Source organism: Tursiops truncatus, chromosome 16 (genome assembly GCF_011762595.2).
Source record: "Tursiops truncatus isolate mTurTru1 chromosome 16, mTurTru1.mat.Y, whole genome shotgun sequence".
Lineage (NCBI taxonomy): Eukaryota > Metazoa > Chordata > Mammalia > Artiodactyla > Delphinidae > Tursiops > Tursiops truncatus.
The window spans coordinates 20082794-21236226 of record NC_047049.1 but is presented as its reverse complement, the minus strand read 5'-3'; positions in this window follow the sequence as shown (position 1 = coordinate 21236226).

Genomic DNA, 1153433 nt, shown 5'->3' with positions numbered 1-1153433 from the left:
AGGAATAAACCTACCTAAGGAGACAAAAGACCTGTATGCAGAAAACTACAAGACACAGATGAAAGAAATTAAAGATGATGCCAACAAATGGAGAGATATACCATGTTATTGGATTGGAAGAATCAATACTGTGAAAATGACTATACTACCAAAAGCAATCTACAGATTCAATGCAATCCATATCAAATTACCAATGGCAGTTTTTACAGAACTAGAACAAATCGTCTTAAAATCTGTATGGAGACACAAAAGACCCCGAATAGCCAAAGCACTCTTGAGGGAAAAAAACAGAGCTGGAGGAATCAGAGTCCCTGACTTCAGACTATACTACAAAGCTACAGTAATCAAGACAATATGGTACTGGCACAAAAACAGAAACATAGATCAATGGAACAACATTGAAAGCCCAGAGATAAACCCACGCACCTATGGTCAACTAATCTATGAGAAAGGAGGCAAGGACATACAATGGAGAAAAGACAGCCTCTTCAATAAGTGGTGCTGATCAGGAACAAGACAAGGTTGTCCACTCTCAGCACTATTATTCAACATAGTTTTGGAAGTTTTAGCCACAGCAATCAGAGAAGAAAAAGAAATAAAAGGAACCCAAATTGGAAAAGAAGAAGTAAAGCTGTCACTGTTTGCAGATGACATGATACTATACATAGAGAATCCTAAAGATGCTACCAGAAAACTACTAGAGCTAATCAATGAATTTGGTAAAGTAGCAAGATACAAAATTAATGCACAGAAATCTCTGGCATTCATATACACTCGTGATGAAAACTCTGAAAGTGAAATTAAGAAAACACTCCCATTTACCATTGCAACAAAAAGAATAAAATATCTAGGAATAAACCTACCTAAGGAGACAAAAGACCTGTATGCAGAAAATTATAAGACACTGATGAAAGAAATTAAAGATGATACAAATCGATGGAGAGATATACCATGTTCTTGGATTGGAAGAATCAACACTGTGAAAATGACTATACTACCCAAAGCAATCTACAGATTCAATGCAATCCCTATCAAACTACCATTGGCATTTTTCACAGAACTAGAACAAAAAATTTCACAGTTTGTATGGAAACACAAAAGACCCCGAATAGCCAAAGCAATCTTGAGAACGAAAAATGGAGCTGGAGGAATCAGACTCCCTGACTTCAGACTATACTACATAGGTACAGTAATCAAGACAGTATGATACTGGCACAAAAACAGAAATACAGATCAATGGAACACGATAGAAAGCCCAAAGATAAACCCACGCACATATGGTCACCTTATCTTTGATAAAGTAGGCAAGAATATACAGTGGAGAAAAGACAGCCTCTTCAATAAGTGGTTCTGGGAAAACTGGACAGCTACATGTAAAAGAATGAAATTAGAACACTCCCTAACACCATACACAATAATAATCTCAAAATGGATTAAAAACCTAAATGTAAGGCCAGACACTATCAAACTCTTAGAGGAAAACACAGGCAGAACACTCTATGACATAAATCACAGCATGATCCTTTTTGACCCACCTCCTAGAGATATGGAAATAAAAAATAAATAAACAAATGGGACCTAATGAAACTTAAAAGCTTTTGCACAGCAAAGTAAACCATAAACAAGACCAAAGACAACCCTCATAATGGGAGAAAATATTTGCAAATGAAGCGACGGACAAAGGATTAATCTCCAAAATTTACAAGCAGCTCATGCAGCTCAGTAACCAAAAAACAAACAACCCAATCCAAAAATGGGCAGAAGACCTAAATAGACATTTCTCCAAAGAAGATATACAGATTGCCAACAAACACATGGAAGAATATTCAACATCATTAATCATTAGAGAAATGCAAATCTAAACTACAATGAGATATCATCTCACACTGGTCAGAATGACCATCATCAAAGAATCTAGAAACAATAAATGCTGGAGAGGGTGTGGAGAAAAGGGAACACTCTTGAACTGTTGGTGGGAATGTAAATTCATACAGCCACTATGGAGAACAGTATGGTGGTTCCGAAAAAAATTAAAAATAGAACTACCATACGACCCAGCAATCCCACTACTGGGCATATACCCTGAGAAAACCATAATTCAAAAAGAGTCATGTACCACAATGTTCACTGCAGCTCTATTTACAATAGCCAGGACACGGAACCAACCTAAGTATCCATCAACAGATGAATGGATAAAGAAGATGTTGCACATATATACAATGGAATATACTCAGCCATAAAAAGAAATATATACAATGGAATATATATATGGAATATATATATATACTCATATATACAATGGAATATACTCAGCCATATACATATATGGCTGAGTATATTGGAATATACAATGGAATATACATATATATACAATGGAATATACTCAGCCATATATATACATATATATATATACATATATACATATGGAATATATACAATGGAATATACTCAGCCATAAAAAGAAACGAAATTGAGTTATTTGTAGTGAGGTTGATGGACCTAGAGTCTGTCATACAGAGTGAAGTAAGTCAGAAAGAGAAAATCAAATACCATATGCTAACACATATATATGGAATCTAAGGGGAAAAAAAAAAGGTCATGAAGAACCTACGGGTAAGACAGGAATAAAGACACAGACCTACTAGAGCATGGACTTGCGGATATGGGGAGGGGGAAGGGTAAGCTCTGACAAAGTGAGAGAGTGGCATGGACATATATACACTACCAAACGTAAAATAGATAGCTAGTGGGAAGTAGCTGCATAGCACAGGGAGATCAGCTTGGTGGTTTATGACCACCTAGAGAGGTGGGATAGGGAGGGTGGGAGAGAGGGAGACGCAAGAGGGAAGAGATGTGGGAACATATGTATATGTATAACTGATTCACTTTGTTATACAGCAGAAACTAACACACCATTGTAAAGCAATTATACTCCAATAAAGATGTTAAAAAAGAAAAGTAGTGCTGGGAAAACTGTACAGCTGCATATAAAAGAATGAAATTAGAACACTCCCTAACACCATACACAAAAATAAACTGAAAATGGATTCGAGACCTAAATGTAAGACTGGACACTATAAAACTCTTAGAGGAAAACATAGGAAGAACACTCTTTGACATAAATCACAGCAAGATCTTTTTTTTTTTTTTTTTTGGGGGGGTATGCGGGCCTCTCACTGTTGTGGCCTCTCCCGTTGCGGAGCACAAGCTCCGGACGCGCAGGCCCAGCGGCCATGGCTCACGGGCCCAGCCGCTCCGCGGCACGTGGGATCCTCCCAGACCGGGGCACAAACCCGTGTCCCCTGCATCGGCAGGCGGACCCCCAACCACTTGCGCCACCAGGGAAGCCCCCAAGATCTTTTTTGATCCACCTTCTAGAGTAATGGAAATAAAAATAAAAATAAACAAATGGGACATAATGAAAGTTCAAAGCTTTTGCACAGCAAAGGAAACCATAAACAAGACGAAAAGACAACCCTCACAATGGGCGAAAATACTTGCAAACGAATCAATGGACAAAGGATTAATCTGCAAAATATATAAACACCTCATGCAGCTCAATATTAAAGAAACAAACAACCCAATCCAAAAATGGGCAGAAGACCTAAATAGACATTTCTCCAAAGAAGATATACAGATGGCCAAGAAGCACATGAAAAGCTGCTCAACATCACTAATTATTAGAGAAATGCAAATCAAAACTACAATGATGTATCACCTCACACCAGTTAGAACGGGCATCATCAGAAAATCTACAAACAACAAATGCTGGACAGGGTGCAGAGAAAAGGGAACCCTCTTGCACTGTTGGTGGGAATGTAAATTGATACAGCCACTATGGAGAACAGTATGGAGGTTCCTTAAAATCTAAAAATCGAATTACCATATGATCCAGCACCCACTACTGGGAATATACCCAGAGAAAACCATAATTCAAAAAGACACATGCCCCCGCAATGTTCATTGCAGCACTATTTACAATAGCCAGGTCATGGAAGCAACCTAAATGCCCATCGACAGATGAATGGATAAAGAAGATGTGGTACATATATACAGTGGAATATTACTCAGCCATAAAAGGGAATGAAATTGAGTCATTTGTTGAGACGTGGACAGATCTAGAGACTGTCAGACAGAGTGAAGTAAGTCGGAAAGAGAAAAACAAATATCGTATATTAACGCATGTATGTGGAACCTAGAAGAATGGTACAGATGAGCTGGTTTGCAAGGCAGAACTTAAGACACAGATGTAGAGATTAGACATATGGACACCAAGGGGGAAAACCGCGGTGGGGTGGGGATGGTGGTGTGCTGAATTGGGCGATTGGGATTGACATGTATACACTGATGTGTATAAAATTGATGAGTACTAAGAACCTGCAATATAAACAAACAAATGAAACAATTAATACTAAACTTTCTTTGGGTTATTTGTATGGAAATATGTTAATATAAATGTTTCAGACATTACATGAAATTTGTAAAAATCTTATATGTTCTGGTATTATGTTATAAATCATAATTCTAGTTATTAATTTAAAATGTATATCTCAGAAATAATTAAATTTCCCTTGTCAATTGCATTATTATGAACTTTCATCAAACCTTTAGCCGTGGTCATTTTAAAGTCTTTTGTCATTTACAGACAGTTCCGGGTGTACTCTGATGCTTTTGAAAATATGTTCCTATAAAAGGGTTTCATCTTCAAGGAATTCTTGGAAAAGACTCTGACAAGTACAGGTTTCTGGTAACTGACTATACTGCTGAACTGAATGAATAAGCCTTTTCAGAACTCTAATGGAAAACTGATGAACTCATAAAAGTGCTAGTAAAAGATCAAGATGAAAAAAAAATTAATTACATGGGACTGAGTGAACTGATGAGGATGATTATAATTTTTTGTGACTTTCTGTTTGTATAAAAACAAAAATCCCACAAGGACTCAGAGGCAAAAAATATACAAATCAATTTTCACTGCAAAGTAAAGGAGCTGTTGTAGTGGAGGATTACTGGACTGAATGTCAATATTATGACATAGTATGAGTGTGTTTCGTGTTTAATTGCAATCATTGTTGCTTTTGTTGTGGTCATCCATTTACAATGCTTGATGTCAGTCTATCTCTTGTAAAAATAAAATACAGTGTGTGTGTGAAAAAAAAAAAAGAAAGAAATTCTCTACAGTTTCTTCCAAAAAATATAAGCAGAAAGGAATATTTCCTAACTCATTCTATGATGCCAGCATTATTCTAATACCAAAACTGGTAAAGGCATTATAAGAATAAAAAATTATATACCAATATCTCTTAAACATAGATGCCAAAATCTCAACAAAATATTGTTAAATTGCATCTAATAATGTATTATAATAATTACACATTATGATCAAGTGTGATTTATTCCAGGTATACAAGACTGGTTCAAAATCCAACACTTCAACAGGCTGAAGAAGAAAAAATGGTCCTGATGTTATGTGATGCAGGAAAATAGTTTGACAAAGTCCAACAGCCATTCATGATAAAAACTCTCAACAAAGTAGCAATAGAGGGGAATCTCCTCAATTTCTAAGTAACATCTATAGAAACATTCAGCTAATATTATGCTTAATGGTGATAAACTGAATGCTTTCTCCCTAAGACCAGGGACAAGGTAAGAATGTACTCTTTTATGACTTGTGACGAACATTGTAGGTGGAAGTCCTAGCTATTTCACTAAGAAAAGAAAAGGAAATAAACAATATACAAATTGCAAATGAACAAATTCAACTGTTTTTTGTTTGCAGATGGCATGATTGTCTATGTTGAAAATCCCAGAGAATCAAGGAATAATTCCTGAAATTAATAAAAGTTTATAGCAAGGCTACAGGACACACAATTACTATCAAAAAGTCTATTGCTTTTTATCAGCAAACACTAATTGGAACTTGAAATTAAAACACATAATATCATTTACATTAGTATCCAAAATGAAATATTTAGGTATAAATTTAACACACCTATGTTTAGGATCAGTATGTAGGAAACCATAAAACTCTGGTGAAGAAATCAAAGAAGAGCTAAATAAATGGAGAGATATTCCATATTCATTGATTGTAACACTCAGTGTTGTCAAGATTTCAATTATTCCCACCTTGATCTATGGCTTCAATTCAATCACAATGAACATCCCATCAAGGTCTTTTGTAGATGTCAAGAAACTGTTACTAAAATTTGTATGGAAAGGAAAAAAAACAAAGTAAACTAACAAACAAAATACCTGGAAGAAGAATAACAATGTTGAAGGACAGACATTACTCAATTTCAAGATTTACTATAAACCTAAAGCAATCATAGAGTGTGGTATTAGTGAAAGAATAAACACAAAGACTAATGGAAGAGAATAGATAGTCTAGAGATAGATCCATACACATCCTCAAATGAAAAACCCCCTCCTCCAACAGAATAAAAAGTGATGATTGAGAGAAACTGAATTAAGATGGAAAACTGAGCTGATATGTCCTTCTCATCCATGAAATTACATTAATTTATGCAATTATAGAAAACATGCAAGACAAACAATGAAAATCATGGCTGCCAAAAGCGTAAAAAAATTAAGGCAATTCTGAAAGTAAGACAGCATAAGAAATGAGATCTACAGAAAAACAACTAAAGAAATTATGCAAGAGACTACTCTGGAAGTGATTTTAAAAACAAAACAAATGAACAAACGAACAAAAAGCACTAAGAATTACCAAGCAATAAGGAAAATACAAATCGCAAAACTGAAATATCAAACTCGATAAATAGAAAAATAAATTTCTACAAAAAGAGACTTGATAGAATATATTGAAATGGAACATAGAATAAAAATATAATACTCATAACTAGTTCAAAGACAGTGACTATGTACAATAAGATAAGACATCTTGGGATTTACATTTCTAATTTTCGTAAGTAACACTAAAGGATATTAGATGTTTAAAACAAACAAACATAAATATAGGAAACTAAATCCAAGTCCAAGTTAAGGGTGGTGGTAAATATTCAAAAGATAGGTGAAAAATCATGCTCAAATACTAGATGGGCTACAACTTGACTTTAAATTTGCCTAATAACCAAAGAAAAGAGAAAATATGATTAGCTTGTGAATTATAGAATTCACAAGTTGAACAACATTTAAGAGATTTAGAAGTAGGTCTCATAAGGGAAGCTGCAAGAAAATTTCCCAATGAGTTTTTACAAAGTGGATGTGCTCATCACTATTTCTTAAATTAATGTAACAAATTTATTAACAGAAAGGTTTGTTATTATGTTCCTCAGTGGCAGGAATTATAATAATTTTTTAAAGCGCTTTACTTTTTCTTCTTTAATTTTCACGGAGACTAATGAATTTTAATTTCAAGGGTTGGGTTAGAAGGAGATCCCAGTGGTTTTTACAGAAACACAGAATAAAATATTGCTTAATGCAGCATTTCAGAGGTAAGCAAAACATGGTTCCTCAATACCTGGAGTTCAATTAGGAGACAAACAAAGGTTCTGTCTTTATCAAAGAGGATTATTTTTATTATTTTGTCTTCATCAGAAGGAGAGAGACACGGGAAGGGGTTATGGGTTTGATTGAAAACACTCACTATTTTGAAATAAAGAGTAGTCATAAAATATAACTACTGATTGGGACTTCCCTGGGGGTCCAGCGGTTAAGACTTCGCCTTCCAATGCAGGGGGTGTAGGTTTGATCCCTGGTCAGGGAGCTAAGATCCCACATGCCTCGTGGCCAAAAAACCAAAACAATATTGTAACAAATTCAATAAAGCCTTTAAAAATGGTCCACATCAAAAAAAATTAAAAATATATATATAGCCACTGATTATTACGTCTATTTTGAAATATGTCTGTGCATATTTGACTACTGAATTCAACATAATGGTATTTCTGGTATGGCAATGTGGTGTAATTACATATCCTTCAAAGTACTATGAAGATAGAAGAACTTTGTTTAATTTTATAATGTATTCCCTTTGCATTATATTTCTAGCAAATCAAGATTTGATGAATTATTTAGTAAGACTTGGCAAAATGATCCAGCAGTCTCTGCACATAAAGTAATTCTGGTTCCAATAAATGTATTTTTGACAAATGAATTCTGCTCACATGATTTATCAACTTAATGTGAAATGGGACTAAAACAGCAGAGTAGTAGGCTTCTTTTGCACTTGGTCCTGTCTTTGTAGACAAAGAGGAGAAAGGTAGAAAATAAAACATACCTAAGAAGAGGTTGAAAAAGTATTATGTTTGTGTTCAGTTGGCAGCATATGGATCAGACAACAGAAGCAATAAAGACACACAAAGTTTACCTTTATCTTCAATCATGGAAGTTCTTTATGTCTACTGAAGAAAGAAAAAAGCACCACTAGGGTTGACAAAGTGACATCTCACGTCATAAACTTAGTTCCAAGTGGTTCTAGTCAGTTTAGATTCAGAGGCCACAACGGCAGCATGGTTTAACTAGGAGCAGTTTGGATGAAAAATGCTACAGCTGAAAAATGTATGGAGTCAGTCACTTTCTTGACCAACATTCTCAGATTTACAGTGATCAAATTGTGGAGGTTTATATGCTTTGAGATCCTTCATCAGCTGACAGTTCTCTATAGAATCTGAAATTGTATGATTGACTGAAAGCATCTGTTCAATTGTTCATTGATGTATAATGTGACAAAAATTTCAGTCCAGCCCAGGAAGTAACCTAAAAGGGTCTGTCACTGTAGCAACCCAAAATCCATATGGAGGCAAACACTACATGATAACGCAATAAATTAAAAGAGCAGGCTATATATTCTCATTCACTCAGTCAATTAAGGATACACTGAACACATTATTAATGACAGGTATTCTACCAGGCACAGGATGGGAATATCTTCTGCCCCTGTGGGATATACAATACATGGAAAAATAGCCTAGGGTAACGGTTGCAGAAATCAATGAAAATTGAGCTCACAAAAAAGGTAAAACAAAATAATGTACCTCCTGATGAAGGCACATGAGACCACCTAGGCCACAGTTTTCCCAAAATATCAAAAACAAAGAGAGAGAAATATGTTAAGTGTCATCATAAGGGTACAAAAAAAAAAAAAATCCACAGAGCAGAGAAATTAACAGGGCAAATAACTCATGATTTTTCAAAAAATAAACGGCAAAACAAATAACAAAATAAAAGAATCATGTATAAAAACATATTTAAGGGCTTCCCTGGTGACGCAGTGGTTGAGGGTCCGCCTGCCGATGCAGGGGACACGGGTTCGTGCCCCGGTCCGGGAAGATCCCACGTGTCGCGGAGCGGCTGGGCCCGTGAGCCATGGCCGCTGAGCCTGCGCGTCCGGAGCCTGTGCTCCGCAGCGGGAGAGGCCACAACAGTGAGAGGCCCGCGTACCGCAAAAAAAAAAACATATTTAAGAGAGACACCAATCCGTTGTAATGTGTTCTTGTTCTCTGGTTCATGATTTGAATTCTGATTGAAATAAACAAACAGGTATAAGTGAGAGAGAGAGGCCAGAGACATAGAAATAATGACTAGGTATTTCATAATGCTATGAAAATACTGGGAAATACTATAGATTTTTATATGTGATCAACAGCATAAGGTAAGGATTTTTTAAAGATACATATTGCAATGTTTGTAGAATTTATTTCAAAATAATCAAAGTGAGGTGAGGGAGGGGGGATATAGGTATAGATGAAACAAAATTGGCCATGAGTTGGCAATTTTTGAATCTGGATGATGAGTATTTGGGGGTATATTATACTACAGTATTTCCTCTTTTGTTTATATTGGGAATTTCCTTTTTTAAAAAAGAAACCCTTTCTTGATAGTGCAATAGAGGAGTAAAGGGGAGTGTAATATGTATGAGAGAGAAATATTAACCTTAGACTGGAGACTCATGAAAGGCTCTTCCAAGAAGGTGACATTTACATTTAAAACTAAAAAATAAGTAGGAGTTATCCACATGCCATATAGGGTAGAGAAAAGTGTTTAAGTCAGGGTACAACATATATGAAAATCTTTGAAGTGGAGAGAAGTTAAGTGGATTATCAACAAAAAAAATCCCAAAACACTCAAACTGAAACTGAAAAAAGCATAGTTCTAATTCAGGTTCATTTGCTAGTATTCTGTAAATACACTAAAGTAAGTAATAGGAAGTGCTCTCAGGAAGTGTACTCATGGAAGGGGGCAGCAGATGTGGGCATAAAATATCAGTAATCCTGCTCTCCTGGGAGCGTTTAAGAAGACACTTCCTGAGGCTTACAGATTTCAAAATACTGTGACCAAGATCGTGAGTGGTCTGGAAACTGCTGAAAGAAGAGTATTGGAGGAAGAGGGCTCTTCAGGGACAAGAGAGGGATGACAGGACATTAACAAGACAGTAATTAAATATATATAGGGTGCCATAGGGACGAAGAAGCTGGCTTGTTTGCTATTGCTAAAAGCAAAAGGGCAGAAGGTATATACTGGTACATATAGTCAGCTTAAGTGAACAGCTGGTGTTATCCTCAAATGGACAGAGATATAAGAAACTCCCAGAGAGAATTTCAGCCAAGGTTACAGGGCCATTCACTTGTGATATCATAAGTGATATCAATATATTTAATTGGACCAAATCACCTTGGAATCCTTTTTCCAACACTAAAGCACTGTTTTGAAACCAAGATGTGCTTTAGCACATGTACAAAATCTCTCTTCTATTACTCCTAAAGACTTCTCCTCTTCTGTTCATCTCCTCTTTATCTTCTTAGAAATACCTAAAATCCAGGAAACTCTTTAATTGGCACTATTTGAGATTTTTTTTTCAAAGTATGTTCTTAGATCCCCTACAGAAAAATCACAGAAATAGCTTATTAAAAATATACATTTCTATGCCCCATTGTAGACATACTGATCAAGGTCCTTGGGGAAGGTGCCCAGGACTACGCATTATAACAAGCCCTCCAGATGATTCTTATACCCATCTAAGTTTAAAACCATTGTCCAGCCTTCTTCTCTCCAGCATTGTCTGTACTTGTTAATTTTATAGGTAAGCAGTGCTCAATTCTCTCAACTTAGAGTGAGGAACTGAGATTCAGAAAGATAAAGTCCTGGTTTCTAAATATATTTGGCCAGTTTTAGCCCCCTTCCCTCCTTCTGCCAAATGGGTAGCTTTGTGCAGATGCAAGGAACAAGGGGGTACTGAACCTAGTGTTCTATCATGATGAATCCCGAAGTTTGAATATAAAAAAGAATATATATACACTACCAAATGTAAAATAGATAGCTAGTGGGAAGCAGCCGCATAGCACAGGGAGATCAGCTCGGTGCTTTGTGACCACCTAGAGGGGTGGGATAGGGAGGGTGGGAGGGAGACGTTAAGAGGGAGGGGATATGGGGATCTATGTATATGTATAGCTGATTCACTTTGTTACACAGCAGAAACTAACACACCATTGTAAAGCAATTATACTCCAATAAAGATGTTAAAAAAATTTTTTTTTTCCATTGCCTTTTCTCTGGGAGAGATCTTAAAGCTCCTACTGCCAAGAGCAAGGAAGCTCAGCAAGACATATTCTGTTGGGTGGTGGCTCCCAATCTTGGCTGCACATAGAATCATTGAAACTTCAAAACAAATACCTAAGCTGGGCCTCACAACAGGACAGTTAAATTAAATGCTCTAGGGCTGAGGGCACCGCATTTCCTTTCTTGGAAGGACCAATTTGGCATCACAACTTTTGTAACTCCACAGCACTTTGTATAGAACATTATTATTTTTGTACTGATCACATTTTTGTAATTATTTATGTTTTAGTGTCTTTGCCCCAGCTCCCCATGGATACCTAGAGTAAGAACTGCAACTTCAGTGCAGACAGTAGGCCCCCAGGACATATGCATATTTAAATGTAAGTGAAATATTGTAGAAAAGCCTAGAAATTGCACATGCTCTAAAATAATTTGTGGAATATCAAAGTTTACTTCATGCTTCCTGGGAGGAAATTTTTGAGCATATTTTGAAAGTCTTTCTCCATTTCTGAAGTTAAAGAATCACTCTAGCATATTTTAGCTACAACTCAGAAGTAGCCTTTTGACTAAACATTAATAAAGTTTCTAAGTCATAAACACACTAAGATTTACCACTTGTCCTAAGGTTCACACTGCCATTATTCTAATTACTCCTTCACTTTCACACATTATTCACGGTGTCCCCAGAGAAGGGAAATGAGCAGAGAGTTCTGCTTTAAGAAAGAATAAATTCATTCTGAGGTTACGTCTTGTATACTCAAAATACCTCCCACATTTGTAAACGGATCATGCTGATCTGCTTTTTGGGGTCACTGAACAGGCACAAAGGGTGTAATCAAATATACACACACATGTGCATCGGTACACACACGCTAAAATGCCTGACACTGGCAAAACAGGAACTGAAAGTCAAAATCTGTGGGTCTTACTTTTAAAAATCTTTTAAAACCATTTAGATGCCAATGTCTCATAGACACAACCTTGACACCCAGCAATGCACATGCAAGTCTAAAGCCACAGAGGAAAATATCAGACTTTCATCTTCAAAATAAAGTAGAAACTCTTAAGTGCAGAACCTGGTGTTTTCTCTACATCTTACTGGAGGCTCAGCAGAGCGAGGGAACTTGGATGAATGGACTTTTGTTCATACTAGACTGAAGGCTCCTTGGGAGCAAGAATCCCATCAGTTTTGTGGGCTATTGCATGCCTAGAACTTAACACAGTGCCTGCTGCATAAATGTTGTTCAGTGTTTATTAATGACTGGATGAAAGTCATGCTCACAAAATATTGCACTGATAATGGATAAATCAGAAGTCTGTAAAATAAGAATATGGAAAAGGTCTTTCTAGGTCCTAAAACTGAATGTTTCTTAGAGGTTGTTGAAAGTTGCTTTAGAGTTTACTTCACAAATAAAATATAACCCAAAAGCTTACAATAAAGAATGACCACGAACTCCAGACAAAAAAATGTAGGTTGTTCTTTCACATCCTATAATGAATGTAGAAGGAAAGATGCTTCTTAAAAAAATCTTAAAAGCCCTACAGCAGAATTGGAGAAAAAATTGTTAGAAAATAATTTTTGATGGATGAGAGTTACCAACTTTCTAGAAATCAGAAAGGAGATACAGAATCAGTTCCATAATATCTGCTGTTCAACTATTTCAGCCTAATATTCCTAACAGAAAAATACATATCAGGCACAAGAGGTGATTCTTCCTACATTTTATATCTCTAAGACATTGACCTTGTCAACAATTCTCACATGTAGTACAGGAGAACAAATTACAGTTTGCAAGGATGGGTGCCTAGACCTCAAAAGAGAAAGGACATTTCTGCAGCTGAAAATTGTGTGAAATGGGGGGAAAAATCCATCTCTAATTGTAACTTTTTTTTTTTTTTTCGGTATGCAGGCGTCTCACTGTTGTGGCCTCTCCCATTGCGCAGCACAGGCTCCGGACGCGCAAGCTCAGCGGCCATGGCTCACGGGCCCAGCCGCTCCGCGGCACGTGGGATCTTCCCAGACCGGGGCACGAACCCGTGTCCCCTGCATCGGCAGACGGACTCTCAACCACTGCGCCACCAGGGAAGCCCAAATTGCAACTTTTAACATGACTTACATGACCTAAAACATAGTTATAAAAGCCAGATGGCACTTTCATGTCTTTGATTTGGGGTAATTATTTTTATAGCTGAAAGATTTCTAGTGTCTCTCACATTACTTTTGGCCATAAACAGAAGACTTTTGATTTTCAGCTTCCTCCCTGCTAAAGGAAAAATGATTGCCCCAACTTAATTAGGCAAGAGGATGGTTAATTAACACAGCTTGAGGAAGTAACCCCATATCTGACATACCCATGGATCAGAGTCATTTAGACCCACTAGTTCCAACCACAATTATCTCCCAGTTGTTGGCTGGGTGCATGTAGCTACAGCTACATGACTAGTCTCTGTGCTTCCATTCATGTTAATGAAATCCATTCTCCACACAACAGCCAAAGTGATCTTTTACAAAAAATCCCTTCCAATGACTTCCCCTGACATTTAGAATGAAACCAATATTTTATCCCATATTCCACGTGGTCCTCATGATCTAGTTAGGATTGCTTTGGCCATTAAAACTCAGGAAATTGTTGAGAGAGAAAGAATGTAAGCTCTGGATAAACGTAGTTTAACAGATTTGACCTGGAGATGTGACCTGCAGGATTCCCAACATCCACTATACCAACAGTTTCTTTCAGCCCATTTTTTCCCTCTGCCCCTGTATTTAGACTATTCAGTCCTAAAAATCTCTAATAAACCTTATTTTCCCCTCCTAACTATAATTGTCCCAAGTATCTGCAGCAGAAACACAGATTCTGCTACTGAAACTTATTCAGATCTGAGAAATCTAAAAGAAGTATCATTTTCACTTAGATTATTTTTGCTTTGGATACTTTTGCTTTTTTATCTCAATATTAAAAATTAACAGCTTGGGCCAACATTATGAAACCAGTCTGACTCTTAGAGGCATATCAACAGCAAGAAAACGACAACTATCTATGGATATAAGCAATCAGCCTGGAGTGGAAGGAAGAGTCCAGAAATGGACACCTCAGAGCTAATCCCTACCTGCTTGCCCATCACCTGGCACCCAAGAGGCTCCTCTCATAACCTCTCTCTCTGTCTCCTTTTCAGTTTTACCTTGGATTCATCATATTATTAGCCTTGTTAAGAAACAAACTTTGGGATTTTTGATAATTATTGATTCTTTCATTTGTCAATTTCTGCTTCTATTATTATTATTTCCTTCCTTCTACTCTTTTGGGAGCATTTATTTCATGTCACTTTCTAAAATTTTTAGAATGAATACTTAATTTATTCTCAGGCTTATTTACTTTCTAATGTAGGTGTTTAAGACTATAAACTTCCTCTATTCACAGCATTACCTGCATTCCTTAATTACTGAATGTGTTTTCGGTTCTAATGATAATATTCATTGTCTTCAATTAAAAGTAACTTTTAATTTGATTGTGATATCTTGTTTGACCTAAGAGTTATTTAGACACATATTGCTTAATTTCTAAATTTTTGGCAATTACATGTTATTGCCTTCTAGCTTAATTCTAAAATAGTCCTAGAACTTACTCTTTTGTATCTCAACTATCTGACATTTGTTAAGAATTGAACAATAGCTTAACGCAGTCCATTTTGTTAAAAATACTATGTGCATTTGAAAACAGTATGTGTTTTTAAATTCTTGGGTTCAGTATCATCAAGTTTGTCCAGGTATATCAAGTAGACTCATTCATTTTTCACATTTTCCATATTTCACTAAATTTACTGGACTGTTCTATCACTTAAAGAGAAAGCTATGTTAAAGTTTTCTAACGGAATCATCGAGATATCTATTTTGCTATTCATTTCTGTATACTTTTGCTTTGTAAATTTTTATACAGTATCATTAGATACATTTGTATTTAGAATTATTATATTTTCCTGGTGAATGAACTCTTTGATCATTATGAAATTACCACTGTTTATCTTTAATAATAATTCTTATCTTAAAATCTGAATTCTCTGATATAAATTTGCTATAGCTTTTTTTTGCTTAGTGTTTGTATGATATTATTATTTTAAATTCCTTTTCTGTCAACTTTACACTTAAGATGAATCTACTGTAAGCAACATATAAGTGAGGTTTTTCCCTGAATCTGGTTGATGATTGCAGTAGGTTGAACAGTGTTCCCCCAAAACATAATGAGTCATCCCCTTTGCCCTACTCCTTTATGCTGCCTAGTACACAGGCAAGATTTCCACAGTTCAAGAAATCATTTTGAAACATAAGGCACCTTAAAGATAGATGATATGTGATATGAATTGAAGGAAAGAAAATCATAAGAAGACTGGATTTCCAATGAATGTGAGTCTATGTTTCTGGCTCTTCTCTTCCATACTCTTAAGGTTACTATTATTTCCATACACTGCTATGAACAGTTGAGTGAAAGTTATATCTGAATACAATTTCAAAGAACTATTAATACTTAATTAAACATGTTATTCTTATTCTGATATAAAGAGACTTTTGTACATCAGCCAACAACTGATAATACTGAAACTCAGGACACGTTTTTCCACCAAAACATCTGACCAAGTATAAATGAACTTCCAGGCATCAACACATTAGTTGATTGGAAGAATGCTTTTGCAAAATCAGTTTGAATATTATTATATTTCATCTACTGTATTACTTGCTACTTCTACTAATATTTCTATCCGTGCCTTTGCTCTCTTCCTTTCTTCCTTTTTCTGTCATATTAGGTTTGCTTAGCATTCTATAAATATTCCTTCTACTAATGATATGAGTTGTGTGACAGCTAACAGCTTACATTATTTACAGTCTTTGTTTTTTACAGTGAAATAGGAAACCATCAAATGCAATGATTTACTCAGCTGCAGTACACAAGGTACTCCAGTCCTACTGAAGAAGAATAATTGTTATGGTAATTTAATGATATATGCAATATCATATATTGCGTGTTATTAGCTATTTATATAATAGCTAATATAATAGCTAATATATGCCTGTTATTAGCTATTTATTAATGTATGAATACTTGAGATCTGCTGCTACTAGTGCAAGTGAGAACAACTTATTTTTCAATCAAACCTAATTGCCAATGTTGTTACATGGAAAGAAATTTAACTCTTCTCATCAGATTTATTGGATTGCACCATTCTTGCCAGATTTCATAGTGACATATAATTTATATTAATGTCAGGATGTTATATTTAGAGTTGAGATAAATCCTAACCTCTAACATGCCAATCTACAGGAGCAAGAAAATAGCAGGAAAGGATAGATGTTGAAAACAGTAATTTACATATTATTTTGGAATCCCACTTTGCAGGAATCAGTAACCTGAGGAGTGCTGCTTCTTGGCAGTTTATCCCCTGTGGTCTTGAAGGAACAGCGACCACAAATAAGGTGTAAAACTTATAACTTCTCTCAGTGCCTGCACTCAGTCTTTACTGCAGGATTATCAAATGAGAGAGTGAAAAAATGGAACGAGGTAGTTCAGCAGAGTGTCTAAGCCATCCAACCTTGATTACTGGGATTTAGATACATATCTAATCTAGTTGAAAGAGAACAGAATCCTTTAACCACCAACATCCTTTTGTAATTAGTGAGAATTACATTCTGTACTGAATGGTAAAGGATACCAAGAAGAAAAATCAGAATTAGTCAGGTTCTAGCATTATAATCTTAGATACTGGGATTCCAGAAAACTCCATCCCTTTGTTAGGGATGTCTTCTAAAAGAGATTCACTGGGAAGATCTGTGCTACTCCGGGGGGAAAAAACCCTACAGAAATGCACAAGGTTTGTTGGTGCTATTTTCTTCCACAGAATCTCAGCTATTTCAATTTAGAGCTGTGTTTTGGTTTCATCACTACTAAGTCTTCCTTGATATCTATCAGCTCTGTGAATTAAGAAAAAATATTTAACATTTATTTGGCTTCTTGTTATTTCTGTAAAATATGGGATAATAACAGTATTTATTTCAAAGTGTTACTGTGACGATTAAATGAGTTATATGCCATTTACTTAAAACAGAGTCTGAGAGAGAGAAAATAAAATCTGAATATTAATGATCACTCCCATTACCATTATCATGCTGATTACCATCACAGTCATCACAGCAGTATTATCTATCTATCGACTGATTGGTCAGCACCCTCATCATTGATCCTCAGTCTTCAGTTCTGAGTTTTATACAGTTTATATACAAAAGTGGAGGACTTGTTGTATGAGAAAAGCATCCTTGACATGTTTATTCCTGACTAGGTGGTTGAGACTTATTATTTCTGCATGTACTGAGTGAATGAAACTAACCCTCCTGCTCTATTCACAAATAGCTGGACTAGGTTGAGTTGAAGGTTGAAAGAAACCATAAATACTGTAAATAGATATACACACATACACACAGTGAGAGAAAGAGAGAAAGAGAGAGAGAGAGAAAGAGAAGCCCAGCTTCAGTAACCCCTTACTTCATTTCCCTTTTTCCTTAACAAGACTTTATTCTAATCCTGCTCTTGTTAGGATTAGAATCTTTGAACTCATAGATCTTTGAACCCTGATGTAATAAAGACAATTAATACAATCATATCTCTTGGCTCCTACAAGAAGCCCTGCATTATTAGGCTTCTCAGTCCCACCTACTTAGGGTGGTAGTCAAATCTTATTTCTTGGAACAACAAAGCTGTCTCATTTTGCCAATTTGTTATCTCCTCCTTGGGACAGTTTATTTCCTGCATTAGTGAAGACAAAACACAGCCTCTGTTACAACACAAATTTTTAACCCCTGGCCTCAAAATTCAATTCAGGTATCTTGAGCCAGACCTCACTGACTCAACATAGAACATACATATTTTACATATATATATATATTTTTTTTATCCAGAAGCCTAAATATGCAATTCTTTGAAGGGTAGAACACTGTGAACCAAAGTATTTTGAACTTTAGAGAAAACATGTTTCAGATTAACAGTTAGTTTATGTAAATTATTTTCTCACATACAGAGAACCATTTATCTCCATAACCATTTACTTTAAAATACAAATTTAATATGTATTAGAAACTTATTTTTAAAGGTTGCTTCTTGGAGACACCCCAGTTGGACCTGAATTGGGCTTTACACGATATGTCATTTCTATTTCTTTGCTTATTTAATCTCCTCACTTGGCAGAGGCATTCCCAGGAAGCACTTACACTTCCCCCAAATGCCTTAGAACTTGAAAGAGAGAAGGCACTAGAGTTTTAAGCCAAGCTTGGATACCCACACAAGCTGACATGGTACCCAACCTTCAAATATGGCAGAAGAGTGAAAGAATAATATATCAGAGAACACCGTATTCAACAGAATATGGGTTACTGGTGGTTGCGTAAACAAGGCAAGGTAGGAAGTATCCATCATTTACTAATGGCCAGCTGTGACCCATATCTCACAAGATGGATTGCAGGAACCAAGACGGGCCCACGACTCAAAATGTCACAACTTAGCTTTTTGTTCGTTCACTGTCCAGTAGAGAAAAAGAAAAAAAAAAGAAAAACTAGATAGATAGATAGGATTTGGGGATTATGTTGTTGCCTGTGTACAGACAGTAAAAAAGAATTGTTGTGCCAGATATCTACAAAAATATCTAGTGAAGGAGAGATAAAGAAGTGTTTTTACAACAACTATTGTGCTTTCTGCACTGTGCTTAGAACACGGAATACTCTATTTTCAAGTGGAGTATAGTCAGGTTGAGGAGGCAAGACTAGACTGGATGAAAACAAATGGGAGTCAGAACTGGTGCAATAGGTTGAAATTGTCAGAAAACACTGCCATCATCTTAAGATCATCTTATGTGGAATATAGTAGTTTGAAAAAAAAAGAGTGAATTCACATATAAAGAATCTATTTATCTGACAACCAGGTTCAGTAAAGTCAATCTCAATCTGCAATCAGCAATATGCTTAGTTCTATGTCAAAAAGGTTCTCTAGAAAGAAGGATGCCTGCATTAATTGCTACATGATTGTAGTGACCATGTGCTGTGTCTGTTGCTGGATTTATTTGCATTGAGTCTGGGGCTTTCGCACCTGACAGCTCTCTAATAGGAACTGTTCCTGTTGAGTCTTCCTCCACACCTTTGGGTGTGTCAGTCACCTCACCTGGAATAACTTAACCTTTTTTCCAACCATCCAACTTTTTCTCATCCTTCAGGGCACATTCAAGTTCTTCTTTAGTGGAGTTTCCTCCAATGGTAAGCATCTTTATTTGTCAAGTGTTTGAGAGTTAATCTTGCCTCCCCCCAAACAGATTTTTAAAATTTCCTGTTTGTGTTTTAATTACACTAATGATCACAAAGGAAGCTGGAGTTTTTTTTTTTTTTTTAATTACAGTATAATCATGTTGTAAGTTTGGCCAACAGAATGACAGAATGGGCATGAAAGTAATAGGCACATTTCTAGACATGTTCCTAATTAAAAGATAAAACAAAATCCTATTTATGATTCTTTTATCTATTCCATTCCACGGTGACATTGGAAGCCCTTGTAAAGAATATGTAGTACCAAGTTCAAAGACTGGAGCCCTCATCAGTACTTTTAGAAGTGCTGCCTAGGAGACCTCTCCAACCAGCAACATCAAAGTTAAATTTTGTGTCAATGAAAAATAAACTCTCTCACTTTGTCACAGCTTACCCTTCCCCTCCCCATATCCTCAAGTCCATTCTCTAGTAGGTCTGTGTAGTGGCATGGACATATATACACTACCAAACGTAAAATAGACAGCTAGTGGGAAGCAGCCGCATAGCACAGGGAGATCAGCTCAGTGGTTTGTGACCACCTAGAGGGGTGGGATAGGGAGGGTGAGAGGGAAGGAGACGCAAGAGGGAAGAGATATGGGAACATATGTATATGTGTAACTGATTCACTTTGTTATAAAGCAGAAACTAACACAACGTTGTAAAGCAATTATACTCCAAAAAAGATGTTAAAAAAATAAATAAACTCACATTTTAAAATAACTGGTTTTTTTATTACAATAGCAAGTTAATTACCCTGAGTGATATACTGCTTTCTCTATTTATTCATTATACAAGTTAATACATGCTCAACACTTAGAACCATGCTTGGCACATAATAAATGCTTAATAATGCTAGTTGTCATTATAATTACTACTACTAGTATATTTCTACTAATGTAATCCTTTCAACTAGAATTTAATGAGTACTCACTAGGTACTAAGCATGTTCTTGAGCACTGTAGAAAAATTCAGTTAATAAGCACTGCCTTTGTTCTTGAAGAGTTCACAGTCTATTAAAAATAAAATAATAATTATAGTAATAAAACAACTAACATCTATTGAACTTTGCCTGAAGTGTGCCACTGTTGTATGATATCTTTATATATTAATTCCTTTGTTTTTTAAAATAACTTTATATCAACCCATTTTACAGTTGTGGAAGCTGAGGCACAAAGAGATGAAACGCAGTGCCCAATGCTGCAAAGCTGATAACTGGAAGGGCCAGCATTTACATCTAAGTTAGGGAGTCTAACTTCAGTGCCTGTGCTTTTATCTTCCATGCTATGCTGCCAATGAGAATTATGTGAATTGATGGAGCTGTGTACAGAATGTGATGAAGACACTTCATTGAGCAGGTGACACTAGAACAAAGTTTGATAGATGAGTAGAAGTTTGCCAGGTGCACTATAGTGTTAAGGATACAATTTTTAATTAATAAATTATTTACTGTGGATTTTGATTGACTGAGTAATTGATTAATGAGGCCAATTTTAGGAAGCATTGGGCTAGACAGTCTAAAAGCTTTTAATTAGTGATGACTATTGATTGTAAGAAGGAGAAGTCCAGCTTAAAGTATACTTAGAAAAAAGGAGGGGAACACTTATGAAGTCACATGCAAACGCTCAAAAGATGTAATCAGGACAACGCCTGTCTACTTTCATTCTTATGAAGATTTTTTTTCCATATTGGGTAAAAAAGTGGACACCATTACTCAGGGCTTGTATGTTATGGACTCATTAGCCTCTACAAAAAGAGCACTGAGATGGATACCAAGTTACCATGCCAATTCTTCCTCCTAGGCACACAGGAGGACCCATTGTCTAGCCTCATCTCCACATTGCTGGAGCCATGTGACTGAGCTCTTGCCAGTGAGTTGTAGGAGGAAAAGGTCTAAGTCCTTTCAGGTTTGGCTCTTAGACATATTTTTTCTGTGTCGTCCAGCCTCATTTCTCTGGTGCAGTGACCTTGACAGCCACATGTTTCATATGGTGAAGTCACAAGCAAGAGTATGGCCCAAACCAAACTGGATTTTCCTTGACCTATAAATAGATTTTTATTTTGTTAAGTTGCTGAAATGCCAGGGTTAATTTGTTACTGCAGCATACCCTAACCTATCCTGATTAATACAATACCTGATTTATGCAAGTCTCAGAGATAAATCTTGGTGGACTAAATTGTCTTACATGCTAATCTCTGAAATAAGTACTATGCAAGAGTTCAGAATAATCCAAATGGTCATGCAAAGGAACAGAGATGGGAAAAAAACTATGTCCACTATGTATTCTACAGTCTTTGTCTTATGGTAGGTAACTCATAATAAACATAGTTGCTAATTAACTAGACCATTAGTAATCACATCCATATCTACCAGTATCTGAAAGGACAATCTTTCTGAGAATAAAGCTGTGTGGTCTATTTCCATATATAATCTGTTCAACATTTTAGCTTGATAACCAAACACTTCTTTCTGCCTGAAATTTTTCTTCTCACTCACATCTTATTTCATGTCTAGGGGTTAATGCTGCTTAATTCAGTCATCTTATTCAGATATAGAAAAGCTTTATGTGCATTTCTTATTTTTTGCTAACACTGTCATCTGACTTTGTTTTTATTAAATATTAATACATTTGTCTTCAGGAATAATTAAATTTCTTTCCTTGCAAAGCCCATGGAAGTAGAAAGTGAAATTGAAGGGATCACTGTTGGTATGGTGCTTGAGGGAGTCTCATCTAAATTAATCCTATTCGGGGGCCAATTTTTATTACAGATAATATCTGTGCATTTAGGAAATAAAAAGGGAATGCTAGAATTCCGAGTCCATAGAATAATCTAGTCCTTCTTTGTACTGCAGCTTGTATAATGCAATCATGGGAATCTTTAAAGAAATACGATTTTTCTCACTTTAAATTTCAGACTTTTTAGGAAATTGGGCATAATCTTAAACACCAACTCCTGCCATAGGATAAATTATTCCTTTTATCTTAAACTATATTTTTTATGCTCTAAAACTGTATTTGGATTCATACTACAAATTGGTACTATACTGAATTCTGTGAAGTATTTTAGAGTAGTCAGAGGCAGGGAAAACAAGAGGTGCACATCTAAATGCCCAGAGCAGTAATATAAACAATAAGTTAATTTGTAATTAAGAAAAAAAAAGATAATCACAACTGAAAAGAATGCTCTTGATAAACATGAAAGAAAAGGTATTTAAAATGACATGAAGAATGGGTTTGTGCAAGAATAAAATTTTTTAAATAGTAAGGTACTTTTATTTGAGGTATTCAAGCATGAATGGAGAAACCATGTGACAAGGTTACTTTAGAAAGAGATAGGCATTGCATGGAGGATTGGGCTAAATTATTATTAATATCATCATACCATCATTATGATGATTCATTAGAAAGTGTATTCTCAGTATTCTTGTACCAAAGTTCTCTGTGACTTAATATTAACTAACATGGATTAAATAGTAATAATTTATCAAACAGAGTAATAACTCCTTTACATTGACTAGCACATTTAGTGCTAATAAAAAGCCTATGATGTAGAAACTACTATTATCCTTATGGTCATATGCATGTTTGCAAGCATATATTCAGAAATTTTTCAGACCAATTAAAAAAAAAAGTTAGAAAATAATTACAGTAAACACTCCCACCTTCACTAACTGCTTCATTCTCTCCCCACACACAGGCTCAGGATGCCAAACCATTTGAAGATAGGGTGCATCCATAGCAATACTTCCACATGTGTATCTCAAGAACAAGAACAGTGAAGAATCCATTTCTCAGTGTCAAAGACGTTCCCCTACACAACCACAACACTACTATCATACAACATTAATTCAACTATATCCTACAATATTCCTTCCATTTTCAATCTCCAGTTGTCTGAAAAGCATACTTATGATTTCCTTTTAAAGGCAGGATCTAGTAAAAATTCATGCAATTATTTTGGCTGATATGTCCTTTTAGTCTTCACAATTTAAACTAGATCCTCCACCAACCTATATTTCTCAAAATATTGAATCCTTTGTGACTCCAGGTCAGTTCTCCTAAAAATTATTCCACATACTTGATTTGCTGACAATTTCATAATTTTGAGATTCAGATAATCACACATTATATGTGTTTGGGGGAATGCTCTAAACATTCTAGAAAAGCAGTTCAAAGGCCACTTCTGAAAATAAACTTTCTACTATTCCCTCATTAGCTCAAATACTGTTCTTTCTCTCCCTCTTCTATGATTATTCTTCAGCTCACCCTGTGGAAACATGTCTTCTTTATCTTGTACAACAGAAATATGCATAGCCACTAATTGCCATGCACTGTTGAAGGCCTGGAGATGTGTGCCTTTCTAACATACAGGAAAATACAAATGATATTTTTGGAGTAATGAAAGTATGAACATAAGATACACTGGCCAACTTCATTACCTATTAAGTTCTGCTTCATTATCTAGCAAGTTTTAAACTTAATAACGAGAATGAAAAGGTAGATTCCTTCACAGTAAGGCTTAGGACACCAAAATAAATTTGAGATGGATTAAATTTTGAGCATAAAAAACTGTAAGACACTCACAAACATATAGTGAATAGTTTTCATAAATGTGAAAAGAGATTTTCTAAAAATACATGCAATTAAATAAACCAGAAAGGAATTGAAAAACTTAAATGCAAATCAAGTTCTTTATATATCAAAACATGTAAACCAAATTAAAAGGCAAACAAAGCCAAGGAGAATATCTGTGAAATATTACAGAAAAAAATTAATATTATTCTCTGAAGAGCTTACATGTTAACAGGAATTATACTAAAATCCCAAAAGGTAAGTAGGAAAAGGGAATAATGTGATTTATAGAAAAAGGTATTTACAAATAAAATTTATTTAAAATGTTTAATTTTATGAATTTTTAAAGAAATTAAAATTAACAAAACAATAAAATACTTATCTAGCAAATGTTCAAAGATTTTTTAAAAACCTGGTGTTTGCAAGTATGCAAGCAAATGACATTTTCATTCATCCATCCTGTGAATTTAAATATTCCTATTGGTCTATAAGAAACAAATTAGGAATATAATATCAATAGCCTTATGAAAGTCTCTACCATTTGACTCATTATTTCATCTTATAGAATGTACCCAAACAATGAGAAAATCTACCAAAGAAATAAATAGGTTTTATGCAAATCAAAACAAGTAATGGCTAAACAAATTCAAGTGAAGCTACAGGATGGCTTTACTATAAAAAAATTTTTAAAAGTATAACTTGAATGGGAACATGATAACATACTAATACAAATAAATAACATTTATATTTGATAAATACTACATTGTATATGATTTATATAAATATATATTTTATATGATAAATATATAGTATGATACTAATTATGAATTATAAAAACATACTTTTATTAAGTAAATATTCTGGGGTTAACTCTGAAAGTAGGCTCCCGAGGTGTTTTTGTTTTCCTTTTTTGCATCTTCCAAATTATTTCCAATAATCATGTATGCATTAAAGTTGAATTTTTTTAAGTGTGTAAATAAACTTAAAAAATATTTAGGTTAAAGCAATTATACTCCAATAAAGATGTTAAAAAAATATTTAGGTGCTGCTGTCAGATGATCTTAGTGGTTGGAGAGTGACTTCATGTTGAGGTGAATAGTCACAAGTAGGCTACAATGATTTGGTACAGTGATTTGGGTTTTGAAAGAAGCAGTAGGTGCATCATATTTTCCTTTCCATTCTCTGTTGTTTAACTATGCTGATACTTGACTGGGTCTCAACCATATGGATGTGCGTTTGTCAGCCTCAGCTAAAGCCTCAACAGACAGCTTGGATGCTTCTTGACAATCATATCGAGGTCGGTCCAAAGTCGGCAGCCTGTCAATGACTGATTACCTCTGGGAACCCTGGGGAGTTTTACATTTTATATATACTTCTCTACCCTCGGGAAATTTGGCATTATCTGTGTTCACCTCTATCTGGCACAATAAAGACTCTCTAAATACATCTCAAAATTGTCTTCATTTGCAAAATGTACAAATTTTGTTCATCTCAAAATTGAGGGGTTTTTTTTGTTAATTGTAAAGTTTTGAAAAACTCAGTTATACTCTCTATGCCTTAATTTCAAAACTGACAAAAACACAATCCGAATAGCTTAATACTTATTAAAGAAATCGAGTTTGTATTCAAAAGCTTCCCACAATTATAATTTCCTGCTTGGATGGCATCACCAGAATTTTGTATTAAACTTTTAAAGAAGAAATAATACCAATTAAACATAAACTATTTCAGAAGATAGAGGCAGCATTTCTAACTTATTTTATGAGGCCAGAATAATCAAATAATTCTGATAACACAATCAGAACCAAGAACATTACAAAAAATAAAATTACAAACCAATATTCATTGTGAATTTAAATGAAGAATACTTAACAAAATAGTAACAAATCAAATTAACATTATATAAAAATGAAAAAAAAAAACCAGGGAAAGTTCAAACCAGGAATGCAAAGTTGAGTTAATATTTATAATTAGATAAATATAGTTTACCATATTAATAGAATAAAGGCTACATAAAAATATAACCAGCTCAGTAGAAGCAGAAAAAGACTTGACAATGTCAACACACATTTATAATTTTATTTCATTTATTTTTTTAAACATAACCGCTTTATTGAAATATAACTCATATAACACAAAATTCACCCATTTAAAGTATCCAACTCAGTGGTTTTAATATATTCATTGAATTGTGCACGCCATTACCACAATCAATTTTAGAACATTTTCATCACCCCTGCCCCCAGAAGAAACAGTGTACAGATTAGCAGTCACTTCCCATTTCCCTCAATCCCTCCCACCAGCCCTGGGCAACCACTAATCTACTTCCTATCTCTACAGATTTGTCTATTTCAGACATTTCATATAAATGGAATCTCATAATATGTGGTCTTTTGTGACTGGCTTCTTTCATTTAGCATGTTTTCAAAGGTCATTCAGACTGAAGTATGTATCAGTACATCCTTCCTTCTTATTGACAAATAATATTCTGTTGTATGGACTAGACAACACTTTATTTACCCATTCATCATTTGATGGACTGATGAATGAATAAATAAATTTGGGTTATTTCCCCTTTGGGCTATTACAAATAATGCTGCTATGAACATTTGTCTGTAAGTTTTGTGTGGATGTAGGTTTTCATTTCTCTTGGATATATATTTAGGAGTGGAATTGCTGGTTTATATGGTAACACCTATGTTTAATCTTTTGAAGAACTGCTAGATTGTTTTCCAAAGCAATTGGATCATTTTTTGAGGATTCCAATTTCTCTACATCCTCACCAACACATATTATTTTTTGTCTTGAGGATTCCAGTTTCTCTACATTCTCAACAACACATAGTATTTTAATTTTAAAAAAATCTGCAAACTGGAATAAAAAGAAACTTCCTCCATATAATAAAGCACACATATGCAAGACCTAAAGCCACCATCATGCTTAATGGTAAAAAAAAATGATTGGGGACCCAGCAAGCATGTTCACTTTCATCGTGTCTTTGAATGCTGTACAAAAGGTTTATCTATAACAAGATAAGTAAATATAAAGCATACAGATTGCAAAAACACAAGTAAAATGTATTTTTTTCAAATACAGTTATGTATGTGTAAAATCTTATGGAAAGTACAAAAAAATCCTCAACTTAATAAGTGAATTTAGTAAAGGAACAAGAAACAAAATCATTAATCAATATAAATTTATGTTTATAGATTAGTAGACTAGTAAATAATTGGGATATTAAATCAAAATACATGATTTGCCATCATTTAGAAAAAATTAAGTACTTAGGGATAATTGTAGTAAAAATGTGCAGGTATTATGCACTGGAGAAAAAAGAAAACACTGATGAACAAAACTAAAGTAGACAGAATAAAAGGAAAGATAATCCATATTAATGCAATGGAAGATTCTATTTGTTAAGACATCAATTCTTTCCCTTAACATTTCTTTTAAGGCTAGTCTATCTCTCCTTCAATTATGAATGATAACTTTACTAGGCAGTGTATTCTTCGTGGTAAGGTTGTTTGGGTTTGTTTGTTTCTTGTTGTTGTTGTTGTTTTTCCCCTTTCAGCACTTTGAATATTTGGTGCCAGTCCCTTCCAGCCTGTAAAGTTTCTGTTGAAAATTAGATGATAGTCTTATGGGGGCTCCCTTATATGTAACTAGTTGTTTGTCTCTTGACACTTTTAAAATTCTCTCTTTAACTTTTGACTTTTTTTTTTTTTTTTTTTTTTTTTGCGGTACGCGGGCCTCTCACTGTTGTGGCCTCTCCCATTGCGGAGCACAGGCTCCGGACGCGCAGGCTCAGCGGCCATGGCTCATGGGCCTAGCCGCTCCGCGGCATGTGGGATCTTCCTGGACCGGGGCACAAACCCTTGTCCCCTGCATCGGAAGGCGGACTCTCAACCACTGCGCCATCAGGGAAGCCCTAACTTCTGACATTTTAATTATAATGTCTCTTGGTGTGGGTCTCATTGGGTTCATCTTGTTTGAGATACTGTGATTCCTGGATTTGATGCTGTTTCCTTCACCAGGTTAGGGAAGTTTTCAGCCATTATTTCTTCAAATCCATTTTCTCTCCCTTTCTCTTTCTCTTCTCCTTCTGGGACCCCTATAATGTGAATATTAGTATGCTTGATTTTGTACCAGAGGTCCCTTAAACTATCTTCAATTTAAAATTAATTTGTTTTCTTTTTGCTCTTCTATTTCCACTTCTCAGTGTCTTCCAGATCACTGATCCATTATTTTGTATCCTCTAATCTGCTGTTGATTCATTTCAGTTTTTTATTCTTCAGATATATTTTTTAAACATCTTTTTTATCTTTTCATTGAAGTTCTCACTGTGTTCATTCATATTTCTCCTGAGTTTGGTGACCATATTTATGACTATTACTTTGAACTCTTTTTCTAGTAAATTTCTTATCTCCAATTTTTCAGTTCTTTTTCTGAGGTTTTCTCTTGTTCCTTTCATGGAAGGTATTCTTTCTCTTCTCATTTTGCATAACTCTCTGTGTTTGTTTCTATGTATTAGGTATTCAGCTATATATCCTGGTCCTAGAAGAGTGGCCTTATGTAGAAGGTGTCCTGTGGGGTCCAGTGGCACAATCTCCCCTGGTTACCAAAGCCAGGTGCTCTAGGGGTATCCCCTGTGTGAGCACTTTCCTGTTGTAGTTTGGTCTCGATCGCTTCAGATATCCTGATGGGTAGGGCTGGTCCCTGGCCTGGCTGTTTATAAGACCTGGCTGTAACTGCTGTGGGTGCCCTGATGTACAGGGCTGGCCCCTGGTGCATCTGGCTGTGAGATATGGCCATGACTATTATGGGAATGATGGTGTACAGGACTGACCCCTTGAAGCAAGAGCCACTTTGAAAGGGCACTGCTACCAGCTGTGGCTTCCTGTCGGGTGGGGTGGGGACCACTTTAGAGGGGTGCACAGTGTTACCTAGGTTGATTAAGAGTGAAAGAAATGGTGCCCATGACTGCCAGTCTAGCTGGGTGGATGGAGAGTAAAAAACAAATGGCACCCACCAGTGCTTTCGTCCCTGAAGAAAGTTTCACCAGATCACTGCTCCTCTAGAACACACCCTAATAAATGTCAGTAAATTTCCTCCTATGACCCAGTTGTTTTCAAGCTGCTATCTCTGTGCTGGGACTGGAATTAAGTGAGTTTGTGTGTGTGTCTTTCAAGAGTGGAGTCTCTGCTTCCTATGGTCCTCCAGATATAAGCCTTGATGGTTTTCAAAGCCACACATTATGGGGACTCATCTTCCTGCTGCAGGTATCCTGGGCAGGGGGTCCCAATGTTCAGACCCCTTGCTCCTCAGAGGGGTTCCTCTGTGGTTGTGGTATCTCTTCCATTCTAGGTCATCCACTCGGGGGTGTGGGTCTGACTGGACTGCATCTCTGCCTATATTCCCTCTCAATGTGACCTTTTCTTTATATCCTTAGTTGTAGAAAATCTGTTTTACTAGTCTTCAAGTTTGTTCTCAGAGATAGTTGTTCTATATGTAGTTGTAGTTTTGGTGTGTCTGTGGGAGGATGTGAGCTCAGAATCTTCCTACTCTGCCATCTTGACCCCAGCAGGCATTTTTTTGTCAGAAACTGACAAGTTTGTTCTAATATATATATATATATATATATATATATAGAGAGAGAGAGAGAGAGAGAGAGAGAGAGAGAGAGAGAGAGAGAGAGAGAGAGAGAGAAATATAAAGGACCTAGAACTCCCAAATTAACCTTGAAAAAGAAGCACAAAGTTGGAGAAGTTACAGTATCTAAGATTCCTGTAATGCTACAGTAATCAAAAAAATTTGTTAGTATTGCAAGTATTTTTGCAAGTATTGCAAAAATCGATCAGTGGAACACTGGGAATAAACCCACTGTCATCTGATTTTTAAAAAGATGCCAAACAATTGTCGGTTGGCAAACTGGCTCCCATACACCAAGGGCAAGGATAGACCACAGAAAGAGACAGGCTACTCCAGATTGGTAGGTGGCAGATTTATAAGCAAGGGAACTTAACTTGCAAGGTTTGTCTTGGGTGGTCGCAAGAGAAGATCTCTGCCCCTGCCCACAAGAATCTTAAAAGTTTATACATTTGTCCCTCGGTATCCACAGGGGATTGGTTCCAGGACCTCTTGCAGACACCAAAATCCGAGGATGCTTAAGTCCCTTACGTAAAATGGCACAGTATTGTCACATAACCTATGCATAACCTTCTGTATACTTTGAATCATCTCTACATTGCCTATAACATGTAATATAATGTAAATACTATGTAAATAGTTGTAAATACAATGTAAATACTGTGTAAATGGTTATCAACACGCAGCAACTGAAGTTTTGCTTTCTGAAACTTTCTGGAATGTTAAAAAAAGTGTTTACAACCAGCAGTTTGTTGAATCCAAGGATGCTACAGAGGCCTCACCTGGGTTCAGTCAAGTATTCAGAGGGTTGCAACAACACCTTACTCTCTCAAGGCTAAGTCCTTAAAAATGGCTCCCATTGTGAGAAGAGTAGTCAGAATGTACATTACAAGGACAGGGGAGGGCGTGAGGGGCCTCCAGTTGCCTGGGTCAAGCTCTTGGGTCAACCGGTGGTCACTTCGATCTCTTCCAACAACAATTCAGAGGAAAGTATTTTTAACATGTGGTTCCAGAATAACTGAGTAAACCTCAACCACTACCTCACATTTCATACAAAATTAACATGTGGTGCATCACTGGACTTCCCTGGTGACGCAGTGGTTAAGAATCCACCTGCCAATGCAGGGGACATGGGTTCAAGCCCTGGTCCGGGAAGATCCCACATGCCACAGAGCAGCTAAGCCCGTGCACCACAACCACTGAGCCTGCGCTCTAGAGCCCACGAGCCACAACTACTGAAGCCTGCGTGCCACCACTACTGAAGCCCACGTGCCACCACTACTGAAGCCCGCGTGCCCTAGAGCCCATGCTCTGCAACAAAGAGAAGCCACTGCAATGAGAAGCCCACGCACCGCAACGAGTAGCCCCCCACTTGCTGTAACTAGAGGATGTCCACACGCAGCAACGAAGACCCAACGCAGCCAAAAATAAAAACAAACAAAAAAACAACATTGGCATGTATTTTTAAAAAACATGTGGTGCATAATAGATGTAAATATAAATACTAACGTTTTCAAACATCCAGAAAATAATATAGGAAGCTAATTTTACAACACTGAGATGGGATACGTTTAATAAGACACTGTCAGAACCATCATAAATTTAAATAAAATTGGACTTCAAAATTAAAACATCAGCTTTTCAAATAACACTATTAAATATGAATAGGCAAGGCACTAGAAAGGAAGATATACATCTGTCAAAAAGCTGTCATCCAGGACATATGTAAAGCACTTCTATACATCAATAAAGAAAAACAAACCACAGAATTAAAGATGGAAGAAAACGCGAAAAGACAATTTAAAGAGGAATATTTATATATTCCTACATAAAATTGGCAAGGAAGTGCATGAAAAGGTACTCAACATCATTAGTCATCAGTGGAAACACAACGTGATTCTGCTGCACACACACTAGAATGATTACAGTTAAATGTCTAATACCAAGTATTCAAAAGGATGTAAATTATCTAGCTATCTTAGCTGGAATTATCGAGTAGATACAAAAAGGAGCCAAAGGAGAAAAGGCTTATTGGAGTTGGCATTGGGAAGGAAGCCACAACAATGAGACAGAAAAGTGGTCAGAGAAGGAGAAGCATAGAGCAAAATGGTAGCATAGAGCAAATCTCAAGAAAACCAGGGGCAAAGAGACCAATCAATATGTACCCTGATAAAAAAAAAGTCTTGGAAGTTTCTCGTTAGGCACATAGTGTGACCTTCAAGATATGAATTATCACAGAGGAGTGGGGAGAAAAGCTAAAGTGAAAGTAACTAAGAGATTAATGTTAATGTTAAAAGGACAATGAGAGGAAAATAGCTTAGAAACTCTCCTGAAAAATATACATTGCAGGAAAGAAGAAAGCTAAAAGTACAGCTTGAAATTATACGAAATTGAAGAAAATCTCTTATAGGAGAAAAAAAGACAAATTTGTTTCTAGTGGTGGGGAAATAGCTAATAAATTGGAGCTATGAAGATATAGGACATGATATTGACAAATGCTGGAAAAAGGTTTCAAAGAAGTCAGAAATAAACAAGACTAGGATCATATATGAGAAAGTTTAGCAGGTAGTTAATGACGCAGAAGCAGCATTTTGAGGCACAAGAAAAGGAAGAAGAGCTTCATGTCGTTTGAACTTGATCCCAGAAGAGAAGGAATTGGGGTTATTTTGTGCGAATAAAGGGCTCAAAAGTGGAACTGATGACTGCAGAATAGTGGGAAACATTTGTAATAGCAATTATAAAGAAACGGAAGGTTAAGAAGGGATGAACAAAAGGATGGCAGAGCAGCAATGAGAGGCCAAATAAAGTGAATTAATAAGAACTCACAAGTAGGTATCAAAAAAGTTTTATGATTTCATTAGCAAGATAGTAGTTTAGGTATGCTTTTAGTTATTTTGCCCCTTGGGAATATATATTTGTATTAATATCCATATCTATATCCAAATCCCTATATCTATCTCTCTATCCTTCCACATTTATGTATGTTTTCTAGTTTAGCCTAGTGATATGTAATTATCTATCCGTCTGTACTGAACTAATGAACTTATCATATGTTTATAATAAACATGAGTGAGGTGGGGATAAAAGGATGTAAAGACACATATCAAGGAGTTAAGAGTTCAGAAGACACGAGAAACAAATCAAATGTCAATTCCAACGTGACGACTTCCTCCAAATCTGTGCATGGTTAATCACTTATAGCGAATACAGTGCTGTAGGTGGCTTATACCCACTTATGAGAGCAAAAGATATATATCTCTTTCCAACTTCACATTCAGTGATGTGATTTTGGGAGCCTGCTGTCTTCCAGAGTGGGGGTGTTCACAACCTGGAAATTGGTAAACATCACATATTGTTTTTCTTTTTTTTCCTCTGAGATCTGGTTCACCAAGATTCCACTGCTTCTACCTTTTCTGAGCTTCCGTTGCACAGTTTCTATGCTTTACTCTAATAATGGATCTCCACATTGATCTTCTCCTATTATGTTGTCAGATGCAAAATATGTATTTCTTTTTATGAAAATCCCAGTTTCTGGCACATATTTTCCTTTCAGAAGGAAGGGAGTAAGAAAGGATGAAAGGAAGTATGTGGAGAGGGAATGAGGCAGAAAGGGAAGAAAGTTGCATATGGGTGAGTCTGCATTTGAGATTGTGATGAAAAAACTTAAGTAAGTTGTTCCTAAGGTAGAATTGTAGTTTAGTTCACCAAACTAATATGGCTGCTAGATTCTCAAAAATAATGATGGCTGGTAATGTGAGGGTGGGAGAAGATTATGATGGTCATTGAGGAAGTAAGAGATTTTCCTTCAAATTGGTGAATAATAACAGGATGGGAAAGACCATTTTTAAAAACCGGGATACTGATCTTCATTCTGAAGATGAAAGGGGTTGATATCTTGCCCCAAACAGAAAGCATCCTAGTTTTGCAGTTATACGGAAGTATGTGTTTGATCATTTTGCAAATTGAGACAAACTGTTTTTGACTGATCACTGTTTTTTCTCACTTGAAGCAAGTCCACGAACAGCTCGGCTACAACTCTCTTTGAGAGACAGCAGAATCCCTTATTTAGGCAAATATAGAACAAGAATGCTGAATTCCACCATTAATAAGGTAGTTTCTGTGGTCAGACTACCTGAGATCAGATCCTTGCTCTGCCACTTATCATATCTGTGAACTTGTACATGTTACTTATTTGCAATTTTCTCATCTGAAAAGTGGGATTAAAAATACTTTATTCACTGGGTTGTTTAGAGACTCAAATAAATGAAAAATAGATCAGTTATTATAGTGCCTGGCACATGCTAAGTACTCAATTAAATGTTCATGACACTAATGATCATGAAAACGCTGTTGAGTACCTTTTCATGCACTTCCTTGCCAAACATCTGTCTCTTGCACAGCTGAAACTGTAGGGCGTATTACCCTGAGAAGGGAAATATTTCCTCTCTCCTCTTGGGCCATATTTTGTGATTATGGTTATGATTATGGTTGGCTAAATAGAAGCCAGGCTTCTAGATCTCTCAGTCGGCATTTTCTGCCCAGAGGTATTATGGAAAGAGATGGTTGCCTTTAAGAAGTCATGATCATGCAGGCTTCCTAGGAGCATCTATAAGAGTTCATTCATATCTCTGTTCGTTTCTTTCCAGTGTCTGCTCAAAATAAATTCTGTTCCTCCTAAAAATCTTAGAGTTTAATCTCCGAGTATAATGGGAAATTTACCAAAATTCTGTATCTGGTCTAAAATTTCACACTTAAAAAGCAAGAGTATTTTCCATAAGTACTTACATTCTTTAGTTTCACTCTCCTTCTTTGTCCAAAAGATGTTTGCCTTACTAAATGTAAAAAAAAAAAAAAAAAAAGTCCCACTATATTTATCACACACCCCAAACTGATTGTCTGAGTACTATAAATGTTTAAAATAATCAGGATTGACATATACACACTAATATATATAAAATAGATAACTAATAAGGACTTACTGTATAGCACAGGGAACTCTTCTCAATACTCTGTAATGACCTATATGGGAAAAGAATCTAAAAAAGAGTGGATATATGTATAACTGATTCATTTTTTTGTACAGCAGAAGCTAACACAACATTGTAAATCAACTATACTCCAATAAAAATTAAAAATGAAATAAAATAACTGTCTAAGAATTATTATGTCATTTTAATGACTGCTGGCATATCTGGAAGATTGTTAATTTCTATAATAAGAGCCTGAGTTAATCAAGTTCTTACTGACTTCATACTCAAAAGTTATAAATAACTATACTTCAGAGAAGAGTTTTATATCATTTACTCTGATTCTTTTTCTAAAGTTTGAAAGATTTGCCCGAAATTGAAAATTATTCATGCTTTAATAGACTGTGGTACCTGTGGAATTACAGTAATAATAATAAAGCAACTTTCATTGACTGATTTCTAATCCTCCAGAAAGTCCTTTCCCCTCCCCAGACAAACATATCTGGTATCTCCAAGGAGATGAAAAACTTGTATTCACAAACAAGCCATTTTCTGCTGGCTCCCACTGCTACTGCTCCATGGAATTCCTAAGTGCCTATAGGACCCTGGTGAGTTAGCACTTGCCCACCAGGTGCTGCTGTTTCCCCTAAGAAGACCCAAATCTGTCTCTTGCACAGCTGAAACTGTAGGGCGTATTACCCTGAGAAGGGAAATATTTCCTCTCTCCTCTTGGGCCATATTTTGTGAGACGGGCTCTCAAGAAATGCTGCTTATGCCCCAAAGTGTTTCAGAGATTTCAGTACAATAATGCCTTCTGCTTTGTTTTATTTTGTTTTTGCTATTGTTGTTTTTAACTTGAAAACCTTTGTTTCACATTCAATTTAGAGATAAGCTGTGGGGGGGGTAGACCAGGAACACAGCCAAGTGATGGGCACCGTACTCTACATAGAATTATCCCCCCTTTCCTGCAGATCTCTCCAAGGAACCTCTGAAGCCTTCATGGTAACAGATGTTGGCAGTCCCTGCCATAGGTTGGGAGGCACATATGACTCTAACCCAGAGGTAATTCTCACTTGCTCTTCCCTCCAATCTCTCACCCACGCCACCGCCCACCATCTTCCAGCACACCTGCTTCCCTACTACCTACTCACCAAGTGCTACATTTCCCTTATCATTGTTTCCTATGTAAACCCTAACTTTGTTATTTTAAACCTAAGGCTAGTTAACTTGGTTACTATGTGGGGCACCAATGAAGCAAACATCTTCAGTTCAGCTGCCTGGTCTGACCATGGCCCACAGACTGGGTCACATTTCTTATTCAGATACCATTTATAGAAAATAGAGTGTTCTTCAAACCTTCCAATGATTCCTGATCTTCAATTGAGGCCAGGTTTACTCATCATGTGACATGGCTTACTCTGCTGCTGAGCAGTTTTCAGTTTACTTTTGTAAAGTAAAGTTTTCAGTTTGTTACCATGAGATTTCAAGCAAGAACTGTGGTTAACACAAAACCAAAGACTTAATTTGTTAGAACAGAGTTTACCATAGAAATTCACTGGGAATGAGAATAGCCATGGGAAAAATTCACAAGGGTAAGCAATAGAGCTGACTCTTAAAATACTAACAGAAATTGCTTAGAGGGAGAGGTGGTTGTTCCAAGGGAGGAAATGACAGTTCCATATTACAAATAATTTTCACTGATCCTGATTCTACTGGTGGGTTCTCATCACCAGTGATAAATTTCATCTAATGTGAAAAGCAGCTTTAAATGGGAATCCCATGAGAATTAAGAGAATGGTTCCCAGGCAAATGATGCAAACATTACCTGCCATTTAGAAGCCAGGGGTATATAAAAGAAACTCACCACTTTCTATTCCATGTTGGCAGTAAATGATTTCCCTAAATTCCCTGTCTTTTCACCCCAGTTCAAGACAAAATTTCTTATCGAAGTGTGAACTTCCGGCATAAAGTGCATGATTTTGCTAAGAATGCCAAGTGTGAAGCTAAAGCACTTCTAGTATTAAATGAAATTAGTTTGACTTCAGCTAGAAACACAAGCTTATGATCTTCTATTTAACATTTTATACCCTTATGTACTTTCCTTTATAACACTGATGTTTTGGCAAAACTAAGGAAAACACAGATTATTTTAATAAATTCTTGACTTAGCAAGCCTTAAACACACTAGTAACTTGCACAAATAAGTCATTGTTGGACGGAAACCAACAATGTAATTAGTCTCCTGTAATCCTGGCTTCTTTATCATAGAATAGTCACTTCATAAGGCTTGAGAGAATTTAACATTTCAACAACCATAAGAGACTTTCTGTGGAGAAACAAACAATTTTTTTCATTTAATTGTCTCTACTTTTATAAACAATATAAACTTTTGAATAAGTGCACTATATGCCATCCTGAGCTTAAAACAATTTTGGTACAGTTTTGCTCTTATTACTAATTCCATTTTGTGCTCTCACTGTTTTATCACAAGATGAAGATGGCATAAAGCATTGGAGAATTTAATCTCTTCCCATGATAAAGTCACATCTATCTATCATCTATATATGTATTTATCTATATATTTATTATTTATTATATGACAAAAATTGAATCATTGAAAAAACAAAAAGTCCTTATCTTTAGAATTTGTTTCAATTAAAGAATCAAAAGGAAAGGAAAGGAAAGAAAGAAAACAGATTTGAGCTGTAAAAGCCAGTGATCCTTAATAGAGGTAGTTGCTTCATGAAATTTGTTAAATAGGGAACCACCAACAATCTGGACACTTAATGAGACTCATCCTACAAGTACCTGGACACTGTGCTGTATGATTTTAACATCCCCTTTGGGAAGGGGGAAAAACACCCTTAAAAGTCCCTAACCTATTCAGTGTGTGTTCTAATTGCTTTCATTTATGAGAGCCTATTATTTGTCAGCACTGTGCTAGATACTAGATGTGGTACATCACCTCATAATAACCTTAGGTGGAGGTGCTATGATCATCTTCATTGCACTGATGAGGAAACCTAGGTTAAGAGCAGTAAATTACCTACACCAAACAGCTTATAAATGGCAGAGCAGGGATCTAAGAAAACAGATGGATTTTTAAACCCCATCCCTTAACACTAATTCACAGTTGAGTCATGAGGAGGGTAAATAATTTCATACTACACATTTATCCTCATCTAGCTTTTCCCTCTTTCTTCATTGCGTTCTTTTAATTTATGAGTCTACCTGACCCACTTGAAGCATCTTGAAATCAGATACCACATCTTAGAGGGAAGGAATCTCACAATGGATATAGGACTCTCCTGATTGTCTGGCCAATGGAGTTGTTGGGTAAGTGGCAGAATCCTTCATTTACTTAGCAGACAAAGCTCTCCATGAAGGCAGGCATTCTGAAAGTGCCTAGATAGCTAGGAGGATCTCTCGGCCCAAGATACCCAGTGCTGGTCTCACCAGTGAGACCCTTTAGGACTCAGATGCTTGTCACCAGAGGAAGGTCCTACAGGTGGGACCTAGCAAGGAGGAGCTCATTCTACAGAGTAGCATTTTTGATCCTGGATTCTGTCCCATATAACAAACAAAGACCAGATGCATGTACTTTATAATCCAGCACTTAGTATAGTGCCTGACACAGAGTTAACACTTGTTGAAACAATAGTATCAATATAATGACATTGGACAACATATGAACATTAATCATACTTTTCTAAGTGCTTTATGTTCATTATTTATACTCACTGCATTCTGCTAACATACTATTCTTACTCACGTTTTTAAGTAAGAAAAATGAGATACAGCAAATACAATAATTTGTTCATATTCACTACTCTTCTTAGTGACTTAGGTGTTTTAAAAGGTTTGCCTGTTTCCAGAGCTCTTAAACACTAGATTGATTTGTTTTCTCCTATAATCCCAAGACATAGCACAACTCCTGGCACAAAATCAGGTCTCATTAATTTTTGGAGAGTGGTCAAAACAACAGATGTCAGAAACTGTAATTATAGCCAAGCATATAGCCACCAGAATCTAGCTTCTACTACTTTGGGAGTTTTGGCTCAGTCTTATTTGAGAGATGATGATGGCAAAGATGGAGATGTTTTCTTTTCTTGAGCTACAACTACAACAGCATTCCTTCTTTTACCACACCCTTTTCCTTACCTATTTACAAAGATTGAAATCCAGATAACAAGTCTCAGGGTGCCTCAGCGGTAAAGTCCTACAATGATGTGTTCAAGTAAGAAGGATGGCAAAAGGTGCCCCACCCATTCTGTGTCCTAGAACTATATCTCCATATTTTATTAGTAATTAATGGGGCACTTCATATTCTCCAATTTCTCTATCCTAATTGGAAACCTCAGGGTTAATCTCAGCGTTATCATAGACAATTAGAAAGAACCACAAAGTCAGCAGAACTCTCTCCTCTTATCATCCTGTGCATCATCAGGGAAATTCAATTCCATCCTTAGCAAGAAACTTCAGGTGACAGTACAGTCTTACAGAATCTGAAAGTCTATGTCTTATTTTCATTAATTTTATTCTTATCTTACAGGGTGACAGACATGCATTCCCAGGTCACCAATTCTGGGAAGTCCAACAAGAGGCTTAATTCTTGCTGCCATGAAATTCAGGTGTCATAAAATATTTGTGAAACAAGAAATGACGAAGAATCAAATCTTTAAACCGTCATCTTCATCCATCATGCATTGGTTCCAAAAGAATTTTGCTTTTAATATTGCTAGAATAATTGTATATCATCCTGTAAGACTCACTGTTTCCTCTGTTTTTATTTAAAGCAATATTATTTTGCATGCAATGGAAAATCTCCCCTTTTGCTACCAACTAACATCTGACATTTATCCATTAAGCATCGTTTATTATGCTTACCAGTACTACTATAGATTTTGGAACATGAGGCAGTCAGTAGAAATAAGTGAGGTAAACACTACATGCATACTTAACTTTGAAATAAATTATTTACTCAGGGCTACAAAGTGTGGCCCTTTATGCTCCTTTATATTTAACCAGAAATCCAAAATGTTTAAGATCGGATGTTCTGGTAGGTCCTCATGTTTAATTCCTGTCTAATCCTTTAAACACTCCTGAACATTCTCTTTTTTTGAAAAACATTTTGTCTCAGCCTACCTGTCTTAACCCATTTTATTGGCCCATTCCCTAAACTTTATGTTAGGAAGGAGCTGGTTTTGAGTTCATACTAGGTTTTGGACACTGAGACATCCCACAAAATGCCTTCAAGAATACTACTAACTAGTTATACAACTAGGCACATGAATATTAAATAACAGAAGGGCAATAATAAAACCACTGTAAACAATTTAAAACAAGACACTACAATTCAAATATATCAGTGTGCTCTTAATTACATCTTACGTAGTCTTTGTGATTTTGTCCTACCCCATGCTAGCTAGCTCATCCAAAATGTACAGAAAATTTCAAGGAGAGTAGCTAAATATAACTTGTATCAAAAACACATGTGACTTTTATGAATAATAAGAGCTTCATTATTTATTTGTACAGCAGGTGATCATTAAAATTAAGCCCTTGATAAAATGAAACTGAAAGTCATTCATCTTGGGCTACATCTCAAATAGAGGGGAAATGACTCATGAATAGTTATATTGTGCAGGCTTTTGGGATAAAAAAATGTATTAATGGGAAGATGATAATAATTAAGTGGAAGCCAATCCTTGGATATCAATAGCCACTCACAGACTCATTGGCAAAGGTAATGAAGGAATTATAACTATCATGAATATTCCATATTAGTCTTTAATTACCATGCCAGAAGCCTGAGCATTGATGATTTTTTAATGAAAGGTAGGATGATTTCCTAATTTAGCATTTTTCATTTTAAAAGCTCATTATCCCACAAAAAAAGTACGTGATGAGATGTATATGTTAATTAGCTTGACTGTAGTAATCATTTCACGTGTATGTATATCAAAACACCATATTGTACACCTCCATATACACTATTTTTATTTACAAATTTTAAAAATAAATTAATAAATATTAAAAACCGGGAAATATTTTTTAAATAAAAAAATTTATTTTTTCCATTATAGCAATAATATTCCGCAATGCAACAAGACTTGACCAAAAAAAAAAAAAAAAAAAAAAAGCCGGTGGAGGTATTCAAGCTACATTTTAAAGAGTAGACCTCTTCAAGATTTACTTTTTTGTTGTTACCCAATAAATGGTTCTTTGCCAATTTTCCCTGTCCTCACTGTGCTATAAAATATTAACCCTTAATTTCCTTCCAAAGAGAGAGAACTCTGTGTTGCTTAGTACTAGGGGCAATTTGGATGTTGCAAACTCTGCAAGACCAAGTTCAGGTGAGAAAGAGAAAAAGCTAGGTCTATTGCCTTGAGGACCTCAGATAATCCAATACTTAGCCTAACACATCACTACATCACTGGAGCTTTGAAACAGTCACCCACAGAGGCAGAGTGAAGGCTGTCTTCAAAATTGGGTCCCACAAACCCATCAATGGTCTCAGCTGGTTGACAACTAGCACACAAGAACAAACACAAACCTTACTGGTTTTACAGCAATATTTTATATTGGATTCAACAAAGGAGAAGAAGCATGCATTACCGGCAAGAGAAAAAAAAATGTATAGCAGGAGCTGATAATCTAGTCTGTATATTTGGGAAAAGCACTGCCCTGGGTCTCTGGTACACAAGCCTTTGCTCTTTTTAATCCTTCCTCTGAAATCTGCAGGCAACACTAGATTTTAAAATTACATTAGTGTGGACTTTCATTCTTTGGTGAATACATTAAAGGCAGCCACTATTAAGGTTTCTTTTCATATATATTGAAAAATAAATGAATTAGCACCCTATTAGACCTGTTTTAATGTTCTCTAAGCATATTATTTGCACATTTAATTGTAAGCCATCAATAAGCAACTTCTGGATTGATTTTTTCAGCATGAATAAGAGAGGTAGGGGTGTGTTTTTAATTATGGTGACATGCACCCTCTACCTTAAACACCCAAAAGAAGCATAATTTCATAAATCCATATGATAAGGGGAATGTGGGAATAATGCCTTTTTCTTATTAATAATTTCTATTTCTAAAAGGAAGATAGATTGAGAATCTTATCTGGAGGTTATAATACTTTTAAATTGTCAGATTAAAAGAAGTTGTGAAATAGCTTTTGAAGTTTGAATGCAACTGGAATTCATTCGCATCCCATTTCCGTCATAATAGGATCTCAGGAGTGAGCACAGGGGAAAAAGGATTGATTCAGCCCTTGACGTAATGTGGAACTGTTCTCTTCAGTAATATCTGTAAGACATTGCCCCGACTGGTAAGACTCCCAGATCTCACGGCCTTATTATTTTTAACTTGAAAATCTGTTTCCTAATAGTACCATAGCCTCCCACCCCTACCCCTTAATTCATGGGGGGATACGTTCCAAGACACCCAGTGGATGCCTGAAGCTATAGATAGTACTGAACCTTATATATACTGTTTTTATTAATATACAGACGTATACCTCTACGATAAAGTTTAATTTATAAATCAGCACAGTAAGAGATAAAAACAACTCAAAATAAAATAGAAAACTTATAACAGTATACTGTAATAAAATTTATGTGAATGTGCTTTCTCTCTCTATTAAATTATCTTATTGTACAAATTTAATGCCTTTTCCATCTTAACTAAGCACTTACCACAGTGTGGCCATAATTTTGCAGTTTGAGGGGTGATAGCAAAACTAGCACAGATTTATTTTTCCTTCTTCACAATTTCACGGATAAAAGATTTGTTCTAAACTGTAGATCTTAGCAACCTCAGCATGTGATTTTTTCTCTCTTATTAAGTGGAGAACTTTCACCTCTTCACTTAAAGGAAGCACTTTATGACTTCTCTTTGGCATATCCGAATTGCCAGTGTTACTACTCTTGTACTTTATTAAGTAAAACAAGTGTTACTTGAGCACAAGGACTGTGACACCATGACAGTAGATCAAATAACCACCACCTTCACCGCTGTCCAAGGCAGAAGGGAGAAGTTCAGTGAGAGAGTTCGTCATGATACTCAGAAGAGCAGGCAGCTTAAAATGTATTATTTGCTTGTTTCTGTAATTTTGTATTTAATATTTTTGGACCACAGTTGACTGTGGGTAACGAACTGTGGAAAGCAAAACCATGGGTAAGGGGGAACTACTGTAATAATGACTACTGTACCAAACCTTTCTCTCTCACTAAAAAGTGAAAGGAAAGCAGTATTTTAGGAAACTAAGAATGAAGGAAAAATGGTGCGCAGGTCCTAGCTATAGTATGGCAATACCTGAGGTAGCACAAATGCTTTTGTTATTCCATCTTAGTGCTGTCCAGTGGAACAGGCATTTAAAAGTGGAGGTGAGACAATAAGGGGAAACCTGAGGAACCTGAGAAGTGGCTTGTATGGTCTGTGTGAAAGGTCCTTGACATTAAAGTGATGCCAAGTGATGTGTACCTGTCCATGAGGCTTACCTGTGGAAAAGACCACTTCTCTTTGAGAAGGAAATGGAATTGCTATCAAGTTCTCCACTGTGGCTTCCACATATTGTGACTTAGATTCACTGCCATAAGTTAGTCATAATTACTCTGCCTTGGAAATTAAATCATTGGGAAAATAAAAACCCAGAAAGTACTATGGAAAAATATCAGAGCTTGACATAATGTCTTCTAGCAAGACTTTTTAAATGCCAGTCATGGTCACGGCACCTTCTGTGAGTATTTCCTTACCTCATTTAGTACTTGCTGGCACTACTTCCAGAACAGAATAACTTAGTTCAATTGTTTCCATAAACTTCAGCTGATTTTAAACTCCCACTTTCTCACAACCCCAGTGAACACCACCAGATAAGCTGAGAGATCTTTGGCCTCCACTGTGTGGAAGAGGACACAGAGGAAGGGAGGAAAAAAGGGGATGAGAGAAATCTGTGTAGAGGCATCAGGAATCACTGATCTTCTCGTACAAGCAATGTAGACAACATCCACCATGAGAAGAAATCACCATTTACAAGTTTCATTTTGAAATTCTGAACTTAAAATCTCTGAATACATCCTTTAAAGTGTTTGAATTGTGCTACGATGTAGTGGAGAGTGTATATAGAAATATTTTAATGGCACATGTGATGAACACCGACAAGGGTTTCTAAAATTAATGAAGGTGATTTTTAAGCAAGAGAGCCTCTAGTATGACTAGAAAGTTGGTGGGGGCTGGCCATCACTGAAATTTCAAGATAAAATATTAATATGATATTTTTTGTCTTCGAAGTTTGCCGTACTGGGAACATACAAATATACATCTTTGTTACTAGACAGTAAGCTCTTTGACAGCAAAGATCCTGCCATCTTTCTTAGTATCCCCATACCAACCATAGTAATTAGTGCAAAGTTAGAATTCTACATTAGGTATTAATGGATGAATGAGAGATTAAATGTTAAATGTATATCAGATGTGTACACATCCCTACAATGAGATTCAGCCACAGAAACTAGAGTAATTGTTTCCATTTGCTAACAGCTATTTGGGTAAAAATCACCAACTCAGTAATGTTTATGGCATTCAGGCTAAAAACTGCGTATCTGAAAGAACAGAAGAATCTCTTGAAATCAAAGAAAAGAACAACAAAATAATAATTCAATAAATGTGATTTGTCATCAATATAGATACCCTGAGGTTGAAGTCAGTCATGAAAACAAAGCCAGGCAGTTTTCCGAAGTATTTGTATGTAAGGACCTTTATATTACCTGGGTGTTAAAAATATCATTAAAAGGCAACAAAGTAAATAAAACTGATTTTATTTTATTTATTTACTTATTTATTTAGCTCAAGGAGAGGACTGGGAATAGTTTAAAAAATATATGTAGAGACCTTTTTTAAGTTTATTGAATTTTCAGGTGAGGCCTGAGATTCCCAGGAAGCCTATTCATGTTAACAACAGAGAGCCACTCAACTGCCATCTACAGAGGGTATGTCTGCAGGACTGCTGTTGTGGTTGTTTCTTTGTTTGTTTGTTTTTTCTCTTACTGAGAAGGTAATGCACATTTGGGACAGAGCTGAACTGTTCAGAATAATGGAGAGGGGTGGCTGATCCCTAGGTTACATCCTCATTCTACATGCTTGCCCACACAGCACCCCATCTCTCTCCATAAAACGTAGCTGAACAGACACATGAAGAATGTGATATCACAAATTACTGATCCATATATTTCAGTTCTACTTTGCCTAGAGGTGCATAAATTATAGCTAAATGAATGAGGCTACTGAATGAATTGATGGCCACCCAGTCACAAATTCTGATAGACTTACAGCCTGAAAAAAGTAATCATGGGTGACTTGTGCTATGCGGTTCTAATCTGAAGCACAGTTAGTAAAAATGAAGCTCCTCCCGCCCCCCGCACCTCCCACACACCCACTCCCTGGTTCAGCCCAGGCCTGCTTCATTGTCTCCTCCTTCTCTCTTCAACAAAAGTTCCCAAATCAAAATAAGTCTTGGTATTCTCTGCTTTTGTTCCCAGGGCAATCAAGAAAAGAATAATGATAAATATAGAAACACATTCATTAATTTCCCTTTGTTATTGTATCTGTGGAAGGAATAAGCTTAGGGATATAGGCTGGTAGAAGCTGCTGCTTCATAACCAAGAGTGACAGATGAAGTGTTTTAGCAGAGAATTTTGTGTGTGTGTTGAGGATGAAGGTGGCAGTTAGGTATAACTGAAAATAGCTGTTAGAAGTTGAAAGGCTGCAGATGACTTTACCAAGTGATGAGGGTTTCAGTTATATTTAAGCATGGCCCAGGAAAATGAGTCATTCTGATGATGAGGTAGCAGCAGGATTTTTTTTTTTAATGAGTTTAAAATATAAGAAAAATGTACCAAATGGTAATTAGTATTTGTGATTTATCTTCAGAATGTTGAAAATTTTATTTTTCCCATTCCAGAGAAAATAATCAGGAATAAGAGTTAAAGTATTTAACAGCCGAAGGGTTTGGACACCACTCACTCAAAAAGGATACTAGCCCATAAGGTTTGAGTGTAATCATAGGGAATTTTTAGGTAAACAGCTGACAGTGCTGTCCCCTCAAAGAGTAAGCAGCTTAGTCAACAACAAATATTTTATTGTATGACTCCTCTGTGCTAAGAACTTTTCTAGCAGAAGAGAAAACAAAACAAAAATATACCTGTCCTCATAGAGCTCAAATTGTCATAGGAAAGCGAATAAATAAAATAAGAAAAATACATAGTATATTGAAGTGCAGATACAGGAAAAATCCATTTCCAGAGATGTCAAAATAATTGAATCTGAACTTGCTTTCTTGTTATAAATAAAACAGGACAAAATATGCAAAACAACTCATATAGCTATCACACAACAGGAACCTCAGGAACGATCCCCTGAGGGTAATAAATGAGGGGCAAATGAGCTGAATCCTGCAATTATCCCTAACGTTTTTCTAGAAGTTACTTTTCTGACTGCATACAGGACAATTTCTGGAAAAAGAACAACAAGGGACCTGTGCACTTAAGAAGATATAACAAGGATCTGGGAGAACTTCAAGGTCCTACCTGCCAGGTCGGAAACAACCCATAAAACTCCCATGAGTTTCAGAAGAGACTCCAGAAGTTTCGAACATTTTTAGCGTAGATAAATTAACCTTAGAGTAAAGGTTAGTCCAGACAAAAAGCTTTTAAGAGCTTTTAAAAATCACACTGATTAGCATGAAATTTAACTGCTAGCCAAAAGAACTAACACTCTTTAAAGAAAGACAATAAAATCCATTTAAAAACAGTAGTCACAATATCCAGCATGCAATAAAAAAAACCCTATGACTAGTAGAAAAAAAGTTTTAAAGGAACCACAAAGAACAGAAATAATGGCGCTAGCAAACAAAGAACTTTAAAGGAGGCATTATTAATATGTGCAAGAAATTAAAGGAAAACATGATTAAATAAAGAAAGACATGGTAGATATACAAATGAAATTTTGAAGGCTGAAAAATACCAACATACACAGGATGGGCTTTAAAGCAAATTCAGCACTTCTGTAAGAACAGATTAGTGAACTTAAAGACACAGAAAGAGAAAATGTCCAAACTAAGTCACAGAGAGAATAAAGTGCTAAATGATGACCAAGAACCTATGAGATAATTTCAAAGTAAAATGTATGAAAGAGTACACGTTAATAATTTTTCTTTAAGTACATTCAGTTAATATAAGAATCACCTGTTGAGAATCCTCCTGCACGGTGTTGGTGGTAATGTAAATTGGTGCAGATACTATAGGAAACAGTATAAGGAGCTTCCTTAAAAAACTAATAATAGGGCTTCCCTGGTGGCGCAGTGGTTGGGGGTCTGCCTGCCGGTGCTGGGGACATGGGTTCGTGCCCCGGTCCAGGAGGATCCCACATGCCGCAGAGCGGCTGGGCCCATGAGCCATGGTCACTGAGCCTCCGCGTCCAGAGCCTGTGCTCCGCAACAGGAGAGGCCACAGCAGTGAAAGGCCCGCATACCGCAAAAAAAAAAAAAAAAACACTAAAAATAGAGTTACCATATGATCCAGCAATCCCACTCCTGGGCATATACCCAGAAAAGATGAAAACTCTAATATGAAAAGGTACATGCACACCAATGTTCATAGCAGCACTACTCATAACAGCCAAGATATGGAAGAACCTAAGTGTCCATCAACAAATAAATGGACATGAAACAATAAGCTTCTTTTGGAAAATTCAAAAAAGTGACACACTTCTAGGAAGACTTAACAAAGGAAAGAGAATGAGAGAAGACAAAATCAACAATATCAGGAATAAAATGAACAACAAAAGTGAAATCAATATCAGATGGGTACATGAAACTGTACTCAACATCACTAATTATTAGGGAAATGCAGATCAAAACCACAATGAAATATCACCTTACAGCTCTTAGAAAGGTTATCAACAAAAATACAAGCAATAACAAATGTTGGTTAGGATATGGAGAAAAGGGAATCCTTGTGCACTTTGGTGGGAATGTAAATTGGTACAAGAACTATGGGAAGTAGTTTGGAATGTCTCCAAAAAAATTAAAAAAAGAACTATCAGATAATCCAGCAACTCCACTTCTGGATGTATATCCAAAGATGAAATCACTATCTCGAAGAAATATCTGTACTCTCATGTTTATTGCAGCATTATTTATAATAGATAGGACATGGAAACAACCTAAGTGTCCATCAATAGATGAGTGGATAGATACGACGGGATATATATATATATATACAGATATACATAAAATTCAGCCATAAAAAAGGAAATTGGGTCATCTGCCACAACATGGATGTACCTTTAGGGCATTAACCTAAGTGAAATAAGTCAGACGTTGTAAACGATATATTGTACAAACTCTGGATTTTATTATAACCCTCTAGAGGATGTTGATGTTTTTGTCTTAGAAGACAATCAAATTAGTTAGGTTCAGACAGGGCAGAGTGGTATAAATCTCACTTCAGTTTTCAAAGCCTTTGACGCACTGATTTGAGGCTACCTTTATTTGCAAGTTTCAGTGATTAGACTGAAATTGTATAGATCCACACATAGAATTAGGTGTCATCTTCTCTGGCTCCCCCCACCTGCAGTTTCTCCTCACCCTGTGGCTTACATCATCTTCTTTGTATGCTTGTTTTAGCCATAAAGATGGCTTGGTTGCTAATGGAGTTTTAGCCATACTGCTCTGCTCCATTATTGGGGAATACCCTTGTAATGAAGTTACAAGTAGGGGAAAGTAATAAACTCGATTTGACACCATGCTGATTACTTCTCCACATTTTAAATTCCCTCTAACAATCTGCCTAGTTTTGTTTGCTGTACTTAGTTTTCAGGTAGTTACTTTTTCTTTTGAATTTTGTCCAGAGTTATACTTGTAACTAGCTGGAGGGCTTGTCTTTAAGGGGATTACACTGAAATATTAGAACTGGAACTGTATTAGTATATTTTGATAATAAAGGTAAAGGGATTACATTATATACCAGATATTGATTGTTAAAGAGAAAGGGGTCAGAGATGAATGTGTGCATTTTGGCCTGACAACTGGGCTAACACTATTGCTATTAGATTAAAAATGAAATATTTTGTAGAGAAAAGATTTATAGTGCGGGTGTAAAGAGTTCAGTTTGAACAAAACTGAAATACCTATTATGCATACAACTGGAAATTTTAAGTAAGAAATTCATTATACAAGTCTTTATTTCAGTGGAGATGTCAAAACTGGAGATAATTTGGTGAATCATCAGCATATAGATGATATAAAAAGGCATGGAAGTGAATGATATCACCAAGGGAGTGGGTGTAGATAGAAAGAGAACAGACCAAAAGAGACCCAAAGGCTTAGACCTGACTCACTTAAGAAGCAATCAATAAAATGTGAAAATGTGCTCAAAGCAATATATAAAATGGAATTATGAAAAGGAATAACTAACCCGGTTTGAGGTGTCAAGGAAGTTCCATACAGATATCTCTTTAAGTGAGTCTAAATATATTCCTAAAAGTTAACCAAGGAAAGGAAAGGATGAAGGTCATTCCCAGATGACAGAAGTACAATGAGCAAACTCAGTGGTGATACAGGAAGAGTACAGCAGGAGTGGTAAATGTGCTGGAGAGGAAAGAATAAACCACCGCAGAGGTATTTGTCATGTTAAGAAAACATCCTTTATCAGGAGAGTTTGTGGTTTTAAACTATTTCTAAAGGTAGACTATTTTATTTGTATAACCTGAGGAAGAATTTTAATTCACAAAGCAAATATAAAAGGAGTTTCTCTGTTGAAATTAGTGCATTTAGCAAAAGGGAGGGACCACTATTCCCCTTATGCTCACTCCAAGTGGCAGCCCCTAAGACACCTTGAGAAAATCCTCAAAATGCATACTTTGGAATACAGGGAGCTAGTGAGGTGCTTTCAATGACACGACCAGGCTTTAAATATTTTACTGTTTTAAATATTTTAAATATTATACTATCATTTACGTGGGATAGATTTAAAGGAGCTAGCATTGAGAGATGCAAGGAAGGAAGAGGTCATGTAATAGTCCATCCAAGAAGTGACAAAGATCCAGCAGGAACAGCTTCTTAGGGAAAATTATCTGAAAACTCTCTGAACCTTTAAGGGTAGTAAGATCCAGGAACTATACGGTAAGCTGTTTTCTTTCTTATAAAAAAGAATCTAGTACATAACAGAGTATACTCTGTCATTCAAGTTAACTATTTTTTAAGAACTCTAATTCATAAAACAGATGCAAAGGGAGTTTCTCTTTGAAATTGAAGTTGAATTAAGATGTATTTAAGGTGAATGGCGGGACCCTTCACAATTTCCTCACTCACAGTGTCAGCCCTTATGTCCTTTGCAGGGACTCTCTAGAATACAACATAGCATTGACAGATAGTAGAGTTTACTGATAAATAGTTTTTATGAGTTGTAAACAACCATTAATCAACATAATCACTGTCACAATAAAGATATGGAACAGTTCCACTACTGCCCAAATGTTCTCCTTAGTACTTTGTAGTTAACCTTTCCCCAAAACCCAGCCCTTGGCAATCATTGATATGCCAACAGTCCCTAGAGTGTTGTCTTTTCAAGATGTTATATAAATGGAATCATACAGTATATAGAATTTTTTAAACTGGCATCCTTCATTTTAGCATACAGCATTTGAGATGCATCCATGCAGTTGCACATAACAGCCATTCATTCCTTTGTGGAGCTGAGTACTCTTCCATTGTGCGATGTACCACAGTTTGTTAACCTGTTCTCTAGTTGTGGGACATTTGGATTGTTTCCAGGTTTTGGTGATTATAAATAAAGCCAGTAAAACAACTGAGTACAGATTTGTGTATGAACATACATTTTTATTTCACATGGGTAAATATCTAGAGAGGAGCAAGATTACTGCGATGAATAGTAAGTGTATGTTTGACTTCATAAAAAATTATCAAGCTCTTTCTGTATTGTTTAGAGGTGCTTTCACATGACAACAGCAAAGATGAGTTGTGGTGAGAGAGATTATATGGCTCACAAAGCCTAAAATATTTATTATTTTGCTCTTTATAGGAAAAGGTTGCTGACTGCTGGCTCAGAATATGGTGCATCTTGGTGAATGTTCCATGTGCACTTGAAAAAAAAATGGGTAGTTTTCTGTTATTGGATGAAGTGTTTTATAAATATCAATTAGTTCACATGCACTGATGGTGACATTTAAGTCTTCTATATTCTACTAATTTTCTACTTACTGGTTCTATTAATTACTGAATATGTAGGGCTGAAGGGTGTAAAAGATTCCAACTATAATTTTGTATCTGCCTCTTTTTCCTTTCCATTTTATCTACTTTTGCTTTATACATTTTGAAGCTTTGGTGTTAGGTGCATACCCATTTAGGATTGCTATATCCTCTTGTTGACTTCAACATTTTATTATTTTTTTGATACACCCCCCCTCAATCCCTGGTGATATGTTTTGTTCTGAATTCAATTTTGGCTGATAATGAATAAATTTGGAAAAAAACAGTGTTATTAGTTTGCAAAAGTATAGAGGTTGTATACTTTTCTCAAATGAAGTATAACTTAAATTGGACCTTGGCTATTGGGCAAAATTTGAACAGAAGGGTAACAAAGAATTGCAGAACTGAGTATTTTGTAAACAGAGTGTCAGTCAAGTTCTTAATTAAAAGAAATAGAAAGCAACTCTGGGTAACAAGCAAAAAAAAAATTGATTGGATGGATAAGGAGTAATTCATTAAATCAAGGGAGAAATGAACAGGGTCAGGCAGCTGTGAAGATATTGGTGGCAGAGACTCAAAAACAGCCTCATCAGGCCACAATACTTAGTCTGATCACTTTTGACCATTTTCCTGTGGTATTCTTTTCAAGATGAAAATTCCTCAAATCACTGCTTGCAAATTAAGAAACATGCTTCTAAATAATGCATGGGTCAAAGAGGACAAAACAATGAAAATTAGAAAGTATTCTTAACAAAATAAAAATAAAAGTATGCCATCAAAATCCACTGGATATAGCTAAAGGTGTGTTTAGAGGGACATGTTTAGAATTATATTAGCCTGAAAATTAAGTATCTAAGATTCCATCTCAAGAAGATATAAAAAGAACAATAAATTAAACTCAAGGGAATAGAGGGATTAAATAATAATAAAAGGATTAAAAATATTATTGAAAGAGAAAACAAACATGAAATAAGGAAAATCAACACAGACAAAATTTGTTCTTGTTCTTCTACTTATTAAACCCTCAGTTGGAATAATTTAAAAAAGAGGAAAAATACAAATTATTAATATCAGGAATAGAAAAGAAGATATGTCTCAAATCTATAGACATCAAAATATACAAGGAAGATGTATGATTAATAATTTTATTCTAATCATTTTGATAATTTAGGTGAACCAGGTAAATTAATTGAAAAACACATTAAAGAAATGAAGAAGAAAAAACATATGACAATCTGAATAGTTGCCAAAAAACGTTTACTAACAGTTAATACTCTACGTGATGAAACTTTTCAGCAAATTAGAAATAAAAAGAAATTTTTACTTTCTTCTTGAGGTTAGTAACACAGCAAGTATATTTACTCACACCTGTTTTAATTGATATTTTCTTAAATATGCCAGCCACTATAATGTGATATAAGGGGGAATGGTATGAATATTGTAAATTTTAAAAAATATACACATAGAAAATCTAAAAGATTTATTTGCTCTATAAACTCATTATACAAAGATCAATAGTATTTTATATAGCAGCAATAAACCATAGAAAATTAAAGATAAACTGCCATTTAAAATACTACCATATAACTATTAATAAATCCAGAAAAATATATGCAAGACTGCTTTACTGAAAACTACAAAATACAGAGAGAAAATAAAGAAGAGGTAACTAAGAAGAGGGATATACCATGTTTACAGTGTGCAAGACTCAATATTTTGTTACGTCAATTCCTCTCTATTAGTCTGTAGAGTTTTCTAAAAAATGTTCCAAAGTCCCAGCATTTTATTTTTATGGAAATTGAGAGATTGATATTAAATTCTCTATGAAAATACAAACAAACTAGAAGAGCCAAGACATTCTTAAAAAGAAATCAATATTATGGGTTTTAAACTATTGAATAATAAGATAAATTATAAAGTTACAATAATTAAGTTGGTGTAAATGTTGGACTAAGGATAGAAGAGTAGCCCAATTTAATATAATTTTTGCAAGTTGATAAACAGAATCAATATATGAGATCACTTGATTTTGCAAGTCGATAAACAGAATCAATATATGAGATCACTTGATTTGTGACAGAGGTGCCACTGTAATTTAATAGGGAAAAGGTATCTTTTTAATAAAAGATACTGGGTTACACAGTATACAAAAAATATAATTTGAGATTGATCATAGATATAAATGTGAGAGTAAAACAATAAATCTTCTAGAAGTCAGCATAATAAATTACTTTCATGACTTTGGGAATTTCTTATACAGAACACAAAATATTAGTGAAAAAAGATAAAATGGATGTTATTAAAATTGAGAACTTCTGTTCTTCAAAAGACATCAATGAAAGAGTGAAAATGCAACCACAATTTGGGAAGAATAATTGCAATGAATGCTTCAGCAATGGATTCACTTCTGGACTATATAAAGAATTCCGAGAAATTACTGACAATGGTTGACAATGCAATAAAAACTGCAGAAAATACTTGAACAGATACTTCATAAAGGAAGATATCCAAATGGCAAAAAAATAATATTATGAAAAGTAACTCAACATAAGAAGTCTTCAGGAAAATAACAAAGTAAAATCATAAGCTATCACTAATTTGCACTCATACGCAACAATTAAAAAGACTAACGATACCAAGTATTGGCAGGGATACGGAACAATTTTAATTGGAAAACTCTTTGGAAGTATTTATTAAAGATAATTTTCTACACACAATGGTCTACGATCTAGTGCTTCAACTCCTACTTATACACTAGTGGGGATGAATACATTGTCTCATCAAAAGATATGTACCACAGCACTCACACAGCTTTATTTAAAATTAGCAAATCTGAATGTTCACCAATAGCAGGATGGATAAAGTATGGTATATTCCTAAAATCAGGTAGTACACAGCAATGAAAAATAATACTACATACAATATGGTTGTCCCTCAGACACATGGCTGCCAAAAAAAACCAACAACAACGAAACAACATAAAGAGCACATATTTTATGATCACACTCAAAGTACTTCAAAAATATACAAAACCCTATGCTAATAGAAGTCAGAATACTGATGACCTTATCAGCAGTCACTAGAAATGGGCATGAAGCAGGCTCCTGTGGAATAGGAAATATTTTTTATCTTTATCTTTGTGTGGTTTCATGGGTTTATAAGAGTGTGAAAGTTCACCTGTCTGGACTCTTAATATTTGTGTCCTCTATTGCATATGAATAAGTCATCAATGAACATGTTTCTCTGTTTGCTTTTAAATTATTTGGAATGAAGATTTGATTGGCCTAGGAGGGTCTCATGCTCATCCTTTGGCTTGGGTAAGACAGAGTACCTTGAGCACAGATTTCACAAAATCGCATTAAGGAGGAGTTTCCCAAGGAAATTAAAAGAATTATCACCAAGAAGGGAGGCGGGATGTTTGTGGGCAAAACATCCGATGGCTACCAAATATGGTAATGGCAGGATATTAATAATAACTGACACATGTTTGAGTAAGCCTTTCACATATTTTTATTTCATTTAACCCTAACAATAATCTTATAAGCAAGTACTGCCTTTATGCATATTTTACATTTAAGGTCAGTGTGACACAGAGAGTACTTAGAGGCAGATTTGGGATCTGAATACAGATTATCTGCATCAATGGTCTATATTATGAACTTCCATGCTATGCTGCCTCTCAAATGTGTACTATAGGTCCGACAGTGTCGAAGCTGACCAGGCAGAATGGAGCAAAGGAAAGTCAAGACATGGACGCATTAAGCTGTTTGTTCTATTTCATTCTGCTTATGCAAAAGATTTCCAAACGTTTATTTTAGAAAACAGGCAAATTTATGGTTGCAAATTCACTAAAGCCTAGGCAATTATAAATGCACAGGCCTATACATAATGGTTTCATTTTTAACGATTTATCACCTAAAATTGGAAGTTGGGAGTCTTTGTCCTTTCCAAAGCTCAGTATCATCCTTTTCAAAATTTGGGGCTTCAGTGTTTGTGTTAGCAAAAGATTCATTTTGCTATTCATTCAAAATTAGAACTTCTACTTAGAAGTGGATAAAATAACTGAGAAAATGTCATTCAGGTCTCTCATCATAATATTGAATAGGGTCACATAATTGGAAAGTTATTTAAGCATAGCAGGTGTTATCGGGTGGTGGTACAGTCAGATACCATGGTTATCTCCCTGCTTGCAAACCCAGGTCATTTCACAGTGGAAAGGATACCAGCCTCAAGGGACAAAGAAAAAGGTCTTGTGAAAGAAATCATTCTGCAATGGCAAGTATATGCCCTCAGGAAACTGTAGCAACAATCAGGGTTTAATTCAACTAAAGCAAATACTTCAGGATACAGGAAAGTAATGTCAAATAAGAGGCTTTATTGGATTGGTCTCTGAAACAGATAAATGTGCAAATGCAAACCTGATGAAAATAAATAAGTCTGTTACTACCCATTAAATGGATCAATATCAATCTGCTAACTCTAATCTTTTAATGGTAGTTTTCATTATAAATTAAGACCTGTATTTTTTTAACAATCCACCATCGAAAGTCTAGCTTTGAGTGAAATTAAGGGTTACCTTTACATATTATTAATGTACTTGTCTTTGAATATTAACTCAAAAGGAATTTGTTCATTTCCCTTAAAGGCGGTTCATCTTCATGGCCTTTCAAGATCCTTATATTTGTATCATTCTATCCAGCTTAAAATATTCTGATTTTTAAAAAATGGGCAGAAACCATTGCAGAAATACATGAACTTTAGCAAATCTTTATAATTCACATGAACTCTTGTGTATTCCGAATGTCAAAACAGCTTTTCAAAGTCACTTCCATATTGTTGTCAATATTTTCATTCATGTCTACCTCTGGGCAATTTGGAGAAAAGGGGCAACCCATGTTCACATACAGAAATTTCCTATAAGGAACACGATGAATGACAGAAATGAATGAAAACAGGAGGAAGAATTACATGATACATTTTTTTTTAAAAACCTCATTTCATTGAATATTAGAAAAGCTTATCTAGTACAACAAAGAGCTTATATCAATAACCAGTGGCCAGTCATATAAAGCCTTACTTTTTAGACTTTTCTTAAAGTGACCCAACAAAGTAATTGCTGTAAGAGCTAAAGAACAGTGCCGGGGAAAGGATGCTGAGGAAATGAAAGCAGTGTTTATGCTTTTCTGAGCAGTTGTTCACAAAGAGATGATTATACTTTTGTTCATTAGAGTACCAATATTAGATTTTTTGAAATAAATTGACGACGTGTGTGTGTGTAATTATTTTACTTTCTGATGTTTAAGGGATACTATGTGCAGATTCAGCCTACTGTAATCATGTAATTTTGCTATTGCTTTTGGCTACCTCCTTTTTTGGAAATGCCACTTTAAAACAAAATAGTTGGCTATGAATGTGTATATTTAAATTTCTGAATTAAAATGATATTACTACCAAAAAAAAAAAAGAATGGGAATTTTGGCCAAGATAATTTGATCTATTTTTTTCTATTCTCAGATATAAGTTCTTCATGTGATATTTTCTACAAAATAGGGAGCATAGCATATCTTAGGTATTAAAGAGAGAGAGAATCTTTTATGTGTAAGTAAAATATTCCACAAGTGTGGCAAAAGCCAAGATAATCAACCACTTTTGTATATTTCAACTTGTTGTTTTGAGGCCAACATAGTTTTCCCTCCCTAACTTTTTAAGAATGTTCCCATGATGGTGCAGACCTACATAACAGAAGCCTTGGGAAGAAAGAGACTGCATTAACCTCCAAACTTGGGAAAGAAGTAGAAGGGAAGAAAATAAATTTTGCAATAAAACAAAATATTATAAAACATACATGAGTTAAAAGAAAACTACCTAGAACCAAAACAATGCAGCAGAGTTGTGAAACAGAGATGAGAAAGAGCAACATATAGAATAAACAAATACTGAAATGATTTTCCAAGGAGGTTTCATAAAGCCGCCAAGCTAGTTATAAGAAGTTAACATCAGAGAAAAGAAGCACTAGGAATGAAGTAGTGAGCCATCTTTAACATCAGCCAACATATGAGTGGCCTTTTAGAAATTAAAGGAGGAAAAGCCAGAAAGAGAGGGAGGAAGGGATGGAGGGAGGGAGACAGAAAGAGAGAGAGAAGGAGGGAGAGAATCATCCTGATTATAAAAATGACAGAAAAAATCTTCTGGGACTGCAGAAATGTTCAGACCCACATATAGCTTTTTTCTAGCACACATTCAGCAAATTCATAATGGAATCTTCTATATGCTAGAAACTGTGCTAAATTATGAAACTCAAAGATGGAAAAGTACAGTCCAGGCTCTAATACTTGCATTAAAAGACAAAAGGTCCAGATCTGGACAAATACAGTCCTAAGGAAAGGACAGGGCAACTGTTCCAAATGATTTAGATGGGCATTTGTCCAAAGGTAAAAAACTAAGCAGAGAATCCTCAGGATCTCTCTGATTGCTAAAGAGTGGAACACGGCACATTTTACCAATCAAATCTTTTAAAGAGTTTACATACCCTGAATTTAGTATTCTATATATGGCATTTGAAGATGGTCATATTTAAATAATCCAGTCCTAACAACCCTGCCTCGTTCTTCCTGTTTTTATTCACTTTTAATTTGGAAGCAGGCAAATTTGAGTAACTATTGTATAACGTAGATGTATGTATTTTAAATTGCATGCAGAATGACATAAATTGGTGGAGTGGGGGAGAGAATGAATGCATGCTGAAATAAGACAGATCTAAAATTTAATCCAAGTTCTGCTCTTTATTCAGTACATGACCTGACCAAGTTGTTTAATTCTCTGTTTATTCAGTGTTCTTGTCTGTAATATGGGCGTAAGAAAATTATGATATCTGGACCAAATATATTAACGTATGAACAGGCCTAGTCTAGTATCTATGACAGAATATGCCCTCAAAACATGGATATTAGCTAAACTCTATTAAACAAGTTCTATACTTCAAATATTATGCCAAATTTTTCATATGCAGTACCTCCTTTATTCCTCAATACAAGTCTATAAGATAGTATTATTTTCCCCAATTTTATAGAGAGAGAAATAAAGATCAAGAGAGAAGCAGCAGTACTGAGATGTGAACCCACGTCTCTCTGGCTTCAGAGTTAGGACTTATCTCTAGCATGCTCTATACACTGCTGTATTAGCTGCCTTGCTCCTTCTTCCTCTGTTCTTTCTGTTTCTTCTCCTTCTGGTATTACCACTGCACATATACTACACCTACTGTAATTATCCCAGAGTTCTTATATATTCTGTTCCATCTTTGTCATTCTTTTATCTGTTTGCATTTCAGTTTTGGATATTCCTATTGACATATATTTAAGTTCCTTTCCTTGGCCATGTCCAGTCTACTGATATGTCCATTAAACGCATTCTTAATTTCTGTTAGACTGTTTTTATTTATAGCATTTCCTTTTGATTCTTCTTTAGAATTCGCATCCCTCGGATTACATTACCCATCACTCTTATGTTGGTCCACATTTTCCACTGAATCCTTCGCTTATTAACCACAGGAATCTGAAATTACTAATCTATAACTCCAAGATCTCTGACATATGTATGTCTGATACTTGTTCTGACTCTTCAAACTGTGCTGTTTATTAGTATGCTTTGTAATTTTTGGATGGAAGCTGAACATAACGGGTAAAATGAACTTAGCTGAATAGGGCTTTAGCTAGAAGTCTTACATTTATCTGGCTATAGGTTAGCCTATGTCTACTGATTGCCATAGCTGCAGGTGTCAGAGGCTCAAGTTTCCTCTGTTGCTCTTGTCTTTGTCTTCCCTGTCATCTTTATATTTCTCTAGAGACTTCTTAAATAATTTTTGAGATGTGCAGTTCTTTCCGTTGTAATCTCCCTATACAGAAGCCCTGTTGATACAGAGGTAAGATGTGGGAGGGAGGGAAGCAGTCTATAGTCCTCTGATTAGATTTCTGTCATTTTGTGACACTGTGCCCCTTGATTGTGTCTTTCTCAAGTGCTTCTCAGCACACACACACATACACACACACACACACACTCACTCACTCACACACTTTTAAATGAGACAGGGGTACTAGCGGAGGCTGGAGTTCAGTATTTCCCTTCCCCCAGTCAATTCGTCTCTGGTTAAACTCAAGGTGATCAGGCTCTAATGAAATGTTTTCCCTTAAAGGCATGCTTTTGGTAAGGTAATGTATTGGATATACTTCCAAACGGCTACTTTCCTCCACCTCTTGCCTGAAGCAGGTGACTTTTTTTTCTGATTATCACCCTGAGAACAATGGGACTCCTGGAGGTAAATCTCAGGAAAGTGTGGAGTCTCTCTATAACTAGGAGTTTTTAACTCTCAAGCTTATCCTTATTGGGCCCCCAGTAGTTCATTAATTAAAGTTTAAGTTTTTGTACACCATTACTGGCTCAAGTGGTGGGCTTGTGATCCTGGAACTCTGTTCCAATAAGTTGTGATTCTATGTATCTGCCTATTTGTCTCTCCAATTTGGGGGGCAGTATTTTCCCTTGTGACCTTAATTTTCTGATAAATCTAAGATTTTTAGTTTGTTTTAGTTTGTTCAGCTTTCTTCTTGTAGAAATAGGAGTGCCCACTTCCAAGCTTCTTATATACCAATCCATAAACCAGAAATACCCCTCAACTATTTAAAACCTTCAGAGATTTGGAGTCTTATCTTTCTTTTTTGCTTTCATCTGCCTTTTCCCCAAGTTATCAATCCTTCCTCAGGAGTCATCCCTGATTCATCGTTTGCTGTTTCTTCTTCATCAGACCATTAGACATTTTCCTCCCATCCTTTGTCATTCATGGAGACAAGTGTGTGTTCTAAAGAGAGGATAATGGACACCTCCATTTTCACTCAAAGTGAGGTGAGGGAGCTTCTGAATTTAGAATAGACTTTAGAATAGAATTTAGAATAGACTTAAATCAGGAGACAAAGCCTTCAGAAAACTCTGTCTAGTGCTGTTGTGGTTATGGTAAAGATCACAGATGTAGGCTTGCATAAAATACAAACAAAGGGGGGTAAACAGGGAGCCTGAAGCACTTTCCTGGAATAGAAGTGTAAGAATAGATGGACTCGAGATCTGGGGAAAGGCAGAAGCTCTGTCCTGTTTGTACACACACAAAAAGTTTGAATAATAATTTCTAGGGGTTGGGGGAGTTGAAAACACTGCTGGAGTAAAGTGCCCATCTCTGCTGAGCTATCAAAAGAAGATTCAAGTGAACAAGAATGCAGAATCTGTCCTGCTACACAGTGTAAACGCAGGCTCCTTTCAAAAGTGATAGGAATACTTTGGAGTTATACACAACAGAGAAATAACTTTTGAAGGTTGGCTGGAAATATAATTGAAGAAGAAAGAGGACAGAAAGATTGAGGGCCTCAGCACCAGTCTGAAGAGGTACCTTCTGTTTACCAAATTTTATTAGACATAGGCACTATTTAGCACTTTATGCAGAACTTCTACCATTTAATCCTCACAACAGCCCTATCAGAGAATTACTATCCTCATTATAAAGATGAAGAAATTGAGCTGCAAAGTATTAAGTAATGGGGTCATGGTCACCCTGTTACTTATTTCTATAACCAGGATTTATACCCAGATCTGCATTATCTCAAAGTCCATGCGTTTAACCCACTCTGCTCTTCTCTAACAAAGCCATTTTTTGTTATCACTGCTCCCTTGTCAAAATAGTAACTGAATCCTCTAGCAGGGGCACTGCTCTGAGAAGAAATTGAGGGCTCTAATGCCTTGGAGGAGTGGCCTCACTTATCAAACTGAAAACAGAAGTTTAATATCGTTAAAAAAAAAAATTCAGCAGAGTAAATGTGAAGATCTAATAGGTTTTATTCAAAGATTCTGGAATCTGGCAGCGTCCCATCTAGCAATTGGAAGGGTCTTCCCAGGAAGTGTGCACAATGGAAGGCTTCTATAGAAAGGAGGGTGGAGCAAGGAAGTCATTAGCAAAGAAACAAAAGGGTTATTTGGAACCCGGATGCCTTCTTTTTGGGGGAAGAGAATGGCATCGTTCTTTATCCCAGAGATTTTTCTCTTCTTCCTCTGGGGGATGTAGAGGGCCTATGTGATAGATTACCTCATTGGTATTGACAAGAAAATTCTAAACTGCTTGACTAAGGTTACACTTCTGGGGAAGGTCAAAACTGCAATTAGGTCAGAATTAAGTCTAATTTTGGTATAAGGGGCTTTAGTAAAATGACACTATTTTGGGCCTGTGGTTTTCTCTTTAACAGTATGTTATTATTATTTTTGAATCCACTTTGCTTTTTATGGACACATGGCTTTTAGCCATGTCCTGTTAAAAATATATCGCATCTTTCTGGGTCATGAGGATCCATTTAAGTATGCAGTTGAGCTTTATTTTTATTTTATTTTTGACCATCAACTCCACCTACCACACACTCTACAGCATTAAGGCAAATCAAATTAAGCTTAAGAGTATATGAAAATGTCTCTGTGAGCAGATGAATCTAATTATAATGAACAGAAATGGAGACATTTTCTCTTTTATGCAGTCTCCTTTATTAGTTAAATCTCTTCCTGGAATGTACTGGAGCACCATGCTTTCTCTGGGTCCTTTCAAACTGTAGAGGAGTGCAGAGAAGGGTGGTCATGGGTAAAGTAATTGCATAACAGTATACTTATTTCCAAGTAAAGCTCACAGGAAAAAGCCTCAAACATGCAATCTCACCCTTTGTACTTTGTTTTTCATGGGTTGATATCCCTTCACTTTATTCCTACTTTGACTGTTCTCCAGAAACTCCTTTTTCTCCCACCTCTCAATTTTATAACGGTGTCTACAGGAGGTTTAATCTATCCAAGTTATGCCATCATTACTAGGATTAAAAATTTCCTGAAACATTTTTATAAGGGTGAAAAGTTGGGTTTTTGTTTGGTTGATTTTTGCTTTTTGATTTTTTGACTGCATCTGGCAAAGCTGATGACATACATAGAAAATAATTCTTAGAAGAGAGAAGCAGGACCCTGAGACCCTAAGAGAAGATGAGAGGCAACATGGAGAGAAAGATGAGGCACAGCATAGGGAATGGAGACAGGAGGCTGGGCACTAAATCTGTTTCATCCCTAATTTTTATGAAGGGCAGTCCTGGATGTGGCTTTGCAGCAGGGGACCAAGTTCACCAACTAGCCTAGCTGGAGCTTCTGTGACTTGACCTGATCTGATCTCTTGCTCCTCCTGGTGTCTGCTTTCAGGACTGCAGCTCTAATGTATTGCTCACCTCTGTTTTCAGCTGCTTGCAAACTCTGGGGTCAGTCCAGTCAGTGCTCTGATTCAGGTGAGACAGAAACCAGTCCCTAGTCAAGCATTCCCCAGTCAAGCCAGAACTTTGGATGCACTGTCCAGTCCACTCTTCTGTTTCTATCTCGAAGGATGTGCCCTAGTTCGGGGTCTGGGGTCCTCCCATTTGCTCTGCACTAGGCTGCAGAAGGAGAAAGGCATGGAAGGGCCTGCCAAACACTGCACATTTTTCTACCTCTTTCACTGGAATCCCTTTTCAGTTTTACAATAGCTTGGGTGCTGTAGCTTTTCAACCTGTCTCTAGGGTTCTCACAGAGGTATTCTTTTCTATATTTTGTTACCTCCCTCTCTCTGTTGAAGAAGAAGGGGTTGTAACTTCCTGGTCCACCATCTTGTTGACACCTGGTCACTATAATACATTTTCAGGGGACTTATTTTTGGTTATTTTATTTTCTCAATCATTGATTTACAGCCAATTACAGTTGATTTAGGCTAATATTAAATTTATTTTAGGTATCCTGAGAACTCACTGAGAGTGGAGAAAGATGACCTTTACGTTGGATGTTGTAAAGAGATTAATCTGCCATTAATTTTACTGTGTGTATTTGAGAGTTGACAGTACATTGAATTCAAATCATGCTTCTATTCTAAGACTCACAAGTACAAATCACATAGTAGTGTTATTCAGACTTCCAGGAATTCACTCCCATTTTTAATACTTATTAACTGCATGTTCGTGGCAGGTTATTTAAAATGTGCTAGCCTCAGTTCCTCATCTAACATATAGGATGATTACAGTAACTACCATGCAAGATTTTTGCTAAGATTAAATGATGTGTGTGAAGTTTTTAGCATATTACATGGTATAATAAGTGCTTAATAACTTCTAAAACCACTTCCTTCCTGCTAACTTGGAAGCTACAGGCAATGTAGCTAAGAACTGTGACGGTCTTATTTTAATACATAAAATAAAATGTTCTCATATCACTATTAGGTAGCATGATAAAATGAAAAAGTGTAAATTCACTTTTCACAAGTAGCCGAAGAAGTCATGATAGCATGTGGATTATGATCTTACTCGTTCCATGGCATCTTGATGAAATTCAAAGCATGCAATTAATTCTTGTCCCTATTTTTCCCCCAATGGCAAAATTAAGGCACAGAGATAAAGGGAAAACTTGGCCCAAGTTATACAGCAATTACATAATTTATGTGAGAATTGAATCCAGTCTCTAGTCAGAGGTATATCAACTGCAATTATGACTGACTAAAGATGAATCCTGGGTTGGTCATTTACAAGTTTATAGCATAATCACAATTTTTCGCTCTTTTGCTATAAATATAAATAAAGGATAAATATACAATATTTCTTAAGTGAAGGGATCTAAGTGACAAAAGAAGTGATAAAAGAAAAGATGCATGCAACCCAATGTTCACTTCTGCATTATTTATAATAGCCAAGACATGGAAGCAACCTAAATGTACATCAAGAGATGAATGGATAAAGAATATATGGCACATATATATAATGGAATGTTACCCAGCCATAAAAAAGAATGAAATAATGCCATTTGCAGCAACATGGATGGACCTGACTATACTAATTGAAGTAAGCCAGACAAAGAAAGACAAATATATGATATTGCTTATATGTGGAAGCTGAAAAAAAAAATACAAGTGAACTTATTTACAAAACAGAAATAGTCCTACAGACATAGAAAACAAACTTATGGTTACCAAAGGAGAACTGGGAGGAGGGATAAATTAGGAGGATGGGATCAACATATACATACTACTATGTATAAAACAGATAACCAGCAAGGACCTACTGTATAGCACAGGGAACTACACTCAATATTTTGTAATAACCTATATGGGAGAAGAATCTGGAAAGGAATTTTATATATATATATATATATATATATATATATATATATATGTATATAAAAATATATTTTATATATTATATATAATGTATATGTATAACTGAATCACTGTGCTGTACACCTAAAACATGATATTGTAAATCAACTATACTTCAATTTAAAAAAGGGAAAATATTATGGCTACTTGTAGTCATAAGAAACAAGATTAAATGTCACTTTTGGTCTATCCAAATTCTAAAATGTGTATGAGTGTATGTTGTGGTTGCTAATAACTGCTCTTTCCCATAGAGAAGAGACTTAGGCATTAATCGATATTTATCAAAAGTTAAAATTATTCATATAGTTTAGCCTGACAATTCTCCATATAGGAATTTATTATCTTGTATATGTAATTACAAATACAGAAAATATTTATAAACATTATGAGTTATGAAAAACTTGAAAAAATTCAAATTCCAATAAGAGGGTATTGGCTAACTAAACATCAGTAATTAAGAATGATGGATAGGGCTTCCCTGGTGGCGCAGTACCATATTGCCTGCATCGGCAGGGGACACAGGTTTGTGCCCCGGTCTGGGAAGATCCCACATGCCGTGGAGCGGCTGGGCCCGTGGGCCATGGCCACTGAGTCTGCGCATCCAGAGCCTGTGCTCTGCAACAGAAGAGGCCACAACAGTGAGAGGCCCATGTACCGCAAAAAAAAAAAAAAAAAAAAAAGAATGATGGATAAAAATACTGAGCCAATAAAAATCAAGTTTTAAAAGAATAATTAACTGCAAGAGAAAACAGTCACAAACCATTAAGGAAGAAAGCAGGTTAAACAGCAGATGCTGTATGACCCAATTTTGTAAAGTACGCATAAAAATCACTGGGTGAATAAACAAGAAAATATCATCAGTTTTCATTCTGAGGCATGAATTATGAGAACATTTTGACTTAATTATTTGGTACTCTTATTTTCTAAAAAACATTGACAGTCATGGGGAGTGAGAGTGGGGACAAGAATTATTACTAACCACCTGCTCTGAACTAAATTTCAACACAATTGTTCTCGAAACTGAGTCATGAAAAAAGAAAGTACGTTTCTTGGAAATGCCTGTAATCGTGGAGTTTAAACTAACAAAACTCTTTTCTCTAGCATTTCCTTTCAGGCAGTAATGCCATCAGTCAGATGATGTGAAGAAATATGTAAGAACAAAACATTTAGTGTACTACCTATCTGAGTATAACTAAAGTCATTGGGAGATTTAGCATGTGTACAAAATTTAAGAAGTTTCTTAGCACACAGATGCATACAAATCTTTTATTACTTGGTGATGTTTTGGCTTCTTTTTTTTCTTTGCTTTGAGGAGTTTTTCCAAATTCTTCCTAAGCTCTTTCCTCTACATTGAGCAAGCTAAATTTCAGATTGCATCATTCCTAATTATTTTTTATACGTAATTTCCATGGATAAGTGGACTTTTATATTATACTAATATTATCAAGGCTAGAGTGATCACAAAGCTTTCCAAAGATGCTGGGGCTCCCCTCACAAATTTATTTCTCAAGGTATTAGTAAAAGGTGTGTCTTCTGGATCCTCCTAGTGGGAGTGAGGTCTTAAACATTCACATCTCCCTACATCTTTGAATCCTTTACTCTTCATTCAACCAAGACATGTCCAGCATTTTTAATTTGCTCACCAGGGACCACTTTTTGATCCATGCTTCAGCTAAACAACCAGACTGCTAGAGCCTTTCTAACTACCTGAGCCATCTCCTACAATCAAATGCAGGATTTCTGTTTAGTGAACTCATGTCAATAAATGCGGCCTGATCCAACTTTATGTTCCTTCCATCACTATCCCACATTATTAGTATTTGTTCCTAAACATGCTCTCCAGATTTGTCTGTATAAATTAGAAAACTAAAGTGGTTCTTCTGGAGTGTCCCATGCATGTTACCTCACATCGTACCTCACCTTTAGGGGCCTGCTGGGACTTTAGTCTAGTTATATAGGTCTAGAGGCAAAGAGAAATTGGGAGTGAGTCCTGAGGAGAACCAGCATCATCTCACTAGTGAATACATATTCCTCAGGAATGCAGGGTTAATTTCCTCAAATGGCCATGGAAAGACTGATACTACTGTAGGTGAAGAGGCTGATACCACTGGGAGTGAGGAAGCCTCCCCTGCTGGTCGTGGGGAAGCTGCTTCCACTAGGGGCGGGAAGTCCTCTTCCACTAGCAAAGAAGACTTATCAGAATTTAGGTGTTCAATGTCCCAGCTAAATCAGGGTCTTCCTAATGGGTCCCTATCCTAACTTATAGGAGTCCATCTTTCCCACTGAATGCCCTCCCTCTACAAGTGGTGTAGAGTCATATGAAAAAGAAATCTACAAAAATAAGCACTTTTGATTTTCTGTTAAACCTTGTGTTAGAAAGGGGCCCTATGAAGGAAAAGAAACACCTATTTCCTGTACATTGAGCAGAGGTTCTGCATCCAAGAGATGTAATGATATATAATAAAATATGTATGTATACATATACACACAAATATATAGAATATATGTATATAATAACATTTCTAGATTTATGATCATCAGACCTCATTTCTTCCTTCACAAGAGAACTGTATGATCTTGAGTTGTCACATCACCTAAGCTTTACTCTTCAGATATGAGGATAATATTACGTTGCTGTATTGCCTTTAGGAATGTGGTCAAAACAATTATAAAAGGAAAATTGGTTTAAAAATACAAGGGATTGTATATATTTTTTATAATTTTATTTATTTATTTATTTTTATACAGCAGGTTCTTATTAGCTATCTATTTTATACATATTAGTATATATATGTCAGTGCCAATCTCCCAATTCATCCAACCACCACTCCACCCACCCACTTTCCCACCTTGGCGTCAATACATTTCTTCTCTACATGTGTGTCTCTATTTCTCCCTTGCAAACCAGTTCATCTGTACCATTTTTCTAGATTCCACATTCATATATGCGTTAATATACGATATTTGCTTTTCCCTTTCTGACTTACTTCACACTGTGTGACAGACTCTGGGTCCATCCACATCTCTACAAATGACTCAATTTCGTTCCTTTCTATGGCTGAGCAATATTCCATTGTATATAGGTACTACATCTTCTTTATCCATTTGCCTGTCGATGGGCATCTAGGTTGTTTCCATGACCTGGCTATTGTAAATAGTGCTGCAATGAACATTAGGGTACATGTGTCCTTTTCAATTATGGCTTTCTCTGGGTATTATGCCCAGTAGTGGGATTGGTGGGTCATATGGTAATTCTATTTTTACTTTTTTAAAGAACCTGCATACTGTTCTCCATAGTGGCTGTATCAATTTACATTCCCACCAACAGTGCAAGACAGTTCCCTTTTCTCCACACCCTCTCCAGCATTTGTTGTTTGTAGATGTTCTGATGATGCCTGTTCTAACTGGTGTGAGGTGATACCTCATTGTAGTTTTGATTTGCATTTCTCTAATAATTAGTGATGTTGAGCAGGTTTTCATGTGCCTCTTGGCCATCTGTATGTCTTCTTTGGTGAAATGTCTATTTAGATCTTCTGCCCATTTTTGATTGTGTTGTTTGTTTATTTAATGTTGAGCTGCATGAGCTTTTTATATATTTTCGAGATTAATCCTTTGCTGATTCGTTTGCAAATATTTTCTCCCATTCTGATGGTTGTCTTTTCATCTTGTTTATAGTTTTCTCTGCTGGGCAAAGGCTTTTAAGTTTCATTAGGTCCCATTTGTTTATTTTTGTTTTTATTTCCATTTCTCTAGGAGGTGGGTCAAAAAGGATCTTGCTGTGATTTATGTCATAGAGTGTTCTGCCTATGGTTTCCTCTAAGAGTTTGTTACTGTCTGGCCTTACATTTAGGTCTTTAATCCATTTTGAGTTTATTTTTGTGTATGGTGTAGGGAGTGTTCTAATTTCATTCTTTTACATTTAGCTGTCCAGTTTTCCCAGCACCACTTATTGAAGAGGCTGTATTTTCTCCATTGTATATCCTTGTCTCCTTTCTCATAGATTAGTTGATCATAGGTGTGTGGGTTTAACTCTGGGCTTTCTATCCTGTTCCATTGATCTATATTTCTGTCCTTTTGCCAGTACCATATTGCCTTGATTAATGTAGCTTTGTAGTATAGTCTGAAATCAGGGAGTCTAATTCCTCCAGCTCCGTTTTTTTCCCTCAAGATTACTTTGGCTATTCAGGGTCTTTGGTGTCTCCATACAGATTTTAAGATTTATTTTTCTAGTTCTGTAAAACATGCCATTGGTAATTTGACAAGGATTGCATTGAATCTGTAGATTGCTTTGGGTAGTATAGTCATTTTCACAATATTGATTCTTCCAATCCAAGAACATGGTATATCTCTCCATCTGTTTGTGTCATCTTTAATTTCTTTCATCAGTGTCTTATAGTTTTCTGAGTACAGGTCTTTTACCTCCTTAGGTAGTTTTATTCCTAGGTATTTTATTCTTTTTGTTGCAATGGTGAATAGGATTGTTTCCCTAATTTCTCTTTCTGATCTTTCATTGTTAGTGTGTAGGAATGCAAGAGATTTCTGTGCATTAATTTTGTATCCTGCAAATTTAACAAATTCATTGATTAGCTCTAGTAGTTTTCCGGTGGCATCTTTAGATTCTTTATGTATAGTATCATGTCATCTGCAAACAGTAACAGTTTTACATCTTCTTTCCCAATTTATATCCCTTTTATTTCTTTTTCTTCTCTGATTGCCGTGGTTAGGACTTCCAAAACTTTGTTGAAAAATAGTGGCAACAGTGGACATCCTTGCCTTGTTCCTGATCTTAGAGGAAATGCCTATAGTTTTTCACCATTGAGAATGATGTTTGCTGTGGGTGTGTTGTATATGGCCTTTATTATGTTGAGGTAGGTTCCCTCTATGCCCACTTTTGGAGAGTTTTTATCATAAATGGGTGTTGAATTTTGTCAGAAGCTTTTTCTGCATCTATTGAGAAGATCATATGGTTTTTATTCTTCAATTTGTTAATATGGTGTATCACACTGATTGATTTGCATATATTGAAGAATCCTTGAATCCCTGGGATAAATCCCACTTGATCATGGTGTATGATCCTTTTAATGTGCTGTTGGATTCTGTTTGCTAGCATTTTGTTGAGGATATTTGCTTCTATATTCATCAGTAATATTGGTCTATAATTTTCTTTTTTTGTATTATCTTTGTCTTTTCTTGGTATTAGCATGATGGTGGCCTCATAGAATGAGTTTGGGAGTGTTCCTTCCTCTGCAATTTTTTGGAAGAGTTTGAGACGGATGGGTGTTAGCTCTTCTCTAAATGTTTGATAGAATTCACCTGTGAAGCCATCTGGTCCTGGGCTTTTGTTTGTTGGAAGATTTTTAATCACAGTTTCAATTTCATTACTTGTGGTTGGTCTGTTCATATTTTCTATTTCTTCCTGGTTCAGTTTTGGAAGGTTATACCTTTCTAAGAATTTGTCCATTTCTTCCAGATTGTCCATTTTATTGGCATAGAGTTGTTTGTAGTAGTCTCTTAGGATTCTTTGTATTTTTTGTGCTGTCCGTTGTAACTTCTCCTTTTTCGTTTCTAATTTTATTGATTTGAGTCCTCTCCCTCTTTTTCTTGATGAATCTGGCTAAAGATTTATCAATTTTGTTTATCTCCTCAAAGAACCAGCTTTTAGTTTTATTGATCTTTGCTATTTTTTGTTTGTTTCTATTTCATTTATTTCTGCTCTGATATTTATGATTTCTTTTCTTCTACTAACTTCGGGTTTTGTTTGTTCTTCTTTCTCTAATTCCTTAGGTGTAAGGTTAGATTGTTTATTTGAGATATTTTTTGTTTCTTGAGGTAGGCTTGTATAACTATAAACTTCCCTCTTAGAACTGCTTTTGCTGCATCCCATAGGTTTTGGATCATCGTGTTTTCATTGTCATTTGTCTCTAGGTATTTCTTGATTTCCTCTTTGATTTCTTCAGTGATCTCTTGGTTATTTAGTAACATATTGTTTAGCCTCCATGTGTTTGTGTTTTTTACCTTTTTCCCCTGTAATTTACTTGTAGTCTCATAGCATTGTGGTTGGAAAAGATGCTTGATATAATTTCAATTTTCTTAAATTTACCGAGGCTTGATTTGTGACCCAAGATGTGATATATCCTGGAGAATGTTCCATGTGCATTTGAGAAGAAAGTGTAATCTGCTGTTTTTGGATGGAATGTCCTATAAATATCAGTTAAATCTATCTGGTCTGTTGTTTCATTTAAAGCTTGTGTTTCCGTATTAATTTTCTGTCTGGATGATCTGTCCATTGGTGTAAGTGAAGTGTTAAAAGTCCCCCATTATTATTGTGTTACTGTCAATTTCCTCTTCTATAGCTGTTAGCATTTGCCTTATTTCTTGAGGTGCTCCTATGTTGGGTGCATATATCTTTATAATTGTTATATCTTCTTGGATTGATCCCTTGATCATTATGTAGTGTCCTTCACTGTCTCTTGTAACATTCTTCATTTAAAAATCTATTTTATCTGATATGAATATTGCTACTCCAGCTTTCTTTTGATTTCCATTTGCATGGAATATCTTTTTCCACCCTCTCACTTTCAGTCTGTATGTGTCCCTAGGTCTGAAGTGGGTATCTTGTAAACAGCATATATATGGGTCTTGTTTATGTATCCACTCAGCAAGCATGTTTCTTTTGGTTGGAGCATTTAATCCATTCACATTAAGGTAATTTTAATATGTATGTTCCTATGACCATTTTCTTAATTGTTTTGGGTTGTTTTTGTAGGTCCTTTTCCTCTCTGTGTTTCCCACTTAGAGAAGTTCCTTTAGCATCTGTTGTAGAACTGGTTTGGTGGTGCTGAATTCTCTGTGCTTCTGCTTGTCTGTAAAGTTTTTGATTTCTCTGTCGACTCTAAATGAGATCCTTGCTGGGTAAAGTAATCTTGGTATTAGGTTCTTCCCTTTCATCACTTTAAATATGTCGTGCCACTCCCTTCTGGCTTGTAGAGTTTCTGCTGAGAAATCAGCTGTTAACCTTATGCGAGTGCCCTTGTATGTTATATGTCATTTTTTCCTTGTTGCTTTTAGTAATTTTTCTTTGTCTTTAATTTTTGTCAGTTTGATTACTGTGTGTCTCAGTGTGTTTCTCCTTGGGTTTATCCTGCCTGGGACTCTCTGTGCTTCCTGCACTTGGGTAGCTATTTCCATTCCCATGTTAGGGAAGTTTTCATCTATAATCTCTTCAAATATTTTCTCGGGTCGTTTTTCTCTCTCTCTTCTCCTTCTGGGACCCCCAAAATGTGAATGTTAATGCATTATTTGTTGTCCCAGACCTCTCTTAGTCTGTCTTCATTTCTTTTCATTCTTTTTTCTTTATTCTGTTCTGTGACAGTGAATTCCACCATTCTCTCTTCTAGGTCACTTATCCATTCTTCCAGTCAATTATTCTGCTGTTGATTCCGTCTAGTGTATTTTTCATTTCAATTATTGTATTGTTCATGTCTGTTTGTTCTTTAAGTCTTCTAGGTGTTTGTTCTTTAATTCTTCTGGGTCTTTGTTAAACATTTCTTGCATCTTCTAGATCTTTCCCTCTATTCTTTTTTCCGAGGTCCCAGATCATCTTCACTACCATTACTCTGAATTCTTTTTCTGGAAAGTTGACTATCTCCACTTCACTTAGTTGATATTCTGGGGTTTTATCTTGTTCGTTCATCTGGTACATAGTCCTCTGCCTTTTCATTTTACCTTTCTGTGAATGTGGTTTTTGTTCCACAGGCTGCAGGATTGTAGTTCTTCTTGCTTCTGCTGTCTGTCCTCTGGTGAATGAAGCTATCTAAGAGGCTTGTGCAAGCTTCCTCATGGGAGGGACTAGTGGTGGGTAGAGCTGGGTGTTGCTCTGGTGAGCAGAGAACTCAGTGAAACTTTAATCCTCTTGTCTGCTGATGGGTGGGGCTCAGTTCCCTCCCTGTTGGTTGTTTGGCCTGAGGCAACCCAGCACTGGAGCCTACAGGCTCTTTGGTGGGGCTAATGGTGGACTCCAGGAGGGCTCATGCCAAGGAGTACTTCCCAGAACTTCTGCTCCCAGTGTCCTTGTCCCTGCAGTGAGCCACAGCTGCCCCCTGCCTCTGCAGGAGACCCTCCAACCCTAGCAGGTACGTCTGGTTCAGCCTCATATGGGGTCACTGCATCTTCCCCCTGGGTCCTCATGCGCACACTATTTTGTGTGTGTCCTCTAAGAATGGAGTCTCTGTTTCCCCCAGTCCTGTTGAAGTCCTGCAATCGCATCCCACTAGCCTTCAAACTCTGATTCTCTGTGAATTCCTCCTCCTGTTGCCAGACCCCAAGGTTGGGAAGCCTGATGTGGGGCTCAGAACCTTCACTCCAGTGGGTGGACTTCTGTGGTGTAATTGTTCTCCAGTTTGTGAGTCACCCACTCAGTGGTTATGGGATTTGATTTTATTGTAATTGCACCCCTCCTACCGTCTCATTGCAGCTTCTCCTTTGTCTTTGGATGTGGGGTACCTTTCTTGGTGAGTTGCAGTGTCTTCCCATCGATGACTGCTCAGCTGTTAGTTGTGATTCTGGTGCTCTCGCAAGAGGGAGTGAGCGCATGTCCTTCTACTCCACCAGCTTGAATCAATCTCCCACCACAAGGGATTATAATTACAAATTTTTCTCTAAGGTTGCTGAGAGGAAGATCTGATTCTTGGTTAGTAAATTCACTACTTATAAGTCCTAGTCTTCCAAAAGATAACAGTACTTTTACTATCTTAGTGATCAACTTGTTCTTAAAATATAAGATACTCTGGGCTCAACATCCATGCTTCCTGCTTCAACATACATAATATAGTTGTTTTCTCACAGTAAATATAATGTTCAAAAGCTTTCTTTCATTTTCCCTTATTGGCTTACATCCTAAAATTTTCCTACAGCATCTGCAAAGTTAATAAACCAATTATGGAAGTCATCTGGAACCAGAAGAGAGATGACAAAAAAATAATAATCCTGCTCTCTGAATAACTGATACTGTAATAGATGGTATGTCACAGACAGTGCTGTTACAAACCCCACTATCAGTAAAGGAGACAGGAAAGTTTTACTTAAAGGAAATACTGATTGCTTATTATCAGTTATGGTGAAGTTCCACGGTAATTCACTCCTGAAACAGTCTGAGCAGTTATGTCTATTGCTTACCTGTCCACAAGCATGGGGCCCTTAGCCCATTTATCATGGGACAAGCAGAGCTCAACTGTCTGCATGAATAAGGACATATTTAGCAATCTTGGGCAAGTTATCTAACCTCTCAGGGTACTAGACTCCTTTTAAAAATGAGAAATTTTGCCATTAACCCATCTTATAGACTTAGGTGAATTACAGGAGAAAACATTGTAATTGTTCTAACATTGAACTTTATTATTCACATGTAGTTGAGAAAACAAAGAGAAAGCTAAACCACAATTCAGAATGCATTACTAACAATCCTGGAATATTCTTAATCTATTAGTGCTAGTTTATGGTAGTGGGGAGACGTTAAATATGGGGTTAAGTTAAATGCTTTGTTTGGTGTCTCAACTATCCTGTTTTAAATCCTATTTCCGCAACCTACTAACTGTCTTGTATTGGGAAATTGTACTACTTCTTTGGGCTTCTTTCTCCTCAAATCTTATAGTGAAAACATCATATGATTCTAGTTAGAATTCAATGATGTAATTCAGAAATCACTTCACCTAATATTTTAGTGCTCAATAAAAGCAAAGTTTTATTATTCCATTTTATATTTATTTTAATTCAATGATTATATATCTAAGGCAGTGAATGAATTTCTTCTCTCTCCTCTCTTGACATATTCCCCAAATCTTGAAATTAACCATAAAAGTACTATAAAAACTGGAAGTAATCAATAATATTTTTTTAAAACAAAAGGAAAACATATACTCTCCCCCTTTGCTATCCCAGTTTACAGAAAAATCCTGAGACTAGAAGAATTTTCCTCGAGGTCTGCCCCGATACATAATGTTCATTGGATCTTGGGCAAGTCAGTCAATCTCCCTTAGAAGGTTCAGTTTCTACAATCACAAAATAAGAAAGTCGTGTTGACATGCTCAGTTCACTAGGCATGTATAAGAACTAGAGCCTTATGTTACAGCAAAAATTCTATCACCTTAAAAATCTTATTTACTATTCAGATCCTTTAACCTAGTAATCCCATTTCATGGAATTTATTCTTAGAAAGTAATTCTCAAATAGAAAGAAAAATTGTGTTCTAAAATGCTTACAATGACCCCTCTCAACAATATATTGTAAACATTTCTAAAGTTACAGAATATTTAAATACTTATATAACCAGTAAATAATTTCTACCTTCAATATATGAACTTTATCACAGATCTCCTTCTCTATCCATCAACTTATCCAATCATAGATACATTTTATTTTTTGATACTTGTATTGAGATGATCGTATAGTTGTTGTTTTTCTAATTCTCTTAATATGGTGAGTTGCACTGATTGATTTTTGTATTCCTAGAATAAACCCTACTTAATAATACATTTTTTATATGTTGCTGGATTTATTTCGCTAATATTTTGTTAGTATTTTTGCAGCTATGTTCATGAGAGACATTTGTTATTTTCTTTATTGTAACCACTTTTGTCAGGGTTTGGTAATAGTCTGTCCTGGTCTCATAAAACAAATTGCAAAGTGTTCTCTCCTCTATTTTCTAAAAGGTTTTGTGTAAGATGGGTTTTATTTCTCCCTTAAATCTATTTGATAGAACTCACCTCTATATTCTTTTTCCTAAGGGGAAGTTTACTAGCTTTCCGATTGTTCTTCCTTCTCTGTAACGTATCTATTGTTATCTTATTGCTTTCAAGATTTTATCTTTATCTTTGATTTTCATCAGTTAGACTACGATGTGCTTATATAAAATTATCTTTGTATTTACTCATTTTGACCTTTTTGACTCCAAGGATTTGAATATGTACATTGGATATGTAGTTTGATATTTTTCAAAAAATTTGAACATTTTATCTATTTCCTCAAATAATTTTTCTGATTTGTTCTTTCTTTTCTAAGTTACTGGGAAATCTAAAAATAGAATTACCATATGATCCAGCAATTCCACTCCTGGGCATATATCCGGACAAAACTATAATTCAGAAAGATATATGGGCCTTCCCTGGTGGCTCAGTGGTTAAGAATCTGCCTGCCAATGCAGGTGACACGGGTTTGAGCTCTGGTCCGGGAAGATCCCCCATGCCATGGAGCAACTAAGCCCATGCACCACAACTACTGAGCCTGCTCTCTAGAGCCCACAAGCCACAACTACTGAAGCCTGTGTGCCACAACTACTGAAGCCCGCATGTCACAACTACTAAGCCCATGCGCTGCAACTACTGAAGCCCGCATTCCTAGAGCCTGTGCTCCACACAAGAGAAGCCACCGCAATGAGAAGCCCATGCACTGCAACAAAAAGTAGGCCCTGCTCACTGCAACTAGAGAAAGCCTGTGTGCAGCAACAAAGACCCAACGCAGCCAAAAATAAATAAATTAATTAATTAATTTAAAATGATACATGCACCCCTAGGTTCATAGTAGCACTATTCACAATAGGCAAGACATGGAAACAACCTAAATGTCCATCAACAGTTGAATGGATAAAGAAGATGTAGTACATATATACAATGGAATACTACTCAGCCACAAAAGAAGAATCACATAATGCCATTTACCTCAACTTGGATGCAACTAGAGATTATCATACTAAGTGAAATAAGTCAGAAAGAAAAATACCATATGATATCACTTATATGTGGAATCTAAAATATGACACAAATAAACTTATCTATGAAACAGAAACAGACTCCCAGACATAGAGAAGAGCCTTGTGGTTGGCAAGGGGGAAGGGTGTGGGGGAGGAATGGATTGGGAGTTTGGAATTAGCAGATGCAAACTATTATATATAGAATGGATAAACAACAAGGTCCTACTGTATATAGCACAGGGAACTATATTCAATATCTTGTGATAAACCATAATGGAAAAAAATACGAAAAAGAATATATATACATCATTATATATGCATATATAACTGAATCACTTTGCTGTATAGCAAAAATTAACAAAACATTGTTAATCAACTGTACTTCAATAAAATAAATTTTAAAATAAATAAATAACTAATCCAGCTTTCCTATTACCACCCTCACCTAATTCAGTGCATCTTAATTAAGGTTATTTCCCTGTGAAACTAATCATAGGTGTGGTCTCAGTGGTGTACTTTGCACTTCTGCTCTCCTCAGACTCACTCATCACTGCTGCCTTGACCCCGAGATGAATGGCTTCTGATTCCTCACATTGTTGAAAGTGTTCCAGGCCACTCTTCTGTGACTTTTCTATTCTGCTCATAAGACCCATGCACTGAAGCTCTTCAGTTATATCCCCCACCCCTACATTCTAATGAAACCCCATTTTCTAGTTCTGAACTTCTTCACAGAAAGGAGACCCAGGCACTCTCAGATTTCTGGACACAGCTTTATTCTTAGAGTCTTGACTCAAATGGAATGTCTCAGTTCAAACATGTTCATCTTTTAAATGAGCTGTCTACGTTGTTTGGCTCCACAAGCTCCCCCTAATTTTTTTTTTTTTAATGTGTGTGTCCTAGAAGTAAATGATCAATGTTCGTAGTATCCATATAAACCAGATATGAGTCTATGACTGCAACTTTGGTAGTTTTAAATACAGTCAACAAAACTAAAGATGTTTTTAAATTTTGTTTTTCCTTGACAATAAAATAATCAAAATATGTGCTATGGTTCTATTTCTTTGCTTGAAATGCAGAAGGAAAGCATACCATAGTTTCTACCCTTGATATGATAAAACAGTGCAGGACTCAAGACCAACACCTTAAAATAATGGTGCTCTTTCCAAGAAACACTTTGGGCACTTATGTGGCTCAAATTATAAAGGGTTTACAGTTTCAGAAGACATATTGCTCTTTAGGTGGTAATTTACTGAGAATAACCTGGAATGAGATAATTTGTCCATAAAATACTCAATATCTATAAATATCTGCATATCTGTGGATATAAAATATCTATAATAACATAGTAGTTATGCATACTACAAACTCTATAATCAATTTTCTCCAAAATCACAAAATGAACCCCACTCTATTTCACCAAATTCTGATGTTAAAATAAAAGATACGTGAATAATATCAAACACATATTATACATGCTGATCATCACATGTTTTCATATAGCTTATCTTATTTAAGTGTCACAATAATCTAGAGGCAGGATGGGGCAGGTATTTTATTTAACAGTGAAAAAAGTGAGGCTCAGTGTGGTCAAGTGCCTTATTAAAGGTCACACAGCTAGTTAATTATCCTACCACTCTAATTTGGCTCCTGCAACAGGACTGACACTTCACTAAGTTTAAGTGATCAATAATTCAAGGAGCTACTCATTGAATGGGCAACATTTATGCATACATTAAAAGGTATCACTTCTCTAAGAGGCACTATCAAAGGTCATGTGATAGCTGCAGCTCAACCCACCTTGTCATAATCATCCTTCTAAATAAATTATTCCGATTAGGAATTACATGCCCATTAGCTTCAGGTAAAATGCTGATAAGCACATTTATTCTCAAGCCGCTCACTAAGCACATTAATATGTATCTTCTCAAATATAATAAATAAATATACTTCAAACACGAACAGATGAAGGCATCAGAACAGTCCATTCAAGAACAGGGAAAGAGCAAATTAGCTTGCCGGTTTCAGCAAACCTACACTATTAGGTCTGTACTTCCAGAATGTCATTTCAGGATAAACATCTTTTGGGAGGTGGCTACACAGCTGCTTTCACAGCAGAGTTAGGCTCGCCTGTGGTGCTATCAATGAACAGCAGATGTGTGCTGGTGAGCTGGGATCAGTGACTTTAATTACAAGAGTAAAATGATCTTTGAAAAAGAAAAAAGCCCAGTGTTATCAGTCACTTTTGTGAAATTCCCACACACTGTGTAACTAATCGTATGTGAGAACTGGCTCCATTCTGAACGATGTGGAAGGGAGGGACCACAACATTTGCCTACTGGTGCTGTTTGAATAATTTTACGTTTTCTAGAAAACCTTAGGAAAGAAAAGCCTGCAGTCTTCAAACTCACAAGAAAGTCTTTTAAACTTAGTTATGTGGTTATTGGTAATCAGGGAGTGGAGAAAGTGAGAACAAAAAGTTCTTAAGTGAGTATGATGTCTTTCCTTTCCATTTAAAATTAAATTTAAAAATGAATTGAATATACTGATTTAAATCAACAAAATTAATAAAGAATAAATAAGCAAAGTGTCAGCATTATTCTTCAAACCAAATATCAACAGAGTATTAGTTTTTGCTGAGGAATTATGTATCATTAATAATGTTTGGGAAGCAAAAAAAAATAGTTCCAGATTTTGGAGTCAGTTAGATCTGGATTCAAATCTCCAGCAGCTGCTCAAAAGCTGTGAGGACTGAAGAATACACAGTAAATTCCTTTGGTCACAAAAGAAACCATCCTAAGCAAATAGGGAAGGGCATTTGAATCTAATAAATAATTGGATAATAAATTTCTGGGAAGCATCAGAACCCGGACATTTCCAAGGACCTCAGCAATAAAAACAGGGGAACTTTTCCCTGAAGCTCTGCCATTAAATGTCTCAATTCCTGTTGGAGGTCACAGAAATGTTCACGTGGAGGAGAGACCAACACTCTGAGCCTCTTTTTAAGTTGAATATGTTGAGATGAAGCTTGTTTTATGGATCCATGATACCCCTGGCCCACATCCAGAAGTGGTAAAAGGTCTACTGCAGGTGGGGGAGTATGCCCACGTGCAGAGCATCAATATTTTATGTGTGTGTGTGTGTGTGTGTGTGTATATAATCTATATTATATTATGTTATATATAGAGTTATATTTTATGTATATATATATATAGAGAGAGAGAGACAGACAGACAGACACAGAAGACAGAGAGACAGAGATTTATTATAAGGAACTAATTTATATGGTTATGGAGGCTGACAATTCCCAAGATCTGCAGACAGCAAGCTGGAGAGTTGATGGTGTAGTTCCAGTCTGAAGACAGGAAAACAAACAGTGTCCCAACTCAAAGTAGTCAGGCAGAGGAATTCCCTCTGACTTGAGGGAAAGTAAGCCTTCTCACTCTGTTCAAACCGTTTTATCTTGTACTTAGCAATCTTAGATTAAATAACAGCAAATACCTCTACTGAGCTAATACCTCTACAGATGTAATTTTAGGAATCCCGTGAAAATCCTTGATGCACCCCCAAATAAATATCCTTATTAGTTTCATATTTGAAATGACTTTTAATTTAAAATAGCATTTGCATCAATTATAATAGACAAGGGTTTAAATGTAAGGCAAATCCACCTGAAAAGTCTATGTCAGTATATTAACCACAAGGTTTCTTACTTGGAGTGATGGAAACATAATTTCAAGCTTGTTGAAAGGAAAAAAATATCATTTGACTATGTTACTGAAAACTTAAAAAAATCAGAAATAGCTGGATCTAGGGGTTCAACTTATGTTAAGAAATGTAGAAATACATTTCAACACATTATCTTTCTCTCTCGCTCTCTCCTGCTTTTCTCTGTGACACTTTCATTCTCTGGCAGTTTCTCTTCTCTTGGTGGGAAAGACAATAAACCTTCCAGGTTCGCAGGCTGCTTGCAGTCTCAGAAGAACAGAGCTCCTACCCTTCCCAGAATCTAAGCCTATCTCATAAAAGAGGACTCTAATGGCCCTGACTGGGAGGCAAGGCCCTTTGATGAGCTGCCCCCCTGCTTTATCACATTGTGTCTGAGAGGCATAGTACCCCAAATGAAGGGATGCAGAAAAAACTAAATGAGTAACAAGTCTTTGGCAATGATTGACATTCAGACTAGGGTTTGAGTAACGTTCTGATCCCTTCCTGGGAACAGTTTTAAGTTAAAAACAAAAACAAAAACAAAAAAAACAAGGAGAAAGAATGCAGACACTGGGAACTGAAGATGTTTATAATGGCGTGATAGCAGGATTAAAGCAGGAAACTAGGAAACGTAAGTATTGACAGATGCAAATGAAACCAGGTAAACCCTTACTGTATTTCAGGCTCTACAATTTTCATCACTAAAACGTCAACACTGACATTTATTTTACAAACAAAAAAAATAGCCTCAGAAAATATGTTTTTGGTTCTTACTCTTTTTTTGTTTATTTTTCCTTGACTTAAATATGTTTATAGGATGGAAAACGTATCTGTCAGAGTCACTGAGTAACTAGCAATGAATCTGAGTGTTTTACATGTGTGTGCAAATTTAGGGAGGAGGGGTCAAAGTTAGTTTTTACTATGTAACAAATCACCTTGAAAGTCAATGGTTTAAATTACAATGATTTATTGTTATTTACATAAATAATAAAAAATGATTTATCAACATCATTTATGATTATGTGGGTTGACTGGGTGATTTCAAAGTTGGTTTTTCCAGGTCTGACTTACGTGGCTGAATTGTTGCAGGCAGTTAGCTGGGAAGCTCAGTTTTCCACGTGGTCTCACATCCTCCATGAAGCTATCCCAGCTTCTTTGTGTGCTGGTCTCAGGGAAGTGTCCGAGAGTGTAAAGGTGGACACTGCAAGTCCTTTTAAGACTTGGCTTTGGAAGTCGCCTAAAGTCACATCAGGGTAAGTCTGTCGGTCAACATAAGTCATAAGGCCGGTATTGTTTCAAGGTTGAGTAAATAGACTCTATGCCTTAATGAAAGGACTGACAATGTCACACTGAAGACTTGGGTGCACACTGGGATGGGAAGAATCTGTGGCCATATTTTGTGATCTATCATATACCCTAAACTTCAAGATTCAGGTAAAAAGTGATTTAGAAAAGACATCCTGGTCAATACTTACTATATTTTAGATCTCTCCTAGATCTTTAAATATAGATCTTTTCTGAGATAAACACCATGTTCTATTCATCAGACAACACTGATGGTCAGTCAGTGACCATCAATGAGTCTCCTAGTGGTCAGCAATGCAATAAACTATATTTGTAAAACTCAACTTTTAATTTAATATTTTTATCCATTTTAATTTAAATTCTTGGCACATCAGTTAGCCTCGGGATTGAAAGAGTAAACACAAACATAAATTATCACTTTGTCAAGTTCAACAAACGCCATGTTGATATACTCAGAACCCCTAATGTAGATTCATGAATTATTTATTAAAGCTATTTGTTAACCAAGGTGGCTATGCTTTTGCTAGCGATTTTAAGGTAAACAAGAAAAGGATTTTCTAGTTCTTGATCTCACAGTCCAGTTATGAGGCTGAATATAAAGGTATTAGTGAAATACTGTGGGAAGTGAGGTTAGCCATTAACCAGAGATTATCCAAAAGATAAGAAGTAGGCAACATTCCTTAAGAGCTTACTATATTAATTAGCTCATTTTTTAGTTTATAGTGTGAGTTGACTAACTATAGCTATATACAGGTTCTGAGCACCCAATTCCAATGTGTGTGTGTGGTTTTCCTTATATACCATTCAAATCTTGGGCACCAGCTGGGTGTCCTGTGATTCATCTACATTGTGACACTCTACCTTGAGATAACAAAAGATCCCACAGGGTAAGAGCTCAGTCCTAGAAGACTCTTCCCCACCGCCGTGCCCCACCACTTCAGAGGCCAGTTGAAAGTCCACGTTGTCACCTGTATATTGGAGGCTCTGACAATCCCCCCCTCTTCAGGTTCAATTAACTTGCTAGAGCAGCTCATAGAACTCAGAGAAATATTTTACTTGGTAGATAACCAGTTTATTATAAAATGATACAACTCAGGAACAGCCAAATGGAAGAGATACCTAGCGCAAGGTATGGTAGAAGGGCACAGAGCTTCCTCTCCAAGCTGCCACTCTCCCCAGATTGCCACTTGTTCACCAACTGGGAAGCTCTCCATCCTTTTGTATTTTTATGGAGGCTTCATTACATAGACTCAATTGATTAAATCATTGGCCACTGGTGACTGATTCAGTTTCCAGCCCCTCTACCCTCCCCAAAGGTGGAAGCTGGGGGTGGGACTAAAAATTCCAACCCCTGAATCACATGGTTGGTTCTCCTTGCAACCAGCCCCCATCCTCAGGTGTGGTCCAAAGTCACCTGATTAACATTAAAAAAAAAGACACCTTTATGGTTCACATCACTTAGGAAATGACAAGGATTTTAGGAACTATGTGCCAGAAATGAGGACAAAGAACAAATATGTATTTCTTATTATAAATCACAATATCACAGTATGCCTTTTTTCTTCTTCTTTTTCTTATTTTTTTTTTTTAAGTTTAGGAGATCTGAGCTAAGCTTGCAGATATCAAATAAGTTTCTGAACAACATACACAGCTAGTAAAGGCTGTTACTAATATTTAAAACCAGGAAGATTTGACTGCAAACCACCCTTTTATACAAATTATATAAATTGTAACATCCTATTTATAATTTGATGTCTGTGGTAATAGTTATCTGTTGCTGCATAATGTATTACTGAAAACTTAGTTGCTTAAGAAAATATAGCTTTATTGTCTCATAAATTCAATGGGCTAAGAATTCAGACCCACTTTGCTAGCATCTCTGCTTTAGGGTCTTATCTGACTGCATCAAGGAGTTGGTCAGGCTGTGTTCTCATCTGAATTCTTGACTGGAGAAGAAATCATTTCCATGATCACTCGGGTTGTTGATATATTTCATTTCCACGTGGTTGTAGGGCTGAGAGCTTTAGTTTCTTACTGACTATCAGCTGGAGGGCACCCTCAGCTCCTAAAGGCTGCCCACAGTTCCCTCCCATGTGGCCCTCTTTACAGGCAGTTCACAACAAGGCAGCTTGCTTCCTTTGGCCAGCAGGAGAGCAAGAGTGAATCAGCTAGCAAGAGGAGTCCTATATAATGTAACAGAATGACAGAAGTAAACACTCACCACTTTTGCTATGGTCAATGGGTAAGAAGCAGGTCCTCCTACAATCAAGGGAAGGGGACCATACAAGGTGTAAATGCTGAGCTACGAGGTACACGGAGCCACCTTAAGGTCTGTCTACCACACTGATTGCAGACATTAGCACTGACTGGGGGTGTACTCATGGGCTTCTAAGCTTATGAATTTTCAGGTGCCACAGGGAATGCACACATACGACGCACACAATGCAACATCTTCTCATCTTAACATATACACACACCCCTCTTAAGCTTCACAGAAACTTTTGCAAAAATATTTCAGTCTTGGCAGCAAACTTTTAGGTTTTAATCCAAAAGGAAACAAACGTTATCCTTACTACCTCTTAGTCAGCAAAGAGTCTGGCAGTGGGGGGGCAGGGGGGAAGAAGAGCAGCAAAGAGTCTGGCAGGGCAGGGGGGAGAAGGAGGGCTGCTAAGAAAAAACAATCAATTATGTTCCCCTCAAGAGTAAAAGCAGAAGGACACATCTTTTATCACAGACTTTTGCAGGCCACAAAAGAGTCCAAAACATGCACAGTAATTCTATCATGAAGGTAGCCCTGCCACGCATTAAAAGGTTACTTAGCTGGACTGGCAAACAATGTGTATTGAAGGTTTGTGTCAGATGAATCCTTTTGACTTGAGTGCAGTGATGAACATTTTGAACCAACTAATTTACCTTTCAATTTCCATTCTCTTCTTACCTATCACTACTATTATTATTTACTCTGGTACAATAACTTTTGTTAACTAGCTAAATGGAACAGGATTTTTACAGATTAAATGTTGTGCCAAAAAAACTGCTTTAATCAACATTATTTTTTGTAGCTATTACTCATCAGCGAACAGAGATATCCTAATGGCTTTCTTCATATTGTCCTTCATTTATATTCCTTGGCATTGTTTCTCCTGAAACTTTTCCACTATAAGCTAAGCAGTTCTTTTCACTTTTCCTTTTAAGAAATCTCGGTCTCCCAAACAACTCCTATCATCTTCAGGGCTCTCTTCCTATGTAATTCTAGATAAGAACAGGATACTGATTTATAGGGAGTCTTCATCCACTGCCGTGGAGAAGCAAAGCAAAGTGCTACATCTTGTGAATAATTACTTTGGAAAACCAACCCAAAATGCAGCAGGATAAAGCAATGGAATTCATGCTTCATCTCATTCATTTTGACAGGTGCAATAATCCAGGTCCCATCGTGTTGCTATTAAAACTACAGGCAGAGGCTGGCGAAAACGAAAAGACATGTTACTGTCAAAGCAACTCTCATTGCAGCTGAAGGACCTAAATTTTGCCTGAGTAGGACACCAAGCTACTTTCTGTGTTCTTGGCAAATTAATGACTATGAAGGGGATTCTTAATGATTTTCCATGTATGACCATTGAATAAATAAATAATCCACTAACACCTGTCATACACGGACCACACATTTCCTTTGATACCCATTTATGATTCCTCCAGGTTGACCTTTGTTCTCAGGTGAGGGCTCTCTAGAGCCAGGGACAAAAATGCTATAGATCTCGGGATGTAGGAAAGGAACAGGAAAGATTATCTTTGTCGTTCACTTGGTTTCTCTTTTGGGCATAAGTTTGGAATAGAAAAATAATTAGAAGGGCTCTGTGAAGATGAGATGGAAAACTATAAAAAAATAAAGACAAATATGTCTAAATTTAACAAATTAACACACAGAGTTTTAAGAATATTGCTGAAGACCCATGAATTAACAACCAAAACACTTAAAAACAGAAATTATTAAAATTAAAAGCCAGAAATTATTCAAATAAATCTTTCCAGGGAGTGGGGGGTATAGGCAAGAAGCAGTGGGGTGAGAAATTGTTGCTTTTCATAATAAATCAATAGTTTCTTTTAACTATGCCATGTATTACTTTGATAAATGTAATTATTAAAGATACTATAAAATACGGCTATAAAATAAAACATGATTTTGTATAGAATGTGAACTAAGTTAATTAAATAATAATATAAATTTTCACACTTATTTTCTACCTGGGACATAATAATAATAATATAGGGAGGTCAAAGTTTGTTGCTCCATTTGTCAAGTAAAAAAAATTGAGATTCAAAAATAGTGAGGAAATCCTCCAAGATTACTCAAGATTACTCAGGGACCTGGTGATGAGGACAAAACTTAGGTTCCTGACTCGGAGGTCAGTATTCTTCCCATCTGCCTCTCACCTGATAAAGGGGATGTTCCAAGGACCATTCACGAGAGCTAAACGATTATACGGCAAGTGACGGGAAAAGAAAGCCATCTTTACCCACAGAGACACTGACCTAGGACTTAAACAGGTTGAAAATACAAAGTGATTGAAGACTGTTTTAAGATTGTTTTAAATAATGCATAAGTGAACCACTGAGCCACAAGATTACAAGATATTAGACATCAGTGGGACATAGCCCTAACACTTTAAGGGTGACAGATATGCCATTCCATTTATCATCTCCGACAGAAAGACAATACTGGAATTAGTGGACCATACGTCAGGTGTAGTGTGGCAAGGCCAAGATTTAGGGAACAGCAGAGCCAAGGAATATACGTCTCACTAAGGCGGGGCCAAAGGAAAGGATTAAGAAGGATACAGACCAGAAGATAACTTGAACACAGGGCAGATTTGGCAGCCTGGACCACTCTCCTATCATTCATCACAACATTCTTGCTGGAGAAGAGGGGGGCATTTATTCCATTCAGAGCTTTTCTGACTGTCTTGATTTCTGTGACGTGTAAAAGCCTGTTGCATCGAGCTGTCTGCAGTGAGGCTTGAAAGCTTCTCCTTGGAGATTAGTTCAGAATGCATCTGTGCATTAGTTTCTGTCTCTATGAAAGTGAGTCTTTTGGGGGAAAAGTCAGAGGTTAGACCTTTTGTGCCCCGTGTCTGACGCCCATCTTGCCCCTGTGCATTTCTGCCCTGGGTTTGTAAACCTCTGTGCAGTTTATACTTTTAAAAATAATTTTATCATGATGTCTTTGGATGAAAAGTGACATGGAAGTAGAAACAGAGTTTAGATAAGCCAAAGTCCTCTCATTCCCCTGCAATCCATTTTGTCACCCTGTTGCTGAATACAGGGAAGGAAGGGAGTTGGGGAGTTGTTCTGGAAATACGATTCCAAAGGTTAAAAAAGAAGGAAAAATTATTAATGTCTTTTCATTCCAAAATGGTATACACACAAAACCCTCATGTCCCATTCCCAAGGTCCCCACCTCAACTGAAGTGGCCTGACGCTCTTTGGCAGTGGAGGACCCAGTTAATCATCCAGCCAATTACAACAGTTTATCCGCCCTGGTGTGGTATCTGTAACTGTGGTTTGGTCTAAATTCCAAAACATAAGAGGGACTCTGTGTGTGTGTGTGTTGGGAGGAGTGGGGGAGATAAAATCAGTAAATGCACTTCCTTTGTGATACAGGTTGTCACCCCTTCGTATTTTCATAACCTCTTTCAGAATCCACTCACTCTGAATCCACATTGCAAATTAAAGAAGGAAGGAAGTTCAGAAGTTTTCAGGGGAAAGTTGGAGGTGGTAAATAAAGCAAGCAGCTATGAACTTTTCATTGGGGATATATCTGGAACAGGAAAAAAGCAACATTTTTTCCTATCCCCAGGCATCATGGGGGCAACAGTTACGTGAAGACAGAGTCTGAGATGCACCAAGGTGTGGAGTTGCAAGATGGGGCCACAAACAGAAAGCAGGGGCAAGAAAGAGAGAGAGGCAGGCACAGCACACAGTCGGGGGCAGACACGGACACAGAGAGGGAGATGCAGACACCAACCACACCGCTGCAGACAAAGAGATAGGCAGACCCAAGCTCAGGGATGTTCAGAGGCCCCAGAGTTAGGGTTGACTTTTCATTCACCTCAGTCATTCTTAGAACACCTTCCTGGTGTTTACAATATCCTTGATCTATCTGTATTATTATTGTTATTAATATTTTCTTTAAATCAGATCATTTAAAATACTTTTTATGTAAACATTTTAGTAGAACCACCTATGAGAAGCCAGTATCACTTTTAAAACTTAAAAAGTAAAACAACAACACTACAAAATTTATGACGGCATTCCAGCTAAGTGTTGCTGCCCATAGGAGGCCCTAAGCTTCAAGTTTCTTGTTCACGTTATCAAAAAAAAAGGAAGAGGAGGGGCACAAGTTGTTTTCACCTTTGGGCTCTCGTGAATAATGCTACTATGATTGCTGGTGTACGGGCATCTGTTTGAAACCCTGCTTTCCATTCTTTTGGGTACAAATCTATTTCCTTCATGGGTCCTACTCTCTAACAGGAAAAAGAGAGCAGATAAGTGACAACTGTTGAATATTGTGTTACCAGGACATATATCCTGTGACAGAGAAGCACAAAATAGCCAGACAGAACTTGGGCATACAGAATTCTAGTAGGAAAGAAAGGAATGGCACAGGTAAAAATTCTAAATTAAGAGAGTGCATAATGCATTTGGAAACAAAGAGAAATTATGGAATACCTAGAATAAGGGACAGAATAGAGGAAAAAATGAGATTACAGGGAAGGGCAAGGAAGTAATCCTACCCACTTACTGGCCACATTAAGATTTTCAAATCTTCCAAACATCCACAATTCACTCCTTCATACCATTCAGTTCCCTTAATTCAAATGTTACTGTCACAGTCTCATAAACTAACAGGCCACCCTTACCAGCTTGTAATTTTTATGTTGTTTTATTTTTTCTCCACAGTATTTATAGTCCATATATATGCATTTGTGTGTGTGCGTCTCCCGCTTAGAATGAAAGTTCTATGAGGCAGAGTCTGTGTCCTTTATTTCACTGCTGCATCTCTGGACCAAGGTCAGTGGCACATAGTAAGTGAGCCATAAATATTGGTGGAATTAATGAATGAATGCTTTCATTTACTAGCTTTATCACCTTGAGTAAATCATTTCCTTTTCTAAATTCAGGTACCGCTTCTGGGTAGCCATGTGGATGAAATACAATGTGCATAAAGCCACATAGTCTAGGGAATATACTACAATATACTAAATGTCCAATCAGTATTAGCTCATAGAATTCAGAGAAAGGGAGACAGGCATCAAGAAAAAGGCAGAGGGGACTAAATATAAGAAGACAAAACAAAGCAAAACTATCCATCCTTTATTTCCATTTTCGTGAGTGTGTCTTCCCTGTTTTAGACAAACAAAAGGAAGCAAAACAAAACAAAACCAACAATACAAATCTTAGACTTCTGACTGACTCTCAGTAAAAGATAATGAAATAATAAGACTCAGGCTGATGCTGAGTGCAATTAGAATTTAGACTTTTATTTCATAGAACCAAGTATCAGACAGTCCAGTCATAAATTTTGTTTTCTCACAATTATCTACCAGTTTCCACATCTTTTGGAGTGAGTGAGGGTGTGTGTATGTTTGCGTGTGCTATGTATGTAAAAACATATGTGCACCAAAACACATAGAATAGGGCTTCCCTGGTGGCGCAGTGGTTGAGAGTCCGCCTGCCGATGCAGGGGACATGGGTTCATGGCCCAGTCTGGGAGGATCCCACATGCCGCGGAGCAGCTAGGCCCGTGAGCCATGGCTGCTGAGCCTGCGCGTCCGGAGCCTGTGCTCTGCAACAGGAGAGGCCACAACAGTGAGAGGCCCGCGTACCGCAGGAAAAAAAAAAAAAAAACCACATAGAATAGATATTATGCATGTAGAGTGAATGGGCAACATGACTTAGGTACCTGAGTATATTAGCCACACAAGTTAATCTCTGGTTTCCTTACAGTCCATCTAGAGGCCTAGAATCATCAGAAAAATCAAGAAATTTGAAGGCATTTTTTGCACCTCACCTCCCAAACAACTTTACTCTTTACTCTGGGGATAGAAAATAAATGTATAGACTATAGTGATGCTTGTTTCTAATTTAGTGAAAAACAAAAATCAGTAATACAGCACTGATGAACATGAACCCTGGAATGAAAGAGAATCACAACATGCAGGTGTTAAAACACATATAAAATTGGGGATAATAAATAAGGTGTTTTAACTGTAGCTTTTAGCTTGGAACTGATAAGACAGAATACTCTCCCACAAGGAAAGGGTTTGGTTTCGTACCTACTTTGCAGAGCTGGCAATAATTCTGAGGCAGGTTGCAAGGACTGTGACTTACTTTGCCAATTTCATAGCTACTCTTGGATCCAATGAATAGAGGCCCAAGGCTCCTTTTAGAGCTTACTGAGATGTTGTTGATTTTGTAATTTATTTATTCATAGCTTATGCCTTTCTACTTACAAGAGGAATTTGCAATGGTTTAAAGCATACTTCCTTCTATACCTTGCAGAGCTGTTTTACCACTGTTATGGCTCTGAGGGAGGAGTAAGAGCTGCTTCTGTTTAGTTCCAGCGAAAGAGTGCTCTGGATATGGATGTGGTTAGCAGAAGAGGAAAGGGATTTTCATTAATATAATGAAAAATACATTTATTTTGAAAATTTGATTTATTTGTTCCCATTTAAAACTACCACTGCAGTAGGTATAAACTAGGTCAGTGGTCCTCATACTTACATGACTGCCAGGATCACCTGGGAATCTTGTTTTTAAAGCAGCTTCCCAGGCTCCAGTTCCAGACCTTCTTTTGCTATGAGTCTGGAGTCAGGTCTAAGAATCTCAGTATTTAACAAGGTGAGACTGCTAGGCTGGGACCTGCATTTTGAGAAATCACATAGTAATCAAAACTCGCTGATTGATTTGTTAATATTCTGTGTATGACTTGCTGGTCAATTCCTGTTCTTTTCTCCCACGGGCCCCAACTCCTATTCCCACTGTCCATTTGGGGAGGTTAAGCTGGTGGCTGGTAGAAAAGTCCCCACCATCCGTCCCTACTTCTCTCAGCAATTAAGTGACAATGGTAAAAGTAACAGACACAGACTTAGAAAAAGAGACATAATGATATTGTTTCATCATCCCAACGATTCAAGAAGATCCGTTTTCCAATTTATTACAGATGCCCTTTTAACAGTTGAGGAAACTACTATTTGGAAAGAAAAATGCACAAAGCCCATGTCAGAGAGGAGTGGGAGAAGAAGGAAGAGCGCAAAATGTGGGGGTTCTATGACACTGGTTGTTTCAAGAAAAAAATGATCATTCAGAAACTGACTGTTAAATCACACAGAACTGGGAAAAAATATAATAAAGCAGCAGAAAGTTAGGTTTTGTCACCAAAGTCACAATGAGAAAGCCACTGGGATATAAAGCATGAAAGAATCAAGGTGAAAACATGAAGATTTGGTTTCCCTTTTACCACAGGCTATGTGTGAAAGATGTGTGTGTGTGTGTGTGTGTGTGTGTGTGTGTGTGTGTGTGTAATAGACTATCGGGAAGGGAGATTAGCGACTTCTCCATGCAGAGAACAAGCTGAGTCCGTGTTGATCAAGGGTTGATATCAAATCAAAACCATAATTAAACCTGCTGTTCATAAATCCACATTAGAGAGCAAGAAGGATCACTATGAGTTTCTCAGGTCACATGTATTAACTCCATGTCATTCTAATTTCCAGTCCCCAGTCACTCTGCCACATCTTTTTGCTGCGTCTCAAAATCAATTTGCAATTTAATGTTGTAGGGTCTGCCAAAGAAGTTAGATTCTGTCACCAAAGTTGCAAGTAAAAGTCATTAGTGTGTGAAGCACTAAAAATCAAGGTGAAACATGAGGGTCTGATTCCGTTTCTATCCACAATCAGGCTATGTGGGAGAGAGGACCCAGCCCAAGAGAGAGAGAGAGAGAGAGAGAGAGAGAGAGAGAGAGAGAGAGAGAGAGAGAGAGAGAGAGAGTGTGTGTGTGTGTGTGTGTGTGTGTGTGTGTGTGTGTGTAATAAGCCTCCAGGAAAGCAGACTGACATCTTCTCCATAGAACAAATTGTGTTGGCGCTGATCACAAGCTGACAGCAGACATACGGACTCAATAATGAAACCTGCTCCCTGTAAACCTCTTTTCGAGAGGAAGACGCTTCATTATGTTTCCCAGGAACATGTGTTAGCTCCATGTACAATAGTTCTAATTTCCAACTCTCAGTCACTCTCCAACACGTCCTTTTTCTGCCATCTCAAATTCAATTTGCAATTTAATGCCATGGTGTCTGCCAGTGATGCCGTCTTCCATGTCCTCAGTCCCATGGAAAAACATAGAGCATTCTGTGCAGGAACCTTGTCCATAAAACAGCAGTGGCATTACACCATCAGATTGAAAGAAAATCACATTTCATAAATTCTAAGTTTAATCTATATGTAAATTTAGCCAACAATCTTAAAAGAATAATAATTCACGAGTATTGATTTTTACATTGCTTGGCAATTTTTTTACTACTTTAAGTAATGATCCACACACAAACACATTGTTTTTATATAAAAACAAGCAGTTGGTTGTCTGAAGAGATGCAGATCCATCTCCTACTTTTAGGCAGAAAACAAAACCACTGGAATGTTTCCCAAGCTCACAGAGAAGAGTGGTGATACTAAACAGAAGGCTACCAATTGTTAGTAATTTATATTCAAATTCTACTAAGAAAAACGTAAAAGTTTCTTCTGAATGCACACTTTTTTTCTAATAACTATACTCTAATTCAACAAAAAAAAAATACAAGCAACCAGTGACAACTGAAACACTGAGATTGTTCAGACATAGAGTTCCAAGAACCAAATAAGAGATATTTTTACTCTTTGTATCTTAAGAGTCTAACATATTGATTGTGAAGGAGCGATACTGTTCACCAAAGAGCTTTTGATAAATACTGTCTTCGAGGAGAAATCTCACGTTCAAGAGCAGTTACTAGGGTAACACCAACTACTATAAGAAGTAATTGCCAACATTTCCCTAACATAACATATGAGAAACTTTTTTCTCATTTGTGTAATCTTTTTTTCTTATTCATGTAACAACAAACCAACCTGTCATCAATTCAATGCCCTAGATTCCTTTCATCTTAGGGCTCTAGCATCACCTAGGGCTTGCTGTTCTCTGCATAGGTGAGCCAAAGGGTAAGGACTAGACTGCTTCTTAGAAGCCTTGGGCCAGCCATGACAACATCGTTTCCATTTACGATCTATTGGTTAGTACTAGTCATATATTCATACCTGGCATGCAATGTGCTCACTGGCTGACCAGTTGTTTCCCAGCAAAACAATGTCTGCTGTAAAAGGGGGACTGAACATTGTGGCAGACATCCAGCCCTGACATAATGAGAACCACAAGACCGTATCTAATATAATCCCTCTCAAGCATGCCTATAGACCAGCATCACTGAGACTTTGTCTGTTTATTTAAAAATACAGATCCTGGCCAGTGAACAAAGACACTGTAATTTCATAAGTGTGTTAGGGCTCAGAATTATCCTGGCCAGAACCACTGAATTCCAATTCAACCTCTATCTCCAACTCGAAGCACAACCAAATCCACACTGAAATATCCACACTACCCAGTAACTTGACATTTACATCAAAATCCTGAGTTAAGGGTCCATGAATCTGCATTTTAATAAATTATCTGGACCATAATAATGGCTAACTTAGCCTTTTGTGACCATTTGCTAATTGCTACTAAGTGTTCTAAGGACCTTATATAAACCAACTTATTATTTTCTTATGTAATCTTCAAGAAACCCAATAAGGTAAGCATAACTCCATTTTTACAGAGAAAAAAACAAAACAAAACTGAAGCACAATGGCTAAGTTGCTCAAGTTTATTCTAGAAAGTGTCCAAGCTGATTCAAACTAAAGTAGTGGAAATTCAGAGCTTCCATCTTCCTTACTACACTGTATCTAGGTGACTCCAATGCATATTAAAGCTTGGAAACCACTGAGTTATGAGATAAATATGCAAGGGTTTCTGAGTAGTCTGAAGAACTCCTTGAGAAACACTAAATTTTTTAAAGGTTCCTTACTTTTGCTTTCACACTTACATCCTCAGTCCAAACATCTCTTGTGAACTCATCTGTACATTCAAATGCCTTTTCTATCTGTCTCAGTTCAACGCTTCACATCCTAGAACAAATTTAGAAAATTATCTTCCCATTTCTCTTTCTCCAGTGCCCTCTGCCATCTTCCACACAGTTGAGCAGTTCTGAAAACCCGGGCGATCATCCTGACATCTTTCTTTTCCTCATCATCAACCTTCCTGGCAATCAATGTGTGATCCCTACCACTCTTTCCTATTAAATTGCTCACAAACGAGCTCCCCCTTTCCGGGGACCATGCTATCATCATCACCATCATCGTTGTCATCATCATTGTTATCATCATCACCATCATCATCACCATCATCATCATCACTATCATCATCACCATCAACATCACCACCACCACCACCATCATCATCATCATCTATCTCCACAGGACTTTTGCAGTTGCCTTGCATTTTGTCACGCACTCATCCCATCCAAGCCATTCTTCAATGTGGCAAGCGTGATTTTTCAAAACACAATGGCTGAAGCCCCAGATCCTTAACATTTCCTAGAAAACCCTGCATATGCCATCCTTCCTACCCCATGGGCTTCAGCTCAGACCATTTTCCCCCCATCCTTACACACCAGGCAGGGGTTTGTTACCCACACCCCGTGTTCCTTTGGCTTCACATTTTCACATGTGTCTCTCTGCCTGGAATACTCCCATTAGAGGAGCATAAATTACTGAATAGCCACAGGGCTCAGCTGTCTCATGTTTAAAATGGAAATAAAACAACGTTCGAGTTGTTAAAACTATGAAATACAAGTATTGTACACTCAAATTTTAATTACTCTAAATATGCTCAAACATTTTAGATATCCTCTAATACTCCTCATATGAAAACATGCTTAATGATATATTCCTTTCCACCATTTCACTGGTTGTAATTTCATGGAATTTCAAGGCTAGGTATGTCCTTTAGAAAATCTGTTTATCTTATTTCAGAAATTCATTAAAATTATCACAAATCTTGCTGTGAAGCATTCTCCTTGCAATTTTTCATTACTGTCTAGTTAACAATATCCTTTAGAATATTGCAACTTTTTCAAATGTGGTGTTGGATAGCTATAATTTTCAAAATTACTATTTTGTTCTAGAATCTATTTAGTGAGTTAGTAAAAACAATTAATGGAAGTTACATACTTTCATTGGCCCTGACAGGAAAAAAAAGAAGATTCCAAATAAGTGAGCAAGTGAAGGAGCATTAATTAGCATCTAATTTGTAAGAGCGGAGTGCAGTGCTCAATAATTTGAACAATAATTGAACTTTTATGTTGATGTATAAGGTAAAAGCATAGCCAAGTTCTTGCTAAGATAAGATTAATATTACCCTAATAAAAACTCTTAAGAATACTAATTTGTTGAAGTAATAAATGTATATTATTTAAAGGTTATCAGTAGTATAATCCGGCAAGAAGAATGTTATGGTATCACATGTGTGTGAAATATGGAACTGCAGAGAGAGAAAGAGAGAGAGAGAGAAGGGAAAGACTGAGTAAATGCTGACAAATGAACAACAGGGAATTCTGGATTAAGGGGGTACATGACTTTTTGTATTTTTCCTGCAACTTCTTTACACAATTGAAATTATTTCAGAATAACATTTGTGGATTCTGGATGCAGAGTTTATGCAACCTTCCCATAAGTAGAAATTTATTTCACATAATTTTTAAAATTTGCAACTTGCCCCTGAAGCACCTTCTTCCCTGTCCCATTTTTCTCTATAGCACCTCCTGTTGTTTAATATATAATGTTTTAATTTATTATTATCTGCTTTCTTTCACTAGAATATAAGTTTGTGAGGCTAGGGATTTTTTTTTCCATTTTATTGGCAGTGGCACCCTTAGCATCTTGAATAAAGCTTCTTAATAACAGGCATCCAAATAGTATTTTAAATAAATGAATGATTGAATGAATTAATGAATAAATAAATCCATAATATGGTGGTAATAACAGGATCAGCATAATATATGTACATTATGCACGCATGTGAGCACTTAGCGGAGTGTCTTTAAGCACTTGATAAGAATGAATTATTTTTACCAAGTAGTTCAGCATTGCTACAGTTCCTGCTGTGCAGTAGTAAGAGATTAGGCTGAATTTACAGCAACATGGATGGACCTACAGATTATCATACTAAGTGAAGTAAGCCAGACAGAGAAAAACAAATATCATATGATATGCCTTATCTGTGGAATCGAAAAAAAAATGATACAAATGAACTTATATACAAAACAGAAACAGGCATAGAAAACAAAGTTATGGTTATCAAAGGGAAAAGCGGGGGAGGGATAAATTAGGAGTTTGGGATTAACATATACACACTACTATATATAAAATAGATAACCAACAAGGACCTACTGTATAGCACAGGGAACTATACTCAATATTTTATAATAATCTATAAGGGAAAAGAATCTGAAAAAAACAGATACATATGTATATATAACAATCATTTTGCTGTACACCTGAAACTAACACATTTTAAATTAACTATACTTCAATTAAAAAAAAAATCTACACACAGAAAAAAAAGAAAAAGAGATCAGGCTGAGGCTAGAGACAAGGGCCACATCAAGAAGGGGCTTGTGGCTCATCGTAAAAAATGCATACATTATTCTATAGGCAGTGAGGAGTGGTTTAATCAGATCTATTTCAATGAATTTCTCTATTATGGATTGAATTGTTTCCCCAAAAATTCATGTGTTGGAGTCTTCATTAATCCCTGGTACCTCAGAATGAAACCTTATTTTGGAGATAGTGTCTTCACAGAGTTAATGTTAAAATGAGGTCATTAGGGTGGGTTGTAATTCAATGTCAACTAATGTCCTTATAAAAAGAGGATATTTGGAGACAGACTCATATACAAGAATTACATCATGTGCACACATCATGTGAACAGGCCGAGGACAAAGATCTGGAACAGGTCCTCCCCAACAGCACTCAGATGGAACCAACTCTGCCAATACTTTGATTTCAGACTCTAGCCTCTAGAACTATAAGACAATAAATTTCAGTTTTTATAAGCTACCTAGTTAGTGGTACTTTGGATACTTCGTTAGGGCAGCCCTAGGAAACAAATACAATCCTTCTGGCCATCATTTGATAAATGGGAGGAGTGAGTTACTAAAGCAGGGCAAGTCCCTTAACCCTTTTGAGCTCCAGTTTCCTCATCTATAAAATGGAGATAACCCATGATAAACAAGCCTCATGATTCTACATGAAAGAGAAAAATGTAAAAATGCTTAAGAAAATATGATGATAAATATAAAGGAACATGAAGAATAAGGCACATAGGGCACAATATGGTAAATATATAGAAGCTCTTTTATTTATTGGAATGTCTTAGAATATTCATCACAAGTAAGCTTCTCTGATCCAGAGGAAAGCATTGTCAATGGCAAATCACCCACACTTTTCCTAAGGAGAATTTCCCTCCTGGGTATCATTTCCAGTGGCTAATGGACCCATCAATGAAATGTGACATGGACAAAGAATGATATCTCTATGGTCAAAATGGCATTTTTCCCCCCACAGAACCTGTGAAATGTGAAAAAGTCTGTCCTGAAAAATAACTGGCAGTGAAAGTGGGGCCAACCAGTCATCCTGCTCTTGGGTGGATGCAAATGATTGAACGGATTGATGGATGAAGGAAACTGCCCCATGCACAGAAAGATGTAATTGACTGATGAGCTGACTTAATAACCACCTTGGAATCTTAAGAATTAAATTCTTAATTGAGCTAGATACTTTTTGTTGTCACAACCCACAAATGAGAAGTGGTGGATAGGAGGTTCTTGCAACATTGAGGAGAGTCCAGTGAAGCTGTTAAACATCCTACAATTCACAAGGCAGCCCCCCAACCTTGAAGAAGAAGGAGGAGGAGAAGGAGGAGAAGAAGAAGGAGGGGAGGAGGAGGAGGAAAGAGAAGAAGAAGAATTATATGAGTGCCAATGTTAGTAATGATGAGGTAGATGAGGTTGAGAAATCCCAGACTAGGGGAACAAAGCACTAAGCAGTATAATTCTCAGCATACTTGGCACTGAGGAGAGTTAAGAAAATATTTGTTGACAAGAAATCAAAGCCCTTCTTCACAAGAATCATGATGTATAAAGGCAATGACATTCTCCTAGAGAGGCAGTCTAAGTAAGCAGCAGAATATAGATTCTCCCCTTCGGAAGGGAGAGTGAGCATGGCAGAGCAAAGATCTCCAGTGGCTGAGCCTTCTGTGGCTATCAAAATCTGGTTTCAGAATGTAGCACTGGTGTTGTTTCCAATCCTGGGACCCCTGGTCTTCGAATTACATCTCTTTCCCCTAATTTTGCTATTTCTGTGGAGCAAGTCCTAGGTCCTCCCCACCTCCATACTCTCCACTGTCATTCATTCAAGTGGCTTACGTGAGGCTCCCATAACTTTTTAAGCGTTAAGTTGTCTCCTCTGTAACACAGGAATAAGCCAACAACAATAAAAGCAATTCAAAGAGTGGGTTTCTGTAAACCTGAGACTTGGAATAGAGAAACTAGGAATTGCATCTCAAACCTAGCATTTGCTACCTATTTCATTTTAACCTAATTCTCAACCCTCAATGCTCTCATTTGTAGGATCAATCTCACCTACATCAACAGGGCATTCTGAGGATTTGATGGGAAAAGGAAGAAGAACACTGAGCTTGGGTCCTGTCACACTGCAAACGTGTAATAAATCATAATGTTGGTGGTACTGTTGTTACCACTGATAACCTTCTCTCTGGACAATTTTCTATGCATTCATTGATTAGTTAGTTAATTTGTTCATTCATCCATTTATTCTCTTGTTCATTTACTTGACCAACATCTAATAATATCTTGACATGCTCTAGATGTTATAATATCTAAGTGCCTCAGAATGTCTTTCTTTGCCAAAAATACTTTCTGAAGCTCTATACTTGGAACCAGCAGAAGAGCCAGCCAATGTGGAGAATGAATGAAAGTAACCTGTACCTACACCTTATCTATTCTCAGATAGCAAATCAAACCTTTTCATCCACACTGGCTTCCTCTTAGCTCTTTCTGTCTTGTCGCCTTGGTTGTTCCTTCTGTGGCTTAATTCAGCACACTGTGATGTGCTTTATTGCAAAAAAATTTACCGTGCTAGCTCACACTAACAACCCTATTAAACCTGATTTAGGCAAAAGAAAAAGGCTAGAGAAAGAAAAAGGAAACCTAATAAAAAGGAAACCTAATGACACTGTGCCTTGGGATAAACAGTCTGTGATGACAGAAAATATGAATTCCTGTCACTCCCCTCACACACTTCTACCTCCACTCCTAATAAAAAAAAATTAGGTAGGCATATTGAATTTTATTGCTGCATAACCAACAAGCACCAACAGTGACATGAAAAAATATGCATTATTTCTCACAGGATGGCTCAGCTTCAGCTGCGGGGCTGCTGCTGCCCTACCTTGCGCTGCAGCCTGAGGTGTGTGGTCACTTGGGGCAGCCCTGATTTGCACGAGATCACTCTGGGGCCCAGACGGAGTGGGTAAAAGATACTCAGGGAAAACCCTTCTCAGGGAGATGCCATGGGTACAACAGGGTAAGTGGAAATACATCAGGTCTTTCAAGGTCTAGACTTAGAAATGGAGCCCTGTCACCTCCCCACATGCTCCACAGGCCAAAGCAGGTCATAACACCAAGAATAAAGGCAAGCAGAAGGGAAAAATACACCCTCCATTCTCCATTTTTTGGAAAGGGGTGGAAGTGTGCAATGCAAAAAAAAAAAAAAAAAAAAAAAAAAAAAAAAAAAAAGAGAGAGTGAGAAAGAAAAGGAGAAAAAAAGATGAAAGAAGGGATAAAGAATAGAGGCCAATAAAATGACCTTGAACATAACCCATGAGCTGTGATGACTTGGGGAGGACCAACTGAAATAACCCAACAGGTTAGCCCTGGCCACTATTGATTTGTTTCATTAGATCAACAGGAAATGGCAGGTTAAAGTTTTTAAAAGGCAAGTGCTTCTCCAAATTTTTCTAATCCAAAGACTAATACCTGGTCTTATTGTTATAGTGATTATTTTTACTGAAAACATTTCTATAAAGTTGAAATAATCATAATCTCTAATTCACAGGATACATGCAGGACTAAATAAGACCATGCATAAGCAATTCTTCGCATTGACACATAATAAATTCTGGATAAATATTAGTCAGTAATAACAATGAGGGATTTCCCTGGCGGTCCAGTGGTTAAGACTTCGCCTTCCAATGCAGGGGGTGCGGGTCTGATCCCGGGTTGGGGAGCTGAGATCCCATATGCCTCACGGCCAAGAAACCAAAACATAAAACAGAAGCAATATTGTAACAAATTAAATAAAGACTTTAAAAATGGTCCACATCAAAAAAATCTTAAAAAAAAAAGATTAACGAAATACAAACATTTATTCAACATACATTTTATAAGCACCTAATATGTATAAGACACAGGGACAGATTGTGCCAGAGATAATGAACTTCTGCCCTCAAAATATATGTTCTAAAATTAGAAGATGGGGTTAGGAAGCTCTTACTAGTCATTGGGTTTTTGTTTTTGTTTTTTAATTGGGGTATAGTTGCTTTACAATGTTGTGTTAATTTCTGCTGTACAACGAAGTGAATCAGCCATATGTATACATATATCCCCTCCCTCTTGGACCTCCTCCTCCGCCCCCCAAATCCCATCCATCTAGGTCACCACAGAGCACCGAGCTGAGCTCTCTGAGCTATACAGCAGGTTCCCACTATCTATCTGTTTTATACATGCTAGTGTATATATATCAATCCCAGTCTCCCAATTCATCCCACCCCCCTTCCCCATCCACCCGCACCCCATGTCCACACAACCATTCTCTACATCTGCGCCTCTATTCCTGCCCTGCAAATAGGTTCATCTGTACCATTTTTCTAGATTCCACATTATAGCACGACCTACAATAGCCAGGACATGGAAGCAACCTAAATGTCCAATGACAGATGAATGGATAAAGAAAATGTGGTACATATATACAATGGAATATTACTCATAAGAAGGAACAAAATTCACTCATTTTGTAGTCATCAGTTTTAAATGGCATCTTACTAACCCAACATATGTCATCTATTTTTTCCCTTATTCCCATTTCAGTGGTCCAACAGTTTGTCATAAAATAACCTTGACTAACAGAGAGAATATGCTGACCTTCCTCAGAGGCGACCGGCAGTAGCAAGGTAAATAGTATTGAATTAGGTGAATCAGGTATGATGTCCCAGAGGAGGTGACATCTAAAGTAGAGGGGCTGTCACATGTAGGTATCAGTGGGGAAGCACTCTATGCCGAAAAAGAAATCATGGACAAAGTCACAGTGACCTGAAAGAATAGCATGTATTCAGGGCAAGGAGGCCAGTTGGACCAGAGCACAGGAGAGAAGACTGACCCATCCCTCCCACAGTTTAAATGACTTTCATACCCTACCTTTTGTCAGCTCAGATTTCATCTCTGCAATATGGCCTTGCCTGAGCACACTGCCTAATGTCTCTAGTTAAACTGTATTTTTGTTTTACAGGTCTCATAGCACTTATATTTTCTGAAATTCTCTCATTTGCTTGTCAATGTGTTCATGGTCTGTCTCTACCCTGGTATATGAGCTCCATGAGAACACCACCCTTGTCTGTATTGCTCTCTCTCAATTCCCAGTGTTCACAACAAAGTTCACAGTAAAAATCTGTTGACATGACAGGTGAATAGGTGAGGGAGGGAAGAAAGTAAAGCTGGAGTCAAAAGTCAGAGGCTGTATAACACCAAAAGCATGATCCATGAAAGAAATAATTAAGAGGCTGGATTTCATTAATATTAAAAATGTCTGCTCTGCAAAAGACAACATCTAGAGAATGAGAAGAAGAACCATTTTCTCCTTGGTAGGAAATATTTGCAAAATACATATCTGATAAAGGACTTGTATCTAGACTATATACAAAGAACTCTTAAAACTCAAAAATAAGAAAATGAACAACCTGATTAAAAATCGGCAAAAGATCTTAACAGACACTTCACCAAAGGAGATATACAGATGGCATTAAGCATGTGAAAGGATGCTTCACATAATTTGTCATTAGGGAAATGCAAATTAAAACAACAGTAAGATACTACTACACACTGGTTAGAATGGTCAAAATCCAGGACATTTACAGCACCAAAAGCTGACGAGAATGTGGAGCAATAGGAACCCTCTCATGCACTGCTGGTGGGAATGCAAAATGGTACAGCCACTTTGGAAGCCAGTTTGGCAGCTTCTTATAAAATGAAACATACTCCTACCATATGATCCAGCACTCGTGCTCCTTGGTATTTACCCAAATGAGTGGAAAACTTATAGCCACACAAAAACTTGGACATGGATATTTATAGCAACTTCATTCATAACTGTCAAACCTTGGAAGCAACCAAGATGCCCTTCAGTAGGTGAATGGATAAACTACAGTACATCCAGACAACGGAATATTATTCAGTAATAACAGAAATGAACTATCAAGCCATGAAAAGAAAAGGAGGAAACTTAAATAAGTATTACTAAGTGAAAGAAGCCAATTTGAACAGTCTTCACACTGTGTAATTCCAAATATATCTCTTTCTGGAAAAGAAAAAAAATGAAAATAGTAAAAATACCTGTGGTTGCCAGGGGTTGGAGAAGGGAGATGAATAGGCAGAACACAGAGAATTTTTAGGACAGGGAAACTACATTGCATGATGCCATAATGGTGAATAATGTGATATACATTTGTCAAAACCCATAGAACATACAACACCAAGAGTTAACCCTAATGCAGATTATGAACTCTGAGTGCTAATGAGGTGTCAATGTGGGTTCATCGTTTGTAATAAACGTGCCACTCCGGTGTGGGATGTTAACAGTGGGGTTGGCTGTGCTTTCGTGGGGCGGGGGTGTAAGGGAACTCTGTACTTTCTGCTCAGTTTTGCTGTGAACCAAAAACTGCTCTAAAATATAGTCTATTTAATAGGGAAAAAAAGTCAGAGGATGCAGGTTCTGGACTCTATTCACAGAATAATAAAGATCTGGGATACTTGGAAAAGGGAAGTATAATTTTCAAAGCTCTGCTTTTGGAAGGTGTGTATGTATGCACGAGGCAGCGGCCAGGTGTGGCTAGTTCTCACTAAGGGAAGGTCATTTTAAGCATCTGAAGAAAGAAGTAAAGTTGATCTGCTTTAGTGAATGATCTGTGGAGCCCAAGTCTTTTCCTCTACCTGATGTCCACACCAAAGAGAACATCAGCTGATTTTTCTGTCTCTCAGTACTGGCTGCAAAGACCCTTGTTTCTTCAGGTAAATTTTTTGAAACTAGAAACTACCATCTTCCATATGAATCTATGATGGCTATTTTCCCTCAGGCCTTGAAAAGAAACCTTGCCAGTAGTTGCTTGATCAGACAATGAAAGTACAGCAACATTCAAAGCTTCTACAGCAAAGTTCAGCTTTTCACATATGTACTTCCCTACTCCAGGCCCCAGCGCACCCTGGGCCAGATGTTGGCAACCTTATCTCCCTTCACATAAACATATGTTTTTCCTACAGGTTCCTTACCAGTCATGTTATTCACTCTTTTATCTTGCATGTTGTTGTATTTGGTAAAAGTTATAATATTGTGTATTTCTCTGCATTTTGATTTTATAAGGTTTTTAGAGACTGAGCTAATTTGATATGTGTTGTATTAGTACATTTATTTTAAGTTTTACAGCTTTTCATTTTGTGAGTCTATCACAATTTATCACTTTTTTATTTTATCCTCTTTTTAACTTACTTTTAATTTTTTAAATTGGAGTATAATTGCTTTACAATGTTGTGTTAGTTTCTGCTGTACAATAAAATGAATCGGCTGTATGTATACATATATCCCCTCCCTCGTGGACCTCCCTCCTCATCCCATCCTACCCATCTAGGTCATCACAGAGCACCAAGCTAAGCTCCCTGTGCTATACAGAAGGTTCCCCCAGCTATCTATTTTACTCATGCTAGTGTATTTATGTCAAGCCTAATCTCATAATTCATCCCACCCTCCCCTTCCCGCACTGTGCCCACACATCCGTTCTCTACGTCTGCCTTTCTATTCTTGCCCTGGAAAACAGGTTCATCTGTACCATTTTTCTAGATTCCACATATATGTGTCAATATACAATATTTGTTTTTCTCTTTCTGACTTACTTCACTCTCTGTGACAGACTCTAGGTCCATCCACATCTCTACAAAAGACCCATTTTCATTCCTTTTTACGGCGGAGTAATATTCCATTATATATATATGTACCACATCTTCTTTATCCATTCATCTGTCGATGGACACTTAGGTTGCTTCCATGTCCTGGCTATTGTAAATAGTGCTGCAATGAACATTGGGGTACATGTGTCTTTTTGAATTATGGTTTTCTCAGAGTATATGCCCAGTAGTGGGATTGCTGGGTCATACAGTAGTTCTATTTTTAGTTTTTTAAGGAACCTCCATACTGTTCTCCACAGTGGCTGTATCAATTTATATTCCCACAAACAGTGCAAGAGGGTTCTCTTTTCTCCACACACTCTCCAGCATTTACTGTTTGTAGATTTTTTTGATGATGGCCATTCTGACCAGTGTGAGGTGATACATCAGGACAGTATGGTACTGGCACAAAAACAGAAATATATCAATGGTACAGGTTAGAAAGCCCAGAGATAAACCCACACACCTATGGTCACCCAACCTATGACAAAGGAGGCAAGAATATACAGTGGAGAAAAGAGAGGCTCTTCAATAAGTGGTGCTGGGAAAACTGGATAACTATATGTAAAAGAATGAAATTAGAACACTACCAACACCATACACAAAAATAAACTCAAAATGTATTAAAGACCTAAATGTATGTAAGACTGGACACTACAAAACTCTTAGAGGAAAACACAGGAAAAACACTCTTTGACATAAATCACAGCAAGATCTTTTATGACCCACCTCCTAGAATAATGAAAATAAAAACAAAAATAAGCAAATGGGACCTAATTAAACTTAAAGCTTTTACACAGCAAAGGAAACCATAAACAAGACGAAAAGACCACCCTCAGAATGGGAGAAAATACTTGCAAATGAAGCAACAAAGGATTAATCTACAAAGTATACGAACAGTTCATGCAGCTCAATATCAAAAAAACAACCCAATCAAAAAATGGGCGGAAGACCTAAATAGACATTTCACCAAAGAAGACATACAGATGGCCAAGAGGCACATGAAAAGATGCTCAATATTTATCACTTTTGCTGCTGAGATCATTTAAGATGTTTTCATTTTTTCCCAACCATGTACAATAATATAAAGGGCATTTAAGTATACATCTTCTTTTGCACATGTGTGAAAATTTCTTCAAGGTATGTACCTAGCATAGAATTGCTGGGTTAAAAAGTCTATAAATAATACAGTTTATTAAATATCGTCTATTGCCCCCCAAAAGAATGTACCAACTCCCACTCCCACACTATATGAAGTTGCCAAATTTGCCACATTCTTACCCAGCCCTTTGGAGTTACCTGACTTTAGATTTATGTGACAATCATTCAGTATGGGATAATACCTTACTATGGTTTTAGTTTGCATTTCCCTGATGACATGTCAGATTGAGCATGTTCTCATGTACGTATTGGTCATCTGTCTTTTATCTTTTATGAATGACATTTTCATAAATTTTGCTCAGTTTTTCAGGGGGTTATCTTGTTTCATTTCAACTTGTAGACGAGCTCTATAAATTTTACATACTTATCTTTCGTCAGTTTTATGCATAAATATCATCTCAAAATATTTTGCTTGCCTTTTACCCTATGATACCTTAGATGAACAGATGTTTTTCATTGACTGATTCAAACTTATCCACTTTCTCCTTTATGGTGTGTCTTTTTTTCTATGTCATTTAAAAAGGAAATTCATTGCAAATTTAAGATTATAAACATAATGTATTACATTTTATTCTCAATGTTTAAAATATTACCTTGCACAATTGGTCTTTCATCCATCAGAGTTTAATTTTGCATAATCTCGTTTTTCTTCTTATGGACCCTCCACTAAAGGACCCTCCCACCTTTATTCCTTCACTAAATCCTAATTTGTTATAAAAAGCTTATTTCACACTTATGAAGCCATCTATGAACACTCAAACCTTTGCTAACTTCTCCTTCCCTAGACTGCTAAAATACCTGTCTCTGATATTGTAACTAATTTTATCTGAATACTGGGAATGTAAATAGATACTTACAATATCCAGAAAGGTAACATAAATAAGTGAAATGGGTGAGAATAAATATAATGAAGGGAGAATGTTGGAGATTGTGGTGGACATGGCCTACCTAACGGATGAAGCGCCTACACAAGTCAGGCCAATTAATTCCACGGGAACTATGGACCCAGAGTTGCCAGACCTTCTGATTTTTGTTTTTAAACAAAACCAGGAACTTAGATTTTTATATAAAATCTCTTGATATTTAAAGTTAATAACAATTTGAAATGTTTAAGTGAATAACATGCAGATCTGTGATGTGTGGTCTAATGCTGTGTTTCTCAACCTTTTTGTCATTATCACCTCCCTAAGGGGCCTTAGGTATTTTTTTGTCCTAATCACTTACCCATGGAATTAAATTCTAAGGAATATGATTTTATCAGATAAGGTTGAGATCTGAAGAAAGGGTCACAAATCATTGTAATATCTAAGAATTTTATGCCCCCCAAGAACCAACTCTTGCCTTGTTAAGACTGATGTGATGGTTTCTAATCATTCATAACATCTAATCATTATTTTTCCCTCAATTAATCATACGCTTGTTGGGAATAGGAACTCTTACTCTGTATCCAGAGTCTAATATAGCGTCAAACACTTGATACATCCTCAATAATTATGGAATAACAGGGAATTTCATAATCACATTCAGATTCTGATAAGAGAATTTAGAGGAAATTCTAAAATGTAATCAAAGTGGTTTCCCACTTATTGAGCACTTTTCATTCCAGCCAGATACAGACCCTGAGAAAATGGCAAACAGGCAAAACCTCTGCCTGAAGTCAAGGTCATACCTCCGTTCTTGAGACTAGGATGCAACCCCCTCCAAAAGATTATTTTGTTTGTTTGTTTTGTTTTTTTGGCCACACCACGCAGTATGCGGGATCCCAGTTCCCAGACCTGGGATTGAAACTGTGCCCCATGCAGTAGAAGCAGGGAGTCTTAAACACTGGACCGCCAGGGAAGCCCCTCCCCTTCAAGGGATTATTGAGATGTCACTGGCCCGAACACCAGGGAGAGCAGTTTCATAGTCCTCAAAGCAGCAACACAGGAGCACGGAGAGAAGGACAGAGGCCTCATTGTCTTCTAGGGGGATCCAGGCTCTTTCTAAGGATGTTTAAGGCACGGCCATTGCCCTTTCAGTTCAGTCATATTTCCTAAGCTTCAATCTCTTCAGCTAGTCTAGCTCATATATAGTTCATAGGATGGCCCAAAGGCTCATTTCTCTGGTGAAATCAGCCCTGGAACAGGCCTCAGAATACTAGATTCAAGTCTTGTGTGTGCCCCTGGGAGCTTGATGTAAAGTACTTAACCACCGTGATCTTCAGTTTTCTCATATGCAAAGTCAGAATAGCCATAAGATGGACCCCAAACTCAGTGTTTGCAGAGGCCATGCTGCACAATTGCCAAGAGCACCGACTCTGAGTCCATCAGACATGAATTTGACTTTCAAACAAGCAACTTATTGGTGGATGACCTCGAAAATATTACACAGCCTTTCTTGGCATTAATTTTGACAATTATAGAATGTTTATAATAATAATTCTTATTTGCTTGGTTGCTCTGAAGATCAAATGAGATCACACTGAAGAGCTCTGATACGATCAACTGAGTTAGTAAGAACAAGAGAACTTCTTATATTATAAAAGGCCACAGAGACATTACTTATTAATTATCATTATTACAGGCTGTTTGTTATGCCTTCTGGAACTATGCCAGCATCCAAACCTGAGTTTACTTGCTTCTCCAATTTTCAGGTTCCCATGAAAGGAATATTTTCGGTAAAATCTCCTTTTCCAGCAAAATATGTCTAATTCTCTCATTGGAGGCTATAATTGCAATCATATCTTCTACATGATCCACCTGGGCAAGGGGCCAGGGATTTTGCAAGTGAGCTCAGCAAAAGCCCATCCACCCAGAGGCAGCAAATAACATGTCAATGGCACTTCAAGAACCCAAACAAACACAGGCAAGTAAAAAAGACCCAAAAACTACTAAAGGAGAATTTCTGAATATGTGTGTCTCCTCTTATATCTTTGTTTGCTGGGTGTCTATGTACATTTCAGTGGATTCTCTTTCTTAATTTTTCAACAGCTTTATTGAGACATAATTTACAAACCATGAGTTTCATCCTGTGATTTTTCTTCATCTCTTTTGAGTATCTCTGATGGTCTTTCTGTGTGTATGGGACTAAGTTTATACACACATCCTCATGAATGCATCGAAAATATGTATGTGGTTGTATATGTTTGTGTCTCTGTGTACCAATACTTAGGTCTGTGTGAACATGTGTCTGTGGATTTCTTTCCTATGGGATCTTAGTGCCTGTTTATACCTGAACATATATATCTATGAGCCTGTTTGTAAGGTTTTAGGAATGAGTCTGGATGCCTGAGTGTGCCTATGCCATGCAGGTTGCTAAACATGCTAGTGTTTGTCTCTGTGCCTGGTCTATGCCATGTGTTTGTGTGAGTCCATATCAGTTTTAAGCATGTGTATGAGTATTTATGTTACAAAACAGAAGGTGGAAGAACTTTAATTTGGTCCATTAATGTTACTAAATTGTTCAAACAGGCATGGTAGGAAACACTGGCCAATGGTTTTAAATTCTGATATTTTTAACACTGAGATCTATACCCTATTCTTCAAATAGAATTTGAGAGGATCTGAATGACCAGTGATTCGTCCTAGATAGGGCCCTAGTCATAAGAACTTGTAAAGGTTCCCCTGGTGATTCTAACAAGCAACCAGGGTTTAGAACCTCTATATGGTAAAGTAGTTAGGTCTTTGCCATTCTTCGGGAAATCTGCAACCTGCTTTTCTTAAATTTGACATTAATTATGTCACAGCGCAGGGAGGGGTGGGGGGAGGTTAATTTGGGTTCTTTATTGGACGTGATAAAGAATGTATCCTCCCCTTTCCTGTGGAGCAAGGAAGTGTCCCAAGAGACTGGAGTCTGTGCAATAACAGCCCCTAAATTAACCTATGAAAACAGCTGAGGAGTTCCCCTCCTGCTCAATCCTGCCCCTATTCCAGGAGACACTTGTCTTCTTTTATGAGTTCATCTAATTAGACAGATGTAGTGCTGTGCTGATTTCCATATAAATTCTCCAGACCCACTGACAGTATCTGTCAAACCCAAAGAGAATTTATTAGTATAATAGACAGTACCTTATTTTTTAAAAATTGCATGTTCTGCAACATTCCTTCTATGAAGAGAGTCAGGAAAAAGAAAATGCAAAGAGTGGTGTAAATCAGAGATCTAAAATTAAAAGAGAAGGAGAATCCAAGAAGAGGGAAGGAAAAAAAGCTCATGGAGAGCTTTTTCAGGTCCTAAGAATCTGAATTTTGGCATTCATAGTGATGAATAGAGGTAGGTAGCAGACTTTCATTCACTGAGGCTAGAGAAAAGTTAGATTCCCTACTATTCTCACCATTCACTATTGCAACTAGAAGTTTACATGACACACAGTAAGTGCTCAATAACCATTTGAAGAATAAATACACAACAGGTCTGGGTTTAACAATCTGATAGATCTGAATAGGCTACCTAGAAGTCCCCTCTTCAACAGAATGGAAAGCAAATAATCAGTAAGAACACTCCCTTTAGGTCTCTAAATTTCTCACAAGGGAAATATTATGTGAAATAAAGTATTCCTTAAAAAAACCCCAAAACATAATAGGATAAAGGCATAGTAGGGTAAAGAATAAACACTGACTCATGGAATATGAGTCAGTGTTTATTCTTACAAAAGGCAAATAATGTGGGAAAAATACCTTAATACCACACTCTATCTGAAAATTTCAGTCATATTTTAAATACTACTTTATGGCTCCTAACTCAGTTAAAAGTGGTTGGATGAGTAAAAATAATAGCTAAATTTTATTGACTCTCCATTATGTACAAGCATCATGATCTACACAGAAGGCCTTATTTCATATTCTCATTTAGTTCAGTAGGTCAGTTTAGTATATCATAATTTCACACAGGTGAGAAAATTTAAGTCTCAAGAGGTTAAATTACTTGCCTAAGCTCACAGGACTAGCAGGAGGGAATCTAGAATTCTAAATCAGGTCACTGACTACAGAACTCATATGATTAACTACTACACTATTTGATTTACCTTTTTTTTTTCTTTTTTTGCAGTACGCGGGCCTCTCACTGTTGTGGCCTCTCCCGTTGAGGAGCACAGGCTCCGGATGCGCAGGCTCAGCGGCCATGGCTCACGGGCCCAGCCACTCTGTGGCACGTGGGATCTTCCCGGACCGGGGCACGAACCCATGTCCCTTGCATCAGCAGGCGGACTCTCAACCACTGCGCCACCAGGGAAGCCCTATTCATATACTTTTAAAACACCTACTACAGTAACCTTTACTCTGTCTTCCTTAAAACCCCTTTAAAAAGCCCCCAGCCCTAGAAAACTAAATATTGTGGAAAAAAACACTTCTTTTTTTTCTTTTTTTGACTTTACCTCTATTGTCCTCCTCCCCTTGCCCTTTGTAACAGACACTTCCATGAAGCATGGGCAAGAAAAAACACTGAGAAGCACAATACCTCCTTTAAAGTTCGTGGGGAAATGGGAAAGAGGAATTCTGGAAATCTCACTTAATCATTTCTATCCAGCACGTTAAATTAAAATGCAATACTTGACCCATATTTTTTAAGAGCCACATTTTCAACTGCCCTTAGGTCCAATTACAGATTACCTGTAAGCTTAACATCCATATACTTTGAAAATTCTTTTTTTAACTTCTACTTTCTTTTAAATAGTGTCTAGGACTTAGCAGTCATTACCCAAATTTAGTGCTGACCTACCAAAAAAGTTACATGAGTTTGAACTTAGGGAATATAAAAGAAAAGGAGGGTATGGGTTTCCTTTTTTGTCAAAGTGCTGACAGTTGTTTAAAGAACACTATTGGATCATTTATTTTAATAGCTTTCCATTTCCTGTTTCAGTTTGTAATACCTATGGGACATAGGAAATAAGTGCTATTCTAGACAAGTTTCTTTTGGTAAACATTGATCCACTTGCTCTTACTCTGATTAGAGCTGAAATAAACTTCTCCTTCCCTATGTTTATTCCCCATTATTTCAGATGGATATCCTGAGCCGACCTAAAGTTTTTGGTCACAAAATCCTTTCAGCACAATCACTGTCAGACCCTTGGGCATTTTACTCTTTTCTATTTCAGAAAAGAGTAAAAAAAGAAGAGCTCATCTTGCTTTCTTTTGCATGGAAAACAAACAACAAACCTATTTTAAGAAAAAGGAAAACTTTTGAGGAAACGACATAATTATTTGTTAAAGTGTACCGATCAGTTTTCTGGTAGATCTCCTTTCACATCATGGGCAAGTGACTTCATTTCACCAGACCAGCTCCTACAACTATATAATGGAATTAACAGTAGTATAGTCTTCAGAGCTTATTGTGAGGATTCACTAAGACAATGCTTAACAAACATAAGACCTAGGCAAAGTCATATTAACTTAGTACCTATGGACTCAGCTCAGACCATGGTACTAGAAAAGAAGAAATACCATAAGAATATATGTGTGTGTGCATACACACACACATACACACATACCTTCAGATGAGTGGTATACTGTCTTGGAAATGCATAAAAACTAGTCCAGAGTCCAACATCCACTGTTGGCTCTAATGGGAAATATTCTCTAAAGGAAAAATATTACTGCCAAGCATATTCTTAGAGCTGCTTTAAAAAACACATATCCAGCAACATGTCCTGGCAGAAATAAAGGCAAGAATGAGGATAGGCTATTTCTAGACAAAAATATATGAAATGTATGCAGAGAAGAAAAATCAAGCCTATACAAATTTCCTGCTTCTCCCACAATTGTTGAAGCCTACATACCAAGAGTTTTTTTCTTTCTTTTTGTTTTAATATTTTAATTATGGAATATTTCCAAGTTATCCAGAAAAGAAGAGAATAATGATGAACTTCTATGTACCTTAACTCATCCTCAACAATTATCAGCTCATTTATTTTAATCTATACTCTTTACTCACTCCCACTCCCAACCACACCACTCTTTTCTACTCCTATGCAGTAATGAAGTGATGGGGACTGGGCTGTGCTGCAAACAAATCTTTTTGTTCTTGTTTTTTTTTAAAAAAACCAAACAACTGGACTCTAAGGGCAGTATATCTTCCCCTTAGAGAAGTGGGAGGTGCAGGGCATGAGAAGGATCAGAAATCCCCAAGGGAAGGAGGGTCTCCTTAGTTATTAACATAAAATAATGTTATTCTTTTAAAACAATGTTAAAGCATTTAAAATAATGTTATTTTAATCCACAGGCCTCCAGGAGATTACAAATCTCCTCTCTGTTCATTTGGGACCCTAGAACAAAAGGAAGCCAGGGAAACAGACTCACGGGGAACAATGTGTGGCATCCACCAACACCTTCTGGAGCCACAGTGGTTGAAAAGGCTGTGTTGAGATCAATACAGCAGCATCTTCTGCTCTCCTGGAGGTAGCTTCTCATCTTCTGCTCATACTCTTTAGCCTAAGGGGCAGCGCACCATAGGCCTGAGAACCCCCAAGTGCCTTGTTTGAACATGAGACCTTATCAGTGTTAAGGCATAATTTCTCAATAACTGGATGCTTCCTTGTCCATCACCTTCAGCAGACTTCTATGACTCCATTCAGACATATATGACTATGAAAAAGCCCAATAGTCTCAAGTTGTGTGGTTAATGATTTCTTTATATATATATATCTGTCTCTTTACTAAGAAAAATTATGAGGTGAAATTTCATGACCCTCTTTTTCAGGACTTTGCACAAAAACTTCAAGAGAAGATATTTAAAAAATGAGGCTGAGCATGTGTAGATTCCAGCAACAAACAGTGTATTAAGTATCTACAGCTGCATAACAGATTTCCCCCTAGCGAGCAGCGTGAATGAACAGTGAGTAATTTTCTCAAAGTTTCTATGGAACAAGAATCTAGATGTAGTTTATCTGGGACCCTCTGGTTCAAGGTCTTTCCTAAGTCTGCAATCTAGCTGCGGGCTGGGGCTATGGTCATCTTAAGGTTCACCAGGGGCAGGTCTCCTTCCAATCTCACTGATACGGTCGTTGTGAGCCTTAAGTTCCTCAGAGGCTATAAGACTAAGGACCTTAGATCCTCACTGAGGAACCACCACAAACAGCTATGAAAAGAATCCTGGTGATTGGTTTTATTATTTTTGGTCTTTCATGTTTGATACAGTGAAACCCATATATTTATTGTAAAATTAAACTTAAAATCATTCTGCCTGGAGAAAATGCAAACCCTCAAAGTGCCCCAGTGCTACCCTGATATCCGTCACCTAGCCAATCCTCTACTTACCCATCACATCTCCTTCTTCTGGGAACATATCTTTGCCTCTCCAGATTAGGCTCGTTGTCTCTGTGATTCAATCTCATGTCACCCTGTACGTCTACATGGCATTGATCCCCCATAACTGATAACCATTTAATGTCCCTACCTCACTGTGCCAAGTACTCTGTTAAGCAGCACATATACTTAACCCATGCAAATTCCCCCAAACCTCAGGAGACGCGTGTCATGATATTTATGCTACAAATGGGGGAACTGAGTCCAGAAAGGTTAAGTGGACTTAACCTCACTCTAGGTTATTACATGGAAATGTGGGAACTCACACTCCACTCCCTGACTCCAAAGTTTAAATTCCACCAATAATTCATCTCTTTTCTTTGCCTTTATTCATCTTACCTTTAACACACGTGGGATAAGGAAAAAACAAACAAACAAACAAACATCTGGCACAAAATCTTAACTTTCAGCCAAGTTTTAGCTAATACCCCAACCAAATCACAGAGACTGGGTCTCAGCCAGCAACACGCCCTGCTTGCCCTGCTGAGGTAAGAACGCAGGACTAGGACTCATGAATAGAGCAGCGTGTTGAGCCAAAAGGTAACATTTTATGTGGTCCCTTCTTGGGTTGTAACTGCACTCCCTTTAATGCCCTTTCGTTTCTCACTCTCAGAAGTGTGGGGTGAGAAAGAGATTAATTATAGTGAGCCCATGCTGCCGCCCACTGACAGAATGTTTCTCATAAACTGCAGGCTAGGGATAGATGTTCCTATAACAAAATGAAATGAGAGGCCATCCCCCCTCTGGAAAAGACTGAGAATAAGCATTACTCTACTTGGGTTGAGAGGTGCTCAGATTATTTAAAGGGCACTCCCTTTTCTTATCAGTAGCCACATCCCTTGAAATGACAAGATTGTCTCACCGTTGTCCTAACACACCTGTTTAGGTGTGTGTATGGATGCACACATGCACACATTCCAGACATAAACATCACATATATGTGGACTCAGACACATGCATTCACACACATACTTGGGGGTACGTACATACACACACACACACACACACACACACACACACACACACACACACACACACACACACACACACACACACACACACACACACACACACCAAACTCTAGAGAGAAGAAATCAAGCTGGCTCTGAGTCTGACAGACTGCTCCTCAGATTCTAGTTCCATCATGCATTATCTGTAAAATTTAAATGTTTCTTTCCTCTCTGAGATTCAGTTTTCTACAATCTATAAATTAGGTATAATACCATCTCTTTAATGGGATTGTTATAAAAATTGCATTTAAGGATATAATGCGTGCAGATATAACAGCATAGGGCCTGATGCACAGTGAGCACTGACGGAATGCTCTGCAGATCATGTACACTCCTAGGATCCAAATTAGGCAAGAGCCATCTTGGTTATTATACACAGTAGTCTGTGTATAATCCAAAGAGGAAAGAATTGAGGCAGGTTTTGTTATGGAAGGATCTGAGGTTTTCTTTGGATCCTTTTAAGTTTTTTTGCAGTGAAGGAAAGAGAAAAGGAGAAATTAAAAGAAAGAAAGGAAAAAGACAGACTCTTTAGAAGATGCAATAAAGGATTCATAATCATTGACTTAACCAAGAGTAATTAAGGAAAAAAAAAAAAAGGAGGGGGAAGGGTGGAGAAAGAGCATTAAGCTAAGCATCAAAATGACCTGGAATCTGGTCCAGGCTCTACCACTGGCTGACCTGTGACCTTACTCAAGCCACATCCATCCCTGAGGTCCATATTAAATAAAAATTCCAACACTCGATGGGATGCTTTATAACCCCTTTCAACCCTGATGTTCTATGACTTGGGTTCTACTCCAACGAAAGAATGGAGATATCCAATGTTTTATTAAACAAGAACCAAAACAAGTAAACAAATACAAGTCTAATAATAATGAATGTAAATGGATACATACCATTATCAGGCAATTCTAATAACAAAACATGGACTTATTCCACCTAGTACAGCCCAAACACAGTTCTCAAAACTCCACAGCTAATTATTAAGAAGATAGTTTGCAAGTTCATGGAAGGAAAGAAGGAAGGAAGAAAAGAAGGAAGGAAAGACATAAGGAAGTTCAGGGAGGGAAGGAGAAAAATTAGATATGATCTTTAGGAGCCAGCATGAATTACACTCTTAAAATGAAAAGTTATGTTTCTCTTTCTTTGCCACCCAATACTGTGCAACCACATGATTTGAAATGCACCCAATAGGGAAGGAAGAAGAGCCAAGGAGGGAAATGAACTATGTATTCTTACATTAGCATTTCAAAATAATATGCTGTTGCTGTTATAATTTTATAAAATAGGACAACAATCCATTATAGAAATTATTAGTTGTTGAGTCTGATGGTGACTCTTTATAAAATAATAGTCTCCTTGGAAGAACATCAATGACAGTTAAGGACACTATTTGATATATATACACATTTGACAGATGCCATCAATTGTTCAATGGGTCAACCTAAATATTCGTATCTAGAATTGTGCCAGAAATATTTTTACCTGGATCCTTCTAGAACAACATTTTTTACAGACTTAGATAAATACACAAAAGAATCATTTATCTCATTTATAGATAATATAAAACTTAGGTGACATACCCTAGCTATTGAATAACAATCAAGAAAAAAAATTTTTGATCAGTAATTCCAATTCCAGCATTTTATCCTAAAACAAAAATTAAGTAAATGTCATTGGAATATAGGCTACCCAAAATAGAATAGCATTTCATAAAATATTTTTTATTATTTAATAAGACCTGCATGAGTAATTTTAGGTAATTATGATACATCCATACGATGAAACATTTAATAATCACTTTTAGAAGAAAATGTACTGATACCCCAAATGATGATACTGTATTGATAACTCTGTGTGTGCATGGGGGTACCTGCAGAAGAATATTACAGTATAATAACATTAAAAAGGCCAAATTGCTTTTTTAAACTTGCAAGAACATATACTGAAAAGTTAAGAGTAATTATGTTTGGAGAGTAAGATTATGCCTAATATATTCCACTATCTCCCTCTTTTACATTTGTTTATGTGTGTATATAAAATTTTTAAAGACTTCTCATGATTTAGAAATAAAACTTTTATCACTGACTGTAAGTGACCTTATGTGTGGCTGAACTAGGATAAAAGGGCAAAGATCAGAGGGAAGAAACTTTCATCTCAATAAGATAAAGAGCTTTCTAAGCATAAGACCATCCAACAAAGGGGTGTAGTACCTTATAAAGCAGGAAGTTCCAAATTGGAGGCTAAATCATCATTAGAGAATATAGTAGAAGATATTCCATCACGTAAGAGATTGACCCAGGTGGTACCTCATGTTACAATTTTAATAGTTCTCGCTAGTAATTATAGGAACTCAGAAAAGGCAACCTAGCATTTCCGAGCCATCGGTTAAGACAAACTACAGGTAGTAGGGGGTCTCACACATCCAACTTTGATCATTAGAGAATGACTCTTGAAGCTTCAGACTATGAAGAAACAGCATTTTGCCAAGGCACACATTTGAAATGTGGATTCAAAGTGATTAGTATTAGATACTGAGTGTATCTGACTATCCAACAGGAATATTACATTGTTTAAAATTTAGTTTGCTTATCTTCTATTTACTATGTTTCTGAAATAATAACATGCTCTACCCTGGTGGTATTTTTGAACTTTGAGATTCTTTAAAATGTTGGTATTAATTCTTCAGAAAAATTAAATCCTAGTGACAAATGATAAGAAGGATGGAGAGTGCTAGATTCTACCAACACAGTGAGACCTGCTGATAAAGGACATTGGAAGCCTCTCTATTCCTCCTTTCTACACTCTTCAGACTTATGTGCCTGCACTGTGTTATCTGTCACTGAGGATACTATGGGAAAAGAATTATCCTTGTGTTCAAGGAGACTTTAATATTCTTGGGGAAAAGCATTCCATTTGCTCAAATAAAGCAGGTGCAGAAATGAAAGTTAATGACAATGCTTTAAAGTTTCATGCCACCTTGACATATGTCGGTTAATCTGAAAATATTCAAGTGAAATTTTGTTTTACAATAATTCTTTGTATTGTGTAGAGCAGAGCTTTGTATGCCCATTTTGCAGATTAAATAGTTCACTTTATACCTGTTATTGGCTGAATTGTGTCTCTCCAAAATTCATATGTTGAAGCCCTAACCCCCAATGCGATGGTATTTGAGATGGAGCCTTTGAGAGATAGTAATTAGGTTTAGATGAGGTTATGAGGGTGGGGCATTCTTGATAGAATTAGTGCCCTTATAGGAAGATAAACCAGAGAACTGCTCTCATTCTCTCTCTTTCTGCTGCGTGATGACACAGTGATTAGATGATTGTCTGCAAGCCAGAAAGACAGCCCTCACCAGAACCTAACCATGGTGGCATCCTGATCTTGGATTTCTCAGCTTCCAGAACTATGAGAAATAAATTTATGTTATTTAAGCCACCCAGGCTACGGTATTTGTTATGGCAGCCTGAGCAGACTCATTGTGAATTCTTATGGTGAAGGCAATGGGCAAATAAACAGTTCAGGGAGGAAAATTTTCACATGAACTGGTCCGGAGGGTTTTAAGAGAGATTGCATGATTTGAGGAGTACAGATGGGGTGAGCCATCCAGACAATAAATTACATGAGAACAAGGACTGTAACTGTCTTGTTTACTGTTATATCTTTAACATGAAAAAAGTCCGGCAATAGGAGGTACATTAAGTTGCTCAGTAAATGCTGAATGAAGGAAAAGATGGATGAATAATATAGACTGACAGCATATGGTCCTGCAGTCTGAGGCCCATACTATACCCTCTAGCCCTAAATGTCAAACAGCCTGGAACAGCTCACTACAACACTTTATACAAGGAAGCTGGAATTCCTCCCACTAGAGGGAGAAGGGAAGGGGCATTTATTCTTTTTGTAAACGTTTATCCAACTCCCACGGTGAGGTAGGTGCTGGCCGGGGTGCCTGCTGCTCCTATTCTGGTCTATGCCCTCCTCCTTATTCTCTTGGATCACTGTAATGGCCTCTTGGTATCTCCCCTTCCATTTAGTCCTCCAGGTCAGGAGATGTGAGAGAGAACAAGGCCAACCAATCACACTTTTTCCCTAGAGTTTATCAGGCTCCCTCTGTTTGGATTTGACACATCAGCACTCCTTTCCTCTCCATTTGCATACGGATAATCTGAAATGTGACCAGAGTGCATGCAGATTGGTTGTAGGAAATTTTACTTCCTTTCCCATTGAAGCCAGAATTAGAAGTGCCAGAGTTGAAGGTAATTTCACAATACAAAACTATCATTTGCTTTAGATAATGAACCAGAGGCTCAGACAGATCAAACAGCTTGCCTAAAGCCATGCTGCTAGTTTTTGGCAGCTTCTTTGTTCTCATCTTGAACTGGCTTCATCTTCCCCTTTTAGGGAGTGAAGAGCCCAGTGTTAGAATGATGAGGAATCCAGAATCTTTCCATAATCAGCCCGTGATCAGAGTCATATGTCTTCTCCCAAATGGACTTCAATGAAGAGTAAATTGAAAATGTTTGGGGGTGGAAGGAGTTGGTTGAAACTACCTCGTTCTTTGTGCCCAGGAGTAAAAAAAATCCTGACTGCTGGTGATAAGCTAGAGAAACACTGAATCAAAGACAATGTGATCTTGAAGAAAGTTTTTCAGTAAATTTTATGCCACCAACTACTTCTGTTGGAAGCTCAACTGTACATACTACCTGCAGCATTCAAACTGTGTAAGTAAAACACATATCAACAACGAAGATATGTTGGGGGTGAAGCTGTAGGATGAGACAATACTATGGCTGTAGGATGACAAGACCTCTTTACTTATCTGCAGGAGACTATGGGGCTTTTTATGAAAGAGATAATTGTGTTTCCAGTAATAAAGCTGGGGCTTCAGGCAGAGGAGGAGGGTGAAGAAGGGTATGAACAGTAAGAGGAGAAAGAGGTGGTAGGATCTGAGATTCTGACTTCAGGAGGGGTTATCAGTAAGGAACAAGGTGAGAACACTTTGTTCTCAGTCAATGTAAAGTTTTAATCTTTTAATGCAACACACCTGATAACAGGACATTATTTTCTTTTGATCGTGTAGAAACTTTAACATTTTACCCCAAAGGGTTCCCCAGCTATAACCTTATCACATTTTCAACTCAACCTCCTTATATTAGGCAACTATTTTTATTTCCTCTAGAAAGGGAAGACAATGCATAAAGAGTTGTACTGTGACTTGCCTGAGGTCACAGTAAATTGATGACAAATCTGGGATTGATCTCAGACTTTGAGTCCTAGGCTTCTGCCCCTCTCTCTAGGTCAGTCCTGTATCCTTTTGATGGAGAGATCTAACCCTGAATATTGCACCATGAGGTGGTTTCAAGGAGAGCATCTTGCTCTGTAGCATCAGATTCAAAATCTCACAGGTTCCTCAAATATGCTCTGGGTAGAGACCAACTGGGGACTAGTTTCGACCTTACTGAACCTTCAGTTGGGTAAATACCTTATAAGAACTCACTAAATGGGAGAAAGATTTTTTATTTCTTTCATTTTACTTTTCAAAAAAGAGTTTGGCCCTGAAAATTAAGCCAGTTATTTTGTAAAATGCCCTTCAATAGCTAAGTTTGTCTTAGCTCTTCTCATGATTAGACCCAGTTTATGCATTTTTTTATAAGAATGCCAGAAAACGGATGCTGTGTGCTTTCAGGGCATCATATCAGATGATACACTGATGTCATTTTGTCCCAATATTGGTTATGCTAGCTTTCATAATATGATTAAGATTGTGTCCAGTTTTCTTCACTATGAAGTCACCCTTTTCCTCTTTGTGATAATCAGGTAATTTGGAGAAAATAATTTGAGATTATGTAGATATCCAACAACGACATAGTAGAAGCAACAACACAGTAGTCCTAAATGACATTTTCAAACATTTTGACATAGATATGGGAATATTTTTGAAAGTTCTCCATATGATTATAATGTATTGCAAACTACTATCCTAGAAGTATTGACTTGGGAAAATGTCAGTGTAGGGAGAAGAATTTATGCAGACTATTATTACACTAAAAACAAAGAATGAAACATTTGCCAATCTAGTAATGTGTATGAGCATAGAAAAAACAGACATGGGAAAATATGAAATATGGGAATTTGATAAATTTGATAAAGCTGGCTAGTAATAGGTAAAGAAGTGTTCAATAGACTATTCTCTATTGTTTCTTGTATGCTTATAATATCTCATAATAATATTTCAAATAATATTTAAAAATCTATATAAATACATAAAACCTTAACACAATGTGCTTTCCAGACTTAAAAATGAAAAATAATCATTTAAAAATTTACACCTTTGTATATTGTTTCAATTTGTTTCAAAATATGTGTAATCTTTTTGCAAAATGCTGAATTCAATAGTTTTTTTTTAAATATAATAACCTAAGTCTCATATATGCACAGTTAGCCTGTGAACCACCCGTTAAGATACTTTTTCTCATTCTTATCTGGCTTCCTTATCCTGAAGCAACCCTAGAAAGCTTCTTACCTTTTTGAGCTACTCCTAGTTGGTTTTAATATAATGTCTCATAGTTGGTTGGGTTATGATGGAAGGAATACAGGAAGCGGGCTCAACATGCATCTCTCCAGGCCTAAAGGGACATTTTCTCACAGCCCAGGAATGAATCCTGCTTTAGAGACCATCTCCATGCTTGGCACTTATCCCACTAAGATGTCTCCTTTACCTTTTTTCACATTGCAGTACTTAAATACTGCAGAAATAATTACTTAAACCTATAGAAGATTATGAGAAATCAATGAAAAGATTAAAAGGGAGGATTGGGCCCAGGGACAGACACCTGAAACATATCTCCAGAGTCTTTGTCATGCTACTGAGAGGGAACAAATAGACTAGATCACAATTAAATACATGCAGTTATATAAGAATAATTACCAGGCCCCATCAAACAAATAACAAACTTAAATTAGTAAAAAGAACTGGACAAGACTGTGAAATACTTGTGCACTCAGCCAGTGCTGGCAGCAAAATAAATTTTTTCCATCTTTCAAAAGGGCAATACTCTGAACAGGTAACATGAGCCATAAAAATGATACACACTTTGACCCAGTGATCTCAGTGCTGGGAATTTATCCTAATGAAAAAATAATAGTAAAGCAAACAAAGATAGCAAAACTAGGTAACAACAGGAGTTTGTAAAGTAAATTTCAGTGTGTCAGCTCTCTAGACCATTATACAATCATAACAAATAAGCTTTCTGAAGCCCAGGTCGATTCTCAGAGAAGTTGATATGAAATCATAGCAGGGAGAGAGTCCTTAGAAATAGCCAAGTTCACCATACTCTAAGATGCTCAGTATCAATTTTAGAGCTTGCTAATGCAGATCTTAAGGCCTGAATCTCAATTGCTCATTCAGGCCATGCCAGAGCCCAGGCTTGGTTCCCATGCTTGGCTCTCCCAGGCCAGCTCTCTGCCATCTCATTATCAAATTGGGTTTCTGAGTTATCAGCAGATATAATGTTATTGTCCTTCCAGAAGCCTAACTAAGGGGACTCTTATAGTCTCCTGTGGTGCTAACCAGGAGGAATTCAAAAGAATAATCCAGAACATGAGTTTACTGCTGGCAGAATCAAGCTCTGGTAAACTCCAGTCACTTTTCCCCTGCCAGCTGCCCAGCTTGTCAAAATGTCTAATAGAGATAGGGGGTGTCAAAAAAAAAATTGCACTAGACAGAGTTTAACAGGCAAGGGAGACTTTATTCAAGACTATTGCAAAAGAGGAGACAGAATGAGCTCAACTCTGCTGAAATAAAAGGCAGGAGACAGCCTGGAGCGGTGGGATGGGGAGGGTGGGAGGGAGGGAGACGCAACAGGGAAGACATATGGGAACATATGTTTATGTATGACTGATTCACTTTGTTATAAAGCAGAAACTAACACACCATTGTAAAGCAATTATACCCCAATAAAGATGTTAAAAAAAAAAAAAAAAGGCAGGAGAGTTTTTAAGTACCTGGTGAGCTATTGGAAAATAGTGGAGGGCATGAGGGAGGAATTTACTCAATGTGATTAGACCAGCTCTGTTTGCTAACTGGTGCTTAACAAAGTCAGCCTCCTACCCTTCCACAGAGATGGTGAAATTAGGCTGCTATCTTTCTTGATAATTAAAGGAATAGCTCCTATCCTTGAGAAAGACATTCCTGGGTTATAAAACTGGCAAGTGCTAGGAGGATTTACATCTCAAAGGGGCAGAAAAAGTATTTATAATTTCAAGTTTTCTAAAGTAAATGCTCCAAGAAAATGGAAGTCAGGGGACTATGTTCAAAAGCAAACTTGTGTGAAGATTAGTCAAGCTGAAGGGAATATTAAGGCAATCGGGTCAGGAGAGAACATCCACGAGAAGGCAGCTGGCTGGGATCATGTTTGTTTGGGAATCATATCTTTCTGAACTGCCTTGTATCAATAATGGTACCATACTGTCATCAATTTTATTATTTTATTCTAATGGCTGGGTAGATGCAATGCATTTTTGCACGGTCAGCTCCTTATCAATTACGTCTGTGACAGGTCACACGAAAGCAGATTCTGGGAAGCCAACTGGACAACTTGATGATTCATTACATGTAAACCCCCTCAATGGCCTCCTGGAAGGAAACATGACCTTGGGTGAAGCAGTTCTCTTCAGCTGAAGGCAATCACTAAAGGGGGAAACTCAACTTCAAAGTGACTATACAATTTAATATATCCCATTCAGACTCTCCTAATCACAATTATAAATTATGCTTCACAATTTTTACATGTATCATCACCTGAAACTGTCATGTTTATTTGTATAATTGTGTCTCTCCCTCCATCTAGAATATAAACTCCATGAAGACAGAGACCTTGTCTGTTTTATTTAACCTTGTGTTCACAACACGTAGGTAGCATGTTTCATGGATTACAGTAAATAGTAATATCAATATTTGCTGAATAAATCAATAAATGGATGTGTCAAGTGCTTTCTGTGTATTAACAATTAGAAAGTTCTATGAAAGATTTTCGACCCTATCCATAGATGACCCATTTTTTAAAAGCCCTGGTCTTAAAGAAGTCCAGCTCCTGAAGCTGGTCTTCTCTGTATCTTAGTTTAGGGCATTCCTCTCCATTAGGGTACAGATTTTTGTGCATTTTTTTCTCTATGGCACTTACAAAAATGCCTGGCATTTAGATGATGTTTGGTATTATTTAATAGATAAATGAATAAATGAGATAATAAATAGATCAATCTTACTCCTTCCTCTTGGAGCCATATGAAATTAATCTGACACTCCTCTATGTAACTTCCATTTAGTCCCTGAAACTTCTGGTCTGCTCCTACTTAATCTTTCTAAGACAGTATCTCTGAGGTTTTCTCATCATTGCTTAGATGACTAGTTTCTAAACTCCTTCAACATCCTGGCCTACATCTCTGGACTAAAATCAAGGTACTCCAGAGGCTTACTCAAGTTTTATTGATTCGTATTTCCCTCCACAACTATGACAGAAGAACGCTGAAAGCAGAGACTGTGTCCCATTCTTTTCTCTAAATCCCCACACTACCCAGTACAGCACTTCACAACATTGCATGTAGTAGATGCTAAATAATATTTGCAAATGAAGTTATTAGCCACTTTTAAGATGGCAAGCTGACAAATTCAAGTTTAACTAAGCTGATTAATGACTAAACATCTGTCCCTTTGATTTTCTCGTTCATTCGTTTTCTCTCTCTCTCTCTCTCTCTCTCTCTCTCTCGCCTGTGGAACCTACCCTATGGAAATGTCCCCCCCTCCCACAATCTAATTGAGGTTTTCCAATAATTATAATAGTTGTCAGAAGACATACCATGCCTTAAATTCTAACAGTAAGCACTTTCCTAAAACCAAGATGATTCTTTGCTCATAAATCTTTCAATTTGTATAGTAAGTGATAAAATCCATAAGAGAAAATTAGAAGCATCATTGGACAAAGTTAGAGAATTATGGGGGCAAGAGCATGAATTTATTGCAAATAAGGTAAAAATAAAACAGAAGAACAAAGACCGAAGAAAGTTTGAATCTACAGCTTAATTACTACTACTCTGCATATTTAATGCAAATGGCCTCATTCCAACAATTCTGGAAATAATTTGCACAATTCATCAGTCCATAGAAATCTACCATCTACCAGCTGTGCATGTCCCATAATTACCACTAAAACTTTTTCTCCCTAGTCCCTCCTATTTGTCTGTATATTAGTTCACAATGTATTAGAAACAGTCTTTAGTACCAGGCACCCAGTGGTTAGGTAAGACAGACAAAGCTCTGAATTCTTGGGATTTCATTCTAGCATTGAAGATAGATATTAATCACAAAATTATACAATTGATTAAATACAGTGATGATGCATCTTTCTGGTCAGTCTCAGACAGCAAATGATTATTGGTGTTCCCATTTTATAGATAAAGATACTGACCCTAAGAATGTAACAAATAATGTTTATAATATCACCTAAAATGCATTGATCTTTATGATATGGCAGACTCTTATGTACACTATTTCAGTTACCCTCATGGCCATCCCATTAAGATGAAGAAGCTCAGAGAGGTTAGGAGACATTTCCAAGGTCACACAGCCAGTACTTAGGAGAGGTAGAATTTAATCTCCTGCCGGATCCTGTGTTCTGAACTTCAAGCTGTACTGAAGACTTATGGACAAACTGAAGCTTAAGGAGGTGGAATGATGGGCCCAGGATCCTATGTCTGGTAAGTAAAAGAAGATGTAACCCAGCATATCTGACTCCAAGGATCATATGCTTGGTAAGTAAAAGAAGATATAACCCAGCTATATGACTCCAAGGTACCACTAAGCCTGAAGGATTGAGTTCCTCAATGTTCTAAGTTGGGGCCTGAGCATATCTTGATTGGGACCTAAAATTCTCCAATACAGAGCCCACCTTGCCCCTCAGGCAGTAGAAGAAATAGACATCCTGCACCCTGCTCAGTCACTCCTACCCACCAGGATAACTATCCCTCTCTTTTCTGACAATGCTTTTGCCTTTCTTCTTTCTATTCTCTCCAGAAAACTCCCCTTCTTTGAAGAGCCTTCACACATTTTACTACAAGGTTTATGAGCTCTCCCTGCTCTGCATCCCCTCAGCAATGATCAACTCCATGTGCACTTCAGTAATCTGCACCTGTTTATGTGCTGCTCTGAGAATGTTCTTAAGTCATTTTCATGTATGTGCACTCTTTCTCCTCAATTCAGATTTCCTTCTTGCAAGGCAGGATTAGAGCCCTTTATGGTTTTTGCAGTAACCTCCACAGAAGGTTCAGTTCCTGCAAACAGTGGGGTTAATCAAATCAAGCCACCTTCACCTACTTCCCTGGACATACGGATGCAAACTGATCTTGTGGGGAAAAGTAATTGTCTTCAGACAGAACACAAAGCAGAAAGTGTTGCACCTATTGGAAAGAGGCGGACAATACCTCAGAGGAGTACATGGGATGGAGAGAATCCTTCCATTTTAGGGGTAGAGGACACATCAGGGCAGTCAAAATGAAGATGACATCTGAGTTGAACTTCAAATGATGGTAGTAATTGGGTATTTACAGAGGGGAGAATACTGAGATGGATGGAACAATGGAAACAATGTCCCCAATGAGGTACCTGCAGTCAGACATGAGGAGGAGAGAAAGGGTCCTTTAGGGTGCGCCACTGGGTACAGCAATGTATGCAAAGGAGAAATAATGTTTGAAAGATAAGTAGGGTCTAGATAGGGGAGAGCTTGAATAGCAGGACTTAAGAGTTTGAAATTTAATCAGTACACAATGGGGAACCACAGAATTTCTTAGTATCAAAGAATCACACGATCAGAAATGTGATTCAGGAAAATTCAACTCATTTCCCAAGGACAGTAGATGGAAGGAGGGCAGGTTGTAGGCAGGAAAACTAATTATGAAGTTATTCTAGTTCAGAATGAAGGAATAAAGATCTGAACTATGGAATGCAGGGCCAAAATAGTTAATCTGGTGTATGAGGATAACAATAGCTAACATTCTGTGGTTCCTTGCTCTGTTCCAGGTACTGTGCTAAGCATTTGATATACACCTTAGCTCACTGATCTTTATAATAACTGCTTTGAAGTAGGTAGCAGCTATGAAGTTAGATAATGGCTATAAACCTCATTTTATAATTATAGTAGCCGAAACAACAAAAGGTAAAATAATTTGTCCAAGTATTGGACTGGCCAAAAAGTTCATTCTGATTTTTCCGTTACATCTTTTGGAAAAACTCTAACGAACTTTTTGGCCAGCCCAATAAATCCAGCTATTGAGTGACAGAGTTGGCATTATAAACCCATGAAGTCAGGCTGCTCAGCCCACAGATTAACCATAAGGCACTAGCGTAGTGTCAAACACAGAAACTCTAAACATGGCAACCATAGTGAGTGTGCTGTGAGTAAAGGGTGAGAGGACAGATGATCTCAAGAAACATCACCTGAGACAAGAAGACACTGTGGGGAACTTGAGGAAGAGTCAACAAGGAAGATAGAGTGAGAACTGGTCTGACTTACTGGCTGCTAACTACCGTGCCAGTACAACACATTTTCAATACCTTTCTTGTTGATCCCATGCAAGTACATTATTACTAGTTTCTTTTTTACAGATGAAGAAACTGAGAACCAGAATGATTAAATAAGTTGTGTAGGATCACACAGCTCCTACACAAGAGAGCTGGAAACGGATCCAGAGTGCTGTGTCAAAGCTTATGCTCAAAAGTGTTAGACACATGCACCCAATGTGACGTGTCAGTGAGAATGAGGACTTAATAATGATCATTTATGTGGTGATGGAGAGGTGGTCTTGACCACTTAATTTATTCTCCAATCTGTGAGATTTTTGTGAATTTGAAAACAGGGATCCACTAAAATGAGTTCCAGGACCACAGACACACACTATAACTATCTGATGAAAATTAGGATATAGGGACACCTGACCAAGGAGACATGGTCATCACTCCAAAGAACAGTGTCCACAGAGCTGTGCAAGTGGAAGCCAGACAACCATGGATTGAGGGGAAACTTGGAGATAAGGAGAAGGAAGAATTAATGATTACTCATCTCCCTCAAACAATCTGAAGATGTAAAGAAATAATTCGAGAGGGAGGCTGGACTTGCCTGACTGTGGGCTGGGCTGGCAGGTGGACATAGGATGGATACCCAATATATATAAATCACTAAGCGGGACAAAGAAAGGGGCTACTTTTGTTTGTTTTGCTTTGCTTTTGTTTATCTCATTTTCTAAGACAGGGGAATACTGAGCATATCTATAGGTAGAAGGGTGGCGGGGACCCAGTAGAAAGAAAAAGACAGATGATGCAAATGTGAGAGGAGAAAATAAAACAAGAATGGTTGGAAAGCTTCGAGTGTTCAAGGAGGGAAGTTTTTCTTGAAAAAGGAAGAAAATTTTTTCTTAGATAATAAAATGGCCAAAAGTATGACAGAGACAGCTATCTATTAAGAAGTACCCAGCTCCCTGGCTGAAGATGAGTGACAGCAATATGCATTCTAGGTCTCAGTTAATAAGCATAGAATGAGTGTCTGCCAAGTGCAGGCACCTGAACATGCACCCTCCTCTATGTTGGGCCCTGCCTGGTAGAGATGCCTCAAGCATAATGATTATCTCAGGATGAAGGAGCCTGCAGCATGGCAAGGACCCTGGACTAAGCTGAGGAAGCCTGGACTCCATGCCCACTTGGGTCACTAATTTGTTTCATGACTTGGAATCAGATAGTTTCCCTCTCAGGTCCTCAGTTTCCTCATCTGTCAAAAAGGAAACCAAACCAGATCAGTGCTTTCCAAATGCCAGGTTGGTCTACACAGGGCTTTGATGGCATAGCCTTTATTTTTTATTTTAACTTAAGTAGAATATACCACAAAATACATATAAAATACTGGAAACCTTGCTGAATTTTCACAAAATGAATTGATGTATGTAACATCACCTGGATTAAGAAACAAAACATTACTAATATCCTAGAAATGTGCCCACCCTCATTCCCTTCCAGATAATCTCCATCTACTCCTTGATGATAACCCACTGTCTTGACCCAGGTCAGCAGAGGTCAATGTCACTTGTTTATATCATTTTTATAAATGAAGCTATGAAGCATGAGCAATATTATGTCTGGCTTCTTTCACTCACTGTTAAATGTGTGTGATTTATCTTCGTTGTAGAGTGTAATATTGAAGGGTTCAATGATGCATGTTTTAGATATAAGAAAAAATAAGAAAATAGAGCATGTTTTTCATAAAACTAAATTTATCCAAAATAAATGATTATCCTTTCATTGGAGATTATGTGCTTGCATCCTTTTGAAATCCATTGTTAACTGCTGGAAGTCTGGTTTTAGTGTTTTGTTTATTTTTTGTCTTTATTTTAATGTGCTAACTTAGCAAATTCAGCCCCAAGTTTTATAACTCTGTAAAATTTGACTGGGCCTTGAAATCCCTAAGCATGGGTTCCCTAGGGCTAGAAGCCCCCTAAGTCTCTTGGCTCTGATTTACAGGCCAGCTGGAGGCTTTGGGCTTTGGTTACAGCCACGTTCAATGGTCAGCTCGTAAGGGCAGATTCTCAGAGTTGCCCACAAAAATCCCAGTTACCAGTTATTGATTTTTCTTGAGAGCCATAAAGGAAGCTATTTTTCATGCTTGTAATCTACGTGCCTAAAAAACAAAAACAACATCAATTTCCCTAAGTACCAGGTCAGATTAGGTCCTACCAGAAGGCCTCTAGAATTGCCAGAAACAGTGGACTAGGAGGAGGTGCACGATCCACTTGCAGGAAAGGACAAGAGAACCAAGACACCAAGGATGAGATTTCTGTGTCCCAGGTTTATGCAGAAGAGAAAATGTGCCCTGGGCTGGTGGCCCTCAAGGAAAGCCTCATCACCATAAGTAGACTGTAAAGAAAATGTAGAGGCTCTTAGCAGGCACTCAACTAACAAACATGATTCCTTAAAGAAGAGGATAAAATCAATCATTCTAGCCAGGGTTGAAATCACATGCATCTTGCAAAGAAAAATCACTCACATGCTCATACACACAAAGAAAAAGAAAAGAGAAAGGGATTACAGAACATTCAGTTCCTAAATGATAATTGTCTGGTTGAAGTAATGAGATCCGTGATGGAATCTTCCATCAAGATCTATTCAAAAGAGGAGCTTCCTGTTGGCAGAATTCAGAATCCTCTTCCCCAAGGGATCTCAATTACATATTCTGCCTCTTTCCCTTGGAGAAAGGCATTACAGGTCAATTCAACTTTTAAACAAAATCAATCTGAGGCTCCATTTTTCAGTACTAGCTGAGAAAAGATGCAGTACCCAAATTATTACAAATAAATGGTTACCCTTTTACAACTGAAATAAGAAATAAAGCTTTTCAGAAACCTACCTGTAATATAAGGCAAGATACAAACATATACACGCATATTATATATCATCTTTACATTGTTTTCTAGAAAAAAAATTTGTTTGTTTCTGGCTGGTTAGCACTCAACACTTCACCTCTGTTTCTATAGCATGTCCATTTTCTATTTGGGCAATTCTTCAAAGTGTGGGATCTTGGCAGTACCTAAGCCCAACCTCCCTCTGCCATCTCCCCCTGATGAGAGCAAAGGAGGCCATATTGTTCCTCTTCCATCTCCTGGAAAAGCCAAGATGTGGGTTGGTGTCCCAATCTTGGTCAATTGGATCTTCTTTTTTAGGACTTTGAACCTTGATTAAATGATACTAAGAGTAAGAGAATGCCTGAAGCTCAGACATGCATAAACCATACTGTCGCTTTGGTAGAATCTTAGTTGAGGTTCTTGCTGCCTTATCCCCAAGCTAATGATATTTTTCCAATAAATCTCTCTCCCACCTTTTGAGTACAGTTTACTTCTGTGGGCTTTCAAGCAAGAACAGTTTCTGAGGCATGAGCTGTTGAGCATATGTGCATCCTAATACATTTTCATTTTTCAAAGGTAAAAAGCACATTTTCTTTTACATGTAATAAAGCAGGTGTTTGAAAAAAATAGTTTTCACACCCTGACATTGCCAAAAGGAAGGAAAAACTATTAGATGACCTCAAAGACGAAGAATTCAAAGCTAAAGATGAAGTTTCCTGAAGAGAGGCAAACAGAAGCATCTTAAAATCTACTTGCATGGTTATGTTTTTAAATAACGTAGTTTTGATATTGAAGTGCAAGAATAGAAATAAATATACTATGTTTCTGCTTCAAGATATACTATTCCTGATGCCCTTTAATTTACAGTCACTGGGAGGATTCACTTTAAATTAATATACATTTGTTCACATAATAAGGAGGGAAGTTTCTTGTGATTAGTATCAGATCTGGCTCATATATGCATGTCCTCTAATTCCATATGCCGTAGGGCAGAGGGTAGAGTCCAAGAGCGGGAAGGGAATGTGGCCCTGTCTTTTCCTTTATACCCAGAAGATATTTCATTCATTGGTGCCCAAAGACTTGACTACAGGAATTTAGTCCCCTCCCTGCCATTGGACACTTGACACAGTACACCTGAAACTCTACTGATCCTTGACACCTAAAACCTTAACTAGGTTCCGAATTTGATGACTTGTGGCTGCAAATGTAGTTCCCTTCATAACAGAACCATGGATATCCCTTTCCCCTCAGCTCCCCAGAACTTCTCCAACACATCCAGTTCCCGAGAGTCTGTTTGAATCTGAAAATGACCAATGCCCACCTGAGAATGGCTTCAGGAGGGAGGGAAGCAGAGAGAACTGTGGAGTCTCACTGCCTGAGGTTACATACTGGCTCTGCCACTCAGTAGCTATAGAACCTTTTGTGATTTACTTAGTTTCTCTAAACCTCAATTTCCACAAATGTAAAATAGAACTATTTTACCATCCATATCATGGGTCTGTTGTGCATATTAAATGAAATGATAAATATATAGCACTTAGAAGAAAGTCTGGCACAGAAAATGTTCAACAGATGTTCACTTTTATTCTGTTTTGACACATGACCTTTCAGAGACCTTGAGGTCAGTGTTTACAGTGATCCTAGTGGATACAAATGTCCCCAATCTCAGCAGTGTCACCTTTTTGCTACTGTTGTTCTATAAAGATGATACGGGTGCCTCAATTTCTATACCAAGTTCTCTTTGAACAAGATTCCCAGGGATAGTGACAGGCTGCACCGACTCATCCACACTCTCCCTTACCTGGTTGCTGCTGAGTCCAGGGCTACAAAGGGGGAGGGCAGTGTGTCTCAGGACTTCCCTGGGGAGGGAAAGAGATCACAGTATGCCCACTGGAATGGTCAGCAACACAAACATTCAGAGATAGAGAAACTATGTCATAGAGTAAGATGAGCAGTGGTAATCTAGGCTGGTGGTCCCTTCAAGGAAATTCATCAAAAAGGAAAGCTCCCACCAAATGAGAGGAACAGAGACTTGTGTCATTTGAGAGGGAGCAAATCTGGACATTCAGGCAGATGGCAGGCATCTGTAGCCAGGCCCAGAGAGAGAAATTCGGGATTTAAAAAAAAAAAAAACAGAAAAGAAGAAAAGAAAGATGGGAGATGGGAAGTAACCTATTTATGTCTTGTCTTTATGTACAGGTGCTTGCTGTATCTTACTGTTTCTAAACTCCACCACACATTATGAGACAGTATTACTAACCACCGCCAACCATTTAAAAAAGAAAGAAACTGAGGTTCAGAACCAGCGAACTTAGGAAAGGTCACAGTCCTGGTATATGGTGGAGCCAGGCTTGGGTTTGCCTTCTGTGGAAATCACAAGAGGTCTGGGCAGGAAACCAAAGCTGTATTTTAGGTAAGAAGAATAATTCAGTAGCCTGATTCCCAAGCCCGAAAATTAATAATGCCAAAGGTACCCTCTTAGACACAGACACAAGGGAGGAACACGAATCCCTTGGTAGAACAAGCATTCAGAATAAGCTTAGCACTCAGCTACAGCATCCTAATTGCTCTCAACTGAGAACTGCTTTCTTCAGGGCTTTTGCTATGAAAGGGACAATCAGGATCCCTGTAGCACCACCATTTTTTCAAACAGTTTGGGGAGACTGTTGCAGTAACTCTCAGAGAAGGTGTTTACAGAGTCTTGGGTTTTTTTGAAGGAGAATATGATTTTTTGTCAGCAGGTGAAGATTACCTGGAGCCAAGGGTGGGACTGAACCTAGGGAATGTTTTGGTCCAAAATGATATGTAACAATGAAATGAAAGTACAGATTTTTTGTGATGCTTGTAAACATCCATTAAAGGTGTAAATGTCCAATATTAACCCCATTTACCAGAATCTACTAAAAACTAAGGAAGACTGAGATAATGGAATAAAATATTAATTTGTCTCTGTGTAACATACAAGCCCTTAGGAAACATAAAAAGCAAAAGATGAAATAAGTGCCTTTAATTGTAATATTTAAACTCACCCTGGCTGTTCAAATTCATTTATAGTCAGCTTAATTAAACACTATCCTAATTCAGCATTAGGAGACCTAAGGGGACATAATTTATACCTTCAAACTACAAGCGTGAAAGAAAGCTTTGTTTCTGAAGCCTTTGTCTCTGTAATGTTTAGGCAACTTGGAGAATATTCATGAGTCACCCAATCTGCTCCTCCTCTGGTCACCTAGGAGGTCAAAGAGGACAGCACTGACCTGCTTTAACGGAGATGGCCTTTTGCCACACGCTCCCCAGGTCCCCCTGTGCTCCAGGAACCTGAAATTCTGATTCGATATTGTATCATGCTGACTACCTCCATTTTTACAACATGCTCTGGCTCCGAGGACCTGGGCTTCAGCTACACTCAAGATCATCACTATCCTGAGGAGTCTTGGTCACGTTTTCTACAATAAGCAGAATTTTTGCATTTTGACATCTTTGAAATTCAGATGCATCTTAGAATCGATGGATATAACAGTCACTGTCAGCCAGGTGGCAATTATAGTGCTATTGAGCGAAAACCTTCTATAGACAGCTTCTGGAAAACTTAAGAAGGCACCATCATCTAAGCACCTTAGAGTCAATGAAACATGAGTACATATAGCTAACATTTACTGACCACTTCCATGGGCCGGCGTACCAGTTATCTGAGGCCACATTAATGCTGTCTAACCAACAACCATAAAACCTCAGTGTTGTGCAACAATAACATTTATTACTTTTCATGAATCTGTGAGGTGATTAAGCAATTCTGCTGACCTAGGCCAGGCCCGGCTGGACTCACCATGTCTGCAGTCAGCTTCAGTTGTGTGTTTCTGCTGATCTTGGTTGGGCTCTCTCATGTTTAGAAATTAGCTGGCTCAAGGCTGGTTGTCTAGGACACATTTCCTTCCTCTTGTGGTCTTCCATCCTCAGGCAGGTGAGCCTAAGCTTGTATTCATGGCAGCAGGATTCCAAAAGAGGAGATGAACTCATGCAAGCAGTTTTTTCAAGATTCTGCATGAATAGTAAATACTTTTTTAATGTTCTATTGGCCAAACCAAGTCATTTGCCTAAGCCCCAAAACAAACCTGAAGATGTTCAGCTCTTCCCCTGAGCTCTCTTTAGCATATTGTAACACTTAGCTGGAGACAGACATCTGCTGCTCCCTTTAGGTGATCACTTTTCAGCCTACCACCTCCTGATCCTGCCAACCTAACACATAAGCCATATCTGCTTGACATCTGTGGCCTTACAGATGATGCACCCTATTTAATTCTTAACATCTACACCTTTAACTATCATTGTAATTACAAACTACAGTAGAGCTTTGGAAATAGCAAAACACATCTTCCTCTCAAACACATCATCCATCATCCACGAAGTCCAAAGTGCTAGCACTATTGCTAAAAAATATATCAAAGTCACTCATATAGGATCCTTGTGGGAGTTCCTTTAGATCCCCCCAAAGAACTGGAAACTCACCAACTGTTGAACACCAAGGCTAAGATCATGTTTAAGACTGGTGATCACAGTCTCACTTTCTTTATTTTTTTGCATACTACCCGTTTTTATTGGAGTATAATTCCTTTACAATGTTGTGTTAGCTTCTGCTGTACAATGAAGTGAATCAGCTATATGTATACCTCTATCTCTCCTTCTTAGACGTCCTTCCCACTGCCCCCCAATCCCCCCCATCTAGGTTGTCAGAGAGCACCGAGCAGAGCTTCCTGTGCTTTATAGCATGTTCCCACTAGCTATTTATTTTATACATGGTAGTGTATATATGTCAATCCTGATCTCCCAATTCATCCCACCCCCTCTTCCCCCAACCCCATGTCCACACATCTGTTCTCTATGTCTGCGTCTCTATTCCTGCCCTACAAATACGTTCATCTGTACCATCTTTCTATATTCCATATATATGCATTAATATATGGTATTTGTTTTTCTCTTTCTGGGTTACTTCACTCTGTATGACAGACTTTAGGTTCATCCACTTTCTTTTAAATCAGCCTGTCTAAATTCCTCGTTCTGAATCAATCTGATGAGAATGACTGACAGTTGTTAGAAGACTGTACTGTTAGTGCTAGACCCATACTAATTGCTGGTCTTGTACATAAATCTTTAAGGATAAAGTAGCTAGTCAAAGATATAGGGTCTGTTCATCTGGATTTATTTTGTAATTTTAGCCTATTGATCGTTTTCTCTAAATATTTTTTTCGAATATATACATAAAAGTGAGGAAGAACATTTCTCACATGTCACATTTTTATCTCCAAACCATCTTTTTTGAGATCTTGTGTATTACAATTTTATTGTGGTCTTCAGTCTTCATGGGGCCATCTCAACAAGTTTATTTCTCTCTAACTTAAACAATAGCTGATGACAAGGTCCAGGAAAAAAGCTTCAGACAAGCAGAGGACTTGGATATTTTTATTTCCTGTGCTTGAACAATTAAATAAAACTTTGCTCTGTAGGCTGCCTTGGGAAATGACAGGCTTAACAGTCTGGTGAACAAACAGTAGAGTTGCCATCACATTTGAGTTACAGTCTGTCTAAACCTCAAATCAGCTACAACTCAGGGCTCACATTTCCTGAGCAGGTGGGACAGAAAAGCCTTCAGGATATCATGGAGACAACTGCCTAAATCCTAAAGAGGAGGTTTCCAGACTTTTAAAGGGGACACCAGACAAATAATAAATTAAAACTCTTCCTAAATGTTCAAGGAAAAGCCTCCTTTACAGTCTAACCTTATGAAGTACATTAGAGATCTGAGCAAGTATAAATCAAAGGTATCCTGAAATGGTCTCTAATGGGTCAAAATTTAGACTACTATTGTGAAACACAGTTTTAGGTTTCCCTGTCTTGGTTACAAATGTAACCTGAGAATTATTGTAGAAGAATGTTAAGATTCCACTATGCTATTTTGAATCAGTGGTTCTTAGAAACACACACACACACACACACACACACATACACACACATCTATCTGTCTGTCTATCTATCTATATACCAGGTTAAGTTTTTTTTAAGTACTTATTTTAGAGTAGGCTTACCCACTTCATACAATCTAGTTCGCTGCTATTTATGCTGGTATACTTGACAACTGTCACCCTGCGTGATAAATATAGATTGGTTTCCTTTATTATCTGGGCCTCCAGCTTGACAAAGTAATGTATCACCATCCCTGATTTGGTGGTGGATGGTGAATGAACTATGCTTTTGTTTGTTCATTTTTTTAAATCATCCAAATTAAAGATGCACTTGGGACTTCCCTGCTGGTCCAGTGGCTAAGACTTCGTGCTCTCAATGCAGGGAGCCCGGGTTCAATCCCTGATCAGGAAACTAGATCCCACACACCGCAACTAAGAGTTTGCAGGCCGCAACTGAAGACCCCACATGCCGCAACAAAGACACAGCAGGACCAAATAAATAAATAAATATTAAAAAAAAGTAAAGATGCACTTAAGAATGAATGAGCGTTCTTAAACACATCCATATAATAGTCTATTTTGCAGCCATTAAACAGGATGAGGTAACATTAGCATCCAAAAAAAAAAAAGAAATAGGTATAAATTGAACAAAACACGTTTAAAGAGCTATATAAGGAAAATTACAAAACTCTGTTGAAAGAAATCAAAGGAAAACTCAACAGAGAGATAATCCACATTCATGAATAGGAGGACTCAACAGTGTTAAGATGTCGGTTCTTTCTGATTTGATCTATAGATTCAACGCAATCCCAGTCAAAATTCCAGCACGTTATTTTGTGGACATCAATGCATTGATCCTAAAGTTTATGTGGAGAGGCTAGAGACCAGAATCGCTGACACAATATTGAAGGAAAAGAAAAAGTTGGAGGATTGACACTACTTGACTTCAAGAGTTATACAAAGCTACTATAATCAAGGCAGTGTGGTACTGGCAAAAGTTTAAACAAATAGATCAATGGGAAAAAATACAGAGTCCAGAAGTAGATTCACACACATAAGAGTCAACTGATCTTTGACAAAGGAGCAAAGGCCATTCCAGGGAAACAGGAGTCTCCCAACAAATGAGGCTGGGACAACTGCAAATCCACATGACACCTTACACCTTTCATAAAAATTAACTCAAAATGGATCACAGACCTAAATGTAAAACACAAAACTATAAAATTCCTAGGAGAAAATCTAAATGACTGAGTTTGGAAATGACTTTTTAGATACATCAACAAAGGAAGATTCATAAAAGGCTCAATTCACTTTGAAAGGAAGTTTGGCATTTTGTGTTTTTACAAAACTGTATGTATTTTATAATACAGTTCAGCCCCCACATTCCTTGGTAGTTACCCAACTAAGCTGAAAAATCAGGTCCACACAAAAACCTGCACACAAATGTTTATAGCACCCTTATCCATGATTTCCAAAATGTGGAAGCAAGGGAGATGTCCTTCAGTAGGTGAATAGACAAACTGTGGTACATCTATACAATGGAATATTATTCAGCACTGAAAATAAATGAGCTATCAAGCCATATTAAGGCATGGAGGATCCTTAAATGTATATTGCAAACTGTAAGATGCCAACTGGTAAGACTACATAATGTACAATTCCAACTATATGACACTCTGGCAAGGGCAAAACTAATGAAGAAATTAAAAGATCAGTGGTTGTCATGAATTTATGATAAGAAGGGATGAAGAGGTGGAGCATAGAGGATCTTTAGGGCAGAGAAACTACTCTGTATGATGCTATAATAGTGAGTATATGTCATTATACATTTATCAAAACCCACAGAATGTACAACACAATGAATGATTCCTAGTGTAAACTATGGTTGATAATGGTGTGTTAATGTTTGTTCATGGATTATTAACAAATGTACCACTATGTTGTGGGATGATGAATGCAGGGGAGGCTGTGTACATGAGGAGCAGAGTGGTTACCTGGGTACTCTGTTCTTTCTGCTCAATTTTTCTATGACTCTAAAACTGAAAAATAAGATCTATTACTTAAAAAGAAAGGATGAGGTAGATTTGCATGGATGGATAAGAAAAAATGACTCAAATCTATTGCCAATGAAAAAAAGGCAAAGTGTATAATATACATTGTATGATCTCTGTATGTTTGTGTGTTTAAACATTATTTTATAAATACACATGCAGTCATTCTGTATGTTCCTGAAAGCCTCAAAAGATAACTGGAAGAACATGTACTAGTTAATGGTGATTATCCATAAGTGGCAGCTTAATGGGTAATCGTCATGTTAGATTTGTATAATTTATGTTGCTTAATATTTATTATATCAAGTACATATTGCTTTTATAATCAGCAAAAAAAAAAAAGTGCTATAAGAAAGGAAAACAAGGTTTGCAATCAGTTAAGCCAGGCAGATTGAGGAGATGATGCCAGAGTTTTCTCCTCAAGTTAGGGCAGACTGGGGAGGTGTGTTTCGCCTGCAAAACTTCTGCCACAAAAGCACCATCAATGGCAAATTCTCCAACAGGCACAGCCTCCAGGGCTTGAGACCAGTTCGTCTGACAATGGGGGAGATGGCACTGTGGGCAGAGAGATGCCTGAGAGGAAGCACAGCGCTTCTTTTGTGTTTACTGATCAGACACAGTGTCATGAGATCCAGGCCATCGTGAGTAATCACCATCACATGGGAGCACGGACTCTTTTTCCGTCACTGGCCAGAGTTACAAGGTTTCCAAGGGGCTGCCCCCATCCAAATTTTCAGTCCTGAGTGAGCATTCAACTGGTGCAGTCATTTTATGCTTGGATCATACTCAACAATCATAAAAGAAAAATAGGAGCAAAAAGTTTGCAAGAAAATATGAAATAAGTATTTTATAGTTGCTGTTATGTTGCCATTTTTAGTATGAAACTCCCCAAAACTTTCAGGAGGAAGGAAAGAAAAATTAGAGGATATCAAGAGTCAGATGCTAACTTTCTTCCTTTTTTTCCCCAAGGCATATTAAAAAAAAAAAATGTAGCAATATGTCAATGCCCTTTGGAGGTGGGTCTGGTCCTTGTTAAGAGCTTCCTGATGCCCAACTTCTCATATTCTTTTCTGAGCACTTTGCTCAGAGGGGCAGAGGGGACAGACCCAGCATCCACTGAGCAAAACTTTCCTGAAAGACTCCTGCGTGTGAGGGGCACAGTGGGACACTGTGGTCACAAACATTAAGAACAGACTCCAGGGAGACAGCAGTCTTTGCTCTGCCACCATCTGTGGGGCTTCCAGGAGGGGAATCCCAAGCTGTGCTTCCTTCAGAACAGGGAAGCCCCCATCCCTCATGGATGCTTTTATTTAATACCACATGTAAGGCCCAAAGGTGCCCTAAGCTCCAAACGGTATCCCTGCCTGATGAAGTACACAAAGGCTCTTGGGATGAAACAAATGGCTACTCAGATCGAAAGAGACCTCTTATTCTGTGCCCCACCCTCCTTGCTAGGCCTGCCCTTGCAACTTCCAACAGTCATTTGCTTTTTATGAGACTTAGGAGCACCTATTTTGGTCTGCCTCTGGAATTTTTGTCCCACTGGCTCCTGTCCTCCTCTTTGGGTCCCTGTATAGTCTGTCCTGTGCCGGCTGTGCCCACACTAGTTGTGACCCATGGTTCTGCTCCTACTTAGAACATGTACCTGTTCTCTCAGGCCCTGCTTCAGGGCACTGAGCCTGCCATGTCTTCAGCATTTATACCCTTTACCTAAAGGGTCTTTAAGACCTATAACCCTCTGGGCTTGACTGGCTCCCAGCCTCTGGGAGAGACCAGCTGCTCTTGTAAAGGCTTTTCATGGATCCAGCATAGTCAGAGTTAACTCACAGGGGCCATTTACGCCTCTCTCCTCCTCCACAGGAGAAATGGGCAGATGCTTAAGAAACCTGCTTCTCATTTCCTTAATGCTCCAGGAAATACACACAATGGACAAATGGCCTTGAGGTCCATCTGCATTTTTGAAGGAGACATTTCAACGAAGGGATACCCTAGTTTACAGTGGTGCCTGCTCTGCTGGAACCAGGTGCCTACATCTCCCACCCACGAAATCCAACAGCCTCACAGTGCTCAGGAAACAGGAAGCATGAACGCCCCTTGCAGGTGGCCCAACAAGGAAAAGAGAAACTTTTCTTATTTTCAAGCAGCCCACAACTTGCAGACTCAGGATACCCATACTTCCCATTTTTTTTAATGTGAAAAGACTGGCCATCTCTCTCTCCCACTTCCGCTTCCCATAAACTTCTTCCTGCCCTGCTTTTCATAAGATAATTCCTATCTATTATCTTTGTCTGTGTTAGGACCCAAGTTAGAGGTTTTAAGACCTGGTTCCCCTGGCTGTTGAAATCATAGCACGGGAAAGTGAATAACATAGAACTTTCATGCCTCTTCACCACAGCCCAGCACCATGAGGAACTGCCCATCAGATATGGGCGCCCTCACTACTGGCACCAGGAGGTCGTCTTGGTCAGTTGACTTTTCATCTTTCCTAATAAGCACATGAGATACACAATTTGCAGTTTCTCATTTGCACAAACAGAAACCTGTGACATCAGAAAAATCTGAATAGTGCTGGAAGCACCCCAGCGACCAGGCCCAATAAGGTTAATGCTTCCCTGGCCTGGAGGCGAGGCACGGATGGAGTGAAGCTGTCTGGGCTTAGCCTTTTGTATTAGGTTTTGAGAATTCTACTGGGGCTAAACAACCAGAAATTTGTTTGGTTTTATTTTTATTTGTTTCAACAGTCAACCATATGCTACTGCCTCAAGCCAGCCAGTCCCCAGAGGTGAAGACACACAGTTTTTACCCATTCCACAAGGGTGGAATTGGCCCCAATGGAGGAATGCAGCTGGTTTTCTACTAGTGGCAGGGCCTTTGGGGAGATGTGGGATGCCTCTTTCAAAAATGATAACATTTTAATTGGAAAAAACCCCTTCCATCACCCTTGCTATAGGTTTATGCAGCTACTATTTTCCAGTTGTGTAATCTTGATAATCACCAAAGATGAAATCCAAAGTAAAACTCAATATCTAAGGTGTTACGACTTGTTGGAAATACAGGTGTAGGGATAGGACAATTCTCTTTCAGCCTAAGTTGATGGCCTAGAAACCTTTTTCTGTGTATGGGTCAGAATCCATTTCTTAAATTTACCTAACAAAATTCACTTGGGAAGTTTGTAGACAATGGAGATTCCTATTCCCTTATCTTGGTGATTGGTTCTGCAAGTTTACAAAGGAGTGGGGATACTGTCCCCTTAATAATGACCCCAGATGACTGAGCTGATTATATGAGAATGGAGCCTCCCTGCTGCCAGAGCTATGCTCTAACATCGTCCCAAATCATATTAATGGAAGACAAATCTGTTTTTCTTCGATTTCCAGCTCTGGGTTCCAGTGCATTAAAAGTTTTCTTCCTGACGTTGAAGGACAGCAATTCCCTGATACTGTACTTGGATTTCTTCAATTTCCTTGACCAAGGGAAAATCCTTGATATCAGAGGAAAGAGGCAGTTCAAGCCCTTGGTGGGCGCGTTTGCATCAGTAAATGAAACAAATCCAAACATCTTGTTGATTACCGAAATCACCAGTATAGCATTTTAAACTTGAATTTGTGAAGTGAGGATACAACACACTAATACATATGCACAAATCAACCTGTTTTTTTAGCTTTCCAGCTCTGACAGGATCTGATCTATATGTCCTGTTAACTCTGCCTACGTAGGAAGAGAGGAGTGGAGGGATTACCCCAGCACTTGGAAAATAAAATCCTGCTGTGGGAATCCAGAGGTGTTGCCTTCTCCCTTATTTCCATTTCTCAAAGAATAGCCCTGAAGCTCCTGGAAATTGGCTACAAATTAGGGATTACAACAGAGGGTTCATTGAGTAAATTACAGCGTATTCATTCAATAGAATATTATGACGCAACCATTACGATGATACTTATAAATAGTTGATAATGACACGGGGAAAGACAATACAATGTTCAATAAGACAGCAAAACAAAGTGCAGAGCCACATAACCACATGTTACATAATTTCAACAATTACACATAAATATACAATCATATATGTGGAAACATGACCAAGGTGTAAGGTATAAAAATATTTTATTTTTTTTTACAAATAGATGGGTTACAAATAACTTTCATTTTATTCTTTAGATATTTTTTCTAGGTATTTTATTAAATTTAATTAATCTTTATTATTTTTCAGAATAAAAAATAATCCAAGGTAATAGAGAGGGAAATTATTTCCAAGTTAAAATAATTTAAAACATGTTAAGAAACCTGCTTTTACAATTATGGCTCTAGGATTTGAGTAGACCCACTATGTGTGGGGACACCTATCATTAGTAATAATCACACTTTCTTCTAGGGATCATCAGGAAAAATTTTATAACCGACGCCACAAGGACCCTTGAGAATGTTCAGGAACACCGGGCACCATGTTCTGTTCCACGTAGTCAATCCAGATCAGAATCTCAAGGGCAGAGCAGGCAAAGGAACTGAAAAAATGACTTGATACCCAGTTTTAAAAAATTGACTGTATTTTTTTACAGTAGTCTTCAATATACAGAAGACTTTGAGATTAAATGTACTGTTGGATCCAGAGATGAAACAGAAACCAGCAGGTAAAAGTTATTGGAGGGTTCATATTTCAGCCTGGCACAACTTTCTCACAGTCAGAGCTCCTGAGGAGGGCAGCTCCCCCACCAGTCAGACCTCAGTCTGAAGCTGGAGGATCATCTGTGCAGGAGGCTGGTGAGGGGATGGTCACCTGCAGCAGACAAAAGCTGTGTTAAATAACAGGCAAGCTTCCTACCCAGGTATGGGACCCTAAGGTTTCAAACTTCCAAAGTTGAGATTTTATTTGACCAGGTAAGCAGGACAGACATGACTACTCCCATCATACCGGTGAGAAGGCTGAGACTCACAGAGATTAACTGAATGTCCAAGTCATACAGCTAGAGTGGTGACAGAACCACTAACTTCAAACCAATGCTGTGAGCACCAGTATATGCACTCAAATACCAGGGTATATGTATAAAGCCAGGATACCAATAACTCTAACAAGGATTCGGGAGACAGACTCTTGAGTTGCAAGCAGGAAGGAGAAACGGCAATTTCTTCCTCAACCTTTGGCCTTTGTGACTGGATTACAGTTTGCATCTCGTTTCATCCAGCACCACAGTTTGCTAGGAAGAAGAGTCATGGCCGAAGCCACAGTTCAATCCAAAGCTTTATTCTCTGAGAGGCTCTCTGAATTTTCTGAGGGGCTCAGAAGACATGCTCCACGCAGCAGCCATACTTGTCATGACTGGGTCTGAGGCTGGGGCAGGAGCTGCTGAGACAGGAAGGGAAAGGCCGTCTGAACTTCCGCTGGGATAAAGACATGCTTGGTTGCTGAGTGAAAACATGAGCTGCAAGGGAAGCAGACGCCTACTGCCTCTGGTTCTAGGAAAACTGCTGTGCTCCCAGCTCTGCAGCTCTTGAGGAAATAAGTGAAGCATTCCTGCCAGAGAAAACCCCGAGGCACAGAAGAGGACTGGGCAAGGAGGGGGGTAGTCTTTCTCATCCTTGGTTTCTGGCAGTTTGGCCCCCGACTGTAGTTGTTATTGCTGTTGTTGCCGCTCTACCACAAATGGACATCATGGCGAGAAAAAAAAAGAGACAGAGAGAGAGAGAGAGAAAGAGAAGGAGAAAATTCCAGTAAAATAAAACTGGGAGCATTAGACAGGTAGACAGGTTTTCCTTTTTTTTTCTTTTCCTTTTTTTTTTCTTCAGATAACTATCATGGCATTAACACTGTATTAACAGCATACTCAGCATTCCAATTTCCATGATTGGTGATTTCATTCAAGTGAGTTCTAGGAAGAAGTGAAAATCATTCCAGTTAACATTTACTGAGCACGCATCATGCAACAGGCACTCTGCTAGAGCATTTCCAGGTGTTGAATCATGTTAGTCTCTTGAAGATCTTCTGAGATGGCTACTGTCACTGCGCTTACTTTACAGATAAGGAAATACACAGAGAAATTGCAGTAAACTGTCCAAGATATTATTCTTATAGCCCAGGGGAGGAAACTGAATACTCAAGGAAGGTTATGTGACTTGCCCCAAAATTTCACAACAAATGAAGGACAAATCAGAACTAAAACTCCAATCTTCTAGATCAGAAGACTGATGATCTTCCCCCTATCTAAAAAGAATATCCTGGACCAACGGTCACAAATCATGACCATTAGCATCTCATGAAACTTCCTGGCTCATAGTAACTTCTTGAACAAACTCTCTTTGAGAAGATGGGCATATATAATTGAACCAAAAGTTCACTGGACATCTACAGTGCATCAGGCCCTCACACCGTCGGATGCTCTCATAGCTTATGGGAAGCTGACTCGGGAAATGGTATTTTTATCTCCTTATTTGTGGAATGTAAGTGCCATATTTGAGACCTCAGAGCCAGTGTATAGCAGAGGATGAACCTGACGTAAGTCTTTTGACCCTTAGCCCAGGCCTCTCCACTTCACATCTTAGATTATCTCCCCAAATGGAAGAGACTTCTTGAAACAACACAATCGCTAAAACCATTTAAACTTGAATCTTAGCCACTTTGACCTTAATAGAATGCTGTTAAAATTTTCTCTAAATGTCTTAGCCTTTAATAATTAATTAAATAGAGCTCATAAATAGGATAATCCTGACTCTACTATAATGAGGTGTTTTAGTCTCCCTCATATAATTTTACTGATGTCTATGATCACTTTCCACAAAAGTAACTGACCTTCTCAAGGAAGCGAGTTGACATCTCTAAGGTTTGGTCTCCATGTTACCTTCTCATAGACCATGAGGAACCCAAAACCTAGAGATGAGGTAAAACTGGTAGAGCCAAGCCTTTCCAAAAAGAGCCTTTGGAGATAGAGATAGAGCTATATCTACATCTATACAGAGGATAAATATGTATCACACAAGCAGCCACTATGGAAGGAATGAACTCAGCCAGCCCTTATGAATTAGCAATTCCACAGAGATGTTTTCAGTGAAGCTCTGAAGTCAGCAACATGAAGTCTGTAACACCAAGAGTCTAAAACAGCAGTTTTTCAGAAGAAATGAACTTGAGCTGGAAGCCAACTACACATACTAGATTGGCAAGGGGCTCAGCAGACAGAGACGCTGGGGATACAGAGGTGCCAACTCTTGGAACAACCTCACCATACATTCTGAAATAGAAAATAATACCTCCTCAGATAATCCATCAGTGAAAGAAAGTCCCTGCCATTACCTAAATAGCCCTGATACTTTTAGTTGAATATTGCTATTAATAGAAACCCACCAAATTCAATCAAAAGTTGTGTTTTCTATAGTCAGGCTGGTTTCTTAATTACGTTTTTCCACTAGCCACATTCATAACTTCCAGAGGGAATGGAGCATTAAAAGTCAGTGCTCTGGGCTTCCCTGGTGGCGCAGTGGTTGAGAGTCTGCCTGCCGATGCAGGGGACATGGGTTCGTGCCCCAGTCCAGGAAGATCACACGTGCCGCAGAGTGGCTGGGCCCGTGAGCCATGGCTGCTGAGCCTGCACGTCCGGAGCCTGTGCTCCGCAACGGGAGAGGCCACATGGTGAGAGGCCCGCGTACCGCAAAAAAAAAAAAAAAAAAAAGTCAGTGCTCTGAGGCATTGGTCAAATCACAAACAGTCACATATTCTCTATGCTCTTTATACACCATTTCTTATACCCTCTCAGTCTCCCATATCAAGACCCCATTCCAATCTTAAGTTCTCTCCTGAGATGCTTAAATGAAGGATAACTCTGAGGAGGCAAGACGTGAGAGAAGAAAATCAGCAATGAAGGGGCAGGCTTCATTTCTCATTCATTAATTCATAACAAATTAAATAAACAAATCTCTCACTTCATAGTATCCCGAGGACACTTGTTGGTAGAGAGGACTTACTGATAGTTTACTGTGGGAGGGTGGGGGTAGAGGACTCTGAATGGCTCCCCCATTTTATTTTTTATATGTTCATCAAAAAGACACATATGAGTATAAATCTCAAATTACAGAGTTCAGGTAATTCACAAATAAATACAATTTGGAAGAAATTAAAAAACATAATGCTGAATTTAAAAAAGCCAGATATAAAAAAGGACATAGAATTGAATTCCACTTATATAAACTGTATATGAAGTATAAAAGCAATTAAAACCATCCTATGCTATTTGAAGTCATATCAAAGGTTATCCTAGGGTAGGGAACTGACTACGAAGGGTATTAGCGGGGTCTCTGGAACGCTGCAGTGACATGAGTGCTGGCTACACTTGTGTGTGTGTTCATTTGTGAAAATCCTACAAGCAGTGCAGTGATGATACTTTTTAATGTACAGTTACCTTTAAAAAACTAAAATATCCATAGTAGGAAGAAGAGATGGACAGGAGTCTTTGTGGAAAAAAAATGTAAAGTCCTCTATGAGTTAATTTTTTTCTCTGGGAGGAGCTTTGAGAAAGCTGTTGAGGTTACAATCATGAGCTATGCACTGACCTAATTTAGGTACACCATCCCTCACATTTACACGTATATACCAAGGTGACTGTGGATACGGCGATGTCATTCCCTCTATCACATACCGTCACACCACCTAGGGAAGCAACATCGCACTAATAGAAAATGACAACCGACTTGTCATGATCACCCCAACAGCCACACTGATTCAGGCCACAGGCCCAAGAAGATGACAGGATCACCCATTTCCATCTTGTGCAGAAGCAGCAACATCACAAATATCAAGCAGAAACTGCCACACCATGCTAGTGACATTCTACTGTGAAGAGATAAGAGAGCAAATGTTTAAGATTTAAGGCGAGTCTTTATCTGTTTGGGAGCTCATTCTTTGGTCTACTCAGAGACACGATGCTTAAAAGGAAAAAGGAAATCAAACATGATATTTAAAGACTGTTAGTCTGGGTTCCAAATGGCATGGAGATGGAGGAGAGTCTAAAGGAAGAATGATCGATCACATATTGTTACATGTCCTAAGAACCACTAAGGTGGACCTAATTCTCATAAAAAAGAGGGAAAACTGGGTATAGATAGCCTCTCCTCTTCCCAATCATCCCTTGCTTTGCAAATTCCTAATCCTGGATAAATAAAGGCCAGCTCAAATACCAATTTCTTATAAAATCATTCCTTCCTTCTCCCAGGAGGATTATTAGTTGGCTCCCCACCCATTTTTGTCCTCATAGTACTTTTCACAATTCTTATTATGCTTATTAGGCACTTATCACTCTAAACTGCAATTTTTCTGTTTGTATAGCTGTCTATTCCCACCAGTATATGCAACCTCAAGGGCAAAGGCTACATTTTGGTATGTAGCACAATCATTTAAAATGTTTTAATAGCTTTATCACAAAAGGAATACATACACATGGCAAAAAATTTTAAAACAGCATAGACAAATATGAAAGGAATGGTTAAAAATCTCCTCCCCATGATCTAGACCAGTGGTCAACAAACTTTTCTTGTAAAGGGTCAGATAGAAGATATGGTCTCTGTTTTCCATACGGAAAATCCCGAACGAACTTTTTGGCCAACCCAATACAGCTACTCAACTCTGCTGTTGCATCATGTATCACAAAAACAGATGATACGTAAAAATGAATGAATGGGATTGTGTTCCAATAAAACTTTATATGTTTGTTTATTTATTATATAAAACTAAGATTTCCTGTAAAGCAATAGAACTCAAGATGGTGTGTTTTTCCCTAAGAAAAACAATGATAATTTTAACAATATAGGAAATTCATAAATAGACCCACAATTATATGGTCAATTGTTTACCAAGAATGTTACAAAGACAATTCAAGGGGTAAAGGATAGTCACTTAAAAGCAGGGGCCTCAGGATCTTACCTGAAGGTAGTTTTGTTGTAAGAGAGCCCAGTTCAAAATCCCTCGACCCACTGGGCAAATTACAGGGCATGCCAGGTGGAGATTAGAGACAGAATTTCCAAGTCCGGGTGACAAATGCCCTTTTCATAATTCTAATTGAGAGTGGTAGGAAGTGAAGGACTAAACCAAAGACCTTTTGCTTTCCAAATACGCAAGCCCTGAATCAGATGGACCATGAGTTTGGGTTCCACATCCTCCGTCGTTCTAGTTAGGGAAGGTGACCAGAACCCTCAAACCTTTGGCTCTGGGAAAAACCTGAACGAACTTTTTGGCCAACCCAATATTGTTCGCCAAATACCTGATAATATGTCTCAGTAGCCCTATCTTAAGGCAAGTGTCCATGGTGTCCATGCTGCCTCTCTAGGGTCAGCAGCCAGCAGGGAGAAAGCAAGTGGCAGCTTCCACAAATCTTCCAGGATAACAAGCTGGAGACAATACACATTAGTGACACTATGCGAGTCATTCACAGGGATAACTGGAAAGGAATAAAACGGGCCAGGGACCTGAGAACAGGGTGACTTGAAAAGGGGCACACTTAAGATTTTTCCTCTCATGCCAAGACTTCTCCCTACCATCACTCTGAACTGACTTAAAAATTTCTCTAAGGAACCCCAAAATAAACCCATACACAGGGGCGGCGTGATCCAGTAGAAAGAACTTTAGTGTCAAAGTTAGAATATAACTCAAATCCCGGATGTGTCACTGGTCAGGTAATTTAGGGCAGCTTTCTTAACTCCTCTGGGCCTTGGGTTTCCACAGTATTAGAACAGAGATAATACCTACTTCACAAGGTTGTTGTGAGGTAAATAACGTAGTGATATTCTGCAATGTGCTTGCAGAGAATTGCTCAAAAGATACGGGAGATTTTCATTATTGTTAAAAGTCAGCTTCTGTTATCATGTAGATAGCACATCTGGGTGGAGCAGAGTTGTCAGTGTTCAGCAAACTCCTCTATGCTTTGTCTGTAAAACCCCCTCCACCCCCCCCACCCTGTCTCAATTAGATACAAGTGCAAAAGAAGGCACTTATGACTCATTTACAATGGTGGGCACTTAAAATAACCTTTGTATCAACAGGCAATGGCACCTCGCTTGCAGTAAATCTTGGCAATGCTGTGCATGGTCACTTTTTTTTTTAACATCTTTATTGGAGTATAATTGCTTTACAATGTTGTGTTAGTTTCTGCTGTATAACAAAGTGAATCAGCTATACATATACATATGTTCCCATAACTCCTCCCTCTTGCATCTCCCTTCCACCCTCCTTTTCCCACTGGTCTAGGTGATCACAAAGCACTGAGCTGATCTCCCTGTGCCATGTGGCTGCTTCCCACTAGCTATCTATTTTACATCTGGTAGTGTATATGTGTCAATGCTACTCTCTTACTTCATCCCAGCTTCCCCTTCCCCCTCCCCGTGTCCTCAAGTCCATTCTCTACTTCTGCGTCTTTATTCCTGTCCTGCCCCTAGGTTCTTCAGAACCATTTTTTTTTTTAGATTCCATATATATGTGTTAGCATATGGTATTTGTTTTTCTCTTTCTCACTTACTTCACTCTGTATGACAGACTCTAGGTCCATCCACCTCACTACAAATAGCTCAATTTCATTCCTTTTTATGGCTGAGTAATATTCCATTGTATATACGTGCCACATCTTTTTTATCCATTCATCTGTCGATGGACACTTAGGCTGCTTCCATGTCCTGGCTACTGTAAATAGAGCTGCAATGAACATTGTGGTACATGACTCTTTTTGAATTATGATTTTCTCAGGGCATATGCCCTTTTTAAAGGCTAATAATGACCCACAAATCAACCTGGACCAAGCAACTTACTCTAAAGCTCAGCACATGTAATTTGTATAGGTTCTCCTGTGCCCAATCTCCATGCTTCTCCCCAACCACCGAGGTCCCTGATGGACAGGAGTGCAGGCTTCAGCCAAAACATAAATTCTGTCTCAAACCAATGGCAGAAAAAGCCTGAGCAAGTCCAGGGATCAGTGGAATGCTGTGTCCTAAGGTTTAGCCCCTCTTCCTCCAACAACTGAAGTGTAAATCACACAGGTAATCCAGTGGTGCCTGTCTCATCTCCCACAAAAAGTAGGTAATAATCATATCTGTCCTTCTAATCTCTTAGGACTATGATAAAAATAAAACTGAAGTAACATGACCAAATTCTTCAAAAGTGAGTCATTTCGAACAGTGCAAAGGTACATTACTGATTTAAGTAGTATAAAAACATTCAGCAGATCTCAGCAGACAGATATGAGACCTTTTACGTACATGTAAAAGTTCATGTAAGAGCATTCAGGTCCTTTTATCCCTACCTACACTTTAAAATAAGCTCTGTTCTTTCACTGTAAACCTTGAACAGCAGGATTTCACCTCTGTTTCTCGCCAAGGTTTTAACTATTGCATCCATCTGATCTGAGTAGAGCCCGCCCCCCTGCAGAAACCAGTATATTCTGAGGAGTCTGGCTCCTCCTCACACTTCTTTCAGGCCATCACCTTTGGCCACTGCAGGGATGCTCTTTGTCCATTTTCCCCTCTGGAGACAAAGGTGTAGTCTCCATACTTTCTAGAGGTATAGGACAATAATTAAGATACACAAAAAGGCAGGTCACAGAATTTGCATATAAATTTAAAGACATAAAGCAACATGGCAGTCTGGGCAGCCTGGCTGAGGATGTCTCTGACAGAGTTTACTAAATAAATGACAGTCTATTTTTTTTTTTTTTTTGAAAACTGTGTTTGAGAAAGAAGTCATAATAGAAAAAAAGCTACAACATCCAAGATGAGATTTAAATGTGCAAATAAGGGCAATCAAATCTTTAAGGGATGGCACAGATTTTTTTCTTGGCACAGATTTTCAGTTTCTCATTGGGCATGCAATGTATCTATAATCATTCAAAATTGAGGTCACAGATTAAGAAATTGTAATCTCTTTCCTCTCCACACTTGCTCTTGTGGTCCTTTTGCCTACCATGTACTTAAGAGTCATCTCAAAACTCCCCTTTTATTTTTATTTATTTATTTATTTATTTTTGCGGTACGCAGGCCTCTCACTGCTGTGGCCTCTCCCGTTGCGGGACACAGGCTCCGGACGCGCAGGCTCAGCGGCCATGGCTCACGGGCCCAGCCGCTCCACGGCATATGGGATCTTCCCAGACCGGGTCACAAACCCGTGTCCCCTGCATCGGCAGGCCGACTCGCAACCACTGTGCCACCAGGGAAGCCCCAAAACTCCCCTTTTAAAGTTCTCACTACTATTCATGGTCCAATGCAAGCATCACCCTTGCCATGAGCCTTCACAACCATCCCAGCCAGAAGGTTCCCATCTCACCTTTACTTCTTCAGCAGTTTTGCCATCAGACAACAAGGATCTTCTACTGCCTCATAGGAATGTTCATAACTTTTTGTACCACTTCACACACACCTTTTGATCAGTGCCTGGAACAAATCAGGTGCTCAGCAAGTATCTGTAGAATTAAAAGTCGATAAGATAATTTATATAAGGTTGTTGGCTTGTCCCTGGAACACAGTTTGTACTCCCTGAATGTTAGCAATTATTAACATCATAAATAAAGAAGACACTCCATGTATTTTGTGCCCAGTTATACTCTATTCATAACTCTAAAAATGTGAATCATTCCCAGAGTCAATATTTAATTATCTTTTCTAGATGGTACTAGCAATTTCAAAAAGGGGTTAATTTCTATTCTTAAATTATGCATTTTGTAGCTAGAGATTCCACATTTGCCAACACAAAGATGATGTAAAACAAACAACTACACCTTTATATCTTACTGCAAATACCCGTACCTGATTTAAATAGTGGCATTCAAATTTCAGGAATTTCTGTAAATACGTATGTACATGAACAATAGGGACACACCTAATCATGTGAAATATAAGATTTGCTCACTCTCAAGTCAAGGGCATAGATCAATGTGTCACCTTTATTTCCCCAGAACTTGACTTATAAGTACAAAGTGTTCAACCCTCTCAAGTTGAAGACACTAAAACACTGTGTCAGACCTGGATGGACAGTCAGAGAAACAACCATCTATGCGTCATCAGAAAGCAGACAGCAGACAGTCTCCCTATATTAAAGACAGCTAGTAAGGAGATCTGATTCAAACCTAAGTCCATACGCCTCCACATCTTATGCTTCTTTTCCTCAGTAGCAAATTGCCTTCCATGCCACACTGCATTTACATTCTTGATCAGGACCAGAGCCTTGATCAGAAAAGGAAAATATAAGTTTGCTAAAGTTTTGCTAAAGAAAGCCAATTCTATTAAAATTTAAAAGGTCAGGTGAGGGCTTCCCTGGTGGTACAGCGGTTAAGAATCCGCCTGCCAATGCAGGGAACACGGGTTCGAGCCCTGGTCCAGGAAGATCCCACATGCTGTGGAGCAACTAAGCCCATGTGCCACAACTACTGAGCCTGCACTCTAGAGCCTGTGAGCCACAACTACTGAGCCTGCATGCCACAACTACTGAAGCCCGCACACCTAGAGCCTATGCTCCACAACAAGAGAAGCCACCTCAATGAGAAGCCTGCGCACGGCAAAGAAGAGTAGCCCCTGCTCTCTGCAACTAGAGAAAAGCCCACGGATAGCAACAGGGACCCAACGCAGCCAAAAATAAATAAATAAAATAAATTTATTAAAAAAGAAAAAAGATCAGGTGAAAAGATCTTACACAAATGATCACTAAACCCAGTTTTCACAGCCAATGTCAAAATAAAATCAGATTTTGTTGTTAACTCAGAAATGTATTAAACAAGACCAGATCTCAAAATCTGCCTGTGACCCTATGCTCAATATATCACCCAATTGTTCATTTTAAGACTCTCTAAAGATGAAGTGGGGGAACAATGCAGTCACTTTTGGAACTAAGGAATGAAATGTGACAGGCACATGTTAAAAACATTCCTTTTTCACAAGGAGGTAGAGCTTTCCTAACCAGGATTTACCTCTTCTCAGCCTCCTCTGAAATCCACTCAAGATAAATAATTTTACAATCTTAAAAGGTCCTGATTTCTAAGTTCTACATTAAAATCTGTAAGGCAAGGATAGATTTTTGTAGTCAGATCAAAGGAGGTTCCAAATTATGCTCTGTTCCTCACCCTCCCTAACACCTTAGCCAAGTTACTTACCCTTTCTTAACCTGTTTGCTGATCTGTGTAATGGGTGTGAGAATGTGTCCCTCACAAGATTATTGTGACAATTAAATAAATGATGACAATAAAGTATTTTACCAAAAAAACTCCCAAAACCCCCAAAACAAAAAATGACCTAGCTTAATTACCAAGGTTGTGTGGTTACATCTCAGGTCTAAAAATATCAGAAGGAGAAGACATGCAATGTCCAACAATCAGACAGTCATGCAGCATTTGATACATGCAGCATTAATACCATCATAATGATGTAAGTTAAATAGCATATTGCAGATGACTGTTTTTGAGAAACACTGCCAGTAAGAAAGAGACGGGGGTGAGAAAACAAAATATTTCAATCATATGCAGCGTAAAAATGTGAGAAAGAGATATTAATGCTTACTACCTACCTAATAAGAATTTCATAGGGATTAATGAACTAATGCTGGTTACCATTTTGGAACTCAGTTGAAGAAAAAATAACACACACACACACAAGACAGTAAATATCATCCTATAAAATTAGACCATGTATAAAATAAGTTGTGCAGAAGCAGCATGTTCTTCCCCTGACAAATTATCTGCACTCAGCATCCTTGATGCCATGGGATTCCCTCATTTGGTCCAGATCTTGTACACATTTCCATCAAGAAGGGCTGTCCTGTATGACAAGGATGCAAATATCAGTACCTGGGTTTAAATAATGGCTCTCAAATTTTGGGAATTCCTCTGAACACACAAACACACACTCATAGAATAGGGAAAGATCTCATCATGTGCACAGCAAAAATTACATCTACCAATGGCTGCTCCAAGCAGGAAGGAGACAGGAAGGAAAAAGAGGGAGGCAAAGAAGCCACTCAGAATTCTCGACAAGTTATATGGGTAGCCTATAATTACCATAAATTAATATTTTTAACTCAGGTGTTAGTATAATCGTTAGTCTTTCTTAGCCTTGGCTTTTAGCTAAAGATCAGACAGGTCCAAAAGATGTGTGGTGCCTGCATCCCATCTCTTTCTGGGGGAGGAAATCTAAGTGGCAAATTATGAATTTCTGACTTTGTCTTCAGATTTAGGGTTGATGAACTGTTCCTCTTAATGACTGGAGAGAAAAAAGTGTTAGGAATGGCAGTGACACACACGTGTATATGACTTTACAACAACGTCTTTTTTTTTTTTTTTTTTTTTTGCAGTACACGGGCCTTGCACTGTTGTGGCCTCTCCCGTTGCAGAGCACAGGCTTCGGACGCGCAGGCTCAGCGGCCATAGCTCACAGGCCTAGCCGCTCCGTGGCATGTGGGATCTTCCCGGACCGGGGCACGAACCCGTGTCCCCTGCATCGGCAGGCGGACTCCCAACCACTGCGCCACCAGGGAAGCCCAACAATGCCCTTTTTATCTGTATCAATATATGTGATTCTGTCAACTAATCCCGACTGGCATGGACCCCAATTTACAGATGAAGAAATTCAAACTCAAATCATTATATCGACTCGCTGATGGTACATGATAAATAGGACTAGAATTCAAATCTCCATTCTTGCTTTCTATTTCAAGTCACCTCTATCTGTTTCCTCTGATTCCCCATACTCCAACTGACAAAAATAGTAACTTTAAACGTTACTTTCTCCATCATGCTCAGACAGATAAATTTGGCTAGATGAAACTGATTAGCTCTGTTTATGAGGACATGTACATACGTACTAAAAAAGTGTGTGTGTTGGGGGTTGGCATTAAGAAATGGAAGACTTCAGACAAGAAAGAAAGCTCACTAATTAGCAAATTTTGGGTGCTCAAACATTAATAGTCACCACTCCTATTATTTATTACAATAAGTAGCCTTACTGGACTACTACATGCCACCCATCCATGATTTGACCCACACTGTCATTATTTGGCTTGTAAGCACAAACATATATATAAGCATGCATGTAACACACACACACACACAAAATCTGTCAATACATTTCAGTCATTTCTTAAATGAACAAGCATCTGGTTTGACAAAGATGTATTTTTTCTCTGTCTTATTCTATACAGAACCTTTCAGGACTAGGTAAGGGATACTCTGCAGCTTAGATAGCAGCATGTTTCTTTTTCAGAGTCCTTTGATGTGTCTGAATCTTCCCTTTAAAGCCAGAAATTCTGAAGGAACTAACTGAAGAAGTGCAAAAGTTTTATAAATTCAAATTTAAATGGGATGAATAATTTTAGTGATGATATTAAAGATGCGATTATTAAAGAAGGGAGTGAGGGCAAAGGTGTCCAGCAGCTTGATGGAGAGAATATCTACCGCAATTATTTTAGTAAACTTGTATATGAACAACGTACGAACCAGAAACTGTGTCCTCAATGCCAGACATTAGGTCAGGTGATTGCTCTTGGGATAGGGCTGTCAGTACTGAGTGCTGGTATCATGAGTTGCATCAATACTATCTATACCTATGTACCAACAGAATTCCTAATGAGCAGATATTTATTCTAAAATGTTCAAAACATTTATTTCAAAAGCTAACAACGAGCACAACTCAATGCTATGTCTCTGGGACAGTTTCTGGAGATTCCTTCATAAATGAAGGCACGGTAGAAGTAGCTGGGCTGGATAACCTGTGCATATTCCAAAGAATAAACGCTCAGTTTCCTGACTGAATCCCCACTTATCTATATATGTGTTTACTTTTTGTCTATTGTTGGTCGTAATTTCTCAATACCTGCTTTACGGTAGCCTAGAGAACTTTCACACACTTTTTAAACACTCTTTTTTAATCATTACCAGAAAAGCTATTGTTTTACTATTTCTGCCAATAAGAGTTTCCCCGTTCACTGTTGACAGCTTTGACAGATTGAAGAGGTGCCCATTTATTACCTCAAATCTAAAACCTCTCCTGGCATGGCCCCAAATCACCCACTTTCACCCTCAATGACCTCTCTGTGTCCAGCAGAAGCCCATCACATACCCCCTGTCCCTAAGTGTCAGCCTCCTGCAATCTATTAATCTCTTTCACCTCATAAGAAAAGGTCAATTTTTTGTGTGTGCACGCTCTTCACTGCAGAAAGTCAGGCAGTGGTGGAGATCAGGGGTTATCACTGGGGTATTGATGTTTCTAGGACTGGATCACACTGGAGAACAATCAAGAATGCACAAATTACAAAGCCCCGGCTCTACACACACACACACACACACACACACACACACACACACACACACACACACACACACACACACACACACACACACACACACACACACACACACACGCTGGGGCCTTCAGAAGGTGATACAGGTTCTCTCCGTAACTTGCAACCCCTAAATGCCAAGAGATAAGAATGGCACTAAACGGCAATGATTGCCCATGTCAGTTCTCATCCCCTTTCATCGAGCCTATAAATACATCTTTAACTAGAGACATAAGTAAGCTTGTGGCAAGTAAAGGGGAAATCACTCCAGGGAGTGTCGGACTGCCCTAAAAGCTAACCCTATGACCCCCGCACTCCAAATACTTAATAATATCCTACTCTTTGCCTGGTCTTCGACTCCACCGGCCATTGTGACTGGAAGTAGGATTTAGGTGCTAACTTGGCAGTCTCTCTCAGGGTTGGTGCTGGGAGCAGAAGATGGAAGTCCCTGAGGGAGGGACGCTGGCACGTTCTGAGGTGATACAGTTCCTCAGGAAGGTGGGCAGAGGCTCCATTTTGCACACTCCCCCAGTCAGAAGCCTCACACCGGCTTCTCCAGCCCCCTTTAAAGCCCACCACCCCTCGCCCTTCACCTCTTCGACCCGCCCCCTCAGCACTTCTCTACTCACCGGCTGGGGCGGTCAGGACAAGGGAGCAGCCTTTGTGTGGTGGAGCCCCTGCCACCGCTCCCAGGCTGGCTGTCAGCCTCCGCGCCTCCATCCCTGACGTCTGCGGCTTCTCTTCTCCTCGCTCCGGAGCCTACGCTCCGGCTGCCCGAAGTCCCCAGGGGCGGCTACTGCCGCTCCATCTGCTCCTGCTCATGGCGCCCCGCTCGGGAAGGGAACGGGATGGTAGGAGCCCGTCCTCGCGGCGACGGGTGAGGGGATCCCCGGGGTCGGGACTCTGGTACCACAGGAACCAGCAGGAGCCGCCGCCACAGGTACCCGGTACCTGAAGAATCGCGAGCCCCGCGCCCGCGAGGAGCGCGCTCAGCCCGGCTGAGGAGCCGCCCCTGGCGCCAACTTTTCCCATCGCGAGAACGGAAAGGGGTCTCGGACCTGGGATGGCGGGGCGGGGCTCTCCGCCGGCCGGCTGTAGTGGGCAGGCGCTCAGGACCCCAACTTCAGTCAAGTTGGGCCGCGGTGGGGGCTGGCGGAGGCGTTGACGAGCAGGTGGCGGCCCCGACGTGGAGCAAGGCGCCACCACGCGGGCTGGAGTCTCGGAGACCCGGGCGCGGCCACCTACGGAGCACACGCGTGGGGCCACAAGGGGCGGGGCACGCACTCCGAGAGGGCACGGCTGCTGGCGGAGACCCCCGGCAAGAACTGCCGACCCTCCCTCTCCCGCACGCTCTCCCGCACGCTGCCTCTCGCTTTGCTCTTCTTTTGTTCTCTTCCTTCTGTTCTCTTTGCAAGTTGCCCAGATTTCCTCAACTGTCAGAACTCTCACCAGTGTCTTTGGGAAGAGAGGGATTGAGGGAGTCCTACTTTTGCCCCTTTGTCTCTGTGAATTGGCACCTCGATCTAACCCAGAGCACAGCCAATGTGTCTTGGCCTGGGAGAGACGCCAGGAGGGTACTAGAGGACATGCGGTGGGGTTGTGTGTGTGTGTGATAGATCAACAGATTGATCTGCCTTAGATATATCTATAAATACAGATAAACATAGATATATTAGTTCTTCTTCCTATCTATCTACCTACCTACCCACCCACCGACCACCTACTTACCTACCAGTCCCTCCATCTCTCCGATGATGGTGATGGTATTTGTATTTAGGGGTTTCTCCATCAGTCGCCATGCTTTACTCCCCTTCACCTTCTATAAAACTCATTCTGTCTAAAACCAGTCTTTTTGCATAATCTCATTTGAAAGAGCACTTTGCTGCTAGCCATGTTCTGAATGTTCTTTGTGTTTACATAGGCATACACTTCCATGTCCTCCAAAACACTACAAAGGGGGACTCAAAAAGAAGCTAAAACTGTGGGCTTGAGACCGTTTTGGTTTTTGCACACTATTATAGTCCCAGGGCTTAGCATAAAACCCAAGACTCCATAGGAAATCAATAATCTAGTATATATATAATTTACATATATTATACAAATTGTTGATACAATTTACTTGTATCAACTGTCACCCTTCTGGCAGGAAGACATGCTTTCTGAAACCTTGGGATGAACTCTCCATAAAATTAGCAGTCTTTTATTTGTGTACAAGGTGCTCTGCCACTAATTTCTGTGAGATCTCAGGGAATAACCACATTTGGTTGCTTAAGCTTGAAAATGAATAGGTTACGAATGAGAACATTCTACAAAATAAGGAACCAGTACAATTAAAAAATACCAGCATCGTGAAGGACAAAGAAACTGAGGAACTGTCCTTAATTAGAGAAGGTTTAAGAAACAAGAAAACAGTGGGATTTCCCTGGTGGCAAAGTGGTTAAGAATCTGCCTGCCAATGCAGGGGACACGGGTTCGATCCCTGGTCCGGGAAGTTCCCACATGCCGTGGAGCAACTAAGCCCATGCACCACAACTACTGAGCCTGCGCTCTAGAGCCCATGAGCCACAACTACTGAGACCACATGCCACAACTACTGAAGCCCGCGCGCCTAAAGCCCATGCTCCACAACAAGAGAAGCCACATCAATGAGAAGCCCACGCACTGCAAAGGAGAGTAGCCCCTGCTCGCCACAACTAGAGAAAGCCCATGCGCAGCAACGAAGACCCAACGCAGCCAAAATGATAATAATTATTATTATTTTTTTTTTTTAAAAAAAAAGGAAACAGAAGGTGTGATCCTGGATTGGATCCTAGCCTAGGAAAAGGACATTAGTGGATCAATTGGAAAAATTTAAGTAAGTTCTAAAAATCAGTTGACAGTACCATATCATATTTAATTTCCCAGTTTTGAAATTCCACTGAGGTTATGTAAGATGTTTATATGTGTGGCAGCTAAACAAAAGGTATAGAAGAATTTCATTTTTGCAACATTTTGTCATCTGGTACTGTTTTAAAATGAAAAAAAAAATTGGTATGATAAGAACCTAGGTGCAGGACGGGAATAAAGACGCAGACCTACTAGAGAATGGACTTGAGGACGTGGGGAGGGGGAAGGGGAAGCTGGGACAAAGGGAAACAGTGGCATGGACATATATACACCACCAAATGTAAAACCGATAGCTAGTGGGAAGCAGCAGCAGCAGGGAGATCAGTTCAGTGCCTTGTGCCCACCTAGAGGGGTGGGACAGGGAGGGAGGGAGGGAGGGAGATGCAAGAGGGAAGAGATATGGGGATATAGGTATATGTATACCTGACTCACTTTGTTATAAAGCAGAAACTAACACACCATTGTAAAGCAATTATACTCCAATAAAGATGTTAAAAAAAATAAAATAAAATAATAAAAGGTTTGGATTAAATGACCTTTACAACCTTGTGAGAGACTAGAATTCTTCAATTGTATGACTATAATATCTACCAAGCCAGCTCTCCTGCTGCTGCTATTATAAAGTTCAAACGGAGATTTTAGGGAGGAAAAATGACTGAAAATTGCAAAGTACTTCTTAAAATCCAAACCTTTTCAAGTAGACAGTTTATTTCTAGAAGGGTTAAATGTCTTCAGATTCCTTTGCAGTCTTCACAAAACTAGTAATACTCCTGTATGCACATGTAGGTACTCAACATTCAATAAATGAGTGCCAGAAAGATAATAGCTATTATAACAAAATGTAAAAGTTCCTCTTCTAAATATAAATTTTGTTTCTTCCATGGTAACTTCATTGAAAAATATAATGTCTGGATCTGTGATGGGGCCACTTTGAAGATAACAATGTAACTCTTACTCATTAATAATTAAACCTTTTCTAACATGTTTAATGGAAGGTTCTTGTACACAAGCTCTTTTGTGAGATATGTTTTTAGAAGAATCTTCTGAGTTATTCCTTAGAACAATCTAAAACAGGTGCAAAATCAAGCAAAGCAGCCATCTCAGCCATTAAATTTCAGTGTTTCATGAACAAGAGAGCGTCCTAAGGGGTAGCTTAGTTCACTCATTAAAAAAGCCTGGAATATTCTTCCAAAAATGTCTTTAAAACCCATAAGTAAGGACTTATTCTTGGAAAACTGACCTGTACCCTACTAATAAAGCAACATGCCCACCAGTTGTGGTTTGTATATGGGAGAAAGGAACCTGTGGTCCTCTTCCCTTCCCAAACCACAAATGCTATTTGTTAAAGACCAGAATAGCTGTTTCTCTCTTCTCTCACAAATTCTGGTTTCAGAATTTGCAGAAGCATTTGTTTAATATCTTTTCTACAAACCTTCCTAACTCCTTTCTAGCCATGATAAGAGTGCGAAAATTATTCCACAGGTGGAAAACCAGATTAAAATGTCAAAATGCAAGTAGGTCCCTATAAAAATACAGAGCTGGATAAAGCAAAGGAAAGAGGAAAGAGGGCATAAACAACTTTGAAGGGTAAGGACTAACGTTGATTTTGAAATAGTGTTTTTAATATTCTAGCCCTAGATGTTTGTCATCCTCCTAGCAGAAAAGAATGGATATCCAGACTGAAACTTGGTGAGGATACAGATGCTTTGGGTTTTTTTTCCTCCATATAAACATTACTTTTCCCTATCTTCCAAATACATTTCCTTAGATCACTTAAAGAGGTGGTCCAAGAGATTCATTTATGGGAATTCACTGAGGCTGGGCAATTTTTTTTCAGCACATTTAAAAATTAAACTACTTTAGTACAGTTGTAGATTTACAGAAAAAATTGTGAAGATACTAGAAAGAATGGGTTCTTAAGGTGGGAGTTCCTCAGTGAAGATGGTGATCTGAGGAGATCTGGGGCTAGTGTTCCCCACCCCATATCAACTGAGCATTCAGCAACTCAAGGTGGAATTTCACTCATAAAAAAGCCAACCATTGTCCCCACCTCCAGAACTAGACCAGTGGTTCAGATATTTTGCTCACAGGGAGAGGCAGGCCAGAGAACAGAGAGCTCCAATCCTATCTCCAACCCCTAAGGAACTGATTTCAATTGCAATGAAGTATGGAGAAGTTCAAGTCTAAGGGCACTCTGAAAATCAGTACAAATTATGATGAAAGGTAATTGGGAAAAGATCAATAGATTCATTGGTGATAAAGGCTGCATGGGAGTTTGTGATTGTCCTCATTTCAGTGGAGAGAAATAAGGACAGTGTCAGCTGGGAAGATCTCTCTTGGGAGGGACAAATATCAAACCCTGACCTCAGGAACTGTCCCTTCAAAGGAGTCCCAATTTGATTGGATTAGTCTGTAAAGGAATTTATGACCCAAGGCATTGTTGAAAACAACAGAGCAATTGGCCAGAATTAATGGAGCTAACAGCTGTGTGTGATCAGGAAAACAGCCAACCAGAGATCTACCATGATCACTGTCATCCTAGGCTGACTGTGGTCATATCCAAGTCTATGTCCCTGAGGAGCAAAATCAGAGCTTCACACCGTGTGTGTGTGTGTGTGTGTGTGTGTGTGTGTGTGTGTGTGTGTGTGTGTGTGTGTGTGTGTGTGTGTGTGTGTGTGTGTGTGTGTGTGGTGTATGTGTGTGTTTATGAGCAGGGGTGAGGTGGGCTGATAGTTTACACTAAAATAATTCAGACCATCACTAAACAAACAAGGAAATAATAATAAGCAGTAGTGCATAGAATTGCTGGAAATTCTATGAGTAGTGCATAGAATTGCTACAATATATTATCCAAAATGTCCAATTCCAAAAAAAAAAAGAGAGAGACAAGCAAAGAGACAGAAAAGTATGATCCATACACCAGAAACAAACAAACAAACAAAGAGCAACAAAAACAACAGATTATGGAAACTGCCTGTGGGAGCAATCAAATGTCATATTTAACAGACTTAAAAGTAGTCATTATAAATATGCTCAAAGAATTAAAGGAAACTGTAATTAAAGTTAAAAAATGGAATGATGACAATATCTTATCAAATAGTGAATATAAAAAAAGAGAGAAATTATAAAAAAGACCCAAATGGGAATTTTGAAGTTGGAAAGTACATATAATTAAAATAAAAATTCACTAGAGGGCACAATGGTAGATTTGAACTGACAAAAGAAAGCATTAAAAAACTTTAGATAGACCTATGGAGATGATGCAATTCAAAGAACAGAGAGAAAAAGAAGAATGAAGAAAAATGAACAGAGCCTTAGAAAAATGTGGGAAACTAACTCTCTGGACATATATGTAAAAGAGAACTAGAAGGAAGAGTCAGAGAGAGGAGCAAATGAAATATTCAAAGAAATTATGGCAGAAAACTTTCTAAATTTATCGAAAAACTTTACACATCCAGGAAACTCAACTTTATGAGATTTTCTAGAATATTCCTTTTATGGCAAAGTCTTAAAATTATTAGATCACATAGTCTTGAAATCATTCAACATACTTTTAGTCTTGTCATTTCATACATTGGTCTTGAAATGGACCATCCTCAACCAACCCATACAGTTCTCTGACATACTAGCCCAGGTTAAAAAGAACACGATGTATTGAATTCAAAAAGCCAACTCTAAAAGGTATAAATGAAAAGAATGAATTGGAACACCCAAATTGTTCATTATAAGTTATTTGGGATCATCAGCTTGAGGAAGCACAGCAAGATAAATGGGTATCCTTCCAAATGTTTCTCTAAGGAATAGTGACAGGCCATGTCAGCAAAGAAGGTATCTAACCTTCTTTGGTTAAGCTGGGTTCTACCCATCTAACTTCAAGGAACTTATCCAAAGATGAATGAGGTTAATTGAAGGCAGATGCAGTAGATTTGGGGCCATTCTATTCCAACAGAGTATATCTGTATAAGTTGAATAGTGGTCATGACAGTGACAGAATAGAAGTCCCTTTCTCACTGTGGGTTTTGAGTTGACATAGTCTATAACTGGGGGCAGAGACATATTTCAATGCTAAATTAAGTTCAAACTTTTGATTAAAATTGGATTGGACATCCTAATTTCTGATGTGAGATTGCTTTGTTACTTAAAGTAGGATTCCCTTACCAAAAAGTGAACATAAAAGTCATGGACCTGGGCTTCCCTGGTGGCGCAGTGGTTGGGAGTCCGCCTGCCGATGCGGGGGATGTGGGTTCATGCCCTGGTCCGGGAGGATCCCGCGTGCCACGGAGCGGCTGGGCCCGTGAGCCATGGCCGCTGGACCTGAGCGTCCGGAGCCTGTGCTCTGCAACGGGAGGGGCCACAACAGTGAGAGGCCCGCGTACCGAAAAAAAAGAAAAAAGTCATGGACCTGGGGAATTTTCACTCAGGGCCAGAGAAATATCTGATCTTAAACATTTTAAAGGAACAGTGAGAGATAAAGTTTTGTTTTATGTCATGAGTCATGTTTAATCAATACACTGATTTCACACGTTTGCATCTTAAACAATTTGTTTCAAATTCAAGATGTTTAACGAGCCAAAGCTGAGCTAATAGCAAGTCTGTGCACTGATGAATGCCAGATTTTCAAGGCAACATCAGTTGTGAGTTTAATTTTTTTTTTTTTTTGCGGTACGCGGGCCTCTCACTGTTGTGGCCTCTCCCGTTGCAGAGCACAGACTCCAGACAAGCAGGCTCAGCAGCCATGGCTCACAGGTCTAGCCGCTCCAAGGCATGTGGGATCTTCCCAGACCGGGGCACAAACCCGTGTCCCCTGCATCGGCAGGCGGACCCTCAACCACTGTGCCACCAGGGAAGCCCTGTGAGCTTAATTTTTAAAACCTTCTGTAATGATATGGAATAATTTTGCAATAGCAATTCAGTGTAATGAATGAAGATTTTCTGCCTTTCAGTCTAAGTCCTTTTTTGAAATTCTAAGTCGGCCACACATTAGTCGTGTTATATGGAACATATTACACATTCCATAGAATTGTGTAATAAATGGCTGGTCTAGGTGATTTTTAATATTGATGGGACGCAGTTCTATAGAATTATCTAAGAGTAGTAATGTGTGAATAAAATGTGAATTCCTGTTTCTGTTCATTTACTCGTAACATGATCTTTGGCAAGTTGTTACTTTCTCTAAACATCTTTGTCTTATACTCAAAATGACTGCCCTATATTCCTACAGAGTGTGTGTACTCAAAAACATTAACATGTGAATGTCTTTGAAAAGTTTAAAGTGCTCTAAAGGTTATTAGGCATATCTGTTTCCTCCTTCTCACCCTATTCTTATCCTTAACTGGATGCTTTTTCCTAAATATCACAAGCACAGATATTCATCAAAAAACCAGAGATACCAAATCTAGATTATCAAAAATCTATTTCATTTTAAACAAGAGAAGTTCAAAATGCAAACAACAATATTTTTATTATCAGTGAAGTGACCAAACATTACTGTGTTGAAAAATCTCCACATTAACCAAGTTACAAGCTTATGTCAAATGACTTTTAATTCTTGTTTCTAGGTAACACCTATTATTTGACTGTCTGTTCAAATTTACCCAAATAATTAAGGCAAATGTCTTCAAAGTATAAAATGAAATTAACTATCCATAATGCAAACAAATAATAAATGATACTGCATGTACAAAAAATTGTTATGTAAGGTATTATGTATCAGTAGTAAAATTCCATTTTTCAGGGTATGATTTTTTTCTCTTGAAAATTGACCACCAATAGGTTCAGAATACCTATAATGGCTTAACTAACACTTTTATATAGCTCTGGATATTTTTATATAGTACATGCCTCAGTCAATGTGGAAATCTGGACATTAGATCTCCAGAATTTTGATATACCTGAGTCTCCCTCGACTCTTGTACCTATGACTTTGAATTATTTTAGTCCAACAAACAATATCTCTCTCATTGCATTTTTCCCTCTGTAGCTTCTATTCTAGAAGAGAGAAGTACATTTTATTTTATGTCTTATGTCATCTCTCAGAAGTTTTGATTATTATCATTGTGTCTACCTTGGGAATGTTAGACTATATTGCCACTAGGGACAAACATAAAGAGGTGACCTTGAAGGTTTCCAAATAATTCCCAAGTCAGGGTGAACAAACTGGAGGAAGAACATGGCCTGGCCTCAGCTCCTCCAAGAAATCATATCTTTGGAGGCCTGGACCAAGTGGTATGATGCTGTACAGATTCTCTTTCCAGGCTACTTTCTACTTTTCCAGTGGCCCTTACTTTGAGTAACAGACCAACAATTCCCTAGGTTTGATAAAAATCTACACTGAAAAAATTTCTGAGAATGTTAAGTTACATCTTACTACTAATGAAGTCTGGTGTTGTTCTCCCCATAAAATTAGGCATTTTATGCTTGTCTCTGTAGAAAGGACTATTTTTATCTATGTGTGTGTTTCTCATGCTGGCTGGTACATACATGACTACATGGGGACCTCTCCACAAAGTATACTTATTAAATTCTATTTCCAAGGGAACCTTGCTATCTTATCTTGGTTCCGATGATCAGTCAATGTCCAGTGAACAGTGATAAAGGTTTGGGGCCACATGGGAAGACCACAGATGGCAAAGCTGTGTGTGTGTTTGTGTGTGTCTGTGTGTGATGTGAACAGTTTATTTCTCTACCAAAGGATTACCAAAATTCAGCAGGTAATAAAACAAACAAACAAAAAGATCAGTATGAAGATGTCTTCCCTGTGACCAAGAACAGAACTATCTGAGAAACCAAACGACCAGTGCAAATTTGGGTAAGTTTGGCCTGCGTCTTCTGTGCCATAGGGCAAGGTGATAATTTTTACTAAATTAGTAAAGCTACTAGTAATATTTTTACTAATTATTGCCATACTAATGACAAAGAGAACTTTTTGAAAATGTAAGAAGTAGACTAACCACAATGGCTGATTCAAACCTGGCCATATCTTAAACAAGCTGCATGAAACTCATGCATAAATCAAATACATATTTTTCATCACAAAAGAGGATGGGTATCTCCCACCTGTGGTAAGCAGAATTCTCATATGGCCCCAAGTTCCCCAACCCTTTATACAGGCCTCTTCCCTTCTGAGGCAGAACCTGTGAATATGATGGACAGTTACTGCCTTGATTCGGTTATTTTATATACGGCATATGGAGATAGAATAGTCACTCCCATTATTATGTTATATTATATTACCTCCTCCTAGCAGACTAGAGAGGAATTAAGAAGTCAGAGAGACGCAATCCTGCTGACTGGAAGAAAGCAAGTGGCCTTGTTGTGAACTACCTATGGAGGCAAGGTTGTTGAAGCAAGAGATTGAGGTCAACTTTCAGGAGTTGACAGCTACCCCTGGTTGACAGTTAGCAAGAAAACAGGATCTTAGTAATAGAGCTGCAAGGCAATGCACTTTGCCAACAATCTGTGACCTTGGAAAAGGATCCTGAGCCTCAGATGAGAATTGAATCCCTGGCCAACATCTTGATTTCAGGCTGGTGATTCCCTGAGCAAAGTACCCAGCCAACACGTACCTGGACTCCTAATCCATAGAAATTGTAAGATAATAAATGGGTGTTGTCTAAATCACTGTTTGCAGTAATTGGTTACACAGCAATAGGATACTAACAAACCATTAAATAACTAGTCAGTACATTCATTTACTAACTTAATAAACATTTACTGTTTATTACAGCATAATAGGTAGTGGGGAGTCAGAGTCAAACATGACTACCATCACTCCAATGCAAATGAGAAAAGATTTCCATTAGGAACTAGCTCACCTGTTCAAAAAGAAATAACTCCCTGAACTTCTCAGGACATTGCCATCTATTTGTCAGGGATAAATATGTAGATTCAGATTACAAAGGGGATAACTAGAATTTACACTCAGACTTCAAAGACAGCCAGGTTATCACAGGATTGAAAATGATTTCTTCATGTTGCAACTATTTTCCTTCCTCTCCATTGTTCTCTCCTTTTCTGTCCAAGCCAGAAACAAAGGCAAACGTTCCATGTTATGAGAAAGATATTTCTAAAGAGTGCTCCAATTTTCTGAGATGTCAGCCTTGGAAAAGCATCCCTTCTCCTCCCAAAAGTCCCTGACTCAACTAGCCTCAAGTTCAGATTTGTGGCTGCAGAAATCATCCATGGAGTCCTGGTTTCAGCCACATCATGCCTGGGAGACACAGTGAGTAATAAATGGCATTCAGCTACAGAATAAAGGGTTGAGGCAACCCTTTATAATTTCTCTCACTCTAGCTCAGGCAGAAAATAGCCCCTCCCAAACACCATCGTTTCCCCCACACCTACGAACACAGTCTATTTTCATTGTTTCACACCTCTGCCATTCCAGATGGCAAAACTGCAAGTATTTTCCTTATACTATAAGCATTAAAATCTAATTTAACTTGTATAACCTGAAATAAAATTCATCCCTTTGGAAGTTTATTTTTTCTCACTCTTTCAGCTTCTTCATTTGAAGAGATTAGGGAAATTCTATCATTCTGTGAAGGGACTAATGGTCTAAACCAAGAGACAGATAGAGAGCAAGGAAGAAAATGAGAAGGAGAGAGGGAGGGAGGGAGGGAGGGAGGGGGGCAGGAGCTAGAGAAACTGAAGGAAGGAGCCTATTGCATTACTGAGTGGCTACGGAACATGCAGGAGGCCCAGTGTGGAGCATTTACAGGGACGTGAGACTTAGCTAAGTTTCAGTTTGCTGACATGGCACCCTGGGCACATGCAGCTCCATCTTGGGCTTATAAATTCATTTCAACAACACTAATGTCATAGTTAATGTTATAAACATGTGTTTCCCCTTGTATAAGAAATTAATTTCTCCTCACTGTCATTACTTATTCATTATGATAGATTATCTGCTATGCAAATATTAAAGTTAACACAGGTAAAGCCCTTAGCTTAATCCCTGTTATACTTGTTATTATCATCACAGTGTGTAGTGTACCTGGGTTGAAGGGCAGTTGTATAAATTTTAAGGTAGATATCCCAAAATAAAACAGAAATTTAAAAAATTATTTTATAGATGATTCTGCCTCCCATCCCCCAGATGACTTCATTCACAGCATAAAGTTCTTCTAATTATCCTCAAACTTACTTAAATACAAGCTTAAAATGCCTGACTTTCCTAACTTTGTCATCTTCTCTCACCAGGCAGACTCCAGTGTTCTGTCTGCAGAACTGATCCTGCTCTCTGTTTAAAGAAAATTTGGCCTATAAAACTAATTCCAAGATTGCAATCTTTGTCTTGAAAATAAAACTTAGACATGGCATGTATCTTTGGTCTAGTTCAATAATGTCAGATCTCTTGCAGCTCAAACTCAAGTGTTTGATAGATTGTAAATTGAGATGCCTCTAAATGGAGAAGGCATGAGTCCTTTATATGTAAGTGTCACTTTTGGAAGACTGTATGAGTAGTGATGTACAGAAGACACAAGGGCCACTTTGATAAACAGAAAGGGTCATTTTAGGGTTTTAGGCAGTGGTAAATAAATCAACCCATTTCAGCCTGCTGTAAAGACAGGGATCAGGGCAAAAAGAAAAAACAAAACAAACAAAACCTGGAATACTCACCCAGAAGTGTCCCTCCCAATTTCTCCACGTAAAATCTTATAAAGATATGTTTTAATATTATATTTCTCCACCACAGTCCATTACACTCAACCAGGCAACCCTACCAGTCAATGGAGCTGACATCATTTTGCTTACAGTATGTAGAGAAATTAAACTGTCAGTCTTCATTTCTCCTGATGCCTATACCAACATGTCCCATTTTTGTCTAAGAAGTTTATTTGAATTTAAAATCATCCTGGTGGCTTCAGAGTCCTTACTTTCAGATTTCTAGCTTCTGATGAGACTGAGGATACTGGAGTCTAAACCATCAATAGAAATAAAATTTGACCATATCAGAGGGAAATGGAAGTACTTTTCTTCCTGCCTGCCTTGAAATTCTCTAATTAGAAAGCTCAAAATTATTTTGGATCCAGAGATGACCTCATTGTTGCTGAGATAGAAGGGTAGAGGCTTATGAACTACATCCCAGGATTAGAGCAAGCAGCTGGGAGGTGAGGAAGAATCCTCCCATCTATGAAATTGTTATTACAATACTCCCCCAACCAGGTGATCACCCCAAATCTGCACCACAGATGACTTCTCTGGAAGCGGCATTGTGTTACCTTTCTTGTCATTTCAGAAGCCTGAGTTCCATCAAAGGAGAACTTTGGAGATTCAGGACCTCACACAGCTATCCAATCAATGAAACTTAACAAGCAAAGCAAGAAGGACAATAGAGAAACAATGGACACTGATCTCCACTGTCCTCCTTGACCCAAATCACTACATGCCTGGCTCTAGGTTAAAATACCCTGTGGGTGAGCTTGACTTTGAGGGCCACCCATGCACATTTCTAGATTCTATCATACATTTGTATCCATTCACACAGCCTCCCAGCAGTCTCACATTGCTTTCCACCACTCCAAACTCCCAGCCTACATTTAGTTCCTACCCTACCTTGTGCTGCTTGTCAAGCCATGACTCCCCATTCCTCATTCAGGGCAGTGACATTTCTATTCGCTTCCTGCCTTCAGGAAAGGCGAAAGCCACTAGTCATTCAACAACCCATGGAAATCAGTTTAACCAGCTAACAGTTAGGTCAGCACTTCTCAAAGTGCATTCTGAACTAGCAGCATCAGCATCACTGGGAAACTTTGTTAGGGATGCAAATTGTCAGGCAACACCTTATAGAGCTGAGGGTGGGAGGAAATCCCTGCAATTCATGTTTAACAAGGCTTCAGGATGATTCAGATGCACTGTGAAGTTTTTGAACTGCTGAGTGAGAATAACTCAATCTGGTTAAACTGATTCACCTGAAAATATGAATGGCTGCTAGATTTTGCACTTAACATCATTTTTTTTTTTTTTTTAAGTAGAGCACTTTTTGACCTAAAACAAATACTTTGGGGACACGGCTATCTCTTACTCATGTTTGTATGCTCCACATGCTCAGTCACTCCAGCAGGCTTTCAGTTTAGGGAACAAACTTCTGTTTGTTTTCCACATGTACATGAGCGTGTGAAGCCAGGAGGGAGATACTGGATCCCAATTTGTTGGTATGAACTGTCACAAAGCCTGAGTGTTGTCTCTAATTTGGTTCTGTGCAGGATGTATACATAACTGCTCAATTACAATAAAAGATCAACAACCAGGAAGGCTCACTGCATTCACTGTGGATAGAAGGAAACCTGGCCTCTAATCAGTGTTGTCACTATAAGTGACTTGGGAGATTTCTAGTTCTACCACTCCATGCTCCATTAGCTACTTCCCAAACCTTTTCAAGTAAGCACACAATCTTTAAAAATAAAAAACAGAAACAGTATCAGATATTCAAATACACTTCCAAAACAATTGTTGTAGTGTCACTGACAAGCCTAGCAGATGCTGTCTGGATAAAAATTATGTGAATTACCAAAGGAGCTGGAACTGAACCATGAACAACAGACAAGAGACTGTTCCATCTTCCTTGCTTCAGGAAATTGAGAAAAGGACTAAGCTGCTGAACTCCTCATTAAATAAAGGTTATTTACACATTCTTTTACAATAGTTCAATTTTGGCCCAACAGTGATAATATTTTTACTATACTTATAAATTACCTGCCTTCATTTCTTTAGCCCTAGCTTAGTTTGGATATGATCTGATTTCAAAAAGAGGGCTGGTTTCCCTTCCTTTTGAATTTGAGGGATGGGGGTAATAATAATTGCTAAACTAAACCATATTCAGAGGCCATCTTCATGGATCCTAGGTTATCAAAAAAAGGCATTAAACTAAAATGTTCAATAGCAGAAATGCAGGCTAGAATGATGCACTTTTACTTCAATCAATTGCATTTGATTATTTTTACAATGTTAGTACTATGATCACAATTGTCTCATTTTGTCACTAGAGAGTCACCCAAGGATATGTGGCTTGAAATCAAGAACATGAAACAGTATTTTCTTGAGAATACAGTTGTAGGGTAACATTCCATTCAGGAAGCTCAATGTATTAGGCAAAGTCCAGACACTTAGAAACAGGGAGAAAGCCACTATGCAAAGAGCAGTGAACTTGACCCTAAGCAATGTCATTAAAGAGTTGCATGACCCTGGACAAATCATACTACTCCTACCATAAAGTTCCATGAAAGACACTTTGATGAAAACTATTTAATGCTCCCATGCCTTTGCACAAGCTGTTCCCTTTGCAGGAAAATCATTCTTCCCTTTTCCATAAGGTCCACTTATAGTATATTCTTTCTTTTCCTTCAAGTCTTCACTCAAGCAATGCCTCATGAGATCTTTTCTGGCTCTTCTTAGTTAGAGCTGACTGTAAAATATATTCAACAATAATGACAACTTCTAACATTTATACTGGGTATATAAAATGTTATGGTGGCAATAGATTTCAATAATCACATTCTTGTGATTTTTTTGTCTACATACCTGCTGGCCCTATCAGATATGTGTCTTAAAAACATAAACTGTGCCTTGCCCAACTTTGATTTCATGCCATCCGTATCACCCATCATACATTTACTCCTAGACATTTAATAAAATGGTTGAATAATGATCTTCCTCAGTAACATGAGATAATGGTGACTATGCTGTCCGTCTCACAGAATACTAGATCAGTGAAATAAATGGATAATGAAAATACAAATAGGGACTTCCCTGGTGGCACAGCAGTTAGGACCTCCGAGCAGGGGACACGGGTTCGATCTCTGGTCAGGGAACTAGATCCCACATGCAAGCCACAACTAAGAGTTCACATGCCACAACTAAGGAGCCTGTGAGCTGCAACTAAGGATCCCACCAACCACAACTAAGGAGCACACGTGCTGCAACTAAAGGAGCTGGTGAGCTGCAACTAAGGAGCCCGCCTGTTGCAACTAAGACCCAGCACAACGAAATAAAAAAAAAAAATATATATATATATATATATAAAGAAAATACAAATAATAATTTTAACAAATCATGTGTATGTCAGAAGTTATTATAATCCTCCAAACAAAGAAAATCTTTGTGAGAAATCATCAAACAAAACAAGAATCTAGGTTGTGAAAACCCTAATGCATAACCTCAAGCTGCTCCTCAGGAGATAAAAACAAACAACATATGCTGAATCAAAAAGGGAAAGGTGAAGCCCTGCTATTTACATTTATTTATTTATATTTTTTGTTGTTTTCAAGTAAGATACAGAGTATGGAGAAATGCAAGGCATGGCAAAATGAAGATATACTTTGAAACAAAAGCCACACTTAAAAAAATACTTACAAACACTCATTCTGTCACAAGCCTATTCTTTACATGTCAAGTCTGCTTCAGAAATGTAGGACCATTCCCTCCTTCAGAGGATCTAGGTGAATAACTGATTTCAACAAGGTACATGCTCCTTCAATACCATATAGGATCACATGAGGCATTAGAAAGACCATCGGATTGGGTTTGACTCATAGAAGGAGCCCAAGGAGAAAAATCACTATGATTAGGACAGCCGTGGGTCACCTCTGTTACTGCTGGTCGGAATGGTTATCTAGGCTTTGGTGGCCTTAATACCCATCCTGTGCTCACATGGACACAGCTGGGAGGCAAGAGGAACGAACACACTACTAAGGCCAAGGGGATACATGGGAGCAAGGGAAAACAAGGAACAAAATGGCACTTGAATCTTGATGGTAACACTAATACTGTACTCCCAAGGTTTGCCATTGATGGCCACATGCTTGCAAATATAACTCACTTCCACAGCTTCAATTCTAAATTTATTGCAGATCTATTTTGTGAGCATGGGAACAACATAGAAACAAGCCATTACTTTCTTTGGTAGTCTTGAGGCAGGGTACAAGGCACTGCAACTAGAATGGCTGGGCCATTAAAACTCCTACTGGGGTTAGGATAGGGAAGGAGGAATGTAAAATAATGTTAGCTGAATATATTCATGCTCATTCTTCTCTCCTGCTAGTCTACACAATATAATAAGCTCTGTGAAACTCCTCTAACCTAGCACAGAGCCTAACGTATAATGGGCAACATACAAACATCTGTTTAATAAAAATAATTGAATTAATGTTAACAGTCACATATTCAAACAGAAGTGTACCTTGGGTCTATTCAACAGGGAGTGTGCTTTGAGGGTGAATAAACAATTTAAAATCTGAGACAGGGAAACATTAACCTAGAGATCAATATCCTGAAAGAACATTCCAGAAAATGTGTTTCTACCTCGAGATACAAGAGTGGGGCAGATGTGTGGTCCGGCACTTACCTCTATTCCTGTTCTGCTCAGCATCGTCCTAAAGCCACAGCAGGGGAAGAGTCCTAGAGATATAGAAATGGGATCCAGGTCAGGTTCTGCTATTGTCAGCTACAAAGTCTGGACAAGGCATTTTGGTTTTCTAGGTCCTACTTCTGATCTAAAAAAATGGTGACGAGGCTGGCAACTCACTCTGTGCTTCAGCCTGATGCCAAAAGCAATTCAAAGTCTAAACCCAGGCACAGCCTATGGATTCTACAACAATCAATGTGTTTCTATGATATCTCAAATTTTACTTTTTAAAATTCAAGCACATCCCTCATTTTAACTCAAAATCTACCCATGTTTGTTCTAATGTTAAATACATTTTTCTGTATAAAATCTTGTAAGTGAAGATAAATCTTCCTGAAAGCTGAATTAGTTTTAGCCTTTGATTTCTAGTAATCCCTAGTATACCACTTCATGCCCTCATGGGTATTGCACTTCAGTTGCAAAAGCACAAAGGTAAATGATGTTTATTTCCTCTTTTATGTTCAAAATCTAACTGTAAAAATAATTTTAAAGATCACTCCCTCTTTTAACCCAAACTTAACACAATTTCGCTTTTCTTCTACTCTATGATATTTTGAACTAAAATTGTCCTTTGATTAGTAAATTTAGGGAATGTTAAATCTAGGAGAACTGTTAGTAAATCCTTAAATTACTTTAGCATCCTTTGTTGATTGATAGGATTCATTGGTTCCACACCTCACTTCTCAACAAATCAAATCAAGATATGTATTAAATATCCAGTAAAATTTTTCTCCCTTGTCTAAAAGCATGTTATAAATGTCGTAATATCTGTTTGTGTTCATACCAGCTAGCTCACTTGCTTCTTGATCATACATGATTGAGATTCCTACAGATAGCATATTTGTTTCCATTCTTTTGTTTGTTGTTATTGTTGCTTTCTTCCTTATCAGGGTTATAATTTTTAGACCTGTTTCATCAGGGGCATACTACTGTGTTTTGTGTTTAAGAAAAATGCCTGGGTTGCTGAGGGTTAAAATATATTGAGAAATGCCAAGATTACTTGGCAAGAACATGTTCTATCTCTAATTTTCTTGAGGACAATTTACCAGGTTTACCCCACAATGACCTTTCAAATTGAGTAAAAGCTGCTTAGCTGCTAGGAGCATGAAAGAGAGACTCTATTGGCAACAGTCCTTGGGAGGTCGCTTGTGTTATGCCACCAAAAATTAGTGAGGTCTTTAAATCAGAAGGCTACCTCTAACCCTCAGGAAAGGAAGCCAGTGACCATAACTCATTATGAGTTAAATTTATTAGCATCAAGGACACATGTCCAACTGTGAAGGACTCTCCCAAGATACGTCTCTCAGTCACCATATGTGACAATCTATGTCACAAAAAGAATTTTCCAGCATTCATAATAATCAGTTAGCAAGTTTTCTTTGAGGAAACAATTTAATACAAATAATAAAGTTTAATCTGAATGGGGAAAATGCATCATTAACTTTACAATGGATAATTCTTTAATTTTTGAAACTCCATTATCATAATCCACGTTGAAATGTATCCCCAAAGCTAATTTGAATCACATATAAGTGTAACACATACTCATAGGTTGCTGCTGACCCAGTACTTTTAATTATATGGATAGAACCTCCCTTGTTGAACAGAAACGTTTTTTGGTTTCAATATATTGTATAATTCAAAACTACACTACATGCATTCTGAGTCAACTGAAGTCAAATAAAAACAAGAGATCTGCGTCACTTATTCCAGGTCCTCAGGCTTAGAACACTCCTTAAATATGATCAGGAAAACAATTAGGAAACTTTACCTTTTGCAAGGTAGAGATTTTAATTTTATCTGTGGCTATGATTCAGAATTAAGGACTTTATAATAAAGTTATCAAAATGGAAGGGTTATGTCTACCTGCAAGATATAATAAAGAATAATTCATAATAAATACTTCAGTAGTTTGTTAATTAAATTAACAATTTAATAGTGATTGAAGAGGTAAAAAAAAAAAGAAGGGGCAAGAGACTGAAGACAAATTATTCAGCCATTATTGAGGGAGAAATCAGAAGGCAGGTCTCTAGTCTTCAGGGGTAGTTGTTCACTAAAGGCTATGAAGTAACTGCTTAGGCAATGTTTTTCTTTATAAATGATATTTTATATCTATGTATAGATATAGATACATATTTATATATATAAGTATGTTCACAAAAGTATACACAAGTACCCAACTTGAAATTTTTAAAAAAACTGAACACCCCATGTAACCAGCATTCCGACCAATTAACAGAACATTACCAGCACCCTAGAAGCTCTCTTTTTTCCCAGTCACTACTCCTGGAAAGGTAAACATACTTTTATTCACAACAGCAAAGATTAGTTGTGTAATTTTTTTCCTTAACATAAATGAAATGCTATAGCATTTCTATTACATCTGGCTTCTTTCGCTCAACATTATGTCTATGAGATCCATCTCTCTTTTTGCATACAGTTCTAGATTGTTCATCCTCAGTACTATATAGTTTTCCGTTGAGAGACTATGCCACATTTTATTTATACATCTTAACTTTCATGGATTTTTTAGTAGTTTGCTTAGGTTAATTTTTTTTTTTTTTTTTTTTTTTTTTTGGTACTTGGGCCTCTCACTGCTGTGGCCTCTCCTGTTGCGGAGCACAGCCTCCGGATGCGCAGGCTCAGCGGCCATGGCTCACGGGCCCAGCCGCTCCGCAGCATGTGGGATCTTCCCAGACTGGGGCATGAACCCATGTCCCCTGCATCGGCAGGCGGACTCTCAACCACTGCGCCACCAGGGAAGCCCAATAGGTATTTTTTGGGAGGAGAAAGATTTAAACAGTTGTTTTTGCTCAAGCATTTATTAGAAATTTAAGTGAACTGAGGTGCTCCCGGAGGAGGCAAAAGTTATTAAAAAGCACTTGCCAAATTTATTTGATTGAAGAACTCCCTTTGCTGTGTATTCATCTACCAGGTTGCTACTGGTTTTTAGATCAGAACTCAAATATTTTAAAAGGAAATATCAATGAGGTGGAGACTACTGCAAACAGGAAACCGCAAGTTTCCTGTAAAGGCACTGGGTTCTACTCTGTAGCCAGGTCCTATTGACCAGCCTTGATCCTCACTTGTAGTGAACTCTTCCCCAATCCATTGTAGTCCTTAGTCTTCTCAATTATAAAGTAAGTGTATTGAGTCAGAACCCAATATGTTTCTTTAAAGTTTTAAAATTACATAGTTATTATGGATTGATGCAGTATTTTCCTGTGTAGATTGAGTCCACCAAGAGATTCCTTGGGTCAGAGTTTATCAAATAAGCTACTTTCTGTTGTACAAAATAGAAAAATCAACCAAATGATTATGTCAAAAAAGCTTACAAAGGTAAAAGCTTAAATGGCTAAAGGAATGACTTAAAGTGGGGCTTAAAAAATATCACCAGGACCCACCCTATTCCATCTTTCTTCCCAGCTCTGTTTCTTCCATGTAGGGAGGTATAATCTTTGTCCTCGGAGGTGTACAGCTGCTCTGAATTTCATACGTTTTTAGCTTCACCTCCAGTTTGAAAGAGAATTTATCTTTCCCTCAGAACCAGACAAATGTCCAGGGTTAGCCTCTCATAGGTTGGATTAGATTGAATTACTACATCTGAAACAAATTAGGTAGGGAGGTAAGCTCTCAAATGGTGGAAAATCACTGCACATTAGAATCACCTTCAGAGATTTAAAAAATACTTATGCTGGGGGCCAGCTGTAGACTAATTAAGCCTGTACATCTGTGAGTGAGAATCAGGCATTAGTATATTTTAAAGTTCCTAAGTGATTTCAGTGTTTATCCAGAATAACCACCGCTTTAGACCTGGACTATAATGACTCATATACAGTTCACCTGGCGAATATTTCAAAAGGCAGATTCTGATTCAGTGGGTCTGACGCAGGGCCCAATACACTATATTCCTTCCTTCCTCTTCCTTCCTCCCTTTCCCACTCCCTCCCTCCCTCCTTTCCTTCTTTTCTTTCTTTCTTTTTTCTTTTTCTTTCTTTTTTTGGACATTGGAAGCTTTATTTTTAAACCTCACACAGACAGAGCACGGAGGGCTGGTTGACTGGACACTGGGCCAAAGGAAGCTTGTACACATGAGCTTAGCAGTCCTGCTCCAAGGGATAAAACTTCGGGCTGGCCTGGGCTTCTGTCCATCTGTCCAGCGGCCTTGCCCACCTGCCCCAAGGGAAGGCTGGCCACTCTGGGCTGCAGACTTAGGGCACCACCCACAGTGGGAGGACAGGTCTGCCCAGAGCCTTTGATAAATGAGGGTTTACATTTCTGTAAGTCGTTTTGGAGCTTAAATTGTAGTGTTCTAGATATTAAAAACAGATTTTGTAAGTCCCTGGTGAGGTCATCAGGTTAATTAAAGGACTTTTGAAACAATTCCAATTTCTGATCCCTCCGAGTATCTGACAGATACCATCAAGAATAAGAATAAGTGTTGAGGTATAAAAATACTATATGTGTATATATAAAACAGCAACAGAACTATACCACATTTCTAAAGCAAATGTACTGTGCAGAGGACGCTACACAGTTTAACTTAAATGCATTTATAATCCTGGCATCACTTCCCACTCTTTTCAAGGAAAAATATTTAAATAATTTAAATAAAAGTCACCGGGTGATATTTACCGTTTAGGAATTTACATTCCAGCACTTTACCAGCACATCTGCTTGTGGTCTCACGAGTAGCCTTCCTTGAAGCCTGCTCACCGTCAGTTCATTTGGTTTCAAAAGGCGCTCGGAGTTTGCAGAAGACCACCAAGAACTGTGGTAAGAGTCTTTGTTAGGATCGGTTACAAAAATACCAAGTCGTCATAGACCAAAACGCTTCAACGCCACCACAGAGACGGTACAGAACAGAAGTGCTCAAACCGGAGGAGCAGTCAACGGGCCCAGAGCATACGAAAGCTTTAAATATAAGTTAAGTATATACAGAAGCCAGGCAGAGGAATTTCAGGAGCTTCCTCCGGGTCAGGAAGCATCTTTCGGGAGGAGCCCGGGGCCTCAGGCTGAGGACTGGGGAAGAGCCCGACCAAGAAAGGAGCCACCAGCTCAGGCCGGTTCTCAGTGACTCACTCCTTGAGAACAGTGCCGGCTGGGCCTTGGCGGGTTCACCGAGGGCCAGGCCGCAGGTGTCCGCGGCTTCAGGCTCCGCGCAAGTCGGACCCCGTGCGCTTGGCTGCGCCCTGGAGGCCACCTGGAGCCTGCGCGCTGCGTCGGGGAGGCGGCAGAGCGCCTGCAGCCTGAGGCTCGCGCTGTGCCGAGCGCTTCTTTGGCAACTTGAGGTGCGTCCAGGCCACCTGGGCACCAGCACGGACGACACCGTGCCCAGGGCGGGGCACGACTCTCCCCACAGTGCAGGCTGCGAGTCCAAGCAGGGAGGGCGCCAAGGGAAAGCCAGGAGAGAGGGTGGGCCAGACCCGCGGGAGCCCAGCGCCGCGGCTGAAGGTTCTGGGCCCTGGAGAGGCTGGGGTCAGGGGCGGGGCCCCCGGGGTCAGGGGCGGGGCCTCCACCGACCGCTAGCCAATGCCCCTCTGCCCCCAGCCAGCTCATGCTACTGGCTACGGTACTAACCTCGTCTGAAGGAGTTTCAGAGCTGGCCCGTGCCCTCCTCTCTCCAAGACTACCCTGACTCTCTTCCTGGGGTCCCAGGAGACACACGCCACGGTGACCACACTGAAAGACCCCGGACGCCTGCGGCAGGCCGGGCCCACCGGCCAGGGTCAGGTTAGCACATTGTTTTGGGAATGCCTGACCTTTGTTTTGGAGCTGTGGCCCCATGTGCCGCAGTTCAAGACACTACATTTCTTTTCTCTTTTCTTTTCTATGCCTGTGAGTCTATTTCTATTTTGTGAATAAGTTCATTTGTATCATTTTTTAGATTCCACATATAGGTGAAATCATGTGATATATGCCTTTCTCTGTCTGGTTTACCTCACTTAGTATGATAATCTCTAGGTCCATCCATGTTACTGCAAATGGCATCATTTCACCCTTTTTTTGTGGCTGAGTAATTTTCCATTGTATGTGTGTGTATGTGTGTGTGTGTATATCACTACATTTGTAATAGGTTTCCAAGTGGTACTCATGATGTGGTTCACTGCCACACTTCAAGAAGCAAGTTATATGCTATTCAATATCTATTCCTAAAGCTGTGAGTTAAATCCATTTTGACCAAAACATGTGGGCCAAGAGTGGAGAAGGCATGATCCACCAAAGGAAAGTTTAACTATTTCTGATGGAATTTTCTGATGAGACTGGAGTTGACAGAACCACCTTTTGTTATTATGTGTAACAGCTTATACGCATGTTCATGTTCGTATTGTAACTGTCTTTAAAATTCTGTACTCTGGTGAATAAGGAGCATCATTTGCATAGAGATTGTCGAGCAGGTGGCCAGCAGCTTGCCAGTAATCAACAGCCAGGAAGTGTTAAATTTACTTTTATCCTTTGCTTCCTTCTTGTGAAATAATAAAATTGGGCATGATTCTCAAAACATAAATTACAAAAAAGTACTGTTTAAAATATCTAAACAATAGTGATTTATTGATAAGGGTTAGTTTCAATGGATAAAAAGTTGCTGTGTAAAATAAGTTCCCAAAATACATTTCTGTAGGTAAGGAGTATCTCTTAGTAAAAGAACAATTATCTACTAACAAAAGTATTTATTTAGATTTGGGCAGCAAAACAAAAGGGGATTTAAAAGTGTAACAGTGTAGGTCCACCCATACCTGCATAACCATTACTAGGTGGCACCTAACCCTAAGTAGTAGTTTTACTCAAGCATGCACAGGGTTTTACACTGATCACTTGCAAATGCAGTTTTTAATAGCTTTTATTAGCATAGTTAATAATGTCAAAATAACTTAAATAATTGACCTTCATGGAAATGCTCTATAGTCATGGAATGTTTTTTCTTTGTTACAACTTTGCACAATGCGACTAAGCTGTGTGTGTGTGTGTGAGATAGCAAGTCATCCTGTTATTTTAGAGACATAAACAGCAGAACAAGAAGAGTGGTGAGACGCTAGTTCCCTTGACAGGGCCAGATTGAGCACAGATTCTGTCTGTGTGTGTGAGGTCAAGGCTGACCCAGCAGCCTTGACCAGCCTTTTCCTATGAGAAGAGGGTATAAGGACGACCTGGGTGGAGGTAAATTTTCTGCCAGGGTGAGGGGGGTGTGTATCTGCTCTTGTTTCCCTCAAGACCAGGTTAAAAAGGCCAGAGGGCCCATAACACCCTTGACCAAGAGCACCCCAAGCTGGCTTTGTCTGTGCCTGGAGCAAAGCCATGTTCTAGAGGGGAAACTGTGGTGCTCTCTGGTCACCAGGAAGGCCCCAGGTGTTCAAGAACAGCCTGCAGTAAAGCTCACTGGTTAGCAAGCACTGGCTTTCCTCAGCCCAGCTATCTCTGCAGGGACGTCAAGGAGCATCCAAGGCAGCCAGGCTTCAAAACAAGAATTAACATGATAAAAATAGATGCCAGCTATTTCAAGCTGAACAAACTTGCCCCTTTCTTCCTCCCTGTATCTCCATTTTATCCTCTGTGTGGGCATGAGGTGTGTGGGCTCCCAAGGCCAGATGGCGCAGCAGCTAAACAGCCAGAGTGAGGAGTCCAAAGTTAACTGGAAAGTCATGTCTTATATTCTCTCAAGAAGTTACATCCCTGCCATGTTATCAGATGGTGAAGTGTTGTTTTTCCTCCAGGGGACTTTTTGAGAACTTTCCCTCTCCCTGAGATTCCCAGGTTGTAATTATTAGCCCCAGAATGAATTCCTAAGACTTCCATGTTCTCTTGAAATAACAGTGGCCTTTACAGTCAACTAACCTGTTCCCTTCTCCCTCTCTCTCCTCCCAACTGTATCCCAAGGTTCACAAAATTTTATTTTATTTTAAAATTTTTATTGGAGTATAGTTGATTTACAATGTTGTGTTAGTTTCAGGTGTACAGCAAAGTAAATCAGTTATACATACACATAAAGCCACTCTTTTTTAGATTCTTTTCCCATATAGGTGATTATAGAGTATTGAGTGGAGTTCCTTGTACTATACAGTCTTTGTTAGCTATCTGTTTTATATATAGTAGTGTATATATGTCAACCCCAATCTCCCAATGTATTCCCATCCCCTTTACCCCCGGTAACCATAAGTTTGTTTTCTACATTTGTGACTCTATTTGTGTTTTGTAAATAAGTTCATTTGTACCATTTTTTTAGATTCAACATATAAGCAATATCATATGATATTTGCCTTTCTCTATCAGACTTACTTCACTCAGTATCACAAACTCTAGGCCCATCCATGTTGCTGCAAAATTTTAAATGAAGATATTGACTCCCAGTCTGTTGCCTTGGCCTCATTCCCAGGTACTATATCATATCAAAGCAACATGAAACATCAAGAATAAAGACCTGAGGCTATGACTGAGTAACTGAGATCCGTGCTTAACTCACTTAGTATCTCAGAAGTTCTATAGTTGACATGAGTTCTGAAGAGCCTACCAAGAACCCTTCAGTGATACCTTAGGTTGTCCTTAGTCACACTTTTGATGACTCAGTATATTTTGAATCACTCTAAATAAATCCCTGTTCAGCCTTGAATGCTAAATGTTTTATACCTAAACCATATCTTTGCCTGGGTCCCGGAATCTCCTACCCCCAGCTGCTCTAATCATATAACCCTCTGAAGCTCTTTCCTCTCATTGCCCTGCTCCCCACTAAGGTCTTTGAAAGAAATACATTATTAGTAGCCATATGTACAGTTAAGGAAACCGAGGGTCAGAGAGTTAAGTAATTGTTCTCAACTCATACAGATACAAGGGCTAATTTGAACTCAGGCCTTTTCAACATACCACACTTAATGCGTTAACTTTAACAGGAGCCAATTTTCCGTCTGAATAGTTGCTGTCTCAGATTTTGAACTCTTAGAGAACAGTAGTTGTATCTCATTTGCTCTCAAGTGCTCAGCACCAGGCAGAATGTCCGGCCAAAATGGCTGTTCACTAAATATTTGTTGTATCAAAGAGATGGACAGTAAGTGGTGAAGATATTTTGGTTTGGGAGGAGATTTTAGCTCCCCCTAATTCATACTCAAGTTGACAGCTTCTTCACTGTCCCTATATACCTTCAATAAGGAAACAGAAGTATCTATTTGTGTGGACAGCCCAGGCATGCCTAAGTACTTCCTAGTTTGTGCTTTCAGGGCAAGAAGATACATAAACCAGGACAATTACTTCCACCTTCGCATTCTCCCCTGGTTGACTGAACATGACCGCAGTACCTCTACATATTCACTGAATAGGAGAACCTTAATTACTTCTTTGACCAGTGGCATTTACTTCCATTAGAAACCCTTGGAACCTGGTACTTAATAGTTACTGAAATATACTTAGAGTTACAAAATATCAGAAGATGATGTAATGGCAAAAAGGAATTAGTCTAATTCCTTTATGTTATTGATGATAGTATAAAATCAAAACGGGTAGGGGTACTTGCCCGTAGCTATCAAAGCAACAGGCTACTTTTGCTAGCTTGACCAAATTGAGATAGAAAATGACTTGCCCTCCCTGCAATCTATTATGCAGATTGAGATTGAATATAACTGCTGTGGAGAATGTCAAGAGCAGTTAAACATTTGACCCAAAGAAATTCAAATTAAATATGAAAGTGGTGATGGGGCCCTTGAGGAAATACTTCTGCCAGACTTGACACCCCGACCTGTTAAATATTAACTACTCATTGGTTAATGCCCAGGGTCAAGAATATGGATGTCTAACAAGAAGGGCTACAGGGAAATGCTTTCTCATCATGAACCAGGGTTAATGTGGGCTCTTACAGGAGACTCAGGTGGCTGTAATATCAGGAGTGTTAGTCACACAGCCTGGGTTTTGTCACTTTCAAGATTATATAACACATGGTGACTGAGAGACTTAACATCTAAGGTACTGACATGTCTTTCAGTTTTCTGTAAATGTATATATGTATTTATAATAAAGAATATGAATATGTATCCCAATGCAATATGTATTAGGATGTTGACATAATGGAGAATCACTGGATGATATTTAAGAAATATAAATTGTTGTAATAACCATAATTATAAAAATCTGTAAACTAATAACTGTCAAATGACAGTATTTATAACGTTGCATCAAAAAATCTGGATTCTGTCATCCTAAACATATACTTTTCAAGTGTAATTTGTTGTTTTTCCTGGAAAACATTAAAAGTAATTTATTTTACTGTCTATGCATGTAGAGGGAGGAATGTCATTAGTGTTTTCCAATGATTTTATATCTTTGAATCCTGAGGCAGAGAACTCGTGAGGAAGAGATACTCATTCAGCCTAAGTTTTGACAAGTGTTTTATTTGAGAACTGGATAATTATTGATCTTATAAGACCTGGCCAGCTTCACTATTAAGGCAGGAAGAAAAAAAAAACCCCTAGACTGTCATGGGTACCAGTATAGTCAGGCACTGTGCTCAATTCTTCACACGTATTATATCATGTCATCCTCATGACAATCATAGGAGTAGGTATAACTATCTTAATTTTATGGTTATCGAAATTGAGGCAAAGAGAGCTTACATGACATAAGTACCATGCTCTTCCCTTGATCCCAGGTGTCTAAGATTTGCTGATTGTGTACACACAAATAAATCAATGACACATTAATAGGGTTGTTAAGTAGCTGTCATGTCACAGTAGTAGTGATACTGGAATAGTCAGCACATCCTCAAGAATGACCCGGCCATATTTAAGGTGCCAAGCTTCCATTAGCAAAACTATTGTGAGGAAAATTAAATTTACTGACATGTATACAACCATAGATTCAGATATTTTTTATCTTGAAGATATCCGTGAGACCTTTTAATCAAACTATTCCTTTTATAGAGGAGAAAAATGATATTCATGAGGTGACATGCTTTGCCCAAAGTCACAAAGCAAGTAGGAAACTGAGACCTCAAGATGACTTAATTACAATCCTGGTTCTCTTGTGGCTATTCCACAATTCTTCTATTAACCAGTCAGTTACAGAGTATAGAGACAAACAGTTTTTTTTTTAGAGACAAACAGTTTTGAGTGGCATTTTCTGAATTCCATTACTTTACTCTGGGAAAGAATATCAGGGATCTAAGAGTCATGCAGCCAAAGCCTGGAGTTTAGAGGATGTGGTGGAACCAGAAGTCAAATAGTATTAGCATTGGACACTGGACGGACAGATTATTGGTTTACCTTTTCCCTTATTCATGAAGCAAATCAGTAAAGAGTAATAAACCTCCTAATTTAGAACTGTACACAACATTTTGTAGTAACCTATAAGAGAAAAGAATCTAAGAATCTGAAAAAAAAAGTTATATATATATATGTGTGTGTGTCTGTGTGTGTGTCTGTGTGTATCTGAGTCACTTTGGTGTACGCCTGAAACTAACTCAACGTTGTAAATCAACTATACTTCAATAGAAAAATAATCAGAAAAAAAAAACTGTGTCATAATCAGACATAATTTATAAGCTCTCAAAGATTAACTTCCTCTTTAATGAGAGATAACTGTCAAAGAAATTCCTACCTTTAAATTTTTATGTCTTCAATATTAAAGAATAAAAGAAAGTAACCACTGCTTTGGCTTCATCGTGAAAGAAGCCAAACTATTTCTCTGGGCTTTAGGCTTGCTGTTATCCCTCACAGTTAAAAGGCCATGACCACAGCAACCACAAGTTTATTTCTGTGACTCCTTGCAATAACCTCCTCCATTAAAGGTATCCAAAAGAATCTTTTTTATTACAAATCCAAGAGTATGCTTAATGGGGGCAAAAAAGATACTCAGGACAATTTTAGCCAAGTCCAGAGTATGTTAACAACAAGACTGGGAGGAACCCTTGTCCAACACAGAAAATACAGATGTCCTGCTACTATTCTTGGACTGAGGAAAAAGATAAGCAAATATGTCTGAAACAAAGCTCTATTTGCTAAGCAAAGGACAACTTTGGTTGCAGAACTCAGTCATTTAGAACAAAGCAGGGAACCAACTTTATATAGTATTTTGGGGACGCATGGGTTCAGGGATTGCCAGACATTTAGAGGCACAGTGATGGAAGGCTGGTTTAGAGACTGGCTGACTTTCATAAACAGGGTAGAAATGAGGGTGAAGAGAGTGAGACAGGGTCATGAGATCTAGGGCTGCAGCCTGTCTTTCATTAAAATTGTATTTTGTTCAGTATGACTTTTTTGCAGTAATTTTGATTTTTTAAAGATATTGCTATGTAATGTAGGCACGCTTCGAGATAGTATTGGTTTGGTTCCACATCTCCATGATAAAACAAATATCACAATAAAGTGAGTCACACAGATTTTCTGGCTTCCCAGTGGATATAAAAGTTATGTTTACACTATACTGTAGTCTATACAGTGTGGAAGAGCATTGTCTAAAAACCAGCGTACATACCTTAATTAAAAAATACCTTATTGCTAAAAATTGCTAACCATCATCTAAGCCTCAGGGAGCTGTAATCTCTTTGCAATACTAACATCGAAGATCACTGATCACAGATCACCATAAAAATATAGTATTGAGTTTGAAATATTGTGTGAATTACCAAAATGTGACACAGAGGCACAAAGAGAGCAAATGCTGTTGATAAATACGGCACTGATAGAATTACTCGAGACAGAGTTGCCCTAAACCTTCAATTTATTTAAAAAAACACAATATTGGTAACATGCAGTAAAGCAAAGCACAGTAAAATGAGGCATGCCTTTATCCTGATTACTGAGTTATTTGGTATCTCCTTAAATTTTGTGCCTGAGTTGAGTGCCTCACTCACCTCACCCTAGTCATGTCTTGTCTGAAGCAGGGATACTGAAGTAGGGCTGCCATTGACTGAGGGGGATTGGTTAACATCCAGTTCTGCAGTTACTTGGAATTCAGGTCAGTGAACAGTATGTTTTTTTAGAGGGTTGTAGCATTTTATTCTCATTATATTACAATTACTTTTTAAATTTGAGTGATTGATTATCTACTACCATGTCTCAGTATTTCAAGCCAGGTATTGAAATGCTGAGAAAGATAAAAGGTGGAGAGCATTCTTGTAATCTCTCTTACCTTCTACTCAGCGTCTGTTCTAAACCTGCTCTACTTTCTCTATATCTTAGACTTACACCCTCACCTCCTCCTTCTTGAACAATTTAAAACATGCTGTCTCCTCTGTCTCTGTTTGCAATCTATCTCTGTCTACAATGTCAAAGGCATAGAAAGCTACACTTCTGTCCAAAACTAATTATTCCACCAACGCATTGAATCCCATGCTCTTCCATCTTATCTTTTTTTTTCTGCAGTCCGCGGGCCTCTCACTGTTGTGGCCTCTCCCATTGCGGCGCACAGGCTCCGGACGCGCAGGCTCAGTGGCCATGGCTCACGGGCCCAGCCGCTCTGCGGCATGTGGGATCTTCCCGGACCAGGGCACGAACCCATGTCCCCTGCATCGGCAGGCAGACTCTCAACCACTGCGCCACCAGGGAAGCCCCATCTTCTCTTTTTATTTTTATTTTTTTCTTTCAACTACAGTTTAGACTCAAGTATAGTTCCACAAGTCTATCTAATATTATAAAAGAAGCATTAATTGAAAACCTCATGAATCTAGTTTTAAATCTCAATTTTTAAAAATTTTCAAAGTTATTTCAAGTCATTTTTGCTATTTCTATGTCTCACCTCCATATACCCCCATGGTTCATGATAAACGTTTTCACCATCACTATGCACATTACCAATTTAGCTTCTCTTCACTTGCAAGAATCACTGATAACCACTAATACCCAAATTCAGTGGAAAAGGTAAAGTCTGTATATTACTCAAACTATGTAAATTTAATACCAAATATCACTGACCATTTAATCTTCGAATCTCCTTTTCCTTGACTTCTATCACCATCTGGATCTTCTGTTTTTCTAATTTTTCCTCTGTTTTTCTTCCTCATTTTCTATTTCTTTGCTCATCCTTTTTTTTTCTCTACAAATTCTCATTCCTAATCCTCTTTCTCTAACTAAGTAATACATCTGGACAATCTTGAATATGACAATGACTTAAAATATGTTTATGCTAATGACTCACAAGCTTACCTTACCAACAAAGACATCTCCTTGGTGAATCACACTCATATTTGCACATTTCACAGGAAATATAGGAGGAAGACAATTAGCTTATCTTTAAATGTGATGAGTTATTGGATCATCTCGTTTGCATTATCTCAGTTAAGATGATCGCAAATTCCTCGAAAATAGCCCTTAACTTTTCTTTTACTGTTTTCCAAAGCCAAGTATTAATTAGTTACTATTAATAGTCATCTCTTCCTTTCTGTATTTCTCTGCTCTCATCACTTCTCACTTGGCCTATTTAAATAGCCTCTGGAGTAGGTATCTGACTCCATCTTCTCTACTCTCCCAGGCGATCATCCAGAGATCCAAAAAGGAGTCTTCAAAATGCAAATTTAACCAATTACTTGATTAATATACATATTGGTGATTTCCATTTTCTATAGGACAAAGTCCTACACATAAATGAAAAGACCTTTCATGATCTATCCCTTCACTCATATTTGAACTATACAATATATTGAGCAAGGTGCATAAATCTTAGGGATAAAACTCAATAAATTATTATATGCATATCCCTGTGTAAACACCTACAAGATATAGATTACTTCTGTAAAACCGTCTTGGGCTCTTTCCCAGCCAGTGTTTCCCCAGGGGTATCTTCTATTCTGACTTCAATCACCTTAAATCATTTCTTCTTGAAGATCATCTGTAGAACTGTACAGTATGTACCCTATGCCTGTCCTCTTTTATTAAATGTAATATTTGTGACATTACATTTAGTTCTGGGGTAATAAGGAGACGGGTTAATTACTTCAACCAAAAGGCACACCGTTCAAAGGAATTTACGTGATTATTTCTCTGTGAATGAAAAATAAAATACTTGCAAATAAGCCTCCTTTCTCGGAGCCATTGATTAAAATACTGTATATATTTATGTGTGTTGTTCTGGAACAGAATGTAGAGAGGAGGAAGTGGAAGAAAGAAAGTGTAATTAACATATACAGTTTGTCATCTGGATATTTTTAGATGATGAAGCCCCCAAAATGTTTGAGAAGGGCAGATATGCAGAAGGGCTTTGGAATCCAAGCTGGGTTTGAGTTTGGACTTAACTCTCACTCTGATCAAACCATTCCTCTCTCTGAACATTAGTTTTATTCATTGTCAATAACACTAGTAATAATACCCACCACACAGGGTTGTCCAGAGTGTTAAATGAGAGGGTGCCTGTCAAAATGCTCCACCAATGAAGAGTTCCTCTTAATTACACTATTGATTAATTGAACCACAGTGGGATTTTTATTAAAGGTTCAGAGTATATATTATATATCATTTGGGTTAGGGAAGTCTTCTGGAATGTTCTTCAAGGCTGGTAGGTACCATAATCATAATCAAAGTCTTACAGTAGTAGTAGTAGTAGTAATAGTAGTAGTTAGCACTAGTAAATATATCGGAGAAAAATCATCTTAAACTTTTAATGGCAAAACAGATACTAATTTAAGGTTATTTATACTTCTTGGTTGACAAAATACATGAACAGTGCAGGAAGTGATACATAATTAGAGGAGTTTATTAGAAGATGTTAGCAGGACTTAACTGTCTGTTTCCACACAACATTTTTCTTTGATCACACCATCAGAAAGAGAACTAGAATTAGGATACGAGTTCCCAAACACTGCATTCAGGTAATCATTCATGAGATCACGTCACTTCTTTCTAGTGAATGATTTCCCTTAGTATCCCCATCCTTCTTTCCTTCCAGTTCTTGATAAATTTGACATCAGAAAAGCAGAGACTCTTGTGTATTAATGTTATTGATTTCAACAGAAATTACAGAATTCAGCTTAGAGAAAAACTGAGCTGAAGAGAAAAAATCCTTTTATGATCTCTTTGTCTTTTGAATTCTCTTGTGGCTAAAACTAGGGAATTCCTGACAGCACATCCACCATAACTTTGTCCAGTTGAGTTTTAAATAACTCATATTATTGGCCTTTTACAATTGCTCCTGGGAACTTGTTCTGGCATATAATAGAACTGAATGTTAGGAAGTTCTTCTTGATATAATATACCTGGGCTCAATTTTGGGGGAAATTTCTTCTGCACAATTTCACCTCCATAAAGAAATCAATGGGAGTCATAAAAAGAAAAGAAAGTACTTGTCAGGTGGATAGGATGAGGGCATTGTGGGATAGGGTGGGGGGAAGCAGCACTGATCGGACATTTGCCAGGGAAGAAAGGAGGTGGGCAGAGTCAGCTTACATCAAAAGAAAAGGCTGGTTGGAGAGAAAAATCGTTCCTCCAAGTGAATCTTAGAAAGCGACACCACCCCTGGAATCAATGGAAAATGCTATCCCTAATTGATGGCACTCTCTTAGTTGAAATGATCCTCAAGATGCTGACTTTAGGAACATCTAGGGGTGTGTTTAATTTTCATATTGTTAACCTCAAATTAATATTTAATCCATTTAAAAACCCGTTTCTATCCAGGTTAACAGGCATAACATGGCAAACATCAGCTGTGGGAGCATTTGGGGTGGGAGTGGAGAAAACGATTTAGCTCTCCTCCAGGCTTTAATAAGACTGTTACATTCTCACTGAGACCCTCTTATCTCCACCTCTCTCATCACATTTCCATGATTATCTTCTTTGAACTTTGAGTCCTCAACGTCAAAGCAGTGCATTTGAGAAAGTAGTGACACAAGAGCACACATACAGAAGACAAGATAACTCTATGGAGCCATTGTTTTTTTTTTTTTTTTTTTTTTCTTTCCCTGCGTATTCCAGCGGTCAAGAACGTTTTCTCTCGATGGATTGTATAAAGATAAAAGTATCAGATAAAAATTTAGGGTACCTTTGGGAAAGACATCTAAAAAGGAGAGAAATTCGCAGTATTATTCGTGCAAGCCAAATTTAGGCATGCTTTAATTCAAAGTTAAGTCTTGCTATATTTTTTATATATATACATATATATATACACATATATATATATGTGTATATATATATATATATATATATATATATATATATAATGTACTGAAGTTTCCAGACCCCAGAAAGTTCAAATCTAATGGGCCACATTGCCTTTGGGCTAAAACTCAAATTTGTTAATTTGATGAAGAGAACACTGCGTGATCTGGCCCTTGTCTGTCTCTCCAGACTCACCTCTGACAATTCTAACCTGCCTTCTGGCCACACTGGCCCAGTGTGGACTTTGTCAAATGTTCCATGTCTCCTCCTGCTTCAGGGGTCCCACGTGCTACAGTTCTCTCAGGTTTTACTGACTACTCCCCTGCCCTCCTTCATCCTCTTATCTCTTCTACTTACTTTTGGGAGCATTGCTTAATTTTCATATTCTCAGGAAAATCACCATCAGATTGGGTTCCCTTATTTTGCTGTGAGTTCCCATATGACACAGCCCTTTTCCTGTAAAACAGGTGTAATTAAATATAGTCACACTAGAAAATATATGAATGTGTCCCTTACTAAAATGTAAGCTCCATGAAGCCAGAGTCCTTGTCTCTTTTGTTCATTGTTAAACCATTAGTGCCAGCTCAGTGCCTGTTGTATTGTGGAGCCCTGCATTCTTTTGTTGAATAAGTATGCATATTACAGCTTATAATAAAAAGTGGCTATTTATAGCAAGGTGTGACACATCTGGGAATAGCTGAATAGGACCTTTAATAACCACTGGTTTTGAAATGAGTAAACAAAGTCTTTCCCAAATGTAAATTAGTTTGCCGCCTGCTTGAGTCATCACAGCATGCTCTAAAAAGCAAATACACGTGCTTCCCACAACACAGCTAAAATAAGCCCACATAACCATTTAACTTCTCCTCAACATTCTTTCCATCTATAATCTGTTTTCCTCATTTTATATATGTTTCCCCCACAGCAGTCACTGCAATATTAAATAATGCTTACAATACTATTTAAGGATAACAGTCACAACATATATCTTGGGAAATTTAAGAGGATCTCAGAATACTTTTATCTTTGTAGTGGATAGATAACTGTGATATTTAAATTCAAGTTGACAAGTGCTTTACAAGAGTAAAGAGATTCTCTGGTATTTCATAGGTACACAAAAATCGTGTATCATCCAGAAGCTGTTTTATTCAAAGTTATGAGTAAAAGGAAAAGATCAATAGAAATTCCACTGGTGTATGTAAAAATAAGCAATGCTAGTGTGGGGAGGAAAACATAACTGTACTAGAGGTATTATTAGGATAAATGTACCTTAAAATCTGGAGAAGTGGGAATGAATGAAGAGTGATAAGGTCCTCAAGAGGAAGACAATAGGGCTTAACATGTATGGAAGTAGGAGCATAGCTATTATCATCATGCTAAGGTTGAGTTGAGGAAGAGCTTCTAGGGCAGATATTTGAACACTCAGAATGGTAGATCTAAAAACAGGAGCTTACAGTTGCAACATTTCTAATGCCCAAAGTTGAGATATGAAGCTCAGCAGTAGCTAAAGCACATACACCCCAAACTGAATTGCCAAGACCAAATGGGCAAATAGGAGGGTTCACCAAGGGAGTTTCAGTGAGAATGGGCTAACGGAACCAATTCATGAAGACTTCCATCATTCCTCCAACAAAGAGTAGTCCCTTCACCCGGATACCCCTTGAATTCACTGTCCATTTTACTCAGATGGTAATGAAGTTTTGATACTTCAGGTGATCATTTTATTAATTAATTTATTTTTAGCATCTTTATTGGAGTATAATTGCTTTACAGTGGTGTGTTAGTTTCTGCTCTATAACAAAGTGAATCAGCTATTCATTTATAGATCCCCATATCTCCTCCCTCTTGCGGACACAAAGCACCGAGCTGATCTCTCTGTGCTATGCGGCTGCTTCCCACTAGCTATCTATTTTACATTTGATAGTGTATATATGTCCATGCCACTCTCACTTTGTCCCAGCTTACCCTTGCCCCTCCCCGTGTCCTCACATCCATTCTCTGCATCTGTGTCTTTATTCCTGTCCTGCCCCTAGGTTCTTCAGAACCATTTTTTTTTATATTCCATATATATGTGTTAGCATACAGTATTTGTTTGTCTCTTTCTGACTTTACTCTGTATGACAGTCTCTAGGTCCATCCACCTCACTACAAATAACTAAGTTTCGTTTCTTTTTATGGTTGAGTAATATTCCATTGTGTATATGTGCCACATCTTCTTTATCCATTCATCTGTCGATGGACACTTAGGTTGCCTCCAAGTCCTGGCTATTGTAAATAGAGCTGCAGTGAACATTGTGGTACATGACTATTTTTGAATTATGGTTTTCTCAGGGTATGCTGGGTCATATGGTAGTTCTATTTTTACTTTTTTAAGGAACTTCCATATTGTTCTTCATAGTGGCTGTATCAATTTACATTCCCAAAAACAGTGCAAGAGGGTTCCCTTTTCTCCACACCCTCTCCGGCATTTATTGTTTGTAGATTTTTTGATGATGGCCATTCTGACTGGTGTGAGGTGATACCTCATTGTAGTTTTGATTTGCATTTCTCTAATGATTAGTGATGTTGAGCATCCTTTCATGTGTTTGTTGGCAATCTGTATATCTTCTTTGGAGAAATGTCTGTTTAGGTCTTCTGCCCATTTTTGGATTGGGTTGTTTGTTTTCTTGTTATTGAGCTGCATGAGCTACTTGTATATTTTGGAGATTAATCCTTTGTCAGTTGCTTCATTTGCAAATATATTCTCCCATTCTGAGGGTTGTCTTTTGGTCTTGTTTATGGTTTCCTTTGCTGTGCAAAAGCTTTTAAGTTTCATTAGGTCCCATTTGTTTATTTTTGTTTTTATTTCCCTTTCTCTAGGAGGTGGGTCAAAAAGGATCTTGCTGTGATTTATGTCATAGAGTGTTCTGCCTATGTTTTCCTCTAAGAGTTTGATAGTTTCTGGCCTTACATTTATGTCTTTAATCCATTTTGAGTTTATTTTTGTGTATGGTGTTAGGGAGTGTTCTAATTTCATTCTTTTACATGTAGCTGTCCAGTTTTCCCAGCACCACTTATTGAAGAGACTCTTTTCTCCATTGTATCATCTTGCCTCCTTTATCAAAGATAAGGTGACCATATGTGTGTGGGTTTATCATCTCTGGGCTTTCTATCCTGTTCCATTGATCTATCTTTCTGTTTTTGTGCCAGTACCATACTGTCTTGATTACTGTAGCTTTGTAGTATAGTCTGAAGTCAGGGAACCTGATTCCTCCAGTTCTGTTTTTCTTTCTCAAGATTGCTTTGGCTATTCGGGGTCTTTTGTGTTTCCATACAAATTGTGAAATTTTTTGCTCTAGTTCTGTGAAAAATGCCATTGGTAGTTTCATAGGGATTGCATTGAATCTGTTTTGGGTAGTATAGTAATTTTCACAATGTTGATTCTTCCAATCCAAGAATATGGTATATCTCTCCATCTGTTTGTATCATCTTTAGTTTCTTTCATCAGTGTCTTATAGTTTTCTGTATACAAGTCTTTTTTCTCCTGAGGTAGGTTTATTCCTAGGTATTTTATTCTTTTTGTTGCCATGGTAAATGGGAGTGTTTCCTTAATTTCTCTTTCAGATTTTTCAGATCATTATCTTTAGAGTGTAGTCAGCCTCATCTATCCAGAAGGGTCAGGTAGACCAGGGTCAATGAGACTATGGTCCACCTCCCATTATTCTCTTGGCCAGCATGGTACCTGGCCCAAAACATGGTGCCTGTAAAGGAGTCTTAAGTTTTAAAGTAGCATTGTTATACATCCAATTCACAATCATTATTCCCAAGTGCAGGTCTAGAAATCTGTTCCTGATAAAGTGTTGGTTCTAGTGCTGGACATCCAGCAGAACAGATATTTTCAGATCTAGCTATGTGATGCAGATACTCTGGTGGAATATCATAGCAGTCACAGCATGTTTCTCATGGAACTACAATAGATGAATTGTCTTTCTTTTCTGTTCTCTCTGCTTTGAAGAAACCCTATATCTTGACAGTGCAGGTGGTCTAGATTTGTTCGCTAGTGTTTACGTAATTAGGCTTGTTTCTAGGTTATACCTTTGGTTTCCTGCTGGGTGTTCCTGTATGCTAGGCTATATGAGAGTTCTGAGAGGATATTTTCATTTTCACATTGGAACCTGTGGTGAGCTGTTCAAAACAATTGTTATTTTAGAAGTTGTGGGACCAATAGATTTGTTTACTTTGTACTAGTGTCTGAAATAAACTCATAATCACCCCTGTCCTGCCTCTTGCCTATGAGACTTGAAATTTAAAGTTTAGGTGCATAATCTGGAGCTAAGAAGACGTGAACAAAATAAATCAGATCGTTAATCCACTTAAGTGAGTGCAAAATAATTAGTAGGAAGTCAATTCAGAGAAAATCATAACATCTTCAATTTCAGCCCCTAGGTTAGATGGCAGAACACAAGATAAACTGAAATCAGTTCTATAACCGTTAGATTTTGCTTTGTAACAAACTTCCCCAGAACAGAATGACATTAAAAAACACCTTCTTGTATTGGTGTGACATTACATGCTTGGGCTGGACTCCGCAGGCTATCCTACTTCTTGGGTTCTGGCTTAGCTGTTTGGGGATGAGACCTTGGCTAGGATGACTGGATGTCTGGAATACCTGGGATGACTGGTGTCTCTCCCCACAGAGTCTCTTATCTACCAGTAGCTGGACCTCTTTATATCTAAGTAGCAAGATCCCAAGACCCATCAAGGAGCGATGGATAAGACAGTGAAATGCTGTCTCATTTTTTTTTTTAGTAGGGATCACTCCATGTACTTCAATTTCCAATACACAATCCTTTTTTGAGCCTCTACATATGCCAGATTTCTTTGTCGAATTGCCCAAAGCAAGCCACATACCTAAACCCGGAGCCACAGTGACAGGAGACTACCCAGGATATGGGCATGGACATAGGGAGGCATCAACAGATTGAGTATCTTTACTGCAGCAGTCTGACAGAGATTCTACTTATAGCTGTCACTACCCACCTTAATTCCCCTGAAAACAATTCACCGTATCTTTTGAGATCTTTGTTTCTTCATTTATAAAGTGAAAGTTTAGACTAAATAAACTACTTCTAACACCTTTTCTAACTTAAAATCCTATAAACACATGGCTCAACAACTCAAAGCCTGATGAGGAATAGACGTGCCCTAGTCTAGTGAATATTTGTATATGAATGAATGAAAGATAAATGCCATTAGGTAATGTCCTTAATTTCTACCTATACAAGTTAATTTTCAACAATGGGAGAGTCGTATGCAATGTTACTTTGCAAATTAAATAAAATAGAGTAGTAACCACAGAAAGAAGTATTTGTTAGAGCCAGATACTACGCTAAAAAAAATTTCCCATAGTGTCCTATTATTATCCTCAACAATTCTAAGAAGGAGGCCTTATTATCTCCTCTTTAACAGATTATAAAACCAAGGCTTAGACAGAATAAAGTGACAAGTCTAGCAAGTTGTGCTCTTATATTTAAACTTATACCTTTCTAATTTTAAAGCCACTATTCCTATGCTCAGTATGGAATGAACTAAAAAACACTTGTGTTTTCAACGTTAAATCAGGAGATTCTGAAAATACTAGAAAAAATGTTGTATAAGAACCATGAGATGTTGACTTTTTTTGTGGTAGGGAATACTCTACGGCACTTCTGTTTCATTATTTCTGTGGCACTGTCGATTTCATTCAATCTGTCTTTGTGAGGAGAAAAGTTAATCATCACACAATCAGTAGGATCTATGATATTATATGAAACTCCCTGCCTCCATTGCTTGGGCAAATATAGTAGGATTGGTCTTCTGACATTTAGCCTAGAAAAAGAATTTTTCTGTAAATAGTGAAGTGTCCCTTGTAGGAATAAAAGTCTGTAAAGTGTATATCAAGAGAAAAGACATATTCTAAAATTTGGCGCCTGGGATTCTGTAGATAGCAGACTTCATCAACCCCATCACATGCACATATACACACACACGGCGGGTTCATTAGTAAGTACCCTTAAGCTGGCACTGACTTCATGGATTTTGCACAGGGGCTAGAGTGTTTGGAAAGTGTACAATGTGCTCTGCCTGATCCAAAACCAAAGAGAACCACCCTCACTTACGGTAGGACAACTTTAGGGTTTGCTCTATACACTGCATTAAGTTATTGGGTTTAATGTGATGACTACACAGTGAGTGACTTCCTAACCCAATAGCACAAGAAGGACTGCAGAAAGTTTCATGTAAAGATGTATATCATGAAAGGATTCAGTCAGCCCCAACCTCAAGCTGCAGTGTTTTTATAGATAAAATCATTGCTACCTGTAAAGCCCATTTAAATCTATTAAGTAAACTATTTTTGCTCCCTGTTCATTCTGTTGCTTATTCTTGCTTTTTTTCACATACATAAGAAAAATTCAATAATCCTGAAGTTGGCATGCTAGAACTGGTCCCAGAAAGAAAAGACTCAGAGAATGCTTAACTAGTCACTCATGCTGCCTGTAGAGTGTGCACTCTGAGTTGTTTTTCTAATAATGGAGTGGTGGTATAATTCATTCACCCTTGGGGGGTCTTCACTTGCTGTTCTGCAGAAGATACCAATTCCCTATGACAATGGGGTCACTCAGAGGCTCCCTCCATTGACTTTTACAAGTAGAGGAAACGAAAGAGACCACATAGAATGAACTCTGATTGCTTGGGGCTGGAAAACTTGTCTCTAGGAGAACTGATTCATGACTTTGGCCTCAAGAGTACCCTGCCCTTCTATATTAGTTGAGCACATTTGGTTTCAAGTTATACTGTATCACTTGAGCTAGTTTAAGATTAAAAAATTGTAATATGTCTTAAAGATATAGGTGTTTCAGAGACAAATACAAGCAGCCTCAGTCTTCTCTTTCTTTAGGCTGTCTTTGCCAAAATCTTATTGTGGAATGGGTTGTGCTTAGCTGTATAGATGATACTGACAAAAGCAAGTTTTCCAGTCTCTATTCCCAAGGAAAGGACTTTGATTGACCCAGTTGGGTCTAATACAATGGTAGGTTAATGGTTTAGTTTCTCTTTCATTACTACCACGTAACAGAGTCACACTTTCTCCCCATTGCCACAGCCACCGTGTTGGCAGAATATACATCCCTCTCCCAACTGAGTTTGGGCTTCACCATGTGACTCGGTTTAGTTATGACACAGGTAAAGGGTTGTAATAGGTTTGCACATGTAGACTTCTTCTCTGGTGATCTGACGATCCACCATGAGAAGACCACGTTCCACGTAGCTCTTGTACTTTCAGCTGAGGTCTCTGAACAGTCACACCCAGAGTAGACATGAACTGAAGCAGCGGCCTAACACTGAGGCCAGTCTAGATCAGCTAAACTACAGCCAACTTACAGTCCCATGAGCATAATAATAATGCTGTTTTAAATTTGGGGGTAGCCTGTTCTGCAATAGTATTGTCATAATAATCAACCAGTAAAGAAATCAGTACTGAAAGTTGTGTGCTGCTGTAGGAAAACTTAAAATGCAGTGCATTAGCACTGAGAAAGGACAATAGATGGTATGGAAACTATAACAGGAGGCTAGAAAAATATCAATATATTTGTAACAGTGTGAAAGCAAAAATGTACCTCGTGAACATAAAGCACTGTATGAGGGAGTCTCAAGGCAGAATATTGAAAAGGTAAGCTGTTGTTAGCTGAATTTGATAAGGTTCACCAAGGAAGAGATAAGCTCAGGAACAATTCTGTTTACAAACAGAATTGAAATTAAATATAGAGAGCCCAGAAATGTGATAATTGCAATGTTATAAAATGAAACTGTCTCTAGATATTTAAAAGCTATGAACATTTAAATTCTATGGACTTTAGGACCAAAAACAAATCCAAATAATTTCTTATTTGGATTTCTGAATATAGAAACTACTTGTTCTGATTTTTATGATGTTACACATTTATAGGTATATATAATATATATTAATTTAGACTCATTATATTTTGTAAGGTTGCCCTTTAATCCAATTTTACTGACAGATGCCTTTAAATCTCTGAGGAGCATTTATCTTGGTAGGTAATTTCTCCTAATTGACACTTAATATGTGGGTTCCATAATTTTTTTCTAATATCCACACCAAAAGTTAATTTGTTTAAAATATTTAGGGCTGCCCATGTTTTTGATGCATTTACATGACCTTTTTTAGTATGGCTGATGGAATTTCTATATAGTTTTTGTTGCACAGATCACATAATGGATCATCTATAGTTCTAATTCCTATTTCTTTAAAGTATAATAAGAAATTGGACGTGTGAAAAAATTTGCAGGTGTGTTTAGCATGTCTTCGTAAAGTACACAGCACTTTTTATGCCAACAATTCTCTTTTCATACCTTTAAATCAATACTTTATGATATTAACTGAACCACATAATTAAAATAGTAAGTGCATAGTTGTTGTGGCAGATAGACTCTAGAATGCTCCATCTCAATTATTCCTACATCCTGCTATTCACATTCTTGGGTAATCTTCTTTCCCGAAATGTAGTCTAATGACTTGTTATAACCAATAGAACATGACAAAGGTGATGGGATGCCACTTCCATATTTAGCCTACATAAGACTGTGGCTTCTATTGTGCTATCAGAATCTCTGTATTGCCCACTAGGCTTTTACACTTTGATGAAGCAAGTTTCCATACTGCAGAAGTTCACATGACAAGAGACTTTGGGAAGCCTCTAGCCAACAGCCAGTGGGAACTAAGGCCCTTAGTCTAACAACCCTTGAGGTATTGAATTCTGCCAGCAACCCAATGAGTTTCAAAGTAGATCTGTCCTTGGTCAAGCTTTTAGATGAGACCCCAGACTTGGCTACCAGTTTTACTGCAACCTTGTGAGACACTCTGAAGCAAAGGATCCAGCTAAGCAATGCCCAGACTCCTGACATTCAGAAAGTGTAGAATAGTAAATGTGTGATTTTTGAAGCAATTTCAAAAAAAAAAAAAAAAAAAGGAATCCAGAACACTACTGTTAAGATCAAAGACATCATCAAGGAATCAAGAATGTGACTATCATTCTTTTTCTGGTATCTCTGAAAGTATTAAGGTGGTATCTTGCAGATCCCTTTAGTTGTACAAAAATATCCAGCTGGGTTTTAGAATTATTGAAAATGAAGTCTTACAGAAGCCTGATACTTACATAATCTAGAGAGCCGTGTATGAAAAAAATTGTTGTTGTGGCTTTTGGCATATAGAATAGACTTAAATTAATTGTGCAAATAAAAAGTGATTCAAATTTTTAACCTTATATACAAATAAAAATAAAACTGACTAACTCCAAAGTATAACTGGCAAATGAGATACAAGTAAGATATTACTCACAAATTTCATCCAGACATACCCACTTCTCAAAGTTTATTCTGTGTCTGCTCTGGCCCCTGAAACCTGGTACATTCTTTGCTTCAACTGGATTCCAATTCCTGTTCAGCCTTGAGTTGCTACCATCACAACCTTGCATAATTCCTGCTTCTATCAGCCTCAAATAGATATGGCAGAAAACTGCATGGTTAAGTTACAAGCTGCCAAGAACAAGACTGTTTTAAGGCAGAGAAGACAGGATGACTCATCATTTAATTGTGTTCATGTAAATTATTTGATGCCCTAGAGAGAGCTTTAAATAAAAAATGAGTTCGGATCATCAACGTGCAAAGCAAAGGAAATGTAGTCATCTTCCCCCTCTTCCATCATTAAATTTGAAAAGTATGGCATCACTGAGAAGAGTATCACCAATGCTTTATGTTTCCAAGTCATTTCGCCTCTTATGAAGGGACTGCCCTGATCTAGGAGACAATAGTGGATTTGAGCATATAAGACAGTCAAGCAGGCGGTTGTGACATCTCTGCACCAGTGTACTGCTGCCTGAAAGCTCAGTCTTTGTGATTTAGACCATGGCAGGACTCTGCAAACTTAGATGTTCACAGGGCTCTGAAGATTTAGCCCACAAATTCCAGGTGGATATTAGGGTGCACATCTTACTCCAGGTAAGAGATGCTCTTCCCTGGGGAAAGAAATGGGCTGTATGTAAGCAGACCAAGTGAGGAGCTGGATTTGGAAGCAAGAGGTGTGTGCTCTGGAACTGACACGAATGCAAAACACACACATTGTTAATTTTATGTTCCATCTATAAAATGAGGCTAATGCAACATGAAGCAAATGCCTTAACATTAACACAAGTGAGAAGTTTTCTTTTTATTTCTACTTCTCATAGTTTCATGTCCAATCATTCAGTACTTCACACTTTATGCTGCTCTTGAAATCTGTGATACAGCCTCTCCTTGGCTTGGTTCACGTGTCAAATTGGATCCAGAAGAAGACACTTTCAAAGCATTAATGAGCAATATAGAAGGAGATAACGCACTTGGGCTGGAGGGTGCTGGGTGTGGATTGCATTGCACACTTCCCCAGAAAAGAAATCTCACCACCTAATCCCTGCTCCTCCTTCCTGGGCTTGCTATACTCTGAAGGGACTTTTGGGCAGTTCTGCTTACAGGGTCCCTCTCTCTGGCTTTCCCCAAGGCAGCATGCTAAGCTCCCCTTTAGCTCCTTTATCTGGCCTCTTTTTGAAAATTTCTCTTCTGTTCCCTCTCTTCTACCCTTGATCTCAGGATATACAGATGATACATTTGTTATAGCAGAAGAAACTAAGTACTTGAGCTTGCAGTTCAGGTCTTACTCTTTATTCCAAGTTATAGCCATTCACATATTTGCAAAATATTTGCAAATCATATATCTAATAAGGGATTAATATGTCAGATATATAAAGGACTCTTACAACTCAACAGCAAAAAAATGCTGATTAAAAAATGGGCAGAGGATGTGAATAGACATTTTTCCAAAGAAGACATACATGTAGATGGCCAACAAGCACATGAGAGGTGTGAAAAATGAGGTGTGTTTTCAAATACATGTAACCTGGAGCAGAGATAAGATATGGGATAGAAGGACATGGAGCTCACCTCCTTTCACAAATACACCAAAAATACATCTACATGTGACGTAATTCTCACAGAATACCCACTGAACACCGGCAGATGTCATACAACCAAAGCTGCAAGAAAGATCACCAAGTAACCAGGTAGGACAAAAGAAAAAGAAGGAATCAGGATGGGACCTGTGCCCCTGGGAGGGAGCTGTTAAAGAGAAAGAAAGATTCCCTCACCCTGGGAACCCCCTTCACAGCTGGGAGATCAGCTGGGAGAGATAGGGAGCTTCAGGGGCTCAGAGACGAGTTCAGCAGCCTCCTGCAGCAGGCAAAACCAGCACAGATGGTCCTGGCCACCTTGTTGCACTCCCCAGCCAGAGATGTGCATCTGCTGGTGCGTGCAAGGGCTGGGTGCTGAAACTTTGACTGATCCAGGGAGAGGACTGGAGTTGGCTGTGCAGAGACAGCCCAAAAGTACTGGAGTGTGATCTAGGCCACAAGTTGGGGTGTGCGCAGAATGGAGCCTGGGTCTGCCACAGAAGCCTCATTTTTAATGTGTTACAGTATATATCCAGAAATATACTCCTGGTTAAATAACTAATAGCTACGTGACCATTAAACGCCATCACAACAACAACTGAATTAAAAAATGAGCAAAGGACTTGAATAGACATTTCTCCAAAGAAGACATACAAGTGGCCGATAAGTGCATGAAAACATCACTTGTCATTAGGGAAATGCAAATCATAACTACAATAAGATACCACTTCCCACCCATTAGAATGACTGTTACCGAAAAATGAAAAGTTACACATGTTGGTAAAGACATGAAGAAATTGGAACACTTGTTTATTGGTGGAGGGAAAGCAAAGTGATACAGTCACTGTCGTAAACAGTTTAGTCATTTCTCAAAAAGTTACACATAGAATTACTATATGATCTAGCAGTTACACTTCTGGATATACAACCAAGAGAACTGAAAGTAAAGACTTGAAGAGATACATGTGCATCAGTGTTCATGGCAGCATTGTTTGCAATAGCCCAAAGGTGGAAACAACTTAAATTTCTTTAGGAGGATCCATGGATGAACAAAACATAGTATGTACTTAAAATGGAATATCATTCAGCCTTAAAAAGGAGTGAAATTCTGATGCATGTTACAACACTGATGAAACTTGAAAACATTACGCCAAGTTAAATAAGCCAGACACAAAAGGACGAATACTGTATGATTCCGCTTATATGAAGTATCTAGAATCTGCAAATTCATAGACAGTGGCATATATAGTGGTTTCTAGAGTGGTTACTAGGGGCTGAAGGGAATGAGGTGTTATTGTTTAAAGAGTACAAAGTTTCTGTTTTAGATGATGAAAAATTCTGAAAATGGATACTGGTGATGCTCATGAATGACTATGAACATTGTGAATGTACTTAATGCCACTGAATTACACACTTAAAATGATAACTTTTATATTGTGTATATTTTACCACCCAAAATAAATCATCACGGCCATCTATATTCACTGATATGAAAATATCCTCATTCTATTTTATTAATTAAGAAGACATAAGAAAACACTATGCCACTCCATTTTTGTGTATGAAAAAGAAACTGTAAATGCAGAAGGAAAAAATACTGAAAGTTCCTGTAGCAGATTGTATTTTTAAAGATGGCCAGCCAATACAGTTCATCTCATGATCAGAGAGGGGCTGTAACAAGAATTGAATTGACACTGTGACTCCCAAGGCTAAATTGTAAGGGTAAAACGTAAAATAACAGAAACAACAGGCAAGATCACCAATAAGTGCTAAATTTAGAGGGCAGAGTTTAAGGAGAAATAGTATACTTCCATAGCCTCAGAGTATCTTTCCCAAAGAATTTGTTAATCACAAAGGGAAGAATAAAAACTTTACAATACAGAAACCTGGCAAACATCACTTGAACCAAGCAATCAAGATACAGTATATGTTAAAAAACATATCAACATCATCAGTTCCTTGATATTAGGTACTGAGAAAGGCACATCACCTCTATATTATTCTTCCTAATAATGCATAACTTCAATCCAACCATGAGAGAAGGTAGATAAACCGAATTTGAAGGACATTCTAAAATATACAGACCAGAACTTTTCGAAAGTATCAACACCATGAAATACAAAGGAGGACCAAAAGCCTGTTAAAGAGTGTAAGAGACTAAGGAGGCAGGACAGATAAAGGTAATGTGGTATACTGGATTGGATTCTGGAAAAGAAAAGACGTTGCTGGAAAAACTTGTGTAGTCTGAATAAAGTCTAATGTTTAGTTACAGTATTGTAACAACGCTAATTTCTGAATTTTGATAATTGTGCCATGATTTTATAAATTATTCACATTAGGGGAAGCTGAATGAAAGGTATTCAGAAACTCTGAATGAAAGGTATTCAGAAACTCTGGTGTACTAAATTTGCAACTGTTTTACATGTTTAAATTTTTTTAAATGTAAAAACTTCCAAAAAATAGGCCAAAACAGCTTTTGCTTGAGCTGGTTGACATATTTGCCCCTGGAACACAGCTATTATGCTGCAAAGAAGCCAAACAGCTACATAGGAAGGACATGTGGAGTTTCTTCAGCCACAGCTCCAGCTGAGGTCCCAGAAACAGCATCAGATATGTGAGCAAGGGTGTCTTCAGATGGTTCCAGTCCTAGTAGTCAAAACACTCCAACCGGGCTTCCCTGGTGGCGCAGTGGTTGAGAGTCCGCCTGCCGATGGAGGGGATACGGGTTCGTGCCCCGGTCCGGGAGGATCCCACATGCCGCGGAGTGGCTGGGCCGGTGAGCCATGGCCGCTGAGCCTGCGCGTCCAGAGCCTGTGCTCCACAGCGGGAGAGGCCACAACAGTGAGAGGCCCGCGTGCCGAAAAAAAAAAAAAAAAAACACTCCAACCTATGCCAATGAGCAAAGAGGAGCTGAACCCACCAGCCCTGCACAAAGTGCAGACTTATGAGCAAATAATTGTTGTCATTGTTTTACCATGTTTTGCAGTGTTTTGTTACATTGGGTTGGCCAAAAAGTTTCTTCAGTATTTTCCATAAGATGGTTCTAGTAGCACTTAGTTGTCTTCAACTTCATTCGAAACATTTTGTTAGATTGTATTGTGACAGCTGTCATATCAGCGTGTATTTAAAAAAACTTAACAAAATTGGTGAATTTTTGTGTAGCCATTTTAATATTGAAGATGGAAGTAAAGCAACATTTTCAGCATATTATGCTTTATTATTTCAAGAAAGGTAAAAACAACTGAAACACACAAAAAGACTTGTGCAGTGTATGGAGAAGGTGCTATTATTGATTGAACGTGTCAAAAGTGGTTTGTGACGTTTCTGCTGGATATTTCTCGCAGGACAATGCTCCATCATCGAGTAGACCAATTGAAGTTGATAGTGATCAAATCAAGACATTAAGAACAGTCAACGTTACACCACTCGAGAGATAGCCGATATACTCAAAATATCCAAATCAAACGTTGAAAATCATTTGCACCAGCTTGGTTATGTGAATCGCTTTGATGTTTGGGTTTCACATACGCTAAGAGAAAAAAACGTTCTTCACCGTATTTCCGCATGCGATTCTCTACTTAAACATAACAAAAACGTTCTGTTTTAAAACAAATTGTGACGGACAGTGAAAATGAATACTGTACGATAACGTGGAACAGAAGAGATTGTGAGGCAAGCGAAATGAACCACCACCAACCACAACAAAGGTCGGTGTTCATCCAGGGAAGGTGATGTTGTGTATATGGTGGGATTGGAAGGGAGTCCTCTATTATGAGCTCCTTCCAGAAAACCAAACGATCAGTTCCAACAAGTAATGCTCCCAATTAGACCAACTGAAAGCAAAAGCATCCGGAATTAGTCAACAGAAAATTCATAATCTTCTATCAGGATAACGCAAGACCACATGTTTCTTTGATGACCAGGGAAAAACTGTTACAGCTTGGCTGGGAGGTTCTGATTCATCCGCTGTATTCACCAGACATTGCCCCTTCGGATTTCCATTTATTTCGGTCTTTACAAAATTCTCTTAATGGAAAAAATTTCAATTCCCTGGAAGACTGTAAAAGGCACCTAGAACAGTTCTTTGGTCAAAAAGATAAAAAGTTTTGGGAAGACAGAATTATGAAGTTGCCTAAAAATGTCAGAAGATAGGGGAACAAAACAGTGAATAAGTTGATCAGTGAAGTTCTTGGTGAAAATGAAAAATGAGTCTTTTATTTTTACTTAAAAACCAGAGGAACTTTTTGGCCAACAAATGTACCAATAATTAATTGGGGTATACATACAAGAAGCTCTTAGGGGTTGTTATATCTGGATGACTTCTATTTTATTTCTCTTAACTATATTTTCTATTACTAGTACAGTAAAAATGATTGCTTTATATAATTAAATTAATAAAACATTAGAAGAAAAAGCATTTACAAAGGCAGCATTGCTTTCCTATTGTCTCTCCAAAATGTTGCAAATAATTTGCTGGGCTGAGACATGAATATGCCTGGGCACTTAAGGAAAAAAATGGTTTTAGCATTAAGGAAAGGGTTAAATTTTTTAATTGATAAAAAATAAATCCTGGCTGTTTTCTCTTAGCTGATATATACTATCTCATTGTGGGATTCTTAATAATGAGGAGAAGTGTGTGATATAATTCCAACGACTGTTAGCTCTTTTGACCCACACCATTAAACCGGATTAGCACAAAGTTTACATTGTATGATTTAGCACACATGAAATACACCTATTTGTTCATTTACTTATTTATTTCTACTCTCTGAAATCATAACCATAGTAATAGATTAGATTACTGTTCTACTTATTACACAAAGGCCTGTAAGTCACCGACACAGATAATGGTATAAGTTGAAGAGGAACACAACATTAATGAGACAGGGAGCTCATATGCTCATTAGATTTGAGTATATTGGAAAGAGCAACAACAGTATGTTAAGGATTGGCAGAATTACATTCAGTGTCAATCAATATCGATGTGGCATTTTTGTTAATGAATAATTAGTATAAATAATGCTGACTTCATTTTAAATATCCTAAGTACTGAAGAAGATAGTAGAATCAATGGTGGGAAGCAGATGGATCTTTTAATTTATTTCTCAATTACAGCTGACACATTAGTTACAGCAATTTTCATGTCATTTATTTTTTATGGTCTATTTTACAGCTGTGTTTATTGTTGTAATAAATAAATACATATATCCTCTTGTTAGAGCAGCAGTGGAAATTTCTTACACCCAAATCCTCACACACTCATGTGACACAAACACCCCAAATGGAACACCAATAAGAGGATGTTTCCGTAATGGAAGAATAAAGTCTTCGTGGTTAAAGCTGAAGAATGCAAAATGCAGTCATAGAAAAGGGCAACATTTTTTAATTGTTCACAGGGCTGTTAATACTTGAGAAGATTTTACATCTCACAAGTTTTTTGAAGAATACATACACATTTATAAATCTGCATGTGTGTTTCCCAGCAACAAGTGAGTGTTGCAAACTGTCATCCAGTTAGGTAAGTCATTACCTCCAATTTTGATCCTCCCTACCACCAGCAGGGTCTAACAGGCTGAGGGGAAATATCCACACCAACCTGATATTTTATAGCTTCATTCATTGCATTAGGAGAATGGGGGTCTTTATTTGCAGGTAAACAGCTAGATGGTTTTGTTTTCTCAGAGACTCCCTGTTAGAGTAGGGCAGGAAAGCTTGGATGAATCAGTCAAGCAGCACAGACTTATTGAACACCTAAAATTTCTCTCCTACTGCTACTACTGGGGTCTCATCTGATCTACTTGTATCCTGTGTTGACAGGGACTTATAGAGATAGCAGTGCAATTTGGAAAACATATTCCTTGGTTATTTGACTGTACTATTAAAACCTGCAACCATGTGGGTGTTCTACCTGTTTATTATATTCCTCAGTTGTTATCACTTTGAGTAATTTTCCACTTGGATCTCCTTTTGTCTATGATTTTTGTCCTTAAAAAGTCTTTGCAAACTGAACTTTAGCAACTATTAAGGACTTCAACTATCTGAGTCAGATAGAGATAGAGATTAAAATCCTAATTATTCCGGAGATTAGATATATGACCTCAGGGAACTCACCTAAATTTTTTGTGCCTTAGTTTCCTCTTTCAAATTATGAGCATAAAAATGGTATCTATCTCATAGGAGAGTGAGATGACATGAGATACTACAAGGGACTTCACAAGGTTCTTGGCATATACTATGTGTTGTAGTATTACATATTTTTATTACATGTAATTGTAGTGTAATTTATTAACGCCGAAATAGGGATACAGAAGTTGCTGCTATAAGAGCACAATATGCAGATGCCTTTTAAAATGGTGGTTTCTGAATGAACACTTAATGAGCAGGAGAAATCATGTTCCTTTTTAAACTGTGTGACTTTGGACAACTTGCTTCAGCTCTCTGAGCCTCAGTTTCTCTTCTCTGTAAAATGGGTGACACCAAACCACAGAGCTGATGTGAAGACTACATCAGCTAATGCATGCATAGCACCCTGCATGTGGTAGGCACTCAATAAATGCTGATTGAATGAAAGTCTGAATTCATTTTGATTCTATTACTGGCACTGTATTCATTTTACAGGTGAGCAAATTTAAGTCCAGAGAGGTGAATTGCTCTAAGATCTCACAGCTAGTAAGTGACAGAGCTAGAACCCAAACCCAGGCATTCCAAAGACCTCCACTTTCAGAATCTGCCCACCTGTCTTGAGTTTTTGACAAACTTTAGTAACTCTATACTGATTCATATATGCAGTTATACTGTGAAGAAGAACATGAGTCACATCTGAGAAATCAGTAAGTTAAGCAGCCCTTTTTGTACCTCCCTGCATCTCACATCCCAGTGCAACGAACTGATGGTATAACTTCCAATTTCAAGCAGTGGCTGAGCTCTTACAATGTAGAAGCCATTACAGTAGGCACTGGGTCTCACATAAACATGAATTACACCTAATACCATCTCTCAAGACAATCTGTTTAGTACATTTACTTTTTTGTGTGTGTATGCATACTTTGTGTGCATATGTATATTTTTCTATGAATTTATAGCTTATTTATAAGTATTATTCATTAAAGAGCACTCCAAAATATTTAAAAGACCATTTAAAAAATGTCCAGTTACCGAGACAAAACATTCAAGAAACCAGCCAAAATAACACCACTACCAAGGACAAGAAAGAAAAGGCCATTTGCACAAATCATAGCATGAAGTTTAGGATTTAAACAAAAAGAAGAGGAAGAGAAAGAAAGAAGAGAAGGAGGAGGAGAAAACTGAAATATAATGATGGAGAGTAAAAAAACAATTGATCAGAAAATTAAAGCTTAGAGAAGGTATTCTCACAAGGTAAAAAGTTAAAGTGAAATTCCTGAGAATCAAAACAAAAAGTGAAATGCAATATTTTACATAGAACTTAAAAGGAGATTACTCACAGAAATATGCATTTGATTATTTTTGTTAAGGGTATTGGACATTCTAACATACACGATTGTTAGGTCTTAAGTTTTTAATTAGAATTTCAGGTGGACTACATATAATTATTCTCTAAGAACTTTTATTAGTTTGTTTTTTTCTTATAAGAAGTATTTTTAAAAAAACTGTTTTAAACAGCACTTGCAAAGATACACATAACTAACACTAGTAAAACAGACCTTTTTGAAGAATGTTTTAGGATCAGAAAGTGACCTGATCAACACAGACGTAGATGTTAACTTTACAGCATTTACACTGTATTGGGGAAGACAACATTGAAAGTAACTAAAAATGTTATAAAAGCTCCACAGAGGAGTCCCTGAATTTCTATGTATGTGTATAATAGGTGAATATAACTTTCCATGAGACGATGATATTTTAACAAAGACATGAAGATTGTAAGAGAATATATTAGTGATAAGGGATGGAGAGGGGAAGAAGAGAGGGGATTCTAGTTTTAGGAAATAGTGTGTTCAAAGCCTGTGTGGTAAGAAAGAGCAGGGTATCTAGCAGAAACTAGCCAGTGTGTGTGTGAAGTGTGAAAACTGAGGAGTGTGGAAATAATGCTGAAGATGTGGGGATTGCTGGACATAAAATGAAATAATGCCTGTAACAGGCTTAGTAAAGAAAATGAATAGTGAATATGCTAGTGAATATGCTCACTATTGTTTCTATCATGGACTTAAATATATGGCATCTATTCATAAAAGTCTGGAAAATAACAATCCATCTTCCTTCCATGAAAGTGAGTTGGTTTAAAGAAGGAAAAAGCAAGTAGTTCAAGGCTAAGGTAGAGGAGGAAGGGAACATTCTCAATGAGACTTCTGTGCTTCTGGACAATTCTTTGCCAATATTTTATTAATTCTTGAAGACCATCAGGCACCGGCACAAAGTGGGCCCCTCCCAGCCAGCTCTGTGCAGAAAAAGGCTGGAACCAGTCAGCTGTGTCTTAGTATAAGAAATGGGCTCTTTCCAAATATCTATTTTGAATATCCTTGGCTCTTTGAGGAACACAGTTTGTTAATTTCCAATTTCATTGGGCTGAGTCAAGGAGATAAACACATGAAATTGTGATAAGTGATCAGAATTATTTCCAAGTAGGTTTTTATTTTTATTTAACTGTTTTTCTTCTGGACATTGTTATCTATTTAAAGGACATACTTATTCATTGTGTTAAGGTCTCTGGGTGCGTGATTGCCAAGTACAATGCCTATGCAGTAAATTACATTACTGTGAATTAAAGCAAAATGTAATGATTTCTGAACATGTTTGTTAGGTGTACAGATTGTGTGTTATCTACACAAAGGACTGGGGTGTCATACCAGTGAAAAAGAAATGGAAAGATAACTTTCAAGTCTGTAATTGGAGGACAGAGAACTGCAGGGATTTGAGAGGATGCAGTTTATGATTCAGTGGCTGGGGAAGGAAAGTTAGCAGAAATCTTAATTTTCATTAAGACCAGCTACAAAAAATTTACTCAGTTCTTGGTCATGGTGCTTGCTTCTGATCCCTATTTTTGTTGTGTTTGGTGGTGAAAAACCTCACTTTAACACTGACCATTCTGTAAAGGCAGTGTTAGCTTGCAGTGTGCATGCAAATGTCTAGTTAAATTATTCAACAAGTCCACCATTATTCAGAAAGAGCAGGAGCGCTCCTGAGAGAAAAGGGGAGACTAGAATCACTGACTTGCACTCTGTAAAACCAACATAATCAAGAGTCAGAAAGTGCCTTTAAGTGAATGCATAGGTGGAAGGAAGGCTCTTTGTTGCTGATGTGAAGAGTTAGGAACCTGTGGCTACTCTGGTGGCCCCCCAGTATCCATTTCTTCATCCACCTCCTCTTGGCATCTCCACATTCTCATGTAAGCCATTCTCTAGCTACCTATCAGATTGAACAGTGACATTTGTCAACTACCATCTTGCAAGAGGAAACTGCTGTTATTTTGCACCTGTAGCTGCCTTTTGTTTCCCAACATTGCATATAAATTAAACCAGCAGGCGTTTTTTGAAACTGTATATTGGATGCATTGCAAATTTACGTTGTGCTGGAGGACCTGGAGCCCCAGAAAAACAATTAGTTTTCACTCCATAAGTTTGAATCTTACCTATTCCTCTAGTCATGACTCCTCTATGTGTACTCCCCTAATGCCTCAACTCACAGTTGTCATTTCTGTCTTATTTATTTAAAAAAAACCCAAAACCAATGGCTCCATTTTTGGACACACCTTATAGTATCTTATATTACTATCATGTTATGGAAATCATGGCATTTTTCTGGGTATATATGGATTATTAATCCCAATTATATTCAATGTAAGTCTTAGGAATTCCATAAAGTCAAAGAAACATGTCTTAAAAACAACTATAAAAATTGACTTTTATAGCCACAATTTCATGTGTGTTTTTTAAAAAAATGCTGTGTGCAAGGATGTCTGAATAATTCCATATGAAAGATGAATAGACTGGGGTCCAATATTACACAACCAGCAATAATTTAGAGATTCTGAGTTTAAATGTTTCCACTTTTCTTTAATGGGTTTTATAATTTTATTTCCATCTTTATGTCAAAAACAAGGATTGGCTCATACAGATGCCCAGTAAATACATGGGATTGAATTATGAAATATGCGTGTACATTAAGCTCCACAGCTAATTAATAAGTTCTACTTACTGCACATACAAAGATGGAACAAACCAACCCTGTTTCTTCTGCCATCAAAATGTTTGCAGTCTGATGGAGTCATGTAAATACACAAACTTTAATATTAAATCATAAGTGTAATTAATGGGCATAAAAATGATGTGTGGATTACAGATAAGGGTAGCAATTATCCTACCCACTCAGGAGAATTAACTAAGGCTTTACCAAAGATGTTACAATTCTCCAGGATTTGAAGGATTAGTAGGAGCTTGCCAGATGAATAAAGATAGCTGAACATTTGTTGCAGAAAGAACAGTATGTACAAAATACACAGAATTGAAAAATTGACTATGTGCTATGAGAATCATGAGAATCTTACTGTGCTTTAAGCTTAGTGGCCAGGTGGGGCAGTACTTTATTAGAGGAGACTGGGGAGTTAGATAGGAGCCAGAGGAAAGAAACTATGTTAGGTATTCAATACTTTACATAATTTTTCTTATTAAATTAAGGTCCTAGAATGACAATTTGAGATAAAACACATGATTCTACTTTTTCAGATGGCCAAACTGAGGCCAAGAGGAGTTAAGAATTTGTCTTTTGTGGCGATGCTGATAAGTGGTGGAGTTTTGTTCTCACCTTGGATCCAAGTCAAAAGCTTCCCAGGAGTCTGTTGGCAATGAGGAGGGGATAAACACACCACACAAACATACAAGGAGGCCTAATTGTGTGGTACTTAATAACAATCCTTTAAATTACATAACCCAAAACCAGTAGAATTAAAGTAAAAATATACAAATCCACAATTACAGTTAATGAATTTCATACTTTCTAAATAATGGTAAATGTATTGATAAGATTAAGATTAGATAGAAAACTTGATAAGATTGATAAGATTAAGATAGAAAACTTGAACAGCCCTAATAACCAACCAGTCAAAACTGACATCAAATATTTCATCCAAAAAGAGCATAAATACATGTTCTGTTTAAGTGTACCTGGAACATTTACCTGGATAGTCCATATTCTGGACCATAACATTTTTTCAACTAATTTAAAAGGATTGAATTGAAATTACACAAAGTAACTTCTCTCACCACAATATAATTATAAAATAAAATTAAAAACAACAAAAATATTTGAAAACCCCCCAACTATTTGGGAATTAAACAACACACTGCTAAAGAGAAAGAGTCAAAAAAGAAATCACAAGGCAAATTAGAAAATAAGTTGACTTGAATGAGAATAGAGACAAAATATGTCAACATTTTGTGATACAGCTAAAGCAGTGCTTTATAGGGAAATCTGTATCTTTAATTGTTTATACTGGAAAAGAAGAATGTGCACAAAACAATGATCTAAACTTCCACAATAAGACACTAGAAAATTAAAAGTAAATTAAACCCAAACTAATCACAAGGCATAAAATTATAAAGATAAAGGTAGAAAAAGGAGGGGAAATAAAAGTAGAAGAAAGACAATAATGTCTTCTTCAAAACTAAATAAAATTGACAAACATTTAAACATATTGATAATAAAAAAGGAAGAAAAATTATCAATTTCAAGGATGAAAGAGCTGATAACATTAGGCTCACCATATATTAAAATAATAATATAAATGAATTGATGCCAATAACTTTAAAAACTTACATAAAATAGGAAAACGTTCCTCGAACGACACAAACTACTAACACCTACTTAAGAATACATAATTCAAATTGTTGTATGTTTTTTAACATGATTAAATTAATAGTTAAAAATATCTCCACAGAGAAAACTGTAGGCATAAATGAAATTATTGGGTAATTCTATTAAACATTTAAGGAAAAAGTGATACCAGGTATACATAAACTCTTCCAGAAAATGGGAGATGAAAAAAAATTTCCAAACTCACTTTATGAAGCCAACATTAACCTGAAACAAAAAAAAGAAAGAAAAGACATAACAAATAAAACTGTATGACAATATCCTTTATAAGCACAAATGCAAACATTTTAAATAAAATTGTAGTAATGTGTTTTTTGGCCGTGCCACGTGGCATGCGGGATCTTAGTTCCCCGGCCAGGGATAGATCCCGTGCCACCTGTAGTGGAAACATGGAGTCCTAACCACTGGACCACCAGGGATTTCCCAAAAATGTAGTAATTTAAACCCAGAAATATGTAACACTTAATCATAACCATGGATCAGCAGAATTAATATTGTTAAAATGTCTATACTACCCAAAACCATCAATAGATTCAATGAAATACCTATCAAAATTCCCAATGAAATTTTTCACAGAAATAGAATATATTTCCTTGCTATACTGTAAATCCTTCTTGTTTATTTTATAAATAGTGGTGTGTATGTGTTAATGCCATGTCCCTAAATTATCCCTCTCCCTCCTTTCCTCTTTGGTAACCATAAGTTTCTTTTCTATGTCTGTGAGTCTGTTAATATTTTGTAAGTAAGTTCATTTGTATCATATTTTAGATTCCACATATAAGTGATATCATATGATGTTTGTATTTTTCTGACTTACTTCACTTGGTATGATCATTTCTACATCCATCCATGTTGCTGCAAATGAGCATAATAATATTGCATACTTTATAAAGCCCACCACAATATCTGCACATGTTAAGGACTCAAAAAAGTTACCATGAATATCTTCTGTATATGACTAAATGGAAGTATGTTACCTTTTTGTTTTTAAATACTGGTACTATATCCCCCTGTATCTATATCATAATTTATTTTTGATGCATGTCTAGCTTGTATTCTTTTTTATGAACAATACTGCAATGAACATCTTTATGCATCTTTTTTGTATGTTTGTCTAGAATTATTCTTAGAACTGGAACTTTGGGGTCAAAGAAGATTCATGTCTCCCCAGTCTCTTGCCAACCATTACTAAAGTCTAGATAGAAAGGTTCTCTGGCTTACTTCAGTTATATATGCAAGAAGATGACTGTCAGTTCAAATTGACCTACATATGGTCCTTAATGACATGATAGGGAAGGCATATTGACACAGCTGACAGCATATTGGTACAAAGCCTCATACAGGCCACATAAATTTCACCAGCCAGCATCACTCCTGACCATTCATCCATGGTAGAACATCGAGAAAACCACCCTGAATGATCCCCCAATCCCCAGAATAAGTTGATAATCAGGCTATAATGGACATTACATATATATTTAAATGGAGAAATGAAGGGAAATGGACAATAATGACTATTAGCATTTATTAGATAAAACTAGAAGATTATTCTAGGATCCCCATGAAAGAAGTAGGTGTTTAATGCTCCTGCCTTCAGAGTTAAATACTGCTGCACTTTATCTTTGATGTTTTCTTTAATCTATTAAAATTAACCATCTAGTAACAACCTTTATTTTCTCATTCTCTTTGTCTTATACTCTTGCATTTCTTTCTGTTGATTTGAAAGTTCTCTAGAGTTCTGGACATTTATCTGATCTAATAATTCTGGACAGAGAAGAGGAACCTAAAATACCACTAAGTCTAATACAGTCTGGACCCCAGAGAACTCATGGGCTGAAGGTCACATGGTGTTGAAAACTTAAAGCAGAAGTAAGGAACCTTCTGAGAGGCATCTCTCAGTTCATATACTCCAATTATACAAGTCAAGCCCTTATGGGGAACGGAGAGTCCTAGAATTAAAAGGGGTTATAAAATAGTGAAATGAGTTTTTCTCTTTCTTATAAAAATTATATTTAAACTGCTCATTTTCGAGCTAGGCTGAAAATCTCCGAAGACCTCCCTAGTTCCCTTCTTTACTTCAGGCATGTGTCCACTATCCCCCCAAAGAATCACAAGGGTTAATAACCACAGAATATAATATTTAGTCTGAGGCATTTTCCCAGTCTGCTTCTCTCTCTCTCTTAATTATGGCAGATACTGCTGGTTTATAACCTCTCCTTTTTATAATAGAGACCAATTCCCATATAAAAGCTGCACTTGACAGATAGTTTTCTCATTTTCCCAACCTCTTTTGAAGTTAGGATTATAAGCATGCAACCTAATCCAGGCCTGATAGGAAGACTACAGAGGGACTTCTGAGAATGCTAGTGCAAGGAAATATTCTCCCTCCTGCATTTGGACATATTTGTGTGAGAACATAATGGCTGGAGTAGTGAACATATTGTGTGAGCTGAAGGGACCAAGCCTGGGTGTAAAGGCCAATATGTTGAAGATGGTAAATGGAAAAAGGAAAGCATCTGGGTTTCAGTTGATGTAACTGAACTGCCTGTTTAACCAATTTGGAACTTTCTTCCCCTTATTATATGAGAAAATTTATGCACTAATATTAAGCTACTTTATTTGTATAATTCTCTAATTAGAGATAAATGGATCTAGATATAACACTGAAGCCCCATATATTCCCTGCACAGGACTCTCAACCCCTGTGTCTGACTTACCACATTTTAGTTTAGGATGAAACATAAATTCAGGTTTTGGTTGATCTATAATGGTGTAAAAAATCATGGTAAAATATAAACATGAATAAATATAGACAGAGAAAGGAAGAAAAAGAAAGGAGGGAAGGGTAGAAGGAGAGAAGGAAAGAAGGAGAGAAAGAAAAGAAAGGCAGGAAGGAAGGAAGGAAAGAAAGAAAGAAATGAAGAAAGAAAGAAAGAAGAAAAGGAAAGAAAGAAAGAAAGAAATAGAAAGAAAGAAAGAAAGAAAGAAAGAGACAAAGAAAGAAAGGCAGGCAATCTTGAGCACTGTGAGAGGATGGATATGAAACTCCAGTGTCCCACAGGTAGGAAACAAAAACATATCTCATGACCATATAGCATTTCAGGGCCAAAGCCAGCCACACTCATGCTCTGTCTCCACCTGACATTTCAGTCAAGCAAGACACTGTGCCTAAGATATGGATTGTTGTCCAGATAGAATATGAGTAATTTAGACATGGCTAAGCTTAGGGAAACATACTTTGTCTTCCAGGTATCAGAACCAGCACACAAGGGTCTAGAGAACATAATGAGAGTGACATTAACCATACATATTTAAATTGTGGACATAATTTTGGTTTATATATCTTTTTGCTCATCTCCTGTAGAATACAATTGTGGTTCTCAATGATGGTCTGGAATACAGTAGACTCTTTCCCTCTTTGAATTGGTCCTAACCATGATTTTAACACTACGTTTTGATGCTTTAATAAAATTATTACACAATGTCTTCATCCAAATCATTTTATGTACAGCCCCAGGTATTCACAAGTGATATCCCAGTTATATTTGCTAATATTGGCAAACTATTGTTTCCTGGAAGAACATATTTTCCTAGAATTTACCTCTCAGATCCATGTTTCTGATATATCCTTTTTATGATCTCCTCTAGCACCTAAGGCTGTATGCTGCTCAACACACACTCACATACACACACAGTATGTGCACACACGTGTGCATGCACACACTGTCACATGTATATACGCACACACATGACACATGCACGCATAATCACACATGTACAGAAACACTGTAAGAGGGAGATTTCAGCAGTGTTCAGAGTAACGATAATGGAGGCTAAAATATAGGAAAGATGAATTTCTAATAAGTGTATTAATGAGAACAGACCTCTAAGTTTTAAAATTCTTCTCCAGTCAACTGTTGGAATATGTCATTTGGCTCTTGAAAGGACAATTTTGACTCAGGTTGTGTGACTTCTATATTTTAAAGCCAAATATGATGTTAGATAAATGTTCAGTAACCTGAATGGAGATGTATTCAGAAAAAACAAACTAGAGAAATCTAATACAGAAAAACCCAGAATATTGTTTCTATTAATATTTGGTTAAATAATTCTCATTTAATTAATAACTATAATCAACAGTGTTATATTGACATGGGTCATATTTTAAATTTTTAAATAATTCTGAATAGTGCATCAAATATATTGTACCCAAAGGAATCATCTTAAACAGTACAAACTCTTTAATCTTAAAGGAATTGATTAAGGTACCATCCACAAGTCTTGGGAACAAGAAAATTTTTCTTTAGTTTAGAAAGGACAATTGTAAAAGCAAACTGTAAAACTGAACATAAATGTAGAACTAAATAGAACCTGTAGTTTCTCTTATCATATAGTAGGTGTTTAGTGAATGATTGGTAAAAGCTTGAATGAATGACAATAATGTAAATTATGCTACTGTTCTTTAGCCAGTGGAATATTTACTAGGATTTAAAGTTATTGTACACCAGCAAAATGTCTATTTCTGGAGATTTTATTTCAAAATTTGGTTTCTAAGGATGTTTCATTTTGTAAGCACAAGTAAAACAAATAAATCTTACATTTTAGTTATCAGTAAATACTAGTTTTTAGCAAACTACTGAAACTATCTTAAGAGCATGTTCCACTTTTGATTGTTTTGAGTAAAAATAACCAGAAACCATCAAGAAGATTCATTGTTGTCTATTTTCCTCATAGAGGATTTATTTGAAAATAGAGTAATTCTTCCCTTTCCTTATGTTCCTGCTAGAATATTATTTTAAAATAATATTGTACAAAAAAAGGATTCTTCTAACTCTTATTTTTCAGAATGAATTGAGATTTTTAAGTATCTAAAACACTCCATGTGGAAAAAGATATCTTACATTGAATTTTACTGAGACACTGTGGTTTCATTACCTGATGAAAAATAAAATACAAGGTAAGTTTGCTTTAGAGAGATTCAGAATCAATCTTATTTTAATGGCAACTGCTCAGTGGCTTACAGAAAATAAATTTATCTTGTTTTGGAACAACAGTAATTACATAATAGAAAATAAGGTTAAGCTTGATTCTAAAGTAAGACAGTGGTACTGCCTAGCTAGCAAAATAACAGAAGAAAACATTCAGCTCAGATCTGTTACATTATTAAACTACTTCCTTTTTGCAAAATTGTTAATATCTGTAGTAGAAAGCGGGGGAATCCTAGGCTGACTTCTGTAGTCAGCAGCCCGGCTGAACAATGAAATTACCTTGCCTCAGAATATGATTTGTTTACTTACATTGTTTGTAGTGCAGATAAGTTTAACTTCTCATTTAAGCTTTAATATTTTTCTATGAAATATGTAAAATACTTTAGAAATTCAACATCTTTTCCTATTTTTTAATAATTCTCAAATAATCAAAAAAATATGAGTCAACATCAATTGCAGAAGCTATAATCTATTCCATTTGCATAACAGCAAAGCTTTATTGAGTTTCAATGGCATTCGTGGCATCATGAAGCCTAGAAACTGAAGATGCATGGAAAACCTGTTCATGAGGGGCATCTAACCCAGTCAGAGGAAAAGGAATATGTGTGGCAAAAGATAAACAGCAATTCCAGGAAATGAGCCCTAAGAGCCAAGTTGAGGAAGAGCTTTTAACTTCTGCTGTGGGGGAAGTGCACTGCCTTGTCCATTGTGTGGGTCCTTGAAGTCTCCAATTTAGGGCACTCATTCCAATTCTTATTTTATCAGAGTAACTATCCTGCTGCATGCTCTTGCATATTTATTTATTTTTGAAATTCCTCTTAGAACTGTGTTTTAGCATCTTGAGCTCCTTCCAAGTAATCATTGTTTAGTCCTGAGAGCCTTAGCTTTTGTCTCTGCAGTACACTTACACGCAAGTTTAGATTACAATCCAAATGAAATTAGCATATTTTTGTGTCTTCTGATCGCGATTGAGCATGAGAATATATTAGAAGAAAGGATAATTACCCTTGAAGGACCGACTAAACCTTAAAAAAATGAAAATTATGTACGAGTGTACATTCATCTATTGATCCTAGCCGCTCTCAAGAACAAGTAATAAGACATTAAAAAGATTGGGGCCACATAAAATGAACGACCAGGATGAAAATGCCAGCAATTGTGTTTAATATTAAGAGAACTCAACACAGTAGTCAATCCAAAGCTTTCTTACTGACTAAGGAAGGAGCCCACTTACTTTGCTAATTTAAACAAAGATAAGGAATGTATGGAGAGGACTGGATAATTTAATCAGATTCCTACTCCCAAAGCTCTACTTTTCTTTGGGAAATCTTCGTGATTCTGTAAGTCACATCTTGTAAAGATGCTCCTACGTTTATCAGCCTTTAAGGAGTAGGGGTTGATTATACTGTGGGAGATTGCATGATTAATATACTTTGTTGTGTCTTTTATATGAGGAAATAAGACACAAGTCAATCCATGAGAAAAAGTGGAGAGCAAAGAAAAGAGGAATCTCTTTATCGGTATTTGGGGAAAATGGAAGGATTTTTTTAATAAAAGAAATTAATTTTCAAAACTCTTAAATAAATACATACACACACAGTATTTTATTAAGGACAAGAGTCAATCACATTTACCTCAGAAGTTTTGAACACCTTAGGCTTAGGCTGATGCGACTGCTTGGCGATGCCTAGGGACACAGTTTTTCTCTTTCCTTGTTGCCATCCTTCCAGGATAATTTGGAAATTTTTGTTAATAAACTCAACTCCTCTGAAAAAAATGACATTTACTTGTCAAAGCCTATGCTATCTCTCACTTACAACATCTCTCATGTGAAAGAATTTGAGTCTCTTTTGCTCTCAAGTTGGTTGTTTCCATGATTCCATGTTCAAACACAATTAATTCTGCATCTCATTATTTGCAATTATTTGGTATATCCGTTTATCTGGTAGACTCCCTTCTCTCTGCTCTCTCTAAATGATCCCTTTATCATTATGTAGTGTCCTTCCTTGTCTCTTGTAACATTCTTTATTTTAAAGTCTATTTTATCTGATACGAGTATGGCTATCCAGCTTTCTTTTGATTTCTATTTACATGGAATACCTTTTTCCATTCTCTCACTTTCAGTCTGTATGCGTCCCTGAAGTGTGTCTCTTATAGACAGCATATATACGGGTCTTGTTGTTTTTTTTTGGTTTTTTTTTTTGTGGTACGCAGGCCTCTCACTGTTGTGGCCTCTCCCATTGCAGAGCACAGGCTCTGGACACATAGGCTCAGCGGCCGTGGCTCACGGGCCCAGCCACTCCACGGCATGTGGGATCCTCCCAGACCAGGGCACAAACCCATGTCCCCTGCATCGGCAGGCAGACTCTCAACCACTGCTCCACCAGGGAAGCCCGGGTCTTGTTTTTGTATCCATTCAGCCAGTCTGTATGTTTTGGTTGGGGTTTTAATCCATTTACATTTAAGATAATTATCGATATGTATGTTCCTATTACCATTTTCTTAGTTGTTTTGGGTTTGTTTTTGTATATCCTTTTCTTCTCTTGTGTTTCCCACTTAAAGTAGTCCCTCTAGCATTTGTTTTAGAGCTGGTTTGGTGGTGCTGAATTCTTTTAGCTTTCGCTTGTGTGTAAAGTTTTTGATTTCTCCCTCGAATCTGAATGAGATCCTTTCCAGGTAGAGTAATCTTGGTTGTAGGTTCTTCCCTTTCATCACTTTAAGTATATTGTGCCACTCCCTTCTGGCTTGCAGTTTCTGCTGATCAATCAGCTGTTAACCTTATGGGAGTTCCCTTGTATTTTATTTGTCCTTTTTCCCTTGTGTTTAATAATTTTTCTTTGTCTTTAATTTTTGTCAATTTGATTACTGTGTCTTGGCATGTTTCTCCTTGGATTTACCCTTCCTGGGACTGTCTGCACTTTCTGGACTTGGATGGCTATTTCCTTTCCCATGTTGTGGAATTTTTTGACTATATTCTCTTCAAATATCTTCTCAGATCCTTTCTCTCTCTCTTCTCCTTCTCGGACCCCTATAATGCAAATGTTGGTGTCAGAGGTGTTTGATGTTGTCCCAGAGGTCTCTTAGGCTGTCTTCATTTCTTTTCATTCTTCTTTCTTTATTCTGTTCCATGGCAGTGAATTCCAGCATTCTATCTTCCAGGTCACTTTTCCATTCTTCGGCCTCAGTTATTCTGCTTTGCATTCCTTCTAGTATGTTTTTCATTTCAGTTTTTGTATTGTTCATCTCTGTCTGTTTTTTAATTTTTCTAGATGCTTGTTCATTAATTCTTCTAGGTCTTTGTTAAACATTTCTTGCATCTTCCCAATCTTTTCCTCCATTCTTTTTCTGATATCCTGGATCATCTTCCTTATCATTATTCTGAATTCTTCTTCTGGATGGTTGCCTATCTCCACTTCATTTAGTTGTTTTTCTGGGGCTTTTTCTTGTTCCTTCATCTGGTACATAGTCCTCTGCCTTTTCATCTTGTCTGTCTTTCTGTGAATGTAGTTTTCATTCCACAGGCTGCAGGATTGTAGTTCTTCTTGCTTCTGCTATCTGCCCTCTTGGAAATTTGTAACTGTTGACTCTCTTCACCCATTGTGCCCACCTTCAACCCCCACCCCTGGCAACGTCCAAGAGGATGTTTTATTGAATTTTTCCCTTCTGGAATATGTTTCTTCTTTTAAAGAACATATTTTAAGCTGATTTATTATGCTAAGAATTCTGGGCTCATTGTTTCTGGAAGAAACTGTGACTTGCAGGACAGAGGGCAATTTATTGATTTTGACTATAACCCTTTTCTAAGATTATTTGCTTACAGTGTGACCACCAGTGACACATTTTAATGATGCATGAAAATATTGTTAAGCTGAACATTGTTCCTGAATATTTAGTAAAGCCTGATAATTTCCTGGTGTATAATAGCATTTGTAGTCATTGTATTTAAGACAGCTTTTAAAAAAATCAATTAGTTTTGTTTAAGTGCAAAAACAAACGCCTGCAGTTCAGGAATGAATCTCCTTTCTATGTATATCATTGTGTAGTTTTGTGGTTACTCTATTCTTAGAATTTGGGTATAGTATTAATGTTGGGAGAGAACTAATAGTTTAAACTTTAAAGAGCAGATTGAAACCCTCAAGAAAGCTAGATAAACCCTTTCTAGACTTAACCACAGTAACTGTAGGTGACATTTTGGGAAGACACTTTATAAATAATTTGTTCTCGTAGTTCTCAAAGTCCTTGTATTAGCTAACTTATTTTAAACATTACTCTGAGATGTGTTTTCCAATATGTAAAATTAATAAAAAGAACTACTCTGATTGAAATTCCAACTTTTCATCTTAGTTATTCTTGTTTCTAAAAATAATAATCTGATGTGTTTCTTAACTTTGTTCATCCCCATGTTTTACTCCTTAGTGTGGGGAAGAAATTATGCTAGAATTTTTCCCTTATAGCATGGTTATAATCATCAGAAGTAGTAATTCATGTGAAAGTCTTTTTATAAACTATAAAACAGAGTTTAGCTAAATACTTTTACTAGAGAAAGGGATAAATTCTCAAGGTAGTACTTACATGACAAAGTGATAAATGAGGGGTTAGAAAAGAAGTATTCTAAAAATGGAGCATACGAACAATTCTAGGTGGTTTATGCAACAATCCTTTGCTATCCATTCAAAATGCCCGAATTTCTTAGTGTACTTTGTATTTAGAATATCTGAGATAACACTGATTATGGACGTAAATCATCAGAGATGAAAAATAGATTGTCCTTGAAATTTTGGTTGTGTTTGCATGGAGAGTTTTCTTGACACAAATTTTGTGACTTTATTAGCATTCAGAAGGTAAAAGTCTTTTATGATAAATTGATATTTGACTTCTGCCATGTGTGGGAAATTGGAGTGGTGGCATTTGTATCCTATATCTTCCATCCATGTCATAACCTAACTTCCTTTGATTTTTCTCTCCCTGTTTCACTTTCCTATGTCTTTAACCCTGGGTCCTTCACATCATTCCTTAGAGCAACTGAGACCTTACTTTCCCAAAAGTCTTAGTTGAGGCCGGAACATGTTCAAACATTCCATTTCATAACACAGTTTAGTCTTCTGAATGTCATTGTTTTAAATTCTGGCCAATATTCCAGCCATCAGCATCCTTTATTCTATTATACACTATCCCTTATATACTATAGTATTCTCAGAAAACAACCTCAGGTGAGGATGTTCCACAGAAGCCCACTTCACTTAGGAATTTGTAAATTTATTTATTGATACTATAGCATTTTAAGTGCCTCTTCCCTTTCTATGGCACTTTTTGTGTAAGCATCCAAGTGTTCTTTGCAGGGAAACAGATAAAGCATACTGGTTTACACTTAACAGAGTCTAAAATTTTCTTGATCTTGATCTGTGTATTTCAAACGTGGTCCAGCTGCTCAGCAAATGATAATTTTTGCCTGAGAATTAAGGAGCAAGAGGCAAAATGAACAACTCCTTAGGTTCCTCATGTGCTTAATGAGGAAATCAGTGTGCCCTACTGACTGTGCTCCCAATATCAGGTTTCTTTATCCTTCTGCAAAGTCAAGGTCTCTAACATGTCCATATGCATTCTCCTACTTGTAGTAACAATCTTAATCATGCCATAGAAGAGATGATAACAGTAGCAACTCTATCTTTAAATCCTGCCATGTAACTGCAATGGCTCATGTACACATTGGTCTTAATTCCATGTTTGGATTCAGCAGAAAACAGCTGTTTTGCTTTATGGAACAAGAAAAATGACTGATTAGTGTAGGTATAAAAATCCTTTCCTGCTTTATGATGCATGGATTAATGAAAGTATTAAAACATTCTAATAATAGATAAGAAAATTACTCCACTATTGCTGAAAGAAATAAAACTATTCTATCTTAAATTAAAAAGTTCTAGAACAGTATGGAGGTTCCTTAAAAAACTACAAATAGAACTACCATATGATGCAGCAATCCCACTACTGGGCATATACCCTGATAAAACCATAATTCAAAAAGAGTCATGTACCAAAATGTTCATTGCAGCTGTATTTACAATAGCCTGGAGATGGAAACAACCTAAGTGCCCATCTTTCGATGAATGGATAAAGAAGATTTGGCACATATATACAATGGAATATTACTCAGCCATAAAAAGAAACGGAATTGAGCTATTTGTAATGAGGTGGATAGACCTAGAGTCTGTCATACAGAGTGAAGTAAGTCAGAAAGAGAAAGACAAATACCATATGCTAACACATATATATGGAATTTAAGAAAAAAATGTCATGAAGAACCTACGGGTAGGACAGGAATAAAGACACAGACCTACTAGAGAATGGACTTGAGGATATGGGGAGGGGGAAGGGTGAGCTGTGACAAAGCGAGAGAGAGGCATGGACATATATACACTACCAAACGTAAGGTAGATAGCTAGTGGGAAGCAGCCGCATAGCACAGGGAGATCAGCTCAGTGCTTTGTGACCGCTTGGAGGGGTGGGATAGGGAGAGTGGGAGGGAGGGAGACACAAGAGGAAAGAGATATGGGAACATATATATATATGTATAACTGATTCACTTTGTTATGAAACAGAAACTAACACACCATTGTAAAGCAATTATACCCCAATAAAGATGTTAAAAAAAAAAAAGTTCTAAAACTTTGCAATTTCATTGAAAATGTATGGATAACAAAGGTACAAATTTATTACCCATTGTGGACTACCTCCATATGTCAACATTTATTACGTGTCTGCTTTATTATTATTGTACAATTCCTCAAAATCTTGTGGGAATCATATTTTTCCAGAAAAGAATAAGTATATATCATGTAATATCCATTTTATAGGGAGTGTTGTTTTATCCTAATTTATTAGCATGCTGCATTGTTAATTTTATGTCATTGATATTGTTTCCTGCATTGTAGCCATGTCTCAAGTTTGAAAGGCATGGTATACTGTGCTCAGAGATCAAATTTGAATTTGAACTGAATTATTAGACTGTGGATCTAAGGAATGTAATTCCTGAGAAATTCACATTAGTTGTACATCATTCCTTTAAATGGTGAGATTTGAAGGAGTTTTGAAGAAAGAGCCAACACTGGCTATAATGAAGGTTAACCCTAAAAAGGTGGTTAAAAATCTGTATCACTCTTTCCATACAATTTCATATCCTCCTAGCCCCACATTTTATACAACTAACTGCAGTGATACTGTTCCTTATAATCTTGAACTTGCTTGGTGTGGGTAAAAACTATGAGAGCCTCATTTCATGTCCCACACAACAACTGGATCACCTCTGTCCAATGGTCATGAAAGAAATTTGTCAAATGCTTTCCCTTTTCATTCTTCAGGTGAAAATTTCTGAGATGTATTTCTGATGTCTTCGTATAATGTTTCCTAGGATCAAACGTAAGTATTCCATGGCAGTAGGCAACTCAGTGATGCCTCTTTATGTTGACTTTCTCTCTTTAACTCCCTTGTCATCCTTCCTCTATGATCGCATTGCTGAATTAATGACATGAATGAAAGCCTTTGCTTTATATTTTCCTTATGGTGGTACCCAAGCAAATATAATATCCCTCTCACCCTTTGCTAATGACAATGACTGCAGGACTCCTGTGCAGAAACTACACTCTCTTTATCCAACATTAATCTTTGGCACTGAGGCAAGGCCTGGCCTCAGAATCCAGCTCAAAACAATGTCTTAGGGAAATATGGTGAATGGACTGGTGTTGACATTCTTGCTGCAACCCTGCTCTCTGTACATCAGCAATGACCAGAGCTCATTCTGTAGCTATGACTGTCATTCTGGAATCAGTTGCTTTTAAAAAAAACCCATGAATAATTAGGGGAGTCCTTATTCACCAGGCACCACATCGACTAGTTGCAATTTGGATGCTGGACAGAAGCTAGATTTGTCCCTAAGTTTAGTGACTCTCATATATCAGTCACGTGGCATTCAGGATTTAATTTTGTGCCTCAAGAAACTTAACATTGTCGTTGGACTTTCATAGTCAGTTGAGAACAGTAGACACTTCATATTTTGACTGAAATATATATATATATGTGCCTATTATATAAAAAGTACTTCAGAACAACTGTGTCTTGACCTAGTATAGGCTCCCATTTATTATTCTGCTCTCTGAAATATCTTGAATTTTTTGAGTCCTAGGCATTTGTATGTCTTAAACACCTAATTCAGTCCCTTTGGCTCATGACAATACTTGCCCAATCAAACTTGCAACTCCATTATCAGGTTCTGCATGTCCCCAGCTGGGGTATGCTGTGACTTAGTTTCAACATGCCTAACTACTTTTGTAGAGTTCTCTAGGGCAACCTGGTTACAGAGGGAACATGGGTCTCCCAGGACTCCCTGTGAGTAAAAAGATGCTGGTGCAATGGTACCAGAGCATTGGTACTTGGAGCAGTGACTTGACCCTAATCCTGAACTTCATCCTGACCCTGACTGTTGTCCCGATTGTATTACTTTAGTTCTAGACCTAGTGGCCAGGAGTGGAGATAGGAGTGGATGATGAATGGAGCACAGATTGTCTTTTGGGAGAGAGATATCTGCATTTTCTTCCAGAATAGGGAGAATGATAGTTTTTAAAAGGAATGGTTATGCCATTTCTACAGACTCAAAAGTGTTCAAAGGAACAAATTCTTTGGAATCATCTACCCATGTTTCCCCTTCCTATGTGTCAGAGACCCATAGTTTCTTAACAAAGGCCCAGAGTATGGCATAGGAAAACTGCCTTGGTTGAGTTTTTCATGTCATTGATGTTTAGCCCCAATCTTGGTCCTCTTCTTTCTTTGTCCACCCACTATAGGAGATAAAATCTTCATAGGCAACCAGAGAGTCCCTCTGGATTTCAATTGCCTGCTACTCTATCTCAGTTTATTATGTTCCATGTTCACTTGAGAAGAATTCTGCTGCTATTGGATAGAATGTTCTAGATATGTCTATTATGTCCATTTGGCCTATAGTTTTGTTCAAATCTGCTGGTTTCTTATTGATTCGCTGTCTGGATAATCTATCCATTGTTGAAAGTCGGGTATTAGATTCATATTACTCTTTATTTTTCCTTTTAGCTGTGTTTGTTTTTGCTTTTTATACTTAGGTGCTGCAATGTTGGGTTCATAAATATTTACAATCATTATATTTTCTTGATGTATTGATCCCTTTATCATTATATAATGCCCTTCTTTGTCTCTTTTTACCATTTTTAGTTTAAAGTCTCTTTTGTCTGATATAAGTATAGCTACCCCTATTTTGTTTTGGTTACCATTTGCTTAACATGTTTTTTTTTCAACCCTTCACTCTCAATCTATGTGTGTATTTAGGGCTAAAGTGAGTCTCTTAAAGGCAGCATTGTTGTTGGATCTTGTTTTTTTAATTCATTCAAGCATTCTATGTCTTTTAATTGGAAAATTTAATCCATTTACATTTAAAGTAATTATTGATAGGTCAGGACTTACTGTTGCCATTTTCTTAATTGTTTTCTGGTTGTTTTGCAGATCCAGTGTTTCTTGTTTCTTACCCTGCTGTCTTTTTTTGTGTTTTGATATTTGTTGATATCAGTAAGGTTTGACTTTTTTTATCATGTTCTTTTATGTAATTACCACAGGAATTTCCCATATGGTTACTACGAGGCTTACCTAAGATATCTTAAACTTATAATACCCTCTTTTAAACTGATAACAACTTCACTTAGGTAGTATTTGTAAACTTCACACTTTTACCTCTCCTTCCCCTCACATTTTAGGCTATTGCTGTTACAATTTACTTTTTTTTCTTATATTGTGTAATTAATAACAGTTTATTGTAATTGTGGTTATTTTCACTGTTTTATTTTTATCTTTTAAATTATAATTGTAAATAAAATATGTACCACTATTACCATATTGCAGAATCTAACTATAAATATATATTTACCATTACCAGTGAGATTTACACTTTTTGATTTTATGATGTTAATTAGCTTTCTTTTACTTACACTCAAAGAACTCCCTTCAGCATTTCTTATAAGGCAGATTTGGTGGTAATGAACTCCCTCAGCTTTTGTTCATTTAGGAAAGTCTTTATTACTTCTTTGTGCTGAAGGACAGCTTTGCCAGGCATAGAATTCTTGGTTGACAGTTATTTTCTTTCAATATTTCAAATATGCCATCCCATTCTCTCACCACATGCAAAGTTTCTGTTGAGAAATCTGCTGATAGTCTTATGGGGGTTCTGTTTCACATATCTTCTCTTTATTCTCTTGCTGCTCTTAAAATTCTTTGAATTTTGAGAATTTAATGGTAATGTGTCTCAGTATAGTCTTATTAAGGTTTAGCCATTTGGGGATCTTTTATTTTAGGCCTAGAGGATCCAGATGTCTATTTATCTCCCCAGGTTTGGGAAGTTTTCAGCCATTATTACTTTAAATATACTTTCTGTATCTTTCTTTTTCTCTCCTTTTTCTGGAATTCCTGTAATTCAAATATTGTTTCTTTTCATTGTGTCTCATAATTTCCGTCGGCTTTCTTCACTCTTTCTTTTCTTTTTCCTACTTTGACTGGGTAATTTCCAATTACCCAATTGTTACCATTTTGATGGTTGGTATTTCTTTGTCAGACTTTTCATTTTGTTCATGCTTTGCTTTCCTAATTTCACTTAGTTGTCTTCTTATAGTTCACTAAACTTTCTTAAGCTGAATATTCTGAATTTGTCTGACAGTGTATAGAACTCCGTTTCTTTGGGGTCAGTTCTCGGAGCTGTATTATTGTCCTTTGGTGTTGTCATATTTTCCTGATTTTGGGGGATCCTTGATTCCTTACATTGTTTTCTGCTCATTTGAGTAATCAGGCTCCTCTTCCAGGTTTTCTTTGACAAAGACAGGTCTTCACCAGTCATCTCACTTTGGGTTCCTGAGTATTGCTACAGGTAATGTCATTGGGTAGATGGGGCCCACTATTATGGTCTGTTTTGGGTTGGGACAACTATTTGAACTCTGAGAGTGGGGATGGGGGTATGTTACTGGCTATAAACTTTTGGATAGGACTGCTGGCTTGGTTCCCTACCCAAGTGAGACTGTAGAATAGGCTCTGCATTTGCCTGAATTCTCTGGTCAGGCTTACAAGCTGCTTGGGACTGGGGTACTATATTCAGTAGTATATGGGACTATAAATTAGCTTCCTTGTGCTGGTAGGGCAGCAGAACAGGACCCAGGGGCTGTACAGCTCATTGTTTAGGGACGTGAATCAGGCTAAAGCATGCATTGAATTCCCTGGTCTAGTGAGGCAGACAGGGAAGCCATGGGCTGTGCTCTCTTTTAAAATGCCACGGTATGTGGAGTTGTTGAATGGGCTATGCAGCATCCAGTGTGCTATGGTTACATTCCCTGTTAGGCTGAAGGCTGTATTCAGTGATGGCAAGGCTATGAATAGCTGGAGAAGTAGCTATAAAGCCTGTAAAGCTCTTTGTTGTCTTAACTCAAGCTGACCTTTACCCAAGTTCCTTGACAGAACAGAGTTACCACATTTTCTCTGCAAACTATTGGCTCTGCATGTCCTCATCCTGGTTCAAGCACTGCTGGATCGTACAGCTTCCAGTTGTTGCCAGCCCTTCTCGTCAGATGAAACCAAAAGACACTCTTTACAGTAGGTGGGGCTGTGTTTCAGCTCCCTTGCCAAGGTGGGAGGGGTGAGGGGCCACTCCAAGATACTCTCAATTTCCCTAACAGACTCTCTGAATTGGAGGGGCCAGTAGCTACCCTCAGCCTTGGCCGTGAATTAATCCTCCTGCCTGTGTGTAACATGGGAATGGGCCACAACTGGTACAGATTTTACTCTGGGACTGATTCGCTCTGCTTGCCTCCCTCTTGGCTCAAGCTCCACGGGGCTGCACTACTTCCAGGTTTTGTCACCAGCTCTTCTGGTCAGATGGGGCCAGAAAACACTGTTCACAGTGAGTGGGGTGGTGGATGGTTCAGCTCTTGCCTGGGTGTGGACAAAACAACTCCTTTGAGTATCTGAATTAGGTAGAACTTTACCCTGCCAAGTTCCTTGGTCAGAGAGAGCCCTCAGCTTGTTACTGCAGATGAAAAAAACTGGTTGGGATTACTACTTGGTGCTGCAGATATGAACTCAGTCTACTGGTAGAACTTTTAACAATTAAGGTTCTACTTTGTTGTAGGAGCCATCTGTCTTCCACCTACTACTAGTGATGTTATCTTGGTTGCCAGACTGGTGATTAACCTACCATGAAGTTCCATTGTATTGCCTGTTTTCTCAAGCAATGAATTGAAGTAGCAATTATTGAAGGTAGCAACTATTGAAGGTTGTATTTTCCAGAAGCAGATGCTGAGATGGACTTTGGGTGTAAGATATTTTTAAGGGAGTGATACCTGTGAATGGAAGAGAGAGAAAGCAGAATTGAGAAAAGTGATAAATTAAACTGTAATGTAGTTTCTTAAATCTCAGTTGACTTGGCAAGAATCTTTTGAACAAATATTATTCATTGGAGTTGTCCCATGTTGGATCAAAATGCCTAGCACTTCCCTGAGAAGGGAGTTTCTTCATTTCAAGTAACTCTCTACAGCTGTAGTAGATGCTGAAGGAGTTGAAAAGCTGGAGGCTGTTTGCTGAGCACATCCCCTGTAGCTGTGCTGTAAGTCTTTCTCTCAGGGGGATACAGAGGATGGTGCATTCCTATTACAGGAAACATACTAATTTAAAATCTTTAAATTTATATTTATTTAACATTGTGTTTATGAAAACTGAGTTCTCTTTCAGGGGATAAGCCTCTCATTTTCAGGAAATATAAACAAGCACCTGTTTAGCATCCATTGCTATTACATAAAACTCTTACCAGGTCTTGTCTGTTAGGAATGGTGAGTTATTTGTTCCACTGAGACCAGTTCTTATTCATGATATGGAGGGACAGTAGTGCCTTCTGTGAGTACAGAAGTTGGAGATTAAGAAACTTGAATTTAGCAGAGGTCAGCTTCCAGACTGCGGATTATCAGGTTTGTTTTGGAGGAAGAGGCAAGTCTCAGTTGTTGAGAAAAAGTAGAAGAAGCTCAAATATTTAATTCATTAATTTGAGGCGTCATAATATGGGGACAGGAAACTTAATCCTTAGAGGAGGCTGTTAGTGGTCAGAGGCACTTAGAGATTCTGGAAGAAGATGATAAGAAGGTAGAGTGTGGATATCCTGGCAAAGAAAGTAAACAATTTCAGGCAGCTTAGAGGAAAACGATAGTTTTCTAACCTCATAGTATAAGGGACACCGTGTACTTTTAAAACAGATTCTGCACACTTCGCAAGTAAGGATATAGAAGGAAATGCATCCTTTTTAGGTTCAGAAGCCTCTCATTTTCAGGAAATGTAAACAAGGATGCATAGGAAATGCATAGGGTTCAGATATCGATGGGAAAGAAGTTTATAAATACTTGTTAGAAGTATGGACTCAGGTGAAAAAGACAGAAAGCTACTGCAAACTGGTTTAAGCTAAAATACATGTATTGGCTCATCAGATTAAAAGGTTTATGACAAGGCTGGATTCAAAGGCTCAAGTTATGTCTTAATTAAATTCACTTCCCTCCATCTTTCTTTTTTACATTGTTTTGGCATTATTATAAAGCTCATTCCCCTTTTATGGTGGTCCCTGCAGCTCAAGATTTTCACCCTATTAGTTTCAAGCCAGCAAAATAAATGCTGTTTCTCAGTGGTTCTGATAAAGGTTTATGAAATAAGTTTCATTGACTCAGGTTGTCTGGACTTGGGTCACATGTCTACACTTCAGCCAATCAGCTGTGATGTTTTGATGGGCCATTCTTGAATCACATGCCAATCTCTGGAGCTGAGGATGGGGCAAACCTTCCTATGTCAACAACATGATTTGCAAGTGGTGGATGCGTTTTAAAAAAAGAAAACGCGGAAGGAATGAATGCCAGGCAGACAAGAACAAGTGTTCAATCTATGCTTTAATCTTCTTGACTTTACTTGTCAGAAACTTTGCCAGAATTGAAGATTGGGAGATCGTGCTTTCCTCCTACCCAGCCCTTTGCCTCAAAACCACATGCAGAGACTTCCTGCTTGGCCCACACCTCATTTACCCTGCTCTCCTGGCAAATACACATCTCTTTACAAACACTTCATTAATTTTGATGTTTGCCTCAGAGCTCTAATGTGTTTGAAGGGTTTCTTTAAGGTTCGCTGGTATCTCCCCTGAGTGCTCTCTGTGGGCTTTTTCCATTTTAACCCAGACTCATCACTCTCGGGACACTGCTGGCTACCTCAATATTTGTTAATGCTGTTTGACATATTCTTCAATATTTGTTAACACTGTGTGTGCATTCAATCAGTGAGAGAGACCTATCGAGGTCATCAGAATCTTGCCGATGTATTGTGTCATGTACTAGGGAGTCTTTATAATAAACAGAGGGACAGGCAGTGACTTTCTGGTTGCCCAGTTTATCATGGAACTAACAGCAAAGAAGTAATGAGTGAGGCTGGATTTACTTAGGCAAGAGAGAAGGAATGGGTAGTTTAATATGTATAGGAGAGTCTCAGTTTTTATCTAAGTGGCAGGATATCCAGTCTTGGAAACAGGCCTATTCAGGAACTTCTACCACCATTCTAGTTTGGATCTCAGGTAAAGTGAGCACTCAGGTTCCAGCCTGCTGCTCACCAGCTGTGCAGGGGATACTCTCAAAAACCCTTATCTGAAACAGGCACTTCTCCATTAACTCATGACTTCAGAACTGTACTATTCTGTCTCAAATATGCTATTAGAGATTGAAGGTGATGTAATGCTGAGTCAACAGTGAGGGCTTCAATTGCTGTGGGGCTCAGTTAACTTTATACTGTCCCCTGGCCTAAGGCTGCAGATCAAATCCTCACCAGTCATTTTTAATGTAGGGTGACTGTTCCATGAAGGGAAATGCGGGAAGACAGCATATTTGGCTCAGTACAGAAGGATTTGCCCTATAGGAAAAGTCTTGGAAATGAATGGCTTATTAACCATGAGTCAAGAGTGTAATTTCAAATATAAAGCACATCTAACATCCAGAGCAGTAATGGTATGTGGTGGACGGTCAACTTTGTCCAAGCCATAGACAGTTGACGGGGGTTCCTCATTGCATCATAGCTACAGCAAGAAGATAGATTCCTAAGAGACTTTAACATCTGATCTTGTGGGGTTTTTTCTTCCTATCTCCCAGCAAGATTGTCCTTAAGTACCATACCAAGTAAAATGCATCATCTCTATGCAAATACTTCTAGAAAAAATGATAATTCTATAATAATGGACTTTTAATGATATGACTATATTTTAATTTCTGACTTTTTATATCTAAATTCCATAATTAGTCAGGGAGAAGAAAGGTAAAACTTCTGCTGTAAAGCCTGAATATGACCTCTTTGGTAGAATTATGCTAACTCTCCTGGCCATCACAAGCCAAAGAAGTTGCTAAGTTCACATTTATTCTTTTAGAATTCCCTTCTGGGCTGTGAAAAGGCCTATATAGGCTAGGAGACTGAAACTTCCAGGCAGGCTAGGAACATGGCACACAACAGAATGCTAGAATATAGTAGGTACTCAAAACTTGTGAAGAGAATAGACAAAATTCCAGCATTCCACAGTGTTTACATTCTGGGCATAGGGAGACAAAAATATACAATATAAATAAGTAAAAGATACAGTATGTTAGTGAAAAACTTATCTGGAGAAAAATCAAGCAGAGCAGGATGACAGGGAATAGAGATGAGGGTCAGATGCAATAGGGCTGTCAGAAAAAGCTATTTGAACAAAGAGCTGAAGGAGGTGAAGAGGGCAAGTCATGCCTGCTTGGAGGGGAAGCAAGAGGAAATAGAACAGATCAAAGGTAGGGTCGTGCCAGATGTGTTCTAGAAAGAGGCAGGTGTGTCCAGAGAAGAGCAGAGTGCCTGAGGTAAACATTATTTTCACATTCCAGATCCCTTTGATCAAATATCAGGTATTCGATTGTCCACTTAGTGCTGTAACGGTATGTGACATGTGTTTTATTTTGTCATCATTCCCCAGAGATGAAGATTTTCAAATCTGTGCTCTGGGAAGGTGAAATGCCCGTTTTGTATTTAATTATTCTGTCTTATTAATATCTTTAATCTACCATAGATTTGTCTCTGGTAGATTGCCAATCTCCACATCACTTAATTGTTCTTCTGGGGTTTTATCTTATTCCTTTGTCTGGAATATATTGCTCTGCTGTCTCTTTTTGTCTAAATTTCTATTTGTGTTTTTATGTTTGTGGAAGGTTATTTATTTTTCTCGACTTTGTAGAAGTGGCCTTCTGTGGAGGATGTCCTGTGTGTCCCAGCAGTACACTCCCCTCTCATCACCCAAGGGCCAGTGACCAACTGATCCCAGAGTAGGTTCTGAACTGTGCTTGCAGCCTCGGTTCCACAAGCTGCCGGATTGTATTTTTCTTGCTTCTGGGGTCTGCCGCTTGGTGTTTGAGGGTGGTCTAGAGGTTTGGGCAGGCTTCCTGGTGGGAGAGGCCAGTGCCTGCCCACTGGTGGGTGGGGCTAGATTGGCCCTCTGGTGGGCAGGGCCATGTCAAGGGGTGTGTCTAGAGGTGGCTGTGGGTTCAGGAAGTCTTTAGGCAGCCAAGGTGGGCCCATGTTCCCACCCTGTTGGTTATTTGACCTGAGGTGTCCCAGCACTGGAGCCTACAGGCTGTTGGGTGGGGCCAAGTCTTTGTGCCAAAATGGCGGCCTCTAAGAGAGCTCACATCAGCGACTACTCCCCAGTACCTCTGCCACCAGTGTCCTTGTCCACACAGTGAGTCACAGCTGCCCCCTCACCTCTCCAGGAGCCCCTCCAAGACAAGCAGGTAGGTCTGACTCAGGCTTCTAAGAAGTCACTGCTTTGCTTTGGTCGCAGTGTGCACAAGACCTTTTGTGTGTCCTCCAAGAGTGGAGTCTCTGTTTCCCCCATCCTGTGGAGCTCCTTGCACTCAAGCCCCACTGGCTTTCAAAGCCAAATGCTCTGGGGACTCCTCCTCCTGATGCCGGACCTCCAGATTGGCTATCCTGACACGGGGCTCAGAATGCTCACTCCTGTGGGAGAACTTCTGTTATATAATTGTTCTGCAATTCATGGGTCGCCCACCCGGGGGGTATGGGATTTGATTACATTGCGAGTGCACCCCTCCTACTGTCTCAGTGAGTTTCTACTATATGTCTTTGGATGTAGAATATCTTTTGTGGTATCTTTTTGTGGCTCCAGTTTTTTTTCTCTGTATCAATATTTGTTCAGCAATTAGTTGTGATTTGGGTGCGCTTATGACAGGAGGTAAGTTCAAGGTCCTTTTACTCCGACCTTTTAAGCCTTTCCCCACTATATACTTTTTCCAAAAACTTGTTCATAGATTCCTGAGCATTTTATTCCGTTCTAAAGATTTCCAGGTCTGAAGAACCATTTGTGAAATTTGCATTTCCCTTAAAAAAATGTCTTAAGGCCATACTTTATGTGTGAAATCTGATATCATTGACATTGCCAGCATTTACTAGGGGCTTACTGTGTACCTTATGCTTTGCCAAATGCTTTACATATATTATCTTGTTTAATCAGTTTAATCTTCGATTATTTTGATATAAGGAGTACTATTATTATCTCAATTTTAGAGATGAGAAACACAAAAAGAATTTGCCCATAATCAGTTAGGAAGTACTAGACTCAAGTCCCAAACTCAAGTTTGTCTGTTTCCAAGGCCGTGATTTATATCCTTGTGCTACATTTGCTCCTATGGGGCATGATGGGAGTAATAAAATGCTGGGCAATTTTGGGTGCTTTTTACAAAATAATTAACCTTTCAGGGAGAATGGATTTTCATCCTCAGGTCCCCATTCTCAATATGTACCATCATTATAACCTCCACCCAATGAAAATAGACTCAGAGAATTGTCATTGTAAAGGTTCCCACTTCCATGGTTTCACCTTAAAATGTTTTCCTTGAATATTTTAAATCTTTGTTTTTTAAAGGCGTTATTGGATCTCTCCTCTGTTTCTTTTCTCGAAAATGATTTTCATTAAATTTAATCCTTGGATTTTTTCAGGGCAGCCAAAATTTCAAAGACTCATAAAAGCATATAATAAAAACATGCAATTTCCTTGGCATCCTGAAATCCTGGTCACTCCCTTTCTCCTTCCCAAACCCCTAGTTTTTGCTAACACACAGATTTCAGAAGAAATGTTGGAGGGACTTTTCATGTATTCTTCAACTAGCATATGTTTATACAGTGTGCTTCCAAACTTTTCTCTATGACCTTGGGTTATACATTCTAAAATAAATAATAAAATATTCAAATGTCTCTCAGTTTAAAGAAAGAAATTCAGTTCTGAAAGGATATATTTATGTTGGCAGTCACTCTACCTGATGTGTAACCATGAGGAAAGTAGCAAGAGAAAAAGCTCAGTGTGACAATTGGACAGTGATATGCACCTATTAGATGCTTGCTGTATGCCACCTCTGGCATTATAATCCTTAGGATGATAAGAAAAAGAGGCAGCAGATATGCGCTCTGCCCTTAGGAATGTTGTTAATATATATGTACATATAATTGCATACTTACTCTAGATAAGCCTTTGTAGCTATTACCTTAATTATTGCTCCAAGTGAATAAACTAGGCACTAAATACAAAATATTTATGATCCTTAAGCGTCCAGTTATTGTAAACAGTATGCACTGTATGAACAAGCTGAGTGGAGTTGTGGTAGTGCATGGATTTACAGTCTGGCTGAGAAACAAAGGAGAAGCAGAGGAACAAACTCACATAAAATGTCAGGAACTTAATTCTATTATTAAGCAAAAAGTTGCATGATGCCGATTGTTTTATGAGGTTAAACAGATACAGAGATCTGTCAGAGGACACTCATTAGGGGATAGGCTGGTTTACAGGAAAAACAAAAGCATGAGGAAAACATTAATGTGGGGAAAGCAGCCAACCCCATGGTAACTTTTCCAATTAGAGTTATAAAGTACATACTAATGTTAGGAGGATGGATTGGAACTATGTCAGTTATTGTGGAAAAACTGTAGCGTCCTGTCTGGAGATTGAAATGGACTTTTCTTATATGGGATCATAGATGGTAAGGATCATTGAGGCGTTAGCTGAAGCTCTCGGGCGTTAGCTTGCTACCACCAGAGGAGCAAGGGTCATAAACAGGCAGAGAGATCCAAGTATGGTTTTGAATACCTGCTTCCAGAAACATCCTTTAGATTTCCTTTTATTTATTTATTTTTAATTTTAAAAATAAAAGAAGACTTAGATCGTATTTTGTTACTAGTAACAAAATTAAGATTGGCTGACAAAGTACAAAAGAATGGAAGGAACAAGAATTGATTGAAGGGCAGGGACTCTCCAGCAGAAGAGTTGGGGAAATTATTGAGAAGGGATATCCCTAATTTGTTCACATTTACAGAGAAGAAACTCATTTGACTTTAAGAACCCACTCAGTAAGTATTTTGATTTATCTCCATTAATGAGACCCTGCAAAATTCTAGCCTAGCCAAGCAAACTTTGGATCTCTAGGTGAAAGATAATACAGGAGAAGGTGAGTATTTATTATTTAGCACCCGAGATCAGTATTGGTTCACTTTATTTTTTTAAAGATATTAAAGTTTGGTAGATATTGGGAAGAAATGCATTTTTCAATAACCAAGCATCATTTATTTAACTTACTACCTGCAATATGATTTACTTTATTAGTCAATCCACAAACTGCTGCTTTCAAAATAGACATCACTTCCCTTATCTGCATCCCCTCATCTCCTCTGTCCATTCATCAGTCAGTCTTTCTCTTTTCTCTTTCTTCCCTTTTGTCTTATTTCTATGAGACAGAGAGAAAGACAGTGAGACAGAGAGAGAGAGGGAATAAGAACTGAGCAATGATTTATAGGTAAACTGCAAATTATTTTATTAAGGGAGTATCATGATGTCTGTGCTATGTGTCCACTGAATGGCACAGTTTCCATTCTTTTTTCTACACATAAACCTTTATTCTACACATAAAGCTACAGTGATTTGCTTGGCATCCCATGTTAAATGAAGGTAAGCTGTGGTTTCTGATGGTCATATCTTACTCTAATAAAGGTTGATGTAATGAGTGGAAGGGAGATAAATTTGGGTTTATAATTAGAATGATCCTTTATCATTCCAGATGGATTCTGTGCTCTGAGTAGGCAGTAATGAAATAAGAGCCTCAGGACTTATAAAAGCATAAATAAGCTTCCTAGTAACAACTTTATTGTAACTTTGCTGGGATTAACCCCAGAATGCCCATGTAAGTTTCCTGTCCCAGAACTTTTACAGAAATTACTCAAGTGGGGAGGAGATTGGAAGAACAATACTAGTGTCCCTTTCAAGGGGCAACTCTTCCCTCAGGTATCCTCACAAATGTAGAACAGGTTTGAAGGGAGCTACTGACTTATTAAAACGTATGCAGACTTGATCTCCAGAAAGACTTCAGTCTGGGAGATTTGGACCAAGAGTCCAATGAAGAGAAGACATGGGAGAGATGACTTCATCTAATGAAGGACTATTATGTAGGATAAAAGGGTGGTCAGTAGAGTCTAAGGGGCAAATGTTTAAGAAAGGGCAAATTTAGCCACATTAAATAAAAGCATCATTTGGAATTCTTTGAATTATTCTCTGTTCTCTCCCCAGTTGCACAAATGAGATTTTCTGCCATTTTGAGAGAGCCATATTATGACTCTGAATATATCTATATTCATGATAGGGGAAGGACTTTGAAGATGTTCAAAGGAATAATAGTCATTTTAAAATTATTTTTCTGTCCATCTTTACTCCATCCCTCTTCTCCAATTCAACTCCCTCTCACCTGTGATTCAGAGTAATGGCATCAGACTGACTTTCCATGAAAGTAATGTCAAATAGGTTACCTCTCATGTGCTCTAATTCAATTATCATATGTATTGAAAGGGATTCTAAGATCTGGCCTGGGCTCAGAAAGTGTGCTAGGATTAAATAGTGATGACTGCTATGGACATGAGGTCGAAGAGAGACGTTGGCCCTAGCCATCCTTTAGGAAATCCATTCAGACACCTTTGCAAATCCTCAATCTTTTTAACAGTCCTTAACATTTACCTAATCATTGCTGTGTGTCAGACACTGTTCTAAGTTCTTTGTATGTATTCTCTTTTTTCATCTTGAGAACAGCATTGTGAGTGAACTAGGTGCTTTTATAAATGAGGAAACTGGCTTAGGGAAGTGAAATAATTTCTCATGGTTACAAAGTTTATTTAACTACTCTGCTGTTAGGTGATAGCACTAATTGAGATAAAGATGCAGGATAGTCGGGTAGGGACAGTCAGCAACTCATAAATTGATCTTTCCTCCCAGCCTCTGTACCAACTCATTCAAATTCTGGCTAGGCAGTTTACATGCACTGTCTCATTCCATCTCCACAATGATTCTATTGGGTAACTGAATATTCCTAAACAGTAACTGGCGGCGTCAATGGCAAACAAAACGGAATTTATGCACACAGTAAGAAACAACTGTAGCCTCAATTGTCTTTCGTGACTACATTTAAATTACATTTTGGAGAACAGAACAAGTGGGCAACACATTGGAGGTCCATGTTTGTTCTCTATAATGGAATCTTTCAATAAGAGTATGGTGAAGTACCCACATAGGGGAGATAGGGAAGTAGTGGAATGCTATAGTTATGTCTTTGTTTTAATATCAAACACAGATTTGATGCAAGTAAATATTTTAAAATCTCACTGGTTTTTATAATTCAAGTAAATACTTTAAAATCTCACTGGTTTTTATAATTCATCATGTACCTCATTTCTCTTTTGCTAGCTTTGTATGCTTTATGTTAAGAGCCAAAACCAGTAATGAAAATTAAAACGTTACCAGAGAGAAGGAGGAAGCTCTTCTGTCAGCTATGTTTCCACTCCCTCACATACTATCTCTTTAAAAACTAGTTTAGGTTGATTTATTTTCATTAGAACTTTAAAGTACCATTTCTGTTTTTGATGAGTGAGGTCAAAAATCACACTATGCTCATCCTCAGTCCTTTTCCTAGAAAACTCCATACATGGGGTCCGTAACTCGTACAAGTAAGCAACGGACCACATCAATAATCCTTCAAATTCAGACATTATTATTCTTAACAGGGTAAAGTCTGACTGTTCCCACTGTTTTTCACAGATATACTCTTTGGAAAGGCAGGAACTACTCTTATTAGTTCCTGTAATTATTCTGCTGTTTCATCTAAGAGACAGTGAGCATTCTGGGAAGAAGGCTCTATTGGCAGAAATCTAATCATTTCTGTACCACATTTCTAGAAAGAAAATGTCGTATAACGAAAAAGTGGCAGGAAAGAGCATAAGGCTGATGTACCAAATGGAAAGCACCAAAAATATCTAGTTATAACGGCAACTGTAAATGATGAAAAGGACAAGGGAAGCAAGCACCATGCTATAGTCAAGGAAGCAAGACTTTGGGCTTCCACAGACTCAGGTTCAAATCCTGTGGCCACTTCTAGCCAACTAAGTGACTCTGGGTGTATTTCACAGTATTGCTGAAACTGTTTATTCATCTGTGAAACTGAGACCTGACAACCTAGGGTTATAGTGTTCATTAAATGATTAAAAGTGCACAAAGCATCTAGCTTATAAAAAACTGTCAAAAGAGAAATGAGATACATAATGAATCATACAAACCAGTGAGATATATAAAATGTAATCTTTACTAGGTCAGTAAAGACTAATTCTTTCCTGGCACTGGCCATCCCTCAAAAAGAAATATGGGATTTATTTTTTTCTCTTATCATTTCAGGAAAATCTCTTTGCTTTTTAAAACGAAGACACAAAACAAAAATGGAACTTCCCTGTACAGGAGGGGTGTCCAATTCTTTGGTGAAGGATGTCGATGTCCATCTTAGGGTATAGTAGAAGTGTTGTCAAATTTCTTATTTTTCCAAAGCGACAGACAATCAACTTATTTTATCCCCTCTATTGTTTGCCTCTCATCTTTCCTTGATAGCAGAAAATAAATGTCCCTTTAGAAAACATTTCCCTACCCATACACCTTTCTCCTTTTTGCCCAAATGGTTCAGGTGGATTAGATTCCAGTTATGGTTCTAGTGTTAGACATATTCCCAAGCTTGGACAATGACAAATTTCAAGAATATCTTATTTGAAACAACAAGAAATAAATTATATTTCTTCAGAGATGATTAGGCAGGGGCCACCATATGGTAGAATTTTATTCAAGAAGGAATATGACACAGAAATAGGTATAAAACACACACACACACACACACACACACACTCAGAGGGGGTGCTATAGGGGCCAAAAGAGGAGGATCTAAACCAACCCAGATTCAGGGAACCACAGAAGCTTTCCAGGAGTGAGGGTCTGAGTTAGCTAGAAAAATAATGCAGATAGAGCACACCATAGAAAGGAAAGAGCATGTGAAATATATTGTGAACTCATAGAAGAGATTCAAGGTTTTGGAGGTAGAACAAAATTAAAAATGGCTGGAGCCACAAATACAGAGCAAGGGCCTCATGATTTGTGAGGTTGCAGGGCTTCACATAATTTGCTTGAATTTATTTTTAAATCCACATCTCTTATCTGCAAAAGAGAGTTGTGATGGCAACTGCAAATAAGTAATGCAGATAATGGGAGCTCTAACTTCTGAGGAAGGAGAGCTAGAATCTTTGAATAATATGCCAATTTAAGGAACTAGAATGGAATAGAATTATAAAGAGTGATGGTGTTGAATAGAATCTACTACCAGGCAGATGGATCCACATTCTTAGTAAGTAAAGAAAGACATGCGTTCTTACTTACATAAATTTTGCTTAGAATGCCCTCTTGTATGTGTGTAAAATGCCCTCCACCACTTCTATTCTATATCTTTTCCCTTGTTAAAACCCTTTGCAGTGACATCCTGTACAGAGATATGGGTAGGTAATTTCTTCCTATCTGTGCCTGACCCACAATTATGATTTGTGTGTTTCACAAATGTGTGTTTTTTTTTTAATACACAAAAATGTCTGTACATGAAGAAGTTTCCTTAAGGAGAGAAACTCTATGTGTTTGAGAGGAGGAACTCTTCAGGGCCAGCCTTACCTGGGACTCCTGGAATGCATGATTTCAGTTGATATATGTCCTGGCCACAAAGCATTTCTTCCTCTGTCATATTTTTTCAACAAATTTCTATTAATTTTTTATTCTAGGTTTCATACTTGGAACAGATACAGTTTCAAACAAAGACAACATCTGCATAATTTCCGCTTTGATAATTCCTCTCTTAACTGAGCTATATCCTTTAAAAATATTGTATTATAATTATTATAAACAATGCTGTGGTAAAATGAACAGGGATTTTGGAGACAAGCAGTCCTGAGTTCAAATCAGAGCTCTAACTTTGATACATCTGTGAACTTTAAGTATTCATTGAACCTCTTCAAATATTAGTTCCCTTACTTTAAAAATGGGAGTAATGATACTTTATGGTAGATATTAAACAAAATAATGCACATAAACTGCCATGCCCCTTACAGAGGAGTGAGCTACAGTTATTGGCTTTACCTTCCTCCTGCTAACTTGAATAGAATATTCCTTAAGGGCAACAGCCTTTTGTGGTTTGATCTAAATATCTTTCAAAACTCCTGGCTGAGTGCTAAGCAAATAGTAAGGATTCAATAAAAGTGAAAGGATGAATAGCAAGGAATATACCCCTGTGAAAAGTAACTTAGTTATTGAAATTTCCAAATATATGGAAAAGTTGAAAGCAGGTGGGGGATTATGAGATAGCAATGTGTGTGTGTGTGTGTGTGTGTGTGAGTGTGACAGAGAGAAAGAGAGAGAGAGAAAGAGGGAGAGAAAGGAAGTGGGGCAGAGAGGGAGGGAGGGAGAGACGGATGATGCAACTTAGATGTCAAACTAAACCAGCTTTCACTATTTTACTAAAGTACAATTCTGTCATAATTTGAAATGAGATTCTGAACTGCCTTCTTCTGTTGTTTGGTGAAGGGAAAATGGTCATATTTCTTGTAGAACCAAATCCAGCATCTGGTTACAACCTTAGAAACCAGATGTGATAATGACCCTTCTTTCAGGAGCCCATGCTATTCTCAGCTGGATGACACAGCCGTAATGGAGGGTATTTGTTATGACATGAAAACAGAGAGTCTTTCTTTGATCTTCAAATTAGGGACGTATCTCAGACAATTGGGATATTCTGCCTGAGGTGCTCTAATCACTCAACATATAATCTCCCTAGAATGTATCTTTCTCCCAGGTGCCCTGATGCTGCAGTTAAATGCTTCCTGTGGTCATGGAAATTATATGACGCAGTAACTAATTACAGGTTATAAAAATGAAAAGGGAATAAGGAAGTAGTCTTAGAGCAACTACTGAGCAGACAGAGTCAAGGGCGGACCTAAGCTAATTGGCTTCCTGATAGAGATCTTCTCCAGGGTCTCCAGGCCTTAATAAGTGTTTGTCAAGATTAGAGGCTTCTCAAAGCCTCGGATACAGTATGGAATATCTCAAGAGAATACACTCTGTAACTGCCTCAAGGTTTCTGGGCTCAAACAGGATGTCATTCAAGAAGGTCCTATGCAGTTTAGCTTCAGTTATTTTACTTGCTCGATTTCTCCCGTAACTAGGAAGAAGTGACCTTATTTGCATTTTATGGATAATAGGAAGCTAAGGCTCAGAAATATTTGCTCTGTCAAGAGATTCTTGGATTGAAACTAAAATGCCCCAGTGCCTAAACCTGAGAGTCTAACTGTGATATCTCACAGCCAAATCATTAATAAACACTGACTGTCTTAATTACTCATGGAACTTACACTGTATTCAATTCTGTCATTGTTCTAGTTCAATGCGTTTAGTTTTTTTTTAATTTGACAATAGATCAAACACAAATAAAGCAGAAGTTTTACCGTGAAGACCTTCTTACCCTCCTAATAATAATATACATTCAGAAAGATATCTAACAATATATTGAGTCAAATGAGTTGTAGAAACTAGGTGTATAGAGATAAGCATAGGCTGTGTTTCTAACGGACATGCTCTCAAAAGACATGACATTTCAGTGGAATCTTTTAAACAAGTGATTTAGATGGATAGGGAAATGAGATAAGAATCTGTAAACCTGGAAAATATCTCTACTGATTCAGAATCTTGAAAGATGGACCGGGAGGGATCGGTTTGGCTGCTTCAGAGTCTTCATCTTGGGATGTAGAGGGAAATAAGAGTGGCCAGCATGGTTATGCCAGATGAGGAAGACTTTGATTTTGGTTGGATGTTGTTGAATTTTTATCCCAGAGGTAAAGGGGAGTGATTGTCAGTAGGCAGGACAACCTTATAAGATAATTTTGACTTAAGTGTGCTGATCGTGAATTAAAATGAAGGAACCAGTTCAAAATGGACAAGGCTGCTCCTCTAAGAAGTGGTGAGTTTCTCTAAGTAGGGATATGTAAATGATGATCAAAGTTAGGGATATTCCAAAAGGGCTTTTAGCATTAGACATAGTGAGTGAGGAATAGGTAATGAGAAACTAAAGGTTAAAGCTTCTTAGCTTTTTGCAGTCCATCCAGATGTCCCCATTTCAAGTCTGAGTGCCCATTGGAATAATGTAGTAAGTAGGTTCTTCTTAAAGCCTATTCTAACCCAGAGATTCCCTTTAAAATATTCCATCTGGTCTAGTTATTGTGATATTTCTCTTTATATTAATTATATTATCTTACCTTTATCCCATCTTTCTGCAGTATGTTGGAATTTACAGATGAGAAAAGGGAGGCTTTGAAAGATTATGTAGCTGGTGTGTGATGTAGCAGAAATTTTATTTTAGACGATTTTGACTTCAAAGCCTCTCGATCGCTACACATACTGCATACAGTATCTTTTTTTGCCTAGAAAACGTGGGGTGCTCTTGGAGAATGGGTAAAACGTGCACCCCCGGGAAAATAACAATATCTTTGACAGGTTTGTGAGCAGAACACTCAAAGGGAACATTTGAGATTGCCAGGTTCCCAACTTGGCCCTGTGATCTCAGCTGGCTTCTGTGAGTTTATGAGTAAAATTAATTCAAAAGTCAGGGACAAAGGGACAAGGGTGAGGAGGCAAAAGAAAATCTGAGAAAAATTTATTTTCAAAATGTAATGATATTCATCCAATTAATGTCCTGGGCTGCCTGCCCATGTGTAATGCAGCCCTGTCTTCAATGCAATACAGAACTTTCTCAAAATGAGCGTGTTGGGCAGAAATGTGATGAACACGTAAAGCGACCCAATAATGCAAACACAATCAGGATGACCAAATCCAGAGAAGGGAGCAGTGCCCTCAGTGCTGTAAATTTCAATTTCCCATGTCTCCACATCAAAGTAAGGCAGAGTGGCACTTTATAATTAACAGGCAGCTCTGTTTACTTCTTTATTCCTTCCCCTAGGATAGGAAAGGGAAATAAGAAAATAACGTTTTCTCTTTTTTTCCATTCCAAGCCGAGTGAATTTTTCTAAATTAAAATGGGATCTGGATAAGTAAAGGTCAGTCCAGCTTTGACACTTTCTTCATTAACAGTAAACCGACATCTAGCTGTCTTTGCTCCTGGCTCTTTTACTAAATGAAGATGCTTGCAGATGCCATCAGTATGGGCTAGTGAAGCATAGAATATATATCCAGAATTATCAACAGCAGAGGCAAGAGGGAATTATTATTTACTTCAGCATATATTTATTTGATATGCATAAAAATGCTGTAAATATACTCATTAGACTTAATACCATACTATTAACTTTAGAGATAATGACTTTCTGCAGAAAACAATGAGGCACTTGTATTGTACAATTCTGCTTACTCAGTGGCTTTGGTTCTCCCAGATACAAAAGTGTTAAAAGTCACACAGCCCCTATGACATGCTATAGTACTTTCCTCCTTAACTAGGTATTTGTCTGTGTTGATACCCTTTTTATGACCCAAAGTGTATAGGCTCTCTAGAGAGATTGGATAGATTTCTGTTAATAACTATACTCTGAAGTGAAAGGGAAGGAAGGAAATAGGAGAATAATTTAGGGGACAATTAAAATGGAGTAGGAAAAAGCTAACAGTGACGCATGCTTCAGAAGCTGTATTTGGGCCAGGCATATGTTAGGAAAATAGAAGAAACTGATTAAATAGCTAATCATTAGTAGAATCTGGCAGCTAATTGGTTGAGGAAGAGGTTAATTCTGAAACTTACATGAATGTAGTATTTAGGATGTGGAATGCAAGTAAACATAGCTGAATCTGTAAATTCATTTATGTAGTACTGAAACCAGCACAATTAAACATTAAGTGTGATTTGCAGTGAGTAGTGTATCTGTGAACATTTTTTTACAGATTAAAACATTTTATTTTTTTTATTTAATAACTGTTTATTATAGAACAGTTTTGGATTTAGGAAAAAATTGTGAAGAAAGTACATTTTCTCTGCACCCAGTTTTCTCTGAATATTAACACCTTGCTTTACTATAGTGTGTTTGTTACAATTAATGAACTAATATTTATACATTACTATTAACTAAAGTTTAAACTTTATTCATATGTCCTTACTATTTACCTTATATCCTTTCTTCTGTTCCAGAATCCCATTCTGGATACATTATATTCAGCACTCATATCTCCTTAGGATCTCCTTGGCTTTGACAGTTTCTCAGCCATTCCTTGTTTTTTGGTGGCCTTGACAGTTTTGAGGGGTACTAGCCAGGAATTTTGAAGAATGTCTCTCAATTGGGATTTGTCTGTTGTTTTTCTCAGTTTTAAGTTGGATTTGTGTGTTTGGGGGAGGAAGACCATAGACATAATGTACCATTTTCATGACATCATGTCAAGAGTAAATGCTATTAACATGACTTGTCACAGTTGTTATGAACCTTGATCATCTGACTGAGGTGATGTTTATTAGTTTTCCTCTCCTGTGAAGTTAACCTCCCCACCAAAGGAAGTCACTTAAGGACTAGGGAGTTATAAACAACCTCACGGAAGACAGAGTACCTATATAAATTAATTAGAATTTTTCTGTTTGAGAGATTTGAGTGATTTTATTTTGATGAGGTATAATGTATTACTTTTTCCTTTTATTGATTGTGCTTTTGATGTCAATTTTAAGAATGCCTTCCTTAGTCTAGATCCTGCACAATTTCTCCCATGTTGATTTCTAAAAGTGTTATAGATTTCATTTAAATCTGGGATCTATTTTGAGTTATGCTTGTACAAGGTCTGAGCTTTAAGTCACGTTTTTATTTTTAGTCTGTTGATATCCAGTTGCTCCAAGATAGAGACTATCCTTCTTCTATTGAATTGCTTTTGGACTTTTATCAAAATCCACTTGGGCCTATGTGCGTGGGTCTATATGTGGCTTCTCTATTCCATTCTATTGATCTGTGTGTCTATACCTCTGCTATTATGACACTCTCCTGCTTATTGTAGCTGTCTAGCAGACTTTAATATTGGGTAGAGTAATTTCTCCCACTTTATTCTTTTTTTTTAAAGATTGTTTTAACTATGCAAGATTGTTTTAACTCTCCTTAGACCTCTGCCTTTCCATATAACTTTAGCATTAGCTTGTCCTTATCCACTAAAACATGCTGGGATTTTTATAGGAATCACATTGAGCCTAGAGATCAATTTTGAGGAGAATTGATATGTTTACTATGTCGAGTCTTCCAATTCATGAACACAGTATGCCTCTCCATTTGTCTGTCTTTTTCGATATGAGAAGGCTTTTCTTAAAGATTTTGTTGTTTGTGCCTGTTGGCAGTTCTGGATTGAAGACTTGTGAAGTGTCCTGTCCTAATATCTGGGAGGCAATTAGGAAACCCAGAGAACCCAGTATGCCTTCTTATTTTCACCTTTTTGAATCTTTCCATGGTTGTTGTGCTATTCTCAGAGCTTTCTGGTTGTAAGAGAATTGACCTGGAAGTGATGAGAATACTCCATCTTGCCAGAATCATTAAGTCCTTTTTTTTTTTTAATGTAATATGTTGAAATTTTAAGCCAAGTTTGTTACTTTGCTTCTGTCAGCCCTGTAGTATATAAGACCCATATGTTATTAACCTCCCCCTCCCCCCACACACATACTTAATGGTTATTTGCTTCTCTCATACTCTTATTTAGGTAGACACTTAATCACAATTCATCAAAAGCAGTGATTTAATTCATCATGAGTCTGTTGCATAATTTGGATTTTCAGTATCCAATTTCCTATTAGAAAGAAGCTTAACACTGTGTTCAGAGCCAAAGCCATTACCAGATCATTCCCAGTATCTTACCTTGGATGCTGCAGTTCCTAGATCCATTCTTCATACAATCACAGTTTTAAAATCAGAGGACAGTCAGAGTAGCAGCCTGTGCATTAGTAGATGAGATATAACAACTTAATTATTGACACATTAGGTGTTCTTTTGGTTCCCACATCTTTTTCTTTGAAAAAAGAATGAGTCTTTTAACCATATTTGTCCACAAATTGGAGAGGGACATTAAATATAAGCATAAGAAAGCATCTCAGGACTCATCCAACAGTGGAGCTACAGGAACAGAGAAGGAATGAACCTAAGTATTTTATATGCTGTAGTTATATAAAAATGTGTAGCAAAAAAAGCCATGTTTCATAAAATTGTTAGTCTTCTTAGAACATAAATGAGGAAAACCTATCATGCTATGTGTTTTGGATACTTATCTCTGCATGGCATTGCTGTTATTTAAACAGAAAGTTAAATTCACATTCACATTTTCCCTAAATCATATTGATTCTCAATTTCTATAAAATTGCTTCAAGGATATAAACATGAGTGCAATATAATAAATCATTATACAAAATATCGTCAAACATAAACCTAGATGTAAAACTGCGAGGTAATAAGAATGTATTGTTTGTTTTTAACAGCTTTTTCTTTTCTAAAAGCATTTCTTATTTATAATAAAATGGTGTATTGTTACCCACCTGCGATAAGCTATTTGATTAGTATGTACATGAAGAATAGAGTAAAGCCATTTTGATTTCTCACTTGGGTATTTCATTGTGTTTAACGTAAACGGCCATCAAAAATATGCTGCTGCTAGTGATATACTGTTACACAAACCGTAGTAAAAGTATCCGTTTACAGAAGTAGAAAGGATTAGATGCATTTTTGCAAGAGTTAAGTATTATATATCACCCATGTCCTCAGAAATTAAGTTGGAAACAGGGTAGTTCAGGAAACGGTTTGAAGAGGATGAATAAGATGGGAAGTGAGGTAGAGCTAAGATTTTAGAGCCAAAACCACAAACACTCATGCACACATACTGGGTCTTTCAAGTTCTTGTGCCTTCAGAAAGTTTTTGCCAGGTGATCTTGAATCATCAGAAAGGTTGGATGTAAGTTTGTTGGGATGCAAAAGCAAGTTTTCTGAAAATGAGCCTTGAAGCATTGATAAATCCTCCTAGACAGATTGGAAGCTAATCATACTTTAAAGATTCATCCCCTTGGTACTTTTCCTTATTCATGAGCAAGTTAATCCAGAGAAACAGAAACAGTGGGATATATAATACATATACATAGGTGTCTTCTATCTATAAATATATATCTATGTGATATATAGCTCTATCTATATCTATCTATCTATCATCTATCTATCAGTGGAGAGGGGGGGGATTTTGAAGAAATTGTCTCACAAGATTTCGGGGCCTGGCAGGTCTGAAGTCTATAGGACAAGACAGCAGGCTCAGGAAGCAGAAAGAAACTATGTTGCCATCTTGATGCAGAATTTCTTCTAGGAAACATTTCTTTGCTGTTAAGGTCTTTCAGTTGGGATCAGAGGCCCCACGCTATCGAGAGTAATCTCCTTTACTTAATATTAATGATTGAAGATGTTAATCACATCTATAAAATACCTTCATAGCAACACCTAGGTTAGTGTTTGATGAAATAACTGGGAACTATAGCTTAGACATGTTAACAAAGAAAACTAACCATCATAGGTTTCAATATAGTATCCTTAACTATGGCAGAATAATCATGGTAGAAGAGAAAGTTTGAAAAACTGGTGAGGGGCTGAGTTTAGAGCCACTATGAACAGGTAGACAAGATAACAGCTTCAACAAAAGTGAGGCGATCATATTTCCATCTTGACTTTAATGAGGGTAGCCTCTCATATTTGCCCATGTGTTGACTTCTTAGGGGCAAGATATATCAAAGGAAATTCATAGTTAGCACTTTTATCCCCAGTAGGATTCTGATGAAGACTTGGTTTAGAATTAAATGAACAGCCTGGAATAAAATCAGCTGTCCCTAGTCTGACCCGAGGCTGGCTGCATCCCAGTTTTTTGATCCAAGGCCCATGTGGAATGCTTGAGTTACAGGTTCTCCACTGTAATCAAAGCAGTACTAGTCGACTATACATTTCAACAGCTGATCTGGAAGCTTATTGCATAATTAACCTCCATCAATCCTAGAAATTTCAATATCATAGCAGTCTCCACATTTGGGGAGACCCATACTCATCCCTGAAAAACTGCACTCTTTTTCTAACTTCACACGGGAAGTTAGAATATTCACTGAATGTGTATAGTAGATTTGATGCTGGTACAAGTGAGTCATACCTGAATGAGCCATAGTTCTTACTGTCCGATGTTTACAGGCTGCATAGAGGAGATAAATATAAAAAATAATAATTATCTTCTATACATTAAGAGCCAGAAAACTGCATGCCAATTTAATTATAGAATTATAGCTTAGGGTGAAGAATTGATTGGGAGGACGAAGGCCATTACAAATGATATCTTTGACAATGTGGTATCTGAATCTTGACATATAAGTAGGGATCTGTAAGTTGGACGAGTCAGGAATATTAATACCAATAGCAAACATTTGTGGAATGCTTAGTCTCAAACACGATGTTTATGCTTTATGAGTATTATGTCATTAACTCCAAGAGGTGGTTGCTTTTATTATCCCACTTGGACAGGTAAGGAAGCGTCACCTGAGAGAAGCTAAGTGGTGGACCCAACATTTTAACCCAGGCAGTCTGGGTCTGGAGCATCTGTTCTTGTCTGTGGGTCCTGCCTTCCCTGTAATAACATAGAAGAAAGTCTCTAATATGATATCAGGGGACAAACTGTGCAAATGATGTGAGGGAGCAAAGCTGAGTAATAACAAGTGCAGGAAGGGGCCAGGTCACTAAGCATCTCAAATAAAATCTACATTATATCTAGAATACAATGGAGGACACTGCAAGATTTCAAGAGTAGAGAGGCATTTTCAGACATGGCTTGTAGAAAGCTTACTGTGGCAGTCATGCAGAGACAGAGGTTGTAGGCTAGTGAACTAAGTGACAGGGAGACAAAGCAGACTGATACAGGATGAGGTAAGAAATATAGAGGCATGAAAAAGAAGCAGTGAAATACAGAGGCCAAGCAAGAATAACGAGTCATTGTGAAGGTAGAATTTCTAGGGTTGGATAACAGATGGCAAGCAGAGAATAACCCTGGAATGACGCCAAGATTTCTGGAATGGATGAATGATTGTAACTTTCATTGAGATGGGGAATACAACAAGAGGAGAAGTAGAGTTTTGAAGAAAGATTATGACTTCAGTTTTCCTTATTCAGTTAAATTGGATGAGCCTCTAGCCCTGTGCTGTCAATAGGGTAGCCATTAGCCATACATGGTTATTTAAATTTAAATTCATTAGAATTAAGTAAAATTAAATCTTAGGACCTCATTCTCACTAGCCACTTTTCAGGTTCTTAATAGCAATAAGTTGCTAGTGGGTGATCACTACGTTGGACCACAGATTATAAAACATATCATCACAGAAAGTTCTATGGGACAACATTGCTCTAGATTACGCAAGTAAATATATTTGTTAGAAACTTGATTATGTTTTTCTGGGATTCAGAGTGCCATGAAATGTGTTGCCTCAGGAAGTAATACATTCCTAATCTTTGAAGAGATATCCTTGATGAGGATGTCAGATGAATGGTTTGGTTGTATCCACAAGTGTCGCTGAATGTGTTTGTTAGGTTAGTACATACAATTATTATTAAATCTGATAACAATGATTATGATGGAATTGCATGGAGAAGAATAGTAGTCACTTTTTTCATATTAAATTTATTTTGATACATTGCTCTAAACTTTTCAAAGCAAAACCCATCAAAAATATTGCAAAAATTTGTAATTTTAAATATCTGTGTAGTTATATGAATGTGTAGTTTGTGTGTATTATTATACATTTAACTACATTTAGAACATATAATTTTTGGCTCAGTTTTGGTTTTGTGTAGATAGAGAAATAATTCATTTCTTGTTTTACAAACTTTTGGATTACAAGACAGCTATTTTCTTTAATCTTACGCTTTTTAAAGTATAGTTTGCATACCATAAAATACTCCAATTTTAAATGTACAATTCAAAGATTTTCAGAAAATTTACAGTTATGCAGCTTTTACCACAATCCAATTTTAGAACATTTCCATCTCCCCAAAAAGATCCTTAGTCCACATTTGCATTCACTTCCCATTGCCACAGCTAGCCCCAGGCAAACAGTGTGTACATTTTGTCTCCGTAGATATTCCTTTTCAGGACATGTCATATAAATGCAATCATCACCATAAGCGGTCTTTTACACCTGGCTTCATTCAGCCAGCATTCTGCTTTTTGATCTGTTGTAGCTTGTTATCAATCCTTTGTCCTTATTCTTGCTGAATAGTGTTCTGCCTTATAGATATATCACACTTTGTTTATTCATTCATCAATTGATGGTCATCTGAGTTGTTTCCACTTTTAGGCTATTTGGAATAATGCTGCTATGAAAATTTGTACAGAAGTTTTTGTGTGAACATAAGTTTTTCTTTCTCTGGGAATGACATCTAGGAGGGACATTGCTGGTTAATATGATAAGTTTATAGTTGACTGTTTAAGAAGCTACCAAAGTAACTGTGCTCTTTACATTCTTACCAGAGGGTTTCAGTTTCTCCACATCCTCTCAAACATGTCACTTTTTATTTTAACTATTCCAGTAGGTATGAAATAATATCTTGTTGTGATTTAAACTGCATTTTTCTAATGAGTTATGATGTTGAGCATCTTTTCACGTGCTTATTGGCTATTAATAGATGTTTTGATGAGACTTTTTTCATGTATTTTGCCCATTTTCTTTCTCTGATACTCTTCACTTAGTGAGAATATTGTGGGTAGGCATGTGCAGGTTGAATGTGAGGTTCCCTCCTTTACATTCTCATTATTTGCATGTCCCAGAGGGAGAAGCCCTTTGCTTTTCACTTTTTTCCTATGTGCTTTTCTCTTTTTCATAACACGATGTGGGAATGTCTCTTTAATGTCACTGGGCAACTTGCTCAGAATACTTATATGTGATACACATAGGATGATTTACCATGTAAGCAGATATAAAATTATTTTTCTGCCCTACCTCCTTGTCCCAGCCATTCAACTTAGAAAAAAATTCCTGGTAAAATTCAGCTGCCCTGAGCAGCTTCCAGGACCTCCAATTCATTTAACTGGACACATCTGGTTGAGGCTAAGAGTGAAGCAGAAATTGTATTACCCTGGATAGTCCTTCTGTAATAAAAGCTTTTCAAGTCCCCATCAGTCTACCAGCCTCTGTACTTGGGGTCCATCCATGTATTGGGCATTGATGCATCAGTAAGGAACATCAAATATACAGCCCAGGACCTCAAGGAGTTGCCATAAGAACCTGTCAGGAATGGAATCAAACATTTGAAATGGAATTAGCCTTAAATCAAACCATCCTCAAGTTGTGCAGTAATCTTAGGCTCTAGGCAGCCCATGGCCCCAAAAGCTGGGCATTGTTTTCTTCCCAAGGTCAGCTCTGCCAGGCCCCTAGGCTGAAATGTTCAGTCAGTTGTCCTGCCTGAGGACCTGGAGTGGACCCTCTGCTCTGCTTCCCCATCTTTGTTGTGGGCTTCCAGAGTAAATAAATGTTCTGTCTTAATTTAAAGCAGCTGCTGATTGCCCGCACCTACCTTCACAGTTGCCAGCCTGGTTGACAGAATTCACAAAGGTGAACAAAGCACGGGGTCCCTAAACTCACAGAACTTATGTAACAGAATCAGGAATAATTGAATATTCCTAACATTGAATGTATATTTGTAACTGCTGTATGTTTGTTAAAGGAATGTACATAGCATAAATGGATTTCACATAGGCTAGGAAGATGCCTCACGGTCTTTCTAGATGCAGGTGCTGCTTCGTGACTGCCTGAAGCCCACAGTGATTAGAAGAAAGGCCCTTGCTATGAGGTATCATCCTGCTCTGGCAGGATGATGAAACAATGCAGGAGGGGAGGAAGGACACGTGATCTCGGGCACATCTGCAGCCAACTGCCAGCTAAAATCTGATTTCTCTTCTTAACGTAGCTTGGGGTGGGGGTGGGGGTGAATTTATTATGTGTATTTATACCGAAGAATGTACTGTTTCACTTTTCTTTTTTTTGCGGTACGCGGGCCTCTCACTGTTGTGGCCTCTCCCGTTGCGGAGCACAGGCTCCGGACGCGCAGGCTCAGCGGCAATGGCTCATAGGCCTGGCCGCTCCGCGACATGTGGGATCTTCCCGGACCGGGGCACGAACCCGTGTCCCCTGCATCGGCAGGCGGACTCTCAACCACTGCGCCACCAGGGAAGCCCTGTTTCACATATTTTTTTGCTAATATGATATTATAATCTATGGTATAAAGTATTTTCTTTTTTGTTCAGCCTGCAATGACAGATGGTGGCCACAGTATCCTAGGCATATTTCTTAAACCCTCACGCTGTTAAGGATACTTTGCATTCTTCATAATGGGCTGGTGGAAATGTGACCAATTTCAGTGGAAATTTGTATATTTATGGCAGCACAATTCTAAAATAATAACAAGAAAAAAATCTACAATGGTTTTCTCTGTTTTGAAGTTTGTTCCATAAATAAATCTAGATGCCAACTATTTGTTAAACAATTTATAAATGAAAACTTTATAAAAGTTGTGTCTTTTTTGTCATCCTTTTCTGCTAATCTTTTGTCTATTTTTTTCCACCAGAAGCAAATAATGTAAAAGTCAGTAAATTTAGTAACTGGCTTTGCATGGTTAGTTCTTAATCCTCCACTAGTGTCTGTGATGCATTTCCTTGGTATGAGCATCTTCTCTTCCTCTCACAGTTGGGAACAGGGTATCTTTGTTGATATGATAATAACAGTGCTTCTGTGTTGCTCTCAAACCATGATAAATATGTGTGCTAATTGGCTCCATTTTCACTCTATTTTCCCAGATATAATCTACAATATGAATATATGAAATATTTAGCATGGTATTAACAATGATGCCAACTGAAAATAATCACATTTCAGGAAATAATCATAGTGGCTACAAACAGAAACAAAGACTCGCCTTTTAAAATCAAGAATCTCATAAACATTAATGAATAAAAACTGACCAGAGATAAAACCATGGACTCCCCTTCTTCAGTATGAAAATCTGAACTGACACAAACAATGCAGTAAAGTTTTGAGAACCATGGTTATTCACAGAATCAAGGATTCTTTGAGTTTCCAAGGGATACACTGCAGGGTTTCTTTAAAGATTGAGCTATGGTAGTATAATTTTAAGATCTAAGATCTTAAAGAAATCTAAGACTCTCAAATCTCATTTTAAGTATAATTCAATTTTTAAAAATCTAAGTCACCCCCAACCTTGCAGGAATGCACTTTTTACCCTCATATAAAGAAAGACCCAAATGACATCAAAATCTGTAGCCCAGTATGGTACCTGCTACAAAAGAAGAACTCCCATACAAACAAAGGTTATTTTTAATCATGAACTATTCTGTGTGAAGTTAATGTGTAGCCCTGGAAAGTTTCCCTCTAGTCACCTCCCTGCAAGTCAGCCTTTTAGAGCTGTAGTTTTTCCTCTGATGGCTCCAGATAGAGAGAAAATTCTTGGGCAGTTCAAATACAGTCCAGTGATAATAGGGGAGTTCAGGGCCCCCACGTTGCCCCAGGAGGATGCTCTTTGAAGCTACTTGAACTTTCTTTCTTTTTGTTTGTTAGTTTATTCATGTGTGTGTTTTAGGCTGTCTTTTCCTAAACATGATGGAAGCCATTGCGCATCAGAGATTGTGTCATTCAAATGGGGCTTTTATACCTGAGGGAAGACATCTTGATTCTGCTGGCCCAGAAAGATTTGAAGAAATACATCAAAATGAATGGGGCCCTGTTGCCATCCCTCCTGCCACAGCTTTCAAAGGGGTAAATTATGAACGTGTGCATCCAAACAGTTTATTTTAAAATTTACTTATTTTAAACATATGATGTTACAGCAGTATAATCATTAATATGAAAATGTCCATTTTAATCTGCTTTTAAAACAAAGTTAAAAGCATTACAGCAGAGCACAAGAGTATTTTTAATGGGAAATATGTATGTAGATAGGTGATACTGTGTTTATGTATCCAAAGTGTCTACAGAAGATCTTTTTAGGTGGAGGGAGTATGATTGGTTTTTATGTTCATTTTCTCATTGATTTTCATGTTTAGATTTTCTTTCAACAAATTCATACTAAATATTCAATACAACTATTTGAAGAAAAACTTGTTTTTGAAGCTTCTCTCTTTATGACAACACTATTTTTACTTGAGTTTTTTTTTCCCCTGAGATTAGTGATTATTATCAGGAATTCACATGTGAAAATTAAATTTTAGATTTTGTGTATTTCACCACGAAGAGTCAATTAGCCAAATTAACTAGCTTTAGGGATTAAAATGCGATTGGATGGGAGAATTTTAAACTCTTTCAGGGACAGCCTTCTCTGACAGGGGCATGTGCTCATCTATAAGCTGGCAAAATTGACAGAATCGTATTCTTTAGGAAGGAGCTGCAGCAGGACATTTTTCCTCATCCTTTGTGGGAAATAGTAAAGCCTTGTGCTTATTGCAGAAATTGTTCTTTCTGTCTGTTCCCCTGTCAGTATGGCCTGGAATCAATGGAATCAATGTGACATTCGGAACAACTGTCTCCCAGAGAAAACCCTCCTGTTCTGGGAGAAGACATTCTGGCTTCCAGGTTCTAAAGTCAACCTGGAACTGTTTCCACTCTCCTGTCTGGGTTCATGGAGGTGGAGACCTTACTGTAAGCCATTAATGGATCAAACCACAGGGAAGATCTAAGACTCTCAAATCTCATTATCAAACACATAGACTGACCTCAAATGAACTCACTCTCTAAATCTTTAAAGACAAAGACTGGCCCCCATGTCTGTGTTATCTCAACCTCCTTTCCTTGCCACCTTCTCCTAAATCTTCTGAATTCAGGTTGTACCAGACACTGCCCTCTCCTGGATCTCCATCTTCAGCTCTTGGGTACTCTCCCCTCCCCATTTGCCTATTAAAATCCTACCTCAATCCAGATACTACCTTTTCAAGACGCTTTGCTTAGAGAAAAGCTTTGCTTGATCACCTCATAAGGTCTCTACAATTTGAAAGCAACAGTCCTGTCTTCCCCAGATTGTCAGCTTTGGTGCCATCACAGCAACAGGGCATGTGAGAAGTTCTTAATTGAAATTAATTGCAGGAAGAGACCAATGAACAAATGTTGTACTTCGTGGTCTGTATATCCCGTAAGACTCAGACCTCACGTTATTTTATCCCAGGGCCATATATTTTTTTTTTCCTTCTCTTGCAAAGCCTTGTGACTATTAAGGACATCTTAGTGCTCTCCCCCTTCTCCTCACTAGAACCTTACACAGTATCTTTCACTGAGTAGGTACTCAATACAAATTGTTTAAATGAAATAGTATATAAAGAAATAAAGGAATTCCGATATGGCTATAATCCACCTATATGGCTATAATCCCACGTTCTTTATACCATTTGCCAGTCTTTTCTTCTTCACAGAGCCAGAAGATCAGCAACAATATACACAAACTGCAACAGCATCTGATTCCACACCAACTTTCCAAGTGCAAGTATCACTGTTACTTTCACATCTGCCTTCTAAATCTTACTCAAGTTTCTTTTGTGAATAATCCTAACACAGAGCCTAGAGGGAGAGAATTCTAGGAAACATACTTCCATTTTAGCTAAATTGTCACAGTGCAAAACTACCAACAAGGCCATGTTAAAGTTTTTGGGTATTATGAAATATATGTATAATAGATACATCTTCAGTTTTGTCTTGTTTTTCTTCAACATGTAAATGTTGACAGTTGAGCTCACAAATGAGTCTCAATAACTAATTTGTTAAATGCATTAGTAACCAGTATGCAAAACAGATTGAAACAAACCCTCTCCTATTTATTTAATTTTGGACTGGAAGAAAATTACACCATCATAGTGTATATTTAACTATCAGGAGTTTTACCATTTAAAAAAGAGTAGAATATTTAAAAGGAAATTTAATATAATATAGAAACTCTCCCACTCATCACTGAATGAATTTACATATTACTGTTTCAATTCTCTCATTTCACTTGTTTGTTTGTTTAGGCTTACAAAATATCTTCTGTTATACTTGGAACTGTGATTCAAGACATCAGAACCAAGTCAGCTTGGAACTCTCTGCCCACAAGCCATCTGGAAAACCGGAAGAAGAGAAGAGTGACAAGGGTTCAACTCTTTGGTAGTACCAGCCTTTCTGACAGCAACATGATGGGTTCAAATGCAGCAACTTGTGAACATCTAAAATTGTGTTTGTTGTTTTCTCTCTCTCACTCTTCTCTCCCACCCCCCATATTTTTCTCCTCATTCTTTATCAAGTTACTGTTTTCTTCTTTTTTTTTTTTTACTGTCACATCTGCTTTTATGTTTCTTTTTCATTCTCTTTACCACTCTTTGTCCTCTCAATCATTCCAAGCTCATATACTATAGGTTCTGTGATTTAGATCTCCTTTTATTTCTATTTTTATCTTTTTCCTTTTTTAATAAGTCTCCAGCCCTTATCTATGTTTATCAGGTTCTTCCTAGCCTTTGAAGCCCAAGTTAGATTTCATTTCCCCAGGAAACTTTCTCTGAGTTTTCTAGTTTGGAACAGACTTCTCCTTCTAGAAAGTTTCAGCCTTTGAGAATCTGTACCTACCCTTTGTCACTCAGTGGTTACTGTCTTTAATTTTTTCACAGAAAAATCCTGCATGGTATCCCTAGTAAAACACATATGCAGGAAATACTAGATGCTCAATAAAAGCCTGTGAATAAATCAATGGCTATTGGTGAAAATACATACTTTTATAAAGGCCTTCTTTATAGTCTATCTTCTATTTCTTGCATTTCCCCATTTTCTCTCAGTTATCACTTGTTTTTCATTTACTTTTTCTTGATCCTTCAGTTCCCCATAGTTGGAGGTTGTGATGTCTTCTCTGGCTGGAAACACCCTATTTCTGATTAATCACCTGAAAGCAGGGAGCTAAGCCATGTACAAGTGTGTGATTGTATAGTAACAAGAATAGTACACAAAGGAATTTCAGAGTACCTGTTCAGAGTGAGTTATTGTTACCTAAAGGTTCATAAACAAATGATATTTTTTGTAAGAGTGTGCACACACTTGCTAGTTGTCAGAATTTTCCAGGATGTTCCCCCATACAAACAAAACCTACCCAACCAGGAACACCTGTCTCACACTGTTGTGTTAGAGAGAAGTACATTTTACTGTAATAAGACATGGACATTTCCCAGTGTTAGAACAATTAGTCTACTAATCAAACACAAGGCTGCTCACAGGCTAATAGCCATGCCTTGTGTGTATTTTTGTCTTCCCAGTATTATCAAACTCCATTCCCCTAATAGCACCACCCCAGTATTCCTGGGAAACCTCTGTCTTTAGTTCATGTGGTTTCATTGGGTTGACCCCCATCTCCCTCCAAACTCAGAGGTGAGCATATGACCCAGGAATCACAACTACCACAACAAATTCCTCTCCTCCACAGTGATAAATGGACCCCTAACCCAAATTAGGCCAATTTTTATTATTAGGTTTTTGTCTATGTTACAAGGAAATAAAGATTATATTTTATAAGGTTTACAGTTATAAGAGTATCATTGTGGAGGTTCTAGGCTTCTAGGCGGGAAATGCCAGCCAGGAAAGCATAAATGAGATGCAGAGAAAGCTTTTTGCTGGCTTTATTTGAACACCTGAATCCAGCCGTATTTGAAGCAAGGTGTCCATGAAATTTTGACTTATACTAGCATATAACCTCTCCTTTTCCAATTAGTCAGTATATTGGTTTTCCATGATTGCTATAACAAATTATCAAGAACTTAGTGGCTTAAAACCCACAAATTTATTCTCATATAGCTCTAGAGGTCAGAAGTCTGAAACCAGGTTCATTGGGCTAAAGTCTAAGAGTTGGCAGGGCTGCTTCCTTCAGGAAGCACTAAGGAAGAATTGGTTTCCTGGTTTGGTCTTGCTTTAGTAGGCTGCTTACATTCCCTGGCTCACTGCCCCTTCTTTCATGCTGAAAATAAACAGCGTAGCATCTCTCTCTTCTCTGACCTCTGCTTCCATCCTTATACCTCTTTGAATCTGACCATCCTGACTCCCTCTTATACGGAACTTGTGGTTATGTTAGGCCACACAGATAATCCAGAATAATCTCTTCATCCTTAACTTAATCATATCTGCAAAGTCACTTTTGCCATATAAGGTAACATGTTCATACCTTCTGGGAAATAGGAGATGGATATCCTTGGGGGCTAGAGGGGGGTCACATTATTCAGCTCACCATAGTCAATGTGATTTGAATTTTTATCACTTAAATGGTGAAGAGTTGTTCTGAATTTTTAACTTGTGCTCCTTAAATCTTGCAGAACCTGTGTCTGTAGAAAGTGGTCATGGGTCGAGCTGCAGGAAGAAGAAAGAGAATACATATGGGGCAGGAAATAAGCAGACCATCATCTAGAAAGTATAAAACACAGAAGTTCACAGAAGACACCCAATAAACATTTTTGAAAGATAAGCTGTATATTGTGTATGACGTAAATTATGCTAGCATGCTCTTGGGATATTGTCTGTAGACAGGGTTAATTACCTTTGGACCCCCTTCTACACAAACCTTTAATATGCCTATAATCTTAAAAGTAAACCTTCTTTACAGTTAGGGTGACACTGTAATTTATCACCCAAATCAGAATATTTTGAAAGGGAATGAAGGTGCTTTTTAAAATTAATACAGAATAACAAGCATAAATTGGGACTCTCCTGGGAAGCCAGGATATGAGCTTCCCTTACTTATAATGAGATGTGGTGACAACATGTTATGGAAACCAACTTGCTCAAGTTCCAGGAAAGATGAACTTATACTTATTTCTGTTCTCCAGAAAATAAAATATAAGTACGTAAAAACAAGTCACTAATTATTTTGTTTTTTTTTCTCCTGAGTATGAAAATAATCCACAAGCTTATTTAAGACATTGGACTTTTATGTACTCTATAATAATGGGAAATATCTACTATCATGGGATTCTTCTAGAAACTACTCAGTTATTAAATATATTCATTCATTCATTCATTCATCTACTTACCTAGTAAATATTTATTGAGCACTTAATATATACCAGCCACAGTACTAGGACACATACAAATTGTGGTCGTAACAGAAGTATATAAAGGACTTTGGGTGAAAAAGGAGGAAGAACCAGGGAGGAGTTCTTTGAAAGGGCTGAGAAAGTATCTGACACATTAGTAGGAGAGGAAGAGATTCACTGTTCATTTTGGCTTAAGTGAGGTGAAGATGGAGGGGTATTTGAAGGAGAAGGGTGGTTGGGTCCAGATCTTGAAAAGCCAGGAGTGTGAGATTTGGTCACCTCATTTGCACTTGAGTGTGAATCAGGAGAGATATTGTCAAACTCAGAATCATATGATCAGATTTACCTTTTAAGAAAACAGTTCTGAAGACCGTATGGTGCAGGGCAATCATGTGGAAGAGTTTAGGATAGAAGTAACAAGGCAGCTATAGGACTTTCTGAACAATTACTGAGGGCTGGGTACTGTTACAAGTGCTTTTCCTATTTTAAATTCATATGTATCACCACGACTTCCTAAGCTAACGACAATTGCTTGCCATTTTTCAGAGAAAAACACTAAAGCAGAAAGATATCAAGTAATTACTTAAGGCCAAACAGCCAGCAAATAGTGTTTCTGGGATTCACACTTAGTCTGACTTCACGTCTGAAGAATTAGTCGCTACGTACTACTGTCTCCCCAAATGAATGATGCCTGAATTAAGAAAATGGATGTGGCAATAAGGATAGGAGACAAAATTCAGAAGACATCTTACTTGCCTTAGAGTTTTGATATCTCCATTGTCTGAGCAGTTGTTGGCAAAACATAGAATGAAAAAGGAATTAGAACTGACTTTAAGGTTCATAACTCGGGACATTGGATGTACAGGGATGGGAAATGAAATAGAAATTCTAGGTCAGGCCCTGTAAGAAAGAAAGATCATATTCTCAGCTTGGAGTATATTAAATTTGAAATTCCTGCAGAACATAGTGATAAATGGACATTGCTTAGAGGTAGTAGGAAGGGCTGGGGAATGGAGAGAGATGAATAAAAGTCAAAAGTAATTGCAGCCGAGGAAATGAAGACAACGTATAATAGTTAGATTCCTACTTAACCTTCAAGACTCAACTCAAACCCAACTCTGAGCACAGTTGATGGAACCATATGGACATTCAATGATAGCAGCTACTTGACTCACTGACTAAAAGAATTAATTTCTGCAAAAAACTTTTTCCAACCATTCCATCCCATAGTAAGTGACTTTCCCACCTCCCAGTTCCTGCAGCATTTGCCAGCTGGGCCACTCGTTAGGCGCCCATGTGTATCTCCTTCTATTAGATCTCATTCTCTGCGTATGCTCCATCTTACCAGCTGACTTGGAAGCTACTTAAAGACACAGCCACAAGGTAAACATCTTTGTATTCCCCACAGCTTCTAGTAAATCCTCTTGCCTGAGATCAGTGCTAAAGAAAACTCTTCAGACACAAAGCAGCAGAAGCTTGCTTTAAAGTCCCCGCATACGTCTATGATCTGCAAAGGGAAAGAAACAATAGTAAAAGCAACTGTATTTGAATACTCAAAATGAGTTCATTGGTAGGTTAATTTCTTTATCCATTATATTCCTCTTTGACCAGATGAGGAAACTGAAACCCAGAGAGATCATATAAGGTCCTAAAGATACAAATCTAGACAATGATGGGGCCGACCCCCAAATCCATGTAAGACCTGTAAACCATTGCTTTCTTAAGTGGGACCACCTGCTTTCTCTTAGGCTGCTACTTCCCTTTCAGAACACACAACTTTCCTCATCATTTTTCTGGAGTCAGGCGTCTGGAGGTACTGGGCACCGCAGGCATGTGAAGGGCCACCTTCACTTCATTCCATGCAGGGTAGGGGCCTCCAGGTCCCAACCCTGAGCAAGCTCAGGCCCAGGAAAATATCAAAGGAGCGGGCAACACAGATTGCAAGAAAGTCTTGATGTCACTCCAAGAACTTGGTTACCAGGGCCCCTCATAGCAAAAGGCTGCTGTAGCTGCTCTTCCAAGGGTGAAAAGGCCAGGACTGATGCAAGCACACCTAGAAATGCCTGCCAAGAGAAATATCAGGAGGTGGCCTAACACTTGCCCAGAGCAGACTGTGTCATTAATAGTGTCCATTCTTTAAGTCTTGTTAACCCTCCATCCTTAAAAGGAGGTTTTACACCTTAGGCTGCTGTGTCATCTCCAGCCCTCCCCTCACCCCTTAAGATAGGTTATTTGTGTTTTAACAGCCTCCCAAAAAATAGACCTTGAGTCCATTTGACAAGTCATAATAAACCCAACTCATGTGTTTTAGGTTTTTTAAATAATTAGAGAAAAATTAGTGTATATTAACTGCTAATAGTAATCAATTATGGCATATATTAAAAGAATGTGTAGAGTTCAGTTTTGAGCAATTTTCCTGTTTTTCTCTTTACAGCCCCACAGTAAAAAGTAGGTTTTATAACCCTTGTTATCAGATTACAAAACTGAGGTTCAGAGACTAGAATTCACCTGAACAATATCCCAGAGTTTTAAGTCTCATCCTTGGACTTGAATTCAAGTTCAGTTTATCTATACAATTCCATCACACCATAACCGCTGTTGAACAACAGTGATTAGCATGGTAGTGCTTTACTGTTTTTGTTTTTGTTTTTGCGGTACGCGGGCCTCTCACTGTTGTGGCCTCTCCCGTTGCGGAGCACAGGCTCCGGATGCGCAGGCCCAGCAGCCATGGCTCACGGGCCCAGCCACTCCGCGGCATGTGGGATCTTCCCGGACTGGGGCGTGAACCCGTGTCCCCTGCATCGTCAGACGGACTCTCAACCACTGCACCACCAGGGAAGCCCTAGCATGGTAGTGCTTTAGAGCTCATAAATCTGTTCCATATGCATCATCTAATTTTATCCTTAAAGGAATTCGGGCAAGTAGGAATGGCAGGCAGTGTTCTCTTTTACAGATGAAGAAGCTGAGGCTCAAAGCAGTTAAACTATTTGCCTGAGGGAACATGGAAAGTTGGTGGCTGAGTCAAGAGTCAGAAGTTTCTCTGTGGGACGTTTCAGGATGGCTCCTTCCACTGCATCAGGAGTGGCCATCTAACCAAAGGCCCATTTAATAAGTGCTTCTGTTCTCTCAATGGCAGGGAGTTGCTCTAGTCTAGTATTTTTATATGAACATATTGACAACCAAAAAGGCAAACTGGAGGCACTTGGAGTCCAAGAGGGTAACGCGGGGGAAGAGGGCAGCAGTGGGCAGCCCTGGTCACCCTGAAGCCCAGGTCCTAAGGAACAGATGGCTTCAGGGTCCTTGTGGTGTAAACTTGGAGGCTCAGTGCAAAAATAGTTTATGACACAGGTTTTGGCAGCAGAGAAACCTGGGTTGGTTTCTAGGCATGGCTTGGTCCACTGTGGACTAGATGGCCTTGGGCATCAGTTTTCTGATCTGTAAACTGAGATACCAATAACGTCCAATTCACAGGGCAGCTGTGCTGGCTAACAGAAATAACGATTAGAAGGCACTTAGCACAGTGTACAGCATAAACTGAGAGGGAGATTAGAGGTGTTGACAGGTTTGGGGCTAGGAGGGAAAGAAGAGACAAGCGGTGCTGAGTGTTGGATTTTTGTTCTGCCTTTTTCTCAAAATTGATTCTCACTGGGTATTACCAAATTTATCTTATTTTCCTTACTCTTTCATTGACACAGCCCCTGACAAGTCACAAGGCACTTGTCCTAGGACTTAGCTCATTGAATCCTCACAGCCAGTCTGTGAGAGAGATGCTGTGAAGGCTGTAGGGGTCTAAGGGAGGGAGAGGGACTTGCCCATGGTTACACTTTGAATATCTGGCAGGGCAGAGGCCAGAAATCACCTCTTTCATCTTGTTATTCCTATTCTGGTGGCTTGTCCTTGCCTTCCATGGCAAGTGCCACAAATATGAACATCAGAAAGACATCAGAGGACACCCACCCATCTCCCACTCAAGGTTAAGACTTCCCTAGGACAATTTTGGCACTGGGGAGCTCCCTGAAACCCTACACTGGACATTTCCTTTACTAGGCAATTCCTGTCTACACTATGCTCAAGCTTGCCTCTCAATGTACATGAAGCCAGGATGCTAATTTTGTTTCCCTTTGTTTTTCAGAATAAGAGGAATCTGCTACATTCAAAAGGATCTGCTCATTGTTGCTTAAATACACCTGCCTGTTCTAAATGCCATACTCTTGTTCGATCTGTTTCCTGGATCTAGAATATCATTTCCCTCATTCTCTTCCTGGCCAAATTATACCTCCTCGAAGGTCAAACTTTAGTGTTTCCTCGTCCATGAATTCTCCCTTCCTCCTTTGAGTTAAATCATCTATTGTCTGACTGCTTGTTTGCAATTGTTCACACAGACAGCTTTGTGGCCTCATTGAGATATGTACGCCTTACATATATTAGGTTCTCTCTGAGACAAGAAAGTGCATCTTCATTTTTATATCCTCTTTACCTTATAGCCCAATGCTTGGCACATAGTAAAAAGCTCAATAAATACTTGTTAAGTGATTTGGTTAAATTAGAATATTATATTCCCTGGAATTACTAATAATTTACTCAAGAATTATGTTTCCATTTTCTTCATTATCAATAGTTTCCATTTATTGGGTGCCCACTACTCAAACATATAGTTTGCTGAGTATTCCTCATACAGTGTATTAGGGGTCCCCAACCCCCAGGCCGCAGACCGGTAGAGGTCCGCGGCCCGTTAGCAACCAGGCCACACAGCAGGAGGTGAGCGGCAATCTAGCCAGCGATGATACATCTGCTGCTCCCCATTGCTCACATTACGTCCTGAACCATCCCCCTCCCCCCACCCCAATCCCCCACTCCCGTGGAAAAATTATCTTCCACGAAACCGGTCCCTGGCGCCAAAAAGGTTGGGGACCACTGCAGTATATGATCGGACACTTGAAAAAATTTCCAAGTTGGAGATACCACATCCTCTGTCATTTTTCAAATGACTAAACTAAGGCATAGAAAGGTTAAGTAACTTGCCCAGGTGTACACACTTGATAAAATGATGGAATCAGACTTTGGTTCCAGGACGTCTCGTGTCAGAACCCATATTCTTACCACCACTTTATACTATTTCTTAGTGTTTGGTTGATTCTGTAATCCTCTCACGTAAAGCAGGTACACAGTAAGGGTGTTTTGTTCTTGATAATAATGACGGCTGCTAACAATATTGACATGCAAAATGCCAGAAGGAAAGCTGTTCTCACCTCAAGTTCCAGGAAAGTGAATTATTGCTAAATGAAGAATTCCTAACACAGTTTAGATTCTACAGACCTACAATGAAAGAGAAAAAAAATCACAAGAGACTTATGACAGAAGTCAGATTTCAGCTATTGGTTTGTTCTTCTGTTTAAATTGGATCTTTTGGTCTGCAGGATCTGAAAACCATTTTCCATCAGTATAAACACTAGCATCTTTTGAAACATGCATATACTTAAGGGACCTCAGTGGAATTTCATTTTCCATGGCAGTTCATTTCTAATCATAATTGGCCAGCTGGTAAATGTCCCAGAGTATGCCTAAAAATATATATTTCTTATCTGTAATAGAAATACCATTTGTCCTTTTATTCTCATAAAAAACAGGTAAGATGGCCCAACTTTAAAGAGAGAGACAGAGAAAGAAATAGGAGAGACGATTCTACTTAGGGTGATATATGCTTTTAGAATGCATAGCACCTGTTTCTTCTCCAAACAAATGTTTCAAATGGAGCTTCCAATTTGGGGGCCCATGTGTAGATCAGGCTTTTTGTTTGTTTTGTTTACATTTTTGTTTGTTTGCTTGTTTTTAATTACATAGAAGTTGCTCTTTCATCTCAGCATATTTGGAATTTAAAATGCTGTTTAAAAAAAGAAAGAGAGAGGCATTAAATTTTTGATACTTTTTATTGGAAGGTTAAAGATCTTTTCTCCTAATAATTAATTGGGCTTTGATAGGAACCCAGAGACAGGTCACTGTGAACCAGCTTTCATAATGGATATGACTTGAAAAAAAATGACCAACTTACCATAGGTCACATAACAAGGTCTAGTTAGGCATGTTAAAGTAGCAACCATACCCTTAACTCCACCTAGGAAGGTCCATCTCTTATACTGACTTACTTACAGAATAAAGGCAAGTCTAGGACAAATGAAGCTATATCTTATAATTCTCAAACTCCATGGTCTTTTCCAGAGTTATCCAACATTTATGATCTCAGACTCATTGGGGCAGCATTTAGATTAGAGAAGTATAGACTCCATGATTTAGATATTACAAAGTTTGGGATGGGACCTGGAAATCTATAGACCTAAGAGAAATCCAGGTGAATTTTATGATTAACTAGTCTCGGAGAGCATTGATTTAAGCCCTGTTCAAATCATCCTAGCCAAACCCAGCTCACCTGAAGGAGGTTCTTCATTGAATAAATAGCACTGACCAGGGGAGAGCGTGTTGGAGAGCTCAGTTTTACTTTTGCTTTAGTCACTGACTGGTGGGTTTTGGATAAGTCGCCTCACCGCCCCATTCCTTCACTGTATCAAGGTAAGAGTTGGGTGACCTTTCTAGCTGTAATACCCTGTGATAGGAGAAAGCAGCTTGGAATGAAAAGATGTAGTTATCTTGGCGAATTCTATGTCTCCTTTTCTGTTTCCATCTTCTTTGCCATCCAGAAAGCAAAGCCCATAGTCACCCCGAAATGTCTTCTGCCTCTGAGGGATGCCTAGGCCAAGGAAGGCTGCAAATCAAGGGATGAAAATACCAGTTTTGATAGGTTTCCTCTGTACATTCATGTCACAAATGACAAGCATGTCTTTAGAAAGTGGAAGAAATGGACTGGGCTTGTAGGAAGAAAAGAGAGAGATGAATATTTGAAGAGCTGAGAGAGTCTGTTGTGGAAGTTTGAAATTACCTTTACCCTGAAACAACCCTGCTGAAAAATACTAGTTTTTGAGGAGGTCTCTGGCGTATTTTCGGTCTATAATTTTGTGTGGGCGTTTTTGTTTGTTTTTTGTAGGAAAACTACAGTTGTGTACTGAACAGTAAAAGCAACCTAAGTGTGTGTGTGTAAAAGGGGAATTAAGAAAAAGAAAGAAAACTTGAAAATAAGTGGAATTTTTCTTCCCAAGCAAATCTTCAGTAAGGGTTAGACAAGGGTATTGGAGATAGGACCAGGGGTGTTATTTCCTTAAATAAGCGTTTCTCCAAATCTGTTTCCTGGACCATTAGCATAAATCTCTGCAGATGTTCTTCAAAAGTCTTTGCTTGTATTTTGGCACAAAAATTTGGAGAATAAGTGAAACTCCATAGTGCACATTAAAATAGTAAAGATACTGGTAAGTCCTGCAGTTAAGGTAAATGCTTGCTAAACTTAATTATAAAAATGCACCCCCCCAAAAAAAATTGTCAGGAGACCTACATAACTAGTGTTCCGTGGAAAACAGGCTGCCAGTTAGAATTGTTTAAGCTCTAGAGTGCACAACTGAAAAATGCTCCTGGTTGCCATTAACCTTGTAGTTATCGGAAACATATGTATCTTTTAAACTATTGTTTGTTTTTTGGCAGATGGCAAAAAGGAATACCATCAGTTGAAGGAGAAATGTGTTTTTATTTTATTATTATTATTTTTTTACTGAAGTCACAGTAATTTACCCTGTAGGGTAGTGGCAGGGTGACAAAAATATTTTAAACCAACTAGAATCTATACCCTTAATGGGGAAGGGTGGTGCCTCTCCTAGAGATATTTTGAGGTGCTAAACTGAATTGTATTCTTCAGGCATTTTTGAAAGGCATATAGATGTTTCAGTGAACATTAATCAATCGCTCATGGATATCCCGTATCTTCAGCTGAGATTTTTTTTTTTTAATTTAAAAAGTCAGCAAATGGCTACCATCTGTGCTTTAGGGCATTCCAAACATCCAGCTTTCTATTGTTGCAGGGGAGTGAGATTCACGGGATCAATTAGCTTTGAGTCCAGTTGCCTGTTGGATTTTCATCTTGTGATTACTAGAACTGAAGGGTAGGCAAAGTTCCTAGGTTCTAATGCTGACTCTTCAACCCATATGATGTTGGATATGTCAATGTCATATGCCCTAACCCAGTTCCTTCATGTGGAAAATTGATGTTGTCATGTCTGCTATGTGAAGATCAAAAACACTAAATGACTTACATATTTGCAAGAACTTTGTAGATCAAAACACCAGTTAGTGATAACTACTTAGGCAACTGCCAATTAGAGTATTGTCTTCCAGCTGGAGCTGGGACTTATCCTGCATTTCTGGTTTGCCAGCTGCTTCCTGTTAAATTCTGATAGGACACAGTAATGAAGGACTGGAAAGCTGAAGAAAGTAAAAAGAGTTTTCTCTGTTTGCCTCTTATTATCCTTTTGCTTCTTGTCTTTTTCAACTTCTATCCTGTTAGCAACACCCCAGCAAAATTTCTTCACCCTTTTGGTAGCAGATCCCAGTGTCAGCAGTTGATTCCACAGAGCTTTCCCAATGGTTGCAAAACTACCTTCATTGCCTCCCTCAGACTCCAGCACCCTCCCGCCAGTACCTCTTCAGAGTTCTAGGTCCCAGCCAAATGGGGCACTTCATTTTAGAGAAGACAACACCACCACCCCTTCTTCTCACAGATAGAGAAGACAACACCACCACCCCTTCTTCTCACAGATCTGAAGTTCTTTTCTGCAGGAATCTGAATTTCTAGGTTTAATTAATTCCAATCTCTTCCTATTGTTTCTCAACCTTTGGGTCAGTAGGTGGTTTTGGTAGCTGTTTTCTGTTGGATCTCAGATCTTGTCATGACGCATTAGTGTTCTTCCTATCTTTTCAGTTCTTCAGTACCTAAATAATAACACTTGTGGCTAAATGGCATGCGTTTTTTTCTTCGACCCTTACTGATAGAGTAAACTTGTAAACCGGGATTGCTTCCCTCCTCCCTGTTCCCCAACATACTCGCATTTGGTTTGCACATTTCAACACATAGGCATAGTCTTAACTGCTATGGAAAAGTTGGTGTCTTGGTTATTCATCATTATAAACATCTTATTCTCTCGGTCTAACTTAGTGGTCACACTTCTGCTAGAGACATGAATCAAATATTTTCCTTTGCTTTTAAAACTACAGACATACCTCATTTTACCACACTTTAAAGATATGGTGTTTCTTACAAATTAAAGGTTTGTGGCAACCCTGCATCAAGCAAGTCTGTTGGTGCCGTTTTTCCAACAGCATTCGTTCACTTGGTGTCTGTGTCATGTGTTTTTGTGAGTATTGTCATATCTCACAATTAGGTGATCTGTGATCATTGGTCTTTGTTAATATTTTGGCATTTTTTATCAATATTGTATTTTTTAATGTAGGTAAATACATTGTTTTAGACATAATGGTGTTGTACACTTAGTTAACTACAGTATAATGTAAACAAATTTTTTAAGCAGTGGGAAACCAAAAATTCACGCTATTCACTTTGTTGCAATACCTGCTTCATTGAAGTTGTCTGGAACCAAACCCACAATATCTCCTGGGTATGCATGTACTTGAATTTAAGTGTAACAGCTATATAAAAGGAAAACCATCTCTTGGCTTCAAAGTTGAGAAGTAATTAGGAGTAGTAGCAATTGTGAAAACTGGAAAGTGCACTCTAAACGGTGTCAAATCCAGAAATAGTAAAAGTTAAAACCAGATTGTTAAAATAGCATTTACTTATAGTTTACACATAGAACAGTTTGAACTGGAAGTCTTCAAATTTCAAACTGATATGAAGCTCAGAGGCATAATGTTACAGGATGGCTTAGGTGAAAATGAGAAAGTCCTTTAACGTTTACAGTGATTGGTAATTACAATTGGGGTTTCTAGACAGCAGAGGAATGGTTAAAAATGATTTATCTTATACCATTTTAGAAAGATGAATTAGATGTCTTTCATGATTATCAGAGGCATTCACAAGAAATAGCCTAAGTTGCACTTATGTTCATGACATAAACTAGAACTAGATTTGCTTACATGGCTTAAATGGTCTCATCTGCTCAGAATTTAAGTTTGGTCTCCATTTTGTACTGAACCTTAAGAAGGGGTGGTGTTATGGAACGCAAGTTTAAGTGCCCAACAAACAGGCCAAACAAACCGAAACATCAGATTTGGAGCAGAGAAAGTTTATGCAGGGCCATGCAAGGACATGGGTGTCTCATGCCCAGAAAACTCTGAATTCCTTGAAGGGTTTCAGCAAAGCACTTTTAAAGGTAGGGTGAAGGAGGGCTGTGGTTAGCTGTTGCAAACTTGGTGTGGAAATCCTTTATTCTTGCAGCTGTCCACATAGGTCAGGTCATGATGTTCCTGTAAACCTCCAACAAGCCAAATGTTCTCTATTGTGCACCTTTTTATCTCTATATGAATGTACTCTTAAAGGTTAGAGCCCTGAGAATAGGCTGTCCTGTATATTTCTGGCTATAGGCAACATTATTTTACAAAAGATGCAGAGCCAGCATGACTAAGCACAGGCAATAAAGCACAGAGTTGAAAGTAAAAAGGAACAGATCTAATACGGAGTCAGATTTGTCCTTCCATATTACAGTAGTAGGCCTCTTATTAGCTGCAGCTGACTGACTAATATGGGAAACATAGGCTCGGTATTTCTGGATTTTTTTTTAACAAGCAGCCAGAAATTCTTATTTGAATCTCCTAATCTTTAAATATTGGTCACTCTCTTTTTTCTTTTTTTTTAAAGTTAAATACTAAGAAGTCTACCTCTGTGGACATGCGAACCTCTCCTCTGAACCAGATTTGGCCCCCTGAGAGTTATTTGGCAACTTTTATTTTAGAGAATCCCAAACCTTGACTGACAGCCTGGTCTGAATGCATATGATATGGTATTCATATTAGTAACAGAAGAGGAAGAAAAAGGCCCTCTAATCAGGAGGAGAGACTCAGTTATTTATAGAAGCAATTGATCACTAATCATGATTTCAAAAAGATCTATTACTGAATGAGTGCTCTCTATTTCTGTAACAACTTAGGAAAGTATAACATTGTAAGAATCCCTGCTGAGAAATTTTAGGAATTTAGAATTAGGATATTCTTTTTTTTTTTTTCCAGCAGTTTTAATTCAAAATACTCACAAAGCTTAGACACGCAGCAGCATGGGGTGTATTCCTTGAAGAAAGAGGAAAAGCTCCCCAGACCATTTCTAAAAAACAAAACAAAAAAACATTAATGCCCTTCCCCCACCCCAGTTACATGCACCGCCCAGGTGCCAAGGTTTAATTTTTCTCCACTGATACAAAATCAGTGTGCTCCATTGAGCAATCATATTATTACATTTTCTTCAGTCATCCTCTACTCTCACCTATAACTTTTGTGTCTAGAAGAACTGCGTTAAAGAAGGACAAAGTATTTTCATAAAACATTTTTGTGCAACTTGACTATAATGATTCATTATATTCAGGAATTGGTCAGATGAAATCTTGAATTTAAAAAAAACTAAAGTGGGTCTACATAACCTCCTTTGTCCTGATCATTGTCTTGGTCTACAGTTTCCCTTTCCTGCTATATCTTTATCTGGTTTTGTTTAATGCTGATGTCATAGGATGAATTAGGAAGTGTAGAATTAGAAGGATATTCTTAATTATATTTAAGTGATGGTTAAAATAGTAACACTTCCCTCCTAATATAATCCTTGAGATACTATCATCAAGTTTTAGACAAATTAATGGTATAAAAATTACTTGTAACAACTCACTGCTATTCTCTAGGGCACGTTTGACAAGTTTGGGTTTAAGTTGATGGGAGGCAACACAGAATGGCCTTTATAGCAGCATGCCTTCAATCTTGTAGGTGAATGAACTCAGTCAATAAGAATCAAGAGGCATTCTTGCATATGGTGGCAGATGGTGACTATAATATACTGAGGAGATTCCTATTTGAGATGTAAACACATTTTTAATCATTACATCTAATTCCTATTTTTGTTAACTGCTTGGGGGAACCATAAAACACATTCTATTCTTTTTTTTCTCTGCATTTGCACAAGTGCTTCCACATAGGCCTGGATGGCTTCCCCTGTATCCATATATCAGTTCCCTAACTGTTTTTAGGGTACAGCTTCTAACCTCTTAATAATCCTTGTCAGACCTCATTAATAAAAATCAATTATTTCTCTTCCTCTTACAGCATTCTGTTTATATGGCTGAATATCATGGGTCCATAGTCTTAAAATATTTCAAGCAAGACTTTCTCTAATACCCCTAAAAATATGTTTATTGCATCTTGAACTTTTCTCCCTTTAGACACTTACCATGAGCAAATTCATAAGCACTCATTTTAATCGTAAGCCATGACTGGAGGATTACAAAACTAAAAACTGCTATCTACCTTGTGAGCTACACACTGGTGACACTAACCCAACTATGGTGCTTATTCACCAGAAAATCACACAGGCATGTTCAGAAAACATCAACAGCATTTGTTTCTATTCTAACAAAGTTTCCACTTCTCCAGTGATTTCTATCTCAACAAAAGACATTATCCTCTAACCTGATAAGATCCATAAATCCAGACATTGTTCTGATGGAAGAAATGGTCACATATTGAGGTATGGGGAAGTCATTCTGGCTTATGTCTGATTTGGCTTGAACTTTAACTAGAATTGCCTGTCTTATGGCCCGTCAAACAAACTCTGTACATCTGCTTTAACAATGAAAAGAATGCGTTTAAAAATCAAAATGGAGTAATGTGTGGTTCAGGCATTCAAAATGGAGCTGGATGGCCATTGTGAATGTGGTATCAGACACATTCCTGCATCTCTAAAAACTCGAATTTTCTGAATTGTATCAGACTTGAGGGCATGACCAGCCATTCTCAAAGTCTGCTAGCAGCTGCCATAACCTTATGGTCTCAAGTTAACCTTATAACTATGCAACCATTTCAGACCACAGCCAACACTTGCTTAACAAGCACGCTCAGTTCTTGCCAGCTCCAATTATAATTGATAAACAACTCCTATAACGAACTTTACCTTTGTGGTGTATAAGCCTCCCCCATTTCGTAGTCCTGCGGAACACAATTCAAGTGCTTCTTGAATCTGTCTCCCAGGCTATAGTCTCAGTTTGGCTCAAATAAAATTCTTTTCTAGTTCCATTATGGATTGTTCATTGATTATTTTCATCGACACTTCCCTCCCCCTATTATCCAAAGCTAATAAGATACAGCCTTGGGTGTTTTCCATCTGAAATCTGCCGTACCAAAGAAAGTGGCAGGCTACGGAAGATTGTTAGGTGGAAGGTTTAAACAAAGGAATTTACGTGGCTTGCCCTGGGTGGCCACAAGATGAGTAGATCTCTTCACCCGCCCACCAGAATCTTAAAAGCTCATACAGAGGCCTTAATTGGGTTCACCCACATACTTAGTGCAGGTGCTCTTGACAGCACCTTATTCTCTCAAAGCTGTGTTACTGAAATGGCTGCTAGTATGGCATAGTGTAGGCAGAATGTACATTCCAGGGACAGGGAGAGGATGATGAGCCTCCAATTGCCTGGGTCCAGCTTAGATCAACGGAAGGGCACAACTTCTAGATGACCTCATCCCCTGGACCACCTCTACTCTCTTCTTAGTATCTTAACTAGGAGAAGTAACCTGTCAGCAAGACTTGAGACATTTTAACCACATATAACCTTGTTTGGCTCCTAGTTAAACTATGAAGAAACAACTGTTTAAAAAAGACAATATAGAAGACTGAATGCTGACTGGATATAAATGATATTAAGAAATTGTCAATATTTTAAGGTGTGATAATGGTTATGTTTGAAAAAATTTCTTTTAGAGATAATGCTTAAATATTTATAGATGAAAAAGATAAGCCTGGTTTGTTTCAAGAATCTCATGGCGGGGTGAGAAGTAGCTGGGAATATAGATAACAAAATATTTAGAAATACTTCTTAGTATTTAGAAATACGTTTTAGTATTTCTAAACATTACCTACTTGACATCCCCAGAACTAATCCCCAGAACTAATGATTACCTTAGTTCTGATTCCCACTGTGGAAGCCATCATTTACCTCTTAGCTATGTTTTTACAGTAGTTCTGAACTGATCTTACTCTGTCAAGTTTACCTCCCAGCCAATTAATTCTACACATTAAACATTTTTCTGAAAACGCATTTGACCCATCCCCCTGCTGAAAATCCTCTGTGCCAAGTAATTTGAACTTTATTCCAGTTTGAAAAGGTATTATCTGGCTTCCTTGACTCTTTATCTCTTTATTACCCATGTACACTTCACTTCTGTAAACAGAATTTTCATTTCATTGAACTTTGACATAATCCTGTGTCTCCTGTCATATCAACTCATTTGAGAAGCCATTCCTGACCTGTTTAACCTGTTTCCAACATGTACTCCATATTTTCATGCTTTTCAGCCCACTATACTCTTTGCTTCACTGTTATTCTAATTAGACTCAAAGATGTTAAAAGCCACTTGCCAGCTCCTATTAGTTGGTAGTCTTTGCATGAATCTGTGAGAGGAATCTGAGGCTTTGCCTGGCTCAGTGAGGTGGGACGAGGGTGTGGGGGTGGGATATGCTATGAATAATTGAAAGTCTGCAAAGGAAAAGAATGAAAGGGAGAAGTTGAATGCCTGCTTTTGCAGTCACTGAACTGTTTGAAAATAGTTGGTGTGTTATACCCTTGTGCTGAGTTAGACCCATGACGTTTAATTTTAACCTTAAAACTATGTAATGAACAATGAATTTGCTCATTAAATCTTGATATAAGGACACAGTAAATGGCAGAAACCATGTAAACCTGTGTCCATTTAACTCTGGAGTCCATATCTGTCTTAGGGGAAAAACCAAATATTCAATGATCAGTGTTCTTGAAGGTATTCCCCAACAGTTTAGAGTATCTAGTCTGAACATTGTTAAAAATAGGATGTAAAAGAAGACTGTTTGTTTGGTTTTGGTTTTGGTTTTTTTGCCCTCAGACTAGAACCCATTTTGAAATGTGGCATAAACCATTAAATAACTGAAAAGAAAACAAATGCTAGATTATGGTCTATGTTCATAATTGTTTGGGGAAAGCCAACTAGAAAAGGAGAAGAATTTGGAAGTTGGTGTTGACCTGAAACAGACTGCCAGCTATTTCTCTAGCAAAGATTGGTTTATTTGGGATCAGTAGAGACCTGTAATCTGTGGTTTGCAATTATGGCTAGTCGGTCAGGGCAAGGAAAGGAGAACCCATTTACAGAGAGGAAAAGGACGTTGGGAGGGGTCGAGTAAACAGTGTCCATGGCCTTTCACTGGATGAGTACTTACCAGAAAGGAAGTCTTTCTTCTTCCCATTGGGCTCTGCTACCCTCACAAGGTGTGTGTACTTTCCCTTCTGGTCTCCCAACTCTATTGAGGTTTCCGTTTATTAATTTGTATATCTTATTTTTACCCACTTATATATGTTGGCTATAATTTAGCCCTGCTTTGCTGCCAAAGGTGATGCGATTTGCACCTTACATTTCTTTTCTGGGTGGGGAGTTGGAGTGCCAATTACCCTCTGGATATCACTTTATTATGTTGCCTTGTGAATTCAGCTCTCTTATGCCCCTTATATGTATGATTTTCTTGACCCTTGAGCTTGTGCTTGTTGTTAGACTGGGGATAACATTTCTCTGCAGCTTTCTATAGCCTAAGTGAAAGCAGAGCAGCTCTGGCTTCACCATTTTGCTGCAGCTATGAATAACAGATCTGAGATCCTGGTGACATAGATGGAGAGACAGTATTCTCTTATTGGAGAGTTGAGTCCTTATAACAAATGTCTTTTACTTAAATTCGTGTATACTAATCTTGTTTATTTCTAGTAACTCCTGGTGTCTCTAAAGAAAAGGACAATTACAAGTGGGATAGCAAATCCTGTGGTGGTAGTTCCATCTTTATACTTGCTTTAAAAATCATGTAAAGTATAGGGGAAATAGGTAGAATTTTAAGTCAGCCGATATGGATTCAAATCCTGATTTTCTACTTACTTTTGTGAATTTAGGAAAACTACGTATACAGTCTGAGCCTCATTTATGACATTCATATAGAGGGAAGGATAATTTTTCTAACCAGAGTTGTGGTGTGTATTAAATGTGTCCAGCACAAAATAGGTGCTCAGAAAATATTAACAGTGGTGGTGAGGATGGCGATGATGCCGGTGGTGGTGGTGGCAATGTTACTGACAAGTAATTTAGGAATATAGCTCCAAGCCCTCCATCTGTCTGTTCAGATTAAGCACATATCTGTGGGCCAACATCTGCACCTCTTTAGCCTTCTTTCCTCTGAACTCCTCTTGCAAATAATGCTACACTTTTATAGTTATTGTTGTGTACCCATGCTGAAGATGTATGTTCTAGCTTAAAAACATTTACTTAAAATATAGAAAGCATCTGTTAGGGAGCCTGGCACATAGTAAATACTATATATGTGTTAGCAGCTGTTAATATTACTATTTAAATTTTATAATTAAGCATCTATTTCATGCAAGTATTATACTTGAGGCTAGGCCTCATTTGTTCCCTGTAAATGGTCTGCATAGTGTCTCTAGGTTTCTCAGTTGTTTCTCATGTGATCAGGTTTCTATAACTTTCACTAACATTTTATATATACACTTTAGTTTCTTTCTTAGAATGTTAGGCCTAGAATTGACCCTGTTGCTATTAATCTAAACAATACATACAATGTAGCTTTTACTTCCCTGAAACAAAATAATGTCTTAAACTCATTTAATTTAGCATGACTCCCTAAAGTTAGGGACTGTTAACCCCTATACTATGCTGCCATCTCCAGGTAAGCTTGTCCCTTGATATTCCAATATCGAGGTCCATGAATATGGTTCATGGTCTTAGTTTTACCTTCCTATTCTGATAAGCTACCCTACCTCCAAGTTTTACAAAGACATAAATTTTTTGATATTTTGGTTCTTTTTTTTCCCTATCCCATGGAAGTCAACACTCTTTGACCATGATGACAACTTTGAGTCTTCTCCCAGATATCTGGCTTCTGCTTCTATTGGCCAACCTCATTTCATACAGAAGGACGTCCTTTCCTGATAGGGTTGTCATTGAAAAAGGGAGACTGTGTGTGTGGAGCTCCTGTTTTTGAGTAAGACTTAGATACTTGACCAGGTTCTATGTTGAGCATTTTATATAGATTATTGCATTTCATCTTCACAAAGCTTATGCAGTTGCTAGCAAAACCAAATTTGACAGGGAAATAGTAGTCAGACTGCCCATGGCCACATAGCTTGTTGGTGGTAAAATCAGATTTCAGATGCAGGAACCCTGATTCCGAACACTGCCCTGTTCTTACGCTTTTACCAAAGGATTCACTAACACATGTAACTATATTCAAAATAGCATATAATTATAAAGTTGTATTTTGTTCTCTAACACAAGTTTAATTCTCTAGTGTTAGTCTAAGCACTCTGAGACCTGGGATAGGTCATATGCTCTTTGCATATTCCCCCAGGGTCTAGCACAAAACAAATTCTGTGTGCTCCCGAATTCCATCAAATAGGCAATATTGACCAGAAGTGAACATCTGAGGAACTAGAGAAAATGTAGACCAGCCAAATCACCCTATAGAAACACAAATAATAGAAACAGGAAGAGAAGTCAGTGAGGATTTTACGCCCTGGTCCTAAGCACTAGATCACCATGTGTGTCTAATCATTTATGTATGAAATACCTGTGGTTGAGAGGAGGCCACTCAGACATTTAAAGAGCTATTAAGGTTGAATAATGTGTGCTCTATATTTAATTCATGAAAATGCAAACCCTGGAAATTGGTACAGAAAAGGTCAAATTCCACATATTCAGAATAGTTCCTTTGAGCTCCAAATAGGGACAAAATTATTTTGGAAGGAACACACTTTAACTACTGGTGACTTTTTAATTAGTGAGAAGATATATGTTCTAAAACAGCTGACCACACTGCAGCGCTCCAGAAAGTTGATTCCTTTGTGTGCGCCCCCCCCCCAAGCATTTAAGCTATTCCAATAATTGTGCATTTAATTCACTAATCTCCTGAAAAGTGGTTCTCATAAATGTTTTCTATAAAACTGACTGCCTTGCTGTAGTTAGAGGAGGCATGAATCTTACACTCTGGATGACAGCCTGTGAAACCCAAATCAAGGGCTATAAATGGCTCCGAGAGAAAAATCTATGCAGTCTTTGATAGGATAATTACTATACTGTGGATTTTGGGGGCCTGTTTCAAAAAAACTTAATATTGCATAAATACATTGCTTTTACTACCAAGTATCATTTGATGACATTAGTTAATTAGAAACTTAGTTAATATGCCATTTTTAAATTTAATTCATGAGATACCATTAACCAGGCAAGTTATCCATACTGAAAACAGGTATAAATATTTCTGTCACAAACGGGGGACTACAAAATTAAGATGATTGTCTTTGGTAGATTTTACTACATGAGTACGGTAAGACCCACAGACCAGGAGGTGACTGCCACTGTAAAGACTGCTTGCTATTCACAGTTGCAAAGAGGAGGGAACAGGCCATGACCTGGGGGGAGAGAAGGGGAGGTGCCTGTGGACAAGAGCCTTCCTTGTAGTTTCTTTGGGAAAGAATGGTGAAACAGGGTAAACAGGTTTAGAAATGACAAATCTGCATAGCTTCAGAGAGCTCTGGGGCAGAGGAGCTGTCCCTAGTTGTCTGATACCTGGCCCTGGGGTGATCAGGGCAGGTGGATAGTGGCTCAGTGTGAGAGCCTTATAAAGCAGGTAGCTGGGGGTGTGGGCTCTGGAAGAGTTTGTTTGCATTTGAAAAGCACTCTCGCTGGGTAAGTTGTTTACCATCTCCAGGAATTTTGCTGCCTCTGGGAGGAGCAGTTCCTCCTGGGTCAGCAAAACCCCAGATGTCAAAGCATGAAAACAGAGAAAACGGAAGGCATGGTTAATACAGTGACACTTACCAAGACTTGAAAGCCAGAGAGCTAAAAGAATATTGGAAATGTTTGAGAGCACTGCAATTTTTAAGAGGAAATTTCCTTTCTAGCAATATTCTTATTTACTTTATGATAAACTGCTAACAACTGAGCTATGACACACATGGTACATAATTACATGTAAAATTTAACTTTGACATGCATGTACCTATGAAACCATCACAGTTATTATAATGCACATAGCTATTATTTCAAAAGTTGATTTGTACCCATTTGTAGTTCCTCAGTCTTGACCCTCTCTACTCCCTCTTCCTATTTCCCAGGAAACAACTAATTTTTTTTGTCATAATGGATTAATATACATTTTATGGAATTTTACCTAAAATGCAATGTCTTTTTGGTTAGGCTTCTTTAACTCAACATAATTATTTTTTAGGTTTATCCATGTTGATTATATCTATTGTTCATTTTTTATTGAGTAGAATTTGGCATTTTGGTCATCACTTTGGGACTACAATATGTAATGCTGAAGTTCATATATAAGTCTCTATATGGACATACTTTCATTCCTCTTAAGTAATAATCTGGGAGTAGAATTGCTTAGTCACATGGTAAGTGTTGTCAACTGATTAAAAAATGCACAACCTAAAAGTTGAGAGTTATGTTTTATTCAGTTGACAAAACTGAGGACTTAAGCCTGGGACACAGCAACTCAGATAACTGAGAAATTGCTCTGAAGAGGGAAGGGTGGGGAGCCAAGATATATAGCAGCTTTTGCAACAAAGACCAGGTAATCAGAACATCAAAAGATTACTGTTCATTAAGGAAAACCAGACATCTTGAGTTGAAGAATTTAGTGCTTTTCTATGTACAGGAAGATGCAAGAGACTGCTATTTAGCACAAAAATACTTAATTTTGAACAATGACATCATGCTATGGTATTGAGTCAGGAGGGCTGCTCTACAATAGACTAATAGGAGTACTGTTCTCAGACAAGAGAAATAAAAGGATGCTCAGGAAAGGGGTTGGGAGTAAACAATGTCACCAGGTGAATGGGCTCCAAGTGACTAAATGTGACATTTTCTGCAGTGAAATATACTATAGTACAACTAACCAGAGGCCCCAGAGGATACAGCTAGTGGTGGCAGTCTGCAGATTCTCAGGTGCCCTGGCCACAGCTGCATCTCCAGGGCAGAGACAAGGGTCTGAAAAGATGGGATGCTTGTTTCAAATCTTTCTGTGGGAGCATAGGCTCGCCACTGGCCGGAGTGTATAGGATCTTGAAACGTAAGTGTCCAAAGGGCAAAAAGCTTTAGTAGTGGAGAGTTGCTTGGGGTAGAAGTCTCCCAACCAGAGTGGAGAATATCATTTTCTATAATGCAAAGATAATATAACATCATTCAGATATTACTGAATTTTCTCACTTCTTTTAAATGGAAGTGAAAGTGAGCTGAGTGGCTGTATAATGTAATAGAACAGACACTAGAAAGGCATCAGGAGGTCTAATTTGGTGCTTAATTCTTATTCTGTCTTTTATGCTCCTATGTTAAACCATTTCTCACTTGATTTCATAAGAAACTACTTCTGTTTAGACAAGTATTTGATCTATAAAGTTATCTCTTAAGCGGTAGTAGTTATCTTTGGAGGGATGTTTGGAAGAGGGCTCAAGAACGCTTCTAGAGTTTGGTAAAGTTCACTTCATCTGAACGGCAATTACATAGGTGTATTCACTTGGGTGGGAAATTCATCAAGTTGTATACTTGTAGTTTTCTATATCTTGTGCTTAAAGGAAAGAAAAAACATACTACAGAACTCTAGTAGCCATCTCAAATCCTTATTGAACAAAAGGTCAAAGAAAAGTATGTTTCTTTCTATCCTGCTTCATGATCATAATAGTAGGGGTTACCGGTTTCCAAAGAAAATCGGAGGTGAAAAGTAACTGTTAGTAGAAAAATAACAGTAGTAACCTCAGTGTTAAACCAGAATGGGCCATTCTAGATCATGAATCCTTATTTAAATGACTTAACATGGACTTTTTTTGGAGATAAGATCTGAATACTTCATTGTTCTGTTAAATTGTGCTGAGGCATTATATAATAAATTTGAGGCATTAGCAGAAGCCTATAGATAGTTATCGAGACCTTAGAATCTTAGCAGCCATATTATTGCTCTGTGGATCTATTATTTCACATCACCATGAAACAGGTTATTAAGCTTGTCAGGACATAGGGAGACTAGAGCATATGAATCAGAGTGTAATCCGTCCTGTTAAAACAGATCACATTTAGATAAATGTAGCCCTTTATTTGTCATTAAACCAAACTTTCAATTATAATAGAAGCTGTGTTTAAAATGAGAGTGTTCAAAATAGTTGAGGGTCAGGAAGAAGTAACTCCTAAGTTTTGGACATGGAACTCTGGTGGCTCTGAGCTATGAAATAAGAGTTGGGGATCCATTGAAAGATGGTGATCTTGAATCCTTGATCTTGAACAGACACCAGAGTGAATTAGGAATTTTCAGAACAGTTCCTTCAACAAAATTGACAGCAAACAGTATCATATAAATATCAGTGCCTAAATGGCTAAGTTAGTGTTGGAAGACTGCAGTTTTATAAAAGGATTCATAAGGGTATAAATTGTAAAACCATTTTGGAGAGCCCTCTGGAAAAACTTAAAACTGAAGATCTATACAGGCTAAGACACAGCATTTCCCCTCCTAGACATGACCTAGAGCAAACTGCTTATCAGACATCAGATGTATACAGATGTTCATTGTAGTAATACTGGAATTAGGGTTATTTCTAGTTTTCACTAACATAAGAATAGAAAAAACAATTTGTTGTATGATCATAAAAAGGATACTGAAAAGTAGTGGAAATGAATGAAATAGAAAAACATGAATTTACCTCACAAGCGTAATTATTGGTGAAAAAGCAAGTTGTAGAGACTAAAAATATTTCATAAAGCTTAAAAACAAGGAAGAGGAATGTCCTATATTACAGAAATCTACACGAGTGGGAAAGAGATGAATGGGAATGATAAACATCAGAGTCAGCTATTTCCTCTGAGTAATTGAGGGAGGGGTGCACAGTTTTACAATGAGTCTGATGTGTTCAATGTGTTCATTAGTCATTGTGCCTTTTTGTGTGTCTTATGTATTAAAGAAATCTGGAAAAATCAGTTTTGGATTTACCTAGTTATCCATTTATCCACATGCTCATTTATTATTTGTAGCTTTTACTTTGGCTGGGGCCACCATCTAGTAGCTGAGAAAGAAACAGGAGAATTATAAGCCATCCTCCTTTTCCTCAAAGAGCTTAAATTTCAGCTGGGATTATAAATCTATCAGGTACATGGGTATTTAATAATATCTAAAGTATCCAATTAGTTTTAGAAACAAACTTTATTTTTTAGAGTATGTTCAGGTTCACGGCGTAAGTGAGCAGAAAGTACAGAAAGTTCCCATACGTCTTCTACCCACACACATGCAACAACCTCCCCGACTATCCACATCCAGCACCAGGGTGGCATCTTTGTTATAGTAGATGAACCTACACTGTCATGTCTTTACCCGCAAGCCATAGTTTACTTTAGGTTTCACTCTTGGTGTTGTATATTCTATGAGTTTTTATAAATACATAACATTTATCTGCCATTTTGCTGTTGCAGAAAATAGTTTTACTACTATAAAAATCCTCTGATCTATGGGCTTCCCTGGTGGCGCAGTGGCTGAGAGTTCGCCTGCCGATGCAGGGGACGCGGGTTCATGCCCCGGTCTGAGAGGATCCCACATGCCGCGGAGCGGCTGGGCCTGTGAGCCACGGCCCCTGAGCCTGCGCGTCCGGAGCCTGTGCTCCGCAACGGGGGAGGCCACGGCAGTGAGAGGCCCGCGTACCGCAAAAAAAAAAAAAAAAAAAAAAAAAAAAAAAAAAAAAATCCTCTGACCTGCCTATCCATCCCTCCCCCAAACCAAAACATCTGGCAATCACTGGTATTTTCACTGTCTCCATAGTTTTACCTGTTCCAGAATATCATGCGGTTGGAATTACACAGTTATAAAGTCTTTTCAGATTGGTTTCTTTTGCTTAGGAATATGCATTTAATATTCCTTCCTGTCTTTGCATGACTTGATATTTCACTTTTTTTTTTTTTTTTTTTTTTGCGGTACACGGGCCTCTCACTGTTGTGGCCTCTCCCGTTGCGGAGCACAGGCTCCGGACGTGCAGGCTCAGCGGCCACGGCTCACGGGCCCAGCCGCTCCGCGGCAATGTGGGATCTTCCCGGACCGGGGCACGAACCCGTGTCCCCTGCATCGGCAGGCGGACTCTCAACCACTGCGCCACCAGGGAAGCCCTGATAGTTCACTTTTTAGTGCTGAAAATACTAAGTCCATTTCCTGGATGCAGTACAGTTTATTTAGCCATTTACCGGTTGAAAGACATCTTGGTGCGTCCAAACTCTGACAGTTATAAAGCTGCTGTAAAGGTCCACGTTCACGTTATGTGTGGACATAATTTTTCAACTCACTTGGATAAATGCCAAGGAACATGATCGCTGGATCTTATGGTAAGAGTAAGGTTAACTTTGGAAGACATTTTGGCAGTTTCTTGCAAAGTGACTGTACTACTTTGCATTCCCACCAGCAATGAGTGAGAGTTGCTTTTATTTCACATCCTCACCAGCATTTTGGTGGTGTCTGTTTTGGGTTTTGGCAATTCTAATAGGTGGGTACCTTGCAGTTCCATCTTACTGTATTTTGATTTGCAGTACTCTAATTACAAATAAATTGCATATAACGGAGAGCGTTTTTCATCAGTATATCTTTTTTTTTTTCATCAGTATATCTGATAAAGTGTATTCAGGTCTCTTTACCTTTTTAAGCAGGTGACTGATATTTGTGTTCAATTAGGAGTCTTTGTATATTTTAAATAACAACTGTCTATCAGATGCATCTTTTGCCAAGATTTCTTCTAGTCTGTGATGTATCTTATTCTCTTGACAGTTTCTTTTGCAGAGCAGAAGATTTTAATGTAGTCAAGCTTGTCAATTACTTAGAATTACGCCATTGGATTTGTATTTAAAAAGTCATTGCCATACTCAAGGTCATCTCAATTTTCTCCTGTGTTCTAGTAGTGTTAAAGTTTTGTGTTCTATGTTTAGATCTGTGATCAACTTTATGATTTAATTTTCATGAAAAGTGAGATCTATGTCTAGTTTCTTTTTCCTTTTGAATGTAGATGTCCACTTGTTCCAACAGCCTTTGTTGAAGTCTATCTTTACTCCATTGTATTGACTTTGCTCCTTTGTCAAAGATGAGTTGGTTACATTTATGTGACTGTTTCTGGGCTCTTAATGCTGTTGAAGTGATCTACTGGTAATTTTTTTTTGACACCACACTTAGTTATTAAAGCTTTATAGTAAGTGCTGAAATTGGGTAGTGTCAGTCATCTTTGTTCTTCTCCATTAATATTGAGTTGCTTATTCTGGATCTTTTGCTTCTCTGTATAAATTTTAGGATCAGTTGGTTGATATCCACAAAATAATGTTCTGGGATTTTGATTTGCATTGCATTGAATCTATAGACAGTTTGGGGAAGAACTGACATCTTTGCAGTATTGAGTCTTCCTATTCACTGACATGGACTATCTGTCCATTTATTTAGTTATTTGCTTTATTTGATTACCTTTAGAGTTTTATTCATATAGATCTTGTACACATTTTGTTAGCTTTATACCTGCATCATTTTGGGGTGTGTGTGCTAATATAAAGGGTAATGTGTTTTTAGCTTAATTCCCATTGTTCATTGCTGGTATGTAGGAAAGTAATTGACTTTGATATATTGACCTTTTATCCTGTATCCCTGCTATAATTACTCATTAGTTCCAAGAGTTTTTTGGTCATTGTCTCAGATTTTTTATGTAGACAGTCATGTCATCTGTAATCAGCTTTACTTCTTCCTTCTTAATCTCTGTACCTTGCAGTTCCATTCCCTGTCTTACTGCATTAGCTATAGGACTTCCAGGTGTTGACAAGTTGTAGTGTGAGAGGACATCTTGCCCTGTTCTTGATCTTAGCAGGAATGCTTCTAGTGTCTCACCATTAAATACAATGTTAGTTGTAGGTTCTTTGTAGATATTCTTTATCATGTTGAAGAACTTCCCTTCTATCCCTAGCTTGCTGAGAGTTTTTCATGAACAGGTTTTGTTGTTGTTTCCTGTGAATGTTTTTTCTGTATCTATTGATAAAATCATATGATTTTTTTATCTTTAGCCTGTTGATATGGTGGATTATATTGATTTCCAAATGTTGAACCCGCCTTGCATATCTGATATAATCACACTTGGTCATAATGTATAATTCGTATACATCGTTGGATTCAATTTGTTACTGTTTTGTTGAGGATTTTTGCATCTGTTTTCAAGAGAGATACTGGTCTGTAGTTTTCTAGTTGAAAAATTTCATTTTTGCCTGGTTTCAGTGTTAGAGTAATGCTGGCCTCATAATAATGAGTTAAGAAATATTTCCTCTGCTTGTGTCTTCTGAAAAATTATAGAGAAGTGGTATCATTTTCAATAGAATTCACCAGTTGGTTCATCTGAGCATGGTGTTTTACCTTTTGGAAAATTATTCCTTTTTTTGTAATCTGAAGAGGACTATATTCCTCTTTTCTCCCAGGTTTATTGAGATGTAATTGACATACATAACTGTACATTGAAGGTGTACGGTTTAATGACTGGATTTGTATACATCAGGAAATGATTACTACAATGGGTTTAGTGAACATCCATCATCTCAAATAGATACAACATTAAAGAAACAGAAAAAGTTTTTTCACTGTGGTGAGAACTCGTAGGATTTATTCTCTTAACAACTTTCATAGTAATGTCCAGCAGTGTTCTATTAATCATGCTGTGCATTACTTCTGGTGTGAGTTTTGATATATTTCCTTTCAAGGAATTAGTCCATTTTATGTAGGTCATCAAATTTGTGGGCATAAAGTTGTTCATATTTATTATCCTTTTCATGTCCATGGGATATAAAGTGATGTTTCTCTTGTTTCTGATAACAGTAACTTGTCTTTTTTTGTTAAGCTATCTAGAGGTGTATCAATTTTATTGATATTTTCAATGAACCATCTTTTGGTTTCATTGTTTTTTCTCTGATTTTCTGTCTGCAATTTCCTGGATTTCTGCTGTAAACTTTATTTTTCTTCTGCTTGCTTTGAACTTAACTTCTACCTTAGGGAAGGAGAAAGTTAAGATTATTGATCTTTATATCATCCTTTTCTAACCTATGTGTTCACTGCCTCCTACAAATTTTGATAAGTTGTATTTTTGTTTATTTGGTTCAGAATAATTTCTTTCAACCCATGTGTTTACAAGTTTTATTTTCTGTTTAATCTCCATGTATATTGGAATTTTCTAGTTATTACTGTTACTGGTTTCTAGTTTAGTTCTATTGTGGTCTGATAGCAGACATTATCTGATTGTTTTTCATTTGTTCAGGTGTGTTATCCATCTGGATTATATCAGGTGACTTTTCCATATCAGCTTAAATAATGTATGTTTTACTTTTTGGAAATTGAATAGTCCATAGATGTCAATTATATACAGTTGATTTATGATGCTGTCAAGTTCAATTATATCCTATGATTTTGATTGCTATGTCTATTTCTGATAGTCTCCAACTATGATAGAACTGCAGGAGAAATAGATATTCCTACTATCAGTTTTTGCCCCATGTTTAAAATTCTCTTCTTAAGGATTTCTATGATAAGGATTGCTATGTTGTCTTGGAGAATTAAGTACTTCATCTTTATGTAATGCCCTTGTTTATCCCTGATAAACTTTCCCTTCATGCAGTTGGCTCTATCTGAAATGAATGCAACTACTTCAGCTTTCTTTACTCGTGTTAGTCTGGTGTGTTTCTCCATTTTCCTTTTTTTTTTCTCTTTTTAATATATATCTTTACATTGGGTTTCTTGTTGACAACATGTAATTGTCTTTTGTTGATTGACTCTGACAATCTGTATTAATTGGTATATTTACACCACCACTGTTAAAAAGTGATTATTGATACAGTTGGATTAATATCTACCATATTTGTTACCATTAACTATACTTTGCTCTTATTTTTATATTCCACTTTTTATTCCTTTTGTGGCTTTGAGCATCTTATGGCTGTTTACTCTCTTCATAGTGTATCAATTATACTTCAAAAAAATTTTTTCTTAGTAGTTGCCCTAGCGTTTGCTCTATTCACTTGCAACTAATCCAAGTTCACTTTCAAATAACACTATGCCTCTTTACTGGTAGTGCATGTACCTTTATTACAATGAAATATTCCTAAATTTTCTTTCTTATCCCTTGTATCTTTGATAATATTCATTTCACTTACACAAAAGCATCCATACTTAGGCACACAAACATATAAGCATACATAATTGAATCCATTATTGCTGTTTTGAGCAAACTTTGTTAAGAATAAGAAAAATGTTATTATTATTTTACCTTTTTCCTTATCCAGTGCCCTTCCTTTATGTCTAAGTTTATGACCTACATCATTTTCCTTCACTCTGAAAAACATTTCTCGAGTTGCTGTGCATTACTTCTTGTGTGAGTTTTGATATATTTCCTTTCAAGGAAAGGAGGGTGGAGGGTGAAGTTAAGATATTTGCATGTTGGTAACTCATGAGTAAAAGCCAAATCATATTAAGGGATGGAATCTGGAGAAATCTTTAAAGCCACTTACATCAGTGGATTCCTTTACAAAGTTACTACGTGCAGAAATACATTTGAAACACAGGAGGGCATAGAAAATAGAAAGGTCTAAGTATATTTACAGCTCTCTCAGCTTCAGAGTTTAGATTTTGGTTCAGAGCCAGCTTCAGCCTTATTTTAATTGAAAGTTTTTACCTGTTCTTTGAAGCACTAAGATTTCAGCACGTAGAATTCATTGAGGGGAAATAGTTTTCTGCAATAATATATGATTTATCCACTAACATCTGTGTGCTATTTAGAGGAAATTATTCATGGGATTGTCATTAGTTTAATAGCTGCTGCAGTTTTATCAGTATAATTTTAAGCCATCTAAAATTGTTAGTTGGAAAAACCTATTTGAATAGATATATAATTGTTTCCAGATTAACTGCCTCTTCATTTGTAACCAGTTACAGGAAAACAGAATTGGCCCTCTCCTACAGATGTGAAAAATTCCCCCTCCCAAGTCCTCCATTAGAAGGAAGAACATTTCAGGCCCAGTTTTCTCTGGCCCTGAGTATGAGAAGAAGGTCTTAATGTTTCTCCTAAAACCTTCTCTAATTGATCACCTAAAAGTGTCAGTTGGGTCTCTGAGATTCTTATTGCTTTGAGATTATTCCTCCAAATTTTATACAAAACTCAATTTTATCCTAAATAATTTTTGCTAAAATTTAAGCATGAGATATTTATATTCAAGGAAACTTCCTAAAACATATGCAAATTTATACACATATGTATAAAGTAGCAAAAAGAAAAATCATAAGGAAAACACTTAAAACACTTGAAATTTGCCTAATAGAATATACTGTGTCTTCCTCAGAGCAAATGTTAAATTTTCCAAACTTTACAGAAGACAGCAAAGAGAAAGAACTAGAAAAATAATTATTCCTGACCTACCCTGCTATTTATATCAAAGTAGTCTGCTTTAGATAAAAAAGCAAAAGAATAAGGTGAATTTGTTTTCCTATATGGAAAAATGGTGCATTTTCCTATTCCATAAGGTGATGGGGTCATATGCACTGCAAACTAGGAGACCAGCCATGCTGTGTCCCAACATAGGCTTCTACCTGGAAGTTTTCTGGACTCATCTTTCTGAGCTACGCCTATGTCAAGAAGTGGGAGCGTATCATGATTTCCCCACTTGGTAGCTTCATTGTTCTTGGGATGGGGTAGGCAAAGCAAAGTGAAAACTGTTATTTTGTTACTTTAAGGGGAAATATATACTTTAAAGGCTCTTAAAGTTTTTAATGTATCTAATAAGCTTTGACTGCATTATTCATCATCTCATTTGTCCAGATGGGTAAGATGCTTTCCCTCATGTAGCTGGGCCATTGCAACACCTGGACATACTTCCATTAGGTACATGTACTGCCATAACCACTATCATTACTTTGCAAGCTCCCATTTACTGAGAATCAACACTATGCTTAGGACTGTGCCAGGAAACTTACATGTATCTCATATACCTGCAAGGCAAAATAGGTGCCCATGTTCCCTGGAGTAGTTCACTGCTTAATATACTAGTTCAGTGTCCTTGAGAAATTCTTTTGCTTTCTCTGATTCTCTCTTTTCTCATGTGTAAAGTGTCTTCCAGTGTCATTGACCTATAGAGTTTTCTAGTATTAAAGTGCAAAGCACTTTGCCTTAAACACATGGTAAGCTCTTGTTTAAGGGTTTCCTATTACAATTGTTGTTATCTTTCCTCATATGTAAGGAGGGAAGCTATGAGAGGCAGGGCTTTGGAAATTTGAAAAAGTAAATCATTTAATAAGAGTCATAGTCCAGAATCCCATCCAGAGAAGGGATTGTGGGAAGATGGCAGAGCAGGAATGCGTCTCCCCATCTCGACAATTACACTGTCAGAATCTGTCCTATGTAACTATTTTGGAATTCTAGTCTTATTAAAGCCCTTCTACTTCCAGGGGAAGTCTTGAATGGCAAATTGCAGTTAATTTCAGTCAAATTCAGCTCTTTGATAGGCAGCAGCTATCCATCACCGAGGCAATACAGCTCATGGCAGGCAGCCAAGCATGTATTTCTACAGCAGCTTTAACATATCTTGTAGGAGCCAAGGTGGGCAAAAAATCCTGTCCTATAAGTATAAAGATCTATGTTCTGATCATGGAGACACAAAGGCAGCAGCTATTGTTGTACCTCCAAACATTAAAATGTCCAACATTTCAACAAAAAATCACAGGGGATACAAAGAAATGGTATGGTATTGGCAATTCAAGGGGAAAAAAAATTAGACCAGCTGTCCCACAGAAAGGTTTGATGGCAGACCTACTAGACAAAGACTTTAAAAAACTGTCAAATATTCAAAAAGCTGAAGAAAGATATGTAAAAAGTTAAGATCAGGAATGAAATATAAATATCAACAAAATAGAAATTTCAAATATAAAACCTAAAAGAAATTATGAAGCTGAAATGTACAATAACTGAAACGAGGAATTCACTAGAGCGATCCAAAAGCAGATTTGAGCAAGCAGAAAAACTTTAACAATAGGAAGATTTAAATTACCAAGTCTGAGGAGCAAATAGAGAGGTTGACAAAGTGAGCAGAGCCTTGGGACCTGTGGGACACCATAGAGTTGGCCAACACCCACATTGTGGGCATCCTAGGAGAAGAGAGTAAAGGGCAGAGGAAATATTTGACGAAATAATGGCTGAGACCTTCCTGAATTTGATGAAAGGTGAACATCTAAAAAGTTCAACTAACTCCAAGCAGGGTGACTGCAAAGACAGCCACACTAATATACATTAAAATCAAACTACTGAAAGCCAGAAACAGAATCTTGCAAGCAGCAAAGAAGTGACTGTCACATAACGGGGATCCCCAGTATCAGATTTCTCATCAGAAACTTTAAAGCTCAGAAGGCAGTGGGCTAATATATTTAAATTACTTTAAAAAACAAAAAACAAAACCCTATGAATAAATCTTACACGTGACAAAACTGCCCTTTAAAAGTGAGGGAAAAATTATGATACTCCCAGGTGAACAAAAGCTGAGGGAGTTTGTTACTGCTAGGTCTGCCCTTCAAGAAATGGTAGAGAGCCCTGCAGGTTGAAATGAAAGGATACCAGTTACTTGAAAACATATGAAGGAATAAAGATTGTGGTTATATATACAGGCAATTATAAAAGCTAGTACTATTGTAATTTTGGTTTGTAAGCCCACATTTGTTTTCTACCTACTTTAAAAGACTAATGCATTCCAAACTCACTTTTTTGGAGACTCAATATATAAAGATGTAATATCTTGACATCTGGAAGGGGTAGGAATAGAGTTGTAAAGGAGGAGCACTTTGTATGTTACTGAAGTTAAGATGATACTAATTCAAATTAGAATGTTATACTTTTAGGATATTGAATGTGATCCCAATGGTAAGCTCAAAGAAAACAATTGTAGAATATATAAAAAAAGGAAATGAGAAGGGAATTAGAATATTTCCCTACAAAAAATAGGACATAAGACAAAGCTATAAGGAATATAGAAAACACACAGCAAAGTTACAAAAGCAAGTCCTTTATCAATTACTTAAATGTAAATAGATTAAACATTCCAATCAAAGATTGGAACAAGGGATTTAAAAAAATGATGCAACTATATGCTTTCATATTAAGTCACTTTAGACCCCAAAACCACAAATAGGTTGAGACCTAAAACTACACAAACCTTTGACAAAAATATAAGACAAAAGCTTCACAACATTGGATTTGGCAAGATTCCTTGGATATGATACCAAAGGTAAAGGCAACAAAAGAAAATGGAGAAATTGGACTTCATAAAATTAAAGTATTGAAAGACACAATCTAGAGAGTAAAAAACCCCCAAAAAACCACCAAGTAGAAGATATTTTCAAATATCATATCTGATAAGGGTTTAATATCCAGAATAGTTAGAGAATTCCTAAAGCTCAACAACAAAAAACAACCTGATTGAAGATGGGTAAAGGACTCAAAAGGACCTCTCTCCAAAGAAGATGTGCAAGTTGCCACTAAGCACATGAAAAGATGTTCATCACTAATCACTAGGGAAGTGAAAATCAAAAACTACAATGATAAACCAGTCCATTCCCATTAAGATGCCTCCAATCCAAAAAAATAAAAATAAAAATAAAAAAATAACATTGGCAAGGATATGGAGAAACTGGAACCCTTGTGTACTGTTGGTGGGAATGTAAAATGATACGGTTCCTAGGCAAAAGAGTATGGTGGTTCCAAAATTTAAAAAATAGACCATATTATCCAGCACTTCCACTTCTGAGTAGATACCCAAAAGAACTGAAAGCAGAGTTTTGAAGAGAGATTTGTTCATAGCAGCATCATTTGCGATAGCTAAAATGTGAAGCAGCTAAAGTGTCAAATACATGAATGAATAATCAAAATGTGGTATATATGTACAATGGCATACTATGCAGTCTTAGGAAGGAAACTCTGACATGCTACACTACAAAGGAAACTTGGGGACATTTAAGTGAGATAAGCCAGTCACAAAAAGACAAATATTGTATGACTTCATTTGTAGGAGGTATTTAGAGTAGTCAAAACCATGGTGACGGAAAGTAGAACGGTGTTTGCCAGGGGCCGGGTGAAAAGTGGAATGAGTAGTTACTGTCTATTGGCTATAGAGTTTCAGTTTTGCAAGGTGAAAAGAGTTTTGAAGATGGAAGGTGGTAGTAGTTGCACAGCAATATGAATGTACTTAATACCACTGAACTGAATACTTAAAAATGGTTAAGATTGTAAATTTTGTGTATTTTACCACAATAAAAATTGAAAGAAAAAAATCACATCTAATTCTGACTTTAGAACTTTGCTAATTCTACTACACACAGCACTTTGAACACAAAAACAATTTGAACACAAACACTTTGAACACTACCTGTGTACCTGCCTCAGCCAATTTTAAGCATTTTGGGAAAGATTTTTACTCATCTTGTATCATTTTAAGTTAATAACTTGTTAATTCAATAGAAACTTATTAAATTCCTTCTAATATGCTTGGCACTGTGATAAGTCTAATTTATTTTCCTAAATATTCATAACGCTTTAGATTTTAAAATTTGTTAAATTTGTTGTAATGATGCCATGAATTTTGCTTTATTTAAGAAAATGTTTTACATTATTGTAGTTTACTCTTTTGGTAGTTGCTTCTGTGTAACTTGTCTGTTCAAGGACAACATTTATCAGTGTATTATCTCTGTTCAATAGATTTTCCATCTTTGCCTTCATTTTTATCATTTTTTTCCTGTACTGAAGAAGCTAAAAATGCATCTAGTTTTTATTAATTTTCTGCAGTTTAAATGCTGTTCCTTAATGTCTCCAATGCTAATTGTTTCCCAGTCTTTTGTTACTTCGCTTATATGCTTTTATTTCTTATTTTTCCTCTTACCCTGTTTCTCTTTTCCCTTTTTGGATTTATTTTTCAGCCATGTATACTTCTAACTCTTGAAATTCCTTTGGGATGGTAATATTTTAGTAGTCTTTCCAATACTGTTCTTTGTCACGGTCTGCATTTTCACCTATTGAACCTAAGTTCTTTGTATTTTCTCTTTTTGTATAAGTGAGAACTTTTATAAAGGCATATGTATGACTTTTCTTGTTTGTTCCATTTCTGTTGCTATAATAATCAAATTCCTTAACAGGAATTTGTTAAGGGAAGATTCATGTGCATAATTTCTTCTGATTCCTACTTCACAAGCGATAAAACTGAGGTACTAAGAAACTTGCCCAAGGAAGCATAGCTAGTAAATAGTAAGCACTTAGGCAGTTAGGTTAAACCCAGGCGTTGTTGTCAGAGTCCATGACATGTTCCACTGTGTCAAATTCTTTTTCTTTTCCTATTTATTGACAAATACTATAAACAGAGAAAGGCACATACATCATAAGTTTACAGCTTAATGGATATTTACAGACACACACCCTCTATATAACCAGCCTCTAAAATATGACCAGTTGCCCAGAAGCTTGCTTTTTCTTTTTCTCTTCAGTCTCTACAAGCCCCTGTGGTTTACAAGGGTCCTACTTTATTTTTTTTTTTTTTCCCGGTACACGGGCCTCTCACTGTTGTGGCCTCTCCCGTTGTGGAGCACAGGCTCTGGACGCGCAGGCTCAGCGGCCATGGCTCACGGGCCCAGCCACTCCGCGGCATATGGGATCCTCCCCGACCGGGGCACGAACCCGTGTACCCCGTATCACCAGGCGGACTGTCAACCACTGCGCCACCAGGGAAGCCCACAAGGGTCCTACTTTTTAACAATAAAGATAATTGTCTGTTTTTTTTACTTTATAAAAATGGAAAATGCAGTATCTACTTTGCCTTCTCTCTTTCTTAAAAGTTATTTATCATAATCATCTAGTAATTCTGTTGCTATGAAATAATGCTATTGTGAGAATATCCTCCTATTTTTCAATTCTAATGTTGATGTGAATAGTTGTTTTCTTTCTATAAAAAATATTGCTATATTCCGATATTTGTATTTTGCTTAACATTTCTGGTGTGTATAAGCCTGGGCTTGCTGGGCCATAGCATGTGCTCTATTAGATTATCCTGAATAGTGTAATGGATGTGCCAGCTTAACTCACCAGCAGTGTATGTTAGGGCTCTGATTTATTCATAGCGTCAATGATATTTCACAGCCAATGGCTGGTGTTTATCTTCATTTAAACCATTCATATTTTAATTTACACTTCCATGATGTCTAAAGTTGAGTATCTCTTTATAAATTTATTGGCTGTTTTGGTATACTTTTTGTAAAGTGAGAAGCCTTTTGTCCATTTCTGTGTTGGATTGTGTGACTTTTTCTTATTGATTGGTAGATATTCTTCATATATGATAAATTACAGTGCTTTTGTCATATATATTATTGTCAGTATATTCTGCCAGTAGTTTGCCTTTTACTCACTTATTAATGTCCTGTGAGGAACATGAGTTTTTGTTTTAGTATGTTTGGTATGTTTGCTTTCTTGTTACAGTTTTTGTATCCTGTTAAGGATCTTTACTCACTCTGCAGTCAAAATGATGTCTTCTATTTTTTTGTTGCTCAAAAAGATTTTTTTTTAACTACTTTTCATATTTAGATCTGACATCAATTTGGAACTTACTTTTAAGTGAAATTAATATCTCTCTCTCTATATATATCTTTTAATCTAATTTATCTAGTTGAGATGACCATTTTTCCCTCACCTTACTATAGTGACACCAGGTGAATTTATAGGTGAGAGGACTTTCTAGGTTCTGTATCCTTGGTTGTATATCTAACCTTTATACCAAGATCATGACATGCTACCACAACTTTGAAGTAAATAATGCTATATGGTAATGTACATCTGCTAGTTTTCTTCAACATGGCCTCTGGTGATCTTGGGTCCTTGAATTTCCATTTGAATTTTATAATTAACTCATCAATTTCCACAATCACTAACACATACAAACTGCTGCGACTTTAATTGGGGTGCCTTGAATTTACAGATTGATTTGGGGACAATGTTTATTGGTACATAATTGAGTCTTCCAAATCATGAATCTTTGGTATCTCTTGTTTGACTTCATTCTTCTAGAGTTTTGTCATTAATATTTTTAGTTTTTAGCAGAGAAGTTTCACATAAATTTTGTAATTTATGTGTATGTTAATTCTAGATATTTGATTCTGAATGTTTTCTTTACAACTTAGCGCTATTGTAAGTGGTATCATTTACAATTTCTTCTAGTTGTGTGGGTAGAATAAAATGGTGGAATATTTAACCATGTATTCTGTGACTTTGCTACATAGACCAATTAATATTAATGTTTTACCTTGAATATTTGCACTTCCTAGGTAAGCAGACTTGTCTTCTGTAAAGTATAATTTTATTCTTTTCAACTTCACAGGATCTTTTTTCATTGTTTTATTTCATTTGCTAGTACTCCTAGCATAATATTAAGGTTGTGATTTTTGACTTAAAAACACACGACGTGAGAGTAGTGGGCTTAAGTTTTATTCAGTGTCTCACTGAGGATTATAGCCTGTGAGGCAGTCTTTCAGTAGCTCTGAGTAAACTTCTCTGAAGAGGTAGGAGAGGAGCCAGTATACATACGAATTTTTGACTAAGAAATACGTGTACTCAAGCACACATCTTGGTAAAATATTACTGCAAATCACAAAGAACAGATAACTCACGCTAATGATTTTAGTCCTTTTCTGCATATGGGAAGATGCGAGAATTGGGGGTCACAGGGAAATGCTTCCTGAGAGATACATTTTAAGTTATCTAGAGGTCTGTTTATCCAAAGCACAGGATGCTTCATCCTGTTTTTACTTTTCATCCTGAATTCCAATCTGTCCACACTGTGGGTGGGTGACTGCAGTAGGCTGCTACTTAACTCTTGTATAACTGGATTATGAGTGATGGTCTTTGTTCTGTTTTTTTTTCTTTTTTTTAACGTCTTTATTGGAGTATAATTGCTTACAATGGTGTGTTAGTTTCTGCTTTATAACAAAGTGAATCAGTTACACATACATATGTTCCCATATCTCTTCCCTCGTACGTCTCCCACCCTCCCACCCTCCCTATCCCACCCCTCTAGGTGGTCACAAAGTACTGAGCTGATCTCCCTTGTGCTATGCTGCTGCTTCCCACTAGCTATCTATTTTATGTTTGGTAGTGTATATATGTCCATGTCACTCTCTCACTTTGTCACAGCTTACACTTCCCCCTCCCCATATCCTCAAGTCCATTCTCTAGTAGGTCTGTGTCTTTATTCCCGTCTTGCCCCTACATCCTTCATGACCATCTTTTTTCTTCTTAGATTCCATATATATGTGTTGGCATACAGTATTTGTTTTTCTCTTTCTGATGTACTTCACCCTGTATCACAGACTCTAGGTCCATCCACCTCACGACAAATAACTCAACTGCATTTCTTTCTATGGCTGAGTAATATTCCATTGTATATATGTGCCACATCTTCTTTATCCATTCGTCTGTTCATGGACACTTTGGTTGCTTCCATGTCCTGGCTATTGTGAATAGAGCTGCAATGAATATTTTGGTACATGAGTCTTCATGAATTATGGTTTTCTCAGGGGCTATGCCCAGTAGTGGGATTGCTGGGTTATATGGTAGTTCTATGTTTAGTTTTTTAAGGAACCTCCATACTGTTCTCCACAGTGGCTGTATCAATTTACATTCCCATCAACAGTGCAAGAGGGTTCCCTTTTCTCCACACCCTCTCCAGCATTTAATTTTTGTTGATTTTTTGATGATGGCCATTCTGACTGGTGTGAGATGATATCTCACTGTAGTTTTGACTTGCATTTCTCTAATGATTAATGATGTTGAGCATTCCTTCATGTGTTGGCCATCTGTGTATCTTCTTTGGAGAAATGTCTATTTAGGTCTTCTGCCCATTTTTGGATTGGGTTGTCTGTTTCTTTGATATTGAGCTGCATGAGCTGCTTGTAAATTTTGGAGATTAATCCTTTGTCAGTTGCTTCATTTGCAAATATATTCTCCCATTCTGAGGGTTGTCTTTTCATCTTATTTATAGTTTCCTTTGCTATGCAAAAGCTTTGAAGTTTCATTAGGTCCCATTTGTTTATTTTTGTTTTTATTTCCATTTCTCTAGGAGGTGGGTCAGAAAGGATCTTGCTGTGATTTATGTCATAGAGTGTTCTGCCTATGTTTTCCTCTAAGAGTTTGATAGTTTCTGGTCTTACATTTATGTCTTTAATCCATTTTGAGTTTATTTTCGTGTATGGTGTTAGGGAGTGTTCTAATCTCATACTTTTACCTGTACCAGTCCAGTTTTCCCAGCACCACTTATTGAAGAGGCTGTCTTTACTGTATATTCTTACCTCCTTTATCAAAGATAAGGTGACCATATGTGCGTGGTTTATCTCTGGGCTTTGTATCCTGTTCCACTGATATATATTTCTGTTTTTGTACCAGTACCATACTATCTTGATTACTGTAGCTTTGTAGTATAGTCTGAAGTCAGGGAGCCAGATTCCTCCAGCTCCATTTTTCTTTCTCAAGATTGCTTTGGCTATTCGGGGTCTTTTGTGTTTCGATACAAATTGTGAAATTTTTTGATCTAGTTCTGTGAAAAATGCTAGTGGTAGTTTGATAGGGATTGCATTGAATCTGTAGATTGCTTTGGGTAGTAGAGTCATTTTCACAATGTTGATTCTTCCAATCCAAGAACATGGTATGTCTCTCCATCTATTTGTATCATCTTTAATTTCTTTAATCAGTGTCTTATAATTTTTGGCATACAGGTCTTTTGCCTGCTTAGGTAGGTTTATTCCTAGATATTTTATTCTTTTTGTTGCAATGGTAAATGGGAGTGTTTTCTTAATTTCACTTTCAGACTTTTCATCATTAGTGTATAGGAATGCTAGAGATTTCTGTGCATTAATTTTGTATCCTTCTACTTTTCCAAATTCATTGATTAGCTCTAGTAGTTTTCTGGTAGCATCTTTAGGATTCTCTATGTATAGTATCATGTCATCTGCAAACAGTGACAGCTTTACTTCTTTTCCGGTTTGGATTCCTTTTATTTCTTCTCTGCTGTGGCTAAAACTTCCAAAACTATGTTGAATGATAGTGGTGAGAGTGGGCAACCTTGTCTTGTTCATTATCTTAGTGGAAATGGTTTCAGTTTTTCACCATTGAGGACAATGTTGACTGTGGGTTTGTTATATATGGCCTTTATTATGTTGAGGACAGTTCCCTCTATGCCTACTTTCTGGAGGGTTTTTATCATTATTGGGTGTTGAAATCTTTCTCTGCATCTATTGAGATGATCATATGGTTTTTCTCCTTCAGTTTGTTAATATGGTGTATCACGTGGATTGATTTGCATATATTGATAATCATTTGGATGATCTCTTGGTTATTAAGTAGTGTATTGTTTAGCCTCCATGTATTTGTATTTTTTACAGATTTTTTTTCCTGTAATTGATTTCTAGTCTCCTAGAGTTGTGGTCTGAAAAGATATTTAATATGATTTCAGTTTTCTTAAATTTACCAAGGGTTGATTTGTGACCCAAGATATTATCTATCCTGGAGAATGTTCCATGAGCACTTGAGAAGAATGTGTGTTCTGTTGTTTTTGGATGGAATATCCTATAAATATCAGTTAAGTCCATCTTGTTTAATGTATCATTTAAACCTTGTGTTTCCCTATTTATTTTCATTTTGGATGATCTGTCCATTGGTGAAAGTGGGGTGTTATAGTGCCCTACTATGATTGTGTTACTGTTGATTTCCCCTTTTATGGCTGTTAGTATTTGCCTTATATATTAGAGGTGTTCCTATGTTGGGTGAATATTTACAATTGTTATATCTTCTTCTTGGATTGATCCCTTGATCATTAGGTAGTGTCCCTCCTTATCTCTCGTAACAGTCTTTATTTTAAAGTCTATTTTCCCTGATATGATAATTGCTACTCTAGCTTTCTTTTGATTTCCATTTGCATGGAATATCTTTTTCCATTCCCTCACTTTCAGTCTGTATGTGTCCCTAGGTCTGAAGTGGGTCTCTTGTAGACAGCATATATACAGGTCTTGTTTTTGTATCCATTCAACCAGTCTATGTCTTTTGGTTGGAGCATTTAATCCATTTACATTTAAGGCAGTTATTGATACATATGTTCCTATTACCATTTTCTTAATTGTTTTGGGTTTGTTATTGTAAGTCTTTTCCTTCTCTTGTGTTTCCTGCCTAGAGAAGTTCCTTTAGCATTTGTTGTAAAGCTGGTTTGGTGGTGCTGAATTCTCTTAGCTTTTGCTTATCTGTAAAGGTTTTAATTTCTCCATCAAATCTGAATGAGATCCTTGCTGGCTAGAGTACTCTTGGATGTAGGTTTTTCTCCTTCATCACTTTAAATATGTTCTGCCACCCCCTTCTGGCTTGCAGAGTTTATGCTGAAAGATCAGCTGTTAACCTTATGAGGATTCCCTTGTGTGTTATTTGTTGTTTTTCCCTTGCTGCTTTTAATATTTTTTCTTTATATTTAATTTTTGATAGATTGATATGTGTCTTGGCGTGTTTCTCCTTGGATTTATCCTTTATGGCACTCTCTCTGCTTCCTGGACTTGAATGATATTTCCTTTCCCATATTATGGAAGTTTTCAACTATAATCTCTTCAAAAATATTCTCAATCTCTTTCTTTTACTCTTCTTCTTCTGGGACTCCTATAATTCGAATGTTGGCACGTTTAATGTTGTCCCAGAGGTCTCTGAGACAGTCCTCAATTCTTTTAATTCTTTTCTCTTTATTCTACTCTGCAGTAGTTATTTCCACTACTTTATCTTCCAGGTCACTTATCCGTTCTTCTGTCTCAGTTATTCTGCTATTGATCCCTTCTAGAGAATTTTTAATTTCATTTATTGTGTGGTTCATCACTGTTTGTTTGCTCTTTAGTTCTTCTTGGTCCTTGTTAAACGTTTCTTGTATTTTCTCTATTCTTTTTCCAAGATTCTGGATCATCTTTACTATCATTATTCTTTTTCAGGTAGACTGCCTATTTCCTCTTCATTTGTTAGGTCTGGTGGGTTTTTATCTTGCTCCTTCATCTGCTGTGTGCTTTTCTGTCTTCTCATTTTGCTTAACTTACTGTGTTTGGGGTCTCCTTTTTGCAGGCTGCAGGTTTGTAGTTCCCGTTGTTTTTGGTGTCTGTCCCCAGTGGCTAAGGTTGGTTCAGTGGGTTCTGTAGCCTTCCTGGTGGAGGGGACTAGTTCTGTGTTCTGCTGGATGAGGCTGGATCTTGTCCTTCTGGTGGGCAGGTCCACGTCTGGTGGTGTGTCATGGGGTGTCTGTGGCCTTATTATTATTTTAGGCAGCCTGTCTGCTAATGGGTGGGGTTGTGTTCCTGTCTTCCTAGTTGTTTGGCATAGGGTGTCCAGCACTGTAGCTTGCTGGTCATTGAGTGAAGCTGGGTCTTGGCATTGAGATGGAGATCTTTGGGAGATTTTTGCCCTTTGATATTACGTGGAGCTGGGAGGTCTCTTGTGGAACATGGCTCTCCCAGCTCAGTGGCACAGCCCTGACACCTGGTTGGAGCAGGAACAGCCTTTCATCCACGTGGCTGAGAATAAAAGGGAGAACAAATAGAAGGAAGATAAAATATAATAAAAGAAAGTAAAATAAAATAGTTATTAAAATAAAAAATAATTATTAAAAAATATTTTTAAATGAAAGGAAAAAAACGGACAGACAGAACCCTAGGACAAATGGTAAAAGCAAAGCTATACAGACAAAATCACACACAGAAACATATACACTCACAAAAAGAGCGAAAGGGAAAAAATATATATATATCTTTGCTCCCAAAGTCCACCTTCTCAATTCGGGATGATTCGTTGTCTATTCAGGTATTCCACAGATGCGCAGGGTACATCAAGTTGACCGGAAATTTAATCCGCTGCTCCTGAGGCTGCTGCTCCTGAGGCTGCTGGGAGAGATTTCCCTTTCTCTTCTTTGTTCGCACAGCTCCCGGGATTCAGCTTTGGATTTGGCCCTGCCTGTGTGTGTAGGTCTCCTGAGGGCATCTGTTCTTCGCTCACACAGGACAGGGTTAAAGGAGCAGCTGATTCGGGGGCTCTGGCTCACTCAGGCTGGGGGGAGGGAGGGGTATGGATGCGGGGCAAGCCTGCAGCGGCAGAGGCCGGCATGACGTTGCAGCAGCCTGAGGCGCGCCGTGCGTTCTCCCAGGGAAGTTGTCCCTGGATCGCGGGACCCTGGCAGTGGCGGGCTGCACAGGCTCCCAGGAGGGGAGGTGTAGAGAGTGACCTGTGCTCGCACACAGGCTTCTTGGTGGCGGCAGCAGCAGCCTTAGCGTCCCATGCCTGTCTCTGGGGTCCGCGCTGATAGCCACGGCTCGTGCCCTTCTCCAGAACTCCTTTGAGCGGTGCTGTGAATCCCCTCTCCTCGCACACCAGGAAACAAACAGGCAAGAAAAAGTCTCTTGCCTCTTTGGTAGCTCCAGACTTTTCCCCAGACTCCCTCCCGGCTAGCTATGGCGCACTAGCCCCTTTCAGGCTGTGTTCACGCCGCCAATCCCAGTCCTCTCCCTGCAATCTGACCGAAGCCCGAGCCTCAGCTCCCAACCCCCGCCCACCCCAGCGGGTGAGCAGACAAGCCTCTCGGGCTGGTAAGTGCCGGTCGGCCCTGATCCTCTGTGCGGGAATCTCTCCGCTTTGCCCTCCGCACCCCTGTTGCTGCGCTCTCCTCTGTGGCTCTGAAGCTACCCCTCCACCACCCACAGTCTCTGCCCGCGAAGGGACTTCCTAGTGTGTGGAAACCTTTCCTCCTTCACAGCTCCCTCCCACTGGTGCAGATCCAGTCCCTCTTCTTTTGCCTCTGTTTTTTCTTTTGCCTTACCCAGGTACGTGGGGAGTTTCTTGCCTTTTGGGAGGTCTGAGGTCTTCTCCTGTTTTTAAATTCAAGTGTAATAGATTCTTTTCTGTTGCCTACTCTCAAGGGGGAGATTTTCAATGTTTCAGTATAGTGAGTGATCAGAGTAGTGGCACCCATGACTAGTTGTGCGAGGGTAGGGGCCTATTTCTTTCTTCCCACTCAGCTTTTTTTCCCTACAATGTCTCATTTTTTTTTTACCAACCATATGTGCCATGAACATTGTCATCACTGTTAGATTAGTTATTGTTTTTTTCTGCAGTGAAGTCACCAATCCAGATACCTTGGAGAGATTGTACGAGGGTACTCCTTTCAAGATGACATTCAAAGTGCAGAGGCCTCATGGTTGAGTTCAAAATTTGTTTCTAGACAAATTGATGCCCAAGATACATTATATACTCCTTAGGTCTTGCTCTCTCAGGCTCCACCAGAGTAATACAACGCCCCCAAACACTTCCTTACCCTGTGCCACTCAGCTCTGTGTGCACTGCTTTGGGTCTCCTGGGGTCTTCCCTCTTTAGTTGGTATAAAATTTAAATTGTGGCAATTTCCCAGTTCATTTACTTTCGGTATTTTTGTTTCTTTGGAGTAAGAGTGGCATCTTCAGCCTTAACTATCTTCCTGGGTTCTCTGGCTGCTGAAGGAATTCATATCTTAACTCACACACCTTCTGCCTCTGAGCCCTTGAAGAGATTCATCTGATCTACTGTATAATGTCTCCAAGTCCAGTTTCTGCCTCATTCAGGCCAAGAATTGCTCTCATTAATAGAATTCAAGTAAAATGTATAAGATAAGGAACATGTATATAGTTCACATTCTGCGTAGAGGAAATTTGCAAGCAGTCTTTAAAGTTCCACTTCTTCACAGTTTACCATTGTTCAGCTCAGAAGGCAAAGCTGCAGGATCTCTTAATATTGTGGTGATTAATACTCAGTGTGTGATATCTCATTTTATTTAATTTATACATTTGGCAGTGTACCCTGCCAAAATGTAATAGAGAAAATTTTAAAAGCCACAAAGGCATAAATTATTAAAATATATTCCCCCTGGGCTTCCCTGGTGGCGCAGTGGTTGAGAGTCCGCCTGCCGATGCAGGGGACATGGGTTCGTGCCCCGGTCCGGGAAGATCCCACATGCCGTGGAGCAGCTGGGCCCGTGAGCCATGGCTGCTGAGCCTGCGCATCCGGAGCCTGTGCTCCACAATGGGAGAGGCCACAGCAGCGAGAGGTCCGTGTACCGCAAAAAAATTTTCTCCTTGAAGCATCATCTTAAATAATACTCAGTGCAATGTTGTCTAGGGCATTTGGAGATTATAGTTCAATAATAAATATTTTGGCTGAGGTTCATTGTGTAGGCAGAGATAATGCCAGTTAGATATATCTTTCTTTAAGGGTGAATAGATGTCTGCACAGGAAGGGTGTTGTGTGCCTTTCATCTGTCCTGAGAAGGCTTGGGTGGTGAGAACTTCGGGAATAATGTCTGAAGAGTGAAGGGTGGGGACTACGAGTATCCCTGACCCCAAACTCAAGCAGCCTTTGCCAGGAGCGGATTTCTTGAAGGTAGCATCCAGGGAGGAGTACTGGTGGTTTCAGGCCTACACTTCCCTTGAGCTCCTAGGAGGGGATCATGATTAAGAAGTAAATTAATCCTCTCTCTCTGAGACCATCTGTACTTGTCTGGATATCCTTATCAATACTATGACTTCTGTATGAATGGTTTCTAGAAGGTTTTGTGTGTGTGTGAACTAATTTTTCTGTGGGAAGAGGAGCAACACAGAGTAGAGGCCGTAGCATGGAAACAGGTAAGGGAGAAAGGATAAGCAGAGAACAAGTAGAATGCATCTGTTATCGAGATTTGTTAGCATAAGGAGAGAATGGCTGGTGCTAGAGGTAAAGAAATGCTAGCCTCTGCTGAGATCAGATGGTAGGAAAGAAGAAAACTTAGTGTCGTGGATCCTGGTCTTTCATTTTTTTTTTTTTTAATCCCTAGAAGTGAATTGAATGCTCTGTTAGTAGTTTAACAGCAAGAGGCTTTCAGTGTGTCTCCCTGAACCGCTTAGTACTTTTCCTACTTTCCTGACCAAAATAAAGAAATACTAAGTGTTCCAGTGACATTGGACATAAAAGAAACAGAAAAGACTTGTTTATAATATGTCATATTCTATCAAAATGCTTCCACAGGGCCCAACTGTAAACCCCATAGAGAGCCCGCAGGGGAACCAAGAAGGGAAGGTGAGATGAGCTGCTCTAGCCAGAGTGAGCCCTTCTGTAGCATAGGTACAGGAAGTTACTGTTGACAAAGGGTATGAGATTGTCCTCCTGACTGGGGAGTGGGCAGCAGCTTGTGGTCTCCTTTGGAGACCATTTCAAGGTGGTGGTTCCACTCTGCCTGGAGCAAGTATCCTTCCTGAGAGGCTCTCCAGGAGCATCCTGGGAATTTATCAGTCATGTCCAAATGTGACTTCTTGGTTCGAGAGGAACTAGTAGAACTCAATTAAAAACAGTTTTACAGTTTAGAAAACCAGAAAAACAACACTCTCAAACACATTCTTTGTTTAAAAATGAGTAGATCAGACTTGGTACTTCAACTCTTCCATTGCCTTATCCTATGTGCAGCTAAAATTCTCCTCTATTTTTCTACTCCTTCTTTGCTGTGAGTCTCTCCGGAAGTGTCTCTATTTAAAATCATTTTGAGATATATAATAAAAATCACTTTTATGCCTACATACTTTGGTGCTTGTTGCAATTGGAACTTGTAAAAAAAAATCAGTGGAATTAATTCTCACTGATTGAGACTTTGTTTCTCTACCATATTTCAAGTGAGTAGAGAGACTTAGAACTGACAGCTTGTCTTAAAGTCTGAACCTTTGTCTAGGAAAATATTTAAAATATGCTCATAGTAGCATTTCTTGTAATAGGAAAGAATAGGGAACAATGGAAATTACCAAAAATAAAAGAGTAGCTATATAAATGTTATGTCAACATTGTAGAATACTACACAGATGTTCAAAAGCATGAGGTAGAACTGTATAATGATATGAAACGATTTCTGAGAATTACTGTTAAGTGAAAAAGGAAAAATACAGAATAGTATCAGCAGTCTGAAACCATTTAGTAAACTCTTAAGTAATAATGTATACACAGGCATGCATCTATATAGAAATGGGTCTGAAAGGATGAACATCAAAATGATAACCATTCTCAGAGGTACTCTGAGAATGTTGCAGAATTGTTAGTGGAAAAAGACATAGTTAAAGGAATATTAGGTCATGTGTGATACATAAAAATAATACAAAGGCAATAATCATATCTCACCTTTGAGAATTAACCAGTGTAATAGCTTGTCTGTTTGTTTCTGCTTTAGTTTTTTGGTTAAAAGTTATGTGCTCATTATAAAGATTTTTTAAAATCATGAAAAATATCAAAGTGAAATTGAAAATTAAATGAAAATGAAAATAGGTGAGCATGATTTCAGACAGCTCTAATATGTAAATACACAGATAGATAACACATTCATAAAAAATTGAGAGCACAATTTATAAAAGATGCATTAAATGCCAAGTTCACTTAAATTATTAAAAGAAGAAACTGGAACAATTGCTGAATTTAAAATGTTTCCTCATCACAAGATGTACCATTTCTTAATTTATTCTTTTGAGATTAAGAAAAAGATACTAAACAAGGTTATAGAGTCTTGTTTCTTGTTTTGGTTTTAGTGTTTTACTTTTAGATAATTTTAAGTTCTTACTATGAAAGATGAAAATAGCTCTTTCACATTAGCTCCTATAATCCCTTCCCTCTAACTGATTTTTGATAGTTATGTTAATATTTTTACTGTTTATAATGTTCTGTGATCATCAATTCAGTTTAATACAGAATCTAAATTTGAATGGGTTCACTTCTCACCATCAGTTCCCTTTTTTAAAATTTTTTAATTTTTTGCGGTACGTGGGCCTCTCACTGCTGTGGCCTCTCCCATTGCGGAGCACAGGCTCCGGACGCGCAGGCTCAGTGGCCATGGCTCAGGCGCCCAGCCTCTCTGCAGCACGTGGGATCCTCCCGGACCGGGGCACGAACCCGTGTCCCCTGCATCGGCAGGCGGACTCTCAACCACTGCGCCACCAGGGAAGCCCCAGTTCCCTTTTTTAAATTAGTTTCTCCTACCATGAGTTCTTTGTTTGTATTGCCACACTTCAGACAGATTTTTGAAGGGTTTTTTTTTCCCCCAAAATGGGTTTATGGGCATTTTATTCACGGAGACCATTCGTATTTGAGCCTATTGTGTAGCCCTGATGCTGTTGTCCACACTTGCTTTCAGAACATTTTAGACATTCATCCTTTATTTTTTGACATTGACTTTTGATGTGGGGAAGTCTGAGCTTGTCTAATTTAAAGGAAATCTGTAGAAAATCTGCTTTTTCTTCCTGTATGACAGAAAATTTTCTTATTCTTGCAGTAAAGTACCTTAACTGGTATGAGTTAGGATTAAGTGCTGTATGTCAGTTTTTTATACTATATGTTCCTTCAATATTCAGGTTTTAAAAATTAATTTTAGAGAAATATATATTTCTATTTCTTGAACTCTTTTACTCACTGCAACCAAATCTTTTTACCTGGAAATATTTTTTAAATATCCTCGAATTTTATCTCTATCTACTTACCTATATTTGATCATGTTACATTTTTTACTTCTATACTTTCAACTTTTTAATGGCAACTATATTATTTCATGCTTTTTACAAGTTTTTCATCAAGTCTATCTTGATATGGAATTCACCTTAGGTTTGTACTAATCCCCTTCACCTACTTCTGTTGTCATTTCCTCTTGTCTTTAAGGACCTCTTTCATTAAATTGAAGTTCTTTATTGGTGTTTCTCAAGTGGTGAGTGTTGAGATCTAATTAAAAGCAAAATCTTCTCCCAACCCAGGAAACTTCTCAAACGTTGAAGAGAAAGTAAATCTTATTATTGAGTAACTGTTAAATCAGAATGTGATATACTTCACAGACGTGGCTTCCCTCATGTGTACAATAGGATAAAGCTAACCTTTTCCAATTTTTGCCATGGTTCCCACTCAAAGCTAATTACTTGACATTCATTAATGCATTTATCTCTCATAAAAACTTTATAAGGTGAATTTTTAAATTCTCATTTTATAGGAGGGGACAGTGTGGCTCAGAAATTAGGTAACTTCTATGGTCCCAAGACTGGTGGAGATGGGATTTAAGCTCAGGTTTCTCCAACTCTAAAGATCCCGTTCTAACCGCTGTCTTACTGCTTCCTTCCAAAGTTCTTGTGATATATCAGTAATGCAACTTACATAATGATGTGTTAATATGAAAACAGCATGTTATTATTTTATTTTAGTCCTCACATTATAACCTATGTCATGTTTCCTTTGTGCAGAAAACTCTTTGAGCCTTGGATTCTTTATTGTAAGATGAAGGTCCCTACTGACGTTTTTCTCATCTTTCTTTGAATCTGATTTACTTACTTATTCATTGTACATTTATTCAATGAAAAATTTTAACTGCTTTACGTGACAGACACTTTCCTACGTGACAAAAAGATTGGGAGCTAAAAAGAAGTACTACACTCAAATTCCACTGGGAGTAATCCATAAAGAAGACCATTAAAGTTAAAGAAAAATACGTAAGATAAGCAATGTAAAGGATGTTCTTTAATAAAACGATGCTATTTGAAGAGGTGATTTTAGAACAGGAACTTGAATAAAGTGAGGGTGAGAGAGATGCTAAGGCCTAAACAGGTAACTTAACAAGATATGTATGCACATTTAGAGATCAGGAGATGAGAAAGAGTTTAGAATGTTCAAGGAACAATAGGTTGAGTTGAAACCATGGATGTAGAAATGCTTTGCAAATTATGCCCTGGCAAAAATTATTTTTTGTATCTTTTGCATAATACTTTTTATTTATTTTGTATTAGAGAAGCACTTAAATTCTTTTTTTCTGTGCCTTGCGGCATGCAGGATCTTAGTTCCCCGACCAGGGATCCAACCCATACCCCCTGCAGTGGAAGTGCAGAGTCTTAACCACTGAACCACCAGGGAAGTTCCAGAAAATCCTTGATCTCACCTGCAAATTAGTAAGTCAGGGTGACTCAGTGATGCTAGCAATTGATACACACTTTAGAGTTTATGTATTAGATATCTGACATTAGATGCTAGTTTTGTGGAAAGTAACTCTCATTTCCCATGTCACCCTTATCCCATTCTTATCTATATGGTTATCAATAAAGAAGTAGCCATTTGGAATTATATGAACCCTGATTACAGAGGGGCCCCTGATCCAAAATATGTTGCCCCTTCTTCTCAATAATGTATTTGGCACTGAAAAAAAGTGGAGCTGTTTTTCTCTAACTGCTGAAGGAAAAAAGACAAAACTATGGAACCCTTTCCTGTTCCTTCCTACCATGTGGAAATTGAGTGTAAGAGAGAAGTAGAATAAAGAAATATAAAGTGGAGCCCATAGACTAGTGGTATGAAAACACTGCTGGTGTGTGTTCAACTTCTGGTTCTATTTCTCCCTAAAGTCTTTGTCTTCCCATGGCTGAATTACCTGAGATAGTACTGTAATAGTACTTTGATGCTTTCCTTTTGATTAAGATAGTTTGGATTGAGTTTATTGTAATCAAAAGTACACTACTGGTATTTTTCCATGCCCATTTTAATCTGATTATGGAAATAGCCCTATATAAAAAAGTGTTGTCTTAACTTTAGAGATGAGGAGGCTGAAACACAAAGTTCGAGTGCCTTATACAAGATCATATAATTAGTAAACTGAATACCTTCATTTAGATCTCTAAGGCACGGAAAAACATGCAGAAGAAAGTGATGACAGGTTTGATGTATGGGACTTGGATTAATAATAATTTCTCTGACTTTTTATGCCAACCTAATGGATGGCATGGAGATTTAATTCAGATAATACTGATGTACAGGGTTATGGTTGGGCATATTAAACTGCATGCCAGAGAACACAGGAAAGGGACTGAGGAGTGATGCAGATGAACACATGTACACTGCCTATTGTTGGTTCATTATGTTGTGGTTGGTGATCATGGGTTTGGTTGGTTTTCCAAGGATAGCAGGTTAAAATTCAGCATGTTTGAGAGAGGGAATGACACCAACTGCTGGGATAGTAGAAGGGTGGTAAGACTGCACTAGGAGGAGACTTTTGAGTGTTTTTTACTTAAATTCTATAGTTCATTACTTCCACTGAATTTCTGCTCATAAATTGACCTCCATTGGCATGTATTGTCTCAATTTTCTCTTCTGTTAAAATGAAAAATGTGCCTCCTAAATCTAACTATTCTACTGTTCATTTCATCTCATCCCAGCCTCCTATTTAGAAACTCTTCTTTGTTGGTTGAATCACATTTTTTCCTATATTTTCACTTCTTAAAAAAATCTCTGGATCTCATATTTTTCTCAAGCCTCTGCCTTTTTTCTTATTTCTCTTCATAAAGAAAATATCTTGAAGAGTGACATACTTGCCCCATTAATCGTTTTCCATCAGTTATTCTCATCATTGCCATGGCTGCGAGTATTGCTATAAGATGAAATTCCAATTGATTTTTCTTAATCCTTATCATCCTCAAACTCTGAGTAGCATTTAACATTGCTGAGCACTTTTTCTTTATTGGGATATCCTCTTAGTTTTTCTCCCAACTCTAAGCCAACTCCTCATTGTTATTTCAAGGAACTTATAATTGTTCTCAGGTTTTTATTAGAACCAATCTTTTTCTTTTCTCACTGTGTACACTCCCTTGAATCACGTATACTTTCATGCCTTCTGCAACTATTTTTATTCTGATTATTCTACATTCTGTGTCTCCATCCAGACTTATCTTCTGATCTAGATACTTAAATATCTCCTCTTATGGGTGTGACACCACAAATTAAACTGTTATTATATTCCCCCACAGTGAATATTAGTGCCATCACAACGTTTCATATGTCAGAAAATAAGTCATCCTTGACTCCTGCTTCCCATTGACTTTACATATCTAAGAAAATACCAGGTTTAACCTTGTAATTATCTCCCTTAGCTCTCTCCATCTCCACTGTCACAGATATCTTGAGACACCATTCAAGTCTCTTCTTCAGAATTTGGTCACAATTCCTTTAGGTTCCAGAAGTGTTGCCTGATGCTAGCTCCCATGAGTCTCTCTGTTGCAATTGCCCCCATGTGAGAGGTATAATCTCATCCAGTGTTAAGCTCCTTCCCAGGTACAGTCCATAGCCTATGACTGGTCAATGTGCCTTAAAAAGAAGCAACACTCTTGCCTCAATTTGAAATTGTCTCAGGATTTTCTTCAGGACTAGTTGAGACCTCTGGTTTAACAGCATCATAGTTTAATCTCTTCCTCTGCCCAAGCCTGCTTCACTCACCCAAGTTCTCCAATAAACCACCTGCATTATTAATCTCTTTATCAGAATCTGTTTTCTTGTGAAACTCACCATCTGTAATGTAAACTACTCATGTTTACTGCACTAGGATCTCTTGTTTGTCTCCCTGACTCTGCTTTTGCTCTTCTAGTACATTTGCCACACTGCAGCTAAAGTGATCCTACTAATATTCCACTTGATTCCATTGAATCCTCGCTAAAGACAATAATATAGATTCCAATCACAGCAGAGTTTTTAATGTCTTATGCATAGTATAAATGTGAGATCAAGGAGTGTGCCTGTCTTATAAATTCCTGAATCCCAAATCCCTGACATGTAGTAGATACTTAATATTTTAATATAAATAAATGATTGGTCATCTACCCTATGCCTTAACTCCTTTATCAATAATTAATAGGGAAAAGAAATAGTAGGCTACAGAATCTAATCCTACTTTCTACTGTGCCTTGAACTAGCTGTATGACCTTAGGCCACTTGGGAAGAATTTTGCAATAAATATAATTAGGAGGTTTTTCAAATAACTGATTTCCAAGGAGTCTACAAATATGACATTATGTAGTACTTATGTCTATCAAATGATTGATCAACCTGTGTCTGAGCTCACAGATAAGCAAACGAGGAATTTAAGAAACAAGCTTAAAATGTTCAATAAATGTATTAATTTTACTTGTATGAATTCTATATATTGCCCTTAAAATGAGAAAATGCTCCCCTACCTCTGTCCCCAACACTCCTTGAGTATTGAATTGTACATCTAGAATACATGTGCCAATTACATTGAGTTCTAGGTGGAGGTTAATTCGTGTCTCTATGATAAAGCAAAGCAAAGATGAAAACAAAACTGTCATTTTGGGTTAGCTTGTAGACACTGAGACATGCTTTATCTGCAGAATATCAGAGTGGTCAGACCATATATTGGAATGTGAGACTATTTTTCTTGCCAAGTAAGTGAGTCAAAATGTAAATGTTCACATGTTTGAGAAAATACTTGCCAATTTCATGTTTAAAAAAAAAAAAACGCCAGTTGGCCTTACCTGCATGTAATTTTACAAAACAGTAAACTCCTATCGAAAAAATTTGAACACCATCTGTTATGCAATAAATGTTAAATGGCTAAAAGTATCTCCTCAGTAAATAGAATTTCGGTATCCTGCAGAGCAGTCTTCTGGAGTCAAGACAACTTCGCTTTCCTAATTTAGTAATCTTTAATAAACAATCTTAGGTAATATTTCATTTTTAAGCTTAGTAATAAATCTATATTGCCACAAAAAATAGAAATAGAATTCCAGGGAGTGACATATTGCCTCTGGGTACCTTGACTCAAAGGAGCCAAGTATATTAAGGCTACTATGATAAATGGTTTAAGGACTGTTAATGATCAAATTGAATGCTCAGTGCCATGCTGTGACAGATGTTAGTCTCTGAACACAGTAGTAATTATGTGTTGATTGCTGTGGTGAGAAATAAATACAATCATAGCAGCTGGAGGTGTTACTCTTAATCATGTGTGTAATCTTTCTTGACTACTTTTCACACAGGAGTTGAATGCCCAGGGGAAATTGTGGTGGAGAAAAGGTGATTTTCAGGGTCTCCCCACTTTACTTTTAGAGACTTGACCTCTGTGCAAAATGTAAATAAAGCATGCAGATCACTTAATAGGATTGTATGAATGTTAATCTCTTGGCTTTTGTGATTATCTTTGGTTATATAAGATGTTAAACATGTGGGGAAGCTGGTTGAATGGTAACACAGGTACTCCTCATTTAAAAAAATAGTCTGCAAAATTCAGCTCTGTTATTGCAAAATAAGACAAGGATGGGTTTTGGACTAGACATGTTTTTAAAAAAAAATTAGTCATTGGCCCTATTACTCTGAAAAGTCCTTGCTCTGTCGCTGGATCCCAGCCTGTTCATCCAGGATACTCTGCTCCAGTAGAGCAGAAAGAGTCACAACTTCTGAATGAAACTGAGGTTGTTGGCTCATCCCAAGGCATACCATTGTGGCTTTAGCAAGTATAACTGCTTTTTAAAAAGGTGTCACCTCTGTAAGTTATAGGCTTCTATTTCTCTGAGACCTGAACATTGCCATTACTGCCCAGAGGCTGGGATGAGAGGGGGATATCTACTGCTTAAAAGGCTGCTTAATAAATTATTAACCTCAGAAAAAATGTGTTAACCTAATTTCTAGAGGAAGTGAGGAATCACTAGAAAACACATTCTCCCTATTAAAGTGAGTCATAAGCCTTCTGCTTGCCCTCCTGGGAATGGTCTAGGCTGAGGACACCTGCAGTTTCATCAACCCATCAGAAGCCCTAAAAAACTTGAGTTCAAGATCAAGATGTTCTGTGTGGGGTTTGTGTTTGTGATGTGAGGGTAGAAGAGCTTCATATTTCAGAGCATAAGTCTTAGAGAGATGAAGCTCTTAGTGTGTATTTGGATGAGGAGGAAGTATAAGTGAATGAGTCCTGTACCCATGGCCAGGTATTGGTCTAGAAGGTTTTGATATTTGAAGTTGATGGATAGCAAGGAGTCTTTGGAACACATAAGAAGACTTTGGCTCTCAAATCTCTATGTTTTGTAAGATAAAGGAAAAGGACAGGGGGGAGATTAAAGGAAAAATGATCTCAGAATAATAGAAAAAATGAGATGAATAAAAGAAAGTAAAAGAATAGTTACTTAAAAATAAAACAAAATATAGGGAATTAAAATCTGAAATCATGATGGTTCTATAATTGCTGGGTTGTCTACTCCTTGGACCAAATCTAATGTCATGGTTATTTTTAAATTGTTTGGGAGCTATCAGAAATGCATCTGCTCTGTCTCCTCTAAGTTAGGAAAATGAAAAATTCCAGACATCCTGACAGCTTGATAGACATTCCGTATCACACTGGTCTTAGGTCCCTCTGATTGTTCTGGACTTCCTGAAGCAGCTCTGGGGTCTCAGCTTGCCTGGCCCACAGACCTTATAAGTCAGGTTCTGGACATCTGGATAAGACAGAGACTGTCTGATATGAGAAAGTGGGAAGCAGTCTCTCAGTTTTCCCCGAAGAGATTGCTTTACAATCTCTCTTACTGGGTTGTGTTGCAGGGCGCTGCCTCCTCTCCCAGTTTGTTGATTAACCCTGGGGTCTCATTAATGACCCTCTCTGAGAAACCTTCCCTCCATACTTACTTATGACACTTATAACCATTATAAGCTTCTTTGCCTCTGATGTTCCTGTGATTCAGAACACCTTCCTGCCCTTTTAGATCACTATCACTCCACGATGGGTGGCTCTAACTCTGAAAATTTAAACCAGGCTGTCATTTCTATGAACTATACTCACGTCCCCCCATAAAAGGGCATTTTGAATGCTGCAGATTGATTTATCAAATATTTACAGAGCTCTTCTCTTTGTTCTTGCTCAACTCACATTCCCACCTCAGCTTTCTTCACTTATCCATTTGAGATCCTGCTTCCCACTTTGCGTTCTCCTGGATGGTCATCATTTTTTCCAGCATGTTCCTTCTCCTATCCAACCATCAATGCCCTGGAATGATAGCTATTTTTAAATATTTCCTCAAGCACAAGAGACTTGTATTGACACCCAGTTTTCTTCTTACTCCTTCCATAAAAAGCTTTCTCTTAGTAATCAAGTCTCCTTTCATTTCAGTATATCTTTCCCATTTTTCTCCTCTATGCACTGATATTTAATGATAAAGTCTAGTTTTAATGTAAGTGAACTATTTGTATAGTATGAAAAATAGCAATTTATTTCCTTCAAATGCAACTCTATTAAGATATTGAATATGCTTGTTCAAGCTATGTATATTTCCATGGACAGAAAGCCATCCTTTAAGAGACTACTTATCAATAAGTAGTAATGCCTTCTGTGTCACAAATCTAGCTTTGGCTGTCATTAGAATTACCTGGGGATTTTAACGGAAAAAATACCCCACTAATTCCTACACCACACCGTCTATGCTCTGGCTATATTTTATACAAAATGCTTTGGAAATCTGTCCATATATTTCTATTGCCCTACGATTATTTATAGCCACTGAGACAAAGAAGCAAAGTGAACAATTATTAAGCTCCTACATTAGAGGCAGGCATCGTAAGCAGCTACTTTCTATATAAGCCTTAACCAGAGGTCAGTTTCAAATACTGTTTTCTAGATTTGAAGTTGGAACTCAGGGAGATTAAGTAACTTTGATAACTACTAACCAGTAGCAGAGTGGGGATTTGAACATTTATCACTCTTGATTTCTGGCCCTGAGTGCTTTTCAAATCTATGATGTTCTCTTGCATTGGAGACCTTTCAAGTATCAGTCAGAGGACCCTTCGTGATTCCTAATAATCATATCAGATGAGTCAAACTTTTTTCTGTTTAATAAACTCATCATGACTTTATTCACTTTCTGTCAAATATTTATCATAAACTAGTAACCAAGATAGATCAAATATTTATCATAAACTAGATAGATGTTGGAAATGTCCTTAAGGAACTTTAAGTCCTATAAGAGATTCAGAAGAGCAAAAAGTATTTTACTAACATATTGTGCAACTTATAATTCTGATAGTGTTGGTTTCAGGCTCACCCTAATACCCTATAGAAATTATAGAATTATATAAATTGACTATTTTAAGGCATTAGGCAATGGACAGAGTGGGGCATTTTTGCTTGAAAGAAAGGAAGGTCATTAGATGAGTTCCATATTCAATGCAGATTTCTGCCTAGGGACATTTCCCAAATGTGCAAAATGCTGGAGCACCAATAGAGAGCTGAAGTTTCACTGTATGGATGAAATAGCAGAGTTCAGGGCTGTTGAGGGTAACTTCAATTTGCAAGGCAGAGTACCTTAGAGAAGTATCTGAAATTTTCTTGAGGTTCCTTTCTTTGTCCTTTGCTAAAAATCCTAGGTGGCATGCGGGCAGGTGAGATTAAACAGGGTCTAGCAGAAAATGCATGAGGGGTTGAGAGCTGGACACAGTTCAGATGTTGCAGAGATCTGGGGATATGTTGGAATTTTGAACTAACTAAAGTGAAAATAATTTGAACAATAATAAGAGTATTCAGTTGAGATCCTAGAAATTCATTATCCTAGGAATAAGGTCCACAACCTATTAGTAAAGTCAGTGCCTTAGTAGAAAGGAGAAAAACTAATGGATTTTCCTTAACAAAACCAAAAACTAACCCTTACCAGGATCAAATCTAATAATTTAACTGCTTTTCTTTAGTAAAAAATGTGAACACATATGCAAACACATTGTAGATACATATACAGCGTATATGTGCTCACAGATGTAAATACAGTATGTGTATTTATAAACACGTGCAGAAGAAATAATATCTTCAAAATCTAAAGTAGATATGAATATAAATAGAAAAATATAACTCATAGTAGAGAAAGTGAATAGTTACATATGAGGCAGACAATGGGATTAGCATACATGGTTTAAAATACTGAATTTAGAGGAAAACTTAAGTAGATAAATGTAAACTTAAAATGATCACATGGGAATTCTAAAATTCAAAATATTTGAAATTTAAAAATCCATTGGATCCATTTTGAAACAGATTATATGCAGCAAAAGTTGATAAGTGAAAGCAAAGATGGATCAAAATATGCACAGAAAGAGGAAAAAGAACACGATAGAACTATAGGACAGTATCAAGCATTTTACCATACATGTAATAGTAGTCACAAAAGAAGAAGAGAGAAAATGTGGCAGAGAAAACATCAAGAAATAATGACTAAGGGTATATGTCATGTTTGATGAAAGACAGTAAACCACAGATTCAGAAATCTTAGGCACAAACAGAAAAAGTTAAACCAAAACAAAAACTAGCACATCAGACAAACTACTGGGAATCAAAGTATTAGAAAGATAGACAATAAATAATGGATGAAGGTTTGATTCATCAGGAAGACAAAAAACCCAAAATGTGACTCATACTACAACATGGTTTCAAAATAAGAAAAACTAACATCAAGGAATGAAAAGCAGTGGTTGTGGGGAGGGGGTGAAGAGAAGGGGTGAATAGGCAGAGCACAGAGGATTTTTAGGGCAGTGAACATACTGATACTGTAATGAGGGGTACATGTCATTCTACACTTTTCCAAACCCATAGAATATACAACACCAAGAGTTAACCCTAATAAAACTAGGGACTTTGGGTGATTATCATGTGCCAAAGTAGGTTTATCAACTATAACAAATATATGAGAGATTTTGATGATAGGGGAAGGTTATGCATTTTTTCGTCTTTAAGAAAGACATAAGTTGAAGAAATGCAAGATGGTAATCACTTCCATAAAACTCAATTCTGGGGTTATATTCTTTTTACTTGTATGTTTTCTCCAATAAAATTTTAATTAAAAAAGAACAGCCATATAGTCTGAAGTCAGGGAACCTGATTCCTCCAGCTCCGTTTTTCTTTCTCAAGATTGCTTTGGCTATTTGGGGTCTTTTGTGTTTACGTACGAATTGTGAAATATTTCGATCTAGTTCTGTGAAAAATGCCATTGGTAGTTTGATAGGGATTGCATTGAATCCATAGATTGCTTTGGGTAATATAGTCATTTTCACAATGTTGATTCTTCCAATCCAAGAACATGGTATATCTCTCCATCTGTTGGTATCATCTTTAATTTCTTTCATCAGTGTCTTATAGTTTTCTGCATACAGGTCTTTTGTTGCCTTAGGTAGGTTTATTCCTAGGTATTTTGTTCTTTTTGTTGAAAGGTAAATGGGAGTGTTTCCTTAATTTCTCTTTCAGATTTTTCATCAAAAGTGTATAGGAATTCAAGAGATTTCTGTGCATTAATTTTGTATCCTGCAACTTTTCCAAATTCATTGATTAGCTCTAGTAGTTTTCTGGTAGCATCTTTAGGATTCTCTCTATATAGTATCATGTCTGCAAATAGTGACAGCTTTACTTCTCTTCCGACTTGGATTCCTTTTATCTTTTTATTCTCTGATTGCTGTGGCTAAAACTTCCAAAACTATGTTGAATGATAGTGGTGAGAGTAGGCAACTTTGTCTTGTTCCTGATCTTAGTGGAAATGGTTTCAGTTTTTCACCATTGAGAATGATGTTGGCTGTGGATTTGTCATATATGGCCTTTATTATGTTGAGGAAAGTTCCCTCTATGCCTACTTTCTGGAGGGTTTTGATCATAAATGGTGTTGGATTTTGTCAAAAGCTATTTCTGCATCTATTGAGATCATCACATGGTCTTTCTCCTTCAGATTGTTAATATGGTGTATCACATGGATTGATTTGCATATATTGAAGAATCCTTGCATTCCTTGGATAAACCCCACTTGATCATGGTGTATGATCATTTTAATGTGCTGTTGGATTATGTTTGCTAGTATTTTGTTGAGGATGTTTGCATCTGTGTTCATCAGTGATACTGATAGTTTTCTTTCTTTATGACATCACATCAGTGATACTGATAGTTTTCTTTCTTTATGACATCTTTGTGTGGTTTTGGTATCAGAGTGACGGCCTCATAGAATGAGTTTGGGAGTGTTCTTCCCTCTGATATAGTTTGGAAGAGTTTGAGAAGGATAGGTGTTAGCTCTTGTCTAAATGTTTGATAGAATTCGCCTGTGAAGCCATCTGGTCCTGGGCTTTTGTTTGTTGAAAGATTTTTAATCACAGTCTCAATTTCAGTGCTTGTGATTGGTCTGTTTATATTTTCTGTTTCTTCCTGATTCAGTCTCAGAAGGCTGTGTTTTTCTAAGAATTTGTCCATTTCTTCCAGGTTGTCCATTTTATTGGCATAGAGTTGCTTGTAGTAATCTCCCATGATCCTTTGTATTTCTGCAGTGTCAGTTGTTACTTCTCCTTTTTCATTTCTAATTCTGTTGATTTGAGTCTTCTCCCTTTTTGCTTGATGAGTCTGGCTAATGGTTTATCAATTTTGTTTATCTTCTCAAAGGACCAGCTTTTAGTTTTATTGATCTTTGCTACTGTTTTCTTCATTTTTTTTCATTTATTTCTGATCTGATCTTTATGATTTCTTTCCTTCTGCTCACTTTGGGGTTTTTTGTTCTTCTTTCTCTAACTGCTTTAGGTGTAAGGTTAGGTTGTTTATTTGAGATGTTTCTTGTTTCTTGAGGTAAGATTGTATTGCTGTAAACTTCCCTCTTAGAACTGCTTCTGCTGTATCCCATAGGTTTTGGGTTGTCGTGTTTTCATTGTCATTTGTTTCTAGGTATTTTTTGATTTTCTCTTTGATTTCTTCAGTGATCTCTTGGTTATTAAGTAGTGTATGGTTTAGCCTCCTTGTGTTTGTATTTTTTACAGATTTTTTTCCCTGTAACTGATATCTAGTCTCATAGTGTTGTGGTCGGAAAAGACACTTGATATGATTTCAGTTTTCTTAAATTTACCAAGGCTTGATTTGTGACCCAAGATATGATCTATCCTGGAGAATGTTCCATGAGCACTTGAGAAGAAAGTGTATTTTGTTGTTTTTGGTTGGAATATCCTATAAATATCAGTTAAGTCCATCTTGTTTAATGTATCATTTAAAGGTTGTGTTTCCTTATTTATTTTCACTTTGGAGGATCTGTCCATTGGTGAAAGTGGGGTGTTAAAGACCCCTACTATGAAAGTGTTACTGTCGATTTCCCCATTTATGGCTGCTAACATTTGCCTTATGTATTGAGGTGTTCCTATGATGGGTGCATAAATATTTACAATTGTTATATCTTCTTGGATTGATCCCTTGATCATTATGTAGTGTCCTTCTTTGTCTCTTCTAATAGTCTTTATTTTAAAGTCTATTTTGTCTGATATGAGAGTTGCTACTCCAGCTTTCTTTTGATTTCCATTTGCACGCAATATCTTTTTCCATCCCCTCAGTTTCAGTCTGTATGTGTCTCTAGGTCTGAAGTGGGTCCTTTGTAAACAGCATATACAGGTCTTTTTTTTTTTTTTTTTTTTTTTACCTATCAGCCAGTCTATGTCTTTTGGTTGGAGCATTGAATCCATTTTTATTTAAGGTAATTATTGATATGTATGTTCCTATTACCATTTTCTTAATTGTTTTGGGTTTGTTATTGTAGGTCTTTTCCTTCTCTTGTGTTTCCTGTCTAGAGAAGTTCCTTTAGCATTTGTTGTAAAACTGGTTTGGTGGTGCTGAATTCTTTTAACTTTTGCTTGTCTGTGAAGGTTTTATTTCTTTGTCGAATCTGAATGAGATCCTTGCTGGGTAGAGTCATCTTGATTGTAGGTTTTTCCCTTTCATCACTTTAAATATGTCCAGCCACTCCCTTCTGGCTTGCAGAGTTTCTGCTGAAAGATCAGCTGTTAACCTTATGGGGATTCCCTTGTATGTTATTTGTTGCTTTTCCCTTGCTTCTTTCAATATTTTTTTCTTTCTATTTAATTTTTGATAGTTTGATTAATATGTGTGTTGGTGTGTTTCTCCTTGGATTCATCTGGTATGGGACTCTCTGTGCTTTCTGGATTTGATTAACTATTTCCTTTCCCATATTATGGAAGTTTTCAACTATAATCTCTTCAAATATTTTCTCAGTCCCTTTCTTTTTCTCTTCTTCTTCTGGGACCCCTATACTTCCAGTGTTGGTGCGTTTAATATTGTCCCAGATGTCTCTAAGACTTTCCTCAATTCTTTTCATTCCTTTTTCTTTATTCTCTGCAGAAGTTATTTCCAATATTTCATCTTCCAGGTCACTAATCCATTCTTCTGCCTCTGTTATTCTGCTATTGATCCCTTCTAGAGAATTTTTAATTTCATTTATTGTGTTGTTCATCACTGTCTGTTTGCTCTTTAGTTCTTCTAGGTCCTTGTTAAACGTTTCTTGTATTTTCTCCATTCTATTTCCAGGATTTTGGATCATGTTTACTATCATTACTCTGAATTGTTTTTCAGGCAGACTGCCTATTTCCTCTTCATTTGTTTGGTCAGGTGGGTTTTTACCTTACCCCTTCATCTGCTGCATATTTCTGTCTTTTCATTTTGCTTAACTTACTGTGTTTGGGGTCTCCTTTTCACAGGCTGCAGTTCGTAGTTCCTGTTGTTCTAGTTGTCTGCCCCCAGTGCCTAAGGTTGGTTCAGTGGGTTGTGTAAGCTTGCTGGTGGAGGGGACTGGTGCCTGTGTTCTGGTGGATGAGGCTGGATCTTGTTTTTCTGGTGGGCAGGACCATGTCCAGTGGTGTGTTTTGGGTTGTTTGTGAGCTTATTATGATTTTAGGCAGCTTCTCTGCTAATGGGTGGGGTTGTGTTCCTGTCTTGCTAGTTGTTTGGCAGAGGGTGTCCTGCATGTAGCTTGCTGGTTGTTGAGTGGAACTGGGTCTTAACATTGAGGTGGAGACCTCTTGGTGAGCTTTTGCTGTTTGATATTACATGGAGCTGGGAGGTCTCTGGTGGACCAGTGTCTTTAACTCAGCTCTCCCACCTCAGAGGCACAGGCTTGACACCCAGCTGGAGCACCAAGACCCTGTCAGCCACATGGCTCAGAAGAAAAGGGATAAAAAAAGAAAGAAAGAAAGAAAAAAAGTAAAATAAAATAAAGTTATTAAAAAAATAATTACTAAAAATTAAAAAAAATTTAAATAAGAAAAAGTAAGAAGAGAAGAACCAAACTGAAAACGAAGTCCACCAATGATAACAAGCACTAAAAAGTATACTTAAAAAAAAAAGACCGAACCCTAGGACAAATGGTAAAAACAAAGCTATACAGAGAAAATCACACAAAGAAGCATTCACACACACACTCGCAAAAAGAGAAAAAGGAAAAAAAAATCTATATATAAAAAACAGAAAAGGAGGAAGAGAGCAACCAAATCAATAAACCAATCTACCAATGATAATAAACTCTAAATACTAAACTAAGATAAACATAAAGCCAGGAACAAATTAGATGCAGAAAGCAAAACCCAAGTCTACAGTTGTTCACAAAATTCACCGCCTCAATTTTGGGATGATTCATTGTCTCTTCAGATATTCCACAGATGCAGGGTACATGAAGTTGCTTGTGGAGATATAATCCGATGCTTCTGAGGCTTCTGGGAGAGATTTCCCTTTGCCTTGTTGTTTGCACAGCTCCTAGGGTTCAGCTTTGTGTTTGGACACGTCTCTGCATGTAGGTTGCCTGAGGGCATCTGTTCTTCACTCAGACAGGACGGGGTTAAAGGAGCAGCTGATTTGGGGTCTCTGGCTCACTCAGGCTGGTTGAAGGGAGGGGTACGGAATGTGGGGTGAGCCTTCGTTGGCAGAGGCCGGCATGATGTTGCAGCAGCCTGAGGTGTGCCGTGTGTTCTGCCAGGGAAGTTGTCTCTGGATCACGGGACCCTTGCAGTGGCGGACTGCACAGGCCCCTGGGAGGGGAGGTGTGGAGAGTGACCTGTGCTTGCACACAGGCTTCTTGGTGGCTGCAGCAGCAGCCTTAGCATTTCATGCCCGTCTCTGGTGTTTGCGCTGATGGAAACGTCTCATGCCTGTCTCTGGAGCTTGTTTAGGCAGTGCTCTGAATCCCTTCTCCTTGCGTACCCGGAAACAATGGTCTCTTGCCTCTTAGGCTGGTCCAGACATTTTCCCAGACTCCTTCCCAGCTAGCTGTGGCACACTAGCCCCCTTCAGGCTGTGTTCAGACAGCCAACCCCAGTCCTCTCCCTGGGATCTGACCTCTGAAGCCCAAGCCTCAGCTCCCAGCCCCCACCTGCCCTGGCAGGGTGAGCAGACAAGCCTCTCAGGCTGGTAAGTGTTGGTCAGCACCGATCCTCTGTGCAGGAATCTCTCTGCTTTGCTCTCTGCACCCCTGCTGCCGTGCTCTCCTCCGTGGCTCTGAAGCTCCCCCCCCATCTCCACCAGTGAAGGGGCTTTCTGGTGTGTGGAAACTTTTCCTCCCAGAGGTGCAGGTCCCATCCCTATTATTTTGTTACTGTTTTTTCTTTTTTTCTTTTGCCCAACCCAGATACATGGGGAGTTTCTTGCCTTTTGGGAAGTCTGAGGTCTTCTGCCAGTGTTCAGTAGGTATTCTGTAGGAGTTGTTCCACATGTAGATGTATTTCTGATGTATTTGTGGGGAGGATGGTGATCCCCACATCTTAGTCCTCTGCCATCATGAAGGTCTCCCCCTGGCTAAAGCTTTATCAATTTTGTTTATCTTTACAAAGAACCAACTTTTGGTTTCACTTTTTCTATTGTTTTTTGGTCTCTCTTTTATTTTGGCTCTGATCTTTATTTCTTCTTTCCTTCTGCCAATCTTGGGCTTTGTTCGTTCTTCTTTTTCTAATTCCTTTAGATTGAAGATTAGGTTGTTAGAGTTTTTTTTGTTTGTTTGTTTGTTGAGGTAAACTGTAAACCTGCCTCTAAGAACTGTTTTTGCTGCATCCCATGCTTTTTGGAAAGTTGTTTGCATTTTCATTTTTCTTGAGGTATTGTCTGATATCCTCTTTGATTTCTTCATTGACCTATTGGATTGTTTAGTAGCATGTTGTTTACTCTCCACGTGTTTTTGTTTTTCCCATTTTTCTTCCTGTAATTAATTTTTAGTTTTATACCATTGTGGTCAGAAAATATGCTATATGTAATTTATGTTATTGTAGATACATTTGTTGAGACTTGTTGTGTGGCCTAACATGTGATCTGTTCTGTAGAATGAGCTATGTGCACTTGAATAGAACATGTATTCTACTGTTTTGGGACAAAATATCCTGTAGGTATATATTAAGTCCAACTGGTCTGTTGTGTTATTTAAGACCACTGTTATCTTGTTGATTTTCTTCTGGATGATATATTCATTGATTCAAGTGGAGGTGTTAAAGTCCCCTACTATTACTGTATCATTGTCAATTTCCCACTTTACATCTGCTAATATTTACTTTATATGCATATTTATTAATGAATACAATATCCTCTTTTGCTATTGGTCCTTTATCATTATACAATGCCTTTATTTGTCTATTGTTATAGACTTTGTTTTAAAGTCTATTTTGTCTAATATGAATATTGTACCCCTGCTTTCTTGTTGTTGCCATTTGCATGAAAAATCTTTTTCTATCCTCTCACTTTTAGTCTGTGTGTCTTTAGTTCTGAAATTAATCTCTTGTCATTTTATTACTTGGTTTCCAGTTTTTATAGTTCTTCCCTGTTCTTTTTTACTTTGTCACTTGTGTTTTAATGATTTTTAGTTGTATGCTTGTGTTCCTCTGTTTTTTGTGTGTGTCTATTGTAGTTTTCTGATTTGTGGTTATAATGGAGTCCATATATGTTGACCTTTAACTATAATTATTTATTTTAAACAGGCAGTCCCTTAAGTTCAAACACATTATGAAAGATCTACATTTCCCCCTTCTGCTACATTTTGTGTTTTGAATGTCATATTTTTCATATTCATATTTATCTCATTACTGATTATTGTAGTTGTGCATTATTGATTTCAGTTTTTTGTCTTTTAACATTCAAGTAGTTTATCCTCATTCTTTACTATATACTTGTTTTTCCTATGGGATTTTTCCTTTCCTATTGATAATTACTTCTTTTTACAGCCTGTTCTTTTCCACTTAGATAAGACCCTCTAACATTTCTTTTATGGTAGTTTTAGTATTGCTAAACTGTTTTAGTTTTTGCTTATCTGAGAATTCTTTATCTGTCTTTCTCTTCTAAATAATAATATTGCTGGGTAAATTATCCTAGGTTGCAGATTTTTCCCTTTCAGTACTTTAAATATATCATGCCACTCCTTCTGTCCTACAAAGTTTTTGTAGTAAAATCAGCTCATAGCCTTTTGCGGGTTCTCTTTTATATGACTGTTTTTCTCTTGCTACCTTTAGAATTCTCTTTATATTTAACTTTTGCTATTTTAATAATGGTATGTCTTGTTGTAGGTCTGTTTGGGTTCATCTTGTTTGGGACCCTCTGTTCTTTTCCTGCACCTGGATAGCTGTTTCTTTCTTCAGGTTTGGGAAGTTTTCAGCTGTAATTTTATAAAATATGGTTTGGATTCCCATCTCTCTTTATCCTCCTCCTCGGACCCCTGTTATGTGAATGTTGGTATGCTTGATGATATCTCACATCTCTTAAACTGTTTTCGTTTTTAAAAATTTTTTTCTTTTTGCTGTTTTGTTCTTGTTATTTTCATCATTCTATCTTCCAGATCACTTGTGCATTCTTTAGTATCACCTAGTCTATTGTTCATTCCTTCTAGAGTGTTCTTCATTTCAGTTATTGTATTCTTCAGTCCTGAGTGGTTCTTTTTTTCTATATTTTTAGCTCCTTGTTAAATTCTCACTGTGTTCATCTGTTATTTTTCTTAATTCAGTTAGCATTCTTATTACAAATGCTATGAATTCTTTATCTGGTAAATTGTTTATTTCTCTTTCTTTAGTTTTTTTTTTTTTAAGGGGTTTTCTTTTGCTCTTTCAATTGAGACAAATTCCTGTATTCATTTTGCTTAACTTTCTCTGTGTCTGTGAAATTAGGTAAAACAGTTACCTGTCATGGTCTTAAAGGAGTGTTATTACTTGTGGCGTAGAGTTTGCATGTGCCCAGTGGCTTTGGTGGAGACAGTTGGATTTGATGTGAATGCAAGTTGCATCTTTCCCCAGGGTGTGCTGGCAGGTATCACCTTGGTTGGAGGTGGAGGGGTAGGGCCAGAGCCAGGTGTGAACCAGAGCTTCTCCTATGCTCAGTGACTGTCATCACCCTTTGGCGGGGCAGCATCAGTTCCCAAGTCACTGTAGCAGAAGCCCCAAGGTTGAATTTGAGCCTGTTCAGTTCCCTTCAGGTGTGTGCAATCCCTGCTCCTAGCACTGCACCCTCACCCCAGAGCAGTGCAGTGCTGGGGCAAGATGGGCTGGCATGGACACTCAGCAAGGACCAGGGTGTGGGCTGTGGCAGGCTGGTTGCTGCCAGTGATCTCGACTGCCTCTGATGTGCCACCCAAGTAAGCGTCAGCACTTGCTGCCCCCACCCTGCTCAGTTGCCTTTTGGGTTTGAGCTGCCTTAGCGTCACACAGCCAAGGTCTTCCCTTGATCATGGTAACTTTCACTCCAGTGTGGCGGTGAGCTGAGGCAAGTGGGGCTGGAGCATTTGCTCAGCTCAGGCTGTGGTGTGTGTGGAGAGGGCAGTTTTGGGATACCAGTCAGCCACCTGTGTTTCAATCTGCCCTGTATGCTCTGCTTAGGGAGCAAGCAAGTGTTCATGTATTCCTCATGAGCAGAGTCCAAGCTTTTCATAGGCCTCCTGCTAGTACCATCAGCTCTCCAACCAGCCAAGTGAACTAGTCTTTCCTTTTTTGGACCCCTGGGCTGGGGCACCCAATATGTGGCTCAAACCACTTACTCCCCAGGGAGGATTTCCACTCATATAATTTCCCTTTTCCTCTGAGTCTTCTCCCAGGGGAACAGGTCCTGAATTGATTGCTTCTGTTCCCTTCCTACCCAACTGTGTATGGACCTTTCTCAGAGCCTTGGTTGTGCAGGGGTCTTTCTGCCAGTCTCCAGCTAGTTTTCAGTGAGAATTTTCCCACAAGTAGATGTATTTTGTTGTGTTCCTGGAAGGAGGTGAGTTCCGCGTCCCCCTCCTCCACTATCTTAATCTGAGTTCACCATGGATTCCATTTTAATAATAGTTCTCCTGATTTGGATTTTAACTGGAAATTTACTGACCTCATCTGTTGAGGCCTCATTTGACTGAGATGTCTGCAACGTTCTCTCCCCTTCTCCATATTGAGAAGCCATTGAGTGACGCAGGCTTGTATCATTGGGATGGTCTAGGGTGCCAAAGAAACCAGCACAGTGAGGACCCACGTGTCAGTGTTACCCTTAGTTCCTTGGAGAAGCTGAAAGATCCTCTTCTGCCTGTTTGGGCAAAAGGCAGTCATTTCCAGGAGGGAGTTGGTTATAATTCTCCCTAAGGTGGCTATGTTCAAGTAAGTGTAACCTAACATTTTGACCCATACAGATTTTTAGTCATTAAGTTAAAAATGACAGGAATACATAACTATTAAATATCAGATACAGTTCAGAAAATATATGGGAAATGAGTACAAATATTTCTGCCTGGAAGAACAGGATTCCTGTGAACCATAGGTGCTGTGAAACATTATCTTGTCACAAGTAGTAATTTGAGTGAATGTAGAAAGGTTATATCCTTTGTGAATTCATCATTAACCCCACAGATAAACCTGCTCTACAGAATTCTCTATTTTGAAAGATACATTTGGTTGCCACTACCACAGGATCAATAAAAAAAGAATTCAGAGTTGTTAACCAGCAATTGTACATTCATAATACTAATTGAGAGTTTATGTGCAGAGTGGAGTTAAGTGGTTAAGGGTGTTGCATGGGTAATCTTAAATCCCACCCACATCTTATGAAATCCTCTTATAATAAAGGAAACTGAGACAGAGAGGATAAGTACACACAGTGAGTAAGTGGTGCAGTGGGATGGAAATCAGGGAGAATTTGGTTCCAAAGTTCACACGCTCAATCTCCATGCTTTTCTGCCACCTGTCAAGGATGGTGTGAATAACAAAGTACCAGAGGGGTACTCACATCCCTCACACTTCATTTCTATAAAGAGCATGGTTCTCTTACCATGCAGCCCCAAGTAGGTGTGTGACTCCTCACTTTTACAGTTATTGATCCTACTCTCCTATGGAGGAACATGCTTAAATTGGTTCTTATAGACCCACAGAGGCTTTGAAGCCACCTGGATTTTATCTCCCTTGTAGTTACCTCTCAGAATAAAGTGCTCACTTTAACTTTGGTATCATGGGAAAAGGAAAAGATCTTAGGTTACAGTATGTCTGGGTAATTTCTATTTGGACCACAGAATAAAGGGCAGATCTTTATCCTGGCTCTTGGAGTCATCAATCATCTGGGCTTCTCTAAGCTCTTCAGTCTAATCCTTAACACTCCTCTTCATATACTACACACTGCAATTTTATCTGGATTACCATGAGGCCAGAAGCCTCCAAATGATGTTCTGAAAAATTAGGTTCTTTAGTTCCCAACCACGCCTTTCAAGAGAGTAAAAGGAAAAACATTTATTAAATATGATTGGTTGATAATGAGTCCAATCCTTTCCTAATTTATTAACCTATTTAAAATAATGAGACGATATTATTATCTAATACAAAAACTAGTTTTATGAGCTAAGTGTTCTATGCCATTTTTATGGCACTCGGAGATTAGGGGACCGAGACTCAGGTTATTCTTGCATCATGACAAGAGCTTAGTCTTGCTCCTGTTGTGTGAGATGTAGAATTAGCTATTGACTGAAGTATACATCTTTTGACTTTTCTGCTTTAAAACGTTAGACATCACCTGTAATCAGGGTTAAATTTTGAAGCCACAAAATAGTTACAATGCCATTCTAACACAGATGGACATATAGTATATTTCTCAACAATTTAGTAAATCATGGATACAGACACTCAAATAGATGTTTTCAAGTGCAAACAAACCTTTCCTTAACAATAGTCCTTTATGTGGAGATTTTTAAATTTTTATTCTGAAAGGTGTTTCCTACACATCTTTTAGAAGGTAGAAATAAATCTAAGCCGTAACACTTTCTGACAGCCATTCGTACATATTCTGTCCTTTGGCTGTATCATTTCTCTAGATTCCTGCTGTTCCTCACAGCGTATGGCTGCATCATAGAAGGGTATTTCTAAGAACCTATTTGCTAAATGAATAAAATATTTTTAAGGTGAATTTCACAAGTTGTGAGCAACTCCTCTACTGTTTTGGTGTCTCAGTGAAAGAACTGGCTACATCAATAAATTCTTAGTCCCTGGGAAATAACAAGTACATAGTTTTTAGGCATTGCTTAAATTTGAACATGTTAGGAGTCTTTCCTTTGTAGATTACTAAAACTGTGTTTACTTACTTTTATGTTTTATTCATTTTCTCTTTAAGTCATATTGCCTCTGCTACTTTTTTCTTATTCTACAATTATTTTTCTCTTTTTCTTCCTCACAATATCCGTATTTATCAAACTGTATATATGTGTTTAATACGTTTTTACTTAAAATGATTTATGAAAGTTTCTAATTGTATTCTAGGTTCTGTGTTGGGAACTAGATATAAAACAAGGAGTGTTAAAAAAAAATGTTTTCTGTTAGTGTGGAGTTCACGATACAGTGAATGTGACAATTCTTAGTCAAAGTATCAAGCAAAATCAATGGGCGGTTTTTGAACACCATTATATAAAGCAGAGTTCAGCAAACTTTTTCTGTGAATTGCTTGATAGTTCATATTTTAGGCTTTACAGGTCATACGGCCTTCATCACAACTAATACTTAACTCTGCCATTGTAGTGTGCAAGTGGCCATAAGCAATATATGAATCAATTGACATGGTTGTGTTATAATAAAACTATTTACAAAAGCAGGCAGCAGGGCACATTGGCTCATGACTATCATTGGCTAAATCCTTTGATATAAATGAATAAGGACAACATGGTTCATGGTAAGAGGAGTGAAAGAGAAGTAGAAGGTAGCGTAAAGTTCTCATTTACTGATCCAATCACTTATTCTGTGCCAAGCATTGCAAAATTGACACGTCTGTTCTTGAAGTTCACTGCATATCAGTTCAAAAAAGATACTCTGCAACCTGACCTTCTGTATTGGCCCTCAGACCCTCAAAGATTTTACATTGGCTCTGCAAACAATGGGAACAAATGAAGAAGAAAATAATTTTCATAAGTGAACACACAATTGAGAGTTTGTTATGTATCCACGTGGTTAGTTCACATGTTGAGGTAGAATGTGAGACTTAGAATTAACCACCAGAGTGTCTTCTGTTGCCACCTGGATTTGCCAGTTTCACAATCTGTACAGTTCCCAGTTATGATCTTGACTCCAGGTGACTATGACAGGGACTACTCCTTCAGATAACTGAACAAGAAGTTTTTATAAGTCAGCAGCATTATTTTTGCCAGGTAATAAAATCCTGTGTCTTCCTCTCTAGAGATTTTAAATGATACTGCTCCATCACCACAGCACTGAACTCATGTTTGTACTATAGGATTACATGATATAGGAGGCAGCTTTACATATAATAATCTTATACACTTGCATATTAATCATCATTGAATGGATTACAAGACTAATCTTTTGACCTTTTATTTACAGATACTCTAAATGTTCAAAGCATTCTAATAAGACTGAACTTATTACTCATTTTATATATATCCAATTGAACTGAAGTAGTCGTCTGATTATTTTCTAGATACACCATGTTACTGAATATACAGTTCATTAGCTTTCTGTCATCATCTCAGAATTGAAACTAACACGATTTTTAATGTTTTTCTTTTTAATAATACCTATCCCATTGGGCTTTTCTTGATTACTGTCTCTCAAATGACTATCTTTTTCTTTTGCAAATCCTTCATATCTTTTATTCCTTTTGAAGCTTATCACATTTTGGCTTTTATGAAAATCTCCCATTCCAGTAGTCTGTAGGTACCATAAGGGCAGATATTGTTCTTACTCATTTATATCCTAATCTTTTGAAGTACTTAACTTGTATTTTAAAAAAAACCAAAACAACAACTCAATTTGTTATATTTAACTGTAACTGAGCTTAGGAAGGTCCCTGAGAACCTTAATCTTGGAGCCAAGTCCTCCTACATCGCCTTGGTAATGTGAGAAAACATTGTGATTGAGGCTACTATTTCTTTTATTCTTTTTTTTTTTTTTTTTGCCGTACGCGGGCCTCTCACTGCTGTGGCCTCTCCTATTGCAGAGCACAGGCTCCGGACGCGCAGGTTCAGCGGCCATGGCTCACGGGCCTAGTCGCTCCACGGCATGTGGGATCTTCCCAGACTGGGGCACGAGCCCATGTCCCCTGCATTGGCAGGCGGACTCTCAAACCACTGCGCCACCAAGGAAGCCCCAGAGCCATGCCTTTTAATGTGAAGTCAGCACTGTGGCTAATGGAAAACCTAATTAAGAGTTGAGTTTAACCAATTATGTGGAAACTATAACCAGTTATGTGGAAACTACCGCTTAGTCACTGCAAGACTGGACGTCTATTATTTATAGTAACAGCTTCAACCCAAAATATTCGGGTCATTTAGATAATTATATGAATTTTTGTTCACATATAAATTATACCAAAATGCCAAAATATCCTTTCTGTTGCAGGGATCATGAATGCAGATGTTGTAAGTCATGGTACAGCATGCAGTGTCCTCAGGTCTCTGCCTCTTAAATCCCTCCCCTCCACAAAAACAGGAACTGGGTTATAGCTCTAATCTACTTTGTCCAAAACACAGTTCTGTTTTACTTTGACTTGAAGCTACAAGTGCCCATCAGATGGTTTTAGGTGCAGCATCTTCCAAGAGTCAAATTACCCACTGAAGCCAAGGAGTGTGGGTCAGAGGCTGGCTAAGTTCATTTCTACTACACTGGTCCACGCAGTGCAGTTAACAGTTAATTTCACTTTGTTCTTTCTTCAACAGAGGCTTATTTTGACTTAAAAACAAATTTTATCTTTTTTTTTGAGAGAGAGAGTTGGCATACATTATTGTGTTTTTGGGAGACTCTCCCACCCCAGTCAACAGAAGGCAAGGTGGAGGCAAAAAATCAGAACTCACCCTGCTTTCTTAAGTAGAGCATTACTATTATAAAACAAGTTTGTAGGAATCAGTAAGATTATATGAAGGGCAGTAAAGCAGTTTATTAGTGTAGAGTCAGGCTTATCCATTTTATGAATTCTATATTATTATTAAAGGGTAAGACATTTGCAGAAATTGTAAAGGCATTCTGTTAAGGTCAAGGTGATTAAGATTCAAGTTTAAACATCTTCAACTTCTGTCTTGATACTAGAACTCTAGTCCTTGATGAGGAATGAGGTGAAGGACTCTTTGCTGTACAGTATCTAGACCAGATTGCAAAAAAAAAAAAAACCTTTATTCTTTCAGACTCTTAATTATAGACTCCACTTTCTGAGGTATCTTCATTCATATCCTCTTAACTGGCATACATTGCTCAGATTCTGACGTGTTCTAGACTGAATGGGAGAAATCTGGAACCACAAGTCAGGAGATCTGGCCTCAGGTCTTATCTGCTATTTACCAGCTCTATGACGTGTCATTAGTAACATCTTCTGTGACCTCCTCTCTTCCCATCTGTGGAAAATGACTATATACTACTATCCACTTTCTTAGGAGGTTGCAAGGGTGTCATAAGATATGAGAGCAACTAGCACCTGGGGATTTCTGGCCCACACAGTGTGCATAGGTTGAATCTCTATGTAATGTATTTTCTTCAAAAGAGTACTTTCAGGTAGTGTCTCCAAGTAATAAGGGTCTCATGTTTGCAAATAGGGCAAACCTGTGCTTGTCAACTCATCTCTGAGCTGTACGTGTGAACTAGTACTTTAGAGAACTTAGGCTTTGTGTCTGGGGTATTGTTTTTATTCTGAGGAAGGAGCACTAGACCAGATTCAGGAGAATAGGGTTTTATTCTGACTCCACTCCAGATTAGCAGAGTGAATTTGAGCAAGTTAGATAAGGTTTTCAGCACTGATTCCTTATTTGTCAAATAACCACATAACCATGTAGTATGGTTGCACTCTGAGTGAGACCTCTTGAGTTGAATCCTAGCTCTGTTGCATGCTATGGAACCTTAGACAAGGACTTAAGCTCCGTGTGCCTCAGTTTCCTTCTGTGTAAAGTGAGCATAATAGTCATACCTACCTCACGTTAGTTTATCCAAGGCAAAATCTTCAGTTGCTTTTATGGGGTTGTATAGGAGACAGCACTCTCTTTACCAAGTCCCCTTTTAGAAGATTTAGGGAAATCTATCTGATAGTGTTTTTTTTCCCCCCCTGATTATCTGTGTGGTAGAGCAAAATACTTGAAAACACTTTATGAATACTATATATGCTGAGGATTGACTGCTAGGAAGAAAATAAACAGGAGAAAATGGGAAAAGAGAAGGAAGGAGGAGTAGAATGAGAAATGGAGGGAAAGAGGAGGAGATGATGATGATGATGAGGGAGTAGATCGTCCCCTGATAAGCAGCTGTGTCCTTGTGCATTTTTTGGCAGGAATATTGCACGTGTCTTCAGGGTCCATACAACTCTGGGTGCAGAAGACTTCTCCCCAACTGGAGCCAAAGGTATGTGGTTCTTCTTACACCAGGATTATTTTCCAGTTCATGGAATGCTATCTCTTATGATTTGGAGTAGAAGCAGGTTCCTTCCCTCCTCGTGTCTGCCCCTAGCCGGCTTCAGATCAGCCAGGTCACGTGGAGGTACTGCATGGTGTGATTGAACTGAGATGACCTTTTAGGGAGTTAGGATTGGGATGTGGCCTCAGTAGTGTATTCTTAGAAATTATGATGTTGGGTGAAACATAAGGTCATGGTCCTGGAGAGAGAAGAAAAAATCAGAGATGGAGTCCAAGGGATGGATGGATGCTGCTGCCAGCCCTCTGACTTTCTTCAATACTAGGTAAGTGCCACCTCAGTCTTTGCTGGGTTTTAATTTGTGGACCTCTTGGCATTGGGAAGGTAGCCTTTTGCTTGAATGCTGGCAGACGGAGCACTGGGCTGAAAGTCAATAAGGTTTTGGCTGGTCCAGGTTTTGCCACTTATGACAGTAATGGGAGGAGTCATGACTATCTTATTGCTTATAATAATGGCAATTAAATCACAACTTCACTACCCTAGGGCCTTAGATCTGAGGGAGTAGAAGTAAAATGGTAGGTCTGTAACACAGCCATCTCTGATCCCTCCGCTTGTTAGCATTTGGTCAAGGGAGCCTATAGCTGATAACAACACCATCCTGTCTGGAGAGAGTGCTGCCTCAGGACGTAGCTGATCCTGTATTCGGGGAGCTCTGATTGTTATAAAGGCAGAACACATGGTTAATTCTAAAAGATAAAAAAAGGCTTCCGGAGGTTTAGTCCTAAACAGGTGTCAGGAACCAACGACAAAGATCGCCCAGAGCTCAGGCGTGCCTGCGTCTGACCTGTGCTTTCTCTTCAGCACAAGTAGGTATTCATCCTGGTCCTGGTGCAGCGATCCCTTACAAATACTGCTCACGTTTTCCTGGTGACACAGGAGCAACGTCTGTGGATAATGAGCTGTTAGTCACATACATCGTGTGCCTCTATAATTGGTGAAACACCCTCTGTTGGTTCCTATTTACACCTGCCCTCTGTTGTAGACTGAAGGGAGTTCATCTCTGGCAAAGTGGAGTTTTTGGTAGTTAATTGTGGTAAAGAGCCGTGTAACCTGCTTCTTCTTAATCCTTTACGTGTTTTCAAAACCAGAAAATTCTGATGTTTGAATCTCTAACTTTGGTTTTAATACAGAACACAGTGAGAGGTGGATTCTCTTACAGAGAGCGGTTAGAGAAAAGTTATGAGGATGCAGGGTTGTGATGGACAGGGAGATATGGTTCTCCACACTATTATCCTTTTTTTTTTTTTTTTAATTTAGAGGATCCAGCAAATCATGTAAAAGTAATAGGTCTCATTATAAGGCCATCATCTAGAGAGATTCTTTCTCCCCCAGACATTATGGAGCTCTTAAATTTTGCAGCTGAGAGTGGTAAGTGATGAGGTGCAGAAGAGCAGTTGCCTGTGGGCAGCTCTGCTGAGGCATAGGTAGCAAAAATAGCAACACGTGACTTTGGAGGGCGGTGGATACTGAGGCCTCCTGACACTGTATATAAGAGAGTGTTAATCTTCCTGTGTTCCTTGAAGCATTTACAAACTGAGAAGTAGAGCCTTACCTAGTGTGCCAGTTCTCCCGTGGACAAGGAGAGCGGTGGTACGGGTACTCTCCTAAGACCACAGTGGCCACACAGGGGAAGTCAAGACCTTCCAGACAAAAGCCAGGGGACAAGAAGCCAAGCCTTGATGTCTTATCCTGGTCTCTGTGCAAGTGTCCAGGGTGCCACATGAGGGGGTCCCAGGGATCTGAAGCAGGGCTTGAAGGATCACAAAGGTGCTTTGCCAAGTCATGGGTCACAACTGGGAGAGACACATATAGCACAAGGCAGACAACCTGAGTCCCAAGTCAGGCAGAAGCAGCCATATGAACACTAATTCCAAATGACAGAGCCAGGCAGGTGGTTAAAATTCTGGGAAAAACTCAAATGTCTGGCAGGAGCTAAAGGAGCAGAGCCAAGTAAATAGGTACTCCTGGAGAAATGAAATAAACACAACATTTTTATGTACATGAGGAAGCCACTTCATCCCGGGAGTATGTGTACACCTCTTAAAGTGGGGAGTTATCCTCAGTCGGGGCCTGATGGGGTCTTAGTAATAAAGATGCCTCTGAGGAATGAGTAGTAAGAGGACACTTCAGTGGTTCTCTCCTGCAGCAGCAATGGCTTGGATTCTCTCAGCTGGAAACCCTTTCAGCTTGCCTGGCTCACTGATGGTAGCAGAGCAAGGGCAGCATCTTAGCTCCTTGATGCTTTTGTCATTTCAGTGCCAGGATGGTGTTTTCCGTGTGTCACCTCTGGTGACTTCTCAGTAAAGATGTGGTGGTGAATCCTGGGTCTGCTCTCTGTCCCTCTGCAGTGTCAGTGACCAATAATTAGTATCTCTCTAGAGATGTACACAGGAAGAAACAGGGCCACCAGGAGGTTATTGGTGCCTCATTAGAGAGACCAAACCTATATCCACATATATCCCATTTTTTGGATGTGATGCTCTGGGGAAAGCAGGGCACAAGCCAGCGCCCTGGCATTGCATATCCTTCTCTCTGGTGCCTGCCTTTTTGTTGTTATTGTTCTGGTTTTCAGATTCTAAGAAGAACCCTCAAACCGCTTTAATATTTTTTGGTACAAATTTGATCTTCTTATTTTAATTGTTGAAGAATAATGCAAAAGTAATCTTGCTGAAGCAAAGGCATGTGCTGCATGAAGCTGAAAACTCTGGCAGGGGCATTCCCCCCACCAGAAGCCAGGGTTTTCTAGCTAATGAAGGCAAAACTATCAGAGTCTTAATGATCAAATTCCAGCTGCTAGAATAGTATTTGAAACATCTTTATTGTTATGAGAATGTATTTATGATTGGCGAATAAAAATATCAAAGCTGTGTGCCTTCCCAGTCATCTTTCTTCCACAGAGCTGTTTGTGTGTCAGGTGAGCTGTTTCCAGGCCTGGGGGCAGGAAGTGCTGGAGCAGCTGCTACTGATGGGGCTCTCTGAGGAAGCCTCAGTTGCAGGGGGTTTTCTGGGCAGAGGCCTTGAGAATCCCAGCACTTTGCCTGGATTTATTGTAACTTTTTTTTGGCATTATAAAAATAATTTTTGACGAATACTTTTTGTAATATATTTTCGTAATGATGGTTACAAGAATTTATTCACGTGTTAAAATTCATATAACTTCCCACCAAAAATATAAATTTTTGACAAAAAATAAAATAACAATTAAAATAAAAAATATTCATGATATAAATGAATGATATGCAAACTTTAATGTGAAAATCTTTAACTTTCATATAGCTTATATATACAGTCTTCCTGATTTCTTTCTGTTAGTGGATAAACATACTGCACGTGAATAAATATGTTTAAATTTATATACGCAAACATGTGAATTGGATCATAATATACACATATAACCTAATGTTTCACTTGGTATTATTTTTTAGCCATCTCCCATATTGATAATTATGTCTACCTCATGCTGTTTAATGACTATATACAATTCCATTTTATAAACTCATTTATTTAACTATCTTCATTAAACCTTAAACTCTGATTTGAATTACTTTAAAAAAAAATGAACCAAAACTTACCTTTGGTCATTCACTGAAGCAAAGTTGGCCATGTCTGTCGCTTGCTCCAACTGGAGGCCCAGAAAGTGAAATAAACTAATCTAGCAGAAGTTCAAAAATCAGGAAACATGAACTAAACTAATCTTAAGCAGCATGTTAGCCATACTTTGAAATAATATGCTCAAACTGATTTTCTTCAACCTCTACCTTTTAGGTATTCTTAAAATTTAAAGCAATATTGTTAATCTGAAAAAGCACTATAAAAAATGTCCAAAAAATCTGGAAACACAAGGGCAGTGCTGTGTTTATGGACTGCAGATAAAATGTATTTATCATCAGAGCTATGATGAGTAACGGAAACAATATTGGTTATGCTAATAAGAGCTTATTAATAGTATATAAATAATTAAACATAATCTAGGCAAAATTCTTTTCCTTTTTTTTCTTTTTCCAAGAATCCTTGATTTCAACCTGATGTCTAGGTGAAAGGAAGTTTCAGAGCTAGTTCTCAGTTATATTTGTAACCAGGACAAGGAAGAATGGATATGATACTTCAGACTTTCAGGATATATTTGATTCACTAGAGATCAGTTGTTAGATGCCTTTGGTTTATAATTGCTTGTATTTCTAATTTGTTCCATAAGAGTGGACTTAAAGAAAAGGTTTCTCCTTGAATAACTAGACACATAGTGATCATGTCATTCAGTCACTTCCCTCCCCTTCTCCGATAAGTCTAGGGACCTCCTCTTTAGAACTCAATTGTTATCTCCTCTAGGATACCCTGAAGGTTTCTCTTTCTTAGAAAATGGAAGCTATGAATTGCAGCCGATTTGTAGTTTAAACAGACCATAACTCAAGTGGGTTGGCAACTCCACTGTTTGTTCACCAGGCCATTAAGCCTGTCACTTCCCAAGGCAGGCTTCAGAGCAAAGTTTGATTTAATTGGCCAAGCCCAAAGAAACAAAAATTTCCAGGTGCTTTATGCCTGAAGCTTCATGCTTGGGTTTGCCTTGGCTTTTGGCATTTAGGTTCAAGAGAAATAAAGTAGGTAACATGGCCCTATAAAGATTGAGAACCAGGATAAAACTGTAATTTCACAAGAGGACAAAGGGAAGATTGGGTAATAAAAATGTGGGTCAAAATAAATAGTTTTTCTCACTTTTATGTAAATGATACAAAATTTTGGATGGAAAAAGTGGGTACTAGACTAAAGTTGGTGAGTTACCCCATGAGGGTAGGTCTTATTTATTTGATTTGCTTTCTTTATCTTCGTTGTGAAGTTTATATCCTTTTCACAAAGGAGTTCAGATATGAGGATACACTCCTTCAACACACAAGTTAGTAATTTCGTAGGAGTCATTTCTGCCTTTGGTAAAAAAAAAAAAAAAAAAGCTTCTCATCCATGAAGGACGTGCCAGAGAGAGGTTATTCCTGCCCAACCCCTTCTTAATTACTGCTTATCCAGCTAGAGCAACAGGGTCTTTTATGAGAAATTGTGCAAGTTTTAAATGTTGGCAACTGATCACCATTTAAAAACTGAGTAGTTTAATAGTATAATCCATGACCTGAATTTGGCCCATGGGCTCCAGGTTAAGTATGACCTCTTAGACTGCAAGCTTCTTGAGGAGGTACAAAACTATCTCCTTTTCCCCAAGGCCTGTTACACAGGATGCTGAGTGAATGTTTTCCAAATGAATAGATTATTATCAAGAAGCAACCATAGTAACAACTGAAGTTGTCAGTGGTAGCCACTAAGACTTAGTTATTCCCATCACAGTACCTTTGAAAGGACACACTGATCATGATCCGTCTCAGAGCAGAGGAATTCTTTTTAAGCCGGGATGTTCTGTTTTCTGACTGCATTGTTGGTCTCTAAACAACAGTATGCTTTGAAGTTGAAAGGGACCCTGTGTGTCATCCAGCCAATCTCCTCATGTTACAGATGAGAAAACAGGTCAGAACTGCAGACATAGTTCAATGTCATAATGATTCCTAGTCTCCTGGCTCTAAATGCAGAATTCTTTGCAACAGGTGGTGATGTTCCTTTGGCCCTAGAATGCCCCAAATCTGCCTTACAATACAGACACAGATATACAGGTATATCCTCTGCCTCTAATCCTTCTCCTGAAAGGCCACCAACTCCTATGTATCTTCAAATCCTTCCTGTGGAGTCTATTTCAGATCTCAAGTTGTGTGTTTCCTGGTGGCTCCAATTGAAACTCACTCCCCTAAATCTCTTTAGCATTTACTTTCCTTTTGAATCTTAGCCAACCGTTCCATTTTACTATCATGTGGTTTTTTTTCAAGTCTCCCCAATGATAGTAGTAGCTTCTTGGGTCACAGTGTCAGACATGTAGAAGATACTTAATAAATTATTAATAAAATCAATGAACAAAATTTCTAACGTATTTACAGAATAGCAGTGAAAGTGTGCAGACCTGCCAACAATTACTAGCTGCATGATCTTGGGCAAGTAACTTAAACTTCTCCGAAATCCAGATATTTAATTTTAAAAATAGATAAGAATAGAACCCACCTTAGAAGGTTGTAGTAAGAACTAAATGAAACGAAATGCTGAATGTCAGGCCTGACCTCTTTGTGTAGAGCAAGTTGGGCTCTATGAGAGGGCCTTCTGTTTACCCTGTGCATCGCAAGGGCAAAAGCCTCCATGTTTGGGCTTCCTTTCACAGTTTGTAGGTACAGTTTGATAAGATAAAAAATAGTCTCCAGGGGTCCCTGGTGCTGAACTAGGTTACTGTTTAATTTATCAGCCTATAAACAATCCTGGGTCAACCAGGAAGAATTTTAATACTGCAGTTATAGTCACTCACTGTATTTTTACATTTTATGCTCCTTCAGGGTTTGCAAGCTCCCTAAAGTTTACATTTTGTTCAGATTCTCAGTCTCATAAAGTCCTGAAAAGAGTTGGGGAAATGGGTTTAATCCTGGGCATTGTTTCTTTTATTGGAAATTTACAAGGAGTGCAAAGAATAATGGTGTGGCTGCTGCATAGTTAAGATTTGATTTGGAAGAAGAATAGCCTCCCCAAGTTGAATCTCTGATTTGACTACAAAAGGCCTTAAAGTGTTTTAAAAAATAAAATCCCACTTTCAAAGGGCCCAGCTCTTTTCCACTTTCCTCATTTTCTACTGTTACCTCCTCTTACCTCTTTGGTCCCCTGGTAACTGCTTCCCACCTCACTGTTCTACTAAGACTATTTTTTAGGAACTCACCAATTCCCTCTCAGTAGGGTGGCTACACATCCCCTTTTACACCTGTTGTCTTGGCATCATTATTAAAAGCACTGCTTTTGGTCTCCAAAGTATCCTGATATGGATGGTAACTTGAAGGATTGCCTATGTCTTAGTCACCAATGACAGAGGCACTTAGTCTTCAGTCTCACTGATCCTTCTGTTGTATGTGCCACAGTGGGGACTATTGGTGTAGAAAACATTATTTCTTTTTACATTTTTAGAATACATTCTTTTTGACAACAGAGCCATATGGGTATAAATCCTGGCTCCTTCACCTATTAGCTGTATGACTTTGGAAAAGTTCCTTAGCACGTGTGTATAATTATTTTTCCGTAGAGTAGGAAACAATAGGAGTACCTTCCATACAGGGTTGATACAAACGGGTTCAAAAGTAAAGTTTCTAATATAATTGGCATGATGCCTAGCACAGTAAGAGGAAATCATCCTCTTTGTTGCTTCTGGAAAGCTCTTGGCTCTGACGACTTCCCACAGTCTCCTCTTATCTCTGTGATATGTCCTTTTTTCCCTTTCTGTCACCTGCTACTTTCTATTTATCTTGCTGTTCTCTGATGTCCTTGGCTGTGACTGTTGTTTGTGTGTGTGTGTGTGTGCACACACACAGGAACATGGCCAGAGCAGTATATATTGCTACAAATGAACAACAGTACCCCAGCAGTTGGTGAGAGCTGAGGGGATGTAGTGAGTGTCCAGCCATGTGCTAAAATGGAAGGAGGCTGTAGTACAGAGGAGAGAGGGCTCAGAGGCAAGGAGATGCAGAGACTGGCAGAGGGAAGGAGGAAGAGCTGTGCTTCAGGTGAGAAGTCTGAGGCAGGTGGCAGCCATGCCTATTTTTTTTATCTGCTTGAGAGATAAGGTTCCATATTGGAGATATCCAGGGTATGAATGATCAAAATAGGAAAATCTTCAAGGTGTACTTTTAGAATTTGGAGGAGATTAATCTTTCGTGGGTAAGAGGAAGAACAGGAACTTTGGAGTCAGATGGGCTTAGGTTCAAATTTTCCTCGATTTGTGGATTATAGGACAAGACCTAGACTTCCTAGCCCTCAGTATTTTTTGTCTATGCTTGAGAATAAAGACTTGGAGTAATTTGACTTGGGTTTGTATTCTCGTTTTCCTAATTGATAGTTTTGTGGCCTTAGGAGAGTTGCTAAACAATCAGAACTTCCATTCCTCAACTGTTAAATGAGGATAATAATAGTGCCTCCTCACAAGATTATTGTGAGGTTGAATGAGGTAGTGTGAATAAATACTTGACATGTCTTACAGCGTTGGTGCATCTCAGTTGCTATAAATAGCTTTGCTCCTGTTGTTATTATTCCTTAGTATTCTGAAACTCAATCTCTTTATCTATAAAATGGGGATGGGAATCACTTTGTAGGGATGTTGGGTGGATTTATTGAACTACCATCTGTAAATGCTGGGTGCATAAGGGTCACTAAATAAAATCACAAATTTAAAGAAGCGTGAGGCAAGGTATGACTGGGGTTAATTAAAAGTTATCGTCACTAATTACATTATTTGTATACCGCCATCCTCCTCCTTTTCCTCCCTTCCTTTCCTATTTCAGAATTTGTCTCTCATCCATCCTCCTAAAATATAAACTCCAAAGGCTAAGGACTGCAGCTGTCTTTGTAACTCTCTGCCCTGTACTTGGCACAGTTCCTGCTGCATGGTAGATGCCCAACATGAAATTAACATGAAAAATTAGAGGAGCGAGAGATGAAGCTCAATGGAAATTGTGGGACAGGAAAATGCAGATATAGTGGCTGGTAAAAAAAAAAAAAAAGAAAAAAGTTGCAGATGAGCAAAAGTTGTAAATTATTTGCAGAATCGTGAAAAATGAGGGCTAATCTGTGCACGTCCTGAGTCATGATCCAGCCATCTGATGCCAAGTCACTGGCTGATACAGAGGTGCCACCTACCACTGGGGTCCAGGGCTATTGAACTAATTTGCTTTGGTTGGAAGATGGCTTTGGTAATGGAGTCACAGTAAAGGATATGAGCTTATATTTGACCCTGGAGAAGGCCGTGGATATCTAATGCAGGTTTAATTTGCCAGTTAATGTCTTGGGTGCTGGAATTCTCTAATGTTTTGAACTTATTCTGTTCATTACCCCAGCACATGGTGCTGAAGTCTGTTCAGGAACTGATTGGCTAGTTGCCATTAATGATGACAAACTCAGGGTTCCCTGTTTTGTGGATAGTATGTTTCGTCTCCTGCTTTCATACTGAAGTGTCTCACAAAAGACATCTATGCAAAGAAAAACATGAAGTAATTACTGAAATAAGACCCTTCTTTGGTCTAAAAGAGGCTACAACTCAGTGGGGTAAACTGAGTTAAATGATGCATTCATTCATTTGGGGGCATACGTGCTTCAGAAGACATCTTTGCATACAACTGTGCACTGTTTCCTTTATTCCCTGCTCTTCAAAATCTCTGCCTGTGCTTTGAAAAACAAACAAGTAAAAAATAATAAAATACAGGCAAGAGAAAAATTAGGCATATTTTTATAGGAGAACCATAAAATGCTAATTTTATCCAGGTTTTTGGCCCCTGGGGGATACTTGTCCCTGGAAATGAGGATTTATTGGAAAAGGTATGTCCAGTGGGCAAAAATATAACAGATTGTGACTTTCCAGTTTTCTTTGTCCCCTACTGTGCGCAGTGCCAGCTGCCTATAGCCAGGACCCCTGAGCTCTTATTCCTGTCTTCAATTCAAGTTATAGATTCTTTTCAAGAAAAAGGAAATAATTACACAATGACTATAAATGCTGAAAAAATAAGTTAGTTTGCTAAAATTGCTTTTTCCAGTCTCTGACAGTGGCTTGTTCTTCTCACCTTTATTGTTCTTACAGCAGGGACCTGTCAGACCATGTTCTAGAACTAAAGGGATGAGATAGAGAAAGTAGATGTGGTCCCTGCCCTTATGGAACTGATTGAGGATAGCAATTCTGGGCATCTCTGCCCTCACCACTTATTCTTTGTTTTTTTCTCCTTTCCTTTTTACCTTGTCCTCTCGCTTCTCTGGATTTTCAGTTCATTTTTATGGCATCTTTATTAGAAGCAAATGGGGCCCCAGAAATAAAACATCTGTGTCTGTGGGAAAATATTATGATGTATTTACTTGTGCAACTATGTTAAAAGATCTAATCTCTGAAAAGGAGGCAAATTGAATTCCCTCAGGAAAGCCAGAAATGTGGTCCTGGAGACCAATAGGAGGGAGGGAGGCTTGAAGAAGAGAAGTGTAAGAAATACAAACCATCAACTTCATGTGGTGGCTTTTCAATACATGTTTGCTGAAACGAAGCTTGTTCAGAAAGCAAGAGAGAGCTCATGTCTCAGGACCTGCAAGCTGTTACCTTGTCATCATTTTTCTCTTTTGAACCAAAAACCCAGCCTTTTCCCTTTCACACTTATAGAAGCCTATCTCTTCATTGGAAATCAGAAACTCACACACTCTAAGAAAAGCATTTGTTGAGGGATCACTCCATGCCAGCTTATGTGCTAAATATATATTTCTTCTTCTTTAATGTGCATTCTGCTATTTAACTAAGTCCTCATGGCAACACCAGGAGGTAGGTAATTTTTGTCCTTATTTTTATAGATGGTAACCTAAGAATTAGCGACAAGGTTATTTTCCAAGATTGTACTGATAATATATAAAAGAGCTAGAGTTTGAATTGCAGTCTGTTAGACTGAGACCCACCTCTCCCCATGCTTTAATGCTTGATTCTTTTATACTCACATTCTGGGAGATGATGCCTGTCGGTGCTTCCTCTTTTCCAAGATAAAGTTAGGGTGCATGTACATGGTGTGCACATGCATGTGATTGTGGTTGTTCCCATGTATGTGCTCATGAACGTATTTTCACGTGTATTTTAAAATAAGAGACATGATAGTCTTACCTCAGAGAATGTAGCTTTTGGCCAGGAAAGGAAATTTCCTCAGGATAGTTTGAGCAGCTCTCAAATAAATAGATGGAGACTTTTCCTCAGTCTTCTCAGGGGAGTCATGGTCTCTCACTTCAGTTTTTATAGGGGCCTAGCCTGCAGTTGATGAGCATCATCTTTTCAGCAGGCAGGAGAGCAGTGGCTTATGTTAATGAACTTCTCCTCACTCCCATACCTTCAAAGCTGAGGAATGGGAAGGCATCACAGGGAGTAAAGTTATAATCCAAGATGGGACCATGTGAAATTGACACTTTCTTACTCATCTCGGCTGCTCCCTTGTATGCCTTACGCCCCCATCTCCATTAAGTTATAAAGTTCATTCTTTTTTCTTTTTAAAGCTGTGGTTTTCTTTCTTTTTTTTTTTTTTTTTTTTAGATGTTGGGGGTAGGAGTTTATTAATTAATTTATTTATTTTTGCTGTGTTGGGTCTTGTGTTGGGTTTCTGTGCAAGGGCTTTCTCTAGTTGTGGCAAGCGGGGGCCACTCTTCATTGCAGCACGCGGGCCTCTCACTATCGCGGCCTCTCTTGCTGCGGAGCACAGGCTCCAGACGCGCAGGCTCAGTAGATGTGGCTCACGGGCTTAGTTGTTCCGCGGCATATGGGATCCTCCCAGACCAGGGCTCGAACCCGTGTCCCCTGCATTAGCAGGCAGATTCTCAACCACTGCGCCACCAGGGAAGCCCCTAAAGTTCATTCTTGATAGCATCGGAGTGAGACTCTCATGGTCGTGGTTTTATTTTATGAATTGGCGTGAAGACTCGGGGAGGTAGATACTGCTTTCAGTCCTAAAACCTTACTGGAAAATAATTTTTAAAATATTTTAGTGGATTTTCTTACCTGGTAAATATAAATCCAAAGGCAGATAATGGCAAGACAAAATAAATGAACAATTTATAGAACGTGGATTTGAGGAACAGAGAGACCTGAGTGTGAATCCTGGCTCTGGTGTTCACTAGGCCTGGGAAAGGTTTAAACTGCAGTCTTTCTGTGCCTGCATCTTCTCACCTGTACTGTATTGATAATACTTGATTTCATAAAGTTTCAGGGAAGATACAGTGAGTTAGGTGCTTAAGTGTCCAGCATAGTATTATACTAGGACCTAGTCAGTGCTCACTAGTAATTATTAACATTAACAACAGTTTCCAGCTATACCTATTCTTTTATCAGTTACCACATACATTGGCATCTCATCATTTCATCTTTACTGTACAGAGATGTATGCAGCTTCATTTGCTTACATGAAACACAAGATAGAATAGCTGATTTACTTTGATGCTCATTACTGTGTTTTTTCCAAGGGAAGAGACTCTCTTGGTCCCATGAGACTCAGGGATGAGCCTGAACACTATGCTTAAGGCAGTTTCACTGACCTTCCAAGATAGAACAAAACATCTTAGGGAAAAGTGATCCTCTGTGAGCTCCCAGCTCATCCCTGGCCTTTGATCAAGGACCATAAAGAATAAGACAGCAGCATAAACCATTCCACCTATGGCAAATGCTTCATGAGTATCATGGGTCTGCATTTGCTTATTACCCTTATTTGGACATTGGTTCTTCTCCCTTTTCCAATGCATTTTAAAAGAGCAGTAGTAGTATTCTATTTACCAACAAGCATTTCCAGAAACTCTCTAGAATCTGAAAACTTTAGGTGCCAACCTCAGTGCTGTGCTTTATTTGGTCTCTGTAATAGAGGGTAATTAGACAACACCATTATATGATTTCAAAGTTTTTGACCTCTGAATTTTTATCTGGAAAAAAATGTGTGGAGGACTTTCTCTCTGCCAGACACTGAACCTAATCCCAAAGAGCCACTTTGCCTCTCTGAAAAGAGAAGACATAACATATAGAGACAAACTAAAGAATGGACAAGGACAGAAAATATACATTTCAAATGAAAGAAAAGTGTTCCAAAGGTAGAGAGTGCTTGAGATTCAAATGAGAGGGAGATTATCAACCGCATTCCCAGAATTTTGCCTGGAAACTTTATTTCAATGCCAAAACACATTTTATAATTAATCTGGATTCTACGAGTCACGGTTCTTTGGGGTAGGGAGATGAGGAAAGGAAAATAGGTTGAGAGTCTTGTCTCAAAAATGAGATCAGGGGACTGGAAACATAGAAATGGAAAATGAAGTCAACTTTAACAGTATTTTATTACAATCATGGTGTCAGGTGGGGCTATGGTTTTATCTGAAGCTCAATTTGAAAAAGATTTGCTTCCAGGCTTACATGATTGTTGGCAGTATTTACTTCTTGCAAGCTATGAGATTGAGGGCCTCATTTTCTTGCAGACTGTTATCTCAACCCCTTGTCACAAAGCCTTCTCAACAGGACTACTTCTTTCCTCAAAGTCAGCCAGGGAGAGAGTCTGCTTTTATGATGGTTATTATAATCTTACGTATTGTATCCAAGTATACATAATTAAATGGATCCTGTCACTTTTATGACACTATCAGTTAGAATCAAGTAGCTGGTCTTGCCAGCTAGAAAATAAAATCACACAAGGGTGTGAATCCTAGGAGGCAGGGATCAAGAAGGACACCCTAAAATCTATCACAGGTTTTAAATTGTTGATCTTTGAAATATTACCTTGATTTAACCAGAATGCATTGAATTGGTTCTATGTTTTGGGATCTTCTCAACAAAGGGAAAGCTACAGAGATGAGCAAACCTTAACGTGCTTTTGGGAAGCTTATAGTCTCAGTTTAGTAAAGAAGATAACGTGTAAATACGTAACTTGAGAATGAAGCACAGAGGATAAGAATCAGCAAAGGGCAATGGTCTTTGGAATTGGGGAGGGATTTCTTCCGGAGGGTAGAAGAATTTTTAATTAGGATTATAGGATAGACGGGATTTGGGGCAGTGAACAAAGAACAGCACAATTGTGAAAATGGACCCCAGAGATTTCAACACAGCCTTGAAGTTAGGTTTGATACCAAATATTGTCATTAAAAAAGTTGGAGGACCTTTTCTTTTCTGAAGGTTAATGAATCGATATATTGGTAACTGAGACAGCTATTACGGAGATGAAATGAGGGGGTGCTAGAGAGTTCAAGCAGAATGAAAAGCTTTGCAAGGGATTTCCTGCTAGGCCGGTGTCCTGTGAAGCAGCCAAATTATGTAGCAGTGACGGTTCAAAACCTCTTACGAAATATCTGTGGAAGTTTCTTAAAGCCATATTCCAGTTGTTTATAATCCTCAGACACGGGAGTTAGCATCCCTAGAAAGTGAACCCAGATGAAATTTGTCTCCACAGTTTAGGTTTAAAATGTGGCCTATTTTGAGCAGTGGCTTTGCTACAGTCATCAAGGAAGGTAGGTGGAATTCCCCTCAGCAAGGCCTCATCGATCATCTAGTGCCCTTCAGAAAATAGCAGTGTGTGTTAAGCTGTGATTTGTCAGGGAAAAATACAAAAGATGTTGTTTCCCTGAAGTAGTTTGTCCCATGAATATTTCTCCAGGAGAAAAGTTGTCAGTTATCAACATGATAGCACTTTTAACAACTTTTATTTTGCTTCTTTCCTTTCGACAATTTCAAAATTATAGGAAAATTGTAAAAGTGATACACCAAAATTTCCTATAACATTCACCTAGATTCTGAAACTCTTGACATTTTACCACCTTTTATAATTCTCTAAATCTGCCATAAATATACGTGTGTATGTGCAATATTTTTGAACCATTTAAGATTAAGTTATAGACATGGTCCTTCACTACCCTGAATACTTTTCATGTGCATTCCTTACATCAAAGGACATTTTCCTAAGTGTCCGTAAAACACATCAAAATCAAGAACTTAACATTAATAAATACAACCATTTAATCTACAAATGCTATCAATAATTTGGACAATTTTTATCAATATTGTTTTTTTACAGAAAATATCATAGATATTTTGACATATATCCCTCAGTATAATACCATAGAGTATTTGAATTGCCCTAAAAATTCTCTGTGCTCTGCCTGTTTTACTCTCCCTCCCCATCTTCTCCAACAAGCACTAATATTTTTAAAGTCTCCATAGTTTTCCTTGATCAGAACGTCATATAGTTGGAACCACACAGTACGTATCCTTTTGAGACCGGCTTCTTTCACTTAGTAGTATGCATGTAAGTTTCCTTCATGGCTTGAGAGCTCATTTCTTTTCAGTGCTCGATAGCATTCCCTTTTATAGCCGTACCACAGTTTATCCACTCATGTACAGAAGGACATCTTTGTTGCTTCTATGTTCTGACAATTATAAATAAAGCTACTCTAAACAACTTTGTACAGGTTTTTGTGTGGACATATGTTATCAGTTTCTTTGGGTAAATACCAGGGAGACTGACTCCTAAATGTTATGGTAAAATTATGTTGAGTTTTGGTAGAAAATGCCAAAATGTCTTCCAAAGTGTCTGTACTATTTTGCATTCCCACCGGCAGAGAATGAGTGTTGCTTTTCCTCCACATCCTTGCCAGGATTTGGTGTTGTCAGAGTTTTGGTGTTTTTTGAGCTTTCTGCATCTGTGGTTTGGTGTCTGACACTAATTTAAGAGATTTCTCAGACATTATTTTAAAGATTTCTTCTGTTCCTTTTTCTTTCTTCTCCTTCTGGTATTATCGCATGCATGTGTTACGATTTTTTGTAGTTGTCCTATAGTCCATGGGTGTTTTACTCTTTTTTGTTTGTTTGTTTTTGTGTCTTTGTTCTCTTTGCTTTTTGGCTTTTAAGGTTCTATTGATATATCCTCTAACGCAGAGATTCTTTTCCTCTGCCACGTCCAATCTACTAATAAGCAAATCAAAAAAGTTTTTGTTTCTGTTACTATATATATATATATATATATTTTATTATTATTATTATTATTTTTTTTTTTGTAGTACACAGGCTTCTCACTGTTGTGGCCTCTCCTGTTGCGGAGCACAGGCTCCAGACGCACAGGCTCAGCAGCCATGGCTCACGGGCCCAGCTGCTCCGCGGCATGTGGGATCTTCCCGGACTGGGGCACGAACCCGTGTCCCCTGCATCGGCAGGTGGACTCTCAACCACTGCGCCACCACTGAAGGCCCTGTTACAATATTTTTGATCTTAGCATTTCTTTTGGGTTCTTGCTTAGTATTTACATCTCTCTGTGAACATTGCCCATCTGTTCTCACATGCTGTCTACTTTATCCAGATACCCTTAGCATATTAATTATAGGTTTAAATACCTGGTCAGATAGTTCCAACATCCTTCATGTATGGTCTGATGCTTCTCTGTCTCTTCAAACTGTGTTTTTGTCTTTTAGTATGCCTTGTAATTTTTTGCTAGCTGGACATAACCAGGTAAAGGTAACTGCTGTGAATAGGCTGTTAGTAATGTGGTGGTGAGATGGTGGGGGTGGGATGGGGAAGTAATATGATTAGGTGTAAGTTCTTAGTGAGCTTGTGCTCTGGACTAAGAACTTCACAAGTGTTTGTTTCTTTTTTTCTTCCCTCTTACATGGGACAGGAAGGCTAGAGGGGACTGAAGTTGGATATTTCCCTTCCCTGAAGTCACTTAGGCTCTGATAGTACCCCAGTAGGTTAAGCTCTGGTTAATTAGTTTTCTCAAGGACCGTCCTTGTTAAGACCATAGTGCTCTTGGTGTATTTGAAAATGGTTCCTTTCCTCTGCCCCCTGCCAGAAGTATGGGGGAATTTTTCTCTGTATACTGTGAGACCCTGCTTGAGCTCCTGGAGGTAAATCTTATAAACTTGTGTGGCTCCTCCTGTGACTGGGTCTCCCTGGATTTTTTAATTCTCAGAGCTGTCTGCACAGAACTTCCAGTAATTCATCAATTACAGTTCAGGTGTTTCTATGCAGGCACTTGTTCCCATAGAAGTTTCAGTGTGCAAGTCTTGGTTTTGGTAAGCTGTGACTCACTGTATTTGCCTGTCTGTTTCTCCAGTCTTGGGGCCAATGACTGGCCCTGTGTCCTCCCAGTCTCTTACAGATCCAAGGATGGTTGAGTTTTCAGTCTGTTCAGCTTTTTACTTGATAGGATAGAGTGGCAACCTCCAAGGTCCTCCCATGTGGAACTGGAAACCAGAAGTGTTCAACACTGTTTCTCTAAGAAATTACCCAGTATAAGATAATGTATTTAATTCAGTTATGTCTTTTTAGAGTTTGAGGATCATTTCTCCATTATTTCTAATCTTTCATGATTTTTTTTTTTAAGATGATAGGCAAGTGATTTTGTCAAATGTTGCTCACTATTCAATTTGAGTTTTCTCATGATTGGATCCAGGTTACATATTTTGGCCCAAATATCATAGAAATATTACTTTGTTCTTGTTGAATCATATCTGATGTCACTACGAATGGATTTGTGTCATAATTTGTGCTAACATTAGTGTTGCTTGGTTAAGGTTGTGTTTCAATTTCTCCTTTGTACAATTAATTATTCCAAAGAGAAAAGAAAGTAAGTATTTCATGGGGACATATTTGAAATTCTGTTAACTCTTTTTTCTTGTTACATTTCTCATTAGTTTTGGCATATCGTTATTTCTTGCCTGAATCAATTATTGCTGTAGAAGGTATCAAATGTTTATTTTTGTAATACTGTCACTCCTCCTACATTTATTAGTGGGCATTTTGCTCTAACGAAGGGTTTCCTCTTCATCTTTTTAAACATGTATTTATATCAATATGCACTCATGGGTTTTTATTTTACTTAATGGATTTTAATTGTTTGCTATCATTATTAATTCTTATGCTCAAATTACCCAAATTGACCAGTAGAAACCTCTTGCAAGGGCACTCCTATGTCCTATGGGCCTTTTATTCTCTGAACTCTTTTTCTTGGTTGGCACAATAAGTTATTCCAGTTTCATCTGTGCTTTCACTATCCGAGTCTTAATGTCATTTCTCCAATGAGCTCTGGTTCATTTTAATGGAAAATGGATTTAAAAATCAAGATCTGGGTTTGCTATTTCTACTGACTTTGCTATTTAGGTTTGCTCTTTCTACTGACTTTTCAGTGGATAAAGCTGGAAATATTATGTGTGTATATATTACACACATACTCTTCCTACGTTTATATCTGTATCTGTACTTCCAATTCAAATCCAACAACTTGTGGTTCATTCTAGGCTGCTACTTTCCATATTTGTAACTCTCTAATAGTGAGAAACCTGTCTCCCATTATCCTCAGTATATTTTCTTATTTGCTCATTACCCCTGTGTGTTTCTATTCCACTACGAGCTCCTTACCAGGACAGCCACCCTACTTCTATGTGTTCTTGCTGCGCACTGAACACCCAGAGTGAAACTTGCTCAGATACCCACTTTGCTCAGCCCCAAATCCTGGTGGTCCACTCCTTCACTCAGCCCTCTTCCTGTTTGTCTCCAAATCTTGCCATGCTACTGTTTTTATTAGCTGCCTTCCTTACTCGGTTCTAAATCAGATCAGGCCGCCACCACATTAGCTGCCTTCCCCTCTTATTCCTGAACTTCATCAACATCCTCCAGCAAGTACTCACGAGGAGCCAAGGAAAATAAAGAAGAAAGAATAAAGCATGTGGTAAAAACTTTGACTCAGCCGTTTAATTGGGCTTTGAACCTAACATAATATCTCTCTGCCTAGAACATTTCTGGAACACAAGTTAGAAACTGCCATTGGAGCCACCGGTTGGTGTTCTCCTTTATGATGATATCACCACCTCATGTGCCAGTGGTATGGGTTCTTCCCATCCACTTTCAAATACCCATCACCTTCTCTCACAAATATATTATTTAGTTAATTATGAGAAAAGAGAGGCTGTGTGTGACAGAATGTAATTTCACTACTCAGTGTGACCATCTACTTGAGAGGGCTTTTTAGAGGTCACAGTGATTAAATGATTAAGAACATGCATGAATTCTGCTCTTGGGCTGTCTGCATTAAAAACCCACCTCTGTCTCTTACTAGGACAGGAAGTTATGTGTATGGATGAACATTGGTATCGATCAGACAGATCTCTATTCAAATCCCAAATATATCCATAATAGTTAAATGACTTTGAAGAAACCCCTAATACCTCTGATCCAAGAGGTAGGGGAACCTGGGAGAGTTTTGTTCAAGAGTTGGATGTTGAGGGGGAAACTACTGCAGTGAAGACAGCAAAGAAAGTGGGGATTCTGAGGAGAGAGAGATACTCAGTTTGATGAACTGTGATGGGTTGTTAGGCTGGTGTGGATGCTTTGGGGGAGGGACCATCTGGGAAGGATATTGGTCACTTAAGCAGTAGAGTTGAATTCTAACCTTCTAAGTATTCCCTATCCATGTGTGTGCTTGCCAGTTGACCCACACAGTCCAGTGGTCCTTTGCAGATAGGGGAGACAAGGAAAACTTCACTACTCACTTGGAATTAGAAGTGTCTGGAGGAAATTATTATTATTTATTGTTTTTAATTTTTAATTTTTTTTTTTTCGGTACTCGGGCTTCTCACTGTTGTGGCCTCTCCCATTGTGGAGCACAGGCTCCGGACGCGCAGGCTCAGCGGCCATGGCTCATGGGCCTAGCCACTCCGCGGCATGTGGGATCTTCCCGGACTGGGGCACGAACCCATGTCCCCTGCCTCGGCAGGCAGACTCTCAACCACTGTGCCACCAGGGAAGCCCAGGAGGAAATTATTTAAGTAGAAATGTCTACACATAGGTTCCAAGCTCAATAACTCAGATCTGTCATCCTGCTTGTTCTTAAAATTTACAATAATTTCTGCTAGATCCTAACACAGAGGTCTTATTCGTGGGATATGAGTTCATTACTTGTGGGAGAAGCTTTTCAGCTGTAGTAAATGGTTCTCAGTACCCATATAGCTGTTTCTGTTACAAGGATATCCAAGAGCTTGTCCCCCTCAGAGTCGATTTTGAAGAAGGTTCTGAAGGAGTTGTATTGAAGACCCTTGGGTACTTGACATTTTGGTGTTGGTCGTGTATCAATCCATTATTTTCTGATGGATATGCCCTGATTTTTATCTTTCTCCCTAAGCCAGCAAATTACAGCAGGGAAAACCCACTTTAAAATTGGCATTCGGGACATTCTGACACATGCTACAACATGAATGAACCTTGAGAATATTATGCTAGGTGAAACAAACCAGTCATAAGTGGCAAATGTTGTGTGATTCCAGTTATATGAGGTACCTAGAGTAGTCAGGTTCATGAAGGCAAAAAGTAGGATGGTGGTTCCAGGGGGTGGGGAATGGGGAATTGTTGTTTAATGGGTATAGAGTTCCTATTTGGCCAGATGAAAAGGGTTCTGGAGATGGATGACGGTGATGGTTTCACAGGAATATGAACGAACATACTTAATGATTCTGAACTGTAGGCTTAAAAATAGAATGGTGAATTTTATGTTTATTTCCCTGCAGTTAAAAATAAATAAGGCAAATTATATTTTTTTAAGTGGCATTTAGATATTTAGAAAAAAATATATTTTCTGTCCATTTATATGTTGGACCATGGGAGTGAGGGTTGATATTACTGATTCCTAGGACACCATGATATCCACTTGGAGTTTCTAGATTCCTGTTTAGCTAGAGGTTTCATGTTCTAGGACAGCGGTTGGTGGAAGTTGGGCAAGAAAGAAGAGGGAGGGTAAAGGAAGGCATAAAAAGCATAAAATGATATAATTTTAGAGTCTCTGTAACACCATGCTTTTTCTCTTCCCCTTGAAAACTCTTGGCTGAGTTAGGTTTTATGCAATATCCCTGCTTTAACGTCATTTCATTGAAAGCTGCAGTTGAAACAACATAACTTAAGTTGCCATCTCCACTTTTCACAATCCTTCCAAATCTCACCAAATGGTACTTATTTTTTTCAGATTCAAGATGCCAGCAACTTGATTTTCCATTTTTCCTTTGCTTAAATTTGTGTATTTTTGTCAGAGCTCCTTTATGTGGATAAATGTGAGACTGCTTACTCATTACTGTCTGATTTATACCTTGTTTAGTCTGAAGAAAGAGAAGTATAAGGCAAACACAACTTGATAAGCAGTACTATTAGCAGTGATATCATTAGATCATTCTTTGATATCATTAGAAGATCATTTCTTAGCAAATATTAAATATTCAAAGAGTATCTTGTCTACTTTCCTTAGAGAGGAGGGATATGATTTAACAGTCTTTCCATATTAGTAAATGAAATCTAAAACTATAATTTTTAACATTGGATTAAATCATGCATGCTATGGTCTGGATCTTTGTGTCCCCCCTCCCCTAAATTCGTGTGTCAAAACCTGTCCTCCAAAGTTAGGAGGTGGGGGCTTTTCAGAGGTGATTAGATCATGAGGATGGATCCCTCCTGAATGGGATTAGAGCTCTTATAAAAGAGACCCAAGAGAGCTCTCTCACCTCTTCTTCCATTTGAGGTTACAGCTAGAAGGTGCTGTCTGTGAACCAGAAAGTAGGATCTTACCAGACACTGAATCTGCTGAAACCTGGATCTTGAACTTCCTAGCTTTCAGAACTGTGAGAAATAAATGTATGCCTGTAAACCACCCAGTCTGTGATATTCTGTTTGAGTATCCCAAGAAGATTAAGAAAGAAAATGGGTACCTAGAAGTGGAGGTGCTTCTGTAACAAATACTAAAATGTGGAAGTGACTTTAGAAATGGGAAAAGGGTAGAGGTTGGAAGAGTTTTGAGATGCATGGTAGAAAAAATTTGTACTGCTGTGAAGGGACAGTTAATGGTGACGCTGGTGAGGCCATGGGAAAAAAAAAAAAAAGCTGTAGTGAAAGCCTCTATCTTCTTAGAGAATACCTAAGTGGTCATGAACAGAATCTTGGTAGAAATGTGGACAGTAAAGGTCATTCAAATGAGATCTTAGATGGAAATGAGGGTCATATTATTCACAACTGGAAGAAAGCAATCCTCTTTCTTTCTTTCATAAAGTGGAAAAGAGTTTGGCTGAATTGTGTTCGTGTCTTAGTATTTTGTGGAAGGTAAAACTTGTGAGTGATGAAACGATATTTGAACGAGGAAATTGCTAAGCAAACTGTTGAAGGAGCAACCTTGTTCCTTTTGACTGCTGTAGTAAAATGTGAGAAGAGAGAAATGGCTTAAAGATGCAGGTGTTCGCCAACAAACACATGAAAGAATGCTCAACATCATTAATCATTAGAGAAATGCAAATCAAAACTACAATGTGATATCATCTCACACCGGTCAGAATGGCCATCATCAAAAAATCTACAAACAATAAATGCTGGAGAGGGTGTGGAGAAAAGGGAACCCTCATACACTGTTGGTGAGAATGTAAATTGATACAGCCACTATGGAGAACAGTATGGAGGTTCCTTAAAAAACTAAAAATAGAACTACCCTATGACCCAGCAATCCCACTACTGGGCATATACCTTGAGAAAACCATAATTCAAAGAGTCATGTACCACAATGTTCATTGCAGCTCTATTTACAATAGCCAGAACATGGAAGCAACCTAAGTGTCCATTGACAGTTGAATGCATAAAGAAGATGTGGCACATATACACAATGGAATATTACTCAGCCATAAAAAGAAACAAAATTGAGTTATGTGTAGTGAGGTGGATGGACCTAGAGTCTGTCATACAGAGTGAAGTCAGTCAGAAAGAGACAAACAAATACCGTACGCTAACACATATATACGGAATCTAAAAAAGAAAAGGTCATGAAAAACCTAGGGGCAAGATGAAAATAAAGACGCAAATGTACTAGAGAATGGACTTGAGGACACAGGGAGGGGGAAGAGTAAGCTGGCACGAAGTGAGAGAGTGGCATGGACACATATACACTACCAAACGTAAAATAGCTAGTGGGAAGCAGTCTCAAAGCACAGGGAGATCAGCTCAGTGCTTTCTGACCAGCTAGAAGGGTGGGATAGGGAGGGTGGGAGGGAGGAGATGCAAGAAGGAAGACATATGGGAACATATGTATATGTATAACTGATTCACTTTGTTATAAAGCAGAAACTAACACACCATTGTAAAGCAATTATACTCCGATAAAAATGTTAAAAACAAAAACAAAAAACCCAACGCAGCCAAAATAAATAAATAAATACATTAAAGAAAAACAGATGCAAGTGTTCATCAAAAGGAAGCAGAAATAAAATTTTGGAAAATTCTCAAACTATCCTTACTGGATTAAAAAAAATGAGACCCTGTTCTGGATAGAACACTAAAGTTGCGGCCAAATTTGTTAAGGGTATTAGTCAGCCATCTAAATAGAGGCCAGTATCTGTTGTCCAAGAGAACGGAAGAGTGACCCTGAAGGTAATTTGCAGTTCCTCATGGTGACCACCCCAATCACAGGCCTGGACTGCAAGGGCCAGGAGTGGATGCAGAATGATTTCAAAGGAGGGGCCCATCTATGGCAGTCCAAACTGAGTAAGACACATAGCCTATAAATTACCTAATAAGTTCTCTGGGGGGAGAAAGCACCTATTTTAGTTTATATTTCTCTGAATATGAGGAAGAATGACATTTCCATGTATTTGTTTGCTAGTTTAGAATTCTTCTGATTTTCTGTTCTTGAAGCAAGGAGTTGTGACATAGACATGTAAGGAAGGGATGGGCTGCTGAGCAAGGTGAAATGGCCAGCATCCTGGATTTCTTTAAAGTCATGCTGGACAGCCTGTGGGGTTGTGAGAGGAAGGGGATTGGAACATTGGAATAAATAACGCTTGAGTCATTTTCCGTTCTGAGAATTCAACAATTCCAGTTGAGGGAAAGGCTACTCATATACATGCTGTGTCTGATGAAAGTGCTAAATTCAGAGTAGAAGAATCTTAAAGGTGACTCTTTCCCCCTTTACACATTGCCCTCCTTCCCCAATTTTATTTTCTTTTTCTATTTTACTTCTTCCTAGAGGGTGTAATCTCGATAACATTTCTCTAATGGTCACTTTCTGATTAGCTCTTTTAAGCTCAGCCGAGTTCTAACCAGGCATTGACTTTCCTTCATCCCCAGGGTCTGGAGATCTAGCATTGTTGCTTCACAAAGCTGAATTTCTATCAGTAAGTTGCCTTTTTGAAGGCAGTCAGCAATAAGTGGAGATAAGTATGGGCGGAAGTGTGGTGTGTAACAGATAACTAAAAATATTGGTCAGCTAAAAGGCTACTGAATCTGCTTGCGAGCAGGGCCAATTTTATAGTTTGCTTTACTTAGAGGCAGTGATAACACAATTTAAAGAAGCACATATTGCAAGAAATAAAGTTGCATTATTTCAAACTGTTTGGCATTCCTAAATATGAAAATGCTTTGTTTGATTTGTTTTCCCTTCCCACCCTCATGAAGAGGTCAGAATGCATCATAGTGCAAGGGCACCTGGCATGTCTCGATTTTCCCACAAGGCTCTATCACCCTGAGTGAGAACCAAAATGGTGACAACAGCCATCACAGAGCATTTATGCTAAATCCTGCATGTGCATGTGTGCAACCGTTTTCTCCATATTACACCATGTGCTTTCTCTTCCTTTCGAATGGCTTAAGCAAACTACTAGAGTCAGACAGATTTCCTGACCTCAGTATTATTTGGCCATTAACTGTCTAAAGAGATGCCGATAGCTAATGGGAAGCAGCCACATAGCACAGGGAGACCAGCTCGGTGCTTTGTGACCGACCACCTAGAAGGGTGGGATAGGGAGGGTGGGAGGCAGGGAGACGCAAGAGGGAAGAGATATGGGGATATATGTATATGTATAGCTGATTCACTTTGTTATAAAGCAGAAACTAACACACCATTGTAAAGCAATTATACTCCAATAAAGATGTTAAAAAAAATTTAAAAAAAAAAAGAAAGCACATGGTGGAATAAGCAGCAGATGAGGACTATGTAGACCTCATCCTGATTCTGTCCCAAAGTTGCTGAGTGACTCAGTGCGTGACTTCATATTTCTGGGCACCAGTTTCCTCAACTATCAAATGAAAAACCTAGACTGACAGTGTCTAGGGCTCCTGCCCACTCTAAAATTTCGTGAGGTGGCATCCTTCATGACTTAAAACACTAAGCAATGCAATCCCATGTCTTCCCCGTGAAGTCACTGCTGAAACTTGGGGGATCAGAAGACATTTTGTGTTGGTCCTAAGTAGCTTAGCCTGTGGAATACAAATGAAATTGTTCCTAAAATTTCCAAGTAACCCCTTTCTACACGTCTCCACATTTATCAGTTTCTCTGTTACGAGTGATAATACGTAACTCTTTTGTGTTAAGCAGCTAAACACTGTACTGCCTAATCATGTGGGTTCTGGAATCACATGGCCTGAGGTGGAATCCTGTCTTGTTCACTTGCTAGTTTTGTAGGCCTAGGTACTTATTTAACTTATTGGACCTTAGTTTTATTCTCAGCTGTGAAATTTGTGTTATTTATAGCTACTTCATTAGGTAGACAAGAAAATAAAATTTGACAACCATATGAAGCCTAGGACCGTGAAAATAATGTGCCTAGTACATAGTGAAGATTCAAGAAATATTAACTTGCATTTTTATCTATTCAAATCGGTTTTCTATTTTTGCTTCACAGATCACTCTAAAATTTAGTAACTCTGAAAAATGATCATTTATTTTTTTCTTCTGGTTTTTGGGGTCAAGAATTTGTGAGGCACCCTATCGGGTATTTCAGGTATGAGGTATCTCACGAGACTTCAGGTAGCTGTTGATGGGGGTCACTTAGACGGCCGACAAGTTTGTGCTGGCACGTTACTTTCTCTCCGTGTGGGCTTCTCCTCGGGGCTGCTTAAGTGTCCATAGCAGCTAGCTTCCCCCATAGCAGGCAACCCTAAAGGCCAAGGCAGAAGCCACAGTGCCTTTCACAATTTAGACTCAAAAGTTATACACCTTCATACCCACCATATTCTAATGGCCATACCATCAGTCCTAGTTCAATGCTGGGGAGCATGAATTTCAGGAGATGAGGGTAATTAGGAGTTATCCTATAGGCTGGCTCCCAGAGACTGCCCTCTGACCTCAGTGATTTACAATCTCCTGTCATGAAAAGTACACTCACGACCTCTTAAAACCTCCAGACTCCTAACCTCAGTATCACATCACCTAAAAATCCATTATTCCATCATCTAAGTCAAGTCCTTGTGCAGAAAAGACTTCTTGGATACCATTCCTCAAATACAGCTCCTACACATCTGGAGACTTATGAACAAAAGACACAAGCTACACGTCCGCCACACATGCAATACGCACATGTGACATAAAGGCTAATCACCATAGGCCTTTTAATGTAAAAAAGGAGAAAATAGGAGCACATGGAGTCATTAGATAATAGTAATTTTGAAATCCAACAAAGCACATGTTGGCAGTTCCTTAAGAAAGTCTAATTTCTATTACAGGGAATTAAGTTCCAAAACTCTTGGCTCTGCCTTCTGAGTTCCTGGTTCTAATATCTGAGTCATACTACTTCTTCCACAGAAAATGGCTACTGTGTGAAATTAATATAGATACTCCAGCCTTCTTTTGACTACCACTGGCGTGGTATGTCTTTCTCCATTCCTTCACTTTTAGCTTAGCTGAAGCTTTATATGCAAGGAGTTTTGTTTATTTTTTTTTAATCTGGCAAAATCTGCTTTATATTTGGTGAGTATAAACCATTTACATATAAACTGCTTACTGATACTTACTGGATTAAAATTGCAAAATTGTGGAGACCTTCCTGTGACTGCTGCCCCCAGTACCACCTTCTTACACTGATACACACTTAGCCACTAACCGTTTATCAATTTTTTTTGTTATACTTTTATGTAGCTAAAGGTGTACAGAATCCAGATAAGCAACTCTCAGGTCCTATGTCTTCCTAGAGGTATCTGTCTTTCCAGATTTTGGAATAGTAATTTGCCCTAAAACCTCAGTTATCTGATGAGACAAAAAACAGGCTTTGTTTTTCCATTTTTATAGCTTTTCTTGTTAAAAGAATAGAAATGCTTGCTTCTAAGTCTTTACAACTCTGAGCTTAACACAAAGCTTCTTGCTACACTTCTAAATAAGTTTCTCTGTAGTTTACTGAAACAGGTATGACATTTCAAATTTATTTAATATAGGCCATATAGAGGTCAAATTTAATTCAACTGTTGAAGCAAACTATTAGAAACCCTCCTCAAAGCATTTGAAGAACATATTAAATCTAAATATCTATTTGATGAGCCCAAATTTATCCTTTTCCAACTAATATTCCTTTAATCCTAATACAACATCTTTAGGATTTATTTTCACACATATTTCCCAGGCATTTTACATATAAATTTTCAAAATAATGCAGTTGATTTGGTATATATTGCAGCTTCTCAGGGGTCACACTTTGTACCTCACCCTCATAGTCTGCTGAGACTTGGGTCTTGTTACAGGTCTTAAAGCAGTAAAGAGGTGGTGTGTATAGATAATGCAAATGATAATCACTTCCTTGTACCAAATCAACTTCATAGAAGAGCTTTAAAGTTTTTTTAGGCAGTGGGAAGACTATCCTACTTAGAGGAGGAAGATCTGCTTTGAATTTACAAGTCAAATGTACCTGTTTCATTAGACTCTTCCCACACGCCCCCATTCTCAATTCCAGGGTCCCATTCCTTCCCAACGGATGCCTTAACTTTGACATAAAAGACATCACAAAGTTGGAAATTCAATGCGTTGTCATTCAGTAATCTGCATGATTAGACTTTGAGTTTGGTTTTCAGAACTCTCAACCCTGCAGCTACAGATAATGAGTTTTATTTTGGGGCAGTCACAGAAACTTCTCAGTCTCTGAAACTGTCATTGACCTGGAAATTTAAAGCCCTGAGCTCATAATTTTATTCTAAGTTTTCCAGTGAATTGAAAGCAACAAATCAACCACAGTTACTCCTTATTTTCACTGAAGTGTTTTATGGACAGCATCAACTTCTATAGGTATTTGATTACAATCTTTAATTGATGATCATTTAATTATCATCTAGACCAATGCTGTTTGACTTACTACTGAGAACAGATTGTTACATCCTCTAAATCTAATCATATCAGGGAATAACTTCCATATGACCCATAATTAATTCTGAGAACCTGTCCTTAAAGTTCTTTTCCTCTGAAACTATTTCCGGTATCAACTCCAGGGTTCAACCAGAGAAAGAGAACTGGGGGGGGATGATATAATACAATGTATTTATTATGACAATTTGGTCACATACAATTTTGGAAGCTGGTAAGATGGTCTCAGTTTGTCTGTCCTAACTCTGGTTATGAACCTGAAGACACAGGACAAGCTGTTTGGATAGACAGATATGTTTGAAATGAGGGAAAGAAAATTCAACTGGATCGTGTGAGGAAAGAGTAGGAAACTGAATTTCTTTCTCTCATGGGAGCAGGTGTTGGCCTCTTCCCACTTACAAGCCTCCAAACTCACTGACCAATTAATGCTGATTATTACAGTCCTGTGTTTGCTACTTCTAACCTCTTAGTGATTTTCCCAAACTACTTTGTTCCAAGGAATGTTGCCTTGCTGGCAAATTTGGAAACAAAGTTTCCCTTTGGCTCTTTGGCTTCTTATCTGTTGGGACAGATCTGTTATCCAAGTTGCCCATTCAGGTCCAACTTGTCTTTAGACAGTAACACATTTATTCATTCAACAAATATTTATAAAGCACTGACTATGTTCTTGGTGTACTGTTCAGGATAGTTCCAGGTACCAAGAAACATTAAAAAATACCTGATAAATGTGACAGAGTCCAAGTCCCCAGACTTTTTAGTGTTCTCTGAGGGTGTGAGCTGGACTTTGGGAGTGGAGAAGTGTCACATGGACACACAGGCAGCCTGACCTGCTGATCATCCCATCTAGCAGGACAGCAGGAGGCCCACTGCCAGATAACACTTACCCAGTTAGGCAGGCAGAAGCTGAAACTTGAAAAAGGCAAAACAGGGACTTCCCTGGTGGCACAGTGATTAAGAAGTTGCCTGCTGACGCAGAGGACACAGGTTCGATCCCTGGTCAGGGAAGATCCCACATGCCGCGGAGCAAATTAACCCATGCTCCACAACTACTGAGCCTGCGTTCTAGAGCCTGCGTGCCACAATGACTGAAGCCCGCGTGCCACAACTACTGAAGCCTATGCACCTAGAGCCCGTGCTCTGCAGCAAGAGAAGCAACTGCAATGAGAAGCCAGCGCACCGCAACGAAGAGTAGACGCCCCGCTCGCCACAGCTAGAGAAAGCCCGCGCTCAGCAACAAAGACGCAACACAGCTAAAATTAAAGTTAAAAAAAAAAGTAAAATACAATAAAAGTATGTTGAAGATTGTTTAAAAAAAAGAAGAAAAACCATTTCTCTAATTTTCACAAAACTGTTATGGACCGGATCCTTGCATCCCACATTTTAAGCATCTGAGATCTCCTTCTGTTCTTTTGGATTTTAACTCTGCAAGGTTAGCAATTTTGTCTTATTTCCTGTCTTCCTCTTTTTGTTCCTCTGCAAAGAATGCTCCAAAACACACATTTAAATTTTTATGAAGTACTTGTTTTATTATACCCATATACTGTTTGTTTGACAAACATATGATGTGTATGTAAAGAGTTTATATGGACTTTAAAGCAGGGGTATAGCTTCTTGATTAAACATCCTATAAATGAAAGGAAGACATGTATTATCTGAAATGAAGGAAGGTTGGCTGGGAAGGGACTTTCTCCTCCATTTCCATCAGTTAATTTGGAGGCTGTTGATTTATAGGCTCCTTTGATAGATCATCTTCCTCGAGCAGGAAAGGGGAGAGTCATCCCTTTGCTACACCAGGTGAATTAATTACTGTCAATTATCCTCCATACTGAATTGTGATAAAATCAAAGTCCCACACAAATGAAGCAAGTTCCATGTTTTCCAGGGAAGACAGCAGAGGCCTGGCTTTTTAGCTGGCTCAGTGATGAATTCCAGATGCACATTAGAATCACCCAGGAAGCTTCTTAAGGAATGCTGATGTCTGGGCCCCTACTTCCAAACATTTTCTAGTATTTTAGAATATTTAAGTGTGATATCTTGGATATAGTAGTTTTTAAAGCTCCCAGGTGAATATATATTTTTTTAAAGCCAGGATTAAGATCCACTGGTCTGCACTTTCTAAAGGCCTTGACAGTAATATAGAGTAATTTAGAAGTATTGCTGCGTCAAATTGAAGCTTCTTGATACTGTTCATTGTCAAATAAAACATCAGGTAATTATATCTAGCCCAGAAACATAGCTACACTGAGATAGACACACACGCACACAACAGAGAAATGGACACATAGACAAATGTGAACATACTTGGAGAATTACACACACACACACACACACACAAATACAAATGTATTACCAGAGATTCAGACAGTAGAGACACATGCACGCCCACAAGGAAACACACATACATGTATAACTCTTGGCACACACTGACATGCACACAACAGTATCACAGAGGTTCATGCTGACACAGAGATGCTGATAGATGAGAGAGAGAGATCCAGATGCTCTAAAAGAGAAAAGAACAGAGACACACTCAAAATTGCGCCCGCTGAAGCTTTTACTTCATTGCTGCATGCAGGGTCCTGTATCACCTGGATTTGCTAGTTCTTAGTGGACGTAACATAAGCCGGCTCAGTGGCACATGCCCTTCCCTTCACGTAGGTTGTGTACTAGAGAAGGCTAGGTGGGAATTGTCACCTCAAAGGAGTGAACCACATGGCAACTCAAAGGGAGAGGAGATTTTGATGAGAATTTCTGCCTCCTGTGATCTTGCAGCCTTGGGAAGGGAACAAAAAAGTCACCTGGTTTAGGGTGCTGACAGATGGATGAGCAGATCAAAATAGCAGGTCACAATGTTAACTAATAATATTTGTGTGGCTCTCTTTACGTTTACAATGTGAGTTCATACTCAACAGCTTATTTAATCACACCTACTACTTACACAGAGCTTTGTAGCTTTGATCTCCTTTTTTTTTCAATTTATTTATTTGGTTGTGCTGGGTCTTAGTTGCGGCTCGCTGGCTCCTTAGTTGTGGCATGCAGGTGGGATCTGGTTCCCTGATGAGTGATCGAGCCTGGGCCCCTGCATTGGGAGCATGGAGTCTTATCCACTAAACCACCAGGGAAGTCCCTAGCTTTGATCTTTTGTGGTCTTTGGAAAATCCTAGTTAAATAAGTACTATTATTATAGTATCTTTTAAAAAGTTCTTACTACAAAGCCTCAGAGAGGTTAATTATATCTCTGAGGTCACCCAGTTTATTTCCTGTGGCTGCGTATAACAAATTACCACAAATTTGGTGGCATTAAACAACAGAAATGTATTCTCTCACAGTTCTGGAGACCAGAAGTCTGAAAGCAGGGTGTTGGCAAGGCCTCAGTGCCTCTGGAGTTTCTTTGGGAGAATCCTTCCTTGTTTCTTCCAGCTTCTGATTACTGTTGCCATTCCTTGGCTTCCTTGGCTGGTGCCCACATCACTCCATCCTCTGCCGCTGTCTTCACATCACCTTCTCTGCTGTGTGGCTGTCTAATCCTCTTCTGTCTGTACATCTTACAAGAGCACTTGTCATTGGATTTTGGACCCACCTGCATAATCCAGGATGATCTCCTCATCTCAAGATCCTTAATTACATCTGCAAAGATCTTTTTCCCAATAAGTTAACATTCACAGGTTCTGGGGTTTAAAACGTGGACATATCTTTTTGGGGGTCACCATTCGACCCCTTATACCCAGCTAGAAAGTAGAGTGTCTGAGATGCAATCTCACATGTGACTGGCCTGGGAAGCTGTGATCCTAACTAGCGTCAGACCCTGTCTCTATACTCCCTGAGATAGGGGTTGACTGGAGGTCACAGAGGCAGAGCCCATCAGCCAAGTTCCCTCATGGGGAAAGGCAGCCCGGGATCCAGTGTACTGATTTCAGTCCTGTGACTGATGTCTCCAGAAAATGGACCTTTAGATCACCCCATTGGCTGTATGTGAGTTGGACCAGGTGGGAAAGAGAGACTTGATTCTGAAGCCACGGATCCAGGACTGGAAATGAAATTGCAATGGTGATGTTTTGAATTTCCTTAAAAACGAGATTGCCTTCCTCTAGAAGGCAAAAATGCAGTTGAATCCTTACTCTACTCCTCTCCACCACTATGCTTGATTCTCCAAGGACTGTGCAACTGCTTTTCCAGCATGAAGGCCAGAACTATCTTAAAAGCTTGGGGCTTGGGCTTCCCTGGTGGTGCAGTGGTTGAGAGTCCGCCTGCTGATGCAGGGGACATGGGTTCGTGCCCCGGTCCGGGAGGATCCCACATGCAGCGGAGCAGCTGGGCCCGTGAGCCATGGCCGCTGAGCCTGCGCGTCCGGAGTCTGTGCTCCGCAACGGGAGAGGCCACAACAGTGAGAGGCCCGCGTACTGCCAAAAAAAAAAAAAAAAAAAAAAAAGCTTGGGTTTGAGTACGTCTCGGCTGCCTGGGTGAAGGAAGGAGTTGGGCATTGGGAGCGTGTGCTCGTCTCTTTGCCATTTCTGTGGACATAAGTTTGGATAGAATGAGAAACACTAAGTGGATGGACAGGTGGTGGGTCATTTTAACTCCCTGTGGAATCCCCTATGAAACACTGCAATATTTGGCTCTGGGGAGGTCTGTGTGCATACAAAGTGAGTATTCCTATACACAAAGGGGTTATGGTTTAATTGAGGAACTAAATAATGTTCACAAGTCACTGTATTACTAGAAACAGAGGCCAAAAAACTAATCTTGCCTGAGAGAGACATTTTATTTTGACCCACATAATACTTTTTAAAAGTGTTTTCACTACCTGCAGATATTTTTGAATTACACATAAGAATCTATATTCCTGGCAGGAAAAAACAAATATCAGAGGATCTGGCAAAACTAGGCCCACATTCTGTCATTTCAATATTCAGCATTTTTAGCCAGAGCATTTGCTCTCCATTTTAACAGTCTCCCAAACTCCCAATTGCCTTAATTCAGGCTCACTTTATCCATTTAGATTACCTGTCTGGATGCTGTAGGTATCTGTTTAAAACTCTTGTGTTAGCTAAAATTAAGTCACTAACGCATTTACACATATTTTAGGATTCTAGGGAAGGAGGAGTGGGGGTGGGGGGTGGGGGGGTGGAGCAATTAGGAAGCTTCACGAAGGAAATGGGAATCAAACTGTCCTGTAGAGAGTCAGGAATTAGATAAGGTTGGAGGGAGGTTAGAAGGAAATGAAATACAGAGACTATAAGAAGAGGAGGAAAAGGTTAACACAAAATTAAATTCTGGGGTATTAGAGGCCTAAAAGAAGAAAATAGAGGAGAGTATTTTTGCATCAGTGTTGGGAAGGGATTATTCTCAAAGTTTATAAAGAACTCCTACAAATACAAAAAGACACATAACCTCATAGAAAAATTGGCACAAAAGAGGAAACACAAATGGCCAAGAATTATATTTTCGAACAGACAAGAGATAAAAGAAATGCGAAATAATTCATCCCCAACATTTATGTAAAATATATATAAAAAATTAAGTGTCTTGTAATTCCAAGGAATTAACAAGGATGTGGAGAAAAATAGGAGCTCTTTTATCCTGCTGAAGAATATATAAGTGATGCGACAGTCTTTGAAGGTAATAAGATAATAACTAATCAAGTAGAATATTTCCATACTTTGGATCCAGCAGTTTCATGTTTAGAAATTTTTAGAGATTTCCTTACATTAGAATACAAGGAAACGTATACAGACATGTTCAGTGTTGCATTGTGTGGAAGATTAAAGAAAATTATTGAACTAAAATGTTCCTCAATAGGAAAATATTTAAGTTGGTATATACTACTCACCCAGTGGGCAACTATACAGCAATGATAATGGATGAATTCAAGTTATATATTACTTTAGCTAAATCCCCAAATCAGATGTTGAAAGAACAAAATCTTACCATTTAGCAATATACTATTTATGACAAGTGAAACTATTTATAACAAATGTAAAGACTTGCAAAATTAAAAAAAACACATAAAGTGAACATACATGATCTAGGAGGGCAGTACAGGGGGTGCTGTCGAAATAGTAAAAGTTTGTGTAGCCTGTTCTGGCCCAGGGACACGGGAAGCCTGGGGAACCCATGAATGCAGGTTTGGTGCTTTTATTATCTGATCAAATAGCCATCACTGCTGTTCTTTTTAAAGCCACTATTTTTGGGAAGGGGGCGAGGGGATTGACATTGTAGATTGATATTAAAAGTGCTTGTTGGAAAAACATTGTCTGAAGGAAGATGGGATCCTTCAGGAGGTCTAGCTCTGAGAAGTGGAGGAAAGGAAAAAGACATGATGCATTTATCATTCTTTGTTGTGATTATGACAAATCAAAATTCCTCAGGTAACTCACGCAACCAGCAAACATTACCTTTTGCCCGTGTGTTTGCAGTGGCAGCCTACCAATCTTTCAGTCCTCTCTCAGGCTTTGCCTCCTACGCACCAGATGAGTCAGTCTCCCAAAAGCATAGCTCTGACAATTTACCCCCAGTTCTTTATTTTCTTCTGCATAAAGTTTGGATTCTGCAGCTCCCACCTTCTGGCTCCAGCTTTTCTTTCTACCCTCATTCACCCACTCACTTTCTCAACAGACGTTTACTGAGAATTCGCTTCATGCAGGCTCCTTGGTGAGCACTGGGGACTGGGGTGTGCAAGATGAACAAAGTGTCTGTTTCCATGGACCTCATGGGCCAGTAGAGGAGACAGACAATTGAACAATGAACCAACAATTTAGAAAATTGCACCTGGCATAAGTGCTACAAATTCAACAAAACAAATATGTGACAGTGAGTGACTGGGGACATTAGATAGGATGGTCAGGGAAGGCTCCTTTAAGGAAGTAGCTTTTGAGCTGATATCAGAGAGATGAGAAAGTATCAGCCACAGGAACATCTATGGGAGGATGTGACAGTCTTTGCTCTCAGACTTTGACCAAATTTGTCTCTGCCCTGCATACACTCTGTTCTTTGTAACTATGCTGCCTTTGCCCATACTCTTTCCTGTGCCAGGAATATGTCTCCTCCCATTTCCTACCATGGGAAATGCCTTGCTTTAAATGCCACCTCCTCCATGAAGCCTTACTTGATTTCCTCACCAAATCTTTCTCACCTTTAAATGCTTTACTGTGAATATTACAAGTCCTTTGTTTTGGAAAGGGCTGTTCTGATTACAAGTGATAGAAGTCTAGTGGAATAAGTATAAGCAAAAACAAGGGTCAAAACTACTGGCTTAGGTAAGCAAAAACCAGCATGGTCAACCATAGGGCTGGCTTCAGGGAGAACTGTGCCCCGTCGTTCTACCAGTGAATCACTACTTGTTCCTCTCTTTCATGCCTCTCTTTTCTCTTTTCTGAATATTACTTTCCTCTTTCAGGCTTCTTTTCCCAACAAACTTGGACCTATGGTTGCAGGTAGTTCTGTACTTACAGATGTAGAACTTCTGAACATAAGAGAGAACTTTTCCCCACCACTGCACGTGAGGAAATCCCAGGGAAGGACTCTGGTTCCAGTGTACTTTGTGTTGCCTGATTATGCCTGGGGGCAGGGCTTTGGGGGAACCGAGAACTCAGACTTGGTTGTTCGAGTCACATCTCTGTCTGAAGCTTGATGTTAACTTAGGGACGATGGCTACTGCTGTAATTTTCAGCTTCTCTCTCAGCCTACTTTTTATTAGTTTATTAGAATTGAAATTTTTTCCATTAAGAGAATTTTGTAAAGACCAAAATAAATGGAAATCTGAAGGTGGAATGTCTGTTGAATACGGCGGATGAATTAGAACCTCCCAGCCAAGCTGTAACAGTTTTTGCCTGGTCATTAAAGAAACATGTCGTCTTGTGTTATCCTGATGGAAGATGATGCATTTTCTGTTGACTAATTCCGGATGCTTTTTGTCGAGTACTGCTTTCAGTTGGTCTAGTTGGGAGCAGTACTTGTTGGAATTAATCGTTTGGTTTTCCAGAAGGAGCTCATAATAGAGGACTCCCTTCCAATCCCACCATATACACAACATCACCACTTTGGATGAAGACCAGCCTTTGCTGTGGTTGGTGGTGGTTCATTTCGCTTGCCCCATGACCTCTTCTGTTCCACATTATGGTACAGCATCTTTTCATCGCCCATCACAATTTATTTTAAAAACAGAATATTTTCGGGCTTCCTTGGTGCAGTGGTTGAGAGCCCACCTGCCGATGCAGGGGACACGGGTTCATGCCCCGGTCCGGGAAGATCCCACATGCCGCGGAGCGGCTGGGCCCTTGAGCCATGGCCGCTGAGCCTGTGCATTCAGAGCCTGTGCTCCGCAACGGGAGAGGCCACAGCCGTGAGAGGTCCGCGTACCGCAAAAAAACAAAAAACAAAACAAAACAGAATATTTTCGTTACATTTAAGTAGAGAATCACATACGGAAATATGGTCAGGAAAGTTTTTTTCACTTACCTTATGTGGAACCCAAACATCAAAGCAAATTAGCCTCCATACACTGCACAAATCTTTCTTTGTGTTTCAGTTGTGTTTTTACCTTTCTTGAAATAATAAATCGTAATACGTGGAAAATGTTGCTTTTTTTCTTCCATCTTCAATATTAAAATGGCTACACAATAATTCACCAATTTTGATATATTTTTTAAAAATGCTCACTGTTATGACAGCTGTCACAATACAATCTAACAAAATTGTTTTGAATGAAGTTAAAGACCACTAAGCACTATTAGAAGCATCTTATGGAAAACATCAAACGAACTTTTTGGCCAACCCAATACTTATCATCTTGACCAATTTTGGACATGTATTCAAAGATTTGAAACAAACAAGTATGTTTTAAATACTAGTACCTGCATCTATCCTGCAGTTCCTGGGTGTTAGGCCCACTTAATATGTAACAGGAGTATGTAAGTTTATGGTAAGGGTCAAGGGTGTGGGCCCTGGGAAAGTGCAAATCAAAACCACAATGAACTATTACCTCATGCCTGTTAAAATGGATATCATCAAAAAGCAAGTGAGTTGGTGAGGATGTGGAGAAAAAAGAACACTTGTGCACTGTTGGAGGGAATGTAGACTGGTAAAGCCACTGTGGAAAACAGTATGAAGTTTCCTCAAAAAATTAAAAATAGAACAACCATATGATCCTGCAATCCCACCTCTAGGTATATATCTGAAAAGAACAGAATCACTATCTCGAAGAGATATCTGTACTTCCATGTTCATTGCCACATTAGTCAGAATATTCAAGACATGACAACCTCAGTGTCCATCAGCAGATGAATGAAAAATGAATAAATGTGATACACACACACACAACACTCATACACCCATGCAATGGAATAATATTCAGTCATAAAAGGAAAATCCTGTTTTCTGCAACAACATGAATAAGCTTGGAGGACATTATGCAAAACTAAGTAAACCAGAAAGAGAAGAACAAATGCTCCATGGGATCATTTGTATGTGGAGTCTATTAAAGCTCAACTTACAGAAATGAAAAGTACACAGTGGTTGCCAGGGGCTTGGGTGGTGGCGGAAATGGGGAGATGTTGGTCAAAGGGTACAAACTTCAGTTATGAGTAAGTTCTGGGGATCTAATGTAGAACATGGTGACTATAGTTAAGAATATTATATACTTGAAAGTTGCCAAGTTAGTAAACCTTAAACATTCTCACACACACACAAAAAGATAATTATGTCAGGTATGGAGGTATTAACTCACCTTATTGTTGTAATCATTTTGTAATATATAGGTATATCAAATCATCATCTTGTATACCTGAGACTTACACAATATTGTATGCTAATTATATCTCAATAAAACTGGAAAAAAAGGAGTAAAACCTCTGGAGTCATACTGCTTGGCTTTGAGTCTGGCTCTCCATTTCACGTACTTATTATATCCTTACAACAATACCATGAGCATGTATTATTACCTTTATTTAACAGATGAGGAAACCGGGGCTTAGAAGTGTCAGGTAACCAGGTTAAATTATACAGCCAACAAGGAAAAGTGGAGGGATTTGGCCCAGATCTTCCTGAATGCAAAGTCCAGGCCCTCCGTTGAAGGGACTATGACAGGGCTCAAAACTACCAGCCTAGATCCCTTTGTCACTGCCATCTATTTCGATGACTCTTTCCTACTAAAAGAAGAGTGTTGTTTGCTAGGACAATTCATATCACGCAGAGCTGACTATTTTAAGGGCTCTCCCAAGGGGAACTTGTTATGCTGCTGAACATTGAATTTATTTCTTAAAGATGCATTTTTTAAATTTAGCTCTGATATCAAAATCAATGATTTCTAATGATCAAAATCAAATCTATATCTCTCTTGATTTTTTGACAGTGTTGATATTTTAATAGAATATTCTATTTAACTATTTTTAAATAACATCACTGCTGCTGGTTTAAATATGTGTTTTTTATGTTCAGAACCACACTGTACTTTTACATTTTACAGGCTTATGTAGTCCTTTAAATGTCCTTCCTTCTTGCTGTAACAAGTTGATTATGTCTTGATTCTGATGTTACTTATAAAATGAAACTTTGTTTTCTTTAACAAAACAGGGTTTTTTTGAGAGTTTATATATTAGAGTGATATTAATCTTAAGGAGAACTTAGCTGTGCTTCCACCTTATACATACGTTTACAAAGTTTCCATTTATTTTAAAATCATTGAGCACTGCACTCTGCTATTACTAATTAGATGCTAATTAATGTTCTTTTGTTTACTCATTTATTTGGAATCTTCCTTTTTCTTCATATCAGGGCCCCTGAAAGTGTGTACATTTCATTAATGGCTTTTATCTGCTCTTTAAACAGATTGTCAAGTGAAGTAGTTGTTTTGAAAATTATAGCAGGCCAACATCTATATTTGACAAAAACACAAAACTCTAGGGGATATTATTAACCTGACAGCAACTAATAATTTCACTGAAAATGCTTCACAGCAAGGTGCGTTATGAACTTAACTGATATAAATCATTCCTTTAAAGTTTGCCTTTAACATTGAGGCTCTCAAAAATGACAAGGAAAAGATTAAAGGACGCAACTTAAAATTCCAGAATAAATGTTTTAAAACTAACATATGTCAGGTATATGCTTTTTAATTTCATCTTTAAGTAGCCCCGATAAATGGCAGATTAGTCCCTTTTTATGGGGGAGAAGACTGAGACTTTCAAGGTTTACATATGCTGGGTTGGAGGGAGAATGCCATGCAGAGGGGGCAGCATGTACAAAGGTCCAAAACTCGAAGAAACCTGGCAGGTCAGAGGACATGAAGGTAAGAGCTGAGCCGGTATTGTTGGCAGAGCTGGCACATCCAGGGTCTCTAGGGTCAGGTTAAGGGTTGGTGACTCATCCATTGTCTGTTGGAAAGAGCACTCTCACCACAGCAATGAAGGACGAATTTAAAAGGGTAAGAGAGGAGAAACATTTCAAGCAATAACGACAGATAATCATAGCTCCTACTAGGATATTGGAGAACAGGTAGTTTTAAGAAAGATTTTCTAAGGAAACTGATCAGGTTCACTTATAGGTTGGATGAAATTGGCCAAAACTGAGGGGGAGGGAGGTGTTGAAGATGGTTTTTCAGGTGTTCAATTTCCAAAACTGAGTAGAAAGTGGAAACTTATTTTTTTTAAAGAAAGATCTTTGGAAAAGGAAAAAAAAATCAAAGGAAGTGTCATAGATTGGGTTGACAAAGGAAATAGCCCCTGAGGCTGAAATTTGCTTGCAGGAGGTTTATTGGGAAGTCTTTCAAGAAACCATACCTGGAAAGGAGTGAGGAGAGAACTGAGGTGGATGGGATGTAGATGCAACGGAGGCCTCAGCCATTCCCGCAGGGACACGGACATCGGGATGGCTTTTCAAAGACCTTCCAAACGGAGGAAAATAGGGCACATCGGCCAGTAATGGACAGGGGATTCCTCTGGGGGGAAAAGAGTCTAACCTCAGGTGAGTCAGTTCCCAGCACTTCCTGAGGAGGACTTACCTGAACTTTCCGCAGGTAATCATCCTGGCAGCTGAGAAAGTAAGTGAATTGATACTATAGGGGTTATGGGCAACGTACAACCTCTACTACATGCCCCCTCTGCACCCCTAGATTCCATTGGAAACTGCTGCTCTAGGATGCTCATCAGGCTCTTCCTGGGGAAATTTTCAAGAGAACAGTTACTGAGACAGACCTTAGCCCTCTGGCTAGAACTGGTTTGGGACTAGCACTGCCACTGACTTTTCCTTCTATTTTGCACATTTAGATTTCCCTCACTCGTGTTGGTGCCTCTGCTGCTCTAAGTGGCTTACCTGGTTGGGCGATCAGATCCTTCCCACTGAGATGTGGGAACCCCTGATAACCATGTCCTGCTCAGATCATGGCCACTGCACTTGTCAATTTGCCATAAAAATTGGATAGGGGAGTGCCAAGAACAGCTACATGGAAACGTTGAGCTTTCCTGCTTCATCATATGACAGAAATCTAAACTCTTCTTCCCTGTCCCCATTGTGTAACAGCAACCCCTCATCTTTCTCTTGATTGAGGTGAATTGCCCCACCCGGGTGAATGACTTCTTTCTTTGTCTACTAGTCTCTCCACAGAAGTAGCTTACAGTGCCTGGGCAAGAGCCAAACCTTAAAGTTTGTCATCTTCTCCTCTGGTGGAAGCTTTCTTTTCTTTAAACCAGAACGTCTTTTTTCTGCCCTGCAGCTACAGGACATAAGTCTCATTATATGCTGCTACAAAGACTCTCTCATTTTTAAATCTCATCTTCAATTGTCCTTAGACAATCAATAACCTGGTTTTATAAAATACAACTATACTCCTTCTAAAATATTACTTAAGACCCTTAAGAACCATTAGAGTAAAGAAGTTTAAACATAACTACCTAGGAATTTTGTACTGGCCAAAATTAAATATAGGTTAAACTTGAAATTTGTAAAGCACTTTTTTTTTTTCTGTTCATCTTAATGGATTAAAGTGTGATTCATATTTTACAGTTGAGGTGCTGGATGAAGCACCCTCATTGTTCTATTTATTGAAGACAGTAAGCCAACCCCACAGGGTGAAATGCAAATTGATTTTTAGAGATAGAGAAAAGATGTGTTGGAGAGTGACCAAGACTTGAAAGAAGAATGACTTGCAGTTTTTTCACGTGATCTGAGAAACTTGTAATGTACCTGTGTCCTTTCAGAAGAGAGGTACAGACAGCAGGTATAATTATTTAGGTGGTATGTCAGATGGCAGCTTTTGATAAACTCCAACTCAGATTTTCTTTGCTTGAATATGCACCAAACTTGTTTGCTGTAAGTTTCTCGCCCTCCCCCCAACTCTCCCTCACTCTCTGTCTCACATACATACACAAACAAATAAGCTAGGCATAACCTGTCAGTCAGTAAATAAAAGACTAGGGCCTCATATTTTAGATTTTTACACCTTGAATGGCTTTCACTTGTGATTTTGTAAATAAAACTAAGTTTTTGTTCATTTTGTTTTCAAAACCATGCTGCGTGTAGCACAGACAAGTTTTTGACAGCTATCTCTGAAGAACGAATGATCCATCTGTTGTTACCTAGAGATGGACCCCTCAAACTGAGAATCAAAGACCTCCAGCCCATGATGACTTCTGCAACCTGCCCTCCTGTAATATTACACAACTTTCTCTACGGTCCCTCTGTCAGTGCCCCTCCCCTTCCTCTTAACTGTGGGACCTTGACCCAGTAACTTGCGCTTCCTATATATCAGTTTCCACAACTATGAAAAGGAGAAGGTCAAGCATTTCTTCACAGACTATTGTAAATACAATGAGGTAATCTCTTTTTCTTTGGACCTATTTTTTTCTATCACTATCACACAGGACAGGCATTTCAGTCTTGTAGGTACCCTTTCCCTTTGAGGGCAGTTCATCCTCACACAAAAGACCAAGAGAAATTTTTGTAAAGGGCTGGGAAGTGGGAGTAAGTGGACTCAAAGAGCAGGGGCTGACCAGCGAATGAGTGCAGACACTAAGACACTAGAAAATCATTCCAAGAGTATTAACAACAGTATTTCTCAAAAAGTGGATCCCAGCTCCCAGATTTACCTCAGATGATGGTTAAACACTGAGATTCCTCAGCTTGACCCAAGGTGCGTTGAATCAAATCCAGTGGAGTTTCCTTTAGAAAACTTCGCTTTGTTTGGAAGCTTTGCTAACCTTGCTTCTTAGGTTCACAAAAATCTTCACAACCAATAGCCTACTTTGTGCCTGTTGCTATAGGAGTTTTAAAGGGGATAGAAATAGAAAAAAAGTCTTTCTAGGTTTAATAAGGTTTTAGTTTTGAAGGAGTAACTGACAATCCTTGCCCACCCTCATACGACCCACGCCACCCACTCCCACAAACAGAGCTACCGCTGGGGTGGGATGAATGGAACCAGCTATAGCTCTCAGCCAGAGAGCTGGTACAAAGGCAGCTCTATTAACTATTTCAAATAAGCTGAGTATGTCTTATAAATAAATGCATCAGAAAAGCAGGCACAACCTTGTGTGCTTTAAAAAAGAGCCTCAGACTACAGCGCTCAGATCCACAGGCATCAGGAAACTTGAAAATATCAAGTCATACAAACAGCCTTGCGAATATCATCAGCTCTGCAAAAGGTGTAAAATGAAAACCTTCTCCTGGTGGATAGTATAATCTTCTTATTAGTTCCAAGCCAGTAGCAAAACTGAAGCACCTTATTAATAATTCTCACTTTTATAAGTGTGTTAACACCTGTGAGATGTGTTTTACTTTTGCTCCAGGAGTTCAAACTGACTAGTACTGCATTATTTTTATTTTTTCATTTAATAAGAAACATGCAACCAAAGAGCCCATAAACATGTTCTAAATCCCTTTAAGCCAGGCATAAGATCTTTTTATAAAACAAGAGTGAAAACGTCTCATTTTTTAATAAATGTAGTCTTAAAAGTTAGGGGATATAGGGGGTTGCTCAGTAGGTCCTCTGAGCCACTTTCACATTCACACTATATGCATCCCCATAGATATTTTTCCAAACACACTCACACACACACCTTTTTGTGGAAGCCGAGAAATCACGGTAGAGAAGCAAAATTTGTGACTGGACTCTGATTCCTGGTTCTTGAAATAAAGAATTTATTAGCCTCTTCTCTTTGTTTTTACTAGAGAGTCAAAGAGCTAAACATTCTGTATGCATGGACTTCCTACTGTGTCTTTGCCTTTGTGTCTGTTTTTGCTCTACTCGTATGCACCTCTGTCTGCCTTCCAACCTCTCTGACTGTTCTCAGGGAATAATCAGTATTTTTCCCTCTATCTGTGACAGATACTTGTTGGAAAATTTAACAACTTCTTGCCTAAATCATCAACCATGTCTTTTTTTTCCTCCCTGAAGTGGTATTATATGGTTTGTATGTGGAAGGTGGTTTCATTATTTTTAGACTTAGTTCATATTTCATGTCAAATTTAGTTGCTTTGGTCCACAACCATATTTTAAACCACTATTAATATATTTTTTATTAATAGCGTGCATACATATAGTAAATGTGTGTGTGCATGTGTGTGGACACGCTGTAGTTCATAATTAAAAGCAATGTTTTTTCATACCATTGCGTCCCACCTGCAGCCTTACCCATAAATGCAACCATTATTAAACATTTCTGACTCTAGTGCCATGGTGGTTAATACATAATTTTTATAATACTTTCTTACACTATATCTTGGTTTATCCACTAAGGAACTGTCTTTGTAATTTGCTCATCTCTCCTCCTTGTTATTTCTCTCTTGATATTGAGTTCAAAGAGAGAAATTTGGTGAAAGGCAATGAGGAAATGGGGATCCCTCTGCCTCTCATTTCAGTGCTCTGGTCCCCTTAGGATTAATGTCTATCCAAAGAAAACACTGATCCAATACCAAAGGCCATTCAGTGATCTCAAGGATGGGAGCTAGTGGAAATGTAGGGTTCCACGTGTCACTGCTTTTATTCCATTATAGGATAAGACATGGAAAAACATGCATAATCTGCTGTATGACCAGCAATCTCGGGCAAATTAAACGATCTTTGAGATGCTGTGAGAGTTGCTTTGACAATAACATGTCTTTCCTTTTCTCTACCATCTGCCTGCATCTTAACGGCACCAAATGTATAATCAGACGTGGAATCTTACAACTGTCGCAATAAATCAGGTGCGGCATAAATCCCATTGTTTTAGCCTGCAGCACTTGGGGTTGACTTTCTAAACCAATTATCAGAAAATAACGGCATTATTGTCTCATCTCCTTAGGGCAATGGATGAAGGCTTACTATAAATCAATGCCCAAATTTCATCTGGAGTAAGCCTGTGGCTGACTGAAGATGTTACAGGGAAAAAGAGATTTCTTGTAAGGAAAAGTGAAAAGAATTGTTTAAGTTGTGGAGAAAAAGACTTGGTAGAGAGAGTAAAGATGAATACTCATTCATGGCTAGTGTGGAGAAAACCAATAGAATACCCTTGTCAACAGATCTAATCAGAAGGAAACTTTTTAATTTGGATGTAAACAAAACCATTCACTGAGCATAGAGGATTTAATTTGAGAGTTTTACCCAGAGGATTAGACACCATAGACAATCTCATGAAATTTTAATAATAGGAAGAATAGAAGAAGTAGGAGAAGGTGGTGGAGGAGGACAGGAGGAGGATGACAGCAGCAGCAATGACAACTTAGCAAAAGAGGAATTGAGGCGTAAATTAGCTGGAGTGAAATTTGCCAGCTCATAAAAGTGCTGTAATCTTTTAGATTTTTAGAAAAGTGTCCATAGACTACAATGACATGCTTTCTACATAGATGGCATAAATAATACAAAATAGTAATGCTATCATCTGGGGGATATTTTTAACTTTTCAAAATGTTGAGATTTGTTTCATAAATTTAATCTTGAATAACTGCATAAAGTAGGTGGGGTAGAAGGTTTAGATAACCTACAGAAGAATGTACATTACTTGCACTGAGCCTGAACTTGAACTCTCTTCTCTTTAACTCATAAGTTCTCTCAACTAGATGTCAAGATTCAAAATGACTAAAACAAACAAAACCCTGATTGTCTTTTAAATATATTAATGATGTTTTAAAAGTAGTGCTTTCCGCTTTCTGGTTAGCCAATTCCAAACCCTTCTTTAAATACACCTAAGTTTCTTTCTTCAAAAATATATCTTAAATCCTTATGGTATATTGTATACACCCAGAATTAAAATGAAGAGTGTGGCATACACACACACACGCACACACACTGCATTGATAGCCTTCCCAGTATACCTAGCTCCAAGTCAGAATTTGGAAATACAGTTCAGCATATTAATTTATGGGTTTTTAATAGGTTCAGCATGGGTTTTTAAATGGGTCAAATCTGCCCCAGAACTTACACAGGGATGATGTTAGGCAAATAACCTAACCTCTCTAAGCTTCATTTCTTCAAATGTAATATAGTGAAACAATAAAGCCTAGCTGTAATGAACATATATTTTTCTAACACTTATTTATTTATTTATTTATTGGCTGTTTTGGGTCTTCGTTTCTGTGCGAGGGCTTTCTCTAGTTGCGGCGAGCGGGGGCGACTCTTCATCGCGGTGCGCGGGCCTCTCACTGTCGCGGCCTCTCGTTGCGGAGCACAGGCTCCAGACCCGCAGGCTCAGTAGTTGTGCTTCTCGGGCCCAGTTGCTCCGTGGCATGTGGGATCTTCCCAGACCAGGGCTCGAACCCGTGTCCCCTGCACTGGCAGGCAGATTCTCAACCACTGTGCCACCAGGGAAGCTCTTGTCTAACACTTTTAATATTTTTCCAAATGATTCTGACGTAGCGGTCAACAATAAAGGGACTTACTCCCTGGACCTCAAGGTTTGCCATGGGAACCAGGATAGGCCAACCAGAAAAGGTCTTCCCCCCAAACTGTGATACTGGTTTAAAGATGAACATGTGACCCAAGGAAAGCCAATTGGTTTTCTTCCTTGGTGCTTGTCAGCTAGAATAAATTGGGGTACCTACCTCTTGTAGATATAGGTGACTGTTATCCCTGCCACAAAGAGGAGTCATGTTCTTGAAAGAAAAGAAAGATGCCTGATCTAAAGGGAGAGAATGAGAGAGAAAAATAGAATACATAAGTATTCTGAGTATCAGACTGAAAGTTGTCTTTCAGTATTTTGAACGGCCATTATCTGCTAACTATTGATACAACCACTTTCTTATCTTAAGCTACATTGAGTTGGAGTTTCTCATAAACTGGAAGAGTACTGACTAGTATAATACCTTGTAGGTTTGTAGGCTTACAGTGAGCATTAAATGAATTAATACATGTGAATGTTTAGTGTGTTGCCTGGCACACAGTAATTATACAATAAATGTTTGCTAAGATAATGACAGTGACAGTGGTGCCTTCTCTTCCTTAGTCATTCTTGGAGAGTTTCCTGTAGAGCACCATGTAAATAGTAGGTGCTTACTCAATTCTGTCTAGAATTCAGAAAGGGTTAAAGAATTAAGACTGGAAGAGAACTTTGAATGACATGGGTGAATAATCAGTTTCTGTTGGCAGATCTAACCACCCCTTATACTTTCTATTACTTTTATTTTCATTCACTCTTATCATCATTAACTCAGGCTTAGACTTGAAAAAATAGGTCAGTCTCTGCTCCATATGTTTCTATTTGGAGGAGCAAATGCATTTTTTATCTTGGGGACACAGTGACTGTGTGGGGCTGATTAAAAATGGCTGTCATTTTTGTGAATTTAAAGTCCTAGATCATTCTGTTCATTCTCAAATATTCTCTGTGGCAGTCTTGAGAAGGGAGACTCCAAAAATAGTACAGAGTGGAGGATATTTGGGAAATTACAAAAAAAAAGCAGTGATAACAGTTAATTCTTGTAAGCCTTATTAAGATGATGTACAGATGAGGAAAACTGTGTTACAAGGGATTGAGACAGTTTGGGAGAAATATATGATAATCATCTCAGACTTAGTACTCATGATTACTAGTTATCATTGTCTTCAGCTGTGCCTACATTATCAATGATAATATTGTATTTATCCCCTGAACCCTAGCTTTGGAGCATACAAATGTATTTGCATTGCATATCCAGGAGTCTGATCAATAACTTCAAACAAAGCAAAAACTCCATTGAGATCAAAGAGTAAGTCAGCTTTGAGAATAGAAAATTAAGGACAAATTCTGAACTCTCGTTTCTTTACTGGGGACTTTAGCCATAGTTTGGACTTCAGTGATTGCTCTAGGGAGCAATATCCAAATGAAGGGTTGACATAGGAGCTCATTTTAAACTTTCCATATCTCTGTGAGAAAAAAGCATCATGGAAAAACTAAAATGGGTCTTAGGAAACAAATTCCTGCTTTAATGGGTGAGTGTTATCCAAACTTTTTGACTTATAAGTACCTTTTATAATCATGACAGACACTCATTGACATCCACATCGTAGTCCATATTCCTTAGATCCGTTCCATTGGATGTGACCAAGACACTAACTCCTGGTCCATGGCAATAGACAGAAGTAATATAGTCCACTTCCATGCCTTTCCTGTCTCCCTTACCCTTTTTGTTTACTAAAAGTAGAGGAATCCTGCACAGGAATAAAAAGGAGGGAAGAACTTGAAGACAGATGAAATCTGAATCCCTGTTAGGGCTATGGAAAGGCAGGCAACAGTGAAAAACATGGGGGACTCTTTGGGGATTCAGGGATTCATGGGTTATTTTTAAAAATATTTTAATGATATATTTTATTTAACACTGTATGTGTAAAGCATTACCATTACAACGTGTAATCAATATTACCAAAAAACGTATTAGTGAGATATTTTACACCCATTTTTCTTACTTGGTCTTTGAAATCTGACGTGCATTTTATACTTAGGGCACATTTCAGTTTGGATTAGCCACATTTCAAGAGCTTGTGGCTACCGAATCATGGCTTATTAATGCATTTTATTGTGTTAAGCTAGAATGATTCGGGAGTATGTTTGCATAGCAGATAGGGGTAGTTACACTAAGTAGCATAATAGTAATATGTAGACCCTTAAGAATTACTTATATTTTACATTTTAAATATCATCTGATAAATATGTTTTAGATCACTGACTATATCACTAAAATTGCGTTACAAATCAAATACAAAATATATAACATTTGTGACAGTTAAGAATAAGTTTTAATTTACCATTATTAAACAAATAATGCCCACTTTTGTGTTTAAGTATATGATAATTGCTAACTTATGTAAATTACATTGCATTTTAATCGGTCTTGGTTGAGGTTGTATAGTATGAAGTTAGCTGGGTTTGAATGATGACAAGCTGTATGAAATTGGGTGACATATGTAACTTCTTTAAGACTCAGCATCTTCACCTAGCAGATAGGGATAATGATATTTATTTCACAGTGTATGTCCTCACCCTTGAAATGAGATCTCATATTACAGTTGATCCTTGAACAATGAAGGGGTTGGGGGCATTTAGTCAATGCTAGATAATGAAAAGAAAAGAAAAAAAAATCTTTAAGCACAATTTAATTGAGGATAGAGAATAGAAAAAAACTAAGTTATACATGTCATAAAATAGTTTTGTTATTTGCTTATTTATTTGTAGGTTTTTCTCCTTAATCTGACTTAGTGTTTGCTGTTGAAATGATGGAAAGATACTTGGAGCAAAATTTGAATGATTTCCTCCAAGGCAGAGAGCTGGCAATTATAAATAATTAAAATTAGTTTTCCACTTGGAGATTGCTTCTTGGAAAGAATGCTTGACCATTGGCAAAACATGCATTATAAGTCATACTTTTTACTCTCTAAGTAAATAAAACTGTTTTAGGAAGAGTACAGATGTGTTACCTGGCATTATATCTCATTATCCTATCTCTGTTCCTTATGTTGAAGTAAGGACTGTTTGTTAACACAGTGTCTCATGCATCATAGAGGCTAACACTGTTTAGGAGATGAATGATAGCTGCACAGAATGGAGATCACAAACAGTGAAGGCTTAGGGGGCATACAAACCTGAGTGTGTCTCTGTTCATTGGTCACTGGGAATGTGACTAGTGTGAGGGAAGACATGAATTTATAATTGTATTCATTTTAACTTACTTAGATTGACATTTAAAGAACCACACATGTGACTAGTAGTCACCCTATTGGACAACTCAGATCTAGAGCCTTTTGGTCACAGTCAGCACTGCAGGTGGGTTGTCAGAACAGTATGAAATGAGTGACAGTGATTTATAAGGAGTTTAGAATAAGGAACCAGAGGGCTACCGATTTAGTCAGTGTTCTTCAGAGAAACAGAACCAACATGGTGGGGGGGGGTGTAGAGAGAGAGATTTGTTTATTTATTTATTTTAAGGAATTAGCTCATGCAATTGTGGAGGCTTGATAAGTCCAAAATCTGCAGGGAGGCTGTGTGCTGGGAGGCTGGAGAACTGAGAAAAAGTCATAGTTCAATTACAAAGGCAGTCTGCGGGCAGAATTCCTTGTGTCCGGGGGAGGTTAGTCTTTGTTTGATTAAGGTTTTCAGCTGATTGAATGAGGCCTACCCATATCATGGAGAGTAATCTGTTTTACTCAAAGTTCACATATGTAAATGTTAACCTGTTCATCTGTACCATTTTTCTAGATTCCACATATATGTGTTAATACACAATATTTGCTTTTCTCTGACTTCCCTCTGTATGACAGTCTCTAGGTCCATCCACATCTCTACAAATGACCCAATTTTGTTCCTTTTTATGGCTGAGTAATATTCCACTGTATATATGTACCACATCTTCTTTATCCAGATGAACCAGTTTGCAAGGCAGAAATAGAAACACAGATGTAGAGAACAAACGTATGGACCTCAAGGGGAGAAAGTGGGGTGGTGGTGGCAGTGGGATGAATTGGGAGATTGGGATTGACATATATACACAAATATGTATAAAATAGGTAACTAATAAGAGCCTGCTGTATAAAAAATAAGTAAAATTCAAAAAGAAAAAAAATAAATGTTAACCTCGTCTAAAAATCACCTTCACAGAAATATCCAAAACAATGTTTGGCCAAATACCTGGGCACTATGGCCCAGTCACGTTGGCATATAAAATTTAACCATCACAACTACTCTAATGAGAAGAAAACCTGGTCATCTGCAGAGAAAAAAGAAAATATTGAAGCCTTAGAGACAATACAAGAGGAGCAAACATGGAATGAACAACCATCTAAAATCTTTGTGCCGTTCTGGAAGAGACATTAATCCTTTCATTTGGATCCTTTTTTTCTGGTTATGAAAATAATTCATATATATTTATATTATTATAGAAATATGACTTCGAAAAATGTGTGCAAGACTGTGCTGTGTCAGCTTGTTTAAGACTAAGTGCTACACTTTTCTGAATACTTTTCTCTATATGGTTTTGTGTTCAAGTTGGGCGAATAAAAGGAAGTTATGCAAGATTTGAAAAGCAGCAGTGCAGGAGGTCAATACTCTTGGGAGGTCATTACAGTTAGGTATGTGAGGAGGTAATGATGAACTTCTCTTCAGGTACCAGCTTCTCCTAATTTTCCTCCTCTCCGTGTTCATTCTGTCTCCCCAACAGCTGTTTTTGCAGACTAGCAGTGGCCCCAGCCTATCAGCCGAAGGACAGCTGAAGATTCACAGAGGCATGAGCCATAGGGAGGCATTATCTCCCTGTGTTCATCTCCATGAATCCCACCACCATCCCATTCCCCCTCCTAGATATGTTTGGCTTCTAAGATTTCCCTACAGGTTTCAACTTATCCACCCAAGTTAGTGTTTCAGGTAGACTGGTTAGTGATTCTTTTCCTGATCCACTGAACCGCCCTATTAGACTTTACTTTGCCATCTTCTCCTATGTTTAATCATATCTAATAACCATTATCCATCTCTTATTCCTATAATAAAGTTGCTCTCCTTCCATGATTAAGCCCTGACTGATACAAAGCCATCTCATAATTGACTCAGTTATGTTCATCTGTGAAGCTGTGAGTCTCCATGCTGAATTTGTGGAGTTGCTTTTTTGAATGATTTTTCAGTTATTCTGGTTAGATCTTGTTCAAGAGATTAAGGACATCGTTTGATCACTCTGAAATAATTTGAGTTGCTGCTTCAAGTGATCCTTTTCAATTTAGCAGTGCTCTCATCTATAAGCAGGGAAGCAGCTTTAGGAAGTGAACACATAGAGCAGTAAGGGAAGAAGTGGACAATTTGCTTGTCATGTTATGGATAATTCAAACATTGCGATTAACGGGACTGTGGTGGACTGTAATGATAAGTAAGACGTTCCCCTGTGTGCTTTCTTTTCAATGTGACTTTGTAGGTCTTCCATTAAAAAACAAAGTTGTAGCTTGATTTGACCAAGACAGTTTGGCCAAAGTGATGTTATGTGACCTGGGCCTCAAAAGGCCTTGTACCCTCTTGTGGTCCTGAGAAGAAGGACCATGTGAAGAAGCTCTGAGCAGCCCACTTGAGGATGAGAGACCACATGGAAAGTGTGGCTCTAAGGATGTGGAGAGATTGCTCTGACTCTAATCTGATCACCAGTTACACTGTGTGTGGTATATACACCAACAAGCAATTCTCAGACACCAGGTAGTTGTCCTAAAATTCAACTCAATTCTTTCCTGAAGACAGTATCTTTCCTGAAGACAGTATCTTTCCTGAAGACAGTATCTTTCCTGAAGACAGTATCAAATCCCACAGGTTAAGGGTTCAATCCTATAACACTTCCCAGTGTTAACCCCAACACACACACTCCCAGTTCCAATGGCAAGTCCAAGTTGTCATCTGTGCCTTTGACCTAATGGCTATAAATCAGAGATTCCCACGATTCCCTCTTTGGGTTTAGTTAATTTTCTAGAACGGCTCACAGGACTCAGGAATACAGTTTATTCACTAGAATAAACCAATTACCAATTCATTATTAAAGGACATAACTCAGGAACAGCCAAATGGCAGAAATACATAGGATAAGTTACAGGCAAGGAACAAAGAACTTCCATGCCCTTTCTAGGCATACCACTCTCCTCACATTTCCATGTGTCAATCCAGAAGCATTCTGAGTGCCATCCTTTTGGGTTTTTATGGAAGCTGTATGATACAGGCATGACTGATTAAATCATCAGACCCTAGTGGTTAAACTCAATCTCCACCTCCTGTCCCCTCCCTGGAGGTCAAGGGGTGGGACTGAAAGTTCTAAATCTCCACTCAAGGATTGGTTTCACTGACAACCAGTACCCGCCCCACCCCACCCCCCCGGGTTACCTAGGGGCTTTCCAAAAGTCTCCTCATTAACATAACAAAAGACACCTTTGAATCCCTCTCGTCACTTACATTCTAAGGGTTTTTAGGAGTTCTGTGCCAGAAAGTGGGATGAAGACCAAATATTGTGATTTTTAATAAGAAATATATATCACAGACTCCAGCACAGGGATGTTTTCCTCCACTTCCCAATTACTAATATAATTCCCCTTTTGGAAGAGTTTCTTTGAATATTCTAGTACTAGAATTCCCATTTATCAGATTTTCTAGAAATGTTAAATCATTAATGAACGAAGAGAAATTTTCGGGTTTCTCTTTCCTTCCTCTCACAGATTGGAGCCGATGCTCATGTTTAATTAGTTCTTTGGTGTTCAGTGATTCTATAAGTGTGTTTGGTAACATCAGTCTTTTCTCCACTGCAGAAGATCATGTTACTTTGGGAATTTAAACCTCAGATCCGAGCTCACCTGCAAACCTCTGCTTTTCATTGATAATACCACCAGGCACTTATTTTAGCTCCTCTTTCTGCTCTGTAACCATCTGTGAAGTGCCTCTCTAGTTTTTTTTTTTTTTTTTAATTCTAAAAATGACATGTTGAAAACATAGTCCCAAAAGTGTAGTTTTGTCGAGAGCAACAAGCCAATTTGGGACTTTTCCTTTGCTGAAATGAAGATTTCTGATGCCTTCATCTAGTCAGGGATTGAAATGTATTAAGTACATTACATTTGGGAAAAAAATATATATTAATGTTCTGAGCAAGTAGCTTGGAAAGAAATGTGTTTATTTACATATCACCAAAAAGTAATGGGCATAGGTGTCCTGTGGTCTAAATAATTCACTTGGAGGGCTATTTAAGATAATGTGGGTTGAGTTGTATCTGTTATAAGAGCTTTTATAGTATCCCTTAGAGAAGTGATTAATTTAAATACATCCTGTGCCCTGTTCAAAAAGTAGTTTCTTGAATTATTGATCAAATACATCAATTTGCTGAGGACGCTTGGTAACTTGAGGTTATAATGGTGTGAGTCTACTAATCCAGAGTTGTATAATGAAGTGAGAACTGGTTTGCGTCACTAGCTAGTTGTGTGACCTTCCGTAAGTTATGTAACCACACTGGGTGTCAGTTTTCTCCTTGGTAAATGAAATGTCTTACCTGTGCCACACCCTATCCTCATCTTCAGGTTGTTGTCATATTCAAATAAGATGTTATATATAAAACCGGTTGTAGGCTGAGATGTATCCCTATTATCCAGGACAGTTGTCTTTTTAAAATAAAACAGAACCTGATGAAGAATGATGGACCTAATTTTGTGACTTTGAAGTAGTTTAAGTGAAAGTTAAGCTTTTCTGGATGGCAAAACTGGTTTAGAGGCAAATTGTCTCATTTCAGCTCACCTACTATAAATTGCTACCTTCTGAAAACTCTTACTTCTGACAATAATCACCTTTTAGAGTTTGGACCATCTACTGGTTATAAGGTTTAGTGCAATGATTCTCTACCTTTGCTTATCATAAGTGCTTGTGGCCCTTTGAAAACTTACCCATGCTCCATCTTCATCTGAATCAGAATCCCTGATGATGTGGCCCTGTTCTTTATATTATTGAAATATACTCAAGAATATTAATGGACAGAGAAGAATCAATTCATTGGCTTAGCAGAAATGACACCAGCTTTTGTGTCTGACATCCTTTGTTGTGCCATTTGCCAGTTGTATGACCTTGGGCTGAGAATTCGATAAAAGTGTTACAATAAGCAGTCTATTGCCAGGCTGTCTTGAGACTGGGAAATCACTTACGCAGCACACTTAATTCAGTAGGAACTCAATAGTGCTAAACATTGTGATTACATTCTGCCATATATTCTGTGCTATTGTTTTATGGGTATTTGCCTTGTGGCCTCAACTACATTTTAAGAGTTCTACAGGTGCTCTTTGAGCGCAGGACTGTGAATCACTTTTCTTCTATATGCTCTGCAGCACGTAATAGAATGTTGAGTGTATAGCATGTTGGTGTCTAAGAAAAATTCATTGGCAGAGTAATCAAAAAAATTTTAAGCTTTGTCTAGTGCAATTAAAACACCAAAAATGCATTCTGGTATATTACTCAGAGCTTCAAATAAGACTCGTGGAGCATTTTCTCACCTGCAACCAGATCACACAGAAATGTTTTCTAAATCAGTCTATGGAGCCTATTGGTTGAGAGATGGTTTTTACAGGAAAGTTTGCACTGAATCCTTCTCTTTGTTTACGGAGTATAAGAAAGTTTTGTATACATTATGAGGACAGTGGTTGGGTAAAACTTCTATAAGTACCAATAAGAAGCTCTTCTTAAGAAATAGGGTTAATGGGGGCCAGGTTAGGTGGGAGAGAGTTCAGGGTATAATTTTAAGGGCTGGGGTACAGAAGCAGGTTAAGGATTTGGTGCAGACTGGAGAAAAATATGAGGAACTGAAAGGCATATATTGAAGGGCAAGTGTTGTCTCTGGGAAGAATTAGGAGTCCTAGGGTCAGCCCTGGTTCCTGCATGATGGTCAGTCAGGCCAAACAGAAAGAAGCCTGGAACTTAAGCAAGATGCAGTGGATTTGGGGAGGAGTACAAGGATAGCTAAAGATACTAAAGTCTTCTCTTCCTGCATCCCAGAGGTGTCCCACATATAGTAGAGTTCTGAGCCTACAGATAGAGACATCATTGGTTCTAGTCATGGTGATCTAGAAAGTGCTAAAGGAAGAAACTGAAGCAGGTGCCGGCATTCCATCTGGACTGAGCTTGCTGTATCACTGTGTGACCTTCCTTGATACTAACCACACTGAGGAGTATAAAGCGCACGTGGGACTCACAGACATGTTTTGAATGACACTTTTATTGGCCGAGATTGTGTTTTAAAAGGCTACTTCTGTCAGATGTTTCTTTTGGTCTTCAACATCTCTGTAATGTCATTATTTTGTGCTACATTTATGGTCTCTGTGGGTATTTGAGCTTACAAACTCTGAGTAAAGATACATTACAGGTCTTAGGTCTTCACTGTAGTCTCTCTAAACCATTCACCTTTCATTACACATTCCATGATTCAATGTTATGATAGTTTGTGATTTCTTTCCCATACCAAATGGACAACTGGACTATGAAATTAACAGCATTTAGATCTTATCCTGAATTACTCTGTGTCATAGGTGTGCATTGGGTTTGGGGGATCAAGGAAGTTCTACAGAATCCTCTGGTTGTAAGAAGTCAAAAAAAAAGAAGCAGTCCTGAAGTCAGGAAAGCAAAACTAGGTTTGGGGGCAGCCCCAAGTCAAATGCTAATGAAAATTAAGACTACAACGTTACTAAAGAATAAATTGAGCCAGTAATTCAGCCATCTGAGCACGTGATGTGAGCCAGAAGTAGGGATAAAGTCTGCCTCAGCCAGAAGTCTCTCATCTCCAGTTCTCTCTACCAGGTGGAGGGGATCCAGGCTTGAGATGACTTGAGATGCAGCTTTGATAGTATTTTTAGCTGTCTGAGCAAGGCTGTCACCACCTTAAATCAAGATATATTTCTAATGTAAGAAAGTAGCTACTCCTACTGTTTTCTCACAGTGCTCAGGGAAAACGACAACAAAGTTTTGTGAAGCAATTAATCAAATAAGAGGCTTCTGATAGGAAAGAAAATATGGAAGATTACTTTGAAATTGATGATTGCATGGTAAAATTACCCTCATAAGTGGAATTTAGTAGCTAGAACATGTTTGGGAAGCTTCTGAATTTTGGATTTTTGTTTTTATTTTCCCAACCACAAGGTCTAGCTTATTACTATTTCACTGTCTTTCACAAATAATACTGTGACATTTTGGGATCAGCTGGTGGTGAAATTACATATTTTTTCAATGACTCCAGGATTCTGAAGACACGAGTTAACTTCTGCAAGGTGACTTAATAACTTATCAGCCAGCACAGTCCCATGCAGTCCATTAGATTGAACTGCTTCCCGTGATGAATGAACTAAGGGCCCCAGGTTGGTGACTCAATAAAGCAAAAGAGATGAAACTTTTCCTGTTTTAGCAGTGGATTCTTATGACTCCATTGTGCCTTGTAATGCACAATTGTGATTCCTTTAGGTAAATCACTTTCCCTCCCTGCCTTAATGAGAGTGGGTTTGTTAATACTGTGCCTCTGACACGCCATCTATTATGGTGCCAGTTGTGCCCCTCTGCTCTTGTTCCAGATGGCTTCCATAATTACTTTTGCAGGTGTTGTAAGGGAACTTCAGTATGTAAGTCAACAGTGAAGCTCAGCAGGTAATAAAAATAGGCTTTTTCAAGAGATCATAGGAAAACAAATATATTCTTTTTGTCATAACCAAGTACTATGGACTATGAGTCCAACATATCTTAGATATTAGGAAATGCATCTTCTGTTATTTACAGTTAGAAATGATTACTTCTTTGGTGATTGGAGTTACAGAAATAATTTTAATAAGAATCACTTTTCTCTGAGCTAATTAAAACAAAAAATCTTACGTAATTATAAGTTTTGCATTTTATGTGAATTTAGAGATTTAAAAGTATTTTGACAATAATCCTGGAAAGAAAACCAAGCAAGTGCATTTATCCTCATGTTTCTGGTGTGGAAACTGAGGTTCAAGTGGGTTATGCATCTACTCATGGTCATATAGCAAACCAGTGGAGAAAGCAACCAGTCTCTGTTAATCTAGTCTCTCTATTTCCCAGCAACACACTACGTCTTCTAGATAACAAGCACCAACTGAGATGTAGGAACTAGGCATTGTATCTCCTTCCTGAAACTCTATCTTGATTAGGAAAGCAGGTTGTGTTTTCTATGAATTTCTTTAGGATCTAATGATAGATTGTAGAATGTTTTATCCGCAAAAGAAGTCAGGAAGCAACTTTTCACAAAATAGCCTCAATTATGTAATTTGGGATGGTCCTTGAAAATCATAAACATTCAACCCATTGTAAAGACCTTTCTGGCCTGGCATCAAAGAATTTTTAATAAACCCATAGTTAGTGAACACATTTAATTTGTCTCACATCTGCATTTTGGGCAGAGCTTAGACTTTTTTTCCACTTAGATTCAATAGAGTGTCTCAAAGGCCGGGGGCTCTAGTCATTTGAATGCTCACTCACACTCATGTCTGGTACCTGGGCAGGGAGTACTTGAACTGCTAGGGGCTAGAACTTCTGGGTTTGTTTGCACATCTTTATCTCATTGTGGTCCCTGCATGTTCTTTCCAGGATGACAGCTTCAAGATAATGTCTCATTACATGGCAGCTCAGAGCTCCAAAGACACTTACCCTCATACCCACACCCAGGGTGGGGGGCAGAGGAGGGAAAAGGGGGATAGAGGGAGGGAGAAAGAGGGAGAGGAGGTTCTATCACGTTTTCTAACTTTATCTTGGAAGTAGCACCACTTAATATCTGTCATAATCACAGACTTGCTCAGTTGTTCTCACGGAGAGGGAATAGAGACCTCAGCCCTCAATGCAGAAGTGTTATTATCATGAGAAGCTCATGCAGATTAGTATACATGAATACAGTGCTCTCCTGTAGCATCTCTGATACTCATTTTAATTCAGACTGAATGTTTCTACAGTTGATTTGTTTCATTTTTGCCTGTGGTGAATAAGGGAGGATGTTGGATTTGGTTATTTCAATGTTCTGTCTATGTCAAATATTCTACTTAGAAATGCTTAATGTTAGTATAAAATATTAGTATAAAATAACTTATCTTTCTAAATAGTTTACTAAATGCATCTTGAGTTACCAGTGCATCATCATATTGAGATGATTCCTGGATGTGCCCTGTGTTGGTCATGTTCATATGTCAGTATATTTAAAATTCTCCAATGTGATAACACTTAATTTCTAGCAAAATGTCTGCTGTTAGTATAAAAGGAGTAGTAAATGTCATCTAGTGAGGGGATAGGGATTTTTTTCAGTAGGGTATTATTAAGCAGCATATTGATGAGAGATTCCTGTTTCATCATGATTAATTGGTAATGTTATTTATGTGATGGAAGGAGATAAAATTGTAAAACTGTACTGTGAATTGAATGGGTGAGGAGAATAATGAGAATTGTGCTCTAACTCCTAAAAACACAGTAATATAAGTAACCTAAATGGGAATTTTTGTACCAAGGGAAAAAATAATTAAGATTAGTTAGTATGAATAAATTAAATAGTAATACAAAATTTTATTGAATAATGGATAATATAAGGAGAAAAAGGACTTCACTTGGAGTCCAGTAAAGTATATCTGAAGTCTTGATTCATGTTGATTCATGTTGAATCATGTATGTTCCTATACTCTGTCATTTTCAGGGGTATTCTATATCTGATGATAATTTTAAAAGATACAATTCAAAGACTACAGAGTTACACCTTGAGGGATGATCTGGGGAAATTTTTAGTAGGTATTCATGCAACATATGGATGAGATCATCAAGAAACAATGGTGTTTTAAGAGTCTGTGCATTAAAGAATTTCCTGTTTAGGGTGGACCTCTTTTATTTCCCATGGATTTTATTTGGGCTCTTTAGAGGCAATATTCTAAAGGTTTTGAGCATCTACTTTACATTAAAAATATTGTTTTATGTCATTAATACATGGAAGGAAATCAGAAAGGGAGCATCCTTTGAAATATTCAATATCTGTGGCTAGAAGACTTGACCAAGATGGGCAGCTTTTTTGATCCTGACTCAGAGTTGAAAACACTTGAGTTCAGATTTGTTTGTTAGCTGGGATGAAATGACAGTGTTAAGTGTACTGCAGAGTGGCTATATCAGGACAGCAATAATCATGCTCTCCAAGTTCCACTACTGGCAACGGGGCTAGAAAAAATATTGTTTATTTTTTATTATACATATATATACATATATATATAAATTGTAGAAATTTGGAAAATGGAGAAAAGAGTTAAAAAAGTAACTTTAATGCACATATTTTCTATGTGAAATTATGTTTACTTGATTTAGATATAGCTACATTTTGCAAATATGGGGCTGTACTACCTCTACAATCTTTTAAAATCACTACCCAGTATTAATGAATATAAATACAAGGGAGTATGATCCTATCATTTAAAATTATTGTATAAAGCTCTATTTGTGGACCTAAATACATGTTCATGATGACTATTATTTTTAAAAAAACTGATCACAACATAGCATATATGGCATAGTTCTCTGTGTTTAAAATTATTTACATGCATCTACATGGGGCTTGAGTACAAGAAATGTCTGTAATAATGTTGAAAGTGTTAGAGTATGCAATTTTTCGGTGGGATAATGATATTTTAATTCTTTAAATTCTTTTTGAACTTTTCAAATATTTATAATTATTATTTATCATTTGTACAAAACCAAAATAACATTATTTAAAATAAGACAACAATTCTGATTCTGTGAGTTTTCTTTAACTGTTCAAACAGTTTTTTGTTAAATTCTCTAGCTGGCCTTCTCATTTCTCACTCCATATGTAGTTTCTGACAATCCTGGACAGAAGACATTTTTTTCCACTCATTTGTATCTTTCTAGGTAAATGGAACCCTGGAGTTTCTTGTATTTTATTGTAGTTAGTAAACATAAGTTTGGGGAATCATTTTCTAAAATTTAAAGCATACCGTTATACAGCCAGCAATACTGCTCAATAATCGTCTCTCCCAGGAGAGATCTTTTATCTTCATACCCGTGACTAGGGTATGTTCTCTGATTTTATGGCAATGTTATCTGTTTAGATGTATGAACAACTTGGAAATAATCATGCTTCTCAAGAAACAATGGTAATTGTCAGGCTATTCAGCAAGTGAAATGAGGTCTTAGAATGCTAATTTCAAACACATTTCCTCTGTGTATTTTTATAAATAAAATGTCAATTTTGGGAGAATATTTCATTTCTCAAAGTTAATATGAAGGAAGAAAACATTCAAATATTTGCTTTAAATTAGGCTTATGAATGACAACTTATGAGAATGGACTAAACTTTCATTAATAGATGCTACATGGGTAAGACCGTAGACTGAAAAAAAGAAAGGTGGTTTATTTTTGTTCCTAGTCTGAGCTTAGTACATATTGTTACATTTATGCTTGTTTTCATGCAATTTAAATATGTTATATTTATACTTATCAGTATTCAGCACTGATAGGCAAGTGAGAATAACAACAGCTATCAATTACTAAGCATTTAATGTGTGTAGTCAGTGCACTATAATATTTTACCTGCATTTTAAAATTTGATTTCCACAATGGTCCTTTAAGATTTAAAACTACAGTGACCTCCATTTTGCCCGAGTTTGTTGACAGTTAAAGAGTTCAGCAACTTTTTCTAGACTGAAAATATACCAAGTAATGGATGTTGTACTTTGACTCATGTTTACCTAAAAATAACATCGAAAGTCTTCATCATTGAGCTATTATCTAATATTTCCAAATAATGGTTTTTGGACACATTGACTTTATGTTCTTACTCTTTTTTAATCTTATTTTAAAATTTTGTTTTTAAAAGAGCCAGTGACTGTCTGACCTTGAATGACTTTGATAGTGGATTAGAGTGTGTGCTCTCTGCTTTATGTTTAGCCAATGACAGTCTCCCAAACCACATTTTGATCAACTTGTAGATAACAATTATCTTCTATTTCATGGAAAATTGATTCTTACACTTCTTTCTGTTTTAGCAGGGGAAACTCAGGGTCCCATCACTGTCGCTAAATGACATTTTGCCTTAACAATACCTGATAGGGTCCAGCACAGTAAATCCCAAATATTAGCAACCAATTAAAAATTAAAATGAAGGTTGTTATCATACTGTGACCTGTGAATGTGAATGAGTGAGCTAGAGAGTGCAGGGCTGACAAGATCTTGCAGGCTCACTCTGGGCACTCACATTTCCTTCAGGGCTGGCCTTGACAACAGTAGGAAATAAATGGAACTTATCACTGGGTGTGATTGGTCTTTCTCTCTTCATGTTCCAGCCTCTCCTATTCTCTGTGCTCTTCTTTCTCCAGGGCTGCTTCCTTTCTTCCCTTCAGGTCCTCAAAGCCTTGCTGCTCTCTCTGAATAATTATTGACTATTGAATGTCATAGACTCCGCTAGGTGTTTTAAATTTTATCCAACCCTGACAGCATCCCTTCAAGGCTCAAAAAGATGAAATGACTTTCAAGGTCACAAACTCATAAAAAGGTTAATGTGAGATCTTAATTTAGGGCTACCTGATTGCAAAGGCAATATTTTTGTTTCTATGCGATGCTCTTTTACTAAGCCCCCCACAGTTATAACACTGTCCTCAGGAGCTATTCTGGCTCCAAGTATTTTCCTAACATGTACATTTCAGCAGTGATAAGGTTGCTCTCCTCTCGGGAATCTGCTTATATTTTAAGGGTTCTATCTTCCTTATGAATGGGAATTTCTATCCTTCTTTGGATATTTTATGTGGTGTAGTTAGCATTTGGGAGAATATTTTTGGATCAGCAGGACTCTCCCGTGCTTTTGATGTGACCTCCAGCGGGAAAATACCTATTTTATTTATGTGTAAGGACACCATTGTTTGTTATCATAACAAATAGGGAGGTTTACATTTGGGTGTTTTTTACCTATATAAAGGAGATCTACCTTTTCTTGGGAATAAAAAATTAAGTCTCCTCAAGTATCCTCCAAATGGACAAGTTGTATTGTGACCACTTAGGCTTTTCTTTCATCTGAGCTCTTGCTTAAAAATTCTATTCCTCAGTATAGATATGAAAGGGAGGAAATTTATGTACGTGTCCAATACATGCAACGTGTGTATGGAAGTGCACATGTACACATGAAGTATGTATTAAGTTAGTTTCACCTTTCATGCGTTGTAAATCGGTAAATAAAAGTATCACAGGATATTAGAAACTGAGAAAAAGAGGGAAGCTCATAAATAAGGAAGCTTTATGTTCCCTTTACTTTTTTATTCTATCACTTATAAGGAAGCCAGCTGGTTCTGCTTATTCTAATATTGCATATGTTTCCAGAGATCATCCAGACACCATCGTAATTGGCATTCCAAGAAAGTCGGGGACATTCTATCACCTGTCATATGAGTTGCTTTCTTGCAACTATAATCTAGGTGATCAATCTAGGTTGATCCTTAGGTTGAATAAAAAAGTCAGCTTTATTTGGAAAGGACATAATTAATCTGATCTAATGATAAATATGTGCAGCACATGACCATGGAGCTGCTCTTAAGCAGTTCTATGACTAACAAATCCCATTTCATAAATTACTTTGTCTCTTTATATAGGGATATGAGAGTTCTTTGAAGGCAACAAGAGGATAATTCAGGTACTGGACAGTGTTGTGTGGAATTATGGATTTATTGTTTTAGGGGATATCTTTGTGAAGATCTGATTATTCAAACATTTATTTCACGAATGAGGAAAGCACATCTAAGGAAAGCCTTGAATATTTCTGGTTTTCTAACAGAATTATGGCTGAACAGCAGAAGCTAACACAACATTGTAGACCAAGTATACTCTGATGAAAATTAATTAAAAAGAAAACAGAAAAGGAAACAATCTCAGAATTGTTTAAACAAGGCTAGAGGTAGGGTGGGATTCAGGTTTCACTCAGTCAAGATGCCAGTTTCCGTTTTTTTCTGAATTATTTTTCCCCCCAAGGTATACTTGTCTCTGTGTACTGGTTTCATTCTCAGGCTGCTTTCCTCACGGTTGCATTGTGCTTGCACCAAGACTTAGGTGTGTTCCTCCTCACTCAAACCTGGGGGCAGTAGAGATTTGTTTCTTAAAAAATAAGAACGAGAAGTCCTGAATTTTAACATAATTAGGAAAAGAAACCAAACAAACATGGTCAGGTTAATTGAATGATCTGATTGTCTTAACCCTGCATTACAAATCTCTTAAACTAGCATTGTGGCAAATTACATAAAATTATAGTCATTTCCCTTTAACTACCACCGAGTGAAAACTCTGAGCGAGATGAGAAGTGGAGAAATGGAGACATGGGGTAGGCAACAAAGTACCATCGGTTACATTTAAAAAAAAAAAAGTTCTATTTGTTCCATAATCTTCTATATTAGCTCCCTCCCTCCCTCCCTCCCTCCCTCCCTCCCTTCCTCCCTTCCTCCCTTCTTTCCTTCTTTCCTTCCTTCCTTTGTTGTTGTGGTAAAATACAAATAATGTAAAATTGATCATGTTAGTAATTTTTAAATGTAGAATTCAGTGACAATAAGCATTTTCACAGTGTTGTGCAACCATCACTACTATCAATTTCCAGAAGGTTTCCTCATCTCAAACAGAAACCCATTAAGCAATAATTTCCCCTTCCCCTCTCCCTCTAGCCCCCTGTCAGCCTCTGTTCTAATTTATGTGTCTGTGAATATGCCTATTTTAGGTACCTCATGTAAGTGAAGTCATATATTATGTGTCTTCTTGTGTCTGACTTATTTTACTTCACATAATGTTTTCAAGGGTTGTCTAAGTTATAGCATGCGTCAAAATTTCGTTTTTTTTAAGGTTGACTGATATTCCACTGTAGGTATATATCATATTTTGTTGATCTCTTCATCTTTCAGTGAACATTTGGGTTGTTTCCACCTTTTGGCTATTATGTATTGTGCTGCTAAGAACGCTGGTATACAAGCATTTGGTTGAGTCCCTGCTGTCACTTCTTTTATGTAAATACCTAGAAGTGGAATTGCTGAATCATACGGTAATTCTATGTTTAACTTTCTGAGGAATTACCAAAGTGTTTTCCACGGTGGCTACACTGGTTCACATTTCTACCAATAGCACACAAAATTTGTCCACATCCTCTGCAACACATATTTTTCTGTTTTTGTTTCTATGATTTTTTAAAAAATAATAGCCTCCCTAATGGATATGAAGTAGTATCTCATACAGTTTTAATTTTAATTTCTCTAATCGTTGCTGATTTTCAGCATCTTTTCATTGGCTTATTGGCTTCTCCTTTTATTTTTTTCTCTCATCCTCTTCCTTTTTTTCCCTTTTCAGTTCACTCTCCCTGTTTTTCTCCCCTTTACTTTCCTTTCTCTACCCTTCCCCCTTCTTTTCCTCCCTCTTTCCTCCCTTCCTTCTTTCCTTTTTTCCCTTCCTCTCTTCCTTCCTTGAAGGACATGATAAGATGTGAATTGACTCTGCACACACAGGGCTTTGTCCCTTCTCCATTCAGTCAAAACCCTAACTAGCCCAGAGTTGCATGTCTGGTAGGTAGTAATCAGCATTCGTAATTGTGTGTTTGACTGTGATTTCAGAGGTCTTAAAAATATGTTACACTAACTTCAACAAAAACCTCTGAGATTTATTTACATACATTTAATACATGGCTACTATGTTTCAGACATTTTTCTAGGTGCTGGGGTTACATCCTTAAATAAAAGCAATAATCCCTATCTTTTTGAAGCTCACTATATACTAAAAGTAAAGAGATAGAGGTTTCAATGGATTTTATGAGTAATAAATTTATACATCACTTCTCTGTGGACCTCGGTTTTGTCAACTATAGAAATGGAACATTTCACTATAAGTTATCATTTAGCTCAAGCATTCTATGCCTTTCTTTTTTCTTCAGTTCCCAATCCCAACTCAGTCTATCTTTAGGCCACTTTTGGTTTTGTCCTAGACTGACAGTGGCCACATGGGAAAGCAGAAGGGCAGATCTGAGAGGCAATCAAGCTGCTGCGATGTGTTGGTTTGGTAGCAGCAATATTCTGCCAGCTCTGCTCCACCTACCTTTTTCCTCCTACCTGTGCCAGACTTCTGATGGCCCGTGGCCTGCCACCATGCCTGAGGGCTCCCTGCCATTCTCGCAGATGGGCCCAGATTATGGGGTCAGGTCATGGTGTGGCAGAATCAAATGAAGTCATTAGAAACTATTGCCAACAGCTGTTCATGGGTTTTCATAAAATGAAATGATCTACCCATCTGGGCCTAGAAGAGCCATGGTCAATATGGTTGAGTTCTTAAGCAACATGCTATAATTAGGCATTTCAAATACGTTTTTTTTTTTCCCCCTCATAAAAAGACACTAGAACTGTGGATAAGAGGATTTTGGGGGTGGATTTGCTGCATGATGTCTTTGCTGAAAATGGTTGTTATTAGATGTCCATCTCAATTTTTCACCGTTAATTTGCAACAGTTTATTCATTCAACTATATACATTTATATATTTTAAGACCCATATTGGAGATACAAACATTATCAGTAAAATGTGTCTCCTTTAAGGAGTTCACATGACTTACAGATATCATAAAGGGCTTAAGTGATTTTTCTCCATTTTAGGTAAAAATTGGGTATGGTATGTAATAACAAGAAATCTAGGTTTCCAGACACACATGCAGATAATACTGGTGATATATTAATAAGAGCCTCATTTTTGGTGGCTAAAAATGTATGAAATACATAAAGGTGCCCAGTTTCAGAGGAAGGAGCAGAAAGCTCACTTACATGGGTTATAGCTAGTGGAGGAGTGGAAGGTATTGATATCTTTGCAATTTTGTTGACTTTGCACACCCTGCCAGTTCAGACCTTGTTATGCATAGAGAAAATCGTCTTATTTATTATTCTCACTTATGCAGGGAATGAATGGTTTCAGTCATCTGCAAAGATATGTTTAGATTTTTATCAAATAAGACCCAAATATCCAGCACTCGTTTTTCTCCTATTGAGGAATCTGGCACATCTCTGGGCTGCACATAAGTAACTGATAGTAGCAAGATAAAACTTTGGCTTGCCAGGGAAGTCTAATAATGTGTCTAAAACACTTCATACTTCCTAGGAGATGAAGCAGCACATAACAAGGTTAACTGTCTCAAGAATAGTCCTCATTATATATTAATTGTCCACATGTTCTGCCCGGTTCACTCTCCAAAACTTCTGGGTTGAATGGTACATTTTATGATCAACTGCACACATATCCCACAGATCTTCTTTGCATTATCTCTACAAATTCAAATCCTGAGACAAGTATGGTACACCGGTACTTTTCAAGAAGAGATTTGGCCAACAAGGGGGAATGCGTCATAACAGAAACTCTGTGTCTGTTCCCTGTAATTAAATTCTCTTGACAACTCAAAAACTTCTGTATACTCCAAAGCCAATAATGTGATTTTTGCCTTATTACTTTAGAGAGAGGGGTGTGTGAGAGGCAGACATAAAATAACAATAAAGCTCAGTTGCTTGTTGAAATGCATTCCCATTTCTGTCACAGAAGGATATGATATGTATTTAATAGACTGTGGCTAAGCAACATGTGGCTGTGAACAGCAAATTGCTGAAAATAGCAGAACGGAACAGTCTTTTCCAGGTTGGTAAGTATGGCTGCTGCTAGGAGGACTCAGATAGTAACTCCAACAAGAACCGGAACGATATTTTTTTAAGAGGATGGCATAGCAAATAAGATAAGGAATTTTGAAATAATGTAGACTTGTCATTAAAGTAAATAGCTGTGTGATCTTGGGTCTCATGCTTATTAATTAAAACCTCAATTTCCGAATCACTGTAAAGTGTGAAATATTCCTCTCTCATAGTTTTATGAAGATTGAAGGAGAGTATAGATAGAGATATATGAAATAAACATATGTAACTATATAGTGTGTATATTATGTAGTATAGATGTAAATGTATATATGGTGTGTGCGTGTGTGTACGCATATAAGTGTTAAATAGTGTCTCATATCTAGAAAAAGCTAGTACATTTTGTAATTGGTGCCACTCTTCTGATTGGAACTGAATATCTCTGTTAACTCTCTTTCTCTGTATTTTTCCTCCTTGTTTTGGTTTTATACAAGCTCTGGCTGTGGCTGGAGGACTTTATTTCTTTGCTGTACATAGTTTCAAATATAAAGTTTCATTTATATTGTATTCAGGGCAGCCTCTCTACATTTTTATCTCTTTGATGTCTCCATTTAGCAGAGTTGAGGCAATTTATTTGTGCAGTGTGATCAAGTTATAGTCTTATGTGTGGGTTTGTTTCCCAATAATTATTATCCAGTGTTTTCCTTGAACACACAAACAGGAGAGCAATTCTACATTTCAGAGGCTCTTTGCTTTGTCTATACATTCGCTTCGTGTCCTGAATACTCTTTAGGTCCCTCTTTATCTTCCTTTGCTTGGATTTCATTCCAACCTACACCTGTAACTACTGGTGTAACTACATCAACTTCACATTCTGGTTTGGAAGGTTTTGTTTCTTGATAGTAGAACATCATGTTTGCTGAATTCAGAAACCAGAAGCTCTCATGGCCTAGGGAAAATAACGAAGGAAAAATGGAGAAATAAAGAATTGTATAAGCATCTTACAAATAATAACTAAAGGGTAGAGACAAATTGCTTTATTTAATCTGTTGGGATTCACGACAGTGCAGGTCTTTCTGGAATATGAGGGAAATGGGAAAATGAACCAACACTATGGTGTGTGGAGCACCAAGCACTGTATAAAACTTGGGTTACGGGCCTTCCCTGGTGGCGCAGCGGTTGGGAGTCTGCCAGCCGGTGCGGGGGACGCGGGTTCGTGCCCCGGTCCGGGAAGATCCCACGTGCCGCGGAGCGGCTGGGCCCGTGAGCCATGGCCGCTGGGCCTGCGCGTCCGGAGCCTGTGCTCCGCAACGGAAGAGGCCACAGCAGTGAGAGGCCCGCGTACCGCAGAACAAAACAAAAAAAAACAAACTTGGGTTACCTCTTCCACCTCTGGTCACAGAAATACATGAGTTAAAATCCCCTTTGTCTGCTTCCTAAGCCTGTGATTTTTGGCAATTCACTTACCCCCAGGGGTCTTTTTTCTCACATGTAAAATGTGGATAATAATTCTTATCAGATTGTTCTGTGGGGTGAAAGAGATAATACAAGTAAGATATTTATTAGAATGTCTGGAATATGATAAGTACTCAATAAATTTCAGTTATGATCAGTAATATTATGGATGGTATCTTGTTGTAGACACTATCTTAGTCCATTATCTGCATCATTTTATTTTTACAATAAAATAGTAGTTGTTATAAGCCCCAGATCAAGATTCAACAGCTAAATATTCAAAGAGCTAAGCAAGATGCTCATGTAAAGAACAGAACTGGATTTAATCTCCTCTTTGTCTGACTCTAAAGACTTTTTTTATTATCATAAAACATCTACTATATAATAAATGCATTCTTATTAGGCTTATAGCAGCTCTGAAACTATTTGTTTCTTGAAAGAAACATCAGTGTATATAGAGAATTTGAATAAAACAAAAACAGAAGACGTGAGCATTTAATATATTTAAATACGAAACACTACACATACTATATATCACCATGCTAATTGCGGAAAGGTAAACTATCCCAAATGTTTGATCAGGGAAGGGTCCAATATGCAGTTCTTATCTAATGTTCTAGGAGCTTGGGGATACATCAGTGAACAAAAGATACAAAAATTTTTCCTATTGCCCCTTAGTGTACATTCCAGTGAGGAAAGACAGATGATAGACAGTAGCACAATAAAGAAATTTAAAATGTGTATTTTAGAAAATTGTGCTTTTAAAATGATGATATTAGTAACAACAGAAATAATAGGCCAGGGTAAGAGGGAAGGCATGATTGGGGAGTTATTGCCCTTTTAGATGAGGTGATAAAAGTAGGATTTATTAAAGGTAGTATTTGAGCAAGACTTTAAATAGGTGAATAAGTAAACTGTCGGACTATCTGCAGACAAGAAGTGTAAGCAGAGAGGATAGTGTGGAACAATGAGGTGGCCAGTGTGGTGTACTGAGTGACCAAAGAATAGAGTGGACCGAGCTGAGGTCAGAGAGATTGCAGGGGGCAAGTTCATGTAGGAACATTGACTTCACACTGAGAGAAATGAGGAGACCTTAGAGATTTATGCACAGAGAAGAAGCACGATCTAACATATTTTGTATAATTGCTCTGGCTTCCACAGAGCAAAGAGACTTAGTTTTATGGTTTTCTCATTCCCTTGTTATTCCTACTTCTCTTTTATGGTCAGCTGCCTCCTTCTAGAATCTAGATCACTCCTCGCTTAGCTCTTAGAAGGGGAAGGGTTCATGGTGTGGACTGTTAACCCTTGAAGAGAGAACAGGATTCCTCCCATCCCACCAACTGGACAACATTTTAATAATATATGAAGTATATGTAGTATTGCTAAAACAATATGGCAAAACAAACACTTCAAGTGAAAAAGATGAAAAAATAAATTACCAGGAGAGAAGATAGAAAAGTTCAAATCAAGTCCTATGTGATAGTATTTATTGTGAGTCAGGCTCGCTCTCTCTCACTCGTGCTCTCACACATCACTGGAATTGAGATTTTACAAAAGACTGAAAAAATCCTTTTTGTATTCTCCACAGTCTTTATACCCTTCCCAGAGGATAGGAACACTCAGATCTATTAATCATATTATAGAACTGAACTATGCACTGTTTTATCAGTGAGAGACAATTTGACTTTAAAGGCAGAATATACAATGCAGTGATTAACTGTCATTCTTTCAATTGAGATTTAATTTAAATATAATGAAATGCCCATCTAATTTTGACTGCAACCACCAACACAATCAATATGTAGAAGTATTTTTTTCTGTTACCACAGGAAGTTTTTTTGGTCCCATTTGTACTATAAATGTGGATTAATTTCCTTGTTCTTGACCTTCATCTAAATCAAGTCACACATATGTACACTTTTGTGTCTGGCTTCTTTCATTTAGCATAATAATTTTGAGATTAGTTGTTGCAGGTAGCAGTCATTAATTCCTTTTACATTCATTTTGTTAGTGAATGTTTTCCGCTTTAGGATATACCACTTTTTGTTTGTCCGTTCTCCTGATGATGAACATTTGGGTTGGGTCCAGTTTTGGGCTATTATGGATAAAGCTGCAGTAAATATGTACAGCATATGTCGCAAACATAAGTTTACATTTCTGTGTTTAAACCCCTAGGAGTGGAATAATTGGATCATAGAGTAAGTGTGTATTTAACTTTGTAAGAAATTGTCAAAGGGTTCTCCAGGGTGGTGTAACATTTTATACTCCAACTGTGATTATGAATTTGTCTATTTCTCTCATTTAGTTCTTTCTACTTTTGTTTTGAAGCTCATATTAAACATGTCAACATTTAAGATTGTATTCTTGATTTTCTACTTCGTTATTTTTGAATTGTCACTCTTTATCTCATAATACTCCTTAGTGTTTACATAGAACACATTTCCCCATCCTCTGACTTCAAATCTTATTATGCTTTTATATGAAAAGTGCATCACTTATATACAGCATATAGTTGGATCATCACATTCAATTCATTCATAAAATCTCTCCCTTTTAATTTTAGTCAATACTCTATTTATATTTAACATAATTTTTGGTATATTTGAGATTCACACCATCTTGCTATTTGTTCTCTGTCCCTATTCCTCTTGATTTCTTTGATTCTCCTTTCTTTGATTCTTTGATTCTTTGATTCCTCTTGATTTCTTTGATTCTCATATTCTTTCACATTATTTCTAGCTGTTTACCTACTTTATCAGCATTTTGCCTATATCTCTTTTCATGTTGTTATTTTTATGGCTTTGGTGGTTACAACATGTATTCTTAATTTATTCAGTCTATCTTGAATTGATGTTATACCACTCCCCATGTTATAGAATAACCTTAAAACAGTATAATTCACTTTACATCCTCCTTCCATCTTCTGTGGCATTTTCACACATTTTACTTCTCCATATGTTATAAATCCGAAAGTACATCCTTCTAATTTTTTATTTAAAGAGTCAATTGTCTTTTAAAAACTTTAAGAGAAGAGAATAGTATATTTAACCAAGTATTTATCATTTTCAGTTAACTTATTCCTTCTTGTAGATCCCTTTCAATTTTATTTCTCTTCAGCTTAACAAACTTGCTTTAGCGTGTCTTGTATAGTTTACATCAGCTGGTGATGGATTATCTGAGGTTTGATTACTCTGAAGTATTATTTGATTTTCTTAACAATATTTTTGCTCGATATAGAATTCTATTTTGACCGCCCTGTCACCCTACATCCACTTCTTTTAAAGAAGTTATTCTATTATCTTTTAGCTTCTATTGTTTCATTTGAGAATTCAGGCATCATTCTTATTGTTTCCCCCTTGTGAGTGATGGGTGTTGTTTTTCGTGCTGGCTCATTTTACAGTGTTCTCTTTATCTCTGTTTTTCAGTGGATTTGAATAAACTGCTGAGGTATGGTTTAATGAGTGTTGAATAAAGACATAAATATTTCTCTGTGTAACAATTCTTTTTGGTATAAATGATTTTTCTCTCTCTTTTCCCCCAATTTCCAAAATACAACTACGCTGATTTTAAAGTTTGAGCATTTTAAAAAATTTCTCTCGTATTTGTTAATTAGCTCAGTGGCTTTATGAACCTTCTTGTGAACAGTTCAGTGTGTATTTATCCAAATGTAACAGCTTATTTCTAGTCTTACCTCTCCCCATCTTTTTCTTGACTTTTTTTAGCCTGTTTTATTTTCATTAATGTCTGTTTTTCAATAAAATTTATTTCAAAACTTATACTCCTCTCTTCCTCTGACTTCTCAAGCTTAAGTTCTAATTCAACCTCCCATTTTTTTTTTTTCTGTTCCTCTGAGTAGATCCTAATACTACAGGAACTTTGGCGTAAAACTGTGGAAGAGAAATTACACACTTTGCCTCATAAACATTATAGAAAATACATCCAGATTAGATGGTCTCTCTGACATCTGTCTTTCAGTTGAATATTTTCCCCATAATTTGTTTTCCTTATTAACAAGGCCTGGCATTTCTCCCGAACCTGAAGATTTTTCCTAGAAGAAAATAATATTAGAGACATTAAAGCGATCATTCTGATTGCATTTATCCATTCTCCACATTTATTTTTATGGAAAAACTTTCTATAATTTTGTAAAAGAGAAAAAATGTAACTTAATGCTACTTACTCTCCATAAATCATTCCAACCCCATCTTCTCTAAAATTCTCTAACAGTTTTACTTTGTGGACTTCTGCTAACTTTGTTCATGGTGGTGCATGTGGCTAAAGGAGGGGGAGAATGAAAAGATTTGCACTCCTATGAGTTTGAAATTGTGAAATGAGTTTGAAAGTGTGTTTTGACACAAAGGGCTTTGTGATAATTCATCTTAAGTGGGGATTTAATAAAGATCATCAAAGTCTCTACTAAGTGTTTTGGCTATAAAAGCATTAAGCTGAATATAGATACTGCTCACTAAGTGAATATATTGAAAATTCAGAAAGTTGGAGTAGTCTTTGAGTTAAAGGACAAAGTCATTTTGACATAATGTTACACTTTTCAATTAGTGACAAAGATGTCAATGTTGTTTGTGTGAAAAATAGCTGTTTCATTCAAACCTTGACATTGGTAGTAGAATGTCCAAAATGCAGGTCACAAACTATAAAGAAAACTCACTGCTAGCAAGACTGAGCCAATAGATCATTGATCTTGTTTAATGGTTGGTGGAAAACTAATTTTTACATCAGCTCTGCTATTGTACAATTGTCCATTTTTGGAGTCCAATCCAGTAAAAATGTCTTATTTGGTATAACCTTCTTACACTGTGTAGCGTACATCTTAGATTGACTAATTCTAATTATTACTGTAGTCATTTGCTGTGTTGGTATGACTGCCACATTGTGAAGTCTCCCTCTTTAAAGGCTTTGTTTTCTTTGCCTATATCAAGACTGATCAGTTCTATCCACTCTATTTGCAAGCACAATGCCTTGATATGCAAGCACAAAGGTAGGGTGGTATTTGATTGATTACACCATCACCTGCTAACCATGTGTTATGCTTGACTAAGCTTCTAATTATTTGACTCTATTCAATATTGTGATGAGATACATAAAATGACACTGTTTTAGTAATCTCACCTTCTTTATAGGAGTTCTAATATATGAATAAACATGGAATGAAATATTTTGGTAATATGTAATAACTGAATTCTCTATATTTTCAATGAGAAGATAGTGGACATTTAAAAGAACAGACCCCATACTCCCAATTACGTGTAGTGTGTGTGCATGCATGTGTGTGTGTGTATTTAGTCTTACAGAATTTTGTGAAATAGTAGGTTGTTGATTTGCTTCTGACCTCTAAAATAATGTTTTAAAAAATCTTTTCTGTAAATAGACGAATTTGTGGATATATAATTTGTGTATGTGGAATTGCATGCTGCATTTATACCTCTTCTTTTCTCATTTACCTTTCCTCCAGACTTACTGATCTATTTTACTTGCTTGAACAAGTTTTTCATATTTGAGAAGCAGAATAGAAGTCCATCATTGTAGAATCTGGAGTCAGGCAGCCAGGAGTAATGTCCCAGCTCTGTCCACTTGATAGTTCTGTGACCTTGGATAAATCACATAGCCTCCCTTTCCATATCTGTAAAATAAGTTTGATATTAGTACCATTCCTCCTAGGGTTGAGTTTAATATTTCAATGTAAAATGGCATTGGGCATTAGCCATTATTATAAGTTAACTATTATTAACCTGTAACAATCACATGTAGTGGACTCCAGTTGAGTTGCTTTTTGAGTACCTCTTTCTCCTTACTTTGATAACAATCTCCTGAATTTCCTTTGGAGCCACTTCTCCATTATACATGGCTCTCATAGCATTATCAGTTGAGATGCCTTTCCTCCTCTAGGCAAAGGTGAATGAGTGACCAAGTCAGAACTTCTCTCCTAAGAGTCTGAACCTTGGGCAGTTACACAAGGACAGATTTTGGAAGAACAGTTTGAAGGTAATATATACCATGAATTGTATTCCTAAGAGAATGTACTTTAGTCCTTGCCACTCAGATCCTCATGGTTGTCCTGTTATTGCATTTCCCTTTTAAGGGACTGTTTGTTCAGATTCTCCATTGTTTTTTTCCTAACCTTCATATCCTTCCAATATATTCCTCTTTCTCTTTACTTTAACCAAAGTTACTTTCTCTTCTTGTAATCGAACGACCCTAACTGGGCCAATATTCTTCATAATATTCCACACTGTGTACCTTCTAATTATCCCTTTATTCATACTCTGCCCTTTCTTCAAGCTCTGATTTATGGTCTTTCCTCTTCAAGAAATCCCTGACAACCACAAGACTCCATGACCTCCTCCATTCTGAAGATTATTACTTTTTTTGTCTACACCACTTACTCAAGTACTACATATTTCCCTATATGATTAGTTTTCTTTGTATATATTGATCAATTTTTAAAAATTGCAGCATGACAAAAAACTGTGGATGCTGGTGGTAACTAATTTTTTAGCTCTAGATTTGGTAGATGGGAAATTTTGTCTGGGCTTCTCTGAGATGTTGGTGGTATCCTGGGTTCAATCATGCGTTTACATCCAGATGCCAGTTTAGCTGGAGGATGATTTGTCATGATGGTGGTAGTGGGGGTGTTGAGCTGGAGTGGCTCATTTCTTCCATGCATTAACATCAGCATCTAGCAGGGTTGCATGGCCTTGTTTACACAGTAGAGTTTTCCAAAAGCAGCAAGAGAGGACCAGCCTGACTGCTCAAGTTCTTTCCAAGTCTCTGCTTGGAAATCTCATTGACCAAACAAGTCATATGACCAAGCCCAGAGTTAGTCTGTAATGGGAACTAGACTTCATGTCTTGATAAAGGAAACTATGACATACTATGGACATTGTTACAATCTGCTACATACAGAGACTTGTAGAGCTGGAATTTATCAGGAGCACTTAAAGATGCATTTCCTTATCTAAGGGGTGCTGGAGAGATGACTCACCAGCTGTTTTGGAACATTTCCATTAATTACAAACTCATTACTTCAAGAAGCAGCCTTTTCACATTTAGAGCAAATATTTTTTGAAGTTCTAATTTTCCTTTTTTTCTAATTCTTACATGTGAGTCTAGTTTCTGAAGGGTTAGAATAAGCTTGCTCCTTTTTCCCATGAAACAACCTTTCAGATATTCTTAAAGAGCTATTACGCCTGTACTGAACTTTTTCTTCCCTAAGCTAAGTACTTTTTATTCTGTTAATTATTCCATGTAGGAGAGAGTTTCCTGTCAGTTTTGTCACAATCTCTGGATACATTCCAATTAACTTATCTTTCTAATTCACTTACAAAATGACAGAAAAAATAGTAGTAGTTTACAATAGATCTACTACTTAACATCCAGGGACTATTTTAACTTTGTAGTTTTGAAGGAATCATTGTGTAGGCTGTTGAAGTGAATAAAGTAGAAGTAAGTGTTGTAAAAAATGAGGTGTCTAGTAATGTCTTTCCAGGAACCCACTTTTAATAAACCCAAATTTCAATCTTCTCTCCACTGTAAATGGGAATCTGTGGGTACATGACATCCTGTTCTTTTGACCAAATGATCTCAGTGGGTTGGCTTCAGTGAAAAAAAAGAGTGTCCTATAAAAATAATTTATGAATTATATAACTTAGGAAGAATGAATTTATTTCCCCAAAGGATGTGCCACAACCTTCTTCAGAGTTCATTAAAAATATTTTGTATTCAGAAAACCAATTTATGTGAATTTCAAGAATGTGTCATGCATATATTACATGAAATGAAGTATTCCAGTAATCATTAACATGATTTGAGACTGGAATCTCAATATGATGGATTTATTAATCAACTATTTAAGGAGCCAAATTCTCAATTCAACAATATCATTGAATGTACTCTATTATGTAAGGGCTACATCAAGATGAGTGTGAGGATGGGGTAGTGAGACAGGGGAAACTGCAGTTTGAGTCTAGGTTGGGTTCATTGCTGGGATTTAGATATGCTTGAACATGACTAAAGATAAGGTGAGCTGGTAATGTGAACTTGGATTCCTTAATCCAGTAGGTTATAGACCAGATACATGAAACAGATTTTTCAAAGAGTGAAACAAACTTTACTGATCAGGAAAGTATAATTTAAAATTTGTTACAACATGTAACATGCTAAAATTTGTTACAACATTCTTATTACTTGATTAGAAGTGTTATTAAACCTAGTTCTTGCCATTAAATATAATGGCTATAAATTTATTATTTTCTTCTTCCAATCTCACTTAAAATTGGTATTATCTTAAGCTAGAAGTTAAATTAACAGATTTTCAAATTAGGGTCTCCTGTCATGGAAAACAGCCAAATTTTGGCCTTCAACAATGGCCTTAATACAACTAATCTGAGGACTCAGATATTCATATTTAGGCTTCTACAGATTTGAGCTATTAAAGATCTGAAGATGGACATTTTCCAGGAAATATAAGATTTTAAATACTGAAGGAAAGATGTACTGTCTGACTTCGTTTTTCACTTAAAAAAAAAAAAGGGTAAAAGATACAGATACTCCAGGTCCTTACCTCTTTTTGACTAAACTACACCCAGAGCCTCCTAGTTTCTATTTGCAATCATATTTCCTTCAAATCCATGCCACAAGGTCAACAGTGTGATGTATTAAAAAAAAATAAGTTAACCCCATCACTCCATAGATAGCAATTTTATGTGATAAATATGGTGTTTCCCTGCAACACACACCAATTCAACAACAGAAACTCTATTTTTTAAAAATCTGCCTCATAAACTAGAATTCTGTATAAATTTCACTAGATCAAAATTCTGAACTGATAAAAATAATTTGAACTATATTTTTTTACATAACAAACAAATTCACTGTGACCTGACTTCCTTCTCCCCCATCCCCAGCCTATATTTATTTCCCCAGCTTAATTGGCCTGCTGTGCTGTTGTTAGATTCTGTGTCTTTGTTCATTATAGCTCTGTCTGCTAAGCATGTTCCTCTTACCCTTCCTCATCCAGCTAACTCTTAACTATACTTCAAGACTCACGTTAGGAGATATCTCTAGGGAACATTTTCTTATTCCTAAGGAGTATTAGGGACACCACCTCATTATTCTCAAAGCATATTTCTGTGGCCAAACTTTTACAAAATGTTTTATATTTCCTTAATAGGAAATCCCCTGAAATGTGCTAGAGTTCCAGGACAAATATAAATGAGACATCTTCTAGTGAGAGAGCCTGTAGTTTCTTCAGATTCTAGGAAGGGTCTAGGGCCCAGAAAAAGTTAAGTTCTGACTTGTTGACCTGTTTGACTCTCTGTCTTAAGAGTGAGAATAAAATTTTATTCTTCCCTATATCTTTCATGCCTAACAAAATTTCTATATTTGCACAGTGGGAGCATAATGCTGTTGAATGCATAAAGAATTAAGTTATTATTATATTGTGATTCAGTGAGTTTGTGGTTGTTCACACTGCTCGCCTTAGCCCAGCATCGCCAAAGAGCAATGCATTGCATAGTATGAATCACACCCATGATACCAAAGGCAGCATTTCTGTTTGGACCACATAGATGTCATTAGATGACTAGAAATATATTCTTAGGAGTAAAGTCTCTGCTGCTAAAAATAAACATTAACCAGTTGCTTCCTAAGTGGAATGGTCTCAGAGACAGCTTCTACCCGGGCTTCTGTCATATGGTACATTCAAGTCCATTTCCTCACCCTTCACCTCCATCCCCAGTGCCAAACCCCTCTGCCTAGTCTTTGCAGATGCAGAATTTGAGCAGGACTGTATGTATGGGAAGGTGCCATATCCCCCTGCCTAGATAGCTCTTTCAGACTTTGACATTCTGCAACTCAGACGATGTAGCACATAAGGTTTCTCTATAAGGGACTATCTCCTGCAGTTCTGTTTTGTGATGCCCTAAACCTTAATGATATTTCTATCTGGTTTCTATCATCTTGGGAAGTATGTGTATGTGTGAAGTAACTACTTCACAGTGTGAAGTCTACTGTTTAGAGAACACCAGCTTCTAAACCCTGATCACTTTTTCCTGATTCTTTTTCCCTTTAACTCCTTGAAATTAATGCCTTTGGCTTAGAAATTGGTCCTTAAGTTATCACGCGTTTTGTTTCACACTTAGTAGCTGTATAAACTCTATGTTTTGCATGCACCGGCTCTTTATATTTAAAGCCAAAATTTGAAATTAAGATTAAAGGAAATAAATAGAATTAGAATGCAGAGGATAGAGAATAACATATTTGTTATCAAGCACCTCTTAAAAAGTCATGACTACAGATTTACCTAAGTATCACTAGCAGATTCAAAGTTGTTATTTGACTCCTGGTTCTTTGGGTTTTTTGTATACCCTGAAGATAATCCACATCTTATGGTCTCACATATGCTTGGATGGACGAAGGGGTGGAGGGAAGAATATAAGGTTAAAAAAATAATTGAAAACAAAAACATATGATTTAATATCAAATAATTACACCCCTATACAAGATATTTTTCATATAATCTTCAACAACACTATAGAGTTTAGACACTTACCTCATATTATTGAAGAGGAAACTGAGTAGTTAAGTCTCACAACTGAGAATAGAGCCAGGATTTGCTGCAGATTCTCTGACTGCAATGCCTGGGCTCTTACCTCTTATATTGCACTATTCTTCTGGTGTTCTTTCTGGAGCTTTTGCACTGTTTCTAGAAATTAGAAGCTATTTGCTCTTTGATAATGAAGACTAAGACCCTATTGCTCAGTTCAACATTCAAATTATTGTAGCTTAGTCTAATTGAGCATTTATTATTTATTAGATATTTTTGCAAACGCTTTATGGATATTAACTCTTATTGCTCACAAGAACAGGTAGGGTACTGTTGTTGTTATGTTTCAATTTTTCTGTTTAGAAAACTGAATCAGAGAGATTTGGAAACCCACTTAAGTTTACACGGCTAACTGGTTAGAGGCAGGGTTCAAACATACAGTTTAACTGCAGTCTAGTTTTACTCTTGACTATGCTGCTTCCCTTGCGTACCTAATACGGTCTGGTATGTAGAATTTAGGGGGTATCGTCAGGCCAGCATTCCCTAATTTATTTCATTTGTCATGCTGGTGAGGTTTAGTGCTTCTGGGGTAAACACTCAGGTCAGACTAAGAGCATTTTAGGTCCTGAAAAGACTGGGAAGTTTATTATTATCAAGGTACTAAACTTTACTACTAGAGGTAAGCAACAGAATATTCCGAATGGCCCTGCACAAGCTCAGAGCATGAAAGCATCCGTGTATATAATACGGCCCACCAGCCATTTGAAGCCAATGCTGGTTTTTCATTTGGGTGCTCCCTGTCCTGGACACGGATTGTTTTGGCATGGTCGCAACACATGTCCACTTGGAAACTGGGAATAATGGCTTATTCTTTATCCTGTTAAATAAAAGAACCCCACATAAAAACACATACATGCACGCAGGCACGCGCACACACACAGAGGACTCTCTTCTCCAATTCCCATCTATCGCTCTTCTCCTTCCCTTGATTTGTTGAGTTGTCTGTATTCACTGCCCTTCCATTTTCGCCTCCCCGTTTTCTCTTGAGCATTCTTCAATCCCCACCAGTCCTCTGAAATTACTCTTATCAAGGTCTCTAATGATCTTTACTTTGCTGAACATAATGATCAGCTCTCAGCACATCTAAGTTGATCTATGAATAGTTTAACTATACATCCCATTTTTCCTGAGACAATCCTAATTTGTGTCTATTGTGTTGTTTTAATGATTTATTACTTCCACTTAAACTGTCCAATTCATTTGAGCATTTGGATAATAAATTATATAGTCACTCTATCAGCAATCAGCAGTTTATGACCCAATCAGTCCTCCATGAAGCATTTTTTATACTTGTCTTCCAAGTCACCACAAGCCTTGTTTCTTCTTGTCTCTTTGATTTCTGTTTAATCTTTGCTGATTGCCCTGTGTATATCCATGTATTCAAATACTTTAGGATTCAGTAATTAGGACTCTTCTCTTTTCTACATATCCATTCACCCTAGATATTCTCATTTAATTTTGTGACTTTATGATTACTCCCAAATTTCTGCCTTTAATCCAGACTCCTCTCTATAACTCTAGAGCCTTATACCTAATGTTCTACTCTACATTTTCAGTTAAATGTTAGTAGACATCTCATGTGTAGTATATCAAAGCAAATGCTTATCACCACCTCACATCTTGTCCTTGTAAGCCTTCCCTCTGCAAACTTGTTCAGTTAATGATGACTCCATCTTTTTATGTTCTCAGGTCGTGTAAATCTGCAGTCTTTCTTTAGTCCTCTCTCTTGCCATGATATACAATATAAACACCTCTATCAAGAAAAAAACAGATTTTGTTTTCTCTGTTACCTGTGAAATGCCCAAGAAGCCTTATCTGGCTCACTGTTTCCTCTGTTAAATGAACATGTGTATTATGATCCTAGGGGACAGATCACAGCCAGAATGCCTCCCCATGGCTGACCTTGTATTTGAAATATTAAAATATACCCACATTATTTGTCAAATGGTCAATCCGTAAGCTCAGTCCCCCACTCTTCTACCTATAGTGGCCGGTAGCCACCTTTGCCTCTCCTTCATAGTCTCCAGACCTTGTTGTACTCCAGTGTCTGAAAGCCCACAGGACCTCCCTCCAGGGCTTTGGGCTGGCAACCCTTTTGAATTCAAGCCATTTTGACTGTAAGCTGTTTTGATTCTCACTGCTGCTGATCCCTCAGTGGAGTCAGAAGAATGAAGTGCTTTGAGTACTTATAAATAAATCACCAATGCTAATTACCATGAGATAAACCTTTTAAGTTCTCTTTAACTCACTTTTAATGCAGTGGCAGCTGCACCCTGTTATCTGAATGATTCATTTCCCTTGGCCATGCTTTGCTATGTCTTTAAAATTAACTTAATTCTTTTGTGACTCAGTAACATCTTCTACATTACAACTGCAAATAGATAATTTCATTTATACCCACATTCTTCTCTCCTCCTTTGATGGAACCTCCTCAATCTGCCACTCTTAGGTATAAAATAGTAGCAACTAACTTTGACCCTAATATAGTTCTCTTTTTATTTTGACTATTTCTTGGTAACAAAGATAATTAAGAAAGAAAACTGATGAAAAATATTACTGGATTAAATAGGTTCTATTTTTGGTGTCTGGGAGAAGAGGCAGAGGGGCCAAGAACTAGGTCAATTTAGGTCCCCACATGAGGGAGAGGAGTACTAGTATGAAGCAGGTCTGAGCTAGGAGATACCTCCATATTCCTTACAGAGCTCTGAGTAAGAACTTTTGGAACAAACCCTCATTGACTGGTTCATTTGCCATAAGTCTGTTAAAATTTGTGTCCATTGGCTGTCAATTCATTTAGACATTGTTCACTTAGTGAAAACTACTGTATACTCTTTATACTCTTGGAAAGATCAAACATAAATGTGGACCAATAATCTGTCAACTGCCTCAGAGTAATATTTTTAAGCTAGTTGTCTATAATTTGTAAAAATTTTTCTGAAAATATTCAAATGATGTATTGGGGAAGACCCAGAAATTAGAACGTGGGCATGGATTAGACACTTCTTTGTTATCCTGAGTTCAGCTCTGCCAGAAGTTTGCATGCTCCTCCAAACAAAAGCAATGACCCACGGTGTCCAGAACCAGCTGCCACAGAAGGCAGTTTGATGAGCCTCTGTTGCTACCTACCAGTGTTTACCTCCTGGAAGCACAGGTCCTACCCAATATAGAATTATATTGGACAGCTTTTCCAACCATACAGAGTCCTCTCCTTGAGAGAAATTTTCTTTACTCCTTTTACATTTCCAAAGATATGACAGTAATCGAGGGTTATATAAGAGCCCTTTCAGGTAGGTATCCAAGGATATTGGCTGTGTTTATTTCTAACACTGGAAATTCAGCCCCAGCTAATTTCATTGATTCAGCCTCATTTTTTCCCTGCCCATTTGATATAGTTTTACCTCTTTCATTCTTAGATTATTATCACATTTTTGCCTGAATTCATGGAATATTAAGAAGTATCGTTTTTATCCCAATAAACGTCTCAGAAGAGAATGAAGACACAGTTTGAGTAGACATATTTATTACATCTGTTATCTACAAAAAAATTCAAGTGAAGTAAGAGATTTGATATTGTGGAATAATATAAATATAAATGTGTTAATTTAATACATGGGCATTAATTCATCAACAGTTATTTGTTGGTGCCTTCTCCATGTTAAGTTCTGTAGTTAAGTCCGGTTTGAGATGCAATGATGATTGAAACAGTTCCTGCCCTCAAGGAGTTGTCGAACTCATAGCATCTGCCAGTGCCCATCAGCTTTCTTGCTACACATTAGCCCTCTCTTACATTAGAATGTGCCTCAGTCATTTCTGGAAATTTCTCAACATCCATTTAGAAATGCCTTTCAGATATTTCTAAACATTCTCTTCACCGAGAGAACTGTGGCACTAGTTCAAACAGGATTTAATTTTACAAAAGAATTTACACATGGAATATCAGGAAATAACTATTTAAGACAGGAAGGCATGCCATCTAAAATGCTTGGAATGTGGTATTCACAGATTTCTTCTGCCTTTGGCCCATCTCTCTTTCTCATTTGTTTCTTCCCTTTCTTATGTGTCTGCTACAATGCCATGGTGGCGTCAAACAAAAAACAACACGAGAGGTTGCAAGTAAGAAAAGAGTTTATTTGGGGTCTTAAAAACTGAAATTCAGGAGAGACAGATTCCAGTAAAACTTAAAAGGGTGTTCTGGGGAAGAGGGAGGTCAGGAGCTCATGAAGACAAAAAGCCATGAGATTCTTAAAAGCTGCCCAGTGAGGGAAACAAAAGTAAAAGTAAACATATAGGGCTACATTAAACTAAAAGGCTTTTGCACAGTGAAGGAAACTATCAACAACATAAAAAGGCCACCTGAGTGGGAGAAAATATTTACAAACAATTTATCCAATAAGACATTAATAACCCAAAATGTACAAAGAACTCATACAACTCAACACGAAAAACAAACAGACAACCCAATTAAAAAATGAGCAGAGGATCTGAGGAGACATTTTTCCAAAGAAGATATACAAATGGCCAACAGGAACATGAAAAGATGCTCTACATCACTAATCATTAGGGGAATGCAAATCAAAAGCACTGTGAAATATTTATCACCTTACACCTGTCAGAACAGCTATTATCAAATAGACAACAAATAATAAGTGTTGGTGAGGATGTGGAGAAAAGGGAACACTTGTGCACTGTTGATGGGAATGTATGTTAGTGTAGCCACTATGGAAAACAGTATGGAGGTTCCTCAAAAAATGAAAAATAGAACTACCATATGATCTAGCAATTCCACTTCTGGGTATTAACAAAAACACGAATTCAAAAGGATAAATGCACCCCTACGTTCATTGCAGCATTATTTACAGTAGCCAAGAGATGGAAGCAATTTAAGTGCCATCAATAGATAAATGGATGAAGAAGGTATGGTATGCATATATGATGGAATATTACTCAGCCTTAAAAAAAGAAATTGTGCCATTTGTGACATAATGGATGGGCCTAGAGGGTATTAAGCTAAATGAAATAAGTCAGACAGAGACAAATACTGTATGATTTTACTTATATGTGGACTCTAAAAAAAAAACAAAAATGAACAAACAAAAAACAGAAACAGTCATAGAGACAGATAACAAATAGGTGATTGACAAAGAGGAGAGGGGAAGGAGGAGGAGAGAAATAGGTGAGGGTGTTTAAAAGTAAGGGGAAGCCCCTGGAGGTGCAGTGGTTGAGAGTCCACCTGCTGATGCAAGGGACGCGGGTTTGTGCCCCGGTCCAGGAAGATCCCACATGCCTCAGAGCGGCTAGGCCCATGAGCCATGGCCATTGAGCCTGTGCGTCTGGAGCCTGTGCTCCGCAACAGGAGAGGCCACAACAATGAGAGGCCCGCGTACTGCAAAAAAATAAATAAATAAAAATTAAAAAATAAAAGTATAACCTCCAGATACATTTTGCAATACATCTCCATTAAAGAACTAGTGATTTTTAATATTAAAGGGACAATTGGGCTTCCCTGGTGGCGCAGTGGTTGAGAGTCCGCCTGCCGATGCAGGGGACACGGGTTCGTGCCCTGGTCCGGGAAGATCCCACATGCCGTGGAGAGGCTGGGCCCGTGAGCCATGGCTGCTGAGCCTGCGTGTCCGGAGCCTGTGCTCCACAACGTGAAAGGCCACAACAGTGAGAGGCCCGTGTACCACAAAAAAAAAAAAAAAAAAAAAAGGGACAATTATTCCCATTAACACTTTATCACAGAAAATGATTAAATTATACCTCTCTTGGGTATTTAAGATATGTTGTGCATGTTTCTATAATTATAAATATACCCCTGCCTTTTATTCATTTTGAAGAAATCTTTCTAAGCAGCACTTATCCTTTTTTATAACCAAATATTCAAGTAATATGTTTAAGAAACATTAAAATGACTCTAATAGAGTGGAAATATGTTTTCTTTTATATATGTGTGTATGTGTATATGTATATATCATGACAACTTAAATAAAACCAATGAAAAAGTGAATGAAGTAGAAAGAATGAAATCCATCCTTAATGAAGTGTTTCCTATAAATTTTATCTGGAGAACTAACAAGAGCAAGGTTCATATAGCAAAGACACTTGGTAGTACTTTAACTGAGACTTTAGTGACTTCTGATAAGTAATTTTTCTTATTCTTCCTACTCTTGCTCCTCTTCCTTCTCTCCTTTTCTTCCCACTCTTCCTCCCTCCTCCTTTATCTTGTCTTGACAGTAATCCATGTACTCCATCTTCTGTATATACTGCATATCTTTTTTTTTGTTTGCGGTACACGGGCCTATCACTGTTGTGGCCTCTCCCGTTGCGGAGCACAGGCTCCGGACGCGCAGGCTCAGCGGCCATGGCTCACGGGCCCAGCCGCTCCGCGGCATGTGGGATCCTCCCAGACCGGGGCACTAACTCGTGTCCTCTGCATCGGCAGGTGGACTCTCAACCACTGCGCCACCAGGGAAGCCCTGCATATCTTTTTTTAATAAAATCAGAAAGAGGTTCTACAATTGTGTATGTATGTGTATGTGTGTATGCGTGTGTATCTGTGTGTGTGTGTGTGTGTGTGTGTGTGTGTAGTAGAAAACAGGGCATTGGAACTCTTATTTTGGAGGGTGCTATATCATTTTGCCTTCAGTCATCATGTCAAATCCTGAAGTCCTAGAGATTTGTAAGCAGAGTAATAACATCTCTGGATCCTCGAGGCAATAGACTCAGTTTGAGCTCTCTCTCAGTCGAATTTAGTATCTCAGAGTTGGCGGCAACCAAAATAATCCTAGTACCAAGTAAAGTGATACAGAGTTCTCCTCTATTTGCAGGCTAGTATATTACTGCATGGTGAGGACAGAACAAATTGGGGCCAGGCACCATCTATTGGGTAAGAGAAATATTGGCAAGGAAAAATGTAGCATATTCTGAGAAGGGCTTCCACTGAAAATGTAGTTTGAATATCTCTACCCATTATCTTACTTGGATGATACTTTATACTGTGGAATGTTGTGGCTAATGAGCTTTTAAAATGAAAGATGCTAAATTAGAAAAGTATTCTACCCTCTATTAAAAAAGCATCAAAGCCCAGGTTCCTGCCTTGGTAATTAAACCCTAGTACAGAATATTCATTATGGAAACAGTCCCTTCATTACCCTTGCCTATGAGTCTGTGAATGTCTCTTGATGCCCAGAGGTTGTCTTCAAGTTCATTATTATGATCTTATATTAAAAATAATACGTATCCAAAGAATCACTAAACATGACAAAAACATTAGCCCCATCACTGTTCATGAATCTCTAGAGCTATGAGTGAGATGCAATTACCCTGAGTTTCAACTTACTAAGGATTTATTTTAATAATGACTTACTGAACATATAGAATAAAAGAAACAATGAAATAGTTATTATTGAACTAAGTCATATATGTCTCTACAGGTTGTTACGCCCTCTGCTTGAATGGAGTAACATAATGGTAGAATAAAACTACAAGGATAGAGTAAAGACATAATTAATTGACCCACTTATGTATTCAATTTAGAGTGCCTTATTTTGTTTTATTGACATTTGCTTTGTAATTACCCTTCTATTGTTTAATGTGCCTGTGTCTTATTGCACAAACCTGTTGCTAGCTCTTAAAAGGAAATCTTTATGCTATCTCAGTGTTTAAAAATCCCCTAGGGTATCCTGAACTTAACACAAGTACAAAACAGCTTTTTCCCTAACCGAAGACCAAATGTAAAGACAGTATTAGTGTAAAAAAGTGCATTGTAAAGTATGTAAGAATAATAGATGATGCTCATGGAGAGTTTAAGTGTTAGGAAAGAATAAAAGTTAGTAGAAAGTAGGCAACATGGTGATTCATTGGTACATCTTGCTAACAGCACAATTGTGGTTTTTCTGTATAAGTTCAGCATGGTTTATGCTGCTAATTGTTAGGTCTGAGTAAGTAATTCATTTCAAAGACTAGTATCCATGCTTTTACCACATAGTTTTACTAAACTGCAGTTATGCCAAGACCTATAGCATTGCTATTAAGTGTAATAAATGATGCAGCATAGATAAATTGCCCGCTGTTGCTTGCTACCAAAGGTGGTTGTTACATTAAAGTTCTTGTACTGACCATCATAGAAGACGGTATTTCAGTAGCTTTTAGTCCATATGAGATATATCTGAGTAAAAAAACAAAGCTGTTGTGGTGAAGTCGAGGCTTGATTTTTAAAAATAGATAATTCTTCATTTCTCATGTTCATAAATGGCTTATGACACTTGACATACACAAGGGAAATGATTAAGCATCTTGTCTAGATGTCTTAAACCTGGTAAACTGGGAATGTATTTATGTTTGTCAAAAAGTAAGATGAGAAAAATATCTCTGAGATTTTTGTATCTCAGATCCTTTGAGATTGTTATATTATCTCAATTCTGTTCCTAATGATGAAGCTAAAGTTCCCTCGTGATACAAAAGCTGTTTGAGGCATGAGAATATTCTGCATTGTGGTTCTTTCTATCTGTCTGAATTGTCCCTGAAGCAGGCCATTAGTAAAGGGAAATTGGAGCATGTGAAATGCTCATTAGTTGCTAATAAGGTATCAGATCTAGGACACACAGGGAGGATAATTTTCTTTTGCAATTGTTTTTACCTTTTGTCCCTTGGACTTCATAGCTGTATTGCTTTGAAACTCATTAACTGAGTTCTAGTCCTAGGACCTCAACAGAAGCTAGAGAGAATGTTAAAGTCCGAGGGTGGGGAAGTTTGCTGTGTGTGTGAAAGAAATAAAAAATTACCAATCTCTGTCCATCACTGCCTCTCAAATAATAGCTATACGTAGAGGCTGAAGCTTGCACTATTGTAGTAGTGAATAATTTCTACTAGCGGTATTCCTGTTTGTAATTGTTATCACTAAACCTGCTCTGTGCTCATTTGGTTAATCCACTAGCATTTACTGAGTGCCAACTATGGGCTGAAAGTGGTGTTAGGTGTCAGAATTATATGTAAAACAATTTAGTTTAATTGATAAGAATTCTTGAGTTCAACAGACTCAGAATCATCTATGATGCTTACTAGTGGTGTGAAATGGGGTAAGTTACTTTATTCCATGCCTCAGTTTACTTATTTGTGAGATAGGTTTTATTATTGTTTCCTACCTTAAGAGTGTGGTAGTTTTTAAAAGATGCGTGTAAAGCAGTTAACAGAGTACTTAAATATCTGAGGATTATTAACTGTTGTAATAATGATTATTTTTAATGGATGTCGAGTGTGTTAGGGCCTAAGCTAGATGCTTGAATAACAGCAATAACTCTGTCTTGAGAATTGTTGAGAACTTCACTTTTCTAAAAAAAATAAAATAAAATAAAAAATAGTGAAATAGAAAAGAAAGAGAGAGAGGAGAGATGGAAAAGAAAGAATTCCATGTGATACCTGGGGTAGAAGGGGGGATAAAGTAAAGAGAACTTATATGGATATGAGACTGGAATAGCTTCACAAAGAAAATGATACTTGAGCTATGTCTTGAAGGATGGTAGAAAGCTGCCACCTGTGAGAGGTATGTGGAAAGGCAAAGGGAATAACCCACATAAGCACAGTTTAATTGGCAAGTAGCAAGGAGATTACAGTGTCTAGACTGGGAGCCAGGAATCTCTATTTAAACCAGAGTGAAAGAATTGGGGACCAGAAAGACACAAGTAAACCCTGACCTTGCCTAGGGCCATAGCAGATGCACACAATCCAGGATCAGTGCTGCACCTCTAATGAATGTGGCCCTTCAACCTAAGTACCTCAGTCCTACCATGCAGATCCTTACCCTGCCTTAGAACCCTCTAGATCTTCAAGGTCCTCAGTGCTGAGATCATTTTGGGGCATTTCAGAAATCACATAGATTGTAAGTAAATTGAATTCTTCCACTCTGTTATTCCTATGAAAAATTATTCCTACTATTCAAGAGCGTTTGCCTTTCCATATAAATTTTAGAAATAACTTTTCCATATCTACCAAAATCCTGCTGGAATTGTGACCATGATTGGATTGGATCTATGGGTCAGATTTAGGAGAATTGATATCTTAACAATACTGAGTTTTACAATCCATGATCACAGCATATAGATTCATTTATCTAGGTCTCATTTTTTTGATCAGTGTTTTGTGTTTTCAGCATACAAATCTTATACATACTTGCTGAGATATATACCTAAGTATTTAATGTTTTTAGTAATATTATAAATTCTAACTTTTGATTTCCAATTGCTATTGTTAGTAGATAGAAATACAACATATTTTTTTTGTTGATGTTGTTCCCTTTAACCTTACTAAACTGACATATTAGACCCAATATTTTTGTAGGATCCTTTGGGACATTTTAGACCATTGTATTATCTTCAAGAGTTATATTGCTTACTTACAAATTATTGAATTTTTAATTATTTTTCTTGCATTATTGAGATGCTAGGTCCTCCTGTATGATGGTGAATAGGAGAGAGTGAATATCCTTTCCTTGTTGTGGATCTTGGGAGAAAACATTGTTTTTCACAATTAAATAAGATGTAGCTACAGGTGTTTTGTTGATGTTCTTTATCACGTCGGAGAAGTGTCCTGCTTTTCTCAGTTTGCTGAAACATTTTGTCATGACCATGGATGTTAACTTTTTTCAAATGTTTTACATCATTGTTTTAAATGATCACGTTTTTTTTCTTCTTTTATAATGTTGGTATGGTGAACTACATTATTTTTTAGATATTAAACCAAACTTACACTTTCAGAATAAACAGTACAGTCATAATGTTTGTTTGTTTGTTTGTTTTATTGCTGGACTTAATTTGCTACCATTTCATTGGGAATTTTTGCTTTTATGTTTATGAGGGACATTTTTGTGTGGTTTTCTTTATTGTAATAATGTCTCACTTGGTATCAGGGGAGGCTAACCCCACGCAATAAATTAGAAATTTTTCTCACTTCCATTTGCTGGAAGAATTTGTATAGGATTGGTATTTGCAAGAGAGGCCATAGGCCTGAACTTTTCTTTGTTGGAAAGTATTGAGATAAAAATTCAAATTCAATTTATTTAACATCTCCATCTATATATCTCTGTATCTGTGTTGGATATAAATATGATACGTTTCAGATTTTCAATACTTCTGAAGGAAACTTTAATATTTTTTAATATTTTCTTATTATCCTATTAGCACCTGTAGGATCTGTAGTGATACCTCTGTTTCACTCCTGTTATTGGTAATTTTTATATTTAACTGTAATCAATATGGGTTATATCTAAATCTTGCTTTTTGTCCCATGTATTCTTTCTTTTTTCCATCTTCTATTTTCTGTTATATTAAAGTGTTTTTAAAAATTATTTAATTCCATATACACAATTTGTTTTCTTAGCCATATTACACACAAACACACACACACTAGTAGTGAATCTGTGGTATACAAAATTACAACATACAATTTAAATCATCGTAGTCTATAGTCAAAAATACTATACATCTTCACTTATAATGTAAGAAACAGTAGCAGAACATTTACACTTATCCTTCCCATACTTTGTGACATTATCATGCACTATATTACACATGCTATAAGTTTTGTAACACATTTTCTTTAATGTTTAACTACCTTCTAAAGAGCTTGATAATGAGAAAAAATATTTTATATTTATCTATGCATTGAGTATTTCCAGTGTTCTTCATGTGTTTGTGTAGACCCACATTTTGTCTGTTCTTGTTTTCTTCTGTGTCAACTTCATTTAACATTTCTTGTAGTGCAGACATGCTGGCAATACATTCTCTCAATTTTTTTTTCTTTAAAACATTTTATTTTATCTTTGAAAGAAATTTCCATTGGGAATAGAATATTAGGTTGATAGTTTGACAGTTTTTGTTTTGTTTTTCCATTAGCAGTATATTAAAAATATTTCTTTTGACTTGTACCATTTTTGAAAAGCATTCTGCTATCATGCTTTTAGTCCTCTGTACATAACACTTACTTTTACTCTGACTGTCTGAACATTCTTTTGTATTGTTTTTTTAAATAATTTGATTATGGGTGTACTTGGCATTGTTTCTTTGTATTAATTTGGCCTGTGCTTCATTTTGTTCTTTGGTTGAGAGTTTATCTCAGTGATTAACAAACTTTTTGTAAAGGATCACATAGTAACTATTTTAGGTTTTGTGTCCCCATAGCAACTCTGTCACATATTTTTTTCTTTCTTCAACCTTTTAAAAATTCAAAATTGATTTATAGCTCAGAAGTCATACAAAGCAGGCTACATGCTGAATTTGGTCTGCAGTTAATATTAGTTTGACAACCGTTCAGTTTATAATATAGTTCATCATTAGATGATTTCTGTTTCTACAAATATTTTTACTGTCTTCCCCTAATTTTCTCATGTTCCAATTTCATGTATGTTTTATCATATACTATTGTCTTACTAGTTACTGGTGCTTTGTTCATTTCCTTTTTCTGGTTTTTTTTTTTTTTTTTTTTTTTTGGCGGTACGCGGGCCTCTCACTGTTGTGGCCTCTCCTGTTGCGGAGCACAGGCTCCGGACGCGCAGGCTCAGTGGCCATGGCTCACGGGCCCAGCCGCTCCACGGCATGTGGGATCCCCCCAGACCGGGGCACAAACCTGTGTCCCCTGCATCAGCAGGTGGACTCTCAACCACTGTGCCACCGGGGAAGCCCCCTTTTTTTGTTTTTTTTTTTCCTGTGCTTAAGTTTTATAATTCCCACTGCTATGTCTTGAAGTTTTAGATTCAGGGTGTTTTTTTAAGGCTTTTCTATAGAGGGTCTATCTTTTATTATTCCTATCCAATATATTTTTAATACACATTTTACCACAAAGAGTTTCCTTTTGATCTCTTTTGCATTCGTCCTTTCTCACTATCATGTTTTCAAGGTTCCCTCTGCTCTCTTGAGTATATGGAGCATACTTATAATTGCTGTTTTTATTACTGTTGTCACTTAATTTCATCATCTTTATTAATTCTGTATCAATTTCAATTGAATGATTATTCTTCATAATTAAAATTATACTTTCCAGATTATTTGCATAACTATTAATTTTTGATTGGATGATGGGCATCTTAAAATTTTATAGTGAGTACTAGGTTTTGTTGTATCCCATTAAAGTTGACTTTTGTTGTCAAAAGCTAAGCTATTTTGAATCAGTTTGGCCCTTCTAAGACTTGCTTTTAATTTTTTTAAGGTTTCTTAAGATCACTCTTTATTTAGGGCTAACTTTCTTCCCCAATTAATTCAGTATTTCTCTGATGATTTTACCTAATGTCCATTTACCATGAGATCTTAACACTCTGGTTGGTAGACTCATCAACTCTACCCAGCCCTACTTGAGTCCTGAGAATAGTTCTATGCATTCTGTTCTTGTGGTTATTTCTCACAAATTTGAAATTCAGTACTCATTCAAGGAGGGCCTTCAGATCACCAGAACTTTCTTTCCAAAAGATTCCACCCTCTACAGTAGTCTGCCCCACATATTCTAGCTACTCTGGACTCTCTAAACTCCAAACTGTGTCTTCTAAACTGAGAAAGATTACATGGCTCTGTTTAGATTCCCCTCTCCTCTACTTCAGTTTGGAAACTGCCTCTAAGCAGTTATCTGGGCAATCCTAAGGTTGGCCTCATGTTTCATTTTCATGTAGGAATCATAATACTGCACTGTCTATCATTCAGTTTCTGAAAAACTTTGTTTCATATATCTTTTTTGATTTTTACTAGTTGTTTAAGATGGAGGGCCAGAAATGTAAATCTCTTTATTACAAACATGTAGCAGATAAACACCCACTTTGGGGGCCTTTCCATCATGTTGTGCAGATAGTTCTACACCCATTAGTTCTTGATGTTCTTCTGCCAGCTCTGGTTACTATTGTAAGATGGGATCTTCTACAGCATGCTCATCTGGACCTCCTGCTTGAACTGCTGAGTCTCTTTCAGGCCACTATTGCAGCTGAACTCATCTATGTAAGTACCCAAGAGTGGCAGATCTTCACCCATGATACCTATCAAGTTCACTAAACCTCACTACCTTCCCTTCTTAATAAATAAAAATAATAATTAACTACAAAAAATTAAAGGAGACTGTTAAGGGAAAGCAGTCAGTTCCCCATGACTTATATTATTATAAGTGACATTATAAAAAAACAGTGAGAGTATTTAATGGAATAATTAATAAGAAGGGCAAAATTCATGCTCAATTTTATACACATATGTCATATAATTCTGTCTATACTTTAGGAATCACTATATTTTACCAAACGTTCTCTGCCTGTAAAAAAAATATATATATAATGACAGTCAGTATAAGGTCCATTCAGAAAGTTCTGTTCTTTAACAGAAACTGTTTTTTCTTTTTTTTTTTTTAACATCTTTATTGGAGTATAATTGCTTTACAATGGTGTGTTAGTTTCTGCTTTATAACAAAGTGAATCAGCTATATGTACACATATATCCCCATATCTCCTCCCTCTTGCATCTCCCTCTCACCCTCCGTATCCCACCCCTCTAGGTGGTCACAAAGCACCTAGGTGCTTTGTGGGTGCTTCCCACTAGCTATCTATTTTACATTTGGTAGTGTATATATGTCCATGCCACTCTTTCACTTTGTCCCACCTTCACTTCCCACTCCCCGTGTCCTCAAGTCCATTCTCTACATCTGTGTCTTTATTCCTGTCCTGCCCCTAGGTTCTTCAGAATCACTTTTTTTCCCTTAGATTCCATATATATGTGTTATCATACAGTATTTGTTTTTCTCTTTCTGACTGACTTCACTCTGTATGACAGACTCTAGGTCCATCCACCTCACTACAAATAACTCAATTTTGTTTCTTTTTACGGCTGAGTGATATTCCATTGTATACATGTGCCACATCTTCTTTATCAATTCATCTTTCGGTGGACACTTAGGTTGATTCCACATTCTGGCTATTGTAAATAGAGCTGCAGTGAACACTGTGGTACATGACTCTTTTTGAATTATGGTTTTCTCAGGTTATATGCCCACTAGTGGGATTGCTGGGTCTTATAGTAGTTCTATTTTTAGTTTTTTAAGGAACCTCCGTACTGTTCTCCATAGTGGCTGTATCAATTTACATTCCCACCAACAGTGCAAGAGGGTTCCCTTTTCTCCACACCCTCTCCAGCATTTATTGTTTGTAGATTTTTTTTTTTTTTGCGGTACACGGGCCTCTCACTGTTGTGGCCTCTCCTGTTGCAGAGCACAGGCTCCGGACGCACAGGCTCCGCGGCCATGGCTCGTGGGCCCAGTCGCTCTGCGGCATGTGGGATCTTCCCGGACTGGGGCACGAACCCGTGTCCCCTGCATCAGCAAGCGGACACTCAACCACTGCACCACCAGGGAAGCTCTGTTTGTAGATATTTTGATGATGGCCATTCTGACTAGTGTGAGGTGATACCTCAGTGTAGCTTTGATTTGAATAACTCTAACGATTAGTGATGTTGAACATGTTTTCATGTGTTGGTTGGCAAGCTGTATACTTTCTCTGGAGAAATGTCGATGTAGTTCTTCTGCCCATTTTTGGATTTGGTTCTTTGTTTTTCTGACATTGAGCTGCATGAGCTGCTTGTAAATTTTGGAGATTAATCCTTTGTCAATTGCTTCATTTGCAAATATATTCTCCCATTCTGAAGGTTGTCTTTTCATCTTGTTTATATTTTCCTTTGCTGTGTAAAGCTTTTAGGTTTCATTAGGTCCCATTTGTTTAGTTTTATTTTTATTTCCTTTTCTCTAGGAGGCAGGTGAAAAAGGATCTTGCTGTGATTTATGTTATAAGAGTGTTCTGCCTATGTTTTCCCCTAAGAGTTTTATAGTGTCTGGCCTTACATTTAGGTCTTTAATCCATTTTGAGTTTATGTTTGTGTTTGGTGTTAGGGAGTGTTCTAATTTCAGTCTTTTACATACAGCTGTCCAGTTTTCACAGCACCACTTATTGAAGAGGCTGTCTTTTCTCCATTGTATATTCTTGCCAACTTCATCAAAAATAAGGTGACCATATGTGTGTGGATTTATCTCTGGGCTTTCTCTCCTGTTCTATTGATCTATACTTCTGTTTTTGTGACAGTACCATACTGTCTTGATTACTGTAGCTTTGATGTATAATCTGAAATCCGGGAGCCTGATTCCTCCAGCTCCATTTTCCTTTCTCAAGGTTGCTTTGGCTATTTGGTGTCTTTTGTGTCTCCATACAAATTGTGAAATTTTTTGTTCTAGTTCTGTGAAAAATGTCATTGGTAGTTTGATAGGGATTTCATTGAATCTGTAGATTCCTTTGGGTAGTATAGTCATTTTCACAATGTTGATTCTTCCAATCCAAGAACATGGTATATCTCTCCATCTATTTGTATCATCTTTAATTTCTTTCATCAGTGTCTTATAGTTTTCTGCATACAGGTCTTTTGTCACCTTAGGTAGGTTTATTCCTAGATGTTTTATTCTTTTTGTTGCAATGGTAAAAGGGAGTGTTTCCTTAATTTCTCTTTCAGATTTTTCATCATTAGTGTATAGGAATGCAAGAGATTTCTATGTGTTAATTTTGTATCCTGCTAATTTATCAAATTCATTGATTAGCTCTAGTAGTTTTCTGGTAGCATCCTTAGGATTCTCTATGTGTAGTATCATCTCATCTGCAAACAGTGACAGCTTTACTTCTTCTTTTCCAATTTGGATTCCTTTTATTTTTCTTCTCTGATTGCTGTGGGTAAAACTTCCAAAACTATGTTGAATAATAGTGGTGAGAGTGGACACCCTTGTCTTGTTCCTGATCTTAGAGGAAATGCTTTCAGTTTTTCATCATTGAGAATGATGTGGGCTGTGGGTTTGTCATATATGGCCTTTATTATGTTGAAGTAAGTTCCCTCTATGCCTACTTTCTGGAGGGTTTTGATCATAAATGGGCATTGAATTTTGTCAAAAGTTTTTTCTGCATCTATTGAGATGATCATATGGTTTTTATCCTTCAGTGTGTTAATATGGTGTATCACATTGATTGACTTGTGTATATTGAAGAATCCTTGCATTCCTGGGATAAATCGCACTTGATCATGGTGTATGATCCTTTTAATGTGCTGTTGGATTCTGTTTGCTAGTATTTTGAGGATTTTTGCATCTATGTTCATCAGTGATATTGGCCTGTAGTTTTCTTTCTTTGTGCCATGTTTGTCTGGTTTTGGTATCAGGGTGACGGGGGCCTCATAGAATGAGTTTGGGAGTGTTCCTCCCTCTGGTATATTTTGGAAGAGTTTGAGAAGGATAGGTGTTAGCTCTTCTCTCAATGTTTGGGAGAATTCTCCTGTGAAGCCATCTGTTCCTGGGATTTTGTTTGTTGGAAGTTTCTTAATCACAGCCTCAATTTCAGTGCTTGTGACTGGTCTGTTTATATTTTCTATTTCTTCCTGGTTCAATCTTGGAAGGTTGTGCTTTTCTAAGAATTGGTCCATTTCTTCCAGGCTGTCCTTTTTATTGGCATATAGTTATTGTAGTAATCTCTCATGTTCCTTTGTGTTTCTGCGGTGTCAGGGGTTACGTCTCCTTTTTCGTTTCTAATTCTGTTGATTTGAGTCTTCTCCGTTTTTTTCTTGATGATTCTGGCTAATGGTTTATCAATTTTATTTATCTTCTGAAAAGAACCGGCTTTTAGTTTTATTGATCTTTGCTATTGTTTCCTTCATTTCTTTTTCATTTTTTTCTGATCTGATCTTTATGATTTCTTTCCTTGTGCTAACTTTGCGTTTTTCTTGTTCTTCTTTCTCTAATTGCTTTAGGTGTAAGGTTAGGTTGTTTGAGATGTTTCCTGTTTCTTGAGGTAGGCTTGTATTGCTATATACTTCCTTCTTAGAACTGCTTTTGCTGCATCCCATAGGTTTGGAGCTATTGTGTTCTCATTGTCATTTGTTTCTAGGTATTTTTTGATTTCCTCTTTGATTTCTTCAGTGATCTCTTGGTTATTTAGTAGTGTATTGTTTAGCCTCCATTTATTTGTATTTTTTACAGATTTTTTCCTGTAATTGATATCTAGCCTCATAGCGATGTGGTTGGAAAAGATACTTGATATGATTTCAATTTTCTTAAATTTACCAAGGCTTGATTAGTGACCCAAAATATGATCTTTCCTGGAGAATGTTTCATGAGCAGTTGAGCGGAAAGTGTATTCTGGGAGTTTTGGATGGATGTCCTATAAATATCAATAAAGTCCATCTTGTTTAATGTATCATTTAAAGCTTGTGTTTCCTTATTTATTTTCATTTTGGATGATCTGTCCATTGGTGAAAGTGGAGTGTTAAAGTCCCCTACTATGATTGAGTTACTGTTCATTCCCATTTTATGGCTGTTAGTATTTGCCTTATGTATTGAGGTTCTCCTATGTTGGGTGCATAAATATTTATAATTGTTATATATTCTCCTTGGATTGATCCATTGATCATTATGTAGTGTCCCTCTTTGTCTCTTGTAATAGTCTTTGTTTTAAAGTCTATTTTGTCTGATATGAGAATTGTTACTCCAGCTTTCTTTTGATTTCTATTAGCATGGAATATCTTTTTCCATCCCCTCACTTTCAGTCTATATGAGTCCCTAGGTCTGAAGTGGGTCTCTTGTAGACAGCATATATATGCATCTTGTTTTTTATCCATTCAGCCAGTCTGTGTCTTTTGGTTGGAGCATTTAATCCATTTACATTTAAGGTAATTATCGATATATTGCTGTTGCCATTTTCTTAATTGTTTTGGGTTTGTTATTGTAGGTCTTTTCCTTCTCTTGTATTTCCTGCCTAGAGAAGTTCCTTCTGCATTTGTTGTAAAGGTGGTTTGGTGGTGCTGAATTCTTTTAGGTTTTGCTTGTCTGTAAAGGTTTTAATTTCTCCATCAAATCTGAATGAGATCCTTGCTGGGTAGAGTAATCTTGTTTGTAGGATTTTCCCTTTCATTACTTTAAATATGTCCTGCCACTCCCTTCTGGCTTGCAGAGTTTCTGCTGAAAGATCAGCTGTTAACCTTATGGGGATTCCCTTGTATGTTATTTATTGCTTTTCCCTTGTTGCTTTTAATATTTTTTCTTTGTATTTTTTTTTGATTGTTTGATTAATATATGTCTTGGCATATTTCTCCTTGGATTTATTCTGTGTGGGACTCTCTGCACTTCCTGGACTTGAATGATATTTCCTTTCCCATATTAGGGAAGTTTTCAACTATAATGTCTTCAAATATATTCTCAATCCCTTTCTTTTTCTCTTCTTCTTCTGAGACCCCTATAATTCGAATGTTGGTGCATTTAATGTTGTCCCAGAAGTCTCTGAGACTGTCCTCAATTCTTTTCATTTTTTTCTTTATTCTGCTCCGCGGTAGTTATTTCCACTATTTTATCTTCCAGGCCACTTATCCATTCTTCTGCCTCAGTTATTCTGCTACTGATTCCTTCTAGAGAATTTTTAATTTCATTTATTGTGTTGTTCATCATTGTTTGTTTGCTCTATAGTTTTTCTAGGTCCTTGTTAGATGTTTCTTGTATTTTCTCCATTCTTTTTCCAAGATTTTGGATCATCTTTACTATCATTAATCTGAGTTCTCTTTCAGGTAGACTGCCTATTTCCTCTTCATTTGTTTGGTCTGATGGGTTTTTACCTTGTTCCTTCATCTGCTGTGTGTTTTTCTGTCATCTCATTTTGCTTATCTTACTGTGTTTGGAGTCTCGTTTTTGCAGCCTGCAGTTTTGTAGTTCCCATTGTTTTTGGTGTCTGCCTCCAGTGGCTAACGTTTGTTCAGTGGGTTGTGTAGGCTTACTGGTGGAGGGGATTGGTGCCTGTGATTTGGTGGATGAGGCTGGATGTTGTTTTACTGCTGGGTAGGACCGTGTCTTGTGGTGTGTTTTGGGGTGCCTGTGACCTTATTTTGATTTTAGGCAGCCTCTCTGCTGATGGGTGGGATTTTGTTCCTGTGTTGCTAGTTGTTTGGCATAAGGTGCCCAGTGCTGTAGCTTGCTGGTCCATGAGTGGAGCTGGTTCTTAGCATTGAGATGGAGATCTCTGGGAGAGCTTTTGCCATTTGATATTATGTGTAGCTGGGAGGTCTCTGGTGGACCAATGTCCTGAACTCTGCTCTCCCACCTCAGAGGCACAGGCCTGACACCCAGCCTGTGCACCATCACCCTGTCAGCCACACAGCTCAGAAGAAAAGGGAGAAAAGAAAGAAAGAAAGGAAGAAAAATAAAGTTATTAAAATAAAAATTAAAAAATTGAAAATAATTTTTTAAAAAAGAAAAATTGTACGAACAGAACCCTAGGAGAAATGGTAAAAACAATGCTGTACAGGCAAAATCACACAAAGAATCATACACATACACACTCACAAAAAGAGAAAAAGGAAAAAATATCTGCATCTATATATAAAAATAAAAAGAGAGCAACTAAATCAATAAACAAATCTACCAATGATAATAAACTAAATACTAAACTAAGAAATATAAAACCAGAAAAAAATTAAATGAAGAAAGCAAACCCCAAGTCTACAGTTGCTCCCAAAGTCCACTGCCTCAATTTTGGGATGATTTGTTGTCTATTCAGGTATTCCACAGATGCAGGCTACATCAAGTTGAATGTAGAGATTTAATCCGCTGCTCCTGAGGCTGCTGGGAGAAATTTCCCTTTCTCTTCTTTGTTCGCACAGGTCCTTGGTTTCAGCTTTGGATTTCGCCTTGCCTCTGTGTGTAGGTCGCCTGAGGGCGTCTGTTCCTGCACAGACAGGATGGGGTTAAAGTAGCAGCTGATTAGTGGGCTCTGGCTCACGCAGGCTGGGGAATGGGAGGGGCAAGGAATGCAGGGTGAGCCTGCAGCGTCAGAGGCCCACGTGACATTGTAACAGCCTGAGGTGCACCGTGTGTTCTCCCGGGGAAGCTGTCCCTGGATCATGGGACCCTGGCAGTGCGGGCTGCACAGGCTCCTGGGAGCAGGGTGTGGATAGTGACCTGTGCTTGCACACAGGCTTCTTGGTGGCTGCAGCAGCAGCTTTAGTGTTTCATGCCCATCTCTGGTGTCCGTGCTGATAGCCGTGGCTTCCGCCCGTCTCTGGAGCTTGTTTAGGCAGTGCTCTGAATCCCCTCTCCTTGCACACCCCAAAACAATGGTCTCTTGCCTTTTAGGCTGGTCCAGACTTTTTCCTGGACTCCATCTCAGCTAGCTGTGGCACACTAGCTCCTTTCAGGCTGTGTTCACGCAGCCATCCCCAGTTCTCTCCCTGGGATCTGACCTCCAAAGCCCGAGCCTCAGCTCCCAATCCCACCTGCCCCGGCGGGTGAGCAGACAAGCCCCCCAGGCTGGTGAGTGCTGGTCAGCAACGATCCTCTGTGGGAGAATCTCTCTGATTTGCCCTCTGCCCCCTTTTTGCTGTGCTCTCCTCCTTGGCTCCAAAGCTTCCCCTCCCCCACCCCCCATTTCCACCAGTGAAGGGGCTTCCTAGTGTGTGGAAACTTTTCCTCCTTCACAGCTCCCTCCCCAAGGTGCAGGTCCCATCCCTATTCTTTTGTCTCTGTTATTTCTTTTTTCTTTTGCCCTACCCAGGTACGTGGGGGTGTTTCTTGCCTTTGGGGAAGTCTGAGGTTTTCTGCCAAAGTTCAGTAGGTGTTCTGTAGGAGTTGTTCCACATGTAGATGTATTTCTGATGTATTTGTGGGCAGGAAGGTGATCTCCTCGTCTTACTCCTCCACCATCTTGAAGGTCTCCCCCAGAAACTGTTTTGATTATTAAAATTTTCCAGTGTCACATCTTATGAATGACTGTTCTGTGATTAGAAGCCCATGGGTAAACCAGCGTAATTATATTGTTGGTTTTAGTCCAACAATGATGTGTTCTTGCAGTGTATTAGTGAGTTTATTGGGTTGCAAGATAAAGAATGTATTAAACTGTTTTTCTTTAGTTTTGCCAAAGCATCAGGGCTATAAAGTAAGATACTTTAGGTGAAAAATGTTAACTAAAAGATAATAGGCTTCAGTTACTCTATGAAGCAAAGCCACGTGGGTTTAAAATTTGGAAAGCTTTGCTTTACATTTTAAGATCTTAGTAAATCAACTATTACTTATTTAGAAATTGTTCGGTGACATGAGAGGAAACCTATGTCTATAGTTGGAACAAGAAGGTACAAAATGTGGAGAAATCATTAAAGCCCAAATGACAGACAGAGAACACTTATTTTATAGATCATGGCTCTTAATACTGAAGCTGTTTTCCCCATTATTTGACAAGGGTAAGCCTTTCCATGTTAGTCCTCATGGACTCCCATTTTAATCTACTTTTACTGCTACCTGACATATATCACCAATAATGAATTCTAACCAAGGAAATCTGAATCAACAGATATTTTTAAAATATGAAAGTGACACTTTCTTCTCTTAGCATGTATATCCCTGCCTCCTGTCTATTTAAATTTGATGCCTACTTTAAAACCTTGCTCCCGTCTGCACTATAGTAAACTTCCATGACAACTCCAAATTCTAGTGCATTTCCATAGAATGAAAATTCATTGTAACCAACTGAGTACTTGATTCTCTGCTACTCAAATGTTTGCTTTATTCTCAGGGGTGACAATTTGTCCTCCCAACTGAACCAAATCTTGCCATATGGCAGAGACACTGATATGACAAATCAAATAAATTTGTATCGTATTAAAATACCATACCTTTTTGGAACTGAGGAGCTACTGTCTTTTCTGGTTTCCATCTTGATGAGTTGGTCAGTCTATAAGATGACAGCTAGATTAGCTCTATGTCCTAGGCTTATGGTCTATTTCCAAACTTGGCTGAATGAACCATTTGATAATTAATCACAAAAAGTTTCCTTCTTTGGTACTTCTCTCAAGTTAACTGACCTCACTAGTCCCATATTTAAGAGAGCAATAATAAGGTTAACAGGGTGAAATAAAAGCTAGGAAAATATAGTAGCTGTTTTGTTTTTGTATATGGAGAATGTGAGTATTAGAGGACAGTAGAGCCTAGAAAATTGGGAAATAAGCAGTGGAAGTCTTAGAGAGATTCAGATGTTCTTCCCTAGTTTGTTACATGGACCTGCCATGAGTTTATTTTCACGGCTCTGCAGGGGCTCCCTGTTCTAAGGGAACACTAACTCAGAAACAAAGTCTTCATTGTGTGAAGATTTTGAGCACAGGTGGAGTTTGTCCACTAATTTTATCCAATCCCCAGTGGATTCTATTCTAACTTAGATATAGAACAGGTGTTTAAAACGTAAAGACAGAAAGCAAGCATTATTATACTAAAATATCTGTAGCGTGGTAGAGAACAATTCAGTCCTTGAATTTACCTCTAACAGTGCAACCAAAGAGGATATAGAAATTGTTCTCTTTCTCACCTTAATATGCCTTACAATTTAAGTATCTCAAAGGACCTTATGTCTTCATTTAGCAGCAGTCAGAGGACACGGTAATTTGCAGTAAGCACCTAGCAAAGACAGCATCATCTCTGGGCACAGTGGAACTCAAAACGTGCCTGGAGGAGACTGAAGGGCATGGATCAGCAGCAGGATCTAAGAGGAGTTGACTTGTTTGTGAGAACGTGTTAAATATCATCCTTGAGTGTTCAGAATTTCTTGGACAGAAAGCAGGAATCGGGAGTAAGAGGACAATCCTGAGCGTTAGAGCTGAGGCCACAGCCAGATCATCTGAGTTGTTATTATTATAATGCCATATGTGCACCAGCCAGATAAGACATGCGGGATCTTGGAATTTCAATGATAACTTTCAGGAAGGTTAGTTAACCTATAGTTTCTGAATAAGATATATAAAACCTTCCTTTAAAGAGCGCTGATGAAGTATGAGAATGAAGTCAGTAAGAATGGGTTAACTTGCTTCTTATTATAGAAAGTGAGTATGAATTCATTCTTCCAGTAAGTCAGAACTAATTCAAATCAGATATTTATTTGCTCAGGTAAGTTTTTCAGCACTGAATTTCCCCCCCGGATAATCGTTTCAAATGTTGTTATTTGGGTACAGAAGAAATGCAGAAGGGCCTTGCATCATCCTCAACAGCAGGCATCTTCTCAGGAAGGAAGGGAAGAAAATCCTAGGGACGAGAATGTTCCAGGGAACATGCCTTTTGCTTCTGTCTAAATGCATGGCAATAAAGGGCAACGGTAATTTTTCTTTTATATGTAGAGCTTACATTTTATGGTTTTAGAAAACACAATCTTGATCAATTCCAAAAAAGAGAAGAGTAGGGATGTGAATGAGCTCTCAATTTAGAATGTCTGCCTCCTCCTACCTTTACAAAGTCCGTTGAGTTCTTCCAGAAATGCCTGTGAACAAAACAGGCAGTGGGTCATGATGACCTGCCTAGGTGTCTGTTATCTCTCCAGCCAAATGTGTAGACATTGTTATAGTTGACAACATACCCAATAAGGATAGTTATTGAGTACTTTCTACATGGCAGTTTCTCTTACTTATTCAATTCTCATAATATCACCACAGATTAATTATAGTTATCCCCATTTTCAAATTAGATAGCCAAGAAAATGACATGCCAAAAATTACAGAGATGGTAAGTGACAGAAAAAGACCAACTCCAGAGCCTTCTTTCTTAACATATGCCCTATTCTGCACACAACTGTTCCAAATGACTTAATTCATTGTTCCAGTATACCTACCCCAATGGATTCAAGCGATGAAATTCATTCTTCTTAACATAAGAAGCAGAAAATAAAGCGATGCAATATTTTTTTCTTATAGAAGTATTTTTTTGTTATCTCCAAAATTGAGTTATAACAGGACTCTCTAAATAGGTGTATAATAGGGGATAAGTAGAGACTGTAATAGGGGATGAGTAAAGATTGTTTCCACATGTAAAATAATGAAGCATGTGCTTCTCTCGAACTACAAAGCTCAGATACTCTTGGGTATCAAACTTGTTCATCCTAACAATGCAGATCAGTATCCTTTTCCATCTGCTAAAATGAACCTTTTTTCCATCTTCAGTGTTGCTATCTACTACTTGGATGTATTGTCTCTAAACTTCCTGTATGATATCTTTCTTGGACTGTGATATTCCTCTCAACTCCTCTTTAAGTTTTCATCTCTTGAGGCTCTAGCAATATGTTGACAGGAATGCCCTACCTTCACAATTCTGCCTTTTCAACTCCAGTAACCCTCACCACTCTTCTGTCATAGCTCCCCTCAAACTGCCCTTAAGTCTTGACACCATGTTGGTGGCTTCAGCCACAAAATTCCAGGTTCAGAATTACCCATATCCAACATGTTTGCTCTCTGCCTCCTATTTCCTCCTTCCTTCCTGTTGAAAAAAAAAATCAGTATTTACTCAGTAACCAGGTATGTGATAATAAGTCACACTTTTTGAGTCAGAGGATCTATTTTGGAAAGATAGATGTGGACATATAATTTTAATGTGTCCCAGAGATGGCTGAAAGAGTTTTAAACAAACGCTAAGGGAGTCTAGAAGTGCTGAACCAGAATAAGGAGTATTTAGAAGGACATCAAAATACATTGAATTTGGTTCTTGCCTAGTGAGTGGTCATCTGCTGGGCAAAGAAGTCGAAAGAAGACCTTTGAACACAGTAAAGTAAGTGTGGACGATTATGTGTTTAGAGACCAGATAAAAGACTAGTGAAATAGTTTAAGATATAATTAAGGTCTGGACTAAACACTATGGGAATGGAGAAGAAAAATTAAAAAAAGACAAATTGCCATAGATTCAGCAAGATTTGATGATGGATGTGAGAATAAAGAGGATAGTTCCAATGTTTCTACCTTGGGAGACTCGATAATGGCACATTCAAATGATACTGTGTAAGCAAGGACTTTTGAAGGAAAATAGTAGGAAAAGAGTTTGCTACTCAGCTGGTACACAATGGTCTGTTACAACTGACACTGGTCAGTTGTTTCTTACTGTTGTCCATTCTGCTTAGTTGAACACCAATGAACCTGTGTTATATTGATTGTGAATATTTTGATTACTATCCCTTGTCAGAAATAACATGATCAGTTTGAGAAATGGATTAAGTTTGGGATAGCTATTGAAAAGTGAGGTAAAGAGATAGGAGAGATTAGGACTGAGGACGTTTAGAGAGCGATTAGGACTGAGGATGTATAAGATTTGGAGTCATTTAGATGTTTATAGTCACAGAAGCCAAGGCTAAAAATGGAAGTGTGAGCCTCAGTCTACTGAGAAGAGGATCTTCTTGCCTTTAACATTCTCCATTCCCTAATATCCGCTGGATCTATTTTTGTGTGCCACCTTGATCTCTAACTGCATTACACTCCTTATCCCTTTTGATTTCATTTGCCCAAATCTAGGTTCCATGGTATGTTATTTCAATTATGTGCTTATTTCCTACCTAGAATCACATTCTCTTTCAATGTTTTCCATTTTTGCCTTACCAGTATCTTTCTTTCCACACTCAAACAGGTTCCTCAATTATCTTTTACTATTGTTTAGTCAAGTCAATAACACTGCTCTCTACCAACAGAATGATCTTGGACTCCTCCCCCATCTCACCTTTCTTAGTCCAATCAATCACACATTCTTATTAAAGTGCTTCCCTTATAGCACTCATACCCAAAACTCCTCTTCTCCTTTATCCCCGCTGCTGCTGCTGACTTAGCGTATGGGCTATTGCAATAACCTAACTTGTCTCCCATGTCCTCAGTATTATCCCTCCAATTAATTCTACACCCTAACAGCGTAGACTTGTTAAAACATTAAAGGGGTCATGTTACACACTTGCTTAAAATTCTCCAGTGAATCTCTTTTTTCTTCAAGAGAGTATCTTTAATATGTCAAATCAAGTTTTTCATCATCTGATTCTTTCATATCCGTCAGTCTCATCTGTCATCACTTATCTCTTTTCTCATATCCTCTAAACGTAAGTCTTCGGTTAGAACTGTATCCTGTGCATTCTTATGTCTCCATCTATGCCCTATATACTAAAAATGCATTGTACCTTCCTAATATATGACTGCTGAATGTGTTAGTAAGCAAAGAAATGAACTGAGGAAGCATGATACAAAGAATTTTTATAATACTAGATGAATCCACAAATCTGTTTTTTCATCTACTTAAAAATTTATGTTCTTGCATCATAGTGGGTCCTCTTACTGCTGCCAAATATATTCCTTTATTCATTTCCTCTTAAATATTTGATACATTTTTAATGATGGCTTTTACAAAGGTTTCCTATACTTTATCCTTCAGTTTTACTTCTGGCCCCCTATTCTCATAAATCAATCCTTAATACACTTGTTGGGGTCAATGTCATATAACACGGAATTACTTCCTTTTTTTTCTTTAAAAGCCTATGTTTCTTCCCCTACCAGCTTTTTAGTTTGAATGAATGTTCCCTGTCTACCCTTTTCTAGATTCTTGGATACCTCACTTTTATGTTTACCTCTGTATTTTTAATAGTTTCTCATGGAAAATGAACAACAAAGATATTATCAATGACAAACCATTTGTTTCTCCTCCTGAGAGAGCTTTCTTTAAATTGGATACCTGCTTAAGCTACTTTAGCATTTTTTCCTTTCCTGTGCTGTAAAATTTAAAAAAATAAAGTAGTCTATAATAACTGACTCATTCTCCCTCTGCTATAAAATCCTTATCTCTTTGCAACCTAGCTCAGTAATTTAGTTCTTTTAAAACTGTTTTTCTAGGCTTCTCTGCACCAAGCTGATCCATGCCACTGCCTTGTTGTTCTCCTACTTCTCTGTTTATTTCTTCTGTATCTTCCACTGTTTTCTTTCTTCACTCCTTTCATTGGCATCTTTTCCAACTTAAACCTCATCAGTATTCCTCAATTGCTTAGCCCTTCCTATCCCTTCCTTAATGGTACCTATCCCACAGCTCCATCTATTGTATCTATACTAATGACTTTAAGATCTACCTCCACAGTCTCCTTTCTAAGTTTCAGACACACAATTTCAAGTGCATATTGGATATTTGAACCCAGTGACTAATCCGTACTTCAAATGACAAATTTGAGTTCACCTTTAACTCATTTGCTGTCTGTTCCTACCATTAAGTTGAACTTTAAGAGGTAATTGTCTCCGCAGTTTTCTCTCGTTTAAATCTCCCCTGTCAGTTCCACTGAACTTGCCCTAGCTCAGAATGCGATACTAATTATCTACACCAGTCTCTGTACTTTCAGGCGTCTCCCATCCCAGAAAACTGTTTCTCTGCAAGGGAAATATTTTTTTTTTTTTTTACAGTTAGAGGCTTTTCATACCTCTCATTCGAACAAAATATTTTATCTATTTATTACTTTCCTATTGAAGAAACACATTTTTAAGCCTGAAATTAAACAATGACACTCAATATTCAGGCCCTAAACTTCCACTGTGCCTATTCTTCACTAGTTGACCTTATTCCAGTTGAACTGAGCTGCTCACAGTTTTCCAAATAAGCTTCATATATTCTTGTTTCAATGACATCCTCTGAGCCTACTTAGACCTCACATACAACTCTACCTGTCGTCTTGTTTTCCTCCTCCTTGGCTAAATTAAAGGATATCCCCTGTATGAAATGTTCTGTGCTCCCACCATTACCAGCTATAATAGCATGGTCTCTCTCTCTGTCTCTTGCCCCTCCTCCATCTCTACCTTTCCCAACTGGGCTCTATTCTCTTCTTGATTTAGATGATGATTGTGAAGAAGTACAACCTCTTCTGACAAAATACCAGTTTAAATTCCAGATGGGTGAAAGTTAGGTGGAAACCAAACCAAACAAAACGGTATATTCTTAAATATCTCACAAAATTATTGATAAAAAATCAAAATGTTTAAGAGAAACATCACATGAGTTAATCAATGAGTTTAGAAACTCTCTACATTTATTTACTTATTTAAGTGTTGATCTCATCCAAATACAATCTCATAGAAACACCCAAGTTAATGGTTTTTATAATTTAATTTAATTTTTTTACACAGCAGGTTCTTATTAGTTATCCATTTTATACATATTAGTGTATACATGTCATTCCCAATCTTCCAATTCATCCCACCACCACCACCACCCCCCTACCACTTCCCCCCTTGGTGTCCATATGTTTGTTCTCTACATCTGTGCCTCAATTTCTGCCCTGCAACTGGTTCATCTGTACCATTCTTCTGATTCCACATATGTGCATTAATATATATGATACTTGTTTTTCTCTTTCTGACTTACTTCACTCGGTATGACAGTCTCTAGATCCATCCACATCTTTACAAATGACCCAATTTCGTTCCTTTTTAGGGCTGAGTAATATTCCATTGTATATATGTACCACATCTTCTTTATCCATTCGTCTGTCAATGCGCATTTAGGTTACTTCTATGACATGGCTATTGTAAATAGTGCTGCAATGAACACTGGGGTTCATGTGTCTTTTTGAATTATGGTTGTCTCTGGGTATATGCCCAATAGTGGGATTGCTGGGTCATATGGTAATTCTATTTTTAGTTTTTTAAGGAACCTCCATACCGTTCTCCATAGTGGCTGTATCAATTTACATTCCCATCAACAGTGCAAGAGGGTTCCCTTTTCTCCACACCCTCTCCAGCATTTGTTGTTTGTACATTTTCTGATAATGCCCTTTCTAACTGGTGTGAGGTGATACCTCATTGTAGTTTTGATTTGCATTTCTCTAATAATTGGTGATGTTGAGCAGCTGTTTGTGTGCTTCATGGCCAACTGTATGTCTTCTTTGGAGAAATGTCTATTTAAGGCTTCTGCCCATTTTTTGATTGGGTTGTTAGTTTTTTTTAATATTGAGCTGCATGATCTGTTTATATATTTGGGAGATTAATCCTTTGTCCGTTGATTCGTTTGCAAATATTTTCTCCCATTCTGAAGGTTGTCTTTTCATCTTGTTTGTAGTTTCCTTTGCTTTGCAAAAGCTTTTAAGTTTCATTAGGTCCCATTTGTTTATTTTTGTTTTTATTTCCATTACTCTAGGAGGTGGATCAAAAAAGATCTTGCTGTGATTTATGTCGAAGAGTGTTCTTCCTATGTGTTCCTCTAAGAGTTTTATAGTGTCTGGTCTTACATTTAGGTCTCTAATCCATTTTGAGTTTATTTTTGTGTATGGTGTTAGGAAGTGTTCTAATCTCATTCTTTTACATGTAGCTGTCCAGTTTTCCCAGCACCACTTATTGAAGAGACTGTCTTTTCTCCATTGTATATCCTTGCCTCCTTTGTCATAGATTAGTGGACCGTAGGTGCGAGGGTTATCTCTGGGCTTTCTATCTTGTTCGATTGATCTATATTTCTGTTTTTGTGGCAGTACCATACTGTCTTGATTACTGTAGCTTTACAGTATAGTCTGAAGTTCAGGAGCCTGATTCCTCCAGCTCTGTTTTTTTCCCTCAAGACTGCTTTGGCCATTCATGGTCTTTTGTGTGTCCATACAAATTTTAAGATTTTTTGTTCTAGTTCTGTAAAAAATGCCATTGGTAATTTGATAGGGATTGCATTGAATATGTAGATTGCTTTGGGTAGTATACTCATTTTCACAATATTTATTCTTCCAATCCAAGAACATGGTATATCTCTCCATCTGTTGGTATCCTCTTTAATTTCTTTCATCAGTGTCTTATAGTTTTCTGCATACACATCTTTTGTGTCCCTAGGTAGGTTTATTCCTCGGTATTTTATTCTTTTTGTTGCAATGGTAAATGGGAGTGTTTCCTTAATTTCTCTTTCAGATTTTCCATCATTAGTGTATAGGAATGCAAGAGATTTCTGTGCATTAATTTTTTATCCTGCAACTTTACCAAGTTCATTGATTAGCTCTAGAAGTTTTCTGGTGGCATCTTTAGGATTCTCTATGTATAGTATCATGTCATCTGCAAACAGTGACAGTTTTACTTCTTCTTTTCCAATTTGTATTCCTTTTAGTTCTTTTTCTTCTCTAATTGCCATGGCTAGGACTTCCAAAACTATGTTGAATAATAGTGGTGAGAGTGGACAACCTTGTCTTGTTCCTGATCTTAGAGGAAATGCTTTCAGTTTTTCACAGTTGGGAATGATGTGGGCTCTGGGTTTGTCATATATGGCCTTTATTATGTTGAGGTAGCTTCCCTCTATGCCCACTTTCTGGAGAGTTTTTATCATAAATGGGTGTTGAATTTTGTCAAAAACTTTCCCTGCATCTATTGAGATGATTATATGGGTTTTATTCTTCAATTTGTTAATATAGTGTATCACATTGATTGATTTGCATATATTGAAGAATCCTTGCATCCCTGGGATAAATCCCACTTGATCATAGTGTATGATCCTTTTAATGTGTTGCTGGTTTCTGTTTGCTAGTATTTTTTTGAGGATTTTTGCATCTATATTCATCAGTGACATTGGTCTGTAATTTTCTTTTTTTGTAATATCTCTGTTTGGTTTTGGTATCAGGGTGATGGTGGCCTCATAGAATTTTTTGGAAGAGTTTGAGAAGGATGGGTATTAGCTCTTCTCTAAATGTTTGATAGAATTCACCTGTGAAGCCACAGGTGAATTTTCTGTTTGGATACTCTATCCATTGGTGTAAGTGAGGTGTTAATGTCCCCCACTAATATTGTGTTACTGTCGATTTCCTCTTTTATAGCTGTTAGCAGTTGCCTTATGTATTGACGTGTTCCTGTGTTGGGTGCATATGTATGTATAACTGTTATATCTTCTTCTTGGATTGATCCTTTGATCATTATTTAGTGTCCTTCCTTGTCTGTTGTAACATTCTTTATTTTAAAGTTTATTTTATCTGATATGAGTATTGCTACTGCAGCTTTCTTTTGATTTCCGTTTGCATGCAATATATTTGTCCATCCCCTCACTTTTAGTCTGTATGTGTCCCTGGGTCTGAAGTGGGTCTCTTATAGACAGCATATAAATTGGTCTTGTTTTTTTATCCATTCAGCAAGCCTGGGTCTTTTGATTGGAGCACTTAATCCATTCACATTTAAGGTAATTATTGATATGTATTTTCTTATGACCATTGTTATGGGTTTGTTTTTGTAGGTTCTTTTCTTCTCTTGTGTTTCCCACTTAGAGAAGTTCCTTTAGCATTTGTTGTAGAGCTGGTTTGGTAGTGCTGAATTCTCTTAGCTTTTGCTTGTCTGTAAAGCTGTTGATTTCTCTGTCAAATCTGAATGAGATCCTTTCTGGGTAGAGTAATCTTGGTTGTAGGTTCTTCCCTTTCATCACTTTAAATATGTTTTGCCAGTCCTTCTGGCTTGTAGAGTTTCTGCTGAGAAATCAGCTGTTAACTTTATGGGAGTTCCCTTGTATGTTATTTGTCATTTTTCCCTTGTTGCTTTCAATAATTTTTCTGTGTCTTTAATTTTTGTCAGTTTAATTACTATGTGTCTCGGCATGTTTCTCCTTGGGTTTATCCTGGCTGGGACTCTCTGCGCTTCCTGGACTTGGGTGGCTGTTTCCTTTCCCATGTTTGGGAAATTTTCGACTATAATCTCTTCAAATATTTTCTCAGGTCCTTTCTCTCTCCTCTTTCTGGGACCCCTATAATACGCATGTTGCATTTATTGTTGTCCCAGAGGTTTCTCAGGCTGTCTTCATTTCTTTTCATTCTTTTTTCTTTTTTTGTTCCACAGCAGTGAATTCCACCATTCTGTCTTCCAGGTCACTTATCCGTTCTTCTGCCTCAGTTATTCTGCCATTGATTCCTTCTAGTGTATTTTTCATTTCAGTTATTGTATTGTTCATCTCTGTTTGTTTGTTCTTTAATTCTTCTAGGTCTTTGTTAAACATTTCTTGCATCTTCTCGATCTTTGCTTGCATTCTTTTTCTGAGATCCTGTATCATCTTCACTATCATTGTTCTGAATTCTTTTTCTGGATGGTTGCCTATCTCCACTTCATTTAGTTGTTTTTCTGGGGTTTTATCTTGTTCCTTCACCTGGTACATACCCCTCTGCCTTTTCATGTTGTCTATCTTTCTGAGAATGTGGTTTTTGTTCCACAGGATGCAGGATTGTAGTTCTTCTTGCTTCTGCTGTCCAGAAACTCTCTACATTTAAATGCACAAATTAAAAGGTGAAAAGCAAAGCAGAGAGAATAATTCAATCAAATAATGATATTATTTATATCTAAATAACATAAAAAGTAAAACAAGGTACCTATAAAGGGCAGAGGGAAATATCTGACTTACAGATAATGTAAAAATATTATTGGAAATAAAGTCAATACCTTACTGTTTTAAATTAAGCTAACATAATAATTTGTTGTTTTGTGTTTTTAACCTAGCAGATGAGTAATGATTTAAATGATAATCTTTCATGATGGCAATGGTACTGGCAATAATATGGGCAGTTTAGTCACATTTCTGACATGAGTTTTTACTGGCTCAAACTTTCTAGATAACATTTGTCCATTCACTATCAAACCTTTAAAAATTATATAGCCTTTAACCTACCTTTTACTCATGGAGGGATCCTTAAATATGAGAAAATCTATTACACACATACCAGGAGACTTGTTTTTATTTAAAATAGTTGGAGATAATCTAAATGTTCATATATTGGGTAATATTGTAGTTAAATTTACCATACTAAAGAATTCAAATAGCATTCATATTATTTTCATATATATTTAATTACAGAAAATATTTGACATAGTGTTAGAAAATTCTGTATGCACTTTTATTTATGTCACCAACATAATTATAAATCACGCACATGCACAACCACCATCACATAGTGAATATAATACCATGTTGTTTTCTCTAAAACAGCATTATGAGTGATACAAGTTTTCTATTTCCTTTTCTTTCCAAAGGCTCTCTTATTATCATGATTACTATTTTAAATTTAAAATGTGTAAAACAACTGTGTATTTATTTAGCTGTTCCTGCCAACATATCCTCATGGGAAGTGAACTCATGGTATAGGAGGGGGAACTGAGGCAGTGGAAGTAAAATTTGTTTAGGCAATTTGATGCCTGAAAGTGGTGAAAGGAGAGTGTAATCAGATGTTTCTCTTCTCCCTTGTTAACACAAACTGCTGACACCTGACTCAACCCACAGGTGGTCAATAGCAAGTTAACTTGTTGTGCATTTGTCAATCTCAGTGGAAGTTTCATTAGACCCTTAGGGTGCTTCTCCTGCTTCTTGACATTCCTATCAAGGTCAGACAGGGACAGGTGGCCCATCAGTGATTAACTGATAGAGGATCTCCAGGGGAGTTTGCATTCTATGTGCTTTATCCCTTTGGGAAATTTGGCAGCATTCAGGTTTATTAAGTCTTTCTAGAAAAACAACGATCTATAATATCATTCAACCCGCCAAAGGCTCAATATTTGCTTATTTTAATACTTAACCCTTCAATTATGTTTTTATGTGTAACTGATTTCTGAAATTGCAGATTTTGTGCCTTTGAGAAGATGAATTTTTTTAAATGAACAATTCATTTGTTGTTGTGTTGTATTTAGCCAGTTGGGTTCAATTCCCAATGACACTTGATGACAGAAGTTTTGGGCAATTAATATAAACTCTCAAATCTTTAGTTCCAGTGACTTAAAAATAGTTGAAAATACATATTTTTGATCAGATAGGATGTTTTTGCTTGAAAGTTACAGAGAAGCCAATTCAAAATAAATTAAACAATGAAGGGAATTTATTAGATTATAAATCTGAATATAGGCATTAAACAGTTTTTTTCAGGGTTATGGCTCCATTTTTTCTGTTTTTTTTTTTCTCCTGGCTTTACCATATTCTACATATCTGTGTTATCCTCACACCGACTTTCCTAACTATTGCAAGATGGATGCTACAACACTAGTGCTACAAACTTCATTCAACTACAGAAAAAGTGTGTCTATAACTTCCTACAGCCATTGAATAAATGTCTGGAGATAACCAGAGTCTACCCCTGGGGTATAGTAAATCTGGGGGTCAGTCCTATTGAACCACATGGCACATTTATCGAGGAGGAAACCTTAAAATTTCTGTCTTAATTTGTTGGGGCTGGTATAACAGAATATAATGGATTGGGTAGAATTCTAGTCTCTGTTTCTATGAATTTGGCTTTCTTAGAATCCACGTATAAAAGACATCATGCAGGATTTGTCTTTCTCTAACTTATTTCATTTACTATGATGTCATCATTATCCATCCATGTTAGGGCAAATGGCAGGGTGTTTCTTCTCATGGTTGAATAATATTCCATTTTAAACATATATTGCACCTTTTGTACCCACACATTCATTGATGGACAATTAGGTTGTTTCCCTATCTTTGCTATTGTGAGTAATATAACAATGAATGTGGCAGTGCAGATACCTCTTTGAGGTTCTGTTATCATTTCCTTTGAACATATACCCAGAAGTAGAATTGCTGGATCATTTGGTAGCTCTGTTTGTAATTTTTGAGGAGCTTTCATACTGTTTTCCATAGCGGCTGCACCAATTTGCATTCCCACCAGTACACAAGGATCCCCTTTTCTCCACATCCTTGTCAACACTTATTTCTTGTCTTTTTGATCATATCCATTCTAACAGGTATGAAGTGATATCTCATTGTGTTTTGAGTTGCATTTCCCCGATGATTAATGATGTTGAGCACCTTTTCATGTACCTGTTGGCTATATGTATGTCTGCTTTGGAAAAGTGTTTATTTGAGTCTTCTATCAGATATGTCTTTTGCAACTATTTCCTCCCAGTCTGTGGCTTGTCTTCTCATTCTCTTAACATTGTCTTTTGCAGAGAATCACCATAGCCAATGTTATCTAGGCTTTTTCCTATATTATCTTCTAGGAGTTTTAAAGTTTTGCACATAACATTTAGGCCTATGATCCATTTTGAGTTGTTTTTTATGAAAGATGTAAGGTCTTTACCTATATTGTTATTTTTTGCATGTTGATGTCCAGTTGTTCTAGCACCATTTGTTGAAACAGCTTTCTTTTCTCCATTGTATTGCCTTTACTCCTCAGTCAAAGATAAGCTGATTACATTTATTATGGGTCTATTTCTGGGCTCTCCAATTCTGTTTAGTTGATCTCATGAGTATAGATGCAAAAATCCTTGACAAAATGTTTTAGCAAGTCACACCCAACAATATATTTTTTAAAATATACCATGATCAGGCTTCCCTGGTGGCACAGTGGTTAACAGTCCGCCTGCTGATGCAGGGGACATGGGTTCGTGCTTTGGTCCAGGAAGATCCCACATGCTGCGGAGCGGCTGGGCCCGTGAGCCATGGCCGCTGAGCCTGCGTGTCCGGAGCCTGTGCTCCACAACAGGAGAGGCCACAACAGTGAGAGGCCCGTGTACTGCAAAAAAAAAAAAAAAAAAAAAAAAAAATATATATATATATATATATATATATATATATATATATATATATACCATCATCAAGTGGGATTCATCCCAAGTATACAAGGCTATGCATTCAAAACAGACATTCAAAAATCAATTAATGTAACTCATCACATCAACTGGCTAAAAAGAAAAATCACAGGATCATACCAATAGATGCAGGAAAAGCATTTGGCAAAATCCAACACCCATTTATGATAAAACTCTCAGCTATGTAGGAATAACAGAGAGTTGCTCAACTTGATAAAGACAAAAAAACTTACACCTAACATTACCCTTAATGGTGAGAAACTCAAAGTCTTCCCACTAACATGAGGGACAAGGGAAGGATCTCCCATTTGCTCAAGGATTTTTATATCTATGTTCATGAGACATATTGGTCAGTAGTTTTTGTGTAATGCCTTACCTGTTTTTGGTATTAGGGTGACACTGGCCTCATACAGTGAGTTTGGAAGTATTCTCTCTGCTTCTATCTGCTGAAAACGATTGTATAGAATTGATATAATTTCTTCCTAGCACATTTGGTAGAATTCACCAGTGAACCCATCTATGCCTGGTGCTCTCTGTTTTGGAAGGTGATTAATTATTAGTTAAACTTCTTTAACAGACAGAGGCTTATTCGGGTTATCTATTTCTTCTTCTGAGTTTTGGCAATTTGTGTCTTTCAAGGAATTGGTTCATTTCATATATGTTGTTAAATTTATGTGCATAGAGTTGTTCATGGTGTTCCTTATTAACCTTTTAATGTCCATAGACTCTGTAGTAATGTTCTCTTTCATTTCTGATAATAGTAATTTGTATCCTTTATCTTTTATTTCTTAATTAGCCTGGCTAGAATCTTATGCATTTTATTGCATAAGATAAACAAAGAACCAGCTTTTGTTTCCATCTATTTCCTCTATTGATTTCCTGTTTTCAATTCCACTGATTTCTTATTTTTTTCTTCTCTTTATTTTGGGTTAAATTTGCTCTTCTTTTTTCTAGTTTTCTAAGGTGGAACCTTAGACGATTAACTAAGTCTTCTAATATATGCATTAAATGCTATCAGTTTCCTTCTGAGCACTGCTTTAACTGTATCCCACAAATTGTGATAAGTTGTGTTTTCTCATTTAATTCAAAATATTCTTTAATTTAGAGATTTCTTTTTTGATCCATATGTTATTTATAAATATATTGTTTAATATCCACGTATTTTATTCATTTTTTATTAATCTTTGGTTATTGATTTCTAGTTTAATTCCATTCTTTTCCAAGAGCAGACATTCTATGATTTCTATTCTTTTAAATTTGTTAAAGCATGTGTTATGGCCCAGAAATGGTCCATCTTGTTGAATGTTCCATGTGAGCTTGGGAAGAATGTGCTATCTACATTTGCTGGGTGAAGTAGTCTATAGACATCAACTATATACAATTGATTAATGGCATTGTTGAGTTTAACTTCGTCTTTATTGATTTTCTGCCTGTTGTATCTGTCCAATTCTAATAAAGGAGCATGAAGTCTCCAATCATAATAGCAGATTCAAATATTTCTTTTAAATTCTATTAGTTTGTGCCTTACATAGTTTAATGCTCTGTTGTAAGTTGTATGCATGTTAAGGGTTATTGTCTCTGTGCTAACTGACCCCTTTATCATTATGTAATGCCCCTCTTTATTCCTGATAACTCTCCTTGCATTGAGTCTGCTATATCTGAAATTAAAGTAGGTACTTCTGCTTTCTTTTGATTAGTTTCAGCAGGTATATTTTCTTCCTTTCATTTACTTTTTTTTAAAAATAAAAATTATTTATTATATCTTTTGGCTGCCTTGGGTCTTCATTGCTGTGTGGGTTTTCTCTAATTGCAGCGAGCGGGGGCAACTCTTCATTCTGGTGTGCAGGCTTCTCACTGCAGTGACTTCTCTTTGTTGTGGAGCACAGGCTCTAGGTTTGCAGGCTTCAGCAGTTGTGGCACTCGGGCTCCACAGTTGTGGTGTGCAGGCTCAGTAGTTGTGGTGCATGGGCTTAGCTGATCTGCGGCATGTGGGATCCTCCTGGACCAGGGCTCGAACCCGTGTCCCCTGCATTGGCAGGAGGATTCTTAACCACTGCACCACCAGGGAAATCCGTTTCCTTTCATTTACTTTTTTTTTTTTTTTTTAAACATCTTTATTGGAGTATAATTGCTTTACAATGGTATGTTAGTTTCAGCTTCACAACAAAATGAATCAGTTATATATACACATATGTTCCCATATCTCTTCCCGCTTGCGTCTCCCTCCCTCCCACCCTCCCTATCCCACCCCTCCAGGCGGTCACAAAGCACCGAGCTGATCTCCCTGTGCTATGCGGCTGCTTCCCACTAGCTATCTACCTTCCGTTTAGTACTGTATATATGTCCATGCCTCTTTATCGCTTTGTCACCGTTTACCCTTCCCCCTCCCCATAGCCTCAAGTCCATTCTCTAGTAAGTCTGTGTCTTTATTCCTGTTTCACCCCTAGGTTTTTCATGACATTTTTTTTTTCTTAAATTCCATATATATGTGTTAGCATACGGTATTTGTCTCTCTCTTTCTGACTTACTCATTTACTTTTAATCTGTGTGCATCTTTATATTTAAAGTATAAAGATTTCTGCTAGATAACATATTGTCTTAACATTCCTGCCATGTGTGGTTCTGATGCTTGCTCTTTTTCTTCAGAGTGTGTGTGTGTATTTCCTTCTAGAATGCTCTGTACTTTTTTCTTGATAACCAGATGATGTACTGGGTAAAAGGAACTGCTATAAATAAGATTTTAATAATGTGGTGGAAAGGTATGTGGGAGAGAGGATGTATTCTGCATTTCTACAATTTTCAGTCTTTTAATAAGCTTCTGAACTGTAAACTTCACAAGTGTTTTTCAGCCACCTCCCACCCCTTGGGTGGGACAGGATGGCTGGAGTGAGCTGAAGTTGAGTATCTTCCATCTCCCTTGTGGAAGACTAGATGGGCTTGGAGTTGGTTATTCCCTTCCCCTAGGTCAGTTGGGATGGACACAATGGATTAGGCTCTGGTTAATTAGTTTCCCCTGAGGATAGGCCTTGTTAAGAAGACCTGAGTGCTCTGGTGTATTTCAAAATAGTTCAATTTCCCTTCCCTGCTGGAACTCTGAAATTTACTCTGAGAGCCTACTTGATCTCCTGGAGGTAAATATCACAGAATTGTGGGGACCTCCTATGACTTGGTCTCCCTGGAGTTTTTAACTCTCAGAGTTGTCCACACTGAGCATCTAGCGATTTGTCAATTAAAGTTGAGGTTTTCCTACCCTGTCACCGGTTCCCTATGTTGTTTCTGCTGTGGTAAGTTGTGACCATCTGTATTAGTCTATCCCTCTCTTAAGTCTTGAGGCCAGGGGTTTGTTCTGTATCTTCCCTTCTCTTACATATCCACGGAAAGTTGTTGATTTTTCAATCTGTCAAGCTTCTTGTTAGGCTGGAGTGGTAACTTTCAAGCTCCTTATATGTGGAACCACAATGCTAATCATTTTTGTTGTTATACCTGGGAGGAAAACTATGTCCAGACATTAGTTTGTTACATACAAATTTTAATATTGCTGGCTTTCTCCCCAAAGAGATCTCCTGAGCTTAATGATCCATGGACACTCTCCTATTTCCCACTAATCTATAACCTAAACAACCTACTATCTTCAAAGTGCCTAAGAAGGCTGATCACCTAATCCTTTCATTATCTGTTCTGAGTTGTTGAATTCTGAGTTGTCTATATTTCCCTTAGAGCAGACACCTGCACCAAACGTAAAACACACTTCTGGCCATTTTATGCCTCATTTCTTTCTTGAAATTCAAGATAATTCTGTTTCCATTTGAAATTACCTTACTCCAAATGAATAGTTTTAAATTGTTGGCTCTTTTACTGATTTGACTATTTAACTGATAACATTTTGTTTTGTGTGTCTTCTACTTGTCTTGACTCCATTACAGCATCCAGTCATAGTAGGCATTCACATATACATTATAAGATCAAGAAAGTGTGACTGCAGATAAAGGGGTTAATCTGCACTATTAATAAAGGGCTTCCCTTTGAGGGAAGCCCAATTGTGGAAGAGGGATTTTCCTAAGAAATCTGAAATTCAAAATGAGAGAAACTATCTGCATATAATGATGTCTCTGATTATGCTACATAATTCCTAGTATAGAGAAAGACTTGTTTTTAATTATTATTATTCTGTGCTCTTGGAATGCATATATTCCCTGCACTGCTTCTTAAATGAAAGCAAGTTTTTCTGTAATGAAAATTGGCCCCAGAATGAGATTAAATTTGATGGGAATCCTCCAAATAGGAGATCAGTGATAAACCCTGAAGTTTAACTTTCCACTTTCGTAGGATTTCCAAGGAAATACATTTATTTTTCCCTAACACAGATATATTCATTTTAATAAAAACCAATCCAGATAAGAGCGTTAGTAGAAAATAAGGATTTTGCATGATGCCCTTCTATATTTGAGGAAAAATAAACCCATTAAATTGAATAGTATTACCGTCTAGTCATAAAAGGAGGATGGGTGAGAAGAAAACTGTGAAGCTAAAATTTCTAGTTGTTGACTTGTAAAATTAATCTGTGTGAAAGAAATAGACCAAAACAAAATCTTACCTCAGAATAAGTTTTCTTAGAGTTGTGGACTTGTGCCAGAAAATACTCCCAGAGACTGCTGCTTGTGTACAGAAGAGTTCATCTACTACAAGATCAGATATAGCCATGGAACATATAGAAGACACTCAGTATCTAATTACTATTCTTTAAGGGAACGGCTTTACATGATTTGTTTCTGGCTTGTCCTAATGGGTTATGAAACCTGTCTTGGCCCAAGAGATTATACCCCAGTCACTGAGCTTATTTCAGATATGGTTATGTGACCCAAGTCAATTCTGGAATTTATGCTAAAATAATTGGGGGAAAGGTGCTTGTATTAATCAGGTCTGGCTAGCCTAAGCTTTGGTTACAAATAAGCCCTGAAATCTCAGTGGCTTTGCACAATGAACGTTTATTTCTCAATAATGCAAAGGCTAATATGGATTGGATGACCCTCATGCATCTTGTAGCTATACTACCTGGAACATGTACATTCCCAAGGATACCACAGCATTGGATGAAGAGCTGAATGATCCAGCAAGAAGCTCTTAAGACTGGGCTTGGAATTATCACTCCTGACTACACTTCAGTAGCCAGCATTTAGTTGTAATCTTAAACTTACTGCTAGGGAAGCTCTGAAATTTAACTGTCTTTTGTGCTCATGAAAAGGACAGTGAGGTAAATACATGGGCACTGTCCCTGGCTCTTATACTAGGATTGCTAATCTCATAATATATAAGCCCAGAGTAGCCTGTGATCTATTTTTACATACCATAAAAGAGCCTACCTATGAAATAAATGACATGGTAAGCCAAACTGAGACATGAATAAAATATTGCATTGATCTTAAATGTTTGAGTCTTTAGAGTTATGTACCTGTAAGCTAATAAGTTAGTATTGTTCGTATAATTTTACTTTCGATTTAAGCCAGGTTGAATCAGAATTCTGCCTCATGGAACCAAGAGTTATCATCAAATCATAGGCTTTTACCACTCATTCATATGCTTGCTAAAACGAGTTCATTAATCAATTAATTGATCAATCTTTGTATCAGTGAAACAACTGGAAACTCTTTCTTGGGCATTAGCTAAGTTCTGACCATACTTATTGACTTGTACTCATCTGCCAAACTTTGTTCTAGTGTCACCTTCTCCATGAAGTCTTAACCAGAAATCTCTAAGTGGTCGATCATCATTTCAGTCCTGATATACAGCATGGGGTGATAGGTAAAGCATAGGCTCTGGAGTTCTGCTAAATCAGAGCCTTCCACGTACAGAGTTGAGGAATGTGGTATCTAGGTGGGTGATAAGATCTCTGGAAGCAGCAGAGAGATAAGTGGGAATAAAAAGGGAGGGGGAAATCATAAAAGGCAAGCAAATAAGTAGGAAACCCTTGTGCCTACCTTAGGCAGTTGTGTGTGTGTGTGTGTGTGTGTGTTTGTAGAGGGGGTGGTATAGTTATATTTAGGGATGTTACAGGTCCACAGACCATCTGTGCCTGGCTTTCATTCACTGAAGACACTTTCCTATGAGTAGGTGTGAGGTGAATTGTACAAGTAAGGCATAGAGGCCCTGTATGTGTAGCCAGAGAAAAACATGTAAAACATATCTACAAGTAAAAAGTAAACAAAAACAAACACAAATGATCCTTAGAAAAATAAGACAGAAGTTCATTAACTTCACCAATAGATTCTGCTTGGACTTTTGAGACCGTCTGCTCCAGGGCTTCTAAATATGCAGTGTTGTCAGAATGCCCCATGGCTCTTGTACAAAAGAGAGATGCTAAGGGGCCATTTTGCATCATCTGAATCTGAAACTTTTGAGTTGGAGCCTGAAGTATTGTCATTTCTACAAAATTCTTTGCAAGATTCTGAGGCTCAGCTAGAGTTGAGAATCAGTGATCTAATCCAATCCCCTTATCTACACGTGGCACAAATTCCCCTAAGCTAGACCTGTTTGTGTATTTGAGTGGGATCACAAAACCAAATGTAACAAATGTGATGAACTCTTTTTCCCATTTCTGAAACAAGACCTCATTTTGTTGAGAATACCTTCAAAAAAGTTTTTGGAGTCCCTAATGTGTCTTACCTGTGCTCCTGAACTGGTGAGAGCCCATGCCGTGGAACATTGTGTAGGGGGCTTATTGAAGGTATCATGAGTGGAAGGAAGCAGAACAGTTTGGAAGCCGTGACATTTGTCTCAGAGAGCCCCTGGGCAGTACTGTCAGAAGACTCAGGCAGAATTAGTGAGCTGTCAGTCCCCTAGCCAGGCTCTTCAGGTGTTAAGTCAATCCTCAACTTTCTATCATTCACTCTTCCTCTCTTGATTAGCTTTGGACTAATCTTCTCTATAAATTTTTTAAGGGGGGAAATATCTATACTTTCTCCTTTTAAACAGAGAGGTATCTAAAATGCAAAACTTGATATGAAAGAGACCAAAATTCTTTCAGCTATATAAAATATTTACTAAAAAATAAAGGCAAAAATTGTCAACTCTCTTATAAATATACTTTGGATCATTTAACTCATAAGTTGAAATTAGATATATCTTTTGTTGGAAAGGCTATGCGCAATTTTAAATGCCAAAAACTTATTTTCCCTCTTGAGCTCTAGGCAATCATCATTGCAAACTATAATCTGTCTCCTATACTGCATGTGAAAAGCATTAAGTTGGGTTTATTAGAGAAATTAAGGGAAGAGGAGCCATCTTCTGTGCCTGTTATGTGTTTTTGTATTGATAATAAGCTGACATTGTTTAATTGCAGATGTTGTGATACTAACTCTGTATTCACCTCAACTTCCTGTCATACAAGGAAATTTAATTTTTAATAATTATTGCTCCAAATCCTGTGTAAGGCTTTTAGGGTTATTTTTAAAAGGCATATTTGTGGTTATAGGCATCATGGGCCATGGAAAGCCTGATTTCAGTGTTTAACATTTTCTCTTGGATTCTTCATTGTCATAAGAAAGCTCTTATCTTAAGGACTGGCGCATGGTAAGGTATGCTTAAAAAGCAGCTGATATCAATATTATTTATTGTTAATATCACAATACCATAATCCTCTCCTTTCATAATAATATCAACGGTATAATCCTTGGTAATTGTAAAGGATATCAGGCCATTTGGAAGTATCAGCCTAGGAGAAACTGGTTTAAAGTAAAAGCAAAATCAGAAAATCTGGAAAATATTTTTCAGAACAACTAGAGAGAAGATCAGCAAGGAAAAAGAACACCTAAACAGCTCTGCAAACCAACTTGACCTAATAAACTTATGTATAACATGCTACCCAACAACAGCAGAAAATACATTCTTCTTAAGTGCACATAGAATATTGTCCAGGATAGACCATAGTTTAAGCCATAAAAGAAGCCACAATAAATTTTAACACAATGAAATGACATTAGAAATTAATAATAGAAGGAAACTTAGGGATCTCACGAATGTGTGAAAATGAAATATTATATAGATACATATAAATAATGAATTGATTAAAAATCACAAGAGAAATTTAAAAATACTTTGAGATAAATGAAAAAAACTTATCAAAACTAAGGATATTTAGTGAAAGCAGTACTTAGAGGGAAATTTAAAGTTGTAAATGCTTATATTAAAAAAAATATGACTTATTTCATTAAGCATAATACCCTCTGGGTCCATCCATGTTGTCCCAAATGGCAAAATTAGATTCTTTTTCATGGTTAATATTCCATTGTGCATATGTGTGTATGTGTGTATCTCACAATTTCTTTAACCATTCGTCCTTTATTGGGCACTTAGGTTGCTTCCATATTCTTAGCTATTGTAAATAATGCTGCTGTGAACATTGGAGTACATGTGTCTTTTTGAAGTAGTGTTTTTGTTTTCTTCAGATAAATAACCAGGAGTGAGATTGCTGGATTTTATGGTAGTTCTTTTTTGTAATTTTTTGAGGAGCCTCCGTATTATTTCTCATAATGGCTGTACCTATTTACATTCTTACCAACAGTGCATGAGAGTTTTCACTTTTCCACATCCTCGCCAACCCTTGTTATTTCCTGTCTTTTTGACTATAGCCATTCTGACAGATGGGAAGTGATATCTCTTTGTGGTTTTGATTTTCATTTCCCTGATGTAATGTACAGCACAGGGAATATAATCAATATTTTATAATAACTTTTCATGAAGTATAATCTGTAAACATATCAAATTATTTTGTTGTACACCTGAAAGTAATACAATATTTTGAGTAAATAATACTTCAATTAAAAATCAAGTCAGTAATCTAAACTTTGATCTCATTACGGTAGTAAAGGAAGAAAAAAGTAAACCTAAAGCAAACAGAAGTAGGAAATAATAATTATAAAATACAGAATAAAGAATAGAAAACAATAAAGAAAATGTTGATTCTTTGAAAAAATTGACTATTGGCAAACCATTAACTATACTGAGCAAAAAAAAAAAAGAGAAAGAGGGCTTCAGTTATTAAAATCGAGTGGAATAGGATCTGTAATACTGACCTTACAGAAATAAAAATGATTGTAAGGGAGTACTATACTTTTATGCCATGGAATTAGATGACTTAGATTCCTTAAATTCTTAAAACGACACAATGTACCAAAATTGACTCAAGAAGTAAAACATCTGAAGAATTATAACAATAAAGTGAATGAGTTAGTAATCAAAAACTACCCACAAAGAAAACCTCCATACCAGACGGCTTTACTGGTGAATTTTACCAAATGTTTAAAGAAGAGTTGACAGCAGTTCTTCCCAAATCCCTTCCAAAAATAGAAGAGAAGATTTCTCAGTTCTTGTATGAGGCCAGTGTTACTTTGACAGTAAACCACAAAATGATATGGCAAGAAAACTGGAGACCAATATCCCTCATGAAAATATAAGCAAAATTTCTCCACAAAATATTAGTAAATTGAATCCAGCAACATATAAAAAAGATTACATAAAGTGACCGAGTGACATTTATTTCAGGAATGTAAGGTTGGTTCAACATACAAAATTACTATAATATAGCATTTTATTAGAAAAAGAACACAAACTGATCATTACAGTAGATGTATTAAAAATATTTGGGGAAGAAAAGGCAACATTTCATGATTTAAAAAAAAATCAACACTCTAGCAATAATAAGGGAAACCTCAAACTGCTAAATTACATCTGTGTCCATGGCAGCCATTTTCATTGCCATTTATCTAGAATCAGACAGTACTGGTCTTACATTGTTTAATTTTTGTTACTGTATAAGTCCTGGTAGTATATCCAAATCTGTAATGATAGAATATAGAATTTGGAGAGTGGCAGTCATTCACAATGTTTGTCTACAAGCAGATGTGCTAGACAATGGAAATGTGCAGGACAGTGTGTTTCCTTATCATTAGGTTCATGTGGGTATTTAGCCCTCCAAATGTGGCTATTCCAAATCGAGATGAGGTATCTGTATAAAATACACATCAGATTTTGAAGATGTACAAAGAAAGAATGTAAAATATCTCAATTTTGTATATTGGTGAGATTATACTATTTTGGTATAGTGTGGCAAATAAAATGTTACAAATAAATAAATAAATAAATTGCATCTATGAAAAACCCAGAGATAACATTATACTTAATGGTGATAGCATGAAAACTTTCCCCTTATGAAAAGCAAGAAAAGTGTATCCACTCATGACTTATATTCAACATTGTACTGTAACTTCTAAATATGAAAATTAGGCAAGTAAAGTAAATAACATCCAGACTAGAAAGGAAGAACTTATCTCCAGAAGATATGATCTTGCATACAGACTATAATAAGTAATCCCTCACAAAATCTGTTGAAGGTAATAAAAAGCTTAGCAAAGTTATATGATAAATGATCAATATATAAAAATCAATTGTATTTCTGCCCTCTAGCAATGAGCAAGCTCAAATGAAATTTATAAAACAATTCCATTAAATTTTTAATATAATAAAACTTAGAAGTAAATTTAACCAAAAGAAGTATAATTTCTAATTTCTGAAAATTGAAATAATTGAAAAAATTAAACTTCATTAGCATGGAATATCATTTCACTTATTTGTTTGGAATAAAATATAATCAAGATAACAATACTCCCCAGATTGATCTACAGATTCAGCAAAACTTTATCAAAATCCGAGCTCCATTTTTAGTAAAAATTGATAAGGTGACTCTAAAATTTATATGAAAATTCAAGTGACTCTTAAAAGTCAAGACAATCTTAAAAAGGAATAACAAAGATAATAGACTCACAATTTTAGATTTCAAAATTTACTATAAAACTAAAGAGATTATAGATGGATGGATGGATAGATAGATGAGCAGACAGACTGACAGACTGGCCAGAAATAAACCCATACTTTATCATCAATTGATATTTGAGAAGATTGCTAAGACAATTCAATGAGAAAAAAAGTCTTTTCAATAAATAGTATTGAAACAAGTAGATAGTCACATAAAATAAAGTCTGACCCTTCCCTCACCCCAAATACCAAAATTAACTCAAAAGGAATCAAAGACCTAAATGTAAGACCTAAAACTATACAACTCTTAGAGGAAAATATAGATAGAAATATTTGTAACCTTGGATTTGCCAAGAGATTCTTAGATATGATACCCAAAGCAAAAGCAACCAGAGAAAAAAAATAAACTGAATTTCATCAGAAATAAAATCTTTTGTTCTCTAGAGTACATCCTCAAGAAAGTGAAAGACAAGTCACAGAATGAGAGACATGCATGTATTAGAGGAGTAGCATCCAGATTGTGTAAAAAAATAAATGCACAAAAATACAACCCAATTTAAAAACTGGACAAAGGATTTGAATAGACATTTCTTCAAAACAGTTGTAAACATAGCCAGTAAGCACATGGAAAAATTAGTGATTAGAAACATGCAAAAGAAAACAAACAAAACTATTTCATATCTATACATGCCTGTCTATATATACCCTCAAGTGATCTCAAGCACAGGGAGCTCTGAGGGTTTTATTTTCAGCTTATCTCCCTTATGAGCTTTGCTTTGGTACATTCCACTTCCAATTTAGCTTATGCAATCGGATGTTTAAAAAGCACCTCAGTCGCAACGAATCAGGAACTACAATCTTGGTCTAAATTCCCCCAAACCAGTTTGTTTCCAGTGTTAAAAATTCAGTGTTCTGAATCTTTATCATGTTGAGCAACTTAGAAGCCATACTTAATAATCTTTGTTACCTCTTTCTCCCCATATCTAGTCCATCATCAATTCCTGGTGATTCTTTAACTGTGTTGCTCAGGCAAATAACTGCAAACTTTTGAGTTGTAGTAGTTCCTATCATTCCAAACCCCAGATGAGGATTTTTTTTAACCCTGGTTAATGCTACAATGGTGGTACCCTCTAAACTGACTGTGGGCTTTTAAAGTTTATCAAGTAAGGAAACGTTTTGTGTTACAGTATAATAAGCTCAGTTAGCTCTAATGAAATATATTCTTTCTTCAGCAATCAAAGATAATTTCCATGATTGTAGAGTCAAGTAAATTTTATGTTTCTTTAGTGCTTTTGCTTTATTCTCTGTTGTTTGAGACACGCTGACAATTTAACAAAAACCCAAACCCAATTATTTCCCTACCTTCCTCATGGAAATGAATTATCTTTTCTGCCACTCTCAGTCTGTCACAGAAGGACCCAATGCAAAGCAAGCCTGATACCATGCTGGTTTAGGGCCATTTCACCTTATGTTGATAAATCGTGCAGGCACAAGTCATTGCCAAAAATACATTTGCTTGAAGCAAATTTGCTTTGCATGCAGGAGGTGCTGGATTCATATCTAGCTTTCATTAAATAATTTATCAAACTCTGATTTGAAATATACAAAATCCTTAATAAAATTAAACTTTTCTGTACCTGGGAATCATATATTGTGTGAAACGTACAGCTCATCACAATATTACAATACCATTGCGCTGATTTCAATAGTTGAAAAGTTGGCAGTGTATTACAAAGTAGACACAATAAATTCAATTTAATATAATTTTATAAATTACTGTTGGTTTCAAAATGGTTGATATTTTCACTTCTTCCCACTTTTCCACCCACCCATGCCTCTTTTCTGCTATGGGATGGGGAGAAAATACTAAACACATGTGCTAAAGACAAGAGTTTCGCTTTTTCCTTTGGTCTCTGAACTTCAGTACCTGAGAAAATATTATGTCTAGTCCATCAGTGAAACACTCCAGTATACAAAAGGAAAAGACAGTACTTACTATGTACAAAACTCGGAGGACTTTTTGGATTTTGAGAGAAAAAATTTGCCTGATTTGAAATAATGGGTAGACGGTTGGCTGTACCCTTAGAGCTGGTGAGCACGGAGTGTTTCCCTGTCCCCAACCAAAGGTGTCCTGACAAGGAGAGAGGTCAATAAAATATACTGGCTAAGTGTATAGGCTCTAGAATGTAGCAGTTCAGCTTTGAATCATGGTTCTGTCATTATCTTAGTTGTATGATCTTAGATAGTTTACTTAACTTCTCTGTTTTTCAGTTTCCTCATACAGTATAGACCGTAATGGTGTCTATGGTTTAGAGTTAGTGGGAGAATTAAATCACAGCATCCCTCAGGAGGGACAGAGGGTAGCTCCACCTATATAATATGCTTTGTCAAAAAGACCAAATCAGCTCCTACTTCACTCAGCCCCTTTTGATTGAAATGAATGAGGTTTCCTAACTTATGACTGGCCCTAACTAATTCCTGAGATTTTTCTGAGCAGCTGGAATTTAATTAGCACTTCTAGTGTGCCAGTTCACAGAGTCTGTGTGTCATTGTGTCTTTTGTGTGGTCTGGATATAAATGTATTCATAATTTGACAGCTTTTTTAAACTTATTGCCCCCCCTGGTTCTGCTCATAAGACTGTGCATTTCCCTGTTGGCATCTTTGCACCAGACTCAGTTTCCCAGACTGAGTTTCTGAATCCTGGCCTACTTGGCAAGGCCCTTGACATTCTATGTACGCTGATCTTGCCATAGACTTCTCCTGCAAAGATGAATTTTCCCCGTATGTCATCAGCCATAATCAGGCTTCTTGTAGTAAATGGACCAATAACACAGAACCATAGTAATTCCATGCATCTACATTAGAGAAAGACTTTCTTCTTGACATTTCTGAAATACATCTCTATGAATTTTGGGACATGTCAGAAACTCTTCTGTTTCCCATACCTTTGGACTTACGTTGCTAAAAGTTAGCAACAGCAAGGGTCAGCCCTTCAGCCTTGCTGTTACTTTCTTATGTATAGAATACACCTTATTTTTGTATATTGGTCTTGCATGCTAAAATCATCTCATAGGTGTGTTAGTTAACTAGAACTACAACAACAAAATTCTAGTGACTGAGTGACTTAACTAACATAAATTTATTTTCTCATAGTTCTGAAAGCTAAAACTCCAAGATACGGTTTTGGCAGGATTAGTGTCTTCTGGTACTTCTTCCTTGGCTTGTAGATGGCCACTTTCTCTCTCTGGACCTAGATCTCTAGTATCTCTTTGCGCATCCAAATTCCCTCTTCTAATAAGGACACCAGTCAGATTGATTATGGTCCATACTAAGGGCCCATATTTTTTACCTAAACCACCTCTTTAAAGACCCTATTTATAAATACAGTCACATTTAAGGTACTAAGGGTTAAGGTTTCAAAATCTGAATTTGGGGGAAAACATAATTCATCCTCTAACAATAATTTTATTAGTTTTTATATAGATTCCATCAGATATAAATAGATAATCATGCCATAGGCAAATGAGAAAAGTTTTTTTTTTCCCTTTACAATTTATATCCCTTTTTTCCCTTGTAGTTATAGAGAAAGGGTTGCCTACTCCCTGTTACTCCACAGTGGCCCAGGTAAGGAATCATATAAAATTATTTTGCCCAAGACTCCTGGAGGTAATAAGAATTGATGGAAAAAGCTGTTTTCACCTGCATCCTAGAGAGCAGAAGAATGTTAATACTTAGAGTAGGTTAGCTAGAAAGCAAATTTGGAACTTTGTGGGATGGGAGTATGAGAACAATTGATCCCAGGAATATACAGAGGCTGCATTCGCATCACACTGAAAAAGAGCAGGGTATCAGCTTATTGCTAGATCTTATTACAGGAAAAATATAATGTAAGATTTTTCTATGCCTTTGGTTTGGCTACCATGAAACATCAAAGAACTTTCCTTTTGCACAGGATGACAAAAGTCATACGCAAAGAGCAGGATAAGAACAAAAATGTCCCCACTGATATTTACTGAGAATTTGGTATATACACGAGTCATGGCTAAATATATTGCAAGTCCTGCCTCATACTACCCTCACCATAGCCTTAGGTTATAGATATTATTTTTACCTCAGTTATACAGAGGTATATACAGAGGTATACAGAGACAGCCTTGTCCAAAGTTTTGCTATTATAAAATGGCAGCTGTGAGATTTGAAGCCAGGTCTATAAGATTAATTATTAACTATTAAGTATTAATTATTTTGTTGAGCATTTAAGATATTAGGCAAATTAATTTTTGCATATGTAACTACCATTTTTTAGAACAGGAGCAGGGCAGGCTTTTCAACGCTGTATTTTGTGCAGTCAATAAATTATCATGTGGTTTTTAACAGTGGTGGGTGTCCGTAAAGGTAACTGTGCAGTATTAAAGTTAACCCTGGATTGAATATTAGTAGTATATGAGAAAAATATTGAAGGAGTACCTGAAATACAGATATAATGATTTTAAAATAGAAAAAGTTTAAGAAATGAAATTATATTATAGTTATCACCTTTCCCTTACTTAAGGTAAATTTTTAAAACGCCATATTGGAATAATCCGATATGAAAAATCAGTTTCAGCAGTCATCTGTTTTCTTGCTTTTATTGTGTTTATTCCTGAGAACCTTTTATTCGATTATTGTTTCATTAATGATCTTATACCAATGAACAAGCTGGTGTGAGAGCTGCAGAGTTTGCAAATTTGAAAGGACAGAGTTAGATAGTTATAGATAGATATAATAGATATAGGGAGAAAAAGAGACTGATTTTCAGGTGGTATACTTCAAAAAGTCAGTTTGGCAAGGATGGTATTGATGAATGGTTGAAGGCAAGGAAGTCTTTTGGGAAAGTAAATATAACCAAATCAATCATTCATGGAAGAATAAAAGAACAGGGAAGGAGAGATCAGTGGAGGAATACCCCTCTCCAATGTGAGTTTTGCTATCATATTGTCACCAAGCTCTACTCTTAAGATAAAGATACACAGCAAATTAGTTTCCTGTCATTTATATCATGTATCATGGACTGTGTATTTAAGATCAAAAAAGAAAATCTCATAACCACTCTATGCAGTATATTAATGGTAGTTTACTGATAGCTATATTTTAATAATATCAAATGGTGAATATTATTGGATGAATGTAAGATGACTAATTCAAGGAAGGGATGTAGAAGGCCCTAATTAAATTTTAGAACTCTTGGGATTGGCATATAGAGAACAAGTGCTCAATAACCCTGAATGCATGAAAGAAGGAAGGGAAAGAAAATGGGAAAATGTTGAAATGGATGGTCTGAAGAGTCAGGCTTCATATGCATGTTCCAAACCTTTAGAGCAATCATTTTATATTTAAATTTTGATCAAGTTATCGTATTTCAAGGGAGATACTTTGGTAGACCTCATATCTAAATCACCAGTTTTAGTTTGAAAAGCACCTTAGGTATCATCCATCATCGTCCATATTTTCCAAAAGAGAAAATTGGGGTTCAGCAAAGTTAGTAATTATTTGAGATAATACCATTCATTAAAAGGAGAGCTGAGGTCATAATTCAGATTTTCTAACAGAAGATCACAGGCCTGAGTGTAGACTAGTACAAAGTATAGTTATGTACAGAGGAGCCATGGAAATAACCATTAGAATCATTAGTAAATGACCTGAGTTTCAAACTATGGCCAGTGGAGTTGCCTCAAAGAGGTCTAAGCAGGTGTTACTGACCAAATTCAGGTCTGCTCACCCAACACACAGCAAAGTCAATATACTTTTATCGCCTATTCAGTACATGTCTGCTTTGTTATTAATTAAAGCCCAAGGAATTAAGATCAATAAAATTCTGATTTTATTTCCTTTTTGTTTATAGCCCTATTCATATAATGTCAATTATAATCCATTTTTCAAATATTTATTAAGAACTTACTGCATGTCACCAGGAAATGACCAAATACTTGAATAAGAATGACATGATCTCTATTCTCATAGAGCTTATGTGAGGCAGGCATTGAATTAAAAAAAAAAAAAATTACAAAAGAGCTTTGAGAATAGGAGTGTAGTTGGTTTTTTGGCCTACTTAAATTGTTGATGTACTAATTTTAGTATATACGGACGTTGAAACCCCTCAGTGAATTGTGGACAAGAATCTGAAAATTTTTATTTCAATTTCAGTATTCCCATTAATCACATCTATTTTTAAGAGTTTTCACAGGACCACTGGTTTATATCACTTCTTAACCATTTTAAAGAAAATTAGATCACAATGAAAATCTGATGAAAGCTATAGCCATAGACTTGCTTCCCAGAAAAGTACATTTATGAATTGTAGTGACTTCTAGTTTTGGCCTGCACAATATCCATTCCCACTTCTGGTAAATGTAGGTTGATTTTCTTTTCAAGGAATTATCTCTCTAGTTACATGTCATTGTGACTTGATTCAGGAATATTCTCAACTTTCTGGCCACAATGATCATTTGGAAATGATTTTTGATCCAAGTTGGCACATTTCGGAGATACTGTGAAAGAGAAGCCTGCTCTTTCTGCTGAATTCGCAAAGAAGAAGGTCCTAAGTCTTGAGTCACTGAAACTATAATGCGAAGAGACTCCACCTGTGTAAAGCCACAGGAAGAAAAGCAGAAGCCAGAGAAAAAAGAATCATCAAGAATCTGATGATATCCTTTGAGCCTATGGCTCATGCCTGAAGCTAGAATTCTACTTCAGAAATTATCTTATGTAGAAGTTATTGCACTCCCATTCCACATTTGCTAAAGCTAATGTGATTTCAGGTTTCTGACACTTGTGACACAAAGTGTCCTCCTTAGATGTTATGTAAAGTGTACAGCACAATACCCATTACAGGAATCTCACTAGGCTCTCCTGTGAGGTGCTTTCTACAAGGAGAAATTATAATGGAACTGTCTTCCTTTGGAGGAGACTGAGTTTTTTGAAAGGTTATAGGAAGTACGATTGAGTCAAATCAACAGATACAGTCACAGGAAATTACCATGAAAAGAGCTGCTGTCACAGTTCCTTGGAGCAAAGAGCAGGGAAATCACAGCTAAGGGCTTTAGGGACCCGATGAGAGTCACCACAAACATTTATAAGCACTAATTATGTGAAAGGCTTTTTTGCTAGTTTGATGGAGGAGTCAAAAAGCCATAAGACATGGCTTCTACTCCAAGAAACCTTGTAGTCTGGAGGGAGAGAGAACATATAGATGTAAAACCATGCAAAACAGCAGTGAGGACCAAATGAGTGGAATTGATAAGGTTCCTTGTAAGATTTGGGAGTAAAAAGTAAAACAAGATCAAGGACCTCTTCGTCAAGGAGGCAGCATGTGAGCAGGACCTTGAAGGAAAAGCACAATTTTAGTGACAGATTTTGAAAGGGACATTGGAGGTAAATAGTATAAGAGGAACAGAGACATAATATTGCAATCCTGAGTGTAGATGAGCACAAAGTATGAATTTGTACAGAAAAGCCATGGAAATAGCCATTATAGTCATTAGTAAATGACCTGAAATTCGAACTATGGCCAGTTGCCATGCCTCAAAGGTGTGTAAGCAGGTGTTATCAAACCAAACTCAGCTCTGATCACCCAACAGGTACAAAGTCAATCTACTGACAACAGGTTGTGGTGAAGAAAAGTATAGTGTTTATTTGGAGAGAACCAAGCAAGGAGAGTTGTCAGCTAATGCTCAGAAGACCCAAACTCCTTGCTTGGTGCCCTGCAAATAAATGCTCTATTTTCCTTCACCACATCAGGATGTCAGTAGATTGGCTTTGCTGTGCATCTGGTGAATGGACTCGAGTTCAGTTGTTCAGTAACACAGGGAAGTGTGATGTTCCGGGTAAATTAAACTGGTAACAGGAGACCCTAATTGACAAGAAAAAATATAGCTCCATACCTGAGTTGGGGGAAAGACCTTAGAAAGAAGACATTATTTTATTTCCCTTGAAACTAGATGGGTGGGATGGGGAGTGGTGGGAGGGAGGTCCAAGAGGGAGGGGATATAGGTATACATATAGCTGATTCACTTCGTTGTACAGCAGAAACTAACACAACATTGTAAAGCAATTATACTCCAATTAAAAAAAAAATTGAGATATCACATGTTGCCTAGTGCCCTCAGTCCAGATTAACCTTTCATGGATACTTTAAAAAAAATGCTTTTTTTCAGATTTTCAGTAATTTTTTTTTCTTCAAAATTAGACATGCAGCTGAGCTTTGTCCTAACAATTCCATTCCTGGGAATTCATCTTATAGATTTACGTACACTGTGTGAAATGACATGTATACAAAGACTTTCATGGCAGCATTGCTTATAATGGCTATCAAGTTAGAATAAATCAAGTGTCCATTAATAGAGGACTGGTTAAATAAATCAAGGTTAATTTATTTGCTTTAATAGCAAATAAATAATAAAATAAATGAAGAAGGTTTCCATGAACATAAAATCCTGTGAAAAATATATAACTAAATAAAAAATGCAGAATAATGTGCATTGTATGTAATCTTTATTTAAAAGAGGTAGCAATAACTTAATTTGCTTCCATTTGTATAAAATTAGAAGGAAACACCTAAGAAACTAATAAAAGGGCGTATCTACAAAGAGGAGGGTAGAAACTGAGTGAGAAAAGAAGGGAGATGATGAGTCCTTTCCCTGTATAATGTTAAAGATTTTTGTACATATTTTTCTAATTTTTAAGCCGTATATTATGTAGTCAAACTTTAAATACAGGAAATGCTAACAAGCAGACTATATTAAGCTGAACCTGAGTTGTACATGTGGTTGGACTCTGACTCATAGCTCTCATAAAAGCTCTGAAGAAAGAACTGAGGGGCGTGCTGATCCATGCATACTTGGACTAACTTAACATCACTAATCCTTTTAATTTTCTTTAGGAGAATTTGTCTAATTCTTGCTCTTTATTATAAAGCAATGCTCAGTGTTCTCCTGAAGTATAATGTGTGTTCCAGTGAGGCTTTGACCATGGGATACACTGGGATATGCTCAATGCCTGTTATCGGGGACCACTTCTAGTTTCCAGCTCTCTTGGCAAAAGGAAATAGCCAAGGCACCACTAGTCAATGCCCCGAGCTCAATGTGTACTTGCGTGCAGTGTCAGAGGTTCTCTCTCCACTGTGCTTTCACAAAGGGTACTGAGGTAGGAGAGGAAAGTATAATAAGCATCCTCATCAAAGATTAAGAAGTTGTCTCTTGTGTACGTGTGTTGGTATGAAAAATCATAAGGTTTCAGCTGTGATAAGGATTAGGGAACCCTAGATTCATCAGCACAACTTGAATGTAAGTTCCGCGAAACAGACAGTGTAGATAGTTAAATTTATCACACCATTCCCAGCTGTTAGCACACTACCTAATATAGAGTAGATGTTCAGTAAGTATTGATTGATGGGACAATAACATCTTTATTGTCCCATCTGATGGGACAATAACATTGATTGATGGGACAATAAACAATCTTGGAATTTAATCATTTCCTGTCTTCTAGGCTCATCATCTCATGTAGATTAGCATTCCTACCCATCTGTCCCTCCATCTGTAATGACAACTCCATGAAGGTAGGGAATTATCAATAAATGTACTAATAAGAGTAGTTACCATTAATTAAGTACTTAGTCCTGGTAACAGGCCTTGTGGGAAACATATCACATACAAATATGGTCTTCCTCTCCTCCTGGCAGATGAAGAAACAGGTTCAGAAAGGTTAAGTGACTTGCTGTGGTCACACAGCATGTTCATGGAAGATTATCCAAAGCCCACACTGTCAATCACCATGCTACTCTGATATTTTTCATGAATCTCACACAATGCTTAGCATGACATTAAACCTTTGTATAATTGAAGTTGGTAGTTCTGGTTTAGTTAAACATCTGACATTAGGGAAGCTTCTTTTTCTGTCCACTTCTGTTCTGAGTAGCTATCGTGCCATTCTAGGACTGCCCCTGACCCCCCATTATCAAACCCCATTTAGAACTGCTATGCTCAGGACATAGCCCAACCCTGCACTGCCTAAGACCTCTTCTCATCATGAAAACTTACTTTTATTTTCCTGACATATATTGACTGATTTTGGTAAGCCAAAAGGGATGCTAAACTCCATAGGCTGTCTCATAATTCTCACAGTAATACTAAGAATAGGTTCTATTATTGTCTCCACTTTAAAGATACAGAAATTGAATCTCAGGGAGATTAAGTAACTTGGCCAAAGTCAAAGAAATGTGACCAATTTACTTCTGTGCACTTATTTAGGCCAAGGCCCAAAATATACTTTGACAAATTTGGGCACTATTCTAACCATATCTTATATTTACTGATGCCAATGTTTTTGTTTGTTTGTTTTTCCCACACATTACTTCTCATTTATCTTTATACCAAATTTCTAAGGAGGGCAAAGCCCTGAAGCTCAAAATGGTGGTGTTAATTGGATTGCCGTTGCAAGCCTGGGGCGGGTGCTTAGGACTTCTGTCTCCTTGCCGAGCTGTCTTTCACCACAGGACACCACTCTCTACAAGGAACACCAGTGAATTTTAACAGTGGCCATTCCTCATATCGGCAGCTGAAAGTAAAAAGTGCAGACCCCACAGTAGCATCATAAGGGCAATAGTTGGGGACATAGGGACTATCTTCAATGTTTCTTCAGTCTAACAACCAAAGCTGTCTACCCTATTGCAGCTAAAGACCTACATTCTGTTTCATCCAAGTTATCTTGGTGGTAGACTTGTGTCATATCGGACTAGCATGTACCATATTGTAGAGAATTGGAGAGTCTGGGAAATGGAGCTCATTGCTCTTGTGGTGGAAGAACAATTTTCCTTCACTTTAGTTTCCTTTATCATGTGAATTTAATACTTTTATACATAGAGATTGCTGGAAAGACTTTTGTCAGATATCTCTGGCCTTGGTGGTGACATATTGAGAAATGTACTTTTATTCTCTTTTTTATATGACACAAGAAGATGTTTAACCAATGGAAAGGACATGTCTGTTTCCTTCCTATATGGATTCCTGTCAAGAGAAGCCCTAACCAAATTCATTCCCTGCTTCTGCTGTATGTCTTATCCTTAAGGTAGCCTTAAGATACTCTTTACAGAGAACAGTCCAAATTACTGGAATTCCTCTTCTGGAAAAATTATTAACAGTATCCTGTGTTATTTTCAAAAGTATCCTGATAAACACAGTAAATTATGTAACTGCCTTATGTATTCTGCAGCAGGTAGCTGCTGTGTTCTACTAAAGTAAACCAAGAAGGCATCTATTGTTTTAAATTAATGTGAAGCTAAGAACATATCTATTGTTTTAAATTAATGGGTGACAAAGTGTGGTCATTCCATACGCTACATCTTAGACCCCAAGCAGTGAGAAGAGCTGTCTTTAAAACTAAGTGATTGTTCCATTACGCCACAACCTAGGCACAAAATAGTGAGAGGAGTTACCTATAAAACTGCCTATAGCCAGTGAGAAGCAATAACAGACCCAGGCTGGGGGATGAAGTGTTCGCCCTTATAGATCTAAGGAAATGTGCACTCATACTGGCCAATGATAGTCATTTAACTTTCATGATTCTCTGTTGCTGTAACCACACCTTTCCCTACAAAACCCTGCATAATTATGTCTTTAATTGCTCTGCACAGACAAAAACATTCAGCTTCTAGTTCTCCAAAATTCTCTATACTCTCCTCTCTGGGAAAGTTAGTTTTCTTTAAACATATGTACACAAACACATGTGAATGCATACACACACAGTACAAAAAAGGACTCACTCCACTCATCGTCTCTGGAGCATAGGTTACTAGAAGGTGGCTACTGGAGTTTTCTTCATATTTATAATTTTCTTGCTTTTGATGTTTTCAATTAAGTTGAGAGAACAAAAGTAGCTCCTTTAGTAAATATTAAATATTAACCAGAAGAAGGATTTATTCTGGGACTTCCCTGGTGGCATAGTGTTTAAGAATCCGCCTGCCAATGCAGGGGACATGGGTTCGATCCCTGGTCCGGGAAGATCCCTCATGCCGTGGAGCAACTAAGCCCATGCCCACAACTACTGAGCCTGTGCTCTAGAGCCTGTGAGCCACAGCTACTGAGCCCACGAGCCAAAAATATTGAAGTCCGCGTGCCTAGAGCCCGTGCTCTGCAACAAGAGAAGCCACCACAAAGAGAAGCCTGCGCACTGCAACAAAGAGTAGCCCCCGCTTGCCACAACTAGAGAAAGCCCGCGGGCAGTAACGAAGACCCAACGTAGCCATAAGTAAAATAAATAAATTTAAAAGAAGGATTTATTCTAATTTGTTTTATGACTTGTAAGAAAAGAAATGGTTTCAGAGTCTTTTATATATATATTATTTTACTTTCTGTGTTTCTTCTTTCCTTTAAAGGTAGTATTTATTTTTAATAATAAATTATCTTCCAAATAACTCTATGAGTAGGTACTAGCATTATATTCAGCTTACTAAATAGGAAACTTAGGCAGGAAGATGTAATTTATCAACTGTGAGTTACCTAGGATCAGTGGTGCAGTTCATGCTTAGGGTGTCAAATGTACCAGCTACAGCTTGAATTATCTAAAGACTCTTGTGAGATGAAGACCAATACAGCGTGTTCACTCACGTACCTGGTGCCTCATTTGGAGTGGGTAGAACAGTTGCCTTCTGGTTGCCATCTCTCTTTCTCCACACAGCATCTCTGTGTGACTAGCCTGGGCTTCCTCAAAGCACGATGATCTCAGGGTATTCATACTTCTTTCCTAGAAGCTATAGAAGAAGCAGTTCAAAAAACCAGGACACCAGCTGAAAATAATCTTATGACCTAGCCTTGGAATCCACAAGGTACCTCTTTTGCCATATATTATTGGACAAAAGCAAGTTATAGGGCTGGCCAAATTTCAAGTGAAGGGAATTACACTATGCCGTAGGTATTGGAAAGTATGGTTCCTTGATAGGTCATGTTTGGAGATTAACTACTTTAATAATATAGAGAAAAACAACCCGCTTTACCTTTAAGTCTAATGTTTTTCCTTTGGTCCTAATTTGGATCCAGTAATCCTCCACTGTGTAAATTGAATTAATTAAGTTAATAGAGAACGTGAAATACCTAAGAAAGAGCTTCTGCAAGATGACAGTTGTAAGGGTTAGAAGCATTTAGAGTTTTTAGAGTGTCTTGCATACTTTGGGGATTCTGAGAGTTTATTCAAGCCCATATTCTAATCCCAGTGGACGTTGTGTGTACTCATGTTCGTTCTAGGTATATGTTTTTGCTTGTATGAGCAAAATCAGTGCTCACGAAAAGCATGCAGCCTGCTGCTCTGTTGGGTCTGGTGCGTTGTATATTCATGAAGCACTTGGCTCTCCTGCTGGGGAGACAAGGGCCAATGACCTAGATAGGCTCTTTGTGTTCAGGAATGCTGGAATCCGTGTCTTCTACTACTGAGGAGTTTAATTTTCCCCTGATTATTCTTTTACTACGAGAGGGGCTTCTTCTTGGGCAGTTTCTCCCTTGAGAGGCCTTTATTTCTGGCTATGTTCGTTTTCCCTTGGCTTCTAGTTTCATAGAAGCTCAGTGCTTCTGAGAAAGCTTAAACATTTTTTTTTTTCTTTAAGAATCTGAGCAATTTTGCCCAAATCTCAGCTGTAAGTTAACTCATCTGGAATAATGATGGTAAACTAGAATCTGGTTGCTCTGACTGCTGGTATTTTGACCACTCTTTACTGTAAAACTGCGTTCAACATATCTTTTGAGGGATTAAATGCTAATGCTGATTATTTGAGTTACCATTTATTGATCACTAATCATACATCAAGTTTTGGATAAATTCACTTGCATTTTCTTATTTACTTGTCATATAAACCTACGCAGTTCTTACGGTAATTTTTATTCACATTTCACAGATGAGGAAACTGAGGCTGAAAGGGTAAAAGATGATTTACGTGCACAGGCAGTGCTCAGTCTGGTGCTCAAAATGAAGCAGTTGATTCACAGCATGTACTCATAGCCATATGCTCTTGCACACTCAACTAAAATCTTTTGAAACTCCAGTCTGGGAAAATGTTATAATTAGTGGGTTATTTTGTTTTGTTTATTCTTATTGGTTTTTGATGGGCGATTTGGGAAACCTCGGCACACTCAAATTGTCTTGATAACCAAAGCTAAAAGATAATCGCCTGATTTGTCTATTCATCTTTCTTTTTCTATCTTTTTCTTTCCAGAATGATAGGACTAGTGTCTCAGTTTTTGAGACTTCTTTTTTTCTGTTCAGTTTATAATACTGAGTTTTCTTTCTTACTAGCATACTATAAGCTTGAGATATATATGTTATTGAAATATAGTTGATTTGCAATATTTTGTGAGTGACATTTTTATTTTAACATAAATTTATGATAATGAAGTAGCAGTAATCACATGGATTTCTTCCCTCTTAAGAAATAGGAAAATTCTGAGACTTGCGAAATTTTGCAACATTTAGCAGTTTGTCATAGGACACTCCAGAATGTTATTTGGAGTATAAAACAGAGTAACCTGTTCCTCTGACTTCTTAGCAGTGGTGTCCCAGTTTCTGGGAACATTTGTCTAACAATCTATTATAATGATTTACAATGAACAATTGGTAACTTACTAATATCACATACTCAGGGATATTTGGATTTAAAACTAAGACTCTGAAGTGAGAGGAAATGTTTACCTTAAAGCGATGCATTTCAAGTGATAACATTTGTATTAGAGTTTCCCAGAGAAACAAAACCAATAAAAGACACACACACAGACATATATATATATATATATATATATATATATATTTTGTTTTCCCTTTCCAACATACATTTTATTTTTTTAATTATTTTTTAACATCTTTATTGGAGTATAATTGCTTTACAATGGTGTGTTAGTTTCTGCTTTATAACAAAGTGAATCAGTTATATACCTACACATGTCTCCATATCTCTTCCCTCTTGTGTCTCCCTCCCTCCCACCCGCCCTATCCCACCCCTCTAGGTGGTCACAAAGCACCGAGCTGATCTCCCTGTGCTATGCGGCTGCTTCCCACTAGCTATCTGTTTTACGTTTGGTAGTGTATATATGTCCATGCCACTCTCTCACTTTGTCACAGCTTACCCTTCCCCCTCCCCATATACTCCAGTCCATTCTCTAGTAAGTCTGTGTCTTTATTCCTGTCTTACCCCTAGGTTCTTCATGACATTTTTTTTTTTAGATTCCATATATATGTGTTAGCATACGGTGTTTGTTTTTCTCCTTCTGACTTACTTCAGTCTGTATGACAGTCTCTAGGTCCATCTATCTCACTACAAATAACTCAGTTTTGTTCCTTTTTATGGCTGAGTAATATTCCATTGTATATATGTGCCACATCTTCTTTATCCATTCATCTGTTGATGGACACTTAGGTTGCTTCCATGTCCTGGCTATTGTAAATAGAGCTGCAATGAACATTTTGGTACATGAGTCTTTTTGAATTATGGTTTTCTCAGGGTATATGCCCAGTAGTGGGATTGCTGGGTCGTATGGTAATTCTATTTTAAGGTATTGGAGGAACGTCCATACTATTCTCCATAGTGGCTGTATCTATTTATATTCCCACCAACAGTGCAAGAGGGTTCCCTTTGCTTTACACCCTCTCCAGCATTTATTGTTTGTAGATTTTTTGATGATGGCTATTCTGACCAGTGTGAGATGATATCTCATTGTAGTTTTGATTTGCATTTCTCTAATGATTAGTGATGTTGAGCATCCTTTCATGTGTTTGTTGGCATTCTGTATATCTTCTTTGGAGAAATGTCTATTTAGGTCTTCTGCCCATTTTTGGATCAGGTTGTTTGTTTTTTAATATTGAGCTGCATGAGCTGCTTGTATATTTTGGAGATTAATCCTTTGTCAGGTACTTCATTTGCAAATATTTTCTCCCATTCTGAGGGTTGTCTTTTGGTCTTGTTTATGGTTTTCTTTGCTGAGCAAAAGTTTTTAAGTTTCACTGGAGCCCATTTGTTTATTTTTGTTTTTATTTCCATTTCTCTTGGAGGTGGGCCAAAAAGGAACTTGCTGTGATTTATGCCACAGAGTGTTCTGCCTATGTTTTCCTCTAAGAGTTTGATGGTGTCTGGCCTTACATTTAGGTATTTAATCCATGTTGAGTTTATTTTTGTGTATGGTGTTAGGCAGTGTTCTAATTTCATTCTTCTACATGTAGCTGTCCAGTTTTCCCAGCACCACTGATTGAAGAGGCTCTCTTTTCTCCACTGTACATTCTTGCCTCCTTTATCAAAGATAAGGTGACCATATGTGTGTGGGTTTATCATCTGGGCTTTCTATCCTGTTCCATTGATTGATATTTCTGTTTCTGTGCCAGTACCATACTGTCTTGGTTACTGTAGCTTTGTAGTATAGTCTGAAGTCCAGAAGCCTGATTCCTCCAGCTCCATTTTTCTTTCTCAAGATTGTTTTGGCTATTCGGGGTCTTTTGTGTTTCCATACAAATTGTGAAACTTTTGGTTCTAGTTCTGTGAAAAATGCCAGTGATAGTTTCATAGGGATTGCATTGAATCTGTAGATTGCTTTGGGTAGTAGAGTCATTTTCACAATGTTGATTCTTCCAATCCAAGAACATGGTATGTCTCTCCATCTATTTGTATCATCTTTAATTTCTTTCATCAGTGTCTTATAATTTTCTGCATACAGGTCTCCTGTCTCCTTAGGTAGGTTTATTCCTAGGTATTTTATTCTTTTTGTTTCAGTGGTAAATGGGGTATTTTCTTAATTTCTCTTTCAGATTTTTCATCATTAGTGTATAGGAATGCAAGATTTTTCTGTGCATTAATTTTTATCCTGCTACTTTACCAAATTCATTGATTAGCTCTAGTAGTTTTCTGGTAGCATCTTTAGGATTCTCTATGTATAGTATCATGTCATCTGCAAACAGTGACAGCTTTACTTCTTCTTTTCCAGTTTGGATTCCTTTTATTTCTTTTTCTTCTCTGATTGCTGTGGCTAAAACTTCCAAAACTATGTTGAATAATTGTGCTGAGAGTGAACAAACTTGTCTTGTTCCTGATTTTAGTGGAAATGCTTTCAGTTTTTCACCATTGAGGACGATTTTGGCTGTGGCTTTGTCATATACGGCCTTTATTATGTTGAGGAAAGTTCCCTCTGTGTCTACTTTCTGGAGGGTTTTTATCATAAATGGGTGTTGAATTTTGTCAAAAGCTTTCTCTGCATCTATTGCGATGATCATATGGTTTTTCTCCTTCAATTTGTTAATATTGTGTATCACGTTGATTGACTTGTGTATATTGAAGAATCCTTGCATTCCTGGGATTAACCCCACTTTATCATAGTGTATGATCCTTTTAATGTGCTGTTGGATTCTGTTTGCTACTATTTTGTTGAGGATTTTTGCATCTATGTTCATCAGGGATATTGGCCTGTAGCTTTCTTCCTTTGTGACATCTTTGTCTGGTTTTGGTATCAGGGTGATGCTGGCCTCGTAGAATAAGTTTGTGAGTGTTCCTCCCTCTGCTGTATTTTGGAAGAGTTTGAGAAGGATAGGTGTTAGCTGTTCTCTAAATGTTTGATAGAACTCTCCTGTGAAGGCATATGGTCCTGGGCTTTTGTTTGTTGGAAGATTTTTATTCACAGTTTCAATTTCAGTACTTGTGATTGGTCTGTTCATATTTTCTATTTCTTCCTGGTTCAGTCTTGGAAGGTCATGCATTGCTAAGAATTAGTCCATTTCTTCCAGGTTTTCCATTTTATTGACATATAGTTGCTTGTAGTAATCTCCCATGATCCTTGGTATTTCTGCAGTTTCAGTTGTTACTTCTCCTTTTTCATTTCTAATTCTATTGATTTGAGTCTTCTCCCTTTTTTTCTTGATAAGTCTGGCTAATAGTTAATCAATTTTGTTTATCTTCTGAAAGAATAAGCTTTTAGTTTTATTGATCTTTGCTATGTAATGATAGCAAAGATCAATAAAATCAAGCAACTTCATTTCTTTTTCTTTTATTTCCAATCTGATCTTTATGATTTCTTTCCTTCTGCTAACTTTGGAGTTTTTTTGTTCTTCTTTCTCTAATTGCTTTAGGTGTAGGGTTAGGTTGTTTATTTGAGATGTGTCTTCTTTCTTAAGGTATGATAGTATTGTTATAAACTTCCATCTTAGAACGGTGTTTGCTGCATCCCATAGGTTTTGGGTCGTTGTGTTTTCATTGTCATTTGTTCCTACGTATTTTTTGATTTCCTCTTTGATTTCTTCAGTGATCTCTTGGTTATTAAGTAGTGTGTTGTTTTAGCCTCCATGTGTTTGTATTTGTTACAGATTTTTTCCTGTAATTGATATCTAGTCTCATAGCATTGTGGTCAGAAAAGATACTTGATACGATTTTAGTTTTCTTAAATTTACCAAGGCTTGATTTCTGACCAAAGATATGATCTATCCTAGAGAATATTCCATGAGCACTTGAGAAGAATGTGTATACTGTTTTTGGATGGAATGTCCTATAAATATCAGTGAAGTCCATCTTGTTTAATGTAGCATTTAAAGCTTGTGTTTCCTTATTTATTTTCATTTTGGATGATCTTTCCATTGGTGAAAGTGGGGTGTTAAAGTCCCCTACTATGATTGTGTTACTGTCAATTTCCCATTTTATGGCTATTAGTATTTGCCTTATGTATTGAGGTGCTCCTATGTTGGGTGCATAAATATTTACAATTGTTATATCTTCTTGTTGGATTGATCCCTTGATCATTATGTAGTGTCCCTCTTTGTCTCTTCTAATAGTCTTTGTTTTAAAGTCTGTTTTGTCTGATATGGGAATTGCTACTCCAGCTTTCTTTTGATTTCCATTTGCATGGAACATATTTTCCCATCCCCTCACTTTCAGTCTGTATGTGTCCCTAGGTCTGAAGTGGGTCTCTTGTCGACGGCATATATACAGGTCTTGTTTTTGATACATATATATTTATATATGCATATAGAGATTTATTATACAAAATTGGTTCACATGATTATGGAGGCTGAGAAATCCAGACCCAGGAGAACCTATGGTGTCCACTTCAAGGGCAGGAGAAAACCCATGTTTCACCTCAAGGGTACCTATATAAAGATAAAGGAAAAAACCCAAATTCTTAATCCAAACTTTTATTCTTATTTAGGCATTCAGTAGATTGAATGAGCCCCACCCAGGTTGGGAAGGGCAATCGGCTTAACTCAATGTGTGATTCAGATACTAATCTCGTCCCAGAAAACCCTCACAGACACACCCAGAAATAATAATTAATCAAATATTTTGGTGTCCTATAGCCCAGTGAACTTGACACATAAAATTATTCATTCACAATATTTTAAGTCAAAGTATTACCAGTTATCATTTTTATGCATATAGTATGTGCCAGCTTTCAATCCTCACCTCAACCTTGTAAAGCAAATATGTTGATCCTCATTTCACTTAAAAAATAAAGGAAAACACAAAAACACTGCACCTCAGAGAGGCTAACTAGCTTGTCCTGTGTGATAGAGCTGGTAAATAAGCCAACATGATCCAGTCCGTGTATTTGTTAACCTAAAATAATAAAGTAGCCAGGTATTTTTACCAGCAAAATGAGTTTATTCTGGAGAAGCAAAAAATTGCAATTCAGGACATGCAGCTATGGTGAACCACATGCAAGTCTGGTAGAGCAAAGGAGAGGAAACTCTTTTATAGAGGAGAAGGGGAAATTGGGAAGGCTCTTATAAACAAGTCCATTGGAGAAAACTGGTAATTTTAAGAATAGTGGCTTTTCATTGGCTGAGTTGTGACAGTCTCTCATTGGGTGAGCTGTTTCCAGCCAAGGAGAAAAATCATTCTTCCTCCTGCTGGCGGTAGTGAAGTAATGTCACTTTCTGCTGGAGGTACAGGGGCATCTCTTCCTGTGGGGGGTCTGTATTAATGTCCAGTGGTCTGTGCAAGAAAGCTCCCCCTTCTGGCCTCCCAGCTCCATTTTAGTGAGGTTTTTCTTTATCAATTTTCACACACTACACTCAGTCTGATTGAGCACATTAATGGAGAAGGAGAACCTAAGGAGTAATGATAGCTCCAGGTGCCACTCATTCTACATACACACAGGTTTACAGAAAGTAAGCCAGGATTCCCCCAGCTTTTCTAAGGCTCTAATGTTTCCTTCCTATTTGGGGTGGAAGTTTAACTGATTATTAAGCAGAGGGTAAAGGTGTTTCCTGAACCTTGACTCCTACTGAGAAAGGAAGTTTCTATCAGTGACTCAGAAAATCTTCAGGTCCAGTTCTCCTTGGACATAATTAACACCTTTTCATTGCTCTCAGTAGGGACATCTCTGTAGGGACATCTCAGGAAGGAAGAAAACAGGGTGGCCTACATTCAGACAGAGGGGGACCCTTTTATAGAACACCCATTTTTTTAGTAAGTACCATACTAGGAACTCTTAGTCAAATATATTTCACAGAAAGCAAAACCGTTTTTTCCTTGATCAGGAACTTTTATGACCTTAGCCAGACCACAGAGGGTATTAGAGGAAAACTGTCCTAAACTTGAGCACTTTGGTGGTCTTCAGTTCCCCAGATGGAAGCTGCCAACTCTGGGAACAAACGTATCTTTGCCTTGTTTCTTGGATAATAGTTTTTAAACCAATTTCCAGCAGTTTCTCAAGACACTCTTTGTAGCTGTCAGAATGACTACCTTCACCCTTGTCCTGGAGATGCACAATCACATGATTATAAGTTCTTTTATTTCACTCACAGAAAGGTGAGGTGAGAAAGGAATGTAGTGTACCTGTGTCTTTGTCTATGTAGCCTGCAGTTTGTGTCGCTTGGCTGTCTTAGAGAATGTGTTTTTAAATAGGAGCAGGAACTACAAATGTCATCTCACCCATTTTTAACAGAGGGTCATGGGGATTATACAGCTATGAGGGCCTCTAGCATAAAATACCCCCTTCAGTACCACTGTGACTCAGAACCTCAGACTGCCACAGTTTGAACACTGAGTCACATTTAGTATGTTTCTCCCTGACAGATTTAATGTCTATTAGGAGCTGGGGAAAAGAGCATCGACAAGCCTCCAGATTAACTGTGTTCTAAGGGAAGTGAGTGATAAAAAACCTCAGCAGAGAAGTGTTTAGCAGGTTGAAACACACAAATTTGTCAGCAGACTTTACTCTCCGTGTACATGAAACTAGGCAAGGCTTTTTAATGCCATTTTGAATTATGCACTCTGCAATATAGACATATCAACCATTCCTTGTTTGTTAGCCGATAATTTGGAAGATGAGGATGGATTATACTTCCATGTCTATCTGCTTCTGATTCAGTAGTTAGGGTGACGTATTGTCAGGTATCACATTAAAACAGGCGCTTTAAGAGTAAGTGCAAACCATTTTCCATTATGCCCGTTGAGATATAACTGGTTCTGTTGACAACACTCTGGATTGTGTTGATGTTTTTTCCATCCACTGAAAACCTTTAACGTACTTTCTTTTTCCTTTTCGTTTTCCTATCCTAACTATTCAATATAGAGTTTTGAAATATTTTCTAAGGGAAATCTATATTATTTACAATTTTCTTATGTGTGTCTAAGTTGTAATCTTGAATTAAGTTTCAACATCAGTCATCCAAAATGACAACCTAAACATTTCCTGCATTACCTAAAGTCATCCTCACAAAAGTTCTAAATATTAACTGGTATTATCCTTATTTTACACATGATGAAATTGACCTTCACGGGGTTAAGTAATTTATACAAAGAACCACAGTTAAGAAATGGCCTCCATGGAATACAAACCCACTGGTGTCTGACTCTGGAACCTATACACTATGCACCATAATATACTTGTCAGCGGCAAAGGACAGACTCTTAGCAGCTAACTCTGATTGTATTTCCTGACACCAACTGTCTGTTTCTTCAGTATTACAAACATCTGAGACTTATCTCCTCTTCTTGATTATAAGCTTCTTATGTGCAAGAACCATAGCACATGATTCTTGTATCGCCTCCTTAAACACGAGTTAAGCTCTCAAATACTTGACATCTAGCCAGGCCTATGATTGATTTGAGCCTTCAGTCCCATCAAAGACAAACTACAGCTGTATTGTTTCTTCTCATTTTAAAATTGGCCTTCCAGAGATAAAAGATTTAGAGTTGTTTTTCTGATCAACTGGCAATGATGGGAATCATTATCTCTATAATAAGTTTATTCTGAAGGAACTGCCACTGTTAGAAGCAGAAAATGTAATTATATGGCCACTGGTTGGTGCTGGTAATTTACATCACTTGTGGTGATTTGATAAGCAAAAAAATATTCCTCCCCACTGACATCTCTGTATTTTATCCATCCTCACTGCACCTGCAGAGAGCATTGGATAGTTTGAAAACCTGGATCTGCTATTTCCACATGCAAAGCCTAGTTTATTATATTGTCTCTGGTAAAGGAAGACTCTTAAAACATCTCTTTATCATTAGTGGCCAGACGGAACAAAGGAGCATCATTTATTCTCTCTGGTCACCCCTTTCTCCCTCCCAACAATGTGAGCTGACAAAAAATTCATATCATGCTGTTTCATCTACACGATGGGCAAAATAAGAATGATTTGGAGCCAGATGTAAACGTCAAACTCTGGTCTGTCCCAGTAGCAACAACTTGTGTCTAGAAAGAGGTCTTTAAGATTAACTACACACTCTCCTTCTGCACACACACACACAAACACACATCCGTGAATTCCTTTTATTCCGAATCATGAGATCTGCCTGTATGCTGGAAGCAATCCAAACAGAAAGGGATGAAGTGTCCTCAGCTTTCTCTGACTTGTTGCCCTCAGGGGCCCTCCTTTTTATTTGCCCCTGAGCTCTAAAGAAAACAGAATCTTGAGCCAGTTTCTTCAGTTGTAAAAGGGATTGATAAGGCCCACTCTACTTTCCCACTAAGCGCTAAATAGATCATACTGTTGACATAAATGTTGTTTATGCTACACCTGGTCAGTAAGAGAAACTGACTTATGGAAAATAGTGCTTCTTTGTTTTTTTTTTTAGTCCACTAAGACAGGTCTTTCTCAAAAGGAACTACCCGGCTTTGGCCCTACACCCACCCTGCGGAAACAAAATAACAAAATCTTCTGCTTTGCTTTGGCACCTCATTAAATAACATGGAATCTGAACATACTTTTCTTATTTGCTGGTTTGCCTTATTTTCCAGGGTCCTACACAATACCTGAAAATATTGTTTTAAATCTGTTGGTGGTTCAGTCGGTCATTTCCCGCAGTGCTCCATCTCCCCCGACACATAACAATTTGAATTTCAACAGAGGCTTTCAAAGAGACCATAGACCCCCAATCTTACCAATAAACAGCTGCTGATTTTATCTGTGTCTGTAATGAGATTTCTTTCTAAAAATAACTCAGGTTGTCTGGTACAGATTCCCCTGTGCCCCATTAACCTGGGGTATTAGAACAAGTACTGGTAGGATAGATCATGGTGGGTTGAGACAGTGAGCTTCTGAATCTGACAAGTCCAGTCTTAAACTCTAGCACCCACAATAAATAGCCACCTGGCCTTAGGAAATCACTTTACCCTCTGAAACTCGGGCTCTTTACCACCGCAGCTCAAGAAACATAGAAATGGTTATAATTTCCACTTTACAAGGTTGTAACGAGGATTGAATTAGTCACTCCTCCGAGTTCCTGGAACAGTAAGTCTTTCAAATTGTAGTTATCGTCATGCCATCACAGCTCTTATCAGGGATGGTAATATTGACCTAAAATGATTAAAATATTTGTTCGTCCAGGTTACCCAGGTAGGCCCCCATTTAGCTAGCCTCTCTGTGACCATACCACACTTTTATTTCTCCCAGGATGCTGAGCTCAAATGGACCTGAAGGCCAGCCTCTGCCCTGGGGAGGGCTGCCTTCTTCAATCCGTCAGGCAGAGCACAATGGATTGCTAGTTGAATTAGATTAGAACATGGATCAAGAAGCCCGGATCTGATTGCTAGCTCAGAATCTCTGTAGCAGCAAATGCAGCTGCTTGGCTTGCTGACCTCTGGATATGCAGGGCCTATCTTGTTTTCTTTAAAAGAGAAGTCATTTGTAATTGATAAGAACTGAGAATATGTCTGTCATCCGCCACCCTAACTTAATGAAATATCTTCTTAACTAGAACAGTGGTGTGGAAATAGCTATTGATTTCACCTTTCATTTAGGGTCAAACTAATTTCCTATGGACAGGAGGTAGGTTGGGGCTGGGGGATCACACGGACAAAATGAGAGGTACTGCCAAGCATTAAGTACTGTGGTCCATCATAGGCTCCATTAGTCAAAGCAGCTGGACAGTGACATAAGTACTCAAACCAAGGAAACAGACTCTATAAAACCTCTGCAGAGGGGAAACTGGGCAGCTCCCAAGGCCTGTGGTTCATTGCTGGAACCCACCGCCTTCCATCCTCTGAAAAAATTAATGTGTATGGTTATGCATAAAAAAGGAGTGGCAGAGTTTATTTCCTGTTGTTGGAGCTTCGTTTTAAAAACTGTCTAACAGACCTGAAGAAAAGCAGTGTGTTAATTCTCACATGGCCTTTACCCAGGCAACCTGGGATAGGAAGCCTCCAAGGCCCTTAAGGCCCTCTAAGCTGTGCTGGAGGATTCTCTGAGTAGTATCATCAGCAGAGTTTTGCTGGATGTTCCTGAAAACTTAATTTGGAGAATTAAAAAAATGCTTTATTTTCAGCCTTCTTGAGGGCTTTATTAGTTTCCTAGAGCTGCCTTAATAAAGTGTCACAAATTGGGTGGCTCAACACAGCATAAATTTATTCTCCCACAATTGTGGATGCTAGAACTCTGAAATCAAGGTGTAGGCAAGATTGAATCCCTTTAAGAAAGAATTGTTTCATGTCCCTCTCCTAACTTCTGGTGACAACAGGAAAACTTTGGCATTCTTTGGCTTATAAATGCAGTATTAGAATACTAACCTCTAACCTCTACTTCCATCTTCACATGGTGTTCTCCCTGTGTCTCTGCATCCTCTTCCCTCCGTGTGTGTCTGTCTCTGCATCCAAGTTTCCCCTTCTTATAAGAACACCAGTCATATTAGAGTAGCCTCATCTTAATATGATGATCTGTAAAAACCCTATTTCCAAATAAGTTCACATTGAGATACTGTGATTAGGACTTCAGCGTATCTTGACTGGGACACACAATTCAACATGTAACAAGGAGTCATTATGTACTCGGTACACTGAACATGCTCATTAGGATTTCTTAAGACCAAATAAGGGCAAGAAAATGTTCCCGTAAACAATACTAGGATGTAACCGAAATTATAATTTAGGGGACAATAATGGGCAGCAGGATGTGGTATCAACTCAAAGAATCAATTCTAACAGATCATCTGACTGTAACAGACCCTCAAGGTGAGGTTGATTGGAAATATTGCAAATACAGACTTATCATAGCTACCCCAGCATTTCTTGAGTGGAGAACAGTCAGTGGACATCTGTGTTTCCTCCAATCTATCTATCTCTAACATATTCCATGTGACTGGAGTGACAGACAACTGATGAGCTTCATAACAGGCTTTTTGTTTTTTTACAGTGACATAGAGTAAACTGGAATATTGGTGTTATTTTTCAAAAAGTTGATAACTACTCTTTTTTTGTGTGAATTCTCCCTTCATCTGGCAAATCTCCTAAAACTTTATCTCTCTGAGATTGTCAGGGTTCATTTATTTGTAGCATACACAAGCCCACTTGTTCTTCGAGCAGGGACATATTCTTTGTCTTCATCAGCTCTTAATTTATTCATGTCAAAGGACAGGACTGTGGGCCTCACCCACCAGGCACTCAGGAGAACTCCTCAGCTACCTGAACGCAGGGAGATGACATCGTGGAGAAGGAGGAGGGCCTTTTAAGGCCCAGGGGAAGGAGTGCCAACCCCATGGAGCTTCCCTCTTCCTGTTGCCAGCCAAGTAATTGTTTCCTCGAGTCACGCTTCATATTTTTTGCTTGCATCTTTTTTGACAATAATTTCCTTTTGCCTTAAGTGCATAATTATTTCTAATTCTTTTCACAAAATTGAGATCTTTCAAAGCAGGAATCATATGTTATATTTTTTCTGTCTACAGTCTGGATTCTAGTCCAGTGCCAGACATTGTTTGTTTGTTTGTTTGTTTTTGGTAAGTACATGGGCTGAAGTGAATGGCATTGGAATATTTTTTAAGTAACAGAAATAATGCATGCCATTGTAGGAAATTCTGAAAACATGGAAATCTAGGGATGATAAAAAACAAAACAATAGTACCACCATAAAGCAACCTGCTTTAATTTTTGCTATTTTTGAAATTCATTTGAAATAAACGTGGTTGGCTATCAAGTTCTATCTATGATTTACTACTTTTTATAACGTTAGTATTATATAAACACTTCATCCATGGAATTACAAACACAAAATGTAACTAATTTAACAGTTGCTGTATTATACACTATACAGATACAAAAACAAGTACCTATTGTTTCCAATATTATATTAATATAAATAAATACCTAAATATAATAAGAATATAATAAATATGTGAATATATATTAAATAAATTTTAATATAAATATATTAATAAATATTCAATATGACTAAATATCTAAATAAATTGAATTTATGCAATATAAATAAATACAGTATTATGGTGAACACCTTTGTGTATAACGTTCTAAAGTTGATTTTAAAAATTCTTGAGAATGTACTTCCATAAATAGAATTACTGAGTTGAGGGTTATTTTATAACACATAATTGTTTTACTAAACATGAATAGCTGCTTATTTCTCCAAACACAGAATAAGAGTTTTTATCATCAGGGTTGAGTGTATGTATAGTATTTGAATATATATATGTATATAAACAATCTTTGTAACTAAATAGTTAAAAATTAGAGGACATAAAAAAGAAAAAAAATAGCACTGTGATCAAGTCTGCTGCATACAGTTTTGGGCAAACTGGGCACTACGAAGGTTTGGTGAAGGGATGAGTGGGTGTTGAAGTCCAGCCACTGTTCCATCAGCCAAGCTGAACATCTGAAACTGTAACTGTGCAAGAACTTTCTTTAACTAGTAAAAGATATCATCTGTTCAACAAGCTGTGTACTCATCTGGAGAGAATGCCTTTCTCTGATAAACACGAAGCCTGCCTACAGGCCAGCTTTGGGCCCTACTGGATTCTTCAGGCCAAGACAAAGGGAGTGCATCCTTTGTCCTTTTTCTCTCTGAAGATGTTGCTTTCTTGAAGAAGCAGGTAACATCCTGTGGAGCTAAGATATAGCGAGACATAGGGAACGGCATGACCTCTCTGAGATCTGTCAAAGATAAATGCAGTCAGACGTTAGTGAAAGCAGTGAAAACAGATTTGATGCAGTAACTACCGACAATAGGGGGAAGGGCTGGACTACGCTCTGTGGACGGGTGTTCTAGAGGGAGAATGAGGGAGTAGGGAGGGGGAGTTATGGGGGCTTGAGTCAGGGAAGTAAAAAACTACAAAAAGTGTAAAGGGGGTTCAGTCCACGTGAAACACATCTGAGTTTGCCAGCCGGCACTTATCAAAGTTAGGCTCCTACCTTCCCACGGAGATTAGGGGACAGTGCCCTTATCTTCTGATGCTGGATGAGCAAAGAGTAAATTACTGATACTTCGGCAGTCTTCAGTTTTCTTGGGCATACACTTCATGGGGGGCTAGGGTCATCCTAAGGATATGGTCATGAGCCGTTAGAAACTGTGTTACTGTTTGTTCAAGTCTTTGTAGGCCAAGGTTGACGGCTGCTTGAGAAGAAGGCTCAGAGTAGCCTGACTAAAGTTTGGTTGGGGAGAGAATCTTTATCTGGTGCTTGGGTGACAAGACCTCTGAATATTTCTAACTTGACAGAGCCATACACAGTTTTCTTTTCAGGCTTAGCTCTCACTTCAGTTTGCCTGAGGCCTCTCCCCCAGCTCAGCCATCATGGTGACTTTTCTCACTCTGCTCTCCTGTTAGCTCCTGTTTGCCCATGTAACTCTTCCCAACCTTTAAAGGCTTAACTCACCATCTCTCTCTCCTGTCAAACTTCCTCTGGTCGAATTCTTGACTATCAGTGACTTTACCTCCTTTGAATTCATAGCATTTATGTTTTGACAGTGAGGGAGTGATAGGGAGGCTGTTCTAAGAACAATCTCTGGAGCCATTTAGTTTAGCTTTAAACATGGTCTATAACTTCCTGTGGAGAGGTGGTAATAATGTTTCCTAACTTGGGCCTCAGTTTCCTCATCAGTAAGATGAGATAATAATAGTGCATTATATCTTAGAGTTCTGGTAAAGAGTAACATCTTAATATTTAATTTAATGCAGCACTTAGAAAATACTGTTTTCATTTATTGGTTCGTTTTAATATTGTATTCCTTTTTTAACCAAATGATTCTTTAATGTTTTGAAAGGAGAAAATTTATCTTTTTTTAAACATCTTTATTGGAGTATAATTGCTTTACAATGCTGTGTTACTTTCTGCTTTATAACAAAGTGAATCAGCTATATGTATACATATATCCCCATATCCACCCCCCCTCTTGCATCTCCCTCCCACTCTCCCTATCCCACCTCTCTAGGTGGTCACAAAGCACCAAACTGTTCTCCCTGTGCTATGCGGCTGCTTCCCACTAGCTATCTATTTTACGTTTGGTAGTGTATATGTGTCCGTGCCACTCTCTCACTTTGTCCCAGCTTACCCTTCCCCCTCCCCATATCCTCAAGTCCATTCTCGAGTAGGTCTGTGTCTTTATTCCCGTCTTACACCTAGGTTCTTCATGACATTTTTTTTTATTTTTAGATTCTATATATATGTGTTAGCATATGGTATTTGTCTTTCTCTTTCTGACTTACTTCACTCTGTATGACAGACTCTAGGTCCATCCACCTCACTACAAATAACTCAATTTTGTTTCTTTTTATGGCTGAATAATATTCCATTGTATATATGTGCCACATCTTCTTTATCCATTCATCTGTTGATGGACACTTAGGTTGCTTCCATGTCCTGGCTATTGTAAATGGAGCTGCAGTGAACATTTTGGTACATGACTCTTTCTGAATTATGGTTTTCTCAGGGTATATGCCCAGTAGTGGGATTGCTGGGTCATATGGTAGCTCTATTTTTAGTTTTGTGGAGAAAATTTATCTTAAAAATTTGGTTTTTAGTCTCTGAAATTATTTCACAAGGAAGACACTAAATAAGTATTTGTTGGTTAAATGAGTAAATGCACATTGGCTTTTAGTGGTTGGCATAAGCAGTCGATTTGACATTGCTCCTTCTTTCCTTTTTTTTCTTTTTTGCCAGTCAGTATTTCTAGAGCACATGCTATATTCCAATATGCCAGGTATGGGAGTGCAAAGAGGATCATGGTCCTCCTCTCAAGAGCCCCCATAAACAGGCACATGAATAAATGTGGTGAGAAAAGCACTGTGAGGGAGCTGCACACGCATAGGAAGGCTGGAAGCCCAAAGGAAGAACACCTGCCTCGTACGTAACCCCAGGGGAAGTTTATGCAAAGCCAGGGTCAAGCTCACAGTTGTGGCATTCTGACCAGGAAGGCATCTATCTAGTGACAAGGAAGAGAAAAAAGGTGAAACTGGATGACCTAAAAGTTTTCCTAAGGCCTTAACAATGCCTAAGGATCTAACATCTTAGAGAGAGGACCAAGTCAGTTCTGACGGTGTTTCTTACGGTGCCAAAGAGGCTCAGATGTACCCAACTCATTAGAGTGCTAGTTTTCTCTCATATATGTATAAACACACAAAAACCAAACAAAGCATCACCAACAAAAACAATCCTTTTGTATATAGTTAGTATGTTTGCAACTACTACCCTAATGAAAGAAAAGTGTGGGGCTACCTTTATGATAGTGTTAGCTAAGTTAACTAGTTGTGTTTGATACCAGTTTAGGAGAGAGCCAGGCGCTGAGCAAGGCATTGTATAATTATAGGATCACATTAAGGAAAGGCAATTTAATTGCAATTAGTGTTACAATAATTTATTTATGAAGTGCCAGAATATGCCTTTATAGCCCATCATTCACTTACTTCCAGCCTGGTACTAGGTGTGCCTCATTAAATTACAAAATACAAGTTTATTAACCTGCAACTCTGCTTGCAATCATGTTATTAGATTACATTCTGTTCCTCTCTGGTAGAGCATCGTTAAGCCTTTTTGGGTCTTTATTTGTAACTATTTAATTCCCCTGTGGTCATCTAAAGACTCTTATCATTGCCAGTTAAGCAGGTGTGACCTGTGCTGAAAGCAGTTGGCTTTCCTTAAACATCTGGTGAGGATCCAAAATTGAGTCAGACGCCTTCCGTTCTCACTAGTTCTTCCCATTAGCCCTTGTAAATAATGATTCAGGACACTAAGCATGTCCTGAATCTTGCCATGCTCTAGATCATCAAAGTTTTGAGGGCCTTTTAAAAGGGCACTTGACAAAGTATACCGTGGGTAGGCTTTGAAAACAAAATTATGAAGCTGAGATACCGCTCAGCCATCTGTTTATCTTTCTGATGCACTGTTTATAAGAGGGGAGAGTTCAATGTAAATCCATTTTCAGTGCCGACTGAATGACAAGAGGTAGTGGAGTAGAAGAGAAGTATTCTTTATTGAGTTATTTTCACTGTTGCTGTGAGAAATATTGAGCTGGAATTTTTCATATTCATGGTCCCAGGCAAAGTCCCCAAGGTTACTCTATTGAATTTTATAAATTAGCTGAGGTACAGAGAGTTTGCTGAGGTAGTTGATCAGGGATTTAAACCCAGATCTGTTGGACTTCAAAGCTCTTTGGAATATCCCACACTCCAGGTATCCCTGTAGCATCACTGTAGAGAGAGTTGACTCTTGATTTTACACAAAACTGATTATCCTGTCTGAGGATTAAGTATCTTGCCTTTTTCCTCCTCCTCTCTCTTAACGGTCTATTATTAACCACTCATTGATTGCTAAAGTCATCCACACAGAGGGTAATCCGGAGACAGAGGAAGAAATAAAAGTAATTATAAACAAATTCAACCACTGATAACTGTTGGTGTGTGTGTGTGTGTGTGTGTGTGTGTGTGTGTGTGTGTGTGTGTGTGTGTGTTCTTAAGAGGTAAGCTGGCATAACAGATAAAGGAGTTCGCTGACATTTAAGTGTTTGAATTCTTGTGCCTTTCGCAGCTCAGGTTGCCTGCCCCTCGTCTCTTTCATTTACACAACTTGGTTAGAACCAGACACAGTGTACATGTTTCCAACAGATGGTGGGTCTATGATGCTTTTTCAGGCTTTGAGTTTATGTTTTATTAAATGGGGAAAAGGTATGCTGGGTTGATGTTAGGTCAGATAGACCCATCCTTTGGCCTATTAAGGGTTGGTTAAGCTTCAGTGAGACAGCATCACATCTGTCAGTAATGAGAGTTTATTGTCCTCTGTGGACATTAGAAATAAATGATTCATTACTTAGGTCCATGAGTGTGTTGTTGAATTGTTTTGTTTTTGGTTTGTTTGGTTTTGTTTTGGTTCAGAATACAGGGAAACATTTTTGTCATTCTTTAATTTGATAGACTGCAGATTACAGGGAATGTTGTGATTGCAGTGCAGTTGAATATAAACAGCACTAAAGGAAGTAACAGCATACCTCTTCATGTTCCACATACCCTTTTGCCTGCACAGCACCACAGCTTAAAGATGGAGAGTGTACAGGGGCACTGGGTTTATGCAGTCAACGTTGACTTAGAGCTTACATACCAAAACAAAAAATACTGTAAAGACACATGCCGTCTGTACACTCTGAACTCCAGGGATGAAGTCAGCTGTTTTACAGGAAATTGTTGCTCTTGGAGGCTGAGTGATGGCTAGGTGACAGAGTACCGGAGCCCTCTATATACAATTATAGTCACCTTCTTATTTAGAACTTGATAGGTCCTCTACCTTCACCCTCATTCCAGCACTCTATCCCCATAGCACTCTTTCAAAAATGAGAAAATTGTATTGTGTGGTTGTATATCTTCTTCTTGTCCTCTTCCACTCTTTTGTGAAGACGACGACACTGAAGACTGGAGCTGTGCTGTGTCTTATATATCTTTATCTGCCCAGTGACCAGTGCAGTCAGGTACATAGTAGCTGTACAAACATGTTGTAGTTTATAAAAGAAAGTGTGTGGAGCTTAGAGTCGGAGAACAGGTTGACTTTCTAGTCAAAACTAACAGAGCTTCAGCTCCCTTATTTGTAAATGGATATAATCATCACCTTCAAAGGCACAGGATAAGGATTAGACATGAATAAGTACATTTTGATGATTTAAAAGTGCTGTGTTAATGTGGGCTAGTTATGTGGTTGTAAAATTATTATCTCCCTAAGGGAAACATTCTGGGGTCATATACATTTATTTATATATTGTCTACTGCTACTACTACCACGCACACACACACACACACACACACACACACACACACACACACACAAACACTCTTACCAAGTATGAAGAGAGAGTGTGGAGTTTAATAATGGGAGGCTGAGCAATGCTACATTGATTCTCTATTAGGTCTATGTATTTTTTGTTTGTTTTACTTATAAGAAAATAATCAATTACATGCAAAAGTGCCACAATGCCATTACCCTTCCCTTCTTTTTGCGGTACGCGGGCCTCTCACTGCTGTGGCCTCTCCCGTTGCGGAGCACAGGCTCTGGATGCGCAGGCTCAGCGGCCATGGCTCACGGGCCCAGCCGCTCCGCGGCATGTGGGATCTTCCCGCACCGGGGCACGAACCCGTGTCCCCTGCATCGGCAGGCGGATTCTCAACCACTGCGCCACCAGGGGAGCCCTACTCTTCCCTTCTTGCATTTATCTCTGTTGCAGCTTCTGAGGTTACCCTAGCGGCACAAGTGATGGTCTAGAGCAATCTAGAACGGAATGAACTTCAAGTCCTAGCTCTGTCCTCTCCTGGTTCTTTGGCTTAGTTAAGTTACTTAGTATCTGTTTGTTGTAATTTTTCACCTATATCATGGATGTTGGGGTAACATCACCTACCTCATACAGTGTGGCTTGAGCGTATGTAAAGCCTTTACAACAATGACTGGCACGTAGTAAGTGCTATATATATGGGCTATTATCACTATTGTTAGAAGTAGTACCTGAGTTATCCTTCTCCTTCTGCATGATATGTTCATACCACTATGTGGCAAAGTGTGAAGATAAGCTGATGCATCGTTCAGAACATGTGCAAAACATTGTGGGATATAGCCATGGCAATTTTATCATTATTCTCACAGTAAATAAAAGAATTCCATTCACAATAATAGTAAAAACGATAGTTCCGTTTGCAAATTACTGAATATGTACCAGGCACTGTGTTAGTTTCCATGTATTAATTTATAATGCATATGCAGACGTTTGAGAGCTGTGTTTTTAATCCTTATTTTACAGTTGGAAGCAAACTAAGGTTTTGATAGGTTAAGTCAATTATCCGTCATCCCCAGGACACTGTGTAGCTGGTATTCAAACGCAGATATCTCTGGTTCCAGAGCTTGTGCTTTTTCTTCCATATTGAGTTTCTCATCCTAGGAAGAGTTCCTCACAGCCAAAGAATATATAAAAATATCCTCTCTCTTCAAGATGTTGTAAGAGAGAAGTTAAAAACCCAGGCTTGGGAGATAGGCTTTAGTTGACATATTTTTCTGTTGTTTCCTCAGAGTTCGAGTGGACCAATTATGAAACATTTCAAAGCCTCTTTTTCCTCAACTCTATATGTTGCCTCAAGAAGTTTTGCCTCATACTGTTCTCATATGCATAAAATAACTGAAATAAAAAATTTTAAGTTTCACAAAATTAAGTCAACACTTAAGAATTGTTTTCGATAACAGTTATTATTTTGAGAACTTTTTAGGAAAGTGAGGACATATGAGGCAATGTTTGTTCCTGTATGGCTGAAGTATATGTGGGGAATAGTGCCAGAAGAAAGCTTGGAATATGTCAAAGATCAGTCATAACAGACACTTCATATAGAAGAAGTTCACCATCATATAAATAGTAAGAATTCTTGGAAGTTCATTAACTCTTTTTGCTTCATATAATCTGAAAGATTCAGAAATGTTATTCCCATTATATCTCCATTTTACTCCACAGTCTTGTTTTTATAAAAGTCAAATATATTCTGGAAAAAAAAATTACCACAAACTAAACCGAGTAGTAGCCTCAGTTCCATTTGCAGTGGTAATGTAGTAGCTTTGCTACAGCAGATTAACATGAACTCAGTATACATGTATTAAGGCTATTAATCTGGAGAACACATCCTTTTTCATACCTTCAGTTTCTTTCTGAAAAGAAACTCAGAAACTCTTCTCATTCATGTGAAATGAACAGTAGGATTAATTTATAGTCTTCCCCAAGGGATATACTAACTGTATTGCCTTCTGTCGTCATATAATCCGAAGAGACCTAGGCCATCTGACCATGTCCAGAACACTGCACTGGTACACTTTACTGATGACATTGTGCTATCATATTGGATGTTCAAGAATAACAATATAATTGGAGAATTTAGTAATGTACGTGTGCTTCAGGGGGAGAAAAATAAACTTTATAAAGATTGAAAGACATTCCACGTCGGTGATATTTTTAGTTGTTCAATAATTTGTGGTTCAGTAGCACTTTGCTCCAAAAGAAAGGTCGCATTGTTACTTCTCCCATCACCTTCCACAGTGAAAGCGGCAAAATACCTCAGAGTTTTAGAGGTAGCACATTTTGTTCCCATGGAAACTGTAGCACTCGATGACCCCCAAACTGCAAACTGCAGGAGGAGGTCCAGACCACAGAAAGCTGTGACGCAGGGTTAGACTGCAGTTCAGGTAGCACTGCCACTTGTACCATATGGCCTGGCAGAGTCTATGTTACTGGAGGTTCTAGATATGATGCGGAATTGATGAAAAACTCCAAATGGAGACTTAAGTTCAGATTCCTGGAGTTCTGGATCAAGGCCATGCCAAAGGCAGTGTAAAATTGTATACCTTTCTGAAAAGAGTGTTACTAGACCTTGGTAGAAATGCAGTATCATGAGATGGGTTCTCTTCTACTCTCTGACCCATATGGAAAGGAAGACCCAGCAGCAATTTATTGTGAGATGGAAGTGCTACATCCAGTATCCGGCCCAGGTAACCTGCACAGCAGATACCCCTCCCTGACTCCACATCGCCCAGCACAATTACACCAGCATCTTTCCCTCAGCTAACACCTGTGTGACCGGCTGAGAAGGAAAAACTCTGCTTCTTAAAAACAGTTAATAACAGTTCCATAAATGCTACCCATTCATTGTTGTGATTGGTTTGTTTCAGCCTGTAGGATTGGATCTCTCCTCCCACTTTCGAAATAACTTATTTTCTTTTTACATTTTTCCCTCAGTTAATTGTGTTTAGTTTCTTCTTCATACTGTGTCTGAACACCCTGATTAGGGCAGAAAGTCTGTACGTTGCTTTTGTGGCTGATGAGAGGCTAGGACTGAACAAAGACGTTGTCCTGTGCCATGGTCTAGACCGGTGTCACCCATTACTCAGAAGACTCATGCATTCCTCCATCCCTCTCATACTTTACTGACATGGCTTACATGGCTTACAGTTGGTCGAACTTTATATTCATGGAGAAGTTTCCTTTTTTCCTTTAGGTTATTTCTCTTTAAAAAGTGAAAGCATCTGTTAGTATTATAATTAGTGTTATATTTCCTTTTCAAAGCCAGAAAAAATCAAATTTTTCCATGAAAAAATGTTACCTTTATGTTCCAATTTGATTTTCTTGTTCTTATCTTACAAAAACTGGCTTTTAATGAGGGTTTACTTCCCACTGAGAGCCTACAGCCTGTCCTGGGTTCCTGTTGTGGTTTGTTCAGCACTGATTGGCCCACCAAGGCTTTAAGAAAACTCTTGAATTGGGTGATTGTTGATCCCAATGGAGGATGCTTTGCTGAGAGATTTCCAGCTTTACCACTGAGTTAGAGATGCTGACACTGAACTGCACTTTGCACTATGTACATGGAAACTTTTTCAGATTAGTTGAAGTTATGGGGTTGAGAGATGCTTCAGCTACACTCGCAGGGAGCTTCAGAATTCATATTAACCCAGCCCCTCAACAGCGTCTTCAGTTCATGTGCATGTGGAGCTGTGGGCTCAAGTACATTTTCTATTTGCACATCTCCAAAGAAGCTCGATGGGTATGCTGTCTTCATGGACAATAACATCAGAAATTCCCCCAGAAACTGGAAAGACTGGAAGGCTGGGGGACTCTGTCCTTAGGGGAAAAAACAAAACAAACAGGAAAAAGCATTTGAACACATAGCGGCTGCACATGTCACAGATCATATTTCTTAGAACAGAATTGTGCATGTATGTCAGCCTTTGAAATCCAAGCTGCATGGTCTTCAAGAGTGTGATCATCCCTTCTAAAATGGTAGAGACGCTTTTTCTTTTCTATTACAAAGCCTGCCCTGGGACCTTAGATAAAACTATTTTCTTTTCATTGCCATCGATGTTTTAGGAATTGGACAGTTTTGATACGTTCATGGCTCGTTGTCCCCAGGACACAACTGCCCAGTGCTTTAAAATGAACAAAACAATTTCTCTGACTCTATTCTTTAACTCTTACCCCTACACATTAGTGTGAACACTGCAGCAACCCTCAAACACTCCCTAGTTTATATCTGGAGGTCAGTTTGTAAAGAGGAGGAGGATGGGGCGACTGGCTGTGTATTCAACAGTAAGAACGAGACCATGGGTCCTTTTACTGCCACTTTTTATTGATGTTATCTGTGTGATACTGCATATTTCTACAGCTTCATGGGGATGGGGGACACTGCTGCTCTCTAAATGAGAAGGAGAGAGACCCTCTTGATGCCTGTGCCATCCGGCTCTCCATTCAGACCCTCAACCCAGCGATCCTGCCATGAGAACTATGTCACGCTCCCCACTATGTCAAAATCTCTCTCACCTCTGGGTTTCTTGCCTTTGCCCAGAACTCTTTTGCTCCTCCCCTTTATTGTTTCATTCTTAATAATTCTTCTTGTCTTAGCTCCAAAGTTGTTTCTTCCAGAAGTTTTCCCAGTTACCCCTGGATGTGCTATCTGTACTTCCCTCTCAGGACTTTTATCTCTACTCTAAATGTCTGCTTAATTGCTTCCATTTCTGGCTGATGAATTTTTTGAAGGCAGAACACAGTGTTACATACCTTTGTATTCTCTGTGCTTAACACAAGTGCTCGAGAGGTAGGAAATCCACGCGATGTACCTGTGTTGAATGAATAAATTAAGCGCTTCTTGCTCCTGTTTATTGTCATTTCTGATTGCACAATTTTTTATTTTGCCAACAGAAAAAGAGATTTCAGAACTCCAATGAGGGCACTGACAAAACCCTTCAAACATAAATTAATGAGATGAGGTGAATTGTGGTTAACTCTTGATTAACTAGACTAATTAATTACACAGGAGAGATTGTAGTGGGAAGAGCAGCGTTTGTGGTCCAAAGACTTGCAATCAACATTTGGATGTACCACTCACGGAGAATTCAAATGCGCAATGCATCCTTTATAGCTTCAGCCGTCTTATTTACGAAGTGGTGGTATTAATCACAGCTATCGCCTAGGATTATAGTTGAGGTCAAATGGGAAAATTGAAAGTGCTATGTAAATGGTGATTATCTTTCCTATTGACATGATAGGGATTAGTATTTGAAGTCTGACATTTGGTCTTCTGGAACGGTGAGTGGGGTAGTTGTGCGTAAGAAGATGCCAGTATTACTATTTTCGTAGAAGTAGTACTAGTGGAAGCAGCAGCGGTAGCAGCAATAGTAGTGGGATTTGAGTTCCTTCTACAAGCCAGGCACTGTCGTAGTAAACTTTTCATATGTGTGAGCTTTTCTAATCTTCAAAAAATTACAGGGGTCCCTATTATTACTCATTTTGTAAATTAGAAAACTGTGGATCAGAAAAGGAGATACGATGCGTAACTTCACACAACTGATAAATTTTTGATGAAATCGAAACCCAGAGCACTGTGACTCCAAACCTTATCCTATTATCCAACTTACCATGACTGCTTCTTAAGTATTCACTTTAGAGGAACTGAGGCAGCTTGCTTGACACAATAATAATATTCCTGTTAATAATACCAATTTATTTGAGCTAATTTATTCAAACAGGAATAAGACAACATTCTGGATAATTCCAAAACTTTCAGAATATCATAGAACCTTAGGACTAGATGGCGTTTTCAAGGTTATTCCACCCATCCATCTTTCTTTTCTACTTGATCCTGGGAAAAACTTAAGGTCATAGCTATTTTTGGATAATAGTTTTTATTTGAGTGGACTAATATTGCTTTCTTTTGACTGCAGCTCTTTCTGATGCCCTTCCTCCATGATGTTTTTTGACATCCACTTTGTGAGCCATTAATTCCCCCCTACTATTTTTTCTTCATAAACTTATTTCAGTTGAAGTTCTTTATTTGTGATACTTTTTATTTTTAACATATAATCCACCTTCCAACTCTGAGTTTATGAATTTCTCAAGGCCATTCAGTTAACTGAACTTATAGCTGGGAATAGAACCTTTTCTTCTTTAAGGTCCTAGCATGAAATTGATGACATAATGCTTCTTGAATTTACCTTCGTTAATATTGCCATTTTGATTTTGATCCTGGGCAATTTACCTTTTTTACTAATATTCAGATCGAGGATTATGACAGATTTTCACTGATTAAAAAAAAGCCTCAGTAATTCAAACAAACAGACACGCACACACACACTAAGCCAGTGTCTCTATGGGACCTTGGATATGTGTATGGGTTTTCATAACCTGCCAAAAATGCACCTAGACCTTGACACTGTCTCAAGAGCTGCTCAGACAAGGAATCCACTGTTGCAAGTGCCTGAGGTTTTAGCAACTTCTCTTTTGTTGAGCATGACAAGAAAAACACATCCATGGGTACTTTCGGTAGCTTTCTACCATGGTGATATATTTGTCCTGCAGAGACTTACTGCAGTACTTGGCCAAAGTCCGTCAGCTCTGGTGCAGCATATTATATGTCCTTATAATATGCTTTTAATAAGATTTTAATAAGATTTTTAAAAAATAGGATATTAAGCCATCTGAAAACACTTATGTTTGAAGCCTCATTTTAAACTTCACTTTGTCTGGTGTGGGATTTTGCTGAGACCAAGTTTTTCTTTATCTATCTTCAGCAGATCTGTTATATTTTGCTGATTAATTGTAATAGCTTTATTTCATGATTCAGTACATTTATAATAACATTTCACATTCACGATCATTCATCACCCAGGTGAGAAGGGGCTGCTTTCTTCTTCTAGTTTGTAGTTTACCAATTTAACATAGTAAATAACCTGATATTCTTTCACCTTAAGATGTATCTGGATGAGAAGTTGGATTCACAAAGTTCTTGGTCCTCATTTCTACTGAGACATAAGTAGGAAGAATACATTAATACATCAAATATTAGGATTCTTTGTGGGGTAAAACTTATTTTTCTGATTGGTAATATATTTATATAAAATCTTTTCAAAATAACACTATTTAACTTAACATTTCATATAATCTCTTATGAACACCCATGAAATTTTAAATTGTGGCAAATCACAGATATTTAATTATTTGTTGAATTTGGCTTATGTTTTTTCTGTGTATATTTTTCTGTAAATATTAATGAAATGTTGTGGTTGGAAAGACTAGAGAAAATGAAGACGGGTATAAGGTAATTAAATTGAATTCTGTACCAAATACCAAAATGAATGGTCTAAACACCAATTGTACTGAGTCTTAGGATACACTGACTTATGCAAGTTCCCAAATCTGATGACGTGGGCTTTAGTAGGTCTCTAAGATTCCTAAAATTTCATATGTACATACATTTTCTTCTAATAAGTTTATAGATTGATCAGATTCTCAATGGTGTATATGACCAAAGATCGTATCACTAACAAAATAGTTTATTCATCAGTAAAATGGAAGGCATTTGATTTTATTTTCTCTAAAGCATATTCTAACTTTAGATTTCTGACCTTTCACCCTGTGTACATCTTTTCTGCAGTTTCTTTAAAATATAAACCATGGATGGGTAAATGATACTCATGAAGTCATGCAGGTAGATGAATCTAGAGTGGGGAAAAGAAATTGCCCAAACACCCCTCCTCAGTTTTGCATGTACCGGATTTCAAGGTGTATGAAGATCATTTCTTTCTAAGGAGATCTGTCGTCTTAAACCACGGAGATAATGGGGTGAGGGTTTAGAACACACATCCATGAAATCAAGTAGTCTACAAGAGTTCAGCTGGAACTGTAAATTGACGAAGGAAAAGGGGCAGAGGTGGTGTTTGCTTGTCAGTGAAGTAAAGATTTAGGACCAATGATAGTGGACCAGGAAGTGAGGTGAGGAATTTAATTAATTAATCTATTTATTATTGATTTTTAATTGAAGTATAATTGATTTACAAAGCTGTGTTAATTTCTGCTGTACAGCAAAGTGATTTATAACTATGTGTGGGTATATATATATGCACACACACACACACACACACACACATTCAATAGCCTATGATAAACCACGAGGGAAGAGAATATAAAAAAAGCTGCAGTCATGTACCACAGTGTTCACTGCAGCTTTTTTAATATTCTTTTCCCTTGTGGTTTATCATAGGATATTGAATATAGTCCTCTGTGAGAAGCTGGGAATTTTACAACCATAGAAATTAGAAAGGGTTATAGAATACATCACAGCACAGTTCTCTAGAAGAAACAGTGTGGTTTGATATACCACTTCTCTTGTGTGGGCTGTGTTAAGTGGCATGGAGAATCTGCTACATTTAGTGGACACATCAGCTGAGTCAAGGGCTCCTGTTTCTGTGATTTTCTCTACTGTCCTATTTCTTACATACACAGGACACTGCTTCTAAAATAGCAAATTCAGAAACCCTTTAAGAAATTAAGGCTGCTGGAATGAACTGGATGACATAGAAATAATTTTTTGAAGAGAATAAGTGAGGACATTTGGAGGTGTTAGCAATGAGGTCAGTGCAGCTGGCACCAGCCACACCAAATGGAGAGAAAACAGATCACATTTTACCAGTCAAGAGCACAAAATATTATTCATTCAGTATGAGACTAAATCCTGATCGCTCCTTACCCATGGTAAGACGTGACACATACGTGAATGGTGTGGTCCCTTCTCCACTGAGATGTGTCTCTGCCATGGAACAAAAGCTACATTATAAGGCAAGGGCCGTTCTCAGCATGAGCACATGGAATATTGGGATTTAAGGCCTCTGAATGCCTTCTTCAGATTTCTGCCAACAGTGATTGAGTAATTACACTAAGATCATTAAGCGAGAGGCAGATAAGCATGGAACATTGAGAGCAGAAGGCTAAATTTCAAGGTCTTGGTTCTACCATTCAGGGCTACATAGTTAAGTGAGAGTTTCTTCACATGACAAATAAGCCACCCCAAATAGCAACTATTGGGGTGTGTCCAAGATTTAATGAGATGGTGAGTACCGCAGAACTTCATAAACGTTTTACAAGTATTTAATCTCATTTATTCAAAAGTGAACAATCTGTCCTTGGGATTTGCAAGGTGCAGAGACTATTTAGAGGGAAAATTTGCTTTAAGTAACCGGATCGATGCTCAAATGGGGCACAGTGTACTGTCTTCCTTGGCCATCCACCCGAGGGAATAACTGGGAGCAGTCAAGGCACCAGCTCCCAGTATGAGGCCCGTCAGAAAACTGCCAGGGCCTGACTCTTGCCCTGTGCGAGGATTCTTTCACTAGTGTTCCTGTTATAGCTCCTCTGGGTCAAGGGGCTGAGAGCAGGCAGCGGGAAGGCATGATTTTTGCGATGCTCCAGGATCTCCCAGAGTCTGGCTGTGGAGAAACCATCCATCCTCATGATTTACTGTCTTGTGTGAAGGAGGCAATTTAACTTACTTAGGGGGAAAAAAATCTCTAATGTCAAAATAATGAGGCTTTCTCTCTTCCCATTTCTGAGCAGCCGGATGTGGTAAAATGTACTTCCTGGAGGCAGAATGGCTGGTTTCCTCGCTGATTCCACCACTGGTTCCTCTCGTGAACTTTATTAAGTCACTAGGCTTCTCTATTTTCAAAAGTACAAAATATTGTGAAAAATTTTCCTGATATTGGTAATATTTGAGGCAGAAATCCACCATTCTCCATTTTTCCACTTATGAGGCCTGATTTGATACCATCTTCTCAAATTTTTATTAAATGAGAATCACAAGAGTTAACTTTACAAAAAGAAAGAATTCTTGCCTTGGGATAACGTGATGGAAATGAAAGAACATGAACTATAGAAACAGAGAAACCAGGGTTTAAATCCAGCTCCTTGCTGGATTATTTACATGCTAGTTTATCTTGAAAGTTAATTCATTAAACTCTATGTTTCTCTGTTTCTGAGAAAATAAAGGTATCAGTTTCATTATCTTTATGTTGGGCATCTCTCTCTCTACAATGCTACAGTGACCTGAAAAAGAGGGTTCAGTTCAGCATTAACTGTGTAAAAACACAAATCTCTTGATTTACTTTCATAGTGTGTTCTTGGGATTTTTTTTTTTTTGGAAATGAACAAAACATAAGAAATGTGTGGTACATATGGATTTTAAAGGAAAACTTACAACATTTACGTATTTATGTGAAGATGGGAGCTTTTTCCTTGTGAAGTCTAATTTCTCTTTGGATTTAAACAAATATCAAATGAGTTAAGTGTACATGTGAGCAACTTTCCAATGGGACAGATAAAAATGAGATTAGCAGTGGAGATCTGCTTTGTTTTGTTTTATCTTCTGAGCAATGTGAACTTGGGCCAAACATGTAGTGACATTGGGCCTCAATTCCCTTCCTCATAAATTGATTCCAAGATGTCATTTCCAAATCTTTGTCTTGGATGATAAATTTACCTCTTTGAGAGGGTACAGATTGGATGCTAAATCCCATCTGGCAGCATGAGTTCTTGACCATTGGTGCAGCCCCACTTCTTTTCTCTCTGAAATACACACCTGCTAGTGGTCACCTCCTCGGGCCTCTGCCAAATGGATCACTGAAGGCACATTATGCTCTTACCACTGGTTGCCTCCTCCTCAAGAGGGTGCTTATTTGTGGTTTTCTCTTAGTTGAAAACAATCATTTGGAAACTTGTGCAATCCTTGTGACTAGGAGCATTGAACAACAAAAACAACAAACTTGTCTGTCAGTTGGAACATCAGACTAAAGCTAACCTATAGCATGAGCAATTCTCTAGAGTACTGGCTCAAAAATGACCAGAGCTATTAAAGGGATGTTTTCTAAGGCACAGACAGTTTTATCTTTTCACAGTACTTGTTGTGGTGGAAAATGGGTCACTTCCCTCTAAGAGAGAAGAGTTGGGGGTATGGGTGTTGCAGTGAGAAGAGAAATCTGTACTGTTCCAGGCAAAGTTGAAGTTCACCATTGTGACGGATCATGGTAACCATGTGTTCTCCTACCAGCTTGCTTTCTCATGCCACCATGTGGAAAGAACCCTTCTCGGGCGGGAGAGGACAGACCACCACGCAAAGAGGTGCTGAGTGACATATAGCCAAGAAACAAAGATGGGTGTGTAGCTAAATAAATAGACAAAAAGACAGCAAGAGAGAGCCAGTCCTGGTGTCATCATTTGAGGACTTTCATCACACTGGGACTGAACTCTGAAGAAAAAGCTAGTTAGAACTGAATTTCTGTCTCTTCAGACAAACAAAATAGAGTCCTAAAACAACCACACATTATAGTGACCCACTTCTTAGAGTAGTAGTCAACATGTAAATATATTCATCCCTTTTACTGACCAAGATAGTTTTAAAGATCCCATTAGCTTGAGTCAATTCTAGACAGTTATCTTCTGGACCATAGGCCCTGACCTCCCTCTTCTTAGAGCATTTATTTTAGAAAACTTGTAATTGTAAAGGCTTTCTGTGCCCCTTTGAGAAATAAATATTTTATAACCCAGAAATGTGTTTTTCTAGGACCTGGGAGCTCTCTCTTTGAAATGTAATTGTCCAGGAAGATAGCAACCCCATCTCCCAGTGACTGAGGAGGTAGGAACCTAACTTGGATATGCATCAATTAGCGAACACAACTGGCCTGAACACATGGACCAGACTCCCTGCTAATGTCCTCCAGAACTTTTCCACTAGCTTAACCCAGCACTTAAAAACCCTCCTGCTTTTTGTTTCAGTGGAAGAAAGTTGAATCTCCCTTCCCTCTCTCAATACTCTCAAATAAAATGCTTCTTGGCTGTCTGACTGGTGGGGTACAGGTTTTCTTTTGCAAAACTCCATGACCTTTGTAGTCCAAAGAGACAACAGTGTGAAGAGTCCAAAGACTTGGATTTCTGCCTAACTGCTTAGAATCTATCATGAAACAATTCAGTTAAATTCAACATACCTCTTATTTCCTCATCCATAAATTGAGAGCCTCAAAGATACTTGAAGAGATTACACAGGGTGAAGGATGTAGAAAGCAATGTAATTCTTAAGTAAGTACATCTTTAAAAAAGAGGAAAAAAGGATTTGTAGATATAACTATAAACTAAAAATGATTCTACATCTCAAATTTTAAATAAACAAATGAACAAATTTTAAATAAACAAATGATGAGGTACTTATCCAGAATATACAACAGACTACTGTAAGTCAATACAACTTAAAAAAAAAAGTAGTGATAAAGGACGTGTGCAGTCAGTTTATGGAAACAGAAATGAGCAATGAACATGTGAGAAATTCTTAGCTTCATTAGGAAGCAGGGTAATTGTAGTAAAAACAGCGGCCCTGTGTACAGTGGCCTGGCATCCTATGTATGTTTAACTTAATGCTGACTTTAGAACTTGGCATAAAGAACTTCCCCTTCTACCCACTCACCCTCCAACGTCACTTCAAAGATCTTGAGATCAATGGCAAAATATTGATACATGGGTAATAACCATTATTGTTAAAACAAAAGAAGTTACCAACCTTGAAAACAAAGAAGAGTTAGTGTACTTTTCAAAAAACATTGGACAGGGAGGTATCATAGAACAAAACTTAGATATAAAACTTAAAAAAAAATTGAGCACTTCTAAGTGTCAGAACTTTGCTAGGTACTTTCACATATTATTATCTCAGTAATAAATCTATTGGTAGGTCCTTCACATAAAGCAGAATGGTATGACTCTTATAGCTAAGCATGAACATTTTATTAAAATTGCCCATCCATCCCCTTGTCATACTAGGTATTTGACACTTATCTTAAAAACAGAATAATTTGAGTTCTTAGACATCGGTGTGTTAACTTGTTTGGGCTGTTATAACCAAACACCATAGACTGGGAGGCTTATAAGCAACAGAAATTTATGCCCCATGCTTCTAGAAGCTGGGAAGTCCAAGATCAAGGTTCCAGCAGCTTTGGTGTCTGCTGACAACCTGCTTCCTTCTTCACAGGCAGCTGCCTTGTCACTGTTTCCTCACATGTCAGAGGGGCAATCAAGGGAGCTCCCTGGGGCCACTTTTATAAAGGCGTTAATCTCATTAATGAGAGCTACACCCTCATGACCTAATGCTTCACCTTTGAATACCATCACAGTGGGGTTAGGTTTCAACATATGAATTTTGAAGGATACAAACATTCAGTCTGTACTAAAACATCCACACTTTCCTTCTGTTTTGTGTTCTTCCCTCTGTCTGGTTCAGTGGTTCTTATACCTCAGGGTACATAAGAATTATCACCAATTGACTATCCCCAAATAACATATAACATATTTTATGGCTTTCTGAGTTTAACGATATACAATGTATGTTAAAAAACTGACCTTAAAAACTAATCTCACTTAAAATGGAACCCTATTCTTTGTCGTTTGACAGGTTAGCAAATCTTAAAAAATAGTAATGAGGACATGAGCTTTCATGTACACTCCTGCTGGTGATGAACCACATATTTTTAGGGCATTTTGCTAATATATATCAACATGTTAAATGTATACAACTTTCAAACTGATGATTCTGCTTCTATCAGTTTGAGACTCAGAAATGTTTACAATACATGCAGCAAGATGTATGTACAAGATGTTCAAGACAACGATGGTGCAACAGGAAGCTACAATGTGGGCATGATGCTTAAACCCCTTACACATCTCTATACTTTGCTTTGAATGAAATCATAATTTCTGAATTTGATTTACAAGGCCCTAAACCATCAGCCTTTTTCCTCTCTCTCCAGCCTTATGTTATTCTTCTAACCCCTGGGCTCACCATACTCCATCCCATGGCCTCTTTCTAGTGCCTTAGGCAGAATGCTTAAGTAAAATCACATCCAAACAGCTTAATACTCCAGAGCAATGAACAAGTTTGATCTAGATCTTTGTGTTCAATATAGAAAGATCTGCACGGTAATATATATATATTATATATATACATAATATATATATAACAATATGTTATATATATAACATATGTGTGTGTGTATATATATTAATTAATATATACATGATGATATTTCATTTGCGTGTGTACACTTATAAGCACAACTCCCCACATTTGAACTCTGATGTAGTTTTATTGTGGGCATACTCATTTTTCAGATGGAATATAAAAAGATAGATGAACTGAATCAAAATACACACCCTCCCCACCCCCAAAAGATTTCCTCAGTTCTTCTCACATAAAAAGGTTATTTGAGGTTATTATTATGCAGGTTATTTCTTTCTGCATTGCTTCTGGAAAAACACCGTGATTGCCTCTAAATTTCATCCTAAATATTTAAAAATTATTCATAAAAATCACAAGCATTTAGGAAGTGCTCATTTTGGCAGGGACAGTGCTAAGTCCTGTACATGCATCATTTCATTTCATTTTCCCTACACGGAGACAGTAATGTTATTATCAGCATTGTGTGGTGAGGAGCACAGAGGTGAAGTAACTTTTCAAAAGCTGTGTAACTTGTAAGTGGCAAAAATCAGGCTTCACATTCTGTTGGGATGATCAGAGTGCCCACTTCATTCTCAAAGGTGTCCTGGTTTGGGGGGTAAAAGATATAGTCATCCTAACAATGGAGAGAATACAAAGTTCAAGGATTTGAAATGAAGAGGAAATAATGCAGCACTCTGTAGAGATTGCTAGAACCTACTTAGGTGTGAAAACTGGCTGTGGTGCCTTATAGCTCTGTGGCTGTCAACAGGTTCCTTGAACTCTTACACAAAGACATCGTAAGGTGAGCTTTCTCTTTCATTGCCTGTGGGAATGTCAAGAAGAAATAACAGATGACTAAAGCTACACATCTGCCTGATGTGGTCCATGTCTAAACTTTCCTGGTAGATCTGGAGACAAGCTTTGGGGGATTTTGAATCATAAATAACATAAGTAAATTGGGGCCTGAGAAAAGATTATTTATTGAACTCTTCTGATTAAAGGTTAAGAAAAAACTGTCTTAAAAAGGGAGAAAATGTAATAAACTTGTTTATGAAATCATTTTAACTCTATTAGCCCATGACTAGTAGAATCAACATTCAATTCACTTTCTTCTAATAATTGGCATGAATGTGCTTTGATTCATCCACATTTTCTGGCATAGTTCTTTCTGAGATGCTGTCTGGAACCTGGATGGAATTGGATACTGTCTGAGCGTAAGAGCAAAGCTAAGTGGTCCATACAGGGATCACATTCAGAACACAGGCTTTATAAGCATCTTTATTTTTCCCAGCAGGGAAAATAATGTGACTCAGGGACTGATAAATGTCACAAATAAGAGAGCTTCCAGGCAAAAAGCTTCTAGCAGTGTTATAAAATTTCCTAAAAATGTCACCAGCTAGACCCACTTGACTCTTTTTATCCTCACAGCTGGCCCTGGGTACAGGCATTTTCCAAGCTGTTTGGATAAAGGGACTCCTTGTGTTTGATGGTAAACTGCTAAATATCTAATTATTAGTTTTGTCTGTGGGAGAGGCAAGCTAGGACTCCCTTTGGTCTGGTGAACTGATGAGTGGATTTACAGTTAACGATGGTGTCGAGACCATACTTACCATTTTTCCTTTCTAGCCTCCAAACTTCCCCCACACACCAGCTAGCTGTGCAGGTGATTGGCATCCTGAGCTGCTCAGTGACCTCCTTCTAGAGTTCTGCCTTCTCCCACTGCCAGGTGCGGGATAGAGGGAACCCAACCGCCACTTTGTCTTGCGCCCATCTGTTTGATGATGGCTTGCAGGAGTTGACTGTTCTCTTCATAAGTGACCTAGTGGCAGGGGGCTAAATAAGTGGATAATTGTTAAGCATAGGAAAGTCACAAAGGAAAAGGCTTATTTCCGTTTTAGAAAAGAACTGACTGACTTCTTAGTTCAGGCCAGGAGAGTGGGAAAAATATAACATTTGCACCCCCCAGGTAGAGTCTGGCTCAAATTCTATCTCTTTAACATACTAGCTGTGTGATCTTAGACAATTTGTTTAACCTGCTTGAACCTCACTTTTCTTTTCATTAGAAATGAGGATTATAATAATCCAGAAGTGCTGTTAGGAGGATTTTCTATTTCTGTTATCGGATAAAGACTGAGGTGTGGCTTCAGCTAATACGTGTGAGTGATGAGAAGCCAAGAGCTGGAATATTTGGTTTTGCTCTACTCAGCGCTTGGCACAACCTTTGGTTTTCTTAAAAAACCCTCTGTATTCTGATGATTCACCTAATCACTGTGACTATTCTCTTCTTTCATAAGGTCACAGATTTTACCCATTTATGTTTACAAAATATTTATAGCGGCAGCAGGAGAGGCTTAATTGTGTATCTTCACACTTAAGTTGAGGTTTGGTAAACAAAAATTCTATCTGAAAATGCATCTTGGCAAATAACAGTATTTTGTAGAGCAAGGCTTTTTGTTTATAGTTTAAAAAATTCCAAAAGAATTCCTTATTACTCCAACTCTATCGTTTATAAATTGCAATTTATGACCTTCAAAGCACACAGTGTTTATTACCTATTTGATCCTTATCCAATAGGATTATTATTTCTACTTTTCAGATGAGGAAAAGTAAGTTTAGAGAGGTTGTAACTCACCAACCACAGAGTTCACAATAGGATGTGTGTCTTCTGATTTCCAGCTTTATATTCAACTTGCCATACTGAGCTCTACTAATGATACTACCTCTTATGATTTGGTGGTAATAAGGTTGGTAATAACAATGAGATGGCTTCAAAGTTCTTCATCCCCAACATTTTCCTGGTATTTTCAAAATAGCAACAACAACAACAACAAACATTTCTCTTCACCTTTTAATATAAATGAGGGATCATATGTTACATTTCCTCATCTAAAACAAATCAGTGTTCTCCAAGCGTTCTCCTTGCCATTCCATGTAGTATTTTTAGGTATATTTTCTTTAAACACGTTTATAAGAAGTAGTATGTCGCTGAATCAACTCTAATTGCCTACTAACATAATCCAATAACCTCATTTCACTCGTATTGTTAGAGGAATTAATTGACCTGCACAGTCACCAGCTAAATATATGGCTTTGTGCAAACAGTGAATCCAATTTCCTCTCTAAACATATCTCTGCAGGAGAACAGACAGGATACTGGATGCAGACTTAAAATATCATTTAAATCCAGTTATCTGATCTCATTAGATAGACAATTAAGAAAATACCACTAATTTATTTAAATATAAATTATTGTTTATATATGATACAAATGTTAGATATTTGTATAATACATAATACAATATATATGAATTATATATGCATATTTGTACATGTACATGTAAATTTATGTATGTGTATACAGGTATATATGTATGTATTGTTACTTTTCTTTCCTTTTTTTTTCGACCATGCCACACACACAGCTTGCGAAATCTTAGTTCCCCGACCAGCGCTTGAACCAGGGCCCCGGCAGTGAAAGCACAAAGTCCTAACTACTGGACACTGAACTGTCAGGGAATTACCTCATGACTTTTCAGTTGTAACATGTCAAGAAATAGGAGCGTGATAAGATGTATAGCACAAGTGAGTTTAGCCCAAATCAGCAGAATGGACTTCACTTGTTCCTGAGCCCATCGTGCCTCACACACGTTACCCCTAAGGACTTAGTCTAAGAATGAAGGGAGATCTGTGCTTGTCTGATTTGTTGGAGATGTGTGTGTGTGTGTGTGTGTGTGTGTGTGTGTATAAATTATGTAGTTTTTCCTGTGGGTACATTAACATATATCTCTAAAGTATAAGGTAATATATTCAGATATCAGTGCCTTAAAATTGGTGTGACTCAGAAAAGTGGTTACTTGGTATATTAAACTTGAGTCTGTTGATTTCTGATCCCATCCCATGACTCACTGGTCTTAGATCTCGGGAAAGTCATGAAATGTCTGTAAGCTTCACATTTTTGTTTGTGGAAGGCTAACAGTTTTGCTTACTTATCTGATAGACAAATCATGCAAGGTTCAAATGAGAACCTGCTTTTGAACTGCAAAGTAGTAAACATAAAAAAGAAACCATTTTGAGGTTAAATTAAATAAAAATAATGTAATGAGTATAAAAGAATATGTTAATTTACTCCAGTGGAAAAACTGTTTTCCATCATTCTGGAACATTGCACCCTAACAATAAATATGCTAATAATAAATCTTCATGAAGAGTTCATTAAACAAGGTACATTCTGTGGAACATTTTCCTGTAACATTTTGTTAATCAGATTCTAGTTACTGTGCCTTTTAAATATGCCTCAAAAATTTGTCTTTCCACCAATTCAAATTGGTTGTCACTTTAATCCAAATTAGTGAGCTAGTATTCTAATCACTTCAGTGCCTGACTTGACAAGCTTCAGATCTGGAAACTTATGTTGAAATACAAACTCCTCTGCCTTCTAGAAACAATAAAAAGTACTCCTTCTGTAAGTTTTGTGAATTTCCTCTTTCTCTAAGTAAAAAGTTAAAGAGCTGAAATAATTGTCTTTTCACTTCATGCTGATTTACAGCAACTTATGGGGGAAAAATCCCTGCCACTTATACTTGATACATTGTGTCTGCACTTACAGCTTGGTTATATATATATATACACATATACGTATATATATATATATATGGTGCATATATATCAGTGAGTCTAACTAAAGAGTAGGTTATCCTGGCATACTCAACTAGTCAATTTCTGTGGAGCTAGCTATTCAGTGTTCTTCACATAAGTGATGCTAAATCCCATCTTTCCAAGATCTATTCCCAAATGTGTTTACGGAGAGTACGTCAAGCACTGTGGCTCAACCTGCAGGTAATAGAAGGAAGGTTCTTGCTAGTTAATAGTACTGAACATCATAATTATTATGAAGGTTTTAAAAATTTTTAAATCTAGTTAATAAAAAATTTACAACAATGTGTGATCAAAGGAGGTAATGTATGAATCAAGCTGTCAGTGCCTTGGAAGTGGACAGAAGAGAGAATTTAGTGAGGAATATTGTACTGGCGAAGGCTTATTATACAAGGAGACATAAATTGAGCCTTGGTGGTTAGTGGGATTTAAGGGTAGACATGTTGATGGCTTTGGCTAATTATGTATATTTTGTTTCTCTCTTTTTTTAATGCTCAGTTTTGTAGAAAGTTAAATCCAGATCTGAGATCAGTGCAGGACCTTACCTTGCTCATGTAGTTGCAATGGCACCTACTTGTTCAGATTAACCCTCAGATCACCTTCTTCTGGGTCATGTATTTCTCTTTGTCCAAGAAGACAACCCTCCAGGCTTCACCCCCTCTGTATGGTTCCTGAAGGTATGAGATTTTGATAGAATGTTGTCCTGCTGGCCAAGTTCAATTATCTGACCCAAGCTGGGGCTCTGGGTCCCTTTCCTAGGATTTTTGGACTTGGCACCAGGAATACCATTCTGAGCATTTTTTATCTCTGGGACAAAATCTACAAGGCATAAAGCTTGGGGGCTCTTGGCCATGCTGATTTTGGCCATGTGGAGAAAGCTACTCTACAGTAGGAGGGAAGAATGAGGCTAACACAGGAAACGGAAAAGAGCATCCTGACGGTTCTCTGGTTTCTGGAAGCCACCAGCCACAGAATGGTTCTCAGGTTCCGTGGTTCTTCTAGTCACTTCCCTTTCTGAGTTAATAAGTTCAAGTTTCTGTTTGTCACCTCCATTTTCAACTAAAAATGCCCTAATTTACATCTTGTGAATTAGTAATTGTGCAACAAACTTAAAACATCCGGAGCCTGGTCTAGTGTATATGGTGCCATATAGTAACTTTGTTTGAATTAGAGAAAGTCACCCCCTCTGGCCAGATGCAGCCTCATGGGGGCTGTGTTGGTGAGGGTACCACAGACTGGATTCCAGCCCTTGCCAGCCTCAAAGCCAGGTGCACAGCCATATGCAGCAGCCCTCAGTGGCCCGAGACCCTTAGCCTGGGTCGTAAGCACCACTGTGGTTGTAGTTTCCCTCAGTTTCCCAAACATCATATTCTCTACTGTGACTTTGTCAATATAGACAGCACCTTTGGATGGTCACAAAGAAAATCTGTCAGTGAGGCCCTCCATAATAACCCACAAATAGGGAGCTTTGGGCGAAGGCAATGGGTAGGGTTTTATTGAGTAGGCTAAAGGAGAGCGAGGGCTTACTTACCTTTGGTCTTGCTATTTAAACCTTAAGAGTAGAAAAAGTATAAGTTGATTCCTGGCTCATTAATACTTTTTTATATTTTTCATATGCTTGGGCATCAAATAATGTTCTCAGGGAAAATTCTAATTGGTATGTACAAATTATATTACCAAAGTTAATGAAGCTGTATGCAAAGAGAATGCTCACATCGTTTAAAGCTCTGGTTTTGCTTTACGACCTGCAACATCCTAACTCTACAGATAGAGGGTGCGCTTCCCTAAGCCAGGTCTGGGTTTCTGGAGACACCACATCAGGCAGCTGCAACTCTCAGTGAAAGCTGACCAGAAATTCTCCAAAACACAAAGAGCTGATTTCCTCTGAGTCTTAAGGAGTTGGCCTTTTCTCCATGTGTCAAGAATCTTAAGCATAAATATATAACCATCTTTGTACAAAGTTCTTTCAAGAATAATACAGTTTAGGTTGTTCCTTCAGAGAAGGAAGATTGCATTTAACCATTCAGCGTTAACTCAGGACTGAGGGTTTTTCTGCACAAAGGATTTTTAGTGCTAAAACCAGAAAAGCCCCTGACAAACAAGAAGCAGTTGGTCACCCTACCTATGGCAAGGTTTCCTGGCACGCTGAAGATAGAACTAAGATGGGGAGAATGAGCTTACTTTAGATCTGAACATTTCCCAGACCATAAATTTTTTATAGCCCTATTGCTCAAATTCAAAGTTACAGGCAAAAGTACATAGGAAGTGAGCAGCTTGTAACTTGGGCTATTAATCAAAGAAGCCATGCTTATGAGCTAAACAGGTGGGACCTGCCTCAGATCATGTAATCTCTTTACATCCCACATCCTCACTATCTCTTTCCAAATAAAGACACGACATAAGAGGCATTTATTATAATATTCAGGGTAGAGTTTGGGTTCTAAAATCAACAACTTCCTGGGTGCACACCTTGGCTGGGTAGTTTTCTTGCAGTCTAACTTTGGTCAAGTTACTTAATCTTCCTGTACTTTGATTTTCTCATCTTTGAAATGAAGTTAATAACAGTAGTTATTCTACAGAATTTTGATGAGGCCAATAAGCTAGGATATCTAAAACTAGGAAAATATTTAATATTAATTAGCTTTTACTTTGATGTCACTCCCAGCAAAAATGTGCCAGTGCCTTCTATTTGCCTTTCAAATTTCTTAGGGAAATGTTTAACACTTAATCTGGCATCAGACTTCCCTTTTCCCAAACTCATTTCCTATCTTCCTTCCAGCCCCATCCTCTCCCTGATCCTGACTGTAGACAGGCAGAACCCCCCCCCCCCCCTTTCTCTCAACAGTGTCATAATGTTTTTCACTCTCCTGGGGCAGACTTGTTCTGCTCCCTCTGTGGGTATCTTCCTTCTCTACACTTCAGGCATCAAGATAAGACCTTGTAGAGGCCAGGGATTAGAGTCTTCAGAATTGAAAAAGCCTGGATTTTAATCATGGCCCTGTACTCATTTACTGGTGATCTTGGGAAATATGTTTACATTAATTTTATGTGCCTTGTTTTTTTTTTTAATCTGTAAAATGGGCTTAATAGCTCAGGATTAAATAAGATAATATACTCAAGTGCTTACACAGTCACTGGTACATATTAACAGCCCAGGTAAGTAAAACTTATCATTACCCAGCAAATATCATCTTCCGTGTAAAGCCTCTCTCTCACCTCAGGACAGAGCTGGTCACCCTTTTCTCTAAGCTTTCCTACCATTTTGTATATTCCATTAAAATAGCATTTATTAAATTGTATACTAATTACATGCTAATTACACGATCATAGTTCTGTTTCTTCAGTGGATTAGAAGTAACATGATTCAAGGAAATGTGTCCTATTACTTTTTGTTGGCCTAATACATAGCACAGTTATTAAAGAGAAAATGTGTTTAATGTGTTCAATGAAAGGATAAACAAAGAAAGTGAATACACTCTAAATCATTAAAGTAATGATAATTATGGTAATTAGTGTGCTAGATTTATAAGTCAATTTAGCTAAGCTTGACCTGTGTTTCCCAGAATTCTCTCCTCTATATAGGTCTTATACACAGGACAACAAGAGACATTATATATTAGATCTCAAAGGCAAAGAGAACCAGCAGCTGTCTTTTTTGTGTGCACTCAGCAGGCTGGGAGAAATGCATAGGTGCTTTTGCATCTCATCCATGTTGTCTGTGATGTTTCATCTCACCTGGTTAATGTGGAGCTGCAGACCCAAAACTTGTCCAGCTGCTGTTGCATCTCTATCTTCAACTTTTAAATTCCTAGACCAGGTATAAATTTAGCTTTGTGATGAATGGCACAACCTTCTCCAGTAAACCAGTGTCAGAGAACATGGAAGCTTAGAGGCAATGAGAGACTGACATAGGCTCTAGTTGCCCTGGGGTACCAAGTTCAGCCTTGCAGACTCCTTTTCGTCTTTGTTTACCCCTTCAAGTTGTGCTTGCCCCTGTAGACTTCAGTTTCTAACACCTGACACAAAAATAACCACCTCATAAAGACTGTTTAACCGGTTCCCACCACCCCTTAATGTCAAATTCCAATCATAAATTTTATGTGTATGTGTGTTTGTGTGTGTATGTGTGTGTGTATTTCATGACTTCTAGTGGTTCTGCTTCTGTGTTCTAATCCTGACATGATATAACTAGTAATGGCAAGGTAGGCTAAGGGCTTAACACTTAGACTCTCAATTATATAGGATTTCATAAAAAGTAGAAAACTGTATATCAGAACATTAGAGAAGGATTCCTGAAGGAAGGAGATTTGGAACAGGGCCTTGGAACGTGGGAAAGCAGAGGGTATAGAAAAGAGCCAATGGCACAATGCAACAGGGGTGCAACAGTGTTTCAGTAATCCTTGTTTTTTGTGGTTACCAAATTTTTTTTACTGAGGTATAGTTAATGTACAATATTATATAAAATATGTTATAGGTGTACAACACAGTGATTCACAATTTTTAAAGGTTATACTCCATTTATAGTTATTATAAAATATTGGTTATATTTCCCCATGCTGTAAAATATATCCTTGTAACTTATTTATTTCACACATAATAGTTTGTACCTCTTAGTCCCCAACCACATCTTGTGCCTCCCGCTTCCTCCTCCTACTGGAAACCATAAGTTTGTTCTCTATATCTGTGAGTCTGTTTCTTTTTTGTTACATTCACCATGTTTTATTTTTTAGATCCCACATATAAGTGATATACAGTACTTGTCTTTCTCTGTCTTACTTATTTCACTTAGTATAATGCCTTCCAAGTATATCCTTCTTACTAATTTCACTTAGTGTAATACCTTCCAAGTACATCCTTGCTGTTGCAAATCACAAAATTTCATTCTTTTTTGTGACTGAGTAGTATTCCCTTGTGTATATGTGTGTGTGTGTGTATATATATATATATATATATATATATATATATACACAACATCTTCTTTATCCATTCATCTGTCAGTGGACACTTAGGTTGCTTCCATATCTTAGCAATTGTAAATATGCTGCTATGAACATTGAGGTGCATGCATCTCTTCAAAGTAGGTGTTTGCATTTTTTTCCTGGACATATACCCAGGAGTGGAATTGTTGGATCAGGTCATATGTCAGTTGTATTTTTAGTTTTTTGAGAAACCTTCATATTGTTTTCCATAGTGGCTGCACCAATTTACATTCCCACCAACAGAGTATGAGGGTTCCCTTTTCTCCACATTCATATCAACATTGGTTATTTGTGTTCTTTTTGATGATAGCCATTCCGACAAGTGTGAGGTGATATTGCATTGTGGTTTAAATTTGAGTTTCTCTGATGATTAATGGTATTGAGCATCTTTTCATGTGCCCATTGGCCATCTGTATGTCTTCTTTGGAAAAATGTTTATTCAGATCTTCTGTCCAGTTTTAAATGTTTTATTTTTTGATGTTGAGTTTTATGAGCTGTTTATATATTTTGGATATTAACCCCTTATCAGTTATATCATTTGCAAAGAGTTTCTCCCATTCAGCAGGTTGTCTTTTACTTCTGTTGATGGTTTACTTTGCTGTGCAAAAGCTTTTAAGTTTAATTATGCCTCATTTGTTTATGTTTGCTGTTATTTCCTTTGCTTTAGGAAATAGATCCAAGAATATTGTTATGCTATATGTCAAAGAGTGTTCCACCTATATTCTCTTCTAAGAGTTTTATGATTACAAGTCTTATATTAATGTCTTTAATTCATTTTGAGTTTATTTTTGTATATGGTGTGAGGGAATGTTCTAATTTCATTCTTTTACCTGTAGCTCTCCAGTTTTCCCAGCACCACTTATTTTTTGTTTGAATTTTATTTTATTTACCAGAACCACTTATAAAAGAGACTGTCTTTTCTCCATTGTATAGTCTTGTATTCTTTGTCATAGATTAATTGACCATAAGTGCATGGGTTTATTTCTGAGCTTTCTATCCTTTTCAGTGATCTGTGTGTTTTTGTGCCAGTACCATACTGTTTTGATTACTGTAGCTTTGTAGTATAGACTGAAGTCAGGGAGTGATTCCTCCAGCTCTGTTTTTCCTTCTAAAGATTTTTTTTGGCTATTTGGGGTCTTTTGTGTTTTCCTACAAATTTTATAATTCTGTGAAAAATTTCCTTGTTATTTTAATAGGGATTGCACTGAATCTGTAGATTGTCTTGGTTAGTATGGTAATTTAAATGATATTCTTCCAACCCATGAACATGGTATATCCTTCCATTTGTTTGTGTTGTCTTCAATTTCTTTCATCAGTATCTTATAGTTTTCTGAGTATGGGTCCTTTACCTCCTTAGATAGGTTTATTCCTAAGTATTTTGTTCTTTTTGAGGTGATGGTAAATGACATTGTTCCCTTAATTTCTGTTTCTGATAGTTTGTTGTTAGTGGATAAAAATGCAACAGATTTCTGCATACTAATTTTGTATGCAACTTTACTAAATTCATTGATGAGGTCTAGTAGGTTTCAGGTGGTGTCTTTAGGATTTTCTATGTATAGTATCATATCATCTGCAAACAGTGACAATTTTACTTCTTTCTTTCCAATTTGGGTGTATTTTCTTTTTCTTCTCTGATTGCTGTGGATAAGACTTCGAATATTCGGTTGAATAAAAGTGATGAGAGCGGGTATCCTTGTCTTGTTCCTGATCTTAGAGGATATGCTTTTAGCTTTTGACCTTTGAGTATGATGTTAGCTGTGTGCTTGCCATATAAAGCCTTTATTACGTTGAGATATGTTCCCTCTATGCCCACATTTTGAAGATTTTTAAAGTAATTCTTAACAATTCTAATTTATTTTTGGGTAAATTGTTTCCCTAAAAAAGGTGTTAAAATCTAACTCACAATAGTTCAGAACGTGACCTTGTTTGAAAATAGAATCTTTTCAGACTTAATGAATTAAAATGATATCATACTGGAGCATGGTAAGCCTCTGATCCAATATGATTGATATCCTTATGAGATGGCTATGTCAAGGCAGAGACAGAAACAGGACACAAGAAGAACACCATGCTATGATGAAGACAGAGATTGGATTTATGAAGCTATAAGCCAGGGGATGCTGAAATTTGCCAGTATACCACCAGAACTTAGGAAGTGCAAGGAAGGATTTCTGTATAGTTTCAAAGTGGGCATGGCCCTGCCAACACCTTGATTTTGAAGTTCTAGCCTTCGGGGCTGTGAGATAATGAATTTCTGTTGTTATAAATTACCCAGATTGTGGCACCTTGTTACAGCAGCCCCTGGAAAAACCAGTATGTTAATAGAGAGGGTGTTCTTAATTATTTAAGGAGTAAGACAGGGTGGGAGATCATGGATAAATCCAAATCATAGGGCAAAATTGATAAAACTGTTGTACAAAATAGGTTAAGTATAAATGTATTTAGTTAAGATTGCATCAAATATTTGGTATGCATTCTTTTGTTTCTGAGCAGCCTTCTGTGTGCTTCCTTACCAGTCTACCTTACTGGATGTTCCAAATGGCCAAACACAGTACCAGACTGCATTAGTTAGTGCAGGCCAGCAACAGCAGCAGAGACATCAAATTGGAAAATGGCACACACACAATACAAGAGTATTTTTGCTTACATGATTGTCCAAGGTGTGTGTTCTGGTCAGCTAATGTCTTTCCTCCCTGTAATGATTCCAGAACCTTCCATCATGTGATTTTCCTATCCTTTGTGGTCTAATTTTCATATACATCTAATCAGCGAATGGGGAAACAGCATTGAGTTCATCATGGGAGAACTTCTGTTAATCATATCTAAAGTTGGGACACATCATTTCTGCTCTGTTCCTTGTCCAGAACTCAGCTGCATGGTCACACTTAATGCAAGGGGGTCTGGGAAGTGAAGTTTAGCTTTATATCCAGAAAAAAGAAGAAAAAAAATGGTTTTGTTGAGCCGCTAGAGCCTCTGCTACTCATGACATCTTGTTTTCATCAGTGATTGCTTTCATTTCATTCTTATAGTCCTTTTCTTTCTCTGCTCCAAATAAGCATACAAAGTTGTCATCATCATTCAAGGTCTAGAACCTTACCTTTTATACATTGCAAACAAAACATTAACTGTGTTATTTTCATGGACATTTTTTACCCCAATAGTAAAACTGAGTGCATGAGCTTTTATAGGTATCTGCTAATCTGAGACTGAGTTTTGTCATATTTCAAAGAGTTGAAACTAGGAATAGTTTAAATAATATGCAGTAAGTTTGTATTTTTTCTGAAAATGCAATACCTATTATTAATAGTAGTTGCACTTAACCACTGTTAATAACTCCCTGAATAACAGTGATTTGACTATAATCCCATTATTTATTAATTTCATGCCTTGTGCTTCACTGGCACCTCATTTTACACATAAATCTTAAACCTGTGAGCATGCACTGTTATTACACTGTTTTAATGGTCCAGTGACCCAAGGATTCGAATTAATTTTTTTAGCTTTATAGATCACACTGTTTACTGTAGATAATAATTCATTCCTTTCATACCTTAATGGAGAGGTTTTTTTAATGTCATATTGTAATTATGAAATTTATTGGGTCACACTAGATAAGCAATCTGCATATTTTTGCCTAACTGAACAGCCATTGAATTGAGGGTCAGTATTTACACACACACACACACACACACACACATATATATATATATCATATGGCACAGAGATTTTATGGTTGTCTGTTGGAAATGAAAAGTACATTTTTTGCATGATTATCTGGCCTGCTTTAATTAACGAGCTTTAATAATTTGAGATTTATAATGACATATGGTATCAGTAACAAGACAAGAAAGAGGAAGCTAATAATTTCCCTGTATAAATAAACAGTTAAGGTTTTGTTATAACCTAGAAATGAGTTGAGGTTATTGGTCTTTGAAATGGTAATGAAAGTGATTTTAAGGAGTCATAAAGTAGTGTTTCCATTCTTTCTTCAAAAAGTATTTCCATGAGACCTTCGTAATGTCTGTGGCTTATCATGGAGGTAGGGTGGCATCTGAAGATTCTGAAATTATTTGTGGATTATTTAAAATCCAAACAAAATTATACATTAATTTGTAGAAATATCTTAATTGAGTTGATAGAAAATGTTCATTCATCAACTTTAAACTTGAATGCCATTACTGAAAAACACTGTGCTGCATCATAAAATAACATTTTTGACTAGTCCTGAAATTCTTTAGAATAGGACAGTTGCAGTACAATATTTGGTGTGTGTGTACAAAATATTATTTATAAAATGTGAATATATAAAGCATGCCACAATTTTGTAAGCCTGTCTGGACCATTAATTAATTAATTTCCATATTCTGGCACTCACCAACTGGAGGTAGTCTAAGCTTACTTTGACCACTGAGAAGTCCTGGTTTTATTTCCAGACACTTGGAGGTACTGAAAGGTTTTTTTGTGTGTGACTTTTTGTCAAATGTAGATGTGCTCTGGATGCCCTGGAAACAGCACACCTGCAAGACTGTCCCTGGGCTGTGATTGAACTCTGAGCACTTACTCTGGTGCACTTACTCTGTCCTCAGAGCATTTGGTCTCTGAGAGCAGGGGACTCTGTGTCATGCTCTAAGGGCCACACAACATTGTGCGGGGAAAATGTGACCCTGAAGATGAAGTGAAAAAAGCTCTAGTATATCATTTGAAGTTGCTATTTATCTATTCTAATAACCAATCTGCTTTGAAAAATATTCTTACATGCTCTCCTAAGATAAACTCTTTTTAGAGAACTACTGTAAACATTCATCTATTTTTATTAACTTTATGGTCGTTTCCCAGGATTTCATCTTAGAGGAGTCTTGGGGCCATGGTAAATATTTGAATTTCCAAATAACTAAATATATGTGAGACCATCACTTTTAGCCCTGCATGATGGTGTCACAGTGGTACAGTGGGTATCTATCACAGTGAGTTACCCATACTCTTAAAATTGTAATTAATACATCTAATCACATCCCTACCATGCACTTGGGGAGAAGTACATCCCTACCATGCACTCAATATCAGTAGCTCTGTAATAAAATATGAAACTTCTAAGATCCCACCAAAAAAGATCTCCTGCTAGTCTCACTTGAGGGCAGGGGTTATCTGTATTTCTGGAATGAATCTGGGACCTTAACCACTGTTACCATTGATCACTTTCCATCTGAATGTATCTTGAGACTCTTTTAATATAGAGATCTTGCGATCTGCCACAGGCATAGTTAAGATGTCGCGTGGCTTATTGTGAGTCGGGCCCTTAATGGCTATTAATGTTCATTAATGACTGTTAATACATGGAAGAGATTTTTCTCTAGTAAATCAGTCATCCAAAAATCAGAAATTTTCACAGCAAATCAGGGTCAAGTTTGGGAAGGAGAGGCAGGACTCTAATGGCTATTATCTCTGCTATAATAATCAGAAATTGTTGCTACCTTCAATGCTTTCTTTTCTTTTCAGCAACCAGTTTTCATTACAGGAGAAGGTAACATTTGTTTCATGTTCATGTGTCAGTTGTTTTGTTCCTTTTGTATATATCAGTTGTTTTATATACTTTCCATTGCTCTCAGAGAAATCATGGAATCTAGGTAATGTTAGGCTCATTTTGTGAAAATGTGTCACTGAGGCACAGAAATATCAAATCACATCCCAAAGGTCATCATTATTAACATAGCAGAGTCAGAATTCAAAGCAAGACCCAGACTTCTAAACCCCACTCTTGCTTTCTGGCCCAGTTATGATCGGTGATTGCCTACTTCATGTGAAAATCTGAATTCATGTTGGGATAAAGAAGAATGGCTGAGAGAGAGGGAAAAAATGGGATTGAGGAAGAAATAAATCATATCCAGGTGATGATAGTGGGCAGGGGAGAGGGGCAGGATGCAAGAGGGATGAAAGTAAGGGTCAATGGCTATATAACATCTACTTTTCTTATTTACCTAAGGCTGCCTTCAGCAATGACATGGGGAAGGAAAACTTATTTGATGCAGTGCTACTTGTTTCAAACCTTCCTGTGCACTCCTGTATTCTTTTCTCTTCTGTATTTAGTGGCTTAAGTTATCACAAAATGGGGATGAATGTCATCGAAGAAAAATTGCACTGGACAGAGTTAAATAGGCAAGGAAAATGTTATTCATGACTATTGCAGCAGGAAGAGAGGTTGATCTCAGCTTCACTGAAACAAAAGGCAGAAGGGTTTTCAAGTGCTGAGGTGAGCTAGTGGAAAAGTACTGGGGGCCATTAGGTGGGAGGTTGGTCAGTGTGATTAAGACCATCTGTGTTTGTTCATTGGTACTTAAAGTTATTAGGCTCCTGTCCTCCCCTAGACACTGGGAGATAGAGACTGTATTTTTCTCAGTGATTATACTTCAAAGGTTAACTACCAAGTCCTTGAGAAAGACATGCCTGGGTTGTAAAACTGGGCAGAGAAAAAAAAAAAAAAAAAAAAAATGGGCAGAGGCTCTAAACCTCAAAGGGTACAGAAAGAATTTACAATTGCAAGTTTTCTAAAGTAAATTCTCTAAGAAAAGAGAGGCCAGGGGCCTCTTGTCAGGAAGAAATCAGTTTAAATTTTCATCAAGCTGAGGAGAATGTTAGGCTGGTGTGGTCAACATCTTCCAGCACAATGCTGTTCTTGTCTTGAAGACTGGAAGGAAAGATGATAATCAAAGAGAAATTTTATTTTCAATAGTTATGTTAAAAACACACACACACACCTTACTGAGTTGAAAGTGGTTGTCTCCAGGGAACCAAAGTGTGAGATGGAGAGAGAAGAAAAAGGAAATGGCTGAGATTGTTACTGTTTTGGTTAATAAAATTGGAGTAATTTACCATTTAAAAATAAGTACTTGAAATAGTTTGATAAAATAATAGTAATAATACTAAAAAGAATAAGAACTATTAGACAGTTAAAAATGAATACAGAACACTGTCAAGGGGAAGAAATGGTTAGCTAGCTGCTCCTGCCTTGAGATGTGAGCCCTGTATCATGACCAAAGTCCTGGTATGTTGTGACCATTCTGAGATGCACCCATAGGAAGGGCTCAGCTCTTTCACTCAGTGGATTCTCGAGATGCGACTGTAGGATTTATTCCCCTATAGCAATAGGTAATTGCCAGGCTAGTTCCCCCCACCATCTAATATATTTTTGGTCAAACTTCAACCATTTCAGTAACATGTTGATGTCTAGGAGTAAGAATTGATTTCACATTAGCTAGAGTGAAATCTAATTAGGAAAGTAAATCATCTATAACTAAAGTAAATCAAATAAAAACGATGCTCTTGCACCTAACAATTCCCACCAAGTACATGTAGGTCTGTGGCACCATGGTTGTCAGATTCAAGTCGGTGAATCAGGAGTCCCCTTCTGACTCCTTAAAGGAAAGTGGTACAGGAGTGTATAAGCATGAATGGAGCTGGTTATCTGAGTTTATCATGTATGTCTTCGTTGACTTACTCAGAAGCATGCCTAGACAAGAACTTTGGTGCAAGGTGTTTATGTGGAATGTTAAAGAAACACTGTCAGGGGACTTGGTAAATGAGATAGGGAAAAGACAGCATCAGGAAAGGTTTATTGTCTTTGGGTAGGTATCAAGAAGCAGACCCTGAGATGGGGATGCTTGTGAAAGTGTTTTATTACAAAATATTTCCAGGGAAAGAATAAACCAAATCAACAACAGTAAAACTCCCCTAGATTGTAGGGAAGTAGGACAAGGAAGGGAACAAAACCAAGCCTGTGTGTCATATTCATGTCTGTTCCTGGTCTCTTACCACCATGCTCCATCTTCGTCTTCATTATTGCATCCCTGTATGACAAATCTCTCATTTATTTGTATTTCTGGGAATATTCACATTCACATGGGATAAATACAGAATAATATTGGGTCATTAAAGTCTTTAGGACAATTTTAAACTTTTAAAATAAAACCACACACGTGAAACTAACACAACATTGTAAATCAACTACACCCAATAAAAAAATTTCTTTTAATGCATCAAAATATTTTAAAAATGGAAAAAAATAAAATCACCTATAGGGAAGCACCTTTAATTGTTTTTGCTCCACTTTAATTGAAAGGTCATTCTCAAAGCCTGGATTTCTTACCCTCTCCACCATTATACATTCCTTATTATGAAAGATAACCCCCCCAAAAGAATAAGAGCCTTAAGATGACCCGTAGCCTGGGTTGTGGGTTGGGGTGAGGGTAAGAAGAGAAAGATTCTAGAAATAGAAAGGAGCTTCATCTTATTCATCTTATTCATCTGCCTTTAGATGTTAAGTTCTAAAGGCAGTACATGAGAACCAACTTATTGATAAAAATACTTCTGAAATCTGCTCAGAAAGGTGCCTCAATGGAGAACAAGGTATGGTGCCTCAATGGAGAACAAGTTATAATCCCTCAGGGAGACCACTGGTTTCCTACCAGAGTAATGAAGTTTCCTTTGCTTTTAGGGCTGATGAATTGTTTGTCTTGTGTTTAAAGGCCGTAATGAATGGATAATTAATATCTTTAAACACTCAGATAATGCCCGGAGCAGCAACATGCCCACAATATAAAAAACGTTTGTGAAAGCACCCTAAGAAAGCGAATAGTCAACCCAGGTCTTATTCCCGTCTAGAGTCAGAGAAAACAGGAGTAAGAGACAGGGAAGTACACTATTTCAATGTATGAATAGTTTCTCTCTTTGTCTCTTTCTTCATTTATGCAAAATGCTTAACAGTTTTATGAACCGTGTTTTAATTCAGGCTTCTTGATTGTCTTACAGTGTCACCTTAGGCAAGCCCTTAGCCTCTCTAAGCCTCAGTTTCCTCCTCCACCAGGTTGTTGTAAGACTGGATAAGAAGCAATTACTAAGTTGGAGGCACTTGCCGTATAAGTGCTCAGTAAACATCTGTAACTGTTATAATTGGCCTCTGGTGGTCTATTGGGAAAGGTCTTTGTGACGGTGACCCTTGGAATTTTGAGTCCAAGAGCCTGTCCAGCTCTTACATCTCTTTAAATTGTGTGTTTCAATGAATCCTTGTATCTTCCATGGCCCAGAACTTAGCACAGGTGGCTGTCTAAAGAATGAGTTACTTCCATTTAGCTTGACATTTTCTGCTAGTGGATTCTGATGATGTCTACTCAGTGTTCACAGAGTTATATTTTATGAAAATCATCTGTGATCTGGGCTAGCATTTACATTCATGTTTAAAATGAGTCTCTTCCCATGTTTCCAGCTAATACTATTCCTTTTTCTTAATATTTTAAATTCCTGGCCCTTTCCCCTGTACTTTCTTAGCTCCTGGTGAATGGGCAGCAGGGCCAGCATGACAAGCTGCAAAGCTGGAGGAAACTAAACCGAATACATGCAGCAGTTGTGATATCCTGCTGTGCACTAATCAAATAATCCCTCTGGGTAAATGCTGTTACCTTGAAAATACTATATTGGAAGATAGATATTTGAAAAATGAGCTATAAGGATATAAGCAGTAAAAATGAACTTTAGGTATTATAGAAAAATTAGAGGAGAAAGCAAACATCCTAGCGACTGGGGAGCCAATATTGGTATCTATCAAGAGACAATGCTATCCATCTTAGGATATTAAGCAGAAGTGTAAATACAGAAACATTCATGAAGGGAAATGAAAGCAGGGAAGCTGAGTTATAACTTAGGGCTCTAGTCTGTATACTATGCTGACAGGATAAAAGGGCAAGTAGAACAGGATACACAGGACAGTTTTCCATGTTTAAGTTTGTTTGTTTTCCTGTGTTCATAAATGTTCACTTACAATATGACAATACCAGGAAATAAAAATATTTATATTTTTATGAAGTCCAGGAAGAAGCTTGTGAGACTGAACACTGGTTTGACCAGATCTTCCTGGAATTTCAGTCTCCCAGGAATGTTGCTGTATGATATTTATATGCATATCCTGTTGGTGGTGGAGTCAGTGAGGGACGGAGTAGAGTGGCCTCGAAGCTAATGGTTGAAGTCTCAGCAGAGCCCACAGACTGATGATTTTGACTCCCCTCTTACATGTAGAAAAGCTAGAATTCAGTTAACTCTACATTTGGACAACATTACCCTGGTGGGAATGAAAACAAATCAGAACCGTCGTTCACAAAATGTGCACCATCAATGCCATTGGGAAAAGCCTGGTGAAGGGCTAGGCTACAGGGTCCTGAGAGATGAGACTCTCTGCTTACCAAGGTCTATGGAACCCTCTGCACTTTGCCTCTGCTAGGATTAAGCTAAAGTCATTTATTTTTCTGATTTACATGAAAAGAAATGCATTTATAGAAAGACAGCTGAGATGATGGAGGACTGTATAAGAGCATATGAATTCTTTGATCAAATGAACCAATTGTAAACTTTGCTCATGAAGATGCACAAAGAAAGGTAAAAATTGTGCTCAGGCGTGTAAATTGCCTGGATTGCTGAAACTTCTAACAGCATTTGTTTAGTAATAATATAGAAACAGTACCAGTTGCTCTCCACTAGATCTACTTTACTTTTACATTCTACCATTGGACAGAATGAATGACCTTCAAAAACTTTGATTTAAGGAAAGATTGTCCAGTTCATCATGAAGCTAGTGTTTGCAAAGTGTTGTTAAGATGACAATAGTTAATATCTATGGGAGAGGAAAAAACATTTTAAAACTGAAAAATTAAGGCTCAAGAGGATATTTTCCATAGTGGCTGAACTAATTTATGTTCTCACCAATACTGTACAAGTATTCTGTTTTCTCGATATCCTGTCAATGTGTGTTATTTGTAGACTTTTTGATGATAGTCATTCTCACCAGTGTTGGATGATATCTTATTGTGCTTTTGATATGCAGTTCTCCAAGGATTAGTCACATTGAGATCTTTTCATGTGCCTGTTGACCATCTGTAAGTCTTTTCTGGTAAAGTGTCTATTCAGGTCTTCTGCCCATTTTTTTAATCAGATTGTTTTCTTGATATTGTGTTGTATGAACTGTCTGTATATTTTAGTTATTAACCACTTGTTGATCATACCTTTTGCAGGTATTTTATTCCATTTGTAGTTACCTTTTCATTTTGTCAATGATTTCTATTGCTATGCAAAAGCTTTTAAGTTTAATTAGGTCCCATTTGTTTATTTTTGCTTTTATTTCTTTTGCTTTAGGAGACAGATAAAAAAAGATATTGCAGGTATTTACGTCTAAAACTTTTCTGCCTAGGAGTTTAAGTCTTACATTTAGGTATCTAATTCATTTTGAGTTTATTTTCTTATACATGGTATGTGGAAATGTTCTAATCTCAGTCTTTTACATGTAGTCATCCAGTTTTCTCTGCACTGTTTATTGAGAGACTGACTTTTCTCCATGTACAGTCTTGCCTTATTTGTTGTATATTAGTTGACCCTAGGTGCATGGCTTTATTTCTGGGCTCTCCATTCTGTTCTAGTGATCTATGTGTCTGGTTTTGTGCCAGTACCATGCTGTTTTGATTACTGTAACTTTCTAGTATAGTCTGAAGTCAGGGAATGTGATACCTCCACCTTTTTTTCCCTCAAGATTGCTTTGGCTATTTTGGGTCTTTTGTAGTTCCATATAAATTTTAGGATTATTTGTTCTAGTTCTATGAAAAATGTCATGGGTGTTTTGATAGGTATGACACTTAACCTGTAGATTGCTTTCACTATTATGTCCACTTTACAGTATTCTTCCAATTTAAGAACACAGGATACCTTCACATTTTGTTGCATAATAAATTCCTTCACCAATGTTTTATAGTTTCAGAGTATAGGTCTTTCATCTCCTTGGTTAAGTTTATACCTAGATTTTTAAATTCATTTTGATGTAATTTTATACAGAATTGTTGTCTTGATAGTTTATTATTAGTGTATAGAAGAGCAACAGATTTCTGTATATTAATCTTGTATTCTGAAATTTTAGAGAATTCTTTTATCAGTTCCAGTAGTTTTTGGCTGGTGAATTTAGGATTTTCTATATATAGTATCATTTCATGTGCAAATAGTTAGATTTTATTGCTTCTCTTCCAATTTGGATGTATTTTATTTCTTGTCTGATTGCTACAGCTAGAACTTCAAATACTGTGCTAAATAGAAGTGTAGATAATGTTCATTTTTGTCTTTTTCCTGATCTTAAAGGAAAGTTTTCAGTTTTTCACCATTTAGTATGATGTTAGCTGTGGGTTTGTCATAAGTGGCCTTTATTATGTTAAGATATGTGTACTCTATATCAACTTTGATGAGAGTTTTTATCACGAATGAATGTTAAATTTTATGAAAAGTTTTTCTGTGTCTATTGAGATGATTATGTGATTTTTATCCTTTCTTTTGTTAATATGGTGTTTCATGTTGATTGATTTGCAAATATTGAAACATCTTTGCATCCGTGGAATAAATCCTACTTGATCATGATGTATGATGCTTTTTATGTAATTTTGGATTCAGTTTGCTAACATTTTGTTGAGGATTTCTGTGTCTATATTTATCTGAAATACTAGCCTATAATTTTCTCTATTTTTGTAGTGTTTTTGTCTAGTTTTGGATCATGGTAATTGTGGCCTCTTAAAATGAATATTGGAGTGTTCCATACTTTTCAGTTTTTGGAATAGTTTGAGAAATATATGTATTAGCTCTTCTTTATATGTTTGGTGGAATCCCCCCATGAAACCATCCATTCCTGGACTTTTCTTTGTTGGAAGTTCTTTTTTTATTACAAAATTAAATTTTACTACTAGTTATCGATCTGTTCAGATTATCTGTTTCTTTCTATAGGTTGTATGTTTCTAAAAATTTGTCCATTTCTTCTAGATTTTTCCAATTTGTTAGCATATGACTGTTCATAGTATTCTTTTATAATTTTTTTATCCCATGGTATCAGTTGTTGTTACTCTTCTTTCATTTCTTATTTTAATTATTTTGGTCCTCTCTTTTCTTCTTGATTAGCCTTGCTAAATGTTCATCAGTTTTGCTTATGTTTTCAAATAACCAGCTTTTGTTTTCATTGAGCTTCTCTTTTGTTGTTGTTGTTTGCTCTTTGATTTCTTTTCTCTGTGATCTTTATTATTTCCTTCCTTCTGCTGGTTTTGGGCTTTGTTTGTTGTTATTTTTCTAATTCCTTTAGGTGATAGGTTAGATTGTTTGAGGGTTTTTTTGTTGTTGTTTGTTTCTTGATGTAGGCCTATATTGCTATAAACTCCCTTTTAGAACTGCTTTTGGTGCATCCCATAGTTTTTGGAAAGTTGTGTTTCCATTTTCACTTGACTGGAGGTATTTTCTGATTTCCTCTTTAATTTATTCCTTTACCATTGGTTTTTTAGTAGTATGTTGTTAACTATCCACTTCCCCCACCCTTTTTCTTTCTGTATGTGATTTCTAGTTTTACACCCTTGTGGTCAGAAAAAAATGCTTGATGTAACTTCTGTCCTCTTAAATTTTCTGAGACTCATTTTTTGGCCTAGCCATGGTCTATCTTGGAGAATGTCTTGTGTGTATTTTAAAAGAATTCGTATTCTGCTGTTTTTGGATACAATGTCATACAGATATCTGTTAAGTCCTCCTGGTCTATTGTGTCACTTAAGAGCACTATTGCCTGTTGATTTTCTGTCTGGATGGTCTGTCTATTGGTGTAAGTGAGGTTTTAAAGTCCCCTACTATTATAGTAGCATTGTCAATTTCTCCCTTTATGTCTATTAATATTTACATACTCCTGTATTGGGTGTATAAAAAACAAGTATAATATCCTCTTCTTGTATTAATACCATTTTCATTGTATAACTCCCTTCTTTTGTCTTTTCTTATAGAATTAAAATAAATTCTATTTTGTCTGATATGAGTATTGCTATCCTTGCTTTCTTGTTGTGTCTATTTGCATGAAGTATTATTCCATCCCCTCCCTTTGTCTGTGTGTCTTTAGCTCTGAAGTTAGTCTCTTGTAAGCCACATATATGGGTCTTATTTTTTTAATCCAATCAGCTGCCCTATATCTTTTGATTAGAGGATTTAATCCATTGACATTTAAAGTAATAATTGCCATTTTGTTACTTGTTTTCTGATTGTTTTTGTAGTTCTTTCTCTCTTCATTTCTTCTTCTGTTTTGATGATTTTTTAATGGTATGTTTATGTTCCTTTCTCTTTAGTTTTTGTGTAGCTGTTGTAGTTTGATTTATGGTTACCATGGGTTTCATAAATGTTGACCTATAATTATATCTACTTGTTTTAAGTTAGTAGTCATACATACGCATGGATATATATGAGATACAGACCTGGATGTATATGCTATCAATATGGAGATAGGGATTTGGATCCCATAATAAATTGGTATACAGACTAGCCTCCAATCCCTTAGTAATGCATAGTCTGAGACAACATAAATTTCATGGGAAAGTCATTTTGATCTTGGCATCCAACAGTTATGCCAGTGTATTTCTGGCATTTTTCCTCTTTCTGATCTATAGTGATATTTCAGCAGGGCATCTATCATACCCCTTTTCCCTTGCTGTCATCAATATGATGAACTTGCAGAGTTCTAAGTTAACTGAAGTCAGCATTGCTTTTGTAGCCTTGCCTCTCTCTGAAGTCTTTGCTCTATGAACCAAGAAATTGAAGAAATGGAGTCAGGGAGAGAAAAGTAGGGAAAAAGGAAGTTTAATTCTCCCTTTTTTAACAGCTAAATGCATCTGGGCTGCCTGAGATCACAGTGAATTTATCATCAATTAACTTCTTCTGATCTACTAAATACCTCAGTAATAACCTGTACTTCCCTAGCACTTTGTGAACAAAAAGGCAGATACTGCAGCTGGGAAGGTGAACTCTGGGGCTATAGTGCTCAGCTCATGATGTCAGTCAATCATGGGTTGCCTGGGCTGTGGGGCTACAGGGTCTACAACCCACTGGATAACAATACATGTTCTTCCTAAAGGAAATGTGGTCTTGTATAAAATGCAGTTCTGACATCTGAAGGGGAAATTAAGGAGTACCTTGATTCAGGAGGATCATGATACATATTGGTAGCAACTTAATGCAAAATAAAGACAATTTTAGAAATAGTGTAAGTGGCAAGCATTATTCTTATATCCAGATCATACAAATACATAATAAGAAATGAAAACCACAGATAAGTATCCTTTATTAACATATATGTAAAAGGTTTTTTTCATGATATATTAGAAGGTCACAGCCTAATCAAATAAAAAGAATAGTAAATTGTAATGAATTGGAGTATATCCCTGGACTTCAAATTTAGTTTAAAAATTGAAAACCAATCGATATAATTCACCGTATTAACAGATGAAAAAATACAAACATATGATCAGCTCAGTTAAATCAAAAAACTTATTTGGCAAAATTCAACACCCATTGATAATAAAATCTCTCTGTAAGCTAGGAATTGAAGGAACTTGCTGAACTTAATAAAGCTCATCTCTAAAATATCTGTGCTAATATCTTACTTAGTAATGAAAGACAGAATGCTTTCCTAACAGGATTAAAAACAAGACAAAGAGGTTTGCTCTTATGACTCTTATACAATGTTTTTATTGAAAATACTTATCAGTGCACTAAGGCAAGAAAAGAAAGAGCTCTAAATTAAAAAAAAAAAAGTAAGACTGCCTTTATTCACAGATGACATGATCCTGTATTTAGAAAGTTCTATGAAATCTCCAGAACAGCCACTGGAAGTAGTATGTTAGTTTTAAAAAGTCACAGAATAGAATATCAATCATCAAAAGGCAATGACATTCCTCCATATAGCAAGGAAAAATGGGAAAATATCTTTAAATGCTATTTATGATGCCTCACTAATATGAAATTCTTAGGTATAAATCTAACAAAACTTACGTAAGATCTGTATACTGAAAATCACAACACACGAAAGGAACTAGAGAATCAAGGAAAAACTAAGTATTATAGTCAAGGTTCTCCGGAGAATAAAACCAACAGGAAGTAAAAACATAATAATGAGTTAGCTCACACAATTTTGGAGGCTGACAAGTCCCAAGACCTACAGTCAGCAAGCTGGATCCCCAGGAGAGTCCATGGTGTAATTCTAGTCTGAGTCCAAAGGCCTAAGAACAAGGAGAGCCCTTGGTGTAGTTTTAGTATGAAGGCCGGCAGGCTCAAGACCCAGGAAGAGACTGTCCCAGTTTGAGTCCAAAGGAAAATGTTGATATCATGGCTCAAAGGCAATCAAGCAGGGAGCAGTTGCCTCTTACTCAGCTATTGTGTTTTATTCAGGCTTCAAGGAATTGGATGAGGCCCACCCACATTAAGGAGGTCAGTTTACTCAATCTACCAATTCAAATGTTAATCTCATTCAAAATCACCCTCCCAGACACACTCAGAATAATGTTTTATCAAATGTCTAGGCACTTCATGGCCCAGCCAACTTGACACCTAAAATTAACCATCATATGGAGTGAGATAGCATGCTCATGCATGGGGCAATTCAATATTATTAAGATGCCAGTTTTCACCAGTCTGATGTTTAAATTCAACAAAATCACAGTCCCAGCAGGAATTATTATAGGCATTGACAAGCTGACCCATAATTTATATGGTGATATAAATTACCATATAAAAGCTTAGCATAGTCAAATTGAGGAAAAAAGAACAAACTTGGAAGATCTGTACTGTCTGATTTCAAAACTTACTACAATGCCACAGTAATCAAATATGTGTGGTAAGGATAGATATATAGATAATGGGACAAAATACACATCCTAAAATTGGTCAATACATATATGGTCAATTGATGAGCAATGAACATGCCAAGATAGGGGAAAGGAGAGACTTTCCAATTAATTGTGCTAGAACAAATGAATATCCATATTAAAAAAGAAAAAAAAAAAAGGAAAGCACATACTGGTTCACACTGAATAAAAAAACTCAAAATGGATCATAAATGTAAATTTAAGAGGTAAAACTAGAAAATGTATAGAAGACGACGTGGGAGTGTATCTTAGTGACCTTGATTTAGACAAAGGTGAAAAATATAATAAAATGATGGAATAGTATATGTGTGAAGAAAGGAGAGAGACAAAGGCTAATAGTTGAGAAGAAATAAATAGTTAATTGAGGAGATGATTTGAGCAATGTTAAGTAGTTTTCCTTTTACCGTATTTCTTCTAAACCTACTAGGGCTTGTTGCCTGATTTCAGCCATTAAAATTTGTTGCTTAATACTATACAGGACACTATTTCAATCTACTAGATTACATATTACTGATACTACAATTTATAATATATATATTGTGTATCGATTGTGTATTTATATATATATATATATCCACACACACATATCTACATAGATAAATATAGAAATGAATATAGATATAACAATACTTCCTGTTTTCCTGTTGACCAGACTGTGGGGAGAAAAGCACTCTTATGTCTTTTACTGGGTTGGCCAAAAAGCTTGGGTTTTTCCATGAGATGTTATGGAAAAACCCAAATGAACTTTCTGGCCAACCCAATATATTGCTGGTGGGAAGACACATTTGTATAGTACTATGAGAGGGAGATTTGGTGTTACCATATAAATACCATCTGTATTTACCTGTTGACCCACTGATTTTACTTCCAGGAATTTACCCTGAAAGTACACCTCAAACAATGCTAAACACACGCACATGCACACACAGTCTTTGCAGCATTGTTTGTCTATAGTGAAAACATATTAAATGTTCATATATAGGAGAACAGTTCAATAAACTATAGTGTATAAACCCAGAGGAGTACTTTATAAAAATGGAAGAAGGTCTCGATGACCTGATGAGGAGTTATTCCCTGGATGTATTTCTCACTGCAAAAAGCAAAGTGTAAAAGAATATCTATGTGTGTTATCTTTTGTGCAAAAATAAGGATAAAAAGCATACACACACATATACACAAACATACTTGTTTGTACTAAAAGAAATACAGGAAAGACAAACAAGAAATTCATGAGACTGGCTCTCTATGAGGGTGTGGGGAAACTGGATGGAAAGGGTGGGGGAAAGGGAACATGGAGGAGTGGAAGGAGGGAGAGTACTGAGATGGAAGGGAATTGGGTGGTGACACTTCTAAGTACACCATTTAAAAAATAACTTTGGCTTTTAGAACCATGTTCTGTTTCACATGCTTGAACAAGCAAAATAGAAACAGGAAGAATTTGAGGGAAATGGAATATGAACAGAAACACATGAATCTAACTGTATTTCAAATGAGTAATATAAACATGTTAGGGATGGGCAATAATTCTTGAACACAGTACTTCATATGTCCTCAGGCTAAAGACAAAAAGAATATGTGTGTGTTTTTTAAATGACTCTAGTCGCTAGGTTTATTTTCCACAATAGTATGCATTAGTCATTCTGAAATGACTTGATGTATCTTAAAAGTGAGCATTTAAGTGAATCTATTGTGAATAAGGAAGAGTTAGTCTCTTTTTGTCAGAAAGTCAAAATTGTGGAAATCCAGAAGCTAGAATAAGTACTATGGTGTCAGAATGAAATTGAAGGTGTTAGTGTGGATATGTGTTTTTGAATATCTAGATATAGATATGGACATATATATGTATATAGATTTAAATTTATGAATAAGTGGACAGATATAGAAATAAATGTGGGTGTGTATATACATATATACACATATAGTTTAATACTTACCTGATTTAATTTTTTCAACACTCTAATAACGTTATTGTACAAACCCCAAATATTTAAAGTGAAATTTCTAAAATCTCAGTGTTCCTGTACTCACTTCCTTCTCACAAATACTTTGTTTCATCTTTTCCCTTGAATCCTCCTTAATTTTTCCCAACTACAAATTTCAGAATTCCTAGGGCAGTCTTAGAATTCTGAAGGTGCACAGTAAAAATGTATAAACTCATAGTAAACCAACAGGTAAGGCAGAATGAAACAAAGGAAATTTTCAGTACATAAATTGTTCTTACATTACCCTAATCAGTAGATCTGTCAATGTTACATGGGGGCAGTGTAGGAGGGGAGGACAGAAGGAGAGAGAGATGGTTGATAGCATTTGAAGTATTCGATGGACTATGTGACACACAGTGGAAGGGAAGCGTATGAGCAAAGCGTGTGTGTGAACTATGGAGGAACACAGCCTGCTCCCTTGATGAAGCCTTATTATTTTTTATTCTGAAGGTCACGTATAAGATTAGAATCATCCAAGAATAGTTTTCTCATTTTTTCTATAAATGCTTGACAAGTCTACATGTGCAAAACCTATTTAGCAAAATGCCGACATAGGCTTCATAGATTGTAATTTTCAAAAGCAATAACAAAGATCCCCTGCAACTTGTAAAATATTCAATAGAAGGTTTTGAATAAGATTGAAAAATGGAAGGAAATTGGTGTTCCCAGCAGGCAAAATATTACTGACATTTTTAATAATAATGCAACATAAGACCTAGATAGGGCAAGGCAAAAATCCATTTTGCATGTCAAAAACTTGTCTGCAACAAATTTGTTTAGGTTACTTTGTTAGATTCTGTGACTCTAATGGAATAAGTTCAAGGTTAAGAAAAGTAAAATAAATGTCTAAATGATTGTGCAGAGGCTAACTTTTCCAGCAAGGCTCTGCAAGATGAGAAATCTGTATACAAGAAATGACTTCATCTTTTCTTCATGAATGCGTGTTTGTTTCACTTTCAAGATAAAAAGAAAATCAAAATACCTGCCAACTTGGCTTTACATAATCTGTGTTCTCCTGGCTGTGCATAAATTTAAGTGTTTAGGCACAGTTTCTTGTATCTGGTAAGATTTTCCTATTCATCACACGTTTCAACTCAACTAATGAAAAACACAGTAATTCAAGTGCCCTAAAATTTAAATATTTGGTAGTTTATTAACATATTATTAAATTCTCCTACTTTGGAAAGAATTAAGAAGTTTAGCATGAAATAGGCTTCAATGAGCAGGGATTATGGTTGAAGAAACACATTAATGAACTTCAGTTGGCTTGAAATAATGGAGTTTAAAGTTATTTTTAAAGCCCTTAATGTAGGGACTTCCTTGGCGGCACAGTGGTTAAGAATCCACCTGCCAATGCAGGGGACATGGGTTCGAGCCCTGGTCTGGGAAGATCCCACATGCTTGAGGAGCAACTAAAGCCCGTGCACCACAACTACTGAAGCCCGTGTGCCTAGAGCCCATGCTCCACAGCAAGAGCAGCCACCGCAATGAGAATCCTGCACACCACAATGAAGAGTAGCCCCCGCCTGCCACAACTAGAGAAAGCCAGCGTGCTACAACTAGAAAGACCAGCACAGCCAAAAATAAATAAATTAATATAAAAAAACCTTAATGTATAAATAAAAGATTAATCATCTTCGGGCTTCCCTGGTGGCGCAGTGGTTGAGAGTCCACCTGCCGATGCAGGGGACACGGGTTTGTGCCCCGGTCTGGGAAGATCCCACATGCCGCAGAGCGGCTGGGCCCGTGAGTCATGGCCGCTGAGCCTGCGCATCTGGAGCCTGTGCTCCACAACGGGAGAGGCCACAACAGTGAGAGGCCCGCGTACAGCAAAAAAAAAAAAAAAAAAAAAAAGATTAATCTTCTTCTGCTTATGACTAGTTTGTATCAGTTACCAGTAAAGGGCCTTTTGATGATTAGATGATTGATATGAGGGGGGAAAAATCTACCATTAACTCTCATTTCCAATTAATTCCAGAGTCTTTTTGATTTAAAGAGGATCCTTGAAAGTGATTGATGCTTAAAACATTATTTCTGCTTAATGTTTAATTAATGTAGCATGTAAGCATGAGTTTGTTTGGGAAAATGATTCAGTTGGTTGTGATAGACTTAACAAGGAAGAACTGAGTTTTACAAAAGCCTATACCTTATGGACAAATAGTCTCCAAAAATTGATCTTGGTTCCATAGAAACAACAAACTATTCAAATTTTAATCAAGATTACATTGAATCTATAAATCAAATAAGGTGAATAGACATCTTGATGGTATTGAATTTTCCAATGAGTGAACATGTCATATCTCTTAGTTCTTTGTTTTTTCTTAGCAATATTCTGTAATTTTCTGCATAGTGTCTTGCATTTCTTTTGCTGTAATTTTTATAAATGCTTTTTCATATTGATATTTAAAATTTCCATTTGCTCATTGCTAGTATATAGAAATGCAGTTGCCTTTTGTACATTGACCTTGCATGTTGTGCCATATAACGTACAATAGAAATAGGGAAAGTAAGCATTCTTTGTGGTTCCCAGTCTTAGCAGGAAAATAGTCACGGTTTCTCCTGTACGTATGATCGTAGTTATAGGTTTTTATAAGTAATACTTCATAAGTTTGAGGGAATTTACTTCTACTTCTGATTTGCTTACAGCTTTTATCATGAACATCTGTTGAATTTGGTCAAGTGCTTTTTCTGCCTTTATAGTGATAATCCTCTCCTCGCTCTTTTTTTCTTTCATTTTATAGCTGTGGTGCAGTATATTAACTGTTAAATACTAAAACAAACTTGTATTCCTGCAATGAAGTCTGCTTATTCAAGATGCATTCCCCTTTTCAATATCTTTTTGGATCAATTTGTTAGTATTTTGTTAAGGATTTTTAAGTCTATGTTCATGATAGTAATTATTTTGTCATTTTATTTTCTGGTAATTGTGAGACTTTGGTACCAATATTGATACCAAAAGTATTAGTCTAGAGTCATGAAATGGGTCAGGGATGGTTTCTTCCTCTATTTTCTGAAATATTTTATATAAAATCGTTTAACATAAATGGTTTGTAGAATTTAAGACTGAAAACATCTGAGACTAGAGAGTTTTTTTGGAGCGGGGTAATTACAAATTATGATGTTCATAGGCTTATGGTATTCAGATTTTCTACTTCTTGGGTTAGTTTTGTTAATTTGTGTGTTTCAGGGACAAAGCACATTTCATCAAGGCTGTCAAACTGATATTTTAATTTCTGTGAGATCTGAGTTAATGTCCTCTCTTACATTTCTGGTATAGACAATTTCTGTCTCCTCTCTTTTTTTTATTGCATAGTCTAGCTAAAGATTTATCAATTTTATCAATACTTTTACAGGAAATGATTTTGGTTTATAAAACTTTTAATTTAAAAAATTTTTCTACTTCATTTCTACCTCTATCTTTATTATTTCCCTCTTTCTACTTAATTTGGGTTTAATTTTATCTTCTAGATACTTGAGGAACTGTAAATCACATAATATAGCTATTATTTTCTAATATATGCCTTTAAAGCTATACATTTCTATGTATTTCCTTTTATGCACTCTACAAATTTTGTGGGTAAATATTCTTTATCACTGATTTTAAAGTATTTTAACATGTTTATGATCTCTTCCTTGACTTGTCAATTATTGTAAAATGCATTGCTTAATTTCATACTGAGATATTTTCTAGGTACCTTACTCGTATTGATTTCTAATCTAATTCTATTACAGTGAGAGAAATTACTATGTGATATTTCAGTTTTCAAAATGTATTGAGAACTTATTTTGTCTTGCAATATATTTTGGTAATTGTTTTATGTGTGCTTGAAAAGTATTTTGTTATCTGAGTTATTGGCTCCATCAGTGTAGATCAGGCCAGATTGGCTGACAAATCTGTTCAAATCTGTTGTTCAAATCTGTTCTATCAAATAACTTCGAGAGAAATGTTAAAATCCTCAGCCACATTGGTGGATTAATCTACTTCTCTTTAATCCTATTAATATTTGCTTCATATTTTTCAGTTCTTTTATAAGTGGTAAACATTTTAAGCATTGTTGTGCCTTCCTGATAAATTAATCCTTTTTTGCCTGATATTAATATAGGCAATGTTTTATTGTGTTTATTTTATGCGTAACGTATCTTACCATTTTTTGCCCCATTTATGTCTTTGTTATCTGTCTCTTGTACACATAATTTAGCCTTTCTTTTTATCCAGCCTGAAAATATCTTTCTAAAAATTGGAGTGTTTAGTTCATTTATATTTATCAGTATGTAGGATTAGAAATTCAGTGGTGCTGTTAATTCTTGTTTCATTTGTGTTCCTAAGTAATTTTTCTTTTATTTTGTCTTTGTGTTTCTCATTTACTAGCTTCTTTTGGGTTATCATTTCTTTTTTATTAATTTTTCATTTTAATGCCTCAATTGGGTTTTTTTTTGTTTTTTTTTTCGGTACGTGGGCCTCTCACTGTTGTGGCCTCTCCCATTGCGGAGCACAGGCTCCGCAGGCTCAGTGGTCATGGCTCATGGGCCCAGCTGCTCTGCGGCATATGGGATCTTCCCGGACTGGGGCACGAACCCGTGTCCCCTGCATCGGCAGGCGGACTCTCAACCACTGCGCCACCAGGGAAGCCCCTCAATTGGCTTTTTAACTATACCTCTTTGTATTATTTTTATAGTTATTGTAGCAACTATAATAAACATCCTGAAGTGGTCACAGTCTACAGAGTTAGCAATGTACCATTTAATATAAAACATAAGAACCTTAAAACAGTAAAATTACATGTATTACCCACATCTTTGTGTCACTGTTATGTATTTTACTATATATAAAATAAATCTCAAAATCAAAATTCCATACTGTTATATTTGCTTTAGGAGTTGCTTTTCAAACAAATTAAAATAATTTTAATGAAGTGAAACAGTCTTTCATAAAACTCCATGTGTTCACACTTTCTGATCTATTTCATTATTTCCTATAAAATCAAGTATTTGGGGCTTCCCTGGTGGCGCAGTGGTTGAGAGTCCGCCTGCCGATGCAGGGGACACGGGTTCGTGCCCCGGTCCGGGAAGATCCCATATGCCGCGGAACAGCTGGGCCCGTGAGCCATGGCCGCTGAGTCTGCGCGTCCAGAGCCTGTGCTCCACGATGGGAGAGGCCACAACAGTGAGAGGCCCGCGTACCGCAAAAAAAAAAAAAAGTATTTGTTCAATCCTATTTTCCTTTATCTTAATGAAACTCCTTTAACATTTCTTGTAGTTTAAAAAAAGAAACCTGGTGGTATGAATTTCTTAAAGACTTTCATTAGTTTGAAATTGTCTTTATTTTACCCTGTTTTTAAAAAATGTATTTTTCCGTGCAGGTGTAGACTTTTTCTTGTTTCACATTTGCTTTTCTTATACTAGTTCAAAGATGCTATTCTGTGTCTTCTGGCCAGCATTGTTCCCAATGAGAGGTTAGGTATAAAATGTATAATTTTTTCTCAGTATGTAATCTATTTTCTTCTTGGCTCCACTCAAGATTCCTGTTTCTCTTTGATTTTCTGCAGGTTGAAATCTGTATACTTAGGGTTGTTTCCTTTGTTTTTATCCTCCTGATGGGTCACTGAATTTTGGAACTTGGGCTCGAGGTTGCAGACAACATACACTAGGGTGTCTGGTTATGCAGTCTCCTTCAAAGGTGTTATAGTTTGTTCTGTCAAGCATTTAGATTTCTGTTAGATCCTTTTAAGTTCTGTGAGATTTGGTTTTATCCTTTGATGGGGTGAGTCCATTTTGGTTTAGAACTTAGTTTTCGGTGATGACGCCTACTTTAGGACAGGGACCATAATCCAAAGCTTTGGCATTGCCAGGGCCTTAACTGAATGCTTAAAACTTTCAACATGGTCTCCCTACTATTGCTAACTCATTCCAATCTCTCCATGCACAGTGTAACCTCTGATGTCACCAACCAGGTCTCAGCCCTTAGCCCGGCAATCTCTACTAGGACTCATGGAGTTTTGTCCTTCCCACATCAACCAATAGGACCCCAAACACCCAGCAAAATACATGGGCAAGATAACTAAGAATTGACAAGTAAGAGGCTTTATCCTAATTGAGTGACGTTTTGAAATGTCAGTGTTCAGAAATTCTAATCATTTTTTTTTCTTACTTTACACAGCAGTACCTTATTCCAACTTCTTAAGTTACTGAAGTATTCCACACAGCAGCCAATTTGGAAATACATAGCCGTAGCTGGTTTTCATTATATGATGGTTTCTTTCCTTCCATGAAGCCTTCCTTCATTAAAAAATGCTCTAGGAAAATCCAATAATGGTAGAGGATGATTTGAATTGTCAACTTCCCAGCAACTTTCCTAACATCAGCTACTGGTAGTAGTTAGTTCTGGCTCAGATTTAAATTTCCATTGAGAAGCAGAGATTTTACACAAAGGGTCATTTTCTTCAGGCAGATCTCATCCTGTCCTGGCCCAAATTCCAGTGTAGGTTATCTTTCTGGTCTTGTCTTTCTAATCTGTTATGTGGCGCTTCAAGCAATAAAAATATGGTATAATTTAGAGAAATATTTGGTATTTACAACTGCAGAGAGAAGCATATTTTTCTCCCATATTAATTTCTGTCCCAAAGATATGGCCCTCACTGGACATATTCTCATAGGAAAGAATATGTTAAACTCCATACCATAAAAAAATCAGGGCTTGCAGCATTCATCATCACAATTAATCAGTACTTATTAAGCGCCTACCATAGGGCAGCACAGAATGACATCACAGATTGTCCCCATGGGTAGATCTTGAAGTAGGCAAAGAACACTAATTAAAAGCTAGGGTTTGGGAGTATTTGCTTTTGACTCTGTCATTGATAAGCTTTGTGGCTTAAGCATGTTGCTTACTACTTCTGAGTCTCAGCCTTTATATATGTATAATTAAATAAAAGAGGTTTTAAGAGAGTGGGGGAAATTATGTGTAGAAGCCTCCTAGAAACTTTTCTTAGTTCAAGTCAATCACCATGATCTTCCTCTTCATGTCAGTGATTGGTTTAAAATGTTCATGAAACTGACAAAGGGATGTGAGGGGCTTCAGTGAAGCTAATAAACTAAACATGAATCAGAACTGTTGGAAATACCAAAATAGTCTAGGTGTCACCAACATGGCCCTGGTTAATAACCTATTGGCATGCAGTCTTTGGTAACAACAGAGACAATGTACACACATACATACAGATAAGCATGCATGCATACATGTGATATATATATGATACACATGTATGATATCATACATATGAAAAGTAAATGGTGTTATATCATCTCATTTTTAAAGTCTGTGTAAAGCCAACAAAGGGTTAGTAATTTCTACTATGTAATGAGTGTTATTTCTTTATTTGAATAATCTATATAAATTTATACTTAAGCATAGGTTTCTTGGGTATTTTTTAAAAAATAACATTGGCAATAAAGATATTTAAACTTTGAATTTCATACCTTCATTCCCCCCAAAATGTTATGAATATTTTACTGGACTGGTGACTGAAGAAAAGGTTAAATTTCTTGAACAGGGAAGTTTAAAATAAAAATCCTTGAAATATGGAAAGTAATTATCGCTACCTTTCTTTGCAATACCATATGCTATCTCATGGCGAGATAGTTATAACAAGTCATGGGGGGACATTTGTACGATTATGTTTAATTATTTCCAAAGGTTATTATCTATATCAACCTTCACCTCTAAATAATATTAGCACAGAGATTTTATCTGCAGGTTTAACCTGTGTGAATTGTTCACCTCTCATGGGGACTCCCCACCAGGACAATAATAGATTAGATTATTGTTTCACCTGTTATGTGATACACTATTTTTCTGGTGTCTGTAAAATACTAATAAAGATAAATCTCAATAGTATGTCAAGATAAAGTGACAATTATTAATGAAAGAGAGAGAGACCATCATAGCTGTGAGACTTACATGTGTGCTAGAAAATTTCAGAGCACAGTCTTAGACCATCATTTATTGCATATCTTGGGTGAATTGCTTAATCTCTCTAAGTCTCTGTTCCTCTCATATATAAAATGAGTAATAAGCTAATAGTGTTATCATGAGGCTTAAATGACTAATACAAAAAAGTCCTTTGGACAAAGCCTAACAAACAGTAGTAATTACACAAACACTGGATGAATTCCTGACTACAGATTGCAGATACTGTTCTCTTCATTTTACAGGTGAGTAAGTTGAGGCTCAGAGAACTTGAGAAAAGTAGCAAAAGTCTCCCAGTCAGTGACAGAGCTGGGTTTCTAACCATGGCAATCTGACTCAAAGCCCACAAGTGTAACACCTTCCCCTCTTGCTTTGAGTTCTAGAAAATCCCAAGTAGCAAGACACAGATTTCCTGATGCCTTCCTCTGAACATGCATCTTTCTCTCCCCACTTCTCATATCTAAATGCATTGTACCAATAGTATAACTTTCTGTTCTTAGTAAAGTAATTGAGTAAAAGCCACCATACTAGGCACTGTGTAAGACAGAACAATAAATTATACAAAATACCATCTCCTAACACCCAAGTACATGTTCTGTGCATGTATGTGAATTTTCTTTCTGTGGATTTATGGATATTTATTAGAATTATTTCTCAAGAGTTTTCAAAAAGTTTTCAGGGAACATAAATAAAATGTAGAGATACCAAAGCCACACAGTCCTCCCCCAAATCAATTACAAGGAAAGCCTTCAAACAAAGAAAAAGTGATGAGAGTGAAAAAAAAAAAAAAAAACCACACACAACAAGAATTATGTAATGATGATTAAGAGAAAGTCAAAGTGATATGACTGTATTGCAAAATCTAGACTTTTGGAAGCATATGGGGCAGAAAGCTAAGCTATGAGCAACCTGAGAACCAATGTAAAAACGAATACAGAATATGCAACATAGTACTTACTGTCCAGTTAAAGTAATTTAATCTAAGTTTTAAGGGTTTTTTTTAACAGTTCTAAACTCAGACATTTCTCATTCTGTTTTTGTAGAGGATATTGGACAGCCTAAGTATAATATTTTATAGCACAGATTTATTCAAAATTTAAATACATCTCTCTAAGAACTCATTAAAAAAAATTCCACATTTCCACAAATCCAGGACCCATAGCTAACAATAAAATCTTTGAAAGGGTTATTTTTTTTACTTTCCTTTGGAAATTAAGGTCTCTTGGGCTTTAACCAACTTGAAGCAGCAGAAGGGGAGATAGAACTCCAAATGAGACAGATGTTGTCTCTACCTTGGGAAGTTTGTAATCTATCAGGGAGGACAGATGTTGCACACATGATTAGAAATGTGCAACAGAAATGGGGGGCTATAGACATGTGTGACAACTACACTCAATCTTTTTAAAGGTAGGAATGTTTAGAAATACAAAAGAATGAGTAAATATGTACTAGGAATTTACTACACAAAGAAATGGGAAGGGTGAGTGTTGTCGTGTGACGGTGTGGAAAGAGAAATCCTGGGTAAATTAAGAACAACAACGAAAAGATGGGTAGGTATCCATTGATGGGAAAGAGCAAGGTATGTATGAGAATGTTACAGAAGCCCAGTGTGGTTAGCAAATAAAGACTGAGGAGGAGAATGAGACTAGAGAAATGAACACGGGTTATTATGAAATCAAAAGGAGCTAATTAGGGCTTAATAGTGCATAGCAATGTGGATGTTCATCCATGTTACTGTTATTAGGGTTATTATTATTAATTTTACCATAGACTTAAAATTGTGTGATAGGCTTAGAAAGAAAAATAATTTCCTCTGACTTGGTTTCATAAAGAGAAAGTAAAGGATTCATGCTGTGCTAGAGGAGCCCTCTCAGGATTCCATCAAAGTTGTGACTTTCCAGCTGGTTCTGTGCAGGGAAGAAAGTAAGTCTGTTCTGGAGAAGGGGCTGAGCTAGTTTTTAAAATATAAAACATTGTTTCCAAGTATGCAACATCCTTGACTCTTTGACAATTAAAGCTTGTCTTACATCAATTTCATTTGATTGAAGTGAGATAATAGACATATGAACCTGTGATATATGATCAAAACTGTTTGCAAATATTGCTCTATTTTACAGTTGCTTTTCTTCGTAACAGTACCTCCTTAATGTACATATTTATTCATATTATTTCAATACTCAGGGCGATGATTGCCAAGTGCAATGCCTCCACAGGAAAAAAACAGTACACTGAGTTAAAGAAGACCCCGAGGTGGTTGGGGTGAGTTTGTTAGGTATACGGATTGCATGTTTTGTAATTGAAGGATTGTAAAATCATGCCAATAAAACAGCAACAGGAAAATAACTGCCATGCCTACGATTGATGAAGAATGAACTGGAGAGATTTTGAGGCCATCTTATTTGTGAATTACTGACAGGGGAAAGAGAGTTGGAGAAAGTGTGTGTTTTCATTAGAATATCTAACAAAAATCTCTAGCTTTTATTTTATTTGTTCATTTCTTTGGGATGGGAATCTCACTTTAATACACAGTAGCCTCATAACAGCTGGGCTTGCAATTTGCGTGCAGTTGTCTGGCCAACTTGTTTAGGAAATGCACTGGTATTCAGAAATGGCAGGAGTAGTCTTTAGGAAGGTCTGGAGAGCAAAATTACTGAGCTGCACCCAGTGGAGATGAATAGCGAGAGTCAGAATCTGTCTATAAACAAACAGGCAGGTAGAGAGAAAACTAGAATTCATGTGCAGGTTAGGAACCTGTGAGCAACCCTGGCTTCATTCCAGAGCCCTACCTACTTATCTCAAGTCATAGTGATTAAGTCTGTGTTATCTATGATATGACTAACTCGTGCTGCCATTGTTGTAACACAGTTTTCATTGTCTTGTATATTTATCATTTTGTGAGTGTTATTATGTTTTACCTAGATTTATAGAGGCTGTAACTTTCCCAAATTAATAACATCCTTAGAAACAAAAGACGGTGTCTTAAATGCAACTAAAGTCCCCATAAGGTTTTGCAGTTCTGCTGAGGCCATTAAATGTGTACCTTAATTAAACTCCTCTGAGGTAGGATTTTATAATGCCTTCATTTTAAAGATGAAGATGCAAAGGACAAAGTAATAGCTTATAATGATAACTTCTGACTATAAATCATTTATTCTACTGTAGTTTCTTCTACACTACATTTTAATTACCATTTTTTGATCAAGAGTAGGAAGTACCTCATGTAGAAACTCAAATGCTTGTGAATGAATAAATAAATATGGACATAACCTGTGCTTGATAAATGTGTGCTACTTGCTAGGGTTACAAAAGTTAAATAAAAATAAACATATCTCTCTTGCCTTCAAGATATTGGAGTCTGCTGGGATCGTATAAATAGACATACATAACATAGCATAATGTAACATAGCGTAGCATAACATAACAACATGTTAAGTAAATTCATGAAGTAGAAATGGAGCGTTAAGGGGTGTTGATAAGTGTAACAATTAATTCTTCTCAGGGGTATGGGGTAAGGCTTTACCAAGGAGATCTCAGTTTCAGGGTATTGTAGGATGAGTTGAGTTTGCTGGGCGAATAAATAGGAATAGACATTCCATACAGAAAAACAGTATGTTCACCAAGACATGGAGTTACGAAAAGGTGTGACTATGCACTCTGAGAAGGGTGAGAATAGCAGCTTGCCTGGAGCCTAGAGACCACATGGGGAATTAAAATATAATGAAATGAGGCTGGAGAAGTAAGTTTGGGCAACGCGGTAAATAATGTATGTCCCAAGTAAAGGAGCTGATCCTGTAAAATCCGGTTTTGAAATCTTCTTTGCTACCAGTGGAGCTACATAAACCATATTTAAAGTATTATAAGAAGAACTTTTCCAGTCATTGAGTTCTTCTTAAATCCCTTGGCCTTTTTGTAAGAGCTTTACAATTGTAATCTTATAAAATTAATGCTCCAAAACCACACAGTGAAGTAGTTAACGTGAATCTCATTTTGCGTGTGACCAATCTAAGCCCAAGAGAAGTTAAGAAACTTGCTTCTGTTCACAAATTTGGTAGGCAGTGGATTTTCTTTTGGATCAAACCCCTAAACTTCCCATCCAGATTTGAGGGCATGGCGGGGGGCGAGGGTGGTGCGGATTGTGAGGACAGTGACTAGAGTGTGAAATTTTTACATATAAAGAGGCCATCACTCTCAGAGTCTTGCACGTGCTGACTCTACACTAGCATGTTCCTAAGAACGAGTACTTCCCTAAATGTTGCATCAGTCCTACTTCCCATAAGTGTTGGCAGCAAGGAACCCTATATTCTTGACTGTAATAAAGAGATACTGGGAAACTTCTGCATCCAAAAAATTCCAGAGGGATAATTTATTGGAGACTTCTCACCCATGGACCTACCTCCACTCAACTCTTTCACTCTCCGCAAACCTCTCCCAAAATATTTTTGAAAAGCCCTTTCATATCATTGTCTCTTTCCTGCTTAGAGTTTTTCAGTATCTACTCTTTGGAAGTAAGAATGAGCCTAAAATCCTTCATGTGGCCATCAAATTCCTTCCTATCATGCCTGTTTTTTCCTCATTTTCTGCCACTTCTACTCCCTTTAACCACATTCTATCAGCATTAGTTTTTATTCAGGTTTTTGTTCAGTTCTATGAGTAATGAGCTCTTTCAGGCCTCAGTCCCTCTGCATTAGTTGTTTCTCTTCCTAGAATATTCTTCCTTTCTTTTTACACTCCACAAAGACTCAATATTGAGGTCTTAGCATCTTCATTAGAGATGCTTTTTCTTCTTCTATATTTATAAAACAAAACTATATAAAAAGATAGTTTGCCCATTTAAAGTGTTCTGTGTTTTTTAGTATCATCACATGCATATATGATCCCTATCTTCCCCTATGCAACTATTAATCTACTTTCTGTCTCTATAGATTAACCTATAATGGACTTTGATATCCATAGAATCGTATAATATGTGCAGTTTTATAGCCAGCTTATTTCACTTACCATATTGTTTCCAAGATTCATCCATGTTATGGCATGTATCAGTAATTCATTTATTTTTATGACTTAATAATAATCCATTTTATTGATATATCACATTTTGTTTGCCCATTTGTTCATTGCTGGACTTTTGAGATGGTTTCACCTTCTGGCTTTTATGAATGATGCTGTTATAGTATTCATGTACAAATTTTTGCACCTATTTTTTATTTCTCTTAGATATATACCTAGAAATGAAATTGGCCATTTATATATCTTCCTTGGAGAAATTTCTGTTAAAATCATTGGCCTGTTTTTTAATCGAGTTATTTGTCCTATTATTATTTAGTATTCAAGAGTTATTTATATATTCTGGATGCAAGTTCCCTTATCAGATATATGATTTGCAAACATTTCTCCCATTATATGAGTTGTATAGTCATTTTCTTTATGGTATCCTTTGAAGTACACATTTTTTTAAATTTCAGTGAAGTTCAATTTATCTATTTTGTTTGTGCTTTTGATATCCTATTTAAGAATTATTTGCCAAATCAAAGTCAGAAGGCTGTGGAGGAATTTAATAAAATACATACTTAGCATTATACAGGAAGAAGGTTATGTTAAAGAATGAGTTTTCAACACTGATGAAACTGGCTTGTTTTATAAGAATGCTGGTGGGCAAACCTATAATATAACCTATATAATGTGTTGTGGTTGACAAAAATGCTACGATCTGAGGCTCACAGACATCTGAACTTGTATTTCCTTTAGGAGCAGTAGTCCAATATTTGTTAATTCATTGTTCGTGGTGACTATGTAGAGCGTAACTACCGTGAATAATGAGAATTAACTTATGTTATCCACAGCATTCTGACTTCATTTTTTCTGTTGAGAAGTCAGCTGTTAATCTTATTGGGATTCCTTCTTAAATGAGGAGCCCTTTTTCACTCGCTGCTTTCAAGTTTTCCTCCTTACGTTTTGACTTTCAACATTTTCGCTATAATGTTTTTGTTTGGGGATCTCTTTGTGTTAATCTTCCTTGGAGTATTTTTTTAGATTCCTGGAGATGCAGGAAATTATTTATCAATAAATTTGGGGAGTTTACTGCCATTGTTACTTCTCTTCATTTTTATATATTTTTATTCTCTCTTGGCTCTCTCTCCTGCGTCTCTGAGACTCCCATTATGCCTATATTGGCGCTTTAGCTGGTGTCACACGTTTCTCTGAGGCTTTCTTCAATTGTCTTCATTCTTTTATCTCTCTGTTCTCTGGCTTAAATAGTCTCTATCATTCGCCTTCAATTTCACTAATTCTTCTGACAATTCAAATCTACTGATCTGAGACCCTCTAGTGATTTTTAAAATTCAGTTATTTCACTTTTCACCTCCGGAATTTCATTTTTAAATCATTTCTTTATCTTTATTGATGTTCTCTATTTGATGTGACATTGCCACTATATCTTCCCTTACTTCTTTAATCAGGTTTTCCTTTAGTTCTATGAACATGTTTATAATGGCAATTTTGAACCCTTTTTCTGTTAAATCTGACATCTGGTTTCTCTCACAGACAGATTGTGTTGCTTTTTTCTTTTCCAATGTAGGTTGCACTTTCCTGTTTCTTCCAACGCCTAATAATATTTTGTTGTTGTTAAAAACAAAATAATAATTTTAAATAATATATTGTACAGTGTCCCATCCACCCACCAACCAAGGACTGCTATTGTTATTTACTTGTTTACCTTTTAGGGACTGATTGAATTCTTTCAGTGAATACTATTCCCCACTTCATTGAGTTTTTGATGTTTCTTCTCAGGCACAGCTTTGGGTGTACCCACAATCACCTTGGGTTGACAATGGTATCTGCTGTAGGACTATCTTTCTCTTTCTAACCACATCCAATTTTTAAACTGTACTAATTTCTTGTTGATTGCTGTACTGTTTCAACAGTGACCTGGGACATTAATTTCTCTATAAACTAATCAAATGATGATTTCTTTGAGGAAGTAGTTTCTAAGGTCCATGTTATATATTTATTCTAACCCCAGGAGAGCTCTTCCCAACTGTCTTATTCCCCAATTCTCTCCTGCATACTAGCTGTCCTACCTGCTAGGCTGTATGTTCATCAAATCCATTAATCTCCTTCCAATTACCTTTCATTGAAATTTCCCTGTTCTTGATAGCACCCTTAAGTGTGAATTTCTCCACACTCCTTTGCAAATGAAATCAATTCTTTTGGGAAGAGATTAGGAGCTATTTCTTTTGCCACCTGCTTTTTCTTTCCAGACACCATTCCTCTAGTAACTAAGAATTCAGTGGAGGGTGTGACAACAGCCTGAAGTTCTTTCAGTTTGCCTCTCTAGCATAAAGTCACTGCTTCACAAGCCAGGGACAAAGGTTATAGGGGCACCAGATTTCTGGAGTTGTTAAGCCCAGGGTAGAACCTTTCTCTGTTCTATTAGTGGGGCTGGAACAAAGAAGGGAGCTCTCACCTTTTAAATTAATTAACTCAGGACTTCATCTCAGCAATGGGTAGTTGGGGACAGGATGATAAGTTCTCAAGTCTTGCTCCTCCTGGGAAGAAAACTCTCTGACTTGGTACTGGAGGGAGAGGATGCTGTAGGTTCTTGGCTCCAGTAATCTGGAGTGGTCTCTACCTTGCTGAGCTAAAGGTGGTGTGAGAACTCTTTGGTGGGGTATTTGAACTCTTTGTTCAAATACCACAGATTCTTGTCTTTCTTATTAATTTGCATAGATTTTCTTGGATAAATTCTTCTTCATTTGCTCTTTGCCCTTACTACCATTTTCAGAGAATTTCAGTTTTTTAAAAAATAATTTTCATTAGTTTTATTGAGGTGTGAATCAACAAAGCTCTTCATGCTGAGGTGCTAATAGTCAATCAAACCTCTTCTGACCCCCCGTTCTAAAGTGGAGCCCTTTGTAAAGCTATCTCATTTATCCCTGTTAAATTTCCTTTGTATATATTATCATCATGGTGGCATAATTATAAATGCCAATTAAAATTATAAATTTATAATTTTTATACTTATTTTATGATAGCCTCCTTAATTAACCCTGAATTCTTGAGGTCAGAGACTGTGTGTTTTGTTCCACAGCTATACTAACATTGACTAAACTAGTTGCTGGCTCCTCAAGTATGTGTGGAGTAAATGGCTGAACATAGTAATTAGAGTGACTAGACTGTGTTGGCCAAAGAAACATATGTGTATATGGCTGAAGTGGGGGATAGGGATTTTAAGTGTGATGGAGAATATTGAATATCCCATTTGTGGTGAACTTCTTTAAGTCTGAACACTGGCAGGCATTTTGCAACATTACTATACAGGCTTTACTGTTAAAAAGTTCTTATTCACAGGAGACCATAGTGAAACTCCAGTTTTCAGAAAGTTCTGGTTGGGGTAAAGAGCTCATTCGTGTTGCCTTAGCCAGCGGGAGTCTTCCCAGGGCAAGGGGTCTCTCAAGCATTGAAATTCCTATTTCCTTGGCTTACGCAGTCCCCATGCCATTTTGGAGATTTAGAGATCAGCATTATTTAGTTTGGACAGGGGACCAGAGCCAAGGGAAAGAAATCAGCAATCTATGTAAGCACTGGAACTGGAAGGCAAGAATGATGTCTTAATCCAGGACACAGTGTTAAATCAGAGTACTTGAATTAGGGTAAAAATAAGATTATAGATAAGAATGTCAACAATTTCTGAATACAGAGAGTTTGGGAGCACAAAATAAGAAGTCTATCTTACGAACAAAAAGACAGACTAAGGACGGTTTGTTCTCTCTGCCTGTCTTCTCTTGCCTTCAGACTTGGACTCATACTGGAACTACATCATTGGCTCTCCTGGTTTTTAGGCCTTCAGGTTCAGACTGAAGCCATTCCATCAGTTGCTCTGGGTCTTCAATTTCCTGAATGCAGACTATGGGATTTTCATCTTTCATAACTCTGTGTGTGTGTGTGTGTGTGTATGTGTGTAAAATTGACACTTGAATAACATGAATTTGAACTGTACAGGTCCACTTATAAGTGTATTTATTTCAATAAATATGCATTACAGTACTACACAATTCCTGATTGCTTGAACCTGCGGAAGTGGATCTGTGGATGTGGAAATGTGGATAAGGAAGGCTGACTGATTTTTAGCAATCTTAGTGCTGAGACTAGAGGAGATATGTGTTACTTTCAGGGCAGAATAGAAGTATTCCGGTTTCTTATTCAGATGTTTATCTGGGAATTTGAAGCCCTGAGCTCCACTTTTGTTTTCTCCCATAAGTACATGAGCGCTCTTAGAAGCACCTACACAAACCCACAGTTATTACACTCTTTATTTCTACTGAGTTGTTATTTAGCTCTGTGGTAACAGCTGGTTGATCACCCAAAGCCTTGCCTTCTGAAAGCATTTACAACAAGTGGCTAAAGGTCTCAATTTTAATAACTCTTGCCAAGGCCTAACAGATACTAGGAATGTCCTGTTTACTCCCCATCAGTGGTGTCGTTAGTCCGGCTAAATCTTTTCAGATGAATAAACCAATTCCATATTTCTATCCTTAAGTTTCTCTTGCCATGGAACCACTTCTGATACCAAAACCTACATCTTTGAATCTTTAGTCATGGAGTATTAAAAGATTAAAGAACTGATTTTAGATATTAGCTCTGTGGCAAGAGCTGGAGAGATAAAAGTCAGAAACTGAGTCAGAGAATTAGAGAAAGTATCATTAATTGTTCCTCTGAGGCACTGGCACAGTTGAACACGTCAGAGCTTCCGGTGAAATCTGAAAAGGCAAGCAAAATCCACCTGCTAAAATAGATCTGGAAGGGTGAGCTCACAGGGACTGTGACAGGAAGGTGTGCTGTTATGTAATTACCATCTCTGTGGTTCTGCAGTTGTTCATCTAGTAGGGGGCTGATAGAAGCTAGGTCTTCAGTCTGGAAAATAATCAAGATACAAAGCAGGGGCTATCAGAGACAAACTGGACATGCTAATCTGTAGCTGTTATGTAAGCATATCTGCCCAAGACAGCCTTCTGATATTAATGGCATTTGCTGTATTTCTTCCAATTCTCATGTAACTTTCTCTTTTTGTCAGCCCTAACTTGGTCTCATACAGAGGTGGGCATTCTGTGATACACAGCTCAAGCTTAGCTAAGTTCACCCCTTAACCAAGTTAGCCTGGAGACATCCAGCACGTACATAACAATGTTTAGTTAAATAACTAGTCACTGTGTACCTTAGTATGGTCCTGTAGGCACTGCTCAGTTCAAGGTAAAGCTTTCTGTGAACTACATCTGACCTCTCATATACCAGACAGTATTTCTCTTTCCAGATTCTGAACTGTACCTCAGAACCTATTGATCGATCCACATTCTGGAGCTTTCTGACCTCCTACTGAAAACTAGATTACGTTTTTTATGTTTTGTATCTGCTGAGTGTAGCTGCTGTTTCCTGAATTCTGATGTCTTGATCTTTGTTTGTCAGTTTATTTGTTTTGTTTAATCTATGTGGTTGGATAGCTTCTAGGTCAGTAGCTTCTTGAGGAAAGGTGTGTGAGGGCAGGAGAAGGAGGAGGAAGAGGAGATGGAAATGGAGAAGGAGAAGAGAGATTTCACGTCTGAAATTTCTCTTTATTCTGTGGTCACACGGGACCAGGAGACTTGCTGAATATACAATATTACATCGAGAGTAATTTTTATCATAATGCTATTGAACACATGTATCTTATGTTTTCTCTCGCTAATAAGCCTATTGAGATTCCTGATGCCATTCTATTTTCCATCCTATTTTAGCTCTCTGGAAATCCTTATGGTCTTTTTAATTTTTGAATTCTGAAATTTGGCAAAGTTATGACTTTGGATCCCTTTTTATTCCTGTATGGAATACTCAGCCTACTACTTATTCAATCTGTAAACTAATCAATTCTCTATTTATTTATTTTTCTCTCAAGCTAGTATTTAAAATAGGAAATCCAGATTAAACTATTTTTAAAAAATTCTTATTATTTGTTAAGATGAAACAGACTCAGTATTCATTCAAACCTACTTTCCATTGTTTGATGCTGTGGAGACCAAGATCTGCATGATTTTGATGGTTACCAAACCTACTAAATTGTAACAAACATGGTCTCTATCCTAGGCCATGTTTGTTACAATTTGCACAAGTTCTTTTTTTTTTTTTCATTACACTCATCCAAATTGTACTAGTATAAGAAGGTTCAGTGCATGTCCCATGTCTTCTAGGGAGACTTCTGAGTATTCTATTTATTAATTTTCTCTTTCTCTCTGAACTCTTGAACCCCCACTTTACCAATTTTATATGTATGGTAAATAGTAGGCAGAAGAAACTATAATGTTCTAGGTAATGATTTTTGAATCCAGCATAGTTTGATTATTCTGAGTACACTTATGTCAATATTTCAGAAAGCTTTATGATAGGTTACGGTATATTTTTTCTTGTTATTTTATTAAAGACTATGCTTTTAGAGCAGTTGTAGGTTTACAGTAAGATTGAGAGGAAAGTACAGAAATTTACCATATACACCCCGGCCCAACACATGCATACCCTCCTCCATTATCAACATTAATCACTAGAATTGTACATTTTTTTAAACTGAGGAGGAACTTACATTGACACATCATAATCATGGAAATCCTTAGTTTGCTTAGGCCTCACTCTTGATTTTGTTCATTCTATAGGTTTGGACAAATGGCATATAGCTATTATTTTAATATCTTACAGAGTATTTTCACTGCCCTTAAAATCCTCTATTACTGCCTGTTCAGGCCCCGAGCCCCAGCCGCTGATCCTTGGCAGCCACTGATCTCTTTATTGCCTCCATAGTTTTGCCTTTTACAGAATGTCATATGCTTGGAATCATATAGTATGAAGCCTTCTTAGACTGGCTTATTTCACTTGGTAATATGCACTTAAATTTCCCTCATATATTTTAATGGCTTGATAGCTCATTACTTTTTAGCAATGAATAGTATTCCATTGCCTGGGTGTAACAGTTTATTTATGCATTTATGCTGAAGGACATCTTGGCTGCATCCATGCTTTGACGATTATCAATAAAGCTGCCGTAAACATCCTTGTGCAGGTTTTTGTGTGGTCATAAGTTAGGAGTATGATTCGTTTTTTGTTTTTTTTGTTTTTTTGCTGTACGCGGGCCTCTCACTGTTGGGGCCTCTCCCGTTGCGGGGCACAGGCTCCGGACGCGCAGGCTCAGCGGCCATGGCTCACGGGCCCAGCCGCTCCGCGGCATGTGGGATCTTCCCGGACCGGGACACGAACCCGTGTCCCCTGCATCGGCAGGCGGACTCTCAACCACTGCGCCACCAGGGAAGCCCTGATTCGTTTTATATGTAATCACCAACCTGTCTTCCAAAGTGGCTATATTTGAGAGTTCCTATTGTTCCCCATCCTTGCCAGAATTTGATGTTACTAATTTTGTCCATTCTAACAGTATTTTATTGTTTTAATTTGCATTTCCCTGATGACATATGAGGTGGAACATCTTTTTATATGCTTATTTGCCATCTGTATCTTTTTGGTGAGGTACCTGTTAAAGTCTTTGGGCCACTGCTTAATGGGGTTGATTGTGTTTTTATTTTTGAATCTGCCTTTTGCAAATATTTTCTCCCAGTCTGTGTCTTGTCTTCTCATTCTCTGGATAATTGTCTTTTGAAGAACAGAAGTTTTTAATTTCAGTGTAATCCAGCTTATCAATTATTTCTGTCACATATCTTGTTATTAGTATTGTATTTAAAAATACATCAGCACACCCAAGGTCATTCTAGTTATTTTCTGTTATCTTCTATGAGTTTTAAATATTTGCATTTTACATTTTAGGCCTATGATCCATTTTGAGTTATTGTTTTTGTGAACAGTGTAAGTTTTGTGTCTAGAAGATTATTATATGTAATAAATATATGTATATGTAATAAATATGTAATATATAATATGTAATGTAATAAAATATGTAATAAAATATATATTATATATGTATAAAAATAAAATATGTAATAAAATATGTAATATGTAATGTAATAAAAATATGTAATAAAATATATATTATATAATAGGTATATATATATTTTATATATATATATATATATACACCTGTTTTATATAATATATATAGGTATATATTTTTTAAATCTCGGCGCTCTCAGGGGTGTGCACTTTGCCTCCTCACTGTGCCCTTGAGCGGGTCCCGGTCTGCTGGGGAGCCCTCACTGGGTCCGCAGGGCCACATGGTATGGGCGGTCTGCCCTTGCTCTCCTCACACCCTGCTCCAAGGCACTGCCCACCATCCACGCTCCCGGCTCCAAGGCTGTCCCGCAGAGCCCCGGTGCCTCATGCACACCCTATTATATATATTTTTTGCATGTGGATTTCCAGCACCATTTTTTGAAAAGTCTATCTTTTCTCCACTGTATTGCCTTTGCTATTTTGTCAAAGATTCATTGACTGTATTTAGGCAGGTCTATTTCTAGGTTCTCTATTCTGTTCTTTTGATCTTTTTTTTTTTTTTTTTCCCAGTTCTTTCACCAATACCACACTCTCTTGGTTACTGTAGCTTTATAATCAGTCTTAAAGTTGGGTAGCATCTTTAATATTGTTTTGGCTGTTCTGAGTCTTTTTTTTTTTTTAACATCTTTTTTGGAGTATAATTGCTTTACAATGGTGTGTTAGTTTCTGTTTTATAACAAAGTGAATCAGCTATACATATACATATATCTCCATATCTCCTCCCTCTTGCGTCTCCCTTCCACCCTCCTTTTCCTATCCGTCTAGGTGATCACAAAGCACTGAGCTGATCTCCCTGTGCAATGTGGCTGCTTCCCACTAGCTATCTATTTTACATTTGGTAGTGTATATATGTCCATGCCACTCTCTCACTTCATTCCAGCTTACCCTTCTCCCTCCCTGTGTCCTCAAGTCCATTCTCTAGTCTGCATCTTTATTCCTGTCCTGCCCCTAGGTTCTTCAGAACCATTTTTTTTGTTGTTTTTTTAGATTCCATATATATGTGTTAGCATATGGTATTAGTTATTCTCTTTCTGACTTACTTCACTCTGTATGACAGACTCTGTCCACCTCACTACAAATAACTCAATTTCGTTTCTTTTTATGGCTGAGTAATATTCAGCCATAAATATGTGCCACATCTTCTTTATCCATTCATATGTCGATAGAACTACCATATGACCCAGCAGTCCCACTACTGGACATATACCCTGAGAAAACCATAATTCAAAAACAGTCATGTACTGCAATGTTCATTGCAGCTCTATTTACAATAGCCAGGACGTGGAAGCAACCTAAGGGTCTATTCTGAGTCTTTTGACTATAGATATAAACTTTAAGGAATCAGTTCGTCAATATTCATAAAATAACATGCTGGGATTTTGACTGGGATTGCATTGAATATATAGATCAGGTTGGGAAGAACTGACATCTTGATGATACTGAGTCTTTCTATGTAAGAGCAGGAAATATCTCTCTGTTTATTCTTTCTTGATTTTATTCACCAGAATTTTGTAGTTTTCCTTATATGGATCTTGTATATAAGGAAAACTACAAATTCTGATTTATAGCTAAGTATTTCTTTGTGGGAGGGTTTAATATAAATGGTGTTTTTAATTTTTAATTCCAATTGTTTACTTTTGGTATATTAAAAAAGTGATCAACTTTTATATATTAACCTTGTGTGTGCAACCTTGTTATCATTGCTTATTAGTCCTAGGATTATACTTTTTGTTTTTGTTTTGACTTATATAGTTTCTTGCTTTTTCAGCTCTGCCTTACTTATTAATGATGACAGAGGAACTATAAACACTTGACTATATAATGTCATATTATCTTATGTGTTACTCTTATCTTTCAAGTTGTGTCATTTATTTACTATTCTATATTGCCTTAGTACATGGCTTTGAGAACATGGAAGGAATTTCAGAAATTCATGATTTCCTCTCACTCTTTTATTACTTTCATCTTGTTCCATAAATAAAAATTTATAGTATCATACAAGTTACTTATGAAAACAGTATTGATCATAATAACTTAGGTGTGTTTTATAGCCCAGAATGTGGTTTATTTTGGTGAATGATCCATGCGAGCTTGGAAAGAATGTATAATCTGCTCTTGTTGGATTAAGTAGTCTATCAATGACAATTATATCCATTTAATCTATAGTGCTGTTGAGTTCTACCTAATTCATACATATTTTATAGGGAGCTGTTCAACCTCCAAACATAATAGTGGATTTATCTTTTTCTTTTAATAGTTGTATCAGTTTTTACCTCATGTATTCTGACACTTTATTTTTAGGTGCATACATATTGAGAATTGGTGTGTCTTCTTGGTATTGACCCCTTTATTATGTAATGGTTTACTTTATTCCTGGTAACTTTGCTTGTTCTGCAGTCTGCTCTGTTGGGAATTGCTGTAGCTATACCTGCTTTCTTTTGATTAGTGTTAACATGGAATATCTTTCTGTTTCCTTTTCCTTTTAATCTATATGTGCCTTTATATTTAAAGTGATTTCTTCTAAACAACATGTAACTGGGTCTTTTGTTTTCATCCACTCTGACATTCTCCGTTGTTTAATTGGTGTCTTTATACCATAACCATTTAAAGGGATTATTAATATAATTGAATTAATATCTACCATATATTTTTTAAACGATTTTCTAGTTGTTGCCCTTGTTCTTTTTTTCTATTTTTGCCTTCCATTCCTTTTCTGCCTTTTGTGGTTTTACTTGGGTATTATATATGATTCTATTTTCTCTCCTTTCTTAACATATCAATTACACTTCTGTAAAAAAAAAAGTGACTGACTTAGAGTTTGAATTTTACATTTACAACTAATCTAAGTCCACTTTCTAATAACACTATACCACTTCATGGGTAGTGAAAGTTTCTTATAATAACAACATACATCTAATTACTCCCTCCCATCTCTTGTATCATTACTGTCCTTCATTTAACTTATTCATAAATGTGTATATATATATACACACACACACATATATGTATACCTGAGTATACACACATATATACACACGAGTGTATGTAATTGAATATATTGTTGAAATTATTATTTTAAACTGTTATCTGTAGATCAATTAAGAATAAGAAAAATAAAAGTTTTCATTTTATCTTCACTTATTCCTCCTCCAGTACACCTCCTTTCTTTAGATCCAAATTTCTGAACTATATAATTTTCCATATTTTTGAAAAACTTCTTTTAACATTTCTTACAAGACAGATCTACTAGAAATAATTTTCCTATATTTTTGCTTCTGTGAGAAATTATTTAATTCTCCTTCAGTTTTTAAGGAAAATTTTGCAGACTTTAGAGTTCTAGGTTGGTGGGGTTTTTGTTTTGTTTTTTTGTGTGTGTGTTTCTCTCTACACTTTAAATTTTCAGTCCACTCACTTCTTGCTTTCATGCTTTCTGAGGAGAAGGTGGATGTAATTCTTATCTTTGCTCATCTGTACGTATCATGTTTTTCTCCTCTAGTGTATTTCAAGATTTTTCTTTATCCTTGAGTTTCTGAATTTTGAATATACCTAAATTTTTTTTTGATATTCATTCTTTTTGATGCTCTTTGAGCTTCCAGGATATGTAATTTGGTGTCTGCCATTAATTGGGGGGAAATTCTCAGTCATTATTCCTCCAACTATTTCTTCTGTTCCTTTCTCTCTTTCTAGTATTCCCATAATGTGTATTTTATACCTTTTGTAGTTTGCCTACAGCTCTTGGATATCCTGTTCTTTTTTTTTTTCCCCTCCTTTCTGCTTTTCACTTTTGGAAATGTGTATTGTCATGTCCTCAAACTCAGATGTTTTTTTCTCAGCAATGTCTAGTCTACTAACGAGCCCATCAAGAACCCTCTTCATTTTTGTTACAATGTTTTTGATCTCTAGCGTTCTTTTTGATTATTTCTTAGAATTTCCATCTTCCCATTTATATTATCCACCTGTTCTTACATGTTGTCTACTTTTTCCAATAAAACACTTAGCATACTAATCATAGTTTTGATAAATTACTGGTCTGATAATTCCAATATGTCTGTCATGTCTGCCTCTGTTTCTGATGTTTGTTCAGTCTCTTCAAAATTTTTCTTTTTCCTTTTAGTATGCTTTGTAATATTTTATTCAAAGGCAGACATAATGTATTGGGTTAAAGGAACTGTAGTAAACAGGTCTTTAGTAGTGTAGTGGGGTGGGGAGGGGAAGCATGCTACCGTCCTGTGGTTAAGTCTGAGTCTTTTGGTGAGCTTATGCCCTGGACTGTGAACATCGCCAGTGCTCTTCTCAGCATTCCACCTCTCCCTTAAGTAGGAAGGATAGCTGGGGAGACTGGAGTTGTGTATTTCCCTTCCCCTATGTGGAAGGCTCAAGAGATTGGGGTTGGCTAGTTCTCTTCCCTCATGTGGAAAGCTGGAGCTGACTAGAGTTGGATATCTGCACCCCCACCCGCCGTGCTTAGTCTGATAAAACCCCATCAGGCTAGGGTCCAGTAAAATAGTTTCTCCTGAGAGTAAGTCTTGCTAAGAAGAACAGAATGCTCTGAGGTATTTCAAAGTGGTTCCTTTCTTTCCTCCTCCCCCTGCAGGAAGTGAGAGGAGATTTTTATCTGATATTCACTGTGAGGACCTGTTAGAGCTCCTATAGATAAAACTCATAAAAGTGTAAAGGCCCCTCTATTACTAGATTCTCTTGGAATTTTTAACTCTCACATTTATCCCTGTTGAGTCTCCAACAATTTGTTAGCCGCAGTTCAGGTTTCTTACCACGCCTCTGGTTCCTGCAGAAGTTTTTGTTCCTCAATTTCTGTGCCAGTGAGTTGTGATACTCTGTATTTGCCTGTGTCACTCCAATTTGGAGTCAGCAATGTTCTCTGAGACATCACTTCTTTGCCAGATCTAAGAAAACTTGTTGATTTTTCAGTTTGTTGAGTTTTTTCCTTGTTTTTAGGTTGGAGTGGCAACTTCCAAGTTCCTTAGATTCTATACCAGAAACCAGAAGTCCATATACCTTAGTGCTTTCATTTTTATAAAATACTGAAGATTTTTTCAAAGTTTTTCCAATTAGGATGATCTTCAGCAATTTCATTTCCAGCTTTTAAAAAGGTGATTCTAACTTTTTAATTGAAAAAATGTAACCATTTTTAATGACTTGGAAATATCCTTTGTAGAGAAGGCAAATAGGTTTTTTTAATGCTAATAAAAGTCTTATTAGAAAATTAAACTCTCACTTGCTCATGATGAATGGAATAAATTTTGATCCAATGAAAAGAAGCTTAAATCAATTTTGCTCTTCTCATTGAGCTGAAACATTGTTATTTTTCCTCCAGCATAGTGTGGATGCCATAAGCCATGCCTAAATGTGCAAAAGACATTTACTTCCGTAAGGTTTTTTTTGAACCAGATGAGACTTTATAAGTGACTGTGTTATACCTGATAAATATATTTTAATTGTATTTTTAAACATAGCTTTAATATTCTTACTAACTGACCAAAGTGGCTTAATTTCTAAAGTAATAAAATACTTTAAAAATCTCTTTAGATGCTCTTAGAGTCTTTAAATATTCTACTTCTATTATGCTTAAACTTACTTAATTACACTGTAAATTTATGAAGTTTTAGAGTAGTTGAGCATAGCATATGATTATAAATTTTCCAGACCTAATTTCTAGGCTCATTATCAAAAGATTTCCTGAACTAACATTATTGTTTTCCAGAGAAAAGATCTTCAAGAGACCAAACAGGGAAAAGCCAGTATGTGGGAACATCTGAAAGTTAAGGGACATAAAGATAAATTTAATCATATGTAACTACACTGGGGGTGTATGGAGTGGAGCAACAGATGAGAAATTCTAATTTATATACAGTACATCACAGGAAAATAAATCTGCTGTGGTTTCATATAAGCTTGTTAATTTTCATATTCAAGGTAAATTGTCACTTCCAATGACTTTATTTGAAGGACTGGGTAGTGTAATATTGAAGAGAGAAGGTAATTATTTTCTGGGTACAAGATATATAAATGAAGCATCAGATTTATTGCTATATCTTCTCCTAAGGAAAAGCAAACTGATTAATTCCCTCAAAGTCTGTACTGAGCAAGGATGTGACCAGTTCCATCTGGGGAAACAAATCTCTCATCTGAGCATCTCTCAGATAAGAACACAACCATTTTCTGTAAAATCAAAACAATATTCCAAATCTAAATATTCCATTAGAAAAGACAGCCGGGTCATTATCTATAAGGAAGATGATGATGAATGATGAGAGTTAACATGGATACTGGGTTAGGCTTAGAAAGAGTAAAGTGAGTAAAAATCAGGTGTATAATAATATCAGATGCTTAAGTAGCACTTACTATGTGTCAGTGGCTAGTCTCTGTATTTTATACATACTAACTTATTTAGTCCTCATAATAGTCCAGTGATATAGATTCTCTTAACATATTTCAAAAAGCAAACAAAAAAAAAAAAAGGAGGAAATTGGGGCACTGAGAATTTAAGTGACCTGCTCACACAGTGCTCAGCCATGGGCAAGGAAGCAAAATGTGAAACCAGGCAGTCTGGTTCCAGAATGTGAACTATTAACTATCATAGGATACTTCACCCTGTGTTATGGGGTAGGTTTCAAGTAATTTGAAAAAATTATAATTTGCTTTTAAAGTTTTGAATTCTACCTTGTTCATAAACAAGTCACTGGTGCTGGATTAGCTCTGTGATTTTGTTTTTGTTTCAGCAGAGTAGTTACCTGTGCATAATATTTATAGCCAGTCACATAGATGTCCAGAAGAATAAATATCCTGTTTCAGTATATTAAAAAAATGCCCCGGAGAGTGAGAAGAGCATTGTTTTCCACAAAATATTATTGTGGAATTTTCTGGCTTTCTCTAATCTTGGCATCTTGAGATATTGTTTATGTGGAGATAGAATTGCTGGGTTAGAGTAGTTCTTAGTTACAAATACGATCCATGTAAGACCTCAGGAAAACTAGGAAGACCCTTTCTAGCTGTAGCCGAAGAAGTCTTAGATGCTCTTCTTGGAATAGACCTTAATAATAATTTTAATAATAATTTATTCTTAAACTTCATTTTGGCAACTGGTCTTTTTTTAAAATAATCAGTCTTGGAATATGCATACCAAAGAAGTAGCTGCTTTGTTTATTCTTTTGTTTATTGGTTTCTTTGTTTTTACTTTTTAAAATTTTTAAATCTTAGATTAGTAATATGGATACTTACCTTGTTTTACCTCATATAATTGTTGTAAGGATCAAAAAAGGTGATATGTATGAAAGAATTTTGTAAACTATAAAATATCATATGTACATGGTAATACATGGCGAAGTGACAAATAGATACTAGATATTCTAAAATGGTGAAAGGGAACGTTTCAGGTAGCTTACGAAAATGCAAGTTGTTTTAAAACTCACTTTTAATGTTGCCTCTATACTGACACATTATATTGAGGCTCAGAGGGTGAGACAAAACTGTGTACAGTTATAGATCAGAGATTGCACGTAGAATTCTTTTTGAAAGGTTGGGAATGTTTGCTCAGAGGTTTTGTTGCAGAAGGTTTTGAGATTTTCTTAGTACTTTGCATGAAAGAGTTTTTTGGTAGATTAATGTCTTAGGGTAGAAGATGGGAGTGCTGTACAGTTTCCATTCATATCATAGGTTATATTTACTCCTTTGATTATTTATCCCCTTTCCTCATTATTAAATTCTTAATCTTACATTCTTGGTATTCTGTCCCATATTATTTCATGAGACAGCTAGAATCCATCATTCCCAAAATTGTTGATGAGACTAAATCATCAAGCTTTCTCTTGGCACAGAATCTTTTGAACCTCTTTGTTTTTAAATTATGGACAGTAGCCAGTCTCCCAGTTCATCAGTGGCTTTTTCTTTATAGTACATGCTCTTCTTCGTATCACAGCCAGTTTAGAAACTCACCAAAATTTTTAAGTTTCACTGGGGCCTGTATCACCTAGAGACTGAAGCATTTATTATTACAGTGTTATAAATGCCTCTTCCCTCTTTCCAATACATTTTGAATACAAAGTAAAGGCACTCTGTATAGGGGAAAGAGAGAGCCTTTTGAGGAGATACTCAGTAGATGAAAGGAGTAAGGTAATAGTCAGGCTTCCTCTGGGAACAATGAGTCAGATGTCCTCAGCTCTGTCTGAGCTCTGACTTTCATAACCAGCCCACGTGCTTTGCTCATGAAAAGTTGTGCCACTGAGAAAAGTGGTAAGGGATGAAGGGAGCCCCCCCATAGATCTCCCATGGATTTGGTAGCAAAACGAGCTCCTCGCTCCCAAGAGTCAACATTGCAATGCTGGATGTGTAACAGTTGAAATCAGCAATGTGTGCTTCTCATTTGTTCCAAAACCTAACAGCATCCCTAATCATGGTTATACAGCAATAGTGGCAACAGAAGCCCTGTCTCGTTATCTTCCCACTCTAATTGTGATGGATCATGAAGATACTAGACTTAAGTCTGCCTTTGGAATCAGCAGAAAACAGTGCTTTCCTTTCCGGAACAGGAACGATGAGTGATTGGAGTAGATATAAAAATCACTTTCTGCTTTATGATGTGCGAATTAATGAAGGTATTAAACTATTCTAATGATAGATAAGAAAATTATGTCTGCTCTTGCTGAATGAACTAAAACTGTTTCATCATAAATTAAAGTGGTCTAAAATGTCGCAAGCTCATCAATAGTGCATGGGCAACAAAGAGGTACAATTTTATAGCCCATTATGAGGCACCTTAATTTCTTAACATCCATCATTTTTTTCTGCTTCACGTCTGTTGGTTTTATTCTCTAAAACTTACGGAAAACACCAATTTTTGCAGAAGGTAAGAATAAACATGAGGCAGGCTTTTATCATTTTTAAGAAGAATGCTGGGATTTCCCTATTTTGTTAGTATGTTGCACTGTTAATTTTTATTTCATTGGCTCTCCTCTAGAGAGCAGCTGTACCCTAAGCTTGAATGGCATGATTACTGCTCAAAGATTAAATCTGTATTTGTAATAAATGGTTAGATATGTTTCTAAACTGTCATAGCAGAAGGGCTATTCCCTAATATTGGTAAAACCCTATGGAATTTGTTGATTCACCAGCACAGGCTATTATAGAGTATAATGTCATAAACTGTGGGCAGGGGAATATCTTGATTGAACTCCTATTGTCTATGACTTTGTCATCTCCACAGCTATGGTGACCACTCTTGTGACAAGCTTTCTGATGGTGCAGCCTGGTATACCTTGCTTCAGGCCTTGCACCATATATTTCTCACTTCTTGCCTTGGAGCTTCTCCAGTGCCAGGATGTAAGGTGCCTGTAGGAACTCATGCATATCCAGTCTGTAAATACTGTCTGGGATTATAGGAGAATAATAACACTGCAGCTACTCTTGACAAATTCAGAATGAGGCCCATTAAAAAATTTCTTCCCCCTTTTATCCCTGAGACTGTATCCCTCTCAGCCCTTTTTCAGGAAGGCAAGTAAAAGGCATGTCTGCTAATCCTTTGCATTCTCTTATCCTTTGATGAAAGATGGAGTTATTCTTCACAGCATGACCTCAGAAACTCATGTAAAACAATGTTCTAGGCAGGTATTAGCAATTGATTGGAGTTAGTATCATTGTCCTAGCTCTTTTTCCATTGCACCAAGGAAAATTCGTTTCATGGATTCTCTTTCATTCATTAATTACTGATTCCTGTTATACCTGAAAAACTAAGACTACCCACATGGAATAGACAGTACATTCACTGCTGCAAGGTGGAAGCAGGAGAGTTTCCAAGGCTTTCCCATTTATGTACTGACTCCTCTTATATTCAATACTAATCTCATGAAATTGATAGAGAAGAAATTTGTGTCTCATTATAATTATAATCACTCATGATGAGGAGAAGTTGAAAATAGGTGAAAACACAAATGTTGATTGTGAAAATTACATAAATCTACCATATAAAAGATACTCAAGGACAATCATGGCTAAAATAAGGCCTGGCTCTGTGTTTTTGCTCCCTTGAGGGACCAGACCTAATAAATTCAGAATTGCTTCGAACCATTGACTGCTGTATTTCTCCTGTTTTCACAGTTTTGAAAAAGAGATTCAATAGTAATTATCCTGTGTTTACCCTATGATTGTATGTTGGGTGTATGGCCAGTAGCTAGTGTCCTATTCCATTTTTTGGATTAGCAACACTGGAAATATTCCTAGCAGCACTGATGACCAATGGTCCATAGTAATGGTAAACTTGGTAACATAGCCTTACGTTAGCTTTCCCTAATACCCTATTATGACCTTGTTCCCATACCCATTCATTGAGATATTTTCCTAAGCAAGTCACATGCTTAAGAATTTGTATATATAATGACTATACTAAGGAATGTCAGTGATAGAAATGTAACCCAAACTAATTTTAAGCAAAAATAATTATTTATTTGCTCCCATATATTAATAATGTAGGGGAACTGAATAGGGGCTCAGCAGCTTTATTAGTATTGTATTAATTAGTATAGTATTTATTAGTATAGTATTACTAATTTTTATTAGTAATTACTAATTAGTATTAGTAATTACTAATACTAATACTTTATTAGTATAGTATTAATATTAGTATTAATTGGCCTCTCTTCATCCTTTGGACCTGCACGTGCGTGTGTGTGTGCGCACTGATGTGTACGTGTGTGTGCTGACTTCATTCTTAAACAGGCTCCCCCATCATATTACCCTCTTAGAGCCACAGGTTTGTACCTTGCTAATTTCTGAGTCTATCAGAAAAATATGTTCCCTTCCCAAAGTTTTCAACAGAAGGTATAGAACTAAGTATCATTTTCTCTGGTTGGTCTGATTCTACTTACATATCATGGCCAGTACAATGTGATATGCTTTCTTTTTTAATGTTTATTTTTTATTTATTTATTTTTTCTTATTAGTCATCCATTTTATACACATTAGTGTATACATGTCAATCCCAATCTCCCAATTCATCACAACAGTGGTATTCTGATTAGACATATCTGAACTACATGTAATCCCTTTAGCTAATGCCTACCTACCTTAACAACATGCTTTGTTTACCAAGTAAAATCAGAAAGATAATGTCATAAGAACTGAAGATGAATTTTGGGCAGACACAAATAACAAATGACGCTACACTGTTCAGTCATGTCATTCAGATGTTGTAGCCACTTTGAGTCAGAAAGTATATGAGGTTGTGCTTCCCCAACCCTACCCCAATGACGTAAAGGTCCTCTGTAAATCTCCTGCTTGTTCTCTTGCCTCATTTACCTGTTTTCCCTGGATAATATACATTCTTTTACAAGCATTTTATTAGTTTTGATATTTGGCTTAGTGCTTTGGTGTATTTGAAGGGTTTGTTTATGGTCAGGTGATATCTTCCAAATGCTCATTGTGGGACTTCTCAATTTTCCTACATGGCCATTACTCTCAAAAATGCACTTGCATTATCAATATTATATTTCATGGCTATCTTTATTGTGACATTTAGGTACTGAATGGGGCCTACTGAGGTCATTAGAATCTCCTTGACGTGTTTCATGTACTAGGGAGTCTGCATGATAAACAGAAGGGCAGAATATGGCATTCTGGAAGTTCAGGTCATCAAGGAACTAACAAGATAGATACGGTGGGATGATGGTAGAGACACCATGGTGAGAGGGAAGGAAAAAGTTGTTCAATATCCCACGCTTGCTCTCTTACTCATTATCTCTATGAAAGAATATCAACTCCTACTCAGGGACTTATATGATCATTTTAGATTGAATTACAAATTAAAAGTAAATAAATAAAGCATTCAGGGTCCATTGGGTGGCTCTACATCGATGTAATGGTTGTACTTTCATATATCGTAGATTGCCTCAGATAATTCTCCACTAACTCAGATCAAAGGAATTGCAAAATTATGTGCCAAAAATGCTATTAAAAGTTATGTTGAAAAAAAATAAAAATTAAAAAAAAGTTATGTTGACCATTGCTAATGCATATTATGGGGTCCATAGGATTGTATTAAATTCCTGGATGGCCTAATGAATTTTAGCTTTTTCCCTCAAAACAGGGTTTAGCTCAAATCCTTACCATTTAGATTTCAGTCTGGTATGACTATTGTTGGCACAAAAATGGAAGGATAGAACACATATGCTCAGGGCAATAGGATCTCTTATGGTAGGAAAACTATTCAGTGAGTATGCTTTATAGCAGATGAACTGGGAGAGATGTTTTCAAATCTACAGAAAAATAATGGATTAAGATTCAGTATGGATAGGTGGTTAGCTTTGACCAAGCCCTAGCTATTGGCCCAAATGTCACATCTTTTTATGTTGCCACAGCAAGAAGATGGATTTCTAAGGAACTTTGCTAGATTATCTTTATTTTCTATGTCTACTTTCCAGAAAGGCCTCTGTTAATTACCCCCAGAAAATATACCACAGCTTTTTGGAAATCATCCACGCCTATCCCCCTCCTCTTTCATCCTTTCCAGACTAACTCTCAACTACCTCTAAATTATGAAATGTACATATTGCCAGCCCAGACATGTCTAGTCATGTCCAGACCTGTGCAAAGACTTGCTCTATCAAAATCTCATAGAAATTTCCCAATCATTATATGAGAGAATGTGATTGACTCAACCTGAACTTAGTGCTTACTTGTGGTCCAATTAACTGTTGTAGGTTCAGCAACAAAACAGTAACTTCTTCTAGGTCTTCAATCCTATGGATTAGGGGACCATTCTGAGATGGACAGACATTTTAAATTATTAATAAAGAAAAAATAACTCTATAGATGTAAGTTACAACAAGCCTACCCTTTTCAACTATTCGAAGAACTATTGGTGAGTATCTGGCAAATGTTCCCCCTTGTTGGCTTGGTTCAGATCACATGGTTGAGTTGGAAGTGCTGGAAATAATGAATGCAAACTGGATTCAAGAAGTCACCCAGTATTCTTTCTTCCAGGTTTAATTAGGACAGAGTATCATAGACCCTTCCATCACTTATACATTAGTTTCACACCTAAATATTCAATTTCTAATTTAGAGTAAACACAAGATAGTATTTTCTCTTCTCCTTGTTTTTAAATTAAATGTCTTACCCAAAGGCTATGTCCCCAAATCAACTTACCTAAAATACAATATGATTATTTATTCTATAATTATTGCATTAAGTGTTTATTAATCTCCCCATAAATGGTTGAAGAAATGGGGTAACATTTCTCCATATATTAAAGGAAAATGCCACCTCTCACTCTCTGCATTCTTTCTTCCACCACCCAGTTGTAAAGATAAATTCTCCTGTCAGGTTTACTTCAGCACCTGTATGAATACAAATGTTTTATTATTTGAGCTTTTACATTGACAAATTTTGAAAATGAACTAATCTTATGTGCTTACAAATCATCTTGCTGGGATAATAAAGATGAGTGTTCACAACAGAGAGTAGCTGTAGCAGATGCTACAGGGGATATCAGACATTCTTTGTTCTCTTTCTACCCAAATTTGTCATCTTGACTTTATCAAGTCCATTACTTCTGAGTCTTATATGCTGGTTCTTATCAATTAATTATGATGTTTGTAGGCTTAATAATAGTTCCCAGAGATATCCAGATTCTACTTTCTGGAACCTGGTCCAGTGTTACCTTATATGGCAAAAGAGACTTTGCAGGTGGGATTAAACTAAGGGTTTTGAGACTGAGAGATTATCTTAGATTAGCTGTGTGAGAACTAAATATGATCACAGGTATCCTTAAAGCAGGGATAGTGGGAGATTTGACTACAGAAGAGGAAGTAGGAGACAGGACAACGGAAGCAAGATGTTGGAGTGATGGGGCCACAGCCAAGGGATGTCAGTAGCCAATAGAAGCTGCAAGAGGCAAGGAACAAACTCTCCCTTGGAGCCACCAGAGGTATCAACTCTGCTGACACCTTGATTTTAGCCCCATAAAATTTGAACTTCTTCTCTACAGAACTGTAAGAGAAAACATTTGTTATTTTAAGCCAACAATCTTATGGTGATTTGTTAGAGCAGTAACTGTAAACTAATACAGTCGTCATCCAGATTTGTGTTGAGAAGTATTCTAAGGACTCTCCAGAACTCAGAAATCGTTTTGGGATTTATCGATCTTGGTTGTCATGAGTTAACAAGTAGTATAGCAGCATCTGTGCTGTTTATGTTTAATTTCTGCATATTTTGAAAGACACTGCAGGATGGACAATAGTTTAGTATAAAACCAATTATAGATACTGGATATCATGAAATCTGGAGCCTGTTGTCACCATGCCAGCATTTACTACATGAATAGTTGATCCTTGGTTTCCTGGAGAGATATATTCAGACACTTCTGCCAGTCACTGACCTGGTAATACTCCTCCAAATTTTCTAAGTCCTTTTTATGTACCATTCACTATTCAGAATACTTTACACATGATCTCTCTCTCTCTCTCTCTCTCTCTCTTAAAATATTCACAGAAGTCCCATGAACTAGGAGTAATTATTATAACCCAGTTAGCCTGTAAGAAACCTGAGGCTTAGGAAAGTTAAATAATGTGTTGATGATTACACAGGTAGTAAGTAGTGGAGTTGGGATTCAAGTCCAGGCAGTCTGACTTCACAAGGTTTAATGCCTATGCTCTAGGGTCTCCAACATGTCGAGGAGCTACAAGCAATTGAGATGGGACGGTAGGACCACTGGGCAGGCTCACTCGTTAGCTACTTATTTTGCTCCCTCAGAAGCAGTCTCACGATTGTTTTTATTCATCCTTGGCTGGGCGCTCTGCATACCTTGTCTTATTTAACTTCCACCACAACCTTACAGGTGTGATTTTTCCCTAAATGTTCATTTTCAGCCTCTCTAGAAAATATTAAAAATTCTAAAAGAGTAAACACCAGAAGATGATTGTAGCACCATGTATCTTTCACCACTCCATTTAAAGATTAGCCATTGACAACAGAGCAGTAAAGACCAGTAGGTAAAGTCATTATTATTTCCAGTGACCGACAAGTTCAGTAAAAATGAAAAAAGCAGAGATCTAGGTACAGAGATTGTGGATGTATGCTGTCAAGCCACATTTATCTTCCTTCATGCTCACATAGCAACATGTTCCACTTCACTATACATAACTTTTTTGTGTTTACAATACATTATATGTACCTAATTTCTCTTACGTATTTGTTGTTTAAAGGATCGAATGATCAATCAAATGAAAAACCATGAAAATATGAATAAAAGCTGCACAAGGCATACAGAGCTAGACTTATGTGGGGACACCAGGGCCTGAGTTACATCATTCTCTGTGTAGAAATATACTGATATATTTGTGGAATATTTAAATGCTCCTTCTGGCTGCAGTGTAAGATAATATAGAGGATAAAAGGGAAGAGGATTACTTAAGGGACAGTAACATTTATTTTCAAGGTTTAAATTGTCTTTACATTAACAGAGCTGTCTGATTCATAACTCAAGTACTGAACTCAGTCAGCTTTAAATTTATAATTGGATGTGGGTTAGCATAATTCGTGCATTGCTCTATTCTAAGAGATCTAAGCATTAGCATTTGTCTGCTTATTGTATTCTTTCTTGTTTTTTTTAAACACCTTTTTCAGAGGGAAGATGGAAAAATTAGTGATCAGGTAATGAGATTTTAATCCTGTTTCATCATTTAGTTTTATGATCTGGGATGATTTATTTAGCTTTTCTGCTTCAATAACAAGAAAGGCTGGAGAGAAAATAGTGGCCTTGTCTATGTGAGGGATATATGTATATATTGAGACAGACAGGCAGACAGACTGACTGAAAGCATTTTATGAGATGATGAGATGTTTGCTCCCTATTCTAAACTCACACAAATTATGCCAGTCCTCTTCTTTTGTTGCCACAGACACGGTCTATCATTTTGTCATTTTTTTTTTCTCTATAAGATTGAGTGTTCTTTCATGTTCCTTTAGGGTAGGGCAGAATCTTCTTTGTTGTATTTTCAGCAGTGTGTATCACAAACTAAGTGATTGATAAATGTGCTTGGAAAAGAGACTTTGCAGATGTGATTAAGTTAAGGATTTTGATGAGGGGATTACCCTGGATTATCCAGACAGAGCAAATGTAAAGACAAAGTTCTTTATAAAAAGGAGGCAAGAGGATTAGAGTCAGAGGAGATGTGACAATGGAATCAGAGGTCTGAGTGATGAGGCCAGGAGCCAAGGAATGTGGGCCTCCCCTAAAAGTTGGAAAGGACAAGGCTCCCTTGAGCATCCGGACAGAACACATCCCTCCTGACACCTTGGTTTTAACCTGCAAGATCCATAAGACTTCCTGACCTCTAGAACCGTAAGATCATACATTTATGTTGTTTTAAAGCGCAATTTTGTGGCCATTTGCTACAGTGGTAATAAGAAAATAATACAGAGAGAAATCTATAAGTTAGAGTAACTGAGGTATGTGGAGAAAATAAACACCCAAGAAAGGTGTCATTCTGGCAGAAAATATTTATGCCCCAGTGACCAACTGATAACATTTTTGCTTTGTGGTTTGTATGATGCTGCCCTGAGTCTTGCCCTTAAAACTGGATTTCCTGGAGCAGGGAATACCACACAAAAGGTTTTCTTAAGCTTGGCGTTTCCAGTCCTGATTTTGTGGATTCACAAAACGATTTCAAATAACGCCCTATATTCTTGATAGGAATTTAAATTTCTCTAAAATTTCAAAATAAATGTCTTAATTGTTTTATTATTTAAATTACTTTTTTCATCTCCATTTACATTATAGTAACAATTAAATACCCAGTAAGATTGTACTCAGATTGGTGCAATTGTGCTGTGCAGTAGTTTGCCACAGAATACTTTAAGACACAGGATAAATATGATCAATCTTGCTGGATAAATATGATTTAATAGTGCTCTGGGAATGTTATTATGTTAAAGCATACATGAATCTATTAGTCAGATGTTCATATATTCATACATGACAAAACACAACACAAAATCCCCTTGTGTTTTTGAAGAAAAAGTACAAGCCTTCAGAGAAATGTTATACTTTCCAATTCAGTTCAGGTGAAACCTCTACTTCCACCAAGAAATTCCCAAGGCTCTTGTGGAGAGAATAATTTCATTTGGAGTAATATATTTTTGTCCACAAAATATTTACTTCCTTATTTGTGCACATATAGACAAATGCCTGCTACTCCATGATCAGATTTGCTTCCCTGAAATGCAAGTGTTTTGTTTACACCACCCCTTTGTACACCTTTGATTCACTCAGACTTGATTATTCACTGTTCTTTAGACTCAATCTAAGGTTTCACATCTCAATGCCTTTTATTCATTTTGGTCCATATTCCATGAAATCCCTTCTATTCTCTCAGTTCCTGATTTGTGTTTGCCCATTCTTTAAAACTAAGCTCAAATTCCACTTCTTTCATAAGGCTTTAATAAACATTCCTTTCTCCTTCTGTCACATTAAGCAGAGACATTCACTCAACAAATATCTATCAATTCCCAGCTTTATGCCAGCTTCCATGCCAGGTATTGGCTATACAAATTTGAACACAGACGATGTTTGGATGATTTCTTTTATGACCTTTTCCCAACTCCTATAAGTGATTACTTTTTTGCCTTGTATTATATTTATTTGTAAACATATGATATTGTTGAAAAATAAGTTGGAGTCAAGCAGACCTGAATCACAATTAGCTCTATGAGTAATAAGCCTGTGATATTGAAAAATCATGTAACTTCTCTGAACCTCACTCTCATCATTACAGTTACTTCACTGTGGAATTTTACATAATGTATATCAATAATCTTGCCTGCTAAGCAGTCAATGATCCAAAACTACTGGTCTCCCTTGCTTCCTACTAGCTTGCATATTTGTTGAGGGAAGCATTCTTATGTGGTTAATCATTATATATATATACGCACACTCTGTAGCACTCAGCATAATTCTAAGCAAATTGTGAGGACTTAAAAAATAATGAAAGAATAAGCATCAATAGAGTTGCCCTGCAGGAGAAGAGATACAGTTATGGTTTCTGTCTAGTGAATGTAAGCTCTGAAAACAGGTTTGAGGATGGAGAGAGCACTACTGAGTATGTGTTTGAAGAGGGTGGAAATGAAACCTGGACATTTAGTTAATTGCGAACAATAATAACAGCTTGACAGTAACGCTAAATATATTATGTACATGTTCCTTAGAAAATATAACCTTTAGTAAACTCATTCTGAAGGGTCTGATTAGTCAGGGCACTGGTTCATAATAAAAAGAGGAGAAACTAACAAGAGGTGGGAAAAGCTGAGGTAATGCTTACTGAACACCTTTATGAAACATTTAAGTACAATCAGGGGTAAATGCTAATTGGAGAGTGAAATTACATTTCAAGAAAGTGAAATGATTCGAGGGAGATACTCATTTGAAAAATTCACCTAAGAGTTCTAATTCAATCTAGAGAATTAGAAGCTACAGAGCCCTTCTCCTACTCCACATCCTAGACATGTTGGGAGGACCTTCAGTGAATGAGAAAATGTGTCATCTAAAATGGTGACAAGCAAAACAAAATGGATTGATGAAAAAAATCCCAATCACAACATACACATCATGGAGCTGCTGTGGATTGAGAAACTTCATGACAGTTTTTCATGCCTGGAGATGGTGGATCCTGAAAGAAGGAGGCACTTCAGGGACTTTGGCCTCTTCAAACCTTATGAGGGCTACCCTGTCTCAGTTATCACCATAGCCTTTGCTTTATTGGTCCTCCAGCCTCCTTGTCTCCTGATTCTCTTTTGAACCTGCTTCTTGTATGTTGGAACTATGCCTTCTATCTCAGTTTGCAGCCTTCCTTCGGCCATTAGACCAACAGTAGGGATAAAGTCTGGTACTACTTTTTCACCGCTGATTGAAATGAGGCATTCCTCTAAGACGTAGGCAGGGTATAGCAACCAGAAATTTCTCTCATGTAACAAATGCTTCCACTTGTGCTAAGGATCTAAGTGATTTATTTAGATTAGATTATTAGATTATTTATTTATTTATTTAGATAGATAAATCTACATGTGTATCTACACATCAATGCCACAAGAGCCATCTCAACACTGACCACGGTTCCAGAACTCTGTGAATGAGTGGTACTGACCTAATTAGGAGATGGAAAAAGAAAGAGTGAAAACTTTATTTCTCTGATTTTATGAAGTAGAAAAAAAACAAAATGTGTTAATCTTGTGTAGGTTTTTCTAAGCTATTTAGAATTTAGCACCAAAATCCTGAGAAATAATATAATTCTGCACTTTAGAGTTTATCAAAATGAATGACTTTTCCAGTTCCCGTTTCAACGGCATTTTACTATGTTAGATTTTGTGGATTGATGTTCTTCACATATATATTTCCACAAAGGTGCCCCTTCTGATTTCCAGCCAGAGATAAGCAGAGGTAGATCAATCTCTGCTTTCAGCTCTGTTCTGCTTTATCACTTTGTCCTGTACTTAGTGGAGTTTTTGTTGCTGCCTCAAGGACTTCGTTTTCTTTTGTCTCAGTTTCCCACTGCTCTAAAGCCCAGAGTAGAACTGATCCACTATGAAGGAGGGGACTCTGTGGGTCAAGTATTTTTGTTTCACGCTGGGTACTCTGTAAGCCAAATCCAGAGATTTGCGTTGATATAGGACACTACAATGCAATATGAAAGTATTCCTGACATGAGTATTTTTGGAAACAGGACACATATTTTTAGTCTATTTATTCCCATCTTACTTTATCACCACAAAACAGCATATTATTAGCATCTCTCTCTATTTATACACATTGTCTGTCTTTCCATGGAAAATCCTGCCTTATTCTGTTCATCCTTTAATATCATGACCAGATTTTAAGGCCTGTCTCAAATCATGTCACCTCCCTTTGTAGATAATTCTGGTTTATTATTAGATATTCATCACTTAATTCAATATGACACTTGCTGTCTGCATTACCCACTATATTACTTAATCATTAGCGTCTGCTTCTATTACACATAAAAAGGTTAAGTGTCCCTCCTAATGGGTCAGTTCCATAACTTTGAAGTTACAATGATGCATGGTAAGATCTATTGCTGGAGCGATGCCAGTAGTGATTTCCTTAAATCTCAAACAGTTCTCAAGCTGTCATATTATTCGAATTATTGACTTATTGATTAAATTGCTCAGAAATTCTCATAGTTCTATGTGTATCAGTTTCATCAGACATGTATGTTACAAAGGCAGATTCCTGGGCAGATTCCTCTCCTGAGACTGTGATGTTCGTTTCACTATGAGTTTAAAATATTTCTCTTCTCTTCCCTTCTCTCTCTCTCTCTCTGTCTCTCTCTCTCTCTCTCTCTCTCTCTCTCTCTCTCTCTCTCTCTCTCTCTCTCAGTCTCTCTCATTTTCTTATATATGGCACTATTTTTGTTGTTGTATTTACAGTTATATTAGGTAATTCTGAGGCAGGTGAGCCATGGAACAAACTAAAAAAAAAATTCTTCCATGCATCCTTCAGATACTTTTATCCATGAAACTCCAGAGGTTTTAGAAAATGCTGTCTCAAAAAAAATATTTAAAAATAACAACAAAAAAACTCTGCTCATTGAGTCTGGACCTTCATATGCAATATTTAGTCATACTGTTAGTGGTATATTAAAAATTTAGGGTCAAGCGCCTTAAACTAGAGAAAGAAGAAAGAACATTGAGAATATGATGTTTGGCTACAAAATCTGGCTAGTCATGGGGTTGAGTACTCTGGATTTGGGGTACAGGCAAATTTTGCACATTATTAATTTGACAGGTAAAGCTGCCCACTTAGATGTCCAATGAATTGTACAAGGCTCTTGGCAACATTTGAAAAGAACATAAGCTGCACTTCCACAGTCATTGATTTACCTAGTGAAGCATGAAATTTGATTATCCTCTTTTTATTCTTTAACAGTCATGGATAATTGGACATAAAATCATAGTCCTATTCAGGATCAAACTAAATACATGACTCAGTGAGCCCCACCCACACAGGGCAATCAAGATTTCCTATATAAAAATCTTTGCTGGTAGATTTGGTTAACACAGAATGTTACAAATGTTCAGTTGCTTATTAAGCGCTTGGATGTGAGACATTTCAGAATCTCCCCATTCCACAAAACGTTTACTTTGAAAAGCAGCAGAGATTGGGAAATAAGGAGGCACCTAAGAAATGGTAGGTGTGAAAGGGGGTCACGATAGAAAAAGATCTGTGCTTGGTTCCAGTTCCTAACCTGCAATAATTTTCAATAGTGAACATTTTTAAGCACTTTCCTAAAAGTTTTCATTCATTTTCTTTAATTTTTCCAAAAACTGCTGTCATATTCACTATATAAGTGAGTAAACCATATCTCAGTATGTTTAATTGACTTTCCCAATGTTATGTAAGCTAGTCAACTACTCAGAATTTTAGATTACCATAACAAAACTCATGGTCTTAAACCTGATTGCCATGAGGAGATAGAAAACTCATTGATAAAAATTACAAGAGGAACATTTTATGGCAGCTTATAGACAAGAGTGTCTTCTGTACGCAGAACACAAGAGAAGGAGAAATTGTAATAAAGCATTGCAAAATGCAAAAGGTGGGCCCACTACCAGAGAAGAGGAAATGTGAACAACAGGTTTTCTAACAGTGGAGATATATTTGGCAGGCATTTCAGGATCAAGAGGTTAACATTGGGTTGGCCAAAAAGTTCGTTTGGGTAAGATGTGACAGAAAAACTCAAAGGAACTTTTTGACCAACCTGATACTTTAGTGTGGTGTAAATCATCCTATAGAGAGAAGACCCGAGGGGTCATGGTAAGTAGTTTCGAATAACTGTAAGGCTTTCAAAGGGAATAGAAGTTAAATTTGTTGTTTGTGGCCTAGGGAACATTGCTGAGTAAATAGCACACAGGACAGTTTGGTTGGGTAGAATTAAGGTTTTACATATAGGAAGTTTGCTCCAGGAGGGAGTGACTTCACTATAATGAGGTCATTTAGGCTAGTTCCGTAATTATCTTTATCTGTGCTCACTTATTGACTTGCGTGGATTCACATTACTCTCTAGTTTGCTTTAATTTCACCCTTCAGGACTTCCTTTAGTATTTTTTAGGGGGGCATGTCTACTAGGAGTGAATTCTCTCAGCTTTTGTATATTGTGCACATCTGATTTAACTTTTATTTCTGATAGTGCTTTACTGGGTATAGAATTCTTAAGAGCCCTTTCCTTTCATCACTATGAAAAACGTCATCCTGTTGCCTCTGGCCTGCATGGATTCCGATGATGACAATTTATGATGCATCTAGGTAGGGGTTTATTCGACTTTATCCCACTTGAAGTTTGCTGAACTTCTTGGATGTTTATATTAATGTTCTTTCAGCAGATTTGAGAAACTGTTGGCCATTAGGTCTTCAAATGTTTTTTTCTGCCCCTTTCTTTCTCTCCTCCCCTCCTGGGATTCCCTCATGCAGATGCTGGTATGCTCGATGATACCTTGTAGGTCTCTGAGGTTCTTTTCATTTTCCTTCATTCTTTTTTGTTTGTTTGTTTTCTTATTTTTCCTTGAACTGAATAATTTCAACTGAGCTGTATTTGAATTCACTGATTTTTGTTTTCCTGCCTGTTCAAATCTGCCTTTGAGGCCCTCTATTGAATTTTTCATTTCATTATTGGCTTTTCAACTCTAGAATTTCTATGTGGTTCATTTTTAAAAGTTCTACTTCCTAAGTGGTAGTCTCTGTTTGCCAAGACATCATTCTCATACTAAACTAAACTCCTACTAAACTAAAATAATTTTAGTTTCTTAGATGTGATTTTCTGTAGTTAGCTGAATTTATTTAAAGTAGCTGATTTGTCTAGTAATTCCAATATCTGTGTTTCCTCTGGGGTAGTTTCTGTTGACTGTTTTTATTTTTCTGTGCATTGGCCATATTTCTAGTTTGCATACCTCATATTTTGTCGTTACTGTTGTTGAAAACTGGACATTTTACCTAATACAATGTGGCAACTCTGGAAGTCAGATTCTCTTCCCTCTCCAGAGTTATTGTTGTTGCTGTTTGTTGTTATAGTTGTTATTTACTGACTCTTATCTAAATATGAAAAATTTTGTTGTGTGTGACCGCTGAAGTCTCTGTTAGCTTAGCTTTAATGGTTAGCTGATAATTTAACAAACATTCCCTTAACTGTCGCCTAAATGAAACAAGGTCTGGTGTTGGACATTTCAGTTTCTCAGAGGTTGGAGTATCAGGCAGCTCCTCTCTGTTCACTGATTTAATTTACTTATTTCTCCAATATTAGAAAACAGAAATGTGAAATCCATTTTTTAATGTTAAGGACACTAAATTTTGCTACATGAAAATGGACTCTGAATATGTTAAGGTCAGCCTGGCACTTTTTCTTCATTATCAACAAATCAACATACAACTTCTATTGCTCTCAGCTCTCTTATCAAACAAGGAAGCTTGGAAGTGCCATCAGAAGGGACCAGTGATGCATATATTATGTTATAGAACTGTATATTTCTGAGGCAAAGGTGAAGTATTTAGAACTTACACAGATATAGAGAGAGACAAATATCATTCCATTGAATCTAGAGATAGAATACTTGTGGAAAGAAGATTGGAACTATTGCATTACACAATTCTGCATATTTGGATATTCTGAGTCTACCAACTACAGATATAGTAAAATCAAAGTAAGTCATATGGCATCTAAGAGAGGGTATATGGTAGTTCTTCCTTTACCACAGACTTGGTCTAAGTTGATGTCTTTTTTATGTTACTAATTTTATATAGGTTTTCTAGAGATAAAAGTTTAGAATACTGCCAACAAACATAATCTTTATGAAAAAAGAATAGAAATGAGGCACAAAGACCATTAAGAAGATTGTTAAGATGGAGTAGAATGAATGAATAGGGGTACATGGTCGTGAAGTTTGCCTCAGTATCAGGATTTGTCTTGCACCATACTAGACACACAGTAAGTCCTAAAACCTTTGCTAAACTGAAATGAATCTGGCAACTAATTTGATAAATGAGAATTTAAACCTGATAGGAGACACAAGAAAAGTACATGTTTACGGTAGGTGGAAACTGTTAAGTTTGGTTTGAAGTTGTCGGCCTTGCCAATAGCAAATATCACTGCAAATTGAAGGGAGAGAGAAAGAAAAGATGTGAAAAGAAGTCAGAAATTTGTATACTGTGAGCTGTATTTATATCATAACATGACCTCTGCATTGAGAAATACAGAAACTTTTTAAAACATATATTTATTATGTTTTGCTAGAAAAACAAAGTTAAAAATGAGCTATAATGGATAATGATATTATCACAGTTTCCTCACCCTATTTCAAGGAGAATAAAAATGTGTATGAAAATATTATATTAGTCATGGTCTACTCAGAAAAAATGGAAATCATCTTAATATTTAGCAAAGTAATTTAACATAGGGAATTAATGAAATTATTATAAAAATTCAGTCAATGCAGGGTTAGTTTCCTCAGATGGGAGGGCAGGCAGTGTCCATTGGCAAGAGAGACACTGAGAGGTTCTAGGGTTTCAAGATTTTCAGCTTCTTTTAATTAATCCAGATTCCAGGGTTCAGGCTTTTCTTTCCAGTGTCCTAACATTCACATAACAGGGTTTGTAGCTGTAAATCTCATTGCCTAGTAATTATGCAACCCATACAATAAAATTTAGATTTATTTTTCAAGGATGTTGTCCTATGGCTACAAGAAATAAGATATTAATTTCCAGCCACCATTGGAGCGTGAAGCTATTACTTTGACACTGAGTTGATCTGAGAGATTAAAGTCTCAAGTTTATTACTTCTTTCAGAAAGTGCTCCAGTGCAAGATAGCATTGGTCATCTTACTCACAGCCCTTATAGTTGTTATTGCTACCATAACTGTCAAGTGCAGTTACTACTTAGTGCCCACGGCATTTGCTCTAGTAGGGTATTTGCCTACAGGTGGTATTTCACTTGACTGTGATGAAACCATATGCCACAGATTTCCAATTTCCCTTGTTCCTTTAGGAAAACGCTCAGCATCATGTTCAGTACCAAGCTGACCACCAAACCATCTCCAGAGACTTTAGTCAGATGGTTCTGTGCCTTTGAAGAGGCACAGGAAGGATATTTTGGGGAATAATAAGAGAAACTGGGGCCTATAACACTGCCTCTTGTAGGGTGAAAAACTACTGTTGATAAAAACATCAAACAAAATAAGAAGGAGCAATTCCTTCCCCCTTCCTCTTGATTCCTTTGTGCCTTTTCTTATGGGACCTAACAGGAAGCCATCTAATGAAGCAGAAAGGTAGTTTGCAGTCTCAGTTCCAGCATTATAAAGCAGAGCATGGAGGATAAATCTTGCAGGAGATGGAATAACTTAATGATTGGCAGAGGTTTATTGGCAGCAATGAGTCATTCTTCAAAGTAAGCTTTTTTCAGGTTTTGACTATTTTTTCATATTAAATGGGAATGCATTTCCAGGTTCAAGTACAAATATATATATGTACACACTATATATATATATATATATTTATTTATATATACAATTATATATGCAATCATATGTAAGTATATACATATGCTAATTATATAAAATTATACATAAAAGTCACAAACTTTTAGTTTTCCATGAAGATATTAAGGAAAACCTAATATGTGTATGTTGTGTGTGTGTGTGTTTCTCAGTTCTTACCTTTCTAGGTAACGTTTGACTTAACTGTAGAATTAAATTTGCATACATATTTACTCTAAACCAGTTCTATCCCTGTTTTTGGAAAAGATTGCCCTTAATGAGTTAAATATAATGCACTGCAATGTAGCAAATCATTACCCAAAAATATCAGATGTAAAAAAATTAACTGAGGATTGCAATGAATTTAAATTTATAACACATCTTCCTTTTCCAAAAGGGATCATCATTTACAATAAAAGAGTGTAATGGAACTCAGGGGCAATAAGCCACCCAATTTGACTCTGTGAATAAAAGAATAAGCCATTTGGACCTCTCACTTGAGTGTTTCATTGAATTTGTTGTTTTGGGCCATCAAAAATATACTGGTGGCCATAATATATTTTTGCATAAACAGTAGTTCCATTCTCCCTCTACAGGAAGTGAATGGAATCAGATATGTTTCTGCCAAATTTAAGAACTATGCATAGTGTATGGCTTCTAGAATCTAGACGGAATATAAAAGGAGGTCTTTTGGGAAAGTGTTTTAAGTTAGATGAATAAGAAGGAAAGCACAGAGTGAAGAAGATGTAAACTTTGAAAGTCAAGTCATATACTAGCAGGCACAAAATTCTAGGTTACACTCAGAAACACTTGTCTCTATAAAGAATTTCACCAGGTATTGTCAGGTAAAACAGAGCAACAGGAGGGAAGTCTTCTGGTTGCCAGAGCAGGGATTTTAGAAGGTGGGTCTTGGTGCGCTAAGGAATTTTCCTGGAAAGCCTGAAAGCCAAATATACTTTGAAAGATTTGGTCTCTCAAATGCATTCCAAGATTGATGAGCAAGCTCAGGTATTCCAAGAAGAAATATGATAGAGAAAATGTCCTTGCAAACAGGGAGTGAGTTCTAAAACTGCAAATAACACGTCAAGTTAAAAGAGCATATTTGTCACACTGGAGATAGTGACCTTTCTAGAAAGAGCAATGTGGTCAAACCAGTGAGGGGTGGCGTGAATTACTAGATGGAAAGATGGGAATGGTTCTTGCTTTTATATTTGTAGCTTTTGGAACAATAGAATAAAAATGGCAGAGCTAATAAGGTGAGACTTTTACACTGTCATCATCATTTTGACAAAGGAAGCCACTCTGTCTAAAATATTGGACTCTATTATAAAAATCTTCATAATTAATTAGAAGTTGGCATGTTTTTGCCCCTTCAGGATTCCTTGAGCTACAATACATTTGGAACCAACAAAAAGGCCAGAAACAAACTTACTTGTTGTTGATGAAAGGTGAGGCTCGGCTAGATCAATTTTTTGTATTCCAGGTTTTCATGAGGTATCTGAGGTATCAATACCAGCTCCTCACGCTAGTCAGAACTTCACTGACAGAATTATACATCCAACTACCTATTTTTCTGTTTAAGTAAATAAGTTCCACTGGTTTAAAGAACTCAGTCCACTAGGAACTTCTTCTAGGTCTACCCATCCTTATCTAGTTATGACTAGGTTAATATACCTGAGTGTCATTTTACCTAACAATAATGTTGGCACATGATAGAGTTAAAGAAAGTGAATTATGGCTACTCTATAAATCGATTTTGTATTTAGATGTGAAAAAACAGAACAGCAAAATTTCCTCAGTACTTTAAAATACATGTTCAGTTTTCAAATAGGTACATGCAATTTTTGAAATTTATTATGCAAATAAATATATATTCCATATTCACATAGTTAGGATGTTTGACTCAGAGGAATAATGTCATTCTTGGTTTCAAAGAGTGTTTGACTAAAAGCAAACTATTCTGGAATCTGAAGTTCTTGTCACTTAAAACAAATGAGAGCCATACAGAACACTGAAGGAGACTGCTTTAGGTTAGGGAGAGGCTCTTCATTATATTTCTGTGCGCATTTTCACCTTTTACCAGGTGAGATGCTTGTTTTCTTTTCTATTAGTATCTTACTATGATAAGCACAAGAACAAAAAATAATGATGACACTCCATGAAAACAGAAAAAAATTCTGTTTCTTCACTCCAGCCCCATCACCTTCTCTCCCCACTCCCCCAAATAAGGTTTCTAATCAAAGAGGCCACACTGATCGTCCAGGAATTTATTGGCCCAAGAATCAGAAAAACAGGGCCTCAGATTGCTGCTCCTGAGCAGCTACCATGCCCTTGGTTCAGAAGTGTATTTTCTAAATCTTACGGGCAAAAAAGACAGGAAGTAGATTGCCTTAATGAATATTTTGCAATCAAAGTTTTCAAACCCAGAGAAGTCTACCAAATAATCAATTTGGAGCTCATCCCAATTCCTGTGGGGGGAAATTAGAAAGAAATTTAGAGAAATCTAAAACTTAGGCTTTACCTCAGATAGTTGAGTGAGGACCCAACAGGCGAGGTTTAGAGCATTTGAGCTGGACTAGACCTTAAATATTGTTTCTTAGACTCCAGGCATCCTCTGGTCCAGGCAGCTGATCATTATTTCCTGAAATGGCATAACTATCTTCCCTTTGGAGGCTGGCTCTGACCCAATCCTGCCTGTAATTTCAGCTTTCCCAATAAAGACTCAGGGTTGACCTTATGTCTTACTCTGACCTCCTGTCATTGATTATGCTCCTAGAGTTGTCTCCCTTTGGAGTTAATTGCCCATTTCCAGCATTTATCTTCACAGATCTAGGACTATGAGGTAGACAGAGTTCTAAAAGAACCCCCAGTGTTTCCTACCTCTTGATGTGTTTGGCCTTCTGCAGTCACCTCCCCTTAAGTAACTTGGTTCTAACCAAAAGAATATGATAGCATTGAGAGATGCACTTCCACGATTAGATTAAAAATATTGCGACATCTGTCTCGCTAGCATAGTCTCTCTTTTCCCTCTTGGCTGATAGGCTTTAATGAAGACTACTGCCGTTTTGAAGAGTATTCCATAGCAAGGAACTGAAGGCAGCCTGCAGCCAACAGTCAGTTAGGAACTAAGGCCGTCAATCCGACAGCGCTTGAGGTACGGATTCAGCAAACAATCGCATGAAAGTACACCCTTCCCCAGTCAGTTCCTCAGATGAGACTCCAGCCCTGGCTGCCCCCTTGTGTGAAGCTTTGTGAGAGACCTTAAACGGTAGACCTGGTTAAAACATGTATAAACTTCTGGCCCACAGAAACTGTAAAGTCATAGGTGTATGTGTGTGTGTTGTAGTAAAATATACATAACATAAAGCTTCCCATTTTAACCATTTTAAAATGTAGAATTTCATGGTATTAAGTACATTCACATTGTTATGTAACCATCACCATGTACACCTTCAGAATTTGTTCATCTTCCCAAACTGAAACTCTGTCATTCAACACTAACTTCCCATTCCCCTGTCCTCAGCTGCTGTTCTACTTTCTGTCTCTCTGATTTTGACTACACTAGATACCTCATATAAATTGAATCATACATTATTCTTCTGTGACTGAATTATTTCACTTAGCATTACTTCTTCAAGGGTCAACCGTGTTGAATCCTGTATCAGAATTTCCTTCCTTCTTAAGGTTGAATAATATTCCATTGTATGTGTATACCACATTTTGTTTATCTGTTCATTCTTGATAGACCCTTGGATTGTTCCTGCTTTTTGGCTATTAGGATAATGCTGCTTTGAACATGGCTATACAACATCTGTTCAAGTCCTTGTTTTCCATTGTTTTGAATATATACCCAATTTTATGTGTAATTGTCATACTGGTTTCCACTGTCTGAACTATTTTACTAGGTTATGTATTGTTTTAAGTCACTAGGGCTTATGGTAATTGGATGCACAGCAATAGATAACTAAAAGGGATGGCTGTTAGGATACACAAAAGTGGGAAAAAAAACCCCACATGGGGCTTCCCTGGTGGCGCAGTGGTTGAGAGTCCGCCTGCCGATGCAGGGGACACGGATTCGTGCCCCGGTCCGGGAAGATCCCACATGCCGCGGAGCGGCTGGGCCCGTGAGCCATGGCCGCTGAGCCTGCGCGTCCGGAGCCTGTGCTCTGCAATGGGAGAGGCCACAACAGTGAGAGGCCTGCGTACCGCAAAAATAAAATAAAATAAAATAAAAACAAAAAAAAACCCCACATGGTCCTTGCATTCATGGTGCTTATAGTCTAGCAGAGGAGAAAGAAATAATCAAATACTCATGACATTGAATGTATAGTCACAATTTCTATGTGTATTAAAAAAGAGAAGTATATGGTATAATAGGATTTTGTAAAGATTGATTTCACCCAGGCTAGGGAGTCAGGATACCATCAATGCAAGCAGCAGGAGTAGCTTCAAATGAGCCAGCTGGCTAACAGCCTGTGGCCCAGATTCAACAAAAGAATGTTCCTTGCTTTGAGATTTCATCTTTCGCTTGCATGAGAGGATTCAAACCATATAGAAAGAGAGGAGAGCACATTATCGAGGCCTCATCTGTAACCAAGTGTGATGCCAATTGCTAACCTTCTCTTCTCGTATGCAGGCTATTGAAGAGAAGCAGGTATTTATTGTATCTTCGTAGCAAATACCTTTTCTGGCCCGTGTCTTACTATTTCGTTTGTTTGCTTTACTTTAATGCATTTCAAAATGAACAGTATTTTTGCTTTGTTAAGCCTTAATTTAAAATGTGGATCTCAGTATCCCTCAAAGCAAAGATCTGGAAATATTTAATATTACATGAGTTGAATGTGGAAATGTGAGCAGGCATTATTAGAATCTCCTGCTATTAAGACTACTTGAAGTTTGTGATTTTGTATCCTTCATTTTCTTGGCACCGTTTCAGGCAGCTTTTCAGTGAGTTCTAATGAGAACACCTCCCTAAGACTGTTCCCTTGACACCCAGAGGACAGATCCCCAGCAAGTTTCTGGGGTGCAATGTCTCAAAAACTGTTCTTCCACACAGTAAGTCACAGCAGTGACTTATCTTCATCCAAATCTGATCTTAGTCTTAGAACTAAATAAAACTAGTGCTGTTAGGCCAAGAAGAGAAGAGCTAAACGTATTAGTTTTATTTAGTTACAGGGAGATTAACAACGTTCTTAAGGGGGGCCCTTTGGGTAGAGAAGTAGGCAGGAACAGACTGCGGTGGAAGGAACAGGAGAAAGTCCAGAAAATTCTGAAAATCAGTTTGACTTATCAGAGGAAGGAAGAGAAAGTAAGGAGATAAATGCTTGTCCCACTACATCATGCAGCTTTACTTTCGGCTCTGCTTTTCTGGGATTCCCTCCTCTAGATTCCCTATTTTGTAGGATTTTCCAAGGTCAGATCTCAAGAAGGAGCCCCAGGACACACCTCAGGGTATTCACTCTGCTTCTGAGATGCAAGTGAAGCCACTGCAGGAGGCAAATCATCACAGGTCCTTTTAAGTGTCCAGCATCCCCTTATCCCAAAGTCAGGAAACTGTTGAAACAGTTCTCTAAGGAATTTATTAGCAAAAGTACAGTTCTGAGGAGTACCTCAATAAGAACAAATGATATTTCTGTTCATGTGACCAGCATGCAACAATAACAAATCCACTATTTTATGGGGCCAGTAACAGTGCCATTCTGTTTTCCTAGATGATCTGACTCATTAACTGAAGCTGTCCACTTCCTTAGCATTAACACATTTGATCCTCCAACTTGAATAAATACAAACTTTTTAATACAGTATATATACATATATATATTCCTTGTGATCTCCAAACCCTGTTTTTCTATTCTTGTTGTTTTTAGAGAGCAAGTTTCATGATGGTAAAAGGTTGCAAGCCTTCACTTGCCACTTTCTCAGAGCAGTAATTTAGCAACTACTGGGCCCCAAAATCACAAGCAGGGAAATGCAGGAACCTGGCAGATGATGAGGAGGCACAAATGGGAGTGACTTTAAAAAGGGAGCAAACTGCAGCTCAGAAATGGGAATCATGCTGCAGAAACATGCCCCAAGTGTGTATGGGAAAGAAACAAGGAAGGAACTTTAAAGGCAGATTACTGATGGTAATCTGTATGCTGTTTTGAGGTCCTACTACTAGTTGTAATACGGTAATTTTCATCCTGTTGATATCTCTCTTTTGTCAAATGCCCTATGCTGTGGTGCCATGTATTGTGCCAAGGGCTTTGCAGGATGACCTTATCTGTGCACAGAGTTCACATTCTATGTATAGAGTACACTCTGTATACTGCAGAAACTATTTAACTTCCCTGAACATTAGTTTATACATCTGCAAAATGTCATTAAAGTCACAAAGCTGGTTTAAATTGGTAGAGATAGATTTTAAATTTAGGTCTAGCAGACTCTTGAGAGCAAATCTTTTTGCTATCTTTCAGGATCTGAACTGATAATTAGGGCATCTGTGTTCTTCATATGACCATGAAAGAACTGTGTGATGCAGAATCAGAAAGATAAAGCAACTTTACCTTTCATGCAACTTTCTGTAAAATGAAGAGGTTGGCCTAGGTGATTTCTCTGTTCTTCTCTAGAGTTAACATTTTACCATTCTCCTTGCTGCAAGCTTCTATAAAGAGGCTTCTTGATTGCCTACTGTTGCCACCAGGCAAATTAAACCCTAAACAGCCTTTCTCAGTTGTAGACTAGAATGAATACGTGAAGGAAAGGATGACTAAGGATCATTGCTCGTGATGCTGTTTCAGGTGCTATAGGAATAGAGGGATGTGTGAGGTATGGAGTAAGAACCATCCTTTTGCTGATGTCCCTGGACTCTGGGGTGTCTGTCCAGCCAGAAAACACTTTTGCTGGGAGGAATCCACAGATGTCAGAGAGAATCAGTCTCCAAATGCTCTTTCTGCAAGAACCTCCTTAATTTTTTCTTTCATCTTGATTTTCCAACATCCGATGACTCTGGAGTCCAGAAAACTCACCAATTGGTGCTCAGGGATAACCAGCCAACTCAAGTGGAAGAGGAGGATATGACCAGGTCCTCTCTACCCCTCCTCCACTGTATATGGTCTTGGCCTCTCAGGAAGGTCGGTGAGCTGAGTACAGCAGAAGAGAGTGATGTGCTCTACAGTCTCTTCAACTCACAACTCTGCCAACATGTGAACTCTGTTATTTCCCAGGCAAACAGTTATTGCAGGAATACTGAGTGGCAGGGTGGGTGGAATAGTGGGAATCTGCTAGGGCTGATTTATTTACAGTGGCCTGCAAATAGGTCAGGGGAGAGATAACCCTAGAGATTCTTTTTTTTTTTAATTTTATTTTTTATTTATTTTTTTACTTTTTTTTTTTTTTTTTTGCGGTACACGGGCCTCTCACCGCTGTGGCCTCTCCCGCCGCGGAGCACAGGCCCCCCAGGACGCGCAGGCCCAGAGGCCACGGCTCACGGGCCCAGCAGCTCTGCGGTATGTGGGATCCTCCCGGACCGGGGCACGAACCCGCGTCCCCTGCATTGGCAGGCAGACTCCCAACCACTGCGCCACCAGGGAAGCCCTATTTAATTTATTTTTTATACAGCAGGTTCATATTAGTTATCTATTTTATACATATTAGTGTATATGTGTTAATCCCAATCTCCCAATTCATCCCACCACCATGTACCTGCCCCCCCACCAGCTTTCCCCCCAGATTCTTAAACAGACATACTTAGATTTACGTATTTATAGGAAATATGTAGGAAAACATTATACTCCTTTTCATTTTATACCCAGATCCTCTCTGAAGCCAATCTGTACTGCCATCTGGGTGGTCCTCTCAGGGATGTACATTTTCTTCAATAAATTAGACCTCTCTGTCCACCTCCTTATATTACTATGCTATTAAAATACGAGTGGTTTGGGGTTGTAGGTAATTTCTGTCCTTCCGACTATAATGCTAATGCTGCTTGGTTATCTCTTAGATGTATAAAAATCAAATTTACTTTTGAGATGCTGATGAACACATTTACTTTTTTACTCTTTCAGTTTTATTGAGATGTAGTTGGCATATAGCACTATATAAATTTAAGGTGTACAGCATAATGATTTCACTTACATCGTGAAGTGATTATTATTATTACCTAAGTTTAGTGAACAACCATAATCTCATATAGATACAAAATTAAAGAAATAGAATTTTTTTCTTGTGATGAGAACTCTTGGGATTTATCCTTTTAACAACTTTCATATATAACATATAGCAGAGTTAATTATATTTGTCATGTTGCACATTACATCCCTAGTACTTATTTATCATATAATTGTAAGTTTGTACCTTTTGACTGCCTTTGTTCAATCCCCCCCCTTCATCCCTGCCTCTGGCAACCGCAAATCTGAATTTATCTGTTTGTTTTTGAAGTATGATTGACCCACAACACTATCTTAGGTCCTGTTACACAACACAGTGATTCTATATTTCTATAAATTTCGAATTGTTCACCGCACTAAGTCTAGTTACAATATGTCACTATATATTTACCTTTTATTATAAATATATATAAAATTTTTTTTTGATGTGAAGAATTTGAGGGTGCCAAGTGCTAACAGTTGCATTTCTACATCTTGTATTTGAAGAGACAATTTAGTTGGGACCTTAGAAACAATTTTTTTAAGCCAAACATTGATAATTTAATACATTTTTCTAAAATTTATGAACATTAACATCAGTATTTAGGCTTTAAAATAGTTCTTATATTATCTCGATTAATATTTTTCTAAAACACTTTTTTGTTTTTCATTGAAGTTTAGTTGATTTACAGTATTGTCAGTTTAAGGTGTACAGCAATGTGATTCTGGTATATATATATTTTTTCAGAATACTTTCCCTTACAGGTTATTAAAATATAATGAATATTGTTACCTGTGTTCTACAGTAAATCCTTGTTGCTTACGTGTTTTATATATACTAGTATGTATCAGTTAATCCCATACTCCTAATTTATCCCCCCATAGCCACCTAATGGTAATCCCAAACTCTTCTCACTGTCCTTTCACTTTTGGTTTCATTTGTTTTGTTTATTTTTATTTCATTTTTATTTTTGGCTTCTTTTTCCTTTTTTGCAAGCCTCTTTTCTATTTGCAAAACATACTATTTGATTGATTTTCATGAACTTTGAATATTATTTCACTCCTAGTTTTAAAGGATGCTGAATCAGACAGGTAGTATGTTTATTGCTGGTCAAAGGAAGGACTTAGGAACACAGAATGCTAAACTCTACTTTGCAGCCAAAACATCATGCACCTTTTCCTCCAGCCTTTTAATGTACGTTAAATATTTTAAAATGATATCAAAGATCTTTTTCTAAATAACTTCCATTTTTATAGTTAAGCTAAACCTGTACAGCTTGGCCATTGCTAGAGAGGCTGGGATTTAGGAAAGAGTGAGCAAAATTCTCGTTAGACCATTTTGGCTTAATTCTTCAATGCTGAAAAAATGTATAACAGTGTCCTCTTCCCTTAGAACCTTGGGCCTCAGGCAGGCCATGGAGGGGTTCAGAGCTCTGTATGGCCCCTCTCATCAGCTGCCTTTCTCTAGACTGTGTCTGGCCATTGTTCGCTCTAGGAGAGGCTGCCGTGCAACTGCCCTGGGCAGAGTGGGAGCAGGAGACCTGCCACAGCCGCAGGTGGTTTTATTTTCCTCGCATATCCTTCTTTGTTCTTTCATCCAAAGATATTCGTGTACAGCACGGGGAGCTCTCTACTCAATGCTCTGTGTGATCTAAATGGGAAGGAAATCCAAAAAAGAGGGGATATATATATATATATATCTATATATATAGATATATATATATAGCTGATTCACTTTGCTGTACAGCAGAAACTAACACAATATGGTAAAGCAACTATACTCCAAAAAAAATTAATAAAAAAATAAAGATATTTAGTGTGTTAAGCTGAAACATTTGTGCTTTTTTTTTTAAATTAGGTCTCATCCTGACACACTTAACAGAGCAATGTGAACTGGCTCATTCTCACAGAACTTATTTACCTCTAAACTCCCTCCTCTTCACCCCCCCCACCCCAGCTCCCACCCACCCCAGCTCCCACCCACCCATACAGCACCTTTGCAAATACATACATCTGGTAAAACTTTAACAGAGGAGATGCTGGAATCTGAAAATATGTGGAAATGAATGTTTTATTTAGGCTTTGGGCTGGTGAATCTATATTTTCTTTAGTTTCCTCCTACAAGGAATTGGTGATTTCATAAGCAAGGTCCAAGATTTGGGGATTTCTGAAAAGTCAGCTGTGGATTGAGTAATTTTTTCCCCATCTACTCTCTTTCAGAGATTAATTGACTCTGAAATGATGGTGATTGAAGCTTTTTAACCTCTCTTCCATTAGGTCTTAATTGATACTGATCTGCAAAAAGAGACTAAGGTTAAAGAGTTTAATCACCGAAGATTTGAGGCTCTCAGAATTTAAGATAATCGGCTACCCAAGATCACAGGTTGATAGGTGATGGAGCCAAGATTTAAAACCAGGCACTTTCACTCTGGAGACAAGAAGCTTAATCACTCTACCACACTGTTTTCCTAGGCTTAGTTTTTCCCAGAAGACTAGTTAAAAAACCATTTAAAAATGGTAAAAAGAGCATTATGAATGCATGGATACCTGTGTATTTGTGTGTGCTCTGTTTAGCTCTCAGGGACTATGTCTAAACCCCACAATTTGACTGTGCAGGAGTGGTACCTCTTTGGTATTCTGTGGTATTTGATAACCCAGTACCAATCTATAAAGATTTTTGAACAATACAGTGGTCTTTTGTGAAGCTTCCTCTGTGCTTTTTCTTGCAAGTTTCCTCTCTTGCTTACCCACTCTCTGAGTTCATCTTATTTAGAAAGTGAATACAAATAAAATTGCTTCAAAGCTCAGAGAACGTAGGTAAGCTTTGTAGAAAAAAAATTATAACTGATAAATTGGAAATATTACAGATGGGTTGACAAAATGTAAACTAAAGCATCACTGGGGATGTTTTCACAAGAATTGCTGCAGAGACAATAAATGCTTAATGGGCTCTGTAGTAAAAATAAGTCAGCAAACAGAAACCACGTGGAAGAGATATCATGTTCAATTAGGGGATGGAATTGGGATACAGTTTTTCAGGATAGACTCTCACCTGACATGGAAACAGGACCACAAGAGTTGAGCAGAGACAGGGTGTCTAGACAGGCAGTTAGCAGTAGGGGGATCTGACACTGGTCCTGAACCAGGACTTGTCAGAGGGTCAGCAAGCCTTGATTCCTTCTTCTTCCTTAGCTATCAGTTTCTTGTCTTAAGGTACTTAGAATAATTTAAAGTCAGAGGCTCAGACATAGAAAACAAGGCAAGTCGCTGGTTATTAGGATTAGAGCAAAATATTTCACTGAAGAAACCAAGGAGAAGCCAGTTACTCATTTGAAGCATAGGATTAGTGGTAGAGACTACTCAACAAACCATATACTTCCTCCACTGGACACAAAGATAAGTTAAATTTGCCAGCCTCTTCACACTTCCTCATAGCATAGGGGGAAATAGTATTTGCCACTTCCAGGCCTTCCCATAAAGCCATCATATACATGACTCTCTACCCTTTTTCCCTAACTGATGGAATATTGGACAGTTCTTTAATGATTAAAAAATGGTAGAGCCACAAGATGAAAGGGGCTTGAATCACCAACTCCCTGCTTTGAGGGGAGCCTTCCAGAAGAACTGTCTAATCAGAGACAATTCTATTGGAGTTAATAATAAAACTTTATTTGGTTGAGATCCTGATATCTTATTTGTTGTTTTTACAGTAGTAACCATGGCAACCATGGTCTCCACAGCTAACCCAAGGTCAGAATGTAGCTGACGGCAAGGCTGACCATGATGGATGTGGGTTGATTTTGACTGCTCAGCACATTACCTTTGCCTCTCATTCTGAAAACCACAGTACAGTATTCCCAAGAAATCACTCCTGGTCTCAGTTCAAGTGTCTTAACGTGGGATTGGCACCGTTCCTCTCCAGATTCAGAGCATACGACCTGAACCTAGCTAGCTAGCATATTTCACCTGACCCCTACCCAGTAACAATTAGATATAACCCAATTTGGTCTCATAAGAGTAAATGTTGGTATTTTTATTGGAGTTTCCAGGGAAGAAATAATCACTCTTCAGTGACCTCCACGAGACTGAGTCTGTAACTTCTGGGGTCTTGACTAGAGAACATACCTGGAAATAAAATGAAAATAATGGGAAGCAGAATTGAAAATCAGGGATAAACAAGTTGTGATGACATTGGTTGAACGTTAGGATCCAGCTGTGCCTGAAGTGAGGCCATACTTGGATTTTTCAGTTTTGTGTACAAAATATTATATCAATCGGAATTGAAATCCTGTTACTTACACCCAAAACAGTTTCTGAGGCCTTTTTAAACTTTGCTTTTCAAATCATTCAGACCATGCATCTAGTAAAAGCTGGGTAATACAGTCCCAGATGAGAGAAGAAAATTGTGTAGGAATAAGGAGAGAAGGAGATTATTAGGCAGAGGAAAATACGGTTATTACTTTTACTTTATCCAGAGGCTATATTACACAGTAAATATTCATAAACTTTTTTTGCTTAATGGGATTTATAGCATGTATAAGTAATAACACAATAGATTTGGGATATCATTTGTAGTAAAGGATTTGCTTTGTTTGTAAATCTTAAAGATTCTATACTTTGATTCTTTCTACCACCTTAAAGGGAAAAAGACCTTATAAGGAGGATGACCATAAAACTTATAGTTCAAATCAGAACACTTTTGAGAGTATAAGATAATACTAATAATATGTAAGGTAGGTAACTGACTTACCTGGAAAATGTCCTGGACAAACTGAGAACCATGATCATCCTGTTACCGGTGCAAGTCTCTGTGCCCGATGCACAGTGAAGCCAAACAATACCAAAATGCTGGAGTTTAGAGCTGAGAAAGGTTGATTGCAGGGCCGTGCAAGGAGATGGGTGGCCATGCCCCAGTAGAACCCTGAACTCTCTGAAGGCTTTCAACAAAGCCGTGTTAAAGGCAAGGCGATTGTATTTTTGTGTATGGTGTTAGGTAGTGATCTAATTTCATTCTTTTACATGTAGCTGTCCAGTTTTCCCAGCACCACTAATTGAAGAGGCAGTCTTTTCTCCATTGTCTGTGCTTGCCTCCTTTGTCATAAAGACCTAAATGTAAAACTGGACACTATAAAACTCTTAGAGGCAAACATAGGAAAAACACTCTTTGACATAAACCACAGCAAGATCTTTTTTGACCCACCTCCTAGAGTAATGACAATAAAAACAAAAATAAACAAATGGGGCCTAATTAAACTTAAAAGCTTTTGCACAGCAAAGGAAACCCTAAACAAGACAAAAAAACAACCCTCAGAAGGTGAGAAAATATTTGCCAATGAAGCTACAGACAAAGGATTAATCTCCAAAATATACAAACAGCTCATGGAGCTCAATATCAAAAAAACGAGCAACCTAATTAAAAAATGGGCGGAAGACCTAAATAGACATTTCACCAAAGAAGTCATACAGATGGACAACAGGCACATGAAAAGATGCTCAACATCACTAATTGTTAGAGAAATGCAAATCAAAACCACAGTGAGGTATCACCTCACACCGGGTCAGAATGGCCATCATCAAAAAATCTACAAACAACAAATGCTGGAGAGGGTGTGGAGAAAAAGGGACCCTCTTACACTTTTGGTGGGACTGTAAATTGATACAATCACTATGGAGAACAGTATGGAAGTTCCTTAAAAAACTAAAAATAGAACTACCGTATGACACAGCAATCCCACTACTGTGCATATACCCCGAGAAAACCATAATTCAGAAGGACACATGTACCACAATGTTCATTGCAGCATGATTTACAATAGCCAGGACATGGAAACAACCTAAATGTCCAACAATATTTGAATGGATAAAGAAGATGTGGTACATATATACAATGGAATGTTACTCAGCCGTAAAAAGGAATGAAATTGAGTCATTTGTAGAGACGTGCATGGACCTAGATTCTGTCATACAGAGTGAAGTAAGCCAGAAAGAGAAAGAAAAACAACTATCATATATTAACGCATATATGTGGAATCTAGAAAAATGGTACAGATGAACCTATTTGTTGGGCAGGAATAGAGACGTAGATCTAGAGAACGGCCATGTGGAGACAGCGGGGAAGGGGAGGGTGGGACAAATTGGGAGATTAGGTGTGACATAAATACACTACCATGTGTAAAATAGATAGCTAGTGGGAACCTGCTGTATAGCACAGGGAGCTCAGCTCGGTGCTCTGTGACGACATAGATGGGTGAGTGGGAGGGAAGTCCAAGAGGGAGGGGATATACGTATACATATAGCTGATTCACTTCATTGTACAGCAGAAACTAACACAACATTGTAAAGCAATTATACTCCAATAAAAATAAATAAATGAATTTTTTTTAAAAAAGGCAAGGTGAGGGAGGGGTGTGGTTAGCTGTTGCAAACTTCTTGGTGTCCCATCTATCATTCTAGCAGCTATCCAGGTAGGTCAGGTCATGATCAGGTCATGATGTTCCTGTAAACCTTCAACAAAACAATTGTTATTCTTGGTTCTGCAACTCTTTATCTATCTTCCTACGAATGGGCTCTAAAAAGTCAGAGTCTTGATAATAGGCTATCCTGTATGGTTCAGTCTGTAGGCAACATTCTTTTACAAAAGGTGCAGACCCCAGGCTGGGAGGAGTCAGCTTGGGGGTCACAGGAATGGCAGAGTCAGCATGACTAAGCACAGGCAACAAAGAACAAAGGTTAACGTAAAAAGGAACAGATCTAATACGGAGTCTGATTTGTTCTTCCCTATTACAATGCTACTTATAACAAGTCGTTTTATATAATCCAATGTCTAAACCAACTTCTTTGAAAGCTGAGTTAGATTTCTATTGCTGTGTAACCAGTCACCACAAACCTAGCAGCTTAAAACAATACCCATCTATCATCTCACAGTTTCCATGTGTCAAGGGTCTGTACACTCTGCTCAGGTTCTCTTGATGCTGAATCAGGGTGTTGGCTGGGGTTGTGAGCTCATCTGAGGCTCAGGCTCAATGGTTATTGGCAGAATTTAATTCTCTGTAGTATCAGCACTGAAATCCCTGCTTTCTTGCTGGCTATTGCTTGGGGGTTACTCAACTCCTAGAGGTCACCCTCAGGTCCTAGCTAAGTAGCCCTCTCATAGCAGAAGCTTTTTGCTTCTTCAAAGCCAACAGATTATCTTCACAGTCTTCTTCAGTGGAGTCTAATATAATATAACATAATCATGGAAGTGATTCTCCTGTCACCTTTGCCATATAACGTACCCAAATCAAGGGAATGACTATCCCATCATATTCCCAGGTCCATCCAAAGTTCAAGGGGAAAGCCAGGAATCTCAAGAGTCATTTTATAATCTTGTCTACCACAGAAGGGATAAGCTTACTCTAAATTCTGCTTTACAGAAAAAATAAACAACAACAACAACAAAATCACAAACAAAAACTAGGATGTTTGAGTGGGTAAAAACAATCACAATTTAGTGTCCAGTGTGTTTTCATCCTGAGTGGAGAATAATTTGGGGTTTCTGAAAGATACCAGATTTTCTTAAAAACCATGACTTTGGGGAAAAAAATAGTTTTTGATGGTGAAGGCTTGCTAAGAAATAATTGTTTACTTCATAAATCATTAAAATTGACAACTCTGGGATATCCATTCATTTAGTCATTCACTGATTTATTTATTGAGCATCTACTATGTGCCAAAAGTTAGACATGGATATTATTCTAACTTGGGAAGAGAAGCTCAAAAATGTGATTACGATGCACTGTAATTAGGGTAATGGCTGAGGTATGTGTATGATTCTTAGGAGGAAGAGAAAGGACATAACAACAGCATGGAGAAGTTCAAAGAAATGGTAAGAAAAGGCTTTGTGATATGTGTGGAGAAGTAAGGAAAATTTATTCTCCTTTAAATGTTTGGTAAAGTTGAGGAGTATATTAAGAGAAAAGGATTAAGATGGGTTCAGATCTTGAAGGATCAAGAAATAACAGAGAGAGAAGGAGGGAGAGTGAAAGAAGTCATATACAGCAGTGAAAGTCATTATGGGAAAGATGGACAAGGAAGTTTGAAATGTGGCTCTTTTCCCCACTTTTTACCCAAGACACATTTGGTGCTGTGGATAGCAAATGTATCCTTTTTTATTTATTCTTTAATCTTACATCAAATTAGCCCAAGACAATGTACAAGGCACTTTGACTGGAATAAGCTCACTGAATCCTCACATAAAGATGCGGGGGTGAGAATACAGATCACAGAGTGAAGGATCTGCCTGTGGTCACAGGTGAGGGGGACTGAGATAGGGCAAGGACCAGAAGTTACCTCATTCATTTCATCATTTCAATTCACAGGCCCCCACTGCAAGCATGGTAGAGTCATGGAATATCCGTCTGAGATAGAATATCGAAAGTCTTCTACCTGTTTCCCAATTGATGTACGAGTTCTCTATAGCACTTTCTGAGCTGACAAGCTCCTTGCTTCCCTGGAAATCCCATCCTTAAACTTTGCTCTAATTTCTAAGACATAAATTCAAGTTTTAAGTTTTCAAATTAAAAAATGTAAAAAAACACTTTTTATGAACACATTTTAATTTTCCATTGTGGTTATAAAATTCTGAGGAATGGGACATATCATATGCTGACTTCTTACTGCTGACAAGGCCTCAACCAATCTTGTACCTTCTGAAGCCCTTTCAATTTGTGATATTAAACAGAAATAGTCTGAGGAGTTAGGATGAATGCAGACAAACGAGACTGACCTAAAATGACACAAAGTGCTGATCCAGTATCACGTTGATCCCTGGTCCTCAGCTCTAGATTGTTGTTGACCTCTATATAATTTATGTGTGAAATTTCTGAGGCTAAAAGTGGAGATTGCTCACAGACTTTGAACTAGTCATAAAACTAACGTTCCTTGGTGGACAGTTGTTTTGAGCTTCAGTTGAGGGGAAATCTCTTTTGGAAAGGTATACTTCTGGTCTTCCCATTATTACTAGATCATCACTGGTATATATGTTACCACATCTGACCCGTACAAGAGGACTTGAACCCCTGTTCTTCTCCAGTTCCACTGGGAAGCAAGCCTGCCTCTTTGTGCACATGTGTGACTTTATAAGTGATGGCATGGATTTGACACCCTTCTGAAAAGCAGGCACTGCACGTACATTTTTCATAAAACGGCTGCCATGGTGCAGTTAAAGGAGGAACAAGTCTTACCATCTTGATGACAGCCTGTGAAACTGAAACCATGCAATATAGATTTCTCTGAGAAAATGGAAACTTGTATTCTTTGACAGTGTAATTATTATGCTCTATCTATGGCTTTTTTAAAATAGAAATCACTGAATACTTCATGCAGATATTACTTTTGCTATCAAATATCACTTTGAGGAAAGTTAATAATTTAGGAACTTTTATATTAAAAATGGCAAATCCAATAGACGGATGAGATGCCATAATCAGATAGCCTTCCCACTCTGAAAGTTTTGTATGATTGCTTCAGCCTTAAGTAGGATTCCAGAGAAAACAAGGGACATTGCACATTAAGGAGATTCTGCTTAGAAAGTGTGGAAGTCTGAGTGTCAACAACAGTATTGGAAATAATTTAAGAGGGTGTTGTGACTTTTATTTAGAAGAGAGACATTTCCTCTCCAGCAGTAGTCTCTTTTATTTTATGACATTTAAAATTAAAGCAAAGGTCTCAGTTTTGCAAAGTGTCTCATCTTTGCGTTACCAGTGAATGCATTATTTTGATAAATTTATTTAGTTTTTAATTTATTTTTGGTTGTGTTGGGTCTTCGTTGCTGCACACAGGCTTTTTTATCTAGTTGCGGCAAGCAGGCGCTACTCTTTGTTGCGGTGAGCAGGCTTCTCATTGCAGTGGCTTCTCTTGTTGTGGAACATGGGCTCTAGGCGTGCGGGTTCAGTAGTAGTGATATGCAGGCTTCAGCAGTTGTGATGCGCGGGCCTCAGTAGTTGTGGTGCATGGGCTTAGTTGCTCTGAGGCATGAGGGATCTTCCCGGACCAGGGCTGAACCCATGTCCCCTGCACTGGCAGGCAGATTCTCAAGCACTGCACCACCAGAGAAGCCTGTGTATGCATTTTGATTATGACAGTGATTATAGTAATAATGGTCATGTTAACTGGCATTTACTAAATGATTAATATATGCCTGGCACTCTTCTAGGTTCTTTACACATACTCTCTTATTTAAATTCCTTAACAGTGTAAGATAGGTTATGACATTACCCCATTTTCCAGAAATGGAGGTGAAAGTTCAGCAATATTAAATACTTTTCCCAATGTCATACAACGAATAAGTATCCTAGTGTGAATTTGTACTTGGACAGTCTGAGTCAGAACCAATCATTGTAATCTTGACACTTTAATGCTTTCCTGTAACAGCTATCACTGACTGAATACTTGCTCTTGAACACATGGTAAGCTTTTTTCACTTGGTAAGCACATTAGATATGTCTTCTTGATTCTAACTTTATAGATGAGGAAACTAAGGTTTTTGGTGATAAAGCCATGTGTCCTCAGTCACTCTGCTAATATGAATTAATTTTTAAACACACTTCAATCTCAGTCTTAGAAGTTAGACGGTGTTAAATTTTAGTTTTTAACATCAACATTATCCTGTTTCCTTGTTGAATTTTTATTTTCCATTCATCTCAGGAGGAACACTGTTTTTGCAGAGTGACTTGTTGAACACAAGTAGAGAGAGACTTTCATACTCCAAGATAATGAAGGAGGTAATAAAATATATTTAATAAAATATATTTGGTAGAAAAAGAGATCTTTATCTGGATTTTTTCAACCTTGATTTTTAAGGGTTGAAAAAATATACACTCAAATCTAATTGCATGGGTTTGACATGTAGAGGGAAATGCTATATACATTTCATCATCAAATTGTCACTCACGACTACATCTTTTTCCAAGGATAAGGATTAAAATTTGTTAATGCTAGATTGACTATGTTAATGCTTTTCTTTGTGATCTCTACACAACTGGAAACACCCACTATCTAGGAGACATGTATAAAGAGAGGATTTGTTTGTTTTTTCATGTGTATTTGTGATAATGATACTTTGGCTCTTGTGTCTTACGTAAAATGCCTTGAAGCATTTTATATAAGTTTTTCATTAACTCTCATTGTACTCAGTACATAGATATTATATCAATTTTATCGAGGCATAGAAATGTGGGAGACAATTGTGGGGCATTAGCATCAAATCCATGGCATGATGGGGATGATTTATGATTCATCCTAGTGGAGGTGGGTCTGTGAGAAGACGGAGTAGGAAACAACACCCAAGAAACTCTAATATCTGATGAGCTCTCAGCAATAACTAACTTTCACAAGTCCCAGTGGTCCTTTAGTTGGTTAATTTCTCAATGCATCTCCACATAAGAAAATATTGTGATTCTTTTTCCTACCCTACTTCCTAGACTGGAATGTAGGTCTTCCACAGAACAGCAGTATGGTGAGTTATGGAGTAGTTGTCTCTTTTCTTAGTGACCCTAAATTTTTCAGTCAAATCTCAAACCATTTCCAGGTAGACTCTTAGGCACCTGTAGTTAGACTCACCATACTTGTCATCATAGGATTTTTGCAATGGTGTCTTATTCATGAATAGTTGTTAGTTGATCACCTTATTAGGAGGGGCGAAGTCAGGAGTGACCTATGTCACCATCCTGGTGATGTCACTTCTTCTTTGTCTTTACAGAAACCAAGACTTGTTGAGAATTTTTTTTTTTTTTTCAAAATCATGCTTCAGTTTGAAGCTGTTTTTCCAATCCACTTTTTTCCTTTTTCAGATTTCAGACCTGCATCGTGGTTTGAAAGTTATCTTTGCCTACCCCTGTTTTCTTTCTTTTTACCTCTCCCAAATCCTAGGGCAATTTTGAATCTTTTTAGCCATATGGGGTGGAGAGTGTTAGAGTAGACATTGCAGATATGTCTAAGTCCCAGTCTATCTACTCTCAGAACTCCCCAAACCCTTTACCTTTTAGGGTGACTTAACAGAACCTATCACAGTAGATTGCTTCAATAATACATCTCCATAGAAAGCTTAGGGTAGAAACCAAGAAATCTCCAATTCCTAGCCACGTTCCAAGGCAGTCCTTCAATTACTGAAGGGATTTGATCTCTAAGCATAATAACAACTATCTCTGTCCAATTTGCCTTGTCAGTCTGAGAACAAAAGAGCTATAAGGGGCTGAAGATACAGCCCCTTCCCTTTCTTAGTCAAGGTTTTCAGAGATGACACTAATGAAAGACTGGCATCTACACAGTACTGTAAGGAGGCAGAGGAGATGCCTGATTCTCTGCTGGGGAATTTGAGACAGAGGCCAGCATGAATTATCAAGGATGTTCAGCTGCTAAACGTGAGGCAGACTCATGTGCATCTCACCATAGGAAAAACTCTGATGCACACTGACCACAGAGCTATTAGAGCAGAAAAATCACACAACAATTAAAAAAAAAAAAAAGTGGTGCTGTCTCAATCTGGTGCCATGTCAGTTTGCAACCACAGTATATTGAAAAATCAGCTTTCTACTTGATAGCAATGACCTTTGCATCTAACAGTGGTTAATCACTACTATTCCTGGCACCACCACCTAATCTGGCCAAACCTGTTCCCCTGCTTTGCCTCACATGGGCCATTTCTGTCCTTATTTCTTCCCTAGGTTGCTGTGAGCCATGTAATGTCCCTCTCTTCATCACCATCTTTCATACCCAGTCTATTCCCTAAACTCATTGCAGCCTCTGGCACTCCATGCAGAATTATTTGCCTCCCCTTGGACTCCTCCCATTTTACAAAATACAACAAAACTTTCCTTATCTACTTAGCAACACTAATTACCTACTGACTAGTTCCTTTCTCCTTTTCCTCAAGTGCTATCTCTTCTCCTTAACTAGACTATTAGCTCTTTGAGGAGAGTCCCTGTGTTGTATGATTCTTTAATCTTGTTATAATATCTAATGCAGAACTTCTGGCATGGTGGGCTCAATTAATATTTGTTGGTTGATTTGTATGGCCTTTGTATAAATGTATTCAGAAACATTTTAGGAGATTATGGCTTCGAGTACAACACAATTAAATTCGTGTTTTGTTGGATCTACAGAACTTAGGATTTCAAAGATAGAAGAGATTAGGGATCCACTATCTAACTTCCTTGTTTTTCAAGGGAATAACCTGAAGCCCAGAGAGTGAAGTAAGTTAATTAAGATTATGCAGCAGACTTTGATGTAGCACATTTGTGTTAATTATCTTGATTGTGGTAATCATTTCATAATGTATACATGTATTATACCACCATGTTGCATGGTCTCAATGTCAGTAGCTGCAGGAGGAGAAATGGCTAACATATAATGCTTCTGTGCAAACCAGATGCAGGTCAGTGGTCAAGCAATGAAGTTTTAAGCTGTTTGGTGCTCCACCCACACAAAGCACTGCAATAATTGTTACAGGGAATGGTAATAATAGTACTGTCCATACAATATCACCCAAAAATGCACTCAAGTCCACCAAAATTTCTCCCCCTAACATATGTGTCCAAACTTTGCTCCTGATATGCACAAAAATGTTTGACTAGGTTATACCTTTGAAAGACTCTGAACTATTCTAGGAATAATTTGTTCAGAATTATACAACATACATATAAAACACAAATGATAGTTGTCAGAATACCAGTAGTTTATCCATGGAGACCATCTACCCACCCTCATTCCATCACTAATGTGACTGTGGGCGGGGGTACCCTAGTGTGCTATAGGTGTGGGGGTAAATTAGGACTTAGCTGAACACAAACCTAGTATAAACAGAATTTCCATGTTTAGATTTGTTACTCTAACGCATTAGGTATCATTACCATCACTATCTTTGAGACTGAGATGGGTGCCTTTAAGGATGCAACAGTTTTCTATAGCTTTCTAACAAATTGCCATCAATTCAGTGGCTTAAAATTATAGACATTTATTGTCTCACAGTTTCTGTGGGTCAGAAGTACAGGCACCGGTTACCTGGGTCCTTTTTTCAGAGTCTCGAAAGCTTAAATCAATGTTTTGGTAAAGCTGAATTTTCACCTGAGAATCAGGATCCTCTTTCAATCCCATTCAGGTTGACAGAGTTCAGTTTCTTGTGACTCTAGGACTGAGGAGATCTTTTTTATTTTTTTTGCACTAGCTATTGGCCAGGGGTCATTCTTAGCTCTTAGAGGCCACTCTCAGGTCCTAGTCATGTGGCTATCTCATGATATGGTAGCATTCTTCCTCAGAGCCAGCAGGAGAGTCTCTCTAATCTGCTACAAGATCTATTGTAACATGACCTAATCAAGGTATAATTGTAGCCAGACGTCCCATCCACACTCAAAGGGAGGAGATTATAGGGAGGGTGCATGAGGACGCAGGAATTTGGGGGCCTATTTCAGAATCCCTCCTACCACCAGGGGCTTTTATCCTGATGTGCCATGGATATAATCATAACTTAAAGAAGGTAAACATCCTTGGCAAACTAGGAAAATCAGTTATCAGATCTATCCATCCCCTTGTTGTTTCAGCCCCTTGGGTGTAGATATATAGTGAGAATTGCTTTTCCCCAGGAGTCAAAATGCCAGAAAGCCTTGTAATTTCACCTTCAAAAGTCCCCAACAGGGCTTCCCTGGTGGCGCGGTGGTTGAGAGTCCGCCTGCCGATGCAGGGGACACGGGTTCCTGCCCCGGTCCGGGAAGATCCCACATGCCGCGGAGTGGCTGGGCCCGTGAGCCATGGCCGCCGAGCCTGCGTGTCCGGAGCCTGTGCTCCGCAACGGGGGAGACCACCACAGTGAGAGGCCCGCGTACCACACACACAAAAAAAGTCCGCAACAATCTGAGCAAGGCAAAATTATTTAAACCTCCTTGGTCTCAGTTTTCTCATTAAACACCAAGAGCTAATACATCTTTTTCCTTCTCACAAAAAAATGTTGAGAAGAAAATGAAAAGTGAGCTAATAAAAGTGATAATGAACTTGGAAAGTTTAAAAAGGATGAAACAGTATATAATCGTAAAATATAGAGAGAAACTAGCCAACACTTTTATAAAGTCTTTAATTTGGTCCAGATACTCTTTTGAGCACTTTACATAAAAAGTATATTATTGACTAGTTATAACAATTAAGAAAGATGAAATGTAATAGAAATTTATCCATATGGCCATTCACATTGCAAAACTAAAATGTCAGCACTTTTCACCTCTTGCATGAACCTCTCCTCAGTCACAGGAAAGGAAGTAGAAATGTTGTTGCCAAGGCTTATATGATATGTAGGAAGAGTAGGGTAGACTGTTTTACCTCTAAAGGGACTTGAATGAGTAGTTTCTGATCTCTGTAGTGCTCATCAGAATGGATTGTGCAAAAGTATCTACTTCGTCTCTCTGACTTCAGCTTCAACATCCAGGGTGGGCCCCTCCGATTGGCAGAGCTCAGGTCACATGGCTGCCACTTACCTGTAGACCAATCAGGGAGCGTGAGTATCTTGCATTCTTATCTTCTAGAGAGAGAGCCAAACTGCCTCGTACCAACACTCATGCGTTAAAGGAATTTGCCAAAGATAGGAAACGGATACAAATGTTGGGTAGTGAAGAAGCGGTACATGTTTACACAGCCAAGAACTAAAATCTTGAACACATTTTATTCCCAGGACCTAGCACAGTGTCTGGTGCATAAATGACCCTCACAGAATGTACAGTGAGTGAATGAAAGACAGAAATATGAATACTTATTTTACTCTAGTTATTAAAAATGTGTTCTGAGAAATGATGAATACCATAAATGTAATTGACTGTTTACACAGTAGAAGAGGAGAATATGTACTTCACCTTTAATGTTGATACCAAGGATGATGACAGTCTTCATAAAACATACACTTTGAGGACTTCAGACCCAATTATTACTAGTATCAACATCTCCATCTTAATTAGAAGCCACTGAGAGAGCCAACCTTTTATTAATTCATCCATTCTTTCCATTTATTTTGACATTCCTTTTATTTATTCATGCTATGACTTTAATGCATATTTTGTATTCTTTTTTATTACTTTGTTAATTAAAATGGTGAACATAAACAGACACTGAACCTGCCCAAATGCAGTATACAGTGGAGTCCTGGAGAAAGACAGTAATCCTTATAAAAGGAAATTAATAAGCAATTACTGGGCTTCCCTGGTGGTGCCGTGGTTAAGAATCTGCCTCCCAGTGCAGGGAACACGAGCCCTGGCCCGGGAAGATCCCACATGCCATGGAGCAACTAAGCCCATGCGCCACAACTACTGAGCCTACGTGCCACACTACTGAAGCCCGCGTGCCTAGAGCCCTTGCTCCGCAACCGGAGAAGCCACGACAATGAGAAGCCTGCGCACCACAACAAAGAGTAGCCCCCTCTCACTGCAACTAGAGAAAGCATGCACAGCAATGAAGACACAACACAGCCGAAAATAAAAACAAATAAATAAATAAATTTTTTTAATATAAGCAATTACTGCCATCTTATAGGCTTTCAAAGAGAGCAGCTGGTGAGGAGAGACTATATAATGAAAGATATGACCTAAACAAAGGGTTCAAAGAGAGGCTTCTTTGAAGAAGTAATGGTTGAACTCAGATTAAAAGAATTAATAGAAAATAACTAAAGTGGGCAGAGGCAAAACCTATACAAATGCCTCAGAAGGGCAGAAAAATAGTATTCTTCATGTTAAGTATCTTTACTTGTATCCAAAGGACAAGGGGGCTTCTTAGAGGGTTTGAATCAGAAGAGAGCTTCCTCTGCCATAGTCAAATTTGGGATTTGGGAACTTAGTCATTCTTGTACTATGAAGAATGATTGCAGAGTACAAGAGTGCAATAGGAGACCAGCTACCAGACTAGTTCAGATGAGTGGGGGCTTTGACAAAGAAGATGGTGCAGTTGAGGAGATGCAAACACTTGGTGACAAACTGAGGGCTAAGGGGCACATGGGAAGAGGAGGAGAAGTAGGAAGGACAAACACCAGCTTTGTCTTAGTCCCATTACAACTCTGTGTTGCACAAGGATGGTAGGGAAAATCCAGCCACATTAGATTTCCTTGAAAATCATCATGTGCTCCTACTGAAAATTAGCACATAAATCCATAAACCAATTCTAATTAGTCTTTTTATTTTTTGCCAATAAAACTTGAAACTTTCATTTGACCCAGTAAAACTCTTAATAGTCCTTTTATATTTCCCTTCTTTTAAAAGCTATTTTTATATGTTCAAAGTAAAATAATTACTCACTAGTGAAAAATGTATTCCTAATTCCACAATTACTTTATTAAAAATTGCCAGTTTAAAAATGCTTAAAGTCTGAGATTGGTCCAGGAAATAAATTATTTAATACATATTGCAATTTTCTTTCAAATAATTACTTAGGGGTTGTGGAGAAAGGGAGTTGGGCTGAGAAGCCCTAAGGTATAATTTTAGATCTGATCTCCTTGGCACAAATCAGGCTGCACTGTTTGCCATGAAATGAGGTTGGAGTTCTGGTTTCTTGTGGAGTGTGAGTATGCATATATCCTGTGTGTATTCACGTGTGTGTGTGTGTGTGTGTGTGTGTGTGTGTGCTGTCATGGTTCGTTATGAGCAAGGTGTCTTTCACCAGCAAGAAGCCCATTTTTAGTCTCATTGGTCCAAAGTTGAATTAAGTGTCTATGTGGTGAATCCCCTCCCACCCCCAGCACTGAAATTTTCCTCTCCACGTCTCTATCCTAACACCTAACATGCATGTTTGAAAGCTAATGCTTCCTACACAGGTGATATAGAATACTTCAGTCAGCTATTAATGACCCAAGGGGAGTGTAATTATCAAATTATCTGTATTTTCCAACAAGTGAGAATAAATACTCAGGGTTAATGGAAACTTTGATGGAGGTCAGGTTGGAATCATCCACTGGGACCTGGACACTTCTGAGGTGAACAAAGGCAGAGCCCTGGGAACTACTAGGGAGGGATTTGGGAAACAGATAACCATAGACCAATTTTGCCAGTTGGCCAATTCTGCATATTTCTGGGTACCAGTTCTGCCTCCTGAATGAATCACACATTAATATTAGATTTTTTGCTCATGTAGATAATCTTCTCCAAGGCTTAGCTTTGCTTACGTCACTTCACAGGAATACGGCTTTCTTATAGCTCAGGCATGGGGCCAAACTCTGAGGTACTGTCTATAAAGTGGCAAAATTAGGAAGTTTTAGAAAATTCTCAAATAATTCTCCAGTCCAAATGTCCCCTTAGATTTACTGGACTTTTCTAGAGAAATTGCACTACTCACATTAGACGAATTAGGCTACACTGGAGGGGCCTGGGGTGGACTTTTTTCCTTCAGTTCTTTTTCTCCATCTACTTTCTCCTCGTGACCCTCTTTTGCTCTCTCTCAGTTATTCTCTTGACTCTGATACATGAGAATCTAAACATGTCAATATTGTCACTGTTTTCACTCCGCTTACTTCTATTCATCCTTCTGGCCTCAGTATAAATGCTGTTTTCTCTGGAAAGTTCTCCATCCTCTCAGCAACCCACCCCACTAGCCTCCCATTCCACAGACTACATTTTATATTATCTCATTTAATACTAGTATTTATTCTGCACTTAATTGCTGATCTGCTTGTGTAATAATGTCAGCTGGGGACAGTCTTGCCTCTTGAAATCTGGATAAAATTGGGTTGAACCTCTCGGTGTTATGGCCTAAGAAAATATCTCTCCACAGGCTGGCTTCTAATTACAAAGGTGAGGTGAGGGGGTTGTGAGTGGGCAGTTATTCTCCTGGCTTAGAGCTGGTGAGAAAGTGAGCGATAACTGTCCTGTACTACCCGGGCCCAGAGTTGAAACTCATACCAGGGCTCGGTATTAACAACAGCAAAACAGCAAGAATAATTAGAAGAATTTATGTGTATATCATATATTATTGAAGACTTTTTGAGAGAGAGTTTCTGGGAATGGCTCAAGGGAAAGCATATTTCTGTTCATCTCTTGCTTCTCCAGCTGGTCTAAGAAACTCAAATTGATCACGTTTATTATTTAGAGCATCTTTTTCCCTGTGAAACCTGGCCATCAGATAGCACTTGGGCAATTAGAGTGGGGTTGGGGAGGTTCAACTTCTACCTGAAATCCTTATCCAAATTTTATCCGACAAATTTCTCTCTGCAAGAGAAATCCTAGAGTTGCTGATAAATTAATACAGTTTTCTCCAACTCATTCCACTTGCTTATTTTCCTCATTAGATTATAGCTTACATGGGAAGAGGGATAGCGTTCACCTTATTTATATCTGTCTTCCCAGAAGAATGTCTGGCATATGGAAGTAGCTAAAAAGAATTTAGTGAGGGAATAAAAGAATGGGAGAGACACTATCCACATGTGGAAATGACTGAAATGATTGAAGCCTTCAACATTCCAGTCTCCTAGTCAAGGAACCATTCAATTAAGATTTAGTACGTCCCTTTTTGCTATTAGAGTGAAATATGAATATTTGGGGCATATAAGTTATGTCTTTGTTCTGAAAAAAGTATGGTGACAAAGATAAATGAACACATCTGTAATAATTAGCAATTGGTAAGTACGCATATGTTTGCAGTTGTCTATAAGACAGAATAAATTCAATGAAGTAGAGAGTGGAAAGGTGGTTGCCAGGGGCTGGGGTGAGGAGGAAGAAAGGGGGAGCCGTTCAAGGGTATAAAGTTTCAGTTACAGAAGGTGACCAAGTTCTCGTGATATGCTCTATAACATAGTACATATAGTTAACAATATTATTGCACACTTAAATTATGATAAGTGGATAGATCTTATATTAAGTGTTCTGACCATTATAAGTAAAAATATTTCATTGAACATACTTTGCTGCTGGCTGGAATATCTGAGTGAGATTTTATGGAAGAGCAGGAACTTTTAAAAAATTTATATATTGAAGTATAGTCGATTTACAATGTTGTGTTAGTTTCAGGTATACAACAAAGTGATTCAGTTATACATACATATATATCTAGTTCTTTCAGATTCTTTTCCCTTATAGGTTATTACAATATTGAGTATAGTTCCCTGTGCTATATAGTAGGTCCTTTTGGTTATTTATTTTATATACAGTAGTGTGTATATGTTAATCCCAAACTCCTAATTTATGCCTCCTCTCCCTTTTCCCTTTGGTAACCATAAGTTTGTTTTCTATATCTGTGGGTCTGTTTTGTATATAAGTTCATTTGTATCATGTTTTTTTAGATTCCACATATAAGTGATATCATACAATATTTGTATTTCTCTGTCTGGCTTACTTCACTTAGTATGACAATCTCTAGGTCCATCCATTTTGCTGCAAATGGCATTATTTCATTCTTTTTTATGGCTGAGTAATATTCTGTCGTATAAATATATCTTCCTTATCCATTCATCTGTTGATGGACACTTAGGTTGCTTCCATGTCTTGGCTATTGTAAACACTGCTGCAATTTACAATGTGCTGCAAAAACACTGGGGTACATTATCTTTTCGAAGTATGGTTTCCTCCAGATAATATGCCCAGGAGTGGGATTTCAGTATCATCTGGTAGCTCTATTTTTAGTTTTGTAAGGAACTTTCCTACTGTTTTCCATAGTGGCTGTTTGATCAGGTTCTTGAAAGATGGGTAGGATTTGGACCAGAAGTGGGGGTAGGGTGGGCTGCTTTCCCACATGGAGGGTATCAGGAGTCAGAATAGTACCATTGAAGTGAGCTTGGAATATATACTTGACAGGTAGAGGAATTTAGCCTGGGTGGAAGGGTGTATATGGTAGGGAAGAGTAAGTCTCAGATCAGACATGTAGCCTGTGCTTGGAGGCACCAGGGAAAGCCAGGTGGAGACATTTGAGCTCCATACTTGTAAGTAGTAAAAGCCACTGTAGGATCGTGAGCAGAAAAGTGACTTGATTGGTGTTTACTTCTCGTACTTCTTATGTGTCAGACTCTTACATATTAATCATTTTCACCTTATAACTACCCAGTGGGTTGAGACATGTTTATATTTTACAGATAAATAATCTGAGACTCAGAGAGGCTGATTAAATTCCCCAAGGACACACATCAAGCTACTCGCAGAGTTTAGATCCTTTCCTGATCCTCAGACTCCACGTTTGGGCTCTTTCTGTTTCATCTTCCTGATTGTAGAAGGGAGATGACAGACAGAAGATTATGAGGAGATACAATTTTGAGAGAGTAGAATGGTGGTGTCCTGAGGTGTCCCTCTTTTTTCTGAAAGGCAGGGAAATCTGGTCAGCGGGTAGGGGAAGAAACTCTTAGTAAGTGAAGAGTCCAGACAGCAAATACTGAGAAATACCTCAGGCTCTTGGTGTAGTCTGAACAAACGGGGCCCCAGAGGCAGCCAAGGCACCCAGAAGAGAACAGTCTATGGGGGCCTTTTTGGAATTCTTGCAGCATATCCCTTCCCTGGCTGTGAATTGTGTCCCAGAGACACAGCAGGGGTTGTCAAGGTGGGAAATGAATATCGTGTCCTCAGACTCTGTGAGCAAATGCCACTTTGTCATTCCAGTCAGTCACTAATGACTTCCTTAAGTATATGTCCATTGGGGGGTTTCTTGATTTTTGCTGGGCCTCTAACCAGTCTGTGGGAACAAGAGTGTAATTGTAAAGGCAGAGAGCCTGCAAGGTGAGAGAATAATAATAATAAAAAATAAAGAAACAGGCTGTGCACAAAATATCTGTGACCAGTGACCCGATTCAGGTGTTTATATGGACAAACAACAGGGAACCATCTCTGGAAGCCAGACATTGCTATAAGGTCCTGAGGAGAGTGTTGAGGGCTTCAGTAGGTCAGGCTTCCACTTGGATTCAGGTAAGTGGTCCCTAAACCACTCAGAGCAGAAGTTGGACACTGCCTCTGGATGCTCACCAGCCAACCATAGCTTTTGTTGACAATCCTATGAAGGTGACTCCCTTCAGTGCTTCCAGAGGAATTGCCCATCCCTGGTTTATCCCATATGTGAAAGTCCCCCCTGCCCTGACGTCAGCTGAGCCCTCACCTGGAGATGAGAAGCTGTCCTTGCTACATGCCTGTAGGGCAGTATCATTGTTTGTCCAATCCCAGATAATATTATCATAAAAGATATAGATGCTAAAGATAGAGAATGTTAGCCTTATAGTAAGTTCAGGGTGTGGGTTTGAGATGACCCCAAGTGAGATGAATATTCCCATTACAGATATTAAATAGAGTTTTCATGCGTTGAGTGCTTTAAGGAAGCAAGCCCTGAGATTACATTATTAAGAATTCCATTCACAGTGCTCCAAGATAATTTTTATTCTCATCATTCTACGGATGAGATATAGAATGCAAAATTCTACAAATGCAAAGTAAATAAGCTAAGGTAACAAAAGTAAGATGTATATCGTGAAACTTGATTTAAGTTGGTCTCCAATATTTCACGCTCTTTCCGTCGCAACACAAAATAAGCCACCATTCATTGGAATATTAAGTAACTGACATATGGTGTCATGGCACAGAGTTTTCAGCTTAAAGGCAGGGATACTGGTGGAATCGAATATGCCTAAATTTCAGCACAGGCTCTGAAAGTTGGTAAGTCTTGGGTTACATAACTGATGTGTGCTTGACAGTTGCTGCTGTTTGAAGGTGCATATGTAGCAATGCAGTTCTGGTGCTAATTCTTGTACTCCTCATCTGACCTTGAATGAATTATTTTTTCTTCCTGGGTTTTACTGATACCATACATGAAAGGTTTATTTGATGTACAGTATGCATTTAAAACCCAGGTAAACAGTTAGTTTGGAGGTTGGAGAGTATCTCTTCCAGGTAACCTAAAATCCTCACTGGTTAAAAAGAAAACGCAGGCATAAATGCATAGAAACTACGCAAATAGACAACAAAAGAAATGTAAAATTTTATATGAACTCTCATCTCTTTTGAGAGACACTACTTTCAGAAGATGCTGAGGTGACAAAGTAACTGTAAGAGAAAGACATAGCAGTAGTGACCACAGCTCTAAATGGATTGGGTTATTATTGGTAGCACATGCTTAATTAAAAGATTGTTAATGAAAGCTTCCCTTTGAAATATAGCCTGAATACTGCAGAGTTTTATTTTTTAATTGGCTTTTATTCTGAGGCATTGCGATATGTAATAAGTTGAATGTTCCCATGGTAAGTATAGTAAATTGAAACCTGCAGTGACCAAAACTCAGCAGTTATGTTGTTGCCCTCTGGTGCTATTACCCCACAGCACGATATAATGGAATATCGAAGCTCTTAGAACATAGGAAGCTCAGAAGTAGATGAATAGAAATGCAATCAGTTCTGTTAACACCGATTAATTTAGATAAATGCAAGGCTTTCTTTGCCATTAATGGTAACCTTCAATTATGCTGGAACCTGCGTTTACCATAAGTGGGCTGCAAACAGCAAAGGATAAGGAGCAAAGAAAGTTTAGACTCTGGACACTGAGCACCACTGTGACTTCAAGTCTGGGTTGTGATTGGAACCCATTCAGAAAATGGCAGATCCAATTTTTTTTAAACATGCAGGAAGTTTCTTAGGATCTTTGAGACATAGCTCCTTTAGAAAGCCCGGGAATAAAGACAATCTTCTTGGAGAAGTTAGTGCCCCAAAAGCTATGAGTTAGTGTTGGAAAACTGAAGTTTTATAAAATGATGATTCATAGGCATATAAATTGAATAACCATTTTGAGAAGGTGTCTGGTAAGCCCTGATAAAGTTGAATATATGTACACCTTATGGCTCAGCCATTCCACTCCTAGGGCTATTCCCAAGAGAAACCTGCTTACTTGTGTAATCTAAAACATGTGTAAGGGTGTACATAGCAGTATTATGTTAAAAGTAAACTGCGGGCTTCCCTGATGGCGCAGTGGTTGAGAGTCTGCCTGCCGATGCAGGGGACGTGGGTTCGTGCCCCCGTCCGGGAGGATCCCACATGCCGCAAAGCGGCTGGGCCCGTGAGCCATGGCCGCTGAGCCTGCGCGTCCGGAGCCTGTGCTCTGCGGCGGGAGAGGCCACAACAGTGAGAGGGCCCGCGTACCGCAAAAAAAAAAAAAAAAAAAAAAAAAAGTAAACTGGGAGGCAAAACCCAAATTTCTATCAATATAAAATATATAAATGAAATATGCTATATGTTTGCAATAAAATACTATTGAACAGTTAAAAGAAATGCATTAGAATCTCTCAAGTAAAAGTAACCTGCAGAAAGAAAAATATAATAATTTTGTAAACATAAAACCCACACTGATTTATAAGTAGTAAATATGAAACGCACATGAATGCTAACGTGAAGTTCAGTATGTGGTTACCTCTGAAAAAGTTTGTAAATAATTAAAAAAATAAAATTAGAATCCATCTACTTATCCATATGCCCATTTCTTCATACATGCGATAAATATTTACAGAGCTTCTTTCTTGTCCTACTATCTCTTCTAAGGGTTAAGAGACCAACTATATATGATATAGTGCTTGCCCTCGAAAGACTTATAGTTTAATTGAAGGCTCACAGGGGAATTTAGACCATAGGGACAACATTTAATAGTGGAGAAAAATGTCTAAAATGAAGACACAGCTTGAATCAAAATATACACAAAGCCTGACTCCCAGAGTATGGCTAAGGATGGGGGAAACAATGTATTGGGGGGAAACCCAACTCTGAAAGCACAGAGTATAAATCCCCTCATTGGATTCTTCATTTTTCTTTCCAGGATGTAGTGAAATCCATGGATTTGACAGATGATCCCAGTCAAGTCCAGTTTTTCAAAAACTTATTACAATAGCCTGAAGTTCTGAACAAGGGTGTTTTTTGTTCCATGGTGTGTGTACTGTTTTTTTTTTTTTAAATGTGTGATGACTCTCTTTATAAAGCATGACTAGTTAAAGGGGTCATAATGTATTAGTCATTTTGTATTTGGAGAGCACAGTCCTTTCCAAAAAGTCCTTTATTAAGGAACATAGTGGAACAGAATGGAGCGGTTTCTCCCCGTCAAGAGAAAACAAAGGATGTATTCTAGGGAGATTCCCTGTCATTCTTGACAATATGTGTGTCAGACTGTGTGGGGGGGATATTAGGGGACAGGTTAGGTTAGATCACCTGGAAGGATCTTTTGCAGATCTGAGACTCTGTAGCTTCAGCTTTCAAAAATGAGAACTGTCTTTAAATATTACCATATATTTCTTAAAATCTACTATGGTGGTGTCATTTTCAGTGTCTGCCATCCCTTGTTTAAGGTGTATTATCATCATTAATTTTAGTTTAGTTATTGCTTGGATGATCTTGAAAATAACAAGCTTGATGCAATTACTTCATTTATTTGTCCTAAAATTATCTCTTGAAATTCACAGGGGACTCCATAGGTCTCGTATTTTAGAAATTAATTCAAAAAAAGACTGATTTCGGGCTTCCCTGGTGGCGCAGTGGTTGGGGGTCCGCCTGCCGATGCAGGGGACGCGGGTTCGTGCCCCAGTCTGGGAGGATCCCACATGCCGTGGAGCGGCTGGGCCTGTGGGCCATGGCAGCTGGGCCTGCGCGTCTGGAGCCTGTGCTCCGCGGCAGGAGAGGCCGCAGCAGTGAGAGGCCCGCGTACCGCAAAAAAAACAAAAACCAAAAAACAAAACAAAACAAAAAAAGACTGATTTCTTCTCATCTGAATCTTTTATCATTTGTAGTTTTAAACACAGTTCTTCATTCTGCCTTTATTTTTCTAGGATAAGAAGCTATTTAATGTTGAGCCCAGTTTTACACATTTTATTTTTAATATACTTATAATTAAGACATGGCAGCACCTATTGAATTCATTTTCCAAATAAGAAAACCAACACATGGAGAGGTTACTTTGTCTAGAATATCATGATGAACAGACACAATCTGAGGAGGGTAGTTTTCAACCTCACGTTCTTTTCTGCTTCCTGAACTTAAAATGTAGGAAAGATTTATACAAACACTCACATACACCCCTCTGAGAGTGCGTAGAGAGAAAGAGGCTATATACTAATTATTATACCTGTTTTTTTTCTCCTAAAGTAGGGAAAGAATGGGTAGAGAAGGGCTATCACATAATGAGGATTTATACATTCTGTTACATAATTGGCAATCTCATATTGCAGCAACACCATACATAGTTTTTTTTTGTTTTTAATGTAAAACTTTATTTTTTTAAGAGCAGTTTTGGGTTTACAGCAGAATTGAGGGGAAAGTACAGAGATTTCCCATATGCCTTCCTGCCCTCACACATGCAGAGCCTCCCCCATTATCAACATCCCCCACCAGAGGGAAACATTTGTTACAGGTGATGAACCTGCATCAACAATGTTATCACCAAAGTTCATAGTTTATATTAAGGTTCGCACTTGGTATTGTGCATTCTTTTGGTTTGATCAAAAGTATAACATGTAACCATCATTACATTATCATACAGAATATTTTCACTGCCCTAAAACTCCTCTAACAACACTGCATTTTTTGGTTTGTCTTCACTGAGGTATAGTTGATTTATAATATTATATTAGTTTCTGGTGTACAAAATGGTGATTCAAAAATTTTAGATTATATTCCAGATATAGTTGTTATGAAATAATGGCTATATTCCTTGTGCTGTATAATATTTCCTTGTAGCCTATTATTTTATATGTAGTAGTTTGTACCTCTTAATCCCCTTTCCTTATCGTGCCCTCCCCCTTTCCCCACTGGTAACCAATAGCTTGTTCTCTATATCTGTAACTCTGCTTCTTTTTTGTTATATTCATTAGTTTATTTTTTAGATTCCACATATAAGTATAACATATAGTATTTATCTTTCTCTGTCTGACTTATTTCAATAAACATAATACCCTCCAGGTCCATCCAACTTGTTGTAAATGGCAAAATTTACTACCAATGGCATTTTTCACAGAACTAGAACAAAATATTTCACAATTTGTATGGAAACACAAAAGACCCCAAATAGCCGAAGCAATATTAAGAAAGAAAAACGGAGCTGGAGGAATCAGGCTCCCAGACTTCAGACTATACTACAAAGCTACAGTAAACAAGATATTATGGTACTGGCACAAAAACAGAAATATATATCAATGGAACAGGATAGAAAGCCCAGAGATAAACACACGCACATATGGTCACCTTATCTTTGATACAGGAGGCAAGAATATACAATGGAGAAAAGACAGTCTCTTCAATAAGTGGTGCTGGGAAAACTGGACAGCTACATGTAAAAGATGAAATTAGAACACTTCCTAACATCATACACAAAAATAAACTCAAAATGGATTCAAGAACAGATACTATAAAACTCTTAGAGGAAAACATAGGCAGAACACTCTATGACATAAATCACAGCAAGATCCATTTTGACCCACCTCATAGAGATATGTAAATAAAAAGAAAAATAAACAAATGTGACCTAATGAAACTTAAAAGCTTTTGCACAGCAAAGGAAACCATAGACAAGATGAAAAGACAACCCTCAGCATGGGAGAAAATATTTGCAAATGAAGCAACTGACAAAGGATTAATCTCCAAAATACACAAACAGCTCATGCAGCTCAATATCAAAAAAACAAAAAACCCAATCCAGACTCCCCATTGCAAGAGCACCAGAATCACAACTAACTGCTGAACAGTCATCGGCAGGAAGACACTAGAATTCACCAAACAAGATGCCCCACATCCAGAGACAAAGGAGAAGCCACAATGAGATGGTAGGAGGGGCACAATCACAATAAAATCAAATCCCATAACTGCTGGGTGGGTGACCCACAAAATGGAGAAAACTTATACCACAGAAGTCAACCAACTGGCGTGAAGGTTCTGAGCCCCACATCAGGCTTTCCAACCTGGGGGTCTGGCAACAGGAGGAGGAATTCCTAGAGAATCAGACTTTGAAGGTTAGTGGGATTTGATTGCAGGACTGGGCGAAACACAGCCTCCACTCCTGGAGGGCACACATAAAGTAGTGTGCACATTGGGGCCCAGGGGAAGGAGCAGTGACCCCATAGGAGACTGAACCAGACATACCTGCTAGTGTTTTAGGGTATCCTGCAGGGGCAGGGGGTGGCTGTGTCTCACCGTGAGGACAAGGACAGTGGCAGCAGAAGTTCTGGGAAGTACTCCTTGGTTTGAGCCTTCCCAGAGTCCACCATTAGCACCACCAAACAGCCCAGCTAAGCTCCAGTGTTGGGTAACCTCAGGCCAAACAACCAACAGGGAGGGAACCCAGCCCCACACATCAGCATACAAGTGGATTAAAGTTTTACTGAGCTCTGCCCAACAGAGCAACACCCAGCTCTACCCACAACCAGTCCCTCCCATCAGGAAACTTGCACAATCCTCTTAGATAGCCTCATCCAGCAGAGGGCAGACAGCAGAAGCAAGAAGAACTACAATCCTGCAGCCTGTGGAACAAAAACCACATTCACAGAAAGATAGACAAGATGAAAAGGCAGAGGGCTATGTACCAGGTGAAGGAACAAGATAAAACTCCAGAAAAACAACTAAATGAAGTGGAGATAGGCAACCTTCCAGAAAAAGAATTCAGAATAATGATATTGAAGATGATACAGGACCTCGGAAAAAGAATGGAGGCAAAGATAGAGAAGATGCAAAAAATGTTTAACAAACGCCTAGAAGAATTAAAGAACAAACAAACGGAGATGAAAAATACAATAACTGAAATGAAAAATACACTAGAAGGAATCAATAGCAGAATAACTGAGGCAGAAGAACAGATAAGTGACCTGGAAGACAGAATGGTGGAATTCACTGCTGCGGAAGAGAATAAAGAGAAAAGAATAAAAAGAAATGAAGACAGCCTAAGAGACCTCTGAAACAACATTAAACACAACAACATTTGCATTATAGGTGTCTCAGAAATAGAAGACAGAGAGAAAGTACCCAAGACAGAGAGAAAGTACCCAAGAAAATATTTAAAGAGATTATAGTCGAAAACTTCCCTAACATGGGAAAGGAAATAGCTACCCAACTCCAGGAAGCGCAGAGAGTCCTATACAGGATAAACCCAAGGAGAAACATGCCAAGGCACATAGTAATCAAATTGGCAAAAATTAAAGACAAAGAAAAATTATTGAAAGCAGCAAGGGAAAAACAACAAATTACATACAAGGGAACTCGCATAAGGTTAATAGCTGATTTCTCAGCAGAAACTACAAGCCAGAAGGGAGTGCCATGAAATATTTAAAGTGTTGGAAGGGAAGAAGCTACAACCAAGATTACTCTACCCAGCAAGGATCTCATTCAGATTCGATGGAGAAATCAAAAGCTTTACAGACAAGCAAAGGCTAAGAGAATTCAGGATCATCAAACCAGCTCTACAACAAATGCTAAAGGAACTTCTCTAAGTGGGAAACACAAGAGAAGAACAGAAATCTCTTGCATTCCTATACACTAATGATGAAAAATCTGAAAAAGAAATTAAGGAAACAGTCCCATTTCCCATTGCAACAAAAATAATAAAATACCTAGAAATAAACCTACCTAGGGAGACAAACAACCTGTATGCAGAAAACTATAAGACACTGATGAAAGACATTAAAGATGATACCAACAGATGGAGAGATATACCATGTTCTTGGATTGGAAGAATCAATATTGTGAAAATGACTATACCACCCAAAGCAATATACAGATTCAATGCAGTCCCTATCAAATTACCAATGGCATTTTTTTACAGAACTAGAACAAAAAAAATCTTAAAATTTGTATGGAGACACAAAAGACCCTGAAGAGCCAAAGCGGTCTGGAGGGAAAAAACGGGGCTGGAGGAATCAGACTCTCTGACTTCAGACTATACTACAAAGCTACAGTAATCAAGACAATAGGGTACTGGCACAAAAACAGAAATATAGATCAATGGAACAAGATAGAAAGCCCAGAGATAAACCCACGCACCTATGGTCAACTAATCTATGACAAAGGAGGCAAGGATATATAATGGAGAAAAGACAGTCTCTTCAATAAGTGGTGCTAGGAAAAGAATGAAATTAGAACACTCCCTAACACCATACACAAAAATAAACTCAAAATGGATTTGAGGCCTAAATGTAAGACCAGACACTATAAAACTCTTAGAGGAAAACATAGGAAGAATACTCTTTGACATAAATCACAGCAAGATCTTTTTTGATCCACCTCCTAGAGAAATGGAAATAAAAATAAACAAATGGGACCTAATGAAACTTAAAAGTGTTTGCACAGCAAAGGAAACTACAAACAATACGAAAATACAACCCTCAGAATGGGAGAAAATATTTGCAAACGAATCAATGGACAAACAACTCATGCAGCTCAATATTAAAAAAACACACAACCCAATCCAAAAATGGGCAGAAGACCTAAATAGACATTTCTCCAAAGAAGACATACAGATGGCCAAGAAGCACATGAAAAGCTGCTCAATCACTAATTATTAGAGAAATACAAATCAAAACTACAATGAGGTATCACCTCACACCAGTTAGAATGGGCATCATCAGAAAATCTACAAACAACAAATGCTGGAGAGGGTGTGGAGAAAAGGGAACCCTCTTGCACTTTTGGTGGAAATGTAAATTGATACAGCCACTATGGAGAACAGTATGGAGGTTCCTAAAAAACTAGAAATAGAATTACCATATGACCCAGCAATCCCACTACTGGGTATATACCCAGAGAAAACCATAATTCAAAAAGCGACATGCACCACAAAGTTCATTGCAGCACTATTTACAATAGTCAGGACATGGAAGCAACCTAAGTGTCCATAGACAGATGAATGGATAAAGAAGCTGTGGCACATACATACAATGGAATATTACCTGGCCATAAAAAGAAAATAAATTGGGTTATTTGTATTGAGGTGGATGGATGTAGAGTCTGTCATACAGAGTTAAGAAAATCAGAAAGAGTAAAACAAATACCATATGCTAATATGGAATCTAAAAAAAATGGTTCTGATGAACCTAGCAGGAGGACAGGAATAAAGATGTAGGCATAGAGAATGGATTTGAGGATATGGGGAGGGGTAAGGGTAAGCTGGGATGAAATGAGAGAGTAGCATGGACATATATACACTACCAAATGTAAAATAGGTAGCTAGTGGGAAGCAGGTGCACAGCACAGGGAGATCAGCTCGGTGCTTTGTGACCACCTAGAGTGGTGGCATAGGAAGTGTGGGAGGGAGGTGAAAGAGGGAGGGGATATGGGGATATATGTATACATATAGCTGATTCACTTTGTTATACAGCAGAAACTAACACAACTTTGTAAAGTAATTATACAATAACGATGTTACAAAAAAATTAAAGGGAATCCAAATTGGAAAAAAGTAATACTGTCAGTTTGCAGGTGAAATGATGTTATACATAGAAAATCCTAGAGATGCCACCAAAAATCTAGTAGAGTTCATCAATGAATTTGGTAAAGTTGTAGGATACAAAATTAATGTGTGATGGTCCTTTATTAACTGCTGTGATTCAGAAATAAAGAATTTCATAGTTTAGTCTGAGATAAACTGGGAAAATTAAAGTTTCTTCCCTGTCATATTTCTCAGAATCTCTACTCTATTGATGTGAAAGACAGATCTCTAAAAAGAAACAGAGAATACAGCATTTTTGAAACATTTGACTACATAACTGTTTTTTTATGGTGCATTTTACAAAACTTATTTTGGGAAACATTGTTCTAATCCAACTCTATTATTTTACAAGAGAGGAAACTAGAGAGGTAGAGAGGTGTACAGAGGTAAAATTATTACCCAAGAATAAACAGCTTGGTAAGGGAAATTAAGCTAGAGAGATGGGAGAGAGATCATGTAATATAAATTTCCCCAACAAAGGTGAATACAGATAGATACTATTTTAGAGCCTGTATAATGCTAATAAAACACATGTATTCTCCAGAAGACGAGGGAAATATGTAACACATATATATATATGTATTTCACACTTCTAAAAGCATCCGTTATCATTAGACAGTATGTAGAAGTCACACAATTTTATTTCGGCAGCAGTAATACCACTCATGCATTAAATACCAATTAGACATCTGGTTTACCAACAAGAGCTTAACTTCACTAACATTATCCACATACAGAAATGCTCTGATAATAATATGCTGGAATGTGTTAATACATACTTCATAGACCCACGGATGGACCCATGTAATTAAGGAGAATAGGATTTTCAACATTATTTAGACTAATCCTCTCATTTTGAGTAAACTGAGGCCCAGGTAGAACAAATAGCAAAGTCAAACACCTGGCTTTTGGCAGCCATGACCCAAGAGCCTGTATTTCCGTAGCACAGTGTTTTCAGTCTTATATGAGCGTGTGTAACCATGCCAAATTTCTGGAGCTGGCTCATGGAGTACCCCATTCTCTTCTCATTTAAACTTCTATTTGGGTTTATAGGATAGAGAACAATTATGAAACAAACTGATTTGTCATTCCTGGGTGAACAATTCTTCTGTTCAGGTAAAACAAAATAAGGACATGCTTTCTGCTCTGAGAAAGATGAGCTGCTTCATGCATGCAGGATTCATTAGCCATGCTGTACATGCAACAGAGTTGCCTGTTTTATTTAGAGATGCACACCCTCTTCAAGGAGAAGACAAGCCTTTCTTTTCTTGTCTATAAATGTCATCTGTGCTGTAACGCATTAATAAGAACAGTGAATGGAAGAAATGTGATCATCTTTCAGGGGAAAAAATACTTCCCTTGAAATACATAATGGAAAGAAGAAGGTACAACTTGCTATTCTTTTTCTGTTTGTTGTTTGTTACTAGGTAGACTCTGTCATTACAAATGCTCTGGCATCTCATCACTTATGTCAGAAGCAGCCATTTAATTTTATTGTTTCTCTTTAGGCTTGAACACTGGACATCTGGGTTTCCAACTTTGTAGTCCACGAAACTCCCACCCAGTCACAGAAATGCCCAACACCTACACATCTAACTCCAAATTCTTCTCTGTGTGAGGTTCTTCTTGGAGCTTAGTATTTCCATCTTTTCTAGTAGCCTTAGGTTTGTGTCACTCTCCTGTGACCATGGGCCTTGAACTGTCATGCCAAACCAAGCCTTCCTAGCTGTTCATCTTGGGACAAGTTCCCCAACTTTACAAAGTTTTGTACCTTACATTTAAATAAAAGACAATCCCCTCTATCACCCAGAGTTATTTAAAGATTAGTAATAATAAAGCATATAACACATGTAGAATAGGCCCTGGTTCTGAAATCTCCTCTGGTACCACACTCATGGGGTGAAGAAAAGGAACACTGGAGTCTGGATTCTCAGCTTCTGCAGCATTTGTACCTTTTTGAAGATTACATCTCCATTCCTCTATCCAAAGCAAGGAGATGAGTAGTGAAGCAGCTTAGTAGAGAGGTTGAATTGAGACTATTAAAATGATAAAGAAAGGAAAAGTTTATTCAGGCCTTAGAAACACAGGTCAAGACTTTAGGACAGTGTCAGAAGATATAAGAACACACTGTGGGCTCTCTGTTGTCTTTGTAAACCGAAGCTACTTTCAGCCCAAGTACTCCAGAGGTAAAGGGCCCGGCAATCCCTCAGCCTCATAATAATCAGCTGCACCTGCCTTGTAACACTGTGCTAAGCCTTTATGGAGGGCAGGATGGTGGAGTAGAGCACCCAGTGGCTTCAATTCTGACACATAGGAGGTGGTGGCTTTTCCTAAGGCAGTTACCTTCTTATACCTCTTTACACAAATGTTAATAACTGTGCACATTTATGTGTCTGTATTACTTACAGGTTATTGGGTACTTACAATGTGCTTGTCTCTTTAAGTTCTTTATACTATTATCTCATTTAATTCTCAGTCTCTGATGTAGGCAGTTAGTATTATCCATTATGCATGGGCATAAGAAATGTATTACAAAAGGAAAAGAATGGTTACTCGAGACCAACTGAACCAAAATGACAGTTTTGCTAGGAGTTAGCCTTGTTGCAAGCCATGCAATTTCCAGAGAGCTAGCTGGAGAGTCTAACCCTACCCTGCTCTGACACACCATCAACATCACCAGCAGAGACTCTGAACTGGTGCCCCCAGAGCCACAGGTTGTAAAGAGCCAAACAGTTTAATGTGGAGATGACTCCTGGTCCCATAGAACATAAGGCCACCAGAACAGGAAGGCAGCCAGGGTATAAAAGAGGTACGTTCTTATCACAGCTTCCAGGCCTTAATGGCCTTTGTTCTTTCCCTCATCAGCTATGTGACCTTGTAGAGTTTCATAACTTCCATGAACCTCAGATTCATCATCTATAAAATGGGAATAATGAAGTCTGTCGTGGCTCAGTGAGGATGACTTAAGATAACACATACAATATATTTCTTGGTGTGGTGCCTGGCAACAAAGTAAGCTTTACATAGATGGTTAACTCTCAGAATTGTTACTATTAGTAGTTGTAGTAGGGTTGGTATTACTTCTACCAAAATATGAAGAATTACTTGGCATATATTAAGTGCCAGAAGTATTGGTGGTTGCTGGCTTTTTAAAAGCTTTTATTTTTTTATTCTTACAAACATAAAAAGAGATATAATACATACTGACCTTTTTACTATTTCAAATTGTTCTCTTGTTCCCTCTTTTATATCATGTAAGAATCAGCATAGTTATTCTAGGCTCTGATTAGTGGACATTTCGGTTGACATTGCTCATCTTTGACATCTTTACGACTTCTCAATGGAGGAGTCAGAACAAGTATCACTTCCACTTGGTTAATGAAGTTATCTACCCAGTAAACTATCAGAAAAGGAAACAATCCCCAGATTGATTCCTCGCCACAAACTCTGGTTATGCTAATACTGACTGAGTCTATTCTATTATCCACTCCCCCCAAACCTGTGAATCAACTGATCAAAAGTAGTGAGATCATCTGTAAGTACTTTCACCAATCATAAGTCATTCTTGAACAAAGACATTCTACAGGGCTTAACACAGTGCTAGGCGATGGATGGGGGTGACACTGAGCCACAATAAGGACCCTCTCTATCTACAAGCACCTTCTTGTTTCACTGGAAGGACAAGTATACCACTTATGGAGGTTGTGAGTGCAAGTTATGATGGAATATGCATGAGAACAGATATAAGTGTGTATCCATTAAGGAAATGAAGGAATATTGGAAGAATCTGGCTCTTGTGTTAGTATATGATTCTGCATGGACTAGATGTCCAACTTTGGTGTAAATCTTAGACCTAAAAGCATAAAAAGCAAGTATAGCTGAATAAGTTTTCCTGCTTAGATCTTGTCCCAGTTTAGGAAAAAAGAGCTACATCATAAAAATAAATGAACAAAAACAAAAGATGAATAAATAAATACATAAATAAATGAAGGTTGGAGTAAAAGTGCTAGAAGCAAAAAACTAAAACAAAACTTTATTTTTTTAAGTCAAAAGCAACAGAAAGGCTGTAATACTGTTTTCAGCTGGGATGCATGATCTACTTTCTGTTAGAAATCCCAGGATTTGATGTTTGGTTTGTTAAGGTGTCTGTTTTCCAATGAGCATCTATAAATCCGTGAAATACTGATGAGTAGTGAGAAATAAACCTCTGAGAAAATACCTGTAAGATACTTGCAAGATGATACTTCATCAAGGAAAGCCAACACATGTTAAGGGTACAATGGGTTGAACTGTGTATCCTCCAGATCTCCTACGTTAACATTAAAGTGCCCAGTACTTCAGAATGTGACCTTATTTGTCAGTAGGGTTGCTGCAGATATAATTAGTTAACATGAGATCATACCGAAGTAGGATGGGCCCCTACTCCAGTGTGAATGGTGTCCTTATATAAAGGGGAAATTTAGACTCAGAGATGCATACAGGGAGAATGTCATGTGAAGATAAAGGAGTGATGCTTCTACAAGTCAAGGGATGCCAAAGACCGCCAGCAACCCACCGGAAGCTAGAAGAGATGCACAAAACAGATTCTTATTCAAGCCCTCAGAAAGAACCAACCTTGCCTACACCTTAATCTTGCACTTTTCTACTGCAGAACTGTGAAAGAATACATTTTTTGTTGTTATTTAAGCTAGGCTAAATTTGTGGTTCTTTATTATGGCAGCTCTAGAAAACTAATACATAGGGGGATGGAACTTGTCAGGAATTGTTGGAAGCCACTTCTATCACTAGATTCCTTTAAAAAGTAAATTGCTATGTGAGTAAGAAAGATGTTTGAAACCAAAAGTTCTCAGAAAGTGGGAAGTCCTAAATATAGTCAAAGCTGTCTCACCCTCAGGATTTAGGTTTTGTTCTGGAGAAAGTTTCAGGTTTTTATTTCAATTGAAAGCTTTTTTCCAATTTGTGATTTACTAAGAATCCAACAAGTAGAACTCACTGAGGAAAATTACTTTCTGAAAAGATGTATGATTCATTCATCCACATGTCTGAGCTATTTAGAGGATATTATCTATGGGATTGTATGATCAATTTAAAAGCTGCTGCAATTGTTTTTGTGTCAGTATGATTTTAGGCCATGTAAGAGCATTAGTTAGAAAAACATATTTGAAAAAGTGACTAACTCCTTCCATTTTGCTAAAAATGTGATTCAATAATTATTTGACACTTTATTTGTAACTGGTCCCATAGATGAAGTTGAAATAGAACCATCCCTCTTCTGCTGTTTTCAAAGGCTATAATTTACCCCTAAATCCTTCATTAGAGAGTGCTGTATAATCCAACGGAAATGTCAGGCCCAGCTATACTTGCTAACATGTGCTGAGAGAAAAAAGAGCTTTAAGCTCATTTCCTGTGAACTGCTTCTGAAAGCCTGGTTATGGCAGTTGAGTCTCTGGGATCTGTATGGATCTTAAGAAATTTCTCCAAATTTCATATGGAACTAATTTAATTCCTATAAGTTTCATAAGAAACTATTTATCTTCTTCCTACAGTGCAGTCATTAGGAGTTTATAGCCAAGAGGCTTTCTCTTAAACCAGAATAATACTAAATATATCTAAATTTGTATCTATCAATCGATCTCATTTATCATAAACTTTAAATGTCCAAAAGAGTCATTATGAAAAGCGCAAACCAAAAGTAAAGATAGACTTCATGGAACAAATTCAGAGACTGACAGGTCAGAAAGATCAAGGGAAAAGACATGTTTTTCTTCTGATAAATATTTTTAGACATCCTTTAAGCTAAGAGGCATTTTGACTATGTGGGACAAAAGTGGACATTTTCTCTCTTCGAAATAAGTACTTGCAGTATGGAAAATTAAAGTCCATTTACCCACATTTGCCAAACACTTTACAAAAAGGTTTGTCCAAAAGAGTGCAGGTGTTTGATAGCTTATCTTTAGTATATTTAGTGACAAACAGCTATTCTTTAGTTTCCTTCTGCCCAGTATTTATTGAGGTGTATCCAAAATAATAATTTCACAGGAAAACTTACTAAAAATAATTTTAAAGATGCTTAGTGCTATAGAATTTTATAGCAGCAAAAAAAAAAAACCTGTTAATTTGAAGACTTTTAAGAAAGAGGCAAGTGGAGCTATTTATTTATTTATTTGTTTATATATGACTATTTTAGAGCAATTTACAACAAAATTAAGAGGAAAGTATAGAGATCTCCCATATAGCACTACCCCAACACGTGCATAACCTACCCCATTATCAACATCACACACCAGCACTGAATCTCTCTCCAACTCCCTACAACCACAGATCTTTTGATTTTCTCCATAGTTTTGCCTTTTCTAGAAAGTGGTGCGTTTGGAATCATTCATTGTGCAGTCTTCGTAGATTGTCTTGTTTCATTTAGTAATATGCATTTAAGGTTCCTACACATCTTTTCATGGCTTGATAACTCATTTCTTTATAGCCATGAATAGTATTCCACTGCCTGGACGTACCACAGATGATTTACCCATTCATCTACTGAGGAACAACTTGGTTGCTTCCAAGTTTTGGCAGTTATGAATAAAGCTGCTACAAACATTTGTGTGTAAGTTTCTATGTGAACATAGGTTTTCAGCTTCTTCGGGTAAATATCAAGAAGTATAATTGCTGGATCTTATGGAAAGAATATAGTTAATTTTGTAAGTAACTGCCAAGTTGTCTTCCGAAATGGCTGTACCATTTTACATTCTCACTAGCACCTCATGAGATTCCCAGTTCCTCCACACCCTAGACAGCATTTGGTGTCGTCAGTATTCTGGATTTTGGCCATTCTAGTAGGTATAGTGATATTTCATTGTTGTTTTAATTTGCATTTCCCTGATGACATATGATGTCAAGTATCCTTTCTTATGCTTATTTGCCATCTATATTATCTTCCTTGGTGAGGTATAAGTTAAGTTAAGGCCTTGGCCCATTTTTTTTCTTTCTTTTTTTTTGGCCACACCACGCAGCATGTGGGATCTTAGTTCCCTGACCAGTGATTGAAGCCTGCCCTCAGCATTGGAAATGTGGAGTCTTAACCACTGGACCAACTGCCAGGGAAGTCCCTTGGCCTATTTTTAATTGTTTTGTTTGCTTTCTTATTGTTGAGTTTTAAGAGTTGTTTGTATAGTTTGGATAAGAGTCCTTTATCAGATGTGTCTTTTTCAAATGTTTCTCCCAGTCTGTGGCTTGTCTTCTCATTCTCCTGATATTCTCCTTCACAAAGAAGAGCTTATTGTTTCTTTCATAGATTGTGTCTTTGGTTCGGTATCTAAAAAGGCCTCACCGTACTCAAGGTCATCTATGTTATCTACTATAAGTTTTATAATGTTGTGTTTTAAACTTAGGTCTATGATCCATATTGAATTAAGTTTTGTGAAGAGTGTAATGTCTATGTATAGATTCTTTTTTTTTTTTTTTTTGGCTTGTGGGTGTTCAGTTGTTCCAGCACAATCTGTTGAAGAATTTATCTTTGCTCCACCATATTCCTTTGCTTCTTTATCAAAAAACAGTTGACTATACTTATGGGGCTTTATTTCTGGGTACTCTGTTCTGTTCTATTGATCTATTAATCTTTTCTTTCACCAATACAATTCTGTCTTGATTATTGTAGCTTCAGGCTGGGCTTTCTTAATGAGCATTTTTCACATAATTAATGCTCAATCTCTCTGTTTACTTATGGAAATTCTAGTAAGTTTTCCCTGAGTGAAACATGTGGAGTGTTTTTTCTAGGTATGTGTCACTTTTGTCTCCTGTAGTTAAACACCCTCTTCTTGAACCTTCCCTTAGACATGTGGAGAAAGTAGAAAAGAAATATCAGCCTTTAAACAAAAAAGAAGTATGAAACAAAGCAAACTCACAAAATCCCCATATATGAAAACTCTGCTTTGAGTTAACAGTTTTATACTATTTTTTTCTTTTCTTTGAATTGAATGAAAGATTCTTTAAGTTCTATAGTGCTTTACAATTTTAAAAAATTTCACATGCATGATTTCATATAATCCCTTAATAATCCTTTTTTATCCCCTACCCCTATATTGTCCCTCCCCCCTTCCCTCTCCCCACTGGTAACTACTGGTTTGTTCTCTATATCTATGAGTATGCTTCATTTTTGTTTTATTCTTTTGTTTATTTTTTAGATTCCACATATAAGTGATATACAGTATTTGCTTTTCTCTGACTTCTTTCACTTAGCATAATGCCCTCCAGTCCATCCATGTTGCTTGCAAGTGGCAAAACTTCATACTTTTTTATGGCTGAGTAGTATTCCATCATGTGTACATGTGTGTGTGTGTGTGTGTGTGTGTGTATCTCACAGCTTCTTTATCCATTCATCTGTTAATGGACACTTAGGTTGCTTCCATACCTTGGCAATTATAAATAACACTTCTATGAACACTAGGGTGCATGTGTCTTTTCGAATTAGCATTTTTTGTTTTTGTTTGGATATATACCTAGAAGTAGAATTGCTGGGTCATATGGTACTTCTATTTTTAGTTTTTTGAGAAATCTCCATACTGTTTTCCACAGTGGCTGCACCAGTATACATTCCCATCAGTAGTGTGGGTTTCCCTTTTCTCCACACCCTTGCCAACATTTGTTATTTTTGTTCTTTTTGATAATAGCCATTCTGATAGGTGTGAGGTGATATGTCATTGTGGTTTTGATTTGCGTTTCCCTGATGATGAGCAATGTTGAGCACCTTTTCATGTGCCTGTAGGCCATCTGCATTTTCTATTTAGAAAAATGTCTATTCAGTTCTTCTGCCCATTTTTTAATTGGGTTGTTTTTTTTGATGTTGGGTTGAATGAGCAGTTCATATATGTTGGATAGTAGCCCCTTATCTGTCATATCATTTGCAAATATCTTCTCCCATTCAGTAGCTTTTTACTGTTTTCAAAGACCTTTTAGGTTCTTTTACTTTTATCTCTGATCTACAGTTTACTTTAAATTTCTACACATATAAAAGAGGAGCATCCATACGAGTTTTCTAATCAATACTGCACATAGTAATTTAGTATCTATATCTTAACATGAAGATCAACTCCAACTTCTCCATGTAATCTTCCCAAACAGCCAACATTAATCATTAAAAACACAGAACTTCAGAGGTAGAAGGGACTTTGTCCTTTTAATTGAAGCAAAACATAAACAAATCTAATAATTAGCCTCACCTGGGAGAAATATATTTTCTTCCAAAATACAGGAACCTGAATTCTAGATGTACTGAATAAGAAGTTCTATTGGTGGAGCCTAGGTAAATATGAAAAGAAAATGCCCATGTAATTTACCTGAACACTCCACTCCACTCCACAATAATTAACCACTGACCAATTCCTTCATTTTTTCAAAGGCAGTATACTGAATGCTTTATCTAATATATTTTCTCTAAGCAACCACACGCAGTGAAGAAACTTAACCCAGTGTCATACTGATAGTAAATGTCAACAAGAATCTCAACACAATCTGAAGACTGAAATTTCACTCTTAGCCACCACAATATCATGCCACACTATTATATAATTTCTCCACAGACAGCATGGAGTGAGGTAAAATTGACACCCTGCCTTTTTCTTGAAACAACTATCCATAATTTTTCTAGACGGATGCATTTTTAAAGATAAAGGACATGAGATCTGGAATCATATCCTTTTGAATGAAAATTTAGATCTTCCATTTTCTTATCATATTATCTAGATACAGTTCTTAACTTACCTGAGACTCTTATTTTTGGCATTTGTTTTGTTTTTTTGCTTACAAATAGGCTTAGTAATATATTAACTAGGACTTGTTTGAGGATTAAATGAGATAGCATGTGTAAAGTTCATAGCCCTCTGTAGCACGTAACAGTAAGTTATTAACTTCCTTTATTCTTTTTTCTATTCTCCTTTATCATGCTCAGCAACAGTGAGCATACTTCCAGTATGAGCAGAAAATTATTTTATGTTAATAGCCCCGTTGACCTATACTACTGTAGGTCTATATGTATGTACTGGGACATGTTAGTGAGCATACTTTATGCTGTTCAGTTCTGCTCAGTGTGTTCACTGTGTATACTGAACATACTATATAATATGCCATGAGTAAGAGCTATGAGCTGAGCATAACATTAAGCCAGAATCAAAGAAAATCCATTGGCCTTGAAATAATTCTCTCTTCTGAGAATATAAATGTATTCTGAGCAATTAAGCAGTATACAGTACTGAATAATGACCAGGCAATGTTGTGAACACTAAAGATCACTTTGTGGCAACATAAATGTTTTAAATTGTGATACTAATTTTGAAAGTTCTGATGTTATGATAGAAGTGAAAACGCCTACTGGGATTTTCCTCCTGTTGATTGCAATGAACATATCTGGAAAAGAAAACCTAAAGCAATTATCTGAGGATTCTGGAAAGTAAACAAAAGGGAGTTGATTATGGAGTGGAGTTAAAACTTAGAGAAGTGACTCACACAAGGCAGAATTTCCTTTTTTTTCCTCTCTCTCTCTGACAGCTTTGCAGCAAGTGAAGGCCCCAGGGGCTAAAAAGGATCTCTTGCAGGCAAATCTCTTGAAGGAAAATCTCGAAGTAGAGGTACAAAGCAGGGAACTTCCAATTCTGTGTATGAACTTACACATCTTTCAGTCTAACCCCTAATTTGTGTATGCATGAAAGAGATACATACCAAATTAGAAAAGGCTTACTGAATTTGCTACTACTCCCATGAGTGTCAGGTTATTAAATTAGGCATGTACAGAACAGATTCAATCCAACAAATATCACAAGGGCATTGAGAACTGAGAGTTGACAATTTTTTATAGTTGTAACAATCTACTTTTAAGTTGATAACAACTTCAATTGCATACAAAACTTCTAAACTTTTACTTCCCCCCTTGCTTTGCTATTAGTGTCACAATTTAGGTTTTTTCATATGGTGTAGTCAATAACATATTTTTGTAGGTATAGTTTATTAATACTTTTGTTTTTAATTTTTATATTAGAATCATGTGATTTACATGCCACCATTACAACATTACAATACTTTGTATTTGTCTATATATTTACCTTTACCAGTGAGTTTTATATTTTCAAATACTTTAATGTTGCTCTTTATTATCCTTTCATTTCCAATTGAAGAACTCTCTAACATTTCTTATAAGGCAGGTCTAGAAAGTCTTTATCTCTCCTTTGTTTTTGAAGGATAGTTTTGCAGGGTATAGTCATCTTGGTCGGCAGGGTTTTTTTGTTTTTTTTAATTTTTGTTTATTTGTTTGTTTTGTTTTGTTTTTCCACTCAGCACTTTGAATATATCATCCCACGTGCTTTTGGCCTGCTGCAGGGAGCAGGAAATGGGGAGTTGCTATTCAATGGGAATAAATTTCAACTATATAAGATGAATAAGTTCTGGAGATCTGCCATATGACATTGTGCCTATAGTAGTTAACAGTACTGTATTATGTACTTAATATTTGATTAACAGAGTATTTCTCATGTTAAGTGTTATTTCTACAAGAAAGAAATTTGAACAGTTTTCATCTATATCATGCTAACTATTGAGCAGTGCTATCACAGAAACAGACAAAAACCAAGACAGGAAAACCTCTCAGAACCAAAGTGAGATGTAGAACACACATTCAAATATAAGCCTAACTGCTAAACCATACATGTGCAAACAGACACTAGAGTGGTATAGCCAGGTCTCTGAGAACTGAATTAGGATGTGAACAGTCAGTCATGGAAAGTATAATGGAAATTTTATGATCTTGCATTGATGGTCCTAAACCATCATCATTCAGGAAAAGATTATTCAAAAAATTCAGACAAAACAGATTTAAACTTTCATAATATCTAGCATGTAATCCAAAATTAATCAACATACTAAGAACAAGGAAAATATGGTACAGTATCAAGAGAAAAAACAAAGGCCATCCCTGAGATGATCTAAATGTTGGAATTATGAGCCTGAGACTTTTGGACAGCTAATCTAATTTTCATTTATAGAACAGTACTTCATACTGCAGAATACAACCCTTTTTTCAGTGGATGAGATACTTTGATTCAAATAGACCATTTTCTAGGCAATAAATCAAATTTCAGTATATTTAAAAGGTTTGAAATCACTAAATTACTCAAAATTACTATAATAAAATAAGCAATGATATATCTGGGGAAATACCTCATAAATAATAATTACACTGCATTTCTAAATAACTAATTGGTTAAATATGAAAATTTAGTTGATATAAGAAACACTTAGAGATGAGAAGAATGTAAATAACATCTAAGTATTATTAAAATTTTAATCAGTCTTTTTGAAAGGATTTTAGGGGTACTCACTGAAAACAAAAGCCCAGTGAAAATATAACAAAACATTGGGGAAGTTTTCATACCTCTAGTTGGTGGTGGTTGAATCAGGTTTTGTTTCTTTGTTTTGGGTTTTTTTGTGTGTGTTTTTGGTTTTTTTTGGTGTCATGGGAGTCAGAGAAACGCCCTTGGGATATCCGGATTTAACAAAGAGCAGGAGAAACAACTCCAGTTTAGTCAAAGCTTCCTCATACTACATTTAAAATAAGTTTATAGTTTATATGTAAACCCTGTTTACTGCATAGAAAAAAATTTTTTGATTAATTTATTTTTACTTTTGGCCGTGTTGGGTCTTCATTGCTGTGCATGGGCTTTCTCTAGTTGCGACAAGTGGGGGCTACTCTTCATTGCAGTGCGTGGGCTTCTCATTGCTGTGGCTTCTATTGTTGTGGAGCACGGGCTCTAGGCACACAGGCTTCAGTAGTTGTGGCTCGTGGGCTCTAGAGTGCAGGCTCAGTAGTTGTAGCACATGGTCTTAGTTTCTCCGCGGCATGTCAGATCTTCCCGGACCAGGCCTTGAACCCATGTCCCCTGCATTGGCAGGTAGACTCTTACCCATTGTGCCACCAGGGAAGCCCTCCACAGAAAATTTGTAGCTGGTATATAGACACCCCCCCAAAATGACTTGCATATTAATTTGTTTATCAATACACCCAAAAGGACGTGCACAAAATTTCATTAATAGTAGATAACATAGATGGAGGTGGCAGAATTACAGGAGAAATAAAAAAGGTATTGAAGAAGTAAAACATTATCACTTGTGTTATTTCATTTTCTTTTTTTTCCCATTTACCTTGGTATACCAATGTCTTAGAATCCAGTAACAAAGAACTCATTTATGACTAAGGATGTTAACCATTTGCCATGCAATGCAAATAAAATACCATATTTTATTGCCATCAATTTACTCTGGTGTTTTGTATTTTGGTTGTGTATTAAAATATCATATTGTGTTTAAAAAATAAAATAGGTTCACATATGAGGCTCTGATAGAAGTGGAAGGTAGATACATGTGGTAAGTGGGCTCTGCTTAATTCAAGGAAACAATTCTGCAATAAACAAATTAACAATACTTAGAATACTTGATAATGTTTTTAAGCATTTACATGAATTGTTATTTTAGTACATATAGAAGACAAGGTTTTGTAGCTATGATCAGCCTCATTTTATAGATAAGTAATCTGAAGTTAAGAGAAATCATGTGGTCATAAAGTAAGCAGGTAAATTAGGATTTAAATTTATGGGTGAATAGATTAAAAAATAGGGTATATATAAACAATAGAATATCATTTCAGCCATATAACAGAAGGAAATATTGCCACTTGCAACAACATGGATGAACCTGGAGGATATTACACTAAGGGTAGTAAGCTAGACACAGGAAGATAAGTATTGTGTGATTTTATTTATGTGTGGAATCTAAAGAAGTCTAACTCACAGAAGCAGAGAATAGAATGGTGGTTTCTAAGAATTAGGGATGAGTAGGGAGGAGAATGGGGTGATGTTAGTGAAATGGTACAAACTTTCAGTTATAAGACGAATTAGTTCCAGAGGTCTAACGTACAGCATGGTAACTATAGTTAATAATACTGTGTCGTATACTTGAAATTTGCTAAGACAGTAGATCTTAAGTGTCCTCACCACACACACAAAATGGAACTATGTGAGGTGATGGATGTGTTAATTAGCAAGATTGTAGTAAACATTTTACAATGATACACACATCAAAACATCACATTGTACACCTTAAGTATGTACAATTTTTATTTGTCAATTATGCTTCAAAACTAGAGAAAAAAAGAAACTCAAGGCATTTGATTCAAAGTTCTGGGAACTAACCACTGTGCTATTGGGGTGCCTCATCTATAGCACATAATATGTAAGGAATTGAGAGAGCATTTGCAGGAAAACAATACACAGGGGAAAATGACAATGGTGAATTGAAAAAGCCACTTAGTGCCTCACTTTTCCTGCCAGCATCTGAAAGATTATCTGCCAAGGACTATATCAGATATGCAAGTGATGGTAGAACCCTTTTGAACAGTTCTTATATCCCCATATTTGTATGATTCTCCAGCAGAAGTTTACCAGTTCCCCTCCTCCAAAACAATAGCTGCCCTCTTAGGAAAAAAACAAGGAGATGTATTTGTAACTTGCATTCTGAATGAAGGAAAATTGGCAAGTGATATTTTAAAATTCCATTTATTTCAATTTGCCGTCTCTGAGAGCAGAGACAGTGTTTCTTAACATTGTGGTAATAAACACATGATGTATAATATCTCATTTTATTCAATGTATAGTCATTAAGTTCCTGCCAAGATGCAATAAAAGAAAATTAAAATGGCCAGGGGGACATAATATATGGCATTTTTTCCCTCTGAAGCATGCTTTTAAATAACGTTCAGTCAGTGCAGTGTCACCGGGCCATTTGGGGATTGTACATTGTTATTAATAAATTCTTTGAGATGAACTGAAGTAGCAGAGCTAATGCAGGTTAGATGTATCTTTCAAAGACTGTGAAGAAACCGTTGCACATGGAAGGGAGTGGAATTCACATCATCTGATGACAAATTAACCCAAATTAACATTGTGGGAGGTAAGGATTGGGAAAAGGTCTACTCCTTGCTGCTCACTTCCTTTCTTCCCAAACTTTGTAAATACAAACAGCCAGTTTTAAGGTGCATTACCTGAAGACTGTTCCCAAAGAAAGCAGGTACACTGTCAGATTACAGAGTAGAGCCAGTGGTCATAGGCTTCCACCTCTGCCAGCAGCATAGAGGAGGTGGCAGAAGGGTCATGATCTCAAAGAATCTATGGTCTTTAAATAGGCCTTTGTTCCTATCAACAACCCCTGTTCCTAAATATGTCCTTATAAATACCTGGGTAGGGTACAGAATTATCCTTCTTGTAAATCTATGCTTTTCTGTGGGAAAATATAGAATAAGTAAAAGTAGGATAATATACGAAGAAACAAAGAGTTACAGGGACCCTGAATTTTCTTTCAATATTTGCTAAGATGAGGAGAAGGGAAGCAGTATGAATGACTTAGGAAAGAAGCTTCATAAGGCCAGCGCTAGAAAGAAAGGGGAAAAAAAAGAGGTATAATCTCCTAAAGAGGTCAGATAATGTGAAAGGCAGTGGGAAAGCTGATTAGCTGGAAGCAGGGGCGTGTAGAGCAGGGATGTAGAGGGACTACTGCACAAATGCGAAAGCAGCTTGAGCAAGCGTGGGCAGATTTTGCAAAGCTTTTTAAAGATATAGTATAAATATGGAAGAGGGCATATAACATACATTTGCAGCACAAGGGGTTTTTTTTGTTTTGTTTTTTTGCAGTACGCGGGCCTCTCACTGTTGTGGCCTGTCCCGTTGCGGAACACAGGCTCCGGACGCGCAGGCTCAGAGGCCATGGCTCACGGGCCCAGCCGCTCCGCGGCATGTGGGATCTTCCCAGACCGGGGCACGAACCCGTGTCCCCTGCATCAGCAGGCGGACTCTTAACCACTGTGCCACCAGGGAAGCCCCACAAGGGGTTTTAGAAACTGAACACTCCTGTACTATCAGCGCTCGGCTCAAGAAACTAAGTGTTATCAGTTCCCTCAGAGCCCCCTATCTTGCTCCATAACAGTCTTCCACACCAAGAATAACTGTTATCATGAGGTTTAAGGACATGGATTGGTTTTGCCTCCTTTTGTACTTTCAGTCTAAACGTTGTATTTGGGAATTTCATTCATATAGTTGTATGTTGTTATAAATCATCAGTTAGTTTTGTTGTATAGTACTTTATTTGGCAAATGCACCACAGTATATTTATCTAATCCAATGCTGATGGGGGCTTGGGTAATTTCTTATCCATGGATATTACAAATTGTGCTTTTATGAATATTTTAATGCAGATATTTTGGTGACACATGACATACATGCCTTACTCAGGGTAAAACTAAGAGTAGAAAGTCTGTCTCACTTAGTATGGATAAGTTAGGTGTAACAGCTATATTAGTACTTCCAAATAACAAAAGGGCTGCACTAACTTGCACTCATAATAGTAGTGTATGATCTTTATATATATATATGTAACTATAAAAGATTTTATATATAAATATAAATATATTTATATATAAAATCTTTTATAGTTTAGCAATTCTTATGTAAGAGCTGATTATAATTTTAATTTGTATTTTCCTGATGAATTAAGAAGTTGTAATTTTTTCTCAGCTTTTTATTCATCATTTGGGTATTTTCTTTTATAGAAGTGTTCAAGGTGATTTCATTTTTCTATTGAACTATCTATGTTTAATGTAATCTTACTGATTTTTTGTGAATGACTTGCTTTTCTTTTTCTTTTCTTTTCCATTATAGTTTAATACAAGATATTGAATACAGTAGGACTTTGTTCTTTATCTATTGTATATATAGTAGTTTGTATCTGCTAATCCCGAACTCCTAATTTATCCCTCTCCTCCTTTTTCCCTTTGTTAACCATAAGTTTGTTTTCTATGTCTCTGATTCTGTTTTGTAAAAAGTTCACTTGTATCAAATTTTAGATTCTGCATAAGTGATATATAATACTTGTGTTTCTTTGACTTACATTGCTTAGTATGGTAATCTCTAGGTTGCTGCAAATTGCATTATTTCATTCTCTTTTATGGCTGAGTAACATTTCAAATTTTATATATATATATATATATATATATATATATAACCACATCTTCTTTATCCATTCATCTGTTGATGGACATTGAGGTTGTTTCCATGTCTTGGCTATTGTAAATAGTGCTGCTATGAACATTGGTGTGCATGTATATTTTGAATTAGAGTTTTCTCCAGATACACACCCATGAATGTGTTTACTGGATAATATAGTAACTTTTTTTTTTTTTTTAAGGAACCTCCATACTGTTCTCCATAGTGACTGCACCAATTTACATTCCCACCAACAGTGTAGGAGGGTTCCTTTTTTTCCATACCCTCTCCAGCATTTATTATTTGTAGACTTTTTTTTTAACATCTTTATTGGAGTATAATTGCTTTACATTGTTGTGTTAGTTGCTGCTGTATAACAAGGTGAATCAGCTATATGTATACATATATCCCCATATCCCCTCCCTCTTGCGTCTCCCTCCCACACTCCCTATCCCACCCCTCTAGGGGGTCACAAAGCACCGAGATGATCTCCCTGTGCTCTGCAGCTGCTTCCCACTAGCTAGCTATTTTACATTTGGTAGTGTATATATGTCAATGCTACTCTCTTTGTCCCAGCTTACCTTTCCCCGTCCCCATGTCCTTTTTTTTTTTTAATTGGAGTATAGTTGATTTACAATGTTGTGTTAGTTTCTGCTGTACAGCAAAGTGAATCAGTTATACAGATACATATATCCACTCCTTTTTAGATTCTTTTCCCATATAGGTCATTACAGAGTATTGAGTAGAGTTCCCTGTGCTATACACTAGGTCCTTATTAGTTATCTAGTTTTTTAATAGCTCTTTATTGGAGTATAATTGCTTTACAATACTGTGTTAGTTTCTGTTGTATCACAAAGAGAATCAACCATATGCATATACATGTCCCCATATCCCCTCCCTCTTGAGCCTCCCTCCCATCCTCCCTATCCCACCCCTCTAGGTCATCACAAAGCACTGAGCTGATCTCCCTGTGCTATGCTGCTGCTTCCCACCAGCCAAATGTAAAATTATTTGTAGACTTTTTGATGATGGCCATTCTGATGAGTGTGAGGAGATACCTCGTTGTAGCTTTGATTGTGTTTCTCTAATAATTAACGATGTTGAGCATCATCTCATGTGTCTATTGGCCATCCATATGTCTTCTTTGGAGAAATTTTTATTTAGGTCTTCCGCCCATATTTTTTTTTTTTTTTTGGCTTGGTACACGGGCCTCTCACTGTTGTGGCCTCTCCCGCTGCGGAGAACAGGCTCCGGATGCGCAGGCTCAGGGGCCACGGCCCACTGGCCCAGCCACTCCGCGGCATGCGGGATCTTCCCGGACCGGGGCACGAACCCGTGTCCCCTGCATCGGCAGGCGGACTCTCAACCACTGCGCCACCAGGGAAACCTCCGCCCATTTTTCGAAGGCTTCTTTGTTGTTGTTGTTTTTATTGAGCTGCATGAGCTGTTTGTATATTTTGAAAATTGTCCTCATTAGTGACATCATTTGCAAATATTTTCTCCCATTCTGTAGGTTGCCTTTTCATTTTGTTTATGGTTTCCTTTGCTGTGCAGAAGTTTTTACATTTGATTAGGTCCCATTTATTTATTTTTGCTTTTATGTCCTTTTCCTTGGGAGACTGACCTAAGAAAATGTCACTATGATTTATGTCTGAGAATGTTTTGTCTAAGTCTCTATGCCATTTTGAGTTTATTTTTGTGTATGGTGTGAAGGAGTGTTAGAACACCTGACACTGACTCAGTAACTTATATTTATTCTTTGAAGTGAGTGTTTTCTAAGACAGGGGACGAACCATACATTTGTGAAGGATTTAAGGGTAAACCTCCTTTTCCCTGTCTGAATTCCCTCCCATTGCCTCTGTGTTTCCTTTAGCTGTGCTTCCAGACTTACTGCCAGGGCAGAGCTTTGAGCCTTCTGTCTAGACTGGGCTCTTGTGCTAGGTGTAATTTACACAGAAATTGAAGCACCCTTTCCCTTTATCACTATATCTTACTTTTACTGTAGATGACTCAAGACACTATGTAAAGTTTCCTGTTATGTCTTCTTGGCATGGGGACAGAGAAACAAACAAAAAACCATTTAACAAGTACTTTCATTTCCTTCCTGGAAATATGATAGAAAAAGATCACTGTACTGCAGGGTTAGATGCAATTTTAGACATTTCCCCCCTTCACCTTTAAGCATCTATTTGCAAAGAAGAAAGAAAGCATGATATATCAATTTTGTTTAAAAGTTTTCCCAGTCTCATCATCTTCCAGAAGCTTGTGGGGACACTCCCACTCTCTGGCTTCCCCATATGTGCCCTGTGTCTGTGGTCAGCGGCTGGACTGGCTAGAGGCTAGCTAAACTGAAATATCTCAGCTACGTTGTCTCATCTCTACTTCACATGTTTCCTCATCCTCCAGCAGAGTGAGCTTGTTCACATGGTGGAGATAAAGAGATTTCCAGAGAATGAACAAAAGTGAACAAAGTCTCTTGAGAGCTAGGCTTAGAACTTGCACATTATTGTTCTGCCACATTGGCCACGGTCTTGTTTTGAGGCCATCCTAGATTTAAGGATGGAGATATAAATACCACCTCTGATCTCTCTCATAAGAAACTTAATACAAAGTCAAGTGGGGACCTGAGTTAGTTCTGCTTTTCAAGCCTTTATTAACTGTGAACTTCACAGCCCAAACTGGGAACTTGACCTTCCTTGTGTTGGGGCACCTAACTCAGTTTCCTTTCAAAACCTAACAGCTACCCCAGGTAGTTCAAACTGAAGTCCTCTCATATTATTGAAAGTTCAATATTGACCCACTTAGAGGCTCAGTCCAATCCTTATTTCCTGTCAAATTGCTGACATCTCTTGAAATGCCAAACTTCATTACTGCCTGTTTAGCTGAATATTCCTTTTTCCTCTGCAAATTTTTTTCTTTTCCTCGTAGAAAGTTTTTCCACTGGTAAGTGGAGGCAGGATAAAACTGAGATTTCAGTCTTATTAGCTCCAGGAGGAGAAAAAAATGCTAAAAGTCTCTATTTTTATAATATCCTGTAAAAGTATTTGCCTATCTTTACAAATACATAGATACATAAATATAAATATATCTGCTGTAGATTTTTGTATTTGTTTACACAAATCTCAAAAATATTAAAAAAGACTAAAATAAATATACGTATATGCTATAGATTTATGTATTTGCTTATACAAGTCTCAAAAATTTTTTTAAAAATATGAAGCAAATAATTCTCGAAATAGGACTGCCATGATGAAATGTCATATTTAAAAATTGGACCATGTTTACTTTATCTGATAGCAAAATCCTTCGATTAAGTTCAAAATAGAGTGGGAGTAGAAGTCACTTCTCTGAGAATATCAGTTCATAACTCATTCTGAGTTTCTTCCAATATGCCTGTTTGTCCTGCTGGACATACCCACTTGGATGTTGTCTGGCATCTGGAAGATGGTCCAAAACTGAACTCATCACCTTCACCCTCAAATGCATTCTTTACTCCTTATTCCAGTTTTTAGGTAGCTCCAATATCTACCTAGTTATCTGAACCTGCACAATTCTTTTTGGTTTCTCTTTTTCCAAGTTCCCCAATCTCAAGCAATGGAAACAAGATGACTATGCAGGTCTCAATTCCTTGAAAAAAGTCCCCTTTCATCCTAGTGTAGGCTTTCATTACCTCTTCTGTGCAGTACTAGAGCTGCCTAGCTGGCATCCCTGCCTGAAAGTCTCTTCTCCTTGCGGGGGAAAAAAAAAAAAAGCAGGGGTTTTGGAGCCACTGAACCTGGAGTTTTAACGCTAGCTATCTCATCTCAGGTTTACTTACTATTTGAGGAATCTTAGGAAGTAATTTATCTTGGTGTCTCTGAGCCTTATTTTCTCTTGCAGCTATATGAGCATAATTAAACATACAGGTAATGCCTTGTGAGTTCATTCTATACTTTAAGTTTAATCTTCAAAATACACAGGTCTGAACACACCAGTCCCTGATACAAGCATCCTTCATGACTCTTCACTGTCCTCAGAATAAAGCACAAACTTCCTAGCTTTTGCAGTCCCCTGTCATTCTTCCCTAAACTTCATGTCTAATATCCTTTCTTACCAACTCCTTAGAGGATTTTATGTTACAGATTGAGTCCTCTTCCATCTCCCGTCCACTCTTTTTCTGATCCTGCTTTTCCACTTATGCCTTGACCTGACCTGGAATGCTCTGTAGCCAGGAACCCTGGCTCTAAAGTCAGACTACAGGATTTCACACCCCAGTTCCATTACTTGCCAGCTGTGTGCCCTTGGGCAAATGACTTAAACACTGTGCCTTTCTTCATCTTCTTGTAAAATGAAATAATAATAGGACCTATACCATAAGATGACTATAAAGGTTAAAACAGTTATTAAAGCACTTAGAATAGTACCAGATGACAGTAGGTTAGTAAATATTAGTTATTATTACATACATCCAACTTTTTATAGCCTTCATATACCAGCTAAACCACATTCTTTGGGAAGCCTTTTCTAGTGCCCTCAGCTAGTTATGAACCTCCACTATTCAGAACTCATCCTTCACTTGTAGGCAGCTCTTGTTATTTATTTCTATCAATCACACACTATAATTAAAGGTATGTATTACTTCTGCTAAAGCATCTACTCCTTAAAACTATCTCTTTAATCTTTCATCTAATATACCACTAAACACAAAGTAAAATTTCAATAAGTATATAATGAATTAATTTGTCTCATACCCCATTAATAAAACCAAAAGTTAGTTGATTGAATTATTGCCATTTAAAATATTGTAAAAGGTCTCGTAACAGCAGTAGAAAACACTAACTTTACAGCTATATTTTATTTCTATAAAAAAATGGTATACAGCATCTATTTAGGTTAAATCAGTTTAATCTAATTTATCTATCTCAATTAGAGGTCAGAATTAATCGTAATAAAAGGTTTCATTTATACCACATGAAAAATAAACCACACTCATGCACTCACACAAAAATGAGAATTCAGTGCCTAAAGGCTGGCATTTCTGGTTTTCTGCCATGTTTAGGTAACACACAGTATATCTAAGGACCTTAAACTCATCAACAAAACAAACATTATATTTATCCAAACATATATCTACCCAAATTCTTTATCTGCTTCATGACTTAAAAAAACTGGTTCAGGGTATCAAGACTACACAATGAAAAAAGAACATCCCCTTCAACAAATGGTGGTAGGAAAACTTGACATACACATTCAAAAGAATGAAGTTACCTTATACCATATGGGAAAATTAATTCAAAAGGGTTTAAACCTAAGACCAAAAACTATAAAACTTCTAAAAGAAGACATAAGGGAAGAGCTTAACGATATTAGATTTGGTTATGATTTCTTGTATGTGACACCAAAAGCACAGACAATAAAAGCAAAAATAGGCACATGAGACTACACCAAACTCACTTATGTTCATCAAAGGAAGCAATTAATAGAATGAAAAGGCAACCTATGTAATGGGAGAAAACACTTACTAATCACAAGTCTGATAAGGGATTAATATCCAGAATATATAAAAACTCCTATACCTCAACTACCACCATCACCACAACAAAAATAAGTTTAAAATGGGAAAAGAAGTTGAAGAGACATTTCTATAAAGTAGACCTACAACTGTCCAACAAGCGTATTAAAAGATGCTCAACATTACAAATCACTAGAGAGAAATACAAATCAAAACCTCATACCCACTAGGATGGTCACTGTCAAAAATACAAACCAACCAACTAACCAACAATCCCAGAAAGTGACAAGTATTGTGGAGGATGGGAGAGGAATTGGAACTCTTGGGCATGGCTAGTGGAAAAGTAAAATGGTGCAGCCACTGTGGAAAATAGAACAGAAGTTCTTCCAAAAATTAACAATAGAATTACCATATGATCCAGCAATGCCACTTCTGGGTATATATACAAATTAATTAAAAGCAGAATCTCAAAGAGATATTTGTACACTCATATTCACCTTAGCATTTATTCACAAGAGCCAAGAGGTGGAAGCACCCTAAATGTCTATGGATGTATAAATGAATAAATAACGTTATTCATCCTTAAAAAAGAAGGAAATCCTGTAATATGCTGCAACATGGGTGCCCCTTGAGGACATAATGCTAAGTGAAATGAGCCAAATACAAACAAAAAGACAAATAACTACATGAGTTCACTCATATGAGATATCTAAAGTCATCAGATTCATAGAAAGAGAAAGAATGGTGACTGCTGGGGGCAGGGGAGGGGAAACAGGGAGTTGTTATTCCATGGTACAGAGTTTCAGCTTCACAAGATGAAAAAGTTTTAGAGATCTGTTATACAACTTGAATATACTGAATACCACCGAAGTATACACTTAAAGTGGTTAAGGTGGTACATTTTGGTTTTTTTAAATTAAAAAACTTGAAAAAATTTGTTCTGGGTACACAAAATTAATCACCATGTTAATTTGGAAGGAATTACATGTAACACCTGTTGGTTTTTTTTTAAAAGCTGTTGCGGGGCTTCCCAGGTGGCGCAGTGGATGAGAGTCCGCCTGCCGATGCAGGGGACACGGGTTCGTGCCCCGGTCCGGGAAGATCCCACATGCCGCGGAGCGGCTGGGCCCGTGAGCCATGGCCACTGAGCTTGTGCGTCCGGAGCCTGTGCTCCGCAACGGGAGAGGCCACAACAGTGAGAGGCCCGCGTACCGCAAAAAAAAAAAAAAAAAAAAGATGTTGGGGGTAGGAGCTTATTAATTAATTTATTTATTTTTGCTGTGTTTTGTCTTCGTTTCTGTGCGAGGGCTTTCTCTAGTTGTGGCAAGTGGGGGCCACTCTTCATCACGGTGCGCGGGCCTCTCACTGTCGCGGCCTTTCTTGTTGCGGAGCACAGGCTCCAGACGCGCAGGCTCAGTAGATGTGGCTCACCGGCTTAGTTGCTCCGTGGCATGTGGGATCCTCCCAGACCAGGGCTCGAACCCATGTTCCCTGCATTGGCAGGCAGATTCTTAACCACTGCGCCACCAGGGAAGCCCGAACACCTGCTTTTTATCTATGTGTTTTTCCTCATTCATTCACTCAAAAATTCAGATCTCTAAGTACAAGTCACTGCTAATTCCCGAGAACAGGCCTTGCAGTAATTCAAAGCAGAATAAGGTTTTTAAAACATAAAGGTAGTTGGGTCATGCTTTTCAGGTTTCTCTTACATTTCTCTTGTCTCTTTTTGGAGCTACATCCCCTGGGTTCACTTGCCCAGATCCCCTGAGCAGTCAGTCAACCTGTATTTTGAGTGTGTGCCTACCACATGCATGATAGTGCTGAGAAAAGAAACAGAGTAACCTGCTAGGACACAACTGGGCAGGCCAGTCCTCAAGTCTGGGGAGACTGAGAGCTCCCTAAGAGCAGGCAGAGCTATGTTTGCAGTCTTACTCTGTTTCTTCAAGGGTATGTAAAGGGGCCATTGTACTGTCTGCAGGATTTGAATGTAAGAAATGCCTGACCAGGTGAAAATGTTCTCTGTCAGCTTTGGCCAGAGAAAAACTGCCTCTGTGTTCCAGGAAAAGGTCTTTTTTCTCCATAAGTGAATCGATCCCTTTGAAAAAGCCCTGATTCTTGTGAGTACCCGTGAGGATGCTTTTGGCTGCAAGGGACAGAAAGGCTATCATAGCTGGCTTAAATGATGAACACATTTATTGCTTTGTATAATAAGAACAACTGCAGGGGCAGGCAATTCCTGGGTCATTAAATACACAGTGCAATGATGGCCCAGTTTCCCCTTAACTTTTAGCTCTGCCAGCCCCTTCCCCGGCCATATAATGTATCCTGCAGTTCCATCTGGCACATGCTGATAATAAACATTGTGGCAAAGAGTGAGGCTGTCTCTTCTCATGAATCTCTGTAAAAGCTAAACAAGAAAATCTCTTTCTCCATAGCACACCCCTAGCAGACCTCTCCTCACATTTTATTAGGAATCACATCTCTGGACGTTCACTGCTAGTGGGAACTGGATTACTTTGTCTTGTAGGCAAACAGTAATGTTTTCTACACTCTGCTACTAACCAGCTGTACAATTTAAGATAAGTGTATTTTCCTTGTGGAACCCAACTTTTTTGTTTTTCCTATTTATTTTTTAATAATTTATATTTGGGTGCGTTGGGTCTTCATTGCTGCACCCGGGCTTTCTCTAGTTGCAGCAAGCGGTGGCTACTCTTTGTTATGGTGCGTGGGCTTCTCATTGCTGTGGCTTCTCTTGTTGCAGGGCACAGGCTCTAGGTGCATGGGCTCAGTAGTTGTGGCTTACGGGCTGTAGAGTGCAGGCTCAGCAGCTCTGGCGCACAGGCTTAGTTGCTCCGTGGCATGTGGGATCTTCCCGGACCAGGGCTCGAACCCGTGTCCCCTGCATTGGCAGGAGGATTCTTAACCACTGCACCACCAGGGAAGTCCTTGTTTTTCCTATTTAGCTGCTATACATCTGCTTGGGAAATTGAATTTTATGTATTTGCCAAATGTAGGATTCTATGCTAGACTGCAGGGTGTTCAAAGATGAAAAGTGCTATCTGTTGCCTTTGAGGATCTTAAGGGACTAGAAAAAATAAGTAAATCCCATGCCATTGGATTCAACCTGAGAAGACATAGGTGAAGAGGTGCTGTCAAGGAACATGATACATGGTGGATCCTGAGACTAAAACTCATGTGAGCTTAGGATCAGGAGTTAGTTAGATGGAGAGAGACTAGGTTCAAAGAGCATAATGTAAGACTTAGCTAACACCCCTCCTCAAAATTAGCAAGTTCTGGAATTGTCTGTAATTTGGAATAGTAAAATTTCTTTCTCCTAATTTAACGGGTCAAACTGATAAAATTAACAAAAATGTGTGACATTGGAGAAGCCTTGAATGCCTAAGGAATAGCCAGGGAAAATAAATAAAGATTCTCATGGAAGAAAAGAAAAGTGAACAAAGAAAAATATTCCATAATATAAGGTATTAGTGTCTGTCAGCAACCAGCACATTTGGGGGTTGACAGTTTCCTCCAATGTCAGCCCACATTGTATATGAAATAATAAAAGAAGTCTTTTAAATATACCTTGCTGACATGGCACTGATATAGGCATCATGCCAGTAAAATGCAAGGCATTATCTAGTGCTTTTAGGGGAAAAAAGAAAATAGGTGAACATATATTTGTAGAGTGAAAGACATTAAAGTTGGGGAAAGACATCATCTCTTCTAGTCCCACCCTTTAATAACAAATGAACAAAAATTCAAGTGGGGATCACTGATTTTCACACAGACCAAACATGCGCTCATACTTGAACTACAACATTTCTCCAAACATTACTCTTTGGGAAATGTTGGTATAGACCATTCTGGGGAGTTCTCATTCAGAATCTATAGCCTCATCCGCAAGACTCAGCCCACCTCACTAGGGTAACCCAAGAACAGCTCCTAACTTCCAAACACTCCACTAGAAGGCCAGGCATCTCCCAGGCACCAAGGAAAGATACACTGTCTTGGCACTGGGGCCGGTTGGGGGCTTGTTCATGGTATTTGAAGGGTCTGGCTGTTCTTACCACTCACTCCCTCAGGGTTTAACTATAGTTCTGCATGTAATTAGAAAATCCAGTCCTTAAGATGACTAACAGTGGTAGTAAATCGCAAACATCTTAAATCTTATATTCCAAAGAATTAGTAGACATGACATAGCTGATACTCCTTCTCTCCCCTGATTCAATCTAACATTTAATGAATACCTACCATGTGATGGGAAATGCACTAGGGACATCCCAGTGGCACTTCACTTAGTCCTTTTCACAACCCTCTGAGGCAGGTCTGGTTATCACTTTATATAAGGCAGCTAAAGCTTAGGGAAGTTAACTGAAACTCATGGCATAGAGCTTGTAAATAGTGGAGTTGGGATGGTAACCTAGGCCTTATGATTCTAAACCAATGTCCTTGTATCTCCCCAACCATGCCCTGGCCAAACTCTGCCAGCCCTTCTTGGTAATTAGGAGACAAGATTACCAGAGTGACACACAAAATAAGAGCTATTAAAAAAAAGGATAAGTAAGTTGCTTCAAGTGCTACAAAATCACATATGCTAGAAAGATACTGGACAAGTACATTAAAATAATTATTTCTGAGTCCTTATTGTTATTGAAACCAAGTCCCTCTAAAACTGAGTTCTTCTGCCAAGTTTATGCTTAACCTCTCTATCCAAACTTTACTCTTTCTTTTCCTGAACCTGTTCCCCTCAAGATTGAGGAGTATGAAAGAAAAGGGGGGATTGAAACCATATACAAGCCCCTGTATCCCTGTGCTTTGAAGTAAGAGGCTTTTGCTTTAGTCTCCAGGCCTCCCTTGAGTCTCAAAAGGCTGACTCAAGAGTTAATGACTAGGAAATGTGAAGATGTAGAAACAAAGAAGAGCTGTTGGGCTGGAAAACTGGTAACAGTTTATAGTATAAATCTACCACACAGCAGAGGCATGGAACTCCCAGTTCCCTGAAGATACAGATAAAGGCCTGACACATGTTCCTAAGTTGTTTTTACAGGAAGCAGACCCCCACCAGATGAAAATAGCTGACTGCAAGAACATAGACTCTCGATGGGTTGAGACCAGGGCTGATGATGCTTGAAACTTCACCTTGAGGCCAACCAATCTGAGAATTGTGCACGAGCTGATCACACACCCTGCAGCCCCCTCCCTCACACTGCCTTTAAAACCCCTTCCCTGAAAGCCATCGGGGAGTTCAGGTCTTTGGAGCATGAGCTGCACATTCTCCTTGCTTGGCTCCCTGCAATAAACACTGTACTTTCCCTCACCACAACCCGATGTCAGTACATTGGCTTTACTGAGCACAGGCGAGCAGACCCAAGTCTGGTTTGGTAACATTATCCAGGGAGAGGCTAAGAACTTTTTTCCAAACTATAGTGCCACAAAATCCATACAGTGACTCTAACAAGGTACTGCTATTATTATCCTCATTTTACAGATAAGAAAATTGAGAACCATAGACCCTAAATAATACATCTCAGGTTATACAACTTAGGATTTAAAGCAAGTAATGTGACAAAATGAATCTGTCCTTGACTATGGTAAATGTTTACAATTCCATAGGGGTTTCCACTGTCTAAATCATGGAAAAGTGGGAAGAACATACTCTAGAGCATCCCTAAATTTATTTAATGAAAAGATAATGTGCTATCCTGATTTCATTGGCGAAAGCTTTGTCAAAGGCCAGAGCTGACCCACAGACCTGCATTCAGGAACACTGACCCCAAGACATCAGCAAAATGGAAGTTTTCAATTCTCATCTTACTTTCCAAAACTAGAACACTTACTTTCCAAAACTAGAACAAGAGCATAATCATTCTAGGTGTTTTCAGGATGCCATCCACATTTCATTCTGGAAATGGCCTTCAAACACATATACAAAATACCTGAATTACATCCCCTCTGATTCCATTTTTTTTAAAATTATTTTTTCCTACACTATACTTCTACTGTTGCATTGGTTGGGCCAAGACACTACCACCCTCAAAACTTAGAATTTGAAAATGAACCTCAGGTAAGGAAAGGGCATTAACAAGGAGTGGAAGGATAAGCTTTAAGAATATGAAAATTCCTAGACGCTAATATTATTATTATTATTTTTTACCAGAATGGGCCTATCTGCTGTGGGTATGGGGCCTAAAGAACTTAAAATCGTCAAGTGACTCTCCAAGGGTCACCCAGTGAACTTTGACTAGAGTAGTGATTTTATCCAATAGAAATAATGTAATACTTGAAGGATGAATCTTTAAAATGTGAGTCTTACATGAAATGCATGGCTATATAAAACTGAGCATTTATGAGTGCTCTTTATCTCATTTCCCTAGAGAGAGCGCTTATATAGTTGAATATACTGTTTCATGAGCATCCTTTTGGGCGAATTCTATTGTACCTGTGTTATTTAGAGGCTCTACTTTGATGATTTAACTCTTTTTCTTCTATGCCAATCTTTTAGTATCCTGGACTCACTGCATTCCATCAATTTTTATCTTTACTATATCCTAAAATCCAATAAAAATGTAGGTTAGGAATAAGTGGAAATAGTTAATATTGCATTTCTGCCCATTGATGTGTGGATGGGAGTTCAAATGAAAAGTCAGCTATCTGCAGTTTTCTAGGTGACACACAATCACTCCCAGGTAGATTAAAGAACCTCAGTAGAGGTTATTCTTAAATCAGAAAATCTTACCTGAGTAAAAAGGGAAAGCTATGTACTTGCTCTGGGGATATCTTCCTATAGTATTAATATTATTAAATATCAATTAAGGAACATTTAATAATATGAATTCTATTAAGTATTACTTCTAAGTGTCATCTGAAAGATGTGTTGCTTTGAAGTCTGTAGAGTATTGTGTTTATGTGTGCTGTCACTGTGGAAAAATCAGCAAGGCTGAGAGTGACTGTATCCCTGGTGTCTGACATCCTTTTAGAAGAGCTTTTTATTTGTGGGACAAAGTCACACTAATTGGCTTTTTTTTCCTGGGTGGAAATATTTTGAAATTCGAAGAGCAAGTACACAGCTCCCCCTTTCTACTCAGAGGAGATTATCTCATTTAAGAACAATCTCTACTGAGGTTCCTTAATCTGCCTGGGAGTGATTGTCACCTGGACAAGTCCATAGTGAATTTTCTGCAGAAGCCTCATAATCTGGCATCATTTAGGAAGAAATTTTTATTGTTATGCTCTCAAGTGAGGCTTCTACTATTGGCCTGAGCAACCTGAATCTTCTGAATGTAGGTAACAATTTTGCAGTCAAGATGAAGATGATCTAGAGAATAAAGGAGAAGACCTTTAGACTCAGTCCCAATATAAATATGGATCACTCCCCCACTTGACTGCAGCAAGGAGCACATAGCTGTCTTTCCTCACCTCACCACTGACCAAGAAATTATGACTTCTTCTCGGAGAAATAATTTGAATGTAGGAAAGGTAGATTTCTCTAACAACTTGAAAAAGAGGTACTTCACATTCAGGAAAAACACGTGCTCTAACTTTAATGGAATCCTAGAAGATCAAGGTTAGACTAGACAGAAAGACACTGCATGATATGTAGTTCAACCTCAATGCCTGCTTTAATCCTTGCTACACACCCATGCTGTGCAGTCATTCGAGCAATGGTAGAATACCTACAATGATAGGGAGATCACAACTTCCATATGGTTGGGCAGCTCTAATCATTATTTATGCATTTGTGCAAACATTTATTTAAAGGCTACTTTTGGACAGACATTCTGCTACACAGTGAACCCAATTCACATGGATACATATTCAGAGGGCCCATATTCTGGCAGGAGATGCCACTAATCCAGCAATTACGATAGCACATTCTTCCTTAAATTGAACTGAATTCTCTGCCTAAATCTCACTTACTGTTCCTGGATTAATCTCTTAAAGGCACACATAATGTGTCTAACAATATCCCACAGCCCAAACCCTTCAGCCTTCCTGATTTCATCAGGGTTCTTTTTTGCATGTTAACAATCCCCATTTCAATTCATTTATAGCTGTATGCATTCATTCATTCAACAAGTATGTTTTAATTATTATGTGCCAGGTTCTGAAGAGAAAGGATAAAAATTTTAGTAACAGTCCCTGTCTTCATGAAGTTGATGATCTGGTGTTCTTTCATCTGTCACTGTTCTTGGATAAAAGAATTCCCCTGTAAATATCTCTCTACTTACTAAGTGAAATAAAGTCTAGTCTACAAAGAAGTATGATTGACAGCCCCTGCCTTCACAGACCGTAAAGTCTTGTAAAGCCAAGTGTAGTATCTGTATCCTTGTCTGTGTCATGAATCTCCAAGGCAATTAGTTATATGGCAATACTTCCCTAGAGCATCACTCTTGCAGACATCTAAAATATATGATTACTGAGGAGGAACCAAGATGGCAGAGTAGAAGGACGTGCTCTCACTCCCTCTTGCAGAACACCAAAATCACAACTAGCTGCTGGACAATCATTGACAGGAAGACAGTGGAACTCACCAAAAGAGATCCCCCACATCCAAAGACAAAGGAGAAGCCACAATGAGACGGTAGGAGGGGCGCAATCAGAGTAAAATCAAATCCCATAACTGGTGGGTGGGTGACTAACAAACTGGAGAAAACTTATACCACAGAAGTCCACCCACTGCAGTGAAGGTTCTGAGCCCCAGGTCAGGCTTCCCAACCTGGGGGTCTGATAACAGGAGGAAGCATTCCTAGAGAATCAGACTTTGAAGCCTAGTGGAAATTGATTGCAGGACTTTGACAGGACTGGGGGAAACAGAGACTCCACTCTTGGAGGGCACACACAAAGTAGTGTGCACATCAGGACCCAGGGGAAGGAGCAGTGACCCCAGGGGAGACTGAACCAGACCTACTTGCTAGTGTTGGAGGGACTACAACAGAGGCAGGTGGTGGCACTCTTTCACCATGGGGACAAGGACACTGGCAGCAGAAGTTCTGGGAAGTACTCCTTGGCGTGATCCCTCCCAGAGTCTGTCATTAGCCCCACCAAAGAGCCCAGGTAGGCTCCAGTTTTGGGTTGCCTCAGGCCAAACAACCAACAGGGAGGGAACCCAGCCCCACCCATCAACAGTCAAGTGGATTAAAGTTTTACTGAGCTCTGGCTTCCAGAGCAACAGCTAGCTCTACCACCACCAGTCCCTCCCATCAAGTCTCTTAGATAGCCTCATCCACCACAGGGCAGACAGCTGAAGCAAGAAGAACTGCAGTCCTGCAGCCTGTGGAACAAAAACCACATTCACAGAAAGATAGACAAGATGAAAAGGCAGAGGGCTATGTACCAGATGAAGGAACAAGATAAAACTCCAGAAAAACAACTACATGAAGTGGAGATAGGCAACCTTTCAGAAAAAGAATTCAGAATAATGATAGTGAAGATGATACAGGACCTCGGAAAAAGAATGGAGGCAAAGATAGAGAAGATGTAAGAAATGTTTCACAAAGACCTAGAAGAATTAAGGAACAAACAAACAGAGATGAACAATACAATAACTGAAATGAAAACTACACTAAAAGGAATCAATAGCAGAATAACTGAGGCAGAAGAACAGATAAGTCACCTGGAAGACAGAATGGTGGAATTCACTGCCACAGAATAGAATAAAGAAAAAAGAACGAAAAGAAATGAAGACAACCTAAGAGACCTCTGGGACAACATTAAACGCAACAACATTCATATTACAAAGGTCCCAGAAGGAGAAGAGAGAGAGAAAGGACCAGAGAAAATATGTGAAGAGATTATAGTCGAAAACTTCCCTAACATGGGAAAGGAAATAGCCACCCAAGTCCAGGAAGAGCAGCAAGTCCAATACAGGATAAAGCCAAGGAGAAACATGCTGAGACACATAGTAATCAAATTGTCAAAAATTAAACATAAAGTAAAATTATTGAAAGCAGCAAGGGAAAAACAACAAATAATATATAAGGGAACTCCCATAAAGTTAACAGCTGATTTCTCAGCAGAAACTCTACAAGCCAGAAGGGAGTGGCATGATATACTTAAAGTGATGAAAAGGAAGAACCTACAACCAAGATTACTCTACCTGGCAAGGATCTCATTCAGATTCGATGGAGAAATCAAAAGCTTTACAGACAAGCAAAAGCTAAGAGAATTCAGCACCACCAAACCAGCTCTACAACAAATGCTTAAGGAACTTCTCTAAGTGGGAAATACAAGAAAAGAAAAGGACCTACAAAAACAAAACCATAACAATTAAGAAAATGGTCATAGGAACATACATACTGATAATTACCTTAAACGTAAATGGATTAAATTCTCCAACCAAAAGACACAGACTTGCTGAATGGACAAAACAAGACCCACATATATGTTGTCTACAAGAGACCCACTTCAGACCTAGGGACACATGCAGATTGAAGGTGAAAGGATGGTAAAAGATATTCCATGCCAATGGAAATCAAAAGAAAGCTGGAGAAGCAATACTCATATCAGACAAAAGAGACTTTAAAGAATGTAACAAGAGACAAGGAAGGACACTACATAATGATTGAGGGATCAATCCAAGAAGAAGATAGAACAATTATAAATATATATGCATCCAACATAGGAGCACCTCAATACATAAGGCAACTGCTAACATCTATAAAAGAGTAAATCAACAGTAACACAATAATAGTGGAGGACTTTAACACCTCACTTACACCAATGGACAGATCATCTGAAATGAAAATAAATAAGGAAATAGAAGCTTTAAATGACACAATAGACCAGATAGATTTAATTGATATTTATAGGACATTCCATCCAAAAACAGCAGATTACACTTTCTTCTCAAGTGAGCATGGAACATTCTCCAGAATAGATCACATCTTGGGTCACAAATCAAGCCTCAGTAAATTTAAGAAAATTGAAATCATATCAAGCGTCTTTTCCAACCACAACACTATGAGATTAGAAATGAATTAGAAGGAAAAAAGCATAAAACACACAAACACTTGGAAGCTAAACAATACGTTACTAAATAACCAAGAGATCACTGAAGAAATCAAAGAGGAATTCAAAAAATACCGAGAGAGAAATGACAATGAAAACAAGAAGATCCAAAACCTGTGGGATGCAGCAAAAGCAGTTCTAAGAGGGAAGTTTATAGCTATACAAGCCTACCTCAAGAAACAAGAAAAATCTCAAAGAAACAATCTAACCTTACACCTAAAGGAACTAGAGAAAGAAAAACAAACAAAACCCAACGTTAGCAGAAAGAAAGAAATCATAAAGATCAGAGCAGAAATAAATGAAAGAAACAAAGAAAACAGTAGCAAAGATCAATAAAACTAAAAGCTGGTTCTTTGAAAAGATAAACAAAATTGATAAACCATGAGCCAGACTCATCAAGAAAAAGAGGGAGAGGACTCAAATCAATAAAATTAGAAATGAAAAAGGAAAAGTAACAACAGACACCACAAAAATACAAAGCATCCTAAGAGACTACTGCAAGCAACTCTATGCCAATAAAACAGACAACCTGGAAGAAATGGACAAATTCTTAGAAAGGTATAACCTTCCAAGACTAAACCAGAAGAAACAGAAAATATAAACAAACCAATCACAAGTAATTAAATTGAAACTGTGACTAAAAATCTCCCAACAAACAAAATTTCAGGACCAGATGGCTTCACAGGTGAATTCTATCAAACATTTAGAGAAGAGCTAACACCCATCCTTCTCAAACTCTTCCAAAAAATTACAGAGGGAGGAACACCCCCAAATTCATTCTATGAGGCCACCATCACCCTGACACCAAAACAAGACAAAGATACTACAAACAAAGAAAATAACAGACCAGTATCACTGATGAATATAGAAGCAAAAATCCTCAACAAAATACTAGCAAACAGAATCCAACAACACATTAAAAGGATCATACACCACGATCAAGTGGGACTTATCCCAGGGATGCAAGGATTCTTCAATATGCACAAATCAATCAATGTGATACACCATATTAACAAATTGAATATATAAGCCATATGATCATCTCAATAGATGCAGAAAACCTTTGACAAAATTCAACACCCATTTATGCTAAAAACTCTCTGGAAAGTGGGCATAGAGGGAACCTATCTCAACATAATAAAGTCCATATATGACAAACCCACAGCAAACATCATTCTCAATGTTGAAAAACTGAAAGCATTTCCTCTAAGATCAGGAACAAGACAAGGATGTCCACTCTCACCACTATTATTCAACATAGTTTTGCAAGTCCTAGCCACGGCAATCAGAGAAGAAAAAGAAATAAAAGGAATACAAATAGGAAAAGAAGAAGTAAAACTGTCACTCTTTGCAAATGATACTATATACAGAGAATCCTAAAAATGCCACCAGAAAACTACTAGAGCTAATCAATGAATTTGGTAAAGTTGCAGGATACAAAATTAATGCACAGAAATCTCTTGCATTCCTATACACTAATGATGAAAAATCTGAAAGAGAAATTATGGAAACACTCCCATTTACCATGGCAACAAAAAGCATAAAATACCTAGGAATAAACCTACCTAGGGAGACAAAAGACCTGTATGCAGAAAACTATAAGACACTGATGAAAGAAATTTTAAAGATGATACCCACAGTTGGAGAGATATACCATGTTCTTGGATTGGAAGAATCAATATTGTGAAAATGACTATACTTCCCAAAGCAATCTACAGATTCAATGAAATCCCTATCAAATTACCAATGGCATTTTTTACAGAACTAGAACAAATCATCTTAAAATTTGTATGGAGACACAAAAGACCCCTAATAGCAAAAGCAGTCTTGAGGGAAAAAAATGGAGCTGGAGGAATCAGACTCCCTGACTTCAGACTATACTACAAAGCTACAGTAATCAAGACAATATGGTACTGGCACAAAAACAGAAACATAGATCAATGGAACAAGATAGAAAGCCCAGAGATAAACCCACGCACCTATGGTCAACTAATCTACGACAAAGGAGGCAAAGATATACAATGGAGCAAAGACAGTCTCTTCAATAAGTGGTGCTGGGAAAACTGGACAGCTACATGTAAAAGAATGAAGTTAGAACACTTCCTAACACCATACACAAAAATAAACTCAAAATGGATTAGAGACCTAAATGTAAGACCGGACACTATAAAACTCTTAGAGGAAAACATAGGAAGAACACTCTTTGACATAAATCACAGCAAGATCTTTTTTCATCCACCTCCTAGAGTAATGGAAATAAAAACAAAAATTAACAAACGGGACCTAATGAAACTTAAAAGCTTTTGCACAGCAAAGGAAACCATAAACAAGATGAAAATACAACCCTCAGAATGGGAGAAAATATTTGCAAATGAATCAATGGACAAAGCATTAATCTCCAAAATATATAAACACCTCATGCAGCTCAATATTAAAGAAAAAAACAACCCAATCCAAAAATGGGCAGAAAACCTAAATAGACATTTCTCCAAAGAAGACATACAGATGGCCAAGAAGCGCATGAAAAGCTGCTCAACATCACTAATTATTAGAGAAATGCAAATCAAAACTACAATGAGGTATCACATCACACCGGTTAGAATGGACATCATCAGAAAATCTACAAACAACAAATGTCAGAGAGGGTGTGGAGGAAAGGGAACACTCTTGCACTTTTGGTGGGAATGTAAATTGATACAGCCACTACGGAGAACAGTTTGGAGGTTCTTTAAAAACTAAAAATAGAATTACCATATGATTCAGCAATCCCCCTACTGCGCATATACCCTGAGAAAACCATAATTCAAAACGACACATGCACCCCAATGTTCACTGCAGCACTATTTACAATAGCCAGGTCATGGAAGCAGCCTAAATGCCCATCGACAGATGAATGGATAAAGAAGTTGTGGTACATATATACAATGGAATATTATTCAGCCATAAAAAGGAATGAAATTGAGATATTTGTTGCGACATGGATGGATCTAGAGACTGTCATACAGAGTGAAGTAAGTCAGAAAGAGAAAAACAAATATCGTATATTAACGCATGTATGTGTAACCTAGAAAAATGGTACAGATGAGCTGGTTTGCAGGGCAGAAGTTGCGACACAGATGTAGAGAACAGATGTATTGACACCAAGGGGAGAAAACTGCAGTGGCGTTGGGATGGTGCTGTGCTGAATTGGGCAATTGGGACTGACATGTATACACTGATGTGTATAAAATTGATGACCGGGTTTCCCTGGTGGTGCAGTGGTTGAGAGTCCACCTGCCAATGCAGGGGACACGGGTTCGTGCCCCGGTCCGCGAAGATCCCACATGCCGTGGAGAGGCTAGGGCCATGAGCCATGGCCACTGAGCCTGCGCGTCTGGGGCCTGTGCTCTGCAACGGGAGAGGCCACAACAGTGAGAGGCCCACGTAACACAAGAAAAATAAATAAATAAATAAATAAAATTGATGACTAATAAGAACCTGCAGTATAAAGAAAGAAACAAACAACCAACAAATCAACTAATACTAAACTTTCTTTGAGTTTTTTGTATGGAAATATGTTAATATAACTGTTTCAGAGATTACATGAAATTTCTAAAAATCTTATATGTTCTGGTATAATGATATAAGTCATAATTCTAGTTTTTACCTTAAAATGTATATCTCAGAAATATCTAAATTTCCTTGTCAATTGCATTATTATGAACTTTCATCATATCTTTAACTGTGGTCATTTTAAAGTCTTTTGTCATTTACAGAAAGTTCTGCGTGTACTCTGATGCTTTTAAAAATATGTTCCTATAAAATGGTTTCATTTTCAAAGAATTCATGGAAAAGACTCTGACAAGTACAGGTCTCTGGTAATTGACTATACTGCTGAACTGAATGAATAAGCATTTTCAGAACTCTAATGGAAAACTGATGAACTCATAAAAGTGCTAACAAAAGATCAAGATAAAAAAAATTAATTACATGGGACTGAGTGAACTGATGAGGATGATTATAATTTTTGTGACTTTCTATTTGAATAAATAAAATTCCACAAGGACTCAGAGGCAAAAAATATACAAATCAATTTCCACTGCAAAGTAAAGGAGCTGTTACAGTGGAGGATTACTGGACTGAAGGTCAATACTATGACATAGTATGGGTGTGTTTCATGTTTGGTAATTGCAATCATTGTTGCTTTTGTTGTGGTCACCCATTTACAATGCTTGGTGTCAGTCTATTTATCTCTTGTAAAAATAAAATACAGTGTGTGTGTTTGAAAAAAAAAATGTGTCACATGATAGCAAACCCATAATGCAAAATTAAAAAGAATCAACCAATTGAGAAAATGTAATATGCTGCAAATGTAGTATAAGGATCTTGAAAAATATATATTTATACACCTCTGAGAAAAATGATAAACATCTTGAGTGTGAAAAATCAAGATATGTACAAAATAGGAACAAAATAAAATAGCAAATATATGTATAAATGTATATGTATAAACTCAACAGATGCTTATAAAATAAAATATGAGGTTTATAAATGGTAAATATGCATATATATGTATATATGTATGCATGTGTTTATGAATAAATTCAATCCTATCTGTTAGCAAAGAGATACAAATTAAAATAAAATATAAATGTCTATCAAAAAATAAAGTGAAATAAAATAAAATATATGATTACCATTGCAATCTGCATAATTAACATAGTTTTAATAGAACACATATCAAATATTTATATTAATTGCAGAGACTGTAGGTAGGTCCTGAGGATTCCTCCTGTGATGGGGAAGTCAGTAAAGCCCATTTACCAAACACAGAATAGTTGATGTTCTATTTCTTTTCTTGGGATTATTTTTGAGAACTTGAGATCTCCCAATTTTCCATACATACTGATGTAGGTACTAAAGAGTGCTGGGCAACAGAATAATCCCTGAGCCATGTTCTAAATCACTCCTCTACTCTCTGGAGTCGGCTAAAACTCAAGTTACTGTGACTTACTTTTTCCATCTGAAAACAAAATGATGCAATATAGTGTTTACATGTCTCCTCTTAATCAAAGGCACAGGGTTCTCAGGAACCTCTCCAATATACTCAGATTTGAGGGAGAAGTTGTGCTGGAGGTTGTCATTTTTCTCCTTTTAATTTTTCCTTGGTTATCTTTTTTCCCTCCTTTCATGGACAGAGTCCCTGCCTTTCTCCATTCAGTCTTCTAAAGCACTAAAGTTTCCCAAGCTTTTCTCTCCCTGTAACATAATTACATGATTTCTATTATGACTGTTCTCTCCTGAGGATGTTTTGATGTGATATATAAAGCATTGAATTTTTAGTCATTTCATTAACAAGTTATAAGCAAAAAGGGCATCATTAATATTTCCCTGAATCTTACCCCGTTGTTACCCCTTACCCCTGGGAAGGGCTTTGACAATATTAGAGAGATCAGGCACCATTTACAAGATAGGACACATGTTTGCCTCAGAGAAGATTCCCCTGTCAATTCAATGCAAACCTGCATCCATGGCAAGCCTATATCACATGGTCATAGTTTTATTTTCTACAGAGCATATCCCATGACCTGAAATTGCCTTAGTTATCTACTTCTTTACTTGTATATGTCTTTATTTCCTTCATCACAGCCCCACTCCCATCCCTAACTAGAAAGCCAGTTATACAAGAACAGGTAACTTGGGGGGATTACTGGTTGCTCTATTTCTATCAGGCATAAAATTAACAGTAAAAAAAAGAAATTACACACATGCACACACACACATGTTAAGGAATGACCCATGGGAGATGTATTTTTCATACTGGTTTATCTCATAAAGCATTTAATTGTTCTAAGCAAAGTGTTCATTCTTAGAATTTTACATTAACTGGGTGTATCTAATGTCTGGTATCTATCTACTCAACAGTACAAATCAACATACTCTTTCATATAATAACTAAATTGGTTCAGTACCTTTGAGCCTCTGGAGGAAGATGGTGACATAGGAGGTCCCTGAAATTCTGTCGTCCCACAGGCACATCAAATACACACCTGCACACACAGCAATACTCTCTGAGAGAAATCCATGCTTGGGTTGAGTGACCGCTACACATCGAGAGACCAAGAGAGTACCCACAAAGAAATAGTGGGAGAGGCTGAGACACACTCTCACCATAAGCCCTATCCCTGGCACAGTACCATACAGTCAGGAGGGAACACTCAAACTCCTAGCATCTCCCTGAGGAATTAAGCGTATGGACCACATATCTAACACCCTAACTTTTAAGGCTGCCACCCAGGGGATGAGACCCCAAAGTATTTATTTCTAAAAGCCAATGGGGCTTGCATTCATGAGTCTCAAAGGACTATGGCAAAGGGAGAAGCAGTTGTTAGTCCCCAGGGACCAATGCAGAGAAAACAGGAAAAAAAGTGCCATCTTCCAGTCTTTCCCTGGAAGGGGACTGACTACATATTTCACAAGCTGCTGCCTCAGGGTCCAGCATCTAATTTGTATACATCTAAACACTGATTGTGATCCTTCCTGGAGCTCAAAAGAGCCTGTGGGCACTTGCAATAACTTCTCTCTCTGGCACACTCCAACAAAAAATCAAGTTATCAGCATCTCCCTGAAAGGAGATTATCCACACATCTAGCACCCCAACTTTTATGGTTGACACCAGAGTGATGGCCCCCCGAATCACACAGCCCTGATAACCAGTGGGCTTGCAACCTCAAGTCCCACAGAACTATGGTGAACAAAAAAGTAGTGTTTAAATGAGTGCAGGAATCACCACCTGCATCCTTCACCATGGCTATACACCCAAGCTCAGTGTGTAACTTCAACATAATAAAAGTCATATATGACAGTCCACAGCTAATACTGTATTCTGTGGTGAAAAGCTAGAAATTTTTCCTCTAAGAACAAAGACAAGGATGCCCACTCTCTCCATTTTTATTCAACACACTACTGGAAGTCTTAGCCAGAGAAAATGGGAAGAAAAAAAGCATCTAAATCAGAAAGGAAGAAATAAAACTGTCTCTGTTTATAGATGATATAATCATACATAGAAAATACTAATTACTTGATCATGGCACTGTCTGAACTAATAAAAGAATTCAGTAAAGTTTTAGGATGCAAAATCAATATACATAAATCAGTTGTGCTTCTATACAGAAGAAATGAACTATCAGAAAACAATCTCATTTACAGAGCAACCAAAATAATAAAATACTTAGGAATACATTTATCCAAGGAGGTAAAATATCTGTACACTGAAAACTATAAAACATTGATGAAAGAAATTAAAGAAGACACGAACAAACGGAAAGATATTCTGTGTTCACAGATTAGAAGAATTAATATTGTTAAAATGTCCACATTACCCAGAGAAATGTACAGATTCAATGCAATCATTATCAAAATTCTCATGACATTTTCACAGAAATAGAACAATCTTAAGATTCATATATAAGCATAAAAGACCCCAAATAGCCAAAGCAACCTTGAGAAAAAAGAACAAAGCTATAGGCATCACAGTTCCTTATTTCAAACTATATTACAAAGCTATAGTAATTAAAATAGTATGGTATTGGCATTGAAAACAGAAACATAAACTAATGGAAAAGAAGAATCAGGAGGACCAAAATAAACCCAGGCATATATGGTCAATTAAGTTTTGACTAAAAAAATCCAAGAATAGACAATGGAGAAAGGATAGTCTTTTTAATAAATGACGCTGGAAAAACTGGATATCCACATGCAAGAGAATGAAACTAGACCCCTACCTTACACCATACCCCAAAATCAACCCAAAATAAATTAAAGACTTGAGTGTAATCCCTCAAACCATACAACTACTAGAAGGAAAAATAAGAGGAAGGCCCCTTGCTGTTGAATGTTGGCAAGGAAATTTTGGCTATGGCAACAAAAGCAGAAATAAACAAGTGGAACTATATCAAACTAAAAAGCTGCACAGCAAAGAAAACCATCATCAAAATGAAAAAGAAATTATGGAATGGGTGAGAATATTTGAAAACCACCTATCTGGTAAGGTGTTAATATCCAAGATACATAAGGAACTAATTCAACTCAACAGCAAAAAAAAAAAAAAAAAAAAAAAAGCAATAACCAAATTCGGAAATGGGCAAAGTACCTGAATAGACATTTTTATAAAGAAGACATACAAATGGGTGACAGGTACAAGAAAAAGGTACTTGACTAATAATCAGGGTAATGCAAATCAAAATCACAATGAGATATTATCTCACACCTGTTACAATGTCTATTATCAAAAAGACAATAGACAGTGTTGGTGAGAATGTGGGGGAAAGAGCACCCTTGTACATTGTTGGTGGGAATGTAAACTGGTACAGTCTCTATGGAAAACAGTATGGAAATTCTTCAAAACTTTAGAAATACAACTATCATATGATCCTACAATACCACTACTACCTGTATATCCAAAAGAAATGTAATTACTATTTTGAAGAGATATCTGTACTCCCATGTTTATTATGGTATTATTCATAATAGTTGAGGTATAAGGACAACCTTAGTGTCCATCAGTGAATGAATGGATAAAGAAAATGTGTTATATATATAGAACCACATATACACACACTAATAATGGAATATATATATATATATATTCACCCACACACAATGGACTATTATTCAGCCTTATAAAAGAAGGAAATCTTGCTATTTGCAGCAGCATGGATGAACTTGGAGTACACTATGCTAAACTAAATAACCCAGAGAGGGAAAGAAAATACTGCATGGTATTACTCATATGTATGGAATCTTAAAAAGTTGAACGCACAGAAAAAGAGGACAGTATGGTGGTTTTCAGGAATTGGGGTGAGAGGGTAAAGGGAAATGGGGTGAAAGGGTACAAACTTTCAGCTGTGAGATGCATAAGGTCTGAGAATCTAATGGATAACATAGTAAACCTAGTTGAATACTGTACTGTGTAATAGGAATTTGCTGAGAGACTGGAACTTAAGTATTTCACACACACAAAAAGACAGACATATGAGGTGCTAGATATGTTAATTAAATCAATGGTGAGATGATGGGAATCCTCTCACAATGTATTCATATATCAAATTATCACTTTGAACCCTTTAGATATGAATTCCTTTGACTGTGACATCCCCAAAATGCTTGAATTTCTAAAAACTGGACATGAAATTAAAGTAGATGAAGAAAGGGAGAACTTTCTTGAGACCAAATTAGCAAAGCTGGATATGTCAAATGACCAGATAGCTATCAGTCTGCAAGCAGTTATCAGTTAAGTTTGTAGGCACAGATTTCTCAGTTTGGTACCCTTTATGGTGTGGGCTTTTTTTCTTAGAAGTTCAACAAGTGAAGGTTTCTTACTAAAGACTGGGTCATTGTCATCCATCACTGGATGAATGGGTAAAGACAATGAGGTATTTTCCATAAGACAATGGAATATTATTCAACCATAAAAAAGAATGAAATAAGTCAGACAAAGAAAGACAGACACCATATGATCTCACTTATATGTGGAATCTTAAAAAAAAAAAAAAAAAAAGAGGTGAGCTCATAGATACAGAGAACAGATTGGTAGTTGCCAGAGGTGAGATTGGGGGTTGCACAAAATGGGTGAAGGGAGTCAAACGTTACAAACTCCCAGTTATAAAATAAGTAAGTCATGGGGATGTAATGTACAGTATATCGACTACAATTAATAATACTATATTATATATCTGCAGGTTTCTAAGAGAGTAAATCTTAAAAGCTCTCATCACAGGAAAAAAAAATTGTAACTATGTATGGTAATAGATGTTAACAAGACTTATCATGATGATCAATTTGCAATATATACAAACATCTAATCATTATGTTGTACACATGAAACCTGAAATAAAACACTGGACGTCAACTATACCTCATAAAGAAAAAGACTGAGCCATTGCTGCCAAAAGTAGAAACCAAAGAATGTAACAGAGAAGCTGCTTAAAGTGTGTATTGTGAAATTATTTTCAGTGGATTAAGAAACAAATAGAGAAAACTATAAAACTGACAATTTTATTTGTCACTTAAAGCTGAATAAAGCTGAAAAACAAATGAATAAATAGGAAAATTTGCCTACAAAATTACTAACTTTAAGCTATTTTCTAATTTAAAATGTATAGTTTGTATTTCTATATACTATCTTACTTTGGTGAATTATATATTAGACACACGAGGTGAAATAAGGGCAGGCAGAGGATATTTCAGCCACATGTGATCTCTTTTTCAACATCCTAGACTTCAAAAGAAATTCTAAATTATACTTCTAACAGTTATTTCAGTATTTTTAATATTAAAAAATCATTAATAATTTAGTTTAATAAAACATTTAAAAATGGCTTTGGTAACTAGTTCTGATATAGACACTAACCTTATTCTAATAGACTTAAAAATCTTATTTTCCCCCAGTTAAAAATAATCCTATCAAAACTGAAAAAAAATCTACAGTATTCTATAGTTTGGGAGATATTCATAATGGAACATGGGTAACGGATATTTAGTAATATTTTACAAACATATTAAGAGATTTCATTTTGTCCAGGAGGGGTTGACATGATCATGCCAAAATACATTGTTTTCTTATGGAATAATATTCTACTGCCATGTTAATCCACAGAAACAACCAACAAATTGAGATTATGCTGAAGTTTACAGTTACCTTCACTTAAAAGTTTTTTTTTAAGTAAATATATAATTAAACCTCAGTCAAGACATTTTACCATTTGAGGGGCATCATCCAGTGGTCAGAGAAGACACTGACCGGCTTGGATTGGACTATCACATTAATGCATAATTCCACTTCAGTGTGTTACTACTTACTGGTCATGTTGGTGATAGTGCTGCTGCTATTAAAGGTAGCTCTTTTTTTTTTTACATCTTTATTGGGGTATAATTGCTTTACAATGGTGTGCTAGTTTCTGCTTTATAACAAAGTGAATCAGTTACACATGTACATATGTTCCCATATCTCTTCCCTCTTGCGTCTCCCTCCCTCCCACCCTCCCTATTCCACCCCTCCAGGCGGTCACAAAGCACTGAGCTGATCTCCCTGTGCTGTGCAGCTGCTTCCCACTAGCTATCTAAAGGTAGCTCATTTTTGCTACACGTTTCTTCTCAGTAGAAGACATGTATTACTGCCTTACAAACCTTGTAACACTGAGAAGTAGGTATTTGCACCCTCTCTTAAAAATGAACAACTGCAGCTAGGAGAGATTAGATAAACTACCCAAAATAATACAATAAGAGGTAAAGAGAATCAAAATTGAAACCCCAGCTATACAGGGAACACTAGGACTAGAAAAGTGCCAGTGAAGGCCCATGAAGCAAGGAGATTGGTAGGAGAAATGATGGAATTGGAAGATTAAGAATGATTCCACCTAACTTTGCAGTAAAACAAATGATACCCAAGTTCCCATTTTAAATTAATGCCTTCATGGGTCAACTCAAATTCTATAAATGAGCTGTGGTTCCATAATCTAGAGTTTGCTATCTGTGAGTATCCAGCCACTCAAATCTCTACCAATGCCATCACAATGGACAAATCAACATCACTGCTCCTAAGAAACCAGGTTTAGCCATAATTTCATTTCATCCATTCATATGTGCACTTACACATATACCCTTGCAAATATTTGAGTAAATGTCTGGCACTTGGGCACACTCTACCCTGCCCTGGAGGAACATCTCTCACCTTAGCAGGGCAATAGTCAAGAGAACAGACCCAGACAAACACAGAGCTCATACCCCACATATCTCTAAATGGTAATTAAATATCTTCTGTGAATTAAAGGTCAGTTCAACAAAATCCAAATGTTGGAAAATATTTGTAAAGTGCAAGCTCTTAAGAAACTCAGTTCTCTCTTCCACACATTGTTACAACCAGCTGAATTATTTAGCCATGGGTCCACATGATGCTTTCCTGATAAGTTAAAATACTGTTTTAAGCACAAATTAGTCTGCCTCAAGGTCTTTTCTCAACCAGAAAAGATTTATGGCATTAATTAAAATGAGGAAAATCTATAGAAAACATTTTTGTGCCTTTATATTGATTTACCAGCCATTAAAACTACTTTTCATCTTACTAAGTGAGAAATAAAAACCAATTATAAAGTAGAAAGGACTGATTTTTAAAAATTAGAATGAACATTTTTTGTTTATTTAATAGACTTAAAGCTTTCAAGGCTAACCAAAGTTTACATATGTTGCCTCAGTTGTAACTCTGAACCTGTGAAACCCAATTTCACTCTAAATCACATCTCCAGCCTCTCTCTTCTGAACAGAGGAATGAACAGCAACAGGTAAATAAGCCATGAAGTGTTAAACTTTAGGAGATTGTTGTCACAGTTGTCACCGTGTTTCTCCTAAGGAAAGGTCAAAAGTGTGACAGTTGGGTAAGCCTCCTTGGGACAAGAAACAGAGGGTAAGCCCTTAAATTTATGCAGTCAGGAGGATATACATAATATAAATGCAAGCTTGCCAATACTTTGGTTTCCATTTGCCTCTGGAAATAAAACAAAACCACATTAAAGAAGCAAAGGGGAGAAGTAATTCTTGCATACAGATTTCTCTCCTTTCAAAGTCTAGTTAGAAAATCAGCTACCTGTTTCATATGGATTCATACCTCCTCTCAACCATTTAGACATTTATTATAATCTCTGTAAGCTTGAAATTTTTACATAAGAAACAAAAGCTAACAAAAAAACCTAAACAAATTAAATAGAACCCATTCTTTGACATGCAAATGTGTTTTAGCTTTGCCCCACTGAGGTCTTACGTTTCATTATTATTTAAAATGTCAAGCAATTTTTTGCCTGCTGGGAGTGTAGGTTTTACTCCTATTTTTCAATCTTACTCAAAACCCTTCACTGCATATTATATGAGGTGCAGCAGCCTTAGGTTTTTGTTTTTTTTTTTCTTAAATTACAAACTATGAACCCCATGGTGGCATTTTGCTAAATGGTTTTGCACATATTTGCTTTTGAACATTTATAGAATAAAAGTATAAAATGAGAAACACTTTTTTGATGATTATTCTCTGTGTGCAACCTACAGGAGTGAAAATCATCTGTCCTCATTCATGGAGCAAGGGGGTCCTCCACCTGCTCAGTTCATGAGCGTTCCTTCCATCTTGGGTGGTGCAATCCTCAAACTACTTCACCAAATACTCTCTTTCTCTCATTCCTCACCAACACCCCACATCCTACCTTTTATTGAGAAACCCACTGAGTAGAATTTATATGAAGAGAATTTGCTGAAACTTGAGTGGTGTATAAAAATATCCTGCTTTCTCCCTTGCATTAACCTCTGGGGTTCTGTGAGCTTATTGAACTTGCCATGTGTGTTTGCAATGTGTGAAGGCTTCTGGGAAAATAATTCCTTCTGTCATAGGAAATATTTGAAGGACACTCATGGGAAAAATGGAACACTGTGTCAGGAAAAACCAAGAGAGTTGGGAACACGGGTTTTACAAATAGATTTTAAAATACTTGTGTTTGGTTCAACACCTTTTCAGAATAGTAGATTACCACAGTCAAATTTTTCCTGTCTGGAGGGACAGGGTAGTTGTGAAGACCTAAGGAGCTAATATATGTTTAGAGCAGGACCTGGCCCAGGGAGAATGTCCAGTAAATATTTGGTGTAATTATTAAGTTTCTCCTTATATAACAGTCACTGTAAACCCATCAGGAGGAGCTAGAATATAACTTCTTTAAGAGGAGCCCTGATTGAATCAGAAAACATAGGAAAAACAATGATTTAGATTCTAGGACCATAGCTGTGATTAACAGCTAGTATGGAAGATAATACTTCACATTCATTAAGATAGCTATAATCAAAAAGACAAAAAAAGTATTGCTGTGTATTTGAGGAGGGTGAAACCCATGTACACTGCTAGTAGGGTTGTAAAATGGCGCAGCCACTTTAGAAAACAGTTTGGCAGTTTCCCAAAATGTTAAATGTAGAGCTACCATATGACCTAGTAATTCCATGTCTAGGTATATACTCAACTGAAAATATATGTCCACATAAACACCTGTACATGAATGTTCATAACAGTATTATTTATAAGAGCCAAAAAGTGGAAACAACCCAGATGTTCATCAACTGATAAGAAGATAAAATATGGTATATATCTATTATGGTGCCATGTAAAAAGGATGCAATATTGATATATTCTACAACATGGATGAACCTTGGAAATGTTATGATAAGTGAAAAGGAAAGAAGGAAGGGAGGGAGGAAAGGAGAGAGAATAAAAGGATAGTTAATGATATATAATTTCATATATATATATATATATATATATATATATGTAAAAAATTTGTTTTTTCAGAAAGCAGTCCATTGGGCTACTGGAAGAAATCATTTTGTGGAATTTCAAGAACCAAGGATACAGCCCTACCACCACCAGTCCCTCCCATCAGGAAACATGCACAAGCCTCTTAGATAGCCTCACCCACCAGAGGGCAGACAGCAGAAGCAAGAAGAACGACAGTCCTGCAGCCTGTGGAACAAAAACCATATTCACAGAAAGATAGACAAGATGAAAAGGCAGAAGGCTATGTACCAGATGAAGGAACAAGATAAAATCCCAGAAAAACAACTAAATGAAGTGGAGATAGGCAACCTTCCAGAAAAAGAATTCAGAATAATGATAGTGAAGATGATGCAGGACCTGGGAAAAAGAATCGAGGCAAAGAGCAAGAAGATGCAAAAAATGTTTAACAAAGACCTAGAAGAATTAAAGAACAAACAAACAGAGATGAACAATACAATAACTGAAATGAAAACTACACTAGAAGGAATCAATAGCAGAATAACTGAGGCAGAAAACGGATAAGTCACCTGGAAGACAGAATGGTGGAATTCACTGCTGTAGAACAGAATAAGGAAAAAAGAATGAAAAGAAATGAAGTCAGCCTAAGAGACCTCTGGGACAACATTAAACGCAGCAACATTCGCAGTATAGGGGTCCCAGAAGGAGAAGGGAGAGACAAAGGACCAGAGAAAATATTTGAAGAGATTATAGTCGAAAAATTCCCTAACATGGGAAAGGAAATAGCCACCCAAATCCAGGAAGTGCAGAGAGTCACATACAGTATAAACACAAGGGGAAAAATGCCGAGACATATAGTAATCAAACTGGCAAAAAATAAACACAAAGAAAAATTATTGAAAGCAACAAGGGAAAAATGACAAATAACATACAAGGGAACTCCCATAAGGTTAACAGCTGATTTCTCAGCAGAAACTCTACAAGCCAGAAGGGAGTGGCATGATATACTTAAAGTGATGAAAGGGAAGAACCTACAACCAAGATTACTGTACCCAGCAAGGATCTCATTCAGATTCGATGGAGAAATCAAAAGCTTTACAGACAAGCAAAAGCTAAGAAATTTCAGCACCACCAAACCAGCTCTACAACAAATGCTAAAGGAACTTCTCTAAGTGGGACACACAAGAGAAGAAAAGGACCTACAAAAACAAACCCCAAACAATTAAGAAAATGGTAATAGGAACATACATATTGATAATTACCTTAAACGTGAATGTCTTTTGCTCTAAGCAAAAGACACAGGCTCACTGAATGGATACAAAAACAAGACCCATATATATGCTGTCTACAAGAGACCTACTTCAGACCTAGGGACACATACAGACTGAAAGTGAGGGGATGGAAAAAGATACTCCATGCAAATGGAAATCAAAAGAAAGCTGGAGTAGCCATACTCATATCAGATAAAATAGACTTTAAAATAAAGAATGTTACAACAGATAAGGAAGGACACTACATAATGAGCAAGGGATCAATCCAAGAAGAAGATAGAACAATTATAAATATATATGCACCCAACATAGGAGCACCTCAATACATAAGGTAACTGCTAACAGCTCTAAAAGAGTAAATCGACAGTAACACAATAATAGTGGGGGAATTTAACACCTCACTTACACTAATGGACAGATCATCCAAAAAGAAAATAAATAAGGAAACAGAAGCTTTAAATGACACAATAGACCAGATAGATTTAATTGATATTTATGGGACATTCCATCCAAAAAAGCAGATTACACTTTCTTCTCAAGTGTACATGGAACATTCTCCAGAATAGATCACATCTTGGGTCACAAATCAAGCCTCAGTAAATTTAAGAAAATTGAAATCATATCAAGCGTCTTTTCCAACCACAACACTATGAGATTAGAAATCAATTACAGGGAAAAAAGCGTAAACAACACAAACACATGAGGCTAAACAATACGTTACCAAATAACCAAGAGATCACTGAAGAAATCAAAGAGGAAATCACATAATACCTAGAGACAAATGACAATGAAAACACGACGATCTAAAACCTACAGGATGCAGCAAAGGATTAATCTGAAAAATATATAAACAGCTCATGCAGCTCAATATTTAAAAAACAAACAACCCAATCCAAAAATGGGCCATAGACATTTCTCCAAAGAAGATATACAGATGGCCAAGAAACACACGAAAAGCTGCTCAACATCACTAATTATTAGAGAAATGCAAATCAAAACTACAGTGAGGTATCACCTCTCACCAGTTAGAATGGGCATCATCAGAAAATCTACAAACAACAAATGTCAGAGAGGGTGTGGAGGAAAGGGAACACTCTTGCACTTTTGGTGGGAATGTAAATTGATACAGCCACTATGGAGAACAGTATGGAGGTTCTTTAAAAAACTAAAAATAGAATTACCATATGATCGAGCAATCCCACTACTGGGCATATACCCAGAGGAAACCATAATTCAAAAAGACACATGGAACCCAATGTTCATTGCAGCACTATTTACAATAGCCAGGTCATGGAAGCAACCTAAGTACCCATCGACAGATGAATGGCTAAAGAAGATGTGGTACATATATACAATGGAATATTACTCAGTCATAAAAAGGAACGAAATTGGGTCATTTGTAGAGATGTGGATGGATCTAGAGACTGTCATACAGAGTGAAGTAAGTCAGAAAGAAAAAAACAAATATCGTATATTAACGCATATATGTGGAACCTAGAAAAATGGTACAGATGATCCAGTTTGCAGGGCAGAAATTGAGACACAGGTGTAGAGAACACACGTATGGACACCATGGGAGGAAGCCACAGTGGGGTGTGGGTGGGGATGTGATGACTTGGGCAATTGGGATTGACATGTATACACTGATGTGTATAAAATTGATGACTAATAAGAACCTGCTGTATAAAAATATAAATTAAATTCAAAAATTTAAGAAAAAAGAAAGAACCAAGGATAAGTAGATGATGAAAATAATTGAAAAAGAGTTTTCCTAATAGCCCTCAGATGGCCCCAGAGTAACCACTTTTTCAGGTATTAACTTTCCCCTGCTTGTTCTTGCTCTAAGCTCATGTTCTATTTCTGATTTCATTCTTACTCAGCATTAAAGTGTCACTGGCTGCTGCCATGATCCCAACAACCCAGAACTCACCTTTCTCTTTCAGAAGCTAATAAAAACTCTGGTGTAACTGGGATCTTAGTTCCTTGGGGCAAGAAAATGCAGTATGTCTGGACTTCCAGGCTGAAGGCCTCAGCAAACCTGCAGCTCAGACCCAACCCTCTCAGTATTTCCTCTCCCCCAAAGTCCACCCTCAGCAAACCCAGACAGAGCACGGCTGGATGCCCGTGCTGTTCCCTTCCCAGTCCCCAGTGGACATCAGGAGAGGTTTGTTGATGGACTTTCTGTGTGCTCAAGTAGCTAAATTGTCTCCAGCAAGGCTGAAGGCAGAGAAAGAAGGTTGAAGGCTATTGTGGTAATCCAGGCAAGAAATATAGGGGGTGAGAAACCACACAGTGTGAGTGTGTGTGTGGGACTGACATGCTGGAAAAATAAAGGAATGTGTGACAAATAGGTGTCAGTGATTAATTTAGAAACAGGGAGGAGGGAAGAAGCTCTCTGGCTTGAATGTCCAATGAGATGGTGATTCCACTAATGAGATGATGAATTATGAGGAGGATGTGCTTTCAGGAACCCCATGGAGGGCATGTTGAGTCAGAGGAGCCGGCAGGACCTTGGGCTGAGTGTAAACTGCAGTAGCTAGAATTCTGAGTGGAGACAACCTTTTAAAACCAGTCCTTTTCTTTGAAATAGCAAAAATACATCATTCAAAGCAGGAATGTGGAAGGAATGCACGACCTGATATATGAAATGAGGATCTTACACAGCAGAGCCAATTAAAAGAGGATGAGGGAAATTGAAAGGAGGAGAGAGATAACCTATTGAACAAGTGCTTTAGGCCAACTAGGAATTCGAATGTCAAGTAAGCTACAATGACAGGCTCCAAAACAGCATCTCTGACCGCAGATTGGAGGACAATCAAATAAGATTAGTGCTAAAGGTGCAACTGAACATCTACACTTTGTAGCTCCATTTGCACACACAGAGAAAAGCCACCATCAACACTGACATCCCGAAACCCAAGAGCCAATTGAATCACAAATGTTTGTCACAGTCAGACATCAGTGACTAATGTTTGGTACAGAGAAAAATACTGAGCAAATAAGAGGGCAGTCATTTATTATCAGTTGGATAGTCTGCTTAAAGTCATAAATGGCCATGATTAAATTTAATAGAGCTTTGTTTTTCTTCACTTGTATATTAATTTTATACATTTTACAACAGGAACACAATTAGTTTCTATAGTTAATCAAAAAATTAGACAATTAAATTAACTTTTGAAAAACAGTCTAACCAGGTTCCTAATACATTAATTTACTGAATGTTCTTCCTTCGCTCAATTTAATTTGCTGTATGTTATTTTCATCTATAGACATTAATTGAAGTTTCATATTTATCTGCAACAGTTTTAAAGCCCTACCTAAATGATAAGCTGGGGTTTTTTTCCCCATAAATCAAGATTTGTTGAATGTTACTCAAATTGTTCAACCCTAAGATGAAAAAGCAAAGTATATCTGTGGAGCTCAGTTTGCAGCTCTTCTACATCTTTATTAGAATAATGTTCAGACAGCATTTTTAGATTTCCAAACAACATATATACTCAAGCACAATTTGTTCCCTTTCATCGTCATATAAAATTATAAATAAAGCACTTAAGGCTATTTTTGAATGGTTTTCCTTTGACTTTACTGGTGAATTCATTATCTCCTGTAATGCTACTGCCATGCCAGTTCTCTTTCTAAAAATGCATTTCTTTTAAGGATAAAGAAAAGACCAAATCTCTCTGGCTTAATGTTAATAGAAGGCAGAAGGTCAGTGCAATCTTGGTAAACAAGGAAACTCAATTTTTCACACTCAGTAAGAGAAAGTGGGAGATTATTTCACATGGCTAGTATGATTGTCATATCCTCATGATACAAATCATATCCTTCGTGTAATATGCAAATACTCTCGGGAATCACCAGTTTTCCTCTGAGAAGCCACAAGCTAATCTTTGTTGCTTTATTTGCTCCCAATCGTACATAATGTTGGGATCCATATTTGTAAGTTGTGTAGGAAAAGCCAACTATGAAACCATCTTCCACTTCATTCAGAAGGCAAATCAGCTTACCTTTCCAAGGACTTTGTTTTCAAGATTTGTACAAGGGTACTAAGTATTATGAATGGTCCAACATTATTTTCTCAGGTTGGTCCATATCAATCTGCTGTTAGAAGAAAGGTAAGTAAATGCCAAGACGTCCATATGTGGTGAGATAGCAGAAAGAGAAATAAAACAAGGATAAGAGACCAAGAGAGAGTGATAGATAAGAAACTAAAAGCTTGACCAAGACAGACATATAAACATATAAGTAGATACTTTATCCCCCATTCGTGCTTCTATTTTAGCTTTGTTGTGTGGGGAGTATAAGAATTACAGAGAAAGAAACGGAGTTTGACTCTTGGTCTGCACATATTAACTGTGTGTCTCTAGGTAAGTTATTTAAGTTCTCTGAGACTCACATTTCCCGTCTATAAAAAGGGCATATAAAAGGATTTCTTATGAGATTACTGTGAAAATATATGCAAAATCTACAAAATGTAGCCTGGAATATGAAATAAATATGCCCTGGCTCTACTTTCTTTCAACAAATATGTATTGACACCTTTTCCAACGTAGTCATAATCACTGTTGGTGGCAATGGTGGTGATCTTTGATTCTCAGATACTGGGTAAAAGATTACTTTCAAAACAATTTATCTCTATTTCTAGACCTTGTCTACTTCTAAACTTTGCTTGGACAATCTTCTGTCTGCTTCTCAGTAATAGTCGGTTGATTGTCTGCATATCAGTATCATGCTTTGTCAGGATTTGTGGGGTAGAAAGCGTTTCTTCTAAGTGGGTAGATGTCTTGCTTGAATCAGAAATAATGAATAACTTAAAGATGGACTGTCTGGAATGGTTTATCACTTAATATCTGAACATCACACAGAAATCCCCTATGATTTGGTAATACCACCCATTGCTCCCGATCCCTTGAAAGTAATAATATTCCACATATCTACAATGACATACATTTTGGGCTCTTAAAGTAACTTTCTGTTCAGTTTTTTTAATGAAGCATTCTAATCTTTATGTGTTCTTAAAACTCTCCTTACTATGCAAAATTATACTACAAAAGCCACAGGGCTTACGGTGGAAATGGGGTGAGAGGCACAAGATTCATAAACTTCATGAGTGAAAAATCTATAGATATAGGAGTATAAGAAACCAGTAGCATAGTTTCACATCTATTAAATGGTTCATAAATTCATAATATTCCAATACATATAGTACTTTACCTTATAAAGACATGAAGTTTATTTGGAAGGGCAGATATTTAAAGGGTGCAGCTTGTGAGTTACTGTAAAGTGGTAGAAGTAGATTTTTTTCTCTGAAATCAGACAAAAAGTTATAACACCAGGTGTGCATGGATGTAGGGCAGAATAGATATAGTGAATTGAGGTAGCTGTAGGTGTTTGAGATATGTGCGTGTGTGAGTGCATTCCTACACAGCTCTGTTCACCCGGGTGCAGTTTTCTAAGTTTACTGAGTATCTCACATGAACAAAAGTGTTTATAAGCAAACACATAATGGGTGTTATCCTCAGATTGATTCTTAAGATATCAATCATGTTAGAAAAAAAATCTTGTTTCAAAACATAAATTATAGCAGAAGTGAATGTATGTACTTTGTCTTCAGAATATACATAAACTCTATTGTGAATGAAGGGTAGACTTGACAAAATATTCTCAAGTGAGCCTGGTGGTTTTATATAGTTAACCAATAGTTATTTTAAGAAAAGAAGCATTATATCCTGTTCAAGAAGTAGCTGGGATTAGTGATCCATTGGCTCCACATTTGATTAAGTTTACTTGGTGGAAACTGGTCAGAGAATAGATACCAGATAAATCATAATGCCGTCTATGTTTGGTTTTGAATCTCCTTATTTAAAGCTAATTTATAATCCAAATTTGAGTTTATTCCAGATTATATAAAATTCACTTCCATTTCCAGATGACGTTTGTGTGACTGAAATAGGGTAAAGTTTGATGAGGAATGATTGGGTGGCCAGGGAGAACTAGTTTGGGCATTATATATCCTTTCAAAGAGTCAAGTGAATTCAGTAGCATTCATCCTGTGAATGTTAGTGAAACATTTACCAGTGTTTAGACCTTACTAGGTGTCAGGAGAAAAATCTCAGAGTGACTAGTATTCTCTGGGACCCCAGTCATGAGACATCACCCAGATAAACTCATCGAAGGTCTCCTCCAACTCATCTCAGGAATGGAAGGCTCTTTACAGAGCAACTGCTTTTTGCCTTCCTCTGGCTAACTTCCTTATTACCTCTTGAATTATTGGGAGGTTTTTTTATTTTTATAGTACTTTAAATACACAATTAGCAATAGCAAATTGTACTGAAGGGTTTATCAGCAGTAACAAAGGCAAAGACAACAGAAACATGAAGACGGCAGCAGTGTGACTCCACCTCCCTCCCACCAAACAAGACCTGCATGTCATCCCGTTCTCCCCCATTCTTCAGTCAACAACAGAGGAGTTCTGAGAGATGCCCACAACTAGTTAAAGTTGAGCCTTACTTAAGCCACTAAATGGAGAGGGAGAGAGCAACACAAGCCATACGCTGTATCTGGAACAAGCAGCGCCGCGTCGTGCCATTCTTTGTTTTTTTTTTGTTTGTTTGTTTGTTGTGGTACGCGGGCCTCTCACTGCTGTGGCCTCTCCCGTTGCAGAGCACAGGCTCTGGACGCGCAGGCTCAGTAGCTATGGCTCACGGGCCCAGCCGCTCCGCGGCATGTGGGATCTTCCTGGGCCGGGGCACGAACCCGTGTCCCCTGCATCAGCAGGCGGACTCTCAACCACCGCGCCACCAGGGAAGCACGCGTCATGCCATTCTTTATTTCCCTCTTGGTTTCATTCCTAGAGTCAGCCTGAGACAAATAATAAAGCAGATCTTTCACTGCCTTTGCCCCCTCAACTCTTGCTTTCACCTCCCTGCCCAGCCCCATGCCTGCTGCCTTCCTCGGGACCTCTCACAACGCCCTTCTTCCTGAGCCCCACTTCTTTTCTTCTGTTAAACTTTCGCAGCTCTAGTCTGCACACTCCCCACCCCCCTTCATTTCTCTGTATCTTGACCTCATCTCAGGTTTCACACCAAGGGTCATGACTGACAACAAGTGTGTTAGAAATAGGATCCGCTACAGCTTAACCCAGTAGAATTGGGTTTCTATCCAGTCTTTGCTGTTTTAATATGTCCCTGGGGAAGCCACTTTATGTCTAAGTTTCAGTCACACCATCTCCAAGATGAATATAATTACCTTTCAGGGTTGCTTTGAGGATAAAAGAATCTACGTAAAAGCCCGGTACATCATAAGTGCTGTAATAATGCTTTCATTTCCCCTGTACTGACAATTTTTTTGCAGAAAAGAAACAAAAAGGATTTGAGTATTAAAAGGTTAGGTCTACCCTCTGTAGGCTAATACAAGTAGCAAAGGAAGGGCAAAGAGAGAAGTTATTTGATGTCTGGGATAAGTTCTGAGACCTCTGCTTTAAAGATTTCAGATATGCTTTCAGATGAGAGGTGGTGTGGCATGTGGTTAAGGCCTCAGACTCTTAAAAAAGAACAACAAAGGCACCAGACAATCCTGACTCTGGCACCATTAGCTGAGTTGTCTTTAGCAAGTTACTTAATCTCTCTGTTCCTTCTGTGTGTGTTTGTTAGAAAGAATCAAATGAGATAACACATTTAAGTGCTTACTTAGGTCAGTGCCTGGTTTGTATGAAATACAGATTTTTATTTTCGTTATTTTTGTGGTGATGAGGAAGATGGTCACGATGAAGTTGGTGATAATGATGTCATGGAGTATTAAAAAAAAAAATACTCCGACTCCAAAAAGGCTTAAAAGTGTTTACAAGCTTTTTAATGAAGAAACTTATTTCTGCCATTGCTATGGATGGTTACTCAGACCATTGATACAAAACGCACTGTGTGAATTTACTTCTCTCCCATTGGATAACTGGATCCATCACCTGCTAACACAACGTGAGTTAAATATTATGAGAGGTTATCAGAGTAATTCACTGAGGGAAATACCAGCTGCACTACTTGTTCTTGTTTGAGTGCTGCAGGTAGTAAATTTAGTCATGGGTAACTTCAAACATTTACTGTGGACCCCTGAGACATCACCTGAAATGCAATCCCAGGAAGATGACAGTACAGAGGACAAAGCGGTTGAACCTTTATAGTAGTTATTTTAAAAGCCGTTCATCTTCAGGGAGGGCACAGGGAAGATTTCTAAAGCAGACTGATTATTAGAGTAGATATATATTAACTTCAGGAACACAGCAGAGGTTTTTTTCCTGTCCATCTTCAGGATCCTGTGCATTCCTGTACAGCCCATAAAGTAGGGTGTTGATCGCCTGCGTTTAGAGCCCATAAAAAGTGTACACAAGACCCCATCTAGGTAAGTCATAGCCCAAACTTCCTACCTCACAGACTTTTAAATCTGAGTAATATAACTGGAAAAATATGAATCTATAGAAATATTATGTTTCATTTAATTTCATTCCCATCACCTTAACTAGATATATGTCTTACCTGCTAAATATTTCTGTCTTAAATAAGTTGCATTTCTCCTTTCCTAAGCTGACTTTCTAAATTAGATTTTTCTCCTCATGAAAACGTTTACAAATTGGGGAATTATTTATGTTGAAGATTCTCTTCATGTACCTGGCATCTTCCCAAACCTCTAGGAAAATCATCTATTTGAGGTAATGTTCTAGCCTCTGTGGCTGAGAATTATAATCACTTTGCCTGTTGCCACCTAACCCTTTACCTGGTAGCCTGTGTTGTAGGACGGTACATTTGTAGGCCTTGGAGCTAACCAGCCCTATCCAGGAATATTTATTTTTTCCTGCGGATAAAGGAGAACTTCAAATAAAACAGAGCCATTAGGGTGTGCTCCTTCTCTCTCTTGTGTCAACTTCTCTCTGGATAGTAGCTTCATTTTTCTCTCCTATCAAAAACTAGCTTTCTCCACATGTCTAAAACTTAAGAGGAACAAGTACTCTCAAGTTTTACAGTATATAGCTTCTTCTCAGAGAGGGGCAGATTTCAAGTTCTTTCTTGATTCTATGTCCCAAATGCTCAGAGAAGAGAGATATTAGCTAAATTTGAATGTATTCGTTTTCTAGGGCTGCTGTAACAAAGCACCACAAATGAAGTGGCTTTAAAAATAGAAACATACTGTCTTACAGTTCTGGGACCTATAAGTCTGAGGCCAAGGTGTTAGCAGAGTTGGTTCCTTCCGACAGTACTAGGGAAGGATGCTTCAGGCTTCTCTCCTTGGCTTGTTGATGCCTGTCTTCTCCCTGTGTCTCTTGACATTGTCTCCCCTCTATGCATGCCCCTCTCTGTATCCTAATTTCCTTTGTTTATAAGTACGTCGGTCATATTGGATTATGGTCCATTCTAATGACTTCCCTTTAACTTGATTAGCCCTGTAAAGACCCTATCTCCAAATAAAGTAACATTCTGAAATATTGGGAGTTAGGGTTTCAACATATGAATTTAGGGGAAACACAAATTACACCATAACACATGTACAGGAGCATACATCCCACGACTCCCATAACACCTCACAATAACCACCTACCCCTGAGAACTGCTCTCAGACAGAAGCTGCCTTGCCTGAAACATTACCCTCTATCACCAAAAGACTAGGTAGGCCACAGACAAGTAGTGACTGAGCTGAAGGTATAAAAGCCCAGTCTCTTAGACTCATGATTAGACCAATAGCGTGGCGCAATTCAGACTCTAGAGCTTCTCATGGGTTCTGGCTGTGATTCTGCAGCATCTTTAAGAGTTTTGTGCATTCCTTACTCAGCTGTAAACTCCTTTCATCTTTTATAATGTACATTTTTATAAAAATCATTACCAATAGCATTTTGAATTAATAAGTACCTTAGTCCATCCATTAGATCTTGTAGCACAATTCTAGGTGCATTCTTGATAAACCCATCTTTGGAAACATATTTTTGGTGAGATGAGGCTTAGCATCACTTACACAAGCCACATTGAGCAACCACAGCAAGCACAGCCAATGAATGGCAGGGGTACTGGCTTTTATGAGATGTAAATGGACTCCTAGGCACTTAATAGTATGCTAAGAAGTGATATCAAGCCGGAAGATTAGAAATGTTGTGTTTGTAATATGAGGGACCATGTTTTGTCACTGTAGAACACTATACTGTAATGAAACTCAGATTAAGAACAAAATTAGCCTATTCCTTATCTTCTCTAATTAGAGGATAACTTATAAGACAAGAAGTTCAGGTTCTATGGGGAGATTTTTTTTCTTTAACAAGACAAAGGAAGAGTTTACTTCAACACAGATTCTTTTATCTTTGTTAATTCAGGCGTTAAGAATGACTAGCATACTTGCTCACTTAGTGAAGTGATGAACATGTTAAATTTCTGAAAAGTAAGAATTATGAAATACATTTAAAAGGCACAATCTGTATAACAAAAGGCTACCAGAAGTCATTCCGTGGAGAAAATCTGTTTTAGTAAACTAAATTCTGAAAATTTGTCATTACCATATTTATTGTTAGGATGAAAATAATGCTTCCAGAGAGAAGAAAAGAGCTTATTCTTTGAAGTAACATAATTTCTCTTCTATACACTTGTCTAAATCATTGTTCCTTGGATTTAATCTTGAAAATAGTTTCTTACATTTATGTTGGACTTTACAATTTAAAAGCACATTATCAGAGGACTTCTGGTTCTGGCCATGAAAGAGTGGCCTTTCTCCTTTAGCCCAACTAAAAAGCCCTGAACATAAGATAATAAGCAAGCATAGGAAGACCCTTGAGGGTGGACTGCCTAGAGAACTCAAGACTTGAGGAAGAACAGGGTAATGAGTTTCCCTGGTTTTCTTATTGGCTCCCATATATCCTGGACAAAGTATTTCAGAACCCTCCAACCCAGAAGTGCTGACAGGCACAGAAACATTATGATTTTTCTTTTTCCCCAGAAGAGCCTGTCTCTCTTAGCCAAAGGACCAGAAAATAGGTGGGTAAGAAGAAAATTTAGCAATACCCAATCTACTCCAGCCAAACACCAACAGAAAAGCCATATACACATACTACTCTCACAGTTTCAATGGAGCTGAGTGGGAACTGACCTTCTATCCCACCTCCAGAGAAATGCCTTGTGGAAGCAGGCAGTGGAGCTCCAATTCCTCTGCCCATGAATGGGGAGCTAATCTCCAATCCTCTGCCCAATTGAAAGAAGGTGGTGTTCCATATCCCATGTCTAAGTAGTGTCAATAGGGCAGAGCAAGGAACCGATCTCTATCTCTTGCACAATGGAAGTAGGAAGTACTCTAATTCCCCTGCCACAGTGGTAGCAGCAGAGCCCTGCAGTAACTCTGGAACTCTGCTTCCTTTCTCCCCTCCCCAAGTATCAACAAGGCCCAGTGGGGCGCAGCTGAGCTTCAGCTCTCAACCTGCAGCAGTACAGTGGTATAAGTCAGCTCTCTGTTTTCCCCTTCCCTGGTGTCAACTGGGCATGGCAGGGAGCTTAAATCAGGGCCCCACATTTGCCAGGAAGGTGTTAGTGGACAGAGATGGGTGCTAAACTTCCACCTGATCCATTTACAATGAAGCAGCACCACACTTTTGCCAGGGGGATGGTGGGGGGCAGCAGAAAGCTGTACATATATGTTCATCTGCCCTCACACCACACCTCAATAGGGGTAAAGCAGGATTCAGAATCTCATAATATTCAAACTGTACATGATACAACAAAAAATCACTCATCAAAATCCAGGAAGATCATGACTTAAATGAAAAATGATCATCAACATATTCCAACACTGAAATGAATCCGATGTTGAAATCATCTGACAAGGTTTTTAAAGCAGCCATCATAAAAATGCTTCAATGCACAATAATCAATTAACTTGAAACTAATGAATAAATAGAACATTTCAGTCAAGAAATATGTTATTAAAGAGAACCAAATAGAAATTCCAGGACTGAAAAATGCAGAAAAAAAGAAAAAAGAAAACAAAATAGAATAAACTTGCTGGATGGGCTCAAAAGTAACATGGAAATGACAGAGGATAGAATCAGTGAACTTGAGGATAGAGCAATACAATTTACCAAATCAGAGTAACAGAGAGAAAGTAGACCATAAAAAATTAACAGAGTATAAGGAACCTATGTTACAGTAACAAAAGATCTAACATTCAAATCAGAGTCTCAGTAGCAAAGGAGAGAGAGAGAGAGAGAATAAGATTGAAAATGTATCAGAAGAAATAATTGCTGAAAACCCCAAATATCGTGAAATTCATAAACCTACAGATTCAAGAAGCTAAGTGAGCTACAAATAGAATAAATTCAAAGATAATAATTAAGCTTCTGAAAACAAAAGACAAAAATTCTTGAAAGAAGTCAGAGAAAAATGACACATCATGTATAGGGAAACCCCAATTACAAAAACAGAAGACTTCTGATCTGAAAACACGCAGGCCAGAAGGAAATGGAATATTTTTCAAGTACTGAAAGAAAAGAATACCAGCCATGATTTCTATATCTCGTAAAAATATCCTTCAGAAATCAAGGGAATATAAACACATTATCAGACAAAAGAAAACTAAGAGAATTTGTTGCTAGCCTAACTACCCTCAATGAAGCGCTGAAGTAAGTTCTCTAAAGCGAGAGGAAAGGAGAGAAGGAGGCATGGAATTTCAGAAAGGAAAAAACATCAGAAAGGGTAAAAGTCGGGTTAAATACAATATCCTAAGCTACTTCTCATAAGCTTCTTAAATAATATTTGATCATTGAAACAAGAATAATAGCACCATATGACATGTTGCTCAATGGATGTAGAGGAAATATAATTACAGAATTATAAATAATATAAAATAGTATTTTTAATGTAGGGAGAATAAAGAGATCCAAATGGCAGTAAGATTTCTCCACTTCATTCAAAATCGTAGAAGCACATTAAACCTCATGAGTGAAGTAAAGCAGAGATTTAACCACTTCCACAGTTAAAGTAGGGCTTAAAGATATTTTATACTTGCCAAAGTCACAAGAAGGTGCAATCTAGTGTCTCATAAATAAAGAGAGTTGGATTGGCCTCACAATATAAACAATATAGGGGGTGGGTAATGTGTGCATACCTAGCTCCTATCTCTTTATAACATCGTGACTTTGAAAAGCTTTTCAAATACAGTTCATAACAGTTCATAAGGACAATAGGATGTATTTGATATCCCATTTTTACAGATGGGAAAACAGAAAAGTCAAATGAACTCCTGAAGATCCCAAGGTGAGGTAATGGAGTGGCCAGCCTGGAAAGCATTCTCTTACCTCCAAGTCCAGATCTCTTCCCATCACATCATGCTTTTCAGAGATGTGAACAGAGGGACCCCCACTAATTCTGACATTAGGTCCTTTTCTTTTTTTTTTCCCTCAAAGAAGCTAATTTGTCTCCTCCCACTCAAGATAGGAGGGTGAGAGGTCAAATGCTTGCTCCACCACCAGGCTCAGGAGCTGTTGACTCATCTGGGATTTAGCCTCCCCTCCCTCCTGCTCTCAATCCCTCCTGCCCAGAGAAGCTACAGTAGGAGTATTTCACTGGAAAATCTCCCCACAGAGAAATGGTCAGACCTGGAAGAGTTCTGATGGGCCTCATGCTACGAATTGGCACATGATGCTTCCAGCTCCTCTGTGGGGACAAATAGCAGAGGGAGAGGTTCCCACTGTGCCCCATTTGGGCATTGATCTGTTTACTATATGCAATCTTAACCTCCAAATGGTTTCTGGGCCTTACAAGTCCCAGGGACATATATTTATCTTTTAAATAAATAAGTAAGCTAACATTTATAAAGAGTTTTACAACCTTCTGCCACATCCACAACCTAATGAAATTCTGTACCAAATCCAATGCATATGTATCTGTACTTTTGTCATGTGGGGAAACTGCTTAGTGATGAAATTACTAAGTTGACTTAATTTGCGTTATTTGGCCTCCAAAAATCTCATGCTCTTTTCCCCTACACCATTCTTTCCATTTACTGAATGACCTTAGACTGTCTAAACCTTGGTCATGGAAATTTCCCCAAGAAAGCACTCAGAAATCTTACCTCTTAGTATGTCAGGTGTCCAGGCAGTGAGCAGCTCTTGAATGCTACATGAGAGCCCTTTCATTATGAAGATACCTTACAGGGAAGCAGAGACTAGATCACTCAGCTATATGCCCCTCTTTCCACTGTGTGGAAATAAGGGGCTAGGCTTTGATCTGATGCTTAGTGAACACCCTGTGTGCTCCTGACTTGAATTTTTTTAAATTTTATTTTATATTGGAATACAGTTGATTAACAATATTGTGTTTGTTTCAGGTGCACAGAAGAGTGAACCAAATATACATGTATCTCTTCTTTTTCAAATTCTTTTCACAGTTAGGTTATTACAGAGTATTGAGCAGAGCTTCTTGTGCTATACAGTAGGCCCTTGTTGGTTATCTATTTTAAATGTAACAGGGTGCACATGTCAATCCCAAACTCCCAATCTATCCCTCCCCCCTAACCTACCCCCCTGGTAACCATAAGTTCATTCTGTAAGTCTGTGAGTCTATTTCTATTTTGTAAATAAGTTCATTTGTATCTTTTTTTTTTTTAGATTCCACATATAAGTGATATCATATGATATTTGTCTTTCTCTGTCTGACTTACTTCACTTAGTATGATAATCCCTAGGTCCATCCATGTTGCTGCAACTGGCATTATTTCATTCTTTTAAATGGCTGAGTAATATTCCATTGTATATATATATCACATCTTCTTTGTATATTCATCTGTCAATGGACATTTAGGATGCTTCTATAATCTCCAAAAGTTACAAACAGCTCATGTAACTCAATATCAAAAAACAAACAACCTAGTCAAAAAATTGGCAGAAGACCTAAATAGACATTTCTTCAAAGAAAACATACAGATAGCCAAGAGGCACATGAAAAGATGCTCGACATTGCTAATTATCGGAGAAATGCATATCAAAAGTACAATGAGATAGCACCTCACACCAGTCAAAATGGCCATCACAAAAAAGTCTACAAACAATAAATGCTGGAGAAGGTGTGGAGAGAAGGAAACCCTCCTACACTGCTGGTGGGAATGTAAATTGGTGCAGCCTTCATACTGGAGGACAGTATGAAGGTTCCTTAAGAAAGTAAAAACAGAGCTACCATATGCTCCAGCAATTCCTCTCCTGGGCATATATTTGGAGAAAAACATGGTTCGAAAGGATACATGCACCCCAATGTTCATTGCAGCACTGTTTACAATAGCCAAGACATGACTTACATTTTTAATCTCATCCCTTCTCTCCATTTGCTATGACAGGCCCAAGCTCCCTCATCACCAAAGCCCCAATTGTCCTCCTCTCTGCTAGTTCATTCTAGAAGCTTCCAGTTCTTAAGTAGTTCCTGAATTTGTTGTCATAGAGAGAGAAGCCTGTGTGTGGGAAGCCAGATGGAAGAGGGATGGCAGAGCAGATTTGGGCTTTGAGTGCAGCTGCCCCTCTCATGCAACTTAACACAGTCTATTTGTAGAAGGCCCAGACATCATACCATGCCACCTCTTCCAAGCAATTGAGCAGCACTGTTTTCTGCCTTGACCCTCTGTGCTTTGATTATTTCTGTTACTATGTAATTTCTGACTCCATTTCCTAAATTCCTATAATATTTCTGGTCCTTCACTTTGTTAAAAGATAAAACTTCTGTTTATGGCTTAGTGAATTCATTGCCCATGTCAATTCTGCAGTCATGACCCTCCTCTTATTGTCTGTGTATTTTTATTCTCACTACTCCTTCCTAACAACTTTTATATAAAATATTCCTTTGATAGAACCTGATTTCAAAACACCCTAACATGCAGCTCCCAGACAAGAGAGGGACAAACCATCCAACTTTGGAAAGCTGTTATGCCTCAGTAGAACTTATTTTCATCTATAAAATGAGGGAGTTCGACTACATCACTTCCTAAAAAGGAAGGAAAAAAAGAAAGAAAGAAAAAAGGAAGGAAGGAAGGAACTCAGTGAACACACAAGATGAATGATCAGAATCTGGGAGGTGGAGTGAAATTTAAGGAAAATAAAATCTATTGTCTTCAATTATACCAATGGAGAAACTATTATATCAGTTGAACTTAGATGGTATTGGTTATGGGCTTCATTGAGAATCATATGAAAGCTATGCACACTTAACAGAAGAAAGTGTATGTACATATAATTATAAACATATGCATACAATTTCACTGAAGCCTACCCTAACCTTAGGTTAAGAGCCCTGCAACTGGCATTCAGCTCAAGTCTCAGTGCAGTTGCTGTTTGGGCCACAAATTTGGTATTTAACTTAGAAAACATGTGTCATATAACCATCTTGAATTTCCTGTAATTATTCATGCATATTAAATTAACATATTTAACTATGGCATTTGCTGAATATTTTTACAACAAATATGTAGGAAAAAAAGACCAGTAGAAAATGTGCACACATTTAAGTCAAATTAAATAATCAAATTTATGGTACAGGTACCATTTCACATTAAATCCATTCATTTCCATAAAGTTAATAAAACTTTTTATTAAGTACACTTACCAATCAGCAAACAAAAATTATTTATCACATGGAGTATTCTACTTTTAATGTGGGTCATATGACCCACATATTGAAGGCTTAGATGATTTGAGTTCAACTTCTTATCCTGAGATATGTGAAGCCGAAAGGTTATTAGGTTAGGTTTTATATTAAATTGATACAATGAATGCTTGAGAAAGAGGTGCCTGTCTGCTTGGGTGATAAATGATTGTGCATCTAAAATGTTATTACAACTTCACTGAATTATGAAACATTGCTAATATAATTATGAAAATATACCAAATCTGCTGAAGAGAGATAAATTAAAAAAATGAACCCAGCAATATTCCAAAACATAATAAAGAGGTTTTTAAATTGTTGCTTTAACCTTAAGTGTTTTCAGCTGACTTTATATTCTTACTTAAAAATAGTCATTATACTCCCCAATAAGAATATATAATGTAATTCGCTAGTGTTGATTGACTTAAGCCAAAAACTACAGGAAATATCTGAAGGCCAGATAAATGAGAATATGTCCAAATGTCAGAAAACTCTTGAACAAACCTTGTGTTTTCTTAACATGGTCAATAAGAAAAGGCCAGTGGATGCTGAATGCTTAGGCATTGTCAGTGAAGGAGAAGTTGTCCAAATAATACATGAGACAGAGTGTAAGTAAGTATAATTGCTGGTGCAGCAAAATTCAGGTATAAAAATCCACAGATGTCATATTTTTCCCGACAGTAAGGAAAATGTGACATGTAGTCACTACACAGAAAAAAATTAACACAAGTAAGAATTTAAATGGGTTCATATACAGCTATAAGATGAATAAGGTCTGAGGATCTAATAGAACATGGTGACTATAGTTGATTATATTATATAACATTGTTATACTATAAAATCCATTGTGTGACAGATTTTTTTTTCAGGGAGTCAGAGGAATTTTGTTAAAGTACCAGAAGACCTTTAAAAAGTGGAGTATCATATAGATGTTATAAAAATAATATATTTTAAGCATCTATTAGTTTGTACAGAACAAAATATTCTGCAGTGAAAAACACAAAATGCCAATATGAATTAGGATGCTCTGGTTACAAGTATCAGAAAACCACACTTAAACCTCAGATAATAAGGAAATTTATTCTTTCACATGACGGGGGTCCAAAGTTGGGCAGTTTCTTGTGTTCGTTGATTTGAGCACTCAGTGATGTATATGATCAAAGAATACGTTATTTTTATTTCTCCACTTTCCATTTTTGGGACTGTCTTCTTTCTTGGAATGGTAACAAGAGGCCAATGCAAGTGTTACACGGTGATTGTCTCTTCCTGAGTTCTTTCATTTTGTTCTAACTTTTCATGATTCTCTTTTACCAATCCAAATTGACCCGCTATTGTGGCATAGTATTTCTCAATTTCATTCAGTTGCTAATGATGAGCCTCTTTTAGCTAGATGACGTAACTAGGCTTTTTGTTCCATTTCACTCACTTTTGTAAAGACTATTTAGAACTCTGTAATGCTTTTAATGTTCCTTCAATCCTTTGATTTTTTTATTTCTGTATCAAGTTGATATTTTCCCTTTTATTATTCCAAGACACACATCTTCATTTGCAACTGCATTTTAAAATCTCCATTGCTTTCTTTTTTTTTTTTTTTTTGCTTTACTAATGTTCCTTTTAATTCTGAAGAGTTTCCTTTTGCAATTTAATTTCTTGTGTCTCCTCAATAATTTTGCCACCCTGCTCTCTATATTGAGTTTCTGCTTCCTGGGGCATTAGCCACTGAGTACTGATCATACTATAGCTGATTATACTACAGAACATTTATACTATATAACACTGTGTTGTATAATTGAAATTAGCTAAAAAAGTAAAACTTAAATGTTCTCACACAAATATATATGCATATATTTCAATATACTTCATATATATCAATATTTGAGGTTATGGGTGTGTTAACTAGTAGGGAGGAATCCTTTCACAATGTACACATATGTCAAATTATCACAATGTACAGCTTAAATATCTGACAATTGTATTTGTCAATTATACCTCAATAAAGCTGAAAAAAATAACTTAGGTGACCCAGAATCCAGTTCCAATCTATAGAATTCAAACTCAGAAGGACTCATGTCAATTCCAGACTGGTATGTAAAGGAGTATGCATTCCTAGTCCCAGTTATGACACCATTTCACCAGATGGTCATGGGAAAACCATAGATTTAGAACTGGTAGGTAGACTGTATGTTGTATTTACCAGAACTATTATTATTTAAATTGAGAAAATTCCAACCCAAAATATCTTTTAATAAAAAAAAAAAAGAGAAAATTTGTTTAATGCCCAACAAAACTAGGAAGTTGAAGGAAATCTGGAGGTAGATCATTGGTTACACCTGAATTCAGACACTAAAATAATATCAAGGGGGCTTCCCTTTACTCCTCAGATAGATATTCTACATCTTCAACAATAGCAACATACTTAAGTCCTAGAACCTAATAGAAGCAAGGTAGCAACTGATTAGATGATCTTTATAACCTGTTCTCATCTTTAGATTCAGAGTCTAAGAATTCTTAGCATACTAATATTCAGCATCAGAGCATTTGATAGCCATGCTATTTTTTTTTAATTTATTTTATTTATTTATTTTTGGCGGCATTGGGTCTCCGTTACTGCGCACAGCTTACTCTAGTTGCAGTGCGCAGGCTTCTCATTGCAGTGGCTTCTCTTGCGGGCTCTAGGTGCGCAGGTTTCAGTAGTTGTAGCACGTGGGCTCAGTAGTTGTGGCACGTGGGCTCAGTAGTTGTGGCGCATGGGCTTATTTGCTCTGCAGCATGTGTGATCTTCCTGGACCAGGGTTCGAACCCATGTCCCCTGCATTGGCAGGCAGATTCTTAACCGCCGCACCATGCAGGAAGCCCCAGACATGCTATTTTGAGTTAATTATATCAATTTAAAAAATACTGTTGGGTCTGGTAGACTGTCTTAATTTTTGTACTGTCTCCTAAATATTTAGCTAGAGGTTCATGTTGAATTCAGCCCAAGAATAATTAGGAAGCACCTTGAGATGCAGAGCCACATAATCCTGGGGCCAGATGCCTCTTTACCAGCCATGTGAACTTAATCAATTCACTTAGCTTTTCTAAGCCTTAATTTCTTCATCTAAAAATAAGGATAACAATATCACCACCCACCCCAAAGGGTTATTGTAGCTAATAAAGGATATCACATATGTAAACTTCTAGAGGAGTTCCGAGCATACAGAAAAAAACCTACTCTAATTCCAGTCATTCCCTAAGCCTAACCCTAACCCTGTAATTTCTATTTATTTAAAAATATTTATTGAGTACCTACAATGGACCAGGCACTATGGTAGATATCAGAATTCAAAGATGAGTAATCCATGTTCTATATTGTTCAAGCTCTTGAAATCTAATGAAATGAAAGGAGAAGAAATGATCAGAACCCTAATGGATGCACGCTCTAAACCTTCCATGCCGTGCTGAGAAACAATCATCTCTTTCCTGATGATGAGGCTTTACAAGAAAAACTCCATCTCCCTGAGAATGAGTTCTCTCCCAGGATGCAACCTTGTCCCATATACAGATAACTAATTGACAAGCTGCTCCACCAGCCAGGCAAACATGCCCTAACATATAAGGATGATAGTGACAGGACAGAGCATAAAATCAAGATGGTGATCTCATTCCAAAGTAGGATTCAGAATGTGATAAGAGGTTGAGCTGACCCAGCCCTCAAATATGTGTTGGGGCCAATTATTTACTCACTTGCTAAGAGGAAGTCAGCAAAATTCTCTAATGGACCCAGAAAAAGATCTGTATCAAGTGTAGTCAACTTGAATTGCATTAGTTTCACCCAAACATAAAGTCCTGCAGTTCAGCAGTCAGTTCAATCCCTGAGGGAATTTTATATGTCACTGCCACTGAAGCCAAAATATGTATTCAGCCTCCTAGAATATGGACGAATGGAAGTTGTATTTGAACCCACAGCTTGTGGACTGCTGAGAGATTGAGTTTCTAAATATAAATACAACTCTCTGTGGACATAGCTGAAGCATCTCTCAGCCCCTTAAATTGATGTATTATGCCAATCACAAGGGACAGTGGAGAGAAGTGTTGAGAAGTGATTTTCTCAATTCACAATTCATTCATTAGCTTTACTTGGGCATCTGTGTAGAATACAAGACTACCAGATTATAAATTGTAAGAGAACATGGATTGTGTATATCTTTCCACCATTGCATGTCTAGGTTCTGGGACAGTCCCTGATAAAAATTGGTGCTCAATAATGAGCTTCCAGTGAGGATCAAATACTCCATAGAAGAAGTGTTTCCTTTTACAGAGGATCTTCTGGAGACCGCTGTTCACTCTATCACCTGCTTCCCTCTTCATACTCTGGTCAACCAACTCTGTACAAAGTGCTATTCAATACCACCATCTTACAGTTCTGTCTATTGATCTCAGTGGCAGAGCTGAGCAACTCTGGGGTTGAAATTCACATTGCTCAGGAGTATGTGGAAGCCTGTTGAGCCAGTCAATGCTGAAAAATTATGCTAGCATGGCAGGCTGGGGGCTTAGAGGTAAATAAAAGCTTCATCACAAATCGGTTGAGGCAAGAAGTTTATAAAGAGGAAAAAAAGAGAAAGACAAGCGTAGGCCAAAGCTGCTACTTCATTCATACAAAAATAATTTTCATTATTCTGAAATAAGATGTCGTGCTAATTTTGAAAGAAATAAGAAACACAAGAAAACTCTATGCGATATGAAGTCCAACATAATGACAAGGAAGCGTATTGGTAAAGCACAAATGTCTCTTCTAATGATTTTACTTTCTCTCTCAGTCTGTTTCCTCCTTTGTAAACTGTGGTTAGTAATTGTGCTGACCTCATAGGGCTGTCCCAAGGATTAATTCAGAAATTGTATGCAGAGTGCCTGATGTACAGTTTGACTAAGATGACACAATTTTTCAGTTATTAAGCAGGGAAGAGCAAAATTTTTGATAATCAATGATTTTGGAAACAGCGAATTACATCAAGTTGAGTAGGTATATTTTCTATAGGGTATCTCAGGTCAGAGCCAATAAGATGTGTTGCTATTTTTCACGATGGGGATGTATTATTCTACATTTCCTAAACTCATCTGCCCCTACCTACAGAACTTCATTTTCTAAAGCAGGCAAAAAACTCTTGTTCTATGTGTCCCACTTTGGGAACTTCTAATTAAGGTCAAACCATTTACTGTGAAGAAAGAGGACCCAGCAGGGCCTGCACTGAGGTAAAGCAGATGAAGTGCTTAGGGTGCAAAATTTCAGAAGCCACTAATTCTCAGGGCTGACACTGCACTTTCACGAAAACAGCGCTGAGAGTATTTTTAATGGGCCTCCTTAAATTTTGTGCCCTAGGCATCCCCCTTGCCTCACCCTATCCTGGTCCTAGGACGGAGATCCTGAGAAAGAAGGTGCCTGCCCATATGACAGAGATAGGGTTGGAACCTGGACTTGAATGCAGCATCCTGATTTTCACATGAATCTCTTCCCATAAGAGAGTAGTTACCTTTGAGGATAACTTGAAAATTTCCTTAGAAACGTCAAGTATCTGAAACACCAAACTGTCTGCTTTCTAACCAGCCAGACTCACAATTGCTCTGCCAGTTCCCTAACTCAAGGTTAGACTGGGGTTCATGTCTGGGATTTTATTAAGAAACTATAAAATATTGATCTGCTTAACTTGTATTAGGATTTAAAACAACACAAAACTGTCGGATGGCATTTATGGATGTAACCCAAAGAGACTCATTGTGTGTAGGGTTGAGAGAATGATCTTTTACATTCATTGGTCTTTAAGTTTCATATTAAGCATGTAGGAATAGGAGTCACTATTTAATCCATTGCCATGACTCTTCCATCGAGGGCCAGGTTCATAAAGCAGGAACAATGGATACAATTAGGACCCTCTGCAAAGTCTTATATTCCATTTCTTTCCTGGACTCATTCACTGCCATCAGCTAGTATTTTTATGCTTCCCTCAATCACCTAAACTTTACAAAAAATAAAACATCTGCTTAATGCACACTGGAGGGACACAAGAGGAAATTAATGGGAAAATTTTATGGACATGTCATTGAGAAGGCGCTTTTGGAAAGACCAATAACAACAATAGCAAAAAGGCTTTAGATCTATAAAGAAGAACTCCATCACAGTGTCCTTTGAGAAATGTGAGATTTGTCATGGGTTGGTAGAGGGGAAAAAGAAGAGGGGGGAAGGGGAGAGGGGGAGAGGGAAAGAGGGAGGGAGAGGAAGGGAAAGAGAGAGAGAGGGAGGGAGGGAGGGAGAGAGGGAGAGAGAGAGAGAGAGAGAGAGGGAGGGAGGGAGGGGGGAGAGAGAGAGAGAGGGAGGGAGGGGGGAGAGAGAGAGAGAGAGAGGGAGAGAGAGGGAGGGAGGGAGGGAGGGAGGGAGGGAGGGAGGGGGAGAGAGAGAGAGAGAGAGAGAGGGAGAGAGAGAGAGGGAGAACCTCAAACTACAAAGTTAGTCTTCTTTAGGAGTACCCAAATCAGATGCTACAAATTCAGATTCATTAAAATTGATCTGCTAACTCATAGACAAAACCCTGAAACCCTCTCTTAATTAAGAGAGATATATTATATAATTAATTAATTAATATAATTAATATAAATTGTAAGATATATTATTATATATAAGGTATATTAATAGATATAATTAATATAAATTAATATAACATTTTTTTTAAATTGAATATTTGTTTCCCCAGTTCACTCCAGCCTTGATATTAGAATCAGAAAGTACCTGCTTTTGGCAGGCATAGTCAGAAAACGAAACACATAACAACTGGAAGTGAGAAATAAATACAGAGAGACATTGTAAAAAGTAGACACAAAAGGCAACAAATACAGATGTTTAGTAAATGGAAAAACAGTCCTATGCATTCAAAACCCTGGAGGACACTGCTAAAATGCCACACTGCATAATTAACAGTAGTCATAATATTCATTCACTGTTTCAACACAGAACACCTGATTATGTGTCAAGCACTGTTCTAGTTGAGAACAGATTCTAGAATGATCAAGAAAGCCAAAGGCATCACTCTTATGAGTTTACACTGTCACAGCGGAGAAAAATGAGATACAATAAAAGTAATATAAAAATAATATCATATACATATATATATTAATGACTCTCTTAACAAAGACAGGATATTCATTTTTAAAAAAGGTTCATTAAAAACATCTCTTTCATAAGACACAGAAAGAAATATACCGCATGATCTCCCTTTATGTAGAATCTAAAAAAGTCAAATACGTAGAAGCAGAGAGTAGAATGGTGGTTACCAGGAGCAGGGAGGTGGGGGAAATAGGGCCATATTGGTCAAAGGGTACAAAGTTGCAGTTATTTGGGATGATTAAGTTTAGAAAACTAACGTACAGCATGATGATTACAGTTAATGATACTGTATTGAATACTGGACATTTGTTAAGAGAATAGATTTCAGCTTCTCTCATGACACACACAGAAAGGTAACTATAGGAGGATATGGATATACGAATTAGCTTGACTGTAGTAATCATTTTACTCTGTAGACATATATTGAAACATCATGTTGGATACATATATACAACTTTATGAAAATTTTTCTTTCCTCCTTTCTTCCTTTCTTCTTCTTCATTCATATTGGGATCTTAAATATGTACATGCTGCTTCATGATCCTGAACATGAAAACATGTACTGAGCTGCCATAATCACTAATGACCAAAGGCAAATACAAGGAAAATAAGAGCACTAAAGAGACTTGACCCAATTTTGGATCCTGGCCAGATGTTCAAGGAGTGCCAACCGCTGTTGGCACAGGTCACACCTGCTGAACTAGCAGTAATAAGAGCTTTCGGAAGATCACAGGTAAATTAAATGGTTACAGATAAGTGGTCTAACAATTCTGTCTCAACCAGAGAAGGGATAGGATGCTATTTAATAACATGCAAGTGGAACTGAAGGTTAATGACCTTGCATTTTATAATTTAATGAGGCACACACAGTACCACACGGAAAGTAAATGGACTGTCAAATACAAATGCATACACTGGCATTTTAAAAATAAATTATTATAACAGTAATTGCAATTAAATTGCTGTATTTTAATATGGCCTAGTAATTAAGTAATGAATGGCTTGCTGCCTGGTTCTTGCTTAAACTGGCACCAAATAAAACTATTTCAGTCAGTTCAAGAAGTTTTGAACATACCCTCAAAATTCGTACAGCAGTGGAGGTACATAGGAATCCCAACTATATAAATAAGGACTATTCCTTCTCCCCCTTGCCTTTTTGACGAGTATCTGCAAAGGAAAACAATATCACAGTGAACTGCGTGAACTCGAGCCCCTCTTTTTTTTTTTTTTTTGCGGTACGTGGGCCTCTCACTGCTGTGGCCTCTCCCGTTGCGGAGCACAGGCTCCGGACGCGCAGGCTCAGCCGCCATGGCTCACGGGCCCAGCCGCTCCGCGGCATGTGGGATCTTCCCGGACCGGGGCACGAACCCGCGTCCCCTGCATCGGCAGGCGGACTCTCAACCACTGCGCCACCAGGGAAGCCCTTGAGCCCCTCTTTTATCTCAAGAAATACTGTCAATTCTGACTCAGTCTTCGCCTGAAGTTTTTTTTTTTTTTCCCATAAAGCTTAGAGCAACTCTCAGGCATGTAATTTCACCATCCATCTATTTTTTTAGTACAGAAAGGATAACACCCTTGTCAGAAATGCCACAATTGTGAGCTCTGGTTCTGTGTGATGGGATTCTTTTGGGTCGCCTTCCCCATTGTGTGCTCCCATTGCTCCTGTGTTACCCACGTCATAGCACTGCTCTTCCCATGTTCCAATCAATCATTTACTCATGGGTCTATTTATGTTGTTTCCTAAGGGCAGGGCCGTGACCTGCTATATTTCCCCAGAACCTTAAATATAATACATGCTCAAAAATATTGAAAGGAAAGAAGAAAGGAAAGCTAATTCACAGCTCATCACAATCACCAAGTACCCATCTGTAAGGACTAAGTAAACCAATTCATATTTATTTTAGTGTCTGCCAACTGCAAGCATTTTTATATCTACAAAGACATACAATTTACAATCCCTGCCCTCAAATGAAGTACAGTCCATTTACTAAAATGTATACCCGCGTAAAGGTAGGATCACTTTTTGCAGACACTACATTAAAAACAATATGAGCTCTCCAGTCCTCACCATGATGGCATGAGATAGGTACTATTATTATCTCTACTTTGTATATGAGGCAGAGAGATTAGGAAAATTTCCCAAAGCCTCTTCCCTAGTAAATGACGCAGTCAGTTTTCTGTCGCAAATCAACTGGCTCTACAGCCTGCACACTTAATTCCCATAAGATGTAACTATAGATTTAATGGAGGTAAATCTCATTTTTCTCTATGCATTAGGGTGTTTGGAGACACTGACAGCAGAAGTTGACAGTGTCTTAAAGGGTTGGAAGAGTCAGATGGAGAAAGAGCAGGTGGGTCTCCCAACTGAGGAAAGTCAGCACAGAGATGAAAGTGAACATGGTGTGGCCGGAGCCCAGGAATCAGGTGGATCGTATAAAATAAAAGGCTATAGAGTTAAGGTGTAGAGGACTTTGCCATCCACACTAAAGAAGCCTTCAGATATTCTTGACACACAATCTTTACAGCCAGAAGCCTCTCTCGTCACCTGCACTATCTGTAAGGGAAATTCCTCAACCAAATACTCATCGAAGTGATAACAGTTTGTTTCTCCCCAGGCTTCTCATGTGGTTGTTCAAATATGGTCCAAGCAGCAAATAGATAACTCTGCCGCTCTCTTTACATGCCCAGCTGCACAGAGTAGTAAGTCTACAGAGGGCAGAATGGCAGACGTTGGAATCTGCTTCCTTTCCTCTTTGCAGAGATTTCACTGGGAGTGTTTCTTGATTTGCTAGTGCTTGGTATGCCAATGACAAACTACTTTGACTGAGACTCTAGTCTTGGATAAACAAGGAAGGAAAATGCTTATGCATTCACCTCATTTGTCATTGTTCTCTGCTATTTCTTTTGGCCCACAAAGTTGAGAACAAAAGCTGTTTCATGCATCAATATTTTGGTTAAAAAGATATTTTATTAAATTGGGGTAGTGGGTGATGGGGATGATTTTAGACCTTATCAATCAGCTATTGCTTGAAGGAAACAAGATGGGCCCTCTCTTGCTGGATATCAGTCAGGTTGCTGTCTCTCTAAGGACTAGATTTCTGGATTAGTCTATAATCAATTCTGCCTTGCTGATCCGAGCTCCAGTCTAATGCAATCATAACACCCTGTGCTTAGCCTGACTCACTGCAGAGGACAGCTTCCTACAGGGCAGGCCCTGACCTTAAGGAAGCCCTTGGGGAAATTTCACTTAAGATCAATTTCTTGGGAAATAACAAATCAGGGAAAGAGTCCTGTAGAGCTGTTTGAAAGACAGGCTTACCTGGGAGTCATGAATATATGAAGATTTTTAACTATTTCAGATCAATATCATCAATAATTATAGCTAATAACAACAAAGGTATTTAATAACCACAATTATCATCATTTTTTATCATAACAACTTCTTCCTTGGAAGAAAACTATGACCATTTGCCCCATGACTCTGCTTTGGGACTATTAGTTCCCCTTGCTAAGCTGATTATCAGAGGATAAGCACAGTTTGATGCCAGAGTGGTTGGAAGGTATTTGAGATGAAACTTAGGTACTTGCTACTCATGCACCTGACGGGGCTTCTCCCACCTATAGCACTTGCAGAGTGATTATTTAAATAATATGTAATCCCATATGGCTCAGTCCTTTCATCTTTATTGGATGAGGGATAGACACCTGAGTAAGGGCGGACTACCCATAAACCGGCTATTCCTTGGCTTTGAAAAACGAACAAAGGCTCTTAGACCTCCGACGTGGAAATGTGAACCAGAGGACACAGAAGGGAATTTCTGACTGTGGAGTTTCAAAGTCCTGTGATCTTCAGGTTGAGGCTGCTATTACCAGACTATATAGACACACAGCTTGAAGGAGTAGCATCTAGGAAAAATGAAATGAGGAGAAATAGAGCAGAAATGAGCATATGTGCAGAGGGCCTACCAAGAGAAGACGAAGAAAGTGAGATTAAGAGAGTATCACAGGGCTTCCCTGGCGGCGCAGTGGTTGAGAGAGTCCGCCTGCCGATGCAGGGGACACGGGTTTGTGCCCCGGTGCGGGAGGATTCCCACATGCCGCGGAGCGGCTGGGCCCGTGAGCCATGGCCGCTGAGCCTGCGCGTCTGGAGCCTGTGCTCCGCAACGGGAGAGGCCACAGCAGTGAGAGGCCCGTGTACAGAAAAAAAAAAAAGAGATTATCACATAGCAGAACTGCCTTTCTAGAGATTTGATCCTTTATTTTCTTTTTGCGATACGCGGGCCTCTCACTGCTGTGGCTTCTCCCGTTGCGGAGCACAGGCTCCAGACGCGCAGGCTCAGCGGCCATGGCTCACGGGCCCAGCCGCTCCGCGGCATGTGGGAATCCTCCCGCACCGGGGCACGAACCCGTGTCCCCTGCATCGGCAGGCGGACTCTCTCAACCACTGCGCCGCCAGGGAAGCCCCCGAGATTTGGTTCTTAATCTCCCTTTGGTTTAGTGCTGAGCTATTCTCAGGCTGTCCTGAGAACTCCCTGTAATCATTCAATAACGGCTCTTCCTGCTCCTTCTGTTTGAGCTTGTCTTCCCTATCATAAAAGTAGGTGTAACTAGAAGAGAAACCCTATGGTCACTCTGCAAACAAAAAGCTGGACTAACAACTAAACACAAATTTGGTTTTCCTAAATCTTCACTTCATACAGGTCAATGCTATGAGAATGATCTGGAAAAAGTATAAGCAAAAGTATCTGTAACACTTGAGAGAGTCATGAGGAAGCCTTTTGAATCTGGTCGTGCTCAGAGAAGACACAGTGCCTTGTCTGGTGCAGTAAAGGTCTCAGGGCTCATGGGAAAGAAGCAGGGGCTGTGCAGTCCTGCAGAGCAAGATTTGAATCTGACTCCTCCACTTACTATGTTATCCTAGGCTAGCTAGTTCACTTTTCTGAGCCTCAGTTTCTGCATCTGTGAAATCGAGATAGTAAAATCCAACTTGTGCATGTTGGGGACAGACTAAATATAATAGTATCTATATAGCTTCCAATATAATTCCTATCACGAAGTTGAAAAATTTAGTCCTTTCTCTTGCAGGACAATTTGTCAAGTGGAAAGTAGACTGAATTTCAACTTCCATTTACCCCCTCAGCTCTGCTCTTATGTCCAATACATCTGCACGATGGTCCTAAATATGTGGTATTTTGTAAGTGGTAATTATCATGTTGTGGGTGATTTATATCAGGGAAACAACATAGATTCATTTAAGGCAGCTGAAACTAATATTTTCCCTTAGAGAAAGTTAAATAACTGGTAGAATTGTTGGGATGAAAATTTTAAAAGAATCAGAAAGGGTTTAAAACAGTAAGGAAAATCAAGGCAGTTCAGTGAGTTGTTAAAAGAACCAATTATACCTCATTGGTTATAATGAAAAGTGGTTTGCACTTATCTATTTCAGATTAATTTTTAAGCTGAGAGATGACCAATTTCACCCCCAGCACCAAATCAGAAAGAGATTGACATGGAAAGAAAACACATCCCAGACTTCTTAAAGATAAGCAACCAGCCAAGAAATAGTTGATCTCTGTGTGATGTAGAGTGCATAATTCAAAATGACATAGAAGGGTGTGGGGGGAAGGTTTGCCTAATTTTATGGATGTGGAGGATAAATTCTGCTGACAGATTTATGGGTTATAACCAGCTGAAGTCCTTCTGTTGAAACGTTCAGTTGTTTCCTTTGGAGACAAAATCAGTTAATCTTATGGCCCTTTAGATGATATTTCCCCAGGACTTCATGGATTTTAAATATGTCTAAGGGGAATTTATCCAATCTGACTCAATGCCACAATGGTAGTGATCTGAGGCCTTGAGTAGTAGCAGCTCTAAAAGTGATACAGACCTTCCCAAATGGTGTTTTACATGGAGGACAGAAAGCCTGATATAATTAATACAAACTAATACAAACTAATTAAAAACAGATATAATTAATACAAACTAAATTAATACAAACAAAAGGGATGGGGACATTATTTGTAAACCCTGATTCTCTTTAAGGTTTCTGCTGATAAAATTGCTGAGCAAATAATATCCCAAGACCCTGTGAGAACTGGTTACTAGCACTGTGTTCCTTTTGCAATTTTCAGGAGAAATGGAAATAAAAGAATTTAGAACCATATCATTCTCATCTTCAAAGCAAGGGAATATGACAGATACAAAGAATACCTTAAATAAACACTGAAAATTGGTTTAAAAGTATCATCCAAGAGACGAGTCAGAGGAAATGCTTTTATTTCCAGGTCTGGTAGATCCCATATCTACGTTTAAATGTTACCAAGTTCACAAAAAAACTTCAGTTTAGTATTAACAGTCATGAAAAAAAACAAAAAGCAAGAACTTTTAAAGTTCAACTAAACTGAGTTACTTTAGTTATTCTTTTTCCAACATCTTTATTGGAGTATATTTGCCTGACATTGTTGTGTTAGTTTCTGCTATATAACAAAGTGAATCAGCTGTACGTATACATATATCCCCATATCTCCTCCCTATTGCATCTACCTCCCACACTCCCTATCCGACACCTCTAGGTGGTGACAAAGCACCGAGCTTATCTCCCTGTGCTATGCAGCTGCTTCCCAGTAGATATGAATTTTACATTTGTATATAGGTGACTCAATTACGTTTCTTTTTATGGCTGAGTAATATTCCATTGTATATATGTGCCACATCTTCTTTATCCATTCATCTGTCAATGGACACTTAGGTTGCTTCCATGTCTTGCTATTGTAAATAGAGCTGCAATGAACATTGTGGTACATGACTGTTTTTGAATTATGGTTTTCTCAGGGTATATGCCCAGTAGTGGGATTGCTGGGTCGTATGACAGTTCTATTTTTGGTTTTTTAAGGAACTTCCATACTGTTCTCCATAGTGGCTGTATCAATTTACATTCCCACCAACAGTGCAAGAGGGTTTCCTTTTCTCCACACCCCCTCCAGCATTTATTGTTTGTAGATTTTTTAATGATGTCTATTCTGACGGGTGTGAGGTGATATCTCATTGTGGTTTTGATTTGCATATCTCTAATGATTAGTGATGTTGAGCATCCTTTCATGTGCTTGTTGGCAATCTGTATATCTTCTTTGGAGAAATGTCTATTTAGGTCTTCTGCTTATTTTTGGATTGGGTTTTTTTTTTTATATTGAGCTGCATGAGCTGCTTGTAAATTTTGGAGATTAAACCTTTGTCAGTTGCTTCATTTGCAAATATTTTCTCCCATTCTGAGGGTTGTCTTTTAGACTTGTTTAGGGTTTCCTTTGCTGTGCAAAAGCTTTTAAGTTTCATTAGGTCCCATTTGTTTATTTTTGTTTTTATTTCCATTTCTCTAGGAGGTGGGTCAAAAAGGATCTTGCTGTGATTTATGTCATACAGTGTTTGGTCTATGCTTTCCTCTAAGAGTTTTTACAGTGACTGGACTTATATTTAGGTCTCTAATCCATTTTGAGTTTATTTTTGTGTATGGTGTTAGGGAGTGTTCTAACTTCATTCTTTTACATGTAGCTGTCCAGTTTCCCCAGCACCACTCATTGAAGAGGCTGTCTTTTCTCCACTGTATACTCTTGCCTGCTTTATCAAAGATAAGGTGACCATATGTGCCTGAGTTCATCTCTGGGCTTTCTATCCTGTTCCATTGATCTATATTTCTGTGTTTGTGCCAGTACCAAATTGTACTGATTACTGTAGCTTTGTAGTATAGTCTGAAGTCAGGGAGTCTGATTTCTCCAGCTCCGTTTTTCTTTTTCAAGATTGCTTTGGCTATTCGGGGTCTTTTGTGTTTCCATACAAATTGTGAAATTTTTCATTTTAGTTCTATGAAAAATGCCATTGGTAGTTTGATAGGGATTGAACTGAATCTGTAGATTGCTTTGGATAGCATAGTCATTTTCACAATGTTGATTGTTCCAGTCCAAGAACATGGTATATCTCTCCATCCTTGGTATCTTTAATTTCTTTCATCAGTGTCTTATAGTTTTCTGCATACAGGTCTTTTGTCACCTTAGGTAGGTTTATTCCTAGGTATTTTATTCTTTTTGTTGCAATGGTAAATGGGAGTGTTTCCTTAATTTCTCTTTCATATTTTTCATTATTAGTGTATAGGAATGCAAGAAATTTCGGTGCATTAATTTTGTATCCTGCCACTTTACCAGATTCATTGATTAGCTCTAGTAGTTTTCTGTTAGCATCTTTAGGATACACTATGTATAGTATCATGTCATCTGTAAACGGTGACAGTTTTACTTCTTCTTTTCCAATCTGGATTCCTTTTATTTCTTATTCTTCTCTGATTGCCTTGGCTAAAACTTCCAAAGCTATGTTGAATAATAGTGGTGAAAGTGGGCATCCTTTTCTTGTTCCTGATTTTAGAGGAAATGGTTTCACTTTTTCACCATTGAGAATGATGTTGCCTGTGGGTTTGTCATGTATGGCCTTCATTATATTGAGGTGAGTTTCCTCTATGCCTACTTTCTGCAGAGTTTTTATCATAAATCAGTGTTGAATTTTGTCAAAAGCTTTTTCTGCATCTATTCAGATTATAATATGGTTTTTATCTTTTGTTAACATGGTGTATCACAATGAATGATTTGTGTATATTGAAGAATCCTTGCATTCCTGGGATAAACCCCACTTGATCATGGTGTATGATCCGTTTAATGTGCTGTTGGATTCTATCTGCTAGTATTCTGTTGAGGATTTTTGCATCTATGTTCATCAGTGATATTAGCCCATAGTTTTCTTTTTTTGTGACATCTTTGTCTGGTTTTGGTATCAGGGAGATGGTGGCCTCGTAGAATGAGTTTGGGAGTGTTCCTCCCTCTGCTATATTTTGGAAGAGTTTGAGAAGGATAAGTGTTAGCTCTTCTCTAAATGTTTGATAGAATTCGCCTGTGAAGCCATCTGGTCCTGGGCTTTTCTTTGTTGGAAGATTTTTAATCACAGTTTCAATTTCAGTACTTGTGATTGGTTTGTTCATATTTTCTATTTCTTCCTGATTCAGTCTTGGCAGGTTGTGCATTTCTAAGAATTTGTCCATTTCTTCCAAGTTGTCCATTTTATTGGCATAGAGTTGCTTGTAGTAATCTTTCATGATCTTTTGTATTTCTGCAGTGTCAGTTGTTACTTCTCCTTTTTCATTTCTAATTCTATTGATTTGAGTCTTCTCCCTTTTTTTCTTGATGAGTCTGGCTAATGGTTTATCAATGTTGTTTATCTTCTGAAAGAACCAGCTTTTAGTTTTATTGATCTTTGCTATCGTTTCCTTCATTTCTTTTTCATTTATTTCTGATCTGATATTTATGATTTCTTTCCTTCTGCTAACTTTGCAGATTTTTTGTTCTTCTTTCTCTAATTGCTTTAGATGCAAGTTTAGGTTGTTTATTTGAGATGTTTCCTGTTTCTTAAGGTAGGATTGTATTTCTATAAACTTCCCTCTTAGAACTCCTTTTGCTGCACCCCATAGGTTTTGCATTGTTGTGTTTTCATTGTCATTTGTCTAGGTGCTTTTTGATTTCCCTTTCATTTCTTCAGTGATCTCTTGGTTACTCAGTAGTGTATTGTTTGTCTCCTTGTGTTTGTGTTTTTTTTTTTTAACATCTTTATTGGGGTATAATTGCTTTACAATGGTGTGTTAGTTTCTGCTTTATAACAAAGTGAATCAGTTATACATATACATATGTTCCCATATGTCTTCCCTCTTGCGTCTCCCTCCCTCCCACCCTCCCTATCCCACCCCTCCAGGCTATCACAAAGCACCGAGCCAATATCCCTGTGCCATGCGGCTGCTTCCCACTAGCCGTGTTTGTGTTTTCTACAGATTTTTTCCTGTAATTGATATCTAGTCTCATAGTGTTGTTGTCGGAAAAGATATGTGATATGATTTCAACTTTCTTAAATTTTCCAGGTCTTGATTTGTGACCCAAGGTATGATCTATCCTGGAGAATGTTCCATGAGCACTTGAGAAAAAAGTGTATTCTATTGTTTTTGGATGGGATGACCTATAAATATCAATTAAGTGCATCTTGTTTAATGTATAATTTAAGGCTTGTGTTTTCTTATTTATTTTCATTTTGGTTGATCTGTCAATTGGTGAAAGTGAGGTGTTAAAGTCCTCTTCTATTTTTCTGTTACTGTTGATTTCCCCTTTTATGGCTGTTACCATTTGCCTTATGTATTGAGGTGCTCCTATGTTGGGTGCATAAATATTTACAATTGTTATATTTCTTCTAGGATTGATCCCTTGATAATTATGTAGTGTCCTTCTTTGTTTCTTGTAATAGTCTTTATTTTAAAGTCTATTTTGTCTGATATGAGAATTGCTACTCTGGCTTTCTTTTGATTTCCATTTATATAGAATATCTTTTTCCATCCCCTCACTTTCTGTCTGCATGTGTCCCTAGGTCTGAAGTGGATCTCTTGTAAACAGCATACATACGAGTTTTGTTTTTTTATCCATTCAGCCAGTTTATGTCTTTTGGTTGGAGCATTTAATCCATTTACATTTAAGCTAATTATCGATATGCATGTTCCTATTACCATTTTCTTAACTGTTTTGGGTTTGTTACTGTAGGTCTTTTCCTTCTCTTGTGTTTCCTGCCTAGAGAAGTTCCTTTAGCATTTGTTGTAAAGCTGGTTTGATGGTGCTGAATTCTCTTAGCTTTTGCTTGTCTGTAAAGGTTTTAATTTCTTGGTCGAATCTGAATGAGATCCTTGCTGGGTACAGTAATATTGGTTGTAGCTTTTTCCCATTCATCACTTTAAATATGTCCTGCCACTCCCTTCTGGCTTGCAGAGTTTCTGTTCCCTTGTATGTTATTTGTTGCTTTTCCCTTGCTGCTTTTAATATTTTTTCTTTGTATTTAATTTTTGATAATTTGATTTATATGTGTCTTGGCATGTTTCTCCTTGGGTTTATCCTATATAGGACTCTCTGCACTTCCTGGACTTGATTGACTATTTCCTTTCCCATGTTAGGAAAGTTTTCAACTGCAATCTCCTCAAATATTTCTCAGATCCTTTCTTTTTCTCTTCTTCTGGGACCCCTATTTTTTTTTTTTTTTTTTTTTTTTTTGGTACACGGGCGTCTCACTGTTGTGGCCTCACCCGTTGCGGAGCACAGGCTCCAGACGCGCAGGCTCAACGGCCATGGTTCACAGGCCCAGCCGCTCTGCGGCATGTGGGATCTTCCCGGACCAGGGCACAAACCCGTGTCCCCTGCATTGCCAGGTGGACTCTCAATCACTGTGCCACCAGGGAAGCCCATCCCTCTAATTTGAATGTTGGTTCATGTAATGTTGTCCCAGAGGTCTGTGAGATTGTCCTCAATTCTTTGCATTCTTTTTTCTTTATTCTGCTCTGCAGTGGTTATTTCCACTATTTTATCTTCCAGGTCACTTATCCGTTCTTCTGCCTCAGTTATTCTACTATTGATTCCTTCTAGAGAATTTTTAATTTCATTTATTGTGTTGTTCATCATTTTTTGTTTGCTCTTTAGTATTTCAAGGTGCTTGTTAGATGTTTCTTATATTTTCCCAATTCTATTTCCAAGATTTTGATCATCTTTACTATCATTACTCTGAATTCTTTTTCAGGCAGACTGCCTATTTTCTCTTCATTTGTTTAGTCCAGTAGGTTTTTACCTTGCTCCTTCATCTGCTGTGTATTTCTCTGTCTTCTCATTTTGCTTTACTTACTGTGTTTGGGGTCTCCTTTTTGTAGGCTGCAGGTTCATAGTTTCCGTTATTTTTGCTGTCTGCCCCCAGTGGGTAAGGTTGTTTCAGTGGGTTGTGTAGGCTTCCTGGTGGAGGGGACTGGTGCCCATGTTCTGGCAGATGAGGCTGGATCTTGTCTTTCTGCTGGGCAGGACCGTGTCCGGTGGTGTATTTTGGGGTGTCTTGGAACTTATTATGATTTTAGGCAGACTGTCTGCTAATGGGTGGGGTTGTGTTCCTGTCTTGCTAGTTGTTTGGCATGGGGTGTCCAGCACTGGAGCTTGCTGGTCGTTAAGTGGAGCTTTGTCTTAGCATTGAGACGGAGATCTGCAAGAGTTCTCGCCAATTGATATTACATGGGGCCTGGAGGTCTCTGGTGGTCCAATGTCCTGAACTCGGCTCTCCCACCTCAGAGGCTCAGGCCTGACACCCGGCCGGAGCTTCAAGACCCTGTCAGCCACATGCTATCTAGAGAAACATCTGGGGGAAACCTCAACATGGGTGACTTCTTAGCAGTAGCAGCTGTAACAGGAAGCTTATTCCTCCCTATGGATGGGGCAACAAGTTGTCCTGAGGGTGCGAGGGCGCCTCCTTAGTCCTAAGGAAACTAACTCCTTGTTGCCCTCACTGTGGACTAGGCGCCAACATTCTACCTTAGTTTTATATTTTCTATCTATCTACATTCTCTACCTCAATCTTTAAAAAATTTTTAGGCACAATAAAGGAAAATAGGAATAAAATTCCTCTGAGATAAGTCTGAAAAAGTCTAGCAAATTACCTAACACACTAAGTTCTTCACAAAATGGTGCTCCCTTCTTCCTCCCATAGGGCATTTTGGTCCTCTCTTTGAGGGGTTCTTCCTGAGTGTGGTAGAAGGAAAAAGGCTAACTCTGCCCAGAGGAGAATTGGACCTGAGGATTATCTAAGTCTCTGATAGAAACCTCTTACCTCACTAAGAGTGACTGTTCAGGAGTTCCTATCATCCTTTGTGCACTTTCAATACTCATAAATATCCAACCCCCATGGGAGGGCAACCTGGGTAGTGAGGTGGGATCCCAGCTAACTTTCTATCAGGACCAGCCTCGTGTGCAGGCAATGAGTGGTGCCTCCAGCCAATGACCATGCATGACCCACACCAGGGCTAAAGTAGTGATTATCTAGAAATAAAGAGACCATATTTTGAACCCCATGGGATGAGATACTAACTTTTTTCTGACCCATAGTTGTTATTATTATTATTATTAAATGGATTGAAAAGATCTACTATGTAAGGCTGAGGCCAGGAATAATGAGATGATATAGGAAGATATTACTGTAGTGCCTGGCACTTAGTAAGTATGTATTAAATGGGAAAAACATTAAATTACTAACATCTCTGGGTGAATCAGTATCTTTGGTCTCTTTTCTACATTCAAGGGGGTTTCTGGGGAATCTGGGGAACCCACTTATGAGAGAGCAGAAGACTTGGTACATAAAAAGAGGCAGGGATTTCGAAGTCCAAACTTCGTTAAATTTTGCAGAACTTCACAAGTCACCCAGAGTGTAGTATTCTTTAAGAATAACAAAAGTTAGCCATTTGCCATATGGTCTTCTATTCTCGCAAATGTGTGCTGAAATAAAAATACTGCAAAGTCTACTGTAATGCTATTAGAATACCAGGAGCCACATCATGAGATAGGAAAGCTCAAAATTTCCAACTGGACAGAAAAGGTTTGGTCATCATTCTTGTTGGTAAATAACAGAGAAAGAAAAAAGAAATGGGAAGAGAAAAATAAGCATCCAGTCCTGAGGGAAATTCTCTTTAGCTTTGAGCATCAAGGTAATGTAAGTATACTGAGACTTTGTAAATAGTCCATATATGTTTCTGTTTCCAAAAAGCTACACATATTTCTCCAGATTATGAGACTCAAGAGATTTTAGAAACACAAAAGTGAAATAGAGATTAGACTCACATGTCTTGAAGTCAAATTGCCTGAGCTTGAATACCAGATTGGACTCTGATTAGCACTGTGAACTGGGAAGGCATTCAGCCTAAGTTCCAGCTTCTTTCCCTTTAAGAAGGACAAATAATACTGCCCACCTTGTAGGACTGACATGAGAATCTTAATAGGATGATGCATATACAATAACAAGAAAAGAAAGAAGAAAAGACTTTCTCCTCATGAATGAGAACTTTTAGGATTTATTCTCTTAACAACTTTCCTATATATCATACAGCAGTGTTAGCTACAGTCATCACGTTGTACATTACATCCCTAGTACTTATTTATCTTATAACTAGAAGTTTGTACTTTTTGACCACCTTCCTCCAATTCTTCCTCCCCCAACCTTCTGTCCCTGGTAACCACAAGTCTGATCTCCTTTGCTATGAGTTTGCTTGTTTGTTTGTTTAGATTCCACATATAAGTAGGATCATATAGTATCTGTCTTTCTCTATCTGACTTATTTCACATAGCATAATGCCTCCAAGGTCCATCCATGTTGTTGCACATGGTAAGATTTCCTTGTTTTTATAATGGTTGAATAATAATTATATATATACATTTCAGGTGCACAGAATTACAATTTAACATCTGTATACACTATAAAATGATAGTAGTATAGTGGTAGTATTGACTTTTTAAAAATATTATCTCTTCCAACCCATGAACACAGGATATATTTCGATTTATTTGTCTCTTCTACTTCTTTCAATGGTATCTTGTAGTTTTCAGAGTATAGATCTTTCACCATCTTAGTTACATGCACCCCTAAATATTTTAGTGTCTTTTGATGCTACTGTAAATGGGATCAATTTTTTATTTTCTTTTTCAGGAAATTTGTTGATAATGTATAGAAATGTTACTGGTTTTTATATGTCACTTTTGTATCCTGCAAATTTACTGAATTCATTGGTTAAACCTAACAGTTTTTCAGTTGAGTCTTAAGGATTTTCTACATATAAAAAGATGTCATCTGCAAATAAAAACTATAGTACTTCCTCCTTTTTAATTCTGATGCCTTTTATTTCTTTTTCTTGACTAATGCATCACATTAATTGATTTATGTATGTTGAACCATCTTTGCATCCCAGGGATAAATCCCACTTGGTCATGGTAACTGATCCTTTTAATGTGCTTCTTAATCCAGTTGGCTAGTATTTTATGAAGAATTTTTGCATCTATATTCATCCAGGATATTGGCCTGTAGGTTTTTTTTCTAGTAGTGTCCTTTTCCAGTTTTGGTATCAGGGTAATGCTGGCCTCATAAAATGATTTGGGAATGTTTCCTTCTCTTCAGTTTTTCAGAAGAGTTGAGAAAGATTGGTGTTAATTTTTTCAAAGTTTGGTAAAATTAATCAGTGAAATCATCTGGGCTTTTTCTCGTTGGGAAATTTTAAGTTACTGATTCAATCTCCTTACTCGTAATTGGTCTATTCAGATTTTCTATCTCTTCCTGATTCAGTCTTGGTAAGTTGTAACTCTCTGAGAATTTTTCCACTACTCCTAGGTTGTTCAATTTGCTCACATATTGTTCATAGTAGCCTCATGATCCTTTGAATTTCTGTGGTATCCATTGTAATGTCTCCTTTTTCATTAATAATTTTGTTGATTTGGGTCCTTTCCCTTTTTTCCTTGGTTAGTCTAGCTAAGGGTTTGTCAATTCTGTTTATCTTTTTAAAGAACCAACTCTTAGTTTGGTTAATCTTTCTATTGTTTTCTGCTCTCTATTTCATTTATTTTTTGTTCTAATCTTTATTGTTCCCTTTCTTCTGCAGTATTTGTGGCTCAAAATTTTCTTTTTTATTTTTCTAATTCCTTAAGGTGTAGAGTTAGTTTCTTTTGGGGGATCTTTCTTGTTTTAATGTAGGTGTTTATTGCTAGAAACATCTCTTAAAACTGATTTTGCTGTATCCCACAAGTTCTGGTATGTTGTATTTCAGTTTTTGTCTCAAACTTTTAAATTTCCTTTTTAATTTTATCTTTGATCCATTGGTTGTTCAGGAGAATGTTGTTAATTTCTATATGTTTTTGAATTTTCCAGTTTTTCTCTTATTGTTTGTTTTTAGATTCATGCCATTGTGGTTGGAGAAGATACTTAGCATGATTTCAATCTTCTTGAATTTTCTAAGACTTATTTTGTTGTCTAACATATGGCCTATCCTAGAAAATGTCCCATGTATGCTTGAGAAAAATGTGTATTCAGCTGCTGTTGGATAGAATGTTCTGTATATGTCTGTTATGTCTCTTTGGTTTAAAATCTTGTTCAGATTCACTGTCCCCCTTTATTGATTCTCTTTCTAGAGGATCTATCCATCATTGAAAATGGGGTATTAAAGTCCCCAAATATCATTGCATTACTATTTATTTCTCTTTTTAGCTCTTTTAGTTTTTGCTTTATACATTTAAGTGCTCCAATGTTGGGCACATAAATATTTACATTATTATATCTTATTGATGTTGACTCCTTTATCATTATATAATAACTTTTTTCTCTTTTCATCAATTTTAGTTTGAAGTTTATTTTGTCTGTAATGACTATAGCTAGTCATGCTTTTATTTATTTATTTTTTGGTTATCATTTGTTTGACTTCACTCTTAGCCTATGTGTGTCTTTAAGGGTAAAGTCAGTCTCTTGTAGGTAGCATCTTGTTGGATCCTGTTTTTTTGTTTGTTTTTTTTAAAACGTTTCAGTCATTCTATGTCTCTTAATTGGAGAATTTAATCTATTTACATTTAAAGTAACTATTGATAGGAAAGGACTAACTATTGCCATTTTGTTAATTGTTTTCTGGTTGTTTTGTAGATATTTTGTTCCTTGTTTCTTATCCTGCTGTCATTTTTTTCTCATTTTGTTGTTTTTTGGTATCAGTATGCTTTGACTTCGTTATTGTATTCCCTTGTGTAATTACTATAGGATTTTCTCTTTCAGTTATCTTGAGATTTAGGTAAAATTATTTAAACTTATAACCCCCTATTTTATTTTTTTTTTATTTTTATTTTTTTAGAAGATGTCGGGGTTAAGAGTTTATTAATTAATTTATTTATTTTTGCTGTGTTGGGTCTTCGTTTCTGTGGGGGGGCTTTCTCTAGTTGTGGCAAGCGGGGCCACTCTTCATCGTGGTACGCGGGCCTCTCACTATCGCGGCCTCTCTTGTTGCGGAGCACAGGCTCCAGACGCGCAGGCTCAGTAGTTGTGGCTCATGGGCCCAGTTGCTCCGCGGCATGTGGGATCCTCCCGGACCAGGGCTCGAACCCGTGTCCCCTGCATTAGCAGGCAGATTCTCAACCACTGCGCCACCAGGAAGCCCTAACCCCCTATTTTAAACTGCCATCAACTTAACTTCAATAGAATTTATAAACTCTACACTTTTACTTCTCTTCCCTCTCATATTTGAGGTCATTGCTGTTACAATTTAAATTTTTTTGAATGAAGTATAACCAAAACAGAGTATTTGTTTTAATAAACTGTTTAGTTTAGAATAGTTTTATATTTACAGAATATTTGTAAAGATAGTTCAGAAAGTTCTCATATAAGCCTTTTAAAATATTGATCTTTTCAGTATGATGAGTATGGACAACTTGCAGACTAAATAAATAATTGTATACCATCCAAATGACTATGGTTTTCAGGTTACTAACACTGTCTCTCTTGCTGGCACACTCCCCCTTTCCTCTTGCTTGCTCACTCTGATGAAGCACATTGCCATATTGTGAAATGCTGTGTACAGAGGTCCACAAAGACAATGGCCAATACCTCCTGAGAAACTGAATCCTTCCAGCAGCCATCTGAGTGAACTAGGACATGAAGCCTTCCTAGTCAAGCCTTGAACTGACTGTAGCTTCATTAGAGAACCAGAGATAAAGGGCTCATCTAAGCCACACCTAGATCCTGACCCACAGAAAATGTGAGATGATGAATGTTGGTTTAGGCCCCTAATTTTTGTAGCAATTTGTTATTCAGTAGTAGAAAACTAGTACAGGGAGCCAGGTACTGTGCTAACAACTGGGGATACAGTAGTAATTGCCATGGTCCCTGCCCTCATGGCACTTACAGTCCAGGACTGCTAGTGACTGCAGGAGTCCATGGCCCAGGGCTTCCCAGTTTTCTTTCACTGATGGAGTCCTGCACTGCTCCAGATAACAAAGAAGCTAAATGGAAGAATGGGGTATCTTCTTATCAGAAGCTTATGTTTTTTAAATAAGCTGGAATAAGTTTCTACATGCACTTATTGCCTATTTGACATTTTCCTCCTGGTTTATATTCATAGAAACTTGTAGGAATTCCTGTTAATACCCAGATTTGAAATCTCAGAGCCAAGTGCTATAGCAGTGGGGCCTGATTTGCATTCATGAATATGCAGCAGCACAAGCTCCTTGCTTGGGATCTCTGCCCTGTGTTGGGCATCAGTGTTGTGTGTAAGGCTGTGAATTTTCCCTTCCTGAACTGAACATCCAACTCAGGAAATGAATTCAGAGCTGGAGGGCAGAAAATAGAAGTTTCCTTCCATTTTCTTTTTACTACAAAATTTCACACTGGTCTCACCAGTCCCTGAACTGTTTTCACGTCTAAGTTCTGGTAAAATTGATATGATTTTGTTACCTCCTCCAGCCCTAAGGTTTGAAAGATGGTGAGTAAACTATTTAATTATAGTCAACTGCTCCTCTAATACACTACTCAGAAAAACAAATAAATAAAAATAAGCAAACATGAATGTATGATGATCTTTAAAAGACAGACAAATAGCTCATTTCCATAGATTCGAGAGAGAGAGAGTAATATCTGATATTTCAAGAAGTATTAATTTCATTTGATGGGCACTTAACACATAGATGAGAATTGTTTTGAAATAAACTAAGAAGAATGTCTGGGGCCCATTTTGATTTTTGTAAGAAAGACTCTTCTCATTGTTTAGAAAAAAGTACAGGCCAAAGTGGATCTATTGGTATCATAATTATCTTCCTCATTATCAGTATCTTTATCTTACTCTTGGATTTCTTTGATGGGGCACAAATGACCTCCAGAATATAGTGGGTGATTCCTTGGAGAAAGATGTAGGACTTATGGCCCAGGCTACATTTTGTGCTGGCTAAGCTCTATTACCAGGAAATGAAGTACAATTTCCACCCAGGCCCTCACTCTCAGAGTGCCACTGCCTGGACCATGTCTGCAACCAGCTGAGGCAGTCAGCTGGGCATTACATCTCAATTATTTTAGATGCTCAGAGCTAAATTTACAGTCAATGGGACATTGTTTTTAAAATATCACAGTATCTTTAAAAAGACAGTATATCATTTGGTAAACAAGAGGATCACTGCTGTTAGACTGGATGAGAGGAGAAAAGACTCAATTCAAAAATGGTATGAAAAAGAGAAAGATAAACAGCATTCATAGAGCACCTACTCTTCACAAATGTTTTCTTGAATCCAATCAGCTGTCAAAGAAACTGAGGCCCAGAGGGTAAAGTTACTTGCTAAGGTCACAAAGATAGTACATTGGAGATGCAGAATTCAAAGTCATGTCTGCTTGATCTTCATTTCTGGGCTCTCTCCACCCCACCCTGGTACACAAGAGGTTTGCATCTTGGCCTTGGCTCTGTCTCTAACTGGCCATCAGCGTGACCTTGAGCTATACATTCTTTAGTGCTGGGTTCTTCTATTATGTGAGTCAATAGGTCATTTGGACTAGATAATTTCTGGGATCTCTTCAATGAGGTCCTTACCCTGTGGCCCAAAGGGGCAATGTGACCCAATAGAGGGGTCAAAACTGGGCCCATCATAAGATGAGCAGATGTAATAATTACACCAGGGGAATAATTCCAATTTTCTTTAGAAGAGGCTTTAACTCCGGAAAGAACAATAAGAGGCTCACAAAAGCCTGCATCAAGCACAAAATACCAGAGTAAGAAACACCTACTGAATTTATTTTTAAAAATCTGATTACTGGGCCCCACCTCAGACTAACTTAATTAGAATCAGAATTTCATGGTGAAAAGTTCATAGAAAACTTATTTTTCAACTTATTCCCCGAGTGATTATTTAGTCTCCAAACCACATTGTAAGAAAGAATATGATATCTCCTACTATATATATATTGAAATTCTAAGCTATAAACAAGGTATTTTCCATTTAATCTGGGCCCTTGTAAAAACTTTGATATCAATTAGAACATTCTCTAACACCATATACAAAAATAAACTCAAAATGGATTAAAGGTCTAAATGTAAGACCAGATATTATAAAACTCCTAGAGGAAAACAGAGGTAGAACACTCCTTGACATAAATTGCTGCAATATTTTTTTGGATCTGTCTCCTAGAGTAATGGAAATAAAAACAAAAATCATCAAATGGGACCTAATTAAACTTAAAACCTTTTGCACAGCAAAGGAAACCACAAATAAAATGAAAAGGAAACCTAGACAACCTACGACTGGGAGAAAATATTTGCAAATGATGCTACCAACGAGGGATTAAGGGAAGAAGACCTAAATAGACATTTCTCCAAAGAAGACATACAGATGACCAACAGGCACAAGAAAAGATGCTCAAGCTCTCTAATTATTAGAGAAATGAAAATGAAAACTACAACAAGGTATCACCTCACACCACTCAGATGGCCATCATTAAAATGTCTACAAATAATAAATGCTGGAGAGGGTGTAGAGAAATGGGAACGCTCCCACATTGTTGATGGGAATGTAAATTAGTACAGCCACTATGGGGAACATTTACTTTACAAAAAGTAAAGCTACCATATGATCCAGCAATCCCACTCCTGGGCATATATCCAGAGGAAACTCTAATTCGACAAGATACATGTACCCCCAACGTTCATAGCAGCACTATATACGATAGCCAAGACATGGAAGCAAACTAAGTGTCCACTGACAGATGAATGGATGAAGAAGAAATGTCATATGGTATCACTTATATGTGGAATTTAAATATATGATACAAATGAACTTGTTTACAAAACAGAAATAGACTCACAGACATAGAAAACAAGCTTATGGTTACCAAAGGGGATAGCAGGGGGTGAGGGGGAGATAAATTAGGAGTTTGGGATTAACATATATATGCTACTATGTATAAAATAGGTAAACAACAAGGACCTACGCTATAGCACAAGGAAACATATTCAAAAATATCTTGTAATAACCTATAATGGAAAAGAATCTGAAAAAGTATATATATATATATATATATATATACACACATACATATATACACACATATATATAACTGAATCACTTTGCTGTACACATGAAACTAACACATTACAAATTAACTATATTTCAATTAAAAAATGGTTAAAAAACAAACAAAAGCCTCTGAGATCTGTCATATTAGGGTTAGGGGATGCTGCTCTTGTGCTGGAATGCAGGTTTATCACAAGTAATTACAGAGATGCTGGTGGTAGTTGACATTTATTTATCTTCCACACACTTTGGATAGCTAGATGTGGTAGAGAATGGGAAACTAATCTGGAGTTTTTATGGGTTCTCTCTCTCCTATGGTTCTCATTAAGTACAGAGCTATCTCTTCATTTGAGAATGCCCAAAATGAATCTTAAAAATATAAGTGAATAAAATTTTAAAAATATAGCCTCAGGTAAGATCAATTCTCCTTCTTATTCTCATATCAAAATTTCTAACAAATAAAATGCACCCCCCTCCAATTTTCTGCTGCAACCAGCATCACAGAGGCAAAAAATCATCTGAATGCATCTGATAAATTTTCCAATACTTTCCCCAATGTACTTTCTTAGGCTTAACTCAGGGTAGGCACAGGAAAGGTGATGCTTCCATATATACCAGGAGCAGGAATCAAGTTAAGCAGGGACCTCCAGTTCATGGCCTGGTTAAAGCTTCCCCATTACTTCTGTCTGAAGAACCAGGACTGACCCAGGAGGTGAGAATAAAATAATTGGTTTGGATTCAATATTACTGCCATCTCTAGAATATCAGACCTTCTAGAGAAGAATTTGGGAAATACAGTGGTTAAGAACAAGGACTTTAGAATCAGACTTGTTAGAACTGATTCTCAGCTTGGCCAAGTATTAGCTGGGTGACTACAGCCCAATGAGCCTGAGTTTGCTCCTCTATAAAGCAGAAAAAATAACAGCAAATGTTCGATAGAGTCTTTATAAACTGTAATGTAATTTAGATTAGTTTAATAGGAAAAGTAAGTGGTGGACAACCCTTATTAATACGTTTAGTTGCAATGAAGGAAGGTTAGTGACACCTCTATGAATTTCATCTCTCATGAAACCTTCATGAGGTGCATCTCTTTTTTATAGGATAGTGTCTCAGACCAAAGGTTTCAACAAAGCAGTGATGGCACACTTATACAATTACAGAATATCCTAATCTGAATAAGTATTTCTGTTCTTTTCAAAAATATATCCAATAAAGTATAGTCACTGATATGACAAATTCCCTTAATGTGATTGGGCACTAAATGCATGACTCAAGGCTTACATATACAGAGCATGCAATTTACATCAACCCCTGTATTAAGGCAGACTAATCCAAGACAAAAGAAGATACTTCCTTGACATTAACTCATTTAATTTGTATCAAAATCCTCTATTAGGTAGACATCATCATCCATTTTTATAGGTGAGAAAATGAGGTTTAGATAGGAAAATTCCCCAGTCATTTTGCTAGTAGGTATCAAATTGAAATTTGAACATATAGTTTTCTAACTATCATGATATACTTTGCTTAATAAACATAAGCACACATACATACCTCCAATGTGAAGCAGTTGAAAGGAAAAGAAAGCCAACAGCTATCAAGTGCAATCTTGATAGGAGGTGACTTCTGAATCTTTGGCAGTGCTAAATGTGGAAGTCTTTCTCTTCTTATTGCCACTAGAACACAAAGAAGAGGAAGTTCTTTAATGATGAATGCAGGTGCCTGCTGAGCTCTGGGTACTGTCTGACATTGGCCTATCTGCTCCCTTGATCTAGGAAGGCCGGGCATGATGAAGAGCCCATCATGTAATGACATCTTGGTCAAGTAAGCACACAGCATTTCACCACTGTCAAATACTCACTGGAGGTATGAGTTTGCTTGTGGGAAAAACAATTGGGTTTCCTTGGCAGTGAGGAGCAGAAATTAGACAGATTATCATGAAGGGATTCGAGAGGATTAGTGTCTTTAAAAAGTCCACAGTGTGCACAAATGCACATACTCCTCAGCCTCTTTAAACTGAGATTCTGTATTGATCTGTGGCTTAGAGCCTGGTCTCATGATCCACTAATGCCCCTGCTTGAAATGTTTTGCTTACTGGCATTTTTATATGTAATATTTGCCTAGTTAGTACATTCTGATAGCTAGAGAAAAAATACAGCAAAAGGACTTGCTTCTATATCTTTTATTTACTCAGTTTATGTTTTTCTTCCACAGTTTAAATACCACCATTACTTTCTCTGTATACTTCTGAAGTTTCTTTATGCAAATGCAAACATATATGAATAAATAGCTTTCTTTTCCTTTTCCATAAAAGGTAACATGCTACATAACATTCTATACTTTATTCTTTTATTTGACTATATAAATTAGAAAATTTTTTTCAGTCCATGGAGAGTTGTTTTTAACAATGTATTTTTTAAAATGTTTATTATAATATTTTGATGAACCATAATTTATTCAACAAGATCCTATTGATGAAAACATGGACTATTTTCAGTCTTTTGGGCTTACAAGCAACACTGCAGTTAACAATCTTGCACATATGTCATTTAGGTAGGAAAAATACTATATGTAGATTTGCTGAGTAAAGAATAGATGCATCTGCATATTTTTAGAAGTGGAAGAAGAATCAAAGTTTAAAAATCAAGGCATCCACAAGAGGTCATCTGGACAGAACCTACTACCTATCATAAATATTCTCCATTGTTCACAGGAAAAAAATGTTTATGGTTCTTTCCTTAGAAAGGGAGACAACTTAATTCTTAGAAAAAGGGCTACCCAGAACTTCACTAATTCCCCACTCAGACTATTTCAAATGTTCCCTACAGACTCAGGTCTGGAATTCAAGGCCATTTACTAACAGAGTTGACGTTTTCACTGCGTCTTCTATACAAACACATGCTCTGTGTAAAACACGGGTGTTAGAATGCATGACCCCTCAAGTCCCTTTTTGAGCTAAATTCTTCTAGTTAGTGATATTATGGGCAAAAATTGTATCAATTTTATGCATCAAAGTTGTGATATTAAATGATTGTCCTAGAGCTCCAGATTATGAACATTAGCTCTTTCTCTTGATACCAGTCATTCTATTTTTCTCTTCAATCATTCATGTATTCTGACAGTTGTTGAGCATTTAATTTATTCACAAAGGTTCCAATTATGGTCAAGAATGAATCAGGTTTCTGTATGTCTTCACTTGAGTTAGGCACCCCAAACTGGTCCCAATAGTCTCTGGATTTTATGGAATTCAGACTTTTTTAATCAAAAAATTACTATAAAGTTGACCCATAATATGTTTAAATGTTATTTCTCTTCTTTTGCCGTAAACGCACAGTCTGACCTATTCTGTGAATTTCCAGAAGCTAAATCAGGAACACAGTCCTCAGACAATAGAACTTTGGGCATAATAACATAGTCAATTCAAAAAGGGATTTTCCTCAATTATCCTCTATTGTGTTTTTGGTGATGGTTTATTTTGGTTAAATTAAAATTTTCTGATTTCTTTGCCCTTAACCAGAAAATAATGCCCCATCCATGGTTAATTAAACTCCGTTATATATTATACCAAAAATAAAAAGGGAAAAGTAAATCTTACCCATGTCATAGGTTTTTTTTCTTTTATTTATGTATATTTAAAATTTTATATATAGGTTTGTCAGCTCTTACTAGCTTGCTCTTTAGTCCAAGACCATTACTATATATTACTAGAATTATGATATATTTACCACATCTAGTATTCTTTATTTTCTGAAGAACTATTTTCTAGTATTGTGACTTTTCATCCTGATGAGGGGAAATTTCTTTAAAACTTCTGTATTTCAGATATTCTGAATAAAAATTGCCATAAGAATATCTTTATTTCATTTTTACCAGATATACAAATCTGAGATGACAATACAGGAAGTCCCCTACATACAAACAAGTTCCGTTCTTAGAGCGTGTTCGTAAGTCCAATTTGTTCATAAGTCCAACAAAGTTAGCCTAGGTACCCAATTAACATAAATGGCTATATAGTACTGTACTGTAATAGGTTTAAAATACTTTTCTCACAAATAATACATAAAAAAACAAACACAAAAAATAAAACATTTTTAATCTTACAGTATAGTACCTTGAAAAGTACAGTAGTACAGTACAACAGCTGGCATACAGGGGCTGGCATCGAATGAAAAGGCAAGAAGAGTTACTGACTGGAGGATGGAGAAGAGGTGGGAGATGGTAGAGCTGAAGGATCATCAGCAATAGGAGATGGAAGGCAAGCTGTAATTTCACTCACGACTGACATTGATGGCACAGGTCTGGTTCCTTGCTGGATTCAGTTCTATCTACCCTCTTGAAAAAATGATCCAGGGATGTCTGGGTAGTAGCTCTTTTCTTCTCATCATAAATGACACGGTAGCACTGGATTGCATTCTGAACGGTTGCTTGCATCCTTTGTTTTCTGTTCTATGTTCGGGTCCTGTGCCTCAAAAACTAACAGTGCCTCCTCAAATAAATAAAACCCCCTTGCCATTTCCTGCATTGTGAATCTCTTCAGTCCTTCAGTTACTTATTCTTCCTTTTTCTTCATCCTTTCTCTGGGCCTCCAATTTCTTGCACTTCTTAGCAGTACCACCTACATCACTGCTGATTTTTCACTTGCTTCCGGACATCCTGGGCTTGAAATGAAGACAGTGTACTACTGTATACAGTACTGTATAGTAAGGTACACAAAAGCAACACCACTTGTAGAGGATGCATGCATGTGACAATGTACACCAGACACGTGAACTGACTTATGTGACTGGACATGTGAACACACGTTCACATCTTTGGAAGTTTACAACTTGAAGGTTCTTATGTAGGAGACTTACTGTATATGCTCCCTGCAACACACGTTAAAAAGTGGCTGTTCCATTGCTGCCTGACTTCCATAGTTTCTAGTGAAAGGTCAGGAGCTTGTGTATGTAGTGGGTCATTTTTTTCTGGCTGATTTCAAGACTTTTTGTTTGTGTTTGCTTTTTAGCAGATTAACTATTATGTTTGAGTTCCACTAAGCATTTAAAAAATTTAAATTTATGTTTCTCCAATTTGTGAGATTTTCACCCATTATTTTTTCAAATATATTCTTTCTCTCATTTTTCTCTCTCTGGGATTCAAGTCACATACATGTTATACAATTAGATATTTTCTTCAGGGACCATGAGTCTGAAATTTTTGATATTTTTATTTCCTTTTATGTTCTTCTGAATGTATAACTTCTGTTATCTGTGTTCCCAAATTTTGACTCTTTCCTTTTGTTATGTCCTTTCTGAAATTAACTTCATCTTGTATGTTTTTAATTTTATATTTAAAACTGTTTTCATTTTATTTTATCTTTTTATATACTTTCTATTTGACTGCTGATTTTCCTTCCTTTTCATCTATCACAAAAATTTTGTTTTTAATTTCACTAAGCATTTTTATAATGACCTTTTATAAAATCTTTCTTGGCTAATTCCAACATCTCAGTCATCTCAGAGTCACAATCTGCTGATTGTCTTTTCTTTTGAAAATGGGGGTAGTACAGTTTTCTCTTTATATGTAGAGTATTTTTGTATTATATTATAAACATTTTGAATTTTTGCATGTGTTTAATCTTTTATATGCCTTTTAACAGCGTGTGAGAGTGTATAATAGGCAATAAACTGGTCAGACTGATCCTCAAATTGTCTCCTGTGCAGCTCAAGTCTCAAATCAATTCTTTTAGCCTTAGCTGGGCTGTTTGCTACATATTTACATGTTTCTGGATCAGAAATTTAGACCATAGTTTTTGTTCTTTCTGTCATATCTTTGATTCTCTTATCTCTGGGATTCCCCCCACACTTTCCATTGCCTATGAGCTAAAGTTACTCCAAGCTTTTTCTCTGCTTTTTCAGGCCAGAAAAACTTTACTATTTGTTTTTGTTGCTTGTTTTCAATTAGAGTTTTAGCTGTTCTCCATTGCACCAGTTGTGACCCACCCTTAGGTTAAAAGACAAAAAAATTAGAAACTCAACACATACTGGCATTTTCATTCAAATGTTACCCTCCTTTTTAATGTGCCTTGTGGGTTCATTTCCTTGTGTGTCTAGATTTTTTTTTTTTTTTTGTAAACAGAGTTTACAGTTGTTATCTTCAGGAGCATCAGTTGAGTAGGAGCTTACTCAACCACACCAGAAAATAAGTTCTCAATTTCCTTCCTGTCATTCATAACAAAACTTAGAAAGGAGATAAATGCCCATTTATAAAGCTAGATAAACTATTATGCATGTATACAATAGAATTCTATACCTTTCTTTTTGATAACAATTTTTATGTATATTGTGTAGAGTTACCTCTAAGATACGTATATTTTTAATATCTTTATTGGAGTATAATTGCTTTATGATGTTGTGTTAGTTTCTGCTGTATAACAAAGTGAATCAGCTATATGCATACGTATATCCCCATATTCCCTCCCTCTTGTGTCTCCCTCCCGCCCTCCTTATCCCACCCCTCTAGGTGGTCACAAAGCACCGAGCTGATATCCCTGTGCTATGCAGCTGCTTCCCACTAGCTATCTATTTTACATTTGGTAGTGTATATATGTCAATGTTACTCTCTTACTTTGTCCCATTAACTGAAAAAATACAGTCAATATGCATGTCTCTGAAACTGAGAGGAAAAGAATGCCTGCTGAAGGATATAAAAGGAACTAATAAGAATAGTTTCCTCTAGGGAAGAAAACTGGATAGCTGGACTGGAGGTAAATAGTGAGAGGTAGAATTTTGCTTTATAACATTCGTACCTATCAAATCTTGAACACAGAAATGAATTATCTTTTCAAATGTAAATATAACTGCATTTAATTAAATATAATTTCAAACATTAAATTTAATATGAATCATTGTTTCCTTTTATTACCATTTTAGGACTATGCCTGTCTCAGTGGATCCTAGCAAGAAGTCTCAAGAGATACTGAATTGCAAGGTCAGAGAATTCTTGTGGGATTTTTCAGCCAGTCTAGACAGAAAGGAAGAAAACTGTGGAGAGAAGACAATAGGTAGTAATGCCCTTAGTGAGCTCACAGTGGGGAACTTCTCTCCTATAACTGGAAGACAACAGAAAGTTACTCTATAGCCACACCCCCTTTTAATCATACCTCATGTCAAATAAGAAATAATGAAGATAAAAGCAGTGTGAAAATTCATTTAAATTATGCTTTTAAAGAACAATTCGGCTCTCTTTTATTCCATTTACATCAGTGTCTTCTCACTAATAGATTTTTTAAGATACTTTTTCTTTAATGCTTTAATCTTTGTCAATACAAGTGAACAGAAATGGACTTGTGTGAAGATTAAAAGAAAAACTAAAAGTGAAAAGAAATGGTATTCTGTCAGGTCTAAAAAAGAAACAAATAATACACTTGTCTATCTTATTTGTGCCAGAAAATTGACATAATTCAGATCTCAGAAGACTTAAAGGGTAATCTCCTAATTTCACTTCTGCTGGGAGATTTCCTTAAACTCTTTAATTTCCATTTCCCATGAAATAATTGATTTCTCACATGTATTGAAGTTTTAAAAGTTACAAAGGACTACATCAAGATTAAATTAATTATTTCAGTGATGAAGAACATAGTTGCAAATTTACTTTACTTTAACTACTCCTGACTTGGATCAAAGCAAGAGAGTCATTTGAAAGGAAAAATCTTATCTTCACCTAAACATTCTTAAAGGGAAGTGGGAATGCTGTTACTTTATCTCATACAAAATTGCAACTGCCTCACTGTAGAGATGTGTTTGAGTTTAAATACTTGTCTCACAAAATGCCAATTATTAGGAAGAGGAAAAAGTGAGGGGCTTGAACGTTCAAAGCAGCTTAAGAAAATCACTTTTAAAATAAAAATAGGTAAAATGGTTGAGAACTCACCATAAACTGAGCTTTGGGTTTCACATAGATAATTTTATGAAATATTCCATTTTTGAAACATTATTTTATCCCTAAGAAAAACTTTGTTTTTATAGCCTGAACACCCTGAAAATCCTTGGCCACATTAAACTGTCTTAAGTAGACATACTAAAATAAATGCTCTAAGTTGTCAAACCTCAGTTAATTTCCAGCAATGACAGAAGCCCTTCATTCCCTCTCTAGTGTGGAAAAGACAACAATCATCACTATGCTCCATCTGGGATCCAGTCTGTAAGTGCCTGCCTGCCCTCTGGGAGAGTCCACACTTCAAACAAGCATATAAAGCATATCTGATGAAAGCAACTACTACAGCATCTGGGGGGAGAAGAAAAGGTGATACATTGGGATTTTTCCCCAAGTTCTCAGAGTGACAAGCAGATCTCACTAGCTATTGACTTGTATCATCCTTAAGAACAGCTGCCAAGCCATTCAAGCAAGATACTATACTGACCCCTAAGGGTCACGTGCAGTTAACCAAATCTATTTCTAGGAAGTATCCACATGCTGAGTGCCAGTTGCCCCTGCTGCCCCTACTGTTGTTCCCAAGTTTTCTTTCTTATAGTTTTGCACCTCAGAGATCCATCCAGTGGTTTTGATGATCTTACTGGGCTTCTTTATCGTTTTTCATAACTCTTAGATGGGATCAGAGGCTTCCAAATGATAGACTCCCTCCTATTGAATGAGTCATGAAATCAAAGAGTAAAGGAGACTGAATCAAGATGAGAAACTGAACTAAGGGTCTCACTCATCTCTCCAAAACTCACATGGTATTTCAGAAAAAAGCCACTAAAAATGCTGAAAAATAACTTCCATTTCTAGACCAGAAAATAAGAATTGTGAAAGATAATAACAAAAGAAATCAGAAAGGGAACTGAGGAAATCGTGCAAAGGAAGATTTCCCTGGAAGTGATCAAAGGACCAAGAATCACAAAGCACTGAGGACAGTGAATACCATGAAAGAGCGGAACTTAATAAACTGAAAACAAAATGATTCTCTCCAAAAGACTACAGAGAACAGATTGTCAGACATTAGAATAAATAAAATCAATACCATTAAAATAGGATATTGATTGCATCCATTAACTAAGATGAGACCTTAGAGCACACCTTTCTAATGATCATAAGTAAGAAATTAGGGAATTAATCAATAAAAGATATAAACATTTAAACAATAATAAACCAAAGTCCAAGATAAGATTGGTTGGTATTCAAAATTTGTGTGTTTGTGGTAGGCTGCAAATTGGTCTCAGAGTTGCTAAAAAGACAAAGCAGAGAGTAAAACATGATTAGTTACAAATTTATAGAGTTTACAACATAATAAAACAACAACTGATAAGGAGAAATAGCAGGAGTTCTCATAACAGAAGCTGAGAAAACTCTTCAATGGTTTTCATAAAAATAATATGTTCATTGACATCCCTGTAATAAATATAATAAGTGTATTCATAGGAGAGTTGGTTAGCACATCCTTCAGGCCAAACACTATTATTATTTTTAAAACATTTATCTTCCCTCTCCTTTAATTTCCAGGTGGTTTGTGATTCTTGATTTTATGATAGTTGTTTAGAGCGAGATCCCAGTGGCTTCTCTGGGAAGGTACAGTATAACTCCACTCAAAAGCCTCATTGGCTCTGAGGTCAGCACATCAAACCCTCCTTTGCCTCAGGCTTCCTGTAGGACTCATGTGATCCCTTTAACTGTCACCATGGATTGCTGATCTGAGATGATGCCTCCACAAAATTAACCAGGAGAGTGAGAGAGAGAGAGAGAAACAGTATTCCAGCAAATGAATCCCATGGCCTCTTACCTAGAATTACTTAAGACAATAGAAGGGGTTGTTTTTAATGTTGTGATAATATAATAAAACGTAAGAGCTTCCTATGACAAAAAATTGCTATCAACGTATACACATTTTATTTACAAATAAGAGGAAAATCAGGAGAAGAAAAAGCACAAAACTGCTATGGTTTTGTTTGAATGCTGAAAGCTTTTATAAAAAGCAAAATTAAACCATGATAATTTGATCTCACTAGGGAGAGCCTGGAGAACAGACAAAAAAGAGAAAAAGTAAAAGATACAGGTAAATTTGTATTGTTAGTTTTAATCTCAAAAGCTATTTTACAGCTTCCTCAGTTTCTCCCTCTGCTTTGATCCCCAAATCCCTGTTGATAAGATACTTCAAAATTCTGTGTTATTTTAATCACTACATGTGGGCTTAGCTCTAATGCATGTGTCTACCACACAACAAAAAAGACTGGTACCAGATTCATGGCACCAAGATTCATCCCAAAGCCCATGACTTGGTGTGCTTGGAAAGTGCTGGAAGATATTCTGCCCTGGGGAGGAATGTCTCAGAATGTAGGCAGGGCATGACCTGAAGGCAGGAAGTCCAATAATTCCAGTTCAGAGAGGATAGTAGAGTAGAGGCTGCTTGTTACTCCTCCATACAGCAAACACCAAGACCAGAATAAGCACGCAAGGGTATCAAAGGGGAAAAAAATGGGGAAAAGGGGAGGGAGCCCTGGAAGCCTGGGGCTGTAATTCTGCCCCAAGTGAAGGAGAGAGAAGTTTGGGTGGAAGTGGCCTGGAGAGTCCCAGGAATGCCCAAGGCCATCTGTGAATCCTTGAGCCAACGGTCAGCAGTCAGAAGAGTCCTGTGCGTCACAGGAGTGAGTCTGCTCTAGTATATCTGCTGCGTTCTGTCAACTATGTTCCCTGTAGTGAGAAGTCTTCAGGGAGCACTCTTATGACTGATATAGGGTGAAACATTTCTTTCGATCAGATGTTTTAAGCTAAGGGAACAACATCAGCCAAGCTTGCCTAACACTCATCTAGCAAGTTGGATTCATTATTGGGCTGTACAGAGAGATTATATATAATCTCTATTTTAAGATGGTGAAACAGAGGCCTAAAAAGGTTGCAAATTCAATTTCACCCAGCTAGGAAGTGAGCAGGTTGGGCAGGGCAGCCCAGATCTGGAACCTGTTTCTCTAACCACTGTACCTAAAAAATGCCCACCTCTACTTGTTGGGACACCATCTTCAGGGGATAGAGCAAAGAACCAGCCCACAGATTCAAATTCAGAATTATCCCTATTACTATCCATTATTTCAAATCAGGACATATTTTATCTCTTAAGTATTAGTAAAGACTGTGTGTGATTCATGAATGGCAGAAATTGTTTTTCCTTTTAATATTAGAGCATTTTGGAGTGCGGGGAAAAGTACTGCTGTCTTAGGTACTGGAATTCAGTTAGGAACTCAAGGCAAAAACAAAGGTTCCAGCTCCATTATATGAGATTGTTATTTTCTATTTATCAGGAGATGTACGACCAAGGCAGGGGGTGTGGGCAGGAGTAGACAATACCAACAACTTTTAAATCATGAGTTATAACAAAATATGTTTTAAATTCTGTTTATAATATCTACTTTGAAATATACCAGGAAATATTTAACTGTTGAACTAAACATTTATGCTATGATAATGAGCTACAATCACATTTCCTCCAATGTACTATTCCCAGAAGTAGGGACTTTTATTTGATTTTACTATGGGCTGTTTTTTGCTACATTCAAACAAATCTTGGTTCAATAAATTATTTAGTGAGCCCTGGATAACCAATCTAGTATCTCTGCACACGAAACAACTGTGATTTAAGTGAATGTATTTTTGATAAATGAGCTCTGCCTGAATGATTTATCAACTTAATGTGGAACTGCCCTACAATTGTATAGTATTAGGTTTGGTTTGTATCTGAACCTTTTATTGTAAGCTGGGAAAATGAGGCAAAAGTATAAGCTATTTCCAGTTGGAGGTTAGGAAAGAATTAGATTTGTGTAAGTTGACAGTGTGTGGCTCAAACAACAGAAAATAAAGTAAAAGGAGTAAAGACACAGAAAGTTTATTTAAATCTGATTTTATGGAAATGATCCATGCATGCTGAATAAAGGGGAAAAACACCATTAGATTTAGCTGAGCTTACTAACTAAATGTCTCTCATATCAGAAACTTTTTTCTAAGGGGACACAGTCTGCTTCTATTTAGTCAGCTTAGCATTAAACAGAGTTAAAAAATAGAAAGACCTTTGGTATAGTTTGAATGGGTAGAAAAAGCTAGAGCTAAGAAGCATACTAAGCATATTTCCACAATCACCTTCAGGAAGACGCAAGTGCAGGGGTTTATAAGCTTTAAGATGCCTTATTGGCTCATATGTCTCTGTGGCACATGAAATGATGGGGTGAATTATAATGACTCATAACCATATCAGAACTTCATCAACATAGATTGTGACATAATTTTAGCTTACGTCAAAGATAAACACACTCAAACATTACTTAAAGTGGTGAAACAGATTTTATTCAGTAACTGACCATAGGGGAAAGAGCTGGGCTCCATTAGATTTGTGCACGGGTGACTGAGCCTTTTAAAGGGAGAATGAAGGAAGGGGGTGGGAGTAACCAGGGGCTCAAGTAGAGTCAGTTAATTGAGGAATTACAAAGGGTTGTTTCGTATAAATGTGATTCTGTTAGCTGGCAATTACTGAAGTTAGGATCCGGTCCTCCCACAGTGACTGGACATAGGGGCTCTATCCTTCCTGATGATTATATTTCAAAGGGAGGACTTTCAGGTACTTGAGGAAGACACTCCTGAGGTGTAGGAGATACATGTATTGATATATCTCAGAGAAGTGGAAGTAGTATTCATAATTGTAAATTCTCTTTAGTAAATGTCCTAAGAAAGGGAGATCAAGGACCTACTGTCAGGCTTGGCTAGAGCAAACAGTAAATTCTCCTGGCTGCATTGAGCTTTCTCAGGCAGGCATGCCTGCGGTCATCCTAGGGACATAGCCTTATGCTGCCAGAAGCCATGCTAGAGCTTGGTCACCTCTTGGTGCAGAGGTTTGGAGAGAGATATTATATGGCACGGGTTCTGCACTTCACACCTAGCTAAGGAAGTAACATGCACAGGCCTCTTAAGGCAGCATGCCAAGATTAGTTTGGAATCCTAAATACATAACAGTGCAAGGTATAAGATACATAATTATGTATTGAAAATATTATTTGGGCTTGACACAATGCCAGTCAAATGGTTTACAGTGGTAAATGATACAGAACTATTGCATGCACATGTCAAATTTTAATCTAGTGGGTGAAACTAGCGCTAAAGCAATAGTGGCACATATAATTAACAAATATTGTGCTTCCCAAAACAGAGATACCCGGAAATACATAAGACCCTCTATATTTTTTGCCAAAAATTGAATGTGAATCTGAAAAGCCTCTAAAACTAAATATAACAAAGGAGAAAAGAAGAACATGTTAAACAACACCATAGGCATGCATTAAGATTGAGACTGCAGGAGACTTTACAGAACAAATAAGCTAGATTTCTTTAAAAAATTAATAAAAATATTATAGGGAATCAGTATGTTAAAAGATAGCATCCATGGACCTTGATCCTAATGAAAACAAGAGAGAGACAAACTACATTTGTGATTCTACTAAGAAAATACTGAATATTGTTAATAATTTTAGATTTGAAAATGACTAATTTTTTAAAGAGGCATAAATTAGAGATACATGCTGCTGTGTATGTCAATGAAATAATATATCTTGAATTTGTTTCAGAATAGTCTGGGGTTCAGGGTTAAATGCGAGTCTAAGTGAATTAAGATTGACAAGTGGACAATTGTTGATGCTATGGGTATATTTGAGTTAATTAAGCAAGTCTCTTTTGGAACTAAGAAGCTTAGTTCTACCATAGATGGGAAACAGTATAAAAGAGAGGGACTTGCAAGAAGAAGCTGGATATATAACCTTCTTGAGGATTTGGGCCATATTCTTATAATAAATGGAAAATCATGAAAATTTTTAAGCAAGGAAGTGACAAAATTAGGTTTTGTTTTGTGAAAGAACAATCAATCTCTTAAGAGACTGAAGGAAGGCAAGAATGAAGAGGCTTCTGCAACACTCCAGGTGAGTGATAATAGTGACAGATATAGTAAAGTGAATAGGGTCAAGATACTAAGATGATAAAATCATCAGTAATTGGCAGTGCACTAGATAGAGAGAACTGTAAAGAAAGATAGCAAGGAAACCTCTATGATTTTAATTCACACAATTTAATGTTGGTATCATTCACCAGACTATTGTAGAGGACATATTTAAGGGGTAATACTCATAAGGTCTGTTCTAGACTTAGAAAATTTGAGGTGCTTTTGTAGCATGCAAGTCAAAAAGAAAAGTAAAAGGTTTTCTACAACAATCTATAACTTTAAAAAAAAGGATCTAGGTTGGAAGTATAAATTTAAGAGTCCCAAGAAAATAACAGAGAAAAACTAATGGATACAAAGAGGGCCTTGGTGCAAGCCCTGAGAAATATCAGTCCTTAAGGTCCAGGTAGAGAAATTTGCTTCTAGGTCACTGAAGTCATTCAATATTCATTGTGCAACAAATATAAGCTGGGTAACATAAAAACCATAAGTTGAAACACAAAAAGAAAAATAATGAAAAAATGAAAAAAGTGTAAGATGAATGAAAAGACACATCAATGTAGAGTCTACTGACATTAAAAAGATATTCAAAGGATATTATTAATAGTTTGGTGCCAATAAAGTTGACATTCTATATGAAGTGGTCAAATTTCTTAAGAAACAAAATTTGAGAAAATTGCCAAATAAATAATTTTTAATGGAATAACTCTATGCCTGTTAAAGAAATTAAATTCATAATTTAAAAAACTTAAAAGCAAATCAGCAACAGCAACAACAATACAAAAAAAATTCCTAGCCAAGCTGGATCCATAGGAAAACATTAACCACTATTTTTTGTTGTTGTTGTTTTTTGTTTTTTTGCAGTACACGGGCCTCTCACTGTTGTGGCCTCTCCCGTTGCAAGCACAGGCTCCAGACGCAAAGGTTCAGCAGCCATGGCTCATGGGCCCAGCCGCTCTGCGGCATGTGGGATCTTCCCGGACCAGGGCATGAACCCGTGTCCCCTGCATCGGCAGGCGGACTCTCAACCACTGCACCACCAGGGAAGCCCTAACCACTATTTTTAAAAGAAGAAATAATACCAATTTTACACTTACTCTTTCTAGAATAGAGTAAGAACACTTTCCACTTCTTATGAGGCCAGATACTACTGATTTCAAAACCTGGTAATGTTATGAGAATAGAAATTTAAGACCAGTATCTCCCATAAATACACATGCAAAAATGCTAAACTGAATAATACCAATCAATAATAGTCATACTGTATTATGATCATTTTTATTCTAGATATTTAAGATCATTTTCCAATTAGAAAAATCAATCCATTTAATTAACTACATTAACAAAATTAAGGGTAAAGTGTATAATAATTACAACAAATACAAAAAATTATGTGATGAAATTCAATACTCACTTTATGAAAATGTTTGATGTACTTAGAGGAAACTTCCTCTATATTATGAAGGAAACTACAAAGAATCGACAAGAAGCATCGTATCTAATGGTAAAATATGAGTACCTCGTCTGAGACTGAAAGCAGTATAAGGATATAAAAGGCACAGAGATTTTGTAAAAAGTCAGTTTTGTTCACCACTGTCCATCTGAAATTTAGAACTGTGCCTGGCATATAGTAGATTTTCAATATTTAATTAATGTTCACGCTTCACTTATCTTGGCCTTGGGGACATATAAAAAGAAAATATGGCAAAGACTTTTTTCTCCATCGAAACACCAAATGGAATCTTAGAAGCAGTTTAAGTTGCTCCAAACTTTATTTCACATATAAGATTAAACCCAAAGGATTACAATAAAGAATGATGAGAAATTCCACGGGGGGAGGGGGAGGTGTAAGTAACTCTAAAATGTAGACCTTTCATATTCCTTAATGATTGCAGCTGCATATACACATTTTTAAATAGTTTAAAAGCCCCATAGCAGAGACAGAGAACAAAATTTTATCAGAAAATAATTTTCCAAAGACAGTAGGCACCAATTTTCTAGCAACCAGAAAAGAGGTACAGAATTATTTCCATAATAACTGCTATTAAACTACTCCAGCATAATACTGCTAACAAAAGACAAGTATATGATAGGAGAGATGGCCTCTCCTACAGTTTATTTCACAAAGACATTGACTTAACACTTCTCTCATGTGATATAGGAGAGACCAGAGTACAGTTGGCAGTGATAGTTGCTAGACCTCCAGAGGAAAAATAACTTTCTGTGACTGGTAATTACTCCAGCCTTCCTTGGGAAAAATCCCGAGTTTAATTTCATTCTTTAGCATAATATATGTGATCCAAAACATAATTATGAGAGCTAGTTGACATTTCCATGTTTTTGATTTGGGGGAATTATTTTTATTGCTAAACATTTTATTGTTGTTGTTTTTCACATTAATTTTGGCAATTAAATATAGGACATTTTGATTTTCAGTTTCCGGTCTGCCTTAAAGCAGGAAACCTAGAGGCTGCTCTTCCCATGTTTTTCCCTTCAAGGGAGATAACTGCCCAAAGTATGAAAATGAGTGGTTAATTACTGTAGAGACCAGACATTCCACATAGCCTGGCTGGTCACCTGTGCCCACCAGGTCCAGACTAAAGAATCTCCCTACTGCGGTGGCTTGGAGTTATCGTAGAGTTAACTGCCATGGCCTCCTTCTTGATCACTGTAATTAATTCTCCACTCAACAGCCAGAGTGAGTTTAAAAAAACAACTCAATTTCATTTGCAATAGCCAAAATCTGGAAAAAGACCAGGGGTCCTTCAATGGGTGAATGGTTAAACAAATGTACATCTACACTATGGAATACTATTCAGCAATAAAAAGGAATAGATTATTGATAAATGCAACAGCCTGGATGAACCTCCAGAGAATTATGCTGAGTGAAAAATGCTAATGTAACCAAAATGTCATCTTCTGTAGGATTCCACTTGTATAGCATTCTTGAAATGATGAAATAAAAGAAATGGAGAACAGATCAGTGGTCGCTAGATTTTAAGGAGAGGGTGATGTCCTGTACTTTGTATCAAAGTCAATATCCCTGTTGTGACATTGTGGTATGGTTTTGCAACCTTTGGCAAAATTGGGTAAAGTATGCTTGGGGTTTCTCTGTATTATTTCTTACAAATGCATGTGGATCTTTGCCTCAAAATAAAAAGATTAACAAATAAAATAGTAAATTTAAACTTAAATGTAAAAGAAAAGCATGGGATAAGGTACAGAAAAGGCAAAACTATAAAAATATCAACTAAAAATCCTGAGTTCACTTAAGCACACAGGGTGTTATGTGTATATTCGATTAAAAGCCTTTCCTACAGAAATAAAAATATTTGGGAGTATAATTTTCAGCTACACGTCAGGTAAAGGATGCTGCTTCTCAGAAGCTTGCATCTTATGGTTTCACAGGAATGGAAGTTCATGTAGAAGCTACAAAACTTTAACTTCCTTGCATGACTTTATGAGCACCTTGAATACTACAGTGTTACCAAATGTGTGATTTAAAAATGTAGCATATAAGGTGGGGAAAGGTTCTAAGATTTTCTTAGCAAAATTGGAAAATAGGTGGCAATATAATCAATTAGTACGAATTCCAATCAACACCATCATTTAAATGAGTTTAATAAGAACTCCATTTAAGTTTGAAATGTTTCATCTTTGAGTTACTTGTGAATGTCACTGAACTACAGCAAAAGAGTGCTGGCTGTGGGCCCTGGGATTCCTGGAGTACCATTGCCATGCAGGTTGTGATCCTTTTTGGACTGGTGACAGTTGGGCATCTTAAAATTATCACCCGGGACGATATAAGCTTTTCTGGGGAAAAACTACCTTGTGATTTGCAAGTCATGTGGCTGCTCTTCAACTCTCTGAAATCTTTAGTTATGGCAAATTTAGAGCCAGACGTTTTACCTCAGCATAACTTTGTTACCTTTAATACTGTCTTAGTTGTGTATACTTGGGCTAATTTTTAATTCTCTCAGTGTCTCAAGTACCTCGTCTATAAATTGGAGATAATAGTAGCACTTACTTTATAGGGCTGTTGTGAATAAGAAATAAGGCAAAATACGTACAGCTGGTAACGTGAGCTTATAACAGAGCTTTGACTAATAGAAAGTGAAATGTACATGTTAATGTCCTCTGTCATGAACATCACTGATCATTCACCTTGGTTTCTGATCTACCTAGGATTGAATTTTCTGTAGGAGGAGATGTCTCAGGAAATTGCCCTGACTTGATCTTTCCAAGTTTAAGGAATCTGATCTCCAGATTCCTGATGTATGGTTTCTGTTGGATAAAGAAACTTCCCTAGAAGGAAAATTATTGGAAAGCATAGCTAAGACATGCAAGAGACAAAGTCTGATGACATTATCTGAACTACTGGAACTAGGTAGGCCTGAGGTTAAATCCACCTCTTGCCAAATCTAGAAATGTGCCTTCTATTTCTAGACCTAAATCCAATCAATCAGCCACACAATTGTGTCAATTGTACCTCTGAAACGTCTCTTGACTCTATTGTCTGCTCTCTCTTCTCAATTCCACTTAGTTCAGACTCCCTTCAGTTCTCACCTACTTATTTCAATAGTCTCAAGCTTCAGTTTTTTCTCCCTCTCCCAACCCCATCCTCCACGCTCTTCTTAATTATCCTTCTATATCACAAAATATGATCAAGTTGTTGATATATCTAAAGGAGATCCATTGCCCATTGCAGTGATTTTTTTTTTAAAGGCTGAGACTTTTATTTGAGCTATGGAGGGAGCAGATTCACTTTTTCTGCTGGATATGCAACCAAGAGAATATAGCCTTAGGTATGCCTGACAGCCAACTTGTGACCAAGAAGGGGAGTATTCCAGATAGAGTTAACCTGGAAAAGATGTTAACTGAGTTAATGCTGGAAAGTGGAGAGAGAAAAAAAAAAAAAAACAGACCCAGAAAACATCTGTGGATCCCCTGTATCCAGCTGTGCTCAAACATCTCAAAGAGTATGAAAGAGGTGGTCTGATAAGGAGATCTGGATTCTGATTTTTCAAAGTATACAGGTAACTTTCATATAAGTGTGCTACAGATGACCCTTTAGAAAACCATGACAGGCTCTGCCTCCTGTGACTTAACCTCTGACTCATAATTCACCAGGCTGTCTCTGCTGTTAACTAAATAAAACATTCCTTCTCATTGTGAGATACCAGTTAATTTGAGTTGTAGACTTTCTGAACTGACCTCTTCATCACACAATATTTTTCCTGTCCTATGTGCCTGATTTTATGTGAGATATTTTGTGTAGTACTTAAAAATGATATCTATGTAAGATCAGTTTTTGGAAAGGTAAGTTATGTGTTATTTTACACAGAGAAGTGAATATATGTTATCTTACACAGAGAAGTGAATATAAATTTGTATCTCTTTTCTTTGAATTGATGACTTAATATGTGTTAAATTTATTTTAGGTACTGAATTTAAATCAACATGTGATGTTTTGTTTTTTTAATTCCTGCTTTGAAATTTTTGGTGAATATTTGCATATTTCCCATTTAAAATATTCAAAAGCTCTTTGAAACTTAATCTTTTCTGTTCTATATGCATCATAATATGCTTTAGCTAAAAGTAATACAATCTGACATCAGAGTGTTAGTGAGAGAATAGAAGAAAAAATGAAAATTTTTACTAAGAAAGAAGACTTAAACAGCTAAAATATGTTCTATAGATATGAACAGAAAGAATATGAGACTCAGTGAACGACAGATATTGATTTAGAGATAGAACAATCTGTGGACCACACAGGTTTTCATATATGGAAGAAATAAAAGTTAGATAAATAAAGTAGATAAGGGAAATAACTGTGTGAAAGCAAAATCTATAGAAAATAAGATCTGAGCTGTTACTAGAATAAAAGACCTAGGTTTAAAATCTATGGTTTATCTTCTCTGAATTATATTTTAACTTCTATTTCTTGGATAAGGACAGAAAATGAAATTGGAACAGGGGAATGACACCAGGCCACGTGATAAGCTGATCCCACCACATTTCTTTTATTTCTTTCTTAATAGCTACAGTATCTTTTTTGCTTCTCTGATTCCCCATTTTACCTCACAGAATTGTACTGGGTGACTCTTTGGCCACCATATATAAGGCATTTAGTTAACCTACTGTGAGCTCAAATCTCAGCTCTGCACTAACTTATTACTTGGGTTACCTCAAGCAAGTTGCTGTACCTCCTTGAGACTTGATTGCCTCATATGTAAAACGGATAAGCCAATACCAACATACTTACAAATATATTGTGAGGATTAAATTAGGTAATGTATGCAAACACATGTAAAACTGTGCCTCCTTAGATTAACCATTCTGCCAATATTGACCATTTGTATTATTGTCTTTATCATTGCCTTGGCTAGAATCTTTTTTTGAATTAGACATCCTGACAAGCTCTTAATTATTGAGTTTGCTTTACCCTTATATTTCAGGCTGTTACAGTTTCTCAAGGTCTTAGAGTGCTCTATTTCCTCACCAAGTTCACAAAATATCTTTGCTCCCTCTTCTTCTGTTTATTCACTATTTTCTATTTATATACCTCTATTTATTATGGCTGTGTTTTTCCTGACTCTGACTTTGGAGAAAGTCAATTCATTATTCCCAACATGCCCAGAGCAGATTTCAACTATTAAAATAATTGATTCTATCCATTATCTACATTCTTAAATTAATGAGTATATTGTCACTTCCCAGAAGTGCCTGCCAAGAAGCAGTAATGGCAAAGCCTCCTGGCTGCAACATTGCTGTGATGTCCAGAACTTTGTGAAAAGCTTTAGTTGACTGACTGAAGAACAGAGCTGCTGAGCTGAGGCAAGAGAAGAAATGGGTCTAGGAACCCATTGCAATTTCAAGATGTGATACCATATGTCTTGGCTGGGTGAATTTGTTTCTGTTTTCTGTGAGGTAGGGTAAGACTAGCAGATGAACCCTTAGGAGTATTTCAAGTGAAGTCCATCCCTAATCTCTTCTAGCAGTCTCAAAACTTTGTTTTCTGGGGAAAAAGTATAGCTTTTTAAAAGACTCTTCACCTGCACCAGGACCCCTATCTTCTCAGGTATTTCATTGCCTCCACCTGCCTGGAACAACAGTAATTCTTTGTATTGGCCAGGTGGCCATTTTGACGACTTTATTTATCTCATCCTCATGACTCTCCCATCCTTGCTCTTCAACAGGGCAGGTAAAAATAGAGCCCCAACTCCACAGAAAAACTTCTCAGCATCTGACCCCAAAATCAAGTCAAGGTCTTCCCATGGGATGCCTCAGTGACTCAACCTAAGATAGGAACTCATTGGCACTTTTTCAAATTTCTCAAGATACATAGTAATACAACCCTGTGAGGATGAAGGGAAGCAAGCTGGACTATTCTGAATATCAGTGAGGGTACCTTTCAGGTTTAGGGAATAAGAATCAGTTTGATCCCATTATTTTGTAAGTTAGATTAACTCATCCCTCTCCATCATCATTCAACTTTAACATGTGATTTAACATAGATTTAAAATTCCCTATTAGAATATGCTTCTAAGGAGCACACTGATTGGCCATGAACTGTCCTTGAGGTGACATTTCTTTGCTTTCTTTTTGCTATTGAAGTTCCCTGCTAAGCAAACAAGATCCTGAGTAGCAATCATACTTCCCCTAAAGCTTGGGCAAAGGGGGATGGTAATAGAAATTGAAGTCAATCAAGGCTAGCCAACGTGGCAGGGCAATGTGTGAATAAACTATCAGAATTTAAAATATTTAGCTTGTGTGTATCTGGTGGTATGGAGAAGCCATTTACTCATGTTCAGTTCTGCAGCACACCTCAGAAGATTTATTACAGGGACCAGAGCTGAACTATGGTACTTATCACTTCAATTTAGCTCTTTGCTCCTTCATTGTCTAATAGTAAAGGTGAAAAGAATTTGAGGATTTATAGACAAAATTTATGGGTTTTGTTGCTCTTCTGGTATAAAATCCCAAGTAAAGAAAAGGAAAAGAATTGTAATGTCATAGGGCTTAAAGATCCAAAGAATCAAGAGTGAAAAATTCTCAATAATTTTAACAATGATTAAATTCCTTCACTGCGCTGAGGACATTAAGATATCCAAAATTTTGTTTTCAAAGAGTATAAAATCTACAGGAGAAGATAGATTAAAGTGGAAAAAAGTCAGGATTCAGAAGAGGGTGCAATGACATTGAAGGCTGAAATATATAAAGGTATTTGGAGGGGGTTGCCTGCCAAAATTATATTAGGCCAGGTAAGGAAAGTCATCCTACCTAAAGTGTATGTGAGTAAAAATACTGCATTTTCATGAAAGGTACATGAAAATTTCAAATGGCAAATAGTTACACCAAGTGTAATACCAAGTGCCAGCCAACAGTATGCCTTACTTCTAATTCTGAAGGGGCTTCTGGAAAGACGTTAATTGCTATCTAATGAGGATAAACATGTGCTGTGCTTGATTCTAGATCAATTTGTGCTAAGTTTAAGGATCCCCAGGAATTCAACTATCCAACAAGAGAGCATCGTACACTTCCATTGCTCTGCACCTTTAGCTATGTGAGACAATTCACTAGAAATGCTGTCATCATTTCCCACCACTTATCAAAATCTTTCTCATCATTCAATGGCTAAATCAAATTCTACTTCCTCCATAAAACTTTCTAAAATATTAATATTCTTCATCGTTCATTCACATTTCCTGTAGTCATCTTGCATCCCCAAACTGAATCATATGTGTCTGGAGAGAAGGGGGCAATGTGTGGCAGAGACAATGCGAAGTATTCACCAAATCATCTAATTTACCTCCTGAACACACATGAAGACTACATTCAGGCACTTTGGGAGTCGGTGTGGCAATATGACTAACTTTGATCAGTGTGATGTGCATGAAAATTATATATACTACTTTCAAACTTGCCTTGAAAAAATACTCCCATATCCTACTGTTCTGTTGATTTTCCTTCTATCATAGCTATGGAAGCTCTGTAGTTAGGAAGGTGGTGACCCAGGTAGAAGGTGTCTAGATTCCTTAATTACTGAGTAGAGAAGTGATTCCCAGAAGAAACACCCAAACAGCAACTTCTGCATTGGATTCTGAATGAGTAAAAAATAAACTCCTGGAGCGAGGGGGAAGATGGCGGAAGAGTAAGACACGGAGATCACCTTCCTCCCCACAGATGCATCAGAAATACATCTACACGTGGAACAACTTCTACAGAGCGCTGGCAGAAGACCTCAGACCTCCCAAAAGGCAAGAAGCTCCCCACATACCTGGGTAGGCAAAAGAAAAAAGAATAAACAAAGACAAAAGAATAGGGACAGGACCAGCACCAGTGGGAGGGAGCCGTGAGAGAGGAAAGGTTTCCACACACTAGGAAGCCCCTTCAAGGGCAGAGACTGCGGGTGGCGGAGTGGGGGAGCTTCGGAGCCGCAGAGGAGAGTACAGCAACAGGGGTGCAGAGGGCAAAACGGGGAGATTCACGCACAGAGGATCGGTGCCGACCAGCACTCACCAGCCTGAGAGGCTTGTCTGCTCACCCGCCGGGCGGGCGGGGCTAGGAGCTGAGGCTCCAGCTTCGGAGGTCAGAATACAGGGAGAGGACTGGGGTTGGCGCCGTGAACACAGCCTGAAGGGTTTAGTGCACCACGGCTAGCTGGGAGGGAGTCCGGGAAAAAGTCTGGAACTACCAAAGAGGCAAGAGACTTTTTCTTCCCTCTTTGTTTCCTGGTGCGTGATGAGAGAAGATTAAGAGTGCTGCTTAAAGGAGCTCCAGAGACTGGCGCCAGCTGCGGCTAACAGCGCGGACCCTAGAGACGGGCATGGGATGATAAGTCTGCTGCTGCCGCCACCAAGAAGCCTGTGTGCGAGCACAGGTCACTCTCCACACCTCCCTTCCAGGGAGGCTGTGCAGCCCGCCACTGCCAAGATCCTGAGATCCAGGGAACTCTCCCGGAAGAACACATGGCGTGGCTCAGGCTGGTGCAACGTCACGCCGGCCTCTGGTGCCGCAGGCTCGCCCCACACTCCTTGCCCCTCCCTCCTCCTGGCCTGACTGAGCCAGAGCCCCCGAATCAGCGGCTCCTTTAACCCCGTCCTGTCTGAGCGAGAACAGACGCCCTCCGGCGACCTATACGCAGAGGCGGGGCCAAATCCAAAGCTGAACCCCAGGAGCTGTGCGAACAAAGAAGAGAAAGAGAAATCTCTCCCAGCAGCCTCAGGAGCAATAGATTAAATCTCCACAATCAACTTGATGTACACTGCATCTGTGGAATAGACAACTAATCATTCCAAATTGAGGAGGTGGATTTTGAGAGCAAGATTTATTATTTTTTCCCCTTTTCCTCTTTTTGTGAGTGTGTATGTGTATGCTTCCGTGTGAGATTTTGTCTGTATAGCTTTGCTTTCACCATTTTTCCTAGGGTTCTATCTGTCTGTTTTCTTTTTTTACTTAAAAAAATATTTTTTCTTAATAATTATTTCTTTATTTTAATAACTTTATTATATTTTACCTTATTTTATTTTCTTTTATCCTCTTTCTTTCCTTCTACTTTTTCTCCCTTTTATTCTGAGCTGTGTGGATACAGGCTCTTGGTGCTGCAGCCAGGAGTCAGTGCTGTGCCTCTGAGGTGGGAGAGCCAACTTCAGGACACTGCTCCACAAGAGACCTCCCAGCTCCACGTAGTATCAAACAGCAAAAATCTCCCAAAGATCTCCATCTCAAAACCAACACCCAGCTTCACTCAATGACCAGCAAGCTACAGGGCTGGACACCCTATGCCAAACAACTAGCAAGACAGGAACACAACCCCACCCATTAGCAGAGAGGCTGCCTAAAATCATAATAAGTCCACAGACACCCCAAAACACACGACCAGACGTGGACCTGCCCACCAGAAAGACAAGATCCAGCCTCATCCACCAGAACACAGGCACTAGTCCCCTCCAACAGAAACCCTACACAACCCACTGAACCAACTTTAGCCACTGGGGACAGACACAAAAAACAACGGGAACTATGAACCTGCAGCCTGCAAACAGGAGACCCCAAACACAGTAAGATAAGCAAAATGAGAAGACAGAAAAACACACAGCAGATGAAGGAGCAAGATAAAAACCCACCAGACCTAACAAATGAAGAGGAAATAGGCAGTCTACCTGAAAAAGAATTCAGAATAATGATAGTAAAGGTGATCCAAAATCTTGGAAATAGAATAGAGAAAACGCAAGAAACATTTAACAAGGACCTAGAAGAACTAAAGATGAAACAAGCAACGATGAACAACACAATAAATGAAATTAAAAATCCTCTAGAAGGGATCAATAGCAGAATAACTGAGGCAGAAGGATGGATAAGTGATGTGGAAGATAAAATAGTGGAAATCACTGCAGAGCAGAATAAAGAAAAAACAATGAAAAGAACTGAGGACAGTCTCAGAGACCTCTGGGACAACATTAAACACACCAACATTCGAATTATAGGGGTTCCAGAAGAAGAGAAAAAGAAAGGGACTGAGAAAATATTTGAAGAGATTATAGTTGAAAACTTCCCTAATATGGAAAAGGAATAGTTAATCAAGTTCAGGAAGCACAGAGAGTCCCATACAGAATAAATCCAAGGAGAAACACACCAAGACACATATTAATCAAACTGTCAAAAATTAAATACAAAGAAAACATATTAAAAGCAGAAAGGGAAAAACAACAAATAACACACAAGGGAATCCCCATAAGGTTAACAGCTGATCGTTCAGCAGAAACTCTGCAAGCCAGAAGGGACTGGCAGGACATATTTAAAGTGATGAAGGAGAAAAACCTACAACCAAGAGTACTCTAGCCAGCAAGGATCTCATTCAGATTTGATGGAGAAATTAAAACCTTTACAGACAAGCAAAAGCTAAGAGAATTCAGCACTACCAAACCAGCTTTACAACAAATGTAAAGGATCTTCTCTAGGCAAGAAATGCAAGAGAAGGAAAAGACCTATAATAACAAAACCAAAACAATTAAGAAAATGGGAATAGGAACATACATATCGATAATTACCTTAAGTGTAAATAGATTTAATGCTCCCACCAAAAGACACAGACTGGCTGAATGGATACAAAAACAAGACCCATATATATGCTGTCTAAAAGAGACCCACTTTAGACCTAGAGACACATACAGACTGAAAGTAAGGGGATGGGAAAAGATATTCCATGCAAATGGAAACCAAAAGAAAGCTGGAGTGGCAATTCTCATATCAGACAAAATAGACTTTAAAATAAAGACTATTAGAAGAGACAAAGAGGGAGGACACTACATAATGATCAAGGGATCAATCCAAGAAGAAGATATAACAATTGTAAATATTATGGACCCAACATAGGAGCACCTCAATACATAAGGCAAATACGAACAGCCATAAAAGGGGAAATTGACAGTAACACATTCACAGTAGGGGACTTTAACACCCCAATTTCACCAATGGACAGATCCAAAATGAAAATAAATAAGGAAACACAAGCTTTAAATGATACATTAAACAAGATGGACTTAATTGATATTTATAGGACATTCCATCCAAAAGCAACAGAATACACATTTTTCTCAAGTGCTCATGGAACCTTCTCCAGAATAGATCATATCTTGGGTCAAAAATCAAGCCTTGGTAAATTTAAGAAAATTGAAATTGTATCAAGTATCTTTTCCGATTGCAACGTTATGAGACTAGATATCAATTACAGGAAAAGATCTGTAAAAAATACAAACACATGGAGGCTAAACAATACACTACTTAATAATGAAGTGATCACTGAGGAAATCAAAGAGGAAATCAAAAACTACCTAGAAACAAATGACAATGGAAACACGAGGACCCAAAACTTATGAGATGCAGCAAAAGCAGTTCTAAGAGGGAAGTTTATAGCAATACAATCCCACCTTAAGAAACAGGAAACATCTCGAATAAACAACCTAACCTTGCATCTAAAACAATTAGAGAAAGAAGAACAAAAGAACCCCAAAGTTAGCAGAAGGAAAGAAATCATAAAGATCAGATCAGAAATAAATGAAAAAGAAATGAAAGAAATGATAGCAAAGATCAATAAAACTAAAAGCTGGTTTTTTCAGAAGATAAACAACATTGATAAGCCATTAGCCAGAATCATCAAGAAAAAAAGGGAGAAGACTCAAATCAATAGAATTAGAAATGAAAAAGGAGAAGTAACAACTGACACTGCAGAAATACAAAAGATCATGAGAGATTACTACAAGCAACTCTATGCCAATAAAATGGACAACCTGGAAGAAATGGACAAATTCTTAGAAATGCACAACCTGCCAAGACTGAATCAGGAAGAAATAGAAAATATGAACAGACCAATCACAAGCACTGAAATTGAAACTGTGATTAAAAATCTTCCAACAAACAAAAGCCCAGGACCAGATGGCTTCACAGGCGAATTCTATCAAACATTTAGAGAAGAGCTAACACCTATCCTCAAACTCTTCCAAAATATAGCAGAGGGAGGAACACTCCCAAACTCATTCTACGAGGCCACCATCCCCCTGATACCAAAACCAGACAAGGATGTCACAAAGAAAGAAAACTACAGGCCAATATCACTCATGAACATAGATGCAAAATATCCTCAACAAAATACTAGCAAACAGAATCCAACAGCACATTAAAAGGATCATACACCATGATCAAGTGGCATTTATTCCAGGAATGCAAGGATTCTTCAATATACACAAAGCAATCAATGTGATACACCATATTAACAAATGAAGGAGAAAAACCATATGGTCATCTCAATAGATGCAGAGAAAGCTTTCAACAAAATTCAACTCCTATTTATGACAAAAATCCACCAGAAAGTAGGCATAGAGGGAACTTTCCTCAACATAATAAAGGCCATATATGACAAACCCAGAGCCAACATCGTCCTCAATGGTGAAAAACTGAAAGCATTTCCACTAAGATCAGGAACAAGACAAGGTTGCCCACTCTCACCACTCTTATTCAACATAGTTCTGGAAGTTTTAGCCACAGCAATGAGAGAAGAAAAGGAAATAAAATGAATCCAAATCGGAAAAGAAGAAGTAAAGCTGTCACTGTTTGCAGATGACATGATACTATACATAGAGGATCCTAAAGATGCTAACAGAAAACTACTAGAGCTAATCAATGAATTTGGTAAAATAGCAGAATACAGTATTAATACACAGAAATCTCTGGCATTCCTACACACTAATGATAAAAAATCTGAAAGTAAAATTAAGAAAACACTCCCATTTTCCACTGCAACAAAAAGAATAAAATATCTAGGAATAAACCTACCTAAGGAGACAAAAGAACTGTATGCAGAAAATTATAAGACACTGATGAAAGAAATTAAAGATACAAACAGATGCAGAGATATACCATGTTCTTGGATTAGAAGAATCAACATTATGAAAATGACTCTCCTACCCAAAGCAATCTATAGATTCAATGCAATCCCTATCAAACTACCACTGGCATTTTTTCACAGAACTAGAACAAAAAATTTCACAATTTGTATGGAAACACAAAGGACCCCGAATAGCCAAAGCAATCCTGAGAACAAAAAATGGAGCTGGAGGAATCAGGCTCCCTGACTTCAGACTATACTACAAAGCTACAGTAATCAAGACAATATGGTACTGGCACAAAAACAGAAATATAGATCAATGGAACAGGATAGAAAGCCCAGAGATAATCCCACGCACATATGGTCACCTTATCTTTGCTAAAGGAGGCAGGAATGTACAGTGGAGAAAGGACAGCCTCTTCAATAAGTGGTGCTGGGAAAACTGAACAGGTACATGTAAAAGTATGAGATTAGATCACTCCCTAACACCATACACAAAAATAAGCTCAAAATGGTTTAAAGACCTAAATGTAAGGCCAGAAACTATCAAACTCTTAGAGGAAAACATAGGCAGAACACTCTATGACATAAATCACAGCAAGATCCTTTTTGACCCACCTCCTAGAGAAATGGAAATAAAAACAAAAATAAACAAATGGGACCTAATGAAACTGCAAAGCTCTTGCACAGCAAAGGAAACCATAAACAAGACAAAAAGACAACCCTCAGAATGGGAGAAAATATTTGCAAATGAAGCAACTGACAAAGGATTAATCTCCAAAATTTACAAGCAGCGCATGCAGCTCAATGTCAGAAAAACAAAGAACCAAATCCAAAAATGGGCAGAAGAACTACATTGACATTTCTCCAAAGAAGATATACAGACTGCCAATAAACACATGAAAGAATGTTCAACATCATGAATCATTAGAGAAATGCAAATCAAAACTACAATGAGATATCATCTCACACCAGTCAGAATGGCCATCATCAAAAAATCTAGAAACAATAAATGCTGGAGAGGGTGTGGAGAAAAGGGAACACTCTTGCACTGCTGGTGGGAATGTGAATTGGTACAGCCACTATGGAGAACAGTATGGAGGTTCCTTAAAAAACTACAAATAGAACTACCATATGACCCAGCAATCCCACTACTGGGCATATACCCTGAGAAAACCATAATTCAAAAAGAGTCATGTACCAAAATATTCATTGCAGCTCTATTTACAATAGCCAGGAGATGGAAACAACCTAAGTGTCCATCATCAGATGAATGGATAAAGAAGATGTGGCATATACATACCATGGAATATTACTCAGCCATAAAAAGAAACGAAATTGAGCTATTTGTAATGAGGTCGATGGACATAGAGTCTGTCATACAGAGTGAAGTAAGTCAGAAAGAGAAAAACAAATGCCGTATGCTAACACATATATAGGGAATTTAAGAAAAAAAAATGTCATGTAGAACCAAGGGGTAAGATGGGAATAAAGACACAGAACTACTAGAGAATGGACTTGAGGATATGGGGAAGGGGAAGGGGAAGCTGTGACAAAGTTGAGAGAGTGGCATGGACATATATACACTACCAAACTTAAAATAGATAGCTAGTGGGAAGCAGCCGCATAGCACAGGGAGATCAGCTCGGTGCTTTGTGACCCCATAGAGGGGTGCGATAGGGTGGGTGGTAGGGAGGGAGATGCAAGAGGGAAGAGATATGGGAACCTATGTATATGTATAGCTGATTCACTTTGTTATAGAGCAGAAGCTGACACACCTTTGTGAGGCAATTATACTCCAATAAAGATGTAAAAAAAAAATCAATACAAAACAAAAACTCCTTTATTCAGACTCCTTTACACAAAGCTACTGAAATTTGTTTGTTGTTGTATTTTATGAGAACTAGTATTAAACACTGTCAATATCTAGAAATCACAAGTCTTATATAGGTCTTGGGGTTCAATGAAGGAGAATTTCCAATGAAAATTAGAATGGTCGTAAGAAACTTTATAAAAGGCAAGAAACTTAAAATGGCATAAAGTATTAGTTATGCTTCCATATTAGAAGAATAGACATAGTAGACATAGTAGAGAGGATTCATATCATTAAGACAAGCATGGTGAAGAATTTTAATAACATATCATTAAAGATGTAATTGAAGAAATTGGGTATTTTTAGACTATGGATTAGAATATTAGTTAAAAAAAAAATAGAAAAGGGACATAGCAGACCTGTCTGGCTAGAGCTAAACAAACGAGCAGGAGTCACAGGGAGATGGATTTTCGTCTGATATAAGCCTTTTCTTCAGTAATCCAAATTGTCTAGGTCAAAGATCTATTGCTCCAGTAGATAATGAGTTTTCTGTGTTTAGAAGCATCCAAGCATGTGTTCAGCATTGACTTATCAGGGATGTTTTAGATTTAAGGTTGGACTAAATGCTACTAATACTATCATTTTAGAAGCTGTCTACTGGAGAATGTAACAATATTGAATGTGACTTTTCTGGGAAAAGAAAACTCTACTGCCACTTTTACCTTCAACTCTCAGTTCCCACAACCAGCCTTGCTCTTTTCCTATAAACGCTATATGAAAAGTTGTAACCAGTCATTCATGCTAATATCAGCAACCCCTTCAGATGCATGACTATAGGAGGGAAGAAACAATTCTCTTCTCAGAAATCTACAAATTATTGGTCAGAGGAAACCCATGACCTACCTCCTGGGAGAAAATGTCAGGACAATATTGTTTTATGTATTACAAACTACTCTTTGGGATAATCTTTTCCCTCTTTTAATTATTTCAAACTCCACAATGGTTGTAGTGAATCTAATACAACAATATTTACACATTTACTAATGCCTTATCTATTGATCACTCAAAGCCATTTGTGCATGATGTGGGAAACTCATTGTCTTTTTCTGCAGCTTCTCATTTGTAAGCCCCTTCAAATCCACCCATGCAAAGACCATTGCCCAGAATTAAGCCCCATAGCCTATTCTGTTTTATTAGTATCTAGTTATTTTCCAGTTTTCATCACTTATAAATTCTGACAAAGGTATCTGTATTGCACAATAATCTATCTCTACATTTCCAAGTCTAAACACTGACCTTTCTCTTTGGTAGAAGGGAAGAAAAATACCATAGTCTGAGAGAGCACAGGTCTCCTTGATCCTCTCTAATAAGCAGGGTTTCATTCTATTCTATTTGAATATTTTATTGTCTCTGCTTACAAAGGATAGATACATTTTCAAAAACTATGATGTTGCTTTATTTCAAATTTGTTGCTTTTCAGCTAACTTTATTCATTTTCATTTCTCTTATTATTTACAACAAAAGAAAACTCTGACTCTTCCTGGAGGTGTCATATCTGAGGGAATGATTCATTTTGCTTCTTTGGAGCTCAACTCCATTAATGTCATATTACACAGCATAGGTTTATCTAAATATATCAGCCTAAGATCGTTTAAAGACTCGCTGTTTCTTCTCTCAGGTCTGGCTCATCCCAGTTAGAATGAACTAACGATCATAGGAGGAAAGCATAAATCTTTTCACACTGACTACAAAATATATATCCTGAGGACACTGCTTGACGATTTATAAATCGCCCTAAGTACAATGAATTGGAAAAAAAGCTAATAGGAAGAGCAGTAGAGAGAACAATGAGTTTATTGATTATTCATGAGCTATATATACATTTATGTTGCTAGTTCTCCTTACTATTGCACTGTTCATGTGCACTGGCCCCTTTTGTCTTTGTTGAAATGAGAGAGACTAGAGAAAGACAGTGGATTTGATTTTTGTAAAATCAAATCAAAAAAAAGGAGGCCTTTTTGCCTCCTTTGGTAGCTGTGTTCTCACAGCCAACCCTAGTCCTCTACCTGGGGTCTGACCTCTGAAGCCTGCGCCTCAGCTCCCAGCCCCCAACCGCCCCAGCAGGTGAGCAGACAAGCCTCTATTGCTGGTGAGTGCTGGTTGGCACCGATCCTCTGTGTGGGAATCTCTCCGCTTTGCCCTCTGCACCCCTGTCACTGCGCTCTCCTCTGTGGCTCGAAGTTCCCCTCCCCACCCCCCATCTCCACCAGTGAAGGAGCTTCCTAGTGTGTGTAAACTTTTCCTCCTTGACAGCTCCCTCCCTGAGGTGCAGGTCCCATCTCTATTCTTTTGTCTCTTTTTCCTTTTTTCTTTTGCCCTGCCCAGGTACGTGGGGATTTTCTTGGTTTTGGGGAAGTCTGATGTCTTCTGCTAGCCTTCAGTAGGTGTTCTGTAGGAGTTGTTCCACATGTAGATGTATTTTTTTTTTGCAGTATGTGGGCCTCGCACTGTTGTGGCCTCTCCTGTTGCAGAGCACAGGCTCCGGACGCGCAGGCTCAGCGGCCATGGCTCCCGGACCCAGCCACTCCGTGACACGTGGGATCTTCCTGGACTGAGGCACGAACCCATGTCGCCTGCATTGGCAGGCTGACTCTCAACCACTGCACCACCAGGGAAGCCCTGTAGATGTATTTTTGATGTATTTGTAGGGAGGAAGGTAATCTCCATGTCTTACTCCTCTACCATTTTGAGGGTCCCCTCCTCATCAGGGATTTTTGCACAGATTGGCAAACTGAGTCTAAAATGTTTATGGAAATGGTGAAACAACCACATGACCATTTTTCAAAAGCAAATTGCAAAAATTAAACCAAATTTTAAGGATGCTCTGACATCATAATATCAATCAAGGTAATCAATTTGGAAAAAAAATTCTTTTCACAAATGGTGTTGAAATAACTGGATAGACATATGGGAGAAAAATGAAACTTGACCACTACCTTGCATTATACACAAAAATTAATTTGAGATGGATTACAGACCTAAATGTAAAGCCTAAAACCATAAAGCTTTTAGGAATAAACAGACACAGAAGACCATCTTTAGGACTTGGGGGTTGACAAAGAGTTCTTAAAAAGGCCACAGAAAGCAATAATATTAAAAATATATATTTCATCAAAACAAAACAAAAAAACCTGTGCATCAAAAATTTAAGAAAATGAACACTTACAAATGTAGAAGACATAGTAGAAAAATAAATTTATAATTATAGTACATAGACTAAATGATAAAGTAGCAATATTCACAGAGATTTAGGGTAGGTATTTCATGCAAATGGAATGGCATGGGCACAGATACACAGCCATGGGTGCCTAAGCCTTATGAGTTAAGGGATGCTCATATAGCTTGACATGGCTGGAGCACAGTGTGTCTGTGGGCATGTTGTAAGAGATGAGGCTGGATGGAAATGCAGGACATGTTGACAGACATGTAAGTAAGACCTGATGAAGGAGATGGGTATCTTCAGAAAGCTTTTAAACAAGTGAACCACATGATTCCATTAGCATTTTAGAAAGACCACTCTATTGCCAGCAATGTGGAGAATGAATTAAAGAAGTAGACTGATAGGGAAATTATTTAGAGAGAGGGAAATTATATAGAGAGAATTTTAGTAATCCATGTGAGGCTTGATAAAGAGCCAACCTATGACATTTACAGTATGGACAAAATAAGGAAGGTAAAGGATTATAGAGCTATCAAGGAGATAGGAATTTTAGCATTCTTTGGGTCAGGGAGTTAGAGGAGATGCCTAGGGTCATTCTCTGAGCAGAGAATATTGTCTTTAATTAAGAATCATATTAGAGAGTTAAGGTCAGGATAAATGATTTTATGGTGAAAGTAGGCACATAATTGAAATGTCAGCCTATGGTGTTTAGATTGTGAGCAATGAATTCAGCAGCATCTAGGGGACCCAAAGGGGCTGGAAGTCAAAGCGGCTCAAAGAACAGATCCAGTGGAGATCAGGGAGTGGAGATGGTAAAAGGCAAGGAGATCTTCTCAACAGAATGAAACACATTTCCCCTGTATGGTTCATCCACAACTTGGACACCAACCATGACTGATAAATTGATGACTAAGACACCTAATCTTATACAGACAAATAGCCCCAAGTTACATCCCAAACTCCAAAATAATATCTTCAAACTTCTCTCTAGGTTTCTTCACCTCCATATTTAATAGACATCCCAAACTTTACCATGTCCAAATCTAATTTATAACATTGGGCCACCGTTAGTACTTAAAATATTTTATAACCAAAGCATCACAGGTTTTAACTTAGAAAGAATGCCAGATGACTCAGAATGGCAACTATGCATAAAGAATTAGAGCAAGCAAACCACCACCCACTGGCTAAATATCAAATCTGTCTCAAACCACCTTCATTTACAAGTCTTTGTGTTCTAAATCTCAGTTAATAATACTATTGGCTGGTCACCTATATGAGATAACTTAGGGGTATCTTCTAGGCCCCCTTTCCCCTATCAACTTCCCTAAGTGGTCATCAAGTCTTGCCAGTACTACCCTTGATAATCTCTTGATTAAATTTGCCTCTTTTCTCCATTTCCATGCCTATATTTCTGGCTTTAATTGTCTCTTATCTTGAGTATGGCAGTAGCCTCTCAGCTGGTAGCCAATTAATTTACTCAGCTGAACTTACTGTATCCTGATCCCAGAATACTTTCTTTCCCCCTACTCTGCCTAGTAGATAATTACTCACCACTCAGGATTAAAATAAAATATCAACTTCTATATGAAAACTTCCTCCAGCTTCCAAAGATGGTCCTTTACTTCTGGACTTCCACACTTTTATAAACCTTTTAAGGCTATTACTTTGTTTCACTACTTATAAGTGACTCTCTATTTTCTCCCAACTTATCCTGTGGCACAGATAATTTGTAATTATTATGTATTCAGTTTCTTACACATAACTGCACATTGTGTTTAGTAGATATTGAAGGCATTTCTTTTTTCAAAAGTAAGAAAGGAAGAAGTGAGGGGAAAAAGGGAAGAGGATGAATCTGTATTCCTCCCCTTCATCATATTCCACTACCCCACTACATGATAAAATAGCTAAAATATCTCCCTTGCTATTATTTTATCCCAAAACTTAAATTTGAAGGTACTTAGCTTAGTTAATTTACGTGGGACATGCATGAAACGATTATGTTATATTTAGCCACATCCTTAATTGAACCACCCCATTAGTCAAAGGGAGAGCAGAAAAGAGAGATACTTCCAAGGGTGCCAATCTTTTAACAGAAGTTCAGTGAACTGAACTTAACAGTGATATCACTGTCTGTCTTTTAGCAAATTCCGTGTTCAATTCAGAAGACAAATTTCACCCATGTATGTATAAGCAATGTGTTTGAGATAGCACGGAATTGAATGTTCAGTTGGGTAGAAGTGATTTTCCTGTAATGGGAATTCTCCCCCATCCTAAATTATGTGTATAATTTTGATAAGAAATTCCAAGTAGTCGGTGTTCCAAATAAGGAAAGGGACATTTTCATAGTCCAAATAATATAATCCAAATTAATTCACTAAATCAGATTATACAGATCAATTTTCATCAGTGATGATTAAGAGTTATCTAAAGGATAATCCATTAAACACACACACAGAGACACAAAGACACACACACAGAAAAAAATTTCACCATGACAGATGATGCTGACACTATCTACCCCTTATGGATCACAGTCTATAAAATCAGGATCAACACTCATATATACCAATTGAACAGCTAATGATTTCCCCCAATCTTCTACTTTCTCACTCATGTTAATATAAACTTTTCTTCTCAAATGAGAGATTCACTTCTAGTATATACACATATATGTTAATGTATGTTTGTGTGGATAAGAAGCTGCTCTAATTTTCAATACACCATCTTTATTTACTAAGTAACTCAAGTTTATGGGCTTTGATTCAAGTGTTTTGTAAACTCATGCACCTTACACAGTACTGGAAAAACCAAGGAAAAATAAAGTTTGCTTTAATAAATCTTAATTTAGCAATCTACAAAATTCACTAATATGCTGGGAAAATAAGACTGTTGTTAGACTAATACAAAAATATAATTAGGAGTTACTTCATAAACTATGATAGTGTTTAATGCTTTAATAACAAAGTTTCTTTCAGGAAATAGCATTTCCTTAGTGGACTTCACGTTGACTTTGGTTATCTTTTCTAAGCAGGAACAAAATTGTTTGTGAAAACGTACAGTGCTGTTACCCTAACCTTTACATTACCCTAAGAGAAATGTGCCTGCCTTCTAATGTACACTCTCACTGTTTCCCCTGACCACATAAATAATGGGAGCATAAACCATGGGGAACTTACCCTCCCATTATACAGGCTTCCATAATTTTTATCTTTTTGTTAATATTTATTTAATTTACTGTAAGAGTGAAAAAGGTGATGAGAATAAAAATGAACAAAATAGATTTAAAACCAAATAGCCTATATTAATGGGATCACTTTACATTCTAAGCTTCATGACGGAAGGGCAGGAAAGAAAGCAACCATAAACTATGTGAAATGGCCAGAGCTTCTCCAAAAGAGGGAGATGCTCCTCAGTCTACGCCCACTGGGGCCATCAGTTGAGGCTGAAACTAAGTAAGCATCAACCACAAGCATTTTGAGGTTTGATGTGTGTGTTTTAATGTCCTTCTTGGAAGAAATATTTTTAAAGATCCCTATTATTAGAAGAAGAAAACAGCCAGCAAACCAAGTTACGTTAAGTGATCAATTTTGTTCACCTCTTGTGTGCTAAACACTGAGATAGCTGTTTTGTATATTTTATATCAAAGACTCACCATAATCCTGTGCAGATGTATCGTTATTATCCTTCAATATACTGATGAAGAAACCCCAAGTTTATAAATATTAACTTTTCTACTCTAACACAATGTATAAACAACAAAACCAGGATCCAAGAATTCAGGTAGGTTTAAAAGATTTCCTACCTTAATTCTAAATCACAGCCTTAACCTTGAGGCTGAACAGTCCCATATTCAACTCTTTTCATCTCCCTCTCCCTCTTTACACTTACTCATTGTTTCAACTTACCCTGATTCATTTAAGAACTTACCTAGACCATAATATTTTAAGCCTCTTAAAATCACTTTTTTTGCCTTTTGCTGCACAAGACTATGGGGAAGGGGACATAATTTGATGAACCTAGAACTCCACCCATAGTCTGGCCCAATGGGCGTGCTGAAAAAATGGCAGCACCTACCTTCATGTGGTAGACAGGGCTCTCCGTGTAGACAATAGTGAAGACTTTCAAGTGGAAAGATTGCTCACCAAAGGGTTTTAACCTTTTACAGGTATTATTAGAGATTCCTCTCCTAAGGGGGTGGACTAACCTGTTATTTTAATAATATTGAATATGGGGGCCCTAATAGGTGGGAGCACAACATTAAGATATTCATTATTTCTAGATCTAAATTCTTTCCAGACCAAATTGGGCTTATAATGGTCAAAAGAGAAGGCATAATCACTCCTTCTCTAAATAGGTCTGATACAATGGATTTCGATTTTTTAAGGCCCTGTTTTAGTTCATATTGTGCTGTATTAACTATTAATATTTTAAACAAAGGAGCAAGTCTATGGGGTTAAATTTCATCAAGCCAATGTAAGTGCCAAAATTTTAATTTTAACTTATTACTCATTGGATGAGAGTGACCATGCCCACTCTGGGCTGTTTTAGGGCAATGAATGCTATTACTATAAGAAAATTTGGTAAGACAATAGTTCTGATGGTTAAGATGAGGCATAACTGTTTTATGTGTGGTAACTCTCCTAAGAGTGTAGAAACTATATTATTAAAATTTATTGTGAACTCTAGGTATAATAATAATATGCGCTCTAATATTGATTAAACCAGGAAGGTTTGCCAATTGGTACATTTTAGCACAATGTAAAGTTAATTCAAAATATAGGTTGCAGAGGAGATATATGTCTAATTATCTAACTAGTTCAAACTATTTTTATCTTTATTTGACTTTCTTAAAGTTCTAGTTAGTGAAGAAACTAGTTTTGAGGCTGTATGATGTTCTGATTACTGTTAAAGAAATTTAAACACTAAAGAACCTAGAGAGATCCTTTAATAAATTTTCAGTATGCTTGTGAAACTTAGACACGTATGTTAAACAACAAAAGGACACTTTAAAAGTAACTGTTGGTAAGTTCTAAAGAAGTCACTGCAAACTGAACACATAAGGAAGCCACTTAATTTTACAATGTCCTCATTAAAACTATGTTTTATTGTATTTTCATTTTTTTTCAAAGTTTTAAAGATATTCAAGGAGGGTTGCAAAATATAACCTGCATCAGAGAGACACATGTATCTTTTTTCAATAATCATAATTTCATTGCTTCTCTTATTTTATTTGTGCAGCATGTGGTCATTAAAATCAAGCTCTTGTTAAAATAAAGTCCCAGCATTCTTTATCCCAGGTTGCATCTCACTTACAGGTAAAGAGACTCTTGAAAAAAATTTCACCATACTTAGTGACACCTTAGAATATAATGTGTTATGTTAATGTAAGCTTCTGCTAATTAACTGGGAGTCAAGCCCTGGGTATCAACAAATATTCATATACTGACAACCAAAGGTAATGAAGGGACTGTTGCCATAATGAATAGTATGTATTAGGATATAATTACCAAAGCAGGAGCCCGGACCTTGATGATTTTTTAATGAAGAGTAGGATGCTTTTATGATTTAGAATTATTCATCTCAAAAGCTCATTAGCAATCACATTCTCTAGTGGAACAAAATTTATCCAAGGAAGAAACATGGTAGGGCTAATTAGACTACCATTCCCAGAGTAGAAATGGCAGGGTTTGTAATTTTCCCATAAGTTGCTATAGTAGTCTTTTTCTTAACTGAAGTATAGTTGATTTATAATACTATATTAGTTTCAGATGTACAACATAGTGAATCAATATTTGTATAGATTATACTTCATTTAAAGTAGTTATAGTATTCTTAACCAATATTTTTCCTAGTAGTAATATGCTCTCTTCTCACAGGGGCTTTTATATTTAGTAAAAAAGTATTAGAGATGGGTCTGTTGCTGTGAGAATCTCAGAAAACTCATCTGGTAGGAGGACAGAACTCAGGGCCCCTTGGTTTTGACATGGTATGCCAGATAGTCAAAATGATATCGGAACTCTAAGGTCTCTCTGTCCGGGAAGTATTGATACTTCCAAAATAGTTAAAAACCTGTTGAAAACCTGCTGCTCCATAAAAGTACTGGTGAATATCATCAATATCAAATGTTTCAGGATTGTAAAAATTAATAAATACTTGCAGGAATCAGAGTAGCATTTGTTCAAGGAAAAGGCTGAATTAAACTAAAATCTGCAAAATTTTGTGTTCTAACTTGCCCTACCCCAACCACTTTCTCTCTAGCTGTACAGTTGCCTTAAAACAACAGCAGCAGCAGCAAAACACAGGCAGGCTTGAAAACATGAAAATGTGAAAATTAGTTACTAAGGGACTAAAAAGAGCATATCTGGACTGAAGCTTTTCAAAAGGCCCCTCCCCAAAGTATTGTCATATGTGTCTGACAGATACCTGAAAAAGCCCCATTCAAAGGGCTTGTAACTATTTGACATTACTCAGTGATCACTCAATAGGAAAAGGCCTATATCCAGAATATTTCTAAACCAAGAATAGAAATTTTTAACATCATAGCTGCCCTGAAGTGGTGATATGAGTTGGGGCAAATAATAGGTTTGCCAAAAGACTTAAGAGAAAGATCTGGGAAATCAAATGTCAATAGGAAATTTGAAAAGCTTCAACATATTCTTTGAAATCTTGATGGCCACATACATGTATTTGGATACGCACATTCTTACTGAGAAAGCCTTAATCTATCATTTATATCTGATTTGAGGTCTGCACAAATAGGAGGTCAAGGCCTAGACAGAGTGGTGAACTGCTAGAGCATTGAAGGCATGTCCCAGCATAGCACACAGCCCACAGCCACTTGAAAAGTGCTACAAGACTTTCTGCTTTAGTCACTTAGGGAATTTTTGGTCCAATTATTAGGTGACTACTAAAGATACTGATGAGAGGCTTAAGTAAACACACACAAGAGGAAATACAAATTGTATACATAATTAGGGCAGTGACCTCACTAAAGATTAGCAAAAATAGAAACGGCAAATAGCAACAACAATCGACTCTGGAGTGGGGGAGGACTGATTTCCAATATTGCCACACTGTATTTAAAATATCCAGTTTCAAAAGAAAATTATGACATGTAAAGAAACAGGAAATTTTTGTCACAACACAGAGAAGAAAAGAAGTCAATTAAAAAACAGAGGAAGCCCAGATTTTGGACCTAAAAGACTTTAAATTGACTATTACAAATATGTTTAAAGAACTAAAGAAAACCTTGTCTACATAATTAAAGAATACATGAGAACCAAGTCTCACAAAATAGACGAAGTCAATAAAGAGAAATTATTTTTAAAAGAAGCAAATAGAAATTTTGGATTTTAGAACTATATTAACTGAAATGAAAAATTCACCATAAGGAATCAACAGCAGATTTGATTTGGCAGAAGAAAAAGCATAATTGAGGACAAGTCAATTGAGATTAGCTAGTCTGCAGAACACAGAGAGAGACAAAAAAAACAGAAGGAAAATGAAAATAGCCTCAAATACCTGTGCAATGCATCAAATGTACCAACATACTCAATGGGAGTCCTAGAAGGAAAGAAGAAACAACGTCTGGAAAAATAATATCTGAAGTAATAATGGCCGCAATTTCCCCAAATTTGATAAAAAATTAGTCTACATCTGTAAGAAATTTAGCAAGCTGCAGGTAAGATAAATTCAAGGAGATCTACATCTATGCACATTGTAAACAAACTGTCAAAAGACAAAGACAAAGGGAGAATCTTGAAAGCATGTGACAAAAGAAAAACATGGATAAGTTGGACTTCACCAAACTTAAAAAGCTTTGTGTTTCAACGGAAAGTGGAAAATCAACCCATAGAATGGGAGAAAATATTTATAATCATATATTTAATAAAGAACCTATATTTAGAACATATAAAAAGTCTTACAATTCAAATTAAAAAGACAAATAATCAAATTAAAAATGGGCAAAGTAGATGGATAGTCATTTCTCCAGAGAAGATATACAAATAGTCACCAAGCACATGAAAAGATGCTCTAATCATTATTCATTAAGTAAATATAAATCAAAACCAAACTAAGATACCATGTCACACACACACCAGGATGTCTAAAATTAAAAATTCCAGCAGTAACAAGTGTTGACAAGGATATGGACAAATTAAAACTTACATATTGCTGGGGGGATTGTAAAATAGTACAACCATTTTGATAGTACCTCAAAATGTTATATAGAGAGTTTCCATGTAACTCAACAATTCTATTCCTAGGTATATTCCCAACAGAAATAAAAACATATATCCATACAGTCACTTGTACACAAATATTTATGAGAATTAGTCATAGTCATAATAATAACAACAACAAAAAAAAACGGTCAACAACCCAAATTTCCACTGACTGATGAATGGATAAACAAAATGTGATGCATCTATAGAATGGAATATTATTTGGCAATAAAAATAAATGAAGTATGGATGCATGTTACATGACAGATGTAACTTGAACACATGTGAAAATAACCTGTCAAAAGAGACCACATATTTTATGACTCCATGTATATGAAATGCACAAAAAACACAGATGCATAGAGACAGAAAGCAAATTAGGTCTGCTAAAGGTTGGGGGAATAGAGAAATGGGAAGTTTCTTTAATGCTGTGAGGTTTCTTTTCTGGAATGAGGAAAATGTTTTAAGATTAGATAGTGGTGAAGGTTGCACAACTCCATGAATATAATAAAAACAGCTGAATGTGCACTTAAAAATGGTGAACTCTGGGACTTCCTTGGTGGCACAGTGATTAAGAATCCACCTGCCAATACAAGGGACACGGGTTTGAGCCCTGGTCTGGGAAGATCCCACATGCTGCAGAGCAACTAAGCCCATGAGCCACAACTACTGAGCTCGTGTGCCACAACTACTGAAGCCCGCATGCCTAGAACCCATGTTCTGCAACAAGAGAAGCCATCGCAGTGAGAAGCCCGTGAACCACAACAAAGAGCCCCTACTCGCTGCAACTAGAGAAAGCCCACATGCAGCAACAAAGACCCAATGCAGCCAAAACTAATTTTTAAAAAGTGGTGAACTCTACATTATAGGAGTGTATCTCAATAAAATTTTTAAAAAATAACTGATAATTCAGCAGGCTTGGCTGGTAATTTTTTAATATCTCTGTTATAAAAATAACTTATGTTGAATAATTCAGAGAAAAGTAGCATGAGATGTTGTCAAGACAAAAAAAAAGAAAATGTTCTTGATGGGACTCCGAATAGTCACCAATGTCTCCCTGAAAGTGATGTCCAGTGCCTCTGCTACATAGCTCTATTCATTTCCAACCTTTCCATAAAATTTACAGGTATATATATATATATATATATATATATATATATAAAATGTATATGTAACTGGCTGCTATTGATATTTCTCACATATATAATAAAAAGGAAATTTATTGCTCTCCTACTTAACTATTCCAATGTTTCCGAAAAATTTATTTGCACATTTGACCTCAAACCATAAATAACTGTTTTTTGATAAGATTCATTTTTCTCATCATGAGAAAAAAAAAAGCAGGAATGCATTCTTAATTAGGGAAACATGCAGACTACAACTTAAGCTCCTAATATGGGCATGACTTCCTGATATCATGCAATAAGGGGAATATGCAGAAAATACTCTTTATCATAATTGCAAGCTCTATAATGGAGATAGATGGCAAAACTTTTCTGAAGGTTATACTTTTAAATGGCCAGATTACAAGCAGTTATGAAATGACTTTTAAAGTGTGGGTGTATTTGGAAATCATTTGCCGAGGCTATTTACATCATAATAGGCTCCTAGAATGGAGTGCAGGTATAAAAAGGGCCCATTACAGAGAGGTCAGCAGATATAGCCCTAGCTACCATACCGTATTGTTCCCTTCAACACTGTCTTCAGGGCTTTGTCCAGACTCATTTGAAATATGTGCAGATTTCACCTTCCCCATTATTTTTAACTTGAATACCTTCGTCCTAATGGCAGTAATGATTAGTCTTCCAACACATTCATCTACCTTTAAAGATGGAAACAAAAGAGACTTTTGGATACTCTGAGCAAAGAGCAGAATTGGCTCACAGTTTCTAGGTGACAGTAAGTGGATAGTTGAAGTTGCGCAATTATTTCTGGGGCCCCTGCTCCCTGACACAAGCATTATTTCAAAGGAATAAAGAAAAGAAAGTGGAGATTAAGAAAACTAGAAAGTATGTTGTTTGGGCTTTTTAGGTGGTGCTGAAGGTACCGTGGAATTACAGACTCCTGCACCACTCTGCTGTATTTAGGTTTGGAAAATGTGGAGAAAACCACTTCTTGAGAGAAGACTGGACTGATATTTGTCATGTTTTAAACCATGTTTCAAAGTGAAATATTATCTAGTTCTAGGTTTCACTCTTATAAATCTTACCAACAATGTTCAGCTTTATTCACTAATAATTATATATAAGAAAATCAAAGCTCAGAAAATAATCAGTAAAATACCAAGGCTTAATACAATGTCTCCATTCTCCATAATGGTAACCTGGACTAAAGGCATCTTTTGTGATTGTTATTTTATATGGCATTTGTTAGCTGCTTCTCCCATCTCTTGAGAAGGACCTCTAGGTTCCATGGATGCCTTCTGATTTCGCACTACCATTTTCTCACAACTCAAGTAAATACTACCATCTGTACTTGGTGATAGATTCCTCACTCACCAAAGCATTGCAGCAGAAACAGGGAGAACCAAGGTACAAAGAGATGAGGAGAATATCTGGGCAGAGCCATCAGAAAGCATTGAGTCCTCCTCCCCTTGTATTTTAGATGATCTCTTCCATGAGCAGGACTTCCTATTTTAAATAGCTATGCTCTAATACCCTGAGTATAAGCAATTTGGAAAAATCTAATCCTGTATGAATCATTATTACAGAGTAAAGAATTATTGGAAATTCATAGATGACATAAGTGATGGACCAAATTGAATACTTCTACAAAAATAAACTAAGGAGATTTTAAAGAAAAACAAGGGAGTGTTGATTTCTAGAATGAAAAGTAGTGAAGTCTGGCAGATATTGTGAATCCACCATCAAAAGTTTTGATTTTTCTTGGTTAATTTTTTTTTTTTTACCCTGAGGGCTATGGTATTTGGCAACATACAAGATTACATATCTTTCCCAAAAGATTAAAAGCCTTTTGGTGGAGATCAAGACAGCAGAGTAGGAGGACACGGAACTCACTTCTTCCTAGAAACACATAAAAAATACATCTACATGTGGAACAGTTTTCGCTGAAAACTAACTGGTAACTGGCAGAAAGGCTCCCGTACAAATAGAGCTGTAAGAAAGATCTATACGGAATCAGGTAGGAAGGTAACAGAAACAATCAGGTTGGACCTGTGCCCCTGGAAGGGGACTCAGAGAAAGAGGAACATTACATGTGTAGAGTGGGTAGAGATGTTTCCTGGAGAGTGAGCAGTTTGAGACAAATATTGGACACCCCAGCCCTGGGGTTTGACACCGGGAAGACAAGCTTCCTTGTCTGGTTGGAGGGCCAGTGGGAATAATAGAAGGGCTGTGGAAAGCCTGAACTCTGCTCATGAGGAGCATGTGTATGCTTGCTTGCTCCCAAAGCAGGGTGAAGAGGGTGGCTTGAAACTGAACAAGATGCTGACCAGTTTCCCACAACCACCCAGACACATGCCCCAGCTTGAACTAGTGAATGCTTCAGCCCCACTTCATGATGCAGCTCCACACTAGTGCAAGGGCTTGGCTGTGAGACACAGAAGTAACTTAGACTTGAAGCAGCATCTAAGCAGGGCAGAGGAAGACATTTCTGACATTTACACATGTAGTGCATCAGAAGGAGTCTTGGTCTTTGACCCAACTGGACTACCACAGCCTGCAGCACAACCCATGCTGAGTGCCCACATGGACCCCTCTTGTTTCAGCACTGCTTACCTCTGGGGTAATGTTGCTGGTGCTGTGAGGCGGGGAGAGCACACACTTAAAGTGATGGAGCCAGCTTGGACCTAAACCTCAGAGGTTCTGCTCCAGCAATGTAGGAACTGACACCACACAAGATAGGGCAGTGACCAACACTGAACAGAGGAAAAGCCCTGGCTCACACCTGGCTCAGGCCCTAGCCCTTCCATACCCAGTCCCACCTCCCAACACGGTGATGGCTTCTGGCATATCCTGAGGAAAGGCACGACTTGTGTTCATGTCAAATCCAGCTTTCCCACCAAAGGCACTGGGCACACGCAGAATGTGTAGGGAATGCTCCCACATAAGGACAACTCTTCAAGAGCACAATAGGTAACTGTTCCACCTAATTTCATACAAAGAAAGTTAAACAAAATGAGGAGACAGAGAAATTGGTCTCAACTGAAAGAGCAAGAGAAAAACCCTGAGAAAAAACAAATAATGAAACAAACAATTTACCAGAGAAAGAAATCAAACTATTAGTAATAAGAATAATAACTGAATTATATAAAAGAATAGATGAATACAGTGACAATTTTTCAAGGAATCAGAAAATATAAAAAATAACCAGTCATAACTGAAGAATATAATAACTGAAATGAAAAACACATTAGAAGAATTAATAGCACACTAGCTGATACAGAAGAATGATAAGTAATCTGGAAGACAGAATAATGGAAATCATCCTATTTGAACAACAAAAGGAAAAATAAATTTAAAAAGAGACCAGTTTAAGGGAGCTCTGGGAAAACATCAACTGTAGCAATGTTCACATTATAGGGGTCTCAGAAGGAGAAGAGATAGATAAGGGGTTCAAAAATATATTTGATGAAATTATGGTTAAAACTTCCCAAACCTGAAGAAGGAAACAGCTATCCAGGTACAGGAAGCATAGAGGGTCCCAAAAAAGATGAACTCAAATGGAACCTTACCAAGACATATCATAATTTAAAACAGCAAAAGTGGAATATAGAGAGAAAATTCTAAAGTGAACAAAAGAAAAACGAAAAATCATATACAGGAGAACTCCATAAGACTATCAGCTGTTTCTTCTGCAGAAACATTGCAGGCCAGAAAGGAGTGGCAGGAAAAGTCAGCAACCCAGGATATTCCACCCAGCAAGATTATCATTTAGAATTGAAGAAAAGATAAAGAACTCTTCAGACAAGCAAAAACTAACAGTTCATCCATACTAAACTGACTGTGAAAGAGTGTTAAAGGGTCTTCTCTAAGTGCAAAGGAAAAGACTACAATAAGAAGGAACAAACTATAGGAAAGGAAAAATTCCACTAGTAAAGGCAAATATATAGTAAAGGCTCTGTATCAGGCACTTAAATAAGCTAGTGCAATGATTATGAGACAAAAGAATTCTAAAGTTAACTATAACTACCATAAAAAGTGAAGAGATAAACATGGAGATGTGAAATATGACATAAAAAACACAAATCATGGGGGAGGGGAATAAATAAATGCAGATCTTTTAGAATGTGTTTGAACTTAAATGATTACCACTTTAAAACAAATATATATAGTTATAGCTCAACATATATGAACCCCATGGTAACCACAAATCAAAAAACCTACAGTAGATACACAAAAACTAGAGATAGAGGAACACAAGGATACCACTAAAGAAAATCATCAAACCACAGAGGAACAAAAAGAAGAACAGAGAATTACTACAAAAATACCCAGGAAACAAGTAATAAGATGGTACTAAGTGCATACCTACCAATAGTTACTTTAAGTGTCAATGAACTAAATGCTTCAATCAAGAGATATAGGATGGAGCAGAAGAAAGGAGAATGACAATCCTGCAGCCTGTGGAACAAAAAGCACATTCACAGAAAGATAGACAAGATGAAAAGGCACAGGGCTATGTACCAGATGAAGGAACAAGATAAAATCCCAGAAAAACAACTAAATGAAGTGGAGATAGGCAACCTTCCAGAAAAAGAATTCAGAATAATGATAGTGAAGATGATCCAGGATCTTGGAAAAAGAATGGCAGCAAAGATCGAGAACATGCAAGAAATGGTTAGAAAAGACCTAGAAGAATTAAGGAACAAACAAACAGAGATGAACAATACAATAACTGAAATGAAAACTACACGAGAAGGAATCAATAGCAGAATAACTGAGGCAGAAGAATGGATAAGTGACCTGGAAGACAGAATGGTGGAATTCACTACTGTGGAACAGAATAAAGAAAAAAGAATGAAAAGAAATGAAGACAACCTAAGAGACCTCTGGGACAACATTAAACGCAACAACATTCACATTATAGGGGTCCCAGAAAGAGAAGAGAGAGAGAAACGACCAGAGAAAATATTTGAAGATTATAGTAAAAAAATTCCCTAATATGGGAAAGGAAAAGCCACCCAAGCCAGGATGTGCAGCGAGTACCATACAGGATAAATCCAAGGAGAAACATGCCAAGACACATAGTAATCAAATTGGCAAAAATTAAAGACAAAGAAAAATTATTGAAAGCAGCAAGGGAAAAATGACAAATAACATACAAGGGAACTCCCATAAGGTTAACAGCTGACTTCTCAGCAGAAACTCCACAAGCCAGAAGGGAGTGGCATGATATACTTAAAGTGATGAAAAGGAAGTACCTACAATCAAGATTACTCTACCCGGTATGGATCTTATTCAGATTCGATGGAGAAATCAGAAGCTTTACAGACAAACAAAAGCTAAGTGAATTCAGCACCACCAAAGCAGCTCTACAACAAATGCTAAAGGACCTTCTCTAAATGTGAAACACAAGAGAAGAAAAGGACCTACAAAAACAAACCCCAAACAATTAAGAATATAGTAACAGGAGCATACATACCAATAATTACCTTAAACGTGAATGGATTAAATGCTCTAACCAAAAGACACAGGCTTGCTGAATGGATACAAAAACAAGACCGATATATGTGCTGTCTACAAGAGACCCACTTCAGACCTAAGGACATATAGAGACTGAAAGTGAGGGGATGGAAAAAGATATTCCATGCAAATGGAAATCAAAAGAAAGCTAGAGTAGCAATACTCATATCAGATAAAATAGACTTTAAAATAAAGAATGTTACAACAGACAAGGAAGGACACTACATAATGATCAAGGGATCAATCCAAGAAGATATAACAATTATAAATATATATGCACCCAACATAGGAGCACCCCAATAAATAAGCCAACTGCTAACAGCTCTAAAAGAGGAAATCGACAGTAACACAGTAATAGTGGGGGACTTTAACATCTCAGTTACACCAATGGACAGATCATCCAAAATGAAGATAAATAAGGAAAGAGAAGCTTAAAATGACACAAGAGACCAGATAGATTTTACTGATAATTATGGGACATTCCATCCAAAAACAGCAGATTACACTTTCTTCTCAAGTGTGCATGGAACATTTTCCAGGATACATCACATCTTGGGTCACAAATCAAGCCTCAGTAAATTTAAGAAAATTGAAATCATATCAAGCATCTTTTGCAACCACAACTCTATGAGATTAGAAACGAATTACAGGGAAAAAAACACAAACACATGGAGACTAAACAATACGTTACTAAATAACCAAGAGATCACTGAAGAAATCAAAGAGGAAATCAAAAAATACCTAGAGACAAATGACAATGAAAAACAATGATCCAAAACCTATGGGATGCAGCAAAAGCAGTTCTAAGAGGGAAGTTGATACCTATACAACCGTACCTCAAGAAACAAGAAAAATCTCAAATAAACAATCTAACCTTACACCTAAAGGAACTAGAGAAAGAAGAACAAACAAAACCCGTTAGTAGAAGGAGAGAAATCATAGAGACCAAAGCAGAAATAAATGAAATAGAAACAAAGAAAACAAAAGCAAAGATCAATAAAATTAAAAGTTCATTCTTTCAGAAGATAAACAAAATTGATAAACCATTAGCCAGACTCATCAAGAAAGAGAGGGAGAGGACTCACATCAATAAAATTAGAAATGAAAAAGGAGAAGTTACAACAGACACCACAGAAATATAAAGCATCCTAAGAGATTACTACAAGCAACTCTATGCCAATAAAATGGACAACCTGGAAGAAATGGACAAAGTCTTACAAAGGTATAACCTTTCAAGACTGAACCAGGAATAAATGGAAAATATGAACAGACCAATCACAAGTAATGAAATTGAAACTGTGATTAAAAATCTTCCAACAAAAAAAAATCCAGGACCAGTGGCTTCACAGGTGAATTCTATCAAACATTTAGAGAAGAGCTAAAACCCATCCTTCTCAAACTCTTCCAAAAAACTGTAGAGGAAGGAACACTCCCAAACTCATTCTATGAGGCCACCATCACCCTGATACCAAAACCAGACAAAGATACTACAAAAAAAAAAGAAAATTACAGACCAATATCACTGATGAATATAGATGCAAAAATCCTCAACAAAATACTAGTAAACAAAATCCAACAACACATGAAAAGGATCATACACCATGATCAAGTGGAATTTATCCCAGGGATGCAAGGATTCTTCAATATATGCAAATCAATCAATGTGATACTCCATATTAACAAGTTGAAGAATAAAAACCATATGATCATCTCAATAGATGCAGAAAAAGCTTTTGACAAAATTCAACACCCATTTATGATAAAAACTCTCCAGAAAGTGGGCATAGGGGGAAGCTAGCCATATATGACAAACCCACAGCAAACATCATTCTCAATGGTGAAAAACTGAAAGCATTTCCTCTAAGATCAGGAACAAGACAAGGATGTCCACTTTCACCACTATTATTCAACATAGTTTTGGAAGTCCTAGCCACGGCAATCAGAGAAGAAAAAGAAATAAAAGGAATACAAATTGGAAAAGAAGAAGTAAAACTGTCACTGTTTGCAGATGACATGATATTCTACATAGAGAATCCTAAAAATGCCACCTGAAAACTAGAGCTAATCAATGAATTTGGTAAAGTTGCAGGACACAAAATTAATGCACAGAAATCTTTTGCATTCCTATACAATAACGATGAAAAATCTGAAAGAGAAATTAAGGAAACACTCCCATTTACCATTGCAACAAAAAGAATAAAATAAATAGGAATAAACATACCTAGGGAGACAAACAACCCATATGCAGAAAACTATAAGACACTGATGAAAGACATTAAAGATGATACCAACAGATGGAGAGATATACCATGTTCTTGGATTGGAAGAATCAATATTGTGAAAATGTCTATACTACCCAAAGCAATCTACAGATTCAATGCAATCCCTATCAAATTACCAATGACATTTTTTATGGAACTATAACAAATAATGTTAAAATTTGTATGGAGACAGAAAAGACCCCGAATAGCCAAAGCAGTCTTGAGGGAAAAAAATGGGGCTGGAGGAATCAGACTCCCTGACTTCAGACTATACTCAAAGCTACAGTAATCAAGACAATGTGGTACTGGCATAAAAACAGAAACATAGATCAATGGAACAAGATAGAAAGCCCAGAGATAAACCCACGCACCTATGGTCAACTAATCTATGACCAAAGAGGTAAGGATATACAGTGGAGGAAACACAGTCTCTTCAATAAGTGGTGCTGGGAAAACTGGACAGCTACATGTAAGAGAATGAAATTAGAACATTCCCTAACACCATACACAAAAATAAAATCAAAATGGATTAGGGACCTAAATGTAAAACTGGACACTATCTAACTCTTAGAGGAAAACATAGGAAGAACACTTTTTGGCATAAATCACAGAAAGATCTTTTTTGATCCACCTCCTAGAGTAATGGAAATAAAAACAAAAATAAACATATGGGACGTAATGAAACGACAAAGCTTTTGCACAGCAAAGGAAACCATAAACAAAACGAGAAGACAACCCTCAGAATGGGAGAAAATATTGGCAAATGAAGCAACTGACAAAGGATTAATCTCCAAAATATATAAACAGCTCATGCAGCTCAATATTAAAGAAACAAACAACCCAATCCAAAAATGGGCAGAAGACCTAAATAGACATTTCTACAAAGAAGACATACAGATAGCCAAGAAGCACATGAAAACCTGCTCAACATCACTAATTATTAGAGAAATGCAAATCAAAACTACAATGAGTTACCACCTCATACCAGTTAGAATGGGCATCATCAGAAAATCTACAAACAACAAATGCTGGAGAGGGTGTGGAGAAAAGGGAACCCTCTTGCACTGTTGGTGGGAATGTAAATTGATACAGCCATTATGGAGAACAGTATGGAGGTTCCTTAAAAAACTAAAAATAGAATTACCATATGATCCAGCAATCCCACTTCTGGGCATATACCCAGAGGAAACCATAATTCAAAAAGACACATGCACCCCAATATTCATTGCAGCACTATTTACATTAGCCAGGTCATGGAAGCAACCTAAATGCACATTGACAGATGAATGGATAAAGAAGTAGTGGTACGTATATACAATGGAATATTACTTGGCTATAAAGAGGAACGAATTTGAGTCATTTGTTGAGATGTGGATGGATCTAGAGACTGTCATACAGAGTGAAGGAAGTCAGAAAGAGAAAAACCAATTCCGCATGTATGTGGAACCTAGAAAAATGGTACAGATGAACCGGTTTGCAGGGCAGAAGTTGAGACACAGGTGTAGAGAACAAACGTATGGACACCAAAGGGGGAAAGCTGCGGGGGGGGGGGGGGGGGGGGGTGGGGATGGTGGTGTGCTGAATTGGGAGATTGGGATTGACATGTATATACTGATGTGTATAAAAATGATGACTAATAACAACCTGCTGTATAAAAAATATATTAAATAAAATTTAAAAATTAAATAAACAAATAAAAGAAGTGGACTCACAGATAAAAAGAACAAAGTAGTGGCTTCCCCTTGTGGGGGCAGGAAATATAGGGGTGGGGGAAAAAAGCATTATCATGGGTCTATATGAAGTCACGTGTGTGAAACTTTTGGAAATTGTAAAGCACTATAAAATTTTAAAAATCTTTCATTCAATAAAAAATTATTTACAATACAATTATTTTAATACCCATAGAGAAGTAAGTAAAAAAAGAAAAGTGATAAAGGATGGCTTTTGGATAAAAAAAAAAAAGACCCATCTATATGCTGTCTATAAGAGACTCACTTCAGTGCTAAAGACACACACAAAATAAAAGTGAGGAAATGGAAAAAGATATTTCATGCAAATGGAAACAACAGAAAGCAGAGGTATCGATACTTATATCATATAAAATAGACTCTAAAACAAAGTATATAAATAAGATAAAGAAGGACTTTATATAATGATTAAGGGGCTAATATAAGAAAAGGATGTTACACTTGTTAACATATATGCACCCAATACAGGAGCACTTGAATATATAAAACAAATTTGCACAAACATAAAGGGAGAAATCAAAAATAATGTAATAATAGTAGGGGACCTTAACACCCCACCTACATAAAGGAAGAGATCATATAGACAGAAAATCATTAAGACAACCATGGTCTCAAATAACACAATAGAATATTTAGACTTAATAGATATCTACTGGCACTCTATTGTGAAACAGCAGAATACACATTCTTTTCAAGTGCACATGGAACTTTCTCCAGGATAGATCACATGCTAGGCCACAAAACAAGTCTCAACAAATTTAAGAGGATAGACATTTTAACAAGCATTTTTTTCTGATCATAATGGTATGAAACTAAAAATCAATTATAGGAAAGAAAAGGGACAAGGACAAACAGGTGGAGAATAAACAACATGCTACTAAGAAGTCAATGAAGAATTCAGAGGAAATCAGAAAATATCTTGAGACAAAGGAAAATAGAAACACAACATTTGAAAATGTATGGGATGCAGAACAAACAGTTGCAAGAGGGAAGTTTATAGCAATGCAGGACTACCTAAGAAACTTTTTCAAAATAGCAAATATACAACTTTATCATCTAGAGGAATTAGAAAAAGAACAAAATGAAGCCCAAAGTCAGGAAAAGCAAAGAAATAATAAAGATCAAGGAGGAAAAAAATAAAAGAGACAAAAAATAATAGTAAAGATCAATTAAATAAAGATCTGAGTTTTTAAAAATATAAACAAAATTGATAAACCTTTAGCCAAGCTCAACAGTACAAAGAGAGAAGAACCAAATAAACAAAATATGACACAAAAGAGGAGAAAAAACAACAACAGTTATCACAGAGAGTAAAACAATCATAAGAGAATACTACAAAAGTTATATGCCAGCAAATTGGGCAACATAGAAGAAATGAATAAATTTCCGGAAACATACAACCTTCCATGACTGAATCAGGAAAATATAGGGATCTGAACAGACTGATCACTAGTAGTGAAATTGAATTTGTAACTTTAAAAACTCCTAGCAAACAAAAGTGCAGGACCAGACTGCTTCACAGGGAAATTCTACCAAACTTATAAAGAAGAGCTAGTATCTATTCTTCTCAAACTATTCCAAAAATTTAAAGAGAATAGAACTCTCCCACATTTATTCTATGAGGTCACCATTACTCTGATATCAAAACCAGACAAATACATTACAAAACAGAAAATTACAGGCCAATATCTTTGATAAATATAAATGCAAAAATCTTCAACAAAATATTAGCAAACCAAATTCAAGAATATTTAAAGAGAATCATACAACATGATCAAGTGGGATTTATTTCAGGTCTGCAAGGATGGTATAATATTAGCAAATTAATCAATGTGATACAACACATTAACAAGAAGAAGGATAAAAATTACTTGAACATCTCAATAGATGCAGCAAAAGCAAATGAAATATTTAACATCCATTCATAATAAAAATTCTCATCAAAGTTGGTATAGCGGGAACATATCACAACATAATAAAGGCCATTTGTGATAAACCCATGGCTAATATTTATACTCAGTGGTGAAAAGCTGAAAGTCGTTCCTTTACAGTCAGGAACAAGACAAGGATGCCCACACTTGCCACTTCTATTTAACATAGTATTGGAGTCCTAGCCACAGCAATTAGAGAAGAAAAAGAGGTAAAAATCACCCAAATTGGAACTGTCACTATTTGCAGATGACATGATGCTATATATAGAAAACTCTAAAGTCTCCACCAAAAAACTATTAGAATTAATAGTTTTAATAATAAATAATATCAGTAAAGTTCCAGGATACAAGATTAATATGCAGAAATCTGTTGTATTTCTATACACTAATAATGAACTATCAAAAAGAGAAAGAAAACAATCCATTTTAAAATTACATCAAAATAATAAAATAACTAGGAATAAATATAACCAAAGCAATAGAAGACTTATACTTTGAAAACTATAAAATACTGATGAAGGAATTTGAAAATGATACAAAGAAATAGAAAGCTATACCATGTTTTTGCATTGGCAAGAGTTAATATTGTTAAATATTGTCCATACAATATCTAGGAGCCCGTGCACCTAGAGCCCGTGCTCCTCAACAAGAGAAGCTACCACAATGAGAAGCCTGCACACCGCAACGAAGAATAGCCCCCGCTCGCGGCAACTAAAGAAAGACCCCGCGCAGCAATGAAGACCCAATGAAGCCAAAAATAAATAAGTAAATAAAAATTTAAAAAAAATAATATTTAGTAATAAAAAATGAATCAATCCCTTAAGAAGTCATAACAATCCTGAATATATATGCACTAAATAACAGTTTCAAAATACAAGAACAAAGAGTGATAGAACTAAAAGGAGGAATAAAAAATTTGCTATTATAACTAGATACTTTAACACTCTTCTCTCAGTAATTAACAGAACAAGTAGACAAAAAATAAGGATACTGAAGACATAACACTGGCAACTAACTTGATACATTCATAGAACAGTCTTCCCAACAACAACAGCAGTACATATAAACATTTACCAGAAAAAATCATGTTCTGAGCCATAATATAAACCTCAACGCATTTAAGAGCATTGATATAGTACCAAACATGATTTCAACAACTATGGAATTAAATTTTAAAGTAGTTCTTCAGAATTTGTAAAAGGGTAATTATAAAAATATTAGGGGTATGACTGGGTGAATCCAGAGATAATTTTGCTTCAAGTCAAAAAAAAAAAAAAAAAACAGCCCCTTAATGGCAAGGATTGTGTCATTTTTACCACTGAAGCAATCCTAACACTGTGATAATCATACATGAAGTATTTGATAAAGATTAGCTGAGTGTATAATATTCTAAGTGTAAAATAAATCACACACATATTCATATATTTTTCAGAGTATCAATTCTGATTCCTCCTTTCAGTGATATTGTCATAGGTAATAAAATATAGTAAAGATCTTTACTCATAACTGTCTTCATTCTGTTCTACTTACAGTTATTGGAGAAACAATATCTGTACCCTTGTGCTCATTGAACTCAAAGAAAAAATATTAAGTTTGGAAGATTGAGAGGTGAAATAATTTATCTCAAAGGGAAGGGGAAAATGAGACTAGAATAAATGAAAATATGTTAGGGTTTATGTTCATATCCTGCAAACAATTCAGGCAGATTCATATTGTGTCTAATATAAAAAACTCTAATACATCCTTGTGGTACTAAAATCTTTTTTGAATATAATAAGGTAAAAGAAAATATGCACTTCAAGGAGATACTGTATATTGTTGGAAGGCCCATTTAGATAATTAAGTAGGATTTGAGACTTCCAGGAAGCATGCACAAGTAACAGCAGATGTTCCTAAACACCTTCTACAGGATTAATGTCTGTGTAGGGAGAGGTGGAGTGGTCTGAAGAATTAACAGGACAGAGACAGGACAACTGTGGGGATACAGGTAACAGAGACAATGAGATAGGCACCTTAGGTTACTTCCCTTGACATGCATCAACTCTGGCTATTTCTGTTTCAGCCTGCCTAAGATTCAAATTCCTAGGAGAGAGCCAGGAAACCTTAGATTTTTTTTTTCCCCAAATGTTATTTTTTTCCCAAAGTTTATTTTTCTTAGCAATTAAAAAATACATAAGCATACACATTAAGTTAGTGTTTTATTTCCTTACTATACAACTGGTATTATAAGAAACTTCCATTCAGTTAATATCTAATGAATACTGTCAACTTTCCCTGGCTTATATTTCTGCATAGAATTAGTACATGAACATGTAATTTTGTTATCATTTTCAAAATGCTTAGCAAAATTACAACATCACAGTTCACATGAAGCCCTTTAGAAAATCTGATGTCACTGGTTGTAGATGTTAAAGGTAAATGATGACATAAGAAACCACCGCGATTGTTAGTACCAGAACTGCTGCCAACTTGCATGAAGTTCATCTGCCACATTTTAAATGGTTTGAATTTCAACATAGATACCAGAGCACAGAATTTAAAATTTAATGATTAAATCAAGTAAGTGATGGTAGTTCATTATATTCTTAAAATATGGGGACCTGATGTATTGCTTTGTTTCAAACGTGACTATTAAGTGTGACTTTATTTAAAGTATGACAAGTCCCGTGGTTAGGGGAGGGCAGGATACCTCAACTGACAGTGTAACCAAGACACATAAAGTAGAAGGGAGCTGTTCCTAAGAAGGAAATTTTAAATACTCATTAGCAATAGAGAAATGAATGCTCTGTAGACAAAACATCAGATGTCTACTACATACAGTTGTGGTGGGAAAATAACACTGGCAAATATATATATAATATTACTCACATGTTAAAAGCATTTTGTCCTGTCCTAAGACTAACTGGTATTAATTCATTTAACCTTCCAACAACCCTCATTTTCCCTACCTTACAGATAAAGAAACTCACATATCGGGAGCTTAAGAGCTGATCTAAAGTTGCACAGCTATGTAGCAGCAGAAACAAAATTTGAACCCATGTCACCTGGCTCTAGAGTCTACCCTCTACTTCATATTGCTTCTCAAAAGTGTGGCATCTGTGAAATAGAGCAGCCAGTCGAGCTAAGAGAAGCAGTGTAAAGGGAAAAAGGAAAAAACATAAAGTTGTTAAACCATTTCATTATGCCACTTTATTGCATTTATTGAAAGAGTATTTGAACTTTTATTTTATGAACCAGAATCCAATTCACGGCCTCAATTTCACTAAAGCTTGAAAGATTAAAAAAAAACCCTCACTTTCACACATGAAAGTTAACTTCTTAATGATTCATTGCCTATAATTGAGGCTTGGAGAAGGAGTTTTTCAAAAGTCCACTATCTTCTTCAAAATTCAGAGACTTCAGTGCCTAAATGTTATCAAAAGATTCCTTTTGTTACATATTCAAAGATCAGAACTTCTTTCTTGAAGCAGGTAAGGTCCGCTAACACTGTGTCATTTCAGGTCTCTCATCACAATAATTGAATAGAGTCACATAATTGGAAGCTTAACCAAGCATAACAGGCATTAACAGGTGATGGTACAATCTGATGCCACCCTTGCTTGCAAACCCAGGCCATTTCACACTAGAAAGGATTTAGTGTCTCAGGAGGGACAAAGAAAAAACCCTCTGAAAAGAATGTTTACAAAGGAAGAATTATCAATACCCTCTAGAGACTGAAGAGGTCAGCAGGGGGTTTAGTCCATCCAGGGCCCATGCTGCATGAAAATGCAGATAATGTTAAATATGAGGCTTTTACTGGATTGGACGCCAAACCAAGCAAACAGACAATAGCAGAGCTTGTGAAAAAAATTAATTTGCAACTAACCGTTAAGCATTAAACACGTCAGTAATATATGAACTTTAATTTACTAGCAATGAAATTTTGTTATACTGTGAGGGCTGTGTTTTGAACATTCTACCCCCTAATATGGAACTTTAAATAAAGTGTTGCCTTTATACAGGACAGCACAGCATGCTGATGCCAAGGTTTAACACTAACTCAAAACTGTTTTGTTCTTTTTCTCAAAGACTGTTCACTATTATGGCCTCTGATAACCATTAGATTTTTCTATTATGATATTCTTCAACGTGCAAAAACTGTTGTGGAGACTTAGAAGATCCACACTTGGATGAAATATTAGAAAACCATTTGTGACAAAACCCCTTCTTAAAATAATCACCGTATGAGGTAAAGTTGCTTATCTACATACACTCACAGGCAGAGTCAAAAAATGTCAATGCAAAGAGAGGTCTGGACGGGAATTGTAAAGGAGAAGGGACAATGGAGAGAGAGATACTGTAATGAAAAGTTAATTATAGTACAATTTTAGAGTAAACTTGTCTGGTTCGATTAAACAGAGCGAACGATTACAAAGTACGTGGATTCATTCTACGTTATCATTTCCCTTATGGATAAACTTCTCTAGGATGAGGACTAAGAATAGATCTTACTTATAAAGCAAAGAGGTTTTGTATGCAGGTAAAAGATTCCACTGATCTGACAAATGCCAAGGGCACCACCCAACAGCATGTATTTTCCATTCATTGTTCAGAGGTGAACGTCACCATTCTATTCTCCACACGCCAAATTTCCTGCTAATATTCCCAACTAGTCACCAGAAGCTTTGTGCAAGAGATTACAATAGGTCTCATTTTTGAGAAGGCAGGAGAAAGGAAGAACAGAAGTCTTCCTCAAAACTGATAATTTCTGTGTTGGCTGTTGATACTACTACTTTCAGGATATGGAGCTAGTTTCTTTCTCCTGGAGTGTAGGCAGGGCTCAGTAACTTGTTTCTAAGAAATAGAGTATGTAAAGAGAAAAATAGTAACTTTACAGGGAGATACCTGGCAGATACACCCTTTGCCAGATGACAAAGGCTAACAACACCAGTATTAAATCATGCTGATATATATTATGTATTCCCTGATGTGATATGATAGGTAGGGCACTTCACTTCTGTGGTATTCTTCCACCACATCTATAACCTCAGTCTAGTCATGAACAAATATCAGGCGAACCAAATTTGAGGGACACTCTATGAAAATACCTGACCACTAGTCTTCAACAGTGTCAAGACCATGAAAGACAAGAAAAGACATAAAAAGTGTCACAGAATGGAGTAGGCTAAGGAGACACAAGGACTAAATAAAATGGGGTACCCTAATTTGGATTCTGGAAAAGAAGAAAAGCACCAGAAGAAAATCTGGGGAAATCTCGATGGAGTTTTTAGCTTAGTTAATAGTATTATACCAATGTCAGTGTCTTAGTTTTGGTAAATGTAACATGCTATGTAAAATGTTAACAGTAGGGGAAGCTGGATGAAGGGTGTAAGGGAACTCTATGCAATCTGTGCTGTTTTTCCAGAAATCTAAAAATATTTCAGAGTAAAATGTTAAAAGTATTGTAATGCCAGAAATTAAAGAAGTGATCAAGAAACAAAAGGGTAGGGGCATGTCAAAGGATTACAGGTGCCTACCTGGAAGAGCATCCATGGGCACAGCTGGAAGTATGAAAGTCAACACATATATAATGTAGTGATGGATCATAATCCAAAGTATAAAATAAATATCCATGAATCCATATTGATATAAATTATTAAATCATAACTAGATGGGAGAAAAGAGGCAAATTTCCCATGCAGAAGAATTTCCAGTAATTTATATAGGTATTTTCTCTCCAATAGGTGGTGCTTAACTCCCCAAACCATGCAAGTGTTAATAAAGACTACACTAGGCAATTTGCTTTCAAAGGGCAGAATATGGAAAAAGCAGGAGTAACTTTATAGTTTAGAAACCTAGCAAACACTTGCCTCACTCAGCCATGTGATCAAGGTCAGCATCATTAGTGATAAGTCATGTTGATAACAGGTACTCTTGATATACGATAAGAATGGTATTTCACCTCTATCGTCTTTCTCCCAGAAAACCATGACCCAGATTAAATTATGAGAAAAATATCAGACAAACCCCAATTAAGGGGTAGTCTCTAAAATACTTGACAAGTACTCCTGAAGACTGCCAGGGTCATCAAAACAAAGAAAATCTGAGAAATTGTCACAGTCAAGAGGAATTTAAGGAGACATGAAAACAAAATATATTATTCTGGATGAGACCCTGGAACAGAAAAAGAATACTAGGAAACTAGTGAAAATTGAATAAAGTTGTTTCCTTAGTTGTGATAAATATACCATAAAAAGTTAGAAGCTAATAGTCAAAGTGAGGAGGATACAGCAATTCTGTACTAACTTTTTACATTTTCAGTAAATCTAAAACTATTCTAAAATTAAAGGTTTATTTTTAAAGTTTAAAAGTAATTATATTACATATACAATATATATTTAATGTTTATATATACACACATATATATATAACATTAAATATTGGATGGATTCTCCTTAGCATCTTTTATGGTGGGATCTTGCTGCCTCTTGCCATGTCCCCAGTAATGAAAATAACCATAGGTTTCTTCTCTCTAGAAAAGTTTCATTCTTTTATGGAGTTACTTTCATTTAGTTTTATTTACATCCTTGTCTCTCTGATGGGTTTTTAAAAATCTATGTTTTTGAAGCTTATCTGACAAGTTATCATTATTAAGTTTCCTGTGACTTTATACATCCTAAAGGGATCAGAAGCCACACTTACACATTTAAGTGATATTTTCATCACTAGAGATGTTCACAGGTAGAGAAAATCAACTTTTTTGAATGCCTCAGAGAGTTATAAGTCTAAACTAAAATGTGAAATGGATAATCCCTGAGGATTCCTTTTATTTCTCACTTGTATTAAGAGAAAGAACAATTGCATAAGAACTAAACATTGAATCCTTCACCAGTAAATTAGTTTGGATGGTTTCCTCTTCCTGCAATTATTATGGCATTTTATGGCCTCTGGAGACTAAATATCTATCTACATCTATATCTATACCTATCTATATATTTTAAATATGTCTAACACTTGCAGTACACTTCCCCTTGTTCTATCTCTTTTCCTCAAATTTCTCACCAAATTGATGAGATGCTGCTATCAGTAACATAGGTAGGTAGCTATAAATGTGTAATAGAGCCTTATTTTATATTTGATGCAACCTGGAACATGGTGAAAAGACATCCAAGACATACAAGACTTGACAAGGAGTCACTTAGTTTCTTTCAGTTTCTTCAAGTGCAAAATGAGAGAAGTAACATCTACTAGAGAAAAAAATGAAGAATTAAATACAATAATGTATGAAAAGTCCTGGTGCAGCATTTAGGGTAGAATAGACCCTCAAATCCATTAACTTCAGTGGCTAAAATGCATCACACAATTTCTACATCCCACATGCTTGTGACTTACATGCATTACCTCCTCTGTTAAACAGGACAACCCTGTGGGTGGAAACTAATATTATTCTCCATATTCAGTGAGGGAACCAAGACTCTCAGAGGTAACTTGTCTTCAGGTTACACAGCAGGAAAATAGCAAAACTAATGACTCCAGGATGGACTTGTACTCACAGTTCTGTATTGTGCTCCATATAATATTATTACTGTCTCTCTTTTATTGTCCTCTGGTACAAGATGGACTTGCTCTGGCCTGAATTATCCCCAAATAGTTTTGTATCACTAGAGGAAGATTCCAGTGTGTGACTATAAAATCTTCCACTCTTTTCTACATATTGTCACTAAACAATTATTCTCTGCCTTTTTGCTTGCACCGCCACCAGATGATCAGAGAGATCTTTCTCTACCATTCTCCAGTACTTTCTTTGTCATCTCCTTGGCCCCTTTAACAAAAGTCACCCCTCTGGTTTTGCTCATCATTTCCCTCTCATTAGCTGTCAATTTCTAGCTACAGCAGTGTCTAAAGAGAAAGCCTTATTCTAGTGAAAGATTCACTAGAATTTTTATTTAGACTCAAGCACAGAGAGCTGATTAATTCATAACACCCAATGCCCCCAAATCTGAAACAAAACTTTGAATAACTATGGTGTTACAACGGTTAAAGCAGTGATCATATAGTATACACAGTTGCATGAAACACGAAGGTAGTGAGGTAGCACATTTCAGGAGGCAAAATAACAGGACAGACTGAAATCCAATGGAAACATAGAAATACTGTACAGCTTATATTCAGAAATATTTGCATAAAGTTGCTTGGTTAAAAAAAGTAACCAAAAAGTTGATAATGCTGCCCAAGTAAGCTGTCTCAATTCTTCTGCGTTTTCCAAAGTGAATATCGAATGAATAAGAAAGTAGAGAAGCAGCCCTGACACACAGAGTAAAATAAATCATACTCTTTTTAAAGGGTATCACTTATGCTTTCAAACTACAGATGACACAGAAATAATCAACTCTCTTCTGGGAAGGTTGAGCATAGAAAAAAATCATAAATGATGGAACATTAAAGAAAAGGAGGAGTGACAGATTTGCATTCCAGTCTGAAGAGGTATTCTTCGATCTATAATTTACTAAGCTATTAGGTATCAGACACTGCCTGTATACACATTATCTCATCTAATCCTCACAGCAGTATAAGACATGACATTTTAAACACATCGCACAAAGAAAATGAGGTACAGACTGTTACATAGAAAGCCCTAGATCATTATTCACCTGGGAAATGCTACATACAGTACGATACAATTTCATACCCAGTAGAGTGGTTAAAATTCAAAAGATGGAAAATACCAAGTATTACTGAGGATGTGGAATAACTAGACTTTTTATGTTGGGTGGTTTCTTTACAAGGTAAAATATACTTCTATCCTAAGACCTTTCATTTGAACTCCTAAATGTTTACCTAAGAGAAGTGAAAAGATTTATTCATGAAAAGAATTGTGAAATAATTCCATGGTAGCTTTATTTATAGTAGCCCAGTCCTGTAAAGAAATGTATATCAAGAAGAGATCGCTAAATAAATTGTGGTATATGTGCATTGTGAAATATTATGTAGCAGTTAAAAAAGAACAAACAAGTGATAAATTCTACAATAAAGATGAACCTCAGAAAATATTATTTCTGGTGAAAGATGATATACAATATATGATTCGAGTTATATGAATAAGGAAAAGCTAATGTAAAGTGATAGAAATCTGAACAGAGTTTGCTTGTGGTGTGGAGGATAACAGAAAAGGGGTTTGAGGGAACTTTCTAGCATGATGGAAGTGTTATATATCTTGAGTTAGTGAAGGTTGTAAGTGCATGTATTTATCAGAACTCATTGAATTGTACAATTCTTTTCTGTGCCTCTCACTGTTTGTAAAATTTTCATCCATTGGGAAAAAAAGCAATAGTAACATGATGACCATAGTTAACCATACTGTATTGAATATTTATTGTATATTTGAAAGTTGCTAAAAAGGTAAATAGATCTTAAAAGATCTCACCAAAAAAAAAAGAAAAAGTTCTAAATATGTGAGGTGATGGATGTGTTTAACTTTATTATGGTAATCATTTCACAAAATACACATATATCAAATCATTAGGTTTATATCTTAAACTTATAGAATGTTATATGTCAATTTTATCTCAATAAAGCTGGGGAAAAAGTGATAATGCATTTGAATGATACTCAATAATGGTCAGTTATTGCTAGTCTCATCTAACACTTGGTATGGGGGTTGGGGGGAGGAACTATGTTAAGGATGTTGAAGTAATTCCTCAAGTGAATCAAGAATAAAACCAGAAGGGAAAGCAATTCCACTCCCTCCCCCCAATTTCTTCCATCCATTAAATAATAGCAGGACTATCCCCATACACAATGATTCTTTTTTTTTCTTCCTAGACTTTACTGTGTGTTTTTTTAAAATTCTATACAGCAGGTTCTTATTCGTTATCTATTTTATACATATTAGTGTATATATGTCAATCCCACAGTGATTCTTATGAGCCCATTAAAAAAGCATTTTGTTATTCCTTTCGTTGGAAAATAAAGTGTTTCTCTAAGTTTGACATGTTATTCAGCAAAAATACACAGAAACTGTTTTGACAATTAATACTAATACTTACATCTTATTTTACTTGTTAGGCAATTCTTTTTTCCTAAGGAGCATGATTACTCTCCTACCATTACTATATCAAAAATACAATAAATGCCATTAAGTCAGCAAATATTTTCAGTCAAGGATGTTGATATAAAACTTATTTATAAAAGAGGCAAACTTTGAGCCCTATGATTCTCTACATAGTGCATTTGCTGCAACTTTAGAAAATGTCACACAGATGCAATGTTTAATAACTGCAAGAAATTTTTTAAAATGAAGGAAGAAGGAAAGAGGAAGGAAACGAAAAGAAAACTTTGTGGTTCTACTTACCTATGTAAAATTACAAATTAAAGATTACAAAACTAGTGGATGAGGGAAAAGACATCCTGGCCAGAAGAAGGCCAGATGGAGCACTTAACCAAACACTGAAATGTGGAGAAGCACACCACATCTAAATTACAGTATTGTTTTATATCACTTTGCTATGTATCCAAATGATACCTGCTTATTATAAATAATTCAAACAATGTAAAAATATTAAAGACAAATGTAAAAAAAATCTTCTCTCAAGGGTAAGATCCCTTTGGAACACATCAAGAGTATTAAATGGAAAAAGACATCAAGGGAACTTTCATTTTGAGGAATACAATACCTACTGGGCTCAAGATAAAATCTGGGATTAGTGATTCAATTTGAATCTGTGTGAAAAATTCCATCCAAGAATTCTCACATGCTGAAAATTCTTGATCATCTAAACATTATCCATTTACCCAGATGCAGTTTACATTCTCACTGACAGTGTACTAGGGTTTCATTTTCTCCACATCCTCACCAGCATTGTTATCTCTCATCATTTTGATAACAGCCATCCTAGTAAGTGTGAGATGATATCTCACTATCATTTTGATTTGCATTTCTCTGATGATTAGTAATGTTGAGCACCTTTTCTTGTACCTGTTATCCATTTGTATATCTACTTTTGAGAATTGTTTATGCAAGTCTTTTGCTGTTTTAATTGCATCATTTGCTTTTTAGCTATTGAGTCATGATTCCCTGTATATTTTGAATACTAACACTGTACTGATGTGTGGTTTGAAAATATTTCCTCCAGTTCCACAAACCTATGTTCATTTTGTTGATGCTTTCTTTTACTATGTGGAAATTTACTTTGATATAATTCCACTTTTAATTTTTTTAAATTGTTGTCTTTGATTTGAGTGTCAAATCCAAAAAATAATTGGGAAGACCAAAGTCAAGGAGATTATCCACCACTTTTCCCATTTCCTTCTAGAAGTTTTCAATTTCAGGTCCTACTTTTAAGTCTTCAATACATTTTGAGTTGATTTTTGTGTATGCTGTAACGTAGGGGGCCAGTTTTCCCAGGACCATTTATTGAAGAGAACATCCTTTCCCCATTTACATTCTTAGTTCATTTATTGAAAATTAATTGACTATTTGTGCATGGGTTTATTTCTGGGCTCTCTATTCTGTTCCATTGATCTAAGTCCCTGTTTTTATTCCAATACCATACTGTTTTGATTACTACAACTTTTCAGTATACAGCTGACCCTTGAACAACATGGATTTGAACTGTGATGTCCACTTATACACAGACATTTTTCAGTATGTACTACAGTAGTACATGATTTATGGTTGGTTGAATCTATGGATGCAGACTCGTGGATACAGAGGGCCAACTGTAAAGTTATATTCATATTTTCAACTGCAAAGATGATTTCTTGAATCTGACACCAAAAGCAAAAGCAACTAAATCAGAAATAAATAAATGGGACTACATCAAAGTAAAAAGCTTCTGCACAGCAAAGGAAACCATCAAAAATATGAAAACATAACTTACTGAATAGAAGAAAATATTTGCAAATGATATACAGATAAGGGGTCAATATGCAAAATATATAAAGAACTCATACAACTCAATAGCAAAAAACCAAACAATCCCATTAAAAATGGGCAGAAAATCTGAACAGTTTTCCAAAGATGATAGACAGATGGTCAGTAGACACAAAAAGATGCTCAACTAATTAGAGAAATGCAAATCAAATCCACAATGAGATATCACCACACACTTATCAGAATGGCTAATATCAAAAATGGCAAGAAATAACAAGTGCTGGTGAGGATGAGGAGAAAAGGGAATCCTTATGCATTGTTGGTGTGAATGTACAAAAAACTGATGCAGCCACTATGGAAAACAGTATGGAGGTTCCTCAAAAAATGAAAAATAGAACTACTATATGATCCAGCAATTCCACTTCTGAGTATTTATCTGAAGGAAATGAAAACACTAACTAGAAAATATATATGGACGCCATGCTCATTGCATCATTATTTACAATAGCCATGGTGTAAAAATAACCTAAGCATCCACTAGTAGATCAATGGATAAAAATAAATAAACACACACACACACACACACACACACACACACACACATACACACACACACACATGCCCACAATGGAATATTATTAGTCCATAAAAATAATAAAATATTGCCATTTGCAACAACATGGTTGGACCTCCAGGGCATTATGCTAAATGAAATAAGTCAGAGAGAAAGGCAAATACTGTATGATCTTACTCATATGTGGAATCTAAACAAAACAAAAACAAAATTCAAAAAAAACAAGCTCATAGATACAGAGCACAGATTGTTGGTTTTCAGAGGCAGGAGGGTAGGGGGTGAAATGGTTAAAGGGAGCCAGAAGCCACAAACTTCCAGTTATAAAATAAATGTCACAGAGATGTAATATATAACATGGTGTATATTATACCACGGTGTATACTATAACTATTATTATAGTTAATAATACCTTATTGTATATTTGAAAGTTGCTAAGAGAGTAGATCTTAAAAGTTCTCATTATAAGAAAAAGAAATTTGTAACTATGTAAGTTGATGGATGTCAACTAGACTTATTGTGGTAATCATTTTGCAATGTATACAAATAGTTAATCATTATGTTGTATACCTGAAACTAATACAGTGCTATATACCAATTTTACCTCATTTAAAAAACCGAGATCTGAAATTATATTTAATAACATAAAATATGCATGAAGTGTTAAGTGAGAAACCAATTTACAAAAGAATGGAAACTGTGGAACATCAATTTTATAACATTAACTCCAGATAAAGTACACGTGCATAAGCATTAAAAACAACAAAAGCAATGGATGGGTCTACAGAAAAAAATGATTATTGAGTATTTTTCTTCAGTTACATATATATGTATATCACATATATTTTCTTCATTTTTTCCTTTTTTATCTTCCATATTTTTACAATAAATTATTGATTCCACTTATGTTCAGAAAAGCCATTAAAAATATATTCCAAATCCTGTTTTCTGAAGTGCATATAATTATTGGTTTCCTAAATCTATTCTGAACTAAAGTACAGCATAGTCAGGTGCTTCATATCAGTATCCAGATTCAAGAGATAGTTTTCTAACACACACTCATGCAAGTTACCCATCTTGGTCATTTTTTGTAGTCACAGATCCTCACATTAAAACGGCTGTTCCCTCAAAGATTCCCTTCTATGCAACAGTGACATCATGCTGAAATACTGAGATGAGAGATTTCTAAAGCATGTAATTTATGTACTGAAGTCAGTGGATGTTTAAATAGGTCTTCAACACCCTGGAAGATCTCTAGCCTATGTGCTCAGTGCAATCCAAATTTCTTTCTTGTGATCTTATCTTTATCTACTAAGTAAACATGCACGCACTACCCCAGACTTTACCCAAAAGTGAAGCTAGCTTGACTTCAGGTCGTAGCACTTCTAATTATGTTTTGTCATATTTCTTATGGGTTTTATCCTTATAATATCAATATCAGGTGCAGGAGATTCCTTAGAGAGGCAGAGTGGGGATGCATACAAGTCAATAAGAGTTGGTTCCTTAGATATACTTGGTTGGACTCCCGCTGGGCTCTTGTGACCCTAAGAATGCAATTATTCTGCAGTGTTATTATTGTGTCTATTTCCCCATAAAAGTTTAATGAGCTATATAATTTTCCTAGATACAAGACAATTATGTTATTAACTAACCATGAGATATGTCCCTTGCCAGTACAATAAATTTTATTTCTGACTGAAAACTTCTATTTAATCATTTGTTTGAGGAAGAGCAGAGTTCCAAATCACTCTCCCTAAATTCATTCCACATCTCTGTACCAGTTTTTCCATCTCCTTCTACTGTACAAAACAGCAGAACAACTAAGAGCATGATGAAATATGAATCCCTGGACAGCCATTCCCCAAACAGCCTCCTTAAGTAAGTTCCATTCCTTCCCACCGTTAAGTATCACACCACTTCTAGGCTATTAGCTGAACTTTGAGAAGAGTTATGGCTTGACATATCTTGAAGAATTTTAAGTTTAGTAAAAACTGAAAATGACCAGCTTGATGAGAAATCTGACACCTTTCCCTATGGCAATTTATTCTAGGGCCAAGGTACTTTTAGGGAAAAGATGAGCTAGCAGAAATAAAATAATGGTATCAATAGATGAAGATTTATAAGAAGATTTTTTGAGTCAAAGTGAAATATTAAATCAGTTAAATAAATTATCCTGTCACAAAACTAACATATCTATTCATACACGTGTCATGGAAAACCTGAGACCAGTAGAAGTAGAAGGAAATAAATACTGACGTGCTCTAAGAGGAAAATGTCTTAAACTCAGAAATTTCAAAAAATGGAAATATATCACCCCATCTTTAGAAACCTTTTGTCGAAGGCAGGAAATTTATCCTTCAAGAAGGATGTAGGAAAGACTTTTACCTAGGATGGGTCATTGAATTTCATGAGTTCTATGGCCTATCCCAAGCTCTAAAACTAAGAATTTTCCCATAAAAACTTCCAATGATTCCTTTCATAAAAACAAAGTATTATGGAGCCAAATGAAAAAAAAAAAAGAAATAAAAAAGAATTCATACAAGATCAATCTTTTGTATTCCTACAGATTTAGGTGTTGGAAATGGTCCTCTAAAGAAGTGAAACATCTTTAACTTGCATCTACATCAGGGATTCTGTATCCAAGATATTCTCTGGTAGTGGAATAATGCATAGAGGATTAGGAGTTAGAAGACTGACTGACACTATAATAAATCACTTTACTTCTCTGAACTTCAGTTTTCTCAGCATGGTTCTCAAGAATAATAGTACCTGGCTGGCTTTCTACCCAGCATTATAGTCAAACACTTTAAAACCCATGAAATCATATAAAAAGGCAAGAAACTGTAATTACATGACTTTTTTGAAAATGAAGTTAAAAGAACATTTGATTTACAGCTATAACTAAATTAATTTCCAAATGCCCACCATTCCCCCATGAAGCAAAAAGATCAATTTATATCTCAAATAATTGGCATGCAATTTATAAAATCACAATATGCTTGACTGATAATCTACTGTACCTGCAGTTGATATAAAACATATATATTTTTTTACATAATGAATACTCAATGAAAAAGTCCACTTTTATTACCTTCTTTGATGTTTTGTTAGCTCATACCCTGAAATTTCCCTTACAACATCTGCAAAAATAATAAACCAATTATGAAGCCATCTGGAAGAGAATGAAGAGAAAATACTATTTTTTTAACCTCTCCTTTGAATAACTGGCACTGTAATAGATGGCATGTCAGAACTAAACCATTATCAAAACCATTATTATTAAGAAGGAGATTTGTATAAAGAAAATCATAACTGCTTATTATCAGACACAGTGGGGTCACATATTGAACCACAGCTGAATTAGACCAAACATCCATTCCCATATATATTTGAGACACAAGCTGGGGCCATTCAAGCCTGTAGAACACCACCCTATTCAAATAAAATATGGATTTTTAATCATAGATCCATGGCACAGAACCACAGATTTATTGGAGAAATTTAAGAAAATGTTAGTCTTGAGGCTTCAATCAAATTATCCACCTAGTTTGGGAAAACAAAAATCACTCCTCAAGGATGGTGAAAAAATTTTCTTTTCTCTCCTCTCAACATCCTCCCTCAAAGTCTGTGTAATCAAATTTAGAAATACTATAAACATTAGAAAGTAATTAATAACCACTGTTAAGCAAAATAAAAAGAGCAAACACTAAAAGATCTACTTATTTTCTCTGGGTTTAGTGTGAAAAATCTCAGGACAAAAAGTTTTCTGCTTTTTGCTTTTTGTAAACCTGGCTTCACCACTGAATGACTTCATCCTAGTATAATTTACTTAAATTTTCTCAGTTTCACTCTTTTAAAAATAGAAAAAATCATATATCCCTTGCTGTTCTCAAATGACACCACTGGAATCTAAAATCTATGGGAAGAATTCTTATCAATTTAATTAGTCCTAGTTAGTGTTCTAAAGCTCTCATCTAGTAATATTATTCCTGAAAAAAAAATTTCCCTAAGGTATGATTAAATTAAAAAGAAAGAACAAAACAGCAAGGCATAATCCATGAAAGAAAAAAATTGATGAATTGGACTTCATTAAAATATAAAACTTGTGCTGTACAGAAGGCATTGTTGAGAGAATGAAAAGACAGGGCATGGACTGGGAGAAGCTATTTTCAAAATACATATCTGATAATTTTTCTGCATTTATTGAGATGATCATATGATTCTTGTCCTTCATTCCTTAATGCGGTATATCACATTTGGTTTGTGTTCTTTCTAGGCATCCCAGGAATAAATCACATTTCATCATGGTGTGTAATCCTTTCTAATATACTGTTGAATTCAGTTTGTTAGGGTTTGGGGTATTGTTTGCTTTTTACATGTATATTCATCAGGAATACTAGTCTATCCTTTTCTTTTCTTGTAGTGTCCTTATCTGACTTTGGCATGAGGGCAATACTGGCCTTGTCTTTAAATGTTAGGATTCAATAGTGAAGTCATCAGGTCCTGAACTTTTATTTTGGGGGACGATTTGACTACTTACTCAATATACTTTCTCATTATTTGTATGTTTATATTTTCTTTTTCTTTATGTCACTGTTGGTAGGTTTTATTTTTCTGGGAATTTATTTCTTCTAGGTTGCCCAATTTGTTGGCATTATGTGTTCATAGTAGTCTCATATGATCTTTATATTTCTGTGGTATAAGTTGTAATGGCTCCTATTTCATTTCTAATTTTGAGTCCTGTTAGTCTAGCTAAAAATTTAATTTTGTTTATCTTTAAAAAAAAAGAACTTAGTTTCATTGATCTGTTCTTTTGTTTTTTAGTCTCAATTTCATAAATTTCTGCTCTGATCTTTATTATTGCCTTCCTTATTCTAACTTTAGGTTTAGTTTGTTCTTCTTTTTCTAATTTCTTGATGTGTGAAGTCAGGTTGTTTGAGATATTTTTCCTTAATGTAGGCATTTTATTGCTGTAAACTTCCCAACTGGAACTGCTTTTGCTGCACACCTTAAGTTTTGGTGTGGTTAATTTCCATTTTCATATGTCTCAAGTTATTTTTTGATTACCTTTGTGGCTTCTTCTTTGACCCACTGGTTGTTCAGAAGTGTGTTTCTAAACTTCCACCTATTTATGAATTTTCTATTTTTCCTCCTATTATTGATTCTAGTTTCACACTATTTTGGTCAGAAAATACACTTGAAATGATATCAGTCTTCTTAAATTTGGTAGCACTTATTTTGTGACCCAATATATGATCCATCGTGGAGAATGTTCCATGGGTGTCGGAAATGAAGATGTACTCTGCCGCTGGATAGGATGTTCGATATATGTCTGTTAAGTTTATTTGATCTATAGTTTCATTCACTTCCACTGTTTCCTTATTCATTTTCTGTCTAGATCATCTATTCAACATTGAAAGTGTGGTACTGCAATCCCCTACTATTACTCTATTGTTAACCAATTCTCCCTTCATTTGTGTTAATACATGCTTTACATATTTATGTGTTTCAATGTTGGGTGCATATACATTTATAATTGTTATATCCTCTCAGTGAGTTGACTTATCATTAGATCATGAACTTCTTGGTCTCTTTTGACAATTTTTGACAAAGTTTATTTTATCTGATTTAAGTATAGCCACTACTGCTCACTTTTGGTTACCATATGCATGAAATAATTTTTTCCATCCCTTTATTTTCAGTCTGTGTGTGTCCTTAAATCTAAAGTGACTGTCAGGGCTTCCCTGGTGGCTCAGTGGTTGAGAATCTGCCTGCTAATGCAGGGGACATGAGTTCGAACCCTGGTCTGGGAGGATCCCACACGCCGCAGAGCAGCTAGGCCCATGAGCCACAACTACTGAGACTGCGCATCTGGAGCCTGTGCTCTGCAACAAGAGGCCGCGATAGTGAGAGGTCCACGTACTGTGATGAAGAGTGGCCCCCGCTTGCCACAACTAGAGAAAGCCCTCACACAGAAACGAAGACCCAACACAGCAAAAATAATTAATTAATTAATAAACTCCTACCCCCAACATCTTCTTTAAAAAAAATAAAAATAAATAAAGTGACTGTTACAGAGATAGAATATAGATGGGTCTTTCTTTTTTAATCTATTCAGCCAATCTATGTCTTTTGATTTGAGAATTAATCATTTGCATTTAATTATTATTGTCATCATATTAATTGTTTTCTGACTGTTTTGTAGTTCCTTTCTTCCTCTTTTGCATTCTTTTGTTATTAGACGATATATTTGTAGTGATAGTCTTTGGTTCCTTTGTCTTTATCTTTTGTGTTCTGCTACAGGTTTTATATGTGTAGTTACAGGAGGCCTACCTAAAATGTCTTATAGATATAATAGTCTAATTTAAGCTGATAACTTCAACCACATACAAAAACTCCACATTTTAACTTCTCCCAGCACATTTGATGTTACTGATATTACAATTTATATCTTCTATATATAACATATTCATTAAAACATTATTCTAGCTAGAGTTATTTTTTATACTTATGTCCTTTAACTTTTATACTAGAGTTAAAAGTGATTTACATACCACCACTACTGTATTAGAGTATTCTGAATTTGACTACATTCTTACCTTTATAGTGAGTTTTGAAATTTTTATATTTTCGTGTTGTCAGTGTTCTTTTGCTTCAACTGAACAACTACCTTTAGTGTTTCTTGTAATGCAGGTCTAACAGTGATAAATTCCCTCAGCTTTTGTTTGTTTGGGAAAGTCTTTCCCTCACCTTCATTTGTGAAAGACAACTTTGCTGAGTGAAGTATTGTTGGTTGGCAGGTTTTTTTCCTTTTTTTCTTTCAGCACTTTGACTATATCATCCCACTCTCTCTTGGCCTGCAAGTTTTGTGCTCTGTAATCTGCTGATAGGCTTATGGCAGTTTCCTTGCAGGTGAGAAATTTTTTTTCTCTTGTTGCTTTAAAAATTCTCTCTTTGTGTTTGATTTTAGGCAGTTTTGTTATGTCTTGGGGAATATATCTTTAAATTGACTTTGTTTGGGGACCTGTGAGCCCTGTGAACTTAAATGACCAAATCTTGCCCCAGATTTTGGAAGTTCTCAGTCTTTCTTTTTTTTAAGTTAAGTGTAGTTGATTTACAATATTATATTAGTTTCAGGTGTATAACACAGTGACACAATACTCCATTTACACTTGTAATAAAATATTGGCTATATTGCTATATTCCCTGTGCTGTACAATACATCCTTGTATCTTATTTATTTTATGCATAGTTGTTTGTATGTATAAAACATACAGACTGTCTGCTACTACAATCTTTCCTCTCCCCCCATCCCTCACCCCACTGGTAAATGCTAGTTTTTTCTCTATATCCGAGTCTGTTTCTGTTTTGTTACACTCATTTATTTTTTAGATTCCACCTGTAAGTGATAACATACAGTATTTGTCTTTGTCTGACTTACTTCAGTGCTCAGCCATTGTTTCTTTAAATAAGCTCTCTGCCCCTTTCTCCCTCTCTTCTTTTGGGATGCCAGTGATGCATAGATCATTTCTCTTCTCTCTGGTGAAATGACTATTCATGTCTTTTGTCCGTTTATAATTGGATTTTATTTTACTCCTGGGTTTTAAGACTTCTATATTTTATACATAGGAATATTTTTAGATCTGTGGTTTGTAGATCATTTATCCCAGTGTATAGTTTGTCTTTTTATCTTCTTAATAAGGTCTTTTTCAATGCAAAAGGCTTAACTTTGATGAAGTCCAATTTATCTTTTTTTTTAATTTGGGGGGTTATGCATTAGTTATCGTATCTAAGAACACTTCACCTAGTCCTATGTCCCAAGGATAAGCATTAGGGTTATGAAGTTTTATATTATAAAATATTAATAAGTATGTATTAGAATTTTTAATTATTCACAAAATAGTAAAAATTAAGATAATAATGGGAATCAACTATACTAAACTCCAATAAGTAGAGTTCACAACATATCTCTTCAAACTGGCCTTTCATATATTCTCTCATACCAACCATAGTTAATTACTCCACAAAGTAATTAACTATAGTTAATTAACCCACAAAGTAATTAACTATAGTTAATTAACATAGTTAAATATCCACAAAGGGGATATTTCTAAACACCATAAGTGAATGGCAAATTATAAATAAGAATATAATTGAATTTGAGCTGGTGAGAAATCTGTTATGTCAGGTAAGCTCAATTAGTTTTCAAGGCTGCAGTTTACATCATTTCATTCCTGGAGTCAATCACCTCTAATCTGATAAATTTCTCTAAATAAGAAATTTATGTCTGACATATACCTTAAAATTAAACCTGGATCGAATCACAATGCTCAGATGTCTCGAGTTTTGCCTTGACTTATTGTCTGCCTAGACTTTGAATATTTAATATGCATTGACATCTGTTTTTGGAGCTTTTCCCAAAACTCATTTTGTTTGACTAAATTCTGAACTGCTGTTTGCTCTGATCTCTTATACTTATATATTTCTGCACAATATCTTTGCTTTCAATCTTATGCAAACACATAGTGACCCATACTTCAAAATTTTATTTGAAAACAACAGTGATAATTCAGGGTAAGAACCAGATTTTATTCTCTACCTGGTTGGATTTTCCACTATCTCTGGAGAGGAAATCGCAAAGAAAAAAATAAAAAGCCAACTGGCATTTTTCAATTAACATTCATTGGATTTTGATCAACTTGAAAGGACTGATATCTTAATATGGAGTTTTCTGATCCATGAACACAGTATCCACCTACATTTATTTAGGTGTTCTCTAATTCTCTAAACAGTAATTTGTTGTTTTCAGTGCATAGCACTTTCAAATATTTTTATCAGGTTTATTTCAAAGTATCTCTTAACAAAAAATATATGACATTTGTTACTACTATGTAGAAATATGATAGAGTTTTGTACATTGATCTTGTAACCTTGCTAAACTCATGTATTAACTCTACGAGTTTTTATTTATTTTTGAGATTCTGTGTGATGTTCTATAAATAATGACAGTTTTACTTCTCCCTTTCTAATCTGGATGACTTTCATTTTCTTGTACTATTTTACTATACCTTCTAATCTGATGTTGAATAGAAGTGGTGAGACTGGAAACCCTTGCTGTGATTTCAATTTTACAAGAAAACTATGAGATAGTTATCATTTCACATGATATTAGCTATAGTTCTTTTCATTCATACACTTCATTAGTCTGAGTACATTTTCTATTGCTAGTTTGCTGATACTTTTTATTATTGAATACATCTGAGTTTGTCCAAAGTTTTTTTTTTTTTGCACTTATTGAAGTAACCATATGGCTTTTATTGTAAATCTGATAACATGGTGAATTACAATAATTAGTTCTCAAATGTTACACCAACATTGACTTCCTGGTGTAAACTCCATTGGTCATGATATATTATCTATTTATCATTATATGACCCTATTTATTCCTGGTAATATTCTTTGCTCTAACAATTTCTGATATTAGTATAGCTACTACAGATATATTATGATTAGTGTTAGCATGGTATATCTTTTCCCACTTACTTTTAAACTGTTGGTGTCTTTAAAGTAGCCTTCTTATAAGCAGAATATAAGTGAGTCAATTTTTAAATACACCTGATTTTTTTTTTTTTATGTTCAGCAAAATTCTTTTGAAATTCATCTGTGTTACAGTGTTTTCCTAGGTGAGTGGGATTTTATAGTATGAATGAGCCAGTCACAACTGATTTCTTATCCATTCATCAGTTCATGAGCATTTAGACTGTTTCCAATTTTTAATATTAAGAATAAAGTTGCTATGAAAATTCAATGAATCTTTCACTTCTCTTGTGTAAATATCTAGGAATTTTCTTGGTCTCATGTTAAGTGTATATTTACATTTAAAAATTTGTTTACCTCTTTTTCAAAGTGGCTCTTCTATTTTGCAATGCTAACAGAGATTATGAGAGTGTCAGGTGTTTTATATACTTGTTAACACTTGGCTTTGCCTTTCTTTTTAAAGTTTAGTTATTCTAATGAATGTGTAATGGTATCGCACAGCAGTTTTTAATTTGATTTCCCCTAATGACTGAGGATGTTCAGCATCTTTTTATATGCTTTTTTGTCATTTGTATATTTTCTTTAATGAAGTGGCCATTCAAATCTTATCCCTACTTCTTAACTTTCAGAAGTTAATTTTTTAACAATTAAAAAGTTTTAGACTAAAAAATACAATGATAATACAGAAAGTTTCCATATACCCTACAGCCAGTTATACCTATTATTAACATCTTACATTAGTATGATACACGTGTCACAACTAATAAGCAAATACTGATACATTATTCTTAACTAAAGTTCGCATTTTACTAAGATTTCCTTGGCATTTACCTAATGGTCTCTCACTGTACTGGGATCTCAACCAAGATACCATGTTACATTTAGTTGTCTTGTCTCCTTAGGCTCTTAGCTGTTACAGTCTCTTTGACTTTCCTTGTTTTTGTTGGCCTTGACAGTTTTGAACAGTTCTGACCAGGTATGTTATTGAATGTCCCTCGATTAAAAATTGTCTAATCTATTTCTCATCATTAGACTAGGGATGTAAGTTTCTGGGAGGAAGACGACAGAGTTAAAGTGCCATATTCATCACATCATACCAAGGGTACATATGCTAGCCACATACCTTATCACTGTTGATGTTGACCTCGGTCACATGGCCAAGGTAGTGTTGGTTATGTTTCTCCACTACACGTTTGTACTTTTTTCCTTTACTTCTCCATATTATACTCTTTAGAAAGAAGTTACTGTGCACAGCTCACACTTAAGGAATTGGGGAGTGTGCTTCCCCTCAATGAGGATGGGCTATCTATCTACATACATTATTTGCAGTTCTTCAGCATGGGAAATTTGTTTATTCTCCTTCAAATATTTATTCATTTATTTATACCATTACAGATACAAGGATATTTATTTCATACTTTAGATTATAATACAAAACAATTTTATTTTATTGTTCAAATTGTTCAACATTGGCCTTTGGAAGCTCACTCATTTGACTCCTGTGTTCCTTTGATATACACCCATCATTATGTTTTTGTTTGGGCATTTTTTTTTGAGCACTTCATTACTTCCTGGCACTATAAGATGCTCCAGCTTTATCTTGTATATTTCCTGCCACAATCCTAGAATCAGGCCTTTCTCTAACGAACCCTGGTTGCTTTCAATGAAGAATGGTATTGAAAGCAAGATATGGGTGCTGTGCATGCTTGCTATTTCTAGGCCCTCTTAGCTGACGTAGTAAGAAAACATGTATCATCTAGATACACATCTCTATAAATATTTATATATATATATATATAATTATCTCTATCTATATTAAGCTAAACATCAATTCATACTGAGGTCTCCAACTCTAATCCATTGCTATAATGGTTATTCCAGTCTCCTCTAATTGCATATCTGTACATTTTACTCCAGTACTGAGAAAATTGACTTCCACCATCCACCATTTATTTACTTAATTTTCATTTTCAGTATACAGAATTGTTATCCAGTATGCTTGTGGGAAACCACTTTACCAACTAGAAAACAGTCTTTCGTATAGTTTATTTTTCCCTTCGTCTTACAGACCCCACTGGATTCCAAAGTTACTTAGGTCAGACTTCCTCCATGATTGCCTTCGATATGGTTGTTTCATACACTTGTAGTAGAGTTAGATTGTTGTGGCACATTCTGAATTCCATCTTGGAATTCTCTTTATTTATTAAATGATTTTTTCAAAATTTGCATACCTCAAGGTTCACTCTTTGAGTTAAAAAGTTCAATGTGTTTTGACAAAAATGGGTTTCACCATCCTAAAAAATCCATTGTTTCAACATTCAACCCTACAATTCTCCTGAACCACTGGGAACCACAAATACTTTTACTGCCTCTATAGTTTTGCATTTTCCAGAATATTATGTAATCAAAATCATACAGTCTTTTGCCTTTTCAGACTAGCTTCTCTCTTTTAGCAATATGCATTTAAGAGTCACTCTTTTTTTTTACATTTATTTATTTATTTATTTATGGCTGCTTTGCTGTGCGCGGGCTTTCTCTAGTTGAGGCGAGCAGGGGCTACTCTTTGTTGCAGTGTATGGTCTTCTCATTGCAGTGGAGGAGCACGGGCTCTAGGCATGCGGTCTTCAGTAGTTATGGCACGTGGGTTTCAGTAGTTGTGGCTTGCAGGCTCTAGAGCACAGGCTCAGTAGTTGTGGTGCACAGGCTTACTTGCTCCGTGGCATGTGGGATCTTCCTGGACCAAGGCTCAAACCCGTGTCCCCTGCATTGGCAGGAGATTCTTAACCCTCTGCCACCAGGGAAACCTAAGTCACTCATTTGTATTGAATTGATAGCTCATTCGTTTTGATTACTAAAAATATTCCATTATATAGATATATGTAGTTTGTTTATCTACACATTTAGGGGAGTGTATCTTAGTTGCTCCCAGGTTTTGGCAATTATAAATAGGTCTGCTATAAATGTCTATGTGTGCATTTCTGTGTGGGTATGTTTTTTAAATTAGTTGGGAAAATATCTAGGAGTACAATTACCGGAATGTATGATAAGACAATGTTTAGCTTTGTAAGAAATTGCACAACTGTCTTCCAAATTGGGTGTATCATTTTACATTCCAACCAGCAATGAATGATAGTTCTGTAGCTCTGCATCTTCCCCAAAAGCTGGTATTGTCAGCTTTTGGATTTTAGAAATTCTAACATGTACGGGAATCTCATTGTTTTAATTTGTAATTCTGTAATGACAAACGCTATTGGGCATCTTTTACATACTTATTTGCCATCTGTGTATCTTCTTTGGTGAGGTGACTGCTCAGATCAGTAGCCCATTTTTAATTCAATTGTCTTTTTTTAATGTTGAGCTTTAGGAATTCTTTTTATAATATTGATACAAGTTATTTACCTATATGCATTTTGCAAATATTTTCTCCCAGTCTGTGTATTATTTTTTCACTCTTAGTGTTTGACAGAATGGATTTTTTGATTCAATAAGGTCTAACTTATGAACTATTTTCTGTCATTAATCATGATTTTGATATATCTAAAATGCATTGACAAACCCAAAGTCACCTAGATTTTCTCCTATAATGTTTTCTTCTATGATTATAATTTGGTGTCTTGCTTCTAGACCTATGATCCATTATGAATCAATTATGGTGAAAGGTATGAGCTCTATGTCTAGGTTCACTGTTTTGCCCATGGTCATCCAATTGATCTAGTACTATTTATCAAAAAGACTATCTTTTCCTCATGGAATTGTCTTTGCTCCATTGTGAAAAATCAGCAGATTATATTTGTGTGGCTCTATTTATGGGTTCTCTATCCTATTTCATTGATCTGTGTGTCTATTCTGTAAATAATACTATGCTGTCTCGATTTCAGTAACTTTGTAATAAATTATGAAATTGGGTAGTGTGTATACTTGAAGTTATTTTTATTCTCAAGTATTGTGCTTGCTATCCTAACTTTTTTGTCTTTTCTATAAACAGTAGAGTCAGTTTGTCTATATCCACAAAATAGTTTGCTGGGATTATCATTGCAATTACATGTATTCCACAGGTCAAATTTGGAACAATTGACACCTTAAAACATTGAGATTTCAAATCCATAATCATGGGGTATCTCTCCATTTATTTAGATCAATGTTGATTTCTTTCATCAGAGTTTTATAGCTTTCAGCATAAAATCCTGTATGTGTTTTGTTAGATTTATATTTAGGTACTACTTTCTTTATTTTGGTTGGCTGTTTTAAATGTTATGTATTTTTATTTCAAGTTCCAATTGCTCACTACACTTATATAGGGAAGTAGCCGATTTTTGTATTAATAGAGTGTTCTGTGATCTTGATATACTAAACTATCATAAGAATGAATTAAAATGGAAGTAATCATGGATGATTATTTTATGCAAGTGAGTCAGTTACATCTCAATTATAACTCATCATTCCTCTCATTGTCTACAAAGGAAAGGAAGCAAGTCATCAAACATCATTGAGTGAGCAACTCTTTCACGCTGTCCTGAAAGTTTTATAGAAATAAAAATAAACAAAGTATTCTTATCAATATTACCAATAATCTCATAATTCTTTTTTCAGTTACACTGCCATGTGCCAGGCATTATAGTTAGTATATGTTACTTAGCTCAGTTTTTACCATGACCTTACAACATAATCCATTAGTCAAGAAACTATAAGACACTGATGAAAGAAATTGAAGATGACACAGATGGAAAGATATACCATGTTCTTGGATAGGAAGAATCAATATTGTCAAAATGACTATACTACCCAAGGCAATATACAGATTCAGTGCAATTCCTATCAAATTACCAGTGGCATTTTTCACAGAACTAGAACAAAAAAATTTTTAATTTGTATGGAAACACAAAGGAGCTTGAATAGCCAAAGCAATCCTGAGAAAGAAAAACAGAACTGGCGAAATTAGGCTCCTTGACTTCAGACCATATTAGAAAGTTACAGTGATCAACACAGTATAATACTGGCACAAAAACAGAAATATAGATCAATAGAACAGGATAGAAAGTCCATAAATAAACCCACGCCCCTATGGTCAACTTATCTATGACAAAGGAGGCAAGAATATACAATGGAGAAAAGACAGTCTCTTCAATAAGTGGTGCTGTAAAAACTGGACAGCTACATGTAAAAGAATGAAATTAGAACACTCTCTAACACCATACACAAAAGTAAACTCAAAATGGATTAAAGACCTAAATGAAAGACTGGATACTATACAATTCTTAGAGGAAAACATAGGCAGAACACTCTTTGACATAAATCACAGCAATATCTTTTTGGATCCACCTCCTAGAGTAATAAAAATAAAAGCAATAATAAACAAATGGGATGTAATTAAACTTAAAAGCTTTTGCACAGCAACGGAAACCATAAAATGAAAAGACAACACACAGAATGGGAGAAAATATTTGCAAATGAAGTGATTGACAAGGGATTAATCTCCAAAATACATAAACAGCTCATGCAGCTCAACATAAAAATCAAAAAATGAGCAGAAGATCTAAATAGGCATTTCTCCAAATAAGACATACAGATGTCCAAGAGGCACATGAAAAGATGCTCAACATCGCTAATTATTAGAGAAATGCAAATCAAATGAGGTCATCACCTCACACCAGTCAGAATGACCATCATCAAAAAGTCTACAAACAGTAAATGCTGGAGAAGGTGTGGAGAAAAGGGAACCCTCCTACACCACTGATGGGAATCTAAATTGGTACAACCACTATAGAGAACAATATGGAGGTTCCTTAAAAAACTAAAAAGAGAACTACCATATGATCCAGCAATCCCACTCCTGGGCATATATCCGGAGAAAAACATAATTCAAAAAGATACATGCACCCCAATGCTCATTGCAGCACTATCTACAATAACCAAGACATGGAAGCAACCTAAATGTCCATCGACAGAGGAATGGATAAAGAAGATATGGTACATATATACAATGGAATATTACTCAGCATAAAAAAGAATGAAATAATGCCATTTGCAGCAATGTGGATGGATCTAGAGATTATCATACTAAGTGAAGACAGAGACAAATATCATATGATATCACTTATATGTGGAATCTAAAAAAATGATACAAATGAGCTTACTTACAAAACAGACATAGAAAACAAACTTATGGTTAACAAAGGGGAAAGATGGTAGAGGGAGGGATAGATTAGGAGTTTGGGATTAACATATACACACTATTATATATAAAATAGATCATCAACAAGGAACTACTGTATAGAACAGGGAACTCTACTCAATATTCTGTAATAACCTATATGGGAAAAGAATCTGAAAAATAATGGATATATATATATATGGTATATATATATTATATATATACCATATATATATATATTTTATATAACTGAATCACTTTGCTGTACATCTGAAACTAACAACATTGTAAATCAACTATACTCCCATATAAAATAAAAAGTAAGTTTAAGAAAAGATTCTCCAAAATGCAATCAAAAGAAGCCAAATTCTAGCTATATTATATGAAATAAAATCATAATAAAAGCAATAGGAGGTTTTTATTATGTCAAGGCACTGGGAAGGGTGGGTGAAAATGGATTAGGCATTACATACAGCACCTATTTACTCCTTTTTTTTATCTCCTTACTTATCTTTATGTTTTGACCTTAAAGAAGGGGATTTCCATTGTAAGAACAGGATTCCTCCATGTGACAGAGAAGATAAATAGTTAAAACTATCAAGGAGAATCTCCCTTGTATTTTTAAGCACGGAAGTTCCAAGGCAGTGTCTTGATCCATGTTGCTTGCATCACATGTCTATCCTTTAGCCAACTGTCATAACTGGGAGCATGAAGCTCCATCATCGGCTAGTCCAGCTCATATGCCCAACTCTGAGGGTCAAAAAGTAGGGTTCCATGATTGACAGCCCACCAAAATGAGTGGTGGGTGGGGAATTTTCCAAATATAATGTTAATTACAGGCCGGTATTACTTTATAGATGAGGTATATGAAGCTTAGAGTTTATATAACTTATAAAACATCATCTATGGACTTCCCTGGTGGCGCAGTGGTTGAGAGTCCGCCTGCCAATGCAGGGGACGCGGGTTCGTGCCCCGGTCTGGGAAGATCCCACATGCCACCGAGCGGCTGGGCCCGTGAGCCATGGCTGCTGAGCCTACGCGTCTGGAGCCTGTGCTCCGCAACGGGAGAGGCCACAACAGTGAGAGGCCGGTGTACCACAAAAAAAAAAAAAAAAAAGATCTTGAAGTTCACAAATTTAGAGATATCTCCCCAAACCACCCAGCAAGCTGAGGATAGAATAACTGGGAGACAAGTTGTCTCCTGAGTTACACACTAGTGCTCATTCCCGCTCACCAGATTCAAAGAGATGTTCCCAAGATACCAGTCACTGGAGCAAGAGATTCAGGGCAAAGTGAAGGAGTGAGCATACCACTTTAGCCAGAGAAACACCGATCTGACAGGTAACAGAGTCAAAGTGTCAACTTATTCAGTAAATTTTTAAATAATAAATATTTATTATTTATTACAACTGGTCCATACAGATTATGAGAAATTGTAACTGGGCAGATGTTTTAAGGATAAGTGTGTTTTCCCATAAATTAAACCTTTCCAAACATAAAAGCACAAGAACATACAAACACAGGAATAAGTGAACCATATCGTGACTTAGTGGGGCAATGTGTTTGTTTCTAGATTTACAGATCAGAAAAAGCAAGCAATACATCTCCTCCACTAATGTAGATCAGTGAAACTGTGTAAGCATATACTGACTTGTATAACTTCTCTAGATCAATAGCAGTAGTAGATCCTTAGTAACTCACATCATGGCCCCATTGTTCATCCAGCCCTCCATGCAGGAGGAGAAAGACCACAATATTGTTCTGATTGTGGTGAGTATTTAAAGGCATTTCCAGCCAAAAGAAACTATCACAGCTAGACTTACCCAAAAGATTTGGGTTGGGGCCGGGGGTGGGGTGGGGTGGATATTCAAGCAGAAGAAAGTGGGAGAAGTATGAAAAGAAATTCTGAAATAGGAAGCACAGAACTCAGTGAAGAAGAAGACACATTCAATCTAAGTTAGAGCATTGGGGGAGAGTAGAATGGCATGAGACTTCAGAGGTGGCCCAGGGCCAGCTTCTACAGGACAGAATATGCCATGTTAATGAATCTCACCCTCCAGATGCCTCCACGGTTCACTCACTGGATTCATTCAGCTCTCTGTGCAAAAAGTCATGTGCATAGAGAGGCCTTCCCTGACCACGGCATCCAAAGGAACATGTGGAGTCTACCACTCTCTAGCTCTTTCTCTTTCTGTTATTGTTTCCACAGCCCTTATTTATGCGTTGCTTTTTTTTTTATTGAGACACCATTTGTTTTCCCACTAGAATGTAAATTCTAACAAGACAGAACTGTTTCTGTTTTGCTCACAGCTCTATCCCCAGCACCTAGAATAATGGCATATGATATATGTTCCAGAAGTATCTGGGAGATGAATGAATGAACAAACAATCTTGCTTTCCTAGACTAACTGGGTAATTTAGGCAATTCATTCAGCCTCTTCATTTTTACATATCTCACTGAGCTCTTATGAGATTAAAGGAAATGTACATAAAGTACTTAGTCCAGGCCTGACACATGCTCATGGTAAATTCTCAATGAAAGTAAATTTTAGAATCGGACACAGAAAAAGGAGAAGCAAATAGTCGACCAAAATATGCACCCATTATATAGTTCAGAGAGAACACCTCCATAGCTTTAAATCTCTCTGCCCAAATGTCACAAAAAGATCTTTTATATCTTTGTCTTTCCTTAAAGAATGAAGGAAGGAAGGAAGGAAGGAAGGGAGGAAGGGAGGGAGGGAGGGAGGGAGGGAGGGAGGGAGGGAGGAATGAATGAAGGAAGGAAGGAAGGGAGAGAAGGAGGGAGGGAAGGAGGGAGGGAAGGAGGGAGGGAAGGAGGAAGGGAGGGAGGGGAAGTTCAGTGTTGAAAACTACCAGAATTTAGCCTATTATTTTATAGAACCAGATAAGATAGTTCTGTCACAAATCTTTATTTCCCACAATAATACATCAAATTCCACACAGGAAGAATATGAATGTTTGTATGTGTAAATGAGTGTGTGTTTGTATGTAAACACATAGCTACAAAACCACATATAGTGTAAATGTGAAAATAAGCCTCTTCCCTCTGCCTTTCCTGCAGTCTCTATATAGCCAGAATCGTGAAAAAAAGAGAAATCCTCTCTCTTGGTTTTGCAAGAGGATTTCAATCCTGACTCTGAGGCGTTTGGGTCTAATTTATGACACATTTATTGCATGATTCTTATCCAACATAGAAACAAAAATCAATAATGCAGGACTGATCAATGGGGCTCAGGTACTGAAAAACAAACATATCTTGCAGGTATTAAACATATAAAAGTGTGAATATTATTATGGTGCTTCAAAGCTAGGTATCTGCTTGTAAGTAGTAAAGATATTATATTATCCCTGTTATCCACCTGTAAAAAACTTTATCAGAGAGTTGGAGGCCTGAAGCTTCTGGAATGCCCTTGATTTTGCTGTTTATCTAGTTTGTTTATAAGCAATGGCCTAGTCACCAAAAAGATTTAAAGAACACTTGTTTTGTACTAAGGCTGTGCCTTACACTGTCCTAGTTCTTTGGGGGAAGCTGAAGGTAGCCCTGTTTATCCCACCCAAGTGCACCTGTGAGTGAGGGAGAAGGGAGGAGAGGGTTGGAGAGGGAGGGTAGAGATTATCAATTACTATTTCAAAGGTAAAATTTAGTAATAGCAGCTGAATTATTACATATTTGTATTTTCTTGAAAACTACCCCAGTGATAGACCTATCCAAGGCCAGTGGTTCTCAAATTCCTGTCCTTCAAGATCACTATGGAGGCTTGTTAAAAAAAGTAGGTTCCCAGGACTAGCCCCCAAGGATGTGTGATTCAGGGGGACTTGAGTGAGAACAAGGAATCTCAGTGTTTTAGAAGCACCTGAGGTGCATCTTATGGGCTGAGGGTCACATTTTCAGTAATACCAAAGCAATCAATATCCTCTAATTGTTTATTATCTTGCATATGACTTGCTTATTGACACCTGTTCCTTTTTTTCCATTGATCTTCTGCCCCACACTCCATCCTCCTTAAATTTGTTCTTAGTCTATTATGTAAGGCTAAGCTGGTCCCATTGTAAAGGTCACTTTACAAGACGGCAAAACACCTGTAGCTGGTGCTCCCCGGAATTAATAGTGATGGGAAAAGAAGCAGACATGGCAGGAATAAAGGAAAATTATCATTCCACTTAATCATGATAGGATGTTGATGAAGATTGTTATAACAGCCCCTCTTGTTAGTAGCTGAAGAAACTGATATTCAGAAAGTTTAAGTTATTGGGTCAAGGTCACACAAATGGTGTAGGAAAGGCAGAAAGATCAAAAACGGGGAGGGAAGATTATTGTAAATTGGAAAGTCTGTCAAGTCTCAGTTTGAGGGGGCTCATTATGGATATTAATGAATCATTATTCCCTGAGGGATCAAAGTAGGCCAATAAGCTGGCTGTGCTAATAACATGACTTTGGAAAAAATGAAAGAAAACCGTAGTTCTTGTTACCCAATCCCAAATGAAAGCAATTAAAAAGTAAATCTAAAAGAAAAGAGGGGGGTCTTATATCCACTTACATCAGGCCATGAGTGAAAGAGCCTTGCCAAAAGGGGGTGTGCCTGTGCGTATGCGTGTGTATACCCACGCGCACGCAATAACCTCTGGGCAAGGAGATTATTATCTTTTCCTAATAGAGAACAGCTTAGATGGTGCTGATCAAAAACTGGCACCATGCATGCAGCCTCAATCATTAAAACTTCCATTTATAACCTCTCTTTTAAGAGGAGACAGGTTGATTATAAGTTTCTCAAGTCAAATGAATTAACTTCATGTAATTCTAATTTCCAAGCTCCAGCCCCTCTCCAACCCATCTTTCCCTCATCAGGAAGCTAGTTTGTAATTTAACCCTGTGTTGTCTGCATGAGGATAAGAATCATGTGTTCTCAGTCAGATGGAGAAGTGTAGGCCACTTTGTCCTAAAACCTCAGCCATAAAGATGACTGGCGTTAAGCCATCAGCATGAACAGAAAATAGCATTTCATAAATTTTAACTCTTAGCTCTATGTAAACTTAACCAACATATTTTAAATAATAATTTATGAATATTTATATTTATACTATTTGTCTATGAGGATCTTTAAAAGTTATATTTAAAATAATGGTTTATAAGCCATTATTTCATTTTTTACAACCCAGTAGTTGGCTGTCTGTGAAGCTACAAAATAGAGATCTAATCCATCTCCTATTTAAAGAAAACTAACCACTCAAACTCTTCTGAGCTAAGAAAGGAGTGATGCCAAGCATAAAGGTACCAATATTAAAAGTATTTTGAAATATTAAAATGAGTCTACAAAATGCACTTTTTTTTAATGACTGCATATTTGAACAATATAAAATCAACATGACTGAAACGTTAATATTTATTCATAATTGGGCTATATTCTAAACACCAAACAAATGATAGTCCATTCCTTTCCTCCTCAGGGTCTAGTACGACCTCCATTATACATTGAATGAACTCTATGTATATGTTTATGATGAAGAAGACACATTTTATCAAGCATCTTCTGAAGAATACAGACTTTGTGTCAGTCAGGGTTCTCCAGAGACACAGAATCAATAGGATATACGTGTGTATACAGATAAGTATTATGGGAGCAAGAAATTCTGAAATCTATAGGTTGGGCCAGCAGCTTGGAAACTCTGGCAGGATTTCTATGTTATAGTCTTGAGGTAGAATTCTTTCTCCAGGAAATCTCAGTTTTGCTCCTAAGGTCTTCAGCTGATTGGATGAGGCTCACCCACATCATCTACCATAATCTTACTTAAAGTAAATTGATGGTAGGTGTTAAACACATCTATTGATATAAAATATCTTACAGCAATATCTAGACTAATTTTGACAAAAGGTCTGGGCACCATAGTCTAACCAAGGTGATACATAAAATTTAACCATCACAGACTTGGAGAGAAATGCCTCATGTTGAAAACCACTGAGTGTAACAGAAGTTTCTGTAAAAAACATGCCCCGCTATTTTCATGATTTAATGAAATAGAAGCTTAATATTTATCCTTATTATAGCCCTATGTGATATAGGTTTTGTAAGCACTCTTCCTGCACACCACTGTCCAAAGACTCGGGTTTCTTCCACCTTTTGCATCCATTATCACCTAGGGCCTCATCATCCTCTGCAGCTAGTCAGCAAGACAGAAAAATATTGAATATGAACAGCTACTTCTTCATAGCTTTGCCCCAGAAATTACATTACTTCTACTCACATTTCAATGGCAAGAAATAGTCACATGGCCATACTTGGATGGAAAGGGGCTTGTAAATGTGATTAGTATATACGCAGCTTATCGTTAGCAGAAATTCTCTACTCTGAAAGGGGGAGCACGCATTTAAACACTTAAAGTGCAAAAGGAAATTCAAGACATCATCTAAATAAAGTCATTTAATTGTTTAAAAATTAGGCTGTGGGGGGCTTCCCTGGTGGCACAGTGGTTGAGAGTCTGCCTACTGATGCAGGGAACACGGGTTCATGCCCCGGTCCAGGAAGATCCCACACGCCGCGGAGCGGCTGGGCCCGTGAGCCATGGCCGCTGAGCCTGCGCGTCCGGAGCCTGTGCTCCGCAACGGGAGAGGCCACAACAGTGAGAGGCCCACGTACCCAAAAAAAAAAAAAAAATTAGACTGTGGGTCAGGATATCACTAAGTACATAGAAAATTTCTTTTCAAATACATATTCCTGTGGCTCTTCATTCATATATTATGGTTTAGAAAGTCTGTGATAGTATGGAGAAATGGATATTTTAAAAGTTCCCTCAGGTCACACTTCTAGTTAAAGATACACTCTAACCAGAATGACTTAATTAAAATACATTATCTATGGAGAAAAGACAGCCTTTTCAATAAGTGGTGCTGGGAAAACTGGACAGCTACATATAAGAGAATGAAATTAGAACACTTCCTAACACCATACACAAAAATAAACTCAAAATGGGGCTTCCCTGGTGGCGCAGTGGTTGAGAGTCCACCTGCCGATGCGGGGGACACGGGTTCGTGCCCCAGTCCAGGAGGATCCCACATGCCGCAGAGCGCCTGGCCTGTCAGCCATGGCCACTGAGCCTGCACGTCCGGAGCCTGTGCTCCACAATGGGAGAGGCCACAACAGTGAGAGGCCTGCGTAGCTCAAAAAAGAAATAAAAAATAAAAAATAAACTCGAAATGGATTAAAGACCTAAACATAATGCCAGACACTATAAAACTCTTAGAGGAAAACATAGGCAGAACACTCTATGACATAAATCACAGCAAGATACTTTTTGACCCACCTCCTAGAGAAAGGAAAATAAAAACAAAAATAAACAAATGGGACCTAATGAAACTTAAAAGCTTTTGCACAGCAAAGGAAACCATAAAGAAGACCAAAAGACAATGCTCAGAATGGGAGAAAATATTTGCAAATGAAGCAACTGACAATGGATTAATCTCCAAAACATACAAGCAGCTCATGCAGCTCAATACTAAAAAAACACCCCAATCCAAAAATGGGCAGAAGACCTAAATAGACATTTCTCCAAAGAAGATATACAGATTGCCAACAAACCCATGAAAGGATGTTCAACGTCACTAATCATTAGAGAAATGCAAATCAAAACTACAATGATGTATTATTACCTCACACCAGTCAGAATGACCATCATCAAAAAGTCTACAAACAAAATGTTAGAGAGGGTGTGAAGAAAAGGGAACTCTCTCGCACTGTTGGTGGGAATGTAAGTTGATACAGCCACTATGGAGAACAGTATGGAGGTTCCTTAAAAAACTAAAAGTAGAACTACCATACGACCCAGCAATTCCACTACTGGGCATATTCCCTGAGAAAACCATAATTCAAAAGGAGTCATGTACCACAATGTTCACTGCAGCTCTATTTACAATAGCCCGGACATGGAAGCAACCTAAGTGTCCATCGACAGATGAATGGATAAAGAAGATGTGGCACATATATACAATGGAATATTACTCAGCCATAAAAAGAAATGAAGCTGAGTTATTTGTAGTGAGGTGGATAGATGTAGAGTCTGTCATACAGAGTGAAGTAAGTCAGAAAGAGAAAAACAAATACCTTATGCTCACACATATATATGGAATCTAAAAAAGAAACCAAAACAAAAGAGTTCTGAAGAACCTAGGGGCAGGACAGGAATAATCTTGGACATGGGGAGGGGGAAGGGTAAGCTGGGACGAGGTGAGAGAGTGGCATGGACATATATACACTACCAAATGTAAAACAGATAGCTAGTGGGAAGCAGCTGCATAGCACAGGGAGATCAGCTAGGTGCTTTGTGACCACCTAGAAGGGTGGGATAGGGAGGGTGGGAGGGAGGTGCAAGAGGGAGGTGATATGGGGATATGTGTAAACGTATGGCTGATTCACTTTGTTATACAGCAGAAGCTAACGCAACGTTGTAGAGCAATCATACTCCAATAAAGATGTTGAAAAAAATTAAAAATCCATTATCTACCTCCAAGCAGGGGCACAGTCAGACTAATTCAGGAAAGGATACCTATCTTGGAACTCAATGGTTCTCAAAATTAGTGAGCATGCAAATCCTAGTCTGAGCTCCAGGAATGCTCATTTTAACAACTCCTTGGCTAATAATGTTAGCTAATCTTTACTGGGCATTTAAGATGTACTAAGAACTGTTTTGGGAGTATTGCATCAGTTACCTAATTTGCACTTCACAGAAACATTAAAAGTTAGCTATTATGTCCAACTGTACAGATGAGGAAACTGAGGCACAGAAAGATTAAATTAAATTATAAGCATTATACTAGGAGATGACAGAGATGGGATTATGGGATTTAAACCTAGGCAGTGTGACTCTCAATCTTGCATCTTTCCCACTGCATTATTTATTATCCAGGTGATTCCGATACATCTTAAGTTCCAGCATGAATCAAGTTAAGGATAAACATGAAGAGGCTTAAGATTGAGCAGTCCATGAATCACTGTGACAAATAATGTGTGTTCCTTACTTTTCCACTCTCAGTTAAATCTCCATCCAAACAACTCTGAACTCCAAGTTTGTACATCCAACTACCTATTCTGAATGTCTCAAAGGCAATCAAAATATTATATCCTAAAACTAACTGACAAGCTTTTTTCTGAAAATTTCTTTTTTTCCTGCTGTTACAAATCTCAACAGATATTAACAGTATTGCAAGCCTGTACCTGGGAATTATGCTCAATACATTCTTCACCAACATTTCCCACCATCTCCTTATAATTATAAATTAGTTCTATCATTTTATCTCCAAAATCCCTCTCCAACCAAGTACTCTCCACTTCCACTAACAACTCCCAAGTCCACACCGCCATCATGTTGCTTTGGTGACTCCACAAACCTTCTTAATAGGCTCTGCTGCTTGCATCCTCCAATATGTCCATCATACAGTGGCAAGGGTGAAACCGAGCAGGACCCTGTGGGGCTTCTAGGCACAGAAGCCTTTCTGTGTCCCACATTTCTTGTTTGTAGGGCATAGGTTTCAACCTCCATAATCTTCCCTGAGTTCCAAAGGACAGGTTCAAACAGTTGCTAATTAGAGAAGGAAGGGGATGCAGAGACAAGGGAGAAGTCAAGAAACAATAGTGCAGCCTTGAGACAGGATCCTGGCTCTGCCTCAAGGGATACGCGTAACAATATCTTTGAGCTCTTCTGCAGAACTAAACCCCCAACAAACGGAAGATGTTACCTACTTGATGAAGCATTCTTCATTCCAGAGAGAAGCTCATCAGGAGACCACCTGAGGCCAGATTAAAGGAATGCAGGGCCTACACACACCCCGATCTGTATCAGCAACCCCACCCTTGAGCCATTACTATAAAACACCTCACCAAATCCTCCCCAGTTTGGGACACACAGTTTTGAAGGGCGTGAGCCCTCTGTGTTCCCCTTTGCCTGGCAAAGCAATAAAGCTATTCTACTTCACCCAAAACTGTCTCTGAGATTCAATTTGGCATCAGTGCACAGAGGCTGAGTTTCTGGCATAAAGAGTGACCCTTCCATTGTGTAATACCTGAAGCCCCAAATACTTAGCATTTCCTGGAAGATCCTCCATATGCCAGCCTTGTCTATCTCACAGCCCTCTGCTCAGACCACTCTTCCCATTTTTCCAACTTTCATCCACTTCCTTTCTAGGTTAAGTCTTTGCACATATGGGCCTTGGTGCCTGCAGTTCTCCCCTTGATCCACCTTGGATGGTTACTTGACCACTCCCAGACTTATCTATAAAATGGGACTAAAATGCTGCCAATTGGAAGCCATACAAAGATGAAATAAAACAAGTCATTGGCACATAAAATGTTTAACTTTTTTTTTCTAAAAAGTTCCAACTTTTAAAATTTTATCCAATATCCTAAAAAGATATATCCATTTTCTTGTTCCTCATATTGTATTGAATCTCTAGGTTGGAAAGAACCTTTAAAGAATTTATCTATCTCAATTCAGATAATTATTAAAATCAGAGTGCATCTTCATCTCAAGGAGGCTATAGCAGTTTAAATTACTATCAAGTTAACAATACCGCTAGGATGCTGCATCTTTGCCAAATAAAGGTGTTGAACTTTTATAACTTTTAACACTACTGCTTTGTTTCAGAATCATTAATGAAATATATACGCCTTCAGAGGCACTGACATGAAAAACAGAAAGATTTCAAATAAATGAGCAAGTAAAAGAATAATAACTAGGGTCTAATTTTAGAGAGCAGAGTGCAGCACTCAATAATTTGAAAATGAATTGAACCTTCATATTGGTGTAAAAGTTGGAAGCATAGCCAAGTTCTCATTGAGGTGAGATTAATGCTAACTTAATAAATATATCGTTAAAAACTGGCTTGTTGAAGGCACAAAAGTGTACTATATAAGGAAGATCTATATCAGAGCACCTCCAACTTTGCACAGCAAGAAAGTAGAGTGTTTGAAGGATATTACACACTTGTGAAAATGGAAATGTTGGGAGATTCTGGAGATGATAGCAAAGACAACAACGTTATTTATGTTGAATTTAAATTATTAGAAAATTGGATTCGAATATTAGCTGCTTGTAGACAAATCAAAATAAACAAGTTTATGGTATTAATAAATGAAAGAATTGGCGACAAGAGAGTTATTTTTAAAAAATTATCTTTAAGAAATTGAAATGATTAAAACTCAGTATTCAATACATTATTAAACTCCCTTGGGGGATCTCTGTAATTCTCCGTAGCGCTTACTAGGAAGAGTTTTAGGCGGTCAGCATTATAATTTTATCCAGCAGTACTGTGCAGAGATTATAGAGACAAAGGACTGATCATCAGGCATCCTTTGCACAGTGCCAGGGCTAAGAGCTAGGCTTTACACTCAGACATGGGTTCAATTCCACCATTAACCCTTAAAGCCTGTGCAAATTTGACCAATTACGTAAGCTTTCTTAGCCTCGGTTTCTTCATCTGGAAGACAGGGGTAATACCATCTACTCATTGGTTTATTTGAGGAATCAAATAAGGTGATTATGTAAAGTGGCAGAACCAGGATTCCAACCCAAGTATTCTAACTCCAGAACCCCAGATCTTAAAAGGAAAACGCTATACCCACCCTTCCACTCTGTCAACATGGTTTGATTTGGTTGTACACAAATGTGCCTAGAACATAGTAAGTGCTCAGTACAGGTCATCATAATCCAGAATAATAGTTCCTTTCACATTTTTTTTTGACATTTGACCGTATTGATCAAGAAGATAAATATCAGACTTCGGCCTAGCTTGTCATCTTCAAAGACTGAAAATGGCATGTGAGACCCCGCAGGAAAGCGGGTGAGACTGGGGCGAAGGAAGAAAATGAGCAGAGTGTGAACAGCAGCAAGACACCCATTTCCTGGAGGCGCTTGCAGAGACAGTATGATGTGCTGCAAGCTGGGGCTGTATATTTTTTGTCTTTTGATTGCTTTACTCGTCACCCACAAATGCCAGCTTCTCAAACTAGCACTTGTATAGGGAATCAATGCAATTTAGCCCAGACAAGTTGATCCCTGCCCTGTGATGAAGGCTGACTTTTCCACACATCTAGACCTGGGGAGAAATTTATGGTTTATGAGCCAATCTCCTTATTTATACTAACTGGAAAGGGGAAAAATAAAAGCTTTGCCCCTAAATTAAGTTTGAATTTTTTGAAAAATTGTACTTCAAATACACTAGAGGTCACTATTTTAAAATATCCTCAGCTAAAATATTTTTTAATTAACCAATGTTTTAATAGAAATTACATAATGGGTTTTATCCAGTTGACTACTGTATTTCTACTCTCTAGTACTGTTTGACACATAGGACATGCTATAAATATTTGTAGAATGAATGAATATGTCTCTAAGATGGTGATCATATTCCTACCTGCCTCACATATTTGTAATGAATAACATGATTTATTTAAAGCATTAAGTGCCTAGATTATAGGAAGGGCTCCATAGGTTAGCAATTATTACTAACAAATAAGTTTGACTAGAGATCTCAGTATGCAGTGCTGTGAGATTACATTTAAGAAGGGTACAAAGAGTTAAAGAAAAATATCACAGGAGTCTGTAGTTTTTTCCATTGGCAGTTGGGGGGGTGGCGGTTAAGGAGAGGAGGGACATATTTGTAGTACATAACATCATTTGGGCATTAGCGTACAAAATGATTTCCAGGAATGAGAGATGAAAAGAAAGGCAACTCTAATTCCTCCAAGCCTCAGTTTCCTCGTATATAAAATGGAGATGATAATACTTGCAAAACCTATCTCATGATATTCTGTGGATGAAAAATAAGAGGTGTAATTATTCATGAAGACAAATGTAATGTGCTATATAGAAAAATATACCATATGGTCATCCTGTATGGTTGTGTTCATGAATATCAGTTGTGACTCAGAGAAACATATTCTCATTAGCAAACTGGCCCACCCTTTGCTCTCCTGGACCTCATTTGTAGGCGCCTCCACATGAACAGTGTAAAGGCTGGGAGTGATATGGCTATAGACAAATTAGCATTTTCCTGAAGAGAAAGGAGGAGGAGGGGAAGGGGGGAAGGAGGATATGAAGGTCAAAGGAGGAAGATAAACTGCTACAGGGAGAAAAAGATATTTGAAAATATCTTGCTGACCCTGGTCCTTGACTTCTGTGGATGTCTTATCTTCTTATCAAGTTTCTTTTAGCCCCAGGGCATTTCAATTAAAAAAAAAAATGAAAGGGCCTGGAATGATAGCCTGAGATAGCCTAAACAGATTATAAACTTTAATCTCCAACTTTATTTAATTAAACTAATGGAAAACTGTGCCCTTGCCAAACCTATTAGCACCTGATAATAAAGTTGTTAACAGAGGTCCAACAGTTGATCATTTTTAGAAAAACTTGCTAACATTTCACTTTTAGGTTGAGAGCTAATTAGCCTTTCACCTGAATCTTGACCTTGCAAAACGGAGTTACATAAAGCTATCAGAAAAGGAAGAGAGTTGGGTACAGACCTGTAGGATCATGCCCAGGAAATGCTGAAGGCTGGTTCCATTTAGAGATGGATGTGCAAGGCTGGTGTGGGTTGAGCAGGACCAAAAAAGCAAGAAAACAAGGGAATGCAAGACTGCAGGAGGCTGGCGGCTACTGAAGAGGCTGGCACAAAAAAGATGAGTCCAGGGAGGCCAGTAGATATGAGTTAAATGTACACATTTAGTTCACATCGATAACATCTAAAAGACAGTGAGTCCTGCGCTCTCTGAAGGCCAAGGGGCTTAGAACATGAATATTCACCCTAAGGCACAGACACCTTACTCGCCATGCCTTCTTTACATACTGCTGAATAAATGTGATTGGACAAGACAGGCTTGAATATTTAAAGCCAAACAGAGACTATGTATAGAGTAAGGGCTATTAACTAAGGCAGACATGATCTTGGTTTTTCCTATAGGAAGAAAGAACAGCATTGAGAGGAGAGTTATAGGTTTGGGAATTAAGAGAGACCAGGGCTTAATTCTCAATTTGAAAACTCAGAGCAATTTTGAACCTTGTGAAAGTTCCTTAGTATCTATGAGCCTCTATATTATTTTCATATATATCTTGAATACTAATACAAAGCATTTTGTAGAAAATGTGGAAATACAGAAAATTAAGAGAAATAAGTTTTAAATAGTCTAGAAGATGACACCCTAGAGATGACTATTACATTTTATATATTTCTGTCTAGTTCCCTCATGGAATGATACTTTATACATGATTTGTACCCTGATTTATTTCACATATTTTATGTACTAGGTATTTCATATGTATATATTTCATATGTATAATTAACACTCTAAAAGCACAATTTCTGAGGCTGTAAAATGATCCATTATATGAATGTAGCATCATGTATCTAAGAAGTCAACTTACCTGAGGCTGTCATGTGGAAATAACATATGGAGATAAAGGAGAGGAAGGGATGGTGAGAGACTAAAGAAGACTCAGTTGCTTCCCCGCACCTATTTGAGTCCCAGCCCAGGTGCAGACACGTGCGTGAAGAAAACTTTGGGATGAACCATGTTATACTGTTGAGGGTCTTTTTTTTTTTTTTAAGTTTTTGCAGCTTAAGTACAAAGCACATGAATGTAAAAGCATTTCCGAAAATAAGACAAAACATTTGCAGGTATCTTGTTTAATTCAGAAGGCTTCAGATCGAGACGGGTGTTACTTGAAGAGCTATAATTGAACTTGGCAAAACACACTTGGGAAGCTTCATCCATCTGAAGCTTCATTTATCATTCATGAATGTGGTTTACATCATGAGATACTGGACCTTGACCCTGAGCCTGATGCTACAATAGATGACACTTTGGGGGGATCCTAGGAGGTAGTGAGTATATTTTGTATTTGGGAGGAATGTAAATAACTTTGGCAAGAGGGTGGCCTCTGGTTAGTTTTAAAACATGTCTGCAAACCGTATGACACTCTTCCCATCAAAGATGGAGTCCCTTGGGCTTCCCTGGTGGCGCAGTGGTTGAGAGTCCGCCTGCCGGCGCAGGGAACGCGGGTTCGTGCCCCGGTCCGGGAGGATCTCACATGCCGCGGAGCGTCTGGGCCCGTGAGCCATGGCCGCTGAGCCTGCACATCCGGAGCCTGTGCTTCGCAACGGGAGAGGCCACAACAGTGAGAGGCCCGCACACCGCAAAAAAAAAAAAAAAAAAAAAAAAAAAAAGATGGAGTCCCTTAAACTCAAATGACTTGTGACTTCTTTGATTAACAGAATGTGACAAAAGTGACGTTGCATGATTTCTGAGGCTAGAACAGAAAAAAATCGTGTTGTCACTGGTGGTCCACTCACTCTGGGGGTGTTCATCTGCCATGCAAGAATTCAGTCTACTCTGAGGCTGTTGGGTGGAAAGTCTACTTGAAAGGGAAGTAAGGAAGAGAGGAGAGGACAAGGGAGAACAGCACCCAGTTACCTGACCTTTCTAACCAAGGTGCCATATATACAGTTGAAGAAGTTTTGTTATGACCCCAGCGTCAGCCTCTAACTCTAGCCTAATGAGAAATCCTGTGCCTGCTGAGCCCAGTCAACCCTCAGATTTATGAACAAAATATTATAACTGTCATCATTTTAAGTTCCATGATGGGTGGTTTGTTAATGCAGGAACTGTGATTAAATGAGACAATGTAGGTAGATGCAGAGGACATGGCAGTTGGTATATATTGCAAAAGGCAGTTATCTCCCGGCTCCTTTTGTGGAAATATCAGTACTTTAAGAGCTAGAAACAGTATCAAGAAGGCTTTAATTTAATCTCTTTTCTCCAGATACCATCCCAGAAAAAAATTTAGCCATGTCCCTCAATGTGACCTCTGCAGGAAAATCTGCAATGTATCCTGGTAAGGGTTTAAAGTCTCCAAGCATACGATCCAGCAAGCCCACTCCTGGGAATATATCCAGAGAAAACGATAATTTGAAAAGATACCTGCACCCCAATGTTCAGTGCAGCCTTATTTATAATAACCAAGACATGGAAGCAACCTAAGTGCCCATCGACAGAGGAATGGATAAAGGAGGTGTGGTACATATATACAATGGAATATTACTCAGCCATAAAAAAGAACGAAATAATGTCATTTGCAGCAACATGGGTGGAGCCAGAAATTATCATACAAAGTGAAGTAAGCCAGACAAAGATAAATATCATATGATATCACTCATATGTAAAATCTAAAAAAAAAAAGATAGAAATGAACTTATATATAAAATAGAAATAGACCCACAGATATAGAAAACAAACTTATGGTTACCAAAGGGGAAAGGGGGGATAAATTAGGAGTTTGGGATTAACATACACACACTACTACATATAATCTACAAGGGAATAGAATCTGAAAAAGATATATATGTATGTATAACTGAATCACTTTGCTGTATTCCTGAAACTAATACAACATTGTAATCAACTATACTCTAATAAAAAATAAATTAAAAAAATAAAGTCTCCAGGATTTATTTTATTTAAATTCAACTTTTTTTGATCCAAACTCTACTCAATTTAACATGGATTTATTTAGCTCCTGTTACACACCCAGGACTGTGTTGAATGGATGATGAGATACACAGAGTCAGTTCTCAAGGAACATTTGGGAATTATACTGCCACCCCAACAGTGGCCTCCCTCAATCCTCAGCCTACTTTACACAGCCATTGACAACCCCCTTTTCACTATGTGTGTGTTTGGATGTGTGAATATTCTGAGAAACAAAAGTGAAACATTTATTGAGTTTTCTAAGTACTAGCCTGTGTTAGGGAGTTTGCATAGATGATCTCATTCAAAAGATCTCAACAACCCTATGAGTTAGATACTATTTCTACCCCATTTTATAGAAATTATAATAAGTTAGGCTCCAAAAGCCTACTTTTGGACATTAAACAAATGCCCAAGATCATGCAACTTTTAAAAGGCAAATTTGGGAGTCAAACCTGCGTCAAAGTGACTCCAGCAACTTGTATCCCTGATGAGAAACGTAGTCAATCTCTTTGAACCTCAGTTTGCTCATCCGTATAATCGAAATAATAACCGCAAGGCCTACACTAGGTTTCTCTGAAGTCTGACATTTTAGCGTAAGCAGACAGACCTGAGTTCAAATCTCAGACCTCCTACTTACCACCCTATCAAACTTGAGCACATTTCTTAACCCTCTTAAGCCTCCATAGCTTCATTAGTGACATGAATATAGCAGTACTATTTACCTCGGTGGTTACCGGAATGCACTGATGAAGAGACAGATGAGACCTTAGCACAGGGTCTGGCACGTGGCATATTTTCATCAACTATGGCGGTGGTAGCAATGTGATTGTTATTTCTGATAACACTCCCTCTGATCTAACCACTTTTCTGTGCATTTATTCCTGGATTCTTTTATTCGATGACTCACCACATATTAAGAGTTTGATCTCTTCCTGATGCTGAGAGCCAAATATCTTGAAATGCCTCTCCCTTTGCCAAAGTGAAGGTGACTCTCTGAGCTGGAGACAGGCAGGGGGCGCTAACGAGGAGAGCAAGTGCTCTTGGATGATAATTCCTGCCTGCACCTCACTGAGAAACCTGTCTCCCACTCCCCATGACCTCCCTCCACCAAGTTACATCATTATATCCAGCAGAGAGGCTGCTTCTTTTGTCTCTTATTTTTCCCTCAATTTTTTTCAGCCAGTTATTTCAGCACAATGTTACGTCCTTTACCATGAACAGCTTCTCCACACAAATTCACAAAGTCCTTTTTCCCGTACTTCACAAAAGTAAGTTTTCTGATGGCTAGAAAAAAGAAAAGCCAATGACAGCAGAAAGTCATTTCACAAAAAGAATAAGATAGGTGCATTTTCTCTGGGCCATCAACTTCTAGCAGTTTGGGGATTGCGGGGAGAGGCAGAGGTAGATGAAGGACTTGCCAATAAATGAAGAAAATAGAAGGGGTTCTAATATCTCCAACCTACCGGCTGAAATATCCTGGGAAATGACTACAGGCTCACCTACTGACAGCTAACAAGGCCATCCTGGCAGCCTCTGGTATCTCCCATTCAACTGGTAGGAAAAAGCAGGCTAGTACAATGCCTTTCAGAGAGCTGCACTTTGCAAAAATGTTCCAATGAATGAAATGGCCAAAGTACAACAACTTTCTTGGCTGATTTTTTTTACTAACAAAATTTTTTTAAGATGCGTGTCTTTGGGCCAGTTACTTAACTAGAATCCCTGTTTCCTCTTGAAAAGTGGAAATGGTAATCATACCCATGCATTGCTGCTTGTGAAATTAAATCTTGACAGATATAATATATATGATAGACAATATGTGATCCACATATATATTAGATGATGATAATAATAAAATCATTTTTCAGCAATCATGAAATGAGCAATATGTTCAAGACATGGGAGATGTCAAGCCTCTGTCTTCCAGAAACATCCCATTGCATTGGGGGTGGGGAGGTGAAGTAGAAAAATATCAAATAAAACCCCACAATAAAACAGTATAAAACATAGCAAACCAAACAGCTTTTGGCTCAATCCTAGCACAGACTCATATTTTAAGAAACCTCAATGTCACAACCATAAATCATTGAAATTTAATATCTATTTTCCTTGAAGCCTAGCTATGTATACCAACTGAGGATCCCGTACGTCACTCTCAGCAAACCTCCTTACATTCTCTCACGCCCAGCCTCCCTCACTCATGCATGGCTGCAGGACTTTCAAAATCTGTCTCTCCTTTCCTCCATCCCAAAATCTCCTTAAAATACAAATAAAAACCATCTTTTCTACATCAGAGCCATAAGCCCAAACAGGCTTTGATGTTATCCTCCAGCCTCTGCCTTCTCTAGCTTAGTTATTTGTCATTCACATCAACTTAAGTCTGTGGCCCTTTCCAAATGTTCTCATCCTCTTTACTCAGATTCTACACCATAAAGAAAGACCTGGGAGTAGACATAGAAATCAAGTCACCCCTCCATAAAAATCAGCAGGGAGGGGGGACAATTTCAAACACTTGGGAATTAATATCATTTTCTTTATCCCTGTCCCAGCTATAGAGAGATGCTAGATATAATATACACCTTAAAGGTACAAACAAAATGCTGTGTGCTGAAGCACTGTTAAGGCAGCTGTGTTGGTTTGGTTTAGGGATGGGATAAAAGGTGTAAAGTTAAATATTTGTACCAGTTAAAAAAAGAGAGGATGAAGGGCACTCCCCCCTCAAGAAAGGGAGTGAGCATGTAGTAAGACCAGCAAGAGAAGCTGGGGCCAGATGTGGGAGGGGGCAGAATCTGGGCATAAACTGAGAGCTATGCTGTTAGGAAATTCATCTGCTAAGAGGGCAGCAGGCTGTGGGCAGCCACAAAGGGCAGGAAGAGCAGTGGAAGAGGCCACTGAAAACATCTAAGCAATAGGGAATGTTTCTCTGATTGAGTGAACGATCTTGAGTGAGTTTCTGAACCTTCCCCCCAGGTGAAGAAGAATGAAAAATGGCTTGTTACTCTTTCTTTCTCTCAGAGCTGGCTGCTCTGCAAAGACTTCCTTCTTTCTTCAGATAATGTTTTGTAACCATACGTGAATGGTGTCTTAAACATGAATCTGTAACTGCTATTTGCACCCAGGTAACAGCTTTGAAAAGAGGACAGTGGCAATGGCTGCTCGATCAGAAAATGAAAGCAGAGTGGTTCTCAAAGCTCCAGCACTAGAGCCTGTATTTCGCAGGCTGTCCCGACTCCAGGCCTCCCTGAGTCTCTGAGCCAGATCAGGCCAGTCTTATCTCTGTCTTAAGGTATTTCTGGGGGTTTACATGTATGTCTCCAAGTATGTCTGTGTGTCTATGTCAGTGAAACTATCTTTGAACTATATGTATGTGTCTTATTTTTTTGTATGTAACAAAGGAAGGGATTGAGAAACTTCTACTCAGTCCAGCTATGCTCCTAAACTATTCTGTGTTGCTATCAAACAAATCCATAGGAAAGCAAGTTTTTCAGGACTTGACTGCAACACAGGATCACCTTTATGCTTTTAAAACCATTCTGATGATAAAACCCTATTTCTACCGATTTTTAATTACTTAGTCTTTTCTTGGATGAGGTCCAGACATCAGACAATTTTTAACCTCCTTCCTACTGATTGTAATATAAAGCCAGGTTTCAAAACGACCCTACCAGTGAGAAAGCTGAATTTCTTCATGGAAAGCTTGAATTGCTTCAACTATATGAGTCTTTAATTACATCATGCTGCGGTAGGAAAGAGTACTTAAGTCTCATGTAGAAGAGAACAGATTCCCTCCTTTCCTGCTGAGTTGGGAGGTACTCCATCCACTGGAGCCTAGAGGATTGACCTATGAAAATAACTGAAGAGAAACTTCCTTCCCAGCTCTCTTTCTCTTTTATCTAGCACTTGTTTGTTCTTATATATAGCTCTGCATCATTAAAATGACAAAGTGTTTTCTTAATTTACATATAAGCTCTTCACATCCCCTACAAGCCTTTGGCAAACAAAAAGGAATTTATTAGTATAATAAAATAAGTACTACATAAAAATTTAAATGCATGTTTTGGAGCATACTTTACATAGTAATGAAAAGAGGAAGGGCAGTAAATGGAACAGAATTGATAGCCTTGAAGGACGGGGATTTAAGGACAGGAGAGAGAGAGGATCAAAATATTGGAAAGGAAAAAAAAAAACAAACACTGCAGATGTTTAACCTGGGAGACAGGGCCACTTTTATCCTAAAAGATACTTTTCCACAAATCAAAATCCTGCTTTCCTCTAGGATTCAGCCCTGCTTACATTCTCAGCTTATATCCTTTTTTAGTGAACATCCCCGAATCCCCGCAAGAGTGGGACAGCCTGCCTGGTGTCCATGTAGCCCTTCTCTCATCTCTGACTCTCACCTTTTTGGAGCTCTCCATGGTACTGAACATTTGGGTTCTGCCACCCATAAACAAGAAATCAGGTGGACTGACACTTGATTACCCAAAAGGGAAACTGGATTTATAAACATTCTTCAGTTCCACTATTGCATTAAGCTGTAAGAATCACAGTAAGGTGCTGAATAAATATTTGTGGGATAAAGGAATATATTACTGTTTAACAACTTGTCAGAACTGAAAGAGCAACTCATAAAGCTCTCTTGACTGAAGCCAGTGAAAAGAATCAAAGGGAAGCTTTGTAACGTGAGCACAGTTATCACCACAGGAATATGTCTTGGAAACAAAACATTCATGAAAAAGCATGAGAAAGATGCTATTTCTACGGATTGTCTCCATTTGTATCAACTACCTAATAAGACAGGTGTATTAGTTATCCCAGTTGCACTGACGAGAAAACCTAAGCCCAAAAGATCAAATAACACATCCAAGGTCAGATGATATGTAAATGAGAAAGCCGGAATTCCAGTTCAGATCATAGGATTCCAGAGCCTGTGTGCTTAAGCAATATACCACCCATTCTCCATACACCAAGGACAAGATGATAGAGCAACTGACTAAGTAGTACAGATGGGGCTCACTTCAAACTCTCCCTTATCATGCACCTCCCTTTTATCTCATTTCCTAAGCTACTTGGGAATACACAAGATGCTAATGAGGAAGGTATGCCATTGCCTTGCTTCGGGATTTTTAAGACAAGAAAGACAGACACTTCATAGAATACTGATCTGGCAAAGACTCTGGAAACTGTCCAGGCCAGATCTCTCATATAACCCTGAATAACTAGTTTTCAGTGATAGAAGGTGATTTGTTTGGTCGCAGAGTTCATCAATGATGGAGCCAGAACAAGTACTCAGGAATATTGCCCTTATCTGTTACTCTTTTTAGTATATCATGCTGCTTTCTCCTCTCTAGAATGTCTTGACAAAGCCTATCTGGCAACATTAAAAAATCAAAAAACAAACCAAAAACCCCTTATTGCCCTCATGCACCTTTTGCTGAATAAATTCTGCTTCCAGATCTACAACAAATTTATCAATAAAATGATCAAAATAATTTTCTTCCCCCTTGGGAAACAAGAATGACTCCTTCTCCCTTTTTCTCTCACTTCATGATTTATTATGTAACCTGCAAATGTTTACTGGTATCATTATGCAAATACAGTCCCTAAAAAGAAATGGTGTTTAGCCTGCAGCACTGCTTTGACTTACAACTTAGAGTGATGGATTTATGTGGTGGAGGGGCTAATAAATGACAGACGCCCATATCGTACGATGAAGTTAAACCTCTGCTAAGAATGAAAGGAAGAAAATGAAACAAACCGAAAATAAATAAGCTTCTCAAAAAATAAAATCCTAAGTTCTAGAAGTTCGTACAATATTTGATCATTTAAATAAAGTCACCACTATAAGTTAGTATCACAAACTGCTAAAGTGATTCTGCTAGCACATGTATTCAGCAGCTTTTTATCTGACCCACAGTCTTGTCTATTTCTTGTACACTTCATACTCTCCACCAACCAACACCAGAAGTATTCCACATGTGGCTATTGGCAATAAGATCAGGCTGTGACTTGGTATTGGAAAACCAGCTTTGAGAAGCAACGTTGCAGGATTTGCAGACACGGAGATGAAGGAAAGCAAACGCCAAGTTTTGGAGGAGGCCATCAAGAGGATGTGACCACTGGTTGACCCAGGAGCTGGACCTGGGCAACTGGAGGCTCCTCACCCCCTCCTCTGTCCTAGGGATGTACATCCTGCCCATTATTCCCACAGTGGGAGCCCTTTCCAAGGACACAGCTTTGAGAGAGCAATGTGTTATTGAGGTTATCTGGACGGTGTATGCGACTGAACCCAGTTAAGGCTTCTATATGAACATTCTGACAGGCAGGCACTAAGATCTTAGTCTTGTGGCTGCGTAGGACAACCCTCATGTAAGTTCCCTTGCTTATTAAATTCACTACCTACCAATCTGGAGTGGCCTCTTTCTTCGCTCTCATTGTCCACTGTGTTCGAAGGTCAGTTTCAGATTTCACCTGGGAAATTCCAGGGTTTGCAAGCCAACACTTTGGCAGTGATTTAAAAGACCCTGGTAAGAAAGTAACCACTTACACTGGCAGAAGAATCCAAATAGGCAACATTTGTATGCTTTAACTACTTACTTCTAGGACTGGATATTCTAAATAAATGAACAAAATTTCAATGTTTGCTATTAATTAGTCATTTTCTATGAATACTGCAGAAAGAAAAAATTCATAAACTACAAAAAAATTAACTTATGATGAATTTTCTGGTAAGGATATTTTAGTAGAGAATTTTAAACTGCAGAGACCTTTGAAAGCCACTAGAAATAAATCTCAGACAACCAAAGACATGAGATTTCTCCGTTTGTTTATAACCTGGGATATTTAATAATCTATGGCAAACTTTATTTTTAGGTTTAAGAATTTCCATAAAGACATTTATATTTTCCAGATATTTATATACGTGTTGCCTAGTATAGAAGGAACTTTTTGAAATGAAAATACAGAAGTTTATCAGATTAAGTCGAGGAAAGGTAGCCATGTGCCAAATGGGATTACAGACAATTGAAGAAGACTATGTACAGGAAAAATAACTTTACATAGTCAATGACAAATGTGCAGAAACCAAATCTTGAAAAAAATAAACGATAATGTTTTTATTCAGTGTTAATCACACGTTCATATGCAGATGTAAGCTTTTTAAAAAATACATTAATGTCACTGGAAAGTATTAATTTATTTCTTTTTACTTTCTGCATTATAAACATTTTTTTACCATTATGATTATACATTTAAAATTTGATAAATGAAGAAATGCACTCTGTATTTTGGGCCATTATTTTTATTGCTCATTTTATGTAATTATTATTAATAAAATAATTGTGTTACATAGATCAGGGGGCTACTAAAAATGATGCACTCTGATGTCAAAAACACTAGATGTCCCATTGGGTAGTAGGTAGATGGGGAGATGAAATTTACCCATGCTTCTGCATCTATTTTCCTAGCTTTTCAAACTCTTATAAAGCAGCTATGGTCACTCCAAGTTCTTTCAAGGTACACTAAGTAGGAAAACACAATCCTGTGCCAGGTTGAGGGTTGGGAATACGAATGTTGCTTAATTTGGTAAGAGGTGGCAAGGGATGCATTATCCACTATGCACAAAATGGCCATAAATTAAGAGGTACTAAGTAGCTGCAATTGCTTTTTAGCTTATCTCAGTTTGCATTCCCTGAATCCTAAATTATACACCATTATGCACTGATTCCCTTAGGACCTGGGGAAACTGCAACCCACTTCTTGACAACCCTCTTGCCAACAGGCTGCCCAGCTGTTAGGAGACAGCAATAGCAAAGAGAATAAAAGGCAAACCTCAATCAATTCAGTGGAGGTGTTCCTCAAAGGCCCCATGCAAGCTTAGTTTTTGCTACTAAAATTCTATGGGAAGTGCAGGAGGATGCTTACAACTTAATCTAACAGTAATTACAATTATAAAGTAAATATTGGCTCTGTGTAATTAGCTATACATATATAGTGTATGCCATCATATTTTTTTCTTTTGTCTATTTCTTGTTATGGGGTGGGACAAAGACCTACCTCAAGCATCTTAGGGAATATAGGGGGAGGGGGGAGAGTACTCTTAGAAAATACTCTCCAGTTTGACCAGTCTATGAAAAAAGAAAACAAACAAAAACAAACCAAACTCTGGCACTTTATAAAAACATTCAAAGAAAGATCTTTGCTTCCTTGAAATGCTTTCAACCTGAGGAGAAGAAATTTGAGAAATGAATTAGAGAGAAGTGGCAACAATAAAGACCTAAATAGACATTTTTCCAAAGAAGATATACAGATTGCCAACAAACACATGAAAGAATGCTCAACATCATTAATCATTAGAGAAATGCAAATCAAAACTACAATGAGATATCATCTCACACTGGTCAGAATGGCCATCATCAAAAAATCTAGAAACAATAAATGCTGGAGAGGGTGTGGAGAAAAGGGAACACTCTTGCACTGTTGGTGGGAATGTAAAGTGATACAGCCACTATGGAGAACAGTATGGAGGTTTCTTAAAAAACTAAAAATAGAACTACCATACGACCCAGCAATCCCACTACTGTGCATATACCCCGAGAAAACCATAATTCAAAGAGTCATGTACCAAAATGTTCATTGCAGCTCTATTTACAATAGCCAGGACATGGAAGCAATCTAAGTGTCCATCAACAGATGAATGGATAAAGAAGATATGGCACATATATACAATGGAATATTACTCAGCCATAAAAAGAAACGAAATTGAGATATTTGTAGTGAGGTGGATGGACCTAGAGTCTGTCATACAGAGTGAAGTAAGTCAGAAAGAGAAAAACAAATACCGTATGCTAATACATATATATGGAATCTAAAATAAGAAAAAAAAAAGGTCATGAAGAACCTACGGGCAAGATGGGAATAAAGACACAGAGCTACTAGAGAATGGACTTGAGGACATGGGGAGGGGGAAGGGTAAGCTGTGACAAAGTGAGAGAGTGGTATGGACATATATACACTACCAAACGTAAAATAGATAGCTAGTGGGAAGCAGCTGCATAGCACAGGGAGATCAGCTCGGTGCTTTGTGACCACCTAGAGGGGTGGGGTAGGCAGGGTGGCAGGGAGATGCAAGAGGGAAGAGATATGGGGACATATGTATATGTATAACTGATTCACTTTGTTATAAAGCAGAAACTAAAACACCATTGTAAATCAGTTATACTCCAATAAGGATGTTAAAAAAAAAAAAAGAACAAAAGAAAATAAAGTATGTATTAGTCAGGGTGTTTTCAACTGCAAGTCACAGGAAAGATATTGAGTAGCTCCTTAAACCTAAGGATATTCATCAGTTATATAACAAGTCATTTGGAGGAAGGTGGTTCCAGAATTAGTGCAGTACCTCAACAAAACGGTCAGAGTTCACAGTTTTCTACTCTTCTTGTTGGCTTTTTCCTACATTCCCAAGATGGCACTTCAGAAATGCCAAAGACACTCAAGGCAAGAAGGAGGGGGAACAGTTGATATCTAAGAGCTCTTCCTTCCTATCTGCCTTCCTGCCTCCTATTAGAAACTACAATATTTCCCAGAAACTTCCTAACAGATTTCTCCTCATTTCTCTTTCTCTAGAATTAGGTTACTTGGACATGCTTAAATGCAAGAAAAGCTTGGATAGTATAATAAATATCTAGCAAAAGGTAAGAGAAATTAAAACCGCATCCTCTAAAAAAAGCCAAAGTCTGTTAGCAAATAATTTCTGGGAAAGAACAAAGAATGACTGTTGGGTAGTAAACTACCTTTGATTCAAGACTGTCTCTGATGGAATCACTGAGATGAAACTGTCACCCTCAAACTATGATGTCTGGGTTCCCATCTTATTTATCAATATGAATATAACAACAAGAAAAAATCCATCTTAACAAGCTATTTCCAGGGGTTTTCATAGAACAATCAGCCTGAAAGATGACACAGAAAAAATTAATTAGAGGATTTTTAAATTCACATTACCCTATTAAAGACTTTGGTAATCCTGTAGTAATAGAAACAAAAAACTATCCAATGTTTCCCAAATGTATGTATTTAATTTATTTATAACTTGTTTATGGGATCCATTGCTTTATGTAACACCCATGGAACCCACTCTGAGGTACATTCCTCATCCCATTAGCACAAACTGTAGAGCAGTTTTTGGTTGGTTACTGGTATTTCCCTAGGAGAGATCATCTCAAATGATTGATATCTCCTTTCATTGCTCACTGTGATGTCCACCAAAGTATTTGAAATATTGTCTTTTCTTTGTCTTTGGACAAAGTATAAATCAGGAATGAGTAAGCAATCATATAACTATCATTTAACAAAGAAGTGACAGAAACATGAGTGTAACCACACACAGGCAAAGCAGAATATCAAGCTACTGACCTGGAGAATTATAATATGGAACAATACTGCTTAATGGCAAATGAATACTATTTGACAAGCTTTTGATGGATTATGTAAGTGGAGACAGCCAGCTCCCCTGTTAATTTCAGTGCATGTTTTCACGTGCTTTTACTCTTGCCCCAAATACCTATTCTGCAAATAGTTTTCAAGATGAAGAGTAAAGTCATAGAGGTAGAAAAGCTCTGAAATTGTGACCACTCTCATCTTACACCCTTTCCTACCCTCCCCAGTTCTCACTATTCACCATCCTAGAGTTGTCAATCCCGAAGTAAATATGAGTCTTAAAAGAAGAGATGGGCTCAAATGTTCTCCTAGGCTTCAGTAATATCAATCCCAGCCTTCATGACCTGCAGGCTGATGGACAACACCAAAGATGTTCTCACCTGAATATACTAACTTTGTTTTCCAAAGGAGATTTCTTATTACTACTGTTTTCTGGTTCAGGGGAAAGAGAGATATCAAAACGTATGCAGACCAGTCATATCTTTACAGAGCCTTTCAAGGTTCCAACACAAGCCATGCAGAAATCCTCGCCCAATCCAATGTCTCTGTGGGAGACACGATTTAGGTATTGTCCAATCTAACAACTTTTTGCACACTCAGCGGCCAGAACTCTTCATTATGACTCAAATTTTTTCTTGCATATGCAAACCCAACTCTGACCATTTCTTTAGCTGTCAAGAAGACCTAGCAGCATTTTACTACATTCATTACAGCAACGAGGCTGGCAGATAAGAACTTTGGTTTTGGACCCTATGAATGTAAATACACACACACACACACACACACACACACACACACACACACACACACACACACACACACACACACACACACACACACACCTGGTTCCTCCAGAGGCTTCTAGTGCCAGAAGTCCCTGGAACTGGAGATTAATTCTGATTAATCTAGTGATTAATCAGAGACATTTATCCATCCTTTTCTCCTAAGATTGTCTTCCTCAGCCTGACATTGGGGTCTGTGGGCCCACTGGAGAACACTCAAATGGCTGGAGCCCCTAGAGCCTGGATGAGCCCCAGTATATACTTGTCAGAAGGGAAAATAAGGGTGAAGATTAGAAATTCTCAATGCCAAGTCGAGAATGCCAATTCTCAATGCCAAATTGATGAAACTTCCTCTTTTCCCCAGAGCATACATCAATCAGATCCATTGGTCCATAGATCACCAAACACAGCATTTGACTATCTACCCTGACTTAGAATTCCCCTTGCATTACCTGCTCACAAAGAACTGCCTGAGCCCAAGTAAAGTCTATTGGGACCCCATAGCTCTGGGCTCTGAGACAAGTCACTTATCCAGAGAAACCCAGCTATTAAGGGTTAGATTTGAGACTTGATATGGCATAAGGTCATGTATTCTCTTAATTGCTCCAAAGATCAATACGACGTGGCATTGGCTCTATTAAGAGGTAGAATTGGGATTCTAGCCCAGGCAACCTGAGCTTAGCACCCACACCCTTAACTATCTCACCACTATGGCCTCCAAAGAGCCCATTGGGGCTGTCATCAGACTGACTAGTAAAATCATACCCACTCAGACAATCTCCCTTCTTCAGACTTGTCACTGAGATGTTGGTGAGGGAAAGACAGGGGCATTAAAGGGGCAAAGGGGAGAATCAGTACAATCAGGATGCCTCAAGTTAGTGTCTCCACCAAAGAAAAGGCTTAACTGGCAGTGACAACCCATACTTGGGGCATGCCTTAGGCAGGGAATTACTAGAAATTTAAATTCAAATTCCAGTCAAATGTAAGTGTCAAAAGTTTTAACACACTGAAAAGTGATAGTTTGTCTTCCTGTGCTATGTTCACAGGACAAAATGTCAAGTAAAGCGCTCCTCTTGCTTTTGATCCTGGGAAACCACACATTCAAATGTCTGATTCCAGAAAATCAGAAATAGTGTGATTTCTGATTTTCTGGAAATAGTTCCTGGTAAAAGATAGCTCCTTTCCCTCATGACGGTACTGGGAAATAACCCAGGATCAGACCAGATTTTAAGTCAGAGCTATACTGTCCACTTTCATCTGTTTGTAGTTTCTAGTGATGCTAATTTCCATGTCTGTGAGAAAAAACAGCTATAGGCAGGATTTTAAAAGTTTCCTGAGAAATGTCATCAGGGCATTGGTACTGCCATTGCTAATTTATTGACCTAGCAGTGAATTCTTTGAAAATTTTATGATCCCTCCTCATTTCCCAGCTTCACCTCATTTCATCTTCACAAACCTCTACTATCAATGCATCTAGTAATTTGCCTTTATAATAAAGTGCTCCAAATTCATTTATTTAATGACAATATTTTGGACAAAATGTATATTCTTAAGGTGACATTTAGACTCTTTAATGCTTAGTTTCACAATTTTCATGAGTTTTTATTGTTCAAACTCATACTAACAATATAAAAGGACTTCATATTCTCCAGAAGAAATCCCTCACAACTCTAGACATTCATAGAATTTTATATATTCTTTTCTTATGGCATTTATAATTTACCCCACTGTGGAGGTTTTTTTTTTCATTTTTATTTTATTATTTATTTATTTTTGGCTGTGTTGGGTCTTTGTTGCTGTGGGCAGGCTTTCTCCAGTTGTGGCGAACGGGGGCTACTCTTCATTGCGGTGCTTGTGGTTCTCGTTGTGGTGGCTTCTCTTGTTGCGGAGCGTGGACTCCAGGAGTAAGGCTTCAGTAGTTGTGGCATGTGGGCTCAGTAGTTGTGGCGCATGGGCTTAGTTGCTCTGCAGCATGTGGGATCTTTCTGGACTAGGGCTCAAACCTGTGTCCCCTGCATTGGCAGGCAGATTCTTAACCACCGTGCCATCAGGGAAGTCCTGTAGAGTTTTTTATGTTATCTTTTTATCTTCTCTTTTCTGTCGGAGAAGATACACCCTCTTTGAAAACACACTGGGAATTGTTTATCTCCCTAGTTTTTACCATGTCTAGAGCAGAACCTAACAAGTAGAACTAATGTTTCTATTCTGGCTCAATCAGAAACCCTAAATGCAATAATTTAATAGTCAGTATCAGGTTGGTGATCAATTATCATTTAAACAACTTCAAGCCTTAGAAAAGTAATATAGTTTAGCAATTAAAACGTAAACCTTGGGCTTCCCTGGTGGCGCAGTGGTTGAGAGTTCGCCTGTCGATGCAGGGGACACGGGTTCATGCCCCGGCCCAGGAAGGTCCCACGTGCCGTGGAGCGGCTGGGCCCATGAGCCATGGCCGCTGAGCCTGCGCTCCACAACAGGAGAGGCCACAGCAGTGAGAGGCCAGCGTAACGCAAAAAAAAAAAAAAAAATGTAAACCTTACTGGCAGGCTTAGGGTTTGGGTTTCTGCTTACTTACAGTGAGACCTTAATTAAATGATTTCACCAAACCATGTCTCAGTGTCTTGTTTTGTAAAATGAGGCTATGCATAGGATATGATAGATTAGTTTTTGTATGAATTAACTAACATGACACAGCTGAAGCGTCCCATTAGCTTAGATACACATTTAAAGTTGCCAATTGGTCTTTCAGCTAAAAGCAAAAGACTCCAAACAGGGACTCCAACACTCCTCCTTCCTCATCCTCTACTTCTTCCACCTTTCTCTTCTCTCCCTTACACACACACACACACACACACACATACCTGTATGGCTGTGAAAACGAGGACAGCCTAGGTTATACCGCAAAAACAAACAACTTCCAAATCTAGGTGGCTTAAAAGACTTAGTTTTCACTCACATTTCATGTCCACCAGCTGGGTCTCTAGTCAACATTTTTCTCAGTGTCAGTGTGGACTTCCCCTAGGTAGCTCACAAAGTCAGGCAGGGAATGAGCAGTGCTAGGCTTCAGTTTGAGTGGGGAAAGGAAGACATGCCAGGACCTCGTCTGCCCTTCTAAATAAGGAACTTTGATAAGGAGGAAGCTATTTCTTTCCTGGCTCCTGTTCTTGGCCAATGCAAACCCTTGTTTAAAAAAATGAAAGATAAATGGAACAAAGTGACATACTCCTAACTGCCTGTATCTTGTCTCCCTGGCTCTGAAAAGGACCACTATGCTATTGCTGGATTATTCAAGAGAGACCAGGGTTACCACGGCAACAGGATGTTACAGCGTTCTGTTTCCCCACAAAACCGGGACTGGGTAAACTACCAAAGGCAAATGGGCAGTGGAAGGGCAATGCCTGCTTGCAGGAAAAGAAGAAAAATACTAAACTTTTCAAGTTTTCCAACTCTACAATATAAAGGAATGAGGCTCAAAATTATAAAGTTGACCAAGTTTCTCTTAGGTCCCTGTCATTATCTTTTCATCTCCATGACCCCAAATTCTGAAGCCCCGAATTTTCTATTTTTCCCAACATATCACCATGATGCATAGTAATCAATTGTAATCAACCGTCCTCTAATTACAAAATTATGGGCCCAAGTTTTTCCAAAGTTCATGCCAAAGTCCACGAGGAAGTACTAAGCTGAGGTATGAGACTTCTTATGAAGGAAGGTACGAAGGAAGGGAGGGAGGGTGTGAGAGGATACTAGATTCAGAGATGTGAAATAATATGTCTGTACCTAGTTTAAAAAAGTATGCTTTTAAAGTCATAATTCTTTACTGAAGAAATGAAATGCAAGTACGTATTACCAACTATCCTTGGATGTAGTAAGCACTTGGCTCAATTCATAGCTGAGGCTGAAAAAACTTAAAGACAAGTTTACAAATGTGTCACTCCACAGAGGACATCTGGGACCATGACAGATTTTTAAAATTGTTGTAACAGCAAATTGTTCTGTCTCAGATCTCCCCTTGAGGCATTATGAGGGGTGGTCCTCTGGATTAAAAGGGCCATGTAATGACCCTAGAGGGAGTAGGTGGGTGAACAGGAGGAAACAAACTTTTCTGTAAAGTGCGAGTTAGTAAATATTTTAGTCTGTGTGGGCCAGATGGTCTCTGTCACAGTTATTCAACTTCTGCTGTTGTAGCTCGGAAGCAGCTATAATCTGGATGTGGCTGTGTTCCAATAAGGCTTTATTTACAAATACAGATTAGGGGCCAGATCTGCTGCAGTGCTATCCTTTGTGGAAGGAAAGTGCTATCCTCTGCCCTAGTGGAAGAACACACACAGGTCTGGGAGGCAAGAGATGTAGGTGTTAATCCAAGCTTTGCCACTATCTTTCTGAGATGTGACCTTGGGCAGGACACAGTGCATTGCTGTGCATACTGTCTTTTCCAAGGGTAATAATGAAAGTTGTTCCAGCTCTCTGGGTTGTGGTGAGAATGATATAAAATCACAACTATGGATATTTTGGGGGAGGGTGGATTTTAAAAGCTGTGTACAGTCCTAAAGAGGTGATATTTTATTGTTTGACTTTGGCATTAATGCGTAAGATTTCCTACTGAATGGGAAGAACTGCTCACTATCTTCATCACCCCCTAAAGTCAGAAGCACAGTTCCCTTCCTCCTGTGAGTCTGTTCAGTCTCCATCCTCTCTTGTCCTGATGTCCCGGTTTAGCTCTGGAAACATTAGCTTTTCCTTAAAGCCCCACAGCCGGCACGTAAACTCTCCTGCAACCACGCAAAGGGAGAACTAATGTGCGGCCACGTAGCTCCCAAACGTTCCCCACTCTCTCCCACCGCCCATCTTTCCGGTTGACAGGAGCAGGCATTTTATCTGCTTTGATTGCAGCTGTTAGCGTGGAGTGGTTAAACTGTTTTTAGAAATAAATGGTAGGAGGGCCTTCAAGATGGCAGAGGAATAAGTCATGGAGATCACCTTCCTCCCCACAGATACACCAGAAATACATCTACACGTGGAACAACTCCTACAGAGCACCTACTGAACGCTGGCAGAAGACCTCAGACCTCCCAAAAGGCAAGAAACCCCCCACGTACCTGGGTAGGGCAAAAGATAAAAGAAAAAACAGAGACAAAGAATAGGGACGGGACCTGCACCAGTGGGAGGGAGCTGTGAAGGAGGAAAGGTTTCTACACACTAGGAAGCCCCTTCGCTGGCGGAGACTGCGGGTGGCGGAGGGGGAAAGCTTCGGAGCCACGGAGGAGAGCACAGCAACAGGGGTGCGGAGGGCAAAGCGGGGAGATTCCCGCACAGAGGATCGGTGCCGACCAGCACTCACCAGCCCGAGAGGCTTGTCTGCTCACCCGCCAGGGCGGGCGGGGCGGGGAGTTGAGGCTCCGGCTTCGGTCGGCCCGCCGGGGGAGGACTGGGGTTGGCGGCGTGAACACAGCCTGAAGGGGTTAGTGCGCCACAGCTAGCCGGGAGGGAGTTGGGGGAAAAGTCTGGACCTGCCGAAGAGGCAAGAGACTTGTTCTCCCCTCTTTGTTTCCTGGTGCGCGAGAAGAGGGGATTAAGAGCACTGCTTAAAGGAGCTCCAGAGACGGGCGCGAGCCGCGGCTAAAAGCGCGGACCCCAGAGACGGGCATAAAACACTAAGGCTGTTGCTGCCACCACCGAGAAGCCTGTGTGCGAGCACAGGTCACTATCCACACCTCCCCTCCCGGGAGGCTGTGCAGCCCGCCACTGCCAGGGTCCCGGGATCCAGGGACAACTCCCCCGGGAGAACGCACGGGGCGCCTCAGGCTGGTGCAATGTCACGCTGCCTCTGCCGCAGCAGGCTCCCCCTGCACTCCGTGCCCCTCCCTCCCGCCGGCCTGAGTGAGCCAGAGCCCCCGAATAAGCGGCTCCTTTAACCCCATCCTATCTGGGCAGGAACAGACGCCCTCCGGCAACCTACACGCAGAGGCAGGGCCAAATCCAAAGCTGAACCCCAGGAGCTGTGCAAACAAAGAAGAAAAAGGGAAATCTCTCCATGCAGCCTCAGGAGAAGCGGATTAAATCCCCGCAATCAACTTGATGTACCCTGCGTCTGTGGAAGACCTGAATAGACAACGAATCATCCCAAATTGAAGAGGTGGACTTAGGGAGCAACTATAGACTTGGGGTTTGCTATATGCCACTGCCTAGTTTCTGATTTTTATGTTTATCTTAGTATAGTTTTTAGCACTTGTTGTCATTGGTGGATTTCTTTATTGGTTTTGTTGCTCTCTTCTTTTTCTCAGTTTTTAAGTTACTTCTTAAATTTTATAAAGAATTTTTTAATTCTTTATTTTAATAACATTATTTATGTTATTCTTCATTTTGTTTCTTTCTTTTCTTCCCTCCATTTTCTTCTGAGTCGTGTGACTGACAGGGCCTTGGTGCTCCAGCCGAGTGTCAGGCCTGAACCTCTGAAGTGGGAGAGCTGAGTTCAGGACACTGGAACAGCGGAGACCTCCAGGGCCCATGTAATAACAATCGGCAAGAGCTCTCCCAGAGATCTCCGTCTCAACACTAAGACCCACCTCCACTCAAAAACCAGCAAGCTCCAGTGCTGGACACCCCATGCCAAACAACCAGCAAGACAGGAACACAACGCCACCCATTGCAGAGAGGCTGCGTAAAATCATAATAAGTTCACAGACACCCCAAAACACACCAGCAGATTTGGTCCTGCCCAGCAGAAAGACAAGATCCAGCCTCATCCACCAGAACACAGGCACTTGTCCCCTCCACCAGGAAGCCTACACAGCCCACTGAACCAACCTTAGCCACTGGGGACAGACACCAAAAACAACGGGAACTACGAACCTGCAGCCTGCGAAAAGGAGACCCCAAACACAGTAAGTTAAGGAAAATGAGAAGACAGAGAAATACGCAGCAAAGGAGCAAGATAAAAACCCACCAGACCAAACAAATGAAGAAGAAATAGCCAGTCTACCTGAAAAATAATTCACAGTAATGATAAAGATGATCCAAAATCTTGAAAACAGAATGGAGAAAATACAAGAAACATTTAACAAGGACCTAGAAGAACTAAAGAGCAAATAAACAATGATGAACAACACAATAAGTGAAATTTAAAATTCTCTAGAAGGAATCAATAGCAGAACAACTGAGGCAGAAGAGCGGATAAGTGACTTGGAAGATAAGATAGTGGAAATAACTACTGCAGAGCAGAGTAAAGAAAAAAGAATGAAAAGAATTGAGGACAGTCTTAGAGACCTCTGGGACATCATTAAACACAGCAACATTTGAATTATAGGGGTCCCAGAAGAAGAAGAGAAAAAGAAAGGGACTGAGAAAGTATTTTAAGAGATTATAGTTGAAAACTTCCCTAATATGGGAAAGGAAATAGTCAATCAAGTCCAGGAACTGCAGAGAGTCCCATACAGGATAAATCCAAGGAGAAACACACCAAGACACATATTATCAAACTATCAAAAATTAAATGCAAAGAAAAAATTTTAAAAGCAGCAAGACAAATGCAACAAATAACATACAAGGGAATCCCCATAAGGTTAACAGCTGATCTTTCAGCAAAAACTCTGCAAGCCACAAGGGAGTGGCAGGACATACTTAAAGTGATCAAAGGGAAAAACCTACAACCAAGATTACTCTACCCTGCAAGGATCTCATTCAGATTTGACAGAGAAATTAAAACGTTTGCAGACAAGCAAAAGCTAGGAGAATTCAGCACCACCAAACCAGCTTTACAACAAATGCTAAAGGAACTTCTCTAGGCAGGAAACACAAGAGAAGGAAAAGACCTACAATAACAAACCCAAAACAATTAAGAAAATGGTAATAGGAACATACATATTGATAATTAGTTTAAATGTAAATGGATTAAATGCTCCAACCAAAAGACATAGACTGGCTGAATGGATACAAAAACAAGACCCATATATATGTTGTCTTTAAGAGACCAACTTCAGACCGAGGGACACATACAGACTGAAAGTGAAGGGATGGAAAAAGATATTCCATGCAAATGGAAATCAAAATTCTCATATCAGACAAAATTGAGTTTCAAATAGACTATTACATGAGGTAAAGAAGGACACTACATAATGATCAAGGGATCAATCCAAGAAGAAGATATAACAATTGTAAATATTTATGCACCCAACATATGAGCTCAATATATAAGGTAAATGCTAACAGCCATAAGGGGAAATTGACAGTAACACAGTAATAATAGGGGACTTTGATACTCCACTGTCACCAATGTAAAGATCAACCAAAATGAAAATAAGGAAACACAAGCTTTAAATAACACATTAAACAAGAGGCACTTAATTGATATTTATAGGACATTCCATCCAAAAACAACAGAATACAATTTCTTCCCTAGTGCTCATGGAACATTCTCCAGGATAGATCATATCTTGGGTCACAAATCAAGCCTTGCTAAATTTAAGAAAACTGAAATCGTATCAAGTATCTTTTCCAACCACAACGCTATGAGACTAGATATCAATTACCAGAAAAAAGCTGTAAAACATACAAACACATGGAGGCTAATCAATACGCTACTAAATAACCAAGAGATCACTAAAGGAATCAAAGAGGAAATAAAAAAATACCTAGAAACAGATGACAATGAAAACACGATGACCCAAAATCTATGGGATGCAACAAAAGCAGTTCTAAGAGGGAAGTTTATAGCAAAACAATCCTACCTCAAGAAACAAGAAAAATCTCAAATAAAAAACCTAACCTTAAACCTAAAGCAAATAGAGAAAGAAGAACAAAAAAACCCCCAAAATTAGCTGAAGGAAAGAAATCAGATCAGATATAAATGAAAAAGGAATGAAGGAAACAATAGCAAAGATCAATAAAACTAAAAGCTGGTTCTTTGAAAAGATAAAAAAAATTGATAAACTATTAGCCAGACTCATCAAGAAAAAGAGGGAAGAGACTCAAATCAACAAAATTAGAAATGAAAAAGGAGAAGTAACAAGTGACACTGCAGAAATATACAGGATCATGAGAGATTACTACAAGCAACTATATGCCAATAAAATGGACAACCTGCAAGAAATGGACAAATTCCTAGAAAAGCACAACCTTCTGAGACTGGACCAGGAAGGAATAGAAAATATAAACAGACCAATCACAAGCACTGAAATTGAAACTGTGATTAAAAATCTTCCAACAAACAAAAGCCCAGGACCAGACGGCTTCACAGGCGAATTCTATCAAACATTTAGAGAAGAGCTAACAATTATTATTCTCAAACTCTTCCAAAATATAGCAGAGGGAGGAACACTCCCAAACACATTCTATGAGGCCACCATCACCCTGATACCAAAACCAGACAAAGATGTCATAAAAAAAAGAAAACTACAGGTCAATATCACTGATGAATATAGATGCAAAAATCCTCAACAAAATACTAGCAAACAGAATCCAATAGCACATTAAAAGGATCATACACCATGATCAAGTGGGGTTTATCCCAGGAATGCAAGGATTTTTCAATATACACAAATCAGGCAATGAGACACCATATTAACAAAGTGAAGGATAAAAACCATATGATAATCTGAATAGATGCAGAAAAAGCTTTCAACAAATTTCAACACCCATTTATGATTAAAAAACTGCAGAAAGTGGTATAGAGGGAACTTACCTCAACATAATAAAGGCCATATATGACAAACACACAGCCAACATTGTTCTCAATGGTGAAAAACTGAAACCTTTTCCACTATGATCAGGAACAAGACAACGTTGCCCACTCTCATCACTATTATTCAACATAGTTTTGCAAGTTTTAGCCACAGCAATCAGAGAAGAGAAAGAAATAAAAGGAATCCAAACTGGAAGAGAAGAAGTAAAGCTGTCACTGCTTGCAGATGACATGCTACTATACATAGAGAATCCTAAAGATGCTACCAGAAAACTACTAGAGCTAATCAATGAATTTGGTAATGGTGCAGGGTAAAAAATTAATGCACAGAGATCTCTTGCATTCCTATACACTAATGATGAAAAATCTGAAAGAGAAATTAAGGAAACACTCCCATTTACCACTGCAACAAAAAGAATAAAATATCTAGGAATAAACCTACCTAAGGAGATAGAAGACCTGTATGCAGAAAACTATAAGACACCGATGAAAGAAATTAAAGATGATACAAACAGATGGAGAGATATACCATGTTCCTGGACTGGAAGAATCAACACTGTGAAAATGACTTTACTACCCAAAGCAATCCACAGATTTGGTGCAATCCCTATGAAACTACCAATGGCATTTTTCACAGAACTAGAACAAAAGATTTCATATTTTTTTTTTTTTTTTTTTGCAGTACGCGGGCCTCTCACTGTTGTGGCCTCTCCCGTTGCGGAGCACAGGCTCTGGACGTGCAGGCTCAGTGGCCATGGCTCACAGGCCCAGCCGCTCCGCAGCATGCAGGATCTTCCCGGACCGGGGCATGAAACCGTGTCCCCTGCATCGGCAGGCAGACTCTCAACTGCTGCACCACCAGGGAAGCCCAAATTTCACAATTTGTATGGAAACACAAAAGACCCCGAATAGCCAAAGGAATCTTGAGAAAGAAAAACAGAGCTGGAGGAATCAGGCTCCCTAACTTCAGACTATAGTACTGGCACAGAAACAGAAATATAGATCAATGGAATAGGATAGAAAGCCCAGAGATAAGCCCATGCACATATGGTCAACTTATCTTTGATAAAGGAGGCAAGAATATACAATGCAGAAAGGACAACCTCTTCAATAAGTGGTGCTGGGAAAACTGGAAAGCTACATGTAAAAGAATGAAATTAGAACACTCCCTAACACCATACACAAAAATAAACTCAAAATGGATTAAAGACCTTAACTGAAGGTCAGACACTATAGAACTCTTAGAGGAAAATATAGGAAGAACACTCTTTGACATAAATCACAGCAAGATCCTTTCTGACCCATTTCCTAGAGAAATGGAAATAAAAACAAAAATAAACAAATGAGACCTAATGAAACTTCAAAGCTTTTGCACAGCAAAGGAAACCATAAACAAGATGAAAAGACAACCCTCAGAATGGGAGAAGATATTTGCAAACGAAGCAACTGACAAAGGATTAATCTCCAAAATATACAAGCAGCTCTTGGAGCTCAATATGAAAAAAACAAACAACCCAACCCAAAAATGGGCAGAAGGGCTAAGTAGACATTTCTCCAAAGAGGATATACAGATTTCCAACAAACACATGAAAGGATGCTCAACATCACTAATCATTAGAGAAATGCAAATCTAAAGTACAATGAGATATCACCTCACACAGGTCAGAAAGGCCATCATCAACAAATCTACAAACAATAAATGCTGGATAGGGTGTGGAGAAAAGGGAACCCTCTTGCAGTGCTGGCAGGAATGTAAATTGATACAGCCACTATGGAGAACAGTATGCAGGTTCCTTAAAAAACTCAAAATAGAACTAGCATATGACCCAGAAATTCCACTACTGGGCATATACCCTGAGAAAACCATAATTCAGAAAGAGTCATGTACCAAAATGTTCATTGCAGCTCTATTTACAATAGCCAGGACATAGAAACCACCTAAGTGTCCATCGACAGATGAATGGATAAAGAAGATGTGGCACATATATACAATGGAATATTACTCAGCCATAAAAAGAAACGAAATTGAGTTATTTATAGTGAGGTGATGGATGTAGAGTCTGTCATACAGAGTGAAGTGAGTCAGAAAGAGAAAAACAAATACATATATATGGAATCTAAAAAAGAAAAAAGGGTTCTGAAGAACCTAGGGGCAGGACAGGAATAAAGACGCAGCAGTAAAGAATGGACCTGAGGACATGGGGTAGCGGGAAGGGTAAGCTGGGACGAAGTGAGAGAGTGGCATGGACATATATACACTATCAAGTATAAAACAGATAGCTAGTGGGAAGTAGCCACATAGCACAGGGAGATCAGCTCAGTGCTTTGTGACCACCTAGAGGGGTGGGACAGGGAGGGTGGGAGGGAGAAGCAAGAGGGAGGAGATATGGGGATATATGTATATGTATAGCTGATTCACTTTGTTATACAGCAGCAGCTAACACAACATTGTAAAGCAATTATATTCCAATACAGATGTTAAAAAATATTCTGCCCATTGTCACCATAAAAAAAAAGAAATAAATGGTAAAATAACTTTTGACAGGGAAGCTTTTTAAACATCCTGTTTTCTTTGTGTTTAATGCTTCTCCAGTTCTGAGGGAGCAGCAAGGGGTTCATTACGCCTTAGAGAACAGGGCTGGAAGCAGCTGCTCCCAGACCTCCTCAAGCATTTTAAGTAAGGAGTCCTCTGCTCCTGGGGAGTCAGGGCCTGCCTTTGAGAGGGTTGGTGCTCCCAGGACTGCTGTGGCACCTGTTCTTCACTGGGGGAGGGGAAGGGGAACATGTTGCTCGGATATAGGGTAGGAGCTATTGTTTACTGGCTGGGGCTTTAGGAAAGCCTGTTACCCTCTCAGGCCTATGTTCCTGAAGGAGAGGTTTGGAACTGTGACATTGCTTCCAACTCCTCATGTTCCTTTGCTTCTCTTCTGGCCTCTGTGGGGAAAGAACTAAGACTCCATCTCTGCTTCCTGCCAGAGACTGATCCCATTTCAAGGCCCCTGTGTGTAGGTGGAGAGAAGGGTAAGGTTGATGTGTCAACTCACCAGGACAGGGAACCCTGATGCAGCAACCTTACTCACTCAGCCTCTCCTGGCTGGAGGCCTGAGTGGACGGGGCCTGTCGGGGGCAACCAAGCACTTGCTAAGGGCCTGGGAAACCGTGTGAATCCCTGAACCAGGCCAGGAAATTGACTGGTATTCAGGCCAGCACATGCCCCACAGTGGGTGTCAGATAAATATTTGCTGATAGAAAAAGATGAATGCCCCGCCCACCAATCCGCACCTCAGAGGGAGGAGTCCAAACCGTGTGGTCTAAAGCTCTCCAGAGGGCCAGTCCCTGCCCCATAACATCCTGGTCAGAGAGGGCTGGCTGGGCCCTAGTCTGTAGGAGTCCACACCTGCCTGACAACCACACCTCAGCTGCAGTCCATTCATGTATTCTTTCATTTATTCCTTCATTCTGCATTTGTTGAGTATTCATTGTTTCAGTGCTGGTGATTCAGTTATGCATGGGACAGTTACAGTCCATACTCTCCTGGAATTTACATTCTAGCTCAACCAATCTGGACTGTTGCAAGTTACCTGACCTCCATAAAGGCTCTCCAGGCCAGCTCACAGGAAGGTGTTTCTCCCTGTGTTGTGAGAGTGAGCCATTGTTTTTATCATTGGGGGTAACACAGCAAGTGACATTTCTCATCTGTAGAATGGGCACGATAATGTCTTTGCTTCACATAACCCATTAGATTCAAGTGGGACAAATTCCATTTGAGGTTTTAAATCAAAAAGTGTCATGCAAACTTAAAATATAGACATCATCCCTTATACTTGTATTTAATGCATTTATTCGTTGTTTCAAATGAATATCCCCTGACACTCCCCACCTCACTTACTACCTCCTTCTGTGATTTAAGGTAACATCAGTGTCTCATTCTTTTTTTGTTTCCAACAGCAAATAGTGCTGAAGGAGAGAGAGAAAAGGCCACCCAGCCCAGGTGCTGTCATGAGTGGGGCTCCCCCTATTGGTGGAACCTGGCATTATTCACCCTTGGGTCTCCTAGGTTCCTGGTTCTCCAGGTTGTTTTTCACCGGGTTCCACAAATTTTTGTTTTATATTTTTCTTCCAGACCTCTGCTCACTTTGCTTCCCACTCTTGATTTCCAGTTCCAACTGTAGTTCCTTTTTCTCTTGATGAAGATGCTGCTTCATGAACATTATGGATTTTAGCCAACAGAACTCCCTCCACCCTCCCCTACTTGAGTACAAAGATAATTCCCAGTTAAATTAATTAGGTTCAACTTACAAAGGTTTGTGAAGTCATGAGCTATGTGGTTGTGCCTAGTAAATCAGTCAATCAATGCATTTTTAGACAAAAAATGTCATCATACTCTAATATTTTGTACATTCTCCCCCCCCACCTTCTCAAAATATCATGGTCATTTTATGGAATTACTAAAGCATATTTTATGTGATTTTTAAAATATTTCATTAATTTGTTAGGCCAAAACTAATACTGTAGTCTTGGGAATGTAGGTTTCTGTAATTTACTATTTTATGTAAAGCAGTAATGAGAAATTGTAGTGCTGTATCATTGACTTACCTAATACTTTGCTTAGGATGAAAAGTATAATTTGAATTTCGGGAGCAAAAGGTGTGCATAGTTTTATAGAACTTTATCTTGGGTACCTCTTGCTGAATTACTTATTCAAGTATTTTGTTTTGAATCTTTTTTTCTCATAATATAATGACTGTTTAGCTTAGTTTTTAAATGATCTCAAGGTGATTAAAAGCTTTTTTTTTTAAGTTGCTGAAAAAAATGTTGTACCAGACATGGTCAAGTGAAGAAACTTCGAGCAAATCTTAGAAACAGCTTTCAAGGTTGCCACGATTTGAGTCTTAATCAAGTGTGAATCCATCCAGCAGAGTCCTTGTGCTGTCACTAATATTTGTCCAAAGAAAAAATTATATTTCTTTTGAATCACAGACTCATTAATTGGAATGAGATCCTTTCTCCCATTTTTGAAAAACCAGGACAGCACCAAAATATATTTTTAAAGGTAGTGTGTATGTCTGTATATACGTATATGGTGTGTATTGATATTTTTATAGCTCTAGCTACATACAGTGTTTCTCTTCCTGAATCTTCCTCTACCTCATGCAGTTCAACAGTCTTAGATGGCAAGGAAAACTGAGAGTGAGTGTGTGTGTGTGTGTGTATTTGGTCCACCCCTGATAATGCCTCAAGGGGAGATCTGAGACAGAACAATTTGCTGTTACAACAATTTTTAAAATCTGTCATGATCCCAGATGTCCTCTTGGAGTGACACATTTGTAAACTCGTCTTTAAGTTTTTTCAGCCTGATCTTATGAATTGAGCCAGGTGCTCACTACATCCAAGGATAGCTCGTACCACGTACTTGCATTTCATTTCTTCAGTAAAGAATTATAACTCTAAAAGCATAGTTTTCTAAACGAGGTACAGAAATTATTTCAGATCTCCGAATCTAGTATCCTCCCATACACGCATCCCACACAACCGTCTTCCCAGCCTGGGTCTTAGTTCCGTCTTTCCCCCACCTGCCATTCATGCCCATGTCCTAGTTGCTGGTCTCTCGCTCTGGACAATTTTATTTTCTTTCTTACAAGTTGGGAGACTTCCTGGTCCAGGTGTATAAGGGAATGTATCACATCATTTCCCCACAGACTCAGCTACTTTATCTTCAGGAGCCTCAGGTGTGTGTCCTCATTGCGGGGGGTGGGGCAGAGAGAGGGAGGAGGGAATCAAGGGAAGCGGAGAGGTAGAAAGAGAGTAAAAACAGAGAGAAAGGGGGGAATGTTTTCTGAATTATGTTCTGTAATGCTTCCATCTGTTTTCCCACCAGACTTGTAGCTTTATGAAAGAGGATACCATACTTGCTTTGTTTGATATCCGGCACTCAGTAAATACACGTTAAAAAATGAATAAAGTCAAACAGATTCAAGCTTTGCCTAGGATTGAGAAGGATGAATTTTGCCTCAGATACGTATTTTTACCAGTAATTATCACCAATGTACCTAGAAGTATTGCTCTTTTTGTTGAAAAGGAGCTCAGGCTGGAATTTAAAACCAGAGTCCTGGTTCCAGGCAGTCTCAGCAGAGGAGAGACCCTGGGCACAGGGTGCATAAACACCGAGAAAACACCACTTTCAGCCTATCTGTATGCAACCAATATTTCTTTTCAAATAAATTATCTTTTACACCAGCCTTTCTAAAATCCGAAAGTCTAGATACAAATTCCACTTCTCTTACATTTAAATTTAATCCCCTTCCTTTGCATTTCTTTCAGAGGCTTTGTTTTTAAAGCACAGGCAAACATTTTAAAGAATAAGGTCACATCAGCTCGCATTTGCACGCAGTAAAATTCAATATTTCCTCTTACCTTATATCCAGGAACACAGTGAAGGAGCTAATATTTCTTCGTCCCATGTTTTGCTTCCTCGGGATCTTTGACGAGATGCCTCTGCCGTAAAGCAGGCAACCAAACATCTAATCTACGAGGCAGGAAAACTGGTGATGCTATCACGCAAGTCGACCGGTCAGTTGAGCTACTAGAAAAGTGTGAGCACCCCGGTGCTGTGGTAATGAGTTTAAATAGCACAAATCATGACAGCGCTGGCCTGCCGTAAAGTAACTCGCAGATTGGCCCTGAGCAGACACACCTGTGTTGGGTCATAACCTGCCTTTTCTGGGATCAAGTCTAAGCTCACATCATTTACCATGATTCCTAATTATCAAAGCTAGCTTCAAACCAAGGCAAACAAGGTCAATAGGTGTGTGTCCTACAATTTTAGGAGCACTTCTATCAATCAGAGACTTGTCAGCTGCATTAGGGCTCCCGGACATATATATGTACGGGAGAAAAGATAACTATGCCAGATGCTGTTAAACTGAACCTAACCTAAATATCCATCAATAAGTAAGTAATGGAAAAGTACAGAAACTCATGCACATCCAACATAAATTTTTTTAAAGGATGCATATTCACATCAATAGTTTCCAAGCCTGGCTACCCATTAGATTCATCTGGGGACTTTTACCCCTACCCCAGCTAATTGACTCAGAATCTCAGCAGGTGTGGGTGTGGGTGTGGATGTTGTTTTCAAAGCTCCTCAAATGCTTATGATGCACCTCCCATGTTGAGAAACATGATCCTATATATTAAAAAATGTGAGTTATTGTTGAATAAAAAAACACAAGTTAAGAACAATATGAACAGTATGATCCAATTGTGTTACAAAAATCAACCAACTTAATCATGAGTTTATTTTTAATATGCAAATAAAAATTGAAATATGGCAAAATGTTTCAAAGATGGGTTCTTGAGTCCACTAGTCCATTACGTTACTTTATAATACTTTATATATGTTAGAATTATTTCATTTTTTAAAGAAAATAATGTAAATCTATTAGAAACACATTAAACTTAACCCAGATATTATTTGGAAGGGGACTGATTTTTACTTTTTACACTCCAGTGTACTCCTTTTCTTTAATTTAATAAAACATTTATTTCTGCCTCCTCTATCTCTCAAGTAAACTCCATATAAGAACAGAAAACCTGTGAGCACCTACTATCCCCTAGGCAAAGGGGAGATATTGGATTCTTCTCAGTCTCTGTTGGCTGCCTTGGGCTGAAAACATTTAGGGGCTTTTTCACATTTTTGAACCTGCTCTGAATGTTGATGTGACAGCATCTCCCATAGTTATGGAAGTAAGAAGGAAAGAGCAACAGAGAGAAGGGGTCTCAGAGTGCATTTTCTTAGGGACAGTCCCTCTCACAGCCCAGGAAAAAGTCCCCAATATAGGGACCATCTTCGCACTTGCACTTAGCCCTCTCAGTATATAGCTTCACAATATTTCGTGCCACTGGCATTAAAGATTTGCAGATACAATTCTATAACCCAGTTCCTGGGAGGAAGAGAGGGCAGAACTGAGCCTAAGAAAGGACAACTGGAACAAAATTTCAAAATTCTTTTAAGCTATTTGAAGGGGAAAAAGTGAAGTTGGATATTAAATAAAAGTATGCATATAAAGTAAGCATCAGTTATTTCAAGCTAAAAAATTGATTCAGAACCTTCTTTTTTACTCACTATTGGGGTTTATTGGACCCCTGAGCCAATGCTGGCAATAATATAAACTGACAATCTTTTAGAGCAGCAATCTGTTAACATGTAACAGGGGCTGTACCAATCAAATCCCTTTGATTAAATCAATAGCATTAATAGCAACATTGATACAAGGCAGGGTCCAAGCAGATGAGATTATTTTTCACTATCCAATCAACAGTAATCCATGGTGTTTTCCTAGAATTTGTCTTTTAGGTAGCAGGGAAGCCAGCAGAGAAGAAAAAGCTGCAGTTGGAAGAGCCTGATTCATGGTCAACATCCAGCATAAGTTCAGGGCATTCTTTCCAATTCTACCCTTCAGGACCTCCGAGGCCTGTCAGTTTTCCTTTTAATTAGGCTGCTAGAAGCACAGAAACAGTGTATCTGTTGACTCTTTTTTTTTTTTTTTTGCGGTACACGGGCCTCTCACTGTTGTGGCCTCTCCCGTAGTGGAGCACAGGCTCTGGACGCGCAGGCTCAGCGGCCATGGCTCACGGGCCCAGCTGCTCCGCGGCATGTGGGATCTTCCCAGACCGGGGCACGAACCCGTGTCCCCTGCATCGGCAGGCGGACTCTCAACCACTGCGCCACCAGGGAAGCCCTCTGTTGACTCTTTGGAAGCCAAATAGAATGAGGCCTTAGAAAGAAAGCTGGACTTGGATAGTTTTGCCAAGCTTAGAAATTAGACCTTGGCTCTGTGCTGGGCTAAGAGAGCAACTGAGACCTGGAGCCCTGGGATCTGCATTTTAACACACTCCTCAGAATTAAAGATAAAATAATCACACGTTATGATTATCTCTAACCCCTTCCTGATCTGACAATTTGATACCTACTTTTTAAGATAAAAAACATGGGTTCTGTAATAAGCATTCATTATGTTTATGGAACAGTCCATTGAACATAGCCAACTCCTTCTCATCATTCACATTTCAGCTAAAATATTCCCTCCTTTGAAAGCATTTCCTTATCCACCCAATCTAATGTCTCTTCTTCTGTCACTCCCTATCACATCACCCTATTAAATTTACATGATTTATCATCATCCAGAATTCATTATTCATTTCATGTATTTATGGTTTTATTTCCTCTCCTTGGTTATCTAATCTATTGCATTAAAAGCAATGTTAATATTGGTTGAATGAATAAGTGAGTGAGTGAGTGAATGTGTCAAGTACTTTTTATATCTTGATTAATAACTGTAAATCACTCTGCCCTAAGAAATGAAGCCTGCTCAAGACTATTGGTTTATTTAATAGCCACATGAATAATAAGATTGAACGTATTCTCTTTAACCCCAAAGTCCATGCTCTTTCCAGTACCCCACACTAACTCTAAGGATTGACATCTACATATTTGCCGTGCACATCACCATCTCCTAGTCAGCCCAACATGCACAGTAGAGGCTGTCATTAACATCTATATGCCGTCTTCCTAATACACCTTCTGTGTTCCTCCTTTTTCAGATCCGTCTCCCATAAAACATTGGGCTTAGATCTAGGAACTGACTCATCTGTTCTTGCTACTTCTACCAACACAGTGCTTGGCACACTGGGTGTGCTCAAAAAGTGCTTGATGGGGGCTTCCCTGGTGGCGCAGTGGTTGAGAGTCCGCCTGCCGATGCAGAGGGACGTGGGTTCGTGCCCCGGTCCGGGAAGATCCCACATGCCACAGAGTGGCTGGGCCCGTGAGCCATGGCCACTGAGCCTGCGCATCCGGAGCCTGTGCGTCCGGAGCCTGTGCTCCACTACGGGAGAGGCCACAACAGTGAGAGGCCCGTGTACCGCAAAGAAAAAAAAAAAAAAGTGATTGATGAACTCAGCTGCAGTTACTATGATGGCCAATACAGCACAGCATCTTATCACATATGGGATGTTTCATGTGCAGCATCTTCCTTGATTACTGCAATAGCCCTATTACAGATAAAGAAATTGAGACTCAGAATGTCCTTCCCAACATTGGGTGGTAGAATCGGGGCTGAAACTCAAGTTTTTCTTTTATTTTTATTCATTAGTTTTCCAACCTCTAAGTCTCTCATTTAGCGTTTCTACTTGGTGAGCTGCAATTTAGTCTTCTAGACCCAACACAAACATTACCATCTCTGTAAAAATCCCCTGAAGAGAGTTTATAGTAGGTTTATTCATAAAACCTGGAAACAGGGTAATGGATAAACAAATTATAGTACATCCATACAATGGAATAATACTCAACAATAAAAAGGAATGGGCTATATTAATTCATGCAAAAACATAGATGAACCTTGAAAGCATTCTGCTAAGTGAAAGAAGTCAAACCCAAAAGGATATATATTGCATGACTGCATTTATATGACACTGAGAAAGACACAGAACTGTGAGATGGCATGATGATCAGTGGATGCTAAGTACTGAGAGAAGGGGGAAGTGCTGACTACACAACAGCAGTACAGAGAACATTTTAGGGTGATGGAACTCTTCTTTATAGTAGTAGGTGGTGGATACATGACTATGCATCTAACAAAACTCATATACTGTATATCACAAAGAGCACAAGTTAAAAGAAAAGTCAACCATCATGTTGTGAAATCTCAGGAAGGGATGCAAACTAATTATCTTATTTTATTACAAACATTTGATATGAAATGTGAAATCTGGGTGAATGGAATGCAGAAACTCTCCACATCCACTGCAACTCTTCTATGAATCTAAAATTATTCCAACATGAGAATTTTAAAAACACATGAATCTTCTTGTGTACAACATTTACACCCTATTTTTTTCTTACCTATATGTCAGAATAGATCCTATTTTTCATAATAAACATTATATAATAAGTTGCTCTTTGTCTCATGTACATCTTTCGAATAGCTTTCCCATCCAAAGTAATGAGAAACATGCTTCTCAAAGGTGGCCAGTAATCTCGCTCTGGTGTGTTTCATCCTGACACTCTTGTCTACCATGACTTTTGCTTGCTGCAGGAATGCTGTTCGTCCAGTGTTTCCCTTTCTGAAAGGGAAAGGAATCTTTCCCAGAATCTTTGTTTAGGTAGAGAAATAACACAGTAATTACGATAAACAAACAGGTAGAACTGTATTTTCATATTATTTTAGGGGAACAAAATAAATTCTTCCTTTTCAGCGAGTATGTACATAGTGAAAAAGCTACCTCTTAGTGTGTTTGGGGGTTGTCATTATTGAATATAAGGCTTCAAAGAAAAGAAATTCCATTAATAAACATGCTTTGATATTTATATTTAACAAATATTATAGGTTACTACAGAAATTTCATTCTGTCATTCACTTCTTGTGTCCTGAACCAAATAAGCCCCACTAAGATTTCGAGCACTTTAGACAAAAACCCAGCAGTATTTTGTTCCATTTCTTAACTGAAGTTTCTGATTTGCCAAAAAAAATGTGCTCTCTCCTCCTCAGTCTTTCCAAGATTTTTATTTCAGGATGAACAAATATAGAACCCAAAGGGGTGTTTTCCAACTTGGACAGTATTAAAAGGGAGAAATAATTCAAGCCCAAAGTTCTTTGAATTTTGGCTTAACGAGTCTTACATGTTTCAAGAATTTAAACTTTCTGCTTAAATATAGAACTTTGATAATTATTTAAAGCAGCAGGAAAGTTATTCAATTAGTATAAGAGGATTCAAGTTCAAATTGGAGGATTAATTTTCAGGGTTATGATATGAGAGATATGGTAATTAAGTTACGAAGTGAAGGCAAAAGTCTCTCAAACCCTAATGGAAAGAATATCTGATTCAATTATTTAATTAAACCAATCCAGAGAATGATATAAAATCATAACCTGTGACATAAAGGTTGAATTGTAGGGTAAACCCTGTGCATGATATCATACTAAATGTTATTATTATGATTTGTCTTAATGTAATATATACTTATGTACCAAAGAAATAAAAACGAGCAGATTATTATTTTAAAATGTGTACAACTTTAAATAAAAACCTAAAGATGAGTACAACTAACTAAAGTAGCACTTTTCTTCCAGGAAAATATTTCTGGCAATTACATTACAACTGAAAACAGGGAAAGGTACCAGGCTGGATAATCTGTGCACTCACTCTCCAGGAAATAGATTTGTCTTCTTGCTTGGAAGTTTCCTGGACACTTGGATTTTGAAGGAGATGGGGATGAGATGGGATGGAGATAGTTTTTTCAGCAAGTTTTATTATTTCCAAGGAATATGGGTGTAGGCTCTAGTTCATAGCTTCTCCCAAATCCAGAAGCCCTCCTCCAACCTCTTCCCCTTTTGATCCCCCGCTGACTTTAACCCTTTCCACTCTTCATTTCTTGGCTCCCAGCCCATCACCATGTCTCTATTCACTATGCTTTTTTTTTTTTTTTTTTTAACCACCGGACCATGGCTTGCTCCGGTGCTGAATCTCCTGTTGGAGCAAACCCACTGCGGATCCCCCTTAACTCCTCCGCCGGCAAGCTAGAGGTTTTGTCCACGCGCTAGGGCAGGGCATTTACCCCCCGGGCTCAGGCTCCCTTCCCTTCTCCACTGGTCCCTCTAGAGGGCGCCCTGGGCGAAGCGGAGGCGCGGTAGGAGCCAGCCTCGCCTCCCCAAGTTGAAATCCCGCCACCCTCCTTAGAGCAGGGTGCAGAGCAGCTCCGAGCCCGGGTGTGGCTGAGGCCGCAGAAGCCTCAACCTTCCGCCCCGCAGAGGAGCGCGAGCCCACAGGTGATGGAAGGCGCACAGCCCGGCTAAAGGGTGGCGCCGCCGCCTCCCAACTTTTCCCACCTTTCCCCATCGTTGAACCCGAGAGAGGTCCCAAACCTGAGTGGCGACGCAGCGATCTCCCCTGAGCGGTCCTAGGGCAGGGCGCTTAGACCCCCCGTTCCATTTAAGTTGAAGGGGGCACCAACGAAGACAGTTCTGGGGCGGGTGGCGCCCCTTGAGCGGACGACCCACCGCCGCCAAGGGGCCTGGAGGTGGACGGAAGCACCGGCGGAGGGACCGCGGGCTGGCGGGGCGGCCGGAGTGAGAGAGCTGCGGCCCCGGCTGCGCACGGATTGCACGCGCCGCCGCCCCGAACGACCCTTCCTCTCGGCTTTCGGGTGCTGCGGCCACCTGGTCCCACACCCTACCCCACCTCTTCTCTCTTTGCTGCCTCCTGTCCCCCCTGGGAGCCTTGTCTCCAGGGCTCCAGAAACTCTGTCAGTGTTATCGGTATGTGTACTGCAGGTAGGGATGGCGTCCTGACTGCTCTTGGTCTTTGGGACACTCAGAACACAACCTGAACGTCCCAGGGTGGGGGACATCCCGGAAATGCAAAGCAGCAGCAGGGTCTGTGTGTGCACGTGGTGGGGGGAGGGTAATGTGAGGTCCTGCTTGTGTGGGGACCGGTGTGTGTGTTTGCCTGTAGCCGACTGAAATGCCTGCTTAATAATGTCTTTGCAGTTCTTAGAATCCTAATATATCTTCATTTAATCAATAACGAATGATGCCAAAAATACAAATAACAATTACAATAAAGTAATACTACTTCCAGTTTCTAATATAACTATGTTTTCTTACAGAAAATCTAGCCTGTGTGCCTCTAATGGTAACACCTCGAGAGAAATTGTTAATCATAAAAAATGAAAACTTTTAGGTAATATCTAAGAAAAGTTAGTTATGACAGATTGTATTTTCTGAAAATGGCTGCAACAATTTCACTCACCCCACATGCTCTACCTATCATATGACTTTGACATTCCCATCTCCTAACCTGGCCAGAGCATGGCTGTGACGGAAGTGACATTATGCGATCTCTGAGGTTAGATGCCAGAAGACTATACAAGTTTTGCCTGGTTCTCTTCGGACACTTGCTTTGGAGCTCAGCCACCTTGCCATAACGAAGAGGAACACAGGCCCCCAGAAACTAGCCCCAGCTGACAGCCAGTGCCAGCTTGGCAAGTGATTGGGCCCTGTGATCAAGGTATCTCAAAAGGGCATGCTCAGCCCTAGTGAAGGTGTACCAGCAAATGTCAAGAGAAACAGACGAGAGAGGGAGGAGATATGGGGATATATGTATATGTATAGCTGATTCACTTGTTATAAAGCAGAAACTAACACACCACTGTAAAGCAATTATACTCCAATAAAGATGTTAAAAAAAATCAAAGCAGACTGTTGTAAAAAGAAAAAAAAAAAGAGAAACGGAGAAGAGAGGTTCCTGCCCAAAGGCAAATTCCTGAGTGACCTGAAAGATTGCTGTTTTAAGCCACTAAGTTTGCAGCTGGTATGTAACACTTATAGAAAATTGATACACTTAATTGTTTTACAAACCTTCACAAGTGGTGTTACCCAACAGTCCTCTTTCTGAAAACTATTGCAAAAAAAAAAAAGTGTCTCAGCCTTTGATAACAAAGGTGGAAGGAAGAATGAGCAAGTTTCCTGTCTGTCATCAGAGGACCCTGGGAAGTTCACAGGTGTGTGTGCTATCCTTGATTAATGGCTTATTCTGGGAACCCAGGATTGTACCCTAGTATAAAATTGGCACCTCCTAACTAGCTGGATATAGATTTAGTTGACTTCAATTTTTGACATTATTACATTTAATTTTATACATCTCTACCACCCATTGACCTCTGTCAATAAACAGAATAAAAATATCACAAATTCTCCAAATCAATCCCCTTTTGCCAATCATATCAGAAAGCGAACTAATCTAATTAGAGGTGTTTTTAATCCATTAGCCCACTAACTTTCCTCAATAGACTTCATTCGTGGAATTAAAATGAATAAGCATTTAATGGGAAAACCATTGATGCTGTGAGCCAAGAAGTGGGTACAGTCACAGTAATTATGGTGATCTGTCAATTATGCATGAGAAAAATATATCTTAAAGGCATTGTCTTTTCACCATAAGAATCGCCACCACCCTCGTTGAAGCTGTCCTCAATTACAACTGGACAACCACAGCAGCTACACTGATGTACACTGATGCACCCCCTACCTCCAACACTGCTTGCTCCCATCCCCTTTCTACTACAATTGTCTCCAATGTGGGTTACATTATCTTAGCAGCAATGGACTCAGGATAAATATCATAGATATTTTAGGTAGACTAACTTTTGTATAAAAAAATAGAGAGATTTACTTTTATTAACCATCAGTTATTGAATTATTTCGTTTGATGATTTCAGTACATATATAACTTAAAACAAAAATGGAAGATTCAAACTCTCAATCTAGCACTTGGAGTGGAGATGACTGGGAGAGGAAACATATCTCCCAAATTTTATATATGGATTGCTGTCATGATGTTGACTTACTTCTCAAAGCTGACACAATTATGTTTCTCTAATCAGATGATCGCCACTAAACAAAATGGAAGTTTTCATCATTTCTGGTTACTTTTTATAGTTTTCAAAATAATTTTCTAAACTATTTTCTTTAACTTGCAATGTCTTCTAATATATTTGCCAATTGGTAAAAAAAAAAAAAAAGTTTTTTTTTTCTTTTGAAGTCCCTCAGATCATAACATCATTATTGTTGAAAAACTGCAAATACAGTTTATAGGTGATTACATTGGTAATTAGTTAACCTGTCATCATTTTTCTTTCTCCTGCATTAAGCTCTTCAAGACTCAATTGAAGCACTGTAGTGACAGCGATAAGCAAAAATGTTTGGTGCTTTGTCAATTCAAATAAACCCCAAGTAGTAAATGACAGACTATTCTGTTAGCAAAGATTAGCAGCCGGTGATGTCTGAAAAGTGACCTGTGTATACACAGTCACAGCTAGTGCTAATAGTATTTTAAAGAGTATTCTTTTTTTTTTTTTTAAATCTGCCATTCCTTTGATAGGGTCTGGGCACATTCAGTATCTTTATTCTCCCCAGTTTTCTGTCATTGGTTCTATTTGAAACTGATCTAACATGCAAGATACTGCCTGGTATCCATTGGGAACCAAGTATTTTGTTAAATAGTATCAAAACATTGTTGCAATTATAAGACATATGTGATTGACTGCAAGATGAAGGAGCCAAGTTAAGACTAGGACAGCCTATAAGAGGGAGAAGAGCTGCAAAGTGAAAATCATATTACCTGGTGCCCACATCACAGAATTACATGAGTAGTTAGCACGTTATTTGTTTTCAACACAATGCCAAGTTGAAATGGCTATGCATTTATTTTTTTTTCCTTCAGATACTCTGTACAATCAGATTTGTTTGTACGAAGTAACTAAAAATGACACAACCTAGACATAGGAGTTATAGAATCAGAAGCAGCATTGCACAATGGTTAAGCACATGGCTGTGGGGATGACTACCTAGGTTCAAATTCTGCCTTCTCCATTAACGGATCAGCATGCAAAACATTTGGAGATACTTGTCCATAAAGCAGCAGAAGAGAGGTTTTAAGTGCAAACTACGCCATGTTGCAACTTTGCTTAAAACCTTTCAGTTGTTTCCCATTCCATACAATGAAATCCCAAATCCTTACAATGGTCCATGGGATCTTGAGTGAGGTGAACTCTGACTTTATATTCAAGGCATGATGCCCCTGCCCCCCTTACTCAGAGTGTGCTCCAGCCTCCCTGGTCTATCAGTTCTTACATTGTTCGAAGCATTGTTCCCTTCTCATTGCATTTACACGTGCCTTTCACCTGCTTGAGTGCTTGAGCTCACATTCTTCACACGGCTCCTCTCATCCTTTAAGCTGATCACTGGCAATACTAAATGTTCCCTTCTTAATGATAACATTTCTAAAACCATAGCTAACATAGATCCCTCACTAGTTTTGTCCTATTTTATCTCCTTATTGTCTGTAAAATTTGCAATCATTTCCTTTGACTCTGTGTTTTGTTTGTCTTTTCTACCAGATGGAAAGCTCTTTAGAATAGAGACTACCACTGCCTGTCAATCTCTGATCCCAATGCTCTCTCAGTATCTGACCCCCTGTGATGGTCACTAAATAGTGGTGGACTGACTGACGCCTGTACAGCAGCTCACTACCCGATATTCTCAAAAGTTCACAATGTGCCAGGAACTTGCTACATGTTTTGCATGTACTATCTCATTATTTTTACAAAAACCGCCTGAGGTAAGTACTATTACTTAAGTAATAATAGTACTCAAGCAATTTAAGTGATTACCCTGGTCACACAACTACTTAGTGTAGAAGGCAGTGTTAGAACCCGGGCAGTCCTTCCCACAATCCATGCTTCACTAGTATAACAATTGGGCAGTTATAATTTCCAGGCTTCTTTAAGTTCTGAGTCATTTTTTAGTTATTTTGTACAAACAAATCTGATTGTATAAAGTATCTGAAGGAAAAAATTGTGTTTGTCATTTCAGTTTGCTGCTGTGTTGAAAGGCCAGTGATCCAGGGAATAGCACAGTTGCTGATAGTATAATTGTACAGTGTGAGCATAGGTGACATCCTTCTCATTTTTGCTCCCCTTCTCCCCTTGTAGGTCTCCCCATTCCTGATGGATAATTTGGCTTTGTCTTGCACCCAGTCACATAATATGCCTTATAATGTGTTTTGTATTTCAAATCAGTTTCAAATATAACCAATGATAGAAAACTGAGGAGAACAAAAATACTAGACACGTGACAAATCATGTTGAACAGATGATGAATTTTTAAAAAAGAATACTCTAAAATACTATCATCATTACTTGTGACTGTATACACAGGTCCTTTTTAAATATACATCACTTGATTTCAATCCTTGCTAAAAAATAGCTTGGATTTTATTTGAATTGACAAAGCACAAAATATGCATGCCCATCACTGTCACTATAGCTCTTCACTTGACTCTGGAAAAACTTATTTATTCCTCTGGAATAAAAGGAATAATGATGGGGAAAAGAAGACTATAAACAATGATCTGTAAACTGTATTTGCTGTTTTTATCATTAATGGTGGTATCAAATGATGGCTTCAAAAAAAAGCACTTTTTCCAAATGGTAAATAATATGATAAATACATATTAATTTGAAGATATTCTAAGTTAAACAAAATAAATATTGCTTTTTAAAATTTTATTTTGAAAATTATAAAGGACAACCATAAGTACCTTAAAATTTAATTTGATTTAGAAGAGCCCACCTGATTAGAGAATTTTCACTGTACAAGTTTTGGAAGGTAAGTCAAAATAATAATCCCTATATACGATTTTTGTAAATATGTTCCCTTTCCCAATCATCTCCATTGCAAATAATAGACTGGAGGTAAGATCTTCCATTTCAGCTCAGAAATGATCAACAGCATGGCTGAATTTGGTTTTATCCATCTATTATCTCAACATCTAATAAACACCTACTTGGCTGCAGGAACTGCTCCTCTACGACTCATATACATATACCCTTGACTATAAATCACATATTGCAAGATATTAAAAATGAAATCCAACCAGGCACCAATTGACACGACATGAGAATTTCCAAAGTGCGGTTTCAAATCACCATAAGCAGATGTTAAAAGGCAATTCTTTGAATCAAGTCTAGAACTTTTGGATTCCTCAGCTAGATAAAATCTACAAAAAGGGGTTGGCAGTGAAAGAAGAGAGGGTTTGGTAAGAAATATTTGAGAAGAGTTTTTCTTTAGAAAGAGTTGTTGTGCTCTGATTTGCCCACCACCTCACAGAAAGGTCTCATCTCATTCCCAGTGAAAGAGGTCACCCTGCATCTAGGCTGGTGTGACTCCTACAAAGGACAGAAGGAAGGTCCAAGACGTGCTACTTTGTTGGATATCTAGGAGAGGGCTGCTAGTCTGCAATCAGCCTACCTCTAAGAGTTGGTGAGAACAAGGTATTTCCTACAGATGTTGGAGGCCATCTGTAAAGGGGAAGAACCAGCCTGGGTTCATAATGGGTCTTGTCCAATTGGGTCACATGGGATGCACAAATCCCTGTAACAAGAAGCTAAGGGGGGATGCTTTCTATTCCTAGGAATTGCTTAATTTATGGAAAACTGTCATCCATAAAATGATGCATCTGCTTACCCAGGTCACGTGAACTTTAGTTGGAAAGAAAAGCCACAAACTATTAAAGAGTCTCTGGTAGCACCGCACACACACGCACACACACACACACACCAGCTTTAAACATCTTTGAGGCCCAGAGACCATAAAAACAACCTATAATTGTATCATTTAAATAAAAGATTTCACTTTCCTTTAATACTTCACACTCACCCTTCCCGGACTCTGTAGGTGTCAGAATGTGCCCAGCAAGGTCGGGTGAGGGCTGAAAAGAACAAATAAAGAATTAAACAAGAAGGTTATTATTCTCTTTTTCCTACTGCAGGCTTCCATTTCCCCTGAAGTTCTCACTGAAGGAGAGGTTATAATGCTTAGTAAAATTCAGAGTTTTCATTGATATCTTTGATTGGACATTCTGATCTCTGTCAAAAAGTGTGTATAAAAGGTGCTGGTGTGGAAGTTTTCATCCAAGGGCAGAGAAAAATCACCCTGTCTTGAATATATTTTAAAGGGATGGTGGAAAATAAAGTTGTGTTTTGATGATGTCCATTGTTGCCCTTTATCATCATACTGGTTTCACATGCATTGACACTTAAAAATTTTGCTTCAATTCTAAGCTGGCTAGAGAGGCAGAGCTAAGTCAGGACTGTGTCTTGAAGCCTGTTCCACAGCAAGTGCAGAGGTGACAGGAAACATTGAGTGTGAATTTAATTACAAAATCATTTGTAAAATTAAAGAAGTAATAAATCTAGATTTTCCATATTTGACCTAGTCCTTTCTTTCTTTTTATTTTATTGAAGTATGGTTGATTTACAATGTTGTGCCAGTCTCTGCTGTACAGCAAAGTGACTCAGTTATACACATATAGACATTCTTTTTTTATATTCTTTTCCATTATGGTTTATCACAGGATACTGAATATAGTTCCCTGTGCTATACATTAAGACCTTGTTGCTTATGCATTCTAAATGTAATAGTTTGCATCTATCAACCCCAAACTCCCAGTCCATTCTTCTCCCTCCCTCCCTGCCCCTTGAGCTCTAGCTCTGTTACCCATTCCGTAGAACTTCGCTTTTACATTTGTGTAATTACAGGCTGGACTAACTTATCTTTAAATAATGATGGGTATGAGCTTATAAATGCTTATCCAAAAGAATTAATGAGTAAGTGGTAAATTCAGTCCTGGATATTGCCATTAACTTGGAGTGTGACCTTTTCAAGATTCTTAATTTTTCTATATCTTAATTGACTTCTCTCTCTCTCTATGTATATATCTTCATTGCATTCCTATAAGGTGGATGTGCAGCTCTAAAAATAATAATAACAAAGCATTTTTGAAAATTTCAAAACCTTATGCAAACACTAGATAAAATGGGAATTAAGATGGCTATCATAAAATTGTGTCAGATGAACACTGATTTATTTGAAACCTTCCAGAAAGCAACCAAAGCTGTGAAGAGAGGTTTAAAACTATTCACGCTCCACTCCCACACTCCATTTTTCTCTTTATCCAGATAGAATATCCTTCCTTTCAATATTTCATGCAGAGAGGTTCAAAAAAATCCTTTGCCAGGAATTCCACAGTTTCAGAATTCTTATAATTGTATATTTATTCCACTTAATCTACTCATGTTAGTATAAAAGCAGATGAAAAAATTTTTGATCATTAATTGTACTAGCAGAAAGAAAATATTTGCTCTAAATGTTGAAAGGGAGACTATTCCATCTTCAGGTAGGAGCTATTGCTCAAGTGTTGCATTTTAAGTATTCTTGTTTTTTAAGTGACATCAACTGTTGTTTTTTTAACATCTTTATTGGAGTATAATTGCTTTACAATGGTGTGTTAGTTTCTGCTTTATAACAAAGTGAACCAGTTATACATATACATATGGTCCCATATCTCTTCCCTCTTGCATCTCCCTCCCTCCCACCCTCCCTATCCTAACTCTCTACGTGGTCACAAACCACCTAGCTGATCTCCCTGTGCTATGCAGCTGCTTCCCACTAGCTATCTATTTTACGTTTGGTAGTGTATATATGTCCATGCCACTCTCTCACTTTGCCACAGCTTACCCTTCCCCTTCTCCATATCCTCAAGTGCAATCTCTAGTAGGTCTGTGTCTTTATTCCCGTCTTACCCCTACGTTCTTCATGAACTTTTTTTTTTCTTAGATTCCATATATATGTGTTAGCATATGGTATTTGTTTTTCTCCTTCTGACTTACTTCACTCTGTATGACAGACTCTACGTCCATCCACCTCACTACAAATAACTCAACTTCGTTTCCTTTTATGGCTGAGTAATATTCCATTGTATATATGTGCCACATCTTCTTTATCCATTCATCTGTTGATGGACACTTAGCTTGCTTCCATGTCCTGGCTATTGTAAATAGAGCTGCAATGAACATTTTGGTACATGACTCTTTTTGAACTATGGTTTTCTCAGGGTTTATGCCCAGTAGTGGGATTGCTGGGTCGTATGGTAGTTCTATCTGTAGCTTTTTAAGGAACCTCCATACTGTTCTCCATAGTGGCTGTATCAATTTACATTCTCACCAACAGTGTAAGAGGGTTCCCCTTTCTCCACACCCTCTCCAGCATTTATTGTTTCTAGATTTTTTGATGATGGCCATTCTGATTGGTAGGAGATGATATCTCATTGTAGTTTTGATTTGCACTTCTCTAATGATTAATAATGTTGAGCATTCTTTCATGTGTTTGTTGGCAACCTGTGTATCTTCTTTGGAGAAATGTCTATTTAGGTCTTCTGCCCATTTTTGGATGGGGTTGTTTGTTTTTTTGTTATTGAGCTGCATGAGCTGCTTGTAAATTTTGGAGATTAATCCTTTGTCAGTTGCTTCATTGGCAAATACTTTCTCCCATTCTGAGGGTTTTCTTTTGGTCTTGTTTAGGGTTTCCTTTGTTGTGCAAAAGCTTTTAAGTTTCATTAGGTCCCATTTGTTTATTTTTGTTTTTATTTCCATTACTCTAGGAGGTGGGTCAAAAAGGATCTTGCTGTGATTTATGTCATAGAGTGTTCTGCCTATGTTTTCCTCTAAGAGTTTGATGGTGTCTGGCCTTACATTTAGGTCTTTAATCCATTTTGAGTTTATTTTTGTGTATGCTGTTAGGGAGTGGTCCAATTTCATACTTTTACATGTACCTGTCCAGCTTTCCCAGCACCACTTATTGAAGAGGCTGTCTTTTCTCCACTGTATATTCTTGCCTTCTTTATCAAAGATAAGGTGACCATATGTGCATGGGTTTATCTCTGGGCTTTCTATCCTGTTCCATTGATCTACATTTCTGTTTTTGTGCCAGTACCATACTGTCTTGATTACTGTAGCTTTGTAGTATAGTCTGAAGTCAGGGAGCCTGATTCTTCCAGCTCCATTTTTCGTTCTCAAGATTGCTTTGGCTATTCGGGGTCTTTTGTGCTTCCATACAAATTGTGAAATTTTTTGTTCTAGTTCTGTGAAAAATGCCAGTGGTAGTTTGATAGGAATTGCATTGAATCTGTAGATTGCTTTGGGTAGTAGAGTCATTTTCACAATGTTGATTCTTCCAATCCAAGAACATGGTATATCTCTATCTATTTGTATCATCTTTAATTTCTTTCTTCAGTGTCTTATAATTATCTGCATACAGGTCTTTTGTCTCCTTAGGTGGGTTTATTCCTAGATATTTTATTCTTTTTCTTGCAATGGTAAATGGGAGTGTTTTCTTAATTTCACTTTCAGAGTTTTCATCATTAGTGTATAGGAATGCCAGAGATTTCTGTGCATTAATTTTGTATTCTGCTACTTTACCAAATTCATTGATTAGCTCTAGCAGTTTTCTGGTACCATCTTTAGGATCCTCTATGTATAGTATCATGTCATCTGCAAACAGTGACAGATTTACTTCTTCTTTTCCGATTTGGATTCCTTTTATTTCTTTTTCTTCTCTGATTGCTGTGGCTAAAACTTCCAAAACTATGTTGAATAACAGTGGTGAGAGTGGGCAACCTTGTCTTGTTCCTGATCTTGGTGGAAATGCTTTCAGTTTTTCACCATTGAGGACGATGTTGGCTGTGGGTTTGTCATATATGGCCTTTATTATGTTGAGGAAAGTTCCCTCTATGCCTACTTTCTGCAGGTTTTTCTCATAAGTGGGTGTTGAATTTTGTCAAAAGCTTTCTCTGCATCTATTGAGATGACTATATGGTTTTTGGTTTTTCTCCTTCAATTTGTTAATATGGTGTATCACATTGATTGATTGGCGTATATTGAAGAATCCTTGCATTCCTGGAATAGACTCCACTTGATCACGGTGTATGATCCTTTTAATGTGCTGTTGGATTCTGTTTGCTATTATTTTGTTGAGGATTTTTGCATCTATGTTCATCAGTGATATTGGCCTGTAGTTTTCTTTCTTTGTGACATCTTTGTCTGGTTTTGGTATCAGGGTGATGGTGGCCTTGTAGAATGAGTTTGGGTGTGTTCCTCCCTCTGCTATATTTTGGAAGAGTTTGAGAAGGATAGGTGTTAGCTCTACCCGAAATGTTTGATAGAATTCGCCTTTGAAGCCATCTGTCCTGGGCTTTTGTTTGTTGGAAGATTTTTAATCACAGCTTCAATTTCAGTGCTTGTGATTGGTCTGTTCATATTTTCTATTTCTTCCTGGTTCTGTCTCGACAAGTTGTGCATTTCTAAGAATTTGTCCATTTCATCCAGGTTGTCCATTTTATTGGCATAGAGTTGCTTGTAGTAATCTCTCATGATCCTTTGTATTTCTGCAGTGTCACTTGTTACTTCTCCTTTTTCATTTCTAATTCTATTGATTTGAGTCTTCTCCCTTTTTTTCTTGATGAGTCTGGCTAATGGTTTATCAATTTTGTTTTATCTTCTCAAAGAACCAGCTTTTAGTTTTATTGATCTTTGCTATCATTTCCTTCATTTCTTTTTCATTTATTTCTGATCTGATTTTTATGATTTCTTTTCTTCTGCTAACTTTGGGGGTTTTTTATTCTTCTTTCTCTAATTGCTTTAGGTGCAATGTTAGGTTGTTTATTTGAGATGTTTCCTGTTTCTTAAGGTAGGGTTGTATTGCTATAAACTTCCCTCTTAGAACTTCTTTTGCTGCATCCCATAAATTTTGGGTCATCGTCTCTCCATTGTCATTTGTTTCTAGGTATATTTTTATTTCTTCAGTGATCACTTCTTTATTAAGTAGTTAAGTAGTGTATTGTTTAGCCTCCATGTGTTTTTTTTGTTTGTTTTTGTTTTTTGCAGTACGTGGGCCTCTCACTCTTGTGGCCTCTCCCTTTGTGGAGTACAGGCTCCGGATGCGCAGGCTCAGCGGCCATGGCTCACAGGCCCAGCCACTCTGAGGCATGTGGGATCTTCCTGGACCGGGGCACGAACCTGTGTCCTCTGCATCAGCAGGCAGACTCTCAAACACTGTGCCACCAGGGAAGCCGTGTGTTTGTATTTTTTACAGATCTTTTCCTGTAACTGATACCTAGTCTCACAGCATTGTGGTCAGAAAAGATACTTGATACAATTTCAATTTTCTTAAATTTACCAAGACTTGATTTGTGACCCAAGATATGATCTATCCTGGAGAATGTTCCATGAGGACTTCAAAAAATGTGTATTCTGTTGTTTTTGGATGGATTGTCCTATAAATGTCAATTAAGTCCATCCTGTTTAATGTATCATTTAAAGCTTGAGTTTCCTTATTTATTTTCATTTTGAATCATCTGTCCATTGGTGGAAGTGGGGTGTTAAAGTCCCGTACTATGATTGTGTTACTGTCGATTTCCCCTTTTATGGCTGTTAGTATTTGCCTTATGTATTGAGGTGCTCCTATGTTGGGTGCATAAATATTTACAATTGTTATATCCACTTCTTGGGTTGATCCCTTGATCATTATGTAGTGTCCTTCTTTCCTCAGTTCTTTTCATTCTTTTTTCTTTATTCTGCTCTGCAGTATTTATTTCCACTATTTTATTTTCCAGGTCACTCATCTGTTCTTCTGCCTCAGTTATTCTGCTATTGATCCCTTCTAGAGGATTTTTAATTTCATTTATTGTGTTGTTCATCATTGCTTGTTTCCTCTTTAGTTCTTCTAGGTCCTTGTTAAATGTTTCTTGCATTTTCTCTATTCTATTTCCAAGATTTTGGATCACCTTTACTATCATTATTCTGAATTCTTTTTCAGGTAGACTGCCTATTTCCTCTTCGTTTGTTAGGTCTGGTGGGTTTTTATCTTGCTCCTTCATCTGCTGTGTGTTTTTCTGTCTTCTCATTTTCCTTAACTTACTGTGTTTGGGGTCTCCTTTTTGCAGGCTGCAGGTTCATAGTTCCCATTGTGTTTGGTGTCTGTCCCCAGTGGCTAAGGTTGGTTCAGTGGGTTGTGTAGGCTTCCAGGTGGAGGGGATTAGTGCCTGTGTTCTGGTGGATGAGGCTGGATCTTGTCTTTCTGGTGGGCAGGTCCACACCTGTGGTGTGTTTTGGCGTGTCTGTGGCCTTATTATGATATTAGGTAGCGTCTCTACTAATGGATTGGGCTGTGTTCCTGTCCTGCTAGTTGTCTGGCGTAGGGTGTCCATCACTGTAGCTTGCTGGGTGTTGAGTGAAGCTGGGTCTTGGTGTTGAGATGGAGATCTCTGGGAGATTTTCGCCGTTTGATATTACGTGGAGCTGGAGGTTTCTTGTGGACCAGTGTCCTGAAGTTGGCTTCCCATCTCAGAGGCACAGCACTGACTCCTGGCTGCAGCACCAAAAGCCTTTCATCCACACAGCTCAGAATAAAAGGGAGAAAAAAAAGAAAGAAAGAAAGAAAGAAAGAAAGAAAGAAAGAAAGAAAGAGAGAGAGAGAGAGAGAAAGAGATAGAGAGGGAGAGAGAGAAAGAAAGGAAGGAAGGAAGGAAGGAAGGAAGGGGAGAAAATAAAATAAAGTAAGAAAAAATAAAAAATAATTATTAAGAAAAAAATTTTAAAAAGTAAAAAAGAAAAGAAAAAAAAAACCCACGGACGGACAGAACCCTAGGACAAATGGTGAAAGCAAAGCTATACAGACAAAATCTCACACAGAAGCATACACATACACACTCACAAAAAGAGGAAAAGGTGAAAAAATAATATATCTTGCTCCCAAAGTCCACCTCCTCAATTTGGGATGATTCGTTGTCTATTCAGGTATTCCACAGATGCAGGGTACATAAAGTTGATTGTGGAGCTTTGATCCGCTGCTTCTGAGGCTGCTGGGAGAGATTTCCCTTTCTCTTCTTTGTTCGCACAGCTCCCGGGGCTCAGCTTTGGATTTGGCCCAGCCTCTGCGTGTAGGTCACCTGAGGGTGCCTGTTCTTCGCTCAGACAGGACGGGGTTAAAGGAGCAGCTGCTTCAGGGGCTCTGGCTCACTCAGGCCAGGGGGAGGGAGGGGTACAAAGTGAGGGGTGAGCCAGCAGCGGCAGAGGCCGGCGTGACATTGCACCAACCTGAGGCGCGCTGTGCATTCTCCCGGGGACGTTGTCCCTGGATCCCGGGACCCTGGCAGTGGCGGGCTGCACAGGCTCCCGGGAGGGGCGGTGTGGATAGTGACCTGTGCTCGAACACAGGCTTCTTGGTGGCGGCAGCAGCAGCCTTACCGTCTCATGCCCATCTCTGGGGTCTGCGCTGATAGCCGGGGCTTGCGACCCGTCTCTGGAGCTCCTTTAAGCAGTGCTCTTAATCCCCTCTCCTTGCGCACCAGCAAACAGAGGCAAGGAAAAGTCTCTTGCCTCTTCGGCAGGTCCACACTTTTTCCCGGACTCCCTCCCGGCTAGACGTGGTGCACTAACCCCCTGCAGGCTGTGTTCACACAGCCAACCCCAATCCTCTCCCTGCGACCCGATCTCCGAAGCCCGAGCCTCAGCTCTCAGCCCTGCCCGCCCGGCGGGTGAGCAGACAAGCCTCTCGGGCTGGTGAGTGCTGGTCAGCCCTGATCCTCTGTGCGGGAATCTCTCCGCTTTGCCCTCTGCACCCCTGTTGCTGCGCTCTCCTCTGTGGCTCCGAAGCTCTCCGCTCCGCCACCCACAGTCTCCGCCCATGAAGGGGCTTCCTAGTGTGTGGAAACCTTTCCTCCTTCACAGCTCCCTCCCACTGGTGCAGATCCTGTCCCTATTCTCTTGTCTCTGTTTATTCTTTTTTCTTTTGCCCTACCTAGGTATGTGGGGAGTTTCTTGCCTTTTGGGAGGTCTGAGGTCTTCTGCCAGCGTTCAGTAGGTGTTCTATAGGAGCAGTTCCACATGTAGATGTATTTCTGATGTATCTGTGGGGAGGAAGGCGATCTCCGCATCTTACTCTTCCGCCATCTTCTCAAATCTCCCGACATCAGCTGTTTGACTGCTGGAATTATCATAATATATGAGGCCAAAATACATTGTAATGTTTATTTCGCTAGTGGATTTTTGATCTCTGCTAACACAGAAATCAAAACAAGAAAATGTCTTTAAAGAATAAAATTGAATAATTCAGTATCCACAGGGGGTGTGGGATAAACATAAAGATATTACATGCAAAGTTTTCTCACTTGACTTATTAGATAGTAATCTTCTAGATTTTTCTTTCATGTATAATTTTCCTTGGCAATTGACCTATTTGCAAGTTCAGAATCCCTACAGTGGCTCACAAACTCAATTACATTTTATCTGTTTTTTTTTTGCTTTCTAATAAGATTCTTAATAAGATAGGAAATTTACATAGCATTTCTTTAGAATTTTGACAGATCTGGGTCTCATATTTCTCTTGTATCTGTAAAATGAAAAATTATTTGAACCAATAAACTAATTTTTCTTTCATCTTATTCCTCCTCTTGTAGCTTATAAAATAAGATTCTGAGATGTATTTCTTTTCTCCGAATTAGGTCACCTCTCTCTGAAAGTTGTTGATACTTATTACTATTCCCAGAATACTACAGTCTTTTGGGAGAGCTGTGTTATTTAGTAATTGCTCATTATTTTTAATTAGTTCTGGAGGAGACATTTGGCATATTTATGTTGCCTGCTATTATTAGAATTATTGTTGTTTAATAATCTCAATATTGTAAGCTATGATATATGAAGTTTATTTCTGGTTTCCTACTGTTCACCATCCCAGTTTCCCCTGTACACCTGGTCTCCACTGAAGAGACTTAATGCCACCCATGAAATGCATGAGTTGGCAGAACTGCAGTATCTCCTGGGGACTTGACCCAAGGGCTGGACCCTCCATGCTGAGAGGATCACTGGGTTCCCTTCTCTCTTTCCTGCAAGCAATAATGACTCTTGCTGAAATTCCCAGAACTAACCCTTGGCATGTGTTAAAGAAAAAAAAAAATATTCAATGACACTTGCTCAACATGGTAAGGCAGACTTGATTCAGGACCGTTGGGAGAGGTATAGGGACCACTGCAATGAGATTTTGCGGTGGGGGAGAAAGACTGGGCTCAACTAAAAATACAGTGTGGACAAGTGGGAATTTATAGCCAGGGAACACGGTGGCAGTCAGTGGATGGAAAATTATTAAGAGAAAACGTTAGGGGTAAGGAGAGTTCTGGCTAAACCGACCTAACCAGATTCTTGCTGAAGACAGGCCAGAGGAATCGAACATCATCTGGAGGACAGCAGAGAGTGAGGAACCTGATCAGCTATCGAGGGTAATCAGATATCAAGGGTCGGGGGTTCTAATTAAAATGACTTAGCAGGGGTTTTGCTAAAACTAGATTTACAAAGAAATGCACAGATGGGCCTAGGAGAAGGTTGAGGACCCTGACCAAATTTTGGTCAAGCAAGGAATTATTCTCACACACAGAGATAGTGGTCACTAACCCTGTCTCATGCATTTCTCTTATAAAGAAGAAGGTGTGAAGTGTTGAGTCACACTCCTTCCAAAAAAAAAAAAAAAAAAAAGTCCTCTAGACTTGGCTTCAGGGGAAAGAAAAGGATTTTTTTTAAATATAAAGGGCTGTTTTAAAAACAGCTGTATTAAAAAGCAACCCAGCTAGAGATGAATAGCCATGTAGTCTGAGAGTCATTTTCCTCACTTTGCCCATAAGGGTTTTCTTTATTGAAAATGTGTGAATGACTGAGAAGTTTTGATGTATTCAGCTCAATGAAAAAGTGGAAAAATGAAATTATGTACTAATTTGGTTGAAGATATCACAGTTACTAGGAATCAGAACTCTATCTAATGGCAGAGACAATGAACAGGATTTAAAAATGCTCTCCACACCCTATTATTAAGGATAGATTGCTTAGAAGTTAGAAGTTTGAACTCTAGATTCTGACCAACCGAGGTCAGAATTTTTGCTTCCCTATTTCCTTGCTTTGCATACTCAGAGGAGTTGCTTAATCTCTATGCCTCCGTTTATTCCAGAGGCATCTTGGAGGACATCAAGGGGAACATCCACCTACCTCTAGCACATTCCCCCAAAGTAGTTTCTTTTCAAACAGTTTCAAGGTTACTTCTTGACATAACAGTTATTAAAACTGTGATAAAAAGAAAGCCTTAGAGGAGACAATTTACTGCATTATTGAGGCCAACTCAGAGAACTAGGATTCATATTGAAGGTCAGGGACTTAAATATTTAAAGATTTAGGGATGAATGGCAAAATGATTTCTGCCTGTAAGGAAGGTACAGTCCAGCAAAGGTAGGATGATGTTATTGAAGACAGACTGTCCCATCCATGAGATACAGAAAATTTGAGGAACTCAGGGAAGACAAAAAGATCAATGGCAATTTAGGGACAGTCATTGGAAAGCCCAGTGGAAGAGAATTTGTTAGCTATGAAGATTATGAAGATTATAGTGGATTTCAACTATGAAAAAGGACAATGTGTTTTGTTTGGAGTCATCACTAACGAGTTTTATTTGGATTCTTTAGTATGGTGGATCTAGCAAAAAATTAAACTACAAATCTTTCTTGACTTACGGTAGGGTTACTCATGGTAAACTGAAAATGTTACAATTGGCAAATGCATTTAATGCCTAACCTACCAAACATCATAGCTTAGCCTTGCCTACCTTAAATTTGCTCAGAACACTTACATTAGCCTGTAGTTCGGCAACATCATCTAACACAGAGACTATTTTATAATAAATTGTTAAATACTTCATGTAATTTATTGACTACTTTACTGAAAGTGACAAACAGAATGGTTGTATGGGTGCAGAATGGTTGTAAGTATATTGGTTGTTTACCCTGATGCTCTTGTGGCTGACTGGCAGCTGCCACGTGCTGGGGCTGCCCAGCATGCCAACAGAGTATCATGAAAGAGGGTATCCTATGGCATACCGCTAGCCTGGGAAAAGAGCAAAGTTCAAAATCTGAAGTGCAGTTTCTACTGAATACATATTGCCTCATAAATCAAACCATCCTAGATTGAGGACTGTCTGTACTTCCTCAGGAGATGATTTATTGGGTTTAATTAGAAAGAGTATAATTAAAAGTAATAGGCTCAGAGTCTTCATTAGAATGCCCTTGGTACTGAATAATGCTCATAAACAAATGATAGTTCAAATATTTGTTTTGTAACCCATGAATAGAAGATTAAATGCACAAATTTGATAAGATTCTTATTTCCAATGCTTTATCACATATAAGAATATCATATAATCCTATATTATGAAACAGTGAGATCTCATGGTCATTAAAATACCCTAGATGTTAAGGAAACGGCCACGTACCTACTTATTCTATGTAATAATTATGCTATTGGCTTAGAATTTTAAAATTATATTATTTCTCTCTCCCTTTCTCTTTATCTCTGTCTCTGTCTCTGTTTCTCTCTCTATATATAGATAACTACATGTGTATTTAAATAAATTATATATATATATAAATCATACATGATTTATGTATGTAGGATTATATATATGTGTACGTATATTTTACACATATATGTAAGGTTTTAGAGCAGGAGCGATGTTCTAGTAATGTCATGTGTGACCCAGAGCAGAGTCTGGAGACTGAGTGAAATTGATTACCCCAGGTGAAAATGGATCTGGTCACCAAACCATCCCTAGATGTTTAAACTATAGCTGAATAAATTTATTAACCATCAGTGTTTGTATCATACTTTCAACTAAGATCAACTGTTTGAACATCTACCAAAAACTTTTTTCCCATTTTTTTTCATTATTTTTACCACAAATTTAATATCTCTGAAGTTCTGAAATCTAGTACAGGTAGTTGACTGTCAAGGATCAACTGAGTATTGATTTTAAATGGACTATTTCTTTAGAAATTGACATCTCAGTTGAATATGGTGGCTAACAGGCATATAATAAGAGATAAATAAAGGAAAACGTATTATTACACTCTAGTCAAGATTACTTCTACTTGTTTCAATCCTGTGTAATATATGGTCTTCAAAAATATTACGCTGGCTTTGTTTACTGACATAATTTGTGCCAATCCTTATCTAGGCCCAAAACTCAGCGGTGGCAGGGAATATGTTTGTTTATCTTTCAATGTTTTATCCCTAGTTCCTGGTAAAATATCTGCCACACAGTTTCATACATAAATTTCTAAACATTCAATAGACTTTAATAGAAATGAACTTCTAAAAACTGAATTTATTACCAATGTTTCAATGGGAGAAAAAGAAAGTGAAGAAATGATAGTGAAATCACAAGAAAAAAAGAATCACCTCAGAGAAATCATGGCACAGATATCAGAATTTTTAGAGTCAAATGATTAGAACAAAAGAAATACATAAATGGTTTCAGTAATTTACAGTGAAGGCTCCTATCCTGTGCCTACCTTAAGTCATGCCTAATATTATATATCATATAGTATTTTTAGCTACTTTTGAGATATAATTCCTATACCATGAAATTCATTATTTTAAAGTATAAAAGTTTTTAAAATTCAGTGGGTTTTAGTACGCACAAACTTATGCAAGCTCCAACACTGTGTACTCCCAAAATATTATTATTGCCTCCCAAAAACCCCTTTGTGAATTAGCAGTCACTCTTCATACTTCTGTAACCTCAACCTCAGGTAATCGCTAATGTACTTTCTGCCACTATGGGTTTCCCTATTCTGGACACTTCAAATAAATAGAACCATACGATATTTGGCCTTTTGTGCCTAGCTTCTTTCACTTAGTTTAAAGTATTCAGGTTCATCCATGTGGTAGCATGTATCAGTATTTCATTATTTTTATGGCTAAACAGTATTCCATTGTATTGGTATATAGCATTTTGTTTATCTACTCATTATTGAACCTTTGGATAGTTTCAAGTTTTGGCTTTTATGAATAATGAATGCTTCTATAAACACTCATGTACAAGTTTTTGTGTGAACAATTTCATTTCTTTTGACTATATACCCAGGAGTGGAACTGCAGGGAAATATGGTAATCTTATGTTTATATTTTTGAAGCAACCCCAAACCAATTTCCAAAGTCACTGGTCTATTTTAAATTCCTACTACCAATGTATTTGGGTTCCAATTTCTGCTCTTCTTGCCCTAGGTTTGTTATTATCCATTTTTTAAATTATAGCAATGATAGCAGGTATAAAGTGATACCTTGTAGTTTTAATTTGCATTTCCCTAATGACTAATAATGTTGAGCACCTTTCATGTGATTATTGGTCATTTGGATAACTTCTGTAGGTAAACTGATGTTTTCAAATACTTTGTCCATTATTTAATAGGGTAGTCTTTTTATTGTTGAGTTGTATGAGTTCTTTACATAGTATAGGTAGTAGTCCCTTGCATATATTTTATTCCATTATCTGTTTTTTTAAAAAATTCTTGATAGTACCATTTGAAGGACACATGGTTTGTTTTTTACGAAATCCAATATAAATATCTTTTTTTTTTTTTTTTTGCTTGGGCATTTTGGTGTCACATCTAAGAAACCTTTGCCTAATCCATGGTCATAAAAATTAAAGTCCATATTTTATATTTTTAGTAATTACATTACGTTCTTAATGCATTTTGAATGACTTTTTGTGCATGGTATAAGGCTGAGATCCAATTTTGTATTTTGCAAATGGATAGCAAGTTGTCTCAGCTCCACTTGTTGAAGAAATCATTCTTTCCTTAAGTTATATTGGCATCTTTGTCAAAAATCTGTTGACCTTAAATGCAAAGGTTTATTTCTGAACTCTCAATTCTATTTCATTGATCTGTGTCTATACTTATGCCAGTACCACACACTCTTAATTATTGTTGTTTTGTAGTAATTTTTGAAATTAGAAAACATTATTTCCTCAATTTTAAGCTCTCTTTTTGTTCAAGATAGTTGTAGATATTCTGGTTCTACTGAAAATACATAAGATTTTTAGGATCAGCTTGTCAATTTCCACACACACACAAAAGAAACCTGGCTTGTGATGTAGGATGTGTTGGATTTATAGTTCAATATGGGGAGTAGCATTATCTTAATATTAAATTTTCCAATTCATGAACATGATATATTTCTCCATTTATTTAGGTCTTCTTGAATTTATTTCAGTGATGGTTTGTAGTTTTAAGTGTACAAGTTTTCCAAGTTTGTTAAACTTATTCCTAAGCATTTTATTGTTTTTTGACGCTATTGTAACCACTGCTTGTGTGTAAAAATACAACTGATGTTTGTATTATCTATATAATATCTATCTTATATCATGAAACCTTGCTGAAGTAGTTTATCAGCTTTAAGAGTTTTGTGTGTGTTTTTTTAGGATTTTGTATATACAAAATCGTTTATCTGTGAATAGAGAAATTTTTTTACTTCTCCTTTTTCAGTCTGATGACTTTTATTTTTCCTGCCTAATTGCCCTACTTAGAACCTTCAATATGATGTTGAATAGAGTGGACATTCTGGTGTTATATCTGACCTTAGGAGAAAAGCTTTCAGTCTTTCACCATTAAGGATGATGTCAGCTGTGGGTTTTTCATAAATGCCTTTTATTAGCTTGAGAAAATTTCCTTCTATTCAAAGTTTCATTGAGGACTTTTAACATAGAAGGGGGTTTGATTTTGTCAAATACTTTTTTCCTGCATCAGTTGAGAGGATTGTGTGTTTTGTCTTTTATTCCATAAATACAGTATATTCTTTTGTTTAATTTTTTATGTTGGAGCATCCTTGCACTACTGAACACTTGGTTATGGTATATAATCCTTTGTATATTTGGCTGCATTTGGTTTGATCATATTTTATTGAGGAGTTTTGAATTTACATTCCTAAGGGAGTCTGTAGTTGTATTTTCTTGTAACACCTTTGTCTGCTCAAAGGTGATACTGGCCTCATAAAATAAGTTGGGAAGAATTTTCTCCTCTTCAATTTTGGAAGACTTTGTGAAGGGTTAGTGTTAATTCCCCTTCAAACATTTTGTGGAACTCATCAATAAATCCATTTAATCCTGGACTTCTCTTTTTGGGAAGATTTTGACGACTAATTCAATTTGCTTTGCTTTGCTTTTTTTGGGGGGGGTTACAGACTGTCTAATAGTTTCCAGAGGTTTCTGTAATGAAGTAGTACAAACTCTGTAAATTAAAACAACAGAAATTTATATCTTCACAGTTCTGAGTGCTAGATGTTTAAAATTATGCTGTTGGCAGGGTCATTCTTACTTGTCTTTTCTTAACTTCTAGAGGTTGGTTGCTGGCAATCTTTGGTGTTCCTCTGCTTGTAGCTGCATCACTCCAATGTCCATCTTCACATGGTCTTCCTTCCTCTGTGTGTGTCTGTATCCAAGTCCCCTTCTATTTATAAGGACACTGTTCTTTGGATTTAGGGCTCATCTTAGTCCATTATGACCACATCTTAACTTTGATTACATCTGCAATGACCCTGTTTCCAAATAAGTCCACATTTACAGGTTCCAGGTGGATATGAATTTTGGGAGGGACACTGTTCAACCCAGTAGTTTGCTGCTAGCCTCCAAAAATTCACATCCTTCCCATGTACAAAATACATTCACTTCATCCTAACATTCCCCAAAGCCCCACCCTATTGTAGGATCAACTCTAAGTCTATGATAAACTCAAAAAGTCCAAGGTCTCATCATCTAAATGAGGTATGGGTGAGACTTTGGGTATGATCTATCCTCAAGCAAAATTCCTCTCCATCTGTGGACCAATGAGACTAAAAAACAAGTTATCTGTTTCCAAAATGCAATGTTGAATCATGCATAGATAGAATAGATATTCACATTCAGAAAGGAAGAAATGGAAGGAATAAAGAGTAACGTGTCCCAAACAAGTATGAAAATCAGCAGGGGAAATTTTCATTAGATTTCAAGTCCTGAGAATGATTCTCTTTGGGTATATGCTCTGTTCTCTGGATTCCAAGGAATAGCCCCATGCTCTGGCCTATAGTAGCAGCCCATTGCCCCCCTTCAGCACTCAGAGATGGCACTGCCCTCTCAGCTGTGAAGGTGTTCGTTGCCCTACCTCTTTGCCCATGGAAACAACTGGAGCCCTGCCCTCTGGATCTGCAGAGGCAGACATGACTTCATCCTCTCGACTGTTTCCTTCTTGTAGACTTTTGGAAGTCTGATAGCCTTCCTGCATTTTGTTCTGTCCCTGTATACTTCAGTCCAAGCTGGCAGTGTTTCTGTTGATATATCCTTCTCAAAACATTTGCTGGTCTCCCATGGATGTAAAGTCAAAAGGATGCACACCACCTCTATGCTGGCTTCTGCTGAGATGTTTGATTAAAGTCAAATCGCACATGATTAATATCTTCAGCAAAAGATTTTCTGGTAGTATTCTTAGTGTTCTCTCCAGAGCATGCCTTAGTATCTTTCGTAATATGGATAGGCTGAGAATTTTCCAAACCACTTAGTTCTGGTTCCTTTTTACATAATAGTCCCTTCCTCAATTCCTCTCTTCTTTCACATTTTACTATAAGTAGCAAGGAGATATTGGGCTGTACCATGCCCACTTCTTGGAAATATCCTCAGCTAAATATCAAAGTTCATTGTTTAAAAGTTATACTTTCTGCCCAACATTAGAACACAGTACAGCCAAGTTGTCTGCCACTTATAACAAGGATCACCTTTCCTCCAATTTCCAATAAGGTATTCCTCATTTCCATCTGAGATCTCACCAGAAGCACCATTAACCTCCATATTTCTACCAAAAATCTCAAGACTATGTTGGCTTTCTCTAATACACTTTTCAAAAGTCTTTCAGCCTCAATACATTACCCAATTCCACTGCCACATTTTGAGATCTCTTATAGCAACATATCCACTTCTGATACCAAAATTTGTATTACTTTCTCAGACCTGCTGTAACAAAGTACCTGCTTCTTTTTATTTTAGTTTCTTACAGTGGGATGTTAGATTATAAATTTGAGATCTTCCTTCTATAATATATCTTTTTACGTCATAAATTTCCCTGTAAGCACTGTGTTAGCTGCATTCCACAAGCTCTGGAACATTGTGTTTTCATGTATAGAAGAGTATTTTCTAATTTATCTTCTTTGATCCATTGATTATAAGAGTATTTGTTTAACGCTCCCATATTTGTGAATTTCCAGAATTCCTTCTGTTATTGACTTCTAATTTCATTTCATTTTGCTTAGAGAATATAATTTGTGTGATTATAATCCAGTTAATTGTACTGAGACTTTTTTATGTTTTAGCATATGGACTACCTTAGGAATGACTCCTGTGAACTTGAAAATAATATATATATCTGAAATTGTTGTGCTTGTCAGTTTTTTCAGGTAGGTACAACAAAACACCACACACTTGGTAGCTTATAAACAACAGAAATTTATTGCTCACAGTTCTGGAGGCTAGGAAGTCCAAGATCAAGGCTCCAGCATGTTTGAATTTTGGTGAGAGCTCATTTCTGGTTCACAGCATGCTCCTTCTTGCTGTGTCCTCACATGGTGGGAGTGCTAGGGATCCCTGTGGGTTTCTTTTATAAAGTGCTAATCTCATTCATGAAGGTTATACATTCAAGATTTAAGCATTGCCTAAAGGCCCCACTCCTAATACCTTCATCTTTCGGGCTTATAATTTAAGCATATGAATGTAGGGGGAACAGAAGCATTCAGATCATAGCAGTGCTCTATAGTTATTTACTCAGTCTAGTTGGTTTATTGTGTCTTTTATATGTCCTATTACCTTGTTGATCTTCTGTCTCATTTTGTTACCCATTATTGAAAGTGAAGTATTAAAGCCTTCAACTTTTGATGTTCTTTCCATAATGATATATAGTTCTCATATTATTTATAGGGTATCATGCATGGATTACTTTAGTTCTTTCAATATATTTAAAATACAGAAAGAGAGAACACATGCATTGGGGAAATAAGAAATGATACTTAGAAAGTTAAGTCTTTTGCTGTTGCATTCCTGACTTTTTGAGATAAAAATCAGAATGGGCAACAAATACTGTTTTCAATAAATTCTGTACCTTGGCTTTATTAAGGACAATTTCTAGTGATTATTTTTTCCTGTGTGTGGGCCATACTTTCTTGTTTCTTTGTGTGTCTTACACTTGTTTTGTTGAAAACTGAAGGTTTTAAATAATAAAATGTGACTATTCTGGATATCAGATTTTCCTCCCTTCCCATAAGCTGCTATTGCTGTTTATTGTTGTTTCTATTCTTGTTCGTACTGTTTATTTGCTTAGTGACTTTGCCGATGTAACTTTGTCAAGTCTGTATACTTTGTCTTCTGTGGCCACTGTAGTTTCTGCTCAGATAGCTTAGTGTCAGTTAATGATCGCCAGATATTTCCCGAAATGCCTAGAATGAATAAGTCCCCCAGACTATTTGCCAAGGGGCTCTGTGTTCACGTTGGGACATACCTTCAATGCTCAGGTAGGCAGTTTACAACTCTGCCTTCTTGCTTGTGCAGAGCTTCAAGGTCAGCCAGAGGTGAGGACTTAGGGCCTTCTCAGGTATTTCTTGAGCTTGCGCCTAGATCTTTGCATGTTCATGGACTATTAGATTCTCAGGAATATGTCAGGACTTTACAAAGCTTCTACGGCCATCTCATTTCTCAGATTTCTCTCTCTCTCTCTCTCTTTTTTTTGTCAGTTTTTTTGTTGCTCCTGCAACGTTAAACAATTGCCACTGATTGCTTTTGACAATTATCCCAGGAGAAAAAGGTGTTCACATTAGGTGGGCTCTACATCAGGTCAAGGAAAGAACACTCTTGCAGATGGAGTTTTCTGGGGAAATTCTAAATAAGTCAAATAATTACACTTCTCTAGGAATGGAGTTTTGTAGAAGCCTCAACCCAGTGTTTTAGAGGAGCTTCAATTCAGTTCCGCCCCATGGACTTTTAAGCTGCTGGTTTTTACTGTAATTATGGAGGTATTAGTTTTCAAGGGTACCACTGAGTCAGGTAGTGGAGGATGGGGATAGAGAAAGTTAAAACACCATAATGCTTGTTATTCTTACTGAGACACAGCTTTTTTTTTTCTGGATTAAGTGTTTTATGAATTGTTGCAAGTATTTGATTAATTTCCAGATTTGTCAAAAAGTTGATATTCACAATGTTTGCCAGTGTTCTCTTTGATTTTATGAAGTAGAGACGTTGTGAAAGTCCTTACTCAACCATCGTAACTGACGTTGTCTTCCTACCATGTTCTTTTGAATTACTATGCAATGATGTTGCCAGCATTTTCTTTTAGATGCTGAAAGAAAAGTGGGGAGTTGTTCACAATGCTGTGAAAGTCATATTTTAAAATATCTCCTTCATTTAGTAAATATGTAACTGGATATATCATCTCATGGACTAAGCATTCATATTTTAGAAAGAGCAGGAATGGCCTTATCTGTACAGAAATGATATAGGTAAAGGTGGAATGTGCTTGAATGCTTGTCAGGACATGTTATGGCCTAGATATGTTTATGTCTTCTAAAGATGTGTAGAAATATTATCTTTCAAAATAAAAATTAAAAAAAATCTTTTTTAAAGGAAAGTTTTGTTTGCATTAAGGTGATAACTTGAAAGCATTAACCTGAGTTTTTGTATCTATAATTTATTGTACTGTAAAATGAATATGCCACGTGCTTCTGTTTTAGAAACTGCATTATAAATATAACATGGTTTTCAAATATATCATGATTAAGAATATTTTTAGTATTAAACCAGAGATTAGTTTAGATGCTATCCTTCATGGTAGAAGGATCTTGCCATGGGTGTGCACACCACAGTAGAGACTGGTGAAAAAGGTCAAGCTGGTGGTATACAGGTGCACAGCTAGGGAGGCTAGACCTAAGTGTGCACATAGTGGTGGCAGTCAGCCATGAGGTTTCAGGCTGGCATCTTGCACCCATGTTGCCACAGAAGCCTGGGCTGGTGGCCTGTGTGAATCCCTGGCTCTGATCGAGGTGCAAGGAGGGAGTGGGGAGGGAACTGAGTGGCTGGTGTTTGTGAACATGAATACACCTAGGACAAAGCATGGTGAAATCTGCATTGGGTCCACTATGGCTGTGCTGACCATTGGTTTCTTCAGCGGCAAAAGCTACTAAGATCTCCTGCAGAGCTCATCACTGGGAACCACAGCTGCTGCTGCTGCATGGCTGATACCGGTAGCCCCTGCCCTTCTTTTTTGTTCCTAGCCATCTCTATATATCAGAGATTTGCTGGTCTCTGGGTGGGGTGAAATCAAAGCAGGTCCTTTTTTTGGTGCCCCAAAAGAGAGGGGAAGCTCGTCACTCACTCCACTCTCTCTTTCCAGTCAGAGGAACACTTTCTAGGTGGGGAGTTTCCTCTCGGCACTGAGCAGTGCTGGCCTGGGGAATGATGATGATGCAGGCAAAATGAAGCTGTTCTTCCTTCACATTTTTCCTGGTTATTTTCAGGTTTTTTGTTCTAGTATGCTGCTGAAGTTTCTTAAGTAGACCCCTGTGCTCTTCCAGAGCTGTTTGTTTTTTTCCCATAAATAACTGTCAAATTGTCCATCTTTGTTGTGGAACAGAGGCTGGCATCTCCTACTTTGCCATCTTGGTGATGTCACTCTTTATTCAATTTAAATTGAGCTTTGCTTGGAAGGCATCTACAGAATTCTACTAGATTTTTCTCTTGATATTTTTCTTTTAACATGCCATAATATTTCAGATTAATCATTTCCAGTTGAAGGTTAGGTGGAAGCTACTCAATTTCATGGTTAAATTGATTTTGAAATACAGAAATTTTTTTTCACTTGGTGTGAGGTTTGAAACAAACTGTTGGAACTATAGTTTAAGCTTAGAAATTTGTAGATTGTGTACTGAAAATTTGTGTGATAGTGATAATTTTACTTCCTGTTTTAACTCTTGTCAGCATGGGAAGGTTATAAGTCTGTTGAAATTACTTGTATTTCAAACATTCGTTTTTATGGAAATGACTTTAAACCAATATAAGTTTCGTATATAAGCTATATCTCACCTTGAAAGTTTAGATGGATTCACTAAGAAGTATTATCATCTGCAACAGAAGCTCATTTCTAAAGCCAGTCAGTGTTTAACAATAATGATTGAGGTTAGTTCTTCTTATTCAAAAAAATTCAATTTGGGTCCTGCCATCAAAAATCACAATAAAACTTCACCACTGGTAAACCATCAACCTGCTATGTGGTAAAGCCAAGTTAGGATATTCAACTCCCATTTCTTATGAAAATTCATGAAATGACAATGTTAAATCCACTAGAGCAGATGATGTTCACCATTGGTACTACTGATTCAACAGGCTAAAATATTTTCCACATAGTACGTGCTGATGAATAATATAATAAATAAACATACCTTTAAACAACTTACACTTTCACAAGCTTTGTAAATCTGTCCAAATGAGTCTTTTTATGCTTCACCCATACCTTTACCACCATGAGTTACAGCACATCATAGCAGATTTCACTTCAGGTTTTAATGAACTAGTATTTTCTCAACTTCTTTGAAAATATTCTTACCTGTGGTTATTCCATGCAGGCTATTCATAAAAGCTAATTCTTCAATCACTTCAAACTCAGTATTGACTCCTGGAAAAAAGTAAAATTTGTTAACTCATCAATAGTCAAGGAGAACAACTCAAAATCACCCAGCTTATTTTTAATTGACTACTGATTTGCTCCTAATATCCACAACTCTTCAATTTTTTTTTTCACAGAAAGGCAAATAGTTTTTAACAATTTTGTTTCTCTCTGGACACATTTCTTTTGCTGTTGTAATCAAAGATGGTGTAATTAACCCACAATTGGTAAACCATTTTCTTTGCTTGGCTAACAAATGAGTCACTCAGGCACTTTAGTTGTGGTCTTATTTTTATTTTAGTGAAGCAGTCTGCTGTGATAAGATATTGTTTCAAATTTTCTAATTTTTATAAACATTGCTTTCCAATATCCCACAATAGGGATATTGTCATGAGTGCTTAGTTTGCTAAAGTCAATGTATAATGAATTCTTTTAGAATAGCTATAATGCCATTGCATAATAAATACAATTCTTTGACTTCTAATTCAATGACAAAATAATCCACACTATTGTGCCTTTAAATCACAACATTACTTCTTCTTCTTCTTGTTATTTTTACATTGTTTATTATGCACTAGTAATAAAAAGATAAATAAAATATCTTGATATTTTATGCCCTATTTGAGCGCCATATATGAGGCACCAAAACACTGTCAGTTATAACTGCATCACTCAAGTTGTAGTGTGCCAAGCAGCAGGGCAAAGTGATGACAGAACCACATCTGGTCTCTGTTACAACTCTGTCACTATAGCAGGAAACCAGACATGGAGAATACATCTGAGCATCGCTGTATCCACATATAGTCTCTGTTACAACCACTCAACTCTGCCACTATAGTAGGAAAACAGGCATGGAGAATATATAATGAGCACAGCTGTACTGTAATAAAACTTTATTTGTGGACATTTACATTTGAATTTAGCATAACTTTCATGGCTGAGGAAATATTGTACATCTTTGATTTTTTTTTTCTTTTTGGCTATTTAAAAGTAGCTCACGGGCCAAACAAAAATGGGTCAGATTTGACCCCAAGTCTAGTTTGCAGATCTCTGGTTCAGAGTATGGATTTTGCTGTTGGTACTCTTGTCTCCACTTTCTTGAGCAGCCAAATTCTTGAATAATATATATAACCTTCAGTTTCCTCATCGATAAAATTGGGATAATAGTAATAACTCTGTCATAGGGCCATTGATAAAAAACAAATACGTTTATATTTGCAAGATGCTCAGACTGGTGCCAGGTACATAATAACATATGTTGATAGTAATCATTAATTTTGGTTTTTATTTCTGTTGGCTATGGACTTAGGGGTTAATTCAGTGGGTTTATTATCAATTAGCCCAAGCACAAAGATGTTTTTATTCTGAGGGATCTTCTAGAAAAATGAAATGCCAAATATTTAAACCTCAATTATTATTTCATGCCTGTTAGTTAACATACTTGCCTAGTTAATCATACTTGCCTAAAGTTGATGAAACTACAGCACATGAGGACACATTTGTGGGCAATGTATGGTTGTTTCACTTTGTTATTTATATCAAGAATCTACAGGGTGGGAAGTCTAGAGGGGTCCATGTTTTCCACCCACAGGGATGGCCTGGTTATATCAGGGGACACACCCCCTCTATGACGCCCATAGATGGTCTTTAGCTAAGACCATCTCAATGCTTTTAGCAATTATATATAAATAAATTCAATAGACAAATTCACAATTATTACTCTAAGAGCCTCAAGTTGTATATATTCACTGTGTAAAGTGGTTTGTCAGCCAACTAGTTACGGCAGTACGCTTATTTTGAAATGTCTAGCAAGTCTTGCGTGGAAAAGAAATGTAGACGGATTTGATTTATTGTTTTCTATACAGAACAATAAAGCCTGGAAAGGGGGTTTTGAGTCCTTATTTATTGGTATAAATTGTCACAGAAGCAGGTGCCATCCCTGGCTTGATCATTTGGAATATGTTTATACATTCAGCTCAATTACAGTTGGAGGGAGGGTAAGTTGGTCTCCAAAACTTGTGACCCCTACAGGGTAACCTCGGAGAGCTGTAACGATAGCATGTCACACTCTGCTCCTCAGTCCCAAGTAAATACAAGATGCAGATAAAAGCAATGTCTTTGATATGCAAATTATTCTTTTTTTTTTTTTTTTTTTTGCTGTACACGGGCCTCTCACTGCTGTGGCCTCTCCCGTTGCGGAGCACAGACTCCGGATGCGCAGGCTCAGCGGCCATAGCTCATGGGCCCAGCCGCTCCGCGGCATGTGGGATCCTCCCGGAACGGGGCACGAAGCCCTGTCCCTTGCATCGGCAGGCATCGGCAGGCGGACTCTCAACCACTGCGCCACCAGGTAAGCCCTGCAAATTATTCTTTAATACACGTCCTGGATTTCCAGCTTCCAAACACATTGTGCCTTTCCTGTATAGAAAGCTAAAAATTTTAGCAGACACTATCTTCAACTAATATGAGAATTTCTAGAGCAGCCAAAATAGAAACGTCCACACTTTACAATATACTGTAGTATTAAGCAAGACTACATGAAACGCACAAAAGGGCAGATGTGCTTTGTTAAATCCAGTTTATTTCATGACTACTTAACACTAGTCCAATGTAGCTCTGCCAATAATAATAATTTGAATGCAATTATAATTGCCCATCCTTCATTACCTGAGCCCTATTGTAATTTGTTTATAATCAGTTTACAGAAAGTTGATTGTTCCCCCTCCCTTTCAAACGTAGGGACAGAGATGGTTGAAACAAAATTTGCCTATACAACTAAATTGCAGAGCTCAGTCCATCACAGCATCCAGGGAAACATAAGGATGTTAAACATAAATGCACATTACGATAGCTCATGTCCAGCCTAAATTTGCACATTTACTTTCAATTGCATTTGATTATTCAAATGATGTTATTACCATGATCATAACTGTTTTGCAAATTATGGCAAATAATTTTGGCTGCAACTATGAAGTGAAGATGATAATTTGCTCTGAGCACCTATTCGGAGGGCAATTAATCAGGCAAGTATCCTAATCAAGAAGCTTGAAGCAGTGTGTTAGACAGAGCCTGGATACTTACCACCAGGGAAGAAGATGTGGAAAGAATATTGAACTTGAAAATGAGCTCTGCCACTGAGTTCTTGCATGATATTGGACAAGTCACTCCACCTCTGTGCAGTTTTCATGACATGCATTTCTTTTTAATGCTGCCATGAGTTTGCTTAAGTTGTTTCCTCTGCTGGGAATACCTGCCTCCCTTTTACCCAAGACCCACTTGGTTCTCTATTGTCTGCTCTTCATGTTTATTATTTATTTCAACTACTGTATTCTTTAGTTCTTATTAAACCTGATTCTCTTTTATGTTTCATTATCTCCCCTAAACTCCTAATATTTTTACCTATATAATCATCATTTTCAGTGTACTTTTAACTAACTTATCAAAGCCTTATTTTAAAGGCTTTGCTAATTTCAACATTTGAGCAATTGTGAATCTCTTACTTTAAAGTATTATTCCTCTTCACTGTGGCTGGTATTTTCTGTTTCCTTCTCATGTCCAGTATTTTTAAAATTTATTCGAGACATTGTGGGTGATATATCAGAGAAACTAATTTCTGCAATCCTCCTCTGAAGACAAATGCTATTGTTTTTCTATCACCAGTTAAGTTGCTAACACATCAAACTGAGCTTATAGAGCAGAGGTCAGCAAACTAAAGCCCTGGGCCAAATCTGGACAACTATCTGTTTTTATAAATAAAGTTTTATTGGACCACAGCTACACCTATTTGTTTAGGCATTATCTATGGCTACTTTTTGGCTAGAATAGCAAGGTGAGTCATTGCTATGAAGACTGAGTGAACTACAAAACCTATAATATTTTATATCTGTCCCTTTACAGAGTTTTTTTTTTTACCAATTCCTGTTCTAGGAAATAAGCCTGACATGTGTATTTAAAAAAAAAAATTCCCAGATGATTTTAATGTATATCCTTTTATAGAAAACACTCCATTAACATATCTATAAGATCCCTTATATTTCTGAGATTCTTTAATTGTAGATATCAGTGTAGATGTCGGATTATAAATTCATGAAAAAGAGCATGCAATTTTAATCTCAGAATAATGGCACAAAATCTCCAGTCTCCTATTGGTTAACTCATACTGATACTGTTACTCTATTTTAAATATAAAAACAAAACAAAACAAAAAGGTCCTTTGGGAGTCCATGGATGCAAGAAAAACCATCTCAAAAATATTTCAATGTAGCTATGGTCTAAGATTCAGAGCATATTTATATTTCAATTTTTTTGGTTTGATTTGCTTTGTTTTGATTTTGTTTCTTTTGCTTCTTCCCAAACTAGCTGTTGTCTACATGGCTAGGAATATAGCACTTAGCCTTTTGGAGGCAAAGAGATACTACAACCAGAGAAGGCACTCAACATAATTTACTTTGGAACAATACACAGGAATTTTCAGATGTCAATTTCAGGGATTTGGGACATAAATGAGATGGGAAATACTCATTAATCGAGCCTAAGCTGCCTGTTTCTCAAAGGACATAGAATCAATATAGGTCAAATTTTCTATTTCTTCAAAGCCTATCTTACTAAGCACCTTGAAAGAGATGTTATGGGCAGTTTTCCTATAGATTTACTGTTTGGCATGCAAGAACATCAACCTCTTTACATGTTGCGCAGAGAGAACTTTAAACTGTGAAACAGGTATGCCTGATGGAAGGGTAAAAACAATCAAACACCAATTCTATTCTATGGGAATGCATTCTGTAATAAGATAGTGATGTGGGCGGATGAATTTTGAATTTTCATGTTGTAAATGTTGATTTTGGAAAGAATGATCCTATCACTTTCTACCCCTAAAACAGATACATAAGCAAATAGAAAGAATGCCTTTTACCAACACAAAAGTTGAAATAATCAGGTAAAAATAATTTGAAATATATATGAAAGAAAAGAGTTACTGTACTAAATACACAAAGAGTTCCTACTATCAATAAGGAAATAAATATTATAAATTAATAGATTAATATCCAAAATATATGAAAAGCAAATACATTTAATACTAGTTTTCACTAATGATATATGTTAATTTAAATGCCCACATTTATTATTAACATGTTCTATTAGAAAAAAGTATCGCTGTTGAATTTTTCCCTAAAGATACATACATATTGGAAGCAATAGTACTCAGTGTTATAAAGAAATGAGTTATCAAGCTATGAAAACACATGGACAATTTCCAGATCCTCTATTTTTCATATGCATTCTTTTCTGAAAATTGATCTTCCTTTTAGGAACTCTTGTGAGATGAAAGCACAGGGTTTCCTTTCCTATTTCTCCTCTCATAATCCTCATTTTCCTACTTCTTGCCCATCCTAGATCTAACTCTGGCATATCACCCTGGGCATACAAACTTTTAAGCTATCAACAAAGGGTTGATTCAAAGATATTGGTGTTGTGCTACGTGCCTCTTCCAGGACGTGTGTAATAAACTTCTTTATTTCAATTAAAAAAAAAAAAGAAAAGACATGGAGGAAACTTAAATGCATATTATTAAATGAAAGAAGGCAATCTGAAAAGGCTATATACTATGATTCCAACTGTATGACATTCTGGAAAGGGCAAAGCTATGGAGACAGTAAAAAGATGAATATTTGCTGGCTAGAGGCAGGGGGAGAAATGAATGGGCAGAGCACAGAGGATTCTGAGGGCAGTGAAAAACACTGTGATATTATAAGATGGCTGTAGGCCACTATACATTTACCCAAACCCATAGAATGTACAACACCAAAAGTGAATCCTAAGGTAAGCTATGAACTTCAGGTAATTATGACGTGTGACTGTAGGTCCATCCTTGGTAAAAAATGTACCATTCCTGTGAGTGATGTTGATAATGGGCGAGGCTATGCATGTGGGCTGGTCGTATATGAGAAGTCTCTGTATCTCCCTCTCAATTTTGTGGTAAACCTAAAACTGATCTAAAAAAATAAAGTCTTAAAAGACGTACACATGTACATGTGTGTATATGTATGTTACAGTACAACATTCTTTCAATGGAATTCAAAGTAATCACTATAATAATTCCTATTGATAATTTAAGTTATATTCTTTTTTCTCTAAAAATGTTAGCTAGCTGGAGAGTATATGTATTATTATATATCATTTCATATCATACAATTGTACATTATTTGATATGCATATATATAAAACCAGAAACATTTACAGCACAAGGTGTTGACCTTTGTGTGAGGAGGTTATAATGATTTTTATTTTCTTCTATGTGCTTTTGTTATTTAGTTTCCAAACTGTTTAAACTAAACATCAATTACTTTTATAATTATTTAAAGGAAATTAAAGCTATCTAGAAAATAGGAGAAACCATGTTTCCTTCCAAGGTACTTTTCCCCTACTACGGTTCCCTCTCTGTTTCTCTTTCTTAGAGGCAAAGATAAATGCGAGTGGCCTCAAGTTTAAGAAAAGTACAGTCATTTACTCTGACCCATCTCCGAAGTTCTTCGGACTTCCCTGGGCATGTGATGATATTCTTGTTAGAAGAAAAATGTGGATTTTCTAAGGATGAACTGGGAAGGCAAGTTGGGGCAGGGGGAAAAGCCATTGGCTTCAGAACTGAACAACTTTTCTACCCCAATTCCACTATTAACTGAGCCAGGCTATTCTCTATGTAAGAACTCATGGCTTTTATTTATGAAATAACTTTTGGCTAGCTCATCTAGAACACGGGCTAGCCAAAATCAAGCTGGCAGCTTGATTTCTCAGTAATTGTGATTAAACCCAGATCTGTTGAGTTTTAAAACTGCATAAGCTATTTGTAAGAAAGTACTTTTTAGGGGTAACTTAATATAAAGGAAGCAACCTATTAATAAAATAGTATTTATAGTGTTTAAAAATGTGGGGTCTATAGGACTATCTCTTATCTATAGATATTAACCTATGGATAATACTTACAGAGCTATTTGGTAATGAGAGCTGACAAACTGGAAGATTCAATCAATAAAATAAAAGCTTTAGCAACAGTAATAGCAGTGATAATAATGCTAATAGTAGTAATGCAATTAAATATAGTTGAAAAACCCATCTATTTTACCTCTAGATATTTATAATATGCGTGATGTTTTGCTTATGTTATCTTCCAAATATTCAATATGCTATGCCAAAGGAAGTAGACAAAACTAAATTAATAAAGCTAAATTAGCATGTATTAATTCATCATCAACATGACTTCGTGGCATTTATAAGCAAAGCATTTCTCCCATCCTGTATCTCTCATCCTAAGGTCTCTGTCAAATTCCTAGTTTCTCTGTTTTCAATCTTTATGTTCATTCCCTTCAAGTCAATATGATCAACACCTCTTATTTTAATTTATTGTTAAAAACTTATATGTTAGACTCTGACAAGAATAACATAAAATATTACCCTAAATACACTTATTTAAAATCCTCCCCAATCTACTACCCCAATATTATTATAACTAATGTTTTCATAACTATTTCAAACAATTTCATATAGGTACTTGTATGAGTATATGTAAACTATGATTTTTGTGTAAAGGAAAAATCATTATTTTTGCTCATTTCTTCTACCATTATTTTTCCCTATCACCTGCCAAAACTATTGTTATTCTGTGATGTAAAGAAAAAGTACAAAATGTGTGTACCTTATTGTACATAAATTTTATCTCGTAAGAAAAAAACCCTGCAAAATATTGATGTCTAGTTAATGATATGCATTAAATAAAACATTCAGATATAAATACTGATATCTAGAATTTATTTGAAATGTAACAAAAAATGATGGATCAGCAGATGGATAAATGGATCTGCAGGAAGTACTGTAAAATATTAATTGCATAATATTGGTGGTAGATGGTTAGGTATTCACTGCAAAATTCTTTAATTTTTTTTTATGTTTGAAATTTTCCTAAGAAAATGTTGGATAAAGGTAACTAGAAGAGCCCCAGATTCCTAGAATACAATAAAGATCAGGTGTGATGTTTTTACAATAATCTAGGGAAGAAATAATGAGGGAGTAAGCTGGGTAGATTATATAAACTGAAGGCTTGTGTGTCAAGAAAAGCAGTCAGAGAGATAAGATACTAGGGAAAAAGAAGCAAGCAACGATACTTGGAAATTATCTGATGTCCAGAGTGATGAAAAGTAAGAATTTAATTATGATTAGATAGTTCTAGCAGAATAGAGATTCTGGAGGATGCAGAGGTCACACAGTGCTGGTAGATAATAGAATTCCAACTAGCTAGAGTGGAGAGACATCACTTAAAAACACAAGCACTTATTCGAGAGCCCTAGAGTAGCTGAAGGCTGACCTGCAAGAGCTTTGGTTCATAAGTTGAGCTGGATCATGAAAGCACTGCAGCCAGAGGCTCCCAGCTAACTGGCCTGGTTGCATCAGGATAGCAAGTTATTTCTTGAAGGGAAAACTTAATGGTGAACTTCCCCAACTATCATTCTGAACACTCTGAATGCCATATTGTTGAGAGTCCGAATTTAGTTGTCTACTCAAAGATTTTCGAGTGTTGTTCTGATGGACAGCTAAATAGTGGCTTATTTTGACATTGCTGAGGTTGGATTTTAGGCTTTGTTAGGGTGGGTCTAGTGTAGGGCTAATCTAGGGTTAGAGAAAACTTCCTCCTAAAATGTAGCTTTTCTAGAATTTCAAATAAATGCCTGTCTCTCCGCCCTGGCTGGTTGGAATTTTAATATCGCCCAACACTGTGTGAATTACAGAATCTCCAATAAGTTCACAGCTTACCAGTAGCTCTTCTCTATCAGGCCCCGTAGGACCTTGTCTTAGGCATATGAAGCTCAGTACTCAGCCAGAGATGCAAGGGGACCCTGACACAGACTCTGGGGCTACTTCTCAGGACTGCTTCCTTTTGAAGGCCCTAGGGCAGAATCCCTTCCTTGTCTCTTCCAGCTTCTAGAGGCTGCTGGCTTTCCTTAGCATGTAGCCACATCCCTCCTATCTCAGCTTGCATCCTCTCATTGCCTTCTCTCTCTTACCTACTGCTTCCCATTTATAAGGACCCTTCTAATTACATGGAGCCAACATCTCCCCATCTCAAAATCCTGCATTTACATATATCAGCAAAGTCTCTGTTATATGTATGGTCACATATTCTTAGGTTTCAGGAATTAGGACACGGACATCTTTGGAGGGTCATTATTCAGTCTACCATACATATGAAGAGGCAAATTTCTCTGAAGTCCCAATTTCAACAAAATAAAAATGATTACGTACCTTTTCAAATATATTCGAATTCCAACTATTACATTCCTTAAAAACATACTGACCAAACACACACACACACACACACACACACACACACACACAATTGTAGCAGCTTTGAATTAATGATATAATCCCATGGACAATTTCCTCTTAATAGCCCAGAGATGTGGAAGACTAAATCCTATGTTTTTACAGGAAGACTCTTCTCTCTATGAGATCTACCTGCTGCAATCTCAAGGCATTATAGATTGAATAAAACTTTCATTTAAAATAACACTATGAAATTAGCCTTGGAGAAGAACCTCATACCTGAGGGTGAGATGGCTGTGCATATATTTAGAATGTTCTTCTTTCTAGGAGCTCTTGGTTTCAAATTCTCTCCTCTGTGCACAGCAATTTACCTTTGTGAAGTGACTTCCAACACTTCTTCTCAGTTTTCATTCTCCTTAACGTGGACTGGTCTTTCCTGATAGATTGCCATCGTTTAAAATTCTCAATAATATTCCCCTGGAGGTTTTTCTCTCCCTGCTCTGCAATATGAAACGATGTACAGATATTTATCAGAAACTCAGGACACTTTAACACATTAAATGTCACTTCTTGGGAAATTGTAATAGTAAGTCAAAACATGCAGCCTAGCTACAAATAGCTTTACATGTGTTTCTCTTTCTTTCTGAACTATTATAGAATAATGTAAATAATATTACCCTTTCACTCTAGCTTTTTTTTTTTGCGGTGCGCGGGCCTCTCACTGTTGTGGCCTCTCCCGTTGCGGAGCACAGGCTCTGGACGCGCAGGCTCAGCCTCCATGGCTCACAGGCCTAGCTGCTCCGCGGCATGTGGGATCTTCCTGGACCGAGGCACGAACCCGTGTCCCCTGCATCGGCAGGTGGACTCTCAACCACTGCGCCACCAGGGAAACCCCTCTAGCCTTTTTTTAAGATGGAGATATTTCTCCCAATCTGGGACATGACCTTAACAGTTAAACTATCTCTTTTACTTGACATGGTCCTAGGTCTGAGGAATGAACAAAATACCTTCTTCAAGGAATTTGAAACTCAAAGAGGATGAGTGAATTATACACATTTAAATTTAATACAAAAAAACCCCAGAATTTAAATTAGGCTTTTAAATGCCTCAGTAGCTCAAAATTATATTTGGTTTTATGTCGCTTCCTCTCAGAGTGTTACGCTTGACCCTTAACCTAGACCACAAAATATTTATGCAGAAAGGATACTCTCTTCCATTCAGAGTCACATGTATCTCCTAGCACAGGACTGAGCAAACTAATAATAATGCAATGCAGAATGGATTTATTCAGCAATTCTGTCATCAAAGAAGCTGTTAAGAGAATGAAAAGTCAACTCAGAGAAAGAGAAAGGAAGAAATCTGTGTGTGTGCATATGCATGTGTGTACATAAATTTCATATATATAAAGTTTTCCAAAGTGGGAAAATCAACTTATAAATAAAACTTATAAATAAGTTATACTTATAACTTATTCAACTTACATATATTCAACTTATAACTTAATCAACTTATAAATAAAATCAACTTATAAATCAACTTATAAATAAAACTATAAATAAAGCTCTATAAATAAAACTTGTACCCAGCTCTATAAATAATGACACACAACCCAACAGGGAAAAAATGGACAAAAACTCCAACTAAACAAACAAAAAGACAACTTATTTAAGCATTTTATTTTATAAAAGAGGATATCTAAATTGCCAATAAAGCTATGAAAATGCATTTAGCTTATTTAATTACTAGGCAAATGCAAATAAAACCATGATGCCAAATATGTACACATCCCCCAGAAGAACTAAGATAAAAATGATACTAATGAGGAGGAGAAAAAGAAGGAGACAGAAGGGGAGGAGGAGAGAGAGGAGGAGGAAGAGGAAGAAGAATTTTTTTTTTTTTTTTTTTTCCGGTACGCGGGCCTCTCACTGTTGTGGCCTCTCCCGTTGCGGAGTACAGGCTCCGGACGCGCAGGGTCAGCGGCCTTGGGTCACGGGCCCAGCCTCTCCACAGTATGCGGGATCTTTACGGACCGGGGCACGAACCCGTGTGCCCTGCATTGGCAGGCGGACTCTCAACCACTGAGCCACCAGGGAAGCCCAAGAAGAATTTTTAAACAGAGAAAAGAATACCAAGTGTTGGTTTGGAAGAGGAGTAACTGTGGCTCTCAAACAGTATTGGAGGGGTCTTTCCCCGGTGGCGCAGTGGTTGAGAGTCCGCCTGCCGATGTAGAGGACGCGGGTTCGTGCCCCGGTCCGGGAAGATCCCACATGCCGCGGAGCAGCTGGGCGCGTGAGCCATGGCCGCTGAGCCTGCGCTCCGCAACGGAAGAGGCCACAACAGTGAGAGGCCCGCGTACCGCAAAAAAAAAAAAAAAAAAAAAAAAAAAAAAAAAAAAATACTGAGGGAATATAAGTTGACAGGCCCATTTTTGAAAACTATTTCAGATCAATAGCATTACTGGCCTCACTTATTTACCCTGCCTTTTGTTAATGCCCTTTGCCATCAAGAAGCAAAGTATGATCTCTTGCCTTTCAATTCTGTGTTCATTTATCTGACTTGCTTTGGACAACGTTAGCAAAAGTTATAGAAGGAGAATCTTGTAAAAGCACTTGTGCATTTCCACTTGTACCCTTGTATCTTTGCCTCTGTAATGAGAACATGCTTAGACTAGGTGCTGGAGAGTCAGAGGTAAATGGGGGCAGTCTTGTCCCAGTCAAGGTTACCCTAAATCAGCCAACAGCCACTCTGTGCCCACACATGCGAGCCGGCTCATCCATGAACAGCAGAATAATACAGCTCAACTCCAGTAGACCCCAGTGGAATACACTGCTGAAAACTCTTCAATGATACTTCATTGCTTTCCAGGTAAAATCTATACTCCGTAGTACAGCTTAGATGATGTCACCTGATGTATCCCTTCCTACCTCTTCAGTATAGTTATTATTCTCTTATTTTCTCTACTTTCATATATAGCCATACTACAAAAGTGTGAAAAACAATTATAATTTGTCACCTTTACTTGATTCTCCTCCCTTCTGTTGTCATATATGAGCCTTGGTAAAGAGGATGGGTTTGAATATCATGTCCATCACTTACCCTCCCAAAAGCTTTTACTTTTTTTTATCTGTGAAATGGAGATACTAACAGCAGTTAACACATAGGGGGCTCGAGGGTATTAAGTGCAGTAACTTATGCCTGGCACTCACTCCACAAGTGTTGGCTACTGTTATTAATAATCTTTAGTCCTCTTTTGTTCCTCTTACAATCCCCTATTAATCTTTCTTTTTTTTTTTTTTTTTTTTTAACATCTTTATTGGGGTATAATTGCTTTACAATGGTGTGTTAGTTTCTGCTTTATAACAAAGTGAATCAGTCATACATAAACATATGTTCCCATATGTCTTCCCTGTTGCGTCTCCCTCCCTCCCACCCTCCCCATCCCACCCCTCCAGGCTGTCACAAAGCACCGAGCCAATATCCCTGTGCCATGCGGCTGCTTCCCACTAGCTATCTACCTTACTGCGTTTGTTACTATGTATATGCCCATGACTCTCTCTCGCCCTGTCACAGCTCACCCTTCCCCCTCCCCATAACCTCAAGTCCGTTCTCTAAGAGGTCTGCGTCTTTATTCCTGCTTTACCCCTAGGTTCTTCATGACATTTTTTTCTTAAATTCCATATATATGTGTTAGCATACGGTATTTGTCTTTTTCTTTCTGACTTACTTCACTCTGTATGACAGACTCTAGGTCTATCCACCTCATTACAAATAGCTCAATTTCGTTTCTTTTTATGGCTGAGTAATATTCCATTGTATATATGTGCCACATCTTCTTTATCCATTCATCCGATGACGGGCACTTAGGTTGTTTCCATCTCCGGGCTATTGTAAATAGAGCTGCAATGAACATTTTGGTACATGACTCTTTTTGAATTTTGGTTTTCTCAGGGTATATGCCCAGTAGTGGGATTGCTGGGTCATATGGTAGTTCTATTTGTAGTTTTTTAAGGAACCTCCATACTGTTCTCCATAGTGGCTGAACCAATTCACATTCCCACCAGCAGTGCAAGAGTGTTCCCTTTTCTCCACACCCTCTCCAGCATTTATTGTTTCTAGATTTTTTGATGATGGCCATTCTGACTGGTGTGAGATGATATCTCATTGTAGTTTTGATTTGCATTTCTCTAATGATTAATGATGTTGAGCATTCTTTCATGTGTTTGTTGGCAGTCTGTATATCTTCTTTGGAGAAATGTCTATTTAGGTCTTCTGCCCATTTTTGGATTGGGTTGTTTGTTTTTTTGATATTGAGCTGCATGAGCTGCTTGTAAATTTTGGAGATTAATCCTTTGTCGGTTGCTTCATTTGCAAATATTTTCTCCCATTCTGAGGGTTGTCTTTTGGTCTTGTTTATGGTTTCCTTTGCTGTGCAAAAGCTTTGAAGTTTCATTAGGTCCCATTTGTTTATTTTTGTTTTTATTTCCATTACTCTAGGAGGTGGGTCAGAAAGGATCTTGCTGTGATTTATGTCATAGAGTGTTCTGCCTATGTTTTCCTCTAAGAGTTTGATAGTTTCTGGCCTTACATTTAGGTCTTTAATCCATTTTGAGCTTATTTTTGTGTATGGTGTTAGGGAGTGATCTAATCTCATACTTTTACATGTACCTGTCCAGTTTTCCCAGCACCACTTATTGAAGAGGCTGTCCTTTCTCCATTGTACATTACTGCCACCTTTATCAAAGATAAGGTGTCCATATGTGCATGGGTTTATCTCTGGGCTTTCTATCCTGTTCCATTGATCTATCTTTCTGTTTTTGTGCCAGTACCATACCGTCTTGATGACTGTAGCTTTGTAGTATAGTCTGAAGTCAGGGAGCCTGATTCCTCCAGTTCCTTCTTTCGTTCTCAAGATTGCTTTGGCTATTCGGGGTCTTTTGTGTTTCCATACAAATTGTGAAATTTTTTGTTCTAGTTCTGTGAAAAATGCCAGTGGTAGTTTGATAGGGATTGCATTGAATCTATAGATTGCTTTGGGTAGTAGAGTCATTTTCACAATGTTGATTCTTCCAATCCAAGAACATGGTATATCTCTCCATCGATTTATATCATCTTTAATTTCTTTCATCAGTGTCTTATAATTTTCTGCATACAGGTCTTTTGTCTCCTTAGGTAGGTTTATTCCTAGATATTTTATTCTTTTTGTTGCAATGGTAAATGGGAGTGTTTTCTTGATTTCACTTTCAGATTTTTCATCATTAGTATATAGGAATGCCAGAGATTTCTGTGCATTAATTTTGTATCCTGCCACTTTACCAAATTCATTGATTAGCTCTAGTAGTTTTCTGGTAGCATCTTTAGAGTTCTCTATGTATAGGATCATGTCATCTGCAAACAGTGACAGCTTTACTTCTTCTTTTCCAATTTGGATTCCTTTTATTTCCTTTTCTTCTCTGATTGCTGTGGCTAAAACTTCCAAAACAATGTTGAATAATAGTGGTGAGAGTGGGCAACCTTGTCTTGTTCCTGATCTTAGTGGAAATGCTTTCAGTTTTTCACCATTGAGGATGATGTTTGCTGTGGGCTTGTCATATATGGCCTTTATTATGTTGAGGAAAGTTCCCTCTATGCCTACTTTCTGCAGGGTTTTTATCATAAATGGGTGTTGAATTTTGTCAAAAGCTTTCTCTGCATCTATTGAGATGATCATATGGTTTTTCTCCTTCAATTTGTTAATATGGTTTATCACATTGATAGATTTGCGTATATTGAAGAATCCTTGCATTCCTGGAATAAACCCCACTTGATCATGGTGTATGATCCTTTTAATGTGCTGTTGGATTCTGTTTGCTAGTATTTTGTTGAGGATTTTTGCATCTATGTTCATCAGTGATATTGGCCTGTAGTTTTCTTTCTTTGTGACATCCTTGTCTGGTTTTGGTATCAAGGTGATGGTGGCCTCGTAGAAGGAGTTAGGGAGTGGTCCTCCCTCTGCTATATTTTGGAAGAGTTTGAGAAGGATAGGTGTTAGCTCTTCTCTAAATGTTTGATAGAATTCGCCTGTGAAGCCATCTGGTCCTGGGCTTTTCTTTGTTGGAAGATTTTTAATCACAGTTTCAATTTCAGTGCTTGTGATTGGTCTGTTCATATTTTCTATTTCTTCCTGATTCAGTCTTGGCAGGTTGTGCATTTCTAAGAATTTGTCCATTTCTTCCAGATTGTCCATTTTATTGGCATAGAGTTGTTTGTAGTAATCTCTCATGATCTCTTTTATCTCTGCAGTGTCAGTTGTTACCTCTCCTTTTTCATTTCTAATTCTATTGATTTGAGTCTTCTCCCTTTTTTTCTTGATGAGTCTGGCTAGTGGTTTATCTATTTTGTTTATCTTCTCAAAGAACCAGCTTTTAGTTTTATTGATCTTTGCTATTGTTTCCTTCATTTCTTTTTCATTTATTTCTGATCTGATTTTTATGATTTCTTTCCTTCTGCTAGCTTTGGGGTTTTTTTGTTCTTCTTTCTCTAATTGCTTGAGGTGCAAGGTTAGGTTGTTTATTCGAGATGTTTCCTGCTTCTTAAGGTGGGCTTGTATTGCTATAAACTTCCCCCTTAGAACTGCTTTTGCTGCATCCCACAGGTTTTGGGTCGTTGTGTCTCCATTGTCATTTGTTTCTAGGTATTTTTTGATTTCCTCTTTGATTTCTTCAGTGATCACTTCATTATTAAGTAGTGTATTGTTTAGCCTCCATGTGTTTGTATTTTTTACAGATCTTTTCCTGTAATTGATATCTAGTCTCATGGCGTTGTGGTCAGAAAAGATACTTGATACAATTTCAATTTTCTTAAATTTACCAAGGCTTGATTTGTGACCTAAGATATGATCTATCCTGGAGAATGTTCCATGAGCACTTGAGAAAAATGTGTATTCTGTTGTTTTTGGATGGAGTGTCCTATAAATATCAATTAAGTCCATCTTGTTTAATGTATCATTTAAAGCTTGTGTTTCCTTATTTATTTTCATTTTGGATGATCTGTCCATGGGTGAAAGTGGGGTGTTTAAGTCCCCTACTATGAATGTGTTACTGTCGATTTCCCCTTTTATGGCTGTTAGTATTTGCCTTATGTATTGAGGTGCTCCTATGTTGGGTGCATAAATATTTACAATTGTTATATCTTCTTCTTGGATCGATCCCTTGATCATTATGTAGTGTCCTTCTTTGTCTCTTTTAATAGTCCTTATTTTAAAGTCTATTTTGTCTGATATGAGAATTGCTACTCCAGCTTTCTTTTGGCTTCCATTTGCATGGAATATCTTTTTCCATCCCCTTACTTTCAGTCTGTATGTGTCTCTAGGTCAGAAGTGGGTCCCTTGTAGACAGCATATATAAGGGTCTTGTTTTTGTATCCATTCAGCTAATCTGTGTCTTTTGGTGGGAGCATTTAGTCCATTTACATTTAAGGTAATTATCGATATGTATGTTCCTATTCCCATTTTCTAAATTGTTTTGGGTTCGTTATTATAGGTCTTTTCCTTCTCTTGTGTTTCTTGCCTAGAGAAGATCCTTTAGCATTTGTTGTAAAGCTGGTTTGGTGGTGCTGAACTCTCTCAGCTTTTGCTTGTCTGTAAAGATTTTAATTTCTCCATCAAATCTGAATGAGATCCTTGCTGGGTAGAGTAGTCTTGGCTGCAGGTTTTTCTCCTTCATCACTTTCAGTATGTCCTGCCACTCCCTTCTGGCTTGTAGGGTTTCTGCTGAGAGATCAGCTGTTAACCTTATGGGGATTCCCTTATGTGTTATTTGTTGTTTTTCCCTTGCTGCTTTTAATATGCTTTCTTTGTATTTAATTTTTGACAGTTTGATTAATATGTGTCTTGGCGTATTTCTCCTTGTATTTATCTTGTATGGGACTCTCTGTGCTTCCTGGACTTGATTAACTATTTCCTTTCCCATATTAGGGAAGTTTTCAACTATAATCTCTTCAAATATTTTCTCAGTCCCTTTCTTTTTCTCTTCTTCTTCTGGAACCCCTATAATTCGAATGTTGGTGCGTTTAATGTTGTCCCAGAGGTCTCTGAGACTGTCCTCAGTTCTTTTCATTCTTTTTTCTTTATTCTGCTCTGCAGTAGTTATTTCCACTATTTTATCTTCCAGGTCACTTATCCGTTCTTCTGCCTCAGTTATTCTGCTATTGATCCCATCTAGAGTACTTTTAATTTCATTTATTGTGTTGTTCATCGTTGCTTGTTTCATCTTTAGTTCTTCTAGGTCCTTGTTAACTGATTCTTGCATTTTGTCCAATCTATTGTCCATTCTATCTCCAAGATTTCGGATCAACCTTACTATCATTATTCTGAATTCTCTTTCAGGTAGACTGCCTATTTCCTCTTCATTTGTTAGGTCTGGTGGGTTTTTATCTTGCTCCTTCATCTGCTGTGTGTTTTTCTGTCTTCTCATTTTGCTTATCTTACTGTGTTTGGGGTCTCGTTTTTGCAGGCTGCAGGTTTGTAGTTCCTCCTGTTTTTGATGTCTGTCTCCAGTGGCTAAGGTTGGTTCAGTGGGTTGTGTAGGCTTCCTGGTGGAGGGGGCTAGTGCCTGTGTTGTGGTGGATGAGGCTGGATCTTGTCTCTCTAGTAGGCAGGTTCACGTCTGGTGGTGTGTTTGGGGGTGTCTGTGGCCTTATTATGATTTTAGGCAGCCTCTCTGCTAATGGGTGGGGTTGTGTTCCTGTTTTGCTAGTTGTTTGGCATAGGTTTTCCAGCACTGTGGCTTGCTGGTCGTTGAGTGAAGCTGGGTGCTGGTGTTAAGATGGAGGTCTCTGGGAGATTTTCGCCGTTTGATATTATGTGGAGCTGGGAGGTCTCTTGTTGATCAGTGTCCTGAAGTTGGCTGTCCTACCTCAGAGGCAGAGCCCTGCCTCCTGGCTGGAGCACCAAAAGCTTTTCATCCACAGGCTCAGGATAAAAGGGAGAAAAAGTAGAGGGAATTAGTAGAAGTATGAGGAAAGAAAGAAGGAAAGGAGGGTAGGAAGGAAGGAAGAAAGAAAGAAAGAAGCAAAGAAGGAAAGAAGGCAAGAAGGAAAGAAAGGAGGGAGGGAGGGAGGGAGGAAGGAAGGAAGGAGGGAAAGAAGGAAAAAAGACAGAAAGAAAGAAGATACAGTAAAAATAAAATAAAGTATAATAAAGTTATTGAATTAAAAACTTCTTATTTAGAAAAAAAAAAAAGGGACGGAAAGAACCTTAGGACAAATGTTGGAAGCAAAGCTATACAGACAAAATCTTACACAGAAGCATACACATACACCCTCACTAAAAGAGGTAAATGGGGAAAAATCCTAAATCTTGCTGTCAGAGACCACCTCCTCAATTTGGGATGATTCGTTGTCTAAAGGAGGGAAGGAAGGACGGAAAGAAAGAAAGAAAGAACGAAGGTAAAGTGTAATAAGGTTATTAAAATTAATTATTAAGAAAAAAAATTAAAAAAAAAAAAAAAAAAAACATGGACGGATAGAACCCTAGGACAAATGGTGGAAGCAAGACTATACAGACAAGATCTCACACAGAAGCATACACATACACATTCACAAAAAGAGGAAAGGGGGAAAAATCATAGATCTTGCTCCTAAAGTCCACTTCCTTAATTTGGGATGATTGGTTGTCTATTCAGGTATTCCACAGATGCAGGGTACATCAAGTTGATTGTGGAGCTTTAATCCGCTGCTTCTGAGGCTGCTGGGAGAGATTTCCCTTTCTCTTCTTTGTTCTCACAGCTCCCAGGGCTAAGCTTTGGATTTGGCCCTGCCACTGCGTGTAGATAGCTGGAGGGCGTCTGTTTTTTGCTCAGACAGGATGGGGTTAAAAGAGCCGCTGATTGGGGGCTCTGGCGCACTCAGGCCGGCGGGGACGAAGGGGCACAGAGTGCGGGGCGGGCCTGCGGTGGCAAAGGCCGGCGTGACTTTGCACCAGCCTGAGGCGCGCTGTGCGCTCTCCCGGGGATGTTGTCCCTGGATCCCGGGAACCCGGCAGTGGCGGGCTGCACAGGCTCCGCGGAGGAGGGGTGTGGAGAGTGACCTGTGCTCGCACACAGGCCCCTCGGTGGCGGCAGCAGCAGCCTTAACGTCTCCCGCCCGCCTCTGGGGTCCGCGCTTTTAGCCGCGGCTTGCGCCCGTCTCTGGATTCCGCGCTTTCAGCCGCGGCTCGCGCCCGTCTCTGGATTCCGCGCTTTCAGCCGCGGCTCGCGCCTGCCTCTGGATTCCGCGCTTTCAGCCGCGGCTCGCGCCCGTCTCTGGATTCCGCGCTTTCAGCCGCGGCTCGCGCCCGTCTCTGGGGTCCGCGCTTTCAGCCGCGGCTCGCGCCCGTCTCTGGGGTTCGCGCTTTTAGCCGCGGCTCGCGCCCGTCTCTGGAGTTCCTTTAAGCAGCGTTCTTAAACCCCTCTCCTCACGCCCCAGAAAACAAAGAGGGAAGGAAAAGTCTCCTGCCTCTTCTGCAGGTGCAGGCTTTTCCCCGGACTCCCTCCCGGCTAGCTGTGGTGCACTAACCCCTTCAGGCTATGTTCAAGCCGCCAACCCCAGTCCTCTCCCTGCGCTCCGGCCTCAGCTCGCAGCCCCGCCCGCCCCGGCGGGTGAGCAGACAAGCCTCTTGGGCTGGTGAGTGCCGGTCGGCACCGATCCTCTGTGCGGGAATCTCCCCGCTTTGCCCTCCGCACCCGTTGCTGTGCACTCCTCCGCAGCTTCGAAGCTCCCCCCTCCGCCTCCCGCAGTCTCCGCCCGCGAAGGGGCTTCCTAGAGTGTGGAAACTTTTCCTCCTTCACAGCTCCCTCCCACTGGTGCAGGTGCCGTCCCTATTCTTTTGTCTCTGTTTTTTTCTTTTGCCCTACCCAGGTACGTGGGGAGTTTCTTGCCTTTTGGGAGGTCTGAGGTCTTCTGCCAGCCTTCAGTAGGTGTTCTGTAGGAGTTGTTCCACGTGTAGTTGTATTTCTGGTGTATCTCCCATGATTTTGGACTGGCAGTTAATAAACTCTGGCTTCCTGTCCGTGAGGTAGCGCTGGCAGGTGTGGTGGAGGATCTGGAAGAAGGTGCATTTTTCTGAGGCCGTGCTGGCTACCCACTGGTCAAAAGCATTTTCAAACAACAAATCAAACTCCGCAGAATCCCGATTAGGATCGATGCCATTAACCTGGCGAAGCTGCTCAAGCATCCACTGTGATCTCCGCACGAACGACGTGGAGCCTTCAAACTGTTTGACCTTCGTGATGGATGCCTGTGTGGGTTTCTTGTTTGTCACTTGCAGCCCGGTTCGTGCCCCGGCAGTGCCAGTGCGCTGCACGCGTCCCAGCCCGCAAGGCTCCTCCTCGGAAGCTGCCCCGCGCGGGGCTCCGGGCTCCGGACAAGGCTCGGCCGGCCCGGGTGCTGGGTAGCCGCCGCTCGCGGCTGCCGCGCCGGCTCCAGCTGCCGCGCGCAAGGGGGAGGGGGGGAAACTCCCGGCAACTCCAACTCCAGGCGCTGGAGCTCCAGCTGCAGCCGCGCGCCCGCCCGCCGCCGAGTGCTAGCGCCTGCGAAGCGAAGCTGCCCGTGCGGCCGCCTCTGAGCATGCCCAGTGCCGCCGTGGGCGATCCCTATTAATCTTTCAACATACAGACCACAGATTCTCAAACAGCCATTGCTGACAGTCCTTGCTGGATCCCTCACCATGCTCATCCCTCCACTTTGTTCCTCTTACACCCCGGGAATGCAATATGGTAGTTCTTAACAATAATATGATAATAGCTGATCTCTTTGTCTCCCCTCAGAGAACTGCAAGCATCCTGAAGGCAGGGCCTGGGCCTGGTTCACTTTTGAATCACTGGTGCCTCTGCACCTAGTCCACTGAAGACATTCAGTGAACATGTTTCCTTCTGTGAATGTTGGAAACATCAAGGCCCAGCTTTAGCAGAGAAGAGAATGAACAGTCATAGTGGAAAAGGTTGTCAAGGATGGAGAGTTCTTGGCTCAGTTAACCGTTATTTACTCAAGTGTCTTCTACATCTGTGACTAGAAGGAGTGTGTTGCCAGCTAGCTGAGTTCGGAACATAAAGAGCTGGTAACCCAGGCATCCTACCAGGATCCTGGGTCTAAATAACCGTGATCTAGCCGGGTGTTGGCTCAAAACAAGAACAGCTGATCTTTTATGTGGTTACAAACTCATTTTCCCTCAAAAATTCTACATAGCACTTTGCTTCAAAAGTGCTAAACTGATCATTTATTGTGGGGAAAAAACCCACAAAACTATCACTGAGAAGCCAAAATTTGGGGTGAATATGAGAGGTTACCCTCATCAAAAGCATGATGGAAAGTGGAAGGCCTGATTTTGATGAATCTGCCAATTTTTCTACTTTCCAAAAGCAACAAATCTGAATGTGAGACATACAGTGATTTTCCCATCTGGAATTTCAAAGCAGTTTATCATTAGTTTGGCCACATTTCTCTTTGAAGAAAGATTGTTACATCCAGAATTAAGAATATGATAGTATTATCCTTGAGGGAACTTCTTCATTTTTAAGCCCAGTTTCCACTGTTGAGGAGATTCGTTTCCCTTTTTTAAATTTTTTTCTTAGTATGTGACAAAATTAAGAATCAATTAGAAAATGCACAGGAGAGGTTCAAACACACACACAAATTCGTAGATAGATAGATAGATGATAAATAGATAGATAGATGATAGATAGATGATAGATAATTTTCCCAGAATCTCAAGCAAAATTCTCTTCATAAATCCCTGCTTTTGTATATAGAGAATGGCAGTCCTCTTTGGATTCCTCAGGATGACTTGGCAATTACTAGTGCAATTTTTGTGGACACAAGTGAAACTCAGATATTGACTGTAAGTTTTCAATTTGATTAGTATACCCTAGCTCTTTCTCACTCTTTTTTTCCCTTTTTATCTGACTTAAATCACTTCCAGAATAATTCCCTTTCCCATGTTGTTTTGATTCAGAGGATGTAGGTAATATATAATACTTAGCTTTTGTAAAACCTTTCATTTCATGAACAGAAATAATTGAACTGCTGTTTATTCAAATATTTTTCACTGCCCTTAGGGTATTTTGATGATCCTACATGCTAAGAGCAGTAAGATACCCAAGTAACAAATTCCAAATTGCTGTATTCATTGATTCATGGGTAAATTGGATGCTTTATCCATTTGAATTCCAAACATCATTTAGTATAAATAATAAAAGCATTTGGAAAGAAAAGCCAGCTATAAATTCAATAAACTCCCAGTAATTCACCATTCCATGTAATGTAGTGATTTTTTTTCGTTACATGTTATAGTGAGCCTAACTGGTGTTAGAAGTGCCTGATTCCAATAAGGTATTTGAGAACATGGAACTATTCCATCATGCAAGGATAAAAAATACTATATAATAGGAATGCAGAGCATCTGCTCAGCATAAAATATTGTTAAATCAAAGGTCTTAAAAATATTAGCTATTTGGTAATAGATGGCATGCATTGACTAGTTGACTAAACACAGGCAGTTTTGAGGAATGTTCCCAGATGCCCAACTTCAATGGACATTCTCAGGGAAGACTGAATGTCACCTCCGGAAAAATAAGAAAAACAACTGTTAAGGGGGAACTCTTTTTATGACCAGCGTTCCAAACTCTCTTCAATCTGTATGTATTCTTCGCATCAAATAACCTGTACTTCTTAGTATCTTTGTAATTGAGATTATGTCCTGTGACACATGGCACGGCAAGAAGGGTTTGAAATTGATTTTACAATGTGGTCTAATAAGTGCAAGAAATTGGATGACTAAGTTCAGGATAATAACTTGTCCGTGATCCAAACAGGAAAGCACACACTCGCTTTTGAGAACAGCATGAGAAACCATGGAAGGAGGTGGTCTGACTGTGAATGCAAAGCTATTAATTAACTGGGAGTCTAGGAAGGACGTCCATGTTGGCAGGAATCAAAAGTATCTCCTTTCTGCATCAACATGATGTACTAAGGAATGGATAACATTTTATTATTACACCCAAAGGAGTAAACTAACCAGGCACACTAAACTAGAGAAATGATTCAAAAGAAACATGAATCCTCTCTTCAAGACTCGAATATTTTTCTCTTTCTTAGACTTTATCTGGAAAAAAGGCCAGGAGCTAAGTCCAGAGAAAACATTACTGTGATTTTCAATAAGGCTAATTTGGACCACTAAAAGAAGGTCAAATGTGTCTTCCCCTCACCACCCATGAAATAGGCTTACCAGTAATCCAGTTTCTGTAGGTGGAAAGCTGAAGGCAAGAGACCAAACCATGCTGAGAGACAGAAACAGACATAGTAACCTACAACCACCATATTTGTGACCGAGGAATGATTACGCTTTCACGCTTAGAAATCTGAAATAACTATTTAAGATATTAGCTATTTAAAAAAAAATAAAGGAGCATTAAATCCCTGGTGATCACAAGTATTAATGTGTCTCTATTTTCTCATTAAAATTATTGAAGTTCATGAAGTGAAGGACTTTAAATAAATAAGAAGTAAACCAAATGTTTTAACCACTTCTATGTAAATCTATCCCTAGGTAACATTTCTGAGTCTGTACATTTGGGAAATTTGAGGCTTTTTAAGGGGATGATAACTATGTTGGTAGGTAACACGTCAAAGACCTGATAAAATGAAATGGTCACTCTGCTGGTAGACATCATTGCAGTAAAATTGACCCTGACTTTAAGATGCATATGTATGCTTTCCAACTCTGACTTCTATGTCTTTGTCCTCCAGTAGAAAGCATTTCTCTCAACTTGGTGCATTAATCTGATGGGTTGTTACAAGCAATAGTGACTTGTGGAAACTAAAACTACTAAGGCAGAGGCTCCAAATCTCATCCCCTTGTACGTAAGTGCCAACTGGAGGGCCAATTTTTAAAAATCCATATTCCTTAGATGTGGAGATCATCTTTTTGTTGAAATACTGATATCTCACAATTTGTTACTTATTACTTTATTTCATGTTTTTATCTGAATTTTTGCAGCATTTACAAATGTTGGCAAAATCATTCAGTCAAAATCCAAATCACCAGCTTTCTCATACTTCCAAATCCCAACCCTTCCTGGGTCCTCTATCATGAACGTGTTGCCTTTCAACTTAAAGTCGGCTTTAACTTGTCCTTTATCCAATCAGTTGCCATTTTTTAAATTCAGTTAAAAAGAAAGCAACATTTATTGGGAGCTTAGTATGTGTCTTGCGTGGTGACAGGCAGAAATGCTGTCTCTGAATGGAGCCTCAAAGGCATATATGCCCTTTCTACTCCTACTACCCTATGGTAACATTCCCCTACTTGTTCTCTTCTCTTGTATACGGCATTTACTAGCAGGGAATTTTGTTACCTGGGGAACTAACATCTATTTTGCACCATAAATAGGATAGCAATACATGCCAAGACCTTAGTAAAAAAAGAAATAGGTGTCACTTGGTTTCTTTGTTGCTAACACCCCTATAACTGCAGATCCTAAACAACCAACCATCAAGTAACAGAACTGCACAACACAATGGTCCCATTGTTCTTTCTAGAAAGATCATTCTATTTAAATTTAATAGTTTATTTAATTATATGCGGTATACTTATAGTGCTTTTAGTCAATGTGAGTGTGGTGTGTGTGAGTGTGGTGTGTGTACCTGTGTCTGTAAGTGTATGTGTGTGTGTTGAACTTGCCCCAGCTATTTATAATTCTGAAACGTATTATATTCATCACTGGCCATTTCTCATGGCATCTTCAAGCATCTCTGTTAAAAGCTGGAAGCTACAAAGACTGGACAAGGAGTTGCTGAGAATACATAAAAACAGTCAAGACTGAGGCCAACTTTTACAACCTGGAGACTATTTTAATTTAACAAAATTTGGTCTTCTTGATATGAATAGAAATACCTTCACATTTGCCTTGTCCTATCCTGGAGAAATGAATAAATTAAAGAAGTGAACAAAATTTTCTTCTTAATCACATAGACATTGCTCTGCCTTGCTGCAGCTATGGAGATAATGAAAATTAAAATATTTAACAGTGGCTTCCCTGGTGGCACAGTGCTTAAGAATCTGCCTGCCAATACAAGGGACACAGGTTCGAGCCCTGGTCTGGGAAGATCCCACATGCCGCGGAGCAACTAAGCCTGTGCACCACAACCACTGAGCCTGCGCTCTAGCCTCCGCTCGCTGCAACTAGAGAAAGCCCACACGCAGCAACGAAGACCCAACGCAGCCAAAAATAAAATAAATAAATTTATTAAAAAAAATTTTAACACTGCAGGCACAGCCCCTGCTTCCCTCTGAAACAGGTTCTCTTGCTTGTGTTTGTATTAAGTTTGTTTTTTCATATTCATTACAGAGTTCTGTGTGGCTCTGAGCTGTATTCATTAAATGTGGGCAGTCAGCCTAGAGCATCAATCAGACAAATAGCATTCCATTTGAAAATCATGCTTTTTTTGTGGCCTCGCTTCATTTTATCTTTGCCCTTGCCCCTTGATTTAATTTATTCATATAATCATAGATGCCACCTGAGGGATTAGCGTTAAGGTGGAAGTTGCAATTTTTTTTTCTAGGGAGACAAAATTACAGATGCTGGTGCTTGAATACCTGACAAAGGTGCTAATCTCTTCCTAAAAGTATCACCCCACCCAATGCCTTGCAAGATCTCTGTCTCCAACAGCAGATTCTATGGCACAGTAAAAACATACCATGGACAGTATATCTAAGAGTTAAGAGGTTTTGGTGTAAACCTCCAAATTCAGATTTTTGCTCCTTCACTTACCCCACAACCTCATGGTTATCATTTATTTAACTTTTTGAAGCCTCACTTTTATCATCTATAAAGCAGTGGGGATGAGTGAGCTTACAATGAAATAAATGTAATGCAAGTAGCCAATACCTGGAACAAAGCATTTGTTCAGTAGATTTTAATGATCATTTTCTTCTCCTTTTTTTTTGATAATACTGGGCATATAAGAAGCTTAAGGAAATCTACTCCAGTGTTTCTGTAGACAAGTGAATTCAACAGAATCGTCTAGAGCTGTTTGATAAAAAATACGTGTTTTTTCATTCAATACCCCATAGATAGTGAATTAGATACTATGTTTACTATATGCCTAACTGCCCTTCTAAGTGAGTCTGGTGGGCAGTCACACTTGCAAATCACTATCTTATTCATTTCACCCTAAATTCCATTGCTCAAGTCCCTTTTGCAATATTGCTGCCAAGTGTTTCTGTTACCTTGGCTTAAATATTTTTAATAATGAACTCAAAATGTCCCTTGAAGCATCTCTGTCTATATATAACAGTTTTAAGAAGTGATTTCTTCTATACAAGCAAAATTTCTCTCCAGCATCCCTCATATGCTGATGCAAATGCAAACCTCTAGAGTCAGGCAGAAAAAAAAATCAACCCCTCTCTGTGTCTGACAGTCATTCATCTCTTTGAAATCATAATTGTCCTCCAAGTCTTCTCTCCTGCAGACTCATATATTGCTCACCAAATTGCCAATCCCCATTTTCCAAATTCATGTTTACCTAATCTTTGCCAAATATATCCTACTGCTAGAGTTCCAGGTGCCTGAATACTTTTCTAGGCTCTGACCACTGGGACACCTTTGGAAGTTTGCATTTACTTAATCTAATCACCTTCACTTGGCAAGAGGAGATCAAAGATGCATATAAGGGCCCATTTGAAGTTAACTGTCATCTGGTATGAAAGAATCTTCAAATATATTTTTTTTATATCTAAGTGTTTTACAACTCCTCAACCATCCTATGAATGATGCAAATTCAGTATCATGGGTTTTATTATGAACATCTGAGATTTTAGAGTTGGGGCAAGAGAAGTGTACAGGGCATTGGGAGAATAGTTTATAGCTGAGGCAATTGAGGTCCTAGAAGGTCATATGCCTTACCAAAGTTTATATACCTAGTACTATACATATATTGTTTGTTTGTTTGTTCATTTTCTAGTACAATAACTGTTTGTGACAAAAAGATTTCCTACTTCTATGGTACAGATAACTCAAGCCAGCAGCTTCTAGGCAGGTTTTGTTCACCTTCATAACCTCAGTTCTTTTTCATTGTTGTTGTTTTAATTTAAACCTACATTTAATAGTTTAAAAATATCAGTTGAACTAAGGAGTCATGGATTTTACTTAAAAATTAGAAATCTCGCAATTCCGGGCCTACCTTCCCACGGAGCAGCAATATGTTGGACCTCCCTTTAGTCTGGGTTCATATTTCCTGCCGGGTCTCTGCAGACACTTAAGTTTGCCGCACTACCCTATGGAATAGTATTGCCTACTTTTTTTTTTTTTTCGGTACGCGGACCTCTCACCGCCGTGGCCTCTCCCGTTGTGGAGCACAGGCTCCGGACGTGCAGGCTCAGCGGCCATGGCTCACGGGCCCAGCCACTCCGTGGCATGTGGGATCTTCCCGGACTGGGGCACGAACCCATGTCCCCTGCATCGGCAGGCGGACTCTCAACCACTGTGCCACCAGGGAAGCCCATACATCAGATTTTTTAAAAACTGATAACCACTCACTAATGCCTCAGCTTCGTGACTCTGCTTTCTTACAAGAATTTCCTGTAAGACTTTTACATTTCTGATCCTTGGATGCTGAATCTCTGGGTCACTCAGTCATCATTTGCCCTCTAAAATTAAATACATAGAACCCATTTCCTAAATCCTCAGTGCTACCTGAAAAATCATAACAATTATACTTCAGATTGATTTGTGTCATGTCCAGCTTTGTCAGATCAGGTTTTATAATGGTTAACCCAGTGACCAGGGCCAAAGGCTAGAATATGAAATGGGGATACAAATAAATGCTCACAGCAATAATATTCTTTTTTCTACCAGTGAAATGAGGTTACAACATGACAACATGAAGTAAACATCTATAATGTGTTAAGTCCAGAATGAAGAATAATTTCTCCAATTAAATGAGTAGAGAGGGTAGATTTAGAAGGCTTGAAATCTCTATCTGGCTCCTTACTAATATTATTATGGAGAAAAAGATGAAGAAAGAGTAGATTTTAAAAACAGACTCTTAGAGAGGAGACCTTCAAGATGGCAGAGGAGTAACACATGGAGATCACCTTCCTCCCCACAAATATATCATCAATACATCTACATGTGGAACAACTCCTACAGAACACCTACTGAACACTGGCAGGAGACCTCAGACTTCCAAACAGGGTCTTGGTGCTCTGGCCGGGTGTCAGGCCTGAGCCTCTGAGGTGGGAGAGCCGAGTTCAGGACATTGGTCAGCCAGAGACTTCCCAGCCCCACATAATATGAAATGGCAAAAGCTCTCCCAGAGATCTCCATCTCAACACTAAGACCCAGCTTCACTCAACGACCAGCAAGCTACAGTGCTGGACACCCTATGCCAAACAACTAGCAAGACAGGAACACAACAATACCCATTAGCAGAGAGGCTGCTTAAAATCATAAGAAGTTCACAGACACCCCAAAACACACTAGTTGACGTGGTCCTGCCCACTAGAAAAACAAGATCTAAACTCATCCACCAGGACACAGGCACCAGTCCCCTCCACCAGGAAGCCTACACAACCCACTGAACCAACCTTATCCACTGGGGGCAGACACCAAAAACAACATGAACTACGAACCTGCAGCCTATGAAAAGGAGACCCCAAATGCAGTAAATTAAGCAAAATGAGAAGACAGAGAAATACACAGCAGATGAAGGAGCAAAGTAAAAACCCACCAGACCAAACAAATGAAGAGGAAATATGCAGTCTATCTGAAAAAGAATTCAGAGTAGTGATACTAAAGATGATCCAAAATCTTGGAAATAGAATGGAGAAAATACAAGAAATGTTTAACAAGGACCAAGAAAAACAAAAGAGAAAACAAACAATAATGAACAACACAATAAATGAAATTAAAAATTCTCTAGAAGGAATCAGTAGCAGAATAACTGAGGCAAAAGAACGGATAAGTGACCTGGAAGATAAAATAGTGGAAATAACTACCTCAGAGAAGAATAAAGAAAGAAAACAATGGAAGACAATCTCAGAGACCTCTGGGGCAATATTAAACTCACCAACATTTGAATTGTAGGGGTCGCAGAAGAAGAAGAGAAAAAAAGGGACTGAGAAAATATTTGAAGAGATTATAGTTGAAAACTTCCCTAATATGGGAAAGGAAACAGTCAATCAAGTCCAGGAAGCACAGAGAGTCCCATACAGGATAAATCCAAGGAGAAACACGCCAAGACACATATTAATCAAACTATCAAAATTAAATACAAAGAAAAAATATTAAAAGCAGCAAGGGAAAAGCAACAAATAACATAAAAGAGAATCCCCATAAGGTTAATGGCTGATCTTTCAGCAGAAACTCTGCAATCCATAGGGGAGTGGCAGGACATATTTAAAGTGATCAAAGGGAAAAACCTACAACCAAGATTACTCTACCCAGCAAGGATCTCATTCAGATTTGACAGAGAAATTAAAACCATTACACAGAAGCAAAAGCTAAGAGAATTCAGCACCATCAAACCAGCTCTACAACAAATGCTAAAGGAACTTCTCTAGGCAGGAAACACAAGAGAAGGAAAAGACTTAAAATAACAAACCCAAAACAATTAAGAAAATGGTAATGGGAACATACATATCGATAACTATCTTAAATGTAAATGGATTAAATCCTCCAACCAAAAGATACACTGGCTGAATGGATACAAAAACAAGACCCATATATATGCTGTCTAAAAGAGATCCACTTCAGACCAAGGGACACATACAGATTGTAAGTGAAGGGATGGGAAAACATATTCCATGCAAATGGAAATCAAAAGAAACCTGGAGTAGCAATTCTCATATCAGACAAAAGAGACTTTGAAACAAACACTATTAAAGTGACAAAGAAGGACACTACATAATGATCAAGGGATCAATCCAAGAGGAAGATAGAACAATTGTAAATATTTCTGCACCCAACATAGGAGCACCTCAAAACATAAGACATATGCTAACAGACATAAAATGGGAAATCGATCGTAACACAATCATAGTAGGGGACTCTAACACCACACTTTCACCAATAGACAGATAATGCAAAATGAAAATAAATAAGGAAACACAAGCTTTAAAGGACACATCAAACAAGATGCACTTAATTGATATTTATAGGACATTCCACACAAAAACAGCAGATAACACTTTCTTCTCAAGTGCACCTAGAACATTCTCCAGGAAAGATCATATCTTGGGTCACAAAACAACCATTGATAAATTTAAGAAAATTGAAATCATATCAAGTATCTTTTCCGACCACAATGATATGAGACTAGATATCAATTACAGGAAAAATGTGTAAAAAATGCAAACACATGGAGGTTAAACAATACACTACTAAATAATTAAGAGATCACTGAAGAAATCAAAGAGGAAATAAAAAAATAACTAGAAACAAATGACAATGAAAACACAACAACGTATAACCTATGGGATGCAGCAAAAGCAGTTCTAAGAGGGAAGTTTATAGCAATACAATCCTACCCCAAGAAACAAGAAACATTTCAAATAAACAACCTAAACTTACACTTAAAGCAATTAGAGAAAAAAGAACAACAAAACCCCAAAGTCAGCAGAAGGAAAGAAAGCATAAAGATCAGGTCAGAAATAAATGAAAAAGAAATGAAGGAAATGATAGCAAACAACAATAAAACTAAAGCTGGTTCTTTGAGAAGATAAACAAAACCATTAGCCAAATTCATCAAGAAAAAAAGGGAGAAGTCTCAAATCAATAGAATTAGAAATGAAAAAGAAGTAACAACTGACACTGCAGAAATACAAAGGATCATAAGAGATTATTAGAAGCAACGATACAGCAATAAAATGGACAACCTGGAAGAAATAGACCAATTCTTAGAAAAGCACAACCATTCGAGACTTAACCAGGAAGAAACAGAAAATATAAACAGAACAGTCATAAGCACTGAAATTGCAACTGTGATTAAAAATCTTCCAACAAACAAAAGCCTGGGACCAGATGGCTTTACAGGCTAATTGTATCAAATATTTAGAGAAGAACTAACACCTATCCCTCTCAAACTCTTCCAAAATATAGCAGAGGGAGGAACACTCCCAAACTCATTCTACGAGGCCACCATCACCCTAATACCAAAACCAGACAAAGATGTTACAAAAGAAGAAAACTACAGGCCAATATCACTGATGAACATAGGTGCAAAAATCCTCAACAAAATACTAGCAAATAGAATCCAACAGCACATTAAAAGGATCATATACCATGATCAAGTCGGGTTTATTCCAGGAATGCAAGGATTCTTCAATATATGCCAATCAATCAATGTGATACACCATATTAACAAATTGAAGAATAAAAACCATATGATCATCTCAAAAGATGCAGAAAAAACTTTTGACAAAAATCAACACCCATTTATGAGAAAAATCCTCCAGAAACTAGGCATAGAGGGAACTTACCTCAACATAATACAGGCCATATATGACAATCCCACAGACAACATCGTTCTCAATGGTGAAAAACAGAGACCATTTCCACTAAGATCAGGAACAAGACAAAGATGCCCACTCTCACCACTATTATTCAACATAGTTTTGGAAGTTTTAGCCACAGCAATAGAGAAGAAAAAGAAATAAAAGGAATCCAAATCAGAAAAGAAGAAGTAAAACTGTCACTGTTTGCAGATGACATGATACTATACATAGAGAATCCTAAAGATGCTACAATAAAACTACTGGAGCTAATCAATGAATTTGGTAGAGTAGCTGGATACAAAATTAATGCACAGAAGTCTCTTGCATTCCTAAACACTAATGATGAAAAATCTGAAAGAGAAACTAAGGAAAAACTTCCATTTACCATTGCAACAAAAAGAATAAAATACCTAGGAATAAACCTACCTAAGGAGACAAAAGACCTGTATGCAGAAAACTATAACACACTGATGAAAGAAATTAAAGATGATATCAACAGATGGAGAGATATACCATGCTCTTGGATTGGAAGAATCAACATTGTGAAAATGACTTTACTACCCAAAGCAATCTACAGATTCAATGCAATCCCTATCAAACTACCAATGGCCTTTTTCGCAGAAGTAGAACAAAAAATTTCATAATTTGTATGGAAACACAGAAGACCCTGAATAGCCAAAGCAATCCTGAGAAAGAAAAACGGAGCTGGAGAAATCAGGCCCCAGACTTCAGACTATACTACAAAGCTACAGTAATCAAGACAGTATGTTACTGGCACAAAGCACAGAAATATAGATCAATGGAACAGGATAGAAAGCCCAGAGATAAACCCACACACATATGGTCACCTTATCTCTGATAAAGGAGGCAAGAATATACAATGGAGAAAAGATAGCCTCTTAAGTAAGTGGTGCTGGGAAAAATGGGCAGCTACATGTAAAAGAATGAAATTAGAACACTTTCTAACACTATACACAAAAATAAACTCAAAATGGATTAGAGACCTAAATGTAACGCCAGACACTTTAAAACTCTTAGAGGAAAACATAGGCAGAACACTCTATGACATAAATCAGAGCAAGATCCTTTTTGGCCCATTTCCTAGAGAAACGGAAATAGAAACAAAAATAAACAAATGGGACCTAATGAACTTAAATGCTTTTGCACAGCAAAGGGAATCCTAAACAAGAAAAAAAGACAACCCTCAGAATGGGAGAAAATATTTTCAAACGAAGCAACTGACAAAGGATTAATCTCCAAAATATACAAGACTCTCATGCAGCTCAATATCAAAAAAACAAACAACCCAACCCAAAATTGGTCAGAAGACCTAAACAGACATTTCTCCAAAGAGGATATACAGATTGCCAACAAACACATGAAAGGATGTTCAACATCACCAATCATTAGAGAAATGCACATCAGAACTGCAATGATGTATTACCTCACACCAGTCAGAATGGCCATCATCAAAAAATCTACAAACAATAAATGCTGGAGAGGGTGTGGAGACAAGGGAACCCTCTTGCACTGTTGGTGGGAATGTAAATTGATACAGCCTCTATGGAGAATAGTATGGAGGTTCCACAAAAAGCTAAAAATAGAACTACCATATGACCCAGCAATCTCACTACTGGGCATATACCCTGAGAAAACCATAATTCAAAAAGAGGCATGTACAACAATGTTCATTGCAGCTCTATTTACAATAGCCAGGACATGGAAGCTACCTAAGTGTCCATCGACAGATGAATGGATAAAGAAGATGTGGCACATATATACAATGGAATATATTACTCAGCCATAAAAAGAAATGAAATTTAGTTATTTGTAGTGAGCTGGATGGACATAGATACTGTCATAAATACTGAAGTAAGTCAGAAAGAGAAAAACAAATACCATATGCTAACACATATATATGGAATCTAAAAAAAAAAAAAAAAGGTTCTGGAGAACATAAGGGCAGGACAGGAATAAAGACACAGACATAGAAAATGGACTTGAGGACACAGTGAGGGGGAAGGGTAAGCTGGGACGAAGTGAGAGAGTGGCATGGACATATATACACTACCAAATGTAAAATAGATAGCTAGTGGGAAGCAGCCGCATAGCACAGGGAGATCAGCTCGGTGCTTTGTGTCCACCTAGAGAGGTGGGATAGGGAATGTAGGAGGGAGATGCAAGAGGGAGGAGATATTGGGATATATGAATATCTATAGCTGATTCACTTTGTTATACAGCAGAAACTAACACACCATTGTAAAGCAATTAAACTCAAATAAAGGTGTTAAAAATAAATAAATAAAAATAAAAACAGACTCTTAGAAAGCATAGTCCCACTGGAATAACTAGTCCAAAGTCCACACACAGTTTCCTCATCTGTAAAATGACAGAAAACTCATAGGATTTTTGTAAGGAATCAATGAGAAATGCTAGATCAAGTTTAAGACAGAGAGAGGCAACTAGAACAATTAATTCAGCGGCTTGAGAGTGAGACACTTCTGGGTTTGAAATTTATCTCACTTGGACAAACTACTTAAATTGAGCCTCAATTTCCATATCTATAAAATGGGTAAAATACTAGGCTTGGAGGACTCCTAGAGAAGATCCCTACCCTCTCCTTCTGCAGCGGCCCTCTGATGTACATGCCAGGGCTGAGGTTCCCATTTTCAATTGATCCCATTTTGCTTTCCATTCGCTTAGGATTCTGCACAGCTACTCATCCATTGAAGGTTATCCTTCTATGTTCAAGAATACTTATGGATTTTCTGAAAATTCTTTCTAGCATTTCAAAGGATTTCGAGTAAATAATGGAGGCTGTATTTTATGCTTGGTTCTCTGTATTGAATCAATTCCAAACGTGTGCTTCAAATGGACATTTATCCTCAATTCATACCCTTCTAAAGAATTGGGTTTCATTTCTTGTAAGGATTTTCCTCTAATTGCACATAACCATATCCTTTAAAAAATTTGCATTGTTATCTACAGCTGCCCCCTCCTTCTGCTGGAGAGAATCTCTCATCTATATCCTGATTAACCAGCTCCTTTAGAATGAGCTTCTTAAGGAATGTGAGTAAGATTTTCATCTAACTTCTGATATTTCCATAGTACAGGACAGGCTCATATTATCACATGTTCATGACTTATTGCTCCAAATTTAGCACCAGTAAGAGCTTCACATAGCTAATAAAGTGAAAAACAAGATTAAATTAGGGTCGATCTCCCTTAAAACAAGTGTCAACTTTGGTAGAGTCGAACCTCCCTTTCGTGTGAGATGATTAAAGATTGACAACCACTCACCCATCAGCCAAAGCTGTCTCAGTCACCCTTCAGTAAAGCTGAGGTTTGCTACATCTGCTGCCAAGCATGACAAACCCAAATCAGCTCAGGTGCAGGCTACTAAACATACAAACACACTAGCACCCAGGTATAACAGCAGAAGAAACTCTTCAGAAACCTCTAGCTCAGTGATTCTTGAGACAACTCCTAGAACAAAAATTCCAGAGCCACACTGCCACTTTTCCCACTTCACTTGTTATTTTAAAAGTGTGTATATAGGGAGCTTCCCTGGTGGCGCAGTGGTTGAGAGTCCGCCTGCCGATGCAGGAGACACGGGTTCGTGCCCTGGTCTGGGAGGATACCACATGCCGCGGAGCGGCTGGGCCCATGAGCCATGACCACTGAGCCTGCGCGTCCAGAGCCTGTGCTCCGCAATGGGAGAGGCCACAACAGTGAGAGGCCCGCGTACCACAAAAAAAAAAAAGTGTGTATGTACATAACATACTTTTAAACATATAACATATATATGTTATGTATACATGTATGTTATATATACACACAAAATGTTATATACATAATATATATAACATTTTATTTAACTATATAGTATACTGTATATAAACATATATAGTATCAACTCAAAAATAAGCAAAAGCCTCAAGGTCTAATTATTGAAATTAGGAGGGTAGCTTGATTTAGAATCCAACCAAGAGTTCTTAGTCCATTACTCAAGTCTTTCAAGACATCATCGTCAGGATACAAAGTTAGTAATTCAGGCTCTGAGGATTTATGCAGGGTCTCCAAACACAGAAGAAAGGTTAACATGTGTTGTTTGGTTCTATTAAAATTAAGCTCAAATTTATGTTATCTCTCAAAATTCTGCATCCTCACTTTCAGAATTTTTGTTATATGATTTTTAAGAACCTGTAGAGCTAGGGTTCCCTGCTAACGATTTGCAATTCTTAAGTAACAGGTATCAATAAGGTTATCTAGAGTTTAAAGGGAATTTACTTTCAGTCTCCTGAGTCAAGTGCCAAATTTACATATCCTCAGTCTAAGGCATCAAGGTAGCATTCAGGAGTTGTGTGGTTTAGGGGACAGCTATTCCAGCTGGGCATGTGGGTATGTCCACTTTTCGTGGATCCACAGTACATAGGGCACTCATTCAATTATTCATTCATGTATACATCCATTTTAAAATTTTACTGGAGAATTTCCTGGCAGTCAAGTGGTTAGGATTCTGTGCTTTCACCGCCAAGGGCGTGGGTTCAATACCTCATTGGGGAACTAAGATCCCACAAGCCTCGTGGTGCAGCCAAAACAAACAAACAAACAAAAATTAAAACTAAAATTTTTACTAACATCTACAAAGTGTGAGTGTAGGAGGTACCTGGGCTAGCCCAAGTTGTTAGAAAAGACACTGGTTAAGTGGTAGGTGAAAAATAATTGAAGCCAGACAGCTTCTCTAATTAAAAATGACTTCCACTGTCCCTCCATAACCTCTTACTGAGAATTAAAATGTTTAAATAATAATTCCTCTGAAATATATATATAATGCACTAGACTATACAAATAAAAAGAGTTATTTATTTATCTATGGTGTACAAAATTACCCTTAGAAGAGGCAACATGATGACTTAACCATCCTTAGTTTGCTGGAGTGAATTTGTGTTTTATTTTGGGTTTTTTTTTTTTCTTCAGCTATTTAAGGGTTAAGCATTTCTGAGACTTTTTTCTGGGACTGAAGTTTTGAGATAGAGAGGTTACTCTTCACTTCAATGAAGAATAAAAGAGCAATAAGAGGCTATGGATAAGGAGTGGAACAGGAAGAGAGAATATCTTCTTTCTTCCTCTCTGTTTTTATTCACTTTTATTTTGAGGTATCTGGTGGATGTTAAGAAGGCTATAGCAGGCAAACAAACAGAGACTCAGATGTTGGAGACTCAGGTATGGAAGTTCTCAGCATATAGATGAGAGCAGCACGGTGCGTTGTGACCACCTAGAGGGGTGGCATAGGGAGGGTGGAAGGGAGACGCAAGAGGGAGGAGATATGGGGATATATGTATATGTATAACTGATTCACTTTGTTATAAAGCAGAAACTAACACACCATTGTAAAGCAATCATATTCCAATAAAGATGTTAAAAAAAAAAAAGATGAGATCAGCAGCCAACCACATGGATGCATTTGCTCAGGAAGGTTTTTAAAGTGAGAAGAGTTGCTCAGAAAAGTCCAAAGAGGTAGACAGTGGGTCCCCATCAAAGAGGAAAATCAATCCCAGGGGTGTATTTAATTTTGTCTTCAACACATGGCCAATGATAAAGCCAAAATCTATTTTATTTTAAATCTTTTCACTAAGCCATGCTGTGCCTCAGGTCAACAAGTATTTGTTGAGTGTCTCCTTTGTGCCCAACATGCATAAGCTACTTAAAGGAAGCAAAGTAAGGATAAGGCAAAGTCTTTCACCAGTCTGTAATGGTATTGCACATATGCTAGTTGACTAGTTGCTAGTAGATATACTAATTCCCAGGCTTGGAAGTTCTTAGTCAATTTTTTTAACTTTTTTATTTTATATTGGAGTATAGTTGATTAACAATGTTATGATAGCTTCAAGTGTACAGCAAATTGATTCAGTTATACATGTATCTATTCTCTTTCAAATTCTTTTCCCATTTAGGTTGTTACATAATATTGAGCAGAGTTCCCTGTGCTATGCAGTAGGTCCTTGTTGGTTATCTACTTTAAATACAGCAGTGCGTACACGTCAAACCCAAACTCCCTAACTATCCCTTCCCCCCAGTAACCGTAAGTTTGTTCTCTACATGAGTCTCTTTCTGTTTTGTAAGTAATTTCATTTGTATCATTTCTTTTTAGATTCCACTTATAAGAGATATCATACAAAATTTCTCTTTCCCTGTTTGTTCATTCACTATGACAATCTCTAGGTCCGTCCATGTTGCTGCAAATGGCATTATTTCATTCTTTTTAATGGCTGAGTAATATTCCATTGTATATATTGCCACATCTTCTCTATCCATTCCTCTGTCAATGGACATTTAGGTTGCTTCCATGTCTTGGCTATTGTAAACAGTGCCCTTATATGCCCTCATCATTTATATCAACTCTCTTAATCATTACTTCCACCAGGAAGCCTTCTCATAGCACCACTGGTGATAATTTTAAAGACAAATTTGACACATGCAATGTTAATTATCTTCTTATGTGTCCATATCTTAACTCAACTAAATAGAAGAGTCCTCAAATGTTCTCAACTGATCTCCTCCAATACAGGTGATTAGAGAAATATTTATTGGAAGAAAAAAAGAATAATAGGCAATTTAAGTGTTATAAGCAATAAAAGTAAATAATACAATAGAAGCACTGATTAATGACTTGGCTAAGGGTAGAAATTCTGGTGTGGATCCAGAAATCATGAGTTCTACTTCACAAACTGATTGAATAACCAAATTATAACTACCAGGAACTCCAGTTTACACTATTCATAGGATGCAAATAAAGCTACTTTTCCTGAGCTTTGAGGGGATGAAGGAAGTTAGAATAATGCTAATAGACTCTAATAACACTGTGTCTTCTTAATACTCCATTCTCTGTTAGACTCATTGAAATGTTTCTAGTTTAGACCTTTAACAATTCTGTACTATACCTGGGTGACTGTAGCTTAGAGAGGTCTCTAATTTTGGCAAATATTCATTAAAATGAAAGGTCACTGGAGCCCCTGGAGGAGGGTTCTGTTCAAAAAGCCAATTAGTTTAGTTTCAACCCATGACCCTATCTGCTCAGTACTATAAGGCTACTATCTTATTCTCTTTTATATTGTCTTGATTTGAAGTTCGTTTTTATTCAGTATAATATCCATGACCACAAAGATAATTTAGCTGTAATAATCAGTATTACCTGGTCAAGAATTAATTCTAGGGAAGGAAGAAGCTGGGTGTTTAGAGAACCTCAGGAAAAAAATTTCCAACTATTTGGGACATGTCACTAATTTGAGGATAAAAATGAACTGTCCCATGATGGTGTCATATAGAACTCCTTCCACTGTACCTATGAGATCCTGCTGAAAATAGTGATGGGATCCTGAGAGAAGTGATACTGATATGATGGGTTATGAAAAGCAATATGGTTCTGGTCATGGTTCTGAATGTATACAACATTTTCCTTACCTCCAAAGAATAGAGAAGGGTGGATCAGAGCGATATTTAAGGATATAGTAGACAGAACTGGTCTTTGATAAATAGTAGTTAGGTCCAGTTTGAACTCTCAGTTTCTGCATAATGAGTCACCCTCAAACTCTACCTCACAAACACTTAGCAATGCTTCCTCCCCATCCCCCTACTTACTCTCCAACTCTCCATTTGCTTGAAAGTGTCTATGACTATGTCACTTCTCCCTAGAGTACATCCATCAATATTCATACTCTATTATTTATTTTGTTTCCAATACTTGGTTATCATTCTGCTGGATTCTATGGGGTATGCAGCTCTCAAAGGCTAAGTAGGCTAGCAGGAGTAAGGTGAAAACAGTATTTGTGGTTCATTGACTATTCAGCAGTCTAGGCTATGAAATCCAATGTTTTTTATTTAACATCTATCATGATAGATGGATCATGATACAAATATCATTGTCTATAAATTTTAAGATGCAAGAGCTGAGATTCAGAGAGGTTAAATGATTGTTTCAAGGTCACAGATTTGTTACTGGTAGAGCTTTGGTTTAAAAATAACTTTAAAATCCATGCTCTTTCCACTGCATTATGTTTTTAGAAGTAATGGTAAGAAAGAGTTTAAAATAATAAACTAGGGCTTCCCTGGTGGCGCAGTGGTTGAGAGTCCGCCTACCGATGCAGGGGACACAGGTTCGTACCCCGGTCTGGGAAGATCCCACATGCCGCGGAGCGGCTGGGCCCGTGAGCCATGGCCGCTGAGCCTGAGCGTCCGGAGCCTGTACTCTGCAACGGGAGAGGCCACGACAGTGAGAGGCCCGCATACCGCAAAAAAAAAAATAATAATAAAATAAATATGAACGATTGTAGATGAAAGTGGGGTAGATCAGAGGAGATGTAACTCAGCTGGTTCTTTTCTTCAAAGTCATATCCCTTATGTCTGGCATAATGTCCAGACAGAATTGAGACTTGATAGGTACTTACTGAGTATATGTTCTGGCTAAAAGTGGCAGGAAGGCAGAGTTTTCAAAGATGTTTGTGTCCGTGTATGCATGAAGGACTTAGAATTTGAGACTGATTTTAAAGAAAGGGAAGGATTTGGGTATGCATACATTAGGAATTAAGTGACAGAAAATGATTTCCTGGTACGTGGGAACAGAACAAGCAAAGATACTGAGGCAGGAAACACTAAAGCATTTTTTGAAATTGTGAATAGTCAAGTCTGAATTAATCAAATTCTTGAGAGAAACAAAATTCTCATATTAGAATTTCAGATCATAGCCTACCTGTATATAAATAAGGAGAGTGATACTTTTAGGATAAGAGCCATCCTATTGTAACTAGAACCTCTCCATGCATGGAGTATCAGAGATAAATCTATCTCTAAGGATTCCCCACACCAGTGGTTCTCACTAAAGTCCTCTTGGGAGACCTCAGGTAGCCACATGAATTGGCCAAATACAAATAAGACATCTCTTAGAAGTGTGCATTCATCTTAAAAGTGCCAATGATTTTGCATTTATTCATGTTTGATTTAGTACAAAAATGTTTCTCTCTGATCATTAAGCAAAATGATCAGCCCTGGGAAAATGAGCCATATCTCCCAGTGACTTCATGTCCTCTGTGACAAATTGCCTATACAACAATGAAGACCCAATATGCTGGATGGAGTCTGGTTGCATAGGGATTCAACTTGCTTCCCTGAGAGACATACCTTTCACTCAGGAAAACAAAACAAAATGAAGTGTGTGACCTATATTTGTTATTCATATTTAGAAAAATTAAAATACATTTTAACAACATTACTGAGATGTTTTTCACATAAAAAACTACATATGTTTAAGTTATACAACCCGATGTTTTGATATATGTATATATTGTGAAAATATCATCATAATCAAGCTGAACAACTAATCTATCACCTCTACATAGTTACTATTTTTGGGGTTTCTGTGTGTGTGTGTGTGTGTGTGTGTGTGTGTGTGTGTGTGTGTGTCTGTGTGTTGTGAGAAGACTTAATTTAATATCTATCTATCCTCTTGGCAAATTTCAAGAATACTATACAGTATTGCTAACTTTTATCATCATGCTGTATATTAGACCTCCAAAACTCATTCATCTGACACTTTGTACCTTTTGACTAACGTCTCTTCGTTTCCCCCTAGTATCCCATGGCGACTACCATCCTAGTCTCTGCTTTTATGAGTTTGACTATTTTAGATTCCTCACAAAAGTGGGAACTCACGGTTTTGGCCTTCCCGTGTCTGGCTTATTTCACTTAGCACAGAGTCCTCCAGATTCACCCGTGTTGCCGCAAATGGCAGGACTTCCTTCTTTCATAAGGCTGAATAATGCACATATACAACATATAATCACTTTTTCTTTATTCATTTAACTGCTGATGGACATTTAGGTTGTTTCCATACCTTGGCTATTGTGAATAAACAGCAATGAACATGGATGAACAGATATCCTTTCAAGACTTCACTTCCTTTGGATATAGACCCAGAAATGGGATTTCTGGATCATAGGGTACTTCTATCTTCAATTCTTTGAGGAACCTCTAGATTGTACCAGTTTACATTCCCACCAAAAATGCATAAGAGTTCCCGTTTACCACATCCTCACCAATATTGTAATCTTCTATCTTTTTGATAATAGCACTTCTAACAGGTATGAGATAATCTCTTCCTGTGGTTTTGATTAGCATTTCCCTGATGATTAGTGATGCAGAACACCTCTTCATGTACTTGTTAACCACCTGTATGCCTTCATTTGAGAAATGTCTATTCAGGCCCTTTGCCCATTTTTTAAGTGGGCTATTTGTTTTTTAGCTGTTGAGTTATTTGAGTTCCCTATGTATTTTGCATATGAACTTCTCATAAGACACATGGTTTGCAAACAATTTTTCCTATTCCATAAGTTGCCTTTCATTTTGATGCTTGATTCCTTTGCTGTGCAGAAGCTTTTTAGTTTGATGCAACCTCACTTATCTATTTTTGCTTTTAATTCCTGTGATTTTGGTGCCATGACCAAAAAATCATTGCCAAGAACAGTGTCAAGAAGCTTTTTCCCTATATTTTCTTCTAGTAGTTTTACAGTTTGGGGTCCTACATTTAATTATTTTACATTTATTCATTCATTTTTTAGTTAATTTTTGTATATGGCTTTGAGAAAAGGGTACAGTTTCATTCTTCTGCATGTGGATATCCAGTTTTCCCAACATCACTTATTAAAGGGACTATCCTTTCCGCATTGTGTGTTCTTGGCACCCTTTTTGAAGATCTGTTGACTGTAAATGTCTGTATCTATTTCCTGACTCTCTGTTTTGTTCCAATGATCTATGTATCTGTTTCTATTCCCATACCATACTGTTTTGGTTACTATAGCTTTCTAATATATTTTGAAATCAGGAGGTGTGATGCCTTCAAGCTTATTCTTATTTCTCAAAAATTTGGGGGCTATTTGGTGTCTTGTTTTGTTCCATATGAAATTTATGATTTTTCCCTATTTTTTAAAAGCATGCCATTGGGATTTGGATAGGGATTCATTGAGTCTGTAGATTTAGGAAGTAACTGGTCATACTGTGGGCTTACAGAAATTGGGTATGAAAATGTCACGTTTAGGGAAAACTTTAGTCTTTTTGCTCAGGGGAATTGATTTTTAATATCTAAATTAACTAGTGGTATGACCAAATTCTAAAGAAAACAAATAAGCAAGCAAGCAAGCAAACAAACAAAATGCTACTCTACAAAGAAAAGTATAGGAGGGATCACAATGAGAGAAGATGTCCTCTCTCTCAGGTGCTTGTTCTCTTCAAGCACACCTGGATTTTTTTCTCTCACCAATGGAATCCTCTCCAAATCCCTCCTAAAACCAGAAGCACAGAGAGAGGGTCTATGAAGGAGTCACATCACCTATAAAGCAGCTATACTTATTTATTTTTGTCCTATCTTTCCTCAACCTATCCAGACAACAATTTGGTGGACCCCACTGCTTTAGATCCTCACACATTTTCTGAGCAAAAAGGCAGGCAAAATACTCATAGGCTAGTTACCCAGGGGAAGAGCAAACATAATAATAGTCATGAAAACAAAATGTTTCAGAGCTGAAGTTAGAAGTTCAGTTTATTTTTGCCAAATGTTATAACAATATCTGACACTTTCACAGCACTTTCTAAGATGAACGAATGTATGGATTGTTGATTGAATCAACAAGTATATTCTCCTTACTTTCCTTTCTCCCTCCCTCCTTAAAGCCATTTTTGAGCACCTACTATATAACAAGAACTGCTAGGAATACAATGAATAAGACACGTACCCTGTCATCAAGGACTGTAGAATCTAATATAGCAAAGGAGACAACAGGGAAGAAGGTGACCGATGACATGAAAGAAATGGAAGAGGATGATCTGGGAGTAGGGTTTGTTTCAGGACAGGGAGAAATCACTCCATAAAATGCTCATGGTGTCGTAAAACAAAACCTGTCAGATTATAGAATTAGGATTCTTATATTTGTTTTTAGGTGAAGAAACACGCTTAGAGAAGTTAATGAACTTGTCCTAGATCACACACCTAAAAGGTAGTAGATTCAAGACTAAGAGCAGCAGTCTGCCTTCCTTTTAAGCACTTCACACACTGTCTCAAGATAGAAAAAGCGTCTTTTAAAGAGGCTAATTTTAAGAGTATCAGAATATAACAACAAATTATACCTGCTCACATCTAATTAAAAGATCCAAAGTTGATCGAGTCCAATTTATAAATTTTTAATCATAAGAGTTTATTAATAGAGGTATAATGTTAGATTTCAACATCAAATATTAATATTCAATGTAAGCCTCCTTTCTCTTTTCCAGATTCTACAGCATGCCATTTTACTGCCAGAAGAAACAGCCATTCCATGAATAGGTCAATATTTGCCCACACTGTAGAGGATGAGATCCAACCCTGGTGCCCCATCTGCACCTTGGCACCAAACTTGTCTCAGAAGACAAGCTTTGGGCATTTTCCTAGTTCTCCATTTCAAAGATGAGAAAACAGTTTCAGCAATATTCATCAACATGCTTAATCTCAAACAGCTGAGAAGAAGTGGATACAGGATTTGAGTAGCTCTTTCTGAGTCTGAAGTTCTTGTTCCTTCCAATTCTATCATGGTCCATTATATCTTTATATTCTAGTATTTTTGCAGTTACATTTACAGCTAAAGGTTTTAGATGCTTTACATCTGTGTATCTAGACATCCCTCTCACCATCACTTCTTTTATATAAAACATTCTTGATTCTAAAAGAAAAAAAATACCTGAAAATGATTCCATTTTCTGCCATCTGACACTTCATCCCTAAACCCCACTATCTTTTAGATGAAGTAACAGTACAGCTATAGCTGAGCAGACTCATGGGGGATAAAAGCAATGTTTTTGCCTTTCCAAACAGGACTTATGTGAAGATGTGCAGAAGCAGCAGGCTGTTACTCATATTTTGGCTTTATTTCCAAGATATTCTGGTCATAATAATGTCTGAACTTGAAGATTTGTTTACATGACCTGAGCCTACTTATGTGAACTACTGACAGTTTGTGTATTAGTTTTCAAGGAATGGGTTGAAAGTGGACATATAATTTTACCATGAGTGTCATTATAAAGAAGGGAGTCTTGCAAAGCAAATTTTAATAAAAATAAATCAACTTGATCAAAATTCTGCAGAATATTTCCTTGGTGGAGAAGAGAAGTGGCTGACAAAACAAGCCCCCCCACTACTATTATTTTAATTTTCATGTACTATTTTTAGCTCTTAGACTATAAATAATGGCAGAAGATAAATGAGATTCATAATGAATTAGAAACACTAATGAGTTCCATAAAATATTTATCTGCAGTGAAGTGGGGTTTGATGATTTCTGAATGGAAAGAAATATAAACAGGGCATTCCACTGCACACAGATTTTTCTACAATATGACTATTTTTGCATTTTCATTTAAAGGTCTAAATCGTAAGTAATGAAAAACAACCTGAAAAAAGTCTGTACCTTTTTTTTCTCCTGCTCTGTTTTCCAAAAGCTAAACTTCAAAATATGGTGATGATCGGTACTTAGCACTATATAGTAATTTTGTGTTTATGCATCTAATATTCATCATTCTGATAATTTATTAATGATTCCAAGGATTGACTTCTATGAATAATCACACTTCCCACGCAGGATTGTCGTGAAGAATAAAGAAGCCAGGATATGTACAGCACCTATCCAATGGCTCTGGTAAGGACTGAGAATAATAATAATTATCATCACCACATAGTAAGTGATTAGTAAATGTTGAGCGTTATTCCTATGATCAAGATTTGCAGAGGTCTTTGAAAGTATATCCCAAATGTGTTCCTCAGGATTTAATGCCAATATGTGACAGTAGAACTCTCCTAGTCTCCAAGCTCTATGTCATCTGATTTCTATCATAGGTTTTAAAATCTTATGTGTTCCTTGATCTATATTTTTTTGTTTTTAAGACTTTAAGTTTTAGAGCAGTTTTATGTTTACAAAAAAATGGAGAGGGAGGTACAGAGATTTCCCATATAACCATAGCCCACACACATTCATAGCCTCCCCCATTATCAATATAACTTACCAGAAGGGTTCATTTCTTTTTACCAAGGATGAACCCACATTGACATGCCATAATCACCCTAATCTATAGTTTAGTGTTCACTCTTGGTGTTGCAAGTTCTACGAGTTTGGACAAATGTATAATAACATATATCCACCTTATAATATCATAGAGAATATTTTCACTGCCTTAACAATCCTCTGTTCTCTGTCTATTCTTCTCCCCCCCCACACACCCTTTGGTAACCACTAATCTTTTTTACTACCTCCATGGTTTTGCCTTTTTTAGAATGTCATATACTTGTAATCATACAGTATGTAGCCTTTCAGATTGGCTTCTTTCATTTAATAATATGCATTTAAAGTTCTACCATGTCTTTTCATAGCTTGATAGTTCATTTCTTTTTAGTGCTGAATAACATTCCATTGTCTGGATGTACCATGGTTTACTTATCCATTCACCTACTAAAGGACATCTTGGTTGCTTCTAAGTTTTGGCCATTATAAATAAAGCTGCTATAAACATTTGTGTGCAGGTTTTTGTGTGGACATAAGCTTTCAACCGTTGGTGTATTTTTAAATATCTATTGGGGAAATTGTATGGCTTATATTCTGTGACTCTCCTCCCCGTGTCCATGATGGTCAGCCGTAACAAAGCCAAGAACTTTCTGAGTCTATACAAGGTCTCATGATCCTTTTTAACACATACTCTGAACAGCTACTTATTAAACGATTCCAGTCACTACATGAGATATAACCCAATTGCCATTCCTTTCCTGGAAACACAGCCTAATAACACCATTTTAAGCTGTAGTTTGAGAAGGGAGTTAAATTGTACGAGATGGCTAAAGTTTCAGGAAAAGGACAATGACTGATGTCCCTTTTCGCATCTGCTACGCCCATTCCTTCTCCCGAACACTTACTCTTCATTATTCTAGTGTGGTGATTTACAGGAACATAAATCAGCACATTTCACAAATTTGTCAATATGAGACTCCAATAATAAAATATTCAGATTCATGTAGGTACTTCTGTAAGCATGACAACATCATTTATTTTCCAAAGGGAAGAATACAAAGAAAGACAGCTGACATTTTCTTTTAATGTGTGGAGAAATATTACTGCAACTCTGCTTTCACTTATGGGAAGGTCAATTAAGCTTAAATGTGGAAATTACAGGGAGAAAGAAAAATGGATCAGTGTAGAATTTTTGTTGAGGTAACTGAAAATTTTCATATGATCTCAGCATCAGACCCCTTATTTGCAGATGAAGAGTATGTTAAAGGGAACATTCTCTCAATGTGTTTCGCTAAGAAAATACATTAAGAAATCAATTTTAAGTAACTAAGAAAACAAGTTGGAGTGTTAGACTCCAAGTTAAAACCAGAATGTTTTCAAGTGTGGAATGAAAGTATGAACGAGCTGTGGAAGGGTCTCTGTTATCCTGTCATCCTGAAAGGCAGAGGAAAACAGATCTAGATTATACCTTTTCTAGGACTCCACTCAGAGAAGCATTTACTCTCCAAGGTACAGCCACCTCTCCCCACGTGAACTGAACAAAGCTGAGAAATGAGGAGAGAGAGGGAGGAGAAGGTGGTGTTGCCACCTGTCTCCAAAGCCAACTCATGTGCTAGTAGGTAATTGCTAGCTCCCAACCACGCCCCTGGCTTTAAGGAGAATAGACAAATTTGTAGGGTATATTGACTCTCAGCTTCACTGCATTCCTGACCTCAGGCTGCAGGTTTCCACTTTGTAGCATAGCTTTCTCTCATTTTCTCCTTCATACTTGTTGATGTTTGCTGTATTTCACCTGGATACATACCTGTTCTCTTATCTTTGCGATTCTAAGAGTAAACTCAAACCAGCAGCATTGGCGGCACCAGGGAACTTGATAGAAATACAGAATATCTGCCCCAAATCAGAACTCTTTTTCCAAATAAGAACTGATGTTTACCATCAGTTCTAATGAATGAATGAATTTACCATCAGAATCTAATGTTTACCACTATCCCCTCGTAATACAAGGGAGGTTAAGGTTTTCAGACAGTGCTCAAAGTCTTACTCCTACTTACATATTTCTGCTTATCAGACCTCTCTCTTGTTCATTAATCCTTGTTCTTTCTATTTCTCCTCTCCCTCTCTCTCTTTCTCTCCTTCTATGCAGCAGAGTTAGAAGCAGGAGGAGAAATGTACCTTTATCAAAAACATTCACCTCAAATCTTGGTGTCTGCAACGAAGAGAAATCTTGTGAGGACATTGCAGAACTTCTCATCCTGGCGGAAAAAGAAAATCTCTCTTTTCCAGATCTTGATAGATGAAGCTTCAATATCTGCCCTCTGCCACTCATTCTAAAGCCTTCGTATTCACTTGTCAGAAGGTTTTCCCAGCTGCTTAATCTAACTTGTTCCAGGTGCATGGCCAAGGCATCTGTTCTTGCCTCAACCTCAGCAGCTATCAAGGACAGTGGCCTACCAGTTTATCCTCTATAAACCCCTTACCTTGAGTCATCTCTTCATTTCTATTTCCTTCTAGACTAGGAACTGATCTGACTAACTCCACAGTCTACAGCTCCTCTTAGAGATCCAGTCTGCAATGGCTCCTTCCAACATCTCTAAAATTGTGAGGACATGTGAGGGCAGATTTGCCCATCAACAGGAAACCCCCTTCCTACTCCTATCCTTCACTCAATCTCCTCCTCTAATCCCTATGGAGATCTCCAAACAGCTGCTTACAAGAACACCTGTGTGGTCATGTTGAGCACAGTCCCTGGCTTAGCCATTACAAGGAGCAGTTACCTTACTAGAAACCTTGTTTGTGTGTGTGCATGTGTGTGTTTATGAGTCCTGAAGCCCTTATTTCATGAATGCCTACACAGAGTTCGAGCTCTGTCGGGAATGATAAAGGATCATTCTCATTATAAACCCCAATTTATCTCACTTTTACCCATCACCTCGAACTTTACTAAAGTTATGATCATTAGAAACCATAGGAAAAGAGAAAAGGCTACCTCTATTTTAAGCAGGAAACCTACTGCTTTCTCTTTGAGTGTGGGATCAGGAATTGAGAATGTGGCATTCAGAAAATACATAAAACCTGCAGCCTATTCCTTTAAGAAGATAATCGGGAGAGTCATCCATCACGGGGTCATTTATGCAAGTTCAAGGTTAGACGTTTCTCTCTCTGAAGGTTTATCTCCTTGAGATGAAATATAAAAGGGGAGGAAAGGAAGAAGGGGAGCCAGAAAGACATACTGACATTGATGGACTAACTGATAAATGGGAAAAAGAGACATGAGAAAGGAGGAAGGCAACAGTTCTCTGGAGAACAGCCAGTGCAAATAAAACAAACGATGTTTGGGTATGGAAAAGCACATCTCTTCCCAGCTTCTCCCACTTTAATATCTCTAAATCAGTTGAAGCAGAACAGCACTGGTCTTAGATGTTTCATAATAAGTATCAGTCTTCTCCTGCCTTACCTTGTGCTTAGATTAGTTAGAAATTTGCAAGTTCCCCTTCATGAGGCAGGAAAAAAACTTCTCAGTTATGTTGATTTGGTGATTGACTTGGTACAGAGATTCTTCTTACCAAATGAAGAGAAAAATAAGGTCACCCTGAATAATTTCCCCAGCCCCTCTGCTGGAGGGCTCCTGAACTATACCTCAGTCTAACTTTGTCCCTTCCATTTTTCCACACTAAAATCAGGACTGTCTTGATTTTGATGACAAAAATCTAAGTTAAACTGAGTCCTGAGGCTCCTAAGCAAACACAAGCAAACAAATCAACTGGGAAAATGCCTCCAGATAAGACTGGATCAAGAAGTTCAACAAAATCATTAGGAATCTCCCTCTTTCTAACACTTGCTTTTATGTTCCCTACTTGGAGAGTGAAACATACATATATATATATATATATATATATATATATATATATATATATATATATATATATATATATAAATGGGAAACTTAAGGATTGTATTTTTGTATTTTGATACATTTTGTATCTGTAATGTACTCTGACCACATGCAAAATTGGGATAATAATACAAACCACATAGAGTTTGTGTGGGAGGATTAGTTAAGATAAAGTCTCTAACATACATTAAACTTAAGGATATTATACATAAGAATGTCTATTTTTCTATATTAACCCCTTGATTTCCAGTCCCATCTTCCCAATATCAATGTATGATAGACAGGTATAATTGGAAAATTCACAATGTGCATTGTTTTCTCTTCTTACCTTAACGTCTTTTCTTCTTTCTTCTGTCCTGTCCAAAAATGGTACTGTGCTTGCCCAATCCTACAATAAACATCTCCTTTCACTCATCCCCTTTTGTAACAGGGAAGAGCCAAATCTGACTACGTGTTGGATCTGTTTCTTTTATTTTAACCTTTGCTTTCCGCTGCTTTTGTTCACTAAAAGGATACTGTCTCTACATAATGGTCTGCCTCGGGGAACCCTGCCCCTCTGCCTGAATGTTAAACCAAAGTGCCTTTGTTCGGGGAAACATGAGGACCCTGTCCACCTGTGGATGGCTGCAAGAAAGAAGAAATTAACACATCCCCTCCCCGAGGCTGGCCATTCCAGGGGACATTTGCAAATCTTACGGGGCTTTTTACTTTACTTCCGCAACTCCTCCCCCTCTCTGTTCTATAAAAGAAACTGGCATCCAAACCCCGATAAGATGGTTATTTTGAGACTTCAGTCTGCCATCTTCTCAGTCTGCCGGCTTTCCAAATAAAGTCGTCTTCCTTGCCTCAACACCTCGTCTCCGATTTATTGGCCTGTTGTGCGGCGAGCAGAGCGAGCTTGGACTCGGTAACAATTTTACCCTACTATTTCAGTCTAAATGATCCAGGTTTATGAATAATAATAAGCTATCAATTTTTGTTGAACTTTCCTATGTTTCTTCCTGATTCCACAATTACTGTAGGGCAAATACTTAAAGGGAAGTATCTACTTCAACGCCCTGCCACCATCCTCTACTCAGCGTCCACAGGCTACACCTATTAAATACTGGGGTTGGATAGTGAGGATTGCATTCATTGTACCTACTATTTTGAATAGTCATCTGTAATATGGGGATAATTAATCCAACCTCATAGGGCTAGTGGGAGGAAAATTTAAAGCCAAGTAAACTATATATATTTTTCCATAAGGTTAGAGCCTAAATTTGTTATGTTGTTGTTTTAGTTCTCACCACCATGATCTTCTAAATGCCAGACATAGAATATGACAGGCTAACAGGCACTTAATAAGGGTATATGACTAATGGGCATATAATGTAATAACCTTCATTCGGGTTGTACTTCTTTTACCATTTTCCATATGATGGCCTGTTAAAACGACTGCCACCATAAATATTCACTCGCAAAATTTCCTTCCTCAAACTGAGTGTAAATGTTAAGGTTTTAATTTTTAAATGTACAACTCACGGTCACAGGGAAATGTTTGGGATCACATTAAATAAACATACGCAAATAGCATAAGAAATGCAAATTTTCTCAGCAGTCCTCCCTCTACTTCTGGTCTCTGAAAATCCTTAAAATTTGACTCAAAGGACAGACTAGAGTGGGGAAAAACAGAGTCAGGGCTGTAAGCCGGGATCCCTGGATAACTGTGAGAATCTGCCTTCTTTCTCTTTGAGTGGTGATGTGGAGAAATAAACTCATTATTTGGTAAAGACATAAAACTAAGAAATTAAAATAACCGCTTCTATTGTCAAAAGTTTGGCAGGAGGAAAAAACCAGCAAATTTTCCTTGGATATTAGCACAGAGATATCTCTATATTTTAGACTTTTAATTTGACTATTACTGTGAAAAATATTTCTAAATGGTAATGAGTCACTGGACTATTCAATCCTGGAAACACATGGGAATAATTGAACATAGAAATGAGGAAATGAAGTTTTAACCATAGAAACCAAAAAACAGAGCAAGAGAGTCTCATAATAAAAGACACTTAAAACAAAGGAGCACCAAAGGGAAGCATTTTGAAGTCTGAAGCCCCGGCTTTGGGAACCTTAAAATGGACAAATCTGGGGCCTGTTTTCATTGGATAGAGGTAAAATTTAAGGATGGGTATTAATGTATCCTGTGAGTATATAGAGTTATAGGGGACCAATATATAAGATGGAATAATGTGTCCTTGCTCTACTGCTTAATCTGATAATGGGCCTCATAAATAGGTCAATAATTTATCTCATTAACTGTGTCCATACAGGAGTGATAAAGTAGCAGTGAAGGACATATACTTCAAAGTCAGACCAAACTGACTTCAAGAACTGGGTTCCATCATTTCCTACTTTTGCATCCTTGGGAAAACTTCCTTTTCAATTTAATTTTTCTCATATGTGAAATAGGAATAATGCTAGTACCTCTTATTGTAAGATCACATGTGAAAATACATGTAATACCTTTAGTATTATGCCTAGAACATAAAATACACTGAAGAAATGTTGGTGATAACGTAAATGTTGATGGCGATGGTAACAGTGATGATGATGATGATGACGATACTGAATTTTGCAACTACATTAAGGCCTATCATCTTAAAGAAAATTTTTAGAGAAATCGAAAATTTTAGAGATGGTCTTTAATGTTTTAACATAGTGAAGACTTTATAAAAAGTCCTCTGGAATCCATCAAATCATTCATAAAAAGTTGTAGACACACAGAATTCTAGAACCAACCAATGTTAGGAATAAAAGAAGTACTAGCTAACACTACAGTAGTAATCATATTGCAATATGAAAATGTACCAAATCAATATGCTGTAAACCTTAAACTTTCACAATGTGATATATCAATTATATCTCAATTTAAAAATGTATATATCTCTAGGGGTAAAAAGAGGTAAAGCCACACATCTTCGTTTTGTAGGCATGGAAATTGAGGGTCATAATCTGGTTAGCAGCATCTATGATTCTAGACTATTAGTCCAATACTCTTTGAACTATAATATACTGAAACCTGCTCAACAGCCCACCATACTCCCACTGTGGCAAACTCTCTAAGAGATGAATTTAGTAGAGTTAGCACCGTAAGGACACAAGTAGAAATTGTACTGATAGAAATATGGTGGAAAATGACCACTAAGTGAATTGGCAAAAAGAATTCTAGTTTGTTCTCTGTCCTGTCCAAACATGAGAAGCACTCAGCTGTACATATTTGCCACAGGCCTGTAGAGCACTTAGTTTTTCTTGGTTATTTATGAAACATGACAAATATTTCATGGGATGCTTATATCAATGACAATATAAATATTTCATAATGTACAGTTTTAAAATTGACCTTCCCAAGTCAATTCTCTGCTCTAAAGGAGAATAGCAGCTTTTAAGAATGGGAATAATTGTAGTAGTAGAAAATTAATATTTTATAATCACCAATGTAATAGATAATTCAGGCAAGGATCATTTAAGGATAGTAAACGGAGCTGGTGAAAATTCGAAAGGGAAAAGAGGCATCCTTTGTACTGCATCACATACCCTTTCTTTAACAATGGACACTGTGATCAAGTGACAACAGTTACAAAGGTAACTGTTGAGGATCTGAGCTACAGCCTGGAGCTATCCAGGAATTTAAACTCACCCCTATGCTCTCAGAACTGTGCACCACCCATGAAAAACTGCATCTATAATAGCATCTTTGAGATGAATTTTGCCGTTCCTAAAATATGTGTCTGGGCAGAAATGCCTGTACCAGTCAAAGGCACCTGAGAATTTTTGTAAGGAACAGCTGGGAAGCTGTGAAATAGACGCCAAATCCTGCCTTTTCCTGAGACCCCAGCTAAAGCGGTGGCAACGGTTTCTTGTCCTCAGATAAAAATATTCAAGGCTTCATGTTCCACCAGAGAGATAAAATGTAACAATCTAACATACACATAGTCAACAACCTGTCCCTTCCTTCTCACCTGAGCATCTCCTCCATTACCCTACCCGTTCTGTCCTGTTAGCCCCATGATGAAAGGAGCAGCCTGCCTGTCTAAGCATGCTCCCTGTTTACCATGAAGTTTCCCTGGTACTTGACAAAACACATCAGTGAGATTCTGCTCACCTCAGTAGGCCTCCCTTCTTGCTTGAATGCACACCCACAAATCCAAACAGTTTTAAAGGATACTGATGAAGTGGATGTCTCTCCAAGAATGATGGCCCAGGAGAAAAACAGAAATCACACACAGCGGGCAATCAGGAAGTGTCGGCAGACCTTAGAGAAACCCTTTAAACACACCAGAGCACTCAGACAAACATCAAAACTAATGGAGTGTTTGTAAAGAGATGTGTGTTTGCCCAGAAAAGGGAGGTAGGAAATATAGTGAGAAGTCAAGCAAAGGACTGTCTGTGTTATTTGGAAGCTGACAGCATGCTAGGGGAAGAATACAACCGACAAGCCGGCAGTCTGAAAAATAATCTGGAAAGGAAGTTGAATATCAGGGACTGAAATATCATTTAAGAATGACCAATGAGAATGTCACGTACCCCTGGCCACAGTGATTGATTTAGGGTTAGTCACATGACCCAAGCCAGAGCCATCTGAATCATTGAGATATAATTCTAGATTTTTATGGCAACTCTTGGGAAATAAAACATCTCTTTCTGCTTAACTTAAGTAAAGGTTCTCTTGGGAAGCGGAGGCCCAGATTAAATTAGACATGTAAAAAAAATTGTATTAAGAGAAATAACTGGGAGGGCTTCCCTGGTGGCGCAGTGGTTGAGAGTCCGCCTGCCGATGCAGGAGACACGGGTTCGTGCCCTGGTCCGGGAAGATCCCACATACCATGGAGCAGCTGGGCCCGTGAGCCATGGCCGCTGAGCCTGCGCGACCGGAGCCTGTGCCCTGCAACGGGAGAGGCCACAACAGTGAGAGGCCCGCGTACTGCAAAAAAAAGAAAAGAAAAAGAAGAAAAAAAAAAAGAGAAATAACTGGGAAATCTGAGTGACAGGTCTCTCTCTACATGGGTTGTGCCCGGCTGCTGTGGAGTAATGCCCCTAGGAAACTTAGGAGTCCCTTGGTTTGAGAGGAGCTACCAGGGGAACAACTTAAACCTTTCGAAGATTTTAATCAAGTGTCTTTACAGCTATACCCTTGATGTGCACTTTGGTCCAAGACTCATTTCACTTGAAAAATCGTTTAATTTCTGGAATATCTAAAGAAAAGAAATACTTTACCAACCAGGCAAGCCCTATCCTTTGTATAGCCCCTAAATGTTGCTTGAAACTAAACAGTTCCTTCTTTAGTTCATTTCTATCTCCTCCTAAATTTTCATAGGGAGTAAAACAAAGCCAACTGGAATTTGTAACACTGTGCATGAAAGTTATCTTTCCAAGGTTCACAAGTTCATCATGTAAATTTCTTAGCTTCCAGGTTACCACAGAAGGTAGTTTCCCTTTCACAGTTTGAGGAGTTTTTTTTCTAGCTTGATACCACCTTTTCCTCATTGCTTTTTTGACCTTATAAAACCTTTTGTTCACCATTTTTGCAGACTTCACTAACATCTCCACCGGATTTAATTCAAATCTAGATTTCATTACTGAACAAAATGGATCATGTTTCTAGCTTGGAAAATAGAGGCTAAAAGAGGGCAATGCCAGAGAAATAAAATTAATTTGCAACATATTAATCAAGTGGAGAAATCTTAATATTCCCCTAAAAATCTAATATTCTGACCCATATTTATGTTTTTCCAAAATTACTGTTTCCTACAAGGATCACATCAATAGTAATGAAGCAGAAAAATTATGCATGTTAAGAAATTAATGTACTCCATAATGGGTTATAAACTTGCACTTCTTCATTGCTCATGCACTTTTGATAAGCTCGACAAATTTTAGACCTCTTTAAGATAGAACAGTTTTAGTTTTTTAACTTACAGTGGAAATAATTTCCCTATCTATCATCAGAATGGTTCAATACCTTCATTAATCTACAAAATATCATTCAGAAAGTGATTTTTTTATCTACTCCAATCACTCATTTAGTCTGCTTCAGAAAGGAAAGGGGCTATTTCCTGTGGACTCCAAATCTAGACTTAAGGCCAATACTTTCATAAGCCATCATAATTATAGGGGCAAGATTTAGAGATAGAGCTGCCATTATCACTTTGTCTTCCTTGGCATGAATAGGGCTATTGCCAAGGGAGAAACCACATACAGAGAAATCAGAAACACTGGGAACTGCAGTAGGATATGCAATGCTGCCTCTAGGGAACAAAGAAACAGCATTTGTTCATTTCTCATCAACTCAGTGGGGGTTTGTGGAATTGCTCATCTGCCTCTGTTCCTTCTCTCAGTGGCACCTTCAGTATTTGCCAAGCAGGTGGGACACGCTTGAAAATATTCAAATGAAGAACCAGCAGAGGAAGTTGTACCCCCTGTTTCTCATGTGTGCCTCCCATGGTCCTGTTTTGTTAAGTGATCATTCATTAAGACTGTTCTCTATTTCCCCAACAGGGCACTTGGATTTATATTCAAAATATACCCAAGGTAAGAGGCATTTGCAATGATATTGTATTAAATTTGTCAGTCCACAGGTTAATGGGGTCCAGTGGACACTCATCATGGATGATTTTCTAATAGTGGCATATTATACAGGAGACAGTAACATGGCACTGACAGGCTGACAGACAGTCAGAATTCCAAACTGTCAGGCTCAGAAAACAGAGACACAAACTGTACTAACAGAAAGCCTGAGCATTCAGCCCCCATCCTCACCTTGCAATTTTGAGAACAATGGGTCCCAACTGTCCTAAGAAATGCTGTGAATTTCAGCATTATGGAACCAGAATTGTGAATGTGGGAAAGAGGAAAAGGCAGGGGAAAGAATCAAAGAAATGGAGGTAACTATGATAATGCTGGAAAATGCACATCAATCTTATCTTCTACCCATAGCAGACATCATTAATTGTAACAATTATGGATTGATTGCTATATAACGAACCACCACAAAACTCTGTGGCTTGAAGCATTTACTAGCCCATAAGTGTGCAGGTGAGCTGGACAGTTCTGCTAGTCTGGGCTGGGCTCATATGTTCCAGGTCGTTTTTACTCATGCGTTTGCAGTCAGCACTGGAGTTAGCTCAGGGCTGAATGTACAAAGATGGCTCAGTTGGGAGAGCTGGTCTTTGCACATACATGCTCTCATTCTGCAGAGGGATAGCATGGATCCATTCAAATTATGGTAGCGGTGAAAGTTCTAGAATCAAAAGCTGAAAGCCCCTTGGCTTCTAGGCTCCGAACTCATAACAAAATTGCTTTCCCCACATTCTAATGGACAAATCAAGTCTCAAAGCATCCCATATTTAAGGATGGGAGAATTAGACTGCACCTCTGAAAGTGAAGAGGTACAAAAAACGTAGTCACTTACAAACTAATTTAGCAACAAACCCCTCTCTGTTAAGGAATGAGGAAGCTTCAAAACCGTTATGACCCCAGCCTTCCAAGAAGTCACTCCCAAATTTTCAACAAGAAACACATTTGCCATCCATAGTCTTTGACAATATCTAGTATTAGACTACTCATTTCTGACTAGGATAATCATACAATATGACATAACCTAATAAAATGATATGTCTTCATATGATTTGTCTTAATCATTTGGTAATTTTGGAGTGAATAGAAATTGATTTTTGGATAAAATACTTAGAATCTCTGTTTTGTTTTTTGCAGTATGTGGGCCTCTCCACTGTTGTGGCCTCTCCCGCTGCGGAGCACGGGCTCCGGACGCGCAGGCTCAGCGGCCATGGCTCACAGGCCTAGCCGCTCCGCGGCATGTGGGATCTTCCCGGACCGGGGCACGAACCCGTGTCCCCTGCATTGGCAGGCGGACTCTCAACCACTGCGCCACCAGGGAAGCCCACTTACAATCTCTTATTCGTCTCTTCCAGAACACATGTTGTTTAAACCATCTATTTACCACTTTACCATGTACTACCATAAGTGCTTCTCTTTTGATGTAGCAAAACTAATAGGTGTGGGTATAATGTGATATTTTATAAATTATAGTTTTATATAAACCAACTGATCTATGATGTAGACAAAGCAGGAATTATCATTATCATTTTAAGATTAAAAGATATGAAGATAAGATACATTTAATAATCTTCAAATTACACATATTTAGTAAATGGAGGGCTTATTGGAGTAAAAATTTAAAACCTTACCCAGCCAATTTAGCTTTGTACACTTTATACATTGGCAAATGTTCCCTAAAATTTCTTTAATTAGCTGATTAAATAGTTTGAAAATTGGGAAAATAAATTATATATAAGGATATTTACAAGTCTAGCACTTAAATATCCTGTGCCTGTGGGGAGAGTGTGTTTTCCCAGTTTTTCTGCAGCCTTAGGTGTGCCATGTTTGGAATTAAAAGCCACCTTGCCAAATCCAGAACCTCTGCCCCCCAAATTAATAATATTTCAAAATTCTAAGATTAGAACAACCAGGAAATAACACAGTAATGTACCACGGGAGAGGAAATTACTTTCTGGTCTTCTAGGCACTTGTTTTGAGCACTGATGCAGCAACATTTGAATATTCTCTTAGCTGTCTTATGTAGAATGGCTACAGATATTATGAGGCACTAGGAAATTACATGACCTCATTAAAGCTATAGGAACGATTATCCAAAAAAATCACATCCTGTAATCATGTACTTTGTATCATTGAAATGAGCCATACCATCAGTGGTCACACTGCCAGGTCATGGTCTCAGGAATAACCAAGGTCAAAGTTAATGATTTGTACCTTACCCCACAGCCAGTAGACTAGAATGTGAGCTAATATCTAATCTCAAAAATAAGAAAGAAGAATTTATAAGCTCTGAGCAGAAAACTACTACATTTTCGGTAAAATTAAAAAATGAAATACAAGTCTATGGTGGAGGTGCTCAAATCTGAGAGGTATTTGAAGAAAAGGCCTAGAGTCTTCATTGGTCTAAGCTTATAAAGAAATTTTTTTTTCAATTTTTATTTTTTATTGAAGGATATTTAACATATTAGTTTCAGATGTACCAGATAGTGATTTGACATTTATATACATTATGAATTGATCAATATTGTAAGTCTAATAACCATCTGTCACCATACAAAATTATTACAATATCATTGACTATAAATTATACCCCCTTGACACATTTATTTTATAACTGGAAGTTTGCACTTCTTAATCTCCTTTAGCTATTTCAACCAATGAGCCACCCCCTCCCCTCTGGTAACCACCAGTTTGTTCTCTGAATCTATGAGTCTGTTTCTGTTTTGTTTGTTTATTTGTTTTGTTTTTTAGATTACACATGTGAATGTGATTATCTGGTATTTGTCTTCCTTCCTCTGACTTATTTCACTTAGCATAACACCATCAAGGTCTATCCATGTTGTTGTAAATGACAGGATTTCATTTCTCTTTATGGATAAATAGTATTCCATCGCTTATATATACCACTTCTTTATCCATTAATTTATCAATGTACATTTAGGTTGCTTCCATATATTGGCAGTTGTAAATAATGTTGTGGAGAATATAGGACTACATATATACATTTGAATTAGGTTTTTTGTTTGTTTTTCTTGGACAAATACCAAGAAGTGGAAGTTCTGGATTGTGTGGTAGTCCTATTTTTAATTTTCTGAGGAAGCTTCATAATGTTTTCCATAGTGGCTACAACAATTTACATTCCCACCAACAGTGCATGAGGGTTCCCTTTTCTCCACCTCTTTGCCAACACTTGTTATTTATTGTCTTTTGATAATAGCCATTCTGACAAATGTGAGGTGATTTCTCATTGTGGTTTTGACTTGCACTTCCCTGATGTTTTGTGATGCTGCGCATCTTTTCATACTGGCCATCTGTATGACTTTCTTGGAAAAAAATGTTTATTCAGTTCCTCTATCCATTTTTATTCAGATTTTCTTATCTTTATTTGTGTGACTTCTTTGTAAATTTTGGCTATTAACCCCTAATCAGGTATATCATTTGTAAGTATCTTCTCCCAGTCACTAGGCTGCTTTTTTATTTTGTTGATGATTTCCTTCACTAGGCAAAAGCTTTTTAGTTTGGTGTAGTCCCATTTGTTTATTTTTGCTTTTGTTGCCCTTGCCTGAGGAGGCAGATCCAAAAAAATATATTGCTAAGACTGATGTCAAAGAGCATACCACCTATGTTTTTGCTATGAGTTCTATGGTTTCAATCCTTAATTTAAGTATTTAACTCATTTTGTGTTTATTTTTGCAAATGGTGTAAGAAATTGGCCTACTTACATTCTTTTGCATGTAGGTCTCCTGCTTTCCCAACAACATTTATCAAAAAGACTGTCTTTTCCCCACTGTATATTCCTGGCTACTTTGTCATAAATCGATTGACCATATGTGTGTGGGTTTATTTCTGGGCTTTCTATTCTATTCCATTGATCTATGTGCCTGCCTTTGTGCCAGTACCATACAGTCTACATTACTGTAGCTTTGTAGTAGTTTGAAATCAGGGAGTGTGATACTTCTAGTGTTTTTCTGCTTTCTTATGGTTCCTTTGGCTTTATGGAATCTTTTCTGGATCCATACAAATTTTAGAATTATTTGTTCCAGTTCTGTGAAAAATGCCATTGGTATTTTGGTAGGGATTGAACTGAATCTATAAATTGCTTTCAGTAATTCTTCCAATCCATGAGCATGATATATCTTTCCATTTATTTGTGTCTTCTTCAATTTCTTTCATCAAGGTATTATAGTTTTCAGAGTACAGGTCTTTCAACTCCTTGATTAAATTATTTCCAGGTATTTTTATATTCTTTCTGATGCAATTGTACATGGGATTGTTTTCTTTCTGATAGTTCATTCCTATTGTATAGAAATGCAAAATTTCTGTATATTAATCTTATATCCTTTAACTCTACTGAATTAATTTTTTACTTCTAATAGTTTTTTGGTGGAGTCTTTGGGGTTTTCTATATACAGTATCATGTCATCAGCAAATAGTGACAATTTTAGGAAATTCTTCCATTCCTATTTGGATGTCTTCTATTTTATTTTCTTGTCTGATTGCTGTGGCTAGTTCTATCAATATTATGTTGAATAAAAATGGCAATAGTGGGCATCCTTGTATTGTTTCTTATCTTAGAGGAAAAGCTTCCAGCTTTTCACTGTCGAGTATTTTGTCAGCAGTGGGTTTGTTATATATGGGTTTTATTATGTTGAGGTATATTCCCTCTATACACAGTTTGTTGAGAGTTTTTATAGTAAGTGGATGTTAAATTTTGTCAAATGCTTTTTCTGTATCTATGGAGATAATCACACAATTTTTATCTTGATTTTGTTAATGTGGTGTATCATGTAGATTGATTTGCAAATATTGAACCATCTTTGAACACCCGGAATAAATCTCACTTGATTATTGTGTATGATTCTTTTAATGTATTGTTGGATTTTGTTTGATAATACAGTTAACCATTGAATAACACAGGTTTGAACTGCACAGGTCCACTGATATGTGGATTTTTTTTCAATAAATACTACTACAATACTACGTGACACACAACTGGTTGAATCCACAGATGTGGAACTGTGGATATGCAGGGTTAACTGTGAAGGTATGTGTGGATTTTCAACTACACAAGGGGTTGTCTAACCCTAACTCCCTCATTGCTGAAGGGTCTATTGTATTTTGTTGAGGATTTTCGCATCTATGTTCTTCAAGGATATTGGCTTGGTAGTGTCTTTCCTTGTGTTGTCTTTGTCTGGTTTTGGTATCACAGTAATGCTGGCCTCACAAAATTAGTTTGAAAGTATTCTATCACCTTTAATTTTTTGAAATAGTTTGAGAAAGATAAGTATTAACTTTGTTAAAAAATACTTAATAGAATTCACCTGTGAAGCCATCTGCCATCTAGTCCTAGAATTTTGTTTGCTGAGAGTTATTTTTTAATTTATTTTATTAAAGTATAGTTGATTTACAATGTTGTGTTCATTTTTAGTGTACAACAAAGAGATTCAGTTACACACACACACACACACACACACACATATTCTTTTTCATATTCTTTTCCATTATGGTTTATCACAGGATATTGAATACAGTTCCCTGTGCTATACAGTAGGATATTGTTTTTCCATTCAATATACAGTAGTTTGCATCTGCTAATCGCAAACTCTCAATCCATCTCTCCCCCATACCCCTCATTCTCCTTGGCAACCACAAGGTTGTTCTCTATGTCTGTGAGACTGTTTGTTGGGAGTTTTTTGATTAATGACTCAATTTCATTACTAATGATCAAACTGTTCAGATTTTCTCCTCTAGTACTATCAGTTAGAAGAATATGCTCTAGATAGCTCAGACCAACTCAGGAACACTCAGCTCATACTGGATATCACATTTTAAAGAAAAGGGTACACAGACAGACTAGAATAAACTAGAGTACAAAAGAAAAAACAAACAAACTGGGGAAGAGCTTTGAAAACCCTGTCACAGGAAAAGAAGTGATAGTAAAATAAAATAAAGTGACTTTTAGAAGTTGAATGAGTGTGTCTAGAGAATTTACAGAGAATATATTTAGCAGCTATTAAATGGACATAAATCTATCAGTCATATGGCCTTAGTCTATATTTTACTAGGATGCAGAGGGAGGGCCAATGGGTGGTTGTCACAGGAAAGTGAATTTTACATCACTCTAAGGGATATAGATATAGATATAGATACAGATATAGATATCCTAGTAAAACATGGGATTTCCTATCAATAAGAATGTTCAAACTGAAGCAAGAAGACCAAATACCAATATCAGGAATGACTTGGGGAAGTCTTGTGGGTAGCTTTATGCATTACACTTTGGATCATTCATAAATGAATTTCTTCCTTAAAGACTAGTCAGGGAAGTGGGCTGGGTCACTTAGCCAGGCCTCACTTCACTATGTACACAGAAAATCTTCTAAAATGTGGACATTTTAAAATTATCAAATTCAAGCATTTCCCCTATTTTGAATCATATTGTTAACCTGTCGTGGGCAATTCCAGAAATGACACTTTCAAAACATGCACACTACTATATGTAAAATAAATAATCAACAAGGACCTACTGTATAGCACAGAGAAATATACTCAATACTCTGTAATAACCTATATAGGAAAAGAAAGAATCTGAAAAAGAACAGATATATGAATATGTACAACTAAATCATTTTGCTGTACACCTGAAACTAACACAACATTGTGAATCAACTATACTCCAATATAAAACAAAATAAAATAAAACACCAACAGAGATTGAACTTGGAGTCAGAGCTACATCCTGGGTACATTCACTATGACATCTTAGGGTCCCTCAAATATAATACGGCCCCAAGAGAAAGTATTATCCTCTCTCTCAGATCCACATCTCCATTAATTTATTTTTTCTTTTTGTCTCAGTGTTGATCACAGGCAAACCAGTCTTTGTAGTTAGAAATCTTGGAGTTGCCCTTAAACCCCTGCTCCTCTTTTACCCCTCACAAAAAATCAATCATTAAATGAAGCTGGTTGTAGCTCATAATGTCTCTGAATTCGGGTGCTTCTTGCTAAGATACTGCAACAACACTGAAGCTAGCCCTGATCTCTTATACTTCCCCAATAGTCCTCTTTCTAATCTCTCCATTTCCAGGGACTCTCTCTCTGTTCTAATTCATCTAACTAGTAAGGTGAAATCCCCTAAAGAAACAGCTTCTTAAAAGTAAAAACTAGTCCTCACAGTCCTCTGTATTGAAGTTATCTTAGTTTCCCAGTGTCTGAATAATTAAGTCCAGATATTTTAATCTGTCACTCAAGGCTATACACACCTTCCCTGTGCCCTCCTCTCCAGCTACTTACACAGGGAGGATTCCTTGATGGACTAGCTGAGAAGTTTCCAGAATACCAATCTATAAGAGACACAAAAATATATTTTAAATTAAGAAAAAGGAGTACCACATGGGTTCAAAAGAGCATTTTGCTAAGCTGTTTGGGGTGGTAACACTTCCAAAGGGCAAGTTGAGTTATAAAACATGGTAGCTAAACTTCCTTCTAAGGATTTGTTGTGTTGAGACGGAAATGCACAATTAAGTTTCAAACAAACTGTGAAGAATAATAGAGATCAAGGATTCCCACAACAGTCCTCTTTCTCAGCCATTCTCTTAAAAGATTATCAGTGAATTTCTTTAAATAAATAAATAAAATTTATATTGGTTGAAAGGAACACAGAAGTGTTTACCTTTCCTGACATACTTCTGTCCTGTCTGGCCCTGGTGCAATGCACTGAAAATTTCACTTGATGTTGGAAGAGGTCATCAAGAGGACATGACTAGTGGTTGACCTTAGAGCTGGATCCAGGCAATTGGAGGCTCCTTGCCTCCTCCCATGTTTTGGGAATGTACACTCTGTCCACCATTTCCACAGTGAGAGCTATTTTAAAGAATGCAGCCTTGAGAGAGCAATATGTTGTTGATACCATCTCGATGGTATACGTGACCTAGATAAGACCTGTATATAAAATTTTAAGATTCTAGTGGGCACAAGCAGAGATCCACTCGTCTCGTGGTCACCCAAGACAGGCCTCATATGTAAGTCGCCTTGCTTATTAAACTTGCCACCTACCAATGTGGCTTGCCCCTTTCTTCAGTCTCTCCTTGCCCTCTGTGTAAGAGGACCAGTTTACAAACCAACACTTGCCCTAAACAAGCTGAGTCTTTTATAATGAATGCTATGCCTCTGCCATGCTGTTCCTCTTTCCTGGAAGCATTTCACCTTTCGCTCTCCCTAACCCCCACCTTACTGGCACCCAAATCTAAATTACCTTTCTCATGCTCATAACTGAACTTGAGAAGAAAGCAAAAAACTTTTTCTTCTGACCCTTGGCAAGTTTTACTCCTTCCTCTGCAACCTGCACTCAGTTCATACCTTTGTAATATCACTTACTATGTTGATTTTAATGTACTTGTTCACAAGTCTATTTCCTGTAATAATCTGAGTTCCTTGAGGGCAAGTAGAATTTCTTATTCATCTTTGAATTCCCAGTTCTTAGCTCACTACCCACCACTGGGGATTGGCTCAGTAAACTTTTGTTGATCTAATTGAATGTGTTCTTTGAGAGAGAATCTGGATTGTATTCTCTCTCCAATTTTATGAACTGGGTTCCAGTCCCAACTGAGTCACTAGGCAGGTGTTTAACCTTGGGCAATCATTCTACTTCTGAGTCCTAGTAGGTTTTGAAAAATTAAGAATTATGTCAAGTGGTCTATCTAGTTCAAATGGTTATTTCAAGAATAAAATAGGACTATGTGTGGGAAATGTAAAAAATTGAAAATCCCTCTACATACTAAATTCTTCTTCTCTGGTATTTAACATCATGCCAACATACCATTGAATACTTGTTAAAGTGAATGATGTGAATCCATCACTGATCAAGGTCTATGCTAGGGCAGAAGACATTAACGCAAAGCCCAAGGCTCTGTCTCCCATCCAAGAAGAAGAACAACATGCAAACACCACATTCTGCAACCTAGATGCACCCAAAAGAATTGCCAAAGTGTATCCATTTTCAGTGAGCACCATAGTTTAGTTCATGAGCAAGTTCTGAGAAACTCTATAAAGTGAAAATGAATTTAAAAGGAAAGGCTAAAATTGGGCAACACCAGCAGAGGGAGAAGAGAAACATAAACCAATAGGTGTTGGGATACTTTGTTATGCAGAATAGATCACTGAAACAAAAATTTTATCTTTCTGTCTACACACATTCAACGAAGTGAGACAATGAGGCATACTAAACCCAGTTATCTGAAAACGATTCATCACTTTGCATACTCTAAGACTGTCTCATAATCATTTATTCCCTCATTCATGCTGTCCATCCTACAGTTCATTCCTTCAACACATAATATTAAGCACCTCTCTGGAGGAAGGTCAGTGTATTAGAGATAAATCAGTGGCGTAAGGCAATCTTTGCCCTTAAAGATCTTAGAGTCTAAGAGGAGAGAATGAGGAGTAAGTGAACAATAACCCCAGACTATGGAAAGTATTCTAGTAAGTTAAGTGTGCCTTTTTGTGAGGCTAATATGTGGGCCACCTAAGCAGTCTTGGTGTCAGGAAGTGTATCTAATAAAATAATTTTTCCAAATTGTACCAGAACCCCCTGGATTGCTCATTAAAAATGCCAATTTCAGGGCTCTAAACTAGACTTTTAAAATCAGAACTTCTGAAGTCAGGGCTCCAAATTATGCATTTTTAACAAGAGCCCGAGGTAATCTTACTGTTAAGGAAGTTTGAGAAATACTATTCTTGATAACTGACATCTATGCTGAGCCCTTCACAAAAAGCAGGAGTTAATTCAACTCATTTTCTTCTTCATTATAGATATAATAACTAGAACTATGTATCAGAATGCAGGTCAGTGGATGTGATATATAGAGTTAGCTTTGAATTAAATATACATCACTGACTTAACTTTCAGAACTATAATTAGTAGCAATTTACCTGTAACTCAGCAGATAGAAGGTTAATAGCTCAAACTCTGCCATCAGACCCTCTACATTCAAACCTCAAATTTGCAGCTTTCCATATGTGTAGCTTTGAGAAAGTCACATAACACCTCTGTGCACCAGTTTCCTCACTTGTAAAATGGGTATAGGCATACTTCATTTTCTTGTACTTTGCTTTATTGCTCTCACAGATATTGTATTTTTTTTTGCAAATTAAAGTTTTGTGGCAACCCTGTGTCATCAAGTCTGTCAGCACCATTTTTCCAACAGCATTTGCTCACTTTGTGTCTCTGTGTCACATTTTGGTAATTCTCACAATATTTCAAACTTTTTTCATGATTTTATTTGTTATGGTAATCTGTGATCAGTAATCTTTGATATCACTACCACAACTCACTGAAGATTCAGATGATGGTTAGCATTTTCTAGCAAAAAAGTATTTCCTAATTAAGGTACGTGTTTTGTTTTTAGACATAATGCTATTGCACACTTAATAGACTGCAGTATAGTGTAAACATAACCTTTATATACACCAGAAAACAAAAGGTTCTTGTGACTCATTTTATTGTGATATTTGCTTTATTGAGGAGGTCTGAAACCAAACCTACAATATATCTGAGGTATGCCTGTATAATAAAATAGGTCCTATGTATACTACAGGTAGGTTGAAGTAAATGAGATACGTAACTGAGAACATCATCTAGCGCATAAGTGCTGTATAAGTGTTAGGTGTCATGACTAATTGCACTAGTAAAATTAAATTGCGTATTTGGCTTGCATTAGATTTCTGTGGGGCAGCACTCATCTGGAACTGCTTGCTTCCACGCATACAACAGAGACAAATATGAAATACTAACCTTTAGGAATTCAGGAAAAAGAGAGATAAGGATAGTGACAGAATAGTAAGAAGCCCTCCTAAGGACATGAGGCTTGAGTTGGGCCATGTTGACTAGTAGTATTTGGATCAGAAGAGAAAACGTGGGACAGGACTGAGTCAAGACATCAAGATGGCAATGGTTTAACATCAGGTGATGACTAATTGGTTACCATTATGCTGATGCCAAAAAATATCTGCAGATGATCAAGCAAGAAAAAGTGGGTTTGAATATAATTTTATTTTTCAAATGGACATATGGAATGAAAGATTTAATGAAAATTTCTAATTTAAAATGATAATGATCAACCAACACTAATCAGAGAATTTCTCGGAACTGCCCAACTTCTGTTCACAGTTTGTTTGGGGGTTTTGGTTATTTATTTATTTATTTAGGTAAGAACACTTAGCACGAGATTTACCCTGTTAACAGATTTCTAAGTGTCCAACACAGTATTATTATCTATAGGCACAATGTTGTGTATCACACCTCCAGAACTAATTCATCTTGCATAACTGAAATTTTATACACGTTGATTAGCAACTCCTCATTTCTGCCTCCCCTTAGCCCCTGGCAACCACTACTCTATTCTTTGTTTCTATGAGTTTGACTATTTTAGATACTTCATACAAGTGGAATCATGCAGCTTTTATACTTCTGTGACTACCTTATTTCACTTAGCATAATGTTCTGCAGGTTCATCTATGGTGTCACATATTTCAGAATTCCCCTTTTATTCAATTATGAATAATATTCCATTGTATGTATATGGCACATTTTCTTTATCCATTCCTCTGTCGATGAAAATTTAGGTTGTTTCCACATCTTGGCTCTTATGAATAGCCTTGCAATAAACATGGGAGTGGTAATGGTAACATCTCTTTGAGATACAGATTTCAATTTTTTTGGCTAGATACCCAGAAGTGAGCTCGTTAGTTATTCTACTTAACATTTTTTGAGGAAGCTCCATATTGTTTTCCATATTAGCTGCATTTTTCGTTCCTACCAACAATGCTTAAGAGTTCCAATTTCTCCACATCCTCACCAACACTTGTCTTTTGTCTTTTTGCTAATAGCCATTCTAACAAGTTTGATGTAAAATCTCACTGTGGTTTTGATTTGCACTTTGCTGATAATTCGTGATGTTGAACATTTTTAACATACCTCTTGGTCATTTAAAAAAATCTTTTCTTGGAGAAATGTCTGTACAAGTCTTTAGCCTACTGTTTTTTTAAACATCTTTACTGGAGTATAATTGCTTTACAATAATGTGTTAGTTTCTGCTGTATAACAAAATGAATCAGCTATACATATACATATATCCCCATATCTCTCCCCTCTTGCTTCCCCCTCCCACTCTCCCTATCTCACCCCTCTAGGTGGACACAAAGCACCGAGCTGATCTCCCTGTGCTATGGGGCTGCTTCCCACCAGCTATCTATTTTACAATTGGTAGTGTATATATGTCCATGCCACTCTCTCACTTCGTTCCAGCTTACCCTTTCCACTCGCCGTGTCCTCAAGTCCATTCTCTACGTCTGTGTCTTTATTCCTGCCCTGCCCCTAGGTTCTTCAGAACCTTTTTTTTTTAGATTCCATATATATGTGTTAGCATACGGTATTTGTTTTTCTCTTTCTGACTTACTTCATTCTGTATGACAGTCTCTAGGTCCATCTATCTCACTACAAATAACTCAGTTTCGTTTCTTTTTATGGCTGAGTAATATTCCATTGTATATATGTGCCACATCTTCTTTATCCATTCATCTGTCGATGGACACTTAGGTTGCTTCCATGTCCTAGATATTGTAAATACTGCTGCAATGAACACTGTGGTACATAACTCCTTTTGAATTATGGTTTTCTCAGAGTATATGCCCAGTAGTGGGATTGCTGGGTCATATAGTAGGATTTTTAGTTTTTTAAGGAACCTCCATACTGTTCTCCATAGTGGCTGTATCAACTTACATTCCCACCAACAGTGCAAGAGTGTTCCCTTGTCTCCACACCCTCTCCAGCATTTATTGTTTGTAGATATTTTGATGATGACAATTCTGACCAGTGTGAAGTGATAGTCATTGCAGTTTTGATTTGCATTTCTCTAATGATTAGTGATGTTGAGCATCCTTTCATGTGTTTGTTGGCAATCTGTATATCTTCTTTGGAGAAATGTCTGTTTAGGTCTTCTGCCCATTTTTGGATTGGGTTGTCTGCTTTTTTGATATTGAGCTGCATGAGCTGCTTCTATATTTTGGAGATTAATCCTTTGTCAGTTGCTTTGTTTGCAAATATTTTCTCCCATTCTGAGCGTTGTCTTTTCATCTTATTTATGGTTTCCTTTCCTGTGCAAAAGCTTTAAATTTCATTAGGTCCCATTTGTTTATTTTTGTTTTTATTTCCCTTTCTCTAGGAGTTGGGTCAAAAAGGATCTTGCTGTGATTTATGTCATAGAGTGTTCTGCCTATGTTTTCCTCTAAGAGTTTGATAGTGTCTGGCCTTACATTTAGGTCTTTAATCCATTTTGAGTTTATTTTTGTGTATGGTGTTAGGGAGTGTTCTAATTTCATTCTTTTACATGTAGCTGTCCATTTTTCCTAGCACCACTTATTGAAGAGGCTGTCTTTTCTCCATTGTATATTCTTGCTTCCTTTATCAAAGATAAGTTGACCATGTTGTTGGATTGAAAGAATCAACATTGTGAAAATGACTATACTACCCAAAGCAATCTACAGATTCAATGCAATCCCTATCAAACTACCAATGGGATTTTTCACAGAACTAGAACAAAAAATTTCACAACTTGTATGGAAACACAGAAGATCCCAAATAGCCAAAGCAATCTTGACAAAGAAAAACCAAGCTGGAGGAATCAGCCTCCCTGACTTCAGACTATACTACAAAGCTACCAAGACAGTATGGTACTGGCACAAAAACAGAAATATAGATCAATGGAACAGCATAGAAAGCTCAGAGATAAACCCATGCACATATGGTCTCCTTATATTTAGCTTATTTTTAAATAACTAGACTTTTGCTGTTGAATTGTAGGAGTTCCTTATATATTTTGGAAATTATCCCCTTATCAGAAATATGATATGGGGGCTTCCCTGGTGGTGCAGTGGTTGAGAATCTGCCTGCTAATGCAGGGGACACGGGTTCAAGCCCTGGTCTGGGAAGATCCCACATGCTGCGGAGCAACTAGGCCCGTGAGCCACAACTACTGAGCCTGTGCGCGTCTGGAGCCTGTGCTCCGCAACAAGGGAGGCCGCGATAGTGAGAGGCCCGCGCACCGCAATGAAGAGTGGCCCCCACTTGCCACAACTAGAGAAAGACCTCACACAGAAATGAAGACCCAACACAGCAAAAATAAATAAATTCATAAAAAAAAAGAAATATGATATGAAAATGCCTTCTCCCATTCCATAGGTTACCTTTTCACTCTGTTGTTTTCTTTGCTATGCAGAAGTTTTTTAGTCTGATGTAGTCACACTTGCCTAAATTTGTTTTTGTTGCTTGTGCTTTTGATGTCATAGACATGAAATCATTGCCAAGATTGATGTCACTATGTTTTCATCCAGGAGTGTTATGATTCGAGGTCTTACATTTAAGTCCTTAATCCATTTCAAGTTAATTTTTGTGAGGGGTGTGAGATAAAGATCCAATTTCATTCTTTTTTTTTTTTTTTTTTCGATACGTGGGCCTCTCACTGTTGCGGCCTCTCCCGTTGCGGAGCACAGGCTCCAGACGTGCAGGCTCAGCGGCCATGGCTCACGGGTCTAGCCACTCCGCGGCATGTGGGATCCCCCCAGACCAGGGCACGAACCCATGTCCCCTACATCGGCAGGCGGACTCTCAACCACTGCGCCACCAGGGAAGCCCTCAATTTCATACTTTTGCATGTGAATATCCAGTTTTCTGAACACCACTTATTGAAGAGACTACCTTTCCCCATTGACTGTTCTTGCTTCTATTTCCAAATATTAGTTGACCACATGTGTGTCTGTTTTTTTAAATTTTTTTTTTCTGGGTTCTCAGTTCTGTTCTATTGGTCTATGTGTCTTTTTTAAATGCCAGCACCATATTGTTTTCATTACTATAGTTTTGTCATATATCATTTCACTCAAAGAATGAATTCCAAACCTTCTCATACCCTTCCAAAAATCAAAGTATAGGGATCACTTTCAAATACATTTTATGAGGTCAGAATTACTCTGATACCAAAACCAGGCAAAGACACCACAAGAAAAGAAAAGTATAGGCCAATATCGCTAATGAAAATACATGCAAAAGTCCTCAACAAAATACTAGCAAACAAAATTCAACAGCACATTCATAGGAACATACACCATGACCAAGTAGGATTTATTCCTGGGATGCAGGAATAATTCAACATATGAAAATCAATTCATGTGATATACCACATCAACACAATGAAAGACAAAAACCACCTCTTTCCAGTCTGAAAGAGTCCACCAAGTGCTTAGCTTAATAAATTGAATGAAAAAACCAATGTTCATCTTTGTGCAATTTCAGAACCTCAGAATAATGAGAAATCCTAAAAATTCTCAGAGATGCTGAAAGAGTAGGAACTCAACGTGATATCAGCTTTTTTCAATCACAGTATTAAAGCCAGAGATAGGCTTTCAATCAACTGCTGAGTAGCAAACCTCACTAAAATTTAGTGGTGTAAAGAAATGATTTGGAACACCTACAAATTTATGGCAGGGCACAGTGGTGATAGTCCTTCTTTTCCCTAAGAGGCCTCAGCCAGGGGACTCAAACAGCTAAAAATAGCTGGGATAGGTTGACTGGGATCATAAGTCTAGGGCCTCAGTTTTTGTTTTTGGATGGATTATTTTGTTTTATTTCTCTAGTAATATCTACTGGGTTTGAAATCTCCAAAATGACTTCTTCACTTAGTATCCAGGATCTGGGCTGGGATGGTTGGACCATCTGAGGGCTGCACGAGCATCTCTCTTTTCAGGCAGCCCCTTCACATGGTTACCTTGGGCTTCTTCATGACATGGCAGTCTCAGGGTACAGCTTCCCTAGAACAAGTTTTTCAAGATGACTGGGTGGAAGCCACAAGGGTTTTAATGACCTAGCTCCACAATTCCCAAAATATTTTTTTCCACACTCTATTTGTCAGGTGAGTCATTAAGGCCAGCCCAGATTCAAGCAGAGTGTAATTAGACTGAACCTCCCAATAGAAGGGTTAGAAAAGAACTCACAGTTGTATTTACCATGCCATTTGCAAGAAAATTATTTTTACCTTAGAATTATATATTCAGCTTAGCTTTCAATCAAGTGTGAAAATAGACATTTCATACATTCAATAACTTGGTGTTTTGTTCTAAGATATTTCTCAGGAATCTACTGAAGAATTTTACCCACCAAAATAAAGCTTGTAAACAAAGAAGAAGATACAGAATGTAGGGAACAACAACTGTAAAACAAACCTAAAAACCAGCCAGTTCTGATTGCAACAGGTGAATTGAGGTTCCTAGAGAGAGAGCTCCAGGGAAATTTTTTTTTAAAAATGGTTAGATATTAGATATGTTTGAATGTTTCAGGAAAAATTTTGATCAAGCAGCATTTGATCTATGCAATGGAACATTAAAGTAGGCATACTGAAACTTATGAAACTGACCAAAATAGCAGATATACATTAAGAAAAAATAAAAATGTTCCATAAAGAAAGAATATGATTCTGTATCTGCAATGACTAGTATAATAGTCATAATAATGTACACAGTGAATGTTTATCCCAGGAGTATTTGGGATAAATCTATTGGCAGAATGGGAAAAACTAACTGGGGATGAGGTGCTGTATAAGAATGATACAGCTTTATTACTACAGTATATCAATGGATACTGCACATTACTGACAGTGATACTGACAAAACAAGACAGTTTTAAAGAATCGTTACAAAAATTTAAAAATACGAGCATAAAAACTTAAATAAATAATTAAAATAAATGAAAAAGAGATTACTTCTGTGGAGGGGAACAGGGTAGTAAAAAGTAGTGTAGAAGGATTTCCTATATTTTGTTAGAAACATTTTTATTTTAAATACACTCACAAACACACACACAAATGGGAAAATGAGAGACACACTGAATCTATGATCTGCTTTTCTGTTTTAGGGTTTAAACATTTTTTAACATAGTTGAAATGAACTAGAAAGTGAAAAATAGAAGGTTTTGCTAGAAACTGTCTCATAAATGATTTAATATGTCACTTAACCCAAAGAATGCTGGTAGATTTCTATACATAATGATCCTCTGACAGAAGGTAGACTCATAAAATAACAACTTTTAAAAAAAATCCAGACTTAGTAAAATTTGTATATGGAATTACAGACATGGAGAGTTATATTTTGTAGCAAGAATCCAGTCTTAAGGAATATCTCTGATAACTTCAATGTCCCGTTTGCTGAAAAGACCAATGAATGATGAGTCCAGGGGGTTGGTAAGTGAGAAGAGAAGGTCGCACTTAGAAAATCAGGCTCCACAAGACATTTGTGGGTGCTGCGTGCTTCTGACTGAAATAGGACTGAAAAACAACTAAGTCACTGAGAACCCTTTTCAAATATGTTAGAAAGAAAAGGGGAAAGAAGGGAAGACAGAAAAAAGGTATTACAGGTAAGCCGTGGGCTATGTGTGTTCATTATTTGATTAGTTTTATGCTGAATAATATTGCTAATGGCTTGATGTCATATAATTAATGCCAAATACAGTAATTACAAAGTGATTATAATTAAACCCAACAATTAAATTTATGAGAAAAAATGAGGTAAAGGAAATAACTTGCATACTTCATCAATGAAAATATTAATGAATAAGTAATCACACACTTCAAAAGTGAAGGCATTTGTAGAAAGTCCTCACACTGTTAAATTTCACAGCAAGAATAAGGATGAGTCACCAGAATGCATTTACCAAACAACTAATTTCCCCACTCAGTGCAGAGAAATCTTTACGTGGAGCACGTACACACAGAAGTGAAAATCACACCTGTCTGGCTAACCCCATTATTTCTGCAAAACATCTAAATCATGAGTTGCTTGTTCATAGTTTGGATATTTTATAACAATCGCTACCATTTTGTCAGGATGTACTAGATACTTTGTACACATTTTCTTAAATCATGAGATCCTTTTAGAAATTCTGCAGGAGATATTATTTCTTCCATATGCTTTCTTGAAAGATATGAGGAACTGATACTCAGAGAGTTTAGGTCACGTGCCCATGGCCTCAGCTGGCGGTAGTGGAGTCTGGATTTGACCCTTGATCACACTGATGCCAAAGCCACCTCCTGCTGCCTCCCTTATAGCCCTAGCTTCAATGCTGTTTACAGTGCTTCTCTAACCCACCTTAGGCCTGGAGGGGTGGGATAGGGAGGGTGGGAGGGAGGGAGACACAAGAGGGAAGAGATATGGGAACATATGTATAACTGATTCACTTTGTTATAAAGCAGAAACTAACACACCATTGTAAAGCAACTATACTCCAAAAAAAAGTCTCAGAGATATACTTGGACTTCCTGTGGCTTTAAGTAAACAGTTGACTATCGACCACACCCTGAAGATAGGGCTTCTTGACACCTGGCCTCTCTGGATCTGGAGCTGTGGAAGAGGAGAACAGGGGGGTGTGGTGCTGGGGTGGGAAGTGGGTGATGGAACAGTCTGTGGGTGGGATGGGAACAACGCTGTCTGCCTGCACCTTGGCTAACCGATCCATCTCTTCTGTCCTCATGGGCACAATGTGCATACACCTCTACGGGTAATGGCCTCCTGACCTGGCTCTTAAAAACTGATTCAGGTCTTCCATAAGAGAAGCTTCCTTCTCCAAAATTGCATTTGTTCACCATTTTGGCTGTTTTAATTCACACAAAAGGCATTCCTGGGCCTTTCACAGGCTCTGGGTTGTTTTTGGTTTGGGGAGATATTTTTTTTCGTAGTCCCTAAGTTCGTTGTTAAATTTGAGAATAAGTTTTCTCATTGTATCTTGGACACAGAGAGGCTGAAAGCCCAAGGAGCCAAACCAATGAAAGAAACCCCACTGCTGCTGTCTTCCCCATGCCCTCTGATAATCAATGAAATTCAAATTCAAGAGACAAGAGAGCAACAGGTGTGATCCACTCAATCAAAGCCCAGTCACACAGCAGAGAACACAGAGGCTCTGGAAGGAGAATGAGGCAGAGTAGGAGGTAGCCATGGAATTAAATATACATGCACACAGGGAGGAGCAGGAGATTTCAGCTAATTCAAGGGATGGATTAATTCCTGACTCTGTACCACAGTTAAGGTTTAGCTGTCAACTATAATATCACACATCTTCACTGATGAGAGACAGCTATCCCAGGAAGTGAATTTAGTGGACAAGGGGGAGTTCCCTTCTAAATAATCCAGACATCTGAGTCAGTCTCAAGTCAATAATTGTTTTGCTACCCAAGGTGTGACACTGAGAACTTAGAAATGCTCAAGTGAGAACTACAGACAAAGATGGAAAAAGTCCATCGGAGAAACAAAGAGCACAAAACAGCAAAAGGGTCATTGTCATAACTTTCACCAAATTGACCGAATTGGCCTTTGGATGAAGAATCACAAAAATAAAACATGTAGAAAGGAAACAAGAACAGTGACAATATAAGATCTATGGAATTTTTTTTACATGGGTGATTTTATAAGTACATATTTGCAGAGGCATTGACAACTGAGTACACTTTTGAAAGGATCTGAGATTCTTAATAAATATTCTCTCCAAACTTTTGTAAGGAAACTTATTAAAGAGGAAAAAAGCCCCCAATTGTACAGAACTCATCAAAGCACTCAGGGCTGACTTATGTTACCAACATGCCAAAAGTGAGCTGAGGAGTATTCACACATCTCTCCCTCTGGGAGACACTTTGGGTGGCTGATCCACCATTCAATTCTTCTGTTCACTACCTTAAAACAGAAGCTATAAAAAAATTAAAAATGCACATTTCTAGCCATCTTAATAGATTGGGAACAGGAGGTGATGTGACGCAGTTCTGGCCAATGGGACATAAATAAGCTTATGGTTTCTGCCTCTTCCTCGTACTCCCTCTTCCTGCTGGAATGTGTATGTGAAGACTGGAGGTACAACAGCCATTGGGAACCATGAGGTAACAACCATAAAGATAAAAAAAACATACACTAAGAATGACGGAGTACAGAGTGAGAAAGCTCCTTGATGGTATCATTAAGAAGCTGCACCAGCTCTGTACTGCTGACACCTGGAATACTTTTTATTTGAGAAATAGAATATTTTAAGTGTTTAAGCCACTTCAGGAACAATGAAGATTTCTCTTCCTTGAACCCAAAGGGATTCCTAACCAATATAACCTTTAAGGTATTATAACTTACTCTCTGACATTAAGGTGATTTTTCTCTTATGCAAAGAGAGCTGTTAATTGGTTTAAAATTTTTAAAAAATCTGTTTACTCCAGAAAAAAATACACTTCCTTTTTATGTTCTTTATTTTTTTGTGGGTTGGCTTCTTAGTGCTGTACTGTTCCCATCTCTAAAAGTATAAGCTTAAAAGTATAAGGACACTGCCACATCTTACAATAACATCAAACCCCAACCTTAGAGGCTGGTCAGGGAGGAGAGTCCTCACCTGGTGAGCAGGGATGAAAGGAGGAAGATTCGTCAAGTATGAGGACGATCTTCTGTGGGGTGTTCATGAATCAGTTTAGTTTTCATTCTATCACCCCTCTGAGTAGAGATCCTCCCCCTTCACAAGGCCTTCTGGATCCAACTTTAATTTGATAAAGAATGTAAAAGAGCTTTTTTACACAAGCCTGTAAGGAACTCAGAAGTAAAAATCCAAACTCCTGATTACTTGGGGGAGATCCCAAGATAACTACATAAACTTCTAGGATTATAAAACTAAATACTCAAGAACAAGAAACACAGTCGAGAATGCTGGTGATTTTCAAACTGGGGACTGAGCACAGCCCAGGATCTGCTGCAGAAGACAAGCTCCAGTTTTCTAGAGCAGAGAGCAGGGGACTGGTTCTGCCAGAAAGGAAGAATAAATCCCACTTTGTAAGGCTCTGCCACCGCTAGGTAGAAGCCCCTTGAGAACAGGGTTTCCATCTCTTTCCAATCCCTCACCCATGCTTTTCTTAATCATGGTTTATCCTCAGGAAACAGTTGTTATTAAAGATGATGCAAAAGGAATAAAATATTAGCTTATTTAAAATAATTTGATTCACCCCAAAAGGAAAACTGATAGCTTGATAATTATAAAGATAAAGGAAAGAATGTTGGTTTTTTAAAACCATTATTTTTTTGTATTTCGTATTTTGAAAAAACTATCAGTCTTAAAATATAAACCTTTTGTGTGTATGACCAGCAAATGCAAATAACTGAAATCTGCGGCAAGGTAATTTTACTCTTCAACCACATTGATGAACAGAGAAGTCACAAGTGTTAACCTTTCTGTAATAAATAACAATTCCATAAAGAGACACTAGATTAATCTTTTATCAACAATAAGCCGGATATTTCCTTTCACTATTTTTTTCACCTAGCTAGAAAAGTCGTCTGACTTAAGAATCAGTTTAAAGCAGGTACTTCATTATATGCTTCCTATTTTTTCAAAATACAACTAATTTTATTTATTTATATAAGCTAGTGAGTAGTTGCCACAGATGTTGATTTTGAATTTCTCTCAAGGAATCTCCTTTTTTATTTTATGAGTATTAATAAAACCATGGTGCCTAGGACAATTCAATTTCAGATTGTTTTCCACTTGGAGAGCTTTAGAATTCTTCTAATTTGGAACATAAGCATTGGACAGGTTTTATTTTTTCTTACTGTAGTTTCATAAAATAAATATTCTCAAAAGAGACTTAAGGACAGGGAAGCATTACAGTGTCTCCACGCAAATCATTTTTGAGGAAAAGAAAGTAATGACCTTTCTTAAAAATTTTCATGATGAGTTTTGTTTGCGAATCACATCAAAAGTTGAATGTGTCTTTGGGAATAATTTTAATCCCTGCTGGAAATTAGAAAACACAAGATTATTTCTTCCTCTCTGTACTCATCAGATTGACCCATCTCTATAATCTACATTTTTAATATTATCTCAAAATACTGACATACTCTTTTTGTACAGTATTAATAAATGTTTTACATTGCCACAAATAAAAGCTTACTGCAATGCCACTGCATTCATTCAGTCTTTTGCCAAATGTTTATTAAGCATCTGCTGTGTTCTAGGCAATGTGGCATATACACTATTTAGTTCTCCAAACATAATTATTCATAGCTCTTCATCACAAATAGTTATAAAATAAATAACTTAAAATGGGTCCAACCCCACAATCTTTCTTGTACTGTTTGTGTGTCGGGGTGTGTGTGTGTGTATGTGTATTGTATCTGGAGAATTATACAGTAATTGGCTTGTCTGTGTGGAATACGAAAAATTCCACTGATGGCAAGTTACTTAATTTCTCGGGACTTCATTTTCACCTCTGTAAACTGGGTAGAAACAGTTAAAGTACTGTAATGGTTAGAGATAATTTACTTTAAATTCTTGTCACCTAGTGGTTAGGTTCTCATAAAATGTTAGCTGTTTTAATCCCTTTGTGAGAAATGTTCTCTGACTTCAGTTCTGTTGCAGATCTATTGAGTTGGGCGTGGGAAGGTTCATTCCTATTGACTATTCCTTGAATTGAATGTTTTGGATCAAGTTCCTGTGTAAGAAACCCTTCAGTAATCTCAAGCTCAGAAATGAGTCCAATTATTCAATTACTCATGAAAAGTATAAATATGTCTCCATCCGAGACTGATCCTTTTAGGAATACACACAATTAAAATGTCTTATACTGACATTTTGCCTTTCATAAATCTTTCTGGGGAGGACATTGAAATTGCCAAGTAATTTTAGCATCCGGTCATGATTTTCCACAATCTCTTAATGAGAAAATGAGCATATATTATTTTGAAAAAAAAAAAGTTTTATTTCTGCATCAGAGAGAAAAGTAGTAAAACCAGTTGCATGTCATAAATATTTACAAAGACACACACTTATTCCATGATTTTAAACATTGTCAGTACAAAAATATTTAAGATAAAGATGCTCTAGTTTTTATCTGTCATAAGATTTAAAGCAAATTAATTCCACATTAGTTATGGATCATGCAGGAAGACACTCTGAAACAAGTTGTTTATTTTTCAACAGGAGTGTGATGTGCCAATGAAAGCAATTAAACAAGAGCTGCCACCAAAATCAGCAGCCCAGCCACTGGAACATAATAGCAAATAATCCACTGACCAAGTTTCTATTCTGTTTCTCAAGCCCATGTTCTTATAAAAAAGAACAACAACAACTATGTATGTACATATATACATATATATATATAAATATATATGTGTCTATATACACACATATATATATACCATATTTCACTAAAATAAATCATGAATTGGGTTCAAAAAGTTATCATTCTATTAATATACAACAGTGTGTCTGAAAAGATTAACTGCAACTATAGGGAATTCACAGATGGCCCAGAGGGTGATGGGTGTGTAAGGCAAATTCTGAATATAAATACATAGATATTATCCCATGAACACACACACACACAAGTCTTCTGATAATAAGTGACATTTGATATACCATTTATAAATATCAGCTTATACCATACATAAACGTATTTGTTTATACGTTTGAAAACAACAACAGCTGGTACCATACATAAACGTATTTGTAGGAAGCTATATTTTACATAGCAGCGTTTTATTGATGACTCTAGTAAGGTAAACTCACATGCAAATTACTTGTCAAGAATGAAAACAACCGCAATCCTTAAGATTATCTCTTAGACCTAAAAACAAGTTATCCAAAGGATGATATTTGGGCAAAATTTAAACATGTGGCTAATATTTCTTAAATATTTTTCCTTTGAGAAAGTATAATGCTTTTCAGATTGAGACATATGTACCTTACACGTGGCACTCCTGCATTAGCATCTGTGCAACAGACATAGTAAGTAGCCTGCCTGACATAAACAGCAGGGGATAAATGAGGTTTGTATGTCTCTACTCTTTCTCTGTACACACTCTTCTGAGATAGGGCATTCTCTGTTCTCTAAAAATGGATAGGGTATTAAGAGTTTCCTGTCCAATAACTCCCAGTGCTCAACCATTTCCCTTGACTTTATTTCTACTTAATTAAAAGAATAATTTTTTACAGAGTTACAGAATAAATAAAACTCTGATGTATTTTTCACATTAAGTTGAGCATTTTGTGTATTTTTGACAGTTCAATCTTGAATTCAAATTCCCTTCCCCCACCATAAATTAAGGAGCATATATTGCCATCTAGTGTCCTTCTGAGGTAACACTTCTACCAGAATCTTGAAATAAAGTCTGTTAAATTAGACAAAGAGGATGGAAAAATTTTGCAAGTAGGTAATTTGGATTTGCATAATGTATCAAAAAGCTCTTAGCTAAAACTCATAGAATGATCAAAGTGTCTTAAGATCAGTGCTTTCATCATTTCAACTAAAACATCCAAAGTGCTCTAGATTTGGTTAATTAGGAAACATAGTGATGTCATCTATGACACAGGTACTTCCATCTTACCACTCAGTATCTTCAGCATGTTAGCCTTAATGCTCATGCATACACCCTCGTAATCACAAAATGGCTGCCACCATTCCATGCATCATATATTTGCCTAACCATTTATGCAGGAAGAAAGTGTAAAATCTCCATCTGTATATCTTTTCCAGAGACCACCCCCCCAACCCCCATCATTATATACTTTCCCTCAGGACCCACTGCATGGAATAGATCACATGTACTGTCTGGTATTTTCAGCCTTTACATCATAGACTTTTTGCAAAGAAGAGAACTAGGTATAAATCAACTGTGTTGGAAACACATAATAAGTAGAAAAGAGAGAGAAAAAAAGTTTAAGGAACTGGTTTGGTTTAAATGGTGCAAGGAATGGAATGAGCTCTATTTTCAGATTCCAACAATCTGTAGAAGGAGTCCTAGACACATGAACAGGGTATATATATTGGGGAAGTGAGGGTATTAAGGAAGAGAGAGAGAGAGATTCTAAATGAGTAGACCTAGAAAGATCCCAGTGAAAGCTTTTCTATGATTACAGTAGAAACTGTAATATTACATTTAGCTAGGACTTGGAAATGACCCTGAAGGATTCAGAGGACATGAGTTAGTGGGATCCTGCAAAATGCAGAGGGAACAACAACAAGATAGTCCACTCACTCTCCATTTCTCATTGATTTGCCCTGATTAAAGGGATAGGAAACTCAGCATTGAAGGATGCCTTAAAATACAGATCAGGATTTGCATGGCGGCTTGGCACCAGAGAGTTCCGTATCCCTGTGGTCTTCTACTGTGTGTGTCACATGTGGGACATCCAAAGAAAGAGTCTTTGAGCACGAGCATTCAGGTAGCCAGAGTATGGATGTGAAGAATAAGGCCTGAAGAAATCAACATGATTTCTATTAAAGATTGGCGTTATTTTTTCAAAGTAGGTGTTCTATTTTTAAGATTTTAGAGTTTTATCCCAATGACTGAAAGTAGCGTTTATCTAAATTTCTTTATTTACATTAAGCTCTGGGGACTGAGATATATCTTGGAATAATTTAGAATTTGGAAATGTACTCGTACATATTTTGACATTAAAAAAAATCACAGAATCATACAATATCATTTTGAATGGAAAGAACAGTAATTAAGCCAAATCCTCTCATTTGATATAGGAGGAAACTTAGGCCCAGAGAAAAGCAATGACTTACCTAGTGCCTCCTAACGATACAACAGAAGAGCGGCATCTAAAATTTAGGAACCTTAATTCCAATCCAATGCTCTTCCCATTATTTTTTTTCCTGAAATTGTATAGGATATTTGTTAAGATTTTGGATTTGGGAAATAGACTTGCACACGAATACCAGTCCAGCCACTTAGGTGGTTTGATCTAGAAAGAAAAACTTAATGTCTCTAAGCCTTGGGCCCATCATGTGTCAAATGAGAATATAAATAGGAACTATCTTGCAGGAAATTTGGGAAAATAAAAGGTAGACTCTGTAGTATGGTTTTGGAAGCCCACACGTAAAGTGCTTCCAAACATTAATCATTAGCTGTGTCAGGACCCTATTTTCAGAGATGTGTGTGGCCTCTGGGGATCCTGTGGGGATTTAGGGCCTGTAGAATTTAATATAAAACAATTTTATTGAAACAATGTGGCTCAGTGTAAGAATTTGTCTCTGTCGCCAGATCACCTGAGTTCCAACACCAGTGCTTCCATTTTTATTTTCACAGTCCGTAACTTTGAGCACTCATTTAACCTCTCTTTGTCCTCAGGTTCTGCAGTTATATATTATAAAAGCATCTAGTTCACAGGGTAGTTGTGGGAATTAAATGAGTTCATATATGTGAAGAACTTAGAACAATGCTTGGAAACTAGTGGGTCCTATATAAGTGTTTATGTGGTTAATATTATAATTAACTGTGAAAACATCTCATTCTAGGAGCCTCCAATTCCCACAACAATACACATTCTGTGACAACAGAATGTCACTTAGCATGATCTGTCCTGGGAGATCCCCCTCTCAGCAACCTTTGACCTTCTGCCCAAAAGCACTGTAAGTCCTCCTTGTATCACACAAATTGCTACCTAGGTTCCTCCTCCATAACCAGCAGCTTTAGATTGGAAAAAGTGCCCAGACTCCCAGAAATCCTAGAGGATCAGCTGGGGAACTGCACACCATCCTAAGACAAAAAGAGGCAGGTAATGATCAGATGGTGTAAATAAATATACAAGAACGTATCAGAGAAAGGCTTGTAGAAAGGCTTAACCTTGAAGAAACTAGGTACTTTAATCTCTCCCATTTCAGAAGCAGCTAAATATATAGCCCTCTCTTTTTTAAAAAGCCACACTACCAGTACTTCATGACCCACGTGCTTCTTTCTCCTACTTTAAAACAATGCTTAAAATCCATTGTAAGCTCATCACTCTTCTACATTAGAGAGCAAAGCACCACTACAGTGTTTTTCCATGCTCTTCTCTGCCTGAAGGTCAATGCTTTCAGGACCTATATTGGATGGTGGACCTCATATGACAAGAGTCACAGCTGCCAGATGAGATAAACACGCTTCCATCTATGGCAACTGACATTTCCCCATCACACTGTAGAATTTCTATATCCAGGTTATTGTAAAATAAACATTGATTTCCTCCTGTGTTTTCAGTATTTTAAAACTAAAAATACTAGAGGGATTCTTTCTTTCATGATTTTAGTGACAAACAGATATGGCCCACTACTTGTTTTTTGTAAATAAACATAACCCTTATTTGTTTCTGACTGCTTTTGTGCTATAGTGACAAAGCTGAGAAATTTTGACAACGACTATATGGCATGAAAAGCCTAAAATACCTTGTCTCCTTAAAGAAAAAATTTGCTAACCCCTATTTTAAATAGACTGGTATGTCTTTCATTCTAGGTTTGTATCTTAAGGGAATAAATGAACAAATGAACAAATAAAGATGCAGACACAAGGATGTCCATTGTAATGCTGTACACAATAGCAAGAAGTTAAAAACAATCTAAAGTACATGAAAGATAACTTATAAATGTATATATAATAAAAATACATATAGATGCAAAAGGTATGTCAAAATATTGAATATTAAAAATGGTTGAAAAGGGTAAGATAGATCTATTCAACGTGACACAGAAATACTTGAACAACAATAATAATGATCATGCAACACCTAACTTTTATTGAGTAATTAACATGGACCAGATACTGTGCTATTCCCTTTTCATCTGTTATTATCCTCTATTTATAGGTTACAGTATTGAGGTTTGGAAAGATTACATATATTCAAGTCACACAACTTGAAAGTGGCAGAGCTGAACAGAGATCTGCCTGTTTTCCCACCTCCAAAGAGAGAGAGAGATAGACAGACAGACAGAGACAGAGAGAGAGTGTTCTTAATAGACTACAGCTTACAAAAGAGCCACCGGCCGCTTCAAAATACTCTCTATAGCCATAAAAATGACTACAAAAGAAATTTTTTTCCCCCTGACCCACTTGAGAGCGAGTTGCTGATCTCAGGTCCCCACAGCACTTTCATCAAACAAGGATATTCTCCCACATAACTACCCTCGTGGGTTTGTCTGCTGTTACCTCATGATTAGATTACGTGCACATTTTTGTTCTGTTTTCTTCTTTTGTCATCTTAATGATTAAATTTTTCCTATTACTGATAATGTTCACTTTATTATTACAAATGATGATGTTAAATGGTGCTTCTCCACTGCAAAGTTAACTCTTTTTTTTCCACTATTTTTTTGTGAAGATTTACTTTGAAACTATGCAAAGTTTATTTTGTTCTTCAAATTTATTCATTCATTTATTCATATATGGCTAGATACATGGCTTCCTACGTTATGCAATGATTAATAATCTGTTACAGGCATTACTTATTTTGATGCTCAAATCATGCTTCATTTGGCACAGAGAGCCCCCTCCTAACTGGTTTTTGTGTTGTTTTGACATGCCCTCATCACTCTGAGCATTTTCTTACTTTCTGGCACAGAAAGCTATCTCTAGTTCCTGTTAGTGGATAATATATTCAGAAAACAAGATATGGGCATAAGGTGTGCTCATTTTTATTGGTATCTCACTGCTCCCAGGCCCTCTTAATGGACAAAGGAATGAATGAAATTAAACAACACACACACACACACACACACACACACACACACACACACACTCTTCCATGAAGTCATACTGATACTTCAAATTCCAACCCACCAAACTGAAAGTATTCCTTTCAGTTTTCTCCCTTTTGATATTTGATATTCTCCCTTCTCTGACAGTGAGCAATAAGGCTCCCATTATCCTTAATCTACTTTTCTTATTTTCCATTAATTCCCCTGTACATAACCAAGCTTTCACCTCTTCCAATCCCCACCTCACCCAACTTGGGCTCCAACAATTTATGTGAGGCCACCCCCAGCAGGGAAGCCTTTATTCCTTATCCATTTGCTATCCAACACTCCAGGCTGGGCTTCTCCCACCACCCAACACATGCATGCATACCCTTCTGCCCTGCTTCACCTCTGACACCCTGCACTGGGGTCACTGTGGCTTCTCTACCTTCCAGCACAGGTACTTCTCCCATGCTGCCCAATATAAGGGTTTTAGAACTTAATTCTTCATGAAAAGAAGAGTAGGGAAAGCAAAGGAAAATATTGGGAAGAATCAATCAATCAATCACAAAATTTAATACCACACAGTGTAATGCAAAGTGGGGAACAGAGAGTGGATCAATATGTTCATAGAATAGAAGATTCCATAGAACATGTCCAAGGGCTGAGAAAATGAGAACTACTTGGAACAATTAATCAAGAAAGATAATAATGTGGCAGTGTTGTTGGCTAATATTCACTAACAGTGAAGAGATGGTTGGGAGGAATAGTTTCTGGACTTGGGAGAAACAAAAATTTGTCTCCCACAAAGTAGGTCATCAATATCTTTGAATACAGAGAGAAGTATCTGCTTTATTAATACTCTGCATTATAGATATTATGGCTATGCATCTTGTATTTCCTAAGACTGTCACAATTGTAGATAATTTTATTCACCTCAATTAGTCCTGTTCAATAAAAGTACAACTAAATCCACTGTTAACGGTTGGTAAGCCTCTGTGTGTATTTATATATCAGCAAAATATATTTGGTCAGCTCATATGATCCTATTTTGGGAAAAGATATGATCATTATAACCACATAATTTTGATTTGACAATTGACTTTTTGAAAAGATTACACAAACATGGGGGAATTCTAATGATCCAAGGTCTTCTAAATTACTTAGCATCTGCATCTAAATCTTACCTACTGCTCTGTATTCACCTCAGGACAGAAACACAAAGAACCCATGCTACTTGTATAGCAATTATTATTGGTATTATAAGATAATGATAGTTTATCTTCACGTTAGACTTTGTGCTAAAGTATTTTGCGTATGATGGGGTCAAGCAGTATACAGCTGTAGAATACAGATTCATCACCACTTAAAAAATAAACTGAGGGCTTCCCTGGTGGCGCAGTGGTTGAGAGTCCGCCTGCCGATGCAGGGGACACGGGTTCATGCCCCGGTCTGGGAAGATCCCACATGCCGCGGAGCGGCTAGACCCGTGAGCCATGGCCGCTGAGCCTGTGCGTCTGGAGCCTGTGCTCTGCAACGGGAGAGGCCACAACAGTGAGAGGCCCGCGTACCGCAAAAAAAATAAAAAAATAAAAATAAACGGATTTAGTCATTCATGTAGCATTTTTTTAAGAGCACAGCTTTCAAACACAGAGCAAGAATTCTTACTCTGGTCCTTTTGACTTCAGAACCCCTGTTAACCACCAAAGAGCACTACTTCACCAAGCTGCCAAAAGAAGAAGATATGGAATTTATAAACATCTCATGCCATTAGAAGCATGCACTAGAGGAAGGAAAACAAGCCCTCCACATGAAGACTTCTATGGCGTTCGTTTTTATTTATTATTTAAAAAATTTTTTAACATCTTTATTGGAGTATAATTGCTTTACAATGGTGTGTTAATTTCTGCTTTATAACAAAGTGAATCAGCTATACATATACATATATCCCCATATCTCCTCCCTCTTGCGTCTCCCTTCCACCCTCCTTTTCCCACCCGTCTAGGTGATCACAAAGCACCAAGCTGATCTCCCTGTGCTATGTGGTTGCTTCCCGCTAGCTGTCTATTTTATATTTGGTGGTGTATACATGTCCATGCCACTCTCTCACTTCGTCCCAGCTTACCCTTCCCCCTCTCCGTGGCCTCAAGTCCATTCTCTACTTCTGTGTCTTTCTTCCTGTCCTGCCCCTAGGTTCTTCAGAACCATATATATATGTATATATTTTTTAGATTCCACATATATGTGTTAGCATATGGTGTTTTTATTTTGAAAGAGAAAGCAGGATCTGGAGACCTGGAATCACAACTTGGCATAGTGGTTAGAACGTGACCCCAACCATGAATGGCCAGGCTGAAAGCCCAGCTTGGCAACTTACTTAGGGCCTAGAGCAAATTATTTAACTTCCCTGTGCCTCATTTTTTCATCCATAAATTGAAATGGTAAAAGATGTGTTTCCTTAGGACTAAATGAAATAATGCATAAAGTACTAAGTGCAGTACCTGGCACATGGTAAACAAAATTCATTCTTATTGTTATTATTTCAGTTGATGATGGTGGTGTTACTTCCGAGCCCCCCAGCCATGCTTTACATCTGCTGCTTTTTTCCTGAGCTTAGTTACATCAGGGTTAAAGGTTGAAACTTAAGGAATGACAATCCTTGACAAGAATACCCCATCCTTAATTATGACAATTTATAAAGCCCGTGCATAGAATCAAGCAGGTCAGCTAATGTGCGAACACTTTGTAAGCACCTCCTATGTACCAGATGCTATGCTAGGCATTGAAGATCCTATAGGAAAAGACAAATGGGTTCCTCGCCCTCACTGAACTTTCCACCTTGGTTGTTCTTAAGTGTGCTTCATGCCCAGAGTAAAAAAAAAGGCTGGGATACGGTGCCTATTCTCTGGCATACATTCTAGCTAGAGACATAAGAGTCACACAAGGCATGACTAGAGAGTTATTTAATGATAAAGCACACAATTCTGAGCAATGGTCCAAAGATAGATCAACCCAAAGCTGAGAGAGTGTCTGCCTCTGTGTAGGCTCCTTGAAAGAGAAGCACAAATAGGAAATGTTAAATAAAACAGGGTTCAGTCTGAAAACTGGAGGCGTTGAGAGGGCTCTCTTTGCTAGCATTACATTTTTGTTTGTTATCATGTAATAGTTCAGGTACAATGGGAGTAGTGACACACACAATGAACACCTGTATATATACCTTACAGGTGAAGAAATAAATACCTATAACTGAAGCCTTCTGTGAATTCCTTCTCACTATCTATGAATATCACAGATGTATGCATCTGATCAGCTGCCCAATGGGATATACCTTAACTTTTTCTGCATCTTCATGGATAAGATTTTTTAAGTACTTCAAGGGTATGAATAGCCAAACACTTACAAAAAATGCTTTCTATGAAAGTAAATGCCTTTAAATGAGTTAAAAACGTGGCTCGTTGTCTGCTTTTGGGATGATTCTAAAGTTCAGAGTCAAGCAAAGGTCACCTTCCTGATACCAGGCAATGTGCCAGGCACACTCACTAACTTTGGTTTATTTAATTTTCATCAAGGTCTTATAATGATCTCCATTTAACAGACAAGGAAACCGAACCTCAGGGGGATCACTCTTGAGCACACGAGTAAGACACCCACTGTTTAAACTCAATCCTCCCAACTGCAAGTACCTGCTTCCTCTCCATTCATCACCAACCTGTCTATGGATGTATTAGAAGCTTAATGGAGCTCCAGGACTGGCTTTAGCCCACACTAACTTTAAGCCTTACTTTCCACATCTGCAAAATAGAGGCAATAAAATATCCATGATTAAAATATTAAATAAAATAATTCATCTATGGTGCATAGCACAGTGTCTCACGCAGAGTAGATGCTCAACTAATAGTAATTGTTATTGTTCTTTCTCATGAGAAAGACCCCCAGAAGACCATTCATGACATTCAGACATCATGGCTTCTCTCCTCATTTTACTGCCATAGCCCAACTTGTCCTCACCCTTCCTCCACAGGGAAAACTAGATTTGGCTTGGAAATAACCTCAACTGGAACACTGGTGAAAGCTCTGACCCTGTGGGGAAGTCTGAGTGAAGTGATTGGCATGGCTTTATCAGTGGCTTCATTAATGGCCTCGTCTCCAGGCTGCAGACTAAGTTGACAGGTCATTGCTTTCTCTACCTCTTATCAAAGAAGCAACATACCTTATGCAGTTAAGATGAATAAATCTGAGTTCTTGTTATTTTCTGAACGAACCCCTTTAAATCTCCCATTCATGGAAGTTTTTTCAAAAGTGGACTATTTTAGGGGTGCAGGTAGGTGATGCCACTGTCACCCTAAAACAAAAATCATTACAATATAAAACCTATAAAACAATTTGAAACTGGTATTTTTAAAGTAAAAAAAAAAAAAAGAAAGAGAAAAAGAAGAGAAATAAATGGATATTTCCTGGCAGGCTAGGGCACTTTTAGTTGTCTCAGGCTGTAAAATAATGTGTTTGCAAAGAGCCCTGGGAGGAAAGTTCTCTAGATTCAGATCTGAGGGTTTTGTTTTGTTTTGTTTTTGTTTTTGTTTTTTGCGGTACGCGGGCCTCTCACTGCTGTGGCCTCTCCCGTTGTGGAGCAACAGGCTCCGGATGCGCAGGCCCAGCGGCCATGGCTCACGGGCCCAGCCGCTCCGCAGCATGCAGGATCCCCCCGGACAGGGGCACAAACCCGTGTCCCCTGCATCGGCAGGAGGACTCTCAACCACTGTGCCACCAGGGAAGCCCAGATCTGAGGGTTTTATTCGTTCTTCCCTGGAGGGAGCCTGGTATATTCTAAAGAATCAACTTTTACAGAGTCTTTTGCAGACTCACTGGTTGGGGTGCCAATAAAAATATTTTTGAATCAACCCACTGACATTTTTATAAGGAGCATGAAAAATTCTATATTGAAAGAGCCAACTTCCACAAACCCCACAGGCCTTTCCTTCAGCCAAGAACAATACTGAAGTGAACAGGAGCGTTTGACAGGACAGGATTTGAAGTGTTCTTTCATGTGGGAAGTGCGGGAAGATTTACTAGCACATCCCTGACCTTTTCCTCAGACACATTTTGATTTAATCTGTTTCATATTCTGACTTCATAAGAGACTTCTTTGAACTCTCCATCAGGATGGGTACATGGTAACTTGGTGGTTGATGAAATTGGCCGGGACCACAGGCCACTGAACTCTGAGTTTCCTCAAGAGAAAGCAATTTTACTCCTGCACCTCAAGATGAAGGTTAGTTAAGCTTCTGCACCCCGTGGCACTGAGGAAACCTCTCAGCATAGGCATCAACGTCCATCTCTGCACAATAATCCTGTCTGCCAATCCACCTGTAACCTCGCTGCCCTGTGCGTGGTACAGCTACACTGGTCTTCTTTCTGGTACTTGAGTGTATCAAGTCCATTGTACCCTGGGTCCTCTGCTTTTGTCTTTCCTGAATGCTCTTTCTCTCAGTTTCCTCATTTCATTACCAAGCCCTCCCCTACTTTTATTAAACTGGCTCTTCCTAAGCCTCCAGCCAAAATTTCACTACTTCAATGAGGATATCCTTATATGTCAATATATTTTTATATATGTTATTCTCTTTTGTTGTAGCCTGTAAAATTTCCAACAAATCTTTGTTAGTTCCTCTATAAATACTTCTAGTGGCACGTAACTCATTACTACAAATTAAGTCTATTTTATTTTGACCAGATTTTATCATTAGAAAGTAATTCCTGATTTTTTTTTTAAAAGCCTCTCTGAAGAGGTGATGTTTAAGCTGAGTGTAGGATAAATTAGCTAATTGGAAGAGTCTGTGTGTTAAATTAGCTAGTTGAAAGGAGCATATGCAAAGGCCCTGAGATCAGAGAGACCTCATCACACTGGAAGAATTTGAGGAAGATTGACATTCTTGGAATAGAGGACAGGAGGCTGGAAAAATTGGCAGATATTTATTTTCCATGTTGAATTTTTTTACTTAATTCTACAAAAAGAGACTTAAGGAAGATGATGTGATTCTTTTGATGGTGGCTGGGTTGGAAAAGGGCAAGAGTTTGTCAACCTTAGAAACATCCCTCAGATTCCATCCTTCTCTCCAAACCCATTGATTCTGCCTTAGTTCAAGCCCTATAACCTTTACTAGTCTAGTACTTGTATAATTTCCCTCTTTCATAACTGGTCTCCTAGCTTCCAATATGTGTGATGTGCATGTATATCCCTTTCTTCTGATTACCAGCAAAATCATAAGTTTTGGGGTTGATCTAGAGTAAAGTCTTGGCTGCACTGCCTATAAGCTTTGTGGCCATAGGTGAGTTACTTATCCTCTCTTGCCCTCAGATGCATCATCAGTGAAATAAGAATAATGGTGTCTAGCTTATAGGGTTATTCTAGTCCATTAACTTTATGACATCCATAAAGCACCTACTATAAGGCTAAGATATATAAGAGGAACATAATAAGCTGTGGCTCTTATAGTTTGTTTTTTGTATTCCATTATAAAAAGTAGATTGTATAGCTCCTCTGATAAACAGGAGTGTGGAGAATTAATGCTGTACTCGAGACAGAAATTATTCCAGAGAGACGCCATGCATGTCTCTACAGCCTACTCTGCAAATAACTCCACTTTCCCATTCTGTCTCTCCACACCGCCATTCTCACCTTCCCTATATCTCTTCACTTCCATGGCTTTGGCACATACTGATCTCTCTTTGTGTAATGTCCATCCCTGTTTATTCACTTGGAAAACACCAATTCATCTTTCAGGACCAAATGTGCATTTATGCTTATTTGTACAATCACAAACATTTTGAGTACCTATATGAGCCAGCCTCTATGCTTGTCTACAGATAGGAATTAAACAGAGAAAAGGCACTAGCTGGATAGAGCTAAGCCATTTAGATTCGGAAGCTATGAGTTATTATTGGCTTTATAATCATGAAGAAATTCCCTGTCTGAGACCTAGTTGCTTCATCTTTAAAATGAAGGCATTAATTATTCCCGCTTCATAGGATCTGTGGTGCATGCAAATGAGATGAGATTGTGGAACCCTAAAACTTAATGCAGATATTAGTTGTTTTAACTCACTATCTTATATCTTTATGGAGGGTACAATTTAACACATAGAAAAACACACTTCTATTTAGCAAATAGAAAAACACATATAGAAAAATATGCATTAAAAACACAAAGAAATATAGACAAGTTTTTGTTTAGGATGGTGATATGTAAGAGGATCCTAAACTCACCTCCTCCCACAAACATACCAAATCCACATCTACATATGGAACAGTTTTCTCTGGAAAAAAACAAAACAAAACAAAACCCTGAAAACTGGCTGAGCAACTTCACACTGGGCAAAGAGAAAAGCAGGAAGACACAATCTTGCCATAAACCCCACCCCTGGCTATGTGACACAGAGTTGGGAGGCAACTCAAAACCTGGACTTTGTGTGGGAAAGGCTCATTTGCATGTCTTGGAGTATTGGGCTGAGGGACAGGCATCTGATCTGACACGCATATGGGGGCCCACTGAAATATAACACAACACGATAGAAATACAATACACAGAATTCAATACACATAGGAAAATATACATATAAAATATATCAATATTCAGAAAATGATAGCAATTCAAGAAAAGTTATGTGTAATGATATAATTAGTTAATTCTATAACAAATGAGACAGAAACTGTCCTGTGAGTTAATGGTCAAGGGTGTCAACATGGAAGAGATGTGACTTAAAGACCAAGTAGGATTCAAAGACAACAGGAGAAGGCTGCCTGTGCTTGCTTACAGGGCTCCAGATACTGCAGCACAATCTGAATTTACAGAGTAGCTGGTATACATTCTCAAGGGGCATCTGCTACTCCATTTATATCACCCTGATGGCTAATGGAGCTGAGACAATTTTTATATATTCATTGATCATTTGTAACCTTTTATGAAGTGACGGTTCAAATCTTATCCATTTTTCTATTGGATTGTTTGACTTTTTTTTTTTTTTTTTTTTTTTTTTCAGTACGCGGGCCTCTCACTGTTGTGGCTTCTCCCGTTGTGGAGCACAGGCTCCGGACGCACAGGCTCAGCGGCCACGGCTCACAGGCCCAGCCGCTCCGCGGCATGTGGGATCTTCCCGGACCAGGGCACGAACCCGTGTCTCCTGCATCAGCAGGCGGACTCCCAACCACTGCACCACCAGGGAAGCCCTGTCTGCCTTTTTAAAATTGTTTCATAAGTGTTTTTTATATAATCTGGATGCTAACAGACATGTATTTCACAAATGTATTCTCCTATTCTCTGGGTTTTCTTTTGAAAAAAATTATTTTATAATAGTTTTAGATTCACAGAAAAGTTATGAAGGTAATACAGAAAGTTTCCATATACTACACATCCAGTTTCCCTTATTATTAAGATTTTACATAATTATGGTATATCTACGTATTAATGAACTGATACGGGTAAATTATTATTAAATAAGGACCATAGTTTTTGAGATTTCCTTAGTTTCTACCTAGTGCCCTTTTTCTGCTGCAGGATCCAGGATAGCACACAACTTTCTATAGCTGAGATTCCTTTTGCTCCTGTTGTCTGTGATGATTTCTCAGACTTTCCTTGTTTTTTGCTGACTTTTACACTTAGAGACATACTGGTCAGATATCTTGTAGAATGTCCTTCTGTTGAGGTTATCTAGTGTTTTCTTATGATTGCACAATGGTTATGTGTTTTGGGGAGGAAGATCACAGAGGTAAAGTGTCTTTTTCATCATGATTTAATGGGTATATACTATCAACATGAATTATCACCTTGATGTTAATATTTATCTACTGGTTGAAATAGTGTTTGTCAGATTTCTCTACTATAAAGCTACTTTTTTTCCCCTTTTCACACTGCATTCTTACTTTCCATACTGTAACCTAACTCCATACTTAAGGAAGGGGAATTATGCTCTACCTCCTTGAGGGAAGAGTATCCACATAAATTATTTAGAATTATTCAGCATGGGAAATTTACTTGCCCTTATTTATTCAAATATATTTATTTTTATATACTTATATTACTATATTTATTTTATATACTTATATTATTATATTTATTTTATTTACTATATATTATAGAGAATAAATATTTATTTATTTTATACCTTAAGTTATAATTCAATAAAAATTCATTTATTTTGTTGCCCAAATGTATTTCAGTTTTGGCCAATGGGCACTCTCAGTTGGTTCCTTGGTCCCTTGACATTTTCTCCTTCAATTTAAAATAATTTCACTGGACATAGAATTGTAAGTTGGTGTGGTTTTTTCCTCCATACTCCCAACTCTCTAAATATTTCACTTCATTCCTTCTTTCTTGCATAGTTTCTGAATATAAGAATTCTGTAATTCTTATATTTGGTCTTCCATAAGTGAGGAGTTTCTGCACCCCTGGCTTCTTTCAAGATTTTTTCTTTATCTTTGATTTTCTGTAGTTTGACTATGATATGTGTATGTGTCAAATTTTTTTTTTACATCTTTATTGGAGTATAATTGCTTTACAATGGTGTGTTTCTGCTTTATAACAAAGTGAATCAGTTACACATATACATATGTTCCCATATCTCTTTATGTGTCAATTTTTAAAATACTCTCTGAGCTTCCTAGAACTGTAATCTTATGCATGTCATTTTGGAAAGTTCTTGGCCATTATCACTTCAAATATTTGTTCTGCTCAGTTCTCTTTTTCCTTCTGGCATTCTAACTATGTACATAATACACATTTTGATATTGTCCCAAAGTTCTTGGATATTCTGGTCTGATTTTTTCCATTGTTTTTTACTTACTTTACAGTCTGGGAAGTTTCTATTGACCTATCTTCAAGATCACTGAGCCTACCCTTTGCCATGTCCGGTCTATTGATGAGTCCATCAAAGGCGTTCTTCTTTCTTGTTACAGGGTTTTGATCTCTAGAGTTTCCTTTTAATTCTTTTGTAGAGTTTCTAAGTCTCTGCTTACATTACTCATCTGTTCTTGCATATTGTCTATTTTTCCATTAGAGCCCTAACATGTTAATCATAGTTATTTTGCATCCCCTGTCTGACAATTACCATATCTCTGTCGCATCTGAGTCTGGTTCTGATTATTGTTTTCACTCTTCGGTCACTGTTTTCTTCCTGCCTTTTGTCATGCCTTGTACCTCTTAAAAGCCACACATGTTACATTGGTTAATAGGAACAGAAGCAAATATGCCTTTATTGTGAGGTTTATGTGAATCTGGTTAGCAGTTCGGGTATTTTTAATGTTTGCTATAGCTTCAAATTCCTCTAATGTCCTTATTGTTATCTCTCTCTTGATCTGGGGCTTCCCTAAGCACAACTCCTCAGAGAGTTTATGTCTCAAAACACTTTTTCCTGTGATCCATTGTTATTGTACTAGAGCCCTATTGGTGTGGTGGTTAGATGTGGGATATGAGTCGTGTTCTATAATCCTCCAATTAAATTTCAGTCTCTTATTTAACCTGTGTCTCGGGACTGTTATAACTTCAGAAGTATTTCTACAGTAATAAAACCCTTCTCCATGCCTTGTACTCCCCTTCCATCCCTTTCATGTTTCTAATATGTTTGCTTAAAGATCCAACTCCTGTTGATTATGTCTTCCTCCCCCGTGAGATGAAACAGAAAGCCTAGAATGGGCTCAAGGGGGAAGAATCCCCTTCCCCTAGCTGGAATAAAGCTCTTTCAAAGCCCCTTCTTTTGGAGAAGAGGTCCTTATTATGTTTCTGTTCTTGCGCGTTGCCTTACAAAGCTCCTTCCATATGGAGAGCCCTCATTTGCTGATCATTGAAAATGAAACATTTCATGATTTATTCAGTACTCTTGGATAAATGGAGAAGAGAGAAAAAGGTAAAATGTTCCTTACTTGATGCCTTCTTAGTACTGGAATATAGGATTCTATGTTATACTACTTGAATATTTTAAAATTCAAGGACAAGTGGACTTTTGGAATCAGGTGGCCTGTGTTAGAATCCCAAATTCAGCCTGTAAGGCCTTTGTCCAGTTACTTACCTTCCCTGGGCAACAATTTTATACCTATCACGTGAAGATAATGATAGTACCCATATGCAATTGTTCATTGAATCAGTATTCATTAAATTATGATTATATGCAAGGTAATTTGCAAGATGCATTTTTATATGGGATCACTTAAATTTCATGTAAATCTTCATTTTACTGATTGGGAGAGACTAATAAGTATTATAACTCTTCCTTCTCTGAAATGTACAGCCATATATCTGCTCTGATTTAAAGTAATTTCTAATCAGATTTTTCTTCATTATTTACTTAAATCCAGGTAAGGTTGAAATACACATTTGTTGCTGGGAAACACACACAGATTTCTAAGAATGTTTATCTGGTAAAGGAATTTACAAAATTTTAATAGCCCTATTAAAATGACAACATTGCCCTTTTCTGTGACAACATCTTCTTCTATCCTTATTCTCAGCTCTACTTGCCTGAGTAAACATCCCTTCTCATGGTTCTGTTTAAGGCATACATGTCATGGGTTAACATCAGAGTTTGTTGTTGTTAGCAAAGTTCTCCATCACTGCCCTAATCAGATAATGTATTTTTATACTAATAAACATAAATCTAAAATGGATCATAAACTACATAATGTGCATATTCCCATACTTGATATTTCATCTCAACTGAAATATAAATTATCTTTTTGTTTCACATCATCTACTTTCTATTTTCTTCAGTGTCCATGGTACTTAAAAATAGTCATCACAACGTATACTAATTTCTTATGACAAAACTGCAAATAGAAATTGATTAGTCCTGTAAAAATTTTCTTAATCTAATATATTGTCTTTCCAATCCATTCACATAAGAGTATGATCAACTTTCTCTCCTTATTAATCATTTTCACTTTATCATGTCAATAATATTGAATTTTATCTTTATTTGTATCTTACAGACAGTGCAAAAAATTATATATAACAAGTGTACCAATAATCTAATCCATTACCCCACTTACAATTCCTAAGGGGAAGGTGAAAGACTAGTGTTGCAAGTAACAATATAAGATTAAATCTCCCTGATAACATTATTCAAAGGGGAAGGTAGGTATAACCATCAGCCATTGGAAGCCATTAAGCATACACTAGTATAACTACTATGACTACTTAAGTATGTCTTCTGCTTCTGCCCATAATGGAGAAACTAGACCTGGTCTTCCCACCACAAACAACTACAAAACTGGACAAAATATATAAGGCAACTGTTTTTAGACACTGGACTACAGGTGGCATAGAACTTCCCTCTTTGAAAGAGGAGAAACACATAAGGTGAGCCCCTCAACTCCTCAAGCTTTCTGACTCAGATTACTTTCAAGCCTGTGGCCTGAGTTAGAGAGTTAAGAGTTTAGGCAGAACATGACAGTCTTGCCCAAAGAGGATACAGAAATTGAAAACTGAGTTACTGAACTGACTGGAATTTGTAGGACATGTACTAAAGAGAAGAAAGTTGCACCAAAAAAAAAGGAGCTTCCAAAGTTTAAAGATGTCCCATTAGGTCTCTGGCCATATGCTAAGCTATGCATGTAAAGAGCAAGGCTCTTGAAGATTGGCAAAGAAAAGCTTCCAGGGAGCTATGAGATGAAGGGAGACTGAAGAAGAAGGTGGAAAATACGGTGGTCTTGACTGGCCACAGTAGAATGACTTTGCTGAGCTCCTGGGGAGGTCAGCTGAACACATCAGAAAGGCCAAATCTTAGGGGTGATGCACTTCTAGACCTAGAATAAAGTATTCTTTAGACTTGTCCTAACAAGATTCAAAATCAAGCCATGAGAGGCTCAGCATATCCACTGGAAAATTAACGGTCTTTCAGAATAAAACTCAACTTTCTTTTAAAAAGAGAAGGAAATCCAGACCCTCAATAGTTTGCATATAATTTTGCATATATAACTGGTGAAATTTGGATAAGCACATCAGGTGACACAAAATTAATAGCCATGTCAAGAAACAAGAAAATGTATCTTATAACCTGTAAGAAAAGAAACATATGTATTTGTATATGAATTTGTCAAATTTAATTCAATTGCCCACTCTGAATTATGGTATAATTTAGATATAATAAAGTGTACACATGTTAAGTGTATAGTTTGATTACTTTTGAGACACTCGCATAAATATAATCTCCACCCTGAATTCAGACTCTAAACGTTTTTATCATTGCAGATGACCTTTTCATATGTTGCTTGATTCAATTTGCTAATATTTTCTTGATGATTTTATCATCTATGTTCACAATAGATATTTGTCTATAAGCTTCCTTCCTTATGATGTCTTTACCTGGTTTTGGTATAGAATGAGTTAGGAAGTAATCCTCCTGCTTCTATTTTCTGGAAAAAATTTTTTAGAGAATTAGTAGCATTCATTCCTTAAATGATTGATAGAATTCACTACTGAAACCATCTTGACCAAGTGCTTTCATTTTGGGGAAGCTTTTTAATTACTGATTCAATTTCTTTTGTAGATTAAAAGCCTATTAAATTTGTCTATTGATTCTTGTGTCAGTTTTGACAGATCGTGTCTTTCAAAGAATTAGTCCATTTCAATCTAAATTATCAAATTTTGCAGCATAGTGTTCACAAAATTCCTTTATTATGCTTTTAATGTCCATGGGATTAACAGTGATGATCCTACTTACCATTCTGATAATAGTCGTTTATGTCTTCTCTTTTTCTTTCCCCTTGGATAGCCTGGCTACAGGTTTATCAAATTTATTGGTCTTTCCAAAGATCTAGTTTTTGTTTTCACTGATTTTCTCTATTGTTTTCCTTTTTCAATATCATTGATTTCTGCTCTTTTATTATTTCTATTCCTCTGATTGATTTAGGCTTATATTACTTTTGTTTATCTAGTTTCCTAACATAATTTTAGATCTTCTTTTTGAATATATACATTCAATGCTATAACATTTCCCTCTAAGTACTTCTGCTGTACCCCCACAAATTTTGATAAGATGTGCTTTCATTTCATTCAGCTTATTTTTTAAAGCCGCTCTTGGAAATTTCTTTATTGATCCATGTGTTATTTGGAAGAATATTGTTTAATCTCTAAATATTTTGAGATTTTCCAGCTATCTTTTGGTTATTGATTTCTTGTATAATTCCATTGTTGATCTGAGAACATACTTGGTATAATTTCCATTCTTTTAAATTTGTTAACATATGTTTTATGGCCCAGAATGGGGTCTATCTTGGTGAATGTTTCATGTGAGCTTGAGAAGAATAGGTATTCTGATGTTGATTAAAGTTTCTATAAATGTCAATTAGATCCAGCTAACTGATTGTTCTATTCCATTCAACTATATCCCTGGTGATTTTCTCTTTGCCTGTTTTCTCAATTACTGATAGCAGGTTGTTGAAGTTCCCAATGATAACAGTGAATTAGTCAATTTTTCTATCACTTTTTGTACATTTTTTATTTTGACACTCTATTGTTAGATGCATACATGTAAGAACTGTTATATATTCTTAAAGAATTGACCCTTTTTATCATTGTACAATAACCCTGATAATATTTCTTGTTCTGAAGTCTGCTTTTCCTGAAATTAGTATAGCTACTCCAGTTTTCTTTTGATTAGTGTTAAATAGTATATCTTTCTCCATACCTTTTAAAAAGTCTACCTGTGTATTTAAAGTGTTTTTATAGACAACATATAGTTGGATCTTGCTTTTTTATACACTATATTTTAACTGATGTATGTCTTAATCTGTTTGGGCCACTATAACAAAATATCCCAGCTGGGGGGCTTATAAACAATATAAGTTTATTTCTCAGAGTTTAGAGGCTGGAAAATCCAAGGTCAAGGTGCCAGTGTGGTCGCATTCCGGTGAAAGTCTTCTTCCTGGTTCACAGACACAACTTTTCACTGTGTCCTCACGTGGTGGAAGGAACCAGGGAGCTCTATGTGGCTTCGCCCTCATGACCTAAGGACTTACCTCCTAATACCATCACATTGGGCATTAGGATTTCAATATATGATTTATTTTTCTTTTGGAGGAGGACATAAACATTCAGACCATAGCAATGTATTTAGATCATTCACATCTAATTATGTATTTAATTATTTAATTATTGATATATTTCTTTTTATATATACTATGTTTGTAACTCTTGTATCCATTGCACTTGATCTTCATTTCATTTTATTTTTTATTTTTTATTTTTATTTTTTGCAGTACACGGGCCTCTCACAGCTGCGGCCTCTCCTGTTGCGGAGCACAGGCTCCGGACGCGCAGCCCAGCGGCCATGGCCCACGGGCCCGGCCGCTCCGCGGTATGCGGGATCCTCCCGGACCAGGGCACGAACCCGCGTCCCCTGCATCGGCAGGTGGACTCCCAACCACTGCGCCACCAGGGAAGCCCTCATTTTATTTTTATCATCTCTTCTATTTCTGGCTTCTCTGGTGTTAACTGAACATTTTATATGTGGAAACTAACTGCACTTTTTAAAAATGTTTTCAGTGGTTTCCCTAGAGATTGCAATTTACATTTTAACTAATCTAAGTCCATTTTCAAATTATGCTATACTGCTTAATGAGTAATGCAAATATCTTACAGCAGAGTGTTACCAATTCCTCCCTCCCATCCCTTGTAACCTTGCTGCCTTTCTTTTCACTTACTCACATGCTGTAATCAACCAATAATTATTGCTATTATTGCTTTGAATTATCTATTGAATCAGACAGAAACAAGAAAAAATAAAGATTTTATTTTAAATTCATTTTTTCCCTTTTCTCAGCTTCTTTCTTTATGTAGATATGAATTTCTGACCTATATTATTTTCCTTCTTTCTGAAGTACTTTTTTAAAATAAATTTATTTTATTTTATTTTTATTTTTGACTGTGTTGGATCTCCGTTGCTGTGTGTGGGCTTTCTCTAGTTGCGGCAAGCAGGGGCTATTCTTCATTGCAGTGGCTTCTCTTGCTGTGGAGCACAGGCTCTAGAAGCGCAGGCTTCAGTAGCTGTGGCACATGGGCTCAGCAGTTGTGGCTCACGGGCTCTAGAGCACAAGTTCAGTAGTTGTGGCACATGGGCTTACTTGCTCCATGGCATTTGGGATCTTCCCGGACAAGGGCTCGAATCCGTGTCCCCTACATTGGCAGGCGGATTCTTAACCACTGAGCCACCAGGAAAGCCCTGAAGTACTTATTTTAACTTTTATTGAAAGACAACTATACTGGAAATGAGTTCCTTCAGTTTTTGTTTTTCTGAGAAAGTTTTTACTTTTCCTGCACTTCTGAAAGACAATTTCATTGGATATAACACTCTACATTCGTTAAGTCATTCTTTTAACACTAACTATTTCATTCTACTCTTTCCTTGCTTATGTGGTTTCTGATTAGACATCTGATGTAATTCCTACCTTTGTTTGCTCTATAGGTAAGGTGTTACCCACCCCACCAAACCCCAGTCTTCTTTCAAGGTTTTCTCTTTGTCTTTGGTTTTCTGTAGTTTGACCATGATATGCTCTGGTATGTATATTTTGGGGGTACGTATCTTGCCCGGTATTCTCTGACATTATTGGATTTGTGGTTTAGTTTCTCTCATTAATTTTGGAAAACTCCCAGTCATTATTACTCCTAACTTTTCCTGAACCTTTCTATCTTTTTGTTCTGATGTTCCCATTTATACATCTGTAACTATTTTGGTAATTGTCCCACCTATCTTGGATATTCTCTTCATCTTTTTGGTTCTTTTTCTTTTTGCATTTCAGTTTTGGAAGTTTTCTATTGATATATTTTCAAGCTCATAGACCCAGTCTACTTATGAGTCCATAAAGAAACTCTTCACTTCTGTTACAGTATTATTTTCCTGCAGTTTCTTCGGATTCTTTCTTAGAGTTTCTACCTTTCCACTTACATTATTCATCTGTTTTTTTTGGTCTGTTCACTTTTCCATTAGAGCACTTAGCATATTAATCATAGTTATTTTAAATTCCTGGTTTGATAAGTTCAACACCTCTGTCACATCTGAGTCTGGCTCTGATGTTTGCTTTGTCTCTTCAAATTGTGTGTGTGTGTGTGCGTGTGTGTGTCTGCTTCTTTGCATGCCTTGTAATTTTTTTGTTTAAAGCTAGGCATGATGTATTGAGGAACAGAAACTGGGTACATAGGCCATTAGTGTGAAGGTGTTTTTTTTTTTGTTTGTTTGTTTTGGCGGTACGTGGGCCTCTCACTATTGTGGCCTCTCCCGTTGCGGAGCACAGGCTCCGGACGCGCAGGCTCAGCGGCCATGGCTCACGGGCCCAGCCGCTCCACGGCATGTGGGATCTTCCTGGACCAGGGCATGAACCCATGTCCCCTGCATCGGCAGGTGGACTCTCAACCAGTGCGCCACCAGGGGAGCCCTAGTGTGAAGTTTTTTGTTCATCTGTCTAGGAGTTCAGCTCTTTGCTGTGGCTGTAGGTATCACAGACTCCAACTTCTTCTAATGTCCTTGTTTTTGTTCCCTCTATTGTCTTTGAGTTTCCCTAGAAACTCGTTGGTAAATAGAGTTTGAGCTTTGAAGCTCTTTCACCTATAATCCCCTGCTAGTATACGGGGGGGAGCTTGTTGATGTGCTGGTAAGGTGTTTGGGGGTAGGGGATGTATTCCAAAATTCTATGCTTAGGTTTCAGGTTTTTAGTGGGCCTGAGCCCCTGGACTCTGGCCTTTTCAAGTGCTTCTCAACCCCTCCCCACTCTGGTGACACAGAAGACTAGTAGAGGTGGAAGTTGTGTAATTTTCCTTCCCCAAATTCAAATGAGGCTCAGGTGAAGTCTTTTGCCTTGGCAGGTAAGTTGTCATTGAGAAGAATTCTCTGGGCTTACTTTATTTTATTTTATTTTAAATTTATTTTTATTTTTGGCTGCGTTGGGTCTTCGTTGCTGTGCATGGGCTTTCTCTAGTTGCGGCGAACAGGGTCTACTCTTCAATGCAGTGCACAGGCTTCTCATTGTGGTGGCTTCTCTTGTTGCAGAGCATGGGCTCTAGGTGAGCGGGCTTCAGTAGTTCTGGCACATGGGCTCAGTAGTTGTGGCTTGTGGGCTTCAGTGCGTAGGCTCAATAGTTGTGGCTTGCGGGCTTAGTTGCTCCACGGCATGTGGGATCTTTCCGGACCAGGGCTCAAACCCATATCCCCTGCACTGGCAGTCAGATTCTTAACCACTGTGCCACCAGGGAAGCCCCTCTGGGCTTACTTTAAATAGGTTACTCTTCCCCTTTCCCTGTTCAAACACTGGCAGATTTTTCTCCCATCTTTACTGGTGGGGCTCCTGGAGGTAAAACACATGAAAGTTTACCCCTCCTTGACTGGTCCCCAAGAGATTGTAACTTTCAAGTTAGTCCATATATAGCCTCCAGAAGTTCACTGAAGCCACTGTTTAAGTTTTCCTACAAGTTACTGGTTCCAGAATCTTCTGCTTTAGGTAAGCTAGCTAATCTGTATTCTGTGTTTTGTGTATCCACCTGTCTCTCCAGTTTTGAGGGAGGCAATTTGTCCGGTGACCTTGACTCTCCGAAGAATCTAAGAAAAGTCCTTTTTTTTCCAATTTCTTCAGCTTTTTTCTTGCAACGGGGGTAGGAGTGACAACTTACAACCTCTCTATATGTCAGAATGGAAGCTAGATGTCCTGTTGAATATTTTTATTGTGAAAGGTTTTTGGATTTTGTCAAATGTTACTTATGCATCTGTTGAAATGAAAATTTGGTTTAACTTTTTATTCTATCAAAACTGTGTGTTAGGGCTTCCCTGGTGGCTCAGTGGTTGAGAGTCCGCCTGCCGATGCAGGGGACACGGGTTCGTGCCCCGGTCCGGGAAGATCCCACATGCCGCGGAGCAGCTAGGCCCATGAGCCATGGCCACTGAGCCTGCGCGTCCGGAGCCTGTGCTCTGCAGCAGGAGAGGCCACAACAGTGACAGGCCCGTGTACCGCAAAAACCAAACAAACAAACAAACAAAAAAACCTGTGTGTTACATTAACTGACTTTGGGATGTTAAACCAACCTTGCATTTAGGGGTTAAATCAACTTTGTCAAGGTATATAAACCTTATTCACTTAGAATCAGTCAGGAGCAAAGTTCAAGATTTCCAAGTTGGGCCGTTTCTACATTTTCTGAGAGTAAAATATCTCAGATGAGTTCATAAGAATGTAGGAGTAGCTGTCACCTCTGTGAGATAGATTGTGTCCAAAGGTATTTTTTTTCATTCCTGAGCTCTTCTTGATGTGTGCTTACTATAAGCATACCTTGGAGATACTGCAGGTTCAGTTCCAGACTACTGCAATAAAGCAAATATTGCAATAAAGCAAGAAGTCACATGAATTTCTTGGTTTCCCAGCAAGTATGCAAAGCTATGTTTACAGTGCAATGTAATCTATTAAGTTTGCAATAGGATTATGTCTAAGAAACAATGTATATACCTTAATTTAAAATATTTTATTGCTAAAAAATGCTAAACTTTTATTGCTAAAAAATGCTAACTTAGCATTTCAATGCTAAAAAGTGCTAACCTTTGAGTTGACTAACATTTGAGCCTTCAGTGAGTCATAATCTTTTTGCCAGTGGAGGGTTTGAAATATTGTGAGAATTGCCAAAATGTGACACTGAGACATGATGTGAGAAAATGCTGTTGGAAAAATGGTACTTATAGACTTTCTCGATGCAGGGTTGCCACAGGGTTACTTTCAATTTGTAAAAAAAATGCAATATCTGTGAAGCTTTATAAAGGGAAGCAGAAGTGTACTTGCTCTCTGCTCTATATTTCCATCTGTGGATATGCTGGTGTCTGGTCCAATGTGGAATTCACAACATTCTGGTATATATCATATGCATCTTTTTCTTCGATTTATAACTTCACCACACAAGTGAGTCCTTCCTGGGATCATTTATAAAATTAACTACTTTGTTCAAATGCTTGTCTTAGGGTTTACTTTTGGAACCCCAATCGATGACTGACTTGCTCAAACTCTGTTGACAGCTTTCAATTACTTTCAGAGTAAAACCTAAACTTCTTAGTTTAAATGGCCTATGGTGATTCACACTAATTGTCATTTTTAATGTTCTTCCTCAACACATTCTGCACGGGACACTTTGTTACAGCCAGATTCAGCCCTGTCTTTCCCACACCCTCTTCATATTCTCCTCTCCTTGCTATTACACTCATACTATTACTTATACTTGGAATTTCCCATAGTAGAGTGATTAAAAACAGACTCTGAAGTCAGGCTGCTTGCATTTATATCCTGGTTTTGACACTTACTAGCTGTGTGTTCTTCATCAAGTTACTTAGTCTCTCTGTGCCTCCATTTGCTCATCTATTTTTCAGGAATAATAACAGTACCTAACTCAAGAGGGCAGAGAGCAGAAGCAAGAAGAACTATAATCCTGCAGCCTGTGGAGCAAAAACCACATTCACAGAAAGACAAACAAGATGAAAAGGTAGAGGGCCATGTACCAGATGAAGGAACAAGATAAAATCCCAGAAAAACAACTAAATGAAGTGGAGATAGGAAACCTTCCAGAAAAAGAATTCAGAATAATGACAGTGAAGATGATCCAGGACCTCAGAAAAAGAATGGAGGCAAAGATCAAGAAGATGCAAGAAATGTTTAACAAAGACCTAGAAGAATTAAAGACCAAACACTGAGAAGAATTAAAGAACAAACAGAGATGAACAATACAATAACTGAAATGAAAAATACACTAGAAGGAACCAATAGCAGAATAACTGAGGCAGAAGAATGGATAAGTGACCTGGAAGACAGAATGTTGGAATTCATTGCCACAGAACAGAATAAAGAAAAAAGAATGAAAAGAAATGAAGACAGCCTAAGAGACCTCTGGGACAACATTAAACGCAACAACATTCACATTATAGGGGTCCCAGAAGGACAAGAGAGAGAGAAAGGACCCGAGAAAATATTTGAAGAGGTTATAGTAGAAAAATTCCCTAACATGGGAAAGGAAATAGCCACCCAAGTCCAGGAATCACAGAGAGTCCCAGGCAGTATAAACCCAAGGAGAAACACACTGAGACACATAGTAATCAAATTGACAAAAATTAAAAACAAAGAAAAATTATTGAAAGCAACAAGGGAAAACCAACAAATATCATACAAGGGAACTCCCATAAGGTTAACAGCTGATTTCTCAGCAGAAACTCTACAAGCCAGAAGGGACTGGCAAGACATATTTAAAGTGATGAAAGGGAAGAACCTACAACCAAGATTACTCTACCTGGCAAGGATCTCAGTCAGATTTGATGGAGAAATTAAAACCATTACACAGAAGTAAAAGCAAAGAGAATTCAGCACCCCCAAACCAGCTCTACAACAAATGCTAAAGGAACTTCTCTAAGTGGGAAACACAAAAGAAGAAAATGACCTACAAAAACAAACCCATAACAATTAAGAAAATGGTAATAGGAACATGCATATCGATAATCACCTTAAATGTGAATGGATTAAATGCTCCAACCAAAAGACACAGGCTCGCTGAATGGATACGAAAACAAGACCTGTATATATGCTGTCTACAAGAGACCCTAGGGACACATACAGACTGAAAGTGAGGGGCTGGAAAAAGGTATTCCATGCAAATGGAAATCAAAAGAAAGCTGGAGTAGCAATACTCATATCAGATAAAATAGACTTTAAAATAAAGGATGTTTCAAGAGACAAGGAAGGACACTACATAATGATCAAGGGATCAATCCAAGAAGTAGATATAACAATTATAAATGTATATGCACCCAACATAGGAGCAACTCAATACATAAGGCAACTGCTAATAGCTATAAAAGAGGAAATTGACAGTAACACAATAATAGTGGGGGACTTTAACACTTCACTTACACCAATGGACAGATGATCCAAACAGAAAATTGATAAGGAAACACAAGCTTTAAATGACACAATAGACCAGATAGATTTAATTTATGTTTATAGGACATTCCATCCAAAAATAGCAGATTACACTTTCTTCTCAAGTGCACATAGAACATTCTCCAGGATAGATCACATCTTGGGTCACAAATCAAGCCTCAGTAAATTTAAGAAAATTGAAATCATATCAAGCATCTTTTCCAACAACACTGCTATGAGATTAGAAATCAATTACAGGGAAAAACATGTAAAACACACAAACACATGGAGGTTAAACAATACGTTACTAAATAACCAAGAGATTCCTGAAGAAATCAAAGAGGAAATCAAAAAATACATAGAGACAAATTACAAGGAAATCACAATGATCCAAAACCTATGGGATGCAGCAAAAGCAGTTCTAAGAGGGAAGTTTATAGCAATACAAGCCTAGCTCAAGAAACAAGAAAAATCTCAAGTAAACAATCTAATCCTGCACCTAAAGGAACTAGAGAAAAGAAGAACAAACAAAACCCAAAGTTAGTAGAAGGAAAGAAACCATAAAGATCAGAGCAGAAATAAATGAAATAGAAACAAAGAAACTAATAGTAAAGATCAATAAAACTAAAAGCTGGTTCTTTGAGAAGATAAACAAAATTGATAAAAGAAAATAATAATCATAGTACATAACTCATGAAGTAAATATGACAATTAAAAAATTAGTACTTAGAAAGGTACCCCATTACTTAGTAAATACTGAATAAATGTCAGCTATTATTATCCCATCTCCAAATCTTGCCTTCAAAGCAGCTCGATCCTCTACTTCAAGGATGCCTTTTTTTGAACCCATAGGTATATATAAGCATTGCAGCTCTTAAAGTCTCTCTTTACCTATATTTTTCTCTTTGCATTTATTTTCTATCATGCATGATATGTAAATTTAATTTTCCTGATAAAACTGTATGTTCCATAAGAAAAAAGGTAATTCCCTTTCTTTGTATCCAATTCAATGCTTAGCACATAGTGCATACTCAGATATTTAATGAATGACTTAATTTTCACCACAAAATAAAAATACATAGCACATGTAATACATATCGATTTATAATATCTTAGCCAAAGTCAAGTCACAAAAGCAGTAGAAAATTCCCAATTCAGAGTTACATTTATCTCCAGGAAACAAACCGCAAGTTAAAAACTGTCGAAGTTAAATAACAGTTCAGCCTCAATTGTTCATCTTTATTATATGTGAGGATTGATTCCACTGTGGATTGATTTATATCACAAGAAAAATAAGATTTCAGATGAAGAAACCAGACCTGTTTTTGTTGTTGTTGTTATGTCTGTGGTACACAAACCTCTAAGCCAGAATATTTTTTCCAATTACCCCCATGTTTATGAATCACATAAAAACTCTACGTAGCCCAAACATTCACAAAGAAAGATTATTTTTATTCAAACATGTTTCTCTCCAGCCTCTTATCTCCTTCTTGACTTAAGAAACTGTTCAGTTCACATTAACAAAAATCACCATGCTAAGATGGTGATTTGGAAGGTGATTACATGTAATAGCTTCTGCTTTATAATCGAAGAGATAGTACTCATTTATCTATCACGTGAGCTCAAATCTCTATATTCAAATCGCTGCCAGTTTCTGAGACCAGGCTTCACAAGATTTCAAATACAAAATCTAGGACAGTTTCCACCAAAGGAAGAGAGTGGGAGCTCAGTTTTTGTTTTGTTTAATGCTCCAGTGGAAATATAATTAGCATTTTAGAAATATAGAATTGTTATTGGCATCTGATTCAGAAAGTATTTACTATATTATATCTCCTGAGTGTAAGTCAATGTACTGGTTACTTTAAAGGATTCCATGACAATAAGACAGAGTCTCTGCCCTTCATGAGCCTTTAGCTAGTTAAGACAAATGTTCAAACTCATCTAAGCAAGAAAAAGAACATTATAATAAAGCCCACATGAGAAGCCCAAGTGCCATTTGGATTAAACTGAGGAAGGAAACAAATTCACCAGGATAATGGGACTTGAGTCAAGACACTTATATGTTATGGAGGGAGTTACACTTCAGATGAGACTGGAAGGAACAGTTAGACTCAGCATTTGGAGGTGGTGAAGAAAGGTTCTCCACAGAAAATAAAGAACATGGATGATCTTATTTTTGCTGGCTGGTATATATTCATTGTGTTCCTGGCAAAATAGCCCTGATTTTCCTTTGAGGAAGTACCACTCTAGTCCGTGCTCTTTGAATGTATTTGCTGTTACTGGTGGTAACCTAGGCCTATCATCTGATTTTACTATCCACAGTGATTGATTTAGGTATTTAGAGCTTAAATCAAATACCTTGATTTAAGGTATTTAGGCCTTTTGAGTCAGTGACTGAACAGGTGATATTTGCTTTGGCAATGACCTTGAGCATGGGAATGGATAAGCCTGAGGCTGCTGTTTGCTATCTTTCCTCCACATGGACCCTGGGACTAAAGCCAACATAAAGGTAAGACCTAGGAGATGAAGAAGACTGGATCCTAATGACATCATTTGAGCCTGAATGTCAAGCCTACATGGACCTAGCTAGTTCTAAACTTTCTGGTTACTTAGACCGAAGAAATTATTCTTCTGATAATTTGGGTCAAGTTTTCTGTTGCTTCTAAAATAAAGGGTCCAAACTGATTTAGTAAATAAATGCATGGATCTGGAAAATCATGTGTAGAAGTAGTAATATCTCTCTGAGAATAGAAAGGTTTCTGCTGTATCTTATTATCAATAACTGTCAACATCTTGCCCTCTCAGGAACTGACATTTACCTTCAGTGTCAGACCTCACTGTGTACACTTCAATTAACTGAATCTCAAAATAACAGAAAGTGAGACCAAAGCAATGAGAGGACTTTTAATGTGACTGTCAGATTTGTTTTGCCCACTTCCCATTGCCTACCCCCACCATTGGGTTGCCTTCTCCAACTAACACATGGGTTAATTAGCACAGAAGCCTTCAGCCAAATCCACTGCCCAGTCTACTTCTATTGTGTCTGAGCAGCAACTGAAAGCTGGTGGTAAGATTTGAAATTGGTGATGATGATGTAATAGCTTCCATTATTGAGGGCTTCCTATATTCCAGGAACTGTACTAAAAATGCTGGATGTATAATTCCCTCATACCTTCACAAAAGTCCTGTGAGTTATGTACTGTTTCCCTGTATACAGATGAGGAAACTGAGGCTCATAAATATTAATTAACTTGTTCTAATTTCCACAGTGTCATAGGTCAAATCATATAAAATCTATCTGATCCCAAGCCCCACTCCCAAGCCTCACCTTAGCAATAATCTGTGAGTTTACAGTGTATCTGGAGCTTTAAGTGGTTAGTAAGAACTTGTTGATAGGGTCAATCGAGAGCTTGCTTACTTGCTTTCACTGGTATGGAGATCAAAACACAATTCTGTTCAGTCTAAGGTGGCTAGACAGATGCCCAGCAAAGTCCGGGGTCTTGGGAAAACAGTTAATTGTGGCGGAGAGATCACCATTTGCTCTCTACAGTTGTAATTAATAAATAAATGCTTACTCTTAAATACGTTATTCTTATTGACCACAGGAGTACAAAGCAGATGAGAAAGACGAGGTCTAGAGAGGTAAACTACTCTGAGAAATAGTCTGAGTCAGGATGAGAATCTGACCAATCTGGACTGACCCTCTGAGTAGATCCCTGTTTCTTAGGGAAAGTTTAAATCTGAACCATAACTAAGACCCTGGAGCTGCCGTTAGGATAAAAAGCTTGGCAGTTAAGTGGTCAAACCTCCAGCTCTCATCACTGAAGAGATGTGAGGTGGATATTCAGGAAGTGCTGCTTCAATGAAGGAAATAAATTAGCATCTGTTAAAAACCAGTCACAGACTGGTGTACTTATGCTTTTATCTTTCTCAATCAAATGGTAGTGTGTACAATCTTTTTGTGGTAGACAGTATTATCCTTATTTTAGCAAATAATAAAAGTGAGGTTCAGAGCACTATGTAGCATCCCCCAAACTACCAAATTAGTAATTTTCAAAAAGCAGGAATTAGATCTCTTTTATATGTCTATATATCTAAATGGAGCTTTAAATGTAATTGCATCACAACACACACTCACTCCCAATATATGACTTTAAATTGTCAACCCAGAAATTCATTCTATCAATGAATACACAAAGTTTATTTTTTAAATGCATTCTATTTAATGCATATTTTATTTGTTGGTATGTTTGTTTTTGTTAGAAACTTTGTTTTGGTGTGAAAATTAGTCAAGATAGCCTTTTCTTCAAAGGAAAAAGAGAAACCAATCTTTATGCCTGATGCTCTAGGTTTTGAGTACTGTGGGTTAGAAAGAAGTGACCAAAAAAACCGTACAGGCTACCTTTTTTTTTTTTTTTCTTTTTGTTACACAACGGGAGCTTATATCAGCTTTATAAGTTACTGACAAAAAGTACAAAGCAGCCATCAAGACCTCTCAGTAAATGTAACATGCAACCCTCAGGAACAAGAGTACCCCAAAAAACCACAAGATTCCAATTTTTAGTCCTCTTTTTCATCCCTTTGATGGACACTCACATTTATTGAAACATTCCAGTGGCTGCTTTGTGCATCCTTGTCACCAGCTGTGTGACTTTGGAAAACTCTATATTCTTGGTGCTTTCGTCTTTGAGTCTTGCAGAATTAGGAACAAATTGTTTATCAGAGATAACTGGAAGAAAATGTCATCCAGTTAGTCCCCTGGTAGTGAATAGGGCTACACCCCACCCATCTACACTGCTCTTTGAGAATACAGAGGTGAAGAAGCTACAGTAGGTGTTGGAACTTAAACGCTTACACAGGCCACACAGGGGATGTAAACGAGTGATGTGAGAAAATTGGGAGTGGTGGAGCACACAATATCTGGAGGCATTCAGAAGGCAGTTTTGCAAAGTGGCTAATGCTGCTAGAATTTGGAGTACGAATGTCTGGGATTCAATCCTGGCTCTCCTTACTAACTGTGTGTGCTTGGATAAGTTATCTAAGCATTAAATGCCTCCATTTCCTCATCTATAAAATGAAAATAATTTAGAGGGTTGCTGTAAAAATTAAATATTATCTATATAAATTTTTAGCACAGTACCTGACAAAGAGTCAATGATCAATAGATTTTTTTCTTCAAAAAGTACAGGGATACACTTATATTTTCAGCAAAGCCTTGACTGGCTTGACTTTAACTGGAGTGGGAGAAAAGGGATGTCTTGTTAGCCCTGGGGAAAGTGAAACACATGTGAATCACTTCCATAACTTAAGTACTTGCTATTTATTCCAGGAAATTAAAATTTTACTTTATTTCTTGACTATAAATTGTGCTTTAACATTCTAGAGTAAACACAGAGTTGTCCTTGAAAAGTGTAAGAATTGTAAAAACATGAAATAGATATGAAAGCAAGAGAGGAAACTGCAAATATTTGCTAAGTAAAATTTTAAAATCCCATTTTATCTAATGGAACACAGACTGAAACAAGTATTTCTAGGAAGTACATCAAAGGGGCAAAATGTTTTTTCTATAAGAATTAACAGAAGCAAATAAACAACACCCAAGGCCAAACTAAACAGACATCAAACATAAAAAAAGCAATCACAAGAGGAAATGTATTAGGAAATTAAGTATATAGAAAACTGTCCAACCTTCAAAAATGTTAATTAAAAGAAACATGAGATACTTTTTCACTTATCACACTGGCCATATTTTTTTAATGAAGATAACCTGATTAGAAAAAATTCAGCTGGCTCTCATATATTTGTGTTAAGAGTATACAATGCTATAGGAAAGGTTTTAGAAAGTGTATATCCAAGCTTTAAAAGTGTCAAAAGACAGAGTTCATAATGTTAATTATGAGAGTCTACCCTGTGCAAACAGTCAAAGGCACAGAATAAGCTTTACATGCAAATATACAAATATGTTCTTTTCGGCCAAAATACTTAAAGGAGGTATTTGCATTTTAAAAATTGACACACAGTAGTTTGCGATATTAAAATGGTAACTAAACACAAAGAGAAAATACGAAGTGCCACACCAAGACTTTCTCTGGGGCCCCTTCCCTTCAGCAGGTCTGCAATATAATTGAAGGGGACAAAGCACATATTGGAAAAATTTTGAGAATAAATGTAATATTTTAATAAAAAACTTGAGAATAATATAAAAAGGAAAACTTGGAGGCTGCCGAGAGGCAAAGTACAATAACAGACTAATCTGTACATTTTCCTCTTTTATATCTGTTTTATAATAATAAAAGTAATTCAAGGCTATTCCCAAAAATGTGAAAAATATAGGATAAAGTAAAACAAAGAATATAAAATTATCTTAATTTCCTTAGATAAATTTTGTTTAATTTCTTCTTTTCTCATTGTGTTTCATTATATTTTTCCTTCAACAAAAACATCTTTTTTGTTTTTAATCCTTGACTCATGTGAGATGAGACCTGGGGAAGAGTGGCTAGATACCCATGTAGTAACAAGCAGAGGGTCTTTCTAATGTGCCTGTGATTATGTCATTTAGACACTATTCAAGGCCCTAACTGATATTTTTAAAGGAAACCCAGAAGATAAATATGCATTTGCAAGGGCAGAGTCTGTCTAGACATCATCTGTTGTAGTAAAACTGTTTGAATTCACGAAAAAAAAATCAAGTGAATTTTAGTTTAGACCAAGTTCCCAAACCTGAGTCCTTGATAGCTCTAGCACCGGAGGTCAGACCTCCATCCTCCTACAAAGGGTTACATAAAGGAGTCAGGCTTCTTGGGTTCAAATCCTACGTTTTGTGATCTTAGACATGTTATTTAAATCATTAGTAGCCTCAGTGGACTCATGAGTGTGCCTGTGTAAAATGGGATGATAATAGAAGAAATGTCCTCACAAGATCATCATGGAGATTAAATGACGTAAGTTGTAAAAGCACTTTCCTAAGTGCCTGCCTCCTATTTAATCATATATTAATGGTTATTATAATTATTGTTTTTAGTTAGTCTCATGCCTTTCTCCTCCATGATGTTTCACAGCACTTAGAGCAGTTCACTCTCCTTTTGAAAAATAGCTGATATTCTGTGTGTCACTCTGATGTCCCTTAGCCACTAAGAAGGGCATCTGGGTTTGGTCAGGGAGTGTCTGGGGAAGCTGAAGGAGGGTCTTTTGGAGCCAGAGCCTTCTTTTCCATCCTAGTTGCTCCATTTATGAACTCTAGGACTTGGGCAAATATCACCTTCTCTGAGCCTCACAAGCCTCATAAGGAGAAAATACCAAGAACTACCTTGGAGGCTGTCAGGAGGACTAAATGAGATATTCCGAAGATGACTAGCATATTGCCCACCATGTGATAAATGCTCAGGAAATACAGCCCTGAGTCAGTGGATGGAAGCAGTGCCCCATAAGTCACGGCCTGCTAAGCCTTTGGCAACAGGGACACTCATTTAAATGTTTATCACTCTATCTCTTTTTTTCCTGGGATTTAAAACCCTGTTTAAATGATTTTGGATTTATTAGCAGTGCTAGTGATGCTTAACGATTGATTCATTCTTCCCTCAAATTAATTGAGGTGATTAGAGAAAGCATTCTTATTACTGTAAAGTTTGATTTGTAACAACCTGTTAAACCCAGAGGGAGGGAGGGAGTTGAGAAGAGGTCAGTCCCCTCCAATAATGAATACACACCCTCTCTCGCAGGAGTAGAGTGCCTTTTTCTTCAGGAGGGTATTCGGAATTTAGGCATGATTGGCTAGTGTCTCTTTGCCAACAAGGCTTTAACCTTCAAATGAAAAGAGCCAAAATCTATACCAGCATTTCCCAAAACATATTCTGTGAACTATTCAACCCTGCCCCCGACCATGAAACACTCTACAGAGAATAAAAGAGGGAGTGGGTCTTATATTCAAATAACTTTGGAAGTCTTGCATGAACTAGCGCCCTTGAAGATTCACAACACACAAGATGACCCACCTATGTAATGTTGGGATAATCCAGATAAAGAAAATTATTTAATGAAATGAAGCCTTTTTCCCCTGTCAATTAATATCCCTTAATGCTGTGAAGAATTAGCATAAGCCAAAAACGGCTTAAGAATTCTTATCTATAAAGAGATAAACAGACATTCAATAATATATATTTAACTATATTAAAAGTTTCAAATAAAACAGAATGCACCTATGCTGCTTATAATAAATGATTACCTTAAGAAGGGTTTTATACTGGAGAAATCATACTCTAAATAAAGGTGAAAGTTGTTTTGCTCACTTAAGCCACTTTCTTGCCTTAAATGCCTTCTTCATCCTGTTTGCTCAATGAATCCACAGTGTCCCCTATTAAACAGATATTAAATGGACACCCACAGAAGAATCAGTATCTCTTTCTCTAAACTTGTGTACTTATGTCTTTTTGTAGTAGTAAAGTTTGAATATTGATTCTCAAATCCTTTCTCTCTAGTTTCTGCTCATTTTCAGATACTATCTTGAAGAGGTGAGGGGGAGATAGGAGCCCTTAAACACTAGATTATTTGCATAAGTGATAATTTGAAGTTACTGCCGTTGTGTAGAAGTGTATAGACCAAGGGAAGAGTGTATAGATTTTCCAAACTCCATCCCTTCCAACAAACCTCACTAAATAAATGAATTGGAACTTTGTTTGCTACTCAACTCAAATATAAATAGCAGGGATATGGGTTAATTTACTGTGTGCTGAGATTAATAACTATACATTGTTAAGAAGCTCAGGATGCTGTTTTGGGGGACTAAGGTCCAGGGGATTTATTTATTCCTTCTCCCTCCATCATTCCTCCCTTCTCTTTTTTTAAAGCTAAAGTTTACTTGTTTGAGCTTATATTTCTATCAGCTATCAAATATAAGCTTGAACCAGGTGGGATATAATCGGCACAAACCCTGTGATTCTGTAGAGCACCAAGATGGGCCCTCCATACTGCGAAAGTTTCCAAGCTACAGCTGAGTCATTGTCAGGTTGCTTGTGTTGCTGCCTTAAACGTTTTCCTCTTGACATTAGTGAATGTAAGACTTTTATTTATTCTCTGTTATGCCTGATTTAAAAAAAAAGAAGTTTTTTCCTCAAAGAGAGAAAAACAATAATTATTCTTGTTCATAAGAAGACAGCTTTAAAACACACTGATAGCTGTGTCTCTCACACCACCAAAGTATGCTCATCCCTTCTCTGCCTTAAGACAAAGCCTTTTTAATCTTATGGATGGAAGCACCCTGGCATTAAAAAGTCAATTAACTAATTGCCTGCAGTTAATTTACTGGTGAGATTGAGAACAAGAGCAAGAAAGAGAGGGAGAAAATTAAATAGATGTTATATAGATATATAGTTTATATATTTATACATCTATATAACATATCATATACAATATAGAATTTACAGACCAATGGAAGATTTAAGCCACTGCCCCAGTGATGGCACCTGGACTAGGTTGGGCGGAGGCTGTGCCTTAGCCAGTAGGATGCATGGGTCAAGGGAAGACAGAGAACTGGCAACAGCAAGATAATTTCATGTCAGAGCCTTTGGCACTTAATGGTGTCATCGAACTATCACTTATTCATTCAACACATAATTACTGAGCTCCATGACTTTTCTATGTGTTGGGGGAACAGCAGCAAGCAAGACAGACAAGAGGGATGATTTCAAAGTTGACACTGAAAAGGGAAGCACACACACAGAGTAAATTTAATATGAGGGCCTCAAATAAAAGGGGTTTCTAATGGAACCCAGTTCACCTAATCCTCTTCCTCCCACCCCCTTCTAGGCAAAGTATTTCTCAGAAAGGAACTAAAGAGCTATTTTTCTCCTCACTCCTGCTTGCTCTTTTTCTCTCCGTATTCTTCTCCCCCTTTCTCTCCCTTTCACATACTACACATATGAACTTTCATAACTGGTATAACTTCAATATAATAATAATAGTTAAATTCAACATAATAATTATTTGGAATATTGATATAGGGTTGGAAAATATTTTGCAATGTTGGGATATAAATTTCCTGAGCGCTTATTCTTTTAAGTGTTTTTTTGTCTACTAACTCATTTCAACACAACACCTTATGAACGAGGTACTATTATTATTCCCATTTTAAATATATGGAAACCGGAACTCAAAGAGGTTAGGTGTACTTCCCCATCTGGGCAGAGCCAGGCTGTGGGCTCAGGGAAGTTTGGCCCCAGAGCTTGCTCTCCTGACCACCCCATGTAATGTGGACCCTAATACTACCTGAGTGAAAAACTCACTTGTCTTTTTCATGTTTTTTTAATTTCCCTGTAGAATGGTGAAAATTTCGTCAAAGCCCTGCTTTGACCCACTAATCTGGGTCCAGGAACCCTAGCCCCGCGCTATCAGCCTTATGAAGGTTTTTAATTCTCATCCCAGATTTATGTTGTAGATGTTGTAAGACAAGAGCTTAGCTGTGTTCATAGGGTGCTGTCTACAATTTATTTTGCCAATGGCTTTCAAAAACTGTACACACTACCTGATTTTGAACACTCTCACTCAATAGCCCTTTTAACAATGTGTTATTAACCTGGTCGTCAGGAGACTGAGAAATGACCCTCAGGTGATGAAGGGATTTTATCTCAGAGCCCACAGATGGACTTGAGGGGCCTAGGAATCCCCTGAAGTCAAATGAAAAAATGTATTCAAATGCCAGTAACCGTACACACACACACACACACGTACTCCACACACACATGGTCTGGGGAAAAGATCCACAGGTTTCACAGGAATCCTGAAAATATCCATAAGCCAAAAGAGCGTAAGAACTACTGCTCTAGGCCTGAGGACTAATTTACCATGTGACCTTATGAAAGTCACTGGGCCACACTGTACCTCAGTTCTCCTCTTGTCAAATCATAATTTAATTCTACTCTGACAAGTCTTCTAAAGGGTGAAGACTGAATGATATAAAGTCCTGCATACATATTAGCTATTATTATTTCTTTACCCTTTCTCTTTTACCTTCTGAGAGATTTTGTGAAATTTAGTCATGAAGGTTCTTTTGGGCAAGTCACAAAATTTCACCTGTGCAATGCTTTCTGTATCTTTATTTTTGAAGATATTTTAGTGTTCTGTGCTCAATGTAGATGGAATACTGTTATTCCAATTTGTCCCAATAGCCAAGAAAAATGTTAAATTAAGGATAAATGAAAACAGTAAATCTGCATTTCTGCCCATCAACTCTAGAAATAGAAGATGAAGCGAACAGGTAAACATCGAAACGACACAACATCATTCCAGGCTGATTTTAAAACCTCGGTAAGGGGCTATTTTAAGAGCAGAGCAGCTTTTCTAAGGAAATAAGCAATGTTTATGTAGGTGTGCTCTAGCACTGTAGTCCAATATCAGAATATTTTCAGAAGAAAAAGAAATTCCAGTTAATGTGATTTTGCTCAGAAAGAAGGCTCCAGCAAGTACCAAAGACACTGTCATGATTTCTCTCATGGCTCTGCTGCTCTGTCTATTGAGAAGCATCATATGGCCACACACACACACACACACACACACACACACACACACACACAAACACACACACATCAAAGTAACAGATGTTCCTAGAGACATTGAAGGTACATCTGATAGCTTGAGTTCTTGGGATTATCATCTGGCCTGAATTCCCTGCAGAAAATCTATTATTAGGCAACATTTAGGAACACAGTTTTATTGTGTTGCCCTCCTACGGGTGAATGAGATGCTTCTAACAGTGGCCTGGGAAACATGCAGCTTCTAAAATCCAGGTAACAGGAAACAAAGAGAGCTATCCTGAGCCAATATACATATATCTAGATAGATAGATAGATAGATAGATAGATAGATAGATAGATAGATAGATAGATATACCATATTGGTTCTGTTTTCCTGGAGAACCCTAACACAGTTTCCATGATTAGAACAATCATTTGGGGTCACCTAGTTGAGCCTTTTTTCTTGAATCTTTGGCATAAGGCCTATGATATATAGTGATGTAGGCAATACTACAACACCTCTAACAGGTAGCTCACTACTTCCATGTGAAAAGCTCTAATCATCATTCACTTATGCATTAACTCAAACATTTATTAAATTTCTACTATCTGCTGGCACTGTGCTACCTTGTTTTTATAGTTGTAAGTCCTCCCATCCAAATAATTCTCTATTCGCTACCTTAAATACTAACAATCAACATTGTGCTAGAGATTGACTTACGCACAGAACTAAGTGACACAAGTCTCTGGCATCAAGAAACACACAGACTGGTGGTAGAGGCCAGTGTAGCTACTCCCTTCATCTAATCATCATGAATTCACTAAATTAGATATACAGAATATACCTGGTTGGTCTGTTGCCCTTTTCCATCACTATCTAGGGTAAATAAATATATGTGAAAGAAATATTATGATGATGTTTACATTTACTAAAAATAATGTAAAATGAATGTCAAATACTGAGATTTGATTATAGAGGTTATGTGAAGTATTTGAAGATTGCTAAATCCACAAAGTCCACTGACCCAACCAATGGCAATTTATGCTTTATTCCTTTTCCTGGATTATTTTCTAAGACCTAGGGCTGCAGTTTATTCTGTACCACCCAACATTTTGAGACCCCATTGAAACATTAAAGCTTGGAACTTGCCAGGAAAACCCTCTGAGCAAATATTCCAGGTCAGTCTGCTCCCCTTCCTCTCCACGTTGGCTGCATCTCAGGTCCCTCTGGCTTCTTTAACTCCTGCCTTCAGGAGAGTCAAAGAACACAACTAACTGTTGTTTGTCTTCTTTCCACCAAAGCACTACACACTATATAATCCACCTCCAGTATGTCCAGAGGGATGGGAAACATTTTGATAGTGGTTGTGATCTTTTTAATCTCCTTTACTTTCTTGGCCTGAATCTTTGACTTTCATTGTTCAGTCTCCCAAGGGCCTCTCCGTCCATTAATTCATTGGGTCCTCCAAACATTGCCTTGTTTCTTTAATGGATTACTTTGATATACTCATTTTTAAATGAGGATATAGTAATACAGCCTAAGAGAGAGACACTTAAATTTCAGCTTTTTAAATGAACACTTCATGAATAAGCTCATGGTACTCCATTCTTGAGGCTCTCCCCCGCCACCCATTGCTAACCCTCAGCCCTGAGATAGGGTTTGGAGATGAAGGACAGATCAGGATCATCTAGCAGACAAGCACAGATGTCCTGTCAGCTCCTCAGCCAGGTCCTCCTGTCTACCCAAAGTAGAGGAGCGGCCACAGCACTCTTTCATATCACCTTATTTTGTTTACTTCATAGCATTTTTCATAATCTGAAATTAATATATTCATCTGCTTTAGCTTGGTTACAGTCTGTGCATCATCCACTTTACCCCTACTTCTACTTGATATAAACTATAGGAGAAGAGGACCTGCTCCACTTCTTTATTGCTTTATCCCCAGCCAGCACATAATGAACAGATAGAAACATTGAATAATAAATGATTGAACCAGAAGATCAGAAGATGTATCTTTCATAGTGGCTCATCTCAGAAAAAGAAAACTGTCCATCAATCTAGGCCAAGTGGCTGTACTCAGAATTTAATTATATTTTACATAGACTTATCACGTCCTATCTGATTTTTCTCTGACAGTAACTATTGAGATATAGGTTTATCAATTAAATGAAATTAATAAAATGGCTGCTAAATCACTAAACTTATTCTAATTTCTCTTTGGAAGTCTAGAATTTGGACATACGAGCTTCTGCAGGATTCCTAAGATGCATTGAGGTTAGCTATTTGTTGGCGGTAGGGCAGGCCAAAGATATTTGTTTACAGCGTGACCCCTTATTCATGATTCTAGACTTCAGGAAAAAAATCCTCAGTTAACTTTTAAGAGTTAACACAAAATATTCAATACTCTACAATAATATCATCTTTAATATGATAGGATTTCCTTGTAATGTCTTGAGGATCAATACAGAGACTAACTTAATTCTAGTAGTTTCCTCCCACCTCACTCCTTGCTGGTTCTGCTTCTTCTCTCTGACTGGGATCCTCTATCTCACTCCCCATAGGTAATATCAACTAATCTCATGATAACTGTATACCCTGCCTCAGGCTTTTACCTTTAGTTCCAAATCCATATATTTAGCTACCTAATTCACACTTCCGCTTGGATATTGCTCAGGCAGTTCTAACGTAATATATCCAAAATAGAACTCTTGATTTCTTCCTCTAAATATATTCCTCCATCACACCACCCATTTGCTTAAACCATCAACATTCAACTTACCCTCATATTCTCACCTTCCCTCAGCATTAGGCCATGTCTCACCAACTCAGAAACTATTCTTGGAAACTGTCATGTTCTCCTGCAGCAATATATGCATTTGATCTCCTCTAATTGAAAACTAGTTTTCTCTGCATCACTGAATTTCAGATTTTCCAATAAAATATAATGAGTCTGTGGTGACATTTTTCATAGCTCCATGGGTCAATCTTTGATAATCCTGGGCTCCCCCATAGACCATTCTCCATGGACAAGCCAAACAGTGACCAGCATAGGTACCTCCTCCAGAATGACCTGTACAATTGTTCATAAAGTCTCTCTAGAGTAAACAGTGGCCACTACTAACCACAGGCAAAAGTGTCAGAAAAAAGAATGTGCTCTGAAATCTGATGCGTTTCTATGGCCAGCATTACAGCGCAATGAGAAAATTCAGTTGCTTTAGCACCTGGCAGCATTTAGGATTCCCTCCCACTATAAATCTTTTCCTGGCTGAGTTACTGAGGGCAAACTGAGAAGGAATGCCAGAACAGAGTTTTAACAGGCAAATAACTATGAGCTGCTCCTAAGGTCAAGGACGATGATAAGAGAAAGTTGTCAGGATTTAAAGCAGTGGAGAGCAGGGGAAATAGGAAATAGATCTCTGTACTCCCAATTACAAATAATTGCTATCAGCCATCTTATGATTTTCCCTAAAGCACAGCAGAGTGAAATAGTACTAAGTAGGTAAGCAACCACCAAAATGGATTATGATCAAATTGCAAACTTAAAATAGAGTAGATTTCCTAACTAGACAAATCACAGCAGCTATGTCCACCCATATTTGCCTCAATTGGTTTACTGGGATAGGAGAGGAAATATTATTAAAGAGATCTGTAATGACCACAAAGAATGAAGGACAAAAAGACAGCTCATGACACCACAAATCTTACCTAATTGGCTGGTTACTACTCCACCTTATTCTAGAAAGAACTACCACGAAGTGCTAAATACTTGCGGGAAACTGACTTTGTTTCTCAGTTTCCCTCCAGTCAGGGCAAGAGGAGGACTTGTGAGTTTTATAATGTACGGTAATATGTGCTCTGTAATTGCAATTCTTATTGCCTCTAGACCAAACCACTGTGGTGTAGACAGCAGAGCAGAAATAAAGAACACCTTAAATATGTTCTGATGCATATACATCAGTATCAAGGCATAGCTGAAGAATGGTATAAAGTATAATATAACCAAACTTCTGTAATGTGAAGAATTTTAGGACAGTGAATTGGGCCAGCTAGGAAGGCAAGTGTCACAGTTGGTTACGGCAACAAACTCCAAAGCAGAAATTTTTACCCAAGATTGAAAGTTGCTCAATAATATAGCAAGAACAGTTGAAGACCTACCAGAATTTGTAGCTGCAACGGCACATGTAGGTGGTAACCATTCTCAGCAGCAGCATCCTCAAATGCCAGAGACCAGTGACAAATGCATGAAGTATGTGTGTCGCAGTCAGAGACCAATGATTACATAATGTCTAGAGCAGAGAAGAAGAATAATCAAATATATCAGTCACAATTCTGTAGGCTGAGGTCAATCATTTATTATCAGTGGAAAGGCTAGTCTTATTCAAAGCCATTAGTGTCCATGAGTAAATTAAAATGTGTGTTTTGATACTTCTGTTTTTCTTTCACATATTTTGTTCCATTTGACATCAGGAATCCATTTAGACTATACTTCTATGTTTAACTCTAATAATAAAAAAGTGAATTTTCTTTCACAACAGAATCTAAACAGACTTATAATTCATTAATTTGCAGAATATTCCTCTCTCCCTTCAATCATAAAATTTCTGGGTGTTCTTCCTATGTATACATCTTAACCACATCTCTATCAATGGTGTCTTGGAGCCCCAGCTTAATATTGAACGGAATAGTCTGTTCTTGAGTCAAAAATTTTGCAAGGAAATGAAATTTCCCAATCCTAGAATGCAAAACAATGTATATCTTGTAGAGAAGATCTTGCATTTCTTCTATATCATTAAATGTTCAAGTAACGTTTTTAACATTCCAGGCAACTTATACAACCAAATACATGAAGAAGTAATGCCTTTTTTCATATATCTTCAGAAGCAAAACATCCAAAAATACTGTTGGTTAGTTGATCTTGTATGCATAAATTATCTTATATATAGTCTCTGCAACCTTTGGGCTCCCTCTCCCTTTTCTGAAGAAAAGTAAATATCTTTAGTTTAATCATAGCAGTAGGCAAAATTCAGCAGGTCAGAGGGTCACTGAGATCTTGGTAAACAAAGATTCTCAATCCCCAATACCACTCACACTTGAACTTCACCAGGTTTAACTCAATATCATTGTGTGCACATCTTCTGAGAGTAAAATTTCTTATCTCCTTTCTTTATGATTGAGCTAATTCTGTCTAAGTATATTGCAGACTAATTGGATTCAGGCTTACTTGCAAGCACAAAGAGACATCAGGCAGTGAGGCTGTGTTGTGAGTTAAACCAACCATCACCCTGGAGACCACTCTACTTCATCCTACATCAAGTTCACCACCAACAAGACCCACATTGCTTTGCACACAGACATTGTATCTAAATATTCCTAGAAGAAAGAAATTCTAGAAAGATATATTAAAATTTTCCTTCTGGAAATGTATATATTTATTTTATGGCATTCCCAGTGCAAAAGTATATAAATATGGTCAGAAAAGAAAGAAAGAAATATAAATGAACATGGAGATTTTCCCTTGGTCCTACTCTCTTCCTCTTCTCCCTTTATCCTGTCAGAATAGTATACGTCAAACCAGAGCCTGATGCTGTAACTGGGCTTCCGGCTTTCATTTTCCTTCATGAATCTTTCAGTATTTAAACCTCTGTTCAATATACTAAGATGGATGGCACTATCCCTTAATAGATACAACCTGTTTCCCAGCCACTGACATGTGTGTGATCCTCTCTAATTTTCTGTTATATCTGAATTTCATTTGGCTGCTCATATTTTTAACACACTCATTTTTTCAAATGTCTGTCTTCCAACATCTTATTCTCAAAATAACAATATTTACCTGATTATTATTTATTTAATTTTATTTCTTAGCACATAACATGGTGTCATAAATGCTGCAACCCACTCAACTAAGTTTTCTCAGGTTTTGTGTCCTGTCATAAGGACCCCTCTCTCTGTTTAACATGAGCTGAGAAAGGCAACAGACAAGAGGGACAAAGACTAGATGTATTTGTGTAAAAGAGAAAAATGAAAAGAGTGAGAGAAGATCTCCTAGAAAGAGAAAATCCTCTTGGCCACCCTAACTTCATTCATTTTTCCAAGTTATTGGTTCGTTTTTACCACATCTTGCCAGTTCAGGGAGGAAAATGCCCACCTAGAATATAAAATCCAGCACAGATCAGTGAATATTTACCTAAAATTTGATTCTCTAAACAGCAAAGCAGACATCAGTAAAGTGCTACAGCAGCAGCAGGGCTCAAACTAAATGAAAGAGAATTATTCTTTAGAAAACCTATGTTAGATTCTGGGCCTTGGCAGAAATGGGAAATCACTGAAACACAGTTTAAGGAGACCTAAGAGAGGAAGAGGTGGCCACAGTGGGCATCAGAGCATTCATCAATGGATACACATAGGAAGACAGCACTAGCAGGGAATTCCTGTTGAGAACCTAGCAAGTGCTGGGCACTGTGCTGAGCAATTCACATTTGTTATTTCTCCTAAACAACTCAATGGTATCAGAACTATTATTAAGCCTATCTTATGGGTGAGGAAATGAGGCTTATAGCACTTAAGTTGTGTAAAGTGAAAACTAAGTTGTGGAGCCTGAATTCAAGTGCAGACAGTAAGACTCTCAATCAATATGAATGCAGCAGTAGCTCTGCATTCTGTGGAAATTTGCAACTATACCTGCTTAAGGAAGGAGGAAAGTTTGAGAGAGAGAGAGACAGAGAGAGAATAGCATAACTAGACAATCAGTAGGAGACACAGCCTGTGCCATTCTGTGCATGAAGTATGCTCCCTAGAGGAGCTAAACATGGGAAACCTGACTCACCTTCCTTTCATCAGGCTCAGTATCTCCCACAGTGGGGTCTTGTAAGCTGCTTGGGCATCCTTCAGTGTCTAAAATACAAAACTTTTTCATATGGCGTGGCTTATAGATGAGCCAACTACTTCATCTGATGCCCAATCACAGAAGGATCCACAGGACACACATCCAGAAGGGAACTTAAACTCATTGAAAGATGGCATTGTGTCTCCAATGTGGCACCTTCTTAAGGGATTCTGAAAGCAATGTAACTTTACCTCATGTACCCCTTTAAAACTTGATTCCAAAATCAAAGGCACCTCCTTTCTGCTTCCAAATGGTACAACTCCTGCCCTCAGAAGCCACAGGCTCTTCTTGGATGCCCTTAGTTTGCTCCAATCATTCTTAATACAGCCGCTATATTTCTGGGTAGCATAAAATAATTTAAAACTATTTTTCACTTGAAAAGTGCTTCTCCAAGAACAGATTGTTTTAAAGACAAAGTTGATTGTAGTAATCATTTTAAATGGTCCAATATAGTCTCTTCATTTAACTTAGGACAATCTTCCCATTGGTAGGAGAGTGGGTAAGTGAACAGATTTCCAAACTGGGATAAGATGGTAAAGATAAAGACAGAGACAGAGTGAGGTCTTTGGTGAGACAATGAAGGGCTGAATGTAAACACAGATTTAAGCAAATATAGATAGATGCCCACCTTTTCTCCCTCTATTCCTAGCTTTGTGCAAGTAATAATATAAAAGCTATAGTAAAAGAAAAAAAAGTATGTCTGAATTCTTGCTCTGTCATATACTAGCTGTGTATCCATTATTTAATTTGGTTGAGCCCACTAACTCCACATTTATAGGAAGGTTATCAGAATATCCAGTTAAGAGGTCCATTGAGAAAATAAAGTTCCTGGAGCAGATACATTCAATTAAAAGTTGTGGACTCTGCAATTCCCTCCCCCACCTTATTTCAAGAAATAAATGGTGGCCATCCTAAGGCACATGATCAAAGTGTGACTCTCCAGAAACCCATTCAGGTGATGGTGCTCTTCACTTCCTAGTCATGGGTGCATACAGTTATTTTCTCACTAAGTTTGTCTCCATTTCCAGGATGTAGACTTCGTTGTTTCTCTCTCTGGCTTCTCAGCAATATCTTTGGCACTTGTTGTCTGAATAGCAATATCATGCTCTGAATCAGAGGATTTATTGAAGGAATGTGTGTACCTGTATCATGGCAGTTACTTGTCAGAATAACACACAGATGCTCTCAGGTAGTGTTTCTTTCACCATATGAACATCACAAAAGAATCATCCACTTCTTGCAAATACCACACCTGCTCCCCACGTCCCTGAAATAGAATTCCACAGATTCCTAACAACTTTTACTTTATTTATCCCCAAAGTAGCCATCTGCTTGGTACTGTTTTTTTGTTTGCTGGTTTGATTTGGTTTTGCTTTCTTTCCCGGCATTTTACTTTGTTTTAGACAGAAAAATGTATTCTGAATGAGAAAAACAAAGCAAGCTCGGTTTAAACTACTTTAACTTGGTGTCTATACATCAGCATCTGAAAAACCCATCACTGTTTTCTTCTCGAGAAATTAATGGGACTCTGACTGGCTCCAAATATTACAGGACAAACGCCTCAGCCCCATGTTTACATGATAAAAATAGGCAAAAAACACACAAGCATATAGATGAACCATCTCTATTTGTTTTGAGACATTTTACTTATAGCATATTTCCTCTCTTATCTAAGTTTTAGTCCCTACCACGTGAAACAACTTCTGATTCTGAGAGTACTTCATCTTCCTCAAGTGGGGCAAGTGTGCCTGAAAGATGTTTGGTGGCTGAGGGAACTCACCAGATCAACAGAGAGTTAATTAATATCATTTCAATAGTCATGTATAAAGTATCTCCTATGTGCCAAGAACTAACCCCTTCCTGATGGTGAACCTCAGTGTGGCCAGCACTTGTTGGGACATTACTCATGAAATGTCATAATACGTCATCTTTAGGTCATTCTTCTAGTTTCTTCTCAAAAAGGCAGGAATAAATATCAATTCTTTTCCTTTGACTATGCTCCTTATCTATGTTTAACTGCTTGTGAGACTATTATTATTTTACTTTTTATAATAGTATGTAATATATGTAGTAAAAACCACAGTTAAAAGCAACAACATTTACTAATAATTTTATCAATAAAACAAAGATACTTCACTGTGTCTTGCACGAACCCTCCACTTCCCCAAATTCAGCTCCCAGAAACAACCATTTTTATCTTTTCCACTTGTTTATTCACATCCTTATTTAAAATAGAATTTCTCCTTGATACTCCTCACTCAGTTATTCAGCTCATGAATTTGGCTGTGCTGGGTGACACCAACTCCAACATATATTAATTCTAACTTAAGCCACTTAATGGGTAGAGCAAGAATCAACAGAGAAGTGTCTAAATCAAGCAGCACTGCATCACGTAGTTATTTTCCTGTTCTGGAGTCATGCCCAAATCCAGAATTAGAAAAATACAGGAAAACTTACAGAATTTACAAGCCTTTCCCCCCACCTCCATCCTCCTCCTCCATTTGTTTTCCCTCACATCTGACTCCAAACTTCCTATGGATACTTTTTCCATCACTTTTCTTTTTCAGTGTCACTTCCTCTCTCCTTCTTAATCTTTACATCAAGGTTTTGATGAACAATATCAACTGCATCAGAAAGGCTATGTGGTTTATAGATTAAGCACATGCTCTTTGGTATCAAATGATGTGGTAGGAAACCTAACTCTACCATAAGGGTGACCTTGGGAAAGTTGTGAGTTTGTTATACATCTAAAATGATGATAATATTAGCTACCTTTCAGGATTGCTGTAAGAAAAAATTATAAGATATAAAAAGTACCCAGAACATGACAGGTATGAAATAAATATTTTTACATGTTGTAAAACCCTGTTGCTAAAGAAAAATCTATTAGAAAGTATTTAGCCATTGAAAGGTAGTAATAAATTCTGATTATCATGGCAGAGCTACTGGCCATGAGTACGCTAGATTTCCTTCCCAACTTTGATATCGATTTGTTACTCTTGATCAATAAAATCTCTTCTGTCCATTGATTGGTTAGTTCTATTTTGGGTGATGTTACTGTCTCTCAAGGACTGAGTAAGAAATTAATTTATGACTGTGGTAGGCACTGAGAAACTTGCATGAAAGATGCTTTTGGATGAGAGGTAAGAGTACAGAATGGTTATAGCATCAGATTTTCCCTCCAGAATATAGGCATTATTACTCTGGCATTACTAGCTAATTGGGAAAGTTACTCAAATTCTTTAAGTCTCACCTGTAAAATGGGAATAATAGGAGTGCCTCTCACTTCATACAATCTTTGCATAAATTTTAAAAACAATGAAAAATGTATATAAAGTGCTTTATCATGTATGGTAAACCCTAATTTTTTTCCATGAATATTATAATGATGGTGAAGATGTTGATGATGATAATGACATCATGAGATGTCAAGAAATATCAAGATATCAAGAAGGAGATAGCCTTCTCAGTGGTAAAAGCCTTTTATTAGAGAAAACCTTCTTTGGTGAGAGCTTGAAAACTTGATTTTTAATCATGGAGCTTATTTTTCCAATTGATATGGATAAGTATTTGGGCTACTCGAAGTGATATAAAATGACGTGATTTCTCTACTAGAGCATAATTGGATTTGTCACCCATTATAATTAGTTAAATATTTTGGAAGGTCAGGAGAAGTAAATCACTGAAAGAAACATCTACTGCATTTATTTGGTGTGTTTCTGTGGATTGCAGATGGTCATAGCCTCAGCATAAAATTCATCATTTGTAACTCCAATTGTGCCTTGTATCCTGAGACTACACCTAAAATGAAATCCAAGGAAAATGACAATACAAAGGACAAAGGAGATGAATGTCTGCAGTAAGCTCCTTATAAAAATAGTTCATCTTCATGTAGTGCACAGGGGAGATTATCAGACCAGGCTTGTTATTATAATAGATGAATATAAACTTCAAATACATACTGGAGCTCTTTTCTGTTCATCTTCAAGCTCCCAACCCTTCCCTTCATGATGTTGTACAGCCCATAAGGCATGAGCAGAGTCACTGCTCTCACAGCCTGCATCCCCTGAGTATGTGGTGGATGCAAACAGTGCCCCACCTTACAGGTGTATCACAGCCCAGGGACAGTCATACAGCAGCACTATTTTCAGAGTATCCAAATAACACCCAGCTAATTCATTAAACTACTTCTGACAGCCACTCACAAAACTTCCCAAAGCCTCAGTGTGTGAACTAGACCCTAGTTATCAGGTAATAGAACAGGGCTTCAGAGACTAAAGTACATTTATGAAAAAAAAACTATAGGTAATATCATATTCAATGATGAAAGTCTCAAAGTGTTTCCCTTGAAAAAAGGAACAAGATCAGAATACCTGCTCTTACCAGTGCTATTCAGTATTGTACTGGACGTTTTAAACAGAGTAAATAGGCAAGAAAAAGTAATAAAGGTCATTCGAATTGGAAAGGAATAAATAAAACTGTCTCTATTTTTTGATGGCATGACCCTATACAGAGAAAATCCTACAGTATCACAAAAGAAGCCCTACCAGAGTTAATAAATACATTCAGTAAAGTTCCTGAGTACAAGGATCAACAGATAGAAATCATCTGTGCTTCTGTATACCATCAATAACAATCCAAAAAGGAAATTAAGAAAATTCAATTTATAATAGCAGCCAAAAAATTAAATAACTGGGAATAAATGTAATCAAGTGAAAGATGTGTACATTCAAAACTACAAAATAATGCTGGAAGACATTTTAAAAGACCTGAATAAATGGAAAGACATCTCACATTTGTGGACTGGAAAACTTAACATTGTTAACATGGTACTACTATCCAAAGCAATCTACAAATTCAATACAATCCCTAACAATAACCCAAAAGCCTTTTCTGCAAAATTTAAAAGAACTGAAATCCTCAAATTTATACGGAATACCAATGGACTTTTTATCCAAAGTAGAAAAACTATGAAATCATCAAATTAATTTGGAATTGTGAGGAACTCTGAATAGCCAAAACAATATCAAAAAAAAGAATAAAGTTGGAGGACTCACTTCTTGATTTCAAAACTTACTACAAAGCTGGAGTAATCAAAAGCCTGTATAACTAGGATAAGGATTGGCATATAGAGCAATGGAATAGAATTAAGAGTCCAAAAATAAATGCATTTACTTATGGCCAGTTGGCTTTGACAAGGGTGTCAAAACCATTCAGTGGGAAAGGAATATTGTCTTCAACAAATGTTGGAGGTATAACCAGATATCTACATGCAAAAGAATGATACAGCCTCACACTATATATAAAAAAAATTAGCTCAAAATGGATCAATGTCCTAAATATGAGTTAAAACCATGACATTCTAAAAGAAAACATAGGGATAAATCTTCCTGACTTCATGTTTGCCAGTGGATTCTTAGATATAACACCAAAATACAAGCAACGGAAGAAAATATAGATTAAATCAGACTTCATCAATTTTTTTTTAAATTTTGCATCTGAGAACATTATCAAAAAATGAAAAGATACCCTACAGAATGGGAAGAAATATTTACAAATCATATATCTTATCAGAGATTAGTATCCAAAATATATAAAGAAAAATTATAGCTCAACAACAAAAAGACAAAAACTCAATTTAAGAAGAAAAGAACTTGAATAGACATTTTTCCAAAGAATAAACAAATGGCAAACAGGAACATAGATGCTCAACATTATTATTAGGAAATGCAAATAAAAAGCACAATGAGGTACCACTCTCCACCCATGAGGGTGACTACAATTATTTTTTAAAGAAAAAATATTGGCAAGGATGTGGAGAAATTGGAATACCTGTCCATTGCTGGTGGGAGTGTAAAATGGTTCAGCTGCTGTGGAAAACATTTTGGTGGATCCTCAAAAACTTAAACATAGAATTATTATATAACCACTCCTAAGTATATACCCCAAATAACTGGAAATGGGTACCAAACTATATACATGTCCATCTACATTATGGCAGTACCATTAACAAAAGCCAAAAGTTGAAAACAACCCAAATGTTCTTTAACAGATGAATGCATTAAAAAATTTTTAGTGTATATATTGAATAGAATACTACTCATCCATAAAAAGGAATGAAGCACTGATACATGCTACAGTATGTATGAACCTCAAAAACGTAATGATATATGAAAGAAGCTGACCCAACTGTCAGATAGTCTATATTTCCATTTATATTAAATATCCAAAATAAACAAATGCATAGAAACAGAAAGCAGGTTTGTGATTGCCATGAGCTAAGAATAAGAAGATAGTGGAATAGAGGGTAACTGTTTAATGAGTATTGGGCTGTCCTTTGGGGTGATAAGAATATTTTGGAACTTAATATAAATGGTGTTGTACAACATTGTGAATGTACTGAATGCCCCGAATTGTATACTTTAAATGGTTAATTTTATCTTATATGAATTTCACTTTAATTTTAAAAAAGGTTGAATACTGAAGTCTCCAACTATTATTGCTATTTTCCATTCTGACAGTTTGGGATTTTTTTTCATGTACTTTGGGGCTCTATTGTTAGCTGCATAACTGATTATAATTGTTTCATGTTCCTGATGGATTAATCATTCTAAAATTTTATTTTTGTCATTCATAACAACATTTATCTTGAAGTCTATTTTGACTATATTAGTATAGCCACTCCGTATCTCTTCCTTTTAATTGTTTGCATGACACAACTTTTTCCATCTATTTAATTGTAATCTATCTGTGTCTCTAAATCTCAGTGTGTGTGTTATATATATCTAGTTGGATCATACTTTTATATTTTTCTAATTTCTATCTTTTTATTTGTTTAATTCATTTATTTTAAATGTAGAATTTCCATCTGTTATTTTGCTATATGTTTTATTCATGTTTTATGCCTTTTTTGTCCTTCTAGTCCTTTATTACTGCCTTCTTTTTTATTAAATAGGTCTATTTTAGTCTACCATTTATATGCCTTGTCATTTATTTTACTATAATTGTTAGTTACTTTTAGAGTGGTTGCCCTGAGGTTAGGAGGATTTTATTCAGTTGATTTGTGTAAAATTTTGCTTCCAGACTTTCTGCAATAGTTCTTTATGGATTTTATTTTCCTTTTATTCATTTCAGGGTACTGAAGTGTTTTTATAAGATTCCAAGTCTAACAATGTGCTTTCCTTCAGTTTAGCAAATGTCCATATACTTTAGTGGGGTTTTGTTTGTTTCTTTTATTGGTAAAGAAAGAGTTTTAATCTATAAAAATATTGCATCACTATGTTGTATACCTGAAACTATTATAATATTGTAAGTCAACTATACTTCAATTAAAAAATAGTTGTAGATTATTTCATTTTATGGTCTAATGCTCTTCATGGTTCTAAGTCTCAAAAACATGGAGAAGAGACTCATTGGCACAGCTTGAGTCAGTTACTCCATCCTTAAAAGGAAACTTTGCCAAGAGGGTGTGTTGTATAATAAGCACTATCTATTTAGAAGTTATATCTTTGTAAACCAAATGGTATTGGAGGGTAACATTTTAGGAAGAATTTCACTGTTTTTTGCAGAAAATGGAGGACTACTGGTTAGATAAAATAACTAAGTACCCGTTAAAGTTACATGGATGAGGGAAGGCCCTGCATCAGCCATGTAATTGAGTACAACTTCCTATAAAAATAGAATAAGAAAAAAGAATAACATGGTATATATAATCAGGTTAAATTGTTAATAACTTAGTCCTGTGGTCCCATTCTCAACTCCATTTGAGTAGCCCTTCTCCAACATTTTGTTCTGTTTAAATTCCACATACCCCACAACACTCAATGCATTTCTTTCTCCCTCCTTGAAGTTTTTACCAAGTACCATCCATAGCTGTCAATCCTTTCCCCCAACTTCCAGAAGAAGAAGAAGCAGAAGCAGAAGAATGTATACATTGCATTTGTTGATGATACAATGTGTTTACTGTACATTGTTTTTGATATAAAATTATTTATAAGAATTATTGTATATTTATAAGAAATATTCATAAGAATTGTTAAAGCATAGTTAAAACTATCTTTGTTGTTTCAACATCAGTTTGTACCACAAACCTTGTTAAACCCCTAGTAAGATTATGTATGGGAACAGATCTGGGGTAGCAGAGGTTTAGTACTGCTTATATGAAGCACACTGAATAGCCCAACAACAAGCAGAATAGTTGACTTCCAGGGTAACTGACTCTTTGCTGAGACATAAATTGGTTCCTAGTCTGAATAATACCTTAAGAAACATCCCATGCTGAGAGATAAAACTCACGCCATTTATCATATATTAGACAGTGTTTTGTCCACCCTGAAGCATTACAGTAATAATGATCATGGAGTAAGGAGACCATTACCCTATTTCTTCTATTATCTATTTAGGGCTCATCTCAGAAGAGGAAGTTCAAAGGGGTATTCTTTGTTTTCCAAAAGTCAAGTTTGTTTTTCAACATAGATTTTTAATGCTAAAGCTTGTCAAATCAGGCATTGAAAATAACTAACACACCAGCTCACTAATTTTGACTACAGTAACAATCAATGTGAATTTTTAAAAACTCAGAATTATGAGGAATATTTAAAAGGTGAAATAACTTGAATCTGGTTAACAAAGTGTAAATGCGCCACACAACAAACATTCCTTAAAAAACTAATCATGAAATTTGGCATTATTCTATTTATTATTGGGATGTAAGCAATGATCCCCGCATAAGTGAAAATAGCTTGTTCTTTGAAATGTTAAATTCTTCCTTTTATACCTATCTACATTATCGTTTGTTGAGTTTTATAATTTTTTCCTTAAATATATGCAATAGGTTAAAGTTTAAGTTGACATTCTCATTTAATAATTACTTGTCTTCAAGAGGTAACTAAAGCCACTTTCATAGGCAAAATAATGAGGCTGAAAAGTATCTTGTGACTTGCCTGAGGACAGGCAGGTGGGTGTAGGGGGTGAGGCTAGAATCAAGTTCCTCCTAATAACTCAGGTAAGCATTGACCAAAGTCTACCCAGTGTAAATCAATAAAGTCTGAATAAATAAGAAGATTTTTTAAAAGAGATATATTGATTACCAAAAATAAAAATCAAAATCCCCTCTCTGTGCTAATTCTTAAAGTTCTTAGGGACTTGGTATATGAAGTGCTGGGAAGTGGGATGGAGGCATCCATCTCCCCTGCTTTTGGGGAAACTGGACGGCACTGTAAAATTGATCATTTCTTTGTTGGTCTGGCCCAATTTAAAAACAATAATATATGTTAAAATAAATTAATTACATTTCTTTCTATCACTGTCATGAGTAAAACATTGGAGCCAAATTGACTTTTGAAGTTACACAAGCACCCTTTCTCCTGAATCCTCTGCCTGCACTGTTCCTGTGCAGGAATATTTATGGAGGAAATTAGATTCACTATTTCCTGAAACCAATGTATTTCGCTGGTGGCTCTACCAATCCAATTAACTCCTCTGACAATACAGTAAAATTAGGATACTGGATTATGTTTGTAGCCAATCAGAAAAGTCATGGTCGAATGTCATTCTTGTAACATTACCTAGAGTTATGAAATCCTAGTACTGAAAAATACTTCATGGAGTAGGAAAGACAATTTAGGAGGAAAATGAAGAACAGTTCTTTTCTTTAGATCATGATACGAAAATCGTAACTCTTACATATGCTTAGGAGTAAAGGTGGGTTTTTTTTTTCTGTAAGAATCAGAAATATGTGGGGCATAAATTAGCAGAAAGACATCTCCCTATTATAATTAACAATATTATTACTATCACATTAAAAAAATTAACACTGATGGGAGACAATATATAAAATGGATGGAATATTGTGTTAAGAATCAATAGACCCAAGTCCCAATTTTATTTCTGCTGCTCCTTGAGTCATAACCTCTCTCATTTGAAAGGTGGAAGTAATAAGTCTGCTATCATGAGAATCAAATGAAATGACATATGTGATGTGCTCTGAAAAGTACTAATCGTAAGGTATAATTCATAAAATAAAATTAGAATAATACATAATTCTTCTGAAATTATTTTAAACTCTAGTACAAGCAAATCTTATTTTATACATTAGAAATGCACACAAGGAAATATTTATTAAAAAATTTTGAGAATCAAACTTCACTTTAATTGTGCTAGAGACAAATAAGTAGACGTCTCACTCCCTTGGTATATTTTGTAAATGAGAATGGAGTTTGTAATATACCACAGAAAAATTGACGAGCTTATGTCAGAAAAGCAAAAAGTCACCATGACTGGGCAAATCAACATGAATAGAAAGGGCTCTTTTGAGAAACTCAAAGCCAAGTGCTAAAAACCAAGCAAGTGAGCAATTCTGAACAACAGGACCAAAATTTTAACCCCAGTCCTGGATCTCCCATCACCAGTTTTTACCCTTTATAGCCACAGTTTAGCCCTGATTCAACAATGGTAATAGATAATTCTCCCAACAATGCTTCTGGGTTGGTATTATCATCCACAGTTCAAAAATAAGAAAACTGAGTCTCCAGGAGATTATGTAATCGCCTCAAAGTCACACAGCAAGTAAGTGAAGAGTTATTTGATTTAAGTTTTGCCTGAGATCTCCAAAGCTCATGTATTTCTTACTCCTTTACTCTAAGCAAAGAAGTCAGGTATTTCTTTTGAAGTGACAAGTCTGCTTTCATCTTTGTAACCCATGTACAGCTAACTCAATTTCCTTCCCTGACTACTCATCACAGTCAAAACACCACATGTTCTTGATTACATAGTTAAGAGAGAAGTACAGACGATTCCTGGTGGAACAAGATGATGGCAAGAACAAGTGACAGATGGGCCTCCTCCATTCCTCAACAGAGTGAGAAGGCAGAACTAGATAATGAGAGTATTAAGCTGCTCATAACACCCACATGGCTGCCATGAGATGGGAGGGTTAGGGGCAGAGACACTGGGGGAGTAATATAGCTACCCTATAATTGTCTGTTATCCACTGATCAGCCCTCCATCAAAAAGGAGTCCCTTTTGCACGGCTGACACCAACAAGGAAAAAAAGTCATCGTTAATCACAATGAATGGCTCTGCTCAGGCTGCTTGGAAATGACTTTTAACCAGGAAAAGCCTTGGTCATTAGCATGAACGGACTTAAAGTAAAACACTTGGTGAAGCTGCTGGAGGTCTCTAAAACCAACCTTGAAATAATTTGTCTGAAATTCTCTTACTTGTAGCAATTATTAATCCTTAAGTCTCATTAGTTCCTTTGCTGGTAAAATCAGTGTTATGAATGACATTCCTTTGTGGAGCACTTAGCTTTGCTTTCTTCTTCAGACAGTACACAGTTACAGAGAGCTCTAGGCCAGAAAGTGTGGGTTACTCAGAGCACACACATCTCCGCTATTAAAAGGGAAGAAAAATATTCTGCTATCAGTAGGAAAACAGCATAAGAGCATTTTTTACATAGAAAGTATTGCTTCCCTAATATGTTATATTGGTATAAGTGTCTGACCTAAAAGTTTAGATAGTGTTAGAGCTTATGCCTTACAGAAAACTATGGTTTGGGCAAAGAGTGAAGTAGAAGGAGTAAAGCAGATGGGTTAAAGCAAATAGAGCTTATCTGCAGAGAGAATAATGGGACACATGAACAGACAGAAGCAGAAATGAGAGAAAACGTGGTCTCAGAGAGAGAGAGAGATACACAGAGACAGAAATAGAAATCAGGACATCATCTGACAGAGTCAGATGCAGAGAAAAATCTTTAATGGTTTTCAGCTATCAAATCCAATTCCCATAAAATCTGTGAGATCTCCATGCTTTTGCTGTCATATATTTTACTTATACAAAAGTTAAAAACTATATAATACATTGTTATTATTATTTGTATTTAAACATTCAATGAGCATTTTAACAGCTTAATTGAGCTATAATTCACACACCATACAATTCACTCATTTAAAGTATAAAATTCATTGTATTTCTGTGGTATCAGTTGTAACATCTTCTCTTTCATTTCTGACTTATTTGTGCCCTCATTTTTTTCTTGGTGAGTCTAGCTGAAGGTTTGTCAATTGTGTTTGTTTGTTTGTTTTCAAAGAACCAGCTCTTAGTTTCATCAGTCTTTTCTATTGTCTTTTTAGTCTCTATATAATTTATTTCTGCTCTGACCTTTATTATTTCCTTTCTTCTACTAAATTTGAGCTTTGTTCTTCTTTTTCTAGATTCTTTAGGTGTAAAGTTAGATTGTTTAAGATTTTTCTTACTTCTTATGCTAGGCTTATATTGCTATGAACTTCTCTTTTATAACCACTTTTACTTCATCCCATGTAATTTGGTATGTTGTATTTATGTTTTCATTTGGCTCTAGGTTTTTTATTTATTTCTCCTTTAATATCTTTAATGATCCATTGTTTGTTCAGTAGCATGCAGTTTAATCTCCATATTTTTGTGGTTTTTCCAGTTTATCTTGTAATTGATTTCTAGTTTCATGTCATCATGGTAAGAAAAGGTGCTTGATATGATTTTAATTATCTTGAATTTACTGAGACCTGTTTTGTGGCCTAACATGTGATCTATCTGGAGAATGTTCCATGTGTACTTGAGAAGAATGTGTACTCTGCTGCTTTTGGATGGAATGTTCTAAATATATCTACTAAGTTTTTCTGGTATAATGAGTCAGTTAAGACTGATGTTTCTTTATTGATTTTCTGTCTGGATGATGTATCTATTGATGTTAATGGGGTGCTAAAATTTCCTATTATAATTGTATTGCATCAATTTCTCCATTTAGAGAGTCTGTTAATTTTTGCTTTCTATATTTTTTTGCCCCTATGTTGGGTGTATATATAGTTATAAATGTTATATCTTCTTGCTGGATTGACCCCCTTATCATTATGTAATGCCCTTCTTTTTCTTTTCTTACAGTCTTTGTTTTAAGGTCCATTTTTTCTGATATATAGCTACACCAGCTTTCTTTTTGTTTCTATTTGCATGGGCTATCTTTTTCCATCCTTTCACTTTCAGTCTGTGTGTGTTTTAGATCTGAAGTGAGTCTCTTCTAGGCAGTTATAGATGTGTCTTGTTTTTTTATCCATTCAGCCAATCATTTTTCTAATTGCAGGATTTAATATGTTTACATGCAAATTAATTATTAATAGGTATGTACTTATTGCCATTTTGTTCATTGTTTTCGGGCTGTTTTGTAGTTTCTCTGGGTTCCTTTCTTCTCTTTCTCTTTATCCTTGTGGTTTGATGGCTTTCTTTAGTGTTATATTTCACCAACAAATTGGACAGCCTAGAAGAAATGGATAAATTCCTAGAAACATACAATCTTCTAAGACTGAATCATGAAGAAATAGAAAATATGAAGAGACTAATTACTAGTAAGGAGATTAAATCAGTTAAAACAAACAAACAAACAAAAAACCTCCCAACAAACAAAAGTCCAGGACTAGAAAGTTTCACTGGTGAATTCTATCAAACATTCAAAGAAGATTTAATTCCTATTCTTCTCAGACTTTTCCAAAAAATCGAAGAGGAGGGAACACTTTTACAGTTATTTTAGGAGACCAACATTAACCTTATACCAAAAACAGAGAAGGACACAACAAAAAAATAAAATTTCAGGCCAATATCCTTGATGACCAGAGATGTAAAAATCGTCAAAAAATATTAGCAAACCAAGTTCAACAATGTATAAAAGGATCATACATCATTAGCAACAGGGATTTATTCCAGGAATGCAAAAGTGGTTCAACATCCACAAATCAGTGTGATACACCATATCGACAAAATGAAAGATAAAAATCTTGCAGTCATCTCAATAGATGCAGAAAAAGCATTTGACAAAATTCAACATTCACTTGTGATAGAAACTTAACAAAGTGCATATAGAGGGAACATAATTCAACATAATAAGGGCCATATATAACAAACCCACAGCTAACATCATACTCAATGATGAAAAGCTGAAATCTTTTCCTCTAAAATGAGGAAAAAGACAAGTGCCCATTATTACCACTTTTATTCAACATAGTATTGGAAGTCCTAGCCACAGTATTTAGTCAAGAAAAAGAGATAAAACACATCCAAATAGGAAAAAGTAAAACTGTCCCTATTTGCAGACGGCATGATACAATATAAATATATCTATGTATAGATATAGATATAAAACCCCAAAGACTCCACCAAAAAACTGTTAGAATTAATAAAGTCAGTAAAGTTGCAGGATACAAAATCATTATACAGAAACCCATGGCATTTTTATACACCTATAACAAATTATCAGAGAGAGATTTAAAGAAAAACAGTATTATTTATATTTGTACCACAAAGAATAAAATACCCCAAAATAAATTTAACCAATGAGGTGAAAGACCTGCACACTAAAACCTATTAGACCCTGATGAAATAAATTGAGCAAGACACAATAATGGAAATATATTCCATGCTCATGGTTTGGAAGAATCAAATTGTTAAAATGTCCATTTTACCTAACGCAATCTACAGATTCAGTGCAATCCCTGTCAAAATTCCAATGGCATTTTTCACAGAACTAAAACAAATAATCCTAAAATGTGTATGGATCCACAAAAGATCCCAAATAGTCAAAGCAATCTTGAGAAAAAAAACAAAGCGGGAGGTATCATACTCCTTGATTTCAAACTATACTACAAAGCTGTAGTAACCAAAACAGTAAGGTACTGACTTAAAAACAAACACACCAGTCTATGGAATAGAATTGAGAGTCCAGAAATAAACCCATACATATACGGACAATTAATTTATATAAAAGCATCAAGAACATACAATAGAGAAAAAAAAACACAAAGAGATTCTCTTGCAATAAATACTGTAACACTTCACTCATCTATAACTAAGTGACTTACTTTAAATATCTCCAGGAAGCAGACCTTGAGACAAAGATCTAAATGCAGGTCATTGACCTGTTGGAAGGAAACCTCATGAAACACAGTAGGGGAATATGGTAGCCAGACAGCAAAAAGTAGGAAGCCAATATCAGTGAGTTATCGAGCACGTTAGCATTATGAATGGCTAGGGTATAATCATAATACAAAAGTCTGAGAATTAGTGGGGAATGTACATCTCAGAGTTATCCCACTTGGGGGTGGGAAGGGAACTGGGGTACTTATGCACCAATTCCATCAGTTAGGGTCCTCTCCCTCCTTAAGAGTGATAATTCCCCAGCACATCTGGCCTGTAGACCTTATAGCATAGGAGGCTCTGATTGTCAGAGAAAGCCTCAAACAGACAGGAAGCATGTACTGCAGTTGCAAGTTGGGTCAACATGCAGTGAAAAGGCAAGGGCAGAGGGGATGCAGTCAGGGTACCAAATGTGTCTTCTATGATTACTTATTTGTCAACTTTCTAAAACAGATCTAGATGAAAAATCTAGCTAAGAAAGGTATCCTTGAGTACTCAAAGCTCCTTTCCTTTGGAAAATGCCACAAACTCCCACTTAAACATATTTGCTCACTCCTAGAAGAGGCTTCGAACCTTTACGAAATTTGAGTAACAAAGGGCATATAGTTCCCTAATTCACTAAAGCTTTCATTTTAGATGCAGCAGGTGCTTCCTAGTGGCAGACATGTGCTGAAAACACAATAAATGACAGTGGAGTTGTAAGAGCTGACAGTGAAGAAGCCTGAAAACTGTAGAAAACAGATAAGAGAACAATGAACATAGATCTTTAAGGAACAAATAATCTTACACTTTCCAATATCCTTAAAGGCATATTATATTAAGCTCCAGGATAATAAATAATGACCATAATAGGCACTGATTAATTCAACAGTTACTGAGCATGTTAGTGTGTCATTTGCATTGTTGTAGATGCAGGGGAAACATAATTAATATTGCCATCAATGTCACAGCCATTATGGAGTTACCATCCTGGGGTGAAGGCAATTTACCAAAAACGACCAAACACATATGTAAAGTGGTTATGTTTAAAAATGTAGGAAATAAAATTCGTCTTAGAAAACATAGTCAAATAGAACCTTATTTTTAATTTTGAAGGAATAAGTATGGGTGTGCTTTATAAATAAATAAAGAAAACTTGGTTATTCTGAAATATTCATTCCCCAAGAGTGATCAATAACTAGACTTTTATAGTAACTGCCTTGCACTTTCTCCCCCTTCTGCTTGCTGACTGTGTGAAAGGCTTTAGCAAACAATTCTGTGGTAAATACAGGGCTATGCAGAGGAAAGAAAATCTTATAGAATTAATCTTCAGAAAGAATAATGAACCCTTGGAGAATTGTAAATAGTGATGCTAAAAGGACAACTGGAGTGCAGTATACTGCAGAGAGCTTTGGAGTCCAGGAGTCTGAAGCTTACCCAGCTCTCTAGTGACTGTGTAATCTTGAGTAAGTAACTTTCCCTCTCTGAGCCTCAGTTTTGGGGGATATAAAATGATTTTTTTAATAATACCTAGCTTTGAGAATTGGGAAATTGGATTGAAATATCAAATGAAAAATGTCTAGCTCAGCAGTTCTTGGCACACTGATAGTACAAACTCAATAAGTAGCAGTTCCCTCTTATTCATACAAATATTCAGGTCACTCTGCTAGCAATGGAGACAGATTTGTGTTGATCCGTCCTCGTATTTGAGCCCAAGACTGGCTGGTGATGGCTGCTCTTGACTATGTTTGCATGTATATTTTGTTAAACTGGTTTTATCTGGGAGAAACTATCAACATGGGGATTTCAACTCTACAATCCTAGACTTGTCACACATATTAACCATACTCAGCTCACCAAACAACTAGCTTCAGAATCAGGAGTAGCATTTTGCTTCTAGAGTTTATCTACAGTTCACTTTGCTCTGTTCCAAGTGTTCTCTGTAAAAGTGCAAAGAACTCTAATGTTTCAGTACTTGGAAAAATGTACTGAGCTTCCAGAATCACTACCAACCAGGGCCAAATATGAGGAAGGAGAGTTGGGTGAAGAGCAGAACCCATCCCGGACCCACTCTGGATGTTTAAGGAAAGCCAACTGCTTACAGCACAGGTCACACTTGCTTAACTAGTTGTAGTCAGAGCCTTAAGAGATTCACAAAGAAATTAAGTAGTAAGAAATAACTAAAGAGAATTTAACAATTTCATACTAAACACAGAACAGAATATAATAAACAAGATGGCAAATGAAATTGCAGGTTAATGACATTGTACTTTACAATATAATGAGGCACATACAGTACTAGGCTGGAATAAAATGTATTACAGGATATAAATGTACATAATGGCAGTTTATAAATCAATTATTCTACACTGACTGCAATTAAATTGTCTTGTTTTAATACTACCTTGTAATTAAGGTGTAAGTGGCTTGCTGCCTTGTTACTCCCTGATCAAAAACAAATACAAATATTTTTCTCAGCTACAGTAGTTGTAAATAAACACCCAAACTTTTTAGATAAACTTTTTTTTTTGTCAGATGAATATCCACGTACAAAATCCGATTATCACAAATTGGGTAAACCTGCAAACACCATCAGTTCTGACTCAGTAGTCTCTCCAAGACTATTTCCAGTTGTTTCCAATTAAGGAAAATTGCTTCCAAGTTAAGGAAACTTTTAAGTCCTCCAATTTTACCTTTCATCTATTCCGTACTACTAGATAGATGGCACTCTGGTCAGAAATGCCACGGCAACTATGAGCTTGGCTTTGCCAGTATGTAAGGCCCCATCTCCTGCCCACCTACTGTCTGAGTCAGGGGTACTTCCTTTGGGCTGCTGTGTGTAGTTCTGTCTTGGCACTGTGCACACCACATTCTAAGCATCCATTCACGGGCCTGATTATGTTGGTCCTGAGGACAAAAGCATGAGGCCTTTCATGCTCCAGATCACATTCTCTTTCTAGAATTGGGTTAGAACCCAAGTGTACACAAAGGAAATGAAAACCCCACAAATGCCTGCCTTTAAGGGGCTTCAATTTGGCAAGAGGAATAATAACATACAAACCAGTTAGGTAAGGCACAGTAACATTAATTTTCAACAATGTTACAAGAAGCAATTTGGGGAAGTTGAATGGAAGGAGCGACGAATTAACTGGCGAGTAATAGGAAAGTTCATGCAAGTGGCATTTCTTTGCCCTGGGATTTAAAGGAAGAGACTTCTGCCAAGGATTTCTTGTGTGTGTCTCTTTTTACATAAATTAAAGAACATCTATTCAAAGTACCATTCAATGAAGGAGGAAAATCCATCATGCTTGAAGAACAAACAACCTTATCTATACTAAGGAGAACCAAACAAATTTTTAAAATAAATAAATAAATAAATCCTGGATTGAGGAGAGAGGGAATATTTTTAGAGAAAGGTCAGAGGGAGGGGCAATCGCAAGAAAAAGATAACTTAGCACCAATGGGGGAGTGTGACTAGAAGAAAGTCACTATCAAATGTAAAATAGCTGATTCTCCAGGTGAATGGGCTGGGGATAGACAGATCAAAGGAAGTATGCAGATTTCAATGCATTGCTCTGTACTAATGAGTCAACTGTAGGCAAATTTTAAGTAGGAAAAGGTTAGCTAAATGGATCAGGTTCTCAGGATACCCAATAAATGACAGCCCTCTGTCCCATCCTGGGTTCTGAACAAAAGAATAAGGTCAATGGGAGTTCAAAATATTACCTTTACTATGATAAAATCAAAGTGAGGGTGGGGGGGGGCATAGGTTATTATAAAAACAAATATAAGCAAAACAAAGCAAAACAAATAGGTCTGCCGGTTGATCCCAGAATCAGAAAGACTATCAGTGCACTCAGAGGTGTTGGGCCAGGGCAAGACCCCCACACGTTTGAGGAGGAAGCAAAGGGAAAAGTCACCTTTGAAAAAACAGCAGAGAATACCACCTACCTGCAGGCAGTTGCCACCTGAGAGGAAAAGCCAAGGAGGTTTGATATGTTACAAATTTACCAATCCAATAAGTCATCCCAAAGGGGTCTCATAAATCTTCATTCCTAACAAGCAGCCACCACTCCCATCCCATTCTACTTCCCTCCCCACTCCAACCCTGCCCCCAACCATTGCTGATTTTCTTGCAGTTTGTAAAGGCTCTTTGAGGAGCAATGCACTACTACCTCATCTGTCTCTCTCCACGCTTTTATTGTGATGGCCTAGCACAGTAATAGTAATGAACCACGTCAAACTTGGCATAATTCTCCATTACTAGTCCTACATAATTATTCACTGAATTGTTATTCTGTTTTCATTTTATTTTTCCAAGTAAATATATATATTTTTAAAGAAATTCTCTTTACCTTGTTGGTCCAAAGAAAGTCAAAGATCATCTTCAACGAAACAGTTGCTTGATGACTTTTCAAGTGTGTTGAAGAGCACTTCATTTAATAGTTCTCCAAACAGCAGTTGTGAGAAACAGCCATCAAACTTTTCTGACAATCTTTTTCCAAGAGCTCTCCACCCCAGCAGAAATGACATACAAAGACCTTAGGACCCAGGCATTCACGCAAATCTCATCCCAGCTTTCTTGGATAAGTACCCAGTAAAAGTCACATGTTCTACTCCTCAGGTGTTTTAGATACTCTTTCAATTAAAGGGCAATTAGCAAGTAATTAAGCCCCACCCTTCCTTTTCCATCCTGAGCCAAGACATTAAATCTGCAGAAGATTGGAGTATGTGAGAGCAAGCAAGGAGACACAGGTGTTGGTAGCTATCTATTTTGCTCTTGCAAAGATTTCACTGAGAGAGAGTATTTTCTTTGCTTATGTCTGTCTTATTTAACTAATTGTGGTGCTACACTTGGTCCATAATGACAACCTTTAGAATCAACAGACATTTTAGAATCAATAGAGGTTTCAGGCACCACTGTTTTAGTTAACAAGGTATTTCATTATATTAGGTGGTGAATGACGGAGATGTCCTTGGATCTTATCAATTATAAATGAGCTATTGCTTGAAGAAAACCAGAAGGGCTATCCCTTGCCAGAGATCAGCCAGGCTGTCCTCTCTACAGGAAGAGGCTTTGTGAGTTAGACAATAATGATTCAGCTTTAGTGAGTCAAGCTCTGATCTAAGGCAATGATAATCCTCTGGGCTCAGCCTAACACACTGAGGACAGCTCCCCATAGAGTAGGCCCTGACCTTCAGGAAGCCCCTGAGGAAATTTCTTCTAGTTTGTTCATTCCACTTAAGTGCAGGGTCCTGGGAAAAACTAGAGCAAGGCAAAGTCATAGAGAGCTGACTGGAAGATGGGAGTTACATGGGTGCCCTAAACAGACAAAGATTTTTATCATTTCAAGTTAACTTTATGTTTACTAATTTACCTAATAATCACAGTAATAAAATTATAATAGCTACAACTTGTGTGGACATTCTATGCATAAGACATTGTGCTAAGTACCATACCTCATTTAAACCCACAACAATCTTGTGAGATAGAATTTATTACTAACACCATTTTTCTAGAGGGATGAGGAAAATGTGGTTCAACATACTAAAGATTTTTGTCCAAAGCTATATGGCTAATGATTGGTGGTCTTAGGATTAAAGTCCAGGTGGATAAGATACTGAAGCCAATGGTCTAACCCACCATGTTATAGCCCAGCAGTACTCTTATCAACCAATTCAGATTGATGGGGGACAGAGAACCCTGATGACCTGAGTTCTTTGTCAGTCACAAGCACAATGAGCCCCCATTTGTTGGTAAGATTTGGGAGGCATCAAACTTTACTGGTTCAAAAACCCACATCCGCAGCGGGCCAAAGATTCTTTTTGGTCATCAGCGAAGGCTTCCTTTTATTCAAATTATATTGTGTTCAAAGGAAGAGGAATTTATCAATATCCTTTGGACTATTTTCAGGCATCCTGTATGGCTTGACGAGATGGAAATAGAATGAAGAAGAGCATAAAGGAAGAGAGAGTCCAGATATCATGTCATTTAAGGAGATACCAAAATAATGATAGGAGGATTTATCTTCTTTTATTTGTTTGTTTTCTAGGGTAAAAAAGTTCCCTTAGAAAAAAGTCAAGGTTTGTCATAGTTACTAAAGGGAAAAAAGTATTTCTGCATTCTTAATCTATTCAATAGCCAGCATAGTATACTGAAATAATAAAATGAAAATAGTAATTCTTACTTGGGATTTGTAATTTTATAGAGTGCTTTAGTGTTTATTGCCTTCTTAGATCCTTACAGCAGCCATGTAAGAAAACAGGATGGAGATTATTTACCTCCCCTTCTACAGGTGAGGAAATTAATTTTTTTTAAGTTCTGACACCATAAAAACTAAATAATTAGCCTAAGGTCACACGGTTAGTAATTAGCAGAGCCAGCACCAACCCCTGGTCTTCAGCTTCAAGCATCCCTTCTATTACAGCTCAGAGACTGGTTGAAATAAAAAGTAAAGATCTCAGAGAGTCAGAGGGCAGTTGATGGAGAAATCTGTGAACAACTGATCCTCTTCTGTCTTTACCATTTCCTATTCTTCTCTGAACCTTGTGCTTTAGAATAAAATCCCCTATGTTTGTCCTTAAAAGTTATTTCCCAAATATATCTCATGGCTAATTGAGGCTAAGGACATACCAGCTAATGGTTTAAAGCATCCTTGTGTTTCCCACGTTATTATTATCTTGACAGTTATGAAACAGAGAGATCTAAGCATGTTCCAGCCTACTGTGTTATGAAGGTGATAGAGTAGGGAGGAAATAAAGAAGGATATTCGTTTTTTCAACCAGATAATAATGATTTAAAAATGTTTCAGAGTCTCCCTTTAGCTTAGGGAGGTTAATTGGGCAAGGTTTGTATGTGGGGAGGGGCAGGTGCTAGTTTTTCTCACTATTCAGTGCAGCAGGGCCAAATGTGTGTTTTCTTTATTTTGGTTTGGTTAGTGTTAGGTTTTTAATTATTGTGCAGTTTCCTTAAGCAAATTATTACCAACACTGCCTGTACCAGATAATCACACTTTCTGCTTCTATTGTTACCAGATCAGAACAAATGAATTAGATCATGGTGCCGTATCTTGAGAATTTTTCGTATTCAAGGGTCTAGGGCTCAGAAAAATAGTCCTAAATCTTCTTGTCTTTGGAAAGCCAATTGGAGTTGAGCAGAATAAAAAATATATAGCTACAGCTAATTTTTGATGAGACCGAAAGCTGAAGAAAATATAAGTGCGGACCTACAATAAGCATATATGAGCTTCATCTGTGCTTTCACCTAGGATGAGTTACAAATGACTCTACAGACATGTTTTCTATGCTTCTGTCCCACCATAGTTTCAAAGACTAGTTGAAGAGACAAGGTTTCTGTGTATATTACATGCAAAGAAACAGGAAGGTGGTTCCCCATGGATAAGACAATCAGTATTAGGTATCAACTGGCCAGTTTTTAGTCACTTACAAGGATAATGTGGTACTTGAGAGTATAAGCTCCAGAGTCAGATACACCTGGAACATATTCTAGATGTTGTGCTGGCTTGGGTAAGATAGTTCTTCTCACCAAAACTTCATATTATTATCTATAAAATGGAGACTGTGATATTAGCTACCACCTAAGATTTTCATGAAGATTAAATGAGCTAAGCCATTAAAAAAAAAAAGGAACACTGTTATATTGTAAATGCTCATACGTGTTAGCTAGTAGTAGTAGTAACAGCGGCAGTAGTAGCAATAGTAGCAGCAGTAACAAGCAAAACCTTATAGGAAAGAGATCAAAACTGGGTATGATTAGGTGGAGCTCAAGAATGTGTATGGGAAACAGCATCTCAAGGAGTGCCACGTCAGAGTTTAGAGGATCACTTAAAATGCTACTGTCAATCCAATAGGCTCATCAGAAAAAGGAGTGATGCCCATAGGCTCTACCACCAAGAGGAACAGATAGAGAAACATGTTTGAAGCATAGCGTGGGAGTTAGAGCATGGAGTAACTTCAAAGCCGACATGCAGGGGCCGAAGCCCTTCTGTTATCTAAGTCCCCGGCACTGTACCCTGCAGAGTGTGTGGTGCACATGACATCACTATCCACCCTCTCCCTTCTATTGGGAATTTGAACAGAGTGAAATTCCAATTCCAGATGTAGAACTGAGAGATCCATGAAAGGGGAGGTTACCAGCCCATGTACACAGCACTATCATAAAGAAGTGAAGTCCCAGAGTATGCAGATCATGGGAAATTTTACAGAGTAAATGTTTAGAGAGACCCAGAGAGATCACAAGAAAGAGAGCAGGTGGAGAAAGCAGCCACATTCTAGAGCTGTCCTTCTGGAGGCTCAATTCCTGATATTCCCGAGGCTTCATGCTCAGCTCTTCCTAGATTCCAATGAAATCTCACTGTAGTTTTTCCATGGTTCCCACTCAATCCTTTTCATTTGTACCTACTCGTTTTCTTTTCTTTCCAAATAGATGGGAATCTCTATATTAATTCTAAAAGCAAAGATTTCAAGGAGCCAACTAAGCAACGTTTTATTTTCCTAGAGTTTCACTTCACTCTGGCTAATGTTTGGGGATTATCCAGAAAAACCATAAGCAAAACTATTCACAGTAGCTTTGGAGAATTGCCGGTAAGCCAACTGGTATCTAATCTGACTAATAAAAGATACATTTCCTCTCCTTAGAAAAGCATCTCTGTGGTGCAGTGTAGACCCCACGGCTGAGGGGAAATAAGCCAGGGCTCTGCACTTTCACAGACCAGGACTTGAGTCCTCCATTTACTGGCTGTCTGACCGTGGATGAGTTGTATCACTTCTGTAGGGCTCACCTTCTGCAGCTGTAAACTGGGGGTAATACTATCTACTGTATATGAGTTCCACATAAATGTGCATCAAACCTTCAGAATGTGGGCCCACAGTAGCGGGCCCTCCACAAGCCCATACAACATTTATAGGAATAAGAAAACTGTGCTTTTTCTTATGGGCAAACAACTGGCGAGTAGGTCTCTGAAGACCAGGATATGGCAACTCTGCTTAACAGTCATTAAGTGGAAATTATTATGTTGTATCAATAATTTATGTCCAAGTTTGCTTCTTTTGGAAAAGCAGCATAGCTGTGTACAACAAATTGTAATTTATATAATTTTCCCTTTGTGATGGTTCATAACTAGTCAAGTACTTAGGGTGGGAAAAAAAGTTGTCATCAAGGTTTCAGCCTGATGGGAAAATCAGTGCAGCCCAGAGCGCCGTCAATAGCAGCAATTACATCTCATCGGTCATGATGGAAAGCGCTTTACACTTAATACAGATTTTTTTAACTTGATGCCTGATTATATGTCACCCTAAACACTGAATCAGAGTAAGTCGACATGAAAATCCCTGTCTTCCAAGACATCCCTGTCTTCCAAGGCTCAGTTAGCTGCCTAGGAAGAGTTGATCTATCTATAACACAGAGTGAGTAATTCAAAATGACAATAAAGAAGCTCGCATAATTTCATGCACACAGAGGATGAAGATTGCTGACAGATTTATGGGTTATAACTTACTGAAGATTCTGTGTGGAAATGTTTCACTCACTCCGCTTTGCAAGGCAGGCAAATTCTTTCGTCTTCAGGCCCTTTGGATACATTTTCCCCAGGAGTTGCTGGACATTAAATCTGTCACATAGAGACCTATTAAATCTGACTTGATGCTATAAATGGTAGTAGCCTGAGGCCCTGAGTTGTAGCAGCTCTAAAGATGACACACACCTCCCCATGTGGCATTGTATGGTGGAGGACAGCAAGGTTGTTAGGATGGCCATTCTCCAAGACAGAAATGGGATGGAGCATTTGCAATTCCTGTCCCTCTTGGAGGGGTCCTGCTTAAAAAACAACCCGGTGACACCAACCCCAGGCAGTTGTGGCAACTTCCCAGTGGGACTGTGCTTCATTCTCACACATGCCAAGAGTTGGGTGGCTGGATGGAAGAACACAGAGTCATGTGATTCTCTAGAACTGGTTAATGAATACTGGTAAGTGGTGATGTTTTTGTTCCCAAATTTGACAGCTGCCAGCTATGGATGTTGAAGCATTCTGAAGGTGTCAGATTTAGGAAAGTTTTGATCTAACACACTCTGTTGTGTGAATAAGTCATCAAAAGTCCAAGCATGATAATGCTTTAGCAAACTGAGTTCTCTACAGTTTGTATTCCATCTGTCTGCTTCCAGAGAACAATGCTTAGGCACCAGAACCTCTTCAAGAAAAAGAGGAATGAGGTCTCTGGGTGGTAGGTCAGACCGTGCCTAGTAATAGCCTGGTGCACAACAGATGTTTTGTAAAAAGTCCTCTTCTCTTGCTTATCTAGGACACTCTACCCTTCTGACTGGGGGAATTGTTCTTAGCATGGGAGAAGGAAGAATATTAATTCTGTCCAAAGAAGAACTTGACTTGAAGTTTCTCAGGGTTTATTGGAAGTCGGCATACCAGAAACAGATAATAAGATGAAATTTGGCATGCTAGATATCTATTAGGGATCAACACCTGTGGGAAGGTGTCAGCGGAAGTGAGATTGGTAAAAGGGAGATGTCTAACTGCAAAGCAGGTCACGTAAGACCCTGGCTAACCCCACTGGAAGTGTTGGAGTATGTATGGCTTGTCTGAGTTGTTCCATGTTGGGCTAAAATGTCTGGGCTTTTGGTCATGTCCTTAGGAGAGGTGGCTCTCTACAGTGAAGCAAATCCTGAATGGGCTGACAACTAAAGTCTATGTGTTGGGAGGTGGCAGCAAGACTTCCCTTGAAAGATCTCACTCTGTAAGTCCTTAGCAAAGCAGACCTCCCTTGGCTGGGTTTTAATCTTCTTTGGAGCTTAGCCACTCTGACTCAGTACCTGGTCTTCAGCTTTCTGAGCACTCCGGTTGCCAATCATGAGAGCCTCTCAATAAGCTACCAAGGATGCCTTCTCTTCTGGCTTCCACACTTTTATTTCAATTGCCTCTTGGTCTCCTGGGAATTTTCTGTAACATCATTTTCTTCCTCGAATGCTGTCCCACAGGCTATTTATTTGGGGTTAAATGCTACCAAGAGGCCTCTATTATTGAGTGTTCTCTGATCCTATTGCTGTCAGTGAGAGCCTAGTCCTCTCCTACTCTCTTCTGTAGCTTCCAGATTAGAGCCTGACCATTATTAGTACACAGGTACAATCCCTGGACCTTACAGCTTGTAAATTTGTCCAGTTAAAATTTGATGCCTATTTGGAAGGTAAGGAGTAGAGTAGATTATCTAACAGTGAGGACTCCAGAGTCACACAGATCGGGTTTGAATCTCAGCTCAGTCTGTAGCTGAGTAACATTTGGGGAAGTTATTTAACATTTCTGAGTCTAGAATTTCCTACTTAGGAAAAGGGTATATATAGTAGTACCTACATTAGGCTTACAAGTAAGAATATTTAGCAGAAGAAAGGAAGGAAGGACAGATGGAACAAAAGAAGGAAGGAAAGAAGAGGAGGAGAAACCAAAGAAAATTGTCCAAAGTCAACTATTTATTACAGATGATCTGTAATAGGGCAGGCTGGAGACATCTTTTACAAAGCATTTCTACCAGAGCCTGTTCCTGTTTTCAAATTTCACTGATATAATTTGTGAGCTACATGAATTAGAAAATAGAGGAGGATATAAACATGGAAGGAACATCAGCCTTCTAGGAGCATTTGCCCAAAGGCCATCCAAGTGTCAAGCACATTAATTGTTTGTGGTGGTGGGGTGAGAAGATGCTGAGTCCCCTTGTGACCATGTGGCCTAGCAGAGAATATCAGCAGATGAATGGCCTTGCCCTTGCTCTGCAATTATAGACACCATTACAAGGGCAAGTGACAGCAAAAGAGCCTACAGCAACCTAAATAAATGCCTGTCATCGGCCACCCTGCCTGTACACATCCTCAGATGTATTGGGGAGGCACTTGGGCCCCAGCCCCAGTCTGCTGAGATGCCTTCTCATTATCACTTGGCAGCTGAGTTTAGAGGAGATGTATGGTGGAATACAGTGACCACACTTTGTTCCCAGCAAGATTCTCTGGCCCCAAGATCATGATTCTCATAAACCTAAAAGAGTCTGGCTTTGTGAACATATGTGGTAGCATATGAAGGGTGACTATATAATTTATCACACAAACTAAAACACTTATTGAGAATTAAAATGGTATATTAATAATTCTATAGGCAACTGATCTAAATTAGAGCTATTCCAGGTAAATTGGCCATGATTTGATCTAAATATAGACACACAGCTGATGCAGAACATGGAGTTAGGGCTTCCTGATGCATAAATCCATTTAAAAAGCAGGTATGAGATTTTAATTGGTTATCATTCTCCCTTTGGAAACTACTTATAGTGAATTGAATAATGGTCCCCAAAAAGATCAGATCCTAATCCCTTGAACCTGTAAATATTACTTTGTATGGCAAAGACTTTGCAGATGTTTTAAATTATGTGATGAGGAGATCACCCTGGATTATCTGTCTGGATCCTAAATACAATAACATGCATCACTATACGAGGAAGACAGAGGGAAATTTGACTACATATAGAGGAAAAGAAAAGGTGAAGATGGAGCAGAGAGAATTTAAAGATACTGACCATGAAGATGGAGGTGATGCAGCCACAAGCCAAGGAATACCAGCAGTCATCAGAGCTGAAAGATGCAAGGAACAGATTCTGCGCGGAAGCCTCCAGAGGGAGCATGGCCCTACTGACACCTTTATTTTGGACCAGTGATACTGATTTCAGACTTCTAGACTTCAGAACTACGAGAAAATAAATAGTTGTTTTAAGCCACCAAGTTTGTGGTAATTTGTTACAGCAGCCATAAGAAACTAGTATGCAAATTAACTTTATTCGCTAGCAATGATTTCTGAAAATAAAATATATTTTAAACTTTTAATAAATAAGTAATATAGAAGCATACAGAAAAGGAGAGTAAAAATAAAATCACTAGAAGTTTTACATCCCAGGGAGGGAGAAACAGCATTACCATTTGCTGGACATAAGTTCCGCTGTTTTTCTATTCTTTAAGAATAAACAGATGGATAGGAAAATAGCTGTATTGAATAAATCTAATTCAACAGAAACATAATATATTCAACACAATTAAAATTTTGAAATTTAATTTAGCACTACAAAGGAAAGGGAAATGGAAAAAATTAAAAGGAAGTATTGAACTTGAAATAAATGCTTCTTCACAACAAGGAAGTTGAGTTTTTAGTCCCAAACTCTCCAGGACTCTACAGACTACACATCCTTGGATAAATCCCCTTCTGATTTATCCAACTCCAATGTCAGTTTAACTTGGGTTAAAGAGAAGGTTGGCCTTTAGTAGGGCAACAGCCTGGTTGTGAGACCAAAGGAATGCCAAAGAGATTCCCTGTGCCAAAATATCTTCCCTGTGGTCCTAGGGTCTGTATGTGCACCTTCAGACACTGATTTGTGAAAGGCTTCTGACATAATATGAAAGTGTGTCTTTGAAGGCTTGGTGCGGTACAGCAGGAAGAATGTTTGATAAAGACAGGAGACCAAGGTCTTTCATCCTTGTTACTTTCCCTTGCTGCTGTGTAATTATCACTTAAGATTTTTGATCTGTTAGTGCTATTGTGAAGATCAAATGTGAGACATTATTTGAAATCTTTGGAACATAGAACTCTAAGGTATGGCTGGTACAGTAGCGCATTCACTAACTGCATTTAGGATTTTGACCCAGGAGCAAAGAACAAATAGAAAGGCATGATGAAATGAGCCAGATTTCTAGGACCTTGATCCAGTTTCTTAATCTTCCTGAGCCTCAGTTTCCACATCATTAAAACAGAAATAATAAAACTCACCTCATAAGGTTACTGTGAGAATTACATAATATACTCTATAAAATGATCATAGTATGGATTTGGGGCCAGCATGAACATTTTACAAATGACAGCTAACAAAATACAACAAAACAATTTTTCATGAGGGGAGCTGGTGGGGGAAACTTCAAGGAAAAGGCACTTCCTGGGATAGACAGGACTAAATAGGGTATGGCAACAGGGAGCCAGGACCATGGACATCCCTAGAGGAGCAAAATGGCAATCCAAAATGGGAAAAAGCCACTTTTTTCATGTCAGATTTTTAACCTTTCCCAGCTCTGCTGATCATGGTTTATATTTAATGTCCGCAATGTGTAAACTCCTGCAAAACACTGTATGGGATAGAGAAGAAGTATGGTGATGAAAAATACAGGCTTTGGATTCAACCATTGGCTGTGTGGTGAAGAACCTGTGTGATCAAGGGCAAGTTACGTAACCTCCCTTTTTCTTCAACTGTCATATGGAAATAATAATTAACTTAATTAAAAATGTGCAGAGGATTCTGTTTGCGATGTGTGTTCTATAGGCCCTGTTATTAGAAGCAGATACTTTCGAAATTGCAGTTAATTTCATGACTAATTTTACTGGAACCTGCCTTTGAGGAGGGACAAGACTAATCAAAATTAAATAAATGAGCCAACAACAGAACACAGGAAACAAGAGTTAAAATTAGGGATTCCTTTCATCAATACACATTAACTATGTATTGTACTAGTAATTGTGTGTTACTATGCGCCAGCTACTGTACTATAAGCTACAGAAACAGTAGTGAATAAAGTAGCAACACTCCCTGCCCAGTGGCACTTACAATCCAGGGGTGCTGGTGACTCTGCAGGAGTTCATCCCGCAGGGGTTATTATATAATCCAGAGACACTTAGAGAAATTCCTGTGAATAACCAGGTCTAAATTTGTAGTGTCAAAGGGCTGCTTCCCTGGGGCTTGATTTGCATTCATGAATAGTAGGATATTGCTTTACAAATGTGGCAGTATCGAAGAAACCATATACACAGTAATGGTTATAGAGCAAGTTACGTGGTGCTGGACTTGACCTGAAAAATGAGCTTTGAACCATAAGGGAAACTGGGCAAGGAAGAAAACCATCATTCACTGAGAACCTACCCTGAATAAGGCCAGATGCCTTAAAATGATAACAGTAATTTGAAAAACTGGTCTGTGGGGTTTGTTTCTTATCCCCATTTCACAGATGAAGAGCCTGAGGCTCAGAGATATTAAGTGACTTGCCCAAGGTCACAAAGCCAGTAAAGGGCAGAGGTAAATTTCAAAGCCTAGTCTATTCGATTCCCATCCCAGGGCTCATCTACCCCATTATGGAGCCTCAGGAGACAGACACCCTGGCACTGGCTCTGTCACTAAGTCATTGAGCTGCTACAGACAGAACATGTATTGCCACTTGGGCTCTGTGTTTGTGAATAAATGAGTGGTTTGGGCTAAAGGATATCTGAGATGTCTTCATTCTCTCTTCCTTATCTTCTGGCTAGGACTTGACAGAAACATCAAAGACAGAGCTGGGGGACATCAAAAGCAGTGTGTGCTACTGGCAGAAGGATTTCTCTGGATATGGTGTCATGGTGGGTCTGACACCCAAGCTGCCTTTAAATGACGCCTTCCTTAATCCAAGACATTATAGATGCCCTCTGTCCTGGGAGTTAAAGAATGGTCTTTAAAGAGGTCTCTGTCTTCTTGAAGTAATTCTGATTGCAATTGAAGGTAGCGTCTGGCTTAAACAGAGCCAAGATCAATAGTTACAAACCTAATTAACCTAGAAAGGCCATCTAACCTTGCTTAGCCTCAGTTTCCTCAGCTGTAAAATGGGGGGATGATATGCGTTCTCATTTCGATCCTTGAATTTCAAATAATAAGACTGAGATATGAAAATGCTTGGAAAAAGATGAAGTGTTCTCAGTAGGCAAGTTAGATATCTATAACTAGAAGAGAGCATACGGCTAATATCATAAAAGGAATAAACATACTTAAATTTATATACATTAAGATTTATGTTAAACTTGATCATTTATATCTTCTCATATTAATATTCTGTATATTTTAATACAACTCTAATTTTACGTACAGAGACCATATTTTCTGACAAATTCATCTATATACAGCAATAATCATTATGATCCAAAAAACGTGAGTAAGAAACGCTGGGAGCACTTATAAAAGAAGATGCTTGTGGCACCAACAAGACCAATTGCTTCAGAATTTTCAGGAGTGGGACCTAGAGATCTATATTTGAACTAATTACTTAATTCCTCAATTGACTCACATATAGATGACCCATAGGATTCTGGGGGCAGAGAGTAAGCTGAAAGCTTTTGATAGTGAAGTTTAACGATGAAGTATTTGGGGACTTCCCTGGTGGCACAGCGGTTAAGAATCCGCCTGCCAATGCAGGGGATACGGGTTCGAGCCCTGGTCCGGGAAGATCCCACGTGCCGCGGAACAACTAAGCCTGTGCGCCATAACTACTGAGCCTGCGCTCTAGAGCCCGTGAGCCACAACTACTGCAGCCTGCGTGCCTAGAGCCTGTGCTTCACAACAAAGAAAAGCACCACAATGAGAAGCCCACACACCATAACGAGAGTAGCCCCCACTCACCCCAACTAGAGAAAACCAGTGCCTGCAACGAAGACCCAACGCAGCCAAAAAATTAATTAATTAATTTTTAAAAAAACAATGAAATATTTATTTTTGGGGGGATTAACTAAGCAGATAATAATGGGTACCTGGCAGGGGCTAGTGGCAGGTGTGGGTGGACCTTCCTTGTGTTTTAAGGAATGGGAGTCAAGTTTAATCAGGGTAGCACAAAATCTTGCCAATGAAAAGCACTTCTGTTATTCCATAACTACCAGGAGTGTCCCAAGAGGTAAGAGCTAATGCTTGGACTAGAATCAATAATCCTAATGCTGTGAGAACCTCAGACCATCCATCAAGGAAGCACAAAGTTACAGTGGTTAAGAATGTGGCCTCCAAAATAGTAATGGCTACAATGAAATCCCAACTCTACTAATTATTAGCTATGTGATCAGGAAAGTTAGCCTCATTCACCCCATCTGTAAAATTGGAATAATAGTACCTATGTTGCCTTGTTTATGAAAACACAACATGAAATGAAGTATCCCTAATGCAGCACCTGGCACAGAATGAGGACTCAATAACTGTCAGTTACCAAGGAAAATGGATCGTATAAGTCATGTATTTTGACCTCAGTCACATTTGGGAAACTTGCCAAGTAAGCAATTATAATCTCTTGGATGAATGATAAACATGCACACACACACACACTCACACACAGTTGTTTGAATTGAGACAATATTTGGAAGTGGATGAAGGAGGCATCCCTCCTAAGTTCCAGCTGGGGTAATCAACAGAAAACAAAGACACTCCCAGTGAACTCAAGGTGGTGGCTGTCTTCCTTTATTGCAACTGAACCATACATCTGGATCATGATTGTCCAACTCTTTTCCTACCAAGAGCATGCATATTATTCTATATCTTTTGATTCACGAGGAGATGAGAGTCATCATCAACCACATAGTTATTTGAGATTTTTTATCACGTTTCAGGACTAAGTGTTTTATATTATAAAAGAATACAGTATTTATTTTTCACAAGAATCCCTGTCAGACAGATATTGTTATCCCCATTGGATAGGTAAGACAGTTAATATTGCTCAGTCTCCTTCCAGATTGCAAGATCTCCTACAGCAGGAGTCATACCTTAGCTTCTTTGGCAGTCCTCTCAGAGTTAGCGAAAGTCTTGCACACAGAAAGTACTTCATAAATATCTGTGATCATTCCCAGCAACTGCTCCCACAAGATTATAACTGTAACTTTCTAGTCCTTACTCCAAGCAGCTTAGCAGCAGCTCCCTTCATTGGTTACTTCCAGTGACTGTCCTATGAAGTCCTGAGTGTTTCTCTACCTCCCTACACAACACCTTTAAAAAACTATTAGGCCCCTCGAATCTGGACGGTTCCAGTGTACTTGCTTCCAGAAAGCAGCTGAAGCATAGCCCTGGTGCAAACCCTCTAGTAATGGCTGTTATGCTGCAACTGGTCTTTGAACTCACAGGTGCTCTGCCCCCTATCTATCAGATGCCCTTTCCTGTCCCCCAAGGCAGACAGATTCCCATGAATCCACTTTGGTTTAGGTGAGCTCTCATGCCACAGAAGGCCATTTTCCCTGACTCATGGGGTAGGAGAGAAGAATTACACACATATTCTCAGTTTCCAGACTCAGATGACAGACCCAAATCTTCCTCAAAATTCTCAATACTATTCACAGAGAACCCTATGCAAATCAAATCCCAGAAGTCACTTTCTTGCATCTATAATTTAATTGGATATACAAACTCTAATAGTGGCTCTGAGGTTATATCAGGGCTGAGGTTGGAGGGACGGCATTGGGGAAAATCAAAACTACACATTTCTATTTCAGTATTTTCAAAATGTGGTCCAAGGATTATCACATTATAAATGCATGGGTGGTTTTGATAAAATCGAAATTGAAAACCATTCAACTAATTATTGGTTGTGATTGGTGATCACAGGAAAAGAGAAGATACAGGGCTTTCAGTTCATAAATATCACCCTCCCCAAACAAGCACACAGGATGATTCACAAAAAATACATACATACTACATATATAATTTAAGTTGATTAATTACCCACTGTTCAAAGCCCACAAAGCAACCCTCCCAGCTTACCTACGCTATAGTTCATGGATCTGTAAGATGGGACCTGTGGGTGTGCCTGGTGATATCCATAAAACCCCCTTGTGTTTACAATGGGTAACAACCAGGTTTCTTTCTGTTGTAAATGTCAAAGAATCCATCTCAAATCACCTTAGCCAAAAAAAATAAATGTATTGACTTCCTCACATGACAAATTAGTTTAAGGCAGGGCTGCATCCAGAGGCTGAAGTGATATTAAAGATTTTCTGTTATTTTCCATCTCTCAGGTCTCCTGTCTCCATGCAATAGTACTCAACATCTTCTATCTTAGACTTTTCCTGCGTTGAGTCCAGCAAAAGAGGGGGCTTCACCTTCCTAAAATCTCCAGTTTGGGCCAATTAAAGTAAAGCATTCATTCATGAATGAATCACTGTGACTAGAAAGGGTGAGTATCCCTTACCCCACACCCCAAGTCCCAAGGACTATGAGTGGGGGAAGGACATCACTCCCCAAAAAAGTCCACCTACTCTTACCAGAAGTGTGAATAAATATTATATAGGCAAAATAACAGATTTCACCATGGTTCATAAGTGTGTTAATTTTTTTCCCCCTGAGAAGAGTGTCCATGGCTTTTATCAGATTTTCAATGTGGTCAAAAACCTTTGAAGTTGTTAATAATTGATAAAAGCCCATGTTTCTTTATCTACAATGAAGGTAGCTGTGAAATAGAAAAGACATATTTAAATCAGGAACAAAAAGTTACAGGTTGTAGATCCTGCATCTTCCTAACAAATTCTTAGGAATTTCATTTTCCTCATCTATGTTTACAAAAAGCAAAAAGAATAACCTCAAAGAACCCGCCACAGCATTCTTTACACTTGTAATCACTTTTAAAATATCTGACTTCCAATTAGACCAATAATTAAATGTTAGCCATATATGTCATTTTAAAATTTCTAATAGATTAAGAAAAATTAAAGGAAACTGAAAATAATTTTAAAGGCATTTAAACAGCTACATTCAAAATGTTATCATTTCAAATAAACATGAGTATCAGTGAGCTATTTTTAAAGCTTCATTGATGTATAAAGTAACAAAAAGTATACCCATATAAAGTGTACAATTCAGTAGTTTTTAGTATATTTAGCGTTGTGCAAAAATCACCATAACCTAATTTTAGAACACTTTCATCAATCTGAAAAGAAACTTTATACTCATTAACACTTTCCACCCTACACCTCCAGTTCCAGACAATTCCTAATGTATTTTCCATCTTTATGTGTTTACCTATCCTGTACATTTCATATAATGAACTTAGAGACTGAGCACTCAAAAAACACAGTGGACAGATTACATATGAAAATAGAGCTCTGACCCACAACCTGTAGTAATTAATTAGGCCTGGAAGTCAACCCATTATCTTAAAGTAACCAGTCCAGGAAGTTAGATAATAAACGCTTGTAACAATAGACCCCAAATGACCAGGATTTGATTAATGACTTACACTTTTCTAATTTTTGCCCCCGTTTCCAAATTAGGGCCACCTGGAGAAAGCCACCCCCTAATCAATCAATTACTAAGAATGCCCTGCTTCTAGTTGGCCCACCCTACAACTTCCCCATGTCAACAGCATCCAAAGAGGGCATACTTGAAGCCGCCCTTCTTTTTCACCCTTCTGCCTGCCTTTGAGTCTCTGCCAAACGCAAGTGCTGGTGGCTGACTCCCTTGCTATAGCCAACTCTGAATAAATCACCTTAGCTTGCTCTCATTTGGGTGGTCTTCATTTATGTTCCACAGAATCATGCAAAATATGGCCTTTTGTGTGGCTTTTTCCACTTAGCATAATGTTTCAAGTTTCATCCATGTTGTAGACTGTACCAGTACCTCATTCCTTATAATGGCTGGAGGACATTCCACATTTTATTTATCTATTCATCAGTTCATGGACATTTGGGTTACTTAAATAATTTTTTGCTATTTGGAACAATACTTCTATGAACATTTCTGTACAAGTGTTTGTGTGGACATATGTTTATACTTATCTTGGATATATACTAAGGAGTGGGATTGCTGGGTTATATGATAACTTTATATTTAATATTTTAAGGAACTGACAAACTGTTTTCCAAAATGTCTGTACCATTTTAGAATTCCACCAGAAATATATGAGAGTTTAAATATCTTTATATCCTTGTCAACACTTTTTATTGTCTGTCATTTTTCTATTTTAGCCATCCTTGTAGGTGTGAAGTGGTATTTGTGGTTTTTATTTCCATTTCCCTAATGACTACAATATTGAGCATCTTCTCATGAGATTTTTGACCATTTGTATATCTTACATGAAGGTATATCTATTCAAATCCATTGCCCATTTTTAAATTGAGTTCTGTGTCTTTTCAACATTGAGTTTTAAGTGTTCTTCACATATTCTGGATTCAAGTACCTTATCATGTATATGATGTGTAAATATTTTCTCCCACTCTGTTGCTTGTCCTTTCACATTTTATCAATAAAACTGGAAGAAAAGTAAATTCTATTTTATTCGATTCTATTAATCTCTAGCCATAAGCTCAAATTACAGGTTTTCCGTGCTATCGGAAAACACAGCATTCCTGTGAAACTTTTCAAAAGCAGAAATGGAGTAAAGTGAAGAGTATACCGTACTTTCTGAAAATTCCAGTTTTGCCACTTTGCTTTATCCCTCAGATCTGCATTAGTATAGTAATGGCTTTTTTGGTAGAAGTGAAAATCCTCTTCGGATTTATTTCAATTAGTGAAAACAGGTACTAAAGTATGTCTTCATAAGAGTGAAGTGGCCTTACGTGAACTTTTGGAAAGCAGGAAGATCTGTATTGGGGGAAAAAATCATCTGTTTACTGAAGGGAATTTCAGAAAATCTGTATTCTAATTCCGGTTCTTCTATTATCTAAAGGGTGACTTCACATAATTAACTTCTTTGAAACTTTATTTCCTCATCTGCAAAACATGGGGACTAAAGTGGGTGATCCTCAAAATCCCATCCAGATTAAAATTATATTGGCTAGACATGCAGCAGGACAAAGTATGAATCCTGAAATATAGCCATTTCACATATTAGATCCTGATGTAAAATAACTGCTCTAGAGATGCAGATCGTGCATATGAGTTCTAACTCCTGGCACTACGCATCATATACTTTCCTCATCTTCACTTTCCATTCTCTCCTGCATTCACTAGTTACTGAACACTTGCTCTGTATGCACCAGCTCTATAGGAGATTAAAAAAATGAATCCAATTTCTCTATATTCCTTTCTTCAGTAACAGACTTCACTCCGGGGCCATAGTATCTGTCTTTTTAGAAGTTTCAAAGCCTAACCATTATAGCATTAATAAGATAAACTATTTCCTGATCTTGTTTCCTGATCTTGAATGCACAGCCTGTTACATAGTATGTAAATGACAGACTAATTCTCCCTATAACATAATCCTTTGAGAATTGAACTTTGGACATAATAATACAACCAAATATACAATGGAGAAGAGCTCTTTTCTCTGGTGAATTTCTTCTTCCAATATGGATTGATTTGGCTGTGCTTACGTCCCTGAAAAATTTCCTAGCCCTCAACCATATATTAATGCTACCCATGCTAAATTGACTTCCATGATGTATTACACCTGGATGTGAAAAATAAAAGTCATTCTTCAGAAAATATACTTTATACCACAGGTACTGCAGCTTTCACCAGCTTGTTCATTGGTTCAAGTCCATTAAGAAAACAATGATGAAATAAAAATGCCTCAAGCATAAACACAACAAGAGCAAAAATATAGATGATGGTTTGCACTCATTTGTGATACACTGTTCCAGCATCTTGTAAGATTTTTACCTTAAGCAAGAAGTTGATGATTTTATAATAGAGTTTTCTTTCTAAATCTTTTCCTTTCTGCTTAAAAACTGCCGACTTTTACCACAGGCTCTCATACAATTATTTGCCAACACACATCTCTAAATCGCAAAGCTACCTCAATAATGCTTGGTTAATCGTATGGGCACTTGGTGACAAGAAAAAGACACAAATTATTAATTGCATACCATATAGCATTTGAATGCTATTACTCTTCTCAACAAAATCTCATTTTTAAATGTAAATGGTACTTATTTAATTTCAATTACCTACAAATAAATGGTTTCACACCAATAGTGTCCTAGCAATTCAGAACAATCATTAAGAGCTTTCTGGTCTTATGGACCTAGATTCAAACTCCATCACTACTATTTTGAATGATGAGACTTTGTTTATGTTACTTAAATTCTTTAAGCCTCAATGTCCTTACCTTTAAAATGGAGTAATAATAGTACATACCTCACAGGGTTGTGGTAAAGTTTCTGAGATAGATCTTCAGGTTCTGTACAGGACATATAATAAAAACTTCACAAATTCTTGTAGTGTACTTAGAAATAGGATTGGTATAAGCCATGTTCTTGTGAAGTATGGCAAGGATATTCTTTTCCCGTTGCAGAGCATAGGCTCCGGATGTGCAGGCTCAGCGGCCATGGTTCACGGGCCCAGCCGCTCCGCGGCATGTGGAATCTTCCCAGACCCAGGCACAAACCCATGTCCCCTGCATCAGCAGGCAGACTCTCAACCACTGCGCCACCAGGGAAGCCCTGGAAAGGATATTCTTGATGTGCCCTTTAGACCTGACTTTTTCTAGACTTTTGATTCTAGAAGGGATCCAAATAAAAGACAGAAAGAATCTTGTTGTTTACAATATGATATGATCAGACGAGATTGGGTGTGTTCAGGGCAGCCATCATCAAGAAGTCTACAAATAAGAAATGCCAGAGAGGGTGTGGAGTAAAGGGAACCCTCTACACTGTTGGTGGGAATGTACATTGGTACAGCCACCACAGAGAACAGTATAGAGGTTCCTTAAGAAACTAAAAATAGAGTTGCCATATGATCCAGCAATCCCACTCCTGGGCATATATCCAAAGAAAATCATCGTTCGAAAGGATACGTGTACTCCAATGTTCACTGCAGTGCTGTTTACAATAGCCAAGACATCGAAGCAACCTAAATGTCCACTGACAGATGAATGGATAAGAAGATGTGGTATATATATACAATCGAATACTACTCAGCCATTAAAAAGAATGAAATAATGCCATTTGCAGCCACATGGATGGATGTGGAGATTATCATACTAAGTGAAGTAAGTCAGGCAGAGAAAGAGAAATATCATATGATATCTCTTATATGTGGAATCCAAAAAACTGATACAAATGAACTTATTTACAAAACAGAAACAGACTCACAGATTTAGAAAGCAAACTTGTGGTTACCAGGGGGAAAGGTAGGGGTGAGGGATAAATTGGGAGTTTGGGACTGACATGTATACACTACTATAGTTAAAATAGATAACCACCAAGGACTTACTGTATAGCACAGGGAACTCTGCTCAGTATTCTGTAATAACCTAAATGGGAAAAGAATTTGAAAAAGAATAATATATGTGTATGTTTAACTGAATCACTTTGCTGTACACCTGAAACTGACAGAACATTGTAAATCAACTTCGTCCAATATAACATAAAAACAAAAAAATGATATGATCAGCTTGCTATCTAGGCCCTTCCCCCTGATCAGCCTCACACATAAACAGCCTTCTCGGTTCCTGGACTCTCTCCCCACACCTGCAGCCAACAGGACATTGTTTTTGCTTTCTAACCCAGCTTCCCCCATTTCTGTTACTTGATGACCTTCCCTGGTGTCCTCTCTTTTCTGCTCATGGTACAATCAAATACAGCCTTTGTCCATCCACTTTCTTGAATCCTGGACAATATAGTTTTTAAAATCCTTTATCTAACCAAAACTAAAAATGCTGGTTTTCAAAATGAAACTTGGGAGCTACTGCCTCATAAATATCAGTCTATTTTCCACCTAAGGTTAGAGATGCACACCCTGCTACTGAAGCAGTCTTTGCATCATTTTCAGAATCAAAGTGCAGAACTGGCCCTCTCGCTGTCCAGAGAGAAAAACATGGTTTTGGTATACCAGAGCTAGAGCCTTTTTGGTGTAATGCTAGTTGAAGCAGAAGTGGACTGAGGAAAAAGAATAAGACAAACCCTTTTCAAAGTCAAAGGGATCAAAACACATAATGTTTACAAAAAGATGTACCTGATTTTCATTTTGTGATGGGGAATATAAAAAATGATGAGAAATTAGAAAATCATTATAGTCATACCGTTTGTTTCCATAAAAGTGCATGCATTTCCCTGTGCCAGGATTTATAATCTATTGTTTCTGAAAAAAGTCTCTAATTCTATCTGGAGAAGTTTGCATGTGTTCTTTAAAACATGAAGTATATGTAACATTTAGTAAATATGGTATATAATAATTTAACTAATCTCAAAGTCATAAAAAAATCCTTGAGATGTCAATTAATCCAATGTCCTGACTCCACATCCAACAGTCCCCAAATTATTCCAATAATACCTTCCGCTTTGAGTCTACTATAGTGTGTCAGAACAAGTAATCAGGATCTTTGGAAGGCTATGCTAAATGATAACTAGGTGAGGTGAAGGATGTGTTAAGTAACTTGATTATGATCATGATTTTACAGTGTATATATATACATATATATCAAATCATTGCACTGTATACCTTAAATACATACCATTTTTATTTGTTAGCTATGCCTCAATAAAGCTGGGGAAAAGAAAGAAAGAAAGAAAGAAAGAAAGAAAGAAAGAAAGAAAGAAAGAAAGAAAGAAAGAAAGAAAGAAAGAAAGGAAGGAAGGAAGGAAGGAAGGAATAGAAAGTGGGAAGGAAGGAAGGCAGAGTGGAGGAAGGAAGGAAGGAAAGAAAAGAAAAGAAAAGAAGGGAGGGAGGGAGGGAGGGAAGGCAGGCAATGCTAACCCTGGACTTCAATCACCTGCTTTAAGAGGTTCAGCAATTTCCAGTTCCTATGCTTCTATGACTTGATTCTGACTTAAATCCTCTATTTGCTCACATAAACAAAACATTGCATCAATGAAGTCAACTTCTCATGCACACAAGGGCACTCATGTTGGAGATGGTCATTGAGACAATGTGCATATTAGTTGACCAGCAAGCTGGACCCAGGCAATTCAAGATTCCTTACCGCCTCTCCTGCCTTTGGAATGTAGTCTGCCCACCGTTCCCACAGTGGGAACCATTTTCAAGGACACAGCCTTGAGACAGCAACGTGTTGAGACCATCTGGATGGTATACACGACTGAACCTAGTTAAGGCCTCTACTTGAACTTTTGAGATTCTGGCAGGTGGGGCAGAGATCTACCCATTTTGTGGCTGCCAAAGACAAGCCTTGTATGTAAGTTCCCTTGCTTATTAAACCTGCCACCTACCAGTCTGGGGTGGCCTGTCTCTTTCTTCATTCTCCTTGCCCTGTATGTAAGGAGGCCAGTTTCAGATTTCACCCAGTAAGGTCTCAAGGTTTCAAACCAACAACCCAGCACCCTTGGTGCAGATACTTTTTCCCACACACACACCAGTCTCCCTAAAACCGTTCCTCATCATTTTTTATTCCTCCCCACAGGAAAGGGTTGAAATTTGTATTATACCCAAAAAGTTCAGGAAATTTAATCCCTAAATTCTCAATTCTAAAGAAAGTTTTAAAACCAGATTGATTTTATTTTTTATTATTTTTTTAATATCATTCCTTATTTTTAATTTATTTATTTTTGCTGTGTTGGGTCTTTGTTTCTGTGCGAGGGCTTTCTCTAGTTGTGGTAAGCGGGGGCCACTCTTCATCACGGTGCGCGGGCCTCTCACTATCGCGGCCTCTCTTGTTGCGGAGCACAGGCTCCAGCCGTGCAGGCTCAGTAGTTGTGGCTTACGGGACCTAGTTGCTCCGCAGCATGTGGGATCCTCCCAGACCAGGGCTCGAACCCATGTCCCCTGCATTAGCAGGCAGATTCTCAACCACTGTGCCACCAGGGAAGCCCCCAGATTGATTTTAAATGAACTGCTTCCTTTCTCAGGTTACCCTATTGGGATAAATGTAGCCTTCTATTTTATTTGTCTGTCTTTATTTATGAAATGCTTTTCCCTTTCTCAATGGCTGAATAAAGGTGAGAGCTAAAGGAAGGGCTAATAACAACTGTTACTTAAAGGGCTAAGCAAACACATGCCCCATTTTCTCAGGAATGCTATTCCAGTTAAATAATGCAGAAAGGAATTAATAGAGATGCCCAGGTGCTACATTAAAATGTCAACTCTGTCCTTTGAAAATCAGAATAGTCAAAGACAGCTATGATTAATGATTAATGGGAAGGAGGCACATTTATAAATTATAGCCTTCAGCATGAAGAGAAAGTCTGTGGTTACTGGACAGGATATAGAAAGCATTTATCCCCCGTGCTCTACCTTTCTGTCTATTTATTAATTATGACAGTTGAAAAAGCTGATTAGAATGTAGCTGTTTTTACCACATTCACTTATTTTTGTTTATCTAATGTATTAATTTAACATATTTTTCTTCAATGCATTAGTCATATATCATCCAGATTTCAGAAACAGAAAGCTAGGCAAGGGTCCAGACAACTCAGCATGCACTTCTTGTTTTTACCTGAAACTCTGTCAACACCTCTTCCCATCACTGGGAACAGGTTCAAAGGGACAATGCAGGTGGTTGTGGAGATGCCAAGCACCTATCCTCCAACACCGTGCTCTGGACAGGTGGAAACATCATAGTCTTTGGCTTTATTTATTTGTTTGTTTGTTTGTTTGTTTATTTATTTTTGGTCATGCCGCGGCACGCGGGATCTTAGTTCCCTGACCAGGGATCGAACACATGCCCCCTGAAATGGAAGTGTGGAGTCCTAGCCACTGGACCCAGGGAATTGCCTTGGCATGAATTTTTCCAGTACAAAAATGAAGTTGAAATAACCTAAGCAACCAATTACTGGCTTTTAAATATTGCAACAAGAGCTGATTCCAGTATCTGGAGAGGGGGCTCCAGATTCAACTTCAGTAACCACGCACATTCACCTCTTCCCCACACATAATGCTTCTCCTTCATCTGCTGCATATTTCTCTGTCTTCTCATTTTCCTTAACATACTGTGTTTAGGGTGTCCTTTTCTCAGGCTGCAGGTTCATATTTCCCGTTGTTTTTGGTGTCTGCCCCCAGTGGGTAAGGTTGGATCAGTGGGTGTGTAGGCTTCCTGGTGGAGGGGACTGGTGCCTGTGTTCTGGTGGACGAGGCTGGATCTTGCCTTTCTGGTGGGCAGGACCATTTCCAGTGATGTGTTTTGGGCTGTCTGTGAACTTATTATGATTTTAGGCAGCCTCTTTGCTAATCGTTCAGGTTGTGTTCCTGCCTAGGTAGTTGTTTGGCATGGGGTGTCCAGCACAGTAGCTTGCTGGTTGTTCAGTGGAGCTGGGTCTTAGCATTGAGACTGAGGTCTCTGGGAGAGCTTTCGCCATTTGATATTACATGGGGCCAGGAGGTCTCTGGTGGACCAATGTCCTGAACTTGGCTCTCCCACCTAAGAGGCTTGGGCCTGACAGCAGCTGGAGCACCAAGACCCTGTCAGCCGGTGTGAACATAAGTTTTTATTTTTCAGATAAAAAACCTAGGAATGGAATTACTGGATCATATTAATACATTTTATATTCCCACCAGCAATGTATGAGGTGTCTAAATTCTCTGCATAGTCACAAATATGCAGCACTGTGAGCTATTTTTTTAAGCCATTCAAATAGAAATTTCTTAATCATGAATGATGCTGAGAACCTTTTCATGTGCATATTTGTATTCTTTGTGGAAACATTGTTCAATCTTATTTTTAAATTGTGTTGAATATTTTCATATTATAAACTTTTGAGAAGTTTTAATATATTCTAGACACATGACCTTTAATAGACATGTCTTTTGAAAATATTTTTTCTCAGTTTATGTCTTATCTTTTTATTTACTTAACAATGTCTTTATTTTATTTTTTAAATTTATACAAAAAAATTGACTTGGCACCATACAGTTCTGTGAATTTTAATGTATGTTTATAGGTCCATGTATAAACCACAATAATCATTGCATAGAAAGTTCATTTACTCCAAAAAATTACTGTATTATCCCTTTATATTCATGCTGTTTTCTCAGTCATAACCCTTAGAAACAACTGCTATATTCTCCATACCTACAGCTTCATCATTTTTGAATGTTATGTAAGTGTAATCAATCAGCAGTAACCTTTGGATACCAGGTTCTTTCACTCACTACAATGTCTTTGAGACTCATACGAGTTGTGTGCCTCACAATTCTGTTCTGGTATATTGTTGAGTGTTCCATTGTGTGGATGTCCATTTACCTACTATAGCATATTTGGTTTGTTTTTCTGTTATAGGACATTGGGTTTGTTTTCAGTTCGGATCTATAACTAATAGAGCTGCTATAAAAATCCATGTAGAGATTTTTCTGTGAACATATATTTTCATTTTTCTAAGATACATTCCCAAAAGCAGGATTGCTGAGCCCTGGGGTACAGTTAATTTCACAAAACAATGCCAAACCATTTTTTGGATTGGCTGTACCAGTTTCCATTCCCACCAGCAATCTATGAAGAGTTCCAGTTGCTATACATTCCTTGTTAGCTGTTGGTACTGAATGTTTTGTTTTAGCCTTTCTATTAGATGTATAGTAGTATCTCATCATGATTTTAATTTTAAATGGCTAATGACTTTAAACACCTTTTCATGTGCTTATTTGTCTTCTTTATATCCTCTTTGTGGAGGTATGTGTTCATGACATTAGTTCTTTCTTTAAATTTTTTTTTTTGTTTTTTAATTTTTGATTTTTGAAGGTCATTTATATATTCGGGTTAAAATCTATTTTAAGATATATGGTTTTCAAATATTTCTCCTAGTCTGTAGACTATCTTTTCATCTCTTCATACAATCTTTTGCATAATTAACATTTTTAATTTTGATGGAGTACAGTCTCTCAAATTTTTCTTTTATGAATCACACATTGGTTCAGACCTTGTCTGAATGGTATTGCCATGTTGGCTGCTCCTAGGCACCACAGAGGATTCTAAAGTTTGGGGGCTCCTGAGGCATAGATCCCTCTTACTTGACTCTAACGGTGGTATTGCTGCCATGCGCAAGAGTCCGAGCCAGACCAGACACTATGCAGAAGGCGTGCAGAAAATTAAAGAGATTTTCCCAAAGTGAAGAAAAAGGGACGCCTTGCTGTCATAAACAACACATATTTACGGCAGATGGTTATGGCAGAATAATAATAATAGCTAACACCACTTATAGGGTACTCATCCTGTGCCAGGCACTGCTCTAAACTCTTTTTGCATATTAACTCATTTTGCCTTCAAAACAACATTATGGGGGAAATAAGATTATTATCCATTTTTTACAGCTAAATAAACAAGAGCACAGAGAAATAACTACTTATTCAGTGTCATAGAGCAACTAAAGTACAGAACTGAGATTTGAACTCAGGTCACCTGGCCCCAGCGTCTTCACCCTTAAACTCTACTCTAGTATTGCTTTTCAAGTGTGGAATCCATGCTCAATGGAGAAGTAAACCAGATAGTTTAAAGCAAAGGGAAGAAAAGATCTCAAGATACTAAATTATTTCATTATATTGTTTTATGTCATTTACTGGAAGGGTTTTCAAATCATTTGATACCAGAAGAAAATACACGGTCTCACTTTCACTGAAGGCTTGAAGATGAACCCACATACATGCACAAACAGAAACACAATAATCTTTAATGATTATGAACATAAAATTGGTATTCTGAAGTCTGTTTTCAAAAAGTTCCCTATCTTCTCCAAAATTCTGAGGCTCTGATGCTGGTGTTATCAAAATGTTTCTTCCCTTTTCATTAAAAAATTGGAATCAGGTAAGATCAGTAACATTGTGTCAGTTGAAGTCCCTCATGAAAATGTTGAACACCAACACAAAATTGAGGACTTAGTAAAGCAGAGTAGGTGTTAGACAGTGATAGTAAAATCAGATACTACCATTATCTCAGTGCTTGCAAATCCAGGCATTTCACGCTAGAAATGATTAATCAGTCTCAAGAGGGACAAAGAAAAAGAAGTCTCAGATAGTGTGTCTGTGTGCCTACAGTAGCTGGGCTATCAGTAGCCTTGAGAGGTTGCCATAATAATCAGGGTTCAGTCCACCTAAAGCATATGCCAAGACACGTGCGTGCGCGCACACACACACACACACACACACACACACACAATGTCAAATAAGAGAATTTTATTGGGTTGGCCTCTTTAGACAGATGTCCAACAGCAGGGCTGATACAAAAACATAAATTATCTGTTATCTTCCTAGCAGTGAGTATTCATTATAATTGTGACCTTAATTTTGTCTATGTTACTTCAATTAAAAATTGTATTTACATGTGGACAGCAATTATACTCTTACTCCTGATCCCAAAGCTTAAGAGTAATTTTAAACCACTTTGTTCTTTTCTTCAAAAGCTGTTTATCTTCATGGCATTTCAAGTCATTATATAATGCATCACTCTATTCAACTTATTCTAATAAGTCTAAGATTGCCATTATAATAGAACCAAAGCAGACTCTCCAAAGACCTTAAGTAAATCAGCTTAACTTGAGATGAACTATTTTAAAAACGCTTAGTGCCAAAAATCTTCTCAGAGTCATTTCCATATCCATGTAAATCTTTTCACTTATACCCAGCTCTATAAATCTTGGAGAGCAGAGTCAGCAAATGTTTAGAAAATAAATGTCAGAGAACTGCAGTGCAGATGGGGTAGAATGATGGAGGGAGGATAGTATTATGTTAAAAGCTGCATTTTAATATAAGATTATAGAAACTTTACCTGGCACCAAAAAAAGGGAAGAAAGGTTGCAAAGTAACCTTGATTTTTATTTCTCTAATATTGTGTCACACATAGGAATGACTTCTCCACAGTGGGGAGCAAGAGAAGACCTCATTTTTGAAGGAGAGAGCAGATAGCTTGTGCAGGAAGTTTATTCCTTGCACAGAATCCAAGTAAACTACACACTCAGGTTGTATTATCACATCTTGAAGTTCTTATCTCATCAAAGTAACTCCAGTGGCATTTGAATCTATAGAAGGAAGGAAGGAAGGGAGGGAGGGAGGAAGGGAGGAAGGGGGAAGGGAAGAAGGAAGGAAAGAAGGGAGGGAGGGAGAAAAGGAGGGGGAAAGGGAGGGAGGAAATTAAATGAGTCTCCAGTCTTAAGAAGTCAGCAAAAAGAAAGAGCAAAATTTTTACAATAAATTATATTTACAGAAAATATACATTAATTAATTAAAAATGTTCTAGGGCTTCCCTGGTGGCGCAGTGGTTGAGAGTCCACCTGCCAATGCAGGGGACACGGGTTCATGCCCTGGTCCGGGAAGATCCCACGTGCCGCAGAGTGGCTGGGCCCGTGAGCCATGGCCGCTGAGCCTGTGTGTGCTCCGCAATGGGAGAGGTCACAGAAGTGAGAGGCCCGCGTACTGCAAAAAAAAAAAAAAAAAAAAAAATGTTCTATAACAAATAATCCTAAAATTTAAATGGAACCATAATAGAGCAAGAATTGCCAAAGCAATACTGAGGGAAAAGAACAAAGCTAGAGGCATAACCCTCCCAGACTTCAGACAATACTACAAATCTACTGTAACCAAAACAGCATGGTAGTGGCACAAAAACAGACATACGGATCAATGGAATAGAATAGAGAGGCCCGAAATAAACCAACACACCTACAGTCAATTAATCTTCAACAAAGGAGGCAAGAATATATAATGGAGAAAAGATTGTCTCTTCAAAAAGATTGTCCTTGTAAAATTCAGAAGAACTTTCTGTATCTAAATTGTTCAGCTAAATACTGAAAGATGTGGGAAAAGCAATGAGGTGAGAAAAAGCTGCATAATGAAGTCCACTGTGAACACAGTTGCTCAGAAGATTCTCTGAAGGGTAAATCAAATCACGTCATTTCTCTGCTCCAAAATCTCCAATGGGCTCCCCATTTCTCAGAGTAAAATGTCCTTAAAGTCTTTAAAATGAGCAAAAATTCCCTACACAATCTGACCTGTTATCTCTCACTGCAGCTCTTACTAATTTTCCCTTTGCTCATTCAGTCCCAACCAAGCTGGATGGAATACACACTGCTGCCACCTCTACCCTCTGAATATAATGTTCCTCCCTCAGACATCCTCGTGGCTCACTCCTTGGCCTTCCTCAGGCCTTGGCTTAAATGCCACGTCTTAACACGGCATTTCCTGAACAACCCATTATAAAGGTGACACCCCCACAAACAAGCATTGCTGATCCCTATACTTTATTTTTCCCATTTCAGGTATCTTCTAACACATTGTAAAATGCACATATTTATTTTGTTCCCACCATTCATTATCTGTCTCCTGTCACTGGAATATAAGCTACAGGAGAGCAGAGGAGTTTTTGTGTGTGTTTTGTTCTATTTTTTATTCACTGTTCTGTCTGCAGCACTTAGAACAGTTACTGAAAGGAAGTATGCATTTACTAAATATTTGTTGAAACAATGAATGAATATGAAAAGAATTGATATGTATGAAAACTCCTTTTAAAGTACTTCATGTTGAGAAATGAATTATAGATTCGTATATTAAGTAAATACCATTTATAAGAATTAAGTGAAACTTCATCCCTAATGGTTTACGTAGATAGGAATACTGGCTGTTCTGAGTCATACAGATGAGCATCTGTCTACTAGAAAACATGGACAAGCAGAGAATTTTTAGGACCCTTTCACAGTTCTTCTGTCTTAAGAGAAATGACAATTGTAAAAGAAATGGATATTCAATATTTTACACCTTTTGAAGAGGGTATCTTTGTGCATTAGTATGACAATATGTAAAGAGATGTCATTAGAGCTTGTTTCATTTAAATATGCTCAGCACTTACAGTACTGTATTGTTTTCTTGCATTGTTTAAATTTTCTACCTATATTGATGATATATTCTATTTAGAAAACAGTCATAACTGGAGTTATCAGTATACTATAAACTTAACTATCTTGTATTGAATACTGTATGATGTGGAAAAAGAAACAGGATTTGGAGGCATGCAGACTAGAGATGCAGTTCAGCTCTGCTATTTACTGGGCATCTGGTCTTGAACAAATCATTGAACTTCTTCACATCTTCCATCTTCCTTTCTATAAAATGGAGGGGGTTAGCAATAACACCTACTTTCATGTATGTATGTAAATAAGCTAATGTATGTAAAGCACTGTCATAGTATTTGGGACAGAAGGTCATTAAAATGATAATAACTACAAGTAATTAACGATTCTCTATAATCCAAGCACTCGGGTGCCAAGTGCCTTCCATGCACTGTCTCCTTCCATCACGATCCTGTGAAGTAGAAACTATTAGAATCCCCATTTCACAGGTGAAAAAACCAAGACTAATTAGGATTAACTTGCCCACACAGTTACTCAAGCAGAAAGTAGCAGAGCTGGGATGTCAACTCTCATCTTTCTGAGTCCAGAAATAGAAATATAAACACAAATCTATTCTATGTTCCATACGCTAGTATGCTAATTCCCTCACCTTTGGATTTACGAAAAACTTACACTGTCTTGAATTTTGCTCTGAACTAGATTGCGTTATATAGCAAGACTCCAATATATTACCTATCCCCTAGCCTGCCACATTTTCAACTTTCTCCTTATCATTCTCACTAAACTATTTCTCTCTGCCTTTTGGCACCTTTTTTGGCGGGTGGGGAGGGGTAAGATATTCGGAGAGCTCTTTCTTATCTCAATTTTTCTTTACCATTCTTTTCCCCAAGCCATCAGTATTTAACACCTTTACCCAAAGGGGTCACCCCTCTGACTGGGTTCATCATTTCGCTGCCTCCTTCCTCAGACACTTCTCACTCCATTTGTCTACAGCTTCAGGTACAGGGATGCTTGGATATATAGTTATGTTCCAAAGAGAGACTCATAGGGCCTCCATTCCTGCCCAAGGAGAGCCCCTGATTTCTAAATCCGGCCTCCCAGTGCTTCCCAACACAGTAACAATGTTCTAAAACTCAGTTTGGTAGTTATAGTGATGATCACAGATATAAGCTTGCTTGCATTCCAAACAAAGGGGGATAAGGAGAAGGCCTGAGGCATTTGTCAGATGAGAAGCAAAGAACAAACAAACCAAAGGGCTGCAGGTATATAACACCACCGTTCTTTTCTGCATGAGACAAATATTTGAAGCATGACTGCTGAAGAGAAAATACATACACACCCTCCCATAAATCAAGAAAGTTGAAAATACCCCATAAATTGTGCTAAGCATTCAAAATGAGGCACCAAATGAAAAAGAAGCAGAGAGGCTGCATTAGTACACGGTGTATAAACACAGACTTTTTCAAAGAGCTCCACATATTCTTTGAAGCTACACACAGCAAAAAAAAGTCTATGGGTAGCCCAGACACGGCTAAAACCAGAAAGGAAAAGGAAAAGCAAGGAGTAAGGACAGCGGCGACAGAGGGCTGCAGTCCCAAACTCAAGAGCTCATTAAGTTTCTACTAGCTGTCAGATACATTTGACACTTTGTGTTCACTATCTCAAAACAACTCTAGAAGAGAGGAATTATTGTCCACTTCATAGATATTAGGAAACTGAGGTGCAAATTATTATTTAGAAATTATTTCTCGTCACAGGATTCAAACCTGGATCTGAGTCATTTCAAAGCCCTTTCTCTTAAACACCATGCTGTCTTCTTAAGAAACAACATTTGCAGACCCTGCTTTGTTGTTGAAATTATTGCTTGAGCCTCCCTGCTCTTGTGGGGAGAAATGAGGGCTCCCACTCCAGGGAGAGGCAGCCATACTTAGCAACCTGGAAAGCATGAATGGTCTGGTGTGTTGTTTTCAACCATTTTGCTCTCTATAGCCACATAATGTTTAGCTACCATGATTCCCGGAAGTAGGAATCCATTTAGATATTCAACTGAGCTTTATTTTAATTTTATTTCTTCTGGCCCCGTCAGCACACTCTGCATTATAAAGCAATAAGGCAAATATCATATTTAGTAGGCTTCTGAGTACATGAAAATGTCTGTGTTGGCAGGAGAATCTAACTACAGCAAGCATGAAAAGAGATACTTTCTGTTATGACCCCAAATCTCTTCCTAGAATGTACTGTAAAACCATGATTGTTTGGGGCTTCTGGGAATTACCGGAGAACACGGAAAAAAGATATGTTGATTGGTAATACAATTCAGCCAAACTGGAACCCTTCTGATAGAGAAAGGGGATGCTAGTAGGACAGGATGCTGGGTCAAACAAAGATGAAACTGGGAATTTCCTGGATAAACTGGGAATTTTTGTCATGTTTGTTATTTGTAATTTTGCCCCTAAGGAAAGGTTAAGAGTTTTCAGCCAAATGAAAAATTTTAGAACTCACCTGAGCAAGATTACTTGGAGACCCTTGGTTTGCACAAAAGAAAGAGATTATTCAAATCTGGAGCAAAATCAACTCTGGGTGTCTCTGTATTATTTGAATAAAAAAACAAATAGCCATTGCAATTGACTCAAAGCCTTTCAACCCTGTATAGGTGACAAGATATGTAAAAGATCCTTCTTTATGGAAAAAGACAAGCCCACTGCAAGCCTCCCTATCACTTTGATTGTTATAACAAACCTAATAAAACTGTATAAAATGAAAGAAGGAGTTACCTATGTGAAGACACTTCAGACAGCTGGAAAAGACCTACTGAGCCCAAGCACCTAAATCATCCTTCTCTAATGTTTAAAATATCTAAAGCAACGAGTTGAAACTTTCATTTAACTTTGAGATAGAAGACTTAAAATTAATACCCTTAAGAAGAGAAAAACATTTACCGAATTTTGTCCAACAATAATCAGTATCGTCTGCAAAGAACAAATAGCTTTATTTGGGGTCTTAAGAATTCCAATTCAGGAGACACAGATTTGGGTAAAACCAAACGTGTGTTCTAGGGAAGAGAAAGAGGCAAGGGCTTATAAAGGCAAAAGCCACAATTTTATTAAAGTTGCCTGGTAAGAATTATGATTGACTCTAACACAGGAAAGGAAATATTTGTCCTTATGGGACAGCCTACCACAAGTTATGTAGGGGAAGGGTCCAGTAAGTATCTTGAGATTCTGGAATATTGTGCAGATGTCCTTTCTGGATGCCTGTGTCATGACAGTAAGTGGTTCAAGTTCAAATTCCATCGGAGCTGAGACATACGTGTCACACATCCTCTGTGGCCTCTCAGCTCCATTTTAGAGAATTCTCTTAGCAATACTGACTCCATTTTGATTTTCCTTTTACAATTTTATGATTGGGTATAAACACCTGAGACAATGTCTCTTCTGAAAATAAATATTAATTGTGAAGGTGTCATGAAAAAAGAGAACATACAATGTGGACAAAACACAGACTTTATGATCAAGCAGAAAATAACAGAGACTTGGGGCTGGCCCCTCATTAGCTATGCAATCTAGGGAGGTCCCTTAAACCTTACTTAGCTGGGAAGAGGGAATGATTATATTGCATCCAGCAGAGTTCAAGGCATACAGTGGTGATAAATCCTGGGAGAAAGCAGCAGGATCCTGAGGGTTGAGGGGAGGATGGAGATAGAACTAAGGAAGGAGGCGCAGTAGAAAGAGAGCGTGGGAATACTGTACGATCAATTGTTTGTCCCCATCTTTGCCAAGATCAGCCCTGGATGGGGCACTAGACCCCTCAGCTAGCCTTAGAGGTCTTGGTGGTCTCACACTGTTTAGCTGAAGGAAGCTTAATCCAATACAAATTGTCTTAGTTTCATTACCATTCTGTGACAACAACCTTCCTTTCCTCCGGTTGGGTTTTTAATATTCATCTTCATTAACTTTACCCTGAACACACACACAAGGTGTTCTGGATCAGAGACAGATTTTTAAATTAATTACTTCACAGTAAATAATAAGTGTGCTCCCTCTCCCTCTCCCACTTCTTCCCCCAGTCCTTCCCCCTGGGGTGACAAGAGGAGAGCCACTGAACATTTTTCCTACATGAGTGGCCAGACACTCCACAGAAGAAAGATAAGGAAGAAATGATTTTTCTCTGCTTACAAAGGTGGGGAGTGGGAGGAAGCTGTAACTCTCCCCTCCTGAAAGAGTCTACTTGGAAATGTAATGGGCCTGATTGCTAACGCCAACCCTTTGGAATGTAAAGAAAATCTCTCCAGGAGCCAGACATACACAGAAGTCTTGGATTTTGTGAGCTAAAGATGTCTCCAAGTCCCCAGGCCTCATACTTCCTTAAAATGTAGTACCTAGGAAGATAGCGCTCCAGTCTACCCTGTACCTTCAGAGATAACCTAGGTGCCTATATGTGGATGAAACCTTTTGGATTCTGGGTACATAGGAAAGTTTTAAATGAATAACTACAGATGTAATCATGATATATGAAAATATTTATAGGAGAAGTGAAAGCAATCATTTTCTAATTTCATAGTAGCTATGTTTCTGTGGCTCAGGAGGCTTTACAGAAGAACACATAAATTCAGGGAAATTCTATTTCCCAACACCTCCCTTCTCTAAGTTTTAATTATCTGCCAATATTAGAGACTTCCTGTGGCAGATCCACTACTCTGGTACTAATCCAAACACAGGGATGGGCAAGTTGCCTTCCATTGCCATGGAAGACAAATTAGAAGATCAGTTTTCTATGAAATTGAAGATAAAGTTGCTACACAAGACTGGATAAGATGGCTGTTTAGGAGAGGCTTTTAATGGCCAGATGTAGAGCCAAAGCATAAATTCTATTCCATGGTCAATTCAAAGTAATTCATGGGCATATGCAATCTCATCCTCATCTCTTAAAAGGGATCTATGTCATTCCAGAGAATTCTAAAACAGCTTTCATTATTATGATCTATTAAATAATAATTATAGTACAGTGGTTAAGAATTTGTTTTGGAGTCAGGGAATCCAGGTTCAAAGTAGAATGTCAACCACTCCCTAGCTGAATGATATTGAGCAAATCATTAAACTTCTGTAACCATCAGCAAAATATCATTAAGCTTCTGTAACCATCAGCAAAATATCTAAAAAAAAAAAGTGAAATAGCAATTTATATTGTGAGGATTAAGTGAGATAATGAGTACAAACAGCATACTACCTGGAGCATACTAAGAATACAGTTAAGATAAATTTTTTTCATTCTCATTAACATTTTGGTGTATGGGGGTTAGGAGTTGAGGGGAATGAATATAGATGAAAGATACTTATCTAGTGAGCCCAGACTAGAACCAAAAAAAAAAAAAAGAAAGAAAAAAAACAACTTTTTTCCCCTAAATTTCTAGGTTTTACTCATCTTGTCTCCATTAAAGAAAATTTAAACCATTTCTGTGCCTCATCATTCTTCAGGATCTTTCTAAAGCAACATTTAAATATCTCAACTCTTCCCCTTAACTTTGAAAAATAAAGAGTTTCGCTTCTGGCTTCAGCTCTGACATGTAAAGAGCTTGGAAGTTGTCACTCCCATACTTGTCAGGTGGTGAACAAACAAAATCAACCACTTTTCTTAGCTCCATCAAAATACTGAAGTCATAAGGCAAACGGCCACCCTTAAAAGTCCGGAGAGACACAGCTTCTGGGATCTGTTTATCTGGAGCGGAAGCTTCTGGAGCCATAAACTGGTAGGAACACTTAAATGGTAATTTTGACAAAATGCTGGAACCTAAGCATGGACTAACTTGAGAATGAAAAACTCCTGGTAGATTCAGTCTTAGGGGCGTCCACACACTGTCATAGGCCCTTCCACCAGGAACCTCACAGAGTTCTCATGGTGAGGATCCAAGAAAGATTCCTTCTTGACTCAGGCAGCAGACAGGGCAGCGTGACCATTATGCAATACATGCAGAGCCTTCTCCATAACAAAACCTACTGTCCAGGAAAAAAGATTTTGCCACAGTGCAATTCTGAAACCTAATCTCAGGTGGGGAAAAGGAATCCCTCCTCATGTCAATTTGTTACAGCCTTCTTATCTCATATAAGAGAGGAAAAAACCTAGTCAACCAGAAAAATACATTCAGATAAGTGTGGGGAACACTGCAAGCAGAGAAACAAGTGAGGAGGAGGGGGAAAGAAGCTATACAACTGAATACCAGCATAGAAACCTTTGTGAAGGTCACAGCCCTGAGACGGGCCCACTAAAAGGCTAAGAATTAACCTGAGACTATAGACCATACCCTTCCCCAGTACCACACCATCACACCAGCAAAGTTAAAGTATAATAACAGTGGACTATTGCTGAAAGAACTGCAGGATAAGGACTCTCTCTCTGATTAGAGTACGTAGGGAACCACAGGCTCAATGTGGGAGATAAAACCAAAGACACTAGAGGAAGGTAAAGTCTCTGGCACTTACAGCTTCAAAGAGCATTAAATACAACCAACTCATAGCCAGATTAATGTAAATCCTCACATTAGAGGCCTATTTACATCATATTGTGTTACAGAAGAAAAAATGTTCAGCTATCAACAAAAATCACAAGCTGCGCTGAAAAGTAAGAAAGAACATACTCTGAAGTGGCCATCATCAGTCTATTCATAGCCAAGGAAAGGATCAGTGAGTTTGAAGGTAGATGGATAGAAACTTACCAATCTGAAATGCAAAGAGGAAAGAAAAAAAGAAAATAAAACATCCAAGAGCTTTGGACGATACCTAAAGAGGTTACATACGTATAATTGATGCCATGGCCACCACTGAAAGAAGAACACCTTGGAGAAATGGCTGATTCTAGAGCTGGGGCTGGAAATGCACAAGATGAGCCCAGAGCGTTTTGCAGTGCCAGAAAGTAAGGAACACACGTGATGGGGCATTTCAAAGAGACACTGAGCCAACTGAAAAAGGTCCTAATGGTCAAAGTTCAAACAATTTGAGCACAAAATTAAACAGCATTGAATTATAGCCCAAAGTATGAAATAAACATTCATAAGTCCACACTTACATAAATGAATGACTGAATAAATAGTTAATGGGTAGAAGAGACAAATCTCCCATCAGAAGGATTCCAAATAATTCTTGCAGATGCTTTGCCTTCAAGAAGGTAGAACATAACTCCCTTCTCCTTAAGTGTGGGCAGTACATAGTGACTTCCTTCTAAAGAGTACAGCATGGAAAGAGAGGAGGGAAAAAGTACTTTGACAGTGTTAAAAAGTACTTTAACATCAAGAGTAATAAGGTATATTGATGGAATATATCCTTGATATGATAAAATGAGAGTGGCATTTTACCTCTGTGGCTTCCTCCCCAAACCCATATCCATAAGCTAATCATAAGTAGAACATCAGACAAACCTCAACTGAGGAACATTCTGAAAAATACCTGAACAGTACTCTTCAAAGCTTTCAAAGTCTTAAAAAGAAAAGTAACATCTGAACAGCTGCTATAGCCAAGAGGAGCGTCAGGGCACAGGACTAAATGTAATACGGGATCCTAGGTTGATCCTGAACAGAAAAAGAACAGTAATTAAAAACTAAGGAACTCTGAATAAAATATGGAATTTAGTTAATAATAATGTAAAAATATTGGTGCATTAATTGTAACAAACTCACCATACTGATACAAGTTGTGAGTAATAGGGGAAACGAGGTATGAGTAGATGAGAAGTCTGCATTCTCTTTGCAAATTTTCTGTTAATCTAAACCTACTCTAAAATTAAAAGTTAATTAAAACATAAAACATTTCTTAACATTGACATCTTATTCCTAAAAATATACACAATGGAAATGTGTTGAAAATTAACATTCACATTAAGACCTCATTTTCCTTGCTGAGTAGCCTGTCTATCGTTGTTTCTTGAGATGCATGATTACTCCCCTGTCATTCACACATTTAAACAGGCAATTAGTGCCACTAAATCAGAGAGCAGCTCAGTCAAGAACATAAAATTTAAATTTATCTGAAGGGAGTGTAAACTGCCAAATCTGATTCCCTGTCATACAGCTGGTGTGCTTTGAAATTAAGACAATGTCCTCTAATCTTATGTTTATTAACTGCAATGATGGATAAGAAAACTTCAGGATTCCATTCACGTAGAAAGTAAGACAAGATGCAGAACTAACAAATGAAGGCAAAGAATCCCAGGCCAGGACTGCCAGAAACTACGCATGTAGGGAGAGAGAGAAAGGCCAGATGGAGTATTCCAAAAACAAACAAACAAAAAAACCCAGTTAATATGGCCAAAGGAGACACATGGAATCAAAATCTGTATCTTTATCTTTTAAAGTACATTGCTTTGGGTTATTTTTAGAGCAATATATACTCATTTAAAGAATTCAAATCATAACCCCTTGCCCCAGAATTCAAAGAAAAAGATAAAACATGATACCCAATCCCACAACTCAGTGATAATTATTGTTAACTCTTTGAATATCCTTAGACATTTCTCTGTACTTAGAAGTACAAGTGGTATATTATGTAGTACATGCAATTTATTCTATCTGCTTTTGTCAAGCAACAATTACCCATGAGCATCTTTCCAGGTCAATAAATAAAATTCTGAATTATTTTTTATTGGATTGATATTTCATTACTTTATATACCATAATTTATATTTGAAATCTTACACTAGGAAATTTAGTTTGTTTTGCCATTAAAATCGACACCAAGCTCTGTTAAAAAAACAAAATTCAACCATGTAAATTTGAAAATCTAATTGGCTTTATTCAACAATTCATAAATTTAAACATGTTCTCTTACTGTTTCTTCTGACAGAGCTTGTAAAATGTCCATGTTATTTTTTTCTTTAAATATTTTTTAGAATTCAATCTGAGAAGTCCTCTAAGCCTGGGCTTTGCTTTGTAGGAGGACATATAATTACTAATTCATGTTCTTTCTTGTTACAGGTCAACTCAGATCTTCCTTTTTCCTTGTTTTGGCAATTTGTGCCTGCTTAGATGTTTATTTCATCTAAGTTGTCTAATTTTTGGTATAAGGTTATTCATAAAATATCCTGTCTTTTTAATTTTTGTAGGATTGGTAATGACATCTCTTTAATTACTGATTTGGGTATTATTTTATGTTCTCCCTATTTTTCTTTGTCTGTCTAGGTAAAGGTTTGTCAATATTGATGGTTCTTTTCAAATCTCTCAAACTTCTTTCCAGACCTTCTCCCAATGTGGAGTTAGCCAGAATAAGAGTTTTACTCACCCAGGTTATGTTTTTGATGTTTGCGCATGGCTTTGCTTTTTGCATGTGAGGGGTCACTGAGAGTAACAGAGAGTGGGGCACATACAGTTTACCATGAATCAGGTCCTCAGATTATTTGGTTAGGCTCTGACTGAGGTCTTTTTTGTTCCACTCTTATTGTACCAGGAAGGGTTAATATTGAAATCTTCTTATTTTGTCAATTTCTTTTATGATCATTATACAGTTTATAGGGCTTTTCCCCTAAATTTACTAATACAATTTTCTTTCTTTCTAGTTATCAACTTTGATCTTTTTCCGTCAATTAGGATAATGCATTTTATTTTTGATCAATACAGCCTACTAAATGTTTTTTTTTTTGGAGGTAAAACACAGCTTCTTATCATTCTCTTTACATGTCCTCCACATCCATGTACCACCTTTAATTTCTACCTTTATCACAAAAATGATCTTTCAACTAAACCTTGTAAAGCATGAAGCCCTTTGTAATAATTTCCCAAATAGGTGCTCTAAACATGTTCCCATCTCTTCACCGTAACATTCGAGCATTTCTCCACTAGACAGTATATTGAGAAGATCTGTCGATCGCACATTTTGAAAAATACTAAAGGTGCTGACAAATAAAATTAGCCAACATGTGAGTATAGATGTATGGTGATATGTTAGACGGTCAAGACTTATTATGTGGAAATAGCAAAAATAAAATGATACATTTCTAATATAAGAATTGTTTCTAGTTAAAATTTTCGAGTTAGAGTCAACTTTAAATCATCTAATCAAAAAATTTTTTGACACCTGCAAGCATACGAAATGAAAATACAGATGGCTATCCTATAATCAATTTGAAGCCATGAGAGACCCATTTTAATTCATTCTAATAACTGAGAATTATCCCCAAATGAAACAAATCACTTTATCACTAGAAACATTCCATCAGAGACTGGATGGCTTCAGTAACAGATGCTATAGGAAAGATTTCTGCACTGGATGGACAGTGACATTTTAGGCCATCTCATGTCACAGAATGGAGAACATTGCAGTAAAAAGTTGAGCTGCCTCCTGCTTCCTTCCCTGAAACTTAGGAGTGTGGGAACCACCTCCTATTGGAGGTACAATATCTATCTTATGATACTCAATTAAGGCTCCTGAATACTCGGGATATGATACGGTAATAGTGAAAAGCAAAGAGGACTAGCCCAGGAGACAGAAGACCTGAATTATTCTACCACTGGAAAGCTATATGACTTTGAGTAGTCATCTCACATCTCTGGACCTCAGCTGTCCCTCAGGAATACGGGAATAATAACAATAGCAATAATTAAACCTGCCTGATTTCCTTTTCAATATGATTGCTAAAACACTCTTAAAACTATATAAGGGTATTTTAAAATATAAGAGATTATAATTATACAACTTCTTCAGAGGTCAGTTCAATGAGAAATATGATTTTTCCTACTACATTTATTTTCAGAAAGCCAGTCTTCCAAGAAGCAATAAGACCACTGAAAGGGCCCTATTCTTGGCAGCCCTCTCATAGATGTATTAATGGCTCCGGAGAATTAATATTGTTAAGATGTCCGATCTACCTAAAGTCATCTATAGATTCCATGCAATCCTTATCAAAATTCCAATAGCATTTTTCACAGAAATAGAAAAAACAATCCTAAAATTTGGCCCCAAATATCCAGCTCAATCTTAAAAATTAAGAACAAAACTGGAGGCACCCTTCCTCTTTTTTTTCTCCTCTTCTTCTTATAAATGAACATTAGTATTATTGCTTTGTAGCTTTGTTCCATTGTTGTATCATGAATGTCTATCTAAATCCATTGAAACAAAAAGTACCAATCATTCCTCCTTTGCTATCTTTCCTCTATGAGTAAATAAATACTGAATTAATATAAAATATAAAGTAATCAATAAAAAAATGAAAACAAAAAAATACCCAGAAACAATCTCCTTATTTTCCACAGATTGAGAAAATCCCTAGGCCAGCAGAGAGTTCTAGGTCTCACTTTGCTTCTTGTATTCCATCTGGCCTTGAATAGCCATTGAATCATCTTAGCCTCAGTTTTTCTATCTATAAACTGGAGGAACTAAAATGTTTCTTTTCATCTCCAGGACATCTTGAGTGTTAACCTCTAAAAATTAGAGAACACTCTTTGTCAATACAACAAGTTTTGTTTAGTGTTCATAATCTTTGATGCAGAAATCTTTTTCCTGGGAATTTACCCTAACAATATTTTTTTTAAAAAGCATGAACTGAAAGATATACAGTGACGTTTGAAAATAACAAATAATTGTAATCAAACAAAATATCTAATAATTTACTTAATCCCTTAAATAAAGCTGTGTTTTCACATACATCCTCTCCTTTAAGAATCACAACAACCTGCATTGAGATGAGGGTAGGTATTTTATTTACCAATGAGAAAACTGAGTCTTAGAGTGATTGTGTGACTCATGGAAGGTCACACAGCTATTAGTGCCTCAATCCAGTACTCATTTCATTGCACTACTCTGATCTGGCTGCTCCAGCACCATTGTACTGTGTGCCTTCTCTGTGAATTAAAATGGAAAATCAACAATCCACAGAACATCTAATGGAGCAGGGCAAAGAATGAATACATTAAAACCAATCACTTTCCTAGGAAGCACTCCTAAAGCTCCTAAGGGATATGCAACACAACATACACTGTGACAGTCATCCCCCCAAATAAAATTTTCAGATTTGAAATGCATGTCCATTAGCATCTTGTAAAATACAGATAAATACGTTTCTTCCCAAGCTACTTCCGAAGCACCTTAATATGCATTTTCCCCAAACGTAATGAGTGACATACTTAGACCATCAGTAGGTGAAGCCATCAGTAAAAGCCATTCAAGTGCAGGAAAGCAATGAATTAGCTAGTAACTTTTGATACATCTGTACTATTTAGTGTAGACTTTCAGCATGTATTTTCAGAATAAACAACTTCAGGGATGCAACTACACAGAAGATGTCAGAGCAGAGTGAAGAGTCAAAAATAACTGCCTGGCAGCACTATCAAGGAACAAGAGAATTTTGCTGGAGAGCTGGGGTCCTTGACTTTAATTTGCAGAGGAAAATGATCTTCTGAAATGAGAGAAGCCCAGTACTATCAGTCACTCTTGTGGAATCACGCATATACAAGGAACTAACTGCAAGTGAAGGTCAGCTCCTTTCTGTGTGCAGTCGCAGGGAGGTACCAGCTCATTCCTCCTCTTGGCCTGTTGTTGGTAACTTGCTCTTTCTAAAAATCCTCTGGAAAAGATGGATGGAATCCAAGGCTACTCAAGAAAGTCTTCTGAACTGGGGAATGGGGGCACTGGTAACTGGGGAGTGAGGAAGAGGAAAAGAAAATGTTTCTAAATTCTTAGGATGGCTTTTTTAACACTAAAAAATGTGAAATGAAAAAAAAATTTAATCTCCTAAAATAATAATGAGATAAACAGCATTTTATTCTTCAAATAAACACAGTGTTTATGTGTCCTACTCTTCAAAATAAGTATTTACAGACAACATACAGATATGAGTTCAAGTCCCTACAGCTACTTAATAGTTGTGTATATGCATGTATACGTATATGTGTATATGTATGTGTCCATGTATGTATGTATGTATATGTGCATATACATATATGTGTATTTTAAATAGGTTCTTTTGTTCTCAAGTAATAGTAAACACTGCAAGCAAATAGGAAAGGGTATGGCATCAAGGTGTCTCAGTTTTTATTGGTGGGCTCCTTGGAATTTATGTGGAGGACATGCTCACATGCTCAGCTCCCTGAGGACAGTCTTGTTGAGTTGATGTGAGCTGTGTTATATTTACCACACGAGGCTCACACACCTAGAAGTGCTAAATGGACAACTGCAGCACCGTGGTGCATTGCTAGTTCCATGGGTTTGCAGGACACTCAGGCTGCAGTAGATGTGTCAATATCTTCCACACCTCTGTTAACATATTCTTTCAGTTATAGTTTCTTCACTTAAGCTAATGTGCGTGAGCCCGATCATTTGCATTCACTCTCAGACAGGCACTGTCCATAACCCCTACCAACTTGCAATACATGAGCGTTTTGACTCAAATTACAAAATTCTCAAGAGAAACAATATGATTGGCCTAGCTAGGAACAAACAACCTCTTCTATTCCAATCCACAGTGACCAGGCATAACACATAGAACACAAAGACAGCCAATGTCCTGTCTTTCTTTGAACGTTCTAGAAAACAAGAGAGATCTTTAGGACCGGGGCAGATGTCCTATAAAGAAGCATGATCACAATTAATAACATTCTCTTTCTGTGCTAGTTTCTCTACAGAAATGGAGAAAATCAGATCTGTCATCCACCATATCTGCTTTATTATTTTTTCATAGACTCCTAATATGATATTTTATTTCTTTACTAAAACAAAAATTTTGTTTTCCTCCAATAAAATGTAAGCTTTGTGAGAGGACAGCTTTTTGTCTGATGACTTCATTGCTGAATTTCTAGTGCCTTAAGGGATGTCTGTTACGAAGTACATGCTCAATAAATATACTGGATGACAGTGGAGTGAGTTAGTGTTATGAGGATAAAACGAAATAAGCTAAGCGATGTATCTGCCATTATATAGGATGAGCAATAAATAGTGACTATTAAAATTCTTACATTTAACATTTCCAAAATATCTTGCACCCCTAAAAATAACAGAAATAGTTAACTTGTTGTAATAAGTGATAATAGATCTTCTTACTGAAAAATTATTGAATAATTGAATAATAAGATCTATTATATATCACACACTGTTCAAAATGTGTTACATGAATTAACTCATTGAATCCCCACCACAGCCTGATGTGGTAGGCAAAATGTTATCTCCACCCCATAAATGAGGAAACTTCAGCTACATAATTTGCCCAAGGTCACTCTACTACTAAGTGGCGGTGCTGGGATTTAAATTGGACAGTCTGGATCTGAGTCCATACTGCTGTCCCAAGTCCCAAATCGTAAGTGGCAGATGGGAAAAGGACAGACAAGACATAATAAGTGAAAATTTTAGGGCAGAAAAGATGGGATCTTATAACCAAAATAACAATAAATTTTACAAAACAATAGGAAACATATTAGAAGAAACATGACTTCATTTCACAGAAGAAAAAACATTGAAAGACTATTACATGTTGTTACTGTTTATTGTTAAATAAAGAAAACATGATTCAGAATATTGTATATAATATGATCCCATTTAAATGCCAGACTTTTAAAAGGTTCATTAACATCATTTTGATTTGAAAGACCTATAAGTCAATTAGAATCCAGGTCAGTTTTATCTTTTCCTTCTTGTTAACACTGACCTCTTATAGGCATTCTGACTCGAGTATCTAAGCCAATATACCGAAACTTCTGCCCTCACAGATAGTGAATACGAATGAGGCAGACTGAGTATGATATTTGTGGGGGGATGGACTGTAAAAAACTGAAGAGTTCATACCCATGTGGGCTTCTCAGCTCCAGGTAATCATTAGAGGAAGTTAAGCCCAATACAGTAAGTCCCCTACATATGAACTTTCAAGTTGCGAACTTTCAAAGATGGAAACGTGGAGCTTACTAATGAAGACCTGATGAAATTGGAGGCCCAGAGAATGGACAAAAAGAGACAAGAGGAAGAAGTAACTGAAGAGATTCACGATGCAGGAAATGGCAAGGGGGTTTTCTTTATTTGAGGAGGCACTGTTAGTTTTTGAGGCACAAGATCTGAATATAGAACAGTAATGAAGGTTGCAACCGCTATTCAGAATGCAATCCAGTGCTACTGTGTCATCTATGATGAGAAAAAAAGAGCTACTACCCAGACATCACTGGATTGTTTTTTCAAGAGGGTAGATAGAACTGAATCCAGCAAAGACCCAGAACCTTCGCCATCAACATCAGTCGTGAGTGAAATACAGCTTGCCCTCCATCTCATATTGCTGACGATCCTTCAGCTCTACCATCTCCCACCTCCTCTCCCTCCTCCAGTCAGTAACTCTTCTTGCCTGTTCACTCGATGCCAGCCCCTGTACACCAGCTGTTGTACTGTACTGCTGTACTTTTCAAGGTACTGTAGTAGATTAAAAATGTTTTCTTTATTTTTTGTGTTTGTGTTTGTTTGTTTTTTATGCATTATATGTGTAAAAAGTATTATAAACCTATTACAGTACAGTACTGTAGAGCTGATTGTGTTAGTTGGGTACCTAGGCTAACTTTGTTGGACTTAGAACAAATTAGACTTATGAACACGCTCTCATAACAGAACTCATTCGTATGTAGGGGACTAACTGTAATGCCAGATCTCCCATTTGCCAAGATATGATAGTAATCTGCATTTTTAATGAAACGCTGATTTTTAAATGACTAATTATAATAATGCAAACACTCCATAGGCAAAAAAAAAAAAAAGCCATCAGTCAAACTTATCCAAGTTCTGTTAGTTTTTGCTTCAATGAGACACAGACTCTTGAAAGCAGGAGATTGTCTTCTGCTTCCTTTGTCTTTCCTGCAGCCCCCAGAACCATGTGGTTCTTTCTTTCCAAAGAAATCTGACTGACCCGACAAGCTCAGAGATTGGCTACCCCCATCCTAGAACAGAGCAAAGCCATTACAGTTACCAAATGAGAATAAATCATTGTGCTGCATCCTTGCATTCTGCCCTTGTCAGAGGGCCAACTGGCACTTGATCTAATGTCCCTACTTGTGACCCAACTACTGAGCAGAAAATTATTTTGTCCCCACATTCCACTCACCAGCTGAACCTCCACCACCTTGCACACGTTTACCTGCTTAACCAGACTCAAACTGCTAACAACCCGGAAAAACATTGCTTTTCGGTAGGTGGTGGTGTTTTATAACTGGTAGACATTAAATTGGGGGGAAAAAAGAACAACTAAAAAAGTCTAACTATTGATGAAAATAATGGTAAGTAAATTAGCGCTAAACCCTGGTGAGAGCATATACTGAAACTGCCTTAGAGGAGCACAGTCCAGCACCCCATATAGAAATGTAAACTATGCTTTCCTTCTAATGCCGGGAAGTTAAAAAAAAAATCAGAAAAGGGAAAAAAGACTCTGAAAATGAATGACATTTAGATATAATGTAAGGGAATGATTCTAGTCCTTTACAAGAATATGTTTAGATAGGAAAATTAGAAGTGAGAAAATGGGCATTAAGAGGTAAGGTGGTTTTAATGGAATAAGTCAACTGGGATGCAGTAGGAGCCTCGGGCAACCAATGGTTCAAAAAAGCAAATAGAATCAACTGAGCACAGATTCTAGGCATTGTGAATTGTCCTCACAATCACAATGAGATGTTCGTTCCTCAGATGAGAAAACTGGGCTCAGAAAGTTTATAGTTCTCAATTATTTTTCTGGCATAAATATGATGAAATGATTGAAAATGCACATCTCAGAAAAGATGAATTGTGGGCAGTGAGTCTCCATGGGTGCAGAAGGGCTGTAGACAAGCTGCTCTTAGAGGAATCTCATCAGGATTCCAAAATTCCAGTGGAATAGGGTTTGGAAAAGACTCCCACGTAGTATGGTTAGCACCCCCTTCCTCCTACGAGAACACCTAAATTTTCATTAGCTTTAACTCCAATCATTCTGAGTCCAATGTCAGTATTCTAGCATTGGGCATAGGAGTCAGCAAATCAGTCTACTGTACTTGTGAAAAAACAGCATTTAATTTAGTAGTGCAAATATTTATCCATCTTCATTAGTATATCCAACAACCATGGGCAAGAAATAGTAAGCAAGAGGGTAATTTATTACTTTGTCAGTTTCAACAAACACCATATTGATGTGCTAACAGTCTCTAATGATGATATAAAATATCATTAATTATTAGATTCATGAATAAATTCTCATGCTCTGAAAGGTTCAGAACACATTTATGAGCTCGTTTGTTGCATGTTTATTATCCAGTGCAAAATCGAAAGTCCAAAATATAGTAGTCAGTGCTAAGAGAGAATTGTGTTAAAATACATATAAAGGTGGGGAAATAAACAAGTACTTCAATTACAGCTAGTGGCTTGGAACTAATAAAGAGATTACATTATTAGCCAACAGAAAGATTTTATTTCACACTTGCTCTGTGGCATCGGCGCTATTCCAGGGGCTATTTGCAGGGTTTACTACTTATTTGTGAGTTTCCCCACTGACTATCCTTGGCTTTGAAGGCTGGAGGCCTATAGCTCAATTTAAAGTGCTTTTGTTGTTTCCCTTTTTCAAATATTTATCTGTAAGTTATTACCTGCCTTCTTGCAAAGAAGGATCTAAAGTGATTTAAGCACACTTGCTTCTGTGCCAAGGCTGTGTTCTACCACTGGCCCAGGCAGGGGAGAGTCAGAGCTGGTCTGTTCATTCCGTCCCAGTGCAGCCATGGGGCTGGGGCAGGAGGGTGGGGATAACAGGTGGGGAACAAGGATGGGAATTATCAGTTCTGTTTCAAGACTAAAAACTCATTACAGGTAATTGTTGAGTCTTTTGCTTATTATCAATTTTTTCAAAGCTACTCTAAAGCTGGGCACATACTCAACCAGGTATTTTCAGGATCATCCGAGAATCTTATTAAATTAGCAACTTCCCAGACCCCACCTCCAAGAATGAGTCAATTGGCCAGTGTGAGGCTTAGGAATCTGAGAAGTGTCTCGTAGGCTGGATCCACATTTTGAGAAACAGCATAATGAATAATATTCCCCGACTGACTGACCAACATTCTGTTCATAGTGTGTTGATCAATCAGTATCACCTGTTCTTTTTTCTACTCCCAAGCTACCTCACCCCCCTTTTTAATCACCTCCTATTCACCCCATTAGTGAGGGAAGGATTCCGCCCTATGGTTTGGGGGAATGGCCAAATATGCAACACCTAATGCTGGACAGGTTATTCTATGCATTAGTTGAGGTTCTCCAGAGAAACAGAACGAATGTATACATAAATATATAAAAAGTAATTTATTATAAGGAATTGGACCATGCCAATTCCTATGGAATTATGGGGGCTGACAAGTCTCAAGAACTACAGGATGAGTCTGCAAGCTGAAGACTCAAAAGACAGCCAATGGTGTAGTTGCAGTCCAAAGGCCAGCAGGCTTGAGACCCAGAAAGAGCTGATGTTCCAGTTTGAATGCAGTCAGGTGGGAGGAATTCTTTCCTACTAAGTCCTTTTGTTCTATTCAAGTCTGATTGGATGAGGCCCATCCACATTAGGAGGGGCAATCTGCTTTGCTCAGTCTTCCAATCCAAATGTTAATCTCATTTAGAAACTCCTTCACAGAAACATTTAGTATAACATTTGGCCAAGTGTCTGGGCTCCCATGGCCCAGTCAAGTTGACATATAAAATTAATCATCACACTTTATAAGTCTAAAAACTCCCATTCCTGGTTCTCTGAGAAATAACATGATAAGACAGAAGAAAATGCAGACCCAGAGCAAAAAAGACATGACAGTCTCATTTAATTATCACAGTTATATGAACATTGATAATACAACCCACCCCATAGTTGAAGAAACTGATGTTCCAAGAGTTCAAGTGACTGGGCCAAGATCACACAGTCAAGAGATAAAGGTGAAGGGAGAACCAGAGCTGTAGTAGACTCAGGAAGAGAAAAAATAGGGAGGGGAAATTATTGTGAATTAGAAGCTTGTCAATTGCTGATATAGAGTGCTCAAATTATGGGTCATAATGGAGGATTGTTCCTTGAAGGAGCAATGTATGTCAACAAGCTGAGTCTGCTAAATAATATGGTCTGGAAAAAATGAAGGAGCAAAGACATTTGGTTTTGAAACCAAAGTCGTAAATGAAAGATATAAGAAATATGATAATCCAAAGTAATAGGTCATAAACTTTACTGTACATCAGAATCAGATGTGTAAAACACAAACTGTTGGACCTACCCCCCAAGTTTCTGATTTGGTAGGTCTGGAGGGCAGTGAGTAGTCACACTTCTAGCAAGTTCCCAGGTGATGCCAATGTCACTCATCCATGGTCCTTATAAACCTCTGCTTTAAAGAGATAAAAAGAGAACATAAGGGCTCAGCCTCAGATCTACACAGTCAGGCTGGGTGAGAGAGCCTGGTCTAAGGGTGTGTCTGTGTGTGTGTGTGTGTGTCTGTGTGTGTGTGTTTGTGTGTGTGTGTGTGTGTCTGTGTGTGTGTGTTTGTGTGTGTGTGTGTGTGTCTGTGTGTGTGTGTTGTGTGTGTGTATAGTGAACCTCCAGGAAAGGAAATACTTATCTTTCCCAAGCAAAGATCAAGATGAGATTATGCTAACCAAAGGTTGGTACCAAATATGAAGCCCTGATAACTGTCTCCCCATCCCATCTATAAACTTCTTTCTGAAAGAAGTGGACAGGATTAGCATGACTTTCTCAAGCCCCATAAATCAATTCCACTTCATTCTGATTCACACTCATCAATTTCTCTCCAACACACTCTTTCCCTGCCTTCTTGAAGAAATTTGCAAATTAACCCTGTGAGTTCTGCCCAGGACTAGGGCTCACACATATCCAGGTAGATGGAAAGACCAGGGGCACTTTGTCCAGGGACTACAACCATTAAAAATGAGTTGTGTTAAACCATCAGGATGAAAGAAAATAATATTTCATACTTTTCAAATGTAAGCTATATGTAAATTTAGCCATCTTGCTTTAAAAATAAATAATTTGTGAATATTTATGCTTACGCCATTAATGTGTGAGAGGTTCATGCCTTTAATTAACGGTTTGGAAGCAGCTTTTTTGTATTTTATAGAGCTAGGTGATTGGCTGAGGAGATAACAGAATACCGACCCATCTCCTATTTAAAGATAAACAAAACCACTAAACCGCATCTGAGCTAATACAGAAGAAGGTGAGGCTGATCCGAAAGCTGCTGATTTTCAATAATTTATATTCAAATGGTATTTGGGGATCAAGAAATGTCTTCCAAATGCACAATTTTCTAATTACTATGTACTCAATCAACATAAAATAAAGAGGAATAACAACTGAAACGTTGGCATTATTTAGACATGGTTTTATGTTATAGGAACCAAATGACAGACACTTATTCTTTGTATTCTCGGGGTCTGTCTAGCACATTGATGCTGCTGGTGTGATAAATTTCCTCACAGGTCTTGGTACGTCAATAATCCCTTAGAGGAGAATTCACGTAGAAGAGCAGTTAGGGTAACCCCAGTTGTTGTAACAAAGAACCCCCATGACTTCTGCGACTTAATACGTTACAAGTTTCTTTCTTGTTCATGGGATAGACCACACTCTTTTCATGCATTTCAAGGAATCCTAAATTCCTTCCGTCTTGTCGAAACACCATCCTTAGAGCTGACGGATAAGTAGCATGCAGAAAGGGCAGGACACCTTCTTAAAAGCTTTGGATCTGCTTACATGCCATTATCCAAAACCAGTCACCTGTGCACCGGCCTGGAAATATCCATCGAAAGATGGACAGCTGGGCTTCCCTGGTGGCGCAGTGGTTGAGAGTCCGCCTGCCGATGCAGGGGACACGGGTTCGTGCCCCGGTGCGGGAAGATCTCACATGCCGCGGAGTGGCTGGGCCCGTGAGCCATGGCCGCTGAGCCTGCGCGTCCGGAGCCTGTGCTCCGCAACGGGAGAGGCCACAGCAGTGAGAGGCCCGCGTACCACAAAAAAAAAAAAAAAGAAAGAAAGAAAGATGGACAGCCAATTCTAAGCACATAAGCTCTGCTTTGAAAGCGAAACACAGATTTTGGTGGTTTTATCGTTATCTCGGACATAAAAAGAATCGTAACACATCCTCTAATGTAGTGTTCCCAGACCTGCCTGATGATCATCACTGGGGGCTTTATTTTAAAAACTAGAGATTTCCTGGGCTCTGAACCCAGAGACTGATTCTGAGGTCTGTGTTAAGATCTAAGGATAAGTACTTTTAAGGAGTCTACCAGGATTTCTGATTCTCCCTGCCCAGAATCATGGATTATGTTCCATTCTTCACCTGCAAACAGAAACTCAGCCAAACCCACACTCAGATGCTTATCTGTCCTGTAATGTGATGTGCATAAAGTATCTTGGATCAGGATCCATAAACTTGTATTTTAGCAAGCTCTTGGGATAATTATGATAGCTAACTTGTATTGTTATTTGAGCTTAAGATATGAATGGACTTAATTAACTTTTATACACCCTGTTAGCTTGGTATGGTATTTCTATTTTACAGAAGAAGAAACTGAGACACAGAGGGGTTAAATAAATTGCTTACATTTACAGTAGTAAATGGAAGAGCTGGGATTAAAACACAGCAGAGCCTACATCTTCCCCACTGGACTACACCCAGGGGAATCTGACGCAAAAGAAGGTCTATGGACCACTGAGCTACAGGGGAGATACTCAGAGGTTTCTGATAATAGTGCTCCAAGCCAACTTTGAGAACCCTACAGTAAATAAGAGTTTCTTACTGTTGCTCTCAAATTTAAATCTCCAGAACAGGTGTTTCCTCTGAACTCCATAGATATGGACCACCCATGCTCGACGCCTTGCACATACTTCACAAATGGACTCAAGTTTGCCCCTGCCATTTGCTCCTCAACTTGTGCTCCCATCTTAATGAATAGTGTCACTTTCCACTCAGTCATGCAAGCTGTGAATCCGGGAATCATCTCCAACACTCAGCTTTTCCTTACTCAACTACTGCGCAATCCAGCTAACCATGTGTTCTACAGCTCTTGCCTGCCCAATATCTCCCCAAACCCTCTGCTGGCTACCTCTCCGTCAACACTTCATAGCACACCTTAATCCCCTCCACAGCTTTATTTTTCTATCACTTTCTAATCTACCACCTACTTTGCTTATTTATTTATTTATCTGATTCCTACCAGAATGTAAGCAACATGAGGGTAAAGGAGAGCGGAATTATCCACCCCCAAAAAGGCCTCTTTGGCATAAGGATAATTTTAGGCTGATTATTTTTAAGAAACAGCAGACACAGGAGAAACTCTGAAAACCAGGTAGAAGTTACTCTTTTGTAAGAGATATTTACAGTTATAAGAGAAACCTCTACTTGTGAAGGTGTCTCCCTCTCTGTACCAGGATGACTAAATCTCTAGAAACTCTTAGCAATAGAGAAGGCAAGCACCATAGAACAACCATATCCTCGTTTACTGCGCTTTTCCTGGTAACATCCCATAACTGGCTCCCCCACCCCTACGTCTTCTTTTGTCTTTAGTTGGAGATAGTATTTAAGGTGGTGGCTTGGGCCATTTCAGGGAGTTACTCAGTTTTACTGGGTCTCTCCCATGTATACAGGAAGTACACATGTTATTAAACTTCTGTTTTGCTCCTGCGCATCTGTCTTTTATTACAGCGTGGTCTCTGTAACCTAGAAGGTTGAGGGGAAATTATTTTTCCTCCCACACAAGGGCAGAATTATGTGATTCTTGTTCTCTATTGTATCACCATCACCTAGAATAATTGCTATTTATTGAAAGAATGATCGAATGAATAAATAAATTAAATATAAAGTGGGAAGAATAATATTAGCTTTTTCATGTCTTGCCATAAAAGACATACAATGTATAAAGCACTTAGCACAGCATGGAGTACATAGTGAGTGTTCATCAAAGTCAGTTATTACTAGTAAGTAGATAGATAGGTAGGGTAAGAGTTCACAATATGAAGTAGTAAGAGTTTGGGCTGAGGGAGGGGCAAACGGCCAGAGCACAGAAGTACTCATGGGTCACACTAAGGAGTTTTGTACTAATTCCGAAGTTTTAAGTAAGGGTGGGACAGAGTAAGCTTCATATTGTATGGACTTCAAATCAGCAGCTGTAACGAAGATGATTGGAGATGGAGTACAAGTCAATTAATCCTCTGACACTCAGTTTTTCATCTTGAAAATGGATGGAATAAAATGTGCCCAATATGCTCACAAAGTGAAAATGGCAAAATAATACAAAAGGGTATTGATAACTATAAAATGATGGAGAATGTCATGATACATTTATCACATCTAGGTACACATCAGATTTGCTATATTAGTGCTCACCAGATTGTTTTTCATAAGCAAGCAGCTTGAATCCCAAGGAAAATATGCTCAATACAAAACACCCACCCTCCTCTGGAGAGAATTTCCCACCAAGACTTCATTTCCATGTGCCATTGCAACCATGAGTCAAGTAGAGGCATACCTCAGAGATATTGAAGGTTCGGTTCCAGACCACCACAATAAAGCAAGTATCACAATAAAGTGACTCACATGAATTTTTTGGTTTCCCACTGCATATAAAAGTTATGTTTACACTATACTATTAAGTGTGCAATAGCATTATGTCTAAAAAAACAACATACATGTCTTAATTTAAAAATACTTTAGTGTTAAAAAATTCTAATCATCATCTGAGCCTTTAAGTGAGTCAGTCTTTTTGCTGGTGGAGGGTCCTGCCTGGATGTTAATGGCTTCTGACTGACTAGGGTGGTGGTTGCTGAAGCCTGGAATGGCTGCGGCAGTTTCTTACAATAAGACAACAATGAAGTTGCCACATCGATTGACTTCTTTCATGAATGATTTCTCTGGAGCAGGCAACGCTGTTTAATAGGATTTTACTCACAGTAGAACTTCTTTCAAAACTGGAGTCAGTCCTCTCAAACCTTCCACTGCTTTATCAACTAAGTTTATGTAATATTCTAAATCATTTGTTGTCATTCAACAATATTCACAGCATCTTCACCAGGAATACATTCTATCTCAAGAAACCATTTTCTTTGCTCATTCATAGGAAGCAACTCCTTAACTGTCCAAGTTTTATCATGAGATGGCAGCAGTTCAGTCACATATTTAGGCTCTACTTCTAATTCTATTCCTCTTTCTATTTTCATCACATCTGCAATTACTTCCTCCACTGGAGTCTTAAACCCCTCAAAGTCATCCTTGAGGGTTGGAATCAACTTCTTCCAAACTCCTGTTAATGTTGATATTTTGATTTCTTCCCATGAATCGCAAATGTTCTTAATGGCATCTAGAAAGGTGAATCCTTTCCAGGAGGTTTTCAATTGACTTTGCCCAGATCCATCAGAGGAATCACTATGTGTGGCAGTTATAGCCTTATGAAACATATTTCTTAAATAATAAGACTTGAAAGTTGAAATTACTCCTTGATCCTTGGGGCTGCAGAATGGATGCTGTGTTAGCAGTCATGAAAACAACATTAATCTTATTCTTTATCTCTAACAGAACCCTTGGGTGACCAGGTGCACTGTCAGTGAGCAGTACTATTTTGCAAGGAATCTTTTTCCTGAGCAGTAGGTCTCAACAATGGACTTAAAGTATTTAGTAAACTGTGCTATAAACAGACATGCTTTCATCCAGGTTTTATTTTTCCATTTACTGAGCAAAGGCAGAGAAGATTTAGCACAATTCTTAAGGGACCTAGGGTTTTCAGAATGACCATTGGCTTCAACCTAAAGTCACCAGCTGCATTAGCCCCTAACAAGAGAGTCAGCCTATCCTTCGAAGGTTTGAATCCAGCCATTGACTTCTCCTATCGAGCTATGAAAGTCCTAGATGGCATCTTCCCAAATAAGGCTGTTTCATCTACATTGAAATTCTGTTGTTTAGTATAGTCACATTCATTAATTATCTCAGCCAGATCTGAATAACTTGCTGCAGCTTCTACATCAGCATTTGCCACTTCGCCCTACACTTTCACGTTATGGAGATGGCTTCTTTCCTTAAACCTCATGAACCGAACTCCACTAGTTTCAAACTTTTCTTCTGCAGCTTCCTCACCTCTCTTAGCCTTCCAGAAATTGAAGAGAGTAGGGCTTTGCTCTGGATTAGGCTTTGGTCTAAGGAAATGTTGTGGCTGTTTGATCTTCTATCCAGACCACTAAAACTTTCTCCGTATCAGCTATAAGGCTATTTAGCTTTCTTATCATTTGTCTGCTCACTGGAGCAGCACTTCTAACTTCCCTCAAGGACTTTTCCTTTGCTCACAACTTGGCTAACTGTTTGGCACAAGAGGCCCAGGTTTCAGCCTACCTTGACTTTTGACATGTCTTCCTCATGATTAAAAGCTTAATCAGTTCTAGCTTTTGATTAAAAGTGAGAGACATGCAACTCTCCTTCACTTGAACACTTAGAGGCTAATGCAGGGGTATTAATTGGCCTAATTTCAATATTGTTGTGTCCCGAGGAATAGGGGGGCCCAAAAAGAGGGAAAGAGATGAGGGAACGGCTGGTTGGTGGAGCAGTCAAAACACACAGAACATTTATCAATTAAGTTTGCCATCTTATATGGGCACAGTTCTTAGCGCCCCAAAAGAATTGCAATAGTGACATCAAAAAGCACTGATCACATATCACCATAACAAATATAATAATAATGAAAAAGTTTGAAATATTGTAGGAATTGCCAAAATGTGGCACAGAGACACAAAGTGAACAAATGCTGTTGGAAAAATAGTGCTGTTAGACTCTTTCAATGCCGAGTTGCTACCAATCTTCAATTTGTAAAAAATGCAATATCTGCAAAGTACAGTAAAGTACAACACAAAGCCTGTATGCTGTGCACAAGGAATGATATGACTGCAAACACACGGGCATTTCCTAAAGTAGAAGCAGTATTTAAAAACGCAGGAAAGAAAGGCTACCCTGTGAGCAGTGGATGTGGGAGCCATCCTGTCATCCTGCAGAACTGAACTGCAGTATCGAAAGTCTCAATGATGGAGTAGAACTCACCCCAAGGTGGGGCCAGGATCAGGGTGAAGCAAGTTAAGCAAGTGAGGCAAGTGCCAAAAACCTCAGTAATCAAGATAAATCATACTTTAATTCAATATTTCTAAAAATCAAAATGCAAAAAATCTCTGGTGAACAATATACCAAAATTTTAAATAAAGATCAGTGTCAAGATCAATAATGGAGATTGAGTCAGAAGAAAAATATGTGCCCCCCATACACATGCTTTTATGTACTGTAATGCTTATTTTTTTCAGAATATTAAAGTAATCAAAAATATTTGAAAATTGAAAATGGGCACATAGAATTACCTTTATGGAAATTCAATGTGCTTAATCAACTTAATTTAATGTGCTTAATTTAATGTGCTTAATCAACTAATTCAAATAATTAACTTCATTAAAGATGAAGTTAATCGTCTTTACTTAAGATCACTACTTGGTCAAAAGAAATTGTCAAACATGGCAATTCCCTCAATAGAAAATGAGATAAGCAAAGAAGTAGATTTTGAAAATATTAATAAGTTTACTTCCATTAAAACCAAGAAAGTAAAATATATTATGCTATTGGTATAAATACAATATATAAACATAATAATATTGTATTTTTTATTTTATTTATTTTTATGACAACTTAGGACTAAATATTTTTACATGCAGGCAATAGTTCAATATTTTCAAAACTTTTTGAGGGCCAAATCAAACATATCAATCTACTGGTTGGAGACAGCTATTTATCCCCAAATTTGTGACCACTGATCTATTTGTTTCTAAGATGCAATAAATGTTTTATTGCTATTTATTTCCCAATTAGAAAATAAGTAAGGTTCTTGAGTATAGAAACACACCATAACCGATCACAGAGAGGAATACTAGGAAAATCCTTGATAGTTTTGATGGACAGAAAACTTTGTAATCATGCCTTCATCCTTGCACACACAATCTGATCCACACTAAAGATTCTAAGGAGAGGTCTGGAAAGACATTCCATATCAAGTCACTAATACCAAGATGGTGTCCTTAATGTTGAGTGAGACTCATGCCCATAGAAAATGGCAAACAGACATCCTTACAAATGCAAAGCCTGTATGCTGTGCACAAGGGATGATATGACTGCAAACACATGGGCATATTTCCTAAAGTAGAAGCAGTATTTAACCTTAGTCCAAGCAGTGCACCAAGAGTTTCTCAAATGGCAACAGTCTGCGAGTTAGAAAGAGCAGTTCATAGTCCTCAACAAAGGGTCAAAGATAAGTAGAGACAGTCTCCAGCTCCACTACTTCTAAGAATCCAATTCTATTTTAGAATAGTTGAGGTATTACTGTTTTGTTTCCAGTAACGTTTGCTTGGCTTCAAAGTCAAACTTTTCTTTGTCCCCACCTGAATCCCCTCTTAGTAATGAGCCCTGGATCCAGAAATTAGAATGCTAGAATTCAAATCTTGAATTTGACTCTGTGAAGCCTTGACCAAGATTGCTAATATCCCTTACCCCTGATCCTCTGTTTTTGTCACCTTTGAGATGACATCTCATTGGTATAGATTCAGTGTCATAGAGATCTGAGGAGCACAGATTCTGAAGTCAAACATAGTCTCAGACATGCAACTTACTAGCTGTGTAACCTAGAGAAAGTTACCTTTGCTGAAACTTAGACCCCACTCCTGTAAAAACTGGGGATAACAATAGCTCCTATCTCGTGGACTGTTCCGAGGATTCTCATGAGATCACACTTTTAAAATACTGCAGAAATAAAACTGCAGTTTTATTTATCATCACACAATATGGAAATTTTAAAAAACAATGTATTTTGAGGAAGCATAACACAATACATGCATACATGTATCCTGCAAGAAACTGCAAAGACAGAATAAAATTTTATACAGTTTAAACAAAGCAGTATAAAATTCACTTGGGATCTGAGGTAGCTATTTGTCTAGTTAATTGACTTCCTCTGTAAGAATAATAAAACTTCTCTAATCTCTAGGAAAAAATAAATGGTTACACCTTGAGAGAGGCTCCCAGAGACATGTTTCCACATTTCAAGAGGGAATGAGGCTCATGACCTTGAACACAACTCTGCATTGCAAAACTGAAGACTGGACATTATTTGGTACCTGGAGAAATTATTCCATGCTGCAATGGTTAGAGGAAGGACTCAGCTCAGGCCCACAATGGCCCGCAAAGAGATGTGTTATGAAGGGGAAGGGAAGAAAATCATCTCTTCCCTTCTATTCATCTTTATCACCCTTACAAAAGCCCCCTCCCCCTAAATTAAACATATGAGAAATGTGTTAGTAGGTATGAAAATTGTTAGTAAATGTGTGTATATATTTTTAAATTAAATATTATTATTTGACTATGGTATTCTGCCACCCATTTTTGTTTTCTCCAAGGTTATAAGCTCACATGAAGAAAATTTCCCAGTAAGACCTACTCTCTATTGAAAAGGGTATGGTACCTGAGAAATGGAATATTTTCTGCCATATAAATAAACAAAGGATGTCACAGTCATCAACGATTGCAGCCCTCCAACGTGAGCCGGTGAGTCAAGGAAACTCAGGGCTGAAAAGAATACCTGCCATCTAGCAGCCATCAGACTGCAGCCAGTCCCTGCGGTGAGCCCTGAGGATACTCAGAGTGTGTCAGGATACTGGCCCCAGATAGCTGAGCTGCATATCAGAGGAATGATTTCAGTGAGCCCGGACCCTTGCATCTTCCCATACAGAGAAAAGCGCTAAATTCCTTAACTTGAGATGTCTGGTTTTCTTTAATTAATAATAATCTTTTTTTTTTTTTTTTTTTTTTTGTGGTACGCGGGCCTCTCACTGTTGTGGCCTCTCCCGTTGCGGAGCACCGGCCGGACGCGCAGGCCCAGCGGCCATGGCTCACGGGCCCAGCTGCTCCGCGGCATGTGGGATCCTCCCGGACCGGGTCACGAACCCGTGTCCCCTGCAACGGCAGGTGGACTCTCAACCACTGCGCCACCAGGGAAGCCCCAACAACAATCTTTTGACGTTCCTGACCACCTGTGCTTTGTTGCAAAACTCCTATATATCCTGGCTCCTCCCCTCGCCTCCTGGGAGCAGTTTCTCAAGAGTTACCTGAAACGCTGTCTTCCAGGCTGCAGTCCTCATTTTGCCCCAAATAAAACTTAACTCTTAACTCTCACAACGTGCATATATTTTTTTAGTTGACATACCCTCCGCTGAGACATCCTGCCTCTCATACTGCCCACCAAGAGTGTGAGTCTAGGCAAAAACACATCTATGGAGAGGCAGCAAATAACTCCACAATAGCATGCTAATTTCTGTACCCAACAAAGATCTAAAAGTTACTGTATGTATAAATAGACGTATATGTATATATGGAATATTTATTTATATACTAAATATGTGTAACTATATATGTTATACATATGTGCATATGTGTATGTATATGATTGTTTATGTGTGTATATACACACATATATATGTCTAATCAAAAATAGATGTAGCTGACAATTTCCATATAATCTTTTCACATCTGCTGCAGGTATGAAAATTTATATAGGTCAATATATTTCTCATCAACGGAGTATTCTTCGGAAACAAGGTAAGATATAGGTAGGGAACATTGGTCTTTGTGTGCTAGTCAGACTTGCTGACATTCACCATAGTAGAAAGAAAAATATAAAGAAAAAAGTCTTAATATTTCCATTCCTCTAGATGTTACTGTAAGTGCAGCTTCTTAAGGGTTTTGGATGATGAGCTATAATGACTATGTTGCACTCCCGGTATATACTATATATGTGGCTTGTCATATGTGACTTTCTAAACTACTTGATGAGGTTGATATTATCATAATCCCTACTTTATGATTGACAGGAGAGAAGTCTCAAGGGGTTAAATAACTCAACTAAAGTAATTTTAATAATTAGGGAAATAAAAGTCCATCTCAGGTCATCTGATTCAGAACCCAACTCGGTTCATATGATTCAGCCTAAGCAGTATAACATGTAGGTATTAACTTTTATTATTAACAAGAGAGTTAGGTACCACACATCCACCTACTCATTAAGGACTAGGAAAACATAACAACTGCCAAATATGGTAGAGAATCAGAGACGGTGTATGCATTAAAATCTTCAGATCCGTCTCTTTTGCAATCCATAACATGAGCTTCTGGCTTGGGTATAACACAGATGTATCCTGAGTCAAGTTTGAGCAAAGATTTAATGAGGAAAATATGAGACTCCTATTCCTAAAGAATTTAAGGCAGGAAAATGGCTGCCTCGCTGAATTTCAGAGGGGACTTTTTTCTAGAGACCATCCATTTGAGCTCTTCCATCTTACAGTTGAGAAAACTGGTGCCCAGACACATAAAGGAGTATGTATAGTCACTTAGCAAGTCAGTAGTACAGCCAGAACGGGAACTCAGGTATATTTATACTCTTCATTTGCTATGCATTTCATGATATCAGGCTACTTGATTTCCATTTATAATGGCTTGAGCCTAGCCTATTTGGAGTAGAAAAACCTTGCTGACTCTGCTGACCACTGGATGGACATGTGCAGGCACAAAGATTCTGTTTGATCTACTAATGTTTTTTTAATAGAAAGATCGAAGTATCTTTTCCTGTGAGGACTAAGAGGGATTATCGCAAACCCATAATTAATAACATGGGGAAAGTGATTAGCAACATTATGCAATCTAGTCCTTAATATGAAGGATTTTAGATTGAATCCCATTATTAACTTGGCATTTTGTTCAGAGTGATGGCTTCCTGGAAATAAGCAAACAACAAAAAACATACTAAATGCCTTTCTTCCTTCATGCAATCAAATCTATACATGAAGGTAGAGAGAAAATCAAACAAAACTTTTTTCCTTTTACGATGGCCCCAATATTTCCCAGGAATAATTGTAAACGTTAGGGTTCCCATGGAGTATGTGGTCTTTCTTATCAGGTCATCATAGGCAGTTAGTCAAGTAAACTGCTGAATTGATCCTGCCTTCCAAAAGCTTCCAGTGCCTTTATCTGCTCCACAGTTCAGGTTATCTCTTACACAACCTGTTTCTCACATACACACGTATCTCTTCCTGTGCTACCTGCCTCCAAAAGAAACAGGGTTCCACTCTGATGAAAATTCAGTGCTGAGAACCACAAAGTTGGATCTTGAGACTCTAGAGATGCATAAAAAGCAAACACCAGGTTAAAGTTTGGCAGCTCTCAAAAGGTGGTACTCAGAAAGTGACCATTAAAAAAATGTTATCAAGATCTAATCCTTTGGGGAGGGGAGAAAAAAGAAGGATAAGAAAAAAATTGAATGAATTAGGCGAAATACTTTTAAAAACTTAAATCCCATCATTGATTCTTCTACTCTGAATTTAGCACTTGCATACATAACATGTTTCAGTGTTTTCTTTCTCTCCAACTAGATTCAAAGAAATCCCAGAATTGAAAAACTCAGGATATATACTCCAACTAACCTTTCTGAAATTCATCTATCAAATCACTGTGCATTTGTTTAGCCAGATGAATAACTCCAAAAATGTTGATATATAGAAATATAGTTAGACAGACAAATTAGATAGATAGACAGGTAGATAGAGATAGATAGATCTCAAACGGGTACAATTTTTCACCTAGAATATTAACAAAACTATTTTTCATTGATGATACCCAAAGCACATAAAAATGCAATAAAATTGTCACTCCCATACACTGCCAGCAACATAATAAATTATCAGCTTTCAAGAAGACACTATAATAAGGCATATAACATGAGATAATGTTTGACACAGTAAATACATTTTTTATAATCATCAATACTTTTTTTAAAGTTATAAACACAAAATATCAACTACACGATTGTTTTTAAATGTTACTTTTCTAACAGTAGGGTAATAGGTACATCTATCAATATATGTTGACACATATATTATGCAGTAATTCTAAACTGTGGTCAGAAATATGTAGCATCATGGATTTTGCTTATATGTTAACATACCCTGAGAAAACTATAATTCAAAAAGAGACATGTACCACAACGTTCATTGCAGCACTATTTACAATAGCCAGTACATGGAACCAACCTAAATGTCCATTGACAGATGAATGGATAAAGAAGATGTGGCACATATATACAATAGAATATTACTCAGCCATAAAAAGAAACGAAATTGAGTTATTTGTAGTGAGGTGGATGGACATAGAGTCTGTCATACAGAGTGAAGTAAGTCAGAAAGAGAAAAACAAATGCCGTATGCTAACACATATATATGGAATCTAAAAAAAAAAAAAAATTGTACTGATGAACCTAGTGCCAGAGCAGAAATAAATATGCAGACATAGAGAATGGACTTGAGGACACAGCAGAGTGGGGAGGGGGAAGCTGAGGCGAAGTTAGAGAAGCATCGACGTATATACACTACCAAATGTAAAACAGGTAGCTAGTGGGAAGCAGCAGCATAGCACAGGGAGATCAGCTCGGTGCTTTGCAATGACCTAGAGGGGTGGGATAGGGAGGGTGGGAGAGGGGCTCAAAAGGGAGGGGATATGGGGATATATGTATGCATATGGCTGATTCACTTTGTTGTACAATAGAAACTAACACAGCATTGTGAAGCAATTATACTCCAATAAAAATATATAAATAAATAAATAAATAAATAAATAAATAAATAAAACTAAAAGAGCAGGACACCGTATCAGCCAGGGTGTTACCTGCAATCAATAATACAAACTCTGGCTAATTTCTGCAATATGAGGAATTTATTTAAATAACTTTAGTCACTGGGGACTGGGAAAACAAGGCTGAAAACCACACAGGCAGGAATGTGACAGACCCAGTCCAAGGAAGAGGCTATGCTGTTTGTCATTGGGCACCAGTATCTCCCCTGCAGTGCTGGCAGTGCTAATGCTGGGGTGTCAACATGAGCCTGGAATCACTTCTGCTGCTCCTCTGGAAACCAGATGTAACTGTATGACATTTCCACCACCACCCCATTGGGTGGAGCCTTGCACAGTCCCTGTAACCTCAAGTCACCAGTTTCTGATTCAGCCTGAGGTGAGGGTGTCTGGTTGTTTCTGGGAAGGACTTTGGGTTCAGAGGATGTAAGGAAAGCAAGAATGTGGCATTTTCAACTACTATAATGGGAGGAGGATCCTGTCTGTTATGGAATTGTCCAAAGTAAGACAAGGGCTGGATATCTTGTGTTCAAAAACTATAACAAATATCCACCAGAGATACAAAATTACACTTTGCTATGGTTACAACCAGTAAAACTATTATCACTGGATAAAGATTGGAGGGAATTCAGTCTTGGGTTCACACACTGAACAGCTCTTAGGTTCGTACATTGAAATTTGGGTGATTTTTTTCCCTCTTTACCAATATTGTATATTTTTCTATATATGTTATTAAAATACACAAAATTTGGGAGTATCCTTTTTTCTGTTGAGCTAAACATCAAGTTTCTGGTGTCAGGATGTGTATTTCTTTGGAATCTAACTATGCCTTCTTTTATAGCACCTTGAGTAGTGCTCAGCACATATTGAGCATTTAATAAATATTTAAACACCATTGTAAAGCAATTATACTCCAGTAAAGATGTAAAAAATAAATAAATATTTAATAAGTGATACCGAAAAAGAAAATAGGAGATATGGAGAAAGAAATTAGTACACTAAAGAAGGAATGACTATATGAGTGAATGTTTCTGCATATGGAGTTAATAGAAAATCTGCCACAAGCTTAGAAATAATTTCTTCCTCCTCCTCCTCCTCATCATGAGTACAATATTATCTATTTCATAAAGAATTTGACACAATCAAGTCTGCCCATCCATCTCAATTAAGATTTTTTCCTAATTAGTAACATACCAAAAATAACTATATACCTGAGCAAATGGTCCCAAACTCAAGGTCAAAGTAATATTAATCAAAACTTAAAAACGTGTGAAAAAAGAAGTCAGCAAGTTCATTAATAAATAATCTTTATATTTTGAAAAGTTGATAAGTAGGTAAATATGGTAAGTAGGTAGATAATTAGATTAGGCAAGAAAGTAGGTTAGAGCAGGTAAGTAATTAGGCAAAATAAAGAGGTAGGTAGGCAAGATCAAATTTCCCCAAGCCTCTATTCTCAGTCTCCCAGCCTTTAAACTCACAGATAATAGAAATGATAATTGCAAAGGGCAAACAGTGGGAAGGGCTTGCCCTGTGACAGGTTGGGGTTTTGGAACTTAACTCAAGCTAATTTTAATAGGAGGCAGAGAGAATTACATCAGCCACTGTGTCCATAAATTGGAAACATTTTGAATAGCATGCCCTTGCCACACAATGTAATTTGATTGTTCATCTCTTTAATTCGTAATTACCTATCACTGTGTGATACCCTTGATTCCACGTACTAATTCCCTTAGCTCCCAGGAAAGGTGCGATTCAGCTCCTGGGAGCCCTCTTGCAAGACAAGCTGCCCAGCTGTTTGGGAATAAAGCTCAGTAACAGAGAAAAGAAAGGGAGACATCAATCAATTCAATTGATCTGATCCTAGATGGCTGTGGGCAACCTCATTTTTACGACTAAAATACTATTTGAAATGCTCCCAGGATGATCAACTCTTAACCCAGTAGTAATTACTTTTGGATAAATGAGTAACCAGCCCTAATATTTTTACTGATCATTATGAACTGAACGTTTGTATCTCTCCAAACTTCACATGTTAAAGTCCTAACCCCCAAAGTGATGCCATTAGGAAGTGGGGCTTTGGTAAGGTAATTAAGTTTAGATGAGGGCATGAGGGTGGGGGTCTCCATGATGGGATTAGTGCCCTAATAAGAAAAGGGAGAGATACCAGCCCATCCTCTTTCCTCCATGTAAAGAGACAGCAAGAAGGCAGCCATCTGCAAGTCAGTAAGGGAGTTCTCACCAGGCACTGAATCTGCCAGCCCCTGGTCTTAGGTTTTTCAGACTCCAGAAATGTGAGAAATTTATTTCTGCTTAAACCACCCAGTCTATGATATTTCGTTATAGCAGCCCAAGCTAAGACACCTATATATGTACATTTTATACTATCAGCATTTCTTGTTGTTGTTGTTATTGCTTAAAAAAAAAAAATTTAGGCCCACTTCAGATGCTATAAAAATGTTTCTGGAAGACAAGAGAAAGAAAAAAAGTAATCTAATATAAAGCAAAGTTTTTCTATTATCAGTAAAAAGATATGTTAAGATGCTGTTCAAAATGTTTAGAGAGGACATTTCTCCCCTTGAGGAATGTTCATGGAAGTGCAGGTTTGGAGAAAGACAGCAAAGTAAAGGGGCATGTATTAGATACAAAAGTAATTTCTGAGAACCTGGAAGTGGCCTAGTGGACACATGTCAGAAGTGGAAACACTAGGAATATAAGAATTTGGTTCTCACTGCCAAAGTGACAAATTTCCCCATATGATATTCACTCTCCCAGAACATCAACCAACAAAATTCATTTATACATTGATCACCAAACATAGGTACCCATATATTAAGTGAGAGAGTTGAGTTTTTAACACAAGCCTGTATGCCTGACTCCAAAGCCCATTTATCTTTCACTGCCTCAAATAATAATATGTAGCTCATTCTTGTAAGAGATGACTTGGGGCTTTTAACCCAGGAAGCCTAAACCCAGAGTCTCACTAATATTGGTCAGGGACTGGAGAAAAATCACATCCACTAAAACACAATCACCCTTTTCCAGACTTAAAGCACTAAGGCATAATGAGGTGAGAGAAGGGTCACTAGAGAAGAGATGGGAATACATAATACAATTGGAACACCAAGGAGTAATATTTCCATCAAAGAGAAGGCCAACCAGTGGCTTCATTGACAGTTCCAAACCTATATGTCAGACATGCCTCAGGCAGGGGATTACTATCAAATTATATTTAAAGCTCAGTCAAAGCAACGAGTCAAAAGTACTATCTTCATCAAAATACAAAGTCTCATCTTCACAGTGACATCAGATTCTCTTGCTTAGCATCCTGAAAAACTAGATTCTTAACAGGAGCTGGTAATTTTCTAGAAGACACCAGATGATAGAAGTGCCCTGCACAAGAAAAACCCCAGTCCTTCCCTGAGTGGGGTGCCAAAGTCACTAGGTAACTAACTAGGGTGAGACCACATTTTATTTTATTTATAAATTTATTTATTTTATTTATTTATTTTTATTTTTGGCTGTGTTTGGTCTTCGTTGCTGTGCACAGGCTTTCTCTAGCTCCGGCAAGCGGGGGTTACTCTTCGTTGCAGTGCGTGGGCTTCTCATTGCGGTGGCTTCTCTTGTTGCAGAGCACAGGCTCTAGGTAGCTTCAGTAGTTGTGGCTCATGGGCTCAGTAGTTGTGGCTCATGGGCTCTAGAGTACAGGCTCAGTAGTTGTGGCGCACGGGCTTAGTTGTTCCGCAACATGTGGGATCTTCCCAGACCAGGGCTCGAACCTGTGTCCCCTGCATTGGCAGGTGGATTCTTAACCACTGTGCCATCAGAGAAGCCACATTTTAAATCACACACTGCAGAGGACATTTTCCTCTTTGTGCACTGTTCAGAGATGCTAAATTCTGCATCTATGTATTAAAAATAGCTAGCAGGAAAATTTAAACTTCTGCCTCAAAAATGTCATCAGGGGTCTTCCCTGGTGGCGCAGTGGTTGAGAGTCCGCCTGCCGATGCAGGGGACACGGGTTCGTGCCCCGGTCCGGGAGGATCCCACATGCCGCGGAGCGGCTGGGCCCGTGGGACATGGCCACTGGGCCTGCGCGTCCGGAGCCTGTGCTCCGCAACGGGAGAGGCCACAACAGTGAGAGGCCCGCGTACAGCAAAAAAAAAAAAAAAAAAAAAAAAAAATGTCATCAGGGATTCGGATCTGTCACAGCCATCTAATTTAGCCATCCCATAGGACGTTGATCTAGCATGGTACACTTTGCAATGTACTTAATTTCTTGTCATCTCTCCAGCACCAGCTCATTTCATCTTCACAACCCTTTTAACTATTATGTACCTATAAATTAAATTTTATAAGTTACCCTGAGTTCATTTTTGATGACAGTCTTATGGATCACACCTAATTTCTAAATATTATATTGAAGATTCTGCCTGGAGTCTCAGTTTCACAATTATACTGTTGCCTTTTTTCATCACTCCAAATCCCATGCACTATAAAAGCACAATTAAAAGTTTCTCTTCCAACACTAGGAAGAATATTTTCCTCCTCTGGACTCCCACAGTCCTTTGTTTATCCTTTCCTATGTTATTAATAATCTGCCTCATTTTAGAGTTACTTACTCATAAATATCTCATCTCCTCTACAAATGGTAAACTTCTTAAAAAACATTCTGCGGTCCATTCATCTTTTTGAACTACCCACTAAAATCCTGTATATAAAACTAATTCAATTCATTCTTTCTAAATAAAACTATGATTTAAAAAAATAGTAATTTAGTAACAAACCGGGTACAGACAATCAGAGAAAAGCAATACAGAGTGAGTACTAAAAGCACAAACTTTACTATTAAACACCTTTGCAACTTACTAATTGTGAAAACTTGCTAAATACATTTAAATATTCTAGGTCTTAGTTTCTTAAGACCTATAAAATGGAAATATTTCTGGGTCATGCGTCATACAGTTTTGTCAGAATTTAATGAGATGATGCCCTTTAAGCAGCTCAGTGTAGTAAATTTCTAACAAATGTTGCTGTTATTTTTCAGTTGAAAAAGAAAGTACCAAGACATATATGATATATTCATTCTCTCTCTGTCTCTCTCTCTCTCTCAAAATATACATCCACACACACACCAGACATTTTATATGTGGTCATATAAGTAAAAATAATGTAGTGTCACAAAAGGATTAATTATCACTTACACTTTATCATTCCTTGCCTCAACATTTCTACTTGGAAGTTACTGTCAAACAGAAAAACAAATCCAAGCTTAATTGAGGAGAGACTTTTTTCAAGATGACTGTTGCAGTAGAGCATTCTCTGCTTCAACCTCAGAATCCGCAAGTATCTCAAAGTTAAGCAGAAAAAGACTTTTCTTTTATAGAGAAGCAAAGCAGGGATAGCAGCAACATACCGGGGAAGGGAGCAGTCAGTGGTGAACAGCAAACAGCATGATGGTGGTGGTTCAACAGGAAATGTTCTTCCCTGTGGTGGATTGATTCTCGGAACAAGCTGTTAAGGGTGTAGAGGAGAGGGGTGGGGGGTATATTCTGCATCTTAGTACTTGCCTAACCTTGTGGTCAAACCACAGTTCAGGGGTCTGTGGGGAGGAGAGAAGACTAATGTTTGGTCAACTCAAGTCAACGGGTGAGTTATGGGCAATTATGAGCACTTGACTATTACACATCTCATTGGCCAAAGCAATTCATATGGCTACACCCACTTTAGAGGAGGGAGGGAAAAGTAATCCTGGCATGTGCCAAATGGGAGAAGAACATAGTATCTATGAGCAGACCAAGTTACTACTGCAGTAGGTCTCAACCTTTCCCTTCCTCTTCATGGAGGAAACAGTTCTCCTGCTGGAAGGCAACTTCTACCAGTGACCTCACCTTACACCAGGAAGTTTCAAAATGCCATTCATTCAGGGGCTTGACCAAAGTGTTTCACGGTTAAATATTGAAAAAATAATGTGCTTTCCAAATTTTCATTAAGAAATTAAGATAGCAGATTGAATTATTTACAATTATTTATTTTTCTTTCAAATATGTTTAACTTCAATGACTGCTATAACCTATGAACATTAGAAACTAAATAAGAGAACTTATTTAGCCTCAAGGCATTCTGTAGGGACCATCTTGTTCTATGGGCACTTTCCCACATGAGTAGATTTGAGTAGATCTCCTGTGTCTCACAGGACTTGGGGAACCTCTGTTGGCTTCTCCAGTTGGTGGATCAGAAGCTCTGGATTGTAAATCTAGATAAATCAGCTGAATGAGCCATTCTATTTATAAACTGCATGGGCAAGTAGAGATAAGAATATCTGCTACCTGAAGAGTTGTTGTGAGGATGAAATGATGTGATATGAGTGCACTCTGTAAATTTAAAGGAGTAAATAAATGGAGGGGATTTTTATTTATGTATCAGATTCTGTTCATTATAAGAGTTTCACTGTGTGCCAGGGGAACTTTATATACTTAGTACACTTAATCAGTCCTAAAATTTAATGAGGTATTATCTCCATGCTACAGATGAGGAATATACAAATACATGCACACTAAACCCTACTTTGGAAACAGGGAATGCATTGAGAGGACAATAGGTTCCATCCCCAAAACTTGAATGGAAAGGAGTCAGTCTTTACAATATGCTAGGCTCTGTATTTTAAATTCTGTAATGCCTTGAGTAAATTACTTGTCCACTTTAAACTGTAGTTTCCATACCTATTAAATGAAGATAAAATATCTTGGTTCAAGTTGGCAGAGTAGAAGGACGTGCACTCACTCCCTCTTACGTGATCATGAGAATCACAACTGACTGCTGAACAATCATCAGCAGGAAGAAACTGGAACTCACCAAAAAAGATACCCCACATCCAAAGACAAAGGAGAAGCCACAATGAGACGGTAGGAGGGGCACAATCACAACAGAATCAAATCCCATAATTGCTGGGTAGGTGACTCACAAACTGGAGAACACTTATACCAAAGGAGTCCACCCACTGGAGGGAAGGTTCTGAGCCCCACATCAGGCTTCCCAACCTGGGGGTCCAGCAACAGGAGGAGGAATTCCTAGAGAATCAGACTTTGAAGGCTAGCAGGATTTCATTACAGGACTTCGGCAGGACTGGGGGAAACAGAGACTCCACTCTTGGAGGGCACACACAAAGTAGTGTATGCACTGGGACCCAGGGGAAGGAGCAGTGACCCCAAAGGAGACTGAATCAGACCTACCTGCTAGTGTTGGAGGGTCTCCTGCAGAGGCGGGGGGTCACCGTGGTTCACAGTGGAGACAAGGACACTGGCAGCAGAAGATCTGGGATGTGCTCCTTGGTGTGAGCCCTCCTGTAGTCTGCCATTAGTCCCACAAAGAGCCAGGTGGGCACGAGTGTTGGGTCACCTCAGGCCAAACAACTAACAGGGAGGGAACCCAGCCCCACTCAACAGCAGACAAGTGGATTAAAGTTTTACTGGGCTCTGCCCACCAGAACAACACCCAGCTCTACCCACCACCAGTCCCTCCCATTAGGAAACTTGCACAAGCCTCTTAGACAGCCTCATCCACCAGAAGGAAGACAGCAGAAGCAAGAAAAACTACAATTCTGCAGCCTGTGGAAAGAAAACCACATTCATAGAAAGATAGACAAAATAAAAAGGCTGAGGACTTTGTACCAGATGAAGGCACAAGAAAAAACCCCAGAAAAACAACAAAATGAATTGGAGATATGCAATCTTCCAGAAGAAGAATTCAGAATAATGATAGTGAAGATGATCCAGGACCTCGGAAAGAGAATGGAAACAAAGATCCGGAAGATGCAAGAAATGTTTAACAAAGACCTGGAAGAATTAAAGAACAAACACCTAGAAGAATTAAAGAACAAACAAACAGAGATGAACAACACAATAACTGAAATGAAGAATACACTAGAAGGAATCAAGAGCAGAATAACTGAGGCAGAGGAACGGGTAAGTGACCTGGAAGACAGAATGGTGGAATTCACTGCGGTGGAACAGAATAAAGAAAAGAGAATGAAATCAAATGAAGACAGCTGAAGAGATCTCTGGGACAACATTAAATGCAACAACATACGCATTACAGGGGTCCCATAAGGGGAAGAGAGAGAGAAAGGACCCAAGAAAATATCTGAAGATATTATGGTCGAAAAATTCCCTAACATGGGAAAGGAAATAGCCACTCAAGTCCAGGAAGCACAGAGAGTCCCAGGCAGGATAAACCCAAGGAGAAAAACGTCAAGACACATAGTAATCAAACTGATAAAAATTAAAGACAAAGAAAAATTTTTGAAAGAAACAAGGGAAAAATGACAAATCACATACAAGGGAACTCCCATAAGGTTAACAGCTTATTTCTCAGCAGAAACTCTACAAGCCAGAAGGGAGTGGCATGATATATTTAAAGTGATGAAAGGGAAGAACCTACAACCAAGATTACTCTACTCAGCAAGGATCTCATTCAGATTCGATAGAGAAATCAAAAGCTTTAGAGACAAGCAAAACTAAGAGGATTCAGCACCACCAACCCAGCTTTACAACAAATGCTAAAGGAACTTCTCTAAGTGGGAAACAAAAAAGAAGAAAACGACCTACAAAAACAAACCCATAACAATTAAGAAAATGGTAATAGGAACATACATATCGATAATTACTGATTTAAAATCTTCCAACAAACAAAAGTCCAGGACCAGATGCCTTCACAGGTGAATTCTATCAAACATTTAGAGAAGAGCTAACACCATCCTTCTCAAACTCCTCCAAAAAATGCAGAGGAAGGAACACTCCCAAACTCATTCTATGAGGCCACCAACATCCTGATACCAAAATCTGACAGATACTACAAAGAACGAAAATTACAGACCAATATCACTGATGAATGTCGATGCAAAAATCCTCAACAAAATAGTAGCAAACAGAATCCAACAACACATTAAAAGAATCATATACCATGATCAAGTGGGATTTATCCCAGGGATGCAAGGATTCTTCAATATACACAAATCAATCAATGTGATACACCATATTAACAAACTGAAGAATAAATACCATATGATCATCTCAATAGATGCAGAAAAAGCTTTTGACAAAATTCAACACCCATTTATGATAAAAACTCTGAAGAAAGCAGGCATAGAGGGAACCTACCTCAACGTAATAAAGGCCATATACGACAAACCCACAGCAAACATCATTCTCAATGGTGAAAAACTAAAAGCATTTCCTCTAAGATCAGGAACAAGACAAGGATGTCCACTCTCACCACTATTATTCAACATAGTTTGGAAGTCCTAGCCATGGTAATCAGAGAAGAAAAAGAAATAAAAGGAATATAGATTGGAAAAGAAGAAGTAAAATTGTCACTGTTTGCAGATGACATGATACATAAAGAGGCCTAAACATGCCACCAGAAAACTACTAGAGCTAATCAATGAATTCAGTAAAGTTGCAGGATACAAAATTAATGCACAGAAATCTCCTGCATTCCTATACACTAATGATGAAAAATGTGAAAGAGAAATTAAGGAAACACTCCCATTTACCACTGCAACAAAAAGAATGAAATACCTAGGAATAAACCTACCTAGGGAGACAAAAGACCTTTATGCAGAAAACTATAAGACACTGATGAAAGAAATTAAAGATGTTACCAACAGATGGAGAGTTATACCACGTTCTTGGATTGGAAGAATCAATATTGTGAAAATGACTATACTACCCAAAGCAATCTACAGATTCAATGCAATCCCTGTCAAATTACCAATGGCATTTTTTACAGAACTAGAACAAAAAATCTTAAAATTTGTATGGAGACACAAAAGACCCCGAATAGCCAAAGCAGTCTTCAGAGAAAAAAATGGAGCTGGAGGAGTCAGACTCCCTGACTTCAGACTATACTACAAAGCTACAGTAATCAAGACAATATGGTACTGGCACAAAAAGAGAAATATAGATCAATGGAGCAGGATAGAAAGCCCAGAGATAAACCCACGCACCTATGGTCAGCTAATCTATGACAAAGGAGGCAAGGATATAAAATGGAGAAAAGACAGTCTCTTCAATAAGTGGTGTTGGTAAAACTGGACAGCTACATGTAAAAGAATGAAATTAGAACACTCCCTTAACACCATACACAAAAATAAACTCAAAATGGATTACAGACCTAAATGTAAGACTGGACACTATAAAACTCTTACACAAAAACATAGGAAGAACACTCTTTGACATAAATCACAGCTAGATCTTTTTTGATCCACCTCCTAGAGTGATGGAAATAAAAACAAGAATAAACAAATGGAACCTAATGAAACTTAAAAGCTTTTGTAAAGCAAATTACAAAGACGACGAAAAGCCAACCCTCAGAATGGGAGAATATATTTGCAAATGAATCAACAGACAAAGGATTAATCTCCAAAATATATAAACAGCTCATGCAGCTCAATATTAAAAAAACAAACAATCCAATCCAAAAATGGGCAGAAGACCTAAACAGACATTTCACCAAAGAAGACATACAGATGGCCAAGAAGCCCATGAAAAGCTGCTCAATATCACTAATTATTAGAGAAATGCAAATTAAAACTACAATGAGGTATCACCTCACACCAGTTAGAATGGGCATCATCAGAAAATCTACAAACAAATGCTAGAGAGGGTGTGGAGCAAAGGGAACCCTCTTGCACTGTTGGTGGGAATGTACATTGGTACAGCCACTATGGAGAACAGTATGGAGGCTCCTTAAAAAACTACAAATAGAACTACCATAGGACCCAGCAATCCCACTACTGGGCATATACCCTAAGAAAACCATAATTCAAAAAGACACATTCACCCCTATGTTCATTGCAGCACTATTTACAATAGCCAGGTCATGGAAGCAACCTAAATGCCCATCGACAGACAAATGGATAAAGAAGATGTGGTACATATATACAATGGAATATTACTCAGCCATAAAAAGGAACGAAATTGGGTCTTTTGTAGAGACGTGATTGGATCTAGAGACTGTCATACAGAGTGAAGTAAGTTTAGAAAAGGAAAAGCAAATATCGTATATTAACACATATATGTGGAACCTAGAAAAATGGTACAGATGAACCAGTTTGCAGGGCAGAAATAGAGACACAAATGTAGAGAACAAACTTATGGACACCAGGGGGAAAATGCCGGGGGAGGGAGGTGTTGGGGAGGTGGTGGTGGGATGAATTGGGAGATTGGGATTGACATGTAGACACTAATATGTATAAAATTGATAAGTAATAAGAACCTGCTACATAAAAAATAAATAAAATAAAATTCAAAAAAAATATATATATATAAAAGTATGTTTCCATGGGGTAGTTGTATAGCTTTAATTCAATAAGATAATACATATAAAAACATTTAGCTTAGTGCCTTGCATACAATGAGCACTCAGCAAATGTTTTGTAAACTATGTAAACTCTTAGGTCCCAAGCTTGCAAATTGACTTGCAAAGAATGGGAAATGGAAAAAGCTGGAATTTGCATGCAAGAAGAAAATGTTTAAAAATGTAAACAAGTACCAGGTTACAAGTTCTGGACCTCAAACAGAGGTCATTGAAACACGCATTTGGATAGCGTTTGGGTTAAAAGAGCAGGCAGATACAGGAGCAGCACATGCTGCCCAAACCTGGGGTTTTCCTCCAAATGCTTCTGAGTTTCTGAGGGTAATAAGGCAAGGAAAGTGGAAAACCGGAAACAACATGTATTCCTCACCTGTATCAGTCTGGGTCCAATCAGGAGAGAGAAACCACAGAGTAATTTGAACAGGGAAAGTTTGATGATAAGAATTATTAACAATAACGTGGAATTAGAGTTATGTGGTCTTGGCTAATAAGTAAAAAAAAAAAGAAAAAAAAAATCCGAGGAACACAGGGACAGTAGTTATAAGGAACTGCCACTACCCCAAGGATTGAGATAGAGGTCCCAAAGAAGAGCACCGTCACTGCCACACATCACTCGGGGCTGAGATTCAGATCTTGCTGACAGGGCACAGCTGTGGCCCATAGACTCTGGGACTCTGCCCACCAGGGTGCTAGGGAAAGGGGTTCACAGGGAGGTGTCTCACTGGAGACACTTTGCTAATAAAATTGCCTGAGCAGGTGCCAGCAAAGCTGCTGGTCACTGGGTGTTGCTGCCACGCAGTGCAGGAGTCTGGTGCTAGAAAATCATGAATTCTGCAGGATCCTGCCAAACAGGACACTAGAACCAAGACGCAAAACCCTTCGCTCTAGAAGTCTCTCAGTGCCCCCTACAGATAAAGCTTCAGCACTGGCTGGCAAAGGGATAATGCTTAAAGGGCCCAGATCCATTCTCACATAGCAGTCAAAAGGATGAATTTCAATTACTGGCACATAGCCCTTCAGTTAATGGCATTTTCCAAACAGAGCAACAGCAGTGTAGAAACACTTAGCATTGATACTTGCTTTCCACTTCATTCTGCAATCCAAATGACTACCCATCTGCCTTTCGGTTGTCACCAGGGAGCAAGTTTGACACTGAGTACTTCCCGTCTCCATTTCCAGGTCTTCTCTAACCCACTTTGTCCCACCTCCTCACCACAAAACTTTCACTCTCTGAGCACACCCAGGAATGCTAAAGCTGCCAGTCATTCATTTCTCATGGAAGCAGATAAGAATTGGTGCAGTCCTTCTCAAAATGTAGTTTTTTACTACAGCATCTGAGAGATTTTAGAAATGCAAATTTTCCGGCCCCAGGTCAGGTCTCAGACACCCTGAAAGGGCCAAGCCTCCAGGTGATTCTGATGCTTATTAATCTTTGAGAAGTACAGCTGTAGAGGAAAGCAATCTAATTGTACTGATTCACCTGGAAGTGTGAATAACAGGACTAGACTTATTGAGCCATTTACTCCTTAAAGGAGAAGCTTCAAAACAATTTTGGTAGTGTCCACTTCCAGCTAGATTGACTCTCTTTCTATATAGAGTCAGTGGCAGGCAATATTTCCATCCAAGAGTATGAACATTACCAAACCTGCCAGAATGAGACCAATCTGCACTGGCCAGAAATGGTAGTATTCAGCCAGCCTCAGGAGAGGGATAAGGACTAAGTTGTTGAGCTAATTGCTACATGAAACTTATTTACAAAAATCCAGTCTAGGCCCACCAGGGGAAATGGTTTAAATGTAATTATAAATTGGTCGTCCTTCATAACCTTGGCCCTGACTTAGTTTGCACAGGCTCAGATTATAGCAAGTATGTTCATATAAATACACAATTCTAGAGCAGACAAGAATCTTAGAGCTCTTCTAGCTCAATCCCCTGTGTGTAATACAAGCAAACAGCCATCTAGGAGGTGAAGTGTCTTGCCTAAGATCACGTGACAAGATGGAAGACCAGAGGTCAAGGTTACCAAATCCCAAATCCTATCCCACTTCACACTACTTCTAACTAGGGAAATAAAGAATCTATAGAGAAGGAGTGTGATTTAGTAAACTAGAAGAGGACAAATAGCACTGGGTAGCATTTCCAGCTTTCTCTACCTGCACCTGGAAAGAACAGTAGCAGTTTAATGAGTCAACCACAACACATCCAGGACCGGAGTATGGAGGAAGTAAAGGAAACAGAAGATAAATACCATTGACTTTGGGCACTGGATAGACAGCCCACTGATATCCCTTTCACCCTTGTATTGAAGGACATGTGAATAGTGGAGCAGATCATGAGATCCTGACAAAGCCTTGGTTTCCTCATCTGAAAAATGGAGAACTATTAGTACCTGCCTGAAGGGCTTTTTAGAGTTTAAAGTGAGACAATGTGTTATTGTACTTATTACAGTGCTTAGCATTAAAAAGTGGCTTTGTTGTTATTATTCTAATTATTCCTATTCAACTACTACTATTACCACTACTACAATAGGTCCAGCCTTGCTGTACCAGCTTCAAGCACTCCATCTTCTAGTTCCTTCCAGAGAAACCAAAGGGTTTGCCTGATGATTAACTCTGCTCTAGCCTTTGGGTTTCCAGATATCTTGGTAAGGCTACAGAGGGAGCCAATTTCTAGAAAGTCCACCCTTTTCTCAGAGGACCACAACAGTAGAGGAAACTGCAAAACAAACAATGGAAGAAGCATTATTTCTTTTTATTTATTTATTTTTCTAAACTAAAGTTTTGTTAGCAGGAGCCTGCAACTTAGAAAGAAGGGGCCAATAGGACAGGAATTAATATACAGCTGAAGAGATATTATATATTAATTCAGGGGCACTGATACTACAGACAGCTTTGGCAGGTGACAAAGAGAGATTCATGCTTTTCAGAGCAACATGAGAAATGAACATAGAGTAGTTCATCCTTGAAAAGCATTGAGTGGGGGTCATATTAAGTTCTTTATTATTTTTTTTAAGATTTTTTGATGTGGACCATTTTTAAAGTCTTTATTGAATTTGTTACAATATTGCTTCTGGTTTGTTTTTTTTTTTTAATGTTTTGGTTTTTTGGCTGTGATGCACGTGGGATCTTAGCTCCCCGACCAGGGATCAAACCCACACCCTCTGCATTGGAAGGTGAAGTCTTAACCACTGGACTGTCAGCAAAGCCCCTTAAGTTCTTTACTGAAGTACCTTTTCCTCCTGTGCTATATTCACAATACTCAGAGAATTTATTTCAGGTTCATCAGCTTACTTATTGTACTCATCATGCTTATGGTTAGAATTTTGAGTTTAGATGGTTCCCTGGATTTGGTTGTGGGACCTAGTAAGCTACGAAGACAATAGGCTCCTTCCCACACACACACACACACACAAAGTGAGGGCACAGGTTGCTTGAGCTTCCTGTTAAACCTTGTCAAGGGTAAGTTGTTACCAATCAAGCTGCTTTCTCAAAGCCAAGTCAAACACCCTCAGTGTCCTGGCCGGCTGGGGTAGGTGGGGTTGGCTAAGGAGATAGGGGATAGAGGGATCTACAGAGGGAGTAGGCAGAATGGATGCAATTCTTTGCTAATCAGGTGTAGTGTTAATTTGTTCAACCCAGAGGCATAAAGTCCAAAGGAATCTGCATTTGTTTCCCTGTGAATGAAAAATGACAGATAGACAAGGAGATTTTGAGACTGATTAAAACAGAGTGTGTGGTTATCTGGCCAGGCATATAACACAGCACAGGGGATATTCAGCATATAAAGCTCATCATCTGTAGGTTTCTAGGCTGAGGTCCCAAAAAGGCTTGAGAAGGGCAGGGTGGTACAAAGAGAAGACTACAGGGTTTTGGAGATAGATCTGGGATTGTGTTTCAGCCCTTCCATTTGCTAGTTCTGTGTTACTAAGCAAATTATTTCCCCCATTTTCAGCTCTAAGATCTTCATCTACAAAATGGCCTAATTAATACCCAAATAAAAGAGATCAACTGAGATGACACTTATGAAAAAGATTCATAAAGTATGTATTCCAAACAGAATATCCTATTGGCTTACAAAATCAAAGTAGGTTTTTATCTAAGTTTCAGGAGGATGAAGGGATGAAGAAACACCTTTCCATGAGCCCTAACCCAGAGTTCTAGGCAGTAAGGACATTGATCTGCACCAATGTAGCAATGTTTGTATTTACAGACTTTGTGTTAAAAGATTTATGCAATGATCTACAGGGCTAGTGTATAAAAAAGAAGACGATGGAGACCTCAAAGAAAGTGCCATAAAATTGTATAAGAAAAACAGGTGTGTTGTAGGGAGAAAGCTTTACTGCTTTACTCGACATGAAAAAAATTATACTCAGATACTTCAGGAAGTGAAGTATAACCAGGAAATTTGGTCGTGAAGTGTTAGAATTTCCCTTCCTGATCACAGTTTTACTACAGTAAAAACTGGGGTCTCTCAATATCAAGTCAATTTTTCACCCAAAAGAACAGGTTTCTTTTTGAGAAGAGTGTGCTGAATATATCCAACCCTTCTTTTGTTCTACTTTCTGATGAATTTGCCAAGAGAAAAGCAGTGAATCTTACTTAGTATAGATATAGCTAATTTCAGCAGGAATTACAGAACTCATCCTAGAGAAAAACTGAGCTGAGGAGAGAAAAATCTTATTAGGATCATTCTCTTCATTACAATACAGCTGAAGCTAGAAGTCTCCTGACAGCACATCCTTGGTAATTTTGTCCACTTGTGTTTCAAATAACTCAAGTGATTGGCCTCTTATTATTTCTCCTGGGAACTCATCCCATCATATAAAGGAATTCACTCTTAGGAAGTTTGTGTGTTTTTTTTTTGACATAATATTATTGTATACATTTCTTCATATATTTTCTTCTATTTAATTACACCTCCATAAAAAATCAATGCGAATTTTAGAAAGAAAGAAAGAGAAAGAGAAATAAAGAAGGAAAGAAGGAAGGGAGGGAAAGGGGAGGGAGGGAGAAAAAGAAGAAAAGGAAGTGGTTGGGAAAGATAAGAAAGAATGCAGGATGGGGAGTTTTGCTGGCTGATGGGAGAGGACAGAAGAGGCAGACAGTGACAAACACATTAAAAAAAATAGTTGCGCATGTAGGGGTTGGGGGAAGGCGCACCGCTAAAAGCAAGTTCTAGTTGGGAAAGTTCTAGTTGGGAAATCCATTCCCTCAGAATAGATTTAAGTAGGTGGCAGCAGCCCAGAATCAACAGTAAACTCCATCCCTAATTCTACTTCTTTCTGTGCTTCAAGACATTGACCTCAAGAATCGCTATGGATTTGGTCATTTCCCTGGTTGTTACCCTGAAATCGATGTTTAATCCATTTAAAAATCCATCCATAGCTATCCATGTTAACCTGCATAGGAGAGCTTGAACATCAATCCTGAGGAGAGATGCGGAGGGGGATGAGATGAGCAGCTTTACTTTCCTCCAACTTGTAACATAGCTCTTGCTTTTCCACAGATCCCTACCAGCCTCTGTATTCCAAGTTCACCCCCTTCCCCACCACCCATGTGTATCCATTTTTGAACTTGGGGTTCTCAAAGTGAATATCTGAGGGAATTAACAGAAGGATAGAGAGCAGCTCACAAGGGGGTTCTACAGTCTCTAGAGCCAAAATAGAGCCAAACTCTTTCCATCCTACTTGTCTGAGTTGTCAACAGTAGAGTTTCCAGATGGATGTCATAAAGTTTTCATGTCTTAGGGTTTTGTTGTAAAAAACAAATCCAGAAGTAGGATTGGTATTCATATAGGTTTTTCTTCACTTTGCCAAGGGTACACTTTCATCAGAATCTCTGCTTTATTTAGTATAGATTTAATGTCATAGTTTCCAGACCCCCAAGGACACCTCTAATCATGTCACTCTCCTGTTTAACTCCACACCCCCCAAAATGACTATCCTTGTTCTCCAGACAAAATTCAAAACCCTCAACACCATTCACCAGATCCTGCCTGATCTGGTTTCTGTTTTTCTCTCTCTAGCCTTGCCTCTGGCCTGTCTTCCCTGCATTCTGTCCACACTGGCCATCGTCAGCTTTCTAAAACACTGCACACCTCCATGCTTCACACCTCTCATTCCATTGCTTAATTATTCCATCTTCAGGGAAACATTCTTCAATCACCTCTCTTCCCAAACTAGGTAGGGTCCCTGTCGTGACTTTGCCTCCAGAACAAGTACAATTAGACACACAATCACACATGTACACATGTAAGTGTGTCTATTCTACCCAATTGTAAACTCCATGAGGACAGAGACTTTGTCTGCTTTGCTCATCACTATATCTCTGGGGCCTATTAATGCCTTATGCATGCTGTAAACTTACTCCTTTCTGTAGGAAAAATGGCTGTGTAGGTCACAGCCTATGCTCAGAAACAGGCCTGTTTATAGCAAGGTATGTCCTATCTGAATGGACAGAGATTAACCACCAGAATCCAGAGACCTGTGAGCTGTTTTTGAAAATGATCAGAACAATTAACACGGATTGTTTAACTGAGTGAAGGAAACCTTTTTCAACTAAAAACTACTTTGTTGCCTGTTTTAAGTCATCAAAACATCACTCAAAGGGCCTCACAAGTACCTTTCAGTAGGTTCCTAGGTTTATTAATTAAGCTCATGATCAGAACACATATCTCTACAAAATAATTACCCATCAGGGCTTCCCTGGTGGCGCAGTGGTTGAGAGTCTGCCTGCCGAGGTCCGCAGAGCAGCTGGGCCCGTGAGCCATGGCCGCTAAGCCTGCTCGTCCGAAGCCTGTGCTCCGCAACGGGAGAGGCCACAACAGTGAGAGGCCCGCGTACAGCAAAAATAAAAAAATAAAAAAAAAAATTACCCATCTCCTGGCATTTTGTCCATTTCCTACTATACTTTCCTTGACTTCTAAGAGTATATTATTTTTCTGGTTTATATTGTTGATCCACTGGAAAAAGAACACATCTTTGTTTTTCATAGCAGCCAGTACGCTGTTAAATAACACAATAATACTTAAGAATAACAAACACAAACATATGTCTTGGGAAAATTAAGAGGTTCTTAAAGCATCTTTTTTATCTTACATAGTAGATAGTTAACTGTGATTTTAAATCCAAGTTAAATATGGATAATAAAGGGAAGAGATGCAGTGGTGTTACTAGACAGGCACAAATCACTGATAATCCAGAAGCTGTATTATTTAAAGACACAAGTAAAGGGAACTGGTGAATAGAAATCCCAGTGGTTGCAAGAGTCCCTAAGCACATAAATAAGCTAGTCATTTTCGGGAAAAGGAGGCTAGTCCAGAGGCATTGTTGGGGAAAGAGATCATGAAGACTTAGAGAAATGGGAGAGAATAATGTTCACTGAGAGGAAAATATGGAGGCTGAAAAGTGTATAAGCAGGACCATGACACCATCATCATCTTCGTGTGTTAAGGCTGAGCTGATAAAGAATTTCCCATACAGCCTTGGCCAGTGTTGGGAACACAGGAGGTGGCACAGACGCAGGAGCTTATGTTCCCAATACTTTGTAACTCTGAGTAGGAACATGAAGAAGCCAGTAGTGGATGATACTGTAATGGTCCCAACTGATCTGCTAGGACGAAGACCCACTAAGGCCAAAGAAGAGGTGATCAGGAAGGGGGAGAGAGTCAGGACCTTTCCTCCTAAGTAATGTCTCCTTCACCTCCACCCCCAGAAATCTCTTCTCAGCTGGATTCTTCCTGTTCTCACTGCTATTTCACCCACTGCGCACTGAAGTCTGATGTTTCTAGCGGTCAGAATCCTTAGTGTGGAGCTGCCTTGTCTCTCCAGCTAGATCAAGGAGACCATGGTCCAACTTCTGCCACTGTCTTGGCCACCTCAGTGCATGGTAAAGAGGTGGTTGCTGCACATTTGAAAACAGTATTGCTCTGCATTCAAGTCACACACGTAGAAATCATCAGGCCCGTATCTCCTAATATCATCTCATCCTAATGCTGACTCCTAACTTAACAGCTCTGTTTTCAGGCCTAGCTGGTGGGACATCCCCTCTGGTGGGACATCAAAGAGACCACAGCAGGCTTCTTTTGGAACAGCTACTATGGTGGAATTTTCTCTCCTTGTTCTTTCTTCTGATTTAAACAAATGCTGTATATTGTCAACTCCCCTGCTGTGTGCTTTAATTAGCCTCCTTTCTGGGTCCTGCTGTCAGCCTCCTGCTGTGTGTTCTTGGCCATGTGAGTGATCTGGGAGGGCTCCTGTGTTTCTTTACTGGAACCTGGGTGGACCCTTCAAAGAAGGTTGTTTTTTTTTAAGAATGTTTGGGTCATATGGTATTGATTAGCTCTTGCTGGTCTCTAAAATACAAACATAATTTGACCTGTTCTGTTCTCCTGTGGTTTAAAACTTAGGTGTATAATACTGGACCAAGATGAAGTGGGAAAGAAAAATCAGATTCTTTTATATTTCGTTAATTTAAAAGTTAGCAGGATGATAACGCAGGGGAAAAAATCATGATATCTTTAATTTCAGCTGTTAAGTAGGATAACAGAATGGAAGATGCCTGGAATAGATTCAACTTTTTACTCTGCTACTACCTAGAGAAATGATCTTGAACAATCATCTCACCTTTTGAGGTCACAATTTCTTCTTCTATAAAATAAAAGAATTACACTAAATGAACTCATCTAAAAGGATTTTGTAGTTCAAACATTCTATGAAAACATGGCACACCCATTTCAAAGGCTTAGAGAAAATGTAACTGCTCTACTCTAGTGAGAGATGTAGACATGACTATTACAAAAATAAAATTGGAAAGTCATGAAGTAATGCCCTTCATTTCCTTCTATACGTATTTACTGCATATAGTAAGCAGAGTAGTGTTAAGTACTCTGCACATGTCATCTTATTGTAATCCTCAGGACACCTCTACCATAAGCATTTATCACCATTTTACAGTTGAGAAAACTGATGCCTAGAGAGGTAAAGTAAATTGCTAGTTATATGACTAGTAATTGTGTATCTCAGATTAAATCTAACTCTTTTTGATTCCATGGTTCTATTCCTACACTCTATGCAGACTCCACCAAAACAAAGCCAAACAAATAAATAATAACAACAAAAACAACTTAGATTTACTACAAACAATACAAGTGATTTTGTGAAGGATTCTTTCTTTTTTTAAAAAAGGTTAATATTTATTTGGCTGCACCAGGTCTTAGTTGCGGCATACAGGATCTTTAGTTGTGGCATACAGGATCTTTAGTTGTGGCATGCGGGATCTTAATGAAGGACAAGAGAAGACAACTATTGCCTCGTATTTGTGGTAGGGAAGATTCCTAGAGACAGTGGTCTTTTCTAAGAGCCTTTTTCTAGTCTCCATGGAATATCTGCCTCATTATTACTGAAGAATGTACCTTCCATTGGGATAAGTTCTTCTGCCTCCTCCTCCTCATCACATGTAAAGTGGGGTATATGAGCACAGCTGACCTCCATGCTGTAAAATTGCCTTCCTTTGATGCTTTGGTAAATGCAGACAATGCTGACCTTCTGACATTCAGGCCTGAGACAAGAGTTTTCAATGAAGTATGAAGAGACTAGGATAGGAGGACCAGTTTAGAAAAAGTCAAGTATTAAAGTGCGGCTCCTGTTATTCTGAAAAAGCATATATGCTCCCACTGATGCCCAGCAATCTTGCCAATAAGTGCCTTCTATAGCTGACATTGACATCAAGACCCCCATACTGGGTCTAGACTGTTCAGAAAGATCAGTGTGTCTGCAAAAGCTAAACTATAAACATCCTCACCATCTACAGGGGAAAGTAGACTTTGGGACATTGCATATTTTCCAGTAAGTAGCTATGTATAGATTGATGGATGTTTATTGGGGAACCCCCTTGCCCACCTGACACAGGAAGGTCTAGAGAAGGTTTCTGGTAGGTGTGTATGAAGTGAAGTGAAATATACCTTTTTCCATTTAATAGATAGCTCCACATGAGTAGGAAAAAAATATCAGTACGTGCTCATGGTCAGACAGATGTATGATATTTTCACTACTTCTGCTAGCCAATTCCTAAGGCACATCTGTGCCACATTCCTCAGCCATATCCTCAAGTCCCTTTCCATCCATCCCTATATAACCTTTTCCCTCCTCCTACCTTGTCATCCACACCAGTTCCTGGAATAGGATAGTAGGTTAATTTGGTTGTTTGAATGGTCCTGTATTCAGGAAACAGTCATTTTACCCCTCATGATAGAAGCTGGAAATTTTCACATTGCTCATTTGAAGAAATTGGCCCTGAAGGATTCAGTCAACCTGTTTTCAGGCAGGTCCACTAGCATGAGCTCAGCATTTGCATACACAGTCACTGCTACCTGCAAAAGGCCACTTAAATCTATAAAGAGAATACATTTTTACACCCTGATCAATCAATGGCTTACCCTTTATTTTTCATCTACCCTAAAAACAATCCTAAAGTCAACGTGTTGGCACTGGAGTCTGAAAGAAGGGCACAGTGAATGTTTAACTATTTCTTCCTGTTCTGCCTGAGGGTTGAAGTTGGTTTAGAGTAGTGAAGCAGCTGTATGCAGAGCTATTCACCCACTCTTCTCTGGTCTTCACTCTCATCAGCTACACTTGCTAATATGCTGAAGCACAGATTCCCCATGACATAGCGATTACATATATAGGACTTTATAACTACAAAAGATATGAAAGACCAACTAGTCTGGTTTCAGACTAGCTGGGGCTAGGGTGGTGGACTGAATGGGAATCTAACTCATGACTTTGACCTCAGTAACAGCATGTCCTTCTGTATTAGTTGGTAACATTGGAGTTCAAATAACAGATAATCATTGAGCTAGCTTAAGACAAAAAGGGAAATTTATCACCCAGATATTGGGAGGGAGGGTCACAGACACAAAAGATAGCAGCTGAATCTCAGAAAGGACCTAAATTCTGTCCTTGGGGATAGGAAGAGACTTGGGATTAGGAGATGAATTTGGAAAAGATATGGTGTCAGATATCAAGGACACCACCTCTGTGTGTCTTATATTTCAGGCTGATGTGTTCTGTGCATTTATTTCCTCCACCTCTGTCTGTAGACCCACTCTTTTTATAGTCAGTTACATGGCCGGAAGGGCTGTGTTGCAGCTGCCCAGATCAGACTGACAAAGCAGCTAGTCTGATTCTAATCAGCCCAGCTTGGAAAAGATGCTGCAGAATATTGAATTATCTCTTCCCATTATTTACCATCCTGTTAAACGTCTACAGCCTTTGTATCTCCTTATGGTGGGTAGAGTGTACTTCACCTCAAATGACTGTTGTTTGGCCATAGGACTTTCTTTGGCTAGCAGAATGTTAATGAATCTGACCCAAGCAAAGGCTTGAAATGTATTGTGTGTTGCATGGTTGAGCTTGTTCTCTTGTGTTCCCCTGATCTCCCATTAGAAGATCACGCTCCAGGTAGCCACTGTCCCTGGGCACTATGATGAACATATGTGGAACAGACCTAAACCAAATCTGCAGCCTAGAGTCAAGGAGGATTAGAGTAGCCAAACCCCAGTTTTACTGCAGACCCATGAGCATAAAGAATATTTCTTGTTTTAAACTACTTACTTTTAGAGTGGCTTATCATGTGACAATGTGGCAAGGAAAGATGGAATTAAATAAGGAAGGAAGAGAGGAAGGAGGGAAGGAAGGAAAGGAAAAAGGAAAAGATGCCCCACAAAGATGGGGGTATATCAAAGGGACACACAAAGATGGGGGTATATCAAGGGGGTATACCAAAGCCAACTGATAATGTTCCTAATGGCTAAAACTAGAACAATCTGAGCAACAAAATAAATTAGTATTGCATTATAACCCAAAATATGAAACAAATATCCATGAATCCGTATTGATATAAATAAATAAATAGGGGAGTATAGACAAGTATTTTTCTCATGCAGAAGGATCCCGAACGGTTTATATAGGTGTTTTATCTTCAAGGAGGGGGAGCATAACTCTCCACTCCTTAAATGTAGGCCATACATAGTAAGTTCTTTCCAAAAAGTAAAGTATGCAAAAGGGTGGGAGGAGTGACTTTACAGGGGAGAAGCTGACAAGCATGACCTCAGCCAGGTGATCATGTCAACATTAACAATGATAGTCCTGTTGATAGTAGGTACCCTTGATATGATGTAATTAAAATGGTGGTTTTCCTCCCAAAACCCATACCCCAGTCTAACCATGAGAAAACCATCAGACAAATCCAAATAGAAGTACATTCTACAAAATACCCACTAGTATTCTTCAAAACTGCCAAGGTCATCAAAAACAAGGAAAATCTAAGAAACTCTTATAACCAAGAGTAGCTTAAAGAGACATAATTAATAAAATGTAATATAGTATCCTGCATGAGATGCTGGAACAGAAAGGGACATTAGGTGAAACTGAAGGAAATCTAAATGAAGTATGGACTTTAGTTAGTAATAATGGTTCATTAATTGTAACATACATAAATGTATCATAGTAGTATAAAGTGTTAATAATGGGTAATTGGGTGTGGGGTATATGGGAACTCTCTGAAATATCTTCACAATTTTCTGTGAATCTAAAATTATTCTAAAATAAAAAATTTATTTAAAAGAAACACAGTGAGAACTATTTCACACCCTCCAACAGCTATGATGTAAAAGTCAGATGACAACAACTACTAGCAAGGATGTAGAGAAACAAGAAGAACCATATATTGCTGGTGATGATGTAAAGTGGTGTATGACATTGGAAAAAAGTTTGTCGGTTTCTTACAAAGTTAAAAATAAATATACCATAACATTCACAAATCCCACTCCTAGGAATCCGCTTAAGGAAATTAAAACAGAAAACACAGTGAGACTTGTACATATATATCAATGTTCATAACAGCATTATTTAAAATGGCCAAAAAATGAAAATAGCCTGCTCAATGAATGGATAAAAAGGAATGTTATATCTGTATTATGGAATACTATTCAACAATAAAAATTAGTGAACCACTGGTACATGGTACAACATGGATGAAAAACATTATGCTAAATGAAATAAGCCAGAGGCAGAAGACAACATATGACATGGCCTTATGTATATGAAATGCTCAGAAAACACAAATCCATCAACACAGAAAATAATGAATGTTTGCCTGTGGCTGATGGTAGGGCAGAAATTGACTGTATTTGGGCACAGGGATATTTTTTTATGTGGAAATATATTAAAACTGGATTTTGATGATGGTTTACGACTCCATAAATTCACTAAAAAGTATTTAGTTGTACATTTAAATTGGGTAACTGTTACGGTATGTAAATTATATCTCCATCCAACTATTAAAGTCAAGTATATGTTACACCCTGTTGAGATACCTGAAAATACGAAAGTGGTACAGTAGATCTTTAAACCGGAAAAGAGCTCCTAGAAATATTAAGTGTACATAATCTTGATGCAGCAGATATTGGTTCAACCACATCCACTTTATCAGCAAATTATTCAGCTCCCAACTCTTGCAGATGTTGTCTGTTAACAGCTTGTATCCTGACTCTTCTCTAGACTCATTCTTATCCTGACTGAAGCTGTAAATTTTGAGATTCCTAAGAGGATATACCCCATCTCCCTCCCATGGTCCTGACAAGCAGGCATTAACTCACCAATGAAGGTCTATCACAGCCCAGCCCACACCTCTAGGTGGGATCAAGCTGAGGCTGGACTTCTAAAACACATTTGCCCAGCTTCTGCTCCTGCACTTTTTGTTTTTTTGTTTTTGTTCTTTTACTGGTTTCACCTGAGAACACCCCCTCACTATGTCATTTACACAAGGATCCCTGTATAATACTCTTCTTATAGGGAACCAGATTTAAAACACCCGATAAGCTCAAAGTTCCCATCATTAAATCTAGAGAGAATGACAAACCTAAAAAGGATTGTGGATGTCAATTATGACACTATTGTGCAAATATAATTGTCAGTGGGCTAGAGGCGAATGCTAAAATCCTCTCTTTACCTGTGTCACTTAACTCATTGACCTCTATAGGTTTTGCGCATGACATTTTTGACCCTGGAAACCTGACAGACCTACTTCCCAGCTGCATTCACTGTCTCTGGAAGTCCTGCACCGCCAGGGACCATAACTTGCATGCCACTTACTTCTTATTAGCTTGGATAGATGATCATTGAGAGAGGCAGAGAACAATTGAATGAGTTGACTGCAAGTTACTAAGAAGGAGATGTCTAAGACAGATGACACACAATGTTTTACCATTTCATTGTGCTCATATAAATTGTTAGACAGTATGGAGACACATTTATAATAATAATGTGCTCTGGTCACCAAATTGCAAAGCAAAGGAAATATGACCATTTTAATCCCTGCAATGATTAAATTGAGTTGCATTAATGTGATGAGCCTCATCAGTGCTAAAGGTTTCCAAATCAATTCTCTGAACATGAAAATACCTCAGGTCTCCAGCCTTGGGGTCCACAGGGCAGTGGAACACAGAGAACAGCACAGAAAGATGCTATAATAGTTCTGCACCAGTGTTCTGCTGTCTGGGGAGACACTGCTGTGGATATCAGGGCTCAGGCACTTTTTCTAAGTTAAAAGAAAAGTTGGAAGAAACTTGATATAGAGGTTTACATCTATCTACATCAGCTTGTTCTTAGAAGCAATTTGATATAGCCCATAGATGATACACTGGACTTGGAGATGAGAGGTGTGTGTCTGGTGTACTGATATATTTGATTTAGTGATAAGTCCTTAGTTTTGTTGTTTTTTTCTCTCATCTGCAAAACAGGGAATAATGACCACTAAAACAAAATGCATCAAGATTTATACAAGTAAGTTATTTTTTCCACTTTTCCCCCTTCTAATCATTTCATTGTCTATCACTCACTATCACATGTTTTATTCTGGCCATGAAACTTGCTTTGTAGCCAGTGCTTGGCCTTTTTGAATGTCAGTTTGAATACAAAACAAGGCACCTTCCAAACATTAGTGAGTAATTGATCCCGTAGTCAAATTTTTATGGGGAGACCTGAGAGTACTTTGGAGGGAGGTGGTATGGTTGACAATGCATATTCCTCAGCAAAGCAATCGACCCCACAGATATTCTGCTCCCCTACAGACCATTTTTTATTTCCTATTTAAAAAAGCAATTCTAAAAGAACAGCTAGCAAAACATCCAAACCACCCGGAACTCCAAGGGGGAAATTTGAAGGCAAAGCTAAACTATGTTAAGAGACAGGATGACACAAGGGAATAATAGCTTTCTGATGTCCAGGGAGATGTTGTGGTTATTAATGTTGGAAGCAGATCCTTCTCAAAATGCTCTATCCTATTCAAGCTTTCCATAAGCATTGCCCTTCTTAAATTCTGACCCCGCTTAACTTCTGGACTCTTACTCTGAATCTTGGCTCATCATCCATGCAAGACCCTGGCTGCCACAGTGTATTCTCTTAGGCAGTCACCATGCTCCAGTCAGTTCCTTCCTTTGGAGGGTAAATATAACAAAGTGATGGATGCTTTCTAGTCCTTTCCCCATACCAGGAAGACTCAGCAGAGGTGCCACCTCAGTAGAGATTTAACTGTTGATGGAAATGTAAATTGGTGTATGGAAAACAGTATGGAGGTTCTTCAAAAAATTAAAAGTAGAACTACCATATGACTCAGCAGTCTCACTTCTGAGTACATATCCAAAGGAACTGAAATCAAGACATCTTTCCCTTCTCACCCAGTTAGATTCCATGGTTCCTCATACTCACTTGCAAACACTATTAATGTCAACACTTCCCTCCATTGTATTAGGTGCCAACCCCAACTCTGCATAAACCTATGTATATTTTGCCAACAATTGTTTAATATCTACTTGACCATGAGTCTGAATGTGAAACTATATGGAAGTTGAGAGCTATGAAGGGGGAAATATAGAGACACCCAAGTCAGTAGTAGATGTCCTCTGGAGGCCAGAGCTAACAATAGGAGATGCTATTACAGAAACAGTTTCACTTATATCATTGAAAATGTAAGGTCCTAAAACAATAAAGGCCAGTTTATGGTATTTAACTATTAGAATAAAGTGGGGATGATTATAATGAGCTTAGTAGCAAGGTAAGAATAGAAGCCAAGGGGGCTTGACCTGCAGAGAGCTTTGTAGATGGTTCATATAACACAGCATCTGTAATACCAAGGTAGATCTATAGGCTCCCAAGAAACCGTGGATGAATAACTATGAGGCTGAAGGAAATTTCCCCAGTTTCCAGACCAGAGCCAGTTCTTAGAACCAGAATGAATTGACCGAAGAAGAGGCCTACTGTCCACAAGAAAGGACGTACAAAATGACAGTAAGTACATATGATATACTACTTCTTCCCCAAAAGGAACTGTGACCATACAATTGGGTCACCATACACTGGGGAAAGGGCACTATCCAAATACTTTCAAAACTCCTGGATACATGGACCTAACTGACATTAATATCTAGGGCTCCACAGTGTTATTTTGCCTCATCTAATTAGAGTAAGCTACCAGTTAATAAATGGAGTAATGATCCAGGTCCACTTCACAGAGGATTCACTCAATCCAAAGATAGCAGGTGTAGGAACTTCCCTGGCGGTCCAGTAGTTAAAACTCTGTGCTCCCAATGCAGGGGGCCCAGGTTCGACCCCTGGTCAGGGAACTAGATCCCGCATGCCACAACTAAAGGTCCCGCATGCTGCAACTAAGACCCAGAGCAGCCAAAGACTCAGAATTTATAACTACAATGCACAAGTTTGACAGTTTACAAACCCCCATGCTGATTCCTTGGCCTAGCTATCACAGTGGAGAAAACCAAGTGAAAGGACCATAAACTGTCTTATTGGGGAGAAAGCAGAGATTAGTATCACCCTTAGAGACCTAAATGATGAAGTGTTTGTTGATAGTTCTGATCATATTCCCATTTAGTATACCAGTCCAGTCACTAGAAAAATCACCTGGAAGCAAAGAGTTGACAGTGAACTTATACAAACTCAATTTGATAACATCTCCAACTGAAGCTGCTATGTCAAATGTGATTTCTTTGCTGAAGCAAATTAACATGATCTTTAGGTACATAGCTTGTGGCCATTGATCTGGCAAATCCATTATTTTCTAGTCCCAAGACGAAAAGATTCTGCATTCACTTGGGATGGGCAAGAACACAGAGCTATAGTCTCGATCTTCTTTGTTAGGACCGCTTAATTAGAAGACCTGTAAGGCCCCTACATTGCTAAGACTGTATGATTTAAAATATCAGTGCAAGATGTTGAGGAAAGAAGTTATGTGAGAATGGATTCAATCTTTTTTTTTAATTGAAGCATAGTTGATTTACAATGTTATGTTAGTTTCTCATGTACAGAAAAATGATTCAGTTATATACATATATATATATATATACATGATATATATATTAATTTTCATATTCTTTTCAATTATGGTTTATTACAGGATACTGAGTATAGTTCCGTGTGCTATACAGTAGGACCTTGCTGTTTATGTATTTTATATATAGAGGTCTGTCTCTGCTAATCCTAAATTCCTAATTTATCCCTCCTGCTGCATCCCCCTTTGGAAATCATAAGTTTGTATTCTATGTGAGTCTGTTTCTGTTTTGTAAATAAGTTCATTTGTATCATATTTTCAATTCCACATATAAGTGATATCATAGGATATCTGTCTTTCTCTGTCTGACTTACTTCACATAGTATGATAATCTCTAGGTTGATCCATGTTGCTGCAAATGGCATTATTTCATTCTTTTTTATGGCTGAGTAGTACTCTATTGTATATATGTACCACATCCTTTTTTTTAGAAGAAAATATGGGTATTTATTTTTATAATCTTGGGGTGGATAAGGCCTTTCTCTTTTTTTAAAATTTTTATCAGTGTATAGTTGATTTAAAATGTTGTGTTAGTTTCAGGTATACAGCAAAGTGAATCAATTATACATATACATATATCCACTCTTTTTTTTTTTTATTCTTTTCCATATAGGCTATTACAGAATATTGAGCAGACTTCCCTGTGCTATACAGCAGGTCCTTATTAGTTACCTATTTTATATATACTAGTGTGTATATGTCAATCCCAATCCCCCAATTATATCTCCCCCCCATACCCTGATAATCATAAGCTTGTTTTCTACATCTGTGACTCTACTTCTCTTTTGTAAATATAAATTCATTTGTACCCTTCTTTTAGATTCCACATATAAGCAACATCATACGATATTTGTCTTTCTCTGATTTACTTCACTCAGTATGACAATCTCTAGGTTCATCCATGTTGCTGAAAATGGCATTATTTTGTTCTTTTTTATGGCTGAGTAATATTCCATTGTATATATGTACCACATCTTCTTTACCCATTCCTCTGTTGATAGACAATTAGGTTGCTTCCATGTCTTGGCTATTGTAAATAGTGCTGCAATAAACATTGGGATGCATGTATCTTTTCGACTTAGGGTTTTCTCCAGATATATGTCCAGGAGTGGGATTGCTGGATCATATAAAAACTCTATTTTTAGTTTTTTAAGGAACCTCCATACTGTTTTCCATAGAGGCTACATCAATCTGCATTCCAACCAACCGGGCAGGAGGGTTCCTTTTCTCCACACCCTCTCCAGCTTTTGTTATTTGTAGACTTTCTAATGATGGCCAAGGAATGGATTCAATCTTAAGTTTGCAATAGGACAAAACATTTCTACTTGTATCCCAGATTGGTCAACTCCAACTGATGGTGTTCTTGTATTTTGAATAGGCAAGAATCAAGTCATCTGGTACAGTAGAGATACAAGAAAAAGAACTTAAATGACATTTAAAGATAGCTGTGGGCTGAATGTCGAAATGTCTTTTTATTTGTTTGTTTTAATTTTATGGTTGTTTATTTTTCTTTTTTGCTTGTATCTATGCCTGACATTTCTTTTGGTCTTTTTTCCAACCTGTCTGCTGTCTGCATTAGATATAGGAAGTAAAAAGATCTCATAACCTGAAAAAGCACTTTATGCAGTTCTTCTGGGAAAATGTGTTAAGAGTTTTCAGAAGCAAACTGCAGAGACATTGGGTATAAATGATGTGGAAAATGCCCATCAATCAAATCTCAGCTGCTGATTTCTCAAAGAATTTTGAAACAATATAGTTGAAATTTCTCTTTATGCTGAAGTCTACACCACTAAAAATCTTGAAAGAGACTTTATGGTCAGTTTCCCTATAGATTTATTGTTTGCATGCAAGAACATTAATCTTTTTAACTGCTGAGCAGAGAGAACATAGGCTGTGAATTAGGTGTGCCTCTTCTCCAGAAACATGGCAAAGATAAAGAATCAAATGCCAAACACATTATTCTGTGGAAACCCATTTTGTAATAACAACCTTTTCTGTTAGTATATGAACTTTGAATTTTCAAGCTGTAAATAGTTATTTTAGAAAACAATGTTTTTCTCTTTCTTCTCACTAGTAAAATAATTATATAAACAAAAATACACATCATCTTTAAGCAAAGTAGAAAGTAAACAAAAAACTGGGAAAAGTTTTGAAAGACATGAGAGGAAATAGGTATAGTAGCCTCAAAACAATAATAATTGCTACATATTAATACAGAAGAAAGTGCCCAATAGATCTTGTAGCAAAGAAAAAGTCTATACAGAATTATGAAACCAAAATAAACTCATTTTTTGTTGTTAAAAATCCAGTCAGTTAGCTAGCTAGAAAACTCATATGTTATTTTATGTCATTATATACCATGAATTCTTGTATACGTGCATATATGAAGAGCCAAAAAGATTTACAAGAGAATGTATTCATCCTTTTCTGGTGGAATTTTGGTGGTATTTATTTATATCTGAGTGCTTTTCTTTCTGTACTTTGTGAATATTATGCACTAAATATCTACCACATTAATTAATTAATGATTATATGCTAGCAATAAACATTATTTTAAAATAAAAGTAAAGTTCCCTCTAGGGTATATCTCCTACTGCCTATTTCCCATTCATTCTGTCTTTCTTCAAGGCAAAAGGCAAATAGAGTACAACCATCAGCATGAGTTGATTTGGAATACATAGAGGCATCTGCCATAACCCAAGCTATTGGTATTATAACCTATAATCTCCAAGTTCTTGAGGGTGCTCTGGGCCTATCAACCATGAGAGGTCAAACTCCGGAGTCATCCAGGCTGTTTAAGGAAAAATAGCCCAATATTCTGATAGTAACCCAATGCCTTGGTTTATCTATTAAGGATTGAATAAATCTGGCCCCCACTCTTCCCAAAGCTCCCAGCCAACCTCTCCATCAAGATCCCATAATGCTCATCTCCTTGGGACAAACACATGAGGAGCATCCCCAGGAGATACAGATCCTCAACGCACAGGGAGCCACATCATGTTTCTCATCCAAAGACAAAGCTTCCTAGACAAGCAGGGGGACATTCAGATGGATTTGGATTCTGTTATAAGGGTCTACTCACACCCGTGTGTGGAGACGGAAAAAGATGTAAGAGCATGACCGCTGTAACAATTTGGACCTGAGCTGTCAAGTACCCTAGGTATTTCCGATCTTATTACTGCTTCTGACTCTAATCTTGCCACAGAACACATAAAATGCTGTTCCCGGTTTTTTTCAGGAGAGAAGAAGCATCCACCTCTAAGATGGACATGGACAAAATCTCTGCTTGAGAATATTTAGAAGTACCAAGAACCAGCACCTGTAGGGACAGCACCACAATTGACACCCAAGTTACTTATGTCCTAGAGTATGCCCCTAATCAACTGAAATCCTCCAGGCTTCCAGACAGAATGTTGCTTCAGGATTTTAACTGTAATAGGACAGGGCTGGCCAAGTATGAGAAAACATAGAGTTGAAGGAGCCAGTAGGTAGCTGGTAGTTAATACAAGTGTCTAGGAAAAATAGAGGCCAACAGTAGCATATAGCCCTAAAGAAACGAGATAAACTAAGGAGGAAAGCACAAAGCTAATTTTGATGATCTAGACAGAAGGACCTAAAGCCTGAGGATCAATGTCTCATAAGAACAAGCCCTGCTCAGTCAACACAGAACACTCTAGGCTAACTGGGGCCACAATCAGAGGCTGTGGAGCCAGCCTTGTGATTAATGCCTACTGAGTAAAATTACCTGCTTTTAGAGCCAGACAGACCGTCAAATACCTGTGAGGGAACCTATGCAGCCTGGGAGAAGGCAGAAATTGTGGGCCCCTAGGAAGTCCTCACACAGAGAAGAACTTGGATCTGATACGCAGGGAGCAAGGATTTCTGACTGCGTCGGGCTTGCTTGGACTCTAGAAAGTCAGACACACCAGAGCAATTCAGACATTAGCTCTAGTGCTCAAGACCTAACAGGGACCAATGAAAGGACATAGAACCTTCTTCCAGGGAGAGTGAGGAGGTGATGGCAAAGCACTTGCGATGATGCCAGACATTCCCCATGCTCCAGGCCTAGGGAAGAGCAATGTTAGATCTCCCTTGCCTCTATAGTCAAAAAAAGAATCACAAATGCATCCTAGTGTTTGCCTCTACTGTGTCTTACAAAGAAAGGGCCATTGCTCTTTTGTTCTGAGCTATACAAACTTTATGTTCACTCTTTGCTCTTATTTATGTTTTGCAGCACAGATGGCATTTATATATGAGAAAGAAGAGCCATCCCTCCCCTTGAAGATGAGTGAACATGAAATATCTCTAAGCAAGGAGATTTATAAGTAATGAATCCTGCATTAGACAAATAGTTACTTCTCATTCATCACGCTGCTTGCAGGTCTTCATCCTCTGGCTTAAGTGAACAGGAGATCTAGCCTCCCAGGAATAATAAATCATTGTATTTCACAATTATACTTTAACCTACACAAACAAAAAAAAGTCTAAATAAGAATTAAATGTAGTAGCACATGAGCTATCTCCAATAATTTGGCACTGCAACAAACACTTAGTAGGACTGGAGACACCATGCTATGAGAATAGGAAGAAACAGATTCTTATTCCAGGTCTTTCACAAACAAATTGTGTAACCTTATTGTTTAATCCATTTGGGCTTCATTTTCCTCATCTAAAATTTGAAAGGGTTAAATTTAACAATCTTGAAGGTTCATCCTTCTTTTACTAAACCATTAAGCTATAAAAATATACACTAGCACAGCACTAAAGCATTTACATGTGGGTGGATAATGATGTTAGTAATGTGAAACTGCCTATTCTTTTTGTTATCCTGGATGTCATAATAAGTATTTAATAGAATATTGTTGCTGCTGTAAACAGTTGTCTGTATGTGTTTAATGATGAGGGACATCTTTGGTAATATGACTCAATAATATGTATGGTACATCATTCCTTGTTTAGTTCAAAGGAAAGTACATCTCTGTCATTAGCATTATACATACTGTAAACATCTACCACACACTATTCACATCTATTTGGAAAAATGTTATTCCCCTCCCTCTTCTCCTGCTCAATTTCAGCACTAACCAATTGTGTGACTTTAGTAAATTACTACAACTCCTCTATTCCTTAATTTTTGTTGGGTGAACTGATAAAGCTGGGTTAGATCTGTGTTTCCCAAAATGCTTTTCATAAGCAGCAGCATACGAACAATGACAAAAAACAATTCTGTGGACAAGAATTTCAGAAAATGCTGGAAACTCTATCCCCTTTCAGAGATCTACTATCACATTAGCATTATGAAGTCTCTGAAAAGTCCTGCAGAACAGAAGCCTGACTACTTCACCCAGTTTTTCCTTGAAACAATTGACCATGGAATCCTTTATTTCTGAATAAAAGCAGTTTATAATGGCACCTCAGCAGTAACAATCCCTGGACTCACTTTGGGAAACCTCAAGAATGATACTCTCCAACGTTTCTTTTTACCTTAAATATTTTATGAAATCTTGGCAGACATATATTTACATGGATTAGGAATATGGTGCAGATGCAATAAGAGACTTTCTAATTTATGACTCAGAATTAATAAGCCCTGATGCTGGTTTTCTTCCCCAATCCCTCTGCCATAATCCATCACAAGATAAAATTTAAGTGGCATAGCATACAGTCTAATTCCCCTAGTATTCCCATATAAAGCCACATACACACACACACACACACACACACACACACACACACACACACATCAATAAAATCAGTCCTATTTAGTTTTGAGGATATTATAAATTTTTTAAATAATATATGAAAAATATGGAAGAAAATAATTTCTCATTCTAGAAAAATGAAGGTGAAGTACGAAATTTAAAGGCTATAAAAAGCATGGAAAATCTAGATGAGGTGAACTTAATTTGGTTCGCTATTTATGAAATACTTAAGGTTCCCTTCAAATCTCAAAAGAGATAGTTTCAGGAGAGCTAAAAATAAGCCAGCAAGGAAAATAATTTTACGCAGCTTGTTATTTTCAAGATAGTGCAGTAACTAAAGAAATTCAAGTTAAAAGGAGGTTTAGAGGCATCCATGTACTCAAAGATCCCCTGCTTGGGAAACTGAAACAGGAAATATCACAACTGATAAGGTCCTTCCAGAAGATCTAGTCTTTCCCATAACAACCCTCACTCATTCCCACACAAGTGTTGTCAACAAGGACAACTGAGCCCTCCTATACTACGTCCCTTGGGTCTCTTGTGATGGGTGTGAAGCTGCTCCAGTCCAACACAATATGTTCTTAGGGTAAAACAGAGTCACAAAGAACTCTGTGGACACCAGACATCAGAATGACTAATGGATATAGCCCTGCCATTGTTACACTTCCAGGAGGACAGCTGTGACACTTACATTGACAAAGCACACAAAACACAGAAGTAAAATCATCCTTTGCACAGAGCTTCAGCAATTGTAAGAAGTGTTTGAAACAACTTAGGCCTGAGTGGAAGTGCTTGCCAAGTTAATGGATTCTACTGCGTCCTGGAAAGAGCCAGGAGTCCAATAAGTGGATTTATATACCATTAATTGATTTTGTCTCATACTCATGGTATCCCTTATCGTTCACCACATTCCTGGGAACAGGCTCTGTGTGTACCAATGCTTCAAGCTCTGTCTTCCTTTTAGATTCCTCCTTTATCATAGTATTGCCTAAATTTCCTTGTGTCCTAACCTCCCTACTAGACTATCAGCTCTTTGTGGGGTATAGGCTATGCCTTTCACTTCCCTTCTTTCTCTCATAGCTCCTAGAAGAGCACCTACATAAAACAGTTCAGTTAATATTTACTGGGTGAAAAATAGATTGATACGGAGATGAATTCTAATTTTATTTTCAGATTAACTTTCAAAAGTTGTCTTATAAGTTATTTCAGACATTCGAAAAGTTTAATTGCTAATATAAGGAATAACTGTGAAACCGCTGCAAACACCCAATGTTAAATGCCAGTGACCCCCTCCCTGTTCACATCTCCCTCACTCCTCAGAGGTGAACTTGGCGTTTATCATTCCCACGCATCTCTTTACACCTTTACTAATTATATATAGGTACCTGAGTATTTTTCAATCTTATTTCTGCATGTTTTTTTTTTTTGCAGTACACGGGCCTCTCACTGTTGTGTCCTCTCCTGTTGCAGAGCACAGGCTCTGGATGCGCAGGCCCAGCCGCCATGGCTCACGGGCCCAGCCGCTCTGCGGCATGTGGGATCTTCCCGGACTGGGGCACGAACCTGTGTCCCCTGCATCGGCAGGTGGACTCTCAACCACTGCGCCACCAGGGAAACCCTGCATGTTTGTTTTATAAAATATTATTATATTGTATTCTTCTGTATTTGTCTGCAAATTGCATTTATAATCAAGAATATAATGAGGTAAATTCATGTTGATATAAATTATTCTAGTTCAGTTATTTTCAGTGCTGGATTGTATTTCATTGCCTGAATATCCATAATTTATCCTTCCATGAATGGAAGTTGTTCTGTTTCCAGTTTTTCACTATTACACACAAAGCTGTTATGAACATTCTTATCCATGTCTCTGTGTGCACATATGAGTGGATTTTTATAGGGTATATCCCTAGGGGTGGAGTTTGGGGGTTATATAAAATGCACATTCTCAATTATACTAGGGATCACTGGATAACTTTCCCAAAGGGCTATACCAATTTATTCTCTCACAAATTTTCATTTTGTAAGATTTCCGTTTTGCAACACCAGCTTCTGGCTATTTGGGCACTGACTTCTAGAGGATGCTCTTTGCTACCGAGCTTGCCAAGGACTGTGTCTCAAAGCTTCTGAGATATACATGTACCTGTTCAAAGGCAGGGATACCAGCCTACTGGGGTGTAAATGGTTCCCATTCCTCCACCACAACTTCTTGACCACAAGCCACAATGGTTGCTCAGTGTTCAAGGTAAATGAGGTTTTTTTCCTTCTAACCCTCAACTGCTTGAGCCCTTTTATTTTAAACACAGATTCCGACAATAATTAAAAGTTACCTTTAATGGCAAAGGAAGAGATGCATTTATCTAAATGTGATCTGTGTTAGCAGCAATGACTGTGATGCTATTCATAAACTCCTGGTCTCCCTGTGTCCTGAATATATTAGCATCCCATTACATTCCATATAAGCAAAACTCATTAAAAGTTGATAATGACCTCTGCAAAACTGTCAAACTAGAAAGGTGGTCTTTGATTACTTCTTCCCCAACCATCAGACTCATTTGTTCATCAAAGTTCCCCGAAGTGCCTTAGGCCTTCAATTTATGGTTTCAACATACTTTCTATCAAAACTCTTACGGCCCCAATAATTTACTTTCAGCTACTGGAGAATGTAAAAGGTCTGATAATTATTCTATTGGGTTTTTAATAGCTGATGAAAGTGTCCTTCCTCACCTCTGTATATTTGCCTTTAACATACAGGGATTATAGCCCCTGGTATAAAGATGTTGAGAGGAATATTTCAGGAGTTGGGATGGGATGGGATTCATACATCATAGACAGACACTTCCAAGTTCTCACCACTTAGATGCAAAACAAGGTCACTTAGTGGCAATAACACTTTCTCTTGCTGCATTAAGCACACGTACACTCATGCTCATACACACACAGATGCACAGTTATGCATACATGTGAACACATGCACACATGTAGATGTACATTCACACTTCACAGCAAGTAAGAACCCAGCCAGGGACTCTAGTCAATCCCGCCTCGTTTCTTTATTCTACTTGCTTTCTGTCAGGCATATCAGCTCTAATTTTACACACTAGGGCTTTTCAGCCCAACTCATTTTTTCCCCAACCCTTAAGTAATTATTTGAGAGGAAATTACATTATACATTAAATAAAATAATTTCTTTCCCAGACAGATCTCAGACTTCAGGTATTTATAAGTTGATACTATATAATAAACTAATTGTGTAATTAGGAATACATTTGTCAAGTAGATAATTATTATGCTTTGAACATGTAAAAATTGCTTTTTAAGAGAGAGATGAAAAGGTGGTATTACGAATTTTTTACTGGATCAAATGAAAGCTTCAAGTTTTATTGGAAAGGAATAAATGGCCCTAACCAGAATTGGTTTTATGAGTCTTTAAGTCCATTTTAAAAAGGGTCAGATAATGAGTTTGGGGGAAAATCTGATCTGGCTGAATACTCATTAATATCCCTTTGCAGCATTAAGTTGGCCGTGACAGACATTAAAGTCTGTTCTGGGTGTTGAGTGTCCTCCTCCCCCACTTCCTCTGACATCAACCCTAGTTGGTCATTGATGATTTGCTTCTCCCCATCTTCATCTCCACACTAGTCAAAGACACTCTAATCTCTTGCATGAACTCCAACAGCCTCCTAGACAGTTCCCCATTAAGTCTTTTTGTATGTTTGTTTTATTTGCTTTTATTGAGGTAAAATTCACATAACACAAAATTAACCATTTTAAAGGGCACAACTCAGTAGAATTAGGCCACTTACAATACAGCAAAACTACCACCTACATCAAGTTCCAAAACATTTTTATCTCTCCAAAAGAAGACTCCATACCCATTAAGCAGTCAGTCCCCTTGCCTGGCAACTACCCATCTGCTTTCTGTCTCTATGGATTTACCTGTTCTGGATATTACACATAAATGGGATCATACAATATGTGACTTTTTGTGTCTGGCTTCTCTACTTAATATAACATTTTTGAGGTTTATCTATGTCATAGCACATATAAGTACTCCATTTCTTTTTATGTGTGAAGAATATTCTATACTATGTATATACCAAAACTGGTTTATCCATTCATCTGTTGGTGGACATTTAGGTTGCAAGGATCCCACCTTTTGACTATTATGAATAGTGTTTCTATGAACATCCACATACATGTACTTGTTTGAGTATGTGTTTTCAATTCTTTTGTACACATACCTGGGAATAGAATTGCTAAGTCATGTGGTAATTCTATGTTTAACATCTTGAGGAACTACCAAACTGTTTTGAACAGCCACTGCACCATTTTATATTCCCACCAGCAATGAACAAGTGTTCCAATTTCTTCTCATCCTCACCAACAGGTCATTTTCTGTTGTTGTTTTTGTTGTTGCTGTTGTTGTTATTGCCATCCTAGTGGGTGTGAAGTGGTATCTCATTGTGGCTTTGATTTGCATTTACCTAATGGCTAAAGATGTTGAGCATCTTTTCATACGCATATTGGCCATTGGTATATCTTCCTTCCAAAAATGTCTGTTCAAGTCCTCTGCCCATTTTTTAATTGACTAGTTTGTCTTTTTGTTGTTGAGTTGTAAGAGTTCTTTATAGATTCTAGATACTATTTGTAGCAACTAAGTAGCTGGCAATTTTACAGTATCTCCTCTTTTATAATGTCTTTCTCCTCACCTAGATGAGGAATTCCATCCAGGGCAGTACCCACTTTGGTTTATGCTCGCCATTCTGTCTCCTTCACCTATGTGTTGCCTGCCACAGAGGAATATTCGCAAATAGTCAGTTAATAAGTGAGTTAATGAATGAATGAGAACTCCACTGTCTTCTCAGGAAGATTAGGGCACTGCCTTCTTACTATACACCCCTGTCTATAAGAGCTTAGGCATATAGTGTGGGGAAAGAATAATCATCCCTGGTATCACCTTTAAAAGTTAAGCCTCTTTCAGTAACTATTTTTCTATTTTTTGTTTATTACATATATTTCTCTTGACAGTCTCTTATACACTAGGCAACACATAAGGCACTACATAGACAAAGGCGAAGGAAACTCAGTCCTTCTTACAGTAGATATTTTACTGCCCAGCAAATGAACCTCCTTCTTATGTTTGGGGAATTCTCCATTTCATGTATCAACCGCGTAAGGTGAAAATGTTGGATACTCACATCCCCAGCCTTCATTACAGCTAGGATACAGGGCTTTGACCTAGCTCTGCCAATCAGAGGCACCCACGCTGGACCTGGATGCCACAGCTGGTGAGGTAATGAAGCAGGGGCTGTTGCAGATTTTGTTCTGGTGAGGCTGACAGAAATAGTAACAGAGATATAGCCATGTCCAGTATTCAGTAGCAGTGATCCAGAAGCAGTATCCAGAGCAGTTCTGCAAGCACGTTTAGGTGCCTGGGAGAAGAGGCATTTTCATGGGATCTGTTCTGAAAGATGACTGGAGTGATTTTTCTTGTATGTGGCATTCAATCCTAGTTCTCTAGTCTCCTAGAGATTCTGCAAACTGCAATATTCTTGAATAAATTCTTTTCCTGCTCAAATTACACACAGGTGATTACCATCCCTTGCAACTGAGACACTTGACAGACACACTGCCCTCATGGAACTCACATTCTAGAACAAGGATAGACAGACTACTGCCCATGGGCCTCCTGTCTTAAAGCTTTATTGGAACACAGCCAGGCCCATTCATTTCCATATGGTCTATGGTTGCCTTGGAGCTACAATAGCAGAGTTGAGTAGCTGACACAGAAACAACTTATAAAACCTCAAATATTTACTCTCTGGCTCTTTACAGAAAGAGTATACAGATCCCTGCCCTAGAAAGGGAGACATGAAAATAAAATGCAAATGCAGTATAATATATTTCAAGCTTTTATTAACACCTGCTTTGAAATGATCCATATTTTTACTTGTACCATCTCTTAAAGTGACAAATTTTATAGTAAGTGACCCCAGAGGCTTTCCAAAAATGTGTGTCATAAGACATAATTCCCTGGACAAAGCACTTGTTATATGAAATGAGATTTTCTTTTACTTGTTACAACTTTGTCTTAAAGAAGCAGGTCCTTAGTCTAGAAAGAGGAAAATCAATGGAGAAATATATTTTCTCCTAATATTGACTTTTGTTATTATCATAGACCTTAAAGATTATAAGTAATCTTATAATTTACCTATGCTGATCTAATGTTTGAATCACCTTCACACTAAGTGACCACAATGTTTTCATATCTTCCAGTGACAGAAAACTAACAAATTCTCAAGGAAAACTGTTCCTTTCTGGTCAGTCTCCATTGACACCAGGCTTGTCATTAAGTCAAAATTTGTTTCTATCCACCAGTACCTCAAAAGAATATTTAATTCTTCTCCCACATTAGTGCATTTACGTATTTGACAACCACTACTCTACTTTCCTGACTTGTTTTTTTTTTTAATTTTACTTGGAACAACATAAAATTGTAAGAGATTTATCAAAGGCCTTTTCCACATTTTCTCATTAACATAGCACAGTAACACTAGGAGGACAGTATTGTCATCCCTATTAGACAACTATTCCCGTCCAAATTTACACCGGTAAGTGATGGAACTGAGCTACACATGGTTTTCCATTATGGCCAACAACATGTTGGTTTAAGTCGCATGAGCAATCTATATGGCAAATGACATTTTGTACCTCTAAAAGCTCTCCTTTGCCATGGTTTCTGTTCTCTCTCAGCATTTGCCTTTCTAAGCCAGAGATCTCCCCATCCTCTCTACACACACACACACACACACACACACACACACACACACACACACCACTACCTTCTTTTTATCATGTCCTCATAGAACTAGAAACCCCCTCAATCTTCTACCTAGTGCTTCCACTTCCAGCATGTCCTTTGAGTTGCCCCTCCCCTGTCATTTTAATTTTAATGATTTCATTGCTGTGCCCAGTAAGCAGTGCCTATGGTGTCAATGGTTCTGTCCCTTATTAACTACTTGACATTTGGCAATTATATTTCTGACCATATGACCTCCTGGTTGTTTCTCACCTTCTGTACCTTAATAAAATGGATTCAATATCTATGTCCTGAGTACAGTGAGAGTTAATTAAAATACTTACATAAAGTGCTAAAGAATAAGAGCCAAGCACATTATTACTATAAATACACTTGAAAAATACAACAAATCTTTCCTATAGACATCTCTGCTGGAAGAAAAGTTGCTAATTCTACAGCGATCAAGATAAGGCATTAGGGCTTTCCTGGTGGCGCAGTGGTTAAGAATCCACCTGCCAATGCAGGGGACACGGGTTCGAGCCCTGGTCCAGGAAGATCCAACATGCCGTGGAGCAACTAAGCCCGTGGGCCACAACTACTGAGCCTGCGCTCTAGAGCCCACGAGCCACAACTACTGAGCCCACGTGCTACAACTACTGAAGGCTGCATGCCTAGAGCCTGTGCTCCACAAGAGAAGCCACCGCAATGAGAAGCCCGCGAACTGCAACAAAGAGTAGCCCCCACTCGCCACAAGTAGAGAAAGCCCGCATGCAGCAACGAAGACCCAATGCAGCCAAAAATTAAAAAGATAAGGCATTAACATAAGCAATCTAGCACCTAAATTTATTTTTATCTTCCTATTGGAACAAAGATTTAAACTCTTGAAGAGCAGCTTGAAGATGAAACACATGAAAAAAAATTGCACTTCACACGTCAATTCTATGCCATTAGATTCAAGGCAGGAGATTTTTTTTCATTATAGAGATAAACCAAGGTAGAGACAAGGTCTTTCTTGTACCAAATATATGTCTTTAATCCTAAAGATTGGAAAATTCTCCACCAGAGTCCAACAAATCCTTCTACCTGCACAAGGTATTGTACATGCTAAGATGGTTTGAAAATGCAATGTCACTGGAGATATTAAGAAAAATTTGATGACCAGAGAAATGACCAAAATGAAACACTTTATTACACGGAGACAGATTTCACTAGTAGATTGAAAATTCGTAACACTAACAGGATGACTACAGGCAATCTGTTTAATTTCTATAAGCCTCAGTTATGTTATCTATAAAATGAAAAGGTCTAGCTGATTTGTTGTGGAAGTCAAATAAACAAACAAACCTACACAGACCCAAGGGCAAGTACTCATTAACTGGTAGCTCTAAATGGGAAGTGGTAAAACAGTGCTCACAGCGGTTATACGTCTTATTAGCTGTGTGGCCTTAATCAAGTTACTTATCTTGACTAATCTGCGCCTTAGTTTTCACATTTGCAAAATGGGAATACTACTACTTATCTCATTTGGTAGTTAAGAGAATTAAACTAGGGGTATATGTAGAATACCTAGGACAGTGCCTGGAGCATTGTGAGCACTCAGTCAGTGTCAGTTACTGTCATCATCCTCATCATTGCATCAAATATACATTTTTCCTTATCAGGGCACATCAGCCAAATACTATCTAAGTCTTTGCAAAATAAGATTTTTGATTTAAGTTTTTAACAGATAGAAGTTAAAACTATTGCTGAGAGAAAAATTCTCTCTTTAAGAGAAAAGTCACAGTGCCCTCACAAACCATTTCCAATGCTGCTGTTTAGCTCCCTGGCTTCCAAATCCCAGACGCTGCCTTATTAGTTGAATCCCCATGTTTTCTTCAATGCCCTACATTGAGACTGAAGCAATCAATATAAATCTCTCAGAATGAGATGGCTATATGGTTACGGCATCTCTTGCATTTGTTGAAATAGCCATTTTAGCTAATTTTAATATAAAAGATCTGAAATTGTTAATGCTTTCCTAGTGATATTTGATGTCAAAATTAATATCTGCATGAACTGTAATAATTGATTTTTTGTGTGAAGAAAACATACAAGTTGACAGAGGGTAATAATCACAGTGTTAAAGACTACATTTAAAGATTTCATTTTCTCAGAGCCTTCTATATGCCCTGGTTTCACTTCTACAGGCTGTCATCAAGATGGTGAGATTTATTTCACCTCTAATTGCACCATGGCAGCCAGTGTCATAGGACATGTAGCTATGGTATCCACTTTTCAAAAGGGTGCAAAATCCATAGCATCACACACAGGCAGTTACATGCACGATGAAGAGAATGGCTTATGCGCCAATGAAACCCAATTAAAGGCTTATAGAAGAAACTTAGGGGTGCAATTCAGATGTCTAAAAATGTATAACAACCAGTGACTTACTTATTCAGGGGAAAATCCGAAACAGTTTGCTTATGACCTCAATCCCAAAGGAATTGCCCATCAGAGAATGCAAGTTTGACCTTCTTTGTGCAATTTTCTGTGGTTTTCTTTCTCGTGCACTGAAATATGGAGTATGCATTTAAAGACCCTCATGTCTGTTTCAAGATCTGTGTGTGACTTCCCCTTGAAACCTCTCCAATTTCACACATAATTCATTAGAGGCGGATAATGGTCTGGAGCTCAGGAACAGGAACTGTAGTCAGAATTGGCTTTTCTCCTTCTGCCACTAGCATCACCATAGGACTAGTTGGTTGGTTTCCATTTACTCTAACTCTCCAAATGTTCATTTAAGCTCAAAATCATGTAGGCTGCAGGGTGTCTTGTTTTATGCCAAGCCCTGAAGCCTTGTGCAGGAAGCACATCACATGTCCCAGTACTCAGAGCGCATGTATTTGAGAACTAAGGCTTGTATTTGTGAAAAATTAACTCTGTACTATCAGGAGTGAATTAAATATAATTAGATATGCCAGTGAATGGCCAGCAGAGCTGGGTTACTGAAAGCACAGCTTTAGCATCAGCCTTTCTATGTCTGAATCCCAACTAGACCACTAACTAGCTGTATGATCTCTGTAGCTGTGAGAGAGCATCCTAGTTTGGACAGCAAACCTGGATAGAAAACCTGGCCTGGTCATTCAGGGAAACTTCAAAACGGATGAGTATTTTGATAGATGAAAACTGGGGAGCTATATGTTATAGGCAGAGAGAGCAGTGTCTGAAAAGATAGTGAGGAGAGAAAAAGCATGTAGCAAATTCAAGAGCACAGAAAGGAGACTTATGAATCAACATAGGAAGTAGAAGTATAGCTGGAATTGGGGCTGCAGACTGTGGATGGCTTTGCAAGCATGGTCAGGGATTTTTTTTTTTTCCTTTGAAAACTACTGATGGTGAGTGACTGCTTAATGGGTACAGGATGTCCTTTGGGGGTGATGAAAATGTTTAAGAACTAGATTGTCGCACAACACTGTGAACAAACTAATGTCACTGAATTATACACTTTAAAATTGTTGATTTTATGTTATGTGAATTTCACCTAACCACAGGATAAAATTTTAAACTAATTATTATTTTAAAATTAATACATGCACAGATGGTACAGAATTCAAAAAGTATTAAAATTATTCAATAAATAGTTTTCCTCCTACTCCTGACCCCTGTTACACTTCCTTCTCCATGGACACCTCAGTTGTACGCACATTTTTTTGGTTACCCTTCTATATATTTTGTATGATATGTGTATGTACGCTGTTGATTTGCTTATCCAATTGGTAGCATTTCATACACAAGGATTTGTGCTTTGCTCCTGACATTTAAAATTGGTCTTAGAGGGACTTCTCTGGTGGCACAGTGGTTAAGAATCCACCTGCCAATGCAGGGGACATGGTTTCCATCCCCGGTCCAGGAAGATCCCACGTGCCGCAGAGCAACGAATCCCGTGTGCCACAACTACTGAGCCTGTGCTCTAGAGCTCGTGAGCCACAACTACTGAGCCCATGTGCTACAACTACTGAAGGCTGCACACCTAGAGCCTGTGCTCCACAACAAGAGAAGCCATCGCAATGAGAAGCCTGCACACCGCAAGAGTAGCCCCCGCTCACCGCAACTAGAGAAAGCTCATGCGCAGCAACGAAGACCCAACACAGCCAAAAATAAATAAACAAATTTATATAAATAAATAAAATTGATCTGAGAGATCATTCCATACAAGTACACAGAGTTTTTCCAAAGGCTCTGTTGTATGGTTTTGCAGTTCCAGTTGCTGGATATTTAGATTACTTCTAATCTTTTGTTTTTACAAGGATATCACAACAAAAATCCTTCTATCATAGTTTCACCTGCACAAGTACATCTCTGGTCTAACTATATATTTCTATTTACTCTTCTGGTTTTTTGCTAGTACCTGACTAAAACTCCCTACTATGAACAGTAAGGTTTTGGTTTTTTTTTTCATTTCTTCTCCACTGCCTTGCCTCCCTGTCCACCACCTGATTCTAGTGGATTATGCGATTTTGGGAGTGTTTGCTTGTTTTTGAACAAAACAAGACTTATATTCATACAGGCACAAACACATATATAAGTTTATTGGCAATAGACATATGCCTGATTCATATTTTTTGAATTAAGCCCCACATTTTCCTAAAGTGTACTGAGTTGAAAAGTGTTACCCCAAGAAGTGACATCAGCAAGATGGTGACATAGGCCATTCCCGACTTCAGTCCCCTTCACAGGAAGACCAACTAGCAACTATCCATAGACAAGACACTACTGTGGAAATTCCAGATGCTGAAGGTGAAACTGAAGGACCCCCGGACCACGGGTACTGAGAAGGATGGCATTAGAAGGGTAAGAGGAGCAGCTACACACTGGCCACTTTGCCCTTCCCCCGGGCTGACACAGCAACACACCAAGAGGGTCCCCTGGGCCTACAGTTTCTCTGATGGGAAAAAGAGACCCCAAGGTAGACAGCCAGCTCTCCAAACGTTGCTGGACATTTCCCAGGGGGTCCACTCAGGTCTTACAGGAATCACAGGGGGAATCTGTGGGGCTTGACGACAGGGTAATTACACTTAAACATTTAAGTATGCTTATATTATAGCTCTTTTACTTAATCTGCCAACCTAAAAGAAAAAAAGCCTTTTAGTTTCCAACTATACTGGTTTCTATACTACCTTCGATTTTTTCTTCTCCTCTTCCAAATTTTACTCTATCATTTCCGCTTTTTCAAGTGTTATAGATTATTTATATTCTATTGTGTAACTATAACACCCACCTTTATTTTAGTCTCAAACTTTCTCTGAATTAAGTCTGGCCACACTTTCACCAGCCATCTCTTCATCCATTTAAGTTTGCCCTTTAGAAATTTCTAGAAAGTCACATTCTATAAAGACATTGGAATTGTACACATTGATGTTTTTGCATGTGGATATCCAATTCTTCCATGTTGCCTGGTATGTATGGTCATTTCAGGTCAGAGAATAAGTAGGTTCTGGCTACTCTATCTTAACTGAAAGTAGAAGTCTGGACCTAATTTCTAAATTTGTTTTTCCCACTTTAAATTGGCTTTATGAACTTAGTCATCATCATTATTTCCATGTTGCTGAAGTTCAGGGAAGCTGAACAATTTGCCCGATTCACAGAGTTGTTGCAGTGATAAGTGATAGTGAGACAAGTTTGCAAAACCGATAGTGCAGCATATGACATCATAATTGTGCAGCAGCTGATAAATAAAGGCTTTAATCAATTTAAGATTATTTATTAAATTAACTCTACTACCATAACAAGTGTCCCTCTGCAGTGTATTCAACATCCATAAACACTTTTCCTTGAAAAGTCTCTACTTTTATTTCCTTACCCAGGACATACTGAAGAGTGTTTTCTCAGCCTGATCAGGGGGCCCCATTTGTATCCCTAGAATTAGCTGCTGATCTACACTTATCAGCAGCCTGTGAACTTCATTCACAGGTTGCTAAATTACTGCTTCCAGAAAGGGACAGATGACTACATTTCACTGACATAGAACTCACTCAATAAAAATAAAAGAAGCCTTAGAGAATAAGGGTTTGGAAGAATCATAAATAAGTATATATTTTAGACAGGCTTTGTTTTTCCTAATGTCAGGAGCGGTGAGTAAACGCTAAGAAATAAACATCTTTAGTTACTAAACAGGCTATTAGCAGAACAGAACTGTTCTCATCACTTTCCATAGAAGGGAGTGAATCTATTACTTTTGAATGCAGCTGTATTAACAAAAACATCAATTGTTTATATTAAGATATTTCCCAGAGCTCTACTTTTGTTTATAAAAATAAAGCCCTATGTGGGTTGTGGAATTTTATCTTTTCCTCTTTGAAACCCTTCCAACAGCAATCTAACTGTGACACATAAGGATATGGGGGGCTTATTTCATGAGATGGTATATATGGGATTTCACTGACTTTTTAGAACCAGAGATGATGCTCTGAGCTGACCCCCAAGATGTCTCTAACAACCTGAAGTCTAACCCTGTGTGTTTTTGTGAAGCAGCGAATACAGGAGTAGAAATCTGGAATCTCAGAGTCAGAAGTGAGGATGTTTACCATAGTGGGAAATTCATCTGGCTACCCCCTCTCTCACCCCATCTCTTCACGGTCAAAACTTTTCAAGAGAGTTTTTTCCCTTCCATATCTCTTCATCACTTCTCAGATCACTCATGATAGCACTCTATCACTGCACCCTAACTCCCTCCCCAAATTCATCAACAATCTCCATGTCACTAAACCAAGGGATATATAACAATTAGAAGACACAGGCATACTTCATTTTACTGTGCTTCCCTTCATTGTGCTTAGCAGATACTATGTTTTTTACAAATTAGAAGGTTTGTGGCAACCCTGTGTTGAGCAAGACTATAGGCACCATTTTTCCAACATCATTTGCTCACTTTGTGTCTCTGTGTCACACTTTGGTAATTCTCACAATATTTCAAATTTTTCCATTATTTTATATTTGTTATGGTGATCTGTGATCAGTGATCTTTGATGTCATTACCATCATTGTTTTAGCATTTTTTAGCAATAAAATATTTTTAAATATAAAAAAGGGGATATATTTTCATCATCCTCTAACCTGACCCATCAAAAGAATATTCCACTGGGGCTTCCCTGGTGGCGCAGTGGTTGAGAATCTGCCTGCTAATGCAGGGGACACGGGTTCGAGCCCTGGTCTGGGAAGATCCCACATGCCACGGAGCAACGGGGCCCGTGAGCCACAACTACTGAGCCTGCGCATCTGGAGCCTGTGCTCCGCAGCAAGAGAGGCCGCGATAGTGAGAGGCCCGCGCACCGCGATGAAGAGTAGCCCCCGCTTGCCACAACTAGAGAAAGCCCTCACACAGAAACAAAGACCCAACACAGCAAAAATAAATAAATAAATAAATAAACTCCTACCCCCAACATCTTCTAAAAAAAAAAAAAAAGAATATTCCACTATGACCAACTCTACTTCTCACAACATTCTGTTCCGTGGTTTCCAAGACCCACGCTGCACATTCTTTCTTTTATTATTTTTTTTCTCTTGGCACTCTTTATCAGATTCCATTTTAGATCTGTCTGCCTCTAAATACAATAATTAAATGCTGGTGATGATCATCCTAAGTGTTCTTCTTTCCTCATGCTTTGCACTCTCCCTGAAGGAAGTTACCACTCCCATGCCTTCAACTGCCATCTATATGCAGGTGACTCACCTGCCTCCCCTCTAAGCCATGGGCTCCCTTACCCAGGTGTCCCACTGACATCCCCACATGATGTCTCAAAGGAATTCCATACTTATCATGTCCAGGTCAATATTAAAACGAAAGAATTTTTTAAAAAAGAAAAACTGATGTTATTCTCATTTTCCCAGCTTAAAGTAAAAACTAACATGATTCATGATTACTCAGTGGCTGAATAATCTAGCCACTATTTTTGTCTCCAGCTTCATCTCACCCCACACCTCCTTCTCTCTTTGCTTCAAGAACACTAACCATGCCACACCGCTTCATGCCTCTCACATTTGCCCCACGCCCTCCTGCTATGGAAACTTCTACCTGATCCACTTCTCTCTCTCCTCCCCCCATCACCTCCTAGTTAACTGGTATTCCTCCCCCGACTCCCAGCTCCCACGTCACCCCTCAGAGTCACCCAACCTCCCAAAGTTATTACCTTCTGCTTTGTGATCTCATGAGGCAATATACCTCTGAGTGGTATAATTTAATTTATATGTGTAATTTCTTGATTAATGTAAACCTCCTCCCCAGTGAGAGATCCATGATGGCAGGGCCAAATCCTGCCAAGCTCTCCAGTGCATCCTCAGAATTAACACCGTTGATCAGTAAAATTTGTTGGATTTATTGAATAATTGTAAACCAAGAGGCCTTGGTCTCTGTCCTATCTCTAACTTTGCTGAGCTTAATGACTTCCAGCATAAAAGACTGCTGGCTAAATCGAAGAGATGTCTATCCTTGTCATTGAAGGATATTAACACCCTGTACAAATCCTGCCCACTGGAAGGACCCAATTCATTTGCTGATTAATCATTTAAGCATGTTTTCACACTCAAGAAGCTTGGATAGAGGAAATCAATACTACTTTCTATTTCATCTAACTCCCAAATTTCCAAACGAACTTGATTAGTTCTGCAAGTGCCCAAGGTACAGTTTCCTATAACGGAGCCTTATAACTGCATCTTTCTGGGGATTCAGAGTGTAGAAAGTGCACAGCTGATTCTCATTTGAGGGTGCTCGGCGCTTACCCCAGTTGCTCTATGGTTTGGAAAACTTGAGGGAACAGCATTAATGGAGGAAAATTGTTGACCCCCAACAATGACAGAGAAAAAAAATGAACCTCTGGTTAGTATCTGCCCAAATTCCAACTTCACTGGCAACTCTACTGCTTTCCTCTACTGAATATGTTACTCTTACACCATGCACTTTAGAAACAGTTCACATATTTTTCTATAATTGTGGGATGCTAAGAACACACAACAGTTTCACATCCATAGAACCATTTTACCTTCATTAAACCCTATAAGGCAATCTTGTCTTTGTTCTATTTTTTTTTTCAGGTTAGGAAATTGAGGATTAGAGACACCAAATGGCCCAGAGTGTATTATCCCTGTGGTGAGCCTGGTTTCAACTCAGCTGCTTTTATTCTAAGACTTCTCATTTTTTTTCTCATTACCTTAATTTAAACTTTCTTTTTTTTTTTATTGGAGTATAATTGCTTTACAATGGTGTGTTAGTTTCTGCTGTATAACAAAGTGAATCAGCTATACATATACATATATCCCCATATCTCCTCCCTCTTGCGTCTCCCTCCCACCCTCCCGATCCCACCCCTCTAGGTCGTCACAAAGCACCGAGCTGATCTCCCTGTGCTATGCAGCTGCTTCCCACTAGCTATCTATTTTACATTTGGTAATGTATATATGTCCATGCCACTCTCTCACTTCATTCCAGCTTACCCTATTTTTCTCTAATTCCTAAGTTTGTGTTTCTTCTTCCCACATGCACTACAAATTCCTTGGGGACAACAACAGTGGACTGTGATTCTCAAGTCAGACACAAAGCAGTTTTGCTGAACTGGGTCAAGGAATGTAGAAGGAACAGAGAAGGCTGCAGACACAAAGCCCAGTATGTCAGAGTAGAGACGACTACTGAGGCTTTAGTTTGCAGAAAACATCAAAAGGACACATGTAATTTATTTATTGCTGGATGGAACGGCCTTGGGTCAGGACCAGCTATATAATTTGCAGGGCCCTGTGCAAAATAAAAATGTGGGTCCCTTGTTCAGAAAGCAGGGGAAAATATTTCTCCTTCTTTCCATGGTCTTTTTCTCCACCCGTTGTGGTATTTTTTATTTGCTGTTTAATGTTGGACATGTGGATATTTGCAGGTTGAATGCAGACCTGTGCCCATGCCCAGGCTTCTGCTGGGGATGGAGGGTGCCAGCTGTCACTGCAGAGAGACAAGGGAGAAGGCTGACAACATGTCCAGGAGACACAGACAGCACAGCCTATGAACAAGGCTCCCAGACCCCAGTGTATGCTCCATTGACCCATCAGATTTCACGTACAAAACATAGAGTTAAAGATAAAATTATTAAAAATTTCATACAGCAATTGAAGAGCATTAAACTCCAAGACTGAGGGCTCCTCTGAGTGTGGAGCCCCGTACGCAGTCCAGAAGCCAGCCCTGCCCCGGGTCACACGTATTAATGAAACTAGGGCAAAGTCAGAGGCTCCTGGACCACCCAGAGTCCTTACATTCTGCATGACCCATAAGAACAGCATGTGGCAGCCTTAAATAAATATGGTATTGAATCAAACTGGAGAGACTGCCAATAAAGCAGAAAAGGCAAGATGTGTTTTTTAAATCACAGTATTAAATGAAGTCAGACTTCCCCTGGAGATTCAAAAGGAACGTTTTTGGGTACTTCTTTCATATTATTAGAAATAAGATGAAGTGTCAGATGCACAGGATTTAACCTCAAACTTAACCCTCTTAAGCAATGGCAGGCCAGACTGTGAGGGTACCTCCCTCACCCCTGACCTTTGCAGAGGGACAATGACCCCATCTGAAGATGGCCCAACGTTTGATGAGCAGCTTCCTTCATCATTTTCAGGGAATGACGGACAAGGAAAATTTAAGCACTAGAAGTCTCAAACACATTCTTGTTGGTGTCAGGGTCTTTCTGGACCCCAGGCTACCTCTGATTGTATTGGCCAGGCGCACTGACTCTACTGCTGTCCAGAGCCATTACAGGTGCAGCAGCAGCTTTAAAAGGATGACCCCAGGGGGGTGATTGGAAGAAACCCTCCCAGGCTACATCTTAGCATCCTTACACCAGAAAGGGCTGCAGGTAAAATTGTGCTTACAAATTTATGGGAATTTCCTTGGAGATGAGACCCTATTCGGCCACTACAACCACCCAATCCTCACAGTGTGGGGCTTCACTTTACACAAGAGTTATCAATCACATTCCTGCAAAGTCAGAGACCGTTTGGTGTTCATAAAATGAATTCTTTTTTTTTTTTTGCGGTACGCGGGCCTCTCACCGTTACGGCCTCCCCCGCCGCGGAGCACAGGCTCCGGACGCGCAGGCTCAGCGGCCACGGCTCACAGGCCCAGCTGCTCCGCGGCATGTGGAATCTTCTCGGACCGGGGCACGAACACGTGTCCTCTGCATCGGCAGGCGGACTGTCAACCACTGCGCCACCAGGGAAGCCCTGAATTCTACTTTTAACATGGGGCAATTCAGTATTTGAGGGATGCCTGAGGTAATCCTCTGGGAACCCAGACTCCCCTATTCTGAAATAGCCTCAGCTTTCAGAAAGATGTTGAATAACCAGCATAAGTCTAGATTTGCATACTGCATTGGAGATGCCTCTGGTTTCTCCTCAGAGCAGTTCTGCTCATTCTTACACATGTGATTCTTTATTTTATATGGAAAGTATTAGTTTGTTTTGTGGTCACCATGTTTCTTTCCTGAAATGCAGCCCTTTAGGTTGACTTTTCCAATATTATAAATATAGGATGTGATAAATGTCCTATTCTAGATTATGTCCAGAGTAAATGGAGGGATAAATAAATCCAATTACAAAGTGTTACATACTGAGAGCAAAGCAAAAACAATCATTTTATGAGAAATGTTTCTGTTCACTATATGCAGAAGAAAAGGTTTGCACCCAGGAAAGACACTAGTGCAAAACTACAAACTAGGCAAAGTGAGCTTCGAAATTCATTTTCCTTCTAATTTGGGGTTAGTCTTAAATTGTTTGTTTCTTATGGAATGCATTAGTTTGCTAGAGATGTCGTAGCAAAGTACCACAGTCTGGGTGACAACAGAAATTACTTTTCTCACAGTTCTGGAGGCTAGAAGTCTGAGATCAAGGCATCGGCAGGGTTGGTTTCTTCTGAGGCATCTCTCTCTTAGCTTGTAGATGGCTGTCTCTCCCTACGTCTTCACGTGGTCTTCTCTCTGTAACTCTCCATGTCCAGATTTCCTCTTCTTATAAGGGCACCAGTCATACTGGATTAGGACCCACCCTTATGACCTCATTTTAAATTAATTACCTCATTAAAGATCCTGTCTCCAAATCTGAGGTACTAGGGGTTAGGATTTCAACATGTGAATTTGGGGGGGATGTAACTCAACCCATAACATGAAAGAATAGTAAACATAAGAAAAGAAAAGTACATTTAGAAAAACTGTCTCTTCCGATTTATTGCACATGTCTAAAACTCAAACATAGAGCAAATTTCAAAACAAAGAAAAATTTTTTTTTCTTTCTATAACTTTTTTTTACAACATTGTTGCCATACTGATAGGACTTATGCTAAAATGGGCCTGATTTCTGCAGCTCACACTGAGGGAAATGAAGGGCCCATTATGAAAAATGTCTAGTACCTTTAATAGGAGGAGAGTTCTCATAGTCAACTCATGTAATATGAATTTTCCTGGGTTTTCACTTTGAGGAAACGTTCTAAAGCTATTAAGGTTTCTGTTAGTCAGTGTAGGCTGAGCAAAGCAGAAAATACTGCCTATTTCTAAAAACTAATATATGGTCTGATATATTATCTGATTATATTATATGGTCTGATATACTATCATTGTATCCCAAAGATACAATAAATTCCTACCAATGCTAACACAAGAAGAGAAGATCAGGCAGTTGGCATTGGAGTTGGTTGCAGATGAACCCCTGGTAATGTGCCTTCCTCTCCCCCATTCATGGTTTGCATCATCAGCTGCAAGGGAAGGATGACACCTTGAAGAGTCCTTCTTTGAGGCACAGGTGATTACTGAGCTGGCTCCAGTGAATGTCCCTGCTTCTCCCATTGATGTGAGCCTTCCTGACTCCCTAACCTTTCACTGGGTGAAATCCCCACTTTACAAGCTCTCATAAAACCATTTCCCTTTGTAATATAAATAACAATTTATGAGTGTACATTTAATGCCATGGTAATTTGCTAATTCTACCTCCATCACTAGTCTATAAGCCCCAGGACTGCAGGGACTATGTACGTTTCATTTACCTTTATGACTCTCATCAACCAGGCCCAGAGGTGTGAAAGCAAATTCTGGAAGCAAGCGGTGCCAACAGGACTCTGAATGGTTATTATTGCTTTTGCTAAGTGACAATAGTTTTAAATTCCAGCAAACAGCTTCCTAATTACCCCTAATTAGACAAACTACAAATGCCATTCTTTTTCTTCACGGACTAACTCAAACCCAGAATAATGCATATGTACTTCAAAAATATTTATATGCATAATAATACATAAAACTTCATGGGCTTATAAATTCAAATATAATTTAAAATCCTAAAAATATCTCACATCTTATTTTCTTGTGATTTTTTTCTCTGAATTCTTGTGGCACTCTCAACACAGCTTGAATACTGAAGAAGTATCCATTATTCACTTTCTCATGTATCATCACTATCATAATATAAAATAATAATAAGCTCTATTATCCTAACGCACTACTGAGCCTTTAGAAAACACACAGGAAATATTTATGGTATCTAAGCTGGAAATCCAACTAGTGATTAGATCCCCTCCCCAATATCTCCAATAAAGAAACATGGCTAAAGTCAAAGACGGCACTATCTCTAGCAAACTCCATTTTATCTCTCATCGGAATCCCAGACCCACATATTCTGTTGGGCACTTCTACTTGTAGCCCTGCCAAATCTGGTCTCCTGCCTGTTTTTGTAAATAAAGTTTTATTTGAGCACAACCCCATTCACTCATTTACATATTGTTCCAGGACTGCTTTCATGCCACAACGGCAGAACTAAGTAATTGTCAGAGGCCATATGACCCCCAAAGCTAAAAATATTTATCACCTGTCTTTTCACAGAAAAAGTTTAAATGATCTGCTTGTCATTTACACCCTGAATTTCCATTTTTTTATCCATAAAATGGGGATAATACGGTCTATCTCATAATGAAGTTAAGATTTTAAATACGGTACTGTTCTCAAATCACTTTGCAGGTGCCTGGAATATAATAAGCACTCACACGTGACGGCTCTTCATATTAATCTTATTCCTTCCCCATTTGTCTGACTCATAAGCCCCTATTCATATTTCAAGACTCAGACCCCACCTCTTCAGGAATACTCTCTGACTTGCCTTCCGCCATCCCACCCCTTCCTCAGTCTTCCACTGTGCTCCCCCATCACCTGAGGACACCTTCATATTAGCTCTTCCTTCATTATACAGTCTTCTGCCTCCTCTCAGAAGACCATGAACATCTTGAGGGTAGGGGTTGTGCCTCACTGGTTCAGAATCCACAGGGCCAGAGTCCTGTCCACTGCCAGCTTTCAGTGCCTGTGAGCTGCTCATGGGAGGCTACAGAATGTCAGCACCCAGAAGATGTACATTCATAGACGGGGAGGTTGCCGGGGCATTGGTGTTTTTTGGCTTGATGGAGGTTACTCACTCAACTGACTTCCAGATCGGTAGTTGGAAGTTATATTTTGGCAGCTGAGCTCTGATCAACATGACAGCTCATAAACCAGGTGCCCAGTGAGGACTCTGGATCCAAATAAGTGTGATGTGTGGGATGCATCCAAGCCCCAAATCATACCATCAGCAGGTGACCTTGATTTTAGCTCCTTTGTGTGGTTTCACATCCATTCTTTCTCAATGAATCGTAAGTGGGCAGAAAAGTGTCAACTGCTGATTTGTTTGTTTAAAGAAAATCTTATATATAGTAGTGTGTATGACATATACACACTACTATAATAAAATAGATAACTAATAAGAACCTACTGTATAGCACAGGGAACTCTACTCAATACTCTGTAATGACCTATATGGGAATAGGATTTTAAAAAGAGTGGACATATGTATATGTAACTGATTTTACTTTGCTGTACAGCAGAAACTAACACAACATTGTAAATCAACTATAGTCCAATTAAAATTAATTTTTAAAAAATCTTGCCACCAAGAAACTGGCATTTAGGGCCAATCTGAGAAGTACTTACACTAAAGTCAAGATAAAAATATGAAGGACTCCTTTTTGCTTGCTTGTTTGTTTTTGAATCTGCCAATTTTTCCAAATTTCCAAGAATGACAAACACAAAGTGGGGCTCATTTCCCGTCTTTCCATCTAGAATTTCAGAAGAGATTCTCACTATTTTGGCCACTTTGCTCTTTCTAGAAAGATCACTATCTCCAGGATGAAGAATATGCTATTTAACCTCAAAAAACTACTGCAGTTTTAAAGTTCAGTTCTCTTAAAGAGAAGGCTGTTTTGCTTTCTCTGCTATGTCTTGTCAGGATGCCCTGACCTTTATCATCATTCAGAGAATTCTCTTGAAGGGCTAAATTTTAAAAGATATGCATAGCCTCCAAATGTTCTAGCAGAAAACTTTCAGTCTACAAAAGATCATTTGCAAAATGCTTCGCTTTTACATCCAACTTCAATGGCCCTTTCTCCTGACCACTCAGGATTACTTGGCAGTAAGAGGAGCAACTATTTATCACCAGACTCCACAACTTGAGCAATACTCAGAATTGGTTCTGCCAGTTTTCAGTTAAATCTCAAGCCTAGCTTTCCTCATTCCTTGTTTCCATGAATCTTCCTTAAATCATGTCCAAAATGACCCTCTACCACCTTTCACTTGATTTCAGAGACATTGATGATATACAACACTTAACTCAAGCAAGACTTCTCTGTTTCCTTCCATTTTCTGTACAGAGAGAATGGAACCACTGACTATGCAAACTTTTACCTTTATCAGGATTTTTTTGATGCTCCTACACTCTAAACGGAAAAACACTTCATGTTAGAAATTTCAAATACCTCTCCTCTCTTATTCTTGCAAAGACAAATTGAAAGGCTTATTACATTTGGGTTCTAATACACCATTTTATTATAAATAATGAATCCTTCTAAAAAAGGAAAATCTGTCATAAGGATTTCTCAATAAGCTCTCATTAACTCATAGTTTATATTTTATGCTTTATGTCTGTTGGATTTGATATCTTCTTTTTATGATGATTTGCTGTATTACAGTAGAGTGCACTTAACTCAATAAAAGTGATTTTTCAAAAAATCAGGGATATAAGTCATTTAAGGTAACCACAGTATGAATTCTCTATTTAAACTCAAGTCCTAATTATTGAAAGAGGTAAAAGCCTAGACACACAGACATACACACACACAGATTTTCCTTAATTAGATTCATAGAGTATTAACGATTTTCTGACATATAACATTTGCCTGTATCTTACAGATAAATATAGTATATTAATATTTTATGGTCATTCTTTCTCTTTCCTACACCCCAACCTTACTCATTCTTTATGCCTTTTCCTGAGCTTGAACTGAATACTTTTTAATTTTATATGCAAATATTACTTAACAGCTACATTAAGTTTATTTTAAGCTATATCACTCATATCTAAATCAACCCATCTACACTCTTCTTTGCAATGATGTGGTTGGAATCGTGAAAACTCTATTTCTCACCTTTTCAGATGGCTTCCTGTTAAGTTCCGCCAATATGGGGTGCTAGATTGAAACTGGAAGGCAGGAAGAAAAGGAAAAGGCTGGTCCCTTCCTGTTTTCCTGCTCTTCCTGCCAGCATCACTCCAATTTCACTCCAGCAATGGGTCGCAGTTAGCCCCAGTCTCCAATAATTTTGATCCTCTAGGAACCAGCATCACTGTGTTCCTTCAGAGGGACTAACACTTACTGGGAGTTGGCCATTCCCAGGGATCTGGACCCAAACTCTGTGGTGTTCAACCTCTGATCTCCTGAGGTACCAAGAGTAGCCAAGCATCGCCTCCTCTTCAGAGTTTGGAGTCTAGCTCTCCAATACCCCTTCTCTAAGCTCCTGTGCTATTAGCTGCAGCTGCATGGTACCCCCTTTTCAGAGCTTTGAGTCTCATTTCTCCAGGGCATCTTCTCTAAGTTTCCAGATTCTGGAAATTCCAACCCCTTTTCTTCATGCTTCAAGCCTTAGATGTACAACTCTGTTGTACCTTAGTGTTCTATTTTAATCTTTCCATGCTCTAACACCTCTTTATCCAGTTCAATATAGTAAATTCTTTCTGTTGCCATATTTAATATGATTTCTGTGTTCCTAACTGGACCCTGAGTCTGATACTATATTGGTACCAAACATAGTCCCAGGCTATAAAACCACTAAAATGAGATTCATGGGTTGGTTTCATTGTATCCTTGGCCTTGAAAAATATGCTGAGCTCCTTGTCAACGGGAAAAGAGAATGCAGTACTTCTTGGCATGCTGTGCATCATGATTAATTAAATTGTCATCTGTGGTTTATTGTGATAAAGTATCTAAACACACTTTTGGAACGAAGTGTCTGCTCTTGATGCATATGGGATAGGATATCTTCTGTGCTGGAGAGCATGTAGAAACAAGTGATCAGCTCAAGGCTTTAAACCCTTAGCTCGACTGATGGAAAAAGAAAAGATCTTTAATCTCTATACATCCCTAAAAGAATCCTATTTCACTAAAAATCACACTCAAAATTCAATTGTGTGACTTGCAGAAATAAAAACTAGGTTGAATTCACAGACTCCCAGCACTTGACAACCCAAGGCTTGGAAAAAGTGAGAAGTATTACAGCATGCCTGGAGGCCACCTTATTTCTTTGTTTTTAATACTCATACCTGCTGGTCACAAAACTTCAGAGTAAGTGAAAATGTGCAACATAATGATCTCATTGTACTTTCCAGAAAGATACTGGTATCTTGGAGTATCTGCATAGCGATGGTAGAAGACACAATGGGTATTGATACAATTATGCAGAGAGAATTGATTAAATGAGAAGAGATTCTCCCAGCAACCACAGGAAGCAGATAGTATGTCCGTTTCACTGATCTAAGACAATAAGTGGGAAAATTTGTGGGAGGTGCCGACAGTCCTTTGCACAGTAAAAAAGGAAGGTGGGACTACTGCAGCTTATGGCCCTGTATATAGTTTTTAAGTTCCTTTTGTTTTGGTCTCTTCACTGGCACTGGTTCACTGATTCACAGGTCTAGGGCTCAGTAGACTGGCTGTTACCTGATTCAAGTGGACAGATGTCCAAAATTAGCTAATTTTATTATTCTTGCAAATCTTCATGTTTGTGGGTCTTGGCATTGTACCTTACGCTTAGTAAAACACTGTTTCTTCATTATCTCCAGCCCTCAGATCTTAATCCCACTCCTTAACTAACGACACTCCTCACATCTCAATTAATTAGTTCAGGCAGGTTTACATATCATTTGATTTGCAGGTTAAACCTGTAATGATATTCCCTTTCTGAACCAACATGTCATCATTCCAATCTTTCCTGCCAAAGTCAAGAGGGAGCATGAGATGATCAAGTGTAGTCAAGCACACTGTAAACTGTAAAGCATAACCCTGCTACCCTTAGAAATAATTCATGTCATTTCCATCAGCCACTCATTCATATTATGGGGTTCCCTTCATTTCAGTCATCCAGCACATAGTCATTAAGTGACAAGAACAGCATTTGGAATATAATAGAGATAAATGCAGACCCAGCGTTGCCTTTATGGAACATGGAAATCTAACAGGAAAAATAGACATTACCAAATAACTATAGAAACACCACAGCTTTCTAGATTCTGACAAGTGCTATGATGGATAAGTAGAGGTGGGATATAGCAGGGAAACTGGGTCTGGACCTCCTGTTCTTAGTTGAGGTAGGTCGTTTTATGCCAGCAGATGTCTCAGACACAAACATTTTTAAGAAATGCAATCACTGCAGGGAAATAACAACAGCGTGAAATCCATTCTCTGTTGCAATCTGTGTAACTTAAGCCTGTGACCTAAGCTAGGAATGCAAATTCCTGAGACTGTTTCCCCATTTATCTTGCCAATTAGTGCATGTTATGGACTGAATATTTGTGTCCCCCAAAATTCATGTATTGAAACCCTACTCCCCAGTGTGATGGTATTAGGAGCTCGGGTCTTGGGGAGGTAATTAGGATTAGATTAAGTCATGAGGGTACAGCCCTCATGAATGGAATTAGTGCCCTTATAATAGTCACAAGATAGCTTGCTTCCTCTGATCTCTGATATGTGAGGATAGAACGAGACATCGGCAGTCTGCCACGTGGAAAAGGGCTCTCACCAGAGCTCGACAATGCTGGCACTCTGATCTTGGACTTTCAGCCTCCAAGACTGTGAGAAATAAAATCCTGCTATTTATAAGCCACCCCAGTCAATGATACTTTGTCAGAGCAGCCTGAATCGACCAAGACACTGCCTACAAAGGGTGGTATTGCCCTACCCATACCACCAGGGCATCTTCAAAGGAACCTATGCAGCCCTTCACTGTCCTCCAACCAGTCCTGCCTTCCGCCACTATCACTCACCCAATCGCTCACTGAGCAGAGATCCAGGCAGTGATGGACTAGGCAAACTCACCAACAAGTTGAGCTCTGAGCCCAGGGTTTATACAGGCTGTACTTCTGAGGATCTCAGAGTAAGAGGATATTCTCTCTGCACATCAATTGGCACTTGCAGGAGTCCAAAAATTGAGACTTTCAGGAGTCTAAAGCCCTCCTTGATATGTCTGAGAATACCTTAGGTACTGCTGCTCCTGTGGCCTCCTCTGCCTCTTGGGCTCCAGATTCCTCATTCAGGGTTCGTGTTGCTCATCACACTGACCCAGACTTAAAATTCAGTCCCTTCCTTGATTTCTCATTCACCTTCCACCCATATTCCCAACTCTCATGAAATATGCATGACTTCATAAGAGTGAATATCACATCCCACATCACAGAGTGAACAAAATGGTCTATTTTTCCTCTCTAAAGAAATTTTTGGAGTTCATGTCACTAGAGTCCAAGAGATGGTAAACACCCAAACAAAACTTAGCTTCTACCAATAAGAAAGCTTGAGGTTGGGGAGGTGGGAAAGAACGGTTGCTTTGTAAATATGGGCCTTCCATCTCTAATTTGAATGCACTTTCCATTTTTCAATCTTTCTTCTTTTCTAGCTTCACCCATTCTTGGATTAAAAAAAAAAAAAAAGAACTTTTTGGCAATCTCATCACTCAGGACCCCATCCAAAATCCATTCTCCCCTCTAATCTGTCCTATTTCTTCTTTTGTTCCTGCCTAGAGCCTCCAAGTCCTCTCTATGTCAAAGCAGAGGCACTTGGACCTTATTTCTGAAGACCCTGGGTCCCACACTTGGCACCAAACACTGGATTTTCCATGTATGTCTTTCCCTCCCTAAATGAAATCCTGGTTCCTGGTAGAATAAAACATGCTCCCCCATGTTTTACTCCAGCATTGCTGCAGAGAGGGGGCGAGGAGCCACCTCACAGCCCCTGTGATGATTCCAAACTGGATTTGCCACCTTGCCTCACCCCTGACTGAAGGAAGGACTTGCCGCAGCAGAGGCAAGCAAGTCTCGAGTTGTGCTTTTGCCTCGTCACACGGCAGCCGGGACCTGACCCACGAGGAACTGCAACTTTAGAGTCTCATGAATCAATGGCAGCGCCTACCTTCCATTCAAAGAGCCACCGGCGTCATTAGCGGTAAATGGCCACACACTGCAGTAACTGGCTGCTCTTCTTCACACACGGAGAGACAATAGGGATGCGTGAAAACAGGCCGTGCACAGACGGAGCAGAACAGGCGTTCCTGGAACAGATGCAAATGAGCGGAAAGCCGTGTTCAAACCACTGAAATCCAGCAATTAGATTATCCAAATATCTAAATCTGACATAAGTTTTGGAGTCAGATCTGGGTGCAATTTCCAATTATTCATTTACTTGCTAAGTATCCTCAAGTAAATGGCTTAATTCTTCCTTCTTCTTTAAACAATGAGGCTAACGTGTCTCATCACAAAGGTTCAAAGTAAGACAATGAATTTAGTAAGTGTTCAGTAAATGGCAGTTGTCACAAAGAGAAGTCACATGGAAAATGAGCCAGTACGTACACTGAAACCTTTTGTGCATTCTTACCTCACACACAGTTCCTCACGTGCAAGCAAAGCAGCTTTAAAATCTAGCACCCAAAATCCTACCATTTAACTAAACTAAGTCTTTCTTGCTTTCTTTGAAATACTTTTAAACAGAACAGATTCCAATTTTCTATTGGCAGCCTGTTATATGTGGATAGTGACACTTCTTTCCTTCCTATTTTGCTTAGAATCAATATCCTCTTCATTTTGGACTCTTCACCAACGTCATACAGCTAACAAGCTAGGGGAAATAGTAGGTGTTCAATAAATACATGCTAATTGATTGACTGACCCAATCTGTGTCCACCAGCACCCATACTAATGGAGCTGTTGTTAGAACTTAACCAGGGCAGCTGTTTGCTTGAGAATCAGGGCCACGTTTCTCTAATCCAGAGGCTGGAGCTTTTAAGACTTTGATTACAGTACAAGAGGTTGGCTCAGATCTCTCCTCCTCAGCTGCTATGGCACTATGAGTTGTACCGAGTGTCCAGATGGGATGTAATAAACATATTATTCATCTACAGTCTGAAAGGTAGTTTGTCATACACACTTGTTGCTGGGAAACCACCACACATTTCTAAATAGCTTTATTATTAAAAGGACTCAGGAAAACAAAACAAAACAAGAAAATCTTTGCAACAATTTTAGCTCCTGCATAAAAGACACTTTGCTTTTTGCTGGGACCTCAATGACACCTACAGATTCCACCCCACAAGGCCTATCTTTCAACTCTATTGGATTTAATAAATCTTTTTCTTGGGGTTCCACTTGGGGCATACGTGTTGTGAGTGGATATGAGAAACTTGTGTTGTTATAGTTATGAAAATGTTGCCTTAATGAGATAATATATTTACTTATTAAAACAATAAACACAGCTGCAAAATGAACCATAAAAAAAAGCTAATGAGCTACAGATTTCTCTACCCAAAGTGTCAGCTTTAATTGAGAAATAAATTGAACAATGCATCTTCTCCCATCATCTTTTCCTCAATCTTCTTGTGTACTTATGCTACTCAAGAGCAGTCGGCATTACTTACATAATCACAAAACTCCATATGGATGTTGATCAGCCTTATAATACAATTTTGACAACACAACATATTGTGGCTCTTCCAAAGAACTCAAATCTAATGACTAAACAGAACTATATCTACCTATTAACAGGTTTTCCTTTACCATGTTGATACTATTTAGATTTCTCTCTATTAGGGTCCTAGAGGCAATGATGAGAGAGATACATCATATATTAAGGGAAATAATCTAATCTATGTTCTAAGTGGTGATTCCCAGGTGTGTGTGAGGGACTATTTCATGTAAATTATACCACAAGACTAATTTTTCCTGCTAACAGTTTTCAGAGGTAAAGGCTGAAATAACCAACAGACGCTGGAACCATTTGAACATAATTGTTCCAATTTGTTTTTCCCCAACACATGTTATAATAATCCTAAAATGATATAGCATATGTCACTACAGGGAAAAGTCACAATAATTTCATTTGTGTTTTTCAAATATTTTAGTTTTACTCCTTCCCTACTCTGAAACTTTGCCTTTCTTTTTTGTTAAAAAAAAACTCCTGGCCCATCCATGTATCAGGTCAAAAAAATGTTTAAAAATATTTGGGAAGGGAGGAGACCTTCAAGATGGCGGAGGAGTAAAACGTGGCGATCACCTTCCTCCCCACAAATACATCAGAAATACATCTACATGTGGAACAGCTCCTACAGAACACCTACTCAACGCTGGCAGAAGACCTCAGACCTCCCCAAAGGCAAGAAACTCCCCACGTACCTGGGTAGCGCAAAAGAAAAAAAAAAACAGAGACAAAAGAATAGGGACGGGACCTGCACCAGTGGGAGGAAGCTGTGCAGGAGGAAAGGTTGCCACACACTAGGAAGCCCCTTCGCGGGCGGAGACTGCGGGTGACGGAAAGGGGAAGCTTCAGAGCCGCGGAGGAGAGCACAGCAACAGGAGTGCAAAGGGCAAAGCGGAGAGCTTCCCGCACAAAGGATCGGTGCTGACCAGCACTCACCGGCCCGAGAGGCTTGTCTGCTCACCCACCGGGGCGGGAGGGGCTGGGAGCTGAGGCTCCGGCTTCGGAGGTCAGACCCCAGAGAGAGGACTGGGGTTGGCTGCATGAACACAGCCTGAAGGGGGCTAGTGAGCCACAGCTAGCCGGGAGGGAGTCTGGGGAAAAGTCTGGAACTGCCGAAGAGGCAAGAGACCATTGTTTCAGGGTGCGCGAGAAGAGGGGATTCAGAGGACCGCCTAAACAAGCTCCAGAGATGGGTGCGAGCTACAGCTATCAGCACAGACCCCAGAGAAAGGCATGAAATGCTAAAGCTGCGACTGCCGCCACCAAGAAGGCTGTGTGCAAGCACAGGTCACTATCCACACCTGCCCTGCCGGGAGCCTGTGCAGTGCACCACTGCCAGGATCGTGTGATCCAGGAACAACTTCCAGGGAAAACACACAGCATGCCTCAGGCTGTTGCAACATCATGCTGGCCTCTGCTGCCACAGGCTCGCCCCGCATCCGCATCTGTACCCCTCCTTCCCCCTGGCCTGAGTGACCCAGAGCCCCCGAATCGGCTGCTCCTTTAACCCCTTCCTGTCTGGGCGGGAAAAACATGCCCTCGGGCGACCTACATGCAGAGTCAGGGCCAAATCCAAAGCTGAACCCCAGGAGCTGTGCAAACAAAGAAGAGAAAGGGAAATCTCTCCCTGCAGCCTCAGGAGCAGCAGATTAAATCTTCACAATCAACTTGATGTACCCTGCATCTGTGGAATACCTAAATAGACAACGAATCATCCCAAATTGAGGCGGTGGCCTTTGGGAGCAATGATATATATTTTTTTTCCTTTGTCTCTTTTTTTGAGTCTGTATGTGTATGCTTCTTTGTGTGATTTTGTCTGTATAGCTTTGCTTTTACCACTTGTCCTAGGGTTCTGTCGGTGCATTTTTGTTTTTTTAGTGTAGTTTTTAGAGCTTAATATCATTGATGGATTTGTTCTTTGGTTCGGTTGCTCTCTTCTTTCTTTCTTTTTTTCTTTTTTTATTGCTTTTTAATTTTTTTATTTCAATAATTATTTTTAATTTTTTAAAAAAATTTTATTTTATTTTTTTCTCTCTTTCCTTCGTTTTTTCTCCCTTTTCTTCTGAGCTGTGTGGCTGACAGGGTATTGGTGCTCCGGCCAGGTGTCAGACGTCTGCCTCGGAGGTGGGAGAGCCAAGTTCAGGACATTGGTCCACCAGAGACCTCCCGGCTCCATGTAATATCAAACGGCAAAAGCTCTCCCAGAGATCTCCATCTCAATGCTAAGACCCAGCTCCACTCAACAATGAGCAAGATACAATGTGGACACCCTATGCCAAACAACTAGGAAGAGAGGAACACAACCCCACCCATTAGCAGAGATGCTGCCTAAAATCATAACAAGGTCACAGACACCCCAAAACAAACCACCAGACGTGGACCTGCCCACCAGAAAGACAAGATCCAGTCTCAACCAACAGAACACAGGCACTAGTCCCCTCCACCAGGAAGCCTGCACAACCCACTGAACCAACCTTAGCCACGGGGGACAGACACCAAAAATAGCGGGAATTATGAACCTGCAGCCTGCGAAATGGAGACACCAAGCACAGTAAGTTAAGCAAAATGAGAAGACAGAGAAACACACAGCAGAAGGAGCAAGGTAAAAACCCACCAGACCAAATAAATGAAGAGAAAATAGTCAGTCTACCTGAAAAAGAATTCAGAGTAATGATAGTAAAGATTATCCAAAACCTTGGAAATAGAATGGAGAAAACACAAGAAACATTTAACAAGAACCTAGATGAACTAAAGAGCAAAAAAAACAATGATGACCAACAAAATAAATGAAACTAAAAATTCTCTAGAAGGAATCAATAGCAGACTAACTGAGGCAGAAGAACAGATAAGTGACCTGGAAGATAAAATAGTGGAAATAACTACTGCAGAGCAGCATAAAGAAAAAAGAATGAAAAAATGGAGGACAGTCTCAGAGACCTCTGGGATAACATTAAACGCACCAACATTCAAATTATAGGGGTCCCAGAAGAGGAAGAGAAAAAGAAAGGGACTGAGAAAATATTTGAAGAGATTATAGTTGAAATTTTCCCTAATATGGGAAAGGAAATAGTCAATCAAATCCAGGAACTGTAGACTCTCCCATACAGGAAAAATCCAAGGAGAAACACGCCAAGACACATATTAATCAAACTATCAAAAATTAAATACAAAGAAAAAATATTAAAAGCATCAAGAGAAAAACAACAAATAATATACAAGGGAATCCCCACAACGTTAACAGCTAATCTTTCAGCAGAAACTCTGCAAGCCAGAACGGAGTGGCAGGACATATTTAAAGTGATGAAAGGGAAAAACCTACAACCAAGATTACTCTACCCAGCAAGGATCTCATTTAGATTAAATGGAGAAACTAAAACCTTTACAGACAAGCAAAAGCTAAGAGAATTCAGCACCACCAAACCAGCTTTACAACAAATGCTAAAGGAACTCCTCTAGGCAGAAAACACAAGAGAAGGAAAAGACCTACAATAACAAACCAAAAACGATTAAGAAAATGGTAATAGGAATATACATATCAATAACTACCTTAAATGTAAATGGATTAAATGCTCCAACCAAAAGACATAGACTGGCTGCATGGATATGAAAACAAGACCCACATATATGCTGTCTACAAGAGATCCACTTCAGACCTAGGGACACATACAGACCGAAAGTGAGGGGATGGAAAAAGATATTCCATGCAAATGGAAATCAAAAAAAAGCTGGAGTAGCAATACTCATATCAGACAAAATAGATTTTAAAATAAACACTATTACAAGAGACAAAGAAGGACGCTATATAATGATCAAGGGATCAATCCAAGAAGAAGATGTAACAATTGTAAATATTTATGCACCCAACACAGGAGCACCTCAATACATAAGGCAAATACTAACAGCCATAAAAGGGGAAACTGACAGTAACACAGTCATAGTAGGAGACTTTACCACCCCATTTTCACCAATGGACAGATCATCCAAAATGAAAATAAATAAGGAAACACAAGCTTTAAATTACACATTAGACCAGATGAACTTAAGTGACATTTATAGGACACTCCATCCAAAAACAACACAATACAAATTCTTCTCAAGTGCTCATGGAACATTCTCCAGGATAGATCATCTCTTGGGTCACAAATCAAGCCTTGGTAAAGCCTTTAAGAAAACTGAAATCATATCAAGTATCTCCTCCAACCACAACGCTATGAGACTAGATATCAATTACAGAAAAAAATCTGTAAAAAATACAAACACCTAAAGGCTAAACAATACACTACTTAATAACCAAGAGATCACTGAAGAAATCAAAGAGGAAATCCAAAAATACCCAGAAACAAATGACAATGAAAACACAATGACCCAAAACCTATGGGATGCAGCAAAAGCAGTTGTAAGAGGGAAGTTAATAGCAATACAATCCTACATCAAGAAACAAGAAACATCTCAAATAAACAAACTAACCTTACACCTAAAGCAATTAGAGAAAGAAGATTTTAAAAAAACGCAAAGTTAGCAGAAGGAAAGAAATCATAAAGATCAGATCAGAAATAAATGAAAAAGAAATGAAGGAAATGATAGCAAAGATCAATAAAACTAAAAGCTGGTTTTTGAGAAGGTAAACAAAATTGATAAACCATTAGCCAGACTCATCAAGAAAAAAAGGGAGAAAACTCAAATCAATAGAATTAGAAATGAAAAAGGAGTAGTAATAACTGACACTGCAGAAATACAAAGGATCATGAGAGATTACTACAAGCAACTATATGCCAATAAAATGGACAACCGGGAAGAAATGGACAAATATTTAGAAAAGCACAACCTTCCAAGACTGAACCAGGACAAAATAGAAAATATAAACAGACCAATCACAAGCACTGAAATTGAAACTGTGATTTAAAAATCTTAAAGCAAACGAAAGCCCAGGACCAGATGGCTTCACAGGGGAATTCTATCACACATTTAGAGAAGAGCTAACACCTATCCTTCTCAAACTCTTCCAAAATATAGCAGAGGGAGGAACACTCCCAAACTCATTCTATGAGGCCACCATCACCCTGATACCAAAACCAGACAAAGATGTAACAAAGAAAGAAAACTACAGGCCAATATCACTGATGAACATAGATGCAAAAATTCTCAACAAAATACTAGCAAACAGAATCCAACAGCACATTAAAAGGATCATACACCATGAACAAGTGGTGTTTATCCTAGGAATGCAAGAATTCTTCAATATAAGCAAATCAATCAATGTGATACACAATATTCACAAATTGAAGGAGAAAAACCATATGATCATCTCAATAGATGCAGAAAAAGCTTTTGACAAAATTCAACACCCATTTATGATAAAAACCCTCCAGAAAGTAGGCATAGAGGGAACTTTCCTCAACATAACAAAGGCCATATATGACAAATCCACAGCCAACATCATTCTCAATGTTGAAAAGCTGAAACCATTTCCTGTAAGATCAGGAACAAGACAAGATTGCCCACTCTCACCAATATTATTCAACATAGTTTTGGAAGTTTTAGCCACAGCAATGAGAGAAGAAAAAGAAATAGAAGGAATCCATATTGGAAAAGAAAAAATGAAACTGTCACTATTTGCAGAGGACATGATACTATACATAGAGAATCCTCAAAATGCTACCAGAAAACTACTAGAGCTAATAAATGAATTCAGTAAAGTAGCAGGGTACAAAATTAATGCACAGAAATCTCTTGCATTCCTATAAACTACTGATGAAAAATCTGAAAGTGAAATTAAGAAATCACTCCCATTTACCATTGCAACAAAAAGAATCAAATACCTAGGAATAAACCTACCTAAGGAGAAAAAAACACCTGTATGCAGAAAACTATAAGACACTGATGAAAGAAATTAAAGACGATACAAACAGATGGAGAGATATACCATGTTCTTGGATTAGAAGAATCAACATTGTGAAAATGAGTCTACTACCCAAAGCAATCTACAGATTCAGTGCAATCCCTATCGAACTACCACTGGCATTTTTCACAGAACTAGAACAAAAAATTTCACAATTTGTATGGAAACACAGAAGACCCCGAATAGCCAAAGCAATCTTGAGAAAGAAAAACGGAGCTGGAGGAATCCAGCTCCCTGACTTCAGACTATACTACAAAGCTACAGTAATCAAGACAGTATGGTACTAGCACAAAAACAGAAAGATAGATCAATGAAACAGGATAGAAAGCCCAGAGATAAACCCACGCACATATGGTCACCTTATTTTTGATAAAGGAGGCAAGAATACACAATGAAGAAAAGACAACCTCTTCTGTAAGTGGTGCTGGGAAAACTGTACAGCTACATGTAAATGAATGAAATTAGAACACTTCCTAACACCATACACAAAAATAAACTCAAAATGTATTAAAGACCTAAATGTAAGGTCAGACACTATAAAACTCTTAGAAGAAAACCTAGGCAGAACACTCTATGACATAAATCACAGCAAGATCCTTTTTGACCCACCTCTTAGAGTAATGGAAATAAAAACAAAAATAAACAAATGGGACCTAATGAAACTTAAAAGCTTTTGCACAGCAAAGGAACCATAAACAAGCGAAAAGACAATCCTCAGAATGGGAGAAAATGTTTGCAAATGAAGCAACTGACAAAGGATTAGTCTCCAAAATTTACAAGCAGGTCATCAAGCTCAATATCAAAAAAACAAACAACCCAATCCAAAAATGGGCAGCAGAACTAAATAGACATTTCTCCAAAGGAGATATACAGATTGCCAACAAACACATGAAAGGATGTTCTACCAAGCCACTGTTACAGATTTAACCAACCTAAGTCAGAAGTTTCAATTTTTGGCTTTTAAGGACTGGAGGATGGAATTGGGACCTTCCTTAATGTGACCCTGTGTCATGTGCCTCCACCCAGACTTATGTGTCAGTCTCAGAATGAAGCTGTATCTGATGTTCCGCAGGGGTAATACTACATCCTGTGAGAAATATTGGCCCGTAACGTGGTCACCTATGAAAGAGCAGTCATTAAGTAGGGGAGAGAGAGAGAAAGAGTCAGTCATGAGGTAGTGTATTGAGGTCCACACTCCTAAGAGCAGGTTGTTCACCAGGACTCTTAACTACTTCTGCTGCTACTGCTGCCTATGCCTTCATTGCAACAAAGATTCTGATCCTCAGGGTTACAGGATAAAATTACCCATGGCACTCCTGAGGCACAACAAGGGGGTTAGTTCAAATATAAGCTGGGGGGTTCTTAAACCCTGTAAATCAACCATTGTCATGAAGGATGTCTCTAACCCAGACACTGATTTGAGGTTCTTTGGAGGAAAAAATTTATGAATATGAATTGGGTAGCCCAATCCCACAAAAGTATGCCCACTGACCAAAAAAGAAAAAGGAAAAAGCCCTGGGTATAAGGACAGGAAACAATAACAACGAGAAAAAACTGAAGCAAAGGTCCACAATTTGACCCAATTTAAAATCCAAAATTTCCTAAAAGAATTAATACAACACAAGACCAAAGGGTACCACTGGCTTTGTGCCTCTACAATATAGGTTCTGAATTATCTTTAACATCTGATGAAATGCACCAATTGGCAAACATTCATGGCCTTAATCAATACGGGGGTTCAAATTGCACTTACATTTTGGCATCCCATTAAATTTAATCAAGGTGCTTCCTGCAATCTTAGGGGACTTCCTAAACATAAAATAGATAAGGAAATAGATAAGGTGAGATGTCTCACCTTAACCATTAGAAATATTGCCTGGACTAAATTTCCCATGGACATATCACCCATTACTCTATTACACCACATAGTGAGCATGGATACTCTGATTCAATGAGTAATAAATTAAAATTAAGTCTTGGGCACCTATGAACTGGCTTGACAAAATGAGATCCTATGGACCATTCCTCCCAGTTAAATAATTAGCATGGCCCAGTCTAAATGAAAACAGGGTCTTAAAGTGTTGGACTCTATCATGCAAGACCTATTTAGAGAAGGGATGGTTATGCCCACCGTTCCTCCATCTAACAGCCCAATTTGGTCTGTTGTTATACCTGGAAAGAATAAATGACACAGCATAGTGGATTACCACAACTTTAATGCTATAGTCCCATCCATTAATGCCTCCATGTTTGATATTATTTAATTACTCACTCGATCCAATCAGCAATCTTTTGCTATTATAGATATCACTAATATGTCTGTCAGTGCCTATTTCAACAGCCTCCCAGGCATAGTTTACGTTTGCCTCTAAAGGAAAATGATACATCTTTTCCTGGCTATCCATAGGGTATCTCAGCAGCCTTGCTATCACTCACAATGTTTGCAGGCAAGGTCTCAACCACATCCACCTTTCTCCAGGAGCACAGGTATGACATTATGTGAATAGCATCCTCCTCGGACACAATTAGTTTAACATATTCATTCAGGAAAAATATTCCCAAAAAGATCACAAAAAGGTGATGGGCCATTGCCCTACATA